The following is a 1,144,527-nucleotide window of genomic DNA, read 5'->3' as shown; positions in this document are numbered from 1 at the left end:
TTTTTGACATATGGAACATGGATGAGAAGCAAAAGACTTAGGGTACTCTTCTTCCTCTTCCTCTTCTTCTTCTTCTTCTTCTTCTTCTTCTTCTTCTTCTTCTTCTTCTTCTTCTTCTTCCTCTTTCTCTTTTTGTCTTTTTGAGACAGGATCTTGTTATGCAGCTCAAGCTGGCCTCGAAGTCATAGCAATCGTCCTGCCTCAGCCTCCTTAGTGCTGCTATTATAGGTGTTTGCTGCCACATTTGGCTTAGAGAACTAGTTCTGATAGATAAATGAGAGGAGAAAATTGATTCTAGAAAAATTTTGGATAATAAATGGACTAGCATTGGTAACTTAGAGCATGAGCTTTAAAAGTTTCCTTTTATGGTTCCTAAGTTTTTCCCTTCCTTTACACAAGCACTTATTGAGCATCTACTATGTTTGAGGGTGCATCTAGGGACAGAAAAGAAGCCTGCTGATAAAGACTGAATAGTCTAGTGCAGAAGGTTGATGAGAAGACTAACAAGTATAGTTTGAGACTGGGGCAAGTGCTGGGAAGGAAATTAAATAAGAGGCTGAGGTCAAAAAAGTACCTGGGGACTCCAAGATGGTGTCTCTGAGGAAGTGCTCAGAGTCATTTGACTTGCTGACAGGAGCCAGTCAAGCAAAAAGCAGCATAGGCGCAGGCTCTGGGGGTGCGATGTGCTCCACAGGGTGAGCAGCAGGAGAGGGGTGGAGAGGTGGGTGGAAAATATAACATCACCCCTGCCTCTGGAGGCCAACATTTGGAGTTTTATTTTTGGTAGAAGAAAAGCCCCTGCAATGCTGTAGGACAGGGACTGTCATCCTCTGGCAAGAGCTGAACCCAACAGCTGGGGAGTAAGACAGGGGATTCAAGAGATTTTGTTGGGTGAAACGTAAGCAGGGATCCTGCTACTCACTGTCTCCAGTCCCCAGTGCCCACTGTTCTGCCTCCCAGGGCTCTGAACCCAGTTAAAGGGAAGTGGAGGGCCCTGCCACCTGTAAGGGTCCCCTGGGGTTTGCAAGGGCAAACAGGAAGCCACAGCCCAGTGAGACAGGCCTGGGAATTGATAACTGAGAATGTGGTCACTTGAGACCCTTTCCCTTCCTTCAGTGAAAGGCGCGCGCACACACACACACACACACACACACACACACACACACACACACGAACGCCCTCCTGGGGCTGAGCTGAATCCAAGCAGCATGTGCCCCACCCCCACCCCAGCACACAGAAAGAGAGAGGGAGAGATTCTGGGTTGTCCTGTTCACTGTAACACCAGCTGGATGTGTGACCTTAGGCGCTGCCTTTCTTGGGGACTCAATTCCTCTTTTTTTTTCTTTTTTTGTCTTTTTGAGACAGGGCCTTGCTATGCTATTCAGGCTGGCCTTGAGCTCACTTTGTAGCCCAGGCTGGTCTCAAACTTACAACAAACCTGCTTCTGCTTGATTCTCTCATTTTTAAATGGATTGCTTCCATAGAAAAGCACAGTCTTCCTGGGGAAAAAAGGGACATTAATCCTCAATTCTTTCTTTATTTTATTTTGTGATACTCAGAATTGAATCTATATAACAAAACTTTTTTGGGACATTTTTATTTTTTATTCTGAGACAGAATCTCTAAGTTCCCAAGTTTACCAAGCTGGCCTCAAAAACTTGTGATCCTTCTGCCTCAGCCTCCCAGTGCTGGGATTACAGCATGCACCATCATGCCTGTCTCATTGGTCACTGTCAAGGACCACTACAAAGAGCTATAGTGCCTCCTGTCTCTCAAACAGCTGCCCAGCCCCTTCCCAGCATGATATATACATTGAGTAATTTAGCCCCAGAATAACCTGAGGTATAGCAGCTCTCATCACCCTGGTTTGCAGGTGAGGAAACCTGCCTGTGGTATGAACCCACGAAATCTGGCTTGAGTTCTGACCATTAACGGATGCTGTCAATTATTAGGTAAGGGGCTACTATTGCTATGCACTGGGTCACACAGTGTTGAGGGGCCTCTCAGCTGCTAGATGAGCACTGTATCCCCAGCTCACAAGTACTATTTTAATAGTATTAATATTATCCCTGGTTGACAAAGAAAGAACTTAAGGCTTTGGGTGATACAGTAATTAGCCAGGTAATGGCCCAGAAGATCCGAACTCTGATCTGCCAGACCCCAAAATATGCTGATGGGCATTGTATGGAGAGGGAAGACCTAGAAAATATAAGAAATATTTGTTGTCCAGTCTGGGCTACATAATGAGTTCAAGGCCAGCCTGAGCTAGATAGTAAGACCCTGCCTCAACAAAATCAAATATTTGTTGAACAAATATTTGTGTGTGAGCTAATGGATTCAGAGCATGGGAAAGGCAGGTAGGGAGGGAGCCCTTTGACACACACACACACACACACAGAGAGAGAGAGAGAGAGAGAGAGAGAGAGAGAGAGAGAGAGAGAACAAAAGGGAGAGAGTCCCTAAAACTGAATCCACTAGGGCTGGGGATTTAGCTCAGTGGCACAAGCACCTGTCTTGCAAGCACGTATGTGGTCATGAATTTGATCCCTGGTACTGATAAAAAAAAACCAAAACCAAACAAACAAAAAAACTGAATCCACTTGTGCAACAGGTATTTTCAGGCACATAAGAATGCCTGTTCTAGGGCACTGTGACACATGGTGACAAACAGGACAGTTACTGCTCCAATGGGCTTACCTACAAGTAGGGAAACAGAACAAGCTGACAGGCAAATCAGATCATTCCACATGGTCCTAACTGCTGGGATGAAAATAAAACTCTACAAGTGTAAGGCTGTGAGTTTGATCCCTGGTACCAAAAACAAAACAAAGCAAGACAAACAAACACCAGAAAATAAAGCAGTGTAGTCAGATGTGTTGGTGTGGGCTTGTAAGCTCAGCATTTAGGAGCCTGAGGCAGGAGGACTGCTGAGTTCCAGAATAGTCTGGGTTATACAGTGAGACACTTTCTCAACAAACAAGCAAACAAACAAACAAACAAACAAACAAGAAAATAGTATGGCAGGGAAGAGGTGAGTTGTGTGGTCTGCTGAAGTTGCCTGGAGACAGAGTCTAAGGCGTGACCACCTCCTTCCTCTCTTGGGGGTACTGCCTGCCGCCTCCACAGACACCCATGGTTCATTGCCCACCAGGCCCCAGCCTGCCCCAGCATCCTCTGCGCGGCAAAGCTGGGTGGCCCAGGGATCCTGGCTGCCATGCCACCTCCTCTGCTCCTCTCCTTCCTCCTCTTTCTTTTCCCCAAGGGAGTCAGGCCCCAGAAACCACTGCTGGTGGAGGTGGAAGGTATGTCCAAAGGGCAGGGAGGGAAGGAGTTGGGCCTAGAGTTCTGGGTTCCATTGGGTGACTTCGGCTCAGTAACTTTCCCTCGCTGAGCCTCCATTTTATTTGTGAATGGGAGGATCTGAGAGGACCCTGAGGACCCATTACTCCCACCTCATGGGCCCTCCGTCCTTAGAGGTCAGATGTTTCTGCAGGAGGCTAATCCTTTTCTCTCTCTCTGCCTGAACCTTTGCAGAAGGAGGTGATGCTGTGTTGCCGTGCCTCCGGGGTCCCTCCACTGCTCCCTCTGAGCAGCTGGTCTGGTCTCGGGGCAACCAGTCAGCACCCTTCTTAGAGCTGAACCTGGGGCTCCCTGACCTGGGCATCCACACGGGACCTCTGGGCATCCTGCTGCTCATCTTCAATGTCTCTGACAAGATGGGGGGCTTCTACCTTTGCCAGCCAGGGCCCCCCTCCAAGAACGCCTGGCAGCCCGGCTGGACAGTGAGCGTGGAGGGAAGCGGTGAGGGCTGGGTCAGGTGGGGCATGGGCTGGATGAGAAGAGGGAGGCCTGCCACGGACTGGGGTAGTGGGTGTCCAGCAGCTAGAGAGGGCCTAGAGGGCCAAGGGACAAGAAAGGAACTGGTCTGGGGGAGCAGACGCCTGTGATTTTGTGACTTAACACAAGGCCGCCTCAGGTCTGCCCTCCTTCCTCCTTCCCCCTTGCCGCTTTCTTAGTCTCTGCTTTCCTGTCTCTGTATCTCTCCGCCTTTCCTGATGTCTCTGTGTCTGCTCCTGGGTCTCTTCCAGGGGAGCTGTTCCGGTGGAATTCTTCGGACTTAGGGGACTTCAGCTGTGGCCCAGGGAATGGGTCATCAGAAGGCCCCACGCCTTCTTCTCAACACCCCAACAGCTCCCAGCTGTATGTGTGGGACAAACGCGACTCTCCGAGTTGGGAGCCAGAGCCAGTGTGTGCCCCACCGAGGGGAAGTCTGAATGAAAACCTCACTCAAGGTAAGGGGACAAAGCTGTGGAGTTGCCCAAAATGAGCTCCTAGGATGGGGGATGGTGACTGGACACTTCGGGGAGATGAGACCCCTCCCCAGGGGTTAGGCTTTCCTCACCTTGGCTTTTCTTGCTGCAGACCTCACTGTGGCTCTTGGCTCTACACTCTGGCTGTCCTGTGGAGTGCCCCCTGCCCATGTGACCAGAGGTCCCGTCTCCTGGACCCAGGTGCACCCTAAGAAACCTGACAGCACATTGCTGAGCCTCTACTTGAGAGAGAAGCCCCCAGTCCAAGAGATGTGGGTCCTAGGGCCTGTTCTGTCACTGTCCCAGGTCACTGTTCAAGCTGCTGGTACCTATTATTGTCTTCGTGGCAACCTGACCACTGAGATACACATGAAGGTCACTGCCCGACAAGGTATAGTTGGTCTCCACTGTGGAGCATCTGTGTGGGGCTACTGGAAGAACTGGGAGCCAATTTGGGATCAAAATCTGAGAGTTGGGAGCAGCCTCACCTCCAAACCCAACTTCTATACTGAACAGTGACTCTAGCTCTTTCCTCTTTGCTTCTAAGGTCTGACTTTTCTGGCTCTCTGCACTGGCTTCTCCTTCTCAGGAGCTTTGATGTAGGCTTCCTCTCTTGCTCCTCACTGTCAAAACCCTGGGCCTTCTCATCCTAGTCTGCATACTCCTTTCCTTTGACTTTCTTTATTCTAATGGCTTCTTGGGTCCTCATGTGTTAGTGACTCTACTCCAGGCCTCATGGACACCTGAGGCTCAGCATAAACAAAATAAAATGCAATGTCTTTCCAAAATGCAATCTTCTAAGTGGCTCTGCAAAAGAGAAAGGTGCCACCACCTACCCACTTGCCCAAGCTAGGAGCCTGGCAACTGTCCCCATCTGTTACATCTGTCAAAATGATTCATGCTATCTCCTTAATACAACCCTACCATACTATCCTGAACATACTCAACCTCAATTTCCACACCAAATGACCATGCAGTGTGCTGGATCCTAATCCTACCCTTACAAATTCACCTCTGTCATTTGCTTTGGCCATTGTCCTGGAATTGCCATGCTGTATACACAGTTTGCTCAATGAACACTTTATTATGTTCTGTACCAGCTTTTGTCTCTGAAGCATGGCTCCTTAGAGGGAAAACTATCTTCATACCTGGGGACTTCAAGTCTTGTGTCTTGTTCCTGTTGCCCAGATCAATGTTCCTTTTTTTTTTTGTTTTTTGTACTGGGGATTGAACTCATGACCTTGTGCTTGCCAGTCGGGCACTTACACTGCTGAGCTAAATCCCTGGCCCTTCCTTTGTATTCTTGGGGCTGGGAAGTAAGATGTCAATCTGGGAACCTTGCTCATAGCACTTATCCCCTAGCAGTATGGCACTGGCTGCTGAGGAGTGGTGGCTGGAAGGTCCCAGCTGTGTCTTTGGTTTATCTGATCTTCTGCCTGGGTTCTCTGGTGGTCTTTCTTCAGATCCGAAAAGGTGAGTCATGTCCCCAGCCAGTTTGCCTAAACCTTACTTCATCTTCGTCAGGATACATCCACATTAGCTAGCCTGACAGTCATCTTGTCCTCCCATTCCTCCCCTCTATATCCCTTCACCCTCCCTGTCCTCCTTTAACCCCCCTCAGACTTCTCAAGACCCCTGGAATCTGAACCACCATCTCCTCTATTAGCGTATGTGACCTCCCCAGTACCCTGTCAAGCAGCCCCTTCTCTGATCATTACTCTTAACTCCCACCAGCCTTGGTCCTGAGGAGGAAAAGGAAACGAATGACTGACCCCAACAGGAGGTAATGCAAGCCCACTCAGCCCCTCCTTTTTTCTCTGTCATGTTTGCTTCCTATTTCCTCTGTCCAGGGGTCCTTTGCTCTACCTCTACTAGTTGAAGCATTGCTCAGGATCAGGGCCGGGCTCCCAAGCTGCCAGTTCTGTCAAGACCTCTTTGGGCGCAGGGCGCAGTGGCACACTCCTGTAATCCTAGCAGGAGGATCACTGCAAGGTCGAGGTCAGCCTGGGTCACATATTAAGTTGAAGACCAACCTGAACTACATAGTGAGCCGCTGTCTCAAAACCAAAAACAAACAAACAAACAACCTTGGAATGATTCCAGACTCCAGTGTAGGCTGTCCTAGCACTGAGGAGCTAATCACAAGTGACAGAATCTTGCGTGGGTTCCGAGTCCCTTTCAGGTCTAGTTTCACAGTATACCTACCCTTCTCCCTCCAGATTCTTCAAAGTGACTCCTCCCTCAGGAAACGGGACCCCTAACCAGTACGGAAACGTGCTGTCCCTCCCCACGCCGGGCTCCAGCACTGGTAAGGAACACTTGAAACCCTATGACACCGCCCCTCAGCATAAAGCTCCGCCCAGCTCCACCCACCCTCTTGATTCCTCCAATCCCTTGAGCCCAAGCCTGTAGAGCTCCGAGCTCCTGATAGAGCTCCGAGCTCCGGTGCCTGGGGTAGGGGGGACTGCCCAGATGTGGCTCCGCCCCCAGGGCTCTGCTCCTTAAGTCCAATGCCAAGGCAGAACCTTATCCTGGAATTTGAGGCTAGATTTAGATTAAACCCATAGTTCAAGGCCAGGCACCCACAGTCTTTCCCAAAGCCTAAAGCGTTCCCTGCTCCCACTCTGGGCCTTGTTGGCTCCTTTGCAACCCCGCTTTCACCAGGGCGCACTCAGCGTTGGGCGGCAGCCCTGGGGGGCACCATCCAGTCCTACGGAAATTCACGCAGTGACGTCCAGGAGACTGGAGCTATGGGGTCTCGAAGCCCTACGACTGCGGGTGAATGCAGGGGTTCGTTCTTCACTTGGAAGGTGTTCTAGGGGTGTCTGGCAGGAAGGGCGGGCTGGAGTTTGGGGAGGAGAGTCAGTTTCCCTCCTCATCTCCAAACCCCCAGGCATAGAAGAAGAGGAAGGGGAGGGCTATGAGGAGCCCGACAGTGAGGAGGGCTCTGAGTTCTATGAAAACGACTCCAACCGTGGGCAGGACCAGCTCTCCCAGGGTAAGGTTGCCACCTTTTCCACTTCCCTTGGTTCACCAGGAGTGTGCTTTGGTTACTTTTCCCTCATTGCTGGGACAAAATACCCGATGTCCAAAATGAAGGAAGGAAAGGTTTTGTCTTGGTTACTTTTTTCTCGCTGGTGAGACAAAATGCCTGACACCCGAAATGAGGGAAGCAAAGGTTTATTTAGCTTACAGTTTGTAGAGGTTTCAGTCCATACTCAGCTGGCTCCAAGACAGGGTGGTGGAGCTGAGGGACAACCATTCATGGGTTTGGCAGATACCAAAATGACAAGAGCAAAAGGACAAAAAAGGAGGGGCAAGCTGTTTTCCTCCCTTATATTGTATGCAAGCTACCCACCCCAGAGTAGATGCAGCACTCCTATCACTAATCACAGTGCTTGACAATGAACCAATCAAATTCTAGATTCAGCCATCTTTGAAAGACCCCCTCCCCCGTGACTGCATGAGGCTTTGGCAGGACATCCAGACACAAACCATAACAGAGTGGGTGGTGGACCCTCCCTGGACACCCCTTCTTCTCCACAGATGCCAGTGGCTATGAGAACCCAGAGGACGGGCCGTTGGGTTCTGCAGATGAGGACTCTTTCTCCAACGGTAATTTGGGATCCATGTAGGGCCTTAGAGACATGAGTGGTCCCACATGCTGCAGAACCTCTAGCAGAAAATAGGGGTCCCTGGAGCTCTTTCTTCTGCTGCTGCAGAGTCTTACGAGAATGCGGATGAAGAGCTGGCCCAGCCAGTAGCCAGAACAACAGGTGTGTGTGAGGATGAATGGTCAGCTCCTAGGGCAGGAGAGGCCTGGAAGCCAGGAGGAATAGTGACTCCTCTCTTTCTTTTCTAGACTTCTTGAGCCCCCACGGATCTGCCTGGGACCCCAGCAGGGAAGCAACCTCACTTGGTGAGAGATGCTTAAGACCAGCCCATCTTGCCCAGCTGGGGCTGATGCACCTGCATTTTAGACCCTATGAGCAACCTTGACTTGAATCTGATTGGAACTCAAACTAAACCCCAAAGACAGATTTCACTTCTGACACTACTCTCAGTGCTAATTCCAATCCCAATCCTGACCCTCAGTGCCTATAGTTACTAAACTTGAGCATCAACATTGAACCCAATTCATTCCAACTTAGAGTTTTGTCCTCACTCTGTCCGCAGTGTAGACTTCAACCTTGACCACAGCTACAACTTTCTCACACTCTGACTCCTCCCAGTTCTGTTCTTGACTGACTCTATAGCCAATCAAGTCCCAAACCCAAGGTTGCCATAATCACTCCTAGTCCAGGCCCCTCAGATGGCTCCCTCAACTGCACAAGGAGACAGGGTGGCACTTCGCTATTCCAAGCCCCCAGTGTGGCTCCTGGGCCTCCAATTCTCCATCCCCTGCCCAAGCAGGGTCCCAGTCCTACGAGGATATGAGAGGGATCTTGTATGCAGCCCCTCAGCTCCGCTCCCTTCAGCCTGGTCCCCATCATGAAGAAGGTGGGTGCTTCTGCCATTGTCCCTGGCTGTCCTCTGGGTTCACTTGCCCTCCCAGCCTACTTCTTCTCTGCCTGCTCTACTCTTCTCTGGTCCTGTCTAGATGCAGACTCGTATGAGAACATGGATAATCCTGATGAACCAGAACCAGCATGGGGAGGAGGAGGCCACATGGGGATCTGGAGTACCAGGTGACCAGGTGAGCTGGGAACTGCCTCTGGGCAGGGAGCAGAAGAGAGCTAATCAGGGATGGGTGGGATGCCAGGATCAGGGAGGGACACAGCAAAGAGTGCCAGGACCTGGAAGGCAGAGGGTGGGTCTCTGGGCACATTCCTTCTGCTTAGCTTGGGTTTCCTTAAGACTGGAGATCCACACTTGAGTCTGAAATCTGGGCAACCTCTGGAAGGACGTTGTTCAGGGCATGTGTACGCATATGTATGTTTGTGTGTGCACATATGGAACTACAAGCCAGTGAAACTTCTGATTCCTTTTGCTTTTTCCAGATAAACTCAATGAGCTCTTCTAATCAATTGCATAGTGCCATTGTATGGGAAGGGAAGGAAAGGCAAGATTGGGTCCTCTCCTGCCCCCTCTCAAGTTTCCCCAAGAAAGGAGGGTTGCACTGCATGCACCATGCCACTTTTTTCTTCCTGGGGCTGGTTTACCCATTTGCCCGCAGTAGCCTACCTAATTCCTCACGGAGACAAAGGGCAGACTAATTCACTCCTCGGCCTTTAACCTGCTATTCATTAAAATTATGGCTTGTATTTTCTTCAGAGGCTGTGAGGGACTTGGAATCTACTTTTGCTAAAGAGGTCAGAGATGGGGAAGGAGAGAAGGAGAGAGGGAAGGAGAGACAGACAGACAGAGAGAGAGAAAAAGAGAGAGAGAGGAGACAGAGAGAGAGTGAGAGAGAAGGAGGCAGGGAGAGAGAGCCTACAGATGCTCGATGGATAACTAAAATCAGAACAAAGCTTGACCTACATTTTGCATCTGTCCCCTTCATTACCTTGATACTTGGGGAGACATCGCAGGTCAGCTCTGCACATAAAACACACTAATCATTTAGGGCATGTTTGTCTCAAAGCTGGCAATACAAGATTGATTAGCCCTAAATTTATATAACCAGTCTCATCCCCACTGAGACACCAAGACGAGAGTGGTGCCAGGACATTCAACTACTAATGGGTGCCCAGAAGTCTCCAATCAGTTCTGAATCTACAGTCACCTTGGATTCCAGCAGGACCTCTGCACCACTGAGGCTACCCCAGGCAGAAATGGTCCTCTCTAGAGAGCACATCGCCCCTTCACGCAGTGAGGACTTCTCCCATGGCGATATCGCCAAACCAGAACTGAGATAATGAAGATGCTCCAGACCCTCTGGCCTCTGTCAGAACAGGTCTTGTTCTTTTGTCAGTCGGCCAGTCTGGTCTCTATCAGAGATGTGCCTCTTTCAGCCCCTCCAGCTGAAGCTCCTTCCTCATTTTCTGTGACTTTCCAACTCTATCTAATAAATCAGCCTGTGCTTCTCAGTGATGTTCTGAAATGCTTTTCTGCAATGATATGTCAAGAATTGAGGTTCCCAATTCCATTTACCTAATTATTTGTCTTGAAGGTTGATCTGAGAGCCTTTGCCACACTCCCAACCCTTTTTATACTTTGAGACAGGGTCTCACTAAATTGCCTACACAGGGTTTGAACTTGCCTCAGCCTCCAGAGTGTTCAAATTACATTAATAAACCATGATGCTTGGCTCCCATCTCAATTTTAAGGAGTCTTCCTCATATTCCAATCAGTGACACCCTCAGCCACATTTCTGCCATCTAGTCATTCAGCCACAGAGCCAGGTATTGCACACGTCTAGAAGTTACAACCCAGAACTAGAGAAGTTGAGGCAGGAAGATCATTAGTTTGAGGTCAATCTAAGCTAAGCTACATCCTGAAACTCATCTCAAAACAAGCCCAATTTACTTAATTATTATCATTCAGCAGTGCAGGAATGGCCAGTCTAGTTACAAAACATCATCTAGCATCACTGAATTTTAGCCCTGTGGCATTCCTGGGCCCTCTTCCTTGACTCTTGTGCTCAAGAAATGCTAGGGATTTCTCCTCCTCCAGCACAGTGGCTTCAATTTCCTTCTTTATTTCTGGCACCAAGATTCTGTTTTGCATTTGAGCTTGGCTAGTTATTAAAAAAAAAAGGTGGGATGTGGTGGTGCACTCTTGTAATGCCGCACTTAGGAGGATGAAGTAAGAGGGTCTCTGTGAGTTCCACACCAGCCTGCGCTACACAGTGAGCTCAAAGCCAACCTGAACTACACAGAAAGACCCTGTCTTTCAAAAAAGGGGGATGGGGCCAGATGATTGGAGCTTATAATTTTGAGCTTCAAAAAAACAAAGAAGTTTAGGGTTTTGGGGGTGTGGTAACAACCCCAGGAGGGCAGGATGAAGAAAGGGATACACACCATATAAGGCAGAGCACTTGCCTAGCATGAGCAAGGCCTTGGGTTCTATCCCTAGCACTAAGAAAGAAGAGGAGATGGAAAAGAGGAGGAGGGGAGGAAGAGGAGAAAAAGAGCCAGGCATTCTGGTGCATGCTTGTAACCCCAGCACTTTGAGAGGCTGAGGCAGGAGGATCACAAATTTGAACACTGTCTGGGTGATTTATTGACTTAAAGAGATTCTGTCCCAAAATTTTTAAAAAAGGGCAAGGGATGTAGCTCAGTGTGAAAGCCCTGATTTTAATTTCCAGTACTGCAATATAAAACAAAAAGCCAAACACACACACACACACACACACACACACGAAAACCCCAAAAGACTGTGGGTTTATCTCAGCATTCCCTCTGCTCTATCCCTAGTACAAGGTGTGTGGAGGGCCACAGTCTGGTATCTCAGTGTTCAAGCAGATAAGAGGGCTCCAGAGACAACCTCTGCTTGCATGCACAGTTTACTTTTTTAAGATTTCCTGTAAAATGGACATTTGTGTTACAGAAGAACAGCTTTCCAGAGATATTCCAGAGTCCACATTTCTCTGCATAGACATCTCAAAATCTGTCAGGGAATTATATTTTGGCACATTTAGCACATTTAGCACATCAGGGAATTATATTTAGCACATTTTGGCCTCCTTCAGGGCCTCTGATGCAATCTCAGAGCCTCCAGCATGGTAGGAGTGTCCCTAAGGGAAGTCCTTGGAGTCCCTGGCCAGTGGCCTCAGCTGCCGGTGGCCCTGTGCTACGGTGCTGCCCCAGCAGAGGCAGTGTGGTGGGTACCTGCTGGTGGAGCCGGATATATAGTGTTAGTGTGGCACCACGGGGCCAGTGTCCAGGACAGGATACTGCGTGGTGGAGATGTGTTTTGGGTGGATGTGTGGAGATGCCTTCTGTGGATTCTGTGCATGTGTGAGGGCCGTGGCTACTGGAGTAAGCACGGTGTGGATGTTTGGTGTGGATAGGTGGCAGTTGGAGGCAAATGGGAGTGTGTTGAAGGAGTGTGCTTGTGTTGTGTTGTGCAGGGGTTGTGTGGAAGATACAGTGTCCGAGGAATGTGATACTGTTTGTGTGAAGTGTGGGTTGGTGTGTTGGGAAAATACAATTTAATTAAACCCTCACTGAGGGTGGCGATGGCACAGATCTGTAATCCCCACTACTAGGGAGGCTGAGGCAGGAAGGTTTCGAGTTTTACTCCAGCCTGGGCAATTCAGCAAAATCTTGTTTCAAAATAAAATTTAAGAAGGACTGGAAGAGCATGAGGACCTAGCTCAGTGGCACAGGGTTCTGAATTTGATTCCCATTACAAAATAAATAAATAAAGAGGGAGGGGCTAGTCCCTGGGTTCAATCCCTAGTACACCCCCCCCTCCCCACACACACACACTCACACACAGAGACTTCCAGGCTCTCAGATCTGGAGTAGGATGCCAGACAAGTCGGTGGGATCTGCAGTAGGCTTTGTCTCAGGGTCTATGGAGGGGCATCTGTACTGGAAAAGAAATCTACACCGGAAGTTCTGTTTTTCAGCAAGGAGAACCAAGCTGCTCAATGTAGTCTGCATCTGCCTTAGAGGTGTTGCTGAGTGGCGCGGCGGGGAGCTGTACCGCAGTGAATTCTGTGGACACTGTGTGTGAAACCTCTGGGTAGAAGGGGCCTGTGATGAGGGAGGGCACACGTATGTGAGTGTATCGCCTGGCGAATGCCCACAGCAGTCACTGGCTCCAGGGACCCGCCTCCTGCAAAGTCTCAGGAGTAGTGCGCTCTCTCCTTTTTCAGTACAATACTGGGCATTGAACCCAGTGCCTCCCACTGAGGTACACATCAGGCCTTTTGAAAGACTTATTTATTGGTATCAGGAATCGAATTTAGGACCTCGCGCTTGCTAGGCAGGTGCTGTGCTACTGAGCTATGCGCCTAGTCCTATTCACTTTTTTTTTCTTTTTTTTTTTTATCGGTACCGGGGATTGAACTCACGACTGCCTGCTTGCAAGGCAGGTGCTTATGCCGCTGAGCTAAATCCCCAGCCCCTATTCACTTATTTTTGAGGCAGGATTTCCCTACACAGTTCAGGATGGCCTTGAACTCAAGTAGGTCAGGCTGGCCTTGAACTCAGGACGATCCTCGCGCCATTTTAAATTTTATTTAAATTTAAAATGAGGCAGATTCTCACTAAGCCTCTATTTCGCACTGGTTGGGCTCAAATTTGCGACATCCTGTCTCAGTCTCTAGGCGTTCTGGGATTACTCAGGACGGGCTCCGCCTGCAGTTTGCGGAGCTCCTGAAGTATATACCTGGCTTTGTCCCTCCTCATAGACTTCAGACTTGAGGACTACCATTCCCTAGATGCCTCGCTCCTCTACCAAAAGTGGACAACAGGTCTTTTAAATGGGCGATGGCCAAGAAGGCTTGTCAGTAGAGACGTAACTCAGCCAATGGGTGAGCCCGACCGAATCAAAACCTTCGCGGATTGCACTGAGACTGTTAGAATCTTTGGCGCCTTTGTTTCAGTGGTGGGTGCGTGATGGATGGATACAATGACCAATACCAAGGCAGAGAGGCGGGCTCAGAGAGCGTGGGCGGAGAGGGGTGCTGACTGCCACGCTGTTCATCCAATGAGAAGCCGAGATCGCTGAGGTGGGTGAGCATGGATAGTGGGGGCGGGCGTGCGTGGCGGTTGTGCGACATGGCGGAACCTGTGAGACAGGTTCTGAGGCCCAGAGGTGGTGGGGTCGGCCGAAGGTCTCGGGGTGGCCGCGGCGGCCGGCGCGGCCGCGGCGGCCGGGGCGGCCGGGCTGGGCGTCCTCGCGCTCAGCGGTCTCCAGCTGGGCGCACTGTGGATACAATGCTTGTGGACTTGGTCAGCGATAGTGATGAGGATGTTCTGGAGGTGGCCACCGCGCGGGATGCAGCGGACCCTGTTGAGGTCCAGTCTTCGGAGTCCCGGGTCTCTGCTACGCTCCGGGACGACAGCGACAGCGATGGGGCGGACGCGCGGTCCTTAGAAGCCCCGCGGACGCTAGTCAGGCGGCGGCGACCACTGCTGCTGGACCCGGGGGAGGCGCCGGTCGTTCCGGTGTATTCCGGGAAGGTCTGCCGGGCCGGGCGGGGCGCTGGGGCTGCTCCGAGACGGGGCCAGGTTGTCGGGGGCAGAGGGACGCAGGGCTCCTGAGCCACCTGAAGTCGCAAGGATGAACAGGGAGTCCGAAGGGCTGGGATTCTTGAGGGTCTGAGACGGGTGGGAAAACCTGCAGGGTTTTGAGCATGTTGAGTTTTGAGGCTGGAGCTCCTTGCCAAGGATGCTAGGAAACTGGGATACTGGGACTATGGGGAATAAGGACTGAGGGGGTTCTTGTGAGAAACCAGGGTCCCCAGGTAACGCGGTGAGTTAGGAGCTGGGTGGGATTCCCTAAGAGTAGTTGGTAGAGGGATGGCCAGCAACTAAGCCTGCATCTTCAGGGTGCCTTAGGGACAGATAAGGATGAAGGCATTACCATTTTGGATCCTGGGAAAGCTGGACTCCTGAGTCCCTTGGATGATGATGTCCTCCTCATCCTGAGCGACAGTTTAGGAGCTGGGTGTCTGGGAAAATTCTGTTTGCCTTCCAATAGGGGAAAACTTGGGACAGACCCTCCCTTTTTAATTTTTGTAGGTAGAAAGCAGTTTCCATCCCATCCCCGACCCCCTGTCTCTCCTGAAACTCTACCCGGAAGGTGCTGAGGAAGGTAAGGGAGGATTCAGGGCTGTTTTCTCTGAGGAAGTTTTTGCAGTCTCTCGCTCTCCATTGTCTCTTGAGGGTCGGAGAGAGGTAGGAGAGGGCACTCATGTTGCAGTGCTCCTTTATGGAGACAGTATTGTTAGCCAGAATGCGCAGGAGCCCACTTGGAAGTGCTGTCGAACCACTTTCCTCACCACACAGTACAAGACAGTGTTTGTTTATAGATTTCAGGTGCCACCCCCCAGATATTCTGATTTTGTAATCCCATTGGGGACAGGGGAAGGGGAGGCGTTGAGAAATTGCAACATCTGGTTACATATGTTATTAGTTTCTTGGGAACACTCTGGAGCCCGCAGGCTGTTCACTGAACCTTATCTGGTCTTCCAGTCTTTGCCTTTCCCAGATAGCATTTTTGCAGATCTTTTGCAAAGGTCAGTGAATAGGATCATTTATAAGGAAGAGATCCAGTTTGCAAATGCAGACTTTGGATCCAGATTTCTGTACTATGAAGGAGCATAGCAGACTGATTAAGAGCAGATTTAGGAGCCATGTGGCTTGGGCTGTCCTTTATTTTATTTATTATTTCTTTTTGGTACTGGGGATTGAACTCACAACCTTGGCTTGCCAGGCAGGTGCTTACACCACCGAGCTAAATCCCCAGCCCCCAGCTCTGTCCTTAAATAGTTGTGTGACCTTGGCCAAATTACTTAATCTCTTAAGACTTCAATTTCCTCTTTAGGAAAATGATAATAGTGGACCTATGTCAAAGGATCTGGATGAGAATTATTATTATTATTATTATTAATGGGTACTGGGAATTGAACTCAGGTCATCACACTTGCCAGGCAGATGCTGCACCACTAAACTAAATCTCCAGCCCTGGATGAGAATTATTTAAAGGAAATAGAGCTGTCTTGTCCCTGTGTATGGTTAAGGGTTGCAGTATGTGGAAGATAGACATGTCATTGTAAATGGTACCTCTATCCTTGCTACTCAGAATGTGGGCCCAGCAATGTTAGGAGTCCCAGGAAAGCTTGTTAGAAGTGTAGAATTTCATGCTTGTTGCAGCTATTGCGTTTAGCCAGGACAGGATTTCTTAACTTCAGCATTACTGACATTTTGGGCTGAAAAATTCTTTGTTGGGGGTGCCTGTATCCTATGCATTGTGGAAACTTTAACAGCATCCTCATCTCTCTACTAAATGCCAGTAATGTACCCCAATCCCTCCTCCATTACATAGGGACAACCAAAATTGTCTCCAGTGTTGCTATGTGTTCCTCAAGAGGCAAAATTGCCCCTGACTGAAAGTCATTGATCTAGAGTTGATTATCATGGTTTCTTTTCCATAGTATATATGTATTTTTATTTTTGTAGTGCAGGTCCTTGCATCTGCTAGGCAAGTGTTCTACCACTGAGCTAAAGTCTCAGCCCAACTGTATTTATTTACTTTTATGCTTTACAGTCTTTTTTTTTTTTTTTTTAAGGTGAGTGGTGCATGGCATTGAACCCAGAGCCTTAAACATATACTGTACCACTGAGCTATAGCCCAGTCTTAGGATTTTTTTATTGAAACCAAGCAAATGGCAAAAAAGTTTATATTCTAGAATATCTGATTTTTTATTAGAAATTTAAAATGAGTGATATAAAGATAAAAATATTAAGCAAATAACAGTAGTCCTAGGCATGTTTAGAAAGGTCAGTGTCCTTTGGCCCTTATTTTATTCAAAAACTTTTTTATGCGGCATTGAGGATCAAACCCAGGGCCTTCCTCATGCCATACCCCAGTTCATAGACCCTCCTAAAAGCCTCTGACTTGTTTCTCCTTGACCTCTGCACTGTCTCTTGGATAACTCTTTGCACTCGCTTTTCCTGCTCTTCCCCAGAGGCAGATATAGCAGATTCCAGCAGTCCTCACCCTGAGGATCCCCCATTTCCAAGCTCTCCGTGGAAGCTGAGGAGTAAGGATGAGAAAGAAGAGAAGAAAAAGGAGGTGTTAATGTGAGTAAGATTGGGGCACTTGGACCCAGGGAACAGGAAGGGAATTGGAGAGGTAAGCCAGGGCAGGCAGGATGCTCAAGTGGCTTCTGGTTTTTTTTTTTTTTTTTTTTTTTTTTTGGATACTGGGGATTGAACTCACAACCTTATGCTTGCCAGGCAGGCACTTGTGCCGCTGAGCTATATCTCTGGCTCCTCAGGTGGCTTCTGAGAGGTTAAGGAGTAGGCATAAAAGGAGTCTGGATGCTCAGGTTGAGAAAGAGGTGACCTTTCCAGGTGACCTGTCCAGTCAGTGGGAATGGAATCTAAGGTGGGACAGTACAGGGGTGAAGGGTGTGGTTGACACTCAGCTGTCTGTTCTGTATCTTCTCTGTGCTTCTGTATCTTTATCTGTAAAATGGAAATAATCATGGCAACTGTTAGCTGTTAAATAGATGAAGAATATTCAGTGCCTGTTGGATGTTATTGGCCTTTTATCTGGAAAGTGACTATAAGTAGGCTTTTTCCTCCCTCATGTTTGAGTCTTGTAAATATATAAATGATGTCTCAATTTTTCCCAGGCTCTTACCTACCTTTCACTTCCAGTAAAATGGATGCTACTGAGAGGTGCTTCTTGATTTTCTTGTTCTCCTCTTATTCCTAGGGGCCCACAGTCCATGAAAAGATGTACAGGGTTGGGTTTTTCCTTAACTTCCATCTGGTCCCTCTTTCCTCTCTTTAGGGTTTCGGACACTTCTCCTTTGCCCTCACCTCCACCAAGAAGTAAAAGCAAGAAGCATACTCGGGCACTCCAGAAGTTAAGGTGCCAGAGGCTGGGGTTCCTCACCAGGGTGAGGAGGGGCAATGTGGTAGGTGGGCGGTCCCAGCTGAGCCAGAGTCTTCTCTGCATTCTAGGGAGGTGAACAAACGCCTCCAGGATCTCCGATCTTGCCTGAGCCCCAAGCAGCATCAGGGCCGAGACTTCCAGAGCCAAGATGATGACGTAGTCCTCGTAGAGGGGCCTGTCCTCCCAGAGAACCCCCGGCTTTTCCCTCTCAAAGTTCGCTGCCGGGCTGACGTGGTCAGACTGCCCATCAGAATGGTAAGTGTCTGAGGACATACTGGAGGAGGGGCCAGGTAGGGGCCAGCTGGAGAGACCATATCTTTCTTTTTTTGTTTATTCTTTCTTTTGGTACCAGGGATTCAACTCACGAGCTCGCACTGGCCAGGCAGGCGCTTATGCTGCTGAGCTAAATCCCCAGCCCTAATACCTTCCTTTTTGTATGCTGCTCTCTCGAGCTGCCCACCACTCATTCGTCCCTCCATGCCTTACACGTCTTGTTCCCTCTGTTTTTTCCTTCAGTCTCTTTTCTGGCAGACTGCCTATTCATCCTGAAGACTCCACTTAAGCATGTGTCTTCTAGGAAGCATTTCTTGGAAGTGCCTTGTAGGGCCTGTGCTTTGGGGTCATCCTCAACTTGCTGGACATACTAGATGTCATTCAGTCATCCTGAGTTTCCCAGCTTCCTAGCAAAGGCTGAGATTGTGTAGGAATGGTCCTAGTTCAACGCCAAAGGTGAAAACAGAAATGAACACTAACTATGCATGAGTCAAGCAGCTAAGCTGGGTGCTGCAGACTGGGCATCCAAGGCCTTATCAACCGCAATTTGCTGCCTGCACTGTAGGTGCACTTAACATAAACCTGAAGCTGGAGATGGATGTGACTCAAGGCAGAGTGCTTGCCTAGGAGGTGAGAGGTTCTCAGTTCCATTCCTGGCACTGCCAAACAAAACAGGTTTGTGGACAGCCTTTGCAGCAGATATTCAGACAGAGGCTCAAGTTTTTGGCTTCTCTTAAATGGAAGATGCAGTCAGACTGATGCATATTCACCAGTCTAGCAGTTGTCCAAAGTGTGTAAGAGCTGATTTTTAAGATGGCCATGTGATTCATTTGTGGTAATTCCACCATTCCCTTTTTTGTCTTTAAACTATGGCTGGTTTATCTTTTGTGCTATTTACTTGAATTCCTTATTGACATGACTTTACACTTGCCAGGTAAGTATGGTGACACTCACAGATGAGGAGTTCAGGCCAGATTCTTGTGTTTTGGGTAGTGGTGTTGGGGTAGAGCTGGGCTGGGGAATTTCAAGGCAGGAAGGCTACCTGTGCTTCTTACCCCTTCTCTAGTCGGAGCCCTTTCAGAGTGTAGTGGACCATATGGCCTCTCATCTTGGGGTATCCCCAAGCAGGATCCTCTTGCTCTTTGGAGAGACAGAGCTGTCCCCTGCTGCCACCCCTAGGACCTTAAAACTTGGAGTGGCTGATATCATTGGTGAGTAAAAGACAAGGTGGTTGGGCCTTGAGGATTTTGCTATAGGAGGGGAAGAGAGGAACAGTCTGGCGTGGGCCCTGTTTCCAACCCCCTACTTAGGCCTGGCTTCCTGATCCTGACTCCTACAGACTGTGTGGTGTTGGCAAGTTCCTCAGAAGATGCAGAGGTTTCTCAACAGCTGCGGCTCCGGGTGCAGGGGAAAGAGAAACACCAAATGCTGGAGATCTCACTATCTCAAGTGAGTGGGTAAAGTGGCTGTGCATTTCTTTCTTTTGCTCTCTTGTCAGTTTATGAGCGGCAGATTCCTCCTAATCTTGACTCAGTGGAGACATTGGTGTTGCATGTTCTTTTTTCATTTGTAGCTTTTGTTGTTTTTGTCTTTTTGATACAGGGCTTTGCTATGCAGTCAGGCTGACCTTGAACGCATAGCAATCTTCCTGCCTTAGCCTCTTGAGTGCTGGGATTACAGGTGTGCATCACCATGTCCAGCTAAAATAATTCCTTTAAATGAAAATTCTTTTTTTTTTCTTTTTTTGGTACTGGGGATCGAACTCACAACTTCACCCATGCCAGGCAAAAATGAAAATTTTTAAGGAAATCACATGCTGAAGTTGCTAAAATCCATTGTACAGTAAAATTTTTTTTTTTTTTTTTTTGTCTTTTTCCTTTTTATCGGTACCGAGGATCGAACTCACAACTGCTTGCTCGCAAGGCAGGCGCTTATGCCGCTGAGCTAGCCCCCAGTAAAATGTTTTGAGACAGACAAAGATGGCATTTTTGTGACTTTTATCGCAATTTGCAGTCTTGTTAAGATTGTTCTGGGCCAGGGATTTAGCTCAGTGGCATAAGCACCTGCCTTGCAAGTACATGGTTGTGAGTTCAATCCTTGGTACAAAAAAAATGATTGTTCTAATTTTATTATTGCTAATTTCTTACTGTGCCTAATTTATAAATTAAACTTTATTTTAAGTGTAAACTTTATCTTAAGCATCTATCTATCTATCTGTCTGTCTTCCTGGTTTTAAGTGTCCACTATCCGTGGTTTCAGGCATCTATTGGGGGTCCTAGAATGTTGATTACATCACAGATTGGGCAGTTTAAAACAATAGAGCTGAGTGTAGTGGTGCACACTGTAATCCTAGCACTGTAGCTGAGGCGAGAGGATTGCTGTAAATTCATGGCCAGCCTGACCTACATTGTGAGACTCTGCCTCAAAAACAAACAAACAAAAAAATAGGAAACTGTTGTTATTACAGTTTTGGAGGTTGGGAATCTGATATAGAGGTGTTAGTAGGACTGTGTTACCTCAGAGGCTCTAAATAGAATCCTTTGCCTCTTTCTAGCTTCAGGGTGGCCAGAATCCCTTGGCTTGCAGCTGTGTCACTCTGTATCTCTCTTCATCCTAGGATATAAGTCACATTGGATTAGCAGCTACTTTAATCAAGTGTGGCCTCATCTTAACTTGATTACATTTTCAAGGCCCTGAATCCAAATAAGGTCACATTCATATTTGCCAGGAGTTAGGAGTGTCTTTTCTGGGAGACACAGTTCAACCCATAACACTTTCCTAAGGTAACACATCAAATAAGTGGGAGAGTCTGGCCCATGACTTGGATCACTTGCACTTTAGAATCTGGGCTGTCTTATAATATATTGATATAGTGTCCCGGTTCCCAGATAGGAATCTGGCTGAGCTGGCTTCCTCATCCACTTGCCTTGCCTTTAGGGGCTCTGATGTCCCTGATTGGCCCCTTGAGTTGTCTCAAGTTCTTTGTCCCTAGAAGGATTTCTGCCTCCCCTTTCCTTTCATATTTTTAGATCTGTTTTTCTCTCTCCTCCCAGGATTCTCCTCTCAAGACCCTCATGTCACACTATGCGGAGGCCATGGGACTGTCTGGACACAAACTCTCCTTCTTCTTTGATGGGACAAAGCTTTCAGGCAAGGAGCTACCAGCTGATCTGGGCATGGAATCTGGGGACGTCATAGAGGTCTGGGCCTGAAACCCCATTCCCTGTTTGGAGGCCCAGCCAGGACTTAGAACTCCTCCTCCTTTTTTGGCCCTGTAAAAACAACTTGAGGCAGAATTTATTTTTAAGCAGAGTCAAAAGCAAGGGGGGACCTTGGACCCTATCTCCTGTTAACCTGGCCTCAAGCCATTAACCACTAGGTTAGGTGGATGGTGGTTGTGCTGCTGTAAGCAGCCTATGGCACCATGCACATGTCATGCTGAGTTTCTAGCCCACCTGTGCCCTTGAACTTCCGTTACTGCCCTTGGCTTCACTGAAATGACTTCTATGAAACTTTGCTCATATTTAAAGAGTTGAAATAAATGAGGGTGGGGAATGGGTTTCTAGATCTGGGATTTACATCACACTGAGGACCAACAGTGGCCTTATTCTCACTTTGCGGCTGAGCGTGCTGGAGGCATGTGCAATGGCTGGCTCCTTAGCATGCAGCGAGTGAGTGAGCAAGTGCACGGATCCTGTAGTTTAAGAACAGGTAGACAGAATATTCTTTTGAAGGGTAGGGGAATCTCAGCCCTAAGCATCTTTTCAATCCCAGGACCCTTCATTGTCACCCTTTTTGGTGCACGTATTTAAGTTTTGTTTTGGATCTTGGGTATATAGTCTCATGCAAGAATTCTCTGTTTTGAATTCCCCTTCCTTATACCATCCTCTTCCATCAACATCCCATTTAATATATTTATTACACATTTGAATATGAATGTTTTTAAAAGTTAGAGTATTTTATGGGTAAATGGTATTGTGCAATAGATCTAATTCTGTTTTCACCCACCATATGTGAAGCTCTAGCCCTGCTGCTTAGTGTGACCTGTCATTACTCTGAACTGCTTTCGTGGTACTCCACAGGGACGTCAACCACATTTTATTCACACGAAGCCTTAAGCGGTTGACACCTGAGTGTCTCCAATGCCTTGGCATTGTATCCAAGGCCACGATGAACATTCTTTTCTGGGGCCCCTTCTGTGCTTCATGAACAGGGTTGTAGCCTGTGTACCCAGGAGAGGATTATGGGTCATACAGGTCCATTTCTCTGGCTTCCCAGGTTTGTCCTCAGAGTGGGGATTGACACTCCCACTTGAAGTTTCCATTTCTTCTCACCCTTAGCAGCAATGGATGTCTCCCAGCTTTCTGATTTTGGCTAATTTGATGAGCATAAAGTGATGCCATGTTTTAATGTACATTCTTTTGATCATCATTAATTTAGGTACATTATTTTTAAAGCTGGGCATAGTATAGCGCACCTGGAATCCCAGCACTGTGGAGACTAAGGAAGAATTTATACATTTTTTCAATTTAGTGAGCCTCTAGAATAAAAAATAAAAAAGGACTGGGGACATAGCTCAATGCTAAGGCCCTCAGTTCAATCCCCAGTACTGCCAAAACCAACCAACCAACCAACCAACCAAACAACAAAAAAATGAGTTTTTAAAATGTATTTGTCAGCCTTTCTGATTTTTCTTGTTGTGAATTGCTGATTTCCTCATGGAGTTTCCTTTTCTTGTATTTGTTTATTCTGAGGAGTTGCTTGTGTACTCTTGGGTGATTGCAAATAAATCCTAGAATGGCACTTTGTGTATGTAAAGGTATCTTTCACTGAACAGTCTTGATTTTAACGTAAACAAATTAACCATTTTGTTATAAAGTTTGTGCTTTTTACCATCTTATTTAGAGCTAGTTAAAAGCTGTTGTCAGTTTCTTCTGTTAGCTTGGTGTTTTTCCTCTCCTATTTAGCCACTAAATAGGACTGAAGTCCAGTTGGAACACATTGGTGTGGATGGGGCAGCAGCTGTTCTGTGTGTCAAGTACTTGGTCCTCACTGGTCAATACCTGACTATACTGGCTGCTAGACACCAAGCGTCACTTTACATGATTTAAAATGCATCTCTGTATGTGAGATCATTTTTTTTTTCAATCTAACAAGCCAGTTTTGTCTACTAAAAATGTCATGAATCATCCACCAGTAGTGGTATAATTTTAGCAAAAGTATGTCAGCTTCATGAAAATATTTTATTGGAACTTGGCATTCCTTTGAATTTTATTTTATTTTTTACTTTGAATTTTATAACATTTAACTAGTTCATGATATGTCATAGCTGTTCATATTTTCAGATCTTTTATGCCCACTAATAAGTTTGTATACATTAAGATTATGTATTCAATCTCATCAAAATAAATGGCAATACATTCAACCTATGTATACTTGAGAATTTCTGGCTGTGTGACCTTGATGTGACACCTGTGGTGACAAGGACCATTTCCCCTTATCTATTTTTTCTCCCTCTCAGATACTAAAGCTCACAGCTTTGAGCCAAAAACAGACATGCAACATATAAAAGACAGTATGGTTAGCTCTCCACATCAATGCAGTTGTAGATTCAGCCAACCATGGTTGCAGCTGTTAGGGAGAGAAGTGTATGTATGTATAGAACATGTACGGACCTTTCTTCCTATTATTATGCCCTGAACAATACAGTATAACTATTTACATAACACATACATGGCAGTAGGTGTCATATGGAGTCTAACTAGAGGTAATGCTAATTCTGACTCTTGGGGTCCAACTGGCAGAGGTGTGTCATTTCTAGGAAGTGTCCACAGGGAAGCATGTGCCTGTGTGCCCTGTCCTTGCTTGCCGCCTACCTGCTGACTGGATATGGGATAGCTCTACTGACACTGAGGACTTCCAGAACTGGGACCTCATGAAAGCTTGGCTGTCACCATGTTGCTACACTACTGACCTCTGGACTTTTAAATGAACTAAGAACTTTGCTTGCTTAAATAACTTATTTTAGGATTTCTGCCACCTAAAACCAAACTAGGTTTTAACTCCAAAATGTGGAAGTAGTGAGCCAGGTGTGGTGGTACAAGCCTATAATCCTGGCACTTAGGAGGCTGAGGTAGGAGACTCTCTATGAATTCAAAGCCAGCCTGAACTGCATAGCGAGACCTTGTTTTGGCAAAACATCACAATACTGTGGTTTCCTTGGGGTACTAGTGAGAATTTTCGTTAGATGTTTATATCCAGGAATAGACTCACAGTCATTAGTAGCATGTGCATCTTCCCGGCTTCTCTGTCTTCTTTTCCCTCTCTGTTTTGCAGTAGTGGAGATGAAGCTCAAGACTTTCACATTGAGTTACATTTACAGCCCTTTAAAAAAGCTTTTTTCCCTTCTCTTTTTTTTTTTAGTTTTGACATGGTTTCACTAAATGATGGGCTCTAACTTGTGATCCTCCTGCCTTGGCCTCCCAGAGTGGTGGGATTGGGTTACAAATGTGCACCATCACATCCCTCTGCAGTTTCTCCTGAATTCTGTTAGATTGGTAACACAAGTGGTAAGACCATTAGGATTCGAAGTTCCTGCTGACTCTAGTGCATCATCTGGGAAGCATGTGGGAAAGATTTCACTGTAAAAGAATTGCATTTTTCTGTGGCAGAGAAGTTTGCCCTTTCCTGTGGCTCTTTTCATAATCTCGATTCATCTTCAGAGCAACCCTATGAAATAGGTGTTATTGTTCCCATTTTACAGAGGAAAAATAGACACTTAGATGAAGTAACCTGCTCCAGACCACATAACCTCCCATCACAGAGCCAGATGTAAACTCAGGTGAGCCTGAACAGGACTTGGAATTTTTGTTGTTCTTTTTCAAGACAGGCTCTTGTTATCTGGTTCATGCTGGGTTTGATGTCACTATATAGCCCAGGCTGGGCTTGAACTTACAGTGATCCTCCTGTTTCAGCCTCTTGAGTGCTGGATTATAGGTGTGTACCACTATGCCTGGCCAACTCACAATTTTTGAGACCAGTGATTCTGTTGCTTTTTTTTGAGACAGGGTCTTGCTGTATAATTTAGGCTGGCCTTGAACTCGTGGTGATCCAGCGCCACCACTCCCCCTGAACAGTGATTCTCAGACCTCAAAATGTACACAAGTCTTGGGGAATCCTCTTAAAATAAGATGCTAGACTAGCTGCTCTGAGTGGGGTCTGAGATCCCTGTTTTCTAATCAGTCTCCAAGGGGTGCAACACGGCTAAGAGCAGTAAATACCAAGGCATAATTCCATTTTGCCTGATTTTTGACCCTTTTTTGTTTATACCATTAAGTGGTCCATCTCCAACCCTGCCCCCCTCTCCAGCTCACAAAGCCCCTCGAGGAACTGGTGACATGCTTTTGTGTGTTCCACCTCAGCTTAGAATCAGGCTGTAGCTCCTTATACCCAACCTGCTGTTCCCGTCAGACTAAGCTCCCAGCAAAGCGTTTTTTTTTTGAGACAGGGTCTTGTTTTGTAGTGCATTCTAGCCTTGAACTAATGGTGATCCTTCTGCCTTAGCCGCCCAAATGCTGGGATTTTAGGCATGTGCCACCACATCCAGCTGTCTTTTTAGTTCTTTAGAACAGGGTTTTAAATTCCTATATGATCCTTCCTCAACCTTCTCAGGTGAGACTATATGTGTGTTTTATCATGCAAATTTATTTATTTATTGTCTTTTTGAGACTAGGTCTCACTATGCAATTCAGGCTGACCTTGAGCTTACTTTGTAGCCCAGGCTGGTCTCGAACTTGCAACAGTCCTGCCTCAGCCTCCCGAATGCTGGGATTATAGGTTTGTGCCATTACACCTGACTAAACATTTTTTTTTTTTGTACTGGGGATTGAACTCATGACCTTGTGCTTTCCAGGAAAGTGCTTATACAATTGAGCTAAATCTTCAGCTCAACATATTTTTTTAAGAGAGATGAGTTTTATGTTGTTCAGGCTGGCCTTAAACTCCTTGGCTCAAGCAATCTTTCTGGTTGAGCCTCCTAGGGTAGTTGGAGGCATGTGTTGCCATGTTTGACTGCCAAATCTAATTTTTTGAAAAATTTTTGTAGTGCTAGGAGATCAAACACAGGGCCTCATATAAGAGGCAAACACTTTACCATTGAACCACACGCTCAATCTGATTTTAAAATGAAAAATTCGCTAGACGTGGTAGTGCACAACTGTGATCCCAGTGCTTCAGGAGGCTGAGGCAAGAGGATTACTGTGAGTTCCAGGCCAACCTGGGCTACAATATGAGTTCAAGACCAGCCTGAACTGCCTAGGGAACCTTGTCTCAAAAAGACAAAGAAGGAAAGAAAAGAGAAGAAAAGGAAAAAGAATTTTAATCTGGCCCACCTGGCTCGCTTCCTCTCTCCTGCTTTCCAAATTGACCCTTCTGTTCAGAGGCTGTGTCCATCCTGCTTCTGTCTGTGAGCAAGGCTTTTCTGTGTGTTTGTCTCTTCCACGTGCTGTTCTTCCTCTTGCTATGCTGCGGTTGTAGTATCCCTCACTTGTCCCTGGGTGCTGTGTTCCAGGAAGCGTCCTCAACAGTCTCCATGTACGTAGTGCTATGTATGGTGATATCTCTAGACATCCTTCATGTTTGGAACTTGTGACAAGTACCAAAAATGCCAGGTACCCCTCCCCATTGTTCTGTCTGGAAAGGGTAATGCCAGTCAGGAGGCAACGGACACCCACTGCTGACTCGCACATAGAGTACCAAACAAGTGGTGCATACTTGTCGGGCGCAGGCGCTCAACATACTCCGCCCAGGACCAAGAGCCACGTCAGCTTCCGCAATGCATTATGTCCCTCTCCAAATAAACTTCTCCGCAGCAACTAGTGATGTTTACTCCGTGGCAGCTTGTGATTGGCCACAGTCAGATAGGCAGCTTGTGATTGGCCACAGTCAGATATATAAGCCAGAACCCGCCTCAATAAAGCGGCAGTTACCTGTTACCCACAAGAGCATCTCCTGTCTCATTGGGGGGCTGCGCTGGTCACATACTGAGACAGTTTTCTCATGAAAATGCTTCAGGTACCAAATTCCACAAGTTTCAAAGCAGTCAAGTTCCAAAGTGTGACTGTTATGCTCGCTTTGGCAGCACATATACTAAAATTGGAATGATACAGAGATTAGCATGGTGCCTGTGCGAGGGTGACACACAAATTCATGATGCATTCCAAAGGGGCTGTATACTGTTTCCCTACATATACATTTGATAAAGTGGACAATTACAACAGTTTACGGTAATAAAAGTTGCATAAATCATTTCTGCTGAACTGTACGTACTGTATGTTTGGCTTTGGCTAGCCACAGGTAATGGGAAATCTTGAATAAAAGACTTGTATTTTTCTCTGCCATACTTAAATTCAAGCCCTCTTGTTACTAGGTCTTTCAAATACCCATATGCTGGACTTGTTTTGTGGGACTTGTCATCAATGAACTTTTTGTTTAAGAAATTTTATGTGTACTTAGATTTTGTGAACCATAATTTCCAAAGCAAATAGCAAAAGCTGGACGTTAGTTTAAACTGACTAGGCCCATACAGCCTTAAAGAAACCTTAATCAAAAGAGCCATAAAATTAAAAAGTGCTTGAAGAGCCAAAGTTGTTTTCCCATTTGGCAAAGTGAATTGGCATTAAAATATTTGTATTTTTCTCTTGGTCCTGAGAATTGAACCCAGGCGCTTTGTATCGAGCTACATCTCCATATCTTTTTTAGTTTGTTTGTTTTTTGAGATACTATGTTGTTCAGGCTGGTCTTGAACTCACTGTGTATTCCAGGCTGGCCTCTGATTAGTGGTGATCATCTTGCTTCAGCCTCCCAAGTGGTGGAATTACTACCACACCTGGCCACTCCCAGGTTTTTTGGTTGTTTTTTTTAAAATTTTTTTGTCTTTTTCCTTTTTATCGGTACCAGGGATCAAACTCTCTCGACTGCCTGCTTACAAGGCAGGTGCTTATGCCGCTGAGTTAAATCCCCAGCCCCTGGTTTTGTTTTTGAGACAGTCTTGCTAAATCACTAAATTGCCTGAGGCATGCTTAAATTTTAATCCTCTTGTCTCAGTCTTCAGAGCGCTGGGATTATAGGCATGTGCCTTCACACCCAGTTTGTATAATGCTTCTATGAACATTCATGTACAAATTTTTTTTTTTTGTCTTTTTCATTGGTACCGGGTATCGAGCTCACAACTGCCTGCTTGCAAGGCAGGCGCTCATGCTGCTGAGCTAAATCCCCAGCCCCTCATGTACAAATTTTTGTTGAGACAGTTTTCATTTCTTATTGGTGGATAGTAGGATTGAAACTTTTGAATCATGTGGAAGGCATATATTTAATTTTAAGTAAACTGTAAATTGTTTTCCAGAATAGATGTACCATTTTCTCCCACACTTAACACTATCCTTTCTCCAGTGGCTGCAAATTCCAGTTATTTGGTATTGCCAGTTTTGTTTTGTTTTTTACTATCCTAATATAGTGATACCTCAATGTGGGTTTTATTTTTTGAGATAGGGTTTTGCTTTGTAGTTCAGGCTGGCCTTGAACTCACTATGTAGCCCAAGTAGGCCTCAAATTTAGGGCACTGTTTCTGCCTCAGCCTCCTGAATGCTGAAATTACAGACCACCACACTTGGTGGTCAATTGTGATTTTAAATTATCTTTCCATAATGACCAATGATATTGTGTACTTGTTCACCATCTATGTATCTTCCTTTGGGAAATGTCTGTTCACATCTTTTGCCTATTTAAAAAATTGTTATTGGCCGGTCGAGTTTGAAGAGCCTACACAGGTATACCTGATACAAGGCATCTGGCAGATACATGCTGTGCTTACTGTTTCACTCCACAGGTGCAGTGTCACAGGAATCTGCCTCCGTCTGATAAACTCTGTGAAGGAAGGGACTAAATCTGCTTTTGCCTGACACCTGGGAGGTGCCAGGCACATGTAGCAAGCTGCCCAATAACATTTTTATTGGGGCATTAAATGACTACAGTCTAAAATTTGTCTACCAGGGGAGACTAGGCTTAGGTTTCCAAAACACGAAATATTTCCTGGGGCAATGTCATTGAGGGGTATTAAGGACTCAGAATAGATTCTAATAAGGCATCTCAGGGACTCCAGAATTACTTTTTTTCCCCCTAAGAGTAGGAAAATTTATTGAAGGAAAGGAATGGGGACTAGGAAGAGCTCTGGAGAGACTGGAGGCGTCCTGAATGTCTTGCCCCAGAATTGCTTTTGAAGTGTGGTTGGAAGAGGATTTTTTTGAAGCTGCATTTGCACAGAATGGTGACAGTTTTACATAGAGTGCGTGTTCATTCGGTGCATTTTGGATATTGCGAGCGTTCCCTAAAGGACCACCCTGAGCCAGCCTTTGGCCCCGGATCTGCAGGTCGTCTCCCAAGGCTCAGAGTTCCACCAGCTTCACAAAAGACCACGAGAGGGCGCAAGGTTCCGGTCTCGGAGGGAAGCGGGGAAAGCGGGTTAGGACGCTACTTTCAGTGGGAATTTAAGCACCCAAAGTGGACGCTCAGGGTGGAGGAACCTGAGAAGGGGCAGCCGTTCACCCTCCACTCATTCCAACTCTACTACGCATGCACGGAGCTGTTCTGACGCTGCGAGTGACCAGCACAAGAGAGAACTGGTCATAACATCTCTAGAGACATTTGTAAGTTCCGAAAACCTTTTGAGACTCCAGTATTTTGTTTAATCCACAAGACGTCCGCTAGTTGGTTGTCCTGGATAAGGCCACTGAGATTCGCTAAGTCACGGGGACTCCCGAAGAGTCGCGGCTGGAAGGGAATGAGCAGCCGGCTTGCCGTAGCGCGTGATCTGACAGCAGCTCCCTGGGTTACCCCGGCGACCGGCTGACAGTCACGTGACACTTTACCCAGGGAGGGCGCCTCGAGGCTTCTGGTTGCTGCGGCTGCGGGTCACGTGCCACGGGTTTGCACTCAGCGACTGCTTCACCCGGCTCCAGTGTCACATGACCCGCTTTTCAGCAACATGGCAGCCGCCAGGGTGCAGCTCCGGCGCTGAGAGACAGGGAGCGCGCTCCTGCGAGGAGTGAGGGTCTCACCGTGGGAGGGGGCGCGGCCCCCTCCATCTCATCGGTGTCACCTGGATCCCACAGTCCCCTGCGCTCGGTGTGTGGGAGGGAATGCCCGGCCCGGTCTCTTTTCAGCCGAGCTCCGCACAGAAGGGAGGTCCTACCTAACTGTGGGGACTTGTCCCTCTCCGGGAATCCCGCTAGTCTTTCTTCTCCAGCTCCTTTACTTCGCAGGTGGGATCGTTGGTGAGACCGGAGCGCGGGCCGGTGCGGCTCCCCGGGACTATGGCCGGGTCTGACACCGCGCCCTTCCTCAGCCAGGCAGATGACCCAGATGATGGGCCAGTGCCTGGCACCTTGGGCTTGCCTGGGTCCTTGGGAAACCCAAAGTCCGGAGAGCCCGAGGTGCCAGATCAGGAGGGGCTGCAGCGCATCACCGGCTTGTCGCCGGCCCGGTCGGCTCTCATCGTAGGTGTGCTGTGCTACATCAACCTCCTGAACTACATGGACCGCTTCACCGTGGCCGGTAGGTGCTAGCCGTAGAGGGGTACGAAGGAACCAGCGTCCTGGGATGGGGTAGCCTCGCGGGCTCACCTGGAGTGTTCCGTTGCCAGGCGTCCTACCAGACATCGAGCACTTTTTCAGCATCGGAGACAGTAGCTCCGGCCTCATCCAGACCGGTGAGTGGAGGCTCCTGGTGGTCACACTGCAGCTTTTACTGCTTTTCTGCCTCCCTTTGGGCCATATTCTTAGGGGACCTAATGGCCTTGACTTTGTTCTGGGACTGGCTAGTTCAGCTAGGACAGCATACTTAAGAGGGGAGCATGGCTGTAATCCCAGCTCTGGGAAGATTGAGGTAAGGGGGGTTGAGAGAGTTGGAAGGCAGCCTAGACTACATAGCGAGACCCTGTCACAACAAAGCGAAGCAAACCAAACCAGATAGTTGGTTTAGTAAGTGGTTTAGACAGACCCGGCTTTATTTTTGTATTTTTTTGTCTTTTCGAGACAGGGTTTCACTATGAAGTTCAGGCTGCCTTCAGTCCCAGTGATCCTCCTGCCTCACCCTGCCTAGGATTATAGGCGTGCACCACAACGCCTGGCTCAGACTGGGCTTTAAATCTTAGTGCTTCCCCTTACTGTGTGATGGTAGGCACAGCACTTAGTTTCTCTAAGCCTTGTTTTCTTTGTCTGTGACAGGGGCTAGTCCTAACAGTCATTTCTGAGGATAAGTGATCATGCTGTGGAGTGCCCAGTGCAGTGTTCCACATGGCAAGGAGAGAGTGTTTGAAATGGGGGAAGCTGAGTTTTACTGGTTTGGAACTTTGGGTCTCTGAGAGAGGCAAAACCAGAACCAAATTCTTCTATTTTTTCCTTTCCTTCTTCATTTCTCAAATGTTTCTGAGTGCCTGCTGTGTGCCAGGCCCTGGAGGGAGTGGTGATGATGTGTTTGGCGAGATGTTATTCTTCATTTTTTTGTGTGTGTATATGTGGTGCTGGAGATCGAACCCAGAACCTCACACATATTAGGCAGGTGCTGTACTTCTGTTTGTTAGTTTCTGAGACAGGGTCTCAGTCTAGTTCATGATGGCCTTGAACTGACAGCTGTCCTTCTAAATGCTGTCCTTCTAAATACAGACATGGGCCACTACACAACCAGCCTAATACATGGGCCACTACACAACCAGCCTAATACTGAACTTCTGAACTGCCTCCTTCCCCAAGTTTAAATCCTCCCATTGACTGAGGAATAGGTGTTACTCTCCCTGCTTTATAGAGGAAGCGGGTAGTGTTATCTACATTTTACAAAGAAACTGAGGCTTGGAGAAGAGTTTGGGTTTGTCCAGGGCCACACAACATTATGTTAGTGGCAAAACAGGATTTTGAAACCAGTTCTTGAGGTGTGCTTTGCCAACTTGAGGCGAATGAGGAACTGGTGGTAAGTCTGGAGAGATGAAAATGGGATCATAGGTCAAGGTTGCAAACCTCTGAAGAGTTATGTTGGAGAAGTAGCAGAACTTTCTAGATGGCTCCATTTAGTCCCCTTTTCACTTCGCATGTGTTGATTGAATACATCTTATGTGCTGGCTATGTGTTAAGTGAGAGACTCATGGTCATAGTCAGAACAGGCAAGGTCCTTGCCTTCAGGGCGCTCTGTGCAGGAGGGGGCTGGTAAACCCTCAGTAAAATGAAGTAACTTTCCACAGGATAAATACCGTGCAAAGGAAAACAGTAAGTGCAGTAGATGGGATGGGCTGTGTGGAGGTCGGGCTGTGTGGAGGTTGGGGAAGGTATCCGAGCTGCAGCCAGAGCTAAGCCTGAGGAAGCAGAGGAACCGGGATGTCGGGGGATCATCTTGTGCCCCCGCGTTGTTCCGGCAGCCTGCACCCCAGCTGGTGGAAGTGGGAGGCTGGGGACTTGCCTGGGCTGACTCTCTGCTTCCCCTCAGTGTTCATCTCCAGTTACATGGTGTTGGCACCTGTGTTTGGCTACCTGGGTGACAGGTACAATCGGAAGTATCTCATGTGCGGGGGCATTGCCTTCTGGTCCCTGGTGACGCTGGGGTCATCCTTCATCCCCAGAGAGGTGAGGACCCACGCTGGCTCCTGCTGCTGGCCACTCCCCACTCCCCAGCAATCTTTGCTGCTGCTCCTTGGAGTCCTTTCAGACTGGCCTCCCGGAGCTTCTGCAGTTTCCTGGATTCATGCCATTTTATACCCTTTCCTTGCCTGAGTGAATCTGCTCGCCCCCTCTTCTCTTTTTTCCAGAACCTTCTTACTGTTCATCATCTCTCTTCCCCTGATCACTGACTGCTCCATCCCTAAATACTCACAATGTCTCTGCCATGGAAAAAGTTCCACCTGGATCGCCGTCTCCCTTTTCCTTTCCTTGAAAGGTCCCTCCAGCAGCCCAGCACCAGCGAGGGTGGAGCGGCCGGGGAGCTGCTTGCTCCTGCCTGTCACCCCTCCAGCGCTCCACTTGAGAGCAACCCGCTGACTTCGCCCCACCAGTTCAGCGCGCCTGCCATTGCCACAGGCAATGGTGACCTCCTGCGTGCTCAGGGCTGCTCCATCTTCCTAGTGCTGTTCTTGCTGGAGCTCTCAGGGGCTCTCAAGCCCTTCTTTCTCCCTGAAACCCTCTTCTGCTGCTTCACTCTTTGCTTTCCCTGTGCTTCCCTGGCTGTGGCTTCTTTGCTCCTTTAGAACTTCCTCCCTCTGTGCTCCCTCTACCCTGGCTTTGTCCTCAGGCTGAGGCCCTATGTGTGCTTCCAGGTGTCTTCAGTAGACAGATACTCCCCTGCTCGAGTTCTTTTTTCACCACTGGGGTGTCTTGGGTGGGAAGGGCAAGGTAGGAACTAAGATTTATTTTGGAAATGTAGCTCACCCGAAAGCCCTGAGTTTACAGTTTTTGTTTGTTTGGTGGTACCGGGGACCAAACTGGTAACCTCACACTTGCAGGCAGACCCTTAGGCTGAGCTAAATCCCCAGCCCAATAATTTATTTTGTTTTTGCTGGGGACTTTGTACTGTGAAGTCCTCACAACAGCTATGTGAACAACTTGTTATTCCCCTTTTGCAGATGAGGAAACTGAGGCTCAGAGAGGTTAAGTTACTTTCTCAAAGTCACAGCTAGTAAATAGTGGAGACAGGATGCCAGCAGGTCTGACTGATTCTAAACCCAGGCCTCTCCTGCTGTCCCTGTTGACTCTGGCACTGACTGGAGAGGTCGCCTGGGCAGATGGCTCCAAGGTGGGGGTGCCATCTCCCCTGTGTCTCCTTCCCCAGCGTTTCTGGCTGCTCCTCCTGACCCGGGGGCTAGTGGGGGTCGGGGAGGCCAGTTATTCCACCATTGCGCCCACCCTCATCGCCGACCTCTTCGTCGCTGACCAGCGCAGTCGAATGCTCAGCGTGTTCTACTTTGCCATCCCAGTGGGGAGGTGAGCTGGCCTAAGGCCTGGGGGAGGCAGAGAGGGCCTGGGTGGAGGGTTTGACAGATTGATTTTCTGTTCCCTCTGTCCCTCCTCTTCCTGGCAGCGGTCTGGGCTATATTGCAGGGTCCAAAGTGAAGGATGTTGCTGGGGACTGGCACTGGGCTCTGCGGGTAAGTCTGGTCACAGACCAGGGAAAGGTCAGTGATACTATGTGATCCCTTTTCTGACTTCTGGTTGCCTCCTTTTTGTGGCAGTGCTGACTGTGCCAGGCCTGCAGGAAGCCTTGTCCCAGGCAGAGCCTTGTTGCAGGTGTTGGGAGCACACTGTACCTGTGACCCCCAGAAGGGACTGTAGTGGCTTTCCTAGTGGGAAGTCCCAGGGTGATCTTCAGGCAGAGCCACGCCAGGGTGTCCACTGGGATTTGATAGTTCTCTTATCAGCTTTCCTTTCTTCTGAGTTGACTTCATTTTTCAAGTGTATGAGCTCCAAATTAAGATCTTCAAATGGAGTAGCTCCAACAGTTTGAGTCCTTGAGCAATGGTCGTGGGATGGCAACTGATGAGACCAGTGTGGGTCACAGGCCCTCCGTGAAGCCAGGTGCCAGGGCCCGGACAGTTAACAGTCCTGTTGTTGTCCAGCTCTGAGTTGCTGTTCGGTCCATATGGATTGACAGAAATGGAGGAAGTGCTTTCCCAAAAAAGAAATTAGGCTTCTGTTGTCAAAGAGAAGCAAAGTTAGGCTTGTGAAAACAAAGAGACGACCTTCCCAGACCACAGGTGTAGTTCCTGAGCAGGGTGTGAGCCTGCATGTGAGGAGGGCTGGACTTAATGTTCACTCTGTCTCCCGCAACCCCAGGGCTTGAGTGTGTCCTTGTCTCTGCCTGTCCTGAAGCCAGTGTCTTCCGCAGGTGACACCAGGCCTGGGGGTAGTAGCTGTTCTGCTGCTGTTCCTGGTAGTACGGGAGCCACCCAGGGGAGCTGTGGAGCGCTACTCAGATTCACCGCCCCTGAACCCCACCTCGTGGTGGGCAGATCTGAGGGCTCTGGCAAGAAAGTGAGTCGAATCCCTTTCTGCTCCATCCGAGGCTCTGTTGTGTGCTGGCAGTTTGAGTGAGTGCAGTGTTTGCTGGCTCTATTCCCTGCCTGTCAAATCCAAAGCCAGCATTTGGCCACTACTGTTCCCTCGTGGCAGCTGCAAATCCTAGGATCAACCTTGGCAGCTTCTGCACCCAGTTTTTTTGCAAAATAAGCCAGGAAGGGAAAAGAAAAGTCCCTTCTCCCTCCACACCTCTGTGGGGTCTGACTTCTTCTCTCCCAACTGTCTGTAGTCGTAGTTTCATCCTGTCTTCCCTCGGCTTCACTGCTGTGGCCTTTGTCACGGGCTCGCTGGCCCTCTGGGCTCCCGCATTCCTGCTGCGCTCCCGTGTGGTCCTGGGGGAGACCCCACCCTGCCTTCCTGGAGAATCCTGCTCTTCTTCAGACAGGTACCCGGGTGGGGCTGGGCTGGGTGGCCTGCGGGTGGCAGGGTGAAGAGTGTGTGACTCAGACTTGGGCAAGGACAGTTTGAATCCTGACCCCCCATGAGCTGCTTCTCTTTCAGAGCCTCAGTTTCTGGGGGAATCTTTGGAGGGATGACGTGGGGATCAGAGGTCCTGTGTCTGGATAGACTTGGGGCTAAGGGTGGTCGGACAGACCAGCTTTCATGCTGGGCAGGGGTCTTAGAGGCAGAGGTTGTAGCTCTATGTCTCTACCCTGGCCCTAGTCTCATTTTCGGGATCATCACATGCCTGACCGGGGTCTTGGGTGTGGGTCTGGGTGTGGAGATCAGCCGCCGCCTACGCCACTCCAACCCTCGGGGAGACCCTCTGGTTTGTGCTGCTGGCCTTCTGGGCTCTGCTCCTTTCCTCTTCCTGGCCCTGGTCTGCGCCCGTGGTAGCATCGTGGCCACCTATGTGAGTAGTCAGCAGGGTGCGAGGGGGTGTTCTGGGTTCAGGGTAGGGGAACCTTGCACTGGGGTAGAACTGGGGTCTCCTAGTGGTTTGAGGTAGCATGCCTGGTTTTAGATCACGATTCTGGCCCTTTCCAGCCATGTGACCCTGGCAAGCAGTTTAGCATCTCTCAGCCTGGTTTTATCATCTAAAATGGGAATGATGGTAATCCCCATCTTGTATTGTTGTGGAGAGGATTGCTTGAGGTAGTGGATGAGTGTGTTATATGGTAAACCATTTGTGTGTTTGCTCTGATTGGCATACCTCTTCTTTCTCCCACCCCCTTAGATTTTCATCTTTATTGGAGAGACCTTGCTGTCCATGAACTGGGCCATCGTGGCTGACATTTTGCTAGTGAGTAGCTCACAGCTCCACAATTGGCGCCCAGCCTGATGAGAGCTGGGATTGGGGGCAGGAGGCATTGCTTGCTCTGAATAGTGGTGTTCAGCCTGGCTGCAGAGTCCAGCCCTGAGGGGCCTGTTGTCCTGGCCCTGTGTCTTCTAGTCCCATGGGGAGCCCCCATACTGAGCTCCCCTCCCCTCTGCAGTATGTCGTCATCCCCACTCGACGTTCCACTGCTGAGGCCTTCCAGATTGTACTATCTCACCTGCTGGGTGACGCTGGGAGCCCCTACCTCATCGGCCTGGTGAGCACTGCCCCCTGCTGGGACGGGGTGGGGTGCATGGGGCCCCCAGTACTCCTGGTGCTGACCTGGGCATGGGCCTCTCACCTTCCACTGGTCCCAGGGGATTTTGTCTACAGGTTTCTCCCCATGAGGCCTATGGCCTCACCGTAGTGCTCTGAACCCCCTTCCCTTTCCCAGGCTCCATTTTCCTTTTCTTGGGTTGGGGGCTCACCCTGGCTCCGCTCAGGTCTCTAACTCTTGGCTCCATGCTCCCACAGATCTCCGATCGCCTCCGCCGGAGGTGGCCCCCATCCTTCCTGTCGGAGTTCCGGGCCCTGCAGTTCTCACTCATGCTCTGTGCGTTCATTGGGGCGCTGGGTGGTGCTGCCTTCCTGGGCACCGCCATCTTCATTGAGGGTGATCGCCGGCGGGCCCAGCTCCATGTGCAGGGTCAGTTGCTCTTTGTCCCCCACACTGCCTGTTTCTCTGTCTTTCCATCCAGCTGCACAGCTCAGGTCCTGGGCATTTCTCAGTCCATAGCTCACCCCTTTTTTGGCTTCTGATCTGATTGTCCTACAAGCTGGTGTTCATCTGTGTCCATGATTCTGATGGCCCTTGTTGCCATCCCACCTGTGTCCTGTTGCCTGCTTGTCTGCTCTGTGTGTGTGTGTGTGTGTGTGTCTGTCTGTCTGTCTCTCTGGCCTGGCTCTGACCCTACCTCCCACAGGTCTGTTGCCTGAGACAGGGCCCACAGATGACCGGATTGTGGTGCCCCAGCGAGGCCGCTCCACTCGGGTCCCTGTGTCCAGTGTGCTCATCTGAGGCATCACTCACCTATCCATACATCTGCTGCAGCTGGCCCTGGGCCCACCCATGAGGTGCCTGAGGCTGAAACCCTTGGCCCAGCCCAGCCCAGTTTCCAGGAGATAGCCCTGGGCTGTGTCCTGGTTCCAGACACTACGTGGATAGCCCAGGGGAGTGATGGGGGCCTGGGCGGGGTTTCCCTACACTGGGGCAGTCCCGCAGGCTCGGTGCTATTTGTAACAATAAAATTTGTAGCCAGACCCCAAGTGTCTGCTTGAGTCTTTCTCTGGGTGTTAGTGACCTCTACTGGCTGGGCTATAGGGACTGGTCCATGGTTTTGCGCCCTGGGGACTGGGGGTGGTCCTTGTCTTCTGTTTGGGTGATCAGAGGTAGGACTGCTTTCCTCCGAGTGAGCTGACTCAGTGTGACAGTGAGTCATGCCCGTGTCCATGCTCACGGAGAGAGGCAGGGCCTGGGTGAGGCCTGTGTAGTGGGCGTCTGCCTGTGTGCTGTCACTGGCTCCACTCAGTCCCTTGGAGGGACCCCCTACCAAGTCACTTTGATCTGCAGTCCAGAGCCTTCTGAGGAGTCTGGGTCACCTCTTGGGCCTCCCCACTTCCCAAGGTGGTAGGGGTGGGCAGGGGGCGGTGCAGCTGGCTGAGGAGCCTGATGATTTCCTGCGCTCACCACAGCTTCCTGCCACAGAGAGGAGGCAGGCAGAGGGGAGGCAGGCAGAGGGGAGGCGGGCAGGAGCAAGGGGTAGGGACGCTTGGCGCAGGAACCTTGCAGAGGATAGCTGGGGTGAAGGCTGCACGGCGGGTGATTGGTGCTGCAGCTCCCAGCCCAGCCCTGGCCTCGCCACCCTGGATCAGGTCTCCCCGAACCAGCCCCGACCCCCGTGGCTGGGCTGAGATCCAGGAGCTTCCTAGAGGGCGCAGCTGTGGCCCCCACGCGCCTGCTGCTTCTCTGTTGAAGGGGCCTGCCCTGGGCTCTCCTGCAGATGGAGGAGAACAGTGTGGTCCTCTCAGAGCCCCTGGGCCTCCTGCTGCTGCCCCTCATCGCCATGTTGCTGATGGTCCTTTGTGTGCGCTGCCGCGAGCTTCGAGGTGAGTCGGAGCAGTCAGCTTCTTTGTGCACAGACAGGGATCCTTTCCACCTCCCAACTACTTGGTCTCCCTTTAATGCTGTCCCTACTCCAGGACCCCCGAGCTCTTAGCACTCTCCTCTGTGTACCCATGTTCCGGCCTCATTGACTGTCTCTCTTCCCCAGGCTCCTATGGCAGTGCTAGCGAAAATCGGTGAGTCTGTCCTACCCCATGGGTCTCCCACTGTCCCGAAGGCAGGGCGGGGTGGGGTCCCCTCTCAGCCCCATACCCAAGCTGTGTCTCCCCTGCCAGTTCACAAACAGAGAGCTTCCTGTTCAAGCCGACTCGTGAGTACACAGAGGGTCTCCTGCCCTGCATGTGGGGGAGTGGTCCTCTTGGTGTGTGAGCGTCCCACCCCTTGGGACTACCCACATGTCCTGGACCTGAGCTGGGATATGGGGACGGTAGGAGCCCCAGGTCTGGCAAGGGCATGGATTGCAAGGGATGAGTGTGACCTTTGCAGCTTTGATGTCTGAAGTTACTCCTTCAAGCTTGGCTCTATCCTCAGAAATGCTGCCCTCCTGGTCACCTTACCCATCTGCTCCCGACCCACACCTGAGCCAGCCAGACCTGCTCCACATCCCGTGAGTACCGCTCAGTCCAGCCCGCTCCCTCCATTCTACCCCCGGCTCCCTCGCTTTCTTGGGTTGGGGGCTGCTTCCCCTGTTGCTACTCCTCTTGCCCCTAGACATGATCCTTGACCTTTGAGCCCCCACAGACGATCGCCACAGCTTCTCCTGGGTTCCCACCGGATGCCCTCTTCCCAGCAGGACTCAGATGGTGGTAAGGGCAGAGATGGGCTCCAAGGGCTGGGACCGGGGCTGGGCAAAAGCCCAGTGCAACCTGAGCTGACTCAGTCTCCCCCTTTCTCTCTGAAGCCAACAGTGTGGCGAGCTATGAGAACCAAGGTGTGTCTGGAATGCTGTACCAGGCCAGGCCGGGAGCCCGGTCTGCCCCTGGCCAGGCTGAAACCCCTGTGTCTCGATTCCCAGAGGTAGCCTGTGAGGACGCGGATAAAGATGAGGATGAGGAAGACTACCCCAACGAGGGCTACGGCGGCTATGTGTGAGTGGCCAGGTGGGAGGCAGGGACTGGGCCCAGCATTCTCGCTCACCCTCTTGCTCCTTCCCTCCAGGGAGGTGCTTCCCGACAGCACCCCAGCCACCAGCACTGGGGTCCCTTCGGCTCCTGTACCCAGCAACCCTGGCCTCCGAGACAGTGCCTTCTCCAGTGAGTCGGCTTCTTCTGTCCACTGCTGCCCGCCACGTGCCATCAGCCTCTGCTCTCTTCCCTCTTACTTCGTTTTGTACCCCTTCCATTTCCTCCTTCAGATGTTCTTCCTTCCTGCTCTGATCTGATTTTTCACATTTTTCTCCCCCATTTCCTCTCTGTCTTCCTTCTTGTCTGTGATCTGGGAGATTTCTTTGATTTCTTAGTTTTTAACCTTTCTATTGAGATTTTCTTTCTCCTACCCAGAAGCTCTTTGTTGTGTAGGTTTTGGTCTGTAAATGTTCTTTTTTGTTTTGTTGTTCTTGTGTGTTAAGACAGGGTCTCACTATGCAGTTCAGGCTGGCTTTGAACTCACTGTGTAGTCTAGGCTGGCTTCAAAGTCACAGTGATCCTCCTGCCTCAGCCTCCTGAGTGCTGGGATTACAGGCGGGCACCACCACACCACACAAAAAGTGTTCTTTTTATATAGCCTTTTGGCCTTGTTTCGTGGAAGTGAGCTCATTTTGTCAATGTCTAAGGATATAACTAGAGTTTTATTTTTTCCCTGAAAATTTCTTCTCTTCCTGCATGGTCTTAGGTTGCTCTGAGTTGCTTTTCTGTCTTTGGCTTGTCTCATCCTCCTGATTTCATCTCCTGGGCATTGCTCAGTATCTGATCTTCAGGTTTCTGTTACTTTTTCTCTTTCCAGACATTGAATATCCCTTATTTGAGGTAGCTGAAGTGTTTCAAATTTTGTAAACCCGTAATGAAGTATCTTATGGATAGGACTCAAGTCTAAACACAAAATTCATTTGTGCTTCACATAAACATTACATACATAGTCCAGACATGATTTAATAGAATATTTTAAATAATTTTGTGCATGAAACTCATTTTGGAGTGTAGAATTTTCCGTTTACAACAGTATGTTGATGCAAGATTGGAGTTTTAGAGCATTTTGGATTTTGGATTTTTGGGTGAGAGGTGCTCGACCTGTCTGTATGTGCCTCGAGCTTTCACTTCCGCACCCCGGCTCCATCTGCCACCCGTATTTCCAAACTGCCGCCTCTTTCCTGAGCGCTAGACTGTCTGGCCAGGTGCATTCATTCATTCGGCATTGACTGCCTGTGTCTGCTGGGCTTATGCTAGGGATAATAGTGAGGCAGACAGTCACAGTAAAAGACTGCCATTCCTGAGGCCTGCTATCTCTGCTAGGAGCTTTATGTGCTTAGTTTACTAAATATCCCCATTCCAGGTGCTCTGGTGCCTACTTCGGCTCCTCCTGCCCCTCAGTTGTGCCCTGGTAGTATGGCAGGATTTGTTTATGTGTTATTTTTATATCTTTTTCTTGGGAAAGTCTTGCTATGTTGCCTATATTGCCCGTGAACCACTGGGTGCAAACAATCCTCTCACCTCAGCCCCTCAAGTAGCTGAGACTACAGGCACGCCACCACACAACCCAGCCCAGGACGGAGTGCGAAGTGGGTCCTGTTTGTAACCGTTTTACAGATGAACAAACAGGCACAGAGAGGTTAGCAGCATGTCTGAGGTTACACAGTCTCTTAGTGCTAGGGCCAGGATTTGAACTTGTGTTGTCTGGCTCCAGAGTCCACCTTATCCATGTCTTCATCGGGAAACAAGGTAACACGTAAAAGAGCCAAATGGGGGCTGGGGATTTAGCTCAGTGGCATAAGCGCCTGCCTTGCAAGTGTGTGGTCGTGAGTTCGATCCCCTGTACTGATAAACAAAAAGCCCCCCCCAAATTAAACAAAAAAAAAGAGCCAAATGGTTTTGGGTGTGCTGAGTGCCACAGAGAGACTAAGGAGTGTGTGGGCAATGGTGGCCCTGTCAGGGTAGCAGGCAGTCTTGCTGGGGAAGCAGCAGTCGGCTGGGCTGAGTGTAGTTTCTCCTCCGAATATGACGCCAAACTCCTCCCCACCGAGCTGCCAACCTAGAGCCATGCCGGCTGCCGTGTTCTGTTCCCCCTAACATTGTCCATCTAGGACACCTGTTCAGTCCACCTCTATGGCTCTTGTCCTCGTCCAGCTGCTGTTATCGTTTGCTCAGGCTGTTGTGTCTGCTTCGACTGTTGAGAGTCTCAGAGTGTCTTCCCTTGGGGCCCTGGACATCTGAGTTGGGGTAACCCTGGGAATCAGTGGCAGAGGGTCTCTGGGGACAGTGCTGGACTGGGCTGAGCCCCAGTGGCTTTCCTACAGTGGAGTCCAGAGATTACGTGAATGTCCCTGAGAGCGAGGAGAGCGCAGAAGCATCTCTGGGTAAGTGGCTGGGGGCTCCCAGGGCTCTTCCTCCTGCCCGCTCGCCCTCTGTGTGGCTGTGCTGTGGCATGGCCATGTCTCCCCTGACTGTTTCCCCAGATGGGAGCCTGGAGTATGTGAATGTGTCCCAGGAGCTGCAGCCCTTGCCGGGCACTGAGCCTGGTGTGTATAGGTGGGGGGACGAGGCTGGGGGACCTGCCTGTGCAGCAGCCTGCAGGTTGCCACCAATGTCTGCTCCCTTGCAGCCACCCTGAGCTCCCAGGAGGTGGAGGATGAGGAAGATGAGGAAGCTCCAGATTATGAGAACGTACAGGAACTTAGCTGAGGTCCCGGTAAGTGGCTTTCCTCGAAGACCTCTTCCTGGGCCACCCTCGAGGCACGAGTCCTATCTTCCTGGCTCTGGGTCCCCACTATTCCCTGCCAACCTCTCATCCTTCTCCCTGTTGTGTTTCAGCCATGGCCGAGCTGTCCTGGAACCAGCCTGGCTGGAAATTGAACTGGGCAGCTGAAAAAAGCCCCGGGGGCCCAATTGGTGTCCTGCCCTGGCTGTATCCTGATAGCAGCCTGAGAATCCCCCCTAACTTATTGTCACTTTGGGGTCCAGTCTGTGTCCCCAACACTCTGCACCTTCTGACACAACCTGAGAATGAACCTACCTGGTCCTGGCTCTCCTCTTCAGAATGGAATAAAGGCCGCTGTGGTCTGCAGAGCTCTTGGCTTTGGGGCCTTGAGTTGGGCCTGCAGGCCGTGTGTGTGTGTGTGTGTGTGTGTGTGTGTGTGTGTGTGTGTGTGCGCACGTGCGTGCGTGCGTGCTGAGTGACGATGGACAGTGACTAGGATGCTGCCACCTCCTGAGTGAGGCCCTGGGGCTCAGGACATGGCTCCCATGATGCAGCCCGTAGAAGCACAGCCGTTCCTGGGAAGAGGGCTGAATAGGGTGTGGGGGTCCCTGTGTGGCAAGTGGGCAGTGACAGCAGGACCCTCCGAGCTGGCCCTTGTTCAGGTCTCAGAGGAAGGAGCTGGCCTTGAGGACCTCAGAAGGCTCTCTTAGCTCTTGCCTTTTGTAATTCTTAGTGAAACAGAACACAGGAGTGCCTGTGGTCCCAATTACCGTGGAGGCCGATGCCAGAAAGTCTCTTTATTGTCCAGGTTGGGTCCAGAATGAGGCTCCCCAGCCCCAGCCCTCTTCTTTAGAAAGAAATAAAGCCCAGTGTGATCTGCAGAGCTCTTGATCTGAAGATCTGTATCCAAAAAAAAAAAAAAAAGAGAGAAGTTCTAAGCCACTGGAAATGCATGGGTACAGAGCAGTAGATTCCAGATGCAGGTGCATGGATGGCCAGGCTGAGCCAGGCCTGCATCTTGAGGGAGCTTGTACGAGGCTCCCACACCCCACCCATACCCTGAGGGCTGCACCATGAGTGGCCAGGGATGGTGGTTCCTGTTCCAACCTGGCCAGGATCCCTTTCCTTGCCTTTGGGGCTCTCTCAGTTTTCCCAGGATGGTTCTTCATCCCAAGAACCTTAGGGGCCTCTTGGGTCATGGCACCCAGCCTCCCTGCATGTGGATCTGGTGATGGTTGAACCTGCCCTATACCTCAGAAGCTGAGGCTGCAGCCACATGTGGACTTGGCTCGTGGCCCTGCCATGGCCTAGCCACTTAGACACGTGCACCTGACCAGCCAGGGCTGTGAGCTCTGCAGCCTGTTGATTTAGGCAGGAAGTGCTGAAAAGGAGAAGCCCTTTTGTCTATAACTGTCACTCTGCTAGAAGGGATCATCCTGTCCTCGGAGCCACCTCTCGGAGAGCCACTTGAGAATGGAGCCATTAGGATGGAGAGAGTGACCCAGAGCTAGGCAAGGCCAGCTTCTGGACAGTGTGACCAGAACCCCTGGTTCCACCACCCACGAACAAGGCCTTGACCTCCGCCCCCTGGCTTCCTGGTTCCATGGGTCAATAAAGGACAGCTTGTCTGCAACTAGCTTGTCTCGGAATTTCTTTCACTAAGACCAAAGCTGACAATTCTCTGTGGACTCCAAAGGTAATGAGACTATCCCCTGTCTGCACTGGATGCATTTGTACACACTCTTACTAAATCACCTGACTCTGCTGATGTCAGTGATGGGTAGAGATACAGCTCACATGAGAAGCAATGGCTCAGAGAGGATGGTCAGACTGCCCACTGCACACAGCTGCACAGGGGAATCTGCAGTCAGGGTAGCGGTTTCTGGACTTACCAATTTGCTGTTCATGGTCTCCTTGTTCTGGTTTTTGTGCCAAGAGTTGGCTGTCCAGGGTGGGGAAGTGCATCAGAGACCCAGATGGAGAAAACAGGTGGGGGTTTGGGAGGGGCTTGGACTTGCCAGACATAAACAGGTGGAGTCACATCCTTTTTTAGGGGAGAAGGAGAAAGAGGCAAAGGCAACTCTGTACCTGGGCTGAAGGACAAAGGACAGTTTGCCAACAAGGATGTAGCTACAATCACCTTGAGAGCCATCGAGCCACATCTAGTTAAGCAACCAGTGTGCCTGGTCCACACCTACTGGCTCAGCCTGTACCAGTGCTAGCTCCAGCTGAGGAGGTGGGCAGGCAGGCCAGGGCAGTGCTGTGATGGCCACCGCTGGAGGCAGGTGCCCATTGGGGAGAGTGGGCCCCTGAGTGGGGATGTGGCATGAGGTGGGTGATCAGCAACAGGGAGCAGGAGTCAGGCTGGTCACGGAAGGCTGACATCCAGAGTGAGGAGTGGGCTGCAGAGCGAGCCCCACGGCTACAAGCATACTGGCTGAGTGCTTCCTCCCTTCTCTGAAATGCTTGCAAATGCACTCTTGGATTTCAGTTGTTCTAAGACTATCTCACTAGATTGCCCAGGTTGGCCTCAAACTCATCATCCTCTTGCCCAGGCTCCTGAGTGCTGGCTACCACAAGGGCCTGGCTTGGATTTCATCTTGGAGATGGGGTTCTCAAGTTTAAACATGGAATTCATCTGTGTTTCATATACACCTTCTGCACATAGCCTGAAGGTACCTTAAGGCAATCTTTGTAGTGTAGCTGCAGTCTGGCTGCAAACTGTCCTATAAGGTCAGGTGTAGAATTTTCCTCTGGTGATATCCTGTCAATGGTCCATGTTTTGCATTTTGGGAGTATTTCAGATTCAGGATTTTGGATTAGGGATCCTCAGCCTGTATCTGTTGTTTGGGGACACACATATGCAACAGGGTTAAAATAAGTGTAGGAGAAAGGAACAGCAAAATCAAGGCAGCAGTAACCTTGGGGAGGAGGGACAGGAATGAGCCTGGGGAGGAGCTGCTCCGAGGCCTCTGTGAAACGTGCAGTGAGGGGCTGGGGTACAGCTCGATGTAGAGCACTTGTCTAACCTGTGTGAGGTTCTGGGTTCTATCCCCAGCACTGAAGTACAAAATGCTGGGTGTGATGTTCCACTCACCGATGACCCAAACACTTGGGATTCTGAGGCAGGAAGATTGCCACGAGTTCAAGGCTAGCCTGGTGTATACAACGAGATCCTATTTCAGAAGCAACAACAAAAGCCAGGTTGGTGGCACACACCTGTCATCCCAGGTGGGAAGTTTGCAAGGGTGAGACCAGCCTGGACAATTCAGCAACTTAGTGAGACCCTGATTCAAATTAAAGGGCTGGAGATGAAGCTCAGTGTGACAGCCCTGCATTCATGCCTTGGTGTTGCCCCCAGTAATACATATTTTAAGAAGTGCAGTGGCAGGAGGGAGCTCTATGAGTGTTTAAGCATTTACTTTTTAAATTTTATTTTGTTTTTTGAGACAGGGTCTCACTATGTATCTAGTCCATGCTGGCCTTGGACTAGATACATAGCGCTGCCTCAGCCTCCCAAATGACTCTCAAATATCCACATTAGGTTATTTAAAAATTTTTTTTTGAGATAGGGTGTTGCTGTGCAGTTCAGTCTGCCTCAAACTCACCAAGATCTGATACCTCAGCCTGTGGAGTTCTGGGATTGCAGGTATGCACAACCACAGCTGGTTCTTTAGGTGTTTATATCTGAATGATTTCATAATAACTGAGATCAACGGTGCCCCACGAGGGAATGGATGGAGACCAGAGATGTGGCATAGGCAACTTTAGCGGACAGTAAACAATAAGCCAGAAATCACTGGTTGCCTTCTGTGTGCCAGCCAGGTGGCTGAGCTGTCTGTGGCACCCCAGGCTAGTTTGGGGAGTGGCATGTGCAAAGGTCTTGAGGTATAGCTGAAGAAACAGGACATGGTGAATGTTGTGACATGGTGAGGTTTGTGTTTTAGCCACTGTCTCTGATGTGGGTGGTGGGAGGCAGGGTGATGGCCAGGAGGCTGTTGGAGTAATGCCGGTGATAAATGGTTCCAGAGACCCAAGGGGCAGGGCCACGGAGAGGGCGGAGATTAGATGTGTTTGGGCCGCACAAGCACAATCCGGGGAGCACAAGATGGCCTGGCTGCAGGCTGGGAATTGTGGAGACAGGTTGGGGACTCCAGCCCTGGCCTTGGCATGGGGTGTGGGGGGTGTGGGGGTGTTCTCAGCCCTGGAGAAACTGTGTGTGTAGGGGGCAGAGAGAGAGAGAGCGGGAGAGAGGAGTCTCTGGGATCACTGAGACATCTAGCACATCTGAGGCGTCTAAAAGCCACCAGCCACATGGATTTGGATTCTCCTAGAAGCAGCCCTTGAGACTGGGGCTGGGGGCAGCTGTTTGTGTGGGAGCTGGTTCCAGAGGGTGATGGTGGGGTGGCAGGGCCATGAGGGGATGCCTGGTGGAGGCACAGGGCACCTTGGCCTGGTCCGCACGCCTCACTGTTCCCGCCCTGCCTGGGCCTGGCTTTGGCAATGGAATATAAGACAGGGGTGCTTAAGTTTTAGTCTCAGCTCTGCCACTAGATGTCTGTGGGACTCCGGGAAGGTTTGAGCCTGTCAGATTGAAGTTTTAAAAAGTTTTTACTTTGGGTGCCAGAAAATAAAGGAATAGGGGTCCGCGCTGTGGAGATGGAGCCAGAAGTGTGATGTTAACACGTTTCCAGCTCCTCATTTTTCTACTGACCCCATTTTCAGGGTCTTCTTCTATGTGGTCAGGAGATGGTTCGATGGTGCCAGGGACCACAACTTTCTGAGTTCCCGCCAGGTAATGGGGACCAGAAGTTTTAGCACCACCCCCAAAAGGCCCAAAGCCACTCTGATTGGACCAGCTTGAGAGGCATGATTCCCTAGACAATCACTAGCCAGGAGGATACCATGTGCTCTATCAGGTCTGCTCCCTATTCCGAGGGAATAGAAAATCAGGGGCTGTAACTGGTGCGATAGTGCATGTCTGTTAGTTCCTGCAGCCAGGAAGGATGAGGCAGGTGAATTTCATGTTTAAGTCCCCCCTGGGCAATTTAGCAGCTTAAATAGCCTGTCCCCAAAAGGGGTAAGGGTGTGAGGATGTAGCTCTATACAAAGGTCAAGAAAAGAAAACAAAACTGGGGAGCTATTCCAGAAGAAGAGGACCTGGCTGCTGAGGTGCATTTATTTATTCCACACTTACTGTGTACTACACTCATTATTTCATTGAGTCCCAACACAGACCTGTCCATAAGGTGTGGAAGCCCCATTCTATAAACACAGGAACAGGCTCAGAGACATTACACGATTTGCTTAAGGTTGCACAGCAAATTCCAAAGTCCTTAGGGAAGTGCAGCTTACTCTGAGGCAGAGGGAGGGTGCACAATGGGTTAGAAGCTGGCATAAAAGGTGAGCTCAAGAAGGTAAAACAAAAGAGAAGTGGGCAGAGGGTGGCTCCTGCTTCAAGGATCTTGCTAGGACTCTCTGGAAGGATGCTGGCTGTCTGCCTCTTGCTGGAACAGCTCAATGGGCAGGGCTCATTGAGCTCCCCCCATCCCACCCCCACCATGAGAAGTGCAGGAGCCTGAGAGAAGGGAGCAGAAGCAGAACAGCCTCAAGAGCATTCCTGGAGGTCCTGGATCTACTGGGTCCTGAAGCCAGATCCCTGGAGCAGTGCTCAGTGTGTGGGCTAATGGACACCTTTCTCTGGCAGGGCTCAGCCTCAGCTGTGTTTCTGTCATTTGCAAATGAAAGCGGCCTGACTCACAGAGACAGGATACTGTGGGAAGTCGGCTTCATCAACACAGCCTCTTTAGCCGCCTACCCCGCGCCAGGCGCTGAGACAATCTCCCGCTTCTGTGTGGGGCCTGGTGTGTGCTCTTCTGTGGCTGCCTTTTACAAACAAGGAAACTGAGGCTGAGAGAGAAGATGGGGCCAGACCAGGCCCGGGCCAAATCCCTCCCTCCGCTCCCAGCAGACCCTCCTGGGCTGCCCCTGGAGTGGCCCAGGTCCCTCTCTCTGTGTCCGTCTCCAGCCACCCTCCAGCACACAGGGTTGTGCGAGCCCACAGGGGTGGGTGCTGGAAGCCCCCGGAGACCCCCGTGTCCCTGGCCGCCTCCCGGGCCTCTCGCCAGCCTGTCCTCCGCCTCCTGTGCACCTGAGGCCCGAGCAGTTCTCGCCCTCTCCCACTTTCTCACAAGCTCACCACTTTCTGTTTCTGGGTCCCTTAACACCCTGCACCCCAAACCCCGCTCTCCCTCTTCCCACTCGCTGCTTTCATTTTGGTCTCTCCTCTGCCTCTGCCTCTGCCTTCTCTCGGTTTGTCTGTGTCTCAGGGTCGTGTCCCTTCCTTGCCAACTGTCTGTCTCTGCCTTGTCTGTTTGTCTGTTTGTCATATTGGGGGCTGAAGCTGCGGCCTTCGCACTGAACTACAGCGCTGGCCTTTTTTTTGTTTTGAGGGTCTCACTAGGCTGAGTTGCCCAGTTGGGCTAGAACTTTCGATTCTCTGGCCTCAGTCTCCTGCGTAACTGGGGTGCAGGTGTGGGCCATCATGCCCAACTTCTTGTCTTTTCGGTTTGTGTCTCTCCCTGTATCCTTCTGTCTGTCTGTGCTCCAAGTCCTGTCTCTGCTCTCTGTCTCATCTTTCCCTTCTCTCTGTGCCTCTCTGTCTCTCTCTGTGATCTTTCTCTTGCTCTTGTCTCCCTCCTCCTCTCCCTGCCCCTCCCTCCCCACATCCTGAGTTGTCTTTGGGGAACCGGAAATTTGGGGGATCAGAGAGATACTGGGAGGCTAAGTTGCTGCAAGGCCTAGAGATAGGGGTGGGGGTAGGGTGGGGAGAGGCAGAGCCTGGAATCCGGTCTCAGGCAGGAGGGGTCTCACTCCAGGCGTCCAGAGGGGTGAGCTAGGGCTGAGAATGGCAAGTCCAGTCTCCGGCCCTCAGCAGGCCTGTCCTTGCTATAATGGACTCGCTGATAGAATAGAAGCTTGGGAGCACTCTTCCCGGGCCAGGTCTAGTGCTCACCACCCTAATCCTCATAGTAACCCCATCAGGCGGCACTGTTACTAACTCTGCTTTTTGTGGGCACAGAGACGCTGGGTGACCCACCCAGCATCACACAGCTTGGAAACCTCCAACTGGCAGGACTCTGACCAAATGAACTGGCCTGGGCTGTTGGCTGGTCCCTTTCAGAGAGATTTCATTAATTCACCTCACATCCTGGAGAGAGAGTCACAGACTTCTTACTGCTGTGTGTGGCTGAGGGCCTCTCCGGGAGCCACTTCGACGTGCTTCATACTCCTAGCCACCCCATTTCCACAGAGGGAGGAAGCTCCCAGCTCAGGGTCCCAGGCAGGCAGCCCTATGGAATTTAATAATTTCCTTGGATTTGTTTTAGGGTTTCCTTTTTATTTAGGGCAGGCAACACTCATTCAGGGGTTGCCTTTTAAGTGAATTTTAATTACTAAAGGAAGTCATTTTAGCCAGTTGTAGTGGCACAAACCTATAATCCCAGCACTCAGGATGCAGAGGCAAGAGGATCACATGTTCAAGGCCAGCCTGGGCTACATAGTGATATTAAAAGTAGGTAAGCTAGATAGAAGTCAGTATACAGTCAGAAAGGGCCTGGGCCCTTGAGGAAGTCAGTACAAAATAAACACATCCGAATTGTGGCTGAATATAACTGAGTGTGGTGGTACAAGCCTATAATCCCAGCACTCGGGAGGCTGAGGCAGAAAAAGTCCCATGAGTTCGAGACCAGCCTGAACTACATAGTGAGACCCTGTCTCAAAAAACAAAAAAAGAAAAGAAAAAAAGGAAGAAGAAAAAGGAAAAGGAAAAGATTTATGATTAGAGGCTCATCTGAAGAAAGTCTGACCTCAAGTTAGATATGCAGGGCCAGGCCTACATGCCTCCTTAAGGTATAAACATCAACTCTAATCAGAGACGCCCGGCCCAGTATGTCCACTAGGCATCAGTCTCCCAGAGCACCTGGACCCATTCCTTCCCACAAATGTCTTTGTCTTTTCTATATTAGCAGTTTAGTAATCCTCACCATACACCCTTGCTGTGTGTTTTGCTTTCCTACTGGATCAATATTAGTTAATCTTATTTTTCATTTTTTTTATTTTTGGTTTTTTGAAACAGGGCCTCACTATGTAGCCCAGATTGGCCTTGAACTCTAGATGATCCTCAGCCTCATGAGTGCTGGGTTACAGGCATGTACTACCATGCCTAGCACAATGTTTTTGCTTTGACCCACCTTATACCCTCATTAGGACTTTGCTGTATAAATTACTTCTGACAAGGGACCTCAGTGGCCACACATTCGGGATGCCTTCTGGAAATCCGAGCTATGACTCTTTGCCTAATTTCCTCTAAGACTCTCCTAACTTCTTCCTTTGGTCCACTACTTCATTTTCGGAAGCTAAGAGCTTGAAATCAGCACATCCTTTATCTATTTTGTATGTCAATGAGACTGTGTTAAGGCAAAAGCAAGCGCTAACAACAAACAAAAGGACTTCAGTCCTTTAAAAAAAAGTAGGAGACTTGAGTACAGGAGGGTCAAATAGTGTTAATTTATTTATTTATTCAGTGGCAAGGGGGGGCGGGAATAGGATTGCAGTGTCTCTGAATCCAGGAAGCCCAGAAGGGCCTTCAGAATCCTGGTAGAAGCAAGTGAAACCAATTGGGGTAGGGAGAGAGGTCAAGGAAGGGGCCTCCGAATGGGATCATGGGAGGAGGACACAGCAGGAATCTGGGGTGGTCCTGCTGAGCTGTGACTGTATCGCAGGCACAGATACCCCCAGCCCTGCCGCCAGGCCTTGGTTTGACCCTAGACCCTACTGTACAGTGGCCAGCCTGCCCAGCCAGGCTCACTCCCAGGTGGTCTGCAGGCTGAGGAGAGGGCTCTTGCTTAGGAAAGTGGGACCTGGCCTCTCCCACCTACGGCAGGACAGAGGGCTGTGGGACACTCCTTCCCTGACGCCCACATGCACCCTCAAAACCTGACTCTGGCTGCCTACCTTGCTTGGAGCCCCCTTCTGCTCAGGGCCGCTGCTCAGGTGGCAGTGAGTTTTAATTCAGCAATTCAGGAGATGTGAGGTTTCAGGTGACCCAGGCTGGCCGAGGTGACCCTGCCTCAGCCTCCTAAGTGCTGAGATTACACGCCTGCACTACCGCACCCAGGATTAATATTCTTTTTTAACATAAAGGTAAGGATGCATCCCCAAACAAATTCACCCGGTTAAGACTGCTTTTTACCTGCAGCATTCCTACTGTCTACCTCCTGCCTGTTCCGAGTCCAGCCGGTGGTCCCAGCTCACTCCCGCCCTCGGCCTTTCTGGCTGGAATCTTCCTGTCATTTGGATCCAGGCTGAAATTTCTCCTCCTCGGAGGGCTCTTTTCCACATGATCTTGTCCCCCTCCCTTGCATTCTGTTACCCCGTGGAATCGGCTTTGAAACATTGATTGTTTTAACAGTATTTTCACACTGGGCTCAAATACAGGTCCTTACTCATGCTAAGCCCATGCTTCACCACTGATTGCACTCCAGTCCCTAACCTGGCATTTGTATGCATTTGTTGTCTCGTGTCTGTTCCTGTCTAGACCATAGGCTCTTTGTTCATCACTGAGGGGCTGGCACGGAGCTGGGCATGGTAAATATTGTGGCATGAATGAATTTAAAAGAGCTTTAAAGCAGGCATAGTGGTGATGCCTGTAATCCTGGTACTTGGGAGGCTGAGGCAGGAGGAGCACAGTGAATTTGAGGCCAGCCTGGGCTACATGAAGCTTAAGCCCAGCCTAGTTTACATAGCAAGACTGTCTCAAAAAACATAACAAAACAAAACTTTAAAATGACAGGAGCTAGAGCACCTCAGTGCTGGGTCCTGGGCAGCCCCTTACCCTTACACAGGGAGCATGCCCACCTCAGGGACGTACCCTGTAGTTTGCATGCTGATGGCCCAGTTTAATTTTTTAAAAAAATTTGTGGTAGAGAAAAAAAATCATGTAACATCAAATGACCACCTAACTATGTTGAAGCGCATAATTCTGCAGGCCAGGTCTATTCTGTCCTGCAACAGACCTCCAGAAGGTTTTCAGTTCGCAAGATGAAAGCTCTGTCTGTACCCGTTACACTGCTCTCCACTTCCCGTCCTCCCAGCGCAGCCGATACCATTCTACTTTTTGCTTCCTGCCTTCCTGGGACTGGCTGACTTCATTCAGCAAGACGTCCTCAGGTTTGTCCGTGGGGTAGCACGTGACAGGGTGTCCCCTCTTTTTCCTTCTTAACTTTTGGAGTACTGGAGGTCGAAGCCATCGGACTACATCCCAGCCCTTGTTCATTTATTTTGTACCCTGAGACAGGGTCTTCCTGAGAGGCCCAGCTCGCCTTGAACTTGCCAGCCTTCTGCTCAGCCTCCCGGTAGGCTGGAGCTCTGGCAGGCTCTTCCTCCTTCTTGTGGCCAAACTCTTGGCCACTGCGCCCGGCTGAGTCTTCTTTGTTAGGATTGTTTCTTGGCTATTAGAGTCCTTTGAGAGTCCATATGAATTTTAGGGTGGAGTTTTAATTTAACTTAAAAATATTAGTTGCTGGCTGGGTTGGGGTGTAGTTCAGTGACAGTGCCCATGTGATCCATGTGTTTCTTTTTTTTTTTTTTGTCTTTTTCATTTTTATCGGTACTGGGGATCGAACTCACGACCGCCTGTTTGCAAGGCAGGTGCTTATGCCGCTGAGCTAAATCACCAGCCCCGAGCCCTGTGTTTCATCCCCAGCACTGGAAATAAAAAGTTGCATGTGAATTAGAATTAAATTTCAAGGCTGGGCGTGGTAGCGCATGCCTGTAATCCCAGCACTTGAAAAGCTGAGGTAGGATCACAGCAAATTCGGAGGCCAGCCTGAACTGCATAGTGAAACTTTGTCTCAAAAAGACAAAAAAAAAAAAAAAAAAAAAAAAAAAAAAAAAGGCGGGGGCGGAGATTTAACTCAGTGGCACAAGCATCTGCTTGGCAAATGTGAGGTCATAAATTCAATCTCCAGTACAAAGAGAGAGAGAGAAAGAGAGACAAAAAAATTCTAAAAAAATCAATGCAGTTTATATTTGACAAATCATAATTATATACTTTAATGGCCTACCATGTGACATTTTGATATAGAATTATATCTGATAGAACAAATAGAGATCTATCTATATTAGCTTAGACAAAATAATTAATTTTCTTGAGTATTGAAAAAATTTTGAGGGCATGCATAACAGCACATGCCTATAATCTCAGCCACTCAGGAGGCTGAGGCAGGAGGATCTCAAGTTTTAGGCCAGCTGGAGCGATTTAGCAAAATAAAATACGGGTTAGGGATGATATTTAGTGTGAAGTTCTGAGGTTCAATCCCCAGCAACCTCCCCATAAATTGAAATAAATAAAATTAAAAAAAAAAAAAAAGGTTGAGCTGGGTGTGGTGGCTCACGCCTGTAATCCCAGCACTTGGGAGCCTGAGGCAGGAGGATCATTGCGAGTTCGGGACCAGCCTGGGCTACAAAGTGAGGCTAGCCTGGGCTCAAGGCCAGCCTGAACTGCACAGCGAGACCCTGTTTCAAAAAGACAAAAAACAAAAAAACAGCAGCAACAAGAGCAAAAACCAAAAGGTTTGGAGATTTAGTGTTCCCTGGGTTCAGTCTGCAGTACTGCAAATACAAACCAACTACTGGGCACAAGAGGTCTTTGTGCAAATTAGAAAATGAATCCCGTTCTCTTTATTCCCACTGGTTAGAAAACTTAGAATATGTTAGATTTGTTGGGGTAAAACCTTCTGCTAGATTCCAGAAAATTGTCCCAGCATGCATTTTGCATACGTGTATATGTGTGCACAGATGTATATGTGTGTGCATGTTTGCATATACGGTTTTCATGAAGCTAAGCTCCAGCTTTTCTTTCTTTCTTTTTTTTTTTTTTTTTTTTGTCTTTTTCATTTTTTATCAGTACCAGGGATTGAACTCACGACTGCCTGCTTGCAAGGCAGATGCTTATGCCGCTGAGCTAAATCCCCAGCCCCCAAAGGTAAGGGGGCGCCCAGATTTGAACCAGGAGGACTTTTTTTTTTTTGTCTAAGCTCCAGCCTTTCATGAGCTGGCTCCAGCACCCCAGGCCCGAGTTCCTTCTATCATCGCATGTCCTCGCCCTCAGCTTTTAGCTGCATCCTCAGAATGACTCAGTGGCTGCTGGTGCTCATGTCAAGGTGGGGGGGGGGCTAGATGGGCAGCATCCCCTGCACAGCAGCCCTCTCAGGGAGGTTGAACTCCCCCCAGGAGGGAGACACAGCTAGGGCACCAACACTCCTTACCACCGGAGGCTGGGAGTCTGCTTTTTCTCCCTAGCGCAGGCCAACTTCCCCCAAGAACAAAGTTCCCAGCAATGGAAGAAGGGGACCAGGCTGGGGAGGGGTCAGGGCACTGGCTTCCTGGAGAAGTTCCAGCTCAAGCTTCTGAAAAGTGAGCCACCTTGCAGTGCCTGGTCTGGAGTGCCACCTGCCCACAGGTGGCAGGAGCTCAGTAGTGCTCCCCCGCTTTTGTTTTATTCTCAGTTATTTAGACAGAGTCTCCCTATGTAGCTCAGTCTGGCCTTGAACTATGTATCCCAGGCTGGCCTGGAACTCATGGTAATCCTCCTGCTTCAGCCTCCCAAGGGCTGGGATTACAGGTGTGTGCCACTGCGCCCGGTCTGTTTGTTTGTTTATTTATTTATTTATTTATTTATAACACCATGTTTGAGCTGGAATTACAGATGAGTGTTATAATACTTGGCTATTTTCAGAGATTTAAAATTAAAAATTGAATACATAATATTCAAAATGGTCAGTCCATAGAATAACAAAAAAGAAAGGAAAGGAAAAAGGTCAATACATTGCTATGATTCAAAATCCCAAAGGAGCCGAAGGTGTACAGATGGCCCTCCCCCTCCACGGGCTCCACGTCCACAGATTTCAGGTTGAAAATCTGGACACATACGGTCTCCCCCCCTTGCTGTCGTTATCCGCTGTACAATACCGTGTAAGAGATATTTCCTTGGTAGTTGCCTGTTTGACGTAAGTCATCTAGAGATGACTCAAAGTATATCTAGGGCCTACGGGCGGATGTGTGAGTTTGCGTGCCAATACTCTGCCATTTCATTACAGGGGCTTTGGTGTCTGAGGGGGCCCAGAACAAACTGCCCAGGATGCCAAGGGAGAGTCTCTCACCCCATTGCTGGCCACCAGTTCCTGGCTCAAGGCACAGCTGGCATTATCACTGACCCTGAGGGGTTTCATGAGTCCAGAAGCAAACACATCCCCGTGCATTCTATTCATGGCATCTCCTTCTTCTTTTTTTTTTTTTTTGGCGGTACTGGGGATTGAATTCACGACCTTGTGCTTGCCAGGCAGGCTCTTATGCCACTGAACTAAATCCCCAGCCCCGGCATCTCCTTCTTCACCCAAATGCTAGTATTTTGCTTTGTTTTTTTTTTTTTTTTTTTTTTTTTTTTTAAATAGAACACAAGGTCTTTACACTGAACTACATCCCCAGCCTTTTGCTTTTGTATTCTAAGACAAGATCTCACTAAGTTGCTCACGGTGCTTGTGCTGGGCTCAGACTCCTCCTGCTGCCTCAGCCTCCCCAGAGCTGGAACTGCAGGCATGCACCCCATGCCATGCTGTATCTTGCTTTGTCATGTAACAGTGTACCGTAGGCCCCCCTTAACTAAGGTTTTGCAGTCCATGGTTTCAGTTACCCGTGGTCAAGCCAGCTCCCAAAATATTAAATGTAAAATCCCAGAAATAAAAGAAACTCATGTTTTAAATCGCATGTCCTTCTGAGCAGCACGAAGACATCTTTTACCATTCTGTTCTGTGCCCCTGGGACATGAATCGTGGCCATGAACACACGGATGGAGGTGGGTGTCTGTTTGTCACTTAGCAGCTGCCTAGACCTGAACCAGATCTCTAGCAATGGGTATTTAGATGGATTCCAATGTATCAGGCAAAGAGAGGAGAAGAAGCCACCATGAAAAGCCTCGTACAAGCCGGTGTGGGAGTGCAGGTCTGTCACCCTAGCACTTGGGAGGCTGAGGCAGGGTGGCCAAATTCCAGGCCAGCCAGGACTACATGGTGAAACCCTGGCCTAAAACACCAAAAAAAGAAAAAAGAAAAAGAAAGAAAAATCTAATACATAAATCATTCAGCACACGTGGGAGGATCTCTGCATACTGAGTCCCCGGAAGTGTAGTCATTTGGTGGCTGTGAACGTGTGCCTGGGATTCGGACAGACATTGCTAAATTCCCCTGAAGTGGGCCGGTCACACCCACAGTCCGCCAACTCATAGTTATCGAACCCCTGCATCTAGTGCCAACCTGTTACATAGAAATGGGAGTCATATTATAGCTTTAATTTGTATCGCTTATTATGAAAATAGGTGAAAGCCAAGGTGTGTGCCTGTAATTTCCACATTTAAGAGGCTGAGGCAGGAGGATTGTTGTGAGTTCGAGACCAGCCTGAACTGCATAATGAGACCCTGTCTCTAAAAGACAAAAAAAAAAAAAAAAAGAACATCTTCATATGCTTTAAAACTATTTATGATGCCTTCTCTGTGATCTCTTTGTTCATATACATTTGCTTTTGTTCTGAGCAGTGTTTTTCTTATTTATTTTATGAAAAGCAAATATATTCTCTTTGTTTTTCACTTATCTTTTTAAAAAGAATGCCTTTGAAAGCATCACACCTGGAGCATGTTGTAAACCAAGCTGCCCAGTGGCCCTGGCTTTGCCTCCTGTTTAACACTGTACTTGGGTGGACTGTTCCACGGGGTGTTTTGTACTTTACATAGTTGAGTGTACCTTTTTTTTTTTTTTTAATCTTTTGAGATAAGGTCTCACTATGCAGTTCAGGGAGACCTCGAATTCACTTTGTGGCTCAGGCTGGTCTCAAACCTGTGTTGATCCTCCTGTCAGCCTCCCAAGTACTGGGACTATACAGATGTGCCACCATGCCCTGCTGAATGCACCAGTTTTAAATGACTTCTAGCATATTTCTCCTCTGCGCACTGGTAGTGAGTACTGAACATAAGGACTTTCCACTGAGCTGCACCCCAGCCCATTTTTATTTGTTTCTTTTTTCTAATCTTATTTTGAGACAGAATTTCACTTCTAACTCATGATACTCCTATCTCAGCCTCTCAGAGTGCCGGGATTACTGGTGTGAGCCGCTGAGCCTGACATATTAAAATCTGCAGTGTAATCTATCCCAGTGTAAGAAGTGGGCTATGGGAGAGTGCTGTTAGCTTTTAGATGGCTAACCCTTGTCCTGACGCTGTGTATTGAATAATCTGTACTTCTCTTACTAATCTGAAACGCTGCTGTACCCCATGGTAAGTACCCTTGTTCTGCTTCTGGATTTCTGGTCCGTTCCACCAATCGCCATCTCCTCATGGACCGTCTTAGTTGGTGACCCCTGAAACACTGGGCACCTCTGTGCTGCACGTTTTATACGTGGCTGTGACAGCTGACGCAGCAGCCTCGTGATCTTGAGCAGGGGCTTCCTCTTTCTGCCTCAGGCTCCTCGTTGATGAAGTAGGGACCGTAACAGCCCCTGCCTCACAGGGCGGAGAGACATTCACACTTTAATGCATGATGTGGGCTGTCCTGGTAGTGCCTGCCATACACTACACATAAAATAAGTGTGAGTCATCGATCTGTGTTACTTAGGCCCATTCTTTCTTCTTTTAGCCCTGGGATCGAATCCAGAGCCCTACACATGCTAAGCACATGTTGTACCACCAAGCCACACCCCACAGCCCCCGGATCACTTCCGAGCCTCCTTCCAGCCCCATGATGCAGACAGTGCTATTGACCCAGTTTGGTAGTTGATGACGTTGAGGCAAGGAGTGTCTGGCACAAAGTGAGTGATGGCTCTTGTCCCTGGGTCCCTTGCACAAGGCCCTGATCAGCTCTCTGAGTTCTCATGGGTGGAACTTCTCTCTCCACCAGCCCAACCTGGCTGTGCTGATCCCCAACAGGAAATGCCACAAGAGGCCCCGCCAGCTGTGGGGGGAGGGATGATGCTTATCCCCCAGGTGGCTGGAGCTCCAGCTCCCTGTTTGTGACAAGTCACAGGGACCAAGGGCCTGAGGCCTCAGCTGCTCCAGTCACTGCAGGGCCCCCAAGTCTCCACAATAGTAGCAACCTGTGCCAGGCAGCCCTGGGTCCTGGAGAGAGACTCCATCCCAGCCTACTACTCACCAACTGTGTGATCCGGGCGAGACCTTTAGTGTCCACATCTGTGAAATGGGTGGATGGTAGCAGGGCTCTGGGAGGTGCTGTGTCCCTGGTACTCCACTTGGGGGTGTGCATTTGTGGCCGGTTGTGTTCTGATTCCTACTTCACCCCCATCGTCCAAAAAACCAGCTGGGGATGACGACAGAGATCCAAACTACCTGGTTCAGATGACTGCCTGCCATGCCAGAGATGGACCCTGGGAGGTAGGCCATGAGGCACAGCGGGCTTCCCTGGCCAGCAAGAGAAAATGAGGGGACCACTGGACAGGGCCTGAGAGGGCGGGTTTGGGGGAAAAGGAAGGCAACAATCTTCCCTCTCTTTTTTTCTCTGAAGTTTGGTGGATTGGATCTTTTTGAACAAATCCAGCTCTGCCAGTTGGGCTGCCAGATACAGCAAATGAAAGGACAGGAGGTGGCAGTGTGGGTGGGTGCATGCCTAACACTTCAGGAGGCTGAGGCAGGAGGATGGTACCTTCCAGTACAGCCTGGGCAACTGAGCAATTTAGTGAGAGCTTATTTCAAAAAACCAAAAACAAGGCCAACACCCTTCCCCTCCAAAAAAAAAAAAAAAGCCCAGGATATGATATTTGAGACATATTGGAAAACATTTGTTAGTTATGTGACCTTCAGATGTAACTATTTGCTTGTATCCAACCCAGTGGCATCGAGTAGGAGGGCTGCGGAGCCCTAGCAACAGCACAAAGGAAGAGAAAAGCATCAAAGCCGTCAGAGAAACCGCAGCAGCCTCGCACCCGCCCTCTGTGGCAGGCCAGGCGGGATCAGGTTAGCCCTGCATTCCTGGGTGCCAGGAGGTCAGCTTTGCCCATCCTGTGCCTGTTCCCAGGACTGGCCCAGGGGCAGACAAAGAAGGAGGCAGGTTGATGTAAAACAGCCTGTCTCAGAATCTTCTGTGTGTCTGAAAGCCAGCAATTCGGACTGAATTTACCTAAAGACATCTTGACAGTGTTGCCTGAAGCAGTGGAGGTCAATGTGGGGGAGGGAGCTCGTTCCGGTTAGAAATCAGGTTTGGAGCGAGCTTCCCTCTTGCTGCCAACCCTCCACACCACAGACAGGCACACTTGCTCCACACGCAGCTCAGGCCAGGCCTGGAGGTGGAGGGAAGAAAAGCCGCTCCCTGCAGGAGAGGCTCTTATTCTCCCCACACTGGTACCAGGATCAAACCCGAGGCTTTAGCACTGAGGACACCAGCCTGGCCCGGTAGTTCAGGGAGAGAGGGGCTGGGCTGACAACAGTCATCCTCACACCCTCAAAAAGCTGGTTCTCTGCACTGATGGGAGGAAAGGAAGGAGGGAGGGAGGCTGCAGGATGTGGGTCGACGTGGCCACTAGGCCAGGCCCTATGCTGGGCTCTGGGATGAGCGTGGAAATGGGGACTTTGTTTTCTCTCTTCTGGAACACTTCTTTTTGTTTTGGTTTTTGAGACAGGTTCTCACTATATAGTCCAGGCTGGCCTTGAAATCTTAGTGATCATCCTGCCTCAGCCTCCAAAGTGCTGGGATTACAGGATTGAACCACCATGCCTGGCTTCCTGGACCACTTGTTCCAGAGACGAGGGGCACAGTGACAACCCACACACTAATCATGCCTTGCAGGCTAGTTCTGGAGGCTGCATGGGTGTATGAGCATAGCACCCATCTCTTTTTTCCATTCTTTCACAGCCCCTGGAGGTATCTTTGAGTCCATTTGGTAGATGAGTAAACTGAGACTCATACAAGGGCAATAATTGGCCTGTGGACATAGCAAGCAAGTGGCAAACGTGGGACTCAGATCAGGGACACGGCTGTGAGCACACATACAGTGGGGCTCCTGGGAGGACATCCCCAAGGGCTTTAGGAGGTGACTCCATGTGTACACAAAGGACAGAGTGCGAAGAGGAAGGTTCTCCAAGCTAAGAGAGCTGCAGAGAAGGCCTGTGGGGCTGGGCTGGTGCCCTGGGGAGCTGCATGCCGCTGTGGGCTGTGTCCTGCTGGAAGATGCAGCAGGGCAGCAGGGTGGTTGGTGGTCAGGATCACGGTGGGCTGCGGTGGGCGGGAAGCTGCAATCAGACTGGCACGGCCTGAGTTTAACATCATACCCTCTCCTTTCTGCTTCTGTGGCCTTGGGCAACTGACTTGCCCTCTCTGGGCCTCAGCTGCCCATTAGAAGCAGGGACAGTAGTATCCCCTGACTGACTGTCTCCTGGATGCAAAGGCTTGCACCAAGGCCGGCAGCGAGCACCCGAGCACTGGGGAAGGGAGCCTGCGGGGGCTGAGGGGCTGCGGTCTCCCCAGCTACCCTGCTGCACCTCGGGATTGGGCTCTGGTTTTTCTTTACAGCCCTGCACTCTGCCCTGGAGGCTGCAGGTGTCACTGGCTTGGCGAGGGGGAGGGGTGGGAACGCAGGAGTGTGACTAAGACTGAAGGCTGCACTCACGCGAGCCCTCCTCCCCCAGGAGGAGAGATGGCTCTGGGGGTGACTCATGTGGGGGCAGATAAGGAAGGTGCGGGATGTGAGGGTGGGGCGCATCCCTTCCAAGGGGACTGCCCTGGGTCATGCAGGCCAGGCAGGCCTCCCGGGTCTGGAGTGGGGCAGACCTTGTTGATGGGGCGCCCTTGTTGATGGGGAGCCCTGGCGTTGGAAGAGCGGGGCTGGAATCCCAGCAGCTCCTCCTAGCTGTGTGGTCCTCAGCAAGCAGTCCCCTCTCTCTGAGGCTCCGCCAGGCTAACCTCACATCTACAGTGCAGTGGAATCCACACTGCTGCCAGCCCTGCGCTTGGCCTCTTTGCCCGGCTGGGCTGTGGGATTCTCCGTGCTGAAGGCCTGGCCTGCCCCCACCCCGCCCTTTGGTTAGAGGTCAGGACAGGAGGGCACGGGAGGCTCCTCTGCAGCCTTTGCTCGGTTAAACTTCACATAAACCTATTTTACAGCTGGGTAAAACATCTCGCTGAGGGGACTAAGGCACCCAGTGCCACGTGGGACGCACAGCTGGGTTCCAGCCATGCCTGCTTTCTGTCCCTAGAGTCTATCACCCCGCAGGCAGGCAGCTTCGCCTGTGCGTGACAGTGCAGGAGTGGGGTTGCGTGTGTTTACTGTAAAGAAAGAAAAAGGGGAAAAAGCGCGAACAACATTGCAAGGTCACACGTGGGGGCGAGGTGGGACTTGCTGCGCCTGTGCGAAAGTCAGGGATGAGGTAGCTGCAGATGAGCCTCAGCTCGCTCCGGGTCTTCACGCTGTGTCTCCTGCCTTGCTCCTATGGCATAGAACATTTTTTTTTTTTTTTTGTATGCATAAAATGATTTGAGAAGACACCAGGTCCTGATGATTTTGGGAGGAATTTCACTAGCTTTAGACAGAGCAATAAAAATAAAGGTAATTCTAATGTTACTTAAACCATTCTTAGTCACAGAAGAAGATAGAAATTCTGATTTATTTTATGAAAAAAAAGCATGACCTTAATGTAAAATCTTATACACACAGTAAACCAGAAAACAAATCACAATAAAAACAAAAACCAAATACACAAAACACAAAAGAGAAATCGAGAAGAAGAAATTGTAGCTCGGGCTGGGGATTTAGCTCAAATGCTTAAGCGCCTGCCTGGCAAGTATGAGATCATGAGTTCGATCCCCGGTACCAAAAAAAAAAAAAAAAAAATTGTAGCTCAAAATCCTTGTGATTTGGATGTAAATAGTCTATATAAAGAAATATGATTGTAAGCTGGGCACTGTGACCCAGCTATAATGCCAGCACTGGGGAGGCTGAGGCAGGAGAATCCAGAGTTGGAGCCCAACCTGGGCCACACAGTGAGTTCAAGTCTAGCCTGGACTGTACAGTGAAAAACATTGTATCTCAAAAACCCAAAATGAAACAGGTTTAAAAACAGATATGATCAATTCCTGGTACCAAAAAACAAAATAAAAACAACAACAGCATGAAAAAGTCAAACCCTAAGCAAAAAGATACGAAACTAAGCAAACAAACAAAAAGATAAAAAGAGACAGAGATAGTCACTAGTAAGAAGAAACGGTTTGGTATTGTAAGACATCAACATCTAGAAGAGGAAATGGAAAGAATTCCATTCTCTTTCATCTAAGGGCATGCATTTATTTTATTTATTTATTTTTTGTCTTTTTTTTTTTTTTGAGAAGGGGTCTTGCTATGCAGTTCAGGCTGCACAGCCTTGAGCTCATTTTGTAGCCCAGGCTGGTCTCAAACTCGCAATGATCCTCCCGCCTCAGCCTCCCGAGCGCTGGGATTACAGGCGTGAGCCACCACGCCCAGCTAGGGGATGCATTTAACAGGGAATGGATCAGGCTTCTGTGAAGGAAAAATGTGTTGAAGGACAAAGCAGAAGAAGCTAACAGATGAAGATGGGAAAACCTGAAACATCAGAAAAAGTACGAATGTCTCCAGATGCAACTGTGCTGGGAGTTTAGCTCAGGGGCAGAGCTCAAGACTAGCGCGTATGAGACCTTGACCTTGTTCCCCAGCACCACAAAATAAAATTCAAAACACACTAATAGAGACCTTTTAAAAATTAGACAATGCTATATAAACTTCATACAGAAAACATCAAATATCTGCAGTTAAGTCAACCAAATAAAAAGCTCAGAAATGGAGTCCAGAATCTATGGGCATTTAAATCATATCCAAAAGCAGAATGTCAGCCAGATTTTGGTCACAAGGGGACAGCTGGCTTGGGGATGTAACTTTAGTGTAGCACCTGCCTAACAAACGTGAGGCCCTGAGTTTGATTGCTAGTATAGAAAAAGAGGAGAAAGAAAGACATAAAGAAAGTGAGAGAGAGAACAGTGTGGTAGTAATTCCTACTAGCACAACTGGCTATTGTTTTGAAACAAAAGAAATAAAATCAGATCAATATGTCACACCATCTGCAAAAATAAATCACAGATGAATTAAAAGCACAATAAAAGAACTAGGAGAAAACTTGGGAAACAATGCATACAACATAGGGACTAAGAAAAATTTGAAACCAAGTGAGAAAAGCCCAAGGTTGGCTGAAGAGGTGAATGGCTGAAATATTAGCACTAAAGAGGCTGAGGCAGGAGAATCTCTGTGAGTTCTACATCAGGCTGGGTTACATAGTGAGTTCAAGGATGGTCTGGGCTACATAGTGAAACCCTGCTGGAAAGGGAGAAAAAAAAAAGAGAAAGAGAAAAAAGAAAGAAAGAAAGCCCAAAGATCACTAAAAATCTTAAAGGTGAATTTCACTAGGTTAAATTGGGGAAAAAGCCTGATATGGTGGCAGATGCCTGTGATCCTGGTACTCAGAGGCTGAGGCAGGAGGATTTCAAATTTGATTCCAGTTTGGGCAACTAAGCAACTTCCAAAGACCTTGTCTCAAAATAAAAAAGGGCTGGAGACGAAGCTCCAGAGGAAGGTCCTGAGGTCAATGTTAGGATTTTCTGAGACAATGGAGAAGCAAAAGGAAAGGAAAAGTGGCCTTGACTGAGGACATGGAGAGGAGCACACAACTCATGGGGTGGGACTTTCTCCTCTGCCAGAGACAAACATGGCAGGAGGTGTCATGACCTCTGACTGGAAGCAGCGCGTGGGTTGGGCACTGATGACGTGTGAGGAACTGATTGGAGTGCCTGGGAAAGGAAAGAGGAAGCTGTAATCGGGCTGAAGGGCAGGGAGGAGGAAGGGGTGTCAGGGTGAGTGTTGTTTTGGCTTTGGCCTTCCTCATATTTTCCAGCAATTTATACCAGGGCAGAATCCTCTCGTTCCCATCTTTTTGTTGTTAGGATAGGGCGATGACTCTTTCTGACTACGTCCTGGGCAGGGGTGTTGTGTTGGTGGCCAGGAGGCTTGATGGGATGACCAGCTCGTGGAGAAGCTGGTACCAAGTGTTTCAGCCTGGACAAGGAGTTTATCGTCGGCAAATGCTCACATCCTAGATTGGAGAAATAGAAGACAAGGTGCCATATATGAGGAGGCAGGTCACTCTCATAATTAAAGGACCCGGGAGAGGTAGAAGGGAAGGCCCCCTTGATCTGAATGCATCATCCCACTGGGTCTTAACTGACAGATTGGCAAATTACTCCATTTTGGTTAGGTTTTCTCTTATCTCACATTTGGGCATGAGATCTAAGGTGACAGGGAATCTGAAAAATGAGCATGGAGTTAGGAGGGTGAAGTTACGGGAAGGAATTATTCCCTCATCTGAAAGGGTAGAAGTAAGTGTAGGTAGGACTTGTCCTTGTCCAGGGGTTGAGCTGGAGAGACTGGGAAGCACGAGAAATGTAAGGCCTGACAGGTGAATCATTTTTGGAAAATTATAGACTAAGGTTGGGGAGGGCTGTGACACTGTAAGTGAGACAAGAGCCCAGATCCAGAGGGGTCTTACGTTTAGCTAAATACCCGAGGGTGAGGGGACTAAAATAGTTGTTACGTCGAACAGTGTGAAAGTGATTTTATGTGTAATGTGGGAAGTCTTTAGGAAAGACTGCCCAGAATCCTACTGTGAAAAAACCCTACTAGAATATAAGGGACTAGGAACCAGATAGGATAAAAACATGAGTGAGTCTGAAAACTGTGGCTGTGGTCCCTTGGTGAGACGGAGATGAGTGGGAGATAGGAGATGGGGTGCCCACTTAGGATGTTTAGAGTCAAGGGACTTAGGGTTAGAAGGACCTTGCTTACCCTGAGTGAAGTCTAGCGACCTTGCCTGCCATTGGAGCTGCAAGGAAGACCAGGTGGCTGCAGTCCTGTGGACTTAGAAGATTTAAAGTAAATTAGGTCTCCTGGGGCTATGGGAGGATCTGGTTTGGTCCTGTCAGAGGCTGGGAAAGACAGAGACTGGCATGTTGTTATAAGAAGTGTCAGAGGCGGGCTGGGGATTTAGCTCAGCGGCATGAGCGCCTGCCTTCCTTGCAAGCTGGCAGTCGTGAGTTCGATCCCTGGTAATATATACCAGTTCAAAAGGGCTTAGAAAGGCAGGAGCCTGAGAAGTGCTCTGAGCTTGGTGAAGGCTGGGGAAAGATGTTGAGGCCAAGGTTGGTGTAGTTCTAAAATGAGTTTTGTGAGGTGAGTTTTATGAGGCCATTTGCCTTTTTTACTTTTCCTGAGAATTGTGGATGGTACAGAATGTGTAGGCACCAGGGGATGTGTAAACTTGAGGATATTTGTTGAACAATTTGAGAAATACAGGCTAGAGAACCAGTGTTCCCTAGATCTGGCCATGGTGGGATTTAGGCAGCTTATTCTTCTGCCCTCTTGGTAGGTGCCCCCGGTGTGGGCCAGGAGGAGAACCAGCATCTCCTGTGAGCCTACCAGGACATAGGCTGAGAATCAAACACCCCCCATAGCTACCTGGAGAGATGTCTCAGCATCTCTTGGGAGGGTGATCATATGCAATACAGCAAATATGGGGGATTTCCTTCTATCTTCTGTTAGAAGGCAAAGGTTGTTTTCACTGTTTTGCTCTGAATTTTTTTTTGTCTTTTTCCTTTTTATCAGTACCGGGGATCGAACTCACGACTGCCTGCTTACAAGGCAGGAGCTTATGCCACTGAGCTAAATCCCAAGCCACCACTGTTTTCTTTTGTTTGCTCTATTTAATATTCTCAATTGGTTTTATAATGTTCTGTTTTTGGTTTGATTTTGCTATACCTAATTAACTGGACAATTATTGTGAAGATAACGAGATATACCATAGTACCTATTACTACCATCCCAGTATCCTACTGTGAAGTTCTGTACCAATTTCATTGCATTGTATCAATTGGCTTTTTTTTCTATTATATTTTTACTACCTTAAAATTAATTTTTTTTCCTGTCTTTTTCTTTTTTATCGGTACCGGGGATTGAACTCACGTCTGTCTGCTTGCAAGGCAGGCGCTTATGCCGCTGAGCTAAATCCCCAGCCCCCAAAATAAAATTTAAAAAAATTTTAAAAAAAGAAATAAAGGTTGGACCATTATCTGACTGGATACTCTGAGGTAGACCAAGTCCTGGAATGATTTCTTGTAACAGGGCTTTAGTTACTACATCAGCAGTTTCCCTGGTTGTGGGAAAGGCTTCTATCCATCCTGGAAAAGTAAAGACAAAGGTAAAAAAAAAAATTAAGGGTTTTGAGGCGGGACATGTGTATAAAATCTACCTGATAGTCCTGACTAGGGGTGTGTCTATGAAATTAGTGGGTAGTAAAGGTTATGGTACGTATTCCTGAGGAGAGGTTAAGCTTTTGGAGACGAGCTCTACCTAGAGGAGTATGGGACATGTTGGTATTGCCAGAAAGCTATGGATGAAGAAGAGAGTTTAAAGGTCCTGTTTGAAGAGGCTGTGTAGACTGGCTGAAAACACCCGCTCAGAGACTGAAGATTTAATACAATGGCCTGAAAACTCAGGCAGAACACTATATATGGCCCCCATGTCTACAAGTACAGACACTGTTTTACCTGAGCCTTCCAGTGAGACTCAGGCCTTGGGCCCCTTAATGGGGCTGTGGACCCTGAGGCCTGTCAATCTTCTTCAGCAGCGCATCCAAGTAGATCAGCCAGTGATGAATCTGGTGGTGACAAGATCTCCTGTGAAGGCAAGGAATTGGAGGATGGCTTACTTGCTCTCTGGCAGCTAGGTCAGTTACTCTTCCAAAGGCCCTTGAGAATGCAGAAAGCATGGTCCAGGAGGGGCTTGGGCAGCTCTGCCTCATTTTGGGTTACCTTAAAAGCCCCAACTGCTACTGCTAAAAGATCAATTTGCTATTTAGCAAGTTTCTTTTCTTTTCTTTTTGTGCCTCTTTTTCCTCCTCTCTGTTTTTGAAAACATGAAAAGTCATATTAAGAAGGATTGTGGATTTTGAGGACCAAGTTCAGCCTTTTGTAGTTTTGCCCAAATGTCAAGGAAGACTGAGAAATAAAACAAGAGTTAATAAGAATTGTCCCTATTGAATGTTAACAAAGTTATGTATTTTGCACAGAAAATTAGAAATCAAAACCATATCTAATATTATAGCATGACAATCATCATGACATAAGCTACTCCTTTTTTGATCAATCATCTCTATCTAATACATAAGAACCTTTTACTTAACTTGTTCTTTAATAGGATGTCATTGAAGAAATTTGTGACGTTGTTTGGACTGCTCAGTGTTTAAGCAACTCTAAGCATAGTGACACACATATAGCATACACATTATATAAATTTTGTTTAAAAAAATATCGTTTGACTGGTAACCTTATGTTGGTTTGATTTGAATCTCCTGGCTGGAGCACAGGAAAAAGGCAGATATCTGGATCTGAAAGATGTTTATCATCATAAACAATCCCAATTTTATAATTTAGAAAATTTGTATACTTGAAGGCATGAATATATTTTATGTACCATAAGATCAATGATACTGAGTTGTCTTAGCCATATGAAACTTTTGTATTAACATCTTTAAATAAAAGACCTTAATGTATTTTTAGTTGAGGTGTCTCCTATAAGGCTATAGAGATTATAGAGGCCTCCAATTGATGAATAAGAACTGGTTAAAAATGTTACCAGGCAGCTGCTTTCTTATTCATCAATTGAAGTCCTGTCCAACAATCCCAACTCTAAGAGATTTTGTTTAATTATCTTAGTAATTTTTGATGATTTATGAAAAACCTAATCCTAACACTTAGTTCATTAATTTTTTTAAACAATGAGATACTCAAGTCAATATATATATATATAACCAATTTTTGACCAGTTGGAAACCCAGGTAGAAGCATGCTTTTAAAATCTGTAACCCAAATAAACCTTGATTAAATGATCTGAAAATGCAAAAGAGAAAGGTAAAGCAAAAAGATTGTTGAGCTCAAGTAAAGAAGAATAGCTGTTTGTGGATATGACAACCAAAGGAACATATATAGACAATCTGTACAGATTGGACATAGAAGTATACACAGTTTAACAGAAAAATACCTTACACAATCAGTGCACTCAAATACGTCTGGCCAATTTTAATTATAATAACTTATGGTTTTTATGTTTGTAAGTAGATCAGTGAGGACTTTTTTGTAGGTCAATTAACAAAGACCTCTTGAAATAAGAATAGAGACCCAGGGTCATTTTTAGTAGTATTAGTTTGATGTCTATGATCAGCTTTGTCTCAAGCTGCTTGCCATAATTGAGCCCACTTTTATGAGCTAAGGATAGTGTTTAGAACCACATAAACAGCCTTGAAATGTAAGTCATAACAATTAATTATAAATTTAAACTGTAATATAAGTTTGTGGGTCAGCAGCAAAGGAACCTAATTTATGGTTAATCTGAGATAGGTCGGTGAGGCAAAAGGAACACGACTATGAGCTAGTCCCTTAGGACCAACCTGGTCCCAAAGAGGGAATAGGGATTGAGGCTGAGGAGAGTATGGAGTGGGAGGTGTAGATGGCTACCCAGTGGCTAACACCTAGCAGGGATCTGAGGGCAGTTGCAGGGTGATCAACTACAAGATGGCTGCTTGTTCCCATGTGACAGGGAAGCCCAAGATGGCAACTGCTTACTATGTGACTCACAACAAGATGGCAGCAGACTGTCACATGGTGGAGGACTGCAAGATGGCGCTGTCCTCTATGTGACTTGTGGCAAGATGGCTGCTGAGGAGCATGTGGTATGCAAACACAAGATGGCAGTCAAATACCGTGTGGTTTGCTAGGTGGTTGAGAGATACAAGACTGAGTGTGGTGAGCCAGAGGGGGAAGAAGAAGAGGAGCCATCTAATGGGACAGGTGGCTCAGGCTGAGGGAACTGAGGGGTCTGGGATTGGGGAGAGGAAGTAAAGGAAGAGTTAGAGGCCCCTGGAGGTGAGGAAAGGGGAGAGGGAGAAGCACGGGGCTCAGAGACCTCTGGTTGAGAAGGCCGAGGGGTTTGGGCTTGGAGATATGGGGGAGAGAGAGTAAAGATAGGAGGCACATCACCTAAGGGGTCCGGTGGGGAGGAGGGGAGAGATCCTGATGGTGTAGGGTGAGCCAGGAATACTTGGGCTGCTGTAGGTGGCTGAATGAGAGAAGGACACGTCTTCAGAGGGAAAAAGGCCTGGACATAAGGCCACTTGCCATTGCTGTGACAAAAGTTACACAAATCTTGAAAGATTTTTGTTTTTATGGGCTTCCTCGGGCCAAGAGCACCAAGGTTATGAAGCAGGCACTCCAGAGGTGTGTTTTTTGGGGGACAGGAAATAGTATTCTCCATAGTGATTGAATTAGAAGTGAGCCAAGAGAGCAGCTTTGCCTCAGGATGTGAGAGCTGTAGCTCTGCCTGGCTCTAACAAGACCCAATCAGAGAGAGAGAGAGAGAGAGAGAATGAACAAGTAATGGCTACTTAAATCTCAAGAGTGCAGCTGAGTGTGATGGTGAAAGCCTATAACCCCAGCATTCAGGAGGCTGAGGCCGGAGAATCATCATGAGTTAGAGGTCAGCCTAGATTTTGTAGTGAATTCAACAACAAAACAAACAAAACTGAAAAACTCTTGGGAGAGCTCCATGCGATGATGATGACACGGCCTTGCAGACTCATGTTTTGTTATTCACTGAGGGCAGCCTGGTGCTCAGAGGCCTGCTGTATCTCCCCTCCTCTGCTTTGTTCACTGTACTGGGGATTGAACCCAGGCTCTTTGTACTGAGTTACATCCCCAGCCCCTTTTTAAATTTTTTGTGTTGAGACAGGGTTTCGATAAGTCATTAGATTGTGAGCTGGGTTTGAATTTGTGGTCCTTCTGACTCAGATTCCCAGAGTGCTGGGATTACAGGTGTGCATCACCGAGCCCAGTTTACCTGGGATTTTCATCAGGTCCTGGTGCCCAGGAATTGGATTTAATAATTGATCAGTGGTAGTGTACTTGCCTAGCATCCAAGAGGTTCTAGGTTTAATCGCCAGCCCCACAAAATAGCCACAAAATTTAAAATCCTTCATGGGTCCAACTCGTAACAGGCATGGTCATTCCTGCAGCCATCACTGAGGCACAACAGTGGCCACATTTGTTTTGTCTCTGTGCCTGTGTGTATTTTGCTGAAACACTGAAAAATGTTAATTGCGGATATCATGATACTTAAACCTTAAGTACTTCTCCACGAATTTCCTAAAAATAGACATTGTCCTCGTAGTCACACGCTATGAAGACGTGTAGGAAAATTAACCGTATTTCTCTCATATTGACTCCACATTCAAAATGAAGCCAACTTTTTCCAAATTGCATTGTGTAGATGTTTAGTTTCTGAATTGGGACAAGGAAGGCTTGTAAACTGCGGTTGGATATTGAATCTTTTTTTTTTTTTTTTTTTTTTTTGACTTTTCAAGACAGGGTTTCACTATGGGGTTCAGGCTGGCCTTGAACTTACAGGGATCCTTCCGCCTCAGCCACTGAGTGCTGGGACTATAGGAATGGGCCACCACAGCTGGCTGGATGCCTTATCTTCTTAGAGTCATCTAGGCTTCACCAGGCCCTTGAGGTGTGGTTTGAGAATCTGATAGACATTACAAGTCCCACCCTAGACCTTCAAATCAGAAATTTACCTGAGGTGTGGGGACAGACATCTGCTCTAAGATGCCACAGGCCTCCTCCTCACACTCAGGTATAAGAAGTACTCACAAGCCTTACCTTTCCTTGCCTGCATGACCTTTCCTTTTGGAAGAGATTGGGCCAGCTGCTCCCTACTTTCTGGACTTGCAAGGCTACCTCTTGTGGCGTTGTTTACTGTGTTCCTGTATCCCGAGTGGTTTTTTTTTTTTTTTTTTTTTTTCCTGTCCTGAGTTTTAAAAACTCTTTAAGCGACTGATGATAATAAGCAGCCAGGTTATCTGCAGCTCTCTGAGAGCCTTTTGAGTTGCTGGAGTCCAAGACCTATGCAGCTGTGGCTGGTCCTGGATGATCAGGGTGTGGCAGGGGAATTCTTTAAAAAGATGCACTCACCTCTGGATACCTACCACCATTACACCTCCAGGATGGCTAAAGGGAGGCCACCTCAGTCACTGCCTGACACCAAAACTGTCCACGCTGGATTAGGGATTTAGGTTAAGAAGACCAGAGCCTATGGCTCAGAGAGGACAGCAGAGGGAACCTGGGACGAGACAGGTACTTGGGGACTTCAGAGGCACAGGTCTGCAGGTGGTAGTGAGGGTATCAGGATCCAAAGACAGTTGAGTGACCTCTCACATTACAAGGACCTAGACTTCTTTTCAGTTTTCTGGCATCCCAGAAGACTCAGAATTTCCATCTGGTCCAATTATGCATTTTAAAATACAATGGCTGGCCATTTTCAGACTGCAGTGGGGTGTATATGGAATATAGGCCTCACTAGGTGATCCCCGTCTGGAAACCATATCATTTTCATTGCTTTCTTGGGTTGGGTTTTATCCTCTTTTGTTTTGTTTTACTATGTTAAATATGGTGGCAGGAATAGCTATTTCAAAGATAGCAAGACATGTTATGGCAGCCATTTTGGATTTACTATTGTCTTGTTTTGAAGCCCTTCATTGCATTCATTGTTTTGTTTTTATTGTTTCTGTTCTATTCTATTCTGTTCTATTTTTACTATCTCTGAAGGTATCTGTAGCTATTCTGAAGACAACAAAAGGCACTATGGGAACTATTGTTGATTTTATAAGGTTTTGAAGTTCTGTATCACTTATACTAGTTTATTTTGATTGGTTTTATTCTGTTTTATTTTCCTTTATTTTATTTTATCCTCTTTTCCTCTTTAAAATAATAAAAGAATTACAATGGCCAAGTGGGCATGGTGGCCCATGAGTTTTAATCCCAGCACTCAGGAGGCTGAGGCAGAAAGATCGCCAAAAGTAAATAGTTCAAGGCCAGTAGTGAGACCCTGTCTCAAAAAAACCAAACCAAACCAAACCAAAACAAAACAAAATACAAGCAAACAAAAACACAACTGCCATATTGTCCCCCCAAAAGGGCAAAAGAATGCTATGAAAAGCAGTTTTCCAACTCTGATAAATACCAAAACCCATGTGGAGGACAGGGGAATGAAACTGGGATCTACTATGTCCACGAGTTCCTGTTCTCTAAAACTGAAGAATAAATTTCAGGTAAAAGGGTTGCTGGCCCGGACCAGACACTCTAGCCAGAAAAGCCTCAGCTGGACTTTGGGGGCTCCTGCCTCCCCCGCCCCTATAGATTTCCCTGTAACCCTATACCCCCATCCCTAAGAACCTGTCCCCGGCGCCAACGTGTGCCAATGAAATACCTGTGCATCTCTAATGGCCTTAGGGCACTGCCCTAAGCTTAGGCTATTTATATTCCCCCATGCCACGTGTCTGAGAGAGAGATCGCCAGATTCCATCCGCCAGTGCGCCAGTCCTCTCTCCCCATGATCCCAGAATAAAGGCCTCTTTTGTCTTATACTCAACTTTTGAAAGCATCTCTTATCTTCTGAAGATAATCCTAACAAGGAACAACAGAGGTTAAGAGTAGAATATATTTATTGAAAGAAAGTTTCTGAGAGAGAGAGAGAGAGAGAGAGAGAGAGAGAGAGAGAGAGAGAGAGAAAGAGAAAAGGGGTCCGGAGCAGGTTGCCAAGGACTCTGTCTTTTCCAGGGATTTTATAGAGTAAAACCATGGTTCAGGGGGGTGGGGGGTGGCGAACGACTGGGAACTCACAGGCAGATGGGCATAAGGTGGGACAGAACAATGGTTAGCCAATAAGATCAATAGTTCAGGTAAAATTGACTACATTAGGGACAAATGAGAAAGCAAGTCAAGTAGGAAGCGGGCTCTTCCCTAGGGGGATGGGATAGTGACTCTAGGCTTCCTCAGGGTGATGAGGTATTAATTAGAATATCAGTCTTTAGGATATGGATGCATTTGTTTGGTCCTTTGTCTTGAGGCCTGGCCCACAACAGGGGTGTCTGTCTCCCCCACAGTTGTAAGGTGTCTGCACTGGCTCCTTTGAGGACCTAGCCCTGTCTCACTGCCTATAATATTTCTGACTCAGCTGCCTGCGACAATATGACACATGGATACAAAAGAAAGAGAAAACATTCTGCAGTTGAGCTCCGGGATGATCAGTGTTCTCTGTGGAACAAAAGGCCATGAGTTCGAAGGCTCATCGTTTTTATTAGATTCCATCAGGGAGGTGGTGGTGGGGGGATCATGGCAGAGAACTACAGAAAAGAAACTTGCAGGCACTGGCTGTAAGAGAAACAGAGCAACTATGCACCAGGCACAAAGGCCTTCAACTAGCAGTGCAATGGGATGAGATGTGTACCGGCTGGCACCTTTACTGTGAGAAAGGGATAATTCTTTGAGTCCCATGGCCTCAGCTGAGATGTAATCTCATGTTTTACCCTGGAATCTCATAGGTTTCGCTCAAGTCTCCATTCCAGCCACAGCAGGTGTGCAATTCTTACCTACATGCTGCAGTGAGGAAAAGCTGGCATCTCCACCAGACTGGGTCACATTCTTTTAGCCACTTAAGGGAACAACTGTTCTGCATGTCTCAGTGAATAGTGTTGAAGTAACGGTCAGGGAGAGATGGAGGTAAGGGGCTTCATTCTCCCGAAAGTGTAGCTTGGTGGTCTCCCACAAATAAGAATTATGAACATGCTCATGGCAACTGAACTAGAGGTCATAGTTCTGGAAAACGGTCCTCAAAAGATTTTTAAAAAAAGGAAAATCATGAAGAATTTCACGGCAGGACCATTTGTTGTAATGAAAAGTTAGAAGTAATCTAGTAATAGTGGTCAGAAGACGGTTTAGTGAGTTGGGGGACATTCCCCAGCAGACGCCATTGGAGGAGTGCTGGTGGGCAGCTTCCCCACCACTCAGGAAATGTTTATGAGAAAATATTATTGTTAATTGTTTTAACTTTCCCTCTCAAATCCATTTTATTTCAAGGAGAAAAACAAACAAACAAAAACAAAAGCCACAACAAAATTTCAAAACACATCAGTTGGGGGCAACAATGGTACATACATTGCATATTGTCATCCCCAAATCATTCACCCAGAGCACAAGATATCTGCCTTTTGTCCAAACAATACCAGCACAAATCTTTCTCTTCAGTGACCTTAGAGAAATAAGTAGTGGCACAATTATCTTAACTATTTTATGTAGCATCTCACACTGAGACAACAGGATGTTTACAAATGTGTGAATTATTTATTTCACTAAGGGTTATGATCATATGAGATAGTATTAAATTGGAGGAAAAAGCAAAATATAAAATGATAAATATGTGTCTTGGGTTCCTTTTTGTTGTGAGGAACAGAAAACCACTCCAAATCCTGAAATCAAGCACCAGAAGCCAGGCCCCACGTGGGCAGGAATTTGGAAGCGGAAAACTAACTGGGTCTCTCTTCTGTGTGTCTCCTTCTCCTCAGCATTCCCGCTGGGGCAAAGGAGCTGCTTCCTTGTCTATTTGGGCACGTATTTCCAGGCCTCTCCTGCTTTTCCCAGCAGTGGAACAGGAGTGGAAGGGGTGTGGTCGCACTTCCGGCACAGAAGTGGTTATACTGGATATACATACGCCCTTTCTCAGAAGGGCCACCTGATTTCCCAGTGGGAACACACTCTCCATTACTCTGGGTGAGGCTCCAGTTTGGGCTCAGATCAGAGAACTACATTGCTCAGAGGTGGTGGATGAGTCCGTCACAGATACAGGATCCAATCAGAACCAGCCAGGCACAATGCAAACACCCACTGGGTCAGGAAACCCAGGAAAGGGACTCAATCTGAGTACTGCAAGGTATAGTGCCTGGCAGCCCTCCTGCTATGGGAGGAGAGAGGAGAACGCTCACCCAAGGCAGCAGAATAGAGAGGACTCCTGTCCTAATGGAAGTGTAAACCGGTATCAGAAGTGGTTCTACCATGGACTTCTCCTTTTCAAGCAAGCCAGTTGGGTTGAGTTTCTAGTCATTTGGAACCAAGTGGTTTCTGATGAAAACCTGAGGAATCTCTGCCTCCAGGAACCATGTGTAGTCACAGAAGGGGTCAGAAGCTTCTCAGGGAGCAAGTTTTTTTTGTATTTCAAACACTGTTATAATAGGCCCCTCACCCTGGCTCAGAGGTTCTGCAGACTGGGTATCTCTGGGAATACTCAGAACTGATTTATTAGCTAGGGGTGGTGGCACACAGCTGTAATCCCAGCTACTGAGAAGGCTGAGGCAGGAGAATCCCAGGTCTGAGGCCAGCCTGCTAAATGTAGCTAGAACTTGTATCAAAATAAAAAATAAAAGGGAGTTCAGTGGTATGAGAAAAGCCCGGGTTTAATCTGCAGCACACAATACACAAGAAATCCTTTATTTGCACAAGATGGACAGACCAGATTCAAATGGGGTTGTGAAAATTCATTGGCTCATGTAGCTGGAAATTCCATTTAAACTGAACTTCAGGCAGAGTTCTTTGTGCTCAAGTTATGCCCTCAGTGTTCATCTCTCCTCCTCGTCTTGTTCGTGCTTCATTCAGTCTATGTGGGCTTGTGTTTGGCTAGAATCCTCAAGTGGCGGCAAAGACCAGCACAGGCGCCTGGGCTTCTGCCCTACATCATTGTCAGCGCCAACACAGAGAGAACTCTTTCTCTCTAGTTTGCACTGTGTGTCCCTGCCCAGGTCCTTTGTTGGCTCCAGGGAATGTACATGAAGGATGACCAGGCCTGGGTCCTGTAGCCGGCCTGTGTCACCTGGGCGTTGGGCCACCTTCACCTGAACCCAGGAACCCAAGCTATGAAAGGTCTGTTCCCAAAGGGAACTTAGGGTGCTATCACCCAAGAAGCAGGATGGATTCAGAGCAGGCAGCAGCAGCAGCCATCTGCTACATCTTACATTATTCTTGGGCAATTACCTTCCTTTACTGTCTTTTAATATTAAAATCAAATGATTCAAGCCCTTTACTACCCAGCACTGGGGAAACCAAGCGCCCCCCAATCTTTCTGAGGAGCTGCAGGGCGAGGCTCACCATTTCCTGAGGCAGGCTGTGCCAAGATGGCTTCCTGGCTTTCTTATATGCTTTCAGCCTTGGGAGCCACTGTCCTCTTTCTGTCCTTTCTTGGCTCTAAGTGGAAACTCACTTTGGGCATAGTAGTGCACACTTCTATTTCTGGCATGTGGGAGGCTGAGGCAGGAGGATTGCTGTGAGTTTGAGACCATCCTGGGCTACACAGTGAGTTAAAAACCATCCTGAACTATGGAGCAAGACTGTGTCTCAAAAACAAAAAAAAATAATAAAAACAAACAAAAAAGGAAAATGCATTACTCTAAAGCTCCACTAAACCACAGCTGGGTGATAAACAATCTCCTTCTCTCAAGGCTTCCAGTAAATACCTCTAACTTACTTTTCTGACACCCACATTTCCACCCCAACCTAGGTACCAGATGATACACAGTCTTTACATTTCTGAGTGAACTGCTGACTCTGGGGGCTTTCCCTCAAGGACATAAATGTAGGTGGAGGGATCCGTTGTGCTGCGTGAAGGTAGCTCCTTCCAAGAGGTCTTGCTTAGTGAGAAGTTGGGAAAAATTTGCGTAGGGTACAAGGAACATGGAACAAGGAAGCAAGACTACAGTATTCTTTTCTCTTTTCTTTTTGTTTTTTTGAGACAGAGTTTTAATGTGCAGTTCAGGCTGGTCTTGAACTTACTATGTAGTCCAGGCTAGCCTTGAGCTCCTGGGGCTCCTCCTGCCTCAGCCTCCTGAGCGCTAGGATTATAGACATGCACCACCACATCCAACTCCCTTTTTCTTCTTCTTCTCCTACTCCACTTCCTCTGCCTCCTTTTCTTTTTCTTTTGTCTTTTGGAGACAGGGTCTCACTCTGCTGGCCTTGAGCTCACTTTGTAGCCCTGGCTGGTCTCCAACGCACAATGATCTTTCTGCCTCAGCCTTCCGAGTGCTGGGATTACAGGCGTACACCACCATGCTTGGTTCTTGTTTTTCTTCTGAAGGTCAGTATTACTTGAACTTTTTCATGGACTGAGTTAATCCAGACTATGGACAATGAACAGGAAAGGACAGAAGTTGCCATATGCAAGAGAAGATCGAGGCTAAACTAAAGGTCCCAAGGAGCCAATGGGGGAAAGGCTGATTGTTGCAGTGCCTCCCCGAGGGTGCTTAATGGGTGTGGCCAAGTGATTCCTACAAGATGAATGCTCTTCTTCTGCTCTGGAGCTACGTGGTGCTGTCGATCTGGCTTCAGTTAAAATACCACAGTGACTCAGCGGGAGCTCTGTTGGTAGCTCTGGGGTGACCACAGTCACCCGGTGGTAAAGCCCGCTGTTCTCTGACGCCTTGGGTCTGTATGAAGTGGATTGATGACTTCTGCACCACACTGGGGAGCCAGCAATACTGTCTGTGCCCTAGAATCTGTTCTCATCATCACAGAGAAGTGGTAGACATTTAGAAATGACAGTTGCCTTTAACATAGCCAAGGTCAAGTTCTTGAGGAGGGATCCTTTCCACTCTGATCTGGCCAGGTAGGGAATCCCCCCTCCCCCACTTTCATAGTTATGTAACCTAGTTAATATCTCTTTTCTATTTAAAAGTAAGCTTCAGGGGCTGAGCCAGAGGTTGTTTGTCTTGCTTATCACTGAATTGTTAGCCTCCACGGAGACCTATGACATGCCAGGTCCTGTGCTAGATGTGAAGAAGCCAGAAAGGGTCCCTGTCCCTGTCCTTATAGCACATAGCTGGAAAAGATGGATGACAATTACACAGGATTGAAGTAGCAGTTGGTGTTCAGTGTGTGAGGGAGCAGATCAAGGGTCCTTCAGCTCCACAGGAGAGTTTTCTTGGCTCCGTTGACATCTGAGTAGGGAGGGAGTCCTGGGGAGACCTGAGAGTCCAAGGCAGGGAGATATAAAAAAAATAGAGGAGCTTAGGAAAATTATGGAAACCATGAATGCCCAACATAGGAAAGAAATGATTCTATAACACAGATTCAAACAGTTATCCAGAAGATTCAAAACTATTGAAAGTATATACAATGGAATCAACCAATGAGAAGTTGGAATATTAGACCTAGAAGACAGGGTTGTGGTTAGCGTTCATTAAATGAAAGACTACGGTTTTGTTTTTTGTGTCAGATTCATGACCTTGCATCTACCAGGCAGGTACCATGCCACTGAGCTGTGTCCCTGCCCAGGCTTCTTAAAAATAGCAAGAGACCACACACACAAAAAAATCAATCCAACAGATGCTAGAAAATTCAAAGAAATCACATTGAACCTGGAGTGAAAAAAAAAAAGCAAATAATAATAATATAAGATTAATTAGAATCAGTGGAGAAATCAGAGGTTAGCACAAAGGACATACAAAACCCATTCACAGAATAACAGAAAACTTCCCAAGTATGGAAAAAATTTTGACATACAGACAAGTGAGGCATATAGAACTCCATTAGCACGATCAGAATAAAAATACATCAAGGTATGTAATAGTCACGATTCCAGAAATTCAGCACAAGAACAGAATATTAAAAGATGTTAGAGAAAACAAACAAATGACCTTTAAGTGAAAATCCATCAGAATCACAGCTGTCTTCTCAACACAAGGAGAGTTTGGAGTAAAATATTTCAAGTCCTAATAAAAACAATCTCCGACTCAGATTGGTGTACCCCATGACACTATCTTTCAAACTTGATGGAGAAATAAGATACAAAGAACACCTAAGGAAATTCATGAACAGCAAACACAGCACTCCAGAATGTTCTGAAACAAATTCTAGAAGGAGACAACAAAGATTACCACTCTGCAAACTCCAACAGGATGAATACACCAGCTCATCTCTTGACTGTAATTTTTTTACTTATATTTAATTTTAAATGACAAGAATCGCCTTCTCTCAGAGAACAGTATGACCAAGAGGAATTATTTCACAACAGTAGAGGGCGGCCAGTGAGTGACTCCTCTAGGCACTAACCAAACACAACCTGTGGAGCTCTGAGCTCCCCTTGTAGAAACAGTGCGCCCTCCAACTTCTTTTAAGCTCTTGCATGTGTGCAGGAGCTGCTCAGCAGCTCTTCCCCTCTACAGTTTCTTCCAGAATTCACTGTGGAAACTTAAGGAAGTAGACCTTGAATGCCAGGCTGACTTTGTCCTGGGTTTCCTACTTCCCCATCTTGGCCTTGTGTTTCTTTAAAGCTTGCTGGAAATCTGCACTTAGTCATAAGTTGTATAGATTACCCAGTGCTTCCTGTCCTCAGGGACTTCAGACCTGCTTATCCATGTTCAAAACCAGCTCTCTTCCCTATGGTCCCTCAAGATTGAGACTTGTACTCTTCCTTCCTGTGCCTAACACACAGTTTCTATGTCTCCAGTGGCTTCCTAATTGTCTTAAACTCTTGCAGGGTGGGACTAGTGTTCTGCTTCGCTCTGTATCCTAAACAGCTTGTACTATAGTAACTAAATTACAGTGCTCCACTTAGTACTGGCCAAAGGATTGTTGAGTGTTCTGGAACAAATGCATTTCTACGGATGTTTCTGATGGTTTAAAAACAAGTTGCTGAAGCTGGATGTGGTGGTGCAAGTTTGTAATCGAGCACTTTGGAGGCTGAAGCAGAAGTAGAATTTCATGCCCAGCCTGGGCAACTTAATGACTTAGCAAGACCTTGTTTCCAAAATAAAAAATGGTGGGATGTAGCTCCATGTGAAGGCCCTGGGCTCAATGTATAGTATTGCAAAAGACAAGCTGCTGAGTGAAAGCAGTGGTCCCTTTTTGCACTGAGGATCAGTTTCATGAAAGGCAATTTTCCATGAAGCAGTGGATGATGGTTTTGAGGTAATTCACAGCAGCACAAAACCTAGACTGTGGCAGACCACCCAGCTGTGCTTTCCTGAGAAGTGAGCCTTTGCCTCGATCTTTCCTGGAACTCTCCTTCAACTCTGTTCACTGAGATATGCAGAGCTGGCTATATCGAAACAGATGTTCCCTTAACTGACTAAAGAATGTGATCAAATTTGGTGTGTCTCATTGTAGCATGTGGGTGAAACACTGCCCCCTCTTCCTCTGTGATGACTGGAATGGAGGCTTGAGCAAAAACCTGTGAGATTCCAGGGCTGGGACATGAGATTACATCTCAGCTGAAGCCATGGGACTTAGAAAGAGTTGTACGTTCTTTGCAGATAGGTGCCAGCCTTGAACCCATCACACTACCCATTGCACTGCTAACTGGAGGCCTTTGTGCCTGGTACAAAATTGTTCTGTTTTTCATTACAGCCAATGCCTGCAAAGTTTCTTTTCCGTAGTTCTCTGCTATGATCTCCATCCACCTCCCTGATGGATACTAATAAAAGCCATGAGCCTTTGGACTCATGGCCTTTTGTTCCATAGAGAACGTTGGTCATTCCATGTGGCGGACACCTGGATGGCTCTCCTTGATTACAGAGCAATTATCTCCACTTTGGCTAAACCTGGCCCTGTCTCCATGTACTGATATGTACAGAGCTGGCTAAGCTATTACCTTTTCCCCTCTGTTGACTTTAAGCAATGTAAATAGGGCCAGCTGAAGTGCTAATGTGTAATCTTTGAAGCCAGATAGCACTCACTGTTTCCTTGCTTCAGTGTCTCCCTAAAAGGTAGAGCCCAGCAGGCTGCTTTAACCAAGGCTCCAGGGCTGTCAACTGGGTTTGAGCCTCCTTGAGATAAGAGACTGTGACTTCCCAGGCAGAAAAGGTTTGCACGTCAAAACTAAAGCACCAGGCCTCCTAAACATTAAATGCTCTCCCTCAGTTGTGCTATGCAGATCGGTCTTTCTGCATATCCTTTGCTCTGCACATTGCACAGGTGATTTCTGGCCTTCTAGTTAGCCCCGCTCACACTATTCATGTACTTTCTGCCATTCTCACAGTCACTCATCCTCTAGCCACTTCCTTCTTCATGAATTAATAAAATCTGGGTTAGGACATAGGTAGTGGCCTCTGCTCTGATAAACCTTCCTCCTGGCCAGACTTAGGACGCCCCTCCTGGCTCCCCATAACTATAAGTGTGCCTTAGTGTCTTTATTCTTGGGTTGCATTGGAGGTGCTAGATTGAAATTAACTTGCTAGAATTCCAATAACTTTTCCACAGTATTACAAATATAAACTTCCTGGGCTGTGACAAGGATGGGAAAACGGACTTCTATAATCCCAGGGTTCCTCAGCTACAGAACATTCTCTCTGTCTGTCTTTGGCTTCCATGTGTCATATTGCCAGGTGGGAAACCTGCACCTTCCATAGGGTTTCAGTATTATATGCTTTACCTGTATAGTTTGGGATTGGCTTTGTGCTCTTCATGGCTGATCTGATGGGAGGGTGGCTCAGGCTGTAATTTGAGCGACAGGGCGTGTCTATACACAGATGAAGTTTGGCTCCCCAGCCCCACTGCGCATCCTGCTTCCTAACAAGCCAAGGAACAGCCCAAGTCTATGGCCTGGAGGTTGGAGACCACTGTAGTAAAGGACTTTTTGTGTTCTTTCTTTCTGTTTGTCTTTTTTTCTTTTTGAGACAGGGTGATCTTAAACTCACTATGTAGCCCAGGCTGGCCTCAAACTCACAGCAATCCTACTGTCCCAGCCTCCTGTGTTGGGATTACAGGCATGTACCTCCATGCCCCAACGTTCCATGCTATTTCTTATTTAAGTCTATTCTTTCCCTCTTCAAGATAGGAGAAAATCCAAGAAGAGGGTCCACCAGAGGAATATGGAAGGCAAATGCAGGTACCCACTAAGCACATGTGGGAGCTCTGTTGCAGGGCAACAGCTAAACTCTGCTGCCAAACCTACTGTCAGGGTTTATGTTTGTGTCCCCCAGGCCTCATGAGTTTGCATTGTTCATATGTGATGGTTCATTGTATAGTGCTTGGGTTGATTGTGTCAGTGCTCCACCCACATAGGGGTGGAGCCAGGATGTGATGTAATGGCAGGAAGAAGGTGTGTCTTTCTCTTTGCTGATTCGAGTTTGCTGTTGGCGGCCGCCATGAACTGCAGCCCAGCCATGCCTGCCTGTCTTGGAGCCAACTGAGTGTGGACTGAAACCTCCAAAAACTGTAAGAAATAAACCTTTACTTTCCCAACTTTGGGCTTCAGGTATTTTGTCTCAGCGATGAGTAAAAAGTAACTAAGACATCCACACTCTATAGGGGTCCACACCAGATCCCCAATCTTCCAAATGAGCGTATGATGAAGGCTTAAATAAGTGAGACAGGTGATATGATTTTAGGGCTCCAGGAGGGTCAGAACCTTCTGCAGAGTTCTTGACTCTGTGGCTAAGATGAGGGCTAAGATGAAGAGCTTCTCTGGACTGTCCATATTTATTACATTTTCAAATAAAAAGAAGGGATACTGAGGAAAGCACAGGAAATGAGCAGGACCTTGGAAGTCACTTCAAAGACTTCTCCAACTAGTAAATTATGCCGATTTAGGAGAACCGTTTTATCTCTATGATGACAGTTACAGTAGGAGTGATACTGCAGGAATGAGACGCCTGCAGCCGCAGTCTCTATTCACTCAATTGGCGTTGGAGCCGGGTGTCCTCAGCTGCGGCCTTAGCTTGCCCTTTGAGGTATCTCTGGCAATACAGGCCGCAGCCAGGACCAGTGATTCAAAGACATTCACTTACTATGAATCAGCTCCCAGAGCCAGACAAGGGGCGTAGGCCTAGGACGGACTCACAGATAAATATAGAAAGCCAATTAGTTAACTTTAAATTCTGCTCAGAGCTGCTTTGTGGTGGTCTCCAACAACACACAACATTTTTTAATGGCGAGCTGATGGTTATGTTCCCTGAGATGGTTCTAAGCACACTCTAAGAGAAAAGGCTGTCTTGTGGGGGATAGAAGGACAGTCTCTCTCAAGTGCCCTAATCAGATGTCTCTTGGGGCCAGGACCCTGACAACTGTGGAACTCTGGCTCTTTCGTGCCTGGTTTCTCAGCCCTCTACCTCATCTTACTTACTCATCTCCAAGGAAATGTGCCCGGAGGGGAAAAGGGTCAGTTTCTCCTGCAGACCTGGGAAGAGTGCTGCTGAAGGTTTTTTTTAATTGAAGAGAAACACCAACCTGGTTTTAGATTGGGAGTTGCAGGTTCTGATGAAAGAAGAGTTTTGCTTTGTCATCATGAATTCTGCTTTAAAACAGCAGGCATTGCTGGGCATGGTGGTGCAAGCCTGTAATCCCAGCACTTGGGAGGCTGAGGTAGGAAGGAAGATTGTTGCAAGTTCGAGACCAGCCTGGGCTACAAAGTGAGCTCAAGACCAGCCTCAATTGCATAGTAAGACCCTGTCTCAAAAAGACCAAAAAAAAAAAAAAAAAACCCCAAAACCCAGAAAACAACACCCCCCCCCCAACCAAAAAAGACAGCAGGCATTTGTTGGCTCTGTTTGGAGATTCTTTTGATCTTTTTATTGATTTAATTTTCATTGTGAAGTATGGCATTCCATCAGCTATCAAACATCAATGGAATTTCTGCATCATAATGTTCCATGTAACTCTCAAACTTTATAGTTTATTGCTACAGTTCTTTCATTTTTTCCCCCTATTATAATATCAAGTTTTCTCAGTCCAGTTCTATTTAGAATATTTAAAATTACTGGTCAGATTTGGAAGTCAGTTTATATAAAGAGCAAAAGATAACCTGTAAAATCAAACACACTAATAACAAACATTATATTGATAAAAATATAATCATAACTTGAAGAACAGACATGCTATTGTTCACGTCCAGGGCTGGTTGATATTCATCCTTTTCACGGCTGTTGGAATTTTAGTTTACAGTCTGTGCTTCCATTGAAAGTGATTTCCCCAATAAACATTTGTGCTAATTTCTAGCTAGTCTGAGCCCCGACCTCTCCACAATTGTTGGTTTGTGATGGAATCATCTGACCCAAGATCTTTGGTGTCTTCTCCATGGGTTGGGGGACCAGGCTACCCCCTTGTCCTCAGGGCTCATGTGCAGCTCTGGTAACCCTCTGCACTGCAAGGAGGGAACCAGTGTACAAAGGCAGACAGCTGGTAGAGGAAGGCGCAGAGCTGGCTGCTCTTCTGCACAAAACACATCAACCAGTGCCAACCTCATCCCTTCTTTGACTTCCAGCAGATTTGAGATCAGGTGTGACTTTCTGGAAGAATTCAGTTCATTCCTTACTGAGGGCACAGAAAAACAGAAAGTACAGGCTGTGGTCACCTCATTGTAACCATTTCAGCAAATGGCTCCCTTCCATGCAGCAGCTGCTGGCCTCATCCCTGGTCTGTGGGCTCCATCACATCTTTAGCTGCCCCCTCTTCCATCCCTTGGTCTCTGTTCTGTATTTAGGACAGTACCACACTGTTTTGCATGCTTTTGATTGTAATGTAAATTGATATCAGAGACCTGGATGCCTCCACCACTGTGAATCTTTCTCAGTGCTAATTTGTGAAAGGGTTTTGGCCCAGACAGGACACTGTAGCCAGTAAAGCCAAGGGGCCCTATCTCCTCCCCTAGGAATCTACCTCTGGTGCCAAACTAGTGCCAATGGGCTACCTGTACATCCCTAATGCTCCCTCAGGCACCACCCTTAACCTAAACTACATATAGGCCCCCACTCCACGTGTTCCACAGAGAGATCACCGACCCCGGGGTGGAGATGCTGCACCCCAGGGGATTGGGGGTGTCTCTCCCCACATTCTCAAAATAAAGGTCATTTATATTTCATACTTCTTATCTTTTCAGCCACCACTGGTCCCTCACAGTTCTATCATATGGTTCCCTGACCGGGAACGGCAGATGAGAGACTCCTGGGGCTGGTTCCCAGTTTGAGTCCCCTGCCATTCAGGACCAGGACTGAACTGCATCCTGCATTAATTCCTCACTTCTACACTCAGGAGCTGTAAGCTTGTCGCTGTCGGTTTGCAAACAACACCGACCCAATTTACCACAGGTGAGCAACTCCCAGAGATTGCCACTGGGCCAGGCCCCAGTCGGGTTTTCTCCCCCCTTCTGTAGATTCCCGTGACACTCTCACGTCCTTAAGACAGCCCAAGACAGGGTCTTTCTGGGCCAACCTGTGTCCACACTGGAGGACTCTCACATCCTTTGGGTTCAGATAACCCAAGGCAGAGTTTTCCTGGGTCAGCCCACACTGGGAGACTCTCACATCCTTCAGAACTTTTTTAAGTTCTCACGGGCAGAGCTGTTACTAGACCCACATAAAGTCCACTCATAATATTGGTGACAGCCAATTATTAGGAGTTCTGGAGCCATGTAATATACCAATTGGTCTCAGTAAAAAGTGACAACTTTGAACTTGGCAGACATGGTCTGTTGCCTCATCTGGCTGTAACTCCGTGGGCTAGATCCCACGTTATTTGGGGACCACTTTCTGTCCCCCCTCCAAAAAAACTATACCTATCTGTGGCTTATCACACTGCCGACAAGTTTACAAAACTCTATCTTAAAGCCTTTGTTTTGGGAATGTGTCCTTTCCCGCCAGTGTCCCCGTCTCTTTGTCTCCTCACCGCTCCCCCCGCCCCGCGCCCACCATGCGTGCCAGCCCATTCCCCGCCTGGTGGGGGGTGAGCCCGGGCAGTATTGAGAGATACACGCCAGACTGCTTTGCGCTTTGGGCAGCTTTGGGCTCTCACGCCGTCTCCTGGATCCGTGCCATGTCTCGGCTCTCATGTGGCCAGGTCTGCAAGGTTCGGCTTTAACGCTGTGCCCTAATCCACATGTCCCGAGTGCGGCTCTTCCATGTGGCGGTTGGGCTCCACACCAGTTGGCTACCTGCCGTGCACCTCTGCCTCCGGGAGCAGCCCCAGCTTCACACTGTGTCGGGCCAACTCCCAGCTCTGCCCCCCCCAGCCCACCGCCACGAGGCACTGTCTCTGCCTTGTGTTTCTGGGGGCAGTCCCAGCCCGCCCCTGGGCGCTACATCCTGATGCTCACCCCGCCCACTCTGCGTGTCCCACCTATGCGCTGTGCCAGAGAGATCCCAGCCCCCACCCCCAAGCGCGGGTATGCTCTCTCTGCAGGCGCACTCTGTCTGCTGCCCACAAGCACAAGGGATAAACTCATTGCTGATCTGATGCTGTTTGTGTTTTCAGATATAAAGGTCAGATGGTTTCTGCTGCCTTTTTGTGTGTGTGTTCCAGCCATGACAAACGTTTTCTTTTAGATCCAGATATATGCTTAGAGATGTTTAACAACTAAAATTAAAAATAATTATGGATTCCTTTTGCTGGGAACCACTGGCTCTTTTCCGGGCCAGGGTAGTGTGATATATGCAAAACAGCAAAACCAGTACTGCGGCAGAAGCCAAACTTAGACCTTTTCTCAGCCTATCTGCCTGCCCTGGCTCAGCCCTCCACCGAGCCATAGTTAACTATATTCCACTGATATTAAATAACACCGTGGCTGATTTCTCTCCTAAATAAAAAGGTAAAAATTAATAAACAGGCTATCCTCTAAAAATCAGATGGCATTAGACATTTTAATACAATAAAGAGATTCTTATATATATGACATAAATAACATGTCAGTTCCTAAAGCTCTCTGGACCTTGTCCTCCTTATGGGAAGTCATTACTAAAGTTATAAACACCCTGTTGACTCCTGCATACTTACTTAATTCTACAGATACCTTCTACTGTAGTCCAAATCCCAAACAAAAAGGCAAAACCTGACCTTCAAACCTTATAGAGATCTTAATATGGTTTTTCATGTTTTCAACAACAGAGGTAACAGTGACATTTGGAGTTCTGAGACAGGTAAACCTACATAAGGTGGAGCTGCTCCCCCCCCCATGGACCTTGCTCAAATGCATCAGAAGACATTGGGCAAGACAGTGCCCCATCCTGGTGTTCTTTGAGACCTTACTCCAGGGCTACTGGACTGTCCTAGCCACCAGAGAGTGGGTAAGCCATCCTAACTTCTAGCCTTCACAGGAAATGCCAGCACTGCCAGATTCACTGCCAGATCTGCTTAACCTTGCTGCCAAAGACTGATGGGGCTCAGGGCCAATGACAGCCCCCTTTAAGGTGTCTATTTCAGAGTCCAAGTTGCACTAAAAGTCTCAGGTAAGACATTCTCTGTATTTGTGGACATAGAGGTCATATGTAGAGTTCTTCCTGAGTTTTCAGGCTGCTACAGTAAGTCCTTGATCTCTAGGAGGTATTAAGGGTCAACCTATGCCATTTATAGACAGGGCCTATTTCATGCAGGTCCCCCTAAATCTTAAAATGCCTTTTATTCCCTTGTGTTTATATAGGCTAACTTAGACACACTGAGGCCTCAACAGCTTCTGCCTGTTATCACTAGTAAACCTCTCCTCAGTGATATAAGACCACCTCCTTCCTTTCTTATTCACCAGTTTCTCAGGCAACCCTGGTCAAGGCTGATAGATACATTTTTGTCTTCTCACTTTGTTTATACTTTTTCAGGATACATAAAAGCCTTTCCCACAACCAGGGAAACTGCTGATATACTTGCTATAGCTCTGTTACAGCAAATCATTCCAAGGACTACAACCAGGTTACAGTGACCCATACCTGATATTCTTGGCAACCTCAACAAAAATCAAAGTTGCTAGACTGCCATTCTGGTTTCACGTCACTCAGGCCCTAGATCTAACCATCCTGTTGCCTACTCATCTCTGCCTTATGAAGGCCCCACAGCCATGACTCTCAGGCTGTCATGTTTTGTTATCCAATTTGTTTCCTAATTTCTTACGTTCTATTAATGATCATTTTTACAGCAGGACTCTTAACAGTATTTCCTAAAGACTCCAACGTCATGCATACCAGAGATAAGCCTTACCTCCTACCCTTTTAACTTTTACCCTTTCAGATGTGGAAGTAATCACCTCTTATAACTTCACTCCTCATAACCTCACATTTAATTTTCAGAATTCTGCCTTACCATGGAAATGATCCTACCTCAACATTGTCCTGATATAATGACATGCCTAAATCAAAGGCACCTTTCCTTTTACCTCACCTGGGTCCTTAAATATGACAGTGCCATGTCTCCTCACAACATCTTGTCTCTTTGTTTTTCCAGTCTAACATACATTCCAGTCTAACATTCACCAGTGAAGTTGTCCTGGCTAAAACACCTGACACCAGCTTCTACCTGGGCATCAACTGTCATCCCATCGACTCCCCTAGACTCCAGTACAGTGCCCTCTGCCAGCAGGAAGCAGTTAAAGAGAGAAATCTTCTCCCCTTTTCATAATAATAATCATAAGATGGGATATGAAAGGGTTTTGGTCCAGACAGGACGCTGTAGCCGGTAAAGCCAAGGGGCCCTATCTCCCCCACCCCTAGGGATTTACCTCTGGCACCAAACTAGTGCCAATGGGCTACCTGTGCATCCCTAATGCTCCCTCAGGCACCACCCCTAACCAAAGCTACATATAGGCCCCCACTCCACGTGTTCCACGGAGAGATCACCGACCCCAGGGTGGAGATGCCATGCCCCAGGAGATCGGGGGTGCCTCTCCCTGCATTCTCAAAATAAAGGTCATTTATATTTTGTACTTCTTATCTTTTCAGCCACCACTGGTCCCCCACAGTTCTATCAATTTGGAGATGGAGGAGCTTTTAAGGTTCCATATGAATTTTAAGATTCTTTTTCTCTACTTCTGTGGTGAATGGTTTTGGAACTTTGCAAAAGGTTGTGTTAAATCTGTACAATACTTGGGGTATTATAGACATCTTAATCATATTAGTTCGTGTTAATAAATATGGATGATGAACCAAATATTGGCAAGGGAAATGGATAGTTTCTTCAATCAGTGGTGCTAGAAAGTTGGATTTCTGCCCTTGTTGCTTTTGGTACCTTGAGGGTACCATGATTATTTTCCTCGGTGACACTCCTTTACTATGTGCCACTCTGCCTTGGAGTCAGCCAACTATGTACTGAAACCTCTATAAGCTGTGAGCTAGATAAACTTCCCACTTAACTTTGGGTATCAGGTAATTTGTTTCAGTAATGAGAGAGAAGTAACTAAGACAGAATTTGGTACTAGAAAAGTAGAGTCACGGTTGCGATATTAGCTAATCATGTGGCTCAAAAGCCTTTGGAACTTGTTTGTGGGAAGGGGCAGAGTTAGGAAAGACTTGGAGATGCTGGCTGAAAAAGTAGAGCTGGAACACCTTATACTATACTTGATGGGTGATTCTTGGTCAGAGCTCAGAAGACCAGAATGCTGATGGAAATTGTGTCCATAAAGGGCAAGCTCAGGAGATTTCAACTGGGAAGAAGGACTGTAGTGGTTGTTGGACTCCAGACAGTGTATTTAAACCTTTGCAGAAAGTTTGTCTTCACTTTGCTCATGTCCAGAGACTTTGCCTGAGACTGAGATTAAGGGTGGCAAACTAATTAACCTGGTAGAAGAAAAGTTAAGGCAGTCTAATGTTGAGACAGAGGCATGGATACTGTTGGGGGTTATTTAGCCAGACTTATGCTGAGAATTAAGAGCAGAGAGCCCAGCAGAATGCTTTGAAATATTGTGAGTTTGGCCAGAAAAGAAACGCCAGTAAAATGGTAGACTGCAAAGATAGAGCAGAGAGGATCTTGATTGCTGAGAAGGATCAAGAGAATAAAAAAGATGACCTGAGGGCATCAAAAGAAGCAGCAGGACTTCACTCTGCAGCTTTGAGAGAAGAGCCCTGGAAGGCCACGTTCTGGAATGATGATGGCCTAGAGAATTTTGTCCTTGGGATAGGGTTCAGAGTGTTCAGTGATCCAGGTACTTGACCCTTACAAGCAAGAGATAATAAGACTGGCTACTGCTCCAGTTGGTCCCAGTAGACCCTGGCATCATCCACATGGAGTTGATTTTAGGTGCATGCAGAATACAAGAGTTGTGGGTTCAGGAAGGCTTCCACCCAGATTTCCAAAAAAGGCCTGGGAGACCAGGCAGTGTGCCCCTGAGAGGGCAGTGTGTGAGGTTGTGAGTATGAAGCTGAAGGTGCAGTGGAGACCCCACAGGTTTGAAGAAACCAGGAATGGGGAATGTCTGAGGGAAACTGCAAAGAAGGAACAGAGTTGGTCAAGTCAGTAAGCTATAACTGATAGGATTATTTCCAGAAGATGAAAAATATCTCCAAAAGATGAGGAGTATAAAACAAAAGAGGCCTTTATTCTGGGAACATGGGGAGAGAGGACTGGCGCGCTGGTCGCTGGAATCTGGCGATCTCTCTCACGCGGACACGTGGCATGGGAGAATATAAGTAGCCTAAGCTTAGGGCAGTGCCCTACGGCCATTTGAGATGCACAGGTATTTTCATTGGCACACGTTTGGCACCAGGGGCAGGTTCCGAAGGGTGGAGGGTATAGGGTTACAGGTAAATCTCTAGGGGCGGGGGAGGCAAGAGCTCCCTAATTCTGGCTGAGGCTTTTCTGGCTACAGTGTCGGGTCTGGGTCAGCAACCCTTTCATATCCCGTCTTATGATTATTAGCAAAAGGGGTGAAGATTTCTCTCTTTAACTACTTCCTGGTGGCAGGGGGCGCTGTACTGGAGCCTAGGGGAGTTGACAGGATGAAGGTTGATGCCCAGGTAGATGCTGACACCAGGTATTTTAGCCAGGACAACTTTACTGGTGAATGTATGTATGTATGTTAGATTGGAAAAACAAAGAGACATGATGTTATTAGGAGACATGGCACTGTCATATTTAAGGACCCAGGTGAGGTAGAGAGGAAGGTGCCTTTGATTTAGACATGGTATTTTATCAGGATGATGTTGAGGTAGGATCATTATCATGGTGAGGTAGAATTCTGAAAAATAAGTGTGAGGTTAGAAGGAGTGAAATTATGAGAGATGATTACTCCCCCATCTGAAGGCATAAAAGTTAGGAGGGTAGGTGTGTAAGACTTGTCTCTGGTCTAGGAGTTGAGCCGGATAAAATAGAGGGAGTAGGGGAGATGGTGGCTGTACCAGCATAGGGAAGATGAGGGCTTAGGCTTTCAGGGATGTCACGTTTAACCAGACAGCTGAGGGTGGAAAGAACCACAACAGTTATCACGTAAAACATTATAAAGATGATCTTATGCATGATGTGGGAGTCTCTAGGAAAGACTGTCAAGAGTCCTGCTGCAAAAATGATCATTAATAGAGCGTAAGAGATTAGGAACCAAATTGGATAACAAAACATGACTTAGCCTGTTAACTGTGGCTGTGAGGCCTTCGTGAAATGGAGATGGGCAGGTGACAGAAGATGAGATGACCACTCAGAATGATCAGATTTGGGGCTGGGGGAGCACCTCTTAGCCTGAGTGATGTGAAACCAGGATGGGAGTCCAGCAACTTTGACCACTGTAGGGGTAGCCAAGTAGACCAGGTAAGGGCCACTCCACCTTGGTTGTAGCCCTGTGGATTTAGAACATTTGAGATAAATTAGATCTCCTGGGGATATGGGAGGATCTGGTTTGGCCTCTCCAGAGGGTTGTGAAAGGCAGAGATCAGCATGTTGTCGCAACAGGTATTGGAGGAAGGAGAGGACTGGGACATAGTCAGCCAGGGGAGGGAGATTTTGGGGAGCAGGAAGATTGTGGAGTAAGAATGGCCTGCCATACATAAGTTCAAAAGGACTTAAGAAAGTAGGAGCCCGGGGAAGTGCCCTGAGCTTGGCTAAGCCTAAGGGCAAAAGTTGAGGCCAAGGTTGGTGTAGTTCTAAAGTGAGTTTTGTAAGGTGTGTCTTTATGAGGCCATTTGTCTTGTTTACTTTTCTTGAGGATTGTGGATGGTATGGAATGTGTAGGTGCCAGGTGATGTGTAAGCTCGAGGATACCTGTTCAGTGATCTGAGAAATAAAGGCGGGACCATTATCTGACTGAATACTCTGAGGTAGACCAAACCTCGGAATGATTTCTTGTAATATGATTTTGGTAACTACATCAGCAGTTTACATGGTTGTGGGAAAGGCTTCTATTCATCCTGAAAAGGTACAAACAAAGGTGAGAAGATATTTGAGAGTCTTGTGGCGGGGCATGTGTATAAAATCTATCTGCCAGTCCTGACCAGGGGTGTGTCCCCGAAATTGATGGGTAGGAAAAGAAGGGGGTGCCATGCGTCCCTGAGGAGAGGTCCTGGCACAGAGATCACAGGTGTGAGTAGTCTTAAGAATGATAGCTTTTAGAGAAGGGTGTGTGACTATTGGGGCCAAGAGTTTGTACAGGGCCTGTGATCCTATATGAAAACAGTTGTGTAAGTCGGTGATGATGTCTGAGGCCTGATGATGTGGGAGAACAAGTTTAGATCCCTGAAAAATCCATCCCTTAGTGCTTTGTGTGTAACCTGGTTTATGAAATAACTGTAACTGCTCTGGTGAGTAATTAGACTGAGGTGGACTGTTTGGGACTAACAGGAAAAGATGAGAAGGGCAGGGCCTTTGTGCAGCTAACTTGGCTTGTGAGTCTGCAAAGGCATTGCCTTGAGCAATAGGATCTGTAGAGCTTTGGTGTCCTCTGCAATGGATGACTGCTGCCTGCTTTGGAAGTTGGGCTGCCTCTAGAAGCTTAAGGATAAGGGGAACATTAATAATGGGGGTTCCTTGAGTGGAAATAAAACCCCGTTCTTGCCAGATAGAGGCATGAGAGTGTAAAATGCTAAATGTATACTTTGCGTCAGTGTATATATTTATAATCTTGTCTTTTGCTAGTGTAAGGGCCCTTGTAAGGGCAATAAGTTCTGCCCTCTGGGAAGAGGTCCCAGGTGGCAGTGGATTTGCCTCTATAACTTTTGACTGGTTAACTATTGCGTATCCTGCCTTCTTTTGGTTGTCTGTGTTTGTTGAACTGCCATCTATGAACCATGTGTCAAAGGCCAAGGAGAGAGGTGTGCTACTGATGTGAGGGAAAGAAGTGGGAGTCATCTGTAAAAACTCAATAAAGTCATGGTGAGGATGGCCCTCTGAGGTGGGAAGTAAGGTGGCTATATTTAGGGGACCACTAGTTGCAATAGAGATGCAAGGGTCTTGAGAGAGAGCTAAGTGTACCTGTTGAAGGCGAGAAGGGGTCATTAGGGCAGGGAGCACCTTATGTGAGATAAGGTCACGTAGGTGATGAGGTGAGTGTACTGTAATAGATTGTCCTAATGTAAACTTCTTAGCTTCCTGTGTCAGGAGGGCTGCAGCTGCAAGAGCTCGGAGACCAGGAGCCCATCCTTTTACTGTGTGATATAACTGTTTTGATAAGTAAGCTACTGCTTGAAAAGAAGGCCCCTTTTTGTGTCCTAGTACACCTATAGCGTTGTGGCCCTGACAAGTAGTGTATAGGATGAAAGGTTGGGTGGGATCAGGAAGGGTAAGAGCCCGGGTCAGCAACCCTTTCAATAACTACCTGAGGTGCTATAGGGGCAGAGCCAACCAAGCCCTTTGGAGTTCACAACTTGTCACAGATTGCCAGGGATGCTGGAAGTCAAGCTGGAACTTAGTGTTTGCTCTGCTGAATTTTGGGCAGGCTTTTGTTCCATTCTTTTATATCCCTGTCTAACTTTTGGATTGGAAATGTCTATCTTGTGCCATTGTATGTTGGAAGTGTTTAACTTTGTTTTCATTTGTACAGAGGCTTGCAGCTAAGAATTTGCCTTAAATCTCAGAAGAGAATTTGGACTTGGACTTTTGAACTATGTTAGGACTTTGACGACTCTTAAAGGTGAACTAAATGCTTTTTTGCATAAAAGGTGTGTCTTTTGAGGCCCAGGAGAAAAATGTTATGGTTTGTGGTTAGATGTCCCCTCAAAACCTCATGCAAGTTTTAGGCGGGGCTTCTTCAGAGGTGGCTGGATCTAGAGTGTGGTATTGATTAATGGTGCAATGCTAGTTTCAAAGACACTAGGATTAAGAGTGTGAATGCTACACACCCTAAGTAGTCTGGATAAGATAAAAGAGACAGAAATACTGCTACTGTGGTCCCTCATTTCTTTTACTATCTTGTGGGTGCCATGAACTGTTCTCTGCAATGCTCCTCTGCCATGTGCCACTCTTCCCTGGGGCCAACCAACTATGGAATGAAACATCTACAAAATGAAATAAAACTTTCTGGTTTAACTTTGGGTGTGGGTATTTTAGCTCAACAATGACAGACAAGTAACTAAGACAACTGGAATATTTGTACCCATGATATGTTTCCCTTAATCAGTACTGAATAAATACCACTGAATTTTACTACAAAAAAGTTGGATTTTCATATGTGAAGAATTAAATTTCTTTTAAGCTGACATTTGAGATCTAGCTCCACACTACACTCCACCACTGCCAGCACCCCCATGACCCTGACTGCATACCTGCTTGTCCCTGCCTGATGGTCTGGCCACTTTGAAGGACATGAACAAGCATCATGATACAGAAAAATGTTTGAGGGATCCAAGATCAACAGCAGCAGGAACCAGCAGGATGACAGTAAAATGTTTATTAGAGGCTTGATCTGGGATACAAGCAAGAAAGATCTGACTGTATATTAGTTTTCTATGTTTTTACTTTGTCTTTTGCTATGTGTTAGGGCTGTGGATTTGTTTATACAAATTTTATTTGTATGATTTCTGATGTTAAATCACAAATAAATGCTTCCTTATTGTGAGGAACAATCAGATGAATTTCCTCAAAAAGAAGAGCACCTACCTCCATTTTGGATAAGCTGGCCCTATCTCCATGTATTGATATGTACGGAGCTGGCTGGGCCATTTCTTGTCCCTTCAGTTGGCTTTAAGCAATGTAAACTGGGTTAGCTGAGGAGCTGATGTGCAATCTCTGAAGCAATGTGAAAGGTCAGTGTTGCTCCACTAAATCACTCCCCAAATACCTGGTTGAGCTGGGCAGGATGGAGAGCTTGTTCCATGCTGTTGGCTGGACCTGAGTCTGAGAAAGAGGCTGTGACTTCCCAGGGAAAAAAGGATTGTACATCAGAACTGAAGCACCGAGCCCAAATTATTAGATTATTTGTGCTATGCAGTTGCGTTATGCAGATGTGTTATGCAGATTGTGTTATGAGATTGTTCTCTCTGCTTTTCTTGCTCTCTGTATATTACAGAGGTGATATCAGACCTCCTGCTTAGCCCAGCTCATGACGCTCACTGCAGTTATGTATCTCCCCCATTCACACTGTCACTCATTCCTGAGCCACTTCTCTCATAGAGAATTAATAAAACCCGGGTTGGGCTCTGGGTGTGGCCTTTGTTCCAGTGAACCACCATCTTGGCTGAATTTAAGACCTTTGGTGCCCCAAAGCCCCTTGGTAACTGTATATATGTCTTAGTGTCTTTATTCTCACCTTGGGTTGCATTGGAAGTGATAGATTTCAATTAACACACTACAATTCCTATAACTTCTCCTTTGAATTACAAATACAAACCTTCCTAGACCATGATAAGGATAGAAAATTTTCTCTATACTTATGTGGTCTTTTTTTTAAAAATTAAATTGGACCTTGTCTTATGCCATTCAGAAAAATCAGTTCAAAGTAGCGAACCCCCTAAATAGAAGCCCTTGAAGTCCTTGTATTCCTACAAATGAACATAAAGGACAACTTCTGTGGCATTGGCCTTGGGAACGATTTTGGGGTCATTACACCAAAAGCTTGCACTGTAAAAACAAGGTCTGAAAATGTTTCTTTAATTTTTCAAGAAGCAAAATCTTCACCAAAATTCCCCAGGCTTCTGCCTTCCCATCTGTGGTAATACTAAAGTCCTGAAATCCCTGAACACTTAAAGGCTGAGAACTGAGCTGTTGTGTTCTGGAAATAACAGGACTGTGGCACTTGCTTTCAGACCTGAAGTCTCCTGGCAGAGGTCCCACATCCTGCTGGCTTACTTGGGTATGTTGCTGGGTGGTTATTATTTTATTTTTTATTGTGTGTGGGTTATTGTTTTGTTTGGGTGGTTAGTTTTTGTAGTGTAATTTTGTCCCATTGCTGTTAGGAGCAAGGTGATTAAATGGTTTAGAATAAATGCTATAATCCTCAGAAATAAAAAATGTTGAAAGTCATCTTCTTGCTGGGTGTGGTGACGCACACTTGTAATCCCAGAACTCAGGAGGCTGAGGCAGGAAGATCCTTGAAGTTCAAGACCAGCCTCAACTGCATAGCAAGACTCTGTCTCAAAAAGACACACACACGGGAGTCTTGAAGATGGCATAGATAACAGCAAGCAACAGAGGCTCTCTGAGATAGTCAGCTTAGATTCCAAAAATAATACAGCATGGGGAGTCCTGAACAGAGGGAGATAGACCCTCCCGATCCAGGAACAAATTAAACTGAGGAAAAACCAATTAAAAATACAGTCCCGGTGATACGATTGGAACCCAGTCTCAGCGCTGCCTCTTGAACTCCCTGTTGGACTCGCTGCTCTGCTGTGCTTGAACTGGCGCAGCCGGGATAGGCCGCCAATTTCAACTCACTGGAGAGGCGTTCACACCAAAGGTGGGAGTTGGTGAACCGAATTGAGAGCAGAGCTGGTGGGGAACCCTGCATCGACCTACGGTGAGTGAGTGGAATAAAATCTCTTCCATAGAGAAGGGAGAGCTCCAACAGATGACATTCTGGGACCAGCCAGATAGGCTACAACAAGGAGCAGCGGTGATTTCAGAAGGTACTCCCTTCTCAAGGGATTGGTGGGATGCAGTCAACCTGAGTAACACTGCAGACTAAGACCCAAAAGGCTAGCCCAAATCAAGTCCCTACGCCTGGCAGTGCACCCTAACACAGTGAAGCCTTCAGCAGATTGACTGACCTGGAGGGGCGGGCCCATCATAGGCTGCCCTGTGTCTCCCAAATACACTGCAGTGGGTGGGAACACCTAGCTGGAGCCATTCAAACAAATTGTAACTAACAAAGGAAGAAACTGAGCCTCCTATATACACCTGTATGGAAGGAACAAAAAGTATGGGAAGAGGGAGCAACAAGAAAGGGTCCTCGGTCCCCAGTCCTGAGAACATTGATCCAGGAAAGGTAAATGCAAAAGAGAATGAGGACAGAAAACATGCAAGGCACCAAAAGACATAAAGCAATATCTTCAGGACCTCATAGAGGAGTTCCAAAGTCAAATATTTAACCAAGTAAAGCAAGATATAACTAGAATAATTAAAGAAATGCTAAGCACCTCCCGAGGAAAAAAATGGAAGAATGGAAGAACAAAAAAAAAAAAAAAATGGAGAATTGTTTGATGGAGAAAATAGAAAAAACACAGAATACATGAAGCAGATTCAAAGAGATTACCAGGAAATTTAAAACTCCATTGAAAGCTGGCAAAACTTCTTGAAAGAAGCTAAGGATAGACTATCCGAACTGGAGGACAGATTTGCAAAGTGGGAACATGAAAGGAAAAATTTCTTAAAAATAACAAAGAAACAAGCAGTAACAATACAAAGGCTACAAGATGACAAGAGGATCTATAACTTAAGAATAAAGAATGTAGGGCTGGAGGTTCAGCTCAGCACATAAGCACCTGCCTTGAAGTGCATGGTCATGAGTTCGATCCCTGGTACTGATTGAAAAAAAAAGAATAAAGAATGTGAATGAAGAAGCAGGGGTACAAACAAAGGAACTGCAAAGGCTGTTCCCAGAAATAATTAAGGAAAACTTCCCAAACATAGGGAAAGGAAAAGATACTCAGATATATGAGGCATACAGAACTCCAGTCACCTACAACCACAACAGAGCTATACCCAGGCATATACTAATCAAGATTCCAGAAATCCAATATAAGAACAGAATATTAAAAGCTGTCAGAGACAAGAAACAGATCACTTACAGGGGAACAGCCATCAGAATTACATCATACTTTTTGGCACAAACTATCAAATCGAGAAGAGTGTGGGACGAAATAATCTAAGCCTTGAAAGAAAATAACCTCCAGCCAAGGTTGATCTATCCTGCACAATTGTCTCTGGAAATTAATGGAGAAACAAGATGCTTCCAAGATAAAGAGGAACTGGAGGAATTGGCAACTACCAATCCAATTCTACAGAGACTACTATAGGACATTCTAAAGAGGGAGAAAAGTACCAGGATTCCAGAAACAGTGGCAGAGAGGCCCCAATGAATGCAACAAAAAGCGAAATGAAGAAGACAAACAGACAACTAATGACGGAAAAAGAGCACAACAGAAATGAGGCAGAGAAGGTTGGGTATAATTTCTAATATAGATGGCCTACATACACTGACTTAAGGGGAAAAAAAGAGAATCACAGGCAGAGTGGATCAAGATGTAGGGTCCATGAGATACTCTTTATAGGGAATATAATTAACCTGAAGAAGGGTAAATGGACCAAAATCAAATATGAGAAAACAGAACTTGATGTGACAGGGATCCAGAGAGTAATAGGGGCAAACAAACCAGTACTTACGAATAGGTTGAAAAGACAGGCTTTAATATGTGAAGAAATACAACTAGAAATCAAGTCCAGGAGTGAGAAAGTTCGGAAACACTTAGGTAAATAGCAGGCCCCCTAATATAACACTGAGAGTGTTGGGGAGACCCAAAAATACAAATACATCCTGGGGGAGTGAAAGGGAAGGAAAAGTCTTTAAAAAAGACAGCAGAAGATATTGATAATAGTGTATCAGGAATTAAAACCCTTATTACTCACACCACTCTGCTTGGATGGAACTTGTTCCTTCCCAGTTTGTATATAAGCACTGGATCTGAGGGCACAGACAGCTGTCCCGAAGATATCAGGATATAGGACAGTGGTCATCTTTAATTTCCTATTAACTTAATCCAGATCCCTGTATGACTTATCCTGTTGTATTTTGACTGATCTTAGTTAAACCTGATTTGTTTGATTGCTGCTTATTATTGACAGATTTTACTCAAAACTGATCAGTTGATGGTATCAAGTCAGAGAGTATAGGCAACTATACTGAAAATGACAATAATTCACTACAATACCCATTCTGATTTGACTACTACCTGTTTTTCTAGCTCTACACTATCTACAAAGTTGTATTTATATTAATTCTGTAATGAACTGATATGTTCAATTATACTTTATCTGATAATATAGCCAATTCTGTTGATGATAACAAAAGATAGCACAGTAACCATGATAGAATGCCTTGTACAGCAGTTTTATATGCCTTTTTAGTTTTATGTGTCTATAGAAATATGTTTTGTTCTGTCCTGTTCTGTTCTGTTTCTCCCTCTAATATAGAAAGGATAGAAATACATGTTAAGATTCATGCTTGCGTAAAACCTATAAACAGTTTATGAGAACTGATCTTACGACACATGATGAAATGAACAAATACTTTGAAGGAAAGAAAGTGGCACTGCAGTACCCAGTGCTGATTCTGGATTGTCATGATGTGAAATCCAGCAATATTATTAAGCTTTGTTCAGAATTATTTTAATCTTCTATGTTTTGTTTGGTGTCAACATAAATGAAGATATGGATAAATGCGTTCATGTCTAAGTGTATAGGATTGATAGCCATATTACTTAGTTTTTGTTGAATAGTTGAACAGAACTGTTTGCAGTCTCCCTGGTTGAATTCCCATTTATATGCTCCACTTTTGTGTCTTGAACAATTATTTGTGGGGGGACAATATGCAAACATTAACTAGTGATTTATTACTTCTTTTTCTTTGAAATTATGTACTATTTCTACCCATTTTCTGTTTTGTTTTGTCTTTCTTTAAATAAAAAAAGACACACGCAATCATCCTCTTGATATTGTGTGATTGGTTTTTAGTGTCATATTTATACAATATTATATTTAATAGTATCAATATTATATTTGATAATATCCCTGTTATAAATGTCATAATTCATCACAGTCCATCTGCTGTGTAAATTTACTATGTAGAATACTTCCAATGGTGTCCTTGAATAAAATATTCTGAATCATCAGAGATCACATATATGTTATAGAAAATGCATACAATTCTTTTACATACAATGCATGCATATTCTTTTTAGATAGAATCTGGAATTGCCTCCAGGGCCTGTTCCCAGCAAAGGCTGAAGCTGCACTGTGACAGCCTGTTCAGCTATCACAGTCTCTTCTCTCTGACGATGAATTAGGTGCTCACCCACTGGTACAGGGCCCTGGGCTCCTATCTCTGCAGACAACCTGTGACATGTGGTGACAACAGATCCTCTCCATGACTTCTCTTTACTCTCCAAATGCTGAGACCAGTGGAATAGTGGAATTTTGAGGCTGTGATTCTGACCTTCTGAGATCTATGAAAAAGGGAGGTGCCAGAGATGGCCCCCTGCTTCACTGGACTGGGCATCAGCTGTGGTGGGGAGTGCAGGTGCAGACCTAACAGATGTTCCCTGCTCTGCAGGTCGGTATGGCTGCAGCAGTGGCCCCTCTTTTACAGGTAGAGCTCTACTTGTCCCACTCCTGCTGGGATACTTAGTATCAATCATGAGGCATGAACCGTCACTACTCTGGTGGCCCTTGGGATCTCAGCCACCCACTCTACTGACAGCATTAGGTATGATGCTCTGAACAGCGTGACAAGACTTGTCAAACACAAGTCTTTCCTCTGGTTGAATCTGTGCAACAAATATCACCAATGGTGATGGGGGGCTTTGTCACACCAGGGTAAAGCTGACTGAGGACACAGTATCTCACACACATTGTAATCACATTTTGACTTATACTGTACTCTATAAAGATGCACAAATATAATGTCTAAATACAAATGTTATTATGACTGTGACTTTCCTCAAGTTTCAGAGGTCATGCAGTGGGCTACATCATCTTCCCATCCTGAACTGGGGAGCAGAGAAGGATGTTATTAATAGGTGCCAGGTATGCCAGGCTAGAAGATGCAGAGGGAACACAGTCCTGGCTCTGTGAGGGATGAGCCCTGGTGCCTGGCTCTGTGAGGGATGAGTCACAACCGTGGCTTGATGGCTTCAGATGTCCTGAGAGACACACATCATAGGACACTGAACCAGTGATCACCATACACAAGTCCCATTGAGGCATCCTCTGTGAAAGAGAGAGAGAGGGAATCTCCTGGGGATAATGAGAAGGTGGTGAAGAGGAGGATATGAGGGGTACTCAGAGATGGATTTGGAAAGTGTCCCCAGCAGGTCAGGCCAGGTAAGGGCATACGGGAGCTCTCATGTGATACAAGGTGGCGGGGCACTTCCTGCCCAGCATTTCTGTGCTCCCCTGAATCCCTTAGTCCATAAGCTGAAATACCAATGCCCAGTTTCCCTGGACTTGTGGATCAGTGTGAGAGAAACCAAACATGTGTCTGGCAGGAGTCTTGCTTCATGGTGCTCAGGGTGACTCATAGGGAAAGAAGGTAACTGTATTTGTGACTGCAGCCCCGGCCCCTAATCATCCCTTCATATCCAGGGCTCTCTGATTCATATCAACTATTTTCCCCACTCTCTTCCCGAGCCTCAGTTCTGACCTCAGCTCTCTGTGATGCCCCCTCGAGGTCTCAGCTTTGTGGATAAACTGGGACCAGGTCAGTTTCTGAGGACTTTGTGAAGAAAAGGAGACTGAGAAAGACCAGTAAAGCATCTTGCAAAATGTTTGGCACATGTCGGACACTTACCCTTGTGTCTTGAAGAAAGTATTTCCACAGTAAAGTTCACCCAATTAAGCTCAGTGTATTAGTCAGCTTTCTGGTCACTGAGACACAGTACCTGACACCTACAACTTAAAGGATGGGTTTAATTTGCTCATGGTTTCAGTCTGTGGTCGGCTGGCTCCGAAGAAGAGGCATTGAGATGGAAGGGCCTGGCAGAGCAGAGCTGCTTGGTTCATGGCAGGGAACAGAGCAAAGGAAGAGTGCCAGAGAGGGCCAGGGAGAAACCCCAGGTCACACTTCCATGACTCACCCAGACTCACCTACAAGTGTGCTCCTCCATCCCTGGTGGATCCCAAAACTAGTTGGATTGAAACTCGATTCCTACCTCCTTTTAGCTCGGGCTAAAAGATCTGTGATCCCCATTTGGAAATATTCTGCTCTTAAAGATTCAGCCCTTGCCAGATACAGGAAAGGATACTTACGGGGTGTCCATGCATCATGGTTTATGTCAGTGGCTCTCAAGCCTCATGCAATTATGCATTTGTGATTGGTTCATTGCCTAGTCCTTGGATTGGCGGTATGAGAGCTATACCCAACGAGGGGTGGAGCCAGGATATGATGTAATGGGGTGGGAGGAGGTCTCTCTCTCTCTCTCTCTCTCTCTCTCTTTCTCGCTGGTTTCTGCTGGCTGTTTATGGCGGCCATGAATGCTGCCCCCATGCCATGCTGCCTTGGCGCCAACTGAGTATGGACTGAAACCTCCAAGAACTGTAAGAAAATCTTTCCTTCCTTAAATTTGGGCATCAGGTATTTTTGTCTCAGTGACGAGTAAAAAGTGACTAAGACACCACGATTATATCCATAGCTCTACAGCTGGGATCTGAAGGCAAGTGGGCTTTATTATATGCATATCCAAACAGCCAGAGATGCACACACTCACATAAAATTAACCAGGGGTCACAGAATGTCCAGAAGACAAAATGTGCCCAGCAAAACAAAAGATCTGACCAAAACAAACCAATCTCTTTTATGATTAACGGAGATGCATTTTCACCTGTGAAGAGGCCCCCTGGCGATGGTCAGACATGGTGGTTATTGTGAAATAGGGATCATGTCAGATCTGATCAGTGTCTGGAGATTTTCCCTGCCCAGGCCTGCCTCCTCTGCCTTTTGTTACCCTGGTGCTTGACATTTCAATGTCTGTCTTAGCATTTCCCTAACGTGACCACTCCAGATCTTGCATGTGCGATTCAGGGCACACAAAGTGTATGGCCTCCCAGAAAGTGTGGGGAGGGGGGAGGCAGAAGCAGTTTCTCCTTGGTGGGGCATTGACTGGCAGGGGCTACAGGGAGCCTTCAGGTTGGGGAGACCTCCCTGTGTCTAGACTGGGCGTGGGCTGTGTCTGTTTGTAACTATTCACTGAGCACCTCAGTCAACAGTCACAGCAGGAGTGTCTGGTGAAAGGACAAACCAGTATGTGTCCCCAGGAGGTGGCTCATGGTGGCTGAGGGAAAGCAATGAGGGAACTCACAGGTGATGTCCCTCACAGTGCCAGCTGCCCCCAGAGCACAGAACCTAAGTGGACCCCGGGTGCTGTCACAGGCAGCTGGAAGCATTTCTTTTCCAAATCCCAGAAGTGCTGCAACTTCCTATAGGCTCCTTAACTGAGGGCTGGGCAGGGCAGGAGGCAGGGATGGGGAGCCCTCCTGGGAAGGATCTGGGGGACATGTTTGGCCCTTCTGCATCCCAGATCCATTGCATTCTTCACCAGCCACATGAGGAGGTGGATAGCCCCCTAGGAGCTTTGGGGTCCCAGCCTGCTCCAGGAAGGATGCCAACTGCAGTGGGCATAAGAGCATGGGGCATCCTCTGAACCAGATCCTGTTGGCCTTGGGTAGCCTAAGCCCAGACAGGACAGAGGGAGGGAGGCCCAGGAAAGGCCTCTGGGATGGAGCTGGGCACCTAGAAAGATCCAGAACAAAGGCAAGGAGAGGGAGAATGGGAAGCAGAGAGAGACTTAAATATGAGGAGGAGAGAGACAGAAAAAAGAAATGCACCTAGAGGGCAGAGAGGTAGAGGGAGAGTGAGGAAGAGAGGAGAGAGAGGCCAGGAGACAGAGAAAGGGAGGCTGGACAGAGTCCGGCAAGGAAATGGAGCACATGTTCTGCAGTGAGAGAAAGAAGAGTGGAACAGAACAGAGAGCAGGAGGGACAAGTGGCTAAAGAAGAGCTCAGAGGAGAAACAGAGATGAGAGAAATGGGAGGTGTTCAAGAGAGTCAGGGAGAGTCAAGTCTAGAGAAAGACAAGCGAAGGGTGGTGGAGCAGAGAGAGAGTTGGGAGGAAAAAATGAAGGAGGGGCAGGGGGAGTGAGACCCTGAGAGGCAGGGGGTCTCCGTGCAGGGCACAGGTGGCGGGGCCCACAGGCATGGGAGGCCATGAGGGCCAAGTCTGGAGCTCCCTCAGCAGGCAGGTGACACTGCCCTTGAAACTACCAGTCCCCTCACTGGGCTAGCTGGCTCTGTCACTGAAGGTGGGAACTTCTAGGAGAGACAGCTGCCCTGCTCTGTAGGGAGAGGACCATGCATTCTCTTCACTGTCCCGTGCCCTGTTTGCACCCACGGCACTGGGCATTCACTGTGATGTAACCCTGGCACTGGGTGTTGAGTCCATCCAGGGCAATCAGGACCTAAAAACCCGAGGGCCTAAAAGCCCTATTGTCTCCCAGAAACACTGACCTCAGCAAGTACCCCAGCCCTGTAGCGCTGGGATTTGTGGAACCCTAGCAGTAATGTATTAAGGATCTGCTCTGAGATGGGTGCTGTGCCTGGTGCAGAATTCCTTATGTGAGTTGCCACGTTTGCTTAACTCCACCAATAACGGTCTTTAGTGTTGAGAAGCTTAGTCATTCGGAACGGCTGTGAACTGTCCAAGGCCTCCCAGGTTGCAGCTGGGAATTGACCAAGGTCCCCCCAGGAAAGAGACACCCCCAGCCCTTCCTCAGTCATGCTGCAGAAGTTTTGAGGAAGCCCACACAAGTAATTTTTGTTTCAGAAACTATTTTTCTAATGGCAATAGTTGGTTTTTTAAATGAGAACTACTTACATTTTCTGAAACAAAAAACAATTGTGAGACAAGTACTATTGTTTTACATTTTTGCAGATCTCTTTAAGGTCTGGTTTAATGGAAGACTGATGAGTTTTCACGCCTGTTTCTGCATTTAATCTGCTACATTTCCACACATCCCAAAGCCTCTGGGAAAATCCATGGCATATTCGTGACAGAATGAAGATTTTTAAAGTAGCATCTTTCTATTATCTTGAAAGCTGTTATGACCTCTAAGACCCCATGAGTTAGAAACTCTGGACTCTAGGACTTGAGCAGCACTGGTTAAAGGGCCTCAACTAGTTGGTGTGCATGAGTGTGTGTGCGTGTTGATAAACTGTATGTTGCGGTCAGAGTGAAAAGGAAAATTGTTTTAGGAAAAACTATTCTCTTTAAAACTTTGTTCTCTTTGAAGCTACCTAGCAACTGTAAGTGTTTCATGGCTCAGTCATCCCCTTCTTGACGCTTGTAACCACAAGAGCATAACTGAACCTTATTGTACCAAGTTTATGGTTATTACCCAGCCCTGTAGCCAATGATCTCAGCCTGCTAGCTAAACAGAAGAACTTCCAGGTTGTCCTGTTCCATCTTTGTAACCCCTGCTTATGCCTGCTATAAAAATGCCAGCTCATAGACACTCTCTGCCTGGCTTTTGTTGGAAGTTATTCCAGCCAGGACCACTGGTGTAAAAGTGAGCTGTTCACTGTTTCCTAACTGTTCCTTGGGTGTTGTTCCTTTCCCAGACTCAGTCTTGCCACAGCATTCTTGTTTCCCTCACCAGAAAGGCCATGTTGGCTGCTTAGACCACCAACTGGGGTCTGGCAGCACTAGTGGGGACCTCTCCAGGCTCCTCAGTGGAAAGGTGCAACCTACCGATTTTCTTGGAGTCCCCTCAGAGGCTTGAACAGGAGGCCCCTGCTCAATGCTAAGAGCTCTTGTCAGACCCAAAAGAGGGGGGAAAGAATTATGTCCACCCTTTTGACTTGACCGATTCTGTTCTGTTATGTCACATTTGGTTTTACTCTCTTCCAAAAAAGTAATAAGAACCGTGGGAGCAATGAAACCCCAATTGTACAAAAGAGAGGAAAAGAAAGTGCTCTAAACTATATAACTGCATGTATATTTAAGTGTATAAGATAGAAAATGATATCACAGAGTTTTATTGGATCATTGAACAGAACTGTTTGCAGTATCATTGATGGAATGTCCACTTTACAAGCTTCAATTTTGTGACTTGAACAATTATTTCTAAGATGACAATATGTAATCCATTAACTAGTGATTTCCTACTGTTCATTTTTTTTTCTGCAAATCTGTATAACTTGTACCCTTTCTCTGCTTTTTTTTCTTTTCTCCTTAAATAAAATAAAAAAAAATAAAAATAAAAATAAAAAAAAAGAGGGGGGAAAGATGCGGTTGGATCAGGTCATCGAATAGGGTAAGATAGAAAGAAAGGAGGTTGGAATGTCTAACCTCTGGGTGCCTGCTAGATAATTGAGTGTTTGCAATGACAGAGAAAGGCCCCTCCAGGACCTCAGAGCTGCAGAGCTCCAGTGGGTCAGATTTCTGTGGTTCTATAGTCGCATTATGTGGCTAAAAGGTGACTCAGCTTCTGTAATGGAGATCTGACCAGGCTTTCTCTCTATTTTTTATTTTTAAAATTAAAAAAAAATTTTTTTGTGGTACCAGGCATCAAACTCATGACCTCATGCTTGCCAGGCAGGCACTTATGCCACTGAGCTAAATCCCCAGCCCAGGCTTGAGGTTTATATGAGTGTACTAATTGCCAGATAGACTCATGGGGAGTGGCCAGAGCTGATGAGCACTTGGTTCCTCATTTGAGGAGCACCCACCCTTTGTCTGTTGTACTATTGTTCAAGGGTACACAACATACACTGTAGGGAGATAGAATAAGTACAAGCCAGAGTCCTTAATTGTATGCTGAAAAACTTCAAAAGAGGATTTCTGATGACTTCAGAATGAAGATGAAACCTCAGAAGCTCCGTGCCTTTTGTGAAATCAAATGGCCAAACATTTGCCCCAACTGCCATCTGAAGGGACATTTGAGGTTGAAATTGTTTGCGGAGTTTGGAACAAAGTGACAGAATCCAGTAGGTGAGGCCATCCTGACCAATTGCCTTACACTGACTCCTGGCTCAACCTGTCAGAACCTCCCACCTTGGCTCTGCACCTGTGTCCTGTACAACAAGAAGGCCATCCTGTTGGTCAAAGCAAATTCACAAGGCTGTCTGAGAGGTTCTCAGATTCAGCCCAAGCCAGAAAAGCTTTATCCTGTTCTGCAAGAGAACCCTGAGTCTGACCTGCTGCCTCCTTACAATCATCAACCCAAGCTGCTCAGCCAGCCTGGACACCCCCACCATTCTGTCTCTGGTGCTACAGCCTCCAGATTCTGCAGTGTTAGGAAACCAGTTCTTGAAGTGTCACACCAAAGTTAATCCCACTGTGGTAACCCACATAAAGGGGCCTCTCAAGCCTCACAGCCAAACACTGGCTGCAGACCTTCTGCCTTGGCAGCTGACCAATGTGCTCACTGTAAAGTGTGTGGACACTGGAAGGATAAATGTACCTCACCTGTGAGACATGAAAAAACTTGATTATCTGGGACCATCTCTGCATGAACCTCCTCTCTCTCTGTCTCTCTGTCTGTCTCTCTCTGTCTGTCTCTCTCTTTCTCATGACGACAGCCTTCTGCTCCTCTTCACCTTGCAGTTTCAACAGACCTGACTCCATTAGACTGGGCCCCCAGGAGCCCACGGTCATTGCCAGAATCAGGAAAAAAACCTGTGACTTTTATGGTGGACAGTAGAGCTGAACATTTAGTTGTGACTCAGCCTGTTGCTCCCTTGGCATCCTGACAAACTAAAGTTTTTAGTGCCACTGAAGCCCCCTTTAAAAAGAAGTTCTGTCAAATAAGGTCCTACAAGATTGGTGGGCACTTTACCATACATGAATTATTGTACATACCTGAGTGCCCTATCCCTCTCCTGGGAGGTGACCTCCTTTCCCAGTTGGGAACAGCTATTTCTTTTGCTCCAAACTGGCCAGCCTCCGTGGTGCCAGACTTAATACTGACTTTGACTGTATCATGAGGGACAGAATGGTGCCTACATCAGCCTGAAATGCCTGATAATCGTAACCCTGAAGTTTGGATTACGATTTACAGTTCAAGTAAATCAGACTTCTGGAAGGGAACACAGGCTCTTCTGCCACCTACTGGCCACAAGCTCTAAGGTCTCTTGGAAAAAGGTTGAAATACGCAGACGGAAAGTGTGGTGAAAAAGGACCCTGGCACTTGGGCCCAGAGAGAAAAGAAGTCATTTGCTCCATTCCAAGTCATTTGCTGAAAATAAAGACAGCTTGGCGAACTCATGGGTGCTGCGGGTTTCTGTCAAATTTGGATATCAGGGTTTGCTGAGAAGCTAAGCCTCTATATGAAATGCTGACAGGAAAACAAAATGAAAGAGAACAGTTAAATTAGACTTTAGAATGAAATAAATCCTTCCAGACCATAACACAAGCACTTGCAGCAGCCCCGGGCCTAGGCATTCCTTGTTTGGCCCAGTCCCTGGTTCTTTGGCACTGTGCCACAGCATTTTCTGTGACCTTTAGTCAATCTTAGTCACAGAATCCCAGGACCAATAGCTGTTTAGAATAAAGGTGTCAATTTTGGCTGTAATGTACCAATAGCATCAAATACAGCCTAGAAAGTGACAAACTGAGCTAACCCTTAATTTGCCACTTTTAACCATATGAACTAGATTTTTGGTTATGTAACAGAATCTAAAACAAACCAGAAAATTATATGCAGTATACAAGTCCTTAATGTGTTGGTTTTGCCCTCAGTTTTTGTGTATCTGAGAAAAAGTTTTCACTAACTGTGTGAGTCATTCTTGCAGGGATATCTTACCTAGTTGAGATAGGTCTCCTTGGAGACCTCTAATGATGGGAGGAGGTCTCCCATATAAAACCACAAAGGCAGTATGCCCCGTGGGTCCTGGAGAGCTTTGCACCTTGAGAAGGGCCATGGGAAGTAAATCTATCCATGGTGACTGAGTTTCTTGGCGATATTCAGTTAATATTGACTTTAAAGTCCTATTCATCTTTTCAAATTTCCCAGAACTTTGTGGTCTGTATATTGTGTGTAAATTCTATTTGAGTTTTAGCTCTCTCCTCAGCTTTTGGGTTATTTCTGCAGGCCTATTGTCACTGCCCAGAGTGAGAATCAGCCCATATCTATGAATAATTTCTCTCAGTAGAGCTCTACAAATCTCAGTGGTTTTTCTGGTTTAGTGAGGAATGCCTCCGGCCATCCAGAATAAGTGCAGATAAGCATCGCGAGATATTCATAGCCTCTGAATGGTTTTACCACTGTAAAATCTAATTGTAAGTCTTCAAAAGGGGAAAACTCAGCATGCTGAATACCTGGTGGGGGTTTAGGCCCAGGTGGGGGCTCAGTCCTTGCACAGATTTGACGTCTGACTAACAGAGGCAGAGACTGAAAGTCCAAGCACGTGGACCCCTTCCTGGGATGCCCACTTATTTGCGTCTTTGGAATAGTGGAGGGCTCACTATAAAGACTGGGACAGTAATGGGGACACTTCATGTCAAATTATTTGTCTCCCTGGTGGAGCTCTCCACTGCCAATTCTGTAGCTTCACCTGCTTGTGGTTTTCAAAAGTAACAGTGTCTTCTATTTTTTGATGTCCTTTCCAGTGGACAATGGCTACCTTCTTACACAGGAGTTCAGAGGTTTTATCCTTGTTTTTGTAGCATTCTGTGAACATGAACAGTGGCAAAGGCATACCTCAAGTCGTATAAACGTTCATTTTCTTTTCCTTTTGCCCAGCTAAGGGCTTGTTTCAGGACCCATCATTCAGCTTGCCGAGCAGACCAGTTTTGGAGAAGAGGTCTGGTTAGGAGCACTTCCTCCATGGTACAGCAGAATGTCCAGCCTGAGGTCCCCCATCCTTGACTGAGCCACTTCCATCAGTAAACAGGGTGCACTCAGCATCAGACAAGGGCTCCATCTGTAGATCTGACTGGCTCGAAAAAGCGCATCAGCCAAAGCTAGACAGCCACAGTCAGGGAACCAAGCTCAGTGGGCAAGAAGGTAGCTGGGTTCAGAGGTTTCTTTGGGTGAGGCCCCCCAATGTTACGTATCTTCATTCATCAAAAAGCAGGCTAAGGGACTAGTCACAACAGGAATGCCCAGTGAGGAGATTCCAAGATGGCAGAGCGTTAAGCAGCAGAGAAAACAGCCTCTTGGAGAGTTGCCATTCAGACACAGGAATATAGCCTTGTGAGGAAGACAGGGAGGGAAGCAGGTTCACAGGACCCAGAAAGAATCTGAAGTGTGAATTGAGCCCACAGAGAGAGTGAAGTGAGAAACTTCAACAAAGAAGACAGAGGTAGCTGGCGGTGCCTACTCCCTGACACAAGACTCACTGCACGAGAGGAGTGGTCTGAACTTGCACATGTATGGTGACAGTGATGGCTGGTGACCCCACAGGCCTCTGCAGAGAGATTCAGCAGTGGAGGAGAACGGTGGGCATGAAGGATTGCACAGGCTCGTGGTAAGTGCAGAGGACGCGGTCCTCCCACAGGACAGAGCAATTGGCCAGAAGCCATCTTGGAGATGGAACAGCTGAGCTCAGAGCCCAGAACTACCGCCAGCTCCATCTAGCGGCTCCCAGATGAGCTCACCACATGGAAACTGCTCAGAAGGCAGCAAGTCCAAAGAGTGATCTCAGGGCGGGCCTGCTGAGATTATCCACTACCCTGAAAAAAGCTACTGCGGGCTTGCTGGGGTTGATCTGCATGAATTAGGACTCTGCCTCCACAGGTTGTCTATTAGTGAGACTAGAGAGAACCCTGGAAGTGGACTTTTTTCTTTCTTCTCGTTCCTCTTCATTGTTTGATCTTGTTTTTATATGAGTGTGAATGTGGTTTCTAGCCTCTTTGTGGTTGTGGTTCTGTTCTGCTTTTCCTTTTACCTCTTCTATCTCTCTTTTCTTTCTGCACAAGTTTCCCAGAGTTGGCATGATCTCCCTTTTGCCCTCCAAACTTCTAATCTCTTCCTCTTCTCCACTTCTCTATTTTCTCCTTAATCCTCAGGGTGTAAAATAAAGCTGTTCACTGCCTCCTGACTTCCTCAGGTGTTGTTCCTTTCCCAGACTCAGTCTTACTGCAACAAGGGCTTATAAGGAAACAGACTTAATACAGGACACATAATTTATGGCATTATTTTATAATATTCACCCAAAGAGTCAAATGCAACAGAAACCCAAAGAATCCAGCTGAGGCTGGATCCCCCAACAATGTTCCTCATGAGTCCAGTTGAAGACCTAGAATCCATGGCAGTGTCCTCCACGAGTCCAGCTGGAGGCCTAGAGTCTACAACAATGTTTCATGCAAGTCTGTATCAAGGATCTGCACTGGAAAGATCCAAAGGTCAGCGGTGGAAGCTAGAAAGCCTGTGCCAGCAGGCTGAAGGATCTGCACTGGCGTCAGGAAGCGATGCTCACGGTGAGGACCAGAGCTCCCCGAGGAGAACCACAAATATCCTCAGCAACAGTGAGGACCCAAGCTGCTCGGTTGATGAGAACAACCGAGTTCATAGTAGGAAAGCCAGTGCAATAACCTCTCCAGGAGAATCAACAGCGCACCATCTTCCCCTCCAGGTCGCTTTTTACGCTGTTGGCAACAATCCTCAAGTGGACCTTGCACACCCTGATTCAGTTAGTTGGGAGTTACAAAACTGACCACTAATCCACTACACTGCAGTAGAACAGGATGTATCAAAGTGTGCTGCACTTGGAAAGGGTAAATACTTTTCTTTCAGGGTAATATTTTGATTGGACAACTCTGGTGGCCGCCTCAGACCTTCTGCGCTGCCGCACTGCAGCTGGTGAAGTGAGGTAGTAGTTCTGCTAGTGCATCAGGTTGGGTGACTGGGTTATGACACAGTGACAAGAGAGCCCAGTTCTCCAGGGCTGACCACAATTGAGATTTCTTTCCTTCTCACACACATGTCCACAGCAGCCTGATGGCTTTGCCTGCACTAGGGACATCAGCAGTCCTGTGGCAGGGAGAAAGGACCCCTGAGCACTGTGGGCTCATGTGGGGCCTCAACAGTGGCGCCCCTCCCCCACGCCCTGTTGCTGGTCAAAGAAAGAGACCCAACTGCCACCCGGGCGAGACAGGTAGGGAAGAAGAAGCCTGTTTACAAGAGGGCGGCCCATACCGTGAGTGTTAAAACACACAAGCTACCAGTCGTCAGGGAGGTCTTTCTGTCTGCCTTTCTTTTGCAGTTCTGGGGCCTGATCTCAGGACCTCGCAGATGTAGGCAGATGCTCCACCACTGAGCTATGTCCCCAGCCCTTTTGTATGTGGGGACAGAGGCTTGCCAAATTGCCCACGCTGACCTCAAACTTGCCCTCTCTTGCCTCAGCCTCCTGAGTACCTGAGATTAGGGGAGTCACCGCAGTACCACTGCAGGATTTAAGAGACAGGAGAGACCAAGTGGGGAACAGGAAGATTTTATTTTTAGATGTACATTGCCTCAGCCAATGAACCCAAAATGGTTGAACAAAGGACAAATGACAGTTTCTAGCTTTTACACGTTCAGTCAAGGAGCACGTAACTTGTGGGCAGACAGGAGAACAGACACTTTATCAAGCCATGACAGTTTTGTATCTCAGTGGCTCTACTGGGACATCACAGGGTGTTCTGGGAATAAGAGGTTATAAAATTTCGTTTACAGGGACAAATGTTTTTATTTTTTTATTTTTTGAGACAAGGCCTTGCCAAGTCCCTCAGGCAGGGCTCATCTTCGGGATCCCCCTGCATCAGCGCCCCAGAGTGCTGGGATTACAGGCACCACCACCACACCCAGGCGTGTGTGTTCTTTTGCACCCCTTTCCCACTTTCTACACAGGGAGGACTTTCTGTGCTAAGCGGGGCGAGGGCTTCCAGCGGGGTGCTGTGGTGCAGGATATGGGTCTGAGAGCTTTGACGAAACCTCCCTCCCTCCCTTCACACAGTAACGGCCTCCAGAGTCCCACTGTCCTTCTGTCAGTCACTATTTGCCAGCACACCATGCAGCCACTCTGATCTCACTTCTGGGGTCGTCCATCAGAATGGATTCCAAGACTGGGAGATTAGAACGAATCCGAGTGGAAAGAGGAGTATGTGGTGGTGGAGGAAATGGTCAAAGTAGGGTCTGTGTGTGTGTCTGCCTCAGAGAAATATAGAATTCAGTAGAACAAATAGGCAATAATTAAAAAACCAGGGCTGGGGATTTAGCTCAGTGGCATAAGCACCTGCTGGCAAGTACAAGGTCATGAGTTCAGATCCCCAGTACCAAAACAAACAAGCAAACAAAAAACACCAAATGTAAGCTGAGAGTCAAACACGATGTGGAGCGAACAAGCCAGTGCTACAGGAATGCCTGGTGGGTGTTCCCCATTTTGAAAAATGAGAAATTTGTATTAATATTTGGGGGGCTGCGGAAGGGGCTCAAAGCCGTTGCCTTGCATGGTTAAAGCCCTGGGTTTGATCCCCAGCATCACACACACACACACACACACACACACACACACACACACACACATTTTGGGGATGCATCTGAGGTGATACAGCGATACACAAGACAAGAAGGCGGGTGCAGTGGTGCACACCTGCAGTCCTAGCACTGTAGGAGGCTGAGGCAGGAAGATTGAAAGTTCATACTCAGCTGGGGCAATTTATCAATTTAGTGAGAACTTGTCTTAAAAAATAAAACAGGGGCTATAGCTCAGTCCCGAGGCCCTGGGTTCAGTTCCCAGGAAGAAAGGGAGAAACAGCAAGCAAGCAAGCAAGACATTCAGGTGTGGCAGCACACACACTCAGCACTTGGGAGGCTGAAGCAGGAGCAGGAGGACTGCCGTGAGCTCAGGGACAGCCTGGGAGAACCTGTCTCTAACAAACAAACAAAACAGGAAGGAAGGGAAGAGAAGAAAGGAATAAAACAGAAAAGAAACAAAGAGTGGTGGCTGTCTGGACACTTGCTTGTGAATTCATTGAGTCACACACTTAGATTTTTGTGTACTTTTCCATATATGAGACTATTCACAGTTCTGATAGCTTTTAAAATTTTTTTTAAGTTTTTTGAGACAGGGTCTTGCTGTGTAGATTAGACTGGCCTTGAATTTACTATGTAGCCCAGGGTGGCCTCAAACTTGCATCAATCCTCCTGCCTCGGCCTGTTTAGTTGGGATTATAGGCATGTACCACCACACCCCACTTCTGGTAGTTTTTAAAAAATCTTTATAATACCTCACATACATGTCTATTAGCCCTCAGGGCTGGGAATTTGGCTCAGTGGTAGAGTGCTGGCCTAGCATCCACAAGGCTGAGTTCAATTCCCAGTATACATGCACACACACACACACACACACACACACATACACTCACACACTTTACCCCACAGACTTTCAGTGTAACTCATACTGGGTGCATATTTGTAACATACTGTTTTTTTCTAATATGTGATAAACGTGTTCCTGTTGGTCACACAGCTAACCATTGGTAACTAGATAGGCTATAATAAAAAGACTAGCAATACCAAGTGTGAGAGAAGATATGGGTTCCTGGAACCTTCACAGATTGCTGGTGGGAATGTAAACTGGTACTGCCACATGGGGAAAGCCTTGCAATTTCTAAAAAGTTATCCATACACTGATCATATGACCCAGCAGTTGCACTCCTAGGTATCTAGCCAAGAGAAGAAGAGCACGTGTCCACATGGCCTCATGTACATGCTCATGCTGGTGTTATGCGGAGGCAAAAGGGGAACATCCTAATACTTAAAGCCTTGGGCAGACTGGGAGCTGCTAGGTACACCCACATTTGCACAGTAGAAAAGTACGTATACTATAACACGGGGATCCTGAACACACTCTGAAAAGTACAAGGAGCCAAGCCCCAATATTATACCTTATATGATTCTACTTAGATTATTATTCATTTATTTGGTTCTTTCGCTTTTTTGGGACAGGTCTTGCTATATGGCTCAGGCTGGATTTGAACTCACTATGTAGTCCAGATTAATCTTGAACTTGTAGAATTCTCCTGCTTCAGCCTCCTAAATGCTGAGATTACAGGTTTGTGCCACCACACACAGCTCCATTTGGATTTTTAATGCTGGCATATAGCTCCATTGCATAGTTATAGTATAAATTCTTATACCAACTGTCAGACTTGGGATAGTTTTCTTTTTGGGGGGGGATAGTTTTATTTCTTTTTCACTTCCTTCTTTCCTTTCTCTGTCTCTCTGAAACCGGTTCCCACTATGTAGTGCTGACTGGCCTTTAACTCAGAGTGACCCTCCTGCCTCAGCTTCCTAAATCCTGGGGTTATAGAAATGCACCACTATACCTGGAATCTCATTTTTCAATATTAGAAACAATGCTGTGAAAACCACTTTTGTGGCTAAATATTTGTGGCCAAATTTAATTATGTCTCTGGACCATTTTCAGAAGTGGACCCGTAGAGGGTTTCTAGAAAGCGTTCAGTGAATGTTCCCCGTGGCCCTTCCCAAAGTTTGCTTCCACTGCTCTCTGCAGTGGATTGACAGGGCAGAGCCTCCTTTCTTAACTGCAGTCCTCTCCTGCCAGTTCTGCTCCTCAGGGTGCACCCCAGGCCCAAGGCTCCCACCTCACGATGCCTTGTGTCTGTTTGCAGTTGCCCTAGATCAGCAGCGGCCATGAGTATCCAAGTCCACATCGACAATTACCAGGTGGCTGGCTTTGCCATAATCACTATTGCATGGATCTTTAGCAGCACTTCCATGGGCCTCGTGGAGTGGCGCATGTGGCACATGGATGACCCTTCGCTCTCCTCTTCTATCGTCTGTGTGGGAATGTGGAGAGTCTGCATTTACAAGCACGACAGCAACTTCAGCAAAGCCAAGAGGTGTCACCAATACGCCTACCACGACATCTTCCTCCCTCTGGATATTCGCACCGCTCAGCACCTCCTGCTGGCCGCCAGCGCCCTGGGGCTCTTGGGGAAAACTTGTGCCATCATGGCACTCAGGAACACGCAGCGGAGAACCCAGGCCAAGGAGAGGGCCCACAGACTCTTCATCACTGCGGGAGTTTTTGCCATCACTGCGTGCTGCTGTGTCTCGGTTGCTGTCTTCTGGAACTTCCACTCCGTCATGAATGAGGAGAGGGTCTACTTCCCGCTGTCTTTCCATTTGCCCTTCCAGCCCGGCAATCAGGAAATAGGGAGCGCCATGCTAGTGGCAGGCATAGGTGCCTTCCTGTTGTTGTTAAGTGGGTTGTTTTTCCTTTCTTACACTTATCCTCTGGACATTCCAGTAAATCCTGAGAACTGACAAACAAACGAACAAAAAAGGAGATTGCATTGGCTTTGAAAATCCAAAATTCCCAAGAATTTATGAAAAATATTATCAGGTAATTCAAGGACAAGGAATTCTATGCAAAGGGACCCTGGGACAGAAAGTGGTCACAGTGCCTTCCATTATCTTCTGGGTTTGACTATGGTTCACTAATAGGCTGGTTGGAATAGAAGCTTTCATTTAAAAAAATCTTGCTTTCCCACCTGCAAACAAATAAACAAACAAACAAACAAAATAGCAGATGTCAGGGAGGGGCACACTGCACAGCTCTGGGTGCCTGCTTGGCTCTGCCTCACCCCTGTAGGTGGAGGTTGGCCCTGCGTGGTGACTATGCTGGCCTGGCAGGCTGTCCCACACTCTGTGCCCACCAATATAGTTGCTGCTGCTGGGCCCTGAACTAGGACCCAGGACTGTGAATGAGAGATTGGCTTCTCCTACCCCTTACTATAACTCTCTCCAGTAACCCAAGGCCCCCACCCTTCCAGCATCTTGGGAATGGACCATTACTCTGCCGCTGTGAGTCTGAGGCAAGATCACCAGATGGACAGCAGGGAAACAGGGCCACTTCAGAGAGGTCTTCTTGGTGATGACCATCCCTGGGGTGCAGAGATACACTCAGGGAGTATACAACACCTCAAGCACAGCAATGCCCAAGCCCAGCCCCTCCCTCCCCTGAGACTCCGGTGCTCAGCTCCTGATAGATGCACATGGACCCATTCTGCAGGTACAGTAGATGCTTTGAGGGAACACATGTGTACACAATCTGGGGACCCCTGAGATAGCCCCAGGGCAAGTTCCCACACACCCTGGATACACATGCATGAAGCCTTGGTGCCCAGCGGTTGCCTTTCAGCACTGGCATGCCAAAGGAAACTGCCCATGGGCAGACAGAGCAACAGATGCAGCCAGCCCTACCCGTGCTCTGTTGACACAAAGGGAGTGTGTCCTCTGGATCCATGCACAGCGGGGTGTCCATTCCATGCCTGGCCATCAGATCCTAGGACCCTGAGACACCAGAGCGGTCAGGTCAGCTGTGGGGCCAGCTATGGACAGCTGCAGGGTGTGGTGTTGGGACAGAGTCTTGCTGAGAGTGCTTAGGTGGGTGTGTTCCATGAGGCCTGGTGGCTCCAGAGACCACAGACATTTCACAAAAGCTCTGCCATGTGCCAGGGCATCCAGAGTTCTGTTCTTGAGCTGCGTAGGCTGGAAGGCCAACCAAAGCACAGTGTGGTAAGGATCCACAGGGCCATCTGCACAGGGGGTGAGGCAGATTCTTGGAGGGAGATGGCCACGTCCTGGCTGAGAACATTTGTGGTGTTCAAGCATGTGGTGCACATAACTGCCGGGACAGTGCCCAAGTCCTGTGCAGAAGAGAGGATGCTAAAGGGATAGCGTGACCCCCACTGGGCCTAGGGGTGCTCAGGGCCACATGAGCTACAGAATGTTTGAGGCAGATGTGTGGACCTCTGGGAGACTTATCCAGAGAGCAAGGTGAAACTTGGAACTCTAAACTCCCTTTTACCTGCTTATCTGACACAGCGATAGCTCCCCACACTAATGCACTACTTTTTCCACTGAGAAAAAAGCACGATTGGATTTAACTTTGATGTGCATTGCTCAAATAAGTCATTGTGATGAGAAGTGTTCTAATCAGAGATGCCAGAGTTGTAGTGGACAAATAGATGCCAGGCATTGGGATGGTGTGGAGGGGATGCCCAGGAATCAACCTTTGGCAAGTAGAGGCTCTGCTTTGCTGCAGGTGCCTGTGGTCCTAGCGCCCGGCGGGTTTCCTTCCCTGCTGTTAGGGGGCAAGGAGGAAGGAGCACTGGTTTGCAGGTCAGAAGCCGTGGGCAGCACAAGTGTGGGAGTCACCTTCTCCAGCCTACCTCCTTTTCCTCCCCTGTCAGTTGCAGGGTTGCACCAGGATCCAGAGAAATGGAACCCAAATCTTGGGCCTCCTGACCAGGAGGAAGCTGCTCTTGGGCAGTGACAATAAAAGGAGATACAGAGGGCTTTGAGCCAAAGTCTCTATGTGTGATGAGGTCCAGGGACTAGGATGCCCCCAGGGGAGACTTCCTCAGCAACAGAGACTCAGCTTTAAAGCTCAGTAACCAACACAGGCAATTGGACCAACATTTGATGCACAACTTGCGGTATGACTGTACCTAGAGTTGACAGAAACAGGGGATAGGAATCAGAATATTTCAGGAAGAGGGAACCACCTATGCAAATGTCCAGTGGTTGATTTGCTGTATGGTCTGTTTGGGACTCAATGTTCCTTTCATGGCTTCCTTGAAGATGACATTTGTAATACTTAGGCCTTGTTATGTGCCAGCTAGTTTGCATGCATTATTTCACATTACTCTGTGAGGTACGGTCTCTTTACCTTCTATTTCACAAATGAGTAGACTAAGGCATAGAGAGGTTTGTAATTTGTCCAAGGTCACATAGTAGGAGGAGGATTCAAATCCAGTAGTCAGGCTGCAACATCCACCCCTTGTTAGGACAAAGCCTCCTTAGTGCTGGGAGATCCTGCAGTGCCCAGGAGGTCACATGTACAGCAGAGGATCCTGAGATTGGCAGGGACTGTGGTTGTATGGGTCTATAACCAGTGGCAGTGATAGTGGCCTAGGTGGCCATGACCAATACTGGGATGCCATTGACCGGGCTGTGTATATTCGGTCCCAGGCTAGAAGATCCTCACCCCTGGCATAGTCAGAGCCCATGAAGAAATATACAAAACTGAGGTCAGACTTTGGTCCAGGAAGATACCAGGTTGTGGAACAGGCCTCCTGGGTGGCCAGGAAGGACATACCTTGGTGCCAGCTGCACAATCCTGACCATAGGCTGATTATATTGCCTAAAACTAACACAAAGACAACCATACCTTTTTTCTTTTTTTTTTTTTTTTGTCTTTTCTGTTTTTATTGGTACCAGGGATTGAACTCACGACTGCCTGCTTGCAACGCAGGCGCTTATGCTGCTGAGCTAAATCCCTAGCCACTTTTATTTTTATTTTTTTGGTCCTTTTGAGACAGGGTCTCACTATGCAGTTCAGGCTGACATTGACCTCACTTTGTAGCTCAGGCTGGTCTCAGACTCTCAAGGATCTTCCTGCCTCAGTCTCCCAAGTTCTGGGATTACATGAGTGTACCACCATGCTTGGCTTAATAACCATACTTCAAAAAATTTTTTAATTTTAAAAACAAAAAAATAACAACAGTAACAAAAATTATATAGAATTGGTAACCAGACTTTTTATGCACCAGGAATGTCTCTGCAGATCCCCCTGAAAGTCCTCACAGCAACCCCATTTCACAGATCAGAAACCAAGGCAGAGAGATTAAGTTATTTGTCTGGGGTGGCATAGAGCATGAGGTATAGGATCTGGGATTTGAACTCAGCTAGTAATGGTTGGATTCACACCCCAGCCCCTGCACTGTACGAGGTATGAGCAGGGCCTGCTCTGTGCCAAGCTGTGACCCTCAGCATTTACTCTTGTGGCCCTGCCTGGAGACAGGCATGATGCTTGTCCCCATTTACAGGCGAAGGCTCTGAGGTTCCAAGAGATGCAGCCACCCAACCATTTCCATAAAGGTGGCACAGTACGGATTTGGCTGCTTCTTCCTGAGTTTGGAGGCAGTGATTGTCACTGAGAGGACCTGATTGTCCCCGTGCCTCGGGTGCTCCTGCTGATAGCCATGCACCCCATGTTCCAGCTGTCTGCATATCCTTCAGAGCCAGCTCAGGCATTGGCACCTCCAGGAAGCTCTCCCTGAAGCCACTTCCTCCGGGCTCCCTGAGCCCTTTTGCTTACCCCACATCCCAGCACTTCTCACCATGCACATGTCTGGTGGCCCTTCCGGAGGTCGGGGAAAGAGCTGGCTGATCTCTTCACAATGCCTTGACGAGGGCTCCTAAGGGTGAAGCTGATGGGTCAATGGAGAGAGCCCTTAGGAATGAATATGTCAATTAGTGATGGGTTGAGTGTTACTCAGAGAATTCCAGTAACTGTTCAACAGGTCCTCATACGTGGCAGACCCTGGGGACTGTCAGTGGAGTCCCTGGAGTGCCCTGTATGCACTCTGAACTTTTATGGAATTTCCTTGAGTACCCTACAGTGCTGAGAGTTACCAGAATTTACAGTGGTGGCACAGAACTTTAATCCCAGCACTATAGTGGCTGAAGGAGGATTGCAAGTTTGAGCAGCCTTGAGAACTTAGCACCTTTGCAAGACTCTGTCCCAAAATTAAAAAATGAAAAAAGTGTTGAGGATGTAGCTCAATATGAAGCTGGGCACTAGGTTTAATTTCCAGTACTGCAAACCAAACAAGACAGACTGGTCTGGCTGAAGGGGAACTGTGATCACTCCAGTCTTCCTGCTTCCTCCTCACACAGCAGAAGTCTCAGGACTGCTAGGAGTTGGTGAGGCTCAGAACGGGGCTGCTCATCTTTCCACTGCACTGGGAAGGAGCTCCTGAGAGCCCCTGGGAGAATTCATTCCAAGGTACACAGAACAGAATCTAGAGTATTTTTCAAAGTGTGGTCCTCCGTGCAGCAGCATCAGGATCACCCAGCAATCTGGTGGAAGTGCAGATTCTCAGATCTCACCCCACACCTTCCAGGGCAGAAACGCGGGGGTGAGGCCTGGCACCTACATTCTGATAGTGCTCCAGGTGTGCTGGTGTACACCCAAGACAGAGACTTGCTCTCAAATGTTTCAGAAGATGAATTTGAGGGCTGGGCGTGGGATTACATGCCTGTAATCCCAGCACTCGGGAGACTGAGACAGAGGACAGCTGTGAGTTCCAGGCCAGCCTGGGCTATACAGGGTGTTCAAGGCCAGTCTGAACTGCGTAGTGAAACCCTGTCTCAAAAAGAAAAAAACAAAAAACAAAATCTCCCCACAACAACAGCAACAAAAACTTCGCATCATAGGAAAATCAGTCAAAACAGAATAGATTTTTTTTATTTAGAGAAAAACAGCAAAACAGAAAAAAGGGTAGAAATAATGCAGAATTTCAAAAAAAGTAAGAAATCACATATAAATTACATATAGTTATCTTAGAAGTAGTTGCTCAAGTCACAAAATCAAAGCATAAAAAGTGGACAATCAATGACAGTACAAACCCTTCTGTCTGATGAAGTAACAAGAACTTAGCAGTATGGTTATCCATCTTGCACACTTAAACACACATACAGTTATATCCTTTCTTTCCCTTTCATTATCTCAATTTTTATTATACATTTTAGATTTTATTAATTTCAGTTTTTATCATTATTTTTATACTAGAGAGACGTTATGATATTACAAATGTGAGTCTGATTTTATTTCACTTATTTCACTTGAGGATAATCTCAAGTTGCCTCTATTTACCTATAGAAGCCTCAAGACCATCCTTTTTATAGCTGAGTAATATTCCATTGTATAAAAATATCACATTGTTTTCATCCCAAGATAGAATCCTAACTTTCATTCTCATGATATAGTGTAACAGAAAATGTGCCCTTCCAGCCAGGATACTTTAGTTTCTTAGTTGCCAGAAAGTAGTTTCTGCTCCAGTTGCTTCTTTTTCTTAGAAACAAATGGTCACTATGCTGCATAGCTCATCACTATGATGCACACTGTATAAATTAATCCCCAGTTGGCAAGCCATTCTGCCTCTGTACTTCCTGCTTGCTTGTCCTGTATAAGTCCTAGACCACCAGAGATCAGGGCTTGATATTCTAGGAATGATCCTGATCAGTGCCCTTCAATACAAATACAAATAAATGGGTGTTGTATTGGTGTTCACACTTGCCATTGCAATAGAAGCTACATAAAATGAGTTTTTACATATTTATATACATGTCCTTTCAATAAGGAGTAATTAGTACCAATCAGAAAGGACAAGAAATTAAACTGGGCTCCATGGAAAGAGGAATATTACTCTTACTCTGTGATGTCCAGGTGGGTTAAGAAAACATGTGAGTGGGTCAATAAACGAAGAGCGGATGTTTCACAGGTTTCTGCTGTTCATTACACAACTATTCAAAACCCATTTTCTTTTTGTGAAAAAAGATTTAAAAATTGCATTGTTCGTTTCATTCTAGGTGATAGATAAAAAAGGCAGTATCCTATCACCTGGCAAAAGCATTAACTGCTCTCAAACTAATGTCTATGTGGCCTTCTGTTTCTTCTCCAAATTAGTGGTATGAAAATGGAGAAAGTACCAGGCATGCTTGAGTCCAGAGATGAGTCCAAATTCCACGCCGGCCATGTCTTACTATATGAATGGGGGCACGTGCCAAAACCCCAGGCTATTTCACCAGCTGTTTCATGGAGAGAATGTCACAGCCTCCCATGAGGACTGGTTCTCAAGGATTAAATTCTACAGGCAAGGCACTAGGGGAAGGAATTTTATTTAATTTTTTTGTACTCTATTGAACCTTATTTTTGTATTTTAAGCCAGGAGCTACCGTTTAAAAATTAATTTCTTTCAGAAGTAGGATGTTGTAATGTGCGAGTCACTTAATGGGTACCAGACTCCATCTCTGTTCTGTCCAAATTAATTCCCCAGCGTCATCTTCAGCTCCTAGCCAATCAGAAAAAACTGCTGTTGTGAAAAGAGGAAACTTACACAGCCCGGAGGCAGTGACGGGTATTTCCGGTTTGTCAGAGAGCTGATGGCGTCCTCAGCTCTCTGGGTTTGTACTTTTGCCATTACTAGAAAGGAGCGACTTGGCAGGGAGGGAGACCTCCACTCGGAGGGTGCGGTGAGCAGCCTCCTCCTCCCCGCAGGGACCGTACCAGGCCCTTCCAAGGGGCAAGCACAGTCTTTGAGCACCCAGCAGTTGCTGAATCACTGTGGCCAGTAGTTTATATCCAATCCGAGGAGAGCTGGGCAAACATCACTAAGCAAAACAGCAATTTCTTACTTTTAAATTCTGTTTCACTAAAAGCTAAATCAGAAGTAGTCACTGAATTTTCACTGCGGCACACATGGCAAAACCATAGACCAGGCAATCAACTTTACAGATGAGTTGTGTCCCAAAGAAGACTGGAATTCTTTTGGTGGCAAGTAGCAGAAACTCAACTCAAATGGACTTAAATTAAAATAAATAATGTATTTCCCTTGCAGTATTGGGGAATGAACCTAAGGCCTTCACGTGGAGCTACCTCCCAGCCCTTCTTTTTTATTTTTATTTATTTTTTAAAATTTTGAGCCAGGGTCTTGTTAAATCACTAAGTTGCTCAAACCTGTGATCCTCTTGCCTCAGCCTCCCAGAGTGCTGGGACTGCATTCATGCACCATTAAACTTGGTTAAATTTCCTTTAGCTCATATAAGTGAGATGGTATGGTAACACTTCAGTTCATGGATGTTTCTGTTTGCAAACAATTTGGTTCACAAAAGTGTTCGGCAAAATGTTACTTCTGTTCATAAACTCTGTATTGGATAACAAACATGACCACAGCCATTCACTACACAAATAAAACGGAGCCATCTTTCCCAAAATCGTAAAACAAATTAAGCTTGTAAACCAAGGCGTCACTGAATACAGGTACATGTACATCCAAACACTCACGTGAAGTTAGTTAATTTCTTAGTCTGCGTCTGCTGTCTGTGCTCTCTCTACCAACTCCATCTGAGCAGATCCTTCCCGCTTAGTGGCAACAAACTCCACATTCACACAAGGGGAGAAGAGCGGGGTCTTTCCAACTGCCGTGGACTCCCTGTGCTCATTCTTCATCTAATTCCACTCTCCAAAATCTCCTCCCCCACCATCATCGTCTCACTCTCCGTACAGCTGATTTCAGCAGAACGGTGACAATCAGTGTGTGAATAACTAACTTGAACTGTGCTCAGTAGGCTTGATAATTAATCAGACAGTATTACAAAGACAAGTGGAAAACGGGAGGTAAGAATGTTCTCTTGGAGATAAGGTGGTCCTTCCTGATAGACCACCCTTCCTCCAAAAGGTCTCCCCAGACCTCTTTAAACCACACTCTCCTGCGCCTCCACCCGTCCAGCTACATGTTCTCTCTGACACTATAGGTTTGATGGTGTATTTAGTCATCTGTTAATCAAGGAATGTCTGCATGGTAAATAGGGCCAGCTGGACTGAAATGTTAAATACATACAGAGAACACAGCCATGAAACAATCACTGACCTTCTCACGTTCACAACCCATCTATCTGGGAATAGATCTCAGAATTTCACTTGGTCATTGTATTAAGCTGGGTTCCCAGGTGACCTCTGGCATCTGCAGGCAACTCCAGCTGCTGTTAGCAAGCAGGGCTCTGTGCAGGGATGGCTCCAAGTCCTTGATGCCTTTGTGAAAAAAAAAAAGTACTATGGGTCATATAAAACCTCTATAAATTGCCTTTGATTTTCAAGTGGCCTCTTTTGAGGTTCTGGAAGATGGTACAGAAAGAAACAATGGGATCACTCCTGAAATCTTCAAAGGAGGCTTCCAGATCAATTCAGAGAAATGGTAAAGTACTAGTCTCCTCTCTGCCACAACCTAGAGCGGCTCCTGAGGTTCTTGGGGTTAAGGACCTGCAAGAGGATGAGAAAAAATAAAGAAAAGAAAAAGCTGGGGCCAGCTGGAGCCCTCATCCTCCTGATGGGAAAAAAGGAACTGCTCAACCACTGCAGCACATATTTCCGTATCTTTTCCAGATTAATCCAAAATAAAGACAAAAATTATTATTTATTTTTTTGGTACTGGGGATTGAACTCACAACCTCATACTTGCCATGCAGGCGCTTACACCACTGAGCTAAATCCCCGGCCTGGCAAAAATTATTTTAAGAGAATTTTAAGAGAAATGTTATTTTAAGAGAATTCAGGACAATTTTTACTTAACAGCTTTATGGGAATCAATACTCTACGGTAGAATAAGATATGAATTTTGTTTTTTTTGACACAGGGTCTCACTCTGTAGTTCAAGCTAGACTTGAACTAACTGTAGAGCCCAGTTTGGCCTCAAACTCATTAGCAATCCTTTTGCCTTAGCATTCCACGTATGACACTACACCTGGCCCTTTTGTAATTTTTGAGACATTAGCTCATTAATTTGCCCAGGCTGGGCTTGAATTTGCAATTTTCCTGCCTCAGCCTCTTTGAGTGTTGAGATTCCAGGTCTCCACCACCATGCCTCTATGTACAGATCACATTCATGATTTCTGTTGTGTAATCTAATGTGTAAATGTTTTTATGATACATATCATACTATAAAATGAGTTTTTTGTTGTCTTTTTAAAGTGAGAGACTTAATAAGAGGCAGAAAAAGTACAGAACACCAATTTTTAGGGAATAAATTTATTTTAAATTTTTTTAAAATTTGAAAAACAAGCTGAATATCTAGCTATACCAAAAGCAAAATACTAGCAAAAATAATACCTGAAAATCATGTTTAATGTTGAAAAAACATGTTTCAAAACACCAGGTTTAACCCTTCTCTACAGGGCAAAACAAGTTCATGAAACCATAACACTAGACTGTTTTTTTTTTTTTTTTTTTTTTTTTCATTTTTTTGGTTCTGGGATCAAACTTACAACCTCGTGCTTGCCAGGCAAGCACTTACACTGCTGAGCTAAATCCCCGGCCCCTAAAGTGTTTTTTTGTTTTTGTTTTTGCTTTTAAAAACGACTGTAATTTTGAAAAATAAAAAAACCTAAAAAAAACCATGTTCAGTTTCCATCCTGGAATATCATCGCCTATAAAACGCCTGTGAAAAGCACAGTAGCTACACCTGAAAGCAAATCTGTAGCTGGAGGACATATTGTGTCACACTCAGGTTATACCAAAACCCAACAAAAATAGAAAGTAACTAGAAGCAAGCTATAAAGTTGGAATTTTTCTGTGGAATAGTAGCTTCACAAAGCAAACGGTGTCCAGCTAGTTCCACAGACTTGCGCGTTCGTGGGCGTATGGCTGATTTATTCCCAGAGTTCCTTTGTCTTGCACTATATATAAAAAAGTCTGTCTCAAGGCAAGTCCACTGAAGAAGGCATCAAGATCCCCCAAAGGACACTAAGTCTACTCTTACCCACTCAAGATGACTTCAAACTCAGTAAGGGTCAACATTCTAGGCTGGGTGTGAGGGTGCAGGCCTCTAACCCAGCTACTCTGGAGGCAGACGTCGAAGGAACAAGGCCAGGCTGGGCAACTGGGTGACAGCATCCCCAAGTGGAAAACAGCGCCCGAGTGGTAGCTCGGTGGAGTGCTTGCCTAGCATGAACCAAGTTTTGGGTTCATCCACAGTATTCCCACCACCACACTCAGGCATGCGCGCACACACACACAAATGCACAAGTGTGCACGAGTTAACATTCTAAATAACTGAAAATATCTAAGAAGGTTCCAGCCCCATCTACATTACCGAGGTCCTGCCTGTTCACGCAGCCCACCCCATCTGCCTCTGGGCTTACCAAGCAGAGCCCTTAGCTCTACGGATAGAAATATGTTCCCATCTTCTCCAGCTATTAAATTAGGCATAGCCATAGAGCAGGAAGCCTCAACATTTACACATGGAACTATTTAAAATTTAGGAACAAACCCACCTCTAAAGCCCTTTAATATTCTCAGTGTAGCCAGTTTGTACCACAACCCTTGCTGTTGGCCCTTACCCTGCCTTTTTCAGTCACTTTGCCTGGGAAGAATCCCCGAAAGCACTTTGGGAGAAGCGTAGCTCTAAGGGAACCTTCACGGTGTGAGTGTGTGCTGAAGGTTCCCTTACTCCACAGAAACCCAGAGCTATCAGACTATGCTCTTTCTCTTCTTGGCTTCGCATGTCTTCCGGGGGAGTTTCTACACCCTGAGACTTCTGTGTTCTTCATTCTCAAGCGCAAGTTGCTCCTGAAACATTTCAAGAATTCTTGCCGACTCTTAAAATGACTTTCACAGTCAGTTCCCACATAAATCTAAGATTCTTGTCACTGTCGGAAAAACCTTTTTCCCTAGCATCTTACAGAAGCATGCTTGTTTATGCGGTGGAAATGCCTGTGAAACAGGTGTTTCTGCAGCCACCCTTCATCCTGAAAGCACTCAGCAAGACCTGCTGAACTTTCCTATAAGTACTCAGGCAATTAACCTTCCCATTCAACTATCTGTAAGAACATTTTTCTGATAAGCCACTATATTTCTGTATGTAGCAGGAGATGTTTTCTGCCCAGATTTTATTTTATTTTATTTTGTCTTGTTGAGATGGGATCGCACTATGCAGCTCAGGCTGGCCTTGAACTCACTACATAAGCCCGGGCTGGGCTCCAACTCGATACGTAGTTCAAGCTAATCTTGAATTCACTGTGTAGTCCAAGTGGGCCTAAGCGCTGGGATTATAGGTGTGCACCACCATACCTGGCTTTAATTTCTTTTATCTGCCTCAGCATTTTAATGCTGGCATTACGAGGTCTTCACCAACTATGTAATTTTTTTCTTTGATGGGATAAGATCTGTTGCAAATAATTTGCTTCTTAAAACTTGTTATTGCACGTAGTTTTAACAAGAAGTTTACCCTGTTCTGTTACTTTAAAAAGTCATGTAAAATAATCAACATCTTTGTCACACAACGGTCATTTAGTTAGGATAACTGGAGCTATTATTAGATCTCTACATTGCATGACAATGCACAATGGAACTGGCCAGTTTGGATTACATCTGTATAAAATCTGTAGAAGTAGCTTTTGTTGTAAAGATTAAATTGCTTCATGTTCCTTTCTGCACTACTATCCAGTAAAGAAGACTGACTTCTCATTACTGACCTTACCAGGAATGCGCATAGGTGTGTATGTCTCGAATGACTCTCTTTCATTTCACACCTTGCTGCTTTCAAAAACTGCAGCAATGCAGTGTTGGATTTATTCCTAACAAAGCTTAATGAAATATAAAAATGAACATGAATAAAGAAAAACAAAAAAGTACAAAACCATCACAAAACAATTCACTTACAACCCATATAATCTACATTTCTACAATGTTTACAACAAAGTGGCTGTGGACAGTTGAGTGGTGACACTTAAAATTTTGTTCCTCAGCACTCAGGAGGCTGAGGCAGGAAAACCGTTGTGAGTCTGAGACCAGCCTGAACTGCACAGAGAGACCCTGTCTCAGAAAGACAAAAAAAAATTGACCAGTTACAAAATGAGCTCAAGTCCAGCCTAAACTGCACAGAGAGACCCTGTCTCAAAAAGACAAAAAAAATTGTTTTTTGGTTCCTTCTTTAGAATGCAAATTTCAAGCCAGGTTTGGTAGCGCATACCTGTAATCCCAGCACTCGGAAGGCTGAGGCAGGTGGATTGCTGCAAGTTTAAGGTCAGCCTAGGCTACATAAGTGAGTTCAGGGCTAGACTGAATTACACAAAGAAATTGTGTAAAAAAAAAAAAAAAAAAAAAGGCAAATTTCCCTCTGATTTTCTACTTCTCAGAGCTTGTTCCCTCCTTCCATAAATCATCTGGCAGGACGTAAGGGGAGGCCGAGGAAGTCATAGGGTGGGAGAGGCAATACTGTCCTTTATTACCCTCCCCGTGTGACAGTACACATACTGCCAGGCAGGGCTGAGACAGATGTATAGAAACTGTTCAGCAGGTGGAGGACTCATTGCTATTATGAGGTCAGCACTACGCAGCACACAAAGGTCAAATATTTTAAGTCACAGTTTTACAAAGAACCCAGTACTGTCTTCCAGAACCTGGTTGACAAACCCACCTCCAACTCAAGGTAACTCCTATGAAGGTGGTGTTCCTTTGATTCCAGTCTGTCTGTGATTTGACTGGCTAGTTCAGGTTTGGAACCTCCCTCATCTAACTCCTGAGCCTCAGATCTTGGTTTTGTCTCCCAGGCTCCTCCTCAGTATTCTCTGGCACCACCTGTTGCTTTTGTTCCCTTCTTTTGGATCATCTTGATTTGATTTGCCATCAGGCTTTGGGAGAAGCAGTGATGGGTCTTTAGTAGTCTTCTCCACCTCCTGAAGATAGTATTTTCTGAATGACATGTAATCTTTCACAAGATTCAAGTGACACCCAGTTTTGATGATTTCAGTCATGCACTGTGGATTGGTGAGACCTATTTTAGCTTCTGAATTGAGACTGCCCACTACTCCTATAACCAAAATGGGAACAAATCCCTTTTCATCCCTTTGTTTGGAATTTGTTAAAATGGGATATATACTAGTCCACTCTTCTATGTGAACTTCAGTCAAATTCCTGAATAAATGCAAATGAAAGCCTGAGATATTTATTAAGAATATAAGTGGCCCTCCATATCCACAACTCCCATGTCCAGATTCAACCAACCTTGGGTTAAAATATTTGGGAAAAAATAGTGTCTGCATTAAACATGTACAGACTTTTTACCTGCCAGTATTCCCTAAACACAGCATAAAAACTACTTATTGTATTAGGTACTCTAAACAACCTAGCAATGATTTAATTAAAGTATACAAGTGGGGAGCCAGGGATACAGCTCAGCAGCATAAGCTCCTGCCTGGCAAGCACAAGGTCCTGAGTTTGGTTCTTAGTACCAAAAAAAAGAAAAAAAAAAAAAAAAAAAGTGAAAGACTACGGTGCACACCTGTAGTCCCAGCACTCAGGAGACTGAGGTGGGAAGATTACTGGGAGTTTGAGACCAGCCTGGGTTACAATGTGAGCTCAAGTCCAGCCTGAACTGTATAGTGAGACCTTGTTTCAAAGACAAAAAAAAAAAAAAAAAAAAAAAAAGCATACTGGTAGATAAACACCACTTATATATAAATACTGCACCATTTTTTTGAAGGATTAGGAGCATCCACAGATTTTGGTTTCCTTAGGGGATCCTGAAGCTGCTCTCCCATGGGAACAGAGACAATTGTACTTTTTTTCCTCACCACCACCAAAATTCAACCTTGATTTGGACAAGACTTTAACTCCTAGAAAATCTCATATCTAACATGTCCCTGTTCATGACTGTGATGCAGCACAAAGGAAACAAGGGATTACTTGGAGTCAATGTTCAACTCAAACTCCTGAGAGGCCCAGATGGGGCTGCCATTCACCAAGCCCCCTCATGTGACAGACAGTCTCAAACAACTGCCTTGTAGAACCAAGAAGCAAAGACAAAAGAAAAATGAAGAGTGTCTGGTGCAGAGAACCACCTGAATGACTCTCAAAGGAATACAGAGCAATTACCTCCACTTTGGCCAAACCTGCCCCTATCTTCATGTACTGATACGTACAGAGCTGGCTAAGCTATTTCCTTTCCCCTTCAGTTGGCTCCAAGCAATGTAAACAGGGCTGGCTGAGGTGCTGGTGCGTGATCTTTGAAGCTTGACAGCAGTCACTGTTTCCCTGCCACAGCGTCTCCTAAATGGTTGAACCTAGCGACATGGTGCAGCCACTGCTCTAAGGCCATCAACTGGGTTTGAGCCTCGAGATAAAAGGCTATGACTTTTCAGAGCAGAGAAAGTTTGTACCTCAGAACTGAAGCATCACCACCCTAACATTCAATGCTACCTGAATTGTATTATGCAGATTAGTCTTTACTTTTTTTTTTTTGGTATCGGGGATCAAACTCATGACCATGCGCTTGCAAAGGCAGGGGCTTATGCCACTGAGCTAAATCCCCAGCCCTGCAGGTCAGTCTTTCTGCATATCCTTCTCTCTGCATACAGCAGTGCTGCTTTCTGGCCTCCTACCTGGCCCAGCTCACAGCACTAATGTAAATTTCCACCATTCTCCCAGTCACTCACCCTCTAGCCACTCTCTTCTTCATGAATTAATAAAATCTGGGTTAGGCCCTGGGTCAAGGTCTTTGTTCCGACAAACCTTCATGTATGTCGAACTTAGGACCCCTTGGCTGCCCATAATTGTATGTCTTAGTGTCTTTATTCTCGCTGTGGGTTGCACTGGAAGTGGTAAGCCAAATTAACTCGTTAGAATTCCAATAACATTTCCATGGGATTACAAGTATAAACTTCCAGGACTGCAACAAGGATGGGAAAGGGACCTCTATAGTTCAGGCAGGGGATAGCGAAAGAACAGGGGAAGACCAAGGTCCTTTGTTTAATGACTGATCTTTGGACCAATTTAAATGGTAAATCAGAGTATGGGGAGAATGGAAGCCAAAGCATTTATTCCTTAAGGCAGTGTTTGATCCCACTTGGATTTATAGCCCTGGTAGGCTCTTTTAATCTCTAACTATTCATTCTGAGAAGGTTGGGGCACATGGTTCCACAAATTCCTTTATCTCCGCATATCCACTTCATGCATACCTCTGGTAAACACCCTCACACTAACATGCTGAAATCAGTTCTTCGATATTTTAATACACTTGTTCAATAATGAAAACTGTAAGCCTTATATCTTCAAAAAATCCTTAAACACAAGTGTATACTTACATAAAATCATTAAAGGAATAAAATGTCTACTAGTTTGATAATTTCTTCTCAATTCATATTTCAAAAGTTATGTATAATCTGAAATGTCCCTTTAAACCAGGGATGGCAAAAATTCTTCTGCATATTTTTTCATACCTTCTAAAAAAGGCTGAGATAAAATAACTCAAATCTTCTTTTTCTCGGTTTTGTATATATCCTGGAGATTATGATGCACCATTTCTTAGGTTCATTATTATGTTTTCATAAAAACAATTTTTACAGAGATCCTGGAGTTAATGTTTTTGTGATGTCCTGATATACTGGACCACAACATCTTGTGATTATTTTCCTAAAATAGCAACTATCAGAATAAAAATCATGGTACACCTTTATTACAAAAGTCTGCAATCTCTTGAAAGATTTATTTATTACTTTGTTTTCTGAGACAGAGTCTCACTATGTCCTACAGGCTGGCCCTGAGCTCATTGCAATCCTCTTGTTTCAGCCTTCCAAGTGTTAGGGTTGCAAGACACGCCACTACACAGTCATTTTAAGACACTTAATGAATTGATTAGCTAAAGAGTGTAGAAGTCTAGATCTGACTGGAAGAATCCCAGAACCATGCAATGCAGTAACACAAAGCTGTGATCCTCAGGCTGTATTCTGCCTGCATATAAATTTCCCATAGAAGTGGGGGTGCTCACTGTTCTCAGTATTTTTAAATTAGGTGACCACATTTTAGACTCAGAGAATTTTTCCCAATTTTCAACTTTTTGAAAAGTCACAAGACATGGCTCCATATTCCCAAATGACAACTGCTGGCTGGAGCTGAGTAGCAAGGTCCCTCTTGGACAGAATATACATCCTCATTCTGCCTACTGCTACCTACAAAGGAAGCCGCAAATGTTTCTACTCCTAGCTCAATGCTATGTGTACCCCCATTCTACTTCTCCATGTGCCTACTGCTAATACAGTGTAGAGAGATTGCAGTTAACCAATTGACAAAGCCAGGAAGCTATTGTGCAGTATTTTCTGAGATAAGGAGCTGTCCAGACATTATGGAATCAATATCTAAGGGGTATTAGCACACACACTTTCCCAAGTGTCCCAGTGAAGACTGTGCTATTTGCTCCACACTTTATTGAGTGGAATCTTCTTAGCCTCCTCTCTGAAGCTTTAACATCACTGGCTTCCTTCTTCAAGGCAGCCTCCACATCATCATCTCCCTCACTTCCGGAGAGCTGCTGATCTTTGTCTGTAAACTGTTTCTGCAAATCCAATAGGAGGACAGCTCAGATTCAGACACTAATTACAACTACTTATGTGAAACTCCTAGTGGCAGATGGTTTACTATCGACAACAAAGTTATTTATTAAGAGACTGAGACAACACTCCCTCCAAAATGTGCAGGAAGAAGGGCGTTCCCTCAGATTGTGGTACCTAGCACCTGAAAAAACATTCAGAAGCATCTTGAGAGATACTTTTGTGCCTGATAAGACAAACTCATTTTGGTGAGATGAGAACCAAATATTTAACAGAATTAAAAACACTTACTCCTAGCTGGGCACACCTATAACATTAGTACTTTGGGAGGCTAAGGAAAGAGGATAGTCAAGCTTGAGACAATGTCTCAAAAAAATGAAACTGACTAAGGATGTAGCTCAGTGTGAAGGCCTGGGTTAAATTCTCAATACAAAAATAAAAAACTACCCACCCCAAACCCTTCTCCTATTCTGAAGAACAGGCTATAGAATTTAAGAACTTGCTCAAGGTATCAGTGTAGACACACTTGTTGCCCAGTTCTCTGACCTATCAGTGGGGTTGTTGCAGAATTAACGATAACTGCACATTTAAGAAGCCCTTACTGTGTATTAGAATGGATTTTGTACATGTAATTACATGTGCATAAAGTTTCTTTTGCAGTACAATACTAGGGACTGAATCGAGAGCTTAGTTTATTTTCTAAGGCAGGGTCTCCTTATAGTTGTCCACACTACCCTTGAACTTGCGATCTTCCTGCCTCTGTCTCCTGGAGCGCTGGGATTAAAGGCATACACTGAAAGAATTTTGGCCAGACAGGACACTGTAGCCGGTGAAGCCTTAGAGGCATAACCAAGGAGCTCCTATCTCCCCCACCCCTAGGAATTTACCTGTGACTCCATCTTCCCCGCCCTCTAGGAAGTTACCTGTGGCGCCAAACAAAGACCAGTGGGCTACTCATGCATCCCTAATGCCCCCTTAGGTTCCACCCCAAATGGAGGCAACTAATATACCTCCCCAAGCCGCGTGTTCGCCAGAAAGAAAGCCGGACTCCAGCGGTAGGGGGTGTTTTGGTTTTCTCTCTCCGCGTTCTCAGCATAAAGGCCTCTTTTGTTTTATACTCATCTTTTGGATATAATCTTATCATACACCACCACGACCAGGCTATATAATCAATTTTCTGGCCAACATTACAAGTGCTACCATTGTACTATTTAAAAAAAAACAAAACTATCTCAGCAGCATGCACTTGTCCATGCCCAATTAAGAGCCAGAAAATGACGGGTCCTTCTGTACTATCTGTCACCTAATTCCTCAGGGTATACATGTGTGTACTGGCCCAGATTCTAAGCCAATATATTTTATCTTCCAAAATATAAGAAGGCAATGCGAAAGAAGTATTCGTATAAAAAAGTTTTGCTTATATATTTTTTAAAATGTGTTTTACCTCAGAAGTATTGTTTGTGGCTTGGGGCAGAAATTACTATATACAACTTCACAAGGCAAGACGTGCATGGTTCTCAAAGTTCTTCAGCACATCGCTTGAACGCAGAACGCAATCAACAAAAGGTTTAATCATGGAAAGAAAAGTCAAGGTCACCACATCAAGAATAAGCCCACCCAGCGTAGTCCGCAAGCCTGACTACACCGCGAGGCGAAGCGTCCAGGAGTAGAGAGGTAGCAGGTCTTCTCGTGTCCTTATCCTTCCCGCAAAAGCCTTCAGGCCAGTTCGCCTGCTCCAGGCGTACCTCCGGGCCCTAGGTGCAGTCACTATATTCGCTGAGCAGCTTGTAGGCTTCCTCCTCATTCTCGTGCACCTTCATGCTGCAGATCCTGAGGGCGCCCTGCAGCCCGGGTTCCAGCTGCCGCGGCCTGCCAGCCACACAGCGCTGAGCCCACCTAGCCTGAAATGAACCCTGGATTTGAGCTTCTGCCGCCCGGCTAAAGAGGCCCGGCACGAATCGGGGGTGCAAGGTGCACGCCAGCAGAGAAAAGCTAGACAAACGTTTTCCGACGACTCACTACGACTCAAGCGGGGCGGCGCGCCTTGATGACGCCAGGCATGCACAGCCTCTTTCCCTGGGTCCCAAAATTGATTTGCTGCCCTCAATGGAGGCGTGGCCCGAGGCCCCGCCCCTTCTAGGATTAACCTATACTGATTCCACAGAAGGCAGAGTGAAGGAGGCCTGCGGGTGGAGCCGGTGTGTGGATTCAGAATTCGGACTCTGATTGGATTAAACCGTGCTTGCGAAAGAATCGGTCTCTTTGAACGCTCATCCTTACTGTTGACTCCATAACGTGCGACTACCTGTGTGCTAGTCATTGTTATAGGTATTAAGGTTAGAGGCATTAGAAAAGCAAAACAAGTTTATTGTCATTTAGTGTTTCTTCCTTCCTTTACTTGTGTGTGTGATACTGCGGATTGAACGCAGGGTCTTTGCACTGAGGTACAGCCCTAGTCCTCTTTTTATTTTTCAACTTGAGACTCCTACTACTAAGTTGCCCAAGCTGTGCTCAAACTTGTGATCTTGGCTGGAATTACAGGTATGCACCACCAGCAGGGCAAGGCCAATGTTTCCCAGGAGTCACTGGGACCTTCCAAACCGTCCTCCTTGTGTTTTATTCCTATTAAAATGTGTACATTCAATAGACTTTTCTCTAGTGCCGTGTACAGTCTAGAGGCAAGATCCTAGATGCACAAATAAAAACAAGACACACAAGGTGCCAGGAACTTGGTGACACCACAGACCTGATGACCACAGTGAGATCTACTAAAACCCAGGAAAACTTCCTGACACTAAATTGTCACTGGGATTGTTAAACGTTTTAACTTGTAAAATGTGTTTTTGTATTTTAAAAGCTGACCCTTGCCCCTAGGTCTCCTCTTGCTCATATTTCTTTCTTGTAACTCTAATGAGCCTTTTCCTTTTGTCATTCGTTCATATGTTGTGTTGGCCTTCTGGCCCTACCATCCTCCCCAAACTGCTCTAACCATACCCATGGAGACCTTCTGTGTGCCAAATTCAGCTGTTCATGGGCACTGTGATGACTGCAAAATTTAATAGTCTTAACCACTCCTCGTAACCCTTTCCTTGGTATCTTGCTTTCCTCTTACCTGTCTTAACACATGTAGGACGCCAAAGGTGCTCAGTAAACATCTGGGTGGTGCCCAGAAGCATCGGCCTAGTCTGTTCCTCAGGACTTTTACCTCTATTTTTTGCTCAGATTGAAGGGCTCCAAGCTGGAGCTGGACTTCAGGCTGGAGACAACTCCCTGTCCCTTCCCTCAGAACCAAGCCTTCATTCTCACTGCCCTCAATCTCTACTCAAGGATCTACTCAAGGTCTAATAGGCCACAAGAGGCCTATTAGAGGTAGCTGCCCTCAGACTGCAGATGCCATCTCAGGGAATCAGTCCAGATCAAGCTTTGAGTTTCTAGAGAGAACCTGTAGTATCTGTGCTCCCTACCTGCCACCCCCCAAGAGAGAGAACACAACCATACAGGGATAATTTTTCTAAACTTTTATTTTATAGCAATTGTCATGATTAGAGAAGTAAATAACACATTTAAAAACCTTCGTAGGGCCAAAGGATGCCAGAGTATTTACAAACACATGGGGTGTGGGGGGGGCAAGACATGAAAGTCTGGGATCGGGGGCTGTACCCAGGACCCTGAGCCAGGTGTGACCACTGATGCCAGCTACCAGGACTGTCCTGGGCTCAGGAAGCATCAGGCAGCTTGGCTCCGCTAAGTGGGCCTCATGGGAAACCCTTTGACTGACCTGTGGCCCCACTCCCATCCAGGGGGCTCCCCACACCCCACAGGCCAGCTCAGTGGGGCCTCTGGGAAGCACCGAAGGACACAGGACAGTGTAGGGGACCTTGGGGCAGGGACAGAGGTCAGGGATGACTTAGCCTGCCCCAGGTGGGACAGACACACATACATGTGTGTGCACACACTGTACCTTCACAGAGGAGTTGCAAAGGGAAGGATTTTTTTTTTTGTTTTTTCCTTTTGTCTCCAAATCACATCTACGGTGTTTTTTGCTTTTTTGTTTGTTTCTGTGACAGTGACATAAATTGAGGTAAACATCGTGACCGACACCTCTCCTAAGGGCTAAAGGATCCCAACCCCACCCAACAGAAAGTGGCAGCAGCAGGGCAGAGCAGGAGCAGAGCCCTGACCCAGTCCAGTCCTGCAGGGGGTCAGGCTGGTCTCCAACTCTGGAGAGGGGGCCGGGCTACATCCCTACTGCCCTTCCCAGCTTAACACCCTACACTATGACGATAAGGGAGACAACTCCCTAACAAGATCTCAACAGAGAAGGAGAGAGGGCACATGGAGAGGGATGTCTACTGTGGGGACTGTGGAGTCTCGCTTCCTTGTTATTGCAAGAGATCAGGATGTCGAGAGGCCTAAGGCAAAAAGGAGAAGTCACGGCTGGGAGAGGCCAGAAGGCCCCAGGGGGCGGGGCAGTGACAGGGCCTTTCTGAGAGTCCACTCTTGGCAGGAGGGGTTTGCTACTTACCTGGCATGTGGGCCCTGTGCCCACTGGGGAGGTGGGGTCTTGAGAGGAGGGCACACCAAGGAGCGCAGGGCCAGGCCCCAGGGCAACCATTACGCTGTTTGTAAACTGGACCCAGACAGGGCAGGGGAACCTATAGCCCTTTTTCGGTGAGAATGAAGGGGGTTGGAACTCTAGGCTGGAGGATGGTCTATACCCCCTGTGGGCAGCCTGGCCCATCAGGAGCTCCCTTGAATGTCCCAGAGCCTCAGGAAGGACCCCGAGAGAGGCAGCCCAGGCCAGTAGGTGGGGCATTGCCAGGCAGAGGCTGAGGCCTCACCCACATTGAGGTTATTGCCAGGTCCCAGGCCTCCGCAGAAAGGGCAGGAGTCACAAGCCTGCTTCCTCTAAGTCAGCTTTGCTGCCTGGGGGTCTGAATTTACCTGCAGGTGCCGCTTCGTGGGTTCCCTGAGGGATGTGGTGACAGCTGCCTGGTGGGGGACCTTGGTGAGGCTGGGAGGTGTCTGTACGTGCAGTCACCAGATTGCACAAGGCTGCACCCACATGTCTGTCCTCTGCCTCGAGTGGTTCCCACTCACAATGTCAGCCCCCCTCCCTATCCCTAGATACCTCCTGCTCCTGAATCCTCCAGGACCAGAAACTGGAGATAAGTGGGGATGGAGTGAGTCAACCCTACTCCTGGAGGTTGACACGCTGACCTCAGAAGAAACCCAGGAGAAATTACTGGCACAGTCACCTCACTGTCTGTGGAAAATTCAGACCCTGTACCTGGGTTGGGGCAGCAAAGACTAGGAGAGGGTCTTGGGAAGGGGCCACTGCCCACCTTGAACAGGTCCCCTGTCCTAGAGATGCAGGGGCAGCTGAGACCCCTGCCCTGGAGCCCTTCTGTCCCAGAGTCCTTGTGGAGGACCGGGGGGGGGGGGGGGGGATGGAGGTCTGGGAGGTGGCTCAGTGACTGTATGCCCAAGGCTAGCCGCCTTCCCCCTGGGCTAGTCCTCGCCAGCTGAATGGGGGTGTGGGGCACACTAGATTCTTATAGCCGGTGCCTGCACGCACACACACTTTTACACAACATCTAGACTTCTGCTATTATTTTCCAGGGGCTTGACCTTCAGCATCTGATGGAAGGAACATGGCTGCCTTTCTCCCAGGCAGTGTCCAGGGGCCTTGAGCCACTTCTGTGCCCAGAGTGTGGTGGGGACAGAGTAGGGCAGGTGGAAGGGCACGGACTGTGGGACCATCTGCCGGGGGGTGGGGGTGGGGGTGGTGGAAAAAGCCAGGAGTGGCTAGTGAGGTTCCCAGGCAGGAAGAGGGTGTAGGGGAGTCTGGCCTGCAAGCTCCCTGGCTGCCGGTGTGTTTTCAGGGGCGCCTCTGAATCCTCGGGTTTGCGGGGCTGGGCTCTTCTGTGCCGCCACCTGCCCTGCCAGCCGCTGAGGCCCTCTGGTGGCTGTCCCCTCCAGGGGGCCACCGACCCGGTACCTGGGCCACGCGGCCTCCTAGTCTACACTACTGTCTCCCGCTGCGCAGCGGCTGCTCGAGCTCCTGGGCCGAACAGATCTGCTTGGCGCGGGCCGTGCTGCTTCCCGCGCACCGCCGGGCTGCACGCTCAGCGCCCCGGCCCGAAGGTGGCGGAGGCGACTCAGACGCAGATCTCAATGGCCGTGGCCAGCACCACCTGCCCTTTGCTCTTGTCCGGGCGGCCGTCGGTCCTGCCAGGGGGACCGGGGGGTGCCAGGCCGGCCTCGGGCACTGGCACCGGCACGGGCACGGGCACGGGCACGGGCACAGGCACCGGCACCGGCCCGACAGCAGGGGGCGCGGGCCGTGGGCCCCCGCTGCTCTCGGTGAGCACCGTGCGCTTCAGCGGCGCTGGTGCTTCGAGGCGCAGCGGCCCCGCGGCGGGCAGGCGATCCCCGGGCGGCTTGCGAGCGCGGTGCGAGGGCCGGCGCCGCAGCTCGGACGTGAGCTCGTGTTTCAGGAAGCGGAAGACCTCCTTGGCCGGGCCGCGGCGCTCGGGCTCCAGCGCCAGAAGGCGCTGGAACATGCGCAGCGCGGGCTCAGTGAAGCGGCGCCACTGCGAGGGCAGCCCGGGCAGGCGACCACGCTGCCAGCGCACGAACTCCTCGAAGAACGCGTCAGCACCCGACGCCGCCTCCCACGGAAAATTGCCCGTGAGCACGCAGAAAATGAGCACACCAAAGGCCCACACGTCCACGCCTGTGTCCACCGCGAAGCCGTCGGCGCGGCCCGCCTGGCACACCTCAGGGGCAGTGTAGGGGATGGTGCCGCTCACGCGCTTCACGCGGCAGCCCACACGGCGCGTCATGCCGAAGTCGGCCAGCTTCACGCGGCGGCACTCGCGGTCAAAGAGCAGCACATTCTCCGGCTTGATGTCGCGGTGTACCAGCTGCCGCCCGTGCATGAAGTCCAGTGCCAGGCCCAGCTGCTGCACACAGCGCTTCACGGTGTCCTCGGGGAGCCCCACCTGTTACCGGACAGGCGCTGCACTCAGGATGATGGGACACAACACACCCAGGGCCCTCTCCTTTTTGGCATCCTTGGTGGTCCGGCCCCTCACCTACCCTGAAACTGCCCTTCTCTGCCGTCCGCTGTGGGCCTTGCCCCTCTTCTGTGGCCTGCCCATTCCTGCCTTGGACCTCTTACGCACTATGGCTGCCTGGGCAGCTTCTGCCCCTCCTCCCCCCTTAACCAAATAACTGCAGTGACTTAATACTGAGTGCTAGCTGTGGGCCTGGTGCTGTGATAATTCTTTTCTGGCAGTGTCCCATAAAAATCTTACCATACGGGACAACTATGCCCACTACCCCGTAGGATGTGAGGCTCCCAGAGACCTCACCAATTAGTGGCTGAGCAGAGGCTAGCCTGCTGCCTGGGATCCTCCACCTCTCCTTGCTCCAGAGTTACCTCCTGTCCTGTGCAATTTCAGAGGGGGGCTGCTGTATGCGACTCTGCCACTCTGCTTCCTTTAGAGTGCTCATCTCGGTCTGTTATTAACTGGCTTTCTAGGGAGTATTTTCCCAAGATGACAGCGGAACCTTTCTGTTCTTCAGCTCCTACAACAGTGACTGATACACAGCAGGTGTTCAATAACGCAGTTAAAAGCAGTTTCCTCAGCCTCACACTCTAGGGACCCCACACATCACCTTCCCTCTCTATGCTCCAGTCCCAAATACCTGGGGAGGGATGATGTCAAACAGGTCCCCAGCGGGTGCATACTCCTGGGCAAAGACGTAGCAGTCCTCTGTCTCGAAGACCACATCGAAGATCTTGATGATAAAGGGGCTGGACGAGAGGCTGTTGGTGATGCTTACTTCTCGCAGAAAGTTCTTCAGCTTTGTTTTGCTCTTGTTTACAAACTTGAGTGCCATTTTTGTGCCTGGCAGGGACCATAGCAACAGTGGTGAGGACCCTGTCTCTGCATGTGACATATACCCATCCCTGTCCTTGGCCAGTGAAGTCCCAGCTAGCACAAACACTCTCACCTCAATGATGAAAAACAACCCAGAGAGCAGAAAGGACTTGCTAAGATCACAAAACAAACCACAGGCACACACTTGGTCTTCCAGGCAAGTATGCGCTCCTCCAGGAGGGTGGCTGCAGGGACCTGCTGCTTCCCGGAGCTGCTCTTGTTTTCCTGCCATACTGTGTAATTCTTTGTTCATATTTATGTCATGCTTCACAGTGACCCTCTGAAGTGGCCACCAGTGTTTTCCAAATAGAATACTGAGACACAGTGGTGTTAAATTACCCAGGGCCACTCAGCAAGCAAGTAGCATTCAGGTGACCCCATGTCCAGTGCTCTTCCTGCTGCCTTAGCTGGCAAAGGCCTCTGCTTCTGGTCTACACAGTTGCCTGGAACTCACACAACCCCTGCCCAGACTAGTTGAATGGGCATCACAGTGAGCCTATCGTATAGGGGGCATCAAGCCTGGTGGCTAAGCAAGATGGCTGTGAAGGTGATCCCCAGGGTATCATCCCAATTCAAAGCCTATGTAGCTGCATGATGCAGGTTGTTATGGCTTATATCTGGATGTCCCCCTAGAGTCTCATGTGCATAGGTGGGGCTTTCTGGAGGTGGCTGGATCTAGGTTATTTGATGCTGGGATTAATGGTATGATGCTAACATTATGTGTGCCCCAGCCTGGATGTGTGTGCGGCCCACCCTAAAGGAATATAAATGACTGAAACAGGGTGCTGCTGTTGTTTGTTGTTGCTGCTGCTTGTCTTCTGCTGCATCTTGGCTACTCTGTGATGCTCCTCCTCCATGTGCCACTCTGCCTTGGAGCCATCGGATCATGGACTGAAACCTCTACAAACTGTAAACTAAATAAACCTTTCCGGGCCAAGAATATAGCTTAGTGGCACAGATCTTGCCTGGCAGGTGTGAGGTCCTGAGTTTGATTCCTGGTACCAAACAAACAATTCCTTATTACAAACAAACAAACAACCCTTTCTCTTTTAATTTTAGGTTGGCTATTTTGTTTCAGCAATGCTAAAAGTAACCAAAACACTGGTTAAATGATGGAATGTCTTGGTTACAAGAGTCCTCACTAGAGAAAAGCAGATGGCCACCCCAGCCTTAAAAGGTCATCACCCTGGTCCTGAGGACCCACCCACACTTCTGCTCACCTCCCAAGGATCACCTATCATTGATCAGTCCCAAGCACAATCACCAGTCTGCCTCTCCCCTGAGCACCAGAGGTTCCTCAGGCATCCCAAATGGCCCCAAAGCAGCCCACCCTATAGTCAGGGCACTCATCCCCAGATTCTTTCCTTGTCCCTCTCCTGGGCTGCTGCAGGTGCCATCCTCTCCACCTGGCCCACTGTCTCCCCACCTATGCTCCCTCCTAAACCCCAACAGAGAGCCCTGGCAATGTTTCCTACCCCAACCTTAAAACTCTGCCACCCTGAGGATACTCACCTGTGCCCTTGTAGGACACCAGGTCGACTTTCCCGTAGGTGCCTTTGCCTAGTTCCCTGACAAGTTCATAGTGCTTGGTGACGTCGCTGGCAGCCAGTGTGCGGAGTGTCAATGCCTGCATGTCTTCCGTGAGGAGGGGCACACCTGCCCCAGGCCCAGGGACGGTCCCCGGCCCACAGCAGGGCAGGGAGTGGGGCTGCTCAGGCTCTGGGCATCCCACGCTCATCTTCTCCCTGTTGTGGGAGGTGTGACATGAAGAGTGACATCAGGCCAAGGCCCCGTCCTCCACCTACCTTCTGCCTCCCCAGCACCCAGGAAACTCCCAGCTGGGCCCCATGCCAGGTGCAAGATGACCACAAGGGGGCAACAGTTCTCATGGTCGCATAGCTGTGGCTTCCCAGGCTAGGCTGAGGATCTTTTTACTGTCTCTTTTTACACTTGGGCACCACTGGTCGTCAGTCTCATGCTGTCTACCACACAAGGCCAGGCAAGGCATACACATTTATGTCACACAAAGACATGGCCATATACCAAGTTCACGGGCATGCTTCCACTCACAAGTTTTGTTTTGTCTGCAGAGATGGGAGCTGAACGAGGGCCTTTCCCAGGCCAAGCATGTGTTCTATCACTGAGCCACATACACAGTCCCACTCTTATGTACTGATGAAGCAAGATGCTGTTGGCCAGGTATGACTCAAAGGCTCAGGGACACAACACTGAACAGCACATAAGAATTCCTGACCTTGGGGGCTTACGTCACACAGGAAATGGACAAGAAAAGAAAACATATCAAAGGCACACAAGTGTATGTTACAATCAAAGTTAACATGGCTGTGAGGCCTGGGAGGTCAAGATTCACACTAACCACATACCTCGGTCAGGGATCCTCTCTCCACACTCTGGTGGGGTGGTACAAATGTGGTCACACCAGCACGGCCGACGACACAACCCACACAAAGTCACGTAGTGTGACTGTGTCCCAGGCCGCTGGCCCCAGACCCAAGCATCTACCCTACAGAGTCCCAGTCCTCCTCCTCCACAGTCATAGCCCAAGATGTCTTTGGTGCCCACATAGGCTGGGGTGGGTTCTGAGTGCGTCTCTACTCCCACTCAGTGTGGCCTTGAATCTACCTGTAGGACTTACTGGGCAGCAGGGCACCGCACCGGGGAGATTCTAGGGCTAGGTACAGGAGACCCATTCTGGAAGACTCTCAGTGGGTGACACTGAATGAAGGCTGGATTTGGGACCTTTACCCAGTCCCCCGCCCCCCCCCCCCCCGTTGTATTTCACTTCATTTTTCTAGTCTTCCTGAGGTACATCTGATATACAACAAACCACATATTCTAAGTGTTTCAGGTGACAAATTTTGACACATGTATATTCGTGAAAACATCACTGCGATCAAGGTAATGAACACACCCATCACACAAGGGCCTCCTTTTGCCTCTTTGTAAGTCCCCAGCCCGCGCCTGTCCTTGTCTTCCAAACACCCTCACTGGGGCCTGATTTCTGATTGGTGAACTCAGGGAGGGGAGACAAGGGGAGTGAAACTTTCTCCAAGTGCGGCCTGTAGGTGTGCTCTCGTATGTGTCTGTGCACGCACAGGCAGGGGACACCAGTACTACACCCTGCATCAGCTGCCACAACCCCTGGGAGCCACCTCCTGGTGCACCTCCCTCAGCCCTGCCCGCGTCCTCACTCGCTCCCAGTCCCCCCTCACTGAAAGACAACTCCCTCAGTTCCATCTGATAGAAGATGCTGACTTGGAGCCACACAGTCTGGGTCTGAATCCCTAATCTGTCATACACCAGCTAGATACCCTTGGGCAGATTACTTCATCCCTGTACCTTGCTTCTTCATCTATAAACAGACACAATGACAGTACCTACTTCCGATGGGTTGCTGTGAGGTTTAAATTAATCGGCAGCTGGGTATGGTGGTGCATCCTTCTCAGCCCAGCTGAGGCAGAAGGATTGAGAGCTGAGGGCTAGGGTTCTCTTAGCCTGGCCTATGAGCCCTCTTGAGCCTCCCCAGCCTCTTCCTCTGCTTTCCCCTTCCCTCTGGCAGCACGACCCAGCCTCCCACTTCACGCGGAGAGAAGGAGCATCAGGAGGGAACTTCCTGGCCTCCCACCTCACTGCAAGCGCAGCACCATCTGCACCGCCTTCCCAGCTGGCTGGGTGCGGGAGCCCTCCCCCCACTTTGGCTCCCACCCCTTCTGCTTCCTCAGCATCCTGCTCCCTCCATTCATGAACCAGCTCTGTTCATGGTCTCTGTTCTAACAGCCTTCCCATCCCCAGCTACAGCCTTTTCTTTCCTAGTTCACTTCATTCATAATACGTGCCAGGGACTCCATCTGAAAGGCCATCAGCCTTGCCCTTGGGGTCTAGTCTGTAGCCTGATGACCCCTTTCACAGACCCCCACAGGGAGAAATGGTACCGGGCCCCAGCAAACCAGTCTTCCTTCTACCTTCCAACCCTGGCCTGGCACCTGTCACCAAGTCTATGCAGTTGCAGCTCCAGGTTGGGCTACACTGGGTCTCTGCTGCAGCCCCAGCTGGATTACAGTGGGGTAACTGGACTGGTTTAGGATGCCATCTCCCTGTAGTAGCCTCTCCTTGGCTTCATGGCCAAATTCTGTCAAATGCCCCAGAAGGTGATGACGACCAGTATGAGGAAAACCGAAGGGTTGCTTTAATGCCAGCAGGGAAAGGGGTGGCTGCTTCTGTGTGGGCATCCTCAGACCAGTGCATCTGGGGCCCTTTCTGCAGACAGTGAGGGGTTTCCCAAAGGGGTCTGATGAGCACACAGCCTCTTTGCTTTGAACTCCGTCCTCCCTAAAAGACACTGGACTGCTTTCCTCACCCACGAGTGATGTGTATGGACGCCCCAGCGTTGCTGAGGCAGAATGGCATAATGTATATGTTCCTGTTGCCTTTGGCTGAGCCCTGTCTGAAAACTGTTTCTGCATCCCCAGGAGCTGGATTGGCAGCTGTAAGCAGCTGCATGCCTTCAGTCCTGCTGGCTCTGAGCTGCACTGGGTATGTGCTGGGCTGGGCCAGGGGCACAGCCGCAGGGGTTGGGTTTGGACTTCTAGGGTCAGGCCATCTGTGGCCTCCATCCATTCCCAAGTGACTCTCATGCCTATTTCACCAACTCCAGCCTGACACCCCCCAAGTCGCCCTCCAGGAAGCCTTCTCTGTTGCTCCTGCAGATGCTCTGCTGAGTACCAGGATCTGGACAGGTCACATCTTTCTCAGGGCTCCAGACCCTGGTGGGGGCTGGACCAGAGTCAATACTCTTACATCTCTTTCCTTAGTTCACAGGCTTGAGTTTGCCCCGCCTTCAACCTGCCTTTCCACAGGATGTCAGCAGGGGACCAGGAATGAATCCACACACCAATCCAGCTGCTGTGTCATCCCCAGGTCAACTGCAGCTGACCCACTTACCATGCATGTGACTTAAGAGGCACAGTGGGGAGCGACAGAAACAGCATGGGCCTTGGAGCTTAGTAGCCTTGGCCTTGATCCTAATGTGCACCACTTATTAGTTGTGTGACCTTGAGCAAGTCACACCACTTCTCTGGCCATCATCTTCCACATCCATACAATGAAGGAAACAAAAATACTGCATTAGCTCTTCTGTAGTACCTACTATAGATCAGGCCTTGTTCAAAAGACCAGATAGCTAATCTTCACCATTCCACGAGGTAGGTATTATATCACCAATTTAGAGATGACAAAAATGAAGCACAGGAAGTCTGAATAACTTGCCCAACATCACACAGCTGGCACTGGGATTGGTTCCAAAGTTGGTATTTAGCCCACTCTGTTTTCTCAAGTCAGAATGCTAGAACATCTCACCCAGATCCCTCAGCAGCTGAGTGGGAAACTGAGGTTCAGAAGAGGGCAGAATCTCAGCCAAGGGTGCCCATGCCTTCCTTACAGCTCCTGCTGATAGCTAACCTGGGTGCCAGGCACTGCTGAGGTGCCACACAACATCTGCTTCACTAAGGGGCTGGCACGGTAGAAGGCATGAGTGTCTGGCATGGGGGGACAGCTCAGTCCCCCAGAACTTTATCATCACTGCTGCAAACTTGAAGGCTGTGAGCTTGCAGCATCAGGTGCTGTGCTGTCCTCTCTTCCTCCAAACAGTTAGCACTGCAGCTGCTCACTCACGCCGACTGTGCCAGCGCAGAGGACCCTTTGGGTCATGCTCTTCATGGGTGTGTCTTCACAGGCCCCAAGGGAGCTCCTCTGTTTTCCATCTGTGTGGCTGAGGGCAGGTGGGATCCCTGGTCTCCATGGCAGCAGTTGTAACTCTGCCACATGCTGTGAGGGCCACTGTGGTGGTGGGGGAGGGTTTCCCTAGCAAGAAGCAAGACTGAACCGCCTACCACTTCCTGTTGGCGGGCAGCTTGGGCTGGTTGCCACCTATGTGAAGCTATACCCAACTCCGTGCCCAATATAGGTCTGCTCTGAACCTCATGCCTACTGCGCACACACACAAGCAAACAGAGACACCAAAGCATACACACATGTGCCCAGATGACAAATACACACCATGCAAACAGACACAAACCCACATACACAAGCACAGACACACAAATGCATACCAACACACAAACATGTACACGTGTGCACAGAAACAAATACAAACACAAAAGCACAGACACATGCACATACAAATACAGTGTGCAGATGCAGAAACACAAAGGTGCAATGCAAGCAGGCATATAAAGATGTACACACATGTGCACACAGCACATACACAAAGTGCCACAATTGTGCAAAATTTCCTTCACCAAGTCCTCACAAGAACCCTGAGAGGAAGCTGCCTAAGTTTTACAAGAACAGTGTAATTGAGGTATAATTTACATAGCACAAAACTCACCCACTGTGAACACACAATTCAGTGATTTTAACAACCTACAGTGCTGGATAACCATCGCCACAATGGAGTGACGCTTTCTACTTTGTAGATGAAGAACGGAGGCCCAAGAGGTGGATGATTTGCAGTGGTCATGTCAACGATGGCCAACTCTCCGCCAACATGTGTGTGTCAACTTCTACAACACAAGGTTGCTGCTGGAAAGTGGCTGTCCAACAACAGGGAACCACATTCCCAGCTTCTTTCACACCCACACATGGCCGTGGCGGGCTTTCCCCGAGGGAAGATGAACAGAAGTGATATGTGTTATTGTCAGGCAGGGGCTTCTCTGAAGTAGGGGAGGCCTATTTTATTCTTCTAGATGCTGGCTTGATGCAGAGCACTCCCAAACCCTAAAAGATAATGGAGGTTCAGGAAAAAGGAGCCTGGGTGCCCAAGTAAGGAGTGTGGAAGGCTCCATGCTAATGAGAATGACCCACCCTGTTCTAATCTATGAGGCAGAAGCAAGTATCTACATGTCAGGCTGCTGAGATGTCAGCCTATTTCTAACAGCAAGTAGCATGCTCCTATTCAAGGGTTATACAGCCAGTAAGGAAAAGAGCTAAATGTGAATCTCAGTGTGTTCAACTTCCTAGCATGCAGCCAGGTCACCCAGGACGGTAAGAACACTGAGACCAAGTGACAAGAACTCAGCCACTGGAGTGGGACGGGTGAGTGACACATCTATAGAAAAGAGGGCCCACTCCAGTCCTCTTGTGGGAGAATCATAATCCTGTAAATATATATTGAGCATTTACCATATGCCAGAAGCTTTGCTAACTCTTGTGGGTTAAATCACACAATAATCACAATCCTAGAAGGTAGATGCTTACTGCTACTACCCTCGTTTTCAGACAGAAATATTACTATGGTTTCAATATCCCCTCCAAAACCTGTGTTCAAATTTAGTTGCCATTTTAATAGTATTCAGAGGTAGGATCTCTAACAGATGATTAGGTGATGATGGCTCTACCCAAGTAAGTGGGTTAACGTTGCTATTGCAGGAATAAATTAGTTATAAAAGAACAACTTCAGCTCCCTTCTTCCTTCCATCAAGGGATGATGTAGAAAGAAGGCCCTCAGCAGATGCCAGCAACTTGACCTTGAACTTCCCAGCCTCCAGAACTGTAAGGAATAAACTTTTGTTCATTTGAAGTCACCTCATCTCTGGACTTTGGATATATTGGCAACAAATGGACTCACCCAAAAGCGCTGACCTTTGGGCTTCAGTCCTGGCTCTTTTGCTTTGTGTACTGTGAGGCTCCTGAAGGCAGACAGATCCAGGCAGAGATCAACTCAAAAGAAGACAGAGCAGGGAGGGGTATGGAAGCAGAGGCTGGAAGCCCTTCTGTTGGGGGCTCAGTGGGGGATGAGGCTGGACCACGTGGTAGCAGACATGCCTTTCTGATTCTCACTCTAGAATCTAAACCTGTCTGCCTCCATCCCAGGTGCCTTCCCTCAGGCCACTGGATCTATGCTGTGTCTCCAGCTTGGGCAAACTCTGAGGGCATGTTAACAGAGCTGGTTTGGAAGAATCATCCAGTGGTTGGAGGACCCTTCCTGGTGGGCTGCCTTTCTTTTTGTTTTTATTAAACAACTTTATGAAGAAAGCAACCATGTGGGAAATGAGGGGACAGGGGGAATTCTAGTGGCCTCTCACTTGATTCACTTTGCTTTCTGCAAGGAGAGGAGGCTAAAGTTGCATTGTGAAGCCTACATGATGGAATCAGATCTCAGCCTCTGTACTCCTCTCACCTGGCTTCAGGCTCCTCTCTCTCATCCTTCTTGCATATGGAGCCAGATAAACTGTCTTAAAACCAGACTTGACTCAACCCTTGCTGGCTCACACATTTTCAGTGGTTTCTTGAATGGCTATGCTGTTCTTTTTCCTGCTCAGTATCAGTTCTCCTTTCTTCAGTTACAGCCCCTCTCTTGGCCCAGGTGGCTGGGTTGTGGTTTCTACCCTGGCTTTCAGGGTGGGCCTGATTCAGCCCTACCAACCCATGCATCCACTCCAGAGATGGACACGTGGTCAAGAGAGACCCACTGAGATGGAGCCCTCCCAGCCTGCTGCTGGGGCTGTGAGCGGGAAGCAAAACTGAAAGGTGGAGAGATTTCTGGTGACTGTGAGGCCTGGGTTCCGGCATGGCTAATGGTAATTTCACTCTTGAACATTTAGTTCATGAATCAGAAAATTTCCTTTTTGGCTTAATTAAGCTAGTTTGAGTTGCGTTTATATAACTCCCCACCTAAAGATTCCAGACAAGTATACCTACAACCCAGCAAGAAATCCAAGAGCTCCTTGAAAGCAAGCTCCTGCCTTAATCATCTTGCTATTCACAGCACTTAGCCAGGGCGTGACATATGCTGAGTGAATAATTCCTTGTGTGTTTGGGAAGTCGTAACTTTTTATATCTCGGCTTTCCTGGATGTGACCCTGTAGGCACAGTTATTTTCCCAGGGCTCATTAGTCTCACTTTACACATGCAGAGCCTGATGATGGTCAGAAAGGAACAGTGATTTTCTTACAATCACATAGTAAGTCAGTGGCAGGTTGGACAAGAAATAAGGGTATAGACAGGACAAGGCACAGACAGACCATACCCTAGCACAGCAAAGATGGGAGTCACTGTGAGCAGCACTGGTCACTGGAAAAAAGGCTGCAGATGCTGAGATGGATAATGACAATGGAAAGTGATGACAAAAGAGCTAGCACGAGGGGAGCCCTGTCGGATGCTAAGTGCCTCCTGGAAACGAACTAACTTAATCCTCATATTCTCCCAGGACATGGGAACTAGGACCATTAATTCTGACATACCAACTTCACTGGATTAAGAGACACCTAGCAGTGGGGTGTGGTGGCACATACCTGTAATCCCAGCATGTGGGAGGCTACAAAAGGAGTTCAAGGGTAGCCTGGATTGCATAGTATGACCCTGTCTCCAAAACAAAAGAAAACACCCAGCAGATTAACAGAGCAAGCAGAGCACACTCCTGGGTGTGTCTGGCATGGAGGTGAGCCCTTGGGTATTTATGGTCTCCTGCCCATTCCCCTCTGGCTTTGTTCCCCTGCTCTGCTCCCTGGTTGCTATGGATGGGCAGCTGCTCTCTGTATGCCCTTTTATTACCATGCCATTACTGCCATGGAGCCAGATGACCATGGGCTGAACCTGGTGGAAACTGCAGGGCAAATAAACCTGTGGTGAGTACTTTTGTCTCAGCAACAGGAAAGTGACTAGCATAAGTACTATTACTGACCCCAATTTATCCATGAAGAAACAAAGCGTAGTCACCGTCCTTGATCAAGATCCTCATCTGACAAGCAGCAGAGCCAAGATCCACATTCAGGCACCATCACTCTGCTGTCCAAAAGCTTAACCACTGTGCCTTACCATCTCTAAAACCATCTGATAAGAACGACTACTGATTTTTTCAATATGCCAGTGCTTTACAATGGTGTTGTCATTTAATCTTCACAGAAGATTCCATTTCACAAGACTCCACCTCACAAGATACTGAGATTCAGAGGGGCTAAATGACTTGCACAAATTTCCCCCACTCGTGACTAGCAGCAGAGAGACTGACTTTCCCCTGGTTTCTCTCTTATCTTTACACTTGGTTTTCATGCCTTGCTGCAGACCACTGTCTTCAGCACCACAGGTGTGGACAGCGCCCAGGGTGGGGCAAGGCTAGGAGAGGCCCTGAACTAGGATAGGTGACAGGGCAGAAAGCAGTTACTTTAGAAAAGTCAAGGCCCCATGGCTGCAAAGGTAGATGTGGCTATTTGACATTTATCTAACCCAATACCAACTGATATACAGGAAATGCCCAACCTTCTCCTACCGCTAGGAACGGGTAGCCTTGTATATAACCTTGCAAACATATCTCCATGATAAATTCTAAAACTGCTGAGTTAAAAGATGAGTAGCACCCAGTGCCATGCACTCCCTGTGCTGTACCTGAGCACAGCCACCTTCCTGCCTGAGGCTGTGCCTTCTGTGTGGACACAGAGCCTCCTGGCTTCTCCTCCCGGTTCTGCTCAGATGGCGCCTTCAGGGGGCTGCCCTCTGCCCTCCCATCCCCCATGGCTTGTCCTACTTTCTTCCAAGCAGAACCCATGACTTTCAAATGTATTACATAATTTACCGATTTGCGACATTTATTTTGACTGTCTCTCCCCCGCTAGCACTTAAGCACCTAGAGGGCAGGGACTTTGTTGTCTAGCCTTATTCACATCTATATCCCCCAGGAGCTACCACAGTGCCTGGCACACAGTAGGCGCTTCATAAGTACTAGCTGAATAAGTGCGCAAATGACTCTCTGAGGAGAGGAGGGGAAACCGAGTGAAGAGAAACTTTATCAGGTGTAGTCCTGGGGAGAGGAACCAGACGTGGCCAGGGAGCAAGTGATTTCAGAGGAAAGTATCAGGGCAAGGTGTGCCTGCCCACCTGCTAGCCACAAGGGCTGGATCCCCTAAGAGGGAGCAGGAGTAGATGGCTGGCCCAGTGCCCCACTGGGTCCTCACGGTTGGCGAGGCTGTGCTCAGGAAGTGAAGCCCTCTCTTCTGTCCCCAAACAGGCACCCAGTGCGGCTCTCTGCTCTTAACACTTCGCTGGAAGAATACGCCTGTCCCTCACCTTGGTTTAAGGCAGAGCAGAGATCTGTGCCCGTGTGCCAGGGAGTGGGAGAAAGGGCAGCGCTGGGCCTTCTGGCCCCAGATGCAGGATTGGGCGGTGGCTGGAAGCGACTTGTCCCTAGGGAGCCTATCCTGTCCCTCATCTTTTCAGTTTTCAGTCTAAGAAATGAACTAATTTAGTGGTTCTTGTCCCTTGATGGTTAACTCTGAGGATCAAGATCTTCTTCCCTGAAAAATGTTTACTTCTATACACAAAACTAGAGAGTCAGGGTCCCTGGGAGCCTCTAGATAAGACCTTTTCTTCCCTACAGTTCCTTGGCACAAACACAGACCCCACTGAACATTCCATGCTAGGTCTAAAGGAGAGAGGAAAGTGGAATACTCTCAATACTTCCCGGTCTTCCTTTCAGGGTGCAAATCTTAAATCTAGTAGTGTGATACTGGGCAGGCTGCACCACCAGCCTAACCTCAGTTTGCCCATCAGCACAATGAAGCTGGGAATGCCCAGCGCATATGGCAGACTCCAGGGCAATGAGACCAGTGTCTTAAAGTGCCCCCAGGGCCCTGGTGCTGCTGCTAATTCTGTAGAAGGGTTTGGGTTTTTTCCCATCCAGGGAGGTCTTCCTGGGTCTGTTAAATCTCGTCCCCTCAAACAGCTTAGACAAGAAGGGACTGTGGTCATCTGATGGCCCCACTTCCCAGACAAGGAAACTGCAGTAGAGCTGGGAATGTCCCAAGATCAAGCCACCAAAATGGAAAAGCATGCATTCTTCATTGCTGCCTCCCGACCAGGGGCAGCAGGTTCCCTGTGCTCTGTATGAGGCTCCATGTCTGGCTCCAGCCTCAGCCTCCCCTCCTCTCCCAGCTGGTACACAGTCTGCCCCTACCCCGGGCACATCCTTGCTGGCTATTAATAGTTTGTGACGCTGCCTGCCTACAGCTGGTGCCCAGAGCTGAACAAGCTGCCCAGCCTCTTCTGGCCCTTCTGGGAAGTGGGAACTCAGGCTTACTCTCCCAGATACCCATGGAGTACAATGTGGGGGATGTAGGGGACTGGCAGACTGGCCAAGGGCCTTGACTAGATGGCCACAGTGGACAAGGGGATCCCTGGGCAGATGGCTGGTACTGGACTCCCTTGCCCAGAGGGCCAGACAAAGATGTAGCCTCACCTAGCATACAGCAGCCCCAGGATCAGGCAGGCCATGCCACTCCTGGTCATGGAGCTTCAAACCAGTCTCTTTCTCTGTGTGCCTCCACATCCCCATCAGGAAAAAAGGAACGGCATGGTGCGGGTTCAAGCAGTATTAATATGAGCCAACATTTATGTACCACTTAAAGTAGCTCACACAGTAGCACATGCCTATAATCTTAGCAGTGTAAAGGCTGAGGCAGGAAGATTTCAAGTTTGAGTCTCATCTGGGCAACTCAGTGACTTAGCAAGACCTTGTCTCAAAATTAAAAACAATTACAAACAATAACTCAGTGTGAAGGCCCTCTGTTCAATCTTCAGTACTGCAAAAACAGAAAACAAAGCAAAACAAAACTGCAAAAGTACTTAGTGTATACTGAGTCCTTTAAGCTTCCCAACAATCAAGGAGAAGCTGTTTATTGTTCCCATTACACCTCTTACAGCTAAGGAAAGACACACAGACGGAAGGATGAAGTGCTGTATCTAGGGTCCACAACTAGGAAGGGGCTTGGGAGCATGTCTGGTTCCAGAACATTCCATACATATTTGTTGAACACCCATTATGTGCCTGGCCTTGTTTTTGATTTGGAATACACGAGCCATACAAACCACCTCGTTCCTTAAGAAGCTTATATTCTGTTTGGTGGTCGATGATGGTGAAGGGAAGACATGTGTGTCAGGCAGTGAGATGGTCCTGGAGAGAAACAGGAAGGAAGAGGAAGGAAACTGTTGATGGGTATTCAGCACGGGCCTCAGTGAGGAGGCTGCAGTACATGGGTAACAGGCCGAGGAGATGAAGGCAGGAGATGAAGTCAGAGGTGAGGAGGGGGCAGCCACTGTCGTAGACGGCCTCAGAGGCTGGACCTGCAACAAGGACCTGGCTTCCACTGTTGGTGAGAAGCACACTGAACCCCAGACCTGAGCAAACTCTCTGGCAGCTGACCCATGTGCTGGGCCCTGAGAAAACACATGACCCTGGCCTGGGCCTTGCACTGACTGTGGATCTGCCCGTGGCAGTGCCCTGCCACTGAGCAGATTTCTCCTGCTGCAGCTCTGGCCCGGGGCAGCCCCATGTGAACAAAGACCTGGGGCAGAAATGCTGTGCCTATGCTCCTGATGTGGCAGAAGCCCAGGCTCAGTCCTGTTGGCTCCTTTTGACCCATTGTGCCTTGTGGACTATGCGGGGAATGGTTGGAGGGTGGCCAGAATCTTCCTTGAGTCCCAGATGAGGAAACTCAAGTAACGCCCTTCAGCTCCATGCCCTCAACTTTCATCCCTCTCTGCTCAAGGTTTTTGGGAACCAAGTTTAACAGCAGGCACCATTTATGCATCACAACCATTCACTCATTTAATCCTCATCCTACATGGCAGGCACTGATATTGTCCTCTTTCCTACAAACAGAGAGCTGAGGCCTAGAAGGTCTAGGCCCCTTGTTCAAGCCATACAGCTGAGTCCAGAGTGCTTTTTTAACCCAAGCCATGTTAACTGCTGGCCTCTTGATGCCTTCTGGACACACCTGGCTCCCTAGCAGAGAGGGTTGTCTCCCCAAAAGATCAGGAGCCCTGATGAGTTGGAAATAAGGCCTTTCCTGCTCAGGGACATGGCGCTGGAGTTGGGTACCCTCTCTGGGCCTGACTGTCAGGAGGGAGATGTGGCTGTCCTGTCCACCCTAACCTGTGCTGTCTCCTGGTCCTTCACCCTAATGCCTAGCAGCTGTCTGAACATTCTCCTTCCGTCCTGAGCGTGCTGACACCCCAGGGAAGGAGTGCTGGTGCAGTGGGGAGTCTCAGCAGGCCTCCTGGGCCTGGCTCAGCTCATCTACCTACCCCAGCAGAGTGTGAAAGAAATCATAAGCTCAAATGTTAGGCAGCAGGCACAGCCAAAGTCATTTACCTGCAATAGACTCATCCAGTCTTCACCACCGCCTCAGGAAGTAGGACCTGGTAGTGCCTTGTTCCACAGCTGAGGAATCCGAGACCCCAGAGGACAATGACTTGTCCAAGGTCACATAGCTCATAAATGGTGGAGGGCCCAAACCTTAACTCTGGGTTTCACAGAGTGTTTCTCTAAAAGAAAAAAATGCTGTCCAATGCCTGGGTGGTGTCCTTGATCTTAAGAACTGTTCTGCTGTTTCCTTACAACTCTGAGAACTACATGCTTCCTCACTGGGGATGAGCTGGACTTTGGACCCCTGTGCTCTCCAGTTATGGTCAGACAATGGGGGATTGGCCTGAGAGGAGACTGGTCCTTCCAGGCTTATCTGCTGCTGCTTCCAAAGGGGGAGTGAGCAGAAGAAGCCCCTAGGCCTGGTAGAGAAGCCATCTCAGCTCTGGCTTAGGCCCCCCCTAGCAATCACTCCATCAAAGGGCCCACAGGGCTTTACTTGGAGAGCAACAGCTGACAATGAAGAGGGACCCCAGGCCAGACCACCCAGACCCCAACTCTCAGGTAGAGCTCCACAACAGGCTTCAGGAGGGCCCTCCCAGATGCTTAACCTTGAACTTGCAGCCCCACATCCAACCAGGGATCAACTTCATGCTAAGGTTGATGAACTACTGCCTCTCCAAGGCTCCTTTTCTTTCCTGACGATAGCACCAAAAGCTTTCCACCTCCTTAGCCAGCTCCCAAGGAAGCACAACCTCCAAGGCTTAGTCACCCTCCACTCATGACTCTCTTAATAAGAGCCAACAGCTCCTGAGTACATTTCATGTGGCAGACTGTCCTAGGCCCTCTTCAAGCTTTGGCTCACTTCTATTTCCTTGAGACCCAGTGAAGTTGGTATTATCCTTGCTTTATAGATAAATAAACTGAGTTCCAGGGAGGTGAAGTGACTCACCAAAGGTCATACAGCAGCTAAGTGAAACCCAGGCAGAGTTCAGAGTTTGTGCTCTCATCCAGTGTTCTGCCACCTCTTTTGACCTCAGGCTGCCACAGTCTTTTATCTAGGAAGATGGCACACTTCCTCCCAGGGCCATGTCCCTGGCCTCTAGCCCAACTGTTTGGCAACACTCATCAATCTCATTAATGTTTGAGAGACTGCTGCATCTAAGCCCCACCTCTGTTGCCAGACCAAAACTTGGTCCTAGAAAATCAGAACAAGGATGAAACCTACAGCCAACCGAAACTTTCGTCCAGTTCTTCTCTGGAAAGACGCTCCTCCAAGAGTCCTTAGCAAAACCTTGAACTTTGGACTTCTGCTCCAAGTAGCACAATGCAACCAAGTTTTCGATAGCAGAACACTGCATAGTCAGAGGTGAGGGCAAAGATGATGCTTAGACTATAAAGTGAGGACAGACCCAGAAGTCCAGGCTTGCTTCAGCACTGAACCCTCAAGACCCAGATGATGCTGCCCTGTGCAAGTTCTAATCTGCCCCCAGGGAGGCAGGGAACACACACATGAAGGACATGCAGGCAAAGGTCACTTGCTGATCAAACATTTTTCTAGCCTCCACCCTGGGCTTGCAAATCTGGATGCCGGTAGCAGAGGCCCGCGGGTCATATCAACAGGCCAGGGGGGTTGGGGCAAGCTGGGGAGAATATGCCTTGTCTAAAAGACAGTCATTCTTTGGTGCTGGTCTATGGTTGCCCATTGCCTGTTTTTTTCTAAAGGACCCTCAAATCTTTTTCTTTGTTGGGGAGACAGTACTGGGATTGAAGCCAGGGCCTTTGTACTGAACTACATCCCCAGGCTCCTCTTTCATTTTTTGTTTTGAGACAGGGTCTTGCTAAATTACCTAGGCTGGGCCTGAACTTGTAATCTTCCTGCCTCAGCCTCCCAGAGTTCTGTTATTATAGGTATGTCTACCATGTCTGACTCCCAAATCACTTTAAAATGCAAAATCATCTCCTCTCTCCAAATTTTTTAGCATTGGCAAGAAATGTCATTGTGGAATATCCTGGATCAACAAAATGCATCTGTAAGATGTATTTTACAACATGTGCTGTAAAAGATACAGAGTTCTGGGCTGGGGATTTAGCTCAGCGGTGTAAGCACCTGCCTTGCAAGCAGGCGGTTGAGTTCGATCCCTGGTACCGATAAAAATGAAAAAGACAAAGAAAAAAAGATACAGAGTTCTGAGTTTCACAATTTCATTGTAGCACAAGGACAGCACAGCCATGGTTTCCTGGAGCTCGAAGTCTAGATGTGAAGACATGCTCACAGCACATAAAGACACATGCTATGTCTCCACATCATCAATCCACCAAGGCAAGTCAGCTGTCCATTCTGTGCCAGCTGAGGTCAGTTGGGCTCTAGGTCAGGGGGACAGTGCATGAAGGAGGAAGAGGATGAGAAGATGGGGGGTGAGGAGGAAGCTGAGGAGTGGAGACTGTGCCTGAGGGATGGGGCCTGGCTACAGAGTTAGGCTGTTTAGTTGCTTTATTCTGTCCTCAGGGGAGAGCCACTGTGGGGCAGACACGAGGGGACGTCTTCCCCTAACAGTTTTGCCTGGTGGCAGACAGTGACTCAAATCTCCGCTCTTCAGGCTCTGGATCTACTCCCTTGCTGTGAGGTATGTGACAAGGACCTAAACTCCAACCCCAGTGAGGGAAGTGAGGGATCTGAGGTGATTTGGGCACACCTGGATGCTTCTCATGGTCCAATATGGGTCTACATTTGCCCTGCTGCCTGCAGAGTGAGCAGCTTGCTCTCTGTCATTTTCTCTGGGAAATGCCACACATTTGCCCAAGGTCACACAGTGTTCAGGGCAGCTGGCTTTCTCTCCTACAGCACTACTGAGGACGGGTCCTCAATTGCTCCTGAATTTGCAGGAGGAGCTACAGGAAGTCTGAGCTGAGGCGGGCCACCCTCCTGCTCATTACTCTCACCCATGGATCCATACGAGAAGCAGGTGTTGGGAAGAGGGGGAGAAGAGGGACCAGCTGTCCAGGCTCAGGGTTCCCAGGTCTGCAGTGGCATGGATATCAGGCACCTCAGGGGTAGAGTCAAGAATTGGTCAGTTTGACCTGCCCAGGTCACCTCAACTGGCCCAACCAAGCCTGGTCTTGGCAAATTGAGACCAGCTCAAGGATCTGATGATCAGGAGTGGGCGGGTGCAGTGGGAAGACTCAGTGCCTGACATGACAGACAGGAACGAAAGGTTTGAGGGAATAAATGAACAAAGGAACTACCGGTGGATTACCTGTTCCTAGGGCGTTACCTGCTAAGCTTCACTTTACTCACTATCAACTGGGTTCAGCACCAACGCCTGCTTTCAGAGGGGTCAAAGAGAAGGTGGTGGGCAGAGGGCTCAACCCAGCAACCCAGAGTGTTCTCTTGGCATGGTCCAGCCTCTTTTTAATATTGCAGGGTATGGTATCCCCTGGATGCCTCCCAGGTTCAGAACCTCACTGAGGGCTGGGATGGGGGACTGCTTTGTAGACTCCCTGAAAAGCTAAAGCAACAACCTGCAATCGCCTCTTACTTGACTAGGACGTACTGACCCAACCTTAAGTCTGGCTCTGGCTGTTTTGGAGGTCAGAAGGGAAGACTTTGAGTTTGCTGTCCCTAGGACATATGGGGACAGGAAGGTGCTCTGACCTGAAATGGCTTCTTCATCTAGATGACCTCTCCACCCCAGGAAACCCTCCTTACTTTGTGGAAGGCTTGCCTCCTTTCTGTCCTGCAGGGAACACAAGGTATGGTCTGGGTGAAGACCTATGCTGTGGCCTGGGTGGGCAGCATGCAGTCACCAGGGGATAAGGGATTCCCACTCATTCTTTCAAACACATCCCTTCCCTGCCCTCTCAGACAAAGATACACACCCAAAGCTCAGGTCAGTTGTTACCTAAAGCCACACACTGCAGCCACCCTCACCTATGGACACTCCCAGATTTTTTTTTTCTCCTTCCAGTGGGGATTTCTCCTGAGAACAACCTGGCCTTGGTGGGAGGGGTGCATATACTCCAAGGACTTAGGGTCCAACACTAGAGGCTCAGGTTTTTGGGGAGACTCTCCAACCTTTTTGCCCGTTTTCCTCCACAGAACAAGAGGTTCCATAACCTCTCCATCCCGGAGCCCTGGAGCTGCACCCATACCTCAGGGACAGGGTGTAAGGTGGGGGAAGGGAGGGGAGGAGGGGGCGGCTCCTCCAAGCGAGACACAAAGAGACGTCCTTCAGCCTCGACTCCATGGCGACGCTGGGGAGGGGGAGCGCTCACCCAATACTTCCTTCCCCACCTGCAGGGCGCTAGGGACCTCAGTGGCCACTCACCTGCTGCCCCTCACCTGGGCCAGGCTTACCTGGGCTGGGGCCGCGGGGACGCCGCGGCAGGGGGCCTGGGCGCCGTCTCGGTCTTCCTCTGCCCGGCCCGGGGGGCTCAGGGCGCCACAGTCATGGGCTGAGATGCGAGTGGCTCCGTGGCCCGGGTCTTTAAAGGGGGTTGTTGCCGAGGCTTCTTGCTGGTGAGAACTATCTCTTGCTGTCCTCGAGTCCTGGATTTGGGGTTTCTGTGTACCACAGTTGGGGAGGAGGGTAGGATCCCCTGATTTAGGGGCGTGTGGAGCTGGGTCTTCGTGTCTTGAGGTGTGCAGCTGTAATGACTGGGATCTCGGGAGGGGGTTCCCGCGATCCCGGTCGGGGGACCCAGCGTTCGGGGTCTCGGAGGGGGGGCAGAGAGAAGAGGGCGTCTTCGCGGTGCCGTGAGCAAGGTCGCAGTCTTCGGAATGCAGAGGAAGTCTCCGCTGATCCCCTCGGGGAAGCCGCTCGGTGTTGGATCCGCGCCCCCCTCCCCGCTTTCCTGGGGCTCGCTAGATCCTGGATATGGTGGGGGGGATCCCCGCGTTCTCCGGCTACGAGGTTTGCTGGGTCCCAGCCACCGGCAGGAGCCGGGAGGAAGCCCCTCAGCCACTGGGGGGCTCTGTCGCCGCCGCTACGAGCAGCCCGGCCCTGCGGCCCCGAACCCCGGCCTGGCCCGGGTTCCGGCTGCGGACCCGGATAGCGCTCCGCCTGGCGCTCGGGCCCCAGCGCCGGCGCCCGCCCGGGCTGCGCTCCATCGCGGCATCGCGGCTCCGCCCTCCCGCCGGCGCGCACCTGCCCGCCGGGCTCGCGGCTCCGCCCCCCCCGGCCCGCGCGCGCAGCCGCCCGCCCCTTTGTCCGCTCGGTGCGGCGCGCGCCTTCGCGCACGCGCACTCCCTCCGCCTCCACCGCGACCCACTCCCCCCTCCGCGCGCTGCGGGCTGCGAGTCTCCCAGCGCCGAGGGAGCCGCGGCGCCTCAACCCCGCCTTCCGGCCGTGCTGGGTCCTAGAGTCCGTGGGTTACCTCTCCGTCCTTCCACCCCCGCCGTTTCTAGGTCAGGGCCCGCGAGGTGGCGAGAACGAGGTTAGCGAGGACTCGGGGAAGTCTCAGAGGCTCACCTGCTCCAGCTGCCCGGTCCTCGAGGGACCAGACTGCCCCAGACTGTCCCAGTCAGCGCTTGCGGGGGGCGGGCACCTGGGTCTGTTTCAAGGAGGGAAAACAAATCCGAGCTCTCCAGTTCGATATGCCATTCTCTCAAACATCGTCTGCCTGCGCAGCCACCTGTGCGCCTGTCCATCCATCCATCCATCCATCCATTCATCCAATTCATCCAATTCATCCATCCACGTACCCTATTTCAAGAGAGACCTCAGAGGCACACAGGCTCTAGAGAAGATCTAGGGTCCTGGAGGCCCTGTAAGGCTCAGGTGGCGTTTGCGACCCTTGCTGTAAGGCGGGTGGTTAGTCAAGGTATGACGCTGGTAGGAGCAGCACTCAGACAGAAAGGGAGAAAGGATTCCTGACAGAGGTAGCCGTGTGTGTAAAACCACCGGGGCGTGAAGGAGCTTTGTCTGTTTGATAACCGGAAATTGGTGGCCTGGATGGAAGTAGGGCAGGGATGAGGACAGTGATGAGATGGGGACGGCACATCCTTCCAGGCCATCCTCTCTGCAGCAGTCGCTTTCCTTAATGAGAAAGCTACCCCCTCAACCCCTTCTGTCTCCGTCTGTCTGTCTGTCTGTCTGTCTGTCTGTCTGTCTCTCTCTCTCTCTCTCTCTCTCTTACACACACAGAGGCAACCCCCCTGTTGATTCTAAATCTTTGGTCAGGCTAATTCAGCGTCCTCTCTTCAACCCTTTCTAGAATTTCCAAGGATTGCAAACTCGAATACTCAAATTAATTGGTCACATAAATTGTCAAGGTGGAGACATTGCCCAGCATATCTCAGACCCTGGGTTTGATTCCCATCACATCAGAAAAAGAAAAGTGAGGTCTGGTGTAGGCGGTGGGGTGTATATGAGACAACCTGGAGGCACTGTGACCGGGTGTGGTCAGCTGATATTTCAAAAGAAGTTGGAAATCCACATTCTAATGTAAAATCATCCAAATTTTAGATATTTGAAATCAATTCCCAAAATTTAGACATACTGAATGGGCCAAAAGAAATATGCCCTGGAGACAAATCTGGTTGGCAACATCTACTATTGAGGCAATTGCTTCAGTTCCTAACCTGTCTTCTTGTCTCTGTATAGACTCATTTTTTCTGAAATCCAAGTCTTTTTGGCCACCAGCTTGTAAAGCACAAATCCAGCCCCCCCCCCCCCATGAAACTGGCAAGGACTCCCTGTTCCGTCCAGGGCAAAGAGTGCCTTCCTTATCTTGGCATTCAAAGCCCTGTTTTTTGGAGCCTACGGGCTGAGCCGTGCCTGTGCTGAGAACCTCTCTTCTCCATTCAGCCTTGATCTCAGCCACACTGTTCTGGAACACGTGCTGTCTATCCTTCTATGCTTGGTACATTAGTTTCCCTCTGTCTAAAACATCTATCCCCTCTTTGTTTTCTCAAAAAAGTTCTTCTGCAAAGTAAGTCTTCCAAGGCTGCTCTTTGTCTCCTACCCCTCCTTCTCCTACCAATGTTAGGGGTTTCAAATTCCACCTGGCCTCTGTTCTAACCCTATCTAAATAAGGCACGCCCACCCAGCAAAGGGAGGGCTTTGAGTACAATAGAGGACTGGAGAGGAGGGAAGCAGGAATATTTTCATGCATCTAACAACGGAGTCTCAACATAAAAGTTTAGAAAGTCTTCCTCTTTTAATCGGTACCAGGGATCAAACTCACGACCACACGCTTACAAGGCAGTTGCTTATGCTGCTGAGCTAAATCCCCAGCCCCTTTTCCTCTTTTATAGATGAGGAAACTGAGGCTGCGAGAAAGGAAGGAACAGTCAGGCCTTGACATGCTGCTGGCTGTGGCTATTGCTAGTTTGAATATGAAATGTACGTCAAGTGGCTGAACGTGGTCACACATGCCTGTAATCTCAGTACTTGGGAGGCTGAGGCAGCAGGATTCACAGAGTTAAGGCAGGTCTAGGCTCTATAGTGAGTTCGGGCAGGCCTGAACCACATAGTGAGCCCCTCTCCCCACCCCCGTGCCTCACACACACAACGGAAAAGCTTGGCCCAGTGAAAAATGGTGGCAACATGTAGCAGCAGGCCCTAATGGGAGGTTTCGGTCACGGAGGGTGTGCCCTTGGAGGAGACTATGGGATTCCATGCCCTCCCTTTCTCCTTTTCATTCCTGGCCGCGTAGTGAATGGTTTTCCTCAGCCATGCGTTTCTGCCACAGTGTGCTGTCTCACCACAGGCCCAAGTGTAATAAGCCCAACCAATCATGGACTGAAATTTCTAAAATCTGGAGCTGAAATAACCTTTCTTCATCATAAGTTGCTTATCTCAGATATTTTACAATAAAAAAAAGTTAAAATAACAGTGTCTCAATTTTAAATTAATAGTGATGCAGTTGGGGGCTGGGGATTTAGCTTAGCGGCATAAGCGCCTGCTTTGCAAGTGTGTGGCTGTGATTTTGATCCCCAGTACCGATAAAAAAAGAAAAAGACAAAAAAAAAAAAAAAAAACACCCCACAAAATAGTGATGCAGTTATCAGGGCTACCAGTTCAAGGCTACTGTCTGCAGAGACATTCTTGACTACTCAGCTGAGGCTTCAAGTACTCACAGTGCAGCCAGCCAGGGTTTGCCTCAAAGCACTGTGGGTAATCCAGGTCCACCCTCCCTCTCCATTCTGCAGAGTGGGAAGTCCTGGTCCTCAAGGAACTTTCTTAACAGAAGATACAGTGAAGGTCTCGGTAAATTTTATTTTATTTTATTTTATTTTTATTTATTTATTTATTTATTTTTTGTCTTTTTCGGTACCAGGGATCGAACTCTCGACTGCCTGCTTGGAAGGCAGGCGCTTATGCCGCTGAGCTAAATCCTCAGCCCCAGTCTCGGTAAATTTTAGACTACATGTATTCTGGGACCAGCATACAAGAAGAGGCGTTACTATCCTGTCAGAGGAAGGCTGGGCTGCTTTTCTGAGGGTGAAGAAGGAGGAATACATGCAGATCCAATGATCAGACCCATTGGTTATCACCAATAATTCGGTGCCCTTAGGACCAAGTGCTTGAGTTATCCTACCAGGTATCTCAGGAAAACCTACCCAGGGGGTGGTGACATACAGCTCAGCTGTGGAGCACTTGCCTAGTGCACAAACCTTGGTTTTAAACCCTAATTCTGAAAAACAAAAAAACAAAAATAAAACCTGCCAAAGTGAGTTTTGGGGGTGGTGGATGATATCAAACAGACAGCGGAAGGAGAAGGAAAGAGAACTAGCTAGCTACATTCCCAGGTAACCACAGCAAGGAGGCGAGGAGTGGTAGCTTGTTTTTCTAACTTCCCTTCTCAGAGTTTCCCTTGGAGAGAGAGAGGCTCACAGGAAGCATGGAACGGCTGTGCAGGGCAAAGGGTGAAGTGTGTGGCCATGAATCATGCTGCTCAGACCTCGGATTTTAGGGAAAGCAGTTGACCAAGGCCAACCAATCCATGTCGATAAAGGAGGCTCCAATTTGCTTCCTACAAGCTGACTCCAGCCAAATGCATGTAGGCAGCTTGAAGACACTGGGCTGTCCTGATGGGTGACTTTTGACTAAGGACTCTCCTAGGCTTTGTTGGACCGTTCTTAACGTAGAACTGCCTTCCTGCTGTCTGCCTCCTTCCTTCTGTCTCCCTGTCCGCCTTCCTTCTGCCTGCCTCCCAAGCACAGTTATGTGGTGGTCTGATCCTTCTCCCACCCTCTCTGGCTTCTCCCTCTTGTTTCCCTCCCAAGTGTTTTCTCCACTAACTTGCTTGTACATCTGACCCTCTCTTGTCCTGCATCTCAAAGGACTGAACCGATACAAAGTATCTGAAGAGAAGAAGGAAAACAGCTGTTGGTAAGGCTACAGTCCTTCGTCCTTGACATCTCAGGATAAACTACTCTTGCCAGCTCAAAGCTGTTTGCGCAGTGTGGCTGCCTTTCCAGGGAGTCTTGATGGTTGCAATCTGGAAATCAGAACACAAAGATAAAACTTGGCCATGATTTCCACAGCTATATAGAAGAAACGTAAAACACATCATCTCCATTTAGATTTATTCTGCCTGGCACGCACAGACCTCAACGATGGTGTGACTTCGTGTGCCTAGGGAATTAATGACTGTTACCTGGTAACGGTGCGGCCAGGAACTTCCAATTATCATGCATCTTCCCTGTGGCTGCATTTTGTATTCACTGATGGGGTAGATGTTTCTGGTCCTGGTCAGGGGAATGAAGGAGGATCATGAGAGCTTTCCCCTGTCCTCTAGTGTCTATACATCAAGACATTTCAGACGGCAGAGTCTGAGGAACTCAGTTAACTATCCTGAAAACGACCTTCAAGGCTGTTGTTTTGGCTATGTTGATGTTCTCCATGCTAGGGGAAGCTATGGCATTTGGGGGCCTTTGCTCTGTGATGCTCCTTCTTGCTCACATCCCCGGGCAGGGCAGGTTAGTGTTCTTGGTTTGCTGGTCTGCAGGATGATCGTCTTGGTATGTGGGAAGAACTACTTCTCCTGTGTGGCCTCCATCATGCTCAGGACATTGGTGCTGGTGACCAGCTTAGACAGCTTGATGGATCAGAGAGGGACCGTGGTGTCACTGGCAAACAAGTAGCTCAGAGAGCTGATCAGGTTTGAGATGACAAATGGGATAATACCTTGGCAAAGGTATAAAGGCCACTGACAGCATGGAGGTCAAGTTACTGCTGACAAGGAAAGGCAGGCGAACCAGCAGAACCCACAGTGGATCAGAGAGAGCCAGGGCGGCAGCCAGGATGTGCAGCAGCTGGAGGTGGTGGATCTTTGAATCTCTTTTTGAAGAATATATTCTGAAGCGAGAAGCACAGTGTTCCAGCAGGAGTGCTAATGAGCTCCTCCCCCTCCCCACGTGGAAATACAACTCTGTGACCGTGGGTGGCCAGCAGGATGCCACTGCTGCTGGGAAGTGCTGTGTGATGGCAGTAGAGCGAAAGATGACCTGCCTCTCTCTGGTCTTGCAGACCTGCTGGGCTGTACTTGCGGCCACTTTGAGCTGGGAAGTCTGCTCCCTGCAGCTGAAAGTGTGCCAAGCCAAATGAGAAGATGATCTCTAAAATCAGGAGAGTGGCTGTTCCCGGAGACAGAATCCAGGAAATGGGATTGGGAGGGGGTGTGATGGGAATTCATCTTTATCCGTCATGTTTTGTCTTTTTTTAGTAAAAATGTCTGTTGCAAATATGGTAAAATGTTAACATTGATTCTCATGGTGCATATGCACAAGTTTACACTTTCTGTAATTTCCTTCATTTTTCCCAAAACAATTAAAAATTATTCAGTGGAAGTATTTTAAAACAGGGTCCTTCCTTTCTTTCCTCCTCCTCTCCCTCTTTCCCTCCTCTCCCTTCCTTCTTCTGTTCCTTCTTTTCCTCTTATTTTTCTTTCCTTTTTTCAATAGTGGGAATCAATCAAGGGCTTTATTCATGTTAAGTTAGTGTTCTATCACTGAACTTCATCCCAGTGTTAAATGAATTCTTTAAAACATTTAAAAAGAATGACCATTTGCACCATGTGATTCTATACCTTGTTGATTTTTGCAGTGCTAGGGGTAGAACCCAGGGCCTCGCATATGCTAAGCAAGTGCTCTACCACTGAGTTACGTTCCCAGCCCAGATTTTATGTTTTCTAAAGCCAGGTCCAAGAACTACCCAAGATAACATCTGTTATGGTTTGGGTCTTAGCTGTCCCCCGCAAGCTCATGTGCTGCAGGCTTGGTCCCCACCCCGTAGGAGGTAAGGCCTGGGGGGAGGAAGTAGGTCACTGGAGGTGAGTGAGACATACTGGGGACATTGGGACCGTGGCCCCTTCCTCACTCTGTCTGTGCTTCTTGGCTACCACGAGGTGAGGAGCTTTCCTCTACCATGTGCTCCTCCATGACTTTCTACCTCATCACAGGCTTAAAGGCAATTGGGCCAAGTGACCATGGACTGAAACCATCAGCAAAAATAAGCCTTTCCTCTTTTAAATTGATTTATCTCAAGTATTTTGTCACAGAGATGGAAAGTGAACACCTCTGTTACACTCTGAGAAGTATGGGGAATGGGGAGTATGTTTGGCTGTCCTGGATCCTGCTGCCGAGACCCACTGCCCTTGGTGGTGCTGGACGCCTGTGTCCCGCAGGGCTAGCATGTGGCCGTCTACCCAGGAAGTTGTGACCCACCCATGCTGATGATGTCTCTGGAGCCTCAGACTCTGGGCACCTGATTCAGCCCCAGCTCCTGCTGTGGGGGTGGATCACCAAGCCACCTCAGGAACTGCAGACATTTGTCAGGGAACAAGTGCTGTCTAGCACACGTCCCCAGGGGGCTGGCTTCAGTGATGTCCTAGTTTGGGTTTCTCAGAGACAGACTGTGAGAGAAAGTCAAGAGCAAGTGATTTACTTGCTGGTAATCCCAGGCCAACCTGGAGCAAAGAAGCGAGACCAGAAGACTGTGGCAAGGGGTGTGCCATCCAGCAAATCTCCACTGTGGGAGAAATGCTCTGGGGACCCATCAGAGATGACACAGAGCGTGCTTCTCAGTTACTCTATCCAGGGTTAAGTCACTGAAATGGGGTGCAAGCTGCTGGCTGGAAAGGGGAGGCTACTCCTGGGGTTATAGGCAGAGCAGGCCGGAGCCTCAGGTCCTCAGCAACAAAGGCAGGATGCTGGCAAGGAGCTGCTGGGAAGCGGGCTGTGGACACACGGGTGGGGAACTGACAGCCTGGTGCAAATGCCTGGCAGAGTGCCTGCCCGGGGCCTGGCATGACAGCCACAGAGACCAGTGAAAGAAATGCTTGTTACCCAGCACCTGCCCTACACATTCTGGGGTCAGAACCCCCATTTTCCCTTTGGGAATCCACATTCCCTAACATGTGCCTCCTTGATCCCTGAAGGGCTTCAGTGAGAGGGTGTTGCCAAAGAAGGGCTCACCGGTTCAGCTCTAGGGATAGTCTCGTGTTCCCACCACCCATACTCATCCTCGGAGAAGGCTCCAAGACCTCAGGCAGGTTAAAGCAGATGCTCTCGCTCTGTGGCACTGGAGGAGTGTTGGGTGGGGGCCTAACACTGCGACCACTGGGGAGACTGTCCTGGAAGATGATGCCAGCACAGCAGGCAGCAGAGCCAAGAGACAGAGACCCTCCGAGCCTTGACGCCATTAAAGCCTCTTGATCCAACTATGCTTGAAGACTCCAGACTTGTTAGTTCTGGGACTCCATAAAGTCTCTTTTGTGTCTCTGGTACTTATGACCCCACACATGCACTCTGTGTTAATGTACATTTTTAAATGTTTTAAGATGCAGGAATAAAGTTAAACATTCTTCATGTGCCTTGCACAATCTCTATTTTCTCATTCTCTTTTCTTGCCTCTCAACGCTTTACAAGGGTGTCTGGTGGGACCGTGGCTTGCCTAGGAGTAGAGGTTTTGGATCCATAGAGTCCAGCTCCTGTCCCAAGGGTGGTCACTCTTGGGGCCATGTGAGGATCTGGGTGAGTTCACAGCTGTGGGGCAGCAGCCTTGGAGACTACTAACACAACTTCCTTTCTTTGAAGCTCCAAGAACCTCTGGGCCAAAGCAATCACTCATTCATTTGGTTACAGGCATCTACGGTGTGAAGGGACTGGGACAAAAGGGTGGGCTAGGGGCTGGGGATTTAGCTCAGCGGCATAAGTACCTGCCTTGCAAGTAGGCGGTCGTGAGTTCGATCCCTGGTACCGATAAAAATGAAAAAGACAAAAAAAAAAAGGGTGGGCTAAATGCTCTCTTCCTTCTCGCCTTTGATTTCTTGTTCTCCTTAGTTTTGTGAGTCCTGCCTGCTGTGTGACCTGTGCCCTGCCTGCCACACTATTCCTTAGAGCCTCACAAGGCCCTGTGGTGTGTCAGGGATGTGGGGAGCTTGGGAAGTTGGCTGGAGCCCACATACTTTTGGGAGCCAGGTCCCAACTACCTCTTCTGTCCAGAAGATCCCATTTCCATGCTTCCCCCGTTCTCCGTCTTGTCCCCATTTCCATTCCTGCCTGACTTGTGTGGAGGGCGCTATCTGGCTGTCCTGGGATGGGGGAAGGACAGAGGGGCCTGGCTGCATCCTCCTCCAGCGGCAGCCTGGTGGAGACATGGCTGAGCCAGGGGCTTGCAGGAGGGGGCTGGGTGGAGCCAGGCCTGCAAACTCTAATTACGTGAGTTAATTAGGAAGGGAGGAGAAGCCTTGTGGGAGTTAATAAGCTTGGCTAATTAAGTGCATCCCTAAGAATGGCTCGAATTCTAGTGGCTGAGGAGAAATAGGCTTAGCCAGGATGGAGGGAGAGGGACCTCTCCCTCCCAGTGTCACCAGGGTCTGTCTGTGGCCATCACCAGGGTGTAAGGCACTGAGGTCACTCCCAAGATCTGTAATAACCATTAGGGGCTGCTGCTACCTCCAGGTTCTGGAGTGAAGTTGCCACCAAGATCTGAAGCCCTCACCAGAGCCACCTGAGCCTGAAGTCACCATTGAAGCCTGGTCCCTTGTCACCTATCCCTCTAGGTTAAATTGAAATTCCTTTGCACCATCTCAGGGGGCAAGGGCACAAATTACCCTGACCTAAGATTCTTCTTGCAGTTGTGATAGTCACTGTATCAGGGTGGGCACCACGGTGGGTGCCCATGCTTCCCCATTTCAGTTTGCAAAGATGCCCACCCTTGCTGTCACCACGGGAAAGGAGGCCTGCAGGCTCCTGTCCCAAGTCACAGTAGTGACAACTGAGGACCAAGGAGGATGCTCAGGTCTTGCAGCTCCCACTGCAGACCTGGGATGCAGGGCTGCGAGGAACATTCCTGTCAGCTTGGTGCCAGTCATCTCCAAGGCCACCAGCTGTCCCAGCACCTGAGGACTTTTCTCTTGCTTGGACTGGTTGTCTCTGATCACGGAGCCCTAAATAATGATAAAGTCTCCCATTGAGAAGATGTGCACCTCACATCTGTGATGTGTGATATGGGACCAGTTATACAGGGATCTCCAAGAGTCACATTGCACAGCCTCTTGTTTAGAAAGCAGAGCTCTCCTGAGCTCTCAGCCTGTCTTGGTGGTTTTATTTCCTACTTAATATCATGCTCCCTTGGGCACGGGGACACCAGCACGATAGGTGTGGAGCCTGACAGATGCCATGCTCACCTTGCTGGGTACCAGATTAATAGCCCTTTCCGGTAGGCAGGGCAGTAGGTGGCTGAGGCTCTGTGCAGGGAGGTGGCAGGGTTGTGCCTGCTCATGGCACCACTGGAACCCACCCACAGAGTCAAGGACAACTGATGAAGAATTTCCAGACCCCAACCACAGCACATTAAACCCGAAGGGCAAAACTGGCTCTGCTTGACTCACTCGGGAGACCTCGGGGCCGCCCTATAGGCTCGGATCTGCTGTTCTCCTTAGTGCATATACTTGCTCACTGATCCGCTCCATTGCCAAATGTTTATTTACTTATTTAGGCCATTGGGGACCAAACTCCAAACCCGGTGCCTCACACGTTGGAGGCAAGTTCTCTATCACTGTGCTACGCCCCAACTTCTAAGCATGTATCAGATCTCCCACTTGCTAAGCATTGTTTGCAATGAACAAAACATGAACATTCCTGCCCTCGTGGAACCTCTACAGCAATGAGAAGATGATAAACAGAATAAATGATTACATTTCAGATCATAGGAGGGAGGAAAAAGAATGAGGAGTGGGGACACACAGGGGATGGTGACATTTGAACGGAGTCCTGAAGGTGATGAAGGAGGGAGCTGTGTAAGATACATGGAGCCAGGCGGCCAGTGCAAAGGCCCCAGGGCCAAAGTGTGTTTGGGATGTTCAGGGACAATGAGGAGGCCCTCGTGGCTGGGAGACATGGGAGGAGCTGAGGTGTGATGGAGGGTTCTTTCAGGGGCACTGTGAGGCTTTGCTTTGACTGAGTGCGGTGAGAATCACTGGAAGGTTCTGAGCAGGGGGGTAGGCTGTGTCTCGGGGTTTAACAGGCTCCCTCTGGCTGAGGAGGAGAGATTAACAGGCTCTGCAGGGAAAGGGAGAAACAGGGAAACCAGCAAGGAGGCCACTGTCTTCGACCTGGAGGGCTAGGAGAGGACATGGTGAGAAGTAGCCAGACCCCGTGTCCATTTGGATGCTGTATTAGTCAGCTGCCACTGTGATAAAATACCTGAGACAATCTCTAAGGAGGAAGATTTCTTTTGGCTCCTGGTTTCCAAGATTGCAGTTCATAGTGGCAGGCTCCGTTGCTTTTAGGTCTATGGAAAGGCCGCAGTCTCAAGGTGGAAGGGCACAGCAGAGGGGAGCCGTTCATCTCACCAGTACATGGAGGAAGCAGAGAGAGAAGCCTGAGAGGACGGGACTGGGGACAGGAAATAGTCCCCAGGTCATTCCTTTCCAGTAAGTTCCATCCACTAGATTTCCACACCCTTATCATGCCAGCAAATCACGATCCCATCCATGGATTAATCCACAGGTGAAGTTACAGCGCTGGTGACCGTCACCTTCCCAAACTCCCAGCCCTCTTCACTGCTGCTGGGGACCAGCTGTCGACACACACCTCCTATCCAAACCACGACAGGTACATGTCAACAGGACCTGTACACAGCAGGTGGCGGTGGAAGGCAAAGGAGGCTGATTTGCAAGGGTTTTTGCTCTGGGCACCTGAACCATGACATCCTCTAGTCAGCAGGGGACTCTGGGCAGCTCTCTCCTTCCTGGTTCCTAGGACTCTGTGTCCTTTCTCTCATTTCTGGGACCCCATCTCGCCCTCCTGCCTACCCCGGTGTAGCAGCTACAATGTGGAAAGATTTCCGTGTACCTGCTTCAGCACAGATCTCCCAACAAGGGTTGCAGGCTTAGATTTCCCAGGGGCCAGGCAGATATCATGAACAGGGGACACGGGCTGGGCAGGAACCGGGTTCCCTCGGCACATGCATGGGTTTCTCCTCTCTGCCGTGGCCCAGTGTTGCCCTGTGGAATGTGGAGCAGCTTCTCAGAGCTTCCAGAGAAGCTGAAAATCTGGAGATTAGAAGTCAAGGATCTGATTTTTTAAATACGAGCAAATCATTTCGAAAAGTCACTCTTCTGTAGGACCCAGAATAGGGCAGAGGGGCTGCTCTTGAGGGATATCGTATGCTGCCAACAAACCCAGGAACACAGACAGACGTGTTTTGGGGGCTGCTTGATAGCTTGGCTCTTGGCTGGCCTGGGGCAGGAGCCAGGAGGAGACCCAGTTAGAAGGCTGGCTAGAAAGAGCACCCTGCTGAGCATCTGGGGTGCCAGGTGGTGACACGGCCCCAGGAAAGATGTGGCTGCTGGAGGTCTGCAGAACCAGCAAGACTGAGCACAACGGGAGGAGGGCCACACTCCCTCCTAGCCCTCGTGTCACAGGGGTGGGCTCCACCTCTCTTCCTGTCTGGTCCTGGTAGGACTGAGCCCAGGGCTGTAGGACAAGCAGAGGGCCCTGAGGACGCCTCCCTCCTGGGCCTCAGGCACCTTCCTGCTCTCCTGGGAGAGGAACTAAACCGTGTCCACCTTTCGGCTGACAAAACTGGGTCACAGAACCTCTGAGTAATCTGCCCAAGGCCACACGACCTGGTGCTAGTTAGAGTCAGAGATCTATGTTTGCAAAATCTGAACTTTGAACACTTAAATTGTCAGAAAAAGGGGCCGAGGCATGTGTGAACGCGGCGCTCCCTCTAGTGGTCAACTCGCGCGGCGCAGGACAGACCCGTGACGGCTTGAGGACCCCTCTGTTTCTGCCTCCTCTCTCCCTTCCTCTCAACACACATTCACTGTGTGCAGATTTTAAAATTAAATTACATTAATCACATTTTATTTTATTTTAATTTTTTGCACCACTGGGGATTGAACCCAAGGCCTTCTCACTGAGTTACATTCCCAGCTTTTTAAACATTTTTTTTTTTTTTTTTTTTTTTTTTTTTGAGGCAACATCTTGCTAAAATCACTGAGTTGCCCAGGTTAGGCTCAGATCTGCAGTCCTCCTGCTTCGGCCTCCAAGAGTGCTGGGATTACCCTTCTGCTCGGTCGGCTGCTTTGTCTCTGCTTGTCCCTGATGCCTTCTTTGTCGCTTGTCCTGGCACCTGACTGTGACACTGTGGCCTCCCAGCCATGCTCAGGCCTCATCCTCACTGTCCAGGATTTCCTGCCCAGGCACTGCACCCCTGGCCTGGATAGGTCCCCACTGTCGTGCCCCCTGCTGACTAGAGTCTGCCGCTGGCTTGCTGCCTGCACTGAGCCAGCACTCAGGCTAGACTTGCTTCTCTCAGGGGCACATCTCAGTGGGGTGCTCTTGCCCCTCAGAGCCCCACTGCTGGACAGTGGCTTTCTCCAGAGCTTCTCCCTGCCTGAGGGAACTCTCCCAGTCCTTGAGGTGGCTGGAGACCCTGCCTATCTAACCAGTCCCAGGCATTGCCCAAGAGGGTTCAGCAAGAGCTCAGCTCACTCTTTCCTACCCTCCCTCTCTCCTCAAGCCCTCGGTCCACTTCCCTGCCGCTCTCTGCCATCAAATCCTGGATCCCTTTTCCCATTTCTTTTTGGGGGTCTTGCTGTGTTGCCCAGGCTGGCCTCAAGCTCCTGGGCTCAAGTGATCCTCCTGCCCCATCCTCCCCAGTACCTGGGACTACAAATCTTAGTTCCCATGGCCAGCTCTCTTTCCCACTGCTTAAGGACAGTCACTTCCTTTAGCTGGTGATTAGCAATTTTTACCTTGGTGTTCCCTACTTAGCATGTTTACATTGCTTCTTCTTTCCAGGTTACTTTTGGCTCCCCACTTTGGGAGACGGGGATTTAACTGCTCTCCTCCCACCCGCTCCCACCTCCCACCCCGGCCCACACAATACGGCTCCATCACAATATTGGTGAGATCGGTAATGTTTGCCTGTTGTGGAACCGGTATTTACCGTTCTGTGTATAATACCATGATTTCTCCTCCACCCCCGCCTTTTCCTTTTTGTAATTGACTGCATATTTTTAAAGGCAGTTTTAGGTTTACGGAATCACTGAGCAGAAAGTGACTGAATCTGCCAAGGAGAGACTTTGCAGCTTTGTCACCTACTCCTTCTCCCCTCCCCGTGCGCCTCCTGTTAGTCACATCTTGCTTTAGTGTGGCACACTTCACACTGCTGAGCCAACCCTGATATGCTATTATTTGCTCAAGTTCATCGTTTGTGGCAGGGCTCCCTCTGTGTCCTTTAGCTCTGTGGTCCTGGACAAATGCACGGTGGCACAGTGACCCTCGGGTGTTCACTGCCCTGAACACCCTGGCCAGCACGACATCTTTTGCCTCTGCTTTGGCTTTTCCGGGATGTCATGGTTATACAGTACTTTTAAGTTTCTTCCGTGTCTTTTTGTGACTTGGTAGCTCGTTTCTCTCATTGCCAAATAATATTCCATTGTTTGGCTGCGCCTGTTGAAGGACACTGTGATTTCCTCCACAACAGAATGAAGAAGCAAGTATGGAATGAGAGAAAACATTTGCAAATTGTACATCTGATTAAGGAGTTCATTTCTAGAATATGTAAGAATTCATAACTCATAAACCAAACCACACCAAACCTTAATAACCCAGTGAAAAATGAACTGAAGATGTGGATAGACGTTTCATATTTTCAAAAAATGCTCAATAAAGGTGCACAGCTGTAATTCCAGCACTCAGTAGGCTGAAGCAGGAGGACTGCTGTGAGTTTGAGGCCAACTGGGGCTACATAGTAAGATCAAAGTCAGCCTGAATTACAGAGCAAGACCCTATCTCAAAAAACAAAATCAAAACAAAACAGAATGCTCATGAGAGAAATGCAAATCAAAACCACAGTGATCCCAGCACACTGGGAAGCTAAGGCAGGAGGATGGCAAGTTCAAGGCCAGCCTGGGCAATCAGTGAGATCCTGTCTCAAAATAAAAAAATAAAAATAAAAAGAGCTAGGGAAATAGCTTGGTACAGAGGTCCTGGGTTCAATTCCCAGTGTCACACAACAAAACACAATCAGAAGCAAAGAAAATCCACCCCTGTGAGCTGGCACTTCGCACCTCTTGAGATGATCATGATCAAGAAAACAAACAACAACAAAAAAAACCAAGACAAAACAAATAAATAAACCCCCCAAAAGGAAGTGCTAGCAAGGACTAGGAAGAGCTGGGACCCTTGTACATGGCTGACAGTAACCTGAAATGGTACAGATGCTATGGAAAACCATGTAATGGTTCATCAAGATATTAAAAATAGAAGCCCAGTTATGGCAAAGGGCTTTGACCCCAGCTACTCAGGAGGCTGAGGCAGGAGGATTACAATTGCAAGACCAGTTTGAGCAACTTAGCGAAATCTTGTTTCAGAATAAAATAAAAAGTGTTGGAGATGTAACTACCACGGTTCCCTTCTCTGTGTTCAATCTCTAACACTACAAAAATAAACAGAAAACCAGAACTACTATATAACCCAGCAACCCCACTTGTGTACATTCATCCAAAAAATTGAAACTGTGATTTCGAAGAAGTGTTCGCAGTCCCATGTTCATGGCAACACCACTGACAACAGTGATGACGTGCAAACAGAGCCAAATGTCCATCCTAGAATGATGTATACAGAAAACCCGGCCCACACGTGCAATGAGAGATTGTGAAACCTTTAGAAAGAGGAAGTTCCGCATCCTGTGGGTTCCTGGGTAAAACTTGAAGCCATGCAAATTGAAACAAGTCAGCACAGGAAGGCGAATGCAGCATGGTTGCACTTAGATGTGATATCGAAAATAGTCACATTCATAGAAGTTGGATCGGTGGCTGCCAGGGCTGCGGGGGAGGGGAGCCAGGGAGCTGCTAATCAACAGGCCCGAAGTTTCTGTCAGAGAGCACTAGGAAGCGCTACCTGTCCCTCTGTTGCACTACAATTTTATCTGAAAAACAGATGTACTGGCTATATTTGCTGATTCCTGATTTCGCATTTTTTTTCTTTTTTTTTTTGTTTTGAGACAGGGTCTCCCTATGCAGTTCAGGCTGGCCTTGAGTTCACTTTGTAGCCCAGGCTGGTCTTGAATTTGCAACCATCCTTCTGCCTCAGCCTCCCAAGTGCTGGAATATCAAGCATGAGCCACCACGCCTGGCTTGATCTAACATTTAAAAATAAATTTCCCATTCCTGCTATGATAGCTTTACTTTCCAAGAAATTGAGTGCTTTTACTTTTGGTTCTGGAGAGTGAGCTCAAGGCCTCACACACAGTCTAGACACACACTGTACACTTAGGCACTTCCCCAGTCCAACTCTTTGTTTCGTTTTGTACATTCTTAGAGGTTGACACCTCCCCCTCCAAAAATCTTAGTTTTGGATTCATAGTTTTTATATATTTTGTTTGCTTATTTTTGAGATAAGGTCTATGCTATGTAGTCTGTGCTGGTCTTTAACTCAGTATGTAGCTCAGCTGAGTACAGTTTTGCTGGCTTCAAACTCTCAGCAATCCTCCTGCTTCAGCCTCCCAAGTGTTGTAATTACAGGCGTGAGCCCCACCATTCCTGGCAGGAATATATTTTCTTTTTTTTTAGGAATATATTTTCTAACATTGATGAACATACAAGGTAGGATTGAAATGTATGGTGAATGTTCAAATAAAAAATATTACAGTAAAATATACATTGTTATTAATCTCTCTCAAAATACTCCCCTCACTTGGAACACAATTTCCCCATTGTTCCTACCATGTCCTGAAATGTTTGAAAGTCCTCTTTCCTATCTATACCAGGTGTGATAAAAAATACCGGGCACACTGCTGCCCAGAGGCATCCAGTAGAAAGGCGGGCTCCTAAAACACAACGGTGGGTCCTGCCTGCCTTCTTCCCTGGCTCTGCACTCTGCAACCTCTGGCTTCTCTCCAGAATCAGAATGACCATGTAAGGTTTTAAATCTATTCAGCCATCAAGGCAGATATGACAGCAAAAGACACTCACAAAAAAGGACTTCCAGAATTTTTTCAGAAAGTGGGGAGCATGGGGGAAGTGTGTTCAGAATGAGAGAGATTAATAGCTGTGTCTCTTTTACTGTAATATATATTAAAAATTAAACATTTGCCATGATTTTGATCAGATCGTAAAGTAATAGTGGTTCAAAGTTTTCTTTTCTCTATGAATTCTTTTTTTCTTTTCCTTTCTTTTTTTGTTGGTACCAGGAGTTAAAAACTGCTGACCTTGCATTGCCTGGCAGGCCCTGCGCTGCTGAGCTCTGTCCCTGGCCCTCCTTATATATTCTATTCCTCCAAATCCTGTTTCTTCACATACTTTGACTCTGCCTCTTACATTACCAGTTTTTCTCAAATCTGGATCTCCTGCTTATCTGTGGTGAGTGGCGGGGGAGGCACTATGACCCTTTCTGCGGAGACAGCATGTTCTACTCCCTGACTGAGCTGTTGGCTTACACAGGCACATACACCTGTCAGGGTGTATTATGCTTGTACTGAAAATCGTGGTGTTTTCCTGTGAGTAAGCTGTGCCTCAGTTTATAAAATCGGGCCCTGTGCTGGTAGGGAGGGTGGTGGCTGACTCTGGGGTTCAGCACGGGAGCCGGAGTCAGACTGTTTCACTGTGAAATCCACACAGGTATTGGTTGCTTGGCTGGTCAGACTCAGGTAAAAGAACTAGAGTTGGGGTATAGAACTGTGGGGGAGCACATGCTGAGGGAGGCCGTGGGTCGCACCCTTAGCACTGGACAAAGAGGGAAAAAAGGCTTAACTAATATATGCAGGAAAAATGGCAATTTGGGGGGCTTAGAAATCAGGCAGGGAAAAGAAATCTAGAACACAGAGAAAAGAGGAAACCACCAAATACTACTCACTCTTCTGTGGGTTTTTTTTGTTTGTTTGTTTGTTTGTTTTATTTCAGTGTTCTTGAGACAGGGTCTTGCTATGCAGTTCAAGCTAGATTTGAGCTCACTTTGTAGCCCGGCCTGGCCTCAGACTCACAATGACCCTCCTGCCTCAGCCTGCTGAGTGCTCCTATGATAGGTGTGCACCACCACGCCCTACTCTATCTTACATTCCGATTGGAAGACAGGCAACCCCTGAGCCTCCTGAGGTCTGCTTGGGTGGAGGCCCTGACCTCACTGCTTTGGAGAAAAGAAGGTGAGACGGCCAGGGTGACGGGAGCGGGCCAGGGCTTCCTACATGGAGGGTGGAGCATTCACCTCGTCCCCTTGTGGAACAGAATGCCGCCTCTCTACATCCGAGCCTGTTTTGTCCTTCCTGGAGAGCAAAGTTGTGGTGTGCAAGGGGTGCCAGAAGGGCAGGCCCTGGCTGTGCCATGTGGGAAGGAGTCGGAGGACTGAAGCCCTTCTTAAAGCAGTCCTTGGGTTTTAAGCCCTAGCTTTGCCCTCGTTTCCATTACCATGGGCAACTTTTCGGTGATTTGTGGGGGTAAACTGGCGCTCTCTGGCTCATCCACTCTTAGTTTAGGGTTCCCCAAAGGAGCAACCTCTCGATCTGTTAAATCAATTCCCACACATTGCTCTGCCTTCCAGATTCCAAAATGCTGTGATTATCACCTCCTTTCCCCATTGGCGAATTCCTGCTCTGTGTACTGGGTGGGCCGAGTAATGCTGTCCTAATCCCGGAACTTGTGAATATGTTACCTTACATGGCAAAAGGGACTTTGGAAATGTGATTAAGGTTGCAGACCTTGAGATGGGAAGATTATTTTGGATTACTCAGGTGAAGCCAGCAGCTATGATTTGAATGAGCTCCCCCAAATTCATGAGTGGGAATTTAATTCCTCCTGGGGAGGCAGGGCCTAGTGAGAGGCACTGATGGTCATGGGGTGGACCTCAGAGACCCTTGAATGCCTGTCTCCCCTGGGGGTACTTGCTCTGGACGGAGCAGACAGTTACAGGGAGATCAGGCTGCTGTAAGCGAGGCTGCCCAGTATCTGTCCTCTTCCACATGTGCCCGCCTCCCTTCTGCTCTCCACCAGAAGCTAAAGCAGCATTAGGTCTCAGCACAAGCTGAGCATGCACTGTGGTTGGGCCTCCCAGCCTCCTGAATCAGGAGCCAAATAACCCTCTACTCTGCCTAAATCACCCAGTCTCAGGGAGTCTGTCATAGCAACAAGAAATGGGTCAAGACATCCATCTACTGACATGAACCATTTAATGTGTGCCCAGCTGTGGGCTGAGGGGCCAGAGAGACACTACCTTGCTGAAAGGACGTGGGGAGCTGAGGGCCACAGGGATGCAGATACTTCAGGAAGCTGGAAAAGTCAGGGAGATGGGTTCTCCCCTCTGACTTCTGGAAATCTCTCCCAGAAAGAGCATCTAATCGACATGCTGATGTTAGCTCGGTATACTGGTTTTGATAATACAAAAAATGTAAGATAATACATTTGTTTGGCTTTAGGAAACTGGGTTTGTAGTAATTTGCCATGGAAGCAATAAAGACTACCATCAGTTGGATCCTGAATGTACCTTGGAGGCTCCGGAGACTGGGTCCCCTGTGGGGTGACACTAGGAGGTAGTAGGGTCTTTATGAGGTGGACCTCTGAGGCTGTGCTCTCAAAGGGGTCGTGGGACCTCAGCCCCTTTTGCTTCTTTTGCTTCTCCTTCCTGGGAGTGAGATGCTTGCCACATGTGTCCACGTGATGCGTGGCCTTGCCACAAGCCAAAGCAGAGAGGCTGATTGATCATTGCCTGGATTCTTCAAAACTGTGAGGCAAAATTAACCTTTTATTTTTGTAACTTAACAATCTCAGGCATTTTGGTATAGTAATAGAAAGTTGCCTAGCACATATGCCTTAAAGAAATCGGTTCACTGTCCTTGTTAATAGGGCCTTAGGACACAGAAGTCTGACAGATGTGCTTAGCCTCCCATCTTTAACCAGAAGTCACCACTAACACCTGCTTTTGTCTCTATCCCTGCATGACATGTTGTCATCCACGTCACTTTCAACTTCTAGGTCACCACACCTATTCTCACTTTCTTTAATTGTTCAGCGTCTTTTAAGCCAAGCACCACCCCCTCTCTCCTTGGTTCCTTGCACACGCCCCTGGCTTCCTCCCACTGTACCAGCTGCTCCTTCTCCTCTGTTTTCTCAGGGGTGTGGTGTTGCTCAGAGCTCCATGCTGGGCCCATTCTGTCCCTTCTTTCTCCAGTGTGATCTTGCGGTGTTCAAGCTCATCTTTCTGTGGACGACTGCGATCCTCTGTGACCAGCTCTGAGATCCCTCCTCTGAGCTCTAGTTTCTCAGGGTCAAGTTCTCATCCCACGTCTTCCCTGGAGAATCTCTGTGCTTCTTGTTACCGTTCAGATCTCAGGTGCCCCCTGAATGCCCATGGGGTAAAGGTTTGTGACACTTTTGGTAAGTGATGGAAACTTTAAGGGTGGGGTCTAGCAAGAGGAAGTGAGGTCACTGGGAACACGCCCTTGAGGGGAATATTGGGATCCTGTTCTCTGCGCTCTCTCTGTCTCTCTCTCTGCTTTCCAGCTACCATGAGATGCACAGGTTTCTCCCACCATATGCTCCCTACTATGATGCTCTGCCTTACTGCAAGTCCCCAAAACAATGAGCCAATCAAGCATGGGCTGAAACATCTGCCCCTCCGGGTCAAAATAAACGTTTCCTCCTTATACATTGATTACCTCAGGGATTTTGTCACAGCGAGGAAAGATGACTAACACACTTCTTTTTTTGTATGTGTGTCTTTTTGAGACAGGGTCTTGCTATGCAGCTCAGGTCAGCCTTGAATTCACTTTGTAGCTTCAAGGTTTTTTTTGGGGGGGGGGCAGTGGGGGGGTGGTTCGAACTCAGGACCTTGCACTTGCCAGGCAGGTGCTTATGCCACTGAGCTAAATCCCCAGCCCTGTAGCTTCAAGTTTGTGGCCAAACTTGAAGCAATTGTCCTGTCTCAGCCTCCTGAGTGCAGGGATTAACAGGTGTACCACCATGCCTGGTCTGACTAATACACTTCTTTTTTTTTTTTTTTTTTTTTTTCCTTTTTATTGGTACCAGGGATTGAACTCACGACTGCCTGCTTGCAAGGCAGGCGCTTATGCTGCTGAGCTAAATCTGTAGCCCTACTAATACACTTCTTAAACTGAAAATGTATGTGGCAGAATTTGTGTGTGTGTGTGTGTTGCTGGGAATTGAACCCAGGACCTCATACATGCTAGGCCAATATTCTGCCGAGCCATGTCCCCGGCTTATATGGCAGGATTCTTGAGTTTCTCACAAAGCCTCTTCCTCCCCTCGAATCTTCTTATCACCCATTTATACATTAAACCCACCCTGCCCTCTTTTCCTCTAACTCATCAGCAAGTTCTGTGGATTTTACCTCCTAAATATGTTTAGAAAGTTGTAGTATTCAGTTTTTCATTACCATAATAAAATACCTGGGACAAAATATTTTACAAAGAGGTTTGTTTAGCTCAAAATTTTGGAGGCTAGAAATCCAGACCGCCTAGTACAGCTTCTGGTGGAGGTCCCCAGGGCTGCATTCATCATGACAGGAGGGACTGCATCTCTCTGGTCTGTATGGCTTCTGTCTTTCTGTTTATAAAGCCAGAAAAATTCAATCATGGGGGCTCTACCCTAATGACCTAATCTAATCTAGTCACCTCATAAAAGTCCCACTCCAAACAGTGAATTAATTTTCTAATCTCTGGCTTTGGAGATTAAACTCCTACATTAGTTCAAGGGACAAACCATATTCAGTGCATAATGGAAGGAATCGTCTTCCCCTTACCCGCCATGGGCTCTGGCCACATTGCAGCCTGAGGGACCACTTAAAGTATCAGTCAGAGGATAACACTTCCCCCCACTCAAAAGCTTCCAAAGCCTTCCCAGTCCTATGTAGAATAAAATCACCCTCCTCAGCATGGCTAACAAACCCAAATGACCTAGCCCGGTCACTGCTTCTATTCCTTGCACTCATGAAACCCTAGCTTGCCTCAGGTCCTTTGTCCCCTCCCCTCACTTCGTCTGGATGCTTATCCCCCCAGCTAGCTCCTTGCTGCTCCCGATGAAATGTCCCTCCTCTTCCTGTTTACCTTAGTGTCTCCTCTGCCCATCCCTGCTCACTTCCTTAACATCAACTTTTGCACCTCGAGCATTATATCTGGCTGCTTATCTGTATTTTGCTCATCTCCCTCATTAAATGGGAGCCCCAGGAGGTATTCTCACTACCTAGTTTCCAGGGCTAGCCCACTTAGTTGTACAACGAATTTTGCCGAGTGAACAAATGGATGGATGAATGAATGTGACAGACAATTACGACGTACAGGTGCTTTCGTGTGCATCAAACTGTCTCATTTTCATAATGCCCTAAGAGTTTATCACCCTGGTCTACCTTTCCCAACCTCCCTTGTGTATTAACCAGCTTTTCTGCTGCTGGACACAATAGCTCACACCCGTAATTCAGAAAAGGAGAGGCTTAATGTGGCTCCTGGTTTCAGGCCACAGTCAGCCCATTCCAAGGCAGGCACATCAAGGCGAAGGGGCTGCTTAGGTCATGGCAGCTGGGAGTCAGAGCAGGACAACAGTGCCACAGAGAAAGCAGTCAGGGACCACAACAGTTCCCACAGCCACAGCTCCAGGATCCACTTGATACACCCAGAAGTGTGTTTCACTAAACCCCTGGGCAGCCCAAGCCAACCATGCTGACACAAGAAGTTGAACCATCATACCTCCCAATCAGCTGTACTGACCTGCACACACAGGCAGGGATGAAAGGGCCATTTCCAGTCTGGGCCTATCGGCACCGTGCATGTGATCACCATTCTCTTCTTTGTCTGCCAGCTGGATGCAGAAGATCCAGCAGTGGGCTCTGAGGCCCTGGGTGATGACAGTCGCAGGATGGGAGGAATATGTATCCCTGAAAGACTTCCTGGAGTACACTTTGCACAAGTAGACAGAAGATTCCACTGTGTGGAGCCACTGCAATTTCCAGGCTTCTTGTTACAACCTCTTGTCTCATCTTAATACTTCAAAACCCTGTACGTACGTGGCGGGTGAACAACACCATGGGTGACACTTTCACTGATATACAACACAAGCTGAGGGTGCATGGCTTCCATTTCAATAATGGCACATTGTGCTTCGTGTTTGTGTGAGGGCTCCCTGGTCCCCACCAGCCTGTGAGCATCTGAGCCCAGCATCTGGCCCCAGAAGGCCAGTGTGTGGAAACTCGCCATTGTCTGACTACCTGCTTTCCTCATTTCTTTTCTGTCCCAGAAGGCACTTGGGAAAGTCAAACTCTTTACTCTTACAGAGGCCAGAAGAGGAGAAATGACTTCCCCAGGGTCGCACAGAAACAGGACGTGACAGCATCAGTCTGCTCCACCTTGCTAAATGTGGCAGCTGGATGGCTACTCAGGGGTGAATTCTGGCACCTTCCAGGGGCTGAAGAAAGGCTGGGAGAGGTTCGTAGGGCCTTTGGGGGCAGACACAATCTCCTCCAAGTCCCCGAGATGACCTCACCCGCCTCTCTGCCCCATGCCCCTCCTCTAGCCGCAGAGATAAACTCCCACCCACCCTCCCAGCCGCTCTGCTTGGCTCCCACAGCCTGGGCGTCCACATCACTCAGTATTTTTAGCTTCACCACCTGGCACCTGTGGTCACTGTCTCTGCCCAGCCTGGCAGTGTCCCCTCCCTAGGCCTTAAAGGGCCAGAGTCCACCAGCTAGAGAGGAAACCAGCTCCTGAACACAGACCATCCTACCCCAGAGCTGGAGGGAGAGGGATTTCTCCTATGGAGGGGTCCCCAAAGTAGGAGGTGGGAGACAGAGGGAAGAGGAAGGAGGGGTGCGATCTCCTGGCTGCCGGATCCGAGACCTGTGCCAGTCTTGTTCTGGGACTTCACAAATTCTGGTTTGCTGAGCTGCTGACCGGAGACACCGATTGATGTTACCCATCTGTCTCTTGTACACCTGACACCAACAAGACTCTGGGGAGGGTATGGGAATGTGTGTTCTCAACAGTCAGCTCAGAGGGGTCCAGGGCCCTATCTCTGTGTCATATTCACTTACTTGTTCATTTGACAAGTATTCTGAGCTCCCACTGAGAAAACAGTGGCTCTACCACGAGTGCTGGCTTGCAGTTCAAGAAATACTTCTGCTCCTCTACCTTCTTCGAGCCCCCTAACCCACCCACCTGCATCTGGCTTCCAGCCCTCTCCACAGTTGCTCCGTGGCCGTTGGATCAAGGCCTTGGCTCATGAGCCAAGGTCATTGTGATGGTGACCCCGCTCTCCTTGCTGTCCTCCCCTCCACATCCCTCCCCAACTTCCTTTTCATACACTGTCTTTGCTCTCTCTTGCTGTTCCCGCACTTGTCATGCTTTGCCTTGCCTTCTTTTGTCTTTTTTATGGAACTTGTTATCCAACCTAGGGCCTTCCACATGCTATGCAAGTGCTCTGCCACCAAGCTACATCCCCAGCCCTTCTAGAAGGGTGCTTTGAGACAGGGTCTTACTAATTTATTTAGGCTGACCTCAAATTTGTGATCCTCCTGGGTAGCTAGGATTGCAGGTGTGTGCCATCATGCCTGGCAGCTAGGCCAGGATGGAGGTGAGCTAGTGGAAGGGAAGTCTAGAGAAAGTTTCACCGAAGGTGAGTACTGGGGAGCAGGGTACCCTGAGAGAGCCTCTATACCGTCAGAGAGATCTCCTACAGATCCTGCAGAGCTGTCCACTCTTTTCCTGATGCCCAGGGCACTGGGTATCCACTCCCACCATGACCCTTCAGTTTGTGCCCAGGTCATCTGCCTCCTACTCTGTCTCTACTACCAGGCTAGGACCCTGTGAGGCTGGGGCCTGGGCTCCTGTCCCCAGCTCAGGCCCTAGTGCTCTGTGGGGGCTCAGGCACTGAACCACGTGATAAACTGACAACTTCAGCAGGCAGCATCCTCCCATTTCACAGATGAGAAGACAGAGGCCCGCAGAGGAAAAGTGACAGACCTGGGTCCAACCCAAAGTCAGGGAGGAACCTAATCCCAACTGCAGGAGCCACACCCCGCTCTCCTGGCCTGCAAGGAGCCTGGAGAGGACCTGGCATGGCCTGTATCTGCCCCCTCCTTGCCCAGGGAGTGCTGACTCAGGCAATGAGAGTGGTGTGGGCGGCCAGGCTGCAGCAGAGGTGACTGCTGTCAGATTGTCCATCCATTCCTGGGGCCTGTGGTCATAGCTTGGATAATGCACTTGGCTGGAGCCCGGGTTTCCCTGAGGGAGGTGCCAGGGTGGGAAGAGCTGGGAAAAGGGATCAGAGATCTAGGGTGTGAGCCCTAGCAGCCCTGTGCACAACCCTCCTAGGTGCTCATGCCTGCCTCCACACACCTGCACACACACATTCACAGTCACCCCCAAATACCCCATCACACAGCCACTTAAACCTTTATCTTCTCTCCTTCCCTCTTTTACACACACACACAACACACACACACACACACACACACACACACACAGTTTCACTTGTTAATTCAACAAAGACAGTATTGGAAGGAAAGCTCAGGGTGGGCCTGGGCCTCCAGAAGGCCTTCCTGGAGGAGGAGGTGTCACGAGCAGCTAGGTCTGGGTGCAGGAAGCCAGACGGGGAGTCCAGGGAGTTTTAGCAGTGACTGTTTGGGAACAGGGGAGGGACGTGGGGGTGTTAGCCAGACACATAGACCTTCAGTGCTCGGTGAGTCTTGGTTTCATCCTATGGGGATCAGGGAGCCATGGGGACTCTGAACAGGGGAAGAACATGCCACAGTGGGAGAGGACAGGAAGATCACTATGGAGTAGGGTGGGAGAAATCTTTAGTGACCACCATGCGGCGGGCCGGGGATCTGAGCAGGAAGGTGCAGGTGGGTGGCGAGTGGCAGCCCCACAGGTGTCCACAGGCAGCCCCTCCAGGCCCCTCGGCCGCCCACTGCCCACCCTGGCACTGACCTCCGAAGTGGTACTTCCTCCAGCGGCTCCTCCTCCTCCTCCTCCCTGTGGAAGCAGACCAAGCAGAAGGCTGGCACAGTGTGGGTTCCACAGCCCAGGGGCCAGGCCGGAGGCAGCTCCAGGACAGAGCAGGGGTGGCTCGGGATGACCTCAGCAGCATCGTCCCTGGCCAGTGTAGGGGTCCCTGAGCCAGTGTATGCCAGGGTCAGTAGTCTGTCAGCCTCAGTGCCCTGCGCCTGCCCACCTGCCACCTGTGCCTTCTCCCTCAGGTTGCCCGTCTTCTCGGTGGGTGGAAGAGCCTGTGGCTCTGTCTTCCAGGGGCTTCTAGCCACTATGGCTGGCAGATGGACAGAGGTCCTCTCTCTGTCCCAGGTGGAGCCTTCAGCCCCTCTGCTGCACTCTCTGCTGCTGTCTTTCAGAGGCGTGTCTTGGAGGACAAGCCAAGATGACCTGTCCTTCTGTCCATGTGTCTGACCAGCAGTTTGTTCCTTCCTATCAAGCCAGCAGGCACAGAGGTGGCTTCCTTGAGAAAGTTTGTTCTTCTCTGCTGCAGTGGGTGGCACGGGTGGCCTCCAAGAGAGTGGCCTGAGACCTGACGCTGAAAGGCAAGTGATGGCCAGGCAAGGCTGGCCCCGAGTGCCCGCTGTCCCCAGGGAAAGTTCTGGCCCTTGGAGTCAGGTCTGGAGGCAGCTCTGCTCCCTGTGCTCCTGCTCCCTTCTCTGGTGGCCGCTCGGGCTCAGGCTCAGGCGGTCGGTGGCGGGGCTGTGGGTATTAATAGCTCCACATTCACTGGAGAAGCCTGGAGCTTAACTCCTTCCCTGCTGGAGCTGTGGAGGCCAGCGGGCGTGGCCAGGCTGGCCACAGCGAACCAGGCAAGGACAGCACCTCTGTCTGCCCTGCCCGAAGCCTGGCTACCTGGGTGGGACCCCAGTGCCACCTCCTATCCGTGACTCTGTGCAGCACTGGGCACCCAGGTCTCAGTAAACCTCCCTGGCCACCTGGACTCTCCATGCGCACCTTCAGGACACTTGGTGGGACCAGGGGCTTAGGGCAGCACCTCTGGGGTGAGCAGGACTCTGGGCAGCAGGGTGCAACCGCGGTGCTGCTGTGTGAATTAGAAGAAAGCTCTCCCGCCAGCCAGGTGCAGCCCCAAAGCCACAGCTTACAGAGGAGATCTGTGATGGATTTCAGCCCTGCTCACCTCCACGGCTGATTACAACATGCCCAGCCATTCACAGCGCCCCAGGTGCCTCCAGGGAACAAAGGAGAAAATAAATTCAGATAACAAAAAGTGCTGGGAAGAAATAAAACAGGAGGATGGGGGAGAGGGGCCAACGATGGGCAGGTTGTTATGGTGTTCAGGAAAAGCTCGCTGAGGGGGGATTGACACTGAAGCTGTGACTTGCAGGAGGAGGGGCAAGAAGGGAGATCTGGAGGATGTTCCAGGAAGACAGACCAGCAAGTGCAAAAGCCCAAAGGCAGGAACGAGCTGAAGTCTGAGGGGCAGTGAGGTGCGGAGCAAAACTTGAAGCTGGGACAGTGACTAGAGGCCTCTCAGTGGCTTGGGAGGGGCCGTCACCAGCAGTGGGAGCAGCATGCACGAAGCTCAGAAGCTCAGCGGGGTTGTGGTGCGTGATGCCTGGGGCAGGAAGACTGCATAGGAGTCGTGTGGTCAGAGATGTGGAGGTATTCCTTGCAGTACTTCGTGGCTCAGGACTCTGAAGGGGAATTATGGGGGAGGAGGAGGATGAAATGGAAAACTCAGATCAGAGCTGAGGGGCAGGGCAGTTTGGAGGTGAAGACAGATTGCCCTCCTCTTTCCCCTCTAAGAAAAACTGCAGGTGTGGGAATTAGAACCACTCTCCCCAACAGGGTCGCTCAGGCTGTGCAAACTGGAAGACAGTAAATGGGGCCTGAGCTCCTGCTCTGCCATGATTTACAGTCTTATGCCAGAGCTACACAGGAGTCTGCCTTTTTCTAATTGTCCCATTAGCAGTCTTAGAACTGCAGCACCCAAAATGGGTGCTTTTCTTCTGGCTTAAAGGCGCCCCACAGACGGGTTGGGGAGGTGACCCAGGGGCCTTGAATTCTAGTGAGGGCTCTGCTACAGACAGGTTACATGGTTTTGGAACACCCTTGACCCTCTCTAGAGTCATGGGTGTGTGGATTTAGCTAGAGGCCACCTGGCTTGGTCCTACCAAGTCATGGACGAAGAGGGGAGCCTAGACAGGGTCAGCGCTCCCTGAGGGTCCGCAGGGACACACAGCAGGATTGGCTCCTCACCTCAGCGCTCCAGTGTCACCTTGGGTTGCTGGCTGTGTAGACCTGACTTGGTGCTCTGTGGGAGGAGGCACAGAGAAGAGGAAGGCGGAAGGGAGGAAAGGCAATGGCTCCTTGGGCAAAGGGGTCAAGGGTGGCCTGGCCTCCAGGCGCCCCTTCCTCCCTCCCTGGTCCCATAGGGTTGTCATTTGCAGATGTCAATTATTCATGAGCCTGTGCTTTGCTTGGTTTTAATGCACTCTGATGGTGTTCTCTAGCTAATGGGGAAAATCAATAGATTTTAATTCCTGGTGGTGGTGAAGCTCCATCTGTCTCCTGTTTGGGTGGCTGGGCTTGGCTGTTGGGGTGGGGTGGAGAGAGCACCAGGCGCTGTCTTCCTGCTATGTCCTCCTCTATTTCTGCCCCTAGCCTGGCAAGGGGGCAGAGTCACCAGGAGGCTCCAAAGTCTGCCCTAATCCTGGGGGGTCTGAGCCCTTAAACCTCAGCCATTTGCACCCCTTTAGGAGGGTTGGCGAGGCTGGTGTGGTGACACCACAGCACTCTGGGAAGCTAAGGAGGATGGCCACAAGTTCTAGCCCCCAAAATTAGTGACCGAATGAGATCCTGTCTTTTTTAAAATTAATTCTTTTTATTGCAAGCAAATGTCTAAACTAATTTCTCCACCTACTTTCTTTAGAAAGAAAGAAGAAATCAGCAGACTGAGGATACCCATTCAAGAACTGACATGATTAAAAAGTAAGATATAAATAGGTAACTCACAAGAGCATTAGCTTACAAAGACGGTGGAGTTAACTGCTACAAACACACTAGTTTTACACGTTTCGTGGGAGAAAGGCATGCAGACATAGCTACCTCCATATAGATCCTATTAGACAACCAGGTTTACAAGAGACCTTGTCTTAAAAAAAAGAAAAGAACAAGTTTGGCCCTGGGTTCAAAGCCCTACCCCTACCCCCCCAGGAGCTCCTCCTGGTCTCTGTGCCACACTTCTGGGCCAGACACACCAGCCACCCAGGACAGCTGGGGCCCTTTTAGGAGCTGGGGGGCAGGGGCAACTTCCCCTACCCATCACTTGAATCAGCCCAAGTGAACCTTAGGGGATGTGGGGGGAATCTGACAGATCCCACATTCTTGAAGCACCTTAAGTGTAGACTTCTGGTGTTACCTTGTGGGTAGTTACAATTCTAGAGTGAAAGCTTCTCTAATGGGCCTGGTGAGAACTGAGCTGTTCAGCTGCCATCATTATAGGCACCTCCCACCTCAAACCGCATCCTCTGAGTCCATGTCCTTTGTGATTCCTGTAATTGTCTCTGAAAAAAGTCTATCCTGTACTGTGTGTATGTGCGTGCTGAAGTGTTAATTAGGAAAACGTGAACATTCATGATACTCAGCAGTCAGAATAATGCTTTTGATATTTCTCAGTGTCTCCAAAGCCTAAGGAGCTTCCAGAAAAAGGGAAGAGGACCGAGATGTGTCAGCACTGGCAAGGCCCAGCCCGCTTCCTGATGGACCTGATCAAGGCCTTTCCCCATGGACCAGGGCCCATAGCTGGCTGGCTGAGAGTGCTCTGTCCATCTGAAGGGGCTCTGCTGAGGTTTGAGCCCAGTGCCATAGACCCAGGGAACCCCAGCCTGGCCTTGGAGGATGGTGACTACCAGGCCTCCCCTGCTCTGCTCAGCCCAGCCAGACCCAGCCAGGTCCCAGCAGACACCAGGCCCACACCCAAACTGCAAAGAAAGCTTTAGTTTTGTACTAGAGATTGAACCCAGAACCTTTGCACTGAGCTACATACATCCCCAGCCTTTTTGAGATAGAGTCTCATTAAGTTACTACATTGGCCAGGCTGGGCCTGAACTGTTTTTATTTTTTATCATATTTATTTATTTATTTAGAGACAGGGTCTCACTGTATAGTTCAGCCTGGGTCAGCCTAGGCTAGCCTTGAACTCCTGGCTATCCTCCTGCCTCAGCCTTCTGAGTACTGGGGTTTTAGGCATATATCACCAAACTCAGCCTTGTTTTTAACAACGGCTTATATTCTTTCTTCTTCTTTTTTTTTATTCCTTGAAACTGCCACTATTGATGATTTTTCCTGTATGAAAATGGAACTGAGCAGATTCTAACTATAAAATTATGATATAAACTTGCTTGATTTTCTATTTGACTGCTAATAAAACTTACAGATGCACAGTTCATAAAATAAGCCCTTTAAGGACTGAATCTGTAGAGCATGCTGCAAGGTATGAGAAATAACTAAAAATGAGTATATAAAACTATATCTGGGCCAATGCAGTACCAAGTGCTGGTGAATGTTTATCACAACACAGAAAAATTAATAAAGAGAGATATAGCTCAGTCCTGAGAGGGTTAAAAAGAGCCTTATTGTATCATTGCTTCTAACCGTCTGTCCCACAGTAATGCTTGAAAATAAGGTCAAAAGTCTGGCACAGAAAATTACATAATTTATTCAGTATTCATCAAGCACACGGTTGCCTCCTGCCTCAGCCTCCTGAGTGCTGGAATTACGGGGCGCACTACCACACGCAACTATTGGAAAAGGAGCTTTGAAGATGCAGGCTTCACAGTGAGGCTGACTTGGCTGGAGGCCCACTCTGACACTCCCTCACATCCCCTGGACTTTTATTATTAGTATTTCTTAGACAGGGTATCACTTTGTAGTTCCAGTTGGTCTTGAAGTTACTATATAGTCCAGGCTGGTCTCAAACTCACAGAGATCCTCCTGCTTCAGCCTCCTTGAGGGCTGGGGTTATAGGTGTGTATCACCACGCCTGGCAGAACTTCTCTCTTAAACTCAGGTGTTGGAGGTTGACTTGGTGCTCCCTGGATTCATGGCACATCATTATTCATGGTCTATGCAGGGCCATTGATATGAATATCAATTCATATTTGATTTCATTTTTTCTCTCATGGATGCTGAGGCAAAGGCGACTGAGATTGCCTCAATCCGCACTTTGTGGGGAAGGGTCACTGGGAAAATTATGAGCCAGAGCTGTGAAAGCCTTAGGATGGTACTGAGCTCACAGCAATGAGCAGTTAAGGGCCCCCTGTGTGCCCTGGCAAATTCTCTCTCCCCTCAGGAACCTGAGGCAGGGTTGCAACACCCTCCCTTTCGGCACATCTTTGGTGGGGGTGGGTGGGGAGTGTTCTTCAAAAACAGCTGAGCGCGGTGATGCACTCCTGTAATCCCAGCACTCGGGAAGCTGAGGTGAGGCAGGAAGATCATTGCAAGTTCGAGACCAGCCTGCGTTACAAGTGAGCCCAAGACCAGCCTGAACTGCATAGCAAGACCCCATATCAAAAAGAAAAAAAAAATCCTTCACTGAAGACCTGCGTGCTTCAGTGGGACACACTCTAAGTTGCCCCTAGTCAGAATGGGAGGCATTAATGACACAGCTAGTTCTCCCCTTCTTCATCCTCTTCCTTTTTCTCCTCTTCCTCCTCCTCCTCCTCCTCCTCCTCCTCCTCCTCCTCCTCCTCCTCCTCCTCCTCCTCCTCCTCCTCCTCCCTTTTATAAACCTAGGGATTCAGCCCATGAGCTCACACCTGCTAGGAAAATGCACTGTCACTGAGCTACACCCCCAGACTTTACCCTGATTCCAAATTCACACTCAGCAGTGGCTGGCTGGGCACTCCAGGCTGGGCCACGTGGTAGGCAGTACGCGTTGCATCCAGGCAGGTCTGGAGAAGAAAGGGCCCCACCTCCAGCCCCACTGCAGCTGGACCGGAGACAGCATTTCTCTTTCTATTAATTAGGGTACAGCTAAGTTGCTGTAATAAAGAGGTCCTGCCCAACAGTGACCCAAATAAGTCTTCTAATAAGTCAATCTTACTTCAGGTCTGCCATGAGGGAAGAGGTTTCTGGCTAAGATGCTGCACAGAGCTTTTCCTCTTTGATAAGAAAGACAATGGTTAGAAAAGAAATGGTTAAAAAGAAAATCTGATTACAGATCATTAGATCTTTGACTCATTGACAGCTAAGTGGATGAGAAGTTAATTTCCTACAAGAAATCTTAACTTGATTTGAAGTTGATCAAAGCTGGATGTGCTGGTTTCAGGCTTGTATGTAGTCCAAGTCCTGTGGGAGTCTGGAGCAGGAGGATCAAAAATTCATGCCCAGCTTGGGCAATTTAGCAACTCAGTGAGAACTTGCCTCAAAATTATGAAATAAAAACAAAAAGTTGGGCTACATCTCTGGTACCCTCATCTTCGTTTTTCACTTGCTTGTTTTTGATCTCTAATTTCTTATAACTTCCTGATACAAACTCTCTTTACTAGCCCACTAACAAAATCTTTTAAATTAAGGAAATGTAGCCAGGCGTGGTAGCACACACCTGTAATCCCACCTCTTAGGAGGCTGAGGCAGGAGAACTGCTGTAAGTTTGAGGCCAGCCTGGGCTACAAAGAGAGTTTAAGGCCAGCCTGAACTATATAGTGAAATCTTGCCTCAAAAAGACCAAGAAAAATAAAGGGAACTATATGGAACAACTAGTGTACATTGGACCAGAGGGATAGAGGCTCTATGATGAAGACTGTGTGACACATTTGAATTTACTGAGATTTTCAGTCTTGTCAGAAAGGTTTGCAAATATATTAATAAGGAAGACATGAAAAAGGAAAAAGGAAGCAAAAGTTAATTCAAGGGAAAACCAAAAGTTGCACAAGGGGGCTGGGTGATTTAGCTCAGCAGTAGAAGTGCTTTGCTGGCATGTGCAAGGTCATGAGTTCGATCCTTGAGAAAAAAAATCAAGTGAAATCAAGTGAAAAAAGTTGCACAAGAAAGGAAATAGAATCATGATCTACTTTGTATCTGATCTATGAATATTATCTACAAAACTGTAATAATATAAATACTAAAAGTCATTTTAACCAAAAAGGATATATAATCATTCTGGGAGGATAAAGACAGAATACATGCGTGTGGGAGAGGGAGGTTAGAAAGAAGTGAACTACATTTTAATTTTTTGTAGTAGGAAGCATAATCAAGAATAAAAACAAAAAACAAGAAGTAGCTGTTTGGGTATGTTATTTAGAATCTTGCCATCTAAAGAATTATCTGTGGACCAGCAGCATCATTGACCATATCAGCTTATTGGAAATGAAGTCTTTGAAGCTGCCCCAGACCTGCTGAATTTTTTCCCTCATGGTTCTAGGGATGGAACTCAGGGCTTCGTGTGTGCTAGACAAGTGCTCTACCTTTGAGCTACATCCCTGGCCACTGGAACCTGTATGTATACATATATACGCATGTATGCATTGAGTTTTTTAGACAGAGTCTTGTGTGGTTCAGGCTGGCCTCAAAATCATAGCAATCCTCCCACATGGTATGCTAAGTGCTGGCATTATAGGTATGTACCACCATACCTGTCTCAAGCTGTATTAAATCAAATTATCATTGCAGACAACATGATTCTTTACATAGAAGACCCAAAAAAATCCACCAAAATACACTTAAAACTTTATTGTTATGTGCCAATTTGAGGAGTCAAGATAAAGACTCCCTTGGTTTATTTCTCTAAGATCCCTGGAGTACTCAGAAAACATAAAGTCACGAACAATAGGCTAAAGTCATGAAAAATAAAGTCATGTGGAGATGTAATGCAAAAGCCTGGGTCACAAGAGGACTCATTCTTGAGAGGATCAGGGAAATGTTCTGTCTTACTGTTAAGAAATATCTAAAGGACAAAAGTTTACCTCTCAGGCTGTCTTCATCAGGGACAATGCCCCTGCTCACCAACAAGACTTGGAAGAAGCAATTGGCTGAAGAATCTCAGTCGAATTCCACCCATCTAACATAACTCCTGTACTGCAGCGGATGGACCAGCAGGCTAGAGCTAATTTTAAGAAGCTGTACACCAAGGGATTGTTCCTGAAGTGCTTCCAGGTGGTCTCAGATACAGATATAACACTTACGGAGTTCTGGAAGGAACACTACAACATCCTTTCCTGTGTGGGGTTAATTCAGAAGTCCTGGGCCAATGTCTGTTTAAAGACATTGAGATCTTTCTGGAAGAAAGTGTGGCCTGACATTATGCAGGAGAGAGACTTTGCAGGCTGTGTAGAAGAGCCTGAGACTTCAACTGATTCTGGGGCTGATGACACTGTCACTACAGCAGGGCGCATATGTTTGCAGTGGACAGTAGTGATGTTGAGGAGCTGGTGGAGGAGCTCAGAGGAATTGTCTATAGAGGAACTTCAGCACCTTCTGGCTGAGCAACAGAGAATGACCGCTGAGGAGCTTCCTGAAGGAGAGGGGGCATATCAACAGTCAGTGTGGCAAAGCTCTTCTTCTGAGATAAAGCAAATCCTGAAAAAATGGGCAGAGCTGCATTGGTAGAGAAGACCCACTCAGACAGGGAAAAGGCCAATCACTGCATTCACTTGCTTAATGACAATGTCATGTCACACTACAGAACAATGTTAAAGAAAAGACAGAAACAGACAACCTTAGGCCAGTTTTTAGTTCTAAAAAAATATCTTGCGAGCCAGAAGTGGGTGCTAGTGGGCTACAGACTCTCTCAAAGAGAGAAAGATTCCTGATGTTCTTGTGGAAGGGGACTCTCTTTCCCAACAGTAACCACCTCCCATTTCATCCTTCCTTCACGGAAGCCAAAGATGTTAACTTGAATGAAGAGTACAGCATGAAATTGTTTCTGGTAAACTAGGCACATTATAGAACTTTTTGGTGAATACATTAGGAAAATTATTGGTGTTTCTGAAAAATCACACACATTATACAACCATTTTTTATTATGAAAAGGCTAGTTAAGGGTTACTTTGGGAAGTCTGGAATGCATTGTAGTTAATTCCATTACTTTTTTATGACATAAATAGTCTTGACTTACAATTAACTTGAGTTATAATCAGGCTTTGTGAATGAACTAAGTTTGTAAGTCAAGAGTTCACTGTATTTACATATAGTGGAGTACTACTGTGCTGTAAAGAAAGATAAGCTCAAGTTATTTGTAAGAAAATGGGTGTACTTTGAGATCATAATGTTAAAGTGAAATAAATCAGACACACAAGCTTAGTTATCACACGGTTTCTGTATATGAGAAGCTCAAATTATAAATAAAGAGCAAAATAAAATGTAGATAATAAGAAGTAGAGAGGCAGATATTCTTCAAAGGGAAGAGAATCCAAGGGTGGAAGGAGGTAGAGGAGAGGAGGGAAATGGGATAAAAAAGGACTTTAGATGTGTTATGTATATGTACCAATTCCACACAAAGAGCATAAACATTATTATTGCAAACATATATTAACAAAAAAATAAAAAAAACTACAAGAATTGAATTTACTGTCATTAGGAAGTTAAGTTAAGAGCGGCAGAGTAGGAATGGTTCGTTTATAATATAGATCCTGACCTTTAAAATGTTAAACTATGTAGACAATTTATGTTATTGTGTTGGTTATTTTTCTCTCATTGCTGAGACAAAACACCTAATGCCCAAAGTGAAGGAAGGAAAGGTTTATTTAGCTCACAGTTTGTGGAAGTTTCAGTCCATAATCAGCCGGCTCTGAGGCAGAGTGCACATGGCAGAGTGCATGGAGGTGGAAGACAGCAAAAGCAGCAAGAGCAAAGAGAAGGAGCGTGGAGAGAAGCCTGCGGCTGTCCCTTTTATTGTATGCAGGCCACACCCCCTCCAGGGTAGGTGTAACACTCACACCCATAATCCCAGCATTGGACCATGAATCAATCACAAATTCTAAAAGCCTGCCCCAAAGACTGTATCCAACTTTGGGGGGACATCCAGATATAAATCATAACAGTTATGTAAGACAGTAGGCCATATGGACGATTTCAAAAACCCAGTAGCAAAAACTGGACTGTAAAACCTTCCTCTGGCTAGATAGCACTAGACTCCCCTTGGGAGTCCTCCCAGAACATTTCTTTGTACATCTAGCCTTTGAGCATCTGGCTATTCTGTTTATTTCCTATGGAGAAGAGAACCTAAAATGCATTGTTAGATAGCCTCATATTTTCACTTGACAATATCTTGGAGATTATTCTATATGAGCACATATAGATCTGCTTCATTTGCTTAAAGCTTGCTTTTATAGACTACTATAGATGCTCAGACATTGTAATTTATTTAACTACTCCTTCACTGATGGGAAATCAGCCTGACTCCAGCCTTCTTCTGCAATGCACAATGCTGTAATAAGCTATTTGTAACCGCAAATGTAATGCAAGATTAAGGCCACAGAAAGCCCTGGACTGGAAACTCAGGTTTGCCACTTTATCTTTGTGAATTTCAGTTTTTGTACCTCTAAAATAGGGATAAAGGGGCTGTGGATTTAGCTCAGCAGCATAAGGGCCTGCCTGGCAAGTGTAAGGTTGTAAGTTCAATCCCCGATACAAAAAAATAAAATAAAATAAAATAGGGATAAAAGTTAAACACACAAGAGCTGGGGATTTAGTTCAGCGGCATAAGCGCCTACCTTGCAAGCAAGAAGTCGTGAGTTCGACCCCCGGTACCAATAAAAAGGAAAAAGACAAAAAAAAAAGTTAAACACACATGCACGCACATGTGCCAGAATGGTGGCATGTGCATGCAGTCTATTATTTGCTATTTGAGAAGCTGAGGCAGGAAAATCATTTGAGTCCAGGAGTTTATGCCCAGCCTAGCCAACATAGTAAGATCTTGTCTCTAAAAAATAAAATAAAATAAAAATTAAAGCTAGCGTTAGTTCCTACTATGTGCACTCATATTCCAAATACTGGGCATTCAGTAATGAACAAAGTAGATTCAAGTCCCTGCTCCTTGTAGCTTATGTTCTAATAAAGGAAAACAGATAATAAACCAGATCAATTAATAAAAATATATGGCGATAAGCACTACAGACATGCAGGAAAGGGGTAAAAGCTGTGCAAATCACTGCAGGAACAGCAGGCTTGGCAGTGGACCAGGGACGGGGGGGGGGGGGGGGGGGACAGCTGCAGACAGTGGGAAGGGCTCCGTGCCTTCTACTTCCTGTCCCCACGGGACTGTGGGGAACAAGTGGACTCTTCTTCTGTAGCAGCTGGTTCATCGGATGTCAGCAAGAGAGCTGCCCCTGCCACGTGCCCTTGGGTTATGATGAAGCCACCCAAAGAATTTTGGTGTCACTGGTCACATCAGAAGAAACTTGGTGGCCTTAGAGAGGGGCTGGATGCCAGCCAGCAGTCAGTCCCTAGCAACAGGGACTCTGCCCCACAGATTTCTTTTGGTGAGGTAACAGAGGGGAGGAGGAAGCAGGAGAGAGGACTGGGATTCCTTTTGGGTGAGTGAGTGGAGCCAGACGGGCTTGCAGGGTTGTGGGCTGGGTGAGCTGAATGAGGTCGCAGCAAGGCGGGCTTGGCTCTGCGAGAGTGGCCCTCCACTGTGCTCTCTTGAATCTAGAAAGATCATTCCAGGAAACTCTTGAGAATCAGAGGGTTCTCTAGAATCTTTATGCCAGTTATCTGGCTGGAAGAACAGGAAAGCTGGAGAGTTAGTTCCCAGGCAGCACTGGAGAGCAGGTGTGCTGCTTCATGTAAGAACATGCTGATCTGTGCTGAGTCAGTGGGGTACACTGAAGGTCACCCCTTAGCATGCCTAGAGCCTCAAGGTCACAGGATCCGAGGAACTCTGTCTTCACTCCTCCAGCCTTGCCTCCGGCCTCTAGTGGTTCCTCGGAGCAGAGTCTACTACTGAGCCACTGACTCTTTGGGAAGGAGTTTTGTACAGAGGCAACCCCAGCCTAACAAGCCCAGCTTGGAACACATGGGTTTGCACACGGGCATTCCAAATTAGTGACAAGATGGGCTACTTGTTAGTCTTTAGAAAAATACAATGCTGAATTCTCATTCACATCCCGAACTTCACTATCTAATTAAGTTAATTAATTTGTTGAGAAAGGAAATATTACTGGAAATATCCAATACCCTGCCATAAAGCCACAGCTGGCTTGCTGGGATTAATCAACTTGGATCTCAATTCTATTTGCCCACATTGTCTCCAAGTGACAGCGGAGTCTCTACATGCAGTGGACATTTTTTTCTCATTTTTTCTTTCCTTTGTTTTTGTATTTTCTAGATTGTTTGGTCTTGTCTTTATATGAGATGAACATGGTTTATAGTTTTGTTGTTGTTTTGTTTTCGTTTCTTCCTTCTCTATCTCCTGTCTTCTTCACCTATTTCCTAAACTTTGGTTTTTCTTTTTTTCTTTTTCTTTTTGTCTTTTTGAGACAGGGTCTCACTGTGCAGTTCAGGCTGCCTTGGGCTCACTATGGAGCCTAGGATGGTCTCAAACTTGCAAGGATCCTCCTGCCTCAGCCTCCTGAGTGCTGGGATTATAGGAGTGTGCCACCACATCCAGCTTTGCATGATTTTCTTTTGCTTTCCAGACTTGCTTCTGATTTTTTCCTCCTCTGTTTTTGTATCTCCCCCACAACCCTTTAAAACGTTCTCCTGTGAGGGCAAAGTCACTATATTAATGGCTAGTTTCCTGCATGCAATTTTCTGGTTCATTTTAGATTTTGATATACACCAAAAATCGAGTTTATACTGTGAAAGTTGGCAAATTAATAGTTATCTCAGTTTGTCATCTTTTTAGGCTATGTTTGATGCTATTGTTATTGTTGTTTGTATCACTGTAGCCAAAGTGACATAATTGCTCCAATCAGTTGTTCTTCCTAGTGTACGAAGACTGAGATTGCCTAATGGTCATAAAAATACTATAAGCCAGTGACAAAGAACCAGGGGCTGGGCCAAGTAGGTAACAACTTATCCCCAGTAAACTGAAGATCTTTCAGCAGATTCAAAGCCCAAAAGCCAGACAGCAGTAAGCAAACCCAGCCTGGGAACCGGCGCCATACATGGACCCCCACTGGACTGAAACAACCAGACTTTAGACCCTTTCAGGGTATGGGCTGGCACAGGCCCGCCCTCCTGCTCCACCCCATAAGCAACTGGCTTATCTGGAGAAACACAGGCTGTGATGATAGCTATGGAGGTGACATGCAATTGGATGCTTGTGGTGCTTTGGTGTTTCACTGACCTTGCAGGTCTAGGGCTAGGGGTCTGATCATGGGTTCAGAGGATAGTGGTATGTAGTGTGACATTTAGCAGGGATCTCCTTCTGAGCGTTGCAGCCATTGTTGATTCCCTATGGTCTTGTTTTGGAAGTCCTATATTGTTTCCATTGTTTTGTTGGGTTGAGTTTATTCTCTTTTGTTTTGTTTATGTCAAATCCGATGGTAGGAGCAGCTGTTTCAAAGATAGCAAGATATATTATGGTAGTCATTTTGGATTTACTATTGGCCTGTTCTGAAGTCCTTTATTGCATTCTCACTTTGTTTTGATTGTTTCTACTCTGTTCTTTTTGATTTTTTACTACATCTGAAGTTATCTGCCGCTATTTTTGAAGACCTCAAAAGGCATTATGGTAACTATTGTTGATTTTGTAATGTTTTGAAGTCCTGTATCTCTCACACTTGTTTGTTTTGATTGATTTTATTCTGTTTTATCCTCTTTAAAAAAAAAACCCAGCTACACCTGGAAGACCCCTCTGAGAAGTAGTCATTTCCTAAGTGTTCTAAATATTAGCAATAAAGCTACTTGCCATAGACAATTTACAATGATTGACTCAGGAATTAAACTAAAAAAAAAAACCCCACAAAATAAGAAAACATTTAGGATCCAGAGATACAGCTCAGTGGTATAAGCACCTGCCTGGCAAGAGCAAGGTCCTGAGTTCATTTCCTGGCAGAAAAAGACACTCAATAAGAAGCAGCCCTAGATTTTCAGCTCACCAAAGGCAAACCCAGGGAACGGTGAGGTGGAACAATCTGAAAGCCATGTACCTGAATGCTCTGAAGTTGTAATAGTGAAAATAACAAAGCAGAGGAATGAAGCTCTAGAAAAAAACCAAATCAGAAATAATTTCTCAGATAGCTACAGAGATAGTGACATAATGAAAGACAAACTTAGTGACTCTAGAGCAGATACAGATAAAAGTAATACAGGAGCTTAGGAAAATGATGGAGACCATGAATACCCAACATAGGAAAGAAACAGAATCCATGAAACAGAGTCAAACAGATATTCAAGAGATTAAAAATTCCATTGAAGTATCGACAGCAGAATAAGCCAGTGTGAAAACAAAATTTCAGATATAGAAGACAAAGTTGAGATTAGCAATCATGAAAAAGAAATAATTCTTTTTTTTTTTTTTTTGTCTTTTTGAGACAGGGTGTTATGCAGTTCAGGCTGGCCTTGAGCTCACTTTGTAGCCCAGGCTGGTCTCGAACTCACAACGATTCTCCTGCCTCAGCCTCCCGAGTGCTGGGATTACAGGCATGAGCCACCATGCCCGGCTAAAGAAAGAATTCTTAAAACTAGCAAGGGACCCAGAAATCAACCCAGCAGCTGCTAGATAATGCAGAGGAAAATAACATAGAATTGATCAGAGTCAATGAAAAAGCAGGAGATAACACAAAAGACATAAAAAACATGTTTACAGAAGTCATAGTAGAAAACGCCTTAAGCAGGGGAAAGGAATTTGACACAAAGATATGTGAGTTATATAGAACTCCAAACTGTCATGATTTAAAAAAATCATGTACCAAGGCATGTAATAGTCAAGATCTGTTTTGGTTACTTTTCTTTCATTGCTGAGACAAAATGCCCAACACCCAAAGTTAAGGAAGGAAAGCTTTATTCAGCTTACAGTTTGTGAAAGTTCCAATCCATAATTAACTGGCTCCAAGTTGGATGGTGCATGGGCAACAGTTCAAGGCAGTAGAAGACAGCAAAACAGCCAGAGCAAAGGGGAGGATAACAAGCCTCTTCTCATCCCTTACACTGTAAGCAGCTACCACCTCCACCCATAGGTGGGTGTGGCACTGATGCTACCTCTGTGTCCTTGTCTTTACATGCACAGGCTGAGAAAGTTTACAAAGTAAGGACTCTGGCTCCCTACTGAGTAACTGAAACTTCTAAACTTCCCGAGTTGACACAAGGTATCAACTATTTTTTTTTTCATAATAAATGAACCTCTAATAAGGTATCAACTATTACAAGATCCTAAAAATCCAACACAAGAAGAGAATTATTAAATTCAGTTAGAGAAAAGAAACAAATCACCTCTAAAGAAAATCCTATCAGTTGTAGAAGATTTCTCAAAACAAACCTTTAAGTCAAGGAAAGCTTGGGGTAGAAAATCAATCTTCAACCCAAATTGATGTACCCCACAAAATTGATGCAGAGGGGTTGGGGATTTAGCTCAGACGCATACACGCCTACCTTGCAAGTGCGGGGTCATGAGTTTGATCCCAGTTACCAATAAAAAATATATGGAGAGATAAGATAGTTCCATGGCAAAGAACATATGAGGAAATTCACGAACACTAAACCAGCACTCCAAAATGTTCTGAAAGACATTTTAGAAAGAGATGACGAGGACTGCAACTCCATGGTCCCCAACAGAATGAATCCACCAGGCAAGGCAAACAATGAAAAGAAGGAAAAAAGGGGATCCAACAACAGGAAAAAAGCATGAGAAAGATAAATCAATATGTATCATTGTTGCCATAACTGTAATTGGTCTCAATTCACCAATTGAAAGACACAGACTACCAGGATGGATTAAGGAACAATATCCAGGGCCAGGAATATAGCTCAGTGGCACAGCACCTGCCTGGCAAGTGCAAGGTCCTCAGGTCAACTTCTAGTTTAAAAAAAAATCAAGATCCAAAGGCAGAGGACCAAGTACTTAGCTCAGTGGCATAAGCACCTGCCTGGCAAGCATGTGGTCATGAGTTTGATCCCCCCCAAAAAAAATCCAAATTAGGTGTGTTGGTGCATTCCTGTAATCCCAGCACTTTGGAGCCTAAGGCAGAAGGGTGACTGCAAATTCAAGGTCAACCTGGGCTACAAAGTGAGTTAAAGGCCAGCCTGAATTGCATAGAAACTTTCTCAAAACAAACAAATAAAAAACCCAGCGAGAGGGCTAGGGATTTAGCTCAGCAGCATAAGCATCTGCCTTACTACCATCTGCAAGCACATGGTGGTAAATTTGATTCCCGGTACAAAAAAAAAAAGATGGAAAAATATTAGGGGCTGGGTATTTAGCTCAGTGGCATAAGCACCTGCCTGGCAAATGCGAGGTCGTGAGTTTGATCCCCAGTTCCAAAAAAAAAAAAAAAAAAAAAAATCAACCAGCGAGATCTACCAATATGCTGCATATAAGAAACACATTTAATTAAAAATAAATTTATAGACTGAAAGTCAAAGAATGGAAAACAGTACTCCAGGAACCTGGAAAAAAGCAGGAGTAGCTATTCTATTTGTAGACAAAGTGGATTTCAAGCCAAGACTGATAAACAGAGACAAAGAAGGTCACTACATGCTGGTAAAGGGAACAGTGTCTGAGGAAGGTATAACAATTATAAGTATATATGCACCAAATGCCAGTGCACCCAACTATACAAAACAAATATTAATGGATATGAAAAATCAAATAAGCACTAATGTAATTTTAATGGGAGATTGAAATACTTCACTGTCACAAGTAGACAGATCAGTTCAACAAAAAATCAACAAAGAAAAATTAGAATGAATCAAATTTTTAAACAAATGAACTTAGTAGATGTCTACAAAGAGTTTCACTCACACAACATCAGATAACAGTCTTCTCAGCTACATATGGAATGTTCTCCAAGATAGACCACAGAACATGTTTAAGTAATTGCAAAGGAATTGAAATTATCCCATGTACATTATTGGACTATAGTGCAATTAAAATTGGAAATCAATGGCAAATGAACCCATAAGTGAAAGTTTTGGCCCAGACAGGACACTGTAGCCAGTAAAGCCTTAGGCGGAACCAAGGAGCTCCATCTTCCCCACCCCTAGGAATTTACCTATGGCGCCAAAAGAATACCAGTGGGCTACCTGTGCATCCCTAATGCCCCTCAGGCTCCACCCCAAACCTAAGCTACATGTATGCCCCTACTCCACGTGTTCCACAGAGATCACCGACCCTGGGGAGAGATGCTGCGCCCCAGGGGATCAGGGGTGTCTCTCCCCGCATTCTCAAAATAAAGGTCATTTATATTTCATACTGCTTATCTTTTCAGCCGCCACCAGTCCCCCACAGTTCTATCAATAAGAATTTCATAAATACATGGAAATTAAATAACATCCTCTTGAACAACCAATGGGTCGCAGACAAAATTGAAGAAATTAGACAGTTTCTACAATTAAATGATAATGTCAATACAACATATCGGAACATGTGGGACACAGTGAAAGCAGTCCTGTGAGGGAAATTTGTAGCAGTGAATTCCGTATCAGGAAAACAAACAACTTAATGTTGAACCTCAAGCTTTTAGAAAAAGAAAAGCAAGCAGGAGGAAATTATAAAGCTCAGAGCAGAAATTAATGCACTGGAGACTAAGGAAACCGTACCAAGTATCAGTGAACTGAACATCTTTGAATGATTAAATAAAATCGAAAGATTCTTAGTCAACCTTATCAAAAAAGGAGACTCAAATCCATGCAACTAAGAATTAAAAGGGTGAAATCAAAACAGATCCTGCCAAAATTCAGAAAATCACCAATACCTACTTCAAGAACATGTATTCTTTTTTTGTCTTTTTGAGTTAGGGTCTCTAAGGCAGTTCAGGCAGGCCTTGAGCTCACTTTGCAGCACAGGCTGGTTTCGAACTCCTAACGATCCTCCTGCTTCAGCCTCCCAAATGCTGGGATTACAGGCTTGATCCACCACACCCAGCTAAGAATATGTATTCTAACAAGATGGAAACATGCAGAAGAAATGGACAAATTCCTAAATGTACATGAACTACCAAAGCTGAATCAAGAAGATATAAAAATTCTAAATAAACCAATATCAGTTAATTAAAATGTAATTAAAACCCTACCAACAAAGAAAAGCCCAGGTCCTGACAAATTCACTGCTGAATTCTACAGGAAATTTAGAGAAGACTTAATGCTGCCACTTTTCAAACTCTTTAATGAAATTGAAAGGGAAGTAATACTCACAAGTTCATTCCTGGGAACAAGCAAACCAGAGAAGGATCCAACCAGAAAAGAGAACAAAAGGCCAAGCACCCTAATGAATAGAGATGCAAAAATCCTCAATAAGATTCTGACAAACAGGCTCATGCCTGTAATCCCAGCACTCCACTCGGGAGGCTGAGGCGGGAGGATCCTTGCAATTTCGAGACCAGCCTGGGCTACAAAGTGAGCTCAAGGCCAGCCTGAACTGCATAGCAAGACCCTGTCTCAAAAAAGAAACAAACAAACAAAAAAAAACAAACAACAACAAAACAAAAAAAACCCCAGCATGGTACTGGCAAAACAAACAAACTCAAAGGTCAATGGAACAGATTAGAAGATTCAGAAACAACTCCAGACATACTCAGACACTTTTTGAAAAAACAGCCAAACATTTGGAAGAAAGATAGCCTCTTTAATAAATGGTGCTGGAAAAACTGCCTTTCCACCTGCCAAAGACTAGAACTAGACCAATATCTTTCACTGTGCACTAAATGTATTGCGCATAAATACATCTAAAATTGAAAAAAAATCTAAAATTGGAATAAATTGAAGATTTAAACATTAAAACAGAAATACTAAATCTGCTGGAAGATAGAATAGGTAGAGCTCTCAAGGACTAAGGCTAAGCTTTATGACCAACTGCACAGACATTATCACAAAAAATGGACAACTGGGATCTCACCTTGTTAAAAAAAACTTTTGCAGGGGCTGGGGATTTAGCTCAGCGGCATAAGCGCCTGCCTTGCAAGCAGGCAGTCGTGAGTTTGATCCCTGGTACCGATAAAAACGAAAAAGACAAAAAAAAAAAAAAAAAAGAAAAAAAAAAACTTTTGCACATCAAGAGAAACCATCAACAGAGTGAAGACACAAACCACAGTGTGGGAAAAAAATTTTGCCAGCTGCTTCTCAAAGGACTAATATCTAGAATACATCATGAACAAAAATTAGACCCTCACAACTTAAAGACCCAATCCAAAAATGGGCATGTGAGATGAATAAATACTTCTCAGATGAAGAAGCAGAAACGACAAGTAAGTTTATGAAAAACGTTCAACCTGATTGGTCATTCAAGGGATGCAAATTAAAACAACACTGAGATTCCATCTCAATACTCAGAAAGGCTGTTATCAGGGAATCAAGCAACAACAAAGCTGGAGGGACTGTGGGGAAAAAGGAACCCTTCTCCACTGTTGGCGGGAAAGTACACTGCTGTAAGTGGAAGTGGAGTCAGTGTACAGATTGCTCAAACAACTAGCACTAGAGATCCCATTTGACCTGGCTCTTCCCTTTCCTTTAAGATTAAAAGCATCATCCACAGCGATGTATGTACATGCATGTTTGTAGCAGCACAGTTTATAACAGCTAAATCTTGTAAACAGCCCAAATGTGCATCAGTCAATGAATGGATAAAGAAGATGTGGTTCGTTTATATAAAGGAGTACTACTCTGCCATAAAGAAGGATAATCTTGAGACATTTCCAGGTAAATGGATGCATCTTGAGAACATACTCTTAAGTGAAATAAATTGGATCCACATGTGTAAATAACACATAGTTTCTCTGGTATGAGAGACCAAAAGTGTAAATAAAGACCAAAATGTATAATAGATATTGTGAAACAGAAAGAAAATGCTCAAATGGGAAAGGTAACTAGGGAGGAAGGAGGGGAAAGGAAGGAAGGGAAAGGAAAAAAATGAGAAAAAAAGGAAAAAAGAGAAACAAAGCTTTTGTAAATAGTGACGTAAAGAGGAGCTGAAGGGTGAGAAGAATGGGGGAAAAAGAATCAAGATATATCATGTACAGGCACAAATTCCCTATGATGAATGTGGTCAATATGCATACCTAAAATGTACCAATAAACTCAAAAAAACAAATACACCAAAATTAAACAATAACTAAGGATAAAACATAAATAAATTAAAAATATCTCAACAAGAAAGGCTTTTCTAGGTCATACCATTTGACTATAAAAATTAAAGATTGTCTATACAAGAAAAAACTAGAAACAAAAACTAGTGACCAGCCAGTTATTATTTATTTGGTGGGACTGGGTTGGAAACTAGAGCTTTATGCATGCTACATAAGTGCTCTTTCACTGGGCTCTCTCTCCATCTTTAAACTACTTTTAAAGTTACTTTTCTTTAAAAGTGTGGATTCAGCCAGATGTGGTGGTGCATGCCCATAATCCCATCACTGGGGAAGCTGAGACAAACTAATTGCTGAGTTCAAAGCCAGCCTGGGCTGCATAGTGACTCAAGGCCAGCCTGAACTAGATAGGGAGATCTTGTCTCAAAACACCACAAAAAAGTGCATGAACTACCAAAGCTGAATCAAGAAGATATAAAAATTCTAAGTTAACCAATATCAGTTAATTAAAATGTAATTAAAACCCTACCAACAAAGAAAAGCCCAGGTATAATAGTATAATTGATAGTATAATACCTATACTATCAAACTAACTGTTACCAATCAGAAGGAAAAGGACCGACCGAGAAAAGGCAGACAACATGAAGTGGAAGTTCCAAATAAATAGAAACAGCCAGTAGGCGAGGTACCTGGGAAGATACTTGGCTTCCTTATTATGTGGTTAAAGGTCTCTGCGCTGTCACTGTCTTTGCCTAGCACTCTCTTCTTGCCACTTAGTGCCTTCAGCTCAGTGTTACCAAAGAGACCAAGAGCTATAAATAATCTAAAAGGCTTGGGCTGAAGAATAGCTCAGGTGGGAAGGGTAACGGGGTAAGCTCTCCAGGAGCAGGACCGCTGTCCACAGTGGTCAACATACCTTGTTAACAGGTTAAATATTCTGATCAGAAGCTAATGATCAGATTTGTGATTTGAAAAGAGCCCACTGGCTCCTGGGGGCCGATGGTGATGGAGAAACCATGCTGGACATGATGCCATGGTCCAGGCTAATGATGACATGGCTTAGACTAGAGGAGTGGTAATGGGGATAGTGGATGAATCAGAAAGTGTTTTAGAGAGTAAATCTTGGGACTGCTGAAGCTTGAGTCAGGATGGGGGAAGAGGGCATTGCTGAGGATAACGTCTCGCCTTCTGGCTTATGATTGGTCAGACTAATAGTGTTTTGATCTGATTTCTGTTGCTGTTATAACATATCTGAGACTAGGTAATTTATAAGTAAAGAGTAGGAGTTTATTTAAATCATGCTTCTGGAGGAAGGGAAATCCAAGAGCATGGCTTGGGCATTTGGTAAAGGTTGTTATTTTGTTTTTGTTTTCAGTACTGGCAATTAAATCCAGGGTCCTTAGACTGAGCTACACCCCTAGCCCCACTTTTTTCTTTTTCTTTCTTCAGACTGGGTCTCACTATACAGTTCAGGTTGGTCTTGAGCTCACTTTGCCGCCCAGGTTGTTCTCAAACTTGCAATAATCCTCCTGCCTCAGCCTCCTGAGTGCTGGGATCACAGGCATGTACCACCATGCCTGGCTTCTCTTTTTTAATTTATTGGTTAATTTTTTTATTTTAAAGAGGATAAAGCCAATGAAAACAGAATAAAATCAATCAAAACAAATATCAGTGTAAGTGATACAGGACTTCAGAAAAATATCAAATCAACAGTAGTTACCCATAATGCCTCTTATTGTCTTCAAAATAGCTGCAGATATCTTCAGACATGGTAAAAATGAAACAGAACAAAACAGAATAGAACCAATAAAAGCAAAACAGTGAGTGTAATAAAGGACTTCAAAACAAGACAATAGTAAATCCAAAATGGCTAGCATAATATATCTTGCTCTCTTTGAAACAGCTGCCCATGCCATCAAATATAACAAAATCAAACAAAACAAACCAGAGTAAAACCCAACCCAACAAAACAATGAAAATGATGCAGGACTTCAAAACAACACAATAGGGAACTAACAATGGCTACCACCTTCAGAAGGAGATCTCCAACAGATGCCACACTGCATACTGCTTTCCTCTGAATAGATGATGAGACCACCGGCCCTAGACCTGCAAGGTCAGTGAAATGCCAAACACCTCAAGCATCAAATTGCATTCACATCAATAGCTGTCATTGCAGCCTGTGTTTCTCTGCATCAACCGGTTGCTTACTGGGGTGGAAAGGTGTTGGCTCTTCTTGTTTGCCAACCTGCACACCGGAAGGGGCTGGGGTCTGGCTGTCCCAAAGCCACTGCTGGCCAGCACATGGCACTGGTTCACAGGGAGGGCTTGCTGCTCGGTGTATCCTTGTCCTCTCCTCCTGCAGTCTGCAAATGGTGCTGATTTATAGGGAAAGGCTGGGAGTCTGGCTGTCCCCCCTGCTCCTGGAGGTAGGCCGCACATGGCACTGGTTTGCCCTCTTTTTTGTTTTTTATTTTTTTAATTTTTTATTTTATTTTTTGGTACCAGGAATTGAACTCGTGGCCTTGAGCTTGCCAGGCAGGCGCTTATGCTGCTGAGCTAAATCTCCAGCCTCTTTTTTGTTTTAAATTTTGAGGTAGTCTCACTAAGTTGTGAACTTGCTTAGGCTGGCCTTGAACTTGTGATCTTGTTTCAGACTTAGAATGCTAGGATTATAGATGTGTGCTGCCATGCCCAGCTTCTGAGTTTTTTGTTGAGTCATGACATGGCAAAGGCACACAAACTGAGACAGAGCAAGCTATTAGCTGTACTACACAAATTCCCAGAAGGGAGACTGTTGAGTCAAGGGATCGATGCATTTATAAGTCTGACGGACAACACCAAATTGCTAATCCTAGGAATTGTAGCAATTTGCACAAGGCATCAGAAATGTATGCAAAAGCCTGTCTTCTTTACCTCACCAGAGCTAAAAGAAAAATGACAAACTAGGGGAAATATTTGCAATTTACATTACTCAGCTACATAGTGAGTTCAAAGCAGGTCTGGATCATGCAGTGGTATCCTGTCTCAAAACCAAAAAAGCAGGAAGGGGAGGAAAAGTATATTAATGTGCCACCTTTTGTATAGGAACTGGGGGAAATGTGAAATATGAAAATATATTGGTATCATAGTGACATAAAAACACTGAGAAGAAAGTAAAAAGTGATTACTGCACAGAGGTTGGAGTCTGGGGAGAAGGGGAATGGGGCTGGCAAATACAACTGTGTTTTAGTTTAATTCAGTTCATGCCTTTAGTTCCCCTTTGAGGGCCACTTTTGACTCAAGCTATAACAGAGGCAAAATGATTGCCTTTACCACATGAGTTTTTGGAGGATTTGAGATTAAGCCCTAACTGTCCTCATTAGAGAGGGCTGAGAGAGCCATCTGAGGCACACAAAGGGTGCCATCTGTGCAGGACACATCCTCACCGGGCACTGTATCTTCTAATAACCTTGGTGTTGGACTTTCAGCCTCTGGAACTGGGATCACTGAGTTTCTGTTGCTTGTATGTCCCCCAGCCTAAGGTACTTTGTTACTGCAACCTATGTGGACTGAGACAGTCATGATGTGCTGTGCAGGTCCCTGATGGCTCCAAGTGAAGATGCTGGGCTGAGGTCTCCTGTATTTGAGAAGTCCTTTGCCGCCCTCCCCTATGTTCCCTGAGCTCAAGTCTCCAGGGCCTGGATATGGAGGATGTCAGAATGCAGATCTGGTCAGTGCATGTACTGTGTGGGCCTCAACTTCACATCAGATACTGGCCATGTCAAAAGTGATAGCAATGTCAGATGTGGTGGCACATATCTATAATCCCAGCACCAGGGAGGCTGAGGCAGGAGGACTGACATCAGTTGGAGGCCAACCTGACTTACCTAGTGAATTCAGAGGTAGCCTGGACTACACACTGAGAATCTGATTTAAAAAAAAAAAGCAGAGATTTAACTCAGTGGCCTAAACACCTGCGTGACAAGCACAAGGTCATGAGTTCAATCCTCAGTACCAAAATTTTTTTTAAAAAATGGGTTGGAGATGTAGCTCAGTGGCACAGTGCCTACCTGGCAAGCACAAGTTCCTGAGTTCCACTCCCATTACCACAAAAAAAAAAAAAAAAAGTGATGGCACAAGTTAAGCAAGGAGATGTACCAGGTCTTTCCAGAACAACTTAGGTGTGGTGGGGGGAGCCTTTTTTTAGACTTACTCATGAGAAGATGTTAATCTGAAACAGCCAGCAATACAGGTGAGCCTTCTCAAGAGCAAAATAGAGACAGAGAGAACAAGTTCCAACGACATTGTTGGAGCCACCAACTCCAGATATGTCTGAAGGCAATTAACAAGTACACTTTAAATATATGTGAATCAGAATACATCCCTATTCTGTTAAAGCCAATTTGAATTGCTTTCCTTTTATATAAAGCAAAACAGTCTTAAGAATTCAGTCCATGGACGAACAGTGTGGTATGCATGCAGCTAGCTGGGGTCTAAAATCTGTGATATCAGATCCACTTGCAATACATCAATCAGCCGCAGCCTGAATCCAAGGATCCCTTGGGATAAATTGTGTGCTCTGCCTTGGCTCTAAGAATCTTCCAGATCATTGGGTTCAGCCCAGAGTGCACCGTTCTGCTCTCCATATATTTTTTTTTTTATCGGTACCAGGGATTGAACTCACAACTGTGTGCTTGCAAGGCAGGCGCTTACGCCGCTGAGCTAAATCCCCAGCCCCTGCCCTCCATGTTTGATCAGTTCCTTTGGCACTGAAGTACTGTATGTGCCATGTCATCTGTCCCAGACCTGAGTCTTTAAGTCTTGGTGAACTTCAGCTGCTCTTCAACTTCTCTCTTTTGATGTGAACTTCTCCGGGCCAGGGGCCAGCTCTCATTGATTTAATTCTCCCACACAAATTCCTCAGCATAAGGCTCACCACATAGATGTGATTTTGGGTGGCAACGTGAGACAATAGAAAGAACACGGCCTTGAGTCCTGGCTTTGCCGTTTACTGCCTGGATGATCTGCAGCAAGGTTTTTGTTTTGTTTTGTTTTTTACCTTCAGAAAGTTACTTAAATATTCTGAGTCTTATGAGAATTGCTGTGAAGATGAACAAATATACCATGTGGCTTAATCCATTTGGGCTGCTACAACAAAAGGCCATAAACTGAGTGTTTTATAAAAAGCAGAAATTTATTGCTTACTGTTCAGGAAGCTTGGAAGTCCAAGATTAAGGTGCTGTAAGACTCAGTGTTTGGTGAAACACCAGTTCATTAAATGTCTCCTGGCTGTGTACTCATATGGCAGAAGGGGTTAGGCGTCTTGCTTAGGTCTCTGTTGTAAGCATGCTAGTTTCATTTACGAGTGGAGCCTTCCCAGTGTAACCACATCCCAAAGGCCCCATCTCCTAATACCATCACTGGTGACTATATTTCAACACAGAAATCTGGGAAGAACACAAACAATCAAATCATTACCACAGATCATTTGTTTGCTTGCTCCTTCTGTGACTATTTATTGAGTGTGCACTCTATGTCAAGCATGGGGCTGGGGGCTGAAAATACAGTGGTGGCTGGGCATGGGGGTGTGGCGGTGCACGCTTATAATTCCCGCACTCTGGAAGTCTGAGGCAGAAGGATTGCAAGTTTGAGAACAGCCGGTAAAATTTAGTAACTTAGCAAAAACCCTGTCTGTCTCAGTGTGAAGGTCCTGGGTTCAATTCCTAGTCACACACACACACACACACACACACACACACACACACACACACGTGTGGGTGCTCACAAAGCGAATATATTAAGATACATTTTGGGGCTGAAGATGTAACTCAATGGTAAAATACCTGCTTGGTGAATGCAAGGCCCTGTGTTTGAATTCTCAGCACTGGCAATGGCTAAAACAGAAGATACAATCTTGTAAGAAATAGCGGCAAACTCAGTTTCCTTTTTCTTTCTGACACACAGCTAGACTACATTTCTTAGCCTACCCCACAATGGGTGGGGGCAAAAAATAAAGTTCTGGGCAGTGAAATTTAGGTGGAAGTGAGCTGTATGGCTTTTAGGCTTTTCCCTAGAACATCTCTGGGAGATGATCTGATGAAAGAGTTATAGGAAGGTTGTAACCAACATTGGAAAAAGCTCAGGATCCTGAATGCATGGAAGGGAGCCCGGATGGCAACCTACTGTGACAGCATAGTCACCTACCCTGGTGTCAACAACGGCTAATTTAAACAAGCATGGGAGGTAATGGGCTGCTACAGGAACTCAGCAATGGTCAGCTCCAGTGGCTAGGAGGAAGGACTGGTCACAAGCAGTGGGCCCTGCTTCTGGAATGATTTTAGTACACAACCATTTCAGTTTGTTTGTGACAATATTAAATTTCTGGGAGGGAGAGTCCATCTGGCCTAGTTTTGAGCACATGCTCCTCCTCTTGGCTGAAGGTTAGCAAACCTTTGATGTCAATCACTGCTAACTGTAGTTAGGGTTAATGAGACTATCATACAGGCTGAAAACAAGTGCTTCTCACAGTGACCACACTCTCAGAACTCTCAGTCTGGGGTACCCATAGTAATCATGGGCCTTCCCCAACTGACCACAGGCCTTTCCCCAACTAACCACTGGCCCTCCCCAAATGTGGCATGGGGGTTGGAAGACCTTCAAGATGGAGAAGTACTGGCCAGCCAGACTTGCTTGGGCTGAGGGTACAAGGACAGAGTTTCCCGGGGAAGTGACATTTGACCAGGGGCTTGAAGAGAGATGGGGCTATATTATGTAGAGAAGGGGAAGGCATGAAGGGAGAACATAGGTGAAGCTACAAATTATATGCACACTTTTCTCTTCTGCCTCCTCACTGAATGTATCAGATTGAAGCATCTCAGTTTGAGTTGTCTCTAGAAAATGGAAGAGGGGAGGTGGTACAGCATTATACCTAGAAAATCCAAGTGACTGTCTTGCAAAATAAACAAAATGTTCAGTTAGTGAAGTCCAAAATTAAAATACAGAAATCAATAACTTTTCCATTTATATCAATACCAAATACTTAGAGGAGATAATGGAAGTGGGGATCTAATATCTAATAGCAGCAGAAAAAAATAAAAGATCTAAAAATAGACTTGATAAGAAATGCATAAAACAATGCGAAGGAAACTAAAAAGCTGCTAAATGATGCAAAAGAAAATCAGAACTCATAGACTGGCTGACTTATTCTTCAAAGAGAAAAGTCAGCACAAAGATGACATATTCCTCTGAGATGATGTATATATAACTAATGTTATTGCATGAAATTAAAAATAATTCCTCATTTGGTTTTTTGAGACCGGATCTCACTTTGTAGCCCAGGCTGGCCTTGAACTTGCAGTGACCCTCTTACCTCAGCCTCCACGCTGCTGGGATTCGTAAGTTTACCTGTTTTTTCAGTTCAAACACCATCACTTCTTACATGAAGCCCTCCTGGTAAGGGTTTATCATTCATAGTTCCTTGGCCTGCTTTCTGCTTTTGGTCTTTTATTAGGATTGGTGACTGACAGATAAGACTCTTCCTTAATAATAACAGTGGGGTGTGGTGGTGCATACCTGTAATTCCAGCACACAAGGCTGAGACAGGAGGATCACTGTCTGTGAGTTTAAGGCCACCTGAACAAGACCCTACATTGAGTAATAACAACAGAAAAACCAAAAACCAAACCGAACAACAACAAAACCTAAAACAAAGCAAAACACTCCCAACACAAAGAAAAAACCCAAAGTTTTTTTAGGGTAATGACTCTCTGATCTGTCTCCATTTTCTGGTTAGTAGGGTTTCAGGGTCATGGTGACCTTGGGGCTTGGGAGGCTCCAGGATTTCCCAAAAGTCAGGCCTTGGCAGGCTTTGTCTGGAGTGAGGAAGCAGCTTCCAGCCTTTCTGCTGGCCAGGACCTTGGGTTTGCCCTTTGATTCTCTTCTTGCCATCACCCCTGTGGCTCTGGTGTCTAAACTTAGCCATCTCTGTGCGCTTCTTGCATTCCAGGCATTAGGCTCTGTCAATTGGCCGGGTCTCTTGATGGGAACTAAATTACCTTAGTCTGTCTCTGTTTCAGGTTTGGCCTTTTCTGTTTCAAAACAATGACAGCCTAAATCTATACCCCATACTGTACACCAAAATAGACTCCACATTGATCGATGATTTACTTTTTTTTTTTTAAAGCTATAAAAGTACTTGAAGAAATCATGGGCAAATTCCTTCAGTACTTTGACAAGGAAACATCCTTTGCAACTGTGACTCAAAATCCAGAAGCCATTGAAGACAGACCAACGACACTATAAAGAATAAATTTAAGGGCCAGGGATATAGCTAAGTGGTACAGTGCCTGCCTGGGAAGTGCGAGGTCTTGAGTTCGATTTCTGGTACCCTCTCCCAAATAGAGTAAAAAAAAAATTAAAAGTTCTTTAAAGAATAAACAAAATCAATCCCAGCACTAATGGAAGACTCAGGCAGAGGATCACTGTGAGTTTGAGGTCAGCCTGGGTTACACAGTGAATTTCTGAACTACATAGTGAGAACTTGTCTCAAAAAACCAAAGAAACAAACAAATTCAGGAGGCAAATGACTGAAAGGGTTTTGGCCCAGGCCGGACACTGTAGCCGGTAAAGCCAAGGAGCTCCTATCTCCCCCACCCTTAGGAATTGCCTCTGGCGCCAAACTAAGACCAATGGGCTACCTGTGCATCCCTAATGTCCCCTTAGGTTCCACCCCAGGCCGAGGCTACTTATGTGCCTCACTCCACGTGGTGTTCCACGTGTTCCACGGAGAGATGCAGGCCCCGGGGTGGAGTTGCCACGCCCCAGGGGGTTGGGGGCATCTCTGCCCCTGCCCGCATTCCCAAAATAAAGGTTATTTATATTTTATACTTCTTATCTTTTCAGCCTCCACCGGTCCTCCCCCCCCCCACAGTTCTATCAATGACAATCTGAGAAAAATTTGCAAATCATACAATAGATTGTTAATCCCTCTATGACACAGCTTCTAGAAATTTAAAGTGCCCAAGAACTCTATAGAAAAAAATGCTCAAAGTACATAGTAGTTTACCAAAAAAATTATAATAATGCTGAGCAAACATTAATTTTCATCTCTCAGATGAGTGAAGATTCAGAACTGATATGTCCTGTTAGCTGGTCTGTGTGGAAGTGGGTGTTCTCTAGGTTATTGGTAGGAGAGTGTAACTCCGATGGAGTTTGATTTGGTGCAGTCCCTTGAAAGCAGGAAAGCATTTATCCTTCCGATACAGGGGAACAAAACTCCCAACCTACTATGTCCGGTACGAGTTCGTGTTCTCTAAAATCAAAGAATGAATTTTAGGAACAATGTAGGTTAAGAGGAGAATATATTTATTGAGAGAAAGCAAGCTTCTGTCTGAGAGAGAGACAGAAGGGGTCCCCAGTGGGTTGCCAAAGACTCTGTCTTTTCCATGGACTTTTATAGAGTAAAATCATGAGGTGAGGCGGGTCTAGAATTGGGGAAAACTGGGAATTTGTGAGGTAGACGGGCATGAAGTGGGACAGAGTTATGTTTAGCCAATAAGATTAACAGCTCAGGTAAAATTGATTAAATTGGGAACAAATGGGGAAGCAAGTCATACAGAAAGTGGGCATTCTTAGAAAGCAGTGACTTCCCTAGGGATTGGAATGGTGACTCCTGACTTCTCAAGGTGATCCAGACTTAGTCCCTAAGGATTATGCTTAAGGGTGTGGCTGCATTTGTTTTGCCTTCTGTCCTGAGATCTGGCCCACAGCTAGATGTGTGTGTCTCCTCCAAGGTCATCAGACATCTGGTCCTCTATGCTGGCTTCTTTGAGCGCCTAGCCCTGTCTGATTGCCTATAATATTTCTAACTAGCTCAGCTGCCTGTAACAGTACGAAAAAAGTTACTATCCCCTGTGTTAGTCAGCTTTCCGTTACTGAAACAAATACTGGCGATAAGTCAGCTTACAAAGAAAAAAATTACTTCAGCTCAAAGTTTTAGATTTCAGCCCTTTGGGCCTCTGACAAGGCAGCATATAATAGCAGAAGGCCTTCGTGGAGCTAAACGACTCACTTCGTAGCTGCAGCCATAAAACAGAGAAAGGAATTATGGACCTGTTCCCAATGACCTGAAGATCTTCCACATTTTAAAGCTAACATCACCTTCCTGGTTGCACAGGACGTAGTACCAAGAATCAACAAATGGGAAATAGGAGTATTTCAAATTATAAGGCTTCTACAAAGAAAACAAACAAACAAGAACCAAAAGACAACCCCTCCCTTCAAAAAACCCTAAAACAAGCAAACAGACAAACAAACAAAACAACCAATAGGGTGGAAACAAAACTTACAGAATGGGGAAAAATTCTGCCAGCTATTCCTCAGACAGAAGATTGGTATGTAGGATATATAAACAGTCCCCCAACATTAGACCCCCACAAACAAAAGACCCAAGCAAAAATGGACAAGTGAAACGAGTAAACATTTCACAGCAAAAGAAGTACAAGTGGCCAATAAATACATGAAGAAATTATTTACTCCACATCACTGGCCACAAGAGAAGTGCAAATTAAAACAACACTGAGATCTTGCCGTACCACAGAAAGAATGGTCATCAGAAGAAATCTAGTAACAGCACACTGGCAAGGCTGCAGGGAAAAAGGAAGCCTTTTACATTGTTGGTGAGAATGTGAACCAATTCAACCACTATGGAAATCAGTATGGAGACTGTTCAAAAAACTAACACTAGAAATTCCATTTGACCCAGCTTTTCTTCTAGGTATCTTCTCAAAAGCGTTAAAGACATGGTATTATATTAATACATGCATACCCATGTTTATAGCAGCACAAATCACAATAACTAAACCTTAAAAGCAGCCCCTTTATCCAGTAGCAGGATGAAGATGATGTGATAGTTATACACAGTGGACTACTTACTGTGCTACAAAAATTGAGTAATTTTTTTTCAGTTTTTTCTTTCTTTTTTTTTTTTTTTTTTGTCGGTACTGGGGATCAAACTCATGACCGCCTGCTTGCAAGGCAGGTGCTTATACCGCTGAGCTAAGTCCCCAGCCCTTCACTTTTTTCTTTTGTGTGTGTGTTACTGGGGATTGAATTCAGGGCCTTGGGTATACTAGGCAAGTACTGTACTATTGAACTATATCTCCAGCTGCAAATTTGAGTAATTTGAAGGAAAGTAGATGCACTTTGAGACCATAACGGTAAATGAAATAAATCAGACACACAAGTTTAAATATCATATGGCTTTTTTCATATGAGAAACCCAAAATAAAGAGCAAAATAAAAGGACAGGTAGTAAGAAATCGGTGGATCTGTTTCTCCAAGGGGAAGGGGATCAAGAGACAGAGAAGGGAGAAGGAGGAAAGGGGATAAAAAAAGGAATTATGATGTGCTACATACTTTTACCAACTCCACATGAGGAAATAACATTATGTGCTGCAAATCTGTACTAACAAAAATAAAAATAAAAAAACATTACCAACCTGGTATGGTGGTGCACAGTGGTAACTCCACCACTTGCAAGATTGAGGCAAGAGGATTTCCATGAGTTTGAGGCCAGCCTGGATGACATACAGAGACACCCCTCCCCAAATAACATTACTGATACTCTCTAATAGTGTCAAACTGGGGACCAACCCACTAACACATGGACTTTTGGTGGGTATTCTAGATCTAAACTACAGAACAAAATAGCTAGTCTTCACACCACTTATACCCTTCCTGTGTATCAAGACAGAGACAACTTCATTCACATTTCTCCAGAGCATGCACAGGTGATACCGCACTTGGTGTGTCGGGGATGGGATTTCAGAGTGCGTTATGTAACTAGAAATGATAGCTGGGCCACCTTTCAAGGATGCAGCGTTTTGTAAGGTAAGGGACCTTTGCTTTGCTAAGTACCATGACAAGAATGGCTCCCAAACAGGAGGGCAGCACCCAGGGCAATGGTGACTCCCATTTCTGCACAAAAGCAAGGACACAAATGAGGTCTGAAATGAAATTCTGAAGGGAGGAAAATGAACTTGACTCTAGGTATTATGAAAGATGAAGGACTCAGGAGAAAAAACAGATGTAGTAAAAATCCAGCTGCTGGAGGATTGAGGACAAAGCAGAAGGTGGAAAATAATAATACTGCATGGTTTGCTACAGTGTGTGTGTGTGATGTACTCTCTTTTGTATCTTACAAGATTTTTTGTAAAGATGATACTTATTGCTTTGGTGTGGGCTGGTGCTGTTTCTGGGAGCAACTGAAACGTGTGGGTAGTTTTATTTGACACAGTGGCTTCTGGGAGTGAGGGGCATGATCATTGACGTGGTGATCAGGTTCTCGCCATCAGGGTGGGATGTCTGTTACAAAGGCCAGGGGCTTTGGTGTCAGTGATTATTTCAGGAAACCGAGATGTCTTGGGTTTTGCATTAAGGTTAATACTGAGTGAAAACAGAGCACCGAGGAGCCAAAGGACAAAGGAGCAGCTGACACCTGTGTTGCACCTGTATTCAAGATTTTTATTATAGCTACTTCATTTAATGAATCTTCTTGTATTTTCTTTTCTTACAGCTCTAGGTTTATTTCATTTGTCATCTTCCTTACAATAAGTTACCTTTATAATTTTACATTTATGTTTACATTTTACATTTATAAAATGGCCAATAAATACATGAAGAAATTATTTACTCCACATCACTGGCCACATTACCTTTATAATTTTACATTTATGTTTACATTTTACATTTATGTTTATTCATTCCAATTTGCATATACAATTGAAGTATTTGCACTTGATTTGTATTTATTCATCTATGGATGAGGGCTCATCTCCTTCAGTCACATCATATTTTGGGATACATTTGTGGTCTTTATTATCCTCGCCACTTCCATTTGGCATTAAAACAAGTAATTAGTGTTCAACCACACACTGAATCTTCTAAATTTAGATCTTGTTTGGGAAATAATTTAGTTAAAAATCACTGTCACACACGCTGTTCAGAACTGAGGTGTTGCAATTTTACAAAATTTTTTTTCTATTAACAGTACATGTACTCTGACTTATCACTTCATAATTTCTTCCAAAGTTTTTTTTAAATTTTTATTTAAAGAAAAATTAAACAAAACAGAAAATAGGTAGAAATAGTACATACGTTCAGAGGAAAAAACAGTAAAAAATCACTAGTTGATGTTGTTTTACAAATAGTTGTTCAAGGTACAAAAATGGAACATGTAAAGTGGGACTTCAAACAGAGAGACTGCAAAAAGTTCTAATCAACTGTCCAACAAAAACTTAGTAACATGGTTGTCAATCCTATACACTTAAACATACATGCAGTTATCCATATCTTCACTTATGTTTAGATTAAACAAACTGAAGCAGGTTAAAATTATTCTGAACAAAGAATAATAGTATTGCTGGATTTCACATCATGATACTCTGTGATCAGCACTGGGTACTGTAGTGTCTTCTTTTTAAAACTGAATTTAAATAAAGACTAAAAACACAGAAAACGGGTAGAAATAATACATAATTTCAAAGAAAAAAATAAATGGTAAGAAATCACTAGTTGATGATTACAAATTGTCTTCTTACAAATAGTTATTCGAGATACTAAAGTGGAGCATATAAAGTGGGGATTCAAACAGTGAGATTGCAACCAGTTCTGTTCAACTATCCAACAAAAACTTAGCAATAAATCAATCCTATACACTTAAACATATATGCAGTTACCCATATCTTCAATTATGTTGACTTTGAATAAACCCAAGCAGGTTAATATCACTCGGAACAAAGAATAACACTATTGCTGGGTTTCACATTATGACACTCCAGGATCAGCACTGGCTATTTTAGTGTCTCCTTTTCTTCAAAGTATCTGTTCATTTCATCAATTGTCATAAGATCAGTTCTCATAAACTGTTTATAGATTCTACACATGCATGAGTCTTAACATGTATTTTTTTTTTTTAATTTTGAAAGTAGTAAAAATGCAACAGCACAAGACAGAACAAAGCCAATCGAGACAATGCAGTGAAATTGGTACAGGATTTCACAGTAGGATACTGGGATAGTAGTAATAAGTACTATGGTATATCTCTTTAACTTAACAATAGCTGTCCAGTCAATTACATGTTGTAAAATCAAACCAAAAATAGAACATTGTAAAACCAATGGAGAATACTGAATAGAGCAAAAGAAACATAAAACAGTGAAAACAACCTATGCCTTCGAACAGAAGATAGAAGGAAATCCCCATATTTGCTATACTGCATATGGTCATCCTCCCAAGAGATGTTGAAACATCTATCCCAAGCAGCTAAGTGGGGAGGGGGCAGGTGGGGGAAGGGTGCTTGATTTTCAGCTCGCATGGCAGTAGGCTCACAGGTAATGGTTCTTCTCCAGGCCCATGCTGCAGGTGCTTACCAAGAGGGTGGCTGAATAAGCTGCCTGAGTCCCTCCATGGCTGCATCTCTGGAGCTCTCTCTTCCAAAGTTTTTTATGCCAACAAAACCCAGATTCCAGCAACTAGCTACAAGTGAAGGTGGGGAGTTGGGTTCAAGAGGCAGGGCCTCAGGAGGTGAGACTGGGGGTGGCCCAGTGCAGCTCTTGGGAGATGGGGGTTTGTCTCAGGGTGGGTCGGGCAGTGGTCTCCAGGAACAAGATCCGCAGGTCTCCTGTCTGTGAAGGGCACAGTCAGTGTAAGGTGGTTGCCCACTGGCTGAGTTGGCTTATGGACAACTGAATTTTTACTGTCCTACAAGAAGTGAACTGTGAGGACTCCTTATTTCCCTTAAATGGCAGGTCTTTATTTCTTTTGTGGCTGTTTCTCCTTGTGGTGAGGGGTGTTGGGGGTATGTATTGTTGCATGACAAGTGTTAAGTCAGCTTTCTGTCATTATAACAAATAGCTGAGATATTCTACTTATAAAGAGAAAAATGTTGATTAGTCTTAGAGGTCCCAGTCCATCATCAGGCAGATCCATTACTTTTAGGCCTCCAGTGCCAGACGGCAATGGTGGGGAGTGCACAGTATGGGAGAAAGAAGGGGCTGGGGCCCACAGTACCTTTCAAGGAGACGCCCACAATGACAAAGACCACCCACTAGGCCTGTCTTAAAGTGTCCACCACTTCCCAATAGTTCCAAGCTGGGGATCAAATCTGTAACCCATGGCATTTGGAAGACATGTATCCAAACCACAAATAACTTCAAACTTTAATGAGTTAACAATATTTATTATTATTTCTCCAAGTTGTAAAGATTAATATGGTTTTGCTGAATGGTTCCCGTTTATGGGAACTCCCATAGTTGCAGTCAGAGAGAAGCTAGGCCTGAGGTCTTTGGAAGTCTTGACTGAGTTCAACTGTCCAAAATAGCTTTTGCACTCAAGTCTTGGCCCTTGGCTGGAAATGGAGAAACAGGCAGAGGCTGGGCAGACAGGGCTCTTTCTTCCCACGGTCTTTCCCCTTGGCCATCCAGGATTTCCTTGTGCCATTATTTCTCAAGTAATCAGACTTAACTCCTCTCACACACAATAGCCACTTCCTTGCCCTTTAGAAAGTTAGTGCACATCTCTATCACAGCACCTATCTATCTATATCTCTATCACCTATAATCATTTGAGAGCTGTTGCTGATCCCAGATAGTGAACAATTTGTCTCGGTCTTACTCGTTTTAGAATTCTTGTTTTTTAGAAAAAGGCCTTGCATGAAATTGATACCAACTCACCCAATATTTGCTGACTGAATAACTGAATGAGACCAGGGCAGTAGCAATAGGAATGGGCAGGAGAGAATGGATGGGGGTTATTCCTGCAAGGCCAACAAAAGAGTAACAGCAACCTTAAATATTTTTTGAAACAAGACAGGCTTGCGATTGATATACATTTTGGTTTTTTTTTGACACAGGGTCTTGCTATGTAGCTCAGGCTGACCTCAAACTTCAGATAATCATCCCTGGTGAGATTTAACATTAATGTTATTTAGTTGACTTGGAAAAATCTCTGTTGTAAAAATTAGTAATAGCTGTCATTTACTGTCTGTCTTATGTGAAAGTTTAATGTACACTAAACGACATCTTTGGCTTAGTTTGGCAGTGGTGGAACAGTGGATACGTGAGATCCCACAGTATCCAGTTTATGCTGAGAAACTGAAGAGTAAGGGAGGGTTCTCTAAGCCAACAGTGGGAGTTCCATCCTCCTTCACCCTGGTGAGGGTGGGATGAATACACTTATAATGGCCAGTTAAGATCATTGGTATGATAGACCTGGCTGCTGTGAGAAAGTGTAGGAAAAGGGGCTCTCTCCTGCTGGAGGTAGAGGGGACATCTGTGGCCCTGCCATTACTGGCAGCCACCCTGAGAACAAGCCTGATATACGGAGATGATTAGAACCAAGAAATCTTAGAAGAACGGATCCAGGGCTCCTGCTACACCTGGTCTGAAGCTGCTCTATCTCTGAAAGCACAGTTACAGGAGTGCCAAGAGCTAAAAGGGTATCTTCACATAAGCCTGAGACCACTTTTTTCTATCTCATTCAAGAACCTCATGAAGAAACCAAGACTTACTCAAGCTACAAACTACTGAGTTCCACTCCAAATGCATCCCATACTAAAGTTTTTACTTGTTCCACTAAAATTCAGCCAAGAAAGGACAGGTGATTTTTTTTTTTTAAATTTTTTTTTTAAATTTTATTTAAGGAGAAAAGAAAAAAAAAGCAGGGAAAGGGTACAAGTTATACAGATTTACAGAAAAAAAATGAACAGTAGGAAATCACTAGTTAATGGATTACATATTGTCATCTTAGAAATAATTGTTCAAGTCACAAAATTAAAGCTTGTAAAGTGAGGACAGGTGATTTGATTTCAATTCTGATTCTTGTGCTTACCTACTAAGATGGCCTCTTGTTCTGTTTTGGAGCCGACATCCACTAAGTGCATTTTTTGAGACAAGGTTTTTGCTAAGTCACTAAGTTATACAGACTGCATTTGAACTTGTGATCTTCCTGCCTCAGCCTACTGGAGTGCTGGGATTACAGGTGTGCACACTGAGACAGCTTCTCTCTCCTGTAGTCTAGTTTACTGCCTAGGATTTCTCCTCTGTTTGTCTGGCAAACTAATTGCTTTCAGGTTATAGCTCACTCCCCCTCAGCTCAACTCCCCAGATTAGCTAACACTGCTTAGTTAACATAATATGTATAGGTTATCTCATGGTCTGTATTTTTCTCTCATTACTGTTATCACAATTCTAAGTGATTAATCATTGCTTAACATTTAAAAAAATAACTTGTCTCATCCAGGTATGGTGGCACATGCCTGTAATCCCGGCACTTGGGAGACTGAGCCAGGACTGCTTTGAGTTTGGAGCTAGCCTGGACTACACAGCAAGTGCCGGTCTCAAAACCCAACCCAACCCAATCCCCCAAAAATGCCATAAAAGCACAACAGCTGTTTTGCTCAGAAATGAATCTTTGGAGCAGTGGTTGTTACATAGTAGGCAACGATAAGCATTTGAAAAATAATAAACTGTGGTTTTCTGTGGTATTGAGTATTGAATAAAATTTTCAGGAAGCCACTGGGTTGGACTGAGCTTCTGCTCTAAGCCTTATACCAAACCAAAATGGAGTCACTTATGCTGAAGTTCCAAGTCGCCAAGGGGAAACTAAGTTATTTACCTAATTTTCTGAGATACCAGGAGAGCAAGGGATAGCCAAATTCTCCTATAGGGAAGCTTTTGTTGGCATGTTAAGTAAGCGACCTTGTTTTAAACTTTATAAGAAATGATCGATCTGCTTTTTGTTTTCTCATTTTGCTTTCCTTAATTCTTTTCTGATCTCACTTCGTTGAACACTTCTATTTTATGGTATAAGATGTTGTCTGAGTCTAGAAACTCAAATGAAACCCATCTTTAAACTAATCTGTTGTAATTTTGTCTTGACCTGAGTTATATCAGTCATTTTTCAGATGTGGTCTATGGTCCTGCTCTTGAGCATCACTTGCTAGAAATGCAATTAGGTCCCATCCCAGTTTCTTTACTGAATGAGAACCACTGCAAGTGGGACTGAGCAATCCGAGTTAAACATGCCCTCCAGGTGATTTTTTATTCACACAAGTTTGAGCATCACTGGGTTGCTCCAGTCTATATGCACAGGTAATCCTTGGGCTCAACCTCAATTGCTTGGGATTGCTTTCTGACATTATTTCCTATTTATTCATGCATTGATTGTAACTGGGGATTATACCCAGGACCTTCACATTGAGCAATATCCCCGTCCTTTAAATTCTTTTTTTAAATTTGGAGACAAGGTCTTACTATCTAGTTTAAGTTGGCCTTGAACTTAAGGTGATCCTCAAGCTTCCTGAATGCTAGGATTACAGATGAGTGACATCATACCCAGGGCCCCCTTTTTAAAATTTTGCGACAATGTCTTGCTAAATTGTCCAGGCTGGGCTTCAACTCCCAAACCTCCTGCCTCAGCTTCCCAGACTGTTAGGATTACAGGTATGTAACACTGCAAACAATTTATTATCTGCTTTTACAAGTGAGGAAAATGAGAAACAGCAGAGGGTCATTTATTTATGCCACTGCTGTGTGCCTGGAGTTAACAAAGCCTTTGGTTGGTACTTACAAACAGAAGAATAAGCAAATTTTAACAAAAATGGCTCTTTAGTCCTCTAAAACAAAGTTGGCAAAATTACTGGCATGCAAGAGAACATCATGAAAAAAACCTCAGATTTGATATACTGCCGCTGTAACACCACATATTCTTAATATTTTTGGAGGGAATGAGTGTTTTTATTAAATAAACAAGCAAATGGCAACAGAAATCAGCAATAATTTTGGTAAGAAGTAGGGACAAGGTGTAGGTTAAATGGCAATTGTTCATTTCATGGTCTTAAAGTAACTGAAGAACTGGGTGGGTGGTTCAGGTCCACTGATTGGTATTATGTTCAAATGCAGCACGGCAAGACTAAAATACTAAGGACCAATCACTCTCCCCTTTAGAAAACTTAATCAAAACTTTGCAAATTATCCCAGCAGTCAGCAAGATTTATTAAGATTTGAAATTTGATTTTTCTCTGCAAGGTTTCAACCCAGTTAGGAGCAAAGCTGTAAAGTGAATAGGCTAAAGGTATACTTTTCTGACCAAGAAAAACCTTAGCTATTTCTGAAATGATTTCGTATTTTCCCCTATTTTCATTTTTCATGAGGTATTGTTTTCTCTTGCTTTATACCTTTAAGTACTCCAGTTTCCCTGGAGGGAAAATCATGTATTGCAAGAAGCAGGATTGAAAAAGCAAGAGCCTTACTGTCTTAGCCTTTTAGAAATCTTGTTTTGTAGCACGTCGTATCAAATTAAAACTTGCAAGGTTTTTGTTAACCCTTTAAAAATACTTATATTTACTAGAAAAATTTGGAAGGTTTGGGCAGTCTTTGAAGCCGATTAAAATGGAATAAAAAAAACCAGCCTTCCATTTTGCACTATTTACTACTCCTTAGTGCCCTCATAAGGACTACTTTCTTTCTTTCTTTTTTTCTTGTCTTTTTGAGACAGGGTCTCTTTATGTGTTCAGGCTGGCCTTGAGCTCACTTTGCAGCCCAGACTGGTCTCAGAACTCACAACAATCCTCCTGCCTCAGCCTCCCGAGTGCTGGGATTACAGGGGTGAGCCATCACGACTGGCTATGAGCACTACTTTCTGAAGTTGATAATCGCAGGGTGGGAGTGTGATGGAGCTCCCGTGATTCCTTTGCTTGAGCCCCTACTTAATGGTTTGAGGGCTTCTGAGAGGAATGGAGTCTATAAAGAGAATACATACACAAATAAATAAAACAGCGGGCAGACTCATCAGCACCACCACCACAACAGTGGGAAGATAATAAGATTAAAATGGTAAGGGACAGAAAGATAATGAGGGCAAAGTGGTGAGAAAGAGAAGTCTTGGCCTTAGAGTAAGTTCAGTTTAAATGAGTGGATGCCGGCAATGGAGTGCTCCAGAAGTTGAAGGTACTGTACTTAAGGATGTTACCTTCAGGGTTTTTCTCCTGCTCTGCTCTAGTTTCCTGACTCGTCTTTCTGCCAGTGCTACTGTCCTTGGTCCTGTAGGTGGGTGTACTAGACAGATCTAGGCCTTCCAGTTCAGGCAGATCCAGTTCCAGAATGGGCATTCTTCAGAAAAGGAAGGAGCTGACCTGGCTATTCACAGGGTCCTTCACAGTTTCTTGTTATCAATGAATTCCTAGCATATTCCAAAGATGAAGGGAACACTCCAGGGTCTTGGGGTCTGCTCTGGGCTGGAGAAAAAGGAAGATGTTGGGCCTCTGATGGCTTTGTCTTCTCATACTTTTGCTTCTTCAATGATTCCGTCTGCTGGATTGCTTTTCCCTGCACTGTATGTCCTCTTAAGAAACTTACTCAATATTTTTTTTATTTTTAAATTTTGTATTGGTACATGTTTGCAGTCAAAAATGATTACATGCATCATGGGGAGTTGGTTCATGTACCTAACACATCTTAATTCTTTACCTTCCTTTCTCCTCTTCCCTCAAACAGCCAGGCACAGTGGCACATGCCTATAATCCCATCACGTGAGAGGCTGAAGTAGGAGGATGGCTGGAAGTTCGAGGCCAGCCTGGGCTACATAGCCAGTCCAAGGCCAGCCTGAAATGCATAATGAAACTATGTCTCAGAACAACCCAAAACCAGCCCATGAGGTGGCACAAACCTATAATCCCAGCACTGGGAGGCAGGAGGATTGCTACAAGTTCAAGGCCAGCTGAACTACTTAGTGAGACCCTGTCTCAAAACAAAAACATCTCCCCAAAAGACAAAAACCAAAAGAAAAAAAGGAGGAGGAGGAGGTCAGTTTATGATATAGGGCAAGTCCCTGCGTAAAACAGTAACAAAATAAAAACTAAGACATGATAGGTCAAAATAACAATATTCAGAAAACGCAAATAGTCTGGCACTATTTCTTAAAATCAACACTTCCATAATAAAACAGATGGAGAACCTGAACAGTCTACTATGTTCTTTATCCTCTTTGAGCCTTTGTGGTTGCTGTTCCTTTCTTTGGCTTTGTCCTCTGGTAACATGTCCATCTCTCTTCTCCATTGTCTAAACCCCTGATTGTTCTGGCCATATCTTTTCTTTCTACAATTTATTCATTTGTTCGATGGCCATTTATCTGCTTCCCCAGGGTAAGGGGTACCTCTTGTTAAATTAAAAACACACGAGGCCACTGTTTTATACTAGGCTCCTGCACTAACAAATCCGGCTAAAAATAAAAATGGAGTCACTCATGGTAAAGTTCCACTCCATCAAGCTTGAACTGTTTATCTGACTTTATGAATCATCAGGATTAGAAAGGCAACAACCAAATTTCTCAAACAGGCCAGTTTCAATGGGCGCGATTAAAAAAAGTAACCTAATGTTTATCAGTTATTTTTTTCTATTGTCCTGTTTCTCCTTACAAGAAAAGTAACTTTGAAGGAATTTTTGCTTTCTTTAGCCCCCTTTTGATCTCTAAAAGTAATGGTTGCTATTTGGAGCACCTATTTTATGGCTCAAGTACCGCCCGACTCCGGAATTGAAATGAAGCCAATTAAAATCCGATCTCTAAATTGTTCACACTTTGTTCCTGGCATTTTCTAGTCCTAGAACCCACAGCAACTTCTGGCTAATGCAGAGCTAAAGTTTTTGTTGAATGGGATGAATATAAGCTCCTTGAGAGCATAATTTCTGAGCCATCAAACTCCCGTTCGATAGCGCGTCAATTCAAAGCCACACGATAAAGATTTGAGGAATGAATGAAGGAAGCGAAAGAAAAACCTTAACTTTACTAACATGGCAGCCCCCATTCCCTTTACCAACATGGCCGCGCGCTGACGCAAAGCCTCTTGGCCCGGGGGCGGGGCCTAGGGGGCCGCCCGGCCTGCGGGAGCCGTCAGCTGTGGCCCCGCCCCTTGCCCGGCTCCCGCCCCCCCCTCGATTCCGGATTGGTCCGGTTCCAGCGCCGGAGCCCGGCGGCCGCTCTGGGTGCTGCCCGGCACTCGCCACTTCCGGCGCGTTAGAACTGTTGGCTGGGGGCTTCCGCGCGTCTACAGCGGGCGGCTCCGGGGCGGTCTAGGGGCGCGCGCAGGGATGCTCTAGTTGGGGCGGTGGCAGGCGAGAGGGCTGAGGCGGTGAGGACAGCGCGAGTCCGCGGGCCTCTGAGCTGAGCCAGTCACCCGGGCCGTGCCGCGCCTCCGAGGCCCCTCCAGCCTCCACCCGCTGAGCCTCGGGCCGGCTCGCCGCCGCAGGGCGGCTCGCAGAGGCCGGGGAGCCCCTGCCTGGGCCCGTCGCCTCCCTTTCGGGGGTCGGGCCTGGGCGGGGGTCCCGAGCAGCTGCCTCGCCGGCCTTCGAGCCCCATTTCCTGCTTTTTCAGTTTCCTTGGGCAGGGGAAGGGGGTTGTGGATGTGTTGTCCCTGGGGACCCTGATGAGGCGGACCGGGAGGCCGTTCCCTTTTTAGGGGTCCCCGTGGGTCCAGAGTGTGGAAGGAGTCGTCTTTGCATGGGCGGGGAACTTCCCGAGCCTGTTGGGACCATGACCTGAACTGTTCGAGCCCGCCGTGTCCGAAGCCCAAGATCCTGCTCACCTGAGCCGCCCCTCCCCGGCCAGCATGGTAAGTGGGGTCGTAGCCCTTTCCTTCACCCTGGGCCTTGCTGGGCGGCCGCGAGTGGGCCGCGGGGCTGCTGAGCCATCGCTTCTCCCCAGGGCTGGGGGAGGCGCGTGCCAAGCCTGGCCAGTGGCACATGCGTGCAGGGTGTGCGCCCGCTGTATGCTCCCCTCCCCCAGGGATGTCTCGGGCCTGGAAACCAGCAGGCACAACCCTTGCATCTGGTGCTAGCTTCCCTGGTCTTGTCTTGAGAATAACTCACATTTATTTACTGAGGGCTTACTATGTGGCAGGCTGTGTGCTAAGTGATGAACGTGTGTTAATCCTCTGAAAGGAAGTGGGAGACTGAGGTACAGAGCACTGTGACACGAGAGGGCCTAGTGACCAGATTCTTGGAAGGCATCTCGCCCAAACTTGTAGATTTTATGTCTGGAGAAATTGAGAGTGGGCGGTGTAGATGTTGCTTGGCAGTTGTCGATGGCAGTTGAGTCTGCATGGGATCCCTTGGGTGCTCAGGCTGTTATTTTTTCTGTTATATGCTGGTCTTTTCCGTGGCAGTGCCAGAAAAACTATTCATCCTTTCAGCTTAGAAGCCTTTTCTAAAGATACCTCCTTCATTTTCCGGGCGCATAGGTACTCCGGACTCCCTTAGTTTTTTTATGTACTCACATCTGTTGGTAGAACCTTTGTCTTTGCTTTGGTAGTTGTTCCCGTGCTGAATCTGGCTATTGCAGTGGACTGAGGTGAAAGTGCATCTGTGTCTGCCCCGGCTCTTGGCACATAAGGAGAATCCTACAGTGAGTCCTCGGTGGCCCGGCCTGTGTTTGAACACCCCCAGGACTGCATTGTTTTCCTCAAGGCACCCACTTTTATGTCTGCCAGCTTACTGATAGAGAAAGAGTTGCTGTCACAGCCTCTGTGACACATTTAGTCCAGTGGAATTTTCAAAACTTTTTGAGTGTTGTGACTGTGTTAAGTCTGGTATAGAAAGAGGATGTAAGACATTGACCTTGTTCTGCCAGCTGGATAACATACACCACTAATACTGAATAGCGTGGCATAATCTGTACTCTGTATGTTGTATGTAGTGTGCAGATTTACTGTATATATTCCTAGACTGTAGGGTGGCAGAGCAGTTAAGCTCTTTGAGTTTCCCATTTCTCATCAGCCTGGAGATGGAAATTCTGTGAAGAAGCCAAAGGTATGAGCTACATGTAATGTTTACTGACTGATGGAAGTACTCTATTTTTTTTAAAAAATTCATTTTATTTCAAGGATAAAAAGAAAAAGACAAAACTGCAACAAAATTTCAAAACACTGGGGCTGGGGATTTAGCTCAGCGGCATAAGCGCCTGCACTGTAAGCAGGCAGTCGAAAGTTTGATCCCCGGTACCGATAAAAAGGAAAAAGACAAAAAAAAGAAAAAAGAAAAAAAAATTTCAAAACACTTCTATCAGGGCTTTGTTCTTTAAATATGGTTTAAAATTCTTTTTGGTTTTTAAATTGTAAAATATACAGAGTCTAACATTTTAATCGTTTTTAACTGTGCAGTTCGTTGTCATTATGCGCCTTCGTGTTTTTGTGTGATTCTCATGGCCATCCCATCTCCTGAAGATGTTTATCTTCGCAAACTGAAACTCTGCCCTTCAGCATTAGCTCCTTTCCCCCTCTTTCAGTAGTACCTCCACTCTGGTGATCACTGTTTTATGATTCATGTCAATGAATCTGACTACTTAAGGTATCTCATGTGGCATCAGTGTTTGATTTTTTGTGACTGGCTTTATTTCACTTTTAGGGTTCCTCCATGTTGTAAGGTGTGCCAGAATTCCTTTTTTAAGCCTGAATTTCACTGTATGTATATGCCATGTTTTGTTTTGTCCATTCACCCATCAGTGGATATATGAGTTGTTTCCACCTTTTGGCTGTTCTGAATATTGCTACTATGAGTGTAAAAATCTTTGAATGAAGTTTGAATAGCCACTGTACACTGTGTTGCCTTGGACGATGTGCAGATGAAGAAGTCAGACACAGTTGTCCCCTCATTGTACTTAGAACAGGATCTTTGTTATCCACTGAGCTGCGAAGCACCCTTGTATTTAGGTTTCATTTAAGTTGCGGTCAGCATTAGAGTAATTGTTAACCAGGTGTGACATACACCTGTACTAGCAGCTAGTTAGGAAACTGGTGCAGGAGGATGTAAGTTTAAGGCAACCCATTGCGATTTAGTGACACTGTGTCAAAACCAAAAAACCAAACAAACCCACGAGTGAGGTCTTGAGTTCAAATCTTCAGTACCAAAAAATTACTGGAGTTGTTGACTTCCTGACTTCCAGGTAAACTTTTTCTTGAAGTTTTAGGTCAAGGTTTTTGAACCTTTTAATTAGTAGGTTCACGGCAGGTGGCTACAGCGGGTATACAGTCAGTAGGATTGCCTAATCACGTTTATTTGGTGTCACTGACAGTGGTGGTTTGTAGGTAGTTGTTCTGGGGTCAAAAGTTTGTTTTTTGACATAATAGCCAGGAAGCCATTGCCTGGTTTGTGTCTTAGAGGAGGAGAATAATTTTCATGGGACCAGGACTCTGTTTTTAATCTAAAAATTCTTTCTCATTTTTTACTGGCTTACTTTTTTTGTTTTGTTTTTTGAGACAAAATCTCACCATTTATGTCAGGCTGGCCTCGAACTCACTATGTAGCCCAGGCTGCCCTCAGATTCACAGTAGTCCTGGCACAACTTCCTGAGGGTTTAGGATTTACGTGGCAACAGGCCCAGCCTGACTTACATTTTAACTGTTTTTGTTGGTTTTTGTGATACCGGAGATTGAATCCTGTGCCACACATGTGCTAGGCAAATGTTCTACCATTGTGCTACATCTTCAGCCCTTATTATTTTTATTTTGAGATAGGTTGTTATTTAGTTGCCCAGACTGGCTTCAAACTTGCAATCATGTGCCTCAGCCTCCTGAGTAGCCTCTTGTGTACTGTCTCTGTCAGTCATTTTGCTCAAAGTTGAGCCTTTTAAAATATGTTCTTAAAATGTCAGTAGTATTAAGATTTGAAAATGACCTAACATGATAAAAACTTACCATTTCTTAAACATTTCTTTTTTTCTTTTTTTATCGGTACTGGGGATCGAACTCACAACCACACACTTGCAAGGCAAGTGCTTATGCCGCTGCGCTAAATCCCCAGCCCCCATTTCTTAAATATTTCTGATCTTCTTTTTATTTGTTGCTTTTTCTTAGCCTTTCAGCATTAGTTAACCACATCAGATTGTACTAGTTTACATTATTGCAATTATTACCAGAGGGAAGATTGACAGACTTGCCATAGCATACTTGTTTAACAAGTGGTGGAGCTTGCCTTGGAGCCAGGGTCGTTCTCCTTCAAAGCTCTTTGCTGTAGATTGTGCTACCTCTTGGGAAGGATGATCAGTGTCATCCAACTGCTTTGTTTGGTTCTAAGATAAGTAGTTGTGGAGCATAGGAAGTACAGGAGTTTTCTTTAAATTACCTGCCTAGCAGGAAGGATTCTGCATTTAAAACCAGTTGAAAAAGATAAATGGTTACAGTAGCTAGCTGTACTCTAATAACTCCATTTTTAAAATTTATTTTTTATTTTTTTTATCGTACTGGGGTTCAAACTCATGACCATACACTTGCACACTTGCTTATACCGCTGAGCTAAATCCCCAGCCCCTCTAACTCCATTTGATTAAGTCATCATTTTGGGTTGCACACCCATGGTAGCATAGTATGTTAAAGGTTCCCATGACTGTAAGCCAGGAGTGATGGCACACACCTGTAATCCTAGCACTCGTGAGGGTGAGGCAGAAGGATCATTGCAAGTTTGAGACTAGCCTGGGCTACGAAGTGAGCACATGACCAGCCTGAACTGCATAGCGAGACCCTATCTCAAAAATACCAAAAAAAAAAAAAAGGTTCCCATGACTGAAAATTGTGCTTAGTTTGAATAAGTTGCCATGCGTGGTGACACATGCCTGTAATTGCAGCACTTGGGAGGCAGAGGCAGGAGGATCATTACAAGTTCAAGACCAACCTGGACTACAAAGTGAGCTCAAGTCCAATTTGAACTGCATAGTGAGACGCTGTCTCAAAACAAAAAACAACAACAAAAAATCAAACCAAAACACAAAATAGCTACAAAAAAAATCGAATGAATGGGTGCTTAATATGGAAATTTTGTGCAAAATCGAATCCTTGTTTAAACTAGCATTTCTTTGTTGGTTGCTTAGAAATTTCATTGATTCACAAGAGCTTCTTATTTTTTTAATGTCACCTACAGTGAGTGATCCTTGTAATTGAGACAGAATCAGACCTTCAATTATATCATTCACACAGTGGGCTCTCAACTTGTGCATGCACAGCATTGTATTGTACGTTGTCATGTGGAGGTATGAAGAAGTACGTTGTCATGTGGAGGTATGAAGAAGCCATAGTGGTGCAAGGAAGTTGCAAGGGAAAGTCCATCAGTACCTAGAGGTTCAGTGTTTCAGTCATTGTTAAAGATAATCTGGGGAGACGGTTAAATACCAAGAAATGACTTTAACAGCTTTTGAAAAAATTAGTATAGTATGTGACATGGTTCAAGTGATGAAATTACCCACTAAACAAGAAAACCTATTAATGTGATATAATAAATCTCTACCATAAGTCAGAGCCTTTTGGTATCTCATTTATTCATTTATGAAATAATTATTGATGTCTTGCTTTCAAGTCATCAATCTTAGGTGCTGTGGCTATTATATATAATCATGAATATATAAAGAACTTAGGGCATGCCAGGCATTTTATGAATATTAATTCATTTATTCTTCCAAACAGTGCCTAAGGATAGAAGCTCTTTTAATTTCCCATCTTACAGATGATGACATTCAAGGCACTGAGAAGTTAGGCAACTTCCCAAGTTCACACCAAGTGGCAGAACTGGGATTCAAACCCAGGCACTCTGGCTCAAGAATCAGGGCTTGTAGGGATGTAACTCACCGGCAGAATTTGTGCTTAGAATGCTTGAACTTCTAAATTTAATCCCCAGAGAAGTCAGTTTTGTGGGCAAAATAATACATAAATTCTGATAAATATAAGAGATTGTGATAAGAGCGACTGTAGAATGCATAGATGCACAGGAACATTGTGTGTCGTGTGTCCCCCCCCACATTGTTATAAGGTACATTGATAACAAGAATGTATTGATAGAAATCTAAGGGGAGCTGGGCTGAGGAGAAGGGCTAGGGCAGGCTCTCCAGAAGGCATATTGGAGTCAGGAAGGCGAGGAAAAAGAATTGTTGGCACATAGTTAAAGATCAGATACATACATACATTCATATATATATATATATATATATATATCTCAGTAAAGATAAGAGAAGATAATAGGTGTCAACTGAGTGAAGGAACAAATATTGTGTAGTGTTTACAATTTACTAGGATACAAACATTCGGTGTGCAAACATGCTATTTTTTCCTCTTCTTAAAAACCTTTACTCCTGCTTTCCTTGGCAGGTACTGCTTCATTCTTTGTCTCCTTTGGAATAGAACTCTAGGATAGATAGATCTATACCAGAGCTCGAGTTCTTTATTTCTTTTTCTTTCTTTCTTTTTTTTTTTTGTCTTTTTCCTTTTTATCGGTACTGGGGATCGAACTCACGACTGCCTGCTTGCAAGGCAGGCGCTTATGCTGTTGAGCTAAATCCCAGGCCTTTAGATCCCTAGTTCTTTATTTCATTCTCTGTTAAGTTCATTTGTCAGTTTCTCCTTCCACTGTTGGTAAATCCAGTGGTTAGCTTAGTCCTCATTTTTTATTTGCCCAATAGCATCGTATAAATTGAGCAGTCCCTCCTGTAAGTGTTTCACTGGTCTTGGCACTGAGACATACCCTTGGGCTTTATCTCCCCCCCCCCCCCCCCATCTCACTGTTCTTTAAAAATCTCAGGCCTCAGACTTGGGAACTGTTCCAGGCCAGCTAGCAGCAAAGAACTTAGTGTCCAGGTCTTTCCTCAGCTTCAGTTCTCATTTGTGCAGTTGCCCTCTCAATATGCAAGCTTGTTTGTCAGAGTTGTCAAACCGTTACTCTCCCAGCTCACATGTTAACATTCATCCTGACCTCCTGCTCTTCCCCCTTTGTAGACTCATCCCTGCCCCCGGGCTTTGGCCTTGCTGTTGCCTCTCTTAGGAATGTGCTTTCCTCTAGATGTCATTGTGACCCTTGGAACCTTCTCAAGTGTTATCTTCCAGTGAGGTTTACCCTGATCACCTTATTTATGCCCTGGCTGGGTATGTAGTTCATTGGCAGATTGCTTACCTAGCATGTATTAAGCCATGGTTTGATTCTCCAGTATCAAACAGAACCTACAAAACCCCAAAAAACTGATAACCGCACTTTAAAATGCTCAGTCCCTCTCACATCCTGCCTTATTTCTTGTTGTAGGATTTGTAATTAAAAAAATTTCTTTTCTATGCTTACTGTTAGTTATGAGGTCAAGTTTTTGTTGTCTACTCCTGAAACAGTAGCTTTGTAAAGCCAGAGATGTTGGTTTTATTCCCTGATGTATCCAGGAGCCTAGAGCTTAGTAGACTTGGAGCGAAGCAGGAAGGCAGTAAAGTCTGCAGTGCTTGAAGCCGGGTTAGGTAGGGAAGAAGCTGCTAGAATGAACAAGTGTTGCAGAGAGTACATTTCAGAGGAGAAGAAGGTCAGAAAACGTGTAGAGTTAAGAAAACATTGCATAGAATGGATTGGGCATGGTACTAGTTTTTGTGCAGCATTAGAGTATTTGAACTTTTTAGAAAAGTAATCTCTGTAGTTATCTGAGAGATTATTTCTGATTTCATTTTTTCCAGCGCCTCATTCAATTGCTTTATTGTTTCCACTTCAGAGAGCTGGTGAGGAGCTTTCAGACTGTACCCCCTCATTGCTTCCTGGATTTGCCTTTAATGAACTAGATGTCTGAAGTTGCGTTTTGCTTAAGTGTCTTCTCATTTTCTTTTCTCTCTTTTTTTAGTTTAATTCCTGGAGTGATTGTTATAAGTTGCCTATGATGGGTTGCTTGATTGCTAATATTTGGGGCCCTTAGGTGGTGATTATTTCTCTGAGGTATATTCCAGGAATAGCGGGGTTTTGGGTTTTGAGTCTGTCGGAAGAGCTTATCTCTTCAGTTTGTTAGAGATGAGAAGTTGTTGCTTGTTTGGCCTAGCCCCTGGTACTTTGGCACTGTGCCACCATATTTGCTGTGACCCTTAGGTAATCTCAGTCATGGATTATCAGGACCAACAGCTGTTTAGAACAATTATGTCAGTTTTGGCTGTAGTGGTACCAGTAGTGTCAAACAGTCTAGAAAACAACGAAAAAGACAAAACAAAACAAAACAAAACAAAAACAACAAACTGAGCTAACCCTTAATTTGCAACTTTTAACTGTATGGACTAGATTTGTGATTATGTAATAAAATATAAAACAAACCAGTTAATTATATGCAATATATAAGTTCATAATGTGCCAGTTTTTCCCTCGGGGTTAAAATTTAAAATGGATTAAGGAGAAAATAGAGAAATGGAAGAAGAGAAAGAGATTTACAAGTAAGGTTGGAGAACAAAGGAGGATCACACCAATTTGTGGGAACTAGTGCAGAAGACCGAAGGAAAAGAGAGATTCATATAAGATATAAGGAAGAACAGAACAGAACCACATCCACAAAGAGATTAGGAACTACTGTTATATATAAAGAATGAAGGAGAAAGAGGAAAGAAAAACTAAACAACAACAAACAAACACAAAAATGAAAAACAAATAGTTACTTTTCGGATTTTCTCTGGTTTTGCTAGTAGACACCCTGTGGAGACAGAGTCCGTATTACAAATTGAATTGAGCCACTCTAACCCAGCAAGCCAGCAGTTGCTTTATGGTGGAGTAGTAGATAAGCTCAGCAGGCCTGCCCTGAGACCAGACTCACTGGGCTCACCACCGTCCAAGCAGTTTCCATGGGTCTGTGCCCAGCTAGAAGCTACTGAAGGAAGCCAGCAGCAGTTCTGGGTCTGGGTTCTGGGCTTATCTGGCCAACTCCAAAATAGCTCCCAGCTAATCACTCTCTCCTGGGGGAGGATGGAGTCCTTTGCACTTACTGCCAACCAGTTCAGTCCTCCATGTCTACTGCCGCCTCTCTGCAGAGGCCTCCAGGGTCGAACAGCTTGTCTGTCTCGGGGTGAAGGCGCTGCCAGCTACCACTCTCTTCATTGAAGTTTTTCTTTTCACTCTCTCTGTGAGCTTCAGATTTTTCCTGGGACTTTTGGGGACTCACTTCTTCTTGTCTTCCTCATGATGCTACATTCCAGCATCTGAACAGTGACTCAGAGAGGCAGTTTTCTCTGCTGCTTACAGCTCTGCCATCTTTTCTTTTTTTGTTTTTTTATATAGCCAGGCTGCACTTGAGCTTGCAGTGGTCCTCCTGCCCGGGATTATAGGCGTGAGCCACCATGCTCAGCTAAACTGATTTTTTAAAAAAAACCTTAGTATTTTTATTTTATCTTAAGATTTTTTTTAGAAGTCTTATAATAATTATATACCAGCACACAGGAGGCTGAGGCAGGAGGATTATTGCAAGATCAAGACCAACCTGGGCTACAAAGTGAGCTCAAGGCCAGCCTGAACTGCATAGCAAGACCCTGTCTCAAAAAGATAGCCCTCTAAAAAGTTTTACATATTTATGGAGTACAGTGTGATATTTTGATACATGTGTATGATGATATATGTTACCTAAATTATCTTTTCTCTGGGGAGAACATTAAAAATTCTTTTAACTATTTTCAAATATACAGTGAGTTAACTGGCAGTCTGACTTGCCTTGAGTTTTCAGCGTCATCTGGAAGCTTAGTGTGCTGAAATCAATATAAATAGTCTGTTTTTTGTTCTTATGCCATCTACTTCGGGGGCCTTTGGGAGCCACCACTTCTTTTCTTGAAGTATTTTTTTTCTTGGCTCTCTTGACTTCCGTAAGATAGTATTCCATTCCTGGTGTAGTCTCTCTTGGTCTTTTTTTGCTTTGCTTTAGCTATAATATGTGAACCAGAAATTAACCTTACTCTGAGGGTTGGGATATCCACTTAAATATGCTGTAGACATCAAATTAATCAGGTCTGAACCAAATCCATCATCTTCCCTTTAGGGTAGTGCTCCTCCCCCATGCCCTAGTTCTGTTAATGACCTTATCCATCAGATATGCTAACCATAAGCCTGAGTCATCTTTAGCTTCCTCTTCTCCTTCAGCCTCTCTCTGCCAGCCTCCTTGATGCTCTTGCTGACATTTGTATCCCGACCCTGGCATACTCCTCATTCCTACTACACAGGTTAAGCTCTCATTGTTTTTTGGTTTTGCTGGATCACAATGAGTTCAAGGCCAGCTTGGGCTGGATAGTGATTTCTTCCTTTCTTTTTTTTTATTACCTTATTTATTAATATTAAGAAGAAAAGGTAAAACAAATTTTCACAACAAAATAATGAAAAAGTAACAATTGTTAATAAATTACACAACATTATCTTTAGTCACTCAAGTATAAAATATGGGCATAAAAATTACTTTAACCAATATTAGCACAACCTTTCCTATTCAGTGAACTAAGTGACACTAATGGTATAACTAACTTGCACTTTTTTCTTTTCCCTTCTTTCCTTTCTCTTTTCTCCTATCTTAGTTTCTTTTTATTAAACAGTTTCCTTCCATTTCACAGTGACTATTGTATATTTTGAACCTTATGGTTTTACATATGTCACTGTGGTGTGATGTTTTTCAATCATTCTGGGAAGATACACAGAAGGGGAATACCTGGGTTGAATGGGACCTCTAATCCTAATTTTTTGAGGAATCTCCACACTGATTTCCACAGTGTTTATACTAATCTACTCTTTACCCAACAGTTGTAAAGGGTTTCTTTTTCCCTACAGAACCAGGAGCATTTTTTATTGGTTGATACTTTTTTTTTTAAAAATTAAATGATTTTTTAATGAATAAGGGAGAGGATGAGATAAAAGGGGGCATAACAACATAACCATACAGGTTAAAGCATAACACTTTCAGCAATCTAGTGCTTCACCACCAAATAACCCGACTTAATAGTAGTTACCATAGAGTCTTTTTCTTTGAAATATTTGAATATAACTTCATATGCTATAGCATCAAATATATCAAGACTGTGTAATACCATTCAAGTGGATGAAAGCATTGTAGAGTATTTAGAACCAGCTAACAGAAAAAAAATGATCAATGGTTTCAATATTATCTCTTTGCCTATAGCAATTTTGTTTGTACTACCACATATGATAAAGTCCAGCAAGTTATAACATAATAAAATCAATGGAGACAGAAGAACCATAGTTTGGTACGGCTTTAAGACAAGATGTTATTAAATCAGCACTAGCTGTTATTATGTCTTATTTTCTTCAAAGTGGCTGTTCATTGCATCACCGGCCATGATATCAAACAGCCCAGAATAAAGCCATTCCAAGTAATGAGTGAGAATTTTATAAGGCTTCAAGGCCATATAATGGGGAATCATGGTTATCGTGTACTTTTATATATTCGATTCATTTCCTACACTAGGGAAACTATTCAGAGTTCACAGATGCGAGTTTGATTTAGTTCACTTATGAGTATGATTTCAAGCTGTGCCCATTTATTGATAAATACCTCAATGTGATCCTTCTTTATAGCTGAGTAGTATTCCATTATATAGAAGTACCACAGCTTTTTTATCCATTCCTCGGTTGATGGACACTTGGATTGTTTCCATGATCTAGCAATTACAAATTGCGCTGCTATAAACATAGGTGCGCATATATCACTGGTATGATGTTTTCAGTTCTTCTGGGAAGATGCCTAGCAGTGGAATAGCAGGAACAAATGGGACTTCCAATCCCAGCTTTTTTGAGAAATTGCTGGATAGTGATTTCAAGGCCAGTCTTAAGTTCATAGTGAGACCCTGTCTCAATTCCACCTCCAAAAACAAACAAAAAACCCCCAAACCACAAATGAAAAAACAAAATGAAGTTGCAAAACAATTGGGAGTTCATCTAGTTTACAGCTATGCACGTAAGGGATAGAAAGGGATAGATAGAAGTTCTGAAAGCTTATAATTCTGGAAGAGTACAACCCGGATGAGATGTGAAGATTAGCATATGGCTACAGTGTTGATGATAAATGCAGAAATAGAATTTCTTAAGTACAGTTTCATTTAAATACAGAGTCTGCTGTATCAGGGAAGACTTCCTACAGGGCGTGGTAATACATAAATTGGTTTCAAAGCCCCAGGCAGAGAGTTTGGTCTGATAAAGCTCCAGGCATAGGAGGACTGGCGAAATAGTTGATATGTTTGGGTCCTTTTATGACCAGGATGAAAGCTTTTAAATGTTGAAAAAGACCACTAATCAGTTGACACAGGTGATGTCTGTGAAGGCAACTACTCCAGGAAAAGGCTTTTGTTCAATTTAAGAGAAAAGAGAACTTTGGGCTTTGGCTTTGCCCAGGAAATTGGTAATGAACATTCTACATTCTAGTTTTTGATAGAGACAAATTATCTATCAAAATTTGTTTATTCAGTTTAATTTATTTTTAAGGAAAGGTCTCTCTGTAATCCAGGCTTGTCTCAAACTCACTGTGTATCCTGGGTTGGCCTTGCACTCGTGGAGATCCTATTGCCTCAGCCTCCTGAGTGCTGGAATTTTAGATGTGGGCCACTATGCTTGCTTGATGTAATTTTAAACTTACATGAAAGTTGTTAAAAATGATTCAAGGATTTTTTGGTATTCCTATATGGATTTATTTTAAAAAAACAGGTAATAGTAATTTTAATAACCATGCCTTGTAACACTTGTGATCAATTCAGCAGCCTTTGTACCTTTTTCATTTTAGTACTGTTGGACAATAAGAGCCTGATTTATTTACAGAATTACAAAATCTTCTCTGTCACCTCTTGATTTTGCTTGGTTATTATCTTGATTGTATTTGAGCTCTTGATTGTATTTTTAGCTCTGTAAAATATTTGATAATTCTTTTAAAAAGATAAAAATTACTACTGTTAGTTTTCTGGCACGATAGAGAAGCAAAAATTACAAAACAAAAAGAACATGTTTATTGAGGACATGGAAAGGAGCACACAACCCATGGCAGCTGGGCTGTTTCCTTCGACCAGGTACGGAGAGGCAGAGGGTTATATGACCTCTAATTGGAAGTGGGGCATGGAGCTGATATTGATGACGTGTGAGGAACTGATTGGAATTCTCTGTGTGTGCAAACAGGAAGGGGAGTTGCAGTTAGGGCTGAAGAAGGAGGAAGTGGTAAGCAATCCTGCTTTGGCCTTCTGCCATGTTAGACCACCGCAATAATTGTACAGTAATTTATATTAGGGCAAGAACCTTTCATTCCCCTCTTTGTATTGTTAGAAAAAGGGTGAAGACTGTCTCTTACTACGTCCTGCTGGGCAGGGGCATTGTTTTGGGGTCTAGGGATTGATGGGATGACGGTTGATGCCCATGTAGAAGCTGATACCAGGTGTTTTAGCCAGGACAAGGAGTTTCTTGTTAGTAAAAGCTCACATCCTAGATTGGAGAAATGAAAAGATAAAGTGCCATGAGGAGGCAGGTCACTATCATAATTAAAGAACCCAGGAGAGGTAGAAGGAAAGGTGCCCTTGATCTGAATGTGTTGTTCCATTAGGGCCATGGTGAGGAAGAATCTGAAAAATAAATGTGGAATTGGGAGGGATCGAGTTATGAAGGGTAATTATTCTCCCATCTGAAAGTGTAAAAGTGTAAGTAGGACTTGTTCTTGGCCACGGGGTTTGAGCTGGAGAGAATAGAAAGCAGAGAAACGTAAGGCCTGACAGTTCAATCATGTTTGGGAAATTATAAACGAAGGGTAGGGAGGGCTGTGGCAGCATCGCTATAAAGTGATAGGACAGCCTCGATCCAGAGGGGTCTCATGTATAGAATATAAGGGATTAGGAACCAAATAGGACAACAAAACATGACGTGGTCTGAAAGTTATGGCTGTAGGGCCTTGGTGAGATGGAGATGGGAGATAGGCGATGAGAGATGACTACTTAGGATGTTTAGAGTCAGGGGAGTTAGAGTTTGGAGGACACCACTTAACTTGAGTGACATGGAACCAGGATGACGGTCCAGCAACCTTGACCACCGTTGAAGTTTCAAGGAAGACCAGGTAGGGACCATTCCACTTTGATCGTAGTACTGTTGAGGGATCTGAGAAGTAAAGGCTGGACCATTATCTGACTGGATACTAGACCAAACCTTGGAATGGTTTCTTGTAGAGACTTTAGTAACTATATCAGCAGTCTCCCTGGTTGTGGGAAAGGCTTTTGTCCATCCTGAAAAAGTACAGACAAAGATAAGATATTTAAGAGTTTTGTGGCAGGGCATGTATGTAAAATCTACCTGCCAGTCCTACCTGCCAGGGGTGTGTCTGCCAAGTGATGAAAGGAGGGGGGTGTGTGTCCCAGAGGAGAGGTTCTAAGTTGACAGTTGTGAGTCAGTTGTTGAGACCTGAGAGTGTCTGGGTCAGTTTACATAAACACAAAGGAATCCTGACAATCAGGGTGTAGGGGGATGGTAAAAAAGGCATCTTTAAGGTCTAGGATTATGAAGTGAGTGGTGGAGGGAGGGATATGAAAAAACATAGTACAAGAGTTTGGCACCACTGAGTGAATTGGGGTAACAGCATCATTGATTACCCTAAGGTCTTGTACCACATGATAGGACCCCAGGAGAATGGGAGAAATATTGTAGGGTAAGTGGGTGGTTTAAGAAAACCATTGTCTAAAAGTCACTTGATTATAGGTTTAAGCCCCTGTAAATGTGTGGGAGCTGTAGGATATTGGAGAATGCAAGGAAAAACTGAAGGATCCCTGAGATGAATTAAAACAGGCGTAGCATGGGTAGTGTGGGTGGGGTTGGAGGTATCTCAAATTACTAGATCAACAAGGGGAGAAGGAGGGGAGGGGATGGTTTTGCAGTGTACTGTGAGGGTGTTTGGAGTAGAGAGCTGTGGAGAGGGAGAAGGTAAAGGAGAAGTTAAGCTTTTGGAGAAGATCCCTACCGAGAAGGGATGTGAGACATGTTGGAATTACCAGAAAGCTATGGATGAAGACGAGTTTGGAACCTGCATGGAATGGGCCCTGTTTGAAGAGGCTGTGTAGATTGGCTGTCAACACTCACTACAGAGACTATACAGAGTATAACATCCTGAAAACTCAGGAAGAACACTATACGTGGCCTCCATATCTACAAGTACAGAGTGTTTTACCTGAGACCTCTAGTGAGACTCTGGGCTTTGAAAATGATACCTTAATGGGGCTGTGGGCCCCGAGCCCTATCAATCTTTAGCGGCAAGTCCTTGAAGTTGATCAGCCATTGATGAATCCTGAGCTGTTGAGATCTCCTATGAGGGCAAGGAGTTAGAGGACGGCTTACCCACTCCCTAGTGGCTAGGACAGTTGCTCTTCTGATGGCCCTTGAAATTGCAGAGGTGGCATTCTCTTTCCCATTGTTTTTTTTTGCCATACTGGAAGCATCATCTAGAAGGGGCTCTGGCTGCTCTGCCTTGCTTTGGTTTACCAGTTTGAGAGCCCCAAGTGGCACTGCTAAAAGATCAAATTGTTATTTTTCCTCCTTTTGAGTTTTACCTCTGTTGTGAAAAAAACATGAAAAACTATATTAAGAAGGTGTCCCTGTGGGGCTTGAGGGCCAAGTTTAGCCTTTTGTCTTGGGATCTGGCCCACAGTAGGAGGTATCTGTCTCCTCCAATGTCACAAGACAACGGGGTCCTTTGAGACCCTAGCCTTGTCTGATTCCCTATAATATTTTTTAATTGATTTGATTTTGTTTTTAATTAAGTATTATGGTCACACACAAATTTGTCCTCACGTTGTACTTTCCCCAGTAATACTAATGAGCTGACAGGAAGCACCACTACCAATCACACATACAACAATAGTTTCAGTCTTGTGTTTTTAAATAGCTGTTTAAATACCATCCTGAATAATAACTCAGTCTGACCTAAAGAATTCAAAAGTCAAGTCTAACTTGCTATTATATCATTCTAACTTTTATTTTATTTTATTTTTGTCTTTTTCCTTTTTATCGGTACCAGGGATCGAACTCATGCCTGCCTGCTTGCAAGGCAGGCGCTTATGCCGCTGAGCTAAATCCCCAGCCCCCTCATTCTAACTTTTAAAAGGACCTCAACTTATAGATCAACTATAAAATGTGAGAAATGTTAAAAATTCTTTATTTGGTATTATACATACACCATACTAAGATGCCTTTTAGTAAGTAAAAGCCAGCACTTTTTAGATACAGGGAATTCTAATTAAATTGGTATAGTCAAGACCAAAAATACAGACACCGCTCCTTGTCTTCAACCACTCCCTTTAACAGGCTAATAAACACAAATTGAAACAGGGGAGTCTTGCTTGGTTTTGAGAATAAAGGATTTCCCCAGTGTTTAACCAGTTAAATAAATCTAAATATAAAACCAACTTTGAATAGATTTTGAGATGACACTCTCAATCTTTGTGAAAAGTCAAAGGTTACTAATCAAGTCCAACCGTGTATTTAGAAAGGAAAAACAGTGATAGTATTTACAGAACTGGAATTACTGTCAAAACTTGAAAAAAATATTGATTTAATTACAAGCCAATTTTACTTAAATCAGGACTGTCCAACAAAAATATTCTGCCAGCCACTCATGATCCGAATTCTGGTGTATGAGATGTATTTAATTATGTTACACATAAAAAAGCTATGAGACATTTCTGTTCTGTAATAAGTAAGGCAGTGACTATTACTCATTAGTATCCTTTCTGAGGTAAGCTATTAAGTCTGCCTTTTCTCCCTTCTTCTTGATGCCAGCAAAGATCACTTTTGTTCCCGGGATGTATTTCTTGGGATTCTCCAAATATTCCATCAGTGTATCCTCTCCCCAGTTGATGCCTTTGTTCTTGTTGGCATGTGTGTAAGAGAATCCAGGAGACTGACCTGCCTTCCTCCCAGACAGACTATGGAGATTCGGTTCAGTCTTGTGCTTGCCTCCCTTCTCAACAGTGTGGCACTGAGCACCTTTCTGTACAGAAACCTTCTTGCCTTTCTCAACATCACCCATTTTTAAACCTGCTGCGGTTTCTGCGCCAAGTGGTCACCGCTCTTTCCTAGATACCATGAGGAAGGTACCAGTTTAGAAGCCAGACGTTCTGCTCTCTCCCCTATAATATTTTTAAATGACTCAGCTGTATGTACCATTTTTTTTCTCTGAAGAAGTAACCCAAACTGCCAAAGGGGTAATGAGTGATGACCGATCTGGCTTCGTTTAGGCTGAAAGGGGTTGAAGTTCTCGAATGGCAGTCAGAGATGCTCTGCAGAGCTTTCAACTAGTGGCCCTCAATAGAAAGCAGGCATTTTCGTCTTGGGTAGGTGCACAGCTTTAAGTCTAGAGAAGAAAAAGGCAAAGAAACAATTAAGTATGCGGGAGCCAAATGATAGAATCAACAGGATATTTATGAGTATAGTTTTAGTAATGGCTTCCCATAAGGAAGATAAGAATAAGGTCCAGGGAATTTTAGAAACTGACGTGTCATTGATTTGTCGTACACACATTTAGTTTTTACAATTGTGTAAGAATCTCCTGTGCTGTTAGAATGTCTAATGCCTTCTGAATTTGGAAGATGGCCTGTTTTATTAATTTTACCTTTTTACTGAGGAGAGAGATCAGCTGTGGTGTCAGGTGAGACCTGTTGAGTATAGTTAATTATGGCCTCAATATGCATCCTATAACTTTTTTTTAAAGATCTGGTGGATCTCAGTAAAAGGAGATAAAAAATTATCTCTTAAATTTTAGTTGTTGAACATCCAGAAGATTGATAACAGTATAGTGTAGTAGAGACAGTAAGCTTAATGTAGAACATTAAATGAAACTGCAATTTTCTGTTAGCCATGGGGGTTTTAATTTTTGAGATTACATTTTTTTTTAATCGGTAATGGGTATCGAACTCACAACCACCTGCTTGCAAGGCAGGTGCTTGTGCCGCAGAGCTAAATCCCTAACCCCTTGAGATTACATTTTGAAACACATGTCCTTTAATAGGATGTCATTGAAGAAATTTGTGACATTGTTTTGATGGTTCAATATTTAAGCATCTCTGAGTATAGTGGCACATATATCATGTGTATATTACATAAATTTTTATTTAAAAATTATCATTTGACTAGTAGCTTCATGTTGGTGACTTGAATCTCCTGGCATAAGAAAAAAGCAGATACATGGATCTGAAAGAAAATGTTTATCATTATAAAGAATCCTAATTTTACATTTGAAGACATGAATATTCCGTAAGATCAATATTCTGTAAGATCAGCAACAATGAATTGTCTTAGTCATAGTAACTTTAGTTAGTGTCTCTCCCATAAAGCTATGGAGATTATTGGGGCCTCTAATTAATGAATAAGAGCTGGTTAAAGTTACCAGGTGGCCACTTTCTTATTTATCAGTTGAAGTCTTGCCCAATGTCTTCTCACTCCAAGGGATTTTGTTTAACCAGTTTTAGCATCATTTTGACCAGCTGGCAACCTAGGTGGAAGCACACTTTTTAAATCTATAACCCAAGTAAACCTTGATCAAATGATTTGAAAATGCAAAAAAAAAAAAAAAAAAATTTAAAGAGAGAAGATTGTTGAGCGCAAATAAAGAGAAACAGCTGTTTACAGAGCAGACAAATGGACTAACATGGGCAGATGAACTGCAAAGTATAAACAGACTGGACAGAGAGACAACAGATACATAGACAAACATCTTACAAAATCAGAGTACATTCAATTATGTTTTGCCAATTGAACTATAATAAATAGATTAGTGTGAACCTTTTTGTACGTTAATTAATAGAGATCTCTTGAAATAAGAATAGTGGAAAAGGAATCTAATTTATGGTTACTCTGACATAGGTCAACAAGGGGAAAAACGAACATGAATATGTACTAGTCCCTGGGGACCAGCCTGTTGTCAAAGCAGGAAAATAGGGATTGAAACTGAGAAGGATGTGGAGTGGGAGGTGTAGATGGCCACTGAGCAGCCAGCAGGCATTTGTTCCTGGGTCCATGTCGCATGCTGATTATTGGTGGCAAATAAAAAGGTCCCAGAGGAAGGAGAGGTGGTTCAGAGACAGGGAGCTCAAACTGGGAGTGACTGCCAGGAATTAACACGCTCTGCCAACCTAGTCATGGCACCAAAAATGTTGAGTTTTCTGGCGCGATAGAGAAGCAAAAAATACAAAATGAAAAGAACAAGTTTACTGAGGACATTGGAAAGGAGCACACAACCCTTTGGTGGGCTTTGGTGGTTGGGCTGTCTCCTTTGACCAGATACAGAGCAGCAGAGGGTTATATGACCTCTGATTGGAAGTGGCGCATGGGCAGACATTGATGACTTGTAAGGAACTGATTGAAATTTTCTTTGTGCGGAAACAGGAAGGGAATTTGCAATTAGGGCTGAAGAAGAAGGAAGTGGTAAGTATTCCTGCTTTGGCCTTCTACCAGGTTAGACCACCACCCTAATTACACAGTAATTTACACTAGGGCAAGAACCTTTCAACTACCATCAGATTTAATGACTAATGATAGTTTTGATTTGTTTCCTTCTAGTCTTTTTTAAATTTACTATAAATTTTTTTTTTAACTTTTTAAATATGGTTGAAATCACGGTAAATATTTCTTTTTTCCTTTACGGTTATAGCAGTATTTTTCAAATCATTGTTTCATAAATACTTATGTCAGCCATGTAGTATGAGTTTTTAATATAGATTCTTACGCATTTAAATTGTTCTCTTTTTTGCCTTGGTAAATAACATGTAATTAATGTCTTTTGAAAATATTTTTCTGTATTTTAGAGAACTATTTTAAGATAAATTATAAGAAAGGCCCAAGGGTACCAGTTTTTTATTTTTTTTATTTTTTGAGACAGAGTCTCACTGTGCAGTTCAGGCTGGCCTTGAGCTCACTTTGCAGCCCAGGCTAGTCTCGAACTTGCAACGATCCTCCCACTTCAGCCTCCTGAGTGCTGGGATTACAGGCGTGAGCCATCGTGCCCGGCTTAAAAAGGCTTACTTTTATTCAAGTTTTTTTGTATGAGTATAGTAGAAGTTATTACAAGTTAGATTTTACTTTTGTGTGTTTATAGTAGACAGGTCCCTTATTATTATTATTATTATTATTATTAGGGTACTAGGGATTGAACTTGCAACCTAGTGCTTGCCAGACAGGAGCTTGTGTGGCTTAGCTAAACCTTTGGCCCCGTTATTATTTATTATTATTATTTTTGGTACCAGGGATTGGACTCATGACCTTGAGTATGCCAGGCAGGGGCTTACACTGTTGAGCTAAATCCCCAGCCCCCTTATTATTTATCTACTATACTGAGTTTCATGTCCCCTGTAGCATCATTATCTTCTATAGCATAAGAAAAGATGTATTTAAAAAAATGGACATGGTGGCACATACTTGTAGTCTCAGCACTTTGAAGGGTGACAGAGAAGGAACTTGGTGGGTTTTGAGGTCAGTGTAGGCTACATAATGAGTTCAAGGCTGGCTTGGACGTACAGTGAGACTGTGACTCAGAAAATAAATCCAACATGAAAACCAAACAACAGCAAAAAGGTGAATTACATTAAAGTTTGAATTGAATGTATTGTAATTTGTAAATTTGATTATCTATGGCAACAATATAATTAAGCATATTTAGTCCGAGTCCCCAGCCCTTAGTTAGAAATGGTTAATCATTTTGTCAATGAATAAAGGGCTGTAGAGCCTTGGAGTGAGATGAAACCTAAAATAGGGACAAAGATAAGCTTGACCTTAGTGATCGGCATCTGACATAAATTAGTGAGTAAAAAATGATGAAATGGCAGCATATTTTATGGCTGGGAGTATACAAGAAAAGTGTAGACATTATTCCTCATTTGGAATGTGCTTTGGAGATTTCGGTGAGATGTGTTTGTTTGTGTTATAAAAAATAGCCAGCTAAAAAACAGATAAGTAAGTTTGTTTGTGATAGCGTCTGATAAATAAGATCTTAGGAAATACAATGATTTTTTTCCATTACAAGAAGAGTGATATTGAAGCCAGGTGTGGTGCAACACTTGAGAGGCTGAGGCAGGATTGTTGGAAGTTTAAAACCAGCCTGGGCTACAAAATGAGCCTAAGGCCAGCCTGAACTGCATAGCAAGACCCTATCTCAAAAAGACAAACAGAACAGAATGATATTGAAGATGACATCTACAGCCAGAGAGGGTTCCAAAGTGTCGATGTCGCTCCTGGCCGGCAGGAAGGACACACGACAAAGTCTGGCAGTGGACAACCTTTTTTTTTATTTTCCTTCTCCGTACAGCCTGCCCTGGGATCGCTCCCAGCCGAAGCCTCCTCTGGTCCGCTCCCCGCGGCTCCTTTTGGGCTTCTACTTCCGGGCTTCTTCTTCCCCCCCAGGGGTGGCACCAGTATATATACACGGATACAGTGTCCAATCATGTTAAAGTAAGCAAGGCAAGCTGATTGGCTAACATCATCAGTTGCCAGGCAGACTATATTGTTGAGCGGGTTGCTTACGCGGTAAGCAGGAAACTAACGTGCTCGATGGGAGGGGTAATCTACCTCAGGCTTTACTCTTTACTACAGGCCTCACGTCCGCCAAGTGAGGCGACCGGGCTCGGGGCTGCGGCTCCCAACATCTCCCCCTTTTTTATTTTTTTTATAAATGTGCGCATCGTAGCCCTTTCTGGACTGGGTGCAGAGGCTTATGTCCTATGCGTAGGCCCACCGTAGGTCTTTGGCTTAGACCCTGGTCGGCCGTCCCATGGTCTGCCAAGGCCCTGAGGCCCTCGTCCTTTTTCTAGGGCCAGGCACAAACTGGACGGAACCTGGATGCACACAAGCTTGCACTCATTTCCTCTCTGTAAAGAAATCCCCTCGGAGAGAAATTTAGACCTGGGCAGCATCTAACAGTCCAGCGGCTTACGTGCAGGATGGGGTAGGGCCTGGCTTAGGTTGAGTCGCACCGGGGGAGTATGCTCTTACCCGTCATTGACTCTCCTACCTAGCTATGTCATAATTTTTTAGAGGAGGAGTGTGGGAAGCTCACCACCCCTAGACTCGGTCGTAGGCTAGGCGAGCGAGCCATGCATATGCCTGAGGATCTTCTTGTCCATTTTGGGCTACCGCTATTTCTATTTATCTTGTTGGTTGGTCTGTGATGGATCTCCGGTAGGGCAGGTCTGATCTTCAGTCGAGGGCTTTGTCGCCCGTGTCAGTCTCTCCGGTACCCACAGTGGTTCTCGTCCCGATTCCTGTGGGAAAACACAAACCGCGCCTCGGTTCCAGCTGACCACTGGATCCGGGCCCATCCATTGTCCTGTCAGGACATCTTTCCACTTTACCCACCCTTTATGGTTGGGGGAAGGGTTGCAGTGCTCCACGGCTGGGGAGCAATTATCATTATTTAAATTTAAAAAATTGTGTGTGAATAGTGCCATGGATAATCGTGCCTTTGGGGCCAGGCCTTGGCCTACTCCCCCTTTTTGTTTTTGTAAAATTTGTTTGAGGCTTTTATGAGCCCTCTCAATGATTCCTTGACCTTGGGGATTGTATGGGATACCATGTTTTAATTGAACCTCCATCATTTTGCAGAACTCATTGAAGGCTTTGCCTATATAGGCTGGTCCATTATCAGTTTTTAATATTTTTGGTTTGCCCCATGCGGCCCAAGCCGCCAGGCAATGATTGATCACATTAGACACTTTTTAACCTGTTTTTGTTGTTGCGAATATGACGTGAGAACAGGTGTCTGTGGAAACATGAACATATTTAAGAGTCCCAAACTCCTGTATATGTGTGATGTCCATCTGCCAAACATCACCAGGGATCAAACCTCGAGGGTTTACTCCCATCGGTATGGCAGGTTTGTATGTGGCACAGGAGTCACATAGTCGCACGATATCTCGTGTATCTGCTCTGGAAACATGGAAATGGTTTGCTAGTGTCCTGGCATTGACATGAAACTTATCATGGAAGGCACGGGCTCGCTCGATTGGTGTTAGTAAGGTAAAAATCCATAACGGGCGAGTGGCAGTATCAGCAGCCGCATTCCCCTGTGCCATGGGCCCCGGCAGGGATGTATGTGCTCTTATGTGGGTGGTGAAGACCTTATGGTGTCTGTTCTGAAGCAATGTCTGGATAGACAGGAACAGTCCAGCCACTGTGGAAGTGGATCTAATTAAACCGGCAGTCTCAAGCACTTGCATAGCATTGACCACATACCTAGAATCGGAGACAATATTAATGGCTTTTGAGAACCGTTTAAGAATCATTTTAACGATCTGCAGTTTTACCACCTGAGGCTGATCAGGTTTAAATTGTATGGTAACCGGGGGCTTGCCTAGGATCACATAGGCGCCTATCCCCGTCTTGGAGCCATCTGTGTATATTGTAGTTGCTGGGACTAATGGCTCAGAGGCAGTAACCTTTGGAAAAATTATAGGGTGCTGAGTGACAAATGACAAGATAGGGTCTTTAGGGTATTGATTGTTTATATCCCCATGGAAAACACATCTCAAAATGGCCCACGTATCTATGCAGGCAGCCAGGGTCTTGATCTGGCTGGCGGTATAGGGTACTCGGATGGCTTGTGGTCCTGAGCCAAAATGTTGGACAGCTCTATCATGCGCTTCAAGGGCCAATGAAGCGACTGCCTCTGGGTAATGTTCTATGACTTTTGCAGGTGAGACCTTAGGGTGTATCTACAGTAATGGTCCTTTCTGCCAAATCACCGCTGTGGGCTGTAGACTAGTCTGTAGCAAACAGACATCAAAGGGTCGCCCTGGTTTAATTTTGTGTAAGGTAGCCCCACCTAAGGCTTTTTCCACTCTCTGTAAGGCAGCTCTTGCCTCAGGAGTGAGCCTCCTGTGGGAGGCTATATCTGGGTCTCCCTTTAGAAGGTCGAACAGGGGTTTGAGATCTGAATTTGGTATATGTAAATATGGCCTAATCCAATTAATGTCTCCCAATAGCTTTTGCATGTCATTTAGGGTCCTAACGCCATCCGTCCTAATGGTGACCTTCTGTGGAGAGACTAGCATAGGGGAGATTTTCGCGCCTAAGTAGGTCACCATTTCTCCTCCCTGAATCTTGTCGGGGGCAACATGCAGATTAGCTTGTCTCAGGGCCTCGACCAACTGGCCGAGCATATTATTTAGCATGTCTGGGTCCCTGCCGCTGAGTAAAAGGTCGTCCATGTAATGCACACATCTTATCTTGGGAAAGGATTTCCGTAGGGGGGCCAGTAGGGAATCAAGGTAAATCTGACACATAGTGGGACTGTTGGCCATACCTTGGGGCAGCGTTATCCACTCGTATCTGAGATCAGGGCTTTCTTGGTTAATGGTGGGTAAAGTAAAGGCGAACCTATGAGTGTCCTCTGGATGCAGGGGGATTGAGAAGAAACAGTCTCTAAGATCTATAACATAAACTGGCCAGGACTGAGGGATGGCTGAGAGAGCTGGCAGCCCCCTCTGGACCGCCCCCAGGGACTGCATCTGCGCGTTGACCGCCCTTAGATCATGGAGCAGCCTCCATTTGTCAGACTTTTTCTTAATTATAAAAATGGGGGTGTTCCATGGGGAGGTTGACGGCTTAATGTGTCCTAATCTAAGTTGTGTACTGACTATTTTTGACAAGGCTAATAGCTTCTCCTTAGGCAGGGGCCACTGAGGTACCCAAACCGGATCATTTGACCTCCAGGTGATTTTGATCGAAGTGGGTAGGAGAGCTTCTTCAGCAGCCCCTAAGAAAAACCCAGCCCTTGCCTACCTTTTTTGTTCTCTACTGGTATTGGGGATGTCCGACCCTGTAGGGCATTGCCCAAGCCTTTGCCGGGGGTATATCCCTGGTTCCTGAGTATATCCTTAGCCTGGGGGGAGCAGTTTGACGTAAGCGTGACATCCATCTGAGTGAGGATGTCCCTTCCCCATAGAGACACTGGCAACTGCAACACAAATGGTTGGAAATGGCCCTGATGACCCTCCTCATCACACCAGAGCAGGGTTGAAGCACTAACCTGAGGAGCTGACACCATCCCCAGGCCCTGCAGCGTGTTATCTGCAGTGTTGGTGGGCCAGTTGGAGGGCCAATCCTTTCTAGAGATAATGGAACGGTCAGCTCCTGTGTCTAGGAGCCCTGTTATATTCTTGCCATTGACCTTAAGTGAGAGCATGGGCCTTTTATCAAGTATTATATGGAGTCCCTCGAAGACTTCCCCTGAGGAACCGAAACCTTGACTTTTTCTAATTTTCTGCTTTGAGGGGAATCTCTTGTGGAGACTGGGGAGCAGCAAGAGCTGCGCTATCTTGTCTCCTTTATTGATTACCATAGTACCCACAAGAGATTGAACCATAATTTTAATGTGTCCTGTGTAGTCTGAGTCTATGACCCCCGGGACTACTATGAGACCCCGAAGGGCCGTGGAGGATCTCCCGATCACCAGACCCACGGAATTTTCGGGTAACGGTCCCTTAAAGGTGGTTTCAACCACTCGAACACCCATATCAGGCACTAATATAAGTCTGGAGGCGACACTGAGGTCCACACCTGCTGACCCAGGGGTGGCCCTTGTTGAAGGCTGCCATCCTGAGCTGTCCTGTCTCTGGGGCGGGGGCCCGCCTGTGAAGGGGGCCCCCTCTGGCCGTTTTTTGGCCCTCTAGCATCTCGTCCACAAATACGGTTGCCCTGAGCATCAAAGACCGACCTACACTCCTCAGCTTTGTGTGATCCCCTCTTGCATCGCCCACAAACATATGGTTTTTCATTCCTAGGGTGAGGCCTAGCATCTGCATTGTTTGGGCAATGACGTTTAATGTGTCCTGGCTCCCCGCAGGCAAAACACCCTTTAGCCTTACATTCCCCTTCTAACCCGCGAGGTCCCCTCTGCTGTACAGCCGCGGCCAGGAGAGCAGCCACTCCCGAGTTGGAGAGCGGCCCCCCTATCTCTCTGCATATCCTAATCCAGGCGTTGAGGTCCTTGTTCTTATGAGGAGCTATCGCTGCCTTGCACTCCTTTGTACATTGCTCAAAAATCAGCTGCCTTACCAGCGGTCGAGCCACTCCCGGATCAGAAAATATCTTATCGGCAGCATCTTGCATTCGGGCCACAAAGTCAACAAATGGCTCTGTGGTACCCTGAATTATTTTTGAAAGACACAAGGAGGCTGTTCCGGCACCACTTACCTGCTTCCAGGCGCGGAGCCCTATGGCGTTGATTTGTTTATAGACAGCGCAAGGGAACTGAGTCTGATCATCAGCGTGCCGACCTTCTCCCATAAGCATTTCCTTGTTCCACCCCCGGTTTTCCCGACTGGCGTTTCTCTCAGCCTGCTCTGCAGAGAACTCTGCGTACCAGGCTCGCCAATCCAGGTAACTACCCGAGGGCAGACACGCCTTTGCCAGCTGAATCCAGTCTGCGGGGGTGAGGGGCCCAGAAGACAGGTTCTCCAGCATGGCAATGGTGTAAGGCGCAGTCGGCCCAAAGGTTGTAACTGCATTTTTAAGTTCTCTAATCTGCTTTATCTCAAAAGGCTCCCATGCATTACGTCCCTGGCCCATAGCTACTTGTACAGGAAATATCCCGTAGGGGCCACTATCTATCCCAGGTGGTGGATGTACCTCATGAGACAAACGTCCCCCCTGCCAAAGCCGCCTGTAAAAATACCGACCCGCCGGCGGTGGAGCATAAGACGGCGGCCATGATTGGGCGGAAAATGGGGGCCCGTGCATCACTTCCTGTTCTGGCGAAGGGGAAGGGAGCTCCCGGGCGGCCGCCTCGCGGGGAGGGATCGCCTCCGGGAACAGCCCCCAAGGTGGGGCGGAAGGCTTCGCCTCCCTCTCGCGCCGGGGAGCGCTCAGGAGCTCTCTACTCCTCCGCAGACCAAGTTGAGCGGAGCGCAATTCACGGCGCAACGCTGGGAAAGAACCCTGCGACTCCTTATCGAGCGACTTAGGCTCCTGACAGCTGGTCTCTTTGGCCTCCTTGCCATTCAACTTTCCCTCGTCCTCGGAGTCAGACGACTCCGAGGCTAGAGCCCCGTCCTTCTCCTTAGCATCTTTGTTCCCCTTGACGGGCCCCTCTCGGGAGCTCCCTGACTGGGCCTGCTCAAATACCCTGCGTACTTTTGTAAGCTCTTGAGAGCTTTCTCCACAACCACCCTCGCTCTTAGTGTTGCTACCTAGCATGTTTCCCATCTTTTAATATGTTACTCACCGCGTGAGGCCCAAGGAATCCGCCACTTACGCGTGAGCCTGAGGGGAGTCTAAAAGCCCTGTAGGTGCGCGCCACCCAGGGCCCAGGCTTATCCCCAACTCACCTGTCTCGCAGCTCTGTACTGGAGCGTTGTCCGCTGTCACGTCTCGGGGGTGATCAGTCCCCGTGCGGGCCTCCAAATGTCGATGTCGCTCCCGGCCGGCAGGAAGGACACACGACAAAGTCTGGCAGTGGACAACCTTTTTTTTTATTTTCCTTCTCCGTACAGCCTGCCCTGGGATCGCTCCCAGCCGAAGCCTCCTCTGGTCCGCTCCCCGCGGCTCCTTTTGGGCTTCTACTTCCGGGCTTCTTCTTCCCCCCCAGGGGTGGCACCAGTATATATACGGATACAGTGTCCAATCATGTTAAAGTAAGCAAGGCAAGCTGATTGGCTAACATCATCAGTTGCCAGGCAGACTATATTGTTGAGCGGGTTGCTTACGCGGTAAGCAGGAAACTAACGTGCTCGATGAGAGGGGTAATCTACCTCAGGCTTTACTCTTTACTACAGGCCTCACGTCCGCCAAGTGAGGCGACCGGGCTCGGGGCTGCGGCTCCCAACACCAAAGCATATGTTTCTTCACTTGGCATTTTCACTGTGATTCTTGGGTGATTAGGGAAGTACTGTGTGTTTAGGTAAGGGGTTTTTATTTTTTAGGTAGATATTTTTCCAAAATGGGAAGAAGCCCTTTGGAGGTAGATCAGACACCCATTGAAATGAGGTAGTTGATGTAGATGTAGATTTTATTTATTGAAACAAATACTGTATTATGTAGAAAAGTCACAAGCTGACAAGTCAGTGTCTTCTTTTGGATAGCTGGGCACATGGATGTTTCTGGAGGGTAGTGTACCAAAGCAGGGCATGGGAGCTCTGTTCTCTTTGTCCCATACCTCACCCTAACTAGGCATCTCTTCCTCTGTATTCTAAGATAAAAAGTAAATGTCTCTCTGAGTTTTGTGAGCTACTATAGGAAACTATCACATTTGAGAGGGCTTGGGAACCTGGATTTATAGCCTATTAGAAGCATGGGTAAAGCAACCTGGGTCTTTGATTGGCATCAGACCTGGGACACAATTTTGTGACAGAGCCTTCACCTTGTGGGATTTGACACTGTCTTCAGTTAGATATTGTCATAACGGAACCAGCTGGGATGCTTTAGAATTGGTTGCTTATTTTATGTATGGGAAAGCCTCCTCCTCAACTTGGCGTCAGAAGTACGTTGTCAAAAAATAGTAAGAGAAACTGAGTTTATTTCTGCAATCTCAGAATTTGGGTTATGCATATCAGTTATCATGTAGAGGGTAGCCTAACACTGTAGTGCAGCTTATGACTAAGGAGTTAGGAGTGCACTTTAGTGTGTAGTGATTTCATTATATTCTAGATTACCTGAAGAACAGTGTAACCTCAAATTTAAGAGCATGAGTTTGGAGACGTAGTTTGAATGCTGGATCTGCCCCTTAGATCTTTGGCTTTTTTTTTTTTTTTTTTAAATTTTGAGATGGCGTCTCACTATGTGGTTCAGGCTGACCTTGAACTCTTCGTCAGCCTCCTGAGTACTAGGATTCAGGTATGTATCACCACATCTAGAAGATGTGTGGCTTTAGACAAGTACTTATTCTCTCAGCCTCAGTTTTCTTATTTGTGTAGTGGGTTGTTTTGAGGGCCACAGGAGTTAGTAATGCCTAGTCTTTGGGAGTACTGGGAGTGTATATTATATGTTATGTAAATTCTAGCTTTTTAAGTTATTACATTGAGTAACTTGTTCACAGTCTCACTTAGAATGCCACAAGCATTAGCTCAGTGCCGACTGTGTGCTTATCCCCTGAGAATAGAAACGAATAGAAGTACTCTTTGCCTGTGTACTTCCAAAGGCTACTAGGGATACTTACACGTCGGGGTAATTTCTTTTTTCCCAATTTTTCTCTTTTATTTTTAAAAACAAATATATATGGCACAAAATTTAAATGGTACGAGAGAGTGTACAGAGAAAAGTTAACTATCATCTTTTCTCAGAATCTTACTGCTTTTTCTAGAGAGAGCCACATATATTGTATGTGTATTATATATGTATGTGTGTGTACATATTTCTCGTATTTCTTGTTGTCTTCATGAATCAGCATGCTGTATATACTGTTAACTGTTTTGTGTCTTTAAAAGTTGATGTGTATTGGACACATTTCCATATACATATATAGTTGGTATTCCATTATTTATAAATTCCAGATTCTCAGATTTAGCCAACCACAGATTCAAAATACTAAAAAAGTTATTTGTTGACATTACTGGGTAGGTCTATGACATTTGCCTCTGTACTGAACAGGTACAGACTTTCTTCTTGTCATTCTCTAAATGATACACTGTAACTATTTGAGTAGTGCTTACATGGTTTTAGATATTATAAGTAGTCTGGAGATGATGTGTACAGGAGTGAGGCATGGTTTTACATACCTGTAATCACTGCTACAGGGAAACTGAGGTAGGAGGATTGTTGAGTTTTAAGACTAGCTTGGGTAGTACAGCAAGGCCCTTTCTCAAATAAAATACACAGGAAGAGTGTGCGTAGGTTACTGGCAGATGCTCACCATTCTGTATGAGACTTGAACTTCTACAGGGCTCATGACCTGGGGTGGGGGTGTCCTGGGACCCCTTGCTCTTGGATAATGACTGATGAGTGCACGTGTTGACCTTACTTGTGGTTTTTTCATAGTTGCAGTGTTTCATGTACCTTATTTAACCATTCCTGATGGAAATTTAGGTTGTTTCCAAAAATGTTTTACAATGTTAACATGAAGATCATTTTACACTTAAATGTTGGAGGCAAAAACAAAACAAAGAGCTATCAAAAGATAATTCCCTGAGTTTGCTCCCTGGTACCGATAAAAACGAAAAAGAAGATAATTCCTAGGTGAAGTTTGTATACATTCAAAATTTTGACAGGTATTACTAAATTACAGTCTTTTGTGGTGGCACCAGACTTTACCTACTTACTCACTTTGTAGGAGAGTGGAAGAGGTCTTTCTGTTCCTTGTATTCAGTGTTGTGTTATTGAAGCCCAGGAATGACCATCTCTGCTAGGGAGTGGAGAGAAACACAGTAGGCATCACAGGGGTAAAGGGCATTTATTCTAGAAAGAGGAAATGTTATATGGAGGGAAAACTGAGACTTCGGGTTTGTGGAGGCAGTGGACAGATGGGGCTGGGGCAAGAACGGAGGGATTCCTTCACCCTGGTAGTCAGGTGACAGAGATCCTGAGTGGTGGTGGTGGTGGTGCTTACAGTTGAAAGAAAAAGAAAACTTACAAAGCAGTAACCTGTTTTATTTATTTATGGTGCTGGGCATCAAACCCCAGGCTTCACACATACAAGGCCAGTGTTCTGCTAACCAAGCTGTGACCCCAGCTGCAAAACTAGTGTTTTAGCAATCATTTATTACTTCAAGAAACTTTCTGAACTTAATAGAATCTGAGTTGTAAAGTGACAGTGGCAGGAGATCTTTTGGCTTGGAGGTGTTTTAGTATTTTTTTTGTGTGTGTGGATATTGAACCCATGTGCAAGGGATTTCTGTGCTCTGTGAAGCTGTCACAGTGGGTTTGGGAGTACAGATAATTTTGGGGACTCCCTTAGTAATTAAGCAGAGTCAATATGGTAAAGTTCTGCAGAGTATCTTTCTTAAAAACAAAACAAAAAAAAATAATGAACCAAAAAGCTTTTGCTGCTAGAATCATGGATGTAGACCCAAACCCTTACTGTCCCAAGCACAGCCGGAGGCCTGGAGGGCATTTGGTGTCATTCTCACATTCTTTGTGTGCAGCCTTGTAAGTGATCCACTCAAAAATGAAAGTGAAGATATTTAGCCTTTTGGGGATTTTTAGAAGCTTTTAGTTGGCTTATTATGTGGGGTTTTTTTTTTAAAAGCTTACACCAGTGAAATATGTAGTGAATAGTTTTGCTCATTTATAATTAAGGATGCTAAGGGATTTACATATATTATGTTCTTTAATTCTCACAAATACCTAGTGGAGGGAGACTGTCGTGAGTTCATTTTGCGGGCAGGAAACTTGAGGCTCAGGGAAGTAAAGTAATTTGCTCAGAGTTTTGCAGATAAGGAAGAGGTGAAAAGGAAGAGGTGAAGTCAGCGAGGTGTGGATCTGCAGCAAACTCTGGAGCCTGCTCTCTGCAGTTCATGTTAAGGCTTTTGCAGAACAGGGTGTACTGGCCTCTCGTGGGAAGAAGGACCTAGGTGCAGTGATGTGGAGTTTCTAGTCATTCTTGGGTTTGTGCTGATGCGCAAAGTATAGGAGCAAAGGTGGGATACAGACTGAACGAAAAGCAGGACTTGAACTTCTGCGTCACCCTCTCCCCCAAGGGAAGGGTGATACATGTCCCTCTCCCAAACTGACTATGCAGTGTCCTTCTGTGTTTTGGAAGTTGGTGGAAGACTGTATAAACTTGTCTCTTCGTTATCCCGGATGTGGACAAGGCCAAGGTTCTTGGAAGGGGAACTGGACAAGTTAATTGAGTACCTGTTTCGTTTCTCTCGTCCATCTTCCCAGCTCCTCCTCCCCCATGAAAAGTGGCCATCTGCTTTCCTGATGCCACTGCCTTGCTTTTGTAATAGTGAATCACCAGTGGTATAGAGATAAAGGAACCATGAAAATGCCAGAATTATGTTACAAACTTTCCATATTATATAAGTTATCGTGCTTTTACAACCATAGTTTTAACAAAATTGCTTTGATTACTAATACTACACTGAATCCAGGGCCCATAAGATCCCCTCATTAGAAGGTCACCATGCAGACTTCTCCTTTTGTGGTTAGTGATCATCTATGTGGTGGGAGGAGCACTCAGAACAACTCTAGGTCAGGCAGAAGCACTTCCTGTTGAATACAGATCTCTGCTTGTACTGTGCACTCACACTTTCTGTGCAGTATAATGTCATCAGAGGCCCCCTAGCAGCTGCTCCTATGGGCATCATTATCTCTCTTCTGTGGGCCACTTAGGTGCTCTTTGGTAACTGGTAATCAGAGTTGGAGAGGTTTCATGAATGTAATTGAATGTTCATTAAAAATTAAAGTATTAGAGTAGTCAAGTATATTCGGAGAGATAAGCTGGTGACGTGACAACTTAGGGAAATTTGTCTTTATAAAAGCAAGCGCATGTATGCAGGTCATGATGAGAAACTCATTGGGAGAGATGACCATGTTAGTCAGTGCTGGTATAGTGCTTTAAAGTCACACAGTGCTGGTGTGGGGCACACCTGTAATCCCAGCACTCAGGAGGCTGAGGCAGGAGGATTATCATGAGTTTGAAACCAGCCTGACACACGTAGTGAGTTCAAGCCAACCTGAACTACTAGCAAGGCACTACTTAAAAAAAAAAAAAAAAAAAATTACACATAGTGTGCACACCTAGTTGCATTTAATGTCAAGGTTGTCCAGAAGTTTGCAGAATGTCCTTAGTTGAGCTAGGACTGGCTCCAGTCTGTATTTTCTCTTCCTGGTATATCTCTTCCTGGTATGTTACCTCTTTCAGTGGTGTAGCACTGAACCATGAAACCTATTGGTTTTCTCATTGCTTCAGTGGTAGAGCACATCGACTGTGTGCCCTCATTCTTGCTTCAGGCTACATTCAGAGGTGGTTGTCAGTCCCTCAGGTATGAGTAGTATTGGAGCACGTTATTCTTGGCCTTTGTCCCTACTGTCTCATTGTTTCTTTCCACAAGAGTGATTTTTCTGATTGGTTTACTGGAGGAGACTGTCTCACTGTTGGCTCACATCTCCCAGGTGTGGAGTCACTCATCAGAGCACTGCCTAGCCTTAAACTGGAACTCTCAGCTCCTGATCCTCAAGAAAAACCTGCCATCAGCTGTGCCCTGCCTCCCTGCTGTGGCTAGAGCCAGCCTTTCCTCTTGTCGTGGGGGTGGGTTGATAAGGCCTAGGAGGCATTCATTGCAGCTTTGGTAGAACCAGGAGGAGGATGCTTCTGTTATACTTTGACCTTCTTTTGGGTCCTTAAGACTACAGAGCCAGTAAGTAGAGCCTAATGGAGAGAGAGTGATCGTGGTGCCACCCCCCCCTTTTCCCTAGTCTGTAATATAGACTGGAAGTTTTGTCAAAGTTAAACGCTGTTTTAATTGTTACTTAAAATTTTAGATCTCAGGTTATTTAGGATGAAAGTGATTCAGGTTTTACAAGAGAATTTTGATATAAACTGTTTATACATTTAACTGAAGTAAAATTATTTATAGATGAGCAATAGTGTTAATCAGATTTGCAGCATGCTTTCATAGTGGTCTTGATCAGTGTCGTGCCTGACTTTTTATTTTCTAGAATGCAAGACCATGCCTGCTCATTTATTATCCTTAAAACACTGGTAAGAATTCCTTTATATTTCTTTAAGGGATAGAGAAACTGTTAGTGAGAAGGAGCTTTGGTGATCTGCTATTGTGTCTTTGACCAGGAGATTTTAGACATGACACTGGGTCTGAGTTTCATTTTCCTCATGTTAGGTTGAACTTGCTGTTCTCTGGGGTTTATTTTTGTCTGAAGATTCTGTAGTCCGGTTTGAGAATTTCTCAGTAGCGTGTCTTGGGTTAATGTGCTCAGTCAGTGTCTTTGAGTTAGGTTGACTAGTCATACAGATAGAAGCATTCATCCTGGGAAGTGTACCTGGGAGAGGAGCAGATGGTATGGTGAAGAAAGAACCTATTCTTTTTTTATTGAATTTTTTTTTTTTTTGTCTTTTTCCTTTTTATCGGTACCAGGGATTGAACTCACGACTGCCTGCTTGCAAGGCAGGCGCTTATGCCGCTGAGCTAAGTCCCCAGCCCCGAAAGAACCTATTCTTGATTGTATTATTCATTATTTTGGACAGAGTAACTATTTTTATTGCTTACTTTTTTTTTTTCAACTAATTAAGGCCATCTTACTGGAATATAAATAAATATGTAAGACATCTTTATTTTAGTACCTAGTAATGTGGTTTTTGCTCAATGAGTAAATACATAATTTTTAATGTCTAGGTCATTTACTATGCCTTTTCAAAAACAGTGGATGAAAATAAAGCTGGCCAATGAGAATAAAAATAATCTCTTTCTTATGTACCACTTTTGCCCTTTCTCTTTCCTGTTTGCCAAGCCAGTTGAGAGTGAAAAGGAATCAAGGTGGAGGATGACAGTTCAGCAGATGAGATTTTAAAAACTTTATATGGAAATTATTTGAAGCTGACAGAAAGATTGCAAGAAATTAGTAGTGTAAAGAAGACTCTTGCACTCTACCCAAACTCACCTATTAATATTTTGTTGTTTAGTGTAGTATTTGCACTTTTTTCTGTCTGTGTGATATGTACACACACATACATTCATACACATTCACATACATAATACTGTTTTCTGAACTATTTAAAAGTAAGTAGTCTATGTCATGGCTCATTGCCCCTGTAATAATCTATTTCCTAAAGGAAAGTTCTCTTACATAACCAACCACTTTACTGTATAGTCAGTTAGCTTCAATTAATTTAACATTGATTCAGTAGTTTAATCTACCATCTGTTATCCCAGTTTTGTCAGTTGGCTCAATTATGTCCTTTATAGCACTTCTTTCTCTTGAATACAGGATCCAGCCTAGGACCAGGTATAGCATTTAGTTGTCATAACTCTTTAGTCTTCTTTATATTTACAAAGTTTTAAACTTTTGAAACCAGTATATTTGTGTATAGGCAGCTAATGAGTGGAGTGTGTGTTTGTGTCCATGTGCCTATGAGTATGGTTTTGTTTGAGACAGGCTGGTCCTGAACTCACAGGCTGGCCTCAAACTCATGTGCTCCTTCTGCTCCACTTCCTGAGTGCTGGAATTCTAGGCATACACCATGATGCTTGGCTTCTGGTGGCTTTTTGTTTTTATTTGTTGTTAGTACATGGATACATTTTCTAAGCATAAAACATACTGTTATATCTACAAAGATGTTCCCTTATTGGTCCCTATGGGAATGTGCTGTCTTAGTCTTCTCACTTCCGTAGTGCGACAGGTTGAGCTTTGTTACCCAGTCACTTGGCAGTCATCCTGCTTCTCATGGTCCTTAGTAGTAGTAATTCTCAGATATCTTTTGTGCATGGGAAAGACAGAATCTGACTTAGTACTTAGTGCAGACTCAAGAAATACTACAATGTTCTGCTGTGGAATAGCCTAATCATAACTTTAGTTTAACGTGGAAAAGTGCCCTTGATAACTGGAATTATGTTTAGATGTAGCCAAGTGTATGTTTTAATCAGATATTAAATATATGCAGATATTGTGTTCTTCTGTCTATATTAATTCCCAAAGGACAAATATTATTGAGATTTAAGTTGTAGGAAGAACAACAAGGAGCTCTTCTGAGGTAAGTGGATCACTTTGCTAGATCATTCCAGGCATGTGCTCTTACAGTGGTAGTTATGCCTCTGCCTTGGCTGGATCTTCCTCTAACATCATGCTGTGACTATTTCAGTACCTCTGTATCTTTTGTACCTGAAGTTCAAAATTAATGACTTCAAAGTATATTAGTACCTGTGTTCCCCTCTGTTTTACCTTGCCCTTACTTCTTTGTCAGACAGGATAAGGAAACAGCTGCCACATTAAAACCTCATGTGATGACTGGTTTTCTGACTACTGGATTCTGTAGGGTCAGCTGGCCTGGCCAGTTTGCTTATAGGGAAACTCAGTGAGATTTGTTCTTCAACATGATGTATTTCTAAAGGAAAATTACCTGGGAGTTGAGACATAAAAGAATATTATCTCATCTCATACTTCTGTGCAGGCTAAGGCCAACGAGATATTTTTTTCCTCATCTGTTTTCTTTGCACTGGTGAATGGTGTAGGGAAGAATGAGAGTGTTATTTGAGCTTTGACAGTCTATGATAATCCTGTTAGCTTTCAGTGAAAGTTTACATGAGATTGAATTTGTTTGCTATGGCATCTGTTGTAAACTCAAGCAGGTATATTTTACATAATTTTTCCTTTTTCGTACTGGAGATTGAACTCAACGCCTTTGCACTGAACCATAGCCCCAACTCTTTTAAAGAAGTTTAACTTTTGATACCAGATTTTGCTAAATTGCCCATAATGGCTCAAACTTGAGATGCTCCTGCCTCAGCCTGAGATTACAGTGCTGGGATTACAGGTGTGTGCCACAGTGAAATTATTCTAGACGTGCCACAGAGTGGGCATATATTTTGAGTTGGACTCTAGAATGCTGATTCTCATTTTGTTCATATTTGGTGTAAAGAGGTAAAGCATCTGAATACAGGACATCTGTATGAGTCATTTCCTGTTAGAATATACAAATGGTAGCACCTTCCTGGAAAAGGTAGCAATAAATGTGATAAAAGCGCCTTTAGAAAAAAATTAGTACCCCCCCCAAACTCCAAATAAAGATTACATTACAAGAGGGGATTGTTTCAGAAGCTGTTAGGTAAAACATTACAGATTTGATCAGGGTTTGAGGAAATCATCATCTAGGTACTTTATTTTATTACTATATTATCTACCTTCAATTCAGTGTTGTGGTTAATTTCTTTTCAGTAAAACAGATTCATTGAGTCTCTTTGTGAGAAAGGTCATTGTGATCCAAGCCCTTAAATGGGGAAATTAAATAAAGTCACATGTAAGATTTGGAGGAATTTTTAGTATTTCTGAGAAGCCGAAAGTGGTATCAGCAGTCTTCTTGTTCCTTTTATTCTGCTGAATTTGAGCACCAGTGCCTGCTGAATGTTGCAGAGAATACGAACATATTAGGCAGTCTTTTGCAGACAGTTTATGTTGTGGTTAGAGGAGCCTGCATGTATAAAGTATTAGCAGTAGTAGCTCTGATTTTTCATCCCTACTTTATGCCTGGCATTGTGCTGACCATGTGCTTTATGTAAACTATCTCATTTAATATTTAGAAGAACTCAGTATAAGTACTTTTATCCCTAGGTTTTGCAAAGAAGGAAAAAAGTGACAGGTTAAAAATATAGGAAAAAGGTGCAGGGTTTGGATTTGAATTCAGGGAATCTGACTGTAGTGCCTGTATTCTTTAACTATTTTGCCATTTGAAATAACCAGAGAACAGTATCATGGCAGCAGTCTATGATGTTGCTTATAAAACAAAGGCAAGAGACTGGACATAGGAGGGGTCCCATTGCAATCTTCGTGAGAACTTCTGTGAAGGTTGAACTACAAATTACAAACCCAAGAGCAAGTACAGGTTGGAAGTAAGCATTAGCATGTGAGTGTTCAGAGGGAGTGATGGCTCCTTCTGGGGTGTCATGTAGAACCCAAAGTGTTGTCCTGCTTTTCCTTTCAGTAAACATAGTTGCATTCTTTAAGATCCAAAGGATATGTTCATCTCTGGGAAGCTTTACCTCACAGTATGCTCTTTGGGCTCTGAGGCTGTATATACATATATCACAACTTTGGTATGTTAGCCATCATATACTGCCATTTTATTTATAAATTCTACTCTTCTCAGATCATTTCCGTGTCTTGTGAGTCAGAAATTGTCTTACTAATTTCTGTAACTGAGACATTTAATTTAAGCAATATCAGTACTCAGTGAGTATTGAGTTTCTTGGTTCAAGTTTAAGCTAAGTTTAGAATAATTCGGACAGAAAGTTGTATTTAGGAGTATTTACCTGGTGGTTAAATGCAAAATGATTGGAATTGTAAAAACTGGTATCAAGGCAACCAAATAATAGCAGTTATAGTACTCTAGGCAGGACCTGTAGAGCTTGGTAGGAACAGTGGTGAGAGAGAAGGTCGAAATCTAAGAAAGAGTGTGAAGCAAGAGCCAGCAGACCTGATGACATTTTTTTGCAGGTGTGGAGAAGAGGCAGAGACAATTTCAAATATTTGAACTTTTACTCTCTTTTCTTTTAGGAGGTGGTTTTGAATCTTGGTTGAATTGGTAGTCTGTGAGTCAGTCCGTGAGTCTGAACTGTTGACCTATGAGCAGCAATAAAAGGAGTGGATAAAAATCAAGGCAGGCACAGTCGAGAGCCCATCAACTTTGCAGATTTTATCTCTTTCTGGAACAGAAACTTTGTTTTAGATATATACGTAGTTGTGCAAAAGTATGTTCTGAGCCAACCTACTTAATTCATCATCCTACCTAAGGATTTTAAGTGTACTTGTCATTTGCTAGTGAGGTAAACCAAGTAACTCTTGGGGAAGCAAAGTGCCTGGGGTAGTAATCCCTTGTGTTGCAGAACTGGCTGCTCTGAATGCTAATAAGTAATGGTACCTAGGAGTCTAGGAGTCTTACTTCCTTCAGATTGTTACACGAATGCTTCCTGTAGGTCCCCAAATTGTCCTGAGTAGTGAGTGCTAAGAGAAGAAAAACACAACTTTAAACTCAGAGTGTGAAAATGCCAACCTGAATTTAAAAAGTATAAGTTTTAAAAAATTGAGCAGTGTGTATATTTGCACAGAAATGCACACATTGTTAAGGTAAAGTGGTCATCCTTATAATAATCACACTCAGATCAACAAACAGAATATTCGCAGAATTCCAAAATCCCCCTAAAGTAACCACTATTCTGACTATAACACCACAGATGAATTTTAGTAGTTTTTTTTAAAGATTAACATAAAATAAATAATAGAACATTGTATTTTGGTTTCTTTTACTCCATGCTGTAATGAGATTCATTCATTCATGTTGTCTTGTAACATTTTCTTCTATAAATAAACCAGGTTATCCATTCCCAGTGTCTTTTGGCTTTTGGAATATTGTGTGTAATGGTACTGTAAACATGCCTTTTTTTTTTTTTTTTTTTTTTTTTTCACACAGGCACAAATTTCTGTTGGTTATTTAAAAGGGTAAAATTGCAAGATCATAAAACATACATATATTTAGCTGCCACTCAGTTTTCCAAAGTGGTTGTACCAGTTTATGCTCCCACTGGTAGTATACGCATGTTCCAGTTGCTCAGCATCTTCCTCAGCACTCATTTACTATCAGTTTTTTAAATTGTAGTCATTCTGCAGATGTGTAACTCTATATTGTTCTTAATTTGTATTTCCCCGATGACTAGTTGAATGCTAACTTATAGGTGTTTTGAGTACTTTCTTGTATAAACACTGTTTGCCTGTCAAAAAAATATTTTTACTTTTCCTTATTGATTTAAGTTATGAGGTATCTGATATGAATTCTCTCATCTTATTTTGTGGCTTTCTTTTACTTTTTGTTGTTTCATTTGATGATTGTCTAGTTCATCAGTTTTTTCCTTCATGTTTAGTGCTGTGTATATCTTGGAGATTAGAATTTCTTTCCTATCTCAAGGTCATGTAGATATATCTTAAAGGAACTGTATTGTTTTGCTCTTCGTATTTTACATGTATAATTCATTTGGTATTTTTGCATGTCATGTGTGTAAGTATATATCACTTTTTTTTTTTTTTTTTGAGACAAAGTTTCACCTGTAGTCCAGGCTGGGCTCAAACTTGATTGTTCTGCCTCAGCCTCCCAGAATGCTGGGATTACATGTGTGAGCCACTGTACTTGACTTCTTACTTAGTTTTGAACTAATCTTTCCTTGTTCTTCAAGACTTAGGTATGCATTCCAAGCAGGAGATGGAAAGGAATCAGATATGTTTGAACCCTGAGTGTTCTTCACAAATAAGTCAGTGTGATGCAGCAGATGTTTTTTGAGTAGCCTTTGGAAATTGAAGCTTTTTGTTTCTATCACACAGTCACTTAGTTTCTATGTTCTTTGTCCTTTTTATTACGTGGAAGTATAATCTTTGATGGAGTATTATCATTTCCTCAGTTGCCATTAATTCTGCAATCCATCACAATCTAGATTAGTGTTGGCAAACCAATGGCATGCACGCTGGAGCAGGCTATATCTATCATTGAAAACTCTGAAAGATTTGCCATGATTGCTCTAGATTCTGGCTTCACCACTTACACAACAGCAGGCCAAGGCTCCAGGAGTGTTGTTGGCGAAGTTCTCAACTACTTGTAGGTCTTTAACATACTCTTTTTGTCTTTGTATTTTTGTGCTGATTGTATGATTTTGGCATACATGATTTATTTTATTTATTTTTTATTAAGGAGAAAAAGAAAAAAATAGGGTACAAATTATACAGAATTTCAGAAAAAATAAACAATAGGAAATCACTAGTTAGTAGATTACATATTGTTATCTTAGAAATAGTTGTTCAAGTTACAAAATTAAAGCATATAAAGTGGACTTTCAAACAGTGAGACTGCAAACAGTTTTGTTCAATGATCCAATAAAACTCAGTAATACGGTTATCTATCTTATACACTTAAATATATATGTGGTTATATTCTTTAGAGCACTTTCTTTTGTACAATGACAGTTACACATTTTGGGTTTTACTACTCCCACAGTTCTTATTACTTTTTTTTTGAAGAGAGTAAAACCAAATGTGACATAACACAACAGAGTCAGTCAAATCAAAAGGATGAACATAATAGATAACGTAAAAACAAAATACTAGGTGATCAACAATGGTTACCATACTGCCTCTTGCTATCTTAAAAAGAATTGCCTATATCATCAGTTATAATAAAATTGAACAAAACAGTAAAGAATAAAACCAAAATATTAGAGACATTACAGGGCTTTAAAAGAAGATAATAGTCAACCGGAATGGGCGTCATAATGAATCTTACTGTCTTTACAGTTGTTGCCTATACTTTCGAACTTGGTAGTATCAAGGAAAGCAGAATAGAGGAAAATCAGTCAAAGCAAGATGGTGAGGGCTATACAGGGTTTCAAATCAAGTTATTAGGAAATCAAAGTGGGTTACTATAATAATATATCCTGCTTTTTTTATTTTTCCCTTAATTAAAAAGAAAAAAATAAAAAAGTAAACAATTAAAAAAAAGGAGACTGATATAAAAGAGGGCATAACAAAACAGTGCAGGTCAAAGCATAACCATTTAAGCAAAATAGTGTTTCACCACAAGACATCCTGACATAAAAGTAGTTACCATAATGTCTCTTTCCTTAAAATCTTTGAGTATAACTTCGTATACTGTGGCACCAAACATATCAAGACAATGTAAAACCATTCAAAAGAATGACAGTATTACAGGGTATTTAGAACCAACTATCAGAAAATGAACAACGGTTTTTGTATAATCTCCTTGTCTATAAAAGTTTTTGCCTATATTATCACATATAATAAAATCCAATAAGATACAACCTGTTATGACCGATGGAGACAGAAGAATAAAAGCTTGATGGGACTTCAAAGCAAGATGATACGAAATCAGCACTAGCTATTATGATGTCTTGTTTTCTCCAAAATAGCTGTTCCTACCATCCAATCTTCTCTGCCTCATTTCTGTTGAGCTCTTTTTCTGTCGTTTGTTGTCAGTTTGTCTTCTTCATTTCGCTTTCTGCTCCATTCATTGTGGCCTCTCTGCCACTGTTTCTGAAGTCTTGGTATTTTCCTTTTTTAGGATATCCTGCAGTATTCTCTGTAGAGTTGAATTGGTGTTTGCAAATTCCCCTAGTTCCTCTTTATCCTGGAAGCACCTTGTTTTTCCATCAATTTCTAGGGACAGTTGTGCAGGATATATCAATCTTGGCTGGAGGTTGTTATCTTTCAAAGCTTGAATTATTTCGCCTCACGCTCTTCGTGATTTGATGGTTTGTGGCGAGAAGTCTGCTGTAATTCTGATGGGTGTTCCCTTGTAAGTGATCTGTTTCTTGTCTCTGACAGCTTTTAGTGTTCTGTTCTTATATTGGATTTCTGGAATTTTGATTATTATATGCCTGAGTGTAGCTCTGTTTGGGTTGTAGGTGGCTGGTGTCCTGTATGCCTCATACATCTGAGTATCTTTACCTTTTGCTAAATTAGGGAAATTCTCTTGGATTATTTCTGTGAATAGCTTTTGTAGTCCATTTGTTTGTGTCCCTACTTCTTCTTTTATGTTCTTAATTCTTAGGTTGTAGATCCTCTTATCATCTTCTAGTCTTTGTATTATTGCTGTTTGTTTTCTTGTTATTTTTAAGAAGTTTTTCATTTCATGCTCCCATATTACAAGTCTGCCCTCCAATTCAGATAATCTATCCTTAGTTTCTTTCAAGCTGTTATGCCAGCTTTCAATAGTTTTTAGTTTCCTGATAATCTCTTTGAACCTGCTTCATGTATTCTATGTATCTCTATTTTCTCCATCAAACAATTCTCCCCTTTTTTTCTGTTCTTGCATTCCACCATCTGTTTTTTCTTGGGCGGTGCTTAGCATTTCTCTAACTATTCTACTTATCTCTTGCTTTATTTCATTAAATACTTCATTTTTAAACTCATCTATGAGGCTCTGGAGAGATTGCTTCATGTCTATTGGTGCTGTGTCTGATACTGCATGTTTTCTGTCTTCCTTTGCATTTCCCTTTCCTGGATCAGTGTTCTCAGGATTGGGGATTGAGGACCCTTTCATGTTCTTTCCTCTTCCCATACTTTTTGTTCCTTCCATACAAGCGAATGTAGGAAGCCCATTTTTTTTTTTTTCTTTTTCGGTTACAGTTTGAATTGCGCCGGCTAGGTGTTCCCGCCCACTGCAGTGTACTAGGGAGACACAGACCTGGGCAGCCTCTGCTGGGCCCGCCCCTACAGGTCAATCTATGGAAGGCTTCACTGCTAGGATGCACCTCCAGGTGCTGGGACCTGTGTTGGGCTCGCCTACTGGGTCTAAGTCCCTGGTGTCACGCAGGCCAGGCGTTCCGCACCAATCCCGCTTGAGAGGGGAATATGTGACTGAAGTCACTGCTGTGCCCCGTTCCGGCCAGTCTGCCCGGTCCCAGTATGTCCTTTGCTGGAGCCTCCTACTCTATGAAAGGGTCCCCGTTCCCCTCACTCACCGCAAGTCGATATAGGGCTCCCTGCTATCCGGCTCTCAACTCCATTCGCATCCTGCTCTCAGAGTTTTTGCGTGTCTCTCTCCCTGCCCTGCAGATTTGGACACAGCAGCAGCAGCAGCAGCAGCAGGAAATTCAGATCGCGGCTTCCAGTGGCGCGGCTTCTAGCTTCCGCGCTGAGATTTTGTCTCTTCCTGTTACAGCACCAGGGTTGGATTTCCAGTTGGTTTCTCTTAGCTTAGTTCGTTCCTGGGTCAGCAGGGTATATTTCCCCTTGCTTAGGACTCCTCGTACTGCAGCATTCCTGGATTCTAAGCGGGGTACCTCAGAGAGCCTCGGTAGCTGCCGCTATATATCCACCATGTTCTTCTGGAAGTCCCTCATGATTTACATTCATTTTGGGGTTTTTTTTGTTTTTTGTTTTTTTTTTTTTTTTGGTCTTTTTCGTTTTTATCGGTACCGGGGGATCGAACTCATGACTGCCTGCTTGCAAGGTAGGTGCTTATGCCACTGAGCTAAATCCCCAGCCCCCATTCATTTTGAATATAAGTGCCAGTAGATAGGCTTAGGATAAAGCCTTAAGGGTGTCTCTAGTTTTTAGAAAAGGTGGATTGCTTCTGTTCTTTGTATTGGTCTTGCCTTGGTCTGTTTTTAGTCGCTAAGACCAAGTAAAACTGAGGCAGCCATAACTACTAGTTAGATGATTAGTTTTTATCTTCAAGATAGTATAGTGTTGAAATTATAGAAGTGTTTAAAAATGCAAACAATGTGTGTTTTGTTCTAAGTTCTGAGGTTTCTTTTCCATGTTAAACATTGTGTGGTGAGAGTACCTGTGATTCTTATGTGTTCTTCAAGTTTTCCATTTTTGTGCAGCTTTTTGGGTTGCACCTTATTAGCTTCTTGGATTGGGCAAGGATTGTAGGTTAGGTGGGACCGATAGTGGAGACAGAATTGGATTTTTCTGGCAGATTGTTAGGAACTTGTCATTGAGTTCACAAGCCTTTGCCTCAAGAACCAGTGCGAAATAAACTTTGGTGGTTAATCATGAGACCAGGAGGTAGGGGTGAGGCAGGAAGATGGGGGAGAGACATGATAAAAATTCCTGGACACATGTGCAAAACCATTTCCTGTGCCCTACATGTGGGCTTCTCTCAAAAACTCAAACAGGTTTTTGACAGGATAACAGATGTGATGCCAGCATGCAAATATAAAAAAGAGACCCATTGTCTGTCCTTAAGTTCTGGCCCCCCATTTCTTCATGGTAGCCCACTCTACACTGTAGGGTGTATTGCTTTTCTCCTTTTACTTGGCCCACACTTACTCTGCTGAGCCTGCTTTTTCTCTGTGTTTGCTCTAAAACTTACTCTGCGGAGCCTTTTTTCTTGCCTTTAATAAATATACAACTTTGCCACCATTTATGTTTGTTTTGTTCAATTTTTTTTGTTTAGGGTAGGAGGAACCTAGCAGTCAGCTCTAAAAGGAAACTGTACTACCCATGAGCATGGTAACAGAGGGGCAACAGGTAGATTAGGGCAGGGGCTTGAATAAATGATATAAACTGAGCAAACTGAAGGCCAAGAGCTGATGATGTGAGATAAGCCTTGAGGGAATGCAAGAGACAAAGACCTAATTAGAGCACAAAGGGGTTTTTCTTTCCAAGATCTATTTTAAAATGATTCAACACAAGAGAAAGTTGTCACGTGAGGTATGATTTGAAGATGTGTCTTTAATGTCCAGGAATGGATTTCAGAACTATTAATTTGTTTTATCTAAATAGCTGGTTATAGTTCAACAGGTATTTCTTGATTTATATTTATTTTTACTTTGGTAATGTGTTAGTTACTTTTATTGTTGCCAAGACAAAACACCCAACACCCACAAGATAAGTCAGGAGAGGTTTATTTTACCTTATAGTTTGTAGAGGTTTCCGGCCATAGTTGCATGGCAGAGTGGCATCACAGAGGAAGAAGTCCTTGGCAAGCAGGCAGGAGACAGCAAAGCAGCAGCAGCTTGCCTCTCCTTTATCTCTTCCAGAGTACCAGCCTTTTGGGTGGTACCCACTCAAATGTAGGGCAGGTCTTCCTGTTATCTGTATCCAGAACTATGTTAAACCAACCAGTGAATTGATTTACTAATCATGCACCCTTAATCCCAGCTTCACACAATTTAATCCCAGTATCACACATGCTAGATCCCACTCCTCCCCAAATTCCTCTAGTTAGGTGTGCATGAGACTTTGCAAATCTTTTTTCTTTTCCAAATGAAATGGTACCTTGAACTTGATTTATGAAACAAATCAAAGCAATTTTATATTCATATAAATTCATTTTATAAGTTTTTCATGGCATTATCAGTTAATGAGAGCAAGATTTTTGATCATTGTGAACCCTTTAAACATTAAAATGGTTTTAGTTGTATTTTAGCATAATTTTCAAGTTTATTTCTTCATTTGAAAATTTTTTTATCCAGGCCTGGTGGCACATGCCTATAAATTCCAGCACTTGGGAGGCTGAGATGGAGTGGAGGGGGAGGGGATTTCTACAAGTTTGAGACCAGCCTGGGCTACATAATGAGACACTATCTCAAAAAATGTAAAAAAAATCTTTATGGGCTTTTTTGTGGTTAATGTTAATAGGGTGTTGCCATGTTCATCATGCTTTTCATGAACTCTTGGGCTTAGATGATCTTCCTGTTTCAGTCTTCTGAGTGGCTGGAACTAGAAGTACACCCCACTGTGCCTAACTTATAGATAGTGTGTAATAGAACGAACGGGTTGACTTGCATGGGAAGGACATTTTTCAATTAAATTGACATAGAAGTTTGAAAGAGTGATAGAGGGCCAATCTTTACCATAAAGGTGAAGTTTAGACAAGAAAGTCCCTTGAACTCAGAAGTACTGTAGCTATTATGTTTTATCATTACTCAGCCAGGGTCTGTTCCGTTGTCGTTGTTTAGCTATCATACTGGGACTGCAATGTGAGTGAGGGGCACTGCTGCTGGCATTGCTTAAACATGACTCATGTGTGAAGCACTGCACTTGCTCGAGCTAGATAATATGGATGGCCTTGTTCTAGGCTGATTTAGCTTCTGTAATTGACGGTTGTCTTAAGTACTGGTTTATCCACAGAGATTGGCCAAGGTTCCATAGTTGTCATATAAGTGAATTATCAGTTGGTAGCCTCTGGTCTGATAGTTTGACATATAACAAATTTGGACATGTTTTAAAATGCAGTTTTTAGCTAGGTGTGATGGCACACATCTATAATCCCAGCACTCTAGGAGGATGAGGCAGGAGGATTGCAAGTTTGAGCCCAGACTGGATAACTTTAGTGATTTAGCAAGATCATATCCCAAAATTAAAAAGGGTTTAGGATATAGCTCAGTGTAAAGAGCTCTGGATTGAATCCTTAGTTACCACCCAACAGACGCACACAAGCAGCTTTTATAGTTAGCTCTCTGGAGGTAAGGGAGAGGTTTGGGGAAGGGAGATGGAAAGGAAGAAAGGAATTAAGAGATAATTAAAATATCGGGAATACATTTGTTTTCTTGATTATATCTGAGGTAGATCCTTGCCAGTAAGATTCAGATGTGGTTTGGGAACACTCTTCTTTTTGCACACAGGTTATGTGGTGTTTTGACTCAAGCTCGTTGTTACAACTGTTGTTCCCTTACTGTACTGAGTGCAAAGGAAGTGGGTTGTTGGGGCTGCATATGGACGTGGGAGAAGGATGGACCTTGGGGTTCAGTCCTCTGCCTTGTCATTCTCAACCTGAGCAGTCTAGTTCTCTGTTAACTAATTTTGAGTCCCTCTTCTACTTGGCTGTCAGTTGAACCTTAATTTCTGTTAGCTGCTCTTGCAAGATTGAGAGCTGGACTGTATGCATGATTCCTGAAATGCCTTCAGAAGCCCTGGCAGAATCCGGGCAGCAGTGTAATATAACTGCTCTGAATCAAAATTGACTAATCAGACATGGGGCAAATAGGTTGTAGACAGAGACTCTTAAAGCTCCACGAATCTCTTCACTCTGCCTGTTAAGGAAATTTCAACATCTTTCTAGAATTGAATTTTGAATTATAAATAATTGAAAACTACACAATAACATGAATTTATGAAGATATTAAAATTTTGAGTTTGGGGCCAGTTGGGAAATTCTAGATTTTCTGGATCAGACCATGTATTTGAAAAATGTCGAACCTCATATTTTGAGGAAATAACTTCCTCTTGCTGTTGAGTATAACCTGGGAGGAACTGAGGAGCAGTTGAATTTTGTTATTTTTTCAAATTTCTTTGTCAGGCATCTGAAGAAGCCTCCCTCAGAGCATTGGAAAGTCTGATGACAGAATTTTTTCATGATTGTACAACGAATGAAAGAAAACGTGAGATAGGTAAGTGAAATGTTGAGTTGCAAAGAATCATTTATAACAAGTGAGGAAGAAGGAGTTGGTAGCCGTAGCTGCTCACACCTGCATGTTTTCCCTTGAATTCTTGCCCTTTTTGCTCTGGTTCTACTGGTCAGTGGCTGATATGGTATGCAAACTTAGCACAGTGATGGAATTTCTTTCCTTTATTCAAGTGTAACACACTTTCCCTATTTTATTCCTAATTTTTGCAACATTTCAAACCTGTTTAAGGTGTCTGTGACTGTTTAATAAAACAAAACTAATGAAGATGTGAAAATGAACATGTTTTGGTGTGTAGAGGTCTGATCTGAATCAGTCCCCTAAACTAGTATTACTTTTTGGGAGCATTTAGCTTCCTTTTTTCCTTTCTGCCACTGTTCCCGTTCTTTAGGTTTTTGGGAATAATATCTTCAAACAACAGAGAGAATTAGGTATAACCACTTTTTATATTTGCCCAATAAACAATATGAAAGTGTACTGTAATGTAGGAAATGAATTCAGTGTCAGATTTCTGCCCTAGGAATACACTGCACTGTGGTGCTGGAGCTGTCCGTCTGCCCTTGTGTCTTCACCCCTGAACTTGAGAATGATATGTGGTTTTTTTTCTATTTAAACATTCAGGCTTTTCCTTTGAATATCTGAATACCTGTACTAGTCTTGTAGTTTTTGCTTCTGCCTTCTTGTGGTCTTTTCTGCGGCTCTGAACTGTAGAGGCCTATTTCTCTGTCTCCCTTACCTTCTCTAATCATGTTGGCCAGTTAAATCTTGTAATTGAGTTCATGTGGCCCAGAGTTTAGTTGGGCTTCAAAATTTTCTAGGTGGTCAAGTGGCAGAGACCCTGAGTGGTAGTGGTAATGATAAGGGGGCTTACAGTTGGAAGAGAGAAATTAGAAACCAGCCCTCCTTCTACCTATTTTAATTTTCTTCTTTTGTTTTTGTGGTGCTGGGAATCAGATCCAGGGCCTCGCATATGCTACTAGGCCAGTGCTCAGCTACCAAATTATGACCCCGGCCCAAAACTAGTATTTTAGCAACCATTTATTAACTGTAAAAATTTTCTAGACTTGGTGGAATCTGAGTCATAAAATGGTAATGGCAGAGCTCTTTTGGCATTGAGGTGTGTTGAGCTTATTTGTGGTTTTTCATAGTTGCAGTGTTCTGTGTTACCTTTTTCAGTCGTCCCTGATGGAAATTTAGTTGTTTTCCAATCATTTGTTTTCCGATGTTAACATGAAGATCATTTTGCACTTAAATTTTGGAGACAAAAACAGTTGCCAAAACAAAACAGTTGCCAAAAGACAATTTCTTAAAATTCTGGGTGAATTTTCTATGCATTTAAAATTTTGGTCCTTTGAGGTAGCACCAAACTTTTCCTGCTCACATTGTAGGAGGGTGAAAGAGGTGATTTCCATTCCTTGTATTCACTGCTGTGTTTGAAGTTTTTTTCCTCACATCTTTTAAACATTATATCTCCTGATAGATGCTACTTCTTACTTCTTTTAATTAAATTAATTAATTAACAAATTTTTTATACCAGGGGTTGAATTCACAACCTCTTGCTTGCCAGGTAGGCATTTAATGTCGCTGAATAAATCCCCAGTCCTAATTAATTTAGTTTTGTCTTTCTGAGTTCAGGGTGGCCTTGAGCTCACTTTGTAGCCCAGGCTGGTCTCAAACTTGCAACCATCCTCCTGCCTCAGCCTCCCAAGTGCTGGGATTACAGGCATGCACCATTATGCCCAGTTCCTCTTTTAATTTTAAACATGGTTGTTTTGGGCCTATTCACTGCATGCCTTTGCTTTCTGAAGGAGTGCACTATGAAGAACTAGGACATTTTTGCACAAGGACTCACTGATGGAAGCCAAGAGATGGCATCTTGCTTCTCTGGTTCTTTGATTATTCAAATGGACTGATCCTCTTTCTACCCTCAAAGTAACCCCCTTACTAGTTGTATGCTACTAAGGTCTCATATACTTACAGTGAAAATATCAGTCATGACTTTCACCAAAGAAGGTGGGGGATCTTTACATTGTTCAGTTATATTTCTATTCTCTTAATTTCTTGAAAGGCCTTTTTTTAAGCTTAAAATTGAAATGTTTTTTGCTTTCTCTTAATTTTTGATTTGTAGATCAAATGTTGCTCATCTTGTGTGTTTATGAAATAAAAGTAGAACCTCTTTATAACATGCCCATATTTGAATATGATTTAAAAATAGTTTTAAATAACCAGCTGCTGCAAATGTCTAATTTAAATGCAGGTCAGGGGAATCTGGAGGTTTGGTTTTATGCAGTGGTGTGTCTGAGTTCTCTTTGTACCTGTGCTTTGTGGCTTTGAGTATGTGACAGGAACCACTCTACTTCTTTTTTTCTTGTCTTAGGAGAAACCAAAGGCTTTTCCTAGTGAGATGGGAGAAAAGAGGGTGGCCTTTTCTTTAAAGGGCTGTTCTCACACTCCAGCAAAGACAAATTGTTAGTGCTGTAGAGAACAATGGAGCTGTTAGTGGAGACCTCAAGAGACCATCTAGTCATTTTAACAGTGGAAAAATGGAAGACCAAGAGGAGAATGGCTTGCTTGGGTTCATGCTAAGAGAATTAGTGGCAGAGTCTAGAACAGAGAGTCCAGAGTGCTTCCTTTCCAGCCATAGTCTGGTTTGACTTCACCCCTGGGATTCATAGAGCCTTCTGCTTAATTATCAGCACAGGCCATCAGCTTTCTTTTATGGAATTTTTAATAAGAATGTCTTCTCTTAAAAAAAAAAAAAAAAAAAAAGGGAATGTCTTACTACATTTAGCCTAAATTGTAGAGAACTGGCAGAGCAGTGATTAGGGTGAGCTGCTGTGTATTCTTCTTCTGTAGGCTTTCTAGAAGCTCTCAAAACTGTTTTTTTTTTTTAAACTTTAAATTATATTTTATGACCAGTGCTACAGATCAGGATGACTGCGAGGCAGCACGTCCAGGAAGATGTTGATAGGTTCTTTGTGGGTTTTGGCTGATGCTGTCAACCGCCTTAAAAAGTGGAAAACCATTTCTAGCTGGTTGGATATGTGGACAGGCTGCAACTGGCAACTCTCATGAGATAAAATTGACCTAAATGAAGAGAGTTAGCCTGTTGGAATTTTCTTGCAATTTTTTTTTTACTCCTGTCCTGTCTTTGTAAGGTCAGTCTTTTTTTTTTTTTTTTTTTTCCTTCCTGTCATAGGGATTCAACTCAGAGCCTTGCACATGCTACCAAGTGCTCTGTTAATGTCCCTAGCCTGTAAGGGTAGTCTTAATCTTTCGTTTTGCAGCTTTTCTAGCCATCATTTGTATGAATATGTGAACAATATAGACTTTGGTGAAGATCGAGAAACAGTGAGGAGGTACATAGCTCAAATCTGAGGACATAACTTAGTCATTTGTGTTAAGGTGAAATGAAGCTGGAGTTTGGAGCACTCCTATAATTCTAGCACTCTGGGATCCTGAGGCTGGAGGGTCACAAGTCTGAGCTGAGCCTAGGCAACTTTGTGAAACCCTGACTCATGCGAACTGGGGTGTAGCTCAGTGTGAAGGCCCTGGTTTCAATCCTTAATAGGGAGCCAAAAAAGAAAAAGAATGTGGAGTGCCATTCCTATTAACTTGTTATGTACATATTAACTTAAATAAACAGTTTCTTTACTCAGGAAAACATCTGTATCAGTGTCACTGGCTTCTAGATGTCTGAGCACAGTGTCATATCAGGAGGTCATATCAGGAAAATACTGTATGATTTGTTTTTTCTGTCTTAAAGGATCAGCAGGGTTTTGATTCTGTTCATATTATATGGAGAGGCATGTTTAGAAAAAATGGTAAAACCTAGCCTTCTACTGATTTCATGTGTTTTTATAGCTTTCTTTTATTGCTAATTTTTTCCAGAGGAGCTTCTTAATAACTTTGCTCAGCAAATAGGAGCCTGGAGATTCTGCCTGTATTTTCTCTCCAGCACTAGGAATGACTATGTCATGATGTACAGTTTAACGGTTTTTGAGGTAAGTTGTCAGATTATTTTATAATTTTCTGAAAAGTTTTTTGTAGTCGGTTATCACATCATTGACACTAGACTTTAGTTTTCATATGCAGACAGCCATAGGAGCGGTGATATCAAAGAGCTCAGTGACTGGCCTGTCTAATGTATCTGCTGGTGTTCCAGGGAACCCTTTTCTCCTCAATCCCAGAAAGACTACCTGGGAGGTTGTCTTCATGATTAAGTATATGGATGTGTTTGATGACATACACATTTTCTCTCTTACCATTTAAAAGGAAGCTAACTAAAGAAAAACAATTTGGGAGAAGGGATGATACCCTTAATACCATCATCCAGCCACAAGATTTTTCTTTTATATTGTCTTCTAGCCTTTGTATTCTGCCTTCTGTGCACATTTTGAAAACATCTAATTAATAGCATGTTACTTGTGCCATTTTGTATTTTGTTCCCCCTCACCTTTATATTATAGTCTCAAAAGTTGTTATGCCATTATTCAGTAAGGCATTCTTCTACTTTTAAACATTATTGTTGTTTTTATCATGATTTTTTGGTGACCATTAGAGACAGTAATGTGATAGAAAGTTTTTACACATACAGCTTTTTGTGTATATATTTAGCAGATCTTCCTATGAGTGGAATTGTTGTGTCATAGATTTTTACTTCTTTTTGCCAGAAACCCTGAACCACTAGGGTTTGTGTGTGTGTGTGTGTGTGTGTGTGTGTGTGTGTGTGTGAGAGAGAGAGAGAGAGAGAGAGAGAGAGAGAGAGAGAGAAAGAAAATGTAGCTAATCATGGGATGAAAACCTGTTATTTTTAAATGTATGTTGTTATTTAAAAGATACGTATTTATTTTTCAGAATCTGATCAATAAAATGTGGCTTGGGGTACCATCTCAGGATAAGATGGAAATCCGTAGCTGCCTGCCCAAACTCCTTTTGGCTCACCATAAAACCTTACCTTACTTTGTCCGGAATAAGCTTTGCAAAGTTATCGTTGATATTGGACGTCAAGATTGGCCCATGTTCTACCATGACTTTTTTACTAACATTTTACAGGTAAAGATATATAATGTTATCTTACAAGTAGCCTATTTATAGAAGTGATTATTTCTTTATTTTGAGGAGTTTTAAGATGAATGTTCTGGAACGGCAGTGGTGAGGTTATTGTAGGAGGGATTTAGGCAGTCACTTAATTTTATTTTCCTCAGACATGTTGTACTTTTGTGCAGTGAAGTGACTACTTTATTAACCTCTTGTGAAATTGTTTAGCAAGTGTTTGCAGGTTTGTTAGGTGCTGTACCAGATGTTGGGTACAGAGATGTACATAATAGTTTCAGAATTTGGAGAGAAAATAGCTGTGTAGATATAATGAGCTATCAGGGAGTGATACTTACTATAATGAAGTATATGCAGAGTGTGGTGGTGTCAGAGCACATGGGCCCAGTGTTCGTATGGTGAGTTATGGGGTGGAGAGGCACTAAAATAAGAGACTACCTTGGACAAGCAGATAGGTTTGATGCTTTGGGGAGCTATTAAAAAGTTTTGAAAAGAGAAAGAGAATGGCCATGTTTGGAGTTTGGATTGTGGAGGAGCAAAATGCAAGAGGGCAGGAGATTGGTAAGGAGGTTGTTGGAGAAGTCTGGGCAAGATGAAGAAGATCTGAACCAAGCAGAGACTTTACTCAGTAGATAGAGGCAAGGCCTTTAGGGAGTTTGGTCAGTGACTAGGTGGGAGGACTGTGGGGAAGAGGAGGAATCAGACTTCAGGTTTTGGTTCAGATAGGTTTTCTAGGCCAGGTAAGGAAAGGGGAATAATTTGGGGCAGAAGGTGATGAATTCAGTTTGGCAAACATTATTTTTAATAAGATTTATGTATTTGTTTCATGGAATATCTGAATCTGGGATCAGGAGAGAGGGTTGGTACATTTTGTCTTAGTTACTTTCTCATTGCCAGGACAAAATGCCCAACACCCAAAGTTAAAGAAGGAAAGGTTTATTGTAACTCACACTTTGTAGAGATTTTTGTTTGTCTTTGGATGACTCCAGTGCAGGGTAACATGGTAGAGGGCCCCAGCAGAGGAGAAACAGTCTATTGTAGGGCAGTTAAGCAGCAGCAAGCAGTGAACTGCCCTTTCCCTTTTATTTAGGCTACAAGCCCATTGGTTGGTGCCACCCCCACCTAGAGTGAGGTTCCTCTCATCCACTCCCAGAACTATGACAAATCAGTCATTGGACTAATTTAGTTACTGTACATCCTTAGTCCATATTCACATACCTTAGATGCAGCCTCCTCTAAAAAGCCTCACATGTGATTGCATGAGACTTTGCGGGGACATCTAGGTACAAGCCATAACAGCTCTAGAGTTGGAAGTCATCAGGAAATAGATGGGACCTAAAAGCTAAAGAAGATAATGTTGCTTATTGAATCCCGTAATAAAAGTTTTCATATTATTAGGTATGTGGGAAATGGATATTATGTACAGTTTATAGAAATAACACTTTAAAAATTGACTATGGTCTAATGACTGTAGGTTAGGGTTTTCTAGAACAATATCATTTTCTAGTTTTTTGCTTGCTTTTCTTCTAAACCATTTGAATGGTTAAGTAGTTTAAAAACCCATGTTGCTTTTTGTAGATTACCTGTCAAAATTCGGTGACTAAAAGTCTGTATTCCTTTTTTATTTTGCTTTATAATTTATCTCTATGAATTGATACTGCAAAGGATATTGATGAATTTATTCCATAAACTTCGTGAAACATCCACTTGTGCTAAACAAGCAGGTAATGATGTGATAATCATCAATGTAGTCCTTCCTTACCCTTGGGATACATTTGACTTCTAGTGGATGCCTGAATGCCTAAAGCACTGATAGTACTGAACTTTAGATATTCTGTGTTCATTCCTATATATACAAACCTATGGTAACATTTAATTCATAAATTAAGCACAGTAAGAAATTAACAGGTAATAAATACTAAAATAGATTATAGCAACATGTTATAATGAAAGTTAAGAGAAGATGGTTTCTCTCTAAATAATTTTACTGTACTTCTATTTTTTTCCTTAAAGGATGCACTTAGGACTTCTTGGTATATCTGAATGATTACTCTTATGCTTTGGAGCTATTAGTAAGTAAAATAGGGTTATTTGAACACAACCATGCAGTACCATGGCTGTTAATCTAATAAATGAGATGGCTCCTGTGTACCTCTTGGGCAGGTAGCATGTATTGCCTGGATACACTGGACAAGGAGATGATGAGCAAGTTGGAGCAGAATGGCACCAGATTTCATCACACCACTCAAAATGGCTTGCAGTTTAAGACTTAAAGAGTCATTTATGCCTGGACTTTCCTGTTTAGTATTTTTAAGCTATTGTTGACTGGTAACTGAAACTTCATAAAGTGAAAATGTGGGCAAAAGGAACTCTTGGGTAAAGTATCTGCCTTTCTGGAGTTCCTAATTTTGATGTGGTGCACTGGCAAACAATAAGCAAATAAGTACTTTGAAGTAGTTCATTGGGGAGAAAATCCAGGTTAAGGGGAAAGAGGCTGTTGTGGGTGTTATTTAGATAGCATGCTCTCAGAGGGCTCTGTAGAGTACAGATATTTTTTATTTTTATTTTTATTTTTTTTTTGTCTTTTTCCTTTTTATCGGTACCAGGGATCGAACTCACGACTGCCTGCTTGCAAGGCAGGTGCTTTACGCCGCTGAGCTAAACCCCCAACCCCAGAGTACAGATATTTGAGCAGAAACCCTGAGTAGAAGTGATGGAGTCCTCAGATATCTAAAAGAACAGTATTTGGGTAGAGTGGAGAGCAAGTGGAGAGAAGTTGAGGACTGGCAATGAGGCCAGAGATCCTGGAGGTTGGGATGAGAGGCTGCCCTGCCTCTTTCTCTGGTGCACTTTATTTCAACTTCACGGCTTTCCAAAAGTGAGCCTGGGACACCTACTGGCGAAGGATAGACCAAAAAGGTTGGATGTTTAAGTGAACTCATCCTGAGTTGTTCCATGGCATGTCCTGTGACAAAGTAGGAAGGGATGTGAGATGGAGACTCACAGTGTGGATAGCAGGTTATATTTCCACCCAGGTAGGATCGGTTCCATGGAACATTTTTTGTCTACTCTGCCTTTTTTTTTGAGACAGGGTTTCGCACTGTAGTGTGGAGTGGCTTTGAACTGTCTCAGGTAGCCCAGGCTGGCCTCAGCTCGTAGCTGTTCTCCCTGACCGTCTCAAGTGCCGAAATTATGGGCATGCACCACCATACCTGGCTCTTCTGTCTACTCTTAAAATCTGATTATTTATATGGCAAGTTAGAATTGGAAAGAACATTTTTAGGTGAAACACTAAATGGAAGTTTAAAAGGCTAGTTGTCCTCTGCTGTCCTCCACATCTCCCTTAGCACTCCATAGAAAATGATTCCTTTACCCATGGTAGCCTTCCTGATTTGAATCTCCATGTTATGGAAAAAGTACTAGACTGGGAGGTGGCAGAATTGGGTTCTTCTTGTCCATTGTTGTGTAAAGTCATCTCTGGTGTTAGCAATTCCTGACATTTAGGTAAGTCTCTGTTTCCTTGTAGTAGGAAGATTGAACTAAGTATTCTTAAAATTCTTGATAGTTATATTATTTTCTACTTCTTGTTTATCGGTTGAACCAGTCTGTGGCACAAAAGCCAGATGAAGCATAAGTGTTGCTCTACCACTGACATTTTGGATGATAATAATATAGTAAACCTTTTCTTTAGGTATTGGCAAACAAGATCAAACAGGCCCTGCAATGAATTTTGCTATCACGTGGTCCTTTGAGTAAACCATCTGAATTCTTTTAGTCTTAATTATGTCTTGATTTTTTTGCAGTCTAGCGTGTAGTTATTGTTCTTTTTGTTTTTGTTTTTAATTGTGTGATAGTAGGCTGGGAATCTGCAATTTTATGTTAAAATTGTGGTGACTGCTGTATCAGGCAGAGAGAGTTGATTCAGGGTCTTATGATCAACTTTGTGGGTTGATTATATCCCTACACCACTGCAGAAGTAAGTAATTTAAGTGGAAACTGGTTTCACTTCTTCTCTATACCCTGCCTGACCAACTAGCACACACATCACCTTTCCATAGTCCCCTCTACAGCTTCCTGAAATAGTTTCTGAGTCAAACTTTGAGTCGTGATAGGCTTGCGGGGGAGGGGTGGGGAGGGGAGGAGAACATCCATAATTAAGGGGTTAGCAACATAGAAGACTTGGTTTTGAGAAAAGCTGTTGAATCTTTATTTATTTTGCTTATTTTTCCTTTTAATATTTTTTCATTTATTTTTATTTTTTTCCATTTGATGAACCTCTTTTAAGGTTCACTAGAAATCTGAACTTGAATTTGAACCTAAAAGTATCTTTTTAAAAATAAATTACAGAGGGACTGGGGATTTAGCTCAGCGGCATAAGCGCCTGCCTTGCAAGCAGGCAGTCGTGAGTTCGATCCCCGGTACCAATAAAAAAGAAAAAGACAATAAAATAAAATAAATTGCAGAGATTTTGTTTTGAGCTTAAACTGTATATGTGAAGATGGTAAAGGGAAACATCATTTTTGTAAGGTTTCTGAATAGAAAGCTACTTAGAAAAATTACATATTTTCTCAAGCTCTTCTTCGAAGTAAAGAATGACTTTCTCTAGTATCTCTGAGGTGCTGGGTTTGATAGCTGGCCCTGCAAAATTAAAGCACAACAAATTAGGACCATAACTTTGTTTGCTCCATTGGCTTCTTGACTAACCTTTTCCCCACCCCTTAAATGATGAGAGAAGGGAAGGTCTTTAAAGATACATCTTCCATATTGTAGGAATTTACCCTCTCCTGGAGCAGAGAAACTTTTCATCTCCACAGAAGAGTGTGTATTACTGAATGGAATATTTGGCAGTATAAGTCATTCCCAGCTGAGAGTAAGAATAAGGTCTTGGGGAGAAAATAAGGGCAAAAGAGGTAGAGAAAAGAAGAGCAGAAATGAAAAGGGGAAGTGATGAGAAATGTTTCAAGAGTTCAGAAAAATAACCCAAAGGTCTCCAAGTGAAAAGAGGGTTATAGAGAGAGAGTCACTTTTGGTTTGTTTATTATGTAACACAAAGTGAGTAGAAATAGGATTTCTTGTTTCTCTTCTAGTAGTATACTGTTTGAATTTAAGTTAGTATTAGAATAATTCAGTTGTGTAGAAAATGTAAACAAAAATTGAAGAGGATGTTCAAGTTTTAGGATTCAAGAGACTTGACTTTTACAGAAAGCATACTGTTCATACTGCTGTCTTCACATAATGCTGTGTTTTGTTGTTCACTTCTTTGTTTTGGAGAAAGGGTCTCACTGTGTAGTTCAGGCTACCCTTGAAATCATTATGCTGCTTAAGGTGTCCTCAAACTCGCTGTGATCTTCCTGCCTCAGCCTGCTGAGTGCTAGGGATTTACAGGTATGCTCCACCACTTCCAGCTACATCATGCTATTTTAGAGGGCATTTAAATTGTCCTTAAAGATTCATTACTGACCGATGTCTTCCTTTTTGGGGATAAACACTTTTTTGGTGTATAGTGAGAAAGGAAAGTGTCTTGTGTTTCTTAATGTGAAGAATAGCTGCTCTGTAATCTATAATTCCTGGAGTGTGCTTTTCTTTTCTAAAGCTTAAATTTTATAGCTTAAGTAAAACACATATATTGGGAAATGAACTACATTTTAAGTTAATTATGATTGAAAAAAACAATTGGTGGTCCTTAAATTGTTTGCTTTTAACAGAGTATAGCATATAATTCAACAGAGAACTTTAGTGACAGTTTACTTACTTTGATTGTTTCTGGAAACTTAAAAATTAAACAATAATAATGTTTTGAATTTTGCAAAAATGATTGAAAAGATACAATTATCATGAATCTGTTGAAGATACCTCTTTTAAAATTTTTTCTTGTTTAAACTTACAATGGGGGCTTAGTACAGGTAATAAGAATTTGCCACATAGGTATTTGTAAGGCCATAACTTTAGTCATATTTTAATGATATATATTTCTGCTGCTCTGCAGTGTTTAACATTAAACTTCTCCAAAGCATGCAACACTTAAAAAGATATAGACATGTAGACTTTGCAACCTCATTGTTGAAATGATACAAAAAATAGATATCTTAATAATACTGTAAGTCTCCAACTTGTGAACATGCATGTTGTGAACTTGCACAGATACATACAGACTCACCATTATGAGTATTTGTAGCACTTACTGGCACACCCCTAGGATGTAGTGCCTACTGTGTGATACAGCCTGTTGCTCCTTTGCTATGAACCTGTACATCATGTTATTGTACTGAATACTATAAGCCATTATAACACAGTGTATTTGTGCATCTTAACTGTATCTAAACCTAAAAAGATATGGTAAAAATATAAGCTGATAAGAGTTTTTCAGTTTCTTTATAATTTCACACCAAATGTGGTATAATCCCAGTACTCGGTAGGCTGAGGCAGGAGGATCACCACAAGTTTGAGGCCAGCCTGGCCTACATAGTGAATTCAGGCCAGCCTGAACTACATAGTGAGACCTTGTCTTGAGAAAAGCAAACAAACCTAAAAAACAAAACAGAAACACCTCCCCCTGAAGAAAACCCCAAAGAACATAACACACACGCACAATTTCATGAGATTACTGTAGTATATGTAGTCTATCTTTGGCATAAACATCATAATGTAGTGTGTGATTCTGTGTGTTTGTATGTGTGTATAAAACTTGGCTAGTAGGCAAAAGTAAGCTAGACTTGGAATTCTGGACTTGTGTAAAAATTGTCATGTTAGATATAAAAGAATACTATTTTCCAGCTGTGTCAAAGTTCCTGGTATTAGAATTTAGTCCTTAAAATAAGATGAAAATATGTTTTGAATGATTTAGGTGACGCTAAAAATATACTTTAAGTCGTTTTTTACAGTGTTGATTTATATAGCCTATTTATGTAAGATCAAGCAAATAAAAAGGTACTTAACAGGGTTAATGGTACCATGTCCTTTTTGTATCTTACTAGTTTAACTAGCACTGTCCTCAGAACTTGTTTTTTCCTGGCAGTTGATCCAGTCCCCTGTAACAACTCCCCTTGGGCTGATCATGTTGAAGACAACCTCAGAAGAGCTAGCTTGTCCACGTGAGGACCTCAGTGTGGCTCGGAAGGAGGAGTTGCGGAAGCTGCTGCTGGACCAGGTGCAGACTGTGCTTGGGCTCCTGACAGGTAATTAGTTGGTGGCACCGAGAGAAATTCCCAGAGCTTAGACCTTTTGAACATTTCCTGGCAATACGCATAAAAACAGAAGGAATTTAGTGCTGTCCTCCTCCTCCCCTGTGGCCCAGTGTTGAACACATACTTGGACCTCACAGTAGATTTATAACTTAATTTCCTTGTAGTCTTTCGTTAGTTGGTCCTCACTATCCCTATGATTAATTAAGTATAATCTAGGTCATGGGGAAGTGACTGAAATGCCAGTGCTGTAGTAAGTTAGGTGGATGGCAAGCACATCGTTTAAAATAATTTGAATTTAAAACCAGGAGAAGTTGGAAGAATGGGAAGATGTGAAGACTTCCTATTCTTAGTGACGAGGTGACACAAGGTGGAGAATCAGCCCCTGTGCCCTAGGTTGCAGTTGTGAGTAGCACTTTGTTCCATCTTAGAGTTTTATAGTGGGGTGAATTAGAGTTTTATAATGGGGTGAAAATGGCAAGTACATAGGGGCTGGGGATTTAGCTCAGCAGCAATAAGCACCTGCCTTGCAAGCAGGCGGTCATGAGTTCGATCCCTGGTACCGATAAAAAGAGAAAAAGAAAAAAAAAAAAAAAAAAAAAAAAAAGCAAATGGCAAGTACATGACACAGTGAGACAGAAAGCTGGGAAGAGTGGAGTGCCTGAGACCCTAAGGCCGTGGGAACTTGCTTGTTTAGAGTGTGTGTGTAGCAGCTCAGCACTGGGCCCTACTGTGCTACCAGAAGGAGTGTCCCAGTAAAAAGAAGTGTTCTTACCTCCTGCTCCTCCACCCAGATTTCTGCTTAAATATCTGGTAACTTTTCTTTTTTTATGTCCTCTTTGATGCTTGGTAATTAGCAGTACTTGAAATTGGTTGAAAGGATGATTGATTAAATGTAAACTTGTCATTTGTTCTCTGTATTTCCTTAAGTCCCACGTGGACGCTCAGGCCTCAGAACATTTATGTCAAAGCATACTTGTTGACACCCCCACCTACATGTTAGGGACCATGTTTTATGTCTTTATGTCCTGTACCTAGCAGCATTTCAAATGTTTAAAATATTGAAATATAATTCACATAGCGTAATATTCACTACTTTATTTTATCTATTTATGTATTTATTTAGTACCAGGAATTGAACTTAGGACCTGGTGCTTGCTTGGCAGGTGCTGTGCTGCTCAACTGTATCCTTGGCCCAATATTCACTGTTTTAAAAAATAGTAATTCAGTGTTTTTTAGTATACTGACAAGGTTGTACAGCCATTACCGCTGTCTGCTTGTGGAACGTTTTTATCTCCCTAAAAGAAACTCTGCATCCATTAATGGTTGCTCTGCATTCTCTTTCCCTATTCCCTGGCAACCAGTGATTTACTCTCTGTCTATATGGATTTGCTCATTCTGGACTTTTATAAAGTGGAATCATGTATGACCTTTTGTGTCTGGTAACCTTTAACAGTATTTTCTTTTTTTTTGTCTTTTTCTTTTTTATCGGTACCGGGGATCGAACTCACGACTGCTTGCTTGCAAGGCAGGTGCTTATGCCGCTGAGCTAAATCCCCAGCCCCTAACAGTATTTTCAAGATATATCAATTATAATATTAAATGAAGTAAAATATTATTTTACTTTATACATATACCTTTACTTTATATAATTATTGCATGTGCCAGGATCTGTAGGTGTACACAGGAATAAAGCAGTTCTTGCCCTCTAGTAATTCTCATCCTCCTAGGAGAGAGGCCAGTAACCAGGTAGCTAAAAATCAGTGTTTAAAGAGTTAAATAGAAGTATGTTTCATGTGTAGCCAAAACTGCAGACTGTAGGAAGCAATAATGAATGGAGTTGTGAGGCACAGGTACAGGTAGTTTGATGGAAAAGTCAGGTTGGGATTTGGGATGAGAGAACAAGTCAAAGGTGGAGAAACATGTTGAAGGCCCTTTGATGTTTTGGTGCAGTGAACTTTGTGTGAGGTAGCTTGAAGACTGGGTTGGTGAGCAGAAGCCAGGTGCCAAGATTTGTGTGATGTGATACTTTTACCCAGTGAGCAATATAAGAGGATTAATGGTAGGTTTGTGGGGAAGAAAAGCTGAGTTGGGTGTGTCCAAGTGGAGTTGTCCAGAAAGCAACTGACTATTCAGGTCTGTGAGTGGGTATCTTGCCTCGTTTTTAAGTTTCTGCAGTGTCATGTGATGTGATGTGAAGCTGGTGTATATAGTCAGGATGAGTTTTAGAGAAGCCTCATAATGTTTTGCTAAAGCCATGGCAATAGGTAAGTTCCTTCACAAGGTGAAAGGAGAGGAAAAGGTGATGCGTGAACAATGGGTTTGGGAAAAGAAGTATAATTTAAATGACGGATGGTCGGAAGGTGGTGTAATGGAGAAAGGGACAGAAACGTGTTTAAGGCAACCAATGAAGAGAAAGGCACTAGAGAGTCAGAAAAGAGTTTAGGCAGTGGCCTTGAATGTCAGAGTAGACAAGGAGGATAAGGAGTAAAGCGTCTCATAAGTGGACGTAGCAACCACGTGACCGTGGGAGAGAGCAACATTGGTAGAAATAGTGGGAAGAAGCAACAGGTTGAGACGAGGCAACGGAGACCCTCAGTGGAATAGTGCTTTCCAGAATGATAGCTGAGAATGCAGAAGCATGGCCATTAGCTACAGGGGAACGTACTGTTGAGAGGGTGTTTAAATACTGATGTTTGATGAAAGAAATCAAGTCATTTTTTCAGGTCTGATTTTGATATGCTGTACTTTACATCTCTCTTAAAGTCAGTTTCTCCTTTCTTGGTAGGTATCTTGGAGACCGTCTGGGACAAACACAGTGTTACTGCTGCCACTCCACCACCATCCCCGACCTCAGGAGAAAGTGGTATGGTCTGCCTGTCATTTAATGCAGTGTGTGTGGAGGATGTGTCGAAACAGCATAGCTTTCACAGCTTCTGGATACAGATCCTGATTCTTCCCTTACCTGTTTTGGCCTTTCTGATCATGTTTCCCAGTTAGCTAGCTTTCTATTTTTTTTCCCTAACTATGTGTACTTTCTAATATACTAGCTTAAATAACACATTTTGCTTCTTTTGTACTCAAGATAAAGATGGCACCTTTGATGTTTCCTCATCTGCCTCAGTCTCTGTCAGCTTTTAATTGGTATGCCTTCTATCTTGGGCCATTAGCTTTTCTTTTTTTCTCAGATTTCATGGTTGTCTTGCTTGTGTTGAGGTGGTTAGGAGCCCTGGGCGTCACAGGTCCACTTAGCTGAGTAGGAGGTAGCAGCAGCCTAAGAGGACCTGGGAATGGAGAGTGCTTTCCTCCTCATGGACTGGAGTAGGAGTCATGTTGGCCAGGGCACATTGTCCAGTGCACATAGGCAATTTATATTGGTTAGGAATAAATTGATAAAGCCTGGGCATAATCACAGTGGTTATTCAGTACTTCACAGTCGCTAGTTATTGTCTACAGTTATAGTGATATCTGTTTCAGAAATCGACTACCTTCAAAGGATGGTTGAAAAGAGGAAATTGAGTCTGAGCAGGAACTTGTAGTTTCTTAATCCTTCTGTTTACACTAAATGATGGCAAATGCTTTTCAAGTAGAGTACATCCTGTGAATTGGCATCTATTTTCTTCCTGTACTGTAAAGGTTGATGTGACTAATGAGAAATATTTCCACATTTTTTTTTAACCCCAAAGAAATGGACTGTTGAAATCAGTTATTTGTGTGATCTGATTCCAAGTTGTTTTATATAACCTCTTGTTAATATGTGGAAATTGAAATTTTTGCAGTTACCATAGAATTAAAATACATCATGAAGTTTTGGAAACTGCTCAGAGTACACTACTCCAAATTTCATTTATCATACTTGGATTAAAAACTGTTAGAAAGGCATTTATCATGCAGTTTAGATTAAAAACTATAGCAGAGTACTGGAGTATATTAAAAGCTCACAGAAATTTGAATTATATTATTTGGTGGCAAACCATTTGTGTGTGTGTGTGTGTGTGTGTGTGTGTGTGTGTGTGTGTGTGAGAGAGAGAGAGAGAGAGAGCGCACGTGCGAGAGAGAGCGAGAGAGAGAGAGACAGAGAGAGAGAGAAAGAGAGAGAGGGAAAGAGGGAAAGAGTATGAGTGTTACTGGGGATTAAATCCAGGCCTAATTCCTGCTAGGTAATTGCTCTCCCACTGACTCTACCCACCCTTGTCCCAAACCACCATTTGAGATGGCTTAGTAGATTTATGTTTTTTGGTCTTTGGGTGAGTAAAGAAAAATTTGTAGATGATATGGAGATTAGATTTTATGATTTGATAAATATGTTAGAGTCTCTCTTAGTTTGTTGAGGCTTTAAATTTGTTATTTTACTTAAGTGTGATTTATAAAAATCAGTTCTTTTTGAATTGAGTTTGCCTTTAGATAGTAGGATGCTACCATTTTAGCATCCAGTTAGAGTCAGGTGCAGAGCTCACTGCAATAAACCTTGTTTTTCAAAAATCATTTTTCAGTCTGTAGAGATACATGTTTTATTTGGCTTTGTTCAGGCATGTTCTGAGCTAAGTTCATTTGTACTTTGATAGACTTTATTTTCCTTGGGGCTAGGTTGGGGAATATCAGATCATATAAATGAAAAGTATATTCTTTTTATGTGTTGCCTAGGTTTTGTTTATAAAGTTAGGTGAAATAAACTTGACATTTCTGTGTAACAAAACCTGGACATGTGGAGCCTACTTCTTGAGAATTGCCATTTAACCATTTTAAACTGTTTTTAAGTCTTCATTTTTAGTATTTGAGAAGATAATAAATAGAGACGTGGTGGAGTGGAAGCCTAGATGTGGTCGAGGTGGAAGCCTAGCTTAAGTAAGTTTTTAAAACTGGTGTGCTTCTCCTTTAACAACAGCCACAGAAGGAATTGTATGTGCATTTGCTGGATTTTTTTTCTCTTTATGGTAATGGCAGGTAAAGTTATTAGATCTTAGTCCATTACTTGGATAGTGTTGATGATTTAATCAGTGTTTATTTTTGCGGCTTTCTTTGTGCACTTAAGACACCAGATTAAATAAAACTTCAGAAAACTGCTTAGCTTTCTTGACTTCAAGGCTGAGTTTTGTAGAAGATCATTCTGAGAAACTGTAGGACCCAGTGAATAAACCAAACTAATTCCTTTGTGTACCCCATCAGCCGTCTTTGGTGGGTGCTCCCTACTCTGCCTGAATTCCTAGGAGATCTCTTTTGGACTTAGGAGTTTTTTAGGCTTTTTGTTTCTTTTCCCATACACTTTCCTTTAATATAGTTTTGTCTGGTTACTTTGAAAGAAGAGATCTATAACCCTCTGGAGATACAAGGTTTAAAAGAGTGTTACCACTGTAATGATCTCTCTGTGTGCTACTACATGGGACTTCTGTGAAGCAGCTGATTGTTATATGTCTTATTTACAAACAAGGAAACTAGGGCTTATGGAGGGTAATCGGTCAGAGTTCACATAGCTCATGAGCAGTGTAGCAAGGTCTTGACTTCATCATCCTGTGTCCAGGCACATGGTATGTGTTTCCAGTTGCCCCCACCCCAGTTCTTACCATGTTGAGGTTGAGCCCTTCAGCTTGGTAGGCAGGCGCTTTACCACTGAGCCTCACCTCCAGTGCCTAATTTTGCCTTCTGGTTTACTGTCACCACTTCTGGCCATATCTTCCTTCCCCTGGTTTTGAGTTGTAGACTTCCTGCTTACTGTATGACCTTGAACAGATCTTTTTACCTTCTCTTGACTATGCCCTTAGCTGTAAAAAGAGAGTAGCTGCTTCCGAGGTAAGGGGAGGGAAGGAAGATTTGATACAGCTCTCTGCCTGGGGCACCTGTGCCTTCCTGCTGTACTTCTATAACCTGTGCCTCTTACTCTCCTCTTGTCTGCACTTCTTGCTTGGACAAGTAAAGGGAAAAGTGCAGAAGGGAATCAGGTAGCTACTTGAATTCTTGGTTAGGTTTGATTATCTTGCAATAAAAATGAAGGCACTATATTGTTTCCATCCACATGGTGCATAATAATTTCAAGTATAGATCTGTGTTATATTAGATACACTGAATTGAGAACACACCGTATCTTCCTACTTTCTCCCAAATTCTTTTCCATTTGTGTATCTTTGTACATATGCAAATCTTTTCACGTATAAGCTACCTATGAAAAAATAAAGACTCAGAATGAGTTTTCCATAACTCCTGTGATCTCATGGCCTCCTGTCAAGGGCTCCTGGAATAGTTTCCTCTGTTAATGGTAGTTACATCTGTGGTTCTTAACCAGGCAGTTTTCACCCCACAGGGCATGTTTGGCAATATCTGGTGAAATTTGTTAGTAGATAGGTTAGTAGAACTGGAAGGTGCTGTTGACATCTAGTGAGTGGAGACCAGGGATATCCGTAAATATCCTGTAGTGCACAGAACATCAAAGAATTAACTACCCCAAATATCAGGAGTGCTGAGGTTGCGAAACCTTGAATGAGTAAATGTAGAACTGAATGGAAAACATAAAATATCAGTAAGTTAAAAAGAGATACAAGAAAAAAAAAGCTGATGAGAACTATACATGAAGATGTATTACAAGCCAAACAAAAAAAAAGATGTATTACAAGCATGGCAACTATTTCTGGGTTGGGTCAGTCAGTAAATATACATTTGTATATATACCTCTTTGGACATGGGCGCATGTTAATGCCAGGGCCTGGCCTAATTCAGAAAAGATAGTCACTCACAAGTGCCCTCCTACATAGAGATTTTAGAAGTTTGCATTGGAAATGTTGCAGCATAAAGCTGAGTCTCTGTTCTGTGGTGATTAAAATTTAAAAAAAAATTTTTTTTTTTAAAGATGGGTTTTGGTGTTTTGCCCAGACTGGCCTCAAACTCTTGGGCTCACATGATACTCCAGAGTAATTAGGACTGTAGGACTACTGTGCTCAGATTTTAAAATCATATTTTATTGAGAAACAAAGTTAAAAGCTTCTTTGGGGAGGGGATAGAAGAACCTCACAGATCAACCTCTACGTGATCTTATTTTTGTCCTTGTGCATATGTCTGTCTGCAGTTGCAGTTATGTTGTACACATGGTATTTATGGCATGCATATTTTCCTGTATTATTACCTTTCTTCTTGTTCATTTTTTCTGGGGACATAAGTTTTCCAGTTGACATTTTTGGAAAGGAGCATCAGCTTTGAGACCTAGCCTGATTTTTTTTTTTTTTTTTTTTTTTTTATTGTTGTCTGTTGCTAATGAGGGACTTGGAGAAATACTTGATTCATGTATACTTAGATTTTTCTAACAGTCTCTAAATGCTAATAGTATTTGCCTTAGAGCTATAAAAATGAGAAATTGCAATAAGAATACACTTATGAAATCTTGAGTACGGTAGCTGGTTTTACTCTTATCAATGACCCTTGACCTTTTTCCCCCTTAGCAATCCCATTCTGGAAAAAGTCTTCTGTGTCTCCTGATAGGGACAACTTCTTACTCTTTTAACAAGGAAATTAAAACTTCTATTAATAAAATCACAAAATTTCATTTTAGTGACTGAGGAGATTGAGGATGACAAAAGTTGACTTGTTCATACTTACACCATTGATGTTAGCACAAAGTTCTCCGTAGGTCCCAGGATTCTTGGAGGTCCTCTTAAATTTCTGGGGCACCAAAAGAGCAAACACATGCTCATAAAAACTCTGAGACATTGTTTTTAGTGCCATTTTCTTGTGAATATACAGAATAGAAAAACTCACTGAAATTCCACATTGTACTTAACCATTTAAGAAATTAATACTTGTCAAATTTTAATAACATTAAAATTACTTAAAGTGGCATCTAAAAACTTTCCAGTTGCATATCTATGAAGCTGAATTTTCTCACTTTAATGAGTCATAAATTATAATACATTGACTACAGAAACAGATGAGAGAATCTTTTTAAAATGTTAAAGAAATTTTCAAAAATATAAAAAATAGTACCACTCTTTTTTGCCAGTTTTAGTAAGATAAGATTTTTAAAAATATTTACACTAGCAGTTTTGTTATTTAAGCGCATTAAAAATTTTTAAAAATCTCAGCTTTAATTTCTAATTTGGCAAAAATCAAAATAACCCAGATAAACAAAAGCTCTTTGGGATTTCCAATAATCTTTTAAAAAGTAGAGGAGTTCTGCAGCCAAAAACATTTGAAATTGCAACTATAAAGTATAGAATGCAATGTATAATTTCACCCTATATTCTACCATATAGAAGTAACATTAAATAATATTTGGTGGTCATTCCAGATAGATATCTACACATAAGACAGATTAGAGAAAAAGTAAAAGTTATAGTTTCATAAATTTCTATTTTTAAGAGTTAAAATTTGGCTTTATTTGAATTTAAAAGAAGACATTAAACTAAAGAAATTGCTGACCTTGAGGTACTTTTTAAAGAAGAGATAAGATACCTCTAAAGGTAAGAAAAAATGATTATGAAAACCAGTGTATTCTTACATGTGTTAATTTAAAACTATATATTTTGGATTTAAAACCATATATTTCGGAACATGTTCCTTGTGAAAGACGAGAAAGCTAGTTTACTCTTCTATAACTTCTGTTTGTTTAATCTTTTTTCCCCCCCCTGTCTTATTGAGATAAGCTTTCTCAATGCAGTTTGGGCTGGCTTTGAACTCACTTTGTAGGGCATCTGGCCTTGAACTCACAGCAGTCCTCCTGCCTCAGCATCCCGAGTGCTGGGATTACAGGTGTGAGCCACCACACCCGGCTAAGGTGTTTCTTGTAAGGAAGTTTTTTTGTCTTCTGTAAAAATAATTCTATAACTTTTTACCGCCAGTTTCTTTTCTATGATGTCCTCACCCTATTCCTTTAATAACACTGGGTCCTGCAGTCCCATCCCTTAACTTTTTTACTATAAATTTTTACCTTAGTGTAATAGTAGCTGGGTATGTGTCTCAGTACTTTTCCCTGAGGGATACAGGAAGGCAATCTATGTGTTTACATACTTGGTATGGTGAATAGCAAGATGTGTGCACATGTACAAAGATGGAAAAATGGAATTGTTACTTATGTTATGCTCTGTTTAACTGGTTTTATGTCTGTTTACCTGAGCATCAAAGAGAGTTCAGTAGACCCTATATTTTTTAAAATCATATTTTATTGAGAAACAAAGTTAAAAGTTTTAACAACACTCCAGGGCTTGTTAAAAAAAGTTTGCTTTTGTTTTTTCTGGTAAGAGTAGCCCAGTTCAGTATAATAGCACATAAAAAGCCAGATTTGCAAGTTTTGAAGGAGGCCAAAAGTGAATCATCAGATTACTCATCAGACCATCAGATTTACTCATGGATGATGAAGATGATCCATTATAGTAAAATGCACATATCAGCTGGCTTGGGAGGCCAAAGAGAGATTTTCAAGGGTGAGGTCCCAAGGTTAAAGAATGCATGTGTAGGGGCTGGGGATTAGCTCAGTGGTAATAAGCACCTGCTTTGCAAGCAGGCGGTTGTGAGTTCAATCCCTGGTACCAATAAAAAGGAAAAAAAGAATGCATGTGTATAAGACATCAGCAAGAACAGCAGGCAACATACAGCAGAGCAGAGTGCAAGAGCAGCCTGCATCTTTATTGTATAATTCTTACACAGATTGTTATCTTGTATGTATATACTTATATAGTGTTTTAACTAGCAGATGCCTGTTTACCTGTGCTAAGTAGTGGTTACATAACTTTATCCTGCTCTGCACTTGTGCTAGACAACCAGGGTCATATCTTGAGGTGTCCTGAGACATCATTAAGTTTTGAAGCAGTCTGAGCATACTGTTGTTTTAAGGTTTTCAAGGAAATAGATTAAATTCAGTACACATAATTTTAGTATTACTTTATAATATTTACCCCAAAAGTTAAAAGTAGAAGAATGCAGGAGAACTGACCACATACTGGAAACCCAAGGAGTCCAGCTGAGGGCCTGGATCCCATGGTAATGTCCTGCCTGAGTCCAGCTGACAATATAGAGCCAATGACTGTGTCGTTTCTGAGTCCCACTGGAGGCCCATGACAATGTCTCATGTAAGTCTTTATCAGGATCTGCACTGGGAAGACCCAAAGATCAGTGGTGGAAGCAAGAAAGTCTATGCCAGTGGGATGAAGGATATGTGCCAGCAGGCAGAAAGGCTTGCACTGGAGCCAGTTGGTGACATTTAAGGTCACCAGAGCTCCCCCAAGAGAACCACAGCTGTTCTCAGTGACAGTGAGGACCAAACTCCTCTGATGATGATACCAGGAAAACCATGACAAGCTTCTCTGGGAGAATCAGTAGCATACCATCTTCTGCCCCAGTTTTCCTTTTATGCTGTTGACAGTAATCCTTACTCAGATGGGCCTTTCACACCCAGCACCATGCTGATTCAGTTCAGCTGGCTGTTAAAATTTGTCCTAGTTAATCCACCACACGTGCTTCCATAACAGAAGAGTGGTGTGAGTGGATGATAATGATTTTGACGTTAGTCACATGAGCCAAAGTTGCTATGATAGTGAAATAGAACAAGAATTGACTGACACATGGGGAATGAAGACCTCCTTGATTCAGGTGATGATGAAAACAGCAATGTAAATACTATTTGACTCATCAAAATTTTGCGAACTGGCTACACAAACAAGTGGAACAATTCAGTGTTAGAACTAGGTCCAAAAATATAGTAAGGGTCTTGGCAAGTGTGAAACAGCCTGCATTGCCTTTCAGTTAGAAATTATAACAGATAAGATACTACAAGGTGCTGTGAATTACACAAAGGCTAAAATGCAAGTTAAAGCATTCTGTGTGCACCAATTGCTGCATTCAAAAATGATGTATTTTGACACCTTGCTAGCAAAACTGAACACATTCATAGGTCTGCTATACTTAGCAGGGATTTCTTATGGTAATCACAGGAATGTGAAAGACTTGGGTCAAAATGTGGCATAAAAATTTATGCTTTTGTAGCTGGAAAGACGTATTATGCTTTTAATTTAGACATTTATCCTGGATCTTACTCATCAGGTCCTTTTTCTTATAATAATAAACCGAATGATGCTACAAATAGACTTGTTGTTCCCATCTCTCAAACTAATTGGAATGTGACATCCAACAATTGGTTTACCAGTTTCCAGTTTCTGTTACGTTTGCTAACAGAGCGCAAGTTGACCAGTGCAGGAGCTACATGTAAGAGGAATAAAGCAGAAATTCCAAATGAAATGTTCCAACTTCAAAACACAGAATTACATAGTACAGTCTTTGGATTTCAGAAAGATATAACATTGGCCTTGTATATGACAATGAAAAATGAACTGGTACTGCTAATGTCAATATTGCATCACAATGGAAATATTGATAGGGAAACCTTGACAAAATGGAACGCTGAGATAGAAGGTTTCTACAACAAAATCAAGAATAAAGTAGATGTTGTTGATGAATTATGCAGCAACTATGATGTCACTTGAAACACAAAGCATTGGCCAGTGGTTGTGTTTCACTTGGTTCTACACATGTGCACACAATTGCATTATGTAGAAAATAACAAGTGCAAAATATCACAGAAGTTTTCTTAGAGGATTGGAACTGGAGCTCATAAGAGATCATTTACAGCAGAAGAAAAAATGTTTCTGCTTAGGGGGAACTACACACAAAAAATTGTGAGGCATACTGTGAGCTGACAGCTGAGCACTCAGGCACAGCATTACAAGGATCTACAACAACAGGAAAACAAAAAAGGTGGCCGCTGTACCCTGTAAGAAAGGACAGGAAAACAAAACATATGTGTAGTCAACGTAAGCAATACTTGTGCATGGAATATCATATGTGAAGATTGCTTTGGGTATGACATTTGAAGCAAAGTTTATTTTTGTTGTAGAGTTCTATTGGTATTTTTATTGTAGTTCATATAGGTATATTTTAGATGTTTATCTTTTAGGTTTTGCAAGCAATAAATAGCTGGTGGGAAAAAGTTGATGTCTATTCTAAGCACTCATTGAATATTTTATATTTTATGTTATTGATATCTTATTTCCCTGCTAAATACATGTTGTACAATATAGTAGGAAGCTCCTGACAAAACAGGAGGGGAAGAGAGGACAGACTACTACCTAGGAAAGGACAGCTTAGCTCATGTGCTGTCAGTGTAAGTGAGATGTGCATGGAACTTGCATTTGTCACGTGTATAGACTGCCTTAGGTGTGATAGTTGAAGCAAAGCTTATTTTTGTAGATTTCTATTGATATTTTCATTTTAGTTCATATAGGAATTTGTTTCTGATGTTACGTTTTAGGTTTTGCAAGCAAGTACACAGCTGAAGTAAAAATGTTGATGTCAATTCTAAACCCACAATACACATTAAGAATTTAATACTTTATTTTGATATTTTATATTCCTGTTAACTACACACTGTGTAATAAAATAAGAACCTCCTGACAAAGCAGCAAGGCCTACAAAAAGGCCAGGAAAGCACAATATATGTGCTGTTAATGTGAATGATATGTGTGTATGGAACATGCTGTTGTCATGTGTACTGACTGCATTATGTGTGATAATTGAAGTTAAGATTATTTGTTTTGTAAAGTGCTACTGGTATTTTAATTATAGTTCATATAAGAATTTATTTGTACTTTTCTTTCTGAGACTTCGCACAACAAAAACCAGTTGATACTGAAAAATTTGATGCTTTTTTATAAACAATAAATATTTTTAAAAAACTTTATTTTTATGATTTTTTTCCTACTCACTGTTTGATAAAACTCATAAAATTAAAATTAATAATTTGCCAATAGAAATAGTCTGAAGAATGCCTTTATGACAAAATTAGTGTTATGCACCTTAAAAGATGACTCGTGCACATGAGTCACCTTAAAAGATGACTCATGACCCCTGTAGAACTTGTGAACTAACAAATACTTAAGGCCCATGCCATCAGGCTTTACTATAGGGCTCGAATGTTTTTATTTCTGAAGGATTCCAGATCCACCGACTATATCGTTTTTTGTTAGTTAATTTTGTTTTGTTTTATTTTTGGTACCAGGGATCAAACTCACTACCTGGCACCTGCCAGGCAGGCACTTATGCCACTGAACTAAATCACCAGCCACTTGTTTTTTGTTTTTGAGACAGGGTTTTGGTATGTAATTCATGCTGGTCTTGAACTCACTGTGGAACCCAAACTCGTGGCAGTTCTCCAGCCTCAGTCTCCCAAATGCTGGGATTATGAGTGAGTACTACCACAGCCGGCTCACAGGTTCTCAGATTTTTGGTTTTAGAATCCATTTACTGTTAAAAGTCATTGGAATCCTCAAAAAGCTTTGTGAATTATATCTATTGATAGTAAAACTGAGGAATTTGTGAATATGTAGAAATAAATGTGATCAACCAGGCACAGTGACATTGGCAGATGCTTAAAATCCAAACACTTTAGAGACCAAGGCAGGAGGATTATAAATTCAGCCTGGGCAAGTGAGGTCTTACCTCGAAATTTAAAAAAACTTGTTTAAAAAAAAAAAAAGGATTGGGGTTATAACTCTGTTTCAAGGCCTTGAATTCAGTCACAAGTCCTGCCAAAAACAAAACAAACAAAAAAAATGAACTCATTATATGCTAAGAGGTAATGTAATTTGATAAAAACTTTTCTAAAGCAAAAGCTAAAATTTATTGAACAAAATGACATTGTTTTAAATTTTTGCAAATTGTAAGAGACCAGATAGTGAGGGTCAGGCCTAACTGACCTTCTCTGAGCCCAAAGGAGAAAACCAACAAACTGCTCCTTCTGTTCAATGCAGGAGTGCTGGGACCTTGCAGGTTCTAAGGAAGAGTCAACACAGTTGAGATCCAGTTGTTTATCTGGGCACGTACTATAGATAGTAGAAGGGAGATGAATCTTCTACCCTCACTACTTGTTCCTGTGTCTGAGAAAATAAAGTGAGGTGAGCCAAAGTCTCAGGGCTCTTTCTCTTAAGAGAGGCAAGAGCTCCCTCACCCCTCCTTTTAAACTAATTTTGTGTCTCTTTAATTTTCATTCTGGTTCGCCCTCTGGTTGGGGGCATTCCCAGCAGGCGTGGTTCCCTATGGCTTCTTTAGTATGAAGGATAATTTTGCATTCTGTGGCAATATAGCATGCAGTGCCTGTGGAAAGCTCTTGTTACACACTTGAAAGACAATCTAAGAAAGGAAAATAACTTGTTACTGTTCTTTTAAAAATAGTTTTGAGATGGGTGTGGTGGTACACAACTGTAATTCCAGTATTTGGGAGGCTGAAGTGGGAGGATTGCTATAAGTTCCAGGCCAGCCTGGGCTACATAGTGAGAGTTCAAGGGCAACCTAAACTACAAGGCAAGAGCTTGTCTCCAGAAAAAAAAAGAAAAAACCCCCAAAATTTGAAATGCTAAAACTCTGGCTCAATGGCTGAGCACTTGACCATCATGTGGGAAGCCCTGCATTTGATCCTCATTACTACCAAAAGAAAAGAAGGAAGTTTTTATACGAGGACCTCCTGACAGGTCTTTGGGATCCCTGAGAACCGAGACACTTTGTAGTAATGCTGGGATTTAAAAATTTTAAACTGCAACGATGGGTACTGAACTTAACGTCAGTGCCCAGTTTATAGCACTTGAGTATCACTGGGTTATGTCCCTGTTATTTCCTTGAGCCCTGTTCTTTTCCTTTTCCTCACAGTGAAGAACCATTTTAATGTATACAATATGTACCCCTTTTTGGTATCATGTTCTTGTAAACAGTTAGTGATGCTTATGTATTTCAACATGTAAGTGTATGGTAGTACAGAGTTGTTTCTGACTTTATTCAGCACTCCTTTGAAGATCTTATAGCTTTTGCCTGTGCCTTTAAAATATTGCTTCTAATAGCATGATGTGACATGCAGCCCCAGCATCTTACCTGTCCCAGCTCGCTCACATGCTTCCCTGTTTCTGCCTCCTCATTGTCTCCTCTTAGACCTGCTTGAGGTTGCTGTGGGAACAGAGGAGGGGGGTGTGCAGTAGATAGCATGTTGGGATAGTAGCAGGGTTGGTTTATGGATTGAAGGATTGCGGAGTGCCAGGTTCCTTGACAGCAGTGGTGATGTACAAATGTTGCTTTATCCATCCCACATTCTCAAACTTGCCATTCTTCAACATTTGTTATTTTCCTCAGAAAATAGGCACTTTCTGTTTACCAGTGAGTTTGATACTTTATGTGCTAGTTGCCCTTTTACATTTCCTGTGAAACTTACTCGTCATATTCCCTTCTTGTCTTTATATTTAGGTGGTACTTGATGTGCAGCATTTTTCTTGAGTCTTTTCATCCTGTCTGGTGTTAGACATTGTGTTATCTTCTTGCTATCTGTTCATCATATTCCTTGAATGTTTTTTATTGGTTAAAAACTTCTAATTTGATGCTATTAACTTTTTTTTTTTACATTTCGTGTTTTGATAGTGTGTCTTTTCTTTCCTTTTCCTATAACTCAGATACCCCTATGCTTTTTTCTTTGAACTGTAAAATTTTGTCTTTAATTTTAGCTCATTTAACATCTAATTTTGTGTATTTTGTTAAGTGTTTTTATTTAATGATTACATATTTTTTCCTAAAAATAAAGTCATGATTTTGGAGGGCAGAAGAAACGTTGGGTGGCAGAAGATATCACTAAAACTAAACTTAAGTTAAAACACTGAAGATTATAACCATATTTTTCCATAAGAATCAGAATTAATGATCTTATTTTGCTATATTATTTTTTATAGTTGTTTTGTTTCTGATTTTTGTACTGGGGATTGAATTCAGGATTTTATGCTGGCTAAGCTGATAAGCACCTGCTCTTCCCACTGAGCTATATTCTAAGTTCCTTTTGTTGGTGTTTCATATTGAGCATATTGATACTATATTTTTATTTCATAGGTAACTGAATTTTATTTTTGAAGGAGAGTTACTTAAAATTGTAAGAGATTTGATACTGGGTATCACAAACACTTTTTTAAAATTTTCAGGTGACTTGCTGAGTAACCTGTTGCAGAGTCCTAGTTCAGCCAAGCTTTTAAGTCAGCCAATCCCCATCCTCGATGCAGAGAGCGAGTATGTCTGCTCCTTGGCCCTGGAGTGCCTGGCCCATCTCTTCAGTTGGATTCCTCTGTCTGCCAGCATCACCCCGTCCCTCCTCACCACCATCTTCCACTTTGCACGCTTTGGCTGTGACATCCGAGCCAGAAAAATGGCGTCAGTGAATGGCAGCAGCCAGAACTGTGTTTTGGGTCAGGAGCGTGGTCGACTTGGGGTCCTGGCCATGTCCTGCATCAATGAACTCATGTCCAAGAACTGTGTGCCTGTGGAATTTGAGGAGTATTTACTACGTATGTTCCAGCAGACTTTCTACCTCTTGCAGAAAATCACCAAGGATAACAATGCCCACACAGTGAAGAGTAGGCTTGAAGAGCTTGATGAGAGGTAATGACAGTAGGTGTGAGTTGGTTGTGCCCTGAGAAAGGGCCTGTCTGTTTATGTGCTGTATAGTGGCTGGAATCCCCTTTGGTTTCAGAATGCTGGTGAGGAGCAGCAAGATAGTTGTGTACCAGTAAGTCCACGAGAGTGGAAGGGTGAGGGTGGCTGGCTGAGGGAAGTGCACTGATGTGAAAAGTACTTGTGGATCGTGTAGGTGGTTGTCTATTTTTTCCTATCCATCTTTTGTCCTCCCTTCCACTCCTGTTCCCTGCTTCCTCATTATTGCTTGCAGGTCTGAGGTGGTGCAGGAACTGAGACCACTACTCCTGCGTAGGCAAGATCAGAAGAGGTCTGAGGAGGTACAGGAGTTACACTTGCCCTTTCTCTCTTGGTGTTGCTTGTTGTTTTTTACTATTGACATTTCACAAGTGAACATCTTGGTGTTACTATTGTGACTTTTACACAAATGACAAGTTTTGTCAAAAGTTAGAGATGTTAATGTGAATGCAGATTAATGTGGCACGCATTTATATTGCTTTGTTGTTGTCCTCTTGAATATAGCCTAAAATTACCCAAACCCATTTTTCTTAAAGTTGTTTAGAAGAGATTTCATCAGGGAGTCTGAGGCAGAGTATTATTTATTTTCTTCACAGCTGATGCCATTTCTCATACCAGTTTTCACTAATATGATGTTACTGTCGTATATTAGACAAGGGAGATTGGAGACTTACACTATGAAAAATCGTGTCTGTTCAGAAACATCTAGACAGATACATCATATTGAATTAGTACATATTATAGATTGTCTAGCAGCAAATATTGTTGATATTTTAGTTAATTTTTCTTGGACTATTCTTGTACTATACAGAACAAAATATAAGCTATTTCTTAGAGTAAATTAGTAGACTATAAAACTGTCTAAAATTAAGTTTTAGTCTTTTTTTGGTACCAGGAATCAAACTCAGAACCTTGTACTTGCCAGGCAGACACTGGGCCACTGAGCCCTACCCTTAGTCCTCTTTTTTTTTTTTTTTTTTTTTTTTTGGTACTGGGGATTGAACTCTCAACCTAGTGCTTGCCAGGCCAGCTACTGAGCTATACACCAGCCCCTTAGTCCTTTTTAAATTAGGGCAGTTTCAGGGTTTTCTTATTTCCTTTTTGCTTTTTCTTGTTTTTTTGAGACAGGGTCTTGCTGTGTAGTGCAGGCTGCCTCAAACTCCAGTGATCCTCCTGCCTCAGCCTCCCTAGTGCTAGCCTGGCCATGCTTGGCCATTTCAAGTTTCTTAAATTAAAAGAATCAATATATTTACCCATTATAAACAAACTTTATGTGTCATTTGCTTTGTGTAATCACAGAAGAATCCATAAGCTGATGCCACTTTTTCATTATGTAGTACTAACTTTTTACATGCATTCGAAAGCTTTGGTAGTCTCACAGTTTTATACCCTTTCTAGCTTTGATTGATAAAGACTTCGCCAGCCATCCATGGTGACATGCACTTGTAATCCCAGCTATTTGGGAAACTGGGATAATAGAATCAAAAATTTGAGGCCAGCCTGAGCAACTTAGACTATGTCTCAAAATAAATTAAAAAATATTAGCTTAGTGCTCCTTAGGGTCAATCCTCAGTATAGGGGGAAGCAGTGAAGAAGGCTACCATATCCTCATATATTAATAACAAAAATGCAGCTGCTTATGCTGACCAACCATAATGTATCAGTTGTTTTCACATTTCCTTGAAGCACAGTATAACCGGTCACAGACACTTTGTTATGGCTTATGTTTAGATAATACAGAAATGTTATCATAGATTATCTATGTTCTGATTTTGTTTTGGTCTTGGTTTTAATCCAATGCTTCCTATTATCCTGCAAAAACCCCAAAGTATCTGGAAGCAGAAAGGTGACTTCTCAATACTGCGTGCTTGCTTCCTGGCTCTTGGGTCTCTTACTACTAATTCTGTATAGCTCCGTCCGTTCTTGGTTGTTTAGGAGCTGCTTAACAGATCTTGGCTTCTCTTCTCCCAGACTGCTTTTTTTTTTTTTAAACCCCTAACTTCATATTGCTCATTAGCACCTGTACTGGAAGGTGGGTAAGGGCAAGAAAATGAGGCGAAGTCTAGTCTATAGTTTTAATTACTAAACAGTGTAATTTTTTAAAAACTGAGTTGGAGATTAATATAGATGCTGGATATTTTGCTCATGACTTGTCTTTGTTCTTTTTTGGGTGATAGAGAATTGAGTGTAGCTTTCTAAAGAACAGTAAATTAGTTGACAGCTTTGAAGATCCTTGTAAAAATGTAAGAAATACACTGAGTGAGGAATGAGAGTTATTTCTCTCTATTGTTAGTGATTAAAGCCTACAAAGAGAAGTCTCTGTACTTTCCTGTCTCACAACAATTGATTTTTAATACCTTACTGTTTTTCAAGTTTTTGGCTCCATATGCCAGATATGGCTATTCTCCTTATGGAAACAAACAAATGTGTATTTTTGGAAAGCTACAAATAGAGCTGGGGATTTAGCTCAGCAGCATAAATGCCTGCCTGGCAAGTACAAGGTTGTGAGTTTGATCCCCAATAACACCCCCCACCCCCAAAAAAGCTTCAAATAAACTCTCATATGTATGGCCCACCTATCAGTTTGGACAGGCAGAGTTGCCACCTGAGGATACTAGGTCCCAGGAACAGGATGGGACATTTTATTTCTTGGACAGTTTTGTTGTTCTGAGGAATAGCCATCTTCTCTGCTTTTGTTATTCACATATCTCTGCTATAACTTTTTGCAGTTAGGAATATCAGAATTGCTTTTAGATATTATTTAATTTTCAGTTAAGAATTAGTATGTCTTTCCCTTTTTTGTCTATTGTGATTTATAAATGTATGTTCATTTCATTTTCTAATCACTTTTTGGTATTTAGGGGCTTAAAATGACAGTTTCTGAAATGTGAGAGTGATGATGTGCTGTGTATTTAATAACAGCAATCTCTTATTTTTGCAGCTATGACCTACACTCTTCTGCGAGATAATTTTGTGAATATAAATGAATTGGGGATTCACTGTGCTGTGAAAAGAAAGAGCACTGGATTCATTGGGAGTGAATGTTAGTTCTCTTCTGCCATGAATTGGCTGAGTGACCTTGGCTGGTTACTTTACCTCTCTAGGTCTCATCCGTAGTATGGAAACACCAGACTAAATTGTTGTTGAGGCTTGCCCAGCTTCAAGAGCCTTCCTTCCTTGTGTTCAGGAATCACTTTGAGAGTGGAGCGGGATTATCCCCCGGAGCCAGGGGAGCAGAAATGAATGTTAGGTTATAAGCCTGAATGTATCTTACCTGAATGTCCTGCCTTTTAGAGAGCCTTATTTTTATGTCTGTAACACAGTTCTTTTTTATTTGCCCTCCTTGCAAAGAAAATCAGTCTTTTAGATTACCCAGATTTAAGTAACTTAATAATCTGCCTGTTACCTTTTTAGCACCATCCTTTCACTTACTTGAGTCATAACACTAATGAGCTAGAAAATAAGAAAGCATCAGCTTATACAAGCCTTGGTAGATAGTGTCTCAGGATTAAAGTTGCTTTTCTACTGTTTCAGGTGATAATGGAATGAAGGGTTGCCTGTCATGTAGGTAATTGTTGCAGGTCTTTATATTTTTAACTGAAAATATAAATATTTATGGTTACATTCTGAATGAAATTTGGATTGAATTTAAGTTCTTTTCTAAGGAGGTGGCTAGGATTTTTATGTCCCTCTTTTCTTCTTGTCTCCTTCAGCTACATTGAGAAGTTTACCGACTTCCTGCGGCTCTTCGTGAGTGTTCACCTAAGGAGAATTGAGTCCTATTCCCAGTTTCCCGTGGTGGAATTTCTGACACTTTTGTTCAAGTACACCTTTCACCAGGTAAACTGCCAGAATTGTTGTTCATCCTTTTTGAAGGAAGGATCTTTCCTGTTATTTCCAGAAGAGGAAGCTTTATTTTATTTGACAGATATTTTATGTAGTACTTCATTCATGAAGTGTAATGCCTTTGATCTTCTTCATGACCCTGTGAGACTTCATGATGCTAGGTGCTGTTACATGCATTTCACATATTAGGAGACTTGAGCACAAAGAATAACCTTTTCAGAGCCACACATAGACTCTGTACTCTTACCTACTATCATGACAGAGAAGCAAAGGATAGAAACCAAATTAGGACTTTCAGTTCTGTTTCTTAACTGTCACTAAGGACCCCTCCCCCCACCAAAAAGTAGTACAGTGAACCTATAAAGAGTTAAGTTTTGGTGGTATGCAGTTTTTTTTTTTTTTTCCTCCTGTTTAACAGATATTTTTTTGAGTTTCTCTTCTATTTCAGGAATGGGACATACAGTATTTGTTCTGAAAATTTTTGCCTGTGGTGGGTTTACATCCCCCTAACCATCTGTTTTATATATACATATATATATGTAGTTTCAAAACTTTATCATGGTACTATATATATCATAAAATTAACTCACTATTATTTAAGAGCTCAGAGAATTAATAGAGTTGTGCAGTTATCACTATACAATTCCATCACATACCTCTCTTTGCCGTGTGTGTATGTTTAAAGCATGCTTTTTATTAAAGTGTGGCACACATATAAAAATACTTAAATAATGCAGGTGTGGTCTAATGACTTTGCCCAAATAAACATCCATTGAACTACAGGTGAGTCAAGAAGTTAAGCATTGTCTGCACCCTGAAATCCCCTCCTGTCCCCTCCTTGAGTTATTTCCCTTTCCTTTCTTCTTTCTAGAAGTAACTTCAGTCCTAATCTTAATGCCACAAGTTAGTTTTGCCTATTTAGAGCTTCTCTAAATGAAAGCATATAATGTGCATTTGTTTTGTCTGGCTTTTTTTTTTTTTTTTTTTTTTTTTTTCCATTTTGTGAGATTCATCCATGTTTTCTGTGGCAGTAGTTTATTCATGTTCATTGTGTTGCAACAGTCAGTTATCTGTTAGTCCTTTGTACAGCTGATTTGGCTGAGTAATCTTGGATCATTCTGCATTGACAATTTTTATCATAACCTGAGGAACACTGGTAGCTCCTTCTTGTCCTCATATACACTATAAATGAGACTGCTGCATCAGTGATGGCATTTTATTTTAAAGTTTGTCCTTTTAAAGTTTTAATTTTATTTTATTTTGTTTCATTTGTTGGATTTTTTGAGACAGGATTTCATTGCATAGCTCAAGCTAGCTTTGAATTTGGAGTCCTCCTGTCTCAGCTTCCTGAGTGCTAGGATTCACTGTACCACTGCATCTGGCTAGATTGGCTGGCTGGCTTGCTGGCCTCCCCTCCCCTCCCCTCTCCCCTCCTCTCCCCTCCTCCTCCCCTCCCCTCTCCTCCTTCCCTCCCTCCCTTCCTTCTTTCCTTCGTTCCTCCTTCCCTCTTCCCTTCCCCTTCCCCTTCCTTCTTTTCCTCTTTCTTTCCCCTTTTCTCTTCTTTTCTTTTCTTTTCTTTTCTACCACTAATACAGCTTAATGAGGCCAGAAGATACAAGAGTCTACACTGAGAGGACTATAACATGTATGTCATTTAGAATTTGGAGCCAGGGTTTGGGATGGCAGCTAGCCTTTCTCAGAGAGGGACTTGGTATATAAAACTAAGAGTACCCAGTGTGAAGGGTGACCTCTTCCTGGGGTTGATGAGGTTTGAATAGTTGACAGCAGCAGAGGAGGGCTCAAGCTTGAAGTATCTGGGTGTCTGGTAGAGGGGCAGTGAGTGCAGGGCAGAGAGGAAAGTGTAGGCCTAGCAGACTTTGGAGGTGACGAGATTGTGAGAGGGTGAGGATATAGAAGAAAAACAGAGACGGGATCATTTGAGACAGATCCAGAAAACTGTTAAAGGAGACCAGGAAAAGAAAATTGCGAGAAGGCCACATGAGTGTTAATAGGTATTTTAGACTAAGTGGGTCTGAAAGGATGAGGAGTCAATGCTGAGGTCAAAAAGAAGGGCCTTATTTGGGGAAAGTGGCTTACAGTTTGCTCCATATATAGAGTAGGCTCTTTCAGGGAGATATATCCTTAGGAATTGGAAGGAGAATTAAGAAATTGAAGGAGAGCAAGGGGAAATAAAAAGAATTAAGATATATGTGCATGTACCAATTCCACACGCTGAATGTAATCAATCATTCGGTATAGCAAACATACACTAATAAGCACCAAAAGTAAAATGGACGTTTTTAGTGTGTATATAATGTAGAGAAAGCTAAGAAAATAGTTTCAGAGGCTGGGGATTTAGTTCAGTGGTGCAAGTGTCTGCCTGGCAAATGTGAGGTTGTGAATTCAATTCCTGGTATTTAAAAAAAAAAAAAAAAAAGCTTGGGAAAATATTTTCAGGTTGGTGGTGTTTTTATTGGCAGAGCACTTGCCTAACAGGCATGAGGCCATGAATTTCATTGCCAGCAGCCCCTCTCCCAGGTATTTTATAGTACAGAGGTCTTCTTTATGCTTGGACCTAAAAGTTTTGTGTTGGATCTCTGACTGTTTGTTTGATCTATGTCCTTGGCAAGTTATTTTAATTTTCTTAGATTACGTCTCACTTCTAAGACAATGGGCTGTAGTGGCGGTAGCTTTCAGGGTCTTCCCCAGTGTCTGTCTTATGATTCTTTTGCTAGACTTCTATGTGTTAGTTTTTTATTGAGCTGAAAGTGGTGGTTTCTTTTATATGGGGAAAAGAAATAGAACAAGAAAGTGATCAAGAGGAAAACAGAAAGCTTCTGTCTTCTTCCTTTTACCTGGAGGCTATTACGGCTGAGCTTCCTCTGACTCCTGGCCTCTTACGTGAGAGCACTCTTTTCTGGGCATAGGCTTATTGTGGAAGTGGATGTCTTTGAGATCCAGACAGAACTGCATTTCTGAGCATCAGGTATAACAACAGATGCTTATTGTAGGATAGACAGCCTTTCCTTGAGACACAGAGCAGAGATAAGGTGGCACAATATACTCTTAAGGATCAAGATTTGGCTATAATTCTTTTAGGTAGGATTAAGAATAAGAAGTTTAAGTCTGTCTTTCTTTCTTTCTTTCTTTCTTTCTTTCTTTCTTTCTTTCTTTCTTTCTTTCTTTCTTTCTTTCCTTCCTTCCTTCCTTCCTTCCTTCCTTCCTTCCTTCCTTCCTTCCTTCCTTCCTTCCTTCCTTTCGTCTTTTTGAGACAGGGTCTCATTATATAGTTCAGGCTGGTCTTGAACTCACAACCATCCTTCTGCTTGAGCCTCCCAAGTGCTGAGATTATAGGTGTGAGCCATGCCTGGCTAAAGTTAAGTGTTTTCAAAAACGAGTTCACTAACAGTGTGAACTTATTTTATCATAACCTGCATAGTAGGAAAATACATCTTTTTCAGGTCTAGATTGTCATTATGAGTGTAAATGTTTATGCCTTCTCTTTCTCAATTCATAGAAATTTTAGTACTGGAAAGCATATTTTGAAAGAACAGTATGACAAAAGATGGTGCTTAGGGTGTAACCATTTCTCATATTCTATCCTTTTTCCTGCGTTATTCTTTAACCCAACTGCTCTGCCATTAGTCTCCATGGTCACTTCTCACCTGATGTTTTTTTTTTTACTCTGCTTGGCTGCTGAGCCTCTTGAGGCATCTGTATGAGCCTGTTCGTTTCTCTGTATGCCTCTGTAGTCCCACCAATTTCTTCTGTCCTTGCAGGTTTCATGTTGTCCTTCTGAAAGCAGTGGCTGACATGGCGTGGCCTAAGTGAAGGGCCTCTGGAACAGAAACTTTCCATGGTCTAGCTCTCTGATACTGTTCCTTAGTTGCTTTGTTGTTTTAGGAAGATGACTTTACTTCTGAATCTTGATTTCTTTAAAGTTGGAAGAAAAAAAAACCTTCGGAAGCCACTTTAAAAGATAAATAGATCAATGCAAATGAAAACAAAGCACTGTAAACCAACTGGAAGATGAGAGGAGACATTATATATTATTAGTTTTTTAAAGAAACTTGTTAGAATTTTCAGTGGTCAGTTAGCTGTGGGATCTGAAAAGTGTATAGGATACAGGTACATTTGAAAAAATGGGTCCATGAAGGTTTGGAACATTTGAGTGACTCCAAAAGTAGAGTCATCATCATGATCCTAATAACTTGTATCCTCAGCCATTGTCAAAGGATCATGGGGAGCTTTTGGGCCACACACAGGCCTTACTTGTATGGCTTGCAAGTGTGGAGGTGAATGGTGGTGCTTCAGGTCACAGAGTGGTATGCTGGCCACCTTTTTTTTTTTTTTTTAAATCCTTTGAGCCTTGAACCATATACTAAGTTCTCAGTTCAAAGGCTTGAGAATGAGTGTAATTATGAAGTACTTATTGACACAAAGGTTGAATTTAGGTGATAGCCTTTTCTCCAAAGCACTTGCACAGGCATCAGATCAGTCAGGTTCTTTGACGGGGTGTGAGGGTATTTTCAAATCAAGGGAGGCTGATGGGCAGCTGACTTCAGGGACTCTAAGCAAGCAGAGCCAAGACAAGACCATATCCCTTGAATATACGGGTGGTAGTGGCTTATCTACTGACTACATGATTTTTCACGTGATGTCTTAATTGGTTCTCCTGGTTAGTTTCATGTCATGAACATCCTAGGTTTGATCAGGTAGGAGTACAGACAGGACTTGGTCACTTTATTTCCTGAGGTTGGTCTTACTGGGTCTAGACTAAGTTATAGACGTCTAGTTCTAGGGCTACTTTTTGGGTTATGAGGTTAGAGTCTGCCTGGTTTTTTGAATTATAATTTTTCTGTTTGAGATTTCAGTTTGGTTGTAGAACTCTGAATATACTGTCTACCATATAATGTTAGTTATTTGTCAGGTAGTTTCCTTACGTGTACTTGTAAACTTTTGAATTTTCTTGGAGATCAGAAATAGAAAGAAGCTGGTCCAAGAAGATGATGGTGTTATTTCTTCCTATGTTTGATTTTGTGTGGTTGAACCCAAATGTGTGGTTCAGTGAGGCAGTCACTAGAAAAACTAATGGGTTTTTGTCGGTGGCCAGAATTTAAGTGGACCTGTCAGAGATTGGAGCCATATGCTAGAGCCTGAATGTGTATAGGGAGGACTAGATGTTGAAGAAAGTGAGGCCTAAACTTTGCATGAAACAGACTTCAAGGATCTTAAGAAAGTTAACAAGTACCCAAGTCCAGGCACTAGGACCTTAAAAGACTTGCTTTTTTCTTCTTGTTGTCCCTGTCAGTACCTCCTTCAAGGGTGTTGTTAGCCCATTTGGTACTGCTACTTTTGCAAACTGTGTAATTCCCTGAGGCTGATACTTAACAGCTCCTTTTCAATTTATTATATAGGAAGACTTGTAAATATTACTCTCCTGACTTTCAAATGTGTAAAGCTGTCACCTTGAAGCCACTCTAACTTATTTTTGGTTTTGAAATGGTTTGTAGTAGAACAAGAATTGATTGGGGGGTAAAAGGACTTCCTGTCTCTGATCTTTAACTCATATTTCAGGATCTCAGTTGCTTTATTTCTAAAATAGATTTGAATTGGATGATCTATAAGAGCTCTCTTTACCATTGTCTCAGATTTTAAGACAGGCTTTTGCTCAGTGTTTTTTTATAATTCAGTTACAGTATTTCCCTCATGTTGTGTTCCATGTGTTAGGTTCAGTAGGGCTCAATAATAAAGACTGACTAAAAACTGCCACTGGTGGTTATCAGGAATAGGGGAACCTAGGCTTATTGTTTTACTGTTCTGGTGGAAATAAACACTGGTATGTGTGTTTTTAAGCAATAGTTACATTAAATAATTTCATTATCTGGCTTTCTTTTGTACCATAGCCTACTCATGAAGGTTACTTCTCTTGTTTGGATATCTGGACACTCTTTTTGGACTATCTAACAAGTAAAATTAGAAGTCGTCTGGGAGACAAGGAAGCAGTTCTCAACAGGTAACTCTGATAAATAAAAACAGACATTTGTGCCAGTTGCTCTTGTGGCCTAAAGGGGCAACCGCACGTTTGAACCTCCTCAGAGGAACTGAGACATGAAAGCTGTTCAGACAGTAGTGCCACTGAGCATTTTCTTCTTTTAAATAATTTTCTTAAAACAAGTGTTTCTTCTGATTAAAAAGATAGTATGTATTAATTTTCTAGGTATGGTAATACTTTTGTGGGGTTGTTTTATTGTTTTAAAGGACTTCATTTTAGCGATACAACCAAGTATCTACCAAATGAAATGATGTGACATTTGGAATTTGCTTTAAAATAACCCATTGAGGGAGGAGAGTGGTTTAATGTATAAAAGAAATAGGGCTGGCCATGTATTGGTAATTGAAGTTAGTTGATAAGAACTTGGAATTTATGTTCTGGCTCTTTGTATGTGTTCCATAATTTTCAAAATGCTTGTCAAGAAAACAATTATTTATTTTTAAAACTAGGAAAAGATACAAAATCATAAATAGGATCTGTAATCTACTCCAGAGGCAATTACTTTTGTACTTTTTAATTGTATTTTTTTTAGTCACAGAAAATTGGGAAACATTTGTTGTCCACCCCTCTCCTTCTGTGTTTCTTGCTTGCAGTCAGAAAATACATTCCTGGTACAATATATAGTAATCTTATTGCTATTAGGGGAGGGAGTGTTGGAGGTTCAGCATGCTAGGAAAATAATGGCAGGATCCATATATAGAGATAATAAAATGACTGCGCTTTTTTCTTGGCAGAAGTGTACCCATCATATTCTCAGTATATGGCTCTATTTTAGTTACATACGAATAGGCAAGTTTGAAAAGGGCAAAAAAAAAAAGAAAAGGAAACTGAGTGTGATAGCTTATACTTATAGTGTCAGCACTTTGATAGGCTGAGGCAGGAAGATTGTAAGTTTGAGCTCAGTCTGGCAATTTAGTGATTTAGCATGACCTTGTCTCAAAAACGGATAACAAAAGGTCTAATGTAGCTCAGTGGGAAGGCCCTGGGTTCAATTCCCAGTACCACAACAAAACAAAAACCCGCTTGTTTTACATTGTAGGATTTTAACCTTAAACCCATATTTATTGTTTACCATTCAAGGCGTTTCCAGAGGACAGGTCATTTCCAGAGGACAAGTCTTTGGGACAAGGAACAAGATTTATTTGGAAAGTTAGCAAACCAAAGAAAATAGAGACTATTGCCAACAGTACCATTTAGTGAAGGAGTTGGTAGGCTAGAGACTTAACTGCTTAATAGTTTGCTCTGAGCATCATTTGGGCAGAGCATTTGTTTACATATTGACCATCCCAAGTGCTCTGGCACATGTCATTTCAACCAGATTCTTGTTTTCAGGAGATCCACTTGTCTGTTTATATGTTTTACATCAGCTACTTTCTACATACTTTTTATTTGAAAATTGCATTTGCCTTTGATTTTTGTGTGTAGTTATAACCTAAGAAGTTCTATTTTTTTTTAAAAACTAATTTGTGTTTTATTGATGAAAAATAACTAATTTTGTTCTACCATCTGAAAATTCTTATAAGTACATTAGATGCAATTGTTATGGTTTTCTGAAACTTAATGATAATTCTTTTATAATACAAAACAGACATGTTCAGGCACTGAGACTGAATAGGAAGGAAGTGCCAAAAGATCTGCAAAGTAAAAAATAAAAAAGGAGATTTATTAGCATATCAGAGAAGGAAAGTCTGTGTTATGGAATGGAGAGACAAAAAAGTCTTATCATCTATTGCTCATAATATAGAAATGATAGAACTTGAAAGAAACAAAACTAAAAAAGTTCCAATAGTGGTCAGTGATTATAATTCTGTGGATGGTGTGGACAGAGTTGACTAACATCTAGTGAGCTGTCCTGTAATCAAAAAGTGAGAAAAACGATTAATATAAAACATTATGCACCTCTGGACCAAACAGTACAGAACTCAAACAATTTGAACTCATATTCAAAATAAAGGAGTTCAAAAAAGTCATTTAAAATTTAGATCAGGTTTAATAGACCAAGTAATCACAAAATAATACAGAATAGTCAAATGCCAACCAGGATGTCCATTATCAACATCTTCGCCATTACATTTAGTGGGTAGACATTTTATTGGAGTTATACCCCCTATAGGAAAAAAGAAAAAGACCAGCACAAAGGTATAAATTCTGTCATTTAAAGAAAGACAACGCAAAAATAATTTGGAAAGAGACTAGATACTACTGTTCAGATTGTAACATTGCCTTGTTATATTGAATATTTTAAGATATAACACATGTAGAAAAATTACTGAATAAATTTGATAAAATTGTCATTCTTGGCCTGGCGTGGTGGTGCACGCCTACAGTCCAGCACTTGGGAGGCTGAAGCAGAAGATCACTGTGAGTATGGGGCCAATCTGGGCTACATAGTGAGCCTCTCAGAAAATGAAAACAAAACAAAACCAAACACTATCATTTTTATATTTCCTTTTATATTATAAACATTAATGAAAAATATGCAAGTTTTGGTTACTCTGTATTTAAATAGTGATAAATGGTTAAATAGAGAGTTGCAGGGAGACATAGCAGGTAGGTGAGTACCAATGTAATTCCAAATTTAGGTAGTTAGAAATTTTGCACAGTTTGCTTTTCTGAAGGAGATGAGTATTGTTATTTATAGGTCAATGGATGTTTCAGTTTTTATAAATCTAAAGAAAAGTTAATGATTAGAAAGTCTTATTATTCATGTCCTTCTATTTCCTTTGCCCAAGAATAGTTAATTCTGCAATTGATTACTAGGATACAAAAAGCATCTGTCTTTTCCCCAGAAAGCAGTAAAAGGCTTCTTTGACCCTCATGGGGGGGGGGGGGCGGGAGATAGAGAAAAGCAGCTTTCCTCTGAAGAACAGGCAGAGATAGCATTTGCTGGAGAACATTTTTAAATCTGATAGATGGCTTCAGTTAGAAGTATCACCTACAGTGGAGTCAGTGGGAGACTAGTAACATACCACTCATATCACTGTGTGTGTGACTTCTAAAGTTAGCTTAAGATTAAGGGAAGCTAGAGAATTATTTAGATTGTTCCTTATAACAGGATAAAATAGTTTCCTATTGAATTAAACCTGATTCTTCTATTTCTTGCTCATGCAAATAGTCATAATAGGAGATTTCAAACTAGGTGATCTAGCACTGGATACTATACTGCCTTAAGGGAGTGCCCACAGAATATTGCATGTGCGTGTGTGTTAGTTACAGGGCTTTGTGCATGCTAGTCAAGCACTTTATCACTGAGCTATATCTCCTTTTAATTTTTTAAAATTTTGAGACAGGGTCTTGCTATGTTACCCAGGTTGGCACTGAATTTGGGATCCTTTTGCCTCAGCTTCCCAAGTAGCTGGGTAGTTACAGTTCTTGCATCTTTGCACAATATTGGTAAGAACAGTTTCAGATTGGATGGTCACTGTGTGTGAAAACTGGCCAGTGTATGAAGGTGGCTGTACTATGTGGATGCCATCATGGAAAATCAGGCAGCCCTAAGTTTGGATCTGGTTTTGTGGTTTCTGCTTGCAGATACGGTACTTGGGTAAATCACTTGGATGAAACAGAGGAAGCTTCTGTTTCCTCATTTGGTAAATGGGGATGATGATGATAGTCATTGGCACTAAATGAACTAACAATAATGGATTTAGCACATTGTCACATTGTCATTGCTCAGTAAATGGCACCAGTGATGAGCAGGAGAGTTCAGTGAATGCCTCTTCCCCAGAAACGAGCCAGATGGAAGGAAGGTGGAGAGAAACTCCATGTGGGGTGAGCGAATGGACTGAATCTCTGAAATCCTTTCTGAGTTTTAAAAATTTTAAGCGAATTATTGCCTCCAAGTTTAAGCATTTAACCGTTTGTTCACAAACATTTTTTTGATTGTAGGGTAGCTTCTGTGTTAACAGGTCAGATGTGGTATAAATGTAGTACATCCACGCTTCAGAACCTATACAATAGTAGATCCTGTTTTAAGTAAAGTGGCCAATTTTAACTGATTTTGAATGAAATTCCTCAAAGAAAAGCTGCTTCTGCCTAATGTCTTTTTCTGCTGAACTGCCACGTCCATTGATTCTGGGATTGTGCCTGATTTTTCTTTAGTTAGTTGTAGATATTCTTTTATACTTCTCAGGCTTATTGAGAGAATAAAATGGAAACATGGTTAAAAAATGCTTTTTAAGCATAATAAAGAGTTTGGAACAGTATGGTTTCATTGAGAAAACTTACATTAGCAGATTATTATTGTTAAATGTGTAGATTATTGTTACCATGTGCAGATTATTGTACCAATAGATGGAGCAGTGGAATAGAATAGAATGATAGAGTTCCTTTTCTGCTTTGTAGTAGCAGTGTTCCTTTTAGTCAGCTTATGTGCGGATTACATTTCCTCTTTTATGATTGACAGAGTACTAATATTTCTCTTGCAGCATAACTATAAGTTTCGAGGAAATTGCATATATAAAACACCTGGCACAGTATCTAAATTATATTTAACATTCAGTTAATGGTCACAGTAATCATGATGACAAGTAATGGCAAATGTTGTTTCCACTTGACTGATGGTGGTGACCATGGAGTTAAGGGACCCCTGAACAGGTACAAAGCCTTTTAGCCCACTTAGTGTCATTGGATCCCACAGTTGTCAGGGATTCTGGCTGATCAGTTTAAATACTAGAAAATTTTCTCATTGGTCATTTGATTATCATTCTAAACAAAAGTTTATTTTTCATGACTTGACTTTTTAAAATACACTCGCATATATACATGCAGTACTTTCTTTTGCTTTTTTTAAAAAAATAAAACAAAAACCCACAACACTAGTTTGTGGTTTATGCTAAGTGGTTGCCACCATCTGGGAACTGCTTGCCCTGTCAGAGAGTCTCTAGTGGTCTAAAGGCAGACTACAAAGAAGACTTATGCCCAAAGAAAACAATAGAACTGTCTTCTCTTGAATTGGAGCTTTGAAAGTTTGACAATCCCTGCTCTGTGTTATGAGGGCTTTAGTATAGCAAAGATGCTATTTTGTAGGAGCAACTGGATTGGCTACTAGTGATTACTACATTTATTTTAACTCAGAGCATGTAAGTGTGACCAAATGTTTTTCACTGATGAAATATATAAGGGTGTTTTTGAAATCACATTTGTGGCTTAAGCCAGAATTTCAGAAGCAGCTGATCTTGCAGGAAGTAGTCAATGTTTTCTTGGTGTCTTAACTGGGAAACGTAGGTGTGGTTAAGTGACAGAGGCTGTGTACTCAGTTCCTGTCCCTTGTGGTTTCAAAGTTTTACAACATTTATGACAACAAAGGGGTAGACATTGCAGGCTACACATTTAGAAACACAAATGTTCTTGAATTTATTTTTGGTCTTAGGAACTTGGAAATCGAAGCTCTGCCTATTTCTTACACTGTGAGAGTGTTCAAGAGGTTCTAGGTTGGAGCTAGTGGGGACTGTAGAGAATTATATTCCATTGTTAATGGGATAAATGTTCCATAACACACCCTACTGAGCAGTGTTGCTAGTGGGAAAGAGTGTCCCAGTTGCCATTTTGAGATGCTGCTATGGAAAGGCCTGTACTTCAGCTTTGTTTCCCTCATTTGTACTTTGAGGGGATGGTTTGTGTATTCCTCAGAGGTCCTGAGAAAATGGAATGAGCCATTTCTCTGCTAGTGTGCAGTACCTTGGCTGATAGTTGGTGTTCACTTAGTATTGGTTCTCTTGCCCATTTTCTCTCACATTCTTCTGTCTGTGCTCATTAGTGTGAAGGGAGTCACCTGTGTAGAAACTTACTATTGCAGGAAGATGAGGAAACCTGAGCTTGGAAGGCATTGTAAAGTCTTTGGGTCATGTCCTGTGAACTCTTGTAACAAAAATACTGGCCACAGACCTGCATAAGGACTGTGAGTGACATTAGATTACACTGTAAACAAGTATGAGTAAGCATGAGAAAAAAATCTCTTTTTTAAAGGATCTTTCTGCAATAAGGAAGTGCTCTTGTTGCACATGACTTTTGATACAGTTAATAAAATGTGTTAACTAGGATTAGAAGTATGTCTTCCTCCTGTTAGAAGTCATGTTCCAGAGTACTCCAGAGAGTCGTAAATGATTCTGCTTATTTCACTGAGTTGAAAAAACTCCCCAGGGTTATATACCAGTCCTTCAGAGTTAACTGGCTTGGAATTTTGTTTATTGGCTATGTGCTTATTCATTTGTTTATTCATCATATATTTATTGGGCACTACTGTTTACTTGCCTCAGCGTGGGTAATTTTATCTGACTCATACTTGTGAGATCCATATGGTTTATCTTCATTGTGTACATAACATCTAATAGTATAAATTTCCTTGTAAATACTGATTTAACTTTATCCAGATTTTATTTTATTTTATTCTAATTAATGAATTTATTTAGAGACAGGGTCTTGCTATGAAGTTCAGGTTGGCCATGAGCTCATTATGACGCTCAGGCTGGCCTCAAACTCATGGTGATTCTCCTGCCCCAGCCACCCAAGTGCTAGGATTACACACCAGCACACCTGGCTTGTCCAACACCAAATAACCAAAACCAAAATAAAATGCAGTGTGTTGCATTTTATTTGATATAAAATATTTATGAATTTTCCATGTTTTTTGTTGATTTCTAGTTCATTTTGTTGTGAACTATAAACATAGTTTGTATGCTGTTGGTTCTTTTAAATTTGTTTATTTCATAACCTAGTCTTTTTATAGATTGTTTATTGTGTACTTGAAAAAAGTGAATAATTCTATTGTTGGGTGGAGTGTTCTGTGAATTTCAGATTAGACTGGTTGATAATATTGTGCGTGTCTTTTTTTATCCTACTTGTTCTATCAGTTACTGAGAAAAAAGAGAATTCTCCAGATTTAATTTATCTGTGTCGAGTTTTAGTTATCTCATTTATTATTTTGGGATAGAGTCTTGCTGAGTTGGCCGGGCTGTTTTTGATCTTACGATCCTTTTTCAGCCTCCCAGAATGCTGGGATTATAGGTGTACACAACCATGTTTGGCTAATTGTAGCTCTTTGTGTGGGTTTATTTTTATTGGCTGCTCACATACTTTTTATATGAACATTTTATCCTGGTATGATACAGAAACCTTAGGACTATACAGATTTATTTCCTTTTTTACATTGTGGTTGTTGTATATTTTGCATACAACCCCATTACACAGTTTTGTAATATTTTACTTTGATCCCTATCCATATTTTAAAGATTGAAGATTGAAAAAAATAAAAGTATGTTTTATTTATTCTGACTTTTGCCAGTTTTCTTGCTTTTCCTTCATTCTTGAAGTTCCTTGTTTCTTTCTGATATCATTTGCACTATTAGTCAGCTCACAGTAATAATGGCAAAATAAGTCTGGGTATATGTTTTATTTTTAGTCGTACATGTTTGTAGTACATACTGTTTATATTCCCTTTATGGAGTAGTAGATGTGCATACTATCTTTATTGTTTTGTCTGCTTAACCACCCCTTCTACTTCCTCCCTCCATCTCTTGATCAGGTTGCCCTTTGACAAACATCTGTCTCTCTACTTCCTATTATCCATCTTTTATTTTTTAATTAATTAATTAATTAATTAATTAATTTTTTGTCTTTTTGAGATGGGGTCTCGCTGTGCAGTTCAGGCTGGCTTTGAGCTCACTTTGTAGCCTAGGCTGGTTTCAAACTCAACGATCCTCCTGCCTCAGCCTCCCAAGTGCTTCCATCTTTTATTTTGCTCTTTGTTTATAATTTAGGTTTCTCATATAGGAGAAACTATGGTATTTAAGCTTGATTTGTTTCACTGAATATGTGGTCTCAAGGTGCATTCATTTTCCTACAGAGGACTCAAGTTTTTCTTTCTTTATGGCACAGCAGTACTCCATTCTGTGTCAATATCACATTTTCTTTGTCCATTCATCTGTTGATTTCCATATTTACATTCCCACAAACAATATAGAAGGCTTCCTTTTTCCCCTGCATCCTTGCCAGCATGTTATTATTAGATTTCTTGTGGTGGCCATTCTTTTCTGGGTTAAGATGGAATCTCAGTGTTTAATTTGTATTTTTCTAATGGACAGCAATGTGGAGCATTTCTTTATTGGCCACTTGAACTGCTTCTTCTGTGAAGTGTCTAGTCATTTCACTTGCTCATTTTTTGATTGGGTGTTTTATTTTGGGAGGAGGTCTAATTTTTTAAACTATATTCTAGATATTATCCCTCTGTCTCAGGAATAGCTGGCAAAAATATTGTCCTATCCTGTAGGGTTTCTTTTCATTCTGTTGGTTATTTCCTTTGCTCTGCAGAGGCTTTTTAACTTGATTATGATCCCATTTGTTGATTTTTAGTATTACTTCCTGTGCAGCTGGGACTTTGTTCAGAAAGTCCTTGTCTAGGCTTCTAACTTCAAGAGTTTTACCATTTTATTTTTCAACAGATGAAGTGTTTCTGTTTTAACATTTAGTTCTTTGATCTATTTTGATTTTCGTTGAGTACACTATGAGAGAGATGAATCTAGATTTAATCTGCATGTGGATAGCCAGTTTTCCCAGCACCATTTGTGAAACAAGCTAACTTTCCCCCATTTGATGTTTTTGGTCCATTTGTCAAAGATCAAAAAATTGAATATGCTTTGTCCTGTTCCGTTGATTCTCATGTCTCTTTTTATGCCAATTGTATGCTGTTTTTATCAGGGTAGCTTTGTAGTATAACTTTAAGTCAGGTATTGTGATGTCTCCCATTTTGCTTTTGTTACTCAGGATTGCTTTTGCTATTCTGGATCTTTTCTGGTTCCATATAGATTTTAGGATAGGTTTCTCTAGTTCTATGAAGAATACTGTGGCCATTTTGTTTGGGATTGCATTAAATCTGTCTATCAATTTTGGAAGTATGTTTATTTTTACTATATTGGTCCTGCCTATCCAGGAACAGGGTGTATTTTTCTTCAATTTCCTTTTTTAGGGTACTGTAGTTTGCATCATAGAAGGCTTTCACTTTCCTAGTTAGATTAATTCCTAAATACGTAGTTTTTCTTGGTGCTATTGTGAAAGCTATTTCCCCCCTATTTATGTCTCAGTGGGTTCATTACTATTGCACAGAAACACTGTTGGTTTTGTATCCTGCTACATTACTGAATTTTGTTATCAATTTTGACAGTTTTTTCGTGGGTTTTGGGAATTTTCTGTGTAGAGGATCGTCATCTGCAAATAATAACTTGATTTCTTTCTTTTTGATACATACCTCTTTTATTTTTCTTGACTAATAGCTCATGCTAATGTTTTGAGTACTATGTTGAACAGGAGGGGTGGCAGTGAACATCCTTGTCTTGTTACTGATTTTAGAGGGAAAGCTTTCAGTTTTTCCTCATTTAATATGGTTGTTGGCAGTATGTTTATCATAAATGGCTTTTCTCAAGTTGACATAAGGTCCTTTCATTCTTTCTTCATTGAGTTTATCATGAAAGGATGTTGGACTTTTTAAGGGCCTTTTCTGCCTGTTGAGATGATCATTTGATTTTTGTCCTTATGTTTATGTGATATATTTGTCGATTTGCTTATGTTGAACCATCCTTGCATTCCTGGGATGAAGTCTACTTGGTCATAATGTGTGATCTTTTTGATGATTTGTTGCATTCTGTTTGCAAGTATCTTGTTGCGTTTTTTTTGTACTTTTTCTGTGTTCATTAAAGAAATTGGTCATAGTTCTGTTTTTTAGTTGGATCTTGTATGGTTTTGGATAGGAATGATAGCTTCCAGGGGTGACTTTGGCAGTGCTTCTTTCCTTTTAGTTTCATTAAGGAGCTTTAAGAGTATTGGTGTTAGATCTTCCCTGAAGTTTTCATAGAATTCAGCAGTGAATCCCTCTGGACCTGCACTTTCCTTGGTAGTTTTTTTTTTTTTTTTTTTTTTTTTGTCTTGTTTTCCTTCAGCTGCTTCAATTTCATTATCTTTTATCGAATTATTTAAGTTTGTCTAAGTCTTTTGGGTTTTGTTTTGGTAATTCATATATATTTAAGAATTTATTCGTTTCTTCTGAATTCCTGTTCTTGGGTTTTTGAGGTGCCTTGCCTATACCAGAGGGCTATTTATTCTCCCCAGACTGTGTCCATCCAAAGTGTGTCCTTGCTCCTGTTGATGGGTGGGAAAGACTGTTGGATTAAATGTCAACATTCATTGAGTCTGGCTGTTTTCTATAAAAGGCAGGGCCTGTGTCCTCAGACTAAACTCATTCTCAGGAGGGCCTCTCTGCAGTGGTTGCCTGTAATTCTCTCTTAACCAGTCACTTTGGGAGGGTAGTATTTGAGTTCCTGACATTGCTGGCCAGGTCTGTACTTTTTCCTTGGGTCTGCTGCCTTTCCAGAGTTAACTTCTCTCCCTAGGCATATTCCTTATCTAGGATCTGGTTTGTTAGTTAGTCTGCCCCTCTGCTGCCCTGTACCAAGAGGAACCAGAATGTAGAGATGGCTTGGAGTTAGTGGATGATCATGCCTTTGTGTCACTAGGCACCACAGGTCTGGTGCAGGCCACTGCTTGTCAGCGGGCCTGCTTTCTCATACCCAGCTGTGCGGTTTAAATAACAATTTTATACTGTATTCTCACAGTTCTGGTTTTAGAAGTTCCAGATAAAGGTACTAGCAGTTTTACTTTCTGCTGAGAGCTCTTTTGGTGGTTTGCAGATGACTCCTTTCTTGCTACATGCTCACATGGTCTGTGCACAGAAGAAGAGAGAGTTGTTTCCCATCTCTTCCTCTTGTCAGGATACCTGTCTCACTGGATTAAGAGCCTGCCCTTATCACTTCATTTGACCATTATTACCTCTCTGTAGGCCGTGTGTCTTAAGTAGAGTCACACTGAAGATAGTTCTTCAACATAAAAATTGGGGTAAGGAGGGACACAATTCATTCCCAACTCCTTTCTTCTGAAGAACCTCGTTGATGTTGTAATGGTATCTTATAGTAATGGATAATTCTAACATCTGTGTCATCTTGACTTTGCCATCTGTTGGCTGGCTTTCTTTTAAGAAATCCTCAACATTTGCTTGTTCTTTGTGTACCACGTAATTTTGGGGTTCTTTTACCTGTTTTTTTCCTTCTGGCCTTGGGAATAAAGCATGGCTTCCATTTCCATAGTCACCTTATAGTCAAAGATGGATGCTCTGTGGATAAACAGATATCATACAGGTAGCACAAAGGAACAATGGGTAAAGTTGGACAAAAGAAGTTCCACTCAGTGACTTCTTGTAGTATTTCATGGGCCATCTCTCTCTGCAAAGCAGGCTCATACCTAGTGTTCTTTTACCAAGAAAGAGAAAATGGTAGGTAGCAAGTAATTAAAGTCTTTGTTCTCTTCATATATTCCTGACAAGCTCCACTTTGTAAGAAGCGCTGTACAAGAGCGATTATCTGTGTGCTTTTAGAATGGTTCCTTAGTGTGTTTAATTTTTTAAGTAATACTGGATTTGTTTTGTTTTGTTTTTCCACCAGCTAGAGTTGCCAACTTTGACAGTAAGGATTTTAGTTCAAAATTAGGAAAGTTCTTACAAAAAGGTTTGTAAATTCTTTCATAGTTCAGTAAGGCAATTTATAGATCACAGAAATTATTTATCCTCTGGTATACTCTCTAGTCTGAAGTAGATTTTTTTCTTTGAGAATGTTTTGCTTAATTTATAACATGAAACTTCTGTAACTTTAGAAATTTATGTTATGAGCAAATGAGAAATACAAGCTTCAGGCCTAAGTGTTTGATCTCACCTTTCTGTGGTTTTCCCCATAGATATTGCTAGTTCTATTAGTAATTTTCCCTAGCTACTACATTCTTTTGTGGGCTGTGATCCGGTTGCTAGTGCAGTGTAAGCCTGGGGTCTGTTACTACTAAGTCATTTGCAAATAGTGGTTGGGTTATGGGGTTGGAACGGGGCAGTGTCTCTATTTTTAGTTAGAAAATGAGCTGTTGTGCCTGCCAGGCCCTGAAATGAGACAGTCCAGAAGGATTTGTAAGTGTTCCGTAGACTGTCTTTCCAGAGTCTTGTCACCAGAGTTGTAACTCCTAGAAGAGATGAATCATATTTGGTTTTGACATTGGATACCTTTTTGGTTTGGTTCTTTGCTTGCCCAGGTGTTCAACCTGGATTACATTGGGTAGAATATTAATTAGGGTACTGTTAGAACAACAGAAACCACAATTCTGATTTCAACAGAAAATTCATTGTAGGAAATAGGGTTTTAGAGGGGTAGAAAAGCCTAAAGGGAATACTAGGGTGACATAGATATAGGAAGCAACTCTATGCCTGAGGCTAGTAAAGGAAGGAGGTTGGAATTATGAAAATTCAGAAGATGAAGGGGGCCCATGCAGTGAGGGCTCAGATCTCTGAAGAGCTGTTCCGCTAGCTGCCACAGGAGTCAAGATTTCCCCAGGCCTTTTCCATTTCTTTTTTTTGTTCCTAAGTCGTCTTAAAATTAACTAAGAGTTGGGGTTTGATATTGGGTGGTGTAGGCACAAAACTCCCTGGTGGTATATATGTTGAGAGAACGCAGCATTTTGAGTTAGAGAGTCTTGGATTCTTTTTTCTTTTCTTTTCTTTTTTTTTTTTTTTGTCTTTTTGAGACAGGGTCTCATTATGCTGTTCAGGCTGGCCTTGAGCTCACTTTGTAGCCCAGGTTGGTCTCAAACTCGCAAAGATCCTCCTGCCTCAGCCTCCGGAGTGCTGGGATTACACGCATGAGCCATCATGCCCAGCGAGTCCTGGATTCTTAACTGTGACTTTCTCATTAGAAAGCTATGGATGGTACCACCTATCTCTTGTAGCTGTTAAAAACATTGAATTATTGATTGAATTGATACATACATATAATGCTTGTAATTTCCAGGATACCCACTAAGAAAGTAAATAAAAATATGTGTGTGTGGTTAAAAAAACGACAGGCATAAATGCTGCACTAAAGTATGCTGCAATAGAAAATTAACACAAAAGAAGGCAAAAATGGAGGAACTGAGGAGCATTTGACATACAGAACATAAATAACAACATGGCAGAAATAAATCCTTCCTTGTCAATAATTTTATTAAATATAATGGATTAAATTCTCCAGTTGAAAGGCAGTGGTTGCAGGATAGATTTTTAAAAACTATGATCCAGTTGCCTGTTAACTATTCTTGTAGACTCACTTTAGATTCAGGCACAGGTAGTTTGAAAGTATGGAAAAATAAACTCAATACAAACAACCAAAAAAAAAAAGAGCTGGACTAGCAATACTAATATCAGGCAAAATAGATTTTAAAATAAAATTTGTTATCAGAGATAAAAACAGACATGATGCCTGGAATATGGTTTAAATAAATGCCTCTACTCCTATTCTGTTCAAACACACCCTTGCTGAATCATATGCTTAGCATTGGGGATTTAGATGCTTCTTGCATGTGATACTCTAACCTGTTTGTACTATTCCTTTCCATAGTTCAGGAATCCTTTTTGAAATTCTGGGCTACATGCTTCCTTTCACGTCATGTTGAATTTCTGTTTCCCAATAGGTACGAAGATGCCCTGGTCCTCTTGCTCACAGAGGTGTTGAATCGAATCCAGTTCAGATACAACCAGGCCCAGCTGGAGGAGTTGGATGATGAGACTCTGGATGATGATGTAAGCACCACACCCTAACTAGCTGTTAGTCACTGCCACCAAGGCTTGGAGCCTGTAACCCTCTGCTCTGGAGATTTCCTAAACCAGGGTAGTCTTAATGGTTTGAGCTACACATTTAGAATATTAGAAAAAAAGCATTTGTATCTATGTGGACAAAAAATGTAAGTAGACAAAGCAGATATACAATGAAAAGTGAATTGGTAGAACTCTGTATACTTCCCATTCCTTTTCTGTTACACCTTTCTACCTCTGCTCTCTACTCTGGGCAACAAAGAACATCTTGGTGGAAATAGTTGAAGAGGTATTTAAATGATAAGTTTAGGATGAGAGAAAGTCTGTCTTGAGTGTATTTTGTAAACTGATTTTTTTTGTGGTTCTTGGAATTAAACCCAGGACCTTACTAATCTGCATCCCCAGCACTTTTTCTAATTTTTTTTATTTTGAGACTAGATCCTAGTCACTAAGCTGCCCTGATTGGGCTCAAACTTGATATCCTTGTGCCCCAGCCTCCCAGAGTGCTAGGACTACACAAATGTGCTATCAACTCGATCATAAACTGTTAATTGAGTGTAATTGATGCTGGCATGCGTCCAGCATTAACCACTTCACAGTTTACACTGAGCGTCACTCAGACAGTTTATTTGTTTTTGTGTAAACTCTGCTGAGTGTTGCTTGGGCAAGTGTGATTTCAACTAGTTGGTTCTTATACTGAATACATTTGATAAATTTGTTGTTTTCATATTTCTTATTATCATAAAAATTAACAAAAAATGCAAATTGGTCATGCTATTTTAAGTAATTAAACTGGTGAGTGGTTAATAAGGAAAGTGTTTTGAAGATCACAGCTCTTGTGTTCCTTTTCTCTGACCATTAGATACTTTCAGATTTTCAAGTATTGCTACTGTTCTTGAAATTACAGTGATGTGGCAGGATCCAGGACCATAGGGATCATATGTTTGGGTTGTCGGTGGGACTACATGTACTTGAAGCAGTTGTCCTGGATTTGAATCATTGTAGCCTTGAGCACAGAGCAGTTGGGGGTCCGAGTATTGAGCTTCTCTGAGCTTTAATTCCCTCATCTGCCTCATAGAACCTGACTACACTGACTTACGTTAACAGTTACATGAGCCACCCATGTGGAAGGGCTGCTGTATGCTAGAGACATAGTGTAGGGGCTTGGTGAACTTTAGTTTCACTTCTTACTAACTCTTAATTTAGGCTAGCACTTCTTAACCTTTAGTTTGGACAAGAATCTCTTAAGTACCTTGTTAAGGTAGATCTGATTGTGGAGGTCTGGAGTAGGGACCACAGAGTGCCCTGCTGCAGGTGCTCCAGGGATGCTGATGCTGCCTGTCTGTGGCCCACACCTTTAGTGTTACTGATTGAATGAGATGTGTGTGCAGACACTTGGTAATGGAGTGTGTCTGATTCCTGTAGATGGGATGATGCAGAGGGTGCTTAGATCTTTCACAGGTGTGTGTTGATCTCTGTAAATCTATAACTGAGGGGCAGAAAGTGAAATTTCCTATGTGAATTGTTTTCCTTCCAGGAAATAGATTGTTATGAAATTAATTACTGGATTAAGAAGTGTTTCTGACTTTTCTTTTAAAAGTACCAAATAACCTGGTTCCATCATTTTCCATTTATTCAAACTTATGGTTAAGAGTAGACTGGAAGCATAGGAGAAAACTGCCAGGGAATATGGCAGGATTCTTCTGCTTGGGCAGGAGAGCTGATTAATTTGTTTTCTCACAGCAGCAGACAGAGTGGCAGCGGTACTTACGCCAGAGCCTGGAGGTAGTGGCCAAAGTGATGGAGCTCCTTCCTACACATGCCTTCTCAACTCTGGTAACTTGCCGTTTGAAGGGGAATGAAGAATCTTAATGGCTCCTTGTAGCATGTAGCATGTCACCTGTAGCATGACTTTTTTTTTTTTAACTGGTTTGTTACCACCCTCTGTTCTTTAAGAAAAAAAGATTAACAAAGAAGAATAATTCCCATAATAATTTGAGTTGAGACTCTTAACTCAAATTTAGCAATTTTTTTTTTTTGTCTTTTTGAGATAAGGTCTCTCTGTGCAGTTCAGGCTGGCCTTGAGCTCATTTTGTAGCCCAGTCTCATCTTGAACTCACAATGATCCTTCTGCCTCAGCCTCCTGAGTGCTGGGATCACAGGCATGAGCCACCACGCCTGGCTAGTGTTAGTATTCTTATAAACTACTTTAAGTAAACTTTGGAAGCCTTGTTTAAAATATAAAATTGGATAAAATCTGAAGTTTTAAAAGCACTGTTTTTATTTTGCCATGTGACTGTCCTAGACACATATAGAGGAACATACAGTTTTCCCTCTCCTCCGTTTCTGGTACTGGCAGTTGAACCCAGGGCCATCACACTGAGCCACATTTCTAGCCCCTTTTAAATTTTTGTTTTGTTTTAAATTTTGAGACAGAGTCTTACTAAGGTATTCAGACTGGCCTGGAACTTTCAATCTCTTGCCTCAGCCTCCTAGAGTGCTGAGATTATAGATGTATGCCACCATACCCAGTTGAGTTTTCTTTTTATTTTAATAGTGAATGTAGTAACTTTACAAGGATGAGTTCTGGTTATGCAATCACATCTGGTACATGGACATGAGAAACTGACTTCCAAAGAATTTGGCCTTTTTTTTAAACCTTATTATGTGCTTTGCCAAGGCATACACTTGATATTTCCTTTAAGGAGAGGGCTTCTTACACTTGAAGGGAGATTTGGGCCTATTTCAGAACTCTGAAAGTTATAGATCACTTGGTGACCTGCTATTTCTTCTAGGAATGTTAGTCTTACCTTAGCATCCTTTACTTCACTTAAAAAAATTCAAACTGATATCCCTCCTCCCCCATTCTGTATTTTAATTGGTGGTTTCAACTTTAGAAATTTGTGGTAGGGGGCACTGAAGAGGAGTCACTTTTTCCTAATTGCATGTTAGGATTTTTAGAGAAAAAATTTTAATTCTGCCTTTCTCCCCATAGATTCTTAGTTCTAATGTTAAAATGTCATTGAAACTTGCATTTGAAAAACTCTGTTTCTTTGTTTTCAGTTCCCAGTTCTTCAGGACAATTTAGAAGTTTATTTGGGATTACAGCAGTTTATAGTTACTTCAGGCTCAGGTAAACTCACTTTTATTTTCTGTTAACCAAATATTTAAAAAAGAAAAATCAGACTGAGAGTTAATTCCTGCCAACTTTGCTGTCATAATGTGATTTCTTCATTATAATCTCTCCTCAATCTCTCTCCACTTTTTTTTTTTTTTTTTGGGCGGGTGGGGAGGGCATCTTACTATGTAGTTCAGACTGGCCTCAAACTCAATAGCAATCCTTCTGCCTCAACCTCCCAAAATGTTGGGATTACAGATGTGTCCCACCATGCCCAGCTCTACCAGTTTTAAACAGATAACTTTTTAAAAAAATTTTATTTAAGGAGAAAAAAAAAAAAAACAAAAAAAAAAAACAGAAAAAGGGTACAAGTTATACAGAATTAAAAAAATTAGGAAATCACTAGATAATAAATTACATATTGTCATCTTAGAAATAGTTGTTCAAGTTACAAAATTAAAGCATATAAAGTGGACATTCAAACAGTGAGACAGCAAACAGTTCTGTTCAATGATCCAATAAAAACTCAGTAATATGGTTATTGATCTTATATGCTTAAATATACATGTAGTTATATCCTTTAGAGCATTTTCTTTTCTTCTCTTTTGTACAATGACAATTACACATTTTGGGTTTTATTACTCCCACAGTTCTTATTACTTTTTTTGAAGAGAGTAAAACCAAATGTGACATAACAAAATAGAGTCAGTCAAATCAAAAGGATGGACATAATACATAATGTAAAAACAGAATACAAGGTGACCAACAATTGTTACTATAATGCCCCTCTTGCTATCTTAAAAAGAATTGCCTATATCATTAGTTACAATAAAATTGAACAAAACAGTACAGAATAAAACCAATAAAACCAAAACATTGGAGACATTACAGGACTTCAAAAGAAGAAAATAGTCAAACCAGAATGGGCATCATAGTGAATCTTATTGTCTTCACAGTTGTTGCCTATACTCTCAAACTTGGTATTATTCAAGCAAAACAGAATAGAGTAAAATCAGTCAAAACAAGATGGTGAAAGCAATACAGGTTTCAAATCAAGTTAATAGGAAATCAAATTGGGTTACTATAATATATCCTGCTATTTTTATTTATTTTTCCCTTAATTAAAAAGACAAAATTAAAAAATAAATAATAAAAAAAGGAGATTGAGATAAAAGAGAACATAACAAAACAGCACAGGTCAGAATATAACCATTGAAGCAAAATAGTGTTTCACCACAAGATATCCCGACATAAAAGTAGTTACCATAGTGTCTCTTTCCTTGAAATCTTTGAGTATAACTTTATATACTGTAGAATCAGACATATCAAGACAGTGTAAAACCATTCAGGAGAATGGCAGTATTACAGGGTATTTAGAACCAACTAACAGAAAATGAACAATGGTTTCTGTATTATCTCCTTGTCTTTAAAAGTTTTTGTTTATATTATCACATATAATAAAATCCAATAAGATACAACATGTTAAGACCGATGGAGACAGAAGAACAAAAGCTTGATGGGATTTCAAAACAGGATGATATTAAATCAGCACTAGCTATTATGATATCTTGTTTTCTCCAAAATAGCTGTTTCTATCATCCAGCCTTCTCTGCCTCATTTCTGTTGAGCTCTTTTTCTGCCATTAGTTGTCAGTTTGTCATCTTCATTTTGCTTTCTGCTCCATTCATTGTGGCCTCTCTGCCACTGTTTCTGGAATCTTGGTATTTTTCTTTTTTAGAATGTTCTATAGTATTTTCTATAGAATTGAGTTGGCGGTTGCAAATTCCCCTAGTTCCTCTTTATCCTGGAAGCACCTTGTTTCTCCATTAATTTCTAGTGACAGTTGTGCAGGATATGTTAATCTTGGCTGGAGGTTATTATCTTTCAAAGCTTGAATTATTTCGCCCCATGCTCTTCGAGATTTGATGGTTTGTGGCGAGAAGTCTGCTGTAATTCTGATGGGTGTTCCCTTGTAAGTGATCTGTTTCTTGTCTCTGACAGCTTTTAATATTCTATTCTTATATTGGATTTCTGGAATTTTGATTATTATATGCCTGGGTGTAGTTCTGTTTGGGTTGTAAGTGGCTAGGGTCCTATATGCCTCATAGATCTGAGTATCTTTACCTTTTCCCATATTAGGGAAGTTCTCCTTGATTATTTCTGTGAATAGCCTTTGCAGTTCATTTGTTTGAATCCCTGCTTCTTCCTTTACATTCTTAATTCTTAAGTTATAGATCCTCTTACCATCTTCTAGCTTTTGTATTGTGACTGATTGTTTCCTTGTTTTTTAAAAAAGTTTTTCCTTTCATGCTCCCACATTACAAATCTATCCTCCAGTTCAGATAATCTATCCTTAGTTACTTTCAAGCTGTTCTGCCAGCTTTCAATAGAGTTTTTAGTTTCCTGGTAATCTCTTTGAACCTGCTTCATGTATTCTACGTTTTCTCTATTTTCTCCATCAAACAATTCTCCCCTTTTTTTTCTGTTCTTCCATTCCACCATCTGTTTTTTTCTGGGAGGTATTTGGCATTTCTTTAACTGTTCTACTTATATCTTGCTTTACTTGGTTAAATGCTTCCCTTTTGAACTCCTCTATGAGGTCCCAGAGATACCGCTTCATGTCTATTGGTGCCATGCCTGATATTGCATATTTTCTGTCCTCATTCTCCTTTACGTTTACCTTTCCTGGATCAGTGTTCTCAGGACTGGGGACTGAGGACCCTTTCTTGTTGCTCCTTCTTCCCATACTTTTTGTTCTTTCCATACAGGCATATATAAGAAGCCCAGTTTCTTTCTTTGTGGGTTACAGTTTGCTTGAATCACGTAGGTTAGGTGTTTCCATCCACGCCCACGGCAGTGTACTAGGGAGACACAGACCTGGGCAGCCTATGCTGGGTCCGCCCCTCCAGGTCAGTCAACCTCCTGAAGGCTTCACTGCATTAGGGTGCACTGCCGGGCGCAGGGACCTTGTTTGGGCTAGCCTGCTGGGTCTTAGTCCGCGGTGTCACCCAGGTCAAGTACTCTCCCCCAGTCCTGCTTGAGAGGGGAATATGTGATTGAAGTCACTGCAGTGTCCTGTTCTGGCTAGTCTGCCCTGTCCCAGAATGTCCTCTGTTGGAGCCTCCTAGTCTGTGGAGGGGTCCCCATTCCTCTCATTCACCGCAGGTTGATGCAGGGCTCCCTGCCAGCTCTGCTCTCAACTCGGTTTGCCGATTCCCACTGTCAGAGCTTTCATGTCCCTATCCCTGCTGTGCTGATTCAGATGCAGCAGCGGTGGCAGGGAATTCCAGCTGTGGTTTCCAGAGGCACAGGTTCCAGCTTCGGCACCAAGACTTCAGCTGTTCCAGTCGTAGCACCGGGATTGCATTTCCAATTCTCTTCTCTTAGCTTAGTTCATTCCTGGGTCGGCAGGGTATATCTCCCCCTGCTTAGGACTCCCCACACCGCACCATTCCTGGAATCTAAGCTGGCTATCTCAGAGAGCCTCCATAGCTGCTGTTATCTATATCTATCTGCTACGTTCTTCCCTAAACAGTTAGTTTTTTAAACTTATGATTCAAAGCAATTTTAAATGAGGTAATACATGAAGTTATGATATTGTGTTCTAAGGAAGTGTTTGAAAAAGGTGTTAATTTGAACCAGGGGGTAAAGCTTAAAAACACTAGACTATTTCCTTAAGTCTTTTAAATAATGGCTCTGTGAAGAAGGGACCAACCTTGGGCTTTCCTGTGAGATGCTCCCTCTCTGGTTTATAGAATCAGGACAGGGGAACAACTCTAGTGTTGGTGGAACTTGATGGAGCACTAAGAGCTTGGCTTCTTACTTTTCCTACTGTGAAATACAGTTGGATGGAAAGGCTTTTTGATTGCCTCATCTGCATGGGCTGTAGGGTCAGCACTTTTTGTTATTTCAGTGATTATAATAGCCTCCTTTGTGTGGCATACATCGTACGCTAGTCACTATGTTATTAATTAGCTTTTGTGGAGGTGTGCTGTTAATTACCCTTGTTTTACAGAGGGCACATTGATGTTCAGAAATACGAATTTAGCACGTATCACATAGCTGGTTAGCCCTCGTGATGGGAGGGGAATGTTGGGAAAATGATAAAGAAACTTTGTAATTGCTATTCATGTTTGCCAGCTAAAAACATGAGTATCTTAAAGTTCCGTATGTTCTCCCTGGCCCACCATCTCCTCTGTGCCATTTTGGTTTTTTAAGAGTTGCACCAGACCTGGCCTGTAGTCCCTCTGCTGGATCACTGATGTTCCAGCTTGGCAGTGAGTTGCATAGAGTGTAGCTATGTCTTTAACTGTCTTGCTGTTCATGGCAGGCTCTCTCTGAGATTGCCCTTCCTGATGACTTGTTTTCACAAGTCTAGTAGCCTCTAAGTAATCATTGGGCCCCAGGAGGTTGATAGTATTTGCCACGTCCCCTGTCTAAGCCTTGGCTTTGTGGACAGGTTAAGAATGGTTTCCAGAGAAATGTAAAAGGGCAATTTTCAAAACAAACATGCTTGTAAAATATGTTATCAAGGGGCTGGGGATTTAGCTCAGCGGCATAAACACCTGCCTTGCAAGAGCGCAGTCATGAGTTCAATCCGCAGTACTGATTTAAAAAAAAATGTTATCAACATTAATATTTTGCACAGATGCTGTAGATATCTCCACAATCTATGCTTCAGAATAATCATGTCTAGGTGGTCTCTTCCTCTGGGCCATTATTCAAATTAGAATGTGCTGTGCATGATAAATATATTATTACTGATTTTTTTTTTTTAAAGGAAGCCTGTCATGCAGCACATGCCTGTAATCCCAACACACTGGAAATCTGAGACAGAAAGGTCCTAAGTTTGAACCCAGTGTGGAAACTTAGTGACTAAGTGAGACTCTATCTCAAAAAATAAAAAAAGGACCAAAAACAACCCCACAAACCAACAGCAAAACAAAAGGAACTAAAAGGGATGGGGATGTAGCTCAGTATAAGGGTCCTGGCTTCAGTCTTGGCCCAGCATTAAAGGGGAGAAAACTGAGCCTGTAATCACTTGTTAAGTTTCCTTCTCAGTGTTGTAATTTTTTTTAAACATTAAATTGAGTCGTTTTTAGATAAAATTTTACAGTGTTTGAAACTTTTTTCTGAAACAACTGATAACTAGAGATTTTTCTCTTAGAAGAATAATCTGATTTATTTTTCCGTAAATCAGGTATCATATATTAATTCTCATCAAAGCACTTTTACTGGCAATTTCACAGTGCACTTGACTCTTACAGATCATTATAGGTTTTATTCTCAGTGCTGATCCTTGGTGCGTACACTGGTGGCTGAACATCTCATGCTGGAGAGAGTTTTTTTTGTTTTAAGATGAAGTTTCTTACCCATGATAAAGCATTCCTCCGTGCTTTAGTGGCTCAAAAGCCAAGTTTCCAATGCAGAGACTATTAAAACTGTACTGTAGAGGACAGTTTGTTCCCTGGTTTCCATGGCCATTTGTCTTCTCAGATACCCTTCTTGCTATATTGGTCGGCCTTATCACTCAGCAGAAATTCTGTTATCTTTTCTTCTGCTAGATTGTAATTTTCTCCTTGCATTTGTGTTGCCCTTCTAGGCCTGCTTTAGTTCTTGGGTCTCGTCTGTTACCTTGTAGGTAGGAGCCAGCTGCAGCTCTTCTCCAGTAGTATGTGATCTTTTATGGTAATTGAGTGTACATTTTGAACAGTAGTAAACTACAGGGTTGTTACCCAACTCACAAGTACCTATTCCTCTTATCCTGAAATTTTGTTAGAACATTCAAATTCAGAAGAAGATTTGGTGTGGTTACTGTTTCCTCTGCTGCTACTAATCTTCTTCCTGCCACTTCCTCAGAAAAGCCCAAACAAGACATGTAGTGTTAGTATTGCACATCAGTTGCTCAGAGCCTCTGATGCCCCCGGCAAGTCTTTTGTTTGCACTGTCTTCAAGGATAAAGAAGCCCTCTCATTGGTTTTTCTCCTGAGGTCCTTTTTGTATTTGACTTTTGCTGCCCGTCACTGAGTCCCTTTGGGCAACGTAATCCCGTTAACTTTCTTGGTTAGCCATGCAAGCTGTCTTACCCACAAGATTGTTTTAGGTACAGTATTTAAGACTTTTAGACTTCTGTCTTTGTATGCTTGGAATGATTTATAATTTATTTGTTGTCTCAGAGTAAAAGCCGCAAATGCTAGTTTTCATCCTTCTACCTTCCCTTACCTCCCCAGGCAGGGATTTGACAGAGATCTATTTTTTGGATATGGTTTAGAGCATATTTATGCGAGATGGAGTATTTTAAAAGTCTCTCTAAACCCATGTATAGTAATATTGTCATCTGAAAAGTTCTACTTTGTAAATGTTCTATACTTTGGGGGAAAGTCTAAGCCTTAGCTAAAGACAAGAAAATGTAGGTAGCTATGGAGGAACTCATTCCTCTTCAGTTTAGTTGGTGTCTTATGTGATTTTGTGGTGGGGAAAAATGGAAGGTTTCTAGTTTGGAAAGAATAGCAGGCAGCATTTGACTTGGGGCACCTCCTGTCTATGTGTGTTTGCCTTTCAGATTAAACAGGAAAGAGCCATTCACAGTGTTGATTTGACCTTGCCATGGCCCACATGTACTTAATTGCACTGTGTGGAATCATGGTTTAGCTCATTCAGAAGTGGTCATATATCAGTAGTTTCATGAAATGGTTCCAGCTAGGAGGTGAAAACATACCTACAGCACTTCTGAGCTGTTTTTCTGTCTAGCTGCTATACTTTGCTAGACAAATGAGGAAAAGTTCAGAGAGGGTGATCAGGATGAGAAGGAGTCTTAGAAGGACCCAGAACTTTTTTAAAGCCAAGATGGGTTTGGAATAATGTCATGTCTTCCTCCACATCATCTGTCGACAGGCTTTGACTTGTTTCATAGTCCACCCTCAAGGGTTAGCCCAGGGATAATGAGAAATATAGGGAGACATATCTTCCCTCTGTTTTTGACAAAGTTGTATGAAGATAGAGGTGTCTCTCAAGGAACACTGAGCTCCCTAGGGTGAGGTGTCCCAGAGGAGACTGGCAGGCCAGGTGGAAGGAACATGCTGGGCCAGGGGAATAGGGGAAGGCTTTGTCAGGATAAGATGAAAGCTAGCCAGTAACTTGCTACTGAGCACCATGCTCAACTGGAGGCTAGACTTACGATACAGTGTTGGTTTAGTTTTTAGTGGAAACAGAGTATTTCCTTTGTATACCTAAAATTAAATATTTCTAATGATACCTGGTTCAGAACAGTAAGTACAGTTTGTAAGGTGAAAACCAGAGACCAGCATAAATCTGATTGGAGCTGAAGATAGGCATGTGCAGGGAGGCTGTGGGACTCCTGAAGCTGTCAGGAGCCTTCTCAAGTTGCTGTTTGAAAAACAAACTGGCTTCACCTTTTTTGGGCCAATACCACCCATATGTCCAATTCTAAGGTGTCTTTTCCATAAGGAGTTGTTTGCCACAGAAGCCCTAAGGTTGAAAGGATAAGTAGATTTTAGAAATTGACCTTGGAAGTGAGTTACATGGGCTGTCATCCTGAAAAGTGCACTGACTTTGAGATAGTGCATGCATTTTTCAGTCCTGACAAAGTCAGTGTCACTTACATGAGAAAGCATGACTTAAAAAAAAAATCTGTTGATTCTGCTTGTCATCTGGGCTCATCTTGCTGGGGGTAGGGTAGTCTTCCTCTAGCTGTGGCTCTCCACAGAGTTCCCCGCAGCTCACCCTTTTCTTGGCACCAAGACAGTGTTGTCCCTGTGGTATGGACAAGGGGGCCAGGAGATTTGGGTTAGGAGATTTGGGACAAGATCGGCTCTCCTAGTAAGGTCCTTCCTCAACTTGCTTCTTGTTTTGTTCTCTTTTTCTTGGAGTGTGAGCATCTGTGACAGTATCTTGGCCAAAGTGTTGCCTTTTTCAGGCTCTTGCCTTTCTTGGTGCTATCACAGGTACTACAGCTAGACTTACGGCTTGGATGTTGGTGTAGGATCCAAGGCATCAGGACGGTGCTTCATCTTCCACTTTTTCTGTGGGGGTTTTTGCTTGCTGTGTTCCTCTGTAAATGGCTGCTTACCTGTATTCACCTTTAAGTACTAAAAGGTTCAGATCAAGCTCCTGGAGACTCCCTGCTCTAATTGGCCATCTGTTCTACTGTATTGAAATTACAATTTATGGTTACTCACTATGTACCAGTGCTCTGCTGGTGACTGGGCCTAGTCCCTCCCCAGGGGATTTCAGAGTCAATGAGAAGACAGACTGGTCCATGGTTATGGAGCAGGGTGGAGTGGGGTAGGGGGAGGGCAGTGATGGTTGGTGATGGCAGATGTTAAAGGGCTGATGTGGCTGAGGAAGCAGATTTGAAAAGTACAAAGGGAGTGGTGGAATTGTAGATGTCCTGTGGCTCGGGTGGTCCGCACTCTAAGATCTTCTGTGGGAATAACGAGCACTTGTCAAGCTCAGTGTCTCCCAGCCTGGGAGTTCTGGCTGTATTCTGCTCTTGTGGACATTTGTAAGGAGAGGGATATGCAGGACAAGAATGTGAGAACCGAAAGATGCTTTTGTCTGTTATCTTCGTCACCTCCTTGCTAGGTTGAATATATGCTAAAAATTAACGAAGCTTAAGCCTTACAAAATCACTAGCTCTGTATGTTGCCTTATAGTTTATAGGATTTTTAGTGCATTCTAATTCAGCCTTTAAAACAATGAACTAATAGTACCACCTTTCCCATCCCCAATTCTAGAGATAGATATTGGAAGTATTCAATGAGGCACAGTGTTGGGAAATAGCAGGGACTATGTCTCTGAATCACAATCCTCAACCTTTATTCTATACTGTGCCACCCAGAAACCTAGGGTGGAATGTGGGATGCACTCTGCACTTGCCAGAGCAGAAGGATGGGAGTCAGATCTGGCTTAGAATACAAGTTGTGCCCTGGAAATAGGACCCACATTGGATAGGTTCCTGGGCCTCCCTAGGTGCATTTCTGTGTGTAAAATTGGTGGTGTTAGTACCTTACCAGGATCAAGGGAATTCAGCTCAAGGGCTCATCCATCTGGCTGACTGGCCCTTCCCATCCAGGCCCCAGCACATGTGAGTATAGCTGTGGGTGGAGGCTGTGCCCATTTTCCCAACTTGGTACTGAGAATCATCCTGTGCATTCCTTTGTTTGGAGAACCAGGTTTGCCTTGCACATCCTATCTGGACAAGCTGTTACCTACAGTAACAGAAATGTGTTCTCTGAGAAACTGTTCAGGTGTTATATTCCAGGACACAGGCTGAATATCACTGCAGAGAATGACTGCCGGCGCTTACACTGCTCCCTGAGAGACTTGAGCTCCCTGCTGCAGGCTGTGGGTCGCCTAGCTGAGTACTTCATCGGAGATGTGTTTGCTGCAAGATTCAATGATGCCCTCACAGTCGTAGAGAGGTAGGATGGCTGTCATGCAATGGATCCATTTCTTTAGAACTCCATTTAATCTTTTTTTTTCTTTTTGGTTTAAACAATTTATATAACTGAAATGGACTTCATTCATTTAACTGAAGTGACTTACATTTTATTTTGATGCATCTTTTCCCATGGTGATTTATAGGATCTTTAAGCCAGTATAAATATTTCATCAATATCTGGCCATTTGAGTATATACTTACACAGTACCTCAGCAGTATCTTTCAGCAAGAAAAACGCTGAAGAGTAAAGATCCGACACAATTAACTAGGTAGAATGAAAATCTGCTCCAAATACTTGTTTCTGAGGGAAAGGCACATCTGCCTGTTTAATTAAGAAAATCATCCGTACAACACAGGATGATTTTTAAGTAGAGCACTTAGCCACCAATTCGGTACTGAATGGCAGAGCTTCCTCCCCAGCTTCTGCCATGAGTTCATAGGGAAAAAGTTCTAACAACTCGGGCTCCTTCCCATTGGTTCTCACAGTGTGCTTCTCTGGGCGGGGCAGGCTGGCACGTTAGTTGGATCCAGGGACCTTTTTCATTGGCTTCCTTTTTCTGATCATTTTCCTTGATACATTTCAGGTAATTATCACGACTCTTTTGAGTGTTTAATATACTTAATATGCACACTAATCCTCTTGGCAAGTATCTTGCTTTTAACTTGCTTGTTTACAACAATGCCAACAGCATGCTGAGTAACATTGTAGACTCTTCCGGTTTTGCCATGGTGACATTTGTGTGGTGTAGGGAGCCGAGTGACAGGCACTGCTGCCTAGATGTCTCTCTCTCTCTCTCCTATGGGCACTGCGTCTGCCTACATTAACCATAATCCTCTTCTGCTTACGTCACTTATCCGGATGTGATGATAACCCTGTTGTATTCATCTGTTTAACCTCTTCCTGTCCCAGCTCCCGCCCTCGGCCTATAAAAGGTGTGATTATTTTCTCAATAAACCGGAGGCTTGATTGGGTTAACATCAACTTGCCTTCGTCTCTTTTTGTCTCCCCCATGTCTTTTATTTAATCCCCGTTTCCCCTCCAGGAGTTCCAAACTTGTTGATCTGCAGGCCGGATCAGTGTGGTATTGTTTTTTGCACAGTACCCATTCCTTGATGTCTACAGTATCACCATTTTTGTAGATTGCATGTATGTGACCAAAGGGACAACCCCATGTTTTCTAAAAATGATAGAGAGCATATACTGGATTTCCCTCCTCTTTCCCTTGATGTTCATCATTTTGGAATTACTGGAAGATGGCAGTTCTGGCTGAAAGGCATTTAATCTTGTTGGAGGAGCAGCATATTATTGCCAGCTCTGCCATGTCCAAACTAAATGGACTGGATTACTGTTAATGTCTCTAAATTTCAGGTCCTTCATCTGTTCAGTGGAATGAAAATCATTTCTTGCAGTTTGCTGTGGGAATTATAGGTGAGGCACTCAGCACAGTACTAGCACATAAGAAAATTATGAATAGGTATTATTCATAATCTTGTATTATAGATAGATAGTATTGATTTTGGGAGAAAAGAGATGAAGTTGATCTGAATGTCTTTTCTTCTTAGGATAAAGCAGCATTAAGAAAGCCCCACTCATAAGGACAGCATCACTAGCCAAGGAGCCAGCCAAGAGATGTGGGGGCTTTTGTGGTTTACTCAATCCCATTAAGATCCTAAGGATAAAATTGGGCAACCTCTAGGCCTAGGCTGAGAATAATGTTAGCCCTTTCCCACCAGACTCCTTTATGACTTTTTCTTGGCTCCTTTAAATGAAATATTGCCCAACACATCTCTAGCTGTATATTTGTTGGGGAGCATCTATTCTACTAGTCTTCCCTCCTCCAGTGTACACTAGAGAGTCAGATATAAGTGATAGGATATTTAGCTAATTGCAAGGTAACTAGTAAATTGATTAGATGTGGATCCAGCTTGAAGCCCAGATGCCTAATACTTCATTGGCACAGTAGTCTTATCACTGGTGATACACAGGGTAATTGAGCCTTAAGAATTTACTTATGGGCATACCAGATTTTTCTCCAACTGTTACATACTAGCTCAAATATAGAGGTAACTAAGAAAAAAAATTTTTTTGTGGCATTGGAGGTTGAACCCAGAGCATTACACTTGCTTTGCAAGTGCTGAACCACTGAGCTGCATCTTCAGCCTGAGGATTTTTAATCTCTTAAAAGCAAGATTATTATTAATAATAAAAATACTACAATAGTAAATTTTGAAAAGTTTTTTTTTTTGCATTTTTATCTTATTTCATTTCACACTTTGAGAGGCCAGTATTGGCAATTTACCATTGAGCAATATTGTGACTCAGAGCTGATAAGTACATGCTGAGCTCATATGGTTTGTGCCAAGGAGCCTATGGATTTTAACTCGTTTCCTGAGTCCAAATGCGAGGCTTATTACAAACTGCAGAATTTCTGTTTGGAGATCCTGATTTTTTTCTTCTCATGGTAGGCCTATTTATACTGAGGTTTAGTATAGCAGGGATAGGGTACATCTTTCTCACTGAAATCTGTAGGTGTCTATTTTTTAAATTTACTGTTAACACTAAATAGATGTGTCTGTCAGTCATCTTAATCAGAGACAAAGTCATTGTTTTCTAAGTCCATATATATACATGACTTTTGAATTGCTTTGGTCTGCAAGCATGGTAATTACAGATGCTTTCTGTTTTGCCTGCATTTAGACTGGGGTATGAAAGAAGTCTCTTTCTGTGGCTACATGATCTTACTAGCCTGTGTGATTAGCAGCCTTTTAATTTATAAATTACATAAAGCAAACCTAAAGTTAAACTGCTAAACACAAATATATGAAGAGACATGTTTAGCTGTTTATATTGTAGTGTGCAAAAGGATTTAAAGAGTGCAACACCAGGTACATCTTGTTGTGGTGCTTACCAAGACCTACTATTTTTTTTTTTTTTTTTTTTTTTTTTTTTGGCTTTTTCGTTTTTTTTATCGGTACCAGGGATTGAACTCACGACTGCCTGCTTTCAAGGCCGGCGCTTATGCCGCTGAGCTAAATCCCCAGCCCCTAAGACCTACTATTTTGATTTCTAGTTATCACTAGCACTTTCTAGCTAAATTAAGAATGTGACTCTTTTTCCTCACTTCTTTGACTCACTGGAAGTACCCCTTTCTGATTGTTATACTCTGAGTAGTGTTGGTTTTCTATTTAGAATAAAGTTCTGCATTCCCTCTGTCCAAGAAGAACATTTCCTAGAATATAGGCCTTCATTCCTGGGTGCTTTTCAGAGGTGAGGATTTCCAGATCCCACTTCACACTTACAGAAGCTACCTGTGTTGCTGCGTTGTCTCTGCATTGCTGTGCTCCCAGGTTCCCACGCTCCCAGGTTCCCATGCTCCCAGGTTCCCACGCTCCCAGGTTCCCATGCTCCCAGTTGGGCTAGGCCTAGAAGCCTGCTCCTGGATTCTTCCTTTCACTCAGAAAAGAATGCATTTCCTTTCGAAAGAGAGAAGTGTTTCCTGTTTGCTAACAGAAGTGGTTACCATCTGTAATGCTCCTTTGTATGTTTTGCTTCTGAAAGAATTGTGTGTGGATTTTAAAGCTCCTCACTTGATTTCAGAAACATTTTTTCCTCTTATCATTCTCTTCCAATGTTTTATTGTAAACATGTTCAAATTCTCAGAAAAATTCAGAGAAATATACAGGAAAAATACATATATGTACCACCTAGATTTGACAGTGCATATTTTGCCATATTTTTTATATTAAATATCAATTCATCTGAAGCATTGCCTTTTAAAAATTATTTTAAGGTTTGATACTGTGGCATGTACCTGTAAGCCTAGCTTCTCCAGAAGTAGAGGCAGGAGGATTGCAAGTTCAAGACCGGCCCAATCAACTTGGTGAGACCTTGTCTCAAAATACAAGACTAGGCGTGTAGTTCAGTGTGAGGCCCTGACTTCAGTCCGTAACATTCTCCCACCCCAAGTAAAAATCGAGTTAGTTTTCTTTGTGGGCTTTTGATTTTACTTTTGCAGTACCTGAGATCCAACCTAGGGCCTCATGCATGCTAGGCTAGTGTTGTACTGTATCTGGTCAATATTTTTGTTGGTTTATTTTGGTTTTTTTGAGACAAAGTCTCACAATGTAGTCCAGGCTGGACTTGAAGTCAAGATCATCCTGCCTTAGCTTCCTAAGTGCCTTCCTGTGTGCCACCATGTTCAGCACCATGTTGATTTTAACATTAGAAATTTTATGGAAAAAAAATTTCAGCCTTTTTAGATAAACTATCAAAAGGGCAACTCTACTTTATAAAAAATAATTTTTTAATTCTCACATGGAAAGTATTATAGCCAAACATGGTGGCATGCCCTGTAGTCCCAGCACTTAGGAGGCTGAGTCAGAGAATTACTGCAAGTTCCAGGCCAGTTTGTGCTGCATAGTGAAAGAAAGGTATCATATGTTCATTGTAGACAATTTGGAAATAAAATTAATAGGAGGGAAAATTGCTTGTATTATTTATTCATCCAACCTAAAGCAAAGGGTGCCAATAGCATATTGTGGTAAAAATTCTCCCAGCATTTCTTCTGTTAATGGGTACACTTTTTCCTCCTCCTCTTTTTTCTTTCCTCTTCCTTCTGCTCCTTCTCCTCCATCTTCTTTGTCTTTTTTCCTTAAAGTTAGATATTTTGCTATATAGCCCAGGCTGGTCTTTAACTTGTCTCCTCCTGCTTTGGCCTCCCAAGTATGGGAATTTCAGAATTACATGGTGTACCACCATGCCCAGCTAAGACATTTTAAAACAGAAATCAATATATTATGTAATAGTTATTTTATTATATTATATAATAACTATTATATAATAGTTATATAGCCAATTATATAACAGTTATAATATTATATATTATAATATATAATATTATATAACTATTCTATAATAGTTTTCATACTGTCTTGAATATTCTGAAATATTTTAAGTATAATTTTAATTGAATATATTGTGTTACATTCTTTGACATTTATAATACTTTAAAGCTTTTTTTTTGGAGGCAGGGCCTCACTATGTTGTAAAGGCTGGTCTCGAACTCACTGCCCAGGTTGGCCTCAAGCTTACCACAATCCTCCTGCCTCAGCCTTCCGGGTGCTGGGATTATAGGCATGTGCCACCATGCCTGGCCCTAACACTCTTAAAACTTTTTGATGGTGTAAGTAAAGCTTTGGTGTCAGTGTATATATACATCTTAATTGTATATAAACCTTCCTATTATTTTCTTTGGATAAAATTGCAGGGTTTTTTTTTTTTTTTTTTTTTTTGTCTTTTTCGTTTTTATCGGTACCAGGGATCAAACTCACGACTGCCTGCTTGCAAGGCAGGCCCTTATGCCGCTGAGCTAAATCCCCAGCCCCTAATTGCAGGGTTTTTAAAAATCTTTTTTGGTATAGTAAATCTCTGACCTATGAGTTCTGTTCTAGGAGAACTGTTCATAAGTTAGATTCATTTGTAAACTGACAAAGTGAGTCTTATATAGTATACCTGTGAAAGTTTGCAACTCAAAAGTTTGTAATTCAAGGATTTACTACGTGGAAAAAGAAAAACCTGTCTTTGGGGCTTGCCATTGTTAGTATTGTATCATTTGAGTCATAAAGCTGAATGTTCTTTCTCACCTGCTTCTTTGCCAATAGGTTGGTCAAAGTGACTCTGTATGGATCTCAGATAAAACTGTACAACATTGAAACTGCAGTGCCATCGGTATTGAAACCCGACCTCATTGATGTGTAAGTGGCATCTTGGCAGAGTCCTTGTCCCCCACTTCTAAATGATGGAGATACGCACACACACACAGAATATGTATATATGGAACAATGGCTGCTGCCACAAATAGGAGGAATCCCTTAAACTGTGACCTAGGAAGAGAGAGACTGTTGTGTGGTATCTTGGGGCAGGGGTGGCTGCCTTAAGGGGATTCATCAGGAAAGCGAGAGGATGGTAGAGGATATAGAGCACCGTACTGCTGGAGGGAGAAACATTACAGGCTGAGAGAAAGTCACCTGGTTGGGAATATGGTGAGTGCTCTGTGTGATACAGAAGGGCACTAATACAGCAATATCTTAAATGCCATGAATTTTGTCCTGTGTGGCTATTCACTGAAACTATAGGTATGGAATGATTTCTGATACCATATTGGGAATGGAGAGGGTAATTTCTTCCCACTGTTGAGCATCACAAACCAATCGAGTGTCTTTGAATTCAATTCAATTCTGACGCTACCTGAAGATAGCATCAGATCCCACGGGTTGAAGACTTACTCCCCAAGGATTTTCCCTGCCACTCCCCTTTCCAGTGTTAGTCACAAGCCCCATCTGATTTTTCCTGTGCTTCTGACCACCTGGTTGTGAGTTGGGATTTTTGAATCCTCCTTCTCAAGTTTAATTTGCTAGAGGGGATCATAGATCTCGGGAAACACATTTACTGGTTTATTATGAAGGATACTTCTGAATATCAGATGAGAAGATGGATAGAGCAGGTATGAGGGAAGGGATATGAAACTTCCATGCCTCTGCAAGTGGGGTGTCCTCCACACACTCCCATTTGTTTAGTTATCCAGAAATGCCTCCAGTCCATGTCTTTGAAACTCTTGGAGGAGCCAAGTATAAAATGTTCACATTTTAAAACAAAAGATACTCTTATTAAAGCTCTTGTCACTTAGGACATTATAAAAATTATAGGAACCATGAGCCAGGCACCATCAGAGAACCACAGTAGAAGAACCACATATCAGAGTACCACAGTAGAAGCCAGGGATTTAGCTTAGTGGCATTAATGCCTGCCTGGCAAGCATGAGGTCGTGAGTTCAAACCCCGATACCAAAACCAAAAAACAACAACAACAAAAAAAGGTACTCTTACAAAGGACTACAATAGGGTACAGAAGAATTCTTGGTAAACACTCTTCTTGAGAGATTCTGACTTTGGTAGGATGGTGTAAAGCCTAAGTATTTGTGTATTATATAAGAATCTCAGATTATTTTGAAACAAGACATCTAAGAAACTGGGCCACACTTTGAGAAACTATCAACACAGGAAGTACAGTAACATGTAGGAGGGATGGAGTAGTAGTGGGGAGTGGGGATTAGGAGACTTATTCCAGAGATTGCATTGCTCAAAAGGCTTGCTTTAGCTGGGCATGATGGCACAAGCCTATAATCCTAGCATTTGGGAGGCAAAGGCAAGAGGACTGCTGTAGACTCTAGGCTAGCCTGAGCTATATAGTGAATTTAAGATCAGTCTGGCCTGGATAGCAAGACCGTGTCTCAAAAAACAAAACAACAAACAAACAAGGTTTACTTTAGACCAGAGCACAGATTAGTAAATACAGCCTGGGCCAAACCAAGTGTTCCAATGAGCTGAGCAGAAGATGTTGGTTTTATAGACAAGAAAGGAGAAACAAAAAACAAAAAGGAGATTATTCTAAAAAGTTATTTTCCCCGTTAAGCATATTCAAGGAAGCAGAATGATATAAAAATAACTGATTGGTTAACATCAGATTTCTTCAAGTTACCTTCTTGGGGTAAGGCTTATGGCAGAGGGAACCACCTTATTGTGCTGTTTGGTAATAACCCATTTGGGAAATTTGACTATATTCTCTCTCATCCTGAATTTTAGGACCCTTAGTAAGCAGCTTGATTTCTATGGAACTCTAGGTTGAGTAGAATGATTATGGTTTTTAGCCTGTTCTCTTGGGGCTGGTGCAGGAGCTCAACTAAGACAACAGCCTTTTTTTCTTTTTTTTTTTTTTTATCTTTTTGAGACAGGGTCTCGCTGTGCAGTTCAGGCTGGGCTTGAGCTCACTTTGTAGCCCAGGCTGGTCTCGAACTCACAACAATCCTCCTGCCGCAGCCTACCAAGTGCTGGGATTACGGGCGTGAGCCACCATGCCCGGCTAAGACAACAGACTTCTGTGATCAAGTTTTATTTGACATCAGCGATGCTCATTCATTTACATATCATCTCTGGCTACAGCAGCAAAATTAAATAGTTGTGACAGAGAATATATGGTCTACAAATTTGCAGCCCTCTGGGAGGCTGAGGCAGGAGGCTTAAAAATTCAAGTCCAGCCTAGGCAATTTAGTGAAACCTTGTCTTAAAAAGAGGGGGAAGTGGGGCTGATGATATAGCTCAGTGATTAATTCCCAGTACACTCAGCCCAATAGTCTGATTCCTGATTTAGTTTTTTTATTGTACTAGGACTTGAACCCAGGACCTTCATGCTTAGCTATATTTGTAGCACCTCATCTACCCCTCCTTTTTGTGAGGCAACATCTTAATAAATTGCCCAGACTAAGCTTGAACACTGAGTCAACTTTCTGGAGTGCTGGACTTCCAAGCAAGAGCAACCATGCATGGCTCTAGAGCTTTCTTGAACTGCCAACTAAATAAATGATGGAAAGAATCTTATTTATTGGGGCTGGGGATTTAGCTCAGCGGCATAAGCACCTGCCTTGCAAGCAGGCAGTCATGAGTTCAATCCTGGTACCGATAAAAAAAGAAAAAGACAAAAAAAAAAAGAATCTTATTTACTGTGGTTTTAAACTTTTTGAAAATATTGCTTTCCTCTTTGAGAATTACTGAAAGCTGTGAGGTGTCTTAGATGCCAGTTTGCTCATGAATGTAGCAACTTTCATGTTTCAGGAACTTTGAGAGCCTGCAGTTTTAGCCATGAAGAGCTATTTGTATTAGATAGACTAAAACTGTTAGGTTCCACATATTGACTGTGATGTTCTTCCTCCGTTTTTAATTGATGAATTCTGAATGTAAAATACAAAATAATTGTCTGTTTGCTATGAATGTAGGGTACTTAGTATCTCTTCTTTTATTTTTAAAAAGTTCAAATTTATAGACTGAGAGAAACTGTAGACTAAGAGCTCTCATATCTTTAGCCTAGAGTCATCAATTATATATATTTTTTATACTTGCTTTCTGTACACATGTATGTTTCTATAATTTATTTAACTGAGCCATTTGAAAATAAATTACAGACACATCAGTTCACCCATACATTTTTTTTTTAGCATTTATCTCCTAGTTATAAGGTCATTCTCCTACTTAGCTATAATACCATCATCAGTACTCAATTTAGTGGATACAATAATATAATCAAATATATGATTTATACTCAGATTTTCTCCAATAGTTTCAGGACTGTCTTTTATAGATACCTTTTGGATCCAAGCTCTAATCATGAGCCACATACACTAAATTTCTTTTATAATCTAGAACATTTCCCCCAGTTGTGCTCCCTGAGTATATGTGTGCGTTTGAGAGAGAGATTTGTAAAGATTTAGACCTTTTTTTTTTTTTTTTGATACCAGGGATCCAACTCATAACCTTGTGCTTGCCAAGAGGTGCTTACACTGCTGTGCTAAACCATAGACCTTAATTTTTTAAGAAAAGAATCTCGTATAGTCTGGAGTTGGCTGGTTTCCATTCTTGATTTGAAGGTTATACATTTTGGCAAGACTGCCACATATGTATGGTGTCTCTGTCCTCTTTCCTTTTATCAGGAGGTCCTTAAATCTGCCCTCAATTGTTGATGCTAAGTTTGGTGTTAAGTGACGTCTACTTATAACTATATCCTAGCTCTGTCCACTGACTAGAACCAGGAGCAATGACATTGCAGTAGCAGTGCTACCTCTCCTACCCAGCTCTTGGTTCCAAAAATACTTTGTTACAAAAAGCCAGAGCTTTTGGAGAAAGGTGAAAGCCTAGGTTAGGGAGGTTCTGGAGAAGCTGGTTGGTTTAGACATGAGCAAGTTATCACATGATGTCTTTACAAACCTATGAACATTTTGATTAGCTATGTAAGTGTGTTTGAAACTGTAAATATGTTCAGTAGTGATAAAACTAAAATACTTTGGTTTGTTGATAAGCTCCTAAAATAAGGAATTGGATTAGAAGACCTTAGAAGAGCTGAAATCAAACTTCATGAAAAGTTATTTGGGAGTTTTCCTCTGAATGCATGTACAAAGGAGCTCAGAAAGGGTTATAGAAAACAATAACATATGGTCTCTACTTCAATAATGGAAACCGTGTGTACTGCTTCTCTTAGTAGGTTAAAGAATTCTTTTTAGTGGTACATTCTGTGCTCATTTTGTATAGTCTACAAAGATGGGTGGCTATCTTTAGGAATAATGTTATATAGAATCAGTATACTTGGATCACATTCACAATGTGTACAAAAGAAAGTTACGGAAACTGGAAGTACTCTGCATTGATACACATTTTAAGATTAGCACTCTTGATGCATTTTTATCATAAAAGGTGCTTAATAAAGGTGACTTAAAGTTTTCAAACCTGTAAGCAAAGAAATTGTAGTCATTTGATTTTTGTTGATTTTTATTGTTTCGTCATTTAATTAAAAATGACATATTCTTGAATGTTAGGGATGTGTGAAAAAGACATACAGACTAGATAATCAAGAAAAAAATGAGAATAATGGGCTATACCATATTGATTAATAGGAGTCCTTACATCCATGTTGATTTAAAAAAAAAAAAAAGTCTACAGGAGGAGAGGAAACACTCTCCTTAGAGAAGATTGCTAGCAAACAAATTGGGGAGGAAAGACAGGATTATCATCATTTGCAAACACTAGTATATAATGATTTAGACAGGGATCATCAGTGGTGTGAAAACCATGGGAACAGTATGTTTCTGTCGTCCCTAGTATCACCCCACAGATTAGTTAATAGTTATTATAGGAAGGAGAGAAATTACCTTTTAGGACATTACAAATTCTGGTGCTTGGAAGCTCTTAGACAACTTCCTCATCTTGAGATATCTTGCTCTTCATTTTTCATGAATTGTGAACCTTCTTGGAATATATTTTATTGCTTGTGTGATGCAGTGCGACCTTTGCAGAAAGCAGATACAGTCTTTGGCACTTCGTTTTTTTTTTGTCTTTTTAAAAAATTTTTATCGGTACCGGGTATCGAACTCATGACCGCCTGCTTGCAAGGCAGGTGCTTATGCCGCTGAGCTAAATCCCTAGCCCCAGTCTTTGGCACTTCCGTTGTTTCTAGCCAGATGCATGGTGTGATGGACGTGTAAACTGCAGGCTCTTAGCTCAAGTCTTTATTCACAAAGCTGTAAAACCTGGTACTTGTCTTCATCTTGGCTTGCAGCTATGGATGTTACGTTTTTACTAATTCTAAAACTAGTATGTTATTATAAAATTTGCTGGTTCTGTTTTTATAATTTACCATCCTCTCAGGTGAACTCATGTATCACAAAAAATTAAGACCCGATAGATACTCTTACTAACTGCTATCTATGTTCTAGACTGACCATGTGCACATGCTGAATATTTGAGTTTTCAGGTCTTTGTGTGAGTGGGCAAATGGTTTTAAGACTGTCACCATGTCCTGGAGTATCCAGCACAGTGGATAGAATTCTCCTGTGACAACAAGTGTATGCTAACTAATGTGCACCTAGCCCTTGAGCTAATGAGGTCTTCCCTCTCTGCAGGCATGCGCAGTCCCTGGCCGCACTCCAGGCCTACTCTCACTGGCTGGCACAGTACTGCAGCGAAGCACATCGGCAGAACACGCAGCAGTTCGTGACGCTCATCTCTACCACCATGGATGCCATCACACCTCTCATCAGCACCAAGGTTTGGAAACAGTGAAAGCTCCACCTTTTGTGTCATTCTCTTTCTGTTCTGCTCACGTACCTGTTTACCATAAAATCATAATATCACACAGTTAAACCCTGGTTCTTATTGCTGTGATATAACATTGTAGTTCAACATTCAAACATGGTTTTTATTAGTTTTGTGAGTTTTACATGAATACATGCTCATCATAAGCAAGTAAAATTTTGTTGAAGTTTACAGGCTAATAAGTTATTTTTACTCTTTAATCCTTTCCTTTGAGACCTTTTCCCTCCCTGGGTAAGTGCTGTCAGTGGTTGGTTGTATATTCTTTCATTTATAAATATAAATTTGTACATAGCTAGAGATAATACCTGGTTTTGCCTAACACTTTTACATATATATATCTCAACTTTTGTGTTTTATATTGCTCAGTGTTATTTCATGGAGATCAATTCACAGATTTTTCTGTGACTGTAAGAGGGCTCTCTTTATGTCTCTTTCTACACATTCATGGGACTCTACTGAGTAAAAGGATATGTCCATTTAAAATTTGACAGATTTTACTAAGTTATCCTTCAAGAAGATTGCCAATTTATGTTAATAGGCCATATAAATACTTGTTTTTCTTTTGTAGTTTTAACATGTATAGCATTTTATATCGCTTTTAACAATGTATTATTTTCTGTAAGTTAAAGTTGTACTTACTGTAATTGATAAAAGAGTTATAACATGCTCTAAGGAGTGTGGTCCCTATCTTACCTGACTTTTGGACTATCTCCATCTTGAAAAACTAGTTAAAAGTAATTCTGAAATGTATGTATTCATGAATATAGCTTTATTTTTAGGTAATTTCCTTAGAATAAGTGAAGATTTTAGTGTGAAAGTTTGCAAGTATTTTGTGGTTCTAGGAAATTGTGGTGACATTTCTTTTCTAAATAATTCTGGATGTCCCAACTCTTTTATGTGTTTTTTCAGCACATTCTTAACAATATTAGGTCCTGTTTATAGGACTGGAATGTAGTCAGTAGAATATGTGCCTTTTTTTTTTTCTTAAGTATTACTGGAAATTAAATCTAGGACTTCTGCTCTGAGCTACAGTGCAGGCTCATTTTATTTTTTATTTTGTAACCAGTTTCACTGAGTTGTCCAAGAGGGAATTAAATTTGTGCTTATCATCCCTCAGCCCCTAGAGTGATGGGATTACAGGTTTACACTGTCACGCCTTGCCAGAATGTGTGCTTAACATGCACAAGACACTGGGTTGCTTTGTGTCCTTAACCCTCTACTCCCTTCCACCCAAAGGTTTCCTTTTTTCTGATTTGAAAGTGATACTGATATTAGAATCAAGTTTTTGATAGGCAATTGAGGTTAAAGAAATAGGAGAGATAGATGTGATTGATGAAGTATAGAAAGGAAATGCCGAGAGAGATCTTGGCTTGGTTGGAGTCAAGGGAGTGAGATGAAGGTTTCCATGTTGTTTGAAGAGGAAGACTTGGGTAACATGTCAAGGAATGTGCCGTGTGATGTAATGTCTCAGAGGGAGCCACTCTGTGTTCTTGAAATGCCAGCGCCTGTGAAGAAGGGACTGGAAGTGATACCAAACCAGATGTGGTGTTTCATGCCTATTATCCCATCGTTCTGGGAGGCTGAGGCAGGAGGAATCCCAAGTTTGAGCCTGACCTGTGCAATTTATTAACACCCCATCTCAAAATTAAAAAGAGCTGGGGATGTATCTTGGTGTGAAGGCCCTGGGTTCAGTGGCCAGTGCAGAGAGGGTGTAGGGGTGAAGTGAACCTGGGTGGGGGGACTGATAATTGGCTTGAGGGCAGGAGCTATCAATGTGGAACAAAGACAAGCACCTTGTTCCTGAGTGTCTTTGTAGGAGTAATTCTAGGCAATTATACCTAGTTGGTATAATTTGGCAGTCACTGGCAAGTTTAGCTTCGGGCTGCTTTCACAAAGCTTTCCTGATGGCACACATGCCGGGGATATAGTAAACCAACTTGTCCTCTTCCATTTCCAGGTCCAAGACAAACTGCTGCTCTCCGCGTGCCACTTACTGGTCTCCCTCGCCACCACTGTGCGCCCTGTCTTTCTAATTAGCATCCCTGCGGTGCAGAAGGTGTTCAACAGGATCACTGATGCATCTGCTCAGAGGCTTGTTGATAAGGTAAGACCCCAAGGTACCCCTGGGGTCCCCAAAGCTCAGATCTGGGGAGCTGAGGAGGCAGAGACTGGCTTCGTTTTGAATATATAGTTTACAGGCCACATTGTGCTGGTTGGACTGTTTATGTGTGTGGTACTACACAGCCTCAGTGGTTCTTTCTTTGCTGGTCTTTCTAAGGCAAACAGTGCTGACTTGGATGTGGAACAACTCCTTTCAACATGCAGAGAGGCTTTGCTGCTTTGAAAACTTGTAATTTGGCCAGTGTCGAGAGAGTTCTTTGTATTTCTAGTTCAATCAGTCTGGGTTGTTTTCTTCTGAGGTCAAGAAGCTCCAGGCAGGTCTCTGCTCAAAAAAACCTCATGGGAGGCACAGGCTGGGTGTTTTAAAGAAACAGAAAGGGGGTAGGTAGGAAGTGGGGGAGGAAGCAAGTTCTTCTTTAGAGCACCTGGATTAAATGTGTGAGGATGAGAGTCTGCAGAACCCTGTTCTGAGTAACTCCTTGGTGAATGTCGGAAGGTAGCTGCTGAGGGCCGTGTTAGATTCAGTGTGTGCAGTGGCCTTTCTCCTTCTTAATGGTTCAGTACCAGAGGGGAAGTGTGAACACCAGCAGGGATGTGCCAGACTCAGACTTGGGTTTCCTGCTGAGTTTCATTTTCCTGTGTGGGTTACCTTAGTGGGGGACTGTGGGGCCTGTCCTAGGTTAGTAGGAAGGAGCTCAAAGCATCCAGGGAATCCAGGTTGTATCAGGCATAGGCACCTTGCCTTTGGTTTTTCTTTGACTTCTTATGGGTGCCTTTGGGTGTCTTGTAGGCACAAGTGTTGGTGTGTCGAGCATTGTCTAACATCTTGCTGCTTCCATGGCCAAACCTTCCTGAGAATGAGCAGCAGTGGCCTGTGCGCTCTATCAACCATGCCAGCCTCATCTCTGCGCTCTCCAGGGACTATCGCAACCTGAAACCCGACACTGTCACCCCTCCAAGAAAGATGCCACTGGATGACAGTAAGTGACCTTTGGATAGGAAAACCCAGGGAAATAGGGCAAGATTGCTCTTCCTTTGTGGCAGGTGAGAATTACACCAGAGGCTCATGAATTGAATTCAGTTGTCCATAGCCATACTGCTGTCAAGCAGGAAAGTCAGACTCGGGTGGTAGAATCCCACTTATCTGTAACACATCAGTGGAATGTAGTTCCTGAATCCAGCCTGCCCCTTCTATCAGGTAAAATGTAACCGTTAAGAGACCTAAGGACAGTATCTATGGAAGACACTGTTGTTGGTACTTGCCATCAATAAAACAAACCTTACAGTGATTATTGATCTGTACTTGTGTTAGCAAACAAAGGAGTTCCCCTTTATATTGGAAAAGAATTTAAGAACTGTTTTGGGAGATTGGTTTTAATGTTTTTTGAGCACAAATATTTCAGAGATTTTGAAAGAGCTTGGTGTCTTTACAAATGTACTTGAAGTATGCTTTTTTTCATAGACGGAAAACAAAAATGAAACCAGGAATACTCTAGTTCAAGTGTAGGAATCAGATTTCACTACAAAATCTTCCTGAAATAACACATACAGAAATATTTCAAAACTACAGGATTTTTTTTTTTTGTCTTTTTCATTTTTATAGGTATCGGGGATCGAACTCACGACCGCCTGCTTGTAAGGCAGGTGCTTATGCCGCTGAGCTAAATCCCCAGCCACAATACAATGTATTTTTGCAATAATACAATACAGAAACAAAATTAGATGGTTTCGTTTGTAGAATGTCACAAAAAATGCTTTATAAAATATCATAAATTATACACTTAGCATGACTTTTAAAAACATTTTTATAATCAGAAAATTAACATATGCTCTTTGTACAAAAATATTAGAACAGTATAACGAAGGATGAAGAAACTCCTAAGGCTAACTGCTTTATTTTTTGTTTGTTTATTGGTTTTTTGAGACAGATCTTTCTATGTAGTCCACAGTCTTTGAACTTAGTCTTCCTAACTTAGTCTATTAATAGTTTTAATCTTTCAGAAAGTAATAATTTTAGCTGTGATTTGTTATCATTGTCACCTTTATTTTTGGGACAGGATTTTACTGTGAGTTCAGGCTGGCCTTGAATTCATTGCATAGGCTCTCCTGAGCGTGTAGTCTTTCTGCCTCAGCCTCCTGATTACTGAAATTACAAGTGTGTGCCACCATGATTGGCTTTCTTTTCTGCTTTATATATGTTTATAGTTATGTAGTTGGGTAAGACTCGCTGACATGTTGAAGCCATACTATGCACTTGGCTCTTGTTATAGTGATTTTATATTCATTGTCAGAGCTGTAGCTTTTCTAGCATTTACTGTCAGAGTCTGATGTTTGTCTGATCCTTGTTCTAAATGTGTTCCAAAAAACTCAGTAATTTGTTTAATTCTCACATTAGTTTTACCCATTAGGTACTATTAATTTTCTTGTTTTAACTAACTATGAGGAAATTAAGGTGTGGGAAGATGAAGTAATGTTCTCAGGGGGTTAGAAACAGCTGTCAAGGAACATTACAGCGGTCCATTTTCCTCACTTCATCTTACATGCTAATTCTGTCATCCAGCGTAGGCTAATTATGCTCTGTGGTAACAAACAGTCCCATCAGGTTGGTGGCTTAGGCAAGGGAGAAAAATGATGTCTTGTTTATACTCTGTGTTCAGTTTGGATCAAAGGGTTGAGGAGACCCAGACTGATGAGTTCCACTTTAGTCTGTGCTCACACTGGAGAGGGCACATGGTGAACAGGGGAATGGTTCTCAACGCCTGTGCCAGGGAATGACACATACCATTTCCATTCATGTTTCATGAGCCGGAGTAAGCTGCATGGCCATGACTTCACCTCAGAGGGGATTCGAAGTAGGAGGCCCCCATGTGCAAGAAATACTTCATGATTCTCTCTGAATGTAACTAAAAGTATGGTTAATAGTATATAAATAGTATAACAGTTGTAGTTAATACTATATAGCCATACATAAAATATGGTTAATACTATATACCAGGCACTGGGCTGAAAACTTGGGATACATTATTTCACTTAGTCTTCTTTATAATCCTGTGAAGTGTGTTTTACTATCCTCAATTCATTGATGAAATCAATTTAGAAAGTTTCTTTTTTGCATTTCAGCTTTATGCTTTCAAAAAAACTTCAAACTTAGAGAGAAATTGAACGGATAAGAAGATGAAATGTTTTTTTTTTTTTGCTTTTTGAGACAGGGTCTCTCTATGTATAGTTCAGGTTGGCCTTGAACTCACTTTGTAGCCCAGGCTAGTCTTGAACTTGCAGTGATCCTCTTGCCTCAGTCTTCTGAGTGCTGGGATTACAGGTGTGTGCCGTTATGCCTAGCCAAGACAATGAAGTTGAATGATGAGACAGTCTTTTGTCTTTGACCTAGATTTACCAGTTGTTATGTTTCAACATTTACATTTCCCCTCCCCAAGGCAGAGAGAGAGGGAGAGGGACAGGGAGAGAGAGAGAGAGAGAGTTTGTGTGTGTGTGTGTGTGTGTGTGTGTGTATGTATGTGTGTGTGTTTGGTACAGGGGATTAAACTCATTTCAGTTTAGCAAGCTAACCAAGTGTTCTACCACTATTATAACCCCAGCCTGTTCTTAAATTTTTATTTTGAAACAGGGTGTTGCTAAGTTACACAAGTGGGCCTTGAACTTGTGTTTGTCCTACTTCAGCTTCCTAAGGAGCTGGAATTACAGGCATGTGCTATTGCACTTGGCCACCTTTGTTTTTTTCAGCATAACTGACATTTTATCTCTGAATACCTAACCTTTATATAGGAAAAGATACTGTCTTCCATAAGCAACACACCATTAACACAGCCAAAACACTATAATATTTAATATTTGGACTACATTGAAAATTTCTCCCATTGTTACCAAAATATCCCTTTTGCTTTTTTAAAAGTTGGGGTTTGTGCATTATATTTAATTTTTAGCACAGAAAAGCATCCCATTTGTTGTGTCTTATGAATTGGCATTTTTTTGAGAGGTCCAGGGCTTGTTTTGTTTTGTCTGATTATTCCTAGCAAATTTAGTGTAGTGGTATACTTCCTATTACATCATTTCTTTTAGTTTTACTGTTTTTCAGGCAATATCTTCTAGTGTCCCTTGGAAAGGTACCTTTCCCCCACCAGGCAGGTCTAAGTAGCTCAAGATCCTAGGTAAAGGCGCAGGATCAGGAGTTTGAGTTAAAATGGCTTTAGATCCTGGACAATGTACTACTTTGCTAAAGTTGCTGCTTTTTTCTTAAAAACATGCTTTTGAATGGCTTTATAATATCTTGTCCATGTGAAAGTACAATAATTACCCATCCTCATAGTATTATATACTTACAGTGTTTTCAGTTTTTTACATTTATATTTTTGTAAATAAGCCTTGATAGCTGCTTTAATTGCATTAAAAGTCAGAGGTCAGATTTTGATCTCTTGACTTTGTTGATTTTGTTCTCTAAACTGCTCCTCATATCCTCTTTAGGGGAAGTGTCTGCCTTGGTGAGTTCTTAGCTTGGTAACAGTTCATGGGCTTGCAGTAATTGTGAATGGTTCCTTAGTAACGTGGGTATGCTTTGCACTCATTGCTTAGCACCACTGTCAACAGTTTAGTGGATCAGGCCTGCTGTTGAACCATTGTCTTCTTTCCTCAGTTTCGTGAATGAAGTGATGTTATCTACCTGCATTTTCAGATGAGGAAGCCAAGATCCAGCAGCTAGCAGAGTTAGGGACCTGATTCTGTACATTTCTTTGAATGTCTTCTCTCAGCTCCACAGAGCCTGGTGAGAAGTCAGAACGATAACAGAGAATTCTGCCAGGTAGAAGATTTGGAAGCCATGGAGCCTCCTCCCATGGTGGGAAATGGTGACAGCTTCCTTGTCCTGGCCTTTCTTATATGCTGAGGGCTTTGCTAGAATTGTTTGAACCTTGTGTCTAATTCTCATAGCAGCCCTACCAAGATGAGGCTATGAGCCGTCCCCAGTACACCATAGGGGATCCTAGCCCAGGCTACAGTTAACTGAGGGTCTCATGGAACTCACTGCCCTCCTGTGTGTTGGCCGCTGCCTGTTTTCCCAGTGTGCTTTATGAAATCATCATGAGAGCACACATGTCAGAAAATTGTTAATTATATATATTGTTGATAGTATATCGTAACAAGAATTATGTATATTCTCAGGCTACATACCTAATAAGTCAAAGAATGATCAAGCAACTATTCCTGAACCTAGCAACGGTACATGTGCGTGTTGGGGTTAATTGGTGGGGGGGGTGGTAGCTGCAGTTGCAACAGAAAGTTTGATTATTACCTGTGATAATTATCCCCTGACACTTAACTTTTCTTATTGGTCTATTCATCTTTCTTTCTTTTTTTTTTTCTTCCTTGTGCTGCTGGGTATTGACCCCAGAGCTACTGACATGCTAGGTGAGTGGTCTGTCTCTGAGCCACATGCCTGGCCTGTATCTTACAATTTTGAGTAAGTTCAAAGCAGTTGATAATGGGAGTAAATTTTATTATTTTTCATTTTCTGTGCACTTGTTTCTGATGGATAGAGGCAAAACAGGCACAGACCTGAGCAAGAGGACAGACAGATTACTGGAGTTCTTTCGGTAGAAAGGAGAAAAAGACAGACACAGAGACACAGAGAAGGAAATGTATATAGTGGAACCAAGGCAGACTATTCTCCCAGCAAACCTGTGTGATTGTTTTCCTGGTCCTTTTGCAGATTTCTTCTTCTTGTGTCCTCTTTATGTTGTGCTTTATCCTCAAACAACTCATAATCTGCAGCTTAATCTTGATTTGCAGCCAAAGTGATTATCCACCAGACACTCAGTGTCTTAGAAGATATTGTGGAAAATATCTCTGGGGAGTCCACCAAGTCCCGACAGATCTGCTACCAGTCACTGCAGGAATCTGTTCAGGTCTCCCTGGCCCTCTTTCCAGCTTTTATCCATCAGTCAGGTAAGAGCTGGCCCAGAGGCCTCATGAGTGGGTGGTGCTGACAGGTACCTGAGTGCCTGCTTATAGCTATAGAGCATACAGTGCAGGTCTTGACTTGTTCCATGAGAGGAATCCAGTGCCGACGGCAGAGGGCAGTGCTGTTCTTTTGGGAGTTCTGGGCTGAGGCCCAGTGAAAAAGCAAACAGAGCCTTCAATATGGACGCTGGTGCCTGTCACCTTGCAGAGTCATTTGTGACCTTCTTAGTTTTCTTTTTTTCATCTTTGCCTTTTCCCAGTAAGCAAGAGAAAGTGAGAGAGTAGTGACCATTACATAAGAGAGGTGAGAGAAGTGTCTCAGATTAGTGTTTATTTACCTGGCAGGGTGAGTTTGCCTGAGGTTGCTCTTTTCACCCTACTCTGTCAGTGTCAACGATGAAGCTAACTCTGAATGCACATGCCGGACTGTCCTGAAAGCATGTCCAGCCAGTGAAGTAGAAGTACATTTCAGCATATATTCATCATCTCTTGCAAGCAGATTATGTGGTCAAAATATACCACAAAGGATAATTGAGATCTGGAAGTGGAGCCACACAAACTGTAACCAGTATCTGTAGTTAGTCCATTTAGTGGAGCAGGGTCTTACAGCCTGAGTATACCCTCATTATCCACATTTAGCCACTTAACTCCTGACCCAACTGAAGGGCTTATTGGTCATAGAGAGAAATGGCTATGTCACTCAGGTGTTGACCCAGTTGAATAGTTCATCAGAGTAGCACAAATGATCCATCTGCAGTGTAAACTGTGAGCATGGCTGGATGCTGGGTGTTGAGGGAGGCTGTGAGGCAACCTCCAGTTCCTGTTGTGCTGTCAAGCAAAGGTTCCCTGTACCAGAGCTGTTTTCTCAGCAGGTTCTTAATCATTTCTGCTTTCCATCATTGGCTCTGATGGTACTGGGGAAATTTCCAGTGGGAAGCATTAGAGAGAGATGACAGTGCATATTGCAAAAGAAAGTCAGTCAGGGCAGGGGCTTCACCTGTGCCCATGTGTTTAACTTTGATCATTTCCTTTATTTAGATGTGACTGATGAAATGTTGAGCTTCTTCCTCACTCTGTTTCGCGGCCTTAGAGTACAGATGGGTGTGCCTTTTACTGAACAAATCATACAGACTTTCCTCAACATGTTTACCAGGTAACCATACACACGAGATTCACATGAGAAGCCTTTTCAGATTCCTATGAGAAGTAGTGGAGCTGGCCACACAGCAGGGGACTTTCTGCTACCTTTTCTTCACTTGCCATAAATTGGTTTTCATGCTGCTCTCCAAAGGAACAGTTGTTTGGTTACTGAATGATGTTCTCTTGTCTGCAGAGAACAGTTGGCTGAAAGCATCCTCCATGAAGGTAGCACTGGCTGCAGGGTGGTGGAGAAGTTCCTGAAGATCCTGCAGGTGGTGGTGCAGGAACCTGGCCAGGTGTTCAAGCCCTTTCTCCCCAGCATCATTGCCCTGTGCATGGAGCAGGTGTATCCCATCATCGCCGAGGTAGGCAATGCCAGGGCCGTCCCCAGGGCTGCCACACCCTGCTCTCCCCACATTTGTTTGGCATTGAGGAGAAATGAAATGTTGAGGGAAAATAATAGTTTGTATTTTCAACAAATAATTCTCTCCAACTCCCTCCCCCCCGAAGCAATACCTTTAGCTTGGCATAGTCATATTAAAGTGGTCAGGTTAATTAGAAGTAGTTAGCGTAATCATTACAACACTGGTTGGTAAGTAAGGTCATTTTGTTTGGTGTTAAGTGAATATATAGTTTTCTGTGGCAAACATTATTACACATATACTTTCCTCTTAAAGTGTTCATGAACTCAAGGATGCAAGGCATGTTTTTAGAAGCATTCAAACAAGCCTTTCTGTGTCATAGGAGAGAACTTTGTCCTTCTTGGAAAACAGACACCCAGGATGACAAAATTCAGAATAAGCGGAATTTTATGATAATAGTTATATAAATAGATGCTAACATTTTTAGCCTAAACTTAGACTGAAACAAGTCCAAATGCTTTGCACCCTGAATCATACTTGGGCCCTGTTCAGCTTCGTGCCATAGAACTTGTGGCTGTCAATTTAATTCTACTCAAACCTGGATTAAGTATGTGTGTGCCTTATAAGCTTGAATTATACAGAGACACAGAGTAATGTGATGTTCTTCAGGGATATGGAGATTTTTGGTTAAATTAGAAAGTATACAGAGCCTACCCTCTTCTATGAGAACCCTCATTGACAGTAAAGGAGGCAGCATGGTGCCTCCACTAAGATATCTTCCTTAACTTCTCTTTCTGTGGTTTTTAAGTACACTTTAAACTTTTTCTATGAAGAGCAGAACTGCTTTTAAGGTCTCTCACTATCTTTAAGACTTAGAGATTGTAAAAGACTTAACAGGTGAGCTGGACAGCATTTTTATCCTGGGAAAGGGAACACAACTAGGAAGATACGACATAGCAGATGGCGACTTTCTCAACAGAAAATTCACATTCTTTTTATTTTGCCACTCAGTGGCCCTTTTTCCTAGCATACAAAGCCAAGTACTTCTGTCCCAGAAAGGGTCCTTGGGAGTGGTCCATCTGTTGTGTCTCAGGTGTAGGCCCTGTCTCTGAAGTGAACTGCAACTCTAAGTGTTCAGTGCTTTCTGCACAGAAAGTGACAGGAGTGTGGGTGGATGCTGACACCTGCATTCTGTTCTCAGGCATCTCTTAAGTCTTCTGTGCTGCCCTGAGCCCTGGCCACAAGTGGCTCCGCAGGCAGCACGAAGGCAATGTGTAAATCTGTATCTGTTTGTGTGTATTCCCAAAGCGTCCTTCCCCTGATGTGAAGACTGAGTTATTTGAGCTCCTTTTCCGGATGCTCCACCACAACTGGCGCTACTTCTTCAAGTCCACTGTCCTGGCCAGTGTACAGAGGGGAATTGCCGAGGAGCAGATGGAGAATGAGCCCCAGTTCAGTGCCATCATGCAGGTGAGGTGGGAGAGCTGGCAAGGCTGCTTTGTGGCCCAGGAGTTCAGAGTTTTGGGTCTGAAGCTCAAGTCACCTTTTAGTACCTATGAAGTTAGTTTCTTGGGGCCTCAGTGTCTTCATTTGTAAAGTGGGGCTAACACCTCCTATTTCATGAGTTCATTATGAGATACATGAAGTAACATATATGAACTGCATACCACTAGTATCAGTTGCCTTTCCTCAAGGGAGTCTACCTAAATCCCACCTACCTTGAGCTCTCCTTACCTAAAGACAGCTTAAGAGGTATCTCTCAGGGAAGGGCCCACCAGTCTTCTTTTTTCAATCACTGTACTAGAGATTGAATCCAGTGCTTATTTTTCTATTTGAGACGGGATCTCACTAAGTTTTCTAGTCTGGGCTTGAACTGGTGGTCCTCTTGGCTCAGCCTCCCAGAGTGCTGAGATATAGGTGCATGCCACCATACCTGGCTCCTAGCAGTATTTTAAAGGACAATTCTGACTCATACAATGTTGAGAGAAATGCTGCCTTATGAATCAGTATTCATTTCAGACAGGGTCTCACTAAGTTCCCTGGGTAGGCCTCTGCACCACTGCAACCAGCTCTGTTTTTAGTGCATGCTTTTCTTTGTGAGGAGCCGAGAGGGATTTCCGTCCTCCATCCCTTCAGCTTCCCAACCAACACACAACATGCACTTGAACAAACATATTCTTGTGTAGAACTACCTTTCTGGAAAATCACATGCCCTGCCGTGGTCCTTCTGTCTTCTACACATCATTGAGGGCTCGTGTTTGGAATGGTCTAGTGTCTGCTCCCTTCCTCCCTCTTGCATGAACTCTGTTCCTGCTTTTAAGAATGATTAGGCTTATAATGGAGTTCTATTTAGGAAAAAAAAAAAAAAGAATGATTAGGCAGAAAAAAAGAAAAAGAAAAAAGAATTATTAGGCAGAATAAGATTTACTCTCCCACTCAGGACTTTGGAGAGTGGTTATACAATTCGGTATCCTCACCCCAATCCTAAAGTACTGGGGCTTAAATGGCCAGAGATCACTGAGCTGTAATCCCCAGCCTTTCTTATTTTTCATTCAGAGACAGTCTTAGTAAGTTGTGAGCTTCTGATCTTCCTGCCCTAGCCTGCCAAGTAGCTGGGATTATAGGCATGTGTCACCATAGGATGGCAATTTCTTATAATATTAAATATATAGTTAGCATATGACCTAACAGTTCCATTTCTAAGTATTTTACTCAAGGTAAATAAAACATCTGCTCACACAACCTGTACACAGATGTTTGTAATGGCTTTTTTCATAATTGCTTAAATCTGGAGACAATCCATGTACCCATCAGTATAAACCAAGGAGTACACACATATACTGGATGCTACTAAGGAATAAGAGGAAGCTTATTACTGCTACAAAAACTATAGGTGAATTTTCAGTACAGTATGGTAGGTATAGCCAGCTATATCTAGAAAGCTATCCAGTCTGGTAGATTCAATTCCATTCTTTGACACTCTAGAGAAAGTGGAGCTGTAAAGATAGAGAATGAGCAGTGGTGGCTGAAGGGTAAGGGAGAGAAGATTGCCACAAAGGAGACTAAGGGGACCTATTGGGTAACGGAAATGTTAGATGTCTTGATTGTGATGATGGCACAACTGATTGTGTTGGTCAGAATCACACATTGGTAAACATCAAGTTTGACCACATGTTTTGCATCAATAAGTGTAACTTTAAAGAATAAATAAATAGAAATCTTGTTAATCATGAAGATTTCATCACTGTTGCAGGGATTACAATGCTTCTCATAGCACAGCAGCCCAATGTCAGAGTGGTTGGTTGCTACTTACCCCATGGAGGTTTTTCAGACCACTGTCGTCCTTTTCCTGTGGTTACTTTCTGTTGGAGCAGGATAGTTGGTGTTTATGGAGTGGGATTCATTTTGCTCTTGAACTAGTGACTTTCACATCCAGGGATTCCAAGGCAGTTGACAATTTTGTTGCTTAACCTCAAGGTGTAGAGGTTGAGAAGGAACCTCTGAGGTTCTGTGCCTCTGCAGGGGTTGGTCCCTTAGGGGAAGCAAGGAGACTTCAGTCTCTGCTAAGGTTACTGAGGGGTTTGACTAGAGTTGTGGTCTTCTTGTTTGAAAGGCCCAATGAAAGGTTTCTGGTGGTTGTCTTACAGAAGGTGCAAGATGAGGCTGTGGAGGGCTCAGTAGGGAGACTTAGGTGCTCAGACTCTGTGTTACAGATGCCAGACTGGACAGGTCAGGAGAATCAAGATGGTATGCCCTCACATAGACTGTAAGGGGGAAAAGCTGCTCAGGGTGTGTCAGTTCTGCAGGTATAGGGTGAGGACTTCTGAAGAACTGGGCCTGGGGGAGCTCCAAGGTTGCTAATAAAATGGTGATCTCATTCCCAGGCTTTTGGACAGTCCTTTCTCCAGCCGGACATCCACCTTTTCAAACAAAATCTATTCTACTTAGAGACTCTCAACACCAAACAGAAGCTGTACCATAAGGTAAGCGCCCATTTCTTGGAAAGTCACCTACATGTAGAACCCTGGGACCAGGGACAGCCCCAGGGGCTGAGTCAGCCTCATGCCCTGCACTCCCTGCACCTCTGCCTACAGAAGATCTTCCGGACCACCATGCTCTTCCAGTTTGTGAATGTGCTGCTCCAGGTCCTGGTTCACAAGTCCCACGACCTCCTGCAAGAGGAGATTGGCATCGCCATTTACAACATGGCTTCTGTCGACTTCGATGGCTTCTTTGCAGCCTTCCTCCCAGAGTTCTTGACCAGCTGTAATGGTGTGGATGCCAACCAGAAAAATGTGCTGGGACGGAATTTCAAGATGGATCGGGTGAGGAGAGCAAGGCCAGGCTAAAATGGCAAGCGTGGCAGGCTTGGATCCTGGGCCTTTCTCTTGAGGGGCAGGTTGCCCCAGGGCACACCAAGGCTGTGGGCATGGTCTGTTTCCACCATGGTAATATGGTGGTAGCTCGTGTGGTACTTGGATGGCCTGGTGTTGGGCTGGGTTGAGGAAACATTGTCTTAGAATCTTTTGTTCCTTTCCCTGTCCTTGGCTTCTGTAGCTTGCAAGTGTTTAGTCTCAGGCACTGCAGTCCCCCGTCCCTGGCTTCAGTAGTCCATCTCCTTTGTCTTGAAGGATGGGAAATTTGCCTAATTTTCTTGGTACTTAATTACTCCACCCCACAGAGCACCTCTTACCTAGGTCCAGAGGTTTCATCATGGATGACGAACCTCTGTAGAGTAGCACTAAAAGTCAAACTTGTCACTGATTTGCCCAAACTTGCAGATTGGCTGAGAAGATAAGTACTTAGGAGCTTCGTCTCTGCCTCCCCCACTCTCGTTAATGCTGGGCCCGAGTTGCCCATCTTTCCAGAGCAGCTCCAGCCCAGGTTGTGCTGCCCTCCTGCAGGTTCTATAGGAAAGTCTTTGAGGTGCCCACATGCTATTCTGTGCTGCCTTAGGCAGGTGCGCTAGGGTGCTGATGGCTCTGAATGCACATGATGCCATCACTGCTGGGTGTGTGAACTCAGTGCCCAGCTTGTTCTGTCTTGGGCCTTTATCCTGGGAACCCTCCTGTGTTCCCTTTCTGTATCAGGTGTCTGAATCTCTGCTCTTTGCCCAGTAGGCTTGCCTTAAAACTTTTCCATAGAACAAGGTATGTTCTTTCTTGGTTCCTTCACACATACCCAGTGACGCTAAGAGGAGAGATCATTAGGCTTTCGTGTGTTTTCCTGATGCTCCTGACTTCTCTACTCAGCAGCCCACTCATGGGCCCCTGTCAGACTGGGTTTCATTTTGGTCTTGCTGGGGCGGACGTGACTTCCTGCTTCTCTAACTTAAAATCTGCTTCAGGAAAGTTTTTTTTTTTTAAGAACCTTTCCTTTGTCTTGGAATCTTCTGTTGCTTGAGATCTCGTATTCTCTTTAAGTTTGAAGCTCACTTCAGGTACTTTGCTATTTTTTCTTCCTTATCTTAGAGCCTATATCCTAATATTTAAGGATCAGTTTTTAATGATATCACCATTGGTTAATGTCTTGATTTAAAGCATGGCTTCCAAATCTACTACTAAAGTCAGAGGAACAGACTTGTATTCCACTGAGAAATTCTGATTTGGTGTTTGAGAGCCACTGATTTAAAGGACATGCCTTGGTTGGTTTCCTTGAGCATAAGATAAAGAAGTCTCATTTTCCAGAAGTTCATTTGAGTCTCTCTGTGTTTGGAACTGGCTCTGTTAGGAGCCATTTGGAGTCCCAGATCCTCCCTTTAGCAGTGTTCTGCAGACACCTGTGGGCCTTACCATGCAAAGCATTTTCCACATCCTGTCCTGGCTAAGCCTTCAGCAGCCCTCTGAAGTGTAGGCATTGCTGCTAACTCCACATCATAGGTAACCTGGGCTCCCAAAGTCCACAGGTTGTTGGTGTTCTGTCTGTAAGCAGAGCTCAGGGCACATAGAGGCCAGCAGAGGCCCAACCTAGCCAGCTGGAGCCAGGACAACAGGGTCTACAAGGAGCTTCTTTACAAGAGACAGGCTTTGAGCTGAGTTGTAGAAGAGGAGTAGCTATGATCAGGGCAAGAGGTAAAGGTAGAATGCAAGAGAGGTAGAAGTGCCTTCAGCTGCTTCCTGAGTCTAGTCTTGTTTCCCAAGTTTGAAGGAGGGAGTCACCTTGGCACCACTAGCCAACACAGGCAGCCAGCTCATTCTGTGACAATTGTATTCCTCATATGGACTTACACAGCAGGCTTCCCATAGTTTCACACTAAAGACAAAAGTCTCATAGTGGGACATGAGAGCATTCAGGATTCTAACTGTGAGGGCTCCCTTACCTCACAGCCTGGGTGCTTTAGCACGGGCACTCCTGGCTGGTTGAGGCAGCGTGGAGCCTGTGTAGGAGGGAGTGTGTTGGGTGTGAGTGATGGCACTCCAGTTGGCCATGGTGAGGGAGAGGGCTGAATAGCCTCAGTCTTTCCTCCGTGTGCTGTGCTGCCTGAGGCAGGGTCTTCCTTCTGTCGGTGCTGGAGCAGTGGCGAGGACTCATTGGGTAGATGTTTGCTGATTGCCTGCTACACTGCCAGGCATATTGGCCCTAGAGGAGATTTGCCATTACTTTTTTCCCTGTCAGGGCTCCACTGCAGATCATACCATGGGGGTTGGATATTGAAGTAGTGGTGGGTGACCTGGGGTGTAGAAGGGCAGGGCCCTGCAGGCAGGGCTTCAGCTGTGCCCCTGCCTTCTAGGACCTGCCCTCGTTCACCCAGAATGTGCACAGGCTGGTCAACGACCTGCGCTACTACCGACTCTGCAATGACAGCCTGCCCCCCGGCACTGTGAAGCTCTAGACCCAATGCCAAGGGACACAGACTGCTGCAGTTGCCGCACCGCCTCCACCTCCCACCGCAGGTGTCACCAGGCAAGTTTCAGCCAATCCTTGGAGTCTCAGCCCTGAACAGCGAGGCTGGCCTCTGCCCCTCCTCCACTGCCCGCTCCTGCCACCACCCAGCAGAGCTGGCTTCAGGGTCCATCACCACACTGGTTGGAGTGCCCAGGGCATTCGGAGCAGGTGGAGCCATGTGTCCAAGTGCCTAGGGAGGCACCAGGAAATCCTTTGAGGCGATCTGTGCATATCAGCCACGGGGCAGAAGCACCAAGGACAGTTTACGACAGTGCCACCTTCTCACCATTCCACCTCCCTACCCTCCAGGGTCCAGCTGGCCAGGAGAAACATGATGTTGGAACTGTTTCTGCCGAGCCTCCCCTTCCCTCCGATTGCCTTGAAGTCTCTGCTCTGCCAGGGATTTGCAAAGACTCGTGTTTTTGTTCTTGTTTTCTCATCATTCCATTGTGATACTAAGAAATGAAGCTTAAAGAGAAATAAAATGCTTACCTTGTTATATAAACCTGATTAGGGAGCTTCTTTTTGCTCACAGCTTCATAAGGCAGGTGAGGGACCATCCTGGGACAGTGAGGGCTGAGGGCGCTCAAGTCCACGTTTGTGCCTAGGAGAGCACATCACAGGAGTGGGCTAACTGGTGAGGGGTCCAGTGTGTCTTGTCTTCTTCTGGGTGGTATCTCTTTTAAGTAATGTGAGGAGACAGGGTTCCTGTTGTTAGTATTCAGAGGACATAGAGGAACTGGATCCAGCAACAATGGCTTTGTGGTGGCATACATCTGCCCGGCCTGCCTGCCTGACTGCAGAGACCTAAAGTTGTCCCCCAGTCCTGCTTCTCTGCATCATAAGCATGGGCTTATCCTGTGGCTTCCCAAGATGTGGCTACCATCCTGTGGCTTCCCAAGATGTCCCATCAGAAACAGTTGCTCAGGGGACTGAAGTTCCTCCCTCCCCCCTTTTTTTTTGTCTCTGAGATAGCGTCTCACTGTACAGTTCAGGCTGGCCTTGGGCTCACTTTGTAGCCCAGGTGCTCTCAAACTTAGAAAGATCCTTCTGCCTCAGCCTCCTGAATGCTGGGATTACAGGTGTGTGCTACCATGCCCAGCTCAAGACTGAAGTCTTTCTTGAGGTATGGAGGCTGAGGTCCCTAGTTAGTTTGCCCGGAGAATGAGATTAAGTAGGGGAGGTGAAAGGCTGGGAGTGGGTGGGACTCAGGCTCCCTGGTGTGTGAGAGCCAGGCATTGCCCTGCCATTCATGTGTGGAAAGGGTACTTGTCCTTTCCAGAATAGCAAAGATGTCATGGTGACAGAGTAGAGTCTGATGTGGACCTGGCTGAAAGAGATTTGCTTACTTGAAAGTAAGGGTGTGGTATTTGAGAAGGGAGTGGTCACTGGTTTCTGGTAGAACTGAGAAAGGAGCTATGTACCGATGACTTGTGTTTTCTGAGACCTTTATCAGAATCACTTTGCGGTGGGACCAGGCCAGCTTGCACAGGGGTTGTGTGCTCTTCTCTGCAGCCTGCCCCACTGCAGTTCTGGAAGGAGGGGATTGAGATGCTAATTGCTCTTCTACAGAAAGGAATTAGCATCTGATTATTCCTAGTCTATAAATACTGCCTCACCTGCCTGCTGGGAAGGCCAGAGGCTGTCTGTGGTGAGATGAGTGCAAGCTTTCTATAGGACTAGAGGCAGAGGGACCAGGGTATGGGACTTGCTGCCTGTGAGCTCCACTTGGAAAGGAACACTGACAGACGTTGGGGTAGTAGAGGAAGGCTAGGGGAGGAAAATGGGCTGAGGTGGAGGCTCTTGTTCTAAGATCCTGTGGCTAGCCCAGCTCTGTGGTGTGTGTCAGCTCCCAGCCACCAGTTTTGCTCTTACGTAGGGTAGAGAACTGGTGACCTGCAGAAGAAGCTGCTCTCTGAGGGAGGTCAGTAGGATCTCTAGTCTGGGATGTGTACCCATGGGCTCTAGAGCAACCTGGAATTATCTTTGTGATATTTCCTGCAAATGAGGACAGCGAGGACAGAGGACAGTGTGAACATTTTGGTCTGTCTTGGTGGGAACAGGCAATAAATAGTAACAGGGGCTTCACCCAGCAGCTGCCTCAGAGTGTCCTTGGAGAGGCGAGACATCTCCCAGGAAGATATCCTGTCTTCATGCTGGGACCCCTGTCCCACTTCGATTGTGTCGTTTACATCTGCCGAAGACACAGTTGCTGAATCTTCAAAGAAGAACTGATGGAACCTGGTCGGTGCACAGTCCAGCAGTTTCCTTGTGCCCACCTTTGTCCTCGTGCAGTGTAAGAGAGAGTTTTCTTAACAGCATTTGTTTTTCTCCTACTAAGTGTTTATAGTAGCATACGTGACATATGCAGAAAACTCTTAAAATATAAAATCATCTAACCCTGCTGCCTGGAGAAAGGGACCATTGATATTTTGGTGTTTTCTTTCCTCCTTTTCCTATATGTGTAAAAATATGTATGGTTTTGTGTTCTCCTTTTTTATAGCATTGAGCCCCTGGCTGTTTTGTTTATACATTTAACACGTTGTGACCATTTCCGTGTGTTACTAAGTACTCTAGAACATGCTTGTTGATGGCAAGTGACATTTAATCATCTGGATATGCCATTATCTGCAGTTTTTCTTTCATTACCAATGATGCTGCCATGAACATTCATGCACAAAAATCTGCAGCCTGTCCTTTTCTTCCCATGAGCTAATTTCTGACCCCTGGAACTGCCCGGTCAAATGTTTTGGCTGTTTGTGGATGTTGCTGGGGCCTGATTTCTCTTCTAAAGAGGAGAAGAAGTTACCGGCTCTGAAGTTTTAAAAGGGTTGAGCAAAAAAAGTATTTGGGGGGCCAATGTAAATAAGCCAACACCTGATTGTGGATCCCAGAGACTCAACTCCAGCAGGTGAGTGCCAGGGTCTGCCCAGGCCTCCAGTACATTTCTGACCACCTTGTTACCGCAGTACCCTCCCCATGTGCCATGTCTGCAGGGCAGCGGGGACAGGGGAGAGAAGAGGAGCAGGTGCTTCTCCCTTGCTCCCTTGGCCTTGGCAGAAGAGCCATGATTGATGGCCACTCATTAATATAATACATGTTTGTCAAATTCTCCACAAGCCAGATGCTGGGCTGCATGAGAAAGATTGGAGATAAGTAAGATGTAGCCTGTGCCCTCAGGGAATTCACAGGGCACCTGGAGATAGCCAGCAGCTTGTTGCACAACTAGGTGCTAAGCACTGCATTGGGGTAAGGGGCCTAAAGAGATTCCTGGAGGACCAGGGAAGGCTTTACTGTAGGTAACAGCGAGCCAGGTATGTCTTTGGAGCATGTTAAGTACTCACTAGCAGGCAGGTGGGTCTCTAAGAAGGTCAAGAATTGAGGGTGACAGCAACTCCCCGGCTGGAGCCAACTGGAAATGTTATGGGTTAGCAGGGAACTTGGGTGGGATAATGAAGTATGGCTGTCCACTTTGTCCCCAAACCGGCGTGTGTTGAGCAGACATTCTCAGCAGTAATTTTGGGATGCAGTTGTGCCAGGACTTTGTGCTCCCTAGTCATGGAAAAGGAAGTGCCTGGCTCTGTCATTGAAGATAAGCAGATGGAATCTTGCTAGCTGCCGCCTTCTCCATTTCAGATGCTCAGCCCAGTCTTTCTGGTGCACTGGGCAAGCAGGTAGCAGGCTGTGTGGTGTTCTGTGCATGGAGTGTTTGGTTGAATGCCGTTTGTCTGCCTTGGCTCACCTCCAGACAGCTCTTAGGGATACCTGGCTCTTCTCTGCGTGGCTACCCCACCCACCTCTCCTGCACCTCAAAAGTCCACCTCCAACTTCCTTGTCTCCTAAATAGCCTTCTTACCCCAGCCATGTCCTGTCTTGGCGCTCATGCTGAGACCCCCATCCCATGGAACCTGAAGGCAGCCCTAGCCCTGTGTCCCTAGCACTTTGTTTAGGCTTTAGTGGAGAGCACCTATTCCCCACCCCAACCCCAAAGTTTAGTGTATGAGGATTTGTTAGATTACCCAAATGGGCTTCTTCCCACACGAAGCAGATTGGAGTCACATCGAGGTACCTTTGACTGATTTTTAGCATAATGAAGCCAGGGCTTTGGTGCCTGCTCAGAATGTCTTGGTCTCTCAGGGCTCCTTGGGGATAGGTCTTGAGCACAGCTCTTCGGTAAAGGATTTCTTTAGCTCAAGGACTCCCTTTTCTGTGCTTTCCTTCTGTGTCATTGGGAAAGGTCTTTTAAAAGCCTTGTTAATTTATTGGCTTAGGGCCTACCTTGGAGTTGGCAAGTAGCAGAGTTGATAGCAAACATGGGTCAGCCTGAGCCTCTGTAGGGACTCATAGGGTAGCAGTAGCTCTTAATAGGGTCAGAGTAAGACACAAGGCGCTTGGGAAATCAGAGATTTAAATGCAGTGTCAAGGAGCTCCACATGGGCTATTTGGCAACAGGTACATTTTCTTAGCTTTCTCACCCTCTTTTTGCATGGAAATAATACCTAAATGTTTTTTGCAGTTAAATAGAGAAAAAGAAATGTCTCCTCCATTGTTTAATGGCAGTCAGTGGGCAGCCTGTTGTGCCTTTCTGGACATTTATATATAGATGTCCATTCATGATGGGTCCTACCCACCATGAGGCCTCTGTGTGCACACCTCAGTGAGGTTTGGCGGCCCCCAGAGTCCTTGGCTGTCTGGCTATTTCATTCTGAAGCCACGGGCTAAGGTTGGGTAGGTAGAAGTGAATTCTGTGGCTCATTGAGAGAAACAATGTGGTATCTGTTCTCTGTCCACACCAGGGTCTGGAGCTGTCCTCAGGTCAAGGCCAGAAGCATATATATACCTTGTCATTCTCAGAGGCCCTATAGATGGCAGAAGGTGCAGCCTTCCCACACTGCCTCTCCCCTGCTTAAGTCCCTGTGCCCACACTGGGCTAGATGATTCCTGAGCTCAGGGAGTTGTGACCTTGCTTCCAGCCTCTGAAAGGCACTCGAGTAGAAGTGATTCTGTTTCTGGAGTGGGATGTGTGCAGCATCTCAATCTCCCATCCTGCCTGGAGCGGGCTGGGAGCTGGGGAAAGGTCTGGGGACCGCTGCTACCCCAGTGCTCCAGAGTGAGCCACTGCCAAAGATGGTCTCCTCTCCTCTGCCACAGAGGGTTTATCTTGTGCAGCATCTCCCACCTCCACCTTAGGATGTCTTGCCTGCAGAGCAAATGAGTTTAAAAATCAAAGAAGGGAAGAGACTTCCCCAAGCCCACACAGCCAGGCTGGCTAGGGTGGGGTCTGTCCTAGTGTCTGCATTGTTGTGCTCTGCTGGTGCTCCCTGGTCTCCACAAGAGGAAGCCAAAGCCATCATGCCCTCCTTGGGGTACAGGGGCTTTTATTTGCTCAGTTATTCTTAAACCTCACATTCTAATGATGCAGAAGACAAGGCATTTGTCACTGTTCCCATTGAACAAGAAGGACAGTGAGGCCCAGCTCACAGTCAACACAGCTTGAACATGATTGGGTCAGGAGTTGAAATTGGGTTTCAAGGGTCCCAGATTCTGCCCTTCTGTCTGTTCTCAGGAGACACATGTGACTGCCAGTAGAGGCCAGAGCCAGGGTCCTGCTACTGGAATTCTGGAGCTGCCTGCAAGCTGAGGGCATTGTACCCCATATTAGCCACATCTGCCATGACCCTTGCTTTGCAGGCCCTGTACCCCTGTTTGAATCATGGGCCCCTTTCCTGGCACATAATAGGGCTGCATGCCTAGTTGCCTCTGCTTCCTCCAAGGCAAGAGAGTCATTTGGAGAGGTCAAACAGGAAGAGGCTCTGGCACAGAGCTAAGGTCTGGGGCTTTTCAGTGGCCGAGGCTGTGGTTTCCTTTTGGAGGTGACCCTGTAGGTGACCTTGTCCTCCCATCTCAGCTTATGGACACTTAGGCTTTAGCCATACTCTGGGTCCTTCTGTAGACCCCAGTCATTTCCCATTGCTCAGTGCTGCAGTGAGCGGACGCTGGATCAAGAGCACCCTCAAGAGAGGAAGGAAGGAGCACCAGAGCTGTGTGTGTGTGTGTGTGCACACTTGTGTGTGCTGCTGCACGTGGACCATGTATCCTGATTTGGCTCAGATGGCACCTGACTGATCTGATCCTGCTTTGGAAAAACCAATGGTGGGAGAAGTTATTTTGAATAAAAATCTCTGATTAAACATTCATTGCTGTCCAGGTATTTTTATCAATAAAAGTAGAGGCAGATAAACACTTGAGCAGTTTCAAGATAGTAGTGAAAATAGGGTCTTATCCAGTGTCACTGTTTTCATAACTGATGAACCTAGAAGCTGGGTCTGCAGGTGCCCAGTGGGTAACCCAGGATGAAACTATCGTCTTTGTTTTATTTCTATCTCCTTTGTCACCTTAAAACTTTGGGTCAGATTCCTGTTCAATTCTGCACATAGCCATGCTGGTCACTTAAGGGCTGTCTATCTAAAACTACTAATAGTAATAGCTTTGTTAGCTCCGAATTGCCTGACCTGTTTATCCCCCTTAAAGACTGAGCATATCAAGGTATTTTCAGGATTTGCCGTGGCATCTAATTACTACTTTTTATACTGTCCTGGTCCAGACCCCTTTGAGTGATACCTGGAAATCGCTAGTCCTTGTCCTAAGCCTTAAGTGACCTTGGACTCCAGAGCCTTGCAGTACAAATCACCCCACAAGGAGATCCCCCTCCCTCCCCGCAGTTCCCTAAGCAGGAGCATTGACTGCCTGGCAAATGGATTGGATTACTCGCTCGGGAGCCACTCAGAAACGGCCTGAGATCCCAGACATGTGAGTTCAGGACTTTAGATGCTACAGGTTGTGCAAAAGTCATCCTTTGTTCACCTTTTTTGTACAACCCCAAAGCTGCTGTCAGCCCTGGAGGGTGGATCTTGATGGCCATGATGATTACAGATCTTTTCCTGCTCTGTACCACTGCTCCCCACACCCTTCTTTTAAGATTTTTTTTCAGCTTCATTAAGATACAGTTAAAAAAATCACATATTTGTGGCATATAATGTGCTGTTTGAATAACCAATAAGATAAGTAAATAAGCTAATTAACGTCCATTACCTCATATACTTACCTCTCTCTGCATATGTGTGCATGGGTTCACTTGCTTTGATTGGCATTTTGGGACAGGTTGCCTAAAGTCCAGGCTTTTGCCCTAAAATTCCAGTAACATTAACTTCTGAATGTTACCTAATTTCAGGACTTACTAGATTCATCCCAGTAGTATGGGAGGCTGAGACAGGAAGATTGAAAGTTGGTGCCCAGTCTTGGTTACTTAGCAAAACACTCTGAATTTTAAAAAAAGAAAAAAGGCTGGGAGCATAGCAATGTAGCTCAGTGTAAAGACCCTGGATCCAATCCCCAACACTGCCTATGCCCCAGAAAAAAGTGAAAGAAAAATAGTCTGGCTACCTATCAGAGTGGTGGCTTGATGTCCCCATACAAAAACTCTCAAGTCACTTCAAAATGCAAGGGATGAACAAAGGCAAAAGTATTTTGAACAATGTGATAAGAGTTGTTCATAATCATACTTTGGAAAATGATTTTACTATTATTTTGGAACTATAAAATATATAAACGTCAGATTTTCACATAGGACAAAAACACAAAGTAAGTCAACATAATGTCAAAGTCTAAGAATTTAGCTCAGTGACGCAGTAGCAGCCTGACAAGAGTGAGGTCCCTAGTTCAGTTCCTGGTACTCAATGTAATTGTGTGTGTGTGTGTGTGTGTGTGTGTTTGTGTTTAATCTCACCTTTCAGTGCTAGCTGGCAGGCTTCTTTCTGGCTCAGGACCTAATAAAGAATACCAGGCAGCCGGATCTGGTGGCAGAGCTAGGTGCAGTCGAGCCCACCTGCTATCCCAGCACTCAGGAGGCTGAGGCAAGAGGATTGCCACAAGTTGAAGACAGTCTGGGCTACACAGTGAGTTCAAGGTCAGTCTGATTTACAGAGAGAAACCCTGTCTCAAAACAAAACAGTAGCAGACAGTTGAGAATTTCCCTCACGAATCTGGTTGCAATGAGAAGCTAAATTCCAACTGCCTGACTCTGAAGTTTTGGTGGCCTCCAACAGATTCTGGCCCTACCCTGGAAAGCATTTTCCCTTCCTCCCAAATTGGAGTCCTCCATGGCTGTGTTTGCTGGCAAGCCCACATTTGCTACAAGGGAGGCTGGCACATTGGCTGCTGCCCTGGAGAGGTGGACTGCGTGCAGAACTTCCTTTGTGCAAAGGCTATTTTACTTTACTTTTGTTTGCAGTGCCAGGGGTGGAACCCATGTTAAGCAAGTGCTCTAACACAGCTGTACCCCCGCCCAACATGTGACCTATTGAAGATACAATGAGCAGCCATGTGTGTGACCTTCACCTGCCACATGGCCATCGAGTCCCACGGTTGGGTCGAGGAGTGTGCTGGACTTCCTGGGGACCTCACCCCTGCCTCCTCCTAGTCCCAGATCGGCTCCTCTGGGCAGAAGTTAGGAGGCTGCACCAAGGTTCCTGCAGATGTATTCTTGCAGGTGGGAGGTGCCTACAGAGGAGAGCTCTGAAGATGTGGGAATTCTCTGCAGATGGGGAGGTCCCTGCCGACAGGGAAGGTCTGCAGATGGGTGGTCCCTGTATGAGTTAGGGTAAGGTCTTCTCAGGGCAGGGTCTTAATCCCTCTGGCCCTGAAGTGGCCATTTTCACCTCTGGCCCTCACCATGGCTCTGAGAAGTGGCCTGTCCCTGGCTCTCCTCAGATACTCAGACCCACAATGTTCCTTCAAAACCTCAGGCTGGAAATGTCACTATGCCTGAGTTTCCAAGTTGCCGCTGGACTCCAAGAGTTGAACACGGGCCACAGAATGGCCTGATTCTCTGCCTTTCCATGCCTGTGACAGCTCCTCAAAAAGGGCTGGGGACGCAGCATGAAAGCCTTGGTTGAATCCCCAGTACCACCAAAAAATCCCAACCAGCAACAAGTCAACTTTGCTCCCTCTTGAGCCTTCTTGCCCTTCTCCCTTCCGCTGTGGGCCAGACTCCTGCCCTTGGAGCTCTGGCTGCCCTGCCTCCAGAACTGCAGAGATAAATCTCTGTTCTTTATAAGATGCCCATTTTCTGTAGAATGTGGGGTACCTGACAACTCCTGTCCTCACCTTTGGGCCTTACCAGTCACACAAGGGGGAAGAATAGCCCACCTGCTATCCCAGCACTCAGGAGGCTGAGGCAAGACAACTGAGAGGAAGAAATCTTCCTGGATGGCTTGTTACCTGGACTTCCACAATGTCAGCAAGATCATACTACAGTAAGTACCTTACAGATGGGGAAACGGAGTTTTGGAGATGATAAATGACCTTTCTAAGGTCCTAAGAGATGGAACCAGGCAGAAACTCAACACAGTTGTGTGTAATATCACAGCCCATGCTCTTAAGCACTGTATCCTGCTACCCTCTGAGGACTTTCAGCCAGGCTCGGGGGAAAGCAGCCCTCGCTGGTTACCTCCTGGCGTCTGAGCTGAGCTGAGTGGAGCTTCTGCAAGGTGCTCCCATGGCTCCTCTGCACACCTCCCCAGCAGGGCGAGAGCAGCTGCTCACGAGGGTGGACTCGCGGATAAGGACTAGGCGCTGTGTGCCAGCCACACAATGAGAAAGGAGCTGGGCTCGGTGTCCACAGCTTGTTGGCTGGCCTGCCTCCCTTCAGTTTTTCCTTTGATGAAAATCCAGCTCGTTCCAGGTTCCACAGTGAGCAGGGCAGCCTGGTGCTGCCCCCGTACCACTGGTATCCTCGTGGAGACAGCAGATTTCCCCTGTTTATTCATCCATTTCTGTGCCGAGGCTGGGGGTAAAAGACAGAGGTTTATTTAGCGCAGTTTTGAAGGCTGAAAGTCCAAACAGCAGGGCAGTGGCTCTGGTGAGGGCCCCTTAGCTGCACTGCATCATGGATGGTGTCATGGCAGGAGTGCATGAGAGAGGTCGGATGGAGACCAGAGAGGAACTGGGAGAAATCAGTCCTGCTCCTGAGCACCCTACCCCTAAGAACTGGCATTAATTCCTTCCCAGGTGATCTTCCAGTAGCTCGTGCTACTTCCAACCAGGCCCCCCTCATCCCCTCTCACTTTGCCACACTGGGTCCCAACGTATGGACTCATGGAGAGTCTGTGGCAATAAACAACTGAACAGCCAAGTGTGGTCCTTTCGGACCATGCCAATGAAGGATTCTGGCCTCAGTGCTGACAAGAAATGCCCGTAGTAACAGGGAACTAGCACCTCAGAGAAGTGGCCTGGGAAACCACTGCAGAGGCGACCAGATCAAGACCTGGATGAACTAGTTGTTCAGGTCACAAGACTGACAGTGCTAAGGGCCTGGGGCAGAAATCAGCTGAGTGTGTTTAAGAGCAGAGGGCCAGTATGGCTAGAATGGTGTATGTGTAGGGAGGAAGGGATAAAATAGTTTGTACATGTATTGATTTGATACAAATTGGAAAACAACCGAAATACGGCAGACTGGTCATCTCCACCCTGAGGCTAGAGACCGATGTCTTGCTCTGGCTGCTTATTGAGAGTGGGTCTCAGCTGTGCCCTTCAGCACACTTGCTGGGTCTTTGAACTCTCCAGCCCTAATTTCAAGCAGTTTCCAAGCTCTTCAGCTCCTCAGGCTCTCCCAGGGAGCAGCAGGCAGGCCAGGGCCGAGAGCTGGCCCACCTGCCATGGGCCGCACATACTTTTAATTCTTTAGTACAAGGAATGGAACCCCAGTTCACGATGACCAAAAGCAAAGAGAGAGGAAGGGGCCAGGCTCCCAGAATCCTGTTCGAGGCCACACCCCCAATGACCTCATTTTCCCCCATCAGGCTCCACCTCTTAAAGGTCCCTATAGAGAACCCTTTCCCATCCTCCTTGTGGTCCAGGAAGGTTTATAATTGTAATCTCAAGGAGAAGTTATTAGAATTCTAGTGAGTTAATTCCATCTACCACTTCCAGTGCAACCCACAGCAAGAATAAAGACACCAAGATATATATATATATACATATACAGTTGTGGGGAGTTAAGGGGTCCTAAGTCCAGCCAACATGGTGGTTTACCAGAACAAAGGCTTCACCCAGAGCCCAACTCGGTGTTTTATTCATTCTCCATGAGGGGAGTGGTTTGGGGGATGACAGTGACAGTGAGAAAGGTGGGAAATATATGACTGTCATGACTACCTTGAGCTGGGCTAGGTAGTAGGTCTGAGATCTCTGTGATATCTTGAGATAAGACCATTTTAGATTATCCATTGTGCCTTAAATCTAGTGACAAGAATCCTTTCAAGAGATACACAGGGTGAGGACTGTGTCCTTAGAGAGCAGACGAAGCAGAGACTGGAGGATGGAGCTACAGAAATGCTGACAACCACAGACCCTGGAGGAAGCAGGAAGGAGCCTTATTTTGGAAGGGAATGTGACCTGTGTGTGTGACACTGACTCCTGATGTTTGGCCTTAGGAAGTGCAAGAGAATTTAGTTCTGTTGTCTTATGCACCATATTAGTGGTAACTTGTTACGCCAACCCATGCAAGCTAAGTCACCAACGTCTCCCATATCCAGAAGAGACCTGGAATGAGGCCAAGCTGGTGACAGCCACCTTCCCTGGAAACAGCCTGCTGGAAGATCCTTGAGGCTTTGCAGGCCATAAATCACTATCACGAACACCGAGTTTGCATCTAGCATGTGAACACACTACTCATGATGTGATACTTGGTCATGTTCAAATAAAGCTATTTATGATCACTAAGATTTGAATTCCATCATTTTTATGTGGCACAAAATAGAATTCTTATTTAAACTCCTTCAACTATTTCAGAGTGTAAAAGCCACCATTAACTTGTGGGCCAAACGAAGCAGAGAGGCAGATGGCACTGGCCCATGGGCCATGGTTTCCACCTTCTGTAGCAAATGCTGCGTGCACACTTGTTGAAGGGGTGAAGAAAGATTAGAGGCAAGAGCTGGAAGCTCAAATCTGAGCAGCAGCTCAGAGATAGAGAGGAGCCATTTACAAACTAACCTCCCCCCAATGAAAACAGGCTGGATCTGGGGCTGTAAACAGCTTCAGGAGGACACCTCACCCCAGATCTTCAGTACCAGCAGGCAGGGGATGCAAACAGGGCTGGCACTCACGTGGGAGCCTGGCTGGGGATGTTGTTCCCAGAGTCTCAGTGCTGGTTAGTGCCATAACACTAAGTGATGGATGAAGGAGACATGGGGAGACTGTGGCTACTTCTTGTATGGAACCAAATATGGTGAGCTGTAGGTTTGGTGAGGATGGATCCTGAGATAAGGAGCAGCAGGGAGGGGGCTCTGGAGGGCAGCTAGTTAAAACTCTGGTGCAGAGGTGGCAAACTCCTCCACTGGTGCCAGGCCTGGGTCAGGATATACATGGTCTGGAGTAATACAACAGGGCCTAGTGGGAAGGGTGGTAAATTAGGAGGCCATCTTTTGTCTAAAGCTGTTACTCAGCCCCAACCAATTTTTCAGGTTGACAATGCAGGCCCAGTAAAGATGGATATTTAGACTGTCTGTATGAAATCTTGAATTTAAAAGTTTTGGGTGTATAGTTCCCTGAATAGAGTGTGTGCTTAGCATATACAAGGCCCTATGTTGGATCTTCAGCATCATACATAAACACACGCACACGCACACACACACACGCACACACACACTATCTTGGCACAAATACAAAAAGAAAGTAAGTCAAGCCAGGAGTTTGTTATGTGTTAAATGGGCATTGTTTTGTTTATCCTGCAGATGATTCAGGGGGTCTATATTACCTGATCAACAGCACACAGCTATGAGGTGGCCAAACTGGCCCCAGATCTAAGGGGAGTGGCTCAGAGGGTCATTGTGCAGCCAGATTCAATTCCCTTGTCCAGATTTGGACTCTGCTTCTAGCCCATCCCCTTTACAAGAGTGTTAGTTCAGAGAATTTAGTTAACAACTAGGGTACAATGTACTGAGTGAAGACCCTAGAAATACTATTTGTTGGCTTCTTGAGAAACAGTGATGCTTAGAATAGATCTGGTGACCACATTTGTGTTAGTCAGCTTTCCATTACTATAACAAAATACCTGAGGATAATTAATCTGAAAAGAGATAAGGCATATTTTGGCTCTCAACTGGGAGGTTTCATAGCATGGTCTGCAGCCCCATAACTCTGGGCCTGTATGAGGTTGGGGGGAGAGTGTAGAGCAGGCTGCCCACCTCGTGGTGTGTGGCAAATGAACAAAAGAGAGAGTGTCCACCATTCTCTTTGAGGCCATGTCCACAGGGACCTGAGATCTCCAGGTAGGCCTCACATCCTAAAGTTTCTACTTCCCAACAGCATTGATCTGGGGACTTTAACTCACGGGCCTTTGGGAGGACATTCCTGGTCCAACCCACAGCAGCATAGTAGCATATAGGATATGCTCTAAATCCTCAGGCATCAAAAGACGACATTAGCACAGCCTGTTCTGTGAATGCAGCTCTGTGATGATGATTATATTATGGTCTGATGACTGCCGGTGCTACAAACCTCAAGGCCTCACCCCACCAGCACTTCCTACCCCCCTATCCCTTGCACCACAGCATATCTCAGTTTTTAACGACTCAGCTCATCTGGTGGACCTTGCTAGATCCCCTGCAGCAAGGAGGACTGGTTGTCACTGTCACCTGTGGCCACAGGGGAGGAAGGGGTCATTCAGGTTCCTGAAGGGACAGCTGCATAGGACTCTCTTCGTAGCCCATGCAGTAGCTGGGTATACACCCACACCTGGTGAAGAAGTGGTCACCTGTGGGGGCCGTGAACACAGCTGTGCTGTGGAGAGACATTGGGAAAACAGGCGTGGCTGTGGTGCCTGCATCTTTAGGGCCTGGGTCACACTTGGCATGCACCGAGTGGATACCCCACCCCTGCAGATCCCTCCATCATCCCCTGTAATGCCCGTTTCAACAGGATGAATGATTGTCTTCATGGAGGATTTGCTCTGAATGAGCTGCACAGTATGCCTTGTTTTCTTGATGTTGACAAACTGTATCCCTTAATAAAAGTTTGATGACTCAATTTAGTGTGGGAGAAATGTAGTCCCAGCCCCTTCTGCCCTAGCTCAGGGATCCCAGAATATTCCTGGGTTTGACACAAATTCAGTTTGTGTGTGTATGTTTATGTGTGGTGCTGTAGACTAAACCCAGGGCCTTCACACTGAGTTATAGCGGCAGTATTTTTGTTTAATTGTGAGGCAGGTATTGCTAAATAGCCAAGTTTCCCAGCCTGTGTTAGGACCTGGCTCCTGGCTTAGTAACAGCACCGAGACAGGTGTGGGCATCCGGGGGCAGAGGGAGCCGCCTCTTGCATGGCCTCCTGCAGCACCCACTGCCATGTGCTCCTCTTCTCTGGACTTGGGCTCTTGCCTGCCCCCTCACCCTGGGCCATGTGGCTGTGCCTAGGGGAACAGCGAGGAAGTGACTCCAGAGTGACCGGAGATCTTGTGAGCTTAGAGCATTCACCTTGGCCTTCTCAGACCTGGGGATGCTTGACTGGCTTCCTAGGGAGCCAGGGCACATGGGTGCAGATTGAGGCCCTCTATCTAGTAGCCAGTGCAGCTGCTAGATGATTACTGGCCCTGGGATAAAAGGGCAGGACCACCCAGATTCCAGCCCATGGCATCCTGGGCAGTAATAATTGTGGCTTTAGAAAGCCATTAAGTTGTAGGTCAGCAGTGCAGTGCCTGCCTGGCAAGTATAAAGCCTTGAGTTCAATACCTGATACCAAAAAAGAAAACAGAAAAAAAAAAAAGCCACTAAGTTTTGAAAATTTGCTATGTAGCAATAGACAATGCATAGATAACCACCTTTCCCTCACTCAGCCATGACAATTGGGGGAACTGACTCCAGAAACACATCCTGCCTGGTGCAAGCCAATCAGAGCAACCCTTCTCCCTGTCCTCTGTGAGACCTCAGGAGTCATCTTCTGGGCCTTCTGAGAAAGAGAAACTTCCTTGTTGCTGAGAAAGAGATGGTGCGGGATGAGACTGTGATGTCAGGAACCAAGGTAGCCACTTCGTTTCCCACGGATTTCCACGTGAAGCCAGAAGATGAAAAGATGCAGGTAGCAGTGAAGAAAGAAAAGCAGAAAGCTGAAAGAATCCAGTCCCTTGATGTCTTTGAGCTGCTGCATCAAGCCATATCTAAAGCTAAATATCCCTTTCAGCTTTCCAAGTATGTAAACCAGTCACCGCTATTGAAATGGTTTATGCCAGCCCTAACGGACACACCTTGTTCTCTTTTAGTTTAGTTTTTAAAAACTTGGGGGCCTGTGTAGACAAAAAAGTATGGTAGGGCACTGTTTCTATTAAAAAAAAACACAACTAGAAATGACTGTTACCCAACAACAGGAGGTTTTAAAAGCAAATTTCAGAAATCCATGTGGTGAAACACTGCAGGCCCTGGCATGTGATAGCAGTCACCAAATCTGGTCTTGACTGTGTCACTCATTTCCTGTGTGACCCTAGGTCTGCTGAATAGCTTCTCTGAGTCTCTGCTTCTTTATCTGTAAAACTATTTCTAAAAAGCAGTGTGTACTCACAGGATTTGTTATGGAAACTTAAACTCAGGGCCTGGAACACCCCTGGATGTTTACCTAATGGTTCCTATTATGATAAACATCTAATGACTCTGGGCAGTGATCATGACATCACTTCAAATATAAAAACCCAGATACAAAACTGGGCGTGCACTATAATTAAAACCTTATAAAACACACATGCATTTTTCATTAATACACGAAAGTATCCAGTGAAATGAGTATCAAATTGTGAAATTGCAAGCAATGTAAAAGTATTCATATTTTTTTGGTATCCTCTAAATTTTCTATGCCACAATGTGCAGGAGGAAAAAAATGTCAAAAAAAAGAAGAGAGGAGGAAAGGTGGAAGAAAGGCAGAGAAAGGAAGGAAGGAAGGAGGAGAGGAGGGTAGAGGCTCGTGGGTGGTGTAAACAACTTTGTGGGCTGGTGTTGGTCCGGTGCCCAGGCATGGCAGCAGTCTCTGAGGTGAGCCCCTTCGTGACACTGCTGAGTAGTTGCCCACACTGGATGGCACCGGCCTAGGGAACCAAATGATGTCACAGACTTGGCAGTGGGTGTCACCAAGCCTCCATCCTGAAGACAGTGCCACCCTCTCTTGCTCTCACTGAGCTCACTGTGCTGTGAGCACCAGCACCCCATGGACAGGACGCGGGCAGCCCGTGCAGGCCAGTGGGGTGGGGACTGGATGTCACCAGACTCCCTGAAAATAGATCCTCCCACCGCAGTCAGGTCCCCGGGGTCCCCATGGGCCCATATCTTGGCTGCAAACTCACTTGGCCCTGACCTAACCTCCCAGTGAGTCTTGTCAAACCTCCTGACCAGATAAACAGAGATGGTGATGGTTTTCACTGTTCCCTGATGTGGCGTGGGCTGGAGGAACATCCCTCTCACAACAAGGGAGGGGATACCCCTGAGAGAACCCTGAGCACTCATGTTGCTCCAGAAATCCTTGTGCCCGCGGGCTTCAGGGCGCCCTCTCCCCTCGGACCTCTCAACCAACCCCATGCGACCACACTAAGAGCCAGCCTTGTTGGAATTCGTTTTCATATCGAGCTCATTCAATGCTCCTGACAGCTCTAGGATACACAGGCTATTGCTATCTTTATCTTACAGATGAAGAAGCAGGCACAGAGGGAGTGGAGGGCCAAGCTTGTGTGGTCTGGTCCTGCTGCCACCCCTGCCTAGGGAGGGTTGGAGTGTTCCCCAAAGACTCATGTAGCAAGTGCTTGATCCCCCACTCAGCAATGTTGAGAACAAATGCTCACATTTGCTGACCTCTTCTGAAGATTAACTATTTTTCTCCCTCCAGAACAAAGCACCTAATCTGCTCTTTCAAGAGAAAGGTGATTAAAGAGGGCAAGAGAATTGTACTAGTCAGTTTTCTAGTACTATAAAAGATACCGGGGGCAATCAACTTATAAGGAAAAAAGGTTTGCTTTGGCTCGCAGTTTTGGAGGCTTCATTTCATGACAGATTGGCCCTGTTTCTTCTGAATCTGTGATAAGGCCGAGCAGCTTGGCAGGGGTGTGTGTGGTAGAGCAAAACCTCTTCCCTTGTGCCTGGGCAGTGAACAGAGAAAAAGGAGGGAGTCGGGGTCCCATAGTCCTTGTGGTCACATCCCAAATACCCTGAGAACCCCCCAGTCCAAGGTGCTAAAGATCCACCATGTCCCACTCACACCTGGAGCTGGGGACCAAGTCCCCAGTGTGTGGGGACTCGGGGGACCTTTAAGATCCAAACTATGACAAGCTACACAACTCAAGCAAGAAGGAAACTGCCTTTGATAGAAACTCACGTTTTGGAAAGAGCATTTGGAATGCAGATGTTTGGGAATGCTTCCATTGTTATAAGCTTATTTTTTCTCCAAAAAGCAGTAGAATGATGTTTCCTTATAAAATTTCTCCCAGTCTGTACACACTAAGAACTGGAAAACAAAAAATCCACTGACTTCAAAATGTTCCAAAGGAAAACTTTTAAGGAGTTCTGAATCCATTTGTTCAGCTTATACATCCACCAATACCCTGGTTTATTTGGTAGAGTGATTGATGGATATCAGGGAAGAGGGATGTGCGCCGGCCAAACTCCCCAAAAATAGCTCCCTTTTCACTTAATAGGGGTGAGATATGAGAGGTGAAATTTAGAAAGCACAGCCCTGAGGTGCTTCCACCATTGGAATTTACAAATTTTGGCTCTAACAGCTGTTCAAAGCAAGTATGGAAACCACCTCACCCGCTACCATGGCATAGAATCCATGGTTTCCAAAAGCTGCAACAGGGTCTGCAGCAGAATGGCTATCAGTGAACAATTAGACTACTTAAATGACAGACTAAGACTTTGTTGAAACGGAGTGTTTCATCTAACTTCTGATCCCCTTTACAAATTCCTAGTTTCTGTATTCACTTGCATGCTGCTCATATTCATGCGTCGCTATGTCGAGCGCAGGCATTTCTCACGAGGCTGCAGACCTCCGCTCTTAACCACCTCACTCAGTCCTGGCCGCCCTGCCCTCCCCTTTCTGTTCCCCACCGAGGCTTCTTGCAGGTAGGGACAGCACAGGCAGCTCTCCTTGGCCCGGGTGAGCTTGGTTGGTGGCTCTGCTTGTGGCCCTTAGAGGGCAGCAGAGGGCAGCGTACGACAGCCTTGGAAACCTTCAGAAATCCGCCCCAGGAGGCGCCTCTGTTCTCCATCACCTTCCTGCAGGGCTCCCCTCAGGTCTGGGCTAAGACGGCAGAGACCTCAAGACTGAGGACAGTGAGCAAGGAGCAGGGCCAAGAGCTGTGGGGCTTTATCTGAAGACGAGAGAGATGGGGTGCAAGAGGTCATGGGGACCAGGGTGGTCCTCACTCTGCCCCTCTCCCTCTCCCTCTCCCTCTCTTTCTCCTTTTCCCTCTCCCTCTCTTTCTCCTTCTCCCTTTTCTCTCTCCCACCTTCCACCCCTTTTGGTACTGAAGATTGAGCCCAGGGCCTTTGCACTGAGGTGCAACTCCAGCCCTTTTTATTTTGTTTATTTATTTTTTGAGACAAGGTCTCACTAAGTCACTAAGTTGCTCAGGCTGGACTGGAACTCTCTGTGATCTTCCTGCCTCAGCTTCCCAGAGTGCTAGAATTACAGATGTGTGTCATCATGCTCTGCCCCTGTTACTTCTTGAGCCTCGGTTTGAGATCTGGGGAGAATTCTAGAAAGATTCAATCATATCCTTTGCCCAGTGTGCTTGACATGCGGTCAGTGCCAAATCAGCCTGTGCAGACCCTGACCATCCTCCCCTGCCCTTGACGTTGGAGTGAAGGCCAGCTGGCTGTCTGGGCACACTTTGGGGCAGCTGTCTAGAGCACGTGCGTGGCAGAGTTTGGCTCAGTTCTCGACTGCAGCTGGGTCCCAAGTCACAGGTTCTGTCTCAGCACCCAGAGCAGACCACAGTGCTTGGCATGGACCATAGCGAGAGCCTCCTGTTGCCATGCCAAGCTGCTGCACCTCCGTCTACTTGCCCCATCAGCTCTCAGTTTCCTTATCCGTGAAATGGACACAACGAGCCTTTGAGGGTCAGGAGTGACCAGAGAGTGTAGAAGCTCAGCACAGCTGGGGTTCCCTTCCCCACCCCTGCCTTACAGTGAGAAAGCTAAGGGAGGCTAAGGCAGGTTCAGGACTGAGCCACCAACGACTTGCGACTTGCAGCCAAGATGCAACAGAAACCAGGATTAAAACTCAGCCCTTTGTGTGCCCCACTTGGGGCACCTTTTCCCTCCTCCCAGGAATCCTGTCCCTCCTCTGCGAGGCTCCCAGTTGCGCCCTCTTGTGTCCTTTTTCCTCTTCTCCCTCTATGGGGCGTCTTGGCTGAACTCTGCCTGTTGCTATCTTTCCTTCTGATCACAGGTGAAGGCAGAGCTGGGGAATCCTGGTCTAGGGCAGAGCTGAGAAAAACTTGAAGAGCCTGAAATGCTCAGCGAGTTTCAGAGGCCAAGCTGAGGGCTGGGGATAGAGTCAGCGGCAGTGCACTTGCCTGGCAGGCGCAGAGGCTCTGGGTTCCACCCTCAGCACCGGTTGGGGGAAGCCCAGCTGGATGCTTTCCAGCCCATCACTCTCTAATGAAGCTGATTTCCTTGCTCCTCCGAGAAGCTCCCCTGGGATGCCTGCAATTGCACAGAGTGCTAGGTCGCTTCTTCCCCAGGGGACTGGGTTCTGAACGGCAAGCAGCCCCCTGGAAAAGCACCAGCAGGCTGGCATCTTAACCAGGGGAATAAAGTGGGCCTACCGCTTAAGTACCTTGGGAGTCAGTGTTTAAAAAGCCTCCCTGATAATTGGAAATTGTCTGATCTCCTGCTGTCAGGAGGAGGCTGGAGGCTGGGCTGCTCTGCTTTCCCAGGCTGGGTTTGAAGTTTTAGAAAACAGGAGGTAACTTCTGAATCCCCAGGGAGGTGAGTCTCTGTAGCAGTGGACTCCCAGGAAAATTCAAAAGTGAAATACGAAATGCATCTGGGACCTTTCCCTTCAAATCGTATTCGCGTGTCCTGAAAAGTATGTATTTCATTATTAATAGCAACAATTTTTCTGGTTAATTTTGTTGAATGTAAGAACGTTTACGATTCCCAGCTGTATGTCTCCATGATCTTTCTCGATTTGAGCACAGTTGTGGGATCCCAAGGCCCACCAGGGGGCTCCTCCCAGCCACTACTCTAGAAATAAACAACATGCTGACTTTTCAAAAATGTTTTGGGCCTTTTGGGTCCAAGGACTCAGGTTCGAATTCCCTGGACAGGCAGGAAGAGCCCAGTAGGACCGTGGTCCTCGTGTCCCTGCACATGGACATTTGCCAATATTTGGCCAGTTGAAAATGCAGGTCCAGTGCTGGCAGGAAACTCAATTGCAAGAGAAGCTAAAGTTACATTTTTTGGTGAAATTTCATGATTCTTGAATGTTGGCTGCTCATGAAAATCTGACACACTGTTGAGGTTAGCTCCATCCAGGGCAAATGGAACATGTGTGTGGAATATATCTGGGCCTCAAGGAAGGGCCCCAGGCTTACAGGGCACACAGCCGTGAAAGTGATGTTCAGTGTGATTCACTCGTACTGGAAATCTGAGGCCATGTGAGCAGCTGCCAGTCCCAGCGAGTGGCTCCGTATGGCAGAGGAGGAGAGGGCAGCAGGAGAGAAGCGGGCAAAGGGGCTGGAGATGGCCACTGACCCTGGGTTTGGCCACTGTCCTACAAGCCAAGTGATTGGTCACTTGCAGGCTAAGCAGAGCCTCTGTGGCAACAGGCACAGGTAGGGACTTTTGGGTGGGGATATTAGGGAACAGAAGGGTGACAGGAGACTGTACAAAGGCCCGAGCCTATGGCAGTGAGCTAGAAAGAGGAATCAGGACCTTCAGCCCAAACTGCTGGCCTCCTACATCAGTCCTGTTGCCCACCAGCCCCTGTCCACACCCAGGGTCCTTGCAACCATACCATCTGGGATTCACTTCAGGAGGTGTAGACATGGCTGCTCCCCACCCCCAGCTTCCTTGAGTATACAGCCAGAACAAAACCAGAATCTGAATTTTTTCTGCACCCTGAGACCTGCATCCATGTCAGCACCTCTGCTCCTGCTAGAGTTCCTGCAGATGCTGCCTGCATCCCAGGCCCCGTCTTTCAGTAGATTCTGCTGGGTCTGCCTTTCAAACCAAGCCACAAGGGCTGAGGTGGGGGTGGGTAGCTCAGTAGTAGAGCCCTTGCCTAGTATGCACAAGCCCTGGTCCAATCCCAGGACCACAGAAGACAATAACAGTACAACCCGGAACCTCCAAGGCCATTGCCACCTCCTGTTCTGAGGCCCCGGCATCACTTGCCAGCCCCTGCTGGTCTCTGCTTCCCCTGTCTTCATGTAGTAGCCTAAGTGGGGCTTGGCTCCCCTCTTCCCAGAGCCATGCAGGCTTCTATCCCACTCAGTAAGTGCGGAGCCTTGTATGGCCTACACAGATCTCTGTGATTGTCCCCCCCCCCCCATCATCAGCCTGCTGACCTCTTTTCTTTCTGGTCTGTTATTCCCCAAAGACCAAGGAGGCTCTGACCTCAGGACTTTTGCACCGGCTGGCCCTGCCTGTGATCTTCTTTCCATGGCAAATATGGTAAGCTCCTCCTATACCTTCCTCGAGTCTTTGCTTCAAAGCCACCTTCTCAGTGAGGTCTTCTGCCAAGCTCCTTACAGTCCCATCCCACCCTGCTTTATCTCCTCCCTGGCCCTCTGCCCCTGCCCAGTCTGCATGTTTGGTCTTCCTCATTCTCCCCAGTGCTGAGCACACTGTGGCTGCTCAGTGAAAGGATGGAGCCCTAGAAGGGAATGTCAGCCCCTCTGTGCTCTTCTGGGGATCTCTTAGGAAAGTACAATCCCTGAGACCTATTTTGCCTGGGCTCTCTTGCCCTTGAACTCCCAGGACACGTTATTGGCCGAAGGGGACTGAAACCTGCCATGTGCATACCAACCACGGTCTCAAGGCTGACGAAGTGCCGCGCCAAGCACACATCTGAGGGACTGGGTTTCTAGCGTGTGCAGACACTCACGTGATACTCTGCATGCCTGCTGATAGTGCTGCGGGCCTCCTGGTACCGTTTGGCCATGATATATCTTCTCTGTCAGCCCACAACCCCAGCACCTCCTCCGTCATCACACACGGGGCCTCCTCAGAGTGCTGGAGTGAGGAACGTGTTGCCTGGGGCCAACCAAGGACTCTAGTAAGTCAGTAAAGAGACCCCTAGGCAGGGACATTACCCCATGCTCTCCTCTCACCTACCCCCACAGATGGCAGCAGCTGACAGTGAGCCTGGGCACACCCACAGGAGCAGGGCAATTCATAATCGGTTAACCTTGAATTCTGCGAAGCCTGCTGCTCCGCAAGCTGGGGGTGGCTGAAGCCATTCTTAGCTTGGGCATAATTCAAATTAGCTCTTGCAATCAACACGCAATTTATTGTTGCACACTCTGGGCGGCAGGGCACCACCGTATGCTGTGCAGAGGGGGTTTCGGGAGTGTGGGCATCTCAAAGCAGAGGTGGACACTCGCATTTGGGCAATCCTAGTTTGCACAAGAGATGCTGAAATGATTTGTCTGAGTTCTGTCACTTGGGTTCAGATGTTAAGAATAGCAGCTAGCATTAACTGAGGGTCCACCATGTGCCAAATGCTTCTTACAGGCAAGATTTCAGGACAGCAGTCCAAAGGCCTTCTCTTTATAGACAGGCAAACTGGGGCCCAGAGAGGGCAAGCAACACACTCAAAACCATGCACGTGGTCAAGCCCAGAGGTGCCTGACCCCAGAATCAGTGTGCTGGACCATTGTGCCTGGCTCTAGTCTTGAAGATTCCAGGTTGGTAGCCCGCACAGGGCAGCCTGCTTGCTGGTTGCAACTCCTTATCTGGATGAGACCTCCTCGAGGATCATGCTATTCAGGATCTCAGCCGGGGACAGCCCGTGTGGGGCAGCTGTCTTTGCACCCCCCCCCCCGTCCCCCGCACTGTACCTGGTGCCCCTCTGCCAGCCTTCTTGCTGGTCCAGGACGTGGCAGGGAGCCCAGCTGACTGTTTCATTCTTGGGCGGGGGCTGTCCGCAGACAGGGCAGGTGACCTAGGGTCTAGTCAAGCCTTTCAAACTCTAGAGTCTGGTCCATCTTGCCAGTGCAGGTCTCCTCTGCCCTGTAGTTCCCGGATCCTTCCAGGAAGCCCTAAATCTCCACTGCCCTGACCCTTTGGAGAATTCTTTTCTTGGGTCTTGCCAGGGGCTCCTTTCTGGGGGAGGGTCGTGCTGCTCCATGCACCCCCCAGGGCAGCCCCAACAGGATCTGCCCTTGTCTGTTGTCTGCAGGGCCTCCCTGGGTCTACAGGGAGACACCCCTTCCTGCTGGGTTGTGTTGCCCCATGTCCTCTCAGGGTTCTCCCTCCCGTGCGCCTTGCCTAGGAGACGTCCTGTTCGTCAGTCTCCACTCTGGTGGTTGCAGGTCTGGGTGCAGGTCTCTTTCAGGACCAGTATCATCTTTCCTGCCCGCGCCCGCCGTGAGGCGCCCCCTCTCCCAGTGCGGGCGGCAGGCGGGCGCCGGAACAGTGTCGCGGGCCGCCTGCAGGTGTCTCCCCACGGAGGGGCGCGCGTTCCTGCGCCGTGGCCGCTGCCAGGCGCCAGCCAGCAGCTCCTCGCCGAGGTGCACTAGCGCTCTGGGCTCGGGGCGCGCCGGGTCCGCTCCTCCGCCGCCGCCTGCCGCCCGAGCCCGCTCGCTCCGTCCCGCGAACCGCGCCCCCACCAGGGGTGGGGGGTCATGGACCCGCGCCGCGTCCGCCGCTGCCGATCGCGGGCTCCAGGGCCCCGGGGCGCGGTGGACAGCGGCCGCTGACGCTGGGCGCCGGCCGCCAACTTCGCGCGCGGAGCTCCCCGGCGGCGCGGTCCCGGGCGCGGGCGGCATGAAGACGAGCCGCCGCGGCAGAGCGCTCCTGGCCGTGGCCCTCAACCTGCTGGCGCTGCTCTTCGCCACCACCGCCTTCCTCACCACGCACTGGTGCCAGGGCACGCAGCGGGTGCCCAAGCCGGGCTGCGGCCAGGGCGCGGGCGCCAACTGCCCCAACTCGGGCGCCAACGCCACGGCCAACAGTACCGCGGCCCCCGCCGTCCCCGCCGCGGGCAACGGCGCCCCGGGCGGCGCGCTCTACAGCTGGGAGACCGGCGACGACCGCTTCCTCTTCAGGAATTTCCACACCGGCATCTGGTACTCTTGCGAGGAGGAGCTCGGCGGGCTCGGTGAGTGCGCGGCCCCGGCGGCCCGAGCCCCGGACCCGCGCTCCCTACCCAAGCCGGGCGCCGGGCCGGGGGCGCGCATATGCACGGTGCCAGGGTCTCGGGCCAGAATTCGGGTGAGAGGGGAGTGTCCAGGATGCCTGGCGGTTTGAAGGCTCAGGGCAGAGCTCCTGGACCTTGGCGAACCGCAGGTGGCTTTGGGGACGTGACCCCCCTTCCTCCGCGGGAGGCGCGTCTCCCGTGTGTCCACCGCAGCTGCAGGTCCGAGGGGCGTGCGTTCCTTGCTCAAGCGAACTCACCGCCAGGCTTGTGCCCTACTCTGGTCTCTTGGGCAGGAGACACCTCCCACCTTGCTTGTCGTGCCCCTGAGAGGTGGGGGCAGCAGCGGCCTGGGACCTTTGCTGAGGGCTGCCCCTCCCACCGCACATCCACGGAGCCAGGAGCAGCTGAGCGAGTCATCTTTCCACCCACTCTGGTTTGCCTGCCAGGCTTGGAGACCACTGGAATGGGGAGCAAGGGGTCCTGTGGGTTGTGGGTTCCAGGGACGTGTGGCCTGAAGCCAGAGAGCCCTTGGTGTCCTGGTCCCTTCCGAGGAAAGGAGGTGGGAGGGATAATGAGGACACTTCTGCCAACTCCAGCTTGGGAAGTCCGAGAGGGCTTGCTTTAGCATGAGGGCCCCATTAGAGTTGGGCAGGGGCTGCCTTTTTAGAAGACAGACCTCATGCTCCTTGCTCGGTGCTCTACAGGCAGCCAGGGCTGGAGCGAGTGTTCCCGAGGCTGGCAGGAAGGCTCCACCAGGGCTCAAGGGACAGCCCCTGTGCCAGACTGTGGGTAGGGCCAGCCCTGGAGGACCGGGTGCCTCCCAGATGGTGTGGCTCCAAGTCTGCACGTGTGCCTGCCTGTGAGAAGGGACCTCCATCCTCAAGGTTAAAACTCCTCTAAGCACCAGAGCTGTTGGTGTGGACCTGGTGTGTGGGGGCTCAGGGTTGATGGAGTGGCCGCGGGATAAGCTTGTGCAGGAGCCAGCAGATCCATGCCTCCTGCTGCTCCTCATGGGGAGACAAGGCTTCCGGGGGCTTTGGACCTCACTGTCGCTTCCATCTCCTCCATCACACTTGAACCTGAAATTTATTTCCTGGGACCTGTCTTCAGGCATTAGCATATTGCTTCTCTTTCCCCTCAGACGCCATTCTAGGCCCGCCTGGGTTGGCATCAATCCCTGCTTACCCCCTCCTCTTGGTAGTGTGGGGTCTTCAATACATGTTTGCAGTATGAAAGTGTTAATATACAAAATATAAAAATTTTGGAAGGGGTCTTGGGATGACAGCCTGGACACTTCTCCGAGTATTGAGGGCTCTGTCTGGATTCTGGGGGTGACAGGCCAAACTTTTCTGTGACTTCACCTGAATCATGCTGACCATTGGTCAGAGGCAAGGTGTCTGAAAACAGTCCCACTGGGCCTGTTTTACCTCAGCACACTTACTTCCCGTGTGTCCTTGGGACTTGAATTTTTACTGTGGTGTGTACTTTTAAAAACAAAAATTAAACTCAAAGGTATCTTGGCTAAAAACTACCGTCTCCACCCGCAGAGGCCTCATAACACCTTGCTGTGGGGATACACATGCACTTTTCATGGTAGAGATCCCCATAGATGTTTCTCCAAGCTTGAGATGTTTCCAAGGTTCAGGAGACCCTGCCCAAGGGAGACAGCACCTCTGCCTCTCACCAGGCTCCGCCGTGTGCAGCCCGGCCTCGCCTTTCAACACACGCAGGGGAGCATAAGCTGTGTCCCTGTCTCTGTGGAGCTTCCTGGCCCATACTGGCGCTCAGAGGCCTCTTAATTGTCTGAGGTCTTTCCTGACTGATCCCTGAAGGTCAATGACACAGTCAGTTCTCTGTGGCTCTGTGGCTCTGTGGCTCTTCTAGGCCTTGCAGTGGGAGTTTAAGCCTGAGTACTATATTTTTAAAAATTCTTAATTGAAAAGTATCTCACAACAATGTCAGCTAATGCATATGGTGCATTTCTACAAATGAGGCCCTGTTCAACTTCTCACCTGTGGAATCCTGTGAAGTCCTGGCAGTTATCTCTCAGGCAGGCGAGGGGAGGGCACCTGGTTTGCAGATGAGGCTCAAAAGGGTTTTTGGTGAGAGTCTCATTTGGCTTCTCAGAGGCAGGAAAGAGTCAGAGCAGAGAGATGGGAGCAGAGGACGGTACAGTTGAGGGTGGGAGAAGTGGGCCCTTGGAGGGGCTGGGCGTGAGACCCCTCCCCCAAGTCCCGTGTTACTCACACATGGCTGGTTAATTTGCTGGGTAAATAAAACAAACCCACAGTGTTCTCTCGGTCACTGTTGGCTAGAGATCACTCCTCCTAGAAAATCATAATTTTCTTCCCCAGGAGCTTGGAAAACAGTTATCAGCTTGTCATGGCTGGTGAGAGACTGGGGAGACTGCATCCAGAGCTGCTGATCACAGCCCCCAAATCCTGCCTTCTCCACGGATGGGCCTGGAAAGGGCATCAGGAAGTACCTGGCCTCAAACTTTTGTTGCCATGACGACCTGTCTTCTGGGTTCTGTGATCATTTTGTTTTTTTGCTCTGAGAGGAAAAACCATCCTGAGGACCCTGGAAAAGAAAAGAATCTTGCTTTTCTCTTCCTCCCTGGCCTGCAACAGAAATCCTCCCTCCCCACTAGAAGCTGTGCTTCACACACGCTCCGGGGAACCCTACAGACCCCCCACTTCTTTGCAGGACGCCGGTGCACCTTCCTGTCCGGCGTCTGCCCTGTCGCTTCTCTCTGTGTCCAGAGCAGCCCCTGCTGGCCTCGTGCAGCCTCAGGACATCCCCTCGGCCCCTTTCCCACACTCCGGCCCTGGCTGGCAGCGCGGCAGAGGAAACTGCAGCCTTCCTCCCAAACAGACACACTTTCACCAGCCCTGGCACAAAGGAAGCTTTTCTCCTCGCGAGCCAGCACGGGCAGGCGCCCTTGCTTACACAGAGAGGCGAGCGTGGCCTCCTCGCAGGGTTACCCCGGCCCTTCCTGAGAAGTGTGCGGAGGGCCTGGGGGAGGCTAGGATGGCTTTCTTAGGACAGGGGAGCCGGACCAGCGGTCAGGACTGGGAGCAGAGGTGGGGACTGGTGGGAGCGCTGGTGACATGTGGACTTCTGAGCTGTGTGTGTACCTGTGTGTGTGTGTGTGTGTGTGTGTGTGTGTGTGTGTGTGTGCGTGCCCCAGGACTTAAGTGGCTTGGTAACACACAGGGGATGGCATGGGGGGGTCTCAGGGTCTCAGGCTGGCTAGGTGGCTTTAGTGAGAGAAGAAAGCAGAGGGAGAGACCTGGGGTGGGCTGTGGGTGGGTGTCAGTGGTAGAGACAGAAGTCGCAGGTGAGACCCAAGATGGGGAGCGCTACCTCCCAGGCCCAGAGACCCTGGGAAAGGGGCACATTGGGGGTTTCCCACTGTGGGATGGGGCCAGGATCTGCCTCTTGCTGGGGGTGTGACTTCAGGTGGCTTCCTTCTCTGCCTCTTATTGCAGAGAGTCAAAGTCAAGGTCCTCCTGCTCTGCCTCCTCCTTGGTCTTTGGTCTTTGCACTCCTGCCACACAGGCCTGCAGCATGCCAGGTGCCTTTTGGCAGCAGGGCCTTTGCACGGGCTGTTCCCTCTGAAATGCTTTTCCTCCACACCTACCCAAGGCCCTTTCCCATAGCTTCTCTACATCTGTGCTCGGCCCTGCCTGCCTGATTCAGAATGGATCTCCCAATACCAGCCCTGCTTAATCTTTTGTCTCTTACTGCTATTGAGCTCATGTCAGTGTCATTGTTTATGGTGGGGACTGAGTTTTACCTTCATAGTTTGCTGCTGGTTCTCTAGTGCCTAGAACTGGCACACAGTAGGTGCTTAATTAATCTCTGTGGAGCGGGTGGTGTTGGTTGTTGCTCTGAATTCTCACTCAACAAGTGTTACTTCCTCTCATGCCCATCGCGGCAGGTGCTGTGGTTACACCCATCTTGGAGCTGAGGTAACTGAGGCACACAGAGGTGAAATGACTTGGCCAAGGTCACAGAGCCAGCAAGTAGCAAAGCTGGGGTGAAGCCTTCAGACTCAGTGCTGCTGCCGTGCTGCACTGGCCCCCAGCCCAGTGTCTTTGGCTTCCCTGGGCCCCTCCAGGTAGCCCAGGTGAGAAGAGCCCTCCTGCAGCCCTGAACCCCAGGCTGCCATCTGGGCTCTGCTGCCAGCCCGCCGAGAGGCTTTGGGAAAGTCACACTCCTTCTTTTCCCTTGGGTGTAACACAAATGTTTGCTCTGGGTTTTGCCTGGATGGAGAAGGTGGCAGAGCAGTGTCCTCATGACCAGAACTTTGGGGACAGTTCTGGTTCCAGTCCCCACATCACCGCTTTCCTGCCACCTGGCTTTCCTCAGGAGTTTATCTTCTCAGTCTCCTTGGCTGAGACTGAGGCTGGCATTGTCTGCTGCGGGATGGAACTGTAGGGGTGAAGCCAGGAGCTTGGGCTTAGAGCTTGCCCTGCGTGCTGTGCACCTGTGAGAGCCTGCTTGCTGTGACAGACCCTGGGGCAGAGGCTGCAGGCTGCCGGGTCGGGGTCACACCCACAGTGCATAGCCGCTTTGCCGGGCACCCTGAGGTGTTCATGGGGTCTCAATAAGTAGCCAGCATTTGCTGACACGGACTTCATGGAAACACTTGTCCTGTGGCTTTTCTCAAAAGCCTGGCTGATCTGACTTTGCTGGACAGGGCTCTGATGGGAGAGGCCCCACCCCATCTGCTCACTGCTTACAGGAAGGGCCACCCTTTCAGGCACTCAGGAACCAGACCTGGGAGCGCCCCACAATGCTTCCTACTGTCACCTCCCATCTGACCCACTGGAAATCCTGGCAGCTCTGCCTTCCAGGTCCACACGAGCCAGGCAGTCTGCCAGTTCCACCCAGGCCACGGCCCTGGCACAGTGCCCTCATCAGACCCCAGTTAAATCCAAGCAGGTCACCTCTGTTCTCTTCTTGAGGCTGCAACACCTTCTATCTCACCCAGTCACAGCCAAGCCAGGTGTCCCAGTGTCATCAAAGCCCATTGTGTCCTGCTCTGTGGACTCACTGACCTTGTCCTCTTTTCTCCCCAATAGTGACTCTGCTGCAGCTAATCTAATCTCTTTCCTGGTTCTTGTAGTACGAAGACTCTCATGCCTCAGGGCCTTTGCACTTACAGTTCCCTCTGTCTGGGATCTCCCCTGCCAGACAGAGACAGGTCTCCTTTCTTTCCCAGACAGGGGTCAAGAGGTCTCCCTGGACTACCTTTCTAATCAGCACTCACTGTCCAGCGCTACCTCCTCCCACGCATTCCTTCCTCATTCTTCTCCTTGGTCTCCACTCCCCAGCTGGGTCGATAGCTCAGGCCAGGACTGCTGTGTACACAGCCCCCTCCCAGCACCTGCATAGAGTTAACACTCCATAATGGCTGGTGAACACACTCAAATGCATTTGAGGTCCTGGACTCCTTAAGCACTCTGTGTCTCATCTTTGAATACTTAAACCGTCTTTCTTATCTCCTGCTTGCTTGGTTTGCTCTGGACATGTTTAGGGGGTCATTTGAGGGGCTCCTGGTCACCCCATGTTTAAATTCTAGGGAGTCAACTCAGAGCCATCTTGTGTGGATGCCATATTTTTGGCCTCTGTTCTCCCTGCAGGACCAAGGAGGGGAAGCTCTTTTGGTCCCAAGTGACAGGAGCAGATTTGGGTCCTGAATAAGAATAGAGGGAGCCAGGCTGGGTGGTGCACACCTGTGATCTGAGCATTCCAGAGGCTGAGGCAGGAGGATCACAAGTTTGAATCCAGTGTGGGCAACTGAGTGACTTAGTGAGATTCTGTCTCAAAATAAAAATATAAAGGGTTAGGGGTGAGGCTCAGGATGAAGTTGCCAGAACTGAGAAGAAAAAGGGTAAAAGACAGCTGCTGGGCCAATACTGCAGGCTCAGCGTCCAGGCCACAAGCGTGTCCAGCTCTGTGTTGTACAGGGACAGGCAGGAGCTATGCTCACCCAACCTGCATTTTCTGGGCCCGCTGTGCCACTCAACCCCGCCTAGCCCCGCCGTTGCTCTTCCCGCCTCCCTGAGGGCTTGTACCGTGCCTGGCTTGTTCACAGCTGGCTCTTCCCCAGAAGTCCCTTCCACTGTTCAGGAAATACTAGAGCCTCGGATTTCAGCTGCTGCTCCTCCCGCCTCCTGCCCTGGCTGCAGCCTCCTGCTCTCCGAGGCTACCTTGTTTATTTATTTCTGTGTCTGTTGCTGCTTTGTGTCTCCCATTCTAAAGCGAGTATGAGAGCAGGGCAGAGGCCGCGTTTAACTCTGTTGCCACGGTGCCCACGGGGGCCGGCCACGGTGACATCCCAGAATGCGGTGGATGGCTTTGGTGGGGGAGCTGAAGTCCGTGCCTCCAGCCTCCTCTGGGTTAGTGGAGGCAGCAGGCTGTGTCACGTCTGTGAGGTGGAAACAGGTAGTACCCAGCTCCTGGACTGGTTCCTTCCTGGGCTTCTTGGTTGCTGTCTGGCTGCTAAGGTCAGTCTGGGCACAGTGGTGGAGCTGGGCCATGGTGTCAGCGATGCGTGAAGACGGCCAGGCCCGCTCTGCCCCAGCTTGTAGTTTTCTGGGGACTTGCCTGTGAGATGCAGCCCTGGTCCAGCGTTGTCCCCTTCTTGAGAGTTGGAACGAGGATGGAGGCCAAGGTACAGAGCCCAGGAGAGTGGTGGCGGTGGCACCTGTGCTGTCTCAGCTCCCCTGGGGAGTGGAAAGAGAGAGGACAGAGACAGAAGGCTGACAGCGGTGCAGGGGGAGGGACACCCAGAACCTGGGGTGAAGGGTGGGGCTGGCCAGGGGCAGCGGGAGCCAGGAAAGGGGAGAGAGTGAGAAAGAGGAGGTGGATTTGGAGGGAGAGAGTGACAGAAGAGACGGGACAGAGAGACGGGCAGGCACGGGCATGCACTCGGGCACACCGCAGGCCTGCAGACGGCGTGGCCCGCGGACCTGGAGAGCACGAAGGTGGGTGGGAGCAGCCCTGGAGGCCTGGCTATTCTCCCCTTACTAGGTTGGCCAGGGAGGCCCCTGTGGGAGTCACTGTCCTGTCCTGGAGCCTGGCAGGGCTGTAGCCCCTGGGGACAGGAGAGGAGACAGGGCATCCTCTGCCACACCCCACTTAACCCATCAGCAGGTGCTGTTGGCTTTTTCAAAACACACCTAATATCCAGCCCCCCCCCCCCTGCTCTGAGCCTGAGGTGCCTCTGTCTGGATGAGCCAGCAGCGCTCACCAACCTGACAGCTTCTGCTGTCTCCCGGGGTCTGCCGGTCTGCCGAGCCGGCCCACTGCACAATGGGCGGGGCCTCTCTGCTCAAAGGCTCCTCTGGCTCCCGCTGGGCACCAGGTAAAGTCAGAGCCCGCCCAGCGGCTGCAGCTGTGATGTAGCTGGCCTCATCGTCCTCTGCCTCACCTCCCACTTTGATTTTGCTCTTTCTGCTCCATCCTATTCCCCAGTCTTCTTGCTTTTGCTCACACAGTTCAGGCGTGCTCCTGCCTCAGGGCCTTTGCATTTGCTCAGGAAATGCAACCTCCTTGCAGTGCTTCCCTCAGATTTCCACTAGTTCACTTTACTAAAATGTCACCTTCTGGAAGAGACTTTCCTTGGTTTCCCTGTTTAAAATCTCAGCTTCCATCCCCAAGCACACCTTATTCCATTACCCACTTAGTCTAATTTTTCTAGCACTTCTCCCCACTAGACAAACTGCCAGTGGTTGGATCTACCCCAGCGGCCCGGTGAGAGCCACACTGAGAATCGCTGTGTACCTCAACGGTTCATTCTACGGGCAAGAAAGCCCCCATCTTGGCAGGGAAAAGTCTCTTCGAACGATTACTCAGTCACTTACAGAGCTGGGGCTGGAGATGCAGGTCCTTTCCTCGGTGCTGCTTTCTGGTTGTTGACCTTTGATTATCCCTGGAAGATCCGCAGGCCTTGCCCTTCAGTTTTGTGTCTTGCACTCTGTTTGTCAGAAGAGCTGCTATTCAAAACCCCCACTTTCCTCTAAAAGCCGAATCTCCTGAGACAGATGGGAGGTACAGCTGGAAGGGGGAGGAAGGTCTCAGGTTCTCCTTCACTCGAGCGTTCTGATGAACACCTGCCGTGTTCGGGTTCTGTCCAGGTGTGCAGCAGACGGCAGGGCGCGCAGCTGGGGTCTTCAGGCTCGGGAAGCTCTCGCCCTGGAGAAGGAAGGCCACAGCAAGGGCTGCCAGGCCTTTGTGCATTTGATCTAGAGTCACGGAGGCCCTGTTAGGGCCACAGTGGGGTCTGTGGTGGACAGGACAGCCACAGTGCTCGTCTCTGAGGGGCCCACAGACAGCAGGAGGTGACCCTGGCTCACCTGGCCCTAGATTCAGGCCAGAAGGAACCCGGAACCCAGTGTGTTAGGAAGAGGCTTGACTCCTTTGAGGGGTGAAAGCTAATGATGCTGCTGGCTGCATAAGCAGTGAAACCCTTGGGACTTTCCCAGGTTGTCTGACATTTTTCCTCCAGTGGAGATGCGGTGAAGTTTTGAGACTCATGCTCATCTTTCCATGTATGAACTTGTACCTAGTGGCCATATTGTTCTGACCCTAAAGCAGTTTCCGGTGTAGTCATTTTCATTTTTAAGGATTTGTTCTCTTTTGTAATAAGAGATTATTTGGGAGGATTTTTTTTTACTCTTCTGGAATTCATTCATTCATCATATTAATTGAACACCTACTTTGTACCAGTTTTTCAGCTGGTGTATTAGTTTTTTGTGGCTGTGACAAAATGCCTGAGACAAATAACTAAAAAAGACAAAAGATGTATTTAGCTCACGTTTTCAGTCCATGGTTGCGTGGCCCCATCGTTTTGGGCCTGTCGTAAGACAGAGCATCATGGGTGGGTAAAGTTTCTCATATTATGGCAACCAGGAAGCCGTGCCCCCAGTGTCCACTCAGCTATGAATCCATGAATGCTTTGACCCGTCAGTGAGGTCAGGGCCTGAGGATCCAATCACGTCCCAAAGACCTCAGCTCTGAACATTGCTGCCCTGGGGACCAAACCTTTAACACAAGCGCTTCTGAGGGACATCTGAGATCCAAACCACAATGGTGTATTTGGAATATTTGGTCCACCTGATCATTAAGAGAAATCAGTAATTTCCTGTAGACACCAGTTTGTCTTTGGTGGTTGGCAGTCTCCACTCTCTGCTTCTTGAGTCAGCTTTAGTGAGCTGTGTTTGCTTAGAAAAATCATCTTTTTAATCAACTGTTTCAAGCTTACTTGCATACAATCTAACAAAGTACTTTCTTAGGATTAAAAGGAAAAGCCTCTCTTTGGTCAGTTTCCTTTCTTCTCCCCTCACCTTAGGGATTCGAGCTTTCCCCCCTAGTGATTGGTCTGCTGCTGAGGGTGACACAGGCCCCAGGTGAAAACTGCTCCTGGACCCTGCAGAGAGAGCTGAAGTCCTCACATGGTCCCAAGAGTTCGCCACGCGCCCGCTGCGTGCCCTGTGGCGGATCCTTGTTCCTGCCTTTCCTTTCAGCCCAGACCTTGGACAACAGCTGAGCTGTTTAACAGCCCTTGCTTTGCCCTCCCTGTCCTTGTTTTAAAGGAGCAGTAATCTGTGTTTATTGATTCTGTTTGTGCACATTTTTGGGTATATCCTTCTTTGGGGGCTTACTGTTCTGAGGTTTGTTTTGTTAATGTTTTCAGTTTTCAGGTTGAAAACTTTGGTTTTTTTTTTTTTTTTTTTTCTGTCTTTTTCGTTTTTTATCGGTACCAGGGATCGAACTCATGACTGCCTGCTTGCAAGGCAGGCGCTTATGCCACCGAGCTAAATCCCCAGCCTGAAAACTTTGTTTTTGTGGCTAACCGTAAGGAATGCACGTAATGCTGTGAGTTTGCCTCTGAGCACCACTTTGGACATAACCTGGAGTTTTATAATATAGTACATTCTTCAGGATGACTTTCTAAACTATCTACAATTATAATTTTGTTTCTAAAAGTTCTACAATTTTAGTTTTGTTACTTCATTGATCCAAAAGTAGTTTAGAAGAGCATTTAAAATTTCTCAGTACTTTTTCTTATGTGTTTAAATTTTTATAATTAATTTTAAATTTACTGAGTGATAAAGAACATGCAATTTCTGTTTCATATTTTTGAAAAAGCAGGTATATTTTCTGAACTTAGTTTGAAGATGTTTTACACATAGGATTATAGAGAAACTTTGTGCTACTATTTATTTATCTTTAGTCTCTTGATCTTCTTAAAGCTTGATGAGGAGACTGGTTTTTCTCTTTATTAAAATTCTTCTTTTTTTTTTTTTTTTTTTTTGGTCTTTTTCCTTTTTGTCAGTACCGGGGATCGAACTCACGACTGCCTGCTTGCAAAGCAGGCACTTATGCTGCTGAGCTAAAGCCCCAGCCCCCAATTCTTCTCATTTTTACTTGGAGTTCTGTAGTTTTGTTTCTGAAAAGTTTAAACTATGTTATTCTACACAAGGAGATTCACCACAGTTATATTTTCATTGTGGAATTGTAGATTTTATTGTTTATCAAGATAAATTTATCTTTTGTCAATATAAAATTTATTTTGTCAATAAAATGACTATGTCTCCCTAGCGAAACTTTTTGCTTTAAATTCTACTTTTATATTTTAATATTGCTATCCCACACTTTTTATATTTTAATATTGCTGTCCTGCATTCTTCTATATGTGTTCTTATTAATCTTTGTATTTTAACTTTTCTGTGTCTTTTTGTGAGGTATAAATATGATAAGAACAGTTGAGTGAGATCTCTTTTCTTTGATACAAGTTGAGGGTCTTAACCGGATAACATTTATTTTTGTGACAAATGCATGTGGTTTCGCTTTATAATGTTTTGTTAAGTAGTTTCAATTTTTAATTATTTTTCTATTTAAAATTTTAAAATTTAAACATCTTCTTGCCTTTTATCTTTTACTTTGTAGGTTAGTAGTTGTTTTTTTTTACTAGTGATTTATAAAACACACTGATAATTGGTGGCATCATGGCATGTACCTGTAATCCCAGGTACTCTAGAGACTGAGGCAGGATGATCAAAGTTCAAGGACAGCTCGGGTAACTTAGTGAGACTCCTTCTCAAAATAAAGTAAAAAAGGCTGGGGCTATAGCTCAGTAGTAGAGCACTTACCTAGCTTGTACGGGTTCTGGTTCCATCCCTGGGACTATGGGACACACACACACACACACACACACACACACACACACACGTGCTCATGCATGTATACTGTTGTTGATTCTGTTTTTAGTGTTTGCATTTCTGTGCTTCTGATAGTTGTGAAGAGTGAGACATCTTACCCCTGGTAGGATAAGGAAATTAATTGATGCTGAATTCTGTTTTTACTCTTACTTGTAACGGTGATTGTAATTTAATTCTGTGCTTAGTCACTTTCTTGCCTGCTAGCAGAATTTCCCCTCTCTTTATTTAGCTCTCAAGTGGCTCTCACTGGTAAGTGTGACTGCTGTGTACTGGCTGCCCACAGGCTGCCAGAGGTTGGATGTCCGCTGCCATGGTGAAGGGAACGACCAGGTTCCTTCCTCACGCAACTCCTGGATCTGTGTTTGTGCCTGTGTGTGTGTGTGAGTGTGTGTGTATGTGTGATACACAGGAAACACCTCTCCTCCTCTCTGGTATTGGGAATGGAACCCAGGGCCTTCACATTGACCTATGTCTAAGAACTTTTTATTTTTTAAGTTGATTCCTGGGTCTTGCTAACTCACTAAATTGCTCAGATCAGGTTCAATTCTGTGACCTCCTGCCTCAGCCTCCCAGAATGCTGGGACTGTAGGCATACACCACTGTTCCAGGCTGAGGACATCTGAACGAGACTTTAAGTGTAAGAAGAATCCGGGTCGAGTGATGAGAGGAAGCGGTGTCCAGGCAGAGGGCACAGCACATGTGAAGGCTTTATGTCAGGAAAGGCTGATGACTTAGAAGAGGGAAAGAAGGTTCAGGGTGCATCTAGAGAGCAGTGAGCACTGGGACGGTGGGATGGGGACCCAGGGGGCACTTTGTCCAGTGTGCATGGTGACACTCAACTCTTGTCTCCCCAAGAATGCTTCTTGGAGGCCTTTGGCTCTGGGTGGCCACGTGGCTACGTTGAGAATCCACAAGTTTAAATCTTTCCCGTCAACATCTGGTGGGCACGACCTTGTGTTTTCTGGCATCTAGTGAGAAGTGGAATCATATGGCCTTTTCAGGCTGGCTTTGTTTTGGCAGCACTGAGGACTGAACCCGGGTGCGGTACCATTGAGCTAGGTCTTTTTATTTTAGCACAGGGTCTAAGTTCCCCAGGCTGGCCTTGAGCTAATTATCTTCCTGCCTCAGCCTCCTGGATACTTGGGGTTGTAGGTGTACATTACCATACCTGGGGTGGGTTGGCATTTTCCACTGGGCAGTATGCATTTGAATTTCCTCCATGTCTTCTCGGGGTTTGATAGCTCGTTTCTTTTTAGTGCTGAATAATATTCCATTGTCTGCCTGCCCATCATTTATCACCCATTCACCTCCTGAAAGGCATCTTGGTTGCTTCCAAGTCTTGGCTACAATCATCCGTGGCTAAAAACATCCGTGCGCAGGTTTTTGTGTGGACACACATTTTCACCTGTTTGGGGTAAATACTGCAGAGTGTGATATTCGGGCCATATGATAAGGGTGTGTTTAGTTTTGTGAGAGACTGCCAAATTGTCTTTCACAGTGATCGTCCCATTTTCAGTCCCACCAGCAGTGAATCAGACCTCCTGTTGCTCCACACCCTCGCCAGCATTTGGTGGTGTCGGTGTCCTGGATTTTATATTTTAAGTTACTCCTGCTATTCCGCTTCCTCCTGTTCCGCTGCCCGCTGCTCTGCACTCGGGGTTCATGCCCCTTCTCAGACTTCTATGTCTGCCATTTAATCTCTTGTAATTCTAGTGTTCTTTCTGGCTCATTCTTTTGCATTTCCAAATAAATTAGAAGGTTCACCCTCTAGCTACTGGGACCTCCGGATGTTCAAGGGAGAAGACTCCCGGCCTGGTAGCTTTATGCTTCCTATGCGAAGGATCAGGCGTGGCTGGGTCACAGTGGCTGCCAGTGTCCTCGCGGGACCCAGAGCTCCCCGCTGTGCCTCTCCCACAGTGCTGTGGCTCTATTTCTGCCCAGTTTTTATTCCTTTTTTCCCCATAGTTTTCTTTTCCTTCCTCCCCCTTCTTCCCTCTTTTCTCTCCCTCTTTGTGTCTCTTTTCCCTTCTTTGCCTCTTTTTTTTTGGGTCGTTTTCTTTTTTATCGGTACCGGGGATCGAACTCCGACCACACACTTGCAGGGCAGGTGCTTATGCCGCTGAGCTAACCCCCAGCCCCACCTTCTTTGCCTCTTGATCCCTTGGTTTCTTCCTTCCCCCTTCCCCTTCCCTCCTGTCCTCTCTCTTCCCCTCCCTTCCCTCTTTTTTCCTTTCTTCAGCACTGAAGATGAACCCAGGGACTGCTGGGTGAGTGCTCTACCATTAGCCACAGCCTTCATCCTTTTGATTGTTTAATGTGAGGCAGGGTCTTCCTCAGTCATGCTGGTGGACCAGGAACCCCCAGCTGAACTGAGTCAGTGTGGCGCTGGGTGCGGGAGGCCAGCTGAGGACGGCTGCCAACAGCATGAGAGGAGACCTCACAGGGAAGATGGTGCACTGCCAATTTTCCTGGAGAGGTTTGTTGCACTGGTTTTCCTGCTATGAACTCAAGTGTTCTCACCCTCAGGGAGCTCGGGTCCTCGCTCTCGCTGAGGATGGCTGCGGTTCACTTCGGGGAGCTCTGGTCCTTACTTTGTATATCGCTTCCTGGCTCCAGTGCAGAACCCTCAGCCTGCTGGCACAGATTTTCTAGCTTCCACCATTGACCTTTGGGCCTTCCCAGGGCAGATCTTTGATATGGACTTGCAGGAGACATTGTTGTGGGCTCCAGGCCTCTAGCTGGACTTGTGGAGGACATTGTCATGGGCTCTAGGTCTTCAGCTGGACTCGTGCCGGATGTTGCTGTGGGATCCAGGCTCTCAGCTGGATTCTTTGGGTCTCCAGGGTGTGGTCATATCTCCTATGTCCTTCTGCATTCAACTCATTGGTTGAATATTATAAAATAATGCTATGAATTATGTGTCCTGTATTAAATCTATTCCCTTGCAAATCCTGATTACAACAGATATCCAGGGCAGCCTCTCCTGTCTCAGCCTCTGAGCAGCTGGGATGATGGGTGTGCACCAACCATACCTGGGCCTATTCCTGCCTGGTTTTCTAAAGAGGAGTAGGTTGGTGCCTTCACCGAAGCCAGAGAAAGCTCGAGGCCCTGGTTCCTAGCTCAAAGAAGGCACATCCAAGACAGAAACATCCCCTGTGCCCCTCGAGTGGTACCTAACTGTGCTCCTGGCTCGTCTCCAAATGCCTGCACTGTGGCCGTGCAGTAAGCCTCTGGAGCTTCGCGTCACTAGCACGCCCCGTGGTCGATTCCCTTTTCTGTAGGGCTGAGTCTGTTCTTCGCTGCTCCCAGTGTGTATTTTAATCCCGCGTTTGCATTTTTAGCTCCTTCCCAGCCCTCCCTTTCCTCTTTTGGCTTCCGTCTCACCTAGACTGCCTTTCTGGTGGCTTTCCTGAACTAAATCTGTTGTCTTATCTTCCAAGCTGCCAAGTCTTCGCTACAGAGTTTATATTTTCTCAGGGATATAAACACATGCTTTCATGAATGGTTTTATGTTTCCTGCACTAGGTGCGTTGGAAAGGCCCGCTGAGTTCTCTGCCTTGGGTGAATCGGGTTGTGCCACTGTTGCCAGTCCCGTTTGCCTTCCCCCGCCTCTCTGGGTGTGGGAGGGTCTCTCTTAGCCTCCTGTTTACTGGTAAGCAAGACGGCAGTTCTCACCGTTCACCTGGCTGCGTTAGCATCTTACTCAAAAATCCTAATGGTATTGCCACTTCCGTGGGTATCTAATCGGATTTCTGGCTTCTTTTCTCCTAAGATTTCCTTGTGTTTTGTGCCTTCCTAGCTGGAGATGGGACCTCCCTGTCTCATCTCCTGGGGGCCTGAATGTAGAAAATAGAAATCACCTCCCTGTGATCTGGAGCGGTTTGTAGCTCCTTAGTTAATAGCAGTAGTTTCTGTCAGTTACTTTCCCAACAGCCACCGCTCCTCCGCTTCCTCTCATCTGTGCCCAGTGTTACTCGGCAGCTCGTGTGCTGTGGCCAGGGTGCTGGGTCTCTCGGGCAGTGCTCGCAGGTGCTGAGGGAAGGGAAGCGCGGATGCCCTGGCCTGGCTCCTTGCTCTGGGACGTGGGCACCCCTTCTAGGGGACCTGGCTGTGTCCCTGAGGTAGGTATCCAGAGGGAGGATTCTCTTGGATCCTCTTCTAAGTTGATCAGCGGAAATTCCTTCTTGGCTTGGTGGAGGTCATTGCCAGAGGTCCAATCTCCAGCTGCCTCATGCTTTGCAAAGTCTCGGAGCACTTTGCTGAAAGGTGGCTATGTGTGCAGACCGTACAGCCTTGACTGGTGCCAGCCTTAGTCCAGAAACCCGTGTCTTCTCTTGACGGTTTTTTTTCCTTCCTTTTTTGTACTTTTGAGACAAAGTCTCACGAAACTGGGAAGCTGCCCAGACTGGGCTCCAATTTGTGATCCTCCCGCCTCAGCCTTGCAGAGTGCTGAGATTACAAGTGTGCAGGCTTTTGAATGGAGGGCGGTGCTGGAGGTTGTTTGTACCCAGGACCTCATGCATGCTAGGCAAGCACATTAGCAGCGAGCTACATGCCGAGCACCAAAGTAGATTTCAATAAAGAGGAGGAGAGAGTGTGGCAGTTATCTCATTTAGAATCAAGGAGAGCTGGAATTGCCAACCCCTTCTGCCTCACTTCTCCATGGCCACTCGTAAACGCTTCACATGCATTAATATTAAACAGGGGCTTTATCCTGACAGCTACTGGGCATAAAAGACGGAACAGCAGGTCTTTATCCCATGAGAAATTCTTCCCTATCTGTTTTGTGTGACCTTGAGCAAATGACTCCACCTAAAGATATCTTTTTTTTTTTGTCCTTTTGAAACAGGGTCTCACTATGTAGTTCAGGGTGACTTTGAGCTCACTTTGTAGCCCAGTTTGTGGTCTTGACCTTGTAATGATCCTCCTGCTTCGGCCTCCCAAGTGCTGGGATTACAGGTGTGTGTCACCATGACTGGCTGATATTCTGCTTTATCCATCAATGAAATGGAGATAGAAAGCCAGACATCTCAGCAGTTGTCCTGAGTTTGACTGGGCACAGTACAGAGACAAGGTCCATCATGGATGCTCCGCACCGGGACAGCACACAGGACGTTTGCTTCATGGATTTCCAGTAAGACACCCAAGATGCACAGATCGGCCAGGATAGGGACACTGTGGGAAAGTCAGGCTTGGCCATATGGGAAGTGGTTCTACGAGATGGTCACCAGCACTGTCATGAGGAGACGAGGGGCTTGGAGCTGCCCTTGTGTCGGGAGGGAGCTGGAGACCAGCAGAGAGAAGGCTTTCAGGTTTAGGGATCAATGAAACTGTTCCTTTCCTGGGGACATCTCTTAGTGGCTTGATCTCTTTCCTTATCATCTCATTCCTTTCTTTATCAAAACTTTTTTGAGTGTGTACTGCATGGTGGACACTGTTTTTTTGGCTTTTTTTTTTCTACTAAGGATACAGCAACGAACAAGAAAAGGCTCTTCTGAGTCCTTAACTGTGATTTGGAGAGGGCAGAGAGGCAATAAACAAGGAGGCTCAACAGTTCCGATGAGAGATGGAGGAAGAGTACTGATGGGCTAGAGGACCTGCCCTGGTCTGGGTGCTCAGGGGTGAGGAGCTCCTCGGGGGTGATGTTTCTCCTGAGACTTGAATGTCAAAATGGAGCCTCCCATCAAGCAGCGAGAACAGCAAGTGCAAAGGGCCTGGGGGGAGGCACATGTGGCAGGGGTCCTGGAGGACCCTGGAGGACACTGGAGTAGTCCAGGCAGGAGATGGTGACAACCTGAGTCATGGTGATGAAGTGCAGAAGGGTGAGAGGAGCGGGAGAAGACAGCAGGGCTGGATGAGGCGAATGAGGGAAGGAGAGGGGTCCAGGGTGACCCGGGATGCTTGGGTTGAGAAACTGATGGGGGATGCTGTTTACTGAGGAAATGGGAGGACCGGGTTTACTCTGAACGCTGGGAATTTTGTTTTGGACATATTCTCATGTTGACTTCGATTTGCTGAGTACCAAAGACAGGATCCAAGCTCTGTGTGTGTGTGTGTGTGTGTGTGTGTGTGTGTGTGTGTGTGTTTCACTGGGGGTTTCTCTGGACTGGACCATTCTTTGTCATAGGGCACTGTCTTGTGCATGATACTTCTTTTTTTTTTTCAGGTGAGATAGGTGTCTGTTATATAGTTTAGGCTGGCCTTGAACTCACTGTGTAGCCCAGGCTGGCCTTGAACTTGTGGTGATTCTCCTGCCTCAGGCTTCTGAGTCCTGGGATTACAAGCATATGCCACTACTGGCTTGTGGTGGGGTTTTTAGAAGCCTCCACCACCTCTACCAATTAGATGCCAGTACTGCTCACCTGTTGTGGCAATTAGAAATGTCTCCAGGCACTGCCAAGAGCCTCTTTGGGCAAAATTGCTCCTGGTTGGGAACAAACATGCAGCTTTCACAGGGACACTTCTTGTTTCTGTAGGAAATGATAGGTCAGGTGCCAGCACCTCCCGCCCTCTTACCCTTGAGCAGGAGCCTTAACTGAGCACATGGTTTTGCCTAAAATCTCAGATACTGCCTCAGAATCCTTCTATACACAGCCAACCAGTGGCCATTATCTGTGACTGGGTTTGGCAAATAGATGAAGTTCACTTATTCTCCATTTTCTAGAGTTAGAAAGAGAACCCAGAGGGCTTCTCTGGCCCACGAGGTGATTTGCAGTCACAGCCTGGAAAGCAGTCGTCAATCATCTGTGCCTCAGTGTCCCCACACTCAAATGAAAACAATCGGAACTGCTGTCGATGGATCCGACAGAGCCTTAAGTGGGAGGATCGATGGGATAATCTTGGTAACTCGATTTGAGTTTTTGGAGGCGGACAGAATATTACAGAAATGTGCAGCGGGATCATTATCTCATGGGGTGCTGTGAAGGTGAGCGCGTAAATAATTAGAAAACATTTAGCTGTTATAAAGTGCCGGGTTTGATAATAGGAATAATGAAACAGGAAGGCTCTCAGACGAGGGTGGAAGCCCTGGCAGTCGACGCTCTCAGGCTGTTGGCAGGAGGGCGAAGTGTTGGTGCTCAAGGCTGCGGTAATCCGTGTGTGATGCTTTCTCCAGGTTTAGGGTAACCATGGAGACAGACTTCCCCTCCTTTCCAGGAAGCAGACTCCAACTCCTGCCTGAGTGTGTAGGTTGCGCACACTCAGCCCCGTCGCCTCTACCCCAATTTCTGACTTGGACAGAAGGGGTGAGCTGGGGAGACCCTGGAGAGGCTGCTTCATGGTAGCTGAACTCTAGTGCTGCGGGTTCAAGTCCTGGCTCTGTCTGGTGCTGAGGGTGATTGTGAACGTCTTCACTTCCTCATCTGCAAAATGAATTCACAGAGCCCTGGCCCTTACCCGCATCCGGTGATTGGGAGGCTCTCAGGCCGTCCACAGTGGGGAAGGGCTTTGGGGACTCCCTGCTCCTCCTGAACGTGACCTCACTCTCTACCCTATTATAGTACCCTAAATCCCTGGTTACTAGGAAACAAAACAAAAATAAAACCAAAGAAACAAGATCCCAGTTTCGTGATGTGTCCTCACCGTAGGTGCCGGCATGGCTTCACTGTGCTTCATTTGTGTAATTACAAAGAGAATTTGACATGAGGATAGCTCCTGGCTTGTAATAAAAATACATTTATATTATTATTATGATCGTTGTTACTGCAGTTGTTGTTACTATTATTTTGGGTCAACAATGAAAAATGATTTCCAAAATCCAGGAAACTGGACCACCAAAAGAGCTGGTCCCCTCATGCTGGTAGCAGGCAGCCTGGGCACTCTGCCCTGTACCTGTGGCCCATGGGGCTCCAGCGGGTGGTGAGGAGCTCTCTGTGTGGAGGTTTCATCCGTAATGGGCAGGAAGGAATAGAGGCAAGGCTCCAGCGTGCAGATATCAGACAGTCCCAGGAAGGATTGGATGCAGAGAGCTAGGGAGAAGCTGGGTGGAGGTGGCTATATCCCGCCAGAGGAAATACTAGATAAAAAAGTTCTGTGTGACACCTGGGGCCAAGGATCAAACAGAATTGAATGGGCTTCCCAGGGCTTTGGTCAGCTGATAATTTGACGTGAGAACAGCTTCGGGTGCATCACAGAGGTTTTACATCATCACTGTGGTCGCTGGGCCATTCCTACTGTTTTGTGTCAACAGTGCCAGGTGACTCCCCAAACCCGGAATGGGACGTTGGTTGCATGGGTGGAAGTGCCAGGCGCAGCACGCAGGAAGGGATGACAGTTCTGTCTCTGCCGCAGTAGGGGTGTGCCCGAGGTAGCTGGGTTCTGGATGAAGAGGGACATTCAGAGGCTGAAATGGGTCTTCCGGAGAGGAGCCAGTGTGGTGACAGGGATGCATGCGGAAACCGAGGCTGTGTTTTACTAACCCATGCATGGCTTGCTGGTCTAAGGATGAGGAAAGACACACTGACAGATTCTGCTCTTGCCCTTCTCGGACATACGGGCCTGGCATGTGCCTCGCCTGTGTGCATGGGAAGCCTAGTTAACGGGGTGGAAAGAAGCATCGGAAGCCACGAGAAGGGAAGGAGGGAGCAGGGTGGCCCGGTGGCATCAAGGGCTGCCCTGAAATGTGTCCAGACTTCTGTGGGAAAGGGGCCCTGGAATTCTCTGTGGCCTGAGTCTTCCTCAGAGGCAGATGTGACTGAGGACCCGAGAGAAGGGCGCTCAGACCGAGCCAGACAGGGCTGTCTCTGGGAGTCAGTCCTGCAACCGGGACTTGAGGGCCTGTGTTAGAGCGCTCCTTTGGGGAGGGATTCCAGGAGGTTCTGATGGAGGGATGGTGAGTGGGGGGAGGGAGGAGGCCCCAGGAAAAGGCCCCCTGCAGCCTCCAGGATACTGAAGGCGCTGGGCACTGCCTGGGGCTAGAAAAAGCTCTCAGAGGGAGTCAGCATAGCTCACAGGAGGAATGTGTGGCATTTCTTGGACTGGTGAGTGCTAGGGGCACACCGGTAGCTTTGGGAGGTGGTAATGAGCTTCCTGCCACAGGGTTATGTAAGGGGCGCCTGCCTGGAGGCCATGTGATGGGGCAGCAGGGACTCCTCAGGGCCTGGTGTCCGAGTTGCCCACTTTCAACATGATGCAGTCTCAGACCTTGCCATCTCACAGATGATTTAGGGAGTTTGCAGGTGGGCGGCCGTAGAGGAAGGAGCACTTTTTTCAAACTGTTTTCTTTTTCCCTAAGCCACCCACTCCAGCCTCTCTCTCTTGGGCTAATTCCAAATGGGGCAGCCCACTCAGACGCTTGGCTTTTGGTCAGCGGTGCCCATTCTGCTGACCCAAGCGATCTAGTACTTGTTAGCGTCTTCCCGAGGGAGCGTGGTCTGGAGATACTTCGGTAGCCCGGTAAACCAGGAGAGCTGCCCTGGACCTGGTGTGATCCTCCACACACACTAAGGCTCCAGACAGGGCACTGTGCCTCAGGTGGGGTCGCGTACACTCCACCTGTATGACAACGGCTTGGACAAGGAAACCTCTAATTCGAGAGCTGACATTTGCAGCCTGTGGAAAACTTTGAATAAGATTTCAAAGCAATTTATTATTCAAGCTACCATTAATCTACTGAGATCCTGGTGTGGAAATCAGGGCTATTATCACACTGTAGCATTTTAAGTAGCAAAGTGCTTCCTAATATTTTGTTACTGGAACGTGGCCCCATTAAAGGCCCTGCTGCTTGCTCTTGAGGGTGCCACGTGGGCTATAAACTCGGACTGGCACGTGTGGAGGCCCGAGAAGGTGGTAAATAATGTTGCTCACTGCACACGGCTCTGGGATGCTAGGATTTGGACTTTCAAGGGAGAAGGATGCTCATCTATCTTATTATTTAAAAGGCACTCTAAAAAAACCATTTAAAATACATGTACTTAAAAATGCAGCTGTAATTAGTAAGCACACGGGCTGGGGAGAACATACTCATGTGCCAGGTGCTCTCTCTTCCTCCCAATTCGGGACGCAGGCAGTCAAGACATTGGCTGAGGTGGGGCTCTCAACTGGAGGTCACTTTGCTCCCCTTCTCCACCAAAGCTTGGGGAGACTGCTCCCTTCCCAAAGGACATTTGACTGTATCTGGACACATATTTGTTGTAAGTCGAGGAGGGGCATGGTTGGCATCCAGTGGGTGGAGACCAGAGGTGCTGCCTAGCACAGGGCAGCAACAAAATCTTCCGGCCCTAAATGTCAACAGCGAGCGGTGGAGACACTCCACCAGGCCGAGGCCTGCCGGCACTGACCTTGCTCTCAGCTGCTGTTGTCACCACTCCTGGCCTGTGAGAGGCTCCATGAGCCCCAACTCGGGCCCTTGAGACCGGGTGGTGGTCACAGCTGAGTGGACCCCCCAGAGGGCGGTGGATGCCGTGGCCTGTCTCTCTGTGGCCATCTTCTACTTCCTAAGATATTCTTTACAGCCTTCCTCTTCATCAATGATTGTGCTAAGCATTTCTCCACGTCTCTGTAGCCGTAACGATGATCATTGTTCTCCGGGTCACACTACTCCACCCTGTGCACAGGCACTGATTCTCGAGCTATTCTTGTGCTTCTGGACATTCATTTCATTTTGTTTCCGTGTAGTCTAGAACCATAATGATTATTTTGTTCACTGAATTATTTCCTGAGGAAAATTTCCTGTAGCCTTTCTCTCTTCTGTCTTCCTCCTTCTCTCCTTTCCACCCTGTCTCCTTCCCCTTTTTTCTTTATTTTATTTGACTTAATTAAAAATATTTGGAATAATAATGTATGGACATGGTTTAAAATTCAAAACCACAAAAAATGCACAGTACAAAGTCTCCATGTTCCCGGACACCACCACCACCTGTTTTCCCTGGAGTAACCCTTGGAAGCATTTTTTTAAACATTTACCTACATCCATTTTAAAAATAACTGGCATTGCACTCTTCTCACCATTCTGCCCTCTTGGGTGTAGATGGGAGGCAGATCTGTAGATATGCAGGCTGGCGAAGGCCTTTCTGAGGAGGTGATGCCTGAGTTACCTACAGCATGGTGAGAATGGAAGAGTAATACAAGAAGGGCAGCAGGTGCAAAGGCCCTGTGGAGGTATCAGGAGACAGCTCTGAAGAACTCCAAGGAGGTCAATGAGGCTGTTGGGAGAGGGGTCAGGTGGACAAAGGGATCAGGAGGACAAACGAACAGAGACTAGAGGTACAACCCAGTAGGAAAATCGAGGTTCAAAGTTGTGAGCTGCAGGATGGATCGAGATGACCCACGAAGGACACAGTGCACCCACCAGGGTATGAATCTGTTCATTTCACCCTAACGACATCAGCTCTGTGTGTTCCTATTCATCGTTATTGTTTATTTTGTGATTTTCTAATTTTCAAAAGCAAACAAGATCTGCTGTAAATTTTAAGAAGTGTCAGGGGTGCTCATATTTGGATTTTGGAAGTCTTTTGTACCTGTTTCACTGGCTTTACCTAATCTGAGGTGAGGCTCAGAGTCTGATGGATAGCAAAATTTAAAAAAAGTCTTTCTGACCTTCTAGTCATGTTCACGCATCTCTAGCCATTTTGCCTTGAAAGCCAAGAGATGCTCACTGGAGGGGAACCTTCGGGTAAAGAGTCAGAGCTGTCTCTTGTGTCTCCTGAATACCCAGGAGATGCAGCTGTCTTGCAACTTGCTGTGATGAATTCTGGTTGCTTTTCCATTGTAAGCCCTAATGTTCTCCACTTTTAGATCCGTTCGCTTTCTGGTGGGGCTGTAATTCCTTGCCTAAACTCAAGAACCCTCAGGACACGTTTCTCCCCCTGGTGATAACAGGCCGCCGAATTGGGAAAAGCACAATCTTCTTGAGTGGCTGCTCTGCAGTACTTGTCCGCATTCTGTTTGCTCTCTGTCAGAAACGGCGCTATGCACACTTAGAAAGCAAACTGCGTATTTGTGTTAATGTTTCTACGAGGGAGCATTAACTAATTCATCCAGTAGATATTTATGGGGCACCATCTGCGTGCCGAACCTGTATCCCAGCTTGCCACAGAGAATCCGGGCTCTCACAGTGGGAAGGAAGGTGTAAGTCACTCCGATGGCCACACTTCTCATAGATGGATAAATGGGCACACTCATGTATAACCTGAGCCCAGGTAACAGTGTTCATAATCTCAGCGTGGCATGGAGCTACCCATCCTAACCGGCTAGGTTGAAACCCAACCCATCTCATTCGTGGTCCTGAGTTCCTAGGCAGAACCTAGGGCAGAGGAACACAAATATTAGAAAACTTGTTTGGTTTCAAGTGTCTAACATAAGTAGAAAAGTGCATTTTTATTTCCAATTTTATTGGAAAAAAATAATATGGCTTCAGCATCAGCTAGATGTACTTGCTAAGTGTCAGTCGCTGCCTCGCTGTGTGTCTCTGCCTGTCTCTCTCTCCCACCCCATCCCTCCACCTCTCTCCCTCTCCTTCCCTTCCCCTCACTTCCCTTCGCTGCTCTTTCTGTTTCTGTTATTTTTTCCTTTTATTCCCTCTATTTTCCAGTGCTCCGTACCCTCACTGACTTCACTTTCTGTAGCCTTCTTTGCGGTGGCCCCAACAGCCCCATGTCTTACCTCCCAGGTGTGGCACAAGGAAATCCCAAGTCCCAGGAGCGCCTCATTAGCAGGTCTGCGGGAGGGATGTGCTGCCCAGATCGGCTGGGCCTGGCTCACCTGTTCCCCTCTGGATCTGGGGCGGGGGAGCCTCAGGGAAAACCCAGGAGCTACTACAAGAGGACGGCAGCGATGCTGGGAGGCTAGAAAACAAAAGCTTCTTCCTGTGTCTCTGCGCCTTTATAAGCTGCTCCTTCTGAAATGGCCCCTGTCTGGCCCCCTGGTAGATTCTTTCTTTTTCTTCATCCAGGGTGTGAGGGCTGCTCTGTGGTGCTCCGTCCGTCTTCTCCCCTGTTCTGTGTCTCCACAGCTCACAGAGAAGCTTAAAGTCACCTCTGTTCATACCATCAAGATTGTCTGTATGTCAGAGGACACAGAGTGCAGTGCAGAAGGTGGCTTGTCCCAGAACAGGTTACACCAGTGCTCCGTGAGCCTAAGACTTCGGGGCGGTCCCTACGGCTTGTGGGTTACTGCCAAGACTTCCCGTTGGCTTCAGCCTTCCAGCTTTAGCTCAGACACTGCTCCCTTGGAGAAGCTTTCTGGCCTCTCATGGAAATGGTTCGTTGGCCCTCCTTTATGCTGCCATAAATGAGGTTAGGGAGAGGGGCTGCCAATTGGACCACGCTAGATCCCTGCCAATTGATGGAGAGATCATTGTCCTGTCTTCATCTCTGGCCATAAAAGGTCCTACGGTGAAGTGGACAAGCTCTGAGATCAACACCAATGAGGTTAGTTCTTTCACTAAGGAGGCCTGGCAGAGCAAGCCGCTCCAGGCAACTGGAAATTCCAGGGACAGGACTTAGCCAGAGAGCTCTTGTTCACAACCATGATTGAAGTCTTGAGAAAAGTTAGTGCCCCTTGAGGTGTGTGGTGGCGAATGTGACAACGGATGGTCCTCAGAGGATCTTTCCCCTGAACGAGCCTCACCCAGGGCCACCTGAGTACAGCCTTCTTTGTCTGGGGCTTGAGGGTTAGCAAGTGTGGGAGACTGGGGAAGATGTAGAGAGGGCACCCTGAAACTGTCTTTACAGCACATTTAATTTAATGTATTTAAAAAAAATTTAATGTATTTTAAACTGATATATAAAAATTGTAATATTACAATGGGTACCTTGTGATGTTCCAATACCTGTTTAAAGTGTGTGATTATTTGAACTTTTCCTTCCACAATCTTCATTCTCTGCCAAATTCTCCCTCAGGACTGAATAACCAGTCTGTGTACACACACACACACACACACACACACACAGGCTGTCCTTGTGCTTTGAGTGCCTGTGTGGTTGGTATCGGGTACCAGAGTCAGATTCTGGCTCAGCCAACATTGCACCCTAATCTGCCCTTGGATTTCATCATCTACCCATCATCCATCCATTTACCCATCCACCTTTCACTCACCCATTCTATATCCATCACCCATGAGTCCACCATCCTGCACTACCCATCCATCCGTCTGTCTACAGTCCACCCATCCATCGCCCCATCGTTCACTCTGTGCACCCACCCACCCGCCCACACATCCAGCTCCCCAGGGACCCATCATCCACGATCCTTCCCTGTCACATGCAGTATTTGTGGATGCCTGTGCTGTGCCAGGCACCACTTCAATGTGAGCTGCGTGGAGGAGAAGATAATCTCCGCCCAGGAGAGCAGAATATAACGACATGGACAGAACCCAAAACAAAAGTAATTCAGAAAGATCTAGAACGTCTGTCTCATCCCACTCTGGGACCAGCAATTTACTTCCTGCTATTGATTCCACTGACAAATAAAATGCTTAGACTCGAACCACGCGAATGGCAACAATTCATGTTTGTTCAGTTCTTTTCACAGCGCTTTCTCTTGCCTGGCTGTTTGTTTCTTGTGTTTTTCTCTTGTGTCATCCCTCTCTCCATTGCTCAGATGAGGAATCCGAGGCCCAGATGGCACTGGAACCTCATTTGGACAAACAGGGAAGCTACTCAGACAGGGATCTGTGGTGCCCAGCCCTGTGCAGAAGATGGTTTCTGCAGAATTATTGCTCACAGGTTGAGGATCTGTCTCTCGGGGTTGGTGACCCTCCAGGAGAGTCCCGGAAGGCTTGTCCTCTGGTGCCTGCTGTCTGGCGCCCCTAAACATAGCTGGGCTGGGAATGAGAGCCTGGCTGGCTGCCACCACAGGCTCTGAGAGTCCCCTGGAGCCTAGGCTTCTTGTGTTCACTAACTTTTTGGCCACAGGGAGCTATAGCACCTCCAGAGGGAGGCAGTTTGTACTGCTGCCTGGGGCATGTAGCAGAGGTTAGCATAAGGAGGAGGCATTCCCACTGGATGGTGTGACTTACTCCAAGCTGAGGCTGGCTTTCCCTTTATTGGAAGAGATTAGCAAGTGCTAGAGAGGTCATATCAGCAACCAACCGAGACTTTCTCCTTCGTAGTAAAAGAAGCCTAGGAGGAGCATTAAAAGGGAAATTTTTTTTTCTCTGAAAATTAAAAGCTTGGGCTCTGAAGCAAAACTGCCTGGGATTTATGTTATTGGTTATGCAATGAGTATTAATTCTTATTAACATTACTCTTATAGTTACTATGGACTGAGTTTAAAAGCTACAAACAGAATAATACAGTGGAAAAGAAATTAGCTTTTGGAATCACAGGCCTGGTTCCCTCCAAGATTTGTTGACTTTTACCTTTGTCACTTAACAAGTGACTTGCCCTCTGGGAGCCTTAATTCACTTGCCTATAGGACTGGATGAAAGTAATAAAGTCACGGCTAGAGAGCATTTACTTGATGCCGGGTGTGGTTGTAGGACCTCACATGGACTAACTCACTTGGCCATCCCAGCACGGCGCTCTGCTGTGGAACGGGCAATGGAAGCAACGGTACAGGTCCTTCGAAAGTCCTGTGGGTAATCATGGGTGAAGGTGGGGTTCAAACTAGGTAGCCTGCCGCCTGGACTCCTGAGCATATTTGGAAAGGTTTTGAACTGTCCATGTACAGCAGTCAGCCCAATGCCTGGCCCAAGTACAGGAAAACAAATAGAGATGATTACATGGATTAGCTGATATTCCTACCGCTAATGACGGAAATCCTATGAGCTAGGGCCAAGAAAAGAAATTTGTTCCCTTTGATAAGCCACAAAGTCCAGGTGGTATCAGGTTCAACCCAAAATAGCTGCAAATGTCACAAAAGTCTCTTTTATTTCTTACATTCTACGTGTTCTATCCAGTACACTAGCCTCTAGTCGCATGTGGTTACTAGATTAAAAAATAAGTAATGAAAATCAAATTAAAAGTAAATTAAACCCCAAACAGACTTTACAGTTTAGTTCTTCATTGACACCAGGCACATTTGGCATGTAGTTGGCGGCCACTGTGTTGGAGAGCACAGAGTGACTCTGTCCTCACTCCCATTTTGGACCATGCTGCTCTCTGTGGAGCTCAGGGTGGTTCCTTGTAAGTCTGGAACAACCCTACCTGCCTTAGAACCATAATAGTACTGCTTTCATTTAGCTCTGGTTGAAAAGGCTCATGGAAGGCTCTTGTTGGCTTAATTTATATCATGTGTCAATACCCAAGCCAATCATCATGGCCTTTGGGTGTGAATGAAGTACTCTGATTGGCTGGCCTGAATCAGGTGCTTACCTCTATGGTGGTGCACTAAGGGCTGCCCAAACAACAAGGAGTAAGGTTCCAGAACAGAGAGAGGAGAGATTGGAGAGTGAAAATAACACACTGTGATAGATGATGTTACTTTTTTAGTTATAATCGCTTCTCAGTGTCAGGTGGGAATTGGTTCCAGCTTCCCCCATATATATCAAAATTTGAGGATTCTCTAGTCTCTTACATAAAATGTTGAGCGTTTGCATGTAACCTACACAAATCCTCCATTATACTTTAAATCATCTCTACATTACTTATAATACTTGATATGATGAAAGTTTCTTGTAAATAGTTGTTATATGGTACTGTTTAGGGAATAATGACTAGGAAAAAGCTTGTATGTTCAGCATAGAAACAATTTTCCCCTGAATGCTTTCCACCTGGGATTGGTTGAAGCCACAGACAGAGCTGTCTTAATTTCCTCCTCACCATTGCTGAGCTGTAGAAGGCTCTGTGTCCCCCTTCCCCCACCAAATTTGGACTTGGTCACGTGGCTTTTTTGACTATGCAAACACAAGTAGATGGGACACATAGCATACCTAATGATGGTGAGGCTGCTCTTCTGTCACAAGGACGTCCTACAGCAGATCATGGCTGTTCCGTCTGTGTGGATACAGAATGAGAGTCACATGAACCAGTTGCTTAGCAGCCAAGACTAGCTAAGCCCAGCTGAACATCCAACCCACTGCCATCATGGAACAAGAACAAGAAACAAATGCTTAGTCTTGAGAGCTATTGAGATTTTAGGGCTCTTTGTTGTAGCAGCAAAAGCTGACGCATACACACCTGATCCTCCCTCATCCAGGTCCATCCCCGATTCTGCTCTAGTCAGCTTTGGGCTTCTGCCCAGTGATATGGTAGGGTGCAGCCGAATCTGATTCCAGCAAAGAGCAAACTCAGGCTGGAGCATGAGAACTTGTGACATTCCTGAAGGTTTCTTCCTGATTTTGTGCTGCTCCCTGTTGTTTCTTAGGTCATAAATGTTTTCTGAGCCTTGTGGGCCACAACTGGGAGACCTCAGGGGACCCTTCCCTGCTCTCAGCATGCTCATGGCTCTTGGGGAGAGAGATGGTACAGTGAGTCACTAATGCATGACAGGATGAACTTGGGCAGAGCCAGGGCCACTTGGAGCTGGGCGTGGCTGAGTATCAGCTGGTCCTGGGCCCAGAGCAGTGTGCTTATCTGACTAGCTTCTTTAAAAGTGACCCAGGACCAGATGTGCCATCCCACCCTGCGGGTCATGCAGCAAGGCGAAGGGCTCTAGAGACCTTCTTTTTGTAGCAGAGAGCATTTGTCCCTGAGCTCATTATCTTTCATCCAGCACCTGCCATGATGTTTCTCTGCCTTGACTGTAGGTCACATTTTACTCCTGTTGCAGTCCCTGGGGCCGTCAGAATGACAGGAGCCTCACGCCTGACTGTCAGCGCTCTCCTGTCCCAACACACTGTTGTCTGACTTCAGACTTGCCATTTCCAATTATAAAAGGACGAGGGGTGCGAGGGGGATGGTCCCACTGTTTCCCACCGTTCGAGGCGAAGGACCGGTATTCATCCACTCATTTATTCATTGATTGACCCGACATATATTGAATGCCAGTTATGTGCAGCTGCTGGGCTGGGGAGGTTCCAGGCATGATTAAGATACAGTCAGCTCTCTGGCCAGGGACAGAGAGCATAGGTTTGGGGACCCAAAGGGAGTTTTCTGGAGATGGCGTGGCAATGGAGCCAGGCTTGGAGGACAGGTGGCACTGACACAGCAGGGGCCATTTGAGGCAGAAAGAACAGCAGGAGCAGAGACAGGGCAGGGGTTGAGGACAGTCCCTGTAGGTAGGTCTCATGGGCTTTTTTTTTTTTTTTTTCCAGTATTGGGGATTAAACCCAGGACCTCTGCACTGAGTTGCATAAGCAGCCCTTTGAAAAATTGTTTTATTTTTGAGGTAGGGTCTTGCTAAATCACTAAGTTGCCCAGGATGGGATTGAGTTTATAGTTCTCCTGCCTCAGCCTCCCAGAGTGCTGGGAATACAGGCTATACCACTATTGGCTTCCATCCAGCGTCTCCTGCTCTTCAGAGGAAGTATAAAAGGCCTGTCAAGTGCTCCTGGGGAGGTGTCAGGCTGTCCCAGCACCCAGCCTGGCTGTGGACTGGTGAGGGGTACCGGGCTGAGGCTCCCTTTCCTGTACCCATCTGTGATGTGGCTGGCCGGTCCATCTCCTGAGCAGGCCAGGACGTTGTTTACTTGCTATTCTCACCCCCAGCTGCTGCCATCAGATTGCCGCTAAGCCCAGCTCATGCCACTCAACCTCGTGGGACCCTGCATGGCCCTTTCCTTGCTTCTGCAGAATTCTTATCACAGTCGTGGTCAGAATAACCAGAGATCCTACGTAGACAGATTGCTGCAATTATAACACTGCTGTTTGTTGGGCACCTATTTGTGCTGAACCTTCTTGCGGCTGCTGTAGCCCAGGAGGGCTTTGGTACCTTGAGAAGTCTTTCCTCTTTGAGCATGGAAAGGTGCTTGCTCAGCCTCCCCTACCTGTGCTTGTTTATGCACAACCTGAACAGCTGTGCCTGTGCCCAGAGTCCTGGGTAGTCAGCATCTTGTTGAGTGCTTACAACCGTGCCATGAGGTAGGCACAGCCATTTTCACTCTTGTTTTACAGGCAAGAAACTGAGTCTTCAGGAGCCACAGGACCTTGTTTAAAGTCCCCATACAGCAATCGCGGGAGCCACTTGATGGCAGATGTCCCTGCTGGCCAGGCCTGCCCTCCCCACCACAGTTACGCCTCCTGCCGCCCAGCAGTGAAGGCCTCCCTCCTCACGGCTCTTAGCTGATTTTCTAATAATTCTCCCCCGCCGTTCTGGGGCCTGTTGTCATTCATTATTTCATTTTGTAGCTTCATAGACTGTTTTATTTTTCACTCCCAGTTGCTTGTTGCTTTGGAGCAGCTGAGAGCCAGTGGTGCCCTGCTCTAAATGCATCGTGTCAGATGCAAGTTTATCTAATTTACTATCAGAGTCCCGGCAGCACCTTGTCGATTCCATTTCCAGCTAATTTCCTCCCTGATGATTTTCTTGGAGGTGGGCATGTGCTTGCCTCTGGGATCTCCACCACCCCCCAGCAGCACAATGCATGCACCTCAGAGGGCTGTGTGTCCTTGGACTTGGTGCTGCCTCCGGCCCTGTGGCAGGGGACACTCATACCTATCTAAGAGGGCCTGCTCTTTAAGGGACAGAAGATCAGATCTCCACAAGAGCTTGTGATACCTCTTTTTTGCTATGTGGTCTCAGGCAAATCACTTGAGCTCTCTGATTCTGTTTCTTTATCTGTGAGATGGACAATAATGAGACATGTTTTCCTTCCCAAAGATGCAAGAAAATCAAACACTTTGGAGGCCACCACAAAATTGGTAAACATGTAAGAACATGGGAATATTCATTCAATGGTGGAGGGAGAGTGTATCAGTTAGTGTGGTTTCACTGTGATAAAATACTTGACATAATTGACTTAAAAAGAGGAAAGGTTCATTTGATGCATCGTTTTGGTTCATGGTGACTCTGGGCCAATGGTAACATAGTACATTATAGTGGCAGTGTACAGCAAAGGAGGCCAGTTGGTGGGGAACACAGAGACAGAGGGGGAGAGAGGAGCCGGAGTGCCAATGTCCCCTAGGAGACCATGCCTCTAATAACCTCACTTTCTTCCACTGGGCCCTACTCAGGAAAGATTCTCTATAGGCTGGAGATTCAGCCTCAAGCACCTGGGATTCCAGATCCCAACTACGGTAGAGAGGAACCAATACAATCACCATGGACAATATTTTGGTAATGTTTATTAAAGACACCACTGTATGGCATACCTAAAGACACACAGATGCACACAGGGCAGTCACTGCAGTCTTGGTCAAAGAAGAAAAATGAGAAACAAACAAAATGTTTGTCGCTGAGGGAGGGCTACCTGGTGGTATAGTCAGTCTGCAGACCATGCTGAAGCCATTAAAGAGGATGAAGCAAACCTAGAGGTGACTGATGGGTAATTATTGTCAAGTAAGAAGAAGCAGTGTTAAAAAGACAGAAGTAGAGTATTAAATGTGTATAAATCAAAAGTAGCAAACAACATATTTTCTTAAACAAAAACTTTACAGAATTGTGACTTGTACATAGAAGGCTACACATATGAAAGATGCCCTACCTAACGCTTTTTGAGATAGAATCTTGCCATGTTGCTCAAACTGTCCTTGAACTCCTGGGCTCTTTAAAGAGCCTCTCGCCTCAGCCTCCTGAGTAGCTGGGACTAGAGGTATGTGTCATCATTCCAAGCCTACTTATTGATATATTGCTATCTAAGTTATTTTCTTCAATGCTGAGACATAATAACCAATATCTACAAATTAAAGGATGAGAGGTTTATTTTGGCTCACAGTTTGTAGAGGTTTCAGCCCTAGTCAGTTGGCTCCAAGGTAGAATGCATGACAGAGGCACCTGGTAGAGGAGAAACACTAATGGCATGGTGGCACAGAGACAGAGAGTGAGTGAAGGGAGGGTGGGGAAGAACTAGACCCTCCCAGGCCAGGTCTTCACTGACCACCTTGTCCAAGCCCAATAGCAAGCTAGCTATAAACACATTGGGATTAGTGCACAGATGAGAATCGTGATCCAATCGTCTCCTCAAAGCCCCATCTGGAAGTGCGTAAGTCTTTGGGGGGAGGAGACCATCTAGACATAAAGCATAATTATTGCCAATTGGACCTCAGAAAACCACTGAGGTCAAAAGTTGAATCCTGACACCACCCCACAACTCCTCATGCCAGCTTTTTGATGCACTTTATAGTCTTGCCACCTAAGCCTAAGCACATCATGCAGTGCGGGTTTGGCTGCTGGTTCATGGACGTGTGTTCACATTAAAGGAATCACAGTGTAGGTTGTAACTGAGCATTGTGTTGAGAGTCTCAGCTCTTGGGTTTGCTCTTGCAGTAAGTAGGGTTTGGGGACTGGGTATAGGAAAGCAGGTGATTATCAGGAAGGGACCACAAAGGCACCCGGCCTGGCTAGAGCAGGAGGCTGAAGGGTTTCATCTGCTATCAGAATTTTTCTAAAGGAGAAATGTACCAATGTATTATTTGGCTGATTAAATTTTAGTAGAACAAATTGGAGAAAATGAGACCTGTTTTCCAGAGTCACTGGGAGGTGAATGAGGGAATGGAGGTGAGTCTGGAGCACTGCCAAGGCCTCAGAGGGGAGCGGGAGGGACCGTGGAAGCACATGCTGTGACTCCCCGGGAGCATCTTAGGGTGGTGTGTGGAGTGGTCAGATGTTCAGGTTCGCATCCTGATTTTCCCATTTGCCAGTTGTGTGATCTCAGGCAAACAACTTCTGTGTTTTTACTCCTTGCAAATCACCCCAAAACTCAGCAGCATGACAGAGTGAGGGTGTGCCCTCTCACTGTTTCAGTGGGCCACACGTTTGGGGTTGCAGGTGGCTCTGGGTTGGGTCTCTAGGAGCCTGCAGGAGGGACCGAGGCTGGGTCCCTGAGACCTGAGCAGGCTGGAGGCTTCTGCCAGCTGGGCCTGCCTCCTCAGTCCCTCTCCACATGAGCCTCACCACGGGGCTGCCTGAGGGCTCCTGCAGCAAGGCAGGGGCTTTCTCCTGAGTGAGTCCAAAGAGAGACCAAGCTGGAAGTTGCAGTGCCATTGTGAACTGGCCTTTGAAGTCACCCATCACCATTCTGGTCATCCCCAGTACAGAGAGGCAGTGAGGGGAACTAGGCAAGGGCAGGAGGACCGGGAGGAGCAGGCACGGGTGGGGGCCTAGCAGAGTCCACCTCTCGCTCGAGCTTTTATGAGGACGAAATGTGCCAGTCCGTGGAGAAGACTGTGTGTGATAAGCTTCAGACAGACAGCCCTGAGTCACCACTGTGACTTCGAACTGTGGCCCAGCGCACCTGCTTCAGGCCTTCTCCTGGGCCCCCTTTTCCCTCTCTAATTGGGTAAGTGTGTGGCATGGAGCAGGGACAGTGACACTTTGGAGTAGCCGCCAGACCTGTGCCTGAGCCAGAGCAGAACGAGGCGCCCCACGGGACGCTTTGCATGTCTGCGGCACCACTGCCAGGATGACTGAGTCTCTCTCTGGTACCCAGAGAGACAGTAGGGCTGATTTTCATCTCTTTGGGAACAGCCATTGAGCCTCGACTTCAAGCGCTTAGCACATCAAGGCCTTGAAGCTCAAGGAGGCATTGATGTGGAGTAGACTGGTACTGACATAGTGCAGGAACGCAGACCATCTTCAGCGCTTTAGTTCAAGGAGCCAAAGCTCCAGCGGCTCGAAGGCCAGACCGGTAACCCAGATTGGGGATGTAGCCAAGGGTGAAAGGAGCCAGGTGGACGGAGTAACAGGTGATGGTTGAGCACTGGCCTTCGTGTGGGGACAACTGGGGGTGGTGGAGACTGTGACAGCAGGAGAAACCGTGCCACACTTCAAGGGCCACTGTCATCCAGGTGCCTATGAGGCCCTGCCTGCACAGTTGTGGTCCAGTGCTGTCTGAGTTTCTGCCCCCATCCCCACCCTGTGTGTTGCCCCTGTGATCTGGTATATGGGGCACGTGATACTCACGTGGCCCAGGTGGCTTGTGTCTAGTGTGGGATCCTCCCGCAGAGGGGCTTGTTGTACACCGAGGTGCATCTGGGGCAGATGGTGACAGGGGTACTGGCTGACTTCCTTTGCTGCTTCCGAAGTGGAGCTCATCACTGTACCCCAGGACTGAGTAAGGCTGGAGTTCCAAGGCAGAGCAAAGACCCCTTCAGCATCTCATGGAGGAAACAGATACAACTCAGCAGTGCCTCTGGGTGGGGAGGTCTGTGCTCATTTTCCATGGGGATGAGACCTAGGTTATTTGACAGGACTGAGGGCAGGGACAGTGGGAAAGGTGCCTCTAATTGCACAATGGTTTCCTGACTGATGGTGGTTCTCTCTCCTTTGTTGACCATGTGACAAGGAGACTGAAAAGGGCAGATAGTTTAACCGCTTCCCTCGCAGCTAGAAGTGATTAAGTGGCCCAGTTCTAGATTGGGAGATGTAAGTAAGACTCTACTGGGGTACTTTTGGGAAAATGCTTTCCCTATGATGGACATGAGTATATGAGTAAAGTCGTTCTCATCATCCTAGATACTACCTGCTTCCTGCATTTGGAAGCAGTTGGGTGGGGATGTGATATCTGGAGCTGCAGCAGCTATCTTGGGCCTCTAAGAGAACTCTCAGAGAATTGCAGACCTAGATTCCTGGCCTTATGAAGCAACTGGATGACCCTTAGCCACTTATTTCTAGTTTTCTTATACTATAGATAATTGAATATCTTTACTAATTAGTCAACTTCTAGTTAAGTTCTTGTGGGAACCAAAAGCTGGTTCATAATGTTATAGGGAATGTTTGAGCATGTTATCTAAGGATATGGAGTGGAGCCTAGAGTGTCCCTTAAACACCCACCAAGGATTAAATTTGGATCTGCTTTGTGTATCCTGTCCCTGGAGCCATTTTATTTCCTTTTTCTAAATCTCTAACCTAAAAAAAAAATTAAATGTGAACTATCAGAAGAATATTTTAAGATACCTGAAAGTCTTAATGATAATGATAAAATTCCTGTGTGCTCACCACCTAAGTTGAGCAGCAGCACAGTGCCACATCCTGGACCCCACTGTGCCCCGGCATCACACCCTGCTCCTGATGCTGGCCTGACCTCAGCTCTGGGCTCCTCACTTTCTGCCTTCCTTTCTGGCTCTCCCAGCCAGGTATTCCCAGTCTAAGGCTACGTTTGCTGCCCTTGGATTTTGTGTAACAGAAGTACACTCTGTGCTTGCTTTTGTCTTGCACGCTGTACATTGTGTTCCTGAATGCGTGTGTGTGTGTGTGTGTGTGTGCACACGCGCGCATGCCTGTCAACTTCATGGCTGCGCATGTGATTGGATTAGTGTGCGTGCTCTGTGTTGACTGGCTGGCAGACACTGGCTCCTGCTCTTCTGTCTTCACCTCCTTGGCTGCTCTGTGTCTGGGGTCCCCAGGATCCCCAGTTGCACTGAGCACGTACCTGAGAGTGGGCCCACTGAGTCCAAGGTGGGCATGCTGCCCTCCTTAGGGAATGCCAGTCTTGCCAAGTGGTTGCACTTGGGAAGTTCCCACTCCCATCAGCCATGGCAGGAGGCTCCTGTTGCTACATCTTCACCCACATTGGTCTTAGCATGTTCTGTTCTATGTCCCAGCAAGGTGACCTCTGACTTTTATAGATACCCTGTCTATTTGCCTTCTAGTACTGTTGCCTTCCAGTAACAGTAACTCATATTTGTGTAAACAATCATTCTGGAATGAGGTTGCAGTACTGAAATAAGGCCACTGTCCCGTCCCTGGCCTTTATGTTTGAGTCCTATTGATTTTGGAGTTTCTAATAAGAGGAAAAAACCAATTTGATATTCTCAGTCATCAAAACTGCACCTGATTCAATTTGCCCACAAGATAGTGGGAACTTTTCTTGAAGGTCAGTGCTCAATTTCCCTCCCTCTGTTCTCTTAGGCTAAGCATTTTGAATAATCAGCTCTAAGGGTGAGGCAAATTGCAGGTTCTCAGATCAAAAACTGAGGACATTGTGGACATGATGGGGCAGGCTAGAAGACTGGCGAGGGCATCAGGGAATCCTCTGTTGCCTCTAGTTATGACCTTGGACAGATCACATAAACTCCCTGATCTTCAGTTTCTCCTTCTATCAAAATAGGCTAAAATGGGTTATGGGGAGAAAAAGTGGGAGCGTCAGTCATTTAGCCAGTGCTAGCATGCAGCAGGGACTCCACAAACGCTAGCAGTTCCCCATCTGCAGTTCTTATCTGTGTGGAGGTGCAGTGGGATTGAGGAACATTCCAGGCATTATTGCATTCCTATAAAACCCCGTGATCTGTAAGTCGTGCGCTAACAGGAATGTGACTTATGAGAAAAATAGAGATGGGGTAGATGGCTCAGAACCTAGGGAAGCAGGAGACCTGAGCACCAGCAGAATCGATATTAGTTCTAATAAAATCAGAGCTCAGCTCCTCCCCTGCCCTCCAGGGACCTTGGCATCCAGCCACGCTGTCAATCAAACATTCCAGCTTCCTACCCTGAGGTGCGAGGTGCCCAAGGGCTGCTTTGAGATGTGGGTCTTCTCAGCTGTTTGCTTCTAATCAGGATCATTTTTCGTCCACATTAAGTATAGGATTGAAAGCATCTGCTTTGCCACGCAGACCCAGGTCCACTGTGACACAGAGGTGGGGAGGATTTTGTTGCTTCTGTGTCTCAACACGCCGTATCCTCTGATGGTACAGCTTAGTGATAGCACAGAGGTCCTTGAAGCCACTAATCAGACCACTGCTGGTACGGGGAAGGCACTTCTGTTTTTTTCCTTAAGTGCTTCGAACCCCGCTGAGGCCATTTCTTTAATTGTGCTCATTCCTGACCATTTAAAAATATTAATGTGCCAGGAAAAGTCCTGTATGGACTCGAGTTCCCACTGTGTCAGCATCCTTGCCCTGTGGCCGGGCCTGGATGGGGTAATCCCGTCAAGAGACCCTGGCTTGTCACAGAACGCACTGTACTGTCTCCTAGGCTTTTCATTTCTGATGTTCTAGATCAGTGCTTAGCAAACCACAGGGCAGGGGCCAGAGCCACCCTGCTGCCTGTTTTAGTTTTAATTGTGATTAAAAAAACATATAATACAAAAATTCCCATTGTATCCTCTTTTCAGTGTACATTTCTGTAGTGTTTAGTATGTTTGCATCCCTTTGCTCTCTGCTGTTGTAAATAGTTTTATTGCAGCATGGTCATGCCCATTTGTTTGCACATTATCTCTCGATTTTTTTTTTTTTTGCTACTGTGCAAAATTATGTCCTACACTTAATTGTGACAAAGGCCTGCAAAATCTTGCCTATTTACATTTAAAGATTCCTAACTCCTGCTTCAAGGTACTCTTCCCTTCCCCAGTGACCCAGTTACCTCTCACTCTGCCCTGTCTCTTAAAGGCACCACTACTTTTTTTTTTTTTTTTTTTTTTTTTTTGGTCTTTTTCATTTTTATCGGTACCAGGGATCGAACTCACGACTGCCTGCTTGCAAGGCAGGAGCTTATGCCGCTGAGCTAAATCCCCAGCCCCCGGCACCACTACTTTTTAATCCCACCACCGTGGGAGCCAAACCCCTACCACTTGCATTTTTGGGAGACACTCACGAACCATATCTAAACCATAGCCATGGCCAAGCTGCCCCAGTTTCTGTCGGGGGGCACATCTGCAGAGTACTGGGCATACTACTGTCTGACTCCCCATCCATCCCTGGTGGCACCCACACTGGACAAAGACTCACCTCGTATTTGATAGGATCTTGTAAAGCTTTTTAAGATTGGTTTTATTGTCGTGGCCCAGGGTTGGATCTCCTGGCTCCTGGCAAACTCCCTGCCTCTGAGGCTTTTTGTCCCTGGAAACCAAGAAGCTCAGAATTAATTACGTGAAAAGTGATTTCTATAACCCCTGTTGATCCTTGTCATCACAAAGCACCCAAATGCCACCCTGGATGCCAACAGATGTTCTCAAAGCTTACAGCCCAGCCAGGCCAGGACAGTGTCCAGGTGGGGACAGGAAGTAGATCTTTTCCTGAGAGGATGGGTCAAGACATTCCTAACTTGCTTTAGAAAGTCACAGTGGCAGCTAGAGCTGGTGGCTTATGCCTGGAATCCCAGAATGTTGGGAGGCCGAGGTAGGAGGACTGCAAGTTTGAGTTCAGCCTGGGCAACTTAATGATTTAATGAGACCCTGTCTCAAAAAAAAGGAATGAAAGGGGTTGAGGGGCTGAGGATATAGCTTTAAGGCCCCAAGTTCAATCCCCAGTACAAGCAAACAAACAAAAACAAACAGTGCCTTTATTACAATGTAATGGGTACTCATTGCCAAAACGTGGCAGCCCCATAGGGAGAAAAAAACAAGAAAAGTCAAACTATTGTTCCCCTTCCCAAGTGCTTACTTTTACTCCTCCATCTAGGGTGCATTGTCCAGGTTTTTTTCCTCTATAACCAGCCACAGACTTGTGTAAAGCAGAGGCAGCATGGGCATGTGACTCTGCACTTTCTTCCCGACAGCAGACTCCAGGTGTTTCCCAGAGCTGCCTGCGTGGATCTTACCAATCCCCCAAGATAGACCTTCATTTATGCAGCATGCAGACTTCCTTTCAGCCCGGCGATGTGTTCTCCTTCAGGAAGTCTTTCTTGGTTCCTGCAGTACAAAATGGTCACTTTTGTTGCAAATTTCCATGAATTTCTTAGGCCCTGTGTCAGCAGGGAAAGGCTGTGCTCTGTGACAGAGATTCTATATGGCCAAGAAGCACTGTCCTTCTTAGGAGAGAGTCCAGGTTGTGGGGCAGCCACCTGTCAGTCAACCCAGGATCCAGGATTCTTACGAGTCATTGCTCTGTATCTGTGAGAGCACCTGGTTTTCTTCATGGTTGACAGGGCCACTCAGGAGTCTGGGAGAGTGTAGAGAAGTCAGCCCAATGTCTCAGTCCTGGACTGTCCACTCACAAGCCACTGACAAGCGCTCTGCATGGCCAAGCTTTGCCTGGGAGGTCTAAGTATCTTCCTCACCATGAAGGAAGGGAAATAGATTTTGAGGACAAGAGATCATCTTTGTCACAAACCCCAAGGCCTTAGCCTGGTGTTGGGGGCCCATGCATTTATGTTTCCTGTTAGTCATCTTCCTGTTACTATAACAAAATACATGAAATAATTAACTGATGGACAGAAAAGGTGTATTTGGCTTATGCTTCCGGAGGCTCTAGTCTGAGACTGAGTTTTCCCATTGTTCTGATCTGTGATGAGGCAGCACATCATGGCAGAGCAAAGTGGCACACGTCATAAGCCAGGGAGAAGGGCAGGAGTAAGAGCCAAGTTTCCAGGGTCGTCTTTGAGGCCATGCCCCAGTGACTTAGGGACCTCCACTCTGCCCTGTCTCCTAGAGGTCTTACCACATTCCAATTGGTGCAATCCTGGGAACCAAGCTTTTAACTGATGAGTCTTTGGGGATCATTCCGCCATCAAGCTATAAGCCTGGGAGTGGGAGTGGAGTCAGTCAGAGCAGGATCCAGGCCTGGTCCATCTTCACACCTTCCATGTCCTGACATGTGCCAGGATCTGGCAAATGCTGAGCCAACATTTGGTTGTGGAGCCACTGGACCTGAGGGTGGGGGACTCCACACAGGACCACTCGCTTCTCCAGCAGGTACCCAACACACATGTGATCACAGCTGCACAGCAGAGACCTTTTGTTTGTAGAATTTATTTCCAGCCGGTCCCCACCCTGACTCTGAGAGCTCCACAGGTCTGTTTTTGTATGCTCAGCACCTAGCAGGACTGAGCACAATGGGCATTTTGTCTTGTACCTGTTAAGGGTGTTGATGGTACTGTCACCAGTTCACAGAGGGGAGAATTGAGGTGCAGAGAGGTTGAGTAAGCAGCCAGGGATCACACAGTGTGAGTTTGGGCACTGAGATTTCTGCCTGCTGTTTCCAGAACCTTGTCATGAGAGCTTAGTGCAGTTGGGAGAGCATCTGATGCGTCCCATCCCAGGGTATTAATAGGGTCTGTCTCAGGGGTGGTGGGAGGGCAGAGGAGGGCATGACTGACTCAGCCCGGGGGAGCTGGCTGCCTGGAAGAGGCGGTGACCTGGAAGGCTCAGGAACCGTGGGCAGTCTAGAGTAGCTATAGTAACTGCGTGGGTGTGTGATGGTGGGGCCAAACCAGGGCTGCTGTGGAGCTCCAGCTCTGGGTGGCAAGGAATTTGGGCTGAGCCAAGGACGGGACCTCTTGCAGGTTCCTAGGCAAGGGAGTGACAGGCCCAGCAGGTTGGCAGTCATTGCTTTAGGTCGGGGCTGCAGGCAGGTGGCAGAGCTGGCCAGGCTTGCTTCGTGTCTTACAACAGAATTGTGGCCAAGTGTATTGGTTAGGATTTGAGTCCAATCACTGAGCCAAGCTCCCAAAATAACAGTGTTTAAAAGAGCTAGCAGCTCCTTTTCTTTCTCACATAGATTCTGAACTGGTCACATATCATAGCTCCACACTGGAACCCTAGCATCCTTCTAGGTAGTGGCTCCGCTGACCCTAGGGCATTGTCCTTGTCCACTGAGCCCAAGATGGCTATAGCCATGGCCAGAATCCAGTGCCAGAGAAGAGGAGCATTGGCTATTTGGGACCAAAGCATGGCCAGTCTCATGTCAAACTTGAAAACTCAGGAGAATCCACCTTAAAGTCAAGGTTCTGGCTTCTCCTGAACCTAGGAGGAGTCTGGAAATACTGGGATTGTGTGGCCACGACAGGCTTGAGTGGTATGGTCCCTTCTGGATGGACCCTGTACCCCCTTCATTGCAGCCCCTGCTATCCCCTCTGTCACTGAGCCTGCAACCATGTGTCTATAGGTTTTGATCCTCTTATACCAGCCTCTTCCTTTCCATCTTCCTGGCTCCTGAGGCATGTGTGCCCATTGGGCAGTGTGCCCTGCAGGCTGCTGAGCTGGCCTCCGCCTGGCAGGTGTGGCTGAGACAAGGCAGAGGCGGTGCTGGCTTGGGACAGACACTGCCCAGCTCTGTGTGGGAAGCTGTGCTTCCTTTCTCCGCCGTGGAGACTGAAGTCCTGTCAGTCCCTCTACCTCCAAATCCTTACCTCCCTAGGGAACCTTACTGGGAATCAGGTGAGGTACTTCAGATGTTATTTGGGCCCGTGTGGCTATTCAGTCTCTTGGGAGCTTAATGTCACAGGCTGTCTCTCCTGGGAGCCAGCCTCACGAACCTGGTCAGGTCTTCCTTGGTCCTGCCCTCTGCAGGGCTCCCAGACGTCTTCGCCATCCTCGAAAGGGCTACAGTTGGCATGAGAGGGACCACCGCTTCACCCAGGAGACCATCCTGACTTCCTTGGCAGTTTAGAGCACTTTGGCTGCATGTGAGTTTTGCAGTCACAGCCACATTGGAGCTCGAGGTGACATCCTCCTACTTCTGCTGGGGACTAATAGGCCAGAGCCTCTGGGCTGCATGGGGACATTTGCTACCATTGTTCTGTATTAGTCCTTTCCCTGCCTTCTGTCCTTAAGGGCAAGAAGCCAGCTTCCAAGCTTCTCAGGGACACTTCATGCCCCAGGGGTGGAGAATGGCTTTGAGATGGTGGGCCTTCGGGGTCAGATAGCATTTTACAGTTCCAGAGGGCTCCCAGGTACAGGTTTAGTCTACTTGGTTCCTCCTGAGCCCCAGTATCCTCAGGGGTCTCCATGCCCTGGGGGACCAAATATGTCTGGCACAATTCCCCACAGGCCACCTAGTGTCTGGAGTTCAAGGCCTCTTTACTATTTCTTTACGCGGCCCAGACCTACTCTGCACTCCTGGTCTGGGTTTCTCACGGCCGGCTCCTCTCCTGAGTTAGCTTCAAGATAAGAAGCTGTCCCTTCTCGGGTTTCCATAGTGACAAATCCCTCTAAAAAGTGTCTGAGGATTTTGCTGACTTTACTGAAGGTCTGTGGGAGGTGCCATCATGCCAGTGCAGGTTCCATGCATGTCTGTCACTGGGTCAGCCCCTCCTCTGCCACCTGAGTTTCCTGAGGAGTTCCAGAGTCTCTCCCTCTGCAGGCAGAGCTGCCCCCCACCCCTACTGGCAGCCGACCTATAGCCCTGGGTATGTATGTGTGTGTGTATGCACACACATGCACACTCACCTTCTGAGCTTGCCTGATGTGACTATGGTGTGACTAGAGCCTGGGAAGACAGAAAGCACCCATTTGCTCTTTGAGTAGGTGTCTTGTGCTGGGCTCTCTCCTCGGTGCTGGGGACTCAGTGAAGGAGACAGACAGCCTGGCCTTGTGGACTTATAGTTGAGTGGGGAGACAATGGCAGCACCCACAAATCCTCTGTACCCACACAGCAGGGCAAGAGTAGAGTGTGCAGGAGCTGGCAGCTCCATTCTGTGGGGATGAGGCCCGAAGGGGCCTGGGGTGATGGTGCACTGTTTAAGCCTGCACAGTGCTGGGTATGGGTGGGGAGCTGGGAGGAAGCCATGGGGTTTGGGATACCACGAATGGGGATGAGGAGGGGACAGGAGTGGGGGAGGGACATAGGAAGGATGTCCTCTATAGGGCTCCTGGCCACAGTGAGAGCCACCTCGGGGTTAAAGGAGTTCTAATACCTGGCCCCCAAAGCACTGCATTGGGCCCTGATAAACCACTGTGTGACAAGCAGTTCCCAGGGGGCAGGCAGGTGGTGGGAGTCTGACCTCGCCTCCTGGAAGGTTTCTTGGAAGAAAGGAGGAGTGAGGAGGCGGGGAGCCCATGGTCGGGTGTCTGTCACTGTGGTGGTCTGGCTGAGGAGCAGCAGTGGTCTCCAGTGAAACCGGTATAGGCCAAGGTCCTCAAATTACCACAACTTCCATGGCTTAGAACAACATAAAAACAGTCTCTCACTGTTCTGGGGGCTGGAGTCTGAAATTAAGGTGGTGGCAGGGCTCCCTGGGGAGACCCTTGGCTGGTTTGTCCAGGAGACACTGTGGTCTGTGCCCATTGGGCAGTCAGTCCTCCATCTTCAAAGCACCTCCCACCTCTGGTTCTGATAACATCGGCTTCTCCTTTCTGCCCCCAGATCTTGACTTCCTGCCGCCCTCTTAGAAGGCCCTTTGTGATTACATTGGGCCCATTGGATAACCCAGGATAATCTCTCCCACACTCGATCCTTAACTTAAGCACATCAGCAAAGTCTCTTCTGCCATGTAGGCAGCATAGTACAGATTCCAGGGGTTAGGCTGGGAACATTTTGGGGGGAGCATTATTCAGCCCACCACAGTCAGGGCCCTCTCTGGAGCAGTGGAGGGGTCAGCAGAGTGCAGCCGGGGACTGCTTCACTTCCTTGGGGGCTCTCAGGTATCCCCTCACTAGGCACGGGTATCCCTCTGCTTTTTGCCTGACCTTTGATGCTGTGTCTGCGCCAGAGTCCAGTGGTTATCACACCCTTGTTCCTTGGGGTCCTCCTGATATGCGTACCTCTTTGTAGGTGCCAGAGCTGCTCATGGTCCTAAGGGGCACTGATGTCCACCTGGCCTCAGCCATGGTTCACCAGATCATCACTCCCACATGATGGTCATTTTCGGAATGTGTGTTTCCTGTGGCTGCTGTAACAAGTGATCACCAGCACAGGGATTGAAAGACACACAAATGTATGATCTGACGGTTCAGTAGGTGAGAAGTTCAGCATAATCTCACTGTGCTAAAATTAATGTCAGTACTGGCTAATATGGATGGGTTAAATTGACTGGATGAGAAGCACCTGGGAAATTGGGAAGCACTTTACCAAGAAATAAAGCACCCCTCTAGGGGAGTCTGTGAGGGTGTTTCTAGAGATACTGGCACAGGGGAGACCTGCAGGGCACACCTCACCACCTCAAACTTGTCCCCTGTCTGCTTCCAGCTGCCACGTGGCGAGCAGCTTTGTGGGTTACCCTGCCTTCTCCTGTGATGCCCTGCCTGCCTCCCTCAAGCCCACAGCGTGGGACCAGCCGACCATGAACTAAGCCCTCTCAGAGTGCGAGGGAGAATAAATCTCTCCTTGTTTCTAGCTGTTTATCTCAGGTATTTTGTCATGGGAATGGAAAGTGGCTGACACATTGTCGCAGGCTGCAGTTCTTTCTGGAGGCTTGACGGGGGACGCAGTTTCTAAATATTGCTTGCTGGCGGAAAGCATTCCTTGGAGTTGTGGGACTGAGGGCCCCGTTTTCTCGTTGGCTGCACACTGCGGACATTCTCAGCTTCCAGAGGTGGCCGAGTTCCTTGGCTCCTGACTCCCCTCTCTCATCTTCACATGGAGCGAGGGCAGGGCTGGGTCCTTGTCATGTTGCATTTCTGACCCTTCTGCTGTCATGGCATCTCCCTCCCACCACAGCCAGAGACGGTGCCCTGCTCTTCAGGCTCATGGCTGCACCGTGCCCCCTTAGGTCCTCCAGGGCGGCCTTCCCGCCCCAAAGCCTGCCGCCCTCATCACGTCTGCAGAGTCCCTCTTGTTATGGAAAGCAACATATCACAGGTTCTGAGGCATAAGGTGTGGCATTTTGGGGGCCATTATTTCTTTTTTTTTTAATTTAAAGAGAGAAGAAAAAAAGGGGGGCCATTATTTCTATCACGTGGAATAATGGTAGTAATCATAATGACACAAACCTATACTATGCCTTTGGTACGTGCCAGGCTTTATATTTGGTAGCTTACTGAGTCCTCAGAATGATCTTCCAAGGAAGGAATTATTCACGATTGTCCGTTTTATGAATGAGGAAACCGAGGCAAAGAGAGGTTAGGTAATGCACTGGGTTGAATTCTGACTACCTCCTCATGCATGCTGAAATCCTAACCCATACTATTGTTCATTGTAATCTTGTTTGGAGACAGGGTTTGTACAGAGGCCCTAATTCCTTAAAAAGGTGGATAATTTAAAAATATAAACACATGCAGGGCAATAACATGTAATGTAAGATCAGCCCTGTAGAAACCAAGGAGATAACCCCAGACAGACGCTCCCATAGCTCCAGAGGAAAGCAGCGTGTGGCCTGATCTCCGACCCCCGGACTCCAGAACTGGGAGACAGTCGATGCCTGCAGGTCCAGCCACCGTTTTTGTGGCATTTTGTTCCAACAGTCATGGCAAACTAAGACGACTGACTTGTCGGTCTGTGTGGCCGCTGGATTTGGATCCAGGCACTTCTCCCCCACTGGTCTCTGATGGCTTTTGCTTCGCTTCTGTGTCCCCTCTCTCTCCTGGTCCCTGTGTCTCTGCCCTACACTATCCTGGTCTCTCTTTTTCCTAGTCTTTTTTCTCACTCACTCTCCCTGTTCCTCTGCTTTCCTGACCCCTCATCTGGGCCTGAAGGCTGGGAGAGTCCTGCTCCCCTGCTCCTGGCCCCACTGGCCCTTTAGTAATTAAACTGCTGGCATCCCGGGCTGCCCTCGCTGGCTCTTCTTGAGGCCCCTGGTGGCAATGCCATGTTGGCTGGTGGCCAGCACCAAGGAGAAGGAGGGTGGGCACAGAGGTTCTCTTAGAGAAGAGGCCCCCAGGCTGCAGGAGGAGCCTGTCTGAGCCTCCGCCATGAGCCTGTGGGCTCCACCAACCTCAGCCCTGCCATGCACGAAAGAGCCTGGCCCGAGCTGACCCGGGTCACCCAGGGTGGGCATGAGCAAATATTCTGTCAGAGTGACCCTGCTACATGGATGCTGGTTTTTCTAACCCTGGTCCTTAGCTTGGGGGTCTTTTTTTTTTTTTAAAATAATAATTAATTAATTTCTATTAGTACATGTGCGCAGGACACAGTGTTTACAATCCTTGTGGGGAGCTGGTCCGCGTACATAACACATCTTAATTGTTTATCTGCTCTGCTCCCTCTCTCCTCTCTTCCCTGTCCTCCATCTCTCAGTCTTCTTCCCATTTGCAAAAGTTCTGTCTTCCTATTTCTTATTATCTAGTTTTTATTTTGCTCTTTACTTATATTTTGGGCTCCTCAATGTAAGAGAAACCATGCAATCCTGGAGCTCGTGTGATTGACTGATTTCACCAAGCATATGGTTTCTTTTTTTTTTTTTTTGTCTTTTTCCTTTTTATCGGTACCAGGGATTGAACTCATGACTGCCTGCTTGCAAGACAGGCGCTTATGCCGCTGAGCTAAATCCCCAGCCCCTGAGCATATGTTTTCAAGCTGCATGTACTTTCTTCTTCATGACACAGCACTGCTCCACTGTGTGTAAACACCACATTTTCAGGTTCCATTCAGCTATTGAGGGACAGACAGGCCGCTTCCAAGATTTAGCTCTTATGATTTGTGGCGCTGTAAAATGGGAATTCATGTATCATGATAGCATGATGTATTTAACTCTTTCAGGGAAATACCGAGAAAGGAAATAGCTGGGTCAAATAAAATTTCAACTTTTAGTTTTTTGAGGAATCTTCATACTGATTTCCATAGTGGTTGCAGTAGTTTACATTCCCACCAACAATTTAGAAAGATCCCTTTCCCCCCACAGCCTTGCCAGTAATTTGTTATTACATTTGATTTTTTGATCGTGGTGATTTTCTGGGGTGAGATGAAACCTCAGTGTTGTTTCATTTTGCATTTCTCTAATGACCCAGCAGTGTTGAATATTTCTTCATGTATTTAGTGGCCATTTGTATTTTCTTATAAAGTTTCTGTCCATTTCATTTGCTTATCTTTTGATTGGTTGTTTTATGTTGGAGGATTTTTTTTTTTAAATTACTTATAGATTCTAGTTGTTATTCTTCTGGGGAACAGATGGTAAAATTTTCCCCATTCTTTAAGTTATCTTTTCACTCTGTTGTTTCTCTTGCTGTGCAGAAGGTTTTTAATTTGCTGTGATCCCATTTATTGCTTCTTAGTACTATTTCCTGTGCAACTGGGCTTTTGTTCAGGAAGTCCTTGCTTATGTCTGGGACTTGAAGAGTTTTTCCTATTTTATTTTCTACAAGGTTAAGTGTTTCTGTTTTAATTTTTAATTCTTTGCTCCATTTTGATTTTAGTTTAGTACACGGTGACAGAAATAGGCCTATATTCAGTCTTCTGCATGTGGATAGCCAACGTTCCTAGCACTATTTATGAGGAAGTTATCTTTCCTCCAGTGTATGCTTTTGGCCCCGTTGTCAAAAATCAAAGATTTGAATGTGCTCGTGGTTGTTCCTGCATCCTCTATCTGTCCCACTGATTTTTGACTGCTTTTGTATCAGTACCATGCTGTTTTTTTTTTTTTTTAAATCACTGTAGCTTTGTAATATAATTCCAAGTTGGGAACTGTGATGCCTTCTGTTTTGCTCCTGTCATCTAGGATTGCTCTTGCTTTTGTGGGTCTCTTCTGGTTCTATATAAATTTTAGGACTATTTTCTCTTTTTCTGTGAGGAATACTTTGATTGTAGAATGTGTTTTGATTGGGACTGCACTCAATCTGCATATCAGTTTTGAAAGTATGAACATTTTTACTATATTGGTTTTGTCTATTCAGGAACAGGGGATGTTTTTCCATTTTCTGGTATCTTGTTTGATTTCCTTTTTCAGAGTACTTTAGTTTTCATTGTAAAAACTATTCATATCCTTAGTAATTCCTGAGTATTGAATTTTTCTTGGTGCTACCAGGAATAGTATTTTTCCTAATTTCTTTCTCAGTGTGTTTGTTATGAGTGTACAATAATGTTATTGATTTTATATCCTGCTACATTGTTAGATATGATTTTTAATTTTAATTATCTTTTGGTGAGTTTTTTGGGTCTTCTATGTAGAGGATCATGTCATTAGCAAATAATGAAAATTTGATTTTTATTTCTTTTTCTTGGCTAATTGCTCATGCTAATGTTTCAAGTACTGTTGAACGAGTGGTGAAAATGGATACCCTTGTTTTTTTTTTCCTGAGAAAAGAAAGAAAACTTTTTAGTTTTGCTCTATTTAATATGAGGTTGACAGTAGGTTTGTGATAAATGTTTTTATCAGACTGAGAGAAGGTCCTTCTGTACCTATTTTCTTTAGGATTTTTATTATGAAATGATGTTGAATTTTGTCAAAGTGATGTTGAATTTTCTGCATCTGTTGAGATGATCATGTGATTTTTGTCCATGTGATACATTATATTTATCAACTTGTGCATGTTGAATCATCTTTGCATCCCCAGGATGAAAACTTCTTGGTCATGATGTATGATCTTTTTAATGATTTGTTGCATTCTATTTGCCAGTATCTTGTTAAAGAGATTGGCCTGTCATTCTGTTTTTTGGTTGGATCCTTGTCTGGCTTTGGACTCATAGTCATGGCAGCTTCCGGGAATGACTTTGGGAGTGCTCCTTCCCTTTCAATTCCATTAAAAAGCCTGATGAGTATCAGTGTTAGATCGTCTCTGAAGATGTAGAATTCAGCAGTAAATCCATCTGGACTTGGACTTTTCTTTGTAGTTTTTTAAATTACTGCTTCAGTTTCATTTTTCTTATATTGGATAATTTGCAGTTTTTAAATCTTCCTGGTTCTGTGTCTGTAATTTATGTCTAGGAATTTGGGGATCTTCTGAGCACTCATCCCAGGCCTCTAACTCCTAAACTCAATCTCTTGGATTTGGGTTTCCCCTCTGTTTCTCCTGTCTGGGTGCCCATTTTCCCAGTTGGAGCTCTCTACTCCTATAGCTCCAAGGAGCTCAGAAGAGGGTCTGGACAGCCAAAGTCTACTGGGTGTTGTGAAGGTGAGTGGTGAGACAGAGACAGGAATAGAGGAAGTCATGATGGGATCAGAGGGAATTCTGGAGAATGGCTGAGGAGTGGACACGGAGGCTCCTGACCATCTGAGTCCTCTTCTGACTGTTTCTGGCACTCTAGTTGTGCCCACTGCTGGCAGCCCTGTTTCACAGGCAGCCATGCCCTTGTGGCAATGCTAATTGACCACTAGAGCTTGTCAGGTGACTTGCGATGGCCCAATCAGCTTCTCTATCCTGGGAATTTGGAAAACCTTAAGAGACTGACTGGCCAGGCTCTGCAGGGAGGGGGCTAGACTACTTGAGAGGAGCCTGTGTTCAGAGAAGCAGAGAGGAGCTAAACAGACAGGTCTTGAGCCAACACAGCCTGAGAGAGGTTGTTCTGGATTCAGACAGTTTCCCTTCCCATGCAGTCTCTGCTCTGGTGCTCAGCAAATTAATCTTGCCTCCTTCCATGTCAGCCAGCTCCCATGCTCCAGCTTGTGTGAGTGGGTTCTATCTTTTGCAGTCACTCAGCCTCCAGATAGTGCTTTTAAAAATGCAAATAGATCACAGCCCTCTTCTGTTGGGATCCTGTTGGCAGCTTCCCAGACTGCAGCACAGCTCCTCACAGCTGCCTGCAGGCCTAAGGAGCCTACCCCGGGCCCTCCTCCAGCTTCCCCTCTTGCGGTGGTCCTCCAGCACTCCAGGCTCATTCCTGCCCCAGTGCCTTAGGACATGGTGGCCCTTTTGCCTAGGATGCTCTCCTCTTGGCTCCAGACAAGCTAACTTGTCCTCCTCAGGATGCTCTCTCATCAGTGACAGAGCCTTTGGCTCTGATGAGCACGTCAGTGAAGTCACACCCATTTGGTCACTCCTCCCAGCACCTGTTTTATTTATTCAGCGTGCATGTCTGAATTCAGAGTGCACCTGTTATTTGTTTACCTGTTTTCTGTCTGTCTCCCCTGCTAGAATGGAAGCATTGGCATCTTAAATGCCACTAAGTTCTCAGTGCTTCCAACAGTGCTTGATATATAATGGGTGCTTAACAAGTACTTGTTAATTGAATGCAAAGGTGGCTTAAAAGGGTCCAGAGTTAGACTGCCTGGCACTTGGCCCGGTTTGCAGGGGAGAGAGCTCAAGACCCTATCTCCTAGGACCCCACCCCCTTATCCATAAATTGCTGTGAGCCTGTGATAACAGTTCTAAAGGTGACCAGGCAGCAGGGGTGGGGGTGAGAGTGTTGGTATGGGGAGAGGTGGGGGTGCTCAGGCTGCTGGGCTGTGGGAGGTGATGAGTGGAGCAGGGGTGACTTCATTCTGCCTGGCTCCTTCTGGGATACATATTCCATCCACACAGTCAGCGTCTATCCTTCCTTTTGTGAGCCTGGGTGACATCCCTGAGAGCATTTTTATCAGTCCTCCAGCCCCTCAGTAAGGGACTGTGGTTCAGATTCCCCAGGCCTCACATCTTTTGGTAAACTGGCAAAGAAGAATATTTCCTGTGAGCTTGAGTTGCTATGTCTGCTTCTCTCTGTTTTGGTTTTAAAAATCTGTTGTATTTATTAGCAGTGCTGTCACACAATGGTCCCTCGACATGCTTCATGCTGTAACCAGACAGCTCTGCCATCAAGCTGAACGCTCTGACAGCACTGGGTGTCTCGTGCATACACATGCGCTCACCTGCATGTGCGCACACATGCTGTTGTCAAGTGTGTTGACGTCACAGGCCAGGCGGAGCAGCCTTGTGCAGGAAAGATGAAGGGCTGCCCCTCCCCTTTCCTTCCTGGAAAAATGACTGAGAACTCAGAATTATCCGTGTGAATGGGGAAGACACAGCTTACACAAATGAGTCCCAGGGCCTCAGTTGCATCCTTGGCCGGAGAGAAGTGGCTTAGTCAGCCTCTGGCTCTGAAGGGTTGGAGTTCTGCAAACTTTTTTTCCTTTTGTGCAGCTGGTGGAGGTGCAAAGGACTGCAAAGTCCACAGAGGAAGTGGGGAGCAAAAGCTGAATACTCCCTGAATAATCAGCCCCGAATAACTGAGGATTGATTTGTCCTTGGTGACAAGAGGTACTGGTGTTGGAAGACAAGGAAGAGGAAGGAAAGAATATTTGGGCTTGGTGGGGGAGCTGGACAGAGGACACTGATGGGGGCTAGAGGGCATTTTTACTATGATTTTGCACTACAAGAGTCAAGAAGTATCACTGTTAGGAAGGTTGCAGAGAGGAGGAGGGAGAAACATAGACAGGAAGGAGCAATCTTTCTCCCCAGACAGTAAACAACTGCCAAATAAACCCCAGAAATGACACTCTGAAAGCATCTGTGGGAAGCTTAGAGAGCTGCTCGCCCTGAAAGTTATTGGTTTTGTTCAAGCTTCATCTGATGCTTGCTTTAAAAAATAGATTTGGTTTCCCTTCTTGCAACAGTCTGGAGAGGAGAATCAGCACATAACATCTGCCTGGTGTCATCATTTAGACACTTATGATAAACGGACAGTGGCAGGGCGAAGCAGAGAGATCCTGAGACACGGACCCAGCCGACTTCTCAAGTCTCTCCCTGTAGTTTATCTGCTGGCAGACTGTGTGGAGGAGGAAATGTCCCGTCACAGGGCAGGAACCCAGCTGCCGTGCAGCCAGCCCGAAGCTTGGCTTCCTGTTCTGTTGTAAGAGGAGGAAGGTCGTAACATGCTGTGATTGCTTCTTAGTCCCGTGAGCTCCTCTGCATTTCCCAGCCTCCTTTGCACTGGGTCTACGTGGCTAGCTGGCCAATGAAGAAATGAAAGTGATGTGTGTCATTTTTGGGCTAGGTAGAGAGTGTGCCCTCTCATACTTCCTCTCAAATGTGTTGCGGTTGCTTCATGGAAGGAGCCCTTAAGTCTCTCTGTGGTTGAGAATTATGCAGGAGAGACAGCCAAAGAGGAAGCCTGTACAGTGTAACTACAGCCAGTATGAACTACCCAAATTAATATAGTGGCATTCACTTGAGAGTTGCTGTGAAAAATTAAATGAGGTAGGCAGAGTATATGAGAAATCAGTAAAGTGCCTGGGGTAAAGGAAACATTCAGTGTATAATAGATATCTGTGTTGGGTAGGTGGAGTTTCAACTTGATTGGCTTTGTGATCTACTCTAGAGATTCTAGGTGTGTCTGGGTGGCTATGACCCTAGAGGCATGGCCATGGGGTCTCAGTTTGATCTCTCATCCCTTCGTCTCTGGTACTGTCCTCCTACCCTGCTTCCAGGCTACCATGAGTTCAGCAGTTTTGTGCCACCAAGTCCTGCCATGATTTTCCTGCCTTGGAGACAGCTGATCACTGGCTGAATCCTGTGGATTGTGAAGCAAATTAAAAGTTTTCTTTTTTAAGTTGTGGCTGTCATATAGTATGTCCCAGCAATAGAAAAGCTGACTAATACAGTATCAAAGTTAACTTATTGAGTGAATATTTATTGAGCTTCTAACATGGACCAGGTCTGGGAATCATAACAGACACATGAAACCATATTTTGAATTACACATTATATAGTCCACTCTAGAGCAAATTAAGTAAGATTCATCCATTCATTCCCTAAAGGTTTACCTAACTCTACCGTTATGATTTAGAACCACAGTGTCCCTCATAACCCTGGGGATTGTATCTGGTCCTGGCCCCTTCCTCTCTTCCTCTCTCTCCCTCCTTTCTGGCTGCCATGAGATGAGCTGTTCTCTATCACCCACTTCTACCATGATGTTCTGCCTCACCTCAGGCCTCAAAGCAACAGAGCCAAGAGAGGATGGACTGAAGCCCTTGAAACCGTGAACCAAACCAAGTCTTTCTTCCACAGGTTGTTCTGCTGAGGTACTTTGCCAGAGCAGCGAGAAGCTGGCTAATGTACCTCCAGGCACTGTGATGGATGGCACGGAGGCAGGGTTGATGAAGTCAGTTTCTACTCTTAGATTGTTTGCAGTTGACTGAGACTAGTACAGGTGGACAACACGAATATCAAGTGACAAGTGTCTACCAATCTTCTCAGAGTGCTGGCAGCGTCACTAATTCTGCCTGTGAGTGTATGGAAGGCTTCTCACAGGGGAAAGCCTCTGAGTCCGACCTTGAAGGTTTGTGGTTAAGAACATTTTGGGTGGAGAGCTGGGCACTTTGTCATGAGGTCTGCTGCTTGAGGAGATGAAGTTAACGCTTTGGCCACTGGGGCCTTGGGTGTCTGTGGTAGGCAGACTAGTGTCCGCCTACTTCCAAAGATGTGTATATCATAACTGTGACCTGTGAATGTGTTTCCTTCCATGGCAAGAGGGATGTTCTGATGTGATCACATTAAGGATTTTGCGATGAATCATCTTGGGTTTCACTAATCGTAATCAAACCAACTCAATCACAGGAGTCCATGAAAGTAGAGAATCTTTGCATGGTCAGAGAGAGATGTGCCTGGGAATGAAGAGTGGGTCGACACGGTTGGTTTTGAGCCCAGAAGATGGAGGCAGGAGTCGGGTGTGGGTGGCTGTGAGCCACCGGGAAGGGCAAAGTAGCGGGCTTTCCCTGGAGTCTCCCCAAGGGATGCTCCGTCTGTACCTTGACTGAAGCCCAGGAAGACCCTTGTTGAATTTATGACCTACAGAACTATAGAAAAAGAGACCAGGAAAGATACAAGCCATTAAGTGTCTGGTATTTTCTTATAGCAGCAATAGGACACTATCTAGTGCCTGTCTGACAGAGAATGTCAGAGCTCATCCTGGACAGAAGGGAAAGTGGGGCTGTTTGGACTTACTCTGGAGCTTCATCTGTTTATCCATGTGATTTGAATGTTCAGTATAAAGTTAATGTTAATATTCTGTGTTAGTGTTCTGAGGAGAAAATGCCTTATTAATTTTTTCCAAAATCTTTTAAAGTTTAATATCATAATTGTTACATAAAGGTAATCACAAATAAAAGAAGCAATAGAATCACAAGCAGAAAAATAGATTTTTTTTTGTACTGGGGATCAAACTCATGATTCTGTGTTTGACAGGCAGGCGCTTACGCCACTGAGCCAAATCCCTGGCTGAAGGAATAGATTTTTATGGGTAAATCATGTTTAGCACGGTAAAAGTATCGATTAGTCAATACTGACCCAAAGATTAGAAAATAAGTTTTTTTTCTTCCATTCAAAGACTAACAAATTTGGTTCTGTACATAAGGTTCAAGGGTGTGTATTAAACATTTTGGTAATCAAATAAAAACATATTTGTTACTTCACAGATTTACATGAGAGAATAAAATCACTTACATTTTCTACAAATACTCTTTCCAAAGACTAAATAAGAATAACTTCATTTTTTTGTTTCAGACCATTTGAAACAAATGATTACAAAACATCTATGATTAGAGTTAAATTTCTAGGGTTTTTTTCTAAAAAACAAGTTCTAGTTTTGAGAAAGTAGCACATCTATTTTCAAAGTGTGTAATACTACCAGGTAAAGGGTTAGAAAAACTGAGGAAATAGAGACTTTACTGTTGAGTAGAAGACATTTTTGATTCAGACAACCAAGACCGACCCCCATATTAATGTAAAATTAGATTATTTCCCAAGTTACTCCATATTTAACGTACTTCCTTTTTGGTTTTCTGGTTGTTTTGTCAGTGTGAAAAGTTTGCTTTGAGACTTCTGAAGCTTTATTAATATCAGGCAGCAATAAGAATACACAAAGATTCTTCTACCTACAGTTACCCGGAAGGTGAAGAGCCCGTCGGCTGCATCTGTCCAGGGAAGGAGGCGGTGGGTCCTCCGGCCGCTGACGTTTCGTGCTGTATACAGGCCTCCGCTCCCTCTTTCTGTGCGCCAGAACAAGGTCGCTTCCTCTCATCAGTCTGCGTGGTCTGTTGATGGAAGAAGGCAGGCTTCCTCCGCATTCAATGCATTTTTCAATTTTCCACGTTTCTTTTCTTCAGCATCACTCTCTGAGCTGCTTTTTTTGGTGCTTCTTCTTTTTTCTCCTCTTTTAGCTTTTCTTGGCACATCTCCGTGAGGGTTGAGGTTTTTTCATAGATTCTTCTCCAGTTATATCATGGGTAATACATTCCTCTGAATTAACAATCTCCTTCCCAGGTTCCCCTGTATAATAGGAATACTTGAAAAACGAATGGCAGCATTTGTACCCCCATCTACTTTCTTTCCAGTAGGATCCCCAGATATGTGTGTGACTGTTGGTTTTCATATACTTGCAAGGATTCTTTTACCTTGCAAGGATCCTCCTATTTGGAGCAGGTGATAACACACGCCTGTCCTGTAATGATTGTGCCATGCCTGGAATGCTCCCTGTAGTCTTCAGTATGCTTCAAGAGAAATTTAACTAGAGATGCAGTCAAGTGTTCTTGGCCACCATACTTGTCTTATTTTTCTTTTTTGTTGAGACAAAATACCTGACATCCAAAGTGAAGCAAGGGGAGGTTTATTTCTTACAGTATGGGGTTTCAGTCCATACTCAGCAGGCTCCAAGCGGCAAGGTGATGTGCCAGGGCAGCCATTCATGGCTACCATAAAAGCAAGCACAGACAGAGCAAAATAGCCTGCCCTTACACTGCCCTTCTTCCCTGCCCTTACACTGTAGGTCGGCTCTGCCTCTGGGCAGGTGCAACACCCACATCGCAATCCTAGCGCTGGACAACGAACCAATCACAAACACTAGATTCAGCCACGTCCATGATTGCATGAGGCTTGGTCGGGGGGATCCAAATAGAAACCATAACAATACCTTTCCAGGATGCTCTCTGCTGTTCCTTGAAGTCTTCTTCTTCTTCTTCTTTTTTTTTTTTTTTTACATTCCTGCAGATGCATTTCAGATCCTCTGTCCTAGGTATCCCAAACAACTGTGTCTAGGAGTTTCAATGGAAATAGAATCTCCTGTATATTTCACGAGTTATCTCCAGTGTAATTCACTTCATCTGGATGGTTCCTTGGCTTGGCATATGGATTCTCTCTCATTGCTCTAGATTTTGGATCATACTGGGCAGAATTTGGATCCAAATTTCTTGAACACTTTTCAGTATCTTCTCAAATCCTAAGATTCTGGACAGTGATTCTTCTCTTGGAGTCAAAATTCTGTTAGGATGTCAGTGTCATCTGCATACTTATCTTCGTCTTCACTATTACGATCTTTTTCCATCTGCAAATTTGGTTCCTCTTCTCCCTGCTGGTGTTTTGGAGAATTAGCTTGGCCTACTAATTTTCCTGAAGCGAATTTCTTCTTGGAGTTTCTGGGCTTTTGATATTTGTTTTGCCAGGTCAACTTTGACATACTCTGCCACAATATTCATGTGTTTTTCTGGATTACAGCCATTCCACCGATATCTCTTCCCATCATGGTCAAACATCAACTGAAGCTGGACATAATCATCTGGAGCTGTATTAGTACCTGTAAACTTGGCTCCAACTGCCTAGGTCTTAAAGCAGTGTCTCTTTTTGTGTGTCATGGCCCCACAATTTTCGCATGCTCCTTTGCGGTACTTAGTACTTACAGAATTCTCTTTTACACCTCTCTTGTACCATTCTCCAGATGACCTTTTGTTTTTCTAGCTGTGGTCTTGATGCTTTAAGGAAGGTCTTTCTGATGGATCAATATACAGTGGCACTTGAAGAAACATACTAAGTGATATGAGGATTGATGTCTTTTCCTTCTTCATCAACTTCTGCCCAATTTTCGTTGTTCTCTAACTCTTTCTTCTTTCTCCAGGCCTCTCTAGTAACCTTCTTTGGTTCCTCTAGATTTATTTCTTTGGACCCTGACAGGGGTGCAGCATTAACTGTGTCCACAGCAGCTGCTGATATGATGATGATGATGATGATGGGGCTTCCTCCAATTCAGCTGCCTCCACTCCAAGCCATCCAATTTAAAGGCAGTCAAGCCTCAAATGTCTACTTCCAGGCTTTCTGCCTGGCAGCCACAGCAATACAGAGGCCTAATACATGTGCACTAAGAAATAGTTGGGGTTGGGTGTGGCAGCACACACCTGTAATCCCAGCCCTCAGAGGCTGAGGCAGAAGGATCACCATGAGTTTGAGGCCAGCCTGAACCACACGGTGAAACTCTGCCTCAAAGAAGAAGAAGAAGATGAAGAAGAAAAAAAAGAGGAGGAAGAAGAAGTAATTGTTGTCATGCAGGCTTTCTGGTGCCTCCAGTGTCAGGCTGTGAGAGTTGTGCCTGTTTCTGTGTTTACCTTCTGTGGGGAAAATACTTAGGAAGGTCCCCCAGCCCTTTAGAATCGCAGAATGTTAGGATGAGGAAATTCTCAAAAGTTTAGTACCTAAAACAAACAACAGCTTACATCTCACTAGGAGACTATGAAATGAATGAGGAAGTTTGTGATATATTTAGTAACGAACAGTTAAGTTGGTAGTATTAATAATTATTAGCCAGATGCTAGGGGAATGTGTGTGAACAGTGCTTTTTCTTAAATTTATATCAAACAGTGAGGAAGGCTCTAAGATAATTACTAAAATAATTTACAGTTGGAAAAGTTGCTACAAAGGGAATACCAGGAACTGTGGGAAGGAGCTACTTCTTTTCTTTCTTTCTTTCCTTTTTTTTTTTTTTTTGTAATGGGAATTGAATTCAAGACCTTGTCCTTGTCAGGCAGGCGCTTGTGTAGGAACAGTGAGAAGACAGAGTATGTCTTGGTAATTGTAAACTTGGAATCAATAGAAAAAATACCATAAAGCAGTTTCCATTCTGAAAAACAATAGCACTATGGCATCCCAGGTCTTTGGAGATATGCACATGAGGGTTTTTGTTTGTTTGTTTTTTGTTTTTTTGGTGCGGGGGATGGAACCAAGGACCTCACATAAGGTTGGCAAGTGCTTTACCACCGAGCCATGCCCTCAGCCTGAAAGTATACAGATGGAATTAAATACTGGGAAGTAAGCAGTGCTCCTGGCGGAATTTCCTGTGATTCTGTGTGTGTGTGTGTGTGTGTTATCTGTTCTGTACATTATCCCCCCTGCCCCGTAACATATCTGGTTTCAAATATAATAATTAAAATAGCTAACATCCTTGTCTCAACAAGAGTCCAAAAGTAATAGGACCCTCAACCCCACCTTCCACCTTTTAAAAAGAATTTACGGTGCCTGCAGTTTAGAAATTTAGACATAAATTCTGATTTTACCAGGCAATAGAGGAAGGGTCAAGCGATTGGCTGAGAATAGAGTCCATGAATCGATCACTCAGAATTTGCTTTTTTCACTTACAAATATTTCTAAAGTTTGCTTATGAGTGTCCAGGCCTAATTAGTGAGGTGTAAGCCAGGGAGCACTTTTCTGGGAGGAATTGTATAATGTGCTGGACAATAGCAAGGAATATTTTGTAAGGTTTGAATTCTCTGTGGAGGATTTTCAAGAGGACCTATGAAAGCAAGGATTAGTTCTAGATGGGTAGCTGTTTGCACAGCTAGATTAGGAGAATGTGGACGGTGGCGAAATTGAAGGTCGGTCACGTGCAGGGCAGGATTAAGGCCAGCCTTGAGAGCACAGAGCGCCTGAGACAGTCACATGGACAAACCGCCCTAATCTCAAGAACACTGGGTGCCTGAGACAAGCCATGTGGATACACGCTTGGGTGGAGCCGTTTCACGTGACTCACGGTCTCCTAGGGACATAAATAAATGTGCTGCACCTGTTGGAGCTCTCCTTCCTCCTCTTCCTCCTCCTCCTTCCTTCCTTCCTTCCCATCAGGAGAGAGGGCTCCACATGGCCTCAGGTTTTTGTATTCCAACTCTTGTCCTTTTTTCCCTTTATTCTCTCATTCTTCTTACCCTGGGCCCTTGAGAGCTCCTGGGACACGGCAGGAAGAGTGGAATTAACTAGGAACTGTGTGACATTCATATAAGGGAAAGGAACTCCCAACCTACCAGATGTCCACCACAAGTTCATGTCCTTTAAAATTGAAGAAAGAATTTTAGGGACAATAGAGGTTAACAGCAGAATATATTTATTGAGAGAAAGAAAGCTTCTGTCTGAGAGAGAGAGACAGACGGGGTCCCGAGTGGGTTGCCTGCCTTGTTCATTTTAATGAACAAGAGTCTTCAAAAATTTAATTAATGGAAATTTAAGTTATTTCCAGTCCTTTATCATTAAAGTAATGATACAGTGAATGATCTAACCTTGTATTATTTTGTCCACATGTAAGATGAATCCCAAGAAATGACACCAAGGGTCACAGAAAATGTGCATTTTTAGGAGTCTGAATTTAAACACAAGTCTAAGTACATGGTGCTTGGTGACTACTCAAGGCGAGTGAAGGCCCTTGCATGGAATTCAGATCTGAGCTCCGAAAGCACTGCCGTGGACGGGTGGTGGCAGGGAGGCCAGGGGCCAGGCGGAGGCTGTGGACCTGGGGTGGATGACAGGGTTCGTGAAAGTGGACAGCGAGAGAAGGAGAGAAATTCCTAGGACGTGAGAGGTCCTTCTCAGTGGCCCTGGTTAGGGAGCCATCGCGGCTGGGATCCCTGGGGACGAGTGAGGCCCACGTTTGTGATTAGACATCATCAGATCTGAATTTCATTTTTCAAGGGCTCTGGCCTGGTCATTTTGGCCCCGGGTCGACAGTTAACTTTGAAGTCATTTTTACAGACCCCTCCAAGAAACGGACTAGAACTTGGGTGCATAGCACCCCCGATCTCCTGAGATGATGTTTATGGGACTTAGCGCAAGCCGTCCCCGTGACAGTTGTTGACCGTGCGTGCCTTTCCTGGACTCCTCCCTGGGCAGTGCTCCTTCTGTGAGCTGTCCATTCTCGGGTGCTCTCAGGTCTGCCTGGGTGGGCTGCCCTCCGCGGCCGCTCGCTGCTCCTGGAGTAGCTCGCAGATGCTAGTTCCTCAACCCCACCTCCTGCCTTTGTACCCAAACGTGCAGCGGGCTCGCCGTCCAGTCTCCCGCGGCCTCTCAGGGTCCTGTTTGTGTCCCCTCGAGAGCAGCCGTGTCCTCCCTCCTCCCTCCTGAGGACGTGTTGTGTACCAACCACTGCTGCGTGGGCTGCCTGGCGGTGCTAAGCCTGGGGACCTGCCGGAGGATCCCGAACAGAAAATAACACAATTTCAAGCAAGGAACTTTGGTCACCGATTTCAGGCCAGCTGGCCAGAAGATTCTCTCTCTCCCCTTGTATATTGAGGTATTTGTTACTCTGAACATATCCATGGCTGTGCAGTGTGAGGGCCCTGCACAAAACTCGGTGCTCGGTCAGCGTGGCCCTAGAAGCATAGAATTTGTCCATTCCGGTGTCTCTTAGACTTCAGTCATTGCCTTTATAAAGTTATTCCTATCCGCACATTCCTTGTTCTACTATGATTTTGTTTTTTTGGTTTTGTGTTGGTTTGCATTTTCGTCACATAAGTGGATTTAAAAGGAAAGTTTTATATCACAGTTAGAAATGGAAAACCAGTACAACTTGCCTAAAATAGAGGAAGCTTAAATGTGTGTGTGTATAAACATACAACAAAAACACTGCCATCAGATGCTAGCTGGGCGCGGTGACCTTTTCTTTATGTTTTATATTTCCCTCCACCGGGACTGTGGCCTGTGCCTTTCTCCCTGGTGCCGTCTCCTCTGCCCCCTTTTTAAACTAGGAGGTGAGCAAGTATTAGAGTACTGTTAAAGATAGGCCGGCACAAGCATCTTCTCAGGAAGTGAGTGGGGTGGGAGGGAGTCTGGAGGAAAACTGTTTCCCGTGGAGGACCCCAGTGTAATTCACGCCGCACTCCCCATCATTAGCCCCTTTTGGGACCCAGGAATGTGTTGGCCTCATCCAGTGTGCCACTGGCTGCTGGGGTATCTTGGTGACATTGCCGGATGGTGGTCCAAGCCTTTTTCGTCTCCTTTGACCCCTGGGAAGTTTAACGCCCCTGCAGGGCTTTACTGAGCCTGGACCGTTATTTGGTTGTGTCACACAGAGATCTGTTCTGTAGGTGTCAAGAAATCAAAGGAGTCATTTTTACAGGTTCCATCCCTCCAAACTTGATGGAAAGTGGGGGCTCTGCAGGTGGGGTGCCTAGGTGTCTTGGGGTGAGGGCCTTAATCTCCCCATGTTTAAGTTTCTTCATCCATAAAATGGGAACAAAGATAGCATTGCTTTCCATGGCTTTTATGGGAATTAGACAAGTGAAGTCAGGTGGATGTTAGATCAGTGCCCGGCATGTGGTGAATTCTCTGTAAGTGCTGGCTGTTAGTATTGCCTGGGATTGGGGGAGGGGGTCCCTACCCCCTCCCAGCTTCTTCTGGATTAGAAGGCAGACTTTGGCCCCCAAATTCTGTTTAATATCTGACTGATGATGGTGTAAGCCATTCAAACCCTTCCTGGAGCTTGGGTTTTGCATCTGCAAACTGAGTCCCCAAGTCCTTCCTTCCATTCCGAGCCACGCTGGGTGTTTCTGCAGAGGAAGAACAGGGTGGATGATCCCGGACACCATCTCCCTGAGTCAGCCATGGTAGGACAGGCTGTGAATGATCCCTAATGTCACAAATGAGGGCAAATGTAAGATGAAGGTTTGGGGAAAAGATATTTTTCTTACTTTAACCAAACCCAACATATGGGATGACATAAAAATTTGCACTATCCATTATTTATCCAGCTTTCTTAGAGGAGGCTGGCGATCACGACAGTGAGGATTTGGTGAATCCTCCTCACGCCCTGGGTGTCTGATAGATACATCTCATTTGCTCCCCAGCCAGCCTGTGTACGGGGCAACACCAGCTTCCATAACAAACCAACTCCTACCTGTCCACAGACTACACAGAAATGTATTTCCGCTTCAATATGGGGAGTCGTGATGGGTGGCATTATCCTGTAATTTGGGGGGCAGGCAAATTTCATGCTGTGATTCTACCGTTTCCCTGGGCCTTGGAGCCCTCTGTGTCTAAGAGGGAAAGTAAAGAGAAGGTACACTGTCTTCATAAGAGTGCTCCCTGGGAAGTACTCATGCCAGTCACACAGTCAAGAACCATCACATGATCTTCTCTGGGAAATGTTCTATGGAGATGGGCAACTGCTTAATAAGCATTCTGTACTGCAGAAGAACAGTGCACTTTTTGTTAGACAGTTAGCTGTTTCTGTCATACTGTGTGTGGAGGTAATGGAGGACAATTCTACCCATTTTATAGATGTGCAAACTAAGACCCAAAGAGTCCAGATTGGACACAAAGCTTGCAAGTGACAGAAGACTTGACTTTATGAGTACTGTGAATATGAAACTCTTTCATTTAATCACCATAACATTGATTTTAGTTAAGCATTTAGAATTTTTGCCTCTGAGATGCTTTAGAACAGATTCATCCTTCTGATTTACCTACAATACCCCAAATGCCCAAGCAAGGGGTGTCTGGAAGCCCTGGAGGTACCAGTCATGATGCCAAATAAGACCTTAGTCTTCAGTGTCTCTTCCACTCGTAGAAACAATTCTCCCCAGAAAGTTGACCTGCACTCTGAACTCGTGCCAGAAACCAAGGCCTGGTACCATCTGTAAGAGATAAATAAATCAAAATATCATCAGCAGATAAGTGTGTGCCATCTGCTGCCCTGTCAGTTGAACTGGCAGAAGCCTCCCGAGGATTCCAAAGCAGCACTTGCCAAGACTCTGCCACCAGCCTGGAGAGCGAGAGGAGAAGCCTTGCACAAGATCTGCTGGCATTTTTCTCTCCTGCCGCCCCCAGCCCGAGTTCCCCGAGCCCAGCCAGCCAAGGTGTGTGAACTTCTCTTGCCAGTCCGCTAAGGTTGCCATTTCTCATCGGCACCACCGCCTGGGCCTAGACGTGCCCAGTTCTTCAGTGCCTCCCTGTCCCCGCCCCAGCAAGAGGAGGAGGCTCCTCTAGACAGAAGGAAACTGGGCATCTGCCTGAAGGCGAGGCTCCACGTGAGAGCTGGGTCTCAGAGCCAGAGTCCAGTGCAAAACCAGCCGCGTCTGATGCTCTTCCAAAATACAGCCGCTTCCGGAAGCTGGGGTTTCCCGGCTGTGTGTGAAGCCCTCTTCAGAAGGTACCTGTGACTTCCTGTGGAAGGACAGAGCTCTCTGGACTTGCCTACTTGGCTAGGAGGCAGTGCAGGAGTGGCCCAAAGCAGGACCCTGATCACGCTGGACATGAGTCTCACCTCCTCCTTTCGCCATGTGAGATCAGGTGAGGCAAAGGTCACCGTCTTCCTGGGCCTCCGTTTCTGAATCTGTAATGTGGAGGTGATCAGAACATCTGCCTCTCAGGGCTGTTGTAAGTATTGGTGATGTAAATCACTGAAAATTAACAGTGGGTGGTGCACACTTGTAATTGCAGCACTCTGGGAAGCTGAGGCAGGAAGATTGCATATCTGAGCTCAGCCTAGGCCATTTAGAGACTTAGCAAAACCTTGTCTCAAAATTTAAAAAGGGCTAGAGCGGTAGCTCAGTGGTAAGGCTCTGGGTTCAATCCTCAGTGTCTCAACCAAAATAATTCAGTAAATTATAGAACAGGGCTCGGCACAAGGGGTGTTCACAGCTCATGTTAGCACATGCCATTTGTTGGCTGACTTTGAGGCTAGTGTCACTGGCTCCCTCTGTCCCCAGCATCTCCCCATCCCTGCTGCACAGAGACTCCAGCTATTCCATCTGCTGGGCCACGGAATTAAGTCATGATGCTCACACTCAGGATGTGCAGATTCGGCCAAGGATGCCAGGCTCCCTGGTGTCCTCCTGCTCGCTGCCTCAGCGTCCACTGCCAACTGAGACCTGGGTTCCTGTGTGCCCATGCCAAGGGCAGCTTGGCCAGCTGGCAACACTCCACACACCTTCTGCCAGCACCGGGCGGCTGCCTCTGGCCCCCTCCTTTGATTACTGCCAGGTCTTTCCACCTGCTCAGGCTGAGGTCGAAGAATCACAGCCTTCTGCTTCTGGCTTGCGAAGATGCTCAGACTCTTCCTGGGAGAAGTGACAGTGTCTCCCACCTGGAATCCAGTGAAGAAATGAAAAGCAGGCATTCTCACACTTCCTCCTGTTTTGATCTCTTTGGTGAGTCTGTAATACAGGGACAGCGTCCTCCTTTATCCGTGGTCTTGTTTTTCTGTGACTTCAGTTATCAATAGTCAAGTAAAGTTGAAGCTCTTAAGTAGAAAATTCCAGAAATAAACAATCCATAAATTTTCAATGAGGAGCTATTCTAAGTAGCTTGAAGAAATCTTGGGCCATCCTGCCCTGCCTCTCCCAGGATGTGAATCATCCCTTCTTCCAGAGTATCCATCCTGTATACACTACCTGCCTGCTAGTTATTTTGTAACCATCTGGGCCATCAGAAAGACCAGCACAGTGTTTTGTACAAGAGAGAAGGACCAGGAAAAGGCTCAGAGGCAAAACTACTTGCTGACATTGCATGGCTAGAAGGAGGTAAAGGATGGATTCTCTTTCTGTGGCTTCTAAGTCCAAATCTCTTTTTGCCTTAGAGCACTTGCCCTTCAAGGAGGGAGCTCTGAGATCCATGAGGATGACACTAGGATGTGGGTATTAAAGTACAGAACTAATCTTGTCCGATTGAAATCCTATTGGAAGATATGCTGCTTTATATTCATTTTCTCATTTAACCCTTATGTCAGCCCTGCAGACTGGAATGATCCTTTGCTGATCCAAGAACTCTCCAACCAAACAAATTAAAAACTTCTCATGACTAGCGGACTGTGAGGGGATTTGAATTCAGGTCCCCAGGAGACCTCTTTTTAACTGGGGAGCTCACCCTGCCAGGCCTCCTGTTCACCTGCTTCCCCTGGCTGCCTTCACACGAGCTTCCTTTTTAATTAGACCAGGCCCCAAGAGGGATCCCTTGGTGAGATTGCTGGAACGGGGCCGGGGTGTGGAGCCAGAGTGAGTCGCTTCAGCTCGGCCAGCGTTTCCGTGGTGGATTCCTGGAAGCCACATTTCTGCCAAGGATCTGAGCCAGGCACCCTTTGGCTGGAGTAGGGCCAGGCCTGCTGATCGCTGAGGCTGCAGCAAGAGCACAATTTCTGCAGCTCCCTGCCCGGGCCAGGCCCGGCAGCAGAGGTCAGAGGGGCCCCTTGGGGGTCTGTGTTTCCTTCTCATGTTGCATAAAGCCAGCAGCCTCATGAGATGCCTCGGCTCTAAGGAGAGGTGACTTTCTATCTGCCTCTTTCAGTGTCTTCTAAAAGATGCTTCAGCTCCAGCTTCTGGCATTTGCTTCAAGATAACCCCGTGGTGTTGAGGGTGTGTGTAGATCAGAAGATGGGGCCTTGAGTTGACAGTGGCTGAAGCTGGGCAAAAGGACGTGAGGCTTTTTTAAAAAACTAATCTTTCTACTTTTGTAAGATGGTGACTTTCCTTTAGACAATATTTTACAAAGCTGTTTCACTGACTACTTGGTCAGGCTGTCGAATGGCTTGGATCCCAGCCTCACTTTGGGGCATGTCAGTCTCCTGCATGAGGGGAAGACACAGACCCAGGTCCAGATCCTAGTTCTGCCACTAAATAACCAGGTGACCTTAGCTAGGTGGCTTTGTCTTAGAGAGCCTTGGTTTCAAGTGCTTTTTGGAGCGGACCCAGACAATAAACAAGAGAATAAAGATATACAGCAGACTCAGACCCTGTCCCTGCCCTGTGCCGGTGGACCTGGATGGGCACCTCATTCTGTCCATGCACCTCCCGGAAGCAGCCCAGGAGTCCCTTGAGGGGAGCCATCTGCTTCCTGTCAGCCCCTGGCTGGGCCTGATGGTCAGCACATCCGTTCATCTCTGGACGGGAACATCCCCTCTCAGTTCCCCATTTCCATGGGCTACCTCAGTCAGTGCTGGCTGCTGGTCTCTGACCTCCCCTGGGGCTGGGTTTCAGGTCCCCTCCGCAGGTCTCTGGCCTCAGTGCAGGGTTGATGGTGAGGAACCCTGGAAAGGAACCCTTTTGAGTCTGTGATGGGTATGAATATACAGGAAAGCCTCTCAAGGCCCAGAAGTGGTCTCCCAGACCCTGGGGTATATGCAGTTTCCAGAACTTTTAGGAGAACCCTCTGGTCCTCCTCCGTGCTTCCTCTCCTTACTGCTGAGAGTTTCCAGGCTCTGCACACTGGTTCAGAGGAGGGACCCCACAGCTAGGCTACCCGGTTTCAGCCGGCTCCACAGTTTACTGTGTGCCATTATTAGCCCTTTGATGCCTCAGTTTCCCTTCCTAGAGAACTCAGGAGCAACAGTCTCACTGAGACAGAGTCCTGTGTTCCCAGGCCATCGTCCCTCAAAGTCCCAGATCCTGCTACCTCAGGGTGACACGGAGACCCTGCTGTCCCCACCCCCGGCTGCTTCTCCTCTGGGGTCTTCTCCCTCACTGTGCCCTCCCTGAAGTAGAGGTTGTCCCCTCAGGGGCCTCTGGAGTACGGTGACCTTAAGAGACTCACCGTCCTGGGGGAGAAGAGGCCGCTTCCCCCTCACCTCTGTCTCAGGTTAGGGGCGGGAGGGATGAGGGAGAAAGAACACCTTCATGGAGAAAGTCAGGGCGGTTCCCAGGCAGTGTCCATGGTGTGGGGGACAGTGGCAGCTATGGAGCTGTACCCCAGCAGGGGCCTCTGAGGAGCCCCTGACCCTCCTTCTGATGCCACTGAGTACTCCGGACTCTGCCCAGTGAGTTGTCCTCTCCATAACACAGTGGTTGACACCGACCCCTCCAGATCCACTCTGTCATGCGCACAACAGAAACACTACCACTGATGATTTCTGCTTTTTCTAGGAAGGGAAACTGAGGCATCAAAGGGCTAATGATGGCATATGGTAAGTGTGGGGCCAGGCTGAACCCAGGCAGGCCTGGCTCCGGAACCGCTGCTCTGATCCAGTGCACAACCACCCATCATGTGCTCATGTCCATATGTGAATCTTGTCCCTCTCCCTGGACTGCAGAGGGCTTTGGCCTGTGTTTGCCATAACCAGTGTGCTACCCTACCCCAGCGGCTGTTGCTGGAAGAATTGTCCATGAAATAGTATGGGCTGTCTCTGAAGTGACTCTCGGTTGCTTTTCTAATGTGAAGACATGGTTTTTAAAGGTCGGATTGGAGTGTGATTCTCATGTTGGATGGAGTGACTTTTTTTTGGTACTGGGAATTGAACTCAGGATCTTGCGCTTGCCAGGTAGGTGCTTCTATTGCTGAGCTAAATCCCCTGCCCTTGGGGTGACTTTTAAACCCCCCTGAGGTGTAAGCCCCAGCCAATCAAATCACAGTCCCTGTGTGTGGGGCCTGAGCTATTAAGTGCAAGACCACTTGCACTGGCTGACCTTTAGGATCCTTCCTCTCTTCCCCATCCCTTGGTTCAAGAAAGGTACACTGCCGTCAGGTGGCAGGTGATTGCCACAGCTCCGTGTTCTGACCGTCGCCTTCAGGCTTAGGCGTGTGTGATGGAGGGAAAAGTGCACTTGTCGTCAGTTTTAAATCCAAAACGAACCCCTTAATTAAATGTATCAACTTAATAATAGCTGACACAATGATGTTAATGTCTAAGGGCCACTTCAAAAGCAGAAAGTCGATATCGTGCAGCTCAGTATCTTTCCCGTGAATGCTTAGCTAAACTTCATCATAGAGACTAAAGAACTTCAGGGAAAAACTCTCTTGTGTTTAAATTTCACTGATTAGACTCACGGCCATTGAAGCTTCCTAGCTTCCTCCTGATAGCTCTATGACTTTTACTTAAGTTCCAGCTTTGCCCTGCAAAGGCAGTGTGGGCTGTTTGGCCATATCTGCTCAAACATCTTCTGCTCAACCTTGTCCATGTAGCAGACGTGTGTCTGTGCAGTTTGTTCCTAAGAGAATCCTCACAATTTCCAATGGCTATACACAGCAGGAGCACCTGGCTCTGGGAGGAAAGTCTGAGTAGCAACCAGGAATAAAAAGCTAGGAGTATTTTTAGGCGTGGAGTGTGGAGTCCGTGGACCTGGTTGTCTCCTAGTCTGTCGCTTACAAGCTGTGTGGTATTAGGCAAGACACCGAAAATTTGGAGCCTCGGGTTGTTTGTATTTTCCATGGAGATTTTTAGAAGTACAGTGTGGGTCATTGGATTAAAATAGAAGGGAAATGCCCTTTAATGAAAAAACTGCTGACAAACTAGGATTAGAATGTTACCTGATAAAGGACATGCATGAAAAACCCACAGCCAACCAAGCTACAAACTTAATTTAAGTAAGAGTTAAGATAAGAAGAGTTCTCCCCCACCCCAAATTAGGAACATCAGATAAGAGTGTCCACTCTTAGTCAACATTATACTGCAGTTTTAGACAAAGCAGCTGGTCAAGAAAAAGAAATAAGAAATGAAGACTGGAGGAAGGAAAATGATCTGTATTTGAAGATGTTATGATCTTGTATAGCAAAGCCCAAGAATCCACTAAAAACCATTACTACTAATAAATAAGTTTAGCAAGATTTCGGGGTCCAAGAATCTATATTTATATACATAAGTGGTGAAATTTCAAAAATCAAATGAAGAATAAAGTTTTATTTATAACAATAAAATAAGAAAATACTTTGGAATACATTTAACAAAAGAAGTGCAAAAACCTGTAATCTAAAAAGTGCAAACGTTATTGAAAGAACTAAAATAGAATTAAGTAGATGAAAAGGCATTCCATGTTCATGGATTGGTAGATTTAATATTGTTAAGATGGCCATACTCCTCCAGCCATCTGTGGTTTTAATGCAATGGCTATCAGTATTGCAACTTGCTTTTTGGTAGAAATTGACAAGCTGATCTTAAAATTCATAGCAAAACATGAGACCTAAAATCAACAAATGAGCTTAAAAATCAAAGTTGCTAACAATACAGTGTAGTACTGATGCATGATAAACAATAGATTAATTGAGTGGTATTAAGAGTACAAAAGAAACACACTTATAGGCAAATAATTTGTCAAGAGTACTAATAAAATTCAGTGGAAAAAATTAGTCATTTTTCAACAAAGGTGCTAGAATAACTAAATACACAAAACATTGAACTAAATACACATTGAAGTATCTGCCATATTAATAAATTAATCTTAACTGAATAATAGATCTAAATGGAAGAGCTAAAACTCCAAGAACAAAGGAGTAAATCTTCATGGTCTTGAGTTAAGCAAAGCTTTCTTAGAGATGACACTAAAAACACAAGCGACTAAAGAAAAAAAAAAGATGACCTGAGCTCATTAAAACATAAAATTCCTGCAGTTCAAAAGTCATCATCAAGACAGGGGAAAGATAACCTGCAGAATGGGAAAAATATTTCCAAACTAGACTACTATTTAGGGATTTGCATGCAGACTCTATAAGGAACAAAAAAAGGTAACTCAGTTGAAAATGGACAGAGTCTGCATAGCCATCTTTCCAAAGAAGATATTTCAATGACTTGCAAGCACATAAAAAAGATGTTCAACATCATTGATCATTAGAGAAATGGAATGCTAATCAAATTATGAAAAGATCCTTGCAAGGGCACTTTGAGTGAAAAAAAGATAAACAGTAACAAGTGCTGGCAGAGAGTTAAAATTGGAACCTTCACACATTACTCGTGGGATGTAAAATGGTGCAGTAGCTTTGGAAAACAGCCTAAGGTCTCCTCCAAAGATTAAACATAGGGTTACCACAAGACCCAGTAGTTCTGTTTTCAGACATATACTCAAATGAAAACTTGCTCACAAAATACCTTATTATGTGAATGTTTATAAATAGCCAAAAAGTGGACACAGGCCCAGATATCCAGCTCTGATGCCTGTGGTACAGTAGGCTCCTTTTATCTTCAGGGATCTGCAGGGGCTCCTGGACCACTGGTGGATGCTGAAATCTTGGGTTGCACTGAGTCTCATATGCCCGTTTTGTCTCACCGGCCCTGCGGCGTTGCACGGTGGTTCCAGAGCTAATCTCTCCTTCCGTGTTTCACATTCTGGAGGCTCTTTTGCATGCCTGCTCCTGGCATCATCAGTAAGCAAAATAAGGGTTCCTGGAACACAAGCCCTATGATTCCGGGACAGTTGATCTGGTAGCCGCAATGGCTGCTAAGTGACTCTCAGCCAGGCAGCATCATATACAGTGAGGGTACTTGGACAGAGGGATGGTTTCGTCCCAGGCAGGACCGAGTGGGAAGGTTTCATCTTTCACCATGCTACTCAGCATGCCGAACAATCACAGACTTCTGAATATTTTTCATTCCTGTAATTTCGCATTTACTATTTTCTGACCCCAGTTGAGCACAGGTAACAGAAACTGCGAAAAACAAAACCACAGATAAGGGAGGGCTACTGCACATCTATACAACGGAATCAAATGAAATAAAGTACAGATGCCCGACACATCACAGGCAATCCTGGAAAACATTATGCCGAGTGAAAGAAGCCAGTCTCAAAAGACCCTAGAGTATGTGATTCCATTTATGCGAAATGCCCAGACCAGACCAATCAATGAAAATGTAGACGTAGAAAACAAACCAGTTGTAGCTGAGGGTTGGCAGGGCTGGGGGAAGGAAGGACTGACTGCTAGCCGGCAGACAGCCTCCTTTCAGGGTGATCAACATGATTTAAAATTGATGATGGTCACCCAACCTGGTGAACATACTAAGACTGCCCTAAAAAATCACCGAATTGCACACTACATAGATTAATTGCATGGCATTTGAATGACATCTCCAGCAAACTGTTAAAGGAGAGAGAAGCCAATTGCCTGGCACATGAATCTTAAATATTTTCGGGAGCCCAGTCCTCGTGGGAGCAGGACTGGGGCAGAGCGGTACCCTGTCTGCCTCAGGCTGCGGGACAGTGCTCTCACAGGCCATGCCGAGGCTTTCACTTCTTTTAGGATAGAAAAGATTAAACTTTTAGATGAAGAAAATATTTAATTCTTAACACATTCACTTTTATGCTAGTGAGGCTATAAAATTTTTATTTTAGTTTTTGTTTTTATTGAACTGTACTTCCTGCCTGCCTTCTCTCTCTCTCTCTCTCTCTCTCTCTCTCTCTCTCTCTCTCTCTCTCTGTCTCTCAGATGCTGAGGACTGAATCTAGTGCCTTTACCCTGAGCTACATCCCCAGTCATTTTTTATTTTATTTTGAGACAGAGCCTTGCTCAGTCTCTAGATCTCCCAGGGTAGGTTTGAACTTGTGACTCCCTTGGCTAAGCCTCCCAGTGTGTATTTTTTGAGACAGCATTTTGCTAAGTTCCCCAGGCTGGGCTTGAATTTACAGTTCCTTTGCCTCAGCCCACAAAGGCAAAGGTGCCCCCCAACCTGCCTGTTATCATGCCCATGGTGCTGGTCTGAATTTGCTCTTTAAATTTATCTCCTTGGAGCTTTGAGAAAACTGTAAAACATTAGATAAAGTTCTAAAAAAAAAAAAAAAAGTACTCGCAATCTAGCACAAAACTTTGTTTTCTTTCTTTTTTAACTTTGTTTTCCTATCATTGATGGTCCGCAAAAAACTCTTTGGAGAGGTTACAGTCTTGGTACCAGTATCTTTCTGTGCAGCCCAGGCTGATCGCTTTGCTGCTCTGAGTCTTATTGTTTTCACCCATAGGGGAAAATGAGGGTCCAGGGCAGGACACAGGACACAGGTCAGCATGGACCTCAGGGAGGACAAACCTGTGAAGCCACTGTGCAGGTGTCTGCCCACCTGTGGCCTCGGGGTCCTCTGATAGGAATGACAGGATGCCTGTCGTGGGATGAGTGGAGGGAGGAGGCCGCTCCTTGGCTGGGCACTGGAGACCCTTGTGATCTGTCCCTCGCCCTCTTTCCTGCTCCTCGGCCCCTATCTGCCTTTGCATTTATGCGGGGCTGGCAGGACAGTCATGGGTCTCCTCTGCGAAGAGCTCAGGAAACTCTAAGCAGACACTAGGTTGAGAGTTCCGGGAAGCTTTCAGATCTTTTTTTCACCCTCTGATCCAATCCACTTTGGTTCTATTTCAACTGACTCTGTCTCCTCTTTGAGATCTGCAGTGACATCTTTGAGCCAGCGGCTATCAGCTCACACTCAGGTTACCCCAGTCTGTGTCTCAGGGGCCACCTGCGACTTTAAAGGAAGCTTGGAGTAAGGCAAGGGCTTGCCTGTCTGGCTGCCCTGTGGGGCGATGGCTGCTGTGTGGGGTGTGGTGCGCAAGGCCAGCTTGGATTCCCCCCTGGAAAACCTGAAGTTTGCATGCACAGGGGATGTGTCTCCTGTTTTCACATATTGTAGGACAAACAAAGTGTGCTTGGGAGTGGGCTCTGCATATGTACTCCTCTGCACAAGGAGTGGTCTGGAGACCAGGCAGGTGGTGCCTGTCCCTGTATCCTCAGGGAATATTCAGGGCTAGTCTGGGGGAAAGGGCTTGGGGAGGGCTGAAGATCAGAGGGTGCTGGCAGTTGTGGTGAGAAAGGACGGGACCCTGAAGTCCCAGGAACTCGGGCTACACACTGGCTGCTGGTGTGAGAGAGAGACAGAAACCAGGAACGATGCCAGGCTTTGTTCCGGGCCTTGGGAGGGTGGAGGTGCCATTTACTGGGCTAGGAGGTGTTACAGTTGGTATAGCCCCTGCCCTGACGGGTTTGCAGCTTGTTGGGGAGAAACATCAATGCAAGGCTGAGGCAGGAAGATCACAAGTTCAAGTCCCGTCTGGGTAATTTAATGACATTACTGAGGTTTTGTCTCAAAACAAAAAAGAAGTTGAGGATGTAGTTCAGTGAGAGGACATTGAGTTCAATCCCCAGGACTACAAAAGAAAAAGAAAAGAAAAGAATCTCATAATCAAAGCAAACTCGAGAAGGTGGCTGGACACCCCCACTGGGAGAAGGGAGAAGGGAGAAGGTCAGGGTTCCCAAGAGTTACCCAGGGGAGGTGTATTCCACAGAGGGCAGAGGTGTGAAGGGCTGGGTGGGACGCAGCTACCTGCCAGCCTGGAGGAGCAGGGAGAGAGGTGTGAGGTGTCGGGTGGGCCGCTGGAGGCCAGGCCTGGGTTCACATGTGGGCCTTTGGATTTCCTCCTTATTGGTGTCCTAAAGGAGGCGCGAGCTTGCCATCAGCAGCCTGGAGAAGGGACCGGAGCCACAGAACACAGGCCTGGATGACGGTGTGGGGGGCTGGAGCTGGCCTGCAGCTGTGCCTGGGGACCAGGGGCCGGTGGCAGGTGGAGGCCGCTGACTGTCGGTGGGCCTGGAGGGGAGGGCCTGCTGCTCACCACCTGCCGCTCACTCATCAAGGCACCCACTGCTAGCAAGAAGGGTTCCAGCACTTCCCTGAGTTGGGCTAGAGACGCAAGCGCGCTGGGCACCAGGGAGGGACAGGCAGAAGCCCGGAAGCCCACATCTGCCCTCGCGTTCTGAAATCCCTTTTTTTCTTTTCAAGGTGAAAAATGCCGCAGCTTCATTGACTTGGCTCCAGCGTCGGAGAAAGGTAAGTTCGGCTGGCCCAGGGGCACCCCGCCATGCCCTTGTTACCCCCACAATGGCTTCCCTAGCCCTGGGGGGCAGTGTTTCCTCCTCCAACCTTTCTAAGTCAGAACTACTGCTGCCCAGTGCTGAGTTCCTTGCGGAGGTCATGGGGGTGCATGCGCCCTGCCCACTATGGGTCAGTACGACAGTGATGTCAGAGCTGTGCAGGGCTACAGCTGGGTGATCTCACAGCTCAGGTGGTAGACACAGCAGTCGGGATTAGGTTTAGCTCCACAGCTGGCTTCAATGCAGGAAAACCCTGACATAAAAGTTTGAATGTAGGCAATTCCAGGATCAGTGCTGCATGAAACCCTCAGGACCTAGACCCCTGCTGCCCAGTCCCATCATCCCATGGCTTTTGTCTTCATGGTCCAAAATGGTGGCTAGAGTACCAGCTGTCACATCTGCATTCCAGGCAGTATGATGGAGGAAGGCAAAGACTTCAGGGCAAATGTAAAGCTCCCAGAATTTGCCACCCAACACCTGAATTTATCTCCTGGACCAAAACTTACCACATAGCCACCTTCAGCTGCAAAGGAGCCAGGAAACATGGTCTTTAGGCTGGCAATGCTGTATCCACTTAAAAGTCAGTTTTTTACATCATGGAAGAATCAATGCAGTAGGATGCCCTGCCACAGACCATGGGGAGGGTGATGGTCATGTCCTCACCTACCTGCCCCCTGCCATCCAGGAGAAGGACCACTGAGAGAGGGAGGTGTGTGAGCCTTTTCAAATGGCCTGGAGATTCAGTCAGGGCTCTGACCCCGAGAGTGAGGAGACAGGAAACAGAGGCAGGTGTCCAGGGTGCTTGACTGGGGTGGATTCTTAAGTCTAGGACACGTGGTCACCCCTGCCATGTGTGGCAGGTGGGACGGGGCTTGTGCAAAGGCGCAGGAGGCTGTGTGCCACGGTGGCTGTGACCTTCCTGTCTGTGGATGATGTGTCCTTGGGGAGCCGGGCCAGTGGTCATCTGGGCCTGAGGGCCAGGCGCCTGATGAAGCAGGCTGAAGGGCCAGCTCTTCTGCTCCCTCGGCCGCTCCATGTCGGTGTCCTGTGTGGCTGCTGCGTGGCCGCCCCTGAAGCATCTGATTGAGGAACACAGCCCAGGCACACATGTGTGAGCACGTGCGTGGGCCCGAGGTGCCTGTGTAGGCACGTGTGCACACGTGAGCATGTGGGCACCTCACATGCCTGAGTGCACGTGGGCTGTCTGCACGCCTGCGCCTGTGCACAGTGGGTGTGCACGCCCATGCGCGCGTTGGTGCATGGCGGCAGGAGCAGGCCCCTCAGGCCTGGCTTCCTGCTGCTTTCTGGAGCCTGGAGCCCCAGGGAGTGCCTGTCTTTTGGCTTCACTGGCCTTGTGATTTTACTTTTAGGGCTTGGCAGCCGTCCTAAGGACCTTCTGGCAGTGGAGATAAAACGTTTACAACGTGTCTGCGCTGCTCGCTGGGACACTGAGTCGCAGGAGGCTTTTCACAGGCTTGTGGCCTTCCAAGTGCCTCAGTGCTCCCTTGGTGGCCAGTCTGCGTCCCAGATTGCACCTCTGCACTGCAGCACACATAGACCCACCCGTGGGCTCCGGGCCCCTGCTGTCCCCCGTTCACAGATGGGGTGGGACGGGCAGCTTGTTCAGCACCACCCGTCCTGGAGTCGGGGAGTTGGGTTCACTCTGTGACTTCCTGCCTGGTTTCTAATCACCATCCAACAAGCACCTTTACCTGGTGCTTACCGGGCTGGGCACTGGCTCCTGCACACACACCGACTTGTGTCATCTGCCTTTTCCGGGTGGGGAAACTGAGGCATGGAACGGTCACACAGGGAGGAGGCAAGGAAGCTGGGCTTTCTACTGAGCACTCTGGCTCATGAGTGCAACGTCCTTCTGTAAAAAGACAGAGTCAAGGGACGTACGTAGGACGTATCCTGGGGCATCTCTGGGGACCTCACGGCTGAGTTCTGGAGGGTTCACCCTGCCTTCCGCGCCCTCCTTGGATCCGCTTCCAGGCTCCCCCTTCCCCAGCCGCCTGCGCCTGCTCACTTGCCTTTCCCTGGGCGAAGCACATGTCCTTCCTCTGGTTTCTTAGCACAGAGCTTTGCCAAACCTTTTAGTGTTGCTCACCTCACAACCATCTCTTCCCTGGATTGTGCTGCAGTCTCTTAACCAGTTGCCTCCTTCTATTTTTGCCTCTTGGTTCTCTTGGTAGTTAAGAATGATCTTTTTAAAGCGTAAATCATACCACAAGATACTCCTATTTAAAATTCTCCTGGAGCTCTCATCATGCTCAGGATAAAAGTCATTTTCTTCACTGTGGCCTAAAAGGGTACCACCTGACCCTGTACCCAGGCTGTTATCTGCTAACTCCTTCCCCTCACCACACTCCAGCTCCAAAATACTTGCTATTCCTTGCATCAGCCAAGCTATGGTGTGCCTCAGGGCCTTGGCACATGTCATCCCAGCTTCAGGAATACTGCTCTTGTAGAATTCACACTATCATAATCATACATTGTTATAGAAGTTCTAAGAAGCCTTAAGTATGTGCACTAGAAATTAGAAATTCTTATAATCTTACCTTTTGATATTCTCTATTAATTGGTTATCAGTTCTTGTTAAAAAGCGCCACAGATGTGTACACACATGTAGCATGTGAGTACCTATGTGTATAATGTATATTTAAAATTATGTAAAATATTATAAAAATAATAAATATAAAATATAAATATATAATATAATTATATAAAAAACTGTATTTCCTATCAGTACATAGAACTTGCTTTCCTATTTCTGTGTGTGCACACATGCACTAAACACGTGTTCCACCACCGAGCTACACTCCCAGCCCACCTTTATCTTTTGAAACAATTGTATAACACTCAGCCCGTGTAGACAATTATTTAACTAACTTAACAGCTGGACAATTTGATTAGGCCCCTTTGTGCTCTGAGCATCCTGAATCCTAGATGGATGATGGTAGCTTGCCACGTCCCTCCCTCACAAGCTCGGGGTCCTCCGAGAACAGCAGAGGTCTCTGTTTACCCCCGAGCCTCCAGGCGCCTGCCCAACTCTCAGGCAGGACAGCCCGAACAGTGTCCTGCGTGCTCTAACAAAGGCCTGCACAGCAGCCGCTGCAGGCAGAAGGGAAGGAACCGATTAAAGATGGCCGAGTAATTTCCGCAGATGAAATGTACAGATGCAGGTGAGCAGCAACACCCGCCTCCTGGGAACTTGATTCTGAAGATCTGGAGGAAGAGCTTCTCCTGCTTCCCCATTTCCCTCCTCCAGGTTTCCCTGGGTCTCAAAATCTCAGGTGCTGATTCATAGGGACAAGAATATCCTACCAAGTCCTTGACATCTGCTGGTGTATTGGTCAGCAAGAGCCACAATAATGCTGTATAACAAGCCATTCCACAGCTGAGTGGCATTCCAGCAGTTATTATTATTATTATTGTTTTGCTCTCATGCCTGTGGTTTCTCTTGGCATTTGCTGCCATAGTCTGCTTAATTCCAGAATGTAGAACTGGCTCCTCGTGGGTCTGTTCTGTGGCTAGGCAGAGGGCACAGAGGGCTCCTGGTGGGGCCCTTCTCATGGCACTGCCAGAGATGCAAGCCAGGAGGCTGGCTGCACAAATGCACTTGAAAGTTTTGCTGCACTAGCTTCTAGAATCTGTTGGTCACAGCAGGTCCCACAGCCAGCTCCAGCCTCAGCGGGGCAAGAAGCACACCACCCTCGGGAGCGCGGTCTGCAGTGAAGGAGCTTGTTGAACAGAAGTCTCGCCTTCCTCACTGGCTAGACCACCGGCCTCAGAGTGGTGGTGGCTCGTCATGATAGCACTGGGTGGGCTGGCTTTCTGGGGCATGCGTCTCAGTCATCTGCTTGGCAAGGTCTGCCCTGGTCGTTGTCAAGATCTTCATTTTTCCCAAGGTGATCTGAATATTAACTGCCCATTCCCTTAGTGAATGCCGGAGGGCGGCACTGCTGCGGGCCAGTCGTGGTCACACCAGCCTTGCCAGTGGACAGGCATTTCCTGAGCGCCCACTATGTGACAAAATCAAGGCTGGGCGGGCACAGAGGTACAAGGAGGAATGAGGTATGAGCCTGCGAGCAGTCGCCAGACTTGGCGAAGCAGATTCAAGCGAGGAACAGAAAGTCCACGCTGCTGGGAAGGCAGGGATCTCTTCCTCCAGCTCTAGCTAAAGCCGTGATGACTCAGTCAGATCCTCCGTGAGTCCAGGATGATGTGCGGGCTCCCCGCTGCATTCTGCTAACACAGCCCCCAGGGAGATTTGTCCCAAGTTGCTCAAGGTGATTTTTTGGTGGGTGGGTGCGGGGATGATCCCAGAGCCTTCCTTTTGAGCTACGTGCCCCACCCTTTTGTTATATTTTATTTCGAGACAGGGTCTTGCTAACTTGTCCCGGCTGGGCTTGAATTTGGTCTGCCTGGCTCAGCCTTGCAGAGTGCCGGGATTACAGGCACCAGCCAGGCTGCTGGTGAAAGTTTGATATGGGCAAGTCCCCAGAACCCATGTCTCAGGTTAAGCTGGTCTTTCACTGTGATGAATGAATGAATAAATGAATGATCAAAGGAATGAATGAAACCCCTTACGATTCGTAGTCACCAACCCCACTGCACCAGTCTGGCTGCCAAGCCAACGGCTTCCCATCAGTCTATTTGCCTGGGTCTATCTGCAACACGGAACTGCCCTGACCAGGTTTATGGAGTCCTGTGGTATGCACAGGTCTTGTGGGCGTCCCTGCTCCCCATTTCTTCCTCTGCACATCTCCTCTGCCCACCTCAACACCCCCAGGCTTCCTTCCCATGCTGTGCTCACCTCCTTCCTCACTCTGACACTCTCACCTCTTCATAGATGATTTTATCCACCCTGTGCTGACAAGCACCTTCAGACTAAAGTCATTTTAATCTTTAAAAATCCAGGTAGGCATGTATAATGGTTTAAGAACGTCAAAAAGCACTATAAGCCCTGTATGAATCATCCCCTCCCCACACCCTATTTCCATTCCTCCACAGCAGCCCTTAGGGATCCTTCAGCTCATCCTCCTGCTATTTGTGTGCATACAGATGCACTTTGATTTACAGTGGGTCACATCATAAGCCCATTGTACACTGCAAATATTGTAGTTCCGAATGTATTTAAGCTGCGTGTGGCGGTACACACACAATACTTGGGAGGCTGAGGAAAGGAGGAGGGAAATCTTACGAATACTTGATTGAACCCCTTTCTTGTTTCCTGCCTCCCTTTCTCCTCCCCTCCCTCTCTCCTTCCCTTCCTCCCTTCCTCCCTCCCTGATACTCCTATGGAGACCTCTGATCTCCAGTCCCCGTTTGGACCGGTGATTGTCAGTGGCTGTTTTTCTGGAGCCTCCTTTACCATTATTTTGGAATTTCTTCCCCATCTCCTGTTGACTTCCTGGACCCCCAGGTAGTTCTTTTTCTGATTTATTTTCTCATTTTGGGGGAAAGTGTCTTCTGGTAACTTCCTGAGAAAGAGGGTGCGAGTGATTGGTGCCTTCCTAATACTGCCTTTCTTCCTACCCTCACACTGGACTCTTTGGCTGGGTATAAAATTTTCACGCAGGGATAACTTTCCCGTGCAGTTTAAAAAATGTTGGTTGCTCCTTTTCTTTCAGATTCTGGTGTTGTCGAGAAGTTTAGCACCATTCCGATTCTTTTGTGTGGGCTGATTTTCCTCTCTAGAAGCTTGTATTTTCTGACTTCATTTATAATTTTCCTATTTCCATTCTGAGATAATTACTTAATTTTCATCTTTAACCTATTGAATTTTTAAAATTTCAATTTTAAGAGCTTAAATATTTTTAATTTTATAAGCTATATTTTTAATTTTAAGAGCTTTCTTATTATCTGAATGTTCTTTTTTATAGTATTGACTTTGGTGGGTAGACATTCTATTTTCATATTTCTCTGAGGATCTTTTAAAAGTTTTCTTTTGAATCCTTTAATATGCCTGCTCCCACATTCTTTTGTTTATTTTATTTCAATTTTGACCTCCGTATTTTATAAGTTTCCTCAAATGTCCGAAGTTCTTATCTAAGAGTAAGACAAGGACGTGCTCTTACAAGGCTCTAGAAAATGCAGCTGGGGAGAGGATATTTGGTAATGAGATTCCCAATCATCAGAGCCATAAATGCTCCATCCCAAAAGACCATTTGACTGACTGACACCCACTGTAACCAAGAGTTTTGCTTTTGGGCTGCTCAGTTTCTCAGAAAGCAACCTTTCCATCTCCAGAGTATATATCTAGCTGCCAGTGTTCTGGGAACCAGGTGGGTGGAGGGTGCTGGGGGATAATCTGGGTCCCAAACGTGCACTGTCACCTAAATTTTGGTTTTCATCTGGGCCTGGTGGTGATTCTGGGGGCCTCCTGAAGGTTGCTTCTCATGGTTTCTGCCCTGTTGGTGGTCTGCTTACCCTTGGCTGCTTAGTCATGAATCCCCTGTCCCCAAACTTCCCAGCTTTTAAAATACCATGGCCATCTTTTGTGTGTTGTCTTATGGACTTAGGTCTTTTTGATTCCTCCAGTGGAATATTGGCGGCATTGAAAGAGTAAAGATAATTATCGGTTCACCTGGTGTGTTCAGTCATAGACTCGGAGGTCTCTCCTGACCTCTAGAAAATGTTTCCAGCTGCCTGCTGGACCCCTTCTCCTGGACACCCCTAATCCTACTGACTCCACAGGGCTACAATGGAAGGAAATCACTAGGTTTCCTCCTTCTCCATCTGTCCTCCTGTCTTCTCTGTCATCTACACTGTCCCAAGCTAGGAACCAGGCTTTCTCTGCTCCAAAGCCAATTACTGGACTAGCACAATTTCTTTGGTCTCCTGGTGTCTTCCACATCTGTCCCTGCCCTGTGCTGCCACTGCCGCTACTCCAGCCTGGCTTGTGACTGTAATCTCTCAGGTGGCCTCTCGGATTCCAATGTGTGCTCTTTGAAGTTCACTTTGTAAGCTCTGCCGGTACTCGCAGTGGGACAGCCTACAGTAACATCGGCACTGAGCAAAAACGCCTGGGGACCCAGAAAACAATCTCTGTTGGTAGAAGTCAGGTCAGTAGCTGCCCTTGAAAGAAGGTGAGATTTCAAGGAACCCGGCAGAGGCTTGGTGGCCAAAGGTTCTGAGCCTGATCTGGGTTATCTGCATGCATTCATTTGATGAAAGTCCTGTGAGCTGTGCACTTGTAATTTATGCACTTTGCTGTATATGTGTTACACTTCATTAAAAAGGAAAGAAAAATATGTCCCACGCTGAATTCTAAATTATCTATCTAAAATAAAAATCCAATTATACCGGGCTCCTGCTTAAAACCCTTTCATTGCTCCCAAAGTTACACTAAGCATTTGAATACGGGCGCTCGCGCTCATGGGCTCCTTCTCTGGCTGTGACACCCTCTCCTACAGTCCCTGGGGTGAATTTTGTGCGCTGGCCCTGCCCTCTTGTTTACATACATTTCCCCTCAAACTCTCCAACACCTCTCGTGTCTCTGCGTCTTTCTATATTTTATCTTTTTGCTTATCCTGCCTTTATTACCTCTTGCTTGCTTTATAGACTTCTAAACTTTTTTTTATAAGTATGTGTTTGCAGCACATAATGTTTACATTCCTTGTGGGGAGTTCCTTTTATGAACCTCTTTCCTTCCCTTCTGTCCGTCTCTTGATCCCCTCTCCACTTGAAAAAGATCCATCTACCTACTTCCTATCTTTAATTTTACTCTTTATTAATATTTTGATTTCTTTTATATAAGAGAAACCATGCAATATTTAAGCAATATGTAAGTATCTGATTTACCTCACCTAGTATTATGGTCTCAATGTGCATTTCTTTCCTACAAAAGATTCAAGTGTATTCTTCTTGGTGATGGAGGAGTACTCCATTGGGTGGTAATACCGTTCATCTGTTGATCGACATACGGACTGCTTCCAAGATTTACCTATTATGAATTGTGTGGCTATAATCATGGAAATGCATGGATCTGTAATATGTTAATGTCTTTAACTTTTATGGGAAGATACCCAGAAGGGGAATACCTGGGTCAAATGGGACCTCCAATCCTAGTTTTTTGAGGACTATCCATACTGATTTCTATATCAGTTGGACTGGTTTACATTCCCATCAACAACGTAGGAGGTTTTCTTTTTCCCCTGAAGCCTTGCCAGCATTGGTTATTATTTGATTTTTTGATGATGGCCATTCTTTCAGGGATGAAGTAGAACATCAGTGCTGTTTTTATTTGCATTTCTATAATGGCGTTTCTTCATGTATTTCTTTGCCACTCATACTTTTTCTTCTGTGAAGTGTCTTCGTTTCAATTCTCCATTTTTGGGCAGGTATGTAATGGGGGGCAACTGTTTAGGTGTTCATATATTCTAGATATTTGTTCTTTGTCTGAGGAATAGCTGGGAAATTTCTTTTCTCATTCTGTAGATTGTTTTCCACTCTGTTGGTTCTTTCTTTTGCTGTGTAGAGCTTTTTAGTGGAATGCAATCCCATTTGGTGATTCTTGGTGCTATTTCCTGTGCAATTGGGGTTCTGCCTATGTCTGTGACTTTAGGATTTTTGCTTGTTTATCTTCCAACCAGTTGAGGGTATCTGATTCCAAATTTAGTTCTTTGATAAACTGTGATTTTAGCTTAGTACATGGTAAGAGACATGGGCCTAGATTCAATCTTTTGCATGTGCATAGCCAGTTTTGCTAGCACCATTTATGAAAGAGGCTGTATTTCTTCCAGTGTATGTTTTCGGCCCCTTTGTCAAAGATCAAAGATTTGAATGTGCTTAGGGTTGTTCCTGCATCATCTATTCCATTTCATTGATCTTTGTATCTGTTTTTGTGCCAGTCATATGGTGTTGTTTCCTTTTTATAGCATTGTAGCTTTGTAATATAGATCCAGGTCTGATATTGTGATGCTTACAACTTTGCTCTTGTTACCCAGGACGGCTTTTGCTATTCTGGGTCTCTTGTGGCTCTATATAAATTTTAAGATTATTATAAAGAATACTGTTGATATTTTGATTGGGATTACATCAATACCTTTATCAGTTTTGGAAGTATGGCCACTTTGACTATATTTGTTCTGTCTATCCATAAACAGGAGATCTTTCCATTTTTTTATATTCTCTTCCATCTCCATTTCCAGAGTACTGTGGTTTTCATCATAAAGATCATTCACGTCCTTAGTTAGTAATTCTTATGTATTTAATTTTTCTTAGTGTGATTAGGAATGGTATATTTTCCTAATATCTTTCTCAGTGGATTCTTTATTAGTATACAAAAATGCTACTGCTTTTTGTGTGTTAATTTTGTATTCCACTACACTGCTGAATTTGGTTATTGACTTCTAGCAGTCTTTTGATGGAATTGTTTGGGTCTTCTATGTAGACAATCATGTCATCTTAAAATAATGATACCCCAACTTCTTCCTTTCCTATATGCTATGTTTTGAAAATTGGTGGTCAACTTAACGCCAGCTGGATTACATCAGCATGCATTGAGAGAAGATCCTCCACCTGAGGAGGGTTGCCAGGATAAATAGGTGGAGAAGAAGAGAGGTGTGGAGAGGGATTGAGGCGTTATGGAGGCATTGTTGCTTCTCCTACGAGTTGCTGTCTGAGCTGTTGGTTCTCCTGGAGAAGCTTTGGTCTTCACATCGAGCATTGCTTCCTGGCTCCGGAGGGGAAGACATGTACTGCCTGGTCTCCAGGATGAACTTGTCACGCTGCTTCCTGGCACGTACCGACTGTGCTTGTCGTCGGAGGAGCTCGGGGCCTCTGTGTCGCTGAGGACAGTTGTGGTTCCTTTCAGGACAGCCCCGCTCTTTGTTGTGAGTGTGACTTCTCGGCTCCAGCGTAGAACCCTCATCCCACTAGCACAGCTCCTTCATCCTGCTGGCATGGACTTTCTGACTTCCACCGCTGACCCTTGGGTCTTCCCGGCACGAATCCATAAAAGAGACTGGCGTGAGTCCTTTTTGTGGGCTCTGGACTTCTAGTTGGACTCGTGGAGGCGTTGTTCTGAGCTCTGGGTTTTTATCTGGACTCATGTGGGACATTGCCGTGGGGTTTAGACTCTTGACTAAATAATCTATGTCGTTGGTGTTGCGGATGAATTTCCTGCATTTTCCTATGTTAACTTCTGGTGACCATTATAAAAATATTATAAACTCCATGTCCTGATCTGGATTGTTCTCTGTGTACAACCCCAGACTACAACACTATATATATTCCTTTTATTTCTTTTTCCTGTCTAATTGTTCACATTAATGTTTCAAGTACTGTTGAACAGGAGTGGTGACTTGTCTTGTACTTGATTTTAGAGAGGAAGCTTTCAGATGTTGGCAGTAGATTTGTCAAAAATGACCTTTGAGATAACGTCTTTCCATTTCTATTTTCTTTAGTTTTTTAATTTTTTGTTTTTGTACCGGGAATCGAACTCACGACCTCACGCTTGCCAAGCAGGTGCTTATGCCGCTGAGCCAAACCCCTGGCCCTGTTTAAGGTTTTTTCATAAAAGGATGACGGATTTTGTCAAAGGCTTTTTCTGCATCTGTTGAGATGATCATGTGATTTTTTTGCTTCAGTTTCTGTGATGTATTATGTTTATGGATTTGCATATGTCAAATCATCCTTGTATCCCTGGAATGAAGCCTGCTGAAGATGTGTGATCTTTCTGATGATTTGTTGCATTCTGTTTGCCAGTAGCTTGTTGAGGAATTTTGCATCTATATTCATTAAAGAGATTGGCCTGCATTCTCTTTTTTGGTTGAATCCTTGCCTGATTTTGGAATCAGGGTAGTGCTAGCTTTCAGGAATGACTTTAGAAGTGCTCTTTCCTTTTCAATTTCACGAAAGAGGTCAAGGCATGTCAGTGTTAGATCTTCCCTGATGTTTTTGTATAATTCAGCAGTGTGAATCCATCTGGACCTGGACTTTCCTTGGTAGGATTTTCATTACTGCTTAAATTTCATTGGCTATTATTGGATTATTCAGGATTTTTCAATCTTCTTGGCTCAGTTTTGGTAATTCATACACATTCATTTCTTCTGAATTCTCTAATTATTGGGGCCTGGTTTATGAAGTAGTTGTTAATAATCTTTTTGATTTAAGCAGTGTCTGTTGTGATTTCAGCTTTTTCAATTCTCATTGCATTGATTTGGATCTTTTATGTCTTATTGCCGGTTAGATTGGCTAAAGTTTATTTTTCTTTATTCTTTCAAATGATCAACTCTTCAACTCATTAATTCTGTTTTCTGTTTGTTTGCTTGTTTAAATTTCATTGATTTCTGCTCAGATCTTTATATGTAAACTCTGTTCATTTTTCAAAACCCAGAGTAGACATAATTCATTTTGGAAAGCTGTCCCCGAACTGCTGGGTGCCTGGCTGCATGACAGGTGCTGTTAGTACACGTTCCGCAGTGCTAAGGTGATCTCCTTCATCTCACTGGATACTCCCTGAGGACCAGTAGTACTGTATCATGTCCTTTGTGGCTCCCGCACTCAGAGTTGGATCAGAGTAAGAATTTAGTAAAAGCTTATCGAATAAATCAAGGAAGGGAAGAATGCGCAGGGGCTGTATTAGCAATACCCAGTGATCCATCTGGGCTTGGAAACCCGGGGGCAGCTTTGGAGGTCGTGCATTCTCCTGACCCACCTGGGCTGAGCTGTGTTTGATGTCACCTGTTTCCTGCTTCCTGTTTTCAGGGAGCTGGGGTTTCTGTTAGCCACCAGCCAGCAATTTCTGTGAAACAACCTACAAAGCTTGTGGGTGTCATTTGTTTAATAGTTCAGGGATGTGTAGCGGCACGGTTGGCTCGGCTGTCGCCACCCTGAGCCTTTTGCGAGTTTTTGCTCACTTTAGTTTCTATAAAAGCCTCTTGTTGGTTCCCTTAACCTCTCTGTTCTCTCCCTGAAATCGATTTATAATTCTGCTGCTCGGTTAATTTATGTAGCATGTTTTATTGGCTTATACCTTAGAACTGAAATGTGCATAGATCAGAGATCAGAGCACGAGGAGCAGGAAGGGAAGAGTGGAAATTACTTCTCTAGCTGCCCAGGCTGTAGCTGGCTGTGGCAGCACACACTGTGATGCCAGCCCTTTTAGGAGGCTGAGACAGGAGAATTGCAAGTTCAAGCCTAGTCTAGGCAACTTAGTGATACTACCTCTAAATAAAAAATTTAGCTCAGTATGATGACTCTGTACAGCAGGAAAAAGAAGACTGAGAGCATTTCCAGTTGACCAGTCCACTTCTTGGATACAAGACATGCTCCAGCTCATGGTCATGTCCTGGTACCAAGCTGTATGTCAGGATACTCAGTAATAAAAAACACCCTCAAGTCCTCTCTCTGGGGGACAGATAAGGGTCAGAGATTCAGTCTATGAGGATGGCAGAGGGTGTGAGGGATTGTACAGAGGAACACTCTGTGAATTGGCTTTCCATCACTGTGACAAAATACCTCAGATAAAGAACTTAAAGAAGGAAGGTTTCAGTTGGGGGTTTAACTCAGTGGCACAAGCACCTGCTTGGCAAGCGTGAGGTTGTGAGTTCAATCCCCCCCAATACCAAAAAAAAAAAAAAAAAAAAAAAAGGTATCATTTGGCTCATGGTTTGTAAGAATTCAGACTCTGGCCACTTGGCTCCGTTGCTTTGGCCTGTGGCAAGTCTGAGCACCGTGGCGGAGGCTCACCATCAAGCACAGGTACTCATATCATGGCAGCTGGGAAGCAGAGGCAGCAGGAGGGCCAGGTCCCAGTGACCTCTCAAGGTCATGCCCCCGATGACTTTGCTTCTTTCCACTATGTCCCACCTTCTGAAAGTTTCCCACCTTCTACTGGTGCCCCAGACTGGTAATCAAGCCTTCAAACACGGCCTTTGGGGACATTTATGACCCAAAGAAATTACCACTGAGGAAGTCTTAGAAGAGGAGTCAGATTCCTTCTTGTGCAGGGAGGCCTCTGGGAAAATCATCCTGGAGAATGAGCAGCCTGTGCAAAGCAACGAGACAGCTGTCCTCAAGGCTGGTAAGTGGCAGGCGCTCCACAGGTGATTGCTGAATGCCTGAGACGGAAGGGGGGGGGGGCCAGAAACATTCAGCGTCTTGCTGAAGGTCACATTTAAGTTAAAGTCAGCTCACCCTCCAGGGCACCGAGGTCTTTAATGAGCACCTGCCTTCCATGTCACTGTATCTCCTCCGTCTGTCCTTCCTCCCGAACTGTGCTGGAGTCACATTTCCACCACTGTCCCCCCTGCCTCTTACCTCTGAGGAGCTGGTTCTGCCACTCTCACCTCGGAAGTTCTGGATTCCTCTAATTATGTGCTCTTATTATAACCCTTAGCCTGCTGTAGGATGCCCCGGAGATCACAACATCTAATGATTGCTATAGTTGCTCTAATCCCAATTATTCAAGATTATCCTTACAGGTAATTAGATATCTGGGCAGTCTCGCCTGCTCATTCTCTCACAGAACGTCATATTAACCTCAAATGGAGACCAGCTTTCATCTTTAATCATTAAGAACAGTTTTTCCGTGGTGAGAGACTCTGTGAAGTAGAAACAGTGATCATTTAAATTTTTACCATACGTTGGTATGAGAAATTGCTTTGCAACTGCAGGGTTCATATATGAACGGCATAGGATTGGCCAGTGCACATGTCGTGAGGAGGAGACAAAGATACACAGACAACGTCTATCCCACAGCCCTGTACTTGTGGCTAATTGCTGAACCACGCCGCCTGGGATGGGGTTGGTAATTGGTGACACTATTTTGTCACGGGCTAGTCAGCTTTCTGTTACTATAACAAATACATGTGATAAGTAACTTATAAAGAGAAGAGGCTTATTTTGGGTTGCAGTTTTAGAAGTTCCAATCTATGATTGGCTGGCCTCGGTAAGGCAGCATATCATGGCAGGGCAAAACCTTATGGCAAAAGGGGCAAAAGAGAGAAAGGAGGGGACCGTGTCTCACAACCCCTCTAAAGTCTTCCCATTAGGCCCCACCTGACATACGGCCAGTAGGCTGCAGACCAAGCCCTCAACACACAGACTTGGAGGACATTCAGGATGTAAAGTGTAGCAGACACACTTCCTTTTTATAAAGATATGCACAGTTGTCCCTTGGTACCCAGGGAGATTTATTCCTGGACCCCCCCTCCCCATACCAAAACCCACAGATGCTGAAGTTTCTTATATAACAGAGCACAATGTTTGCATTAACATATGCCACGTACTTTATACCATATGCTCTTATACACTTTCCATAAATTATAGACTTTACATCATCCCTAGATCATTTACGATACCCACTGTGATGGAAATGTTATATAAATAGTTGTTACACTATATTGTTAAGGGAATAGTGCCAAGAATAAAAAAGTCTAGCTACAATTAGTACACACAGTTTTTTCCCCTCAAATATTTTCCATCCACAGTTGGTTGAATCTGTGGACAGAGAACTTGTGGGTCTGGAGGACCAGTTGTAATTTCATTCATCGAATTTATGAATGGTGAAATTTACAGGTTTCACATGTACAGTTCATGTGTTCAAAGGGACGTGTGCTTTCACGTGACTCATGCCCATGTCAGCATATAAAGCCAGAGCATGTGAACTGGATGGTCACACAGGCACTGTGTGGAGAAGGGCCCTACCCTTGGCTTAGTGTGGCGTTTTTGATAGCTTTCCAGCAGAGCCTTGCCTTATCATTTCCTGATGGCTTCCCTCTTCGGGCTGTGACCTGCCACTGCCCTCCCCTCATATTATTGCTCACCTATATTTCTCTTAACACTGATCACTTAAACAGCCTAATTATTTTAGCCTCATCCTGAGGAGTAGCATCTGCCAGGTTTTTTCCAGGATGCTTCAAAATAGCTACCACTATACTGTTACTAATCATAGCAGAAAGTGATTTCTGTTTTGGCAACACACCTGACCCACTTGATCCCCCCAAATATGGGGAAGTTTATGCTGCTGCTGAACCCTGTTACATCTGGGAAACTGAGACTGTCTTGCCCACATGATCACATGGGTGCTAAGTGGCAGAGGTCGTTTTGAGCCTGGGCAGGGGCTGCAGAAGCATCTGCCTCACCATCCCCCTGCCCTCCTCAGTGTGACCTCTTAAAAGAGTCAAGAACCCTGAAGGCACCGTGGCTGCAGAGGAGGAAAGGGAAGGAGGGAGGAAGCGTCTGTCACGTGACGCCGGGAAGGGCCTCCATGCCGAGGGGGAGGATGCTTGTGAGTCCCTCATGTCCTCTCACCTCATGCATCTTCCTCGTGGGTAAGTTAGGGCTCACTAGAGAAACAGGACCAACATAAAATACGTCCAATTATACAAGAGCTTTATTAGGTAGGCTCACAGGAGAAGAAGCGGAGGAGTAAGAATGGCCATCCGCGGAATTAGAAGCAGAGGAATCCAAAGTGGCTGGAGAGCTGGAGGACCCAGTAGCAGCCCAGGGCTGAAGACCCAGAAACTCACTGTGGTTACTGGTGAGAGGCTGCATCAGAAGGCAGAGTCATCGCCGTAAGGCAGAAGAGCCTGTGCTAAAGGCTGAAGACACTGGGGGCCTGGCCCAAAGGCAACAGTGACGCCTGGGGCCCTCCAAAAGAGGGGAAGGCTTGCTCCTTTCCCTTTTCATCCCCTCCAGGCCACAAGCCTATGGGTGGTGGCACCCACATCCGGCTGGGTGTTCCCCGCTCAGTTTGCAGCTTGCATGTCAGTCAACGGAGACACGTGCAGAATGTGCCAGCCCGAGAGCTGGTTCCTGTCAAGTTGATGCAAGGTGCTGCAGTTTGGACCCACAAAGAGCTCATTTGCTAATGGCTTGTCACCAGCTGTGCTGCTGTTGGGATGTGGGGGAATCATTAGAAGGTGGACCCTGGTGGGAGGAAGGTAAGTCACTGGGTGTGTGGCCTTGAAGGGGATATTGGAACCTGGCTCTCCTCTGCTGCTTGCCACGGTGAGTTGAGGCATTTCCTCCACCACATGTTCCTTCTCTGATCTGCTTACCACCATAGGCCCAAGGTAATGGGGTATGGGGTAAAGCTATGGGATCATAGACTAATGCCTCTGGAACTGTGAGTCAGATAAACCTTTTTATTTCTTCAAGTTTATTTATTCCAGGTATTTTGTCCCAGCAACAGAAAGCTGACTGACATAGAAGGGCTCAAAATCTACAGTCACTGGTTCCATTTTACAGATGAGGAAACTGAGGCCTGACATATGTCCCTCTGTGTGACCTCCATGGATGAGTACAATAGTCTGCGTCCTGCATCCTCAGCCCAGAGAAGTGGCAACCTAGTCCTGACGTGTGCAATGAGCACTCAGTGAGTGCCTGCTGCATACCAACCCTTTCGGGTCATGCGTCCAGTGAATCCTCTTCTCTAGCCATAGAGTTGGTTCCATATGTTTTCTCTCTTTTCCAAGCAGGTTGAATCTCAGAGAGATGGGGATACCTGCTGCAGGCCCAGGTAGTGACAGAGCTAGGATTTAAACACAGAGCAGCTGCGAATTATGTCAAAAAGCATGGGGGCTGGATATGTGGCCCATGGCTGTAATCCTAGCACTTTGGGAGGCTGAGGCAGGAGGCTCACAAGTTCAAGGCCAGCCTGAGAAACTGTAGCATGGAAGAGGCCTGGGTTCTTTCTTTGTATGTGGTGGCAGAGAGAGAAAATGAGAGAGAGGCAGGGAAAGAGAGAGAGACAGAGAGAGAGAGAGAGAGAGAGAGAGAGAGAGAGAGAGAGAGAGAGAGAGAGAGAGAGAGAGAATTTCAGATTCAAACTCTGCCTTAATGACCATGGGAACTCAGCACACCACGCATCCTCTTGTGACTCGGTTCCCTCATCTGTAAGGTGAGGAGGTGGCACCCCCTCAGCAGGATTCTTCTGAGAATCATGTGAGATAATCCACATGCAGTTTGAGCTCGGCAGGCGTCAGCTTGAACATTCTGTTGTGTTTCCCTTCTCTTGGGTTTGGCCCAAGCTGGGAAGATAACTTGGAAAGTAACTCAATTTGTGTTTATTTCTACTCAACTAGCCTTTACTGAGTAACACACAGAATTCCTTTTACTGTCTGGTAATTTCACACCCCTTGCTTGATTGAATTCTTTTGACAGCTCTCTGGAGTGGGAGCTGTTATCTCTGGTTTATCCCAGAGCTGTGAGGGGTACTCAGAGAAGTTGAGCTACCTGCCTGAGGTCACAGCACTGCAATGACACCCAGCAGTCCCGAGCTTGTGTTTAGTATCTTTAGAGTTGTGTGACCATCATGACACCTCACAGGTCCTCTGCCCTGTCTGGGACTTCCTGCACCCTCTTCTGCATGATAGGCCCAGGAAGTTCTTGGACTGCTTTCCATGGATTCTGCTCTGACGGAGGCCTGCTGGCTCACAGCTGTCAGGGCTTGTGTGGCCCGGGAGGGAGGCGGCAGCTGAGGAATTCTGCGACAACCCCTGCTCCTGAAGCCTGCATCTGGTGGCACCTGCAGCTTCATTATCTGCAGCCATCTGTCGTACTCCCTGCAGGCGCAGCGGAGCCTAGAACATGCCTGTTGCCTTTAGCTTGCTTAGGAGTAGACGGGCGTAAGCCCCTGAGCTCCCCACCCATGTTACAACCACTAGACCCGAGTCCAGTGGTAGTGAGCCTGTCAGAGCGTTCAGTGATGACAGCCAGTGTGTGTGTGTGTGTGTGTGTGTGTGTGTGTGTGTGTGCGCGCGCGCGATACTGGATTTACAACACTGAGCCATCTCCCTCGCTCTTTTTTATTTTCTATTTTGAGACAGGATCTTGCTAAGCCCCTAAGTTGTTCAGGCTTTGCTAGAGCTTTCGATCTTCCTGCTTCAGCTTCCCAGAGTACTGGAATTACAGGCGTGCACACCTGGCTTGGGCTTCTGATTTGAAGTAGATGTTTTGCACTGAGAGGCAGAGAAAGAGCCCAATATGATGGGTCAGGGGCTCTGGGGCAGAAGGAACAACAGGTAGCTTCTGTGTGGTCTCCTTGCAATGTGCTCATCTCTGCTAACAAGGACAGAGAAAGGGTGTTGATTGTATGCATTAGTTTTTCTTTTATGGGCTCACCATCCTAGGTACTAGGTGCCACCGACGTGCAGCCCCAGCCTCAGTTTTAAATTAGAGAATTATTCTGATAGTAGGTTCTTTGAAATTTTGTTCTCTTCCCATAATACTTCACTCTCAATACTTGAGAGTTTTTAGGATCTTCAGAGTTATGCCATTGTTGTCACTATCAATTTGATGTCATTTTCAGGATCCCCAAGGTCCTCAGCCACCTCCCTGCAGTCCCACAGGCCCCCTGCCCTGCACAGCACTGAGCCCTGTCTGCCTATAATGCCACCAGTTCTGGATACACAGAAGCCAGGCTTCTCTTCAGCCTGGCGTCTTCAAGGCTTGTTGATATTGTGGCATGCATCAGTCTTTCATTTTCTTTTGTTGCCAAATAACACTTTTTCAAAGTTGAAGCACAATAGTTGCACTTATTTATTGGGTAAGTCTTATAATTTGATACATGTATATAATGTCTAATTATCAAATCAGGAGAATCCTGATATTCATCTCCTCAAATGTTTATCATTTCCACATGTTGTAAGAACTTCAGGCTATTCTCCTCTGGTTATTTTGAAGTTTATTATAAATCGTTGTAGATTATGGTCACCCTGCTGTGCTATTGAACACCAGAACGATTTCCGCCTTATATAACTGTGTTTTGTTTCCTGAAGGTTAGAGTCAGTTAGACTCCTGCAAGCTTTGCTTTGCTTGGGCCTTGCTGGAAATTCATTTTGTGTTTTAAAGGCCCTTTGTATCTTGGTGAGGATGCTCTGGCCCCTGTCACTTACCAGTCCCCTTTTCCCTTCCCTGCCATGTCCCAGCCCCCAGGGACCACTCTTCCACCCTCTCCCTCTGCAAGACCAACTTTTTGTATGGATAGATTATATTTTGTTGATCGATTATTTATTCCTTTAAATCTTTTTAAAATTGGGTAATATGCTACAATACAAAAAGTACAAAGCATATAAATACACAGGTTAACAAATTATTATAAAGTAAAAATTTTATTACCACTAAGGTCAGGAAGTATCATTGCCAGATTCCCAGAAGCACCCCCACACCGTCTTATTGACCACTACCTCCTTCCTCCCTCAGGGGAGGTCATCACTGCCTTGTTTAGCTTTAAAGCAATGATCAACCAACTGTGACCCCATTGCATCTTTCTGTAAATCAAGTTTTGCTGGAACAGAGCCACGCCCCTCTTTAATGTGTCTTCAGTGGCTGTTTAGCCCTACAGTGGCAGAGCTGAGCACTTGTGATGGAGCGTCTTGGCCTGCACGACAGAAAGTATTCACTCTCCGGTCCTGTCCAGGGAAAGTCTGCGCCTGCTTTGTAGATTTACCAAGTGCGCACACTTAAACGCTGTAGACTGGCTTGATTTTGAGCTTTCTGTATGCATGTGATCAGAGTGCTTTTTTTGTGTCTGGTTTCTTAACCCCAACACTGTGTTGACCTTGTAATGACAGCTGGGTCATTTTCTTGCTGTGTGATATCCATTGTAGGACCGAAGCACATGTGCAGGTCATCTCCTGCAGGACCCTTGGGGCAGTGTTGGTCTCTATCAGGGCTAATGCTGCTGGTCCTCAAGTGTGGCCCCCAGGCCACAGCTTCAGCGTGCCTGGAGCTTGTTAGAGACGCAGATTCTCACATTTTTGTCAACCAAGATCCTGACCGTCTGGGGCCCAGCAGCCTCTCTGTCCAGCCAACCCCTCTGCTGATCCTGACGCATGCTGCAGCCTGGAACCCACTTGCCCACTGTTTACTCGGGGGTGAGATCGCCACACTGGCTTTGTGGAGCGTCAGCATTACTAAGTAACCTACAGCATTTCCCAGGGGAGCAGATCAGCTTGTACTCCCACTCACACGGCAGGCAAGGGAATCCCATCCCTCTACCCTGGGGGTTATCAGATTTATAAATTTTGCCAGTCTTGTGGGTGAGAAATGGTACCTTGTGGTGACCCTAGCCACGTGACAGCCAAGTAGCTTTTCAGGCTTGCGGCTCTTTGGATTCCCTTTCGCAGGAAGTGCCTGTTTGCAGCTTTTCCCTGTTTCTGTTGGATTGTCTACCTTTTCCATTTTGATTGGTAGGAATTATTCTTACTGTGGTCTTGGCTTCTCATACACACTGCCAGCATCTTCTCCTGCTCTGCGGCTCGCCGTCCTCCTTTGGCCTTTGCCTTACCGCGTCTGTCCTTTGATGAACAGAAGTTGTTACCTCTTTTATTGTAGTAAAATATACATAACATAAAATTTGCCATCTTAACCATTTTTAAATGTACAGATCCGGGGTGTTGAGTGCATTCACATTCCGTGTATTCCTCCTCCTCATCCGTCCCCAGAACCAGTTCATCTCGGTACTTGTAAGCAGTACTATCCATTCCCCTTCCGTCAGCCTCTTGAAGCCACCATTCTCCTTTCTGTCTCTAGGAATGTGACAATTTTAAGCTCCACATTCATAAGTAGAATCCTCAGTGTCTGGCTTTCTGTGTGTGGTGTCTGTCTCTTAGCATAATGTCTTCCAGGTCCACCCATGGCATGGTGGGTGTCAGAGTTTTGTTCTTTTTTTGTAGTTATTTTAAATTTTTTTGTTAGTGTACATTTGTGATACCTAATGAATATATTCTTCATGGAGGACTGGTCCACATATGTATCTCATCTTTTTATTTCCTCCTTCCCATCTCTCCCCATCCCCAGATTCCTTTTCGTATCCAAAGTCTAGTTCCTTCTTAAGGTTCAAGAATATTCCACTGCGTATTTATACCACATATTGTCTGTCTGCGTATCTGCTGAGGGATATTTGGGTTGTTTCCATCTTTTAGCTATTGAGAATAATGATACCATAATCATGGATCTATATCTGAATCCCTGTATGTCTTTCTGTCTGTCTATCTATCTATCTATTGTTTCTCCAGAATCCTGGATAATACCTATTATTCCCTTTCCCTTCCCCCCCTCCTTTCTTTTTTTGCTCCTCCTTCCTGCCCTGTCTCCCTCCTCCCCTCCTTCCTCCCTCCTCCTCCCCCTTCCTCCCATTTATGGCAGTTACGGTGGAGTGTCAGTGTGGTTGGCGTTGGGATCAGCCCATGGGACTGAAGGGTCATAGAGGCCTTGGGAATCTATGTCCAGCCCCTGGCCCCTTCTTCCCAGGCACTCTCCTCCTGCTCTGCTTCCTGAGTGCTACGAACTAAGCAGCATTGTTCTGCAGTGTCCTTCCTCCATGATGTTCAGCCTTGAAGCCAGCCAACCATGGATTGAATCTTAAAATATGAGCCGAGCTAAATCTTTCCTCTAAGTTGTGCGTATGGGGTGTCATGTCCAGTAGTGGTAAAGCTGACTTATACACCATCATAATGGGTATGAAGTGGATCTCATTGTGCTTTTGATTGTTGTTTCTCCACTACAAGGATGGTTGATGATACTATCTTTTCATATGTTTATTGGGTATTTGTATATCTTCTTTGGAGAGGTGTTCATCAGGGAGTTGGTCAATTTTTGAATCAGAATATTTTCTTGGTTTTGCTATTGTCAAGTAACAGGAAGAGTCTATATATTCTGGATATTAACCCTTATCAAATTTCTCATTTGCAAATACTTTTTTCTATCCCATGGGTTCATTTTTCACTGTCTTTTCACTGTCTGATATTGTTCTTTTTAAAAAAATTTTTTTATTTAAAGGAAAAAAAAACCAAAACAGTATAAGGGTACAAGTAATACAGAATTTCAAAAAAAAGGTAAGAAAACACTAGTTAATCGATTACATATTGTCATCTTAGAAATAGTTGTTCAAGTTACAGGATTAAAGCATACAAAGTGGACATTCAAACAGTGAGACTGCAAACAGTTGTGTTCAGTGATCTAACAAAAACTTAGTAATATGGTCATCTATCTTAACACACCTAAATACACTTACAGCTGTATCCTTTAGTGATATTGTTCTTTAAATACACAAATTTTAATTCTTTTTTTTTTTTTTTTTTGGGTACCAGAAACGAAACTCATGACCTCACGTTTGCCAGGCAGGCGCTCTGCCACTGAGCAATATCCCTGGCCATGAATGGTTTAATGCATGTGTTTTTCCCTTTGTTGCCATGCCTTTGGTTTCATACCCAAGAAATCATTCTCAAGTCCAGTGTCATGAAACTTTTCCTCTGTGAGTTTATAGCTGTAGCTCCTATGTTTAGCTTTTTAATCCATTTGAGTTTTTATATAATGTCAGAGGAGGGTTGAAAGACGTTCTTAACTTTAATTGTCAAATTTATTTACTCTTTCTTTAGCATTAGTGCTTTTTCTGTCCTATTCAAGAAAGTTTTCCTACCCTGAGTTCATGAACGGTAGCATTTTAAACAACTGGTTTAGTTTATGTCTCTGCTGTTTGCACGCCTGGCTGGAAGCACTGAGGTGAACCCTGCCTGGCTTCATTTGCTCACCCATCACTGCTTCCCCCGGGGAGCACCGCAGGCCCCCCGGACCCTGTGTGTTGGTTTTGGTTTAGGTTTTAAATACATTCCACCCACACTTGTCCCTGCCCTTCACAACTGCTGGGTTTCTGCCTTTTGTTAATTTGGCACACAGTATATGTCCAAGGGCTTCCTTCTTTCAGGGGTCACACACACTTTTAAGGAAAAGACAGCCTGGATGAGGGAATTCACCCTAAACTGATGGATGGGTCCAAGCCCGGTCAGAGCCAGATGATTGGTGCTTAGTGAACCCAGGAACTTGACCTGATGTGTGCAAGCCCCACCTGAAGGGGGCAGTGTTGCGCAGCTCCCTTCAGGTGAATGTTGCCATGAACAGGTGGGCTCAGATGTGTCAAGAGCAGCCCGGAGAATGGTACATCTGGACTTACGTAATTATTTTGGTAGAACTCATCCAACCAAAAAATGTAGTGATGGCTAAATGCATAGGGCTTTGAAAGCAGACTGCCTGGGTTCAAATTCTATCACCATCCCTTGATTGATGTGTTTTGAAATTTTGTAGTAGTTTTTTAAAACTTCTTCTTTACCCACTTTTATCCTTGAAATCAAATAGATTTGGAAAAAAGAAAAGAAAAGAAAAAAGAGACATGGAAAACAGAAAAAAGTTTCATTATTGCCATCTATAAACCCGTAAATCTAAGTGCTGAGTGGGTGTAGCTCAGCTGTTGCCTTGAAATGTGCCATTGCCTGCCTGACATGTAGGCCCCACATTGGTGACAGGAGCCCAGTTAAAAAAATTCTATCACCTCCACATTCCAGCTATGTGACCTGGGAAAGTTACCTCAGTTTACCTACCTAGCATATGAGGTGAAAAAACAACATCTACCTGTCAAGGTTGTAACCGTAGTAATAAGAATAAAAAGCTGTAATTATCATCAAAGAAAGGATGTAGGTTCATTAGCATCTTTCCAATTCTTTGCTTTGCTCATTAATATCTTCCCCCTACTTAGATGGTGTCAGGTACACAGATAAACAGGACATTAGCTTATCTTGGACCAATTCATTCACCTACCCACCCACTCATGCACCTGCCCACCCACCCACTTATCCACTCATCCACTCATGCACCCACTCATGCACCCATCCGCCCATGAGCAAGTGTGTTGGTGGAAACTATGATGCTCCCTTCTGGGATCCCCTCCATCATGTCTGTTGGCTACAGTTTACCTTGTATTAGTACTGTTAACAAGCTCCCAAATCCTGGGGGCTCTGCATAATAAAAGTCAACTTTCTGCTCATATCAAATACAATGCAGATGTCCCTGAGGCAGGCACCATGCCACATGTTCGTTCTGAAATCTAACCTCCTTCTCTTTAATAGCTTTGCCCACTTCTAGGCTTTGGAGTCTTCTCCATTTAGCCAGTCATTTGGGAAAGAGATCAAGTGGACCGTCCCTATGAACTCTATGGAATGAGCTTGGAAACAGCTCATTCCATTGGCCAGAATTTGGTCACAAGCTTCCCTTAACCACAAGGCATACTGGGAAATGTAGTTCTATCCTGTGCCCTTGAGGAAAAAGAAATGGATTTTGGTGATGCATGGAAATCTCTATCATATCCTTGACTCTCTTTCCTATCTCCCAGGCCACAGGAGCTTTATTTAAGAGGATGATGAAGATGGGGAGGAAAAGGAGAGGAGAGGAGAGAGTGCTCTGGCCTCCATCTCTTTTAAATACATTATATACAGTGAATTCTGTTGCTTTTGAATATTTAAGTCCATACCCCTGCAATTCTAAAGTTCATTTCTTGTGGCTTTGGAGCTGTCTCTCTGTTGCCCTCAAGACCATCCTCCCCTGCAGACTAGACTACGCAGGCTGGGGAAGGAGAGGAGTTAGGAGGACGTGAGGACTCTCCTGGAGCTAACCCCGAGTCCCAGGGCCACCATAGTTTCTTCCTTTTTTTGAAGTTAGCATGATTCATTACACTTTGGAAACTGAAAGTTACCTGCTTTCAGGTTCCTCACCAGTTCCCTAGAGGGCCCCACTGCATGCCAACACGGGTCCCTTTGATTTCCAGAGGTTCCCAAACCCGGGCCCTGTGATGGTGCGGGGAGACCAGGACGAATGGAGGAAGTGCTGACGTAGCTTTTGTTGGAAACGGACTTTGCGTTGCTTGCTCCCCACTGCCCTTCCTGGTTTAAACGGTCTTTCTTCCCAGAGCAGTCAGAAACAGGATGGAATTGGGTGAAATCTGATCACTTCCTGTCACCCTTTAGGCACTGCACCTTTGGCTCTGAGCAGCCTGTTTGTTCTTACCTTGTTATTTTTGTCCTGAGCAGGATGAAAGAGCCCCTTTCTGTTCTGCCCGTCAAGTGGCTGTTCTGTCCCTGTGGACACCAGGCCCCACAGCCTCTAGATGGGCTTTGCCTTCCTTGTTTCCCTGAGGGCACTGGCTTCTGTCCCCACTAAGGATCCAGCCAGTGTGCCAAGGGACTTTGTCTCCATGGAGACTTGTGTGGAGCCTAGGATTGTGGACCCGTGGCTGTCAAAAGTTGCCCTTTGTGATCCTCTCCCCTTTCAGTAGATTGTTCTCCTGCTGATAGCCAGGAGTCTAGGAAGGGCAGCCATTTCCTTCCTAAATCCTGGGTGCTGGAGCTGGATTGGGAGCTAGTGGGAATTTTAGAGAGTGAGAGAAGTTGACTGCAAGGCCCCAAAAGAAGCTCAGACTAGAAAGGAGGTTGTGAGGGGACTCATGGGACTCAGTGCATGAGAAGAGGACCCCTTTGCTCTCTGATGACCTGGGTCTGTCTCTATGCCTCTGCACTTCCTCCGCAGTCTCCTCGGTGGCATTCGCCACATGACCACCCCTCCAGCAGTGGTCTTCCTCACCCTCCAGCCCCGCATGTTCCCCTGTCTCTCAGGTAACCAGATCTTTCATTCCCATCTTCAAAAATCTGAGGAGTGAGGATCTGGCTGGTCGAGCTGGAGCTGGGAATTGCTCAGCTCCAAAGAGCTGAGGCGGGAGCAGGGTCACAGGGCAGCCCTGAGGTCAGTATCATTCAGAAGGGGTGTAGCCGGGGAAGCAGTGATTGGCATGGCTGCTTAGGTGGGGAGGGGAGTGCACCAGTTTGCTTTGGTAAAAACAGGGCAACTTGGAGCCAGAGGAACCCAAGACCTAGGTTGAGATCCCAGCTCCGATTTGCAAGCTAGGTGGCTTTCCTTCTCTGTACCTCAGTTCCCTTACTGGTAAAGTGACAGGATTAGTCTGCAGTAAGAGTTTTGTGCAGATTAGAACAGCCCCTTTCCATCCTTGCCTGCAATTGCCCTGGGCCTGAAAACTCCATGGACGCCTGAGCAGGCTGTGACCTCCTCCTTATGAGGAGCCAGGGTCAGGTCCTTGGGTCCTGGGATACAAGAGTCTTAGAGTCTGGTGCAGTTGCAAAGCAGGAGCTAACTGTGCTTGGGATGGTATTGGGTGGTCAGCCAGTGGTCCCAAGGAGATGTCACCTTCAGTGCATTTTGCAGGCTTAGTGGTCAAGGCAGGGAAAGGCATTTCACATGAAAAGAATGGCATGAGAAAATTCTTGGTGAATGAGGCTTGTGGCCTGTGCTGTTCATAGCAGCTTCTGGCTCCGGTTAGACCCAAGGCACCCAGAGTAGCAAGGAGGTGGGCCGTGGAGGTGCAGGGAAAGTTATGTCCTGGAATTTGGGCTACATCCTAGAAGCCACTGAGAGGACCAACTATGGGATCAGAGGTAGCAGATCTCATTTGAACTCTGCTGTCTGCTAACCCACCAGTTAAAGGAAGAAAGGTTTGTTTAGTCCACAGTTTGTAGTTATCTGGTTCCAAGGCAGGGTAGCATGACACAGGGACATGGCAGAGGAGAAACTGTCCCTAGCGAGGCAGGCAAGAAGCAGCAAGCAGCAGTCAGCAGAAGTGGCCTGCCTTTCCCTTTTATCTCAAACAGACTACAAATTTTTGAGTGGTGCCACTCAGCCCAGGGTGCAGTTTCTGTCTCTGTAAATCCATACCCAGAACTATGCCAACTCCAATCAGCGGACTAATGTAGTACTATACACCCTAAATCCAGCCAACTCTGTAAAGCTCACCTATGAGGCCATGAGGCTTTGTGGGGAACGTCTGATATAAGCCATAATGTCTGAGAAGTGGCTCCCGGGTACCCCCAGGCAGAAGGTGGCATCTGTGGGAAGCATTAGCCCCAGAGAGCTGGGGGAGCCCCTGGCTGGCCCAGCAGGAGGTATTGTTAGAATGTCTCTGTTGTGCTCCTGAGAGGGGGGTGCTAAAGGCTCAGTTAAGATTTTGACTAAATATCCCACAAACGCAGGATGGAAGGAGCCTAAAACAGGCCCTGTGTCACAGATATCATGTACCAGGGGAAATAAAACCCCAGGCACTAGGGCCCCCAGTTCTTTCCCCCATCAGAGGTGGCTTGTGGGGAAGATGGCTGGGCATGCAGGAGTCCTGGACCAGGCCTTTCGCAGGGCCACTCCGGGACAGGTGGCACTGTTCGCTGATGGGAGCGGCTCTCCCTGCTCTCTGTCTATCCCACCTCCCCTCACTGGCCTCTTTTTCTTCTGGTCCACCCCAGCCATGTCGTGTCCTCTGAGAAACCTCTCACCCTCCTGTCTAGAGCAGACGCAGCCCTCAAGCCACCCTGCCTGGTCCCAACTGCAAATCCCCAGGTGATATTGTCTCACATGCCCACTTGTTTTCTGTGTGAGTGTCTTCCTAAGACCTTGACTCCACAAGGGCACTGACTTGCCTGTTTTGTTCATTGCTAAATCCCAGCATGATGCTTGGCATCCAGAAAGAGCCAATAAAATATCCAAGCTACAGACAACAGAGCCTCTCCTCTGAGCCTAGTGCCATGAGTACACCATCTCACCGTCCCTGCTGGCTTCTCCTAACAGGCCCACAGTGCTGATGCTGCTTCCATTCCCATTTTGCAGGTAGAAAAACTGAGAGGCTGAGCACTGTACTCAAACTCACACAGCTATGAAGTGACAGTCAAGGTTCGATGCCAGAACCAGGGGTCTTCCGCAGTGGGGCTCCCCTTCTCTGGGTTTCCTCAGCCTCCCATTTCTTCCATACTTGCCTCTCTTTGAAAACAAACTGTGTAGCTCACTTTCTAAGTCTCCTGTTCCTGCACCCTGTTTCCTTTTCTTTCCTGAAGGCTGAACCCCATCTGGAAGGGCAGAGCTGTAATCCCACCACTCCGGAGAGCGGAGGCAGGAGGATCACAAGTTCAAGTCCAGTTTGGGTAATAGTGATTTATAAAGATCCTGCCTCAAAATAAAAAATGAAAAGGACATACTGACCCCCAACCCCAAGCATATTCCTCCTTAGGGCCCCCAATCCTCTCCACCATCAGGGGGGAAGGTGGCCAGGCACACAGGGGACCTGGACCTGGCCCCTCTCAAGTCTACTCCAGACCAGCTGGCCCTGTTCGCTGATGGGGGATATAGCTCAGTGGGAAGGACTTGGATTCAGTCTCCAGTTACACAAATCAGACAAACAAACAAACCAAGAAAAACGGAAACTGAGCAGAGGATGGAGTCAGGAGGGAGCGGGCCTCATAGCAAGCAGTGTTCTCTGCCCAGGAGGCACAGCCTGCCTTCTGCCTGCGCTGTCTGGGCTCTCTGCTGGCTCATTTATTTCCCATGGTGTTCTCAGCAGCATCCCTTTAGGACTAAAGTTGATAAATAAACCGTTGAGATGGTGAGGAGGATTCAGTTTAGTTCACTTCAGTGCCCCTGTTCTCTCGTGGAAGGGCACAGTGGGGGTGAGGCTTTGGCTTCGAGCAGGGCACCTTCAGGGTGGCACTTAGCCAAGGCTGACCTCCTGTCTGCTCCTCCACTGCTCAAATTGAGAGACAGAGTGACAGAGGTCCCCGGGGGGATTTAAATTTTGCATTCTGCTAAGATAATGTCAGGCTTCCTTCCTGAAAGGAGCTTCTGGGGTTTGGAGTCATGGGTTCTGACCTTTTATCTCAGGCCCTGGCTCACTGAGTGGTCACTGACTCTGTAACTCCCTGATCCTACTTCTGGTGCCCAGCCTTCATGAACTCATTTTTGGTGAGGCTGAAATGCAAGGGATGATGATAATGAGCTAGTCTAACCGTTCTGGTCAAGCTGGGTCTTCAGCTGTCCATGCGATCAGCATCTCCAGTTGACTGGCCAATGGATTGCTTTCTGTCCACGTTCTCTCACAACTCCCCTCCCTTTCAAATTCCATATATTCATGTTTGCTTGTGTTCTCACAGATGTGTCATTTTTTGCCTGTATATTAAATGTAGATGAATAGGACATGTATTAGTCAGCACTTTCTGCAGTAGGGCTGTGTAATAAGTCACTGCAAACTCAGTGAGTGGCTCACAACACCAAGCAGTAGTATTCTTGCTTGTGGGTCTGGGAGGTGGTGACTGCTGCAGGTTATGAGGGGGGAGATGAGGTTTGGTCCAGGCTGCGGGGTGGGGCTAGACTGGCTTGCCCTGTGTGTTCCCGTCCTTCTAGGACCAGTATCTACTCCAGGAATGTTCTCACAACAATGGGGGAAATTCAGGGACAGTGAGTGGAAGTCTGCCATGTCACTGCACCCTGGCTGGGGATAGTACACCACTGCTTCTGTGGATCCCACTGGGCAAAGCGAGTCTCACCCAGGCCCGGAGTTGGTGGGATGGGAAGTGTGGCGAAAGCACCATATAAGGACATTTCCATCAGTGCTGGGCCATGTAGGTGACGGAGGTTTCATAAGATTACACTAGGGCTGAAAAAATCCCTAACATTCTCGTGATGTGATAGCCATTAAAATGCAATTGTTATATGTTCGAAGAGATGCTAATGGAAACCTAGCTGCTGGTTGTATGAAAGTGGAATGTGAGTAGTTATATGCAGTGCATTATCCTTGATAATAATGTCAAGCAACTGCTACTAGTCCATGTATTTACTGTATGCTATGGTTTAAAGATGAAGTGTCCCCCAAAGATTCATGGATGAGAACTTTGTCTCCACTGCAGCAGTGCTCGTGGGGCTTTAGGAAGGAGACCGGATCATGGGGTGCTGACCTCATCTGTGGATTAGCTGGGCCACCGGGGTGTGACCTAGAGGGCCTAGATGGGTGTGACCTGTATTCTTATTTCCTCCCCTCTTGGTAGCTCTTCTGTTCTCTGCTTCCTGGCTTCCATGAGGTGAGCAGCTTGTGTCCATCATGCCCTTCCTCCATGACATTCTTGTCTCGGAGTCAGTCCACCATTGACTGAAACCTCTGGAACTGTAAGCCAAAATGAACCTTTCCTTCTTCAGTTATGGTGGCACTGTAAACCCGGGTATCATTATTTTAGAGTGTACCTCTGCTTATTAAAAGCAGCTCACCATGAACAGCGAGCTGTGTGACTCTGATACCAGCCTCATCCAGCTTGTGTTTTCCACATTTCTTGAAGGCATCCAGAGGGACCTACACTGCCTCGGTGTTTGTGAGTGCACACTGATGTTTTTGCACAGTAATGAGGTCACATATCCACTCGTGCCTCAGAATGTGTCCTTGTTAAGTTATGTGCAACTCTATACTCCAACCCAAGGCGGAGGGGCATGAATGTTTGCTAAACATTAATCCAGTTGATTTCAGCTTGTGACATAGGCCTCATTCTGTGTCTTAAGTTCTCCATGAAGCCCTGAGTATGGCTCTGTGTATTCGCACTCAAACCCTGCCAGACGCTGCATCCAGGAGTCCCTATATGTACTTGTCTGTTCTAACGTAGTCACAGAAGTTACCCTCATTACTACAAGTGAGGCTGCACTGAGCCTCCTCGGGCTGGTCCTCCTCCAGACCTGTGTGGGACGTGCGTGGGGTGAACATCCAAAGACAGAGCTGGGTGGCCTGCTGGTGGGATCAGTTGGGCACCGCTGAAGCAGGAAACACATTTTGAGAAACCAGCCCTCACGCCTGCATGACGTGGCCCACTGCACCCTAGTGGGACGGTGAGTGTACAGGGTCCAGCTGCTGCACTTGGGCCACAAAATAGCCGCGATTAAATCAAGCATGAAGGAAAATGAGGCATTCGGGAGACACAGTGAGCACGACGTGTGCGAGCTATTGCCTGTATCACACTGTTTGCTGTGGACTTCTGTAGAAGGCGTAAATAGAATAGTGATTAAAATACAGCACAGCAGACACATAAACCAGTAACACAAGTGTTCACTATATAGTGCGTAAAGGTATGTGCTCTATTCTTTTATGCCACAGGCTACACAGCAGGTGTGGTGACATCAGCATCACCACGAACACCCGAGAAGTACATTGTCCCACAATGGCCCAGAAGTCACTGGGTGAGTTTGCAGCTCAGCTGTAATCTTAAGGGACATTGTGGCATGTATATATGTGACCTGTCAGTGACTGACAGGTGATTATACAACTCAGGGCTGGGCTGAATTTGCAAAATTGATGGAAATGTGGTTGCTTGAGGTCCCCACATCCTACAGCTGGGCAACTGGCCCGCCCAGCCAGTGTCTGCCCAGCCAAGCAGTAGGAAGCTTACGGTCCATGTCTGATGGGTGGTGTGGCCGGGTGGCCCCAGTGCTCCGTAGGCTGGGCTCTGCCTCTGGAAGCTGCCTCTTCCTGTGTTCTCTGCCTTGCTTCCTCCAGGGAAGGGAAGAGGCTGGGCCAGCCTGGGGCTGGTGACACACGGACTTAGGGCAGAGCAGGAAGTCTGTGCACACAGCACAAAGGGCATTGAGCTCAGCTGCTGTGTCCAGCCATTAATTATTTAATCTTTGTTAGTGGTGCTGACGTGGGAAACCTGCTGTCCCCTGGGATGGCACCACGGTGAACCCAAGCAAAAAAGCCAGTGTGAAATGACCCTTGCCCCGCGGTGCCTGTGAAAGATTGGTCAGTGCCAGGACCTCCCTTGGGCCCTAAAATCTACAGATGCTCAAGTCTCATATAAAATGGCACCGCATTTGCATATAACCCAGGTATATTCTCTTATGTATTTTATGTTCCGAGTAATTTGTTTCTGTTTTGGCACTAGGAGTTGGACCATGAGTCTTGGCAATAAGTCACATTCTCCATCCCTTTTTCTTTTTTGTTTTTTATTTTTAGACAGGGTCTCACTAAGTGACAAAGTTACCCAGGCTGCACTTGAATTTGCAGTCCTCGTGCCTCAGCCTCCTACAGTGCTGGGATGACAAGTGTGTGCCATGGCACCCGGTCAACGTGGCTGGATTCAGAGACTCCTGGGGGAGTGACTGGGCCGTGTGGTCACCCCACTCAGCAGTGGTTTAATCCCTCCTTGTTCCCCGATGAATGTGCTGTGTATGGGTGGGGCCCAGTCAAGGAAGGAATGTGGGGTGGCCTTTGGAGATGCATTTCTTGCTGCCCGTCTTCCCTGGCCACCAGGAAGGGAGCAGCTTTGCCCTCGTGCCGTATTCCTGCCTCAGAGTCAGCTGGATTTGGACTGAAAGCTTTGGAACTGTGACCACATTAACCCTCTCTGTTCCTTCCAGGACTGGGTGTTGAGTATTTTGTCCCAGCAAGGGAAAGCCGACTGCTACACTTCCAATCATCTCCAGACTGTTTACAACACCTAGTGCAGTGTAAATGTTGTTGTTATTCTGGATTGGTTAGGAAATAATGATTAAAAAGTTTGTATGCAGTATGGACACAATTTTATTTGCTTTTTTTTTTTTTATTGGTACCGGGGATCGAACTCACGACCACCTGCTTGCAAGGCAGGTCCTTATGCCACTGAGCTAAATCCCCAGCCCATGGACACAATTTTAAAAAAGTAACAGTTTTCATTCACATTTGTTTGAATCTAGAGTTTCAGAAACCAGGACATAGCAGGCCAATCCCTCTTTTCTTTATTATGAATGACCTTGAGACAAGCTGATAAAAAAAGCCCCCGGATCTTTTTTCCGGTAGCTCCACAAATCAAGAAAACAGCATTTCTGAACCCCACCAGCTGAGGACCTACTATACGCACAGGATGTCCCGCACATCACATTCTCTGGGCTCATGATTATCACCGTAAGAAAGATTACAGGGTGTCCTTTTTTGCTTGTGAGGGTTGAATCCATTCATTCAGTTGATGCATGTTTATTGAGCACCTGCTGTGTGCTGGGCTCTGTACTAGGTCCTGAGGATACAACAGTGAGAGAAAACAATCCTGCCCGTCTAGACCTTATGTTCTACTAGAGAAGGTCGCCAGCCTGTCACAGTGAGACACAGCCAGTGTGTGAGCTCTTGTCAAATGCCAATGAGAACAAGGCAGCAGGGAGGGACTCTGTGATCAGTGTGGCTGTCCAGGAAGGCCTCCTGGGAGGGCAGCATCTGGGTAAGACTCAAGTGGGTGAGAGGGAAGCCATGTAGAACACAGGAGGCATCATGGAAGAACCAGTTAGGGTAGCCCTTCGTGCCTAGAAGGAATTCTGAGAAGAATTATAGTTTAAACACTGGGCAGTGAGGCTCAGGGAGGTCACACAGCTGCTAAGAGCAGCCTGGTGCCCAAGTAAGGCAGCAAATCTCAGAGAACAAAGATAAGGAGAACCTTTCTCGAAAAGTATGCAAGCCGCAGGCCAGGCTAAGAAGCAGAGCTGGGCTCAGAGCAGGCCTCTGACTCCAGCACACCCAGAGGGCCGCCCAGAAAAGCCTGCCTAATAGGGAGTGACTTGCAGAGTGCTTTATGGGGTGTTTCCCGGGCTGTGGGAGATCATGGTAAGAAAGGGGATGTGGTGGATAAGGACCAAGAGCTGGGATCCTGCAGCACATGCGGTGTGTTCTCCCTGGGGCAGGTGGGATGCAAACAGCCTATGGCCTCACCTTCCCAAGCTTTCTGTAGAGCAGACATGCAATGACCGTCACATCTGTCCAGACTTTAAAAACTCGCCTGAAACAGAAACACAGCTGGGATAGGCAGAAGGGAAAAGGTGACGTCATTGAGAAAGGCTCAAGGAACTGAAAACAACCTTCAGGCATGGCTGGATCCAGGACTCCAGCTCTATTACTGGAATCTGTCTCTTTTTACCTCTTGACTTTGTGATTCCTCTGTTACGGCTTTGTTCTCAGGCAGAACGTCTCCAGGAGATGGCCAAAGGACTGCCAGAGAATAATGCCCATAGATACAATCCGATGGGACAGAGGGCTTTTGTGCCTCCACAGCACCCACAGAAGGCCCAGTGCTGGCTCTCCCTAAGCTGGTTTGGGCTCTTTGTCTTTCTTGAGTTAGGCGATTCACAACTCTGAGCCTGGCTCTCGTGACCTTCCTTGGCACTGGGAGTGAGGCCTGTGGGAAACCACAAGGACAGGGTGGGAGTCATGTCCACTGCAAGCAGAGAAGGGGAAATAGGTGGGGTGCGTCCACCCGCTGTCACTTCCCTGCACCGCAGCCCACCAGAATCACCTGAAGGGGGTTTTACACTTCAGGGACTTGGAGCAGTAGGACTGAGAGAGGACCTGCGAGTCGCTTGTTTAATTATTTTATGGAAACATAAATTATTTAATTAATGGTGGAACTGGGGACTGAACTCAGGGCCTTCATGCTGAGCTACGTCACCAGCTGTTTTTTATTTTAGGGTGTCCCTCATCAAAAAGTTGCGGGATTGGGGTTCGTACTCATAAATCCTCCTGCTTTAGTCTCTCGGAATGCTGGGGTTACAGACCTGCTCTGCTGGGCCAGGCTAATTTGACAAGATTTGCATACACAGATGACATTTAATCCCCCACGCTCTCATATAGGAACCAGGATCCTGCAGGACCCGGCGCTCACTGTCCTCATTCTGTGAGTAGCAGGGAGCTGATCTCTCCTAGTTCAGAAGGAGGAAGCCAGGAAGGACAGGGACCTCGGACCTCGGCGGACTCCGTGTGTAAGGGAGGCTCTCTGCTGGTATCTGTGTGAGGGATGGAGATGGTGGCGCTCTTCAGAGTGTGGCTTCTGACCCACACCAAAGCCATGTGGGGTTAAACTCCCTGCTCCTGAGCTGACAGGACCCAACCTGTGTGGCAGCCCTGTGACTTGGCCCCTCACTGTGTGGCCTGGCCAAGGCTTCACAGGAGGGGCTGAGAGACTGCAAGGACCAAGTCACACACAGGAGTCTCTCTGGCTCAGGGGATGTGTTTTCACAGACTTTCATTTGTCCATGTTTTTATTGGTGGTTGTTTTTTGTACTAGGAATTTCTCTGAGCTACATCTTCAGTCCTTTAAAATTACATTTTTGTTTTTGGACAGGGTCTTGCTAAGCCACTAAATTGCCCAGGCTGAGCCTGATCTTGTGATCTTCCTGCCCGAGCCTCCCAGAGTCCCGGGACGACAGATGTTCACCCCCACAGGTGTGGTTTCACAAGGTTCTGAGGGGCCGGGTGGCTGGGCAGGACTGAGTTCTGCACGGCAGCTCCTGAACTCTGGGCCTCAAGTGCTGGACTCCATGCTGGGCTGCTAAGCCTCAGTTTCCCAAGCTATCAAATAGGGCTTGGGAATTCTCACTGATGGGTTTCTGTGAGGCTGAAGAAGACAGTTCGAGTGAAGGCAATGGGCCTGGCACAGGCTCTGTGACTGCAGGTGTCTGATTATCTGTGTTTGTTGAATGAATATTTCTTTCTTTTTTTTTTTTTTTTTGGGTTTCATTGCTCCCACGGTTTTATTACTTTTTTGGAAGAGAGTAAAACCAAATGTGACATAACAGAACAGAATTGGTCAAGTCAAAAGGGTGGACATAATAGATAATGTAAAAACATAATACAAGGTGATCAACAATGGTTACCATAATGCCTCCCGCTATCTCTAATAGAATTGCCTATATCGTTAGTTATAATACAATTGAACAAAACCGTAAAGAATAAAACCGACAAAACCAAAACATTGGAGACATTGTAGGTCTTCAAAAGTAGATAAAAGTCAACAAGAATGGGCGTCATAATGAATCTCATTATCTTCACAGCTGATGCCTAAACTTTCGAACCTGATACTATCCAGCAAAACAGAATAGGGGAACATCAGTTAAAAACCAGATGGTGAGAGTAATACAGGGCTTTAAATCAAGGTAATGAAAAGTCAAAGTGGGTTACTATAATATATCCTGCTATTTTTTTCCTTTAATTAAAAGGATAAAGATAAAAAAGTAAATAATGGAGTGGAGATTGAGATAAAAGAGGGCATAACAACGAAACAGCGCAGATCAAAACATAACCATTTAAGCAGAATAGTGTTTCACCGCCAGATAATCCTAACCTAAAAGTAGTTACCATATTGTCTCTTTCTTTGAAATCCTTGAGTACAACTTCGTATACTGTAGCATTAAGTATATCAAAACAATGTAAAACCATTCAAGAGAATGACAGCATTACAGAGTATTTAGAATCGACTAACAGAAAATGAATAATGGTTTCTGTATAATCTCCTTGTCTTTACAAGGTCTTTGCTTATACTATCGTACATAATAAAATCCAGTAAGATACAACCTATTTAGACCATTGGAGACAGAAGGACAAAAGCTAGATGAGACTTCAAAACAAGATGATACTAAATCAGTATTACCTATTAAGATGTCATTTTCTCCAAAATAGCTGTTCCTATCATCCAATCTTCTCTGCCTCATTTCTGTTGAGCTCTTTTTCTGTCAGTAGCTGTCAGTTTGTCTTCTTCATTTTGTTCTCTGCTCCATTCGTTGTGGCCTCTCTGCCATTATTTCTGGATTCTTTGTATTTTTCTTTTTTTAGAATATCCTGCAATACTCTCTGTAGAGTTGAATTGGTGGTTGCAAATTCCCCCAGTTCCTCTTTATCCTGGAAGCACCTTGTTTTTCCATCAATTTCCAGGGACAGTTGTGCAGGATATCTCAATCTTGGCTGGAGATTATTATCTTTCAAAGCTTGAATTATTTCCCCCCACGCTCTTCGTGATTTGATGGTTTGTGCAGAGAAATCTGCTGTAATTCTGATGGGTGTTCCCTTGTAAGTGGTCTGTTTCTTGTCTCTTACAGCTTTTAATATTCTGTTCTTGTATTGAATTTCTGGAATTTTTATTATTATATGCCTGGGTGTTGCTCTGTTTGGGTTGTAGGTAGCTGGGGTCCTGTATGCCTCATACATCTGAGTATCTTTACCTTTTGCTAAATTAGGAAAATTCTCCTGGATTATTTCTGTGAGTAGCTTTTGTAGTTCACTTGTTTGTGTCCCTACTTCTTCTTTTATGTTCTTAATCCTTAAGTTATGGATCCTCTTATCATCTTCTTGTCTTTGTATTATTGCTGTTTGTTTCTTTGTTATTTTTAAGAAGTTTTTCATTTCATTCTCCCATATTACAAGTCTGCCCTCCAGTTCAGATAGTCTGTCCTTAGTTTCTTTCAAGCTGTTATGCCAGTCTTCTATAGACTTCTTAGTATCTTGGTAGTGCCTTTGAACCTGCTTCACGTATTCTATGCTTTCTCTGTTTTCTCCATCAAACAATTCTCCCCTTTTTTTCTGTTCTTCCATTCCACCGCCTGTTTTTTCTTGGGTGGTACTTAGCATTTCTCTAACTATTCTGCATACTTCTAGCTTCAGGTCGTTGATAACTTCATTCCTGAATTGGTCTATGAGGCTCTCTATATGGTGCCTTATGTATATTGGTGCGGTGTCTGCTATTGCCTGTTTCTCAGAATTGGGGGCCGAGGAGCCTTTCTTGTTGCTGCCTCTTCGCATGCTGCCTCTTCTTCTCTGTTCCTTATATATGCAATGCAAGCTTATATAAGAGGCCCAGCTTCTCTCCCAGTCAGCCACAGCCTGATCGAATTGCGCCAGTTAGGTGTTCCCGCTCACCGCTGCTCACCAGGGAGTTACGGACCAGGCAGCCTACGCGTCTCCCCTCCTGGCCACCGTCAGGCTCTGGGATCTGGGTTGGGACAGCCTACCAGGTCCGCCGGCAGCGTCACGCAGGCCAGGCACTTTTCACCAATCTCGCCCGAGAGGGGGATGTGTGGCTGGAGTCCCACCGCCCCCTGCTCCCGCAGGACTGCCCGGGCCCAGAAAGTCCTCCGCTGGAGTCAAACTGTGGTAGAGTGTCAGCTTCTCTCACTCACCTCACCATAAGTCAGTGCACGCCTCCCTGCCATTCGCAGATTGCCGTTCTCAGAGCTTCTGCGCGTCTCTCTCCTTGCCGAGCCACCGTAGAGGCAGCCAGCCGCCGCGCGGCGGGAAACCCAAATCGCGGCTTACAATGGCGCGGGGTCCAGCCTCCACACCGAGTCTTTTCTGTTCCTGTTTTAGCACCAGGACTGCATTCCAAGTTGGTTTCTCTCAGCCCAGTTCGTTCCTGAGTCAGCGGAGCATATCTCCACCTGCTTATGTCTCCTTAGTCCGCACCATTCCTGGCTTCTGAGCCGAGTCTTTCAGAGAGCCTCCGGTAGTTGCTGTTATCTGTCCGCCATGTTCTCCCGGAAGTTCCGAATGAATATTTCTTTGTCTTTCACTTTCTCACAGAGGCTTGGGGGGATGTCCTAGCTATCACAGAGTTTCTTTTCTAGCGGGGTGGGGGAGGAGACAAACTGTGTAAACCAATCCTAGGAATGACTTGGACATTGCGAAAACTCTGATGCTGGTTTATCACGGCCACACACAGAGTCAGCTGGCAAGATTTTAATAAATGAAGCCATAGGTACCACCACCCTCCCTAGTTCTGGGTCTGGGCTTGGTGCCAGTGATCTTTAAACTGTGCCTAGCTGCTGAGGTCTTTTCCATGTGTGGCCAGGGTTGAGAATCGCTGGTGTAATGAGGGGATCGCGGATAACTCTGCATTACCATTGAATTGCCTGGACCAGGCAGTTGGGAAGGGTGACATGGAGGAAGTGGCCAGGCAGAAAACAGAGGTATAGGCAGGAGAGAGAACAAGGCCACACCAGGAGGCAAGCGCCACCTGGGAACCAGCACCATGGATGGGCGGCGGCGGTCTGGGGACAGCCAGACCTCAGCCCCTTCCGGAGTGGGCTGGCAAAGAAGTACCAGTCCTCACATCCCACAAGCGACTGGCTGATCCAGAGAAACAGGCTGTGATGATAGCTTTGAGGTGACATGCAGTTGGATGCCTGTGACGCTTTGGTGTTAGGTCTAGGGCCAGGGGTCTGATCATGGTTCAGAGGATAGCGGTATGCAGTGTGGCATCTGGGGGATCTCCTTCTGCAGCCATTGCTGGTTCCCTATGGTCTTGTTTCGAAGTCCTATATCATTTTCATTGTTTTGTTGGGTTGAATTTTATTCTCTTTTGTTTTGTTTGACTAAGTTAGATCTGACGGCATGAGTAGCTATTTCAGATAGATATATTATAGTAGCAATTTTGAATTATTATTGGCTTGTTTTGAAGTTGTTTATTGCATTCATTGTTTTGTATTTATTGCTTCTATTCTGTTCTGTTCTGTTGGAATTTTACTATGTTTGAAGTTATCTGCAGCTAATTTGAAGACACAAAAGGCATTATGGTAGCTATTGTTGATTTTGTAATGTTTTGAAGTCCTGTATCATTTACACTGGTTTATTTTGATTGGTTTTTATTCTGTTTTAATTTCTTTAAAATAAAATTTTAGAAATTTTTTAAAAAGCAAGAAAACAGGGGTATAAAGCATAGCCAACTTGATGGGGGCGAGGCCAGCAGAGGGTGTTCCAAGAAGGGATGGCATGTTCAAAGGCCCTGAGGTGACAGAGGATGGCATGGGGTGGTGTTTGAGAGTAGGGCAATGTGGCTGGCGCTTCACCTTCTGCGTACCCGTGTGGAGTGGGTGGTGAGCCAGTGGTAGGCTAGGGGCAAAGTCAAGTTCCCATTTTCAGATGACCCACCTGGCTGCTGTGTGAAGCCTACACTGCCAGGGAAGGAAGGGTACCCAGACCCACGAGGTAAAGACAGAAGGGATGGATGAGGGAGGAGGTTCCATGAAGGGTCAAGAACTTGGGCCCTGCCTCCAACTCCGAAGGTGTTCCTTGATGCTCAGAACCTCAGCCTCCTCCTCTGAAAAGCAGCTTCCCAGGGTGGTGGCTGTGGGGGTGTGATGAAACGCTCCCTCTGGTGAGCACTTCGCTGGCATCTGCACTCTCCGCTGCTCCCAGAGGGTGGCTCCTCTGCCACTGCAGCCCTCATCCCACGGTCCTGTCCCCCAGCCACTGATGCTTTGCTGGGATTCCGTGCCAGAGCTATTACAGACCATCCTGCATCTGCCTGCATCTCCTGTCCGCTTGACCAGGCTCTCTGTTGGGGAGAGATGGTCCCAGCTTTTACCCCAGCTCCATCCCCAGCCCAGTGGCTGGCACAGAGTGGGAGTTTCACAGATGTCCTGGAGGGGTGGACGAGCTCCAGAAGTAAGGAACACGTAGATGGCCCGCCTCTCTTTTACCACAGAGCTGGCCTGGTCTCCAGGGCTTTGACTGGGGCTCCTGGACTCAGCCTCCAATATCCAGGGCCTGTCCTTGGCAGAGGTGGGCCAGCAGCAGTGGACAGGACTTTGCCACGTCTTCTCCTGTCCTGTACACGTGAGGACTGTTTCTGAGACCCATTTGGAAGCCCCACCTTGTGAATGTGCAGACCCTGTCCCAGAGCACCTTTCCCAAACCTTAGCAAGAGCACGGTTTCTCTGGGTTCACCTCTCTCTGCCCTGATGTTGGCATAAGTGCATTTACTTGGTTATTAATTAGTCCGTGTCTATCACACAGAGTATGGGTTTCAATGCAGCATTTTTCGACATGTATACAGTGCTTTTATTTTTTCCAGTACTGAGGATTGAATCCAGGGCTTTTGCACTGGACTACATCCTGGCCATTTTAAAAATATTTTTATTTTGAGACAGGGTCTTGATAAATCACTAATTTGCCCAGACTGGATTCTGACTTGTGATCCTCATATCTCAGCCTCCTAGAGTGCTGGGATTATAGGTCTGTGTTTGTTTGTTTACTAACTAGTGCATTTAATTATACAGAATAATGAGTTTCATTGTGGCATGTCATATGTGCGTTCATAGCAAATACCTTGATAATATTTCCCGTCACCCGCTTTTCCTCTGCCTTTCCCCTCTTTTTGTTCCCGATCCTCTGCTTTAGTAGATTCCTATTTTTGTGCTTTTTCTCCCCTTGGTTCCACATATGAGAACAGACACATGATGCCCGTCTTTCTGTGTCGATGTCCGCTCCCGGCCGGCAGGAAGGACACACGACAAAGTCTGGCAGTGGACAACCTTTTCTTTTATTTTTCTTCTCCGTACAGCCTGCCCTGGGATCGCTCCCAGCCGAAGCCTCCTCTGGTCCGCTCCCCGCGGCTCCTTCCGGGCTTCGCTCCGAAGCCTCTACCGGTCCGCTCTCCGCGGCTCCTTTTGGGCTTTTACTTCTGGGCTTCTACCTGGCTTCTTCTTCCGCCCAGGGGTGGCACCAGTATATATACGGGTACAGTGTCCAATCATGTTAAAGTAAGCAAGGCAAGCTGATTGGCTAACATCATCAGTTGCCAGGCAGACTATATTGTTGAGCGGGTTGTTTACGCGGTAAGCAGGAAACTAACATATTCGATGGGAGGGGTAATCTACCTCAGGCTTTGCTCTTTACCACAGGCCGCACGTCCACCGCGCAAGGCGAGCTATCACAGACGCGGCTCCCAACATCTCCCCCTATTTTATTTTTTATGAATGTGCGCATCGTAGCCCTTCCTGGACTGGGTGCAGAGGCTTATGCCCTATGTGTAGGTCCACCGTAGGTCCTTGGCTTAGACCCTGGTTGGCCATGCCATGGTCTGCCAAGGCCCTGAGGCCCTCGTCCTTTTTCTAGGGCCAGGCACAAACTGGACGGAACCTGGATGCACACAAGCTTGCACTCATTTCCTCTCCGTAAAGAAATCCCCTCGGAGAGAAATTTAGACCTGGGCAGCATCTAACAGTCCAGCGGCTTACGTGCAGGATGGGGTAGGGCCTGGCTTAGGTCGAGTCGTGCTGGGGAGGCACGCTCTTACCCGTCATTGACTCACCTACCCTGCTGTGTATTGTCACCTTATGGAGGAGAATGAGGGATGCCCGCCATATCTAGACTCGGTCGTGGGCCAATTGAGCAAGCCATGCATATGCCTGAGGATCTTCTTGTCTATTTCGGGCTACCGCTATTTCTATTCATCTTATTGGTTGGTCTGTGATGGATCTCCAGTAGGGCAGGTCTGATCTTTAGTCGAGGGCTTTGTTGCCCGTGTCAGTCTCTCCGGTACCCACAGTGGTTCTCGTCCCGGTTCCTGTGGGAAAACACAAACCGCGCCTCGGTTCCAGCTGACCACTGGATCCGGGCCCATCCATTGTCCTGTCAGGACATCTTTCCACTTCACCCACCCTTTATGGTTGGGGGAAGGGTTGCAGTGCTCCACAGCTGGGGAGCGATTATCATTATTTAAATTTAAAAAATTGTGTGTGAATAGTGCCATGGATAATCGTGCCTTTGGGGCCAGGCCTTGGCCTACTCCCCCTTTTTGTTTTTGTAAAATTTCTTTGAGGCTTCTATGAGCCCTCTCAATGATTCCTTGACCTTGGGGATTGTATGGGATACCATGTTTTAATTGAACCTCCATCATTTTGCAGAACTCATTGAAGGCTTTGCCTATATAGGCTGGTCCATTATCAGTTTTTAATATTTTTGGTTTGCCCCATGTGGCCCAAGCCGCCAGGCAATGATTGATCACATTAGACACTTTTTCACCTGTTTCTGCTGTTGCAAATATGACGTGAGAACAGGTGTCTGTGGAAACATGAACATATTTAAGAGTCCCAAACTCCTGTATATGTGTGATGTCCATCTGCCAAACATCACCAGGGATCAAACCTCGAGGGTTTACTCCCATCGGTATGGCAGGTTTGTATGTGGCACAGGAGTCACATAGTCGCACGATATCTCGTGCATCTGCTCTGGAAACATGGAAATGGTTTGCTAGTGTCCTGGCATTGACATGAAACTTATCATGGAAGGCACGGGCTCGCTCGATTGGTGTTAGTAAGGTAAAAATCCATAACGGGCGAGTGGCAGTATCAGCAGCCGCATTCCCCTGTGCCATGGGCCCCGGCAGGGATGTATGTGCTCTTATGTGGGTGGTGAAGACCTTATGGTGTCTGTTCTGAAGCAATGTCTGGATAGACAGGAACAGTCCAGCCACTGTGGAAGTGGATCTAATTAAACTGGCAGTCTCAAGCACTTGCATAGCATTGACCACATACCTAGAATCGGAGACAATGTTAATGGCTTCTGAGAACCGTTCAAGAATCATTTTAACGATCTGCAGTTCTACCACCTGAGGCTGATCTGGTTTAAATTGTATGGTAACCGGGGGCTTGCCTAGGATCACATAGGCGCCTATCCCCGTCTTGGAGCCATCTGTGTATATTGTAGTTGCTAGGACTAATGGCTCAGAGGCAGTAACCTTTGGAAAAATTATAGGGTGCTGAGTGACAAATGACAAGATAGGGTCTTTAGGGTATTGATTGTTTATATCCCCATGGAAAACACATCTCAGAATGGCCCATGTATCTATGCAGGCAGCCAGGGTCTTGATCTGGCTGGCGGTATAGGGTACTCGGATGGCTTGTGGTCCTGAGCCAAAATGTTGGACAGCTCTATCATGCGCTTCAAGGGCCAATGAAGCGACTGCCTCCGGGTAATGCTCTATGACTTTTGCAGGTGAGACCTTAGGGTGTATCCACAGTAATGGTCCTTTCTGCCAAATCACCGCTGTGGGCTGTAGACTAGTCTGTAGCAAACAGACATCAAAGGGTCGCCCTGGTTCAATTTTGTGTAAGGTAGCCCCACCTAAGGCTTTTTTTACTCTCTGTAAGGCAGCTCTTGCCTCAGGAGTGAGCCTCCTGTGGGAGGCTATATCTGGGTCTCCCTTCAGAAGGTCGAACAGGGGTTTGAGATCTGAATTTGGTATATGTAAATATGGCCTAATCCAATTAATGTCTCCCAATAGTTTTTGCATGTCATTTAGGGTCCTAACGCCATCCGTCCTAATGGTGACCTTCTGTATAAGTCTGGAGGCGACACTGAGGTCCACACCTGCTGACCCAGGGGTGGCCCTTGTTGAAGGCTGCCATCCTGAGCTGTCCTGTCTCTGGGGCGGGGGCCCGCCTGTGAAGGGGGCCCCCTCTGGCCGTTTTTTGGCCCTCTAACATCTCGTCCACAAATATGGTTGCCCTGAGCATTAAAGACCGACCTACACTCCTCAGCTTTGTGTGATCCCCTCTTGCATCGCCCACAAACATATGGTTCTTCATTCCTAGGGCGAGGCCTAGCATCTGCATTGTTTGGGTAATGACGTTTAATGTGTCCTGGCTCCCCGCAGGCAAAACACCCTTTAGCCTTACATTCCCCTTCTAACCCGCGAGGTCCCCTCTGCTGTACAGCCGCGGCCAGGAGAGCAGCCACTCCCGAGTTGGAGAGCGGCCCCCCTATCTCTCTACATATCCTAATCCAGGCGTTGAGGTCCTTGTTCTTATGAGGAGCTATCGCTGCCTTGCACTCCTTTGTACATTGCTCAAAAATCAGCTGTCTTACCAGCGGTTGAGCCACTCCCGGATCAGGAAATATCTTATCGGCAGCATCTTGCATTCGGGCCACAAAGTCAACAAATGGCTCTGTGGTACCCTGAATTACTGGGAAAGAACCCTGCGACTCCTTATCGAGCGACTTAGGCTCCTGACAGCTGGTCTCTTTGGCCTCCTTGCCATTCAACTTTCCCTCGTCCTCGGAGTCAGACGACTCCGAGGCTAGAGCCCCGTCCTTCTCCTTAGCATCTTTGTTCCCCTTGACGGGCCCCTCTCGGGAGCTCCCTGACTGGGCCTGCTCAAATACCCTGCGTACTTTTGTAAGCTCTTGAGAGCTTTCTCCACAACCACCCTCGCTCTTAGTGTTGCTACCTAACATGTTTCCCATCTTTTAATATGTTACTCACCGCGTGAGGCCCAAGGAATCCGCCACTTACGCGTGAGCCTGAGGGGAGTCTAAAAGCCCTGTAGGTGCGCGCCACCCAGAGCCCAGGCTTATCCCCAACTCACCTGTCTCGCAGCTCTGTACTGGAGCGTTGTCCACTTCCACGTCTCGGGGGTGATCAGTCCCCGGGCGGGCCTCCAAATGTCGATGTCCGCTCCCGGCCGGCAGGAAGGACACACGACAAAGTCTGGCAGTGGACAACCTTTTCTTTTATTTTCCTTCTCCGTACAGCCTGCCCTGGGATCGCTCCCAGCCGAAGCCTCCTCTGGTCCGCTCCCCGCGGCTCCTTCCGGGCTTCGCTCCGAAGCCTCTACCGGTCCGCTCTCCGCGGCTCCTTTTGGGCTTTTACTTCTGGGCTTCTACCTGGCTTCTTCTTCCGCCCAGGGGTGGCACCAGTATATATACGGGTACAGTGTCCAATCATGTTAAAGTAAGCAAGGCAAGCTGATTGGCTAACATCATCAGTTGCCAGGCAGACTATATTGTTGAGCGGGTTGTTTACGCGGTAAGCAGGAAACTAACGTGCTCGATGGGAGGGGTAATCTACCTCAGGCTTTGCTCTTTACCACAGGCCGCACGTCCGCCGCGCAAGGCGAGCTATCACAGACGCGGCTCCCAACATTTCTGAGCCTGGCTTTGCCTAACATGGTGATCTTCAATTCCACCTATTTTTCTGAAAATGACATGACTTTGTCTTCTTTATGTCTGAACAATATGCCATTTGTGTATAAGCATGCCTCTCTGTGTCCGTTCACCCACTGACGGGCATGTAGGTCTGACTCCATCACTTGACTGCTGGGAATTGCACCCTGATAGATGCCCGCATGCGGGTCTCCACTGGAGGCTGACGTTAATTCCCTCAGGTATGTCCTGAGGAGTGGTCAAGCTGGGTCACATGGAGATGAGCATAAATACATTCTGGGAAGCTGCTGAAGAAGCCACATCCAAATTAAGAACCAGATAGATACAGCATTTTCGTTTGAAGCTCCTGGGCCAGTCTCTGCTGTCACTGTGTAAAGCACAGTGTCTGTTTTGGGACCCAGGACTCCACGGTGCCCCATTAAAGGCCTTAATCTTGGTGCCTCCTTGGTCTCCTCTCCTTTACTGACTTAGTTTGCAATGCTGTTGTTCACTTTGTTACCTCTGCCCTTCTGTTTCTGTCCTAAAAGGCAGGACCTGCCTGTGTTGTGGGGTCCAACTCATGCATGGCTACTGGCAGGGGAGGAGCCGTGGTCCCACCTCAGGTGGCCGTGGCCTGCTCCTCAGTGGTCTGCACTCACCGCCTCCCCTGGCTGCACAGCCTGGACCCGCAGCCAGGCTCTCTGTCCCCAAAGCTCAGCTTTCCTGTGTCTGTCTTCTGAGATTTTCCGTGCTTCCACGGCCCACAGGTTTCCGAGTCCAGCTTCCTTCCATCAGCACGTGGTCCCTTCGCCCAATCCACCCCCGTACACCTTCCTTACTTTCTCGCTCCCTCCTTACTTGCAGCCGTGGGCTCCCCGGCTCCCTGGGGATGCTACTCATGCAGGACTTTCTGTCTGAATCTGGCCCCTCCCAAATGCTGTGACATTGCCACCTTCTGGAAAGCCCAGGTCAAATGCTGACTCCTTTAACTTCATTTCTTTGCTCAGAGTTCATGGCTCCTCCAAGTTGCATGTAAATGAAATGTCCAAGGTAGGTACAAGACAGATATAGTTAGCCATCTTCCCAATCTGTCTGCCCTCCTCTCCTGCTGACAGGAAGCTGATTTTGTTCAGTGGCCCTCTCCTGGGTGAGGTGAGCCTAAGTTCCCAATCTAGGACAAAATCCCGATTGGCCTAGATCAAGATGGTTGTCCTGTCCTCTCCACAAGGTTGGTTTAGAAGAAGCAGAAGCTTTTCTTACTCTCACCAGGAGACGTAAGGGTCAGTCTCTCCTCCCACTGCAGCCTGCGCTACTGCAGGTGTGTTAAGATCAGGGGGTCAAAATGATGAACAGCCCACCAACCGCACCTCGGGATGGTGAGCACCAATATGGAAAGGACCTGATCTGTGAGTGCATGGTCAAGCTGCTAAGTGAACCAGTCTAGCGATAAGAGATGCTAACTTTCTAGGTTTCTCTTGTGTAAGTTAGAAAACTTTCCATTGTGAAAACCCCCTATTATGATATATAATCCTAATGTAAATAATAAATGTCATATCATAGATCATATTTATATATTTGTATATACTTTGGTAATTTGTGTTTTATAATTTTTTATTCACTTCAGCACTTTATAAATACTAGGCACTTTAATATCAAACTGAATTAATACTCACAAACCCAACAAGTAAGAGCTATTATTTTTTCCACTTTCCTTTGAGAAGACGAAGGTCCTGGTAGGTAGGTAACTTGGCCAAAGTCACAGAGCAAGGACATGATGGAAACGAAATTTGAACACAGGCTCCAGAGTTTGTGCTCTTATAACACGGTCTTTGGGTATAACTGAGAAACAGCTTCCAGACAGTGTTTGTGCTTAGTGTTTCTGCAGTGTGCCACACGCCCTGAACTTCTGGTAAAGTCCTCCCTTTGCCATTAGACTGCAGATGCACTGAGGGCATGCCCTTAGCATTGTGTCTCAGCGCCATGAGGGAGCGATAGCCCTGGGCAGAGCTGCGGTTCTGGAGACTTCCGGAAACAGTGGCAGAGGCAGCAGTTTGGTCACGGTCATCCAGATGGTATTAGAATGCCAAATGCCACAGATAGGCCTGACCCCCTCCAGGGGCAGTGCAGCAAAGCTTGATGATCATGTCCAACCCATTTCTCTGAACTAGACTTTATGCAGCCAGCAAACATTGCTTTAATTTGTCAAAATGGTTTATGCAAATGGTTTGTTCAAATTCTGTATGTTGGAGCTGTTGTGGAGGGACAAGCATACACAGCTGAAGAAGGCTTCACCTGTCTGGGGGAAACTTCTGTGTAGGGCTGAGTACCAAAGGAGGGCGGCAGTCCTGGGAGCTGTCCAGAGGTTGGTGCTGAAACCCAGATCCCCAGGAGAAACAAGAATGAGGAGGGAACAAAAGAAAGGTGGTGGTGGTGGGTACCTGGCCGTGGGAACCCAGGTCAGCATCTCCATCACAGTTCCACATTCCCACAGAAGTGTTTGGTGTTGTCCGTCATAGAGGCAATCGATTATAATTGAACAGGGATAATTCATAGGTTAACAGTGAGTGGATAAAAATGCATCTATTTAAAGGTAGGTAATGGGCAAAGTACGATGATATGGCTTTGCATATTGGGGAATATTTTGTGGTTGTTTTTTGTTAGGAGAAATAGAATATATTGGATCAATAATGGAATTAGACAAATATCTTGGGCAGCAAGATACTTGGAGCCATGGACATGATAAAGGGGAGGAAACTGCAGTTTTGACATTCTGTGGTCACAAGAGAGATGGAGGAGGTAGGGTATTGCAGAGGAAAGAGAAAGAAGTCATTTTCAGGTGGGACGGATGGGTGATGGATAAGGAGATGCATATGGGCATGGTCAGAACAAGGGCAAATAATGAAATGTTGATGGATTTCTTTATTATGCTCTGTTCATCAGTGCAGCTGATTGCAGGACAAACTGCACTCTGGAAGGCAGGAAAACTCCCCTGGTGATCAGTTAGAGCTTGGCTTGAGTTATTAGAAATTGTGACATCCTGACACATTAGTTTCTCTCCCCATCTCTGGTTGCTGCCCATAATGAAGAGTGACAAGGGTGATCAAGGCAGGATCCTCATCTTGGGAGGAGGCTGCAGCCCAAGGCACATCAACAGAATAAGAATTTGAAAAGAGACAGAAGATTGGGTATATGTGGGGAAGTATCCAAACTATCAAACAAGTTCTTTGGTAGCTTCCGGTGTCATCTGAGCTTGACCACAACACCCAGAGCATCACTGAAGGGCAAATAGTTTTGGAGAAAATATGAGAGAGAGGGGAATCCAGAGAGGGAGAATGTTCCATGAATGTCTTGTTTCAGGGACAGTAGGGAATTCCTGTGGGTGGAGTTCATGGTCATTGTGCTGTGACAGATGAGGCTGAACAGTCAGTAGTGGTGGTACTCAAAGAGAGCATGCCAGAGCAAGGCATGGTGGTGCACGCCTGTAATTTCAGCACTCTGGGAGACCGAGGCACGAGGGTCACGTGTTTGAGCCCACCTCGGGCACTTTAGTGACTTAAAAGGTTTGGGGTGTGGGTCAGTGAAAGCCTTGGGTATCATCAGTCTATTGGAAAAAAGAAAATGAGAAAGAATGTGCCAGAGGAAGCGCCATGGCACTTCCAGCATCAAATGGCCTGGGCATGAGCAGCAGAGCAGACACGGGCCATAGTGCTAAACCAAGTCTTAGAAGACAAACTGAGAGTCTCAGGGGAAAGGCTTTGGTGGATAGAGGTGATACTTACTGCTATGATCAGGGACAGAACGATTTCAATACATGAGCTGTCAGGATGGCTGCAGGTACATGTCAGCCCTGGGAGCAGGGGTAATACAACTGGATTTATGCTGTGGAAACTTCTCTAGCCATAGCCCTTGTTTGCTCAGGTGGATTGATGGGTCATAGAATTTTAGACCAGAGCTGATTTCTCTCCATCTGACAGGGTGTAAAAGTTTCCATAGCATCTCAGCCTGGGTCTGGTCAGAAATCACCTGCTTCCATCTGGTCCCTTGTTCCCTATGACAAAACATTGCCCCAGCTCCCCACATCGTTTGCTCTTGGCCACTGCAGCCAGAGTCGCCTCTGTCCCTGCTTGGTTGTCATTGTCTGGACACGCCTGCTGCGCCTTGCTCTTTTCTCCCCTTACCAGCGGGAGAATTGGCAATCTTCTGGGATTTAATTACAGCTTCCCCGAGGGCCTTTCAGCCCATCACAGGGCCCCTGCAGGCTGCTGGCTGGGAGGCTGACAGGAGCGTGCGGTGATGAACAGTGACTTCCCGGCATGGCGGCTGTACCCGGTGGCTGGCCCACGCTCCTCTGGCTGCTCTGCATTTTTCTGAGCAAAACATGTCTCGTTCCCATTTTGTAAGATCAGATAACAAACAGGGAGCACACTTGCAGCAGAGAAGATGATAAAAGTGAGAGGGCCACGCAGATAAGGCGGGGGGCAGAAAACAGGGCAGCCCCCCGGTGGTGGTGCCCGCCTCCTGAGGACTCCTGGAAACTTTTCTCATAGTTAAATAATGACTTCGTAGTCCTGCTAGTTAATTAAGCCAGCCTGGTGTGCTGACAGCTCAGGTTCAGGGGAAGATCTTTTTTTGGCTTTAGGCGGCCATGCTGGAGTCCAAAAAATTTCATAGGCAAGGGTCAGCAGATACACAGAAGGCTCCCTGCTGGCCTCTGCTCCTTGGCCATTGAAAATTGTTCAAGCACCAATAAGCCTGTGCGTTTTGGGAGCATGGAAGTGAGCTATGGCTCTTAAGGGTTGGGGATCCTTAAAATAGGATGACAAGAGGGCATTGTTGTTGTTGTCTCCAAGTACAGTGACGGTAGGAAAGGTCAGCAGTGGAGGGCCTTACAGGGGTCCCAAAGGAGGACATTCTGACCAAGCCATAGTCTTTTTTCTCCAGCCAAGAGTGCCCAGTCTCTTTCCATTTCAGCCCCCTGTACGCCTGCCATTTGCCATAGGTGGACACTTGCTGGAAGAGGTGGAAGAAATCTTCATTTTCTCCATCTGTTGTTCAGAGAAATAAGCATTGAAAGGTCTGAGTTCTTCTCACCCTAGAAAATCAAACAGTGTGGACTCCCTATCATCAACTGGGGTGTAATGACAAGCTCCTCCCCCTCTCTTTTGAATGCAATGCAACTCTTCCTTCACTGTGTTGGGGTGATTAGGGCATGGGGAACAGAATCCAGGCCGAGCCAATCAGATTCCCCCTCTTTGGATTGCCACGATGGGTATTAGATGTTTTTGCAACCCTTGCTGAGAAAGGGGAGCCATTCTCCCAGACTTATGGGCTAGGCAGGAAGGGTGCCAGCCCGTCCCAGTGGGGAGAGTCTGTAAAGGCTACAAGCTTGGACTGGGCTTGGCATTTTTGAGAAACAGAATACATGGGGCATAGACGGTATGAGGAGATGGGGGTCACAAAGGAAGGTGGTGGGCAGTCTTGAAGGCCAGGGTAGGGAATCTGGAGTTTATTCTAGCAGCAGTGGGAAGCCATTGCATCTGTGTGCACCCCCAGAGTCTGACTCGTTCATCCACACTGAGTAGTCTTGGCTAGAGAGTGGGGAGACTCAGAGTACGAACAGGCTCTGCTAACAACTTGCTCTGTGATGCAGCAGGGTGCTCCCCTCTCTGGGCCTGTCTTGACCCTGGCTCATGATGACTTGGACCAAGTTCCAGGGGAACAAAAAGCCTGAGTCCTTTGTGGCTTCTCTGTTCAGTTGGTGGTACTGTCCCCGCTTGCAGAGCTGTGTGGAAACGGATTGTGAAGGGGTGCGCTGGCTCTGAGGCAGAGTGCTGTGATCTATTAGCATTGTCTGGTCTGGGTAAAGAAAAAGAAATGGTGACTCATTCATCTCCAGAGCACACGTTCTCAGAGGTGTCTTCTGTGGTATTGGATGGTGCATTAGGTTTGATGGATCAGCAGCCTGGAACAGCAGACCAAGGATAAAAATGTCCAAGTTAGAATCCTCTGTGGGGATTCTTGCTTTATAGAATGTTCACGTCCAATTTCTTGCTGGGTCCTCTCCACTTCTTCACACCAATTTAATGAGAAAAGTGTGTTGAGTTTTCCTCCTACAGGAACCGCACTTTGGTCTTTCCCTGGGCATCCAGCAAGCCCTTCATATGCTCAGGCCCCGTGTTTTAGGACCGAAGCAGGAGACCCAGGCCTATGACAACCAAAGAACCACCGTCTACTGGCCATGACTACTGAGGGAGAGGGAGACCCAGGACCAGGACGGAGTTATGAGATGCAATGATATGCTCGCTGCAGCCTTAGAGAGGGGGTTACGTGGTGGGCTGGAGGATGCTAAGGCGTGGTCTAGGTGAGTGGGACTGATTCCTGTGACCTCGAGAGCCAGTTTAACACATTTCTCAACTCGGCATTCGATGACATCAGATCAGTAGCTTGACATCTATCATAGTAGGGATTTTTCTTCTTATTCTTTTGTTTTCCTTCTGAGAGCCACCTTGGCTTCTGGCTCTTTTCTTATCTCACCACTGACCCTGAGCCGCAAACCCTAAAGGGAAGAAGTAGAGCCAACAGAGAAGGCCAGGTCCTGAATGTAGCTGGGCCTGAAGTCAGGTCTGCTTTTTCATTCATTCTTTCTGTTCCTTGCAACTACAAGAGGCCTGATACCAATTTTATATTCAGCAGGCAAAAGAAAACGATGGCTTAATATTCATGGTTTTAAAAGTCTGTGAATAATTCTTCCCTGCCTTGGAAAGAAAGTCTGAAGTCTCACCTGGCACCGAGGATTTTCCACAGCCTGGCTTCACTTTTTCCCTTTGGCCTCAGCTTAAAGCATCCTGAATTTCCTGAATTCCTTGGACGTCTTAACTGTCCTTAACAGTGTCTTTCTTCCACCTGTGGGACTTTGCTCATTCTGTTCCCTGTACCTGGAACACCTCTCTCTCTCCACACCTGCACTCCCATCCCTGTCTGAGGTGCAGCTCCTGCCCACCCCATGCCTACTCCTCCCCAGTGCCTCCCACTTCTACCTGGCCCTCCCTCCGTGTCAGCACATACCAGACTTCATGCCCAGGCCCACTGCCCCTTCGGGATTTGAGTCCTTTAAGTGAGGGTGTAAGGCTCACGTTCAGACCCTTAAAGACACGTTCCGTGTCTTGTGCAGCTACCAGGGAATACTCACGAAGCCAACACATCTGCTCTCAACTCAGCAGCCAGAATGATCTAGTGCAAATGCAAACTAAATGAGGCCAGACCCTTGTTAAATCTCTCTCACTGCCCACCGCTTGGACCTTCTGTTGTAGAAATTAAGCACAGAGCAAGCTTGTCTCTCCTGCATGACTTTTGCACTTGCTGTGTATGTGTAGATTTCCCTTCATCTGGTTCTTTACTTTACTGACTCCTTGTTACTGAGGTTTTAGCTCAAATATCACCTCCTGGAAAGCTTTCCTGGATACTCTTAATTAATGAGCCTCTTTCTCGACATTTTTTTTTGCATTGAAGACTTTTATTTTTTCATTAATAATGATCAGTGCAAGAAGTCCTAATAATGTGCAATGTACTTTTTAAAAGCATCTATAGAAATGTCTGCACTCACTAAATCTCTAGCCATCCTGGGAAAACATACCCCATCTTCCCCTTGAGGACAAGGTGACCCAAGTCTGGCTTCCTGGAAACGGAGAGCTTCTCTCAGGGAATGGGGAGAGAAGCGGGCAGGATGCGGCAGGCAAGGGGCTGAGAGAAGATGTGGTCTCCCGAAGATGGGTCCCCGGGAAGCTCTGGAGTGCAGCATTGATCCCCACTTCACCAAAGATGACAGCAGACCTTGTTTCCTCCTTGGTGAGGTGGTTCCTGTCTGGCTAACAACCTTTTCTGCAGAAGGGGACAGTGTGGGCCTTAGTGGTGCGGTCAAGGCAGCCAGGCAGTCATGTTCTGGCTCTGGGAATGTCTGCTGCAAAGAGCTTCTTTTTTTTTTTTTTTTTTTTTTTTTGTCTTTTTCTTTTTTATCGGTACCGGGGATCAAACTCACGACTGCCTGCTTGCAAGGCAGGCGCTTATGCTGCTGAGCTAAATCCCCAGCCCCTGCAAAGAGCTTCAATCGTGTGTCCACCTAGGCACCTAGGAAAAAGCAGAACCAGATTTTAAACTCAGGCTTTCAGGTTCAGTGCCTTCCATCACTCTGCTGGGGCTGTTGCCAAGTGACATGATCCTACTTTGTTTTTAGTGCAGGACACCAAACTCACAGCCTTACACTGAGCTACACCCCCAGCCTTTTTTCTTTTTTAAATTTTGAGACAGGGTCTTGCTAAATCCCCTGATCTAGGTTTGAACTTGCAATCCTGCTGACTTAGCCTCCAAGGTAGTGGGATTACAGGTTGACCCACTATACCTGGTCCACCTGGTTCCCATTGCCTTTATTTATTTGTTTTTTGGTATCAGGGATCCAGCTTGTGACCTTGCACTTGCCAGGCAAACACTTATGCTGCTGAGCTAAATCCCAGGCTTCCCATTGCCTTTTAAAAGCTGGTTTATTTTCAGTCTACCCAGAGTGTGGACTCATTCTGTTCATTCGTAGCCATGTGCCCAGTGCCTTGCAGATAGTAGGTACTCAGAAAGTATTAGAGGAGTAAATGAGTGCTGAGAACAATGTGCCTGGGACCCAGAAAGCCAGCAAATTCATGCCCTGTGCTTTGTTGGCACCGAGCCCTGCTCTGGGAGCCCACTCTTTATTTATGGCTCCATGAAGCCTTCTGCTGTTCATGGATTTCTTTGCTTTCAAATATTTCTTTTATAACTGAAATGGAAGTCTGGCAAACTCCCTCTAAATCACCAGAATCCTTTGGCTGTTCAAATCCCTCCCTCCTTATTTTCTGGTGAGTTTTCAGATCCCTAATGGTGTGCCTGTGTGTGTGTGTGCGTGTGCGTGTGTGTGTGTGTGTGTGTGTGTGTGTGTGTATGCACACGCATGTGCAATCACTTGAGGGGGAGCCCCTCTGCTCTTCTGTCCTCTCTGACAGGCACCCATCTCCCAGGTTGGACTGTGCTCTGGCTCTGATCAACACTTGCTTGGTGACAGCCTCATGGTGCCTGCAGTCTGAAGAGCGATTTGCTTCCGTCTCGGGCCCCGGAATCATGGCCCTTCAATGAGCACAGAAGTAATATGGGGACAATGATCAAGATACATCAAAGTTCAGGCAGACGAGAGCTGCCCGCCACTCGTCTGGGGTCCCTTCAGACGCTTGGTATTTCCTTGAAAGGCTGGATATGGCCACGAGTAACTCTCAACATATTAAGCAACTGGGAGGGTGCAGGGCTGACCAAGCAGCCTGGTCATATCCTCTTCCTCCTTCATTGATATACAGTCATAATTTAATAAAAGTAGCTGGCACGGGACCTGCAAACTATGTATTAGGCTCATTTGTGCTAAGATGCTTTTAAAAATCCTCCTAAAAGAATTCTGGGAGGCATTATCCTCCCAGCCTCAGGAAACAAGGCTGAGAGAGGACCATTTTCCATTCTTCATGACACTTAAAAGCTACAGAATATTCTGTCTGATGATGGACCAAGTTCATATAATGATTCTCCTCCTGCTAGGCCATTCATATTGCTTCTGGTTGTTTTGCTGGTATAAATAATGCAGTCCTGACAGTATTTATATCATTAAAAATTCCTTGAAGAATTCATTTTGGACAACTATATAATATTTCATATTGTCAACAAAGACATGTGTATGAGGGTACTAATTGCATCATTACTTATAATAGCAAAAATGGAGTGTAATTAAGTGACACATAAAAATGCTCCCGAGATGATATTAAATGAAAGCAACAGGGTGCAAAATTGCATAATCAGCAGGATCCTGCTTATTGGGGGAGGGGGGAGCTTTCACGTACAATAAAAATCTGCCAGGCAGTAGCCCCCAGTTTTACCAATGATTTTTCTGGGTGTTGGCTTTATATGGAAAATTGGTTTTTTTTTACATGGCTACATGAAAAATTGTTTTGCTTTTTAAAAAAAACATGTTTCTATATTTTTCAAATTCTCAATAATCAGCATGCATTATTCTTAAATTTTAAAATGTAGGAAATTTTAAAATAATTAAGTTTTATGTGTGTTTTTCATTGTTCTAGCCCAAGGATCAGGAAACTTTTTTTCTAAAAAGGACTGGATAGTAAGAATCTGGATAATACAGAGGGGCTTTGTGGGCTACATGGTCTGTGTTGTAATTACTGAACCTGTCTTGCAGTTGGAAGCAGCCGTTAGACAACGTGTGAATGAATGAGTGTGGTTGTGTCCCAATAAAACTTTATTAGCACATTTGGTCCAGGCCCATACTTTGCAGCCCCTCCTCTAACTTACCCAAATCATTGTTTTCCTTTTTAAAAAGTAATTTTATTAAATATGATGCAGTACAAAAGATTTTGTGCAAATAAGTTGAAAATCAGTAGCAAAACTACAACGAATCACCAATTTGAGCTGTGCAAAATGGTTCTTTGATTTGAATTTCTGGGCCTCCCACCCTCAGATCTGAACCTCCTCCTTGAAAAGGCACCTCTCTTCTGACTTCTGCATCTATTATTCCTTTTTATTTCTTCATAGTTTTGCCTCGATTGTATCTCCGACCAGATTGTATAGTTATGCTTATTTAAAATGCTTTGGATAATTTATAACAGAATATACACAATTTATAACACAGAAAATATCTGTGTTATGCTGTAACTTGTTTATATTGTGGACTTCTTTTTGTAGTTGTGGGTATTAATCCTGGGACCTTCCTACCAAGATATATCACTGGCGCCACCCTCCACTTTTAAACAAAATTTTTGAGATGAGAATTTCAAGTTGATAAATTTCCAGGCTGAGTTCAAATTCATGCTTTTTCTGCCTCTGCCTCTCAAAGTGCTGGGATGTGTAGGCATAAACCATTATACTTGGATTACATTGTGTCCTAAAGATTCCTCCATGTTGACAACCCACTTCTTTTCATGGCTGCATAGTATTCTGTGATGCAAATACATGCAATGTATTTATTCATTCTACCATTGTGATCATTTGGTTATTTCCAGTGTTTCCTCATCTGAAACCAAGCTTCTCTGAGCACTGAATCTTTGTATGGTAGGAGAATTTATTTCACTAGTAGAAAAGCATAAAACATGGACATATTTGGCACACTAGGCAAAGCCAAAGTGGTCTCCAGACTGGATGCACCCATCTTTACTCCCTCCACCATGGGACTTGACTTCCCAGCATTTATGCCATGCCTTGCTATCTTGGACCTTTGTCATTTCTAACCTTCATATTGTGACCATATTATCAGGCCCACCAAGACTTGTGAATGGAAAGACAAAGGCCAGACCTTTAGTCTTCGGGACAATCACCTTGCTTTGAGTGAGCCTGGGCCCGAGGCATGCTGGGGGCTTGGATGCATGAGTGGTGGGACTATGGTGAGAGACAAACCTTCATGGGGTTTGTGGGGGCAGACTGAGCCTCAGCCTGGACTCCTGCAACCAAAGCAGACAAGACAATTACTAGTGTATTCAACAAACATTATTGAGTGCCTACTGTGTTCCAGGCATAGATCAAGATGGTAGGGTACAGAGAATATAAATGAGACAAAGTCCCACATTCTTATGGGACTCAGGAATGATCTGACATAAGAGTTGAAGCTTGCAGGGAGAGCCAAGAGAGAGACTTCAGTGAAGAAGGAGGAGATGGCAGGCAGTGTTTTCTTCTGGAGTCTGGACTCACTGCATGGGAGAGGTGGCTCCAACCCACAGACACACAGTGAGTACTGGGACCCAGAGGCCTCTATGGAGAAACTCACGTATGGAATGGAGTAGGCTGGTGTGTTGTTTTGGTTTAGACATCCCCCAGGAGAGGGCGATTGACTGAGTGATATCTTGGAGAGGAACCAGCGGGGCTCAGAACTCAGAGCAACTGCTGGCCCCATCAAGCAGCTGCCCTGGTTGGAGTGAGTGTTGGGATAATGGAGCCAAGTTCAAGTCGTCAGGAAGTCAGGGAGTCGAGCTCAAGCCAGAATGAGTGGGAGAACTTCTGCAGACTGAACAGCTCTGCTTGCAGCCTCTTAGCCAGAAACCAGCCTAAACTTCAGGGGAATTAAGAGTGCAGGCTTTCGGGGATTATCTAGCACCCACCATAAAACTGCAGCTGGCTTGCTGGGATTAATCAACTTGAGGCTGGTCTTCTCTGGCCGTGTTGTTTACCACTGACAGCAGAGATACACTGTAAAGTGGACTTTTTTTCCTTTCTTATTTTCTCTTTTTTTGTTTTGTTTTTTCTTGATTGTTTTTGATTCTATGTGCATGTGAACATGGTTTCTAGTTTGTGTCATTGTTCTGTTCTATTCCTGTTTTTATTTCTTCTTTCTCTTTTCCATTCTGTCTTCTTCTCCAATTTCTCAAAGTTTGTATGATCTTCCTTTGTCTTCCAGACATACTTCTAGTCTCTTCCTTTTCTTCTGTGTCTCTATTTTTTTCTCTCACTTCTTTTAAGTTTTTTCCCTTGAGAGTAAAATCCCTGTATCGAGGGCTGTCTTACTTATGCAACTTTCTGGTTTGTTTTAAATTTGGTCATACAGCCACAAATCTTGTTCATATGATTTAGGGTGGCAAATGAATAGCTACCTCAGTTTGTCATTTTCTAGGCTGTGCTTGATGCTGGTGTTATTGCTGATTGTTCCACTTTAGCCAAAGTGACATCATTGTTCTAACCAGCTGCTCTTCCTGGTATCCCAAGGCTGAGACTGCCTAAGGGTCATAGGAAATACTGTGGGCCAGTGTCAGAGAGCCAGGGCTGGGCCAAGCAGGCAGCACCTTCCCATCTCCAATAGATCGGAGAGGTGGGATCTTGCAACAGACTCAAAACCCAAAATCCAGCTACACTTGGAAGACATCTCTGAGAAGTAGGCATTGCCTAGGGGTTGTAAGTACTAGCCATAAGGGTGCTCAGTATAGGTAATTTACAAAGATCAATGTAGGAATTAAATGAAAATAAACAAAAACAGAAAATGAGAAGACACTTTGCAGTCCCAGACTACCAGCTCACCAAAGGCAAACCCAAGGATCATTAAGATAGAATAATTCAAAAGCCACCCACCAGGACTCTTTCTGAAGCGGTAACAATGGAAGTAGCCAAGCAAATAAATGAGACTCTAGAAAAAAGTCAAATCAGAAATAATGTATCTGATAACTACAGAGATGGTGACCCTAACATATGGTGCCATTAAATGGTGATGAGTGTATAGGAAAGTAAAAGCCTGGGCAAGGAGTAAAAAGTGTCGGGGAATGAGAGGTGTCCGCATTCCACTTGGAAGGGCCAACTGGGCCTCAGTGAGAAGCTGACATTTGGGCAAAGATCAAAGGAAGTTGAGGGATATGCATAAGGATGTAAGAGGGAAGAATGCTTTGAACAAAAGGAACAGCAAGTGCAAAGGTCCTGTGACAGGAGAATACACAGCACAGCCAAGTGGCAAATTGCTCCGTAATGTCTGGAGTAAAGAAAGAGGAAGAGTAGAAACAGATGAGGTTAGAGAAAAAGGCAGCCAGATTGTGCTACCCCAGTGGGGCCCTGGGTTCTGGCTACTGAGATATGCTGGGGAGTCAAATCAGGCTAGAAGGGTGGCAGGGCCTGACAATTCTAGGGAGGAAGCAGGCAGAGTCTTAGAGTTTTGGAACCTCAGTCCTTTCCTGGGATCTGGCTGGCACTGGAGTTCTTGTGGAGACTGAGGCAGGCTCCGGTCTGTGTAAAGAATGATCAGCTGTATGAGTGTCAGGATGTGTTTGGGCATCTGCGATAGGGATATGGGATTATGAAGCCTGCACCCCATAGCTAATAAGACTAACACCAGGATTCATGGATAGAGGGGCTCAAGGAGGGCTGGGGCTGAGCCCAGAGCAGAACTCCAGCCCCTGTGCTCTGTCCCCTCAGCCCTGTGGAGCCTGAAGCTGCTACATCCCTTCAGCCTGAGGACCCAGGAAGCTCCATGGATCTAAGTGATCTGGTTCAAATCCAGGTCTGCCACCATCCGGCTATGTGACCGTAAGCAGGTCATGAGCCATCTGCCTCAAATCTCTTGATTGGAAAATGGGGATAACTGCAGGACGTGCCAGGCAGAGGTTTTGCTGAAGATTCAATCAACTGAAATAGGTCAGTCGATTAGAACGGCATCAATAGGGGGCCAGGGGTAAAGCTCAGAGACACAGTGCCTGCCTGGCAAGTGCAAGGTCCTGAGTTAGATTCCCAGGACCAAAAACAAACAAATATACAAACAATCTATAAGTACAGCCCCAGTAACATAACAACTGTTTTGCACATACAGTTGCCATGTCTGCAAGATCTGCGTCCGCAGATTGAGCCAACCGTGGATCAAAACTATTCTAGAAAAAGTTGCATTGATACTGAGCACATACAGTCATGAGTCCTCTAAGCAATACAATATAGTGACTATTTACACAGCATTTGCACTGGGCTTTATAAGTAACCTAGAGATAGTTTAAAGTCCGCTGGGGGATATACATAGGTTGGATAAAATACTGCACCACTGTACGGTAAGGGACTTGAGCATCTGCAGAGTTTGGTATCCACAGGAGCCTGGAACCAACCCCTGCAACCGTAGGAGCTTTTACTAGTTACCATATTTCTCTCGAAGAGAATAGTTTGTTTCTCCAAGATATCACAATCGTTGTCCTTGTCCCAAATATGAATGAGACCAGTGGAGCCCAGAAAGGTGCATATTGTTTAAGTGCTCTGTGCTCATGGCCAAGTTATGTTGCTTCCCTGAGTTTCATGTTTCAGAGCAGTACAGGCCATCAGCTCCTTCTCTTTCTCCAAACTTTCCTCAGGGATGCTGAGGGCAGAGGGACTTGGTACCTGCCCTGGGTCACAGACGAGTAAGGTGAAGTCTTGACCTCAGCGGCAAAGTCTTGAAGCGGAGCAAATAATTGCATCACTGTGAGATAAATAGCACAGTAACAAGAAAAGCAGCCAGAAGATGCCCTTAACATGGAGTTAAGCCCCCGCCCCAAGTTATCTGCAAGGTAGGAAGTATCGCCACCTCCAGTTTCAGGTGAGGAAACTGAGATTCAGACAAGGTAAATGATAACGATGGGCCCACAGTCCCCAGAGCTGACAGGTGACAGTATCAGGACCTGAACTACACAACTGGACCCAGCCTGGGTGAGGGAGGAAACCGGACCCAGCCTGACTTAACAGAGAGGCGCTGCAAGGGCACAAAGATGTGAGCCAGGGGCCACCGGGCTGAGAAGAGGGTTGCTCCGCTGGATGCAGGACCCAGCTGAGTAGTGAAGGATGTGTAGAGTTGGCCAGTAAGGCTGCTGTGGTCTGACTGGCTTTTTTCCTCTCAAAAATTTCCTGCTGGAAACAATCCCTGCCTGCAGTGTTAGCGGTGAGTCGTTCAGAGGTATTTAGGTGGAGAGGCCTGTATCCCATGCGCGGAGGAGAGCCGTGGTTAAAGGGCAGCCTGCAGCGGGCTCACTCTCACCCCTCCCCTTTTACTGAGGGCTGAGGCAGCAAGATGCTGGCCACCAAGTCCTGGTCCTTTGATCCTAGACTTCCCAGAGCCAGAACCGTGAGAGAATGCATTTATCATGTTCTTTATAAATGACAAAGGCTGAGTAGTTTGTTCTGGCCACACAAAATGGGCCAGGACACAGATCACAGGCGGGGCAGGAAAGGCAGCCAGCAGACAGCAGAGCACATGAAGGCTGCAGGTGTCTGTGGTCACTGTGGGGTGTGTCCCTTACCTACAGCCACAGCAGGCCGGATAGCCGCACTCACTGCCCTCAGCGGGAGGACAGAACAGGACTGCCACGCGTCTGGAGAGTTGGCAAGGTGGTTCAGCTGACTGGCTGATTTGTTCCCGCATCTCACTTAAGACTGACACTGACCTAGGCCGCCTCCACTGGGATGAACGGGCCTGGCCCTCCTCTGTGAGTCCTTCACCCTCTAGTGGACTAGCCAGGGCACCGGCCCTGTGGTGATGACAGGTGCCAGCAAGAAGCTGCAACAGTAGTGCAGTGGGCTGGCATGGCACCCATTCAGGCCCCACTGGCCAAAGCAAGGGCCGTGGCTGGGAGGGGAGGGCATGGCGGAGGGCCTGGCACGGGAGCGGGCAGGAGCTGGGGACACAGGAACTTGAAGGATGGGGTGTGGGGAGGCTGCTGATCCATGGCAAGGGTCACAGGGGACAGTTCGTGGAGGAGGAGTGGGGACAGGTCACAGGCCTGCACCATGGCAGTGGCAGCAGGAGTGGGGGAGACAAATGACACCACATTCGTCCTGCGGAGAGCAGGAGAGTCAGGCTGAGAAGCTGTGTCCGCTACACAGATGTTGCAGATGGCCCCTGGGGTATAACTGGCCTTGGCCTCTGCAGAAAGGTTAATTGCTCAGATCACACAGTCTGAAGCTTCTGGAAATGACAGCAGCTAACCAGTTAGGGCCCTGAGCTGCAGAGCTTTCTGTCTTCCCTGGTCCCTTTGACTGGGGCCTGCAAGGCAGCTGAGGGCTGAGGGACCCAGAACTGCTCTGGGCCTCTGGAGCTGCAGCCCTGGAGGGAGACTAACCGGTAAGATAAGCAAACATTTTGGCCCGGGACAGACGCCTTCGCAGGGAGGCTGCTGTAGCCACCAGGGGAAGAACACTCATCGCTAGCAGTCTGAAGCCATAGAGGAATTCACTGGTGACTCGGGGTTCAAGATCTTGTCCGTGCATGGCTGGGTCCAGATGTTTCAGCAACGCACTCACCTCCTCCAGAGCAGCATTCCCCAGCCCTAAGGGGGACAGCTTGGCCACCTGTTTTAGCAAAATCCCAGGACTGGCCCTGGTTGGTTCAGATGCAGTCACAGGCTCATCTTGAACCAGTCACAGAGGACGCCCCGCCCCTGGAGCTGGGAGGAGGAAGACCCCAGAAGGAAGAACAAATGGAGCCCAAAAGGTCTCAGGAGTCTTCCCGGAGAGGGGATGGCACTTCGAAATGGTTGAGCCTTACCGGTGAGGAGCCTGAGGTGAAAGTGGGATTTCAAAACCAGGAAAGCTGTTAGGAAAACAATGAAACAGACACCCCAAGAGGACAGCACAGAGGAGGGGGCATGGGACAGAGAGATGGACAAGTTGAGCCCTTTCAGGGTCTCCTTTGAGGAGTTGTGATTTTGGCAGAGACCTGAATGCAAAAAAGGTGCCAGCTTTGCATGGGTTAGAGGGAGGAACATGGCACAGTCCCAGTCAGGTGCAGAAGGAAGCAGACTGGGCCTTTTGGGGACCCAGGTTGATGGGCGCACTTTTTTATTTGGGGGCAGGTTCTTATTCTGTGGTCCGGCTGGCCTGGAACTCAGGATCCACCTGCTACATCCTCCTGAATGCTGGGATTGCAGCCACGTGGCATTATGCCCAGCCCAGCATCCCCTTTTAACAGGGGCCTTCCCTCCCCAGGTGCCCCAGGGAGCTTGGAGGCCAAGAGGCCACACACCTGCTTTTGCCTGCATTGTCTTGAAAGCCACACATGCTGTGTCTGCTCAGAACCCCATGGCCGGGACAAATCGCATAGTCCTTCGGTCTGTAAAGAAACCGAGGAGGCTTGCAAGGCTTCCCAGTGAGAAATAAATGTTTCTTTGAGGGAAATCCACTTTCCCCTCACCATCTTCTACAGACACGCTTGTTTGAAAAATCTTTGCTTAATATGCCAGCTTCTAAAGCTGCCTCATGGGTGTTTTAATCTAGATTTTATTAGCAGTGAGGTGGAATCTATTTTTCTGTATGATTTTGACTAGGTTGGTTCCTTCTTTTGTGAACTGTCTAGAAGCCTAACCTTTTGGGCCTCCTTAAAAATAAATTTTTCTTTTTTGAAACTTGAAACATGAAGCATTTGGAAGCTGCGATCTCAAAGGCCCCCGTCCAGCTTGCTTATTCCCTCAGATTCTCTGATCTTTAAAAATACCAAAGGAAATGCCACTTATATTGGCAAAAGCTTTGTGGGTGCCTCCTAGATGAGAGAATAAACCCCTCGAGTTGGTGAGTCTGGATATTTTTAGATCTCTCTGCCAGACTGATAAAGCCACGGTCCCTTTGGTCAAGGTGAGGGTTGGGGGAAGGGGTGGCAAGGAAAAGGCTGTCTGCCTCCCCAGTCACAATATAGAGACCTCGAGTGCAAGAGAGGCTCAGGCAGGGTCTTGTATGGCTTTCTGTCCTCTGCAGGATGGGTCCCCCTCAGCCAGAGGGTCACCGCCATTGTGTCCTCCAAGAGTTCTGCCCACAGACATTTCTGTTCATCTGCTGCCCATGTCTTAAAGATCAACTCGAATAGCCCTTCCCCCTGCAGGAGAGTTAAAGAAACAGCTGCTGAGCCACGCATGGTGATGCACACCTGTAATGCCAGCATCCTTAGAGGCTGAGGCAGGAGGACTGCAACTATGACTCTACAGTGGGCAACTTAGGGACTTAGCAAAATCCTGTTTTTAAAAAAACATGGGGAGGCTGTAGCTCAGTGCAAAGGCCCTGGGTTCAATCCTCAAAAATAACACAAAACAAAGTTGGCTGGTAAGCATCAGATAGCTGAGGCTGGAGCCCAAGCGCTGCTACAAGCTGTGTATTATTCCCTCTCTGGGGTGAATGTTTCCCGTCTGCAAATGGAACAGAGTGGACTCAGTTATGCGACTGAGTTTCTGAGTTGTACGAAGAGTTGTAAACTGGTGTCACAGGGTCCTGCCATGAAGCCCAGGTATTTCATGCATTCTCATAACATTCAGAAACATTGATGGCTGATGATTCAAAATGGAGATAGTTCACATAAAAACCAGGACGACTGGCTTCTTTTGGACGCTGGAGATCTGGCAGCTCTGAGAGCGAATTTCCACTAGGTGGCGGGAGCCAAAGCTGTGCCTCCCCCAGACGAAGTTCTCCTGGTGACTGCGGCTGCCACGGTGTCCCATTGGTCCTGTCTGTCTTCTTGTCATGGAAGCAGTCAGCTCCTATTTATTATTTTCCTGTGCCGTTATTTAAGGAGTAAAGTGAGAGATTTCTTGTACTCATGTTTCTGTCAAAGCAGGTACAAAGACCTGGAGGTGAAAATGTTTGTCCATTTGTAGGTGGTTCGGAGCCTGGGAGAGGAGAAGAGAAAAGGCTGGAGGAGAGGGTGGGGCAGATCAGTTAGGGTCCTGGAGGAGCTGGGCTTTTATTCTGAATGTGATCCAGGACAGTGAGCAAGCCCTGGAGGCCTTTAAAGAGGGAGATTTGATTTGCATTCTAGAAGGGTCTCTCTGGCTACCAAATGGTGATAAATGTTAGGGAGGAAAGGGAGCCAGGCATAGTGGGGAGGAGGAAGGTGTCCCCAGTCAGGGAAGGCGTCACCCAGAAGTGGCATTTGGGTGAAAGAGGAAGTGGGGATCATCCTGAGACAGATGAACCCCTGGGGGTCACCCTCAGGCCATATCCAAGCTGGAACAGACTTGGGTGAAGAGCGTTTCAGTAGGAACAGCAAGTACAGAGGCAGGAACGTGTCTGTCGCATTTAAGCAATCGCAGGGAGGCCATGTGGGAAGGAAGTGAGCAAGGGGCGGAAGAGGGGAGGTCAGGGGTGGGAGTTAGAGGCCCTGGTGCTGCTGACCCGGGCGGGTGAGGGGCAGCTGACCCATGTGCAGTATAGCACCCTGGAGGGAGGGACACAACGGCCTCTGTGCTGGCCGGTGCTTCCTCAGCGGGGTCACGGTGAGCAGGGTGGAGCCTGGAGCACGGCCAGAATGCCGCGCTCTATCCTCTGAGCCTCTGACTCCGGCTGCTCTGCCCGAGCTGGGCCCTCATGGCTCTTGCTAGCTTTGAGGCTGCTCTCTGTCCATGGCCCCAAGGGACAGGGGTCTCAGCAGCTGCAACCCTCCTACCACCTGCTCTCAATAGGCCGTGATAGATGGACAGAGCTGGGCAGGAGTCCTGCAGTCCCTAGGTATTGTCCTCGGGGACACACTTCGGTGGAACATGACTCCATCTTGCCTAAACCTTGGTTTCCTCCTGCAAGAGGTCTGTGGCTTTAGGGTCACCACGGTGGTCCCATTAGACAGGATGACTTCTGCTGTCCTCCCTGTGTCTGTGTGTCAAGCTGTTGGACATGTAGATTAGACTCTGTCTGTCCCCTGGTCTCCTTGGGACAAAATAGCCTCATCTTCCTGCTCCTGGCTCTCAGCTGGGCCTCTAGGTTCAGCCAGGCAGCCCCCAGCTCCCGTTCCTGGATCCCTCTCATCCCCCAAGACTTGTGAGAGGCGATAGTGCCTCCAGAGACCCTTGAGACTCCTGGCCTGGTCATGCCACTGCCTTTTTAGCCCCACAGCCCATTCACTGGTGCCCAGCTGAGCCCCACAGCCCATTCACTGGTGCCCAGCTGAGCCCCACAGTCCATTCACTGGTGCCCAGCTGCTCTGTCTCCTGGTCGCTGCATTCCAGCTTCGGCTGCTCGGCTGCTGCACACCCAGCAGCAAAGAGGAAGGAAGGGCTTCGCTCACCTGCTCACCTGGGCTCTGGGCCCTGGGCCCTAACCCCTGGACAATGGCAACTCCTCCTGACAACCCTAGAGGCAGAAACATTACATCAGTACTGAGCATGTACAAACTCTTTCTTGTCAATCTCCCACAAACAATACAGTATACCAAGCATTTACACAACATTCAGTGTCTGAGGCCTTATAAAATCATCTGGAGGTGATTTAAAGCATGCAGGGGGATGTGCTTAGGATCTGTGCAAACACTGCATCATTTTTTTTTTTTTTTTGGTCTTTTTTCGTTTTTATCGGTACCGGGGATCGAACTCACAACCGCCTGCTTGCAAGGCAGGTGCTTATGCCGCTGAGCTAAATCCCCAGCCCCAACACTGCATCATTTTAAACAAAGGCCTGAGCATCCGAGGAGTTTAGTACCCAATGGGGTCCTGGAACCACCTTCAGGGACAGATGTGTTTACTCTGTGCCTCCTACATCGAGACCAGACAGTGTCTCTGAAGACAGCGCTGGGCAAGACAGAGTGGGCTATCTGCCTTGGGGGACCCTCGTTACAAAGGAGGGGGCAGACCAGACATAACGAATCAATACATGGTGCCCTTTCAAATAACAGTGAGGCCAGAGGAAAGCCGTGGGGAGAGGGCGGAAGTGTTTGTGTGTGACGCGGTGGTGACTGTAGACGGAGCGGCAAGTGCGGTCTACACTGAGCAGCAGCAGCAGGCAGAGCCTCCTGGGCAGAGGGCACAGCTGGTGCAGAGGCCCTGAGGTGGCTGTGATGGAAGGACATTTCCTGGGTGGCTGAGATGTGCAGGGACATCTAAGGAAGGCATCAGCCCAACAGTCTGGTAAAATGTGAAAGCCAAGTTGGGTTTATTCTGAGTACAGTGAAACACATCTACATGTTGCAGTGGCAGAGATTGGATAGAGATATAGATTTAATTTATTTTTGTTGTACTGGGAGTTGAACCCAGGACCTTCTCACTAAGCCATAGCCCCAGCTCTCTGTAAATTTTTTTGTGAGACAAGGTCTTGATAAGTTCTAAATTCCTCAGGCTGGTTCAAATTTGCCATCCTCCTGCCTCAGCTTCCCAGAGTGCTGGGATGGTAAGCATGCACAAGCACGCACAGCTCATATTTACCTTTTTAAAGAATGCTTCTTTCTCATGACATGAGCTGTACTCAGACCTCCTGGACACTTGCTCAGTGTGTACATCCCAAACCCTTCTCATTCCTGTGGCACCAGATTTCTGGGGAAAGAGTCTGCTGGGGAGTCTACATTTAAACGAGAAACTGCTGTTTTAGCAGAGATTCCTAACCAAGCGGTCAGCGAGCAGAATTCAGGGGACCCTACAAGTTGAGTGGCAGAAGACTTCATCTTAGGTCTACACAGCCTCTCGTTGGCAGCTTGCATTTTGCATTTTGCTCTGTGATGCATGGAGGTGACAAAGCTCACCAGGATGTGTTGCACCTGAGCCACTGTGACCATCAGAAATCACAGATTTTCCTGTCACTTAGAGGGTTTGCAGATATCTTGAGTTATCACTTTCTTCCTCACTACTTTGAAGTGACAGTAGTTATTAGACTCACACTAGATCTTGTTATTTCATGCATTAATAACGAAGCACATATATTAATATTATACGTCTCATTTAAAGCATGTTTTTATAACTCCATTTCAGTTTAATTGGTTTCCTTTGCCGGTCTCTGTATATTTGCTCTGTGCATTTAAAAGCATTATTTGGAGAAGGGACTGAAGGAGGGAGGACTTACAGCTAGGATGAGCTGCCCCTGCAGAACTGGAAGGGAGGCTGAGGCAGGCCTGGGCATCATGCCTGTCTTCCCTCACTAATGCTGTGTGGCCTTGAGTAACTCACCATCCTTCTCTGTGCCACTGTCCTCACTCACAAGATGGACTTTGTGGCTCCTTCCTCAAATGCTTGTTGCAGGAAGCAACCTGATGCCCAGGGTCTGCCCATGCGACAGGAACCAGGATTTCAGATGCCTCTCACTAGCTGTGGCCTAAGGTTGACTTGTCTGTGCCTCAGTTTCCTCTCCTGTATGCCAAGGAGAGTAAGAGTCTATTTTCCCTGGTGTAGCATGGAGCCCGGCACTCCTGGTTGCCACTAGGTGTGGTTCTCATCACCTATGTTGCCTTGGGGTGCTGTGTCCCAGGCGGTGCTTGGCACAGAGCCTGGGATGAGGAACTCTTCAGTGCAGTGGCTATTGTTTCTCCCCTGAGTTTAGGGGAAGAAGTGGTTGGCGCTCCAGATTGGGGCAGTGGGTCAGAAGCCTTCGGGCCACAGGAACCCTAGGTAGCGAGGGGTCACGGGGAACAGGGGGGGAAGCAGGGCCTGCCTGCTCTGAGATGCCAGGCAGGTTTGTGCAGCCCAGCTTGGCGCCCTGTGGCCTAAGACATGATGAGCCTCAGTGTCCTTCTCTGGTGAAGGTGACAGCAGGTGTATGCAGGCGCTCGGGGCTGTGCAGGGGCACACCTCTTGACATGTTTCCCAGAGTCTCACAAACCCTGCTGACGAGACAGGGAGGCTCAGAGAGGGGAGGGAACTTGCCCACGGTTCATTCCTGCCCTGTGCAGAGATTTCCTGCTCCCTATACGTTCACACACTTGTATCCAAGGAGCAGTCGGTGGCAGCTGGAGGTCTTGAGGCAGCCTGTGGGTACAGGCCTTCCCCAGTGCCCCCTGGCCTCTTCCCTGACCCTGACGCTCTCTGTACTCCAGACTGCACCTGCCTGGCTCACTCTCCCCTCCCACTGCTGTCTTTCAGCTCTCCTGATGCAGGATCTGCCTTAGTTACTCTTCCCTTTTATCCCCTCAGGCTGCCTGGCCTTTGGGTGGTGCCACCCCCACACAGGATGAGGCACCCTGAATCCCAGCATCACACATCCTAGATCCAACCACCTCTGAAAAACTTCACTTATGACCACGTGAGGTTTTTTGACCTCTAGATACAAACTGTATCAGGACCCCCCGTAACCTGGGTATCTCTGGGCTGTGGCCCTCAGGCTCTGTGGAAGGGATGACTGGGAGGGGCAGGGCCTGTGGTAAACCAGAAAGCACCTGCCTGCCAGCAGGGAGCGGCTGGCCTGCTCTGGCCTGTCTCCATCTCTTGGCCCTTCAGCACTCCTGTGGTGGGGACAGGACAGGCAGGCCCCGGGAGCTGTCCTGGCAGGGGCCTGGGTGGGGCCCACATGGCCAGAATTTCACCTTGTCTTCTGTGTTCTTGGCCTCTTCTTCTGCCAACCTCTAATCCAGTCCCTGTGGACCATAGCTTACTTTGAAGTCAGTTTCTGGTTCCTGAAGAGCAAGAAAAATCGCTGTCGCCTGATGCAAAAGCCAAGGTCACCATGACACATATCAAATGCTCCACGACTCTCCCCGGATTCCAGACATGCCATTTCTAAAGGGCATGTCTGCCAGAGATGGTTCTGAATTGACAGGGACCAGAGCCTTGTGGAACTCTGGGGGCAATAAGGTGTTGTCAAAATCTGTTTCAATGATAAACTAGTTTGTTCAACTGTGAGTCTCCTAAGAGAAGAAAAGACCCCTTCTCAAGGGCCTGTTATCAGTTGGATACACCAGCATCTTCCAGAGCCCTGTCATGTGCCAAGGACAAGGCAGGGGCAGGCTGCAGTCATTATCCCTTTGAACCTGCCCAGAACCCTTTGAGGTCAATTGTGTGGACCCACTTACAGCCTGAGGCCGAGCTCAGAGAGCTCAGGTAAGGGTCAAAGTCAAATGCCAACCTGCTTGACCTCTTGTCTAGGCTCTTCCCACCACATCAAGGTCCCACATGTGGGTGATAAAGCAGTTCCTTTTTGCTGGGATCTATCTGGTGCTACACTGGGCCTGCAGAGATCAAGAGAGGCTTTCTGGGGGTGCTAACCATGAACAAAGAAAGGAAGTGTATTTGTTGTGGGTGTAGCAAATGACCATGACCCTGATGGCTTAAAGCACGGATTTACACTCTGGGGATCAGGATTCTAAAGGAGTCTTATGGGGCACAAAGTGTCGTCAGGTCTGCATGTTTTTCTGGAAGCTCCAGGGGGACCTTGTTCTCTTGTTTTTTCCAACACTAGAGGCTGTTGCTTGCCTTGGTTCATGGCCCCATCACTCTGGCCTTTGATGCTGTGGTCACATTTCCACCTCTGACACTGACCTTCTTGCCCTTGTCTTAGAAGGTCCCTTGTGATGACATGGGGCCCAGCTACATAATGCAGGATGATGGCCGCATCTCAAGATCTTAATCACAACTCCAAAGTCCTCTCTGCAAGATAAGGTGGCATATTCATAGCCTGGAGGTGAGGACGTGGACATCTTTGGGGGTGCTCCAAGGGGTGGGGATGCTGGAGGCAGGAGAGGTCACGAGTGCCCCACCCACAGCTATCTTCTTCCTGGCTGGTGCGAGTCTGCAGTGAGCAGGGCGCTACATGCCACATGAAGACAGGGATCTGGTGACCTACAGGGATATGGAGCCAGGAGGTCTGCACCTCCCACCTGCTCTTGGTGAGGCTGAGGGGCTAATGTGTGGCTCTCACTTTGAATCACAAGGTTGTACAAAAGGGTGGCTCTTGAAAAGATGGCTATAAAGAAAACCTCTTGCCCAGACCCTGTGTTTGTGAAGAGCACATATTTGGCACTGACGTGACATCCTGTTTGCAAGGGCTCTGTTACCCAGCATTTTTGTATATCCCACAGAGTAGCACTGAAGGCCTCCACAGTAACCTCGAGGCAAAACTTGAAATGTTTCCTGACTCATTAAAGGAGGATCCAGAGCATTGTCACCTTAGGTTACTCACCCTCTCTGGGTCTCAGTGGAAAGGGGTGGAGTGTGCAAGACAACTCTTAGGAAAAGATATTAGATCCATGCTCTTGGCCCAGATAAGCCACCCTGGATGTGTGAACTGAGTACCTTTCCTTTTGACCTGGCTCTGAGAATGGACACCCTGATGAGGGGAAACCCATGATGTTTGCTAGAACCTTCAGCTATGGTGTTTGCTACAGTTCTCAGTCCAGGGGAAGCTGGGGAACTGGGAGTTCGTTATCTTCAGGTAGATGCAGAAGACCATCCAGGCTTTTAAAATGTATTGCAGCATCAGAGAAACAAGTGTCTTCAGACATTGTCATAGATAGGCTATGAACTCAAATGCTCATGCAAGCCAGGCAGCACTGTAGAGGGCTGAGGGGCAGGGTGAGTCTCTGCTGGCCCTAGAGTGTGACCTAGCTGAGGAATGACACAGGCTCAGCCTCAGAGCTGTCCTCCTGAGGACAAATGTCCAGGACCTTTACAGCCACATTGTTTGCAAACAAAATCCAGAAATCTGGATTTTTATATGAAGTTTCCTATTTTTAAATGTTGATAATGAATTCAGATATTTTTAAAAATACTGTGTGGGCCAAACAAGACATTTCTACAGGCTAGATTCAGCCTCTTGGTGGCTTGTTTGAGAATTTACTTGTGTTACGGGGCGGACGCTGGGCCCACAGTTGCAGAGGGGTCTTCGAGGTCTGCAGCATCAGGCTTGGAACTGGGGTTGCTGATGTGTGATGCAGTCACCATCTGTTGGTCCCATTGCCTCATCACTCCTCAGTCTCCAGTGGAGCCAACCTGTTCACCAATTTCACGACAGAAAACAGCCCCGTGGGTGGAGGACACTACCCACCCCAACTCCACCCCCAGCTTGCTCTATGGCTGCAGCTCTTCTGGAACCAGAGCCTCTTATCTGTAGAAGGAGGCTCCAAAGCTGTTCCCTACAGTTCCTGGAGGCCCCCGGTTTCTTCCTCCCAGCCCCAGCATCCTATCTCTAAGCTCCCAGTGTTGACATTTCAAAAGCAGCAGCTGTCACAGAACTGGCTCCAGCCTGGAGGTCTGGCTCACGCCATTTACATGACGATTCATGTTCAGTATCAGGGGTATGTCACTGATCTCACGGCTGGAGGCCCCGTGCTGTGACTTATTGATCTGATGTATTAAACTGATGGATTTTTTTTGAGAAAAAAATGTTTTCTCTTAAAATGCCATCATGTCTTGGGATTTCATGTGACTTGGCAACAATTCCCCTCTGATCTTTAGAATGGCTTTACTTATCTGAAGGCTGATGAGCATTTGTTCCAGGCCTCTCAATCCCTTTGGCTCCGTCACATCAGCAGCAGCTGACACTGAGTATATGGCTCTTAGCCAGCCAGGCTCAGGCCTGAGCACCTGACACATAGTGAACTCTCCCAGTCCCCCTGGCAGTCCATGCAGTGGACTCATGGACCCATCTTCTAGGTGAGAAAACTGAATTCTTACTGGGTCATGTTGCGTTCCCAGTGTCTCCACTAGTCAATTGCCAGAGCCAGGAGTCATCCTGGATGGGCCAGCCAGGATCCACGCTGCCCACGCTGTGCCTCCCACCTCTTAGAATGGTTACAGTCAATACTGGAGCTGTGTCCCCACATTGTGACAGCTGTGTAGCTGCTCTGGGGCTGCCCCTAAAACAGGGCACACACTGAAGGGTCCTCACAGACCCAGCTGGCTCCCTTCAACCTGAGAGCACAACAGTGCTCTCAGAAGGTTACAATGGAGCTGAAAAATTCCCATCTCCTAGCGACATCATAGCCATTCTATGTCATAGGATGGCACCCGCTGGTCATGATGTCAATGTCAGCAGGCCCACTTGAGTACAATTCTGCACAGTGCATACTTAATAATAAGTAACTATGCTACTTGCATTGTTACTTTGATTATACGCTTTCTTCTTTTAAAGAGAGAGCTTACTGTAAAGCCGCATGCTTGTGAGAGTAGCAGCAGCATCCTCCCATGTGTACAGCATGTCTCGGTAGCATCAAAACTGCATTGCATAACTGATCCACACCCATGATGGTGTGTATGAGCACACGCTGTGATGTCCCCACAAGACAGTCCAACAATGCTAGTGAGTCCCCAAATTTAATCACCTGACTGCAATTACCAATAATTTTGATATTCACAAGTAATAACTGTACTAACTTTTCTGAATACTTTCCAAATGTCAGACTTGTGGGATTTCTGGATGCTGTCTCTTAGTGCTCATGATTTGTCCATGCTCCCCAATTTTAAAATAAGGACCTTGAGGGACACAGAGGTAAGGCTCCCAGTCAAGGTCACACAGCAAGACTTGGTCCTTGCCCCTGTCTTCTCCTCAGCCAAGGAGCCAGCCCTGGCAACTCTCCACAGGGATGGACGGGGTGGAAAGGAAATCGTTCTTGCAGACCCATCAGTTCCATCAATGGAGAGCCAGAGTGGGCCTCGAGAAGCTGTTTTATAAAAAGGCAAAAAGTGCAAGCTAACAGGATTAACTGTCACCTCACGAGCCCCGAACCTGATGAGAAATCATTTCATTTCTTCTGCCCCTGAAGGTCACCCATTCAATGCTGCAAATCGAACCATTAGTGGCAAGTTGCAGAGACTGGGGACAATCATCTTGGTGATTAGGGAGCCTCTCCATGAATCACAGGGGCTGGGCTCAGATGGCTTGGCCCCAGGCCGCCAGTCTTTTGTCCCTCCCATTGTTGCTGTCCGTGGTGCCCGAGCCGCACAGCAGTAATGAGGGACCAGCCACCACAGGCCAGTCACTCCACACTGCTTCCCAGCTGTTTATTATTCCCAGACTACCTGCTCTTGGTTTGTCACACTCCGACACCTGCCACCTTAGCACTGGCTCAATTTTTCCTTAAATTGATGCAATTTTTTATATGTCATTTAAGAGGGGCTTTAGTAAAGTGGGTCTCTGACCTGTGTGTGCATTAGTGTCACCTGTGGGGCCCCTTAAAACACAGAAGGGGCCATAATATCAGGGTTTCTGACTCAGCAGAATCTGTACTACATGGCTGTGATCTGCATTAGGGGACACTGATGTCACCACTAGGTTGGCACTGAGAGCACTGGCTTAGAGCCTACTCAAATGGGACACCAGGATTCATTGCCATAAAAATGATAGGTCAGTGAGGGTCTCTGCGGGAATCCTCCTTGCAGCGAGTGAAGGAAGGCACTTTGAGGAAAGAGCTCCCTGGCAGGTGGTAACTGGGGCTGGCAGCAGGAACCTGGGCCCGCCCTTGGCTAGAGGAAGAGGAAAGGCAAGGATGGGCTCTGCAGCCAGTGAGAGCCTGAGCATGAGGGCAGCCATGGCTGACTCTGTCTGGCTAACCTGGGCCAGAGGCAGCAGAGGCCAGAGAGGAGCAGGAAGGGACGCAGGATTTCTCACGCTTCCCGGTGGGCTGACATCGAGGGATTGGGCAGGGCAGTGCCCTTGGCCCAGAGCAGGGCAGAGACACAGAGCAGCCGCCCCAGTGGGTAGGAGGGAGGGGCTAGGGGCCAGGGGCCATGGTGAGTCACCAGCAAAGGAAGTACCTGTCAAAATGGAACTGAGACTGTTAGGGACTGTGGAAGACTCACCAGAGGCCCATCCTCTGTTTTTAAACATTGGCAAGTGTTAGGAAGGTGTTAAGGACCCATTAGCACTGTGCAGAGACTCTTTGATACAGGTAACAAGACGGGAAAGTGAATCGCACCTTCTTTCCTCTTTGGTCCAGTTTGATTTGGGACTCAGCACCATCGTAAACCATTTGCGAGAAAACACCACCAGGTAGACCATGCTCCACACTGTCACCTGCTTCAGGAGATTTAGTCACCATCTCAGGGTGGAACTGACTCCCTTCTGGAGGGTGGGGTTGGTGCTGGTGATCAGGGCAGCCCCAAGGCAGAGACACACATGCGATCCATGGAAGAGGCACCCGGGTGACACCACTGCTGCAGAGCGGGTCGGGGAGCATTTGCCGTGTGTGCTCCCCTCACATCCTCTGCTGCTGCCTCCTCCCTTAAGTCCCGGGGTCCCTCCCCGCTGTTGTCTTGCTCCATGTGCTTCTCAGAGACTCACTGGCCTCAGCGCCAGCCACTGGCTATTAGACAATCACAGCAAATGCCTGGCGAGTGCTTGCACTTTGCCACTGCCTTCTCCTCGCTGTCTGAGCTCTGGATGCCTCCTGGAAAGTGCTCCTGGACGTCTCTGAGAGGCCTCAGCACTTTCCTGCCTCAGCATCCATCCGCCCGGGACAGACAAAGTCACTGTTTGGGCATCCATGAAAGAAATGAAGCAGCACACTGCCTCCTCCCCCTCTGGGCCCCCAGGCTGCTGAGTGGGTCCCTTGGGGCATTTCAAGTTCACTCACTTGTCCTCAGCCTCATGAGGCCGTAGCCGAGGTCATGGCCACCTTTACTTGGCATGGGCAGTGCTGAAGCCTCCAGCAGGTTCCTCCAGGCCTGGGCTCTTTCCTGTATGCTCTCCACTTCCCCTCCAGCTCCTGATGTCCCCCTACTGAGACCTTCAGTATGTTACTACCTGTCAGCCTGGGTCAGACCCTGTGTCCCCTGTCTGCCCTCCCCTTGTCCACAACAGTCTCCTCTAAGTCTGACCACCTCCTCATCGCACCTGATGATTGGCTGGGCCCGGAATCACAGACACCAAAGGACCATGACACTCAACTTAGAGGACTCAGGCGTCTTGGGAATTGCTTGGTTGTGGAGAACAACAAGAATGGGGGTCTTGACGAGGGCACCTGCACCTACACCGTTATGTGCCCTGACCCGAAAGCCAGGGAGGAGAACTTTGATGTGGCCAGTCCTTCCTGCCAGCTGTACCCACTACCCAGGCGCTTCCTGGAGTCACAGGGCCCAGCTTTGAACCAGACTGTCCCACACCCAGCAGTGTACTCCCCTGGGAAATCCCATTCCTCCTCTGTGAAATGGGGACCCCTACTCCTCTCAGGAGTCAGGAGACCCTTGGCTCAGACCTGGCTCTGGAGATCTGGAGCCCAAGAGGGTGGGAGGTCATCGTGGGGAGTTGATCCATGTGAATACCAGTCTTGGGTTAGATTCCCCAGACATCCCTGAGAGAACTCATGCTTTATTCTTTATATAGTATGGGTTCCCAGGGGATACTTGGAAGAGAATTGGGTACATGTATAAAATGGGGAGGAAGGTAAGGGGGTGATGTCAGGTCAGTCTGACCCCACAGAAGCTTCACAGGACTGTTAGGGTCCAGAAGACATGGTTCGCCCAAATAGAGGAGAAATAGGAGGTAAAACAAGAATCTATTCATTGTGATCACTCCTGGAAAGAATAGGGGGACCGGTGTCCTTATCCCTGGCCTCCAGGTACTGGCAATAGTACAGGATTAAAAAGGGGAGCGATTAGAGCAGGAGGCAAGAAACAGGTGTAGTTAAACTGTCTTGGGCACACTGTGGCGGGGTGACCATTATCTCAGGCCTGGTTCTGGAGGTCCTGTACCACTGGGGACATCGTTACTGCTTGAGGGGGCAATTTCAATTCCTGTCATGAAGCTGTCAGCCTGCCAGGCTCCTGTTCCTGGAACTTGAGATAAGCTGGGAGGAGAAATGACTCAGAGAAAAGGAGAGGGGGACAGGTGAGACAAAATGGAGTTAGTTAGGACAGTGACTGGGCGTCAGTAGGACAGTGGTGGGCATTAAGACAAAGACCAAATCTTCCTCCAAGGAAGCGCCTCTTCCAGCATGGGTCACATCCAGAGTTGGTGCAGCCAGAGCTGGAGGATGGGGCTGCTGGCTGGCATAGAAGAAGGACACAGAAGGTCTCAGTCACTCTCTAAACAAAGATGGGCAGAATGGACTGCAGCCATCCAGAGCAACCCTCCGATGACAGAAACACACACAAAGTGACCCAGAGGGTTGGCTGGGGTGCTGTTATTGCCCATCGTGACTTGGCACAGAATGAGCCCCTCAGAATGGCCACCCTTTATTGTCACTATTGTTGCTGTTATTAGCAAACAATGACACTTATTATTATTGTCACTCATTTTCTTGGCTTGAGTGGGCTGCCACTTCCATACAGAAGCTCAGGAACACAGTGAAAAGACAAGGAAATGAATCTAGCATTCAGTGGGGAAGAAGAGACTTGATCTTAGCCATGCATCTGTGATTGTAGGACCTGATTCTCCACAGCTAACTTAATTCTGGAGAGCCCAGCCTGCCAGGGCCCAGCCCCTAGTCAGCCTGAGGAGAGCTGGACCTGCTGGAACGGGAGATGGAGGGAGGCCTGGCCCAGGGCCCATGGAGGCTGGATAAGCCATTCCCTGGCAGAGGGCAGGGGAGGGAAGGGTGGTACACATGGCTGCCAGCACCAGCAGCAAAGGAATCAAGAGAAGCCTCAGCAGCTCCAAAGTGGAGAAAGCCAGTGGGGGCAGGGGCTGTTCCTGGGTGACCATCCCCTCCCATGGCTCAGCCCTCCCTGAATTCCCTCCCTGCAGCTTTGTGTGTCCTTGGGCCAGCCGAGGGCCTTGGAAGCCATGAAGGTGTGGCGCCAGGGGGTGTTTTAACAACATCCAAGCTGTCAAGTGTGTACTATTTGCTTACAGAAATCCAAGGAATTGCCCAGGAGATGGAATATTTGTGTTGGAGAGAGGGAATGGAGGGAGGGGAAAGGAGACAGGAAGGGATGGGAGGGGAAGAGAGGGAGGGGGGAGAGAGATGGGGGGAGAGGAGAAGAGAAGAGAGGAGGAGGGGAGAGGAAAGGAAGAAGAGGAGAGAGAGGAGAGGGGAGGAGCTGCAGGAAGTAGATCCCTGGGGTTATGCCTTTTAAAGGAATCCTGGGATCTGCGGCCCTTCTCTTTCTCTGCCTTATTATGAGGTGAGAGGCTGCTCCACTGTACACCCCATTGTGATGTTCAGCCTGGTCTCAGATCCAGAGTGATAGGGCCAAGGGGTCATGGATGGGAACTTACCAAACTGTGAGCCAAAATCAACCTTCCCTCCTTTAAACTGTGAGTCTCAGGCATTTTGTCTCAGAGAAATAAAGCTGACTAACAATTTGGTAAATAGTATTTATTGGGCATTCCAGGTGGAGTGACTCCTTATGCAAAAGCAGATGTAGGAAAGGACATGTTTGATGCTCCAGAGAACAGAAAAGCTGAAAAGGACTCCTGTGATAGAAAACCTCCCTCAAACTGGTTTAAGCAAAGACAGAGATTAATTGGTTTGAAGGACGAAAAGAACAAAGGCCTGGCTGCGTTAGCCCTAGCTAGGCCCAGCGCTCACACAGTGCGATCAGGTTACAATCTTCCTCAGTCTCTTGGACTGACATCCTTGGCCGCACGCTTGGAGAGGCTCTTGCTTCCGATGACGTAATCAGTTTTTGTCCTTCCGGCCTCAAACCTGCCTGAAAGCCGGGCTTTCACAGTGGTTCCTGTGAAATCCCTTAGCGAATGCTCACTGTGCTGTCTTGGGTCAGGGGATCATCTTTGACCCAGTTCATCGGGGCCTTGCTTCAGCCACATGGCCAGTGTGGCTGGAAGGTCAGGCAGGGGATGTGTTTCTAATTTCACCTTCTTCTGTTTGCCACCTTTTTTCTCAGAAGTCTTACGTGTACCCCAAATTTCATTTCTCCCTTTTGCCTCCGTTTCTAACTTTTCCCTTATCGGGAGACCACAGGAAGTGGCTCCACTTCCAGTCACTGCTGGACATAGCCCTACAGTGCGCCTCCTGCATGTATGGGTTGAACCTTCACTGTGTGCTAATCATAAACTCTCTACATGGCTGTGCAAATGAATCCTCAGGTGCAACAAAATCATGAGATAGGTGTAATTATTATTCCCATTTTATAGATGAGGAAACTGAGGCATAAAGGATTTCATTCCTGAGTCAGTGACTAGAGTTTGAGGGACATGGAGCTCTCATTGGCTAAAAATGATCATATGCCCAAATACGGAGTCAGGACATGGGACACCAGCACCTGGCCCAGAGAGACCAGTAGAAAGGATACTCTCCAAGTAAAAAGCATTTAGGAAGAAGGGGGGATAGTGGGGATGGGGAGCAAATGCCCACTAAGTAGCAAATGATATGAAGAAAAAGAGAGTTGTGCTCTCTTAGGGAAGAAAATGTCTAAAGATGAAAACCTCGGAAAGGCTGGGAATGCAGCTGACTCTCAGGAACAGCTGGAGCTAGGAGCTTTCATGATCAGAATCCTTGGACTCATCCGAGCCCGTTTCACCTGATGTACTTCAATGGCTATCTGCTCAGATTCCCAGAGAAGGGCTTTGATTGGTCAGTTCTAGGTCAGGTGATCGCACTGGGCCAACCAGCTGCACCCAGGAGGACAGGGGCCCACCAGAACATGGCAGCTCCTTGGGAGAACCACAGTGTTGAAGCCTGCAGAATAGCAAAAGTCATTTCTAGAAAACAAGAGAATAGGATGCAGGGTAGATGGAAGTGTGGGCCTCCCTAGAGGGCAAGCATGATGTGTGTATGAGTTGGGATGCAGGTAACAGAGAACCTCACAAGTACTGAGTCAACAATAGGGAAATTCATCTCAAAGTCTGAAATATGATGGCTCCTGGAGCTGGAGCCTCGTGGTCCAATGAGGTCCTTTCTCTGTGGCTCTGCTTAGCAATTGCAGTGCCCTCATGGCCACGAAGCTGTGGGTGAGTCTTCTTTCTATCTGACTATTTACCAGTCACAGGATGCCCAGTAATGGTTTCCCAAAGAATGTCACACCCTGACTTGGGTTCTCAACCAGTTCCCAGTTAGGGTGCCTTGGCTGGGTGGCCATCCAGCAGCCAGGGATATTCTGCAAGCACTAGTGGCCCCCAGTGGGCATGGGGTGTGGGTGGGCACAGGGGGAAGCCCAGGAGGGCCTTACTCTGGGCCTTTCTGCCTCTGTTGCAGGGGTGCTCTGGCTGTCGGTGGTCTCTGAGGTGCTCTACATCCTCCTGCTGGTGGTGGGCTTCAGCCTCATGTGTCTCGAGCTCTTCCACTCCAGCAGCGTCATCGACGGGCTCAAGCTCAACGCTTTTGCGGCTGTCTTCACGGTGCTGTCAGGTAAGGCTGTGGCACAGCCCCAGGGCATGGGACTCAGAGCCACCCGGGGTACAGCCTGATGGTGTGGAGCCTTCTTTCTCTGAGCCCCAAGTCTGCCATCTGTAAAGGTGGTAGCAGCCCACCTTGACACATACCTCCTGGCTGTCTCTTTCACACCAGGCTGTGTGTTGAGTCCTAGGGCCATAGAAATGAGCATGAGTAGGCAGTCCCAGCCCTGTGGGACTTCCCATGTGTGGGAGTCAGGGGGAGGACTCGTGTGATACGTTCAGTTCAGAGATGGATGGATTCGAGGCACAAGGGAGAGGGGATGGTTCTACAAAAGGGATGGGTGCTGATGGCGTTGATGGGGCTGAAAAAGAGGAGTCCTTCCTTCCCGATGAGGGTGTAGATCAGTGGCAGAGCACTTGCCCAGCATGCTGAGGCCCTGTGCTCGACACCGTCTAGAAAAGAGAAGTGTGTTTGGGACACCAGTCCTCTGCTTGGTCCTCTTTGCCATTGTAAACTACACAAAGATGCTGAGTAGGACCCAGAGTGACTGATTTCATCTAGACACTTGAGCACCAGTATTGGGTGGGCAGAGACACTGGGCAAAGCTGCTTTGTACAGCTCAGAGCAGTGGAGACAAGAGGATGCCCAGGAAAGGCCGTTGGGTTTGGTGTTCCTATGCCCAGCGGGGTGTCAACAGATCCAGGTGGAAAGGAGTTAAGCAGAGAGGGTGCCGGAAGGGATTAGAAAATGCCTAAAAACTGTACGTTGAGGAGGGCTGGGCAGAGAAAGCGATGACTTGGCTCTGTAAGACATCTCTTCCTGAAAAGCCACATGTAAATCAAATTTCTGTAAATCTAGCAATCCCAGTCTTCACAAGCTGGAAGAACTAACTCTACTGAATGGAAGTGAGGTGAAGAGCCTCTTGGTAGAGGAGATACTCACCCCGTAGATGTGTTAACAGAGAGGTCCCCTGGAGAATGGAGAACTGGATCCAAGAAGTTACGGCCCATTACATAGATCAAAACATGTGTGACTTGTCCTTAACACACAGGACTCTAACTTAAGAAAAATAGGACTGTCATGACACAGTGTTGGTCTGACCCACCCCCACTCTATTCCTAGCTGTTCAGAACTGAGAATGGGTTGGGTTTTTTTTTTTTTCATCCTTTATTCGTTTTCTCCATCAACACCAATCGAAGGCCTCCTGGGCACCAGTCACTGTCTAAGTTTGGGGAGTTGAAGAAAAAGACTCACTCTTTCCCTCCTGAAGTTTGTCATCCTCTGGAGAGACAGACTCGACCAATGATTATAACGTGGCTTGCTGACATCTGTGCCCAAGTGTATGGGACTCTGCAGGAGGTCACCCATATTTCTCCAGGCAGTGGAGATGGAGGAGGTGGATCACAAAGAAAGCAACATTTGAGGAGAAACTTGGAAATCAGTAAGAGTTTGCTTAGTGGACAGCTTGAGGGTAAGGCCATACCGGTGGATGGAACAGCATGGCCAAAGCCCTCATGCGGAGGCAGATTCTGGAAACTTCGTGTATTCAGAATGGCGGGAAGGCAGAGAATAGGGAGAAGAGAGCTACTGAGAACTGAACCAGGAGAACTGGGGGAGGGTTTAGATTTTTTTAAAAAAAATATTTTTGCAAAGGTTTTCAGATTTTACCATGCAGACAATCAGGAGCCACTGAGGAATTCAGAGTGAGGGGTGACATGGTTAGGTCTGCATTTTAGAATGATCTCTTTGAGTTCAGGGCAGAACACAGATGGGATGACATATTTAGAGAGAGAGGCTGCTGTGCCCATCAGGGCGAAAAGCCATAAGGCCCCAGTGGAGTAACAGCGGGACAGGGAGGTGCAGGCCACCACAGAAGAAGTGAGATTCCTCAGGGCTTAGGCACTAGGAAGGAGACATGGGATCAAGGTTGGAATCCCACAATGCTGAGAGTGTCTGTAGACTTGGGTAGGGGAGAAATTAGCCTTTTATTTCACTAACTTGTAAATGTCACTTAGCATTTCTTCAACAGACTATGGGCTGTGACAGCCTGTAGCGGAGTCCTTGCTTCTCATAGGACCCTGCCACTTTCGCAGACGTTCTGACTTCAGAAGTGTAATGTTTATTAAGACCCCGGAATCACATCATATCATACGTTAACACCACAGCACAACACATTTGCACCATATTCCCTGTCACTGGTTTCCTCTAGAATTGTCTGAATTTTATTTTATGCAGCTGAAAACATTCTGGGAAGGGCCCAGAGGGCCAGAGATCCCTGCTCTGGTGACCCCTTTCCCCAAGCTGGCCCCGGCCTTGGGAGAGATTGCACAGTAGGGAGTGGGTGCAGAGGCCCTCAGGCCATTGCGAGCTGAAGGGCTGCGGAGTCCCAGCTCCTGTCTCCTGTCTCCAGCTTTCTCTCTCCTCCTTCTCTGTCCCTTCACCCAGTATCAGTCACTTCTGTCACCCCTGAGCACCCAGCCTTCCACTCGGCTTTCTTACTCTAGTTCCAAAACAACCATCCGTTGCCAGCCCCGGGTGCCACCTCCAGTTCTGCAGCAGCCCCACGTGGAGTAAAACGTGGGGACTTTCCCCTCTACCTCAAAGGGCTTATCAAAGTTTTCACCCCATTGAAAAAACCCAGGCCCCCCCACCCCGCACCCCAGGGAGGAGCCCACTGCTAAAGTAAATAAGATTGGCTTCATAATTTTGGTAGATAAACAATCCAGGGCTCAGGGAGGTTAATTGACTTCCCCAAGGTCACACAGCTGGTCAGTTATGGAGCTGGGATTAAACTACCTCCAGCTGCCTTCCAAGTTCACACATGTTTGACAGGATCATGCTGTGGGCACGACCAGTCGACCAGTCGGGAGAAGGAAGGCTTTTTAAAAGTCTGCAGAAAACATAGCAGCCAGATAATGTAATAAGAGCAAAGTGGGAAATGGTGGAGAGGAGGTATTTAGTATTCACACTGGGGGGAAGATGAACACGGGTAGGCGGGCCACATGGAGGAGGTGAACTTTAAGGGTGTTGCGGAAAGAGGCAGGCATCTGAGCTGCCAGGGCAGAAGACACGGCGAGCTGAGTTTAGGGAGTCCTTGAGGCCAGGGCCAGGGTACGGAGGGCTTGGAGGAGGTGAGGGGCTTCTGGTTGCTCCCATGGAGGAGATGCTGCTTGTGCCCAGAAAGGAGGCAAGCCAGACTGGCCAAAAGCCAGCAACCGAAGCCATCTGGGGGGACATCGGGTTCTGCCATCTGTTGGACCAGCCCAGCCCAAGGTCAGCGCCTTCGAGGGTAGAGGAGAAAGCAGAGTTTGGGGCAGCCTTTCCTCAAACCAGCTATTAGGATACATTATTAATTATTACAGTTAACCAACTGAGTGTGGTTAATCATAATTGCCAGCACTCAGATGTGACAAAGACTCCTTTGACCCCGGCTGAATTGGGCTCCTCTGGGCACTTGCTGGCCAGGCCCTGACCTTGGGCTCTGCCCTCTGGCCTTTTAGGTGAGGGTCCTGGGGGATCAGTTTAAGTAAAAGCCCCACCCTTGCTATCTGTCAAACTCTGCCTCCCTCACCTGGGTGTGTTGTCCCCTGCGCAGCCCTCAGCAAGAACCCTGTCACACTGCTTCAGTGTGAATCCCCCTTACCCCTGATGTTCCTGCTCAGTACTTTCCCAGCCTCTGGCCCACACCTTGCTCTTGCCCTAAACCTCCATTGCCCTTGTATGGATGCTCCTCGATTTATGATGAGGTTCTGATCTTTTAAATGAGTTATAAGTCGAAAGTACCAAAAACCAAAAGCTGCACTGACCATAACAACCTACAGAAACGTCACTTAGCAATCTAGCACGCATGCAGTGTGGCCGGTTCACCCCGTGGTTATAGGGTGGACTGAGCTGCAGATCATGGCTCTGACCAGGGTCCAGAAAGAGGATTGGATGCACATCACCAGCCCTTTCAAAATTTGAAGTGTGTCTTCTGTTGGCCACGCCTGTAACCCTTTCACATAATCCAAAAGTCAAAGAGCTAAGTCTGTATGCAGAGCTTGACCTCTCTCACTGCCACCAATCCCCCGTTGGCATGGTCCCTCTTGGTAGTTCTTCTCCCCATCTTTGGCTAAAGCACCTGACATTGTTTTCTCCAGTGTATACCACTGTGAGCTGGTGCCAGCAAGCTGGCCACACACTCGCATACTGTTACCCTTAGTGTGCTGATGAGGGTGGGTCTGATGCCTCCAGTCTACGAGGCAAGATCAGAAGAAACGGTGAAGGGTTTTAGACCTTTTGCAGGTGGGGAGGAGATCTAAGGATGGAGAGGGAGGGAAGAGGGGAAACTAGGGCTAAGATGTCAAATAAACATATACCAAGTCCCTGTGATTAGTATATGTGTTGTGCATTGCAGCTGTGTGCTAATAAAAAAATCTTTAATTTTTTTAAAAAAAAACATTGCTGTAAAAGTCAGATTGCCATGAACCTCACTCAAAAATATTTCTCCTTGATTTGCATGCACTTTTCCCACTGTTCTTGCCACTGTCCAAAGCAGTTCTGGAAGTCCTTTGGGGTGAGTGTCTTCGGTTGTGCTGTTATGGCTGCCTTGATGTCCTGAATCGATCTAAAACGTTTACCCTTCATGCTCATTCTGACTTTGGGGAAGAGGTGGGAGTTTCAGGGTACCCGATCCAGTGAGTAAGGCGGGTACATAATGTTCTTAATGAGCTTGCCTTTCTGTGGGATGGCGCTTGGCAACAATTGTTTTTGATCCTATCTCCTGAAAGAGAATTGCCAGAAGTGCTTCAGAAAGTGGCAAGAGCCATCAGATAAATGTGTTTAAAGAGAACGAGAGTGTTTTGAGGGAGATTGACAGCAATGTGTTTTTTACTATAGTAATTTTTTAAAAAAATTAACCGTTCACTGTACATTTTGATCACTTTTTGTGCAGGTGGGAAAACCAGCTTACCTCGGCCTACGTGGCTGACAGGTTGGTGGACTCTGCTTCCTGCCATGCAGAAGTGCCCCGCGCAGGGCTTAGCACAAGGACTTCTGGTTGTCCTTGTTATCATTCTGCCCAGCTGTCTCTGAATAAACGGAGGGGCAGGTGGTGCCCTGTCTTGGTGAAGCTGGGCTGTGGGTGGGGTCTACATTCACCAGGGAAGAATAAAAAGCTCTCAGGGCCCAGGCGCTGGGCTATTCTCAAAATCAGAACAAACAAATGAACATCATGACACTGAAAAGAATGCAGCTAGATGGGGGGAAGGATTCCTTTAATATCCCACAGCCAGGTGGGTAACTATGGCTGACGATTGGTTGCCTATCAAAATAGCTCATGGAGAGGATTCTGAATGTTTTTAGCACCAAGAAAAGATCAACCCTGATGGAGACATGTGCCGAAATGTCACATTGCCCCCATAAATATGTACGATTACTATGCGTTGATTAAAAATAAAAAATATTGGATGCTGGCGAGGCTCAGTGGCAGGGTCCTGGGTTTCATACCCAGCACTGCAAAATTAAATAAACACAAACACAGTAAATAAATTTTAAAGCATTTTAAAATAATAATAATTCAGACACAAGAATAGCTCCAGGTTGAATTGTATTTGTCTTTATACCATTGAAAACCAATAACAGGCAAATGTAGTGTTTCTTTTATAGAGTAGTGTGCCCATCAAGGTGAAAGTGCTCAGGGCCCATGAAAATCTTCACATCACCTTGAACGGGCTACAGATTTGGGGGGCCCTTAGGACTGAGCAAGACTAATTCCAGATGCGGAGCTGCTCCAGCTGCCAGGCTCCCTTCCTCTGTCTTGTGATTTCAGAAGAGAGGTGCTAAGGAAAACAGGGCCCTGTGAGTGGCCCGGTCCCCAGGGACCAGACTCAGATCCCAGAAGGACTCCGAGTGCAGACTGGGAGGACTTCTGTTTTTCTCAGCTCCTCCAAAAACATAAGGCTGCTCTGCTTTGGAACAGGCAAGTCATTTGCAAAGTTCCCTGCACAGCACAGCTATCTGGGTTTTCGTTAAGGACTAGCGTCGCACAAAGAGAAAAGAATCAGCTGTGAGGAGACGTCTGCAAGAGGCTATTTTGTTATGTAATGAGAAAAGAAAATGTGGCAATAAAATAAAAATCACCAAGGACAAGGTAATTACTGGGAATCTGAGTTTCAGGTGCCATTTCAAGAGTGGGGTGTGGTGCTGGGTACGGTAGTGTACCCCTGTAATCCTAGCTACTGTAGACTAATGTGGGAGCATTACAAGTTTGAGGACAGTCCAGGCAGCTTAGCAAAATGCTGCTTTGGGGTTTTCTTGTTTTTAAAAGAAGGCAGGGTATGGATCAAAGAGCAGACTCCCTGATGGCCTGGGGGACTGACACCACCAGTGTGCTTTGCACTAGTCCTTGGGGGCCTGGAGGCTCCAGGCCTGTGGATCCCAGTGGATCCCAGTGGATCCCAGCATCAGGAACTGGCTTATGAGGTAGGCAGAGAGCTGCTCCCCTGGGCCCACGAGCAGCCCCAGGTAAAACAAAGCAGTCCCAGGTACAACAAAGCACGTGGGTTCCAGGACAGCACGTGTGCAGGAACATGAGCCACACCATCTGGTCTGTTAAGCCTCTTATGGACACACACAAGCTGTCTGACCCGCCAAGTTTGCCTTTCGTTGGTACACAGGAAGCTTGCACCTGAATTCTGTGTCCAGTCACAGCCTTTCCCCCAGGAGAGGTGGCCTTCCCTTCTCGCCCCATGCTTAACTCCTCAGCCTTTTCTGTATTAAAAAAAATTATATAGAGTCCACCAAAGAAATATACATACTTCAAGAAAAGAAAAAGTCATGTAAATATTTTAGCACTACATTTATTGAGACATCATGAGATGAATACAAGTTGCCTCTACAATTATAAGAGGTGCTCAGAGTGGTGGCCGTTAGCTCCCAGACATTTATTAGCACGGCAATCTGCTGCTTGGGTAACCTTGGTCATTGAGATTGCTCCACAAGCATTTTCAATTTCTTCTTAAGGAGCAGGCAGTGTAGTGGGTTTACTGCAATACACAACATCCTCTAGGGCCCCCCATGTGAAGGTAACACCATCTGTTGAAAAAACATCACACTAATTTCTTTTCCTGAAGTGTGTATATATTTTTTGGTGGACTCTGTTTATTCATTCCTTGTGGCATAGCAGAAAGAAGCCACTGCATGTTAATAGCATTCTTTTATAGAAAATAATTATATTTTTCAAAACTAGAAAAAATTAGCGAGTGCCACTATTTCATACTTTCTCAAATTACTTTAATATCTAGCTTAATAGAAAGGGATTCTTGTAATGTTGATAAGAGTAATATGCTCATCATAATTAGAATGACACTCTTCATTATTCTTAGATTCTATTCATACAGTAATCATCCCCTTATCCACAGTGTTGCCTTCCATAGTTTTCAAAATATTAAATAAAAAATTCCAGAGGTAAATAATTCCTAATTTGTAAAGTGCATGCTGTTCAGCAGAATGGAGTCTCACAGTGTCCTGATCCACCCTGCTCAGAATGGGACTATTTTGGCCCAGGAAACCCCTTCCACACTTACCACCCATCCGTTAGTCACTTAGCTGCCTGGTATCCTGGTACTGGTGGTCCAAGTAGCCTAATGCTATATTGCAGTGGCTTCATCATTCCCTTATTGTGGTTGTCTGTGGGTTTCTTGTGGTGAGGCTTCCCCCAGTGAGCCACCACAAACCATTTTAGGATGGGTTTTCTGGGGCCCTAATTAACACTCGCCACCCTGCTGCCTTAATCTGTGCTCAAAGAACCCCAGGATGTCCTGTTCGACCTTCCTGCTCTGGCAGCCTGGGTCTCTCAGCCCCACGCTACAGAGCCAGTATTTTTGTTTATTTTTGTGTCTAAAAATGCAGAGCATCCAAGTCAGAGAGATGAGTATTTAGATGTTATTAAAGATTCTTTTGGCTGCGTGTGTAAAGAACCCAATCAAATTAGCTGAAGGGGAGGAACAGTGGTAGTAGACCTCTAGTGGATCAGTAATTGAAAGTACAGAGGGCTGGGCTGCAGGGAAGGCTGCATTCAGGAGATGATATCAGCAGGGATTTATCAGTACCTCTGCATCGTGCTCTCCTCTGTGTGGGCATCATTCTCAGTGAGGCTTCGTCCATATGGAGAGAAGGGTGGTCACTAGGTCTCCTGGCTCTGGTAAGATTCCAGAGCTTTTTCTAACGGCTCCTGCTCAGAGTTTTTTCCAGTGAAGATGATTAGACCAACTCAGTCACCGTAACAGAGTATGGAATTCTTTGGTTAACTAGGTCCCTTGACATGTGTATGATGAGGGCTAGCCATAGGCCAGCCAGGGTAGTAACGGGCCAGTGGCTGCACAGAGGACTTGGCTGAGGACAAGTCCATTGGGTCATGGGATTGGGAGATTATCAGAGTCAGTAGCAGCGCCAAAGATCTCAGAGGCCCAAGAATGGTGAGGGTCTTCGCTTGGGGTCCTTCAAAGGAGATTCTAAGGTGAAGACTTGAGATGCAAGTTGTTTCTTGGGAGGTGATCCTGGGAAATATGGCTAGAGTCCCAGATCGGGACAGGAAGGAGGTCAGGAGAGAAGGCTGGGTTGAGTCAATGCCGAGGGTCGTGCGCCCCCTGCTGGGGCTATGCAGAGTGCACCCAGAGATGCGCTTTGGGCAGCATCAGGGGTAGCAAGTGACTCACTAGCCCCCGGCCCCCAGTAGCGTGGGATCACTCTTGAGGAATGAGCTTCCCATGATCTCCAGCCTCTGCCACCTGAGGGAACATATGTTTAAGGAAAAAGGCTACCAACAGGCCCAGGAACCACCTGGCCACCACAGGTGGCCTCTGACCTTGTCCAGAGGGATACTGAAAGGGGCTGCCACAGAAAGTCTCCTAAAGACCAAGAGGGAGTTCTGTGAAAACAGCTGGGGACCTGCAGTGCAGCTCTGGTGCTAACCCCGGAGCTCTAGAGTTTTACTGGGATTTTGACACAGACACAAGCGACTGAACCACTGGCCATGTGGTTGATCTCAATCTCTATTCCCTCTGTCCTCCCGGGGACAGTCTGGCTCAAAACCTCAACTCTCAGCAGGGGCCCATCTTCTGGTGACCAGGGCTCTACCTGAGTCACCTCATCCCCTTAGCATGAACTCAGATGTGTTCCAAAGGGCTCAAGACTAACAGACACACCTATCACTTAGGAAACGGTAAGCACTTAGAGATTCCCTCCCAGAAACCAAGGACCAAGGCCAGGGAAGTTCTTATGCAGCGGGGGTTGCATGGGTGGCTGAGCTCTGGCCTGCTCCCTTCTGTTTTGTCTGGGTAGACTGGAGCCACTGATAGCTCTGGAGGGAGGGAGAGGGCTGAGATAGTCAAGATTTTTGGCCACACAGGTTATGAAAAAGCTTCTGGACTTCAGAATGTCCTGGAATTGGAATTGCAGACAATAAATTATAGAGCCAAATTCATCAAGTGTCTACTATGTGCTGGGCATATGACTTCAGTGTAACCCTAGAATGGCATACGCCAGGGTTATCCCTATTATACAGATGAGAAAACTGTGGTACAGAACTATTAAGCGGCAATTCTGACTTAATAGCTCTTATGCTTTACTACCAGACAGGCCCATGCCGAGTATCCACTGTCCTGTCCACATGGTCCCTTCTGCTCATCAGGGCGTTAGGCTCCTAGGGACAGATATGGGGTGCAGCATCCGTGGTCCCATCACTTTAGATTGATGATGCCCTTGCATCCAAAGCCACCTGGTCCACATGGGTGAGATGAAAGAGGCTGCTGCCCAGGTGTAATATAGCAGGCAGTGTGGGGACCATGGCAGTCCCAGGGATGCACGCCCCATCAACAGCTCACTATTGCTATGGAGAAATACACATGGCATTCACGGAAAGTCAAAATTTGGATTTTTATGGTAAGAAAAACTCCTGATTTTTAATTCAAAATGTTTTTAAAAACAACTTTATTAAGGTGTAATTTACACATCATCATCTTTGTCCATTTAAAGTGGAATTCAATGAGACTGAGTAAGCCGCAATCTAATTTTGAAACATTTTCATTACCCCCAGAACAAACCTCGCAACCATGCACAGTTATTCCCTATTTTCTATCAATTCTCCCAGCCCCAGGCAACCACTAACAGACTTTCTATCTCCATAGATTGTTCCAGGCGTTTTATATAAATGGAACCATACAATGTATGGTATTTTATGACTAGCTTCTTTCCCTCACTATAATGTTTTCAAGATGCCTGCGTGTTGTAGCTCCAGCCAGAGTCTCCTTCCTCTTTGTGGCTGAATAATAATCCACTGTGCGAATAGGTCATCTTTTTTATCCACTCATCAGTTACTGCACACTTGAGCTGTTCCCTCCTTTTGGCTGTTGTGAATAGTGCTGTCACCAACATTCATGCTCCAGTGTGCACATGGATACCAGTTGTCAGCTATAAACCAGAGGGGAGAACTGTTGGGTCCCACAGTAGCTTCATGTTTAGCTTTTTAATTCAAATTGTTTTGAAACCACTGTGCCACCAACCAAACCTCCTCACCCTGGTCCTCAGCTTCCTGCAGAAATTCATTCTCTTCCTCCTGAAGAGGCAAGACCGAACTCTTTTCCTCTGGCCCCAGAGGCCCTGGGCATAATTGCTCCAGGAAATGAAGGGCTTTTGAAGATGGAAACCAGGAAGGGAAGAATTTTGCATTTCCCTGCGGTTCCTGAGCTACAACAAAGTCCAGAGCCTCTTACCTGTTAAAGGAAAAGAAGAGGCAAAGTGGGGGGTAAAAGCGTCCATGAGCATCCTGAAGTGTCCCGCTGTCACACGCATGGGTTAGTGGTCCTTTTATTCTCTCCTGTTTGACCTAAAGTTGGTACTTATCAAAGGTACAGCAAGCTCTCTGTAGGGCAATAAAGTTCCTGCACTGGGTAGAGATTCAAACTGCGTGGAAGCCTGTTTTCGCTCAGCCCGATTTGACCATTTTAAAGGTTTGTTAGAAAGTCTGTTTTTGTCATTTCTAGCTGATATTTATGGAAAATTCCATTTGTAGGATAACATCCAAGCTCCTTTCCAGGACTACAAAATGTGGCTTTTGCCTTCCGTTTTAGGTTCCGGCCAGCCATCCAGGCCTCTGCTCCACTCCCTTCCCACCCCACTCAATCGCCACCTTCCTGGGAGGCCTTCCTGCCCCAGTCCCTTCCATTCCCTCCCACTTTGTAGTTTTTTTTGGTGGTGCTGGGGATCAAACCCAGTGCCTTGCACGTAATAACTCAGTGCTCTGCCACTGAACTGCAGCCCCAGCCATTTATTTCAATTTTTTTTATTTGTCAAGACAGTCTCACTAAGTTGCCCAGATAGGCCCCCAAACTTTCCATCCTCCTGCCTCAGCCTCCCAAGTAGCTGGAATTACAGATGTATGCTGCCTGTGCTTTGTTTCCTTAATGGCACTTCCCCATATTTGAACAGCACTTAAAATATGGCAGGCACTCCCTGCATATTTGTCCAGTGGATAAAGGAACTTACACGGTCACATGTCGCTTAAAAACAGAGGCGCGTCTAAGAGCTGTGCAGTCAGGCTATTTTGTCATTGCATGAACTTCACACAGCACATATTCACACATACCTGGCTAGCGTAGGACACTCACTCCACGTGCCCTCTATTCTTTCTCCTCTTTTCTCGGTACTGGAGATTAAACCCAGCATTTTCACAGTGAGCTGTATCCTCAGCCCCTCCTTTTTAAATGTATTATTTTGTATAGTCACTAAGTTGCCTGGGATGAACCTGATCTCTGCCTGTCTCAGCCTCCCACCGTGCTGAAACGACAGGCACCGTGCACCACCACGCCCAGCTTCAACGTGGCCTCTGGAGGCCACCGAGAGACACAGAGGACATAAGCTGGACGTGCTGCCGCGAGTGTCACCTGGCACACTGTGTACATAAACTTTCTTTAGAAGCAGAGAGTGCACACTAAAACAAGGATAAAACGTAGTATAGCGAATAACCCAGCCAGTAACAGCCTCTTCCACCATTTTCAGGTGCTCTGCATGCACAGGGCTGTGGGTTTATTGAAGTCGGAGTCCCCACAAGCTGTGGCAGATGAGTTACTCTGTTACACCGTAACAGTGACGACATGACTAGGTAAAAGGAGCTTTTCCGCTCCATTACAACCCTACAGGATCCCTTGGGTATGTAGCTGTCAGTGACTAGCGAGTCCCTGCACAGCTCCGGATTGTTTTTTGTTTACTTTCCTGCAACCCTGAGTCCTTGGGTCAAGATGTCTCATGCCTGGCACTGTATTTGGGGACAGCTCTTTCTCTGTCGTTGACTGTCCTGTGTATTGTAGGATGTTTACTTGCCTCCCTGACCTCACCTTGGGGGACCTGTGACAGCCCCTTGCGAAGCTCCAACAGCTCTGGAGACTGCGCTGGGTGGGGTTGGGGAGAGGGGAGGCGGTCAGTCCACGCCAGCCTCTAACACCAGGCTGGGCAATGGGGCCCATCAGGCAGAAGGGCATAGTGGGGAGCAATGGAGCATTTAAGCAGAGGAGGGACCACTCCTGGTGTGGAGGAGGAGTGGCACAGCTGGGAGGTCAGTGCAGATGGTGGCAGGGGGCCACAGAGGGAAGCGGCAGACCTGGGGGAAGCAGGATTGGGAGGACTTGAGGACTTTTGGACCAGAGACCAAGGCTGGGAGGGGTGCAGGACACTGATGCCTGAGCTGTGCCTGCAGTAGGAACAGAGGAGCCCTCTCCGGGGACAGGAGCCCTGGGAGAACAGCAGTGCCTCCTGGCTGGGTGGCAGAGGAGGCAGGACCTCCACTGGGATCTCTGCCATGGCCCTCACTGGATCTCAGGCTCTGCAGGGCTGGGGAGAGAGCAGAGCAGAGCAGAGGCCCCTGACAGGGAGAGAGATGGACAGAAACCGGGAAGCAGTAGAGATGATGAATAGACCCACTGGGACTGAGGGAGAGGCAGAGAGAAATGGAGGGGATGGAAGGGACAAAGGGAGGGAGGAGAGAGAAGAAGGAGGGGGGAGATGCAGCAAAGAGATCCGCATGCCTCCAGCCTGCCCTGCACAGGCCCCATTAGGATGAATCCTGAGGGAGGAAGGTCGCTGATTCCCCTTGAAACCCCGTGCACAACTCCGACGAGGCAGAGGCCCTCTTTTGTGCGTTTCCCCAGGCCCCACAGCCTGCTCTCGATGTATCCTTGTTCTTACCCTCTCACCTGTCCAGGGCAGGTCCTGGAGGTGGATGGAGTTGGGCGGTTGGTTCCTTCTTCCGCTGCCCACCCTCTGGGTGAGCGTGCTCATCTCTGCTCCCAACTTAAAGCCCACCTCCTCCCAAAAGCTTCAAAAGCCCAGGTGAAAGACCCTGTCCCTCCTCCAGTCTCCTCCCAGAGGTTGAAAATCAAATGCTTTCAGTTGCTTTAGAAGAAATACGAGTGAGTGCATTGGAATACTGTGAAGGGCCTTGGCCAGGGACCCGGTCCCAGGGGCCAGGACACAGTGCAGCCATGGCCCAGCTCAGCAGGGTGCCGTTTTCACCCATAAACAAAACGACCATCAGCTGGGTGGCCTGGAAACTGCAGGCGTGATTGGTTACAGTTCAGGAAGCTCAGAAACCCAAGATTCAGGCGTCAGCAGATTTGGTGTTTGCTGAGGGCTTCCTGGTTTAGGGACTGTGCGTGTTAGCCATGTCCTCATGTGGCAGAAGGAGCAAGCAGCTCTTTGGGGTCTTTTTCCAGAGAACAGGGGCACTAATCTCATTCATGAGGCTCTTCCTGACTAATCAGCCCCCCAAAAGCTCCACCTCCTAGTACCATTGAATTGGGAATTACTGCAGATTTCAACAGGTGAATGGGGGAGGCGGGCACAAATGCCCCGACCATATAGCAGGTGCCAAGTGGCAACACAGACCCAGCATTACCAGGGTTTCTGATTTTTACAAGAGAAGCCAACACTTCCATATTTTAATGGAAACTCTCCAGTTTTCAACGTTGTCCAAAAACCCCAATCTGTTTTTACGGCTCTTGCCAACATCTGCAGGTTGGATTCAGCCTGCAGGTGGCCAGGTTTCAATCGTGGCTGTACATATTTCTATTTCAGTATTTGTAATAATTGATTTTGCTTCACCATTGATGTTATTCTCATTAGCCTTGAGGGATCAGCTGTGCCCTGTCCCCAGTGGCTGCTCCAAAGCCTGGCATTTAGAGGACACACCTTAAATGTTAGCTGAATGAATGAATGAGTCGCAGTGTAAAGTCAGTGAGCCCACAGAGGGGCCCGGAGATTCTAGAAGGGAAGCAGGACCTCAGGGCGGGGCTGGCTGGTGAATCAGGAGGCCGGGCTACAGGCTGGCTGGCTGCCTGTCGTAGCCCCAGAGGTCGGTCATTCCTGATTTAAATTCTGGCGCATCCTTTGCAGCTCCTGGAAGTAAGGACTGAAGACTGTGCAGGCCACAAAGCCTTTCATACAAATGAGCCTGCCCCAGGCACTGGGCCAGGTAGAAATTGGTCTTTGGGGGGATGGGAAGATGTAGGAATTTTAATATGTTTAATAAAAATTGGAAGTAAAGTGGTATGCTAGTACAATTGTGCATTTCCTGTAGTTTCAGTGGGCCCAGAGGAGGGTGGAACAGAAGCTGCTGGGTGCTCCAGGACCCTAGTCTCTGGGACAGCAAAAAGGCTGGGCCTCCAGCACTGCTCAAGGGGAAGGCTGGATTCTGAGAGGCGTGGGGTACAGGGCAGTTGTCGAGGGGCGTGGCTTCAGTAGGAAACCAAGTCAGTTCCAGCAGTCTCAGGTCCTTGGCACGCTTTATGTGCCCTCTTCTGAGGGTCCAGGACTCTGTCCAGCAGAGGGCAGTACAGGCATAGTATCCAATCACAGAGGAGTGGGTTGGGTAAGAACCAAGCAGGGAAACTGAGGCCCAAACCCTGGACTTCTGCAGTCCCTTATGTACAGTGGTAAATGTAAGTCCAGTTTCTCCACCAACAGGAGGGAGGTAGGCTCTGTAGAACTCCTGGGCAGCCTGGAGGACGGGGCCCACTGCCCTCTACTGACTGTGACTGACCCAGGAGAGACTCCCTGCCTCCCAGGGTCTTCATCTCATCATCATTACACCAGGCACTGCACACGGCATCTCACACTCATTCAGAGACGATGAAAAGCAAGCCCAGGAAGGTTAACTAACAGGCCAGGCAGCGCCTACCCTGAATACAGTTCTCCTGCCTCTCCTCGCTGGAGGATGGGCCCAAGGGCAGGACTTGGTCTGTCCAGTGTCTCTCACACCTGCAGGATGTTGTCATGAGCTGTGTTCATAGCCTGACCTCATTCTCAGGGTGCGAATGAGACTCTCTAACAAGAGCCCTGCCAAAATGGAAGTGATATCCTACACTGGGGCGGGCTGCAGGCCTGGCATGGATCCTGACCTCACCACGGCTATGTGCCTCTGACCATGCTTTCCATCTTCCTGAGCCTCAGTTACTCCTCCAAAATGGGGCAGTGGTCAGATCTATTACAGCAGGGCTGTGAGGGTTTAGGGAGTGAGCACGGGGCTAAGGACCATCCTTGATGTGTGGCTGGTACTCAGGAGCTGCTATTGTCATGGCAACTCTGGGACTTACATGGTTCATTGTGGCTGAGTAATGGGGAAGAGGACACAGATCACGTCAGGCACAGAGGGAAGGTGGTGTCTCTGTCTGAGAAGACATAGAAACAGAGAGAGAAATGCAGAGAGATTCAGAGATGTACAGAGAAAACCAGAGGGAAGTAGGAATACAGGAAGGCAGAACTAGTTGGGGAGGGAAGTCCAAGCTCTGTTGCTAATGCTTATCCAGTGCAGCCACCTCTGCTCCCAGCCATGTGGCAGTGGTCTGAGTCCAATATATCTGGGTTGGCCCATAGAGCTCCCAATCAAATGGACAGAACAGTCAAGGGTCGGGTCCCAGGCGAACCTGGGGTAGGGGCAACCTCCAAGGTAGCCAGGAGACTATAAAGGCAAGGAGGTCTACGGAGGTCCTCAGTCTTGATGGTCCATTTCAGAAGCACATCCCAAATCTAGGTGGGGGGGGGGAGATGGGAAGGCAAAGGATGTCAGGCCCCAGCCTGGTGGACGTGGGGTGTGATGAGATTGAGGAAAGCAAGCAAGAAGGAGGTTCCCAGAGGCTGCTGGCCTGGAACTTGAGGCAACTCAGAGGCCGGTAAATGGGGTGGGTCACGCTGCTTCACGGAACAGTGGAGGAGGCTGGTCCCCAGGCCTCGTGGCAGGGACCGTGTTCTGTTCTCCTCAGTGCATCTGGAAGCCAGAAGGACCCCGTGGGGGCCTGTGGGAATGCTGTCAGCTGAGCAGATGACTGGCCTAGGTGTAGTTGTGCATGCATGTGGGCTGGGCTCCTTCTGGTGGCCAGAATACCCCTGGCAGAAGGCCCTAGTCCTGCAGTGAGAGCTGAGTCCCCAGCTTCACGGGCTGAGGTTTAAATCTTCCTTGAGAGGTCTCCAAGGGTTGTGGCCTTCATTTTGTTTGTACTCTGGGGGGCTGAGACTTACTCTATCTGAGGAAGAGCTGTGTATTTCTAAAGGTCACTCTGTAATTTCTTCTCACAAGGCTTTTCTTGGTATTAGCTGCAGGTGAGCAGAGGGGAGGGACTGGTATCCATGAGAGGGTTAAGATCCTTGGCTTTGGTGGACTTTACTAAAAGCTAAGGCATGTTCTGCCTTAAGAGGGAGGCAGTGAAAGGTCCTGTTGTCCTAGTCTCTAACTGTCCCATGTCACAGTATTCATAGTGAGTATTCATGATAGACACCCCGATTTAGCTTGGATCACTATCGCTGCCCTTTGGAAAAACCTTCCCTTCTCCATTATCAGCATGTTGATTGAACCCATTACTACCCTAAAATGGCCCTTTCAGTTATGTGGTTTAATGTATTTCCACCACTTCTTAAACTCAGCTGGAGCTCTGTTGCCAGTACTTGTGACCATGAGACTTCAAATATGGTAGGTGTAGAGTAGGCCGGAGAGGCTGGGCTAGGGCCACCGGAATTTCCTGGAATCTTGATTCTCTTTCTTTAGCCTCAATATGAGGGATCTGGGCTTTATAGCTGTAATCTCAAAACCACGTCCCTCCTGTGAACCGATTGATCTAGGCCCCTCTGTGGCTTTGACAGACTGTGCCACTAAGATATTGGGAGCAGAATTCATAAGTGCTGGAGTTGATGGAAATAAATCCAAATTATAATTAATGTAAGTGGGTTAAATTCACCAGTTAAAAGGTAGAGCTCTTCAGTTACAGAGATTAAAAAAACAACCAGATCTAACAATACAAGAAGTACATTTTAAAAGACATAGAAAGGTAGAAGAGAAATGAATGGAAAAAGTTATACAGTAAGTCCTTGACTTTCAAATGAGTTCTGTTCTGGGGAGAATGTTTGTAATTCCTGTTCACTCCTAAGTAAGTGAGTCTTACACACCTCTGACACAGATATGCAATGTGCACTGCTTTGTACCTCCTAGCAGTCCCCTCCACATCACCACTGCGTTTCCTCTCGCTTCCTCACCTGGGCTCTGACTGAGCACGTACCCAGTCACACTGCACAGTAAGCACATGGCAGCACCGCTGTGAAAATGTCCCCCACATATGTGAGCTGCTTCTGAGATTTTTTACATCTACAAATACTCATAATTTGTCTGATTGTGTCTGTGGAAGTCTGAAGCTTGACTGCTTGTAAGTTGGGGACATACTGCTTGGAAAAAATGAAACCAAGTGATTGTGATTAACAATTTTGTTAACTAACCAAATAGAATTGAAGACCAGAAAAACATCAGGAGCAGATATGGAAATTATTAATATAGAAAGAGTAATAAGGCAAGAAAAAATTGGATCCATCATAAGCATATGTTTACCTAACAACATAAGCTTCAAAACATCAAACACTTGCCCTCAGTGGGTCGATCCCTGGCATTGGAAGGGAGAAAAAAAAAAAGATAAGGACTAAGTATCAGAATCTCAGGAAGAAATGGATGAATCCACAGTGGTAGAGATTTTTTAAATGCACACACACACACACCCACATGCATTCAAACTGATAAACAAAAAGTTATCTGAGCTACTGAAAAATGTAAAAATATAATTAATATATTTGAAAATATGTATTGTCTTCCACCTCCCAAATAAACACCTAAAAACACACATTTTGTTTTTCCAAGCATGTACTTATAGAATATACTGGAGTCTAGATTTCAACCCAGCTTGTTGTGTTTTCAAAATTGCATTGTTTTGTATTGTATATGCCCATGCGTGTGTGTGCAGTGTGTATGCGGTGTGTGCATATGTGTGGATGTATGCATGTGTGTGTAGTGTGTGCATGTGTGTGTGGTAGGGTAGATGGTGCTGGTAAAGAAAGACTGGCTGCAGCCTGGCTGGACTTCGAGAAAAGAGCCCAGTCCCCTAGAGGGTGTTTAAATGCCAAGGCCATTTTCAGCCTGCATTGGGCCCCAAGTGTGGCTCCCAGAGTCTGAGCCCCCTCTACTGGCCGCCTACCTGCCCTGGAAAGGCCTGGCCCGTGACCCAGCTAGACATGCCGAACGTTTACTGGTGCATAGTTATCTGCTGGTTTGTAACAGTCCTGCCATACACTTCATGACTTAAAGCAGCATGCATTTCTCAGCCCCCAGGTCCATGGGACATGAGTGTGGCCAGTTTAAGCAGATGCTCAAAACTTGCAGTCAAGCGGCCAGCCAGAGCAGTTCTCCCTGGAGCATCTTTGGGGAACAGGCCACTTCAAGCATACGTGGTCATTGAGAGTCTTAAGCTCCTTGTGGCTCCTTTCAGGGTGTAAACCTTGCTGGCTGCTGGCCAGGGACCATTCAGTTTCCGGGGCTGCTTCAGTGTCCTGCCAAATGGACCCCAACATGGGGTGGCTTTGAACCTGTGCATCACTCCTGAATGTACAGTAGGGCAACAGGCTTAGCAGATGATGTCCTGTGTCTAGAAAGCAGAATAGCGTATGACTCGTCCCCTGGGGTTGGGTCACCTCTGAGATAGCAGAGGCCCCCAGGCCACTGGTGGCTGTGGGCTTAAGGATCATTCCAGAGTCTTCCTCAGCAGAGCTGAAGCCCAGGGAATGTGGCCTCCAAATTGTCACGGCTGCACACATTGTGGAAAAGCCTGGAATCTGAGCCCTGAGATAGTGACAAGTAACATGACATGTGGATATCTGGAGCAAGAGTGATTCAAACAGCTGAATAGCAGGTGCAAAGGTCCAGAGGCATTAATGTGCCTGGAGTATTCAAGAGAGAGCAAGAAGGTCAGAATGGCTGGAGAGGAGTGTGAGAGGGGAGAGTATCAGAGATTGAGGTCGAGGGGGAGACACAAACTTCTATTGTCATAGTTTAATCTATCTGTCCCCTATTTGTAGATTTTTTTGGGCATTTTCCACCCTCTTCTGTAATAAGTCTGCACATGTGACTATATCTGATGGTGATTCCTGGAGGTGGAATTGCTGTGTCAACAGGAAAGCAAATATTCACCTGTGACAACTGTTGATGGCATCCCTGCTGTTCCCCAGGGACCTCTGCCCTGACTCCCCAGGTCCCTCCCTGGTCCTGGGTTCTGTCCTAGCTGTGTCCCACTGAAGAGCTGTTGCATTCCATGGCTCCCACTGTCCTCTGTCTTCCATCTCTGTTTCCTCCTTCCAGACACCGTGCTGTTGCAAAAGGGGGTGTCTAAGGGCCTGCAGAGAATGCTTCCCGTAACAGACGCTCCCTGCCCGGGGAAATTCTCCCCATGAACAGGATTTTCAGTGTGCTTCTTCCAGGAGCTGGAAACTTCATGGTGGCTATTTTGAGACAAGAGCCACCAATTGTCTCTGGGAAGGTGGCAACTGGCAGAATCTGCCAGGGATAGAGACACCTGGTCTGGAAGGAGAGAAGGACTGCTGTCCTCTTGTCTTCTCCTCTGGCTACAGCCAAGTCACATATTGCCTGTGCGACCTTCCAGGACCTTGCAGGACCTGGGGATCTGAGAATGTCCCTGTTACTTGCAAAGCCAGTGGGGGCGTTTCTGGCAGGAAAAAGGGCCTCTGTCCCTAAGCCCAGCTGGGACAGGAGGGAGCTGTGAGAGTGTGACCGACAGGAAGAGCTGGCAGTGCTAGGCAGGGATGCCAGGGCCCACAGGAGCCCGGACAGTGATGTCCAGGCCAGGAAGCAGAGCACTGAGACTGCCCGGCTGCCCAGGGCCTTGGGGATCTCAGAGCTTTGCTCCCTGATGGAGGACGAGGAGCGGGGCTGAAGCCCGCACACCACAGCCTCTCTGCCTGCCTCTCTCAGGCTTTGCTGTGTGTTCCCGGTCCCAGTCTTGAAGGCTACACATCTTAGATCCTGTCCCAGCACACTAGTGGCCTTGAGACCCTGCCGTCATCAGTGTTGGGCCCCTTGCAGATCCCAGGCCAGAGGTCAGGACAAGACCATGGCCTGAAAAACAGCTCAGAGCCAGTGGCTTATGGATGCCTCCTGCCCTGTGTCCTTGTGCTCCTCAGTCCCTGCTAGCCCTCAGTGGAAAGCTGGAACCCAGCAGGCCCTTCCTGTCCCCTTGTCTCCCCTGGGCCTCTTGGCACTGAAGCCCTGACAGTTTCCTGATCTTGGCTGAAACACGGCCACCACCTCCCTGGGGAGCGCACCCTGATTTCCGTCTTTAATCTACCGACCCAGTCATTCCCTTCCATGTCTCCTCTTTTCCTTCAAAGCATTTATTAAACTTTGAATTTTTCAGTTTGTTCCTGTGTCTGCATTCTGCCTTCTTTTACAAGAATATCAGCTCCATAAGGACAGGGGCCTCATCTGTGTTATACGTTCCTTTATTTCCTGAACCATGAAGACAGCCTTGCCTATAGTAAGTGCTTAATAAATATTTGTAGATTGGTAGAATGAGTGTTGACCAAGTGAATGAATGAATGAATGAATGAATGAGTAGACGAGGCTGTGATGGAACGGCACACATCTGGATGTGATGTTGCCACACATCTGGATGTGGCGTTGGCAGATCCAGAGTCTAGTATACCTCTCATTTCATGCTCTCTATATGACTGGGTTGCTTTGCCTCTCTGAGCTTTGCTCTCATTTGGAAATGGGTGCCACTACACATAGCTTTCCTGGGATATGACGAGGCTTCACAGGATGGGATGGTTGAGTGCTTTCTCACCCTAAAATGCCCAAGGAGGTGGGATACTGTCTGCTTTGGTTCTTCAGTGGCCTTGCAGAAGTTGATCACCCATCCCCTCATTTTCCTCCTATGCCAGCAGCTTCCTGGACCATGAAACTAGTAGGATGGTGTCACTATGGGAACCGTGGAGATCTGGAGCATTTAGAATCCAACCAGCTGGAGGCCAGAGGAGCAGGATTTGTGTCTCAGCCAACGTGACTGAGGGGATGCAGGAAGGAGCTGGGAGGGCTCCCAGGCTGCTGCCCGAGGTGGTGGGCACAGGCTGAGGTGGGCTGGAAAGTTTCAGCCTCAAACCTGGCACAGTTTTTCCCCAGCAGGTCAGGCCTTTGTGAGCAAAATGGGAAGAGGGAGCCCACCATGAGACCCATGAACATGGTGAATATTTCTGCGTGGAGCCTGGGAAAATGCACCTGGACAGCCTGGGCGAGGAGACGGAAGGAGAGAGGAGGGAGGGCAGAGAGGGAAGAACACAGACAAAGCACGAGAATCAAGACCAAACACACCTGTAACGCCAGCACTCTGGGGAGCTGAGGTTCAAGGCTAGCCTGGGAAAGCTACAGACTTGGTGAGGCCCTGCCTCAAAAGGGGTGGGAAGGGGCCGAGATTCAATCCCCGGTACCTAGAAAACAAAAAACAAGAAAAAGGAAAGAGAGGGGGGAAGACAGGAAGAGGGAGATGGAGAGACAAAGAGAGAAAAGAGCCCTGGGGGTAGGGTCTGCTCAGTGTCCCCAGGAGTCCCTGTGCCACAGGAAGCAGAGGGCGCCCACCTCGCAGGTATGTCACAGGTTCCTACAGCACTTCTAACGCCCCTGGCCATGAACACTGTGGTCTGCCACAGCTGGCTCCTGGGGAGTCCCCCCACCCCGACTTCTTCCCTCTGAGCTCGGGGCTTCCTCCTCTCTGCACCACACCTGGCCGCAGGAGCCGCTACTCACTTAGCATGTTTCTCCAAACTACTCACTTTGTTCATTGAGATTTACTCAGAAAGGAAACTTCAGACCCCTACTAGAAACAGTTATCAAAAGGAAAGAAACCAGCGTAACAGCCGTCACCGAGGTGCTCCCGCAGGTCTCTCCACCGGGGGTGGAGCCTCACTTCCCCACCAAGGACATTTGGCCATGTTTTCAGACAGTTCTGTCTTTATGCCTCGTGTGTGTGTGTGTGTGCGTGTGTGTGTGTCCCTGGTGTCTATGGGTAGAGCCAGGGATGCTAACTAAATGTCCTGCAGTGCCCAGGACTGGCCCCCACAACCAAATGTCATCAGTCCCCAAATGTCAATAGGGCTGAGGGTAGAGACCTCAGTTTAAAATCAGCCTGAGAACCCAGAGAGGTGAGCCCCATGATTAGGACAGCTCTAACCTGGCTACGGCTCATCTTTCAGGCTGGACCATCAACCTAGGGAAAGTTTCCCTGGCGCCCAGGACCAAGGACCCCGTATGTCGGTTCTGGGGCCACTGCACTCCCACTCCCCATTCCTGTGGCCCTGGATGGTTCTCATCTGCCAGTCCCCTTCCCCCCATCAGCAGATGCTCCCAGCAGGCAGCATGCATGTCGGGTTGTAGGGACCCTCTCTGGCCCCCTGTCCATTCATGCCAGTGCAGTGTGGAAGCCCTGCCCTCCTGCTGTGCCAGGCTGGTGTGCAGTGCCACCTTCTTTGCTCTCAGAAGGGTGTGGACTGGGTCAAGAACTCACATGCTTCCTCCAGCTCTCTGCCCCTCTGGTCCTGCATGTGGACATGTGGACAGCCAGGAAGGCCACAGAGGCCCGCTGAGTCCTTCCCAGCCCTGACCCTGCCTGCAACCTGCGCCTCACTCCCCCTCTCCCTCCTTGTCCTTGGGCAGCAGGTCTGGTTGCTGCTGAGAAGGTGTCCTGTGGCCACTGCACATATGGATCGTTCCTCCTAGAGGCAGCCAAGGCCAAGGCTTCACAGAATATCCAGACCACATCTGTGGGACGTAAATTTCTGGGGTAGAAATGTGAGAGAAGGCGGGAGGAGAAGGTTGAGCCTGGCCTTGGGGGTGGCATGTCCCTGGGGCCTCTTCACCTCTGTGGGCTCCCGCTTTACTTCCCTGTGGCCCTGGGGTAATGAAAGGGGCTTGACGTGTAGGCTGGGGTTCGTGGGGGTCATGCCCGCGGCTGCACAGTTCGACTCATTCTGGGGAACCTGTCATCCTCCTCCTCTCCCCCTCCTATTCCCCGCCTCCCACTCCCCAAGGCAGGCAACTTTACCTGGTTTCAAGGTAGAAGAGGACAGGAAATTAGTGCTACTTGACCTCATGTTCTTTCAAACTCTCTCTTAGGACACATGTGTGCAGGCTTTTGAAATCCCCAAAGCCAGAACCTGCCTCTCGTTTCCTCCTGCAGCTGCATCCTGAGGTCATGAGTACTGTGAGGAGGCTGCCAGGGGAATGAGGAATGCCAAGGGTGGGAATATAGCCATGAAGTGAAAAAGCACTCTACTACGGAGGTCGCCCCAAGACCCACTAAGTCCAGACCCTGTGGTCTTGATTGGACCCATGCTGGACGCCCAGCTGCAGGTTCTGAGCCTTTCACTGCCTTGGAGCTAGGCGGGGGTGGCTGGGCTGGAAACCTATTACTTGAGATTGGAAGGTGCCCCTTAAATGCCACCTCCGATTTGGGCCACTTCACTTTAAAAGGCAGGATCCAAACACGAGAGATGCTAATGACTCAAGTGGTGAGGGATGAGCCCTTTGCAGAAAGGGCAAAGAAATCGCAGTGATCTCGGCCAGGAGATGGGGTTGAGGGCGCCTCGGTAATTGCTGCATTCCCCAAAGCCTCCTTTCCAGATGATGCAAACCGCTCACCACCTTGTCTGTCCTCAGAGGGCAGAGCAAGAAATTAGCTTAAATTGAAGCTGGAAAGATTTAGGCTACGTGTAAGGAGGAACTTTTCAAACTCTGAAATATGCTACCAAGAGAGGCTGCGGCTTCTCAGGAGAGTGGCTAAAAATAGCTCCTTCTTTAAAAATAGGTCTGGGCTGTTTTAAACATAGCTCAGGCGCCTCCGCTGCGGGGGGATGGTTTCAAGTGCAGGTGGCTGGTGGCCCCAGGCCACAGGACACCAGCAACAGTCAGCTGTGCTCTCTGCGGTGACCGACATCGGGGTGTCTGAGATATGTGTGGATAAGAGACCCATCTTCCAGCCCCCTACCCCGGCCCTGTCAGGAAATGCCAGCCTGTGGGATGGGAAAGTTCCCTTCCATGGGAGGCTATTCTGGGGCTGACCGTAACTGGGTCTGACCCACAGCTTCTTTTAGGTGCCCCGCCATTCCTGAGGCCCCCTCCAGGTCCTGAGGTTCTGACATTCAGCCATGTCAGCAGTGCCAAGCCATCTGGACTCCCTGCAGCCTGCCCAGCCACCTCCTGCATCTTGGTGCCCTGTCCCGGCCACCTCCTCTCCTGCTGGGAGGACCTTAACTTCCTTCTCCCTGACTCCCTGCCTGCCTTTCTCTGCAACCCGTTCTCCATGCTCCAGCCAGAGGGGACCATCCTAAAGCTCTGGGCTGGGGAAGCTCAGTGATCGAGCCTGTGCTTGGCATGCATGAGGCCCTGGCTCCCTCCTCAGTAACACAAACAAAACAACTGAAAACAAAAAGAAAGAAAGAAAGAAAGAAAGGGGAGCATGTTCTACAGTGACGAGGTTCCTGCCCATTGTTGGGATGAAGCCCACAAGCCTGACGGTGTCCTGGTCTCGCAAGAGCCCTGCCTAAAGCCAACCACAGCACACTGCCTGCTTCGCAGGAGCCTCCACTGCCTGCCATGCCTTCCTGCTCTCTCAGCCCCTTCCACGCTCAGCTGAGATATGCCCTCCTCCAGGGGTCTTTTCATGTGTTGCCTGAGCTAATGTTGAACACCTGAGCTCAAGCAAATCCTCCTGCCTCAGCCTCCCAAGTAGCTGGGACTGTAGGCAGCCTCTTCTGACCTCTCACCCTGCAGGCCCCTGGGCTTCCCCTCTTGGCTGCCCTGACTTGCAGGTGTGTCCACTCTGTGGCTATCTCTCGCCTCATGCTGGGATTCCTGGGCAGTCAGGCCACTTGTCCCCTGCCATATCCTCTACTTAGAAGAAAAACCTGGGGTGTCCCTCCAAGGAGCACTGCTGACTAACTTATAGAAAAAGGTGCAGAGCCAGGTGAGGAAATAGTTAAAAGGTGGGCACTGAACTATACTAAAAACAGTGGGCGCCTCTGCAGCTGCCTGCCCCTCCTGTCCTGCCCACTCTGACTCACCAGGGAAGGAGCGGGCTGAGCTGAGGCAGAGCCACAGCAGTGCTGACCCTGCATCCAATCCTGCGGGTGACAGGAGTGGTCCTCCCTGGGCCGGATGGCAGCAGGTGACCCTGAGTGCCATCCCAGGCCACAGGGGGAGAAAGAACCAGGAAGAGGAGGGAAAGAAAAATCAATCGTGCCATGTTACAGAACAAGAGAAACAAATGAACGTGGACAAAACCGAGCACAGATCTGCGAGTCGCTTGTGAGATGTGCTAGACTTCGACAGATGAAGCTGATAAGTCTGAACGTGGACGGGCAGAATGGGTGAATGCAGGAATAAAGCACAGCTCACATGCCTTCCGTACTGACAGTTACGTCATCCTGAGCGGGCCACCCACTGGTGACACCTGTTCCAGCTGCACGTGTCCTCTGCCTGAGAAGCTCAGATGGCAGCTGGAGCTGCTCAGCAAGTTTGGGAGGAGGCGTGGCCAGGCTCCAGGACGTGAGAAGGTCTGGTCATTGTGTGAGCAGATGCGGGGGCTCCCTGGGGGGCTGCTGGGGCCCTGTCCTGATTCCGACTGGGCCTTGCAGTCCTCCACAGGGATGAGGCTGCTAAAAAGAGGCAGGACTCTTAGGTCAGGGACCTGCCCCCCACCGGCACTCCCCAAGCTTGCTTCTCACCCCCACCCTGCTTCTCACCGTATTGGTAACTTGATTCAATCAAGGCATGATTTAGACATTTTAATTTGTTCTGTGGCCTGTTTTATGGTCTCGTGATCACCCGCCCTGTATTGCACTTGAGGCTACCAATGAATAAAGTTAATTTCCAATTATTAAAAGAGAAAGGAGAAGAAGGCAGACCTGGTTAATGAAAACTTATAATCCTAGCACTTTGGAAGGCAGAGGCAGAAAGCTTGCATGGTCAAACCTAGGTTCAAAATAAAAAATGGACTGGGGACATGGCTCAGTGCAAAGGCCCTGGGTTTAATCCCTAGTACAGGAAGGAAGGAAGGAAGGAAGGAAGGAAGGAAGGAAGAAAAAAAGCAAAGCTTAGTTTTCAGTGTGTGCTCAGTGACCGGTGGAAGGTCAGGCTGTCCCAGTAGGCTTCCCTCCGCCACCATCCTGCCCCCTCACTCCACCTGGTCCCATCTCATCCATGTCCCACCAGCACCCGGGAGCCTCAGGTCCCTGTATGACACACTTGGAATGCTGGCAAGTCCACATCAGGGCCCAACACACACAAGAATATTTATTTAGACACAAATGTGCCCCAAGTGTTCTCAGTAATAATGTAGCATCTTTAATAATAAGCCCTATTATAAATTAATTAATCAGCTACCTCCCTGATAGCTGCATTAAATGGAGCATGGAATTCACATCAGGCACTCAAACCAAGCAAAAAAAGGCAAACCAGTTGCAAGCCAAGTCCTGGAAATCAGATCACTGTCATCTGTCCATGTCCTCACCCAGTGGACCCTCAACTGGAGAGGGCACCCTCAGAAAGGCCCACCAGGACTCTTGTGCCCGAGACTGTGAGGGATGCCCTGAACCAGAACCCCTCCTCCCAGGGCCGGAAGATGATTTGGGTACCCTTGGTCCCCGCTCTGTGTCATCAAGCGGACTCCTCTCTCCCCACCTGTGCCCCACAACCTTGCCACCTGGGCTCGTCTGAGATTCATGAGTGCAGGTCTCACGGGGCCCGTGACACTGCCCGGCAGGCCCTGTGCCCTCCCACAGTCTGTGTTTTTTTGCTCTCTCAAATGAAAAGAACTTTTATTCCTTCTCACTTCGCAAGCCTCCTGTGCCCCAGCTGCCCGCCTCGCTCTCAGCTGTGACCTTGGCTCACCGCACCTGGTGACCCTGCTGCACCCTCTTGGTGGAGAGGACAGGAGAGAAGCAAAGCAGCTGAGAGCCCGTTTCCTCCTGGCACACTCTGCCCCCGGCTCCCCGGGGTGAGGCCCAGCCCCGCAGCCAGCCCGCTGTTCTGCAGCCTCCTCCCGCCCCTTTGCTGGACCTTGCTTTCGGGATGTCCTCTGGCTACCCTGCCCGTCCCCCTCTTTACTCTGCCATCTAGATAGCATCGAAACGCGTTGTATTTGCCACCTGCAGAATCCATTCCAGAGCCCACGCCTACTCCCACGACGATCACCCCCTTTTCCTGGGGCCCCAGGCAGTGACGTGCTTTGAAATGGTCCTCTTATCATCTCTCCTGTTCTTGACCTATTCCAGATGAGCAGAAATTTGTTCTAAAAAGCATAAACTGGGGGTGTGGGGGAGGCTGTGGCTCACTGACAGAGCGCTTGCTGGCACATGCAAGCACCCGGCTCCCATTTCCAGCACCCGCCCCCAAAAGAGCCAAAGCATAAATTAGAGCCCTGCTTAGAGCCCCCACCGCCAGCTCTGTGGCCCCCAGGCCACCTCCAGCCCTGCCCCACCTTTCCCTGCTCCCAGGCTCCCAGCCCCTCTGTTACTGCCCCAGCTGCCTACCAGCAAGTTCAGGCTCTCGGGAACCCCACAACTACAGGATCCCAGCACTTGGCCTGTTTTCTCTTCCTCCTGACACTTTCCCCTCCTTGATCTTTTCCTTTTCCTCACTGTGCTAACTGCCAGTGTCTCTTTGCTGGAACCAGAGACCCCTGAGAGTCAGACTTCTGTCCGTCTCATCCTGCCTTTCCCAATCCAGCCCACCCTGGAATGTTTCCGGCACTTGAAAAGTGTTCCAAAAATATTTGTTGACTGATTAATGAGTGATAAATGAAAAAGTGATAACTAATGAAGAAAATTTGCCTCTGGCCTTTTGAAGTCTGGTTTTATCCTAACACATTGCTACATTTGAGATAGGACAATTTTATCCAGCCAAGTACTTCCAAGAATCCCCTGGTCAGTGGTCATTTATTCATTCAACAACACATGTTAAGTGCCTATTATGTATAAGGCACTGAGTGCCTGGAGCCTGCTGAAAAGCACAGCAGATCTGTTCTCTGGACTAGTGTGCCGATTAGCTGGCCAATACAGTGAGTCTCAGCCTTGTGGTCATTCATTCAATCATTCAATACTCATCCAGGGCTTACTATACACCAAGCTCTGTTTAAGTGCTATACAAATACGAGCCACTTAATCTTCACACAAATCTATAAGGTAGGTGCCACTATCACCTCTTTATTACAGATGAAGAAACTGAGGCAAGGAAGGCACTCTACCCAAGGTCACACAATTGGAAGTCAGCAGGGCTGGCTTCTGCTCTCTCCCACTCACTGCCTTCCTCGGGCTCACCATGGCCTCTCCACATCGTCTCTTGGTGAGAGTCCCAAGCCAGCCCCTGCCCTTGATCACTGAATGGGCCAGGATTGGGGACCAGGGCAGTATCTCGGCCCTGGATTCAGGACGTAACCACGCCAGCCCAGCGCTGAACCTTTGGCACCCAGTGTTCTGCAATCTCTGGAATCACAGAGGAGCCGCATCCACCCCACCCAGAGCCTTGGCACTGGACTTGCGAGATTCCAGAAAACCCCAGCAGAGAGGTCCCCAGTGAGCTTCCTGGGGCGAGGCCAGCCAGGACGCAAGGCAGCAGCAGGAAAACCTCACTCAAATTGCCACTGATTTAGGAGGGGCAGAAAGTCACTTGCTAATCTGATGAGCTGGAAACACCCCTTCTGCTGAGGATTGTCAGGGACCTCGCTACAGGCTGAGTGTGTTTCCAGAAACACGACCAAGGGTCTGATATCTGAGGCAGAATCTTTAAGATTCAATCAGAAAGTATTGCCAAGGTATCTGTGAATGAATTGTAGTTTTCATTTATTGAGTTTTCTTAGAGCATGGCCTTTCCTACTTGGCGATAAATGGAATTCAATTGAAGAATCAATGCTTTTCTAAATGAAGACTTTGGAAAATTAATTATTCTTCCAGCTTCGGGTGTAGCTTCTGGGTGGAGCTGGGAGGCTTTGATTTAAGATGCTGTGCTGTTTTTCCTCCCCTGTCCCCTCCTGGCCCTCTCCTAGCATAAGGTGGGCTCATCCTCCTGAATGGCTCCCTTCCTCCTAGAGCGATGCTCTGAGTTCCCCGTCTGCTGTGCTTGTCTCATGGATGAGGAAACCGGGGCACCAAGAGATCAGCTAACTCTGGAAAGCCTCAGGACTGGGCAGTGAGGCTCACATGGAAGGAGGTACAGGAGACGGGGCTCTGGAGAGCAAGATCCACCTTCAGGAAAGGGCTTGGCAGTGACTAAAACAGGGGCCAGGGTCCTGCCCAGGGAACCCAACTTCTGTGTAGGACAGCAACTCCAGAGAGACTGAGTCCTGGCAGTGATAAAGTGGACAGCCTCGATTTCCAGGTCACAGCCTGTGCTGCAAAGTGTAATGATGAAAACAACATGGGCCCCACTCAGGGGCAGGGAGAGAGGTCAGTGGGACAGACGACAGGTTGGGAAATAAAAAAACAGATCCACACATACAGGACATGGGGACTGGACTATGGTTCAGCTGTGTCTTTTATTGGAAGTGCTTAGGACAAGAAATGTTTTGGATTTGGGATTTTTTTCAGATTTGGAAATATTTGGGACCCAAGCCTAAAGATAAAATTTGTTTCTGTACAGCCCAAAAGTAACTTTGTGCAGTATTTTTAGTGTACTTACCTATAGAGCACAACTCATCAGCTGAGGTCAGGTATAGTTTTCCATGTGTAATATCATGTCTGAGCTCACAAAGTTTCAGATTATGGAGCATTTTGAATTTTTTGAGAGTGATACTCTCAATCTGTAGAAATGAGTCATTTAAAATCAGTGGATGGACACTGATATATACCTCAGCAGCACAGCACCTACTTGAAAAGTGTGAAGTCCTGAGTTCAATTCCCGGTACAAAAAAATTAAAAACAATCAGTGGGGGAGCTGGATATAGTGGCATATGCCTGTAATCCATCTCTCTGAGAAGCCAAAGCAAATGAATCACAAATTTGAACCCAGCCTGAGTAATTTGGTGACTTAGCAGCTCTCTCTTTCTCTCTCTGTCTCTGTGTTTGTTTTTTTCTGTCTCTCTGTTTCTCTCTCCCCCGTGTGTGTGTATGTGTGTGTGTGTGTGCACGCATGCACACGTGTGTGTGTGTAAAAGAATGAGCTATCAAAGGTTAAAGCAATTAGCTAATCATTATAAAATTAAGTTAGATCCTATGTCACACGGTTCACCAAAATAAATTCCAGGTGAATTAACACAAGTATCTGTAGGTATGTTAGGAAAAGCACAGGAAAATGTGTTAATGATGTTGGTTTTCTTAATGGATACATGGGAAGCAAAAACTAAAAAAAAGAAAAACTGATAAATTTGACTAGATCAGCATTAAAATATATGACAAAAGCATTGTTATTAAGTGCTAAAACTTGGAAGTGATCAAATGTCCTTGGTAGATGAAGGATTAAAAAAATACACAAGTGTGGAACATCCTGACAGTGGAATATTACCCAATGATAAAAGAAAATCAGCTATTTGGCCATGGAAAGACAGGAATGACCCTTAAATGCACATGGCTTTCTACAAAAAGCCATTCTGAAAGAGCCATGGACTTTATCATTCCAACTATGTGACCTTTGGAAGAAGCATAGATAGCCATGGAGACAGCAAAGTGTTCAGTGGCTGCTAGGCCCTGGGGGACAGTGGGGAGAGAGGGATGAATGGGGGATTTTCATCACAAAATATTCTAAAGTATATGGTAATGGTAGCCATGCCACCATACTTGCGTCAAAACTTAGAATGTACAGCACCAAGAATGAACCTTAATGTACTATGGACCATCTAAGAATCAGCTCATCCGCTGTAACAAACACGCCACAGTAACACAAGGTGTAAATGATAGGGCACTCGTGGATGTAGGACAGGGTTTTATGGGAACTTTAATTTCCACTCAGTTTTCCCCTTATCATAAAATTACTTTAAAAATAGAAGGTTTATTAATTTAAAAACTGGCACACAGGGGAAAAAACAAACAGTAGACGATTTGCCATCTGTGTCATAGACAGGATCAGTATCCAGTATACATAAAGAATCCCTATCAACTGATAAAGAAATAGATTTTTTAAATGTGCACAAAGAATATTGACAAAAGTTATAAACAGGTACCTGCATAGAAGGTGAAATAAAAATGTCTAATAAAAGTGTGAAAAATGTCCAAGCTTATCAGTAATAAGGGAAATGTAAAACAATGTTAGGGTGTCAGTTTTCACCATGTGACTGGCAGCATTCTTAATGCTTTAAAATATTACATACAGGTGAGGAAATCAGTGGGTACCTGAGGGAGTTCCTGAGGGGACCCCAGCACGTGCACTGTCACCCAGTCTCCCTAGATGAACTCCCCCAACCCTGAAGAGCCACCTTGCTCTGAGATCAGAGAATATTGCCAAGTGTCCTTAGGAGGCTGACTCCAGATCACACTCAAGTCCTGTGCTCGTGGCTGGGGTCGCGGGATGGGAAGGAGGTGCACAGAGGCCTGCTGGGGGTGCTGGCTCCACTCCTGAGCCCCACTTTGCACTTCTCTCTGCTTTCAGAAGCCGCACGTCAGTAACCTGGTACTAACCGTGAGGGGAGCATTTGCTCTACAGAAATGGCAAATGGTGTACATTAGGGCTCCCCCCCCCCAACTGTTAGTACCATGTGACTAAACATTTACTACACACGCCGAAGCATAGGATATGTTCCCTGGGCTGAGTCTCAGGACTCGGGCCCTCATTTCCTCTCTGTATCTCTCTTTCTTACCTCCTCTCCTTTTCTCATGTCTCTGCCTCAGGGACAGGAGAAGAGCCATGGCGGTGAGGGAAAAGAGAGATGCTTGCTGGGCAGTTTGGAAGAACTCTGGTTTTGAGAATGTGGAGCTAGGTCTGTTGCTACTGAGCTCTCCACACACCCCGTGTGACCTCTACCACTTTCAGCTTCCATAATTTCCCTTAAAAAAGAGGACTAACTACAGCCAGGGGCCACTACAGATAGCCTCGAAGATGTCCTGGGGTCTCAGCCTCAGGGAGCAACGGACACATAAACTATGATACAAATGACTGCCTTTGGCAATGTGGAGTGAGCAACATGAACAGCAGGACATAGCCCTGATCGTCGCACTTGCTTCAGAAGACTGTTACAAAGATTAAAATAACGAAGGACAGAAAGTCTGACCGAGCACTTGGTATAAATACAAGGTGGCACCCTTGAGGGCTCTGATGCCACAGTCCACACCCTTCCGCTTCCCCCCAGAGAACTCACATTAATGCTGGTTGTGCTATAATTTGTACCCACTCAGCACTGATCTCAAGGCAGTCTTACCCTGAGTCATCAGTGATTCTCTGGACCTGCTACCATCCTCTTTGGCGGGTAGAAGGATTTAAGGCTCAGACAGGTGAAGTACCCTGCCCAGAGCCACACAAGAATAATGTGACAGAAGAGGATTCACACTCAGATCCCCTGGGATCAAAATTCCCCAAACCAGTTTGCTCTTGAACTCCCAAAACATCATATTAAAATCATGACACACATATACACAAAAGTTTCACACAGTGATATTTCCTCCTGCCTCATTTGACAGCACCAGATAGTTCATCTCATTCTCTCTTTTTTCTTTAACATGCTATTTTCAGAATCTATTACATTAATTTCATGACCCACTGGTCTAATGAGTCAAGACCTGCAATTTGAAAAACACTCTCTAAGTTGTTTCCCTCAGGTATCACTCTGCCATGACTATTGGCTAAATCTGGCCCCTTGCCTGTTGTTATAAATAAAGTTTTATTGGAACACAGCCATGCACAATCATTTACGCATTGACTCTGGCTCCCTTTGTGCTACCTTGGCAGGGCTGCTGAGTGCAGCAGAGAGCACACAATCCACAGATTGCAGGCTATTTTACTTGCCTGGCCTGTACCCGATCTCTCTCTGCCTCCTCTGCTTTTGCTTCTCTCAGGCGGCCCTCGGCCCTGTGTGCCCAACTCAGGTTCCTTGGCCTGCTCAGAAGCTGCCCCAGGCCTGCCACGTTCTGTCTTTCCCCAGAGTCCCTAACAGGCAAGCAGGCAGGCAAGGGTCTGGGGTGGGGATGAGCCCCGTCTCCTTAATGTCCTGTGTTCCTGCCTGCAGGTCTCCTGGGGATGGTCGCCCACATGATGTACACGCAGGTGTTCCAGGTCACCGTGAGCCTCGGCCCTGAAGACTGGAGACCCCATTCCTGGGACTATGGATGGTCCTTCTGGTAAGTGGCTGCTGACCCGCACGGTGAGAGCACTTTCAGAGTCCTGAGGCTCCTGGGAGGTGGGGCACCTCTTATCCCAGGCACCTGGAAACACTAGAGTGGGATTGGTAGAGGACCTCGTCTCTCTCTATCCCCCAAACTCAACTCAGATGATGAGTGTTACATTTTCAATTGCTTGCAAACAAATCAAAAGAAGGATAGGATTGTGCCCGGTGAAAACTACATGAAATTCAAATTGCATTGTCCGTAATAATAAAGTTTTCTTGGAGCGCAGCCCTGCTCACTCTGTATGTTATCTACAGCTGCTGTCACGCGGTGGTGACAATGCCAAGCAGGTGTGACAAAACCAACTCTGCTCTGGAAAATAGAAACAAAAGCTGGCAAGAAGAGTCTAGTAAGGCCAGAGGGTCCCTGGGTGTCCTGAGGGAGCAGAAGGGTCCCCTTGAGGGGACGGTCAGTGCCTGAAGCAGGCACCGTGTGGACAGGAGAGGCAGAAAAGTCAGGGCACTGCTGTATGAGTAGTGGGATCCACGCTCACCTGAGCTGGGAGTACTTCTTGGAGTGTGTGGCAGAAAAGCCAGTGGACCCAGTCAGGGTGCCCTGGATTGGAACACAGAACCCACGTCCATCAGTGTAAGCATGAAGGAAACCCATTGGCTCATGGCTCTGGGCGTGTGGTGGCTGGGTGCCAATTCTCTCCCTCTGTGGTGGTCTGGCCTGGCTTTTCCATGTGTTAATTTGTCCCCGGCCCAGCTTCCCTCTAGGTGGCGAGGAAACTTCACCTGAGTGAAGTTTCTGGTGATGGAGTCCCAGAGAACCCAAGGTGGGGAAAAAAGGGCTGGCCTGTTGGGTGCAGGTCCTTTTCTCTCTCCTGTATCCTCACGGCAGCTGGGGAAATGTTGGCTTAGCCCAGCCAGGCCCTCCTCTGGAGCTAGGAATGAGTCAAAACTCAAATAGGGCATGGATGGAAGGGATGGTAGGTGAGCAGCCAGTGTCTGCCTCAGGCATAGCTGGATCCAGGTGATCAGGTGATTTCACTTGGAACTCAGCCGTTCTCTCTCCTTGACTATCTCTGTTCACTCTGTGTTAACTTCATTCTCTAGCAGCTCTTCCCCTAAAGATGGTCACTATGAACAGTTTTGGGTTTAGAGCTTACAAATGTAGTAAACCCAGCAGAGAGGTGGGGTTTCTTTCCAAATTTTCCAATGAAAATCCTGGTTGTGATCCCTAAGCCAGTGATTTAGACCCTGGGGATACAGGACCCCTCTCAGGGCCTACCCTAGGTCAGCAGGGTCAAGCCCTTGGCAGGGAGAGGAGAAGTCCCCAGTGGTGGCACAGTGGCTGTTAGCCAGTGAGGGAACACACACTGGAAAGACCCCAGGACCCAGTCACCCACCACTCAGGCTGTCCAGATCTGGGCCTGGTGCTCGGGAACCTGGTGGCCCTTTTGGTTACTTAGCACCTTCCCTGGGGACTGCCTCCAGGACAGCCCTTCTTCGAGGAACACAGCAGGGCTGTGACAGCCGTGTCACATGGGGAGAGACAAGTGACCAAGCCAAGCTCTGACCCTGCTGCATTGGGGTATGGAGGGGCAGCTCACAGAAAGCTGCAGGGTCCCAGGAAGAGTTCTGTGGGGGGAAACTGGGCAGAAGGCCACGCGGTTGTGTAAATCCTGGAGGGAGATGAGCGTCCTGTGGGAGGTGTCAGGACAGAGCAGGAGGGCAGGCAGAGGGTTTCAGACCTCTGGGTCTCCTCTCACTTCTGCCCCTCCCCACTCTTCAAGGGTGGCTCCACCCTTTAAAGGCAAGGAGACCTTCATCTGTTAACACCAGCCCCATTCTCTAAGCAGGGAGCCAGCTCTAATACCCCAGAGAGTTCCCTTCAAACCCTCAGCCTTGGAAGGTGGTCAGCTTGCCCTAGAGAGGCTCATAAAGGAGGGGAACTCCCATTGTTGATTGTTGACCGAATGTGTAATGACCCTGATGTGTCATGAATCACTACAGAGCTATGAGGTAGGTACTTCACAGAGTACAGAGGGCTCCTGGAGCCACCTACATACCAGCCTATTGGGGTTAGAGGGGGGGATTTGAACCCAAGCAGTTTGGCTCTGACACAGTGGGTTGAGAGGATGACTCATGGGTATGCCGAGCCCCATGTCCCATGCAAAGCAGCTTTTCTATATGCACCAGCTCCTTTTTTTCCTTTTGTGACACTGGAGACTGAAGCCAAAGCTTTCACAGTGAGCTACCTCTTTTGTCCCCTTTTATAAATTTCTTATTTTGAGACATGGTCAGTGATCACTAAGTTACTAAATTGCCCGGGCTGAGCACAAACTTTCCTGCCGCAGCCTCCTCGTGTGCTGGGATTATGGGTGTGCCCACCACACCTGGCTCTGGCTTTCTCACGTCACTGCTACCAGTGGGAGCTTTAATATGCACAGTGGTCTTGTGTTGCATAAGGAGACTCAGTAATGTTAGGTCCAACAGGTTTCTGCCGCCCCTCCCACCCCCCTCCTCCTGGGCTCAGAGTCCCACAGAACCTGCTGGTGGCACCCACAGGCCTTTCTTTCTTAGGAGACCACAGCCTCCTGCCCTGTGGCAGTGCTCCAATCCACTCTTCCCCTCCACGGAGCCCTGGGAGCAGTTTTCACTGCTCGAATTAGGGTCTCACAGGGCTGTGTCCCGCCCCCTCTCTTATTTAATAAGTGTGAGGCCACCTGTCACAGCCCTGGCCCCAGAGAGGAGATGGGCTAACGTCTATCCCAGCAGGAGAAGGATGAGGCTGAGGGGTGGGGCTTCAGAGCTTCAGTTTTGGGGAGGGATGCATCAGAGGAAGTCAGAGGCCCCTCTTGTACAAGTCTGGTGGCCCTATGTCCGGTGAGAAGGGCATGGAAGATGACGCTTTGGGATCGGCTCTGGCCCTTGCCACCTGTGAATGTGGCCAAGCCACTTATCCCTCTGTGCCTCAACACCCGCAGATGCGAAATGGGGTGGCCCATTTTCACCTCAGGGGCTCTCACAAGCAGTGTCTAGTTCTCTGCTGCATCACCCTAAAATCTAGTGGCTGAAAGTAAAACTGTGTATTATTACCTTGTAGTTGGGAAGGTTGAGTGGGCTCAGCCTGAAGATGTCATGAAACCCCAGTCCACACTGACTGGGGCTGAGTCACTGGGGACATGATCAGGTAGGGATCCGTGGTCTGGGGGTGGCTGCCCCAGCATGGAGGCTGGTCCCTGGGAGAGTGACCCAAGGACATTGGAGAGTGCCAGAGGACAGGAGGAGGAAGAGGAGGAGGGGGAGGCTGCCAGAGTTTGGCACAAAGCTCCGACAGCATCACTCTGCTATTTTCTGTTGGTCACAAGTGACAGGGCCAGGTTCAAGGGGAAGCGAGAGCCCCAGGCAGGAAGGATGCTCCCTGGGCCATCTTTGGAGAGCAGCTACCCAGAAGTGAAAATGAAGTAACGTAGAGAGGCCTTGGCACAGGGTATGTGCCCCACAATTGACAGATGCACTAGGCTAGTACCCAAGGCCTCCAAGCCCCAGCTCTGTCACCTCCAGAACAGGAACAATAGCAAGGAGTGTTTCCCAGGGTTGCTTTAAGAGTTGTGTGAGACCAAGCTCTTAGAGTGCCTGATTAATGGCATTGATTCTGAAGGATGCCAGGGCTTTGGGCCACTTTCATTTGCTGAGAGGCATGTCGTCCAGATGCCCAAGGGCCCCCATGCCCTCCTTTGGAGAGTCCTGGTGCTGCTTCTCTCTCTGACTCTGTGCCTCACTCTCTCCAGCTGGAATAAGGCCCTGGTAAGAAGGCCCGGGGTTTGATGAGGGCTGGCGACACTAGCTTCGCCAGGCACAGTGAGAGGCTCTTTACCAGCCCTAAGCTGCCTCTGCCTGTCCCTGGCTCCCAGGGTGAAGTCACAGTTCCCACTTTTAGGGATCAGGAAGCAGGCACCCAGGGTCAGTTCTGCTGCCCAGAGTTGGTCACCCAGTTAGCTCCAGAGGCTACTGACTGCCTGCAGCCCTGGCTGAAAACACTGGCGGATATTTTGTTTGCCCTGCCACAAATTTTTTTAAATTTTGTATTTATTTTCTAGCATCTAAAAAGATACAGTTTTTTGCCTAACAGCCCAGCATTGTGCTTCGCATGGACTGGTGGAAGGTCTGTCTGTATGTGAGCCGCTAGGCCAGTGGGGCCAGGCAGCCAAGTGATCACAACTGCACCTTCTGATGGGCGTGCAACCCAGCTCCCCCCAGCCCCTGGTGCCTAGTGCTTACCCACACTTTCCTCCCTTGGGTCACCTGCCTGACCCGGTCTGGCCTGTGACCCTGTCAGCTGTCCTGGTGACGCCAGGAGAGAGGGAAATGAGCCCTACACAAATGCTGGCTGCTTCTGTATCTAACGCAACAGAAAAATGGAAACCAGGTGCTCTTTCATCCATACGCGTATAAAACTGTCCCAAAGTCACTCTGCAGACTGAGGGTAGTGGGACACTGGAGTTTAGGTCATAAGAGCTAGAAGGCATTTGGCCCAGGTCCCATAGCAAGGGCAGCAAGCTGGGCGGGCCCCAGAAGGTCCTCTTTCTCATCCTGGTGGTGCCTCTGGTGCCATCTCTGTGGAATTCCTGGCCACACTGCTGCCCTCCTCAACTCTCCGTCTCTGTGACTCAGTGGGAGCAGCAGGCCTTGTTTGTTCCTTGTTGGGGACTCTGGGCCACCCCTGTCCTGTATGCAGGCTGAACTCACATTGCAGTAGGATAGTTCCTCAGGGAGCCGCTCTCCTGCTGTGACCTTAAAAAGCCGGGGCTCCCAACATCACTGGGAGGACTTTGCTGTGTCTGCTGGTGCCACTGGCAGGAGGCTGTGTGGTCATCAGGCACTTGCCCTTGCCTGTGTCCCTGAGGCAGGTGGCTCTGACCTCCTTTTCTCTACAACTGGAGCAAGGAAAGGGATGTTGTTACCCAAGATGACGTGAAGAAAGGACCTGGGCCCCTAGGGCTGACTGACACTCAGCTCCTGGTGCTGTTGGGTTACTGAGCTCTGAAGGTGATCTGGACTGGATGTTCGCACCTTGCTCTGTCCCTAGCAGTGAACTGGCCTGCAGTGGCTGTGGGCAGCCTCCCTGCATGATCAGTGACAATCTTCCCCCTGACCTGGCCCATGTATCTCCAAATCTGTCCTCGGCATCCCTCTGTCCTTGCCTCCGCAGAACTCCTGGAGGGCAGAGTAGGTTGACAGCCACCCCCTCCCCGTCACCATCTTCCCCTCTCCTCCCCAGTGTCCACTCTGCTCTTGGCTCTGAAAACCAGGCCAACCACCCACATATCTGATTGCAGCAGGTCGGAAACTCATGCTGCAGTCACTGCAGGTGCTCAAACTCAAGAGTTTTAAAACTGTGCCTTTGTATCCCTGGGGCCTCGGGTATGAGAGGGAAGGGAGAGAAAGATTCATGGGTGTACCTGAGCCTTTGAGCCACAGGGACAGAGGAACGGTGGCTTGTGGTTCCATGCTGCTTTTTTTCTATCTATTGGCCAGTTTTTTATTTCACTGTACCTGCATCCATTCTTTCACTCACCATTCACTCATTAATGGACAACTACTACACACCAGGCACCGTGCAAGATGTTGACATAGCAGGGAACAAAACGCCTCCTGGATTCACAACATGAACAGTCTGGGATGTGATAATGGCCTAGAATGAAAACATTAAAGGGCTTCCACTTCTGGGAGGACAGAGTAGACAGGTCTCTCTACCCCTCCTGCTCAACACAACTAAAGTCCCTGGATGTTCTACCTGACACAGACACAAGAGGATTCATCAGGTTGGGTTGAGAGACACCACATTGCTCAGTTCTTCTTGTGTTGTACAACACAGACCTGGATTTGAAGAAGTTCAACTTAGAAATGTCATAAGGCACAGGCAGGAAAACAAAAACACAAAATCCCAACAAAAGCCTGCTTTCTCTACTACCGAGGCAGAAAGCTTTTAGCAATAACTGTTCTACTCCACCCATATATTCTAAGAAAAAAACCCTGCGGTTCCAACCTCCCTGCTTCAGCCAGGGATGGGAGCTCAAGTTTTGACCTTACTGAACTTTAAGGAGGCACCCCATCCTTCCCCTTGCCAGAGTGGCACCAGTGTAAAGAGCACCCTTCTCTGGACAGTAGCCAGCCCACCTAGCCCTGAGTGCAGTGGAACCCACGTGGGAGTGTGGGATTCAGCCTCCACCACACAGCAGCAAGATGCCCTTCTCCCTCCCTGCTTGCCTGTGTCAGAAGAGAATTACTTGAGAAAGAAGATTTTTGCCATTACCTAGTGATAATGAGGTTATTCCCCCTCCATGATGTCAGTATAGGCCACGTGGGGAGCAATAAGAGGCAACCCTGCCCCACCTCCAGGCTGAGGTCAGCAGAGGCCCAGTGGGGAGCCAGAATACCCACTCCTTCCTGCCTGATGCTTTCTTCAGCTTGAATGTCAGTGCTGTCCTAGTGAGAAAGCTAGACCCACGTTCCTACCCAGAAGTAATGGTCTGTGCATCGCCTTCCCTTGCCAGGATGATGTCAAGGAAGCCAGGTAAGACTGATGGTTTACATGAGATACAGAGTCCCAGTTTAAAAAATCCAAAATGTGACAGTTGCTTCTGTAATTACTTATTGTTCCAAGGATCAGAGACATCTCAATTTGAATAAAAAAGATGATCAATAGATCCCAATGCTGAAATTACAGGGGTGTTTGAATTATCTGACAAAGAGCAATCATCATAAAAATATATTGATGAGTGGTTATAAACATCTTTGAAAACAATGTGAAGTCCTAAATAAAGAAGTATAAAGCATAAAGAAAACTCAAATGGAAATTGTAGAACTGAAAAATACAGTAACCAAAGTAGAAAATTCAATGATTGAACTCAACAGCAGATTGGAAATGGCAGATGTAAGCAGTGAAATTAAGAAGAACACAACAGAAATTACCCAGTGTAGACAACAGAGAGCAAATGAGCAGGGCCACAAGGGCTTCTGGGACTATAATCACACATCCAACATTGGGGTCTGAGAAGAAAAAGAAAGGAAGGGGGACTGAAAAAGTACTCAAAGAAAGATTGCTGAAAACTTCCCACATCTCATAAAGATATATATTTACAAAATCAGGGAGCTCAATGAATCCCCACGTAGTAAAATTTAGAGAAATCTGTACCAAGACACATCATAGTGAAATTTTAAAAAATGAAAGTCAAAGGAAAAATCTTAAAAGCAGTTAGAAAAGAGCAACATGTTAGCTACGGTGAAAAGCAATTTAAATGACAGTGGATTTTACACTGGAAACCATGGCAGTTAGGGGGAAGTGGCACTGTGTCCTTCATGCTCTGAAAGAAAAGAGCTGTCAACTCAGGATTCCATAAATAGCCAAGATACACTTCAGGGGTGAAGGGGAAATCGGGGCATCCTTAGCTGAAGGAAAACTATGAACATGTGTTACCAGTGGACAAATCCTTAAAAATAGCCCAAAGGAAGTTCTCTAATATGAAGTAGAGCAAAAAATAGGAATTTTTGAACATCAAAAAAGGAGGAAAAATGGAAAGAGAAATTTTAGGTCTCATCTTGAGTTTTCTAAATTACATTTTATGGTTGGAACAAAAATTATAAACATTTGATGCGGTTCTAAATATTTGCCAAGGAAATATTTATGGGGGGAAGGTGATGGGACATAAAAGGAGCCTAGACTCTTATGATTCATCGAAGTTAGTAAAATGTCAACAGCAGTGGATAGAACACGAGGCTTAGAGGGTCCAGCATCACAAGAAAGGATCATATCACTTATTACTGGCCCAGGAAAAGATCAGATTCAATCTTAAAAATGTTCAAGTAGCCCATAGGAAGGTAGGTAAGATAAGGAAAAAGAGAAATAATAAGCAGAACAAAAAAAGGGAGATGTGGTGGCAACCCCTATAATCCCTGGCAGGAGGACCACAAAGTTTGAGCCCTCCTGAGCAACTTAGCAATTTAGAGCCTGTCTCAAAGAATAAACAGAAAAAAGGGTTGGGGATGCAGCTCAGTGCAAAGGTCCTGTGTTCAATACCCAGTACTGGAGGAAAATGCAGAAAAAAGAATATAATAGCAAAATAAATTGATAGAATTAAGTTATATAAGCATTCTATTAAAAGTTAGAGACTGGTAGGATGGATTAAAAACATAACTATACATAACTATATACTCTCTGTAATAAACTCTAAATATAATGAGCTAAATATGTTGAGTGTAAGATGATGGAAAGCGTGTATCCTGTAAGTATTAAGTAAAAGGAGTCAGAGCTAGCTATACTAACACCAGCGTTCCTTGACTTATGCTAGGATTTTATCCTGCTACTCTGATTGTAAATTAAACCTGTATTTAATACAGCTAGTCTACTAATCACTGTAGCTTAGCTTAGTCTACCTGAAATGTGCTTAGAATGCTTATCTTAATCTACAGTTGGGCAAAACCATTTAACACAAAGCCTATCTTATATTTTTTAAAAGTGCTAAAAACTTTATACATAGAGCTGGGCATTTTACAGACATGAAGCGCAAAACAAAATACAGTATAAAAAATTGGCAGCACAGTACACAACAGAGTATTGATTGTTTACCCTCATGATTATATGTTAGATTGGGAGCTATGGCTCATGGCCACTACCCGGCATCACAAGAAAGGATCAGGAAAGATCAGAATTCAGAATTGGAGGTGTGATTTCTATTGAATGCATACCACTTTCACAGAACCATCAAGATGAAAAATTGGAAGCTGAGTCGCTGAAAGTCAGGGACCCTCTATAGTAAATAAAGCAGGCAGGCAAAGAGCAAAGAAAATCATTAGAAGTCATCAACGATGGTGTATGTCTCTGATCCCAGCACCAGGGGGTTGAAGCAGGAGGATCACTGCAAGTTCAAGGCCAGCCTGGGCTACAAAGTGAGTTCAAGGGTGGTTTGAACTGCACAGCAAGAGCCTGTTTTAAGAGCAAACAAACACTGATGAGATCAATGAGTAAAGTATACAGTAAGACTTAGAAATGTCAACATTCTCCTCTAAACAACTAGTAGAGCAACTAGGCAGAAAATCAGCAGATACAGAATAACTCAACAACCTCATCAATGAATAGGATATAACTGGCATTTATGAAACACCCCAGCCAACAACAGCACAATACACTTTCTTTTTAAATGCTTTCATGACATATACCAAAACAGAACATGTCATGAACTATATAACACAAGCTTCAACAAAATTTTAAAAATTAAAACCATATAGCACACATTCCCTGACCACAATGGAATTGAGAAGACAGGAAAATCTGAAAAGACTTGGAAACTAAATAATTTACCTCTAATATACTTCCAAAATACAGCTAAAGCTCTACTGAAAGGAAAATTCATAGCATTCAGAGCTTATTTAGAAAAGAGAAAATGATTCAAATCAGTAATAAAAGTTCCCACTCCAACAGTCTAGAAAAAAAGAAAAGCAAAGTAAACCCAAAGCAAACAAAAGAAAGATACAAATGAAAATCAATATAACTGAAAGCAAACAAAAATCATAGAGAAAATCAGTAAAACAAAAAAATTTGGTTCTTAAAGAAGATAAATAAGACTGAAAAACCTCCAGCAATGTCAGGAATGAAACAAGGTGTCACCAAGACCCTGAAGACATTAAAAACATAAAAGCATACTTACAAGCAAATCTACGTATATAAATTTGACAACTTGGATGAAATGGATCAAGTTTTCTAAAAGCACAAACAAGTACAACACACTCAATATCAAATATATAATTTAAATATCCCTGTAACTGTTAAGAAGTTGAATTCATTATTTTAAAGCTTCAAAAAAGAAATGTCTAGGTAAAGATAATTTTATTGGAACATCCCACCAGCATTTAAATAAGAATGAACACCTATTTTCTTTCAGAAACTAGAAGAGGACGGAACATTTTGCAATTCATTTTGTTAGGTTAATATTATCCTGATAAGAAAACCAAAGAAAGTGTAAAAAACAGAACCATAAACTAATAACTTCCGTGAATACAGATGTCAAAATCCTTAGCAAAGTAATAGCAAATATGATTCAGCAATGTATTTTAAAAGTATGCAATGTGACATGTAGAATTTTTTCCAGAGATGGAGGCTGGTTCAATATTTGAAAATTGGTCAGGAGTTATTTATTATGTTAACAGATTAATGAAGAAAATCACACAGCCATATGAACTGACACAGAAAAAACACGTGACCTAACATTTATTTATGATTTTAAAAAACTTCCTGAAAATTAATATTAAAGGGGAAGGTTCATCAACTTGATAAGTAGCATCTGTGAGATACATAGAGCTAACACTGTGCTTAAGAAAGTATTTTCTGGGGCTGGGGATTTAGCTCAGCGGCATAAGCGCCTGCCTTGCAAGCAGGCAGACATGAGTTCGATCCCCGGTAACTATAAAAATGAAAAAGAAAAAGTATTTTCCTCTCTACTGTTAGGCGTACCACTGTTGGTCACCATAATGCTGGAAGTTCTAGAGAGTAAGGCATGCAAAGGAAACAAAAATCACACAGTTAGAAAGGGCTAAATGAATTATACTTCCTCACTGATATTATTGTATATGTAGAAAAGTTCAAGGAATCTGCCAAAAACTGCTTAGAACTGATAAATGAGTTCAGCATAATCTTAAGATAGAAGATGAAAATACAAAATCAACCTTATTTCTATGAAATAGTAATGAAAAATTGGAAAAAATTAAAATTGCAATACCATTTATACTAAAAACTGGAAATAGGATTAAGTGTAATGAAACTTCAGTGTAATAAAACAGAACTGTTTGCTCAAAATCATAAAATCAAAAAAATCAATGATTTTAATAAATGAAATGGCATACCATGTTCGTGGATCAAAATATAAAGTATGAAGATATTAATTCTCAAGTTGGTACACAGGCCCAATATAATTCCTATAAATATTTCAGCAAGATGTCTTACACATAGAGAGAAGACATTTTTCTTTGCAGGAAATAGTTTTTATTGAAAGTCAGAAGACAATGATAGAGGACTCAGTCTTGAGTGGCTGAAGGGAAACCCTCTGATGAGGTGCTGCAGACTGGGTCCTGTAGAGGCAGGAGGCTGGCATTAAAGGTCAGCTGGTGGGCCAGGGTCCAGTGTATCACTGTCAGAGTCCTGGCTTCCTAGCTCTGGAATTTTCAAGGCTGAGGGGTGGTTCTGTTCCCGTGGAAGGACTATCTCTGTTTGTGGTGGCTTCAATTGTGTGAGTTTCTGTTTTCCTGGAAATCAATTGATGACAGGTTTGCAAAATGTTTAAAGACTTCTGTGGCAGCTGAATGCCGCTGTAAACTTTTAATCTTGATGTTCTCAGTTTTGAGGCTCATGTTTTGTGATCATATAAATTCGGAGCTAATCAGTCCTGTCCTGTCCCAGCAGCTGACTGGAGAATTAAATGATCAACTTATCCAAATGCAGAATGGAGAGGAGATCGCACCCACAGTAACTGAGGATGCAAAGTGAAGATCTAGCCTTGTTCTGTTTTTGGTTACTTGGTTGAGCATCTGTAGATCCAGGTGAAGAGTCATATTTTACAGCAAAAATGATTTTTAAGTCCCTGACTCCCCAAGGAAAAAAAATCCACAAACAATACTTTTTTTCTTTCTTTTCTTTTCTTTTTTTTTTCTTTTTTCTTTTTTGTCTTTTTGAGATGGGGTCTCACTATGCAGTCAGGCTGGCCTTGAGCTCATTTTGTAGTCCAGGCTGGTCTCAAATTTGCAACGATCCTCCCACCTCAGCCTCCCGAGTGCAGGGATTACAGGCATGAGCCACCACACCCGGCTTGTTTTTGTTTTTTTGAGATAGGGTCTTTCCGTGTAGTTTAGGTTGGCTTTGAGCTCGCTGTGTATCCCAGACTGGCCTCAAATGCATAGTGATCCTCCTGCCTCAGCCTCCCTAATTCTAGGATTATAGATGTATATCACCATGTATGGTACAAATAATGCTTTTAATGAAAATAAGGGAAGGGTCTGGGATTTGACTGTTTCTCACCCAATGGTGGTCTCTAACTATGTCACGACTGCATCAATTTCAGGACCAGTTTGTTGCAGAATTCTCTCAGGACTGATTTCTTGAGGAAGAGTGGTTTTCAGGCTGCCAATTTCCACTTCATTATTCTGCTCTGCAGAAGTCCAGCTGGATAACAGCCATAGCGATGGCTTATTACAGTAGTGAAATGGAAGTCATAAAAAAGTTCCTGTTTATTAGACATTATTAAATAAAAGTCTATTTTGAGAGCTTTCTTACTAAGTATATAATAAGGAATAAATTGCTTTATATTATGTGTTAGGCGGATATTAGAGGGCTTGAGAGTTGGGGGAGGGGAATAGCATGCTTTGCTAATGATAGATGAAAAGACTTTAATGCATAATAAATTTATAATCACTTGTTAGATGTCAGACATGAAGCAGTCTTACAGGGTTAAAATTTATATGCAGAGAAAAAGAAAATAGAATAACTAAAACAAATTTATAAAAGAAGAATAAAGGGAGACAAATCATTGTACCCTGCTTCAAGATTACTATATAACTACAGCAATCTAAACTGCATATTAGTGGAGGGATAGTGACATAGATCATGGAATAGAATAAAGTCCCAGAAATAAATGTATACACATATGCCTAAGTTTTGACAAATGCGCAAATCAATTCAGTGAAAGAGGGATTAAATTTTTTAACAAATGATGCTGAAACTACTAGACATTCATGGACTAAAGAAATCAGCTTTTATCTAGACTACACATTTTTTTCTAAAAATTAATTCAAAATGAATCACAGCCAGGTTGCAAACTGTAAATCTACAAAACTTTTAGAAAATATAGTAGAAAATCTTTGGGACTTAGAGCTAGACAAAGAGTTCTTAGATTCTGATCAATCAAAATCATAAACTGAAAATTTAATCAATTTGATTTCATTAAAATTAAATACTTTTGTTCTATGAGAGACCATATTGAGAAGTAAAGAAAAAGTAGATATTGAGAGAAAATATTCATGAGCCACATATCTGACAAAGGACTAATATCTAGTAATATATAAAGAACTTTCAAAACCCAACAGTAAACAGCTTCAGGAACAACAACAAAACCACCTAAGCAGGGCGTGAGCAAAAGATATGAACAGACCTTTTACCACAGACAACATATAGATAGTAAGTCAATAAATAAAAAGTTATTTCATACCATTAGCCATTAGGAAAATACAAATTAAAGCCACAGTGAACTGTTCTTACACATCTATCAGAATAGCTAAAATAAAAAGTAGAGACATCACCAAATGCTGGTGAGGATCTGGAGAAACATACATTGCTGGCAGGAATACATTCAACAATATAAACAAAGGAACTGTTAGTATATACATGCAAAATACCTCCCAAAACCTGAATGATTCTCCAGAGACTTATGCTGAGTGAAAAAAAAGTTGAACCCAAGCATACACACTGTAAGGCTCCACTTACAGTAAAATTCTTGAAGTAGCAAGATTATAGAAATAAAGAACAGATTAGTGGTTGCCAGGGATTGGGGAGAGAACCTGGGAAAACATATTGGAAGTCCAAGGATCCTGCTGCAGGCAGTGGGGTCGCGGATCAGATTAGCATCTGGGAAGGAGAAAGGAGGCCACGTGCCTGCAACAAGGGGAATCAGCTCAAGGGCAGCTGACTTGACTCCACCTGTGTATGTACACCAGATGAAAAGGTAGCACAGGTCAGCTGGCTTTGGACCTGTCCAGCAGTTACCTGTCTGCCTCTACTCCAGCCCTGTACCTTCTGGTTCTGGAAACTGGGGTTTAGCAAATCCACATCCTCCCTGGGAAAACTCCCCACCACACATCAGGGCTGGTCCAACCAGGTATTCTCTCCTGAGCAATGGAGCTGAAGATTCTTTTTCACTCTAGGATGTTCTCTGTACCAATACAATGGAGGGGAAATGGCGGAGCTGGGCTGCCATGAGTTATGCTCGGCCTCACCAGCACACTTTGTTCCTCCTGGCAACGGCCTCTCAATTCTCTTAGAGGTCTCTCCACTGCTCCTACAGGACGTTTTACTTGGCTCAGATCTCCAGTTTGAGTGCCTGAGATCCTTCTGTTCCATCTCCTGGCTGGATTGGAAGTCAGACTTGGTCATGATTAAAATTTCTGCAGTGAAGACTAGAAATTCACCTCAAAATCTGTGACTTTAAAGACTATAAATTGGCATTGGAAAGTGAATGCCAAAGAAGGGAAATTATGGAGAGCACTGTGTAAGAACTTTTGTTGCCCATGACAGAAACCCAATTCAAACTGACTTAAGAGGAGAAACCCAGATGAGGAACTTTGGCTCCCATGATTGACAAGTGCAGGGTAAAGACTTTGGCTGCTTTCTCTTGAACCTTGTTGTCAGGCTGGGTGGTGGCAAGATGGTCCCTGATGGCTCCTGGTTGAAAGCCAGCAGACTAATACTTAGAAGTCCAGTGAGTCCTGGTTCCGCGTGGCTTGAGCCAGAGCCCTGGGATTGAGTCTCCTGGGCATGACCTGGGTTACATGGCCATGCCTGAATTGGTGACTGATGTCAGAGAATGCAGTGCTCTCATTGGCTGAGCCTAGGTCATGTGCTTACTCTAGAGTTTGGGATGAATTGATCCTGGAAGGAAGGAACAATGATTGTTGATCAGGCAAAGCCAAGATACTCTGGAATCCCAGAATAAATCTCTTCTACCACTCTCCACTGTCAAGGTCTGCGTTTCCATAACAGAGTACCAAGAGGAATACCAAACCGCTCAGCTCCACCGCTCAGGAGACAGCATCTGATCAGACCAGCTTTGCTTAGATGTCCAGCCTTACCCAGTCATCATACTGGACCCTCCAGTGGTAGGAAAGTTTTTAGAGGCACCAGCTTGACACTTACTGACACTCGGGGCTTCTGGAAACTCTAAATTAGCTCTTTATCACGAAAGGGTCTGGAGAATTTATTAATGGTTTTGGCCTTGGAGGAAATAGATGATTATTAAAGATCCCTTTGAAAAAGGCAGAATCCTCAGAGTCCCCTTACTTTCTATCTGGAGGTCTGTGGGGCTGACGGAGTGCAGCAGTGATGCACGGGGATGCGGGTTTGTGGGAAGCTGGCAGGAATGAGGCCTGAGCTCTCAGCGGTATAGGTTTGGGGTAGCAAAACTGAGCCCTTGATTTGGAGGAAGCTAGTCATTGAGACAGAAGCTGGAGAGCAGAGATCTGGAAACTGGACCAAGTGTAACTGGAACAAAGCAGGAACCCCGTTCCTGGTACTAAATATGGATGTGCAGTCTTAGTTACAAGCATCAGGTGGGAGGCCATTTCCAGAACTGAGCTGTACTCTGCTGAGTCTCCTGGCCTGTCTCTACCCCTCCTTCCTTCCAGGTATAGTTAGGACAATATACAGCTTTGTGCTGGGCTCTGAATGTACACCATGCGAGAGCAACCAGGCACCTTACTGGGGGCAGGGGTACAGAAGTGTGGTGTAGACAGCCAAGCAGATGGGGGTAACTTTATCTTCCAGAGAGCATTTGGAAACCAAGCCATAGAGAAGGGGGTAACAAGCATGTCTGCACAATGAGGCCAGTAAGGTGAGCAAGCCCTTGCCGAGAACCTCTCATGTGTCAGTGATTCTCTAAGGGGTGTTTAATGAGTCACGTCCTTCAATCTGTGAAAAGGCCCCAAGGCAGAGACATTGCTATGTCAATGGAAATGGACTGGGAAAAAGGAGGCAGAGAGGCTTAGAATCTCACCCAGGGTCACATGTGAACAGAGCTAACTCATGAGAAAAGCGCTGCCTCGGCTCCTTCTCCGTCATCACCTCCAACTAACCACATCCTCACCCCAGCATCCTGGTCTCCCATGGTCTGGGAATGTTCTCTCTTGACTTTTCTCTCTGTGTGTACCTTTTCTCCTGGGATGCCAGTCCCCGGCCAACTTTTCCTCATCCTCCCAGGCTCAGCATAAGCACCACTGTATCCTGGTAGTAGCCATTGATGCCAGCCCCTCTCTCTGATGGGAATGACTTGCTGTCTTCTTGATTCTCCCTGATGGCCTCAGTCATGTCTAGATCTCGGGGTATGGATTACTCTTTGTTCCAGATAAAACGTGCATAGCCACCGGACCTTTCTCTTCTCTAGGCAGCAGTTCTCACAGTCAGGCTCCATGAAGGCAGCCAGGCAGGGATGAGTGAATGTTGGGTGGTTGGGAGATTTCCTGTCCCCACCCACCCTCACTGTGGCATCTCTCTCCTGCTCTCTCACAGCCTGGCGTGGGGCTCCTTTACCTGCTGCATGGCAGCCTCTGTCACCACTCTCAACTCCTACACCAAGACAGTCATTGAGTTCCGGCACAAGCGCAAGGTATTTGAGCAGGGATACCGGGAGGAGCCGACCTTCATAGAACCAGAGGCCATCAAGTACTTCCGGGAGAGGTCAGTGCCCATGGTGTCACCTCTGGCCATTCCCACTGCTGGGAATCTGAAGCCCAAGACCTGGCCTCTGAAGTCACAGGGCCCCTTTGACAAACCTGGAGGGAGTGGCCCAGCAGGTGTCTGGGGGGCTGTGGGGCCACAGGGATAGGTTGTGGGAGGTGGGGTTTGGACTATCATGTTGGAATATTTGGGGCATTAAAGGTTTTGTGGGGCATGAAGTTGCCTTTGTCTTATGTGATTGGACCACAGGAAACCCAGAAGAGAACCTAACTTGAATGCTTGCATTCAGTCCCATGCTACCTGAGCTATGGCACATAGGCTGACCCAAGGCTTCCTTCTTAGGCCATGTTCAGTATTAAGAAAAAGAGGACCCAACAATGGGACCCCAGAAATGGGCAGCTGCTAGATGACAATGGTTTTTGAGGTCAAGGTGGCATCTGATTTCCTGGGTCTTTGGATTCTATTTGGAAACAAAGGAGATAGTAATATGTGATGACTGGATGGATAAACAGATAGACAGGGGAGGGATGGATAGCTGAATGTTGGGTAGGTTGATGGATAGAATGATGGATGATGGATGGATTGGTGGATGGATGGATGGTTGAGTGGGTGTTCAGTTGCATGGGAGGATAAACAGGCAGACAGAGAGGGAGATAGATTAATGGAAAGAGGGAAGCAAAAGCAGAAAAATGAGGCAAATGAATGGGTAGATGGATGGGTTAATGGATGGGTGGATGGTTATTTGGGTGGGTAGATAATCAGTTAAGCAAAGGGATGGATAAGTAGGTGGAAATGTTAATGGATGGAGGGAGGGATGAGTGGAAGGAAAGACACGCAGATGGATGGATGGATGGACGGATGATTGAGTGGGTAGATAGGTAAGTAAACAGAAGCATAGATGAGTAGGTAAGTAGATTAAGGGAGGTAGGGAAAGAGGTAAGGAAGGAGGATAGGATGAATAAGAGAACAGACAGGCAGATAGATGAATGGATTTGTAGATAGATAGTTGAGTGATTGAAAAGTAGGTGAATAGGTGAGTGGATGAATGGATGGGTGGCTAGATGGGTGGGTGAAAAAGTATGTAGGTGTAGGGGTGGATGAGATAGATAAATAGAGTAATAGAGAGAGGAAAGGATGATGGAAGGCCATATAGGCATATGGATCAGTGGATGGATAGATGGATGGACAGATGGATGGATGAACAGGTGGACGGATGGATAGATGGACGGATGGACAGATGGATGGATGGACAGATGAATGGATAGATGGGAGGATTTCAAAAGCTGATGACATTCTTAGGCAAAGCTCCTCCCAGAAGCCTTGCTCTGATGAAGCCACCAGAACCCTGGGATTTCTCAGCCTCCCTCCAGGGCTGAGCACTTCTTTGGTGTTCCCTTCACTGTTTCCTGCTCTCTTGGCTCCGTCCAAAGCCAGGTCTGTGGGTCAGCGACCTCAGCAGCTCCCTAGTGGACTGCCACCTACATTCTTCAGCGGCACTGTCTTCCCTGGGCTGAGAGAAGCACAGATCTGTCCCCTGTGACCATGGCCTGGTGCTCTAGCTGCCCCACTGACCTGCGTCAGTTGATGGCAGCAGGGATGGTGACAAGGTGGCTCTGACTCACATCTCACTCACCCAGCCTGTGCTACCTGGACCCCATCCCGTGTTGGGTCCAAGAAGGTAGATCTGAGCCTGTGCACCCCACTTCCTATTTCTCCTTTTCAGTTAACGTTTTTTTTTTAATGTGGTAGTGCCGGGGATGGATCTCAGGGCCTTACAATGCTGAATAGATGCTTTGCCATTGTGTTGTACCCCAGCCTGCAGCAGCCTCTCACGAGAAAGGAGAGTGAGGACAGTTGCCGTAGGCCAGAGCCAGCCAGTGACATGTGGGGGACCCCACTGTGTGCCAGGCCTGGGGCCCTGGGGGTTTGATTTTATGTTCATGACCTTTTCTACATAGAAATCTATTTTCTCAGAGAAGCAAAGACACATTAGTCAAGTTGCCCAGTGATGGGAGAGGGCTGGGCACCAGGTCTGTACAAATGTCTCCAAAACCAAAGAAATTCAGAGGTAGCAATGTCCCCGGTGGGGTCCAGCTACCTCAACAGAGGACACAGAGCCAGGATGAAGCCCAGATGGCTGCAGCACTCACAGGTGCAGAGGGGCTGCTTGCTGCTGAGAGCTGACCTTCAGCACGGAGCCATCTCTGACCTCGTGGCTGGAGGGTGCAAGAGTCTGGCGCTGGCAGAGCTGATGCAGCTGCAGACTGCGGACCCAGCTTCCTGCCTCCAGGAGAGACGGTCCTGAGACTGCTCTGCATTGTTCCTCAGCATGCCTGGTGCAATGACTCTGGTTCCCTGAGCGGGAACCTCACGCCTTTTACTGGTTCCTTCCTTCCAGGCTGCTTTCCCCTCTGCCCCACCCACACTTCCTAGAATAAACTGCACCTTCCAAATAAAATACCTGTACCAGATCCTCAGCATAGGTCTGCTTCTTGGGGAGGAAAACTAGACGTACAGTCTTGCCTTTCAGAGTTGCAGGGAAGGAGAGGAAAAGGATGCTGCAGAGCCGGGCACAAAGGAGCTGACTCCTTGGGGCAGGCAGGAGGGTTTCAAGCCGTAGGTTGTGCCATGGTGGACCCCTCTCTAATGGTCAGGGACCCTCCTCTGACTTTTATCATGTTTTTTCTATTCTATGTGGGCTCCTTTCTGTCCCCTGAAGGCACCAAGAGTACCTCCACCTCAGGGCCTTTGCACATGCTTTACTGTCCCCACCTGGACTACTCCCCTCACTGTTTGGATTCAGCTATTAAGGAGCCTTTTCTCTAGTCACTCAGTTTCAATTTGCCAATCACTACTATTTTTCCAAAGCCCCAGGAGGGAGGACACAATTGCCAGAGCAAGGGAGTTCAGTCCCAGGCTGGGCATCTGAGGCCTGGGGGGCAGGGCAACCTAGAACACATATTCACCTTGCCCAAGCCATGGAAGGCAGTGGCGTCTGGTACAGTGGGGTCCCAGAGTGGGTGCTTAGTGTTTGTAACAGGAAATGTGACAGCTTGAGCTTTGCAAGGGCCTGGTTGACACTGTGGCAGTTGTCGCCTTGGCTGTGGGTGATCAGCCTCCTGCAACATCTGGAGGGGTCGCCCAGATTCTGCTGATGAAATGCCAGGGACCTGTCTGTCCTCCACTGTGGGCAGCGGCTGTGTGCTGTGCCCCAGTTCCAGCGGCACCCAGCAGCTCCAGCTCCGAGATGAATGCTCGCCAGCATATGTGCCGAATAGCGCTTTGCACATTCATAACGCGAACATTATGCAGAGGTTCATCAAATTTTATTTCCCTTCCCCTCTGAGGAGAACGTTTCCACATTTCAGCTTAGCTGGGCTGTTCTATTTTTTCATTTTTTGTTGCCTTCCCTACAAAGAGCTCAGAGCACATAGATCTCTGCGCTGGGTTGCTGGGCTCAGCAGCAGGGCTGGAGGTCTGCAGCGGCCAGTATCCCTGCGGCTAACGCCAGGGGCATGAACGAACAGGGTGTAGAGTCTCCCAAGCCCTGCTCTGACATCATTCCTCGGAGGCAGAGGATGCTGTGAGAGGAGCGGGACTTGGGGCCCCCACCCTGCCTGCCTCTGCTCTACTGTGTGACCCAGCAAGGCCTGAGCCCTTCTGCTGCTGTTTCCTCTGACCACAAGGGAAGAGTCAGAGCCCTCAGCATCTCAGGAATGTTCCAATCTGATGCCCATGTACAAGACTGGCAAGTGGAGGGCTTGGGTTGTGCCTATGTGTCCCTGTCCCTTCTGCTGCTGCTGTCCTCTATAGACCCCAGAGTGAAGCAGAGTGGTCATACCGACTTAGGCTGGAGATGGGGAGGGTGTTTCAGGGGTGCTGCTGGCGACTGTGCCGCCGTGTAGCTGAAGCTCCTGTGAACATCTCACTGTGACTCGGTTCATTTCCAAGCACCTCTGTGAGCTGTCAGCTTTACCATTGTTCCCATTCTACAAATGCAAAGTTGAGGCACAGAGAGGTGAAGTGATTGTCCAAGGCTACAAGGCTCCTAAGTATTAGCACTGGGACTTAATCCCATCCCCCAGAATCACTGCGCTGTGCAAACTCTCAGGCCTGATCACTGGTCTCTGCCCATCACAGGGATTCCAACACATGGGTGGTGAGGGGTGTAATGCAGCTCAGGGGCTCACAATTCAGGGGCTCATAATTCAGGGGCTCACAATTCAGGGGCAGGTGATGTGAGAGCAGGCCGTGAGTGCAAGTCAGAAGTCCAGGATGGTTTGTGTTGTGGGATGGATGCATGGTCTCCCTGTAGACTTCATTCTTATCCTAGTGATATCTGTTAGCATCCATTGCTGTGACAAAATACCTGAGACGCTCAGCTTAAAGGAAGAAAGGGTTATTTTGGCTTCTGGTTTCAGGTCCTTGTCAGTGAGCTCCATTAGGCTTGTGGTGACACAGAAACATGATGGTGGAACCAGCTGTGCAGGCAGGAGGCTGAGGAAGGAGGATCGCAAATTTGAGCCCAGCCTGAGCAACTCAGTAACTCAGTGAGGCTCTTTGTCAAAATAAAAAACAAAACAAGAATTGTGGGATATAACTCAGTACAAAGGCCCTGGGTTCAGTTCCCAGAATCAAAACAAAAAAGAAAATGAAAAATGGAAAAAAAAAAAAAAGTATGACAGAAGGGCCTGGCCAAAGAAAGCTGTTTACATTGGGTTTGGCACCTAGAAAACAGCGTAGAAAGAGAACCTGAGAAGAGGAGGTTGGGGACCAGATGCCGTCCCAAGTTCACACCCACACTCCCTTCAAGTAGGCATCCTCCTCTGTTTCCATTGCTTCCCAGTAAGGCCATCAAATGCTATCTCATAGCCAGATTAGTCCACTTAATGACACCAGAGCCTCGGTCGCCTCTCTAGACTCCCCCTCTGAACACAGCTGCACTGAAGAGTAAGCTTTCAAGGCATGAGTCTTTGGGGGACACATAACCTCACTCCATCTACCTCTCCTGCTATGCTGGGAGTGCCCATGGGACTCGTGGACAGAAGGGCTTGAACTGTCCTTTCCCCACATACCCTTTTCCCCCTGTCCTGTGGGACCCTCTCTGCAAGCACCCACTACAGGTTTGAGGAGCAAATGGGCACATTTTGAGTGGTTTAGCGTTGGTGCGTGTATGTATGTGTGCACGCATGGGTGCGTGCATGCGTGGCTTCACTCGCATGTGGAGGGCAGTGCACACAGTGCTGGCCTCTGTGTCCCTTTCTCTAAGCTGCCTCACATGTCCCCGCTCTGAGGGACATCTGGATTGAACCATCCCAGCATCACCAAGGAAGACATCTTATTCAGAGGGGAGGGCTGGTAAACGTTTGCAGATCGGGGCTTTCTGGAATGCTTAATCCTCAGATCCAATCTGGTTTAACAAGGCGAGGAAGAAAATGAGACCTGTGGGGTTGGATTCTGGAGGGAATCCAGCCTCTGGCCTCACTCAGGCTGAGGCAGCCAGAGGGAAGTGAGGGGCCCCCGGTTTCCTGCTGGCCGTGGTCCCTGGCCCCTCAGTGCAGTGATGGGTCTGAAGCTACTTGCATATTTATTTACTCTTGGTTTCTGTCTGCCTCTTTCCTTGAGTGCTTCAGGAGTGCAGGTAGCTCACCTGAGCCGCTTCCCACTCTGACCCCAGCTCCTAGACGCCATGCTCAGGAATGCTAGTGTTATCTGTAAGCATTCATTCTGCCTCGAGAAAGTCACAATGTTTCCTGTCCCAGGAAGGGCTCTGCTTCCTGCCTGATTCTTGCCTTCAGTCCGTGGGGAATGCCTGAAGAAATAGGCCAGGGCGATAATGAACTCTTCAGCTTACCAGCTGCGAGTTCCCATGCTGGTTGCTTCACCTCTGGGAGTCATTTTTCCTGCCTGGAATGGTGAATGTCCCTTGTGTCAGCATGGGTGACATTACACTTCCCGCACAAAGCTAAGGACCCCTCTCCCTGCCTGCCCTGAGACCACCCTCTGTACAGGACAGATAGACACACTCTGTCCGTGTGTTGCAGACTTTTATCTCTTGGAGAATTCTAACCAGAGATCTATTTTGGCCCCACTAATGGCTTTAAAAATTCTTAGATTTGGCTTCGTGTAAAAAGTCATTTTGAAAATGGAGGGATTTCTCTCTCATGAAGAGCAGATTTGTCCACACCAATGCCATGCTCCGGCGTGGCAGCAGTGGGTGCAGGTGTTGGGGTTTGCAGCTGCATAGTGGGCACAGCAAATGGCCGTGTGTGACTGATGAGGTCTGCAAGTGACTCCTGGAAGGAGAACTCAGGCCCATCTTCTGGAAAGCAGAATTTAGAAAAAAGCTTTATAGATGAGATCCCTGAGCCAAGCTTTTCAAGACCTGCGAAGTGTCCGCCAGATGGCCGGCCGGTGGGGAAGTGTCTCGGGCACAGAGAATGGCATAAGCAAGGGCCAGGAGGGGCAGGCTCAGTGTATTTAGGAAGATCTCAGCCACTCAGTGTGACCTGAGAGTAAGCCCTGGGCGGGCATCCAGCAGGCTCTCATTATCCTCTCCTGGCACTCGGGGCGGGGCTTGCAGTTGCAGCTATTCGGCTATTCCTGGGATGAATCTGCAGAGAGAGGGGACAGAGTAAAAACCATCCCAAAGCCCCTCCCTGGATGCCAACACTCCCTGGGGCCTGAAAGTGACATGAAATAAACAGACCCCAACCTGGGGAAGACAGAAGAGACTGTGTTATTTTGCAGGGAAGGAGCCAGTGCAGCCCTTACACACACACACACACACACACACACACACACACACACGCACGCACGCATGCACACATGCACGCACACACACCCTGTGATTGATTGCCTGGGAGAGAAGTGCTGATCCCCCCAAACACCCCACCCGCAGTCCTCTCTTTTGCCTGCTGTGGGGACATTTGGAAGGCTGTCTCCATGTCCTCACCTCCCACTCACTGCCCGACCCACTCCAATCTGGCTCCCACCTCCTCACGCCACCAAGCCACTCTCAGCAGCCTGACGTGGTCCGCACCATGACTGCTCTCTTTCCTCGGCTCCCACAAGCTGCTCCCTGGCTCTGGTGTCCTCCCAGTCCTCCGCTGCCTCCTCTGAGGGCCACTGTCCTTCAGTTCCTCCGTTACATTAGGTGTTTCGCTCCCCAGGTCCGGCTTTCACCCCTCTTCTGTCCTTGGTCACTTCCCCTGCAGCGGCCATGTGGCCACGCCCTCCTCCCCCATTCTGAGAGTCCACCCCACGCTGCCTGATGTCACACCCACTTGTCTTCTTGGGGTCCCCACTTTAGATTCTCAAAGGCACCACAAATCAATATGTCCTTGGCTCATTTGTGACATCTGCCCCCTCCAAACCAGCTTATTTCTGCTTCTCTCTCCATGAGTAACCTCCTTGTGTAAGCCTCTCCTTCTCCAGGCCCCTGTGTCCTGGTCACTGCAGGGACACTTGTCCCTCTATTTATCTATACCTGTGGCTTCACTTCCTGGTTTTCAAGTGACCCTTGCTCTACTGAGATCCAGAAACATTAAATGAAAATTCTAGACATACAAATTCATAAGTTTTAAATAACTTTCATGGTAGTATATTTCTGTAATCTTTATGATTTGTATCAAAAGTGTGCCCCCAAAGACTCATGTGTTCGGGGATGAGGCTTTGGGAAGCTGATTAAGGGAGCACTGACCTTACTAACCGATTCGTCCGCTGATGAGCTCATGGCTGAATGTGGTGTTGGGACGTATGGTCTGCTTGGAGGTGGTCACTGCGGGGTGGCACCTGGAAGGATGTATACTGCCCTCAGGCTCCTTCCCTCCTATCTGGGTTTTCTTACCCTCTCTGTTGCCCTGCCGACAGAAGTGGGCAGCCCTTCCCATTCCACCACGATGTTCCTGCCGTGGAGCTAGCTGACCATGGGCTGAAACTTCTGAAGCCATGAACCCGAATAACATTTCTTCCCTTGCGCATGGCAAGTGTCTTGCTCCAGCTTTCTTGTTAGTCTCTTTCTGTGCTAGTTTGTAAGTTTAACTGAATCATACATTTGTATTACAGAAAAAACATAGAGTAAATAGGATTGGGTACTTTCTATAGTCTCAGGCATCCACCGGGGTCTTAGACTTTCTTCTCCCAGGTGAGGACAGCCTAGCGAGGTCCATGTCCCTCAGCTCCCAGCTGCATCCCGCCAGTGGGGTCAGTTCAGCCACCTCTGACTTCATCTTTGCCAGTCAGTTTTTGTCCTTTTGACCCCGCCTTCAACTGCAGATCACCTCTTGGTGTGACAGTGTGATCAGGTGACTCTAACCAGACTCCCACATAGAACACAAAGTGGTGACTTTCACAGCCCACTGGGCAAAGAGCCAGTTTCCTGCCCTAACTTCTAAGCATTGCCCTGTGCCCAGCCACCCCCCTGCACCCGGCACTCCTGGGGACCTCTGCAGGTTCCCAGCCCACTCACTCTCTTGTCTCCAGAGCCCTGACCGCTCTCCCTGCCTGCATGCTCCCCAGCATCTCCCCAGGTTCAAGCCAAGCTAGGTGTTTCCCTGGGTGACCACGTCCCATACGCTCTCCAGTCTGGGCTGTGAAAGGGATTTTGTGAGTCCAGTCTAGTGGTCTTCATGACACCAGAGGGGTCCCTGTTAGGGAGGCCAGAGGAGCCTTCTAGGAGCTGATCAAGGTGGGAATGGGGGCCAGGATGGAGGATGCCACTAACATTAAGGATTGTTTGTATTTCCAAGAAATAGTTTCTATCCCATGCTGTTCTTAAGGTATTTGTGTCTAGGGGTCCCTTTTTCAAACCCAATAGAGCAGAAACAGGAGACAAACTCTAAGATCAGGCCAGAGCACTGACACTGTGGATAACATAATCTTCTTCTCTGTTATTTTCCAAATGCTTTGTATTATGATTATGTTACACAAAAAAATAGAAAAAAAAAGAATCTCTTTTTAAAAACCCATTTATTTCCCCCTATCTTGGAATGACTCTTTTGAGGGAATGTTATGAAATCTTAATTTGCTACCTGTGGTCATTTATTTGCTAGAATTTCATTTAATTCCATTCTTCACTCCATTGTAAATTGGACGTTTAAAAATCAATGTGCTCTTTGTCCTTTGCGACTCCTGCCTGGATACGTGACCTCAGAGACGTGTTCTGTCACAGCTCTGTCTAGCCCATCTATTTTGGTGGCTTAAATATTATTTCTATGCAGCACCTGCACATGCCTCTCTGTGATCGGGCCCTTGAAAGTCTCTGTTTGTTTTTGAGAAGAGCGTGGTGCTCAGAAATTAGAGACAGCTCTGTAGAGATGGCAGGGCCCTCGCACAGCCCGGCACAGCTGGTCAGCAGTGCCGTGTGGGAGGCAGGGAGACAGTGCAGGTCAGTCCTCCCAGTTGGGAAGGAACTTCTGGAAGGCGCACCTGGAGGGCATGGCTGCTTCCTGGACTCCTGTGCTTTCTCCTAAATGTCAGCCAGCTGGAGGGAACATGAGAGGGACAGTGAGGTGGCCCAGAGGCTCTCACATCCAGACTCCATTCAATCTGGCTTCTGCAGGATTGCACCACCTGAACCCAGGATGGTGGGAAGAGCTAGACTGGAGGTTCAGGTTTCGTGGAGCTCCACATATGTCGGCAGCCTCAACTGCAGTCTGGGACCAACAGCAAAGGCCTCACCCCAGAGCCGCTTAGCAATGCAGAATCTCAGGCCCGGCCCTGACCTGCCACTCAGAATCTGCTTGGTCACAGCTCCTCAGGTGACCTCTGGGCCCCCTAAAGTTTGGGAAATGCTGGGTTATGAGACAGAGAGATGTGGTCTTTGTTCAGGGGCTGAGAGGTGGGTGTGGGTGTGGCCAGCAGAGACCAGCAGATAAACAAAGGACCTGCAGACCAGGGTTACTCAAAGTGGTTCTTGGACCAGTGTCCACTTGCAGACTCCTTCAAGATTTAAAGGCAGAGCCTGAGATCGGCAGACACTTTCTTAGCAAGTCACTATTCCTAGGCAGCCAAGCTTTGGCACGTGTATTTTTTCCCCAATTTATTTCTATTTATTGTAAGAGTTGGTTCAAGGCTGGCTTTGGGGATGGCTTGGATGAGACCCATGGCATAGTCAGCACACCAGACCCAGAAGCATGTGGGCCTCCTCTCCACTCAGCAGTAATAAAGCCTGGTGGATCCCCTGCCAATGCCCCCAGCTTCTGGGTCACACGAAGCCCCAGAATTATTCTGGCACATTCTTTGGGCCTTTCTGAGAAGACATCAGTACTGTTTCCCCTAGAGCCTCTCAATGGCCTCAGAGCCTCCCAGCTCACCTGCCTCATCCTCTCTCCTCTCAAAAGGAGTGAACATTGGGTCTCAGTCAGATCCCAGACTGCATGGGTTCTTGGGGACAGCGGGTCTCACAACAGCACAGATGTGTCTAGGAGGACGGGTTGAGAACCTCACCTCTGGGGCATCCCCAGGTTGCCATGGAAACATGCTAGTACTCCGGTGACCCAGAGATCTGAGTTCAAATCCCAGATCTGCCACCAGCCAGCTGCAGGCTGGAGTCAGCCAGGATCTGCATGAGAGTCCATTGTGCCCATCTCCTCCCAACTCTCCACTAGGGTAGCACAGGAATAGATGCAGATGAACCCTGGGATGCAAGGTATTTTTCCCACAGATGTCCCCAAACACAAAGAATCGATGCTCTTTTTTTCTATCACAGAGCTGGTAAATGTTACATAGCAACATTTACCAGAACAGCACTGGACTCTGGGCAGGTTCCAAATCTAACTCAACTTCAGTTTTCGTATCTGTGAAGTGTGGATAATTTATTGATGTCTGGTTTCTGTCACCTTCCTGGGGTGACACTCTCCACAAGCTAAGTACTACTCTTTTCCTGCTCTGACTGTCCTTGTGCTCTATCTAGAGAGACCTTATCTCCTCCAGGGCTAAAGGCTGTTATTATGGTTGATTCATTGTATCAACTTGAGAAGTTTAGAAATTTAACTAACTGACTCAGTAGGGGGCTTCACTTTGTAAACATCTTGAGCCTGTGCAAGAAGAGGGCACAGAGATGATGTGAGCACTACACCCACCCTAGAGCTGGTAGCCTGCTTTCAATATAAGGGAAGAAAAGAGGTTTTCTCTTCCCCCGCTTCTTGTTCCTGTTGCTTTTGTGGTCCTCTGGCACTGTGAACTATTGTCCCTCTGCTGTGCTCCCCTACCTTGGAGCCGGCTGATTATGGACTGAAACCCCCACAAACTGTAAGCTAAATAAACCTTTCCTTCCTTATCTTTGATTGTTGGGTATTTTGTCTCAGCAGTGAGAGAAAAGTAACTAAGACAGCTGTGTAGGAGCCACCTGTTGTCTCCTTCTGCCCTGAATCTAGAGGTCTTGAATACTCTGAAGCCTTTTCCCTACTAATTTTCAAATATCTCTTTCTTCAGACCACAGCAGCAAGAGGTCTAAGTGATGGGGTGGGGAGGAGTAGAAGACTGGTTAATGTGTTAAAGTTACGCCCTTCTGCTTCTGAAACCACCAGGTGGAGCTGGATGTGGAGTCCTAGCATTGCAGACCCTAAAGGCCCAGAGGGGAGAGTGCTGACTGCGCTCGAGTAACAGTAATGACAACCACAGTGACGACAGTGATACTGGCAGTGTACTCACAGCACACGAAGCTCTGTGGTCATTAACTTGTTAAATCCTGACAGCAACCTTAAAGATAGTAGAGGCCCATTTATCAGTTGAAAAAGTCAGGATGTGTTCAGGCTCAAATATCCCATAAGAGATGTACCTACCACTCTAGCCCCTCAGAGGAGAAACCCAAGACCTGGGAGAGATGTGGCTCCAAGTCCCCCTGCCGCAGTTCTGATGCTGTTCCATGCTCAGCATGCCCATGTAGGTTTGTGGATAATTTCTCACATCAGAAAGAGAGAGAGGGTGGTGGGGAGACCTGTTTTCAGAAGACACACATTTGCAGCTGTTCTTTTTTAGCACAAGTTCGGCATCCCTGGGGACCCCTGGTGGCCTTCACACTTCAGACTTCTTTCTCCTTCCCTGGGCCCCATGTATCCCTTGAGATACTTTGTTATTTAAGATGCTTTTTTACTCCAAATTCATTGTTACTTGAGATACTTTGTTACTGTTATCTTTTTGTTAGTTGAGGTACTTTGTGCCAAGCATGCTCCCTTCCCTGGACATTGAGACCAACTCTATCCTGCTGGGTTGGAAATATTTTGGGGAAAACACACTATTTAGCAAGACTGATGTTTTGAGACAGAGTCTTGCTGTGTAACCCAGCCAGGCTTCAAACTCATGATCTGCCTACCTCGTCCTCCCAAGAGCTGGGATCATAGGCATAAGCCATCATACTGGTTATGAAGCATGTTTAAAAGCCGGAGCTATTAACACATTCTGAGACCTTAGTCTGTCAGGACCTGCAGTTTCATCCTTGGACAACTGGGGTTAGTCCTGGGTTTGGTCCATGAAGGTGATAGTGGTGGTGGTTTTACCTTCAGGACTATAGCCACTGCTGTCGTCCCAGTGGCACACGTGAGAAAGGTGTTGCTCAGAGTGGCCAGAAACTGCAGTCACACTTCTTGTGGGTTCACAGGGCTGGGCTCCACTTTGACTCCTGTGTACTCCGGGCCCAAGAATTCATGGTGCCTGACGCCAAGGGCCCTACTGGTCCCTTGCTGGAGCCCTGCTATGTGAAGGCCATGGAAGGGTGATCAACCCTTGCTCAGACCCCTGCTGGGCCTCATCCATGTCCCCGGGAGCCGCCGAACCCTACAGAGCATAAAGAGCTGGTGTTTTCATGATTAAACTGTGGGATGAGGGCCAAGTTTGTGCGAGGAAATCAACTCTTTCCATAATTCATGGCATGGCAGAAAGACAGGTGAATCCCTCTTTGAGAGGTTAGCAGGCCATGCGACATTTAGGAGGCCGCTCCAGGAAGCTGGTCCCACACAATCTTCCCCAGTCCTGGCACCCGTAACAATGCAGGGGGGTGACTTCAATCTGCCATTGATGACTTCAGCCAAGTTAAGAGCCATGGGGCTTGGTCATGGGTTAAAGCAAAGCTCCCTCCAGCTAAATCTCATCTGTCACCTGCTGCTGCCAGGAGCCACACCCATATCATCTGCAGCTTGGGCCACAGGGACAGAGTTGAGCAGCTGTGACAGAGACAACAAAGCTCCCAAAGCCTTGAATATTTACTGTTTGGATCTGTGCACACAAAGTCTGCCAACCCCTGGACTGCGAGAGTGTCTGCTTTGCCAGCAGCCTCCCAGCTTCCAGGATGGTCCTCAAAGCCATGAGTCCATGCCTACAAACAAGCACACCCTTCTCTGGAGCAGGACTTCTCTGGGGCATCCCACGGCCCCCAGCCCAGCACAAGTTCTGACCACTTGGACGCTTGTTAATTGGCAGGTGTCATTTGATCTGTTGTTTGTTGAACTAGTGTGTGTGTGTGTGTGTGTGTGTGTGTGTGTGTGTGTGTGTGTTACTGGAGACTGAATATAGGGGCTTTGCACTGAGTTACATCCTCAGTTCTTTTGTCCTTTTTATTTGGAGACAAGATCTCACTAAGTCAGGGTTGCTCAGGCTGGACTTGAACTTGCATTACTCCTAATAGGCCTCCCGGAGGGCTGGGATTACTGGTATGTGTCACCACAACTGGCTTCAATGTGGGGCTTTTAGGTGACACAATAGGGTGACTAGGAAGGGCAGGTACCACACTGGGGTGGGCTGGCTGTCTCCTCAGCCTCTCCAGGCTGGAGGCGCTCAGCTGAGCCCATGAAGATGCCTAGCACAAGGTCTGGAGCAAACAAATCTGTAGATAAGAAACAAAGCTGATCTAGGAATTGGTTCAAGGCCAAGAAGAACCCAGGAGGATGTGGGAGGTGTGTACGCGGCAGTCATGGTATCCACTGACCCAGACGCTTTGGCTGCATCTAAGCAGATGTTTCGGATGAAGGTGGGGCTCAGTTACCCAGCCTCTCACCCAGAATCAGAATCCGAGCCTGGTGTTGTGCCTGGGATCCTGTAGTCTTGAGCTCCTCTGATGATGGGACACTCACTACCTTGCTGGCTGGGAAAGTGGAAACTTTGGACAATTCTGAATGACTCCTAATAGGGTACTGAATATGAATTATTCTTTCATATATAGCTATGAGGAACAAAACAATGAATGAGATGTGTATGTGCAGACTTAGAAAAAAGTTGAAAATGTCTGGGTAAAAAAAAATCAGGTTACAGAAACAGTATGTTTTATTCAAACCTCTTTCTATCTTAAAAAAAAAATTAGCTCTAAAAAGATAAGCACCAAACTACTACACAAAGGTGTCTTTATAGGGGGAACTTTTGCTGATTCTATGGTGTAGGATTTTTGTTAGTTTGTCAGGAAAATAAGAAAGATATTTCCATTTAAGGACAAAAATAAAAATGAAAAATAGCCCATGCCTGTTATCCCAGCACCGTTGGAGGCTGAAGACTTAGCAAAACCCTGTCTCAGGGAGAAGACCCTAGGTTCCAACCTGGTACCACAAAGAAAGAAGGAAAGAAAAAAAGAAGAAAATAAACTCTTGCATTCGTTGGTGGGGAAAAAGCACTGCTCCAGAAATTAGAACACGACTGGGTCCTTGTGTGTACATGCAATTGGCTTTGGAAGAGTTTTAATGTGACTGAGGGTGACATGCAGTTAATGAAAGCCCCAGATGAGAACACAGGCTTCGGCACAGTGAAGGCTCTGATTCAGTCCCCTTCCCCAGGGACACACTCCATCACCTTTTGGTGCCTATCTTGCCAGATGTGGGGGGTTCTTTGGTGCATAATTCTGAAATTATGCACACCTTGTGTAATATATACATTATTTTTTATACACTTAAGTATTTGTGCACAATCCAGGATCACCTTTTTGTGAGAGCAGTGGTTTTTTTCCTCCCTTCCCAACCTTGCACACCTTCAAGGCCTCCTTTTGTTCATCAGTAAAATGGAAATACTGACTCCAGCTTGAGGGGTCACGGTGGAGCCCCACGGAACAAAGTGGGAGATGACACCATCAACCGTTCCCCAAAAAGGAGGTGCTGTGCTTTTTCAGCCTGCTCTTTCTTATATGGGCTTCTGTGGGCTTTATTAGTAGATATTTACAGTACGTAATGATCGCAAACATCGTGCTGCTGTATGTACATAACACGTCTTAACTCTTTATTTCCCATTCCTCTTCCCTTCCTCTTCCTTCACCTCTTGGTCCTCTTTCCATTTACAAAAGACTTATCTCCTTGGGGACTGGGGATTTAGCTCAGCGGCATAAGCGCCTGCCTTGCAAGCAGGCGGTCGTGAGTTTGATCCCCGGTACCGATAAAAATGAAAAAGACAAAAAAAAAAAAGACTTATCTCCTTGTTTCCTATTATCTATCTTTTATTTTTCTGTTTAATTTATTTATATTGGGGCCTTCCGTATAAACTTATATGTCTGATTTATTTCACCTAGCATTATGGAGTCAAGGTGCATCTGGTTTCCTACAAAATGATGCAAGTTTGTCCTTCTTAATGGCAGTGTAGTAATCCACTGTATGTAAATACATTTTCTTTATTCATTCATCTGTTGGTGGTCATATAGGCTGCTTCTAAAATTCAGTTATTATGAATTTGCTGCTATAAACATGGGTATGCATGTATCACTGTTATATGGTGCTTTTAACTCTTTTAGGAAGAGGTTTAGAAGGGGAATAGCTGGGCCAAATGAATTTTTAGAGTTAATTTTTAGAGAAATCTTCACTTTCATTTCCATAGTGGTGTCTTGGTTTACACCCCTACCCACAGTGTAGAGGGGCTTTGTCCCGCGACCTTGCTAGCATTTGTTATTATTTTATTTCTTGATGATGATCAGCCATTCCCTCTGGAGTAAGGTGGAATCTCAGCATTGTTTTAGTTTTTAATCTCTGTAATGGCCAAGGTGTTTTACATTTTTTCCTGGTCATTCATACTTCTTTCAAGAAATGTCTATCCATTTCACTTACCCATTTTTTTATTGGGTCTGTTATTTGGGAGAATCTTTTGTTTTTTTAGTTCTTTGTATATTCTAGATATCTAAAGGAGTAGCTAGTAATTTTTCCCTGTTCTGTAGAGTTTTTTCCTTTGCCGTGCAGCAGTGTTCTAATTTGATATGACCCCACCTGTTGATCTTGATGCTATTTCATGTGCACTTGGGTTCTGCTTAGGAATTTTTTTGTTTTGTTCTTTCTCCAGGATTGAGAAGGGGGATGGGAGTGAGGAGGAGGACTTCCGCTTGGACTGCCGCCACGAGAGATATCCCACGCGTAAGTGCCTCCTTTACTACACCTGCTGCTATGAACTGTCCTCTGTTGGAGAACAAGGACCTGGATGGGGCAGGCCAGCCTCTTGCTGCTCCCGCCTCCTCCTGCAGCCCCAGCTCATGCGGGGAAATCGAGGCTGAGATCTCTGTGTAGTGAGTCTTCTGCACCCAGCAGCCACGGCCGGTCCTCCCAGGGAGACCAGGATGCTGAAACCGGAGGAGGAGGGAGACCAGAAAGATTTAAAGGCAGATGGTGACACCTCAGCTGTAGTCCAGGCCCAGCTAAGCCACTGGCCCGAGGGCCAACAGTCCAGGGTACAATCAGCAAGGGTGATGGTGGAGAAAATTTGTTTGAGCCAATGACTCTCTTGGCCCTTAGAAAATAGTGACTTCATCTCTTCACCATGGGGGACACCAAAAGGAACGATCCAGGACGTTCACGTGGGGACCAGAAAGCACAGGGAGGCAGAAGGAGTGAAAGAAGGTTGCTCAAAAATAAAAGCGAACGAGTGTGCGATCAAATTGAAAATGCTCACATCCCAGTGGCACCCGCTGAATGCCCACCACATGCTTCTGTCTTTACCCCACCTTCCCTCTGACCCAGCCCCTATAGGCAGGATGCTCTCCACGGTTAGCAGAGAGGTGGAGGGCCTGTCCAGGGTCACACAGCCTAGTCAGTGTCCTGACCACACTGCTCAGATCTTTTAGGGGGCCCTGTGACTTCTGCTCTGTCTGGGACACCTGAGAGGCTTCCCCACCTTCCTACCTGTAGGGGGGGCCGGCATACAGGGGAGCAGGATAAGGAGTCAGTGACCACAAGCTTAGCAGCTGTCCCCTCTTCTCCTTCCTCTGGGCCACAGTTCTTCCCTTCCCAGTTTCCAAACAACAGCAGCAGACACTGAAACTTGAGGCTGTCTGACCGCATTCCACGAGAAATGACTCCGCTGGGAAGGAGCAGAGGGGAGAGATGAGTCTTCATTGCGAAGGCAGAGGGCTGCTGTGGAAGCAGAGGACCCAAGGAAGTGGCCAAAGTGCCAGTGACTGCTTGGGGACCAGAAGCAGCCCTCAGGTGGAGCCATACCTCTAGTATTGGGGCAGAGTCTGGGGGCCAGTGGCCAGCCTGGTACCCGGGATAAGCCCAGCAGTTTTGCTGTGGTCATTATTTTATCCCTGTGGCACTTGATTGTGGCACCAGAGTGGGAGAGGGAAGTGGTGGGCAGGGGAGCTCTGCTGGCAGCGCTGTGGGAGTGTTAGTGCAGGCTGGCCTACCGGCAGAGTCCCCACCCCGTGATGAGACTATGTGGCGGGGATGGAGTGTGCAGATGCACCAGCAGGGTCATCAGGGGAAGGGACACCAGGAAGGAAGGGGCAGGTGGCCAGATAGAGGCATGACATTGGGACCATTACACAGGCACCTGTGTTACCCTGCAGTGGTGACAGGAACTCTTTGGGGTCACCATGAATGGCTGCTGGGGTGGGGGTGCATGCACTCTGTGCAGTGGGGGTCGGCAGTGTGGATTAGGGAGTGAGGAGGAGCTTGAGAGCTGCACGGGACGTTTTTGCTGGAGCAGTCGAGGGCATAGTGTCACTGCCTGATGGAAGAGACACGGGGACACTGTGTCCCTGCTGGGCATCAGGGCAGCAGCTGCCCGGTCAGAGTCCCCAGGACTGCAGTGAGGGGAGGCAGACAGCTGGAGCCAGGTGACTGCTGGGATGATGTAAGTAAGTGGGTCGATTACAGACATGGGGTCCTAGCACTCCAGGGGCTCAGGGCAGCCAGAAAGCTGTGGGGCAGGGGCTGTGAAAGCTGTCAGTTGTCCCAGAAGGTTTTCTAGATCCAGGCTTCTCAGCAGGGAGAAGAGTACTCTCTGCCCGTGTGCCTTAGGCCTGACTTAGATGACCACATTTCCCCAGGTACCTCAAGGTGCTGCAGAGATCTCAATTAACACGATGAGGAAGAAACCCATTCTTAGAGGGCTGCTTTTGTGCCAATACAAAGTCATTCACTCAGGGCTGGGGATTTAGCTCAGCGGCATAAGCGCCTGCCTTGCAAGCAGGCAGTCGTGAGTTCAATCCCTGGTACCGATAAAAACGAAAAAGACAAAAAAAAAAAAAAAGTCATTCACTCACCCATTAACTCAGAGGCTTTGAGTTCTAGGAAATGAGCCCAAGGTCCTAGGAATACACAGAGATAAGTACAGCAGGTCTGGGCCCCGAGAGTGTTCCCAGGTCAGTGAGACCCAAGTCACTGACTGCATCACATGGCCAGGTTGTAATGGGGACACCATGGGCTCTGTGATGCCAAGACTCAATGTCTCATCCAGCTCAGGGTGGGATGGGGCAGAGCAGGAGGAGCTCTTGCTAGAGGCAGTCACCTTGGCCAAAACTCTGGCCCTAATGTGGAGCCAGCCCTGAGAAGAGCTCAGTCCCACAGATCTGTCTGGTTATGTCTCCCCTCATCTCTGCTCTGAAGACTTCGCATTTATGCACTTGACCCTAAATGCAGCCCTGCTCTACAGACAGGAGCTCAGAGGCCTGGGGAGTTCAGGAGCACGGCTTATCCAACATCATGTGGCCAGGAAGTAGCAGAGCTGGGATCTGAGTTCAGGCAGGGTTCCCACCCCTGGGCCACTAGGATGAGCTGCCCACACTCACTGGCCAATGACTCCACTTGTCGGTCCCTGGGTAGGGCACTGAGGGTGTGGGCAGAGCCAGACCTGGTCTCAGTCCTCATGGAGCACAAGGCCTAGAGAAGCAGCCTGTCAGGCCGACCAGAGGATGACACAATCCCCAGAATTCGGCCTCTAGCTGCTGGTGGGTTTTCTGCAAGAAAATATTTTGGAAAAGCTGGGTTGAGTTTTGCAATATTTCTGCGTGGAGCAGCTGCTCAGCTCCTGCGAGGGCCCGGCTTGCTGGCAAGAGGAACGGGGGAGGAGGCCTGTCAGGGAGCCCACGTTATTAAACATTTGCTGTGTGCGAGTCTGTGCTAAGCATTTCACTGCCGGGCTGATCCTGCCCAAGAAGGAGGGCTTCCTCCTCTTGTGTGGATGGAAGAACTGAGGTTCTGACTCTGCTGAGATCTCTGGTCCACTTGGTAAAACTCAGTTTGACGTTTGAATCTCTCCCCTTCCCCTGGGCAAGAGGCCATTCCTGCTCACACTCCACAGGTCCCTGACTTCACCTCCTCTTCCTCTCTCATGTGGATCCAGCCAGCAACTGCATCATGCAAAACTCATCCCCTCCCGTGGGTCTTTGCATGGCTGTTCTCTCTGCCAAGATGCTCTCCCTCTAAATCCCTGCGTGGCTCCCTTTGCCCCATCCTTAAATCCCAGCTGAAAAGCACTTGCTTCAAGGAGCTCCCTCTTCACTGCGCCAGCACCTGGCCACCTGCATTGCTTTACAGTACTTGTCTCTTTTTGAAATTGCCTTTCATGGCTGTGCACTTCGTTCATGTTCTGTTGCTTCTCTCCGCTGCACTCCGTGAGAACAGACATCAAACTTGCCCATTCTGTTCCTAGCTGTTTCTTGAGAGCCTGGGGCAGCATCTGCGCACAGTAGGTACTCAGCCGTTGGCTCTGAACCTCCGAGTGTCTCCTGCCACCTCCCCACTGAGCAGTCACTTTTACATAAACAGTTACATAAACTTTTGGTTATCTTAACTGCCCCCAAAGTTGCTATTTTTTCCTTAGGCTTCTATGATATGGATTCTGCCACTTTTTTTTTTCTAAGGAAAGAGTTTGTTTTTGAAACCTGCCTTTGGGGTTTTGCAGTGCCACCAGCTAGCTCAGAAGTACATCAGATGTGACATTTGATGGAGGCGACACTGCCATATGGTCCGGGTGTCTGCATCTTCCTTTCAGGGGCAACTGGGGTTTGCAACTGATTGCAGCTGTCAAGTTCAATGCCTGAGACAAGCTTTTGATTTTGCCAGGTGTGTCGGTAAGGCTGGGCTCGGCAAGGGGCTGTCACTTGCCCGGCACAGAGGTGGCTTTTGGGAGCTCCGTCTAGACGGGTCTGTCCTCAAAATAGCAGAGGGAATTTCAAGGAGGACTTTTTCTGGGCCCAGAGCAACTTGGCATTTTTATTAGATCAAAATCAAATCCAATAGAGTACTGCTTCAGTCGCTTTCTTTATTAAAATGGAAACAGACCGTATTTCTGAAATATCAATGCCAATTAGCTGGGAGCACAGACCAACACGTGGTTTGGAGACATCCCAGACCCTGGCACCACAGGTCAAGAGATCCAATCCAATGCTAGGATCAGAATCACAGGGAGGATTCATGCCCAGCCCACCTTTCAAGTTCAGAAGGTCTGAGGTGGGCCTGGGAGTTTGTATTTCTTACAGATTCTTCATGATGCTGACGATGCTGCCCACAGACCCGATGGGAATCGGACTCAGTCCCGGGCCAGCATGTGACTCTCTGAAGCCACTGCCAGGAGCCAGTCTGCTTTCCATCACTTGCTTGGGTGACTCAGCAACTTCTAGATAGAAATTACCACTTCTAGGACCAAGTCCCTCCGATCCATCCTCCTAAGACGTAAACTTGATCGCATCTTTCGCTGCCTGCCAGCTCGTGACCTCCCTGTTGGGTGCTGGCATGGGCCAGCCAGGCAGAACCTTCTAGCAGAGGCCCCCCTCCCTCCACATGCCCTCGTTCACTCATCACCCTCTGAGCCCTTTCTTGCTGACTTGTTTATTCCAGTTGCTCCCCACAGAATGAACTGCTGTGAGGGCAGAGACTTTGTTGCCACATTCATTGTGACTGCCTCAGAGCCTTAGCACACAGAAGGTCACCCCTATGCGTCTGTCCACGACCGATCACTCTGTCCTGGCGAGGTCAGTGCCCCGGGAAACCTGTCCATTTGACAGGTGAACATACTGAGAAATGGAGTCACTTGTCCTGAGTCACCACCTGTCCCACCCCAAGCTGAAGCTAAGCTGATGTTTACCTCCTTTGAGCCCATTTTCTGGCCAAGGCAGTGGCGTGCCAATCATACGCGTTGTTAAGAGACACTTGGGCAGTTGTTAAAATACAGATTTCCGGGAAGAGCCCATTCCTCAGTTTGGGGCAGGTCAGGGATCTGTCTCAGGTAAGTCAAAGTATAGGATGAACCCTGTACTCTTTTGAGTACAGTAGGCTGTTACATTTGGCACCCAGCAATTTTTTTTTTTTTTTTGATAGAACTGGTGACTGAACCCAGAGCCTTTGCACTGAGCCACATGCCCACATTTTTTAAAAAAATACTTTTTTTAATTAAAATTTTTTTTTCTTTTGGACAAAATCTTGCTTTAAATTGCTAATTTTCCCAGGCTGGGCTTGAATGTACAGTGCTTCTGCCTCAGACTCCTAGGAGGCTGGCATTACAGGCCTGCAACTCCGCATGTATCCGAAGTCTTTTGATTTTTGCAACCACAGTCCTGCCGTCCTTCCCCCTCCAACCCATGTGCTGGTTTCTAGCCACCTTCCTCCAAGCACAACATTGTTGGATTTTTCACACCTCCTAAAAACCTCATCGGCCTGCCAAGAATCCATTTCACGCCCTGTTCTTTCTGCCTGGAATGACCTGCCGCTTCCTCTCCTGGGAGAAACCAGTTCCACCCATGGAATTGGGAGCTTCCTGGTCTAGTCAAGCATCTGGGAATGACAGCACCTGTCCCATCCCCTGATGGGCATAGGGGCGTCCATCCACACACCTCACTGCCCTGGGACTTGGGCTATGAGGTGAGGTGTCACGGTGCCCACAGGCACAGCCGTTAGAGCAAGGCTGGCTGGCTTCAAACCCCAGCACTGATGTTTAGACAAATGACTTCCCCTCCTGGTCCCTGACGTGTTCCTGTTAGACAAGTCTTCCCTAACATGACCTCAGTTTCCTCATCTGGGAAGAGAGGCTGTTGAAGCCAATTCCACGATAGTGTAGGTGTCTTGTTGTCTTCGTGTCCATCTGTATCTGAGGCTGCTAATGACAGACCCTGCTGCAGACCTCCTGAGATTTCCTGCTCCTTTCACACCCACTTGGAGACTCAGAGTGGTGAACTTTAAGGAACATTCACATAGCTGGATAGAAGCTGGATTTAAAGCTCTGACTGTCAGATCCAAGCATGATTTCTCTCCCCTAAGCTTGCAACAAAAGAGGAAAAACAAAGGTCCCTAATCCCCAGGCCACAAACCTTTACCTGTACCATTAGAAACTGTCCTGTCTCAGGAGGTAAGCAATGGCAGGTCACCGCCTACATGTTCAGCTGTTCCCTGTGGTTCACATTACTGCCTTGAGCGCCTCCTGCTGTCAGATCAGCAGGGTACTGGGAGCACGAATGAATGCCACTGTGGAATGATCTGCCAGGAGTCCTCCGTTGACTCATCCTGAAGCCAACCCATCCTTCCCATCCCTCCATCCATCACTAGAAAAATCACCTTCCATGAAACTGGTCCTGGTGCCAGAAAGGCGGGACATTTCTGCTTTACACACAGAATTTTAGTGTGGGAGTCATGGGCACTGGAGCCTCCTCATCCTTCTCCTCCATTTCTTTCACATTTGTTCAAGAAATAGTCAGCTCAGGACTTGATTGGGGCTGGAGGCTGAGGCTCCAGGAAGAAGCAGGTGCAACCATCCCAGAGGAAGGAGCATTTGAAATACCAGGGAGGTCAGTGGCCTGAGAAGCGCAGGACAGGGCAACCCCATATGCCCTCAGCATGTGTTGAGTCATAGAACAGGGTCAGGGGACAGAAACACAGGCTAGGGAACAACAAGAGGTCACCAAGCAGCTCCCACTGCTGAGGTTCACCTGGGAGATGCTGCCTGGCCCATGGACTGTTAAGAATATTTTTAAAACTCTGTCACCGTTTAAAGGCCAGGGAGCTTTACTTTGAAGTCTGGGTTTTTAGTGTTACTGGACTTCTTTGGACGATCTGAGCTTATGCTTCCTGGGGTGACACTGGCTGGAGCAGGGGAGGCCATCTCTGGTCCCTTCAAACATTAGCTTAATTACCTTGGGCCCAGGAGGCTTGAAGTTGAGACCCCCCAGTCCACAGTGCAGGGCCTTTTCTCTGGCTCCTGGTTGGCCTCAGAGTAAAGGGAATGGGTAAGAAAGGGAGTGCGGAGTCCCGGGGGCAGGTGGGGGACATGCTGTCCGTAGCTCTGGGTCCCAGGCCCCTGTGACTCGACGAGAATGGAAGGCCAATCCCAGTCCTGACTGACTCGGCCTCTAAGTCCAGGGCACAGAGTCTGATTTAACTCAAGGAGGACAGCATCCTGGCTTTCATTCTTCCTTTAAAAAAAATCACTTCCTCCCTGTTCCAATGAATTCTCTACAATTCTGCCTGTTGGCGACCATAAGAGCAGCTATGATCACTTCTAAATACTCATTTAGAAAAACAATTAAACCTTTCTATGCACCAAATATTTGCTTCTCAATTTTAAAAAATCCCAAACACCTTTATCTTGGCAGCAAGCACTTTCATAGATTGCAACTATTTCAGTAGCTGGGGCCAAAACAAATGCTTTCTTTCCCTCAAGGCCAAATGATTCCAGAATGTTTGCAGAATGTTTCCCACTTCTTAGAAATACAATAAAATTTTCAATACACAAACATTAAAGAATATTAACAAAAATCAAAGAGAAAAAAGTTGCAACACACACACACACACACACACACACACACACACGCTCTGCCACTGGCACAACCATCTTCCTCTTCACCTTCCCTTCCCGCAGAGGAAGGGCAGTGAGCTCCCCATCCCTAGGGCTATGCAAACCGAAGCTTGGCCTCACTAGGAACTCCCACGTAAGTGAGCTTCCTACAAGAGCCTGGCTGACCTTATGGTATGAGTATCCCTTGCCGCTTGGAATGGGGGAAACCAGAGAGTTGGAACTTGGAACCAGTGACTTGGAACAGATTTCTTTTAATGCTGAGGACTGGAATCAGGAAGAAGTTAATTCCATCTGGTCCCACAGTCGCTGTGAATCATCAGGTGGCAAAATACTGCTGCTGGCCTTGGCTCCCTATTGTAGCATGGGACACCCCACCAGCATGACAGGAGGCACAGTGCAAAGGTCACTGCCTCCTTTTCCTCCCCTCCCCCCAGCACAGTGCCTTTCTCCCCTTCCTGGTTTTTCTCTCTGTCTCTACCTCGGCTGTGCCTCCAGAGCAGCCACCGTGGGCCCTGTCCTTGCTCTCCTGGGTGTGGCTGGAAAGTGTGCCTCTTGGGGAGAGGGTGTAGGACGAGGGGGGGACCCCGACCTCCTGTAGGGTCAGAAGATGGGTTGGGTTGGGCTTTGCAGGGGTGAACCTTGAGCTGGAGGGGTCAAGCAGGTGCAGTCATTTTAGGCAGGTGCTGTGTGTGGTGGGAATGGCCCATATGTTAGGGAGCCCTCACAGAGACACTTGATGGAGGGCAGAGGATTGATTGGAGAATCAAGCAGCACAGCAGAGGGGGAGAGGACAGGACAGAGGGGCCTCCCCAGCATCACTTCGCCAGGTTCTGAGAGCCCTAGGCAGTGGAGGGGTGCAGAGTCTCTGTGCCCCGCCTTGCACACGGGGAGCTGCTGGGAGTGAGCTGGCCCGTGGGAGTTTCTCCTCCAGGGCCACGGGGAGCTCAGTTGGCTGCATGGCTGGGTGGGATGGTACAGAACAGGTCACAGGCAGCTGGGCTGGGGGTGGACTGAGGACGGTAAGTGGGCACTGGGTGCCTTGGTAAAGAGAAGGCAGAGTAAGGTGGGTGGCAGCTGATATGGGGCAGGAGACCTGGGGACAGGTGTGCGTGGGAGGCAACGAGGGGATGGGCTGCTGGGTGGTGAGGAGCTTGGAGCGTGGGTGAGTAGGAGGATGATAGGAGGATGCGGATGTGGAAGGGAGTCAGTGTGTCACTGGGGCAGCAGAAGGGTGGATATGTGCTGTGGTGGGGGTACAAGTGGGCAGAGACGGAGGGGCTGGAGTGGGTTCAGGATGTCAAGGGTGGGGTGTTGCATCTGTCCATGGATGGCAGCAGATACGGGTAGGTGCCTCTGTGTGGATGAGCTCAGGGTGCAGTGGGCTCATAAGAGGGTGAGGAGGAGGAGGGTGGGGGCCCTGAGGGGCTCGTGTGGGTGGAAGAAAGGATTGCAGTGCTGGCCACCTTTCTCTTGCAGGACACCAGCTGCACATGGCGGATTCCTGGCCCCGCAGTTCAGCCCAGGAGATGCCAGAGCTGAACCGCCAGTGCTGGGTCCTGGGGCACTGGGTGTGACAGAGACCCAGCCCGGCCCCCAGAGCTCCGGCCGATGCTGGCACCAGCCCTTCCCAGAAGACCATCAGTCTGGTGCCCCGGAGCCCAGCCTGTGTGCAGTGGACTCCGTTGTTAGCCGAGGAGACACGAGGCCTTTCCTGCCACGCTGCCTGGGTCTGAGGGCCCTGGACACGAGGCCCAGAGAACTTGAGGGAACACACTGGACTGCACAGAAGAACTTGGGGGTGCAGCCTGGAACTCCTGCCAGTATCTCACTACAGCCCTGCTGGCTGCCTCTGACATGTCAGGAAAGTCACTGGACACTGGACACCAAATACTGGGCACCCACAAACTAACCAGGGAGCTGAAAAGGTGTCCAGAAGGGCAGGGCTCTGTGGGAACAGGAGGGGTGGTTTCAGGAAGAAGGATCAGCAGCTGGCACTGCAGGAGGCCACACAGCAGGCACACAGCAGGGGCTCAATAAATGCTTGCCGAATCTGTTTCTTGCAGTGTATGGAGCTAGTTGCTCTCTGGGCTGTGGCTGCCTCGTCATCCCTCACCCTGTCACCTCAAAGACCCTGCAAGTGAGAACCTATGTGTGCTAAGGGCAGGGCCAGGCTGGGCCTAGGGTACAGGTAGGATGGACATAGGCTGGCAGTGATGCCCTGGATTCTAGAGGATAGGCAAAGAGGGGTCCCCAAACCCACATCCTGAACTGTGACCCCCAGGGGGACACTATGCTAATTCCTGTTATAAAAACGAGAGGGAGTAACAGAGTAGAAGTAACTTATCTAAGATGAAAGAAATAGAAAATTGTAGAACTGGGTTTGAACCAAGACCCCTGAGTCCAACTTCAGTTTTCCAAGAGGTCTTTCTTCCCAGAGGAGTTTCTAGAGTTTTTCACCAAGTAGAGCTTCACTTATCCATCCATCCATCCATCCATCTCCCTACCTACCTGTTCATTATTTGTCCATCCAACCACCCATTCAATCACCCACCCATCCATCCGTCCATCCAACCATCCAACCATCCATCCATCCATCCATTCATCCATCCATCCATCCATCCATCCATCCATCCAATCATCCATCCATCCATCCATCCATCCATCCATCCATCCATCCAATCATCCATCCATCCATTTGTTCACTCATTCATCCAATCATCAGTCTACCCTTCCGCCCTCCTTTTCTCCATCCCGGCACCCATCACTCCCCATCCTTGTGGTAGGCCTCCATCCTTCATCCTTCCATGCATCACCCTCCCTCTTTATTCAACCATCCACCTGTGCATCCATCTTTCCCATGATGGGATTCACTGTGCCCATACTCTGTGCCAAGCACTGTGGCAGGCACCACAGATGGGGTACAGAAGCACTCAAAGAGGGGCAGGGCAAATGATGAGGCAGATGATTATAGTTCTCTGTGCAGAGCACGATGGTTCCCTGCTTAAGGGTCAAACTACCTGGTTCTGACTCCTTTAAGACCTTGGGTATGTCACTCAACCTCTCTATGCCTCAGTTTCTCATCCACTAAGTGAAGATCATGGCTATGCTTATCTTTTGAAGGTGTGCTGCAGGTTAAGCAGGCTGGTGTCCTGGACAACTTCAGGCGTGTTTACTGTAATGCCTGAGGGGAGTTAGGGGCTAGAGGAGCTGACAGGCAGACCCTGCTGGGGGCAGCATTCAGGGGAGGCTCCCTCGGTGAAATGAGGCTTAAGCCAAGACACGCAGGCTGTCAAGACACCAGGCAAGCAAGAGTGCGGAGAGCCCAGGAAATGGGTGCAGAGAGAAAGTGGTGACAAGCTGCAGAGCTGGATGCAGCAGACCAGGAGCGATCCAGGGCCTGGCCAGGGAGCTTGCACTGGGGCAGCGCTTCTTCCAGAGGAGGTGCGCCCAGCTGTGCTTGTTAGGAAGATACGAGGCTCCGGCACAGGACAGATGTGGTAGGCTGCTCGGGGAAGGAGACTTCATCCAGGCCACATCAGAAGCCAGAGGAGAGGGTGAGCTTAACAAGGGCCCTGGGGCCAGGTGAGCAGATCCTGACACTAGGTAGGAGAGACAACCATCAGGGATTGGGGAGGAATGGCATGGCAGGAGAGGACAGTGGCCATGACTCTCAGGTTGAGTATAAGGGTGGGGAAGATGGGGACTTTACATGTCTTAAGGGAATACTCAGGTGGATTGAGTGCATTCATTCATTCATGCATTAATTGGCTGAGTGATTTGTGAGTCATTTTCATTAATTCAGTGGTACTGAGGACTACTGGGGTGGGGCTGGAGAAGGCCTGGGAGGGAGACTGAACCAGTTGTGAAGGCCTTAAACGTCAGACCTAGTTCGGGTTCTGCCCCAAGCAGGAAGGAGCCACCCAAACATGGGCTGGGCAGGGACATGGGGTGGGGTCTGGCCAGGGCTGCCAGGCATCTCAGAGCCCTTTACTGTCACCCAGGTCCTTCTGAAGCTAGCAAACAGCCCTCAGAGGTCCAGGAGATGACTTCAGTTGACACACGGGCAAAATTTTAATCTATTTTAACAGTTGTGTTTATGTAAATGTGTATTAGAAAAAAATGTGTAACAGGCATCTCAGTGAGTTCACAGACGTTACTGCTTAGGATGAAACCACAATAGGCACTTCAGTTAAAACAGAGTTGGTTTAAAGAAAAGCATTAAATAAATATTCGTGCAAATGGTATGTGATTATGCTATGTGGGCGACTCAAACAAGGGCCACTGTCACAGGCAGTGAGTGAGGCAGGAGCAAGGCAGGCACTGGAGCTGCAAGGCCTCCTGTCTCCCTCTGGGTGCTTTTGGGCAGGGCTGGGAACTAGCTGTCTCCTGGTGCAGCAAGGTCACTGGTTAGATAAGAGGAAGCCTTGCAAGCAGGCTGGGTAGGTGGTCGCACTGACCATCATGTGACTTCAAAGGTGTCTTCGTGCAACTGTACCCGAACTGGGGAGGAGGGAGAGGCCACTCAATCTGAGGGCAGAGGGCTCCTGGGGGAGCACACAGGTGTGGAGGGGAAGCAAAAGCCCCTCCCTCTGTCCTTGCAATCAGCTTTGCCAGCCCCTCGTCCCTGTGCTGGGTAAACCCGGTCTTGGGTGTGTGCCTGTCTTGTCACGGGCACCTGTGGCCCATTGTGCGCTGGCACCTGCTTAGCATCTCTGTGTACCTCCTGCCCTGGACTCAGCTGCACACTAGGACTGTGACTCAACCCTGTACAAGGGGAGCCTGAGGCTGACCTTGGCCAAGTACGCTGGCCCTGCTTACCCCCCACTTTCCAGGCTGCCGGAGTATAGTAGGAGCTGGGGCCTCTGCTCTCATGGTGACTGGGCGTGCTGGCCCTGGGCAAACCCAGGAACGGCAGTGTCTATGCACGCTCCATGGCCTCCTCTGCTCCCTGGTGTATCGGGACCTTGCAGCCCGGTTCTTCCCTGCCTGAGGGCTAATGGGCCAAGCTGGGTCTCTTGTGAGTGACAAGACTGACTTCCAGGCTGGGGTGGTGTTGAGCAATCGTTGCGACCCATTCCTGGCCACACACGCGTCTCCCTGGGTAATGGAAACGTCAGCTTGATTCATGGGCACTGTCTGCGGCAGTGAAGCCTGAGGACGAGGCTGGCCAGGAGGCTCAGCCCCAGGGATGAGCAGCTGGGAGGGTGGCGGTGAGGACACAAGACAGCGCCTGGGCCGCCCTGCACCCACCGCAGACTTGGTGTGGTCTTTCATCAGGAAGTAGTTACCCAGGCCTGGCCTGTACCAGGAGCCAACCTGGGCACAGGAACTGCCGTGCAAACCGGAAAGATGCTGCCTTCCTCCACAGTGTCTGCTCCATTGAGGTAGACAGAGGTCGTGCTCATAGCTCTACATTATGTAGTGAGGATAGCCAGGGGCAGAGGGTGCCCCTCCAATCAAGAACCAAATGAAGGCTGAGGCAGGAAGCAGCAGGTAATGTGTGGACAGGAAGAGCAGCATATGCAAACACCCTGGGGTTGGGAGTCAGCCAATTGCCTATGTATTATTGTGGCAGAACAGAGTGCTTGGAACCTGGGGTGGGGACAGGAGAGCGAAGTCCTCTGGGGTCTGAACGTGAGGCCTTGTGGGGCAGTGGCCAGGAGTTTATCCTTCACCTTGAGGGTCAGCAGCAGCTGCCCACAGAGGGGGTCAGGCAGCAGACTTGATCAGCACTGCATCTGTCAACTTTCCTGGGCCATGTGGGTGAAGGAGAGGGTATAGAGAGAGGCAGGGCAGCTAGAGAGGTCCCAGTGGGAGACACTGTTGGCTTAGGCTGCGGTGGCGCTGGGGGAGGAGGAGGGCTTCTGAACGGAAGCACCTGTGGCACTAGGCAATGCGAGCAGGTGGGAAGGGAGCCTGTGCCAGCCTGGGCTGGTGAGGGACACTGCAGGGCACCAGGGTCCCTTGGTGGAGTTCAGGGGATGGTACTTCTGAGCCAGCACATTACAAAGGCTGTGCCTGCCTACCTCTGAACATGAGGACATGTAGGACGGAGCCATGGCTGTGGGGGCTGGGCCTGAGCTGTCCCTGACAGGGAGACACTGAGCACAAAGCTGGTGCACAGCCACCCAGGCTGCAGGCAGGGATTGTCACCTATGAAGAAAAGCTGCCCTCTTCCACATGGAGTTAACTGAAGGGACAGACAAGGGTCAGCACATGGGGCCCCTTGCTGTCCCCAGCACAGGCAGCTCAGAGTCCCCTGGTTATTATTTTTGGGCCATGTTTCACTTAGGACTGACATTGTCAGCCCTCTGCCTTAGAGGCGGCAGTGGCCCAGCTGATGGCTGTGGCCTGCAGGGGCTCCTGTTCCAAGCGGCTGAGGGGACACAGAGGAGTAAGGGCCCTGGGAGAGTCTGGGTAGCCAGAGGCCAAGGGGGTGGATCCAGGAACACTCACCCTCTCCCTTACCCCTAGGAACTTGTGGGGTGGGGTAAAGGCAAGAGGATGCTGGTAAGGGGTTAGGAGAAGGGGGAAGGGGTGCAGGTAGGTGGGAAGAGGGTGCAACGCAGCAGGTGGGTGGGGAGGAGCAGGGTGCAGCATGTGGTGCCAGAGGGGCGGGCTGGAGCAGGTGGCTGGGGGAGGGGAATCAGCAGTGAGCAGGACACTGCTGAGGAGAGTGGTCTGCACTTAGGTAATGGGAAGGTGCTCTAAGATTCATGCTCTTCATGGGCCAATCAGCTGAGTCTGGAGTTTCTAGAAGGTGGGAAGTGGGAGGGAGAGCTACCTTGCTCTGGGAAGGGCTCAGGCTCTTCACACCCGGGCCCAAGTCTCAGTGCAATACGGGCAACTGGGAGACAGGGAGTGTGGCCTCTCCCAACCCCGGAGGGCTGCAGTCCGAAGGCCAGTGTGCATGGATGTCCACTACAGTCCATCAAGCAGGAAGAGGTCTAGGCCTGTGCTGAAGTTGCTCACCAAGGTCACACAGCCAGGAAGTTGCACCCAGGCATGCTGGCCACAGGACTATTGTACACCCTCGAGAGAATGGTACCTGCAGATAAGGATTCCATGTCTACAACAGGTGCCTTCATCGACAGGCTCACTGGGCATCTATGGGGGTTCAAGGGTCCTGTGTGTTGAGTGTGTTTGGTTGTCACCATCACAAAATCCGACTGCCTACAGGGCAGTGAATGGAGCAGTTTCTTGGAGAGGCAGGCAGATTGGAAATAGTGTCACAGACACCTGTGGTGCTTACAGACCCCCGACTCACCTGTGCTGCAGGGAGATCACCTTGGGCACTTTGGGACACACAGTACTCTAGATGGAGCTGAGGACTGTTTGCCATTCCATGTCCCTGTCAGCCCTGTCAGCTGACTACATCCTGAGATTGAGTCCTGGTGCTGGCACAGCGCTCTGGGTGCCCAATTGGCTGGGCCCTGATTGCCAGGACCTGAAGCACTGTCCCCTCCCTATCCTGCTCCTTCATGTCCATTCCTCACCTCTGCCCCTGCAGGGCTGTGTTCCTGCCTGGAAAAGAAGCCGGGAATCTGAATTTCATTGTGAACCCTGGAGGGACAGGAAGGCAATTAACTTTAAAAATTTAAACATGACCTAGGCATACAGTCCCTGCAGGCTAAGCCTACAGGTGGTGCCCGCCCCCCCCCCCCCCCGCCCCAATTACAGTGAGGCCTGAAGGCAACAGGCGCCAAGTGGCCCTGGGAAAGGCAGGAAGTGAGTTGAGGAGGGAGGGACCTTCTGGAGTGGGCCCTTATAGGGGGTGGTGCTGCGCTGCACCTGCCTGAGGACAGATCAGTGTCTCTGTGTGACGGGGGCAGTCCTTCCCACCTTGGGACAGAGGGGTGCACAGCCCGGTGCTCCTGGGAGCACTTCACAAGCCTCTGTCAGCCATGGCTGGGTCCACAGGTCCAACGGCCACAGCCTGGGGATCACGGATTGGGGTGGGATGCAGGGACTGGGCAGCCGCAGGAGAGGAGGGAGAGGACCTCTGTTGTTCCCCATAGCCACTGAAGACGGAGACTGCTACTTCCAGGACCCAAGGGCCATCCACTGCTGTTCTCTCCCTCTCCAGAGGGATGGGACAGGAACACCTCCTCTCTCCTTTCTCCTCCTGGGAGAGGGTTGGAAGGACACAGCTGAGGTGCACGGGAGCCCTGGGTGGCTATAGGAACGGAAGGCTGGGTGACGCCCCTAAGGGGAGGAGCTGGGGTGGAGGCTGCCCCACAGGAGACCCTCCAGAGTCCGTGGCAGATGGTTGGTACTTGGCTGTGTTTGCTTAGGCTGAGGTAACAGAAAAAAGTTACATTTCACATTAAACATAGAAAGCCTGGACACCTGGCTTCTCTAAAACCCTTGAAAATGGGGCTTTGTGGGAGGCAGGTGCTCCAGCCCAGCAGGCCAGCTTTGCTCCTTGGCATTGGTCCTTGAGTAACGGGGACCTAGCAGGGTCTTACCAGGGGAGAGCCCTCCTCTGGCTGCCTGCAGTGAAAAACCCCACTGCCTAACTACATCCTTTCCTGGCTCCAGGGCCACCCACACTACCCTAAAGGAAGCAAGGGTAAGGGGCACAGGAGGGAGGGGGATGGTGTACGGGCACCCATACCCGATGAAGGGAAACCCCAGTGGCAAGGACCCACAGGATTGTCCACACACACAGCCCACCCCTGCCCAGTCACCTGCTGGTTATCTTACAACCTGCACACTGACTAATAGCTTCCAAAGGGTTACATATATCCTGGGAAAGTTACACAACCTCTCTGTGCCTCAGCTCGTGTGTGTAACAAGAGAGTAATAAGACAACCTATCCCATAGGATTTTTATATGTACAATTATGTGTCTATTGGACATGATGGGGTTCTATCGAGTAGGCTTGGCCGGGGTCATGACCCCACTGGCAGGTGGAGGAGGGGGTTCCAAGCCTGCACTGCTCACCCGGTTTCAAATGGGCTTGCTCAGCCTGACCCCAAATCCAGGGCACTGGAGTCTATTCTCAATAACATCTTTTATTGATTTTGCAAGAGAAAAAAATAGAAATTTATTTTAGAGTTAATGCCTATACAGTTTCTTTTTTTTCTCCTAAATTATATGGTACGTACAATTATTACAAATGTCAACCGTGGTTCTGGGGGCAGCGAATGCAGTGTTCATCTGGGCTCCCCAACAAATCTGTTACCGTGCCTCGGGCAGGATGGGAGGTTGGGGCTCCCTTTGAAGCCAGAGCACTAGATTTGGTCTTAAGAACTGGTTTGATCAGCCCCTGACTCCCCCAGGCTGCAGCTCTCCTGGGAGCCCACAGGCCTGGGGTGCCTGGCATGTCTGGGCACAGAGTGAACAGAAGAGCCAGGGTGGGGTGGGTTCGAGGGGGCTTGGAAGCTACAGAAAGATGGATCTTCTCTGGGAGAAACAATTCTTATCTCCACATCAGCCCCACGCTCCAAATGAAAAGCACATTTGCATAGCTGCTCAGCCCCGGCTGCAAAGCTCATAAAGTATGTGCTGGGCTCCGGTTGCATAGGAACGCGCTTGGAGTACAGTACTGCTTGGGCCGGGCTGGGTGCCAGGAAAACAACGGATTAATATTTGGAACGAGAAATTACCCACCACTGGGAAACCAATTAGGTCCCTGATCTGAGCTTGTTATAGAGATGGAAATAGATGTGCTCTGGGCCGCTTGGCCAGGGGTGCAAGGCACATTTCCAATTCATTGGGAAGTGGCCAGGGAGGGGTCAGTACCACACAGAGGAACAGCAAGAGGGGCAAAGAGGAAGCCCCCATCAGGTGGAGGGATGTGGCTTCCTCCTGACCAAATACCACGAGGATTGTCCTCCACCTCCTGGGCCTGTGTCTCTCCCTTCCCATCCCCAGCAGGACACACAGCACTGGCTGATCCTGTCCCAGGCTTCACAAGGGGACAGATGTCCTAGGGATCGGCTCCCTGAGGAGGATGAGGACAGGGCACTGCCACATCCTACCCTACAGCTATGGCCCTGTGCCCTCCAGTCTGACTCCTGTGGTGCCCAGGTCTATTGTCCCCCTGCCTCTCAAGTCCTTTGACCCTCCACACTGGGATTCACCTCCAGTCCTGGGTCCCAGCCACTGACACTGAAGACCGGAGGGCAAGGGACATGGCCCTGAGCGGGGACAGTAACGGAGCCACCCTGCTGGGAGACTGCTTCCCCTGCCTGCCGTCAGCACCGCCATCGCCTCGATGTCTCCTTCTCACTTATGCAGGTTTTTGGGCGCAAGGCTGTCAAGGCAGAGGACAGAAGGAGCAGGGTTAGCCACCCCCAAGCCTGCGGGGGAAATCCCACCACCTGGGCTGTGACGCGGGCCCTGGGGCCACCACCTGCAGCCCCTACAGCTCCTGAGCGTGGAGCACCTGGTATGCTGGCCCCTTCCCAGGCCTTGCCCGCACTGCCTGGCACACACCTGGCATCCTCTAGAGTCTAAATGTCATCTCCCCTGGGAAGCCTTCCCCTTACACAGTTTCCTGTGGTGCAGGGCAGCCCCTTTGGACACAGCACATCTGCCCTTCGATGCTCTTGACCTTTCCCCCAGCACCCGAGGCACTGGGCTTCAGGGAAGCAGGTCACTTGCTGCTTCTTCCAGGCCTCAGGAGGAAGGACTCAGGCAGGTGGGGGCAGAGTGGTGTGGGTGGATGCCAGCCCCCTCTCCAGACCACAGTTCCCAGGGTGGGAGTGCCACTGGGCAGGGCCAAGAGCCAACCTGGATCTGCGACACTTGGTTTTCTCTTAAAGTTGGTGATGATCTGGTTTTCATTCATCATCTGGACGTCCTGGTCCTCCACCTGATGACTGTGGGGTGGGAAGAACAGGAGATTCGATCCAGCTCCGGGCCAAGTGTCCCAGCCATCCATCCTCGTTAGCGCTTGTGATGACGCGTGGAGTGGGCTGGGGATGTACCTGATGGCTGTGCGTTTCTCCTGATGACATATGTCCGTGTCCTCGGTGAAGAGGATGGTGTGGTACGGCACTGTGGGCTCGCATGTGGGCAGGATGCCCCCTGCCAGGTGTGTTACCATGGCCAAGATCCCGTTGTACACGAGCAAGTCATCCACTAGGAGCTGTGCAGACACGGAGGAGGGGCTGAGAGACCCCTTACCTCCCATGGATCCTATCTGAAGCTCTGGGTGGTTAGTGCTCAGGGCCAAAGCTTCCTCCTCTGGGACAGACCTGGCAAGTATCACTATGTGTCCAGCTTGTACTGTGACCCTCAGCAAGGGCGTGTGTTGTGTGCCGGAGCTGCAGATGTGGATACTGAGGTTCAAAGATCCTAGCATCATTCAATGTGTGGGTCCAGGTGGCAGAGCTGGAGGCAAACTGGGACTCTGGCCCCAGGGTCCCTGTCTTGTCCCAGTACCTCCCCAAACCAGTGTGACTCTGCAGGGAACTCTGAGAGGACAGCCACCTCCTGTTGTCTCAGAGTGACAAGGAGTCAGATTGCTCCAGGGTGGTTTTGGATTCACAGTTGGGCAGAAATTTTGCCTGCATCTGAGCACTAGGCGTTTATGTCTAAGGTTGCAACAGAGAGAAGTAAATCAAACTGCGACAAATGATAATTGCCAGTGGCCTAATTACCAATGAGCACAATTATCTCCAAAACCCAGCTAATAAGTACTTACGCCAAACTCTTTCACCCCTCGATGGGGCGTTTTTGCGTAATTCCACAGTTTGATCATTGACACGGTAGTGGGCAGATCGAAAATCACATAAACCCGATTCACCTGCCAGAGAGCAGAGCTAATTAAAATGGGCAGGTTTGCAAACAGAAGCACTTGGCGGGGCTGGGGTACCAGGCACGGGCAGGGGCCAAGCTGGGGGTGCCTGGGGCAGCGCTGCCCATGCCGCGGCCTGGAGTCCCGCAGCCTTTCATCTCCTCCGAGCCCATCTCCAGTCAGGTCACGTGTGGCTGCGTTTGCAACAAACCGCTGAGCTGGCTCTTGGAGGGCCTGTTTCCTTGGGCCGCGTGGCCCTCATTTAAATACCGGTGGATAACTGGGAATATTCCTTGACCTTCCCTTCACTCCAGGTCAGGCCCAGAAATAGTGCAGTGCCCCATGGGCCCAAGGGACAATGCTCAACTCACAGCTGAGGAGCACTGCCCTCAGCAATCTGCATGGCCTGACCCCTGCCTGTCCTTTCCTGGAAGCATAAATGAAAAGCAAAGCAGAGATGCCTCTAGAGTGATTTTCAGCGTGTGGCTTTGAACCCCTGCTGGGGAGCAGGAGAGGGGAGCCATGACAGTGCAGACCCAGCTGCAGAAGTGGCCCAAACAGGCACCTTCTTCCCTCGCCCCATCCCTCGCAGGGCCAACTAAGGGAATAAGCAGTCTGGAGGATTCCCAGCCGCAGTCTTCTCTCCCTGGGGCTCAGGCAGACACACATGTGGAGTCTGGCTGGGAGAGTGGTGGTGGGTAGCCAGCACCTCAGGGCTTCCTGGGAAAGCTGGGGGCAGTACCTGGGCCCCTGTGCCATAGTGGGATTGAGGGCCAGTGGGGCTATGTGCTTCCCCCTCTGCAGGCAGGGCCGGGGCTAAGGGACTGACCCCAGCTCAGGGGACACGGAGGAACACTCTATGGGCCCCTTGGAGGGTGACCTTTGACCAACATAAAATTGCTGCTGCCGCTGCCTTTCTGTGTTTTGAGAGGAAAATGCCCCCACCTTCTCTCTTGTCACTTGAGTGGAAAAGGGGCAGGTCAGCTATCCCGCCATGCACCTGGGCACAGGTACCTTGGCACAGGATGAAAGATGAGGGATGCCAACCACCTTGTGCCCAGTCCGGGCCCCCTTTTCCCTCTCCATCATGCTCCTATCCTGGGCCTGGTGGTGAAGCCCAGCCCAAGCTCACCATGAGGCCTTGGGGCAAAGGACAAGCAGGATTACTGTGGCATTTGACAGCGGGAAACCAAGTCAGCAGTCAGAAGAGCTGACCAGGCAGACCTGGGGTCAGGAGGGCAGGGAGCTGTGTTGTGATCAGGGGGCCAGGATGTAAGGAAGGAGCAGAAACAGGGAGGAGAGGGGATAGGGCAGAGGAGGGCACAGCGCATGCAGAGAACTGAGATGGAGAGGAGCAGGAGAGGGCGATGACGGCAGGGACTGTCGGGTGCCAATGCCCTCAAACCTGCTCCCCTGGGGATCCTGGCTTCAGAGTCTAATGTGCCCCTCAGTCCTCCTGGTGCCCCCTTTTAGAAGCTCCTCTCCAAGCAGGAAGAAAGAAATGCTGGTTACAGGAGTGATCCCCTCAGGCATGTCAGCAAAGCAATCTGACCTGTCCTGCCACTGACACAAGGGATGGACCATCCCCTACCCACCCTAGGGCCAGAAGCTGAGGTAGCTGCCACGGGTACCCACCAGGCCTGGCAGGATGGGTGCCAGCCACATGTGCCTGCCATCGCTGGTGTCGTTCACCTGGTCAATGAGCTTATCAGGGGTCCGCACGTCTCCACTTACGCCCTCCAGCGCATTTACGCTGTCTGGGAAGGCGGCGATATCTGCAAAGGTGGCTAAGCTGCCACAACCCAAAGCTGAGGGCCTGGCATGGCGCGCCACTCTGGGGGGTGCCAGGGCTGGCAGTGGCTGCTCCAAGCAGCCAGGGAGGCGATGGCTCAATCCAGCATGTTGTGGAGAAGGGGGTTCAGGGGTCTGGAGGGCAGGACAGTGGGTGACAGCTGTGGCAGGAACACAGGACAGTGCCATGACATGCATAGGGACATGGAGGTAGCCGGGCTCTGCTGGACCAGGCCACAATAGATCTCCCTGGCCATGGCAGGCGGGGGCAGCCAATCCTACTCAGTGATGGTACTACTGTGACCTGCAGAACCTGGTTCTAGTTCTGGCTTGACTGTTACGACCCAGGGAAGCTTGGGGAAGTCAGGGCACATGGGTAGGCCTCTTTTCTCATCTGTAAAATAAAACCTTCACAACCAGAATGGGTATGTGGCTGAGAATGGTGCACACGCCTAAAATCCCAGTACTCAGGAGGCTGAGGCAGGAAGATGACCATGAGATTGAGGCCAGCCTGGGCTACAAAGTGAAACTCTGTCTCAAAAAACAAAACAAAACCCCAGAAAGGATATGTGAACATCAGAGGACCCTCTTGGTAAAGTCACTGGTGCCTTATACATACATCCAAGCAACTGCTGGTCATGACCAAAAATACCTATTAGGACAGCCAGACATGGTGGTGCATACCTGTAATCACACTATTCTGGGAGGCTGAGGCAGGAGGATTATAAGATTGAGCAAGCCTGGGCAACTTAATGACCTAGACAGACGACCTTGTCTCAAAAATAAAAAGGGAGCTGGGACTTAGGACCTGGATGCAACCCCCAGTACAAAAAAAAAAAAAAAAAAAAAAAAAAAAATCAGAATTATCTATCCCAGCTGGCTGGGGACTGTGGACAAGGGGTCTAGTGGAAGGCAGAAAAATGGACCAGAGACCTGGCTCTGGCTTTGGATTTGCCCTGCCCAGCATTTCTCCGCTCAGTGATCATGGACTCAAGAATACAGAGGGCTACAGCAGGTTCCAGAAGAGAAGCCGGACAGCTCCATGGTTGGGGGCTGTCGATGCTATGCAGCCAGGCTGGCCTTGCAACCTTAGGCGAGTTATGCGAGTTATGAGGCCTCTTGGCCTCTCTCCTCTCAGGTTGCTCCTCTGTGAGCCCCACAGTAAATGTGAACAATGCCTGCAGGGGCTGAGGGGAACAGGAAGGGGCACTTTGGGGAAGAGCAGCAGATGCTCATTTCAGCCACTGTTGCTGTGTGGCCACTAGCTTTGCATCGCCAGTTTCCCAAGAGAAGCCAGGGATCGAGTTTTTCTCTAAAACACTGTGGAAAGTAAATTAAACTGTTTTGGAACTCACTGGGCTAGCAGTTTGCTGGTTCTGGTGTGAATGCACCACAGGCGAGGGGTCCCGCAGTTCATAAATCAGACCAGTGCTAGTGGTTTCTCCCTGCAGACTTTGTGGGAACCTTTAGCACTCCAAAGCCTGTATGGTTTTTGGATGGAGTGTGGTCTGTGGGATCCCATCCTGGAAGTGTGCCTGAGAGTGCCTCTCTGTCTTCCTCCCCCAAAGCCCCGTGAGCAAAGCCAAGTAACACTTTAAATCCGGGGCTCGGATTCCAAGAGGGACATTTCCCTGTGTCCCAGGCTGTGGCTCCTCAACCTCCCACACCCCATCCTGTCCCACAAAGGATACTGTTCTCTGACAGGGGGATCTTCTCTCCTTGCTCATCATACAACTCCAGCCCCGTGAGGCCGATATAGTAGGGGTCACCCCAGCTGGTCAGGAGCTGAAACTGGAAAATGACTGGGTGTGTGATTTAAGGAAAGGAGACTTAACTTTTTGGAGATCAAAGCAAAGCAAGGACAAAGATAACACAGATATGGGGGAGGCTCATGCCAATGAAAGAAAGATGGTGTCTTTGTTTCCTTCATGGAGACAGAAGCTCATCAAAATACAGGTGCATCGCATTTTCATTCATTTAAACAGTGTGAATGTGGTTTGAAGGATTCAGACCTTTCTCTGGGCCTGAGAAGAGGCAGCAGGAGCAGACAAGGTTGTCTGTGTCACCAGCTTGTTGACTGGGGCTGAATGAATGGTGCTCATCTCATGACTCAGTTTCTCTGGCTGTAAAGTGACAAGAGCAGAATGCCTGCTGCCTGCCCAGTCCCTGGCCTGGTTTACATCTGGGTGCGCCCCAAAGCCTGTGGGCTGGCGGAGGGAACTTCTCTAGGTGATTGAATCCAAGGGTGCAATTGCTAAATGGGGTGATGTTAGAGGGGTCTGGCTGCAGGCAGGTCATGGGGGTGTGACCTGGAAGGGTGCGGCTCCGGGCTCCTCCCTTCTCTTGTCTTCTTGGTCTCCGCAGTGTGCACGCCTCTCCTGTGTCCAGCCCTTCTGCCATGCCTTTTCTGTGCTTAAGCCTGAACACAGACTGAAATTTCTAAACTGTGAGCCAAAATAAGCCTCTCTTCCTTTAAGCCCCAGGCGTCTCAGTTCGTCTGAAGTGCACAGGAGTGAAGGAGGCCATAAGCATCACAGCATCAGGAGGGCTAGGAATGGCAGAGAGACAGCACTGCTAAGTGACAGGCCTGACCAGGGATTAAGACCTTCCACAGCCCGTTTCCTACCACTCCAGCACTCACGGGGGCAAGGGGCAGGGGCTCCCAGGTGACAGAGTGGCCACAGGCAGCCCTTCCAGAACAGGACAGCTAGAAACAGGGCTGTAGCGCCACCGCCTGGTTTACCAGCTCCATCTACCCTTCCCAGCTGTGCAGCCTTGAGCCAGTCACTTGGCCCTTAGGTGTGAGGTGGAAATGCCAGCAGCATCCAGTCCCCAGTCCCCAGGGCTATTTTGAGAGCTATGTTAATACTAGCAATGTACTAAGAATGTGGCTGGGCAACAGTCGAGGGCCTGGAAACTGCAGCTCCTGTTGTTTCTGTCTGTCCTCCTCGCCTGGTTCCAAGGCTGCTCCCCTGCCCTGCTAACCTTCAGCCAGCTTCAGCTTTGCAGCCCTCTCCCGGGGGCACTGGGTGCTGCCGTGGCAAACCCCAGCCTGCAGGAGGCGAAGCCAGAATTACTGCTGCCAGCCCAGTCCCAGCAGCACCCAGTGCATCTGAGGTTAGGGGAACCCTGTCCCCCTCTGCCTTGGTTTCCCCACATGGCACTGTAGCTGCTTGGCTCCCTGCCTCTGCTGGCTGTGGTGACGGCAGGAGGAGAGGATACAGCCACATGGCATGGGCGGGGCCTCGTAGTCCATGCTCGCGCGCTCCAGGCTCCTCGTGTCCAGCCTGGAGAAACACAAAACAGCACCGTGAATACCCAGCAGCTGAAGGTCACTGGCCTGTCACTCCCAGGCAGGGTCTGTGCAGAAGTGTGGTAGCCTGGTACCTCCCCCTTTTCTGGGGAGGCTCAGTGCCCCGAGGGTGGTCACTATAAGGTGGCAGGAGGCTGCCCAGGAGTCATTCTCCTGACACGGACTCGTGCATCTTTAAACAGCCTGAGGTTGGACAGGGATTCTAAAGCAGAGGGCTGAAGTCACTCACTCGGGGCTTTGGGGCTGGTATGTGGCAGGTCTGGGATGTGTCTTAGTCCTGTCTTATCCATCCCCTCTGCACTGCCTCCCTCATTGGGTGGCAGAATCCATGCTGGTGACAGAGTGGCCCGATGGGCAGTGGCAGAGGTGTGGCGAGGCAAGGCTCTGAGGTGGGAAGGAGCTGAGGGGAAGGGAAGAAAGGAGCTGCGGGCAAGGCAGGGAAGGGTGGTACTTGGACGGGAAGTGGCCAGAAGGGCTGGCATGTGGGCAGAAGGACAGGAGGAAGGGGAAGGAGGGCAGAAAGAAGGGCAGCCCGTAGGCTGCGGCTTCATGGACCTCAGCAAGTGGCTTCAGTTCCCACATTATAAAATGACACAAATTCTACTTCCAAGGGTGCCTGGAAGGAACAGAAAGCATCTGAGCCTAGGGAGCAAGAGCTCTGTCCTCCACTGCCCTCCCACCTGGCTTCTCTCCCTGCGGTGCTGTTGGTGCCTCTAGCCCAGCCTGGGTTTCCTCCGATGTCAAGGGCAATGTTACAATTAAGTGACTGTTCCCAGTGACTGGACAGGCAGAGATCTGGGCTCTGGGAGGGAAATTCATTTCATTCTGAGAGGTTGGCCTCTGGGTTTGGACACCAGGGTTTAAATGAGTAAACGTAACGTGGCATTTACAAATCGTTATGAACTCCGTGCAGCAGAAATTGGGGCCGGGAAACCCCAGCGAGTCTATGAAATGTGAGGCTCTATTTTTCTCTTTTGAATCTTTTAAAATAAGGAACACAGAAACAAGAGAAGGAAAGCCCTTGCTTGAACCGGCCAGCGGGCATTTCTGGAATCGAGGCGGGCTATGGCCTCTTTTCCCAGCAGGAAGCGCAGTGAAGCATTCAAAATCTTAAGCGCTCCAGACTGTGAAAAACCCAAACAGCCCCAGACGAGGCGGGTCCATCCCACAGGCTTCTGGGGAGGCTTGGCTGAGCTTTAGAAAACGGCCAAGTTGAAAAGCAGTGCGTTTGATCATCATTTCAAAACGCTGTGGGTCCACACTTCACAGTGGCGCACAGAGCAGGTGGCACAGACTGGCGGGACACACAGGCATCCAGTCCCCTCACCTCCTGGCTGGTAGGGCCGGCGGCCCAGCCTGTAGGTAGTCCACAAAGAGGATTTCTTGGGCAAAATCAAAGTGACAGTTGCCGGGGCCCTTCCGGATGAGAAAGCCTTCTTCGGGAGAGACACGCAGGCCGTCCAGGGACACGTGCACGATCTTGGCCTAGCAAACAAGACATGCCATGCCAAGGAGGGGTGCAGGAGGCTGTGGTATGAGCTGGTCTGCCTGCGCTGCACCTGCCTGCAGAGAGCATTTGCAGAGCTCCAGTGTGAGCGTGGCTGGGCCTGGCGTTCTCCCCCACCGGGACAAGAGGCCTGACCTATGTCTCGGGGTTGGCCCTGTTTCATGCCAGGTATGTGACAGAGAGCCGAGGACCAGACTGGCAAGGTCCCTACTGTAGTGGGCACTGTGACCTGGTCTCCCGCTGACAAGCTGCAGGCTTGGCACAGGACTCTGCCAAGGCCCCACCTGTATCACCAGCTGCAGTGGCTGCAGCAGCACAATGTGGAGGTCAAGGGCACGGGCTCAGTGCACACAGATCGCTGGCACAAATGTGCACTGTGTCAGCACTGGTCTGTATCATGCTTCCTTCAAACTCTGGGTCCTACAGAAACCCTGTCCTTGCACCAATTCCTGTGATAGAAGGACCAACTTCCTGGCCTTCTCAGATCATTTAGCTGGTCCTTTTCAGGCATGCACAGCCTAGCAATACCCAGGACTCTCCTGATGGCACAGACCCCAGCTAAACCATCTCCTGTACTGTCTCAGGGCCTGCCACATAGTAGTGCTCACTAAGAGCTTGCTAAATTCCTATGGATCTGGGCCAACACATACCCTATTCTAGAATTTTCCAGCCAAAGGGCTGAGACCTACAAGTAAATCTTGGAAGTCCAAATGGCAGTCTGAGGTAGTCTGAGGCAGGGGTGGGGTGATGGGGCCATGGCTTTTCTGAGCACAGATTCTAGGATCAGGTTCTCCTTAACACCTAACGCACCTTCATAGAGAGCAGCATGGGTGCAGCTTCTGATCAAACTGCTGGAATTTCCTTTTGGCAGATGCCAGAAGGCCCTTTGTTCCTTTGTCTTCTATGTCAGGCACACCCATGTGAATCCACAGTCTGTAGGGCAGTTGGCTTCTCTGCCTCTTGAATGTTCTCTGTTCTGCTAAATGGCTCCAGGCACGGCCTTCTCCAGAAGCTGGTCTCTATCTCTCTATTGCTCTCTGTTCTACTTTCCTCTGGCCCATTCTGGGGCCAGAGTGGGACCTGTGACCCAAAGGGAACCACATACTCCTTGTCTTACAAGGGAGTCCTTTCTTCTCTGGACTTGGAGCTGGAAGGGCATAAACTTGCAATTGCCAGCATAGTTTTTGTGAACATAGTCACCAGAAGTGACTCCAGAGCAAAACTGAGGTCCAATCTGCTCAGCCTCTCTGCCCTCCAGTCCCCTTAGCTATAGCCTAGGTGACAAGCAAATGTTGCTGGACAGCAGCCAGCTCTGACCAGAAAAAGCAGCTTCCTGAAGGAGGTGTGGGCTCTGGAGGGTGATGGGGTCTCCTGGATCTGTCTGCCTATCTGTAGGAGCCAAAAGCCCTGGTTTCCAACCCATAATAATCAGGAACTCTACAAGGTCTTGGTGTATGAGGACCTGAGAGTCACAGGGCCCATGCCCCTGCACTTGGAAATCTGCCCTCTCACACTATGTGTCTGCCTCTGTCTCCCTCATCCCTCTGTGACCACTCCTCATGGACACCAAGACTGAGGGGCCAGGCCTGTGAGGTGGGGGCTCTGGACCCAGTGCTCCAGGATGAGAACCAAGTTCCAAGGTCCTGTGTTCCATGAGAGAAATGGGCACCTGCAGAGACCTAGATCTGGGGACCATAGGAGCCAAGGCCGAGTCCTGACCTTGTCAGCCCTCCAGAAGCTGGCAGCTCCTGGTCCATCCTGCAATCGAGGAACCCAGGGAAAGGCCCCACAGTGCTTGGGGACACATCCAGGCCTTGTAAGGTGAGGGCGTCTCTGTGCCCTGTACTGTGGTAACCTTATTGCCACTCTGTGCAATGGGAGGGAGACAATGCTTACCATTCGTAGGGGTCAGATGAGCCCATGGGAAAGGGGCCTTCTGATGACTTGCCTTGTTCTGACAGAGGCCATGTCTTAGAAAACAACCAGATTCTCACACCAGTAACACAAGAACAAGCTGTGGGCCTCACATCTGGCATATCTGGGGTATTTTAGCTGGGTAACTCCAAGTTCACAGCTGAACCTTTCTGAATCTCCATTTAATATCCCAAGTGATGGGGCAGTAGCTTTTGTACCTTAAAGCTGGATGAAGAAATGACAGGTGCACACAATGCTCTCTGCACAGGCCTGGCCCCGAAGCACTCTGTGGACCTCAGGGCTGTAACCCATCACTGTGAGTGGCAATCTGGGCCTGCTGAGGGCTCCAGCACCAGCACAATCAACTCAGTTTCCTGACTGCACTGAGCTCTGGGGTCTGCATCTGCTGTTTGTGGAAAGAAATAGCAGCTCTCTCCCCTCCTGGATATCACCCCCAGCTCTACTTGGAAAGTTCCAGAGGATTTATGCTCCTCTCCGGCTGCCTTGCTGGCCATTCATCACAGGGCTGTTTCCCTGACAGTGGCCTGAGCGCGGCCACTGTCCCCGGCTTACCCCCCGATAGGTGTCCTCGGGAGATTTATTGTAGTTCCAGAAGCGCAGGCCAGCCAGGCTTTTGGCTCTGTCAAATCGGATTGTGACCACGTGGTCCAGCCCCGACCAGAAGGGGATCAGCCACATGTGCTCATCCTCTGTGGTGATGTTGACTCCGTCAATCAACCTGCCAGTGAGGGGGGTGGAGGAAGGAGCAGCCAGTGAGTGTGGCAGACCCCTGGGGGTGGAGGGTGGGTCACCAGGTTCAGCCAGGAGCTGTGACCAATGAGATCTACAGTGAGGGGGCGTGTCCCACCTATAAAATTAGACAAAATATTTTAAAAAGGTAAAAGAACTAAAAACAGACAATGCAGTCATAGGTGCAGTGAAGTAGTCATCAGATAAAAAAAAAAAAAGAAAAGGGAAATATGACGTATTTCAGAATCTTTTAACCTAGCAATCCTGCTTCTGGGATTTTTTTCACCCTTGTGGAAAATTTATTCCACAGATTGGAAAGGTTATCTGCACAAAGATATTGATTAGGGTTATATATACTGGCTACACACACTCACACACTCAGTACAACTTAAAATATCTCAGAATAGGGACATATTTAAGTAAATTTGAGCTAAATGATGATCATGAGCTGTTGTGATAACCCAGCAAAGGGAGGCCACACAATGGTGGGGACACTAAATGTAATGCTGGGAAATGAAGACCAGGACCGGGACAGATTGTGCAAAACTGAGACATATACTGGGTAGAGAGGGGATGGGGAGTGGTATTTTCTCTGTTTTCCCAACTTTCTGAGCTTTCTGCATTGGCTCTGTGGTACGTTTTGAGAGACACAAACCAGGTAAAAAGGAACTAAAACCCCACGGGATGAGGGCAGGAGGAGGCAGGTGACCCTGGGAGTAGGACTGGGCAAGATCGTGCCAGAAGCCATGGGCCTGGAGAAGCCCCAATCACAAGAGGGAGCCCCCAGCACCCTGTTCTCACCCAGCATCCTTCAACACCGAGGAGCCACTTCTCACCTCAGCCCCGTGGCACCTCTGTCCTTGTCAGCTTTGGCTCCGTGCCTGGGCCTCCCTGCCTCACTGCCCCAACTCTGCCTTGATCCTTGTCCTCCTGGCCCTGGCTCACAGCACTGCTTGAGCACGCACAGACCTGGGCCCGGGGGCAGGACCCCGCCGTCTCAGGCCTTGCCCTCCCCCTCCTTCACATGTCCTGGGCCTCCCGCACCAGATTCCTGATGACCCTGGACCTACTCACTGGGAGAGACAAGCTGCTGCCATGCTTACTCAATTTGCAAAATCTTCTTTCCTTTCACATTTTAAAGTTTGGGGCTTGGAATAAGTCCTGCAATCTAAATGTTCATCCCAGGAGGTAATTTTTTTTCTCCTCCAAAAAGCTGTTATTAAATTGATGGATGGTGTGTCTCACAACTGCTGGCATCTTAACACTGGGGAAATTCAGCGATTTGACACTGGGTGTTTGTAGAACTAAGCTGACTGAGAGAGAGCTACTACCAGTGAACCTTCCATTTCCTTCAAAGCAATTACTTTTCTGTCCTAGAAATGGAGCCACTGCAAAACTGCGGCTTTATTCTGAGAGCAGAGAGAATTGCTGAGGCACCCTTAGGTGACCATAAAGGAGGTCCCACAGACACCCTCAAGGGCATCTAAAGGAAAGCCTGGCTCTGTCCTCAGAGAGGCCTAGAAACCACAGCTGACCCAGCGGCAGCAAGCAGCCCCTGTGGCTTGACTATGGTCTCTAAATACCATTCCCACCAGAAGGCCAGGACTGCTTGGAGAAAACGCTGAGTAAGGTATGGGCCAAGAAATACACAAGATGAGCCTAGACCATTTTGTCACATCAGAAAGCAAGGAAGCTGCCAGAGATGGTTATTTTAAAAGAACTCAGTGGACTGGGGATGTAGCCTAGTAGTAAAGTGCTTGACTAGCCTGCACAAGGCCCTGAGTTTGAACCCCAGGCACCATAATAATAAACAAACAAATAAACAGACTCAGAAGCTCTCTATGTTCAAGAGGAAATAATCTGGGCACCAAAAAGCATAAAACGAGCAATAGATTAAAAGCCTTCAACCATAGCATGCCCAAATGGCCAGTTTATAATGATACCCAAAAACATTTGAAGATGTTTCAGAGAAGCCTTTGTTCTGCTGAAAACTAAGGGGGAAAGGAAAGAAAGCATGTAGGCAGCCTTGCTGTTTGAATCATGCCACAGAATAGTGAATTTCAGGGAAATTCTCTTTTTTGCAATCATTTTAGCAAGTAAATAAAAAAAGGCGTAAGAAGACTAGCAAATGAATCAGCTTGGTCCTGAGTGTGCCTGGCCACCACCATCACTGCAAACTTAGCAGATACACAGCACACACATCCCGATGGCCACACAGCAGCTTCTATACTGCTGTCTTGCCCCAGTGGCCAAACCTCAGATCAGATCTCTGAATCTAACCAACAACCTTCCCAGAGTACAGGGAATGGAGGAACAGGTTAAACAACACAGGGATGCAGGTGTTAAGACCCAGACTCCACAGGGTAGGGAAATGTGGTTCCTTCAAGAGCTAACTTACAAGTAAAATTTAGGAGAAAAAATCAGAGGGGACCCCAGCACAAAGCTGGAGAGACCTCTCAACCAATCGCATGCATAGATCTTATCTGGATCTCAATTCAAGAAAACAAACTGTAAAAGATCAAAAGACCATTGTATTGGACATCTGGTAGTTTAAAGAACCACTGTGTTAACATTTTTGGGTATGATAATGACACTGAGATTATGTTTTCCTTTTAAAGTTCTATTGATTAGAGATACATACTGAAGTATTTAGAGAGGATGAACAAGCAGGCCTGGGACTTCCTGCAAGAATGAGCTGGGCTAGTTATGGGTCACTTTGCAGCCAGCCAGGAGCCAGGTTGATGGGCTCCAGGTTTAACTACTCAGGAGAGTGAATTTTCAGAATACAGAGGTCAGAAGAGCCCATAAGCAGTCAATGCCAATCGGTGCCAGTAAGGGCCACCAGAGAGGCCACCTAAAGGGAAGCAAGCAGAAGCCTATCACTGGGACTACTCTCATTCATCACTATGGGCCTGGCCAAGGGGCATGAATGCAAGCAATGTGACAACCCCCTTCTAGATCCCCTTCTACTGATGAGGATACCAAAGCAGCTCACTTAGTAGTTAAGTGCCTGGGTGTGGGTATGGCCTGGCCTGCATTCAAATCACTTAACATATCTAATGACTTACTAACCTGCATCTCAAAGTCCTCATCTGTGAAGCAGGCACGACAATAATAGTGCCGAGGGAGATTTAAATGGATGAGTATCTGTGACCGTTAGTACAACCCACGCTTGGTATTTAGTAAGTGTTCAAAACACGGTTTTTAAAATATCAATTACTGTTGCCATTACTGTTACTATTGAAGAGGTTAAGAATCTCAACAGGTGGCAGAGGGCAGAGGCAGGATACGAACTCCTAGACTGCCTCTGACGTTCCTCACTCACCCCTCAGTGGCTAGGTGCCACAGCGGTGCAGAGCAGGGGGCCAAGCACCAGTCTGTGGGTATGTGTCCCCGGGATGGAGGCTGGTACCCTTGTGGACATGCCCCAGCTTTGGGCTGTGAAATCTGATGAGTACAGTGGAAATGTAGAGAAAGTTCCTAGCTCCAAAGGCCCAGAGTACTCATGCACCAAGGCAAAGCTGTGTACTGTGGAGGTTTACTGACAGCTACTGGCTCCCGTGTGTGGGCAGTAAACTTGGCCTGGTGGAGAAGCCTCAAACCACAGGGCGTCCACGGGTAGGGAGCATGGCCTTGTATCATGTCTACTCCCTCTAGCTGTGTGACTATGGGAGGATCACTCCCTTTCCTGAGCCTTGGTTCCCCATCACCACAGGACCTCACCGAAGGGTGAAGGGTGACATACGGGATCCTGTTGGGTGTTTGTGTCTGAAGCTTGAGATGAAGTGGAGCTTTCCATACACACTTACTTGTCCAGCGTCCGGGAGTCATCTGTGTACTCGGGAAGGTCATTCAGGTCACTAGGAGAGGCAGAGATCTGGTGCGGGTGGATAGGCAGGGCCTGGCCATCCTTGCCCACCACCTCCAGGCCAGTGAGGCCTAGGTAGTGTGGGTCCCCCCAGGACGCTGTGAAGTTCAGCTGGAGGCCTGTGGCGGGAAGAAAAGTGACTCATCAACACCGGGGACTCTAGTGCTGAGGAGGTGGAATGGGAAGAGCGCCTTTAGCCTCCACACTGTACAAACTCGAGCTGAGATATGCTCTGCCTCTTTCCTCTCGCAGCCCTTGGGACCAGACCATTGCCAAGGCTCAGGACATGTCTGTAAGCTGAACAGACTAGTGTTGTTTAAACTTGCATGTGGCCTGGGGTCACGCTATGCCGCCACACTTCGCCCCACACGTAACACCCATGTGTGGCTTTCCATGCTGTGTACCCAGCTCCCACCCACTTCTCCAGCTTCACTGTGCACCAAGGACCCTGAGCTCCATCCAGACAGTCTCTTAGCTGTTCAGATTTCTATTCCTCTCTTCCACCACGGACTTTCGCACATGTAGCTCCCTCCCTGTGGAACTCCTGACTGGGTGAACACATCCTTCAGATCACAGCACCCTTCCTCCTGACGTCCCTTACTATGTCAGCCCTCGATGCATAGCCGGCCATGCCACTGTGTACTTCCTTCTCTGAGTCCTGGTCACCACTGTGACCTTAGGATCGTTTGGTAAATATCTGTCTACCCTGCTGGGTGGGTAACTTCTTTTTTTCTCTCCTTCTCCTTCTCCTCCTATTCCTCCTCCTCCTCTTGTTTTGAGACAGGCTTTTGCTATACAATTCAGGCTGGCCTTAACTTACTTTGTAACCCAGGCTGGCCTCAAACGCAAACTCGTGGCAATCCTCCTGCCTCAGCCTCCCAATGCTGGGATTATAGGTGTGCACCACACACCCAGCTGGGTGATTAATTTCTTGAGAGAAATCTCATCTCTTTTTCTAGACCAGTGACAGTGAACCTTTTAGAGACCCACTGACCAAACTGCAACTTCAAACCCACTTATTTATTTCCAAGTGCTCACACTGCAAGTTAACCCGAACACTGAGGTTTTAGTTTGGAAAAGTAACTGTCACTTGATGTTTGGCTGGTGAGGTGAATTGCCTCCCGAGTTAAAAGAGTGGACTCTGTATGCCTGTGTGGCACATGTGCCACAGGTTCACCACCTGCTTAGACCATTGTGTCTGCAGATCTTGGCACAGCCCTCACACACAGTAGGGCTCAGCGCAGACAGAGGGACCAAACAAATCAGTAACTAAGTGACACTGCTTACACCAGTAAGCCCCAACTCCGGGACAGACTGACATTTTATACAAATTGGCCTCTACCCTGAAGAATCGCATGGAGTCAGGGTAAAGGAAATAACCTCTGTGACATCTCCAGTCTTCTGTCCCTGCCCTCACCTGTACTCCACAGAGGCCATTTAAGAAGTGATTTTCTGCCCTGGTGCAAGACAGCCCTGGGGACTCCTTCATCTGCCCAGAAAGCTCACACTGGATGAACCTCCTGGTGGCACGACATGTGTGTCACACGGCTGGAATCTCTCCTTCCTTCTTGCCCTCTCCTCAGAGCAGGACCAATGCCAGGGCACTCATCTGCCCCGGAGGATCTGAGGCCTATTTTAGCATCCTTTTGGTGGCTGAAATCAATCGATTCCTGTTCTCTGTAATTTCCTCAGAACGGAAATGCTGCTGTGATGAAGGAAACCCAGTGTCATCTAGTCCTGACACACTTCTGCTCAGAGAAGCTGCAAGCCCAGAGAGGCTATAGAAACCAGGTGTTGTGGCACATGCCTGTGATTCCAGCACCTGGGAGGCTGAGGCAGGAGGACTGCCACGAGTTCAGAGCCACTTTCTGCTACATAGCGGATTCAAGGCCAGCCTGGACTTCATAGCAAGACCATGTCTCAAAAATAAAACAAAAACAAAAAACAGAAAGGCTATAGGACAGCCGTGTATCTAGGGCATGTCCCCTAATTTCCCTGAGCTTGGTATCCTGTCTGAGGTCCCTGTTTCCCAGTATTTTTTGTGTGACTCAGCTCTCACATCTTGCTTCTCTTCACGGTCCCAAGGTCACTCGGAAAGGCCTGCACAGCACTGAGCACACCACTTTGCATGGCTTCAGGAGTGTGCACGATGGCTATCCTGTGTTCCTGCCCCTATGCAGCATGACTTTGCTGTGCATCCCGTGTTTCACTGGAGTCCGTTTCTCCACCCCACATCTGCCAAGTGACCCACCTGGTCTAACAGGACAGAAGCAAATGTCACACAGACAGGGCTATAAGGTGTGTGTCCTATTCTATTTTTCCACGTCTGCTTGGAAAGGAGCCAGGTTGGCCAGTCCCCGTCACTCTGGCCCACAGCTGCTGGACATCATGGGTCTTCAGCAGCTGGTCCACCCACCAGCTGATTGGAACACAGCAGGCTCACAAGAAGCCAACCAAGCGGATCAGCTGAGAACTGCCCAGTCAGGACACAGATTACATGCCAATCATGGAAAAATAGTGACTTATACTACTAAAATTTGGATTGGTTTGTTCCACAGCAAAAGCTAATCAATATACCCCTTCTGTCATTTCTTGGGAGGTCTTCCTGGATGGTATGAACTCAGCGACCCCTCCATCACCCTCTCTATTGCCTTGAGCCTTGCCTGAAGTTTTGTTCAAAGCTCTTAATACCATCTGGCTATGTAGTCTATATTATGTGCTTATTCTTTTATTAGTCTCCTCAACTAAAATGGAGGCTCCATGAGGTCTGTTGGTTTTGCTGTTATATCTTCAGAGTCCAGAACAGTGCCTGGCACACACTATTCAATCAGTTTTTATTTTAAACACATGACTGATTGAAAATGTATATAAATTTCCATTTACATAAGTAGAAATTAATTTTGTAAGTATTCAGTAGCTGTCTGCAAGCAAGTAAGGCAAAATAAAACTCCTGAACCCCACCAAACTGATAGTGAATGGTAAACAAATATTCGTGGACCATCTACTATGTACCAGATCCTAATCTGGGCATTGACTATGACAGGGATGGGGGAGGGATAAGTAACACACGAGAATCTCTGAGTTCAAGGTGCATTCATTCTGACGAAGACACCACACACACCTAACAAATACGTAAATAAATACTGTAGTTCCACGGAGTGGTGAATGGTATGGAACAAAGGGAGCCACAGAGCCACAAGAAGGGAGGCTGAGGAGAAGCAGCGGTCAGGAGGGCCTTTCCAGAGGGGACAGTTGGGCTGGGGCCCGGGTGCTGAGAAGCAGCCTGCTTTACTTTTGCATTTCTTCAAGAACATCCTGGGCTGAGAGGAGAGCAAATGTGACCCACAACTGGGCCGTGAGGAAGAGCAGAGGAAAAGGAGGCTGGAAAGCGGGGTGAGGCTGATCCCCGGAAGGCTGCCTCTTCCTGGCACGGGAAGCTAAGCAGGCTGCATGTTCTGGACACGCTCTGCAGGGCACCTGGGCAAGGAGGCAGCGGGAGGAAGCCTGGTGCTGGACCCGGGGGCCGTGCTGAGGACAGGGGGAAGTGGACAGACGGAGGATCTGTTTTCAGACAACGTCACTAGGTCTCAGTGGCCTGCATGTGGAGGGAGGGAAAGAGGAGCTTCTGACCTAGGCAACAGAGAAGCCGTGGGTGGCATTCCTGATGGAGGAGGGCTGGAAGTGGAGGACGGGTGGATTGGGACGAGAGGGTTCAGTGTGAGGGAGAAATGCCACCTCCCCAAGTGGAAACCAAAGGGACAGTGGCCTGCCTTCTCCCAAGCCTGCCATCTCTTTGTTTGCCTGGCAAGATGTGCCGATTCCATCTAATCTGGAGCGCTCTGAAAAAGATTACTCTCTTTTTTAAGCTAATACCCACACTCCATATTCATTTTCCTTGGGTGTATCAATTAGTATTTATATAAATGGAAATTAATTTTGTTATTCCTCTCCCATGTTTCAACCCCCTCAGCTCTTTTCCTATTCATCACTGCTGATATTTGCAAAACTTCCAAAATTAGTGTCATTTGCAAATTAGCAAGTCATAGCTTCCCTTTCAAAATATTAATAGGATTTGGCCATATTCACCAACCACAGCACATCCCCTGGGTTGTTTTATTAAGGCTCTCTCCCCTTGCAGATGGGTGAAGGAGGTGGAGTTGGGATATGGGGTGTAGTTGGGGGCAGGAGGGAAAGGTTCGGGGAGGAGAAATTTCAGAATCCCAGGCCTAGGGACAGATGCAGGGGGGCATTTGGAGGAGAGACCTTGCTACTGAGATCAGCACAGAAAGTCCACTTTCCTTACAGCAGAAAGGACTCTGAGTTCTACCTCAGCGTAAAATTCCCCAAGACACTACACTACCATCTCTGAGAAGGTCAGGAGCTGATTGAGTGGGAAAGACATTTATAAACAGCATCTTGCAGACATCGGCAGATGAAGACAGTAGTGACTTCTGTCCCGCCAACACTCTGCCTGCCTTCCTTCCGATCAGAGCACTCTGTCTTCACTAGAGAACAGTGCCATGCTCAGCCCATACTGAGCGGCTGACTCCTCACCCTGGGCTCCAGGACTGGATGCTGACCAGGCCTGGCTGCTCTGTACTTTTCATTTCTCACCTCCTCCCTCCCCACCAGGGTAAGCCAAGGTGACTGGCTTGTGGATGGCTTGTGACCCAAGCTGGAGCCAGAGCCTTAACTGTGGGACAGCTGTTGGCCCCCTGGGAGACAGAGCCATGTCTTATCTGGGACTGCAGGGCAGAAGGTAGATGTGAATCCAGAGCTCCCAGAAGTCCGCTGTGGACAGCTGGAATGGTGGAGCACAGGGAAGGACAAGGCAGAAATGGAGAGACACGCCAGGGCTCAGTGACACCATTTTCATGTCTGTGTCCATCTGTGTATGCAACTGCGACCTTTAGCTTTTGTTTTGTAAGACAGTACTGTTAATAGCCCTTTTTCCTTAACTCAGTTGGAGTTCAATTTCCCTTGTTCATAAAAAAATATAAGAAAGAATCTTGACCAACAGAGGGGAGGGGCAACTGCCTAAGAAACAACTGTGGTCTTGTGGGGACTTGCAGCTTCCCAAGGGAAGCTGACTCTTACAGGGACCTCTGATGTGGGGTGGCCTCTCACTTGCAGCAGTGCGGTGCGGACATGGCTTACACCCAGCTTCAGTACTAGCTGTGCGACCAGGGGCCGTTACTCAAGCTCACCACCCCTCAGCTTCCTGGTCTAATCTGGAAGATGGAAATGGACAGTAGGGGCTGGGCGTGGCCAGTGCCTTTGGCAAGGAAGACCCCTGTGTGTGCCTGCATGAAAAACAAAGCCTTCCTCAAACCAGGCTCTTGCCTACATTAGGTTGGTTTTTTAGAATGTTGTTCTGGAGAGTTGCCTGGAATGTGAGGGTTTGTGGGGATTCCAAATAAGTCACCTTCCTATATTCTACAACACTTTATCTTTCTTAGTGGGATGAAGCTCTCACTGAGGACGGAGGGAGGGGACAGCTGCTGCTGAGCACAGCTGAGTGGCCCAAAGGAAGGGCATGGTGTGCACTGCCAAGACCCCTCCCAACCCCCCGGGACTGAAGCACTGGAGGGTGAAGGCCTGGTTCACTGCTGAGAACGCCCACTTGAGACTCCCCAACTCTCTGCAAAGGGCCCTGCTGGGGTGGGGGGTACAGCCCATATCTAGTGATCTGGGGACACTACTCCTTCACTTTCCTAGGACACCCTGAAAGGCCCTAGCCTCCGAGCATCCTGCAGGGCTGACTGAAGCCTGACTTCTCCCTCCACCTAATCCTCAGACCCGCCTGCTGCCATGCCCCGATGCAGGGCCCAAGTGCAACCTGGATGTCACTGCAGAACTGCTCTCAGACTCTGGTCAGTGCCAGGAGGGCTTTGGGCGGGGTGTGGGGAGGAGCAGGCCAAGGGCTAGGGCTTCACTCTGGGCCTCAGGGGGAAGGGGGGAACAATGTCATAGCTCTTGTTTTCAGGAAATGAACTGGAATGGGGAGCAGGCACAGGGGATAAGACAGAGCTGGAAGTGAAGCTGCCTGAAGACCACAGGCAGAGCCTGTCAAGAAAACATGGGGAGGAGATCACAGCTAGCTATGACCTTGGCCTGCAGAGCCTGGGAAGTTGGAAGATGTGGATGGGCCTGAAGATGGGGAGGAGCTGGCAGCAAGGAGGCCTGGAGAAGGGATGAATAGCCAGGGACCAGATGGGATTTATCCAGAGGTCACGGCAGGTGTTTTATTAGGCTTATGCAGTATCTTAAAACATAAAATTATTCAACATTTAAGAATCTGGAGAGCTCATACAAAAAGCTGGATTGCTGACCTCGCAGAGGTCAAAGAATCTGGTACCCAGGGCGGTGTTTGTACCACCCCACCCACCCCCACCCTGGTCAACTGGAAAGGGGAGACACAGACTGGCCTGGGGTATTCCTCTGCTCTGAGGCTGCATGTGAACCAGCAGCTCCCACCACTTTGGGGACAATTCATTGCCCAAGGCCCCTCTGGTGCTGAGCGCTCCTCTTCTACACTTGTAGGCTCCAGCTCCAGCCTCCCCATCAGACCCACAGTGGACACAGGCCTCCATGTGCAAAATGCAAACTACCCCTTGGGAAGGTAACCTGCAAGGAGGCACTGCTCCTCCGAACGGGGGCAGCCTTGCCAGGCCAAGTTCAGAGCCCTTACTTGCCCCACAGCCTGGCATTTCTGTGGAGTGTGCAACTGGCTAACTGACCAAGGAAACCCTGCCCCAAGTGGCTGGAACACCCCTCCACACTCTGGGCAGGCAGTACTCACAGATGCCATGGTAGATGCCTGGTTCCGGTGTGGTGACTTCAGAGAGAGGGGCACTGGGTGGCAGCTCTAGCCCCGGGGCCTGCACAGTGGTCAGGGAAGAAGCAGAGAGAAAGGGGGTTGTTTTAGTGGCACTCACACAGCTGGCTTGCTGTGTTCCAAATACAGAGGCCTACCCCACGTCCCGGGAAATCCCTGCTTCTTTTCTGGCACATCAGCCTTTGCAGAAGCTCTGTGACTAGTGTGCGCCTTCGGGGCTGATCCCTGCCAGCTGCAACTGCTGGCAGTGGAAATGAGTGACATTACGGTAAGATGCTTAGGTTTTTCTTAACAGACGGACCCTATAATGTTCATCTAGGGAGAAGGAGGGAGGAAGGAAAGAAGAAAGGAAGAAGGAGGGAGAAAAGAAGGCAGGATTCAAACTGAAGAGTGCTTTGCAACTTGGCTGTTCTCAGGGCCAGTACCTCCAGGTGGGGCCTAGGTGTCTACATTTCTAAAGTCCCACTTGACTCTCATGAGCAGTCAGGATAAAATCAGAAGTGGCTGCCACACCTACTCCTTGGGTTCCATGTCCACACTGCTAATTATTTCTCTGCACCCTATGTCAGGGCAGAATTGTCTTCTCTATTTTACAGAGACAGCAGACTGATGCACAAAAAAGGAGCAAATCTGCTTGTCTCCAGTACATGACGCTGGGTCCATCCATGAGGTCCCAGTGAGAACCTTTGTTTCCTGGAAAACCTGGGCAATGGGAAACCTCGAGGTCAATTCCCAAAGGGAGACCACAGAGCAAGTCAGACCATGGCATGTTTAGTAGCCGGAGAAAGTTGGAACACATCTGCATTAGCTGTCCTTTTTAAATTGAGATTTTACATAAAAACCAAGATTTCTAGCTTCTCTTGAGACTAACAAGAGCCAGTGGGTAAGCAAACTGTCGCCTGGGCAGTGTGACAACTGCTTTCCTTAGATGTAGGAGGGACACAATGGTGCAGTGATGGTGCCTCCACTGCCTGCCATCTTGTCCTCCTGCTCTGCCTGATCCTGCAGTGTGATCCAGCAGCACATTTTGCTGCTGGGCCTTGGTCATGACATTCCCACAACCCACCCTTCTCTCCTGTTGCTTCTGGCTGTTCCCAGCCTCCGGCCCACCGGCTTAATAATCTCCTTTCCCCTCATGTTCACAAGAAGGTCCGCAGAGACTCTGGCGACTTGGACTGACGTTTCCTTTGAAGATCATCTTATTTTTTAAAAAAATGTGTATAATGATGAAAAGCATAAGGTTTAGACCCATGAATTCAAATTCTAGCCGACGTCCTCTTAGGTAAGTCATTTAACCTGTCTGTGCCTCAGTTCCTCAATGGGAACGCAAAGTGGCTCAAAGGCCACTGTGGGGGCAAACACACTAACGCAGGACCACACGTGCATGGCAACACCACTCAAATGCAACCGCCATGGCCATGCTGACTGTGACTCAAATTGCAAGGCTGCCTGTTAAAGGGATGTCTGGTTTCGCATCCAAAACACCGTGAGGGGTCAAAACACAACCCAAAGGAAAAACTCCTCCGAGACTGCCAACTTCTAACTTATACACATGACACACAGCTGACATCTTGTGGGTTCAATTAAAATTCAGTTGCATTCTTCACTTTGGTTAAATATACAAAAAATAATTAGAGAGCTAAATATGACATACAGGACAAAAAAATGAAGGAAAACAATGGGGGAATGTCACAATAGTAGCCTGAGCAACTTAAAGGATCTGTCTTAATTCTTTTCACCCTACTTTGAGCTAGGAGCAGAGTGGCTGCGGGCTGCCTCCGCCCAGTCCTACCCAGTCATCGGTGCACAAGCCGGCCTGGGTGAAGGGCCGCTCCTGGCCATCGCTGTCAGCCGTGCTGGGTCTCCGTGGCGTCTCCTCCAACTGCAGGTCACACAGGCTCTCCACGTCAGCACCAAACATCTCATCTGAACAGAATACGGCTTCGAGGATGTCGTCGTCAGTTGTGAATAAGATGGTGTCTCCAAAGTGCTCTGGGGCTGAGTGTGTTACCAGGAAGACAAAGGGGCAGTTCATCTCACATTTCAACCATGTGAATACTCAGAACCTAAACCCATCAACCTTTGTGCCGTGTGACCCCAACGACCTAAAGGTTGCTGGCTGTGTTTGTGAGCTGTCTTATTCCTCACATTTGCAAATGGAGAAGCGAGTTCACAAAGCCTAAGATCCAATTAAGGGACCTCTGGGAACCAGAACCACTATAATCTGCTATCAAACAGGTGACATTTATTTCTTTGGTGTGGGTGGGGCAATGTAGCTGATGCTTCAGGTGTCACACCCAGGTCCCTGCTCATTCTTTTCACGGGTGCCTTTCTGAAAGGGTGTGAGTGTTCCACTTCCAACCTGGGAAACTGGCTCCAGGGACTGACCAGCTCCCAATAGCCCGCTCCTTTGCCTGAAGCCAGGAGACCACACACTTTATGGTCTGCAGCTCCCTAGAGATGTGCCCAGGCTTGGCTTCCCCCGAAATTATAACCTCATGGTCTGATCCCAAGATTCCACTAAAAGCACTTGTACAATGCATTACTCCAGGACAGAACCCTTCCGCAGACTCAGGACTCAGTACCCTAATACACTTAGGCTCTCTTAGTGGAGGAGATGAAAAGACATGAGGCCAGCTCTGGCATGCCCAGGTTGCAAGAAAGACCCTCAATGTTGTAGGTAAGCCTGGGGGTTTATTTTTTCCGCTCACAGCCTCAATGAGCAGCACATGGGGGCTTCAAGAACATCCTGCCAATTATACCATACCTCCTGTCAGGGTCCCTGAGGCCTTGGCGATCTCTCCGTCAAAGATGCACTGCCCATCCAATAGCATCGTGATGTCCTTCACGCCCCGGAAGGAATGGATCCTGGATTTGTTATAGTTCCACACCCTGATCAGGGCGACTTGGCAAGGGTGCATGAAGTCAATGGAAATGGAGTGGGGCTGGCCTGGAGTGAAGGGGGCTAGCCAGACATGCATATCATCTTGGGTCCTATTCACCCCGTCAATGAGGTTGGTGACCACTCGAGGGTCTTTACCGTAAGCTGGCAGAACATTGATGTCAGGTGGATCTGCTGTAATGGCTGAAATGTGCACTGGTTCCCCCTTGGAACTGAAGATTTCTATCCCGTTAAGCCCGACATAGTGTCTGTCACCCCATGTAGACTTGATGTCAATGACCAGGTGCTGCCCATAAGGCAAGACAGGGATTTTGAAGTCACTGCTGCCATCTGTCTCCACAGAGCAGTCAGTTTGCATCTTTGATAGCTCTGACTCTTCAGCCCTGCAGGGTGGTGGCTGGTCCCTGGACCGACTGCTCCTCTGTTGCTGCAGGAACTCATCCAAGATGTCCCCCTGGGGCTCCAGGTGGGAGATTCGGCCCCGATGGGAGCGGTTGAAGGCACTGAGGGAGTCCCATGACTCGTGCAGCATGTGTTCCTGCTCAGTGCGACACCATGATCGTGGAGGCGTCTTGGTGGCCCGAGTGTCCTCTGGAAGAAAGCACATGAGAGGGATGATGCCGTTAGCGGTACATGCAGAAATGTGGACCTTTCGGAACTGTCTTAGGTAGTGCCTCTCATTCAGGACTGCCACCATCCAGAGAGTGTCATCCAAACCACATGGGCCACTCTTGGCTGTCTCCTTGCCTCAGGGGCCCTACCTGCATTTGAAGGATGGGTCTGGGATGTTACTGTCCTACCCTGCACAGGACAAACCTGTCCCACACAATTTCCAACTCCACCACTACATGTTCATGTTGGCAAAAAATTATTTACGATCACTCAAACCTAGAACTTATTTGTTTTACAAACAAAATATTTTTAATAGACTTCCATTTTGCTAAAAATACAACTATTATAGAAACCAAAGGGAAGTTCAATTTTGGATCTTGAAGTCTCCAATGGCCTACGTGTTAAAGGTTTGGTTCCCCAGACTGCAGCAGAACCCTTGTGAGGTGGGGTCTGGTCAGATCACCGGGGCGGAAAGCCTTGAAGGGGACACAAGGGCTCCATTTCCTTCTCTTTCTGCCCTTTCTGGTCCCCATAGGGGAGTAGCTTCCTTCTCCACAAACTGGAAGCTACCACCATGATGTGGTGCCTCAGCACAGGCCCTGAACATCAGTGCCAACCAATCAGAAAGCAACACTCTCGGAACTGTGAGCTGCACCGGCCTCCCTCCCTGTGAGCTGTTCTCTCAGGCGTCTCACAGCTGTGAGGGAAAGTGCACACCGCAAGACCATTTGGTCCCGTCAGAAGTCCTTCCCTGCTTCAAAGCTCTCAAGACGCAGGCGACACTGAGTCAGCGACAGGAGGGGCTGTGCTTGAGGTGGCACATGACTAATGACACAACTGAAAAGTACCAAATGGCAGGTGGAAGCCTTGAGAAAGAATGTAAGAGGGGAAAGCCCGATGTGCAGCTTTAGATGCAGTGCGTTCAAGCACAGGTGAAGTGTGCCAGGGTGGCAGGCGGAGAGTAGTATTATTGTCTTCTTTATATTTTATCTTGCAGATTCCTTACTTGTATTATTTTTAAAGTCAAGAAAAAATGTAATCTACTAGAAAAGTAAACAAGCCAGGTACACTACAAAATAAGGGATCTGCTTCCGTGTGTAGCCAAAGCCCACAGCCCCAGATTGCCGGGAACCAGGCCAGCCCTCCACAGACGCCCTGGAGACCTTGGTGTGAGCATCAGGCAGAGTGTAGTGCTTGCAGCTACACCACAGCCAACCACTACCCAAAGGTGTCATTTGGAAAAACAGCAGCCAGCGACACTGACATTCTGTTTTTCTCCCCTTTTATATCATACCGTGCCCTGCACTCCATTTTCTGCTTGTCTTGGTGGGGGCCTGGCTCCATCAATTATCTCCTCCCTCCAGGATCTTCAATCACTCCTTCCCCTCTGGCACCTACCCTCACTCTGCCTGTACACACACATAAATCTCTTCTACCTAGGAGGGAAGAAATGGGAACCTGGCCTGATTCTGTGGCTCCCTCCAAACACTCCCTGGTTTCTCCTTTTCATGCAGATGCTGTGTCTCCCTCAACCCCCTGCCATTTGCTGTCTCTTTGTAGAGTTATTGTTTTTTTCCACCTCAACTCAGCTTACCCTTCTTTGATTTCCCTTTGTAGATGCCCCCACCTTCAGGCCATCCAGACTGAGAAGGGCTGACAGTATCCTTCCCAGCTGAGCTCACAGAGAGACTGGCTTTAAACAGGCCATGCTGGGCTGGTAGGATATAGGAGTGGACTGGAAGGGGCCATTTTGCGACACTTTGGGGAGAATCTGTGTCTCAGTCACTTTCTTGTTGCTAGAACATAATACCTGACACCCACAACTTAAAGGAGCAGATGTTTATTTTGCCTCATGTTTTTAGTCCCACAGCTACCTGGTTCTAAGGCAGGATGACATAGCAGAGGAGCTTAGTGGATGAAACCCTGCTCATGTCACAGTGGTCAGGGAGCAAAGAACAAACCCAGATATGGGAAAGATATGGTGTGCTTTTTCAGGTCACAGCTCCAGTGACCCACCTCTTCCAACCAGACTCTACCTCCTAATGTCACATTTAGCTATAGCATCCCCATAATTTAATCTCCTTTTGAAATCCCTTCTTATGAGTGCATGAGGCCTTGGGGGAACATTGAGATATAAACCATAACATTCTGTCCCTGCCCCTCAAAGGCTCATGTGCTTTTATGCAAAATGCATTTATTCTATCTCTAAGAGTTGCCAAAATCTTAATAGTTACAGTACTGTGGAAAAAGTCCAAATCCAAAGTCTCCTCTGAGACTTACAGGAGAGTTTAGCTGTGAGCCACTGTAAAAGTGAAAAAGAAAATTAAACACTGCTGACACACAATGGCATAGGATAAAAATCCTCCCTTCCAAAAAGGGGGAGCAGAGGGATAAAAATGAATGAGACTAAAGCAAAATGAAAACCCAGCTCAGCAGCTCCATGTGCAGTATCTGAGTAAACTGTGGCAAGATACAAATTCCAAATGGTTTTGGCGGCCCTGCTCCTACAGGACTGCCTAAGGTTATAGTCCTTGTGATCTCTCTCTTGGACTGGCTTTGCTCACTCCTTGTGGCTTTTCTCAGACATTTATATTCCTGGCTTCTCCAGTTTTCTGGGGTTTCCACTACACTTTCATTCCCACAGCTTTCTACATTGCCCTCTCAGGGGCACACTGCCTGCCCTTCTAGGCCTTTTTCTGAAATCTGAGTTGAAGCTTCTCTGACCCCACAACTCTTGCATTCTGCATGCTTATAAAACTAGCACTATATGGATGGTGCCAAGGTCTGCTGTCAGTTCAAGCAGTAGCCTTGTCCCCTTGAACCATACATGTAGAGGTTTCTGAGGATAGCTGAGCACTGTGAAGTGAATTCCAGCAAACCAATTCATTAGGTGGCTTTTCTAGAGCATGGTGCCTTGTAACTCTTCTCAAATTAAAGCTTTACAATTTTCACCCTTGATCTTGAAAAGGTGAGGTCTTGCAGGTTCCTCACAAAGCCTCAAGTCATCCATCCTTCCTAGTGTCCCAATGCAGTTTCTTCCTTTTAAGGCTAATCTTTTCAGCAAGCAACCTGTTCTGAAATTTTGTAAACCCCAACTTTACAGAAGTTGCCTTACCAGTAAAACTCAAATCTTCTAAAAGTCTCTCAGGTGTGTTTTCTGCTCTTGATCTCAATGTAGGTTAAAAGCCCCCAGCAGTACCTATACCACAGCCTTAACATTGGTCTTCCTTAGTATGTTCCCCACCATATTAATTAGTCCACTGTCCTTAATGTAAGTCTCCTGCAAAGTCTTAGGACGTGAGCAAAATGTAGAAATTTTTTTCCACCGGAAAATAATATATATGGTCTGGAGTCCAACTGCCAATGGCATTCTTGTTCCCAGCTGAAATCTCCTGAAACGGATCTTTACTGTCTACATTTCTATTCACATTTTGGTCTTCTGAGCTCTGACCGGAATCTCTCATCAAGCTCAGCTTACAGAACTGTAGGGATGACTTTCCAGACAGCATTTCCAAACCTTTCCAAATTTCCTTTGATAATTCAGTTCCAAAGACTTTTGAACCACATGGTCAGCAATACGCCCACTTCACTAAGACCAAAGTCTGTCTTGGTCACTTTCTCATTGCTGGGGCATAATATCTGACACTCATGACTTAAAGGAGAACAGGTTTATTTTGGCTCATGCTTTCAGTTCATGGGCAGCTGTCTTCGAAGCAAGAAGGTATGGAAGACGGGCATAGTGGAGGAAAAGCTGCTCATATTATGGTGGCCAAAAGCAGAGAGAAGGGAAAAGCCAGGAGGGAGATACCCCCTTTCAGGTTATGCCCCTAATGATCCACTTCTTGCAACCAGGCCTCGTTTTCTAGTATCACATTTATCTACAGCACCATCATGATTCAGTCACCCTTCAAAGCCCACCTATGATCACATGAGGTTTTGGAGACATCTAGATATAAACCGTAACATCTTGCCTGCAAATGAAGGCTACATGGGGAACATGAGCTAAGAGATGAAGATACAGACCTGAAGATGCTATCTGAGCTCCTGAGTCCAGCCGTGCCTGAGGCCAAATTCCTGGTGGCTTTCTGTCCTCTGCATTTGTAAGAATTCTACAATTCCCAGAATCTTCTGCTGAAATGCCTTTCTATAAGTGAACACTGATTCCCAGTCTTTTCGCAGTCTTCATGTTTGACATTCCAGGAAAACCTCTTACATGTGATATTTCCTCTCTCCCTGGCCTAAGAAACACCTTTGGTTCTCTCCTTCTTGATCAGCAGCTCCGTTTTCTCCCATCCCAGGGCCACCCTCCCACCACCCAAGTCTGGGAGTGCTCCAGGTTTGCCACCAAACCTGCTCCTTCCTGATACCGCCACTCCTCTTGGCCCTAATCTACCCTGACTCCAAAATGGGCACCTAACCTCACACATCAAGCTCTGGCCTCTTTCCCCTAGCCAACATCTTCCAAATCCAATGTCTACACGATAAGTCCAGACAAGTCCACTCTGTCACTTCAACTTCCATGTGCCTCCAACAGTTTGGAGGAGCCTCCCACCATGCCCACAGGGGCCTGCATATAGTCCCCTCTGGCTTCTGCACCTCTCCCCCATAGGATTACCTCACTCCAGTTGTTGGTCTTTCTGTAGCCAGTGCATACTAAGTCTCTTCTTGCCTGGAAGTCTTTGCCCGTATTGTGCCCTCTGCCAGAAATGCTCTCCCTCTAGATGTCTCCTAGGCTAGGTCTTCTTGTCACAACCTCCTTGGAGAAGCCTTCTCTGCCACACATCCCTGCCTCTGCTGTGTCGCAGTGCCCACCAGAGTGTCTGATATGGGGAAATGCTCAGTATTTTCTGTTAACGGGATGAATAGCTGGCACCATGTTTCTGCCCCTACCCTCTCCCCTGAGATAAAGTCTGAGGCTGCGGGATGCTCCATCCACCTGTTGGTTCTCCTGCACCTGTTCTCTCCCCACCCCTCCTCATCTTCCATTAAAAAAGAGTACAGAAGTTCTCCCACCCTCTCCTCCAGGAACAAGGTGAGACATCTGGAGAAGGAACTCCCTATATGGACTGGCGCCGCTTAGGTTTATGTGATTTGATTTCTTCTGATGGAAATGAATGGCTGGGGTTGGTGTGCAAGTCCACTGAAGAGCCAGCACTGCACGTTACATGTTGAGGACTTAGGCTAAGGCTTTCAGCTTTGATGCAGCAGATAGGCACTCAACCTCCTTTCTATGTCTGCTTGCTGACCTCTTCTCCATGAGGTTCACACTCTGAGACTGAAAGTAAAGAAGTGCATGCTTGCTCCTGGACCTCTCAGATGTGACAGCTGGCTGGAGCCCACATGTCTCTCTGTCTGTGAGAGAATACACTGCTCCCTAGTGTCTGGGACCAATATTCTGTCCTGTCATTGCTGATATTTTTATTGTAAACTCGAAGGGCAGCAGAAAGCTGTTGCTGCAGTCTGCAGTCAGTGTGGTCTGGAGGGAACACTGATTACCACATGATGGGCTCCAAAATTCCAAATTACTAGTGAGTTGAGCCTAATATGAACTAGGAAGCTCTGAAGTTGAGTTTATAAAAACTGACTGCGCCACTACGAGGTATGAACTAACTGCTAATAAAGGGAAGTGGCAAAGTACATAGTGAGATATACAGTGCTTGGGTTTATTCTTATGAGTCACTCCTTAGCCATTGCTGATGGGACAAGGAGTTGACACTGGACCCAACTAGACCAATCAGTTGCTTCTCTGAGACTCTGGGATTGGCTGCTGTAGCCACAGCTGGGACAGGGTTATCAGAGGGCTGAGGCCAAAGGCTGCCTATAAATAAAACAAAGAAAGCTAACTGCAGGAGGAAAGGCAGGCTTGCTGGCCAGAGGGACTAAAGGTGGGCCCAGAAGTCCAGGAGGGACAGGAGGGAGCTCTGCAAGTTCCTGACACCTTTCTGGTTCCTTGTTTCTGTTCCATTTCATGAACAGCTGCCTTTAGGGTGAGGAGCTCTGTGAGCATGCTCCAAATAGCACCCCTCTACTGCTCACGTCGGCTGATAGGACTTCACCTGTAGCCACCTGACCCTGGGCAAGGGTACCTCTGAAATGCAGATGTCATCACTACGTGATGCTCTGCTGGCCTAGCAGTCTCTGTAAGGCTGTCTCACAGTGCTGATGTCATCACAGTCCCAGGGCACTGGGAAGGGCTGGGCCTGAGTGCTTTCCCCCGAGGCTGTGGGCTATAGGACTTAGCCCTAGCTAATATGTAATTTAAAATTTCTAAGCAACTTTCTTTTTTAGCATGATCGGCTTAACAAGCATTACATCTGAAAGGCTCAGTGCTTAAGGTGTCATTGAGCCAAGGAATGAAATGCTTGGAAGGATATTACTGTGAGACAGTCTTCTAAACTTGGGCAAGTTAGAATTTTACCTGTCACCCAGGAACTCCCAGAGGCTCTGGCACAACTGTTTACAAGGATGTTCGGAATGACCTGACTCTCCTGGGGCAGGGTGACAGCCTGACAGCCACTGTAACAGGGCACCTTAACAGGTAACCTGAAGCGTGGATGTTGCAGCTGGTTGGCCTAAATACACATCTAACTGCAGCCTTCCCTGGCTATGTGACCTCAGGAAAAGCTGCGTCAACCTCTTATTTTCTTTTCCGTACAATGGAGTTCTGCAAATCTGAGCACAAGGTATCCCACTTTTGGATGAGGTGCTTGGACAGGTCCTGACTAACTGCAAACAGGTCAAATCCAGCTGCTACACACCTTCTGACACTGTTCCTTCTACCCTGCAGAGGATTCATCATGAGCCAGGAGCCTGTCCTCAAAAAGATGTTTCTTTTTGTCCACCCTCTTCTCTGGCCTCATGCACAGTCTTACTGTAAATTCTCAGCAGAAATCTGTAAGGAGCCAGAGTGGACCCACAGGGAGCACTTCTGAATCCTAACTGACAGGTCAGGAGTCTGCCAGATACTGATAGAGTAGATGAGATTTGATTAATTAAAAAACACAAGCATTGGCTTTGCCTATTGATATATTGGCAAAAGGTAGGATCAGAGTGCAGGTAGGAAAGGAGGAAGGGGAGGGAAGAAGAGGAGGGAGGAATACAGAGGAGAGAGAGGAGAGGAAGAAGGGGAAGAAGTAGGGGGAGGATGGAGGAAGAAGAAGGGAGAAGTAGGAACAGGAAGAGAGCAGCAGTAACATCTGCTGGACACTTCTATGGGCCAAGTTCTGGGCCGAGCATTGTGCCTATGTGCTCCCATCTGATTCTTCTAGAATATGTATGGGCATAATCAGTGTCCTCTTACAGGTAAGCGAACTGAAATCTGAATCAAAATAAACCTTTCCTCCTGAAAGGAGTTCTGACACACAATAGAAAGTGGACCAGCACAATTCCCAAGTCAGACTGCTGCCTGGAGCTTACCTCTGCTGATAGGCTGGTCATCACCATGACTACCACCGACAGCCTCCTTCTTCAGGGCCCTCCTCCCACTAGCAGGGCGCTCTCTGCTGCGGGGCTGATTAAAGAAGTCTAAGTCATCACCACAGACTTTGGGGGCTACCCTTTGGGGTCTCTCCCCAGTGATGACATTCCAGCTGGCCCTCCGTCCTTGCTCTTGCCAGGGGCTTTTGTCCTTGGCCTCAGGCTCTCCAGGACTCCCAAGAATGGCATCATCAGATGAGAGCCTCCCTTTGCAGTCCACTGGCTCCTCAGGACCAAGCCAGAGGGGCTTTGGCTTCTTTCCCCCTTGTTTCCTGTCCCTCCCTGTTGTAGAGGGCTGTAACCAGCATGGGGTTTTCCTTGGTGGTTCAGAGATTTTCCTGCCAGTGAGGTCTTCCAGCTGTTGGATCAGAGATAGCTGCATGTCCAGAGGAGGGTGTGTCCCCAGCAGGGAGGAGGGAAGGGCACTGGGCCCGTCACCCATTGTGGCTGGCTCTGCCAGCAATCTTAAATCCTCCTCTAACTTGGACAAACGATCTTTCACACAATTAGTAGAATTCATCTTTTTGCCAAGTAAATTTCCTTGTGAAGAAACCTTCATATCCACTGCAGTTTCAGCTGGCCGTGAGCAACTAAGACTAGGCTCCTTGTCCCCATCTGTGCCAGCCACTGCAAGAACATCTCTGCTTTCTTCTGCATGGGCACGCAGGGCATTCTCAGGTCTCTCGTTGCTCTCCTTCTTCGGGGCAATTGGGATGCTGTGATCCGCTGGGCCTTCCCCGCCTCCTTTGTCTAACACGCCATCAAAGATGAGGTTTTTGTTGACATAAAGCTTCACATTCTTGGCACCAATGTCAAGATCCTGGAAACACAAAATTTAACAAAATGAGGATGTGTGGCATCAGGCGGATGTATCAAATTTGGAAGGAGAAGATACCAGCACAGAAAAACACGCAAATGCTAGGAATGTGAGCCTTCTAAAATGTTGGCCCTGGGGATGTTAAAAAAGACTCCATCTCCTGTCTGTGCCATGTGCATTTATCCCTTATAAAATCAAAGGACTTTCACAAAGAGATGGCCTCAGTCACTGCCTCCGTCATCCGGACCTCCTGTTGGGACATTTGTTCTGACTGGGCTCCCTGCTTTCTGGCTCTTGCTGCTTCAACCTCAGCTTCATGTTGCCACCTGAGGTAACTCTCTCCAGGAGCAAATCTGCCTTTCCTTTGTGAATCCATCATAGGTTTTCATCACTAACTATAGCAACATTTTAAAAAAGCATGGCTCCTCAGCCAGGCGTGTCAGAAAAGCCTGAGGCACATAAATTGCAGACTGCAGGCTGCATGAGAGTCTCACTTGGATGTCTTGAGAGCAATCTGAGCCGAGAACCCAGCACAGGTAACTGATGTGGCAGATGTTTAGAAGAGGAAGTATGGAGAGTAAGACAGGGCAAGAGAAACCGCCCAGAAGGGTTTGAGCTAAAGTGGGCAACTGGGGCTGTTTCCTGCGGGGTCCTCCAAGGAAGCCACAGCACGGACCTCCTGATCTCTCTCCAAAGGCCGTGAGGGTGGACGTTTTATCCATGCACGGCTGCCTCTGTGCACACGTCAGTTCCCATGACAGGCAGTGTAGCAGGCAGTTGAGGCTCAGCTCTGTCACCAAACCAGGGATCACACAGCTGAGGGGTTGTGGGGTGTGTGCCAAGGCCATGGCCTCAGTGGTGACTTCAAGGAATCTATGAACTCCTAACGCGTTTTCCAGATAATGCCTTTGCACAAAGGATGGAGAATGCACGTGAGGAGTTCCAAACCACTCAGCAAGTCACACCGTGATCTTCACAAAGCGCCCCTGCCTTGTTTTCCTGTCTCCTTTTCCCCCAGCACACATGTGCCTGTGTCATGCAGCTGTTCCACACTTCACTGTTCACGCCTGAAACAAGATCACAAGCCTTCTCCTGCTGCTTGCCCACCAGTCTCTGTCTCTTCCCCGAAGACTCCTCTTTCCCAGCTCTATCAGGAATATCACCCATCTGCACCGGCCACATTTACTGTGTAACTAACTTGGTGAGTTCTAACATGTGCATATGCCATTCAGCCAGGGGACTATCTCTACACTCAACACAATGGACACGTTCCCAAATTTCCTTCCTACCCTATGGTGGCCCCTCCACTCTACCACACACATGCCATCACTATTGATAATCCATATTTTCTAGATTTTTTTAATATAAAAGGACTCAGAAATTCCTTTTTGCCTGGCTTCTTTTGCTCAGCATAATCACTCTGAGATTTACCTGAGTCATGTGAATCAAGTGTTTTCTTTCTTTGTATCGCTGAGGGGCACCCTATGACCTGTTCATCATCCCGGCAGTGAAATCTGGAGAAACTGTCACCGCACACCTTTCCCCTTGCTCTTGACCTTGCTCCTATTAGGCTTTGCACCAAGTTCTACATAGCAAGGGACCAATGACTAGGGCAAGGGACCATTCTTGCTTGTCAGGAATGAGTCTGACTTATACCTGCTGTTTTGTGTAATCGCTAATAGAGTCCTCCTTTCACTCTCAGAAGGCTCCTTTTGGGACAATAAATTACAGGGTCTAGCAGTCTGCCTAATGGGGGAGTCTTGGTCCGCAGGTCCTGTGGCAGCCTGGCCACTGTTTCTTCTTCACAGCCTCCATCCCTAGGCTTCCACAGCTCCATACCTGCTTGTTTTTGCTCCTGCCTTGCTGGTACCCGTCGCCCAGGCTTCTGGGTGGATGTCCTGCCACCTGGCTGGGTTAGGACCAAGTCTCCTGATTTTACTGTGCTCACTTACCACCGGGTAACACCTAAGCTGCTAAATCTCATGCAGGCCCTGATGACTCCCAATTATTTGATTCTCTAACCATGACTTCTCTACTGAACCCAGGTGACCATCTGACCTCTCTTCTTGAGTGTCTACTAAGCATCTTGACCTTGATATGCCCCAAACAATTCTTCATTAATTTTTCCCAAATCTAGTCTTCTTCCCATCCTTAACCCAGGTCTACCATTCAGCCAGTTGCCAGAAACCTAGGAGTCCTGTCAATGTCCCTAATTCATCCCATCTGTCAACATGTCCCTTGGCTCATTTTCCAAATGTGCCCCAATCTACTGCCCCAGCCCAGGCCACCAGCATGTTTCCAGAGATATGTCTACTGCCTCGTAATTGGTCTCTCCGCTTCTGCTCCACAATGTCATCTCCACCTTCCCCTGTGAAACATACCATGTTTCATTTTCTATGCAGCAGCCAGAGTCTTTTTAAAAACAGCTTCAATCAGATCATGGAAACCCCTGCTGAGAATTGGTGACTTCCACCACACTGATGAGAATCCTGGCTCCTGTTCAGCCCCGGGCCGATGTGATATGGCCCTGCCTGTCTTCTGGCCAGCTCCTGTTCACTCGTTCCTGGCCGGCTGGTCTGACCGCTGCTCCTTGATATCACTTGTACTTTTCTGAACATTGTGCACTTGTCTGGAATGTTCTGCCCTGGATACCTGCAGCCCTGATCCTTCTTGAATTTGGCAGTCCTCCCTGGCCACAGGCTCTGGAGCAGCCACCATTTCACCATTTCTCTCTGCATCCTACTGCACTGTTTCATTTCTCTTTCATCTCTGAAATGGTCTCATTCACCTGCTTTCTAATCTATGGTCTCTCCCACTTGAAGTTAAACTCCTTGACAGTAGAGATCCCACCATCTTGTCAGAGGGCCTGGTATGTTGCAGGCACTCAGCTTTGGGATAAACATGGGCATTTTCCTCCCCTGCCAGCCCTGCTCTGTAAGAGTCAATGTGACCAGAATGATGGTGGCCTGTTGGTTTCACCCCCAGGTCATTTCCCTCTTGCTTTGGCTTCTGATCTGCTATATGAGATCTGAGATGCCAACCTTATCCCCCAGCCCTTAGCCTTCCTACAAGCTAGATGAGTAAGCTCTAACTACATTTCTACACCACTGAGTTGCATAGGTTTCTGGAGCCATGTGGGATGAGAAGCTCCCAGCCTGGGTACCACTGCAGGAACTCAGCTTCAATCATCCAATTGCAGGACGGCAGGCTACTATTTGCTGGCTGTCAGAAAAGTCGATTCTCAAAGAACTCTTTTACATGTTTATACGGATGTGCTTTCTGTTTAGCAGAGGCACAGAGCAAGTCGTGCTGTGAATTAATCAGGAAATAGCTATTTGAGAAGGACAGCACGGGCAGCTTTCAATGACTAGCTCTGTGAAATTACCACCATGGAAACATCTGGTGAGACAGAAACACTCATTTAAAGAGATGGTGGGGTGGAGGGGTGGCCTTCTAGACCAGCATGGTCATGAGGTGGACATCCTAGCTTTCTTAATGAAATGCCTGGCTGTCAACATACATCCAGTTCCCTTCCATGAACAGTCTGGAGCCCCACCTGGCCTCCTGCCTTCCACCACTCAACAGCTCTCCCCAGGAAATCTGCCTGAGAGAGGATGGAGTGGGAGTGAGCGGAGGCAGGGCAGGTAGGTAGGAGAGGCATGGGCTCAGGGGGAACTGCAGGAGGAGGAAGCGGGGAGGGAGAGGAAGCTTCTGTCCTGCTTGATGGTGCTCAGACCTGAGATGTTTCCAGCATGCCGTGGGCCAAAGAAGCCACACATATTTGGCCTGAGGATTGCTAGGATGGGATCCTTGGAAAGGGACAAGTATTACTCACTTCCCTGAATACTCCAAGTTCAAATAGAACACTGCACTGCTCCATGTGGTCCTCAGGACGCCTTGCAAGGTAGGTGCCAAGTCCCTGTCTTACGCATGGAGAAACTGAGGCTGTTGCTTTTCCCAAGATCACCCAGCTGCTTTACAGCGAGCCACTCTGGCTGGCACTCCTGAGGTCTCAATGGCCACTCTTACCTGGGGTCCTGTCTTGGCCAGTGTGAGTGTGGCTATGGGCAGTGTCACCTGCCCCAGTGGAACTGAGTCCTCAGTTTTAAGATTTGGTACTGAAGGACAAACTGTCTTGTGCCTGCACACCGAGCCTTCCTCCCTGGGCAATCACAGGGGCCAGCCGTGGTCATGGCGAGTATGTGTGTATGTGCTCATCCTCTCAGACTTTGTCTACACACAGTCGCTTCTCAGCACTTGTGGGAGATTTATGCGAGGACCCCTGTGGATTCCAATGTCCTCAAATGCTCAAGCCCCTTACATAAAATTGCATACATTTCATTTGCATATAACCTACACATATCCTCCCATAGACTTTAAATCATGTCTAGATTTCTTGTAATATCTACCACAATGTAAATGCTGTATAAATAGTTGTTACAGTGTATTATTTAGGGAATAATGATAAGAAAAATGATACTCGGTGAGACATGTTTTATTTTTCTAAGTATTTTCTACCCGAGGTCAGTTGACTTTGTACATGCAGAGCCTGGAGATATGAAAAGCCAGTGTATTTATAGAGAGATCAGTGGCGTAAACATCGTTAGACCCCCCAGGGCTATCCAGGAAGCTGGATGAGAGCCACATCTACACCCTAGACGAACAGGCATGGGACTCTGCAAGGCTGCCTCCCTAAGGAAACTGTCAGGGCTGCCCTGGATAAGGGCTGTCTGTGGGGGTGAAAGGGGAAATTTCACTCCTAAAGGACCAGCCCACTTCCTCCTTGCCCGCCACCAGGGATTTACCCCCAGGCTCTCTCTCTTTTTCTTTGCCCTGGAACTCAGGTAGTCAGGCAGAATCCACCTCGTCCACTCCCTCACCCTTAGGACCATTTGTGTGTGTGTGTGTGCATGCAGCATGCACATGTGCCCTTCTGCTTTCCTTGGTATAAACACGTCTTCCCCTTGTTTGGCTGGAGTTAAAGTGACACCTTTTGCTGATGCTGCCTCAAATCTCTTCTGCAATGAGCTTGCAAAGGACATTCTGAAGCTCCTGAGGTTCAGGGCCCCTTTCCCCAACTCCATTTTTCCTCTGTCCTTCTCTGTTACAGCTCACAGGGACCGCGTTGAGTGAGGCCCTCTCTACAAAGAGCTCAAGACCAGCTGTAGATTACAGGGTTGCATACCTCAATGCAGGTGGCCCCAAAGCCATGGGGGTCAACAAGCCAGACGTGTACACTCACGAGTGCAGAAGCAAGCCCCCTTAGTTCCACTTGGTGGATACATGGCTGGAGTGTTGCCAGCTCTTCAAAAGCCAATTTCCAAATGTTGTCAAATGACTCACAAGTCTGAACACTGAAAGCCAAACAGATGAATCTACCAGGATGCACTGATGTGTGACATCTGGCTCAAGACACTGAGGAACATGCTGTGGAAGCCTGGAAGGGGTGGCTGAGACCCCATTAGGGGTGTAGGGACGGTCTGGAACCAGGATGCACTGATGTGTGACATCTGGCTCAAGACACTGAGGAACATGCTGTGGAAGCCTGGAAGGGGTGGCTGAGACCCCATTAGGGGTGTAGGGACGGTCTGGAATGGGGGAGCCATGTAGGGAGTTAGACAGAGCCTGGACTTTTGTGAATGGCAGATCTATCACAAGATGGGGTAGGCATTCTGGGCATAGAATTGACAGCAGCTAATGCATGAGAAAAGGAGAGTTTTATGGGGGCCAGCAGGAGAGGACAGTTACCTAGGTCTGAGAGTCAGATAGCCAGATGGAGAAGTCCAGGAGTGGAGAAGGGTCACCATGCAAGTATCCTGAATGAGAGGGGTGATGGGACATAAGGCTGACTATGATACTCTGTCAAGGACACAGATGGCAGCAGTGGGGACTTCTGGGCAAGGACTGGATGCTGCCAGAGCTTCCCAGGGTGAATGTGGACCCACACTGCCAGATCATCCAGTTGCCCAGGAAAAGCCAGAAATCAATTTTCATGCAAAATCTTCCAAGTTTTAAATGTCAGTGATTAATCCAAATAACTTTGGAAAGACCATGCGAACCAACTCAAGCCTGTTGTGAGCTGCATGTGATTTGGTTTTTTCCCAGGGTTTTTCCCCAGGAAGCCCCAGGAAACATGTGGCCTGGGCTATGCCATCTTAGCTTCTCTGGTTTGCTGTTGACGTCCTGGTCTCCTTTGCCTTTGCCTGGGTGAGAGCTGGCAGTGCAGATGGTGTGTCTCATCCCTGCCCAGCACAGTGCCTGGTGCAGGGCAACTGTGACATTTCTGCTGATCAGACAAAGGAGCCCAGCACATGAGTATGCAGAGGAGTGGTGGGGAGATTCCAGGGGAACTAGAGCCACAGGCAGACAGCAAGGAAGATCTGGGCTGTAGACAGTTTGGAAACAGAAACTAGTGATGCCCACAGAAGGCCCAAAGGAAGGGGAGAAGGATACAGAGTTTGGAGCAGGCACAGGGGTGGGCAGACAGGGAGTTGGAGATAGCCAGGACTGTGTTGATAGGTTGAGCTGGATACAGAGTGTTCCCAGGGAAGAACTCTGGGAAAAAAATATCTGCAGGTGCAAGATTAAAGGTAGGATCAGGAGTTAAATCCTGAGCAAGGTTAGGTTTGGGAACTAATGAATAAATCTAATAGTGTGTGACCGCTATATACTTAGAGAAAGAGAAACAGGATCTAATTTGTGTATGATTTTCCACCTTCTCTAGTGATCCTCCCCTTTTGGAGACTACTCTTCAACTGTCCATTGGGGTTCCAGTCTTCCCTCTATCTCTTCTCATGTGGATAATGTTGTTGCTGTTCAATTTGGATGGCAATCATGAACGGCAAAATGCAGCTCTTCCAGCAGTCTTGATGACACCAGGTAACGCTGAGTGCCAAAGGTGACACAGCCAGCTGCTGGCCACTGCCACCCGTCACATCCAATGCTTGTGCCAGGCAATGCAGGTTGTTGGTCTTCATTGGCTGCTGGTCTCTAGAGCTCTTTAGAGTTAATAGTTCTGAGTATTTATAGCTCTTTCCTTCGAAAACACCACTGTGTATACTACTCAAGATAAAAAAAAAAAAATCCCAAACAGATTTATAGGACTTATGGAGCCCACATTACCTGAGAATACCAAAGCTAGTCCTTATTTTACAGAGCCTGTGTGTCAGCACAGTGGGGGTCAGTACTTAGGAGAGAGTCCTCCTAGACTAAAACTCAAGCAGTGGCTAGGGAGTACTGCTTATACAGCAGCTGCAGGCCTGTTTTAGGGAGGAGCAGGACTGAAAGCTTTCTATGAATACTGAGTATGCAAATAAGAGGTCCACATCCCTTCCTTCTTAGCCACTCCAAGGTGCCCCCTCCCTTCTTCAAAAAAGCCTCAGTACCACCTAAAGTGGGAGGAGTGGGGGACGGGCACCACACTGCCTGTCTGGCCGCATTCCTGCTGCAGTGGAGAATGGTGGTTTGATTGTCAGGGAGGACACTGAAGCAAGTTGTCCCAGTCCACTGGGTAGGTGAGTAGAGCAAAAGGAGGGGAGGGAGAAAGGAGAGCTGGCCTCTAGTCAAGCCATGCCCCACCCCCCACCCCCGCGCCCCCCTCCCCCCCGGCTGGCAGAGGGGAGAACAAGAGTCAGATGCTTCTCATCTGTCTCAGTGTGGGTCCCTATCTGATGGCAGCTCAGGCCTGGCTAATGGTACCAGCTCTGGAGCTTTCCAGAAGATAAGGCTCTTTCTGTAGGGACTGCTGAAATCAACAGTGGGTCTAATCTCATCAGGTGTTGGAACCTGAGGACAAACCTGAGGCAGATTCCTGATCACATCTGAACTCCTAGATTCTGCCACCCCTGAAGGAAGCCAGTTTAGGCTCTTCTGATACATGAGCCAAAGAATTCTCAGGTTTTAACTGGGATTTCTGTCCTCTGCTATTAAGAGTCCTGGCTGGGCCACTAGCCCTACTCCTGAGCACTTCCATCAACAGACTCAGCTACTGTATCAGTCTCAGCTAAGACTGGCAGAAGGGGGTAGGGGAGCTTCCCAGTCAAGTCTGGGTTTATGACTGCCCTAAGCCAGCACCATCTGTCAAGTCCCAGTGATGGTTTCCCCCTGGTATGCCTAGCATACGGACCTCATTTCCATGCTGGGTATGCATTTGTACTTGCCTTCCTACTAGGGTTAAGCCTACCTCTGAATTCCTCCCTTGTTGGAGTCTGGACCCCTTTGGGGTCCCTCTTTCTACAACTTGAGTTCTCTGCTATCTCTGACTCAAGCAGACTTCCCTCCTCTTCTCCAGATGGATGTGGGTCTTCTTCAAACTGGAGCCCTGGGATTCTCATGATCTCATGGCTGAATCTATCCAAACATGGACTCTGCCCACAGATTTCAGCTGTTCTCTCCTTCCCCCAGGGAGCATCCTATGGTTGCCAACAATGGCTTAGACCATTGTGTGTGAAACTTTTAAAGCTTTCAATGGCACAAACAGCCCAGCCCAGCACATGTGCCATACATTCACCACCACAGGCCAAGACCAAGACCAAGACCATGAGGTCAGAATCTCTGCCTCCCATGCAGTGGGATCAGGTCCTTTTCCATGAGCTACGCTGTGGTGACATAATCAGAATTCTCAGGCCTGAAAGTGCCCAGAGCCATCAGGCCACCCTGACTGCACTATCAAACAAGGTTACACCTTTGACTTCAAAGTCATAGCCATGTTTGACCTTGGTTTACATCCTGGTCCAAGCAGATCAAGTACAAAAAATTTTTTTTGAGATAGGCATATTTAAATATACAGTGGCGATTAAGAGCAAAATAGTAATTATTGTCAGCTATCAGAGTGACACAGGTTATAACAAAACAAACATATCGACTCACTGGTTAGAGATGCACATAGAAGCATTTGTATGTGAAATGGGCCGAGAGCTGCAATCTACCTTCAAATGTTCAGGAGATGGAGGAAAAAAGAATGGCAGAATGGTGATAAAAGTTGAGAGTGGTGATGGACACATGGGTCATTATTAATCTAATCTTCAACTCTGCATTAATTTGAAACTTTCTGTCCAGAAAAGGCACTGCTGAAAATGCAAATCTTACCATGAGCTGAACGTCTCCCCACGATGCACCCCACCGCACTGAGCATCACCTTCACCAAGCCCTCAGCTTTAGCTGCCCCATGCCCACAGCCTCCTCCCCTCTTCCACTCTCCAAACAGCAGCTGAGGTGATCTTTGAGATCCTTGAGTCACATCCTGTCACCCCTGTTTGATCCCTCCAGCAACAGTGCTAATGCTGGATCTTACAGTACGCATGAAGGCCAGGAGTCATTCTGAGCATTCTATATGGGCTTGATGAACAATATTTACCCCAGTTAACAGGGTGGAACTGAGGCACAGGGATATCAAGTGACATGACTAAGGTCACAAAGATTGGCCTCTGGTGGGCTGGTGCTGATGGACAAGTTTTCTCTGACTACTCATTTCTATTGCCTGTCTCCAAATAAGACCCAAACCCTTCAGGTCCATACAACCTGGCTCCAGCTTCCTCTGGAGCCTCCCGTTAGAGTCCTTTGCACACCATGCTGCAGCCGTGGGCTCAGCTTCTGTCCTAGAGGTGACTAAGTATGTGTCTGCCTCAGGGCCTCTGCAGCTCACATACTTAGGCACCTCTAGGACAGAAGCTTCAGAGGCAGGAGCTGCAGCCATGGGCTATCAAGTGGGAAGAGCACCCCCTGCTAGGTGTAGAGCTCCTGCCTCTGAATCCCTTGTCCCCAGCAGCCCTGTTTCCTCCCCACCAGGCCAAGTGCTTACTGCTCTCCTCCACTGTCTTCAGAACACTCAGCTCTGCCTTCACTTGCGTTCACTTGCTCAGTATCCCTTCCCCAACTGAAGGGACAGGTCAGGACCTTGTCTTCATGCACCACAGTGCTTGGGAGCAAGCGCTGGGACCTACAATGCTCAACACCGACCACACATGGTTACTTAAGTTAAAATTCAAATTAATTAAAATTCAATAAATTTTAAGTTGCAGTTTCTCGGTTGCCCTGGCTATATTCCAAATTTTCAGCAGCTGTCTGTGTTTAGAAGCTGCCATGCTGGCCAGGGTGGTATTGCACATTTCTATCACAGCAAAAGGTTACGTGAACAACACTGGCCTAGGCTGTGGGATGTCACAGACGTGCTACTAGGACCTGTAGATCCATTCACTCATTCATTAATTCATTTATTCACTTGGAATTTACCATTCAGTGTATAAAATATTCTCCATGGGCCTGTCCTGCTTGATGCCTGCTGCTGTCCCACTCCTTGCTATGACCAAGCTCCAGGTAGCATCTTATAGTGTCAGTATGGGTGAAGATGGTGGTGGTATTGTGTCTGTTTTTAATGAGGCATGGTGTCCTGAGGCAGATAATCAGTAGGACTGCTAGAAAGAAAAAAATGATAGACCATGAGGCATTGATGGAAGCCCAGTTTTTGGATGGTGTGTTAGTCTGTATTCTGTTACTATGACAAAATACCTGAGGTTGGGAAAAGATATATTCAGCTTACACTTCTAGACTTTCAAGGGCACGGCACTTATCTGGCACCACCTCAGCTTTGGTGAAGTCCTCATAGTTGATGGGATCATGGCAGAATGTGTGGGAAGACACAAGGACAGAAAGAGAGGCCATACCTGATCTTTCCATAACAATTGTTCTCTCAAGAGCTAACACAAGGGCCTGGGGATATAGCTCAGCAGCACAGCACCTGCCTGGCAAGCCTGAGGTCAAGAGTTTAATCTCCAATGCCAAAACAATAACACAACAACAACTAAAACCAAAAAGAACCAACCCAGGGAGGGGGCCATGAGGACAACTTGGATCCCCTCTGAAGGCAGAGCCCCAGTGGCCTCCTATTAGACTCCACCACCTGTCAACAGTGTTTACCCCACTGAGGACCAAAATTCTAACACATGAAACCCCGGGAAACAAACCAAACCCACCTCCAACCCCCAATAGAAGGGGGTCTACTGGATCCCTCCACCCAGCAGATGCCACCTGCAGGGGAAGAGGGACCAGGAAGAACCTGAGAAAACTCAGTGGACCTCATGTCCTTCAGGCTCTGTCCCTTACCCCTTCAGGTGGGTAATGATTTCACCTGGGGAACTTTACAAGATGTGACAGACATATCATCCTGCTCTCCTAAGCCCAACTGCCTCCTTTCCTTGATAAACCAGAAGGAAGTTTCCAGATGTTTCTCAAGACGGTACTCCGCACAGCCATTGCCAATCAGAGCTGGCAAAAGAGAGGCAGTCTATCTGCCACACCAGTCAGCCCTCAGCTTCATCTACAAGGCGGAAATGCCACCACCATCCTGAGGGGATGCTGAGAATGGCATGAGATGATGCCCTCTTTTTATTGTCAGTTCCCACGCCAGGTCTGTCTTGGGTGCCCATGGGGCCTTGTGTGTGCCTGACACCTGTGCATTTGACACATGGCAGCTGTCACACGTAGACAGCTATGGGCTGCCTTCTGTGGCCTCCCAAGTCCCTCTCCTCAGAGGGGTGCACACACTCTGGGCCACTTAATGAAGGGGAAAGGAGCCCATAAATGTTAACCCGAGGATTTAACAACAGATGGCACATTTTCCAATAAAAAAAGACTCCCCCGTTCTAGTACTACCTTCTTTTCTTCCATTCTAAATAAGTCTTGGTTGGATTAGTTCCTTCATTTAACTTTTCTTCAAGGTTCTCATGCACAAAACACTATTAACAAGTCACGTCTACCGGGCCAGGGTATAGTTCCTATAAACCCTCATTTTATCTCCTCCAAAACACACAGTAATAGCCTTCTCCAGGGAATATTAAATCAGACCAACCTGCAGCTGCATTTGTTTGTGCTTTTCTGCCCCCAGTAATTTCTGGCAACAGATGGCTGTGCATTATATAAGTGGTGCTCGCAGCCCTGTAGCCCCTTCCTTTCTGCCCGAACCCCCAGGAGACCTGGGTGCTCCCACCCTGCACCCCTGAGTGCACGTGCTAGGCAAAGCCTAGGTGCTCTGTGGGGCATGGAGGACCCTGCTTTATTATTGTATTCCAGACACACAAGGAAAACAGCACAGGTTGAAAAAAGAGGCTGGCCTTGGCAAAAAGGGATGGAGCTTATCAGCCCCTAATCCAGCACATAAAATGTGCTTTTCTTGGCCTGAGATGCATGTTCAATGACAGAGCTGAGCTACAGAAAAGGGGCTGGGCAGCCAGCCCTGTCTCATTGCTTGTTCCAGAGGAAGGTGCTGCTGTTCACCTGCCAGGAAATACAGGCCAGGGATAGGAACAAGAGTATGGGGCCCTAGATGCTGGCTGTGCACCACAGCTGAGGTGTGGGGGCTGCTCCAGAGCCCTGGGCCAGCTTTTGAGCACACAGGGCCAGGCCAGCCCACGAGGTGGTGCGGCTGACCAGCCCCAGAAACTTCCTCAGAGGGCCCACTGGCTTGGATTTCTTTTTCTCGAGTTTAAATTTTAAGCATTTGTTTAAAAACACTAACAAAGCAGAAATCACAGAAAACTTTCTGTTACTCCACTGAGCTCTGTGTGTGTGTGTGTGTGTGTGTGTGTGTGTGTGTGTGTACAGAGGTGGCCTGGACTGTGTCTGCCTCACTGGCCTCCAGGTCTGCAGTTCTAACAGCTGATAGTGTTCAAGCCAAGTATGCGAGGGTGAAGGTCTAAGTAGGGGGTTGGGTGTGAGAACTATCAGAGAAAGGGCTGAGCAGCAAGGGCTCCTGCCTCTAAGCAAATTCCCAGCTTTAATTTTTATTTGTGACCTTGTGCAGACTACCTATCCTCTCTTAGCCTCAGGTTTGTACTTGAAGATCAGAAAAGACAACGAGAGCATGGCACATATCTGTTACCTCAGCACTGAACTCAAAGAGACTAAGGCAGGATGATAGCAAGTTTAAGCCCAGCCTGGGAAACTTAGGAACTTAGGCTCTGTCTCAAAATAAATAATAATAGTAACAAAAAAAGAGTAAGAGGACTTGGTGATATATTTTGGTATAAAGGTCCTAGGTCCAACACCCAGTACTACACAAACAAAACCCAAAAACCAATCAATTAACCAACCTCCAACACACAAAATCAAAAACAAAGAACAAAAAGGGCAAGCATGAGTGCTTACAGGTCACTGGGAACAAGGAGCTCATTCATTCATTCATTCATTCACCAGCCATTTGTGTGCTTTGAATAGCAATGGTAGAGCCTGGAGAATTTCTGGTGCAGGATAGGAGGGACACACTCACAGGTCTACCCATGGTGCAGGGCAGGGAGAGGGTGGGCTCCCTGCAGAAAGTGACACCTTGGTTCCAGGAAGCCGAGGTCCAGATATCTGGGCTCTGGGGTTAAACGAGATGGGTGTAACTCTCAGGGGGCCTACGGAGCCCCCAGCACGGGCATTCAGGAGGCTGTGCATGCAGGAGGTACCAACAGGAGGGAAGCAGGGCCAAGACCAAGGGATTAGGAGGCTCTGGCGTTACACGTGGGGCTTTGAGCTTCACTTTCTGGGTCAAGGAGAACTCTGAGGGTTAAAGCAGCTGATTAGTGTGACCAGATCTCCCTGAGGCGGCCTGAGACAGACTGGAGGGCTGGGCTCACAGCTAGGGGCCATGAAGGCCATCTCACTGTTCCACACTGCTACAAGCTCTGCACGCACCTCCACCTGGACACCTGCTCATTCTGCTGCCCTTTTCCTTCTGAGCTCCAGGGCCAGACACTTTAAGGACCTTCTCTGACCTCTCAGCATGAGGACGCTCCCTCCTCCTGCTCCATGTAGTCTGGGCAGGCCAGTTCCAGCCCAGAGAGAGCAGTTCCACTGGAACTGGAACAGCTGAAAAGAACTACTGGCATTTACAAGAAGACCTGCCTCAGGAATCAGATTTCCAAGCTTCCTGCCATGGTTAGAAGACCTAGCAGCACCAACTGGTCCCTCTGTCCATTCATGGGCTTCCAGACCGCCAGTCCCCAGGACCCCTAGTGCCTTTCCCAGAAGACCGAGGCTGAGGACCAGTTCCTCCTCACCCTGGGACTACTGCTTCCTTTACAAAGGGTAGAATGATCCCTGCCACATGTCCATCGTAAGAGCAGATGGTGACAGAGTGACAGGCCCCTGTCTTTCCTTACTTGCTGTGCTCCCGCATGAGCCAGGCCTCGGGCCTCGTAACACTATGTTACAGAATTCACCATCTACTCAGTGGGCTTCCGCAGGAGGTACACCTCCACGTCACTGTCTGTGTCTTTTCACATCAGAATCTCCAGAACTTACAGTGAAGCCTGAGGGCGCCTGTGGGCCTGGGGATAAAGGAACAAATGCAAGAATGTTCAGAAAAACTACCAGGGGGACGAAGGATAGGGTTTAGGAGCTGCTCAGGCAGGGACAATCCGGGGCCCTGGCCTGCACTGCTGAATTACATCTGCATTTTAGCAACATTCCCTGGTGAGTCATTGTAGACTAGCGTTTTCCGAAGTGATGGTTAAAGAATGTATGGGTTCAGGTTCTCACTCACTCTGACTAGCTGTGTGATTGGGGGCGAGTTACATAACCTTTGTGCTTCTGTTTTCTTATCTGTAAAACTGAGCCTCAGCTTGTGTTTTCCCAGTTCCCACAAAGATGGGAAAGATATGTCACTTTCCAAAACTTTCAAGAGCCAGAAGTTCTGTCCCTGCTGCCTCTTCTGAAGCCAATGTGAAGTCATCCTGAGACCCCTGCAGAGGTTCCTGTGCACCTATGAGAAGGGGTAGCAGGGCCACCTCGTGCCCACTTAAGAGCTTCAGGAACCAGACTTGGCAAATTGCTCAGCACTTCGTCAACCAAATTTCCTTCAAGGAGTCAGAGCCTGTTACTCACCCCATCTGTGGTCCAGTAATTCCAGACCTTGATCATGGCCAGACCAAAGTCGTGCAGCTGGTCTACGTTGTGGATAACGAAAGAAAGGTGGAGCGGCGGGTGGAAGTGGCAGGTCCACACGGAGGACTCCTTCTTGCTCTGAAAGGCCAGCAAGAGAGGCGGCCATTAGGTTCCTTTCTGCCTGATTAAAAAGCCCAGGCTAATGAAAACCAGGAGTGCTAGGGGCAACAGGACAGGCCACCTCCTCAACCTGGTGCACACAGGCCTCAGATCTCACTTTATCAGAGTCTGGTGACCCTGTCCCCACACACAGCTGCCACATGGGCCTCTCTGATCTGCCAGCCAGATGGAATCTGAAATGCAGTGGGCTTTATTTTAATCAATTTAATCGGCTTTGAGGAATGTGCAGGGGCAGGAGGGACACCAGGGGGAGAGATGGAAAGGGGCCACCATGCATGCTGTTTGATTAACCTGGCAAATGCAGCCTTTGATTTTCTTTTGTCGAACCCTGTTGAATTTTTTAAAACTGTAGACTAGAAAAGGAAGAAAGAATCTGGCTGAGTTGTTTGTTGGGACGGGGCCATGGCGCTGTGCCTGGGGTTTGTTCCATTTCCTTTTGGGGGTTTCCAAGCATGGAGGCCCCAGGGATTGCAATCTGCAGTGTCTGCTGCTGGCTGAGCAGCCAGGATGGTCCTCAGAGCCCAGAGGGCTAGAGGTGCAGAGCACTTTGCCATCATGGTCACAGGTACCCAGCACAGTTTTATGCTTTGAGGGCAGATGCGAAAGCCAAATCAGGAGACTTTCTCAGGGCCTGTCACCTCATGTCTTATCTCTTCTGCATTCCATTGGGACAAATCACAGCTGCTCCCAATCTCGCCCACGCTGGCTGGACCTCAGTGCCTGGCCCCAGTTAGGCCTCTGCTCCCTGGCAATGCTCTTCCATCTCTTACCCTGAGAAATGCAGCTAAAATATGAGGTGGCACCACTGTCATCTCCTCCTGTGCCATCTCCAGACCTGTCCAGCCCAGCCACACCAGACATGAGTGCTGGCCTTGGTGTCTCACAACAGCCCCCTTTCATGTCTGTGACCTCCTTATGGGAAGGGCCTGTGTCTGACTCGTCCTCAAACTCTTAACATTCAGCAGTGTTCCTTGGCACATGGCAAATACCCAACAGTTCAGTGTGGGATGAATATATGACTGAGTGAGGCCACAAGTGAAATGGCCCCCTAATACTTGTCATCTCATGGGGACTTCAGTAGTTTTAAGGTAGCTCTTGTTCCCAGAGTAAGGTCGAGGTATTTTATTTGGTGCATGACATGTGAAGAAAAAAACCAAGTTCTTCACCAATATTGCAAAGTGAGATTTTACCTAAGAGCCAGATTTCTAGCTTCTCTCTAGACTTGGAACACGTGGCAACGAGGGTCTCTGATGGCCACTGCTTGGAGTCTAGTATGTGCACCTGAAGCTGACCAGTGTGAACACCTTTCAGGGCCTGCAGTCCCCACCACTCCCGACTATCTCATACCTTTCTCTCTCCCCTTAGAGGCTGCCTGGTCCTGCAGAAGTCAGGGCAGGGGTTCTCACTTAGGGACTGAAAAGTCCCTGTAGGTCCTGTCTGCCCACAAGCACCCATCACATGTCTGATGGCACCCGGAGGTCCCTTTTATGTAAAGGAGCATCATGTGTCTGAGATCACCACAGGGACATGTCTGCCACTGGACAGAGTGGGGAGGGAGGACTGGCTGACTCTGGGGTTTGTTGGCCCCCAGAGCTGGGAGGCCCCAGCTCCAGCTGTGGGGGGAGAACAGAGGGGGCTTGTTTTAGAGACAATGGTCCCTTTCAGGAGGGGGGAGGTGGCCTTTGTTAAGGGGGAGAGATGAGTTCAAGGGGTTCTGACTTGTTTTGGCGAGTTCTTCAAGCTGGGCAAGAACCTGGTGATCTGGGCAGCTGTAGGGCTGGGTGTGTGTGTGCGTGTGTGCGTGTTGAGAAGTCACATCTCAAAATGCAGTGGGTGTGTGTCTCATTCCTTCCCTGAGCTGCAGCCTAAAGTGGGTCACTGTGGGTGCTGGACACAGGAAGAGACTGAAGGCTGACCCTGGGAGCAGACACAGGGGCTGTAATTGATTTTCCTTCACACTGCTGTCAGCATGAGGAGTAACAGGAGGCCTATGCGGGAATTGTGGTGATCAAAGTCAGAGAACATTAACTTTCCAGTAACTGCGGACCTCATTAGCAGCCAGGCCTTCAGAGGCTTCCGGTCCACAGCAGATCTCCAAGAGAAGGCTGTCGGCAGCTGCCACACTGGGTGAAGCCCCAGCATCAGGCCAGCGGGCAGCACTTCCTTCCTTATCACAGGTGCTAAGAAAGGTGGCAGGGCAACTGCACGCTGCTGCTCACATACGTGGTGCTCTCCATTCCCAGGCTGTGTGCACTGCTAGGTTAGCCTACAGCTGAGCAGGGCTCTGACCTGTCATGGCCTACATGCAGAGTGAGGATGTGAACCTCTGTGTCTCAGCCTGGACTCCCCGAGAAGCTGCCTCTAGGCAGGGACAACACCATCAAGAGTTTTTGTAGACAGTGAGGGACACCTCCATGTGAGCCTCGGCAGGACAGGAGCGGAGGGCAGGTAGCATAAATGTGGTGGCCAAGCTGGCCACTCATGCAGGGGTCTGGAGTTTAACACATGGGACAAAAGGCGTAGGGTGTTTACACCTGACTCTCACCCATGTTGGCTGGGGCTGCTCCTGGGGCCTTGGGGCACCCCCCATAAGAGTGAGCCTAGGAGACCTGGAAAAGAACCCTCTATGAGGACATGTGAACACCAACAGTGGGAGAACAGCCAGTGTGCTGTGATATGGGAGGGGTGGGCGAGGCATGGGCACAGGCACCAAAGAACCCTCTGCACCTTGCCCTGAGTCCCCAGCCCCCCAAGGCTGACACAGAGCTACATGTAGGGGTGTGTAGAAAGCCCCACCATGTGGGTTCAGTAACTCATCTATGCAGAAAGGCCAGCAAGCACAATTTCCAGGAAAAAAATCAGCAGGGATAAACTATAAAGAAAATCACAGAGAACTGTTATTAGTAGTTAATGGAATGACTATTTTAGAATGGATGGCCAAAGACAGTCTCTTTGAGGAGGTAACATTTTAACTCCAATACCAAAGGTGCTTTTCCAGTATCAACTTAACATAGATCCATCCCCCTACAGGGAGATGCTGACTGCCTTAGAACTAATTCCAGTTTAATGAAGTACTGCATTAAAAAGAAACAAACTTGATATACACAAAGATTGGAAATACGTCAAGGGCATGATATTAAGTGAAGCAAGCCAAAGAAGTTCCATACTGTATGAGGCTACTTATATAGCACTCTGTCTTTTAAATGCTGGAGTTGGATCCCAGGGCTTTGCACATGCCAGGTAAGCTCAGTACCACTGAGTTGTATCCAGCCAGACTCTGCACAGGGGCTGAACTGTGTAACTCTGATCTTCCCACAGCAGGTGGGAGGGGGCCCACTTGTTCACAGATTCACTAGTACTTGTTATTGTAACGAGTTGCTTTTTTACTTTGTTATCTTTTCTTTTTCTATTCTAGGTGTGTCAGTGAGTATGAAGTGGTATCTAATTGTGCCTTTCATTTGTGTTTCCCTAATAGTGAGTGGCACAGAGCACCTTTTCATGTGCCAGTTGGTCCATAGTTTTCCTGAGTTGGTACCAGGGTACTGCTGACTCCAGAGAATGAACTGGGAAGTGTTCCTTCCTCTTCTACATTTTAAAAGTATTTGGGAAGGATTATTAATTGTTAATTCTTCGGATGTTTGATAAGATTCATCACATTCACTGTTCACCAAATCCTGGACTTTTAGGCAGATCTGATGAGTAATTCAATCTCATTATTTGCTATAGGTCTATTCAGATTTCCTTTTCTTCTTAAGTCAGTTTTGCTCATTTGCGTCTTTCTAGGAATCGTCCACCTTATTTAGTTTACCTAATTTGTTGGCATATAATTGTCCATAATATCCCCTTATAATCCTTTTGACCGCTGTAAGGTGAACAGTAATATCTCCTCTTTCATTCTGACATTATTAACTTGAATCAGGTATCATTTTTCTTTTCTTTCCTTAGAGTAGTTAAAGGTTTGTCAGTTTGCTGAACCTTTCAAAGGACCAACTTTGTTTCACTGGGTCTATTTATATTTGTATTCTCTGTATTATTTTTACAATTACCTATAACCAATCTATAAATATTTCCAAATAAAAATTTAAAAATATGTACTGCACAGTTTTTATGCTGGAAGCACAATGTGAATAGGACAAAGACTTCTGTAGTACCTGGGGCAAACAGATACTAAACACATGATAGAATAATTTTTTATAAAAAGATATACTCAGAAGAAAATGAAAAAAGTGTCACAATTGTGACTAAGTTAGGTGGGGACAAGCTCCTCAGATTCCTGGGCAGGGAAGGCCTTGTAAGAAAGTAATATTAAGGCTAAAATCTGAACACAGAGAAGCCACAGGAAAATCTGGAAACAGGACACCTGGATTGGTGGGAATGCCCTCGGTAGCTGGAGCAGCAGGTAGCAGGCCGGCTAGAGCAGCATTGGTGTGGGGCGGGGGGGGCAGAGAAAAAGGGGGGCGGGCCCAACCAGGGCCTCTCGGCCACAGTCAAACCTGGGTTTTATTCTAAGTGTGACAGGAGGTCATGGCAGGGGTTTTAAGTAGGGGAAGGGGATGGCTGATGTTTTTTAAAAATCACTTTGGATAGAGAGTAGACAAAGAAGTGGATGGGATGAGAATAGAGGAAGGCCAGTGAGTAGTCCAGGCGAGAGGGACCAGGGCCCCAAACCCGGGAGGTGCCGTGCAGAGGGAGGGAAGGGCTGGAGTTAGGCCTCATGGGGAGGCGGAAACACAAGACCTGTGGGTGTGTGGGAAGGCGGCTGAGACAGTGTCCTAATCATACTCTATCCCCAGGAAATCGAAGTGTACAGAACATATTTTCTAACTTTTCATTTGGAAGTAATTTTTTTTTGAGGTACGGAGGATTGAGACCAGAGTGGCACTGGGCTACAGAAAATGGACACTCATGTCAGGACCTCAGAGGATGTGGTGGGACCGAGTGTATAAACTTGGAGTCATCAATACCATGGGGCAGGGTGAGAGAGAGAGAGAGAGAGAGAGAGAGAGAGAGAGAGAGAGAGAGAGGTGGTGGGCGCAGAGGGAAGGGCTTGGCATGGAGCTGGGCTTACCCACATCTGCCACATGACCCAACTCCCTCCACGGAGGCACCTTCTCCACCACATTCATTCCCTACCAGGTACTTCTGCTCAGCAATCAGCAGGGCTCTACAGCTGTGTGGCAGGAGACAAGTCACTGGTCTCCCAAGACTTGGTTTTGTCACTGGTGAGGTGGGGAACACCACTGTTAGGCTGATGTGAGTGTTAAATGAGGTGGCGTGCCACCCTGTGGTGGACACGTGCCAGGGAAACTGGGTGTTCTGAGAGGCGGTGGTCCTGGTCGCCCCAGGACTGGAGCACAGACTGATGCGAGGAAGCAAGGGAATCCGCCTCTTCACAGAGACCTAGGAACCCAGATCGACATAGTGCTTCCCGCCTCAACTTCAGCGTCCCCAAAGACATAAACTAAGAAACAAAACAAAACCCCAAACCTAACCCGAAGCATGTCTCAGTTCCTCCCTGTCATCACACTGCAAAGCTCATCAGCCTCTGGGAACAGAGAAATACAGAAATGATCAGAATTGATACCTACCAGATCCATTGATGCTTTTTATCATCTTTGAAGTGTTCTGTTCTGTATAGCAGGGTCCCAAAGACCCACTGCTTTCTGCACAAGGGGGTGGGGATAGTAGCAAGGGCTGATACCAGCCCCAGCAGCAAGCATCAGGATTCAGCAGGAATCTGGAAGCTGGGCAGGGTGTGCTAGGCTGGACCATCCAGGCAGCCCCTTCCCTCAAGCCCTGTTCTTTTCCAGGGTCAAGGTCACTGAGCTGCGACCTGGAAAGGGGCTCGTGTTCTCTGGTTCATCCCGCCCCCAAAGAAGGCCAGACCCTTGGTGCTGTTTCCTAGGACCCCCAAGATGACCATGAGGCCTGTCCACTTTTCCTCTGGTGACTGTGAGGATATTAGATACTCCAAAGATATGAAACAAGTTTCCTTTATAAAAATGTGGTAAAGCCAGGAATGCTAGTATATCTCTGTAATCTGGGAGGCTGAAGCAGGAGGGTTATAAATTGGAGACCAAGGGCAGGGGATTTAGCTCAGCGGCATAAGCGCCTTCCTTGCAAGTGTGCGGTTGTGAGTTCGATCCCTGGTACCGATAAAAACGAAAAAGACAAAAAATAAATAAATAAATTGGAGACCAAGCTGAGCAACTTAGTGAGACCCTCTATGAAAATAAAAGTTTTATCAAAAGGTTTGGGGATGTAGCTAAGCACAACGGCCCTGGGTCCAATGCCCAGTACCCATGCCCCGACATATACAGACATGGTGCTAAAGTGAGTCAGACTCAGTTTCTGTTGCCTGCAGTCTGAAAATCAAAGCAGATGACCCACCCCCATCTCCATTTTACAGGGGGCAGAAAAACATTCTCCATGAATGCAGCTAAGTTACCCAAGGTCACACCGTCAATAGCAGCAGCTGAGGCTTTGCAACTGGGAATTTCAAAGACTTTCTAGTTTCCTACTCCTTAAAATGAGAGTCATAATGTCTACTTCTTAGCAGTATTTATGCTGTCACTAAGAATAACAGGGCGTGCGATCACCACTGTGTGGTAGGACCCCTGGGAAGAGCCTGGAAGACGCCAAGCTCTTTCTGTTTACATCTGGTCCTTACAGCATTGTACCAAGGTGCATTCTATTATGACCTCGTTTTGTAGATGAGGATTTCAAGTAGAGGTCAGGGGAGTTGCTGTGGTCAGAAGTTGTAAGGGGTAAACTTTGAATCCAGACTTTTCTGCTGCTCAAGCCTGTGTGCTTAGATCTACCTGTGATCACACGTACTACCTCTATATGAGATCCCATGGACTAATTCTACATGACAGTCCACGTATGAAGCACTGAGCACTATGGCTCGCACAGGGCAAGGATTGAACACGTGGTAGGTGTCTTCATTTTTGATGTTTTCAAAATTAATAATCGGGGCCAAGGGTGCTCATTGGCACAAGTACCTGCCTGGCAAGAGCAAGGTCCTGAGTTTGATCCTTGGTATTAAAAAAAAATGGGGGGAAGAATAGATAATATACCTACAAGCTAGTTGAAAAGGTACACAAGAGCACCTATCTAGCCCTGCCCTGTCTCCTGCTCAGCCAGCCTCACTCACAGGCACCCTCTGTTCCCAGAGTCTGAGGTCTCTCTTGGATACAATTATGAACAGTGTGGAGCACACCACAGTAAACACAATGTAGCTGACTATTGGCTTTCACAGTCCTTTGTGTTCAATTGAAACTGGCAAGAAAGGAAAATACCAGTGCTTTTTCTCCTTTTAAACTCTATCAGGTATACAAAGGGAAAGAACACTGAACATTTTCTGGGCATACACCTACAGCAGGCCCTGGGGAAGCAGGCCCTGAAGTGTGGGCCAGGTCCTCAGCCAGGCTGCAGGATGTGGACTTTGCCCACAACTTGCACTGTGGGACCTTGGCCAGCTCCAGGGCCTTCTCCCAGCCTCACCTGCAGAATGAGGGCACTGACTGCCATGATCCTAGGGTCCTATGTGTGCTAGTAATAAGCTGCTAGGGGGCTTCAAGGGGTGAACTGGCTCTCCCAAAAGAGCCCCCAGAACAAGGACCTGGGAAGTGTTAGAGAGACCCGCTGCAGGCCTGTGCAGGCTCCTGCTGGTCTGCCAGGTGCGTGACAGGTTGCTGACAGCATGGTCCCCTCCCGGTGACCACACCTTTTGCACAGACTCTCATGCAGGGGCAGAGAAACGTGACAAGTATGCAGTGAAGAACCATGCTGGAGTGCTCTCCACTTACAGCTGCGTTCCTGTTGACCAGGAAGCCCAGCTCCCCGGGCTCGGTGGTATTCTGGACATCCACGTCATGGGGTGACACGTAGAGCTTCGTGTAGTTCAGGTCAAAGAACTCCACTTCCGTGAGACCCACCCATGACGGGTTGCCCCAGTTGGACATGATTTCCATGGTCACAAACACAGCATCTTTGGTCTCTCCTGTGCTCAGTCTCCATTTATCCTTCAACGAGAGAAAAAGAATACCAAGATGATGCTACCACAGGCTGCAGCTCAGCTCGTCTACTGCTGGTGGGCTTTCTGTGAGTTATTAGGGCCACGGTTCCTCCACCTGCACAGTGAAGCTGAGAAGAGACCTGATACCTACAGCTATTGTAAAGATTATCCAAGATACTACTTGAAAAATATTTAAAATATAGTAATCAGCCAGGCATGGTGGTGCATGCTTGTAATTCCAATACTCCGGGAGCCTGAGGCAGGAGGACTGAAAGTATCATCCCAGTCTGGTCAACTCAGTAAACTAAAGAGACCCTGCTTCAAAGTCAAAAATAAACAGGGGCTGAGGATGTAGCTAAGACACTGTGGAGACCTGGGTTGACCAGTACCACTAGACAAATAAAGTGGCTGTATATTCAGTACTTAGGGTTTTGTTTGAGGGTTTCCAAATAAATGAAAGCATTTACATAGCATCACACCCTGACCACACCCTTGTCTCCCCAGCAGGCAGTGTTCACACCCAGAAGCATGCCATGCTGTCTGCTGAAGCGGGGAGCTATGACGGCTGCATTTGCCTTCCTCCCAAGTTCACCTGTTGAAATCTTAGCCCCCAATATTGCAGACTGTGACTATGTTTGCAGATGCAGCCTTTAAAGAAGGGGTTAAATGAAAACCAGGCTGTTAGGGGAGGGGTGTCATCTAATCTGTCTGGCATCCTCACGAGAAGAGAAAATCTGAATACAGAAAGACACCAGGGATGGCTGCACACAGGACGAAGACCATGAGAGGACACAGTGAGAAATGGCCACCGACAAGCTAAGGGGCGAAGCTGCAGAGCAGAGCGAGCCTGCTGCCTTCATCTTGGACCTGCAGTCTGACACTGGGAGAAAATGGACTTGCGTTGCTGAAGCCCTCGGGCTGTGGTGTTTTGTTCTGGTCGACTGAGCAGATGAACAGTTTGGCAACCAAGGCTTGGACTGGTCACTTGACAGCCCCATGCTGGCTAGGGAAGGTGAGATGCCACCATATATGACACAATTCGGGCAGGATAGTTGAGCAAATGGATGACGAAAAGGAGGAGCCCCTGTGGCACTGTGGGCCCTCTCCAAGCATCTGCTTCATTCCGACTCTCCCCGTCATTGATTTTAATGCTCACCTACTTCCCAGGCAGGCTGTCTGGTCTGAGAGTGCGTGAGTGCCATTCATAAACAGCCACCCTATACAATGGCTTCCTCATGGCCCCTGGGGCCCAACTGCAGCCCTGGTCGCCATGGATCAGTCACTCATAAAATGGTGCTTTCTCTGAGCACGTGCCCTCTGCTAATTAGCAATGTAATCCGCAATGGTTCTGTGAGCAGGGAGCCGAGCAAATGAACAGCAACTGTTCCCCACTTATTTTTTTAATTAATAGCCAGTGAGATGTGCTATCACTCCCAGCGTGTGTTTGGATGAGCCCTGATTGCCGTGAGATGGGGATGGGATAGCGATGGGGGGGGGCAGTCAGCACCTGTTTTGATTAGCTTGGCTGTCAGAACCCACAACTCCCGCCCCCCACTCCTTCATACCACATAGGGCTCTGGCCAGGCCCTGGGCTGCCCTGGGCTGAGTCCCAGTCTTGCAGGATGCTGATAAACCAAATGGGCCTGGCTGCCTTACAGGATTGGCAGGTTCTTAAGCTTGTGTTTGTGACACTGTTCCAGGGCCAGGTGAGCAATCTGGGAGGCAGGAAGAGCAGAGCTGTTTGCTTTCCTTGTTGGTGGTAGGAAGAAAGGACAGGTGGCAGGAGGACCAGGTGGCAGGAGGGCCAGGGGGTAGAAGCGCTTTTTTGCAGGAGGCCTGCTGGACCTCTTGCCCAATGCCAATCTGAAATGTGCAACTCAAAAGCTGAGTTTTTAAATGAATAAGCTCTGCGTCTCTTAACTAAGGAATGTCACCACTTGTTACTGTTGCAAATGGTGGGCTCCTCTGCTTTCCGTACTATCTGTTTCTGGGATCTGAAGTTCTTGATCCTTGGCACTTACGGGCTGTCTCTGAGGCCACTGAAGTTTCCTTTGGGAGGTTATTCCCTCTCTTTCCTTAGCGATAAGGCATGGGGGACTGACCCTTTCCCACTGAACAAATCTAAGCAATCAATGTGTGCTTCCCCTGGGCCACCAGGAATGGTAGGAATGGCTCAGTGCTACACATGGCCCCAGACAATGTCAGCTTCACATGAGTGGCATGTTCTTCTCCCCTCTAACCGTTTAGATCGCACGGGGAGAGACCAGAGTAGGGACTGGCATTGTAACAGTCAGATCTCAGGCTGCAGCTGACACGAGAATAAGTGGTTATGGTGCTGTATCTGGATCCCCCTGGCCTCATTTTCTTCTCCTGGTTGTGTAAATCGGTTTGTTCTGGATTTTCTGTCTCTTATAGCATTAAACAAACTTCATCGGTATGGGCTCTTTTAATATGGCTGAGGTTTTACCACACTTAGGATCTTCAAAGTCGAGAAAGTAACTCTTCTATCCTAAGAGGAGCAAAGCTATGGATCTTCTCTAAGACAAACATTCAACAGGCTCCTCCTTGCCACAAGCCTGGGCAGCATGCTCCTCCTGCTGCGTACCTTCCCTGCTTTGTTCTCACTGGGCCTGGCATGAAGAGGACAGATCCTGTGTGCAGGGCCAGAGCCTAAGAGGCTTGCAGGAGGCCACATGACCTCAAAATGGTGGCACCAGATTCAGTGCAGGAACTGTAGCCCAGGCCAGCACGGGGCCCTGCTCTTGTTACGTGAGTTTACATTTACATGTGGCTTTTAAGTTTTCATTAGGCAATAACAAAAATCTCCACAAGTAGAACTTAGGTAAAGCTGGGGATATGAAAGGTACTAGGACACACACTTGTGGGCACAAAAGAAAAAGAACCCCGATAATGCTGGTGCCCTAATGCATCATTCCCTGCTGTCACTCAGGGTCCCCGGGCACCACACACTCACATGCCGAGGTCTGTGCGTAGCCATTGCCATCATATTGGACTCAATAAAGATTAATATCCCTGCAGTTAACTTTATGTAACTTTATATTTTCTAAGTCTCCTAACGATAGTTTCTGTCCTTTAAAGCTGATATATACCTCACATGCTTTTTGATTAGCTCCATTACGAGGCGACATTTAGATTATTTCCATGGGCTCCCCTCGTTTTTCCTACTTCCAGCAATTCCACCACAAACACCTTTGTGCCTACAGCTTTTGCTTCTGTAATTTCCTTAGGACGGGACTGCTGGGTTCTATTTCTGAGGCTCTTTCGGAGTCCAGCAGAATCCAGCTATTCTTTTTTGGAGAGTGTGTCATCCAGGGTGCAGCTGCCACCAAGGCACAGTTGGCTAGTCTTGAAGCAACCTTGCCAGCACTAGGGGTCAACATGAAAATAACTGGTCAACACAGTATCAAAAAATAGGATGTTAAGGCTGCTCTGATTTATGTTTCTTGATTACTGGCAATGTTGGATATTTTCCTGCATGCAACTTCTATTTCCTCTGGTGTGGATAATCTCTCCAGAAACTTACAGTCCACACCTTTCCTTCTCTGCTTCTCTAATACTCATGTGTCTGTGTGCTGGGACAGAGGGGAGATGGGGACCTGGGCAGAAAGACACTATGCTGACCACTGTCGGAGCAACCTGCAACCACTAGACCTGATTGATCTGAGGGCCCCTCCACCTTCAGCTTTCAGGACAAGGATGAATGCATCTGGTAGTCTTCACGTCCACTTCTCACCTTTGTGTCCAGTACTTGCTCCTCACTTGGTGCAGCAACCTCTTTGGGATGGGTAGAGTCATCTTCAATGGCCTGAGGCACTTCAAGAAACTTCTGCTGTTGTCTGAAATAGAATTTTAACAGGCAGCAAAAGATATGCAAAAAGAGAACATATTCTCATTGAAGGTTTCACACTGGCTTTATTCCTCAGGGAGAAGGAACACTATGGGGAGCAAGTCTGTACCCCACAGGCAGCAGGAAGACAGCCTCTCCCTGGGTCAACAGCTATACAGTTAGTGATGGGATCAAAATCCACTGACGTGGGTGGGCTGGGGGCCAGACAGCGAGCTGACCTCCCTGAGCTGAGGGAGAGCTTGTGAAGAGTCCAGGGCAGCAGCTGGCCAAACTAACGCCCTGGGTCAAATCCAGCCCGTGGCCTTTTTGCACATGACTGGCTAAGGATGGTGTTTATGTTAAAACTAACAAATAAGCAACAGGCAAGCCTACTGTCGCCAACCTGGCCAGCCTTTACAGAAACAATTTTGCCAGCTCCAGACAGTAGCTCTGCTGTACTTGTAGAGGACAGATTCGGTGCCCTTCCCCAGTATCCCCCGCCATGTGCCATGTATGCTGTGAAAGGGAAAGAGTCCCCTAACACCTGGAAGCACAGAGGATATCAGGGAGAAGAAAGCAAGTGCTTTTCAGGACTGTCAGATGCACACACCCCTCCATGTCCAGGGTACCCCGGGGCTCTGATTTATGGCCATACGGGTATAGGGCTATGATTTTCACCTGGGGTCTGCAGACACTTGGTGGAAGGGCTGTCTCTGCCTTGAATCTATTTGATCTTTTTGATAATTTATAAACAGAGGCTCCCTCCAGGTGGAGGCGATCCTGGAGGGCTTAGCAAGTAAATTCCTCCCTCATCCAGAAGGAAAGTCCACTTTCTGGACTGGTACCATCTCGGGTCAGGGCTACTTTGTGACCAGCATGCAGACTGGATTTTGGATTTTGGCTAGGCACTTTGCAGAGTCTGTCACATGCACAGTTCTATATGACAACTCTGGGAGAGTTCCCATGTGATGGCATTCAGCTGGTATATCCCTCTGAAGATCAATTTGTTTATTTTAAGATCTTTATTTTAATGAAAACCAAACCAAACCAAACCAAACCACCTTGCCAATCCAGTCTGATGTTGCAAGTTCATTGGCAAGACTGCTGGTATGAACAAACTTTAAGACAGAAAAGAATATGGCTGTCTCCAAGAATATGGCTGTGGATTCCCCCTTGTCCTTTGGTCAGCTGAGGAACAAGACCATTGATCTGGGTTGTGTAGGCTGCTCCACAGAAGACCTGGAGGAGGCTGTGACCAAATTGAACAAGCTAGGTGCCATTTCCCTCTAAGAACTCAAGTCGCTTTTATGCTCTTGGGCTAAAGGAGATGAGGGAAGGTACAGCCTAGAGCTACAGAAACACAGGAAAAGCAAAAAGCAACCTGGGTTAGAAAGGTACTCATGGCTACACCACTGGGGCTTTCTGGTGGCCTTGGAATCCACCATGGTCAGTACCTGCTTTCTGAGAGGCCAGTCCTGGGGATGGTTTGTTGGATTAGTTGGTCTTCCCCGGCTATCCTCGGTGGCCCTGGCATTGTGTTCACCATGGCTGTGGGAAGCAACTGAAGATGAAAAGGTTTAGTAGACAGGGGTGCACGGAACCCTCCTGGCCCAAGACACCACACCATGGCCAAAGACACACCCTGGCCAGGTCACTGGTCTCAAAATGGGAGAAGGAACAGGATGCCAAGGTGGCAGTGCCAGCCTGGGTGACCAGGTTCAGAACATTTCACAGAGTTTCAGTTTATTACATCTGGAAGCTCCTGTGAAACAATCTCTCTCATCCAAACCTTTCACCATCTCAAAGGAACCCCCATTCTGCTTGCACAAAGTAACTAGGCTCCACAGAGAATTCTAGGAACATCCCTGAGCACTCTTGTTTTAAACACACCATCCCCTTTCTCTTCTATTTGTCATGGAAACGGAGTGTGTCCCCTGCAGGCCAGGGATCAGGTCACCAGAAGCCTCGGAAGTGGGGTGGGCAGGGTTACAAGCCTGTCTGAAATGCTTGCTCATGTTGGGTTAAGATGACTATACCTAACAGGACAAGTGGGACAAGTGCTAACAGGACAAGTGGCACAAGTGCAGAAAAAATTCCCTTGGGTTTATGGGGTGCTGCTCTGTCCACCTGCCACCCTGTTTCAGCCACCCCTTTCCCATTTCTTTCCCACCTTGATGCTTTCCTGATCCTTCCACCTGGAATGCTGTTCCCTATAGGTCTTCCTCACAGGCAGAGCTCAGCTCAAAAGGGATGTGCTTTCCAAGGACCTCCAGAGCCAGCACATATCCCAGCACGCTCTTGCCATTAGCAGATTTGATTTTCTTTTGGGTTATTTATATTTTTATTTGCTATTGCCTATAAGTGCCCTGAGTCCTGGGTTTATCTGCCTCGGTCACTTCGTATTCTGAACACACAGCATAAAACCCCTGTGCCCTACATCTAACAAAGATATTTCCTTGGTGCTTTAATAATTCATGTCCTTATTTGCCAGGGTTATCTTTGTTGATGTACCTAATTGACCTAGATAGACATGGATACCACTTATTTATTCCTGATCCTGAGACCCATTTCTGTATTGCCTCATCAGGAAACAGAAACATAGAAAAAATCTAGGACAGCAGGCTTGGGGGAATTCTAGCTTTAACTTGTCACATTGGGCATGTCAGGGTAACCTCAGTTTCCCTGTCTATGAAATGGGCACAAGGCGCTGGTTGCTCAGTGTATAGATGGGACCTAGAAGGAGCCTGGGAAGCAAAGTTTCCCGAAATCACAGGGGGCTATGTGCACACAGCAGGTTTTGGTTTGGCTCAGCCTTCCACTCACCTCCAGGGCTTCCTCCTTGGCTTTCAGCAGACTGGTCCAGGGCTTGGGTGGTGGTTCCTCTGCACCCTAGAAAGATGTGATCACATGATGTGGAAGTGGGAACAAAGCCATCACTGGGTACTCTGCACTCACACATAAGGGCACAGAGAGGGACAGAGACCTTTCCCAAAACCCACAGACATAAGCACTGGGGCAAAAGCGAGAGCACCTGGAAAAGTGACAATGGTGTCCCAAAGGGCAGCCTGAGATTGAATCTGGGGAGCAACTGGCAATGTGGACAGATCCTGGGGGTGCAGACAGGCAGACCCTGGCCCCTTGCAAAGGCAGGACCTGAGAGGACCACCTTGCTTCTCTGGGTGCCAGTGGCCACATCTCTAAAACGGACTGGTGACACCAGCCCTGCCTGTTTCAGAGTCACTATGAGCACTGAGTGGGCCAGAGTTAAGGGACGGTCACAGCAGGTGAGTCAGAAACCAGACTTCAGAGGAAGGACATCATGCACACTGGGAGGTCCAAGGCCACAAGCTGCCTGAGGCCTCTCCCCTGCCCCATCAGCTGTCTTCCTGTTTGTTGCTCAAGGCAAAAGGCAGCAAATGCAAACAAATACCTGTAGGCTGAGACAGGTTACGTGAACAAGTGAAACCAGCCAAAGGTAGGAGAGTAGGGATCCGAGAGACTAAGGGAGCTACCGGATTCCTGCTCTGGGGACAGAGGTCCAGCAAAGCCATGGTTTGCTGTTTGCTCCACTCTTTCACTGACCCAGCAATTTACAGCTCTGGTCTGAGGTACTCAGAGTGTGCAGAGCAATCAGCCACAAAGAGGTCACATTACCACTGAGCTGAGACTTTCAGAAGTAAACAAAAACCAGACAAGCAGGTGGTAGAAGTGGAACCCTGGCAGGGCAATAACTGTCTGCAAACAGGGGAAATGCAGATGAGGCTGAGGGTCAGGATCAATATCTGCTTTTCTACTACTCACTGCTCATACCCTGCAGGGTCCCTTGCTAACCCGAGCTTCTTTCTTGGACTAGAGCCCTATGTTGCACACACCTGCAGTGGCCTGGCAGGTGGCTCAGTCTTTTTGGCAAGGATTGCCTTCTGCAGGGTAGCGTTCTCCACCTGGATGGCTCGGAGCACGGCCAAAGCGTCTTCCTCTCGGTCCTCAGCAGCATATATGGGTTTGCGGGGTGCTGACAGGGGTCTTTCTCGGCGGCTGCCAGGTCCTGGAAAAAGAAAACAGGTGGTGCTCTTTTGGACGGCTGCTTCAAATCCATCAGATACAACTGAGGAGCATTCCATAAAACAACTGGCCAGCACACTCTAAAAGTGTCAAGGGCACAAAAGATAAAGTAAGCCTGGATGACAGCTGCAGATGCCAGCAAACCAGAAAGACGTATCAAGTGGGTCCAGAGGTGACCCTGGGACAAGGCCTGCGTGGGAGGAAATGTACAATAAAGAGCATGACTGTGCCAGAGGAGAAACTAGAATATAGCCTGTGTCTTAGAAAAGAGTATGGTAATACTAAATATTATGAATTTCCTAAGTGGAGGGTGGTCATATAAACTGAATGCTTTTGAGGACACAAACTGCAATGTTTAGGAGGCAAAGGGCAATGATATATAACTTGCAAATAGTTAAAAAATGCATGAATTTATAAATAAAATAAAAGGTATATATAATACACCAGAATCTGAGGATGTGAAGTCCCTTGCAGAAATGGTATTATGTACACATGTAACTTATAGACAACCTCTCACATACTTTAAATCATCTCTAGATTGCCTGTGATATCTAATACAATGTACATGCTATGAAATAGTTGCTTTGGCGTCCAGATGGAGGGGATCCTAGAATCTGTGCTGCTGGACAGCAAAGGACAGCTCTCTGTCTGTGACGTGGTGCAAGACTTGCTGAGAAGCTTTCCTGGCTCTAGCATACCTCTGGCTGGTCATGATTGAAGACACTGGCTAGAGCACTTCACTCTCCTGCTCTGCTCTTGTTAGAATGCTTCACTGGAATGAGAGTTAAAGTAGCAACATCAAGAATGGCATTGACAATCCGAGGAACTGTGCTGCAGAGGAGGAAACTGGGATCCCAGCAGGGGTGAGTTCCTGCTCACCATCCTGAGCCCCTGGAGAGTTTAAGATCATCGCTCCCAGTGGTCAAGGACCGGCCCAGCTTCCAGCCACACTAGACTAGGCTTGGGAGGTTTTGAGGCCCTACTACATTACACCCAGCGACCTTCTTCAATCAGGGGAGCTGAGAGCACATGAAGTGAGTTCCAGCCCATTGGTTCTTGCCTGGGGAGAGCTTTGGACCATCATCCACAGTGGTTAGGTACCCGCTGAGCTTCCTGGAACACTGGAGGTGGCACAGGAGGTCCTGTGGGCCTGACTGGACCATGCTCAGCAACCTCCATTCAGTCCCAGGAGCCAAGGGCATAGGAGACGATATCCAGCATGCCCAAGGGAAGCCTTGGAACAACACTTAAAACACAGAAATATAGGAAAGTGACAAAACGAAAGACCAAAATGCAATCTCAAACCTCCAGCCCATCCCAAAAAGCTAGGAGCCATGTATATAGAAGAATATATATGCCATACACCTGACATACCTGAAATAAAGAAACAGCTCCGGGAAGCTTTAAAGGAAAACTAGAAATAATCTCCCAGGTAAAAGAAAAAATGATAAAAGTAATAAAACAGATGCTGAACACATCTAAAGAAGACACAGTTAAAAAATTAGAGGAACAAGACAAAAAGACAGAATCCCTGGATGAACAATATAAGAAACAAATAGAATACGTGAAGCAGATTCAAAGAGACATACAGAAAATCAAAAATTCCACTGAAAGTTGTCAAAACCACCTCAGTGAAAGTGAAGTTAGAATTTCAGACCTCGAAGACAAGACTGCAGCTAGTGAACAGGAAAGAAAAGATCTTTTAAAAATAACAAGGAATCAGGAAATAACAGCTCAACAGCTGCAAGATGATGCAAAGAAAAACAACATAAGATTGATAAGGATAAATGAAAAAGAAAGGGAAAACACAAATCATATCAAGAGGCTATTTACAGAAGTAATAGAAAATTTCCCAAACATGAGAATGGAAACTGACATATAGATTAGTGAAGCATATAGAACCCCAAATAGCCATAACCAAAATAAAACTACACCCAGACATATAATAATCACCATCCCAGAAATCCAACATAAGAACGGCATATTAAAAGCTATTAGAGAGAAGATAAAGGAAAACCTATCAAAACACAGCAGACTTCTCAACACAAATAATGAAGTCAAGAAGAGCATGGAGTGAAGTGTTTCAGAAAAAGGAAAATGATTTCCAACCTAGACTGATGTACCATGTAAAACTGTCCTTCAAAATGGATGGAGAAGTAAGATAATCCCATGAGAAAGGACAGCTGAAAAACTTCATGATCACCAAGCCAACCCTGCAAAGAATACTGAAAGATAGTTTAGATACACATAGGAAAAAACCAATAAGCAAGGCAGACAAACAGAATGGAAAGATAAAGATGCAACAGCAGAAAGATAACATGTCAATAATAAACCAATATATAAGTTATAACCAGGTTACTAATGTAAATGGTCTCAATTCACCAATTAAAAGAAACAGATTGGCAGAATGGCTCAAGAAACAACATTCAACCATATGCTGTCTACAATAAACACATCTAACCCAAAAGGAAACTCGCAGACTCAAAGTCAAAGGATGGAAAACAATACCCATGCAACAGGAACCAAAAAAAAAAAAAAAAAAAAAAAAAAAAAAAAAGCAGGGGTAGCTGTTCTGTTTGCAGACAATGTGAACTGCAAATCAAGAATGATCCTAAGAGATAAAGAAGGTCACTACATACTGGTTAGGGGAAAACTTCAAGAGGAACAGATAACAATCTTAAATATATATGCACCAAATTCCAGAGCACCCAGTTATACAAAGCAAGTATTAATAGAAATGAAAAATCAAATTAGCAATGACACAATTATAACAGCAGAACTTAACACACCATTGACACCAACGGACAGATCAGACAGAAAATCAGCAAATAAATAACAGAACTGAATCACACTTGTGAACAAACGGACTTGATAGATATATGGAGTGTCCCATCCAACAACATCAGAATATACATTCTTCTCAGCGGTACCTGGGACATTCTCTAAAACAGACCATATACTAGTCCACAGAACATTATAAATAAATGCAAAAGAATTGAAGTTATCCCATGCATGTTATCAGATCATAGTGCCATGAAACTAGAAATTAATGAGAAAAGAACCTGCAAAAACCCCACAAACACATGGAAATTGAATAATACACTCTTGAGCAATCAGTGGATCACAGGGGAAATTAAAGCAGAAGTTAAACAATACCTACAAGCAAACAAAAATACAAATACAACTTACTGGAATCTGTGGGATGCAATGAAAGCAGTCCTCAGAGGAAAATTTATTGCACTGAGTTCCCGTATAAGGAAAACAGAACAAATACAAATAAACAACCTGATGCTATACCTCAAACATCTAGAAAAAGAAGAGCAAGTCAAGCCCAAAGCCAAAAGGGAGGAAATTATAAAAATCAGAGCATAAATTAATGCAAGAGACTAAGAAAACAATCAGAGCAGAAAATAATGCAAGAGACTAAGAAAAGAATCAATGAATCAAAGAGTTGGTTCTTTGAAAGAATAAATAAAATTGATAAGCCCCTAGCCAACCATATTTAAAAAAGGGAAGAAAAAGCTCAAATTCATGCAATAAGAAATGAAAAAGGTGAAATCACTGTAGACTCTGTAGAAATACAGAAGATCATCAACACCTATTTCAAAAACCTCTGATAACACAGAAGAAATGGACAGATTCCTAGAAACATATGAAGTACCAAAGCTGGGTCAAGAAGATGTAAAACTTCTGAATAACTCAATTTACATTAATGAAATTGAAAATGTAATTAAGTCCTTTACCTACAAAGAAGAGCCCAGGCCCAGAGAGATTCACTGTGGAATTCTACAAGAAATACAAAGAAGACTTGATGCCGACACTCCTCAAACTCTACAATGAAACTGAAAGGGAAGCAATCCTTCCTAAGTCATTCCTGGAAGTAAATATTACTCTAGTACCAAAACCTGAGAAAGATTCAACTAGACCAATCTCCCTAATGAACACAGATGCAAAAATCCTCAATAAAATATTGGCAAACAGGATGCAGCAAATCATCAAGATTATACACCACGATCAAGTTGGATTCATCCCAGGCATGCAGGGATGGTTCAACATACGTGAATCAATAAATGTAATCCATCATATCAAATAAAGCCAAAAGTAAGAATCACATGATTATTTCTATAGATGCAGAAAAAGCTTTTGATAAGGTCCAACACTCATTCATGATAAGAACCTTACAGAAAATTGGAATAGACAGTCTTTACCTCAATATGATAAAGGCCATCTATGACAAACCAACAGCCATCATACTAAATGGCCAAAAACTGAAGGCCTTTACCTTAAAATCAGGCACAAGACAAGGATGTCCCTTATTACCGATCCTATTCAACATAGTACTGGAAATACCAGCCAGAGCAATTAGACAAGAAAGAGAAACAAAAAGGGGTAAAGATAGGAAAAGAGGAAGTTAAATTATCATTATTTGCTGATGACATGATACTCTACATAGAAGACCCCCAAAACTCCATTGAAAAACTCCTGGATATAATAAATTCAGCAATGTAGCTGGATACAAAATCAATACGCAAAAATCAATAGCATTTTTATACATTAACAACAAATCACAGAGAGAGAAATAAGAGAAGTCACACCATTCACACTAGCATCCAAAAAAATGAAATACTTAGGAATTAATCTCACAAAAGAAGTAAAAGATCTATATAGGGAAAATTATAATACACTGAAAAAAGAAAATTAAGAGGATCTCAGAAATGGAAAGACATCCCTGGGACACGGATAAGAAGACTAAACATTGTGAAAATGGCCATTCTCCCAAAACTGTTATACAGATTCAATGCAATCCCAATGCAAATACCATCAACATACCTCATAGATCTAGAGAAATCACTCCTAAAATTCATCTGGAACCAGAAGAGATCTAGAATAGCAAAGGCAATTCTAAGCAGCAAAGACAAGGCAGGAGGCATCACAATCCCTGACTTGAAGTTATACTACGAAGCTACTATAATAAAATCAACATGGTACTGGAATAAAAACAGATCTGAAGATCAATGGAATAGATTAGGAGATACAACCACAACTACCAACACACTCAACCACCTTATCTTTGATAAAGGGGCCAAACATGTTCACTGGAAGAATGACAGTCTCTTTAATAAATGGTGCTGGAAAAACTGGCTCTCTGTATGCCGAAAACTAAAACTAGACCCAAGCCTATCACCATGTACTAAACTAAAATCTAAATGGATCAAAGATTTGAATATTAAAACAGAAACACTAAATCTGTTGGAAGAATAATTAGGTAAAAATCTTGAAGACATAGGGGTAGGTAGAGAATTCATAAACAGGAATCAAACCGTATGGGAAATACTTCCCAGAATCAATAACTGGGATCAGGCCTTATTAAAAAGTTTCTGCATGTCAAAAGAAATCTCCAGCATAGTGAAAAAAACCCACAAACTGGGAAAAAATCTTAGTGAATTGTCCCTCAGACAAAGGACTTCTGTCTAAAACATATAAAGAATTAAAAAAACTTAGACTCCCGAAATTCAAAGACCCAATCCAAAAATGGGCATCTGAGATGAATACACAGTTCTCAGATGGAGAAATACAAATGGCAAATAGATACATGAAAAAATGTTCATCATCATTAGTCATTAGAGAAATGCAAATTAAAACCATCCACTCAGGAGCTCCTGGGGCGTGCACCACTGACCAAGAGCTGCAATGCCCAGCGATCACGCCCCAGTCAGTCACTGTGTGTCAACATCGGTCACCAGAAGGCTGGCTGGGGAACTGAAAACAGCCTGCTCAACTAGGCAATGGTTTTTAGATAAGACCTTCAAGCCCTGGCAACAAAAGCAAGTCTAAACCAATAGGGTCATATTAAACTAAGAAATGACAGTACAGAAAAGGAAATAATTAGCAGTAAAGAGAGAACCTACAGAAGAACATATTTTGCACATAAGCCATCTGAGAAGAGGTTAATATCTAGAGTATACAAGGAATTCAAACAACACAATAAGAAAATATCTGATTAAAATAAGTAAAAGACCTGAACAGACATTTCTCAGAAGATATACAAATGGCTAACAACTATGAGAAGAAACACTCACATCATTAATCATCGAGAAATGAAAATAGAAAACAAATTGAGATATCATCTCACCCAGTCAGAAAGGCCATTGGCAAAAAGACAACAAATTAACAAAGGCTGGCACGGAGTTGGAGAAAGGGGGACTCTCACACAGTATTTCTGGAGATGTACAGCAGCAGAGCCCTTCTAGAAAATAGTCTGGAGGCTTGTTAAGACACTGAAAATACAGCTACATATTATATGACCCAGTAATACCACTACAGGGTATACAGCCAAAGGAAATGAAATCAGTGTACCAAAGAGACACCTATACACCCATGTTTATTGCATTGCTCTTCATGAGGGTCAAGGAGTGAAATCAGGTTTCTGCTGACATGTGAATGGATAAAAACATGTGTTCTACATATACAATGCAATATTACTTGGCAACAAACATGATGAGGTGCCAGCATCTGCAGCAAAAAGATGAACCTGGAGGACATTATGATAACTGGAATAAGCCAGGCATAAAAAAGGTCACGTGTCCTCACTTGTCTGTGGAACTAAAAAAGAGTTGACTACATAGGAGTAAAGTGTAGAACAGAAGTAACCTAGAGACTAGGAAAGCAACAGGGGAGAGAAGAAAGAGAGAAATCAGGTAATAACTGATAAATACAGTTAGATGGGAGATTTAGCTTTAATGTTCTATAGCACAGTAACTATAGTCTACAATGATTTTTTATACATTTCAGTATAACTAAAGAGACACTAAAGGCTCCCAACATATATAAATAAAAATATTTGAGAAAATGAAAATTCTCTCATTATCCTGATTTGATGGTTGGGCATTATATACTCTCCTGAGTTGTCATACTGTAATGCATAAGTAATACACATTACATGTCAATTACCTAAAATCAAATGCCACAGGCAATGATATTGGCAGCTTCTATGTGTTTCTGTATGTTTACAGGGCAGGAAACACACTGAAGCTCTTCTGGGTTGACTTCCAGAACAGGTAGGGGTTGTCTTTATTTATTTATATTTTTGCAGTACTGGGATTGAACCCAAGGTCTTCACAACAGACAGTACCCTCAGCTCTTTTGCTGTTTATTTGAGACAAGAGTTTTATTAAGTGGTTGATACTTTGTGATCCTCCTGCCTCTCAGTCTCCTAGAATGCTGGGACTACATGTGTGCCACTATACTTGGCAGCAGGGACCGTCTTGATGAGGACTCTGGATTCTTCTGGAGGGCCAAGCTAATGTGAGAGAATGCCCGTTTCTACCAGGTACGTAGGAGGGGGTGCAGACATAAATGCCCAGGACTGAGGCAGGTGCTGAGATGAGACTGAGTGCCTGGGCTGTGTGATTTAGGGTACAGCGCCAAGCCAAATCCTCCCCACTTGCCATCTACGGCTGCGTTCCTCAGGGTACCAAAACCCTTTCTTTTCTAGAATCTGGTGCTATGTGGAATCTTACGGCAAGCAGAGTGATGAGGATTGCAGTGGGATCTTCCTCAGCCAGTGTGAAAGGATCAGGTCCCTGCATTATCTGGGAGCACAGGGACAGCAGGGAAGGAAATTAAAGGCTATTGTCTTAAGCTTCACTGGGGCTGGAGCTGGAAACCTCTGAAGTACAAACATCTCAGCACCTGAAGCAGAAATGGGTAACAGGTAAGGCAAGGTGGCTCTCAACCAGCACCACACTGTGCTGCCCTGGGCACACAGATACAGGAATGAGCAGGACAGGCACACCACCGCTCTTACTAACCTCGCAGCTACTGGGGTAGAGGTAAACATGGGCACATGTGGGCTAGAGATGATGGGGGCATAGGCACACATGGGTAGGGTAGAGGACCCACGGGCAGTGAGCCCTTTGAATGCCCATATGGGAGCCTGTTCCAAGGCCCTGAGGCAGGCAGAGCTTAGCAGGCCAAGGAATAGCCGGGGGACAGGAATGGGGGGACAAGCGGAAGAATGGTCAGCAACCAGGTGGACACTTGCAGGCTAGGTTTTAATGGGGTTCTTCAGGACTCAGCTTCTGTATGAGATCACACTCTTCAAGGCACCTGATATTAATTATAACTGTCAAATTAATGGATGAGAAACAACTTCAGTGTCAAACCTGTAAATCTCAGTATTTGTGATTATCACTAAAGCACACAGCTAAAAACCCAGGCCCCCATCAGACATCCCCATTCATAGGGCTTAAGATAATACACAAAGCCATACAAACAAACATGTCAGTCAAACGTGCCGGTCAGCACCCAGACATTTGGTGTGCAAACCCCAGGACTGGTGGGTGATCAGGGAGAGCCAGGACAAGCAGGTTCAGAAACTCAGCTCTTCCTTCATTTCTCATGCAGAATGCTTTTAAAGATCAGCCCTAAAAGAGCCATGTGGTGCTTTTTACTGCCTCTCAGTCTTTTACATGAGTAAAACTCTTCTTCTAGGGCTCAGTGAGTTGTACTGGGAACAGCTGCTGCCCGAGCACCGAGTAGCCCACAGCCTGGCTCCACAGGCGAGGTTTTGCCCAGTCAGCCCTGCGCTTATCTCTTCTCGTAAAATGATCCCCAGGAAGGCATTTTCTTTCGTTACAGATCAGTTTCATTTGCATGGATCCTCTTGCCCCTGAGCATCATTCATGTAGGAGAGAAAGCTCCTGTCCAACGTGACCATCAGGAGCTGCCTGTGCCCTTTGAGTCATATTATGCTAAGAAGATGTGTTTAAAAATTAAATCGCCCTTTCTCCAAGTGAAGGTCAACTCTGCAGCACCAATCCCAGGGCTTTCCCTATTCCTGGCTTCCCAGAAACGCCTGCACATTCCCGCCGAATGGCTTGTGTTTTCTTCTTCATCCTGTGGCCGCACACGGTAACCACCTTCTAACTCTCTTTGACATCCTCATCATTCACGTGGGCGAACCCTGGGCTGGACGCCACAGGACGGTGGATTTATTCTCATCACCAAGCCAGAGAATGGTGGATTTATTCACTCAGTAAATCCGTACCACAGCAAAAGCCAAATTGCACATTTTAATTTATCCCAAACTGCTCTTTTCTGGTTGAGATCCATTCTTCTTCCTATAACTCCACTTTCTCTTTGCTTCCCAGGTGCCTGGCTTTCTTCTCTTTTACAGAGAAACAAAAGGCATATCAATTTGGGAGAATGACCATGAATGTACCACATGTCAGTAGAAGCCAGACCACAAAGCTGTCAGTTGGCTCACTGGCCCGATGACCTGCTCCCCTTCACCAGCTGTGACTCGAAAAACTCAAGTTCAGAGTCTCTGCAAAATTACTGCTTCCTACAAGCAAGTGGCCTTGGAGAAGGTCCCCTAGGCAGTCGTGGTCACGGGAAATACTAAATCTAAGAAGGGCTATTGCTCATTAGCCAGTGGTTCACTGGGAGAAATCTGCCTTTGAGTATGTATTGTGCAACTTATATATTTTTTAAAAAATTAGAAATAGATGCCAAGCATTTTGGTGGGGAGGGGTAGTGGAGATAGAACCTATGGCCTTTGCACTGAGCCACATACACCTTCTTTTAAATTTTGAGAGTCTTCCCAACTTGCTAAGCTGTCCAGACTTGGCTCAAACTTGTAATCCTCCTGCCTCAGCCTCCACCAAGTGCTAGCCCATTCCAGAATTGTCCCCCTGTAGACACACATGCAGTAATAAAAGGGCTTCAGTCTAAAACCACTTTGTTTGGGGTGGGCTGTGAAGTGGTAACAGTTAGCTGACATGCCTGGCTCATCAAGGCTGTATCCCTGTTATCTCTAACACTTTACAGGGACCTCACTGTGACAGGTGTTTTCTGTTGTCCTAACATTCATTCTCCAGCTGCTGTCTCTTGAGCCTAGGAATGCACCCAGTTCTTAAGGATGGCAACCAAAGCCTCCAGACTAGAGGATGTATCTTTCATCTCAGATGGTACAGCCCTTACTCCACACCCGCCTTGAGAGCAAGGATTCCGTTACCTTGAAGAGTATCCTCTTTAAAAGCACTGATGGGACAAACTGCCCTATGAAGCAAACCCCAGGGACAGGTGGTAATCTGCTGTTTACCAGATGAACCCAGGGATACACATTTTCTTACATAAGTGCAGACTTCTTTGCCACAGTGGCCAGAAAGCTCATGATCACAACTGTGACTACCTGAGGGAAATGAGCTGCATGGTTGATTCTGACATGGGATGAACAGCAGTGGCTTTTGTCCTTCTGACCCAGTGACTTTCACAGCATCCAGTTTCCTTGGGAAAGTGCTGTGAGCCCACTCTTTTTCACATTTGTGGTACATCTGACCCCATGCCTATCCCAGCATGGGCCGGGGGAGAGCAAGGTTCTCTTAACCACAGGCGCTGGAGACTGGCTCAGAGGATGCTGGTTTTTGGACTCACAGTGGACCACTAGGGGAGGAATGGTCTCTTTCCCCTTGGCTGGCAAAGCAGGTAAGAGGGCATCTGGAGCCTCTGGGGCCACCTGTGGGACCCAAGAGAAAGCCCTGCTTGCCGGTGCCCAGTAATATGGTCCTCAAAGTGTGCTGCTAGGACCACCAATGTCAGGATCACCTGAGAACTTGTCAGGAATTGAAATGCCCAGGCCAGTGATGGTGAACCTTTTAGAGCATTCAGTGATAACAAATAGGTGGCTGTGGCACATGTGCTGTACCCTAAACCCACTGAATCAGATGCTCTGGACTAGGGTCCAACCATCTGTCTGAGTCTCACTGGAGTAGAGAAAAACAACTCAATGTTGAAGAAACAGTTTCCCAGTGATACTGTCTCGACACCTAGATCCCACCATGCCTGAGGCCCATACTGACAGTCTTGGACATTTTAGATCTCTGAGCAATACATTTTACTTTCTTAAGCCACTTTGAATTTCTGTCCCTTGTTATTAATTAACATGGACTAATACATTATAAGACTCTAGACTTTGATATAATGGTTTTTCTGCTGTAGGACTTCCAACAGAAACATCAACTACAGGGATGTCAGCACCCTCTAATTCACTCACAGTAAGGGTGTTACTTTATTTCTATGGTTGGCAGCTTGTTTGGTAAAAGCAGTTCAGATACATCACTCTCCAGAGCACTCTGACGACTGGGACAGTAAACTTCCTGCATTCAAAGATGAATTATCCTTCATCCTCCACAAGACAACAGGTCTCTGAATGGAGGTCTTGGAAACCTTATGAATAGAGACTGGAGCAACATGAGACATAAGTTTCGTTAGAATTAGGGACAATTACAATGGTAGAGAGGAATGAAGATGTCATAGAGTCACATCATATGCATATTTAATTGATGCAAATTCAGTTGCATTGGCCAAAGAAGAAGGTGCAAGGGGAAAATAAATCTTTAAAGAGAGCAGGCGATGGGTTGTGTCCTGGCACGGCAGATTAGCTAATTCCAATCACCCTTTCTCTGAAGCACGACTAGAAAACCTGGAGCAAATATTAGTATGAAAAAATAAACATGTTTGACAGCAAGGGGAGTGAACAGAGTGGAGAGCAGGCAGGAGAAGAAACCCAAAGAGGTCAGCTCAACCTCTGGGAAGCCTTCCCCTCACGGTGCCATGAGCCTGGGGAGCCAAGTGGAGTTTGCAACAGATTCAGGCGCTCCAGTCTGAGAGTGAGAGTGAGAGTGATTGGAAATCACCAGGAAGGGAAAATTACTACTGACTGTACAAATAACAACAACCACAACAACAGTAATGTTTAGTGAGGTTCAGAGCCTAGAGGGAATGGAAATGCACGGTAATAGCATTCAAATCAGGAGGGGAGCAAATGGAGTTACAGAGTTGTAAGGTCCCTCTGCAGATGAGAAGTGCTAAATTTGCTAATTTAAAGTAGACTCTAATAAGTCAAGAATGCATGTTGTAATTGCTGGTAATGACTAAAAGAATAATAAAAGTGTATAGCTAACAAGCTAATAGAGAGGAGGAAAAAGGAATAATACAAAGCAATTAGTTGAAACGAAGGCAAGAAAGGAGAGAAAGAGGAACATCAAACTGGCAGAACAAATAAACAAATAACATAGTAGACTTAAATCCAAATATATCCACAATTACATTAAACATAAATGGATTAAATGCTCCCATTAAAATACACAGATTGTTAGAATATAAAAATAAAACCCAATTACATGCAGCTTACAAGAGACAAACCTTAATATAAAGATGCAGAAAGTTTGAAAGTAAAAGGATGGAAAAAAGATATCCCATATAAACTCTAAGCAGAAAAAAACCGGAGTAGCTCTGTCTCTAACATAGCAGCCTTTAAGTCAGAAAGTATTTACAAGCGCTCATTGTCTCCCCCTGGATTCATTTTGCTTCCTCACTCGTTTTTTCCACTTGTCTTCATTTTTTCACATATTTTTAAGACAGACTATACATAATGATAAAAGGTTCAGTTCACTAGGAAGAACAAAAAGCCTAATTTTGTAGGTACCCCCCAAATGCAGATCCCAGCCCACGTGGAATAAAGCACGACAGCAGCCCTTTCTCACTTGTTCCCAGAGCAGGGTGAGCTGGCTTGAGGTACTGCTGCCTTCCCAGGATGCCCCGGGTCTCAGTGCCTCCAGGAGTGTGAACATCCACCCCACGGCACAATGCCTTTGTGTAACAGTACACATTTCCTCTACAACCCAGACCCTACCCAAGGCTGATGTTTCATCCTGGGCTCAGTCAGAACCTGCAATTTTCCCACAGTGGAGGAGGGACAGGTTCCCCTGTCTTATAAGATAACACACTTTACAGCATTGTCTGTACAAAGCCATCTACGCTGCACTTAACTGTCAGAATAAGGAACCCAAGGGTAGCTAGACCATGGCATTTTCTGCTGCCTCTGGGTGATATGTGGCTTCCCTGTATTACATCTCAACGTCAGGGCAGCGACAGTGCCGAGTTTGCAACTTTCCCTGGGGCAAGTACATTTATAGGGGATGATGAGACCCAAATCTCTTTGAAATGAACTGCGTCCTTTTTAAACAGTCCTAACTGGGACAAGTTACTCTAAGAACCAATACTCAGAAGAATTGATAATCTGAATTTTATTTCTGGGTCAGTGACATACATTTTCTTATATATGTAGAAGCTTATGGTTACAACTGTGACTAGGTATTTTGTTGTTTGTCTCTATGTTTTTTGCCATACTAGGGATTCAATTCAGGACCTCTGTAGTGAGCTACATCCCTAGCCCTTCCCTCTTTTTTCCTAAGACACAGCCTTGAAAAATTGCCCCTGGCTGGATTCAAATTCAAACTTGGGGTCCTCCCGCATCAGCCTCCCAGAATGCTGGGATTACAGGTATGCAGTCACCATGCCCTGCTACCCTCACATGTTTTAAAATCTGGCTCTACATGCTATCTGTAATTTGTTAGTTTTCAGAACTTATTTGGAGAAAAAAATATTACAAATTAATTAATTAATCTCTATTTCTCCAAATCCTGTACATGAAGCTGTATGTTTTAGATTAAGTCTGTTCCCTAAAAAGAAATCTTAATCCCTGGTGCTTGTGGCTGTGGCCTTACTTGGAAATGAGGCCTCATGTTAAGATAAGGTCGTGAAGGAGAGTCTTAATGCAGTATGAACTGACATCTTTATAAAACTTTATAAAGTGTTGCCACAGACAACGAACTACTTCAGGGACAGATCCTCCCTCGGACCTGCAGAGGCTGGCCTGCCAAGACTGCAGCCTTGAACCTCTTGCCTCAAGAACTGTGAAGCAGTAAGTTTGTAAGATAATAAGATACTTGGATCATGGTGCTTTACTCAGCCCTGGAAATGAACCTAGCATCCAAGATGATTTTAGCATCCAAGAGACATACGGTTTATCTTTCAAAAATATTAATAGAAATACATTTGTATTAATGGAACTAGAAAAAAATATAACAAGTGATTGAAAGATGGATTTTAGGCATGTTTCTATCAAGACTAGGGTGCTATGGGTATGTATTATGCAAAAAATAGTTAAGTCAGCACATGACGGGCCATAAACAGGAGGAGTTAAGAGCAGAGATTCTACAACCAAGGTCTCCGACACTGGCTTCACCACACACTAGCTGGGTGACCTTGGGCAGATTCCTTAACCTCTCTGTACATAGTGTTGGTAACTACAGGTCCCACTGCATACGCTGCTGGATGAAATGTCAGGTCACATCTACACTGCTGAATGCAGCTTGGGAGCCAGCTCAGAAATTTTAATGGACTGCTCTTAATGACCTAAATATGGAAAAACTATGATGCTGGAACATGCTGGAAGGAAGGAGTCCCAGTCAGTTCACAGTCACCACTGTGAGGCTCTGCTCCGGGATGTCTTGCGTATGGTGGTATGCTACCCTGGGGCTCATTTTCCTAATGACTGGTTTTAGAGGAACTTCTAAGATGCCATTTGAAATGTTTCATGTGGAGGGAAGACAATACCAGCAAGGCAAACTGAGGCTAAAGACTTGAGCAGCAACCACTGGGGCCCGTCCTGGAGGACACATGGTCACCGACCCCCAAGATCCTCAACCACATTAGCGCTCCCAGAGCTGACAGGTCCTTTAGCTTGTCCCATCTCTTCTCTCTCTCCCTGTTCCTTGTCTGACCAGAGTTGACAGAGCCGGAACTCACCAGAGCTTTCTGCCACCTCACTGCTCTGCATTGTTCTTGATCCCTGTAGATCATTTTGCTACCATCTCTACGTACCAATGTGACACTTGCGTAACCTTGTTCACGTCAGGGACATGGTGCTTACTCCCACCTCAACCTTTCCCAAGCTCCAGTCAACCCTCTTTCCAGGCTTGGTTTTGCCAAGAAATCCCTTGGAACAAGTCTGGTGCTACGTGGTATGATCAAAAAACATGGAGAATATCTAAATAATTTTAAAATGTATTATAGCAAAAGACACATGGTCATTAATACCCTTCAAAATATTCCCTGTGGCTTTGAACACATTTATCCCATCATTCTTGTCTCTCTAAAGCAGTTATGGAAGTCCTCTGATGATCAGCAGTACAGGGCTAAAGATGCTGAACACAGGGACCTCTGGAGGTGCAGGAAGAGTGCATACGCGTAGTGCTTTGAAGTCAAGATGATCACAGCTGAGCATGAGGACACACCCTACTCCAGAGCGAGACAGCAGCCAATCCTAGAGAGCAAAGAGTGCTCTGAATTGGCAAATTTACTGTCTTCGTTCCGACTTCATGGGCTTTGGGTTTTCATAGCCTCCTCTTTCTGTACCCCCTAAATCTGTGGAATAAATACAGGCTGTCCGGAAAAGCTGTCTTTACTTCTGAGAGAGTTCTGACTGACCTTCTGGAGCCCCAAATCATACCACTGGTGTTTTATGTAAGCCATGCACTATCTACCCTGATAGTCCTCTTTAGTTGTACTGTCATCAATCAATTCAAAATATTTACTTTTCATGATCATTTGGACATTGGGGAAGAGCCAGAATCTGCCAGATCTGGTGAACAGGGTGGATGAACTCACACTGCAATGTTTTTACAAGCCTGGGTACCATTTGGCAGCAGCATGCACCAAATTTTTGACCATACCTTGCAAAGTTACACAGGAAGAGGACTTCCAGGACTGCCTCAGCAAGTGGCAGAATGACGGAGTGAGTGTATTCAGAGACAAGGGGCATGCTTTGAGGGGAGCTGACAGCAATGTATCTTTTATTGCAATACAGTTTTAAAAATTTAAACATTCTCTGTATCTCACCCCTTGTAAATTCCCTACTGGACTCTGGTTTCACATGGTGGAAGGTTTGATCTCTTGGCCATCTTTCTCAGGCCACTCCCAGCTGCAATAGGATGCAGGTCAGAGGCCTCAGCCTTCCTGCAGAGCTTAAGATCTTGGCGCCTTGTTCGTGAACGGATCCTAGCTGTGAGGATGTGAGCCACCTGAGTTATGCAGACTCATAACCAGCACCATCTAATAACAAGTCAGGGCCTCCTGCTGCTGCTGAGATCCAGCTCTCCTGTCTTAACCCTATAGCTCACCTTTCTTCTTTGGGGCCCATCATTCTCAGATAGGTGCTTAGTAGGGAGAAAGGCAGATTGAAGACATATTTTTAATTGCCTGGATCCAGCTGTGCCTGAAGGACACTCTGTCTTTGGACTTCTCAGTTACACAGGATGATATACTTTTCACTTAAAGCTGCTTTTTCTTTCTCTTTTCCTTTTCTCTTTTGAGATGGTCTTGTTAAGTCTTCTTGCCCAGGCTTGCCTCTAATACTTGATTCTCCTGTCTTAGCTACTGAGTAGCTAGGATTACAGACATATACTACCATGCCTGGCTCTAAAGCCATACTTTTTATACTATTAGCTAACATGTTTTATCTTGTGTGAGTCCAATCTTCCCAAGCACAGGATTTGGTAGAGGTTAATGAGAAAATGTGTGGGGGCCGCCCTGTTCTGCCCTTCAGTCGGACTTCTTTTGGTCTCCCACCTGCTACCCCAGCTGGCAGACTGCACTTCCAGCCTCCATAAGGACACAAGCAATTTCCTTACTACAGTCTCTTTAGATGTAGACACAGCCCTTTCGGTTGCTTCTTTGGAGAAACCATATTATTACACTGGCTAAAGGTCAGCTCGGCCCTAGCAAGGAGAGTGTCAAAAGAAGGCCTCCCATTGTTACACCACATGCACTGAGAGCACGGGCCCCAGCCCCAACCCTGCTCCCAGCCAGGGGCCCCAACTCTTACTGGAGCACACCCTCTCCTGGTCTGGGAATGTGGCAGGTGGCTGGGAATGCAGGTTCAGCTCAGGTTTGCTGGGAATGAAGACCTCAGTGCCGTCCTTCCGCTTGGTAGGCAAATTCCTCTCCCTCTTATGACCTATGGGAAAGTGATTGTTTATGTCAGACGTGCAGCACCAGCAGTGTGGTGGCAGCTGGCTCTGGCATTTGTTTACTGTTCATTCACTTATTCATCAAATGTTTACTGCATGACCTTGTTTCAGGTACTCTGGTAGTTGGGGTCTATGAGAGCAACAGAGACATTGAGACAAGCTTGCTGAGAGCCATGGTACACCCTGCATGGAACAGTCTAGAACACGCATAGGTTTTCAAATTTTAGCATTTCTGAATAGAGAAAGTGGGTTGGGAGGGGTTCCAGGTACTAGAGTGGGAGCATCCGGGACCTGGAATGGCATGTGCCAGTGTGTGGTGAAGCTCTGATAGCTGGGCAGTGCACAGGGGTGCGGGGGGAGGGGGCCTGCTGTGGGAGTTTCATTTCTTCTCAAATCCATATTTCCAAAGAGGGCATCTTGAGCCAGGTGTGCTGGTACAAATTTATAATCCCACCACTTGGCAGGCTGAGGTGGGAGGATTGCTGTGAGTTTGAGGAATTCAAGGCCAGCGTTAATTAGACAGCAAGTCTCTGTCTTAACCACAAAAGGGTGGGGGGCACCTAGGCCCCTGGGAGCACAGGGTGACTCCAATAGCATGTGGCAGATGGTTCGTATGTTTTCTGGCATATGAAGGCCCAGGGGATGGACTCCAGGGCCTCACATGTGCTCTACACTGAGCCTCAGCCTCGCCCTTGCTGCATTTCTATGCTTTAATGTGCATGGAAAGAACTAGAGCTGGCATGTCAAACCCTTGGCTTCATCCTTGCTCAGATCAGTTCTAGAATTGTGAAAGAAAAGAAAGAGAAAGAGTGGGAAGGATAATGCTCTAAATAACAGCTAAAAAAAAAATAGGGTCGTTTATAGATGTCATGGTTTAGAAAATGTCCCCCAAAAGCCTCATGTGTTCAGAGGTGAAGTTATAGAATGTGATTGGATCGTAAGGGCTGTACTCTGTCAGTGGATTAATTATAATCTGATGGCATCATTTTGGAGGTGTTGGAAACAGGAGGTGGGGGCTCACTGAAAGGACTGGGTCATGGGGCTGTGACCTCAGAGACGATGTCTTGTCCATGGCTCTTTCCTTTCTCTCTCTCTTTCTCTCTCTCTCCTCCCCCTCCTTTCTCCCTCCCTCCCTCTCTCCCTCTGCTTGCTGGCTGCCATGAGGTAAGTGGCTTTTCAGCTTTCAGATTCAGGGTGAAGAATGCTGCTGTGGGAATCTAGGTGGGTGAGGTCAGAGGATACAAACCACATAGAGGGGCAAATGTCTTATCTGGGGACATCTACCTTGGATGTAGCTTTCCAAAGACTGCCAGTTACGGGATTAGTTAAATCCCCCAAACACATATGTTGAAGTGCTACCCCCTGAACTTGGAGACAAAATATTTAAAAAGGCAGTTAAGCTAAACGAGGTCACTGGGGTGGTATCTGAGAAGAGATTAGGACTCAGACACAGGTAGGACCACGTGAGCATACAGGCAGAAGACAGCCATGCACAAGCTAAAGACAGGGACTCAGAAGAAACTGATCCTTAGTCTTGGAGTTGCAGCCTCTAGAATGGCGATATAATTAAGTTTCTGTTGTGCAAACCACTGATCTGTGGTACTTTGTTATGGCATTCCTAGCAAGCTAATATACTGCCTCATTTCAAATAGTCCCTCATTTCTCTTTCCTGACATGCACTCTAGTTCAGAAAATACAGCCTTCTCTCAGCTGGCATACCCAGTGTTATAGTTGATATGTGGGTGTCTCCCCAAAGCCTCATGTGCTCAGGGTAGGGCTTATGGAGGTGATTGGTTCATGGGGCACTATAACTCAATGTGACATTAGGAGGCGGGGCCTAGTGGGAAGAGACAGATCAGAGGGGTGTGACCTGGTAGGGTGGATCTACCAGGCTCCCTTCTTAGTGTTCTGCCTCCTGGCTGCCATGAGGTGAGCAGCTTTTCGTCCCTACCCATCTCTATCGTGCTGTGTTATGGTTTGTGTCTGGATGTCCCCCCAGAGCCTCATGCAGTCAGGAAAGCAGACTTCTAGAGTTTGTGAATGACTCACGGTCTAATGCTGGGATTATGGGAGTGAGTGCCACACCCAAGTAGGTATGGTCTACATCCAATGTAAAGGACAGAAAGAGTCTTCTCTCTGTGTTCCTCTCTTTTTGCTCTTGCTGTCTTTTGCTGTTTTTACCACCATATACAGTTGCCTTCTGCCATGTGCCACTCTGCCTTGGAGCCACAACTGTGAGCTAAATAAACCTTTCCTTCCTTAACTTTGGGTGTTAGGCATTTTGTCTGAGAGCTTTTAGAAAAGAAAGATTTGCTTTCTGATAGGGTTGTAAAGCTAATAATGTCTCATACAAAAGCCACAGTGCCTCTGTATGTTAGCATCTACCTAAGAATGGAAATAATGCAAAGGAAGAAGAGATAAAAACACAAAGAGAAGAAAGGAGTGGCTAAGAAGGGAGAGGAGGAGAAATAAGTACTACTAGTTCTTCTAGTTATCTGAGCCAATAAATAGCTCCTTTTGTATAAGGTACTTTGCATTAGCCAGCTGCAGGGTGAATGCTGCTAAACTTCCCACAATGCACAGGAGAGCCCCCTACAGCTATCTGCCACACATTTACCACATGAGACTTAAGGGTCATTGTGCAGCCACAGGGAGATTTTGCCTTTTGCAGTCAACAGAGTCTTCATAGACAGCTCTCTGGCCTGCAAGACAGATACTCAAAGCTAAATTCAAGATGCTTCTGGAAGTGTAAGGCTTGTGAATATATCCAGAGACACCAAAGGCAAAGAAATGCATCACAAGACAGAGCTCACCTTTGGAGGTCTGGTTAAATTCCAGCACCATGAGGGCGTCTGGACCTGAGGCAGGCTGTCCTCGCTGCTGGTCCTCAGGAAATCGATGCTGCTCTGAGTCCCCAGTGCAAAGAGAGGGGTCATCTTTGGGACAGCCCAGGAGCTCCTGGTCCTCAGGCTCAGGTTCAGAGAGGATGTCTTCTTCAATAGAGTCATATTCATCACTAGAACAATCCTTTTGTTTCCTTTGTAGATTTACGCTAAATTCTAGGCTTTTTCTCAGCTCCTGCCAACAGCCAAGGAAAGGGATGAAAAATAAGATAGGGCACTCTTAGAAAAAAAGGAAATAAAAAACACATTTAAAAATAGATCATTTGAACCAAAGAACTAAATTCTCACCAAACTAGCATTTAATCATAACATCTCAACCCATGACTTGTCATCATTTTGAAGATGAGGGGAAAAAAGGGACAGGAAAAATAAGCAATGCTATAGATAGGGAAGTATTTACAGTAGTAATTGTGATGTTTGCATCCCTGAGGCTGCAGAAATTGTGTGTGTATGTGCGCGCATGCGTGTGTGTGTGCGTGTGTGTGTGTGTGTGTGTGTGTGTGTGTGTGTGTATGCATAATTGTGTAAGAGATGAAGAGGCCAAAGCAGATTGTGGAGTCAAAGTGCCACATTTTCTGATTCACTGGGTCTACGATGGGAATGCACATTTCTATGAAGCTGCAGGTCCAGGGACCACACTGTAAACGCAATACCCCAACGATCCTGAAATTCCAGATATAACACATCTAGCAGAGACTTGCTGAAGGCTGTCCACATATTGCAGATGCTTAATAGCATCTAAATGTCATAACATTTAGCACTTAACAATAAGTGCCTAGTAATTTTTTTTGCATGTTTCTTTTGTCTTCCTGAGATGGTAAGCTGAGCATTAAGATCTATAGTCAACACTTAACTACAACAGCCTGGTAATTTTTTGTACATTTATTTTGTCTCTACGACTAAGCATCAAGACCTATATTTAGTGACCGGAAAACATATCATTCAAACCAGGGCACTTCTAAAGGGAAAAGGGGACCCTTCAACATTTGCACTAGAACTGAAAATATACACTGAATTATCTGGCCAAATCAGTAATTTTGGTCAGCTTTGTTATGCTGCCCCTGCAGCACTCAGAGTATCCAAGATAATTCTAAGAAAATAAAAAGTAATCAATAACAGTTTGATGATTGATCAATAAACATAATAGTTATTGTAGGCTGGATAGTGGCTCCTCAAAGACCTCCACATACCAATCCTAGGTCCCTGTGAACCCCTGAGGACTCAGGAAAAGTGAGGATCACTATATGGAAAATTTTCATCATTTTGAAGTCATCCAACACAAACCAATGATAGAAATATAGACATTAAAGGTGCTGCTGGCAAGGGCTCAGGAGAGGAAGCCCATGGAACTGGAAACTGGAGAAGCAAAATGGCATGATGCAGGAACAGTCTTAGCTGAATCGTGTCCTAGAGTTGGATGGTAAGGAAAACCTGTAAATGATGCACTTGGAGATTTAGCTCCAGAGATTTCCAACTGAAGTGTTGAAGACACAGTTTGCTTTCTTCTTGCTGCTCTCAGTGAAATGCGGGAGGGAAGAACTGTGAATAAGAAGGAACCAGGCTTTGATTTGGCAAGTTCTCTGCCTATCCAGATTGCAAAGGATGCTAAAATTAGGAGATTTGCTGTCAGGGAAGAGTGCTCTGGAGAGAAAACCAGGCTGTAGCTGGGTAACTTTTTGCTAGCACCTCAGAAAGATCTGAAGTTCAAGAGCATTTAGGCACATAGCAGGCTTTGCGAGGATTAGACCTGTGACTCATGGATTCCCTTAGGCATTTCAGCAGAAGCCAGGAATAGAGACGGATTATCCAGGAAAGATCCACATAGGAGCCACTTGTCTAAGGGGGCAAATCCTAGAAACATATATAGGAGTGCCGTGTGGTTTTTGAGAATGTCAAACTAGAGAACACTGTCATCTTGGGCTGAGTGGGAGAATGAAAGGACAGAATGAAAGAAGGCTGTCAGACTCCTCAAATCCAACAAGGAGGAAACAGGCAGATGAAGTACGCCTCTACCAACACCTGCTGCCCCTCCTGGAAAAGGAAAGATGATCCCAGGGGTGGCGCTGCAGGTTTGAGAGAGTGGAGCCAGAACCACAGAGAATTATTCCCAAGTTTTGAACCCAATGGAGCTGGCCCAATTGGGTTTTGAAATTACTTAGGTTTGATAATCCTTTTATTTCCCTTTCGTTCTCTCTTCCCAACCAGTCCCTATCTATAACCATCATCCTATACCTGACTCACCACAGTACATGGGAGCAGGTAACTTGTTTTCCAGGTTCACAGGTTCTCATATGGAGAGAAATGTTGCTCCAAGATGAATACACACGTAGTCTCACTCACACTTGATTTAGCTGATTTAGATGATGAGATTTGGGAGTTTTGAGCTGATGAGATTTAGATGACATTTTGGACTTGAAATCATAATGGACTGGGACTCTGGGAACCTTAGGATGGGTTGAATGTTTTTGACAGATAGGATGGATATGAATATTTGGGGTTTGGAAAGAGAGTTGTAGTACATGGAATAACTGGACTCCCAAAATGTTCCCAATCTAATTTCTGAGACCCATGATTTAGTACCTTACATAGCAAAAGGCCTTTGCAAATGAGAATTAAATTAAGGATATGGAGATGGAAGATTATTCCAGATTACTAGGGAGCCCTGTGTACACATAAGGGTCCTTATGAGAGAGTCCAAAGGATCAGTGTTAGATAAAGATGGAAGGATAGAAACAGAAGTTTTAGAGGAGAGAAGATGCTATTGGGCTCTGAAGGGGAGGAGGGGGCCAGGAAATACATGGCTACCAGATGCTAGATAAAGCCTGACAACACTTTGATCTTAGACTGGTGAAGATGATTTGGGATTTCAGACATTCAGAAATGTTAGAAGAGTCACTATGTTTATAGAAGGTTATTAAAGCATCAATAGGAAACTAATGCAACAGCTTTTTACAGCTCTCTGTGTCACCCCATTCCAATCATCAGTAATATTTATTGGACAACTAGAACATTGCCTGGCATAAATATTTTATGAATGACTAAGTATGCCAGGGCCTGGGTGACCGCCATGTGTGGGGGCAGAGTATACCCATACCCCTTGGAAGAGGCATCAATGATACAGCCTTTAGTGAGCTCCTTAACTACTCTGAGTTGTACTTTGACATCTATCAAAAGGTTAACAAATCATAGTTTATTTTATTAAAGCAATGGTCTGAACTGGGGTGATTTTGCTCCTTACAAGGGGACATGTGACAATGATCAGAGACATTTTTGACATCGCCTTGAGGAGAGGAGTGCTATTAGAATACAGTATGTGGGAGCTGGGGATGCAACTAGACCTTCTAGAATGTACAGGATAGCCTCCATATCAAAGCATGACCTGGTCACCATATCCACTAGGCTGAGACAGAGAAACCTGTGTTGGAGCCAGCATGTAGTTGCCACAGGCACTTATAAACACAGGGCTTCTAATGGAGTGCACTGGGATGGTCCATGCAGCCCCTACAGAAATTGGACTTATATCTTCAAAGCCTGACTGTGCTGGGCAGGTGGAAGCTCAACAGATTCACGATTTCTCACCCAGGGAAACATGAATCCCATGTGAGACACAACCTCCAATATAGTAATCCTTTATAGCAAAGTACTAATCTGTATGCTAAAAAACATATTCATGCCCTTCTCTCATTTGCTCTGCACAACAACTCCATAAGACAGAATAAAACCCCATGATAAGCAGTTGGGAGGCTGAGACAGGAGAATCATTGCAAGTTCAAGACCAGCCTGGGCTATAATGTGAGCTCAAAGCCAGCCTGAACTGTGCAGCAAGACCCTGCCTCAAAAAGTCAAAAATTAATTAATTATAATAATAATTAGCCTGACTGCTCTGGGATGAGGATACAGAGTTTGGCTCACCACAGGGAACAGGTATAGATAAAGCTGCTGCCTCTGACTTCCTCCCCCAAGGTTACAGAACCACCACAAATCTTCAGGTAACTCAAGTTTGTTCTGTTATTAAGTCTGAGCCACTGGGTGAATGATTGGGGATGACAATATGCAATGTATGTACCATTGTTGCCCCTTGATTGATGTGCTTTGAAATTTTTTCTCTTTGAAATAAAATGGATTTTAAAAAATCCATGATAACAGAATTTGATAAAAATAAGACAAGCCATCAGCTCCTGTTCTCAGCCCAACCCTCATTCTCAAACAGAGTCTGCATCAGTCATATTCTGCAGGGATATGGGGCCAGGCCAGGGACAGAACTGGGAAAATCGGCCCCATATTCTTGTCTAGTTCCTGTAGATTAAAATGATACAGACAGACTGCTAGCTGAGAGACAGCTGTCACAGTTCAGGAAATACCAGTCAGTCCTAGGGTCCAAAGTTGTCCCTAGTGATATTAGGGTACAGTCAGTGACCACAGCTAGTTCCACAAAGGACAGGGATGGACATTAGGCTCCTTAGGCTCATGATTAGATAAGCAGGTTTCCTGTGGTCACTTTACTACCTTTGTGATATTGCAACCCCACATTTAGCCAAATACATTTTGGGGCTCCCCCAAATTTGAGCAACTAGAGACTAGAGGCTTTAAGCAAATCTAGCTTCTTACAGTGGTGGCAGGGTTATAACATCTGCGCTCAGCCACTGGTCCTTGTTCCTTCTGAATTTTGCACATGGAAAATGGATTGTGTGTCTGTCTGTCTGTCTGTCTGTCTGTCTGTCTCTCTCTCTCTGTCTTTTGAGACAAGGTCTTGCTATGCGGTTCAGGCTGGCCTTTTGCTTACTTTGTAGCCCAGGCTGGTCTCAAACTTGAAACAATCTCAGCCTCGCTAGTCCTGGGATTACAGGCAGAACACGGACTTTTTTTTGAGGCACAGTGGTACACACCTGTAATCCCAGAACTCTGGGAAGCTAAAGAAGGAGGATGGCAAGTTTGAGCCCAGCTCGGGCAACTTAGAGACTTAGCAAGATCCTATCTCAGTACAAAAGTCTTATGTTCAATCCCCAGTATTATTCAAAACAAAACAAAACACTAGACTCTTTTGCATTGTGCATGGCCCAGCCAATAAAAAGGACAATGTGGTGATCACTCAGTGTTAATGCACGCATGTGCACTCATGAGCCAAAGCGTTGTGCTAAGGCTAGTAATGTGGGGAGTGAGGGAACAAGACCTCTGCCTTCACAGACAGGAAATGCATAAAGAAAAATAAATGGGGGCAACGCCAGCATCTTCATATTCTTTCATAATTAATTAAATGGATAATTATTTTAAGAAATAATATTTCTTGTAATAATATTTCTTATAATAAGGAGTTTGAATTTCAGTAATTTCTCCTGTTTCAATTTGGTTTCTTTTCTCGTGATATACTCTATATATATATAAATTTGTATGGCTGGTATCTTCCTGGAAAAGGAAAAGAATTCGTTTCTCAGACAAGGTGAATGAAGTTTAGGAATGTAGGCCCTTGTGATGCTCATGTATTAGAAAACCATCTGTTCCAAGGGCAAAGGGGAGACAGGCTAAGGAGCACCACTCCCCTGAGAAAGGCGTGCAGAACCTTTCCATCTGCAAGAGAAGGACCTGGGTTTGCTCCCTTTGAAAGCCAATCTGACCGAACTTCAAAGGGGTACCATGCTGTGGGATCTACCAGCTGCTTTAAAGTCATCACCCAGAAATTTCTCTGTGAAAACTTACTTTATAGCTTTGCTTTAAAACCTTGTTATATTCAGTTCCAGTATTCAGTGTTTAAAATGTTAAGTTCAAGCCCTTTCTACAGAAAGCCTCTGCATGGAGGCTGGGCTGCAAACAGGGAGGGTGTAGAGCTGATGACAGAGACTGCACACAAATTAGCCTCTTCACTGGAGAGCCAGGGAGGTGGCAAAGAGACAGATGCTGAGGACTTAAAGGTGGCTGCTAGAAGAGCCACTATCAAAATGCCTTATCTGCCTGATCGTCCCATTTCTGCTAGCCTACGAAAAGAACAAAAGCAGGCAATTATCAACTGCCATGTTTTTGCAATGATGGTAACAATAATTATGACATCACCAAGGATAATAACAAGCTACCACCTGTAAGCTGCTGCTACACATCAGGCCCCAGGATAAGCTCTCATGTACTAAGCTTATCTCATCATTTCAGCCCCACAATGCCCCTATATGGTAAGTGTTCTCATCTTGACTCAGAGTACTGAAGGACAAGCCCAGGGTCTGGTACATGGCTAGTAATGGCACAGCCAGAGCTTGGATGAATGATTAGCGGACTCCAAAGCCCAGGCTCCTAATTACATAATCACATGTATTCCCTGCCTGGTACCAACATGGAAGCAAGTGGTCTTTAGAAAGGGATGAAGTCTAGGGTTGGGTGACTATCTGTTAAGGGTTAGTGGTACCTGGCCAGAAATGCTTTGGATCAAAACTGCCTTGACACTACATATGCTAAAAGTAGAGTATAATATGTTAGGTGTTAGTGGATGAAACAGTGGAAGTACACTTTCTAAGTATGCTTAGAAAGGGGGATGACCCAAATCTAGATTCGGGGCCTGACATCCCCTATATCCCCAGATGAGTTGCTGAGACGCAAGCCCCACTTGTAATGTGGTAAACTTTGCCTTAACTCCATGACAAGCCTGGTGAATGGACATGATGAGATAAGAGTTATGAATTAGTGTTTCATGACAGTTTTAACAGGGCTTCAATTGTCACGGAAAAATTTAAATTGTAAGGACAGCATATTCATCTTCATTTGTCAGAGTCTACTGAATTTGCCTAAAAGAAGCATGATGTTAGACCATTAGGACAGAACAGACACTTCAGACAGGCCTAAGAGGAAGCAGCAGCCCCTGGAGTGGAGGTCACTGATGTGCAGACAGAAGGGCCAAACGCCACAATTCCCTCCCACTGCAGCAGTGTCTCTCATTCAGCCAGCATTTGTATGAAATTAAGATTTGAATACTGTTAGCCTGGCATGCAGTGTTGGTTGCAACAAATCCTATGTCTTATATGAGGCATTTTATACATTTCTATTACCCTGCCAGGCCCATAAAGGCTTTTTATCTTGCACTGAAGACTTAGTTGATTTTTCTTTTTTCATTCATTCTTTTACTTAATAAATACTTTTTGTTGAAAATATTTGTCCACTATAATACGCAGGTGTGACTGATAAATGCTACGGACAGAGTAAGGGACAAACAGTGTTTTCATTCTCAAAAAATTTATAGTCTGGCAACAAAAATAAGAAACTAGAAGACAGTCCGAGTGTAATGAGTGTCAAAGCCCAAACTCAAGGTCTATCAGGGTACAGCCCAAGCCCAGCAGCTCCTGCATCACAAATTGCTTATAATAGATGTCTTGTGCCCTAACTTCAGGATTCACTCTAAATTTAAAAAATCACATGTTCCTACATCAATTTCCATAGAACTATGACTAAGGAAATTTGAATTTTGTATGTGATTCAAATATGAGGGCTGATCAAAAAAATATAGTGAATGTTGAAATTTTTTGGGGGGGAGACTTATTGCAGAAAAAGACATTATTACTGACCATCTCCAAAATACTCCCCTTCACTTTGAACATACTTATCTCACCAATCTTGTCACTTTTTGAAGCAGTCCTCTTCCCTGAGTGTCATGGCTAGCACATTGTCCTGAATCAATCAAACACATTTACCTTCCACGGTCATTTTGGAAGAAGCAGAAGTCACATGGTGCCAGATCCAGTGAGTAAGGCTAACGAGAAGACACAGTAATGCTTTTATCAGATAGAAATTGCCATAAACATTTTGAATTGATTTGGGACGTGAAGCAAAGCTCTGGGCACCATCCTGTCTAAGCTCCATCATCTGAGCCTGCCCAGAGCCAGGGGAGGGGCTGAAAGTTCAAAAGCCAGGAACTGGACAGAAACCAAGCAACAAAGAACGTCACTAGTTAACTAGGAGTTTTGAGGAGTTCCTGAAAGGCAGCGGCAGTCACATCTATAAAGAACCGATGTGAGAGGTCTACAGACAAAAGGAGGAGCAGTAAAAATTTCAAGAGACTTCTGGGTAAGATGGCAGAAAAAATAACTCAAGTCACTCTGAGATAGAATGAGAAAGGAGATGCTATATTCCAAGGCCAAAACAGAGGAAAGAGATCTGGAAATCAAGGAAGAGGTGACTGGAAAGCTAAAAAGCATGATGAAACAGAAAGGCAAGACAGAATGAGGAATGAAGCAGTGTACAACATTGACCCAGCTCCTGGGGGAGAAGAAACCAAGGTAAGCCTGAAGAGGGCCAGCAGCCCTTGTGATAAGCCATGGACTGGCAGCCCTAGCCCAAGCAAAACCCATGGTTACTGCAGGTAAAGTCTGAAAGTGCCTTTTGTCATGTGGCAAACTAGCTTTGGAAAAGAAATCCACCCAGTGCTTACCACATCTTGGACCGTGATAACCCGGAGCTATCTTGACAGAGAACTTCACTGTTTGATACTGAGCTACTTTGGAAATCCATAGTCATGGATCAACCACACTCCAAAGTTCCTGGGGACACTCAGCAATCAGGACTGGGGGGAGGCAGTCATGGAGAGGGGGAGAGTTAGTTGCAGGCCTTCTGAGAAGTGTAAGGGTAGGGAGCCTGGGGTTGGATCTAAAAGAGACAGGGTCAAACCAAGTGGTCTGCTTGGTCCCCACGGCTGCCTTCCTTCCAGCACAGAACTCAGCGGTCTGTTTGTTTCACCCACTCACATGCATTCAGAAAGTTGTCGCTGCTTGGATGTTTGCTCTGCCCCCAACGACATGGACAGTGACTCTGGAACCAGTGCGCACCTAACCAGCCCACTTGTGTAAAGCTAGTTAGAGAGTGTGGTGGCTCTGATTGCACAGCAGGAAGGAAATAAACATGCAAACACTAAAAAGCCCCTGAGGCAGGCAACACCAATGTACACCCCTGCCTGGTGGGAAAGGTGAGGTGGGGCTCAAGATTCATAGAGTATCAACCTTTCAGGTAGGAATGGAGAGGAAATATAACAGACCCCAACTCACTACCTCTCCTCCACACCTGGCAGAAATACAGCTCAGCTCTCTCCTCCATACCTGATAGATTCCATCCAATATTCCATGTCCTAGAAGGAGACTTTACCAACTTAAACATTTCAGTATGGAGAAATTTTTAGACTCATTTTTCTATTTTTTTCTGTTTTCTGTTCCTCTTACTTTTATCTAGTTTACTTATTTTTTATTCACTCATTCTTTAAGTGGGCTTTTTCTCTCATTTTTTCCTCTTCTTTCTCATCTCTTTCTTTGCAAAAAAAAAAATCTTGGGGCTGGGGATTTAGCTCAGCGGCTAAGTGCCTGCTTGGCAAACATGAGGTCATGAGTTCAATCCCTGGTACAAAAAAAAAGAAGAAGAAGAAAAATCTTGCTGCTTATTCCATTTTTCACTCTCTGTGACCCTTCCATTTGTAGTATCACCACTACTTTACTATTACTACTTCTAAATTTCATTTACTTCTTAGCCCTTTAGTTTATATTATTTAAGCCCCTTATCTAATGTTATTGGTGGTACAGCTAGTGATTTTAATTGGTTTTTACTGTACTTCAATATCTAGTTTGTTTTTGTGTGGTCATTGTTACTGAAATTTGTTTTCTCCTCTCCAAGGCCCACTGGTGATCAAGAGGTCTTAAAACCAGGCTACCTGTTAAAATTCTTATATGAAAGTGAAGGAGATATCCATCTAAATAAATGAGCAAGTCTCAATGCAGAAGCACAAGAAATATGAAGAAACAAGGCATTTCTTCAAAGGTTAATAACTCAGTAAGTAAACTCACAGATATGGAAACGGATGAAATGCTGGACAAAGAATTCAAAAGATTGATTTTTTAGATGATCAATGACTTTAAAGCAGACACAAATAAACTGGATGAACTAAGGAAGACAGTGCAGAACATGAAACAGCAATTCAACAAAGAGACAGAGATTCTGAAAAAGAACCAAACAGAATTTTTGGAAATAAAAAGCTCAATAAGTCAAATAAAAAGCTCAGTGTAAAGACTTACTGATAAACTGAATCAAGCAGAAGACAGAATTTCAGGGCTTGAAGACAGGTTGGTGAATTATCACATTCAAACAGCAAAAATAAGAAATTATGAACAAAATATCCAAAACTCTGAGACACAAATAAAAGACCAAACTTACAATTTTTTTGTTGTTGTTGCATAGACAGAGATGTCAAGGTATATACAAAAGGCTCAGAAAATCTATTCAGTGAAATGAGAGCAAAAATTCCTCAAATTTGGGAAAGATATGGACATCCAGGAAAAGGGGGGGTATTTAGAATTTTAAATTGGCATGATCAGAAAAGAACCTGCCCATGTCATATTATAGTTAAAATGCTGCATACATTTTATAAGGAAAGATACTGAAATCTTCAAGAGAGAAATGGTAAGTCATTTATAAAGGCAACCCAATCAGAAAACTGCAGCTTTCATGAAGGTCTAAAGGGCAGGAAGGCATGGAATTATACATTACAAATCCAGAAAGAAAATAACTGCTAATCCAGATTACTGTATCAAACAAAGTTATCCATTGGAATCAAAGGAGAAATAAAGACCTTCCAACATAAGCATGAACTAGAGCCATTCATGGCCACTAAGCCAGCACTGCAGAAGATACTTAAAGGAATCCTATATATAGAAGAGGAAGTGTAGATTAAGAAAATGGAAATTAGGAAAGAGCTAGACTTTAGAAAAATACTCGATGACAAGAATTAGTACATACCTTTGAATAATAATCCTGAATGTAAATAGCTTAATTCTCCAATTAAAAGATACTAAAAGACCAGGTTAAAAACCAATACACAATTTTTTGCTGCTTGCAGGAAACACATCTCACCAACAAAAATACACAAACTGAAAATTAAAGGACAAAACATAATATTCCAGGCAAATGGACTCTGAAAGCAAGCAGGAGTAGTTTTACTCATATCTAACAAAGGAGATTTCAAGCCAAAGTCAGTTAGATGAGATAAAGAAGGCCACAGTGTATTGGCAAAGGAAAAATGCACCAACAATTTTAAATATCTATGTACCAACACTTTCATAAAACAAATGTTATTTGTCATAAAAGGATAGATAGGACCTGATACAATAATAGTGGATGACTTCAGTACTCCACACTCACCAACAGAGGTCATTCAGACACCTACCCCAAAAAATCAGCAAAGAAATATCCCAGTTAAATTATCACTACAGATCGAGTGAGTCTTAAACCAGACACCTATAGGATATTCCATCCAGCATCTGCAGAATATTCATTCTTTTCAGCAGCTCATGGAACTTTCTCCAAAACAGATAATTTTAGGCTTTAAAGCACATCTTAGCAAATTTTTTAAAAAACGAAATAATTCCTTGTGTCTTACAGCATATTGGGATAACAGTAGAAATTAGTAAAAAAAAAAAAAAAAAAAACTAGAGAAACTACACAAACACAAAGAACAGTTCCTATCTGAACAATCAGTAGGTCACTGAAGAAAGCAAGAGGGAATGTAAACGGAAACACAACACATCAGAGTCTGGGATACAATCAGGGCAGTTCTAAGAGGCAGGTATAGAGCTATGAGCGCCTGTATAAAAAGCTAGTCATATTTCAAATAGGTAATCTAATGATGAATCTCAAAGTCTTAGAAAAACAAGAATAAAATAAAACCAAATCCAAGAGAAGGAAGGAACTAAAGAGCTGAAATTAATGAAATAGAAATTAAAAGAACACAGCACACCAATGAAACAAACAGTTGGTTCTTCTTTTAAAAGATAAACAAAATTGATAAACCCTTTATTAAATTAACCAAGAGAGAGAGAGAAAAGACGTAAATTAAAACAATTACAGATAAAAAAGCAGGATAATACAAGAGACATCACTGAAATCCAGAGGACCATTAGGAACGATTTTGCAAATCTCTATTCCAGCGAAATGTAGATTCTTGAAGACATGAATTGCTGGATGAATTACAAAAGTTGAACCAAAAAGACATAAAAACCTAAACAGATCAATAATAAGTAATGAGGCTGAATTAATAATTTTAATAAGTCGCTCAACAAAAAAAGCCCAGGACCAGATGGATTTACTGCTGAATTTTGCCTGACCTTTAAATAAGAACTAACACCAATGCTCTCAAACTATTCCATGAAACAGAAGGGGGCAAGGAGCATTTCTAATCTCATTCTACTAGGTCAGGATCACCTTGATACAAAATTAGAGAAGGGGACACACATACACACACAATTATAGGTTAATCTTTGGTGAATATAAGTGCAAAAATCCCTGATAAAATATCAAATTCAAGGCAAAAGGCAAAAGATATCAAATGCAAAATGCAAGTTCAAGTCAAAATACCAAATGCAAGTCAAGTTCAACAAGACATTGAAAAGACCATGTACTATGATCAAGCTGGTTTCATTCTAGTGATATAAAGATGGTTCAACATACAGATATCAATAAACACAACACAACATCATAAATAGAATCAAGGATAAAAAAATCACAAAATCATCTCAACTGATGCAGAAAAAAGCTTACCAAAAATTCATTTTATTATCTTTTTATTTATCTCTTCATAATAAAAGCCCCAAAGAAACTAGGTGTTGAAGAATCATACTTCAACACAGTAAGGGCTACACAGAACAAAATCCATAGTCAATATCACATGACTGGAAGAAAATTTTAAAGCATTTTCTCTAAAATCAGGAAGGGGATAAAGATGTCCACTTTCACCACTTCCATTTAACACAGTATTTCAAATTTTAACAATAGTGATTAGGCAAGATAAATAAAAAGAATACAAATACTGAAAGTAAGAAGTCAAATTAACTGTCTTTGCATGATGATATTCTAAAGACTCCACCAAAAGACTTCTAATAAACAAATTCAGCAAAGTAGCAAGATACAAAATCAACATAAAAATCAGTATCTATAATGAACTCACTGAAAATGAAATCAGGAAGATAATTCCATTCACAATAGTTTTTGGTTTGTTTTTTAAACTACAAATCAGCTGGGCACAGTGACTCATGCCTATAATCCCAGCACTGGGGAGGCTGAGGCAGGAGAATTGCTGTGAGTTCAAGGGCAGCCTGGTCTGCATAGTGACTTCTCAAGGCCATCCTGAACTACATAGAGACACTTTGTCTCAAAAAACAAAACAAAGAAACAAGCAAATGAAAACAACTCATACAGATCAACCTAACCAAGGAGGTGAAAGAATTCTATAATCAAAATTATAGAACACTAAAGCAAGACGCTTGAGAAGTCAGAAGATGGGAAGCCCTCCTATGTGCATGAAATGACAGAATTAATTATTGTTAAAAATCACCATATTACCAAAAATGATCTACATATTCAACATAATCCCCATCAAAATACCAGTGACATTCTTCAAAAACTCCTAAAGTTCATACAAAAATACAAAAGACCCAGAACAGCCAAAGCAATTCTAAGCAAATAGAACAACACTGGAGGATCATAATACCTGACTTCACAGTAAAACAACACCAACAACATGGTACCAGCATAAAAACAGATATACAGATCAATGAAACAGCAAAGACGACATAGAAATAACCCATCAGCTACAGCTCTGATTCTTGGTGAACGGGACAAAAACATATTGGAGAGCAGAGGCTCTTTAATAAACGGTGCTGGAAAATTGTGTACTTATCTGTAGAAGATGGACACTAGATCTACACCTCTTGTTTTGTACAAAAACCAATTCAAAACAGATCAAAGACTGTAAGACCTTAAACTATGAAACTGACAGAAAACACTACGGGAGAGACACTTCAAGGCACAGGCACCGGAAATGACTTTCGCAGTAGGACCCCAATAGTAAGAACTGACGAATGGATGGCATCAAGTTAAAAAGCCACTACACAGCAAAGTGAATGACTAACAGAGGGAGGTGACAGTGGAGACCGTCTTTGGCAGCTACTCTTCCAGTGGAGGGTTAGTAGCCATGACAAATAAAGAACTTAAAAACTCAACTCCAAACGAACAAATAAACCAATGAAAAATGGGCCCATGTAGTACAGCACTTGCGAAGCATTTGCGAGGTCCTATCTCCAGTACTGGGGTGGGGGCAAATGAATTAGATAGAGACATCTCAAAAAAGGAAATACAAATAGTCAGCAATTATATCAAATGTAAAGTCTTTAACCACCATGGAACTAAAAATTGAAATTACATTGAGATTCCGTCCCACCCCAGTAAGAATGGCTATCGTGGAGAAAACAAACAACAAACTCTGGCAAAGAGATAAGGGGAAAGGAACTCTTCTACATTGTTGGTAGGAATGTAATCTAGTACAGCCACTGTGGAAGTCCTCAAATTCATTGTGGAAGGTCCTCAAAACACTAAAAATGTAATTACAACATGATTCAACTACACTACTTGTTCATACCCACCCACAGGAATTAAGTCAACATTCTATAAAGGCACCTGCCTACCCTATTTATTGTGGCATAATTCACAATAGCCTAGATATGGAATCAGTCTAGGTGCTTATCAATGGATGAATGGATAAAGCAAATATAATATATATTATCCAGCCATAAAGAAGAATGAAAGTCATTTCATTTGCAGGAAAATGGATGGACCTGAAGATCATCATGTTATGTGAAATGTGCCAGATTCAGAAAAGTATCACATTTGCCTTAATATGTGGAATTTTAAAAATGGCATGACAGTAGAAGAAAGATCATTATTAGACAAGAGGGAAGGAGTAAAAGAGGAGGGTGGTATGCAAACAGGGGCAGAGGGAGGACAGATGTGACGGAAACATGCATGTATACAAATGCTATAATGTCACTGAGTATTTCATAAATTTAACATAAACAGATACATCAGAAAAGTATGTTTTTCAATATGGCATATTTCTACATGGTCCTGTGGCTGAATCCCAAGTCAAGATTCAGTGAGAGGAAACTCTGAACAGTGATGTAGGTTATCTCAGGGGTGCAGCCTTTCCCCAGCTATATGAAGCAAAAGACAGAAATGATGCTCACCCACAAACTAAAACCACTGTGTGGGTACCAGAGCAGCAAGGCAGAGCAATGACCCAGGAGGTCACCATCCCAAGGTAGCTGGGACCTTTGTCCACACCTGGAGAAGAAACCAAAGCTTATACTATCCAGAAACATGTTACAGATGAACCACACAGCCACCAAGGTCAGGATTCATCGGATAAGATGGGCAGAGGCAGTGGGATTTTCAAATGGAAAAAGAAGCAGACAGTGAGAATGATCATACATTTGGGGGAAATCAACACCCTGGAGACAGGCACCAAGTTTAATTAACAAAAGAACTAATATGCATTTAAAGAGAGTTAATAGGATAATTATAAGGTGACTTTAGAATACAGAAAATTCACATCCTTGGAGAGACTTAAAAGGATATTTCACTCATCAAAAAAAAATAGAGAAATTAAAACTTTGAATTTTATTATTGACATTTATTTGGTTTTTTTGAGACAGGATCTTGTTATGTAGTTCAGGCTAGCCTTGAACCCCCTATGTAGCCCAAGATGGTCTCAAACTCACAGTGATCCTGCCTTAGCTTTCGAATGCTAGGATTACAGTATGTGCCACCATACCTAGTGATCACTGACATTTTTAGAGAGATAAATTAAGTTTCACAGAACACCAAAGGATGACTTATTACGTAGTCTAGAAAATCATGCAAAGTGATTTAATAAGAATGTAATACAAAAAAAGGAAAAACAAAAAGAGAAGTATGAAAGAGAAATTAAGAACTTCAAAGGATCTGGACCAATATTTGCCCAGCAGAAGTTCCAAATGCTAGAAGAAAAACAATAAAAAAGAATAACAGAAATAATAATAATCAGTGAACACTTTCCAATGGTAGAGAAAGATATGTTTTCAGAATGAAAAGACCCACCAAGTCCTTAAATGGGGCAAGGACATTAATACTGAAATATTCATATGAATTAAGGATGCTCTATCAAAAACATCTTGACTCCACTATACACAAAGTGACAGAGATTTGAAATACAGAAAGCATATTAGAGCAAAAAAGGTGAAAACTGAGAAATTTGTAGGAGTCAAACTGATTGCAGCCACTATGGAAATCAGTATGGAGATTCCTCAAAAAACTAGGATTGGAAGTTCTATTCAATCCAGCTATTCTCCTCCTAGGTATTTTCGCAGAAAAATTGAAAAGGTCATGTCACACAAAGATATATGTGCATTCATGTTTATAGCAACACAGTTTTTAATGGCTGAATCTTGGAAACAACCACAATGCCTATCAACCGTAGAGTGGATGAAAAAGATGTGGTACTTTTATACAATGGAATATTACTCAGCTATAAAAAGGATGATCTTGAGGCTTTTATAGGTAAATGGTGACAACTTGAGACTATCCTCATAAGTGAAATAAATAAGACTCATATTTTTAAATATCACATTATCTCTCTAGTGTAAAAAGTAATCAAAACTGAAGGAGCAATAAGACCCAGAATGTATAACAGATATTATAAAAATGAAAGGGAAGGAAAGTGCTCTAAAGGATATAGCTGTATGTATGTTTAAGTGTGTAAGATAGATAACCATACTACTAAGTCTTTGCTGGATCATCGAACAGAATGGTTGGCACTGTCGTTGATTGTTTGTCCACTTTTTCTGCTTTGATTTTATAACTTGAACAACTATTTCTAAGATGACAATATGTAACTTATCAACTAGTGATTTTTTAAGTGTTTTTTAAAAATTCTGTATTGTTTCTATCTTCTTTTTCTGTTTTGATTTTTCCTCTAAAAAAAAAAAAAAGATAAAAAGGATCTCCTTATTGGTTTGCTAAGAACTTCTTAGCAAACTCATTTCCAGGGAGCATTGTTAAAAATGCAAATTCTGAGTACACCTGATTCTCTCTAGATCCAATTTATATCTCTGGATTTGATATGAAAATTCTCATGTTAATTAACAGCCTAGGTGATTCTGATGGGGTGGTCTGGAACCACACTTCGGGAATAATCAACTTCACACAATTTTTTTTCTTTTTTTTTTTTTGTCTTTTTCCTTTTTTTTATCGGTACCAGGAATCGAACTCACAACTCCCTGCTTGCAAGGCAGGCGCTTATGCCGCTGAGCTAAATCCCCAGCCCCAACTTCACACAATTAAAACCTCAGTTTAACAGACATATTGAATTTTTTACCAAAAAAAGAAAAAGGTTATTCTTTTGAAATACCATGGAGCATTCATAAAAAATGATTTGGCAGACTACAAAAAATCCTAAGGAACTTTCAAAGAACAGAAATCAAACAGGCCATTCTTTAATCATAACCTAGTAAAATTAGAAATTAACACAAAAGGGTAGCAAAAAGTCAAAACTGACCAGCAGGAAACTACTTATAAAATGTAGAAAAAGTCTTCAAAGTAAAGAAGAGAAAGGGGAGGGGTGGCAGGATAAGAGAGAGTAAAAAGGATTAAGCTATGATATGTACACTACTAGCCTCTCACAATAAATGTATTCATTGTGCATCACAAATATGCACTAATTAAAAAACAAAATAAAGCAGAAGATTAAAAAAACTTGTACTAACATTCCAAAATAATTGAAACACAGAACAAAGCATTACACAGTAAACTTTGTGGGATGAAGGCACGTCCCACAAAGCTGGGGATGGTTTCACTGGCAAGATAAAGGCAGTTTTCCATATGGTGTTCAGTGTACCTCTAACCTGTCTGAATCTTCCTTAATAAGAAAGCACTTAGGTGTTACCTAAAATGATATGAAATAATGTGAAAATACCTAAGAAGTTCTAAGTAGTTTATAAGTACAACACATAAGAAGGTCATTAATTCTAATATTGACTCGGAAGCCATTCTTTATTTTTGTTGAGATTGAAGAAGTTGTTTTTGGAAGTCGGATTCTACCCAGGGTCTCTGCTTACAGAAATTCCCACGAAGTAAATGCGTCACTACACCTCTGCCTGCTGGATCTGCATCTCACAGGCATTAGGGCTGTTTAGCATTGATGCACGCGGATTATTCGTCCTCATCACCAAATGGCTCCTGCTCTGCTGGCCTTGAGCTGTCTGACCACTCACTGCCCCAGCTATGCTCTGGTCTGAGCTGCCCAGCTGGGCATCCCTGAGTGCCCGTTACGTGTGTGGGGGGCACAGGCTAATTCAGTGCCATTGGGAAGGAGAAAGTCCTCTTCCTCTTCTCTATTCAGAAATTAGCAAAGATTTCATTGCCTGAATGGAAGTTGTGAATTGATATCCTAAGGGCCAAATCTGGTCTGCAGTTATACTATGCTTATACATAGAAAACTGTGAATTATTAACATAAATAATTGAGAAAAATCAGATACAAAAAAATCCAGGTACTTGGCTTCTCTTAAAACTAGAAACCCTGAGACCATGACTGACTATGACTGTCCTCTGTAGTCTCCTCCCACCGACCATGGCTGGACTCTCAGGCCCAGAGATATTGCTTATATCAGCTCCTGTTTCACTCAGGGGATTTAAAAGTCTTTCAAATTAGCACAATGTGCCAGAAATCGCAGTATTTCCAGATCCAGACTACATCCTTGAAACTGATTCCTCTACCTTAGCAGCACAATTTTTTTTTTTGGTCAGATTCTACGTCCTGATTCATAGTTTGGGAAATACTGTCACCATAATTATAATGTGGAAACGTGACGACAGTCGCAGCTAGAGTGGGCTGTCGGGGAGCCTCATCAGCATCTATACCACTCCCCTTCTTGCTCCCTCACTGATTCAGTTGCTCAATTCTTCAATTCAGTTGCTTAACAAAGATTTATTTGCAGGGGCTGGGGATATTGCTCAGTGGCACAGCGCATCTGCCTGGCAAGCATGGTCATCAGTTTGATTCCCCCTCCCAAAAAAAAAACCCACAAAGTTTGCAAACAAACTGTATGCCAGGCACTTTTCTGGGGACCAGAGACTTGACAGCTACAAGATGAAGCCCAACTTTGCTATCGTGAAGGGTGATCTGGGAAGGCGAGTGTGTGTTTCAGGCCCTAAATAACTTGCAAGTGACCTATGACAAACGGTCTCTAAGAACTATTATGTATATTCTGTTTCTATGGATTTTGTAATACAAGAACAGGGTTTTCCTTTAGGATATGTGCTGCTGAAGCAAGCATAGGAGTTTTCCTTTAAACTTGATCTAGGAGTCACAATTTCAAAGCTGCCAGGAATAGGAAATGTCAAGTCTGTTCCTTATTGGAAAAGTAAAAAGGAGCTCCAAAGGAGTGTGCATTACTCAGCTTTCCTGTTCCTTGAAAGTGATACTGGACTTAAAGGAAGAGAGATTTCATTTAGTTCACGGTTTCAGATTTGGTCCATGGTCAGTTAGCTCCAAGGCAGAAATATAATGGAAGGGTGCGGGGAGCCAAACTGCTTATTTCATGGTGTCCAGGGGCAGAGCAGGGGAACAGGGCAGAAAGGAAGGAACCAGGGAAACACGGTAACCAAGGTCAGGTCTCTGACCCTCACAGATGCACCCAGAAGTGTCTCGCCAGTCCACTGGGTGGCTTTCAAGTTGACACAACCATCACTGAGTATGACTTAGCCAAGGTCCCCAGAGTTTATGGAAAGGTCCTACTAGTCTCTCCAGGCCGGCTGCGTCTCAGTCATTTGTTTTCTCAGTTCCCTAAAATAGGGATCATTGGCACCAATCTTTTCAGAAGATGTCACGAATGGAAAACAACAAAGTGAGCCATGATGTCACACAGTACGGGTGTGGGAATGGTGCGGAGATGGGTACGTGCTTATAGTATGAGTTTTCCAGGTCAAAATAAAGCGGCAATAGTGGTGACCGCAGAGCAGTGGGTCAGCCAACCAAGTATCTCTGGGAGCTGAAGCTGCCTCCTGGCCATGGCCCCAGCCCTGTCCTGCAACCAGTGTCTCCCTTTCACCACTGTAGCTCCTATTCTTACCCTGAATCTCAGTGTGTGTTTTCAAGTCATAATTAAGAAATGAAAAAGAATTTTTTTTTTTGGTAGTGCTGGTGATTAAACCCAGGTCCTTGCACATGCTGGGCATGCACCTTACCACTGAGCTACATTGGCAGCCTAAGAAAGTCTTTCCTATACACCTCCACTTTCTCTGCATGTTTTTACTCAAGTTTGAACCATACGTTGTGAATAAAATGAGATAAACCAAATAGGAAGATTGGATATTCATTTTCACAATGCAGTAATTCCTTAACATGATCACAACACAAAATTAAATTTCTACTTCTTGAAAACTCACCTCATAAATACTAAAAACCTAAATAAATCACTTGACTATGAAAATCTGTCAGTCCTTCTGTAGAGCTAGGGGGCCCCTCAGGTAAGAAAAAGGATGAAGGCCTCATTGAACTTTATTAAAAACTAATAGAGAACTCTACTAAAGGCAGTTTCTGCCTCCATAGTTAGACCCAAGCAATTAGAAAGAAAAATACAATGAAAGAGAAAGGAACCAGGCCCAGGAAGATCCCAGGTAGCTTGAAGTATTGCACACATGCCCTTTACTTAATCCTTCAGCCTAAACCATCTTTTAATAAATCCGCCATCCAGACTCTTTCACCACCAAAGGACAGGGAAAACTCATGGCCCGAAGAGATCCAAGGTTAGGATGAAAGACAGCCAGGGAGCCAACCAGATTCCAGGAGACTATGTAGGGAGAAGGATCCCAATAAAAAGAGCTGAAGACCAAAAATCCATAAGAATGTCACTTTTGAATACTTTCAACCTATGTAGTCCAGCATAACCGTCTGTCATCTCTCCTTTCCCTCTTCCCCACCTTCAAATGAATTGCCTTTTTCTCTTTCTTTCTTTCTCTTTCCTTCTCTCTCTCTCTCTCTCTCTCTCTCTCTCTCCCTCCCTCCCTCCCTCCCTCCCTCTCTCTCTCTCTCACTTTAAGCTCTGCTTCTTTAGTTCAATATTGATGCTGGGCTTAGGATTTCTGGGAGCTGCATGTTCCAGCAGGGCAGTGGCTCGGCAGCATGGTTACACCCCTTCCCAGACATTCCCAGACATTCCCCTCCTTTCCTCTCCTCCCTCCTCCCTTCCTTTTCCTTCCTTGTGCTGTGCTAGGGATCTAAATCAGAGCTTACCCATGTGAGGTATGAGCTCTACCCTAAGCTACATCCAAATTAACTTTGGATCTTGCGCAAGCTGTACGTCCTTTCCCCGACTTACACAGAAATCCCACCAGGACATGACTTGCTGTGTCTGGTAGTTCATGTGCTAAGAGTTATACTTTTCTTTAGAGTGAAGCATTCCACTTCTATAAGCTCCCTGGATCATCTGGGTCCTACCTCACTCCCTTCCCCAAGAATCTCTTTGCTTTAGTGCTGCTGTTTTGCATATATTTAAGAAAAGTTTTTTTAAAAATTTTTTTTGTCTTTTTCCTTTTTATCGGTACCAGGGATCGAACTCACGATCGAACTCGCTTGCAAGGCAGGCGCTTATGCCACTAAGCTAAATCCCCAGCCCCAAGAAAAGTTTTTTTGCAATATTAGGAATTGAATCTAGGGACTCATGCGTGCTCAGTAAAGTGTTCTATCACCAAGTTACACCCCTAGACCTTTTAGTTTTCTTTTTATTTTGAGATAGGAGCTCATGGAGTTGTCCAGGCTGGCCTCAAATGTGTGATCCTCTGGCCTCAGCCTCCTGAGTAGCTGGAATTATATGCCTTCACCACCATAATCCATCAGTTTACATATACTCTTTAAATTACCCAATCCCTTTCTTGCAAGACAATACACTAACTGCACCAATCTAAAGTCCTGACAAATGACTGATATAATCCCTCCCCCTACTGAAGTCTTGTCTTTAAAATCTGTTGGAAACTTGTAAGACCTTAGAGTGCACATTCAACCTGCTTGGATTAGTGTTTTCCCAGTTACAAGTCTGATCAACTCAAATAAATCCTTTTGTTTCTTACATCAATTTGTGCCTCAGCTTGCCTTAAGGGCCAAATATTTTTGTAATGTGGAGGAGATTTCAACTTTGATATTTTAAACTTTTTTATTGTCACTATAAGACAGTCCCTCAAAAATGCTCCTTCCTCTTAAGGCATACCATAACATTTAGGCCAGGAGTTCTCTGGTTAAGAAATGTACTGTGTTCTATATACAAATTCTGTTAGCTTAAGAATTAGGCCTGAACCAGGGATGGTAGTCCTGTAATCGAGACGTGTAAGAAGCTGAGGCAGGAGGATCTCAGGATTAAGCCTGGGCAATTTACTGGCTTGGAATGTAGCTCGGTTCAAACACCCTGGGTTCAGTCTTCAGTATTAGGTTAAAAAAAAACAGCCCTGAGGTCTTCCGGGAGAACATGGCGGACAGATAGCAGCAGCTACGGAGGCTCTCTGAAAGACTAGGTTTAGAATTCAGGAATGGTGCGGAATAACGAGTCATAAGCAGGTGGAGATATGCTCTGCTGACCCAGGAACGAACTGGGCTGAGAGAAACCAACTTGGAATGCAGTCCTGGTGCTAGAACAGGAACAGAGGGGCCTCAGTGTGGAGGCTGGAGCCCGCGCCATTGGAAGCCACAATTTGGGTTTCCCGCAGCTGCGGCTGCGTCTACATCGGCTCGGCAAGGAGAGAGACGCGCAGAAGCTCTGAGAACGGGAAACGGCGAACGGAGTTGAAAACAGGACGGGCGGGAAGCTGTGCATTGACTTGTGGTGAGGTGAGTGAGAGAAACTGACACTCTACCACAGTCTGACTCCAGCGGAAGATATTCTGGGACTGGGCAGACTTGCGGGAGCGGGGACCGGGCAGACTTGCGGGAGTGAGGCGCTGCAGCGACTTCAGCCACGTATCCCCCTCTCAAGCGGGATTGGTGAGAAGTGCCTAGCCTACGTGACGCTGCTGGCGGACACCCAGTGGGCTAGCACAACCCAGATCCCAGAGCCTGAGGGTGGCCTGGAGGGGCGGGCCCCGCGTAGGCTGCCTGGTCTACAATTTCCTGGTGTGCTACGGTGGGCGGGAACACCTAGCCGGCGCAATTCGATCAGGCTGAGGGAAGCTGGGCCTCCTATATAAGCTTGCATATATAAGGAACAAAGAATATGGGAAGAAGCAGCAACAAGAAAGGGTCCTCGGCCCCCAATCCTGAGAAACAGGCAATAGCGGACACCGCACCAATAGACATAAAGCGCCATCTAGAGAGCCTCATAGATCAGTTCAGGAATGAAGTTATTAATGACCTGAAGCTAGAAATAAGCAGAATAGTTAGAGAAATGCTAAGCACCACCCAAGAAAAAACAGATGGTGGAATGGAAGAACAGAAAAAGAGGGGAGAATTGTTTGATGGAGAAAATAGAGAAAGCATAGAATACGTGAAGCAGGTTCAAAGAGACTACCAGGAAACTAAAAACTCTATCGAAAACTGGCATAACAGCTTGAAAGAAACTAAGGACAGACTATCTGAACTGGAGGGCAGATTTGTGATATGGGAGAATGAAATGAAAAACTTCTTAAAAGTAACAAAGAAACAAACAGCAATAATACAAAGACTAGAAGATGATAAGAGGATCCATAACTTAAGAATTAAGAACATAAAAGAAGAAGTAGGGACACAAACAAATGAGCTACAAAAGCTACTCATAGAAATAATCCAGGAGAATTTTCCTAATTTAGCAAAAGGTAAAGATACTCAGATGTATGAGGCATACAGGACCCCAGCCACCTACAACCCAAACAGAGCAACAACCAGGCATATAATAATAAAAATTCCAGAAATTCAACACAAGAACAGAATATTGAAAGCTGTCAGAGACAAGAAACAGACCACTTACAAAGGAACACCCATCAGAATTACAGCAGATTTCTCTGCACAAACCATCAAATCACAAAGAGCGAGGGGGGAAATAATTCAAGCTTTGAAAGATAATAATCTCCAGCCAAGATTGATATATCCTGCACAACTATCCCTGGAAATTGATGGAAAAACAAGGTGCTTCCAGGATAAAGAGGAACTAGGGGAATTTGCAACCACCAATTCAACTCTATAGAGAATACTACAGGATATTCTAAAAAAGAAAAATACAAAGAATCCAGAAACAGTGGCAGAGAGGCCACAATGAATGGAGCAGAAAACAAAATGAAGACAAACTGGCAACTAATGACAGAAAAAGAGCTCAACAGAAATGAGGCAGAGAAGATTGGATGATAGGAACAGCTATTTTGGAGAAAATGACGTCTTAATAGGTAATACTGATTTAGTATCATCTTGTTTTGAAGTCTCATCAAGCTTTTGTTCTTCTGTCTCCATTGGTCTAAACAGGTTGTATCTTATTGGATTTTATTATGTACAATAGTATAAGCAAAAACTTTTAAAGACAAGGAGATTATACAGAAACCATTGTTCATTTTCTGTTAGTTGATTCTAAATACCCTGTAATGCTGTCATTCTCTTAAATGGTTTTACATTGTTTTGATATACTTGATGCTACAGTATACGAAGTTATACTCAAAGATTTTAAGGAAAGAGACAATATGGTAACTACTTTTATGTCAGGATTATCTTGTGGTGAAACACTATTCTGTTTAAATGGTTATGTTTTGATCTTCGCTGTTTTGCTGTTATGCCCTCTTTTATCTCAATCTCCACTTCATTATTTACTTTTTTATTTTTATCATTTTAATTAAGGGAAAAATAAATAAAAAATAGCAGGATATATTATAGTAACCCACTTTGACTTTCCATTATCTTGATTTAAAGCCCTGTATTACTCTCACCATCTTGTTTTTGACTGATGTCCCCCTATTCTGTTTTGCTTGATAGTGCCAGGTTCGAAAGTTTAGGCAACAGCTGTGAAGATAGTGAGATTCATTATGATGCCCATTCTCGTTGACTTTTATCTACTTTTGAAGACCTACAATGTCTCCAATGTTTTGGTTTTGTCAATTTTGTTCTTTACTGTTTTGTTCAATTTTATTATAACTGATGATATAGGCAATTCTATTAGAGATAGCGGGAGGCATTATGGTAACCATTATTGATCACCTTGTATTATGCTTTTACATTATCTATTATGTCCACCCTTTTGATTTGATTGACTCTGTTCTGTTAGGTCACATTTGGTTCTACTCCCTTCCAAAAAAGTAGTAAGAACTGTGGGAGCAACAAAACCCAAAATGTGTAATTGTCATTGTACAAAAGAGAGGAAAAGAAAGTGCTCTAAACAATATAACTGCAGGTATATTTAAGTGTATAAGATAGAAAATGATATCACTGAGTTTTATTGGATCATTGAACAGAACTGTTTGCAGTCTCACTGTTGGAATGTCCACTTTACAAGCTTTAATTTTGTGACTTGAACAATTATTTCTAAGATGGCAATATGTAATCCATTAACTAGTGATTTCCTACTGTTTATTTTTTTCTGTAAATCTGTATAACTTGTACCCTTTCTCTGCTTTTTTTTTCTCTCCTTAAATAAAATTAAAAAAAAAAAAGCCCTGAAATATGCATTGTACACAAACAGACTAACGATTCTTCTTGTGCATATCGAATTTTTGGAACCACAGCTCTCTCCTTTCCTTATAATCATGGTTCTTAAACAGTGCTGCAAATTATAGACATGTAGGGAGTTTAAGAAAAGGAACAATGGCTGAGCTTAAACCTAGGATCAGAATCAGAACCGCAGGGCTATAGGACCAGGACATTTGTGTTTTCATTTCTTTTTCACTCTGTATTTTGAGCTAATCATAGCTTTCACATGCCACTTATGAGGAACAATACAGAGAGGTCCCATACTCCCATCCCCAGTGGTAAAATCTTGCAGAACAATAATATAGCATCACCATCAGGGAAACTGACCTCGCTACTATTCTCCTGTTTTTAAACCAGATTGCTTTTTTCACTGTCATTTCTTCCTTTGCTGGTACTGATGAAGTTCATCTCTTCTTTAATGGACAGCTAGTTTTTTTAACTTTTTATTTTGAAAGAATGTAAAACCCACAGAAAACATAACAGTGTAACAGAAACCTGGAAATCCTCCACCTACATTCCCCAATGGCTAGCATTTTCCCCCATTTCTCATTCTCTTCCACCGTGTCACCCCCTGTGTGTGTGAACACACTCTTTATGCTGACCTGCTGACCCACTTGCGTATAGATATCAGGACTCCTAGTTCTCTACACTTTGGCAGGTATCTCCTGCAAAGGAGGATACTCTCTAATGTGACCAGAATATTAGTATTAAAATTGGGAAATCTAATGTGAACACAAATAATTACTGTGATAATATAGTCCATTTTCAAACAGCTAATTTCCCCAAACAAAATTTCCTGAATTTAGCAATTCCTCTTCCATCCTTTGGGGATCTCATATACATAACAGTGCCGTCTCTTTTGCACCCACCCTTTCATCCAGAAGAGTCCCCCAGCTTTTTTTGTCTCTTAAGCCATGGACATTTTTTGAGGATTTTGGGCCAGGTGTTTTGTAGGCTGTCTCTCAATTTGGGGTTGCCTGGTTGTTTCCTCATTTGATTTCATTTCGGAAAAACATTTCTCATGGATGCGCTCAGCCATGGGTTCCCGTGGGAGATAGGTGGCTATGCAGGGTTTTGCTCTCTTGTTGTTTAAAATGCTATTAAGCATCGCTGATGGATGGCCACCTCTGCACACTTGGCTCCTGGCATAGCATTAGTAATATTCACAACAGACGGTGGCATATTCTGAAGCAAAAACAGGCCAGCGTGGTACCCAGCCTGTGACTGTTATTCAAAGCACAAAGAGATACAGAACCTGGGCTTCTTGCATGGGCTTCTCTAAGGCCTGGCTGAGCGCCATCACTTCTTTGTGTCTCAGTTTCCTCAAACTATAGCACTGGGATGAAAATACCCAGCACTTAACTCATGGGGTTAATGCTGCAGTGGGTATTACAGACTCAAACTGGTGCTCAGAATTTAGCCAGTATTCATTTAACATGAGCTCTTATTATCACTTTAAAAATGTCAAGTCAAACCTCTCTTGTGTTGCTTTAATCTGGTGGATGGGCCAGAGGCTTTTTTGTTAAGGGAATATCCTGTGTGAATCTGTGTTATTTTCAAAAACTTGCTCACAGTGTCCATTTCATGGCCCTACTGCTGGGCTCTGCCAAAGACCCTGCCCCTTCTTGGCTGGAGGCTGAAAACTTACCACTACTTCCTAAATCATTTGGAGGAGCCTTTCTGTGTATTGTTTGGAGGGTCTAGACACTCATAGGCAATGAACAGGGAGAAATTTAAGTCCTAGGGTGTCCTGCTGGTGGGAGATTTGGAATCCCAGGGGTCAGCACAGAGAACTGGGCTGGCCATGGCAGCTTACTGCTCCAAAGACATGCTAAGCCTTGCTCCACTGTTGTTCCCGTCTTCTGTGTCTTCTCATTCAGTTTGCCTTCTGCTCTCGCTCCCCAGCTGATCTGATTGCACCCATCTCTGCTCCATCAACACTGCCATGGTCACACAGCAAGTAAAGCGAGCAGGATTCACACTCAGCCACAAACTCCCAACACTTTTCTGAGCCACTAGCCTGTATGAGGGTTGATTAAGAACCAGCATGGAAAGATGGCCACAGTAGATTTGAGTAAAAAACAGGAGATTATCAAATAGAATGGATGATACAATCCATTTGTGTTAAAACCAAAAAGAAACAAAAAAAGGCACTTGCTCGGAGGTATTTATATATAGTAGTCCCAAATAGAAGTATTCAAGTGATAGAATTATCCTGAAAGTAATTGTTTAAGTCTTACTGTTGAACTCAGTGAAGGCCTGAGCAGATCTGCTACAGGGCCCTGTTGGGATAGGGGGAAAAGGGGCTCCTCTGGTGACTCTTGGCCAGCAATGGCCTTTAGATGTTCCTCTGTGTCAGTAATTACCATGAGTTTAAGAAGGGAGATGGTGACTGTGGGAGGCACCCAATTCACCCCACTCGCTTTAGGATCCACGCAACGCGAAGAGAAACTCAGGAGGGCTTCCAGGAGATGCCAGGGTGGTCGAGTCTTCCTGTCATTTCTCTTGCTCTCAAGGACCCACATGATAACTAAACATGGAACCAACTCTGACTGGGAAAGAGATAGAATTGAGATAGTCCAGGTCAACTCTCTCCTTCTGGATAGTGATAGATGCTATTTTTAATCTGGGTGGTTATACACCTTCCTATCACTGTGAGACAGCAAGATTATGAAAAGACTCTTATTTTCTTTGTATCATTAGAATTTTTATATGTTATCTGGAAAATAAGATAATAAAAAATGTATCTTTTCGTTCATTCTTGCTTCTTAAATGGAGCCACTATCCTATAAACAGAAATTGTACCACCCACTGTAGCACAAAGCCTTTGTACCAAGGAAAGAAACGTGATTAAACTCAGCGCTCTGGTGGAACTCTCTGGAAAGAGGCGTTATTATGGCTTATTTCTAAAATATCCTCCAAAAGTCTCCTGTTTAGACATCAGGCTTTTGGAAGGTGACTGGATCATGGGGGTGTCACACTCATCAGTGGATTGATTCATGGCTGACTGTGCTGTTAGGAGGTGAAACCCCATCAGAAGAGGTGGGTCACTGGGGGTGTGGAGAGGAAGGATGTGTTCTCGCCCATGGTTCCTCCCTTCTATCTCTGCCTCCTGGCTGCTATGGCAGGTCAGATTCCTTTACCATGCCATTTCTACCTTGGAGCTCACCAACCATGGACTGAAACTTCTGAAACAGAGAATCAAAATAAACCTCTCCTCCTTTAACTTGCAGGTGTCGGTCACAATGCCTTGGCAATGGGAAAGCTCACTAATACAAGGACCCTTTCCACCAGAGTTGTAAAGTTGCTGCAACTGTACGACTTCCTGACTGATGCAAGGAAAATCGCATTCTTACAATTGTCAAACCCTACCCAATCTGCCTCATGGCTGTTCTCTGATCTTCCTTCTGCCCCTGCTCTCCCTCCTCAGGACCTATGCACCTGCTGAGGCTGGGCCTCTGGTGCTCTGATCCACATGGCTCATTCCCTCACTCCCTAGAGATAGCTCCTCAAACACCACCTCAGCAAAAGTCAGACCCCGTCCACTTGCCCTAAATATAATACAGCAGCTCCTGCCCATCTTTCTCTATCCCTTATTCTGCTCAATTTCTCCATCAGCCTCTCACCTCCTGACACCTAATATGCTGGTTTATCATCAGTGGATCTTCAGCACTGGACTGTGGTGAGGACCATGGCCATTTGGAATACTCATACCTGTTTAAGGGGACAGCTGCTCCAAAGCCCCAGTCATTGTTGCTATGCAAGAATGTGGTCTCTGCTTTTCAAGAGAAGCTGCCATTCAGGTTTTCCCACAGAACGTCCTGATTCTCAAGTGTCAGCTAGTAATTTACAACCTTCCAAGGCACTGTGCAAGGTAATGGGATGGAGGCCAACAGAACATGACTGTAGCATGTGGCCATGTGAGCCCAGCGCTGCCGAGAAGCTCAAGTTCACAGTGATGAGCTCAGAAGCGCAAAGGCTGGTGTGTCTCTACAGTGAAGGTCAGCTGAGAGTGTCCTTGGACACACGTTTCCTGCTGCTCCATTTCAGGCTGCACTTGCAAACAGTGCTTGGGGCTGAGTATATTTAGCCAGGTGCCTTTCCTCCCTCTTCCCTGTCTGATCACATCTCTTAATACTTTTGCCTTTGCAGGAAACCGGCACTGCCATTTCACTCCCTGCTTTCAAAAGGAAAATAACTCCGAGGGGAAATTGACTGTGAAGCCTTAAGGAGTGGCCCCTCAAGATGGGGAGAAAAAGGAAAGAAAGAAATACAATCAGGCGCTCACAGTGGAGGAAATTAAGTGCTGGCAGAGCAGCAGCCGTGCCAGTCCAGAGCCTGCACACCCAGGAATGCTAATGGCCTTAGAAACTGGTGAGGGACTCTGCCACCCTGGGTGCAGGGAGCTGGGATGCTCGAGGGGGAAGATCGTGTTCATTTAACAAGGAATTCTGGACACTGGACCAAAGGTAAATCATCATGGCCTCTGGCTTGAAGGGCACACATGCATTCTGAGGGGCGGGGGTAACACTGAATTTGGCTAAAATCCAGCCTCCGAGCAAACTAAGAGAAACTGAAGAATCGTTTTGCACAGATTGAGTGGGGGACTATTTCATGGACTCAAAGGTCAACTGTATGGTGGGGGTGTGTGTGTGTGTGTGTGTGGAGATATGCTTTAAAGGCAATAAGCCCACAATTTGCCCATTGTTTCATCCCACTTTTATAGACTGGATGAGGAAACAAGGTCAGTGACTGGATCACTGATTAGAAAAGGAACGTTTCTTTCTTTCTTTCTTTCTTTCTTTTTTTTTTTAATTCAGGAAGACAAACATTCCCAGCTAACACAACCAGGATGTGAAACAAAATGATCACTCACTCCTTACCTGTCCCTCCTTTATAAGCAAAAAAGAAAACACAGGCACACAAACAGCCATCAGAGGAACGTTTCCTGGACAACATTTCCATCTCCATGTGAGTCATTTTCATTTTACAGAAGCACTTTTAGGTACTGAAGCAGCAAGCAGAAGCAAGACTCTGCCCTTGCAAGCTGCTGCCAGGGCCCACGGCTGAGCAAACACTGCTCCTCCTCAGCCACCAGGTTTCCAGGGAACTGTCACTGCTGAGAGAGGCCTTCCTTCCCTTCTACTCCACACATCTTACTGTCTCATCTCCCTCTTCTGATTTCTTCACAGAACTCAATACCAAGACAAATGATTTCCCTTCTTTACCCCTATTACCTCTCTCCCCTCTGGAATGTAGCTTTCTTAAAAATGCCCATCTCAACACTCTTGTTTCTGTCTATATCTGGGGTGCTGAGAACAGAGTCTGAGGCTCAGTACTGGGTGTCTGATCAGTGCTGGTGGAGTGAAGAGAGGCTGTTCAAAGGGTTTCAGAAATGAAACACCACCTGCAGGAAAGGACCAAATGCCCCCACCATCAGCCGCAAGAGCTGCTGCTGTGGCCTGGACTCAGGGTGTCCGCCGTGTGGTCTCTGCTGCCCTAGTTGGGGCAATGGTTCAAAGGTGTGCACGTCAGGCGCACAGTGCACACAGGTGAGGGTCAGCACACCAGCTGCCTCATCTCACTGCTGCCCTCTCCTCCAGCTTTCTCATGGATGTTGTTGACTCAGCCCAGACACAAGTCCTGCTGACCTCTGCCACAAGACGCCTCTGTACATTGCCTTCTGGGTACCAGTGTCAGGTATCTGGTCTGTGTGTGCATCACAGTATGTGTGAGGGAGAAGCCAAGAGAATAAGGATGGACTATGCCACTTCTAGAAAGTGCCTTAAGGCTAGGGCACCCCAAACCCTGATGTCCTGCAAGAGCCTTAAGAACAAGGTCCAGGCCAATCCCTACCTGTGGATGATCCTCTGAAGCATCCTTGGCCTTGACAAGCACATCCATGCAGGGTTCACAATCTTCCGAATAGTCCACAGGAGGTTCAATCTGTAGTCGAGAGCCGGCTTCTGTTCTGATCTGCACCGATTTCTATACATAAAAATGCAGACCATCTTAGCTACGATGGAATGAACATCTCTCCTCTGCTCAGGGGCAAGGGCCAGCTAGCACTGGAGGGGCTGACTATAGGAATCTGAGTCTTGGTGGTTTGCCTGTGTGTGACAGTGCTCATTTCTGGTGAGAAATGGTCCAGCATGTGTCTATCTTGGGCCAGCTCAGGGAGAGTCATTCCCCCTCTGCTCAGAGGTCCTGTTTTTCTGTATAGTTCTGAGAACTGAACTCAGACCACCCACATGCTCGGGAAACAGTGTTTTACTGAGCTACACACCCATGTTTCCATGCTTTCTTTAAATTTACAGATAGAATCTTGCTGCTTCTCAGACTGGCCTTGAACTTGTGATCCTCTTGCCTCAGTCTCTGGAGTCACTGAGACTGCAGGCATGTGTCACTGTACTTAGTTGCTCAAAGGTTTTTAATGGTTCCTACTTAAACTTTCAAAGTGAGCCCAGTAAAATTTTTTAAAAACAACTTTTCAGATTGAAATTCCTTACTAGCAAAATTTTAGCAGGTGTTAAAGTCTCTCCTGAAAAGGGACTCTGAGCTGTAATTTGGTCCCTGGTTTGGGAAACAGTAGTACCCTCATATACATGGATGTCTTAAGATGAAATAAACTGTGGAGCACTTCCCAAGTTTATCGGACTGCTAAAGGCTCTCTGATGGCTGTTTTCTTCCTAGCTTTCTTGGATCACTCTTTGGGGAGCACAGATGGCAGGCCATCCCCAGTCCACGTTCCCCTTCTTTTATTCTGAGTATCTGAGGCATGCACATGGCATGTCCTACCCCCACCCACCCCCACAGCTGGGGACGACCATATGAACACTTAGGCCCTGAGATGAGGGTGGTAGGTTTCCCTTGCCCAGGCTTCCCTTGCCCAGCTCCTACCCCTGCCGCTGGTGGTTTGAGCTGCCCAGGCTTGTGCACAAGCATGTCCACAACACAGTGTCCAGCTCCTGACCCCTTGGGGCAGACCAATGCTCCCCTCTTGGCAGTGCAGGTCACACACACTAGTCTCATGCTGTTTAAGTTACTGTTATTTGGTTCTATGAGAGCAGTCAGATCTGAGCCTTAACCGATGTACCCGGCCTGTAGAGTTCTCTATAGTGAGTCAGAACCACTGTCGTACACACTATCACTCACTGACAAGCAGAACTACAGCAGGGCCCTGAGAACCCACAGCTCTCTCACATCCATGCTCAGCTCTTCACAACACACACTGCTTGATTTTTCTCTGGGACCCACTTCCCTTCCCATTCTCAATCCGTGTACGTGGTGTGAGGGTGGGAAAGTGAGCCAGGCCTGACCACTCAGCTCCCTCCATCCCTTTACAGCAGACACCGACATCTGATTCAGGACAGGAACAGATCGAAAGCAGCCAATGAATAGTCAGGGAGGATTCCAGTTAGAGTCATGGGAAAGATAAGCCTACGTAGAAGGAGGCTCAACTAAAGTAAGGGGCCACTGGGACCATCCTGCTGCTCACACAGAAAGGTGGCTGACAGGCAGAGGCAGAGTCCTCAGCCTCTCCTTAGAACCCCTGGATTCAGCTGCAGCTGAAGCGAGACCACTGAAACTTTCTCTTTTTTGCTTATGCCAATGTGACTGGGATTTACGTTATTTGTGACCAAGTCTTGACCCCTACTTGTGTCTTAAACTCTCCAATCACTGCCTTTGCTCACACTGTTCTTCTAATCTCAGTGCCACTTGGCCCAATCTTCTCCATGAATCCAAAGGCTACTTAGCTTTGGAGACATTGTTCTCTGCCCACCGAGATCTGTCCGCTGCCTGATGCTGAGGCAACAATGTTCCTTGCCTATCACAGCACTGGTGTCCCTTGCAGCTTGGCATGGCCAAGTGCTCCAGGTGTGATGGAGTGAAGGTCATAAGGTAGGCATTCGGAGGAAGTCCAGCTTTCCTGGTAGTCACAGCAGACTCAGTGGATGCAGGGCTTTTGCCCTTGGCCTCCGTACATTTTGCTGGCTGGACTGTGGATGGGATATGTGGGAGAAAGGTCAACAGTCCAGTGGCAAATGGGAGAAGCCAGGTTCCTGGTGACATCGCCTACCTGTCCACGGGAAGCCACCTCCAAATGCTTCTTCCTAAGAGAGGACAGCAGCCACTGCCATTGTCAAGCCATAGTAGCCCCCCTCCTGTGACATCCTGCTGTCTCAGACCGACCGACCGGGCTGATACCCTTCTTTGGTACTTGGCATTTCTGTATCTGTCACAGCCTCCTCTGTGGGAAGGCCTGGCTATAATCTCAGGCAAATTGGTTCAACCTCTGCAATGGTCTTGCTTGTTCCCCATGTGACTCTGGGCAGGTCATCCATCCTCCACCACACTTGAAACCCTTGTCCCAGTGATACAGGGTGAGCCCTTGGGGCTGTGGCACGAACCTGAGAGAAGGCTTTTTAAATATTTCCATTAGGTGCCCTGTTTACCTCCCCCTGGACCTGCTGCTGATAGACAGAAGAGGACACAACGCTGTGTGTACTGACTTTATGACCCACTGGAAGAAATTAGAGGTAACTGGGGCCATGTGTTTTCCTGATGTCTTGGTACAAGGACCTCTTCCTCGTGTAAGAGTCAACTTCCAGACTGGGGATATAGCTCAGTGATACAGTGCTTGCCTAACATGCACAAGGCCCTTGAGTTCAATCCCCGGTACCACCAAAAAACAAAAAGCAATTGAATAGGAAGAGTTAACTTCCCCAGGGGACTAGGAAATGCAACTATTATTTTAACAAGGAAGACAACTGATTGCCCTCCAGAGCTCTGCACTGCCCAGGACAGAGCCTCTTCTGATCCAAGTCCACACTGCCTTCACCCTGTCACTCCTTTCATAGGAATGCCATGTCACTTAAGGTGAGTGGACTTAATGTGCCATCCCAAGCATGTCAGATGTGTTTGCCCACTAAACTCTCCTGGAATTTGGCAGGGGAGGGAGTCACCTAAGGCACAAGGGTGTAGGCCCCTGCCCAATGTCACATAGGTAGGAAGCCAGGGAGATGCAACAGTAGGCAATAGAGTGTGAGTGGAAGTGCTGTTGGCCATCTTGGTACCCTAGGGGAGTGGGGTGGGGCAGAGTTGGGAGGTGGAGACTGAGTTCTGTCATAGGGCTTGAACTCCTAGATGAAGCCATTCCTGAATGAAAGAGCTGATCAGGAAGAGACAGCTCTGCTGGCCTCTGATGTAAATCCACAAGCCTAAGCAAGCACCTTAGCATAGAAGCAGGAGAGCCCAGTCTTCCTTCTGTAGTTATCTCAACTTCCCCTCCTAGCAGCTCAGCACAAATGCAGCTTCACCAAGATCACCAGGGTGCAAATACCAGTCTGCAGGCAGCCTTAAGTTACTTGGCAAATCCTCCCCAAGTGCTGATTGGAAAGCCAATGCCCTGCCCTCCAGGCTCTCATTGCACCACAATGGAAAACTGTGTTTATGCAGCAACATGTGACAAAGTCAGTGTGGTCCAGAAAGAGTTTCTCAAGCTGAGTGGGTGCCTACGAGGGGAATAAATAGGCCTTCCATCTGGCCTGCTCTCCCACCCCCAGCCCCAGGAGCTTCCCCTGCTCTCTACCCCAGGCTGACAGCAGCCCCGCCCCTGAGGTTGGCAGCCCCCAGCGCTGGCGGCTGAGTGCCCGCCTCCCACCTCCCAACCTGTGCACGGGATGATGACTGTGCTCAGGGCTGGTTCCTGGCTTGGCATATGGCTGTATCAGGAGTGGGCGTCCCCGAGTGAGTGGCTGCTCTTTCTTGCCTGCTTGTATGCCCAGACCTGGCTAGACCTCTGCAGTATACACACTGGAGGAGGATTTAAAAGGCCTGACAATGGAATCCCGTGTTCTCATTTGCCAGCCCAAAGCCAGATCGTTGCTATCTGAGCCCACACTCAGCCTAGCACATACCCAGAGTTATTTGTGTGTACTTGCCACACTCCTTGGTAAAGTGTTCTAAGAGGTGTGCATTAAAGCTCATTGTCAACTAAAAAAGAGCAGGCAGGCGCAGGGGCGCCCTGTCTGGTAGTGCAGGTTGTGTGGTATGTCAATGGCTCCCTCTAGAGGCAGAAGAGCTCGACAGATAACCACACAGATAGGTTGGTGGGGGCAAGTCAACCTTCCTTGATCAATCTGTTCCTCCCATATTTGCCTGATGTCTTACAAATAACAGCACTTGACGAGCTGACAGACTGTGCTGTGCAAGGTCACTGGGAAGGCTGATGTTTTCTAGGTGTTTCATTTACTGTCCTCACTGCGGGGGGATTGGCACCCAGAAAGGGGGTGCCAAAAGCAGAGATCTCCAGGGTCACATTTTCTCTAGGAAGCTTTTCTAGAGGTGCCAGCTGCCTGTACCACAAAAAGAAACCGGTTATGGCAGCCAACAGAGTCCTAAGCCTGGCTCCCATTGCTGCAGGAACCTGCAGGAGATCTTTCAGGAAGGCCCACCCCACAGTAAATTGCTGCAAGGCCAATCCCTTCGCTACCAATTTAATGCTAAGAGCTGATGACGTTCATCAAATCTGACAGCATTTTGGTAAACGACGGCTCTGTTGATTAGGCCGCTGTCCACCCAAGTATTACAAGGCTGAGGAAGCCATAAATCTTAATCCACCGGATAGCAGCAGAAAGATCTAAGGCCCAGAAGTAGTGGGGGGAAAGGACAGTAAGAACAAGAGCCCATATATCACAGATGCCCATTCTGCTATGAAAGCAGCAGCTCAGAAGCCACAGCTGTCGCCATGAGCCCAGGTGAGGTTACTTGGGAGGGCCTCACAGCGGGGCATGTCAGCTGGCCCCTGGCTGAGGGAGCTTCAGGCTTGTGTGCCTAAGACAGTGCTTTCATTTGGGAAGCCCTTCCCCAAAACTGTTTGCTGGGTAAGATCAGAAGAAGGGAAGGTCAGCTCCATAGGAAGAGACAAGGTCAGTGGACATGGGACATGGGACTCCAGAGATTTGGGGGAGACCTGAGAACTGAGAAAGGCCGGTGAGTAGGAGAGTCGGGAAACGGTGTGGCTGTCAACAAGGTTGACTACCATGGAACTGCTGTGGCCCTGCTGAGCTGATCAATATGAATAAATGAATTATAATGTGGTCCCATCACTGCCTCCTGGAGAGCCCTGCCATGGGCAGTGTCCTCCAGGACCGGGGACAGGATAGCATCCCTTTCCTAATGTGCTGGCTTTGGAACAGGCCACGAGGAGACCATGCTGCCCGGCCCTGCTGCCTCCAAGAGTGTGAGGATGGAGACTGTGCTGCTCTGTCGTCAGAGCCAACCGTCGTCTTGAGCTGGAGCTGGAGCTCAGGGTTAGAGCACTTGCCTTGCATCTGCGAGGCCCTGGGTTTATCCTCAGTACTAAAACAACCAAAGTGAGAAGAGAAAACCTTTCTCCATTTTCCACCACAGTGGAGCTTGCAACTTAACTCCCCTTCTTGAGGCCAAAGGACACCCACTCTGCCCCTCTTCCTCGTGACAGTAATGATAGTGTAGCTGGCACACTGGGTCCATTTTCTGTCCCAGCTCTAGCCTCTGGGATGAGAAAGCTGTGAGGGTCACCATCTCTATTACAGTGCAGCCTCAGAGAAGGCGGATTTTGCAGCGGACAGAGAGGCCCCAGTGTCAGACCCAGATCACCGAGGCAGCAGTGGGTAGCCACAAGCCTGGTGACAAAGACCAGCTGAGACATTCAACTCAAGTCCCTCAGAGAATATGCACAAATTCTGAGGGAATGCAGTGCTGACATGGAGAAGGTGCGATGGGTGGCAGGGATGCTGCAGTGAGTCAGTGGGAGCTGGGGGACAGGCTTGGGGGTGTGGAGAGCGGTGGCTGTGGGCTGCTGGTAAGGAGAAAAGAGGTGCTCAGCTTTAGGGAGCCCTGCTTCAAGGCTTCTGTGCAGCCTCTGCAGTACTCACCCATGAGACAGGCCTTTCTGACAGCAGCAACAGGTGGGGGTGGGGGTGGGTTTGGGGCTTTGGGGGATGGAGTAGGAGCTGAAGTCTAAACTCCCTCTTGACCATTCCTCCCTATGACCTTCACAACCATGCACCAGCCACCCTCACTTCCTTTCACCTGTGTCTGGGGCCTGTGTCCCTAGGTCCTGGCTGTACATTCACTTCCCCCTGCCCCCGGCAGGTCTGGCCCCAGCTGCCTCCATCATGCATTTAAGTCCCTGTTCCGGATCACTGGGAACCTCTGCCACTTCCTCCTGCTCAAGGGATGCTCCCCTGCCCCTGTCCACTCCTGCCATTTCTTTCCTTTGCAGCACTTGCTGTTCCCTCGCTCTGTCCTCTAACCCACTCCACATAAGTGCCAGGAGCACCGGGCCTGGTTGTCTCCCTCAGTGCTCCAACCCTGGCACTTGCAAGGGTGCCAAACATAGCAGGTGCTCTGTAAGTGGCCGTGATTGGAGTGTAGGTCCCAGCAGTGTGAAGCACGCTAAGGTCTCTGCCCCTACTCTCCTTCTCTGTCCACTCCACTCCACCAATGGTCAGTACTATTTGTTAGCCTCATGGTCTAGGCCAGTATGGCTTAAACCTCTACAGACTGCAGCTCAGCTGACGCTCCTTAATTACCTTATCACTCCACCTTACAGAGCAGACAGCAGGCACCAGCCCCGAGAGGGCAAGCTGCTCACCCAGGTGGCACAGCTGCTGAGTTGGGAAGCCTGAGCTTGACACCCAGGCTGCTGGTGGCCAGGGGCTGAACTTAGCCACGTCTTTGAATTTGAATGGCACCAGCTACATGTGCTCTGAGATGGTGAGGCAGACAGACCCTGCCAGTGGCTTGCCTGTGACACATGGCACATATTCATCCCCAGCAGACCTGGGAGGTTTACAGATACTAAGACCAAAGCTCAGAAGGGTTGTATTACCGACTCCAGGGTACACAGATAGAAAACAATCCAAAGCCTGCCCCTTCCATCCTCTGGAGGTATAAATACCCCGGTGAGTGGGAAAGTGGGCAAGGGAGTGGAAATGTGGTCAGCCTCAGCACCCAGGGGGTGGTGGCAAACCAGCAGGCTTATGCCCTGTCTTAAGTGGACAGCGACTACTTGGCCCCCACTGGTAGTGGTCCACAGTAGGGTTCAGACTTTCTATTTTTCTAGGGAAATAAGGATCTAGGTTTTTTACATATACACAATATTTTGAATTGAAATGTTGGCCAAGTGACTAATAATCTTGTTAAACCGTGGGTCCAAATATATGGTCTGGGGGCAAGGTGGACCCACAGACTTCAAGTTGCCAACTCCAGGATTCTAGCAGCCTGGCCCTGCAGCTGTCTGAAAACAATCAGCTCCCACCCTCACCACGGTCACAGTAGGTGACTTACCAGATGTTTTAGTCCCAGCACTGTACACAGTGTCTGGGCCCTGGTCAGTGTCACTAAATGTCTCTTCCTCCAATGGACGCCTGCTTCATGCCATGCCTGGCCCCCTCACCCTGCCCGAGAGCTCTGGGTCTCTGAGGCATGGGCCCTGTAGTACCAGGTGCGGGTAGAGAGAATCCAAACAGTGGTGGGGAGTTGGCACCTCTGCTGTCCACAGGCACCTGTTTGCCAGACCAAATACTGTGATTCCTGATTGCTTTCTGTTTCTGGATGCAATTGGGGTTCAGCTAATCAGACAGCCTCACCCAGGATAGGAAAGCAGAAGTATATGGAGGAGAGGAAAGGGACAGATGCTGTTTTTACACTGAGCACAGTAGTGGAGGTGACAGAGTCCCACACTGGCCAGGGTGGAGGATAAGGCTTTTCTTTACTGTGTGGCTCTAGAAGGTGGTGTCTAGCTCCCTGTGTCCTGGCTCCCAGCTCTGGTCATGTGTTTCTGAGGCTGACTGCCACCATCCTGCTTGTGTCCTAGCATACAGCTCCTCTCGCAAGCCAAAGCAGGCCACTCTTTCTCCCGGGCATGCTTCCTATAGGCCCAGCTCTAAGCCCACTCATCAGGGCAGCCCATGGCCGAGTCAGCATCATCTCCCAGCACTGCCACACTTTTTCTTAAAATAGCCCAGTGGTCTCTACTGTTAGCACTGACTGACCCCTTACTGATACAGAACAGAAGGCCAATTACAACCTCCTGGTCTCAGGAAGCCAGGAAATCAGACATGATTGGGCCTTGCGAAGTGCAGAACCACAGGAGAGACCAGGGAGGGATACTAATTAATCTTAGGCCAAGTCTTTTAAATTGCACAGACTCTGGGGCCAGCCATTAAGTCACAGTCTAAGATACAAATATGGCTCCTGATAATAGAAAGCACTCAAAACAACCAGAAGAACCATCTTGAGAGGGAAGTGGAAAACAGCCTCATTAATGAGAAATTAACATTCATTGCTGGGGACAAAAGAAGTCTCCAGGCCACCTGCCCTCTGGGGCTGCTCTTCAGCACTGAGCTAGCAGGATAACCTTCCCTGCTGAATCACAGACTGGAAGATGCCCCTCCAGACTCCCCACAGGCCCAGCCTTAAAATTTCAGCCTCCTCTCTTCTCTCAACAGCCACGTGACTTGCAGCAAGTGACCTTATCTCTGTGGGCCTCAGCTTCTCCAGTGGCACAGTGGTACAGACCTAAGGTTCACTGTGTACTCTGGCTTGATTTGGTCCGAGTTGAACACAGCCCACTGACAATATTAAATCCTACTGCTAGTCCTCATCAGGCCAGCATCTCCAAGGGGAGGAGCCTACGCATTCGTATTTTAAAAACTTCTCAGGCAACTGGGATGTGCAGATGTGCAACTGGGGCCAAGTAGGGCTCCTGGTCCTATGCAAAGGGTAAGTGACTGCCAGACAAGACCTCAGGTACTATAGGAACAAGAACATGAAACTTAGGGCAAAAGCTGTGGGTCTGAGTCTTGATTCTGTTAATTCTCAGAAGCTGCTGACACTGAAAAGTTCACTAAGCTTTTCTGCATATCTGTCTTCTCTGCTCCCTAAAAAGAATGATGTCAGACCCTACCCTCTAGGGCTCTAGTGAGGGTAAGGGAGTCATGTGGAAATTCAGACCTTGCCTGCTACCCCGCTGGGTACTGAAAAATGCAGGCCGCTGCCCACACAGCATCTGTATCAACCCACACTGTCACCTCAGCATCACAGGGAGGGGCTTTGTCTTCTTCACCTGCTGCACCCCTGGCTCTGAGACCAGACCCAGCATATAATAAGGAGCTATAATTGGCCCTTCCTGCAGAAGGGAGAACCAGGTAGCAGAAGAGGAACCCCTCAAAATCAGATACCTACACAGAAAAGGCACCACTACAGTGCTCAGGACACCTATCTGATGTCGGGAGGTTTGAAATGCCTAATTATATTTCTGTTCCCACATCAGCCTCATCCTAAAGTGTGATCCAGGGGCACAGTTTTTCTTGTACCCTGGGTTTCCAGACCTGGTGCCATCCTCGGCGCTGAACTTTGCTGGGTGTGGTCCGGGAGCTGCATCTTAAAGCTTCTTCTGCTTCTCGAAGCAGGGTTCTTTGTCCATAATCTGCACCAGAGACGAGGAAGGAGACAGTAATAACAAGATCACACTGACGGGTTGTCCTGAAACCGTCTAAAGTACATGTCAGTATGTCCAAAGTCTCGTCTGTGATGGCAATCACAGCAGCACTGTCCTTAGCAGCAAAACATTAAAAAAAAAAAAAAAACCATAAGCCAAAAGCCCAGCAAAAAAAGAACAGGTAAATCAGCATATCCAGGCTACAAAACAGATGTACAGCAAGTCAGTCTGAGCTCTATGCACAGAGATGAAGAAGCAGGCATAGGGCAGCTCGTGCAGTAGGTGACCATCTGTAGAGAAGAGGGGAGGGTACATGTATTTGTTGAATGAATGACTATGCTCCTAAGACTCCAAGTGCGTCTCCTGATTCTCCTCATCAGCAGCATGCCCTGACTCACACCATGAAAGCTAGGAGACCCCTGGTTTCTTTCCTTGCCCTGGAGTGGCTCTCCCAAGGCAACATTTTTGGGACATCATTTTCTCCTTTACTCTTCTGCTGCTGTTGTTCTGACTTTTCCTGTGTATTAATGGCTTAGGTGCTTACCATATGTATGAAGCAATGAATCAGAATAACACAAATCAAGGTTACTGTGTGTGTGCCAGGCACTTTTCACTTCATACATCACTTAAATCTTGCTGGCTAGGTGCAAGTTAGTCTTAATTATTCCCACTTCACAGAAGAGGAAACTGAGGGCCCGAAGAGCTTCCAAACTACTTGTGATCTTAGAAAGTATCAGGCAGAACTTATTCAAACCTAGCTGTCTCATTCCAAATCTTCTTACAACTCAGTAGCATGTTTTGGCCTCTCAGAGAAAATAGTCTGCCATGAAGGGCCCTCTGACATGCTGGGGACAGGCAACCTTGTTCTTTCTGTTTTAAAGATGAGACAACAGAGGCACAGAAGGGCAAAGCAGCTTCCTCACAGCAACATCACCAAATTGGGACCAGACTCCCTGGGCTCTGCCGTCCCATTCATTTGGTACCAAGTCATTTTTGGTGCCTCTGGGCCAGACATGAGTAGGGACCTCTTCCATTACACTCACAGGTGTCCCATGTCCTCCTTTTAGGGCATACAAAACCCACTTAGGGTGTGCACAGTACAGATGGATGAAATGCAGAAACAAATGGTATAATCAAACATTACACAAGAGATAGGTAATAAAGCTAAGAGATACCAAGTGAAAATTAGGTATAATCAAAGGTGCCCTAGACATGTCTTTAAATTACTGACACTTGAGCCCCAGAAAACATAAGAGTAAGTAATGTATTGCTCAGTCTGCCTTTGCACTTGGTAGTAGAGGCAAAACCCAATCTGAAAAGAGGAATTTCCTGGGCTAGCAGTGTGGTTCAGTGGTAGAGCACACACTTGGCATGTGAGGCCCCGAGTTTTCTCCCCAGTGCTACCAAAAAGCCTCTACTTTCTTGCTCTGATAATCTCCTTCTGGTTAAGTGGATACAGTTCACTTGTTACATTAACGAGTTACCTGCTGATAAGTTCACATGCACAGGGTATGGTTCCAGAATTCCTAATTTTCTTTCTTCTTTTGTAGTGCTGGGGATGGAACCCAGGGCCTTGGGCACGCTACTGGCAGGCAAGTGCTGTGCCACCAAGCTATACCCCCTAGCTCCCCAGTTTTTAAGGAAGAGAGCTGCTGCCTGGCCTACGAGGACCAGCGCTCACCATGCATCCCCTCGGCCTGTGAGGTGCTTCTGGAGAAGTCTGTGTGCACGGTTTTCCGAGGCGACGTCTTCAGCTCCGAGTTGGCCCCATTGACGTAGACAGAGAAGCCCTGCTCCAGGTGCTCCAGGCGCAATTGCACAGGGTCCTTTGCTTTCAAATGTTTCAATATCCTGGAAGTGAAATGTTCATGTGGGCATCTGAGCTGCTACCACCCCCACGCCAGAAGTGAACTGCTTTTGGAATGACAACGCGTGAGGCAGCTTTAATAAGAGGCCAGGTGGCGTGGGTCCAGCCGTTAGTCTACAAATGGCCTCTAAGAGGCCCATTACACACATGGAGAAACCGTGACGGGGAGATAGTTTGGGGCCCTGTGGGGAAGTTTCTGCCACTATGCTGAGGCTCAAAGGCACATTAGTCAAAATGAACACTTGCAGTCCCTGCCTGGTGGTGGCCAAGGCTGAAAAGAGGGGTGTGCACCGTGCTGCGACCGTATGACCTGGATTTTCTGAGGCAGTTTCAATTTTACGCCATTTTACTTTGTGTGAACAGTGATATTTTGATGTGTAACAAAAGGTGGCTTAGGGTCTAAGGCTTTGTAGAAGGGATTTCACATACCACATCCACAAATCAGGAACGGTCCCCAGCAGGCTAAGCAGACTAATCTCTTCACTTTGGAGAATAAATGTATTCTCAAATACTCACTCGTGGTATTCCTGCATGCCATATTTCATATTCCAATGAAGTTGAAAAACATATCCAGTGACGGATTTGTTTGAGACTGATGATGTGACTGTCAACCCCTTGGGCACAAGCATGGTGTCCAGACCTCCAGGCTAGCTTAGCAGTGGCCCAGGCTCATTTTTTCTGCTTGGTTCTCATGCCCTCTTGCTACTACAAGGCTCCCTAGGTGAGAAGTGACTTTTGTCAGCCCACCACAGCCCCACTGCCATGCGCCACTAAGCTCCCCAGAATTTGCTGCCACCTTCAAGCACCCCCATGTCAACCAGATTTATATAGAAAACCAGCCAGCATGGCAAGTGGGCATCCTCTTAGTAATTAAGGAAGTGCCCACCATGTTAGCAGAATTTCCATTTTTAAAAATAATCATCTTGCAAACTCTATTCTAAACATATACATACAGCTGATTTTCGTTATCTGAGGTTGTTATGTTTCAGGATGTTGCTGTGAGCATTGAATTAGTGAATATTAAACTACTGCTCCCAGGGAAAAGATAGGATTATGTTCTTGTGAGTCTCTGATCACATTTTCACCAATCAATCAACATATCACCTTGTTCTATGTGTGTTTGATTAAAGACACCCAATAACAGTTGACTCACAGTCATACCATTGGAAACTAGGGCCCGAACAAAGTTTGCCTGACATACCTATGAGGATGATCAAAAACTGCAGTACATTTTAGTTAATTTTTTAAAACCTATTGCAATAAAAGACACATTGCCATTAGTCTCCATCAAACTACTCCCTCCCCACACACACTCTGAACACACATTGTTCTGGTCGCTTTCTGCAGCAGTTCTGTCTGGAAGTCCTCATTCTTATCTTTAGTTGCACTGGCTTAGCTGCCTCAAAGTCCTGAACCGATTGAAAACATTTACTTTTCATGGTCATTTTGACTTAGGGAAGACCCAGAAGTTGCACGGTACCAGATTCAGTGGTTAAGGTGGATGAGGACATGCCATAACGTTTTTAATGAGCCTCTCTTTCTGACAGATGGCAGCAGCTTGGCAGCAGCAGTCACTATGTTTTTGATTGCACCTCGTAAAGACACTCATGACAGAGGACTTCCAGAATTGTTTCAGAAAGTGGCAAAAACAATGAGAGAAGTATGTGCAAAGAGAGGAGGGTGTATAATTGAGGGAGATTAATAGCAATGTATATTTTACTGTAATAATATTTTTTAATTTAAACACACACACTGTTCCCTGATCAGATCTTGTATTTTCTTCAGGAGACACAGCACAGCCTTTTTGTGCTAGGAGCTCAATACAGCCTTTCAGCACCATGCCTGGAGGTCAGTTTACCCAGAGAAAGCACCAACAAAAGCACAAAGCTTCAGTGCTGAGCAAACAGCAATGAAGGCCCTCGTACCAGTAAGAGAACTGAACCAAGTAGGCTGAGCGTTGTCCTGTCCTGCCTCTGCCAGGACATGTGTGTCAAGCGACTAGAGGTTTTTTGGATGCTCTGCACGTGTCTATAAGTGACTGCAAAAGTGCAGCAAGGACTGACTTCAGGGTTCAAATACACTGTGGTGAGCAGGCAAATACACTAATATGAAGCCTGAGAATCATGAGGATAAACTACAGTGAGACACTAAACTTCACAACAGTTCTATGGGTATTATTACCCTCCTTTAATAGATGAAGAAATTGAGGCATGGAGAGGGTAAGTAGCTTGACCAAGGTTAGTATGTGGCAGGACTAGGAAGAAAATGTGGGCAATTTGGCTTCAGACTCCCCACCAAAACAAAGACTAAAGCTAGTGAACGGATGACAGAGCTGCTGGTAACTCACAGAACCTTTTTGGAGAAAACAGGGAAACAGAGAAGATGCCCTATATTTGGCTTCTGCCTAGTAAGCTCATTCTAGCAAAACATTCCTAAGCAAAAACTGTGGGCAAGAAGATGGTCAGCTTTCAGACATTAAAAAAACCCAGAAAGCTACCCAAGTGTCCACCACCAGGGAAGGAGACGCTGGGATGTTCTGCAGCAGGAATGGATATTTGGACTCTACAGGGATACGGGGGCAGGGGCAATTGGTACCTGCTGGGAGCAGTGGAAAAGAGCAGAATGGGAACAGTACATAGATTTTAAAGCAAAGATGTGGTGAGCATATCTGCAACCTAGAATGGACGTTGATAAATGTAAAAATGAAATCAGTTGTTGAGGTAAGGTGGTAGCAGCCACAGGCAATTTCTTTGTTTACTTTTTAAATGTTTCTTTAGCAGCTGACACATCCATCTTTTCAACAATCATGGCAGGAACATTTATTACAGACTGCTTATCTCTTGCCAGCCTTGGAAGCCTGGGAGATGCCTGATTGTTGGGCAACAACATAAAAACAGAAGGAAAACACAAGTATCTAAGAGACAACTTCCAAACACGGCAAGCGCTGTGCTTGTGGGAGCGAATCATCAAGGGACACTTGGGTATCAGCGTCTCTGTGAAGAGTAGCATGGGGCAGGAAGGGAATGTGCACAGCAAGACAGAGCTTGGTGCCTCAGTTTCTCTCTCTCCCAGGGCTTCCCTGCCTTCTGCGCCTTGGTACGGCATCCTGTTACCTGGGATCTGGGGCCAGCACTGCACATGTGCCTCTACTTAAGCAGGATGATTTATGAAAATGTGGATTTATGAAACTGATAAATTAGGAGATAATTATTCAGACTGTGAAAGGAATTGCTAAAGGAACTCCCCTGAGCACATCAGTAACATTCAGGTGGCAACAGAGAAATAGACTTTTTAAAAAAATTGATAGCCTGCTTTGCATAAAAAGCTGTCCTTGGGGTAGAGGATCCAGATAAATCAGATTTAGCTCCCACCCTGTCTGAAATTGAGCCTGTACCCACCTCATGCCCCACCAGCCTCTATTCTCCTACCTCTTTTCTTCTGTTCATGACACAGATCACTAGTGATGCTGAATTATGGATCTGCCTGGTATCTGTTTCTTCTTCCTGCTTCACCAGAACCTAGGCTCAAGCACCTGTCAGGCTGGCTGCAATGTCTGCCTCGTGTGACCAACGAGGAGGAGGTGCTCAGTACCTGCTTCCTAAACAAGAGACCCCAAGGACCTCAGGGTCTGGCAGGGGATTCCGAGAAGCATTTAAGGTTCACAGCTATCCAAAGCATGTCCCAGCCATTTCACTTGCATGGTGACCTCTGGCTCAGCCAGCCCTTGCACTCACACAGCTGAAGTAGAGGCACACAGTGTCCCAAAGGGTGTAGCTAGGGCCTGGCACAGCAGGGACTGGGCTGCTTGGGGTGCATTCTTCCTTCCTCATGGGCCACCAGAGCAGGGACCCAAGGGTGATTAGAAGCAAATGAGCACAAAGAGCAGATATATTTGCTGACTGAGGGACAGTGGCATGAAGATGACCTGGGGCAGCTGGGTGTGGCAGCACATGCTTGTAATCTCACTACTCTGAAAGGCGGAGGCAGGAGGGTCTAGAGTTCAAGGCCAGCCTAGGCCACTCAGTGAGACCTTGTTTCAAAATAAGAAATAAAAGGTCTGTGGCTGTAGGTCAGTGTGAAGGCCCAGGACTCAGTCCCTAGTGATACAAAGACACACACAGACACACAGATACACACACACACAGGAGCCAGAGGATGGTGAGCACTGATGAGATAGACTGTAGGCTTGCTACGCACTTTCAAGTACCTTGTCTCACTGCACTTCCGGTTGGCTGTGGGGTTTAAGCCTCCTTTTGGCCTGTACTATAGACAAACCTGCCCACAACTAGAGCACCAAGAAACAGCCTGGCTGGGGATTCCGCTGGGCCTGTGCTCTGCCTGTCCCCTTGCAGTTTCCCCAGGTGCCTGTGCCAGAGGCTCTAAACCAGTGGAACTCAGAGGGAGCTGGAGCTCCCAGCTGCGGCTTCTGAGAGGCAGTGGTATCACATCAGAGCCTGCTCTGCAGGGTTAGGGGAGGATTAAGCACAAAACACCGCCATCCTGCCCTGACCCTGGGCAGGCTGCAGGGTCTGGCAGGTGTCCTTTACACTGTCCCTTACGAGGTGAACCTGTGTGAGCCAAGGTAGTATTGCAGAGGGATGGAGTTCAGTGCTGGGGGCTATGCCATTTCCTCAGCGTGTAACCTCAGGCAGGTCCCTCACTCCTGGAAAGACAGGCCCCTCACCCCTGGAAAGACAGAAAGAATGCCTGCATCTGCACTGGCTACCATGGGGACAAAAAGCCCCAGTGAAAGCACCAGCTACAACATAGGCCCAGGCAAGGCCCCCAAAAAATGCTGATCCTTGCCTTCCTCCTCTTTGCCTGAATCTCTTTTTGAGGGGCTGGGGTGACTCCACCTGCTTACATGCCTGTTTTCTTGTACATTTCCATCAAATGACCTTTCTCAAGGACCAAATGACAATGTTATTGCTGGACTGTTGCATCTGCTGTACATGCTGTGCTCTCCCTCTGTGGGGGGCTGCTGCAGCCCCTCTCCGCATGAGCTCCACAGACACAAGGCCCAATCTCTGCAGTCGGTCCCCATCACTCGGCCGTTTGATCATCCTGCTGGCTTATTCACCAGTCTTGTTGGGTGTGATTACACTGTGTGTGAGGCTGAGTGACCAGAATGGCTGAGAGTCTAGAGGCATGAGGTGCAGGGAGGCTCTGCACAGGGAGAAGCAGGGATGTGTCCTCCCTGTCTTTGTCCCCTCCTGGAGCACAGGACTGAGTTCTGCTCCTTTTGGCACATCTAAAGAGCTCCTCAAGGCCAAGGATTGTGTGATGGATACCTGTCCTTTATCCTATCCAGCCACTCTCCCCACCTGCAATAGCTCCTCAGGTTTCCTTAGAGAACAGCACACCTTCTCTAGGTGGGGACTAGGCTGGGACTGACTCTACTGCACAGTCTAGGTGTGTGGCTGAGGCTATGGCTCCCATCATACGTGGGGAGTGACTGGTTCCAGATGGGAACAGATCTTAAGCCAGGCCAATGGGAGCCCATACCACATACACTACTGGGAAAGAAATTCTCTCTTGCTTTGAGCATGATGTAAATAGGGTTTCCACTGGCTGTCTTGGCCACTATGAGGGAAGTAACCACCTGAGAATGACTCCTGCATGGGAAAAAAGAAATAGAGACAGAATAAGAATGGCACTGGGGATACAATTTAAGCTCCTGGTTTCAGCTATGCCTAAAGTTATCATGCTGGATGTCTTAATTTCATGAGTGAATAAGCTTCCTAGTTACACGAGTCTACTTAACCTCGGGGTTTTGTCCCTTACAACCAAAGAACTAGGCACTAATTTAGTCTATTTTCCTCATCACACTATTTTCTTTTGTATGAGTATAATGCCAGGCACCTGAAAGTGAACTCCTACTGGATGAATAGAAGAATAGTGTCGCCCAGCATTTTGGGGCAGCTGTGCTCAGACAGATCTCTGTGAAGAACCCCCTGATGATTGCACATTCTCTTCTCAGGTTACAGGCAACTGGGCTAAGCTGCCTGGACTGCCACCATCCATGAGGCCTGGTATTAATGCTCACAGACTGGTTTTCTACCTGGTTATATAACTAAGCTTCCAAGAAAATTATAGTTTAGATCCGCAAAATTCCACCTTAGTAAATGTAGGGCCATTGGCAGCCTTGGCAGGCTCCTCTCACTTTGCTTATCCATGAAAACATCAAACAAAACATAAAGTACAACCCGGCTCTGCTGCTTCTTGATACGACACACCCTAGGCATGCTGGTCACTCCTCTGTGTTCACTTCCTCATCTGTAGAATGGATACAGTCACTCTATCTGCTTGGCTGTGTAGTGTGCAGACAACAGTAAAATGGTAGCTAAGGTTCAACTGGCCATGGCTCTGCAAACTCTGCAGTTTCCCTGAAAAGGGGCCTCTTTCCTACTCTACTTTCTAATTTCCAGCGTTCAGGCATCTCTCTCAGTAACAACATGGTCCCCTCCAATTTTAACGCAATACTGGTTTTGTTTTGTTTTGTACCAGGAATTGAACTCAGGACCTTGTGCTTGCCAGGCAAGCATTTGCCATTGAGCTACATCCCTGGGCCAGCAACTCAGTTCTGATATATTTTTAATTGTCTGTGTGCTGCAACCTTGTCTCTGGAAATTCTCACATATGCTATCAGCCAGTACCTCTTTGACTATGCACTTATTGATCCCCCGATTAATGAGAAACAGGCTGCTCATAAGGAAGTACAACACTCTCTCCCCTGACAAGTCACATGGAGGTGATTAAACCATCACCCAGGTGTTCAGTGGCACCTTCTAGCCTGCCAGAAATGGAATGAAAACATCCTGCTCTGTGGCAGCGATGATGATAAAAACCCACCATGGTCCTCTCAGCACACGCTTGCTGGGCTTGGCTTAAGGCTGCCCCTGGGATGCAGGGAGAAAAGCACTGAGCAGCAGGGCGCAGACAACACTGCTTGGTCCTTAGGCTGGTCCTGCAGAGGCTACTCAATAGTCCTCTGGCCAGAGTGGTGTGTGGAAATGTGGGCAGGTATTGTTGTCATGGATATGTGGGGGGATCTTCATGGACAGAATTCTGTAATGGGCCAGTGGGAAGGGGTGCTAAACTACAATGCACAGGACCATCTGTACCACAAAATCATGTCCCACACATAGTGCCACCACGGCCCCTACTGGCTGACTTCACAGACCAGCCAGTCAGATGAGGACTCAATCCACATTCAGGACGATGTCCACCAGGACTCTCTTCTGCAATACCACAAGCCCACTTCCATAGCACAAAGGTTCAAATTACTGCCGGCCTTCTCTTCCTCCTCCCTATCATATCTGCTTTGTGAGTCTGCACTGTTCTCCTGTTTGGCTTGTTCTTTAACTGGAATTCATTACCAACATTTTAAAGCTCTGGAGATTTTACAACACATATCCAGATTTCCAGCCTCTCTGGCAAATTCAGAGGAGGTAGACCCTAGGGGCCTGCGTTCCCACAAAAGGTGGTCTGAGCTGAGCAGTGTGACTAGCAGAGTTTCAGGTTGCACCCGGTCCCTGCAGTGTCACCATCACTCACTGCATGGCCCCTCTTAGGCTTTGAGTTTGCAAACTCAGCTCAGGTTTAAGGCCTCAAGACAAATCACAGTGAAGTAGAATGAACCTTCTCAGCCCTGTAGAGGAACTAAGGCCTCACTTCTTTCAAACCATACCAGACTGCTTTGACCTTGATCACTAAACCCTGCACCTCCTCCTGTTTTTTTTTTTTTTTTTTTAACAACAGATACTAACTTAAAATCAGCCCTAATTTAACTTTAAACAACACACACTCCAACTTCAAACACAAATGTAAAATAACTCCAACTTCATATAACACAACATACAGGCTCAAGGGACTGTCGAAGCTGGTAAAATTGCAAATTGGGCTATCTAGGTGACTTACATAGGCCCTCCTAAATTCCTCCTTCTGAAAATCCCACTTTCTCCCAGAACAGAATCCCAGAACCAGCACTGCCGCATAGAAGAGTCTGCTACAGCTCAATCAAAAGATGCAATTAAAGCAGGGAGTGGAGAAACAAGAGCTGGGGTTTCAGGTAATATTCCAGGCCTCTGAGTTGAGGGACCTTCACATCCTATTTCCTATTTCCATGCAAACAGGGCCTGCTTGTTGCTAATAAATCTAGATTTTTATTTGGCTAATAACAAAGGCTGCCGTTGGACGGCTTCATCTTACCGGTTCCTCTGCTGAAGCAATATTAAATACTCATCATGTTTCTCATCAAAGTCTGTCACCATGTCCTTAGTGTAACCCTGAAATGAAGAAACAGAGTGGTGTGATAGCGGAATGCAGAAACGCCTTCACTGAGAGCCAGGTGCCACACACACCAGCGCCACACACCAGAGGCTGAGAGGCAGAGGCCAGCCTTGGCAAGGGCCCAGTTCCCTGGATGCATCACTCTGGCAACCCGGAGCCCCAGAGGCTGCCTGATGGGCCAGTGGGCTTTACACACAATGACTTTAACAATCTACAAAAGTTCAGTTTTCCAGCCTCGATGCTGTGCTGCTGTTCACCCTTCCTATGTCCTATGGAATTCAGAGCTCAGACAAGACTTGAGCCTTTAAGATCTCTCTCTCTCTCTCTGTCTCTCTTTCTCTCTGTATTTGTTTGTTGTTGTTTGTCTTACAGTTGTTTTGATTTTGAAAGGACCTTCCTATAACCCAGACTAATATGGAACTTGTAATGTAGTCTATGCTCAAACTTGTGATCCTTTTGTCTCAAAACCCACTTGCTGGGATTACAGGCATATGCCACCATGCCCAGAAAGATCTATTTTCTTAACACTCATTATGTGGTTATTTCAACTGTCATAACCAGATGCAACTCAAATCAGCTGTATCAAAACGGATCTCATGTTGTCCCTGCCATTACAAGAGGAATGTGTACTTATAAACAATGCAATCACTGCGGATGTACAAGGTCCTGAGAGAGAAGTCCCTTTGAGTTGCCATAGGTGACTCTGTGCCCCTTTTTCATGCGACAACCCTCTGCATTCTGTCCAGAAACCATTCAGCTGCTCCTTCAGTTCAGTGGCTTCCTTAGGTTGCCCTTGAATGCTTCTGTGGACTCCTGTTGGATCACCCTCTGCCACCATAAGTACCTGGTTTAGAGGTGATCATGACATGTCAGCCCTGGGATTTTGTTGATACTCTGGGAAAAAAGTTGCTGTCTTTTCTCTAGGGTGCTGAGCAGTTGAGACACAGGCTGGACCTGCTTAAGAATGAAGCCATTAAAAAGACAGCAGAGCCAGGTGCAGTAATGTACATTTGTAATCCCAGAGAGTCAAGAGGCAGAGACAGGAGATCTTAAGTTTGAGGGCAGCCTCGATAACTTTGCAAGATCTTGTCTTAAAAGTAAAATAGTGTATAGTTCAGGGTTCCCTGGTTCAATTTCCAGTATAGAAAGAGAGAGAAGGAGAGAGATGGAGAGAAGGAGACAGATTCCTAATGACATCATTGAATTTCGATCCATTCATGCCTGAAGAAGTCTGTGGAAAATTCATTTGTTGCTTCAGAAGTTTCAGCTGAGGTTCTGTCCTCTACAGCCAAAAAAATTCCAAGGAACATACCCTTAGAGACAATCCCTTTTACAATTTATAACAGCTTAATGGTAAGACAATTAAACTACACATATTCAAACTGGCATGCATATACCAATAAAACTTCTCTGAGAAAAGTCCATTGGATGTGTTCCCATGTTCACAATATATACAGACACAAAGCTACACACGCATATGCACTTGTTTTTTTTAACAAAACAGGATCATACTGTAAATGATGCTTTGTAATCTTCTATTTCTTAAACAACTTTTTGCCAAAGAATGGTTTAAAGATACATTATCAACTCAATACTGGTGAAGAGTTATAGCAAATCCCAGAGATCATTTCAAATGGCAATACGGACTTATTCAACAGAAAAGGCAATTGATAAGGAAATCCTAAGAATCATCATGCAGAGGAAAACAAGAAAGAAAAGAAAAAGAAAAGAATCTCCACAGTTCTTTTCTTAATTTCCCCATATCTGGTTTTAACCATTATTCTACTAGAATCCAACAGGAGGATGGTCCAGGACCACTTTAACCAAACACAAATGGCTCTCAAGTTATGGTGTCTGGCTTGATGATACAACCATTGTTTTTCACTTCCAGTTCAATATTCAGTGAGTTCCATGAATTATTCAACACTTTATTATAAAATAAGCCTTGTGTTAGATGATTTTGTCCACCTACAGGGTAATGCAAGAGTTCTGAGCAAGCTTACGGGAGGTGAGGCTGCCTTGGGCATGGTAGATTAGGTGTATTAAATGGATTTTCACCTTATCATGTTTTCAGCTGAAGATGGGTATAATGAGATGCGGGTCCATCTTAAGTCAAGGGGCATCTGTATAATTGCTTTTCCACTGTCCATTCTTGTCAGTTGCTCAGGTCCTGGAGAACTGCTGACCTTCCACCCCTCCCTATGTGTTCTTCCTGGGTTCTGCGGTACTGAGCCCCTTCCTGCCTGTGCCTTCTCTGGCTGTCCTTCTCCCTTTTCTCTCATATGAAGATGGTCAGTGTCTCTCTATTGTTTTGGCAGTGCTGGGAATGGAACCCAGGTCCTTACACAGTAGACAAGTCTATCACTGAGTTTTATTCCTCAGCCCCTGAAATCTTTGAGTTTTACTGGAGCTCTTTGCTGGCTATTTTGGCCAGTCTGGACATGAGCAATAATAAGAAAGGGTGATGATATGAAATTATAAAAAAAATTTTTAAAATACAACTAGCAATAGCTATAGCTGTCTCCTATTTCTCTGGCTTCCTGAGATACCTCTAGGCCAAAGCCCTTCCTCCTGTGAGTGTGGGCACAGCACATGACATGCTGCCGCAGGAAAGCAGGATTCAGGAGACTGGCTCAAGGGCAGAGGTGGGAGGGCGAGCCTTGGTTCCCTGTAGAATAGCAACACATGTATTCTGTGAACAATTTATGTCGCATTTCCAGGTACATTACTCTCCTTTGATCTTCACAGCAGCTCTTGAAGTGGTTATTATTACCCCACTTAAGATACAAGGAAATTCATTCCATGCATCATCCCAGAACACGAATACGACTCCATGGCAATTTACATAGCCATTTTGAAATATTAAAATGACCGCTGACAGATTATGGTATGGAATGAAGCATTTGATGCTATTTTTAGAAGAAATATGGACTTGAAAGGGATCTAAGTTTGTGCTGGGCTGTCTTGGGTTTTTTGTTTTGTTTTGTTGTTTTTTGAGACAGGGTCTCCTTACGTAGTTCAGACTGGCCTTGAACTCACTATGTAGCCCAGGCTGGCCTTAAAGTCACAGTGATTCTCCTAGTTAAGTCTCCCCAGTGCTGGGATTATAAGTATGTGCCACCACACCTTCTTGTCTTAGGTTTCATTCAAAGTTTCCAGGGAAAAATATCTACTCGACCCCACCAGGAGGGAGATGTTCCCAGAAAGGGCTGAAGACAAAGTTATCCAGCTGGACTCACTCCATGCATCTCCTCCTACTTCCCAAACCTTGATGTGCCCAAAGGTCAGCTGGGAACTACAGTCAGATACAGATTCAGGCTTAGTAGGTCTGAGGCGGCCGCAAGGGGTCAACTCTAATTAGCTCCCAGGGAAAGTCCAGGGACAACCCTTTGAGGAACAAGGTAGACGTCTAGTAGGTCTCTTCTCTGTGGTTCATGACACCATCTCCTCTAGTTACATCTTCTCTGAACTTGAGCTAGGAAATGCATGAGAGCCGGAGGCCAGACCTGGCTCTAAGTCATAATACTGCCACTTAGTTTACCTGTAAAATAGGGGTAATGCAAGTGTTAAAAGGCAGTGGGACCTTTAAGTGAGCAATATATGTAGGGGGTGTTTAGGTCACTAGGGCTCCACCTTCAGGAAGGGATTTAACATGGCTCTCAAGAGACTAGGCTAATTCTTGCAGGAACAAATGAGTTCTCATTCTCATGAGGCTGGATGAGTTACCATGAGAGTGGGTTGCTATGAAGTACGGCTGCTCTCCTGTTTTGTCTCTCTTTCGTGGGTGTTTGCTTGCCTTTCTGCTTTCCACAGTGTTTTAGTGTTCCTTGCAAGAAGGTATTCTATGTCCTGGGACTTCCCACCTCCCAAACCCTAAGAAACTTTTCTTTATAAATTACCCATCCTCAGGTACTCTGTTACAGGAGCAGAAAACAGCTTTAAGACAAGGTTAACCACAGACTGGGTACAGTAAGAGTTGAAAGGACTTAGCAAAGCACCTAGTGCTTACAAAGTTCTCAGTAGTGATTAGTGACATGGACATTTACAGGATTCGATTACTGAAATAACACTATCTCAGCCTGTCTCCGCAGTTATTATGCTTACTCCTAACCCAATCTCTTAAACATTCTATTCTCATTTCCAGAAGTCTACCTTCCTACCCCTCCAGCCCCCATTGCATGATTCTCCAAAGCCCAGCTCAGTCCCAAAATCTTCATGAAGCCTTCCCTTGCCACAGTCACCCCCACTCCCTCCTTTTCATTCTGAAACCCGGCAATTAGTATTAAGTTATATACAATACACTGCAAAACAGTATGTAATTAAGTGCTAAGTTGTCAGCATTTAAGTATATAAGTTGCTAATTATTTTTTTTTTTTTTTGTCTTTTTCGTTTTTATCGGTACCGGCGATCGAACTCACGACTGCCTGCTTGCAAGGCAGGCGCTTATGCCGCTGAGCTAAATCCCCAGCCCCTAAGTTGCTAATTATTTGGGGATTTGGAGACTTGGGAGTGAGCCCTAAATTCTATTTACCCCCTAAGCTCAGTTTTCTCATCTGTAAAAAGTGGTTGTTAATGGCCAGGTATGGTGACACACACCTGTAATCCTAGAATTTAAGTAGGAGGATTGCCACGAGTTCGAGGCTAGCCTGGGCTACATAGTGAGTATGAGGTCAGCCTGAAATACAGAGAGATCCTGTCTCAAAAAAGGTATATGTGTGGGAGGGGCGTTAGATACCAGGCCTGGTGGTAGAGACTTGTAATCCCAGCACTATAGGAGGCTGAGGCAACAGGATTTTAAATTCGAGCCCAGCCTGCATAATTTTGCAACTTAGCTACCTCATAGGGCTGCTACAAGGATTGACTATGACAAAAAAGTGAAGAAAATTAGGATTCATTTCTCTCTTGCTCTTCTTGTTGATTCCCTGGAATTATAAATTCCTGAGGGCAGACCTGAGGCATTGGGAAGAAGAAATTCCACATGGGGAGCCTGGTGTCCCAGGTTCCAGGCCTACCTTCACTGCTGTCCAGCTCTTGGTGACAACTGCTAAGGGGGACGAAGTACTTTCTGTGTGCCAGGTGCTATTCAAACCCCTTCTTTCTCACTCATCACCACAACCCTGGTGAGACCCTGGGCCCTGCCTCTCCCTGGTATGTCACACTGCATCTTTGAAAGTTTATTTCTTTGATTATGAAATGAAGTATGACATTGATGCCCTCTAATAGAAGGAGAAAAACTCTGTAAAAAACTAAGTTTATTCCCACTGTCTCCATGAACATTTATCCAGTGCTCACTATGTGGTCAGGCCCTGGACATTACCAGTCCAGGTTTAAGGAAAACATAGACCCCAGGTGTGTTCAGATACCAAGCGCCTATGTGGGGACTACGTGGCTGAGATCACCAACACACAAGTAGCCACACCCTGGCCAGGAATCCCTGTGCAGTGGTCTGAGTGCACATTTCTTGGAAGAAAGCTGATAATTTTCATTGGCTCCCAAAGGCACATGGGATCCAAAAAAAAGGAGACAAGTTACTAAACTTTGTAAAATGCAGTACAAAGGGTTTGTATGGGACCAAGAAGACCTCTAAGAGCATAGCCAGGCCCTGCCCCTTGGAGTTACTTTGAAAACTTCACTGTTTCCCCAACTCCACATCTAATCCACATGCTCCACTTTCACACTACCTTTCAGAGCACCCCCTCTATCCACCGGGGACACACTCCAGAACCCCAGCAGATGCCTAGAATTATGAGTAGTACAAACCTTACACAGACAGTACTTTATGTCTTCTGTTTGTCACATCGGGACTGTTACCATCTCAAATCTTGTGTGTCGGCCTTTATTAAGAAAAATAAGGGCTATCTGAAGACAAGCATGCAATAGATGACGGGAAGTCTAAAACCAAGAGTTGATCTGATAACCAAGAGGATCTCTGCATTCCTAATGGGCAGGTGGTGCACAGGTATGGATATCACTGGATAAAGGAATGATTCACCCCAAGCAGGGCGGAACAGAAGGCTGTGAATTTCATTATGCTGCTCAGAATGTCATCTAATTTAAAATTTACTATTTATTTCTGAAATTTTCATTTAATACTTTTGGACTGCAGTCACTATAGATAGCACATATTGAAAGTGAAACCTCAGATCAAGGAGGACTGCTGTATCCTGAATCTGACCACTTCTCTGCCACTTCCTCTCCCAGGGTCCCTAACTATTCTGTTTCTGTCTCTGTCCCCACAAGCTGTTCTCCCTGCTGCAGCCAGGGAATTATTATGTGCCTCTATTCAAGGCTTGATGTGGCTCCTGTTCCACTCAGAGTCCAAACAAGGCCCTCCTGCCAGCCATGCCCTGCACCCTGGACCTCCACGCAGCCCTCCTTGCCTGTCCTCTCCCCTCATGCCAGCATGCTCAACACTGACCCATTCCCACCTCAAGGCTTTTGGCCCATCATTCCCTCCACCTGGACGCTCTTCTCCCAGGTCTATGCCCAGATCCCTCATTTCCTCCCAGATCTGGCCCTGTTCTTGTTTTTGCAGTGAGGGTCTCCGATGGCCTTACTTAAACCTGCAAGCCATGTACAAACACCCCCACATGCTCCCAATGCCCTGCTAACTCTATGTCTCGTTTATCTTATTTATTATGCCTTTTATTTGTTGGGAGGACTTTATGCTACAATGAAAATTCCATGAAAGCAGAGAGCTTCGTCTGTTCTGTTCATTGTCCATTCCCAGCCTCCAGGACAGAGCATGGCATAAAACACAGCCCTCTATAAATACTGGCAGAGTGAATGATGGCACGAGGGGACATTTGAAAATGCTACCTGGGCAACAAGAAAATGGAATTCCAGGCAGCAGGACCAGCGTGTGTAAAGGTCTGGAGGCCTGAAAACACATGAATTGTTCATGGGCTGGCCAGAGGCTGGTTTTGGCCAGAGGGACAGGTACCACATGCAGCAAAGGAATTTAGATGTGACATGGAGACAAAGTCAGTTACTGCTGTCTTCATCACCTGTATTCCCAGTGCCGGCCCCAGAGAAGATACAGAATTTCCTTTAATGGCCATATTATTAATTCTCTTGTGGGGCTAGAGGCTAGAACTGGAATAAAATACCAAGAATCAGTTACACTTAAAGATGCTTGGCACAGTCCATATTTCAGGGATCATGTACTGCTCTGAGGCCAGAACACTGGAATTCTTCAAAACATGGCTGATTTAGTAAGTGCCAAAGCCTGCACTGCATTAATGAGCAGCTGAGGAGTGTGGTTTCCAGGGCTCGAGAAGGGGGGCCCTCATTCTGCAGGCAACAGGTCTCAGCAGAAACGAGGATATCTCAGAACGGGTTAATAACAAGTGTGTCCACAGAGCACAGCCCAAGACACCCGCCCCCCTCTGCCTCCCCAGCTCCACATGGTCACTGAAGGACAATTCATGAATGACAGGCAAAAGCTCCAGGCTGCAGGGCCTAGCACTCCAGGCCGCCATAACTGGTGTATGTTATACTCTCTGTGGATACTTAATTTCCACAATAATCCTAGGTTCTAGGATCATTATCTCCATTTTACAAAGGAAGAAACCAAGACTTTGCAAGCTGAAGCAAATTGCTGGAGGGCAACAAAGTCTCTAAGTGCACAGAGCAGACATCCATTCCTTTTCTTCTGGTTACACAAGATTCTATTTCGGAAAACCACTTCTCTTCTACTCTCCATGTTCTAGAGATAGAAACGACACAACTGTGCTACAAGGGCTGGTGCACTTCATCAAGTGACAGTGCAGAGCTAAGGCTGTGTTCCAAGCTAGATCAACAGACTCAATGCAGGGAATGGCTGACTCTCCTTAAAAAGCCCCTATCGGTCTTCCCCTGGAATTACATAACCTAATACGAGTCCCTAGCTACTAGGAAATAAAGGAAGAGGTCATTTGTCTACACACAAAGGAAAAAGTAACCTTTTAATCACCTTATTGACTTCATCAATATGATTGTCCTTGGGTGTTCCAGGTAGAAATCTGCCTAAGAACGTCGTTCACATAGAGATGCCAGAATTAAGGACAGACCACATGGATGGAACAGAGAGATGCTGGATCCTTTTAACCATGGTTAATACCCATATCCAACCACGCTGACACTATCTTGGATTTTTCATTCACATGAGCTAATACACTTATCTCTTTATTCAAACCAATTTAAAGTGTGTGTGTGTGTGTGTGTGTGTGTGTGTGTATAATTTATAGCTGAGTTTGGGGTAGTCCTGTGCAAGAGTTAGTACTCAGCTGAGTCTGAATCTAAAAGCTGTGTCACTTCTGAGGGTTTAGAGGGGTAATAGTAGAGGATTAAATGATACTTAAACACTGTTTTGTTTTGACAGTGCTGGGCATGAAACCCAGGGCCTACCACTTGCTAGGCAAGCACTCTACCACTGAATTACAATCTCAGTCCCAAAATAATGAGCGTTCTTAACACACATATACTCACAATAAAAGATGACCCAAATGTATCTTATAGAATAAAACTGCCTCTGCCTTTAAAACCTAACCACATGCAGCTCCTGTTGGCCCAATGATTCTGTTGCACCCCAGGACTGCGTGCTAAGTCTTTTGTGCCTATGAATTGTGTGAAAAAGGACAGTTGTGAACCTACTTATCATGACATTTGCTTATCAGACATGCTCCCATCCTCAAAAGAGGAAAAACGAATGCTGCATTCACTGTCTGCACTGCACAGAGAAGACAAGCGATGGAGATCTAAAGCAGTAGCTGAGACTGCCCCCTAGAGGTAGAAGGAAGCCAAACACTGCAGCACGTTTGGGTTTCTATGCCCTGGGGCTCCTGGAGTTGTTAGACCACCAACAACATGCTATATGCTAAGGGAGAGTTTGAGTTATTTTTCAAATACCTTAGACTTACATCATTACCACTATCCCTGCTGTGTACCACTATTTCCTGCTACCAAAAAACACCTTGAGATTTTATGCTTAGCTTCAGGGTATATAGAATACCTAAGCACTTCCAGAATCTAGGATTTTCTCAAGAACTCCAGGCCACAGTATGCTGGATTTTATGAAAATCTTTTTTCTCTCCTAGCTATCTAAGACATCATTTTCAATACATATCTAATAGAAAATAGTTAGTGATTTTATTCTCAGAAGAATCTTCTTATAACATTGCAATGGGTATTATAAATTATCCTCTAGGCTGGCAAGTGCAGATTTATAAAATTTTGAATGAGTTTACTGTAAAAAGGAAACTTTGGATTAATGCTATAAATGGAAAATCATTAGCCCATGCTATAAACAGAAAGTAACTGCAGACATAAATACAGATGTGCTAAAATAAGAAAATGTTGATGCGTCACCTACAAGGTGGCAGAGGAACTCGAACCACAAGCTGGGACTTGCACATCTGCACAGCTCCATGAGGTGGGTGGTGCTGACATCACTGTAAAGATTCACGCATTCACTGAACACCAATGATCAGGCTGGGTGCTGATCTAAGGTGCTGGGGAAGAACAGTGAGCACCACTGAATTCAACTTCTAGGAAAAGAAGGCAAGTGACTTTAAAAGGGTCAAATACAGAGCATGTCAGCCGTGATCAGGGCCACAGAAGGGCAAAGGTGGACCGAGGGAAGGGGAGGAAGGAAGGGCTGTTTTGTAACGGGGACAAGAAGGCCTCTTTGGTGAGGTGCTATTCAAGACCAGAAAGCCAGGAAGGAGGGTATGAGGACAAAGGGGCACCAGGATGGCAGGAGTAGGTGCAGAGGCTTATGTGAGGTCGAACGCACTCAGAACATGTGCAGAAGAGCCTGGAGCCAGTGTAGCTAGAACACAGCAGGCAACATGGGTATAAGAGAGGACCAGGACAGGCAGCCATGTCAGGCCATCCTTGGATCCCTGGACACTGTGGGAAGGTTCTAGCTTGATGTGAGGATGACCAGGAAGCTGCTGGAGGCTACAGCTGTCCCTTCCTGGGGAGTGTTTCAGAGCAAGGTGACTGGGGCCTGTAGAGCACACAGCCTCTGATGCTAAGGAGGGTGAGAGGAGCACCACTTCCACACCCCAGGCCACCATTACTAGTGAGAGTGGTTTAACATGGTGGTGTCTACCTGCCAGCGCCTCCCAGTCCTGCAGGACTGGGCTGTGACCTGATGGACAGAGAGGGGCAGCCAAGATAGAACCTGCCCTTGCAATCTGTCTCTATCAACTCTGCATGAGCAACCTTTCCTTTCTATGGGAATGATCCCCCCACCCTGGGCACATAGATCACAGAGTAGGAATCCTTGCCACCAGCCTAGCAGGTAGGGCTGCTAAAGAGATGCCACCAGGCCCATTTATCCTACAGACGTTCTTTCTTATGTATAGGTGAGCACTGAGCTAAAGGCTGGGGGCAGAAATGAAGCCATCTGCTCCCACCTGCCCCCCCAACTCATTTCCATCTGCCCCACCCATCCCAAGGCCACACAGCCCCTTGAGAAGCCAAGCCCCCCCCCCAGTTGTTGCCCTGTGAGCTGGTTTCCCCTCAAGGTGCCAAACCCAAAAGGGCAGGGACTAGAGGGTGAAGATGGCGTCTGCCTGCCCACTGTTCTGTCTCCCACTGCCAGGCTGGTTGCTGGCACAAATAAACAGTTGATAAAGTATTGTACTTGTGAAACTGGAGCAGGGCAGAATTCCTGTCCATAAAGAACTTAGAAGGGTGGAAACTGAAAACTAATTTCTCTGATGCCATGAAGAGGGGCCCCAGTGCTGGCAGCTGTGGGTGGACAGGGGAGCCTGGCCCTGCTCTGCTGGGCTGGGTAGGCTTCCCGTGGCACTGAACTGTAACGGAGCTCATGGGGTAGGGGTAGGGGTGGGGTGAAAGGGCCATCAGGAAAGGAAAGGTGTGTGCAAAACCACAGTTTCAGGAGACCCTGGAGCCTGTCTTAGGGCTGGGAGGGGCAGTGGTCAGGGCATGCTGGCTGACTGTGGGGATGGAGGAAGCTGGCTCTAAGGCCTGCTCAGGGTGTGACTGTCCAACAGTGGGTGCTAAAAACTTGCTCTCAAGTCTAGAGTAAGTGGATTTGAGCTCACATACCAGGGTTACCATTCTACCCTAGGAAAGAATGTAAGGAATGTGAGGAATGTGTGGATTCCACCCCTAACCCCCTTCCATCTGGGACTTCAATCCTCTCTCAGGCATCTACTTCCCTACCTACCACTCCTGCAGTTACATCCAGGGGAGGTCCCGCTCTATCCTGCTGATAGAGCAGGCAGGCTAGTAAGGAAGGCAAATTTTAAACAAAATCTCCACCAAATGCACAATGTCTGCACTCTGGCGGTTAGAGGGGGTGCAGGAATGGCTTGAAAATGGAGATGTGACTGTGCTGGGAGGCTTGAGAACTTCCCTGCCAGTGACAGCAGAGGGAGGAGCAGGTTAATGAGGGGATGCGTGTGCCAAGACCAGGGTGAGGGTTGCCGCCAGACTGACAAAGGGACAGATAGTGGATAGGCCTGAGGGGGGCCAGATCGCATAGCCGGTGCAGACCACAGACTCACAGTGCCCTGTGATGACACAATGAGGTAGCCAGGAGGCTATGGGGCTCTGGCAAGACAGCTGTGGCCTGGAGCCCAGGCAGAATTTTCAAGTGAAGGCCCAGGGCTTGGTGAGGGGTTGGGAGTATGGGGAGTCTTGAGAATGACTCTGAGGCCAGTGGCACCATGTGTTGAAGGGCAGATGGGAGGAAGGGCATAGCTGACTGGCCGGGGGTACGCAGCACTGAGGCCCCTTCAAGGCTCTGAGATAAGCAGTTCCTGGGTCACCACTGGATGTATAGGTTTGGGGTTAGGGGCTTCAAGGCACAGTTAAGATCCTGCTTCCTCTCGGAGAGCTCCATCCCAGGCTTGGTTCTACCTGGCTCAGCTCTGTCCTCAAAGTTCTCCCACATGGCACTTGTCCAAGACATGGGGACACAATATCAGGAACACCTACTCATGCCCTAGCTGTCAGAAACATGGGTGGCAGGTGGCTCACAGCTACATCCCTTCCGGGAAGAATCCTGTCTTACCCAGCTGCAGGCCTGCTGTGACACTGATGCCAATGGTGCAAAGAACCTGGCTCCTTATCTCAGTTAGGACATTGCCCAAGGGCCATCATAACTACCTAAGATCTGTGGGATCCTTGAAGCACAAAGAGCAGGTCAACCCCTACTCTGCCCAGACTTATATACCCCTCAGTCTTCACACAGGTCTTAGCAAGACTCCCCATTAAGCCCCTGCCACACCTCACCACCTCAGAGTTGCTTTCTGAGCCCCTAAAGCAGCACATCGTCTTCATTGACCCTGAGCTCCCAGAGTGGGCATAACCTGTTATACCAAAGGCAGTCCTCAAACTGTTCTGAAACTCATGGATAACCCCAGATTGCAGGATTATCCCACAATGGTCCTGAATTTAAACAAACCAGACCCACTTCCCCCAGTACAACTGAATCCTTGGGTTATGGACCACCCGTTTGTGATCTGAAATATGGTCATCATAGAGATGTGTGACATAAGGCCTTTAACCGCTGGGTCATTCAACAACTGAGCCAAGCAGGGTGGGCAGGGCTGTGGGTTGTAGACTCTGTTTAGGAATGGCAACTGGTTGGCCAGGTGTGCACCCAGGGGAGCTGGGCTGTCACTGCACTGCTTGGTTTTCAGGAGCGGGATAGGACTAGGAGCATCTCCTTAGTTACCCAAACAGTGTTCTTTCCCAATGTATACTCTTTTGGTTTTTTTTTCTGATACCAGGGATCAAACTCAGGACCTTGCACTTGCTAATCATGCACTGATGTCACAGAGCTATATCCCCAGTTCAATGGAACAGAAGTCCATAAATTCCACAGCCTCTCAGTCTATGAATCAGGGCATGGCTGGGAAAGTTGGAAATGACACTTGTGCCCTCACAACTGGACAATGCCATATAGCACTATTCACAATAGCCAAAAAGTGGAAGCAACCCAACAATCCCTTAGCTGAAAAAGGGGTAAACAGGGCACTGTACAGTCATATAATAGAATATTATTTGCTCATTGTCTTAAATCTGTTTTTAGTTGCTATAACAAAATAATTGAGATGGGATAATTTACAATAAGAAGAGATTGTTCTAGCTCATAGTTCCAGAGTTCTAAGACAATGACGCTGGCATTTGCTTAGCTTCTAGTGAGCACCTCCTGGTGGAAAGCAGAGCAAGAAGCCTTATCACATAGTGAAGGAGAAACAAAGCAAAACAAAGCAAGGAAGTCCAACTTGCTTGTAACAACTTGCTGTCAAGGTAACTAAACCACTTACAAGAGAACCATATTAATCCCACAGTCCAAATGCTTCTTAAAGGCCCCGCCCTGTTAACAGGATTTCCCTGGAAGCCCATACAACCCCATCCAGCTGCAGCATCACAGGAAGGAGGCAGCGACTCAGACCCTCAAAGGCACAATGCCAAGAGCAAGAAGCAGTCACAGAGGCCGCAGACTAGACGACTCTGTTCACATGAAATATCCAGGCCAATCCATAATTCCTCTTGCTTTTTTTTTTTTTTTTTTTGAGGCAGGGCTTCACTCTGCAGTTCAGGCTGGCCTTGAACTCACTTTGTAGTCCAAGCTGGCCTCCAACTCAGAGCGATCCTCTTGCCTCAGCATCCTGAGTGCTAGATTACAGGTGAGCACCGCTACACTCGGCCAGGCAAATCCATAATGACAGTAGATTACTGGCTACCTGGGATAAGGAAGGGGAAGAACTGGGAGTAATCCCTACTAGACACAGGTTCCATTTGGAGTGATGTAAATGTCCTGGAATTAGACAGTGGTGTTGGCGCACAGCACTGTGAGCATACTAAACACTACTGAGTTAGGCACTTTATAATGGTGCATTTTGTGCTATGTGAATTATATCTGAGTAAAAGAAATTTGGAAAAAATGAGACGATAATTAAAAGTATCCACTATATAAATATAAAATGCTTAGGATACTGTCTAGCATGTAATACTATACGTTACATAAATGTTTGCAACCACTGTAAGTTTATGCTGATTAGAAACATTTAATGGTTTCTAATTATAGTGATTTGAATTCACAGTTGGCCTCAGTTCCCTAAGCTAACTGGGGAGCCGTTTGATGCCAGAGAGCTAACACTCACCTGAAATCCATGCAAAGAAAAGATGAGAGGACTTATTTAGAGATGCTAACTTTCTCCTCTCCATGTAGGAGATGGCTGGGCCACGCCGGCCCTGGGAGAGTAGCTGGATGTAGCACTTTGTCTGCCTCCAGAGGAGGGCTTGCTATCACATCCTCAGAACAGGGAGCTGGGCTGGTGACAATCACAACCTGGGCTGTCACGGGGCCGGCAAGGAATGGCATCAACCAGGCAGAAGGCAGAAAGCAGATTCTGGAATGTCAGTGGGGAATTAAGGGACTCATGGCAGAGGAGTCAGTCTACTCTCATCAAAATAGTGTTTCTATAAGGTCTCCAATGTGTTTTTGTCAAAAGGGGATGACCTTGGGATGGAAAGGCCATCTTGGAGCAGGAAAAGCTGACAGGAAAGAGGCCTGGTATGCCGTCGAGGGAAGCTGCTGTGCTGTCAGGGGAGAAGGAAGAGACAGGTGTGGCCCTCCATCCCCAAGGCAGTGTGTGTCCTTCCATGCCTGTGTTTGCAAGAGGGCCAGAGTGGCCACAAGTCCATAAGCTCTTGGCCTCCTGTTATTCCTCAACACACAGCCACACGGCCTACCCTAGCCACGTGTGGTACAGCCTACAACACGTTAGACGCACATGTGACAGAGATCCCTGTGGCTTCCCTTCAGCAAAAGCTTGCTGTGGCGGGGGGAGGAGGTGAGCGGTGGCACTCTGGGGAGCAACAAAGCAGGGTCCACTGAAGCAAAATACGACCCTGTGTGGCGTCTGCCTACTCAGACCTGGCAGCCTCAGTCCCTAGAGTCAGCCCAGAGAAAGACTCAGGTGCCTGAGAAGAGAGATACGGCATACTGGACAACAAGTCCTCAACGTCCTCCCGCTGGGGGACAGCTGAACTACCTGGACAATTGCACGACAGACCTGAAAGGAACAGCCAAGGAACATTCCAGACACACTGGTTAGGGAAGAGGGCAAGACATGAACTACAAAGCACCTTTTATGGTAAACACAAAAACCACGCATTTCCCAAAAATGTCATATGGGTCCAGTGAGGTCTACTTATGCAGGGAAAAAGTCTTGAATTCTCTAGCATCGACCGTTACTGAGGTGGCGGGAGTGGGATTGCAGAAGCATGGGGATCAGTGAAAGTATTTTAGCCTTATTAGAAGATTAAACCTTTTATTTGTAAAGAAGCTGTTTTCATATACTGCTTATATAACTACTCACCTCATTTCACCCTACCGCCCTCAAACAAGGACAAAAGTCACAAAGGACAGGAGAAATAAAGCAAGGTACAAAGGAAATAGGAAACTCAATTTTTTTTGAATCAGGGTCTCACTATGTGGTTCAGGCTGGCCTTGAACTCACTATGTATCTCTGGCCTCAAACTTGTGATGATCCTCCTGCCTTAGCCTCCAGAGGGCTGAGATTATAGGTGTGACCCACCATGCCTACAGGAATTGAAATTTTTAAAACTGTATTTTAAAGAAAAACTTTAGTACACAATCCTGATTTATTTACTTTCTTCCTTCTTCCTAAACAGCAAATCTTGGCAACTCGTTTTCAACTACAAATAGGTCTTTTTGAGAGGGTCTCTACAGTTCAGGCTGACCTCGAACTCACTTTGTAGCCCAGGCTAGCCCCAAACCCACAGCAATCCTCCTGCCCCAGGCTCCCAAATGCTGAGATCACAGGTATGCATCACCATGCCCAATTTAAATGGTTCTTTTTCACCCAAGAATGGACCACCCTTTTGGTATTTCCCTTAGGAACAGACCATTATCAAACTAGGGGTAGTCGATCCTGTCTGACCCTCTAAAACTGGGATTAAGCCTATAGATCACAGAATTCCACAGATTTCCACCCCCTGGTCACGTGTGGTGGCACATACGTGTAGCCCTGCAGTTGGGAAGCCGAGGCAGGAGGTCTTGCTGTGAGTTGGAGGTCAGCCTAGGATACACAGTGGGTTCCAGGCCTGAACTACTAGTAAAACCCTGTCTCAACAAAACAAGCAAGACAAAACAAAACAAAGCAAAATAAAACAACAGATTTCTACCTTCCCAAACATAAAAAGGTCTCCAGTTCCCAACTGTATTTCTTTGAGCACTTGCACTGGGCTCTTGAGTGCTTCCTGTATCTTCCTCTGATAAATCCTTCTCAGACCTCTTTTACTGATGCATCCAGAAAATTCTTTTCCTAAGCCAGGAGCCAGCCAATCTGTAAACTTACTTTAAAGGGGTGGTGGGCGATATGTCAGTCCCTTAGACCAGCCCTTGGCAGCTGCGCATTCCAGACAGACTCGGGTTTCCTCCTCGGCTTTCCCATATCCTGCCTCCACAAGCCTTACCCCACGTTCCTGACAGCCCCTGAAAACTGCTCTTCCTCTTCCCCACCTCAGGTGATACTCTCCACCTTCAGACTGTGCAAACCCAAACTCCAGTCCTTCACAGCACCTTCCTCCCCCACATCCCCAGGCCTCAACAAGTCTACCTGGAGCGGGCCCTCCCTTGGCACAGCATGTGCCTGCTCTCCCAGACACCAGCCCTCCCAGGGGGCCTGGGGTCCCCACTGGCCTTCCCCCCTTGGCCTGTTTTATACCTTTGGAAGGAGGCCTAGCCTGTGAAAAACTTTTGGAGTAAAAGTTCAAGTCCTTTACACAAGGCCACAGGCCCAACCCGACCTGGCCTCAAACCCCCCATCTTGTCTTAAAACCCCGCCTTGTTCCCTCGGCTCTGCCAGACCTGGCCCTGACCCCAGGCTTTTTTTTTTTTTTTAATCAGGAAACTGCATTTACTTGACCCAAAAATTGTATTGAACTGGTTTCTCTGTATAACTATAAAATACACATAAAGCTATTAAAATCTTAAGATAAACTCCTTCACTATTTAGAACTGAAGAATGTTTATAAATTTATCATTGTTTTTATACTTGGAGATAAAGGAATTTGTCCTTGCAAATCTGGAGTCTCGCAGACCATTTCTCTTCCTTTACACTGCTCCTGAGCTTTCGGCCTTGTTGTTCATTTCCGAGACCTACATGGCGAGGCCTCCTCTCCTTTCGTTCTGTTTCTGCTCATATTTCAAAGAGGCCTTCTCCAAGACTACTTAGCAACTCTCCTAGCACTCAATCTGCATTATTTTTTTCTGACACCTTTTATATTTTCAATTTGCTGAGGTAAATAGCAACCATGGGGAAACCTAATGTATGAAAGTGTGGTGTTATGTCTGTTTTATCCTTTATGGGATCTCCAGGCCTAGCCTAGTGCCTGGCACATAGCAAGCACTTAATGCCTGTGGCATGAATGAATGAATCAGCATGTAGTCTTCTCTATTAAGCCCCAGTCCATGTAATCAGCATCAGTGATGTGTCCGTGTGTGTGTGTGTGTGTGTGTGTGTGTGTGTGTGTGTCTGAGAGAGAGAGAGAGAGAGAGAGAGAGAGAGAGAGAGAGAGAACCTACAGGCTAGCTGTATCACCACCCTATTTATTGAGAGACAGGGTCTCACCCAGTTGCTCAGTTGGGACTGGAGCTTGCAACCCTGCCGCTTCTGTCTCTCAAAGTGCTGGGGATGCAGGCCTGTGCCACCATATCCAGGGTATTTGTTCTTATCTGCCAGGCCCTTGCCCTGATCCTCCAATCTACTACTCAGCCTTCACTGTTGCTCTGTCCTCTGACCTGGGCAACCCATGTCCCACCTGTGCTTTATGCGTTGAGTGCTTTCTCCTCTAGACTCCCAGTTGTTTTCCAGTGTGGCACAGTTAATAAACTGTGACCGCAGAGAGAGTACACTGCTCTGTGTTGAGAATCAATTGTGCCCAGCAATCTGCATGCATTCTGTTGTTCAATCAGCCCAACAACTGATACTGTGAATGCTGCTATTATCCATGTTACAGTCATGGAAACTGAGGCATGAGCATGTGTGGGAAGCCCTGTAATTGGCTGCCACCTTATATCTGCAGGCAGCACCATCTTAACCCCCTCTAGGAGTTAAGTTTGGTAGTTAAGTAGCACCCTGCCTAGCCTGTTTGGCTCATTAAGGGATTATGCTAATCAGCCCACCTTATAAGCACGAGGGAAATTTGAAAATTTGAATTAACCTATGATCCTCGGTCTTGCCACTGTTGCTAAGTTACCTGCTGAAAGTTGCTAAGTTACCTGCTGAACCCAACTCCCTCCTCCTCAATACCCTATATATTTGTTACTCTTTCTTTGAATAAATGAGACTTAATTGGACTTCTGACTCGTCTCCATTCTTTGCGTCTCTTGTCCCCTTTCATCCCCACTCCCCCTCTAGGGTCTCCGTGGACTTACCTGCAGGCCGGGACAAGCACGGTCAGAGCTAAAATGTGAACTTGGCTTTATCAGACTCCAAAGTATGTGCTTATTATTTTCAGGATCAGGTCCCTCCACAAAACTGAGTTCTGAGACTTCAGCCAGTGCTGAGGTGTCCTACACCACCGAAGAAATAGGAAAGCAAACCAACCAAGGATCTCAGAGCACTGGTCAGAAGGTGGACCATCGTGATGACACACAGTATGTCCCCGAGCAACCTGGTTTGAGTCACTGGCCAGTCTTCAATGACGCAACCAAAGCCAATTTGAGACAGTATGGCCCAATGGAAGGAGCAGCATGCTAACATGAGCTGCAGAAGATAAAGTTGAGCTCAAGTTCTAGTTCCTTTCCTATTGTAACATGAGTTAGAAATCTAGTAGGCTGTAAGGACAGCAGGCCTAAAATGCAATAGGGAACCTCAAAATGGAGTCTTCTAAGTTACTACCTCCCAGGGATCTTACAAAAACCTCTGTCAGGTACCCTCCATAACTAGATCCTATAAAGTATGTGGTCTCCTATCAGGTAGAGATTACATTGCTTACACAATGCCTGAGTCCCCTAACAACCCCTAGACCGAGAGCTTTCTCAGGAACCCTCTTCTGGCTAGTGGGAGCTCTACTCCCTTGCCTTTACATCTTTTACTCCCTTGCCTTTATAACTTTTAAATAAATTTGCTCACACCCCACCTCTCCTGCCTGTGGTTTCAATCTGTCACCATGAGACACAACCCCAGCATTTAAGTACCACTGTTAGCTGGGTGATTCAGGGCCCTGCTGTAATTTGTAAAGGGTGCAGCTGAACTATGGACAGCACCCTGTCCTATCAGCCACCAGGTTATGGCACTGAGATTCCTGGAAGCCAGGTAAGGGTGGTGTGGCCACAGATGGCTGGAGCAGGGGCTGATGCTTCTGACCCAAAAGGGACCAATAATCAGGGAGACTTAAGCTAAAAGGTTTAGGAAGCAGCTGGCTACTCTCTTGGAAGGGGGAAAGTGAATTTAGGAGTCACTGGTGGGAATTATTTTTTTACCTTTAAGCTGAGAAAGCAAGAAAAGCTGCTGTTTAACCAAGCAAAAAGAATGACGTAGAAACAAAGCGCTAATAAGCAGGTATGGTGACGCCTGGCTATAAATCCCAGCATTCTGGGAGGTGGGGAGGGAGGACGGCAAGTTCAAGGCCAGCCGGGGCAACCTGAGGCCCTAAAATAAAGTAAGAAGGGCTCGGAATGTAGTTCAGCACTCCCAGAGTTCAATCTCCAGTACTGGACAACAGGCATGTGGGGCGGAACTACTGAAAGGGGACTCTGCAGGGCTTTGTCTATTCCTGACATTATGCATCCTTTTGCCCTTGATTTCTGTGAAGCACACTCTCTAAAGAGTTGTACGATGAAGTAACAGAGCTCTCCTTCTGCTGCCATTTGATTGAGTTTATTCTTTAACCAAGTCCTAAGTAATACAAATACCTACATGAAAAATGCTTACTTCGGTAGTAATAATGAATACATAGTTGCTAATATTATTGTAATCAAGCCACAAGGGCATACATAATATTACAGGAACTAGACAAATTAATCATTGTACCCAGTCATCTAAATTACTCTTCCTGGGAAGGGTGGCATGCCACAGGGTTTTGTCCTTGGTCTTATCACAGGCCATAATTTTATCAATGCCTGCTAAAAGAGTGTTTATTAAGTCTGAAGATGACATTCAGATGGGAGAGGCATAGAAAAAAAAACTGGATGACAGAATCTGAGTTCAGCTCAATTTCAACAGGCTAGAGAAAGAGCAAGACAAGCTTGATAAAATGCATCATGGTCAAAGCAAGGTCCTGGCAAAGGAGATACAATGGAAGGGAAGAATGCCTCAAGTAGGGTTCACAGGACAAGAGACAGGGCCTTCTGAGCTGCTGTGCTTGGTGTGAGCTAACAGTATGGTACGGCTGCCACAACCCACCATTGCCACAGTGCCCACAATGGATGTGTTAGAACTATTTGCTCAGACCAAGAGAGAGGATGGGTACATGCTGTGTGCCAGGCTCCAAGGTGAACACATGACATTTACTACCGCAACTGATGCTCTCGGTAACCCTACAGTGGGGGGGGGGGTGGTATTATCATCTTTATCCCTATTTGGGAGGGGAAGATGCTGCAGTAGGGAGACGTGACCAAGGGAGAAGATTGTGGATTAGTGTCTAAATCTGGTTCTTTTTGGAATGCATATTCTATTCCTACAGTCTATGCTGAACATCAGTTCATACTGGAACATTCTGTTTGGTTGTGAGACAGTCTACTTTTAGAGAAAAATGAAATTTTCCAGATGAAGGTGACCATGAGGTGAAAACTACCAAGAAGTCACCTTGAGAATTGACCAACTGGGCAGACCAGCACATGGCAACCTCTCATACCCAGGTCCACAGAAATGGTATCATTTAAAATCTGTGACAGCCTGGGAAAATAAGGAGTACCACTGGCAGATTAAAATTTTTGAGAAACTCCCGAGATGTGGGTGGCAGACAGAATTAGAGTAGGAGAAAAAAGCACAGGCCAAAACACAAGGTAGGAAGCAGCCCCAGGGTCTCACATCCCATAGCAGTGAGTTCTGCTCTCCGGACAGAGGTGGAAGTTCCAGGGCAGGGTCAGAGAAATGGGCTGAAATGCACAGGAAGAGATGGTAATGGCCACCCAGCCTTCCGCAGCAAGGATCTTGAGCCTCTGGGACAGAAAGGCAGGACACAGCCAGAAGAAAAAGGGAGGCCTTGTACTCAGCAAACAAACTAATGGCCTCACATTTCTTGCAACAAATTCTGGCCCTCTGCACACAATCACTGGTAGCACATTAGGTAAAAAAGAAACAGTGTCCACATAGAAGAAAACAAGGAATCATTGTACACAGAAGAGCACATACCTACAGATCACCAAAGACTTCAAAAGGCAGCCAATTTAATAAATATGACACATAGGGCTGGGGAAACAGCTCAGCTGCACAGTGCCTGCCTGGCAAGCACAAGGTGCCGAGTTTGATTCCCAGTACAAAAACAAACAAACAAATAAATCAAACATATAGTAACCAAAGAAGCAGAAGTAACAAAGCAAGCAGAGCCATCTCAAATGGATATAAATCATCAGAGGGAGAAGAGAGGGCTCTGTATCTATCAAAAAAGAATGGCCCATTAGAAGAATTCATTAGAATCACAAATAAAAGACTGAAACATCAAAAAATTTTTAAAAAATCAGGACACTGAAGAGAAAAGTAAAAACACAGACAAACAATTATCATCTGGGAGATCAAGTAGAGGCATTTCCCAAAACACAGGAATAAGGACAATGAGGCCTGAGAAAAACATCAAAGGCCCTTACGATCATTCTCAGTAAGGTTTTAGAAAGAGTGGCTTTCTCAAATATCTTTGGTAGAAGCAAAAATCTTTTTGTTAGAGGCTATTTACAGGGGGGAAAAAGACATATAAGGTAAACAAATCCCTATTATTTAGGCCAAGGGTCAGCAAATTATAACAATAAGCCAAATCTGGCCAGCCACATATTTTTGTAAATACACTTTATCGGAAACAGTCATACTCATTCATTTACACATTAACTACAACTGCTTTCACGCTTAATGGTAGAAATGAACAGTGTAAGAGTCTGTGTAGCCCGTAAATACAAAATACTTACGATCTGGTTCTTTAGAGAAAAAAACTGCTGATCTCTGATTTGGGCCATTATTAATTAGGCTTTTTGTTATTTGCAGCCAAATATACTCTTAACTGAAGTGATGAACAGAGTTGCGCAAACAGAAAAAGTTCTAAAAAGATGAATATCCATTTGATAACAGTGGTTATTTGTGGGGAGGGGAATACGATTAAGGCTAAATTTGATGGGAGTGTTTTAATGTATGAATTTTTTTGCAATTTATTTTTTTTAGGAATAACTGAAGGTCTACGCCACAATGAAAGAAGGAACTAATACATTTTAAAAATGAATGACTCTCACATATACATTTAGTAGAGGAAAACGACCGAAAAAGTATGTTACTGTAATCCCATTTGTATGAAGTTCAAATATAGGCAAAGTCTACCCTGTGAAAGAGTCCAGAGTGGTTACCTTGGTACACAATTAGGAGAGACTATGCAGAAGTCCCCTGGGGCACTAGGAATGCCCTGTATTCTGACATGGGTAGAGTTAATACCAGTGCATTCACACAAAAAACTCAAAAAACTATCCACTTAAGATTGTCCACTTTATTACATGTAAGTTATACTATAAATAGTTATAAAAGAATAATGGGCAGTAGGCATTTTTAATTGTCCCTTTTAAATGATGGTCCTAATTCTGAATTACAGAGTGTTATGACTTGTGTCTAGCTGTCCCCCTAAAGCCTCGTACAGCCATGGGGGGTGCTTTTTCAGAGGTGGCAGGATCAGAGCATGTGATGCTGGCAGTAAGACGTATAATGACAAAATCAGTTCACTGATTGGTTTGGTACCACCCTAATCCCACTATCCTAGGCAGAATATAAAAGGGGCATAACGAAGCTGCTAAGGTCCCTTGCTTTGCTGTCTTTTGCTCGCATGAACTGTCTCACTGCTTGCTTGCTGACATGCCACCCTGCCTTGGAGCCAGCCAACTATGAACTGAAACTTTGACAAGCCAAAATAAACCTTTCCTTCTTTAACTTTGAGTGTCAGGTATTTTATCTCAACAATGAGAAAAGCCACCAAGACACACCAGGAAAAAAAAAGAACCTGGGGCTGGGGATTTAGCTCAGCGGCATAAGCGCCTGCCTTCAAGCAGGCAGTCGTGAGTTCAATCCCTGGTACCGATAAAAATGAAAAAGACAAAAAAAAAAAAAAGAAAAAAAAAAAAGAAAAAAAAAGAACCTAGAAGAAAATACCAAAACTAGCAGTAGTTAAGCGGAAGAGTAAGGAATAATTTTTGTAACTTTCTGTATTTTCTAATTTCTCTACAATAAGTATGCATTAGTTCTGGAATCAGAAAGAGATCAACAATACACAATGCAGGCCCAGCTGGGGTGATGCCTGCACTGCAGGTGTGAACTATAGATCATCCCCTGCCTTCCCTGTCTTACCCCAGCTTCCCCAGCGCGTGGAGCACAAGGTGACAACACTCTGTGAAGGAGGCAGCAAACATGTCCGTAACACTTGCATATGAGGGTCTGAGTACTTCAGGTGTCTCAATAACCTCTGCTACTGTTTCCAGCTCCATTATGCAGATGAGGAAGCCAAAGCACAGAGACCACACAGCCATTAAGTGATGCAGCAGGACACAAACCTGGCCTGGCCTCCTGCTATTGCAGTTCATCTGTTAGGACACCAGCCACACGGTGAAGAACCCAAAGAATGTTTGCTGAAAGAGTTTAGGTTTTACACAGATTTCTTAAAAAGTGTCAAGAGAGTCATTCTTAGAAAAGGATTCCAGAACTTAGCTGAACTTCCATGCACTTAGTTCATGGCTTTGTTTTGAATTACAGTCAACTCTGTGGGTTCTGCACATGCAGAGCCAACCAACCATCAATTGAAAATATTTGAGAGGAAAAAACGTTGCACCTCCTGTATGGACAGTTTTCTTCTCATTATTCCCTAAACAATACAAAAACAACTACTTCTGTAGCATTTGCATTGTATTCGATATTATAAGTAATCTAGAAATGACAAAGTGTACAGGAGGATATGTGTTGGTGATGTATAAATGCTACACCATTTATATAAAAGACCCATGCACCTGTGCATGCTGCCATCTGTGGGGGTCCTGGGAACAAGCTCTGTGGATTGAGGGAGGTTTTGTATAACAGAGGTGGGGAGGAGGAAACATAATTACTTCTGTGGGTTCTAATAGAATCCAACCATTGTGTTTTTCTTCCTCTGATGTTAGTTAGCATTTTTTTTTTTTTTTTTTTTTGCAGTACACAGTGTCTGCATTCCTTGTGTGGAGCTGGTACATGTTCATAACACATCTGAGTTTCTTTTTTACCTATCTCTTGATCCCCTCCCTTATTTTTCCTTCTTTCTTTCTTGTTTGCAGAACACAGTGCTTTGCATTCCTTGTGTGGAGCTGGTACATATACATGACCAGTTCCAGTTCCCTTTTTTATCCCCTACAACCCAACCATTGTTAACTGCACCTAGCTGGGGGAGGGGAAAATCAGACTCCCTCCATTTGGCAGATGAAAAAACTAAAGTTGACATCATCTGGCTCTTGATGTTTCTGCCTTTCTGTGTTCCTCCCTGGCCTTGTGGTCCTCCTTTGTAGCTATGATCCTGCAGCGAGCTCCTAAGGAGAGGAGAGTAAGTGACATGCAGGAAAGCCAGCTGTGCTTTTATGCCCTACTCCTTCACCTCACTGAGTCCTCTGGACACTGCCCCATGTTACCGATCATGTTCATGTCAGAAGGCAGGCATGCTGGGGCAAGCCTGGAATCCCAGTATTTGCAAGGCTGAGGTAGGACTGTCATGAATTTGAGGCCACTCTGGACTATGTAGTGAACTACACAATGATATCCTATCTAAAAAAATTTTTAAAAATAAAGTACATGTCAAAAAGGTTAAGGACATGTCTAAAAGTTCCAGCTACCCCCCAAAATGACCCTTGCTCTTGGCTCCTGTTCAGGTAGTACAAAGCACAGCTACTGGCTTAGCCCTGTAGTTCTGTGCTGTGAAGTAGGTTGCTTACTGCTCTGAGCTTCAACAAAGACAATGAAAAACAAAGTCACTTTTTAAAAAAAATCAGTACTGGGGATAGAACTCAGGGTCTAGACATTAAGTTAAAACCCCAACACCTTTCTTATTTTTTATCTTGAGACAGGGTCTTGCTAAGCTACTAACTTGCCCAGGTTGGGCTCAAACTTGGGATCTGCCTACTTCAGCCTCTCAAGAGTTCTGGGATTAGCTGGGATAACAGGTGTTCAGGTGTATGCTACCACATGTCATATGAAATCTATTGTTTTGTTTTGTTTTTTGAGACAGGGTGTCACTATTTACTTCAAGCTGGCCTTGAAATCACTATGTAGCCCAGGCTTGCCTCAAACTCTCAGCAATCCTACTGCCTTTGTTTTGTGAGTACTGGGATTAGAGAGGTGCACCACAAAGTTTGGTTTGAAATCCAGTTTTTTTTTTTTTTTTTTTTTTTTTTTTTTTGAGATGAGGTTTTGCTATGCAGTTCAGACTGGCTTAAATTATTTAGCCCAGGTTGGTCATGAACTCGTGGTGATCCTCCTGCCTCACCCTCCTAAGACGTAGGCACATGCTACACCTGGTCTGAAACCCACTTTTAATGATTTGTCACTTTTACTGCTCCTGCCACAAGGTGGCCATGCTGTGAACAGCAGCTTCTTGGTTGCCCACCATCTTTTGCCCTTCCTCTGGCAGAAGTATCCTTTGGGAAGGTGCTCCTCTCTGATCTTATTAATGTGGGACTGATACACAGACCCTAGTTCCCAGGATGGTATCAGTCTGGCTAGTGAGTCTCAATCTGGGGACTCAACTAAATGTCCTGCTTGGCCACAGAAGCAGGCAGTCTAGTGGGAATGAGCTGGAACACCTGCATCTAGCGATACTTGATTTTGCTCACCATGAACTTTTCAGCAACATTAGCCAACAAATTTCCTTTTTTGCTTAACCTGGTATGAGAAAGGTTTCTATAACGTGAGTGGAGTCTAGGAGACATAACCTGTGAACCTCACAAGTTGAAGTCATAGAGCCACTAGCTCTTGCCAGACCTGGGGGACAGGGAAGGTCTTTGAGGTCCAGAGAAAAATGAGATTGTCCTGGTCAGTGGTGACAGCAGGACTGGCGCCCACATGGTCTGGCTTTCCTGAAGCCCTTGCCCTCCACGGGTGTCCCCATACGGAGGCATGCACAGCTCATGTAGAGCTCCTGTCCTGGAGATAAACCTTTTGTGATTAGCATGCAGGAACCTCTTTTCAGATCACACCATTCTTTTTTCTAATCACATTCCATACTCCATAAAGTGCTTTTTCTAAGAGTGGAGAGAGAAGGTGAAGGGGGACACTTTAAAGGCTATTTCATACCTAAGATCCGAGGACAGAGAAAACTTTTTATGATGCTCTGTTGAAGGGCACATTTTATCCAAAATGGACTTGGGAAACGGAAGCTGTCAACATTATCTCCTCCTAGTCACAAATTGCAACTCTCTGATGAGTTTTTCCTAGAGTTTAATCTTGTGCTAGAAGCTAAGCAGATACCAGGAAGGTTTTAGACATGTCAAATTCCTTCCTGGCATTTATCAGAAATTGATTCTCTTTGCATTTCAAGGCTCTAGCTTTGGCCTTGCCATTGTTAAACTTGGGTTTCAGGTACTGTGCCTGTGTGCATGTCTCCGGCTGCTCCCAACTTGCTTGCAGGGGTTGTGAAGCAGGCTAAGAATTCAGATGCAATGAAATTCCAACCAGAAGGGATGATGTGTCATTTCTGATTGCACCAAATGCAGGAAGAATAGTGGCCCAAACTGTGCCCTGCTCACTCGCTCTTTCCTTTTCTTTGTTTCTTTTCTTTTCTTTTTTTCTCTCTTTCTTCAAGGTTTCACTATGTAGTTCAGGGTAGCCTTGAACTCACAGTGATCCTCCTGCCTCAGAGTGCTGGGATTACAGGCAGGCACCACCATGCCTGATGCTCTGCTCTTTCTTGGCAAGACTTTCATCCTGCCCCTGTCCCTGTCCCTCACCTGGCTTTTAAGAGATTAGCTTTTCAGACAAGTTACATTGCCCTTGTGAGTCCTAAATTATAAATATTCAAGATTTATTGAGTTCTGAGTAGGTGCAAGGCACACATGAACCCACTGAATCTATGCCAAAAGTCTGGCACGGGTTCTGTATTATCCTCTTCCACTGAAGAAGCCAGTACCTGGGAGGGTAAGTCACTTGCCTGACTGACAAAGCTAGACTAGGGATCCAGGCTGCTTGTTTCCAGGGTTCACAGGCTCAAGTACTTTGCTTTCCTTTTTCTAACCTTACTTAGTGCCTTACTCTCCCTGCATAGGTCAGAAGTTAACCAAGTTACCAGGCATTCCACTCTCCATGTTCTCAAAGATATAGGCCAAGACCTCAAGAAGCAGCAAGACTGACCATGAAAATTTCCCAACAGGGGATCCACTTAGCAGTTGGACCTAAAAATGGATTTAGGCCTTCTTTGCCCAGAAATATGAACAAATGGCTTCGTTCCAGTAAAAGTGCATATTTGGAATGTCAGCTGTCATTATAGTGGTCTTGTAATATAATATTATTAGCTTGCATTTTTTTTCTTCCTTTTAAAACATCTTTGTCCCTCAGGGGTGATGGAACTTGAACCCAGGGCCTCATGCAGGCCAAGTTCATGCTCTATCACTGAGATACATGCTCAGCCTAAAAAACTTTCAAATAAAGTAACTAAGATCTAGTAACCATATGAGGGACAGCTCCTAGTCCCCCATTAGACCAAAGATGCAAGAATCCTGAGAACTAAATCCATGAAGAGGACAGAAGTCCTATGGTTTGCTTCCTAGTGGAATCCAAGCCTCACAGAGTCAGAGTCCCTCTGGCCTCTCATGATCAGCCAAGATGGGCGCTCTGAGCTCAGGGTGAAGGGAACTAGCTGTCAGAAATCAAAGTGCTGGACATGCCCCCAAGTCCTCCTCAAGTAAACTGCCTTGCTGTGGGATGACTTACTATGCCTTGCTATGGCACATCTACTGAAAGGCAGCAGTATGGGTACCCTGCCAGCGCCATCCACAGCTGAATCTGGCCAGCACTCTAGGAGGTGGCAAGGGACCAAAATCTCTGCCCCTTTCAGGCACCATTAGAAGATGAATTAGAAACACTGATTTAAATAAGGCATATACCTTTTGATTTATTCATCTTACTTTTAAGAATTTAATCTTTGGTTACTGCTGCACATGTGGAAAGATATCTGCTCTAGGACATTCTTTAAAGTATTCTTCACAGTATTTAAAGTAGTAAAAGACTATTAATAGCTTAGACATTCATTAACCAGGGACTATTAGTACATTTATGCAATTATTTAGCAGTATAATCTGATCTGAACTGCATGAAATGCATAACCTTTTTTTATCTCACTCAGATGAATATTCATATTTTTGCTATATATATTAACGTATTTGATTACAGGGCACTTCTCCCAGCCCACTTGGATGGTTATTATTCTCTATACCTAAAAAAAAAAAAAAAAAAAAAGAGACACATTAGTCCCAGAGGTTTTGAATAAAGGATTATATTATAGTACATCCACCATGGAGTACTATGAAGTCACTAAAGAACTGGGGCCTGCCTGAATGTCCCACTAGGGCATGTGATCTCAGCCATATTGTTAAGTGTAAAAAGAAAAAAATTCAGAAACAAAACAATGTGTACATTGCTGCTGTGTTAACGAGGTGGGAAGTGGGTGTAAGAGATAAGACATATGCTTTGTGTTGATGAATGGCTACAGAATATTTCTAGGACACATCAGTTGAGAACAGCTGGATATGGTGGTGCACATCCCTCATTCTCATAATCTCAGCACTTAGGAAACTGAGGCAGGAGGATCACCACAAATTTGAGACCAATTTGAACTACATAAAGGAGTTCAAGGCCAGCCTATGCTATATAGCAAGATGCTGTCTCAAAAAAAAAAAAAAAAAATAGGACTGGGGATTTAGTTCGGCAGCATAAGCTGCCTGGCACAAAGTCATGAGTTTGATCCCTGGTATCAAAAAAAAAGAAAAAAAAAAGAGAAATTGATTATAGTAGCAGACTATAGTAGTGCATGCTCATAATCCCAGTCTCTCTCTCTCCCCCCCCTTCCCTCTCTTTTTCTCTCTCTCTCTCTCTGCCATTTTGAGACAGGGTTTCACTATGCAATTCAAGCAGGCCTTGAACTCACTTTGTAGCCCAGGCTGGTCTGGAACTCACAGTGCTCTTTCTGCCTCGGCCTCCTGAGTTCTGAGATTACAGGCACATGCCACCACACCCAGAAATCCATGCTACTAAAGAGATTGAGGCAGGACAATTAAAAAATTCAAACCTGGGAGTGTTAGCTCAGTGGCATAAGTGTCTGCCTTGCAAGCGTGCAGTTGTGAGTTCAATTCCTGGTACGATAGAAAAAATAAAAAATTCAAACCCAATCTGGGCAATTTACTGAAACAGTCTCAAATCTAATAAAAGGTTCTAAGCAGGATTTGGGGTGCACACTGGTAATCCCTTAGGAAGGCTAAGACAGCAGGACCACAAGATCACAGTACTACACAGTATGACCCTATCTCAATCACCCCACCCCTTCTCCAAAAATAAGGCTGGACTCAAGCACGTTTTCTTTTTTGTTTGTTCGTTTATTTAAGTTTATTGGTATATCTTAGGTATGCTTAATGATCCCATTTTTATAGGGTCAAGTAGGTTTTCAATAGGATGGCCTAGACCTGACCTGGCCTGACCTGAGGCATGGGATGTAACCATTGCCTCTCTGGACAGGTTCTGGGAAGTTCTTGTGGGTTTCAAGATTTAGACAGCATCAAAGGACACATAGATGCCATGAAGACTTTGCCATTGTAGCTTTCCAAGAAGGTTCATGCTGTGTTTCCCAGATATAGTATGTGCTTTTATTTAGCTTTTATCCTTTTTCTATTTACTTGACCCAAAATCGCTCTGCAGAGCCAATTTCTCTTCCACTTCTCACTTTTACTTTCTTTCTTTTCTCTCTCTCTCTCTTTTTTTTTTCTTCTTCTTTTTTGACACTGGGTCTCACTACGCAGCTCAGGCTGGCTTCAAACTCATGGCAATCCACCTGCCTCAGCCCCCTAACCCCATGCGCCACCATGCCTGGCTCTACTTTTACTTCTTTTTTTTGTTTTTTGTCTTTTTCCTTTTTACCAGTACCGGGGATTGAACTCACGACTGCCTGCTTGCAAGGCAGGCGCTTATGCCACTGAGCTAAATCCCCAGCCCCTACTTTTACTTTCTTGAACAAACTTTGCCACTGCCTTTTGCTCATTTCATCTAATTATTTGTTTGAGACCAGAAGAACCTGGAATTCAAGTCCACAAGGAGAGGGCAGCAACCCCAAACCCAGTAACATTTAATTGGTGAGTCACTTCTTAAAAGAAGCAAGATATCAGATTACACAGACACCCAGCATTAAGTGGGGACTCCCTAGGTAATCTGTCCCTGGAGGAACTCTAACCCTCTCTCCTTTGCTGTTTCCCTAAGGCCTTGTCTCCTTTGTTGGGAAAAATGTAGGGAGCCTATTCTTGCACCAAATGTCTATTAAAAAACAGGAAGTGGGGTGTGTGTGTTTGAGTGTGAGCATAACATGTGCATGCATGCAAGGGAAAGGCTTAACATTTTCTAGGTGGGTGAATTAAATGACTTCTGCAATCTTTCACAAAGTGAGCTCAGCAGATGAGTGCACTGTCAAGAGCATTTTCCTGAATCTCCAATCAACTGCAAACGCTGACAGCCCATTATCCTGGAAGGCTCTCAGGGTGGTTTACAGAGAGGCCCTGGAGCTAGCTCATCTGGGTCCCACTTGCCTCCGGGATATCCAGCCTGAAAGCTGGAAGGAAGGCTGGAGTCCACCTAAAGTCCAGGGAGCCACAAAGGACCTTTCAGGAAGAAGTGCCACGTACTGCTGTAACATCTAGGGAGGAGTATATGCCACTCCACGAGCCCCTGCTCTGCGGGAACACACAGCTCCCAGGGATCCTAAACCCAGTGTTCAGAATTAAAGAACCAGAATTTAAAATATAAAAGAAGGCAACTTATTTGAAGGTAGGGGAGAGGGCTTAGACAGAGAGACATGGAAGATAGCTGCTCTGAATTAGTGGGGAAATACTCATAGATTTTTTTTTGGCACCAGGAATTGAACTCAAGATGTTATACCTGCCAGGCAGGCACTGTGCTGCTGAGCTACATCCCTGGCCCTACTAGTAGATTCTTCTCTGCAGGTCTTTTTATTGAGATCCTTGTCCCATTTGGCTCCTGGAATCTAACTGGCTTTCTGGCTTGGATTTTTTTTCTGTATGCTTGAGTATGGGGCGGGTGGAGGCTTATGGAAAGGCAGTTTAGGCTTACAGATTAAGTAAAGCAGCTGTTTGTGATCCTTATGACCTTCCAGGTCTTGAGTTTCTTCCCTATTTTTTTGGTCTTTTTCCTTTTTATCGGTACCAGGGATCGAACTCAGGACTGCCTGCTAGCAAGGCAGGCGCTTATGCCGCTGAGCTAAATCCCCAGCACCTTGAGTTTCTTCCTTATTCTTTGCCTTTGCCTTTCTAATTGCTCCAGTCTAGCTGCAGAGGTCACAGGCTACCTTAGAAGGATTTTCTATTAATTTAATAAAGTTCAAAAAAGCCTTCATTCTATCTTTTCCCTCCTACAGGGGCCCCTGTTCTTACACTGCCCCCTCCCTGTTACTCTCTGTTCAATGCTAGACACTCCAAATTATGTGACACTGATATTTAAGGAATGGAGACTATGGGTCAGGTACTATTCGAGGTACTTCAATCTGCACACCAGCTCTCCAACGTGTGCCTTATTAAACAAGGTGAGAGAGGTTAAGAGGGGCCACACTGCTGAGATTTGCCCTGCTTGACTCCAGGACCTGCTCTGCAGTGCTCTGGGCCCATCACGGGTATTAATCCAGGATGGCTGCCTCTGTTGCTGTGTGAAGTAGCAAGTTATGTCCCCAGCACAATGCCTGTGACCTCTACCTTGGCCTGGGCACCAGTGTGGACACTGGCTGTTGGACTGATGATATATAAAGATTTTTCTCTCCTCTTGATTTTTTTTTTTTTAGCACTGTATGATAAGCTTGCTTCCTAATGATTTTTGAGTAAACTACAATGACCACAATTTCAAAATCATCAATAATTCATGACCAAGGGCCATAAACACTATATAATCTCTACAGGCAGGAACCATGAATACTTGTTAGAGATGAGGTTGAGAATATTTTAACCAGCTGAACTGAAAGTATTTACTGACTTCAAGCCAAATGTCAAAGTGACATTTTTCAGAAATGACTGTAACACTTACACAGCCTCAGCTCAGTCTACCTCTTCTGCAAAGTCTTTCCCCACCCCTGGTACTTTACCTGGGGCTCCTCTAGGATGATCATCCATTCTTTTTGTGTGTGCTGGTGCCTGTTGGGGGAGAAAAACAGAGGGGCCCTGGAGGGCAGGAGGGTGGAGACTGTGAAGGAAGCACCTAGGCTGAGAACAGGGGTCTGGGCTGGGCTGGGCTGGGCTGGCGGTGCAGCTTAGTGGAGAGTGCTTGCCTAGCTTTCCAAGGAGCCCTGGGTTTTATCTGAAAGACAGAGAAAGAGACAGACAGAAGGAAAGAGAGAGGGTCAGAAGGAAGAGAGAGAGAGAGACAGACAGACAGACAGACAGAGAGGCAGACAGGAGACAGACAGAGAGAAGCAGAGAGACACACAGAGACAGAAAACACATCACTACCAAATGATGCTCAGATGCAATGACTGTTAGCCTTCACAGCAGTTGGCTTCTTCCCCTGCATAGAGGGGAACCCGCAGTTAAAGAGCTGCATAGATGGGAGCTGGGGAAACAGCTCAGTGGGGGAGCACTTGCCTCACAGAGGCCATCTCCAGCAGCACAGAAAAGAAACAGGAAAGAGTCAGAGCTTATTCCAAGCACCGGAAGCACTTGTTCTCCCATGGCCATGCAAGGTACTGCTTAGAGAATTAAAACGTTCTGACATTGAGGTCACACCCTCAGAGATTCTGACTTTTGACTGGTTTGGAAAGTGACCTAGATAGCTGGGGAGGACCTGGTGCAGGGCGTGTGAGTCAGATGTGAAGTGCCTGCACAGGTCCACCACTGTGTGCCACTGCAGACCCGCTATCATCAAACAGGTGGGGGCAGGGACGCAAACTGGCGGTCCACCTAAAGGGAGCAACCAAAAACGTTCAGAATAAAGATAAAGGTAGTTCAGCAGCACAGTGTTTGTCTGGCAAGTACAATGTCCTAAATTTGATTACTGGTACAAAAAAGAATAAAGATAAAGCAAATGGGGGAAAAAGAAAAAATGGGGATGCCACAGTAACAATGGATATTGCCCACTGATAGGAATGAAGACTTAGTGTTTTTTTACTTTTCAAAAGAAACCAAAAGTCTACATTTTTATGGGAAATGTCCCAATACTTAGGTGGACTGTTACTTTTTAATAAAAATTGTAAGAGGGCTCTGCATAGTGGTGCACTTCTGTAGTCTCAGTACTTAAGAGGCTAAGGCAGGAGTATCATGAATTTCAGGCCAGTCTGACCCTATCTCACTATCAATCTCACTGTCAATCCAAAAGAGGTTTGGTACCCAACCCAGGATGAAGATCACAAGTTCATGTGGTAGGGAGTGAGCCGCCTGGTCAACCTCACTGCCTGGGGAACATATTGCCTATCTCCAGCTGCTAGTTCCAACCAGCTCTGGGAAACACTTGTTTTTTCCTTGCCTTGCAGGGTGACATAGTTTGATCTATACCTGGCATCCTGTGTAAGGCATACAGTGCCAGGAAGTCCAGATTTCACAGAGGAGAGGAGAACAGTGCAGCCAGAGGAAGTGGGTGGAAAGGCGCGTTACAATATATCAAATGAGAAACCTGGCAGCCTGCTACTGGGGTTTGGCTTTTTCTCTTGTTTTTTTGGCCAAATGAAAGCACCCTTGAGACAATCAGCACCCTGTTTTTGGAGGGCCCGAAACCATCTGAAGTGTCTTTCAGGGTTAAACCTGGGTATTGAGATAAACAGCCTTACTCTTTGTTCTCTCTTACTTCAAATACTTTTTAGGAGAGGAACGATCTGAAACGCTCTCAGGCAACTGGCACAATGGGAGTAGCTGGGAAAGTGGCAATTAGGGGAGCCCTGTTGTCAAGGAGAAAAGGAGAGGGTAAGAGAGAGGAGGGGAGGGGAAGATCATCTCTGTTTATCCCTCACTGCCCTGTTACCTGGTCTCCCTGCTAATCTCTTACCATCAGTGAGTGGGATGCAGCTATTCTGTGACCAAAAGCAATTCGTTCCCAACTCGGGTGCTGGTCTCTACCATTTGCACCAAGGCGGCCTGCAGACATACTCACTCCTGCTCTGAGGGCTCTCAAACTGGCTGTTCTGGCCGCAGGAGAGAAAGGAGACAACAGGAGACAGGGAGAGGCTCATGGCCACATCAAGGCACAAAGGGCTTTGCAGCTCAGCCTCAGCACAGCTCCTCAGAGTCTGCTGGGAGCCAATGCAGAGGAAGGCAGTGTCCTGACACAAGAAGAGAAAGCGCAAGAGCCAATCTTGTGGAGATCTGTGAGCTCCTGGACCCAGCTGAGCCCGACAAATTATACCATCTCAATCAAAAGAGCTAATGTAAGCGCTGATGAGTTTTAGGACTGCTGGGTATTTTTGATAAGCCATATACCTTTATTCCCCGACATCTGTATGCCAATGTAGCACTAAATAAAAGTCCAGTCTAAACTCCCATGAGCTTCCACTTGTTCAGAAAGCCCTGTGGTAACCCAGGAATCTATGCTACCATGTCCCACGCCAGTTAAGGGTCTGATCTTGCAACTTCCCTTATTCGTGACTCTTGAACTTTGACCGTATTGCTTCCTTAGCCTGGAAACTGACACTCGTCATTCTAGAGAAAGCCTGCACTTAAACTTTTCTTTCTTTTTTTTCCTCTCATCTTTTGTGAAAAGCCTTTCTTGATAATGCTGGAAGAGTTAAGTACACTGGATTTTTCTTTTTGAGTGTATGCTGAAGACTGAACCCAGTGCTTCACACATGCTAGGCAAGCACTCTACCATTGAGCTACATCCTGACTTCTTTTTACTTTATTTTGACATACATCTTGGAAGTTGTCTAGGCTGGATTCGAACTCATGATCCTTCCACTTTACCCTCTAGAATACCTGGGATTATAGGTATGTACCACTGTGCTTGGCAAGTGCCCTGTTTCTGCATTATGACCCCATCCTTTCTGTTCTTCTGTGATGGCACTTAGCCTGCTGTATTGTGACGATCCTGTTGTGCCTCTCCTCTTCACATACAGTGGGTGCACTGACTATGTCTCACATATCCCTTATGCAGTTTCCCTGGTGCCTGGCACTGAGCGTGCGGGCTCGAAGAGTAGGTTTTAAGAATAGTCTTAGTATTTAGCAGCTCTTCCCCTCAATAGGTGAAGCGTCTTTCCTCACCCTCCTCTCCTTTTATTAATTCCCCACCCCTTGGACGGCTGACTTTGTGATTTGCTTTGAAGCCCTTGGACACAACTGAGCCTGACAAATGTCCTTTCACTTACAAAGAGACAAAAGACAAAGGAGACACTGTGCACATTGTTTTGTTGTCAGTGCAAGACTCAAGAGGTCCTGCAGCTGCCACTCTTGTGCTTTTGAACCCAGAAGCACCATGTGGGCAAGCCTAGCTTGCATCTTAAGACGCTGACAGACAATGGGAATCAACCTGACTGATGACCAGCCAGGTGCCAGGTGACACAGCAGTCAACTGCTAAACATGAGGGGGCTCCAAATATGAGCAGGAGAGCCTGGGCCATCAAAACAGCAGAGGGAATCCCAAACTGCTGATCCACAGACTCTGAAACTAAACATATGGTTATCGTTTTCATGAACCGAAGTCTGGAGGAATACGTTACACAAAGCTAACTGACACGCTGAGCAAGACCTTGTCAGGATAAGTGACAATGGACAAACTCTGCTGCCAGTTATTTCATCCAGGATTCAAGCCTGGAATTCAGAAGGAAAAGAAGAGGAGGTCTGAGAATCCTTATTCACCACCCGGGAGCCCCCAGTTGTTTCAAATAGAGTCACCTCTTCCCATCCCTCACCAGGGACAAATTTACCTCCTTCTTCTCCTGTGAGCAGGACTGGCTTTTCTCAGCCTTTCGCAGAGTTTGACCTGTAGTGGTTCAAAAGCACAAGCAGAGATTAAGGCTGTTTTGGAACAGCAAGTTTATCACTGCAAAAGTTTTTTATTTTCAAACTGAATAGACAGGACCAATCATAATCAAATGATTTTAAGAAAATGTAGCCTATTATTACAATGGGAAAATGACACACATTTGAAATACACCAATGGCAAAGAAAACGGTAATTCATACACTCATGTTATTTGACTGTAATGAACAAAGCTCCAGCCCTTTAATCTGGAACATTATCAGCACTCTAAAAGGGCTGACGGACTGTAGTTTTCCCAGTTGAATTACATTTGTATTAAATTGTTTGGAATTATATAAAATGCCTTCCACAAAAATGCCTTCCACTGTGCACATACACATAAACTCTGACGAGTGCCTACCAACGCACTACACCAAACCCCCACTCTCAGAGCACAGGTGATGGTGCAGAAGTGAATTAGTGGTAATCACCCACATTTCACATAATGGGGCAATTTCAGAGAGAATTGTTGCTTTTCTCAGAAAACCTGAGGACTAATGTTTGAAAGTATGCATAAATTCAACAGAGAGACATCATGTTTAAATATGCTATTCCAGATGCAGTTTTCACACCTCTTATGGATTGTCCACTACAAAAGAATACCTTGATGAAGATTACTAGATTGCTGTGATTCTAAAATATAAAACTGGAGCCACCATATATTGTCAGTGTCGCTCCTACACTACCGAATCTCACTCCCAAGTGGCTGTGAAATGCCACGGCCACATGTCCCAGCAGGTAGGGGCACTTAGAAGGCTGAAGCAAAAAGTGACAAAATAGCTAGAGGCAAAATAGCTAGGGACCAAGCCTCTGGGGAAAGACTTTTGTCTTTGGATGAGGTCACTTCTGGTGGGTCTACACGTGTGTGAGGAGCAGAGGAGAGATCATAGCTGGTGATAAAGCCCAAAAAACTATGCTTTCGCCAAGAAAGTGGGAATAGGGAAACAGCAGAATCCCAAGGATGAACCTGTGGCAACAGGCAAACTCTGGGGTCAACACAGAAAAGGACTGCAGAGGGAGGGCAGATGGAGAACTTGTAGGGTAGTGTGAATTATACGGCATCATTGTATGGTGGGTATCTTTTTTAATCATCTGATGCTACAGTTTGAATCCTGAACGGCCCCCAAAGGCCCATGTGTTAAAGGCTTGGTCCCCAACCCATAATGCTGCTCGGAGGTAAAAGAAATGAGGAGGTGGGGCATGGTGGAAGGAAAATGAGCCATTAGGGGCACGCTCTTGCAGGGGACTGTAGACCCTGGTCTCTTCTCTTCTGTCTTTCATTCCGGCTGTCAGATGACTGCGTTTGCTCTACCATGTACTCCCTCCAAAATGTGCTGCTTCATCACAGATCCAAAAGCAATGGGCTAACTGAAACTCCCTAAACAGTGAACCAAAATAAACCTTTCTTTATGTTGCTTATCTCAGGTATTTATTACAGTACAGAAAGCTGACAACACCTCTGCTTAGCTCACAATGACACTCTAAAGTCCCTTCTCGTTTCCTTTCCTCCCTGCTTACAGGGCAGGATATAGGGCAGTCGTGACTGTACTTCACTCTAAGCCTCAATCCTCAATGCTGTATGGGGGATGAAGTCCTGTTCCAGCTATAGTCAATTGAAATCCCAGTCCAGGAATATGGTATTGGTTTGAGACAGAGAAGAGAGAGGGTCAGGGCTAACCCTATGTGTAAGCTGTGATACTGTGAGTAGCCCCCAGGCACCTGCTTTAAGACAGACAGAAATACCAGGTTAACAGGACAGAAGGAACTGACCTAAAATTCACCACATACCTACCGTTGTGAACCACAGACACTTACTTAGAACCACTTACTTTTAGTGTGGACATTGTTTTTCACCTTAAGAAAAAACTTAAGATTTAGGAGTGAAAAAGAACTCAGAACAGTGTGCCACTTTGGTGTGGGGTGCTGATAGTGGAGAAGGTTGTATTTGGACATGGGGGATATTTGAGAACTTTGTACTTTCTGCTCAGTTTTGCTATCAGCTCAAGACTGCTCTAAAAATAAAGTTTATTAAACATACACAAAACAGAGTCTAGGATTTAAGGACCAGGGGATTTGGTAGTCATTGGGACAAGGTGATCATGACCTCCTGACTGTGGGGCATGAGCTACAAAGAACAGCTCCTAGACAGCCTCAGCTACACCTGCTCTGGCTGTCCAACCTAAGGCTGGCCAAATACTGTGATGTATCAGGTAATCAATCATCTACACAATGCAGTCAGAAGATGGAACAGAGCTAGAAGGGACAGTGCAGGCTGTCCCTGCTAGAAGTGACAGAAGCAGTACCAAGGGAAGTGAGATACTAGAGCACCCAGCAGGGACCAGAGCCAGGGAAGGGAGCCGGTTGTGGGGGAGGGCATTGAGCCAGTCCAGGAGCTGACATGGCCACCCAGGTCTGGGTAAGGCCCTTCCATTGCTGGTCACACTGACTCCTGAGGATCTGGTCTTGGAGACAGCTGACCAACCAAAAAGCACCTTAGATGAAGTCACTGAATTTCTCTGGGCCATGGTTGCCTCCAATTTTTGGTCTGTCTTAATTGAGAGTAATACTGAATTATTTTTGGGTTTGCTTTCCATCTCCCAAAATTCTGTCACACCAATAAAGCACAGTAAAAAACAAAAACAAAACACACACACACACATTAAGGTGGACCATAAAAATGACATATTAATACAAGGAACACATAGCCTAAGTACTGATATTTAAAAGCAAATCTCTCTACTGGAGTTAATTAAAATCACCTTTATTCATTAAATTGGAAAATAATTTGCTTATTTTCTGATGAAGATAATTCGCTTTAATTATGAGTATTTGTTATTCAGCCTCCCTACAAGACTGGCTGGCCCTGTCCTTGCACCCACACCTGAACCCTGGGGCCTCTCTCTCTCCCAGGTAGTTTGATATAGACAGCTGCTTCTTGCCAAGCACAGAAGAGATGTAACCAGGCTCTACCATGCCTGTCTCCTGCACTTAGCATCTCCGAGCATCTTCCTATCTATTTCATTTATTCTCAGAACAGCTCAGGGAGAGAAGTGGAAGAAGGTGACATTAATATCCATATATGCTGCTTGCAAAATTAAAGGGATGTTGCTCTGCATATTGCAAGGTGACCTGCCTGCATCAGCTATGAAGCAATAAATAAGACTGGAGTAAATGACACGTGTGTAGTTTGCTGTATAGAACAGATATGTGCCTGGGGAAAATAAAGAAGTGAATGCATTAAAGTTTTGTAAAGATAATACTATTCTTCTACCTATGATTTCAGGAAAGCTTTATCTGCACTTATGCTTTATGTTTAATGGTTAGAAGGTTCTCACACTTCAGTTTTACTTTGCTCTAGACGCAGCTAATATTCATCGCTGTCATTTAGAGGGGAGTCACATCTTCCAGGGATGTTAGTTTCTGATGTCATCAGACAAAGGAAAATCAATGTCAAAATTACCCTTGAAAAAGAGCCATAAGCCACCCTGTCTTAGTCACTTGCTCATCGTTGGGACACAACACTCAACACTCACAATTTAAAGGAAGAGAGGTTTATTTTGGGTTAGTTTTTAGGGGACTCAGTTCATGGTTTACTGGCTCCAAAACAAGAAGGCCATGGTGGAAAGGTCTGGGGGAAGAAAGCTGCTCATGTTATGGCAACCAGGAAGCAGCGAGTGACAAGCAGCCAGAGATAAGAACACATCCCGCCCAGACCATGCCCCCAGTGACTTACCTTCTAACAGCAAGTCAGCTATAAGCACTCCCATTATCCAATCACTTTCCAAAAGCCCCAACTCTGAATAAAGGATACGTCCAAGGGACATTTAATCTAAACCATAATACACCTGTAAGTTATAAGGTATAGTATGCACTTTTTCAGATTCACTGTTGACTAATATGTGTGCGTAAAAATTGGTGACTGTGAACATGTAGAGCACCTGATAAAAATCTATATGTGACATGTGATTTACACTATTCCTAAACTATTCATGAAGTTAAATGCTTCGTTGATGTAGTGTCTCTGTCTTGGGCACCTGTATATGGCCTTTTCCTGGCACAGGCATCTTGTCCTGCATCCTCACAGCCACTCCTTTAGACCAGGTCAGTAGAGTTTTTCTGTCAGCAGCCAGACAGTAAATATTTTGACTGTGGAGGCCATAAGGTTGTAAGACCAGAAGATCTCTGGTACAAATATTCAGCTCTATCATTGTAATGTGAAAGTACCATAAACAATATATAAATAAATGACTGTATTCAAATAAATGACTGTGCATGACTAAGTTCCAATAAAACTTTATTTGCAAAAGAGGCACCAGGCCAGGCCAGATTTGGGTCTTTAGTCTGCTAACTCTTGCTTTTTAAAAAATTTTACGTATTTCTTTATTTATTTATGTTTGGGAGTCAAAACTCTTAAATGAGTAGTATTATTTTCATTGGTATAAACCAATGAAAAAATGAGAATTTAATAAAGGAAGAGTGATTGATCTGTTTGGTCAGAAGAAAGTAGCATGTTAAGTACTATGGTGCAGTGCATTCCTGGTTGCTGCCATCATTATCATCATCATCATCACCATCACTGTCATTATGATTGCCACCACCATCTCCATCATCACCACTGCCGTCACTACACTGCCTCTTCTGTGGGACCTCACCTTTAATCATGGTTGACTATGTTCCAGGCCTTGGGTTCCAGGCAAAGTACAGAGGGCACCTCATTTACTCCTCACAGCTAGGCTAGTCCACATGTCACAGGGGAGTACTGAAACCCAGAGACATCAGGAAACACCCCCCAAATCACATAGCTGGTGGACAGCCAGATCCGAATCTGCACAATCTAGCTCCAGAGGTCTGCTCTCCTAACTACTGGGTTACACTGTTCCTTGGCCAGGTCCTTAAAGCCCAGCACAAGAAGCAAGACAGCACAAGAACATGCTGGGGAGAGTCTGAGTTAAGAAACACTTTCTGTGAAAGGCTTTTTAATGTGCCTTGGGCTCCCAGAGCAATTAATAAGGAGATTAGAAGAAAATGATTCCCCACTGGAGATGGAGCTCCCTTCCAGCCAGATGGCTTTACTGAGAAGATCTGAAATATGGTAAGAAGCATAAAATGTTGAATGCAGAGAGGCAGGCTTGACATTAGGCACTCACTCCCATGTGGGCTTTGGAGAGGAAAGGACTCAGCGGTAACTGCAAGCACAGAGATCCTGTACAGAGGCTCCCATCACAAGGTCTGTGGAGCAAAGAATCAATGATGTGTGCCTGTTGGAGTGACTTCCACCAGTGACTTAAAGGACAGGCAACTTATTTCTTCTGTTGTCCAAATATGAGGGCTCAGGTTATACTCATTTTATGTATCTATATAATTTAATTACACGACAAATATCCTAGAGAGATATACCACTTCCTCTCACCTATCAGGCTGGCAAAAATCCAGAGGTTTGATAATACACACTTAGCATGACACACTGCTGGGTGGAGCACAGAATGGTGCAACTCATTTGGAAAGGATGTGGTAACATAGTTCAAAAGCAAAAATGCAAATCCCTTTGCACTACCAATAACACCTGCTAGGGATGTGCTGTGAAGAAACAAGTATGCAAGGTATTTATGGTATCATGATTGCAGCAGCAAACACTACAGCATTTGCAGCAGCAAAACCAGTTGGTCCATTGTTAGCGAACAGTTGAATAATATGTGGATCCACACCTGGAATGGATAGCTGCAAAGCTGGAAGATGGAATGAGCAAGCTCCTTATATTTTGCTCCTTAAAAGATAGTACTTTTCAGGGCATGGTGGCCCATGCCGGGAATCCCACCACTCTGGGAGGCTGAGGCAGGATCATAAGCTCCAGCTCAGCCTGAGAAACTCATGAGGTAGATCATGTAGGGATGGAGAGCTCGGTAGATAGGGAAAAGATAGATTGAAGGCTTCCTTGAGCCTTATTAAAGGTTAATAAAGAATCCTTCTGAGGCAGCTTGTGCCTCAAGTTAGACTCAAGCAATTAGAAAGACACAGGCAATGAAAGAAGAAGAAACCAGAGCCTGGAAGGTCCCAGATAGCATGATTAACATGAGAAGCACACATCTCCCCTTTACTTAATCCTTAAACAACCTTTCCACAAGCCACCCACCTGTCCACTACCAAAGGACAGGGCCACAAGCTGTCCAAGAGGAGGACCAAAGACAGCCAGGGAGCCCATTAGATTCCAGGAGCCTCCAGAGAGAGAAGGAGCCCAGTAAGTAGAGCTGGAGACCAAAGCCAGAGATAGTTCACTTTCTAATACTCCCTATGCCCAGGGTTCAAATACTTTCAATACTCCCTATGCCCAGCTGACTGTGATCTCTCTTCCCCCTTTCCCACCTTCAAATAGTCTTTAACTTTAAACTTGGCTTCTTTAATTTTTACTGATGCTGGATTTAGCATCACTGGGGCCAGTGTTTTCCAGCAGAGCAGCAGCTTGCAGTCCATCCCTGGACGCTACAATCATAGGGTAGAATGTGCATGTATTACATAACCTTCTCTGTAAAAAAGTGGGAAGAGGAGAATATATACTCATACTGGCCCAATTTACATAAAGAACTACTTGGGGGCACAGGTGAGTGGTTCCTCAAGGTATATATATATTTATATTGCTTTTATTTTTGAATGATTTCTTTGGGTATATTTCCTATTCAAAAAAACAAACTTAACGCACCATGTAATTTCAGCAAATTTTCAAAACACAAACGCTGCACATTTTGTGCGGACCCTATGTTTAGGAACTTGTAGCACATGAGAGTGAGCACCTGAGATAAGGAAGGGCTTCTCCTAGGCGGGGCTGAATCCTTAATCTTCTGCTTCTGAACTAAAACTGAGGTCAAGTGAGGGACGCCTGGAGTCCCAAGAAAGAAGTAACTTTGCCAAAGGATGAGCCATCTGAACCCCACCTTTTTCCTGTCTCCAGACTCCTGCAGTTTGACGACATCATCTACCTGGCCCATCGGTTTAAACTTTTATTTTGAGATAGAATCTCTGTAAATCACTAAGTTGCCCAGTTCAAGTTGCCCTCAAACTTGGATCCTCCTGCCTCAGCCTCCTAAGCATTCTGATTTTAATATTTTAAACACATAATTATGATGAGAAATGCTTTAGACTGTGCAGTGCAAGGCCCAAAAGGGACAGCAGTCTGACAGCAGAGACAGATGGAATAGTAGCCATGAATTCAGAAGCCCAAAGCTTGCCTAAATGGTATTTTCAGAGGACAAAATGTCTTCCTCTAAGAGGTAAATTTGCAATGTGTGAGAGATAAGAATGAAACCCTGACAAAATAAGTGTTTCTGGAAATTAAAACAACAGTTTCTTAACTATATATAGCCCATGGCTGATTGCTCATTTATTTGAGAGCAAAGATTTTATAAAATGGCTAGAGAAGATAAGAGAGGGAAAAGGAAAAGGTAAAAAAGATAAAGGGAAGGCAAGTCCAGACCTGTCCAGATGGTCTGTCTGGAAATGGAAGTTTTGGCTGGGGAGGATTATACTGAGAATCAGCTACTGTGGCTCCCTGCCGAGGCTTGCAGGGACGTCAGCCTGTGGGATTTCCTATCTTCAACCACAATGCAGCGGGCTCAGAGCAGTAAAGCAATTTGTTCACAGTCACCAAGCAAGCAAGGGAAAAACTTGGGTTAGTAACCAGTCATTTCCTAAATAATAGGGTATAACAAGTATTTGCACAGTATTTATAGTGTAATCAGTCCTGCAAGTAATGTGTATAGGGTATGTGCAAATATTATATGGCATTAGATAAGAGGCAAGAGGATCCTTGGATTTTGGTTTGCATGATGGTCCTAGAACCAATCTATGCAGCTATCAAAAGACAAGCTATATAGCTTTTTTCTTTTATTTTTCACTGCTAATCACTGAACCCGGAGACTTCATAATGAATGATAGTCCCTAGTGGTTTTTTTGTTTTGTTTTTGTCTTTTGAGACAGGGTCACTATGCAGTTTGGGCTGGCCTCGGGCTCACTTTGTAGGCCAGGCTGGTCTCAAATTTGCAATAATCCACCTGCCTCAGCCTCACGGGTACTGGGATTACAGGCATGAGCCACCAAGCCCCACTTCCCTAGTGGTTTTTTAATTTTTTAGTATGAAACAGGGTCTCCCTAAGTCACTAAATTGCCTAAACTGAGCTTGAAATTGTAATCCTCCTGCCTTAGCCTTCCAGAGTGCTTGGATTATAAGTATGTACAATCATGCTTACCTGAGACAACTATATTTCTTTATTTCTATGCCATAGACCTCTTTTGAGAGAACTTCTTTAAGAATGTTTCATGAAAATAACAGAAATCCACAGGACAATTCCAGAGTCAGGTAAAGGCTGGCTTTGAAAGCATGTCTCTCCTTCTGCCTCGGGCCTACAGGCTGAGCTGGGACCCTAAGTACATTCTACCTTCTGAAAACTTGAAGCAATATTCTTGTCATTCCTCCTTTGCATTTTCTGTGTAACTCGAATTCCCGGGGCCCAGTTTACTGCCAAATTACCTGAGATAAACAAAGCATGCTAAGATCCTTTCTTCCTTTGCAAATCCAAACATCAGCTGGCAGCTAAAAATGGTTATTTATAACCTGCACACCATTACTTGCACTTGTGTGGTTCAGAAATTCTTAAGCAGGTGTTCCTTGGCTGGCTTCATAATATGACAAGAGCCTAGGGACTGTGCTTTGCAGTGGCTAAAGAGCAGGCGCTGGGTCACAGCCTGTCTGGTTCAGCCACTCATGTTTGGGAGTCCTATCAGTCTCAACTTCACTTAAGTCTACTGTCAGGGTTAAGAAAACACGCAAAGTGCTTAGCACTGCATGGTACAGGTAGTTATCAGTTCCCACTCCCAAATCTGCTGTATTCTCAGAGACTTCAGTGAGTTCTACTGAACCTTGGCTCCCAAATACATTCTGAATCTGTCCCTTCCTCTTCATCACCCCTCTCCAAGCCCCCGTCTCTCTCCTTGGGCTTTTCTCATTGCCGCCTAATAGGTGTGCAGGCCCTCATTTTTGTTCAGAAGTTTTCATGGCAGTCAATTAAAAATTAGATCACATCACTCACTTATTTGATTCTCTAATGTTTACCTCTGAACCTAGTAGATTCCAAACCTCTTGCCCTAGCTGCCCAGCAGCCTGACATTTTGGGGCCCTCTCCTCCCAAGCTCACACATCTGCAGTCTACCCATTTGCCTCAGGAGGCTTCCTGGATCCCTCAGAGCCTTGGCCTTCTTTCCCTTTCTAGGGGCGCTTCTGGTCTCTGTCCTACATAGGTTCCTCCTGAACTAGCAGATCTCAGTTCAAAGGGACCTACTCCTCCTCCAGCCTTCTGCACTTTAACCATCTAATCTTTCCCTATTAATGTCTGTCTCCCCCACCAAACTCATTTCTGTGAAATTAGAGGCTGCAAGATGGCTTTATTATCACTAAATTCCCCACACCTGGAACTGGGCCTGAACTAGGCTAGGCATCAGCAGCTATTTCTGGAATTGACCAAAGTGAGTGACTGAATTTCTGCATGGATGCTGCCGGTAGGGACAGGAGGAACGATTGCAAATGGCAGTAAAGATTTCATCTTCTCTTGCAACATGCTTTCCTTACCCTTTCCCTTGCTCTTTCTGAGCTGGTGCAACAAAATATGACATAGTAAGTTTGATACTCCATTGGAGATAATTGGAAAATATTGATTTCTTTCCATTTGAAATAGTAAAGATAAGTAAATGCCACACTGCTGTAATCTAATCAGTGGCTTATGTGACAACACACTTCCCAGGCTGAAATGAATTTTGGTCTAGCATTGCATCCATCACACAAACCCCTCAATCTGCTCCTACTCGTTTCCCCAGTCCAGTCCCCACAGAAAACAAGGACTCTGCATTTGGGAGAATGTGTGTAGCTCCAAATGAAAGTGTCTCCTAAGTATTTGCATACCAAAAATGATCTGCAAAACTACCTTGAAAATTATGGGAAACAGTACATGAGATTCTTCAGAATCCTAAGGAAAAGAATGTATTATTTTCCCACATAGCTCATTTTTACTAAGCATCTGTGAAGGGCCAAGTTGAAATTACTTGATTTTTACAGAAGCCCAACAGAAAGAACCTCTTACTAATTGCTATTTGAAGAGTCTAGGACTGCGAGGTGGAGGAACTGATGCCCCTCTGCACCGGTCATGCAGCAGATTAAGAGTCAAATCTGCATCGCCCTCTATCCCACTCCACAGCTCTCATCTGCTCCCCTTCCTCTGTGCAGTAAGGTAGTGGGGTGGTAAGTGGTGGCATGAAGAGGGGAAAGGAGAGCCTAATCTTCCATCCTGGTTTTCCATGGCCTCCTTCTGCAGGTTTAAAATGAAAAAAACTTTTCCTTCAGTTTGGGGGATTGAACCCAAGGCCTTCACAATGAGCTACATCCCAAATCTTTTTCTGAGTCAGGGGCTTGCTAGGTTGCTAAATTTCCCAGGCTGTACTCTAACTTGCAGTCCTCTTGTGGTTCTGAGAGTGCTGGGGCTATAGGGGCGTGCCACCATACCTGGTTTAAAATGAAATCCTGTCTCAAAGGTGGTAAGAGAAGACCTTTGACCTGCATGGGGTTCATAAGCCGGGAGAGCTGGGGAAAGGGGGTGGGAGCACTGGACTGGGACAGATCTAGGTGTGGCTCTCCTATCCCCAACAGCTCTGGCTCAACTCCCTGTGCCTTAGCCTCCACAGTGATCACATCTCCCTGAAGATGAACAAGTGCACAGATGTTTGTCTAGAATCTATAACGTTTAAAAAGACTTTTTTCCCCAGCCAACAGTTAAAGCTTGGGAGCTTTCACATTTTAAAATCCTGAGTTCTAGATTCTTGTGAACAACAGAGAGATCTGGCAGTGCAGGGCTTCTATTCCTGCCTGGCAGTGCTGTCAGGAGCTGAGGGCAGCAGCCTGCCAGATGGCACAGTGCCCTCTGATTCCCACCCCCACCTTTCCTGATTGTCTCTGCCACAGAGGTCAAGTCAAAAGTACCATTTTTTCCCACCATGTCTTGAAGTTTTCCCTACAGTAAGAAGGAAAGTAAAGGTCTGAGCCCAGCAGAAGTGAGAATCACCATCCTCCTCCTCCTCATTATGGCAGCTTACACTTAACAAATGCACTGATCATGTGCCCCTGAGCAAAAGGGCTTTACACTATCGATGCACTCATAACCTGAGGAGAGAGACACAATGACTTTGTTTTTATAGCTGATGTAGAGATGAGGGAGACCCCATGCATCAAGAAATTAGGAGACAAAAGACTTCTTTATGAAAATGAATATTCCACAGTATGTTCATCATTTAGGTGTTGAAAGAAGTCACCATAAGCAACTTGATGAAATAAATCTTAGCCACAGCAGTCGTTTATAATACCTGGACTCACAGCTCTGTGCATTTGTGATCCTCAGGGCTCTGAGATATCTCTGGGCCCCCAAAATGGGATTTCTGAACTACATCTGTCAAGTTCCTTCCAGCTTTAACCTTCTGTGATTTTAGGTGGGATTCATAAAATCTATCTAAATAGTTTGAGATTCTCTCTTTCATTCGTTCATTTGTTCATTCTTTGAGACCGGGTCTCATTATGTAATTCAAGCTGGCCTGGAACTTACTATGTAGTCCAGGCTGCCTTCGAATCCACAAGAATCCTCCTGCCTCAGCTCCCTGAGTTCTGGGATGACAGGCATGTGCCACTACACCTGGCACTCTGTTTTCTTTGGTTGAGAAATATACACTGCATTGCAAGGGTATTTACAAAAGTTTGGTGACCCCTGTAGATGAGTAGATATCTGTGGTGCTCCAACTTCATGCCAGATGCTACCATAACTCAGCTATCCCCAAAGAACATGTTAAGTCAGCGTCCAACAGCCAAGCGTGGGTGACAGTGGGCTCCAAAGCAAGGTGAGAACTGGGAGAGTGACCTTGCAAGGATAGAAAATGGGAAGGGAGCAGGAATGCCAGCTGAAAAGCAGGGGCAGTCAGGTGGGGAACACAAAGGCAGCTAGGATAGTATATTATTATTGAGACTGGGCTGACCTATTTATTCCCAAGGGCAGTGTCTGGGCAAACCACAGTTGTGGACAAAAAGATACCATCTCATGTCTCTAGAAGCATGGCCTGCAGGCTCAGCAGGAAGCATTTTCTCTGGTCTTTGGAGATGGGCCAGCAATTCACTGGAGGACAAACTGGTTAGCTCTTTCCTGGTTGTAGTGTCAACCCAGCAAATACTCAACTGCCAAGACTTAGATGTATAAAGGAACAAGAGTGGGCTTTTCCCTTTGATGGAGAAAGACACGGAGACCCAAATATTTGATGCAGCAGGAAGCCTGGAATCCTGCCACAGGAAGTTTGCACTCCAGCCAGTGCCTGTCCCTGCAACTTAGAGGGCAAATGTGAGTGAAAACACCATGGCTGGTAGGGAACACAGCCTGGGCAAGGCAGGAGGGGCACAGAACATGATGTGCTGAAGGGACAGTGGGATTCCTGAGGTGCCTCGTGCAGGCGTGAAACCTGATGCCTTCCGGGAAGCCCGACATGCTCAGTGCAGCACATAGGCAGTTTGTGGACAGCACCACCTGCCAGAGGGGTCCAACCATTAGCACATGCCCAAGATCAAGGGTATGGCCACCAAAGTACCTCTTTTAGCAAGAGACTGAAAAACCCAGGTTTTTATGTGAAGTCACTGTTTTGAATATGGAAAAGTACATCTACAGACCCAGCACAGCCCAGTGTAAAACCTCTGGGCAGGAGTTGGATAAATGGCTAAAGATGAGGCAGGGCTGGGGGGACTCCTTCCCCAGAATTCTCCAGTGGAACCTGACACAGCCAATGGTTAAGGCTGCAAAGGCCAGGCTGTTCAAAACCCACAGTACAGCAGAAGCCACATTTTATTTTTATGCAAAGTGCTCAGGAATCAGCTTCAAGAGCCTGCTTCCGACCAACAGCACTCTCCTTATAAGCCCTCTCTCCTAGGGCCCAGAAGGTAGTTAACTCAGTAGTACAGTGCCCATCCAGCTCTACAGTGGGGTCTTTTGAACTATTTCTTCTACCAGCTCAATGGCAGGTAATCCTGCAGGGGTGAGAACCTGGCCACCTACAGGCTTGAGATGTGTCTTTGGGACATACTACTGGGTGTAGGCTTGATTTGCCTCCCTCCTGGCTCTGCTACCTTCTAGCCATGTGGTGTAAAATAAACACTATCTCAGTGTCCAATTGAGCTATCTTGTGAATTAACTCACATCCATTATGGCAGCAGTTGGCACAATTACCTGGAAAGGGTCCCAAAGGAAGTATTTTTGGCCTTGTGGACCACATGGCCTGACACAACTAGTCAACTCTGCCATTGTAGAATGAAAGTAGCCATACACTACGTGGATTCAAATGGGTACAGCTGTGTTAAAAAAAGTTTATTTACTATGGCAGAGAGAGGGCCAGCATGCTCTCTGAAACTGGATGACTTTTACAAATGTGACCTTGGCACTTCCACGCTGGAGTCCAGTTACCTGTTTTCTGTTTGTCTAACTTTCTTATCAGACCCATGAAGTCCTTAAGAGCAGAGAGTAGCTTCCTTTTTTCAGAAAGTACTACACAGCATCAAATGTCATGTAGGCCATGGGGATTGCAAAACTGCCTAGTTAACACCAGAGTAAGATTCTGCCTTTAGATGCCCAGGGCTCAGGTACCTAACGAAGAGGAAAGTTGGCCAGGAAGGTGCTGTGTGGCACTGGAAAGAGCACCTCCCCCTACTTGGGGTACGCTCCATGTCTCTCACGGTGAGGGAATTATTCCCAAGCAGAATTCTGATTTGGTGTGAAAAGATTTCGTTGATATTTTCAAGAAGGTACCCCAATTAGATACTTACAAGAAATCTGCCAACTTTTCAACTAATTCAGATATCTGCCAAATAATTCAAATATTTGAAAAACAAGAAATTATGGCCAAATAATCATGATGAAATCTTTACTTTGTAACCTCTGATATAAAAATTCAACTTTTATATTCTCTACCACACATCTATTTCTTAAATTATTTTTTAAATTTAGAGAAAAAAACTGAAATTTCAAAACAATAGTTTACCCATTGTTTTAAATTATTCAGAGTACAAGATATAGGCATTAAATTCTCCAAACAATATCAACACAAATCTTTCTTTCCAATGAACTAAGAGAAATTAGTAGTATAACTGTCTTAACTATCCTACACACTTTTTCTTTGTTTTTCCCTTTCTTTTCTCTTTTCTTCTATCCTAGTTTCTCTTTTTAAAATTAAATTTTTAAACTTGTATCTTTAAAAAATTTAATGCTACAAAAAAGCTCTTTTCTCCCCCAATGCTGGGGATCAAGCCCAGTGCACTAGAGAGGCTGGGCATGCTCTACCACTGATCTACATCCCCAGCCCGAGAAAAGTTCTGAGAATAATACAATGGATTCTCATATACCCCTCACCTGGATTTCACCTTAGCATGAGATCTCTGGATCCCAGTGCACGGAATGCAGTGAAATGTTGAATCACTGAATAAATGTCATAAGGAAAAATAAGCAAAACATAGTGTGCCAAATTCCTATAAGCTAAAATGATGGGATAGAATGGATGCTGAAGCAGGAAGGAAACAAAGAACAAAACACAACTGGCCACGTGTAGTGGCCCATATCTGTAATCTTAGTACTTCAGAGGTGCAGACGCAGAGGCAGGAGGATTGCTCACATTCGAGGCCAAGCAGAGCTATACAGTGAGACCCAGTCTCAAAACAAAAAAAAAAAAAAGAGAGACAAACAAAAACAGTAGACACAGAGACTTTAAGGCGGTGGTGGTGAACCTACGACACACATGCCGCAACAGACTACTTATTAAAAGTTCTAAAAGAAGGGCGGGGGGTCTAGTTCAGTGGCACTATGGGCCTACCTGGGAAGTGTAAGTTTCTGATTTGATTCCCAGTAAAAAAATAAAAATAAAAAAAAATTAGAAAGTTCTAAAAGATTCGCTACCACTGCTCTAGCGTGTACATACCTATCTGGCCTGCTGAATCTGCACTTTGACTTTTGTTTTCTTATTAGCTTTTGCTTGGTTTATTTTAAAGAGTAAGAGAAACAGACAAATCACTAGGAGCCCAGGTAAATATTACACAAGGACAGAAGACACCAGATGCGCTGACAGTGTATTTTCAGCAAAATCCTACTGATTCAGCCATTGCCTGTTTTGCAGTTTGGGATTATTTGGACAAGTGTGACTAAATTTCATCTTGGTATTATTAATTCTTTGGGAAAGTTTGCTAAGCAAATGAACAGTGTATACAGGGGAAATGTTGAATACTTGCTCTGAGGGGAGCAAAAACAAATGAACAAGTTTAAAATCCTAATTATATTAATGTAAATTTTTGTCTAATTATTATGTTCCCCAAAACCTGAGTTTTTTATAAACCACCTCAGTGGGAAAATTTTGACTTTAAAACAAAGATGAACATTTTTATGGTTGGAGGACAATTTCTCTGTCAATGACCTTCATGTAAATAATAAATGTCAAATACTGGGTTTTATTTATACAAAGAGTGGGCTAATTACAAATGTTATTATTTGTTAGAGAGCTTTATCAGAAATAACTCTGTCAGCAGTTTGAAGTCTATCCATTTGCAAATAATGATACCATCAGCTACCATTAGGTAGTACCACTTTCTTGTACATCAGCCAGGCTGTTAATGGCTTTCATGGACTGCCTTGCTAAACCCCACAAAACAAGCAAGTTTCATCATTTCATTGCACTAGCAGGGAAACTAGTGAAATAATAGGTCAAAGAACATAGCTGAGATTCAAACTCAGGGCTATAAAGCCTCCTTGAACCAAAACACATTATATATCCTGCATTAACTGCTCAAAGGCAAGACCAATGGGTTGCAAGAAATGTGCAAAGTTATGATGATTTGCAAAATAAGCCAAACTACAGTCCAGTTTGGGGATATCTGTTAGACATTTAAGCTTATATGAGTTTAGGAAATAAATGCCTTTCTAATAAGGACAAGTTTGGTTTATCTAGTTGGCAAGAATTGTGATTCATTAGAGCATGATTAATTTTAACCAAGAGATATGTGCTTGTAAGAATCATGTGTAAACAAAAGTTATAAAAGTTGGAATGGAAAACAGGATTCTTTGAAGGTTAAAATGTAATCTCAGGGTAAATACTTTTTTAGAGTAAATGTTTGGACTGCGGCCCTTCCAGGGGGAGAACCACCAGCAGCTCCTGAGGTCCGTGCCATGTTGGAACTTAGGATGCTGGGAAGCCAAGCAAGCAAGCAGCTCCCCTCCCTGGTAAGCGGCAGTGGCGTGGCAGACTTGGCCCTTCCAGAGGGAGAACCACCAGCAGCTCCTGAGATCCACACCATGTTGGAACTTATGAAGCTGGGAAACCAAGCAACCAGCCTGCCTCCCTGCTAAGCAATAGTGAACCTCTGGTGCACAGCCTAGAGTCAAAACATCCCATTTCCCCTACCCCGATTCTCCTGTCCCCGCCATTAGCAAGTGGGAACCAGAAACCTGAGAATTTCCTGGGAGGTTGATCCTAGCAAGTAAGGGGGATTTCCTTCTACCATCTTTCTGAAGGCAAATATTTTTATTACTGTTTTGCTCTATTCTGATTAATGGTACTGCTCTATTCAATATTCTATTTTGATTAAGTTCTATAATGTTCTGTATTTCATTTTATTTTGATATATGTGATTGAAAGAACAACTATTATAAAGATAACGAAATATACTGTGATACCTATTACTGTTATCCTGGTAACCTGCTGTGAAGTTCTGTACCAATTTCACTGTACGATCTTAGTTGGTTTTATTCTGTCTTGCTCTGTGGTATTTTATCACTTTCAAAATAAAATTAACAAAAAATAAATGTTTCTGTTATGAAAATGGACAGATTCCTCCACAGGGTCATGATAATATTATTCTAAGAGTGTAGAGATGATAAATAATTAGAATAAAAGCTAGGTGTGCTATACTCTGTAATCTTACAACTCTGTAAGACTGAAACAGGAAGCTCACAAGTTCCAGTCCAGCCCGAGGAACTCAACAACCTAGCAAAATGCTCAGTATTACATTAATTAATTAATTAAATAAAAAACACTGTGGATATAGCTCAGTGTAAAGACCATGGTCCCAGTATGGGAGGCGTAGTGGAGCATAAACTAGATTTCTTCAAAATGATCAGTAGTCAGTTATATCCCAAAATGTACACCACAGATCCTAGGAGGAGGAGGAGTCTATAAAGAAATTATTTTCATATGTCTAAGACCTTTCACCACGTTGACATTTGTACTAATGCTGCAAACCCACTTGTGTATCTGGTCAGGCTGGATCTTCTTCATATACAGCAGCCAAAACAGCACAGTTATTATGGATGTTGCAGCAGTAATGAAAGTCTAGCTGCTTGTACCATGAATTGAGGCCATGGTGCCAAATTACACTAGTAACTTTTATATTCTTTACTGCCCCATACAGTAAAATCAGCAAACAAATCATTTTCACTGAAGAATGTCCTGATGAAACGGTAAATAAAAAACTTATTAACTTTCAGATGAGGACTCATGTTTTCAATACTGTACCCTGTGAGAAAATGGAATTTACACATGAAACTCTTCTGCTAGAAGCCAAGAAAGACAGTTGAGACCAGAAAATACCTGAGCAATTGCTTCAGTTGCCAGATGAACTAACTACATTTTGTTTGAAATGTCATTTTTGTTTGAATGAACAACAGACAAATTATAGTTATTCAGACTTTGGTATTTAGCACATATTTTCTCAGATATGAATGAACTGAACCTGTAACTCCAAGGAAACAACTGACAGTTATTTGTTGTCAATGTGTCACTTAAGCTTTCAAGTGAAAGTAACTAGAAAATATGTTGCCATTATTTTCAGTGTTTTTTTTTTTTTATTTGTTTTTTTTGAGACAGACTCTTGTTATGCAGTTCAGGGCTAGCCTTGAATTTACTATGTAGCCCAGGTTAGCCCTGAACTCATGGTGATCCTCCTGCCTCATTCTCCTAAGTGCTGGGATTACAGGCACGTGACAACCTGCCAGGTGTGATTTTTTTTTTTTAGTAGTAGATAATGACATTTCCAATGCTACCACCTGAAAGATGCGCATAATTTACAGAACATTTTCAAAATAAACAATAGCTCACTTTATAAAATCATATATGAGTAAAATAGCCAATCAAAGGGCGAGAGGCTAATGGATTTTATAACAGTATAAAAGTTTATTAACATAGTTTTAAAATACCACGGTTGTGACTGATCTTTAAGAAACTGCCTCTTATGAAGATTCATTGTATCAAGAGTATACAGGGGCTGGGGATTTAGCTCAGCAGCATAAGCACCTGCCTTGCAAACAGGCGGTCGTGAGTTTGATCCCTGGTATTGATTAAAAAAAAAAAAAAAAAAAAGAGTATCTACAACTGTCTGAAATTCTCAATGTATAGCAGCCAAAACAGCACAATTGTTATGGATGCCATGGCAGAAATAAGAGCCTAGCAGCTTTTTATTAAGCCAGACATAGAAGAGACTTATTAAGATGTAAAATGAGGCCACCTTATTAATATTTTAGGGACAATATACTTGTTTTTCATTAAAACTATTATTCATAAGCTGGTCATGGTGGCACTTGTAAGACCAAGGAAAGAGAATCATAAAATTGAGGCCAGCCAGGTCATAGTGAGACCCTGTTTCAAACAAACAAACAAATGTTTGAGGCCCGCCTGGTCAACTTAGCAAGAACCTCTCAAAATTTAAAAAAAAATCAATAAACAAACAGGTCTAGAGATATAGCTCAGTACTCCCTGGGCTCAATCTTTAATACATTATTTATATCCATAAGTAAGGAGTTTATCATTATTTCAAAATAAACACAGCCTATGTTTTTTTTGGTTTGTTTGCTTGCTTCTTTGGTTTTGAGACAAGGTCTCACTACGAAGTTCAGTCTAGTTTGAGGTCCCTTTCTATAGGCTGGCCTTGAGCTCACTTTGTAGCCCAGGCTGGTCTTGAACTTGAAGCAACCCTCCTGCCTCGGCCTCCCAAGTGCAGGGATTACAGGAGTATGCCACCAAACCCCATCTTTGTCATTTATTTTTGAGATGGTCTCACTGTGTACTTCAGGCTCATCTTGAACTTACTTTGTAGCCCAGTTTGCCCTCAAACTCACAGCAATCCTCCTGCTTCAGTCTCCTGAGCACTAGAATTAAAAGCGTGTACTATCACAATCAGCTTAGTTTTAATCTTCAATATATATGATAAATACCATAGATTTTATATATAAAAACACTCTTTTGAGGGAAGAACACAAAGCTATCTGAAGTTATAAAAGATTTGAGAACTACTGTATAGCAACATTACACTGATTTTTCCGAAGGGTAGGCTAGAAAAAGGCACTTTTACAGTACCTCAAAAGTATAAAAGGCAAAAGTGCCTTTTAAGCATATGGCAAAATGCTCGACTAAAAACATTTTTCAGCCGTGTGGTTGTATATACCTGTAGGAGGCTGCGGCAGGATTGTGAGTTTGAAGCCAGTTTGGGGTACACTATAAGTTCAAGACCAATCTGGACCCAGTGAGATTCTGTCTCAAAAAAACTAAAGCCAAACAAACAAACACCAACAAGTTTTTTTTTTTCCACAGAATGCAGCTCCCCAGAAGTGTGGGATAGTGATGTAAGATGAATAATGATCTGAACTTTAGCATAGACCTACTAGTCTCCCTCACATTAGCCTTCCCATCTGCAAAGTGAATGCCAACATAGTGACTCCATAGCCTGGTCCTGGCCTTCAGAATGACTTGCTATCATGGTCCCAAGAAGCAATTGGCACGAGCTGAGTGAGCAGCTTCCCCTTCAAATGGGGAATCAAAAGCCCAGTCAAGCCCACTCAATTTGCCCATGCAGACATCGGCACTAGCAACTTCTAGGTAAAAGGCCCCACAGAACCGTTCTAATCTCAAACTCTGTAACTCAATTTCAAAGACAATCCTCACTCATTCTGCCACTTGCTGGTTGTTTGGGCAAGTTACTTAACTTTTCTTAGCCTTAGTTTCCTCATCTGTAAAATAGGGTAAATACTGACTTCAAATGACAGTTATCGCTACATTGCCTTTCCCGCCATAAATCCCCTCACCAAATCCGGGCCAGTACTGAGTTCTCACCGCTCCCCCTGCCTCTCCTCCCTATTCCCGACCACTCAGCTTCTCTTCCCCTCAAGTTGAAGACGATTTTGGGACAAGCAGTGGTGGTTCAGAGGGTCTACGAACAAACGTTAGGCCTGCACAAGACTCACGAGAGACGAGAGACTAATCGCCCAACCTCCCGGAGGGGCCCACGGACACTCACCATCCATACCTAGAGGCGGTGGTTCCGGTTGCTCGAACCGGAAGTTGCCCCTGTACTGTTTGCAGTTCCCCTGGTTACTGCAGGGCTCCGGACCAATGGTGGTGGACCGCCATTCATTGAGCCCGCCCCCGGGGCGTGACATCACGTTGCTTGGAAGCTCCCCTGTTCCCTAGGTCCGACCCGCCTCCCTGGGCCGCCGCTCTCTGTGCGCAGGCGCGCAGGATAGGGCCCCTTTGCGGTTTAGTGCGCAGGCGCCCCGGGCGCTGCTAACTGTAGAAGCAATGGACGCGCTGGAGTCGTTGTTGGACGAAGTGGCTCTGGAAGGGCTTGATGGCTTGTGTTTGCCTGCTCTGTGGAGCCGTTTGGAGTCCCGAGTGCCTCCTTTTCCGCTGCCGTTGGAGCCCTACACGCAGGAGTTTTTGTGGCGGGCTCTTGCTACGCATCCGGGCATCAGCTTCTATGAGGAGCCTCGGGAGCGCCCCGACCTCCAGCTGCAGGACCGGTCAGCGGCCAGGCCCGCGGCCCGGGATCTCATGGAGCTGGGAGGGGGCGAGAAAGGGGGGAAGCGGAAGAAGGACCGGGGATCTGGTGGGGGAGGGGGCGCGAGCTCGATGGAAAGGTTAATTTGGGGTCCTTTCGGGTCTTGCAAGGCCCAGGGGTCTGTGAAGTTGCGGCGGCGGGGGGGGGGTCCTTTTATGTCTGTGTGTGTTTGGCGGGGGTGGTGAGCAGAACTGGGACGGAGGTGATATTTTTCGGATTTCAAAGAGTATTCCCTTTAAAGCGAACGATAGGATTGAAGTAGGGAGGTAGTTCAGATCATAGAGGCGGGGGACAGTTGAATTCCACAAACCTTTGTGAAGCGTTCATTCGGCGTCAAACTGGAGAGCTAAAGCAACTCCATATCAGCATAACAGCGAGATTAGCAGAAATGCTAATAGCTGATGTGGGTTGGGAGCTTACCGTGGACTGGGTGCCATTCTGAGACTTTGAGACCTTCAAAATTGAATTCAAGTGAACCTGTGAAGTAGGAACTGTAGTCTTACAAATGTATAAAGGAGGAAACTGAGTAACAGAGAGAGGTTAAAAAACCTGCCCAGGACGGGGATTTAGCTCAGTGGCCTAAGCTCTACCTGGCAAGCACAAAGTTGTGAGTTTGATCTCCAGTACCAAAAAAAAAAAACAAAAAACAAACAAACAAAAAAAAAAAACCTGTCCAAGGTGCTGTGGTGCTGAGTGACTAAGTATTGATTTTAACCCCGGCGGTCTGACTGTGGAATCTGCTCTTAATCCACAATGTGAGGATCTGGGGAGCTTCTCAGAGATAATAATGGCTAAGACAAGATTTAAGGTTGCATTTAGGCCTTCATTTGGCAAGATTCTCTGGACAGAGAATGGCAAATGTGAAATCTGGATGGGAGAGAAATAAATTCAAGTTTGGTCAAAGTGTAGAATTGTAAGTAGAGAATGAGGACTATTAGTTGACACTTACATACATTCCTTAAGATCTGGGACATTTAGATTAGCAAGTTGTTTATTTTTACAACAACCTGGGAGGTAGGTTTTGTTATCCCCCTTTTTCTGAAGAGAAAATTCAGGCACAGTGTGAATTGTTCAAGGCCAGACTAGCAGGAATAGATTTCAGAATTTGAATCTAGGGTATTCTTTCTATTCCCACTCTGCCCTGAGCCAAATTAATTAACAGTCATTTGATCCACTTAAAGAGTTCTATCCAAAAGATAGTAGAAAGCCACTGAAAGGAGAATCAGACTAAGGACAGAGGGAAGCTGAGAGATTTATAGTACTATCCAAAAGATAGTAGAAAGCCACTGAAAGGAGAATCAGACTAAGGACAGAGGGAAGCTGAGAGATTTATAGTAATCTAGTCACAAACACAAACAGTGGTAGATTGGCTTGTCACTGGGGTTGTGGGAATGAAGGTTGGGGTTGTGGAAACAAGGCACATGAGGCAGAAAAGTGAATTTGGAGACGCAAGTAGATCTGAAAGGTAAGGAAAGGTAGGAATCGCCTTCTAACCCAGCCTCCCTGTTGGGGCATCTGAGTGACTATCCACCTTTCACTGAGATAGGGAATGCAGTATGTGGTTGAATCTGGCAGAAGGGGGATTAATGCTGCTGTGCTTTACGACATACTGAGTGTGAGGCTCCCTTGGGTGTCCATGCAAATGTTAGTAAACATTTGGCTTCTGAGAGTGAAAGCAGGCCAGAGGGAGGGGCTGGGTTAGATCTCTGAGTCATCCCATATAGACGATAATAAAAGCTGTTGGCAAATAAGATCCCTAGAAGAGAATGCATCATGATTAGAGGCTTTCAGACACAGCTCGTAGCTGCACCTACCTTTCAAGTTTGGGTGGAGGCTACATCAACTTCAAAAGAAGAATAGGAAAATATGATAGAAGACAGGCCAGAGTGGTGCCCTGGAAACGGGAGAAGACAGACATGATTTGGAAAGAGGGTTAGGGTCAGGGATACAGCTCAGTGGCACAGCATCTGCTTGGCAAGCACAAGGTTCTAAGTTCAATTTCCGGCACCCAAAAAAGAAAATAGAGGGTTAAGAAGTTGGAGGTGGAGGTTCCAGAAAAGGCAAGGAAGAAAAAGGTGAAATGTGAACATGGAATTTAACCTCAGCTAGTCTACTGCAGGATGTGGACCAGAATCCAAAAGAAAACATGATGATGTGGCTGACTGGACAAAGGAAGAAATTTAAAGCAAAGATGTCTTTAATTATTGATGAGAAGCAACTAGAAGTGTCTCTTACCTAGGTGGGACTTGCATAGAATTGGGGAGAGGTAGTCACACTGTTTGGTCTTATGAAATTTAAGACGTTTGATAGACAGTTGAAGACACTGAATTGATGCTTGGTGGAAAAAGGAAATACCAAAGGTGAGAATTGTTAGCATGCAAGTGATAAATCTGTAAAAATGGATGAGAGATAACTAGAGAGATAGCTGGAGAAAGATGTAAAAATGACAAATGAAATGAGGAAAGCTTGGAATCATTCACTCCAAACTTAGTGGTCTAAAGATTGGATGCTAGATATGGAGGGAAACCAAGAGCAGGTAAGGTGATTTTGATTGACACTTAAAGCTTCTACAGCTTCCGGGGTAGTGTGGGGGAAATCCTAGAAAGGTCTGTGTTCTGTGGGATAGGAAGGCAGGAACCTGTTTGTCAGGACTATCTGCATTTGTAGCACAGGAAAGCTGAGCAATCTCATCTCTCTGATCTCTGCTGGAGGTTGGGAAATAAAAATATTATGGGTGTTCATTACTTCCAGTGCCGACTGGAGTTTAGTATTTGTGTTTTTCCTTTTAGGTATGAAGAAATTGATTTGGAAACTGGAATTTTGGAGTCCCGGAGGGACCCGGTCCCTTTGGAGGATGTCTATCCCATTCATATGATCTTAGAGAATAAGGATGGTATTCAGGGCTCATGCCGGTACTTTAAGGAGAGGAAAAACATTACCAATAACATCAGGACCAAGTCTTTGCAGCCTCGTTGTACAATGATGGAAGCATTTGACAGGTAACTGATTTACAGACTCAGAAATGTCCAGGAACCAGGGCTCTGAGGTCAGGCATAGCCAGAACTGAGAAAGTGTCGTGCATAGCCTCAGGGAGTGTCTGAGTTCACCAGCCCTGCACTCAGCACTGAGCCAGAGCTTGGCCTTCTTCACTCCGCTGCTGTAGAGCTGGCTAAAATTGAGGTCTTATCTTTCCTTTTTCTTTGTGTCTGCAGTCCTAGGCAGCATTTGCATGGCAGCTTTGTTTCTCTTATCCTAGCAGGACCCTATTCTTCCCAGCTGTGGCCTTGATGAAGTCTCAGGCAGGGTCTCATTTTTCCAAGTAGCTAAAGCCAAATCTTTTTTCTCAACCACTCAACACCTTCTTTTCTGCTGTTCAGGCTGGATGGGAGAAGTTGGCAGTGTGACCCTTCGTAACATCCCCTTTCTTCTACTTGCAGACTTTTTGTTTTGTTTTGTTTTTTGGTACTGGGGATCGAAATCATAACCTTTAGCTTGCCAGGCAGAAGCTTGTGCCACTGAGCTAAATCCCCAGCCCCTACTTGTAAAGTTTCCCACATATCCTTCCATTCCTCTCTCATTTGGGTGGCCTGGGCTGTGGTCTAGATGCTTCTCTTCTTCTTTCCCTGAGTTCAGCTCTCTGTGCCTCATGCTGCCCCATCTCTGTGTCCCTTAGCTTGTCTGTCTCCTGAGTCTTTGCTTCTGCCTGTCCATTGATGCTTCCTCCTTCACACATGGCCATGGCTTACCATCCCACCAGAGCTATCTTATTTCTCTGTTTCTCTCTTTTCAATACTGGAGATTGACACCAAGAACACTGTACTGTTGAACTGCTGTTTTTAATTTTGAGACACTGTCCTGCTACATTGTCCAGGCTGGATTCAAACTTGCCATTCTCCAGCCTCAGCCTTCAAGTTGCTGGGATTACTAACCTTTCTGTTGGTACCGTGTCTTCTGTTATTAGCTATCCCTCTTTTTTCTTTTGACTCTTTGGGGGTAGAAATAAAGTCATTTGGTTATGGGGCAGGAGGAAAGAAAACTGCTAGCCTGAGCTGATTAGAGGGACCCCTAATGACCAGGTGTCTGTAAACAGCAAGGCACAGAAAGGGGCCGTGGTCCCAGATAAGACCGTGTATTCTTCTGTATAACCCTGTGGTGACTCCTTCATCCCTCAGCTGATGACATGAAACCAAACGTGGTGTGAGGGTTGGGTTCTGTGCCAGCACATCCCATGGCAAGTCTCATGTGGGGCCAGGGTAGGAGCCCCGAGACAGTTTGAAAGCAATGTGCCATTCTGCCTATGCCATTGATTTAATTTTGTCAGCAAGGCAGTGTGGCGTCTTAACCTGTAAACAGTGGGAAATGCACAGTAAGACACAGGCCTCCATGGAAATTAGTGTTCTCATTTGTGGTACCTTGCAGTGCCTTGTTCACACTATGTTGGGCATTTGGGGGCATTTTTCTCACATATTGAGTCATTTGGGGAACTGATGGCTTGTTCAGGATCTGATCCTCAACAGTAAAGTAAAAAAAAAAACCCACAGTTCAGATAGTTTGATCCTGAAGTTTGTTTTATCAGTCTGCTTCACCTGGCGAGGTCATTCACCTAACAGTTAATGTGGAGGTCCACCACAGTGGAAGAGCTTTTAGAGCTTGCAGTGATAACAAATAGCCTGCTGTGGCGAATGAGCCTTGGGTCCACCATCACTGTCCTATTATACACACATGATTCGAGAGCAAGGTGCTCCTGGTGAATAAGTTGACAAGGTACCCGCTGTTATGGCACTGGTGTTTGAACAAGGGAAGCAGACAAAAATTTCAGAAAAAGAAGTCATTTCTGAGAGTGCTAAGCTATGAAGGCTGTAGGAGAGGTTTGGGGTAGGGCTGGAAGTAGTTGACAACTCAGTGTGACTGAGTGATGAGAATGAATCAGTCACCTAGGAGAAGGCCCAGGAGAAAAGCAGCCAGGCAGAGGAAATAGCTTGTTTTAGGAAGAAGAAGGCCCTAGGGGAAGCCACATCATGAAGGGTCTTCCAGGCTGTAGTGAGGAGCCTGGACTTGGCCTATATAGTAAGTCCTCAGAGGGCTTGAGGTAAAAAAGTTACACTGGCTCTGTTCATCCTGTACCCTGTGCCCTGCCAAGACTCTGAAAACTTGCCTAGGTGAATTTGGGGGTATTGTGAACTCAAGAGAAGCAGAAAGTGATGGTTCTGAAAGCTTCTACTTTTTCATTTTCCAGATTTTTTTATAGTCAGTTAAATGTATTTCTGCTCCTGGTTTTTTCTGACTTCCAGGTGGGGTAAGAAGCTGATCATCGTTGCCTCCCAAGACATGCGCTATCGAGCCCTAATAGGTGCAGAGGGGGACCCTGATCTGAAGCTCCCTGACTTCTCCTACTGTATCTTAGAGCGACTTGGCCGCTCCAGGTGGCAAGGGGAGCTGCAGCGAGACCTTCACACCACTGCTTTCAAGTACGGGAGGGTTTATTTCTTGCTTTTCAGTGATGGGGCTCACTGGTCATTGTGCCCTGTATCCCAAATGCATGGCTTTGTTTGAAGGTCATTGTCTCACAGTGACTGTCTGCTTAGGTTGGCTGGATGTGCGTGTACAGGGAGTGTCTCTGGTGTTTATATCCAAGGGAAAAACCTGTACATTATGAGAGTAGAGCTACCAGTAGGCAGAATGATACAGCCTGCCCTCTTGCGCCACAGGGTTGATGCTGGGAAGCTTCATTATCACAGGAAAATTCTGAACAAAAACGGGCTCATTACGATGCAGTCACATGTGATCCGATTACCTACTGGAGCTCAGCAGCACTCAATCCTCCTGCTTCTGAACCGGTTCCACGTGGACAGGTACGATTTGTAGAGAACAAAAATCAGTTACTTTTATATAGCAACCATGCATAGTTGCAAAGTTATAAAGTTGCATGTTACGTAGTTGCATTAGTTACAAAGCTGTGGTTGAATTTTGTGAGTTTAATATTGGGCATTTTTGAAACATGCAACCATAATCAATTTACATGGATTCAGTGATGAGGTTCTACTAAATGTTGCAGTACATCATGTTGCTATTCTAACTGAATATCATAGTCCAAACAATACAGCAAGCTGACCAAAAATGTACATTCCCTTCTGAGGACCAAGGAGTCTCTGAGAGTGAGTTGATTATCTTTGACTGTAATCTTTGCAGTTGGGGTGCTGAGTACCTGGCATGGGATTGGGGGTTGGGGCTCTGCTCCCAACGCCATTCTCTCTGTGGGATGAGCAGAATGAGGAAAGCTGAAGTGGGACCTAGGAGAAGTGCTCTTGGGTGAGCAACCTCCAGACTCCTGGCCTCTAGCACTCCAAGGTGGAGCTGAGCGGTGCCAAGGGATAGCTGGGAGGTGGGTCAGCATGGTTCTCTGGACCATGGAGAAAGACCGGCTTTCCTCTGGGCAGTCTAGTTCCTTGGCCTTTACTCCAGGAGCCAGATGCACCCTCCAAAAAGGTGGGGAGTAAACTCAGTATTAAGTGTAAGGGCAACAGTTTATAGTACCCATTTGATATGAATGTATAAACTGTTGACTATGGATTTCCAGGAATGAAAATCATGTCTGTCCTGTTAGATGTTCTGTTGATTCTGATTGGCCTACAAACATGTACACTGTTAAGACATCATAAGTTTCTAATCTATCTTCTAGTTTATTGCAGAATACAGTATTGGCAAATTCACATTTTAATTAATCATGGAATCAGTTAAATAACTTTACTAAACTGGTAACTAACATAGTTTATGATCTATAGAGAACTGAGGGTAACAGATATAGGGCAGGTGAAAGAACATGGATTAAACTGAGATCTGTGTATCCATCTTTGCCCCTTACTTGACAGAGACACTTGTCCTCTTTGAAATACTGTTTCCTCTTGAGTGAACACATGATGCTTCATATACATAATAGTCGGTACACAGTACAACCTGTCATTCATTGATTCTCATTCACTAAGAGCACGCGTATAGTTTTTGGATCCCATGCTTTCCTTTCTCAGACTGTGACCCAAGCCTAGCTATTTTTGTCCAACTGAACTGGCAGCAAGGTACCACCATGCACCCCTCCCAACCTTCTCTAGCCACCTGCCACCGTGAATACTCAGGTCTTTTTACCAGCTTCTTTTGTTGGCTATTAGCTTGAAGGTGTTTGCCATGACATTGATTTCATAATAGAATTGAGATGGAAGGTGAGATTCTTTATGAAATAATCCCCACTCTTTTTTCCCAGGTGATTTCTAAGGAAATATAGCAGATGTTTCCTAAATGTTAAAGTACTATAAAAATGTAAGATACTTAGAGAATCACTTCATTAATATTTTAGAATCCAGTTTGTACATTGGCACTTACTAGGTGACCTTGAACATGTGACTAAACAGCTCTCACAGTCTTTCCATCTATAAAATGTGAGAGTTGGGCTGAATGATCACTGAAACCTAGGATGAAGGTTCTTCAGTTAGTTATGTTGTTATTTAAATCTTGCTTTGTCATCTTTGAAGAGCAAGTGGTGCTTTGCAATAGGTGATACTTGACAAAAGGACCGGGCTTGTGTTTCTTGCAGGAGGAGCAAATACGACATCCTCATGGAGAAGCTTTCAGGGGTGCTGAGTACTCGGAGTAACCGGATCGAGACACTGGGCAAGCTGCGGGAGGAGCTGGTGAGTGTGTGAGGCCTTCCTGGGTGCTGGACTGGCTTTGGTCCTCACATAGTTTGGAGGCCTGTGTCACATGTACATTAAACAATTGCCACCCAAAGCCCGTTGTGCGCTTGAAACAAGTGGAATTTTCCTTTATTGCAGTCAATGAGGAAGTGCTTAGTCTTTCATTTACTTCGTGCTCTGTACTGACGTATGTTACCTCCAGGGTTTGCTCTGCAACTTGCTATCATAGTGCATGTGGGAGGCCGAATCTTGGCATTTTGGGGTTTCCTTCCATAATGAAACTTGTAATTTTGTTCCTAGTGGTTTTACTCTGTAATAACAGTGTGACTGTGCTGAAGAGGAGGAGCAATAACATAGAGTGAAAAACAGTTCTTTTTTTGTTTTGTATTTATTCATTTACTTATTTTTTGAGACAGGATCTGACTAGATAGTTCAGGCTGGCCTTGAACTCACTATGTAGTCCAGGCTGGTCTTGAACTTGCTGGATCCTCTTGCCTCAGCCTCCTGAGCGCTGGGATTATAGGTGTATACAGCCATATCTGAATGAAAAGCAGTTCTTGTCTGCTTCCACCTGGGCACAGAAGAGGAGGTAGGGATAAGAGAGAGTAAGAGAGAAAATGTGGAGGGGCACTTCTCCCAGACTGACTCGGATACTTCTCTGTAAAAGCCAGGGAAAAGCCAGTGTTAGAAATAGGAGGGAAATAAGATCAGCCCATAGGTTAATCTGTAACTTAAAATTTGAAGTCAAGTTTCTTGAGTACTAGTAAACAATCCCCAAAGGAACGTGGTCTATAGCAGTGATGGTGAACCGTTTAGAGCTTTCAGTGGTAACACACATGCGCCGTAGGTTTGCCACCCACTGGTCTGTAGCCTGATTCTGGACCCTTGGCCGTCCTTATGTGTCACTGGGTGCTGCATCACTGGAGTTGTAGTTTCTGATTTTATTGTTCACAGGGGTAGACTGGTACATATGTGCATGCCCAGTCTCTTCAAAACAAAGGTTACAAACTGGAGGCTTGTGGGTAAGACTTCCCCTATTAAAAAGAAATTTGATCTGGCTTCTTTTAAAAATTGAGATCTCATAATGAAAGGCCTCCAGCTTCACTTGAAAAGTCAGAGACTGCGGCAAGCCTGGGCCTGCAGTCACTTGACAGTAGTGAGCTGGAGCTAGTTGTGCATTGGCCAGCCCCCCACACTCCCCTAGTTACTGCTCCCGCTCAATCACTGCATTTGTTACCTGTGTATCCTGCTGTTTGGGGCAGCAGAGTGTTTCTTGGGATCTGAGTCTCTGTCAGAAGTGGAAAATAAAAGGTGAACTGAAAAGAACTCTCAGAAGATCCTTCTAAATATGTGAGAAATTCCTGCACACTTTGTTCATTTGAGATAGGGTCTTGCTATGCAGTGCAGGCTGGCCTTGAACTTGCTTATGTAGCTCTGACTGGCCTCGAACTCACAGTGATCCTCCGGCCTCCACCTCCCAAGTACTGGGATTACAGGGGTGCTCCACCACACCTGGCCCTTGGCAGGTGCTGGAAATATGATTGAGAAGGAAGATGGAGCCAGATCAGGAAGTTCTCGAATGCCAGGTTAAGTAGGTGGGACTTGACCCCTGAATCTTTACCTTGAGAACTGCCAAGAGAGTACAGTATGTGTATGGAGCAGCATCCCAAAGAGAGGTGTTCTTTGGAGGATAAGCTGCTGGGAGTGGGGGGGGGGGACTGGAGCGGGTGGCAAAATGCTGCTCTTGGCTTGGCTGGTGATTGACCACAAGGGCTTGAGTTGTTTGAGGAGCATTTTGAAGTGAAGCCTCAGGACTTGGGAAGTAGCTGAGGTAGGATGTAGAGGGGAATGAGGAATTGTCGTAAGGTGAGGCTCATGATTTTGGGTTGAGTGGCTGCCACTTGTTGAGGTACCTGTGAGGGCAGGGACCTCATCTGTCTTCCCATACAGAACCCCACTGGGCAGACTGTCTTGCTCCCAGTAGTTCTGCAGTTGTGAACATTTGGACAAAATACAGAGTGGGAGGGCTTGATGGTGCACACCTGTAATCCCAGCACTCGGGAGGCTGAGGCAGGAGGATGTCTGAGTTTGAGGCAGCCTGCACTACTTAGCAAGACCCTGTCTAAAAAAAAAAATTACAGAGTGAAGTGCAGAAAGAGCAAGTTTGGGTGTGGGGAGGCATATTGACAAATCTGATTTTAAGATTTATTAAGTGTGAAGAGGGATGTTTCCCTGGTGATGTCTAATCAGCAGCTGGCAGTAGGGGGTCAGAGAGAGCAGACTTAATTAGCTTATAGGTGAGATGGATGCCATGAATATGGAAGACATCTTTTTAGGTGTGGGGAGACTACTACTACTGCTTCCTTTATCTTAGGCTTCATTTTCTTTGTGTGTGTGTGTGTGTGTGTGTGTGTGTGTGTGTGTGTGTTATTAAGACAGTGTTTCGCTGTGCAGTTCAGGCCAGCTTTGAATTCGCTTTGTCGCCCACGATGATCCTCCTGCCTCAGCCTCCTGAGTGATGCATTACAGGTGTGCACCACCCTGCCCAGGTGTGCTGCTTCCTTTTTGCTTGGTGAACTGTGCAAATCTTGCTGGCAGCCCCGCACTCCAGAGGAAGGTCTGCACCACCTACCTGTACCCCCCAAAGGCAGGTCTGCACCGTGTTCCCTTGCTTAGGATGGTCTAGGGCTTGGTGCTGCACGCTGAGGGCTGGGATTTGATGGATAGGTTTCCATGGGGTCCTTCTGTGATGTACTAGATTAAAGCTGGATGGTATATACAAGCCAGCACATTTGCCTGAGCCATGTGGGGCTTACCTAATGCTTTGGATAGCTGTATGTTGTGGCGCCCAACAGCGAAGAGTGCTGGCTGGTCTGAGAGTGTGGTGGTGGTGGTAACTCATGCACGTTTGTTTTCGTGTCAAGCAGCACATGGTTGTAAGTACCTCCTGCTGTCCCTCCCAAAACTGAGAGCAGGGTAACTGGCCTTGTTCCTCTGGCAATTGCAAAATCACATGGCAGCAGCAGCTGGGAAGGCTATGAATGAACCAGATGGGCCACGTGTAGAAAAGGATTTTAGTAGCATAGATTTAAGATGTTTATTTTCCTCATAAGGATGACTGGAGAAAAACAATAAAAGAATTGTGGTAAATTGTCACCAACCTTTTGTTTTATCATTCAAGGGTCTGATAAATAGCATCCTGGTGACCACATTCCCTGCCTCTAGGAGTACTGGTCTTTGACTCCACTGGCCATTTTTTCCTTCCTTGTTGTTTTGTTTTGTTTTGTTTTGAGACAGGGTCTCTCTATAGTTCAGGCTGGCCGTGAACTCATTATATAGCACAAGCTGGCCTCCAACATTCAGCAATCTTGCTTCAGCCTCCCAAGTGCTGGGATTACAGGCATGTACCACCATGCCTGTCCAAGGAGCTGCATTCTTAGCATTGGCTGCCAGCTCGTAGCTTTTCAAGAGAAGCCAGACTGGCTTTGTTTTAAATATGAAAGCTCTCATTTTTCCATGTTAGCAAATAAATTGCTTTTTTAAAAAAATATGTAGATTAAAAGGCATGACCTGCCCAGGAAGCGGCCTGATAGCTTCCTACAGTAAGGAAATGTGTAGGACCTTAGCGTTGTAGCAGCCTTGCCGAAGCCTAAGTGACAAGTTGGTTGTACTCTTCACTTTGAACCACCTTATAAACAGTTTTATTAAGTTTACCCAAGACCTTTGCACTGAGCTACATCTGCCACCATCTCCCCCCCCACCCCCGTTGCCCCTGACAGGATCTCACTAAGGTGCTAAGTTGCCCAAGCTAGGCTCAAACTTGTAATGCTTCTGCTTCAGCTTTCTAGAATGCTAGGATTACAGGTGTGTATCACTATGCCTGGCAGAATTTTTTTCATCTAACCTTTTGTTTATTCCACTAAGAAGTGTGTGTGTGTGTGTGTGTGTGTGTGTGTTTTATTAATAACACTCTCACTTGGTTAAAAAATTCAAGCAATTTGAAAAGGTTTCAGGTATCTCCTCCTTCTCTTCTCTTACCTTCCTTATTCCTACTCTTCAGGATCCCTTCAGGCAAATCTCTTTTACCCTCCTATAATCAAAATGTAGAATCATTTTTTTACTGCTCTCAACCTTGTTTTGTTTCCTTGACAACATAGCTTGTGAATCTCTCCTCATTAGTACCTCCAGTGTTTCCTCATTTAAGATCATCAGTTAACTCAGGTCCTGAGCTCATGTGTGTTTACCTGACTCTCTAATAGTTTCCAATGCCTTGCTCAACAGTGGCTTTAATTTTGTGTTTTGGCAGGGGCTGTGTGAGAGGACATTTAAGCGTCTGTACCAGTACATGCTGAATGCTGGGCTGGCCAAGGTGATATCCCTTCCCTTACAAGAGATTCACCCAGAATGTGGACCTTGTAAGACCAAAAAAGGTAAAAGCAAACTCAGCTTCTGTGCCCAGGGCTCGTGGGCTGACTGACTTTTCCCTTCCCTTCTGAACTCCAGCCCTGTTTCTTGGGTTACATTTTGCCTTCTGGTATGATAATATCATGTCCTGATTCAGGTCTTCACTGCCTGTTGCCTTCTGCGCTAAAGGTGCCCCAACAAATGTTCACTGAATAAAAGCAGCTCTCACGCTCAGCAAATGTCTAACTGTGGGTATCCCCTGACATCTTAAACTGTGGTATTAGGAAGCAAGATCACCCTTTCCTCCCCATACACAGCTGCTCTGCATTCTTCGCTAGCTGTTTGAAAGCAGGCATGTGTCGCTTAACAAGGGGAGCATACTCCAAGAAGTGCGTTATTGGTGACTTCATCCTTGTGTGTGATAGCATTACCTACGCAAACCTAGATGCTGTCATCTAGTCACAGCGTGTTGCCTCTTGATGCACCTGCAAGATGCAGTAAGCAAGTGAGATGTGAGGCTGCTGCTGGTGGAACAGGGCAGTTTATGTTAAACTTTTTTCTATATAAGGGAAAGGATTATGCTCTTAAAAAAAAAACCACAAAATTTTAGTAATACCCAAACCAGCAGTATAGTCATTTATTGTCATTATCTGATATCCAAGTATCTGGTACTGTGGGTCAGATTTTCTGCCATTGTTCCATGGTGGAGGGGTGGTTTCAAAATGATTGAAAGAACCATGCAACCCAGATCCTACACATGCGCAGTTTATAGTAAGGCTCACCTGCCTACAGAACTCTAATGCTGCTGCCGATCTGACAATAGGTGGAACTCAGGCAGTAATGGGGACCAGCTGTAAATACTGCTGAAGCTTTACTTGCTGCCCGCCCCGCCACTCAGTCCTGTTGTACCACCTGATTCCTTACAGGCTGTGGATCCTCTAGTGATTTATGGCCTGGGGTTGGGGGCTTCCTGCTATATGAAACTACACACTATACTTTCATATGACTGGCATTGCAGTAGGTTTGTTCGTACCAGCATTACCACAAATACGTTATTCTACAGCAAATTGTTCCTAGGCTCTAGCATTTTTCAACTCTCTCTTTATAACCAGATGACAGAACTATCACTGACCAAAACAATCTCATGCAGCCCTGCAGGATAGGGGATATTGTCACTTTTACATGCAAGAAGTTTGAGTGAGGAGGTACTAAGTACCTGACAGAAGGTTAAGCAGTCAATGCACAACAGTTACAGAGCTTGAACCTTCTAGAGGAAACTGAGGAGGATTGACTGTGAAACTTTTAAAACTTCCCTTAGTCTTTTTTTTTCCATATTCCTGATTTCTATCTCATGTTGTTTACCTCTTTTGATTAACCAAAATAATTTTAAAAACCAAGGGTCAGAGCTTTAGTAAAATACAATAGTCAGCATGGATGTATTCATCTGCACGCTGCCCAGATGCCACCATAGTGATAGTTAGGACTAGAAAGGAATAAACCCACAAAAACAAAGAGAACACAATAGGAAATGGATCGGGGTGCTACCACCATGTTTTGGTGCTCAGTGTAGGTACACAAATGGCTGAGCACAGTGGGAAAGCTAAATGCCTGTGAAGAGCAGCACAACAACTGATTCCTCAGAGCTCAAGGTAAACTAGGAAGTCGGAGCTTGCAAATACCTTTGCACAAATGTAGGTGGGACTACACACAAGAGGCTCTGTGGAGTCTGTGTGAGTAGCACCTAACACGCTGGTCTCTTCGTTCTATGGCACAGCCAGGTAAGAAGGGCTTCTCCAAGAGACAGGGATCTGACTTCTGGCAGGACGGCTTGCACCAGGTATCTGAGCTCACAGATGGAAGAGCAGGCTGGGGCAGGTTTGGGCATAGACAGTGGGCAACATCTCCATAATTGCTAGTCCACACAGTTGCCCTCCTTAGCTGGGCTATCTCTTTATTTTATCATGTGATGGTCTTTATCCTCTACTGGCTTCCTAGACTTTTGGTACTTATGCAAACTATATTCCCCAGGCAGGAACCAAGGAGACTGACTTGGAGAAAGAATGCTTACCTGTTCTGGCTTAGTCTCAGGGTACCTAACTAGAACCCAGAGCCTCATGCATGCTAGACAAGGTATCTGCTACTCAGCTCTACCTCCAGCCCCTCTAGGAACTGTTGAAAAGGAAATATGTGGTTTCTAGGACACTGACAGCCAGATTTATAGTTTTTAGGCTGGGGACGGGGGGTGGGAAACTTTTTTTCTGGAAAAACTGACAAATCCAAGAGAAAGATCTTCCAGATGATGAAATTTGGAGATTTCCAAGGAAACCAGTGACCCCTGCCTGCTTCCTTTAACTGGAGACTAAAGGATGGCAACTTCCTACCTTCTTTTTTGCCACCCTCTAAAACAGGGCTTTGGGTGGCATCTGAATGTATTCTCCAGTTATCTGTGGAAAAACCGATATTAACAGAAGCAAACAAACAGGAAATAGAAACACGACAGAATATAAAAGAAAACTTACAAAATAATCCTCAGAAAAGAGAAGATTTTATGTTCATGAAACTAGTGCTGCAAGAAACTATGAAGAAGAAACATGCAAAAAATAAAAGAACAACCTTTGGAAATAAAAGCAATAAGTCTGTTACAATTGACAGTCTAACAAGGAGATAGTAAAAGAGAGTTGAAAAAATCCCCCCAGAACAAAACCTCAAGAGATGGAAAATGAGAAAGCCAAGTTAAAAATAAATGAGTTTAAAAGGTCCGACATCCACATAATAGGGTTCCAAAGTCTGTTGGTTGGCTTTCCATTGCTGTAACAAAATACCTGAGTTTTTAAAAAGGAGCTGGGCACGGTGCAGCAGGAGAATTGTCCCAAGTTCGAGGCCAGCTTGGGCCACATAATGAGACCCTGTCTCAAAAAAAAAAAAAATGAAATTGGGGGAACAAAGAAGAAACAAGATGTGTTATGCATAGGTACAAATTCCCAGTGGTGAATGTGGTCGTGCTGTATATATAAAGTGTACCAATAAAATTAATTAAAAAAATAAAAAGGAAATGTTATGTTGGCTCACAGTTTTAGAAGTTTCAACCCATGGAGTGTCTCTAAGTCTCATTGCCTGTGCTGAGCAGAAAGACATGGGCGCTTGTGGTTGAAAGCAACTGCTCACTTCATCATAAACAGGAAGCAACCCAGGTGTGGCTAGGGATCCAGTATCCGCTTCAAGGACATGCCCCCAGTGACATAACTTCCCCCCAGCAGGCCCTGCCACCTAAAGCTTCCAGCACCTCACAAGAGTACCACAGGCTGGTGACCAAACCTTTCTTCCTTCCTTTCTTTATCTTTGGTACTGGGAATTAGACTCATGGTCTTCTGCATACTAGGAAAGTGTTCTGCCACTGAGCTACATCCTCAGCCCTGACCAACCCTTTAAACATAGGCCTTTGGAGGAAACTTTTTCAAACCATGGGTTGGAGAACTCAGAAACCTGAGAGAAAGAGCAGAATATTGGCGAGGAGATTATCAGAAATGACATGAGGAATTTTCCCAGATCTGAAGAACACTGTTTCCAGATCAAAGGGGCTGTCAGGTCTCTAGCATTGTGAACATAAATCCACATTAAAATCCAACATCCAGAGAGTTGAGAAATCTGGGAACAAAGAGACTCTAGAGAGGATACATCAGACTTCCTTTACGGTGACTAAGGCTGACATCAGAAGAAAGCCATCCAAATTCTGAAGGAAATGGACCTTCGTTGTGGAGTCCTTCATTCAGTTTTGCTATCAGAGAGGAATAAGAATTAAGGACAGTTGTATATTTTCACACTCCAGCCATCTACTTCCTTTTAGAAAGCTACCCTTAAATGACAGAATAAACCAAGAGACGGGAAAACACGTGGTCAAAGAGGCAAGGACAGGTGAAGGAAGGCTCTGGGGAAATGGTGACTAACGTGGCAGAATCCCAGATAAGCAGTCTGGAAAGACAGGAGAGGAGGTTACAGGAGGTGGAAGTCAGGGCTTGCAAGGCAACAGATTTAATACAGGACACATAATTAATAGGAATATTTTATAACATTCACCCCAAAAGTCAAGTGCGGAAGAGTGTAAGATCTGTCCATGTGCTAAAGACAAAGACTTCATCCGAGGGCCTGGATCCCACAGCAGTGTCCTGCAGGAGTCCAGCTGCAGACCTAGAGCGCACAACAATGTCTTATGCAACTCTGTATTAAGGATCTGCTGGAAAGGCCCAGGGATCAGTGTCAGAAGCCAGAAACTATGCCACCAAGATGAAAGACCTGAGCCAGTGGGCTGAGGGATCTGTACTAACGCCAGGAAGCAACACTCAAGGACCAGAGCTCCCCAGAAGAGAATCACAGCCATCCTCAGCAACAGGGAGGACCCAAACTTCCCTCCATGAGAACAACAAACTTCTCCACAGGAATCGGCAGCACACTGTCTACCTCTCTGGTTCTCCTTTTATGGAGAGGCAGAGGCTGTTGGCAGCCGTCCTCAGGTGGACCTTCCACACTCAGCACCACACTGACCCAGTTCAGCTGCGTGTTACAAGTTGACCATTATAGTTAATCCACTGCAGGACCTATGGACAGTTGCATGTCTGCCCAAGAATCTAAGTATGAATTTTTTTTCTATTTTTTAATTTAAGGAGAAAAAGAAAAAAACAGAAAAAGTGTACAAGTAATACAAAATTTAAAAAATAAACAGTAAGAAATCACTAGTTAATAGATTACGTATTCTCATCTTAGAAGAATCGAAGTATGAATTTATGATGCATAGAAAATCAAACATATGGGAAAAATGAAGTTACTAACTGTAAGAAAAATGAAAAGGTATACAAGAAAAAAATGCTTAGGTTCTGGGTGTGTGACTTTATGGGCATAGCGATCAACCCAGGGAAATGAATTTGTAAATAACACACGTTACAGAACTTGTGCTGAGAGAGAGCACACCTGCGGCATCCCCAGAACTCAACTCTGTTCTGACAGAAGGCAGGCAACCAAGATTGTTGAGAAAATAGCAACTGCCAGCCACCCTGAACTGTGCCTCACCTTTATTTCCTAGTTTAGTTCATGTGATTTCAGAATCTGTAAAAAGCCCTGTGTAGCAGCTGGTAATGCAGCAGGTCATGAGACCATAGGCATGCAGTGGCTGGGACAGAGAAGTCCTCCTGTGGTGGAGCCTCATCTTTTGTGTCCCTGGGTCTTTTTGAGCTAGGACCTTGATACATAGTTTAGCTGGGCTTGAACTCATTATGTATCCTAGGCTGGCTTTGAACTTGCAGCCATCCACTTGCCTCAGCCTCCCAACTGCTATGATTACAGTCAAGTGCCACCATGCCCTGTGGATTCCTAGTTTTTAACAAACTTGTCAGTGCTGAGTAAATGTGAGATTGGAGTAGGTGAGAGGAGGTGAGAAAGGATGGCTGGGTCCTGTGGCAAGGAGGAAAATGTTTGCTGACTGAGAGGCATTCCAGGGAGCTAAACTGTTAGGGGATGGCTTGGTGTTTGACCTGGAAATCTGATGAGCTGAATCTTTAAAATGCTCATGACTTGTGGTTCTATCAATGATTTTTATTTCCTGACCTTTTGAAAAGAAGGCATTAAAAATAAAGTGGAGTAATTTTATCTTTAAAATCAAGAGGCGCTGAGCGAGAACCTTACCTTCATTTTAAGAGCCTTTTTGGCTGAGCAAGCAACAATGGAAGAAGGCTTCTGCCAGCCTGGAGGTTCCTGGAAATTGAAACTGACAGAGACTGAAGGAACTTTGAAGTAAGAAAGCCCTGGGATAGGTTCTTGTATCATTTTCTGAGCTGGTGGCCTTAAGCAACTTCTACACTTGACCCGAACTACTACACCTCAGTTGCCCTGTCAGGAGGTGATACCAGTAGGACCTGGGTCCTGGGGCCTGAAAGACTTCCGTGGAGCAAGGGCCACAGACTGGTGCTCTGCAGGCCAGTGTGTTTTGTTTGGTTCACAGTGGTTGCTTTCATTGAATAGTTGCTAGGATTTAAAACTCAGGGTTTTTACTCTGAAGTCTGACTTTTCAACTTCTGTGTGGAAAGTAAAAGTAGGCAATATTGAAGTGTCATTTTCAGAAAACTGTCATTTTCTTTAATGACAGTTGGCTATGCAGATAGGCATAGCCCCCCTCACCCATTCACCAAGGTACCCTACCTGCTGTTGCATAGCCCACAGCTGGCCTCAGTCTGGTCTGTCTTCTGCTCTGTCATCTATCTGACCCTTGAAAGTATATCCAGGCACAGGACTTGCACAGTGACTGATCTCAGGCCCTTGAAGTCAGGAACTCAAAGGACAGGACTCAGCACAAGTAGAGGTGACTTTGAGTCCCTATGTAGGCACTCAATATGATGACAGTCAGATGATTGTCATACACACACAGACCTGAGTGTACACCAAGCTCATTTTGATTGCTAGAGACTCATCTCATTTCCCCAGTGATCTCCTTTCCCACTGTCTCACCCACCTTTTTGTGCTTGGCTCTTGAAACCTGCCCTCCCACCAGTCCTTCCCTCCCTGCCAGTGACATCTTGATTTACCAGTGTGACTTTGCCCAGGGTTGTGAGCTCCTTGACGATGGTGGCCTCATCGCCTTCATACTTTATAGTCTTGGTGCCTCTACAGAGTTTACATTCTTAGTGCCAGTGCTGTGTTGTCTTCAAATAGAGTAGGTGCTAAGTAAATGTTTAGCAGATTTAATTTAATTAAGTGCTGCTTTAGTTACTTTTGTTGAGCAGGAGGCGGGGGATAAATGCAGTTTTCAGGTTTTCTTTTTCTTTTTAAATTTTTACTGTGAGCTTTGTTGTTCCCATTTGCAAAATCAACATAAAACCTTCCCTCTAAGGCATTATGGAACAGAGAGGACTTAAATCATAAATAAAGATGATGTATTATTTCATGTAAATTTACAGTTGTGCCTGGGTGTATATAAAGTGGTTCTAAAATTCCTTAAACAAAGAGTTTGGGTTTAGCATATTTTACATGCATATTTCACTGCACCTAAGGCTGCAGTGATCTGTTTTGCAAAGAAGCAAAATAACCTTGGTAATAAAAACAGTCACCCTGAACCGCTCTGTTTTGCAAATTTGGATTATATTGTTCAAGTATTTACCAGTCATCCTGTGCTTATTAAATTTGTGTGGAAAAGAAAAAAAAGGAAGAACTAATAGAGAAGAATTTGGCAATCCTTTCCAACCCAATTGGAATCACAGTTAGCAGCAGTTGACTAAGATGTATTCTTTGGGTTTACTCTGAGATGGATTTCGAGTGAGTTTTCCAGGTTCAGTGTCAAGGCAAGTCCAGCACTCAAGGGGAAAGGGTAGAGGTGAGGTTCTTGCACTTCTCTGTTTATGATGTAGACTGTCCACACAGCTACTGCCCATGGTTTTTTTTTTTTCATGGTTCTAGGACTCAAACCCAAGGCCACATGAATTCGAGGCACGTGTTCAGGCTGGCTTGGCTCTTTTGATCCTCCTTCCTTACCTCCAGGTAGCTTGGATTATAGCCTTGTGACTCCTAAAACATAAATAAGTATTATAAGACTTACTATAAACAAGTATTATAAGTATTATATTTAAGAAGAGGAATGCAAAATGTATGCACTGAAAACCATAAAACATTATCTGAAGGCATTTTAAGATATAAGTAAATGGAACTGGACACTCCTATAATCCTAGCACTGGGAGGCTGAGCCAGGAGCATCGTTTACAAATTAAAGCCCAGCTGAACTGCACAGTGAGATCTTGTCTCAAAAAAGATCAAAAAAAAAAAAAAATCTCATGAATTAAGATACCCTTGTTAAGGTGATAGATAATATTCCCCAAACTAATGTGATTTAACACAATCCATGTCTAATTCCCAGCTGATTTCTTTGAGAAAATTGACAGGCTGATTCTGAAATTCATAGGAAATTGCAAGGGTCTTTTATCGTGGTGTCTAGAGAGTGATCAGTTGTTTCAAGGTGATGCTGAACATCTATCTTCCCAGCCACTGGCTGCCAGAAACTCACTGAGGTGCAGAATGAATGCAAACTTCATACGTTGTATGAGAAGTCTGTGGCCACAGAAGTTGCTAATGATTCTCTGGATGAAGAATGGAAGGGTTCTGTGGCCTGAATCAGTGGTGGGAACAACAGACAAGGTTTCCGAAGCAGTCATCTTGACTCATGGCCAGATTCACTTGCTACTAAGCAAGGGGCGTTCCTGTTACAGAAGGAGAACCAGAGAGAAGAAGTGTAAATCTGCCTGAGGTTGTACTGTGGATGCCAGTCTGAGCATTCTCAACTTGGTTATTGTAAAAAAAAAAAAAAAAAAAAAAATGAGAGAAGTGTATTTCTGGATTGATTGATACTACTGTGCCTCAGTCCTGGGCCCCAAAAGAGCAAGCAAAATCTAAACTTTTCAGTCTTTCTAAAGAGGATAATGTTCACCAGCATGTTGTCAGAAAGCCCTTAAGGAAGGTAAAATGCTTAAGTAACCGGAAAGACAGAAAGACAGACAGACAGACAGACAGAGAAAGAAAGAATCCAAAAGCTTAAACAGTACTGAAAAAAGAATAAAGTAGAATTCATACTTCCACTTTGAGCACCGGCTACAAAGCAGCCAGTCCTCAGGGTTTGCTCCTGGTGCAGGAATGGACTTAGATCAGTGAGCTACAACTGACAGACCTGAGCTCCTGTGGTCAGCTGACGTCCCACAGAGCCGCCAACGCTATTGCATGGGGAAAGAATGGCCAGTCACGAAGGCCATGGCCATGTGATTCCACTGATAGAAAAATCCAGAATATAAAAATCAAGAAGGGATTAGTAACTAAATCCCTTAGGACAGGGATGAGTGAGGGGCAGGACAGTGAAGCCTAAAGGGTTGCAGGTGATGAGAGTGGTCTAAATTAGCTGGTATTAGATGTGGAGACCCATGAAAATATTTAAAAACCAATAATTTGTGCACATTAAATGGGTGAATTGTATGCTACATGAATTAAAGTTCAATGAAACTATTAAAGTTTAAATTACCAAATACAAACTAAGCCAAAAAACTAACAGGATACAGCAAACTAAATTACAATAATTAAAATAGCAAAAGGGGACATTTAAAAAGTTCTTAAAAGACGAAAGTATACAACCTATGAAAAAAGAAATGAGCCATATTAAGAATGATGAAATTTCAGCCCAGTAAATATAAGGGCTCAAAAGACTGTCAAAAAAAAAAAGCATTTCAAAAACTGAAGAGTAGGAAAAAATAAAGAACATAAAAAAAGATTGTCAGAAATTTTAAAGCCTAGAAAATTAATGATGTGTGTGGGGGAAATGGTTAAAACAATTAAAAATAAGCAAGATTTCTTTTAAGTTAAAAGCAACAGTGATTAAAGGACACTAGCTTAAAAATGAAAATCACAGGGGCTGCAGATTTAGCTCAGTGGCCTAAGTGCCTGCCTAGTAAGCACAAGATGGTCAATTTGATCCCTGGTACAGAAAGAGACAGAGGGAGAAGGAGAGGGAGGGAAAAGAAAATCACCATAATTAATGATTAAGATAAAAGAAGCAAGAACATTTTAACAGTAAAACTTACATTAAGAGAACTTAAAAGGGGTAAAATTGACAAAGATATGAATTCTCGGTTCCTGGCAGAGGCTGCCCTTACCTGGAAGGATCATTTTCCCTCCTCTGGCTCGGGAGGAACTCCTATCATGATCCATCCAAGCAAGAGTGTGCTGGTGGCCAGAAGACAAGATTGAGGGGTAAAGAAAAGCCCACGGGAGGCAATGTTGCCAGTGAAGACCCTTGCAGACTTAGGACCAGTAACCATGTGTGTTGAAGGAGGAACTGGGGAGCGTTTGCTTCAGCCCTTTCTGGGATGTACCCAGCAGATTGCAAGGAGAAGCTGCTGTTTGAACTGGGAAGGACTGAAGGGAGGGCAGAACTCAAGAGCAAGTAGTTACCAGCCACGGTCACACATGGGGGCCAGGAATGTGCCACAGGTGTGTCCCAGTGAGGTGATGTTACCTTCTTAACACCCAGGCCAGGCCCTGCATGATCATCGTGTTTAGTACCACATACTGTGTACACTCCCTTCTGTTGGTCCCGTGTGTTTATATGTCTCTAATTCAGCTCAAGTATTTCGAGGAGATGACACTGGGACCAAGTATTTAATGATGCACAAGGCTGTAGACTGAAAATGGTTATATAGTTTCCAAAACTTTTGTCAGCTCCCCTGTGTTTTATTGTCAATACCAGTATTTGCTTTGTGCAATTAGTTAAAAAAAGCAAAACAAAACCTTAGTCTCTGAGGCTTGTTGAAGGGCATTATACAGAAGAAGGAACTGACAGTGTAGAACGCTGTTATCTCATCTTGTGGCTGTTTGGGGAAACGTGGGAGGCAGAACAACCATCAAGATAGTATGCAAGGCATTGAGCTCAGTATGATTTTGTTTGTTCTATTCCTTCTAACCTACTGTCAATACTATTCTTTGTTTTTTGGGTTTTTTTGTTTTTGTTTTTGTTTTTTGAGACAAATTTCCCTTATGTAGTTCAGGGTGGCTTTGGAGTGGCACTTGCAGCAGGGCACCTGCCTCAGCCTTCCAAGTGCTGGCATTACAGGCATCTACCACCATTGCCGACTTTGTCAGTACTATGCCTTGCCTTATTTTATCACCAAGAACGTGAAGGCAGCGCTCACTTGCCTAGGCTCACAGCGCAGTGAGTGCTGGTCCAGGGATTTGATCCCATGAAGTATGAGCAGCCTGTGTACCACTCAGGACCTTCTGCTGCCTCTCGGAGATCCTGGGCCAGACTCATGTGGAAAGGAGGCCAGGTAGCTGAGTGCCTGGGGCCTAAGCCAGAGGACACAGGTGAAGTCCCTGGGGACTGCTGGCTCCTAGGCCCAGCACCTTCAGGCTTGGACCTCCTGGCAGGCCTCTTTCCCTCCAAGCTGCTTCATATTCACCACAGAAATAGCTTGGAGTACCTGTCTCAAGCATCATGCCTGCACGACAAAAAATAAACCCTTTCAGCAGGATGCGCAGCCCTGGTCCAGGCTGCCTTACCGCCCACTCGTTCCCTCCTTCCTGCCCCTCCCCCTCCAGCAACATGCTTGTAGTTTTTCACTGTGATTTTGCTGATGCTGTTCCTTCTGCCTCTAATGTCTGTTCTCTTCTGCCTGATGTGACTATCCTGCACATTCTTCAATGTCCCACCACATATCACTCCTCTACTTCTTGCTGCCTGGTCCCAGGTTGCCTGTTGCATTTTTAACTCTTGTGCAAGCTAGACGCAGAGCCAGGAGGCCTTTGTAGCGATTTTTTAAGGTGCACAGCTGTCCAGCTGTCAGCTAGCCGGAAAGCATGAACTGAGCTCTGGGAGGAGGCCAAGCACCTTACATGTATTTACTCATCTAGTTCTTACTATCAGCACACATGGTAGATATACTTAGCATTAGACTGTTGTTGTCAATGAAGAATTTGAGGCCCAGAGAGGAAGTCACTTCCTGGTGGAGGGGCCAGAACTCAACCAGGCTCCTCTGCCCAGCCTCTCCCTCACAGCTTTCTGCAGGGAGACAAATCCTGTCTCATTTATCTGTTTCTTCTGGACCTAGTACAAAATAAATGTTTATGGAATCAAGTTGGATTAAGGACCTCAAACAATCTTGTGACATTTTCAGACCAGGTGACTGAGTATGACATTTGACCCTCTAAAGTTGCATTTTTCCTATGTTGTAGTTATAATAGTAAAGACAAAAGCAGGGACAGGCATTTATTGAGCACTATGCATATGCCAGACATTGCCTGGAGTGCTGCATGGGAAGATGTTCTTCTTGTCCCCATTTCATAGCTGAGGAAACTGGGTCACAAAGAAGATGTACCTCTTAGCCAGGTGATATCAGGCAGAAGCACATTCGCACCAGACAGGCTGGCTCTGGAACCCATGTTTTTAACCTGTACCAGCAGCCTCTGCTTGGGCTTCTCTGTAGATACCTCCTCCAGGTTTTCCCCGGGAGGCTTGCTTTGACTCCAGATGACTCTGGCACTGACCACCTACCTGTCTTCTGTTCAGGGCTCAGAAGTGTGTGTGTGTGTGTGTGTGTGTGTGTGTGTGTGTGTGTGTGTGTGCGCGCATGTGTGGTGGGAAGTAGGTACTGGCCACCTGGCTCACTAGCAGCTCTGTCCCTCTGCTGCTGACCTACAGAGAAGAGATCTGACCCTGTGCTCCTTTGTTCCTGTCTTACTTTTGTACTTCTGTAGGTTAATCGCAGCTGATTGTACCACTTTGCTAGGCAGCTAGATCAAAGTTTTCTGTGGGAGTATGGGAAACACAGGCCATTGTTTCCACAGCATGGCCTTTCTTACAGTGAGTGGTGCTTTCTGATAAGAGTTTCAAATTCTAACCCAGCCAAGTGGCCTGGTATGGGAGATAGCAGTTAAACATACACAACCCACTGAGCCTGTTTCCTCTTTCTTTTCTCTTCCTTTTTCCTCTCGTCCCTCCCCTGCGTGTCTCCCCCCCACCCCCATTTATTGGGACTAGGGATTGAACCCACAGGCACCCTACCACTGTGCTGCATCTCCATCCCTTTTTCAGAATATTGTACTTTATTTTGAGACAGGATCTTACTGAGTTGCCCAGCCAGTTGCCCAGGCTGGCCTTTAACATGTGATCCTACTGGCTTAGCCTCCCAAGTAGCTGGGATTACAGGCAGGCATGCACTGCTGTACCTGGCTAGTTTCCTTTTTCCTTAAAAGGCGATACTGCACCGGCTTGTAGGGTCATGTGACGAGGAAAGAAAAGAGTTTCTGAAAGCAGCCACCCTGAGGCCTGGTTCAGCAGGTGCTCAGTAGGGAGTCACCCCATCCTCCTTCCTTTCTGGGTCCACAGAGTGCCTAAATTCTGCCACCCTGAATCTCCCTACACTGGAGGTCTGGTGATTCCTTTGTGGTGAACTGCTGCCCTCAGTGTGCCATGTCTTCAAATTTCCTGGGACTCCTCATGAGGGAAAAGACTGCTTTGATGAGAGGCCAGGAGCTTCTGAGGCTGAGAAGATTCCTCCACTTTGCTCCTTGAGCCCACAAGAGCTTGTATTGCTCCTTATCTCACATTGGTGCTTGAGCGCTGCTGTGTGTCATTCTCTGACTCATTATCCTTAAAGGGAGTTAAGGGCATTGGCTTAGTGTATCTTGAGTTGGTGTCCCCAAAGTGCTGTCTTGTACCACATCCCTAGCACTTGGTCACCATTGCTGTCAGTCCCATGGACATCTTTGAATCAAGACACAGGGCAGGGGCTCTGGAACCAACCTAACCTAGCCCTTCCCTACCAGAGGGACAGGGCAGGTTCCTTAGCTCTTCACGTCCACCTAAGGGAACTGAGGGTGCTGGCACGTCCCCACTAAGTCCGTGGTGAGATTTGACTTGGAAAGCAGGTGTAGGAAGCTAGGACAGCATCCAGGATGTAGTAAATCTGTAAGGGACACTGGTATTGTGGGAACCAATAGGTTGCTGTTGTGAACACCTTGGAGAGGGGAGCTGGGCAAGCAGGGGTGCTGGGGGGCATGACTAGAGGACACTGGAAGCTCTGGTGGAGAATGGCTTCGTGGCCTGTGTTTGCTGCATGCTGGATCTGCTGGCCACCCTGCTGAAAGTGCTGGTGGAAGGAGAGCCCCAAGGAAACCTCATGGGGGACCCAGTCCCCGGAACCTGAGTCTTTAGACAGTCTTTGCCAACTCCGATGGACTTAAAGGGTCCCTACATCCCTGCCTTATTGACCAGGTCTCCCATCCTGGGAGAGGAGCATGGTAGGAGAGGGCTGAGACCACAGAAGGTCTCTACTGCAGCCATCCAGGGCTTTATGTTTATGCTAACGAAAAACTGCCGGGGTAGCTTGCCTGTCACTGAAGAATGTGGGCATGGGTGCTAGGCTTGTGCCCAGGGCCACTGAGGCTACTTGTCATTCTGTAGACCTTTTGGCTCAGACATCCTCCCAGCTAGTCTCCCCTGAGAAAGCCTTGATGAGTTCAGTGCCCTGAGATGTTTTATTGTTTGTGACCTTCATCTGTAGGTTCTATGTTTTGAAAATCCTCTGCCCAAGAAGGGCTTGTGTTTCTGTTCTCTGGAGAGGGTATTTTGTATGTCACAGGCAGGGAGATTACAGGGACCAACTTTAGCACCCTACCTCTTGCTGTGGTACCCAAGGATTCTGCACATCCAACTGCTGGCCAAGCTCGTATATAACCATTCGTTATTACACATTAACAAGTAACTACAAACTTAGTGTCTTAAAACAAAGTAAGTTATTATCTGAAATGAGTTTTATTGGGCCAAAATCAAGGTGTCTCCTGACATATGTTCCTTTTGGAGGCTATAGGGGTAATCTGTTCCCTGGCCTTTTGCAATTTCCAGAAACCACTCACATTCCTTGGCTTATGGTGCTCCCCATCTTCAAGCTGTCTCTGGCCCTCCTGCCTCCCTCTTACAAGGACTCCATGCTACTTACTGCATCAGGTTGCCCTGTTAATCCAAAACAGTCTCCTCAGCGCAGTACCCTTAACCACAGCAAGCAAGCCCTGCAAGTCCTGAATTTAATAATGTCTGCAAAGCTCTTGTGAGGCACCATATTCGCAGTTGTAGGGATTAAGATGAAGGCCTCTTTGAGAGGCCGTTACTCTGCCTCCAGTTCTGTTTCAGGGCACAGGACACCTTAGCCTGCCCCTTTCTGAGCAGCTTTGCCTTGGTCACAACAAGCTATTGGGAGTGATTTAACCCCTCTTCCTATCAGTTCCTTCATCTGTGAAGTGCCTGCTTGGATCCCAGTGAGTCAACACATATCAATTGTCAGGGCGTTTTTATTTTTCCCTGTACTTTGCTTGTCCTTCTCCACAAGCATGTGTGTGTAATTTTTTTCCAGTGTTGTTCTTTGGTAAGTTGTAATGTTGCTGCTGTGATTATCTGAAGACGGATGCTGGTCTGTCAAGAGCGTGTTGGCTTCTTGGTAAACTACCACGGAGTCCCTACTTGCTGCTCTTGTTCCGATGGTTGGGGACAGAACCCAGGGCTTCACATGCTAGGCAAGTGGTCTGCCACATAGCAACACCCCCAGTCCTCATTTTTTATATTATTCATTAGCGCTATAAAGGGTGGTGTACTAGACCTATCAGTTGCGGCCTTTGCCTCTTTTTGAATTATTTTCACAATCTAAATGCTTACACTTTTAGAGTCACTGTCATAGCCTCTCAGCATGCTCCCAAAGCCATTAGAACTCGTTTACACTGCTGCCACACCCCAAGGCATTAGCAGTGGGTATGGTACTAGCAGATATGACAAAAGTTACTTTTCATTCTGTTTTTTTTTTTTTTTTTTTTTTTTGAGTCAGAGTCTTGCTGTGCAGTTCAGGCTGTCCTTGAACTCAGTCTGTAGCCCAGGCTGACCTCGAACTCATCGTGATCCTCCAACCTCAGCCTCCTGACTGCTTCGATTACAGGCATACACCCACATCCAGCTGCTTTTCATTCTTCTAGCAAACACTGCTCACCTCTCCTGCATGTGGCTCTGTCGGGTTACTGAGAGACAATGTGAAGGGATGGGTGACCCTTGTGGCAGAGCAAGCCTAGCACAGAAGGCCGCTGACTGTTTAGTTAGCAGGACTAAAAGGGCACTTCAGGGTTCCTTTTGTTTACAGTTCTTTATTCACTCATATTCTATTCTGTTCACAATGAGAAGTAATTCAATGGAATAAATTTCCTGATCTAGTGCCCTAAGACACACAGTTTTGAACTTTGCAAACACTCTGACAGGATGACCTTTCTTGGACTCCTGTGTCTGGGCGTCTGCTGTGAGCTTCTGGCCTCTGCTTCCATTCACTACTGGCAAACGTGTGCTCATGTTCCCAGGGACTGATGTCATGGTCCGGTGCCTCAAGCTGCTGAAAGAGTTCAAGAAGAAGGTTGAAGATGACCACGATGATGACGATGACGAGGAAGTCATCTCCAAGGGAGTGCCTCCAGTGGACATCGTGTTTGAGCGGGACATGCTCACGCAGACCTACGACCTCAGTGAGTCCTGGGTTAGACGTGACTTTTGAGTCCTGCTTGGGCCGAGTGGGGTGTGCTGCAGGGAAGCAGTGCTCTGCTGCTAAGTATGTCCCACAGCAGGCAGCAGCGTGGTCCTTTGAGGTTCAGGCTGTGAGCTCAGTTTCCAGCGTGAAGCCGTTTGCCCCTCTTCTGTGTGACTTTAGCAAGGTCTGTAAAATAGGATGTATTATCAGGCTTCTTCAGAGAAACAGTACCAGTAGCTGTGTAAGAAAACAGATAAGAGGAAATTTATTAGTAGAATTGTTTCATGGGCTAATGGAGGTTGAAAAGTCTTACCCTAGACCTGTACAAGCTGGAAACCAGAGACGGTGTAGGTTCTGAGGTCCCAGAGCAGAGAAGAAGGAAGGGTGTACTTTTCCTTGCCGTTGTTCTCATTGGTTCTAGCCAATTAAGTTGTACCTACCCACGTTGACAGCAAAGGGATGCATGCAGCCGAGCAACTCACAGCCCAGGATTCTCCAGAAATGACCTCACAAACATGTCTACAAGTGACACTTGAGCAGTTATCTTGGTATCTCTTAATCCAGCCAAGCTGATATCTAAAATTAACTATCATATGGGGCCAATACCCACATTAGCACATTTGGAGGATAAATGACATAGGATAAAAAGTGTAGAACTTTGCCTAGTACATTGAAAGCACATATACAGAAGTAGCTAATTGTCTTAGTCCATTTCCTGGTGCTGTAACAAAGTACCTGAGACTGGGTAACTTATAAAGAAGAATTTACTTTGACTTACAGGTCAAGAAGCTGGGGAATTCAGGTTGGGTGCTGGTATCTTCCCACTTCTGATGTAGGTTTTGTGCTGTGTGTGTGGAAGAAGAACAGGAGGACAGGGGGTCTGTGGAAGAGGCAGAACAGGAAGGGTAACCTTGCTTTTAGCACAGCCTCCTGTTCTCTTTGTAACTGACAGAAATCCCATGAGAGCAAGAAATCACTCCAATAGGAAGGCATTCATCTGTTCAGGAGGGCGCCACACCCAGATTCCATATGCCTCCTGCTGGGCCCCACAGTACTGCTCTGTTGAGCACTTAAGCCACAGCATGAAGGTTTGCAAGCCATCCCTCCCTTCTAGGTAGTTCAGGAGTCACCATGGACTGGGTAAACTGGTGGTGAAGAGGTGAGAAAACTGTTCCTCCCATTCCTTACCCTCCCCTAGACTCCCAAAATCTGTGCAAGACAGCTGTGCACTGGTGCCATGGGTGGTGTGGTCCCAGGTCCCTTCCGGGAGGACAGAGCAGAAGGTGAAGTCACAGGACTCTAATAATCCCACTGGCTGGTCCGCAGTTTAGAGAACTGTTTGACAGTTTTGACAGTTCTGATGTGTTGGGGTCCTCAGAACACAGTTTGGGAACAGCTTACTCCTAATCCTTTCATCTCTGCTTTTAGCGCGTTGCTGGGTCAGTCTAGGAACTGTCCCAGTCATCCCTTTGTATTCTGCCATTTATTTTTATACATGTATTGATACAGCAACATCTTTATCCTGATTGATTTTTTCTCGCAGCCTCATCTATGTAGATGTATCAGAAAATCCAAAGAAATCATTTCTGAAGCATCAAAGAACTCTGCTACCACATCTGCCCCGCAGTTCATGTACTTTGCGGGACGCCCTGCCTGCCTGCCACCCGCAGCCAGGCTCCTTCCGATAGGTCTCAGTCCCAGAATAGAGGAACTAATTGAAAAGGGCCTGTTCTCGACAGATGCAATAACAACACTGAGAAACAGCAGCTGGCAGGAGCTGAACAGGAGCTGACAGGCTGCACAGTGCAAATTACAGGGCCGTCATTGGCAAGGCTTTCACCGACAGGCTCAATGGTGCTGTTTCCTTCCTGTCCCTGCCTGCTCGGCGACTGAAGTCCACAGGACCTCTGTGTCAACTAAGAAAGACAGCAACATTAAGCACACACATTAAAAGACGTTCTCAGACCTAGATATGGGGGCGGATACCTTTAATCCCAGCACTCTAGGAAGCCAAGACAGGAAGATTGCAAGTTTGAACCCAGCCTGGGCAATTTAGCACTTTACATTTTCTCAATAAAGAAAAGGGGTGAGGGACTGGAATGTAGCTCAGTATGAAGGTCCTAGATGCAAATCTTAGTACTGGAAAAATTATTTTAAAAAATTACCCTGATGCTTTTTGTTTTTTTATTATTTTATTTTATTTTATTGGTACCACGGATCGAACTCATGATGTTGTGCTTGCCAGGCAGGCACTTAAGCCACTGAGCTATATCCCCAGTCCCTCTGGTGCTTCTTAAAGGAGTCACTTGTTTATCTGAAAAAGTTCATTCATGAGAAAATGGTAATTTCCCAAGTAAAGATGGTGTTCGTAGAACTCAACAGATTTACCTTTAATTGCTTTACCTTTAATGTTCTAATGTGGAGGAGCCAGACAGCAAGAATTCCCCTGAAATGACTGCTAGTGTTCTTATCTGTATAATATTATTCCGAGTCTTGGGAGGAATGAATTCTTTGGAGGGAAAGAGACAGCCACAGCCTGTACTTTACTGTGCTGGTGGTTGTGGGCACTGCCCTTAGCCTGTGCCTGTGCAGCACTGTCCCGTGCAGAGGCTGGGGCTCACAGGAGTGTTTCTTACAGTTGAGCGCAGAGGCACGAAAGGAATTTCCCAAGCTGAAATTCGAGTGGCCATGAATGTGGGAAAGCTGGAAGCCAGAATGCTGTGTCGGCTTCTTCAGAGGTTCAAGGTTGTCAAGGTAACGCTTCATCCTTGAAGTTCCCTTCTTTGGATGTGCATGTTGTGATTATGAAGCCGCATTTCAGTCAGTCAAGAAAACTAAAAGCCCTACCATCTGTGTCCAGGTGGCAAAGGCCATCACATCATGTCTCCCCCTCACTAAGGCTTTTGTTTGTTTCCATTTGTAAAAAACTGAAGAAGTTGTCGGCATAGAAGAGTCACAGCAGGAAGCAGGGCCACTAGGAGCTCACTTCTCTGCAGGGACAGGCAGCCAGCGCTGGCTAGTGTCTGTCCACCTGCCCTCTCTCTTTTATGTGACTGGTCTGGGACGAGGGGGCATCTCTGTCATCTAACTGTGCCTGTCCAGTGCTCTCCTTTTGTCATTTAGCCTGGCCTCTCAGCACCTGGATGCTTGTATTAGTCAGCATTACATAACTATAATGAAATACCCGAGGTGGTTGGCTTTTAAAGAGGAAAGGTTTATTCTAGCTCATAGTTGTGAAAGTTTCAGAAAACCTTAAAGATCAAGTAGCCCCATTTCTTTAGGCCTTTGGCCAAGTTACACACACATCATAGTGGGGGCACATGGCAATGTAACTGCATAGAGGAGAAAATGACTGGGCCCCCTAACCCACTTTGAGGGCACGTCCCCAGTGGCCTGGACCTCCCTTTAGGTTCTACTGCCTATAGGTTCTGCAGTCTCCCACCCAGGCGCCAGAACCTGTTGGGGCACTCATCCAAACCATAGCAGGGCTTGACTCTTCTTGCCTGCCTTTGGGACATTTTGCTAGAAGGCAGGATAACAGTTGAGCTAATGACAGCTAAGAACTTCCGCAGCTCCCTGTCCTGGGGGGTGAGTACATAGAAGGTGTTACTCTTTCTATTCTCCAAGTCTCTAGGAAGAGCCCTTCCTCTGTCTTAGAAGATAAAACAAGTGTGGGCTGGCAGTGGCTGAGGGGAGCTGGTGCTGTGGGTCCTGGCTCTGGTGTGCAACAGACACACACTGCTTGTTGACCGTGTTTTATAAGCCAAGTCCTGTGCCAAGTATGGTGGCGACTTGGAAGCATGAATGAGGGTCCTGGCCTCGGGGAGCTCAGCGTGTCAGAGGGTGGACACAGGATTGCACCTTAGAAAGCCCTCTGGCCACTGGTGGAAGCAGGTCCTGAGATGCTTAGATAGAAGGCTCAGGAGGGGCCCAGGCGTGAGACAGGAGACTCAGCTAGGCAAGAATCAGGTCCTGGTGTGCCCGTGGGCATGACACCCCTTTTGAGTGTGCTAAATCCATTTAACCCGCAGGGGTTCATGGAGGACGAAGGTCGACAGCGGACTACCAAGTACATCTCATGTGTATTTGCCGAGGAGAGCGACTTGAGCCGGCAGTACGCCCGGGAGAAGGCCCGGGGCGAGCTGCTGACCACTGTGAGCCTGGCCTCCATGTCCGAGGAGCCACTGCTGCCCGAAGGCGAGGATACTTTTCTCTCAGAGTCAGACAGCGAGGAGGAGGGCACCCCAGGCAAGCGCAGAGCCAGAGGAGCCCAGCGCCACGTGAGGTCCTCCTCGGAATTCGGGCCTGGCTCTCAGCCTCATCATTCCACCCCGACCAAGGGTAAGAAGCAGAGGTGGAGCGGGAGACAAATGGTGTTGCCCAGCTTGGAGCCATTTGTATCCCATAATCATAGGGTTGTGGGGGACAGTCATGTGATCTGTCTGCTGACTATGTGCAGAGCCGTTCCTGGCATGCGTTTCATTCCATTTTTTAACTACTATAGGGATAACATTCCATCAGCTTCCTCTGACCTCTTCCCCCCAGTGCCAACTCAGAAATCCCCAGGCTTTTAAATTAATTATAGAATATTAAAAAAAAAAACACCATTGAGGGTGGGACTGGTGGTGTCCAGCCTTTCAAGAGAAGGGGCCTGAGCTGTTGGCCAGGCCAAGGGCCCGGTATGTCAAGGATTCTAAGCAGGCCCTCGGCTGCTGTGGCTGGTGGGCTCCAGGAACCGAAGCCTTCTTCCTCCCCTCTGCTTACTCTGCTTCTGCCCTCCCCACAGGTGGGTGGAAACTTGTCAACCTTCACCCCTTGAGGAAGCAGCCACCTTCCTCCCCCGGGGCTGCTGAGGAACGAGCCTCTCGTAGCTCTGGGGGCAGGGACCACCTGGACACCAGCGGCTCCTCCGAGCTCAACGTGTCCTTCGGCTCCCACTGCATGGAGAGTACCAGTGGTGACATAGCCATGATTGAGGAGGTCCGGCTTGACAAGGTCAGTGGTGGGGAGAGAAGGCCTGGTCTCCAAGAAGGGCCCTTCTCTTTGTGCTTGTGGATCACAAGAACAGCGCCAGAGTCAGCGATGAGAGTGTCAAATGCTTAGTGCCTGCTCTGTCCCGGCAGTGGCTGGGCTCCCTAAGGAGAGGTGGCTCTTGTTCACCTGCCTCCTTCATGGTGCCTGTGCTCTACGTGGAAATTCCCTGCATTATTGCCCTAGAGCCTTGATTTCCAATGGCTTGCTCTTTACAGATGCGGTAAATACTTTTCAGAGGCAGAATTTGTATTTGGATCATCTAGGCTGGTATTGTTCCCTAGAGGACATGTCTGGAGATAGTCTTGATTGTCACAACTTAGGAGAGGGGTCTGCTAACATGGAGTAGGCAGAAGCCAAGGTTCTGATTCTGGTTGGTGTTTTGAGACAAGTTCTCACTCTGTTTCCCAGGCTGGCCTCAAACTCTTAGGCTCAAAATATCATTTTGCCTCAGCTTCCTGAGTAGTTGGGATTATAGGCATGCACCACTGAATTCAGCCACACAATTTTCTTTTTTCTCATGTTGCTGGGGATTAAACCCAGGGCTTCATGTGCGCTAGGCAAGTGCCATCCCCAGCCCCACCCAGGATGGTGTTAAGTCTCACAACAGTGAACCGTCCAGTTTAGAAAGTCAACACTGCCAAGGCTGAAAAACCCTGCTTTAAATGCAAGGCAATAAAAATGAGGTAGACATAAAATAGAAAAAGCCCAAAACTCTGTTAGTACATTCTAACCAAATACTGGCATATGTCAGGGAAGGGTAGGGTCAAATGAAATGACACAGCAGGGTCAAATGAAAGAATACATTTCCATCAGTATAATTAGAAGGATTAAAAGACAGCTGATGCAGAAATTCCCTTCTCATTATGTGTTTCAGTTTGCCTAGTGCCATGTCCTTTGCCACCTAAAAGTGCTTCAGATACTGCCAGGATGTGGCAAACAGCAAAGGTAGCTGGCATGGCATAGCCTTGTGATTGGGCAGCTTTTGATGCTCTCATTGCTCTTTGATCCAGGCTTCACATCCCTGGAAGCTGAACACCTGCTGTGGTCCTGAGCAGAGAAGCCAGGCCCCCAGGATCAATAATCTGCCTGTGGAGTTAGTGGCCGTCCTTAGCTTCCCGTGCTTCTCCCTTCCTGCTGCAGGGCCTGGCTTTAGTTATGTCTCTGCAGCAGAAGGGGCAGGGCCCAGGGCAGATGTTTCTGTTCCCTTTGAGTCCTTTCCAGCATGTTAACACCTTCTAGCTGTCGGGGCATGGTTTGTGTTACATCTAGACTGCCAGCACTGGACCCCTGCTGGGCCATTGGATTCTTCCCTGCCTGTCTCTCCCAGCATGTGTTGCCTTCAGGGCTTAGAATTCCTGGAGCTCTGTCATTGTTCAGCTTTCTCTTTCTGATAGAAATCCACCCTCAGCGTGATGGCAGCTTTGTGTCCCTTCCCTTGTTTGCAGCTTTCGAGAAGGGCAGCCTCTGCTACTCCTTGGAGGCCCCTGGCGGTCAGGAAAGCGGCCACTTTACTCATAGGTGTCTCCTGCTTTATAGAATCTTCTCCCATCCCTTCCTTCTTGCAAAAGATCTGTCCCTCGCCCGGAGGCCCACAGTGGGTGGGATGTGAGCTGGACCGGCACCTGCACACTACCTTCTTGACTTGGTCTCAGTCCTGCAGTGCTACTCTAAGCAAGGAGGTGACTGGCCAAACCTTCCCTGGCCGCTCTGAGGAGCTGATTTATGCTAGTGCTTTTCAAGGAATGCTTTGGAGTTCAGATTGCTTTCCCGGTCAGGATTCACATTTGGACTTTAACGAGCCAGAGGCAGATGATACAAGTTTACATTAAGCTCGTGAAAGACAGAAACAGTGACATGGGCCTTTCCTTTAAAAGAGGAAGGGCTGGGGATTTAGCTCAGTGTCACAGTGCCTGCCTGGCAAATGTGAAGTCCTGAGTTCAACTCCCAGTACAAAGGAAACAAAGAAAGAAAAGAAAAAGCAAGCAAGCAAACATAGCACCCCTCCCCTTCTCCCTTCTGTCTTTCCTTCCCAGTCATTGTATTTCACTCAGGGAACTTTAGAGCTTCTGTCTGCCCTTGTCAACTGGTTGCCTATAGATTTCTCAGGGGTCCTCAATTTGGAGTCAGAAAGCCTGTCCCGCAGGAGCCTGGATGGGTCCCTACCCTCCAAGCCCTGGGTTCCCCTTTGTGAGATGAGAGCAGTAATGAGACTGTTGTTTTGACTGTGGAGCGTGTTAGAGACCTCAGTGAGGATGACTGCCTCTTCCACCCCTGCAGAGGAGTCATGGGAGCATGGTGGGGCTGCTGTGTGTTGGGGGAGACTGTGTTCCGAAGCCAGCTGTCCAGGACTCTGCTGGCGCATTCTGTCACGTGTCAGCATTGAAAGGGGAGCGTGGTGGGGTCCTGTGCAGGGGTCAGGAGATGGAAGAATGCCCTGCAGGTGTGGCATCTGCAGCCGTCCCAAGCCCTTCATGTCATCCTCTAGGAGTGTGGCAGCTCCCAGAAGGGTGGGAAGCATGGTGCAGGCCAGGACAAGCCCCACAAGACTTACCGACTGCTGAAACGCCGAAATCTGATCATAGAAGCTGTCACCAATCTTCGCCTGATTGAGAGCCTGTTCACGTAAGTGGTGCACACCTGCCCATGTGTCATTCTTCCTTCTGGTAGTCACCACCTGCCACAAAAAGGGGCAAGTGGCTTTTAGAGTGTGTTCGCATTGTTTAGAAGTATAGACGTTGAGTAATATCTGTGTATGTGACAGAGAAAATGGCTGACCAAGAAAGAGAAGTCACCAGAGACCGCGTCTGTCTTTTCTTACCTTGTTGTTGGAAAGGAAAATGAACCTCAAGCAGGTGGCTTGCTCTGTAGCTCACCTTGGGGCCTTCTGTTCACATGAAATCGTGGATGAAAGAATAAGGGGTAGAGCAGGGGTCCTAAGGTCTGCTTTGGTTCTTATAACCCTCACTGCTGCGACCCCCTGGGTGTCATCATCAAGGCCTCTGAGGCAGCCAGTTTGAATGCCACTTGTTGAGAAGGAGCCTTGACTCTGGCCTAGAACGTGGGTTCTTTACACTGACGAGGGCTATGTTGGGGGCAGAGTCCATCTGCATATAGGTTGTCACCTTGGTGCCCTCTTCAGTGCATTAAGAGGCTTGGTTTTGGATTCTGAATGTCCCTTTTGGTCCTGCCAGTCTATGATCAGTGATCTAGAAATGACACCATAGGGACTAGGTAAGATCTAGAGTGAGATACTATATATCGAGAATCATAGGGAGCTTTAGGTGTGAGAGTGTAGTGGTGACTAGAACCTTCCTTAGCTGAATGTTCATTTAGCATGTAGGCTTGGTAAAGACAGGTCACCATTATGGCACGCCTTGTCTCTGTCACCATGGTCACAGGTCATATGGCTATTTGGCCTCCTGGTGAGAGGCTCAGCATCTGGAGCTGCTGGAGCTGCTGGCAGGTGTCTAGCCAACTCACCCACTTACCATAGAAGGGTGACCCTTAGTATTCCACGAGTCAGCCTTCCAGTGTGTGTGAAGGCCCTTTAACTCCTTCCTCATTTCTGGTTGATGACATTCACCATGTCTCCGTGGCCTTGTTGAGAAAGGCCTTCCATGGTAAGATGGGGAGTATAAGATGCTTGTTTCGTGATGTCACAGGATTCAGAAGATGATCATGGATCAGGAGAAGCAGGAGGGCGTGTCTACCAAGTGCTGTAAGAAGTCCATTATCCGCCTGGTGCGGAACTTGTCTGAGGAAGGCCTCTTGAGGCTGTATCGCACCACAGTTATTCAGGATGGCATCAAAAAGAAGGTAACTCCCTCCACGCTCCTCTTCCTGTGGGAGATTTCTCTGTCGGCTCCCCTTGTCATTGCTGTAGCTCCTTTATTCCTTTGTTATCAGTGACTCTAAATGTTCTGTTGTGCCTCCCTATTTGGGAAGCAGGAGTTCCCCCAGCTTTATGGGGATGCCTGAAACAGAACAGTAACTTGCTGGGATCCCAGAGCAGCAGATCAGCCTGAGGCAAGTATCCAGTCCTGCTGGGGAAAGGGAAGGGAAGGTGGAGCTTGCTGAAGTTTAGGAGAAATTAAATAACATTTAGACTAAGCAGCAAGAGTATTTTCTGTGGAGATGGGAGGGAGCCCATTTCAGGAAAAATGGTAGCTTCTCATGTTGTACTGCTGGGGTTTCCCAGCAGGGAAAGCTCTGTCTCTCGTGCCTTCACTTACCTGTTTCTGTAAAATTTATACCTTGTGGCCATTCCCATAACAACTGTAGCTCATCAGCTTTGCACAAATTCTGTGATATATATCTTCCAGAGTAATTTGCAAAGGAGTGGCTGGGCAGAGGCACAAGGGAATGCTGCAGTGGGACAATCAGTTAATTTCCTAATTTTCTCCTGATGATATTTTCCACCTCTGCCTTTAAGAGAGCTCTCCTGTGATACTTTGTTTTCTTAGTAAGTGGTCATTTCTGCTTTCTCGCTTTATGTTAGGGTTTGAGAAATTTGTAAAATACAAGCAGTATAGTAAGTGACTTAAATACAGTGTCTTCTATTGCATGTTGACAGTGCTCACCTGCTTTTATATCTGTGTTAAGTCTTTTTAAAGTAGAACAATAAATTTTCCCTTGACCCCACACTTCTGTTCCCAACCAGCCTATCACTCATCCCATTGAGTGAGACCTGGTACTGAACAGGAAAAGGCCAGCCCATCAACTACCGTGACTTCTGTTGCTCATCAAAGAGCTGCTCTTGGGACTCTCAGCCTCATTGGGGTGGAGACTAAGTGCACCAGATCCTCCCTGGAGCCCTGGACTGAGGAGACAGAACTGGGTCTGGGGTCTGCTGTGTCCCCCACTGCACTCTGGTGCTGTTCCACCAGCCCATGGGATGGGGGCAGCAGCTCAGCCGGGGCTCATACAATTTCAAAATCCCTGTGCGTAGTAGGGGGAGCCTCAGGTCACAGGGTAGCACTGCAGTCACCTGCTTTTCCAGATGGAGAGGCTGCAGCATTGTGTGTGCACCTCCTGACCAGCTTCAGAGTTAGTGTTGAGATTACTTTCTTGGCAAGGCTTACTCTGGCACCTGGGGCTGAATTGCCTGCTCTCTTCTATTGGCCAGAACCCAGGCATGTACCTTTGCTCCTGTGTCCTGCCTTGATTACTTTGCCTTGAGAAATTTACTGAGTGAGGAAGGTGGAGAAATATAAATGCTGCTATCTGTATTTTGCTGTTGAGTACTCTGAAATGTCACTGAACTGCCACAAAAAAATTGCAGTATAAAGGTGATAGAAAGGGGTCCCTGTTTCACAGATAGGGAGTTGGAGAGACTGAGCCAAGCAGACCTTTTAGAGTCCCTGGTTAGACATTGCTGCTTGTTTTCTGTATCCACACCTTTCTGAGCCCATTTTTGCCACAGAGCTGCTGGTCATGGTTGACAGTCAGGAAATCCTACTTTGCTGTCTCCTGCCAGAAAAATGTTTGGCTTTCCAGAGACCCAGCCAGGCCACCATCCTCACTGTCCCTGTCCGTGGCCTGCTGTCCCACCACCTCCTCCCTGCCTCCTTTCTCTGCCGGTACTTTCCTCTGTTCCTCTCAGGCTTCTGTGGGCCACCTGAATGGTTCTTCCTTAGTTTCCAGGGAGGGAGAGAGAAAAGCAGCTCTGAATCCTTTGCCAGGTTGTTGAGGAGTATGGTTGGTAGGAATCCCCCGACAGTGATACAGTCAGCTGGGGAAGGTGGAGGAAAGCCCCTGACTCTTCCATGAGGGACAGACAGGTGGGTGTCTACAGGATTCAGGGATAGCAGTGGAAGACTCTCAGATCATGGAGCGGGTGTGGATGGCAGCACCCGGGGAGCAGAGGAGCTCACAAGGCCATGATGGCTCAGCCAGGGAACTACAAGGCAGAAGATTGCCCTGGGTTTGGTCGCTCTGTCAAGGTTGTGATGTCACCAGTTTTGACAGCAAACTATTAAGCAAGACATTTTGCTTCCCTCTGCTAGTGGTCTTTGGCAAATGTCAGTAAGAACAGACAGAGCTGACATTGCGCTAAGGAACCTGCTTCTGGAGCTCCAGCTTCCTGAGCTCTGCACTGCCCTTCGGGGTGCCCCTGCCTTTCTCTACAGGTGGATCTGGTCGTGCACCCATCCATGGACCAGAATGACCCTCTTGTGAGAAGTGCCATCGAGCAGGTTCGCTTCCGGATCTCTAATTCAAGCACAGCAAACAGGCAAGTGTTGGTACCAGGAGAACCCAGAGTGAGGCTGCCGGCCTGTGTATTCCTGCCTGAAACTGTCATCACAGAGCACTTGGTGCTCACTGGCATGAAAACAGTCCCTGGTTTAGGGTTTGTGGTTCATGATCTCCTCACCTAAACGACATTCAGTTTCTAGATTTTTTGCAAAAAAAAAAAGCCCCATGCAAAACAAAGCCCCATGTTCTTAATTCCAGTTTATCTGATCAAGTATAGTAAGAGCATTCCCCATCCTAGGCCTATGGTATATGGAACTCACTCCCAAAATGGCTCAGAATGATTCCACCTGGCTTCCTGAGGTTCTGTCTAGTTTAGTTCGTAAATTGCCCAGTAGGTCAGGAGACAGCCTGGTGGTGGTGGGAGGGAGCCCTCAGCTGGATCTAAAGGAGAGGTGGGCCCTGGTGGGGAGGGCTGCCCTGGCTTGGCATCTGTGAAAGTGTTGGCAAACCTAGCATGGTGGGGTGGTGGGCTCCCTATCTCCCTAGGCAGCACGCCCTGGTGGTGGCTTGCTCTTGGCCCATTTCCCACCACCCCACAAGTCTTAATGACTGTCACTTGCTTATTTTTGTGTGGTCTGCCTGACCCGGTGGGCTGTTGAATTTGAACCCACCCCCACCTTGGGCCTCTGTCTTTGCTCCCAGCCATGGATTTGTTCAATTCATGGTTACACTTTGTGCTTGGACTTCAGGGGTAAGGTTCCTCAGCCTCCAGCACCCCCAGAGGAGACAGAAGAAGAGAGTCGAGGGCAAGAAGAACCAAGCGGATCAGGAGACTCTGACATGAATGCTTCCTCTAAACCAGATAGCGGGCGGGCAAAAAAGACTGATGAGAAGATGGGCATAACCCCGATGAAAGATTACCACCCTGTTGTAGGTAAAAGGCAACTCTTTGTTCACGTTAGCTGTGTCGCTATATTGTTTGCATGCTGATGTGTGAGTCAGGGAGAGACCTACATTTGAGACTTGGGCTATAGGCAGACAAATCAGATTGGAGTCACTGGTGGGGGTGTGTTGGGTGGGTCAACATCATCTCTGTTGGCCTCCATGACCCACTCTGCAGAATGGGGATTCTTGTCCCATAAATCTCACAGGGCATTGAGAAACAAAGGTAAAATGACACTAGATCCTATTTCCAGGTCTGATTTATAAAGATGAATTTCTGTTGCTCAATACCTGTGGGCTAGCACCTGATAAGCCACAGAAAACCTCCCTGACCTGACCCCATAAACCCTCTGCCATTGTCCCGAGTTCTCTGGGACTTCTCCCTCACTCCTCTCATTGCTGCTCCCGTGTGAACTTGTGTCCGGCCGGTGCAGTGGCTGGGCTTTGTAAGCAGGGCTGGCCTTCTGCGGTGGAGTAGTGAGGGCACCAGCCTGTGCCAGGTGACATCTGGCATGAGACAGTAGATCCAGGAGTCTGAGCCAGAGTGGTAGTTCATGTGACTTTCCCTTCCAAGGGCACCAGTGTACAGTGACCTAGTGCTCCAGGTTTCCTAGTTAAAAAGTACAGAATGAAACACCACACGAGCACCCAAGTAGACCAAGGCAGTGTTTTGGACCCCCACTGGGTACACACTGCTGCCACCTGGTCCCACACCTGCCCTCTGTCACTGGGGAAACTGAGGGAACAGTTGATTTGTATCAAGAAAAAAGTATACTTCTTAAGAGAACTGAGATTTTGGGTTGTTTGGCACAGTCCATGTCGTGCCAAAAGTGCTTACCTAGTGGCCCTCCGTGCCACACCCTTGTCCACACACTCCTGCCTCCTCTCCTGGCTCCACTCTGTCACTTGGCCTCCTGCCTTGCCACAGTGTGCCAGGCATGGACCCTCAGAGGCACCTTGCGTTTGTCCTGTACACGTCCCCGTGTGTCTGTGTGACCCATTCCCTTAACTACTGGTGGGCTCAGCTCACCGGCCTGCCGGCTGCCGGGAACGCTCGTCCCAGTCTGTAGAGTCCCAGCCCTCATCCCTCCTTTGCTTTTCTGCACTACCAGGCTCCATATGATGCACCAGTTAGGTGGTGTTATTTTTTGTCGTTTCTAACTGGAAGGTAAAGCTCTGAAGGTGTCAGAGTGTTTGCTGCCCCCATCCCCGCTCCTGGGCACAGTACCACTCTGTTGTCTTTAGATGGACTGAACCAAATTCAGTGTGGGATTCCTCAAGCACGGCCTGTCCCCTTTTCCCTTCAGTTCCTGGCCTTGGGCGCTCTCTTGGGTTCCTGCCCAAAATGCCTCGCCTGCGGGTAGTGCACACTTTCCTGTGGTACCTGATCTACGGGCACTCTACCAGCTATGTGATGGACAAGCCAGTGTTCGTCAGTGAGAGGAGAGGCAGCAGGCACTCCAGAGGTGACTGGGAGTCCTCAGAACGCAGGGACAATCCAGACGGCGTCACCTGGGAGACTGAGGTGGAGCTGTCCACAGAGACAGGTAAGACATCTTGAGACATCTGCACCTGGGGTAGGAGGGGGATAGAGGGGCAGAGAGGAGCACATGGGCAGCCTGTGTCTTCATGCCATCCCTGAGAGAAATGGAAATGTGTCCACACCTCCTAATCCTGGGCACCTCCTAATTCCTACCTGAGGAGTAGGGTTTCATCCAAGTTGGGCGAAGAGGGGGACAGTACCTCTTGGGAGATGATCTCACTCTGAGTGGGATTCTCTCTGCTGGAAGTGACTCCAACTTGTTTTCTTAGTGTATGTGGACGACGCCTCCTGGATGCGCTACATCCCTCCCATCCCCATCCACAGGGACTTTGGCTATGGCTGGGCCCTCGTCAGTGACATCCTCCTCAGCCTGCCCCTTTCCATCTTTGTTCAGATTGTACAAGTCAGCTACAAGGTACGGGTGACTCTGGGGCCTACGCTCACCTCCTCAAGGGGATGCACAGCTGCATGGAGGAACACGGAGGATGGAGGGAGGGAGGGGCAAGGGAAAGTACCCCTCTAGATTAGATTAGATTAGATTAGAATTCATAAAAGGTAATAGGATGGAAGGAAGGAAAGCTGGATAGGTGGATGGGGATGGATGCATGGATGTTCAAAGTATATACTTAAAATACTTTTCTGGATAGACCCATCATTAGATAGATGGATAGGTAGGAGAGTAGTAATACTTAATATGTAGCCACGGTAGGTAGGTAGACAATTATGGTGTGACAGTAAAATACAGATTTTTTTTTAAAGGAATTTGGTAAATATAGAAAAAGGAAAAAAATAGGAGTCGCCCATAATCTGATCACTCAGAGAGATAATCACTGCTAAAGTTGTTGGTACATTGCTTTGAAACTTTATTACTATGTTGTGTGTGTGTGTGTTTACATGTGTAAAATCTCTTTTTTAAAAAAAACTGAATTGAAATTGTATTTACTGTCCTTTATTTATTCTTTCCACTGAACAGTATATATTTTCCACACCATTACATTTTTTAACTTGACATGAAATATTTTCATAGTTTCCTCAGCGTATACAGTAAGATAGAAATAGAATTGTTGACTTCAGAGGGAATGAATGCCTTCAGCATTTTTGATTTTTTAAATGTAAATTAATCAATTCCCCGCCTGTTTCTGGGGACTGTTGGTCTGTCATCCCCAGGGTGTGACAGAGGGGTCGGGAAGGCAGGTGCGGAGGCCCAGGAGGTGTGAGGTCGTGGTGGTAGGTGTGTTCCGGAGAGCCGTGCTTTCACTTCCTCCTGCCCTTGGGCTGAGCAGACCTGCACTTGGCCCTGCAGGTGGACAACCTCGAGGAGTATCTGAACCACCCTCTGAAGCAGCACACGCTGATCCGCTTCCTTCCCAGGCCCATCCGGCAACAGCTCCTTTATAAGAGGTGGGGCCCTTGATCCTGGACCGCCCCGGGCAACTCCTGGGCCTAAGAAGACCCCAGTGGTCAGGGTTGGAGGACTTATTGTTTGGGAAGAATAAAGGGCATCTGCCTTTCGAGGCATTAAGCTTCAAGATTTTCATTAATTTAGCCACCAAAAAAGTACGAACTGGCACATTTTGTTTCTTGTTTTTGAATAACAAATCAAGTAAAATCTGCCTCCAAGGCTGCAGTTACGAGACCGTCTTATCTTTCATTTTTCTCGTTTCCTGTTGTTGCCCTTATTTTCAAAATCAAGCTTTAAGTGGGGTCAGCCCTTTCTGTTGGCCTAGTCGGGTTGGTAAGGGCCCTGAGCAGCCCCTGTCATGCGGGAACAGCATGGTGGGAGCTGCCTCTTTTACAGGCGGTACATCTTCTCGGTGGTGGAGAATCTGCAGAGACTGTGCTACATGGGGCTGCTGCAGTTCGGCCCCACAGAGAAGTTCCAGGACAAGGATCAGGTAATGCCTTCAGCTGAAGGAAGAGAGCCCCAGCAGCTGGCCCAACACTGACCTGGTGCTGCTCTCCTCATTGGGTATCTCCTGCAGGTCTTCATCTTCCTGAAGAAGAAGGCAGTCATCATTGATACCACCATCTGTGACCCCCATTACAACCTGGCCCACAGCAGCCGGCCTTTCGAGAGGCGGCTCTATGTCCTGAACTCCATGCAGGATGTGGAGAGCTACTGGTTTGATCTGCAGTGCGTCTGCCTCAACACACCACTAGGTACATCATTCTGCTGGGCCCCTGCTGTCGCTTCCTTTCTGTGTGACCTGCAAGAGGCTAGACGTGATTTTCAAACTGCTCCCCAGGCATGGGGCTCTCTTAGAAGAGTGGTGACCTTGAAGTTGGGCTCTGAGGACCCCTACCTGGTTAAGGGCAAGCACTTTGCCTTCATCCATGGGTTTGTAAAATAGGTATTTACCAATTCCCTGCTGCATGTCACTTCCTGTGCCTGGCTACTCAGTGCTAAGATACAGCCTGTCGCTGGCTTCGTGACACTTGTGTCCTAGTGAGGAGGAGACAGAGATCACTGGAGTACCCTGGTGGTGATGCGTCCTGTGGGGCAGCTTGTGAGGAAGATTGGTTCCAGAGAAGTTTAATGAGGCGCTCACAAACAGCCTTTCTTTTGAGTTGAGCCTTGCAGGGATGGGAAAGTGCACTCCAGGCTGGGGTAGTAACACGTGCAAAGGCCCTGAGGATGTGTCAGGGGAGCACGGCAGTTGAGTGAAGGAATGGGCAGGAGCTAGACTTAGGGGACACAGTGAAGAGTCTGAGACTGTTGAAGAGCAGTGAGAAGCCATGGGTGGTTGGGAATATGGGGTATCAAGATGATGCAGGACTTAGACGCTCTCCCTGGCTGCTGTGGAGAGTGAACTGGGGCACAGAGTGAAGCAGGGAGCCCAAAAAGGGACCATAACTCATGTCCAGGCAAGATGTCTACCTGTGCCCATGAACAGGGAGGGGACGGGGCCGGAGTGTTGTGGGGAAAGAACCAACTAGACTTGTGGGCTGGGGCTGGCTCATGTCACTTCCCTCCCACTGTGCTGGCCACTCGTGCTTCACGTATTCTCTCTGTGAGAAAGTCTATCAGGCATCTTGTCACCCTGCTTTGTTCTGTGACTTCCTTGAGCACTTCCCAGCGTGCTCAGGCCACGGTTAGCATCCTGCAGATGTTACTGAATGAATGCAGGGACTAGAGGAGGTGAGGGGACCTGCATTCCAGTGCTCTGAGCCGTTCCCTTCTTCATCTTATCTTTTCTCGCCACCTTCACCCGGAGATAAAGGATGCCACATGGGATTTGCACTTGGACGAGGAATCATATTCTGTTATTCCTGTCACAGAGCTGCAAGATCATTACTACTTTGATTTTTTGCACAGCAAGTGTCACGTGTTTATTTGGGAGAATTATTTAGTGCCTACAGAGTGATGAGCCCTTGCATTTAGAGATGTTAAGGGATCCAGACAAATTTTAGTAGTGTGCTTCTTAGAACTCTTTGGCATTCAGTAGTGATCAGGCTTTTACCATTTTAGGTTTTAAAAATGCCCTAATTCCTCCATATTTTATACCTAGGTAAAAATTTGTGAACCAGCATATAATTTGCATCAGAATTTTTCAAGTCTGACAGTGAATATCCATCCCTTTAAGCGTTCATGAGCAAAGATGTTAAAAGCTTATTGCTCCATTAATCAGGCATTGATTGTCCCTTCAGCCACCACACATTTGAAGAGGTTTTGCCCCAAAGAATGAGAGAAGCGTTGTATAATAAGACATAATCATGTTGAAAAGCAAATGCTGTCCAAACACCAGCTTGCACAAAAATTACCCAAGGAGCACATTAAAACACTGATGTGCTCTGGGCCCTGCCCAAAGACTGCCTTGGTGGTGCACATATGATTTATATGTGGGTGCATTCACATGGGTGATGACCTTGGGCAAGCTCCTTGTGACCTCCCCTAGCCTTAGTTTCTTTGCTTCTAAACCACAAATCCCACCAACACCACAAAGGGCTGAAGGGAAGCTGAGCAAGGAGTCAGATACAGTTACAGCTGAGAGGAGCAGCACAGAGTGCCTACACAGCCAGCCCCCCTAGCCAGGCCACCGAGCTGAAGTCTCAGCCTGAGAAGGTCTTTAGCAGGCTGCACTTGACCGTGACCTTCCCTCACCTCCCAAGCAACAGGATAGCTGTGTTTTATGTTACCTTGCAAGAAATGTAATTTCCTTTATTGTGAAATAACCAAAAATAACTGAACTGTACTAGTTGAGCAATTAGGAAATACCTGACTGATCCAGGAGCTGGGTAGGGGCCAGAGAAACCGACATTCTCTCAGCTGTCCAAACCTCTTCCTTCTGTGACTCCCACACTGCCACCACCGCCTGTCATCTTTTCTACCATGCTGGGCCACACCAACTCCATGGGTCTCGCACTCTCTCCCAGGCTCTCCGTCTAGGAGAACTGGCTTTCCTCTGGCTGCCTGCCTGTCTGGTGCTTAACTGGCTTTCTCAGTTCGGCTGCCTCTGGGGAGGGGAGCGGTTTCACAGACGGGGAGTCACTCTTTTCTCACCAGCCAGAGTCCAGAGCCACTGCAGGAATCTGGTTACCTAAGCTTGGTTTGCTTTGGTTTGGTTTGGTTTCTAGGTGTGGTACGATGTACAGGCGTTCCGAAGAATAGCACCGAACAGGGCAGTGATGAGGAGGGCAGCCTGCGGAAGGAGCAGGAGAGCGCCATTGACAAGCACAACCAGGAGCGCAAGTGTGCCATGCAGGAGTATACCATGTGCGTCCCAGAAGGGCCCCCAGGCGTGGGCCCAGGGCCCAGGACAAGGCTGCTGTGGCTCTGATCCCGGATGCTCTACTTCCCCTAGTCTGGCAGAGGACGTCAGACCAAAAGGCCCACATGTGAGGCAGAGATGGTGACTAGGTCATATCTGGCCCTAGACATGGTTTATTTGGCACCTCCCCCCCCCACACACACACACTTTTTGGTACAGGGTTTGAACTCAGGATCTGAGCTACATCCCCATCGCCCTTTTGTTATTTTGAGACAGGGTCTTGTTAAGCTGTGCAGGCTAATTTCAAATTTATGATCTACCCACCTCAGCCTCCCAGAGTACTGGGATCACAGGTGTGCACCACCATGCCTGGTTCACATTGCTTTTTAAAATTCCATCATTTGGGGGATCAAAATTTACAAGTAGAGGGTTTTACATAAATATTTGGATTTAGTATTTTTTTCTCATGAAAAAGTGGCACCCTGCCAACACTAGGACTTCAGACTTCCACCTGCTGGTAGAAGTGAGTGTTGATTACAGGAAGTCAGCGCCCCACCCCCACTCCATGGTCTCTGTGTTCCCATCTTTCAGGGGGAGCCGTGAGGTTGTGGATGAAGGCCAGATCCCTGGCGACGGGCTGGGAGCTGCTGGACTCGATTCCAGTTTCTATGCACACCTGAAACGCAACTGGATCTGGACCAGCTATATCATTAAAGCCAGAAAGGTGGGCACTGACCTTGTGCCCCTTCCTGGCACATGACTTCTGAGTTGATAAAATCAAAGTTGATCAGAGGCCTGAACTTATATTTAGATTGAAGTTGTGTTTGTTTGGTAGGACCCATAGGCTTATTTTCGTGCCAGTGGATTCTGGCCTGTACTGTGAGACAGGTATTCCTGCAGAAAAGTCCTTAGGTGATGTGATACATGCAGTACATGCAGTGACCGTGGCTAGAGAAGCTAGCTACTCACAGTCTCTGTGCAGCCACCTAGGCTCCTGGGACCGTGGCAGCTTATACCTCACTGCGGTGCTGTGTTTGTCTTAGGAGAACATCAATGCAGAGAATGGGCTCACAGTGAGGCTCCAGACGTTTCTGTCCAAGCGCCCTTTGCCACTTGGAGCTGGAGGTATGTGTGCTGGGCGTCCACCCCACCAGTAGCTGTGAAGTTCAGGGCCAAAATATCACCTGTGCCTACTGCTTGGCTCTTTGGGCCTTTGCAGAGCTTGTCCTGAAACTGCCCCATCTTGTGCCTCTGCCTAGGTGGTAACAGGCTGGCCCTCTCTGGGGAGACGAAAGCAGGCAGTGAGCTCTCTGCCCACCGGGAGGAGCAGTTTGGGATGGATCGCGAACCCACACTGGGCCGAAACCGCAGGGTGAAGGGTGGCAGAAATCAGAAACGAAAGCGTCTGAGGAAGGACCCCGCCAAGAAGGTCAAGCGAAAGAGAAAAGGTTTGTGGGGGTCCTGGGCATATTAGCCCAGGCTGCTTGTCAGAGCTGTGTGGCAGTGTCACTGCAGACAAGGCGCGGCTGTACCCTCCAACACAGGTGGTTTTCCCTCAGTGTAGAGACCAGCCCCACGGTGATCATTTTACCCTTCACACCCGCCCTGTGAACTTAGAGCCTCCAATTTTGCATGCATGTTCCCTGCCTTCCTTGGCTGTGTCTTTGTGTTTCCCATAGCAACTCCCTCAGTTCAGATTTCTAACTATCTTAGCAGAGAAAACCCTCCGGCAAAACCCTTCTCTTGGGTTCCCTATACCATTTTCATTTAGGCTAGTCAGGCCAAAGGTGAAAGTCATGCCAACCTGAATTTCAACTTGGAGGAAAGCTGGGAGTCAGTTAAGCCTGTAGAATCTCTTCAGATCTGATGCAACACCATGTGTGGCTTATGTTTGCCATTTTGGTTTCTTCATCTGAGCAGTTTTGTTTTGTCATCTTTTGAAACAAGTTCTCACTGTGTAGTTTAGGGTGACCTTGAACTCACTGTATAGCCCAGGCTGACCTCAAACTCATGGCAATCCTCTTACCTCAGCCTCCTGAGTGCTGGGATTACAAGTGCGTGCCACCACTGCCAGCTTTCTGAATAGTATTTTAAAAAGGCAAAGGAAGATTAAATGATCTGAAGAGAAACTAGAGTATCTGAGTAGTATTTATAGCAGAAAGACAAGGGTTGGTTTGAATGTCAGGTCTATTTTTTAGACCACTTTTGTATCACTTAAGTGGTCCATTTGTTTTATTGAGAATCTAATGGCTCTGGTTACTTCTGAGAAAATAAGAGTGTTTAAACAGAAACCTTTTCTGGCTTGTTTGGTTTTCAGTGGTAACACTTCACATTCTATTTGTTGAAGTGGCCTCCTTTGTTTAGCCCACTGCTGATACATCGAAGGCCAGTTTAGCTCACAAAGATTGGAATTTATTACAAGGCAAACTGTGGTGGCAGTATCATTTTGAATTCAGTTTTCCTTACCTCATTTGTCATCTTGCCTTTGTTGGAAAAATACCAAACCAGTAGCCTTTTGGAATTGGCAGTGGTGTGTGTAGTCTTCCTAGCAAAAGAGCTGGAGATGCTGGAAAGCTCCAGGCTGAGGATGCAGCCGTGCAGCTGAAGCTGTGTTACTTGGATTGGGGGTGTTGCAGTGGCAATAATAGTTGCATCCCTCTCGTGAGGTGGTTGCAAAGTAGTGCTCCAGTTAGGGGTTGATGTACGGTGTACGTAAAACTTGAGCCAGTGCTTGACATACAGTGAGTATTCTGTAATGCTGCTGACTGCTGTTGTTCATTTAGCTGTTCCTTTGTGCAGAAACCGCAGTAGGCATTTTATACCCATTCTTGTTCAATGCTGAGCACAGGATGCATTGTCCCCATGACCCACAAGAGTTTACACACTTCTCAGAGGTCACACAGCAAGGGAGTGGCAACCCTGGTGGCTGCACTGTTGATGGTCCCACTGACTCAGCATACACACCGTGAGAGTGTCTAAAGGAGTCTATGTAAGGCACCTTCAAAGGATATGGCATCCTGGTAGGAGCCGGGGAGATTGGCAGATGACGAGACGCCACGCACAAGCTGTCCAGCCTGTCACCAAGCAGTGTAACCAGAATAACCAGTGTAACCAGTGTAAAATGGGAAAAGGAAGGAAGCCCTGTCAGGAGGGGCTGAGTCTTCTGTGGATCTTCTGGGTGAGGGTGAACACACGGGTAACCGATGTGCTTAACCAAGGCTTACTAGCTGGGGACCCCTTCCACTCTGCAAGTGACAGCTGTTGGAGGATCCCTCTAATCTCCCCTTGGTGTTTCTAGAGGAGCCCCCAGGAACCAAAAGCAAAAGGCTGCGTTACCATGACGAAGCTGACCAGAGCGCCCTGCGGAGGATGACGCGGCTGCGCGTCTCCTGGTCCATGCAGGAGGATGGGCTTCTCATGCTCTGCCGCATCGCCAGCAATGTCCTCAATACCAAGGTACCTGCCCTGCTCTGTCCCCTCTGGGAGCTCCCCAGCCTTGGGACCACTCGTCTCATCTGTTCCTTGCGACCACTGGGAAAAGCATTGCTCAGACCGCTAAAGATCACACCATTCCCAGTTTGCACATTGCCTCCCAGCCTTCAGTTGCTTACCCCTAAGTTTTCACCTAGCTACAGATGAAATAGTTCAGTGCTGTTCTGTCTTTCTTCCCCTAGGAGCTAACCCTTTCCTGCTCCCCTGCTCTTTCCTCACTGCCTGAAAAATGCCTCTGTATCTTTTAGTAACAGCTCAGTGGGTCTGGGAAAGCTTCATTGATCCTGCTTAGTGGAAGTAATTGCATGGTTCTCCCTCCATTCCCTGGACTCTTGCTTTCCACTTGGGCTCTGTTGCTTCTGAAGCTTCATGGCCCCGAGAATGGCTATTTCTTAAGGCAGAGGCACTTGTCCTTTGGTTCCTGGTATGGCCCCAAGCATGGTACCACCACTCATCTCTTATATAATGACTGTTGGTTGAATCTGTGTATACTGGTAGTGGTGGCATTCACCTGCCTGCCACACCACAGTCCCCCACACTTGCTCTGCCCTGTGTCCTGATCCCTAGGCAGTGGGGACAGCTTAGCCCTCTGTCTAGCAAGCACTTCCTTTCTGATGTCACTGATGATTCTGCAGCCCAGGCAGAGTTCATTTCCCCACCACACTTCTGGTCACTGCATTCTTGCTCCTTGGTACTGTCCTGGTCACCTCAGTCTGCAACAGGATATGGACCAATGTCAAACTGCTTCACCGAAGCCACCAGCAAATGCGCTGTGCCATTGTCCTTCCCAAAGCCCCTTGCAGGCAGTAATGCAGCCAGGCAGAGTAGATGAAGCAGCTCCTTGAGCCCAGTGCAGCTGGTCTCAGGCGTGGCAGCCAGGAGAGACCTGAGTATCAGGTCTGATGGGCTCATGATCCTCAGTATCTGCAAGCTCTTTGGGTCCCTTCTGGGCCCAGTTGTCCCTCATCCTCTCACCTTGTCCCTGCCCTCTTTGAGGTGATCCATTACATCTCTAACTTTTGTTTCCTGCACTTGCAGTGGTCTTTGATCACAGTGTTTGACAGGCAGTGTTTACAAGGGGCTTCCACAACCTGGTGGTGGTAGTGACCCACCTTATACTCTCTAGCAGAATTTATACCTTCTTATTGGGTCATTTTATTCTTGGGGTTAGAAGAAAAGTCACTTGTCATTAAGCATCTTCCTGTGTGTGATTTTTCTGAGCTGTTCAATCTGCTGACTTGGTTCATTCTCATTCTAGCAGTGTAACATAACAGTCTAACATTCTAGCAGTGTACAGTATAAAGTGACCCCTAGCCTATGTAGCCTAAAACCTTCTAGGCACAGTCAGTATTTTTTAACCTCCCTAACCTATTGCCCTTCTAGTCAGAACCACCTCTCACCTTCAGGGCACCTCCGTTAGGCACTTGCCAGAAGATACTCTTCCCCCGGACATGGCTGAGGCCTGGTTAGAGTGGCTGGGTGACCATGAAAGGGAGAGCTTTGAGTACTTGGAAGAAGGACGTGCAATGGGATACTTTTTCCCATTAGATCCGTTTAGTATAGGCCCCTTAGATGCTGATTTTCTACCTTTGCTATCTTTGCAGGTGAAGGGCCCATTTGTCCCCTGGCAGGTCGTGCGAGATGTCTTGCATGCCACCTTTGAGGAGTCTCTGGATAAAACATCTCACTCAGTTGGACGAAGAGCTCGCTACATTGTCAAAAACCCACAGGCCTATCTGAACTATAAGTAAGCCATATTTGCAATAGGATCACTCCGGGTCATGGTGGTTCTAATTCTTCTAGATCATTGTTTTCTCCTTTTTCAACTCCACTTGCTCAAGACTGGTGTGAAATCTGGGTGAAGCAAACCAAGTCTTCCAGTAGGCTGTCCAAGTGTTGGAGTTTGTGAGTGGGATCACCCTTGGTTGGTCAAGGGCCAGGCATGATTCTGGGTGCTTCCATGAACTGGGCTTTAGAATCGTTGTGAAGCAGGGAAAGTGATACGGCGGCTGGGGTGCAGGACACACTGAGCATCATCTGAGCAGTGTGTGGTGGAGGCAGAGGTTGCCCCATGTGGCCATTTGAGCCCCAGTATGCATCTGGTAGCTTCTTTGTTGACAGTGAGGTTGCCCACTGGCTCCCCACAATCCAAGGTGTTAAAGCACTGCTAGTCCCATTGAACCCCTCCTGCAGTTCCCTCCATGAGTGCGGGGAGGGACTCAGTGTGCAGGCAGCGTGAGGTCAGGATGCGGATGAGGAGGGGAAAGGAGGGATCCAACCACTTCCACACTGATGACTGGGGCTGAAGTTGCAAAGGAACTGACCCTGTGTCAGTTCCAGGCCACACCTGCGGCCAGCTAGACCCTATAGGGAGTTGGGACAGCCCAGCTCACGGAGGAAACTCGGCTCCAGACAAGGTTTCTGACCCTTGGCACTGTTGTGGGCAGGGCAGTTTTGTCGTATTGCTATCTTGTGGCTTTTTTGGTGTTTGGCAGCACCTCAGCCTCTACACATTTAATGCTGGTAGCACCTCTCCCTATTCAGATGACAACCCCAGGAGAGCAGAATTGCCCCAAGGAGAACCAAAGACCTTCTTGGGGAAAGTACTTTTCCTTGTACATAGAATACTCGACATTCCTGTCTGTCTGAAGGAACCCTTTCTATTGCAAAAGTACCCACTGAGCTACACACTTTCTTCCCAGGGGCAAATAAGCCTACAGAGAAAGCGTGTCAGGGTGACAGTGACTTACCAGTGAACTGAGGTCTAAAATGGAAGCTCCTGGTTCCTAACCTTTGCTTTCCTTTTCCTCGGCAGTAGCCCAGAGGGTTCCAGTTTCTGAGGTCTGGACATTATCCTCAGGGCAGTCCCCAGGGCTATTTACCAGGGATGAAGCATTGATTCTCACAGAGACTGTCTCCTAACTGGGGAAGTGGATGATGTCAAGAATAGCCACACCTATCCTGCCCACGCCAGGTGTAGGAATGTGTGACCTCAACAGGTCCCTTTGCCCCACTGAGCTGTGTGGAATGACAGTGTTCATCTGGGAAGCTCTCTGACCCTGGTGGTCTCCTTTTTCCCTTTGGACTCCTCAGACTTTCCTTACAACACTGCAGAGATAAAAATATTTGTGGATGGACAAACTGCTTGGGAGAGAAGAACTTTGAGGGATAGCATGCACCAAGTGATGTATGATATTGTCGCATTTACACACACACTTTCACACTTTATTTGGTCTTGGTCAAAACCCTATTGAGCCAGGAAAATGGAGAAAGTTAATGTTCTCAATTTCCTAGTGGAAGACAGAAGCTTAGAGAAGCCCTAGGGCAAGAAGTGAGCGGGGACCAGCCTGACTTCTTTCACATTCACCCCACCTCATTCATTTCCAGAAGCACCAGCCATCCAACAGGCAGTAAACGGCCCTGACAGGTGCTCAAGACCAGGCAGGTTAGCATAGAAGCCTCCCGATGTTCTGAAGGTAGACTTTGGTACGATCCCCAGACTTGGTTTTTGTCTTGCCTCTGCAGGGTTTGCCTGGCTGAGGTGTACCAGGATAAAGCACTGATTGGAGATTTCATGAACCGCAGATGTGACTATGAGGACCCAAAGGTAGGCCCTGTGCAAAAACGGGCCCAGGCTGGTTCCAAGGCTGGCATTGTGCTCGCTGGCATTCTAAGGCTGGCACTGTGCTCGATGGGCTCTTAGGGACTCTCCACTGCCTTTATCAGCCCCCCAAACATGAATGTTTCTCCTGCTTATTTGGGAAATCCATACGTGGGTCCTTTGGCTTTGGACCTCATTTGATCTGACTCCCAAGAATCTGTTTCTAAAGATGACTCAAATTTGACACGCCTCTTTGAAATACTGCTGTACTTCAGGCCCATTTTGTTAGAAAATAAGACAGCTGTTTAGTAGTTCCAAGCCGTCATGCTTCCTGGAAAGCTGCCTTTGAGTTTGCTGTGTGGGGTGCAGGCCAGGTGGTAGCTGACAAGAAAGCCATCCTTACAGACGAGAAGGCTCTGCTTCCCGGCCATTCTGCTCATCCCTCCCTCACTGAGCCAGCCCTAGGGTCTGCTGCACATGGGTGAGGCTCTGGGAGGACAAGATGTAACGCTCACCATGAGGGCACCAAAGGCAAGTGGGATAGGCAGAGCAGTAGCCAGCTCCGGCCTCAACACAATGAGGCCTGTAAGGCCAGCAAAACGAGATCTAGAACGCTGTCAGATGCCAGTGGCACAATACTCCAGCCTCATGGTGGCTTAGGACTTGGTTTTCCTCACATACCAAGTAGTTGGGAGGTAGCAGTACTGCCCACAAGCCAGTGCAACAAAGCAGCAGTGCCAGATTCAGTGTACCCCTCCACTCTCTGTCCTAGGCGCTCATTAATTCCGTCCTTATAGCAATCACCCTGCATTGCAGCTTAACTCCTGTAGCTGAGGCTTGGTAACAGAATACCAGGGCAGGAAAATGGAGGGCAGGGCTGCTCTGGGCACTTGGGGCCTTTTTATTGAGGTGCAGCCTTTCTCAGCGGACCTTATAGGTTTGGGCCCCATGACTGGGCAGTGAATGTCCAGCGTAGCAACTGAGGTTGCAGGAATGGGTTGACCACTGGATTCTAGGAGACCTAGGTCCCTGTCTTCCCCAGCAGAGAAGTGAACAGGGCAGGCCCTACTTGTGAGATGGCACAAAAAGCCTTCTTGGGGTTTTGGCTTTGGATTGTGCTCAGATGCTGCAAAAGAATTCAGGCAGATGCCCAAGGTGCAGTGTGAGAGAGATGCAGCAGGGGGGCCAGCGCATTGGCACAGCCCTAGGGGAGCCCAGGCATGGAGATGCATGGAGAAGGCCATTTATTACAGTGACCACACCGCAGATGAGTTGGGAGGTGCAAGGTACAAGGCCAGTAGGGGCCACGCTGTCATATGGTCAGGACTGAAACAGCAGGGTCCTCCAGTGGAGCAGAGACCTGGGAGGACAGAGAGGCAGTTGGACAATGTTTCAGGGGTATTGCAGCTGTGGACATTTGTCAAGAGATGTTCCTTAGTGCATCTTCAGGAAATCTTCACAAAGAGAAAGAATTAATGTCTCCCTCTCTCTTGTGGAAGGTTTGTGCCAAGGAGTTTAAAGAATTTGTGGAGAAGCTCAAAGAGAAGTTCAGTTCCACTCTAGGGAATCCTAACCTTGAAATCCCAGACACACTGCAGGAGCTGTTTGCCAGGTAAGTTCTTCTGGACTGGTTCCACCTGGTCCTCATAGGCAAGAGGCCAAAGCCAGCTGGCCATGACAATAACTCTCCCCTCATCAGCGGATCTGGGAAGCTGTGCATTTGCCTTGTTGCATTTGACTTTGCAGGGACTCTCTCATCTGTCATGAGCGACTTGAAAACGGAAAGGGCTGCCATTCCTGGCACCCTCTGACTCCTTGCGTTTCTTCTGAGAAATCCCTTCTGCTAACTTAAGTCAGGCTTTGTCTGCCAGGTATACTTTTTGCTGAGTCCTCACACTTTGTAGATAATTCCAAGATGTAAGTAGAGGGGGCACAGCCTTTGGGGCACACTCAAGGCCACAACTTGATGCTACCAGGGCCATGTCCTGTGCAGCCCCAGTGCCCAGCGAGGAACATACATTTCTCCATTTAAGCCTAGGCTCTGGGTGGTTGGAATAGCAGTGCCTGGCTCCAGAACCCCTTTACTTCTAGCTCAGCTGCTCCAGTTCTGGAAAAACATATTTGTGTTCCAACACAACCCTGTGAAATTTTAAAGTCTTACGTTCTCAGCCTCATCCAAATATGAATCCCTTCTCCCCACCATCCTGATGGGAAGAGACTCCTTGCTCCATGTTTCTGAGTTTCTTTCCTGTGCAGAGGTGGGGTTTATTGATTGCTTCCTTCTGTGACCTGCCCAGTGCTGTTTGTCCCTGCATTTCCATAGGAGAGCTCATTCTTTCATCCATTCAACAAGTTGTGTAAGTAGTGTCCACCATGTATGTTAGGGCTAGTGAGTGATTCTTACAGTCATTTTGCAGTTGACACCTTTTAACTATTCTCCAGGTTTTGTTTTTGTTTTTGCAGTAAATCAATATCCAGAATTCCCAAATGGAGTGATTTATGTCTGCCCTAAAGATGTTTTCGTGGTTCACTTACCTATTTGTAATTTATGTCCCCATGCATTTTCAGTAAAGTTGTAGGGCAGCTTTTAGTTTTCAAAGAAGATAACTTTAAAAAAAGATTTTCAAAGGAGAGCTCACAAACCATTTAGGAAAGAACAAGTTGTAGTTGTAACAGTTTAGCACTAATTTTGACCCTGTCTTGGTTACTTTTCTCTCACTGCTGAGGCAAAATACCCAACACTCAAACTTAAGGAAGGCAAGATTTGTTTAACTCACAGTTGGTAGAGATTTCCGTCCACGTCAGCTGGGTCCAAGGCAGGGTGGCATGGCAGAGCAGTAACAGTTCAGGGCTGCAGAAGACAGCAAAAGCACGAGGGAGAAGCAAGCCTCTTTTCTGTCCTTTGTACTGTGTGCAGGCTTCTAGGGCTGCTACAGCACTTACAACCCCCATTTCCAACATTAGACAGTAAACCAGTCACAAACTCTAGGTTCAGGCACCTCCAAAAAGCCTGCCCCTATGTTACGGGGCTTTGGGTGGGGTGTGCAGACACAAGCCATAATGCTGGCCATTCTGACAAGTGAGGCAAAGAAAGAGAAGGTTCCATGTTTGTCCTGCTTGACTAAGAACAGTTCACACATTTTTCTGAAAAGATACTTTTTCTTGGCACCAGATTTTAGGAATTTATTATTGCAAAGATGACTTACACTTTCAAGAAATGTCTTACAAGTGGTCGTCATTTTTTAAAAAGTTAGGTCTATGATGTGATTTCCTTGGTTGGAATCCAGTGCAATACTACATGAAACTCAAAGAACAGATGAAAAGATTGTCCGCCATTCTATCATTTAACAAAACTACTCTCTTGGACATTTGTTTGTAAATCTTTTGTTTTCCTTTTTGTGTGTGTGTGAGTATCTGGACTCAAACTCAGGACCTCTTGCTTGCTAGACAGGCTGAGCTATATTTATTTTTTATTTTTTAATCGACAAATTTATTTTTTAATTGACAAATGTCAATTGTGTGTATTTATGGGGCACACCTGGGTGTTTTGTTGTACATATACATTACAGAAGGATTAGATCCGTCCGCTTACAGTTTTGTGATGAGAATGTTAAAAATCAGTTCTCTTCACAGTTTTGAAATGCACACTGTGCTGTGAACTGCAATTCCTGTGCAGTTCAGTAGCTCACTGGAACCCTCCTCTAGTCCGAGGCTTTGTCCTCTTTGATCACCTTTGTCACTTCCCCTTCCTCTTCTGATAGCCACCTACTCTAGTTCTATGTGATTGGCCTTTTTTCATTGCTTTTGGGTGTTTTCTTCATCTCCTATCTTGCACTAATGTTTCAGTCACGAGCCCAGTTTTACCTTCTGCCCTGTTAGCAGTGTGCAGTGGACCCTGCACATCCTGCTGCCTGCTGACTTTGTGATAGGCAGTGAGCAAACAGCTCCCTCCTCTCAGCCTGCATTCGGACACCAGCTAGTATTCTCATTTCCATTTACATGTAGTATTCAGCTTTAGATGAGTTTGACATTTTCCCCAGCCTGTCAGCCAGTAACTGGAGGATCAAGCATCAGTCAGTTCAGTGAGTGAAGATGTGCCCTGTTCTCCTGGCATGCTTTTCTTCTGTTTCTCACACAGATACCGAGTTTTGGCAATTGGAGATGAAAAAAATCAGATGAGGAAGGAGGATGAACTTAATAGGTAAGTTTTGACATGCAGGTTGCCTGTCCGTCAGTGCTTGCTTGGATCGCCTACAAGCGAATGCAGAAGTGAGCTAGAGTCACAGCCAGCTGGCCCCTGACCTCTAACTTCGAGTACCACTGGGGACAGTACTTAAGGTGATGCAGGGAGAAGGTTTCGACCCTCACTCCATAAGCTTTGCAAGCAGAGCTCTCACAAAGCTCAGCATTTTCCTATCCTATCTTGTGTAATCAATATTCAGCTTGATTCAGAAGCACACTGTTCTTTTTGAGAAAATGTTGGTTAGAATTAGAGGAAAAATATATGCACTACCTACCTTGATTAGTGGTCTTGTAAACAGTTGCAGATTTCATCACCCCTTCTCCACTGGGGGAAAACTTCCCTACAAAACTTGATATGTTAGTTAAGGCATAAAAATGCCACTTTGTGTGTGTGGGAGGGCTGGAATAGTTTTGGTGTACGAGTTACCTTTTTGAGCTTGAGAACTCACTTTAACTAAGACTCATATCCCCTGAAATGAGCAGAGCCCACACTGGCAGCTTCACACTGCCCTGTCCTCTTTTTCAGTGTGGAGGACATCCAGTTCCTGGTGCTGCAGAACCTGATCCAGAGCACACTGTCCCTCTCCAACAGCCAGATGAAGTCCTGCCAGTCATTCCAGGTGGGTCGCAGCTTCCGTGGGCACAGGTGGGACCAGGGCCAGTGGGTGCTTGTTCTCAGCTGTGAGTTCTGGGGCCCAGTGTCCAACCCACTTCCCCTCCTAATACCAGGCCTCTAGCGCTTCTTGGGTCCTTACTTGTTAGGAGTTTGTTTAGGTTTATTTTCATTTATTTTTATATTACCTATTCAGAGCATACACATGGCTGACCTGATATATATTATAAAGTGATTACCACAAAATCCTTGTTAATATATCTGTGTTTAGGTTTTTTTAAGATGAGAACACCTTAAACACAATTCAAACATAGTACTAGGTTGTTACCCACGGTCACGTGCTGAACACTGATTAGCTCTCCAGAGCTGATTCATCTTGCATGACCTGAACTTGGTAACTCCCACCTTGACCAGTATTACCCATCTCTATGTCATTCTTAAGGTGTGAGGACAGGGTTCGGTGACCTCCAAAGTCCCTCTCAGCTAAGATCATGGGTCTCAGATTTAAGACAGAAAACTAAGCAGGTGAGGAAACGAGGCATGGTCTAGGCACTGAGAGTCGCAGAGCTGTACAGCGTCTCTTCAAATCACCATCTGTAAATGCACATGGTGGTCCTGGGATGGGAGGCTGCCTCCCGAGGGGTGGTGAATCACCTGTCTTCTGAAGACTTGGGAGGCCAGACCACTGCTTGATTGTGGCTAACGGGCATGAGAGGAAGGCCAACCCTGTCTAACCCTACCCAGAGCCGGGAACTAAGTCTGTGCTTTGTATTTAATCTGTAGGCCTAACAGTCTGCTTTTCTGGCTTATGTCAGCACGTCTGCCTAGGTCGGAACGAGGGAAGAAAATGAAAAAAGCAAAGGGGTGGTGTTTCCTGATTCTGCTGATGAACTTGGATAAGTGGGTCCCAAATATGAGGGTTCCTTAGAGTCAGCTGGGAGCAGCCAGGGGTTACAGTCAGGAATAGAGGATGGGGCTCTAATAAATATCTGCCACTCAGTCCCCAGATCCTACATAAGGGGCCAGGGACCACCCTGAGCTAACGCTAGCGCAGACCCAGTGCTGTACACACCTCCCAGGCCTGTGCTTGTTCCCTTGAGCACAGGGCTGGACAAGGCCGGGGAGAGGTAGGGCCACTCAGGAAAAATGCACGGCCAGGCTTGACTGCCTTCTGCAGGACCCACCTGGGCCTGCTCTTAATGGAATGGCAGGGTCTGTCCTCGGCAGACCCAGCAGTGATCTCTAGTTTCAGTTTATCACGCTGGTGTGGCTGCCCCTTCAGTGATGCTTGGGACCACTTGAGTCAGACAAGTCCAGTGAGCACTCTGCCTGTGTTTGTCGTGCAGCCCTGGAACCCTGCATTTTCTTGAGCAGGTTTTGTGCTCTTGGTACATCCTATGGTGAGAGAATGCTGTGGGTGCTGGGTGCTTCACAGCCACCTTAGTGTTTGGCGGCTGAAGAGAGTGGAGCCCTGTTTAGCCTGAACGGGGAAAGGGGAGGGCAGCCACAGGCCCCTCTGGCCCTTGGAGTTCTGTTAACTCCTACTTGTTTATAAGAAAACAACAGAGCTGGATGTAGTGACATATGCCTGTAGTCCCAATACTTGAGAGGCTGAGGCAAGAGAATTGTCACAAGTTTGAGGCCACTGAAAAACATAGTGAGACCTTATCTCAAAAAACTAAAAAACAAAAACAAAAAAAACCTGTTTTTTAATTTATGGCCAACATTGTACATAAGAATTCAGCTTTCTGAGTTTGCCTGGCAGCTGTGGAGGGGACTCCTGCTTTCCTGCCCAGCAGTGAGGGTAGGACAGTCACGTCTGCTGCCCCCTCAAATGAGAAAGAAAGCCCAGCCCAAGAGGGCTGTTCTTTGTGCCACCCCTGCCTAGCGGCATGGCCTCAGAGTGTCACTTTAAGTACATAACCTCACTGAGAGATCCTGGGAGCCATGTGAGAGCCTTCTGAGCCTAAAGCTGTTAGACCATGGCGCAACTTGCACAGCTAGCACATGAGAGGTTGTCTTCAAGGGACTGTCCTGGAGGTCATGTGTACCAGGTAATGAGGGACCATGGCTGTTTGAGCCAGCCCTTGCCACAAACTTGAAGCAGCAGGGATCTTGCTGGTCCTGCAATGCTGTGAGCAACTCTTCCCTATGGGGCCCATAAGACTCAGCTGCCTGTGTCAAGTCACAATGACATGGCCATCAGAGGCACTTCTACAGAGCACTCTGTTCTGGACTACACAGGAGAGCTGAGCCCGAGCTTTCCTGGGAGGGTGGATACATGAGCCCATTCAAGGTAGAGGCCATGACTACAAGAGTGTCGAACAGAAGTAGAATGCTACCACCTACAGAGGAAAGGGTCAGAGGAGGATTTGGTCTTGAGGGGAAAGGATCAAGCCCTGAAGGAGTCAGCCATGCATAGGTCTAGGGAAGCACCAAGTGCTGGGTCCCTAAGGCAAGAAGGCCTTGGCTTTATCTGGAAAACTCAGCTGGCCCAGAGAGCTGAAGGTGGTGAGCCAGGGTGGAACTACAGGAGGTCAGGGCAGAGTGGTGCACTGCCCTGCCACAGAGTCCCTGTGGGGTCTCGGAAGGATTGGCTAATGTCATGTGCAGAGGGATTTTATAAGCAGGAAAAGAACATGTAGTCTGATTTCGATATATATAAAAAGGTTACTTTGGCTGCTGTGGGGAATGGTCAAGGCTGTTAGAGAGGAGATGAGTAAGAGAAGCAAGGAAACCAGTAGCTGGAGGCTGTGGCGAGAAAACGGTAGTGTGGGCCAGATGGTGCCAGTGTTGTTGCATTGATGTCTTAGTTACTTTTTTGTTGCTGAAACAAAATATCTGACACCCACAAGTTACAAGAGGAAAAGTTAATTTTAATTCACAATTTGTAGAGTTTTCAGTCCATAGTCAGCTGGCTCCAAGGCAGAAGAGCATGGCAGAGGAGAAACAGTCCCTGGCAGGGTGGGCAGGAAGCAGCAGACTTCCTTTGTCTTTCTGTCTGTATTCAGTGTAGGCTACAAGCCTCTTGGTTAGAGCCGCCTCTACTCAGGGTAAATCCATCATTCACACCCAGAATGGTGTACTAACCCAGTCAGTGAACTAACCAAGTAGCACGCACGTACACACACACACACACACACACACACACACACACACACACACACGATTCAGTCACTCACAAAAGCCTCACCTCTGAGTGCATAAGCAATGTCCTTTGGGAGGACATTGGTAATAAGCCATAGCCGTAACAATTGGAAACACATTTTGAAGCTCAGGCCAGCCATACCTGCTGATGGATGGCTTAAGAGGCTAAGAGACAGAATGATGTCAGGGGTTACCCTGTGTTGATTCTCAGCATCTTTGCACCTGAAGACAAGCTTGTATGAATGGCCTTCCTTTCTCTCCAGTGGCCTGTGGTCTCGGCAGGTGTGATGTCATAGTCTGAGAGAGAGTTGGGGTTGCCGGCTCCCCCCAGAATCACTCCAGTTACGTCACACACACAGCCCTGAGGTGCTTCTGTGCACTTACACACCCTAATGCTGTTTGCAGACATTCCGCCTCTACCGCGAATATAAGGAGCGAGTGCTGGCGCGGGCCTTCATGGAGTGTCAGAAGAGGAGCCTGGTCAACCGGCGCCGGGTCAACCATACACTGGGCCCCAAGAAGAACCGGGCCCTGCCCTTTGTGCCCATGTCCTACCAGCTGTCTCAGTCCTACTACAGGTGGGTCAGGGCCAGTGAGCTGTACTTTATCAGTGCAGCTGTCTGGCTTCACTTGTGTGTGAGATGTAGGTCTGGGAGGACTTCACTAGTCCTAGCTGGCCTCCTGCTCCTGCACGCCAGGACCAGCCCCATAGCATTTTGTGCTAGAGTGTGCCTGTGTACCGGGTATTGCATCTCCCCTCCCCTGCCAGATGGGGAGAAGTCAGTGTCAGGTCACATTCAACAGTGGATCCAGTTAGAGGTCACTGCGCTGTGTGATGTCAGTCCTTTGTCTTTGTGGTTCAGAGTCCTGTGAAGCCTCTCGCTGCCCTTGGCCCCTCTGTAGTGCCTGTATCTGCAGGGCTGAAATGCAGGTCATGTTCAGAGCAGCCTCCTTCCTGCTGGAGCCCTGAGCCAAAGGGGCTTCCTGGCAGCATGGTTCACACTGTAGTTGGCTCTGCTGGTCATGCCTGTGTGTTTGGTATTTTGTACCACCAGCCTTCCGGTCTCGTGCAGAGGAAGTCCTGTAAGACACACCAGGCAGTGTTGCCTTGCCAGCCTGCCACGCTCCACGCTGGGACATGGGGCCATTTGCAGATGCAGGGAGACAGCATCAAGAGTCTTTGGTTTCTTTGTCTCATCTTTTGCCTCCAGCTCGAAGTGCTACTTCTTCCTAAAAGTTCACCCTAATGATCCTCAGACTCCTTTACCTTCCGGGAAGGTGACACAGTAGTAGAAGATACATCCAAACCCAGCAGAGTCGCCTGACATTGAGCCACATTTCCCAACTGCATGTCTCTGTGTGTGCGCCTGGGTGGGGCATCCCTTCCCACTGGCAGTCGTTACAGGGTTATAGAGAGGCCCGCTCCCATCAGGACCAGGGGCTCGAAGCCCTCTGGTAGGCTCTGGAGACAGTGAGATGGTCCACATGCCTTCTCCCTGTGCGAGATCAAGACTGGCTTTGGATACAAGTTATTGTCACCAAAGGACACTCATCCCCCCACGCCCCACCCCCACTCCGTAGCTATTTGTAGTGGGAGCCTCCGGAGTGAGGTCAGCATGAGAAGACGGGAACCTGCCTGGGACAGGCACTGCTGGGCACAGACACTGCACCTCCTTGCAGGATGGAACAGAGAGCCCCCAGAGACAGGCGCATACTATTGTGACCGTAATGATCGAATGTGCTGTGGGCCCAGTGATGGGCCTCTGGCGGCCGAGCCTTAGGCAGGCCCTCACTTTCTTTTTGCCCATATAGGCTTTTTACCTGGCGATTTCCCAGCACCATCTGCACAGAATCGTACCAGTTCTTTGACAGACTCCGGGCGGCCGGCAAGTTGGACCAATCTGATCCTTTTTTCTTCAAAGACCAGGATAGTGGTAACCCCCCAACTGACATGGTGCCGTTTTCTCTGGACGGACCTGGAGGACACTGTGTGACTGCCCTGACCCTTTGGTCTCTGGGCCTCATTTCCGTGGATGTCAGGATCCCAGAGCAGATCCTGGTGGTGGACAGTTCCATGGTGGAGAACGAGGTCATGAAGAGGTGAGCACCAGGTCTCAGCGGCTGATGTAGCTGGGACACTGTGTACAGCTCGGGCTGGTGAGGTGTGCCCGCCATCATCACGTCCTCTTACTGCAGTGGCGCCTCGGTTGTTTTTTTGTCTGCTCTTCTTCTGCTCCGTAAACATGCTGAAGTTTACTGCTTGGTGTCTGGCACTGTACTGCATGTTTGTGAAACAAAGCCAAGTGGGCCTCGTAGTAGTAGTGGTGTCGGCAGGAAAGACCTCCCCAGATCCAGGCCTAGGAGTTACATTTCTGGGGGTATGAGAATTGCCCTGGAACCTCATGGGAAGGTAGGGACTCCTGAACAGAGATGTAGGAAGACTTTCCAGCAAGAGGAACAGGCTTTGCATGGACACCACTGTGCAGAAAGGCTAGCCTGGGTGAGAGGGCCAGGAGACGGGGCTAGGACCAGCATCCACGAGCTGTCAAGGCCTGGGGCTGGCGGGGAGACGGCTAGAGCAGGGGCCGGGCCAGGCTGTCTGCAGCCCCTGAGTGTTGTTTTCTCCTCACAGCCTGGGGAAGGATGGGCTGGACGATGATGAGGATGAAGAGGAGGACCTGGATGAAGGCGCAGCGGGGAAGCGTGCGGGGGTCGAGGTGAAGGCGCATCAGGCCTCCCACACCAAGTACCTGCTGATGAGGGGCTGCTGCGTGCCTGGCATCATCAGCACACGTAACCTCAACCCCAACGACAGCGTCGTGGTCAACTCCTGCCAGGTGAAGTTCAGGCTGCGCTGCACCCCCTTGTCCACCCAGCTCAGGCCTGCCGGTGAGTGTCCCCGAGGCCGGCCTGGGACCCAGCTGGGTGTACTACACGCAGCCACCACAGGGAAGAACACCACCGCACTGCAGCAGCCACTTGGGCACCCGTCCTGAGATGCCTGCTTGTGGTGGTACCATATCCACACTTCATCACGTCAGCCTGCTCTGGCCCAGATCGCCCAGCCCAGCTGCCCTTTGGGACCTCTGCCTGTGCTCACGAGCGTTCCCTTCCTGCCTGTCTCAGTCAGTGAGGAGAGTGCCTATTTATTTGTTTGTGTTTTTTTGGCAGGGTCTTGCTCTGTAGTTTAGGCTGGCCTTAAACTGTCTATGGGCTGGCCTTGAACTCACAGTGATCCTGCTGCCTCAGCCTCCCAAGTGCCAGGATTGTAGGATTATGGGTTTTTTTTTTTTTTTATTAGGTATATATTTATTTCTTCACTTAATTATTTTTACTGTACTAGGGATTGAGCCCAAGGCCTTTGATTTCTTTTTTATTTTGAGACAGGGTCTTACAAAGTTGCCCAGTCTGGGCTCAAACTTTGGATCCTCCTGCCTCAGCCTCCCAGAGTGCTGGGATTACAGTTTAAGTTGTACACTTTGACGCAGTTGTTGTATATTGTCCTTAGGTTCTTTGATGTGAAAGATGAGTATTCAGCTCACACTTAGGCCGCCTGCCCCATTTGCTTCAACATGACATTCTTTTTAGTTCTTCTGATTACCTTTGAAACTAAGTGAGTTTCTTAAGCCTCCCTCTCCTGTTCCCTCAGTTTTCGGGGTCTCACCCTTCTGTTGCGGTTTGAAGTGGAGGCTGTTGCCGCTCCACAGGTCCTGTCTTCTGCACCTTCCTTTCCTCTTTGCCCACTCTCCTCGTGGCACACACAGCTGGTGTTGATAGTCCTTGCTGTCCATTTTGTACCCCCAGTTAGAGTTCAGTGCTTTGTGTGGCGTATGGCGAGGCAGAAACACAGTGATAACCTGTACCTTGTGGTCCTGGCAGAGGGGTCTCCCACAGCAGCAAGGAAACCGCCAGGCTAGTGGAGGCAGAGGCAGGAATGTATCACAAGGCTGCGATGGCTGCCATGGTCCCAGGAGCAGACAGAACCTCGAGAAAGGAGTGGGCCTCTGGCAGCCAGATTCACGGCCTCCCCAGAGTGTGGGCGTTAACAGCTCAGCCCCACCCCGCCTCTGTGCCCTACACTGTGTCTCAAGCAGGCCCGTGCTGGGCAGGTGTCCAGTCCAGGAGCTGCGGTCCTCATGACTGTTTGGGCAGCTGCCAGCTCGTGCTGGAGGGGCCTGCCTCAGGATCGTGAAAGCCTGTGTTTAGGGCAGTGTTTCTGTTGGGCTGATTCTAATCTTTCTTCTGCCTGGTCTTCGCAGACCCTTCTCTGCAAGAGCTGACAGTGGGAACCTCCTGCCTCCCGGACTCCTTCACCAGGCTGATAGAGCCCCCAGCAAACCTGCTTGGCTTGGAGGAGTTTGCCCACCTGGGGGCGCTCTCGGGGTATAGCCCGGAAGACATGTCTGCCTCCCAGGAGATCTGGCAGGCAGTGGTCTCCGAAGGCTCCTTTGGGATTGACAAGGAGAAGCTGAGCAGACAGTTCTCAGCCTTGGACAAGACAGCAGGCACCAGGACATTCCAAGACTACATCCAGGTGAGCTGTGCCACAGGACAGCCTGGCTCACCACTCACTGCAGGTTTCAGTCTGGGGTTTTTGGTAGTGAGTTTCTGTTAAAGAATGAATTAATGTCAGCATTGCAAGATGAGACTGTTGTACCTAAAATTTAGCCTTTCCTGAGTGTTATGAGTCAGATGAGTCTGGAGCAGCTTTGTCTGCCCAGGACAGGCTGAGCCCTCCGTGACTCTCCCAGGCCTCCTCAAGGTCCCTGCCTGGTCCCTCAGGTTCCTTAGACCTTGAACCTGTTGTGACAGGTGGGCCCCTTGTGCCTAAGATGTCCTGTTCATTCTCAGCAGCAACTGAGCAGTAGGATTTGGGTCAGGGATAGCCATGTTTTAGTGATAGCCATGTTCTAGTGTGATCCTTGCAGTTTGTATGTGGGACAGAGGCCTTGGCCCTCCATCCTCCAAGGACTGGAAGACCCAGGGGACAGATGGGTTTGCTGAAGGATACCAGCTGTGTCCACTCCTCAGAGTTGGAACGGAGGCAACATTTGTGTTTACCTGACCAGCTTTCACGAGTGCAGGAAATACTGCCACATTGCCCTGGAAGATAACCGGAGCCCACAGAGGGATGAGGATTTCCCCAAGGCTGTGTCGACAGAGCCCAGGGGCCAGATCTCACTGACAGTCAGGGGGTGATGGGCCAGGCAGCTCCCACTGCCCCTTTTTCCCCCGCCTAGTCACTCAGACCTGCGTGGGAGTAGTGACCACTTTGTTGGAAGAACTTGGGGTGTCAGCTTCTGTGGGAGAGCATGGCAGACAGAAGAGACTTGTGAAGTCTCCAGCTTTGGGGATGTGACTGTCCCTCCTTGAAGCACACTTGTTTTATAAGTAGCTGCACCATTCCCAGACAGGGAAGGAGCCTGCTGTGGGGCCTTGTGTCTGGCAGCAGCCCCAGGGATGGGAATCAGGCCCTGACCTATGGAACTGGGTTGCTGCCTGCCAAGGACCCTGACATTTCTAGATATCACTCATTGAGTGGTCCCCATGATCCTGTTCCCAGACAGACTGTTCTGCTTTTCCTAGGACCTCTTGGCATGGAACCAGGTGCTGGAGGTCGGCAGCAACACGGTCCGGCTGGTGGCCATGGCCTTTGCACGGCCCTGGCTACTGCATTCAGTGCGGCTGAAAGACCCAGAGGAGGACACCAGTGCTCAGAAGGAAGACTCCCAGGCCAGACTTCCTGAGGAACCTGCCAGTGAGAGCAGCGCACCTGAGCAGCCAGCTCCACCTTCTCACAGCCCCCAGAGTGCCAGGAAACGGGCACGCTGGGCCAGCCACAGCAGCGACACTGACACTGAATGTACCCCGAAGCCCCCTGCAAAGAGGCCCATGCTCCAGGATATTCGCTTGGCCCCCAGCCCCAGGCTCGAGGCAGAAGAGGGAGCAGAAATCCAGGCTTTGGCCCCACCCCCCGTTTCTGAAGACCCATGTGCAGGGGGTGCTGAGCAGGAAGGCCAAGAGGTTGTCGGTGGACCTAGCTCCCCCAGCCCAACCCAGCTGAGCCGTCAGGCCCAGTTTCCAGAAGGCTCAGAGGACCCCAGAGGTACCAGCCTTGACTCCCCAACCACCCATTCTCTGTCCTCCAGTCTGAGCGGCCCAGCTTGGCCCCTGAGACTAGGAACTGCCACTGACCCCCAGTGGCTTGAGCAGGTCAAGCCTGGAGAGCAGCCAGCCTGCAGAGGGCAGAGGCCTTTGCACCTGCCACCGATGGGAGGCCTGGGATTCTAGTGTGAGCAGGAGGTGATAGAGACCTGCAGGCTCCCGGACAGCACCTTGTCTGTGGGCCACAGTGGCTTTCCACTGGGCCCAGTGCGTCTCTGCTTCTCTTGGGCTGCTTTTGCCTAGGGGTTTCATACACTACAGCCTGTGGCCAGAATTTCTGGATAGAAAATAAGTGGCTCATTGGCTGCCCCTGGCACAAGGGCTCCTCGCCTACCTTCATGCTGTCAGGTGTTGCCAACCCCAGCTCCAGCCCTAGGTTTGGCCTGCAGCTCTTCCCATTGCTGCTATGTCCTCCTGGGTGCTTGTAGATGAGGTAGAGCAAAGTGGCCTCCCAGGTTCTAAGCCCCTTCCTTCTTCTCAGGGCTCATCGACGCTTCTGGGGCCAGTGGTGTCTCCCCAGCGCCCCTCGAAAGGTGAGCACAGGTTCTGGTCCCTACCTGGGCAGGCAGGGTCAGAGCACAGGGGGTTTGTCTCAGGATTCCAACGCAGGCAGCCTGGTGTGAGTGATTCCACAGGCATTGGCCCCAGCTGCAGGCCTTGGTGATGTGCCCTGTGTCGTGGTTCTTACCAGGTATCCTGGGGGTTGCAGTGAGCGAGGTCAGAGGTACCCAATGTGGCATGTCCAGGTGGCCCTGGCCACGAACTTCCCTCCCACATGTACCTGTGGCCCTCCCTGAAACGAGCTGGCCTCCCCATTTCACAGTGAGGAGAGGGGCTGCCCTTGCCCAAGGTTAAACTGCCAGTGTGTGACTAGATAAACCGAGAGCGTGAGCCACTGTCTGGGGGAGCCTCTCCCCGGGAACTTGCACCAGCAGGAGGGCTGCTTCCTCAGACCTCCATGGCTGTGTGCATTGTCCTTAGCTTGTCAGGGTCATGTTCCTCCTGTCCCAGCTCCCAGGACCCAGATGTGGCCTTCCCTGGGCCCAGCCCTGGCTCTCAGCTTTGTGTCCAGCTTGCATGAAGCCAGTTCCTTCCTGTGCAGCTGGTCCATCTCGGTTTCACTGTTCAGAGGGCAGTATGTGCAGTCCCCCGCCCCGCAGCCCAGTTGCCAGGCCCTTGAATAAGGTCTCCGTGAGCTTGCCAGAGGGGAGGGAAGAGACCTGACTTGTCCTTCTCCTGCCCCTGGGGACTGATCCGGGATCATTGGCTCCTTGTGGCTTTGATTAGCTGTGTCTGAGCAGGTACCCACGTCATGGCCCAGCAGTTGTGGCCTGTGTTTTGATGGGGTAGGGGGAAGCCAGAGAGCAGAAGACAGACTGTCCCTAGCCTGGTGACCTCTGCGAGTCTCAGTGTCTTGTCCATGACTGAGTTGTCCCCTCACACCTGCAGGGACTGTGAAAACATCTGCTTCATCGGCCGCCCGTGGCGTGGCGTGGATGGAGACCTGAACACACCAGTGTGCAAGGGCATGATGGAGGCCATGCTGTACCACGTCATGAGCAAGCCTGGTATCTCGGAGAGCAGCCTGCTGCAGCACTACCAGGGGGTCCTGCAGCCTGTCGCTGTGCTCGAGCTGCTCCAGGTACGGGGCCTGCAGACCAGGTACTGGGGGTGGAAGGGGACAGCAGCTCCGGGGCCTGTCCCTCCAGGTCCCCCCAGGTGTCCTGCCTCAGCTCCCGCCAGCTCTCAGCAGGGGTCTGGCTCTCCGTCCTCTTTGCTGCCCCACACCCTGCCTCCCCATCCCTGCCCCAGGCACGCTCCAGCTGAAACTGCAGTGTTCCCGGGCTCTCATTCCTGCCACTTGCTCAGGAGTACCCGCTCACACTCCCTCAGGAGCCCCCTCACGGCAGCAGGGAAAGCTGGGACCATGTGCCCGCTCCTTCCCAGGGCAGCTGCATCCATCCCAGCTGGTGACTGCCCAGTGTCCTGGCTCCTTGACAGGTCAGGAAACTTCCTGAGCTTCCAGCAGGGAAGGCCCAACACCCTCTGTCTGTGGACAGCCACTACAACCCAACCGTTGGTACACCTGTCCTGCAGCAAGCGTGGTACACTGGAAGCTGCGGGCTACACAGTGCTGTCCACTGTCACCCGTCCTGCCCCTGCCGTGCCCAAGAGTGTCCCACAAACACTTAAGACCCTGTCCCTGAACACATCAGTGAGCACTACTCTTGCAGCTGTGTCCCTGCTGTGTCCTCAGGGCCTGGAGTCTCTTGGCTGCATCCAGAAGCGCATCCTCAGCAAGCCCACTACTGTCTCGCTCTTCTCCAAACCTGTGGCAGCAAATCCCAGGTCTGAGGCACCTGCATCCCACCTGCGTGACAGCACTGCAGTCTTCTACGAGCCCACACTGGACTGCACCATCCGCCTGGGCTGTGTCTTCCCGCCCAAGGTCAACTGGAACAAGTGGATCCACTTGTAGGCTGGTGCCTGCCATCCCATGGACACATATCCCACCGGTGCCCCTAGAAGGCGTTCTGTGCCCAGCTCCTACAAGAGGGATGGTGCACTGGCTGGAACCAGGCCTCGCGCGTTCCCCCGCTGTCCTGGAACACTGGGAAAAGGGCACACTGCTCTGCTCTGTGGCTCCGCCAGGCTGCGTGGGAGCCAGCCTCATCACACTGACAGCTGGTCCCTCCTGCCCAGCCAGCGGGGATGCACAACAGCAGCTGCCAGCACTTTGGGTCCCCTCTGCCCTCGGGTGCGCTTGCTCCCTAGGGGCTGCTCCTTGTCTGGACCTGTGTCCTGTGCTCATGCAGTGGAGCTGCCATAGCCTCTGAACGCAGGGTCAGGTGAGCACCTCGGGCTCCAGAGGGCTTGTTCCCCCACATTCTCGGAGCTGCGTCACAGTTACCCAGCCTTCCTGGACCTCACTGTTGCCACCTGAGGCAGGTGGGCAGAGCCCTGACCTGTTATACATCCTGGACTCAGCCACTGTGGCTGGCTGCCAAGGGCCACTAAGAGTGAGGGTCTCGTGGAAAAACATCGCAGGAGGCCCCGCAGAGCCTGTGTCCCTCCAGGCCATGCACCTCGGCCCTGGGCCTGGGCCGGTCCTGCCCCTCAGCTCTGACTGCTGATGCCCTGCCCACAAAAGGGAGGATCCTGTAGATCTCGGTTCTGTTTTGTTTTTTTCCTTTAGCCTCCTTCCTCATTTATAAACAAGTCCCCCTGGCATGTATTTATTTATTTTTTAATTAAAGTGAAGTCAAGTCAGATGCTTTTAGTTTTGCTAGTTTTCTGTAGTGGTCCAGGAACAGCTGGGCCTGGCCGTGCCTAGGAGAGCAGGGGAAGGGGAAGTGGCTGTGAAGAATGCCAGCCTGCAGAACGGGAGGTGTGGGCAGCCCTGTCCCACCGCCTTGGCCCCAGGGGACCCCCACACCTGTCCCCAGGACTGTCCCCTCTGAAGCAGTGCCCGGTATCCCACCAGGCCTGCGGGAGGGACATAGTCCCTTGAAGTTCTCTAGAGCTGACAATGGGTGAATTGTGTTTAGTTACATTTTGAAAATGTGTTGCTTTCACCTTTAAGCAAACTTAGACTCTGACTTGAAAGATAGAAAGGTGTCACCGCAGAGCACTTGCCATCTGTGTGGACAGTCGGTGCTGCTCAGACCCTGATCACTCTGGGCCAGACAGCACTGAAGCGGGCAAAGCCCAGCGCTTCGTGCACTTTATCATACACGCATAAAAAAATAGTGTTCTGTGGGGTTTTTTTGACATGAGGTAAAAAATAACATGTAATCTGAGACAGCCACACAGATGCTCATTACGTCTGTAGGGAGAAGAGGAAGGGTGGGCTTGGGACCCAGCGTTTGGACTCAAACTACGGGTGTTAATTTTCTGTCCACCCAGCAACCCACTCCCCCAGCCCTGCCCGTCTGAGGCCGAGGCTCTGTCCTTCTGAGCTGTGAACCAAGGTGTCCAGCAGCATGGTGCAGGCCAGTGGGAGAGAGCCACCTTAAGGCCCAAGCTGGGAGCAGAAGCAAGGACAAGGCTGGGTGAAGTGTCAGGGGACGCGCCTGAAGAAGTAAACCCAGGCTGTGAAGCGCTCCAGATTTAGAGCAAAAACACTAAGCGCTAACTACTGGCTAAAACCCGAGAGGGGCAAAAATGAGGGCAGTGCTGGTGCCTTCTCAGCCCACGCCCGGCCTGTCACTCCCCCCAGCAGGGGCCGGAAGGAGCAGAACCCAGACGGCCTTGGCTTCATGGCCCCAGGTCCCCTGTCCTCATTTTAAAATCTCTTTCCTGAGAGAAGTGTACAAGCTCATGTTCTTATACATGTAAAATCTTACAGCTGTGGCTGGAGCCCTGGCTGCCTCCTTCGGGACCAGCCTGACTTCACATCTGCACGCATCTCTGCACCCCCTGGGGGTGCAGAACGGTGATGTCGTTTGTGCATGAAAGGTACTGCAAGTGTAGCTCACTCTCCTGTCCCCAACATCCTTGCACACCTGTACCCACAAGTGTAGATCAGTCTGTGAGGCCGGTGGGCAGCTCCCCGTGCTGAGGCCTGCGTTCATTTGCTTTTGCTCCTTGGTGCGCACGCACTCTGCTTCCTGGCCCCCACCTTGCTGCGTGGGCCGCCCTCATGAGGCTCCCCGCGCCACACCTGTCTTCCTTCATGCTCATCTCTGTCCTGTTCTCTTGCTACACAGCCCCTGCGCCTCCTGGCAGCCTCATTCCACTGAGGCCTAGGCGAGGTCCCTGCTGTGTGGCCGCATGTCCTCTGAGCTCCTTGCCCACCCTTGTTCTCCAAGGCCCCTGCTGATTGTACTGCCAGGGGTTTTCACCCCATGGCTGTGCGTATGCATGGGGTGTATACATCTGCCCAAGATCCAAGGCGAGCCCTTCCACCCCAAGGGCTGAAGCCAGCTTTCCTCTGACTGAATTAGAGAAACGTAATGTGGTCATCACGAGGTTATTGTGAGGATTATAATAGGGTCTCTCCCGCTCACCCTCCATCCCCCATAATCTACCACGTAGCTTCCCAGGACAGCCACAGCCATAGAGGGAGGGCATGGCCTTCAGCCAGTGCCTACCAGTTCCAGTACTTGCCAGCAGGGGGCAGCAGATGCCCAAGCACCTTTCCTGAAGATTGTGTGTCAACAGTTTGTTCCTCTGAGAGGTAAAACCTGGCTGGGGTGGAGGTGGCTTATCTACAGAAATGATAACACAATAATAGCAACACTTCCTGAGCACTTGCAAGGTGCCAGCCACCAGCTGGGCGCTTTACACATGGGAACTTGGTCTCACAGCAGCCCCTAGACGCAGGTGCCCTCGGTATGCTCATTGATATATCAGGAAACAGATGCCAAAGGAGATGAAAAGAAGTCACACAGTCAGAGGCCAGCACACAGGTCCGCAGGCATTCCTGCCCCTGGTGTCGCCTTGACACCACTCTGGAGCGATAGGATGGGAAAGAGCACTCAGATTGTTACCGTAGCATGGGAAGAGCCCTCATGGGCCCGTGGCCTGAGCTGGGGAGAGCTCTTGCCCATTTACGGTTGTCAGGGAGTTCATGGTCCCGTCCGTCTCCGTGCCCTGTTCTGCACCTGTGTGGGTCCGGCAGACGGCCCCTCCTCTCTGCCCACTGCTTCAGTCCTGCCCTGCCTTAACCGGCTGATTCATTCATTCGCTGACTTCATATTCTGAGCCCCTGCTCAGAGCCAGGCACCCTTCTCAGCTCTTAGACGCAGTAGCGACTGCAGGTTCTGCTCTGGTGATGTACACACAGTAAATACTATGCATATGTAAGAGATAAAGAGATGGAGTTTTAAAATTACTTTGTTTATTCCGTTTTTGTTTCTTGTAGTACTGGGGATTGGACCTAGGATCCTTGTACCGAGTTCTCTCTCTGCTGCTTTTTTCACTTTTTATTCTGAGATAGGGTCTTACTAAGTTGCCCAGCTTGGGGCTGAGCTTGGAATCCTCCTGCCTCAGCCTCTCAGAATACTGGGATTGCAGATGTGCAACACGACACCCACCTGAGATATGTTAGTAGGGTATAATAAGTGTTATAGGAAGAATAATGTCAGGTTAGCTGCAGTTTGAGGAAGGGGCCAGCCCTGAGAAGGTGACAGTTGGACCAAGATCCAACTCCTGTTCTCACTGTGCTGAGAGGTGGCCCACTTTCCTGCGTCATGGTTCCCTTGCTTCTTGTCTCTCCGCCCTCTGCAGAATTCCAGCACTCACAAGGGAAGACACAGCTCACTGCCCATCGCCCTGGCAGTCTTATCTCAGCTGTTAGTGGTGCGTCCAGGGTTGGATGGGCTGTGAAGGGCTTGGCTGCACCCTGGCCCTGGTCACAGGCAGTCAGGACAGGCAGGGACAGGCAGGTTTGCCCTGTGAAGGGGATGCCCACGAGTACAGCAAGTGGAGTGCAGGTGGGGGACTCCCTGGGCCCCCCTTCCAGCGTGATCTGAGCTGCATCCTCTGCCTCTGTTCCATCAGAGCACCCCGGGAGCCCCAGGCAGTGTCCCCATCTGGGACCCTGCAGAAACCACTCAGTCAGGTCTAATCCTGGCTGAAGAGAGTGTGAGCATTGCACCTTCTAGAATCTCATAGCTGGGCTGGGACAGCAAACCCACACCTGAGGACCTGTGAGGGTGGAGGTGTCTCTTCCTGTTCCTGCCCTTTCTTTCATCCTGAGAAAGCCAGGAGGCTCATTCTTGCCCCTTTACAAAAGAGGAAACTGAGGCTCTGAGACAGTGAGCACCTTGCTGTGACCATTTGGACAAGTGCAGGAGCTTGGAATTTTACTTTCAGTCAAAGGATGGAGCCCAGTGCCTTACACGTGTTAGGCAAGTGCTTGACTGCTGAGCTACACTCTCAGCCCCTCAGCCCCTGATGTGGCCCCTTAGGACAGAAGGGATGATACTAGGACAGTGCTGCTGCAGTGACAGGAGCCTGCTGAAAGCCAGTGTTAGCACAAAAATGGCCTGCATCATCTGATTGGCCAAGTCAGGACACTCTGGGGTGTGGTGCTGACCAATAGTCCCATCTCAGCAGTTGCAAGTGGCAAAGGACTAATTTGTTGCTCACAGAACAAGTCCGTCCAGGTGGTCTGGGAGCCCTGATCCATATCTCTTCACACTAAGGCCCATCTCAATCACCACCAGTCACCACAACAGGGAAATTCTCTAGGGGCTGTTGCAACTGTTGGTCAGATGCCCTGTCCAGAAGTGAGACTGATCACTGCTGCTCATAGTTCATTGGCAAGTCTGGTACTATGGCCTCCTCTGACCACAAGGAGCCAGGAGGTAAAGTTCTGGCACATGCCTAGAAGACCACAGTGGGAATTATTTAGTGAAGAGCATAATGACTTCCATACTCGAGTGGCTCAAAAGTCCCAGAGGCATGTGGGTTTCAGGTATAGTTGGATCCAGGAGCTTGAGAGACATAAAAAGACTTCCATCTCTAAGTCCTGCTTTCGTAGCATGTTGTCTTCGTCTCAAACAAGCTGCTCCCTCCTGGTGGCCCCCAGCAACTGTCAGTCCCTCCTTACAGCCCAGCAAGTCCAGTAGAAAGAGAGCATGAAGCAGCTTGGGTTGTGTTTCTCCTGGACTTGTCGTGTGGCCAGGAGAGTGGACTGCTCTGGTTGCCAGCACTGGGTGTTCCTGGCAGGACAGGTCACTGTGCACAGCTCTGTGCAGTCACTGAGTTAGTAGCTTGGAACTAGTCATGGTAGAGGTCTTTACACCAGGAAAATACACAAACGCTACAGATGGGGCTTTATTGCGTGTCAACCGTATGCCAGACTGGGGATAAAGCAGTGAACTAAATAAAGTCACTGCCCTGGTAGGACTCGTGCTAGGTCTCTTGGCAGTTTCCAGCACCTATTTCTCTGTCTCTGCATCCAACCTGTCTTCCTTCAGGCCTCTGACTGTCCTTCTGCACCCATGCAGCCTTCCACCCTCCACGCTGCCTCCACGCAGGAACCCAGCCTGCCCACGAGACCTGCTCTCGTCGCCCTTTTGCACCACACTCACACGTGAGCGATCCAGCAGCATCTGCATCAGAGATGAGGCCGGGCGGAGCACGTCCTCCCCAGGTGGCCCCAGTCTCCCACTCCACGGCTGCAGAGCTGAGCGCTCCCTGGGGAGCTGTGGCTCAGGCGGCGCCTGCACCTTGCTGCATCCAAGAGGTGTGAAAGCCACTGCACACCTTCCCCCCACGCTGTCTCGAGGGTATCCGGAGGGGAGGGGGGCAGTATGCATGTGCAGGAGCTGTGGTTTCCCCTCGAGTGCCCATCTAAGCCCCACACCCAACACCTGTCGACAGCTTGCTATTAGACCCAGTGGTGTTCTAGAACTTTCAGCCTCATGCTGGCACTGAGAGTGCTTGTGCTCTCCCTCAGTGACCTCCCTGAGATACTCCCGAAGCAGACACAGACCTTCCTTCTGTGTCAGATCTTTCTCCAGAAACCCGCTGAGCGCAGCCTGGGACAGGCGCTCCCTCAGGCTCCTGAAGGGAATCACACCCTCAGGCCTTACCCCTACCTGGTCCTGAAAAACCCAAGCCACCTCTAGGGGCATCCTTAGAAGCAAAGCAACCTAGCTTCTGAAACCAGGCGCTTTATGTAACGCCTGGCACTGATGGGCAATGGGGTGTTTAGCTTCTTAATTCACATTTCAACAGGATCGCTGAGAAATCACTGGCAAGCAGCTTGGCTTCCCCTGACTCCTCAGGGTAATAAATAAGGTGCCAGGACTGAGCAGGGGAGGGAGAGCAGGGTGCGGTGGCACACGGGGCACACAGGGTATCACTCCTGCCTGTGTCTCTGTGTCCCCTACCCCACTCCGAGTACTACAGGGCAGGGTCCTTTGGGTGCCATGCTACCTGCATAATGCCTGGCATATAATTAATTGGTACTTGATAAATAGTTCTGGGGTAAGGGGATTTTTAAAAAGAAGAAAAAAAGTGGGCAGCAGAAGTCAGAAAAAGAAATCTTGGTTAATGGGGGCTGTTTCTGAGGCAAGGCTGAGTGACTTTCAGCCTGGAAACCCCCTGTGCACCTGTGCCGGGGGCTGACCCTGACACCAGGCTGCCAGCATGGTGGCTTCTACCCCCCACCCCCCGGCGCCAGCCTGCCTGGCCACAGGCCACAGGCGGCAGGAAGTTGTGCATGGCCCTCTAAGGCGGGTCATGTCTGCCTCACTGTCCAGACAGGAAAACCCTCACTCTGGGCTTCACAGGCGAGAAGGCTCAGAGTCAGCATTCAGACCTACATCCTGGTCACCCCCCAGGGTCACTGTGGACTCACACTGTCCTTTCTCCTTCCTGAGAGGTGACTGGAGCAGCCTGGATTTCTTGGGCTCCTAGCGTTGGGACCTGAGGGACTGGGCGTGACACCTGTCCCAGACAGCACCTGATCCCAGCACAGTCCCCCTCAGCCTGCAGCAGGCAAAGAGGGGCTGGCATCTGCGCCCCACAGGCACCCCAGCTGCCCACACTCCTGGCACAGGAACAGACACAGGTGTGGCAGCTGACACACACCACAGCCATGGTGTGCATGGCACACCAACCTTCACACAAACACACAGACATGAGCACTGTAAACATTGGACCAAAGCCCAGCAGGAGGCCCAGCAGCAGGCCTCTTCCTGTCACCATCTAGCTGGCCCTGTCTCTGGACCCTGCCAATGGGTTTGTCCTGGCCCAGTGGCACGGCCAGTCCTAGACAGCCTGGCCACTTCTCTAGCTGGCCTGGGGCTCAGGTCCCTCAGGCAGAGGCTCCATGATCACCCACTGGCGGAGGTAGCTCCGGGGTGGATCCTCGTCCTTGGGGCTGGCAAAGTCACACTCCACTGGGCTGCCGCAGTCCGAGCCTGCAAAGCCGCTATCAAATGTGTCCATGTCCAGGCCAGCGGGGGGTGAGCCCGCCTCACTCTCGGAGACCCCCCCAGGTGACACCCCACCCCAGGGTGGCTCCGAAGCCCAGTCCTCCTCATCTGTAGGAGGTAGCTTTAGCTTGTGCAGCAGGCTGCCCAGTGGCCCTCCCAGCCGAGGGTCCCCTGCTGAGACGCAGCCACAGGACAGAACTGTGGTCCCGGTGTCCAACAGAAGGTGCTCTGGGCTGGGACCAGGCTCCAGGCCAGTGTCCAGGTTCAAGGCTGGGTAGCCGTCCTCCTCACAGCTGCAAGGCCAGGTGCACAGTTGCTCTACATCCGCCACTGTCACTGTGTGGATAGACAGGAGGCCATAGGGCCGGTCCTTCTCCTCGCTGTAGTCTGAGCCGTGCGGACTGCCGGCCATGGAGGAAGACTCGGGCTCAGGGGCACCATCGGACTCCAGCAGGTCTGTAGACCCCGTCAGCCCCAGGGCCTCCAGCCCCTTGGCCAGATTCCGTGATGAGTGGCCGTCAATCACCTCCAGAATGGAGGGTGCTGCCGGGCTCCAGGGTCCCAGCTGCAGGCTGGAGGCAGTAAAGGGGGCGCTCACCCACTTCTGTGAGAGAGAAAGAAACAGAGTCATGCGGGATCAGGCTGAGTTTGGGGTACACACAACATAGAGACACAGAGTCAAAAGCAGCAGAGACAGGACAGCCAGGAAGAAAGAAGCAGCGAGACATGGGGAAGAAGAGAAAGTCACGGAAAGAATCAGGAGCATGATGCCGCACTGCCAGCTCCCGGTCATTGTCCCTTCCCCACTCTGGGCCTCAGTGTCCCCCGAGTTGGGGAGTTGCTGCTCCAATCTGTCTGCCCACATAACCTGTGTCCCCGTGGCCCGGTGTCTGCTGGGAGCAGGGCGAGAGTCCCAAGCCTCGGCACACACAGGTGGGAGGCCCTGGGTCTGTCTCAGAGCCCTGCCCTGCACCCTGCGTTCCTTCCTGCCTGATGGCTCTCAGAGCCTAATGTTCTCTCCTGTCTGTCTGTACCAGGAGAGTGGACACTCAGCTCCAATAGTGAAGGATAAATTTTACCAATGGAAAAAATGAGTGGGGAAAGTCAACAGCAAGCCATTTGGAAGGGCTTTTGGGTGCCACTGCATGGAAGTGGTGGCCCTTTCCCTCTGAGGCCCCTCCCTCCTCACCCGCTGGAATCCTGCCTAGGACTCCAGGGTCTCCATCCCATCCAAAGGCAGCCCTCCCTGGGGAGGGGAGTCTCAGGAAGAGTGCTCAGCTCAGAGCCATGACGGGCCACCACCCTGATGTGGGGTCATTTCTCAGCTGCATGGCTTCGAGTGTGATCCTTTCCCCCTCTCTGACTGGCTTTTCTCATCTATGCAGTGGACCCACCCCCGAGGGTGCAGCGAGGTTTAAGTGATTCCTGTAGACGGCTCCTACAAGGGCCTGGACACAGGTACCAGGGTGAAATTGACAGAAAATCAACATGACATTTGAGCTTCCAGAAAGAGGAAAGGGCAGGTCCCTCCCTGCCCTGCAAAAGACAGTGTCCCTGTCTGAGTGTCAGTCTCCTCTGCGTGGGGAGCTCGGGGGCTGGAGGAGGGCAAGGCACAGGGCTGGAGCTCAGGCTGGGCTGACTTCCTGCAGCAGCAGGCCGGAGCTGAAGGCTGAAGGTTACCCCTCCCACCTGTCACCACATCCTCTCCTTGGGCGCCCTCTGCTCTGCAGCGAGGGGCAGAGAGCCCTCCCTTTGGCGGTGGCGGGTGGCCTTGATCTTGCACTTGGCAAGTGCTTGTGTATCCTGCAGGCATCCAGATCCTCTGCAGAACTCCCTCCCTCCCCTGCCCTGGCCACTCCACCCCTGCCCTGCAGTGTAGCTGGGAGGCATTAAAGCCTAATGTCAGTTCTGCAACACAGGCTTTACTGCCTACACTTTGCAGATGGGGAAACTGAGGCAAGGGTGAGATAGGCCTCCCAGAGAGGGCAAGGCACCTACCTTGAAATCTCCTCTGTGGCTCTCATACAAGGGCTGGAAGAACCGCTCTGGGCTGGGCACAGGTGCCCACACCTCCTTCCACAGTCTAGGGGGAAAGGGGTCTGGTCAGTCTCTGACCACAGCCAAGGGTACACACCTCTCACTTTGACGCTGTCTCCTTTATCCTACAGATGCTCAACACCTAGCAGGACACAGCCTAGGCTGGGCCTCAGTAACCACATCCAGAAAATGGGAGCAGCAACTGTCTCTCAGATGCCTCAGGATTAAGGTCTGCAGCCCACAGTGTGCAACTTCCTCCTCTGATCCAGAGATGGACTCTGCAGGGCTGGGGAGAACCTGATACCAGCACCTAGCATGCAGCATGGCACTCTGCTCAGCTGGAGCAGCTACCTATTTCTGGCATCTTAATCGTTCCCCTTCCCATTCTCATTCTCCATCTCTGAGCTTAGCATCTGCATGAACAGCAGTGCAGAGTGAGCTGCAGAGCTCTGCCCGTTAGGGAGGGGTCAGCAAAAAGCGGCTGGCCGTCCCCCTAGCCAGGGCAGGCACAGACCCACCACATAAACAGATCAGCGGACTCTCTCTCTGACAAGTGGGTGAGGTGGGTAGATAATTACACCAGCCCCCTCATCCCTACCTGGAGTCCCCTGGTGCCTCTCAGGGCTCAGAGTTTAAAAAGCTCTGAGCCCTGAGGAGATCACAACTGAGGTCTCCGTGAAGAGCACAAGGTTTCATCCCCAGCTCCTCCCTATGACCCTGGACAAACGCCCCGACTGCTCTGGGCTTTGGTTTCCCTGTTTGTGAAATGTACCACGCTTCTAGGGCTGCTGTGAGGTGGTCTACAGCCAGTAAACATGAGGTGGTTATTCGTCACCACTATCATCACTGACACCATGACTGTCATGTCTCCCATCCTGGGAAGGCCCTTTCTTTGCTTCCCTGGTCCCCTGGCCTCACCTCCAAGGCAGGCGGATCTTTAGGCCCGCAAAGACGAAGGCCGGAGGAACCAAGACAACCAGCGACAGGAGCAGGAGCAGCAGGCGGGTGTCCCAGCCTGCCTTGGACTCTGCGGAGAGAGCAAATAGTGGGTCCAACAGAGCCCCCGTCCAGAGCCAACGGGGATGCATATGGAGTAAGCAGGGGGGGACACTGCAGGTACTTCAGGTAAAGAGGATCTGGGTTCAGATCCCACTGCCACCTGCTGTCACTTGGATCTGAAGTGATCCCCAAAGGGGTCACATGTTAAAGGCTGGTCCCCAGCCTGCAGGGCTATGGAAACATGGTGGAACCATGGGGTGGGAAGGTGCAGGAAGTAGAGCATTGGGACCTGTCCTCTAAGGGGACAGTGGCACCTTGATTCCTTCTCTCCTCTTTGCTTCCCAAATGCCACAGGAGGAACAGATGGCCTGCATCACACATTCCTGCCATGACGCACTGGGCCAAGAGACCATGCACTGAGACCTCTGAAACCAGAAGCCAAAATTACCCTTCTCCTTTGCTAAGCTGATTGTTTCAGGAATTTTAGCACAGTAATGGAAGGCTGACTAGTACATCTGTTTGCGACTCAGGTTTCTCCTCTGTGAAATGGAAAATCTGAGTCTCACATTCCAGTTAGCAGGGTAAAAAGCTGGTTAAGAAGGCATGGCCCGCACCTGTACTGCAAGCGGCAGGGCTCCAAGCTCTGGGGAGGAGCCATGCTGCAGATCTCAGGCTCCTCTGGGGCAACTGGGCCAGGACAGGGTCGGGCACCAGAATGGGAAGCCCACTCTGCTTCACACCTACCCTCAGGCTGGGTCTGAAAGATGACAGGGTCACTCCACTCGCTCCAGGTTCCCGAAAAGGCTGAACCCGGCTGAGGTCCTGCCCGCACCTGCAGTTCGTAGCTTGAGTTTTTGCGGAACTCCCCGGGGAGAAAGGAAACACTTCTGGAATCCACGGAGATCAACTTAGTCACTGGACTCTGCCATGATAGAAAGAAGGCACAGGTCACCCAGGCTGGCCCCTGCTCTCAGCAGACCCCCCCTTGCAGCCCTTTCAGAGTGGCAGGGTGCCCCTTCTCCTCCACAGCAATCAGGCCGGGGCAGCCCTTGGCCCACCTGTGACACAACCCCAACCACTCACCCTGGTCCCAGCAATAGACCCTCCTTGCAGGGACAGAGGGTGTCCCAGGAGTGGCCACAGGCTGGGACACTCCAGAGGGTGGACCTCTATGGGGTTCCTCCACAACTGGTGATGTAGTGATCTATGTCAGTGTGACCGTCTCTAGAGTGGCCTTTTCTAGAAGTTTCCATTAGCCACATCTTATCAATGGATATCTTTGGGAGTCGTCCCTGAGGATATTCTCAGCAATGGCTTTTATGAAAATCTTCAACTGGGGCAGTGAGAGTAGACAATTCCAGGGCCCTTCAGCTGTGACTGCTCTGGCTGGGGGCCATTCCAGTCTCTCGGGCCATGGGCCCTCTAAGCAAAGGACACTGCTGGAGCCTCCAATCTGGGACAATTGGCCCTTGACAGAACTCTCTTGATGACTGTAACTCTCCACTGATGGTTCTAGAAACTTCTTGGGGAGGAAATGGGACTAAAGAGAGTAGCCATGAAGGTGTTTCCTGCTCAGGGAGAGTAGAGAGGGAGCGCTTACATCTGCAAGGGTCCTGGGGCTGCCACGCGCCCCTTCCAAGCCTCAGGCACTGCCCGCACACCTGGGTACTCCTGCCCCAAGCCTGCTCTTACTGCTCACCAGCGCCAAGGGGTCCGCCCGGTTCCTGTACTGCAGCTCATACCGCAGCTTGCCCCGCAGTGCGTAGGAGACGGGCTCTTCATAGTAATCCGAGCGCCAAGAGATGTTATAGTGTCCCGAGAAGGTCACAGTCACATTGAAAGGAGGAGCCGGCTTGACTGAGAAGGAAAACCCAGACCAAAGAAACAGGGTGAGACCGAGCTCCATGTGAGGAAGATCTGGGGAGGCAACAAAGTGCACCCCAGCCCTGCGGGCCATCAGCACCCCAGCTTTCTAAGCGATGCACTGGCTCAGTTGTGATCCGACTCCCTGGCTCTTCATGCCAGTGACGGGACTGCCTCTGACGGAGGGCTGCCTCCCTGATGCTGGACACACTGACCACATGCCCTGCAGTGTCCCTTGACTGTGGCTTGACTGCCCCCGGGGCTTAGATACTCCTGACTTGTGTGTGACTGAGCTTGGGGCCACCACCCCAAGCTTTCCAGGTAACCGTGACCCAGATGGTGGTCAAAGTCATGGGGTTACCAGTTTCCCCTCCACATTTGCTTGATGGACTGGGGAGAGTCACAGCATGTGGTGTGGCTTAACCTCCCCTTCTGTAAAGAGTCCAAGTTCTTATCTCTTGGCACTTCAAATTTCTCAAGCTACATACATGGTAGCTCCCAGGGGAGGAAGTGACGGGTTCTGTTGGTGAAAGATCCCGCCTCTGCCCATCACAGGCTTCCCTCCATTTACCATCCCCTTGTTTCCCCCTGCAGCTTGCTTGTGATCTGCCTGCCTCCCGCTCTGGACTTCAGTCCTCGGGGCAGAGGCTTTGTCCTCCTGGTCCAACCTGTGCTCCAGCTCCTAGCACAGAGCCTGGTGCGCAGGGCTCCTCAGAATGCTCCAGAGAGACACAGAGAACCGTGAGGCTGCTTGTGATTCTGGAACACTCTGGGCACTCAGACTGTGGCTGCAGGGTGAGTGTGAGTGCTTGGCATCCTCCGTCTGTGAGGGGAGCTCCACATCCTGGGAAGCCCTCTTCTCTAGGTTCCTGAGTGGCCTAGGCTTGGTGATGAGGCTCTCAGAGGAAGCCAGGCACATTGAGAACCACCCTGCAGGTGGCAGAGGCACCTGAGGGTCAGAAGACACATATGCTAGGGAGGCTCCCGTCAGGAGGAGAAGAAAAAACCACAGCAGAGAGCAAAAAAATGATACTCAGAGGCGCCTATCCTGTGAGGGTAGTGGCAGCCCCTTCTGGGCTCTGAGCTTCCCTGCCCAGGGAGGCCAGTGCTGCAGGAGCGGGCTGCAGCTGCCTGCACACTCGGAGAGGCAGAGCACGTGTGTCAGGGGACTTGCCAGGCCTGGCCCTCGTGGCTGTGAGTAAGGAGGCATCTGTGCTTGTGAGCTGAGTGTGCCACAGGTGGCAGGTGCACAGAGAGCCATCTGCAAGGGTCTGTGGAGGGAAGCCTTTAGCAGCCTGGTGTGTGAGCTGGGGAGACACCGAGTCCTGCACCTGGGTGGGGGTGCATCTACGTGTGCCTGGGTGTGTGGGAAGCCTCACTCGTGCCTGCTGAAGTGTGATGCTCACTCTGCAAAGTGTGAATCTCAGATGGCTGGCCACACCCTGTCCGGGCCCTGGGAGTCTGAGAGCAGCGCCTGTGTATGTGTGGGGGCCGATTCGAAGGTGCAAGTGTGTGCACACCACGTAGTCACGCATCATCCACACACATATGCAGACACACAGACACTCGCCCAGAGACACACACAGTCCCACACTCACAGAAACACAAGACACATGGACAAACCCAGACACACTCAGACAGACATACACTGAGACTGACAGACACACAGATGCACAAGCGCACACACATGCACACACCCAGACACATATGCAGACACAGACACACACACAAGCCAAAGCTACCTCCAGCCCCTTCCCGCCTCCAGCCTGGAAAGAAGTTTCGAGGTTCACTGGAGCTCGTGAAGGGAAGGAAATTTGGGAAGTTGTCTCTGGTCACCCTTCAGCTGTCCCCTCTCCGAGACCCAGGGCGACACACCAGAGGTGAGCAAGCATTGACTGAGATCACAGAAGCAGGCAGGAGCTGGGCCACACCTGGGCGGGGTCCCCAGCCCAGCTCCTTCTCATTCTCTGCTGCCTTCTGAGGTGTTAAGGCCCATCACACTATAGTAAAAACTAGCGCATCTAAAGAGCAAACTCAGGGGCAGGGAGGGCCGGACAGGCAGGGGAGATGGGCCGTGGGGCACTCACTTCTGCTAGCCACCTGGAAGGAGCCGCACTCCCGGGAGTAGCCACCAGACTCGTCTGTCACGTTGACGGTAAAGCTGTCATCAGCCATGAAGGAGTACACGTCCATGTGGCACGTGTGCGTGGCGTGTGTGGCATTGTGGCTGGACCTGTGCAGGCTGCAGAAGGTGACCTCGTCCTGCAGTTCCACATACGGGTCTTGCCTTGGGAGACAGAGATGCGGTCACAGCTGGAGGCCAGTAGGGCTCAGTGCTCAGGGTTGGGAGGACTGGGGTGGGGTCACCTGGCCCAACCATCCCCTTCCCTGCAGCTTTCCTGAGGGATCATGACCAACCCTAGCTTACATACTTCCTGGGGACCAGGAACTCATTACCTCCACCAGGACAGCAGCTCTCAACTTTGGAAATTTGGGCCACTATCACTTGGACCAAGCCTGGCTATGTCCCTGTTTGATTGTTGATTTTCAAGATGGAATCTAAGCATTTTGGATCTCCTTTCTGTTCAGCATCTCCTGAAAACCCATGAGAGCCTGTGCTATTATACAAAACAATTTCATTCCCTGCTCTGTGTAAACTTAAGGGAAGCTGGTGGGATGGGGTTGGGGGAAATGCTTTGATCTTTTAACTCCCACTGTGTAGAAATGATGGGTATTGAAGTATATATAGGAGCTTGTAATCACCCTCCAGGACCAATATGGATAATGTGTAAAATTTGCTGGAAAAGAAATTTTACTGAATAAAATCTTTCCAAGCAGCCAGCCTGGACTACTGTAATGGCTTTGTGATAGTATCCCAGCCTTGGTCACTTTCCCTGAAATCTATCTTTCTCTCAGTCAGTGAGGACTTTGAAAAACTCCCTGTCACCTCCTTGCCTGAAACCCTCCAGCAGCTATTATTTATGGCCACACAGTGAAGTCAGCTATTGACTTCCTCTTGCCTTCTTTGCTTGTTATTTCCCCTGGTTTACTCTCCAGCTGAAGGCTATTCCTCAAACTCACCCACAGGGCCTTTGCATATGCCATCCACCTGCCTGCCCTGTTCTTTCGCAGCTCAGTGGCCATTTCTTATCCAGAAAGGCTAGACCTGGCAGCCTTGGCTGGAGAGACCCTCCCCATCCTTCCCACCCCATATTCCAGTGTTTGTTCTTTGTCTGTCTCCCAGCTGCCACCCCTCTGTGCCATGTCCTTCCAAGATATCTGGGACTTTGCAGGTGTGAGCCCCACAGGGCCCCTGGTCAGAGGAGCATAATAAATGTGTTTGGAGTGATAACAGAGCAGGAGGTGGTAGCCCTTTTTATCCTGGGCTGCAGGGGAGCTAATGAGGACCTGTGGGTTTTGGTCTCTGGCAGCCTAGGTGTAATCGCATCTCCACCACTCACTGGCTACCTGAGCCCTCTCTGACCATGCTCAGCATGCTCCTCTGGAGGGGCCTGGAACCTGTAAGTGCTTGGCAGGTCCTGTGGGAATCTGGCTGTCCAGGCCTTTTTGGGGCTGGGGAGAGCAGCCCTGTGGCCTCCATTGCGTGTGCCTGCCAAGTCCTGTGAGTGGCAGTGGCTGGCGGTCAGGTGGGCAGAGTGGCCCAGCTCACAGAGCTCTTCCTGGAGTGAGATCCCTGAGGGAGCCCGGAAGGGACAGCCACATGCCTGTTGTTAAGCTCCCTGCAGAGCGCACGGTACTGTGGGTCCAGAGCTTGCAGTTTCCCGGTGAGGCCCAGCCACTTACCAGGTAATAGAGAGTGTGCTGGAGCGGAGGGTCCGCATCTCCACCACGCAGGTGATGCTCCGGAGGTAATCGGTGTAGCAGTCGAGGGCTGGGCAGCCCCAGCCTGGAGGGCAGGGAGAGAAGGATCTAGCGAGGGGCTCCCTGGAGCCCTGGTGTCCTAGGGCCGGGCTGAATATAGGGACCCGGGGGCCCCCAAGATGAGATCTGGGACACAGGGGATTGTAAGTTCCACTGCTTCAAGGCTGGTCACGCAGCCCAGGCTCTGCTTCCATGCAGTAGAATAAGGAATCTGTCCCATCTCTGTGTCCTCTCTGGGGCCCTGGATATGGCTTCCCGTCAGTGCAGCCCTCAGGGTAGCACGGCCTGAACTGCCCAGATGCAGGGAGCACTGAGCTTGCACACACTACACATCCCACGAGAGGGCCAGGACTCCACGAGGCTTCCAAGTGTGACAGTGACCACACGCCCCCACTGGCCTGCACAGGGAGGAGGCCTGGCTGGTGGCAGATGGCTTGGCAGGATGCTGACCCTGGCTGGCCGAAAGTGCTTTCTAAAGGGGTAAAGCATGAGAAAACCAAAGAGGACCTGAAGAGATCTGCAGAGATGTCTGTATCAACCTGCTGCCACCCTGACACACTGCCACCAAGAAGTCGTCCAAGTCACGCCCTGTCAGGTGACCCAGTGGGAAGAGTTAACACGCGCCCGACCCTCTCACTCTGTTCTAAAACAAATGTAACTGTTATTTAAATTCTATTCAATGCTTGACAAAATAAAGCTTAAATTTTTAGCTTAAATGTTTAGTTCTGTTTTGTAAAACCAACCATTTCTTCTCTGCTATGTACTAAAACTCACCCCTTTCCCTGTCTTTTCCCCCCCTCTCATATCAATGGTTGGATTCAGGACCTTCACACTGAGCTGCAGCTCAGCTCTTTCTAAAATTCTGAGACAGAGTCTCACCAAGTTGGCCAGGGGAGGCTCCCACCTCCCTGCCTCAGCCTTTCAGAGTGCAGGCCTGTGCCATATACCTTAACTGACGTTTCCCCTGGTCAGTGGCTCTTTCCTAATTTTCCCTGACATGTGACAACCCATAAGGTGAGGCACGTTCCTCCCTGGAAACACTTTTGGTCTGAACCTGAATTCAGAACCAGGAGGACTGTGGCTCAGAGCATCCCACGGTGGGGAGGAGAGCTCAAGGCTCTGGGGTTCAACTGTCCCTCCTGCTTCTCCGCATCTGGGCCCTGAGATTCTCTCCCAGGAAAGCCAGACACGTCTGGGCCAGTTCTCCACATCCAAGTGCAAGGCAGACATGGCTAATGGATTGCCGCTCTCCCCCACCGTGGCCTCAGAATCTTTCCAACTTGGTTCCCAGTGAGCAGTTCTGCCACAGTCTGGCTTGTAGAAGTGAGTCTTGATGCAGGGGTGGCTTGTTTGGGGAAGCACACAGGAGCCCCCAGTGCAGCTCAGGGTCACTAGTCTGGACACCTGGTGGAGGATGGAGGACTGACTTGCAGCCTCACCTCATGGCTGTGTCATCTCCATTGGTCCCCTAGGGCTCCAGTGGCTGGGAGAAAGGCTGCCTTTCTCAGCTGGCTCAGGTTCCCCAAGGACAGTCTTTGCCCCCAGAGGAGGGAGGAGCAGCCCTGGCGATGGCCTGAAGGATCAGGAAGTGAAAAGCCAGTCAGTGCCCTCATGGTGGCCAGGGCAGACCCAGGGCCACCCAGGCTGGGGCTGTGGAAGCATACAGGAAGCCAAGAGGTGTCAAAGTGGTTGTTCTGTCCCCGGCTTGGTGACAGAGGACAAGGCACCGAAAACAGTTGCTCCTATTTCTACTCATTAACTGGAGATATGGGTGCCCTCAGAGCTGGGAGGCATTTAAATGGGTCACACATTGCTGTTTGTGGCAATCACCAGAACATGACACAGATCAGAGGGAGGGACTTGCTTAGGTTGGAAACTCAATTTCCTCACTGGAAAACTGGGCACCACTGCAATGCCGATGTGGTAGAGCTGGCAGGAGGGGAGGAAAACATGGGGACCCAGAGTGGCAGGGGCTTGGATTTGCTCTCACAGAGCATGGAGCAGGGGTGGGTGCTCCAGAGGCTTCCCAAACCTAAGCTGGGGAGTGGGAGGTCATTGCCACTCAAAAGGAAAATAAAAACACGACATCTGTTTCCTGCAGGAGCTATTTGGGGCTCTGGGTCTTTTGGTGCAAACCAGAGCAAATGCCTCTGACTCAGCAAAGCAGGGGCTGAGTTCCGCTCTCCCTGGAGGACTTTGCATGTCCAGGCACTGTGGCCACCTCTTCCAGGAAGGCCTCCTGGCCTCAGGCCTGGACTTCCCGCTCAGTGGGACTCCCAGCTTGCCTGGCTCTCATCTCTGACCCTGTTTCCTCTGACTGCTGCACCCCTGGCTTTCAGGCCTCTGGGTCTTTCATGTTTGTCTCCCTCTCTCTATCTCAGGGGAGCATCAGAGCCTGCTGAGCATCCAGGGAATGCTGAGAAACATCTCCAAGGAGGGTAATTTTGTATGGAGAAACAGAGGTTAGTACAAAGCCAGGATTTGTGCCCCTGAGGGTGGGGAGCCAGCCAGAGCCAAGAGCAGCGACATCACTCATCTCCCTAGTGTGAGACTTGGAGATCCAAGCCCATGAGCTGGGTCACTTGAGACTCCTGCACCCCGCTTCTGGTCAATAGAGCGCTTTGGTTGGGTTCTTGTTAATGGAGAATTGGGTGTAGGAGCTGTACCAGTGTTAAGTGAGATGGCAGGTGTCACAGGGTTTGGGCGGGTACCTCTAGCCCAACCCATGTTCAGCTTTGTTGGGGGAAGAACACACACACACACACACACACACACACACACACACACACACACACACGTACACACACACGCACATGCACACATCATGTGGCAGCTACTTACCACCCTGGAGCATCAGCAGGAGCAAAGCAGCGACCCAGCCACGCGGTTGCATGCTGAATTCCCAAGCCTGCAGGAGCCTGCAAGAAAGAACAGCCCAGCAGGAGGGTGAGCCCAGCCTGTGGCCGGGGGCCTGGGCAGCCTCCTTTCCACTCCAACCCTCTCTGGAGGACCTGCTGCAGATTCTAGCATTTGCTTCAAAGAAACAAGGTCTGAGAGACTGTGGATAACCCCAAGGCTTCCTGCCCCTCAGAAATGTCTGGTTCCTCCTGAATCTCTCCTCACTCTCCCACGTGCCTCTGTCCTGCTTAGCAGTCACAGTGAGAGACTCAAGAGGGAAGGGACTGCTATTCTGCTGACCTTGCTAACCCTGTGGTATCTTCAATCTGACACATGCACTCACCTGCCACAATTATATGGATGGGAGGGACGGAGGGAGGAAAGAAGGACTGATTTGGAAAGTAGCATCCACCAACCAGCAATCTGAGTCCTCTGTGCCATAAAACATCTGTGAAGACATTGTCTCAGCAAATTGTCTTTTTACTAAATAACAAATCCAAGTCTCATCAATAAGGGACACTGCTGTTGACTACTTAAGATAGGGTTAGCCCAATAATGAAGTGTTTTACTCTATCTCAAAGCCCAGGATAGCCCCCTGGACCCCCAATTCTAGCCAACGTGGAACAAGACTGTCTGGACTCCTGAGTGAGCCTCTCTGGGAAGAGCAGTCTTGGATGAACGCGATAGGACTTCCAGGCTTCCAGAACTGTGAGCCAAATAAACTTTATAAACTATCAGACCTCAGGGACTTTGTTATGGCGGCAGAACATAGACTAAGACAGCCTGTTATTAACCCTAGAAGTGACCTCTGACCACGAGTGCTGGGGTCATGTCCGCCCCTCACTAGCACATCCACCTCTGCGACCGCATCCCAGCCCAGGGTCTAGCATAGCTCTGTCTGTGTCACCCCCAGTTGGCTCCATTGCAACCACAGGAAGAAGCACAACCCATGCTGCCAAAATTTAGGCTCCTTTTCCTCCCCTCCCAGATCCTCACCCTAGACTTCCTGGGGATGCTGAGGAGGCACCTGCTGCTTGTGTCCACCTGACATCCCTTCCCCTTTCTTCTGAAGTGCTCCTCAAACTGGGATCCCATCTCTGTGGTTGAGTGCAGCTGACTCCACCCTCCATCCATAGAATGGACACCTAACCCATCCTGGTAAATCCATTGACCACTTGTCACATAGGGAATGACTCAGGGTTAGGCCAATCAATGAGACAATCATGGAATTTTCCCCTCTTGGGGATATCTGCTAACCATTGTGGTTAGATAAAGCCTGTTTGCAAAGGATGGAAATCCTGAGATATGGAGACGAAGGATGCCCATGGAAGCATTTGAGGACCTGGATCCAGCCATACTTAATACCCACATCTGGACTTTCATTTACATGAGCCCCCGAAATGCCATATTGCTCAACTGCATTCAATTATATTTCTATTGCTTGCTACCAAAGATACCTGATATTGAGGAGTGGAGAAAAGAGCCTAGAATCTGAAGCCAGTGGATCTTGGTGCATGAATAGCTTTCTCAGATTAGTTGCTGACTTCAGTTACCACCTCTGAAATGGGAACAAAGCTGTCTATTGCACCTGGCAGCTAAGAATAGGCAGTGGGAGAGCAGATATGACAATGCTTCCTCAACTGCAAAGTACCAGACTAGGACCCAAGACTCCCGCTATTACTGGCCAGCTGCCTTGAATGACTCTCCAGCACCCTGCAGCCTTTGGTGCCTTCTTCTTTGCATGAATTCTCTCCTTGAATAACTATTGCCCTGTCATCCTTTAAACTCAGCTTTCCTGGCCTGCCTGCTCTATCCCTGAATCCACCCTGGAATGTTCCAGAACTCTCACCACTCGTGTAATGACCTTTAGGGTTGTCACTGGTGCCTTGATCTACTTACTATTTATTTTTATCTTGCCTTCTATTTTCACTCCAACAAACATGTTTCAAAAGAAAATTTGCTGTCACTCCCAGATGACAGATAACTAGGATGAAACAGAGAGGCACCATGTGCCACGATGGCTGAAGCACAGACCGCTCAAACCCCCTCAGTGCCGTGGGCAGACCGAGTGGCCACGGGCAGCGACCTAAGCTTCCTGGGTCCCAGGTCGTCGTCTGCAAAGTGGGGATAATTATAACTGCACCGCGCTCACAGGGCCCTGGGAGAACTAAATCAGTCATATTTGCAAAGCATTTAGAGCAGTGCCCGGCACACAGTAAACGCAACTCAAGAATTTCTTAAGCTATACAACAAGTACAAGGAAACTTAAAAGCTAAATTCAAGAAAGTAAAAGGCAGGCATTCTAGCAAGACCCTGCTACCTGTCTAGGACTTGTAGGAGCTGGAAACTCAGTTTGTCTTTGTGTAAAAGTCTAACCCTAACCCTAATCACTCTGCTGAGGGGTCCCACATCTGGACTTTCATTTACATGAGCCCCCAAAACTCCATGTTGCTCAATTGCATTGAGTGGAGAAAAGAGCCTAGAATCTGAACCCCAGCTCAGCAGGCTCCGGGAAACAGCAGCCTTGAGTGACAAGGTCTTGTCCATCCTTCTGTCCTCGGCCTCTGCCAGTCCCAAATCCAGCCCTCGATGGCTCATCTCACTCAAGCTGGCCTGGAGGGCCACAGCAGCCCATCCCCTCAGGCAGACCAGACCCCAGCGTGTCCTCTGCAGGGAAGACAGAGGGGGACCCGAGGGCCTCTCACTGTGAGAGCTCTGAGCCTCTTCAGGCTTCTATGGAGGAGGAGCAGAGGGCACCCACCTGCAATCTGCCAGATCCCAGCTCTGTGTCTTTCAGCAAGTTACCTACCTCCTCTCCTCCTTAGTTCTCTCCTCAGAAAAAGAATGAGGGTCACCGGTCTCCGCTGCAGGCTGTTGTGAGCGCAAACCGCGTTCCCCAGTGGAAAGCCCCATAGCCTTATGGATAACAGCACAAAGGAGCGATTTCTGGGGATGTAGTAACCCGGACTAAAAGTTGGCCATATTTCAGGAGGTCAAGGGGAAGTGGAAAAGCTTGGGGTTAGGAAATCAGACCAGAGTAAGTGCTGTGTTGGGAACGCAGAGTGCTTAACTCCACAGTAAAGACAGGCATGCAAATAAAAACCACAGTGACAGAGCTTTTAAATATTATCAGATTGGCAAAAAATAGAAGTCTGACTGTCTCGCATGGAGCTGAGGATATGATCTAACGGAGGCTCACATTCACAGCCGGTGGAATGTAAATTAGTACAAGTAGCCCGGAAAATGCTTTGGTATGATCTAATAAATGCAAATAAGCGCCTTCCCGAGACCCGCCGCGTCACTCCTACGTGCACTGCTAGAGACTCTCCGCAGGCGTACCAGAGTGTCCGCGGAGGTGTTCGCACAGCACTGGTTTTGGTAGAGGAAGACTGGAAACACACTCCATAGCCATCATCAGGAGGATGGAAAGCGTAAATCGTGATGTCATGGCTCAGGGTGAACATGACTCATCGGCCGAGGCACACAACAAAGCGAGCGACTGTCACTGAGACAGAGCGGAGAGAAAACCCAGCAAGTCAGAGGGGAGGGCGTGCGTGATATCACCGTGCGCATCACATTTCAGACCACAGAAAGCGAGCGTGGGTATCACTGAAGAGAACGTGCATGCATCATAAAAGCACAAACAAATTCGAGGAGACGGTAAACATCCAAGTTTTGAGCAGTGTAGGAAAAAGAGAGTGTAAGAAAAAAGGGTATCCAGGATCTCAACAATTTGGTGAAATTATCACAGGTATTATATTGTTATTATTATTATTAATTTGAGACAGCATTAGTAAGTTGCCCAGGATAGGTATAACTTGTGATCCTCTTGCCTCAGCCTCCCACAGTGTGGGGATTAGAGGTATCCACCATCATCCCTGGCTACAGTTATGTCATTATATATGTCTTCTTAATGATCAAGTTACCTCATAACATTTTAAATACTAGTTTTGTAACAGCACGTGGGGAGAAGACTCTTCCACTTTTGGAATATCTGGTACAGACGAATCCTCTCACTGAGAACAACTCTTGAATAGGAAATAAAAACTGGGGGAGACAACCACCAAGCTGTCCAGTCCCTGGAAGAAGGCAGATCGTTGAAACTTTGCAAGCAATTTCTCTTCCAGTCATTTGTCAAGTCAACGAGAACGAGCAGCATGCCAATAACTGGGCCAAAACACTAAGAGATTTTGGCAGTGTTACAAAGGAAGAATTGGGGTTCAGGGTCTGGTAGGAAATATGGGTCCTGGTGAGTACCCAGTCATTCAGAAAAGCCTATACCTTGGGAGTAAAGGAAAGTCTGGGAAGAGTTCAGACTCGATTGTATCAAGGATATCTATTCACATGCTGTGGGTCTTTTAGAAGAAAATTAAAATCTACTGGAAGAAGTTAGCATTCTCCAAAGCTTCTGTGTTTTTCAGACACAATGTCCCACATTCAATTAAAATTATAAGACACACTAGGAAACTGTATCAAACAATGAACAACCAAGAAAAGGAAAAAAACTATAAAAATAAACACAGATGATTCAGAAAATGACCTTAGAAACATGGTTTAAAATAACTACGTTTGGTATGTTTAAGAATTCTACCAGAAATATGGAATCTGTTTAAAAACTAGAAATCCTAAGACAGAAAACCGTACCAACTGTAATTTCTAAGAACTGAAGAGATGCAATTAGCAGCATACTTGAAAAACCAGAGAGAGGGTTAGTGAGCTGGACTTTTGGTCAACAGAAAGCAATGGATGGAAGTATGCAGCGGAAAATGTTCACATGTCAGACACTGTGAAAAGATACAGTGTGCACACCTCTAGGGCCGAGAAGGAGAAGAGGAAAAAGTGCAGATACTGGTCAGGCATTTTTCTAAAGTAACAAGACATTAAGCCACGAATTCCAACAGCTTTACCAGCCAGGCCTGGGGCACCTTCCTGCAATCCCAGCACGCTGAGAGGCTGAGACAGGAGGGTCACAGGTTCCAGTCCAGCCTGGCAACTTAGTGAAACCCTTTCTCAAAATTGTAAACAGAGCTGAGCGCGTAGCTCAGTGTGCTGTGGAAGGGAGCACTAGGAAAGTTATTTTAGAAGCTGAAATTATTTTACTTTCTTTTGTATGTGTGTACATATTGCAAAGGATGGAGTTCAGGACCTCCTTTAAAAAGCCAGCTTAGAATTTTATATACAGCAAAAACATCCTTTAAAAGTGAAGACAAAGAAATAAAAACAAAGGAAAAGTGAAGGCAAGATCACTTTGAAAAGAGAATTTATGAAGTTCCACAGTTAACATCATATCTAACAGTGAAAAACGGAAAGGTTTCCCCTAAGATCATGAACAAGACAAAGGCTCATCCTCATGATGCCTATGAAATATTGTATTAGAGGTTCTAGCCAAGGAAACTGTGGAAGGGAAGGAAGGAAGGAAGGAGGGAGGGAAGGAAGGAAGGAAGGAAGGAAGGAAGGAAGGAAGGAAGGAAGAGAGAAAGAAAGAAAGAAAGAAAGAAAGAAAAAGAAAGAAAGAAAGAAAGAAATTAAGAAAGAAAGAAGTCATCTAGGTTGGAAAGAAAGAGATAAACTATTTCTAGTTTTAGATAATAGCATATGGTTTATGCAAAATCTGAAGGTGTACACACCAAACAAATTAACAAAAAACTATTTGAGTTCATAAATGAATATAGTAAGCTGTAAGATACAAGGTCAATATTTAAATATCAATTAGATTTTATACACTGTCAATGAACAATCTGATGAAATTAAGAAAGGTATTTCATTTAAATAACACAAAATAAATATAATAGGAATAAATTTTAACAATTATTAGGTTATCGCAAACTAATTTATTAGAATGAGATTAATACACTAAAAATTATAAAGAATGATAATAGAAGAACTAAATAAATGGAGGCTACACTGATGTGTTCATGGATTAAAAGACAACATTGTTAAAACAGCTACTGACATTGGAGACAGTAAAACTTAGAACTTTCAGTGATAACAGACAGCCCGCTGCGGCTTGTGTGCCATAGGTTCACCACCACTGGCCCTAAATTGATTTGCAGAAATCGCTATAAAAATCCCAGCTGGAGTTTTGGGGGGTGTTAATCCTAAAGTTCATAGGAAAATGTAAGGAACTAGTATTAGTCAAAACAATCTTGAGAAAAAAGTCAGCGGGCAAATTTGCACTTCCCAATTCCAAAGCTTGCTACAAAGCTACATTAATCAGCATGATGTGGTATTGATATACACACATGCATATAGATCAATGGGATCAAATGGAGAGTCTGAAATAAGTCCCCACATTTATATTCGATTGGGTTTTGACAAGGGTGTGAAATAATTCAATGTGGTGGGGCAGGGAAGAAGAGTCTTTAAACCAAAAGGTACTGGTGAAAACAGGTATTCACATCCAGTGTAATGAGGTTAGACTCCTACTTCACATGATCTACAAAAATTAACTCAAAAATGATCAAAGAACTACATATAAAAGGTAAAAGTATTAAAGTCTTAAACATAGATATAAATCTTAATTCCCTTATGTTAGGCAATAATTTCTTAAATATAATATGCAAAGCACAAAGAAATGAAGAAAAACTGTGTGCATTGGAGTATATAAAAATTTAAAACATTGATTCTTGAAAAGACACTAATAAGAAAGTAAAAAGACAGTTACAGAATGGGAAGAAGTATTTGCAAATAATGTTGGTGCTAAAGAGCTAATATTGATCATCTGTAAAGAACTCTTGGGACCCAACAGCTAAATGACATAGAACTCAAATTAAAATAGACAACAACTTGCTTAGATATTTCATCAAAGAATATGTACAAATGACAAACACAAAAAAGAAGCTCAGTATCACTCGGCGTTAGGAAACTTCAAATAAAGACACGAGTACCACTTCCTACCTGCTGGGAAGGTGACGGCAACCACCACAACAACAATACGGGCGGGCGTGAGTGAGGAAGTGGGAAATGTAAACACTTAGACACTGTAACTGAGCATACAACATGGTTTGGCCACTATTGGAAGACAGTTTCTCAGTTTCCCTGAAGTTCAATCAGGATGACAAAGCAATTCCACTCCTAGGTATACAGCAAAAAGAACTGAATTATTTTACCATTATGTAGAACAATAACAACAACAAAAAATTTGTATATAAATGATCGTAGCAACAGTGTTTGTATTAGTCACAATTTGGAAGCGATCTAAATTTCTCTCAACTGGTGAACAGATAAATAAGATGTACGATATCCAGATGACATGATTTTGCTAAAACATGAATAAACACCAAAGCTCAAGCACCGTGCAGTTCAGTTTATACAAAGTGTCCAGAGTAGGCAAATCTACAGAGACAGAAAATAGGTTGTAAAAGCTGAGGTTGTAGCGGGGCATGATGGTGCATGCCCATAACCCCAGCACTTAGGAGGCTGAGGCAGGAGGATCCCTTTGAGTTCAAGGCCAGCCTGGGCTACACAGTGAGACCTTGTCTCAAGAAATAAAACAAACCAAAAATGACAAAAACAACAAAAAAGTTGAGCTTATGGGTAGAGAGTGGAGGGTAAATAATATTAGCATTCCTTGCAGAGTGAAGACAGTGTTCTGGGGTTAGAGACTGTGTGAATATACTATACTAAAGTCTACCAAACTGTACACCCAAAAGGTGGTTTTTAAAGGCATTTGAAATATAGTTTAATTTTAGAGTTTTGAAAATGAAGGTTAAAAATGATTTACTCAGACTTTGAAAACTTCACAAAAACAATATTCGTCACTGGTAGATCTGCACTTAAAGAGATACTAAAGTGAGTTTTTCGGGCCAAAGAAAAATAGTTTCAGATCAGAAGCAGGGCACTGTAAATGAAGAGCAACAGGGAACAAGCACAGATAGATATTAACTGCTTAAAATACTGAGGAAATAGTTTACAGAGCTCAAACCATGTGGAGAATTAAAGCACAGGACCATGATACCCCAGAGGCAGTACGCGGTAACTGAAGCTAAAGGCCAGTGAATTATCCAGGAAGTGGTAAAAGTACTAACTTAAGACAGACTTTTTAAAAATCAGGTGTGCTTGTTGTCTGAAGATGTGCACAAAGAGGTTTATCAAAGAAAGTGCTTAGATATTTCATCAAAGGATATGTACAAATGACACAGTGGGTCTAAGGGACTAAGGAGAGGGGGAAATAAAAGGATTAAGATATATTATGCCCATGTATCCCTCCCACAAGGAATGCAATCATTATGTATGGCAAAGATATACTAACAAAAAGTTAAAAAAGAAAGTACAGCAAGCCAACCACAGAAAATATAGAATAGTAATTTTAGATAATTGATTATTTTAAAACTAGGACAAAGAAGAAGAAAGGGGGAACAGAGAGTAGATGGCATTAAAAAAAAAAAAAAAGAAAACAAATGGTGACATATTTGGCTTAACCCAAACATATCATAACAATACTTTCACTAAGCACAAATGAGCCAAGCACTAGAGTTAAAGATGCCAAAAGCTGACATTAAAATAATATAACATTATAGGTCAACCTTTCTCGTGAATAAAATGTGAAACTCCTGGGCCAGGAATGATGGTGCCTTGATTTATTTTAGAAATGTAAGATTCATTTGCCATTTAAAAATCAGTGATCTGGGGAGGGACAGAGGACAGAGGGGGGGCAGATATGCATGTGTGGAAATGTCATAGTGAAACTCATTAATCTGCAGTACAGGGGGTATTAGTAAATATAATGCTAAAAAATCAACAATCTAATAACAGAATAAAGAAGAAATTTTATATGACCACTTTATAGGTTCAGAAAACATATAGAGTGGTTTTTGAAATCTGCCAGAAAATATAATTTCTATATCTTATGAACAGATTGAGTCATTAATCTGACAATTGATAAGGGTCTCTCTCTCAACCCCCCCCCCCCACGGCTAACATTATCCTTAATGGCCAAATATGAAACCCTTTCTCCTAAGAACAACAACAACAACAAAAACCCAAAATGCCTTGGACTAGAGATCCCAATCAGCACAGTAAGAGAAACAGACACATTTATAAAGATTAGAAAACTATACTTATTTGGAATGATACAAGGATGGCATGCCTAGAAAAGACCAAGATATTCAAGAGATAAATGATTAGAATAAAAATTGTTAAGAAAACTGAACATTAGATAAATATAAATTTTATTGCATTTTTAAAGGTCAACAAAATTGACTTAACACTTAGACTAAGAGAACAGAGAGAAGACCCAAGTACCTAAAGTCAGGAATGAAAGAGGAGGAGAGGTTAGAACAGATGCTATAGAAATAAAGGATGTAAAAACATGCTATGAACAACTATGTGGTCAAAAGTGACTAACTTTTAAGAAACTGACAAGTTCCCAGAAACATGAATTTATCAGGGCTAAAACACATACACGCACCACCTACATCTGAATGGACCTATAACTAAAAAGGATTTTGAATCATTAATCAAAAAACTCCCAAAAGGAATTTCCCAGCACTAGAGAATTCTACCAATCATTTAAAGGGTTAATGCCAACCCTTCCTAAACTCTTGCAAAAACCGAAGATGAGGGAACACCCCCAAAACCCATTCTGTAAGGCATTGGTACCAAAACCAGAAAAAGGTGCAGGCAAGCCACCAACCACTACTGTTGATGAGTATCTATGCAAAAATCCTCAGCAACATACTAAGAAATCACATTTAACATCACATGAAAAGAATCATATGCCACGGCCAAGGAGGATTTATCTCTGAAATGCTAGGGCAATTCAAACCATGATCATCAATAAATATAATACATCAACTAACAGAACAAAGGACCAGAAAACCACATGATCATCTCAGTTGACACAGAAAAGGCACTTGACAAAATTCAGTACCCTTTAACAATGAAAAATAAAGAACACAACTTAACAAGCAGGGAAATAGAAATAAATTACCTTGTGTGATGCTGGGAGGGGAAACCTGGTGGGAAGGGGTGGGTCAGTGTGAGTGTGGCCTGTAAGAGTCTATATCTCTTTTCTTCCCTCCATCCTTCCCTGGTTTCTGTCGCCCTTCCATGAACCATGCCCACCACCATGCCCCTCTGCCTTGGAGCCAGCCACTTATGGGCTGAAACAGTTACAAATTTTAAGCAAAATAAATCTTTCCTCCTTACAGTTGTGGGTGTTGGCTATTGTGTTCCAGTGATGAGAAAGTAACTAAGATAACAAATACACAAAAATTAGCTCCGGAAGTCACAGGGACAAGTCTCCATGGCATTGCACCAGCCGGTGACCTCTTGGCTAGAAAGCCAGAAGCAAAGTCAGCAAAGGCAAGCACAGAAAACTGAGCTACATCAAACCTAAAAGCTTCTGCTCAGCAAAGGAAATAACCAACAAGATCCAAAGGCAACCTAGAGAGAGAGAGAAAACATTTGCAAACCCTGTGTTTGACCAGGGATTAGTATCTAGAATAAAAAGAACATCAACAACCCAGTAACAAAGAATCTCAAAAATCCTAATTTAAGAAGGGGCAAAGGACTGGAACAGATATTTCTCAAAAGGAAGGTGAACAAATGGCTAGTACACAGACAACAAGGTGTTCAGTATCGTTAATCATCAGGGAAATGCAAATCAAAACTACAATGAAATATCTTACACTGTTAGGATGTTTTCTTTTAAATGAGAAGTGTCTGTGAGGGTGTAGAGAAGTTGGAATACTTCTGCACTTTTGGTGAGATTATAAAAAGCTGCAAAGCTTTGCTAATTTTTTAAAAATTAAAAATAGAAACATCAGACATGCATCCAAAAGAATTTAAAGTTGCACTTAAGAGAAATACTTTTGCACCCATGCTCACTGCCCTAATATTTATAATAGCCAGGATGTTAAAGTAATATAAATTCATTGACAGGTAAATGGATAAAGAAGAAATTACATATGAAATATTATTTGGGCTTTCAAAGGAAGAAAATCCTGTGGCTACAATGTAGATGAACCTTGAAGAATTAGCCTAAATAAAATAAAAGAATTACAAAAAAGACAAGTGCTACATGATTCCACTGCCATAATGTATTTAAAGTAATCAAAATCACAGACTGATAGTTCCCAGGGACCAGGGGAAGAGAGAAATGAGGAGCTGCTTTACAGGGGTAAAGTTTGACTCATGCAAGATAAAGTTCTAGAGATCAGTTTTCCAGCAATGTGCATATAGTTAACAGTTTCATATTGTACATTTAAAAACTGCCAAGTGTTAAAAAAAAAACCCTAATGAAATCAAAGCGTGCAACACTCTGCTTTGTACCAATGTACATTCTTCCACATGATTAGCAGAGGAAGAACTGTAAAAAGGTTACAAAAGCCAAGGCAAGAAACTCTTGCTAAGCTAGAGGCCATGGCTAGACATCTGTAGTCCTAACTAGCAGGGAGGAGGCAGGGGGATTACATGAGCCCAAGAGTTTGAAGCCAGCTTGGGCAACATAGTGAGAGTCTGTCTCAAACCAAACCAAGTCCCAAAGCAAAACCAACACACGTCTCTTATCTGGTTGTCAGTAGAAATGAGTTGATTTGGAGTTTGGTAACCACTCACATGTATATCTAGAAATCCAATTTGAGAATAGTGTCAATAAAGTTAAGATGTTTAGAAAGTCATCATATTTCCATACATTAGAACAAATATCAAATTTTAAAATGATGCAATTTACGTATACATAAAAAGATCAAATACTCAAGAATGAGTCTAGATTTGCAAGATTTATATATAGAAATCTATGAGACATTATTAAGATAAATTAAAATAAAAGAAATAGAAATAAGTGGAGGTACATACTATGTTCATGCATTGGAAGATTTAAAATTTCAAAGAAATACCAAGGTTAAAAAATCCTCCAACAGGATTTTCTTTGGGGGAAATTGACTAAATTATTTTAAAATTTATATAGAGATGCAAAAAGCTGAAAATCGTTTAGGCAATTTTAAGAATATTGATCTATAAAATAACCAAGAAAATATGCAAAAAGAAACAAACTAGCTGCTAGAAAAGAACAGAGGCCCTAGAAATATAATAATCATTTGATTTCCAACAAATACATCGATGAAAATCATGAGGAAAGCATGTCATTAAAAAGTGATGGCATAGTAGTTGATTAATTCACCTTTAAAAATACCCATATGTCACACTGAAAATAAACCCCAGATACACTCCAGACACAGAGAAAACAGGATAACACTGTCCTAACCTCAGTGTTGGCAGCTCTTCTTAGATAACACACAGAAAGCTTTCAGTGTCAAGGTAAAAGACTGATCAATTTGATTTAGTTAAAATTAAGACGTTTTGTCATCAAACGTTTCCAAGAATAGAATGGAAAATAAAGTGAACTGGGAGGGCTGGGCGTGCTGTGCACACCTGCCATCTCAGCACTCATGAAGCTGAGGCAGGAGGATTACGGAGGGTTCCAGACCAGCCTACAGAATGAGCTCAAAGGCAGCCCGAACTGCTCAGCAAGAGCCTGTCTCAAAAAGACAAAAGCAAGTAAATAAACAAACACACTGGGAGAAGATATGCATATATACACATCCTGGAAACGCCGTAGAGTAGCCACACTCGTGCTTATGCCTGATGAGTGTGAACTGATGGCCCACTTCGGGAAACTTCTGCTAAGCAGTAAGCGCAGTGCTGTCATTACATGTCGCTCGGCTCAGAGAAGCACACACACGGGGAAGAGCCGGCCTGCCGCAGAGCAGCCTGGTCACCACGCTGGGAGCGCCCAGCTCTGGCCTCCCTCCCCTGACTGGGAATGGGGTCTGCTCGGTTCCCCAAGGCATCTTCGCCTCCGAGGGATCCAGGTGGGTGGAGCGGTGGATGAAAGTGAAAGGGGGGGGAGGGTAGAATGGACTGGCCATTTCCCACAGGGACCAAGCAGAAATGAGATGGGCTAACAGGGACTCCCCAGAAGAGCCATCAACAGGAGCCAGCCGGGCCCTGGAAGGAGAAGTTCTCCAGTCAGGGACTTCCCACGAGGGGAACAGGGGCAAGCCTCCTGGGCCCCCGGTCTTCGGGGCTGCCTTCCCACCTGTCCTGGCCGCCCTCCTCCTGGCTCCACGCCCACCGCACCACTCCACGGCCAGGCCGTCCACTGCCCATCAGGGAGAACCTCTAGCCTGGCACTCGAAACCGTGCCTCCTAATGCCCCTTCTACCCTCCCAGACTCATCCTGGGCTCCAAGCTGGCAGGTTGCCGCAGCTCCTTGTCGCCCCGAGCATCTGGCTTTCACACCTTTGCAGTCCTCTTTCAGCCACTGCAACTCTCCACTCTCCAGGATGACTGTCAACCTCCTACACAATCTTCAAAACACAATCTCTTCTCAATCTCGGTCTCTCCAGTGAGTGAGGGCACTCCTTCCTCTGCACCCACCCCTTCGCCAGAGAACATGGCTTGGGATGTTCCCTCCATGTTCTGTGCAGCATCTGGGCAGGGACCACGTGCTCCTGGCCACCGCGGATCCCTAGGGACTACCCAGTGCCTGGCATGTAGTAGGTGCTCTTGACATGTGCTGTGGATGACTAAATGACGGAGAATGCTTTCTAGTCTCACGGGTTGTGAAGGTTACCGACAGCGATGGGCTCTCCCAGACTGCATCCTCCAAGCTTACCCCTCCTTATTTCTTTACATTAAGAGCCTCTTTGTTATATTAAGAGCCTTGGGACCATAGGAGAAGAGATCTAAGACTGTTTCCTTTCCACCTCAGGACCGTTGCACACACCATGCTCTCTGTCTGGAATACTTTTCCCTAGCTTATTCACGTTCTCATCCTCAGGTGTCAACTTCAGGGGAAATGAAATGGCTTCTTGCAGGAGCCTGTCCACTGCTTCTGAAGTGCATCTGCGCTGTTTTTGTCTCCTCCATAGAAATCACAGTCCTGGGACTGCTTTAGTGACTATCTCTACTTTTGGGTTTATGACTTATCTCTGCCTGGAACATCAGCCCCAGAGCCTGGATAACTTGTCTGTTTGTTCACCCAAGTGTTCCTCGTACATGTGAGCACAGTAGATTCTCAGTGAGCAGCCAGCAAGTTCACACGATTGTGTGACCAAGAGTGACCAAGAGTGACCATGCAGGGTCATGCAAGGGGCAGCCCAGGAGATGGCCCCTGAGAGTCTGTTTCCCCATCAGCTTTGTCACTGTCCACAGGAGCTCCCCCGCCGCCCCCGTGGGGTGACACCCTCAGTTTCAGAGTCTATGTGACAGTGACTGCCATCAGCAGACAGTGACAGGGACCTTGCAGTCAGGGCCTGGCTTGCCAGCATCACTTGTCACATTCTCTGCTAAGCAGGGTTCTAGAATTGGGCTGGGAAAGCCTGATCAAGCAGTCATGGGCAGAAGGGAGACTCTGCCAACAGCCCAAAATGGGACCTGGCCACTCATGCCCAGCTGAGGTGTGGAAACAGGATCTAGGCACACCGTCCGTTTGTGCTTTGTGTTAGCAGCTTAGTTAGGGGTGCTGGGCATCGGGGAAATGTCTGCTGTGTCCAGCCTGTGTGACCTCTCAGCTGATCTCCCCTGCCAGGCTACAAATCTCTGCAGACTCAGCTTCCACCAGCCTGAGCAACCTCCCCTCCCAGGACCTCTCTGTGTGACCCTGCTAGGGTGGCACAGTGCGGCCCAGCCCAGCCCAGCACGGTCCTGCCATGCAGCCTTGTGTCTTGGGCAGCCCTGCCCGGACCACAAGGCCTCTCTCCTCTTCCCTGCGGTGGTGGCAGCTCCCTATACCAGGATGGCCGAGACAAAGCAGAAGAAAGAAGATGCTTTAGACCTCCACAATGTGAGGCCACCATGTCAGGAGCTGTGGCAGAGCTGCCCGTCCTGGGCAAAGGAGGCTGAGTGCTACCAACTTGCACTGGTAAAGTTCACAGGGACTCACCCCTGTCTACACCAGCAGGCCCTTGGCAGATGAGGGAACAGAAGCCAGAAGGGAGCACTTGCATTCCTGGCTTCCCTGGGGACAGTTCTGGTGGCTGGACCCTTGCTGGGCTGCTGAGAGCTGCAGGCTGGGTCCCTGCTGCAGGCTGGGTCCCTGCTGCAGGTGTCCTGGCAGCTGGGGCCCTTGTTGGGGCCCTGCCCGGCCCTGGGGAATATTCTCAGATCAGTGTAGAAGTTCCAAATTTACTCAGAGCTCTCTTCTGAGCTGTCATGAAAAGTCCCTTTGGCCTGGGGCCAGGGCAGAATGGGGGTGGTAGCACCTGTGAGCCTTGGGGGAGTGGGGCTTCTCCCAGTACCCCTCTCCAACTCATGGGGACCTGGAGAAGCAGAAGGAAAAGGGGCAGTGGGCAAGAAGACCCCCTGCTCAAGGATGTGCTTGTCCCCTTATCTTGTGGCTTTCTTCTCTGCTTCACAATGTCCTCCTGGGTGACCCTAGAAAATGCCCCTCCATCTCAACCCTCAGTTTCCCCATCTGCTAAAGGAGTGTGGACCACATAAGATCCATCATTAGTTGAGGATTCTACGGGCTGGTATTCCAACCAGAAATAAGACTATTATTACCAAAATTATTTAAAGTAAAACCTAATAGTTGCTTCTGTCTGTCTGTCTGTCTGTCTCTCCCCCCTGGCCACCCCCCCCCCCACATTTCCCTCTTTTGCAGTACTAGAGACTGAACTCAGGACCTTCACGCTGATTTACATCCCCAGTCCTTTTATTAAAAATTTTTTACTTTGAGACAGGGTCTTGCTAACTCCTAAATTGTCCAGGGTGGGCTGAAATGTGTGATCCTCATGACTCAGCCTCCTGGATCGCTAGGATTATAGGTATGAGTCATCAAACCCAGCTTAGCTACTGCTTCTTGAGAGCCACCTGTGGGTCCCTACTAAGCACTGGTTCTCATCACAGCACTGGCTTGGGCTCGGGCACTGAGGGTGCAGACCTTGGAGTAACTGGCCAGTCAATCCGTGCGTGTCAAAGCCTCCCAAGACACCTGCAGCCTACGTGCTCCCCCACTGGCTTTCTGACACGGAGTCCTCGCTCTGCTTCGTAGGTGATCTCCTCTCATCACAGGTGAGGCCGCACGGCACAGAGAGCTTGGGGGCTCTCTCAGGGTCACACACGCAATAAGCTGAGGATCTGGGACTTGAACCCAAGTCAAGCTTATTACCAAGTCCCAAATCACAGACAGCTCCCTCCCTCCATCCCACCCCACAATGCCAGGGCTTGGGCTCTGAGGCCAAGGAGCACTGCGCCTGTCTGCAGGGGCCTGGGACACTGACAGGAGGGGACCCCTCCTGTCCTGCATGTGTGTGGGTCCCAGGCACCAGTGTCCCTAGAGCTGCAGAAAAGTCAGTGCCTCCCCAAACTAGTGCCTCCTCGGCCCATCTTCTCCCCTGCCGATCTCTGCCGCCTCCTTCTCCTCCATCTCTTCCTCCCTCTTCCTTTCTTGGCCTCTGTAGAGACCCGGGCTCATTGGCCACCTCCTGTCATGGACACTGGCCAGGGTGGGATGGGTAGGACCAGGGCTTCTTCAGAGCCCACCTGGGGACCTGTGGTCTGGGCCTCTCTGCTGCAGGTCACTCATCACTGGGAATGGATACCCTGCCATCAGGACCCAAAACCCCTTCTTAAAGGTGGCCAGGCCAGGAGTCCCTTTTGGCCTTATCCTGTCCCACAGGCTGTTCCTCGCCATCATACAGACTGGGGCACAATTTCAGCCCTGCATCTCCCAGTCACAGTCAACCTGGGACCAAAGTTGGCCTGGCTGAGTCTCAGTCTTGTCACCTGTGAAACTGGCTGCATGAGGTCACCAGCCTTACCCTATGCTTTGCGGTTCTAGAAGATTCTCAAACACCTCCAACCTGGTGTACGCTGGTACCAGAAGGATGGAGCCACAGAGACAGGAAAGGGAGGGCCACCTTTACAGAGCATGTCCCCATACTCTCGATTCACTTTCTTCTCCATGGGCCCAAGGTTCCCCAGTGTGCAAACTTCCCACAAAAGGGACAGGCTGTCTGTGTTCCAGCTTTCACATTACACCCTGCAGATCTTGTAAGCAGCCCCACAGGATGACACTGCCTTTGCCCCCATTTTACAGATGGGTATGCTGAGGATGGAAGGGAAGCATTCTATCAATGATTCTGTTTTTTTTCTTCCTTTCTTGTGCTTCAATCCTCCGCCTCCATGAGCCTTCTGGCTCCATTCTCCTCACACATGAGAAGAAAGGAAGAGAGAAGCAGACAGATCTGCACATTCACCCAGCTAGGGAGCTGAGGAACCGGGTTTTGCCCTCTAGGTTTTCCCCACTCCACCATGTGCTCTGAAACGCTGCCATCCCCAGAAAGGTGCAGATGTCCTCCTAGGAGCAGCCTTGGGGCTTTTTGATGTCCTGGGACAGCTTCCTATGCTCCTGCCAAGCACCAATGTCACCTCTTTGTCAGGTCCTAAGTCCTCACCCCGTCCGTCCGTCTCCTTCCCAGCGTCTCCACCAGGACTGAATCTGTCTGTTTCTTCCTTTTCTGTGCCTCAGGCCTCCCGACTCCCCTCTCCGCCACACATGAAGGATGAGGATGGGGAAGGATGGGGAGCCAGCTGTGGGTCCCTGGTGTGACTGCCCCCCACCCAGCTAGTGACCTGAGGAAATCACTGTCGTTCTCGGGTGAGATGAGCATGCCAACCCCGCATGAAGGATCAGATTAAATAAAGGTGGTAAAACCATGGCGAGGTCCCTCCGCACCAAAATGAGCCTCCCCAAAGTGCCAGTCTCTTCCTGTATGCTTGTCTTTGCCTGGAGCGGCTGTCCACACCCAGGTGACTGTCACCTCACATTTGGCCAGCACTGGTTTCCTTGCCCAGCTCCTGCTTCTAGTCTGCACGGGTGAGGGTCCCCCAGCCGTGCCCCTCCCACACCCCCCCAGGCCTCCCGAAAGGGTTCTGGTCATTCTGAGCTGGCTGACAGGACTCCAGCTCTGGCCTGACTGCTGATCCTTCTGTGCTGCGTCCCCAGTGGTGACCTGGGCTCCTCAGAGCCCTCCCACCTGCTGTTGTGCTAGATGCTGCGGGTCAGGCCCAGCTCTCAAAGGGGCAGAGACAATACCCTGCCCCAGGGAAGGCCAGTGGCCGCAGCCCAGTTACCTGCTGTTTCAGTTTGCTCAGAAGTCCATTCTGTGTGCGGGGTGGCACTCTGGTGGCCTCCTGGGGGTGGAGGTGGGAGATGAGGGTCTGAGAAAGCCAGTCTGGGGTGAGAATCCACAGCCAATCCGAGCCACCGGACAGTCACCCAGACTGAGGGACAGCTGGGCTTCTGAACAGGTGTCCCCGGAAAGGAATACAGTGACAGAAGACAGCCAGACAGAAGGAGGAAGGAGTCCCACAGGAACCAGCTGGCTGCACCTGGGCTGGACAGACAGGCAGGCAGACAGACACATGGAGAGTGTGTGGCCGGCCGTCAGTCACATACAGAGGGAAGCAGAACACTAAGCCTGAGTCCTCCACTGCCGCTGGTCAGCCATTGCCATCCCTGAAGCAGGCGGGGAGGAGGAGGAGGATGTGGTGAGGGTGCCACCCCGCCCCCTGCAGGCTCCTCCTCCAGCTCGCCAAAGGTCACCTGCTAGGGAAACTCTGGGGTGACATCTGCCTCCTGGGGCCAGATGATGTCATCCCCACAGGCCTCACACTGTGTCTTGAGGCAGGCAGTGTGGCTGAGTCCCCTCTTCTCTCTGATGTGGAGGCCAGGTGTGGGTGTGTGAAGAGATGGCGTATCCTGCCGACTGCCCTGTGGTCCAGTCCAAGCCCAGCTCACAGGGAACGGGGCAGCCCAGCCCTGAGTCCAGCCCAAGGCCTAGGAAGCCTCTCCTCCCACGGCTGAAAGTCTCTCTGGTCCCTTCCCTGCCTGCCTGCCCTGTAGATCCCTGAGTCTGAGAACCTTTCTCCCGTGACTCAGATGCTCCTGTCTTTCTCCCTGGGGTCCAGCCTCCTGCTTTAGCAATACAAAGCACTGGGGATGTAACTCAGTGTGAAGGCCCTTGGTTCAATCCCCAGCAGGGAGTGGGGACAGAAAAGAACCAAGAAGAACCCAGGGACAAAAAGCAGCTATCTGCTGCCCAGGGACCTCAAAAGAGGAAGGACAAGCAGATCGCTCCCATCACCACCACCACCGTGACCCCCACAACCCCCACCTCGCCATGCACAGGCGTCTATGTGATCTCCTTTTATCTCACAAAACCTTGAGGAAGACAAGATCTTCCCTATTTTTCACACGTAGAGACTGAGGTTAGGAAGAGTGAAAATCCTCAAAGCCACAAAGTGTCAGAGCTGGAATTTGAACCTGGGGTCTCTGATTCACGTGCTTGCCCAGCCTGAGGCCCAGAGCAGGATGAAATGATCTCAGGGTGGGCGGGATTTATCACACAAACCTCCTCTCCCTGTCTGACTCATTTTTGGGAAACACATTGCAGCAGGTCCACATGACCACTCCAGAGAAAAAGAGAAAGCATCTTTCTGTTTATTTGTTTTTCCCCTCTTGGCCTCGATGTTGGAGGAACGCAGTATGAATTCCCCTGGGGTGGATTGGGAGGGCTCCGGGCCTGCACACAGCACCTCCTCCAGACTGCCGGCCATCTCACGGTCTCTGGAGGACGACTTCGGCAGGCGGTCTGCTTCCTTTTCTCTTTCTCTTCATCTTCATCTTCAAAGTGAATCTTCTGATCTCGGGCCCTAGAATTAGCAGTGGCTGAAAAGTCAAGAGAAGGAATAGCAAAGATGTTAATATCTGTGAAGAGCTCACTGTCAGATTTTTCAGGACTGCAACACAGTCTCTGCTGGGTGTGGCAGGGCACACACCTAGCCCCGCACTCCAGGAGCCTGAGACAGAAGAATTGCAAGTTCCAGGCCAGCCAGGATAACCACCCTAGCTCCAAATAAAAAGATAAAATGGGCCAGGGATATAGCTCAATGGAGAAGACCCTTGAGTTCTGTCCCCACTGTCTACCACCCTCCAAACAGCACTATCTCAAACCTCGAGATCGCTCCAGAAGACAACTGCGATTATCACCTTTATTTGTTTGTTTTGTTTTTTATTTTTTGAGACAGGATCTCACTACATAGTACAGTCTAGCCCTGAACTCACTATGTGGCCCAGATTGGCCTTGAACTCGCAGTGATCCTCCTGCCTCGGCCTCCCAAGTGCTGGGATAACAGGCGTGAGCCACCGCGCCCCGTGTCATCAGCATCTTTATCCTCATTGTCATCTTCACTGGGTTACACATGAGAACGAGAGGCTCAGGGAGACCAAATGACTTGTCTTCCCTCCTCCTTTCTCTGCCTTTTCTCCCTCTTCCCTCCTCTTTCTCTCTCTCCTTTCTCTTCACCAACAACATTATTGAGCAGACCCTGGTTTATGGGAAGAGTGTGACAGTTCTCCTTGATTCCATTATTCTGGAGGAGAGAGACAGACACAGCAGACAAAGTAGAGTACGTGTAGATTGTGCTCGGTGTCATAAAACACTGACAGGAGGTCTGGGCTGTAAAACATAGACACACTGGACCCTCAGAAGGAGCCAGACACGGGGACACTGTTTCAGATAAGAGGACCTGCAGGTGGGGAAGAATGGTGCTTGCACCAGGACCCCGGGAGCAGAGCAGGGCAGGGAGATGACAGAGAAATGACAGAAGGTGATCACAAAGTCGCATCTTGTGCAGGCCCCACGGGCCATCGCAAGACCCAGCAAGGAGGGTAGATTTTGTTCCAATGGAAACAGGAAGTCATTTGAGGTTTTCGAAGGAGGCTTAATTCAATTTGTTACCTATCAAAAGGGGTTTGGGGTTTGAGGTGGGCAGTGGGTGGGGAGCAGCACTTAGTCCCTAGAGAACATGAAGATGGTTTGGGAGCTGTAGATTTAACAGTTGCCGTAATCACGTCCATCAGGGTGAACATGAGCCCACCCAAAGGTAGATGTATCTTCAGAGAGGGTTCGTCTGGCTCTGCACACAGCTCAGTGTGGTCCTGTCGCTTTGGAAGGGATATGTGATCAGACTTCCGCAGCATCCCAACCATCTGAGCACCACCTGGAGCCGAGCAATGGAGAGGAAGTGGCCACATCTGTGTTTCAGGCGAGTGGTCTCCTGCAGACAAAATAATAGAGACAACTTCTCGCTCAGCCCATTTCTTCTTTTCCGTTTTGTCAACATCTTGATTGAGATATGATTTATACAAGATGCAGTCACCAGCAGTGTACTATTCAATTTTTTTTGATAAGTTTAACCAATAGTACAGCTTTCACCAGACTCTAATTTTGCAAAATTTCCACCATCCCAAAGAGACCCCTTACGCCTGTCTGCAGCTACTGTTCCCTGACACACACTCCCATCTATGTGATTTGTTTTGGTTTGGTTTAGTGTTTGGTTTTTTGAGACAAGATATCACAGTCATTCAGGCTGGTCTTGAACTCACTATATAGCCCAGGCTGGCCTTGGACCCTAAGTGATCCTCCTGCCTCAGAGCCTCCTGAGTGCTGGGACTCCCTATGTGCATGCAGCAACATGCCCAACGGAAATCTATCTTTGGCTTTTCCTGGTTTTTCCTTTGATGAGAATTGCACACAAGTCGGTCACAGAGTGTGTTGTCTTTTGTGTCTGGCTTCTTTCACTCAGTATAACATGTTTGACTGTGATCTGTTGTAGCATGTTTTGACTTGGCATTCATTTTTATTGCTGAATACTGTCCTGCTTTATGGATATGCTATGATGTTTATCCTTTCATCAATTGGTAGATGTTTTTATTTTTATGTGACAGCAGGGTTCAAACTCATGACCTTGTGCTTGCCAGGTAGGTGCTTTTGCCGCTGAGCTATATCCTCAGCTGGAAGACATTTTAAATTGTGTACACTTTTACTTTATCATGAATAAAAGTTCTATGAACACTGGCATACAAGTCTTTGTGCAAACAAGCATTGTCAACCCTCTTTGGTGTATACTCAAGAGTGAAATTACTAGGTTATTTGATAATTTTATGTTCACCATATTGGACACTGTTTTCCCTAGAAACTGAGCTATATTAATTCCTACCAACACTTTTTTTCTCAACACTTACTTTCCTTCTTGTTTTAAATAAAAGCTTCCATAGTGGATGTGGTTTTGTTGTGTGTTTCCATAATGGCGAATGACAAGCAACTTTTCACGTGGTTAGTAGTCAGTTGTATATTTTCCTTGAAAGACTGTGTCTTGCTAAGTTTTCTCTCATTGTTGAGACAAAATACCTGATGCCCAAAGTGCGCAAGGGAACGTTTATTTCTTACAGTGTTGGGGGTTTCAGTCCATACTCAGCTGGCTCCAAGGCAGAGAGGTGTGGCGGGGCAACTGTTCATGACCACCACAAACAGTAAGAAAGAAGAGAAAACACACCTTCTTCCTACCCTTACATTGTGTCATGGTTTGTGTCAGTGGCCCCCAAACCTCATGGAATTATGGATGGGACCAAATCTAGCATTTGGATTGGTGGTGTGAGTGTTTCACCCGCCCAGGGGTGGAGTCAGGATATGATGTAACTGTGGGAAGAAGGTGTGTCTCTCTCTCTTGCTGGTTTCCGCCCTGCTGTTTGCAGCAGCCATGAACTGGAGGCTCTGCCATGCCTGCTGCCTTGGAGCCAACTGAGTATGGACTGAAACCTCCAAGAACTGTACGAAATAAACCTTTCCTTCCCTAATTTTGAGCATTAGGTATTTTGTCTCAACGAGTAAAAAGTAATTAAAACACACTGTATGCCGGCTCCACCCCTGGGTAGGTGCAGCACTCACACCACCAATCCCAGTGCTAGACAATGAACCAATCATGAACACTAGATTCAGCCTACTACATGATTGCATGAGGCTTGGGGTGGCCACCTAGACATAAACCATAACAGAATGTCTATGCAAGTTCTGTGCCAATTTTTAAATTGAGTTGTCATTTGTTGGGTGGTTATATATTCTGGATACTTGATCATTATCTGATATATGATGTGCAAATATTTTTCCCGCTCTTTGGATTGTCTGTTCATTTTTGTTTCTTGGTTATTTGTCTATTTGTTTGTTTGTTTTTGAGGCAGGGTCTCCCTATGTATTGGCCTTGAACTCAATTACGTAGTCCAGGCTGACCTCAAACTCATGGCAATGCTCCTGCCTCAGCCTCCCATGTGCTGCGATTACAGGCATGAGCCATCATGCCACCTTCATTTTGTTGACATTATGCTTTTATATTTTTGTGAAATGTGATTTTTTCCTTTTTATTGTTACTTTGGTGTCTATCGAATTCATTGCCAAATCTAAAGTCATGAAGATTTCACCATGTTTTCTTCTAAGAGTTTTACTATTTTAGCTCTCAAATTTAGACCTAAAATCCATTTTACATTGATTTTTATATGTGGTGTGAGGAAAGGGTCTCTTGTATATGGAGACCCAAATGCCCCAGACCATTTGTTAAAAACACTGTTCTTTCCTCACTGAATGATCTTGACCTTGTTGTCAGAAATTAAGATATATAGGTTTACATCTAGACTCTTTTACATTTAAGATCATGTCATTTGATCATGTCAAATTTTCCCACATTTAAGGCATGTCTTCCTTTCCAATTCAGATGCTTTTTATTTCTTTTTCTTGCTGAATTGTTCTGATTAAAACCTCCAGTACAATATTGCACAGCAGTGGTGAAAAGTGGTACGATTGTTCCCAGTCTTAGGGAAAAGCTTTGAGTCATATACCCACTGAGATGATGTTAGCTGTGGGTTTTTCACACATGACCTTTATCACGGAGAGGAAATTTCCTTTTATTGCTAGTTTGTTAAAAACACTATTCTTTCCTCACTGAATTATCTTGATTTTCTTGTCGGAAATGAAGATGTATCGGTTTATCTCTAGCCTCTCAATTCTAGCCCACTGATTTATATGTCTATCCTTGTGCTCACATCACTCTACTTTGAGTACTGTATCTCTGTCATAAGGGGTTAAGTATAAAATTTTGATTAGAGTTTTGTCAAGTTATTTTCTGTATCTATATAAATAATCACATGGTGTTTTCATTTTTTAATTTATCAAATGCTTCTATGCATCAATATAGATGATAATGTAGGGATTTTTATTTTTTTATTTTGTCAAATATTTTTCTGAATCAAGGCAGATGATCACATAGGTTTCTACTCTCTCCTTCTATCAATATTGTACACTGCATTGATTTCTATGATGAATCACACTTGAATTACTGAGATAAATCCTAGAAAATCATATTATATAAGCTTTTTAGCATGTAGGTTCAGTTTGCTTTTATTTTATTGAGGACTTTTGCATCTAAATGGATAAAGAATGTTGGTCCATAGTTTCTTTTTTCCTTGTAATGTCTCTGGATTAAACATCATAAGATGAGTTAGCAAGTATTCCCTCCTCTTCTATTTTGTAGAAAAGTTTGAGGACTGAGGGTAGTTCTTTAACTTTTTGGTTGGCACAGCTATATTCCTGGCACTCTGGGTGGCTGAGGCAGGAAGATCTCAATTTCAAATCCAGCCAGGACAACATAGTGACTTAGAGAAAACCTGTCTCAAAAAAAAAAAAATTAAAGAGGGACTTGGCATGTAGTTTGCTGCAAAGGCTCTAGGTTCAAAAGTAAAAAAAGATAAAATAAAATAGGTGGTCAATAGAATTTCATCATCTGAAACTGGACTTTTCTTTGTTGGGAGACTTTTTATTTCCAATTTAACTCTTTGTTATATGTTTATCAAAATTTTTTACTTTGAGTCAATCTTGGTAACTGGTAGTAGCAAAGCTTTGGATGTGAAGTCTCCATCTACTATGCACTATTCCTAGAACCTGTCTGCTTCATGTGGGTCATCTAATCTATGGGCATACAACTGTTCATGGTATCCTCATTACTTTCCAGTTCTGTATGGTTGGTAGTAATGTTTTACTTTCCCATTTTTGATCTCAGTTACTTTCGTTGTCTCTCTTTCTTGCTTGGCTATACTAAAGATTTGTCACTCCTTCTAAAGAAACAACGCTTGGTTTTGTCAACTCTCCACATCGATGTTCTGGGGTTTTTAAAAATTTTGTTCATCTCTAATCTTTATTGTTTACTTCCCTCTGCTAACTTTGGGTTTCATTTTCTCTTCTATTTCTAGTTCCTTAAGTACAGTTAAGCTATTGATTTGTGAGCTTTTTTATTTCTAAATAAAGGCATTGATAGCTGGGCATGGTGGTGCATCCCAGCACTCTGGGAAGGTGAGGCAGGAGTATTGCAAGTTTGACTCCAGCTTGGGAAACTTAGCAACTCAGCAAGAGTCTCTCTCCAAAAATAAAAAGGGGTAGGCATGTAACTCAGTTGAAAGGCCCTGTGTTCAATCCTCTGTACTGTAATAAATAAATAGTATTTATAGCTATACATTTCCCTCTTAACACTGCTTTTTACTACATTTCATAAGTTCTAATATGCTGTTCTGTTAGCTATGACAAAATACCTGAGGAAACTTATCTTAAAAGCAGGAAAAGTTTGTGTTCAGGGTTACGGAGGTTTTAGTTCATGGTTATCTCCATTGTTTTGGGGCTGGTGGTGAAGCAGAGCACCATGGTAGAAGAATATGGTTGCCAAAAAGCGGACAGACAGACAAACACTGGATTCTAATGTCCCCTTCAGGTGTGACCCCAGTGACCTGAAGACCTGACTCCCTCCCCCTTGGGTTCTGTCTCCTAAAGGTTGCACCATCTTCCAAGAGTGCCACTGGCTGCTTCACAGGGTACTCCACCCCCAGCTACAGACAGTGCCAGCTATAGCCCACTAGGAACTGGGCTGCAGAGCTGCAATGTGAGTGGCTGGCCAGCAAACAGAGCTTCACTTGTATTTACAGGTGGTCACCACAGCTAGTGTTATGGCTTGAGTTCTGCCCCCCGTTAGACCAGCTATGGCATTAGATTGTTTGAAGAGCACAAATCTTGCTGTGAACTGTGTATACAAGGGGCCAAGGTCATTCTGTGCACATCTTATGAGAATCCAATCCCAAAACCATTCCTCTCCCTCTCTCAGCCATGGAAAAATTATCTTCTGCAAAACTGGCTCCCCAAGACAAAAAGGTTGTTGATCACTGCTTTAGCATGTCTGGAAAACATTTAAAATACAAACCATAATAGTCATGTTTTTATTGTCATTTATTCTAAGCATTGCCTAATTTCTCTTGTGATTTCTTGTTTGACCCATTCTGGGTTAAGAGCACGCTATTTAATGTCTAAATATTTGTAAAGTTTCCAGTTTTCCTTCAGCTATTGATATCTACCTGCCTTTTGTTGTTGGCAGAGAAAATACTTCAAATGATGTCAGTCTTTCTGAATTTATTAGGTCTTGTTGTGACTCAGATACAGTCTGTTCTGTAGAATACTCAACACACCCTTCTAGTCCTGGCTGCTGTTGGGTGGAGTGCATTACATACATCCTGTGCTCTGGTTGCTTTATAGTATTGTTCTGGTTTTTCTACTTCCTTACCAGCCTTCTGCATAGATGCTTTGTACACTATTGAAAGTGCCATACTGAAATCTTCAACTACAATTTTAGAACTGTACACGTCTCCATTCATTCTGTCAATAACTCCTTCCCATGTCTTGGGACTTTGATGTTTAGTGCATGTACAGGGCGTGACTTAAAACTATGGGGAATGTTTAAATTTTAAAATTTTTTTGACAGCAACAATTTTATTTTTACAGTTCTCCTCTACATGAGTAGTTTTCAAAGTCTTTTCAAAATAGCCACTTACATATGCATTATTACGCTTAACTATGATTATTTTCACACAGTTAACAATAACCATGAATACTGAGCGCTTTCCCACATTGCATACATAGGCGGGGACCACAACATGACAGCACTCTGATAGTTAGCTCCTCTGTCAGCTGAACTCTCACCAAATATTCCTTACATGCGTTTACTCCCCAGTGTGAAGGGAATTGTATGTTTTTAAAAGGGAAACACTGCAGCAAAAATTTCCATACTGTTCACATACATAGGTTTTCTCCTTTGTGTGCAGAATTCACCATTTGATGATGTTTTTGTGTGCTAAATGCTATACACTATTGTTCACATGCATAGAATTACTACACAGAGGGAGTTCTTTTATGTAGTTACAATCGTTCTGGTTTTGGAAAGTTTTCCTACATTCCTTATGTTCATAGGTTTTCTTCCCAGTGTGGGATCTTTGATGTTATAAAGTGAGAATGTATCAACAAATCCATTTACTCAGCTCTCATATAGATAAGGATTTTTTTATAGTGAATTCATTCTTATACAAAAAAGCTACTACTATAGCTAAAATACATCACAGATTGCTTACATCAATGGAAAGGGTTTATTTTCAGCACTTCTGCATACTGAATGTTTTGGCATGTTGGTTGTACCATAGAGGTTCTACGCAGTGTGATTCTTTCATGAATGATAAGGTGACTGCTTTGACAGAAAGATTTCCCACATTGTTTACACAGAGAGGGTTTCTCCCTAGTGTGAGTTCCATCATGTGCATTAAAACAATAGGCTGTATGGGAAGCGTTCCCACATCTGTTGCACACATAGGGTTTCTCCCCAGTGTGAATTCTTTCATGAATAATAAGGGTACCATTTTGACTGAAAGATTTTCCACATTGCTTACGTACATATGGCTTCTCCCCAGTGTAAATTCTATCATGTGCTTCACAACCCGACTATGTCCTGAATGCTTTCCCACATTTGTTGCACACATAGGCTTTCTCCCCAGAATTTTAAAAATTATTACAATAAAAAACATATTGCCTTTGATGCCCCTCACAATATTCCCCGTGGCTTTGAAAACCCATCGTTCTTGCCACTTTTTGAAGCAGTTCTGGAGGTCCTCAGTTGTGAGAGTCTCTATGAAGTGTGACGGAAAAATATGGTGAATGCTGCCACCAAGTGCTATCCAACAAAAAGGTGGGCTTCTAAAAATATTGTGGTGTCCTTACCCATCGTACTCACCGGAATTGGCACCCCAGACTTCTGGCTTCACCCCAAAGTCAAAATGGTCATGATCAACATTTTTAACTGGTTCATGACAGTACAACTCATGACACGCACAAAAGAGGAGCTCCAGAACTGCTCCAGAAAGTAGAAAGAGTGAGGGATAAGTGTATTCAAAGTGAGCAAGAGGGTTTCCAGGGGGATTAACTGGAATACATTCAAAAATCGTCAGCATTCATTGTAAGTTTCGATCATAGGTTGTATGCTTATGATTACTATACATTCTTGACGAATCAACACATTTATCAACATATAATGTTATTTGTAGATATTTTTAACTTAGAGCTTGATATACTGGATACTGATAGCTCTCTCTTGGTTGCTATTTACATGGAATATCTTTTCATTCCTTTGATTCCAACTTATTTGTATTTGAATATAAACTGATCTCTTCTATCCTCCTCGTTGGAGTCACTGCACTTCTTGCATGGGGATATTCATGCATCTCTTTAGAGTCAGGAAGCATTTGGCCATTATTCAAATATTCTTTCATTTTTCTCCTCTGCGTTTGGCTCTGGCTCTGTCTCTCTCTCTCAGGATGTGAGACAGAGTCTCACTATGTAGTTCAGGTGGGCCTTGAACTTACTATGTAGCCCAGGCTGGCCTCAAACTCATGGTGATTTTCCTGCTTCAGCCTCCCGAGTGCTAGGATTACAGGCATGCACTACCATGCTTGGCTTCATTGGTGTTTTTATAATGCTTGTGTTTATATACCTGATGGTGTTCTACTGGTCTCTGTTCATTTTCTTCATTTGTGTTCCTCAGACTGGATAATTTCTTTCCTGGAAGTGGTTTGAGACAGGATCTCACTATGTAGTTCAGACTGACCTTAAACTCACTAGTGATAATCCTCCTGCCTCAGCCTCCTGAGTGCTGGGAGTATAGGTGTGTACCACTATGCCTGGCCAGACTGTATAATGGAATTTATCTGTCTTCAAATTCTCTGATTTTTTTCTGCCTGATCAAATCCAAGTTAAATCTCTCTAGTAAATTTCGCTTCAACTATTATACTTTAAACTCCAAATTTTCTATTTGCTTCTTTTAAATAATTTCTGACTCTTTATTGGTATTAATACATACATGATTCTGGTGACCCTTAGCCCTTCATTTGTGGTTAGCTTTAGTTCTCTGAGAATCCTGAAGACTATTTACATAATGTCTTTGTGGCACTAATTCAGTATCTGGCTTTCTTCAGGAGCAGCTTCTGTTTCTTCTCTTCCCCCTTGAGTAGGCTGCATATCTTGCAAATTTCTGTTGAGAACAGGACACTATGGATATTATGAGCATGAGAACTCTGAAAATCAGGTTCTCTGTCCTCTCGTCCACTATGTTTCCACCTTCCATTTGTTTAGTGACCTATTTTGCTAAGATCGTCTACCCTGTGCAGTTTCAGGAATGCATCCATTCCACTATCTCAGCAAGCACCAGGATCCAGCGAGAGTTCCTACGTGTCTGAAGCCAAAAAGGAAAACAAAAACTTTGCCTTGGCCTTGTCTTCCTTAGGCAGAGCCCATACCTCAGGCAAAGCCAGGGTCCTCTCGTATCTTTTTGTGCATGTAACAGCTCTGGACAAATTTGCTACATTCCAGGTTGCTCCTTGCTATGATTTCGATCTAAAATGTTCTCCTGTATCCAGGCCCCGGCCTTGGATCACCAATCTCCTGCTCAGAGGTACAACAACAGAACAAAATACACACAAAATATATACACGATAGTTACAAAAGGTGCCAGGTTGATCGGGGTGTGGTGCTGGTGGGCTGCAGGAAGCGCTGGGGGTGAACTGCTGGCACCGTCAAGGTTGAAGAACTGAGGAGCGACATATTTTTGGTAATGACAAAAGAGCAGATCATGGTAACTGGTAACCTGACTGTCTGCTAACTGGATTACTGAGCTGGATGGAATTTCTCAAATCAAGTCCTCAGCCAAGTCATCTTGCTTTGAGGCACCTGGACTTCACGGGGTGTTTGCTGGCCTCAGCTCTGGAGCGGCTTAAAGATTAATCTGTCCCTACACCAGCTGGGGGTCTTGCCATAAGTCACACAGACCCAGGACAGATTCTCGATTTATTTTTGTGCCCTATTTATTAACATTAATTATTGTTTGTTCTGTACCACGCCAGGCTGGTCCTCAGCACCTCGGAAGGCTTTTGTGCTCAGAGAGGGCCTTTTGAAGAGTGACCGGGACATGAGGGCACTATGCTCACCAGCGAATTAATTTACCGAATTCCCCACTAGGAGGTGAACCTTTGAGGGAACAGGCCAGGAAGATCACCAGGGCCTGAAAGATCCGATACCACTCCTCAGCTTCTCCTTTCTCTTTCTAATTCCTGGCTGCCTTGGGTGGAGCAGCTTTCCTCCACCGTGCCCTTATGCCATGATGCCATTTCCTCTCTTCTCCCTCTCTCTTCTCTCTCTCTTTCTCTTTTGTTTTGTTTGCTAGGTAGTCCACTCTGGTCTTGAACTGACTGCATGGCGCAGGCTGCCCTTAAATTCATGGTAATCCTCCTGCCTCAGCCTCTGAGTTCTGGGGTGACAGGTGTGTGCCACCATGTCCAGCATCACCCTGAAAGTTCTGCCTTTGAGCCAACCAACTGTGGGTGTCAGCTGTTTTGTCCCAGAGACAGCAAATGGACTGATACACATGGTGGACATGAAAGCACTTCGGTGTCCTTAAGCCTTCTCCTTTACCTCCTCCTGCTCTTGTCTTTTGTTGTTTGTCTGTCCACTATCCCTTGTCTCCAGAAGCGGGTGCACATCTTTAAATTCTTTCTACAGATGCTGGGTGAGAAGCTGCTCCAGCCCTGAGAAAAATTAGGCAAAATGGGGGAAAACATAGGCAAACACCTGAACTAGTCTCTCGGAGCTTCCAGACAGATCAAAATGCACAACCACGATCTCTGAGAACGTGGTCAACACCGCCCTTTCGGGTACCAGGAAGTTACACTAAGCATGTAGCCGCCGCTGAGCTGATACATAGGAGACAATAAACGGGAGTAAGAATGCTATGACACTTCTTTTTGAAAGCAAAGATTAGCGATCTCTTCCTTCAGTAAGCTCTTCCCTGGTTGCTGGAAGGTTTTGATTAGATTCCAGAGTTCCAAACAAGTCTGTGCTTGCCAGTGTTGTGATTGCTTCCACAGGACGCTGATCCTTGGAGTTCCTGACGCTACCTTATCATAGTACATTTCAGGATGATTTTTGAAACTTTGAAGTTTTATGGGGGCCCAGTTTGCTACTTATTTTCTGGATTACACTTTTGGTAACATATGGAAGGATTCTTTGTATAAGCCATGAAAACAAAGATTTCCTCATGTTTTCTTCTAGTACACCTTAATTCACATTTAAAAGTATGCTTTATTTTGAGTTAATTTTTCTAAATGACATGCAGTGATGATCTAAATTTACCTTTTTGTAAGTGACTTTCCAGTGACTGTAACATTCTACCCTGAAAAGATGATCTTTTCCATACTGAATTACTTTGCCACCTAGCCTGATAATTAATTGGCTATAACTGTAGAGATTTATTTCTGGACCTTATCTTCTGACCTTTTGCTTTTTATGTCTAACCTATGTTGGGACCACACTGTCTCTATTACTGTAGCTTTGGAATAAGTTTTTGGAAAGTGGAAGTCCTCCAACTTTGTGCTGCTTTTTCAAGATAGTTTTGACTATTTTGGGTCCTTTGCATCTCTGTTATACATTTTAAATTCTATGTAAATTTCAGCTAATTAATTTATGCAAAGATACCTGCTGGAGATTTGACAGGATTGCTTTGAATCTGTAGGTAAGTTTGGGAAGATTTGCAATCTTAAATATACTGAGCCTTCTGGTCCATGGCCATGGCTGGTCTGTCTGTCTGTCTCTTTTTCTCTCTCTCTTCATGTATTTAAATTTATTTAGACCTCTTCAAGTTTTTCTCAAACTATCCATCCATTTTCTTAAGTTAATTATTGTATTGTGATAAAAGTCACAACAATTTGCATTTTAAGCTTTTAAAAATATATGGCTCAATAGTGTCAGCTTATTCACTTCCTTCTGAGGTCCAGTGTTGTGGGGACAGAACACTGATGGACAAAATGGTCTGCTGAGGAGCAGAGCTGAGAAAGGACAGGAGTCATTTCACTGGGAACAAAGAAAGGAGACATCTAAGGACCGTGGCAGGAGGCCTGTGTGTGTAAAGGGTTACACACAATGTGTGGCCGAAGCTGGGACTGTTCTTTTCACTCAGTCAGCCTGATACAGTGTGTTTGATTCAAGAACAATCACTGCAAATGAAGAGAAACTATTAACCAAGCCTCCACGGCAAGTAACAGAGGGAATATGCTCCTCCTGCCTCCAGCTCCCTTTGGTTTGAACTGGGCTCTGGATATCATTTGAACAGATGATCAGACTGTCCCAGAACTTTGTGTCTCTCTTCTCTAGTGGGCTGATGGATCCCCTGACCATTGATCACATCGATTGCTGATGGGCACATATACTTTAGTTAGGTTCTCTTTAAGACCAGGGTTGGAGGACAAGTCGCAGACTTGAGGAAGTGGTTCTAGGAACCCCTGTGGACAGTGGGGGAGTGGGAGCACCTAACCAGGGGCTTTAAAGACAGGTGATTACTCTGGGCAACCTGAGTTTCCTCCTCCTGCAGCCTTAGCACAGAACATACCCACTAGGGGTCCCAATTGAAGAAGAAGAAAGCTGGGCATGTCTTCTCTGAGACTTCCCTGTTGTTAGTCAGGGCTGTTTCCAGGCTCACTTTTTGGCACTTGCAAGTCATGTGTCCCCCACCACCACCAGATTAAGACTAGCATGCATGTGCAGTAAAATGCTCTAGTGTATAGAGCTCAGAAGTTAACAGCGAGACTACAACAGCCACTGCAAGACAAATGCCAGTGAACACAAGTCATCTTCCAGCCTCTGTCCTACTCTTCCTCCTCTTATCAGAATTGTGGTGCTGTTCTGGGTAGCCACCTGCCAGCCAGGTGAGCTCATCTCAGCCTCGCTGAAGATGGGGATGGGAGTGTTCAGACAGAGCTTCTGGAAGCACCTTTTGATCCTTTCAATCCTCCCTTTTCTACTTCTTTCTCCTGCCTAACATGTAGATGTGATGGCTGGAGCTCAAGCAGCCATTTGGACCCAAAGGGAAGGACCAAAAAACTCATTGAGATCTCAGGCTTCATATGGAGTTTTCTAGTTTGGAACTAAACTGTTCCAACCCAGTCTAAGTCAGCTCAACACAAATGCCAGCTGATGGGCTGATTGGGTTATACGAGTACTAACTTCATCAATGGGTTAATCAATGGTGAGTTCATAGCTGAATGGGTTACAAGACAGGCTAGCCTAGGGGAAAGAGGGAGTTACTGAAGCATGATCTTGGGGATGGATCTTGTCCGTGGACCCTTCCTCTTTGGCTCTTTTGTTCTTTCTTTTTGTGCTTCCTGGCTGCCATGAGATAAGCAACCTTTCTGAAGAATGTCATACTCTTCAGTTGCATTTCTACCATATAACAGCCCTAAAAGCAATGAAGCACACTGTCAGTGGGTTATAACCTCTGAAACCATGTGCCAAAAGAAAACCTTCCTGTGTAGAGTTGTTGTTCAATACTATTTGCTCATAGCATCAATCAGCTGACATATCTATGGGCCATGAGCCAATATCAGCAGCCGATGACCTCCAGACTTCTCATCACACAGAACAAACCCCTAGCCGGGTCAGGGGTGAGGTATGTGAATAGGCAGGGGATCTGAAGGCCAAGGTCACTTTGCTGCTTGATTCTGGAATCCCAGCACCCTGGGAGGCTAAGGCAGGAAGACTGAGTTCAAGTTCAGCCTGGGTAACTTAATGACTTAATGAGACCCTGTCTCCAAATTGAATGATTTTTTAAAAAGGGGGCTGGGAATGTGGCTTAACATCTTGGGTTTGATCCCCAGTACCAAACAATAAACCAAGAAAAAGAACAAATCCTTAAGGGTTGAAACCAGTGAGATTATTCTGTTATAGCAGTCACGTGTTACAATACCTGAATGTAACTCCTAAGCAGACAAATGGCTCACGTAACTATCAAGAAGAATTTTTTTTGTACACAAAAGAAGTTTATTTGTGTATAAAAACTGGTGATGTGATTTATGGTAGGTGCGACTAAGTGTGCTAGGTATAGAAAATGGGATGAGCCAGGAAGAGAAAGTTGAACTAACAATTTCCAAAGTGTCTATAAAACAGAATACATCATAACTATTAAAAGACATAGTACGTTTGTATATAAATGTAGATGATCTATATAAATGTAGATGATCTATCTCTTCTTTATTTTAAATTGAAAGGTATAAAGTGAAGAAAATCAAGTCATGTGAATAGAAGTACATGTATATTTTCAGAGCTGTTCTTTCTATCGAGAGGCCTTATAGTTGAAGTTGTATTTAATTTTCATGAACAGAAGAAGGCTAGGACATGTTTGCTAGGAGCCTAGGGCTGCCATGCCGTGGGGGAGCCACGCCTTACTGCGAGGTCATGAATAAGTTCTGTAGCCTTCTGTCCTTGTCGAGAGTCACCTTGGCCAAGGTGCCAGGCATGGAGTGATTCCAGAATCAAGCAGTGAAGTGACCTTGGCTTTCAGGCCTCCCATCTTCCAGACATCTTGAAGCAAAGACACATCATCCCTGTCTATTCAAATTCTTCACACACTGAATCTATGATCATCACCCAATGACTGTTTTAAGCCACTAAAAATAAAACTCATAAACTAAATACAGAAGGTAGAGTAACTATCCTTCTTCCCACTTCTGCTCTCTAGCTGCCTACACTTGGGCACAGTGGCTGCCATCTTGGCCAGTGCAGGCTAGAGCCGTGTGCTGGGAACAGATGAGCAGCAGGACTGTAAGGCCCTGAGGACCTTGCAGAACCCACTCAATCTGGACCTCCTCCCTCCACTCTGTTCCATGCGAGAGAGACGCTGCTGTTGTGTTTAGGCTGTCATCAGTCTGAGTGTCTGTGATATGCAACTGAATTGCATTTGAAAAGTCACCGGCACAGGTTTAGCTACAGATGTGGATGCAGGCATGGATATAAATACTCCCTGACTGATGCCTAGAGAGCCGCCCTGCACTTGTTCGTGAGGAGGTAGCATAGAATGAATCCTGGGCAGGCAAATGGCAATCTCTGTTGTATCCTTGCAAATAAAGAATAGTGCATTTTATTACTTAGGGCATGTCAGTAGTGCTATTATTTCAGTGTGGTTGTAGAAAACCAAATTCCACAAGCTGTGTTGGCTACTTTCTCAGTGCTGGGATACAATACCTGATATCCACAGCTTAAAGCAGAAGAGGTGTATTTGGGCTCATGGTTTTTAGAAGTCTCTGTCTATAGTCAGCTGGCTCCAAGGTATAATGGGAACCAGGGAAGAATTTGGCAGGGAGGAAGCAGAGAGAAAAGGGCGGAGCAGCAGGGAGATACTGTCTTCCAGGTCACGCCCTCGTGACCGCCTCCAAACAGACCCCACAGCTAACAGCAGGTCAGCTATGAACTCACCAATGGGTCATCTCCATAGTCGTATAGCACCCCAGTGATCCCATTACCTTCCAGACATATGAAGCTTTTGGAAGACACCCTATTGGAGTCTGAACTCCAGTAGGAGCTTAGCCACAATGGCATCCAGGAATAAAGCTCAGGTGTTGGAGTTACTGAAGAAATAACATTGCACTTAGCTCAGAGAACTCAGGGCTCCACTGCTGGTCTCCAGCGGTCTGGGCACCTGCCGTATTCTGTTACGCGGCAGCTAGGAGAAAGGCTGAACCTGCATCTCACCAGCTCTGCAGAGAAAAGAAATGGCTCTAGTGAGTTACAGCCCCAAAATAGGAAAACCCCGGGGAATATTGGGATCGACTTAGTCACCAGCCAGTCTGCCCACCAAGCTGAGGCTGGTGATTGGCTCAGGCCAAGTGACCTGGAAATCGCTGAACAAGTAAGTCACTGTGGCCAGAGGAAGAAGGCCTCTGCTTTGGTAGCTGTCAGGTCCCCCGCGGTTGTCACAGAAAGGAGGGGGATGTAGGATTGCATTGTGCAAGGACAACAGCCCCTAAATATACCAATATGCATTGTTTCTGTAGGTGGAATCCTCCATTCCTGTGCTGAAGTCCTCTCCCGCAGTATGACTGGATTTGGAGATAAGTCTTAGGAGGCAAAATTAAACAAAGTTAGAAGGTAAGGCTAGCGCTGAACATCTTGGTGCGTGCCTGTAATCCCAGCACACCGAGAGCCTGAGGCAGGAGGATCATGTATTAAAACCCAAATGGGCAATTCAGCAATTTAGCAAGAAACTGTCTCAAAATAAAAAAGCAAAAAGGACTGGTTATGCAGCTCATTGAGAAGGTCCAATTATCAGTACAAAAAAAAAATAGTAGGCTTCTAATCCAGGGGTCTGTGTCCTTCCATGAAGAGGAAGTAGATCTCTCAGTGAGCAGAGTGAGAAGGCCGCCAGCTGTCAGCTGGAGAAAGGGCCTCACCAGCAATGACCAGTGACACCTTGGCTTTGGTCTTCCAGTCTCCAGACGTACGTGGACACCGAGATATGTTGCAGAGCCCCACAGCCTGGAGTTTTTGTTAAGCAGCTGGAGTCAACTAAGACAGGTGAACCTGTACGTGTTAGGATGAGGCAGAGAAACAGAACCCCGACCAATGCAGGTCTGCTCTCAAAGCTCAGAGGAGCCCAAGCAGGATGCTCATCGTCACCTCCTTCCCACACCTGTGCTAGCTGGCATCGCTGCCTTTCCACACACTTTGGGAGACACAGGCAAGCAGAGGGATGGGAATGAGAGACCCAGCCGCGTTCCACAGGAGAGGGGTGGGCCAGGACCTGCGCCCAGGAAGTTCAGCTGCAAGTGCCAATAGGACTATTGCTGAGAGGGGGAATCTTCATTTAACTGTTTATACCCTCCATAGTGTTTGGCTGTGATATATTACTTGCAGAATCTGAGGAATTTCATAAGGCCATCTCTATTTTGGAAAGAAAGTGGCAAAACAGCAGCAGATTAGAAAGAAAGCACAGAAAGAAGAGAATACATTAAAAATCTAGAGAGATTTAGCCGTGCGTGGTGGCCCACGCCTGTAATCCCAGCACTCGGGAGGCTGAGGCAGGAGGATCCTTGCGAGACAAAAAAAAAAAAAAAAAAAAAAAAAAAATTCTAGAGAGATTTGTCACAGTCTGTTCAAAGACCCTGACCTAGGACATGTGCAGGGTCTTTTATGTCAGCAAAAAGTCAATGAACATATATAAGGATTGGAACCACCAGAGCAGCATAATTGTGTGAAAATGACATATTTGGAAAATGCTCCTGCCTTCTCTCTGTGCTTTCTGGCTGCCGTGACATGAGCAATTTTCCTCTGTCAGGTCCTTCCCCCATGCCCTTCCTGTCTTGGGGCCAGCTGACCATGAACTGCATCCTCTAAAAACTGTGAGCCAAAGTAAAGCTGTCGTCATTTAAACTGTGGGGCTCAGGTGTGACGTTTGGTGAGGAGGAAGTGGCGAGGACATGGGCTGACCCTAACTCCCTCCCAGGGTGGCGGTTTCAGTGATAAGGCCTCTAAGGGACAAATGAAGGTCATGTTCACCCACAAGCATGGGCTCTCATCTGAGAGGATGAGTGCACTTACTAGAAGACACCCCAGTCTGGGAACTTACTCTCAGTCCCTGTCACAGCAAGCAAATGGTGGCCAGAAAGCCAGGAGGAGAGGCCCAGCCTGCCACTGCATCAGCTGGTGCCTTGATCACAGACTTCCCGGCCTCCAGAACCGTAAAACATGCATGACTGCGGCTGAAGCTGCCTGGTCTGCCCCATTCTGGCCTCGCAGTGGCCTGAGTGGCCTGGGACAGCTATGCTAAGGGAGCGCCTCTACAGCCTTCCTGTTCTGGGCCGACCTGTCTTAGGGGGCTGGCCTCCCAGGTTAGGGTACAGGAGGATATGACAGGGTCTGTGGGTCCAGGAGGGGGTGCCGATCTCCTCCCCTCTATTCTGCTTCCAAATTCTGCTCAGTTAACAGAATGGCTCTTTTTCCTCTCAGTGGGCTCAGGTTTGGTGGGAAGGCTGACACGAAGCATATGAAGCCCTACCAGGTTGTGCTGCAGATATGGATTAGAGTTGCTGGTATTCCTAGAAGTATTATTAATAGAAATATGTCAAACTGAGCACCAGAAATCTGAAATCTGTGATCTGAAATGTTCCAGAATCCGAAATTTTTTGAACACCAACATGGTGCCTATAAGTGGCAAATTCTGCTCCTGACCTCACGGGCTGGGATGCAGCGAAAATGCAGGTATATCAGTATCCGGGTGTGGTGGCGCGTGCCTGTAACCCCTGCACTCGGGCAGAGGCAAGAGATCGCACAACTATCCTGGGGAATCTCAGGCAATTTAGTCACTTAGACACTGTCTTAAAATTAAACAACAACAAAAATTTAAGGGGCTGGAGATGGAGCTCAATGCAAAGGCCTGGGATTTAATTCCTATTATCAGAAATAAAAAAAAAAAAACAGGTACACTAAAAATAGTGCATTAAATTATCTTCAGGATGTATTACAAGGTGAATATAAAACATACAAGAATTTTGTACTTAAATATGTATCTCATCACCAAGATATCTCATTATGTTTATGGAAATATTCTACGATCCCCCTAAAATCTGAAATCTGAAACATTCCTGGTCTCAAGCTTTTGGAGAAGGGCTACTCAGTGTATTGCCATTTTGTTTCGCTTTCCTTGTTTGTTTGTTTGTTTGGTCTGGGCTGGCTCTAACTTTGGAAGTCCTCCTTCCTTTGCCTCCCGAGTGATGGGATTACAGGCTTGTGCCAACATGCTGGCTGTCTGTTGTCTTACTGCACCTATTAACTTTCTTCTGTAATTGCATCCTGACTTTTCTAAGCTGCCACCACTCCATTCCTATTGCCTTCCCGGGGAGCACATGCTGTATTCCCCAGGCCATCTCAATGGACCCGGTGGTCGTCAGTAAGACCTCATGCGACATTTGAAGGGCTGACTGGGGTGGTGGCACCAGAGCTGGCACTGAAGGTGTGTGCTTTCTGATCGGCTGTATCTCTGGTGGCCACAGTGCGAGCACTTGCCTCACAGTGGAGACTCCAGGGAGGAAAAGGCCCCAGAGATGACCTGGGTTTTTAGGAATCAAAACCCCTTGATCTAACTATGCCTGAAATCCAGGACTTTTTAGTTAAAGGAGTTAATAAATTTCCTTTTGGCTTCATCTGCTTTGGACCAGATTTCCTTCACCTCAGACCACAGCAGGGTGGGAGCAAAGCCCAGGACAGTTACCACCCGAGGGTCCCTTACTACTGTGCACGGAAGGATGAAGAGCAGTTCATCATGACGACAGGGTGGAGGCCAGTATCCTGAAACATTGAAAACACCAAGAAATTGAACTATATCACCTAAGGAACAAAAAGTAAAATCATGAGAGGAAAATGAGAAAACTGAATGACGTGATCGGAAAAGAAAAGCAAGAAAGAAAAGAATTACACATCCAACCTTGTGAGTTGCAGGTATAGCCATGTTTAGAGGGAAATGTATAGCCTTAGCATTCCAACATTAGAAAAAAAGAAAAACACACGTCCCAAGCCTCTTTTTTTACAACATTAGAAAATGACAGCAACATAAACCCTGGGGGACGAAAGAGAAGGGAAATAATAAAGATCAGAGCTGTTGAAAGAGGAAGGAACCACACCACAGAGAGCTGGCAGAGACTAGAGTTGGTTCTCTGGTGAGCCAGAGCTGCGGGGGCGAGACAGCACCGCCTCTTCGGGGAATGATGGGGCCTGGGCGTGGGTGGTGAGGACCCAGGTGGCCCAGGGCAAGGGGAAGTGGTGAGCCTGGAGCTTGGAGGGAAAACAGTTCCTGCAGCCTGGAGGAAGCCTCTGTGGGGTGCAGGGCTGGATCCCATCTGCTGGCTGGGTCAGGAGGGGAGGCTGAGATCAGACTGCACAGCCATGCCATGGGCTAGGGACCCAGAGGGCCCCCGAGGACCATCTGCAAAGATGGGCCCGGGCTGATTGAAAAGGAGAAGAGGTCACAAAGTGAATCAAATTCAGTGTTCCGGGAAGCAGCCTCTCAGGGGAAACTGCTACCATGCTGCCTACCTGTCACCGCCTTGGCATGGGCCTTCCTTTTCAAGGAGCGGCCACCTTGGTGGTCTCTGCCAGCTGCCAGCAGCGGGGGAGGCAGCGGGGCCAGCGTGTGTGTGGGTTCTTGCAGTATACGTGTGGCCTGGCTTCTCCCCCGGCCCCATGTGCACTTAGGCTGGGCATGCTCTTCTGGGAAGCTGCGTCCGGCCAGGCAGCTCTGCAGCATCCGGGACCTCACCCTTAATCCATCCCCCATCTGTGCTGTGACACCCAAAGGCCACCCCAAACATTGCTTAGTGTTCCTGCAGGGTACAGTAAACTACTGCTTTGGATGCAGAGTCGTGCAGGGCTGTGTCTGCACACCGCTGACCACTCCTCAGGGCTGAGGCTACCCCTCACTGAGTCACCACACCTTCGCCTGTCCCCCAGGCTAATCACAAGGACGGGAAGAGGTCACTGGAAGCAGGAGGCCTAGCCAAGAGTCGGGGGCAAGGTCTTGCATCTTGGGATCATGGTGCTACCATCTCAGGAGCCAGGCTCGAGGTGGACAGCGAGGGACCAAACCCCCATGACAGCCACAGCGCTGTGACAGCAGTGACTTCTCACCCTTTGGCCTTTGGGCTTCCCAGCCTGACCGGTCAGTCCATTATTTACTTCTCAGATTTCATTTTTTGAGGCAGTATCTTTTTATGTAGCTCAGGCTGGCCTCAAACATTCAACCCTCCTGCCTCAGCTTCCCTGATAGCTGGGATTACAGGCGTACATTACCACACTCGCCGAGAGCTATCATTTTAAAGCAGAAATTGTATCCCTTCCATACTCCCACGCTCTGAACTCCCAAATCTTCACATATCCATGAGCAAACCTCCATCTCTCCTCAGCTGGGTCCTTCTCCCCTCTCCTGCCCGCTGTGCTCCAGGCACGTGGGTCCCCTGGGTGCTTCTCAGGGCCTCTGTACCTGTTCTTCCTCCCACCCCAGCGCTCCCCCTTCCCGTCCCTCCAGCATCTGAGTGCTCATCCCGTTACCTCACCCCACCTGAGGGCTAACGTCCCCTGCTCATGGGGCCTTGCCTGTCCACCTCCACACTGGCCACTCCCCTGCCTGCCTGCTCCGGGCAGCCCTGGGGTTCTGTCCTTCTGCTGTGAGTTCCCACACGTGTCTGCAGGGCTCTGTCTGCTGCCTGACAGGGCCTGCTTGTGGGAGCAGCAGCTGTGTGCTGTCCTCTGTGGGGCTCAGCCCCAGAGCAGAGCTGGCACCCAGAAGGTGCTCGCTGAACATCTGTGGATGCACAGACTGGCAGCCAAGGCCTGCCCTTCGGCCGGCCACCTGCACCCCACTCTGGACTCACCCAGGGCCTCGGCCTATGCATGACAGGGCCCTTGCAGTGTTCAACCTAGTGTGGCGCCCGTGGTTCTGCCACTCCTTCAGGACCTCTCCTCTCTCCCCAGATAGCTCTGGATGGCATGGGCTGCTGCCTCCAGGACTTTTCCTGGGCCGTGCTGCCGCCTGGCACCCCCTTCCCTTGTCATCCCTTGGAGACTGGTTCCTGGTCTCCAGATTTCAGTTGAGGTGTCACTTTCTATGCAAGGCTTCCCTGACCCCCTCCCCCCCATCTGGGTGACCTGTGCTTTCACTGGGCCCCCATTATATCAAAATGACACTGCACTGTGGTTGCCTACACACTTGATCACAGGTCCCATGTGGGCAGAGGCCCATCCAGCATCCCCAGGTCCAAGGCCGTCGAAGCCAGTCTTCGAGCTTGTGCCTGACCGAGGGGTGATGAGGCTAAAACACAGAGACACAGAATAGTTAAGGCGAGGAGCCCGGGGGCTTGCCTCTCCCTGAGTGACTGGTGTACCTTGGCTTTAGTCACTCAGACCCAGGTGCGAGCATTAGAGTCACACAGGGTTCATCTGCCTGCCCCCCTCCTTGGTGCTTGTTCAGGGCAACAGCAGGATCTCAGCCAGTTTTCCTCTTCCCCAGCATGTCAACACGCTTGCACGCTGCCTTTCTCCTTAGTGCTCACGGAGGAGGCCAGTTAGGCCTTAATTTTCCTCTCGGATCATCCACATAGAACCATGCTGGAGCCATGCTGATCTGTGTGAGTCAGTGGGTGCATGAAGTCCCTGAACTAGGTAAACCTGGGGCTCACTTCCTGCCCCCAAGCTTTTCCCAGGGTCCTGGTGTCTCTGTAATCACCCATACCTGGGCAGCTGGGTTGCTCCATGCCTTCGGATGCAGTGTTTTCTCCCTGAGCATCCAGCTCTTCTTGGACCCTCAAAGGCACCGGGTCCTTTTAGTTTTACAGGTACTCATAAGAACCCGGCCCAACAGACCTCTGCCGGGCATAGCCACACTCCCCTGTGGACATATCACAGGCACACCTGGGACCGGCCACCTTCTGCCGTGAGCAGGCTCCTTAGCCCTCCTTCACTCCGTGAGCTGACAGGATGGAGACTCATCTGTCTCAGCTAGGAGGACGGTTGATGATGGTCCAGGCAAGTAGCGGGGCCTGAGAAGGATGCCAGGCGAGCGGGGGTGCATTGCTCGGAGCAAACAGTTTCACGCGGGCCCCCACCCAGCTCCGGTTAGCTCAGACCTGGGTGCCCATCAGAGACAGGACTCTCCTGGGACTTGAGTTGTGGGGCGTGTCGCGGTATGTTGGGGCATGTTGGGGCATGTTGAAGGACACAGATGTTCATGCCAGGTACACACGAGACACAAATGGGAACAGCAACAGGGAACTAAGTGTCGAGCACTTACCGTATACCAGATGCTTGTCTCTTTTTCATTGCATCAGAACTATATTATTGGTGCCTCTCACAGAGGAAGAAGCCGAGGACAAGGAAATTAAGTAACTTGTTCATGGTCACACAGATAGGAGGATATGAAACAGAGATTTGAAGTACATGGTTTGCCTCCAGAGCCGAGCTGTAAACTGTTACTTTGAGATCTTTCTCACAAATGCTCACATGAGCCTCTTTGTGTCATGCAAACATACTCACACACATGTCTGTGCAAATTGGCACACATACTCCCATCCTTGCTCAGAGACCCCTGTGTGTGCGTATGGGACCCCAGACACAGAGACAGAGGTCCCATGTGGCAGGAGCTCTAGGATGAGTAGGCAGCAGGACCTACTCTTCGCTTGTGTGGGCTCACTCTAAGCGTGCAGGCACACACACACAAACACACATGTACATGGGTCTCTGTAATATGAATGCACACAGAACCCTGCACAAAAGCACTCATGCATGTACAAATACGTGCAGGCATATGTTGTGCACACCTGCTCACACTTGCATGTGGACAAATGTTGACTGGACACCACCTCAGTGTCACTGAGGCACAATGGCACTGTGCTAGGAGCTAGGGATGGAGGAGTGAAGGGAACGGAGTTGCTGCACGCCCAGAGTGTGTGACCTAGTGGGGGGCCAGGCGTGTACAGTGGCTGGGTTAGATCGGAAGCCCCTTTATGGGATGCGTCCCGTGTCAGACGTGCAGCTGATCGTGTCATGGGTGCTAGGTGACTGTGAGTACCATCACCCTGCTTCCATGCACTTGCAAGTGTGACCCCCTCTCCAGAGAAACCAGAAGAGGGTGTTAAATGGGGCTTTGGCAGGTGTGCGAGCTGCAGCCCCCGCAGAGCAGCACCCTCTTTGGCTCCCTGCATCGCCGGAGGACACTGGCCTCCGTCAGCACCCTGAGACCAGAGCAAGATAGGAAAAGTCCACACTCACATGTGCTCTGTCCCTTCTGGGGTCTCCTACCCAACGAGAGCCCTGTGCATCAGCCACCAACCTCCTCCTCTTTCCTGCAGAGGAGCTCAGGCCCAATGCTCCTGGGTCCTCGAAACTGTCTCTTGGGGAGGCTGGGCTGTGGTGACTCTGCTTCCAGGCAGCTGTGGTGAGTTTCTGCCAAGACTCCCTTCCTCAAAGAGGCTCTGCTTTACTGAAAGTTCAGACTGCCGTGGTTTCCCCACACTCAGAAAGGTCAGACTCTCACAAAAATATTTACTAAGAGTTGTCCATCAGTCAATCAACAAGCATTTACTGACAGTGGCTGCTCTCACCCTGGAGCAGGGGGAGTGTAAGCATAGGCCTTGTCCTTCAAAAGGTCACTGCTGTCAGGGGCCCTGGTCACCAGGAGGGGGAGGAGTGACCTGGGTGGAGAAAGCCACTCAAGCAAAACCTAGCACTGGGAAAATACCCATTCTTGGGCCCCCAAGTCACCCCTGGTGTACGCAAGGAAGCTACCAATCAGCACACAAGATACAAACCAAACCTGACATGTGGTCTCTGCTGCTGCTCCTGGTGTGAATACACCCACCATGGTGCCAGCACGACATCGGGGAACTTGGCACCCAGAGGCGCCCAGACATGCAAAGCTGCTCCCATAAGCACAGAGCAGAGGAGTGGGGCTCTGTACCCTGGACAGGATGGATGCCAGTCAGAAGGGCCCAGAACAAGAACCAGGCACTCGGGTTCCTCCCTCCAGGGTTTAATCCATTAAGTTGCCCAAGCTGAGCTCAGACTTGCAATCCTCCTGCCTCAGCCTCCCAGAGTGCTGGCATCACAGGCATCTGATTTGCTCTCTCCTAACAAGTCCTCCCCCACGCAGGGCGGAGGGCACTGGAGGTGTCCAGAACGTCCATGCTGCTATTGCTGGGTTCCGGGAAGAGGGGCAACTGATGGAGACCTGGGAGCCAGAGGACTTGGAGGAGGCAATGTCCAGGCTGAGCTGCAGTGAGGAAGGTGGGGAGCACAGGCACCAGACCACGTAGTGTGCAGCTAGGGTGAGCCCAGCCTGGCATCTTGGCTACGGGATACTTCATAAAGGAGCCGGCACCACTCTGTACCGGCACCTGGTCCCCGGCCCCAGGAGGGTCCCACTGGCTGTTAATGCTCTCAGCCCTCCTGCACAGCCAGGGAGAGGGAGGTGAGTGCATCCAAGGTCCCAGGACCGCTCTGCTCCCCTGTCCACCTCTCAGCCTCTGAAGTAGGTACAGCTTGGGGAAATTTGGGGGGTATCCAGCTATAGCAAGCAACTGACAGTCTGTTCTGCACTGAATTAAATGTCAGAGTGTGGGAAGCGATCAGCTCAGCTAGACTTTCCTGCCCCGGCCCAACCCAGTTCTTCACAGACAAAGTCAAGAGCACTGTCACTGGATCACAGTCACCAAGGGTATCAGTCAGCCAGTCAACAAACACTGAGACTCTCTGTCCTGCTCCGCCAGCACTGACATGTGTGGTGCAAGTCCTCATTCACTTCTTTAGTTTTGTTTTACCAAATGCCTTATCCAGGCCATGCCCTGGGCTGGGGTCCAGGGACAGAGAAGGAATAAATCTCAGTCCTTGTCACCAAGAAGCCTAGAGGAGACTGGATGTGAGCTAGGGATTCTCTGCATGTTTGAGGTGTTACTTTATTAATTTTAAAAAAGATGAATTCAGAGTGAGAAGAGGCACTGAAAGAGGGATGTGGCCAGGGAGGATTTTGGATTTGGGCAGGGCCTGAAGGGAAATGCCCACTGTGATGAGGTCTGAAGAGGTGAGACTTCAGTGTGGTTGCCAGAGGCCCTGGGAGGAGAATCGGGAGGGACGGGTAATGCGTCAGGGTTTTGTTTTGGGAGGGGAGGTAGTGGTGGAAATGTCCTGGGACCACACCGTGCATACATTAAACAAAACATTATGCACACTGAAACTCACATGCTCACTGGTATTCTTAATGTGGTTCTATGCTATATGAATTTTATCTCAAAAATAAGCTTATATTTCGCCAAGGAAACCTGTGGCTGCAAATGATAAAAGTGGCTTTTTAAAAATGGGCTTTTTGGCTCGTTGTTTTAAAAAAAAGTTCAGGGAGTGGTTTCAGGCATGGATGGATCGAGGTGCTCAAATTTCTTAAAATGAAGGTGCTGCCCCTGGGATCTGCTTGCTTCTGTACTGGCTTCACTCTCATTCTCAAGCAGATTCAGTGGGAACAAAAAGTGTGCATGGGCAGTGGGCACGTGGGTCTCAGAGGTCCAGGTCCACCACTCACCAGCTTACCAAGCAAGAAGGAAGGAAAGCATTCCATTGCTGCTAGGCACGGCTGGGGGGAGACGCTCAGGGGTCAGTTTTACCACAGTACCGTCCCTGAGCCAGTCACCGTGCAGACTGCGGAACCAGGCTCAGACTGTCCAGGCCAGTCTGGCCAAGCTGGAAACTGGACCGAGATCAGACTCCACGCCTCCTGAACTTGAGGGAGAGGGAGGGAACCCTGGGAATGCTGGGTGCTGGCAGGCAGAGCCTCAGGGGCTTGGGAGGAGGGTAGAGGCACCTGGTGGGGAAGGGGCGCCTGGCTGGGAGAGGGGAAGGAGGAATAAGATCAGCGGTGGAGACTGCAGGAGTCTTGGGGTGCAGGTCAGGCTTCGAGGGTGGGTGAAGGAGCAAGGGTGGGGGCAGAGGAGCCTGGACCCTGGCTGGACCCTGGCTGGACCCTGGCTGGACACAGGTGTCCCTGACTCTTCCTAGCATTTCTGCTCTAACTGTATTCTCTCCTCCATTGTCATTTAGTAAGGCTTTTCTTAGTACTGATTGACTCGTTTTACATAACTGACTTTATTTTCAAGAAACATTCTCCCACCACAAGTGGAAAACCACCATCCTTTACCATAAGAGGAAGGGAACTGCAAAACAGGCCGAGGACACCAGGCCTGAGACAGCCGCCCCGGCGGGCAGGCTGGAGCGGGAGATCTGAGACAGAGGGCCCTCCCAGCCCGTCCCTGACATCCTGCCCACGTGCTGGCTCACAGTCCCCCGGGGACCCAGGGCGCGTGTCCTGTGGAGCAGGGAAGGGACTGGGCACGAAGACCGCCCTCGAGGAGAGGCAGTTGGCACCACTCTGCCCGCAGAGGGGCCGACAGGGCTGTGCAGGGAGCTGGAGAGAGAGGTCACGGGCAGAGGACACCTCAGCATTCAGGCCCGGACCAGAGGAGGCTCAGCAGGAAAACAGTCCACCACCCATGCAGGGGTCCACTCACCAGCCCAAGAAGTGTTTACCGAGCACCTACTGGTTAGCAGACTGTGTTCTGGGCTCTGGCTTACAGCAGAGAAGTGAACGGACAGAGCTGTGCCTGTGCAGAGCCAGCTGTGGAGCAGCTGTGCTCAGGGAGAGAAGTAGAGGACTGAACCGACACGCACCTTGCCGTCTGTCATAAGGCACATCCCTTCAGATGTGCTGGGCCCTGCTGGGCTGGCCACATGGCCACTGTGGGTTGCCGCATGGCAGCTGAGAGCTCAGGCTACCGGCAGGGGCTGGACTGGCACACTGAGAAGATGCTTTCACTCGCGTGTTCATTTGTTCAAGCAACAAATGTTTATTGAGTGTGTGCTGAGCGGAGATGGAGTGCAGAGCAAAGGCCCTGGGCTCAGCTCGGCTCAGCTGTGCAGTCGAAGTCCCGGGCGGCTCCGGGCTGGAGTCAGGAAGGGGTGGAGAGGATGGGGGGAAGGAAGAGAAGACAGGAGAGGAGAAAGAGGCAGAGGGAGAGGGAACAACAGAAGGACAGGAGGACAAAGAAAGACAAAGGAAGAAGAGGAAGAGGAGAAAGAAGAAGAAGAAATAGAGGAGGAAGAAGAGGGGAAGAGAGAAAAGGAGGGGAGAGAAGGAAGCAGAAGCAGAAAGCCCGAGGCTGCCCGGAGCCCGCTATGCTTGGTGGAGGAGGCAGCAGAGCCCGAGGGCAGCAGAAGGACCCGAGGCCACTTGGAGGGGGCGGCTGGAGGGAGGAGGGAGACAGACCTCAGACCTCAGACCTTGGCGCTGCCGGCGTCTGCCGAAGCCCTTCAAGGTCGGCTGCTCCAGAGCCTGAGGAGTTTGCCTGGGAGGAAGCGGGGGCAGCCAGAGGCCAGGAGAGGGGAGAAACAGGGAGAATGCAGGAGCAGCGTGGACTGGACTGGCGGGAATCGTGGCTGCCGAAGGAGGAAGGCAGGGCAGGGTAGCAACCAGAGCAAGGGATGCTGCTCCCGCTGCAGGCCCAGAAGGGGCCAGCTTTGCAGAGCAGGCACAGCAGGCAGGCTGGTCAGCAGGGGATGAGGACTCCCGTGGTGCCTGATGGACGCACTGGGCAGGGCTGATCAGCACACTGTGGACTTTGAGCTCTTTGCCCTGCTCTGGGCCCCCCTGCAGCAAGGACAAGGACGGAAGGCAGCAGCTTCTGGGCCTCAAGGCAGGAGGTGAAGCCCCGAGGAAACCTGGGTCCCGTCCACTCTGCAGAACAGGGGCTGGGCGCTGCTCCGGAACTCAGAGCCAGGTGGGCGACTGTATCAGCACATTCAAATTCTATCACGGCTCTGACGCATTTCCACAATCCTAGTGGCTTAAAAAGAAACTGCTGCTCGGTGTGCAGGTACTCTGTTTGCTCGGCCCTCTGCGAGGCTGATGCAGGAGGAGCTCAAGTTCTCATCCAGCCTGGGCAACTTGGTGACATATTAGACCTATCTCAAAATGAAAACTGAAAAGAACTAGAGAGGTAGTCCAGTGTCAAGGCACTGGGGTAGTACTGGACACAAAACAAAACAAAATAGAATCTTCTCATCCCACCATCAAGGAGATCAGAGGTCTGAAGCTGGTCTCACTAAGCTAAAAGTCCAAAGTGTCAGCAGGGCCGCGTTCCCTCTGGACCCTGCAAAGCATCTGCTCTGTAACTCCCACTTCCACGGTCACCTGCGCTCCTTGGCTCCTGTCCACCTCCTCCACCTCCAAAACTAGGAGTCTAATGCCTCACATTTCTATTCCCCAGCACCCCTGTTTCATGTAGGAGGACACTTGGACACTTGGTAATATGCCGTTCCATCTAGATGATCCATCAGTATTCTGATTTTCCAGGCTCCAACCAGAGTCTCCAGTATAGTTTACAGCATCGGGGGCTGCGTCTAGGCCAGTCTCAAAACCCTTCCTGACTAACTCCTAAGGCTCTTAATGGGAAGGCCACATCCCACAGCCAGGCAACATCACAGCAATGACCCCACTCTCCTGGTACCCTGATTTTGTTGTAGTCAGGGTTTCACTAGAGAAACAGATATAACACAAGTTACACAAATGTATAAGAAATTCTAAGGTTGGCTTTACTGTGGTCAGCCACAGAACTGGATGAGGAAGCGTGCAGAGGGTGTCTGTACACTGGAGTCTGGTTGAAGTGTTCAATCCACGGTCCGGAGTTCCCCACAGTGTCCCCTGCAAGTCTGTATCAGGAGGGCAATGGGTCTGCAGTGGAGGCTGAAGAGTCTACACTGGAAGGCTGAAGGGTCCGAGATGGAAGCCAAAGACTCTGTGCCGAAAGCCGGAGATGACGTCCGAGCCAAAGGCAAAGTCTGGAGCTCCTCTGAAGAGCAGAAACCTGTGCTCCATTCCCCTTTTGTACCATCTGGGCAGCGAGCCCCCTAGGGTGGGTCTTCTACACCCCGAGGTGTGGAATTGCTTAGCCAATTTAGTTAGGCTCTTAAACTTCTCAAGTTGACACAAAGAGCCACCCACTGCACATCGCGTCTCAAGGTCAGTGACAGGCAGTTTTTACCCCATTCACAACCTTCATTCTCCTTGCCGTGCACCCTAATGTGCTCACAGACACCAGGAACAGGACATGCACGTCTTCAGAGAGTCATTATCCTACCTGCCACAACTTTCAAAACCGCTTTAGGACTGCAAAAGAATTCCACAGTGACTTAAATAAAGCACACTTATTTAAGAAACCAGAATGGGTTTGAGTGTTCAGTGTTGTATTCGAGGACCCAGGCCGCTCTCTTCGTCCTCTCTGCTGTGTTCAGAGCGCTGTCTCCAGGCATATCCTTTCAGGGTTACAAGACAGCTGCTGAAGCACCAGACATTTGAAATCAAAGCAGCAGGAAGGTGACAAAGGTGCCTTCTCGTGAGGCTTTCTTCGGTGAAGAAGGAGGACTCCAGCCTGTGCATCTCCGAGGGGCTGGACAGACAGATTAGCTATGGGGACTAACTCTAGCTGAATTTGCCACCTGGATTCTGCTGAGGTGAGGTCAGCACACAGCAGTAAAAGGTGAGAGTGGCCCGGGGTGGAGGCTGGCATCAGAGATTACTGTGCATTAGCTCAGGGCTCAGTGTGTGCTGAGAGGCTGCAGCCAGGATCACGGGAGAGTCATCTCACGAGCTTGGGTCTGCCTCAGAGGAAGTGTCCAGCGTTCAAATAGAGTCTGCAACTGAGTCAGAAGTCGCCTGGTGTTGGAATCTGGTTTCTTTCTGATTTCCCTCTCTTCTCCTTGCCTTTGAGGCCCTGGCAGGATTCATTACACAGTCAGCCCTCCAAACCTATCCATGTCCTTGAATTCAACCAAGCACTGTTTGGAAAAAAATTTTCAGTTGCATCTGCAGTGACCATGTAAGACTGTTCTTCCTTGCACAATTCTCTAAATAATGCAGTGTGACAGCCACTCACATAACATTTCCCTTGAGGCCGGTATTGCAAGTGCAGAACGCCTGCAGGTTATCTGGGAACACCGTGCTCTTTCAAATAAGGGCTGTGAGCGCCGTGGACGTGGTTACTCTCAGGTCCTGCACCCAGCTCCCTGCAGACACCGTGGGTGACACATGCGTGATGTCAAACTGCAGGTGTGCAGATGCTCACGGCATGCAACCAGTGTGGGCGGGAGGGGTGCGGAGGCAGGTCCGACGGGGCCACCGGGACCACTTTTGCCTTGAATATCTGTTGTTTTGTTCCGCTTTGTCTTTTTTTTTTTTTTTTACCATAATGTGTCCTTTTTACAGTAAAGTAACATTAAATTGAGAATGTCGTTATTTCCTTTAATTGCGGTTTAGATACACCTCCCCCACCACCCACGGATCCGACCAGCGCACATCAACAGTGTCAGCGAGGGCTTTGAAAGCAGGCTCTGTGCAACTGGCAAGCTTAAAGGCGCGTGTGTAGCGGCGTATTCAGGCTTGAAATACAGTTGCCACTATCATGCCCATTTTACAGATGAGGATGTAAGCACAAAGAGGCTATAGGTGGTCTGGCGCTATACAGCACCCCAGACGCCTCATGTTCTTCAGGCTTCATTGTCAGGTGCTGGAGGGGTTGTGGAGAGACAAAGAGAGGAAGGAGAGGTGGCACCAGATGCGGGGTTTGGGGTTCTCTCTGGTAAAGGTTTTTGGATTTGGGGCGGCTGGGATAGAGGCAGGTGCCAGATCTGGCCACCAGGGGGCAGCAGGAACCAAGGCGCTGACCTCTTCCAGTGTTCCAGGTCGGTGCAGGCCAGAGGAAGCAGGTGGGCTGTGCATGCAAGTTATCAGGGCAGCTGAGTGTTGCCTGGCCATCTGTTCCTCCTCCACTGCTGTCACCACCTTTCATCGGGAAGAAGATGAGGCCCAGGGTACAATCAGGCGGCAGTGGACTGACAAGGGCTGGTCCGAGTGATTCCACTGAGCCACAGAAAGGGAGACTGACGTGGGTGAGTGGCACAGTGAGTGGTTAGAAGTCAAGTTCCGATCCTGGCCACCTGACACCGTGGGCAAGTCCCCGGGGGCGTCTCAGGCCTGCTTCAGGGTTCCGGTGAGCTCAGGCCTCCCTGCCACCGGGGCTCAAAAACTTGCTGGGGTTTTTTTGTTTTTGTTTTTCGCTCTTTTGGTTTTTAATTAACTTTCGTGGGAAAATAGTGTCAGAAAGACTTATCAACAGGATGTTAAGGGAGGTACTGCTTCAAAAAAAAATTCATTTTGTGACTGCCCACAGCGGGCCAGGTGCCGGGGCAGAATGGGGTTTCCGGTGGTTTTTAACTTTCCTCTTTAATACCTTTAGGTTTTGTCTGAATTGGAAAAGGCTTGCGCGTGCCAGTTTAAGAATTAGAAAAATCCAATAAGCAGCTTTTTGTTAAATAATAATAATTTAAAAAAAGCAAATGCACTGGTTTCTCCTGGGCCCCTGTTTTTGTAAAGGCAGGGTTGAAGGTGCGTGATACCAGGGAAAAGGCCCCTCAAATCAGCTCCCTTGGAGGTGTCAGCTGGGTCATTTTGGAGGGGACTTGGTGTACTAACAGTCTCCTCTGAGACTGCCCCAGGGGATGTTTCCTGCCCTCTGCACCTCTGGTCCAGCACAGTGAGGGGCACTGGGGGACTCCTGCCCCGAGCGCGTCCCTCATGCACACCCCTCCTGCCTCCGCTGGGGCCAGAGCAGCCTGTGTTGAGCCCAGATGCGGTGCCAGCTCCCCTTCTCTGTGTCTCTTGGGGTAATCTCTTGGTGTGATCTTCTTTTTTTCACCCCTCTTCTGTCTTTCCAGAACTTTCCTCTCCTCTAAGCTGAGTCAATAGAAAAACAGCATATAGGAATATTTGCAAATTTAATCATTTTTAAGTGTAAATGTTAATCGGTTATGATTAAGTGACAAAGTTAAAGCTCTCAGTCATACATTTCGAGGGCTAGAGGCCACCTCGTGAAACCATTTCTTCTGCGATCTGAATCTGCCTTATCCCCTCCGAAACAAATGCTGGAGTTTAACACTTATCATGAGGAATTAGGAGGCAGGAAACTTAACTATGGTGTCTCGGGGTGAGGCCTTTGGGTTAGACAAAGTCATCAGAACGGAGCGTCATGACTGAACCCTGGTGGCTTCGTGAGAACACAGAGGCCTGAGGACGCTCAGTCCTGGTCTCTCACCACGTGACACCCTGTGCCTCTTGAGAACTCTGTCCAGAAGAAAGCCATGTGCAGATGGTCCCCTTGACCTTGTACCACAAGCCAAAATAAATCTCTTTTGTTTGGAATGTGCTCAGTCTGTGATACTATGTTATTGGCTATAGACAATGGACTAAGACAAGTTCCACGTTAGCAAAAAGTTCGATTGGATGGAGCTATTGTAGACATTCATTTGTTTGACTATAAAACCTTTTCCTGAGAATGTTCTTGGAACCGCTGTCCTCTCTCTGTTTCTCTTTTCTTTTGAATTCCCTTCCTGCAAATTTGAAATAAAACTGTGATCCATGCTCATAAACACATTTGTTTGCTTTAACAATTCTCTCTCCGGGAAAAATTGCTCCATAAATAATTGGATGGAGGTCTGAATTGCCAGATCTATGGCCAAGGCATGTCCAAAATGGGGACGCTCAGGAATAAGCCTGAAAGGATGGGGCTGGCATCACACAGGCTGCTGAGGGTCCCGGTCAAGATCAAGCACAGGCAGCCGGAGCAATGGGGAGCAGGCCAATGCGGGGGTTGAAGGAGGCCTCGGACCACAGCCAGAGCAAGAAATCTAGATTTCTAGGCCATTTGTACCCTTTTGCCCTTGTCACCTGTGCCCCTGCCAGGAGAGAGGATTCCAGGGAAATGACACGCTACCAAGGGCGACAGCCTGCAAGGCAGAGTGCCTTATCTTCCCTGTTTTTAAAGGAGAAAATCTCAGGGGCAAGCAGGATGAAGCAGGCAGGCTCAGAGAGCTAGCCTGGGGCCTCACACCCCAAAGTCCGTTGGGGTTCCTGACGGATCCAGAGACCAGTGCACGGGAGGTGAGAGACCAGACTGTAAGGAGATTGTTAAAAAGTAAAATTATCAAGGAAATTCCAAGGAAGATTCTGGCATGATCCCGTCTTTCCCTGGTGTGAAGCAGCTCATTGCTGGAGGGAGTCCAGGGTGACAAATAGCAACTAGGCTTCTAACCACCCCAGCCACTGCTGCCAGCAGGAACCTTAGTCCTCCAACTCTGCAAGGTGGAGGGAGCGTTTTGTGAGGAGCACATCCCATGCCTGCACGTCTTTAACTGCCTGCTAGTGTAGGTGGGTTAAGCTTGGAGGGAATGTGCTCGCTTCAGTAGCACATCATCGAAGACTGGGGTGGCTGACGGGAGCTTGGTTTCGATGGGGACAGGGCTAATGTGCATTCAAAACAAAATATAAATTCTTCACTCTGGCCCCATTATGCCCCAACCTCACCTCTACCATCACCACCCTAGTCCCTCGTTCACTTCTCCGCAGTTCACCTTTGCATTACAAGCCAAAGTCCTTATGCCTCAGGCAAGGCCTTTGCACATGCTATAGCCTCCACCTGGCATGTTCATCTTCACGTCTCCCATATCAAATGTCACCTCCTCAAGGCTTCCTCGAGCATGCTGCCCCCACTGCCCACCTCAGATCACCGTTTACTTTCTTTGTTGATGACTCCAGCAAAGGAGCTCCAGCCTGAGGTCCCCTGCCAGGCCCTGGAGCCCATTTCATCATTTGATCTGCCTGGGCTGTTGAGTGTGGACAGCCCGCAGCTTGTGCGATGAGGACACTGCTGGACTCAGCCAGGGGCCTGCTGGGACCTAGCTGTGTGGACTTGGCCAGTCTCCGGGCCCCCACTATGTCTCCTTGATGTGTCCTCTGTGTGAAGATTTTGCCCTGAAGCAGCTGAAGAGCTGGGGAATTCATCCCCTGGCAGTGACAGCCCTTTGCCAAGATAAACGCCTGGCTCCCTCCCCTGGGTAGGTGAACTCTGGGCACCGGCCAGGCATGGTCTGCAGAGCTTCAGGAGGGATTAGGTATCTGCCTCCCACACTGGTGACCTATTTACAACACACGTCTTGCCTGTTAATGTTCCCTGACTTGTTTCCCAGCCTTGGCACGGGGTTCCAGGATCACTTCCCGGAGAGGCAGAGGCAAGGACAGGTAAACAGGCAGTGACGGGTCAAGAGTTGAGAAAAACCAATACATAAAGGTCTCTGCAATCCCCGCCCTCCCAGAGGCCCCCAGGCATTTGCAGAACAAAAAGTACGTGGCCCTGGCCCGTGTCCAGCCTCATCTGCTTGTAGTTGTGACCACCCCACACCTTCCCAGTGGGCTTGGGATGCCATACGCTTCCTGGAAAACCCTTGTATGGTTCCTCTTGATGGAGGGCTGAGTCAGGTGCCCTCCAGGTCAGGACTTCACGGCTCCCCAGCTGTAGATCTGCTCTTACCCCTTCTAGGCTGGGTGCTCTCTTCACTAGCCCACCCCCACCACGTGGAGTTGTGCACCTTTGCTTTTTAAGACAGCATCAACAGTCCAGGCTGCCCTGAACTTGCGGCTCCTCCTGCCTCAGCCTCTTGGGAGCTGGGATTACAAGTTGTGTGCCACCATATTCACCTGCTTCTTTCACTTTCAATAAACCTCACTCTCTTGTGACTCTGAGTGTCCTGATCAGTTCTTTGTTCAGGATACCAAGAACCTGGAAATAACTTCCCTGGGACCTGATGCCACAGCTTCAAAAACCTCCTGTGCCCTGGTTCCTCTGGATAGGAAGATTCCAGGAGTTAATAAAGTCCTCACTGTAGAACCTGGCAGCAAGTTGGTTTAATAAACAAAGAAAATAAAGAGACAAAGAAACTTTATTTATACAAAACTCCAACCCAGTCCTGTTCCACCCTCCCCAGCAAATAGGCAGGTGATGCCACCGTCCTGGGGTGCACACAGGCAGCTCTCTGCCGGGCCCACCTTTCCCAGCACCTGTGGCCTGGGTGCTGGTACATAGTGCCTGGGGTCTAAGGCAGAGACTGCCTAGCCCCAGCTGGACTGCAGGACACCTGCGTCTGCTCTCTCTCCATGGCTGTCAACAGCAGTGTCTACTGAGACAGTCACAGGGAGCTGTGTATTTAGAGGCCTTCGAGGGAGCCCCAACCAGAGTTGTGTGCAGGTACCCGGAAGCAACCATTACTGCTTTGGGAATCACAATGGTTTCATCCTTCTGCCTCCAGCACTGTCCCAAGATTACTGTGCAAAGTAAGTGGGTGCCTCTGCACCCTGAACATCCTCTGAGACCCCGACTTCTACCCACTTCCAAGGCCTCCCAAGTCACCCCTTGTTGGCCACTAGTTCCTGGGCTCCATTCAGTGAGATGGGGAGAGGCAAACAAGTGACCACATGGACAAAATGTGCCCTGAGCAGGTCAGACAGGGACAGTCTGCTGCAGACACTGTGGGTGAGGCAGACAGCAACTCATTTGTAAGCTGGGCTGTTGAGGGACCTCCCAATCCCTGTAGGTGCTCCGGTGGGACACAGCTGCCTGGAACCCTCTGCTCCTGCAGGATGGGCGTGCCCAGGTCTGGTGTTAGGCCAAGGTCATGAGATTGTTTCACAGGCTTTGAGAAATCCGCTGCCTGGCTGCCCCCTAAAGGAGGTACTTCCTTGGCACAGACAGGACCAGAGCCCTCTGGCAGACTCAGCAACAAGAAGGCCCATACCCGGACTCTCTCATGCTCGGCGACCCTCGGGGGACGAGGCCCACCACTTTGGGGGCCTGGCTTGAGCTCTGAGCATTGCTGGGGGCAAGATGGAAGGACAGGAAGGTCTTCTCCTCCGAGATGCCCATGGGTGCCAAGGAGTCTGGACCGAGGTTGGCTTCCAGCAGAGGTTCAGCTGGCGTGGGCTCCAAGGGCCCGAGGGGTGGCCCTGGGGGTGAGGACAGGTCCCCACAACAGCAGCCACAGCAGGGGCTGGCCACAGTGTGGGCCTGACCAGCCTCCTCTTGGCCATGACACTGCTTCAAGTGGCCACACAGGTGGCAGGTGAGGGCAGAGTAGACAATGCCACTGGCCAGGTCGTCCCTGAGAGGGTCAGCAGCCTCCTGTGGGGGCAGTAGGGGCTTCTGCTTATACTCCTCTCTGACCTTTGGCTCCAGACTAAGGCCCTCTGGGGAGGAGCCTGGGAGGAGTGGACTCTGGGGGCCGAGAGGTGGCTCCACATCCAGGCCAAAGGTGAAGAAGGGCACGGGGACAGGGGCCGGGTCCCCAGTGCAGCTGGCAGTGAGGTTGTGGAAGGGTTTGTAGCCCCCGTCCCCACTGCCGCCCCCAGGCCCTGCCATCCCAGCCCAGGCGGTACTGTCAGTAAGCAGGCTGGAGGAGGCCTTGTGTCCAGCTTCTCCTGAGGGACCAGGGGCCCCGGTGCTGTCTTGGGGGCCACCCTGCCTCACCGCCTGCACAAATTCCCGGTAGCCACTACAGGAGGTGACAGCGGGGGCCAGGTTGGCCCCATGCTGGAGGACACTCTGGCGGAGGATTTGCTCCCAGGTTTGTGGCTCTGAGGGCTTGGGTGTGCCAGGACTTGTGGGGTCCCCTTCCTTCAGGCATTCAGTCTGAGGGGGGTCTGGGGCCAGCTCTCCGGAGCTCTGGGCCTGGCTCTGAAAGTGGCTGAAGCTGCGGTAGGTGGGACTGTCCTCGAAGACCGGGGGCACCTCGGTGCAGGCCAGGCCCTGGGCCGCACTGGCCTGAGGTGAGGGCCCAGTGTGCAGAGGCTGCTCCTTGTCCCAGCAAGCTGCCCCCAGAGCCCCCGGGCTGGGGAGCAAGGCCCAGGGTGTCTGAGCACTCGTGCATCCGGGGGGCAGCGGAAGGCAGGGCCCCCCTGGGTTTGGCTGGCAAATATCCCCTTCCTCGGCCCCCAGCAGGCCCAGGATCATGCTCTCTGCCAGCTGGGCCGCAATCCTCTCCCTGCCATCTGGGAAACCACCCTCACTGCCCTCCAGGGATGTGCAGAAGTCCTCTTTGTGCCCTCTGTCCTCCTCTTCCTCCTCCTCCTCCTCTTCTTCCTTTTTTACTTCTGCTGGGGCCTCAAACAACTCCACACACCGCACCACACTGATGGTCTCTGGCAAGAGGACCGTCCTGCTGACCTCCACGGGGCACCACACAGATTTCCCGGGGCTGTGGAAAGGCCTGTTTCTGGCAGCCTTTGGGAGATCTTCATCCTTTTTCACGCTGTGCTCTAGCAAACAGGGCAGGAGCTTCGTCAGACATGTCTTCCAGTGTCTGTAACAGCAGAGCTTGGTCAGGGTTCAATATTGGCACTTGAAAAACTCCTACTCATCCTTCAAAGCCCAGTTTGAAATCATGCTCCACGGATATCTATGTAATGCAGACATGGTTCCTGACTCTATAATCAATACCAATGAATCTGTCTTTACTGGTGAACTGGAAACTCTCTGAGGGCAGGGCTTATTAGTTTCTTTTGGATTTCTGGAACCCAGCCCATGGCCTACCTAATGCAAAGTTGGTCTACTGAATAAGGAAAAGTCTTTATCAGGGACAGTGGTGTTCAAATACAACACCACGGCCTAATCTATAATAGAAAGGGTGGAGGGGTTCTAGGGTTGGGGCAGGGTCTGGACCACTGTGCCAGGAATAAAGTCTGACAGGTTACACAGTTGACCTAGTGTAATGCTCAGCTTTCTCCAGGCTGCAGGGCACTCCCAATGGGCTCAGAAAGTACGTGGTCAGCAGTGACTCAGAGGGCTTGGCCAGTAGCTCACAGCAGCCCTTTCATCACCTCCAAGGCCAGGAAGTGAAGGAACTGTGAATTCTGCTATTGGCTCCAGCCCCCTCCAAAGCCACACAGGCTAAGTCCAGATACATACGGGCATTTCCTGGGCTCCTGGCCCTGGGGCCGCTTCTCCCATGGAGACACCTAGAACAGAAAGGCCAGTAAAGCAGAGTGGAAGCCAGCTTGGCAACGGCAACTCTCAGGATGCATCTGTCTGGCTGGAAGTCCACAAAAGTCACTCAAACTCTCTGATCTCAGCTTCCTGGGAATTAATGAGAAGGTCCGAACACTAATAATAACTTTGTGTGGCAAAAATTAGCCCAGGACTCTGAGGCTCCCTGGACCCCGGGTCTAAGCTGGCTGTGGGACTTCGTTTGATAACCGAGGGTGCTGTCGTCTGAGATCTCGGGGTTGAGAGGCTTTGCAGCTTCCCTCCCTTGAGACCTGGCCACCAAGCAAACAGGTTTGGGAGGTTCAGCCACCCCCATGCCTGTGAGTCGGATGGTCACTGGGACTGTGAATGGGGCCGCCTGGCCAAGCCCTGGCCAGCCTCCTCCTGCACACACAACACAGAGCACAGCCCAAACCGCCAACCAGCAAAGCAGGAGCTACATGTGGTGGTGGCTGTAACGTTTGGGCTCTAGGGGCGGTTGTTACCCAACAAACGCTACCAATAAAATAAACAACACTCAGTATATGCAAGATTCTATGACTTGCAGTTTCTATGCACAATTTTAATTCATTCCCAACCAGTAAACATGACACAAAGGAGGAAACTGAGGCTCAGAGAGGATCAGCAGCCTGTGTGAGTCTACACCACAGGCAGTGGCAGGACTGGGACTCAAAGCCGGCATTGCCTGACTCTAGAGGCTGCTAGAGCGCCATCCAGACAGGGCCTGAGTCCCCCTCCCTGCGACCTTGGGAGCCCTGGCCTCTCTGACCCCAGCCCAGTTCAGAGGCAGCCGCAGGGCTGCTCTCCAAGGTGCCCACTCTTTCCTGGTGATCGCCTTAGGAAAGAGTGCAGGGAGCACACGGGAGCTCCGGGAGCTGTCAAGAGCAAAGCACTGCTCCCCTCTCCACTCCTCCTGGTACAGGAGCTTCCTGGAGACGACACAGGTGACCCATGCTGGAGACCCACCCCAGAGGCAAAGGCCACTGTGGAAGCTGAGGGGAGAGGAGGCCTCGGGCTTCAGGGACCACAGGGGCCAGGCCTTTAAATCAAGTGTCTCCTGTCACTCCAAAGTCAGCGGACACCCTCGGCCCCCCTGGGGCACTGACCTTCCTTGGGCCCCCTGGCTGTCTCACCTGGGGGTCCTGAATGACAATGGCCACCACTGGGCTGCAGGCTGGGTTGGGAATCTGGTCCCACCACTCTTTCTTGATCCTGAGAAACAAAGGGAAGACTGTTGGCCCTGGATGAATGACCTGTGAACACCGTCCTGGCCATGGGTCCAGGCTAGTTGGGGAGTCACACTTCTAAGTCCCTGTCCCCGTACAGGGAAGTGAATTCTTCTGCAAAGAAGACAGGGAGGCCCAGAGAGGGGATGGACAGGAGAGGAGTGGAGCGAGCTCATGCCTGGGTTCTGCTGCCTGGCAGGGAGCAAGGCCCCAGGGAACCAGGGCAGCTTCAGAGGAAGGATCTGGGTCTCCTCCTGGGGATTCCTGGAGGAGCAGAAGCAGCATCTCTTCCCCCTACCCACCCGAGGCCACGGCACTTCCAGACAGGACAGTCTGACCGTCTTTGGATTGACCTCCGCCTGAGGTTAGCCAGTACATGCATTTGTTTGTTTGCTTGCTTGATTATTTCAGTAGGGGGAATTAAACCCAGGCTCTCTGCACTGAGGTACAGCACTCATGCCCCTCACCCCCTTGGAGATCTTAATAAGTTGCACAGTTGCCAAGACTTGGCTCAATCTTGTGATCTTCCTGCCTCAGCCTCCCTGAGTTCTGGGATTACAGGTCTGCACCACTATGTCTGGCTTCCCGACCTATACTAATTGAGCATCTAGTATGTACCAATCACTGTACCAAGTTCCAGAGCCACAACAGGAAGTGAGACAGATGGAGGCCCCTGCCCTTGTGGAGCTGACCTTTAAGACAGGGTGAACAGGGAAGATGTGGACATGGAAATGACTGGATGGCATCACTGCTTCTTGGTGGCAGGTGCCACAAATAAGGATAATGATGACAGAGGGCTAGAGAAGTACGAGGAGGGGACAGGAGAGTGCGGTGCAGGGGTGAAGACGATGGGAAGGTGGGGAAGGGCTTTCTGGGCAGGGCAAGGCATGTGCAAAGGCTCTGGGGAAGGACACGGGTAGCACTGTTGGGGAACTGCCAGTGAACCAGGTGTGGTTCTGGAAGCTGAGGCAGGAGGATTGCAAGTTTCAGTCCCATCCGGGCAACTTAGGGATACCTGTTTCAAAATTTAAAAACAAAGGGCTGGGGATATAGCTTAGTAGTAGTACATCCCGGGTCCAATCCTGCTGGGGTGCTGTGAGAAAGGGTGGGAAGAGCCAGGTAGCAGAAAACCTGAGGCTCAGAATGGCACCAAGATTGGCCTGTGGGTACTGGAGGGCAGGAACAGTGGAACACAGCGGGATGGGTGTTCCCTGCAGACCTGGAATGTGCTCAGCCTGAAGTGGCCCCTCACGCGTCCTTTCTCGGCCACCTCTGGCCCCTGTGTGGAGGGAGGGATGACAGGGACAGGGGACAGAGGTGTAGAGGCACTACGACTCCAGTCAGCTGGGACCTGTTGAACACAGTCTCCTTCTGCCGCCCATCTTCCCCGCCCACACTGGGACTCAGTGCGTCTCTACCCGGGGCCATCAAGGCCACGACCAGGGCTCCTCTCAGTGCTGGCCAGACCCTGTGCCTCCAGGGCAACAGGCACCACCTCCACCTCCCCTGTGTCCAAGGAAGGCCCTTGCTTCCTGCCCCTCCTCAAAGAAGTCTGTCCCAGCCCTCATCTGAAGTGCACCCCAAAACATCCCTTCCCTAAACCCAGGTCTACACCCATCAGATTGAGTGTCACTTTCAAGACCTTCCCGGTACACCCGATGGGCTGCACTAGGACACGGGAACCTAGGGCCTGGTCAGCCTGTTCCTGGCCCTTGTCTCAGCACCCAGTGCACAGCAGCCACTCAGTAAAGGTGTCCTCGGACAAAGCGGCCCCATGTGGACAGATCAGGACGAGTCCCTCCCGCCCCGGCTGTGTAGCTGTAGCGGACTCACTTGGTGATGCTGCAGTAGCAGGACAGGCAGATGAGCGCGATGAGGAAGCAGGAGATGATGACGCCCAGCTTGAGGCGCTGCTCCAGGGGCTGCTCGTAGTCTGTGGGGAGGTGAGGGAAGCGGTGAGCCTGCACCGTGCTGCCCCGAGGGCTAGGTGCTGGGCTGGGGCCTCCGAGACCCGGTGCTGGGACTCTCCCGCCTGCCTGGGGCCCGATCTCCCTCTTGAACTCAGTGCTCACCAGCCGCTGGTGCCCGCACTGTCCCGCCCCCCAAGCCCTCAGCTTGACCTTGCTGCAACACACCTACTCAAGGGGCAGCCTGCAGGCTCAATGCCTGGCTGTCACAGCAGCCCAGGACCGCACCCCTATCCTGTCTGTGCCCGGGTGATCTCATCTGCACCAAGGGGTTAATGATGAGTGGCTCCCGGGAATGTCCCGAGGACAACACGGATTTAGTAACAATGCTGGCTCCCTTTCCTGTTCACTTCCATCGTCCCATCCCAAAACATTTCCTTGACGACTTCCACCACAGCCGCTCCCATCACGCCACCCCCAGCTCTGCCTCACTTCTTCCTCAGCGCTGTCACCTGGATCTAGCTGATTCCTTTCTTTGTTTACTTGTTTAGTTTTTGTTTCTGCCTTCCAGAAGGCAGCTCCAAAGGGCAGGGACCTCTGATTCCCCAGAGTCTATTCACACAGTAGCAGCTCAAGGATTACTCGTCAGAAATAATTTGCAAGCGTCCAGCACCTTCCGCATCTGTTCCATTTCCCACCCCTTTCCCAGGGCAACGGCAGAATCAAACCTACTCGACCTCCGGAAGCCCTGGGTAGTTAGCCTTGTGCTGGACACTGAGGACAGACACAGCTGATTCCACCTAAAGGGCTCACCCTTCCCAAACCAGCAGCATTCACGCAGGACTGTAATGCCACCAAGAAATGCATGTCTACAGTGTTACACCACGGCAATGTCAGGTTTATTTGTTACTGCAGCCCAGCCAGCAAAGCCTGACCAGTTCAGCTCGTCAGTTACATGCAATCAGAGGAGCTTCCGGTACAAAAGCCCCGCGATTCAGCCTGGGGAGCGACGGGCAGTAGAGCTGTCCCCGCACAGGGCATGAGACTCACAGTTGTTCCACTTGGTGCCAGGGCTCCACTCACTCCAGATGCTGCCATCCAGCTGAGCCAGGGCCCTCACCCGCGCGACATAGGAAACCCCGGACATCAGGTCTCGGGCTTCGAGGTGAAAGGTGGTTTCCTTGTAGGTCAGGTTGTAGATTTTGACCTGCTGGGGAAAGGAGTCGTCAGTGCCCAGCTGGCATGAAGGAGCAGCTCCCGCCTCAGCAGCTGTCCTTGGCTGATCTCAGGACGCTGAGGAGCCGCCGGAGCCGCTGGCCTAAGGATTGATGGAGCCATCTGCCCCTTCAAGCCACTGTTTCCCACCTCTAGGGCTGTGACCAGAGTAGCTGAGACGGGTCAGGCGCCTCACCCTGCTGGTTCACTGTATTATACTGAGTGAGCTTTCTGGGCTTATGTTTCTCATCTGTAAAATGAAGGTAAGAGTCTTTACTGCCACTTTCTGTGTGACCTTCAGAAATGACATAAGCTCTCTGAACCCTGATGTCCTCTTCTGCAAAAGGGGGATATGGAAAGTAAGTGCCTGCTTCCAGGGTTTACATAGGTGAGCACTCACACCGGGCTGGGCACACAGCAGTCTCTCTGGAGTTCCTGAAGGGCCAGTGCATTTATACACTTAAGTGATGTGACCCTGCGAGGTCCAGCCTGCTACGAAAGCTCTGCCTCCATGACACTGAAAAGGCCACAGGGAAAGCCCTCAGGGTGGACTTTAGGCCTGCAAGGACCTGGATGCCATCTGCGTCACAGGACCTCAGACCACCCTGCAGCCCCTGCAGCCCTGTCTGTCTTCACTGTGGGGGGCACTGCTGAGCCAGAAACTGGCCCGAGCCCACAGATGTCACACGTGTGCAGCTGCTAAGGTGGCGGTGACATCATGGCACAGCAGCAGGAAGCAAAGAGCCACAGCAAACACTCGTGCCACTGGTGTGGGACAGGCGCTCCTTTAGGGGACAAGGCGCCTCCAGGCCCAGAGTCTGCCCGACCTTCCCCTCCTCCCTCCTGGCACAGGGAGGCCATGGTGTTTGATATCTGGCAAGAGGACCACAGGCTGGGTCTTCTTGTACCATGGGAATTTTTTGCTTTATGTAAACATTACTTTTCCCCACAACACAGTTTAGAAAGGAGGTCTGGAGTAACAGCTCAATGCTGACTTAGGGAGGGACCTCCATGTGCTGCCCAGGAGCCGCCTGCCTAGGTGCTCAGGCCTGGCATGGCTTCCCGGGCTTGCAGCATTTGAGGAAATGGCCTGGTGCAGGGAGAGCAGGGGGTGGGCACAGGAAGGAAGTCATGCTGCGGGGCCGGGGGCCGGGGAGTCTGGGCCTACGGGTACTTGCTAGCACCATGGAGCTGAGGGGTGTGTTGGGGAGCAGGAAAGGCAGAGAATTGCTCATTTCCTCTGTGCAAAGCCACAGTCAGGAGGCTGTTCCCAAGGTGCCCCACCACCTGCAGGAGTGGGGTACTGCAAAATGTTTTATCAGGGGACAAAACAGAAAGCGCAACTTCCAAGGAACTATTTGTTAACCAGGCGGCAGGAGTTCAGATCCTGGTTAAAACAGCAGCTCTGCCGCTCCCAGCGGTGGGATCCTAGGCAGGCTGCTAGAGCCCCTAGAGCCTGTTTCCCTCATCTCTTAGACACAAGAGAAAGGGAAACCACTATTTCTGTCAGAACGGAACGCATGGCCCCAAACAGACTCATACCCTCATTTCTGCTTGTTTACTACATATTTCTATACCACAGATTCTATATCTTTATAAACCTCAGATAGTCTACCATCTCATGGGATTCCCTCTGCCTGGCTTACACTTCTTTTTTTCCCCTATATAGAAAAATCCTATGCATCCTTCAACATGCAGGCTCAAACTCCCTCTCCATTAAGATAGCCTTGGCTAGAAATCATCCAGGAAAATGTGTAGCTGTACCAAGATTCCACTACACATTACTAATACCTCTTCTTAGAATTTAACCCACCCAGTCTAAGCCACAGCTGGAGTTTGCAGTAAGCATAAACAGCTAGAGACCAACCTGGCTTCTATGCCACTGAGTTTATGTACTAACAGGGTAGGTCCCCAGCTTCAGGGATTAATCCTCATGTGTGGAGACCAATCCCAGTCCCCAGCCTGTGACTGGTGACAGAGGAGCATGTGCCCAGCTCAGATAAGAGAATGAATTCTTTAGGTTTAGCTCTGTGGTTGGAAGAGAGACAGGAGTAGCAGGACTCAGTAGCTTCTGCCTACCAATAGGAAAAGCTGAAATTCATCCTCTGCCTCAGCCATGGCCAATCAGAGCACTTCACCAGCACTTACAGCCCCCTCCCACACTCTCACTCCCACCCCTGGTGGCAAATTGGGTAGGCCAAGGAAGCACTGACTGCAGGATTTTACTGGGACTTGGGGCAGGGGAAAGAAAACTGTGGGCTTCCCATTAGCGCTTTGGAAATTAGACCTTGAACTGCTAGGGGACACATTTGCCATTACACGGGGAAGAGCTTGCTTAAAAATGAAGCCAATACACAATAAAAGGTGGCCAGAAATAAACATCTGCTCCGTAGTGGGGTACACCTTCAATCCCAGCATTCAGAAAGACTAAGGCAAGAGATCTGCAAGTTCGAGCCTAGCCTAGGCAATTTAGCAACACCCTGTCTCAAAAGAAAAGAAAGGGTTAGGGATGTATCTCAGGTCCTCCTGGCTGTGACAAGGAGTGACCTTCCACTTTGGGACTCAGGTTACCAAAGTATGTGGCCAAATTGCCACCTACACTTTCACAGGTCCCCCTGGCAGGAATGTGACTCTCAGTCCTCTGGCCGACCAGGGGTGGGGAACACAAGTCTCACTCGGTGCACTGAGCCCATGTGCCCATGCCGGCCATCCAGCTGGGGCTACCTCCTGAGGCCAGGGCTCAGGGCAAGGTCTCAGCCCACCCACCCACTTGCTTCTTGGGGTTGCGACAACCCGCAGCCTACTCACGTGCTCTGGCTTGCTCTCACTGGAGACTTTGACCTGGTGGGTGAGCCTGGAGTGCAGGTAGTTCCAGGGTGGGTACAGGCTGCTCCACGACAGCAGCCACCCAGTGGAGACGTTGGTGCTGACCGTGAGGTTCACCGGGGCCCTGAGTTTCACTGTGAGGAGAAAATACGATGTGAGGGGCTGGCAGGGAGATGCAGAGGGCACAGCTGCCCAGCACGCACACTGGCTATCTCGTATCCAAACAGCCACGGGGGCCACGCGGATTAGAGCCTGTCTCCAAAAACTGAACTAAACTAAAAATAGCTGGGGATGTAGCTCAGTGTGGAGGCCGCTCCTGGTACTGGTGATACAATGCTGCAAAACCTATACAGCACTTCAGGGTTTACTGGCTGTCTTTGTCCGGGAGGGCAAAATGCACAGGTCACAGTCACTCCACTGGTTTGTCACCTCTGCCGTCCCACTGTGGCCACTTCCGCACACTGCGTGGTTATTTCCTCACTATTTTGGCTTCATTTAGATTCACCCATTTAAAACTCTTTCTAAGAATCATATCCATGAGCTCATGACTACAAATATGCATCATTAAAAGCAACATACAAATGGAAAAATTATTATTATTCTTTTGTAGTGCTGGGGATTGAGCAAGGTCTCATATGTGGTAGGCAAGTTCTCTCCCACTGAGCCCCAGATGCTAAAAATAATTTTAAAATTTTGCACGATTAAGATGCGATATATGTACATATCATTTCCCCAAGATGAATGTAATTATCACAAACAGAAGGTGATAAAAAATTCTTCTCCTAGAAAGCCAGTTGCAAAAGTAAAGTAAAATGTATTTGTGAGTCAGTTCCGGTTACCCTGGGCTAGCCGTGATCTGGGCAGACCTGCAGAAGAGAAAACAGTTCTTCTGAAGACTTAGTCTAAGCTTTCTCTGCTGTGAACTCTCTGTGACCTAAAGCAGATTACTCACCTCCACTGAGTTCTAGGTTATTCAACTGTAAAATGGGGATAACAACTATCTTTTGGAAACTGAGGCTCAGAGAAGCTAACATAACTTGCCCCAGGTTGCACAGCAATATTCCTGCTTTAAATTCCTATTTTTAATGACACTGGAGCAAAGTCATGGAGAAACTATTGTGGGGACTTGGCACAGGACACGGTCAGCACCACCTGGAGAAGCAGCTGCTAAGTGGCCGATGGCGGGGAAGGACAGCTTTCAGCTTATCTTTATAGATTCCCAGCCAGCACGCAGCCAGCTTGTGTGATTTCAGCACGCCTTCCCAGACACTGACATCCAGGGGCTTATCAGCTGAGCTGAAGGGGACCTGACATATAACTGAGCTCTACCCCATTCCAAGATGGGGAGACTGAGGCCCAGAAAGGGGCAGGAAGCTCATCAAGCTCTGAGGATGTGCGGGCCCACCTCCCCACCTTGCAGTCCACCCGCCAGCCCTCACCATGCTGGCTGGGTGTGAAGTTGTGGCTCCACAGCAGCTGCGTCCCGGCCCACAGGTCCAGCTGATACATGTCCGTAGTGACCAGGTTTTGCATATCCATGTGACACACGCACACCGCATCAGCACTGTTCTCGGGGACACAGGTGTGGCTTCTGCAAACACAGTGAGGGTCAGGCTGGTCCTGTGGAGGCTGCTGTGTGTGCAGTTATCCCCGAGCTGGGCCTCCCACACTGTGTGCTCCCCTGATTTGAGGACAAGACCTGGGGGCCTGACAGGAGCTGAGGTCTGGTAAGGACAGAGGACTTCACGGCCCTTCCACCCCTAGCATGGACCCGTCTCATTTCCCCCAGCGGCAGGCCCTGCCCTGGGGCTTAACTCATTCCTGCAGGTCCAGAGAGGCAAGAAGCTGCGCATTAATAATCTGTAACATGTGCGCCCTTCCCTGTAGGGTTTGCACCGGCACTGTGGGCAGCAGCAGGCCTTGGCACCCCACCTACAGGCACACGTCATGCAGTGCCTGCAATGATTTCTGTAAAGACCAGGAGGTCAATATTTTGGGCTTTGGGCAGTTTTTATCACAGTTTTTCAGCTCTGCTGACATAGCACAGAAAAGCATGGAAAGAGCCTGGCTGTGTGCTAATAAAACTTTATTTATAAAAACAGGTAGTAGGCCAAACACGGTCCAAGGGCCAGTCTATCCCTGATCTACAGTAATGTACATATCACAGCCCATCAGAGAATCATGTCCTGGAGAGCCTGATGTGCCCTGAATCACACAGCCCAACACCTGAGCTGCCTGTGTGTCTTTCCAGTCTCCCACCTCACACAATACCTGCTGTAGCAGGTCACCCTCCCTGCTCATCAACAGCCTCGTGCAGTGACTCTGGGGTCACTGGGTCAAAGTGTCACCGCAGTGGCTTTCCACGCTATTTGTTTTGACACTTTCTCCACCCTTTTGATTCTTTCTCAGTTTCCACAAGACTCTGGAGTTTTTCAGTGAATATGTGACACAGAGAGTCTCCACTCAGAGGCCTCGTTGAATGTGTCCTGGGTGCTGCATCTGGGATCTAATGAGGACGATACAGACAGATGCACACTGCTGGATAAAGCTTCTTGGGTGTGACTAGTAATGAGCGCACCCAGGGCTTCAGGTCCGCGCAGATTGAGACTGCTGGTCCTGTGCCACACTCCAGCCAGATCCACGCGCCACACTGCGGCGACAGCACTGCCTCACTGCACCTGACCGCATGTCCCAAGATGCGTCCGCGTCTCACAGTGCACCCCGAGGGCCTGGGCAGCCCTGCTCAGCACCCTGCCCTCCTGTGAGCCCGGCTTACTCTTCCTCGGGGTCTGGGTTGAACAGGAGCTGGTAGGACAGGCGGAGAGCTGCGCTGCAGTTCAGGAGCCGGTCCAGCCGCCATTCGCAGGTGGAGAGGCTGAGGAAATCTGACGAGCAGGTGGGCTTCTGCAGGACCTTCAGGCTCCCTGTGGGGACAGGGGACCACCTGAGCAGCTGGGAAGCCATGGCCAGAACATTCGCATGACCAAGGCAAGTAGGGAACCAGGACCAAGATGCAGGTGCCAGGTAGCGTGCTGCCAGTGCCATGGTGTGAGGCGGGAATGGAGTCCCTGTGGGTTCTCAGCAGGGTGCAGGGTGATGGGGAGGTTGGGGGCTGAATGCCCCTTATTCTTAGAGTAACTCAGCTTCTGGCCAAGGCAAGGAAGGAAGGTGCTAGGAGTCCACTGCTGGCCAAAGCCCCAGCCCTGGGGCACTGCGAGTGGACACGTAGCCTCTCCTCCACCTGCCCACTCCCTGTACTCCTTGTCTCCCCATCCCTCTCTGCACTGAGGCTCCCATCCGCAGGCTCAGGTGCCTCTGTCCCCTGGCTCCCAGGGGTTTGGGGCAGTTGGAGAGGGGAGGACAGGGTGAGGATTCCTCTTTAGCCCCCTCTGCTAGCTTGTCTGAGTGCTCCGGACCACCTGCTCCTGACCTTTGGCACCTTTTTATTCCTCGGCTCAGCACTGACACCAAGGCACATTTGTCAGTGGGTTAAGAGCTGCCCCATTAGGAGAGCAAAGGCACGGCCTCTCCTCCCCAACACATCTCAGAACTGACTACGGTGTCTTTCCCTGAGGCTTGGGTCAGAAGTCTTGGAGCCACCTTGACACCTCTTCCTCTCTCACAACCCAGTTCCAATCTGTCCCCCAAACTACCTTCCAGATGGCCCTGGACACTGTTCACCTGTTGCCCACCGCCGGCCTCCCCCCGGCCCCTCCTCCCCAGCAGCTGGGGGAATTCCTGGAATCTAACAGAGCAGGTTGCTCCTGGACTCAGGCCTCCTGGACTCAGGGCCCTGTCCCTTTCCTCTCCTGCTCCTCCCTCATGCCCAGCTGGCTCTCAGCAGTGCCTGTGCTGAGAATGTCCAGCTCCCAGATGTCTGCACAGCCCCCGCATTACCGGTTGGCCCCAATGCTGTCCCTGACCACCAGATTTTAGACCATAGGCCCCAGCCCTTACTTGTTCTGTGTTGTCGTTTTCTATCACCTCCAATGATCTTTAGAATTTACCTCGAATTATTGTCGTTACACTTCCAGAACAACCTGGATTTCAATCTGAATTGATACTTTAAAAAAACTACAGCAAGGACAATATGTCCTCGACTGTCCCTGAGGATCTTTGTTTTGATCCCTGATGGGCCCCAGGACCTTGGCAGGAGTCGGAAAATGAATGATGGAGAGGTAGACTTACCACAGCCTGCTGCCCACGCCAGAATCAGGCCGGTCACAGGGAACAGGAGGTCAGAGTGAAGCCGCCCCATGGGGAGATGCTGAGGCACCTGCAGAGGGACGGCAGCGGGTTAGAGCCTGGCCACGCTTCCCAGCCAGCACCTCTGCCTGTCAGCAGAGTCATCGGTGCTCACCACCTTCTTTCTACAAGCACGGGACGCCACGGGAGCCAGAGGCTGAGCCACTGACGGCCCGTCCTCAGACACGTTTCTTTGTGCGCTTGTTCTGGAGATCCCTCTGCACACGTGCACTTATGTCCAACGCCTGCCCCAGCACTTACAGCTGTGAACACAGAACATACTGCGCTTTGGTGGCTCAGGTTTCTGTCTGTTAAGGGCTATCTAACATCTCATGGGGGTGTCCTGGGCATTATATGAGCCCTTACCCAGTGACCAGAACATAGCAAAGGCTCAAGGAAGGTTAGCAATCATCTTAGTCCACGGGGCTCCTGTAACAAGCACACTCTGAGAGGGGATGGCTGCTGAGGAGATATGTGTCGCTCACAGCTACGAAGCCTCTTAAGACCCAGCTGCCTGCAGTCTCTGTTTCACAGATGGCACCTGCCCCGTGTCCTCACAGGACAGAGGGCAAACAAGCTCCTTGAGGACTTCCATAAGGATATGCATCTCTGTTTATCAGGGCACTTCCTCAGAGGCCCATCGCTTAGGCTAGGAACGGGAGGGCACATTCAGACAGATCATCGGTTATTAAGAAAAATGCTCAGGGGCTGTGGATGGCTCCCGGTGCTAGACAGCTTGCCTAGCATGCCCTGGGTTTGAACCTTTGTACTGCGGAAAAAGAAAGCAGAGAAGGTAATTTGAAAGCAGAACCCCACAGAGTTCACATGTGTGCACATTTATTCTAAGACACCTGCTGTATAATGTTGGTTTCCTCTAAAAAGTTATGTGCTGGATTACATTCCTTAGCAATGCTAAGCAGGCTCACTGCCCCAACATCCCTGCTTGAGATCTATCTATCCTGAGATCTCATTCCAAAAACCTACTCCGGAGGCCAAGGCGGGAGGACGGCAAGTTCAGCCCAGCCTGGCGAACATAGGGAGACCTGTCTCAAAATAAAATTTAAACAGGGTTGCAGCTGTAGCTCAGCCCAAAGGTCCGAAGCTCAGACAAAAGAAAGAAAGGCAGAGAGGGACAGAGAGGAAGAGCACTAATCAACGGCAACCCTTCCAGCTAAAGTCCAGGGGTCTTCAATGAAGCAGACTGAGAAGCCAGGGAGAGGGAAAGCTGTTTTACCCACCCCAGTGGTCTCTAGCAGCTCCTTGAAAAATTCCCATGAATCATTAATTATTAAAGTTCAGAATACAAGCCAGGATTAAACTGGTTGTAAGAGACACTACCTTTCCCTGGTGGCTGAGGCCAGCAATCCCCAGAGTAGGACAGACGGACATCATGAGCTTTGTGAGACAATGCCCCAAAGGAGCCAGCACAGGTTCTGCTCTCCTGTGGAAGGTCAGTCAGCTGCACCAGGGATGCTCAGGCGTGGGCCTGGCCTGTAGGGTCCCAAAGTTGCCACCGGTACCAGACAGGGACAGGCAGAGAAAGCCAGAGCTGTGTCACCCAGAGCACCAGGGCTGCCTGGTTCACTGACAAGACGGGCCTGGCAGAGAGCACAGGCTCAGCACATGTTACACGGGACAAAGTTGCTTTGGCCACGCTGCCAGGCCCCTGATGGGAGGGGCAGGGGTGTGAGTGGGGGTGAGTCTTTGGTGCTCGTCACTGTCAAAGTCACAGATGTCCCCGACATCCTGGATGCTGGCAGAGTTGGTAGATGCCTGTTCCAAGACATACTGTAAGACTTCAGCCATAAAGTCCTTCCTCCAAAGACATGTAGGGTGATCAAGCAACCCAGTCAGGGCTGATTAAAACGTCATGTCTGAGCTAGTTTAGAATTCCAGTTACTCAGGAGGCCGAGGCAGGAGGATGAAAAATTCAAGACCAGCCTCCGCAACTTAGCAACACTCTGTCTCTAAATAAATAAATAAGGACTGATATGTAGCTCAGTACCAAGGCCCTGAGTTTCATCTCTAGAACCATCAAACAAAACCAACAAGCAAAATCTGACTCAAGCATGGTGGTGCGCATGTGTAATCTCAGCTACTTGGGAGGCTGAAGCAGGAGGATTACAAGTTCAAGCCCATCCTGGGCTGTATGTCAAAAAAAAAAGAAAGAAAGAGAGAGAGAGGAGGAAAGAAAGAAAGGAGGGAGGGAGAGAAGACAGGGAAGGAGGGAAGGAAAAGGAAAGAAAGGCAAAAAAAAAGGCCAGGGGCTGCAGCTTGGTGGTAACGTGCTCAGGTTCTATCCCCAGCACCCTGAGAACAAAAAATCCAAAATAACCTCCAGAAGACCACCTGGCTGGCAGTCAGGCTGTGTGAAGTGCTGTGGGAGATCCCGGGCACCCACATACCAGCCGCTCCAGAGGGACACAGAGGTGCTGTGTTTCAGGGGACACTGTGCACAGATGCAGTGAGGAAGGAGGACCTGCCGCCCCAGGTGCGGATGAGGACGGGAGTGAAAGGGATGGAGGCCGTGGCGGGTGGCCAGGGCCCGGCCTGTGGCCCGAGGAGGACGTGCTAAGTCCAAGTTCACTAGGAAGCACAGGATTCTTGCCATGCTGGAGTCCCACAGGACCTCAAGGGAGGTGTCCTTGGTCAGCTGCCAGTCTGGCCCTGTAAAGGGCCATGTCTGACATGCGGCCAGCTTCTTCTTGCACCCTTCCCCACACAAGGCTTTCAGTCCAAGGCCACGCTCATTCTGTGCAGAGACAGCTCACTGCGAACAGCTGTCTGATGTTGGGCCAAGGCTTTGTGCGCACAGCTCTTGCTTGTCCAGCTCTTACGCTGGGCTTGCTAAACATCTCAGAAAGCTGACTTCACCCAACCCAAGAACCTGCCAGGGAAATTGTTATCTCCACTCGCCTGCCGAAGAAAGTGAGGCCAGGGAAATCAGGTTACTTGCCATGAGGATCCCACAGTTGGCAAGAGGGCAGAGCAAAATCAGAACGCAGATCTGTCTACTAGGGAGCCCAAGGCTCATTCTGTACTTTAGGTCCTTCAACTCCGCCTGCAACAATGAGATGAAACGAACCGGCCATTCTGCTTATCAGTTTCAAACATCATTTGTCCATGTCCAGGAAGCCTAATGAAGTAGCAGACAAGGCAGAGGGACCCTACTGCCTGCCCTGAGCCAGTGGTGCAGCAACAGCTTAAACAAACAAGCAAATAAGACACCTGAGAAGGTTATAGCAACAGAGACAAGATGCAGGACAAGGGAGGTAAGAGTGCTTACCCTACAAGTGCATTCTTTTGAAAAGAATGATGCAGTGATTATAAAACGGGGAGGACCTGATATTCCAGAAGCCCTAGAAAGTCCTTCCCAAAAGCCCTGCCCTCCTATATCTCGCAATCTCTTCATACACTTAACAAAAATACAAGCATTCATCATCTGCCAAGTTTTCTTCTATGCATTTTACATATATTAGCTTACCTACTACTCAAAGTAGCCTTACAAAGCAGGTACCATGATTTCCCCCATTTTCAGATAAGGGCACTAAGGCTTAGAAGGGTGAAGTATTTGCCTGAGCTTGCAGAGCTGTGACAGGCCTAGGGGTTGAACCCAGGCCTCAGGCTCCAGCACTAAACCACTAACTCTCTCTAACCACTAACTCTAACCACTTAGTGGTCTCTAAACCACTAACTCTACCTAAAAAGAGGTCCTTCGTGCTATAGGACAACTGACTCCTCTGAGCATCTGATGTAATCCAAACCCTCTTCCTAGAAATATGCACGTTTTTAATTTCACACTTCATTTTGAAGAGGTTTCTGGATTCCCCAAGTCCCAGTCCAGATCAAAATCTTCTCCCTGGGTAAGCTGTTAGGGCCTTTGATTAGGACAGTGGTAACATTTTTCAAAAGCCCATTCTGAGCTGTAGGCCTGTAATCTCAGCACTTGGGAGACTAAGGCAGAAGGATCACCCACCTGGTTTCAGACCCACCTGGACGACAAAGCAAGACCCTGTCTCAAAACACCAAAAAGCAAACCAACAAAGCCAATTCTGGGCTGAAAGAAGTCTTGGGGACGGGGAGTCAGTGGTCCTGCAGATGTGGGTCACCCCTCTGTCTCCCTGCTCTGCCCAGAGTTACTTCTCAGCGGAAAACGAGGCCAGGTCTTGCCTGCTCATGTCTGTCAAGGGCCTCAGTCCTCACCTAGCTATAGTCGCTGGGTGCCAAGGCTCACCTGAGAGCATCACCTCTGACTCAGAATAAAACCAGCCCCTGGTGAGAAGAGGACGCATGCCCACAGACCATTCTCTCTCTCTCTCTCTCTCTCTCTTTTTTTTTTTTGGTACCAGGAATCGAACTCATGACCTTATGCTTGCCAGGCAAGCCCTTTGCCATTGAGCTAAAGCCCCAGCCCCTACAGACTGTTCTCGGAATCAGGAGCATGGAAGTGGAACCAGATGGGAGTTGCTGGAGTTCTGGAAGGCAGAGGCAGGAAGGGGCTTGCATGTGGGGTGACCAGGGGACCTTTGTGATGACGGAGCTGTTCAGTGGCTTGTCTGTGGCGGTGGAGACACAAGCCTTTCCTTTAGAAAAAACTGCACACGCACACGCACATGCACTGAGTATGTTCGGCGACCTGGGCAAGACCTGCAATTGTTTCAAAGCCGCATCCCGGCTCTGACACCATACTGTGCACTAGTGAGGTGGTGCCATCGGGGGAGAATGACAGTCTAGCAACCTGCATCTATAACTACCTACAAACTAAAACTTAAATGTTAGAAAAGGGAAGAACACAATCCAAGCCCCTCCGCAGCCTCCTCCGCACTCACGCTTTTCCCCAGACACCTCTCCGTTCCGGTGCAGCACACAGCGCCACGCTCACACCACACGGTTCTCATCACTCTGTCTTATCAGGGTAGTGAGGTTAGGTGTGTGAATTCTTATTTGATTTCAGGATGTGGATGGCAGAGATAGAAAAACTTGACTGCAAAGATTTTTTTCAACTTCCCTAGATCAAAAGAAAAAGGAAAAGCAAAAGCAGCTGCGGGTGCAGCTCAGCAGCAGAGCGTTTGCCTACCTTGCACAGGACCCTGGTTTTGATTCCCAGAACCACAGACAGAAAGGATGAAAAATGGGAAGAAAAAAGGGAAGAAAGGAAGCAAAAGATCAAAAATGGTAACAATCTACATTACAGAGAGTTAATGGCCTTAATATATAGAGAGATCTTACAAATCAATAAGCCAAACATTCCTTTAAGAAAAATAGGCAAGGTTCATAAATTATTCACAAAAGAAGTATCCTCTAGGGGTTGGGGATTTAGCTCAGTGGCATAAGAACCTGCCTTGAAAGTGCGTGGTCGTGAGTTCGATCCCCAGTACCGCTAAAAAGAAGAAGAAGAAGAAGAAGAAGAAGAAGAAGAAGAAGAAGTATCCTCTAGCCAGAAGATTCTGAATAGTCATTCTGAGTAGGCTGCTACTTTGTGAAACCAGAAATGCAGCCAATAACTTGTAATGTCAGTTATGGATTTGCCCATGCATGAGAGGTTGGTCTTTCCCGGTGAGAATTCTGGCTCTGGGATAGCACAGATCTGTGTCTGCCCTGGTCACTGCTTGGTCCCCACTATCTAAAACAGGGCCTGACACAGACAGCAACTGAGAGCAGTGCACATCTATTGGCAAAATTCAGCCATAACAAACACAAATAATCTATTTTTACACGAAGATGCTGAGCTAAGAGTTTGGAAATAAAAATTGTTTACTTGCTTTTTCTTTTCCCTTCTTCTCTTCTCCTCTTCCTCCCTTCGTTCCTTTTTCAGGACCAGTGTTGGAACTAGGCTCTGGGGCATGCCAGGTTCTGCAACTAAACTAAGTCCCCAACTCACCCATAGGAACTGCGCGCACAGGGCTGATTATGTGCCCGGCACCACTCTGAGTGTGTCTGCTGTGTCAGTTTACACAATGCCAGTTCACGGCTCCCCTGTGAGGCTGGTGCCATCAGCTCCCCATTTTACCGGTGAGGAGGCCGAGGCACAGACAGGTGAGAACATGGGCGTGTGGTCCCTGAGCCGGGGCTCCCAGGCATCCTGTGCCAGGTCTGTGTAGCTACCACGGCGCTGCCTCTTGAAATGCTGCCGTCCTGGCCCCTGGGAAGTGGTGTCGTTAGCTTCAGCAGCCAAAGAGCAAAACCGAGGTCTAGAAAGGTCAAGAGACAAGGCCAACATCACAGAATTAGGAAGCAGGGAAAGGAGGCAACAGCTTGGACTGAGCAGCAGGTGGAGCACAGCATTTGGTGGAGAACACACAACACCTCAGGTGCACACATCCAGGGTAAGAGGAGTTTGAAATGCCAGGGACAGCAGGGGGTGCAGGGTCTCCCCTCTCCACCTCCAGCCCGGCCTCCTGCAATTTCCCCTTTTGCTGCATCCTGCATGGTGGCTAGGCTGGCTCTGCACATGCAACGCAGCAGCTTGTGACCAACAGCATGTGCAGAGGACGCTGTGGCCTCAGAGACTCACTGTACCATCTGCTCTGGCCTGGAGCTTGCTCCACCTGCAGGATTGCTGGCTCCGGCTGGCTGTGGGCCAGGGACACATTGCTCCCAAGGCAGCAGCCAGGCTGGAGTTCCCAGAAACGGCTGTCACGTCGCACAGCCACCCAGAGGAAGTGGCCAAGTTCAAATGGCCAAGCTCTGACAGCCCATTCTGCAGCCAGTTTGTGGGAGGGATGGGCAGCCACTGGCAGGTCCTCCTGCCAGCTCAGGGACAGAGGCCATCTGCCTCTCTGTTGGCTCCTGGTCTGCACCTGTCACTCTCACCCTCCTATCCTTGCTGGAGTGTTTCCCAGGCACTTTCGACATGCTGGTTACTTCAAGGGCCAACAGGCCATTCATTCATTCTTCCTTGAACAAAACCTTGAGCAAGAGAAGAGGTTGCTGGAGGGTTCTGAGCAGAGAAGAGACATAGTATGACACTATTTAAAAAATGCTGCAGGATGGGTTGTATGAAAGGCCTGTGGGGTCAAAGGCAGAAGCAGGACTAGCGTGCAGGCTACTGCACTGGGCTCAATGAGAGACACTGAGACTAACACCCAGGCTGTCGGGACAGCGCTGGTCAGAAGGCTTGGATTCCAGGTCCACGCTGGAGGAGGTGCCAACAGGAATGCTAACAGCCTGAATGCTGCAGTGAGAATGGTCTGTGGCCTGAGCCACACGGAAAGGATGGAGTCACTGTTGTCCAAATCTTGGGGATGGGGAGGGGACAGTGTGAGATGGAAGCCACGGGAACACAGGGCCAAACAGCACAGGATGCCAGGGTGGGGAGGGGGCTGGGAAGACCCACCCTACTCTAAAGGGCCCAGTGTATGCAGGGGAGATCAGCAGAGGTCTTAAGACCTCCCTTCGGGAAGGCGGCTACTCCCACTTTACAGATGCTGAGGGTTCTTAAAAGGAGGGCCGGAGGTAAGGCTCGGGCCACTTCCCATGCAGCAAGTGGCCCTTGGCTGGAGGCCCTTGGCTGAAGGGTTGAAGGCACGGCTGGGATGACCACAGAGAGGCTGGCTGGCCTGAGTGACAACACTAATTCATGGTGATAGATTAGGACTCCATCGTGAGGGCACAGAAGGCTATGGAGTAGGAGAGGAGCAGTCTGGACGGAGGGCATTGCTGATGGATCTGGGGAAGACAGACCAGGCTCCAGGCCCTCTGGGAGATGGAAGACTGAGCAGACAGGACTGGCAATGGCTGGTGAGGGGCACAGGGTAGGCTGGCCTTGAATGGATTTTGGGGGAGGTGGTGACTGTCCTGCGGTAGAGAGCCTGGCAGAGGAGCAGGCTTGCTGAGGTGACCATGCACTGTGCACATGGAACCCCAGGGGTAACAGGCCAGGGTGGCTCTGGGAACAAAGTATCTGGTGGCCTGGAGGCAGGTTTGTGGGATGTCTGCTGTAGCTGAAGCATGGAACGGCTGTGCAGAGTGCGACAGGGTGGAATGGAGATCCTGGGCCTCCTTCATGGGCCACAGACAGGGACAGATGGTCCTGGAAGAGGCACTGTCACGGGGAGAGGCTGTCACAACACACCAAAGGCCGTGTAGATCCTTGTGGTGGTTCCAGACATGTGACAGGGCCCTTGGGAAACAGAGACAACTCCCTGCAGGGGCCAGAAAGGCCACTTAGCTTCAAAGGGATTTGAAGGACAGAAGGAAGAGACTGAGGGAGAGGAGCTGGGGTCCAGATGCTCCATGCTCAGGGCAGGCGCTGACAGCCACCTCCTTGCAACCCTGCCAGAGCCAGCATCTCCTGAAAAGCACCCAGCTTACAGCACCCCACACAATCAAGGATGGTCTAAGACCCTGCTGGAGACCAGCTCCCATTGGCTACTGGCTGTGCTTATCTGCCCCTCACTGCTCCCCACACATACACCCAGCACAGTGCCTGGCACAGTAGAGCTCCCAGAGTGATGTGCTAACTAAAGAATGTACCAGTCCCCTGTGGGGGCAGTGGGAAATAACAATTCCAAGAGCTGGAATTTTCCACCTCTCATGGCTGGGTAAACACTGACCAATTCTGGCTTGGAATCCCCTTGTGTGCTTTAAATGCAAAGCATGGACCCAGGCTGACCTCCAGAGAGCCAGTCCTTGGGCACTGTAGCCATGACTGCTACTTGCTGCTGAGGACAGTGAGCATCCATCCGGCGCCAGGGCACTGATTAGATTTTGGCTGTCTCAGCGGCAGTCCTGGCTCCCAGGGCCTCCTTCCTGAGATCTACAGAAGTCACTACAATCGCCTTTCCCTGTTCCCAGCTGCTCCAGCCATTAGAGATCATTCCCTGGGTCCTTCTATCCCTGGAGTTCACCCTGACCGGGATGTAACCCTCAGAGGAGCACCTGACCCTCAATGACCCACAGGAGTCAGATACCATCCCAGGGGGCACAGCAGGTACAGTTAATACATCCCCATTTTAGAGACGGAGACACCAAGGCCCAGAGCATTTTAGGAACCTGTGTAAGATACAGTCAGGAAAAAATGAGGCTGGAATTTGAACACAGATCTTCTGGTTCTGGAGCCCCCGGGACAGTGTCTGGCATGAAGGAAGCAGTCATGAACTGGCTTCTCGTCAGTGCCTCTGCTTGCTCCTCCTGGAAAGCCAGTGTGGGAGATGAAGCCAACATTTCCCCTGAACAGGGGGGAAACTGAGGTTCAGAGGAGCACAAGACATGGCCATAAGATGAAACAGAAGTAGCCAAGCTGGTACTTAGGCTCCCACCATGTCTGCCCTGTTTTTGTCAGTTGAGTCCCCTGGCAAAGCCACGCTGGCAATACGTGGGCATAGGGGGGAATGCCCTGTCCATATTGCACAGTGGTATGGCAAGGAGGGGGGTACTCTGTTCCATTCTTCCTGTTGTCTCAGCCCTACTGTTCTGGGCCCTAGCGGGGATATGAGGCAGACACAGGGCCTCCAGTGTGGGCAGGAGCCACAGGGCAGCTCAGACACAGAGGCCTGGTGCTGGGACCAAGTGCAGGCTCTACCCTGTATGACCGGGAATCCAGGCAGGTAGGGCCCCTTTGGAACCTCAGTCTCCTCAAACTGTGAGATGAGAACAGGGCCACTTGCTTCACTGAGGGGTTTCAAAGAGGTAAGGCGGTAAGGAGGTTGGGGGGCAGAGGCCTGGGACAGCATGGACAGAGGAGGTGGCACAGGCTCACCTCTGAGTGTCAAGCAAATGATGACTGCCAGGGACGGTCATGGACAGGTCTCACAGGTACGATCTGAGCACAAAAAGACAGACTCCAATGAGCAAGACTGCCTGGTTCAGTGTGTTGGTTACTTTTTTCTTGTTTTTGAGACAAAATACCCGATGCCCAAAATGAAGACAAGAAAGGTTTATTTAGCTTACAGTTTTGGGGGTTTCAGTCTATACTCAGCTGGCTCCAGGTAAGGTGGTGGTGGCTGAGGGCCGCCGTTCATGGCGGCTGCAAGGGACAAGAGCAAAAAAGGACAAAAAGAGAAGACAAAGAGCAAAAGGGGCACCTCCCTGCCTCCCTTACAATGTATGTTGGCTCCTCGACCCTGGGTGTGTGCAGCACTCACATCACCAGGCCCACAAACCAATCACCAATGCTAGAGTCAGCCGCCTCTGTGACTGCGTAAGGCTCAGGGGGCCATCCGAACATAAACTATAACATTCTGTTTACAGACAAATGGAGACAGAGCGATCATGGAGCTGGAAACTAGGGCAATGTCCCTTGTGAGGGAGTGTGCCCAGAGGTGGTCTCCTGGAGGTAGGGGGACCTTTCCAGGAGCTGATCATACTTTGTTCCTTGATGAGGTTGCACACATGTGTTCATTTGTGAAAATGCACAAAGCTTTTCTCTACTTCACGTAAACTGCAATAAAAGATAAAGAGCCACTGTGGTGGTGCACATCTGTAATCTTAGCCACTCAGGAGGCTGAAGCAGGAGGATCAAGATTTGTGGGCAGCCTGGGCAACAAAGCGAGACTCTGTCTCAAAATAAAATCATGCAAAGCAAAAAACAGACTGCAAAACAAAAACAAACAACCAAAAAGAGATTCTTTAAAAAGGGAAGGAAAAGAGCCAGGTCTGCAATTTTGGTTACTGGGCTGATCAGCAAAAGCATCAGCAACACCAGCTCTGTAGCCAGTGGGATCCCAACGACACTTTGGTCTATTCCCCAGGAGATCCGGTCCCCAGGCCTCCACAAGCGGTCTCCTGCAGCAGGGCACCGGCCACCTCTCGACAGTTTCAGCCACCTTGGTCTGTAACCACTGAGAATCACCCTTCCGAGTAAATGCAAATGTCTGTGAAGCTTGGAGGAGTGGTGCATATCTGCTATCCCAGAACTCTGGGGAGGCTGAGGCAAGAGAATGGCAAGTTTTAGACCAGCATGGGAATCTTAGCAACTTAGACAAAGTCTCAAAATACAAAACAATTATGGATGTAGCTCAGTAACAAGGCCTTAGCTTCAATCCTTAGTATCCGAGAATACAAACCCTACCAGGCCTCAGATCCCTGACAAGGAGCAGGTGAGAAGATAAGTGGCAGAGCCTAAAACACAGGGCTGCTCTCCTCCAGCTTCGGTGCTGCCATGTGAAAAGGGAGGCCTGCAGCTGACGTTCCAGCGACAACCAGAAGGCCATCCATTCATGTATGTTATCCTGACTCGCAGCTGTTGGAAAACAGTTCCAGTGGCCTTGCAGTCTCAGATTGGAGTCTTGGGCAGAAGCAGACTGTCTGAGATGTCAGAAGATCCCAACAAAGAGAAAAAGGGCAATGGAGGGGACCACGGCCAGGCTATGTGGCCTGCAAGGTGAAAGGCAGCCCTGGTCAGCTCGCTCTTCCTCGAGGGCATTTGTCCCTCTCACAGTGGCCGGTTGTCATGAGGGCGCCATACCTGCTGGGGCGCTGCTGCCTTCAGAGGTCCCGGTGCCCTTCTCCTTGCTGGGGCTGGGGGGGGGGGGGGGTCGGGAGGGCCAGCACCATCCTGACCTTGTAGGACTGGGGACGAACCAGGGCCTTTGTACTGAGCTACATCCCCAACCCTTTAAAAAACTTTTTTTTAAATCTTGAAACAAGATTTCACTAAATTGGCCAGGCTGGACTCAAGCTCAGGATCCTCCTGCCTCAGCCTCTGAAATGCTGAGATTACAGGCCTGCACCTGCATGCTCAGCCCCGAGCACCATCCTGATGAATCTGTGCCCTCCTACCTCACTCCACCAGTGCCCAGATGGCCATAGGCTGTATTGTTGTCTTGTAGCCCTTAGGTTACTTTCTCTACCCTTCAGCACAGATGCCACCTCTTCAGGGCACCTTCAAGGACCTTCCCAGTGCACTCTGCTCCTCCCTCAGCCCACCTGGCCGCCCTGCTGCCACACCCTTCTCTTTCCTGTTCATAGTGAGCTGTGCCCATTGGTTCTCTGCCTTTCCAGGCTGAAAGTCCCTCCGAGCAGTGAGTGGGTCTTACTCATGTCTCATGCCAAGCAGAGGAGGCTCCCGGAGTGGCCAAAGCAAGTCATCAGCCACCTTGTGACACATGTCCCTTGCTGGTGGTTTCTCACCCCTGGACCTTTGCACATGCTATCTTCACTGCGTGCAACGCGGCCAGTACATTCACACTGGATGACAGATCTGTACACAGGGGTTATGCACAGCTCTTCGTACTCATGACCTAATCTCCTCATTTACTTGTGGGGCTGAGGATGGAGCCCAGAGCCTCACACATGCTGGGCAAGCACTCTACCAGTGAGTTACCTCCTAGCCCCCATTATCATATTTATTGTCACAAAAAAAACCCTGTCAGAAAATAAGGGCAGGTATATCCTTATTTTTGTAGATCAAGAAACTGATTGGATTGGATTTTATAGAAAACTGGATCAGGAAACTGATTTATAGAAAACCCAATCCAATCAAGACACGTGCAGGCAAAATGAACAAACATTCTCAGAAGTGCAATGATCAAGGAATTTGAAAAAATATTCAACCTCTCTGGTATTACAGAAATGCAAGTGAAGACAACATTGAAATCCCATCTCAACCCAGAGAGAGTGGCAGTCACCCAGAAGCCAGGCAGTGACATGCTGGAGGGGGGATGCAGTGGAAAAGGAACCCTGTGACATTGTGGGTGGGAATGCAAGCACCATAATCCAACCATTAAAGAAATCAGCATGAGGCTTTCTCAAAGAGTTAAAATGAGAAATTCCATATGACCCAGCTAGTCTCCTTTTGGGTGTCCTTCCAAAAGGGCTAAAGACATCCTATTACAGCAATACATGCATATCCATGTTTATAACAGCACAATTCATAATAGCTAAATCTTGGAAACACCCTGTATGCCCACCAGCAGAAGAATGGATAAGACAATGTGACATCCATATATAATGGAATATTACTTGGCCGTGTGGAAGGAAAAATTTGTGATGTTTGCAGGAAAATACAATGTTGAGTGGAATAAATCAGATACACACACTTAAATACCACACATATCACTCATTTAAGGAAGGCAAAGTACAAAGTGCAAAATACAGAATGGACAGGAGGACAACTGGATGGACGTCTTGCCAATGGGAGGGAGTCCAGGAGACTGAGGGTCGAAGAGAGGAAAGGGAGGGAAAAGAAGGGGACGCAGGAAGACTCCAGACATACCATGCAGAGGTCCCAATGTCCACCACGAATGTAAACATCGTATGTATAAGCACGAGCTAGGAATGAACAATCACAGCCACAGCGAGAACACCAATGGGAAAGAGGATTTAGAGGCAGAGGAGGGAGGTGGGTGGGAAGCAGATCAGAAGAGAAACAGGCGGTGGAACAGACAAGCGCCCACTCCAAAACAGGACTGTAAGCTTCCGGTACCGCAAACAGGCACTAACAAGACAAAATGAAAAGGAAAGTGAGGCCCACACAGGGAGAAAGAGTCGCCCGGTCTCCAGTTACCCAGGCTGGGATGCAAGCCCTCTTGTTGTTCGCCTGATCTGACCAGCTGGGGCCGAAGTCCTACAGCTTCCCGGCAGGACCAAGCAATGCAGAGAGCTGGGACATCAGTCTAGGAGAAAGGCAAATGGGCATCACAGGTGTGGCTGGTACCGATGCCAAGAAAGACAGGACCAGACCCTTAGTATAAAAAGGAGGGACGTGGATATTTCACACTGAGAAGTCTGAAAATCATCAACTTGTGTTCTAGTCCTATGGCTGTGCACGTATTCAGTGCTTCTGAAATAAAGCAAAAAGCCAACAGAAACACGGAGAGAAACTGACAGCTCCTTGATGACAGCAGCAGATAAACCAGGCAGAGAAAAATGGATGGACATTGAAAATGGACCCATATAATTAGTAAGCTTAGTCTAATGGACACCATGGTAGAAAACTAGAACAGGAAACACCACGGATTACACGGGCACAGAAAGATATGACCAGGAAATCCTACAAAGACCTCAATAAATTCTCCGTTGTTAACACAGAAGCGATGACTACACCGTCATGACCAAATTTAGAAATCGGCACAAAGAGACCTTCAAAAGAGTCCTCCACCTTCCAAATACTTAAAAGGCATCTAACACCCTTAAATGATTCTGAAAAGTGAGAAATTATGAACCAGGCAAGCAGTGAAGTATAGTGTAACAGGACTTGAAATGAAGCCAAAGCGGTTTTCAAAGACAAACTCTGAGCAACAAAGCCTTAAGTACAGCTATCAGGAAACAAGAAAGACTGTGAACAACTTAGTTTCAAACAAGAAGTCTTAGAATGGAAGAAATTTTGATTGACAGCAGCAGATATGGAAAAGAAATATGGAAATTTTGCCTAATGAGTTCCATGCAAGCCCCCACTGGGGTGAGGCTGCTCCAAAGTAGGATTACAGGTTGCATCAACAAAGATATACATTCCAGATCCAAGGGGGTGATAGCTTCCATCTCTGACAGGGAACATAATGGGCTATGAGGCATTTTGACCAAATGAATCCTGTCCAAAGCCAGAACGAACTCCGTACAATCGCCTAAGTCAGGTAGAGCACCTGGAATAATCACAGTTGCATAATGGGAAAAAGAGAGATCCTGAGCTAGAGAGGAGGGAAATAGAGGCAGAAACTGGAAATTCCTAGAAAGCTTTTTTGGCTAAACCTCAAGAGTTGTTTTTCGGTTAGATCTCTCAGCAGCAGCCAGAGTGCTGTGGGAGGCTCAGCTCCAAGGCGGGGGGGCTGGGGCTCTGCAGGCTGCATGGCTGTGCGGCCAGGGACCTTCTCCCGAGGAGGTGGAGGAGTTTCATTTCTTCTTTAGGAAGGCGAGGACTCCTCCGTGGCTGCCCCGGGAAACCTCAGCCTCCACCCTGCGTTCCCCAAAACCGTTCAGGGGACTGTGTGTCCGGGCTGCCACAACAGATGTCCTGTGTCAACAGCTGCCCTGTGTCCAAGCTGTCCTCCAGGGCTGGGAGCTCAGCGCAGTGGGGGGGAGGGTGCTGGGGAGCCTCAGTTTCCCTGTGGGGAGACGGTACGCCCACGCACCCCCAGGCCTCGGGCTAGAAGCGTGCACATAGCCGAGCAACCCCTGCTCACTGTCAGGGGCGTGGGGAAGGCGCTCAGCTCAACAACCCTCCGCAAAAGTGCTGGATTCCAGTACCGCGGGGCTCGGAGGAGCCGACCTGGCCTAGGCAGGCACCGTGGGGCACCCACAACACCAGGAAGCACATCCTTCTAAGTGGTGGCCTGTTTACCTCCTTCACCACCAGAGATTGCATTCAGAGCCTTTGCACAGAACTACATCCTTAGCCCCTTGGAATTTTATTTTAAGACAAGTTCTTGGTAAGTTGGTGAGTTGCTCGGGCTGAGCTTGAACTTGCTATTTATTCTCCTGTCTCAGTCTCCCAGTGCTGTGAGATTACAAATGTGTGCCACCACTCCCGGTGGGTATGCAGCTTTTAGGCACTGTTTTCATTGTATTTAAAACAGTGGTGAATCTTGAAAAATTAATGCTGATGGAAGCAGCTCACTGGAAATAAGCTATCACAGCATTTATATAAATTAAGAGATGCACAAAGCAACACACTTAATTCTGCATCTGTATCTATCGTCTGTCTATCCATCTATTGACAATTAGGACTAGGGGCTGGGGATTTAGCTCAGTGGCATAAGCACCTGCCTTGCAAGCAGGCAGTCGTGAGTTCGATCCCCAGTACTGATAAAAAAGAAAAAGACAAAAAAAAAAATTAGGATTAGTATCATTTTGTACTAATATAAGAAAAAATATTTATAAAGATAAAAACCAGTGGTGCAGGCTGAAGGCTCTGGGGGTGCCAAGCTCATACCTACATTGCTGTGTGTCTCTGGACAAGTTACTGAACTTCTCTGTGCCTTTGTTACTTCATCCATAAAACTTGGACAAGAGTAGCTCTTGCCTGGCAGAGATGTTGGACAAGGGGAGTGAGAAGACACAGATACCCAGCTCCTGCTCACCCTCCAGGCCTCTCTTTCTACCCCACTACTCCCAACAACTCCTTCGGCCTGTCAGCTCCCTTGCAGCAGGCCAAACATCCCAAGCTTGTTCTCACCTCAGGACCTTTGCACTTGCTGCTCTCTCCACCCAGTTCACCCTCTGCCTAGACAGCCCATGTCTTGTCACCGCAGGTCTCAACTCCAAAACTACCTCGTTGGTGTCACCTACCAACTCTCCCGGTCATCTGCACAAGGGCTCCTATTCCTCCATCTTATGAGTGTCCCCAGCCCTAGGCTCATTTGCTGAGTGTAAAGACTCGAAAGCCTGGTCTCCACTTTGTCAGTGGGCTCCTCCTCCCTTCCAGGAGCTTTTTCCCCAGGTCTGGGCCACTCCTGCCCCTCCAGATCCAGACACAGCTCTGGACTGGGCCCAGCTGAGACCTGTCAGTCAGACAGTGGTGCCGCCCCCAGGCACAGCACTCCCGCGGGATTTCTCAGCAGGCCAGGGCAGGTCAGGAGGCCTTGCGCTCAAGAATGAGTCAAGAGAGGCCAAAACTGAAACCTCAGAGTCGACAGCCCTTCCTGGAAAGGCAGGAACCTCAGAGGCTACTGCCCTTCATGGAAACGCAGAAGCAGAGGGTCTAGATGAAATCGTCTCAGGGACTGTGGGCCTCCAGGAAGCCAGGTCCACTTGCTCTGTGTGAATTCCTAGTCTGCTCTCCCAGCCTCGACCCCTGGCCTCTCTCAGCGCTGCTGCCTCCAAGAGGGACTCTCCCTGCTGCCACACTCTCTCAGGCCTGACAAGATGATACAGGTCCCCGTCTCTCAGGTCAAATCCTTAGGCGGGGCAGCGGGGTGGGGTGAGGGGATTGCCTATACCAACGATTCCTGGATGTGCTGACTGTCTCCCCAGGCCCCAGAGCAGTGCCCACTGATCAAGCACATTGTGGTCACTGCCCGAGGACATCAGACCATTCACACCTTGCAGGATGCAGACTCCACCGGCCCCTCCTTCAGCCCAGGCCACAGCTGGCTTCCAATTCAGTTATGGCAAGTTGTCAGTTTCTAGAGCTGGTGGACTTTGGAATGTGAGCTAAAGGCTGTATATACTTGTGTATGGCCTGTCTGGTTCCACCAGGGCACGGGGCCTATAAAAACTACCTGATGGACACCCTCTTCTCAAATGCCATCAACAGACAAAGGGAGGCTCAGGAGCTAAGCAATTTGCTGTGAACTGCAGAAAACTCAGATCTAAGAAAAACTGGGGCCCTGTCTTTACGCCTATGTCCTTCTCTCTGCCTCAGAGAGCCCGCCAAGTCATCAACCAACAGGACGATTAACAGCCTGAAGCTGTGTCATAGCTCGTAGAAACCTCAAGCCTCACTGGGTACACCAGTTGGACTCAAGAGAGGGCGAGTTTGGACAAGCTCCCGACAAGCCTTGCGTGCAGAAAGTGTAGGCAGGTGTGGCTGGGCTTCTCTCCACAGTGCCAGCTGGCCCTCAGCCATACTCAGTGGGAAAGAACACAGGTGAGAAGGGAAGCAGGCTCGAATCCCTCCCTTTGACACTCAGACAGGCACCTCAAGCAAGGCCTGGGGTGGGGACATCCCTGGGGCTCAGTTTCTTCACCTGCAAAATGAGTCAACTCAATCTTATCTGTTGGAGTTCATAGCAGAAGACCATAAAAGATATGTTTATTTAGCAAACACAAAGTGACTCGACACACCTGGTGAAGCTTTGTGTATTTGACATAAGTTAACACAGATAACCGTCATCAAAATGTAATATAAAGCAGTCCCTAGAATGTCACACACTGGAGACTGAGGTTTTGAGGAGCGAGATCCTTAGCAAGCTAGTAAAGCCAATATTTGAATTTGGTCAGTCTTGCTCTGGAGTCCTTATTTTTAGCTTCCAAGCCACATCTCCTGACAAGGGGTAACTGAGAGAAAGCTCCTGTGGACCTACTATGTGTTGAACCAGGAATGCCCACTGAAGAGACCCAGGCTCTTGTCCCTGCCTGTCCACCCTGGACACAGTGGGAGGTGGACTGTGGCTAATCCTGGACTTGGGGTGCAGGGCAGGTCTTCTCACACCTCCTTTCCTCCCCCCTGCTTAACTTTCAGCAGCAGAAGCTACAGGGCTTGGAAATCCTTCCTTGGCTTCTCCTCCCAAGGGTTCTGCAGTCCTGGGACTGTGCTGCTAGGTGTGGTGGGACACGCCTGCAACTTTGGCATTCTGGGAGACTGAGGCAGAAAGATCTCAAATTTGAGCCCAGCCTGGGCAACTTGGAGACTTAATGAGACCTTGTCTCAAAATAAGACATAAAAAGGGCTGGGGATGTAGCTTAGTGCAAAGGCCCTGGCTTCAATCGCCAGTACCACAAAAAAAGGAAAAAAAACATTCAGATCAGTCACTGAGTCACTGCAGACTCTGCAAGCCTTCAGGCCATCGCAGACCTGCCCTGCTGGTAAATGGGCTGCTCACTCACTGGGGCTTTCCTCACAGCTGCCTCCCATGGCCTCCCTCCAGACTTGGTGGAAGGGACTCGGGCATCTGTACGGTACCTCTGTGGCTCATTAAATGGTGATGTTCGCTGGCCCTGGCTCCTCATCCAAGGCCTCCCAGGCTGGCTCTCCTTTCCAAATCTCTTGGCTTCTCTCTACTTCCTAGGCTCCCCATGGTTCTAAATCTCCCCAGTTCTTGTCCGTGTTGTCCCTGCTGCCAGAGAGCCTTTCCCCAACCTGCCTCCCTTTCCCAGCCCCGAAACTGCTCTCGGCTACTCCATGCAGAGGTCCCTTTCCCAAAAGAGTTGATTATGGAACCTATTGTGGTCCCTCAGCCACAGCCCCAATCCCTGTCCACACTCCACAACTCTTCCACAACTCCACTGCCAGGCTGTCTCCTTCATTGGCCAAAACAGCAAGAGCACCTGAAAAGCTCGGGGAATAGTCTCATTACTGGGCAGTTCAGCTGGTCACTCCCACTCAGTGCCTCAGTGTCCCTATCTGTAATCGCGGGCTGCCTAGCTGAGTCCCAAGAGACCTTGGCAGGACTTTGGAATCCCTCCATGGTGTAGACCACCCTGCCATAATTCACTGGCGCCTCAGTTTCCCCCTCAAACTTTTGGATGAGACTAATGTCTTATCAAAAGCCCAGGCCTTCTAAAAAGCCACTGTAGCAGAAGCTACATCACCCAGAGAGCTGAAGAAGGACAGAGACGGCTCAGGCAGGCTTAGAGCTGGTCTGGGGACAACCTCGGAGTCTCAGCAGCAGACAAGCTGCAGGTTGTTAATTTACTCAAAATGAAATTTTAAAAAGTAAAAATCTGAGTCGTTGGCTTATTTACTCTGAAAGGGGAAAGGGCCTGGGAGTCTCCGTTCCACAAAAACTCCCTGGAGAATCAGGTTACCCAGCGAGTTTCACACTGCTGGGAGGGGGACAGCCCCGGGTCTGACCCCCAGCCCAGGGCCCCAACTGGGGCACGTGACTAACCCGGGGTCTCGGCGGTGCCCACAGTGGCCACGACACAGTGCGGCCCGCAGAGAAGCTGAGCTTCACTCAACACCTTCTGCGATCAGGACACAGCCTGAACAAAGTCCCAGGACTCGATCTCCGTGACTGGATCGATCCGGTACTCGGAGGCGGCACCCCAAGGCTGGCCCGGCCTCCAGTCGCAGGATCCCCCGACCCGGCGCCCGGCGGAACACTTCCCAGGACCGATCACCCACTTCCCGCCAGCTACACCGTGGCGCACGGCGTCCCCCTCGGACGAGGGCCCCTGCTGAGGCCGCACTGCTCCGCGCGGCTGGGAGGCTCCGCCGACACCCCCGCCCCCGCCTCGGGCTCCGGTCGGCGCGGGCGTTCGCTACCCACTTAGGTCGGGACATCCCCAGGTCCCCTAGGCCGGGGGCCCGGAGCCTTCCCGGCGCCGGCCGCGTGCCCAGGCGGCCGCCCTCGGCTCCGATCGCGCGCGGCCCGGTTCCTACCTGCGCGCTCCTGCTCCATTCGCCGCCCAGTCGCCTGAGCGCTAAGCGGGCAACCCAGGCTGCCCGGCCGCCCAGCACCGCGAGCGGCTTTCCTAGGCTGGAGACCAGCCCGTCTTTGCTTCCTGCGCCCCGCCCTTTATTTGCATGCACCGCCTCATACCCCATATTTGCATGCTCCTCTATGGCCCTGTGTGCGCACGCCCCGTACCTCATTTGCATGCGCCGCCCCCTGCGCACCAGACCACGCCCCCGGAGAGCTCAGCCCTGTGCTCCAGCAAGCTCCCACCCTGGAGCCCAATGTGTCCCTCAGAGGCCTGCGGAGGACATTGCCAGCCCTCCTTGCCCTGGCCTCGATTTGTGGAGGGGCCTGCGTTGGGGTAGGAGGCTGCACTACTCGAATCCTTCCTCTCCAGCAGCCCATCTCTCAGGCACCAATGTTTGCTCTGTCTTTCAGTAATGGTTACCAAATGCCTAAGCTAGAAAACTGGCAAAACACCTTTCAATAGCCTAAAAATTTGCAGGCCCCTGCTGAGGAACTTCACGCATCTGGACACTTAATCCTCGAGGTTACTCAATTAGGGGGTTATACGACAGTGACCCCTCCCCCATTTACAAGTGGGGAAATTGAGGCACGAAGCTGGTAAAAAAATTTGCTTAGAATTACACAGCGTGTAAGCAATGAAGCTGAGCTCTATATACTACCAAACGCTGTTCACCAGGAAACCCTGAGGGAGCTAGATGGCAGGAAAAAAAAACTGCAAAGTATTTCAGGTAGTAAAAAGCCCCTGAGAAAATCAAACTGCAACAGACTCCTTAGGCCACTAGCTCAGGAGCTCAAAGGATCTCTTGCATCTGAAAGTGCAGGGTTGGGAGAGGTTTTGGCAGGGAGAGGGAGATGGAAGAAGCAAGGGCAAGTGCAGAGGCCTGGGGCGTGACCCCACTTAACATACTTGAGGGACTGCAGAAAGCCAGGGTCCCTGCGAGTCAGCAGAGGGACGGAGGGACGGAGGTGAGAGGGGAGAATATGTCAACTCTGGCTTAGCAGTGCAGGGCACTGGGGAGGAATGGGGCCTGTCCTGCCTAGAAAGAGCTCCCAGTCTGAAGGAAGAAGCCACCTTCTCAGAGCCAGGGTAGCCTATTCGATTTGACACTGGTTTAGACGGAGCCAGGGAAGCAGCAAAGCCTCTGCTGAATGCGGGTTGGCTCCCAGGGGAGAGGCGCAGTACTTAGGGCGTTTTGTCAGGCACTCATCACGTTGGCCCTGCTGCATGTCAGACCTGGAGATGAGTGCTGTGGGTAAAGGCCTAACATGCACCAAGGCACCACTGCTGTCTGAGACTCGCAAAGTCGCCAAGCTAACTCTCACGCAGACAGTGCAGTGGACTCAATTTGGATTGGCTTCCTGCAGGAAGTGGCCTCTGTCCAGAGACTGTGAGATTCAGTGGGGAAAGTGAGCAGGGGAGGAGAGTGAGAGACAGGTGCAGCCTCTGCCCCCCAAGCGTGCAGGTCTGGTTGGAGCAGTGACAAAGAGGGGGCCTGAGCATCATGACCCCCGGCAGAGTGACAGCAGGCCTTGGAGAGGGCCTGGGAAAGGGTTTCTGGAAAGGCAGGGCTCCTGGAGGAGCAGGAACTGTCCAGACCAGTGTGAGCCTTGCTCCTGTAACACACCCCTCCCACACCTTGCCCACACTTATGACACATCCACACATCCCACTCGGAGCCCAGGCCCCTTCCTGCTTTGTAGCTCACCCCGGCATGCTCCCCACTGGAAATACAGACACAGCTTTTGCTCTGAGTCTGAATGTGTACCCTCAGGAATCACCTTGGGAACGTGAGTTTGGGTTGGATGCTGTCTGGTCCCTGAGCTGGGCTCCCAGCCTATTTAATAGGTCCTTAAATTGTCCTGGTTTGCCCGCATGTCCCCATGTGTATATGCCAAGTCTGCTTCCTACTGGTCATGTGATGAGCAAAATGACTCTGCTTCCTGGCTCCAAAACACCGTCAGTAAACTGACACACAGTGCTATGCTTACAGCTGCATGTTGACGGTATATGTCTGTAAGCCCAGAACTCTGGGAGGCTGAGGCAGGAAGGTCACCAAGTTCAAGCCCATCCTGGACAACTTGGCCATTTAGCAGTACTCTGTCTCAAAATTAAAAATTAAGAAAGGGTTAGAGATGTAGCTCAGTGTAACCACCTCCTTGCAACCCCCAACGCCAAGGGCAAAAAGTATTTCGGACAAAGTCTGGTATGTATGAGGTGCTGAGTAAGTGTTCGTTAGAATCAAGACAAGAAAGAAGAGAACTCAGAGCTTTTCCTTTTGTGTTTGCGTGATTATGAAATGAAGAGCCAAACACTGCTGGTAAGATCAGAAAGAATGGTGCAAGTGTGGCCGGCTGAGAAACCAGATGTCTGGGAAATCTGGTGGAGGAGAGGAATTACAGGAATTTTGTGGGCTCTTTCTGCAACTTTTCCATAGGTCAGAGGTTATGTCAAAATAAAAAGCTAGAAGAAGCAGGGCTTTGTCTTGAGGCCCGAGAGAGGCAGCCGAGAGGAGGTTTATCTTCTTCTGTAGAGTTCTGCTGTCCAGTGGTCCAAATGTTATCAGCGGCTGCTCTGTCTGGCCTTGGAGTAGAGCTGGGAGCCCCAAATGATTAAAAGTCTGCCTCCCAACCCAGGGGCCTCCCGAGTCTCACCTCTTTCACAGTTCAGCTCCCGTAACATGCACCTCAGCACACAGTTGTTTTCAAGTCTATTTTTCGGTTTTTAGAAATTAACAGACTTCGTTTTTGGAACAGTTGACTTGATGAATACAGTAAACGCCTAGTACAGAGCTTCCTTGTATGCTGCGCCCAATTTCCTCCATTGTTAACATCGTGTGCTGGTGTGACACATTTGTTAAAAACTGATAACTTGGGCCAGGGATTTAGCTCAGTAGCATAAATGCCTGCCTGGCAAGCACGAGTTTGTGAGTTTGATCCCCGGTACCAAAGAAAACAAAAAAACTCTGATAACCTAGTACAGCGATGCTTTGATCCATAAATTGAACTCTTTCCACCAATTTCATGACTTGAGTTTCAGGCAGTACTGGGGTTTAACCCCAAAGCCTTTACATTGGGCTGTATCTCCAACCCTTTTTTATTTTTATTTTGAAACAGGGTCTTGCTGCATTGCTCAGGCTGGACTTGAATTTGCCGTCTTCCTGCCTCAGCCTCCCAGCATGCTGGAGTTACAGGTATACAATACCATATCCAGTCTAGAGTTCACATTAAACTTCAGTCTCTCTTGTGGGCTTGTCAAGTATCTAGCAATACAGCAGCACAGAAAACAGCTTTACTCCCTTAAACATCTCTTATGCTCTATTTACTCATGCTAAACTCTGGGGACCAGGGATATCTTTGTCCTGTTTCCATAGTTTTGCTCTTTTTCATAGGGTCCTTTGGTTGGGGTTAGAAAGTAGGGAGCCTGTTAAAACTGCCTTCCTTCACTCAGCAAGATGCTTTTAAGTTCTTCTATGTGTTTTTACAGCTTGAGCCTCATTTCTTTTGTTGTCGAGCAAGACTTCATTATGAAAGCTCCACAGTTTGCTTATTTATATTTGCTTTTTCTGAGACATGCTCTGGCCGGTAGTTCAGGCTATCCTTGAACTCAAGTCATACATAGCCCAGGCTGGCCTCAAACCTGCAGCAGTCTTCCTGCCTCAGCTTTCTGAGTGCTGGGATTCTAGGTACGCCACCACCGCACATGACCCATTTATTCACTTACTGAAAAACATCTTGGTTCCTTCCAGTTTAGGACAAGTTTGAATAAAGCTGATGTGGACACTTGTGTACAAAATTTTGCGTAGACTTAAGTTTTCAGCACAATTATGTAAACACCAGGGAATTCAATTGCTGAGTCTGCTGGGTCATGGGGTCAGACCATGTTCAGTGGTGTAAGAAAATGCTAACCCCGTCTTCCGGCTCAGCTGTACATTTCACATCATCAGCAGTGAATGCAAGCTTATTCTTACCAGCATTGGGTGTTGTGAGGTGTTTTGGATTTTAAGCTGCTCTGGTAGTTGTGTGATATCATCTCATTGCTGTTTTAATGGGCCATTACTAAACAGGATGTCAACCATCTTTTCAGTTGTGTTTTTACTATCTCCATATCTTTTTATTATTTTAAAAAGCAAAACAGAAAAAAAGGATAGAAACAATACAGAACTTCAAAAAATAGTAGGAAATTAACATTAGTTAGTATATTGCACAATGGGGCTGAGTATAACTCAGTGGCATAAGTGTCTGCCTGGCAAGCACGAGGTCATGAGTTCTATTTCTGATACCAAAAAACCATATAGATAGATAGAGAGAGAGAGAGAGAAAGAGAGAGTACATATTGCAATATTGCATATTGCATATATTGTTAGGCATAAAATGATTAAACAATCAAACAATGAAAGCTTGTTTATTGCTTATTAATATCTTTTGTCTATTTTCTTATTGTTGAGTTCTCAAAATTCTTAGTTTACTTTGAACACAAGTCCTTTATCAGGTAAGTGTTTCTCACGTCTATGCCTTATCTTTTCATTCTCACAGCAGTGTCATTTGCAAAGCAGACATTATAAATTTTGATAACATCCAAATGGCCTGTTGTTTATCAGTCATGTTTTTGACGCTATGTTTACTCACTGCCAAACCTAGATCCAAGATTTTATCCTATGATATCTTCTAAAGGTTTCCAGTTTGCATTTAGGTGCATGATCCATTGTGTGTGTGTGTGTGTGTGTGTGTGTGTGTGTGTGTGTGTGTGTGTGGAAGGCTTGTGGATGTATGTGTATAAATAAATATATATATATGTATATATATATATATACATATATATATGCAATTTTTAAAAGAAAGGTAGCAAGTTGGTCCACACTATTTATTGAAAGAGCTATCCTGTCTCTATTGAATCATCTTTGCTTCTTTATCAAAGATGACTCTATCTATGCAGGTTCATTGTAGGGCACCCTACCTGATTCCATTATTAGCATAGAGTCATAGTCCACTTTTAGAGTTGAGTAACATAGGTCCTCCAGCCTTGTTTCTGTTCTGTAACGTGGTGTTCATTGTTTCAAGTGTTTTTGAATTTCCATCTGACCTTTATAATGAGTCCATTTACATGCACTTGCTGGGACTTTGACTTGAGAGACTGCTGAATGTACAGTGGTACCTCGGTTCAGGAATTTAATTCTTTCTGTAATTCTGGTCGCAAACTGAAACGGACAAAAACTGAATCAAATTTCTTCCATTAGGTCAACGTTGAACCTAACCAATGAATTTGTTTGAATTTGAATTTGATTGTATCAGTCAAATAGGGAAGAACTGACACCTTAAGTCCATCATTGAACATGGCTTGTCTGCATTTATTTACTACTTAGGTTCCTTTCACTAAGTTTTATAGTTTTCCTCTTATAAAGCCTGTAAATGTCTTTTAGACTTATGTGCTTTTTTTCCTCTGCCTCTTTGGGTGCTAATGTAACTGTGATTTTAATGTCAGGTTTCAATTTTTTATTGCGGATACCCAGGATAGCAATTAGCTTTTATGTGTAAATGTCATATCGCAGACCCTTGCTACAAAAGCTTATTCATTTCAAGAGGTTTTTGGTTGACTTTTTGGGATTTTTTCCCCACAAATAATAATGTCATCTACAAACAGAGATAGTTTTATTTCCTTCTTCTCAATTCATCTATTATTTTCTGTCTTGCTGTACTAGGTAGGATTTTCAGTATGATGTTGAACTGGTGAGAGGCCATAATATCCCCTTGTGGGAAACCATCTAGTTTGTCATCATTAAATAATATGTTAACTGTAAGGTTTTTGCAGACTTCGCATATCAAGTTGAAGAAATTCCCCTCGATTCCCAGTTTTTCTCTCACTCTTGTCCCCAACCCCATTCCTGGTTTGCTGAGAGTCTTTTTTTTTTTTTTTAAGGAATGTGTGCTAGATTTAGTCGTATGCTTTTTCTGCACCTATTTGTATTATATGCTTTTTTTCTGGTTTAGCTGGTCGATGTGATCGATTATATTAATTGACATCTGAATGTTGAATCAGCCTTATATACCTGAAGTAAATTCTGCTTGGTTGTAATTCTTTCTATACATTGTTGGATTTTATTTATTAACATTCTGTTGGCGACTTTTACATCTGTGTTCATGAGAGACGTTAGTGCGCAGATTTCCTTCCTTTTAATGTTTTGTTTTGCTCTCATATGACGGTAATGCTGGCCTCACTGAATTAGGAAATACTCTTTTTGCTTCTGTTTTTTGGAAGAAGTTATAGAAAATTTGTATTATTTCTTTCTTAAGTGTTTGGTAGAATTTATGATTGCAACCATTTAAATCTGCCGCTTTCTTTTTTGACTGGCTATTAATTATTGATTCAAATTTTTAATAGACACAAACAAATTAGGATAATCATTTCTTTGATTAAGGAAAGTGTAGTATATACATACAATAAAGCACTCCTCAGTAGCAAAGAAAAATGGAATTGTATCATTTGTACGAAAAACTATGGCACTGGTGAAAATCATGGTAAGTGAAATAAGCCATACTCAGAAAAACAAATACTGCATATTTTTCCTAATATATGGAATCTAAAGAAAATGACAGGACAGTAGAAGATTATTATTAGACACATGGAAGGAAACAGGAGTAAGGGAGGGTGATGAGAGGCGGAATAGTGAGTTATTAATTACATAGTTAAGATCACATGATGCTGATACGAATTGATTGAGGGGAAAAGGTGTTTGCTACACTCTGTTAAGGGAAGTGGAGGATGGCAGAGCATATTTTAAAAAGTGCATCAATGTATAGAGATATCAGGAAATTATCTAGAATGGTGTTCATTTAATTGTTCTAATCTGGCTCTGCAGGTGAGATTATGAATGCATTTTTCTAATAGCTTTTTTGATTTGTGCCATTATAAAATGTTCCTAACCAGAAGAAATTAAGAATTACTCTAAGTGAACAAAATATAACAAAACAGAACAAAGCAGATCAGAAGAAGACAACATAAGTGACCTAGATTTCAAAGCAAGACAGCAGGAGATCAACATTCACTACCATAATGTCTCTTGCTTTCTTCTAAATAATTGTTATATCTTCACATGCAATGAATTCGTACAAAAGAAAATAATATAAAACTAATCAAAACAGAGTAATGAAGGCATTACAGGCCTTCAAAACCAAACAATAGGAAAAGCAACAATAGCTACCATAATGTCTCTTGTTCTCTTCAAAATAGCTGTCTGAAATTTAAAAAAAAATTACCATTTCTCCATTTCAAATGTTAGTGTTTTGTGTATTTCAAAGAATTAACTTATTGTGTGTTATCAAATTTGTGGTCATAAGATTGTTCATAATATTCCTTTATTATCCTTTTCATGTCCATAGGATCAATAGTAAATCCTACTTTCATTCCTAATACTGTTAATTTTTTATTGTGTTGGCCTAGACAGAGATTAATCAATTTTGTTGATCTTTTCAAAGAAACATTTTTTTTGTTTCATTGATTTTTCTTAATTGATATTCTGTTTCTAGTTTCTTTGTTTTTGCTGTAATTTTTTTTTCAGGGAGGGTGATGGAAGATTGAATCCAGGACCTTGTACATGCTAGGCAGGTGGTCTCCACTGAGCTACACACTCAGCCTTTGCTTTTTTCTTATGCTTATTTTAGGTTTATATTGGCCTTTTTTTTCCTTAGTCTTCTAGGTGAAAATTTAGACATTAACCTTAGAACTTTCTGCATTCGATGCTATAAATTTTCTCTAAGCTACCTCTCAGACATTTTGGTAAGTTATGTTTTCATTATTGTTTACTTAAAATATTTTTAAAAATTCTCTTGTGTTTTTTTGGATTCATGTTACTTAGAAATGTATTTTTAATCTCCAAATATTTTGGGATTTTCCAGCTATCTTTTTGTAATTGATTTATAGCTTAATGCCATTGTCCCTGAGAATATCCTTTGTGTGATTTGTGATCTTTGAAATGTGTGAAACTTTGTATGGCCCAGAGTGCCTTCTATCTTCATGAATGTTCCAGGCAAACTTGAGAACAATGTGGGTACCGCTGTTGTTGGATGAAGTATCTTATAGATGCCAATTAAATCCAGTTGATAGTGGTTTTTAGCTCAGCTGTGTCTTTACTGATTTTCCGTCTGCTAAGTCTGTCAGTTACTGAAACAGAAGTGTCACAAAGTGTGCAATTCCCAAATCATTATTGTCCCATAATGTTCTTATCCAAATAATTGTGGATCTGTCTATTTCTTGTTTAAGTTCTCTCATTTTTGAATCATGTATTTTGACTATTTTTAGGTGTTTATGTACTGAGGATTTTTCTTCTTGGAGAATTGACCCTTTTACCATTATTTAATGCCTCCTTTTATGCCTGTTACTATTCCTTATTCTGAAGGCCATTTTTCTAAAATTAATAGATACTGCAGCTGTCTTTTGATTAGTGGTAGCATGGCATATCTTTTTCCATCCCATTACTTTTAGCCTAAATGTGTCTTTATAACTAGAGTTAGTTGCTTATAGAAAACTTATAATTGGGTCTTTCTCTTTTTAATCCCTCATAATCTCTGTCTTCTAGTTGGTGTATTTAAACCATTGATATTTAAAGTAATTATTTATATAACTGGGTTAATGTCTCCCATGTTGCTAGCTATTTTCTATTTATGGCACTTGCTTTTTTTTCTTTTCTAAAATACCTTTTTCTGCCTTTTCCTGTTTTAATTGAACATTTTGTATGATTCAATGTTCTCTTCTCTCTAGTATATCAGTTATACTCAAAAAAAAATTTTTTTTTGCTTTCTGATCACTTTTGAGATGGATGGCACGTCTAAAAGATAAAAAGAAGCCTATGAGGTCATTTGGACCCTTGTTCATCTGGAAGAAAATAGACTTCTGTTTTGTTTTATTTGCCAAGCTGTGGATTGAACCGAGGGCCTCGGTTTGGCAAACTTGTTCGGCAAACATCCTGCAGCTTTACTGCACCCCAGCTCTGAAATTTTGATTGTGGAAATTTGGTATCTTCCTTAGTGGAAGAACCCTTCCTTAGGGTTTTCTTCCCAAGTCTTACATATTTTGTTATTTTAAAATAAGGACAGTTTCTATGGGAGAAGGTTAGCAATGGAAAAGCTGGCAATCTTGGGAATGTTTTTCATGTTGAATGCAGCTACAATAAAATTGTTTTTAAGAAACAGTTCCCTATTTGAAATATATTATCTAGAAATACCTGAAGAGAACAATCTTTGTGACTGGTTTGATGGGGATGCCTCTGACAAGGAGATCTACGAATTTTAGTGCTTCCAGATTAGTCAAGACTCAGCTAGGTGGCAATCTGAGGACAAGAGGATGTTTGCACTTACCAGGTTTTGCTTTCTAATACAACAAAAGGATACGCCTGAGAAAGAAACATCTGGGCTAACACTGCGGCTTATCTGTGAATAATACTTACTGTATCAAAACATGCAGCAGTTGTTGTGGAGTTTGTAATAAGCATTTACAACCTAATTCAAAACCACTTGTGGGGGTTGGGGATTTAGCTCAGCGGCATAAGTGCCTGCCTTGCAAGCGCGCAGTCGTGAGTTTGATCCCTGGTACCGATAAAAAAACCACTTGCAAGGTTTTAGATAGAGCTACACTGTCACAGGCAGTACTCCAGATCCTCCCTCATCCCTCTTTGGCTCCTCCCCTACCCTTTAGAACATTAGTCTCCATTTCATTTGTCCATATGTTATAGTTGCCTACTACATTGTTGCTAATATTACTCTGAAAATTAAGAATTTTTTCAGAAATTTATTTTTAATATAATTTATAGATTTTCTCTAATATTTTTATGCAGATCAATCTCCGACCTATGTTCTTTTTCTCTGAAGAAAGTCTTGTAACATTTCCTTGAAAACAGATCTATTGGCAACACATTTCTTAGATTTTTGTTTATCTGACCAAGTGTTTCTATGCTCCCTTTGAAGGATAATTTTGCTGGCTAAAAAGTTTTAGATTAGAGATCAGGATGTAGTCAAGTTTTTTGTATACCATGTGCAAGTCCCTGGCTGGGTTTAATCCTCAGTGCACAGAGAGGTGGGTCTTCAGTTTAAGAAAAGAAATTTTAGGTTCCTTTCAAGGTTTTTGTTTGTTTGGACATGGTATGATTACATATAGTTTTTGGTATTTTTTCTGCTTGGTGTTCTTTGAGCTTCCTGGATCTGTTGATTGATATTTATAGTTGATCTGGAAAATTCTCAGCCATTATTATTTATTCATTTATTTTTTATCTTTTTGAGACAGGGTCTCGCTATGCAGTTCAGGCTGGCCTTGAATTCACTTTATCCCCCAGGATGTTCTCAAACTTGCAACAATCCTCCTGCCTCAGCCTCCTGAGGGCTGAGATTACAGGCATGGGCCACCACACCTGGATTTCTCAGCTATTATTAATTCAACTATTTCTTTGTTTCCTTTTTCATTTTCTTCTCCTTCTGTTATTTCTATCATACATAGTATCACTTTTTCGGTAGATAATTTATGTAATTGTTTTATAGTTCTTGGATGTTTTTTCATCCTTCTTCTTTTGCATTTCCTTTAAGAAATTTTCCAATAACACATCTCTAAGCTTTAAGCTTCAATGTGGCCATTAAAGACATTCCTTGTTCCTCCTTTGTGTATTACTTTTCAATGTTGGCATTTTCTTTGACTCTTTGTTAGAGTTTCCATTTCTTTGCTTGATGTTGCCTACTTCCATTTGATCCCTTGACATCATATTACACGTAAGAATCTTTAATTCCTTTTCTGATAATTCCAAAATTGATGCCATACTTCAGTCTAGGTCTGGTTCCTTTTTCCTCTGTGCATTGTCTCTTTCTTTAGTATGTTTTATAAATTTCTTTGTGTTGTTTCCTTTAGTATGCTTTATAAATTTTTTATTGAAATCCAGATATGCTGCAGTGAGTAATAGCATCACTGAGCAGGGTCTGAGGAAGACCCTCCCAGAGAAGAGATGGGGACCTGAGCCTGCCCTGTGTTCCCCACTGTGGAGTAGGTTCTTGCCCTGCCATACAAAAGCATTTCAGGACATGGCAGTGAGAGGCATCAGCTGATTTATTAAGCAGAATCAAAGAAGTACACACGTGGAAGAGTGGTAACAACCATTGTTAAATTCCTATCATCTTTTTTCAAAGCATATATTGTTATTGTTTTGAGTTTATGTTTGTTGTTTGGCTCTTTTGTTTTTCTTTTCTGTGTCTTTTTTTCTCTTAAATAAAAAAAAAAAAGAAGAAGAGAGTGTGGATACTTAAGAGGTGAAGAACATTAGTACCAAAAGCTGGGGGATTTATGTGCGTGGGGGTGAACTCAAGATGATCTAGAACCTATGGTAGCCATTGTTGATTTCCCAGTACCTTGTTTTGAAGTCCTGCATCACTTTCACTGTTTTGACCCACTTTACTCTTTTATTTTTGTTTGGTTTTATTCTTTTTAAAATTTAAAAAAAATATGATCCAGGACAGCCATGGTGAACCTTTTAGAGCTTTCAATGATACAAAGAGCCCCGTGTGGCATCTGTGTCAGGCTTCATTAGCCCTGACACAGAATGCGCATTCCTGGCGTTTATCAGCTCACCCATTACTGTAGTGACCGGGTTAGGATGGAAACCATGCACATGTGTTTGAAATGTACAGATGTGACACCCTGTCTGCAGCACCCTGGTCTCTGGGAGTGGAAGTCTGTGGAATTTGTAAATCTATAGTATGGGAAGACAAACATGGGCTATTGTATCTTTTAGACACTGAGGAACTTAGCTCCCTGGTGAACATGGATGGGGTTGAAGCAAGCTTCCTAAACTTCAATAACTTTAACTGTGTCCTGAAGATGTCATTTTCCTAAAAGTACAATTTAAAAATTACAGGTTTCTTATTTTCTGTTTACCTATGTTTATTTCCTCTGTGCTACCTCAGTAAGAGCTGAGATAATTAAGTTTTTGGTTAGGATTGTATGTTAATCAGGCCAGGAGCTAGGCTTTGATTAATGGCTTTTCTTTTCTTTTTTCTTTTGTAGGAGGGATTGAAAATGTGTGGAGCCACATTTTCAGCTTTTGTTTTGAGATGGGGTCTTTCTGAGCCTACTTGCTCAGGCTGGGTTTGAATTTGAAATCCTCTTTCCTCAGCTTTCCAGAGAGCTGGAATTACTATATAGATTCGTGCCACCACACCCAGCCAGGATTTCTTGACTTTATTTGCTTTCTTTTACAGCTTCTTTTGTCTTCGGGTTTCCCTAAGTACAGTGATATGATTCAATGTTTTCTTTCCGAAGCATTTCTCAGACTTTTTCCTTGTGTGGCTTGAGACAGGAAGTCTCCAGGGGGTGGAGTTGACCTCATTTCCCTCCCTGCTTTGACAGACCCTGATAAAGTAGTTCCCCTGACAGGCAAAGCCTTCATTATGGCGAATACTTTGGGAATGTTTCCAAATATTTATTTGTTCCCTAAGCATATCTAAAAATGGTCACTTCCTCCTTCTACTTCCTGAGACCTGAGGAGACTTTCCTTTGAACCTAACTATGAGAATGAGGTGATCTACTGGGAGCAAAATCCATGAAAGTGGCACTGTGGTTTTTAATTTCCAGACTAATTCACACCCAGCCCCCGCTGAGGTCCATCAAAATTACTGTGTATATATGCTCCTCTTACCAGCTCCTGGCTCCACCATTCTGTTCCCAAAGAATGTCCTCGGCTCTGATTCTTGATATTCGCCTGCTTATCCAGACTTTGGGTGATAGCTTGCTGTGTCCTTCATTCTCTGAGAGACCAAGAAAAGGCTTAATATTCCATTTATTTGCTTTTCTTTGCTGTGGGTATGGGAGTGATGAATTCCAGACTTTTTACGGGTAAGAGCTGGAACTGGAAGTCCTATCTTCAAGTTTTAAACTGAGTCCCCTTACTTAGGCTTCCATGAGGAGCAGGCTGAGGATAAGATTCTAATGCAAGTAATTTATTTGGTTGGTAACCCCAGGAACCCTCATAGGAGAAGTCAGATTACAAAGGGAAAGAGTTAACACAGGTTGGCTCATGGAGCAGGTAACCACAGTGATCAACTGGGGCTCATCTCTCACCACACACCTGAAAGTTCCCCACGAAGGGGAAGGGAGTTGGGGTGTTTATACACTGGTGCCTCTTGGTCATTGGTTCAGGGATGCTGGGATGGGCATGGTTCGTTTCCAAACTTTCCAGACTACTAGAGCGGACCTGAAATGGAAGCAGAGCAAGATCTAACACCCAGGAGAAAAGATTTCAAAGAGCTGCTGATGCTGGAAGCTAGAAGTCGGCCACATACGGCACATGGCAAGGACGTGGGTGAAGGACTAACCACAGAGGTTTGTTCTGCCTCTGAAACAAGAAATGACTTTTCCTGAGCACAACTCATTCCTGTGTGTTTGTGCATGTGTGTGTGAGAGAGTGTGAGAGATAATGGTAGGGGCAGAGACAAGGATTGAGATTGAGTTCAGGACCTGAAGAAAAAGTATTTCAAAGCATCCTTCCGGCATCCCCTCCATTCTTCCTCCATACAATGTTTTACAGTGGTATTTTTAGCCCTCTCTCAATGGGAGATGTGGCAGACACAATTCACTGATGGTAACGATGCTGGGGGGGTGGTGATGCTGGCGATGATGGTGGAGGTGGTGATGATGGCTGATGACGTTGGTGGCAGCAGTAGTGGTGATGATTTAATGAGAAGATATAAGAGCTAAGCATTTACAATGAGCTAGGGCCCGCTGTAAGCTACAGTCATATATATATATATATATATATATATATATATATATATATATTATTTTTTTTGGTGTTTTTCCTTTTTATTGATACCAGGGATCGAATTCACGACTGCCTGCTTGCAAGGCAGGCGCTTATGCCGCTGAGCTAAATCCCCAACCCCACTACAGTCATATATTAATCCTCAAAAAACCCTTGAAGAAGTAGGCAGTAGGACTAGCTCCATTTCACTAATGAGAATTCCGATATGAAGAGGGAGACTTGCTCAAAATCCCTGTGTTAGTCACTTTTCTGTTGCTGGAGCAAAATTCCTGGCATATGCAATTTAAAGGAGGAAAAGTTTATTTTGGTTTGGTGTGTCAGACATTCCAGTCCATGGCTGGCTGGAAGCCAGGCAGAAATACTGAAGCAGAAGGCATGGTAGGGCCAGTCACGTACCTGTGATCCCAGCATTTGGGAGGCTGAGGCAGGAGGGTGCCTGTGAGCTCAAGGCCAGCTTGGCCTGTATGTAGAGACACTTCTCAAAAAAAAAAAAAAAATAAGAAGCAGAGAACAAGAAAGGACTAAAGCAGAAGGAACCAGGGACCAGATCACATCTCCATGGCCTACCCAGTTCCACCTGAAAGTGTGCTTTACCAGTCTCCTAGGCATCCCTCACCCAGTCAAGGTGACCATCAGGATTAACCATCACTACCCCCACCTGGTGGGTGCTGAATGAGTACTTTCTCAGGAAAGAGAAACTTCAGATGCACAAAGTAGAGTCTCTCCCTCTTGGTTGGGAATCCTGTAGCTCCCCATTCCTGAAAAGCTGGAGCAGGATTTCTCAGCCTCTGCTCTGTTGGCACTGCAGTACACTGTTGAATATTTAGCAAGATCTTGGCCTCTGACCACTAGATTTCAGTAGCTTCCCTTCAGTTATCCCCAGTCACTGCCAAATATCCCCTGGAGGGTAAAAATAGCCCTCTGATTAGAATCACCGCATTAAAAGCAACATGTCCAGCCCTGTCAAAAGTGTTCTGACCTCAAGCCTCTTAGACAGCCTCTCCCAGCAGTCAGTGGGCAGCCCAGGGTCACCGAGCCTGTCTTCCTCGTCTCACTTCCCGTCCTCTGGGATTCATCTGCCGCTCAGAACAGTGAGGGCTTGAGAGCCAGATGTAAAGTAGAACACAAGCAAACCGTGATGGAGGCTAAACCTATGGAACCAAAGAAAGTGCAAGGTGTGCTGGGGTGGGACCCCCTAAAACAGGTCCTAAGGGCATCTCTGCAGAAGAATGCTGCACTGGAGGCCGAGACGCATCCTGAAGGAAACAGAAGGGGGGTCTGGTGTCCAAGGTACAGGTATGTCTCAGAGAGGAGGGTCAGGGGGTAGGACAGGAAATGCAGCTCAGGGTCATACTACAAGAAGTATTTATCGAGCACTGTCTTTGAGAATGTGCATCTTCCAAAGTTTCCAAACCAGGTTTGAGGAGCTTGGGCTCAGATTTTGGAATGATTCCTTCAGTAGCTGTGTGGGTGGATGGTTAATTGGAGTGAGACACAGCTGTTGACCAGCTGGAGGCTGTCAGAATCATCTAAGTGAGCACTGAAGCCCTGTGGAGGACCAGGCAAGCAGTGGGAGGCTTCAAGGTGTACCGAGAGATAGTGTGCTTCCGTTTCACTGTGGATAAATGATAATCCTTCCAAGAGGCCAAAAGCAGATGTAGCATTTGTGACTCAAAGTAAGTGACTAACAACATTCATTCCTGCTCCTCTACCTGTGGGCCACTGTTCCCTAGGCTGACTGTGGGCTTCCACTGCTCCTTGGCCTCTGAGAACTCCTGTCTTTGAAGACCTGCACCTCCTAAGCAGAGCCGCCCTGAGCCTATTGGCCGGGCGCCCTTCCCTGTTAGCTTACAGCTTGTGATTGTGTTTGTTTTCTTTACCAGACAATGAGCTCTTTGAGGGCCAGTGTTTGTTTATTCCTTGGGCCAGTATTTACTGAGTATCTACTAGGTGCAAGGCGCTATGCTAGATACTGATGCACCAGTGAGCAGTTGTCTTGGCTCTATTCCTAATATCTACAAAGCGTATCGTAGACTTTAGGGAATGAATGAATGAATGAACAGGGGTATCATGGAGGTGGTTGAGACCAGAGAGACTCTGTGAGTCACCCCATGGCCGCCCACCAAGAAGCAGCAGAGGAAGACCAAAGTCCCAGACTGATAAGGAACCCACCCTCAGCAGGACGGAACTCCATATCTGGTGCTTTTCAAGGTGGCTTTCCGTGTTCCGGAAGCAACTTTACCTGTTGGCAGGACCACAAACCTTCAGCGGGTGTGGTTCTGGCTCTTCTGCTGGTTGATTGAGCCACAGATCCAGTGACTGTGTGGATATTGCTGTCTCCTCTTTTTGTCCCCTTGTTGCCAGACAATGGTCCTACTTTGTCACTAGGGGTCCCACTCCCTCCCCTACTCTCTGTCCATACATCTGGGTGGAGCATGTGCCCCGTGACCCTGTCCCTCTGGTTACTGTGCTACAGAGCTTGATCAGAGTAGTGTGTTACCTAAGTGCGCCAAGCTAGGCTCCCTTCCAAAGGCAAGCTGAGCACTTCCTGTGGCTGCTGGGACATGAGGACTTACATTCTTTTGCACAAAGATTTGACACTGAAGATGTGAGATTTTTTACTTAGTTCCTGTTGACTGTCATCATGCAAGCATGAAGAGGGGATTTCCACAATGGGAATCTTACAGCAGGGAGCAGTTGATAGAGGACAGTGTGAAATTGCTCCAGTTCCTTGATCCAGCTAGGCCTGAAGCCAGTCAGATCTGTGGACTTCCTAGCTATTTACTTAAGCCAGTTTATTGGGCTTTTCTACCTTACTCTCCCCCTGGTGAACTGGGTGTTCAGCCTCAGTCAGAGGAATGATTTTACTTTTTTGTCTCAAGAGCAAGGAAGCAGGGATGGCGTGTGGTAAAGCTGCCCACAAAGCAATACCCTTCGCCCACCCTCTGGCTGTCCTACAAAGAAGGCAGTGGGCCCCAAGGGTGATTTGGAAACAGATGAAGCAATACATCTTCTATGTCCATAGAGTCCATTTCCTAAAGACAGTAGCCTCCTAGCTCCGGAATCTACGCTTATAGCCTCTGGCCAAAATTAGTGCTCCTTTCCTGGGTGATGCCCTTTGTTGGTCCTTTGGTGCCACCTGTGTGACCTCAGGCTTCAATTCAGCTTGCTCAGTGTGTCTTCTCCCTTCTCCTTATCTTGGGACACTTGGACATACCTCTTGGGAAATGTCATTCTTCTAGACTGGACTCAGCCCTGTAGCTTTCATATCTTGGAAACATATATTTGATATACAATGTCATACAATCAATTGTTCGTTTAACCTTGAAATAACCCTGCAACTTCTTACTCTATGGGTGAGAAAACAGAGGTCCAGAGAGGTTAAGTAATTTGTGTGTGTGTGTGTATTATTATAGTAATTATTATAGTACAGCCACGCCCACTATCTACTCTTTAGCACTTTAGAGAAAAGTTTGCCATCCCCTGAGAAACCATTTCTCAGCCATTTGCTGGCAGCATACCATTCTAGTGCCCTGCTGTTATAGTTTGGACCTGAAATGGCCCCAGAGGTTCACATGTTACAGGCTTGGTCCCAGCATGGTGCTACTGGGAGGCGGGTGGAACTTTTAAGAGGCAGGGCCTTGTAGGAGGAAGCTAAGGCACTGGGGACGGGGCCTCAGTGGGGCTTATGGGACTGCATTCCTCTTTACTCTTTCTTTCTCATCCTGGCCAAGCTTTGCTTAGCCACGTGACCCTGCCATGATATGCTGCCTTTGGCTTAAAGCACTAGGGCCAATGAATTATGGACTCCAAAATAGTGAGGAAAAAATAAACCTTTGTTCTTTATGAATTGATTATGTCCCAGAATTTGTTATACTACTAGAAAGTTGACAACCACAATGAGTATTTAATAATCCTCTTTCTTTTTTTTTTTTTTTTTGTCTTTTTCCTTTTTGTTGGTACCAGGGATCGAACTCACGACTGCCTGCTTGCAAGGCAGATGCTTATGCCACTGAGCTAAATTTCCCCAGCCCCAAATAATCCTCTTTCTTGATACAGATAAGAGTTCTTTCTCATTTTGCCTTGTTCTAAACTCTGTGATGAACAAAGTTGATGAACTTCTCTCATTATACACTTCTCTGTCTCCCAAGGAAAAATATTGAAGAATGAAATTGTTGAACTGAAGGACAGGACATTAAAATGTCTAATTCTGCAGCCTCTCTTCCCTTCCCATGCTCTGACAACTGTCCCTTAAAACCCATTTGCAGCCAGGCATGATGGTGCACGCCTGTAATCCCAGCACTCAGCAGGCTAAGGTAGGAGGCTGCCAGAAGTTCAGGTCAGTCTGATCTACATAGCAGGACCCTTTCTCAGAAACAAAACAAAACTCTTGCTTTTAGGTGAGACAGCTGTCTTATTATGGTATATATTTCCGTAAGACGCACTGGTTGCAAAAAGAGGATGTAGGTCTGATGAAACTGCTAACACAGAATTTAAAATTTTAAAAGCTATTCTGCAATGATAAGAATGTATCTCACACAGAGACACATATACACACACAGTCCCCTCCTCCTCCCACATCCACAGAGACAGAATTACTGTCACTTTGGCAAGAGCGGGAAGGCTCAGGGACAAAACCCACGCATACGGAGACAAGGTCATCTCCTGACCACGGCTGACAGTCGTTTGCCTCAGCGTGGTTTGGAGGAAATAACAGTGATGACAGCAGTGGTGCTGGGGTGGAGGGATCTCAGCGTAGTTGAAGGAGAATGAGAAATAAAGCAGAATGAGAAATAGGTTAGAGATGCACAGGCCGCTCAAGTACACAGGAAGGGAGCCTTGGGAGATAATCAGCCTGGCTTGTGTGTGACTGTCACCCAGAGCCCTGGGCCTGGATCACTCACCTCACTATTGATTGATGGCTACTGTGTGCCGTTACACGCCAGGAACTGGGAACTGGAAAGGTTACTGCAGAGCTTCTGGTTAGCTGGAGGAGAAAGTGGCCGAGTAACGAAGGCACAACTTGGCACTGGTTTGGGGATCAAAACGTGAAACAGGGGTTTTTAGAGGAAGGGCTAACCAAGAAGACATCAAACAGATGAACAGGAGTTCCCTAGTGTGGGGGTGAGCGGGACAAGGTGGGGAAAGTGACCTAAGTGAAGAAACAGCCTGGGAAGGCCCAAAGGTGAAAGTCATCCCTGGGGACGTTGGCCTGAGGTGGGAGGGAAGTGACCAGACCAGAGAGAAGAGAAACAAGGTCTGACCCAGGAGGAGCTGGGGGCGGCTGCACTCACCGCTAGACCAACAACACATAAGAGGGCTTTTTGATCAAAATTTTAAATCATTTTGTAAATAATCCACAGTAGGAAATGCATTTTTTATTTTGGTCCACCTCTTTCTCTCCCTGTCTCTCTCTCTCTGTCTCTCTGTCTCTGTCTCTGTCTCTGTCTCTGTCTCTCTCTCTCTGTCTCTCTCTCTCTGTCTCTCTGTCTCTGTCTCTCTCTCTCTCACACACACACGTGCATACACACACACACACATTCACACTGTATCTATCTAACATCTCTCTGAAAGAAAGATCTACAAAGAAACATTTGGCCCTGAAACTAATTGTTTTATTTTCTATTTTAAATGTGGGTCAGGGCAAAATAAGCTGCTCACAAAATCCTACACAGCATATGATTTTACTTATTTGAAATTCCATAATGGGCAAAAGTCAGAGGTAGAACTGAAATTGGTGGTGGCCTGGGGGTCGACAGGGTGGGTCAACACTGACTGCAAAGAAGTAAAAGAAAACTTTCTTAGGAAATGAAAATGTTCTGCATCTTGATTTGGGTAGTGGTTACACGGGCACATGAATTTGTTAAAAATAAATACACAAAAATAAATGCACATCAGGGAACTTTCCGGGGGTGGGGATGGTATTGTTCTATATCTTGAAGGGGATTTGCATTGCACAGGTGGGTTTATTCTGTCAAAACTCATCCATGGCGCTCTTAAGATCTGTGCATTTTCATTGTACATAATTGTATATGAGAAAGAATACCATTATGGATAAATATTGAACTCTAGTTGATGGTACACATGCTGAAATGTTAGGAAGAAGAGTTCTGGTGTCTGCAACTTTTAAAAAATGGGTAAAAAAATTAAAGGGAATTGGTGTGTGGATAGAAGGAGGAGAGGATTTATAGATACGTGATAAAGTTAATATGATAAAATGATATGATAATGGATGTCAAGGCAACTCATAAGAAAAAGCTTTTCAATAAACAGTGCTGGAGATATCCACAGGCAAAAGAATAAAGTCAGATCCTTACCTCACATCTTATGTAGAAATGCTCTCAAAATGGATCAAGTACCTAAGATGAAGCATAGATATAAATCTCCTGACTACGTCAGGATAAGGCTATATATAGTTTCTTAGCTATGACACAAAAGTATAAGCAGCAAAGGAAAGAGCTAATCGTGACACTATAACATTTAAAAGCATTTGTGCTTTCAAGGGTACTGCTGAGGTTTGGATGTGGCCGGGGTCCCGAATGTCCACGCGTGGGATGCTTGGCTCTCAGGGCAGTAGTGGTGAGAGAGTAAAGGGGTGGCACAGTGGGTGGTCCTTTGGCTCTTGGGGATGCAGCCTCAGAGAGGATTAAAGTAGCTTTCCCAGGCCCTAAATTAGTTCTCTAGCGAGTGACAGTGTGTTGTTACTAAAGATCCCTCCTCATTCTTGTTTCCTGTCCTACCCTATGGTCTCTCCTGCTTCGATGTCATTTACCATAAGACCTTCACCCAATCTGGGCAGAAGCCAGCACCAATGAACTAAATGAACAATGAACTAAACAAATCTCTTTTCTTTATGTTACTCAGCCTCAGCTATTTCCTTATAGTAACATAAAATGGACTAATACTAAGACAGTGAAAAGAAAATACACAGGGCGAGAGAATATTTTGGGATATCATATATTGGATAAGAGACTGTACATGTACAGAATATATAACCCACTCCAATTCAGGAATACACATAACTAGTTTAAAAATAGGCAAAGAACATGAATATTCAGTTCTTCAATGAAGATATATAATGACCAACTAGCAATGCAAAGATATCACCATGGAGGGTCAAATCAAAACCCAGTGAGATGCCACTTCATGCCCACTAGAACATGTCATCAAAACAGCAGATGTTACCAAGTGTTGAGATGTAGAGAAATCGGGCTCCTCATACAAATGTTGCTGGGGGAGTATAAAACATCACTGCCACTTTGGAAAACAGCCTGGACATAATGTTTAAGCATATAATTACAATGTAACTCCATTCCTTGATGTGCAACCAAGAGAAACTGAAACGCGTCCAGGTCCACACAAGACTTCTGTACAGATGTTCACAGCAGCATTTTTCATAATGGACCAAAGGTGGAAATAACCATATGTCCATCAATGTGATACCACCTGTTAGTCGGCTTTCTACCAGTGGACAAAATCCATGAGGAAATCACCTTAAAAAGGCAAAGATTCATTTGGCTCAGGCTTCGTGTTGGTTATTTGGTAGCAAAGCTGCTCACCTCATGATGGTTTGGAGGGCATAGGTGGCCTGGGGACAGATTACACCATTCAAGGCCATTCCTTTATTCCTCCAACTACCCTGGATTCCTAAAGTTTCCACACTTCCCAACAGCCTGTTAAACTATGCATCTGTCAGTGAGTCAATCTACTGGTGAAGTCAGAATCCTCATGATCCACTCACCTCCTAAAGGCACTGGGAACCAAGCCCCCGCACACGATCCAAACCATAACATATCCTTAGGAGGGATAGTATTTGGCAACAAAAGGAAATAACATGTTGATAAATGTTGCAATGTGAATGATCTTTGGAAACATTATGCCAGGCAAAAAAGGCAAGTTACAAAGTTCCATATATTATATGATTCTATTTGATAAAATGTGCAGAACAGGCAGATCTTTGGAGGCTGAAAAGTAGGTTCCTGGTTGCCTGGACCTGAGGGCACAAAGCGGAGACTTGGAGACTGATGATGGGCTCAAGGGCTCAGGGGCTCAGGGGCTCAGGGGCTCAGGGGTTCAGGGGCTCAGGGGCTCAGGGTTCTTTTTGGGGGTAATGAAATGTTCTAAAAATGCTTGTGCTGATGTTTGCACAAAAAATACTTTAAAAAAGAAGTGCCACCAACTGTGAGAAAATATTTGAAAATTTTATGTCTAATAAAAGACTCACATCCAAAGTGTATAAACAACATTTGAAACTCAATAAAGAGAAAACAACTCAATTTTAAAAAATGGGCCATGGGTTTGGATTTCAAATGGTCCTCAAAATTCCTATGGTGAAGGCTTGGCTACTGATAGCCTTTGGGGAAATGACTGAATTATGGAGGATCTAATTTCATCAAGTGAATTAAGTCACTGATGAGGTCGTAATTTGGGAGTTGGATCCTAGTTGAAGAGAATAGGTCATATGATGTGATTTTTGGAACTACGTCTGGCCCTGGCTCCTTCCGTGGCCTGCCTTTTGGCTTCCTGGCTGCCTGAGCTGAGGCAGATTTTCCTGCCATATAACTCCAGTGTGATGGTTCTGTCTCCCGTGAGCCCAAAAGCCATGGAGCCGGCAACCATGAACTGAAATCCCTGAAACTGTGAGCCAAGAGAAATATTTCCTCCCTCAAACTGATATTCTTAGACACGCAGAGCTGACAAAATATCATTAGTCATTAGGAAAATTAAAAACATTTTGAGATACCACTGCACGTATATTAGAGCGCTTAAAATTTTTTAAAAATACCGACAATGCTCGGTAATGGTTAAGGTAAGAACAACTGGACTTCTTATACTGTACTGATGGGAATGGAAAATGATTGCCAGTTGGAAACGTTTCTTAGACAGTAAAATAGGACCCACCTTCCCATTCCTAGGTATTTGCCCTAAAAAAATGAAAACTTAAGTACACACACACACACACTCACATGCAGAGATCCACAAAATGTGTATGGTGACATTATTCATAATTGCCCCCAGTGGAAACCACCAAAATGTCCCTTTGCTAGTGAATACATCTATCTATACAAGGAAATATTCCTCGGCTATAAAAGAAAGGCTCTCATGGTACACTGCGTGCATAAATCTCAAGTGCTTTCTACATTATGCATTACTAAAGAAGCCAGACTCAAAATGCTACTTCGTGTATGAATCTATTTGTATAACAAACTGTGGGGATAGAAAATAAGCCTGTGGTTGTCAGGCATCAGGGTTAGGAAACAAGGTCAATTGCAAGCAGCATAGGAGAATTTTCGGGCAGAACAAGTTGTTCTGGGTTGATCGTGAGATGATTATTCAATGATGTGTGTCAAAAGCCCAGAGAATTTTACCCTAAAAAAACAAATCATGCTGCATATAAGTAATATGTTACTTTGAAAAATACATTCTAGTGACAGAATCTAGATGGTAGGAATGTGGACACTGACTCTACAGTCCTCTTTACTATCTTCAAATATGTTCACAATCGAATATTTGGGGAAACATAAAAAAAGTTAGGTGACTGATAAATGAATGTATGCATGCCCCAAAACAAGTCAAAACAGAAAATATTGAGTCATTTGGTCTTCCAGTATTAAATAATAATAGATATAGTAATTATTAAAGCCATTACAAGTCATGATCCAATACAATGGTTTACAAGCTATTAGTGGGCCATGCCCTTTAGTTTGAAACACATTGCTAAGCATAAGGCTGTGGCATTTGAACTTCACCCCGGAAGGAGTTTAAGCCTTTAGTCAGTGAGCTGAGCGGGGCTGATTCCCTGCTCTGGGTCTGGGGATGCTTCATCCATGTCCACCCATGGGTGCCTTGGACCCATGTCTGGCTTCTTCCTATCTGAGGGCGGACCTCACAGGGAAATGGCTTCCTGGTGTCCTCAAGACAGGAGAAGGAGTGTCTCCAGGGAAAGAATCTCATGCTCTCATCAGCGTGTCAGGTGGGAGGATGGCAGAGGACAGGTCAGGCGACAACCACAAGGTCCTCTTCCACCATCAGGGCTGGGTCAGATCGTGGGGCTCCCCTCAGTTGTCTGGACAATAATTCATACTCTCCCAGCCTTGTATTAGGGGACACTGGCTTTTCAGGAGCGGCTTCCTGCATCTAAGAAAATTATGGCTCAGGACAAATTTATTCCCATGATATCTGACATATATATTGGGTAATTACAACTTATACAGGGTTCACCAATATTAACCCCAGGGTCTCATGCATGAAAGCAAGTGCTCTATCACTGAGCTACACCAAAGCCCAGCTCTGCCTTTTAAAGGGCTGTTTTCCTTGCCCAAGAGTTTGGGCTCAAGTAAAACTGCAGTCTCCTGCACCTGCCTCATCACCTGTCCTCCGAGCCATTTTCCAAGAGTTCCACACACATCTTTTAGGAGGAGTCATGTCTTTCATATCTCTTTGCTTTTGTGTACACCTTTTTCTCTTCTCATCTTCTTGGTGAACTCTTATTTGCCCTTTAGTACCATGATTAAACTGCATCTCCTGTGAGAGTCCTTCTCTGAATCTTTCTTTTTCTTTCTTTCTTTCTTTCTTTCTTTCTTTCTTTCTTTCTTTCTTTCTTTCTCTCTCTCTCTCTCTCTTTCTTTCTTCCTTCCTTCCTTCCTTCCTTCCTTCCTTCCTTCCTTTCTTCTCTCTTCTTCTTCTCCTTCTCCTCCTCCCTCTCCCTCTCTCTCTCCCTTTCATTCTTCTTCTTCTTCTTCTTCTTCTTCTTCTTCTTCTTCTTCTTCTTCTTCTTCTTCTTCTTCTTCTTCTTCCTCCTCCTCCTCCTCCTCCTCCTCCTCCTCCTCTTCTTCTTCTTCTCCTTCTTCCTCCTCCTTCTCCTCCTCTTCCTCCTCCTCTTCCTCCTCCTCCTCTTCCTCCTCCTCCTCTTCCTCTTCTTCTTCTTCTTCTTCTTCTTCTTCTTCTTCTTCTTCTTCTTCTTCTTCTTCTTCTTCTTCTTCTTTCCTCTTTTTGGTTTTGCTGGCCTTGAACAAACTATGTATGCCAGGCAGGCCTCAGATTCACAGCAATCCTAGTACCTCAGCTTCCCACGTGCCAGAATTATAGTTTGCTCCACCACACCCAGATTCTTTCTTTCTTTTTAATTTTATTAAAAAAAAGAATAAACAGATTGTTTCTTATGACAGACTCAGTGGTTCTTTCCTCCTGTAATTTCACCAGTCTGCATTTGTAGCTCTGAGGCTTTCCCTCTGAATGTATGAAATGCCCTAGGAATTTGTTGTTCCAGACAAAATCATGTCTGATGCCAGGCTCTGAAGCCGTGGAGTATAATGTAAATTACTCTCCATGGTTGGCTGGATGCTCCCAGTATCTCCTGCATAAAATGGGGAAGGGGGAGAGATGCTGCATGCAGTGGGATACTCAGGGAGGGGCCCTCTGGCCACAGATCTGCAAAAGGCACCACTGCTGAGTCCTTTCCAGTTCAGGGGACCCTCTGCCAGCTGAAACCCCTGAGCTGCCTGCCTGTTCCAAGCACTGTCCTCAGTCCTTTCCTTCGGGAGTTTCACTACAAACACAGGGGGGTCTTGGCCTCTTCATGTCAACTAGTGCTTACCTCAACCTCCATGCTGCTAGATTAGACTTGAAGTGCCTTTATTACGAAAGCCACATGTGGTTGAATGTTCTGTTGTTAGTACATAATTGCAGAAATTGAGAGTCAGTAGCTATTGAAAGAGGGTGACGGTGCTTTGCTTCCCAATCTTCAGTTCTTCTGAACTGTGATCCTTTGAAATCAGGAAATATGTCACTGATCTTGGTCCCTAAAGGCCAAGTCTGCGCTTTCTTAATTTTTTTTTTTGTCTTTTTCATTTTTTATCGGTACCAGGGATCAAACTCAGGACCGCACACTTGCAAGGCAGGCAGCTATGCTGCTGAGCTAAATCCCCAGCCCCTAAGTCTGTGCTTTCTAACCGTAGGCATGAGGCAGTTCTTTAAACCTCTCTGGACCTCAGTTTGCTGTCTGTAAACTGAGGGTGACAGTGACACTGATCTTGCAGAGTAGTGTCTGTTAGGCCGACCTGAGGCGATGCATGGCAACCCCTTAGCATGGTGCCCAGTGTGTATTAGTGGTACAATTTAGCTTAGTTGTATTTACTGCTTTTTATCTCCATTATTGCGACTTGTGGTGATGTTTGGTTGCTTACCAGGCAGTCATCCCAGCTTCCTTTTTCCATAATAGATGCTGAAAATGCAAGATGTCACCTTCCCAGTGTTCCTTGCAGCTGGGCACAGGCATGTGACCCAATCTTGGGCAATGGGACTGGAATGGCAGTGTGTACAAGGCTTCTGGGGAAGGTCCTCTTTTAGAAAAAGAGATTTCAAGCATTGTTTTGGAAGGAGGAGAAGCTCAGAGCTGTAGCATCTATTTTGTGGCTGGTAAGGGCAGAGCTGAGGTGAAAGTTAACATGCCGAAGGTATCAAATCAGAACACTTATGGCATCATATTTTTGTCCCAACCCTGGAGCCTCCTACATTGGAACATTGCTAGATTAGATTTGAAACATCTTTATTATGAGAGCCACATGTGGTTGAGTGTTCTGATGTTAGTACATAATTGCGGAAATGGAGAGTCAGTGGCTATTAAATAACAGTGGCAGTGCTGCCATGAATCTCAGACTCTTGAGGCTCAGGAAAGTGGACTTTCAGTGAGCCTCCCTCTAATCCTTGGTCCTCTCTCCCATCAGGCTCACATTAGCACAAAGCTGGATGCCAGTTTAAGGTCAAAGATGGGTATCACATCTTTATTTTGAGCATTCTTGGCCTCACAGGCATTCTGCAGTTCATTTGTGGAAAACGGTTTAAATAAATGGAAAAAGAAAGTACAGAGAAGGCTGGGGGGATGTGGCTCAGTGGTCGCAATAATGGAGATAAAAAGCAGTAAATACAACTAAGCTAAATTGTACCACTAATACACACTGGGCACCATGCTAAGGGGTTGCCATGCATCGCCTCAGGTCGGCCTAACAGACACTACTCTACAAGATCAGTGTCATTGTCACCCTCATTTTACAGGCAGCAAACTGAGACTGTCTGGCTTGCAGGAAGCCCTGGGTTCCATGCCTAGCACTGAAAAAAAAGTGAAATTATTTATGTAAGACAGAGAAAGGAGAGGCAGGGAGGTGAGGGACAAGAAAACAGAGAGAGGGAGAGAGACAAAGAGAAGGGGAGAGAGAGAGAGACAGAGATTACATGAACATTTTGTTTCCATGCATTTGTAACTCACAGCCCTATTTGTGAATCTGGGCCACCTGATAACCTGTGTGGTAGCTTGGTCTCAGTCTGATGCAGACTGGAGAAGAAACCACTGCATAGCATGCGCCTTGTTCCGTAAGTATTTCTGACTCAGTTTAGGTACATTATCCATTCTCTGGTGTCAGAGACTCTAACTGTCTGTTTTGCTGAGAAAAGGGAGGATGGGCTCTGATTCTCCTGTTTCTGGTTAATTCTGTGGGTAGAAAAAAAGTTGTGGGAAAGGCACCTGCAAAGTATATTTTTACCACAACAATTACCAGTCTCATGGTGATGCAGGATGTTGTAGGAATAACTGGTGTACAAGAGTGTACATGTAATGTTTATGTAATATACATGTAATGTCCCTTGTTTATGTAATGTTTTAGACATTGTGGTCTGCAGGTCAAAAACAAACTACAGGATGAGGTGTGGTTTTCCACTTTGGGTATTGTTTGAATGTGTTCCAGGTTCCTGTGCTGGAAGATTAGTCCTGTGTAGCCGTGTGGTGAGGAGACTAGTGGAAGGTGGTCAGGTTATTGTGAATGTGCCTGTAGAAGGGATTTGGTAGTTCCTGCGGGAGCACATAAAGAGTGAGAGACTGGGAGTGTAGCTCAGTGGTAGAACATGTACGTAGGGCTTGAATTCCATCCCCCAAGGAAAAAAAATAACAAGAAACAGACCAAAAAAATTTAAGAAGCATATGCCTGACTCCCAAGTCTAGCTCTCTGTCTCACCACGTGACTGCTCTTCATCCTTCTAAGGATGCCATCTGCCATATTGGAGGATGAATGGCAGGGCCCTCACCAGAGGCTCAACATATGGAGCTTCTCAGTCTTGGACTTTCAGCCTTCAAAACTAAGCCTCTTTGCTTTATAAAGTACCTAGGCTCAGGTATTTGGTTATAGGAAAAGGAACTAGACTAAGACATGAGGTGTTATAATACATTTTGAAGATTTAATGGGTCTCCTGGTGCCAAGAAATGTGCTCTGTCTGCTCCAACATTTCTCGAGCGGCTATGTCCTCTCTCCCTTTATATCACGTCATTTCTGTACCTGTGACCATGGTTCAGCCCCTGTTCTGATTTGTCCTCTCCTCTTCTATTCAAACTTTGTTCTCTGGATCAACAATGATAGCAACACCAAATTCTTTTTTCAAGTTCTCATCAAGTCTCTGTCTCTCTACAGCCACGTACTCCTTGTGGAACGCTCTGTTGATCATAAGATTCCATGGCCACTTGCCTGCTCTCTCCTTACATCTCAGTCACCCTTTCCTTTTCCTTCTCGTCCCGTGTGGTGTCACCATTCACCTTGCTCCTCTTTCCTCCCCAGCCTTTGTCTGCTTGCTCTGCTCAGTTATAAACTTACTTTTGCCTTCTTGGACACGCATCGCTTCAGAACTTCAACAACCTATGAGTATATAACTTTTCCCCCTGGATCTACTCTCTGTCCAGTCCCTCTTCCCAGAAGGAAGCTCCTTGAGTAACTGGACAGCCATTCTTCCAGACCTTGTCCTGGCCGAGACATGATTTGGGAGTATGGTTTGGATGATAACTTTGGGTGGGTCATTCATGTCTCCCGCTCTCTGACCTAGTATTTCACACTAGGCTTCTGGGCCTTTCTCTCTTGCTATCTCTCTGATCCCTCTACGTCACAGTCTGTCCTCCAGCTCACTTCTCTTTGTGTGTGCTTGGCCTCAGCGAATGAGGTCGCCAACCAGTGAAGCAAACTGGAAATGATGTTGACATTTTTGACTTCCTTCTTGCTCTCTTGTTTGTTCTTATGAAAGACAGTCACAAGCTGCCATGGGCTGCCCACCCCCTTCTATGTTCATTCTCATATGGCCTTACTTCCCTTCCCACCGCTTTTGTCTCAGGTCCCACCCTCTTTTCTCCTGAGTAAAGCTATGCTTTGCCACCTTGGTTTCCCTGCTTTCCATTGTTTGTGGCAGCTTCTGTATGCAGCCCACCCAGTACCTCGGTCCCCTTCTCTGCCACCACAGGCAGGTCTCAATGACCCATGATTGCTACAGAATGAATCATAGTGAGCTTAAGTCCACTTCCCTTTAACAGCTTCTCATTCTGCTAGTCAATGATCTCCAGAGAGACAAATGGAACAGGATATATATGGGTATATAGTGATGTCTGAGAGGACATGCATTAGGCGAGTTGTCTCTCCTGTGATGACAAAGTCTGAGGAGTCTCGTGACAGTCTGTCTCTAGCGAGGCCTTCCCAGCCCTTCTTGTGGTCCAGAGGTCTATATTTGGAATCCCATGGGAAAGTCATTAGAATTCCAGCGTGTTGACTCCAGTCTACCACTTCCAGTGCAAGGCATGGAGCAAATAAAGACACTAAGGCATGTTTGTAGTTGTAAGGAGCCAAGAGGGGTGTAAGTCCAGCTAGAATGAAGACTAACCAAAACAAAAGCCATGACCTGACTGAACTGAGGTTTTACTAATTCATCAAGATGGGAATGGCTTGGGGATGAGTGACGGTAGTTGTGTTGGGAAGCGCGTGAGTGCGTGAGTTGGGTTAGGTAAGAGGCCTGAAGTCACCTTTGCAATATGCAGAGAGAGAGAGAGAGAGAGAGAGAGAGAGAGAGTAATCTGCATAACACAATTTGAGGTGATATCTAACATATTAGGGGTCAGTGCTTGAGCCCTGATGTGTAATTTTTTTATGCCCTGACATGTCATGACCTCTTTCTCGAGGCTCAAGCCAACCTAGCTCTCCTTCCTGCCTGGCCCACGCACACTTCTTGGGAGTTATGGGGCAGGGCAAAATCGATCTGTCACCTTGCTTCAAAGATTACACATTAGCAACTTGGCTAGACTGATCTGCATTGCTTAAAGCCAATTGGGAGGATAAGGAAGTCCTAGCCAGCTCTGTACATATCAACACATGAAAATAGGGCCAGGTTTAGCCAAAATGTATATAGCTGCTCTTCTTTCAAGGACAGTGGTACAGGTCGTCCTCCACAGCTGTCCACAAACTGGAGACCCCAGAATGTTGGTGGTGAGGGCGAGCTCAAGTCTGAAAGTCTGGAACTAAAGTCTCTTATTATGTAGTGCTTCATGACCAACTGAAGACCTGAGAATTCAGGGGCCTGCTGAAATGCCAAGGCTAAGGGAGAACAGGTATCCCAGCTCAGGAGAGAGATTCAGGCTTATTTTCTGTTTCCTTTTACTCAAGACTGCAGGCAGTTGGGTGTTACCCAACCACATCCAAGATGGGTCTCCTCATAAAGGGCACTCAGACTCTATGGGTTATTTTTCTCTCATTGCTGAGACAAAATACCCGATACCCAAAATTAAGGAAGGAAAGGTTGATTTAGCTCAAGCTTATGAAGGGTTCAGTCCATCATTAGCTGGCTCCAAGGCAGGATGGAATGGCACAGGGGAAACAGTCCAGGCAACAGAAGACAGAAAAAAACCAGCAAGGGCTAAAGGGAGGTGGCCAGCTCTCTTCCTCTCTTGTGTACTGTAAGCAGGCTGTCCACCCATACCACTTCGTGACCCCGTTTTGCACAGGCTCAGAATGTTTACACAGTGAGGACCCTGGGTCCCTGCTGAATAGCTTAATTAAATTTTTAAACTTCTCAAATTGACACAATGTATTAGCCACAACGGACTCATATGCCAGTCTTCTCTAGACACAGACCTACGGAAGCACACGGTAATAATTATTTAGCTGAGTGACCTTTGCCTGTAATTTTAGCACTGTCGTAAATTGGTGGAAGGATAGCCTGGGAAACTTAGTGAAAACTTGTCTCAAAATAAAAAATAGAAAAGGATTGGGGATATAGCTCATTCCAAGGTTCCTGGGTTCAATCCCTAATACCATAAAAAAATGCATACCATAACAAAAGCTTTTCCTGGTTTTTATGCATTTCTTACTCTATACAAGTTGATTCCTAAAATTAATCATCATGCTCACTTTCCCAAACGACTTTTCAGCATGAGTGCAAATGTGATTCAATTCTGGCCACCAACACATAGCAGGAAAGGCTGGGAAAGGACCACAAAGAGAAAGACCTTCTGCCCTCTCCCTAGCACAATCCATTTTTCTTTCTTTTTGGTTTTTTGAGACAGGGTCTTGTTTTCAGTTCAGCCTGGACTTGAACTCACTATGTAACCCAGAGTGATTCTTCTGCTTCAGACTCCTAAAGTCTGGGATTGCAGGCATACATAGCATGTCTGGCTCATCATTTTCACTTAGGTTATACAAGTGTCAGCTCCTTAGGATGGAGCTGATTGTGATCTCTCATCCTCCAACCACCATTACCCATTGCTCATCATAACCGTACTCTGACTGGGAGGTGAAAGCCCAGGAGCCAAGTGTAGGCCCATCTTCCATAGCAGTGAGCATCCAAAGAGTCCCAGTGAAGCCACTTCTGTGTGATCATGTGCTTGGGCAGTGCCTTCTCCCTGGATTCCACACTGCTCCTCTGACATATTTAAGCTCACAGAATGCAGAGGAAATGATGCTTTTTCAGTCTGGGTCAAACTCTTAAGACCTGGTAGATTCTGATTTTATACTCTTAGGAGCCCTGAGTCAGTGGGGCAAGAAACCCAGCTATCCTGAGGCCTCCATGCGGCAAGTAAGCATGGGCTAACTGCCAAGAGAGGTCTCGTGGAGGAGAATCTTGGTCGATGCAGAGGGCTGAGGCTCCATTTGAGCTAGGCCAGTGAGCTACCACCCATTCTGTCCCCAGAGCTAACACCACCTGCAGCCAAGACAGGCTGAGTGAACCTGGGTAAAAAGTAACTGCAAATCTTTTAGTCAAGCCCAAAGCCTTCTCTTCCTTGCAGGGTGGCTGCCATTCTTCTGCGGCCACACTCTGCTTATGCTGGCCTCATGGTCCGGATTAGCTGTCTTTGGCATATCCAGTCCATCCTGCAGTGCTCACCTGGAAGCCATCTCTTTGGTAAAACCATTTGGATTCTGTCAGCTCTGAATGTGGGGTATTTTGACCAGCTCTGGAGTAGGTGTGTGCCTTTGCCTGCTACATACTCCCCCTTCCTTCTTTACCATAAGAAAGTTTGTTTGGATGAACTTACCCCTCCTTTTTTAGTAAAACTGTCAAGTTGTGTACTTACTTCAGTCTAGAGGTGGGACATAAAATTGTGTTCTGTCTGTTTCTCTCTCTGTCTGTCTGTCACTCTCTTTAAGAAGGATATCAGATAACCGAAAATGGGTGACCAGCTCTCCAAAGTTTCTCTGATCCATGGTCTCATCTTCCAGGTCTACGAACCATTCTTCAGCATAAATACAAATGCTCACATTTCCCAGACTCTTGCAGTGAGTACAGGTCAGGTGATCAGTTTTGACCACTGACATCAGAGTAAAAATGATACATGCAATTTTCAGGCAGAGGCAATAAAAAGCCTCTGCCCAAACCTCCAGTCTCTCTCTCCTTCTACTGTGATCACAAGACTTCTTGTCTTACATGGTGTAACACACACTACGGTGGAAATTCTGTTAGTCTGAGTCTCTGGTTGAGTGCAGGATAGGGCCTCTTAGCTATAGTTTGGATTTTGAGTGTTCCCCAAAGTCCACGTGTTAAAGACCTAGTCCCCAGTTTGGCATATTTAGGAGATGGTGGAATCGTTCAGAGATGTGCCCCACTAGGGGGTGTCTTTAGGTAACTAGGGCATTCCCCTGGTGGAGATTACGGGGCCTTTTTCCTCTTCTCTAATTTGCTTCTTGGTCATGAAGTGAGTCATTTCTGTCAATCCTGTGCTTCCACCACAATGTGTAGTCTTATCACAGGATCAAAAACAACGAAGCCACTGACCATGGACTGAAAACTCTAAACCGTGAGACAAAATATAAGTTGATTTTATAAGCTGATTATTTAAGTATTTGTTAAGTGATGGAACACTGAGACACTCCTACTGACACATATCGGACATGAGCTAGAAATAGTGATTTGAGGGATATTTGTTAGAGCAGCATAACCTACTATAGCCTAACTAATACATACCCCATCTCCTTCTAATAAACATGTACTTGAAGCATCCAAAATGAGTTTCTTATATCTTAAACAGTTTAATTATTATCTCTACCAGCACTTAGCACTCTACTTCCTGATCAAACTTACTAACGTAAATCTATCCCATTTTTTTCTTGTTATCTGAAAGCAACTTCCTTGTAGAGACAATTAAGGCTCATCTTTGTGGGATTGGGAATATAGATCAGTGTGGAGCACTTGATTAGTATGTACAAGACCCTAAACTTGATTCCTAGTACTAAAGAATCATTTATCTTTATGTCCTACCACAGCACTAAATACCTTTATGGTTCTTAATGAATATTTGTTAGGATAAATACAAAAAGTGAAAGAAAAATTTGAGAGATCAGCTAGATACTTGCTTTTCTGTTGTAGTTTCTAAATCAATTTTCAAGTGAATTTTAATTAAAGGAGAATTAAGATTATGATTGCAGCTCTATTTTTATGATAAACCGCATGCATACATGTTTCAATTACATTGTAATTTCTAGTAAATAAAGATGGCATCTCCATTTCTACAATGATAGCACCATGCATAATATACATATATATATATACTTTTTAAAGTCACATTATATAGACATAATTTTAAAAAACTTTATTCAATGCTGAAGAGTAAAATACTTTTGAAATATCAGTACAATAACATTCACTGAGCCCTTAATTTGTGACAGGGACTCTAGTATCTAGGGTTTTTTTCTTACCTCAACCCTACCTCAGTTCAAAATCCTATCTCAGATAAAAGGAGAAGCAGCAATTTGGAACTATATGTGCAGGATTCCAGAGAAATAAATCATTTCCAAGTCAGGAAATAAGGGCCCCCCAGGAAGCTGCTGGGACAATGAAGAAGAATGAAGCAGAAGAGAGAAATCTCCATTTTTTGTCCATTTCAAAGCAAATACATTTAAAATGGGTATGATTTCCAACTGGAAGAGAAACTTAAAGAAAAAGAAATGCTGTAATGGAATGATCTATAAGAGCATAGGATGTGGGATTTGTGAATGAATTTAACAGTGTTATTCATTGATACTTTTCAGATTTTCGTGTGTGTGTGTGTGTGTGTGTGTGTGTGTGTGTGTTATTCTCCTGGGGACGTTGTTAGAACAAGGTGGGGCTGAGGCTGACCTTGTTAGAGGTAACTGGACCTCGCAAACCTCACCAAGGCTGCTAGTCTATGGCTGCACTTGGAAGGTCAAGTGCAGAAAAGTCCTCATGTGATGAGAAAGTAACTACAAAATGAGATCTCTGCTAAGGCTTGATCTGAGGTTTTGATTAACTTGCCCAGAATTCAGCCTTTGATCACTTTTTTAAAAGTGGGTTAGGAAATCACGATTACTTTGCATTTTATCTGGAAATCACTTCTCTGGTAACTTCACTATCTTTTTAGAAAATAATCAAAACTTTGGAGGCAGACAAAACAGAGATCTGAGAAGCAAAAACACTTGCAACAAATTCTGCATACTAAACTCCATTCATCTACCGCTATGTAATTTAGTTTTATTTTGGGGCCACTTTTCTAACAAGACTGGCTATTGGTTTGTTCAGGCCTTACCCCATTAAAAGAAGATAACTAGTTTGGCACCTATGGTCCCACCTATTCAAGAGGCTGAGGCAGAAGCTTCAAGCCTAGGCTCCTAGGCTTGAGCTAGGAGTTCAAGATCAATCTAAACGATCTAGCAAGATCCTATTTACTTTTTAAAAAAATTTTTTTTTAGATCAGGCAATTATAGGGAAAGACTAGGACTGCTGACAGCTTTACAGAGAAAGACATAGAAATATTATGAAAAATGAATCTTACAGTTGAAAACTCAGGACTCTTGGGGTATTATCTGTGTTATAGTTTGGATCTGGAATATTCCCTAAAGGTTCATGTATTACACACTTGTCTCTTAGAACCGTTAAGAGGTGGGTCATATTGGGAGTCTTCTGTGTGGCCCTCAAGGAAATAGTGGAACTCTGGTCCCTTCCTTGTGTTTCATTTTCTCACTAATAAGTGAAAAGGCTTTCCTCTGCCATATGCTCTCACCTGATGCTCCCCTACCACCACAGGCCTAAAATCCGTAAGTCCATCCACCCATGGGCTAGAACCCCCCCAAACTGTGAGCCAAAAGAAACCCCTTGTAGTTGATTATCTTAGATATTCACACAGTAATACAATGCTGCCCTGTAATAGCAAAAAGTGCTAGATGTATTAACTGATGTCTAAGGCATTCCTGTACTCAAGAAAAGACAAGTATATATTTCAGAATTATTACTACAAAAAAGACAAAACTTAAAAATGTTAGTGCTTCTAGTGATAACCTAGTTATATGGAAAATGTGCTTATTTGTAACTGTGCTCAGATGGTAAATACGGTAAATATGGCTGTAACCATATTCTAATTATATACATATTTTTTAAAAAGTATTTCTTATGAATTATAAAATAAGGTAGCGTCTTAGACCAAAGTTAGAAAATAAGAGTAACGCAAAATTTTGGGGCTGGGGATTTAGCTCAGTGGCATAAGCACCTGCCTTGCAAGCACGTGGTTGTGAGTTCAATCCCTGGTACCGGTAAACAAAAAAAAAAAAAAAAAAAAGAAATTTTTACCTAAATCTCACAATCAGATGACTAACATATACCATCTGGCTACATGTGCTTTTAATTTTCTTCCTTCCTTTAAACATTCCACATTAGTTTTCTGACATCAAGTACTCTTTCATAATATTTAGGCTCCTGACCTCCCACAGAATGTTTACACACTGGAGCCATTCTCCCCTGTAATTATTTAGAGACAAACAAAGAAAAGGTTTCCACTCCACTTTTCTCTGACATTACCTAAAGCTCTGATGCATTTTTTATATGCTAACTGTTGTGGCTGCCCCGATTACTCAGCTTCCCAGAAGTGGACTGATAGAGTTGAGAATGTAGACACATTCAGACTTTTGATGAGCCAGCCAAATTGTCCTGCAGAAAGATGAAACAATCCACATCTTTTCCAGTGTGCACACTTCTTAGCCCAGGGTCTGGATCTCTGCTGCCTTTAGACAGGAACTGCATCCAAAGCTGACCTTGGGCAACTGTCACCACTCCTCCAAGATGTCAAAGTAAGTTTAAGCCTGAGGAAGCCTGCATGGTTCAGTCCTTACATGATGAACCACAGCTACACCTTGGGGTGCTATTGGTGGCTCTTTGGTGGCCACTGCATCTTGGTGGGTTGCAAGAACTCAGCTCCAGCCACTCACAGGAGGCCAGCTGACTCAACTAGCCACCTATCAAGCAGTCTCTGGACATCCCCTTATTTCTGTGTGTCACTGCTGTCTGACCGTGTCTAGTTCCAGTGTTCTTAAAACCTGTTCTGTTTCTGGGGCTGCTCATTCTACCGGGGAGCATGGTAGAGTAGAGTAGATCCTTTTCTCTTTCCCCATTGCTTCCACTGGATCTAACTAAAAGTATGTGGGATGCAGATGCTAATGAGTACTGTCAGGAACGGGGTGTAACCTGGGGTTGAGGCAAGATCTGGTTTCTAGTCTTCCTCTTCCCATTTTCTTCTTTATTTATTGCTGTGCACTGAAAGAGAGAAGAAATAGGCTTCTCATATTCTCACTCTTCTTAGAAGTTACAAGAAAATATAGAAAAGTACAAGTGAAAAAAAAAAGATGTGAATTTTTCCACTGTGCAACATCAGCCCATTAACACTTTGGCATATTTGCCTCCATCCTCTTTATGGATCAATTTTTGAAAAATTACATATATATTATATGAATATCTAGTTTGATTGTTTTAATATAAAACTAGAAATTATAGATAAACCTCAAAACTTCTTTCCATATCTGTCTCAATCCCTCTTTCTTCTTTCTAGATGTCTTTTCATTGGGATTTTATAACAATCTTTTCAATCCTTAAAAATACAATAATTGCCAGGGACTTAGCTCAGCAGCTCAAGCACTTGTTTGGTAAGCACAAGGTCATGTGTCCAATCCCCAATACAAAACAAAACAACCTAACACACACAAAAAAACAAGCAAACAAACAAAAAATAATTACACATATATACTTATCAAATGGAAATATATAATATTGCTATTTTGTATTTCGCCAAATGTGCTTAAATGGTAACCTTGCTTATCATTTTTATATCTTGCTTTTTCTTCTTTTTCAGTATTCTTGCATGTAGATGCTTATTCATTTCTTCTGATATTACATAATTGTCTATCATGCATGAATTTTTTACTTTTTCATTTTCCTATTAATGGGTATGTGCGACAGTTCATTTCTTCTCTATTGCTAACACTGTCACAACAAACTTCATGCACACAAAATTTTCTTGAGTTAAATTCCTAGAAATGGAACTGCTTGATGAGCTTTTCAATTTCAGTAACATCAAATTGCCCTCCAGGGAGGCTGTAACATTTGCAACCCCACCATGTATGTATGAGAACATTGGTCTCTCCTTATTGGCAGCGTTTTGTCATTCTTATGGGGGGGGGAGGTTGGCATCTTTTTCTTGCTTTTATTTCCAACCAAAATCAAGGTCAAGCATCTTTCAACATTCAGAAAGGTTACAAAGGTTAATGAACATTTGTGTACCCACTGCTGTACTCTGCACCTAGCTTGTACTCTCTTTAGCCATTTGAAATTTTTTTCTAGAAAAGGTATTCTTTGCTATGCTAGTAAGCCCAGCTTTTGCGTACATTTGTAACGTATGTGGGCCTCACATTTTCTTTAATTTTGTTATTTTCCTTTTGGCGTCGAGATTAGACTAATCTCACAGAATGTGTTGGATAACTTCGTCTTCATATTGCAGAGCAGTTTGCATAATATAGCATTTCTTCTTTCTTTGTGATTCACTCTCATAAAACTTAGCTTGAGCATTTGGGGAGTCAGAATAGATCCTAAATTATAATTTCATTAATAATTATTTTCTTCTTGGGCCAAGTTTTGTAATTTTGTATTTTTGTCAAAAATCACTTCAATTTTTCAAATGGATTAGAAGAAAGTTGCTCATAGCATACTCATGTTTTCTAAAACTTTTCTCTATGTATAATATTATTTGTGCCATTTTCTTATTAATTCTTACCACTTTTTCTACACTATTGGCTTTTTAACAGGACACTAACTTTTGGTTTCCATAATCAACTGCTGTTTTGTTTTACTCATTTCTGCTTTTTGACTATTTCCTCTTCTCTGTTTGTCTGAGTTTATTATTTTTCTACCTATTAAGCTGAGCAATTAGTTCCTTTACATTTTTTTGTTTTGTTCTGTAGTAGGGGCATTTAAGACTATAAATTTTCCTCTACTTACTGTTTCAGTTGGTTCTGCATGTTTTTTGGTTGTGTCAGGCTTTCATTGTTATTCTATTCTGAATATTTTGTAATTTCCATGTAGGTTTTCTTTTTAATACGTGTATTTTCCAGTTTGCAGATGTACATTCTTTTAATAATGACACAATCTTTCAACTTTCAGGTTACAAAACTTAATAAACATTTGTACTCCTATACTCTTCACTTAGCTTAAGAAATAAAACTCAAAGTATGTGTATTCTATTTTTCATAAGTGGTAGATATATACAGTAAAACAAAACATTCATTCTGACTTCCTGACTCCTTCCTCAGAAGCAACTTCACTCACTAATTTAAGATGTATGTATTCTGTGTTGTAAGGGTTTCTATATGGCTCTCTTCATGTTGATTTTTAATTTTACTACATTGTGGTTCGTGAATGTGGTCTACAGATTCTTTGGAACTTATTGAAGTTTCCTTTGTGGCCTTGTACACAGTTACTGTGTATGTTCCAAGAATGTTTGAAAAGAACATCTACCAAATTTATTTTTGTAAAATATCAGCTCGATCTCATCACTTCTTCTATGATAGCTTCCATCATTTTCAGGGGAGAGACCAGCCCCCTTAGCATATTATTTGATCCTAAGCTTTCTGTCTAGCCAAGGCCTTGGGCACTTCCCTTATGAACAACAAACTTGTGTGCCTGTAGCTCTTATGTACCTTACCATCAAATTTCAGAACATTTGAATTGTCAAGACTTCTTGAGGAGCAGATATGGTTGCATATCTGCATATGGATGCCTGGCACATCAAAGCCCCAACTAATAATGAACTCACAAAAGATTTAGGGTTGAGTCATAGTGAGGGAGGACAGTCACTCTGTGAACCACTGTGCATTGTCAACTTCAGCCTCTCACTGCATGTTCCTACTGAACCAGGTCCACCTTACTGAGACCCTGGTTGCTTATTTGCCCAGTTTTGTTCTCATTTGTCAGCACTGTCACTTCTCATGTCTGCCTGCCCTACCATGGGAACAGTGTCTCCCAAGGCCTGAATAAATGCCACCCAAGAGTGACTGCTAGCCCACCATCACCAGATTTCCCTATGTTTAAAAAACCAATCATTCCCAAGGTTTAATGTGAAACACTGCCACTTTAAACAGTGATAATGAATTAAGAACTTTTACAAAACTGTAGGGCAAACCAAACATACATGCTCCTCCATTGGGCTGTTTTCTTCTCTGATTTGACTGTCTTTAAGGCAGTTTATAAAGTTCTTGTTTAGTGTCTTAGTTTCTTTTCTCATTGCTGAGAGAAAATACCCAACACCCAAAGTTGAAGGAAGAAAGATTTATTTAGTTCACAGTGGAAGCTTCAGTCCACAGTTGGCTGGCTCCAAGGCAGGGCGGCATGGCAGAGGGGCATCACAGAGGAAAAGAGTTCATGAAGGGCAGGAAGCAGTATAGTGAAGAAACAAAGCAGTAAGCAACCAGTAAGGGGCCCTCTTTCTGTAAGTTACATCCTATCCAGGCTGTCCACCCTTAGGTAGGCAGGTAGCATTCATACCTAGGGTGGACCTTCCCATTATTCACATAGAACTATGCCAAACCTAATCAGCAAACTAATTCAGTAATCATACACCTTTAATCCCAGCCTCACACACTCTAGATCCAGCCACCTCTTAAGAATACCACCCAGAACTGCATGAGGCTTTGGGGGAACATCCAGACACAAGCCACAGCAGTTAACAAAGGTAACTGACACTTACTGAGAAGTCCTATGCATCAGGTACCTTCTGAGGGCTTTGTGGTTTATTTGCATAGCAGCCCTAGCAACAAGTTGCCATTATCATTTCTGCTTTACAGATGGGCAAACTGAACCCAGAACTCGAATATTCTATTCTGGGGCTCAGAGATTTTGAATTCAAGGACCAGGATTCAATGCTCACCATTCAGCTCCAGAGCTCAAGCTATAACCATTACTCTCTGGGCTTCCCTCACCTGGCAGCCGAGAACAGTCCAGAGAGACTGAGAGGTTGTCAAAGATCCCAGGGGAAGCAAAAGTGGCGAAGTAGAGATTTTCACAGGTTCAGAGAGAGACACACAGACAGACAGGCCGACCCAGACAGAGACAGGCAGAGTTTACTGTATCTTCGTATGGTCATTTCCCAGCTAGGCTACATTCCTAGCCCTCGGGTTAACACAGTGCGTTAGGGAGTCGAAGCAATCCATTCAATTCCATTAGTAGCTTTATCTGCTTCTCACAACACTCTCTAAGTAAAATAATACTGCGGCTAACACTTAACCAGCACTTTCAGGCCACAGGTTTCAAGTGCTGTGCCAACCACGTGATTTGCATTTAAAAAAATCTCACCTATACTTTAATAGGAACTATTCCCCGCATGGAACAGAAAAAGAAACTGAGGCCGAGAGTAGCTCAGTGACTTCCCCACGCTCAGCTAAAATTCTAGCTCACGCTGTGTGACAACAGCCTTCTTTCTGGGCCACGAAACTGCACTGTCAGTTCCCAAAAGAGCAAACTGAGGTCCAGGACTCGGCACCACCTTCCGCCAGCGGAACGGGGGCCACGGAGGCAGGCATAAGCGGTTATGTCCGCTCCTCTTTGTTTTCGGTCGGGGTTATCTATGCAGTGAGCGCGGAAGGGAAGCCTATTCCCGTAAATACTTCCAGCCGCGCGGGAAACTGCGTAGCTCCGGAAATGGCTCAGCCCGAGGACGCAACCCACAGCCCCTGAAAGGCCAAGGCACCCGCGCGGGCGAGAGGACCGGAAATGCGTCACCCGATGGGCGGGGAGTCTGCTGGCAGCCACGAATAGGAGCGTCGTATTGCGCTCGTCCCGCCCTAAAGGAGACCTGAGTCCGCCTTCCGGCCTAGCCGCCTGCACAGTCTGGGCAGCGTTGGGTGCTGTGGTGGGTAAAGTTCCTGGCTGGGAGCGGGAGGCTGGCAGGGAAGGAAGAGGGACGTCTAAAAAGATGAGGGGGCAGACGCAGGGCTGGGTTGGGCGGAACAAACAATGGGAACGAAGCCGAGAGTAGGCTCCTTGTGCTCTGACCGGTGTGCATCTAGGGGATGGCGCTCGAGTTTCTCCTTGGCTGTTGGGGAAACTGAGGCCAGCGAGGGTTCGCAGACAGTAGTAGAGTGGGACATAGTCAAGCAAAACACACACACACAATTACATATCGTAATACTAAGTGGAGAAAAAATTCTAGTCGTACTAATATAGGTGGAAACCGCCAAATGCAAGATTCAACGCCAAGCGAGTTTATTTGTGGAAGATATTTGTGGAAGATGATGTCTGCCCCATTCCCCATCCCCCCACCTTGTGGCTCCAGTTTTGTATACAGATCTTGTTTTGTAGAAGTCCACATCCCTTGTAAAGCCCCGAGTCAATCCAGACTTCCTCCGCATCGGCATATTCTCAGCAGGCCCCGGGAGCCAAGTCCCAGTATTTTTACAGCCAAGCACAAGCATATTGCCACGAGGGATAACAAACCATAAATATCCCCTCTTTAGGTCAGCCAAATTTTCAAATCTAAGAAGGAAGTTTTTGTTTCCGAACTGTTGGGATTTGAGAATTGGAGATAAGAGAGCCACATCGTAATTTTATTGTTCACTCATTTTTCTTGCTTGCTTGGACTGGGAGTGCCTTAGGAATAGAACCGTGCTTTTGAGTGCTAGCCTTATCGCTGTCGTTAATGTCACCTGTATCTTCTTAGCCTGAATTTTCTCGTCTGTAAAATTAAGGCTCACGTGAGGAATAAATGAGGCTGCCTGTGAAACTAGTACCATGTCTAGCATATGATCAAACGATAAGACAGCTTCACTTACTACACAAACATTTCTATTTTTAAAATTGGCTAGGTAGTACATGTCAACGGTTATCCACCGCTCACAGGCTGTCTTCATAGAGACAGCTGACGTAATGTGCTTAATAAGCATATTTATGTGTCTTTTCCTTGATCCTAAATGGTAGTATTTGAACCTGTACTATACCTTATTCTTCGTATTAATATTTGTGTCTGGTGTTACTTGTCAGGGTCAGATCTTTTTCTTTGTTGGTTGTGATACATAATCTGCCTACAGAAGTGTGTGGGGCTGGCACAGTGGCACAGGGCTGTCATCTCAACGAGGGAGGCTGAGGCAGGAGATGGAAGTGATTCCAGTCTGGGTAATTTAGGGAGCCCTATCTCAAAATTCAAGTAAATAAATAAAAGGGGCTGGACATGTAACTCAGTTCTAAGGTGCTTGCTTGGCATGTGTGAGATCCTGGGTTCAGGTGCCAGTCTCCCAGTTCCCACCCAAAGCTTGTAGAAATGTAAACTTGGGCAAAGGCTATTATGTGGTCAGAGGTGGTAGCAAATACTATACCTGTAATCCCTGCATTTAGGAGGCTGAGGTAGGAAGTTTGAGGACAGCCTAGGCTATCCAGTGAGTTCCAGGCCGGCCTGAACTACACAGGGAGTCTCAGAAAAAGGCTATTATACTGCCAAAAGCTCCTGCCGAATACTTTTCTTCCCATTCCCAAAGATAATCACTACCCTGAGTATTTTGTACCTTGTTTTTCTTTTATTGTGTATATGTTTCTCTAATAAATACAGTAATGGTTTTGCTGAGTTTTGGATTTTATCTAAATGGGGAACTAGTTCACATATGTGGCTTGATTCTTGCATATAATATTTTTTTTTTGAAATATCTGTTACTATGACTAGCTCTCCATCTTCATTACTGTTTTGAATTCCATGGTATGATTATAGTTGGCTGATACAGCTGTTCTTCAATTGATTATCATACTCTTGCCAGACTTTGTGAGCATATAAATATATTTCCTGGGACAAGCGTAGACAGGTCTGTGAGGTATATACTTAACAGTGGAGATCCGAGGATATGCTAGTTAGCTTGTAAGATCAGATGGTTATCTGAAGTGGTTACAAGGATTTGGGCTGAGAATGTAGCTTAGTGGTAGGGCACTTGCCTACCATGTACAAGGCCTCAGGTTCAAACCCTTGTACTGCCCACCCCCCTGCAAAAGACCAGTGAAGGAATGTTTCATTCTTTAAAATTGTTGCCTATCTGTTGGTGGATAAGATACTATTTCATTGGTTTTTAATATCTTTTTGCCTGATAAAATTGAGATTTGGCATCTTTTTAAATGTATTGTACATTCTCTCCCTCTCTTTAAAATAATCCTTATGACCATTTTCCCTCTTGCTATTACTGTCTTTTCATCCCGGTAAGAGTTCTTTATTCTGAAGATGAATATTTTTGTAGCTTATATGTGTTTTAGATCTTTCGGTTTATAGACTCCCTTTTGATTTGCCTACCTTCCTTCCCTCTCCCTCTTTGGTACTTTTGTTGAACAGAGTTTCTTCATTTTATAAGTCAGTTTTACCAGTATTTTCTTTGTGGTTCGTACTTTTTGTGTCTTTTAAAGAACTTGAATTGCACTGGTCAGTTTTTAAAGTGATTGTTTTCAGTTCTTAACCTTTATGTTTGCTATAGATTTTTTTTTTTTTGTAAATCTCATTTAGTAGATAAAAGAATTTCCTTTGGGCTAAGGGGTACCTCAGTGGTAGATTTCTTGCTTAGCATTTGTGAGACCTTAGGTTCAGTCTTTAGCACGACCTCCAAATCCCTATTAGTTTTTACTCTGACTAAACATTGAATTTTGTCAAATCCTTTTTTGCATCTGTTCAGATGATCATATGCTTTTTTCTTTGTAAATGTGGAGACTTGCATTGATTGATTTTTAAATGTCAAACCATTGTTGAAATAAATTCATTGAGTGATGATATTTCATTCTTAGTACATTGCTGGATTTTGGTTTAGCATTTTGCTTAGGACTTTTGTAGCTATTTTCCTCAAAGATATTGTGTATATAATTTTGCTTGTGATTTTCCTTTTGTAGAAAAGGAAATTTTAGTGCCCACCTTATGTCAGTCTTATCAGTTGGATTGGGAAGGACTGAGTCATTTTCTTGGCTCTGGGATGACATATATAGCTGTTGAAATTACTTATTTCCAGAATGTTTGATAAGACTTCCTGATAAGTTTTATGGGGACCCAAAGTTTTCTTTGCAGGAAGATGAGTTTCTCATAAAATGCTTTCAATGGCTCTGGGACTTGAGTTTTCAAGTAATTTTTTCATTAGTTTCAACTGAGTTTCCTGTGACTTTGCATATATTTAAATTTTCATATTGTTGTACATTGTTAATGATCTCTTTAAAAAATGTGTCACATGTAATTAGTTTTGTCTTTTTTATTTCAAATATTGTTTGTATATGTTCTCTCAGGAAGTCTTATCAGAGCTTGTTCACTCTCATTGTTTTAATTTTGGCTTTTTTTTTTCCTCCTCTGAGTCTGTGTGGTGCTGAGAATTAAACACAGGACCGCTTGAACACAAGCAACTCTCTACTGCTGGCTCACACCCCTAGCCCATGTTTTGAGTTTGTTCATCTCCTTAGGTACAGATTTTCTATTTTACTGATTTTTGCTCTTCATTATTTTCTTCCTTTGACACTCTGGATTTAATGTGCTGCTGTTTTTATGTCTTCTATAAGTGGATGCCTGATTCATAAATGTATAAGATTATTCATTTCCCACTGCTGCTTTGTTTCCCACCAGTTTTTATGTGTAATGCTTTTGAACTGATCCATTCAGAATAGCTTTGATTTGAATTAATAATTTTTCATTGACAATAAATTATTTAGAAGTATATTCCTTAAATTCCAAGCCAGTGAAGTTTTTCTGGTGATCTCTTTGGTACCAGTTTCCAGCTTTCTTCTCTTGTAGTTAAAGTACTTGGTCTGTATAAAATCTGTTCTTTAAACTGGCCCAGTTTTGGCAATGGCATAATTGCTGTGTATCCTTGAAGAGTCTGTTCTGTAGCTGTTGGGTACAGTGTTTAATGCATATCCATCAGGGAAAGCTTCTTGCCTGTTACTGACTTTTAATGACTATTTTGTTCACTTATCAGTTATGGAGAAGGGTATGTTGAAATCCTCCACTAAGGTTGTCGAGTTACGTTATCTTTGTCGTTAGGATGATGTTGCCTTAGCTGTCTTGAGGCTCTGTTATCCACTGCCAAAACATTTTAAATTGTTGTGTCTTTTTTTGAATTCAACCTTTTAATCATTTTTGATGATCTTCTTTATCTCTTATAATCTTTTTTGCCTTAAAGCCTATTTTGCTGAATATTAATAAAATCACATTAGCTCAGATGAATTTGCAAATTATATTGCTGTCCTTTTACTTTGAATTTTTGATCTTCTTATGTTTTAGAAGTAACTCAATATCTGGCTACATTTTATTTTTTATTAATCTGACAAATAAAAATCTGGCCTAAGAGTCCATGTTTTTAAATTGGAACGTTTAGTTCATTTTTACTTGCTCTTATCACTAATCTAATATTTATTTATCCTGATTGATAATCTATCTGTCTTTCTTTTTGAGACTAGGTCTGCTGTGTAGTTCAGGCTGGCTTTGAGGTCACTGTGTAGCCTAGGCCTTGAACTTGTAGAGATCCACATGCCTCAGTCTCCTAGGTGTCAGGATTACAAGCATGTACCACCAAGCCTAACCCTGTTTATTTCTTATAGTTCTGTTGTTCTGTTTTCTTTTCCCCCCTCATTTGTTGTCTTCTTTAGGATTATTCTTCACATTACATTACTAATTTGGGAATTATGTACTCTATTCTTATTTTTTAAAAAAGTGATATCTTGGTTACTTTTCTCTCATTGCTGAGACAAAATACCCAGCACCCAAAATTAAGGAAGGGAAGGTTTATTTAGCTCAGTTTGTGGAGGTTTCAGTCCATAATCGGCTGGCTGCAAGGCAGAGTGGCATGGCACCAAGGCAGCATTTCAGGGCATCAACCAGCAAAAGCAGCCAGGGCAAAAGGAGGGGAAGAGCAAGCCTCTTCCCTCCCTTCTGTACAGATCACCTTCTGCCACCCAGGTGGATTAGCACTCACAAAATCTCTGTGCCATCTTATAAAGTAAGGGTCCTGGCTCCCTGCCGAGTCTCTTAGTTACACTTCTAAGCTTCTCAAGTTGGCAGGGTGTCTCAACCATTACAAGTGGTTACTTTAGAAATTACGAAAGTGTAAAGTTCATGGACTTTTTATTCTGTTCACAATCATCACTAGAGTACTAGAACACTAATTCTAGAGGGCACTCACCTCTCATTGTATGTGCTATTTTTTATGTGTATTTTAATTTTAAAAGCCACACAGATACTCATGTTACTGTTTTATATCACCACAGGTCAACTTGAATTTAACCATGCTTTCAGCAACTTCTTGGTTCTTCATTTTACCTTTCACTGTAGACTTCACAACTTACATCCCTTTTATACTGAAACGCTTGCCTTGGAATTTCCTTAGGGAGGATCTCTTGGCTACTTGATCTCTCGTGTTTGTTGTTTGGGGATGTTTTATTCCATTCTCAGTCTTTAGTTAAATATCGCTCGATTGAGAACAGGCTGTGCTGGTGCATTGGCAGTGTTTTCTCACTGTCACAGGTTTCCATGGTTTCTGCCTGAAGTAACTTCTCAGTCTTAGCAGTTGCTTTTTTGAAAGTCAATTGACCTATTCTCTGTTTTTGTTTTGATTTTGTTTTTGTGGTACTAGGGGTTGAAATGAGGACCTTAGCATTGAGCTACATCTGTTTCCCTTTTTAATTTTTTTTCTTTTTTTAAATTTTGAGACAGGGTCTAAATCGCTGTTACCCAGATGGGGCTGGAATGTATGATCCTCAAACCTCAGTCTCCTAGAGTGAGTGCTGGAATTACAAGTGTGTGCTATCATACCTGGCCCTGGCCTATTCTTTGGTTGCTTTTAATCACCGATATTGTAGCCTTTTCCACCATGGGCCTAGGAAGGCATTTTTAAATTTGTACTCTTTGAGTGGGTGGGTGCAGTGGCACACGCCTGTAGTCCCAGCACACCAGAGGCGGAGACGGACTGCCAAGAGTTTGAGGCCTGTCTGGGATACATAGTGAATTGAAGGCCAGTCTGAACTACATAGCATGACCCTGTCTAAAAAGCAAAACAAAACAAAACAAAAAAATGAAACAAAACTAACTACAGTTTTCCCCTTTGGGATTTGATGGGATAGTCATAGCTTTTAATATTTTTCCCCATGGTCAAACCTCAGTGAAACTCTGGTGCCCTTAGGCTGGATCTGAGATTTAAAAGCTGCTTAATGGACTCTTGGCCTCCCATTTCTTTTCTGCTCTAATGCTTCTCCATAGTGCCAAGACAATATCTTTCTAAAACATACCCAGACTAATAGCATCTTCCTGCTTTAAGACCCTTAATTTGGAGAGCTTTAGTTCCAAGGTTTCTAGGATAGAAGTCTGAACTCCTTAACTTGGTACATTCTGTCCCCATATCCACTGGCAAATCACAGGTGCTCAGTACATAAAAGTGGAACAAACGAGTCAAGGCATCTGACCCTGTTGATAGGAAATAAACCTGACAACTGGCTGGCACTGAGGCTGAGGGAGCAGAGGATCAGGGTTTGGCGTGCAGATGTGTGGGTTACGTATCTGTGTGACCTGATGATTGACAAAGAGAAGGACACAGTGAAAGGATCGAGGATGAGGAGAGGCTGAGTGTAAACTAAGTTAGGATTTGTTGAGGTACAGATGCTGGTGAGATTTCTTCAGGGTACCCAGCAGGCTGAGAGAGAAACTAGTTATCATGCAGCTTCTGAGCTCAGTGGTCCAGTTAATGGTGCCGTTAAAAAAGAGAACAGTAGCTGGGCATGGTGGTACACGCCTGTAATCCCAGCACTTGGGAGGCTGAGGCAGGATGCAGGAGGATTGCTGTGAGTTTGAGGCCAACCTGAGCTACATAGTGAGTTCCAGGCCAGCTTGACCCTGTCTCAAAGAGACGGAGAGGGCAGTAACAAGCATTTTGTATCTCCTGTGTGCACCAGGCTGTTGGCAAGTGTTTATGCTTTATTTTATGCTGTTAAGAGATACGTATATTATTTTCCCTGCTTTGTAGGCAAGTGAGCCTTAGGGAGACAGCACATGTTAGCTAAAATGGCTCTATGCTTCCTTTGCCTATAATAACAACAAATTGCTCGTTAGACTGTGGCATCTCCTAAAGTGAATGTTCACACCTCAGAATCCAAGCCCCTCAGTCAGAACCCCCCTGAAAGGGGCTCAGGAATCTATTATTAAAATGCAAGACAGGTGATTCTTGAGATCAGGCAGGTCTGGCAAACACTGGCCCCTGTCTAGTTTCAAACCCACACTCTCGGGCCCTGCGCTGAGCTGCCGCTCGAATGACAGGAGCAGGTGTTTTGATCAGCACTCGTATTGTACATTTATCAGCTCTGATCTTTGTGGTTTGTGGAAAGATGCCATTTTATTAGAGAGCAGGAGATTTTCAAAATAACTCGCAGTCCTACTGCGACAGTTGATTTATTAGAGGTTGGGAGAGAAGAAAAGGAGACTAACATTTATTGTTTACTAGCAGCTTTCTAAGCAATGAATGTTTGTTATAATTTTATAGGTAGAAAATGCAGCCTCAGCTAAATTTCTTCAAGGTCTGGTAAGTGACTGAGCCAAAGTTCAGACTCAGAATTATTGAGTGATAAAAATAGCTAGCACTTGTTTAGTGTTTACTGGTACTGAAAAGACTCTGGCATATATTTACTCACATAGTCCTTATAACAATTCTTTGGAGGACCTTTTTATACTGTTCCTATTTTAGAGAACAAAACTAAAGCATGTGGAGACTTCAGTTGCCCAGTTCACACATCTAGTAAGTGGTGGAGCCAGGCTGTGCTCCTCAGTGTTCTCTGACTCTGAAATCTCTGCTTCTCCCTTCTTCCCAACACCAGTGTGCCCAACTCTTGGCTCGTATTCTTTTCACCTTTGTAGTAATCACCAGCAGCAACATAATTCTGAAAACCACGATAAATTTATCTTTGTTGACATAAATTAATACAAAACCTAGAGCATTGCTCTTGTGTGCCCGTAGGTGACTAGATATTATTTACCTCTTTCAGCTCCTGTACACATGCAGGGCAGTGCCAGAAGAACAGGCGCCATGACCGACGTCCACCGGCGCTTCCTGCAGCTGCTGATGACTCACGGGGTGCTGGAAGAATGGGACGTCAAGCGCCTGCAGAACCACTGCTATAAGGTTCATGACTGTAAGTGTCATTTCCCTGTTCCTCATGTGCTCTGGTGGGTGTTGATTGGGAACTAGTGATACTGGTATAATACCCTGTAATAGGGTAAGCAGCATTCCTGACCTGAGTGTTCAGCTCTCATTACAAGCTTACACCATCCCATCTTTCTGATCTCATTTTTTTCCCTTCCAAGTCAAGTGACATTTAGCTCAGTAGATAAAAACGTGGATTCGAGAGGCTCCAGCATGTGCTCCCACCTATTTCCTTGTCTCTAACATGGGGACAGCAATCGGACGCGCATGTAGGGTAGTTCAGAGAATTAAGAGATGTGATACATACAGGACACCTGGCACAGGCAGAGGTCAGCCATTAGATCAGTGCTGCAAGCTGAGTCAGATTGGCAGGCCTGCTGAATGTCACTGTGGGTAAATCTTGCCAAATGAAGGAAAGTTGCTAAGTTATTGTATGAAGTTGTTGTGTTAAGCTATTTGTGAAGAAGTACAAAATGATTTTCATTGCTTAGGAATCCTTCTGCAAGTAAAAGAGGTGAACCGAAAGGGTGCAGTGCCCTTGGTAAGTGCTTGCCTATGGGCAGGAGAAAGAACGAGAGTGGATGCCTCGCAGAAATTACAGGGGTTTTCATCTTTATCCAGTTTTGTTCTTTTATTAAATAAAGACTTAAAGCAAAGGTGACATTGCTAGCATTGTTGATTCACAGCAATGTATTTGTTTTTTGTTTTGCATTTTTGTGTCTCTCTGTATTTTTAGTTTTCAAGAGAAAAGTAGAAAAAAATAACATAGAGATAAGCCAAGCCAAGAAGAGTGAGAAAAGGGTGTGAGATTTGGGACCACAAAGCACACAGGTGAATGGATGTGAGAGACAGGGTGCCGCATTTAGGCACCGCCGTCTCTACCGCATGCTAGGTTTAGAACCAAGAGCCTGAGAGCTGAGGGGTGAGTGGGGATAAGGAGGAGAGACAGTGAAAATAGACGTAAATATTCTTTCAAGATGTGCAAAACAAAAAGGAATGAAAGAAGGTGGCACATACTTGTGTTCTGCAGAGGACTGGTCCACGGGCTTGTGGTGGAATTCTGGGAGCTTGAAGCACAGGGACAAGTTGTATTCTTGGAGGGTCCTACAGTAAGGAGTGTAGGTGACTACTAGAGACATATTTTGGGGAAGCTAAGAAAGAACATATGAAATTAGGAAAAAATAGTTCTTTTGGCATGTAGGTTTCAGATCCGGAAGTGGTTTGTATACTGTAGACATGGCTTGTATTTAGTCCTGTGCGCAGTGCAGCAGATGAACCCTAAGCAGGAAAGTGGTGTGAGTGCTGGGTGAGGAGCTGTCGCTCCAGTGAAGGTATGTGTGCAGTAACTGTCTGAGCTCTGGTGGGTGGGGCTCTGGTGAGACTTCTTCACTGAAGGGAAATGTGGTACCTGTCAGCCTTTTCTTGCTCTTTAACGCACCCACCAGAGCTTTAAAGCTGCCACTCAGTGTCCTTCAGAGATAGGCCTAGAATGCTTGACTAATCTCTTAACTGCAGGGCAATTTGTTCCTCTGTCCTTTTAGTTTCTTTTTGTAAGTCCTGATATTGCTGGGGAAGTTTCAGAGGTGGTGCAAGGAGCTACGTGGTGCCTTAGGACTCAGAACGAAAGTGTTTTTGTCTCTATTTGACCTTTAGAATTGGTCTCAGCTAACTTAGGAAAATCCTGTACAGTATGTCTAGGAATTGGTTTACAGTAGTTGCCTCTTATGCTCGGGATAAATTCCCAGACACCTAGTGGGTGCCTGGATCTGGATGGTCCAGTCCCTGGATAGGCTGTTTTCTCTTGAAACACACATACATGCCTGTGATAGTCTCATGTGTAAGGCACAGCAAGAGATTACTAGTAGTAACTCATAATACAAATATAGCAATTACAGCACTGTTCTGTATTCTGTGAATGTGTGCTCACACTATCTCATATCTTAACTTTTCTGTATTAACCGTGACTGGTTCACCCACGGTGAGTAAAACACCAAAAGTGAAATCAAGGGTAAGGCAGGACTTCATTTTCTACACTTCATGTATCTTTTTTTTTTTGTCTTTTTGAGACAGGATCTGACTATGCTGTTCAGACTGGCCTTGAGCTCACTTTGTAGCCCAGGCTGGTCTTGAACTCACAGTGATCCTCCTGTCTCAGCCTCCCAAGTGCTGGGATTGCAGGTGAGTACCACCATGCCTGGCTGCAGCAGCTTCTTCTTCTTCTTTTTGTTTTGGTATCCAGATAGTATTATGACTAGAGTGAGCAGGATATAACCAGAGTCAGTTTTCTCCTGTCTGTCATTAAAGACAAAAACATGATAAAGCATGTGCTGGGCCCAGTCGTGCACACTTTTAATCTGAGCTGCTCAGGAGGCTGAGATGGAAGGCTCACAAGTTGTGAGTTCACAAGTTTGAGACCAGCCTAGGCAACGTAATGAGACCCCATCTCAAAACCAAAACCAAAATAAAAAGTTTGTTCCCAAGCATTCTTGTTGCTAAAGAAATTTTAAAATAAGTGAAAAGGAATTGCCCAAAATGAAGTCGATACTTACATGCCCTCATATGCATCTCCCGTGTATCCAAGAGTTGCCCAGAAAAGTCCCTGTACCAACTGGAAAAATACTTTGCTTCTAAGAGAACAGTCAGACAAAGGAGTAAGTGAAACCACAAGCTACTCTAATTGCTCCTTCTCTGGGTTTGTCCCCTGGTCAAAGCACTTCTTATTTTGGGCTTCTGTTTGGGCTCTCTTTTTAACTGTCCTGAGAGGGGTCACATGTTCTCCAACATTGGGCTAGTCAAGAATTTAGGTTTATTCAGAAGTTTCAGTGCAGTCTTGAGCCTGGCTTTTAAGAAAGGTATTGGGGACCTGTGTTCTTAGAGGATGTTAGATTTTGAACCAGGGTTGCAACTGTGTATGTAGTAGTTCATCCAGCAGAACTTCCTGAGTGTGTCTGTGTGGGGGACTGGTGACATCAAGGTGAAGTGTTTGCTTTGGGACTTGTGAGTCATTCAGACAAGGAGTCAAATGACTTTACTCCAAGCCCCTTACTGGTGAGGGTCACAGGAAACCTAAAATAGTCATGTGGTCATGTTGAAGACAACTCAGATTTGAAGAGTTCCATTTTTGGTTAAGTTGGAGTGTCAAGGACCAGTACAGTGAAACTGCCTAGAAATGGACAAAATATATGAAGTACTGGTCTTTCCTCAAAGGGTGGACAGTGATCTCTCTTTCTTTTCCCATTGGTGCTGGGAGTCTGGGGATGGAACCTAGGGCCTTGTGCATGCTGGTAAGCTATATTCCCTGCCCAAGAGTGACCGCATGAGAAATATATAATGGGGTTTTTTCCCTACATTTAACCCTAGCTGATGTTTTTTCCAACATTACTTTTCCCCTTCCCTGGATATTAACTGGATACCCAACAATTCATTTTAATTCTCACACTGTTTACCTGGAGTTAACATCAGATTCGAAAACTTGAAGGGACTCAGTTCCACAGACTGCCTTAACTTCAGGTGCCAGCTGTAAGTCTCTGGCCACCTGGATTAGCTATAAATTAGGAGTTACCATGACCTGCCTTCTTGCCTCCGTCCTTGTGTTTGATAATTTTCTGAAATGACTAGCAGAACTCAGGAAGACATTTTCCTTACCTTTATTAGTTTATTATAATATTAGTTTATTATAGATTATTAGATATTAGTTTATTGTAAAGGATACAACTCAGAAATAGCCAATAGGGAAGGCTGGGAGGTAGAGCTGGAATTGGTGTGGAGTACCTGTGCCCTCCCTGAGTACACTCCCTCCCAGCACCTTGATGTGTTCAACAACAACAGTCCTCCAAATCATATCATTTGGGGTTGTTATGGAGATTTTATATAGGTACCAATTGATTTGTTCCTGCTGGTTTGAACCACCCCATGAAACTGTCCCATTCTGTCTAATAGCACACTTGTACTTGTACTGGTGGTGGTTCAGGGCTTCCTGCCAGTGAGACATATGAGTTACAGTCTCGCCTTGAAAGAGTTAAATCTTTAGCCCTTAGTGATGAGCTTAGTCTCTAGTCCCTCTCTTTGAGGAACTGGGTGGAAACTTCCAAGCCTGTAATCCAGGTGTGGTGTTTCTGGTGACCAGCCCCCATCCTAAAGCTGCCAAGAGGCTGCCAAGAGTTGCCTTATTAGATGAGACTGGGTATGATCAAGGTGGTATAGCCGTAGACAAGAGTTGCCTCATTAAAACAAAAAATGGTACCATTATTATCCTTCTCACTCAGGAAATTCCAAGGCTAATTTTAGAGTTTTGTGCCTGGAACCAATGACAAGGCCAAATATCTTTTCTTCTACAATACGCATCAGTGACAGTGAGCACTGTGGTTGTTCCTACTCATTGCATGGTAGGAATTTGATTCTCAGGCAGAGGCCAACTTTCTGAATTAGGCAGAGATGAGAATTCAGAAGGAATGAGGCAGGTGGAATTTGCACAGGGTAAAATACTTTTACTTGACATAGGAGAGAGATGCACAGAGAGGCAACTTAGGAGATTTCCCTGGTATCTCCAGTGTAAGGATGAATGGGAATTACTGAGGCTAGGTGAGAAACAATTGAAAGGATTAAAGAGAATAATGCTAGAAGTACACAGGACTGGGAATAGTATTGCTTCTAGTCCTTAATGGTGTCTATGAAATATTTAAGGAAGAGATACAAAGTTGAGCTTTCTTAATCTAAAGTGCTCCAAAATATGAATCTTTGTGAGTGCCAACAGGGTGCCACATGTAGAGAATTCCACACCACATATCTTTCATACACAAAATTGTTAAAAATACCATATAAAATTACATTTAAGCTATTTGTAATAGGTGTATATGAAAACATAAATGAATCACCTGCTTATACTTGGGTCTTATCCCCAAGATATCACATTTTATATATATATGCAAATATGAAATCTGAAAAAAAATATAAAATTGAAAATATTTCTGGTTCCAAGCATTTCAAATAACGGATATTCAACCTGTACTACCAAACTTCCCCAGAAAATTGAGAAGTGACTACGTCTCAACTCACTTCATGCTTGCGTTGTTCTGAAACCAAAAGCTATTACAAGAAAGAACACATAACCATGATTCCTTATGAATTTTACATGCTAAAATTCTAAACACTGTTTTGGCAAATATAACTCCCAAAGTATATAAAAAGATTGATATACAATGACAAAGTGGGTTTTATCCCAAGAATGCAGAATCACTTTAGTATTTAAAAATCAGCATAATTCACCATACTAACAAACTGAAAAAAAAATAGCGTAGCAGAAAATGTTGGTGGCAAAATCTAGTGTCTAACATGGCACGATGTAGCAGAAATTCCTTATAGAAAACTAAAGGGATCGTGAGAGCCAGGATGTAGTGAGATACACAGACCTTGGGGCTTAGAGCAGGAGCAAGGGTTGACAACGTCTGCGCAATTCAGATTAAGCCAAGCTAAACCTCAGTATCTGATTTTGATATGTACCTGTTACAAAATGAGGAAATAAGGGTACTCATTTAACTGTAACACCTGTGACTAACATGGTAGTGGTGGGAGACTGAATACTTTGCTCCTAATATCAGGAAAAGACAAGAATATCTGTTCTCACCATTGTTATCAATATGAGCAATATAAAACTATAGGTTCTAGCCTCTGCACTAGAGCAAGAAAAAGCATTAGGACTGAAAAGGAAAGTGGAAAATTGAGTGTTGACTCATAGCATGGTCCTCTATGGAGAAAATCTGATGCAGTATACAAAGAAAAAAAAAAAAAACTTGGAACAGGTGAATATAGTTACATTGCAGAACATGACGAGCAAAGCCTAGTATCAGTTGTATTTTTATATATTAGCAGTGAATAATAAGAAATTGAATTTTATAATGGCAGTATTCATATTAGCAAAATCAAATTCTCAGGGATAAATCTGGCAAAAATATGTAAGAACTACATACTGAAAACTATAAAACCTTGCTGAGAGAGATCAAAGGGAATGTAAGTAAATGGAGAGGCATGTTATGTTCATGGGCAGAGCAACTCAGTATTGTTAATATAGTAGTTCTCTTCAAATTGATCCCTAGATTTAAATCGATCTCAGTGAAACTCTAGGAGGTTTTATAGAAACAACAAGTGGATTCTGAAATTCGTATGGAAATATAAATGACCTGACAAAGCCCAAACTATTTTGAAAAAGGTAATTAAACTTAGAGAACTAACATTGCCTGATTTCAAGACTTATTATGTATCATAATCATAGATAGTGTTAAAAAGGTAGACACACAGATTAATGGAATGAAATAGTCTAGAAATAGATGTACACATAGATGGGCAGCTAGTTTCTGACAAATGCAGGAGAAGTTCTGTGGAAATAATCTCTTCTGTAAATGGTAAAAAGAAAAAAAAGAATTTTGAGTCATACTTGGTACCATATCCAAAATTTAATTTAAAGTGAGTCATATACCTAAATGTAACACCTTAAGCTGTAAACACTTATAAGAAAACAGAGGAGAAAATGTTTGTGACTGGGAGTTAGGCAAAGATTTCTTGGAACCAACACCAAAAGAATGACCATAGAGACCACGTTGGTAAATTTTCCTCAATGTTAAAAATTTAGGCTCTTACAATGTTTAAAGAATCAAGAGCTATCGTTCTTCTTCATGATAGCTCACCTAACACTGTAAAGTGTACTTTTGTTTTCCCTCCATCTTTACTTGGTTTAAAATCACTTTTCCCTTGTCTTTCTGTTTTTCCCTCTATCTTAAATAAATGTGAAACTGCCACCAAAATCAAAGAAACAAAACCCAAACAAAATAGTAGGAGAAAATATGTACAAATCGCATGTTTGATAAATGGTGTATCCAGGGTAGATAGAGTTCTCAAAACTCAGGAAGAAGTCATACAGCTCAATAGAAGATGGGCAAAAGAGTTGATGAGTCATTTCCAGGTAAGTCATACAGGTGGCAAACTAGCGCATGAAGAGATAAAGAACATCATTAGGCCTTAGAGGAATGCAAATTAAATCCACAGATAACACTGAGCACCTGCTAGAGTGGCTAAAATTAAATAGTTTTTGCATACTAAGAATTAGCAAGAACACGGAGGCTGGAAACATAAAATGTTACAGCCATTTGGGAAAATAGTGTGGCAGTTTCATTGGCTCCAGAAATTTCTCTTCATGGGTCTTTACTCAAGAGAACTGAAAACATGTGTCTGTTGAGAAGTCAGTACAGAACTATTCAAAGTGTCTTTGCTTGGAATGGCGCTCACACTACAAAAACCTAACTGTCCATAACAAATGTGGACCGTGCTATGTTCACATAATAGAATATGACAACACAAGACAATGAGCTACAGACGTGTCCTATTTAAAAACTGAGTCACATTCCTGCAGCTGGTCATTAAATGAATCGGTTGCTAAATGAAAAATTTTATGTAGCATGTACATTACAATATTCAGAATGACTGAGTCCTGCTCCACCTGGCACACGGAGACCCAGGACAACCAGACCCTAGACACATGAGTGCACACACGCCTTTGGAGGGTGTAGTAACCAGTGAGACCAGCAACACAAGTGTGCGAAGCAGCAGAGAGAAGCCAGCCCGTGGGCTCTGGAAAAGTCCACCAACAGAGGAGCAGTCCCAGCCCCTACATCCGGAAGCCAAGATCAGCTCCATAGCCAGCACATTCCTGGGATCTAACAGGGACACTATCACAGAACTGTAAACACCAGAGGTATTTTACTATTATTCTTCCTTATTTGTTTAACTGTTCCTTTCTTGTCTGCTTGGATATTGTCTTGTTTCATATTTTGTGGTTATTTTTGTCCCCCTCTTTTTCTCCTTTTCTTGTCTCTTTTTTGTTCTTGTTCTTCGTTTTTTCCATTGGTTAGGTTTCTTGCCTTTATTTTTAATTTTCTTCTATTGATCCTCGTTCTCTTTCCTCAACTACTTCTTGAATTTAAACTTTCAAGTAAATGAACATTGTCTCTTCCTTTTCTGGTTACTTCTTAGCATTTTATTTCATTCTTTCCCTCCTGTATCCTCCAGTTCCAAAACTCAGGTGATCATCCTTTGATCTCCAGCCTTGACTCTACTATATTTGACCTTATTCATCACTTTATCCCATCCCCTACCTATCTTAACTGCTTCCCTTCCCTGAGAGAAGGGTAAAGTCATTCTACTAAGGGAAAAATCACTGAATACAAAGACATGCTGTATGTTTGATTTTGTTATATAACTGTAGCAGCAGGTTATTGGTTACCATAGTTTGTCAGCAGTTAAGATGTATTGAAACTATTGTTATTTCTAACTGTATTACTTTAGCCAGGATGCCATACATGTTATATTCAGTTTTTCTTCCCTGTGTGATACCATTGTGATTGTATGGGGTCACAGTCAGCACACAGCCCAGCACCAAAGGATTGGGTGCTGAGCCAGAAATAGTAACTTCGCAACCTTTACATATTGGGAACGTAAGTTCTTGGGAGAGTTATAAATAACCATCTACATCTAGATGACATCCCTGAAGAACAGATATCTCCTAGGGAAGAAGCCTCAACACTACTGATAAACTTATCAATCATAAGGAATCTACAAGCATCAATATAGAAAACAAAATAAAAAAAAGAAAATAGTGACAAGATGAGAAGCAAAATGCAAGTGCAGACACCCACCCCACCGAGGACAAACTCGGAACTCTATGAGACAGCACTCAATGAAATTGGAAATTCAACACTGGAACTCTCTGAAATGATAGCAACAGAAGTGAAAGAACAAGTGCAAAGGCTTTAGGGAAAATAATCTCTCAGCTACAACAAGATGTTAGAGAAGATACAGATAAAAGAATAGATGATCTTGGAAAAATAACAGAAACAAACAAAAAATGCCCAACATAGGAGAGAAATGGAATCCATGAAACAGATCCAAATAGAAATCCAACAGATTAAAGCTTCCATTGAAAGAATGTGCAACATATTGAATGAAGGAGACTAGAATTTCACACCTTGAAGACACAATTGCAGCTACTAGTCATGAAAAGTAAAGTATCTTAAAATTAGCAAGAGACCATGAAAAATCAATCCAACAAAATGAAGCAAAGTATAACATAAGATTGATTGGGGTTAATGAGAAAGCTAGAGACAGCACAAATGCCATAAAAACAGTGTTTACAGAAATAATGGCAATAAACTTCCCAAGCATGGATAAAGAATTTGACATACAAAGAAATGAAGCATATAGAACTCCAAACAGCCATGACTGAAACGAAATTACACCATGACATCAAGATTCCAAAAATTCAGCACAATAATAGAATATTAGAAGCTGTTAGAGAAAAGAAACAGATCACTCATAAAGAAAAACTCATCAATTGTGGCAGATTTCTCAAGTCAAGGAGAGCTTGGAGTGAAGTATTTTAAGTCCTGAAAGAAAACAACTTCCAATGCAGATTGATGTACCCTGCAAAACTGTACTTCAAAATTAGTGGAGAAATAAGATATTTCTGTGACAAAGAACAACTGAAGGAATTCATGAACATCAAACTAACCCTACAAAGAATACTGATAGATATTCTAGACAGAGATAAAAATGACCACAATTCCAAGAATAATAACAGAAGAAACTATCAGACAGGACAAGTAGCTGAACAAGGGAAAGGTAGGGAGCCAACAACAGAAAAATATCATGACAAAGATAAGCTAATACCTACCAGTTAGAACCAACAGTGTAAATGGCCTCAACTCACAGTCAAAACAACCTGGCAGAATGGATCAAGAAACAAGATCCAACAATATGCTGTATACAAGAACACCTTTAACTCAAAAAGAAATTTATAGACTGTAATTCAAAGGATGGAAAACAATCTTCCATGCAACAGGAACTCAGAAAAAAGCAGGGTAATTATTTTATTTGCTGACAATGTGAATTTTAAACCAAGAATGATCAAAGGAGATGTGTTGGTTACTTTTCTGGTTGTGGAGACAAAATACCTGACACTCAAAATTAAGGGAGGAAAGATTTATTTAATGCACAGTTTGTGGAAGTTTCGGTCTATACCTGGCTCCAAGGCAGGGTAGCACAGCACGGAAGCAACAGTTCAAGGTGGCAGAAGACAGCAAAAGCAAGAGCAAAAGGTATGTGGGGTTGGTGGGGGGTTGGAGGAGAGTGTAACACACCATCTCCGTGCTCTCTTACACAGGATGAGGATGTTTTTACAGAGAGAGAGCCCTGGCCTCCTGCTGAATCCCTTAGTTAAACTAAACTTCTCAAGTTAACACAATGTATCAACCATAACAGTTAAGTCACTACATACTTGCTAGGGGAAAACCCTCAAGAAGAAGAGATAATTAATGATCATAAATATCTGTGTAACAAGAGAGCACCCAACTATATAAGACAAATATTAATAGTTATGAAAAATCAAATTGTAATGGGAGACCTTAATACTTTATTGTCACAAATCAACTAGACAAAAAAATATCAGAGGTGAACCAAAGTTGTGAACAAATGGACTTAGTAGGTGTTTTCAGTGTCCCACCCAACAATCATCAAAATACATAGTCTTCTCAGCTGCATATGGGACATTCTCTAAAATAGACCATATGCTAGCCCACAGAACATGCTTGAGTAAATGTAAAGGAATTGAAATTATCCTATGCATATTATATCAACATAGTCAATGAAATTGGCAATAAATGGCAAATCACAAAAACTCTATAAAGACATGGAAATTAACACCTTCCTAAACAACCAGTGGGTCACAGATGAAACCAAGGAAGAAATTAAATATCTACAACTAAACGAGGCTGCAGGTACAACATACTGGAATTTACAGAACTCAAAGTAGTCCTAAGAGTTAAAATTTATAGCAGTCATCAGGAAAAAGAGAACGAGTACAGATAACCTAATGTTGCATGTCAAGCTTCTAGAAAAAGAAGAACTAGACAAACCCAAAGTTTATATGAAGGAGGAAGTTTTAAAGATCAGAGCAGAAATGCACACAATGAGATTAAGAAAATAGTACAAAGAATTAATGAATTGAAGAGTTGGTTCCTTAAAAGAATTAAATAAAATTGATAAACTCTTAGCCTCCAAAAAGGAAAGAAAAGACTGTGTATTGAGGGTCAAATCAATACAGACATGATATCCACATAGAAGACCCAAAAACCTCCACCAAAAGACTTCTGGATTTAATAATCAAATTCAGTAGTGTAACTGAATACAAAGTCAGCACTAAGATAGAAATTCATTAATCTGCTGGAACAGAAAGTGGGAGGAAATCTTGAAGACAGAGGTATAGGCAGTACATGAACAGCAAACACACTGAGAGAAAAATTAGGGAAACCATACCCTTCACAATAGCATCCAGAAAAATTGAAATATTTATGAATCAAGTCTAATGAAGTAAAAGCTATAAAATAAAAATTACAGTACTCTGAAAAAGGAAATTGAGGATATCAGAAGATGGATCCTTTGCTCATGGATAGGAAGAACCAATATAGTGAAAGTGACCATACTCCTAGAATTGTTATACAGACTTAATGCATTCCTGATAAAAATGCCATTAGCGTACCTCATAGAACTAGAGAAAACTACTAAAATTCACTTGGAACCAGAAGAGACATAGAATATCAAAAGCAATTCTGGGCAACAAAGGCAAACAGGAGGTATCACAATCCCTGACTTGAAATTATACTACAAAGCTACTGTGATAAAGGATGTGGCATTTTTATACAATGGAGTACTACTTAGTTAAAAAGAGGGATAAACTTGAGACTTTCAGAGATAAATGGATGCAACTTGAGACTGAACTCATAAGTGAAATAAATCAGACATGCAAGTGTAAATATCGTATTGTCTCTGGTGTAAGAAGTTGAAAGAGTAAATAAGATCCAAAATGCACAGTAGGTATTGTGAAATGGGAAGGAACTATTCAAAAGGAAAGAGAAACTGGAATAGGGGAAAGGAGAAAAGAAGGGAAAAGGAAAAATAAGTACATATACATATAAAATAGTTCAGGTAGTTTTACAACTACTATTCACTGAAAAGAAAGGTTTGTGTTTATACTGTTTGATCAGTTTTTCATGCGTATATTTTGTAATATGAGCCACTACTTTGACATAATAGTAGGCAATGTATTAACCATTGTTACTCTCCTACTATCTTGTTTAGAAATGTTGTGTCACTGTTGTATTGTTTTTCTCTTTAAAATTATTCAGAACAAAGAAATTATCAAAGGAAACTCCTGCTTTTGGCTGGAGTCTGTGTTTCATTTATCATTTGGGGTTACTGATGAGCAGAAGCAGAAAGTCAGCAGAACAAGTGGGTCAGCCAGAATTATTCTTAGGAATTTTCAGGCCCAGTCCCCCCTGCTTACAAAGCAAAGTTCAGTGTGCTGTTTGGCCAGCCATGTAACTGGCCCTGGGCCCTTCTGAGTCAGCCTCAGTTTCTTTGTGGTTTCCTTGCCTCAGGATCCTAGGACTGCTTTTTAAATTTATTTCTTAGACAAACCCAGACTCTCCCTGTGGGTCAGCACCATTCGCAGACTAGGGGTAGAGAGAACAAGGCCACACCAGCAAGCAAACTCAGTCTGGGAACCAGCGCCATACATGGGCCACTAGCTGGGCTGGGAACGAAGAGACTCCAGCCCCTTCCAGGCTGGCAAACAAGAAGTACCAGTTGCCACCCCTACCCCCAGTGGCTTATCTGGAGAAACAGGCTGTGATAATAGCTATGGAGGTGACATGCAGTTGGATGCCTGTGGTGCTTTAGTGTTTCACTAACTTTGCAGGTCTAGGGCTAGGGGTCTGATCATGGGTTCAGAGGATAGTGGTATGTAGTGTGGCATCTGGGGGGATCTCCTGAGGGTTGCAGCCATTGTTGGTTCCCTATGGTCTTATTTTGAAGTCTTGTATCATTTCCATGGTTTTGTTGGGTTGGGTTTTATTCTCTTTTGTTTTGTTTGATTATGTCAAATCAAATGGCAAGAACAGCTATTTCAAAGATAGAAAGATATATTATGGTAGCAATTTTGGATGGCTATTGGCTTGTTTTGAAGTCCTTTATTGCATTCATTGGTTTGTCATTTGGGATGTGCCCCTTTCTCACTTACAGAGCTTCTTGAACCCTGAGATTCCTGTCTAGGCACCCAGCTGTCAGTCACTGATTCTCTATGTTGAAAAGTTCATCAAGCAACATGTTAGCTGTTGCATTTCAAGCTGATTTCTTGCTGCTCTTCAGTTATGATCACAGGTGCTATCCCTCTTAATTATCCAGAAAGATAAGCTATCTCTAACAGCAGTAAACTTATTAACTGCTCAGCATGGCCAAAGAGGAGAAATATACAGTGAGATCACTAAAAACAGAAGGAAATTTTACTGGAAACCAGCTTGTGATTATTACCACAAGCTGAAGAGAAGATGCATGCCAGTATGATTGCAGGCACTGGACAGGATACTAAACTACAACGTCAACCCCACAGGGACTCACCCACTGCTGTATGAAGCCCAGTGGTGTCTGTTAAAAACTAGCATGTTTAGAACAAATCTAGGTCGAAGGCATGAAAGGTCTAAAAAAAAGCTGGAAAGATTTAACAAAAACATTCCTGTGATAGTGTGGTCACTGATCTGCTTCTGGCACAAGCATTTCAGCTGTTTTGTTGTTGCTGCTATTATTCAAACAGCATTTTTTTCTTCACTGGAAAAATTTCAAGTATTAACTTTTCAATCTAAAATTTTACCTAATTTTCCTTAGAACAGTAATAATTTTAAACCCCAGTAAAAAGTACCATAAAACAGCAAAATTCATTATGAAATGTTAGCACTAGGGAGTATTGAACAGGACAGTACCTTATAGCAATCTGGCAATGATTAAAGTAAAAATGAATTAAGGGAAAAGATACCAATGGATGCTAACATTGCAGGATCAAATAAGAGTGAGGAATGGGGTATTTACCTTGTCTCAAAGTACTGGCCTGAAAAATACTTATTAGCCACACAGGAAAAAGAGTAGCTTTACACTCAAGAAGTCTGGTAAATAGCTCTAACTCAAAGCTGTGCAGCATTTGACAGGATGGAGACAGAACATACCACCATTTATTTCTATATAGTTTCTGCAAAACCGTAAGGCACAACCTACATCTAACTGAGAGGAAACTTCAGACAAAACTAAGCTGATGAACATTCCACAGCTACCTCATCTAGCATCTGAGTACTTCAAATGCGGCCAATCCAAATTAAAACACGCTCTAAGCGTAAAGTTCATATTGGATTCCAAAGATAAAATATGTTTTAAAATGCGAAGTATTTTTTATCATTTTTACATTGGAATAGTATTACTTTGGAAATGAATTACACCTGTTTATTTTTACCAGAAAACTTTAATTATATATGAGGTTTGCATTATATTTCTATCAGATACTGCTGTCTAGAAAATAACTAACCAGTAACCTTCAAAACTGCCACATTTGAAAAAGTCAAGGATTGACTGAGAATACTCTTCACCTAAGAATAAGGAAATTATAACAAATAAATGCAACCGAGGACCCAAAGAAGGGTAATTTGCTTTACACAGACAATATTGAAACAACTGAAGAAACCTGAGTGAGGTCTATAGATTGAATGGTAGTGATGTAGCAATTCTAATTTCCTAATTTAAAGGTGAAACTGAGATTATTTAGGAGAAAGTCACTGCTAGAAGGAAAAACTAGAATTCAAGGGTTGATAAGATTAAATTGATAACTTAAATTATAATTTAAAATTATAATATAATTTGCATTTCTCTAATGACCAATGATGATGAACATTTTTTTATGTATTTATTTGCCATTTGCATTTCTTCATCTGAGAATTGCGTATTCATCTCAGATGCCCATTTTTGGATTGGATCTTTGAATTTTGGAGGTCTGAGTTTCTTTAATTCTTTATATGTTTTAGACAAGAGTCCCTTGTCTGAGAGAGAGTTCCCTAAAATCTTTTCCCAGTTTGTGGGTTTTCTTTTCACTATGCTGGAGTTTTCTTTTGACATGCAGAAACTTTTTAATAAGAAGTGGTCCCAGTTATTGATTCTGGGAAGTATTTCCCGTTCGGTTTGAGTCCTGTTCATGAATTCTCTACCTACTCCTATGTCTCCAAGGTTTCTACCCAATTTGTCTTCCAATAGATTTAGTGTTTCTGTTTTAATATTCAGATCTTTGACTCATTTAGATTTTAATTTAGTACATGGTGATAGACATGGGTCTAGCTTTAGTTTTCGGCAAATGGAGAGCCAGTTTTTCCAGCATCAAGAAAACCAACAACAACAAATGCTGGAGAGGCTGTGGGGAAAAAGGAACTCTCCTGCACTGTTGGTGGGAGTGTAGACTGGTTACAGCCTTTGTGGAGGTCTGTCTGGAGATTTCTCAAAAAGTTGGGACTGGAAATCCCATTTATTCCAGCTATTCCACTTCTAGGCATATTCCCAGAAGAACTGAAAGCATCATACCACAGTGATATATGTGCACCTATGTTTATAGCAGCACAACTTGTAATCGCCAGATCTTGGAAACAACCCAAGTATCCATCAACTGAGGAATGGATAAAAAAGTTGTGGTATTTCTATACAATGGAGTATTATTCAGCTATAAAGAAGGATCACATTGAGATACTTATCAATAAATGCGCGCAGCTTGAGACCATACTCATAAGTGAAATAAATCAATCTCGCATGTGTGAATACCGAATAGTTTCCCTAATGTAAGTAATGATTCAAATATATAAAAATATGTGGTAATCATGATTCCCCATTATGTGGCCTTGAAGCCTTATAAAGTTTTCACTTATTAATTAGAAAGGCTTTATTCTGGGCTTCTTGATATGGAAATATTTTAAGCTATAGTATATGAAGTTTTATCCAAATATTTCAAGGAAAAAGACAGACACTATGGTAACTACTATTAAGTCGGGATATTTGGTGGTGAAGCACTAGGTTGCTGAAACAGTCATGCTTTGACCTGTATTGTTATATTGTTATGTCCTGTTTTATCTCAATCTCTCCCTTATTCTTTAAAAAAAATTATTTAGTTATTTTTTATGTTTGTTTTAATTAAGGGGAAAAATTTAAAAAATTAGGATATATAATAGTAACTCTTTTTGATTTCCTATTAACTTGTTTTGAAGTCCTATAATACTCCCACGATCTTGTTTTGACTGATTAGACTCTGTTCCATTCTGTATGATAGTATCAAGTTTGAGGGTATAGGCAACTACTTTGAAGGCAGTAAGATTCACTAAGATGCCCATTCTGGTTTGACTATTGTCTCCTTTGGGAGTCCTGTAATGTTTACAATGCCTAAGTTTTATTGGTCTTGTTCTCTACTGTTTTGTCTAACTTTATAATATCTAATGAGATAGACAATTCTTTTTAAGGAAACAAGAGACATTGTTGATAACTATTGTTGATAACCTTGTACTCTGTTTTACATCATGTGCTATGTCTATCCTTGGTTTTGACTGACAGCTTTGTTTTGCCATATTTGACTTTATTCTTTCCCCCCCAAAAAAGTAATAAGAACTAAGGAGTAATAAAATCCAAAGTGTGTAAATTTTGTTGTAAAAAAGAGAGGGGAAAAAAAAGAGCTCTAACGGATATAACAGCAAGTGTGTTTAGGCGTGTTAAATAGCTGACTATATTAATGTTTTTGGATCATTGAACACAGCTGTTTGCAGTCTCTGTTTGAATGTCCACTTTGTATTCTTTGATACTGTGATTTGAGCAACTATTTCTAAGATGATAATATGTAATCTATTAACAGGTGATTTCTTACTGTTTTTTTTTTTTTTTTTGTAGTTCTGTATTACGTGTACCCTTACACCGCTTTGTTTTGTTTTGTGTTTTTCTCTTTTTCCTCTTAAATAAAATTAAAAAGAAATTTAAAATTATAAGAAAATTGGTAACTTACTCTAAATGATTTAGGGAAAATTATACTGCTCTTACAACTTTACTGTGAGCTTGAAATTATTTCAAATAATAAGGATGTTTTAAAAATTTTTTATTTTATTTTCAAAAGTATAAAACAATAAAATCAAAACAAACCAGTGTAAGAGATACAGGACTCATAACATCACAAAATCAACAATACTTATCATAATGCCCCTTGATGTCTTCAGAATGGCTGCAGATAACTTCAGACACAGTAAAAATCAAACAGGTGCTTTTTCCTGGAAGCAACCACATGAAGGGGCTGGGATGGGGAGGAGCTTTGTATGTTTGAGTGATAAAGGTCGGTGTGCATGGAGTGCTTCAGGAGAGGGGACTGTGGAGGGAACAGTGAGGGTCTGATCACATGTGAGTGTGATGAGGGTGGTGGAACCACTGTGGGCTGTAATAGGCTGCTGGGATCTGGCTCTGTTCAGGGGGCATGAGAAGGACAGTGGAGGGGCTGGAGAAGCCACTCAGAGACCATAGACAGCCATTCCACACACTGGGCACAAATGAAGTAAGGATGAGGGGCCACAGGAAAGCAGCAAACCAAGGTTGTCTCTGCCAGGCCCATGGGACCCCATGCACGCCATTCCCCACGCTGGGAAGCCTGAGCTGGGTCTACGCAGAAGTCTGTGAGACCTTAGGGACAAGCAGAGGCTGCTGCTTCTGCGCTTGCACTAATGAGGGAGTCAGCCACATCCCTGTGTTTGGGTGGACACATAGACAAACAGGAGAGGGGAGCTTCTGAGGGGGAAGGGAGTTGGCCTGGAGGCAGGCAGGTGGGGGGCCTCCTGGCTGATTGGTTAGGGGTGCACACTTGCCTTTCCCTGCTTGGCCCTCAGTTGGAAGCAGGGAGCTGTCAGTGATTCATCACATCCTTCACTCTGAGCCAGTTACCACAGGAGTTACAGTTTGGCTTCCTTACCTGGCTGCTGAGAGGTGGTGGTTTGACTTCTTCCTCATCTGGCCAATGGATGGGATGCTGGCTTCCTGGCCTATGCTGTAGCCAAGGGGGTGGCTTCTGGGGTTGGCTGCTGTAGAGTGGAGGTCACAGTCCTGTGTTTGTGTGTGACCTGACCATTATCTGCCAGGCTGTTCAGTCTCTCAGAAGCATGAGTGGGACACAGTCCCTCTGAGTTGTTCACTGTCCAGGCTGAATGAGCAGTAGCTACTTCATATTTGGGGGTGAGCAAACAGCGCAGCCTTGTGAGTCACCCTGTTTCCTTACAGTAGAGTGCCGGTCTCATTAGAGTTTGAAAATCAGTGGAGAAAATCAGTGGAGTGTCAGTGGTGTGTAACTTAGAGACAGAGTTGTTTTTCCTATAATGTTTTTAATTTTAAAAATTAATTAACATATTTGTGACCATTAATCCTGATGTATCAACTTTATTGGATTAAGAAATGCCCAGCAGATTAGTACAGCAGGCTCCTGGATGTGGCTGGGTGGGTTGAGGACATGTGGCCTTGGGTATAACATATGGTCTCTGATCTGTTCTTTGGTACCCTTCCCTCTGGCTGCCACAAACTTAGCACATTTGCTCTACAACACCCTTCTGCCGTGAGGTTGTGCCTTGGAGCCAGCTGAGCACAGACTGAAACTGGGAGCCACCCTAAACCTCTTCTTCTCCTTTAAGTTGCTGGTGCTGGGTATGTGTCCAGGGCCAGGAGAGCTACTACAGTGTTAAAAAGCAGACAGACCAACCCTTAGCCACTAGATGTCTCGTAAAAAGCTAGTGGAGCACTTGGTTGGAGTGGACCTGCCTTTGGGATGGGGTGTGTGTTCAGGATGTGTGCTTCCTGCCTGGCTGTCACAGGCAGTGGATTTGTCACATCAGCACGGGGTGGAGGGAGTGTTCTGGTTCAACTAGGCTAGGCAGCTGTTCCCCTGTCCCCTGTAGAGCCCCCTAGGCTTCTGGAGCTCCTGAGTGGGCAGGGAGGGCACCACTGGAGCTGTCAGAGCTGCTGCTTATCTCCAGGATAGTTGCACTACCGGTTTGCAAGAGTGTGGTTCGAGTGAACACAGCATTTTGTGAACAATGTGACAGGCAGGTGCAGTATAAATGGCTTGTAGTGTCTGTCCTGATTCTTGTCGTCGTCTGGAACTCACTGGGTGGACAAGTGTGTGCAGGAGCACATAACAGTGGTGCTGGGCGGCAGACCTCTGGCCAGGGAATGGCCCCTCATGGTTCGCCACACACACAGGGCCAGTGAGTGTGTCCCTGTTTCTGCCCCGGCGATGTCATTGTGGGCTTTAGTGTACTCCAGTTACCAAGGTGCCAAGACACAGGAACTGTGCCAGAAGCATCATGCTGCATCCTTTGAGTGCAGCTGAGGACTGGGCTGATGACTGCCTCTTGGTTTTCCACAAAATTGTCTCTGTGTACTTGGAAACATCTGAGAACTGTACGTGTGAAAACAGACTAGTGTAAGCATCTACCCGCTGTGCAGCTTCAGAGCCCTTTGCTGAGCCACCTACCCACCGTCCCAGGCACTCATTTCTCTCTCTCTTTCTCTTTTTGGGTTAAGAGACAGGACTTTGTTATGTACTTTAGGCTGGTCTTGAACTTACTTTGTAGTCCAGGCTGGCCTTAAAACTTGCGGTGATCCTCCTGCCACAGCCTTCTGAGTGCTGAGATTATAGGCATGTGCCACCAGGCCCGGCTTTCCCTTTACTGTTTTTTGATTTGAACTTCTGAGGGCTAAGGAGTCAGGCTATTTGGTGGCTGAGCAGAGAATTATTTTTAACTTAGTACAGTAGAAGTCAATCACAGAGAAAGGTAGGACAGTATATCCTACCCCCACGTGTCCATTACTCAGGCCAAACCCCAGGTCGTGCCAGGCCAGTCTTATTTTTGCTGGTTTCCTCCTGCTTACCTCAGTGCTGCTTTGTAGTAATTCTCAAACATCATTGCATATCTAAGTGGTTTTTAAAAATGAATGCTCAAGTCTTCTTGTCTGTGCATTAAACCATTAATGGGCAGTGTCTGGTTTCTACTCCAGACTTTGTTACTTTTTGCTCCAGACTTTACTTTTTTACCTTTACTTCTCTGACCCCTGTTGGCCTCTTTTGAAAGACAGAGACAGTGAGTCTTTTCTACTGGTCTTGTGGCTTCTGAGGTCTGCTGAGAAAATGAGGCACAGTGCTGTAGCCTGTGGAGAATTGATGTGGTGTCCAAACTGCTGGATACATTGAATTATTTGCCACATAAAAGTGCCACCCCTGTTCTTCCAAGCACTGTTCACAGCTGCGCTCTAGAAGTGCCATTGGCAGCTCTCACTGTGCACCGTGTATCCGAAGGTTGAGATCATATTTTCCTCTAGGACTGATGAGAGCTGCAGGCTGAGAGGTGAAATCTTGCAGCTGCTCCGTATTCCTCTGGCCCCGCATCCCATCTGCCAGCCTTCCTGTACCCCAGCACACAGCCTCAGTGCAGGTCCTGGCCTGTCCCTCTTCAGTGCTGTTTCAGGGCACATTGGATCCCCAAGTTGTCTGCCTTATAATAGCATTTTCTGTTTTTGGTCCCTAATTTAGAATTAAATTATTTGTTGATGAGAAGTTAGGGCAATAGACTTTCCGAGTACCTGTTCAAATGTGAAGTAAGCCCACAGTCCTGCTCACCTTTGGGAGCCAGGAGCCCTGATTCAGTGAGAAGAGGTTCACTGGTAAAGATTAATTTTGAGAAAAGAAAATATTTACACAACCAGAAAAAACAGTCACTCGAAGTGAATGAATGCAGCTTCTAGTCTCCAGCAGAGGAGTCCTGGTTTGGTCTGGGCCACCCCAGCCTGTCCACTTTCTGGAGGCCCATGTGTCAGTTGCCCCTGTTGTCAGGATTTCCAAGTCAAGAAGGATCACAGCCTCTCCCAGACCTTCACCTTCCCTTGGTCACCTGTGCGGGGTGGCCTGACTGCACAGGGACCAGCCAGTGAGTGACGCTGGGCCAATGTAGGTGTCCTGGCCTGGCTAATGTTTTGCCTTCCCTTTAGCAGCGCCTCTGCCGCCCTTCTAGGTGCTCAGATGCTTTCCATCTTTTTGTGCCGGCCATGCCCTCTCTGGGATGCCGCAGGGTCATGAGCAGGAGGCCGTATGCCTGTGGAGGGTCTGGTGTCAGGAGTGTCTGAGATCTGCTTGCAGAGCGGCATGGCTTAGTGCCCGGGGGCTGGCGATCAGTCGTCAGGCAGGCCTGGGCTCCATTTCCAAGTTAGGGAAACTCTGAGCAAGTTATTTGATCTGTTCAAGATCTGTGCAAGATTAATATCATCTATATATAAAGATGATGTTAATGGCACACTTAAGGGGCTGTGTTACAATGACAAAACACACCGAACTAGTGAGTGGTGCTGTGTACACAGTAAGGAGAATTACAGACTTTCGCAGGCCAACTGCTTTCCCACAGCCCATGAGAAATGCAAACACATGCTTATACTTAGAGAAAACACAGGTGGTGCCTAGGGTACAGGTTCACCCTTGGTTGGCAAACATGACCCTAACTGTCCTGGATGGGTATGTCTGCTGCCTGAGCAGAGGTAGAGGCGGTAGGACTAGGGCCTGCCCTCCTCCTTGTCACCAGGTACTCCATGTAACCTACTGCATGTTGGTGGTGTCCAGAGAATTAGCCTCTGATTCAAGCTCTGCCTGTACAACAGTGGGTATTGTACTTGCCGAAGCCTGTACCTTTTTTTCAGTTGGTTCTAGATTCTGATGAGAGGAGCTGTATTACTTCCTTAAGCCTCACCAAGTGGCATTTCCACTGGCAGTAGCTGCCTCAGCATTGTGGGATACACAGTTTGTCTCATGCATCTGATGTGACCATGGATTCAGTAATACTGGGGCTAAGTGTCTGTAGCCCTCAGTGACCCTGCAGATTTACAAAGTGCAGCTTCTCCATCATGGCATCAAGGATGGGATGGAGTGAGACAGAAGTATGAGCCTCAGCTAGTACTTAAGACTGAAGATTGGGAAGCCCAGGGAAGCCCCAGGCTGCTGTAACTTGACACTCAATGGGTGTGTCAGGGATGCCACCTGCAAACCGGGGACTTCAGTGTGCCAGCTAAGAAAGGAATGTGGCTCTTCGGAGAGGGATGCAGGACCAGTTAGGATCTAGGGGCCGTGTTGGGGGTGGGCCTGATGTGCAGCAGCACCTCACGGCCAAAGCAGCCTTTCCTCTCTGTAGCCACTGACTGGAAACTGTCCCTGCTCAGTGTGGCAGGCTGACTGACTGGCTGGTGTGAGTGCTGGCTTCACTCCTGGCTGACAGACTGTGGCCTCCTCAGCTCCTGCTTGTGGGCTCCCCGAATATGGGGACCCACCATATCCATATGTATGTACAGTTAAAAGCAGAAAGGTCAGAGTCTTGCTACAGAGGTGACTGATCATTGGCAGGGACTAACTACTGTGTGGGTGGCCAGTCTCGGTAACTGGAGAGCCATGTGGTGAGGAAGGGCCTGAGGGGTGGGCATGCAGGCCGGGGGCCTGGCTGCCCTGCTCAGGAGCTCTGTCCAGGAGGGCATCAGGACCTGGGAATTGGCAGCTGGAGTCTGGGGTGGGTGCAGGGAGAGGGCTGGAGGGAAGAGTGAGCTAGACATGCGTGGTTTGAGGTTGGAGGGAAGAGGGCATGCGGCTGTGAGAGCGGAAAGGGAGAGAGGCGAGGGTGGGACAGGGCTGGAGCCCAGCCTCTGGTGCTGTCCTCCATCCTGTCCCTGTTGCCACCAGAAAGCAAAGCCAGTTGAAGAAGGGGGCAGGCTGGCAAGCAGGAGAAGTTCATTCCCAGGGTGCCCGTGAGGAGCCCCTGAAGGTCGCCAGTGGAGGAAGATGCAGACCTCACCCTGCTGGGAGGTTTGCGTGGAGGGGAGGCCTTGGTTGGGCAGACTTGAGCTGATGCTTGGTTATTGCAGAAGCAGTAGACGGTGCCGCCCTTCTTCCCTCCTTCCTTTTCTCTGAGAGTATAGTGAGCGCATATTTGTGAGTGAACGCTGAGGTGGTGGGATGGCAGGGCAGCAGGGGCTGTTGGCTGTCCCCACACAGACCGGGGTGTCTGGAAAGTCCAACAGCTTAGAATGCCTTTGATCTGCCCACGGAGTATATTTTTCTTGATGACACTCAGGAGGGTCCTCTTCAGTGGAAAATGTGAATTGTCACTTCCAGGAGAGGCAGGACTTGCCACTGTGTTATGTTGGGTGGACAGGGTGCATTCTGCCCATGAAGGATTCTGTTGCTTGCCCAGTGAGAGGTGTTTCCTGAATTCTTGGCCCCGAGTTGGGTTGCTTCTTGGGGTTGAGAGCTCCAGGCACAACAGAGGTGCAGGAGGACCAGGCCTGAGAAGAAGCACTGTGCAGAAGGACGGGCCCAGGGTTTTGCACGGGGAGGAGGGCAAGCACTTCATAGACAAGGCCGCCTGCTGCATGGCCTCCTGGGAGGGCAAGGAAGCAGCGGGGACACAGGGTGGAGTTGGGAACGTGTTAGACCTCCCTTCACGCCAGTTTCCAGCAGCCAGGGCTGCGTTTCACTGTCCTGCTTCCTTCACAGCTGTGTCACATCCACTTCCTACCTATTTGTTGTTGCTGATTTCTTATTTAAATTGGTTTTGGAAAGAGTAAAAGCAGTTGTTCGTTAAAAGGGGAATTAGGTCCCTGGCTGAATTGCACACTAGTGATACTGTGTGGTCTGTCAGTCAGCCCCTGTGGTAGAGCTCCTGGGCCTAAGTTGTCACCATTTCCTTTACATGGCCCTGTCCTCTACCGCCACCAGTGTGACGCTTTTCATTTAAACTGCAGCTTAGGTATTCAAGTAGCTTAGACGTGCGTTCTCTGTAAGTCAGATGTTGACCCAAGATTGCTGCCATGATTCCCTTCTCTGAGTCCCTTTCCTAGTGGTGGCCTTGGTCATCAGCTGAGAGGTAGGGGGACCTTCCAGGCTTCTTTCCTGTTGGTTCTGTTATGGTTTTTAACATTAGTGGTAACATTTTGTGATTGAGGAAAACATTGATCTTTTGAAATTATTTTAATGAAAGCAGTAGTACCTACTCTTGGTCTTGAGAGTATCACAGTACAGTTACCTCAGGTGCAGGGGCTGATGAGAGGATTTGGGGGATGGTGTGTCCTGCTTCTCTATTCAGGAGCTGGTCATGTGAGCGTGCAGTTTGTGAAAAGTCATCGAGCTGTGTGTTTTATTTTCATACGTGGATGTGGATATAGATGGAGATTATGCTTCAATAAAGAGATACAGATTTTTTTTTTTTTAAAAGCATATTGAAGCACAGAAGGGTAATTCCAAGATGCAGAGCTGGCCGTATCTCTTCTGCTTTCAGTGTTGAGGTTCTGCTGCCCTCAGGAGAAAGGCCACGTATCCCCAGCTGGAGGGCACCACGTAAGCTGTGTCTCATTTCCCCCTGTTGGCAGCACCTTCCTTCCTTCCTTCCTGCCCTAGCTAACTGCTGTCAACTCCTTGGTTCACCTGTAGTATGGGCCTCTGGAGGGACCCCTCCATGACCCTTGGTCTGGACAGCGACCTGGGATGCAGCTTCCTGCGGATGGAACAGTGGGATGCACCTGGTGGGCCCATGCCAGCTCGGTGCTGGAGCCAGGCTTTCTGGGCTTGCAGTGGGCTCTGTCCAGGCCTGGCGCTGTGACTCTTGGCTCACCACGCTGCTCACAGCCTCTTCACTTGCACCCAGTGATGGCGCCAGGGCCTGCCGAGGAAGGTGGCAGGAGGATTGCTCCGTTACTGCCCATGCCTGCTCCTGTGGGCCTCTTCTCTCACTGGGGCCCCTGGGCTGGCCTGCAGGTGTTCATTTAATGTTTGGATATTGAGTAAGGGGGAAAGGAACAGTGCTAGATCTGCCACGTGAGGATGTGCAGGGACGCAGGCCTCACTGGGGACTCGGGGACACAGTGGGAAATCTGGGAACTCACTGCAGAACCGCGAAGGCACGCGCTGGGAGTGGTCATTGGCGGCAGAGTGTGCTGCGGGGGTGCAGATGGGGGCGGTGAGCAGAGCAGGAAGAGAAGGCAGTCTTGGCATCACAGATAGCATCTTCTGCTCACTACACCCTTCATCTCTTGTCTGCTAGTCTTTAAATACTCCAGGAAGAAAATAACCACAACATGCTGGCTTTCACCCAAGAGGGCAGGACCTTTGCCCGTTTCTGGCTGGGCTGCCTTCTATTCAGATACCACAGAAAGATTAATACCAGCTACACTTTTTTGATGAAGTCCTCTCCCCCTTTGCCTCTTTATTTCCAGGCAATGCTCCAGTAGACAAGTTGGAGGACTTCATCAACAACATTAACAGTGTCTTGGAGTCCTTGTATATTGAGATAAAGAAGGGAGTCACAGAAGATGACGGGAGACCCATTTATGCGCTGGTAAGTGCACAACACTGCCCCCTAGTGGCATTTATGGGGAACTGGAACAGCAACCTTAGACAAGTGGCCCACCTGTGCCGAGGAAGAGCTGCTGCTGCCTGACTCATGCTGAGCGGGGAGTGAGGGGGTGGCCAGCACTGAATTAAAATATTAGGTCTGATTGTTGTGATGACTTATTTTTTTCCCCCTAGGTGAATCTTGCTACCACTTCAGTTTCCAAAATGGCCACAGATTTTGCAGAGAATGAACTGGATCTCTTCAGAAAGGCTGTAAGTGGAGTGGAGTAACTGCCACTGCCTGATGGCTGGATGTCTTATGAGAAACTTCTGTCTCCAGCATTAGATAGAAACTGCCGTCTCCAAGGGTCCTGGGCAGATGCAGGCTGTCACAGCAGCCTGGGAAAGGAAGGCACACTGGCTCAGATGTGAGCCCTGACCCGATAAGTGACAGGGCCGAGGGGAGTGGAGAGTGGTACTGCCTGGCTACCCAGAGCACCCCCACCCCACCCCGGGGTGGGGAAGCAGTGGTAGCATGGCCTGGAGCTATCAGGGAACTCTGCTCCTGGTCCCCACCCATGCTGGTGAGTGAGTTCACATGTTAACGTAGCGCTGCACGCTCACGTTTGAGTTGCACTGCTCTGCCGAGCTTGCTTAGTCAACACCTGGGTTGAGCACAGTGGTCCTGGCCCAGGAAGCACGCTGCAGTCACTGGGGAGGTAAACCGAGGCCACTTCTTCCAGCCCCTTCTGGCTCTGTTGAAGCTGAATCTCTGGGGACAAAGTCAGTCATTCTAAAGACTCCTGGAGGCTGTCAGCAGGGCAGGTTGAGAACCAGGCTCTGGGATGAGGGACACACACTTTTGCTGCAAGGAGGCCCATGTTTCCACGGGCTTTTGCCCTGCTCTGCCAGGCCCTGTGTCCTCATGGCCTCTGCGGCTCCTGCACAGTCTCCTGGCCCTCCCAGCTCTGCTCCTCTGCCTTCCTAGCCCCTCCAGCCTGAGTGAGGAAAGATGCTGTCTCCTTCATTCAGGCATTCACTTCTCATCTTCTCTCCTTTGGGTTGGGTTGGGAAAGAGGCAAGGCAAAGTCTATTGTTTTGAACATTGAGATTACTTCTGTGGAATGACGTCTCGAGAGTGACCATTGAGTCAGTAGGGCAGGACTTATGGCCCTTTGACGCACATTATGAAGTTGTTTCTCTAAGACTGTACCAGGGTGCAGGGCTTCCTGGGATGGGAGCAGTTTCGCTGCATCCCTTCTAGAACTGGGCTGATGGCTCAATAGCGGTTTCTGCTGATTTAAGGGATGAACATGGGGCCTGATGTCTCTTCTAGCTGGAACTGATTATTGACTCAGAAACTGGCTTTGCATCTTCCACAAACATTTTGAACCTGGTTGATCAACTGAAAGGCAAGAAGATGAAGAAGAAGGAAGCTGAGCAAGTGCTGCAGAAGTTTGTGCAAAGCAAGTGGCTGATAGAGGTACTCTGGGGCCTCCCGGCTTGCTCGAAACTTTTCCTCCCGTACCACGTTTGTCTCTAACTGGTGGCAGCTGAGCTAGGCCCTCTTCATGCTTTCTGTGGCCTGTGAGGAGAACCTGTATCCCCCATTTACTGACATAATCTGTCCAAGCCAGGAGTGGCAGAGCTGGGAGCTGCATCCCGGTTTTCCTGCTCCAGAGTCCCTTGAGCCTCTGGTCTAGACTGAGGCAGGGTCAGTCCGTGCTGAAGCACGGCCCTGGTGTCTGAGCTGAGTCTCATCGCAGTGGTGCCTGGGAGAAATAAAATCCGCCTCCTGGGGTGGGGGGGGAGCAGGAAGGAGACAGCAGTGAGGCAGTGAGTGCCAGGCCGCAGCACACACAGCAGCCTGCTTCCCTGCTCTGGTCTTCATAGTGTTGTGTCAGCGTTCTCTTATCCAGGGCAGTGGGGGACAGTGGCCCTTCAGGAGCAAAAAGGAGTGTGGCACCCTGGACAGGAGCTGAGGAAGTGTGGGCAGGATTGCCTGGTGAGCAGGCTGGTGATAGAAGCACGCCGCAGGGTTCTGTTCTCTTTCCAAGAAGGCAGCACTGCTTCCAGGAACCCTGAGCCAAGCTCAGCATGGGTCCAGTTGGCCTCACTCTGCCCCCTCCGAGGCACTGCATGTGTTTGTAAGATGTGCTGGCCTTGGCTTTATCTTGGGGCTGGAGCTGGGGCTGGAGGCTGTGCTCGTGACCCCAGCAGCCCTTGGTTTCCCTCCAGTGGAGCTGGCCTCTAGCTCATCTCTAGTGCTCTGAGTTGCATACATGTGAATGCCATCCCTGCGGTTTCCATGAATTCTGATCCTGAGGTGCCTGTTGGGAGGAAGGGGCAAGAAAGGTCCCAGAGAGTGTGGGCAGGGCTGGGAACTTGGCATGTGTGTCTTATCCGTGAGTGCTTCTGCCACCCTGTGAGGGGTCTGTGAGCTTGGGTCTTAGCTAATCGAGCCCTTTGCTGCCCAGGCCAGGAGTGACTGAGTAGACAGGGACTTTGTGAGCTGCTGCAGCTGGAGCACTGCAGGGCTTAGCGTGCCAAAGTCCGTGCTCTGAACCTCCTCAGACTGGCCCTGGATAATGCTTGCAGGACTCCTATTGCTTGCTGTTTGGGCCCTGAAGAGCAGTACGAGCCCACAACAGGGGGCCTGTTCTTCCCACCTGGATGCCAGGTCGGGGTTGCTAGGTGCCCTGGAGGCCCTGCTGAGGTTTAGGGGCCAGCATCTGGACCTCAGGCTTTCCAGAGTCCCTGGTGCTGCTGACTGTAAGGGTCTGAAGTGGAATCTCAGCTCTTGGAGCTGTAGGAGTTAGACCACAACGGAAAGGGAGGGGGTGCCTTGGCCAGCTAGGTAGGGTTCCTTCCTTGGTGGTGGCCTTGCCTGGGCATCAGTGCCCCCATCATGCCTGCTCCATGTAGGTACCCCCTTGCTCCCCACATGGAAGGGGATCAGAAGTAGCAAAAATGGTTAAAGGCTCACATCCCACCTCAGAATTGATTGTGACAAAACATAAAACCAGCTTGCAAGGTTCCCCTGGCACTGGCTCTGCCCTCGCTGGCCACACAGGCAGTGGCTCCCCAGGTTCCCTAAGGCTTTCAGGGAATTTTCATTGTACCCAGACAAGGGACTAGGAGACCCAGCTTCCTTTGGAGGCAGGCCCTGCCACCCATGCTGGGATTAGAGACCTATCCCTGTCCTCTCTGGCACCCTTCCACTTCATCTGTAAGGTAATCTCAGTCCCTGTGCCGGTCCCCATGGCAGTATATTGGGGTGTGGTGGGAGGGAGCAGGAGCAGCGGGCACTGGGGAGGTGGCCTGCTCTGCTGGAGGTCTGTGACGGGGTTTTGTTTGCAGGGCTTCTCCACAGATGGGAGAATCACCTCTGCCAGACACAGCAAGGTCCTGAGAAAATTTAAGGGCAAGGGGACCTTCACCTCTGTTGTCTTTTAGGTCTTTGCCTCAATTTTCCCTGCCTCAGAGGTCTTTCAAGGGGGCATCACTGACATCGGTTGGCTGGGGTTAGTGAAAATCCACAGTGGCCAGGAACATCCAGACCTTTTGTCCTCCTGGGCTCTGGGCTGTGGGACTGCAGAGGGAGCGAGGCCCCTCGCTGAGGACAGCCGCCATGCATTGTGTCCCTGCAGAAAGAAGGGGAGTTCACTCTGCACGGCCGGGCCATCCTGGAGATGGAGCAGTACATCCGGGAGACGCACCCCGATGCTGTGAAGGTCTGCAACATCTGCCACGGCCTCCTCATCCAGGTATGGGTAGGGGTGGGCCCTGCGTGGCCTTCCTGGGCCACTGCCTCCGCGGGCAGCCTCCACATGTGCTGGTGACAGGGCAGGGGCCTCTCCCACAGCTGCCCTCGGGGTGCACCACCCCACCCACACCCACCCAGTTCTAGTCCACGGGCTCTTATTTCAGTTTTCTCCAGAAAGGCTCTTACAGGTCCTGTGTAACTGGTATTATCTTGGTGATGTCTTTCTGTGTGGACTGTTTCTCTGAGTCATCTCCTTTATGTTGTGCTTTGCAGGGTTTTACATTGTGTTTCCTGCCTTTCATTTTATCTTTATGTAACAACAGTCTCTGGGATGGGCCTCTCTACACATGTATCCCTGGGCACCTAGGGATTATGTGCACAGGTCAGATTCCTAGGATGTGGGATGCTGGACAGAGTGCGCACATTGTTTTTTAAGCTTACAATCCATATCGCCAGTTGCCTCCTGCCAAGCTGTGGCTACCTGTGCCTATAGGATCCCTGTGAAGGGAGCCTAAGAGATTGGTGGCCACCTGTAGTCTTTAGCTGCTACTACTGCATTGTATCTTCAGAATTCTTTGGTGGTTGTTGCAGTACCACCCAGGGCATGAGCCACATCCATAGCCCTGTTTATTTTGGGACAGGTTTTGTTAAGTTGCTAAGGTACCCAGCAATAGGCCCTGCCTAGGTACCTTGAACTTTTAAAAAATTTTTTGAAGAAGAGTCTCACTATGTAGTGCGGGCTGGCCTTGAACTTGCTTATATAGCCCAGGCAGGCTGCAAACCTATAGCAATCTTCCTGCCTCAGCTTCCAGAGTGCTGGGATTATAGGTATGTGCCACCAGGCCTGGCTATCTTGAACTTTTGATCCTCCTGCTTCAGATGGCTGGGATTACAGGTGTGCTTACCTAATGTGTCCAGAATTCATCAGTAAAACTCACTGCTCTGAGGACCGGGGGATTAGTAGCAGTGTTAATTTGAGTCCTGAGATGAGACTGCAGAGGCTACTGGCCATCTCTTTGCACTTCCCTGAAAGTTTGTGAAACATCCTTCAGGGTGTGTGCAGATTCCACATGGCCTGGATTCTTTTCAGGGTCAGAGCTGTGAAACCTGTGGCATCAGAATGCACTTACCCTGCGTGGCCAAGTACTTCCAGTCAAACGCTGAACCGCACTGCCCACACTGTAATGACTATTGGCCCCATGAGATTCCAGGTTGGTGGTGCTGGGTGCCTATGGGAATTGGGCTGGTGGGACCAAAAACCCCATGTGCATACAGGTCAGGGCTAGTGACAGGCTGCTGCAGCAGGGATAGCTGACTTGCCTAGCCAGAGGCAAGGCACAGGAGTTTTCTGGATGCAGAGGCTGTGGCTGGAGCTCCGTTTCTTCAGAAACTGAGGCTCATGTGGCTTTTCTGGAAGCAGTAAGGCAGGCTGGCTGTAGAGAATGTGACAGAAACAGGACAGAGTGCTCAGCCTGGGAAACAGCACCCGCCCCTGCTGCTCACTGTCTTCCTGCCTGTGCTGTGTGCAGAAGTTTTCGACCCTGAGAAGCAGAGGGAAGCTGCTGCCTCCAAGTCCAGCCAGAAGTCCATGCGATCCCGGCAGCATTAGCCAGCATGCCTGTGGCAGGGCTGCTCCCATCTTCTGCGGCCTGCCTGCCTGTGCAGGCAAGCGGATGCCACATGGCGCACGCACACACCCGCCTCCCTCCTCGTCGGTGTCCCTTGTTGACAGGTTTGGAATAAAGCCATGCTGAGGGTTTGCATCTGGCTGTCCCTTCTTGGGCTGATGTGACAAGTGAATCCTTGGCTTGGGTTCCAGCTGTGAAGCTAGCAGGCACCTCCTCTGTGACAGCAGCCCAGGGCAGCACTGTCCTTGTTAAAGGGCTTTTCCCACAGTCCCACTTTTGGTCAGTTGTCCCAAGGACTTGGTGACCCTGGCTTCCCATGGTCTGGATTATCCTTTGCCCAGGGTATGTGAGGCCTGCAGGCAGAGCTGACCTGCGTCTTTACCTAAGCTGCCCCAGCCAGGAGCCCAAGTGAGCCTAGATGCCCCCTCGGCCTCCCTGGCCCTCCTGCATTGGGTATCCAGTCCACCTGGACCCTGACCGGATCCCAGCCCTCACCCATGGAGGCTGCTCCCTGGCACCCATCCCTGCCATGCCAGTGTGCTCTTCCCGTAGGCCAGGCAGCATGCCCCACCTGCTGGAGATCCTTGGATGACCCACAGACTCACAGTGAGGCTGTCTCATACCTTGTCTCCCCCACTGTCCGTGATGGGCTTGGTGCCCTCTCCTTTGCTTTCCTTTTTTCCACCACGCCTACCACCTGTGTTTTGGGTCTCACACCACTGTGTTGCCTTGCCCTTTGCCCAAACCCCTTGGCCACCACACTTGCCATCCTGCCATGGTCCCTTGTCGTCTTCTACCCAACTTGTCAAAAACCTTTAGCTGTTTGAGAAAAGTCAACTCCAACAAGGAAATTGTTGGCCATCGGGGTCTCTTAGGAGGGCCTTGGTCGGGGCAGGGTGGCAGACCTCTGGTTCTCATGCTGCAGTGGGCTCTTTGTGCTACTGAAGCTCTGAAAGGTTCACCATCACTGTTTTAGTGGCTCAAGTGATATCACCGCCCGTCACATTCCTGCTTCTGCTCTCCTCTCTGTGAGTTGGCCTCATGCTCAGGCCTATGAGGTGGTTTCCCAACAAGACCAGTCACTTTTTTCACAGCTACAAAATGGATACCATACCTCCAGGTCTCACCTTCATATCCCGCTGTTAAGAGGAAGAGGGGTTCTCATCCAGGCCCCACCCTCCCCACTCCTCTCATCCTCTAGCAAACATCGCATGGCTCTCAGCACTAGTGTGGATGTTTGCAGAGGTATGGATGGCAAATCCAGGGGACACTGGGAAATCAAGGCTCTCCTTGAGCTCTGGGTAGGATGGTCCCTCCATGCCTCATGGCTGGGATGAGGAGGTTCCCTAAGCAAACTGGAGATGCAGTTTCCAGAGTGGGAGTGACCTGTGGATGTGATGGGGCAGGGATACCCTATCTTGGTCTGCTCTATGAACAGTACGGTGCCATCCCTGGGCTGTGCTGGACGAGTGACACCAACTAGCTGTGGACATCTCTCCCAGACCCCACACTGTCCTCTGAGCCCCCACCCCATGATTGATGCTACCCAGCCCAGCAGGGCAGTGTCTGCAGGGTGTTCAGGGGGCCGCATGGTCGGCAGGCAGCAGAGACCTTGCAGTACTTCACCAGAACAGAGGTTTCTTGGAAGGGTGGGAGGTGGCTTGCCGAGATGCCAGGCAGAACCGATGTAGAAAAGGAAGTCTTGGAACCTTGGGTCTGGATGGTGAGAGTGTCCTCAGTCACAAGGGCCCTGCCCCAGTAGAGTCAACTTGGGCCTTCCCTTCCTCCAGCAGGCCAAGGTGTCTCCAGCAGCGACCACCCTTTACCTGCCCTGAGTGGGGTCTCCAGGGTGGTGTCAGTGAGAGAATGGGTGACGAAAAGCAAAAAGTCCCAGCAGCTGGGCCAGCCAGCTTCCTGCTCATCCTGCCACGTGGTTGCAGGGTCAGCAGGAGGCGCATTCCCACAGTTAGGTGCCTCCGCACACCCTGCCCTGGGGATGTGGCCCTCCTGCTGCTAGTTCCCATCTCCAGCCATGGTCATTAACCAACAGGTGTCATCACTCCTGGCCAGGACCCAAAGTCCGGACTCCTGTGCACTATCCAGGACCACCCCTGCCCACCTTCTCTTCCACGCCCTCTCTTCCATCAGTGCCCACCTGGGGAGTGACTCCGTTTTCCTGGTCTCTAGCCTTCCCCTCTCCAGCAGAGTGGATGGAATTGTCGTTTCTCCACCTAGGTCCCATGCCCTGCGCTCCCTGGGTCTTCTGTCTCCTCCCCTGGCCAGGCCTTCTTATCTCGTGGCCGCAGTGCTTTGGACCCAGCACTCATGCCAGTTCCAGATTCCTGTTTGCACACACTTCTGTTTCACTGTCAACAATCGAAACATTGCGTCCCCACCTGTCCTTCCCTGTTGCCCCATTCTGTGGCCTTTGAGGCACTCATCACTATGTGACTCTTGAGCTCTCTGGTTGCTGCCCTGCAGTGGGCATAAGTACCACTATGAGGGAGGAACCTCAGCTGTTTCAGCACTGTTACCAATCTCCGGCACGGGGCTGTGGCATGGAGCAGCCCCCCCAGGCAGCCCCCGCCCCCCCAGGATGGGTATCAGGGGGGGCCTTCGTGCTGAATGGCTGGTTGATGCCTGGGTTCTGAGTAGATGTTGGAGTCCACAGCCCTACACCTGGGTTCCCGGCAGCACTGGTGTCTGGTTTACAGGACTAGATCTCTTCTCCCAGCTGCCTGTCTGCCAAGGGGCATGTGCTCAAGGCAGCCAGGCCTCCATATCATGCATGTGACGGTGGCCTCTTGTGCCTCACTTTAGATCAGTCACAGGCCAGCCTGTTCCCTGGCCATAGTGGCTGTCAGCTGCAGATGATGGCACTGTAATGGCCCAGCCATTGGCAGAAGCTAGAGCCACACAGTTGTCCTTGCTGTTGGGGAAGAGGGTGAGTTACTAGTGCAGGCCCTGGGATCTGGTTGGGAACAACTGCAGTTCCACGAGCATCACTATCGGCTTTCTAGTCGCCCACTGATGGCCTGGGAGCCGGGCCTGGCCAATCAGACAGCCATTCCAGTGTACCTCAAAGATTACCCTTGCCTGAGGGCTGGCCACCAGGACTTTCCCAGGTTTTCTTGATTTTGATTTAGCAGTGCCAGCTGCAAAGCCTGGGGCTCCTGATGCTAGAAGGATCCATGTGGGTTTGCACCTGCAGGGACATATTCTCCCCGGGGGAGAAGGCCTGGCTTTGAGGGGAAAAGAGGGACACCAAGTAGAGAACAGCAGCAGAGGCCCCTGCTGTGTGCACCATGTCTGTTGTTTCTGCTTCAACCACTTGGGTTTGTCACAACAAAATGTGTCCCAGCCCACCTGGCACCCAGGGCCTGCGAAAGCCAGACTGCACCTCAGCTGCACCTTCTGCCTCCTCCTCACCTCCGGGCTCCAGCTGGCCCAGCTTACCACGTGTCCCTCGGCCTTCAGGCCCACCTCCCTGGCTTCCTGGTGATTCCAGGTCCGGCTCTGGCCTCTGCTTTCCCAACCTGGCATCCCTCTGTGTGACTGCCACCTGGCTTTCCCTCTTATGGCACCTCCCACACAGGTCTTGTCCCTGTGAGTCTCCCTCCCAAGGCTGTGTGCTCCCTGTTGCTGCAGTGTGGCATCCTGTGCCTCCCTTCCAGGTGTCATCTCTCTGCCTGCCCTGCCACAGGGAGTGGGGAATTTGGTTGAACAAATGATGTGTAAAATACAATTATATAAATTTTTGTGTATGTACTTACATTATTGAAAAAAATTACAGAACAAGAAATATTAAAGAAAATTAAATAACCACACATTCACTTGTGGAGTTTATGCTTTGGGCTGTGTACATGTCCATGTACCCACAGAGATGTGTCACTATCTAAAGAGAACACCATGCATGTCCCTCAACATGACAGAATTCCCCTATGCAAATGAAAACACTTTAAAAAAGAAGAAACACCCTAATTGTTTAGTAGCTTTATTCCACCCCACTGCACTGCAGAGCTACTGCTTACCAGCAGGGCAAGCGTCCCCAGCCTCGTGCTGTTACAGGTAACACCAGGATGCAGTAATCCCTCTGCACAGCCCCGAGCAGGCTCCCAGGTCCTGAGGATGCATTTCCAGCAGTGGGAGCGGCACCCTAGGAGTCTGAGGGTTTCAGGGTTTTGGTTTCTCTGTAGATCTTGTGCCTGGCTGCACTCCGACCAGCAGGAGCCCCCTGCCCAACACAGCCTGACAGCAGGAAACATCTACGCTGATTAGTTGGCATCTTTAATTTGCATATCTGAGTCCTAGTAAACTGATTTTTAAAAAAAACACCCATGTATTGCTCTCAAGAACTGAAAATGATTTAACATTTTATCATATTTATACGAAGCTTTTAAAAAGAATAAAATTTCCATAAAGTAATTTTTTGGGGTTTTGCCTTTAATTTCTCCTTTTGTGAGTGGTTTGGAATGAATTCCTCTTTACATAGTCACTTGGTATGCACCAATGCTGTCAAAACCCAGACACTACTGAGAAATATCTCCCAGCAGGTGTGGGAGAAACGGATGTTTCTGGCCAATGGTGCATGGACTGCCTGTCTTCATGCAGAGGCCAGGAAGTCTGAAAAGGTTAAACAAACAGAACCAGTATTTCCACACAGCCTGAGGCTTGGGCCTCCCCTGGACACCAGGCACTCCCTCCTGGACACAAACCAGCTGCTGGGTGAGGGTGCCCATTGGAAAACCTCTCAGGCTAGATCTCTGTGCATCTCAGAGGTGGCTTGTGCTTCTGTGTAATGAGAACAGGAATCTCCCTCGGCCCGGCAGGTGATAAGGACCCTCCTCTCCTGAGTTTGCAGGCTGAGTGGTGCCCTGGGCCAGTGATGAAAGTATGCAACGTTCTTTGTAACTGAGCTGGGTGACAACAGCTGTGCTGCTCACACACACACATCCCCTGGGCTGTCTGGTAGGGACCAGCACTGCCCTTGCTTCCAGATGAGACACGGACACTGCAGGGAGGGGCCTGGGCCCACAAGCCACGGCAGTCAGCAACAAGACAGGTGGAACCCAGTGGATGCACTAAGTGCCTGCACTTTCCAGCTGCTTCCCACTCCTCAGCTTCTGGGCATTGAGTCTCTGGGGTGGGCTGTGTGCCTGGAGTGTCCTGGGTCATTCCTGTGTGCTTTGCTCGGCCACACACCCCTGGCCTGCAGCATGCATTTCCTGCATGCACCCCCTACCTGGACTACCCTGGGCTGTGAGGCTTGTGTGTCCTGGCCACCACTTAGGTGTGATTTAGAGCGCTTATCTCTAAATCACTGACTGTGGCCAGAGCACAGCGGAGTGAACTGCTGTGTGTTTCAGGCCCTCCCCACTGTCACGCAGCTATGACCACCAGAAGCTAACTGAGAAGCTCAAATCCAGAGCCCGCACGTAATGCCAATATTTAACTGGGATGAACAGGATCTCTCCAGGAGCCAGGATGCATGACAGGAAGGGGGCCTCGGCAAATTTGGGGAACTTCTCCAGGTTGGGGTTCTCCACATCAACCTGAAGAAAGCAAAAGAAGCCACTGTGGGTCTTTCAGGACACTGGGAACTGGGGGAGAGGGTACCCCGTTGTCCTGGGTTCCTTCCTGCCCACCTGGCTTGTGTTATGAAGAAGGTGTGTTTCATGCGGATACAAAGCCTCCGAGTCCTGTGGGGAGTACAGCCGGATGTACTTCCTCCCGATCACCTGGGGAGAGAGACCTTTCAGCGTGGCAGCCTCCTTGTGCCTGGTGTGCCCTGCCCTGTGTACACAGCCTGGGACTGTGCTTCCCTCCAGATTCATCACCAACAGCCTCTTCATCATGGCTGCCAACTACAGGGTGCTCTGGACGGTACCCAGCAATCATATCACTTAGTAATCCTCACAACCCTCACAGGCACTTCATCATCACCCCTACTTTTCAGGTGGGGAAACTGAGGCAGGGGTGAAATGAAGCTGAAGTCATGCCAGACAGCCTGGCTCCTGAGACATGGCTCTCAGCCTCTAGCTATGCAATGGCCTCTTTGGACAGGCCCAGAGGACGCCCAGAGTGTCCATCTATTGAGCCTCCTCTCTGCCTGTGAAGAACAGTGTTCTTACAAGGGCAGCCACACACCCCGCCTATTAAACAAACACGCACTCTGCCACACTGCCCGAAGAGCCACCTGGGCGGTATCTGGAAGGTGGCCCGTGGATGGCAAGCAGGGGCATGGCAGAGTGGGGCAGTGGCAGCTGGGGCCCCTTCTCCTCGAAGTGCCTCTGTGCTGGGGAGTCCAGGTGAGCCCCATCCGGAAGCAGCCCAGTGCCGAGAGGGGCCCTGTTAACCTGCTTCTATATTCTGTTTTCATTTTTGTCCAGTTCCCTCAGTGGCTCTTGTTTCTCCAGTTAAGAGCCTGGTGTTTAAAGGGGGATGATGTGACTGGAGAATAGAGAAACCCCTGTTCTGGCAGCACCTCCCACCTGGGCCAGGAAATTCTGCTGGGGATCCTGGTGGAGTGGGGACACGGTTCCTGGGGGACCAAACCAGGCATTGATGGTGATCTCTTCCTCCTCTCCGCTGCCCAGGCAGCAGTAGTCGGGGATGCCAATGTCCCGCTTCAGCTCCGGGATCTGTGGGCGTGAGAGCAGATACAGGGAGCTGAGACCCAGCCTAGGCACAGGGCCCACAGGCTGACCGTCCCCCACACGGCGGGGACCACTCCTCCTTGATTCAGATTTCCACAGACAGAAACTTAAAAAACAAGGAAAAAATTAGTAGTTATAAAATTTTCATATTTGTTTCCATGTGGCATGGATTTACTCATTTTTAAAACCCAGTATTAGTGTTTTATATATATAAACCAGCTTATCATTTTCTAAAGAATCAAATCTTTTCAACAAAAATCAAATTAAAGAACAACAAAAAGAAAATGGGATTGGATATTTAACAGATCTCTGAAGGAGAAGATTTTCCAAAATTTGGCAAAGAAATCACAATTGGTATATTTTGAAGTAAATGAACTATAAAGACCGATAAACTGGGAAAAGTACTAAATTAGCTCTGGTGAATGACAGATTAATACAGAGAGTCCATGCAAATCAGAGAGCAAGCATTATAATCTCAAACCACAAATTTCACAAATAATCAAAGGGCAAGACCAGAGAGATGACAGATTAGAAGGGCTTCACTGTCATTAACAAATAAGCCCAAATTAAGTAAAAAATGAGTCAATGTTTCCCATTAGTCATATACATAAAGACTGAAACTCTCTGTTGGGGCACAGCAGTGACCCAGCTCAGAGCAACACGGCCATGAGCAGGTATAACGGGCACCCCTAATCTGAGCTGCTGGCTGTGCTCCCCATGCCTGGTTTGACTCTGAGGAGTTGGGTTCTCGTGGGGGCAGTGGTATGAGGCCACACAGGGGGTCACTTGTCTCAGCCACACCCAGGAGCCACAGTGATGAGCAAGTGTGATGAGATGCAGCTAGAAACTGGCATCCGCTGTACCCCCTTGCTTCCTGAGACCTCTAGTTTCCTCCAGACTTGGACTGCAAAGCCCTCTGTCATCTCTGGGTAAGGACATTTATAACCATGGTATGGAGTGCTGCTTCCTACTTTTGCAAGCCTAGGGAGGCATGGAGTGTGCTTCCTAGCAGGCTCAGTCCCTACCACCCAACGTCCAGGTATCCCAGTCCCTAGGTGGACCTGCTGATACTTTTGAAGCTCAAGAAAATTGCAAATAGGGCTGTCAGGGGCCTCCCATGTGTCCAAAGAGTAAGTCCGCTTCTTATTGCCATGTTTCCAGCTTCACTTTTGTAATTTCAGTGGCTGATCAGGAAACCAGGGGCTGTCTGGGAAGGCTAGAGTTCTCCCTGCAGGGAGCGTGGGCCTGGATGCTGCTGTTCTGGACTTTGGGAGAGTCTGTCTCACGTGGCCAATGTGGCTGAAGAAGGCTGCTCTGTCCACTGCTTTGGGTGACATTCAAGTTCATGGTCTGAGGTCTCCAGTGCTGCAGGGAGTCCTCAGGCTACTTGTGAGATTCCAAAAGGTTTCTCAGAATCATGGCTCCTAGTTGATCCCTCTCCTGCTTCTGGCTCAGATGGCACCAAGTCTGGCCCTATGGGATGCTGAGCAGAACTCTGATTGGTTCCTGATGACATCATCAGGATTTCTGAAAGGCAGCTGGCGAATGGGATCACATCAGAAGCTGATTTGTGAATCAGACAGAGACAATGAATGCTCCCATGATGTAACTAATAGTTAAAGACAGGCCTAAAATGATAGCCAAAAGCTTCACAAGGCAATGTCTCTGGGGGCCAAGTCAGTATGAGTTGTTGGGCAAGAATCTGGTGGAAGCCACTAAGGTTCCTATAGGGGAGAGGTCCCAGAAAATGGTCTGTGCCATGCTGCATGAAAAACCCAGAGCTCAGCCTGCCCTGACTTCTCTCTGAGGTGCTCTATAATGACCCTGCAGAGGGAATGACCCAAGTGGCCCCACATTGGGTGAAACCCACTTCAAGCCCTGGTTCACCTTAAAAATAAATGTAAACTCAGCTTTCTACTCCTGTATGTGTCCTCTCTTGTCCTAGGGCTGTACAGTGTCTGTTCCAGGGCTGTGGCCTTGAGAGTGCCCATTGACTGCACTTGGGGATGCTGTGCCCAGGAGACCTGAGGTCAGGGTTGGTCTCTTGGGATCACGTAGCTGGGGCCTCCAGCTAGCAATCTCTCTTCTTCACTAGCAGGAGATGTAAGACGGCAAGATTTACAGGTATGAGTGCAGGGGGTTAGGGAAGAGGCCCCATCTCCCACTCGCCTGCCCCTCTTCACTTCAGACACACAGGCTGGAGTCTGGCACAACCCTACCTGGATCAGAGAGGTCCTGCTCAGGAGAAGGAGTGGTGGCAGCCCCAGTCTCAGCAGTAGACAGAACAGCAGAGTCACATCACTGGGCCTTGGCCCTAAATTACAGAGACTGACTCAGATCTGTCCTGCTCAGGGTGTGCATATGGCCCTGCCCCAGATCCTGCCAGTGGCCACCTCCCTGGTCATTCCTGTGGTCTCACCATGGCCAAGGTCATGTCAGTGAGCTACTGGGCGTTTTAGGTCCCTTTCCCTTGCCCCGTGTGTCCATCACGTGACATCTAATGCTTGTAGTCCTCATGTGTCCTAAATCTCTCCTCTACCTGCCTATTAGCTCCCTGGGGCATAACCTCAGCCCACCTGCTGCCTCCACACCTATATGCCATCAGACTGCCCTTCCCTATGCAGTCACCCCGCCTAGGCCCCACTCTCTGCTCCCCGGAGCTCGGCTGCACTGTGCTTCCCTGCCCCTTGAGAATGAACCTCAAGGCTGCTCCTCCCTGCCTGGCCCATCTCCTGCTATCCTGGAGGGCTGGCATCTGCTCAGCTCTTGGGTCTCCATGCAAACACCACCTCCTTCAGAGGCTTCCTTGACTACCAGGTCTGTATAGCCCTCGATTACCCAGCTTTCTTCCTGAAGGCCTCACCTTTTACTTTCTTTGGGTTCAGAGCCCTCTGATGTGTTTGATTCCCAGGACCCTTGGGGCAGGGAAGTGATATTGTCTTTACTGTTAAGACCTCAGCGCTCAGGACTGTGCATGGCCCAGGGACCACTAAGCAGTGAGGAGGCCCTAAGAGCTCGGCCCCATCCACAGACGGATGCAGCTACTGCATGCGCAGGGCAGCCACCCTGGGAGTGGGCTTGTGTAACCCACTTCCTCGTGTGCTTCTCCCTCCACCACACTGTGATGCAGCGGGAAGGCCCTTGCCAGGTGTGGCCCCTCAACCGTGGACGTTCTAACTTCTAAAAGTGGCAGCCAGATCAATGTGTTGCTTGTAACATCCTTTGTCTGCTGTATTCTGTTAGGGCAGCACCGCACAGACTAAGGCAGTTACTGCCCTGATGTCTCTCACTTCACCTCAATCAGGTGGCCCTAAACCATCATTCCTGCCCTCCCCATGAGCACCATGTCCTGTGGCTGTGGAGCTGCAGCCGGCTGTGTGTCCTGCCACCTGGACCCTGCCAACAGGACAACTATGGGTTGGGCCTGGGGTTGGTCTTACATTCTTAGTGCTGGCCTAGAGAACAGGAGCAGGTAGGACCTGCTCTGTCCCTCTCCCTGCCCTTGCGGCTACCTGTGCCCTGCTGGATTCTTGCAGGGAAGTTCTAGCTCAGAGGCTTTCCAGAGCACCTTGGCATACAGATAAAATCTGAATCCTGGGCCTGCTCTCCAAACCCTAAATACAATCTGGCCCCAGCTTCCATGTCTACCTTCTCCTGTTATTGCTCTTCTAAACGCCCCTCCTGGCTGATACTGTAGCACTCTACTGGTACTTCAGTGCATGGGGCACCTGTCACCAGGACTGTCCTCCCTGCCCATCCCAACTTCCCCTCCAGTCGGCAGGAAGCAGACTGGAGGGTCTCTCTGGCCCAGGCCAGGTGCAGGGAGATGGTCATGCACACAAATGCCTGGTACGTGGGACCGACACTACCCAAACTATTGCCCAGATTTCCCCTTTTGTGGTCAGCCCAGAGCCTGTGCCCTCAGCTGGCTCTCAGGGACCTGCTGCTCAGTTCAGACTACACCTGGCTTTCTGCCCTGGGGCTCCTGCCCTGCCCCGCCAGTGGCCTCATCCCTCTGCTGTAAACTGCACTGCTACCCTATCCAGGGTCTCTAGACTCTGCACTCCCAGCCTCTCATGCCTGGCACGCCACTGCCCCCTGCTGCCTGTGATGAGGAGGGGACAGTGCTATCACCAGGAGGGCACCCCTGCTTCTAGTGGAGGGTATCGTCAGTGGGCGGCTTCCTTCCTTGGAGAAGGCACGGTGGTAGGAGAGGGTGAAGGAGGAGGAGAGTGATTTCAGACTCACCTGGTCAAAGAGCTGGTGCTGAGCCAGGTACCCGATGTCCCTTGCCTACCCGGCAGGAGAAAACCAAAGGAACAGAGAGCTTGGTTAGTCAGGACAGACACTTCTCAAGCTGATGCCACTTAGTTGGGTACTGTGTACCCCCAGTTCCCGCCCCATAGCCAGTAGGGGCTGGCCCTATTCTGTTTTCCTGGGTCCCTCCTCTGCGCTGGGGCTGATGAGACCAGTGCCCTCCCAGCAGGACAGGGCTAAAGGATGGGAGAACAAGGATCCTGGCGATGTCCTCCCATGCTGGAGCCTGAGTTAGACACTGGTCCCGGGGTGTTTCCTCATGTAACAAACGCACGTGCTTTGCATTCCTATTTTTTCCGCTGTAAACAAGTAATTTTTAACAATACACATAACATAAATTAACATTTTCACCCTTTTCAGTAGCCAGTTCTGTAGCATGAAGCACATTCACCCTGCTGCACAGCCATCCCTGTCGAGGGATGGCTCCTTTTCTCTAGCCAAACTGAAACTCTGTGCCCGTAGAAGGGCAGCTCCTCCTTGCTAATCCTTCCCCAGGCCCTGACAACCACCTTTCTTAAAAAGTAAAAATGAGGATATACATTTTTTTTTCTCACTTGTTATTTCCTTATTTTCTCGCCCTGATGCTGGAGAAAAGAACTCAGGGCCTTGTGCATGCTAAGCACATGGTCCACCACTGAGCTACCCCCAGGACAGAACACGAATCTCATACACATCTGGCTCATGCTTTTAAAGGATAAATAATGTTTTAAAAACAAGATGTTCCATTAATTCACCAGTTCCTTCCTGGTTGACATTTAGGATGTGTTGCCATACTGTTGCAACTAACCAAATACTATCCTTGTATTTAGGCAGTACAGGATTCCAAAGTACAACAGAGTCAAGTACAAGTGCCAGTAAGTGTGAGCAGTGCCGCCACGTGCTTCCCAAAAGTTGACCTGTCTGTGCTTCCACCAGCAAAGAAGCTCATCTTCCTGCATCTTTGCCTACATCGGTTTTACCATTTGGTGACAATTTCTACCCATCAGATAGATGAGGTCAGTGGTTTAAAACTGGGCTTCCCAGTGCTCCAAGGGGTCTTTTATTTATTTACTTTCTTAGTGGATGTTTGCGATATATAATTACTACATTTGTTTTAGGGAGTTGGCACATATATATCACTCCACCAGTTTTGATTCCTTTCCCTACTCCTCCCCAATTTTCTTCCCCTTCTCCAAAAGGTTTGCCTGTTTCCTACTAACTCTCCTTTACTTTACTCTGTGTGTGTGTGTGTGTGTGTGTGTGTGTGTGTGTGTGTGTGTGTGTGTGACAGGGTTGTGCTATGCAATTCATACTATTCTCAGATTCACTGACCTCAAACTCTTGGCAATCCTCCTGTTTCCGCATCCCAAGTGCTGGGATTACAGACATACACCACCATGCCTGGCCTGTTTTACTCCTCAATTAATTTACATTTAGGCTTCTCATGTAAGAGAAACTATGCAACATTTAACTATTTGTGTCTACTTATTCATTTAGCCTTATGCTCTCACATTCTGTCCATTTTCCTGCAAAAGACATGATTTCATTCTCTTTATGGCTGAGTAATATTCTACTGTATGTATGCATGTGTGTCTGTATATTATATATATATATATATATATTCTTTGTACATGTGTCTGTTGATGGGCATCTAGGCTGTCTGTCTATAGTGTAGCTGGTATGAAGTGCAATGCTGTGAACACAGGTATGCATGTATCAGTACAGGATGGTGTCTGACTCTTTGGGGAATGCGGCCCTGCTGCTTTGCTGGTGGCCTGCCCTCCTGTTGGCCAGCCTATGGATCTCAGCCCCCTGGACTGATGTCTCATCCCCCTACCGCATTGTGGGAGGCCATCATACCCTTGCACCCCTTTCTCTGCTCTGGAAGGGAGAGGGAAGGAGCCAAGTCACGTACCTCATTGGTGATGTACTTGCTGATAAACTCATTGACAGTCATAAGGGTCTGGGACCAGTCCTCATCTGTGTACCTGGAACCGACCTCCACAGGGACAGTGCGGCAGCCAGCCATCTCCTGGATATAGTCCAAGCTACGAGGAAAACACGCATGGCCGTCAGTGTTAGCATCATGGCTAACATCTGCCGCCCATATGCAGAGGGTGCGCTGTGTACACTTCCCTGGGCTCTCACAAACCTCACGCCTTAGAGACAACTGTCACCCTTCACGGTCCTGACAGGAAAACTTAGGCGCAAAGGCCAAAGTCACTCGGCTATTAGACAGCATTCTGTAGCTTTGCAGAGACTCAGGAAATCTGGTCTATGGGCTACTCTGCTTCCCTGCTGGCCTCAGATCCTTCTTATTTTGCTCTGTGCCCATCATGGCATTCACCTGAGAAATCTTTGGACAAACAGCAGCAGTATGTGGGTGGCCAAGTGCCCAGGCTCTGGACCTTAGGCTTCATCAGGTATGGACCATGGGACCTTCAGCAAATTACTGGATCTCTCTGAGTCCTGCTTCACATTTATAAGCTGGAAAGGTGATAGTGCTCACCCCACGGGAACCAGAGAGGGTCAAGAAACATCAAACATGGCAAGTGTCTGTGCTGGCACCAGGCACCAAGCAATATGCATTTTGACAGGAGCACCTTGGTCACAATTCCTCCTCAACAACCTCAGCAGCCAGCGGCCCCTCCACGCACCCTACAAAAGAGTGATCCCCTCACTGCCCTCCCCATGGTCCTATCCCTCAGTAACCTTGGTGGTTAGGTTCCAAGACTGACTCCTGCAGGGGCCAAATGCTGAGGGTAAAATGTAGTTTAGTGGTGGCTGGGCATGCTGGTGCACCTACAATCTCAGTTCTCTGGGAGGCTAAGGCAGGAGGGTCATATAAGTTTGAGCCCAGCCTGAGAAACTCAGTGACTTGGCAAGACTGTCTCAAAATAAAAAAAACGTAACTCAGCGTGGCGGCACCTGCTTGTAATCCCAGTACTCAGGAGGCTGAGGCAGGAGGACTGCTGTAAGTTCAAGGCCAACCCAGGCCACACAGTGAGTTCAAGGCTAGTTAGAACTAAAAGTTGTGGTAGTGATGGTGGCAGTGTGTGTGGGTATAAGGGGGATGTAGTTTAGTGGGAAGGCCCTGGGTTCAATCTCCATTACACACACACACACAAAGCAGTATGCACATCCTCTTATGTACCCTCTTATATAATTTAAGACACTTAACTGACTTAACACCTGACCACTTGTAACACCTGACACTATGTAAATGCTGTGTAAGTAGCTATTAAATTGTATGAGACTCAATATTACAGCTGACTGATCTGCACTGGTTGGATCTAAGGACATGGGACCCACAGGTGTGCAGGGCTCCTGCATCTCCCCACTGCCAAATGCATGCACGCTGCTCTCCAGCGGCCCAATCTGACCTCCTCCTCATGCTCTTTTTCAGCTTTGCCTTGTGGACCCAGGAAGACCTGTGGGATTTCCAAGCTCCTACAACATGCCTCATAGACTTACTGAGGTTGCCACGTGGGTCTGCATTACAAATCTGCTCAGGGTGAGCAGCCATGGAAGGGAAGACTGTTACACCCTCCAGCATAAATTCAGACTACCTCACGCAATTCTGGTTTAATTCCTAGGCAGCCAACCCCAGGGCTGGCAGCACAGAGGAGAGGAGGGGGGCTGGGGCTGGGGTGGCTGTGGGTGGCAGGAGGAGGAATTCGGAGGGTCCTAGACATGCCAAGACGAGGATAGGGACCTCTTGGCGCTGTGGCAACTGCTCACCTCCACTTCTTCATACACGGCCAGTGGTCAGCCACGCCTTCCAAGATCACGGGCATCCCTGGAGCCAGAAAGTACTTTTGGAAGTGCTGGAGGGAGGGGCAGCGGAGCCGGGGAACTGCTCTTTCCAAACTCACATCTGGAGCCAAAACGTGGTCACGCTTTGCTTTCTGTTTAAAATTCAAATGAAACAAACGGTGACTGACTCAGAAATTCAAAATCTGGCATCAGCAGTAGAATGGCTCAGGTGTCATTAAAACACAGCACCTGTTATTATTACTATTTTCTCTCATGAGATCAAGGTCCTTTTTTATTTCCATTTTATGAAAAATGTTTGCTCAATTATAAGGTTAATATATTCCTATCATGGAAATTCTGCATTGAAGGAGACTCCAGTATCCTAAAGTCTACCATGAAATAAAGTGTTCTTGTTTGTGCATCTCCTCTCCCCATCTTTCACACCTGCTGGACATCACAGTCATGACCAATGTGCAGCTTCACAGCTTGCAGCCAATCCTTTCCAAAAGAAAAGAAAAGAAAAAGAAAAAACTTCCACATTGTCACTGGTGCCTGCAGTTTCCTACAAGTAGAGCCTGCATCAGGCTCTACTGAAACGCCTTCCAAGGAGGCGGCCTGGGCATGTTACACACTGCCCCTGAGCCTCTGTCTCCTCAGTTGAACTGTGGGAGACAACATCACACAGTGCCCAGGGCTACTGACTGGCACGAGTCCCCTCTCTGCCCTTTTGGCTGCTGCAGTCTAAGGCAGTGTGCAGTGTTTTAGTGGGGCCAGGGGTACCAGCAATTGAACTCAGGACCTCTCGCTTGCCAGGAGCTAAATCCCAGTCCTGTAGGCAGCTTTGAGCTGCACACACTCCCTGGACAGAGGCCTGCATGACCAGCCTGTGGGAAGTAACCCCCTGCCTTCCCTTAAAGAAACGAGTGCGCAGTCTCAGTACACACCCAGTCTGGCCCATCCAGCCAGCACAGGTGTCAGGGTGCTGAGGAGCAGACACCCTGGACAGGCGAGGGCCCTGGTGAAGCCACAGTGAGACCTGATCAATGGGGGTGCAGTGGCAGGGGTGGGGGCAGGCCATGCAAACCTGAATCCAAAGTCCATACTCTCATGTCTTTGGGGGCAGACACTATTCCATGGCAGGACCAATTGGGCCTAAGCCCTCTCCACACTTCACTGGGACATACCTGGAAAGGGACCAGGCCGCCACCCTGGGCCAAGGGTGTCCTTTGACCTCCACATTTGTTCTGCCTTCTAAAGGGCCAACCAACACACCTTGCCAACATGCTCTGCACACTGGGGTCTACCCACAACCTTGTCTGCTAATGGGTGTCTCAAGGCTGGTGTTAGGTGCTTCTCTGTTCCTATTTTTAGCCACAGGCATGGTGGGATGTTTCCCAGCATGGCTTATAATAGGTCTGTGCCCCTGAGAGCCAGCTGCTCGAGGTCAAGGTTCTTTACCCCGATGTGCCAGCTACTTCTCTTACTGATTCTTTTCTTAAAGGACAGAACCAGTCTTTCTCCATCTCTTCCTTCCTCTGGGATTTCCTTTTGTGACAAGAATATGTATTTTCTGCCCTCCATCTGCATTGTTTTATACAAAAAAATAATACTGTGGAAAAACTCTAAGAACACAGCAAAGCACTGAGAAATATGTTGGAAACACTCTGTATCCCCACTTGCAGTGTCCAGCACGATCTTACTCTTCTCCTGCTGGGGGATCTAACTTTTACTCTCCAGACAAGGAAACCAAGGCTTGGGGCAGGAACTGGCCTGCCAGGTGATGAGGCCTTTGTGTCATGCCCAGGCTCTGGAGCCTTCTGGTTCACTGGTCTAAAAGGGACTTCTAGGCACAGACAGCTGTTATGGCTTATATCTAAATATCCCCCGAAAGCCTCATGTGCTCATAGGTGGCACTGGATCATGGATGTATAGTGGTGGATCAGGGCTGTGTGATACTGGATTTGCCCTCTGATTGGTTTACCAGGTTTCTGGCTGTCGGTGATAGACTTACTGGAGAGAAATACTCACATTGGGTGTGGATGGCACCAACCAATAAGCATATAGTCTACGTGGAATAAAAAGGGAAAGAAGGAAGCTGTGCTGCTCCGTGCCTGCCATATGAACTCTTTCTCCTCTGCCATGGAATGAGCCCACTGTGGACTGAAATCTTTACAAACTATGAACTAAAATAAACTGTTCTTCCTTTAATTTGTGAGTGTCATATATTTCGTTCCAGCAACAAGAAAATACCCAAACACCACCTAAACTGCAGGCAACCCCCACAGGCCACACAGCTCACAGCAGATTCTGACATGTGCTGCACTACATGGGCTCAAGGAGAGGAAGTGGGGGCTAGGCAAGTTGGCCAAGGGCAGGCTGGCTCTGCCACATGAACCCCTGGACACTGTTTCTCTCAGGACCACAAAACTCCCACCCTCCTCCTGCTAAAATACCACTACTGTGGAAACTGGAAACTTTTTTTCTTTTCCACTCTCCAAATTAATGGAAGCACTATTTTCATCTGAGTGTGTGTGTGTGTGTGTGTGTGTGTGTGTGTGTGTGTGTGTGTATGTGATCAGCCCTTGGGGAAAGAAGCGATAATTCCAAGAACAAGGGGTTGTGTAGGCAGTGACAGATACCTTCATGCTGGACAGTTCCTGGCTGGACAGCTGCTGGCTAGGACTGCAGTTAGGCCTCTTTCCAGATACCAAATGTGCCTGGAGGACAGCCACGACTCTGATGAGGATGTCCCCAAGAATGGCCGCACCCATCAGCAGGCCCATGTCACACACTCGCAGGGCTGCGGCCACAGCCGTGGCTTCCCGAGGTGGCCGGCACAGGCACAGGGTCTTCAGGAGGCAGCTGAACGCGTACACCTGTCGCCAGGCCTTGTCCACGTCCTGCCACGGCCCGGTGTTGAGCTTTTCCCAGGCGTAGTCCAGGGCGGCCTCACTGGCCTGCAGACACTCGCCTTGCTGGCCCCCGTGGAACAGCTCTACCGCCTGCTGCAGCAGCAGTGCCACACCTCTGTCCACCTTCTCACCGAGGTCCAGCTTCAGGTCCTCCTTTGAGGGCGGCAGGAGTGCCACGAGGGCCTCCCAGAGGGCATCTCCGGGGCCGTCGGTACCTTCTGCCATGTGGCCCAGGCCAGTTCAGTCAGATCAGCACCTGAGAGGGAACAAGACAAGAATAGGAGACCAGCCAGAGACCTCAGTGCCCTGCAATGCTCTGCAGGAGGTCATCTCCGCTGGGCACGAGCTCCATAAGCACCGCACCCTCTGTCTGCATACACCGCTCTACTTTCAGGGCCTGGCACAATGCCTGGCAATCAGTCACTCTGGACGGATGTCTTCTCAGAGCAGCATGTGTACTGCCCTGGCCTGGGATGCCTCCAACACCCCTCCTCTGCCTAGAGAACTCCTACCCAACCTTCCAGGCCCATCTTAAATGATGCCCTATGTAAAGCTTTGTGGAATTTTTCACCAGTGTTTTTGCTCCCTGGGCCCCTGGGTTTCTCTGATAGCACTTGTCATGGGATATAAGTACAAATAGCTCCTTTCACAGCTGTCTCTGCAGTGTTAGTCAGGAGCTCCTCCAGGGCCAGCACAGGTCTGTTCCCCACTTCCCCAGAGCCCAGAGGCTCAGCGCAGGTGCTCAATAGGGAGCTGACTGCATAACTTCTCAGGAAGTGCCCCCACAAGGACCCCTGTGCTTAAGAGCTGGTCCTCAACTGTGGCAACAGGAGAAACCGTCAGAATGGGCTGAGGTGGTGGTAGTCAGCTCACTGTAGGCAGTGCTGCTGAAGGGGATACACAGACCCCGGCCCACTTCTTGTGAAGAGGGGAGGCCTCTCTGCCATTCCCACCATGCCGCAGGCTCAAAGAAGTAGGGTCAGGTAACCCTGGATGGAACCTCTCAAACCATGAGCCAAAGTAAACCTTTTCCCTTCTACATTTGACTCATGTCAGGTACTTGCTGCAGTAACAGTTGCCAACTCAGAAGATATCTGGAAACACAGAAAACCTGTGTAAAAAGGGAAACGTCACTGTTGGTGCTTTTGGTGGCGTTAGCCTGGGCACTGTGAATGGATGGCAGCCATGTACCATGACGTGAAGGGAATTTACTACTATTCACACACTATCATGGTTTCTTCATGTGCTTCATGTTGCATGTCTCATCGTAACAGCTGTGACGTCTGCCATGGTATGGAGGTGGCTTGTCCTCCCAAGGTTCATGTGCTGGAAGCTTGGTCCTGAAGGTGGCAATGCTGAGAAATGGTGGAACCTTTGAGAGGCGCAGCATGGTGGGAAGTGAGAGGTCACTGGTGGCATTAATGCCGCAGTGCAGGAGGGGCCAGTTACCATGAGAGCAGTTTAGAGAGTGAGGCCGCCCATGCGTCTGGCCTCCGTGCTGGCATCTGCTTTCCCTTCCACGTCTCTGGCATGGTGTGGCGCAGCTGGCAGCTGGGGGTCCTCGCTAGTTGTGGGAGACATGCTGTTTGGACTTTGCAGCTGCCAGAACCGTGAGACAAATAAACCTCTTCTCCTTGGCAACTTATAACAGAGAAAGACACATCCTCCACCTCACCTGATGCTGAATGACAGGGTCCTTCATGCTTTTTGTAAAAAAGTGTGAAGCTGGGAGTTGGTAAAGAACTAGCTATGAAATACTACAGGCTTTATAGGTCACACAGTCACTATTACCACTATCCCATCACTTCAGCCTGAGGGTGGCAGCTACACACCACGCATAAACCAGCAGGTATGGCTGTGTTCCAATAAAACTTTATTCATAAGAACAGATGGTAGCCCATATGTAGTTTGCCAAGCCCTACTCTATCCTTACGAAACTCTCTTATCTTCTTCCAGGCACACAGGCCATTTCCTGGGCTCACCTGCCACTGAATACCACGCTGAGCACTAGTTAATGTCAAAGCAGTGATACCTGTCACTGTTGGGCCTAGCGCATAATCCTCCTACAGCACCCATACACACTTTACCTACCCAGTGGCTGCAACTAAAGGACTCTGAGGCTCCTGGGGATGACAGAGCCGCATGGAGACAGGAAACTGCCAGCTGGGGTGAAGAAGCCTGGGAGGGCCATCCACTCAGGAATCTCCACACTGGAACAGTTCATGAGCAAGAAATAAATGTGCTTAGTCACAAAGTGTTGATGCTTGTTATAAGTTAGCTTGCTCTCATACAGTAACTTTTATGTTTACTATTATTTCTAACAATAGCTCCTTACATATGTCCATATCCTAGTTTCCAGAAGCTGTGCATATGTTACCTAACAGGGCAGAAGGACCTCTCAAGAACATTGAAAATAGACTTCAAGATGGGAAGATGTTCTGCATTCCCTGGACAGGCCCAGTCTAACAGATGACCCCTTAAAAAAACTGCTCCCAGCTAAACTTGCACTGGAGGAACATGTGTTTTTGTAGAAAGTTTAGAGCAGTGTAACACTGCTAGCTTTGAGGACAGGAAGGGGGCCACAAGCTGAGAAGAAATGCGAACCATTTGTACAAGCTGAGAAAAATCAAAGGAATGGATTCTCTCCTCTGGTCTCCAAAAAGGAACATAGCCCCACTGAGACCTAGATTTTTGCCCAGTGAGACCCATATCAAACTGTACCTACAGAGCTGTAAGGTAACAAATCCACTGGTTCACAGCCCCATGCTTGTGGGGATGCATTACGGCACAGCAGAAAGAGAACAGGTCTTTTCCTCACCTGCAGAAGAGGCTGAAGGAGAGGGGGCACCTCTGTGTGACTAGGTTACACAGGACTGTAATCGGCCTCTTGTGGGGAGACTCTCGACTGCCTTCTTGGCTTGCACATGGTGCTGACACTCAGTGTGCAGGAGAGGCCCACTCAGGAGAGGCCCCATACAGCAGAAACCCGAGTAAGCCAACTGCAAGTGAGGACCCGTAGGTTCTCTGCCCCATGGCCTCCAGCAGTGGAACCCTGCCAGCATACTCCTGAAGCTCAGAACCGTCTCTGGAAGAGCCTTCAGATGAGAACTCCACCTCACTGACATAGGATGGCAACTCTGTGAGACCCCGGTGCAAAGGAACTTACTTAGCCATGCCCATAATCCAAAGCTAGACAGAATGAATGCACGCTCTTCTAAACTGCTACACTTATGATTTGTTATGCCACAAGACATCTAACTAACATCCCACCCAGATTTCACAGACACTCTATCACTATAACTGAACACATTAGATGGGTAATATATAAAGGAGAGAGCTTTATTTAGCTCATGGTTTTGGAGGCTGGGGAGTTAAAGAGCATGGTACTGGCACCTGGGGAGGGGACTTTCCAGGGGCGAGAAATGGAAAGTTCCAAGCAGGTGCAAAGCACCACATGGCGATGGGCTCACAGGAGACAGCCAAACTGGCTTTTATAACAATAGGCCCGCTCTGGGGATAACGCCCTCTGTAATCCATTAATCTATTAATCCACCAGTGGATGATACTACCCATGGGAGCAGAGCTTCCCAGAGCCAAGCACCTCTCACCTGACTCTCCCCAGATGCCCCATCTCTCACTACTGCTGCAATGAAGACCAGGTTTCCAACACAAGAACTTCTCAGGGACACATTCAAACCCTGGATTCAGTTGGTGACTCACAAAAGAAAAGAAGAGAGCTCTAATGTGTATTACAAAGCCAGCAGCAGACAGGGAGGCAGGGTCATGTTAGAGAAAGGGTCCTGGAGGTGGCCTACACATCCCCATCCCTACCTCGGGCTCACCTTTAGCTCTTTGCCTCCCATCAACTCAGGAAGCACAGTAATAGCAGACAGAGTACTGAGAGCATTGCACTGATTGGCTCATTGTTAACCTTCACAGTGACTCTGTGAAGCTGGTAACATTTACTATAGACCACAGGTACTGAATGAACTTTAGTCATCATTATTAATTCTTACAGAATCTGAGAAGCGTTATCAACTCCAATTTACAAATCAGGAGATATAGGCAGAGAAGGACATAACTTGCCCAAAGTAATTCAGCTAGTAAAGAGGCAGGGCTGAGATTTTAAACTCATTATGGCTCCCAAATCTAAGACCTTATGGATGAGGGGAAAGAGGCACAAAATCATGGGCTAGCACATGATGGACCTGGGGACCTGGGTTAGTTCTCAAGGGAAGCCTGTGAGGAAGGATGGTTACTCATTCTAGAGATGAGAACATCTTCTCACTCACTCTACATTAGGAGAATAACACCTTTTTTTCCCACTTATCATTTTGCAGCCTCTTTTTCTAGGCCTGTCCTAAGGTCTAAAGTAATGTTAATAACTCTATACTTGTTTAGTTCTTCAGCCTTTATCAGGGTTTCTCAATCATGTATACATTTGCGGTGATAGTGGAACTGGGGATTGAACCCAGGGCCTTTGCTCTAAGCTATACCCCCAATCATTTTTAAATTTTTAAAGAGGGTCTTGCTGAGTCGCTAAATTGCCCATGCTGGGTTCAAACTTGTAATCCTCTTGTCTCAGCTTCCTAGAATGCTGGGATTGCAGGTGTGTACTACTATACCTGGTTCTTTTCCTTCTAATCTTATAGCTTACAGTACTGTGGGTGGATGGCGCAGTTCGTTCCCTAACTTTTTATTTTGCTGAGAAGAAAACTAAAACCAAGAAGAAAATGAATCAACGTGCCCTAAGCTCCACGGTCAATCATGTGTGCCCAAAGAGGGCTTGAGTACCAGTTAATGTTGGTTCCTTTTGTGTGCCGCGTCTGTGCTGCATGTTTTTGGACAGTATCAAACCCACCCCACCTGGGGTGCGAGGTTTTCCCAAGGAGTGAAGTTTGAGGGGTGCTGAGTTTAAATCTAGATGTCACCGCAAAGCTTCATGCTTTTGAAAGGTGATTAGATTAAGGGGGCAGTATAACTGACTTGCCATTAGAAGGTGGCTTCTGCTTGGAAGAGGCAGTTGGCTGTTGGCACGACCCAGAAAGTATATCTCCCTTTCTGGCTTCTCCTTTGACTCTGTTTCCTGGACACCGTGCCATAAGCAGCTCTCCTCTGCCCTGCCCCTGAACCATGCCACTTCTGGCCTGCAGCCGACAGGTGCGTCTATCCCACACCTATCCTCCCCAACCACTTCTCCAGGCCTGACGGTCCCTTCCTCCCCGCCGTCTTTCCAGGGCTATACTGCTGCTAGTTCGTATGTGAGGCCCGATGAAACAATTGTTTCCAGTGGGCAACAAATGCTGCTTGGCACGGGAACAGCTGCGGGCTGAGACCTGTGGCCGCAAACGCGTTTGTAACTACGGGTAGCAAAAGCGTGCGGAAATTTCACAGCACATCCCAAGGACGGCGCAGTCGCAAATCAGCTCGTAAGCCGAGGTGGAGGGAGGACTAGAAACTGGCCTCGCGCACGCGCACCACGACGGCCACAAGAGCCAAGCTCGGCGGGTGTTTCCCCAAACCGCCCACAGCGCAGAAGGCTGGAGAGCCCCAAAGTAAACAGCGTATATTCCCAAGGCGCATGCGCAAAACTGTCCTTTCCCACACACGGCTCTTTAGTGCGATGGCTGCACAGTAGTCTTCCCAGCCCAACTACTGTGTATCTAAGGAGCCAGAGCAGCCTGTGTGTTCGAGTAGCTCAGACTAACCTCTCTAACGTTTGGACGGTGTCACTGGTGACCCGGGGCTGGCGACAACCTGTTCCGCCTGGTCCCAGCACTGCAGCTCTCCCAGCAGTCAGGATTGCTCGGGGAACATCGATCACTCGCAGTTCGTCTGATCTTGACTGGGTGCCTAGAGGAGCGCCGAGCGACCGATATCTTGGCTCCGCCCCTTCCTTTCAATGGTTGAGAGGGTTTTTCTTTTTGGAGCTTGGTCTGCAAATTCGTATAAAAGAAGTTCAACTCACCATTTTGTCTAGTTCCAACATCTACGTGGGGTTGTAGTTCTCCCTATTTTACAAAGAGATAAACAGGCTGATTGAAATAAAGTGGCCACATGTTTTTGGAAAATCACAGATCCAGAATATGAACCCACTAGGGCTGCTGCCATGGCCAGTTCAAATGAAAAGGACCAGGGTTTGTGCAGCTGCCCGCAGGTGGTCAGGGCACGTACCACCACCTCTACTTCATGCCGAGAGGTGTGGCAGTCACTGCGAATTTGATTTTTGAGCATGAGCTCCCTGTGAACTCAAAGGTTCAGGGATTTGCAGTATGGCACAGAGGGAGCCCAAGGCATTGCTCATCTTGGGACCAGAGAGTGGGAGAAGGGATGGAGACTGATTTACAGGTCACCAGGACAGGTAATGTGTCTGACATTGTTTGGACCCCATACACCCCTCATTTTTACTTAATTCTCTCTACCTGTAGGAAGATTATTGTGGCCTGGGATTTAGCTCATCAGCACAAGTGCTGCCCAGCAAGCACAAGATTCTGCATGTGATCCCCGGTACCCCCCCCCCAAAGGTTATTGTGTCTTATTTGTATATTAAGAAACTGAGGCTTGCCCAAATGCAACAGATCAGTGTATTTTAAGTATTAAACTAGCACCTCTTTCTTACACAAGGCAGATTAAAAGGTACAAAATTCCACTGGAGCCCCGCGTGGTGGCCTACTCCTGTGACCCCAGCCCCTGGGAGGTTGAGGCAGAAGGTTCCTTACAAGTTCGAGACCAGCCTGGGTTACAAAGTGAGCTGAAGGCCCGCCTGAAATGCACAGCGAGATCCTGTCTCAAAAAGACAAAAACAAAAACAAAACAAAACATCCACTGAGAGGCTGAAGCCAGAGGATCATACATTTAAACCCAGACTGTGCAACTTAGCAAGATTCTGTCCCCAAAAACAAAACAAAGGGATGGGACTGTAACTCAGGACAAAGGCCTTGAGTTCAGTCCTCAGTATGGGGTGAAGTGGTAAAATCATAGCTCAATACAATAAGATATTAGCTGGTCTGACAGACAAGGCGTGGTCCAAAATAATGTACTTTGCCAGTTATAATTAAGAAACAAAGACTTAATATCATTTGTTAAGTGTCAGACCTAAAGCAGTCCCACAGAGCACAATGATATTTTAAAATTACACATTGTGCACTTTCTTTACCATATCTGGCCACTTTCTAAAGCAAGGCATTCTTGGGTGCAAATGGCCCACACCAAATGATATCAGAAAGGGGGAAAATTCTTTAAAGACTTTCCCTCTTGGGGCTAAGACCTGATTTAGATTCATAGGGGAATTAAGGACCCTGAGGAAACACTGAGAGCCTCAGTGGAACAAGGAAGACATTTCTGAGTGACATTCCAGAGTGACTCCTAAAATAAATACTCATAGACATACATATTATGTAAATAAAACTATAATGACCATCATAGTTCTCTGAACCCTAAGAATAACTTCTTTGTGCATAAAAATGTTCCCAGACTCATATGTAGGACAGTTATCTTTGTGACATGCCCCTTCTCACTTGAATGCATAAATCTCTCTATTTTTTGTACTGTAAAGAGAATGAAACCCAAAAATACAAACAGTAAAGCCAATTAAAACAAAGCAGTGAAAGTGGTACAGAACTTCAAAACAGGACAATAGATTAACAACAATGGCTACCATAATATATCATGTTATCTTCACAATAGTTGTCCATTCCCTCAGACATAGTAAAATCAAGTAAAACAAAACAGAGTAAAACCAATCAAAACAGAGCACTGAACAAAACTTAACAATAAATTGGAAAAAAAACACTGAGAGCAATATTGGATTTTAAAAGCAAGACAGAAGGAAACCCCCCATATTTGCTATGTTGCATACTGTTATCCTCTTAATAGATGCTCAGACTACTGGCCTTAGTCCTGCAAAGTCAATCAATACAAGAATGTAGCTGTTTTTTGTACCTCAGTTGCTATCAACTCAGCCCGTCCTCTGAAGCAGCAGGTTGCTTGGGGAGGGGGTGTTCTTGATTGAAATGCCCATGAACCGGTCAGCTCACAGGAAAGGTGAGCTGGCTTCTCTCTTCCTGGGAACCGCCTGGTTTGCATGGCTTACAGGAAGCTCGAACTAGCTTCTTGAAGTGCTTGTCTCAGACACAGCATGGCTTCTGCTGATTCATGAGAAAAGCAAACTGGCTTCTGTCTTCCTGTGCCCCACATGGTCTGCCTTGCTCTCTATTTTTTTTTTAACAATAAATTCTGCCTGTTCCTCTGCATGGCTGCCACATGTGTTGGCTAAATTGTTTCATCAAAGGCCCAAGGAACCCAGGACCAAGGAGTAAAGGGGCTGGTTCCTTGCTATGTCAGGACACAGTTTCCTGGTAATGATGATGATCATTCCCAATTAAGGAGAGAGGGAAATAAAGTTTTTCATAACCCACCAAGGCGGTGATGAGGGGCCCAGCAGTCACAGCTCCAAAATCCACCTGGTTTTGTTCCCTCCACTGTATGGTGACAGTTTTGAATTTTACCTGAGCACTATGCCCCTGGGAAACAGTGAAAGTAAAACGAATTCCCATTATCTTTGTTTCTGATCCAGAATACAGGTCACCACAAAAAGCCACCCTTCCCTGTAAGATTTAGGTAAGACTTAGGGATAGGCCCCTCCTTGTTTACTGATGATGAGGTCAGACACAGACTCTCAATTTTCATGCTTTGTCTCTTGAGATCCACTGAACTGCTTATCCCCAGTGATCAGAATGAAATGCTTATGAACCAAACTTTGGATATACTTTTCTGCTTGCTGTAAACCCCTCAATGTGGGCCTACCTTCAGCCCCTCCCTGATTGTACAGCCCCTTTGGAGAACAGCCCGGCCTCCGAGTGCCCTTCCGTCCCATTCTGCCATCCTTGCAGCCCTCCTCCTGCTCTTGCTTTTCCCTCCCTACCAAAGAAATGCTCATTGTCTAACCCTGAGGGCGTTTGCAGGACCTCTCTGTTGGACACAGGCCTTCTCTCTTGCAGTAGTGTTTATCTCCTGAAGCTAGAGCCCCTTTCTTCCTTGCAACAATCTTTTCAACTAAAAATCTTTCTTTACCAAGTCTGAGTTTGATTTTTATTTGATAGTAGATGGGCAATGACTACTGTGAATGAGTGCTGTCCCCATAGTTGCCTAAACCTCCAAACGAAGGCCAAAGGAAATTTGGACCTAAGCCCCCTGACTCCAAAAGCGCCTCTCCCATGATCAGGAATGGAATTTTGGCTGTTAGCTGTGAGCAGGGAGGGCTGCAGCCAGAGAAAAAAATACTCATTTTTCCAACTTGCTTTTTTTTTGGTGTCTGGGAGTGAACCTAGGATCTCACATATGCTAAACAGCTCTACCACTGAGTTATAACCCCAACCTGGTTTGTGTTTTTCCAAACTGCGTTATTGAGTTAAATTACAGGCAAATATGAAATATTTTCTTAAAGGGAGTACAGTTTGTCACCATGGGATTTCACCTCCTGTCGTCTCATTTCCAGCGCTGCCCCGTCCTTATTTCCAGCAGCTTCGGAAGTGGCCATTAAGCTGACAGACCCATCCGAGGGCTGTGAAAAGCACTAAGCAGACAAAAGCTATCTTTCACGCCCATATTGGTGATTTTTCTCCATTAGATCGGAAGTCTGTAATTTGAATATGTCCAAGTGTGCTGAGAATATTTGTGGCTCAATTATCAAATTTATTTAAAATATATACATGCAAACAGAACTCCAGACTCGAAAACAACATTTAGCCTGATCATAGAAGAGACATTTAATTTACCCCAACTGCACAAAGAGGAGAGGGATAACTGTTCCACATCCTGGCCCTTTACTGATGCCACCAGGGTCTTCTGTTGTGTGATGCAGGATCATTCACTTCCTAATTTGGGGCCTTTGTTCCACCTTTAGTATGTGATTTGCACTGCTTTAGAAAGGACCTAGTGAGCCTAAAATGACTATGTGTGAAGTCTTATATGCGAAGACTCAGAATAAAAAATAAGTTCTCCTATTGAGTGGTTCCTCTATGGCACAAATGAAAAATTCTGCCAGAAGGTCCAGTTGACTAGGACTCTTACAGTGTCTCTGATCCTCACTGTTGCCTTCCATGAAGTGGGCATAATTAATTATCCACTTCCCCAGGAGATAGAGGACTAGGTAAGGCAGCTGAGTGTCCCAAGTCACATGCCTTGTTCTCCCTGTCCCAGAATCCGTGTTTTCCAGGCTCCCTGACACCTACTGGTACTGGCAGGTTCTGTCTCAAAGATTCCTGACGGGCAATGTGGAATTGCTCAAAACAAAGGGTTTTGGATACTTCCTATGGAGGTTTTGATTCACTGGTTCTGGTCAGGCCCAGGATTTTGAATTGTCACTAACTTTACAGAAAACTCGGAGGTGAATGGCAGCTACATTTTGAAAAACCCAGCCCTGGGATGTCTGGAAGAGGCATATAGTGACCTAAGGTCAAGCCTGGGGTCTCATAGCCGGGGCCAGACTCCTGCTGCCACAGGCCTTCTGCTTTAGTACTTCTTGGTTTGTACTTAGAGCCATCACCCAGGCCACAGTCAGCCCAAAGCTCCTGGTGGAGTCAGGTTCAATCATTTGCTCCTTGATACATGAAATGCTTCTGCCTCCCTTCTCTCTGTGCTCCAGAAGATACTGTCTTAATCACTTGAAAGGCTAAGGGTCTTGTTTGGTCTCTTTTCTCTCCCCAATTATAATTGGACCTGTTGCTCTGTACTCATTCATTCAACAAATCTTTGCCAAGGGCTGTTCTTGGTATTAGAGTAATAAGGGCTAATAAGATGAATGTTTACTACCTTCACATTCATTAATTCACTTAGCTTATTTATTATTTTGTTTGTTTGTTTATTGAGATAGGGTTTTGCTATATAGTTCTGGCTATCCTCCAGTTCATTATGTAATCCACATTGGCCTTGAATTTGTGGTAAACCTCTTGTGTCAACCTCCCCAGTGCTGGGATTACAGATATATTCCACCATACCTTGCCATTTATGTTGTACATATGTACTGAACATAAATTTCATGTCAGGAGTCAGGTTAAATGCTTGTATCAGTTATTAGTTACCATAAATCATGCTGCGTAACAAACCATCCCAAAATGCAACAGTTCAGAGCAATGAATCTACAGATCACCTGGGTGATCAGGCTTGACCGACCTTGGTGGGGCTTGCTTGAGATTGTTCCTACATCTGGTGGTCACCTAGTTGGCCGGCAGGGTGATAAGATGACTGGAGTACAAGTCAGTTATCACCTAATGTGTTAGGCTGGTCCTATTTATGTGACAGTGCCAGAATTTCAGAGTGAGAGAACGGGAGCTGCAAGCTTACCTCATGAGTGACCCAAGTCACTTTTGTTGGCTAAGTAAGTCACAAGGTCTGTTACCTTTCCAGTAATAAGCTACTGAAATAAATCAGCTAATAGAAAAAGGTTTACTTTGTCTTTCAGTTTTAGTGGTTCCAGCTGATGACTGTCTTAGTCTTTTCTCATTGCTGAGACAAAATACCTAATTCATAACATTTCAATTAGTCGAATATGCATTCACATTGTTGTTTTCTTTGTCAAGGAATCTGTGTTCCCTATGTTTGTATCGGCCAATTCTCGCTCCATTTCACTTTCATAGGAACTTTGACTCACATGGCCAGTGTCAAAGTCATCATCATAGTCATCGTCATCGCCATCCATCCACACCACTCTTCTGTTGTCAAAGCATGTATTTTACCATATTGGATAATCTTTGTTATCCACGCATGAATAATCTGATGATTCATTGTTGACCTCCAAAACTTGCAAATTTGGTTATTTATGTGCCATTGTACTGAATTGGGCTGCTTCAGAAAAGTCAAAAACAACTTTTTTTAAAACAAATTCTGGAGTGTCGTGAGTGTATTGGACCCTCCTGGGTACTCGGGTGAGCATAGGCAAAGTCAGTTAGATGGAGCATGAGGGGGGTAAAAATTCCATTTGCCACTTTTGCACATATACACACACCTTGCTGTTGGTCATACCAAGTGAGTAAACACATAGAGGGCTTTCTGTGTGCTTCAGGGAAAGCTACTGAGATGCACAGCTGACTACTATTATGCCAAAGCACAAATTTACAGTAGGAAACTAAGGGATGGGTACTCTAGGCCCAGTGTTATGCATGTAGTTAAAGGAGGAAATGTTTATCTGGCTCACAGTTTGTAGAGGTTTTAGTCTGTAATTGTCTGGCTCCAACAGAATGACACGACATACAGGCATCACAGAGGAGAAAGAGTTCATAACGGGTAGAAGATAGCAAAGCAAGCAAGCAAGGGAGAAGACACACCTTTTTTTGTCCCTTATATTATCTCCAGGCTACTGGGATTGGGGGCAGTGTGCCAAAGCGATCACTGCACTGATTTAATAATCACCCATCCTTAATTCTAGCACCCTTCGTCCTAGCATTGCACCATGTATCACTCAAATACTCTAGATTCAGACACCTCTGAAAAAGTCTCGCCTGTCACTGTGTCTTGGTTACTTTTCTCTCATTACTGAGACAAAATACTCGACACCATAATTAAGGAAAGGTTTACTTAACTCACAGTTTGTGGGACTTTCCGTCCATCAGGTTGGATCTATGGCAGGTGGCACAGCACAGGGACAATACTTCAAGGCTGCAGGAGATACCAAAAATGGCAAGATCAACCGAAGAGAAAGAGCAAGCCTCTTCTCCTTCTTTATATTGTAAGCATGTTACTACCCATCAGGGCAGGTGTAGCAATCACAAAGTCTTTGCCTCCTCCATTTGCACAGGCTGAGGATGTTTGCAAAGTAAGGACGGTGGCTCAATGCTGAGTGGCTTAGTGAAGCTTCTAAACTTCTCAAGTTAACACAGTGTATCAATCGTAAAAGAGTACATGAGGCTTTGAGGGTACATCTATCTAGACACAAACTGTAACAACAATCAATTGGCCCTGTTTGCTCTTGGGCCTGTGGTGAGACAGAGCATCATGGTAGAGAGCATGAATGCTGAGTACAGCTGCTCACCTGATTTTAAGTGAAAGTGGGGAGGAAGCAGGATCAGGTCCCACTATCCCTCTATGGGAACTGTGGCTTTTACTGGAATTGGCCAGGCAATCAATCTCTGTTAGTTCCCACGTGCTCAGTGCTATCTGCAGTAGCTTAAACAACAATCACCAGAATCTCTTCATTAAAGCAGGATCAGTTAGGGATTACATTAAAGGATCTAGATTTTTAAATTTGACTTTAAAGCCCAGTAGCTTGCTTTTGCCTACACAGTACCCCAGATACTAATTAGGGATGAAAATCTGTTGAAAAGGGTCTTTCTCAAGTCTATGTATTCACGGGAATGTTCTTCACAGAGCAGAACATGGAAAATGCTCAGGAGAGGCCACCTAACACTGCATGGAGAGGGACAGGCTGGAGGGTTGCTCCAACCTAAGTGCCAAAGCCATATATGTGCTGATTAGTGGGTAACTGGGTCTTGGCACAGTGGTTACATGTTGGAAACTGCTAAAATATTTATCTGCTTGACTGTGTCTCTTCCAATTAGATGTAATAAATGTGGATTTGGGTGGCCATATGTTTTGTTTTAATGTAATGGGTTTAACCTTTATAGAATGTGTGTATGTGTGCATGCATGAGCGCACATGTAAATGCATGTGTGTGTGTGCAATGTGTGTGTAGTTTTTCAGTTCTCTAGGGCTGCCCTGATTTGAGGAAAGCCAGTATTTTAAGATGCAATATAATTAGCTTATTATTAGAGGCTCTTCTTGCCATTATAAGAACAGACAGTATTAGCTTATTAACATTCTATTTGAATTCTACTGCTTTCATTTATTCCCCCTTGCGTCCCCTCTCCTTCCTTTCCCTTCCTTTCTTGAGTAAACTAATCTCTCTGTCTCAGTTTCCTCATCTGCAAACTAGGGATGACAGAATCTACTTAGTGAGAAGTTTCCTGGGAAGCAAAAAAGACAGCAAATGTCAGACATGCAGCACCAATTTGGGCACACAGTGAGGACAGTTATTATATGATCAGTTGTATGTTTCAGCAGACTACTAGCCGTCTCAGAGCCTGCAGCTCCATTTGAAGAACAGACTCACAGATTTCCTTTCACCAGATTGTTGTGATCTGGAGTGTGTTGCAGTTTAAACAGGAAATGTCCCCCCAGAGACTCATGTATTAAGGGCTTGATCACCTAGCACAGCAGTGTTCATATGTGCGGCTAGAAAGGTGACCGGATCATACAGACACAGGTTAATGGATGGCCAGTCCAGTGATGAGTTCATAGCCCGGTGGGTGACGAGGAGATGGGCCCAGAAGGTTATTGGGAACATGCCTCTGGCTGATATGTGCTGTCCCCAGCCCTTTCCTCACTTTCTGACTCTCTTGTTCTGTTTCTTTTTCCTGGCCACCATGAGGCAAGTTGTTTTGCTCTACTGTGCCCTTTTGTCATAATATTCTTCCCTTGGAACCAACGGATCATGAATTGAAACCTCTGGAACCATGAGCTAAAATAAGTCTTTCCTCTTTGAAGCTGTGTATGTCAGATGTCTTATCCCAGCCACACAAAGCTGACCGATACCGAGAGAATTAGACATTTTTATGTGCTCAGTGAATGAACAGTGAATTCTGAAACTTATTGTACATCATTTAGAGTCAAATCTCTATAGTAACAAACTACCCAGAATTTCAGTGGTCTGATGAATTAAGCTGACTTTTCCTCCCATCACATTGGGGTACAGACAGACAGGAGGCTTTGCTCTATCTAGGTTTTCAGAGACCCATGCTGCTTTCGTCTGAGATTGCCACCTCCTGCAAGGGGCCTTAAAGTCCTACTCCTCCAGCCCAAAGATGAGAAAAGACCATGCAGATCTTATGGGCCAGGACTAGCAACAGTCACTTCTGTCCCCATTGCATTGGCCTCTCAGAACATTCCTGACCCCAGGGAGGACAAGGAGGTGTAGTCCAACTGTGTGCCCTGCATAGCACCAAGGACGCTCAGCACTTTACTCTGGATTTTAGTTTCTGGAAACCACAAAATGGGCATGAACTGCTTCTGAGGCTCAAAATAATAAGCAAGTCTAATCTGATGTCATAAACAAGTGAAAGGCAAGGGAGGCTTGGAAGAAGAGAAAGGAAGAAGGAAGTACCTAACAGAGAGGGGGCACTGCCACTCTTCAACAAGGCGAGAGCTCAGTAGGTCACAACCACAAAGTAGGACTACCTCCCTCACTCCCTCCTTCTGTCCTTGTCCCGTTGCTTCTGTGAATCCATTAGTGAGCTCTGTCATTGTTTTTCTGATTTCATTAAAATGCCACCAAGACACATGCTCTGCAGTATGCCACTTCAGTCCTAAGTGGGACATTTTTGCTAGATGAATCGATTTTTTAAATGACAGCATCTGTTTGCTTGTACACATTTATTTATAATTCTTCCCTTGACAATTAGTGAGGGGGAATTGGTGAGCGGTAACCAGCTGTTTGCATTAGCAGGGAAGGGAGAGAGCGATATGATCTGTGAAGGAGCACCAACGCCCTGGCCAGACACAATGAAAAGGGAGCAGACACCCTGATGCCCAGCCTGGGGAAGGACCTGTAAATCACGGGTGCTACTGGCCCCAAAGAAATGGCAGACAGGCAGGATGCCCCAGAAGAACCCGGGAGAGTGAGTGGCTGTGTCTACAGTCGCCCCCTGATTTAAGGGGACTGATGGTTTATGGGACAGTCACTGAGAGGGGTGGGCCTTGGTGAGATGATCCCAGTGCCACTAGGTGAAAGCCAAGGTCTTTACTGAATGTGGCCCCTGCGACCCTCCCCAGCTTCTTCCTGCCCTCACTATAGATCCTTGCCTGGGTTGCTCCTAAAATGTGTCAGGGGCTCTGAGCCTGAGAGGTCCCCTGTGTGGTTCAGTTCTCCCCAGGCTCCTGTCTATGTTTTGTTTTTTTTAAAACAGTTTCAGTATGTAGCTCAGGCTGGCCCTGAACTATATGGTGATCCTCCTAGCTCAGCCTTTCAAGTGCTAGGGTTACAGGCGTGTTCCACCACACCTGGATTTGTGCTGCTAATTTCTTACCTCTTTCAAATCCACGTTCAGTGCCTCTTCATAGAACCTTCTATTTAACATTGTAACTCCCCACCTCCAGCTCTGGAGTTCACATCTTTTCTTCCTTGGTCTCCATTTTCCCCTAACACTTGCAATTTTTCTACTAATCTAACAGACTATTTTTATTTCAGTGACTAGTCCATCAATGTCGGGACCTCATCTCTTTTGTTCTCTGCTGAATGGTTCTGGGCACACGGTAGGTGCTCAGTAAATATTTGCTAAGTCACTGCATGAAGTTTTCACTTGTAATACCTTGCCCCTTTTCGTTTCTCTCTTCTGAAACTTGAAGGTGACATAGAGCTGAGATCACTGAAGGTAGCTCCCCGGGGACACCAATCTCATGTCCTTGATCTCTTCTCGGGGCCAACCCGTCAGCCTGACACAAAGTAGGTGCTCTGTGAATGTTTGGTTTGATGAAGAGTTGGTTGAAGGATACAGACTGACCCTCAACAATGATTGACTCCTTTATCCTTCACATTTCAGCTCGTGTACCTGTCCAGTGACAGTTTCCCTGTTCACTTTATCTAAGAAAGGACCTAGTCTTCCCTCCACAGAAAGGTATGAGATGGGGAGCAATATCCTGAATCCCCCCAGTGCCCTTCTGCTTTAATGCCCAAAAGCTGCATAATAATTTCTCTTTCATGGTTGCTGTTTTCTCTAATTTTCCCTTTTCCTTCTAATCCCAGGAAGCAGTTGCTGCTTCTGGGGAAGGATGAAGCAGAGCAGGTGGGTAGAAGAAACATCTCTTGCATCTTTCCCAGTTTACTTCTCTTTTAGGAGAACTGAGTTTGTGACAGCAAGGAGAGACTCCAAAACGAAACCCAGGATTCCGAGGCAGATTAATTTGTATTGAAGGGCACTGATCAGAATCATTTCCAAAATATCAGGCCCTGATCTCTGGTGGTCTAGGGCTTATATGGGATAAGCCAGCAGGAAGTGTAGAGGCAGAATGGCTTGTCAACTGGGGATGAGTTCTTATGCTGTGTATCATAGTGACCAACTGTGTATCATGGTGACCAGTAAGAGACAGAAGCAACCAGGACTGAAACAGGAACTGTTACCTGGGCAACCAAGAAGCTGAAGTATACTGACCGGGGAGGTGAGGCATTTTTTGTTATATGATGACATAGAGAATTCGAGGCACCTGGAAAGATCTCAAGTAACAGAGAGGGGAATGAAGCTCCCCTTCCCTGGCTGGAAGCCACTTCCCTGGCCAGGGAGGAAGATGAAGAGTTGGATCTGGGCAGTAGAGGCTGACTCTCCTTCTTGGCATCTCTCTGGGGAGCCTGTACGATGCTGGAGACATGACCTCCTCTGCGCTCAACTTCCTTTGAACTGAATCCTGTCCACAGATTTGCTTGCTTTGGCCATGTGGCATTTTAATTTTTAAAAATATTTGTTGTCATCAGAAGATTAGATATTTTAAATTTCTCTGGAGAATTCAGATCAAGATGCAGTTTCTCTGGAAAAGGAGATTCAGTGTAATTGAGTTTCCTGATGGTCCCCGGGGCCTGGCCTGAGGTCACCGTTCCCACACAATCTGCATCTCTTGTGGAGGGCCCATGCCCCTGTGCCTTGTCAGCCTGGTCCAGGCCCTTGTGCCTTGTCAGCCTGGTCCATGCCACTGTCCCTTGGTCAGTCCAGCTTCTTGGGGCACTGGAACTCTCAGGCCCTGGAAAATGGTTCCAGAGGCAGCTTTGGCAAAGGTCCTGGGGCCCACTGTGTTCTGAAATCTACAATCTACAGAGAATGTCTACTCTGGAAGGGGTCACATGATCAGTACTTACCCATGTATGCAGAGGGCTCACAGAAGGCCCAGACTGACAGCAATCTGGACACCGTGTGCAACCCCACAACCCAGGCCTAGCTCTACAGAGGAGAGGAAAAGTTAGAAAACACTAAAGTTTACTTTTAGGCCAGCACAGCAGAAGGGAAGAGGAGAGGCAGTGAGTTATAGGAAACAGGGCTTTTTTGCAGTGCTGTGGATCAAACTCATATCCTTGCACATCGTAGGCCAATGGTCCACCACTAAGCTACACCCCAGCCCATGGACAATGCTCAAGATGTTCAAGTTAGTGGACAAGATGCATGCTGCTGCTGTGCAACAGTCATTCTCCCTGTCAAAGACAGAAGCAAACAGAAACACCCTGTTTGAGGGTTTACCACACAACAAGCACAGTGTGGACTCCTTTGCATGAGCCTGTAAAGTCTCAAACCTGTCTGCGTAGCAGCCACCCAGGAGGTCTTTTAACACACACATGGCTAGCCCAGCCCCAGGTTCTGATTCAGCAGGTTTGGGTCAGGTCTCAGAATCTGAGTTTCTCACATGTTCCCAGGGAAGGTAGATATTTCTCATACTGGAATGAGCTTCGAGAAGCATTCATCTATAGAATCATCTTAAGTAGTTTTCCCAACCTTATAGAGGGAGGGAGGGAGGGGAAAGAGGGAAGGGAAAAGAGGGAGAGACAAGGGAAGTAGGGGAGAGGAAAAGGAGAGGGAGGAGGAGCGAGGAGGGGAGGCAGACACAGCTGTTAACTTGCTCAGAGTCTGCCAGTCCTGAGGGGCAGGACTGGGGCTGGGACCTGGATTTGCTTCCTCAGCTCCGAGCTGCTGCCCACTCTGATGGTTTGCTTGAAATGAACCAATCACATTGCATCTCTGACCTCAGAGGGCTGACAGATCTGAGTGTGAGGGTGAGTGGCAGAGAATTAGGCCACAGTGTACATTTTTCCCGTTCTGTTCTAAGTGCTTTGCGTGTGTTCTGTCATTCAGTCCACTCTGTATGAGCTGGATTCTCAGTGGCCTGGTTTTGCAGGTGAGGAAGCTGAAGCCTCTCTTTCCCATCAGCAGGCTGGGGCAGGAGGGAGCTCACCTGGAGCTTCTAGCATCCTTTCTACTTCCTTCCACTGGCCAGAACCCAGCCGCATGAGCACACCTAACTGCAAGGGATGCTGGGAGACGTGTCCTGTAGAAATGGAAACGGAATAAGCAGGTCAAAAGTGGCCTCTCTGTGGGCTATTTAGAAGGCTTAATGCTTTTAAACCTCAGAAGGGATGTGAATGTAATCGCTAAACTGCTGAACTGGGATTGGGTCACAGTCCTCTGGGATCTCAAGCGTGATGCCTCCCAGCCTCCTATGGAAAGGGTGGACTTGAAACAAGGACAGGGAGGCCACTGCTGTCCACAAGGCTGCTGTAGTCCAGGGTGTTAGAGGTAGAGTAGAGATGTGAGTAAAGACTGATCCTGGTGCTCGAAAGAAGGTTTTAAGACCTGTTTTGCCACTTAGCTGTGTGGTCCTGGGCAAACCATTTTTCTCTGAGCTTTGGTTTATTCTAATACAAGGTATGAGACCTTTCTTTCCAGGTCGTTACCTGCAATAGTAAAGTAAGTGACTATGGTCTGCCCCCAGCAGGCTCTTGATATGTGGAAGTACAATCTAATTAACATCTAAGTCAGCATTTTACCCATGGCTGCGTATTTCAATGATCTGTAGCTTTAAAAAAAAAAAAAAGGCCAGTATCAGATCTCTGTTCTAAAAGGATCTGATTCATTTGCCTGAAGTGAGTTTCAGAGGATAGGGTTGGTTTTTTTTTTTTTAAATAAAAACCTCCCAGGTCATTGAAATGAGCAGCCATTCCTAGTGATGCTTCAGTCTTTGACACTGACTTTCAACCAGAATGGATCAATTAATAGCTCCTTACCTTAGGTCTGAAGGGCTCCAGGGTCTCCAGTGTGGGGGAGGATTTTAGAGCTGGGCTAAGGCTGATTTCTTTCTGGGTCACCTTTTGTTCCTTCCATTTCAATCACCAGAAACCGACTGAGATAGAAGAGATAACTTCCTTATCCATTGTGCCCTTTCTCAGTCAAGTGTACTGTCAGTCTGCAGCAGGAGAAGCCTGACGCCTTTCAGTTGCATCTCAAGAAAAATGTCTGGGTAATGAAAGCCAGCTCTTCATCAGCCTGCCCAGTCATGCGCTTTTATCTCTGCCATCTGCTCTGCCCAGAGTGGCAGGTGCCAAAGTTTACAAATAGCTTGGCCTGTACTTTCGTGTCGAAAAGGGAAGCATCATAATTTCTGGACAATTACCAGGTGGAACAACTTTCCGCCAGTTAAGGTGACATGCCGCAGTTGGCATTTGAACAGGTCGCTTTGCAGAAATAGCAAGAGACAGTAACTGCCACACTGGGGCTATTACTTTCAGAGACAGAAAAAAAGCTACGAGCTTGTGACTTTGCTTATTCACGTAGTGTTTCCCTTGAGCTGGGTGGGAGGCGGGGGCTGCTTGCAGCAGTGTGGGCCAGGGGACTATTTATTTATTTAGCAGAGAGTTTACTGAGTATCAGACACAATTCTAAGTGTTTTACAAATTTTGACTTGGTTAAATCCCTATCACAGCCCTATGAGGTTGGTACTGTCCTTGTCCTCATGTTACAGATGGTGAAACTGAGACACAAAGGATTACATATTGCTCCAGATTCCACACGTGCGTGGGAGAGACAGAGCTGGGATTCAGATCCAGCTGATCTGCCCTCAGGGTCCCGATCTGAGCCTCAGGTACTGTTAGCTCCCACTCTTGGCAGGTCCAGGGTGAGAGTGTAAGTGGAGATTCATACACTTTGGGTCCAACATTTACCAGCCACAGTCAATCTAGCAATACTGTTGAATGAACTGTGTCTCATCCTCCTACCGTAGGTAACATCTTTTGGCCAGGTTGGAATCAGGACTTTTCTGACTCTGGGATTTGGTTCCAGAATGTGGTGGTCAGGGCAAAGCTGGGCAGTGTCTTCTAGAGGGATGGGGCCCCTCTTACCTGGATCTGGGGAATGCATTACGTGAGGGAAGAACCAAGGTGACTGCTAGATTTTTGGTTTGACCCTAACTCACATCCTTTCGTGAAGCCTTTTTGGGGACATAAGTCATACTCCCTGGCTCTAGGACTGAATTCTGGGTCTCTTCATCTCGTCCCTTAACACTGTGCTTGTGGTAGTTTGATGGAGAAAGACCTTTGCTACTGCTTCTGGGCCTTCACTAATCCTTAGGCCTCTCTGAGGCCTGGTGTGCTGTACTCAGCTGTATGTGGAAATCACGAGGATCTTCTATCTACGTTCCCACCTGTTATTGAGTGAGAGAATGCAGGTGGGTGTGCATAGCAAAGATGGCCGGGAACGTGCCAAAACCTCTTCCTTTCCTTTACATTCCTCAATATTGCTCCCTCCTGCTGTTAAATGTGGCCATGTGGCTGTGCTCTGGCCAGCGGAATTGCAGGCAAAAGTCATATGATCACTTCCACACCTGACAGCTTAAAGCCTCTGCCATGCACTCCTTCTCCTGTCCGCTGGCTGGATGTGAGGTTCAGTAGATGACTTTGGTATTCCAGTTGGGGGTTGGCAAACTATGTCTCATAAACTGGGTCTTGCCTGCTGCCTGTTTTAACTAAAGTTTTAGTAGAACACAGCCACAGCATTTATTTATATATTATCCTTGATGCACTTATATTGTGAGGACAGTTAAATAACTCTGTGACCCTCCAAACCAAAAATATTTACTATCGGCCTTGGTAGAAAAATTTTCTCTGGAGAATGGCAGGGTCACACACAGGGGAACCCGGCTCCCGAGTAAGCACTGAGAAGGCTGTATGGTTGTTGGAGTCTTCAAGTTGGCTGCTCATGAGCCACAAGAGAATCACAGAGGCTCACCCTCTTGTGTGTTTGTTAGAGTATTACTTATCTTAACTGATCCAATGCCTGGCACATAGTAAACATGCAAATGACAGTTTCCTCATTTTTATGCACTTCGTATACTGTTGTTGTCAGCTGTCCACTACTGTAAGAAATACCTCAGATCATCAACTCATAAAAAGTAAAGGTTTACTTGGGTTCAGTTTTGGAGGTGTGAGCCTGTGGTGAGGCAGTATATTATAGTGAGAGACGATGGCGGAGGAAGCACTTACCTCATGGCAGCTAGGAAGTAAAAGAAAGCTAGGAAAGGGCTTGATTCCCACCCTGCCCTTTGCGGGCACATCTCCAGTGAGCTGAGACCTCCTTCTATGCCCTGCTTTTTAAAGATCCTCCACCTCCCAATGGCATGGAACTCTTAATCCATGGGCACTTGGGACATGACAGATACAGACTGGTGCAGTTGTGTTTATGCTGCATCTGGGGGATGAACGCTGCTGCTCTGTGATCTGAGTTGCCCACTGAGATTGAAGCTGAGTCCCAGTAATAAACTAGAGGGACAAAGTTTAACATAGTGTCTTAGTTAATTTTCTCTCATTGCTGAGACACAATACTTGATCCCAAAATGAAAGCAGGAGAGGTTTATTTAGCTCACAGTCTATAGAAGTTTCAGTCCATAATCATCTGGCTCCAAGGCAGGGTAGCTCAGAAGATGGGAATTGCAAAGACTAACCAGAAAACAGCAAAAGCAAGCAAGCAAGGGATGACCACAGCTCTTTCGAAGCCTCATACCTTATCCAGGCTACTTAGGGTGAGTAGCGCTCACACCCTTAATCCTAGAGCCCTTGAACCTAGCATTGCACCATGAATTAATCCCAACACCACACGCACTAGATCCAGCCGCTTCTGAAAAAGCTCCACTTATGACTGCATGAGGTTTTGGGAGGACACAAACCATAACAAGAAGCCTCTATTTGTAAAGAGGAAAATGAAGGAGGAAGGAGAAGATAGATAATCACCATGATAAAAATGAATCAGAGTAGGGGACTCTGCTCTGGAAAGATGGAGGACGAGTACATCTTTTGTTCCAAGGTGTGTGGATGAGTGACTCTTTCCCCTCTACTTAGAACTTGCCATAACTGAATTGGCTTCTGGGCACCTCTACTTAAGGTCACTGGTTCTGTGGTCTCTGTGTAGCTTCTTTAGGTTCATTTACTTGTCTTTGACCTACCTTTTAAGGCCTCTCTTTGGGGTGGGCCACTCGTTGGCAAGGAGGTGCTTTGTTTATGGTAGTAATTAGTAAGTTTATGGTAGTAATTAATTAGTAAGAAGACACGTAGATACCTACTGTACTCTATTATGACCCTAGAGTGAATACACAGTGATGCTAGAGTGAACACGCATGTGCACAAGTGTATTTGTTAGTGGATAAGTGTGAATACATAACTGCCTTAAAGTTAGGGAGCCCTCCCTCGCTTCTTCTATATCTTATTGGAGGTGGGGGTGGCGTATCCTTTGTGCACCTGGTTTTTCTGTGTCCTTCCTGTCAGCTCTTTTTCTGGTCCCTTGGTACAAGTCCCAAGGCCATTTGGTGTCCTTCTTTATCCATTTTCTTGTATTTTTCTGCTCTTGTCTTTGACTTACTTCTCTGGGAAATGTCTCTAGTAAAGTTTATTTTTAACCCCTCGTCAGGATTAGCTACAAGACCTAAGGAACCTTCTATTTTATTTTCTTGTCTACAGACTTTTGTGCCCCTACATTTGAGTTGGCTCAGAGCAATGAGTTGGGCTTACCTTAGCTGTCTCTCATATTCAAGCCTTCAGGACAATCTGCTCCTTCTGTCAGGAGCAATCTTTCCTCCTTCTTTATCTCTCTGTCCCATTTTTGCCTCCACTGGCCTGCAGGGTGTGCTTCTGCAGAAAGAGGGCGCTGGAGAGCACAAGGAATTGGAAAAGGGGGGCGAGGCTGTGGGAGACGAGAGCCCTCATTGCAGCTCCCTCTTCTTTGTCTAACCGCAGTGATGGGTAATAATAATGATGATAATTAATGTTACTGTGTCCCCGAAGGCACTGAGAACTGGGCATAAGCATCCTATGTATCTTTACTGTATTGTTAGACTGTTAGATGCCGAAGGTGCAAAGGGACAGGGATACATGGTCACCCTTGTTCCTACCATCTCTCATTAGTAGACCCTTGCAAATGCTATAGTCCTCCATAGTCTCTGCCCCATTGTGTTGACCACAACAGTGTCTTGTAAAATGTGTGAGCTCACCCGACACCCAACATGCTGCAGGATCCCACTCCTGCCACCTTCTCCCAGTATCCCTTGGTGGGACCCAGCCTGCAGCTCCTTGGTGGCATGACCTGGGGTCTTCAGGAGACTGTGACCTCTCTTCTTTTTGTCAAGGCCTTTCCATGTATTTCATTGGTTTGACTTTGGATTTTTGTGCTTCCCAGCATGGTGATATAATGTAGTTGTTATCATCTGTTAGTGGTTTGTGGGGCCTCAATTAAGCATCACTTGGCTAAACGTAAAGCAGGAAAATCTGCTTCCCATGGCCAAGACTGGGTGAGGCTCTTGGAAGGCAACTGTCTTTCGGGAATTGGATAGCGATTCTGATGAAAAATCTGTCTTGCCCTGGCCTTGGAGAGGGGAGGGGTGGCCAAACCTGGGTCCAAATGTAGTCCCAAAGGATGGGATGGGTTTCAATCCAGGAAACTCTGATTGAATTCTGCTTGGTTGTCTCCCTGCAGCTTCATCTCTTATTGTGCTCTGATCTACTCTGTCACCTCCTAGCTGTGTCAATGTGGATACCTGGCTCTAATTTTGTAAGGCAAAGATAACCATTTTCCCATTTGTAAGGCAGAGATAACCATATCATCTGCTCCTGCTGGTTCTGAAGGTGACATGACGTCATCCACCTAAAACCAGCCCAGAGTATTTGCCCATGCTCATGGTCTTGGTAATTACAACAGTATTCGCACCAACAAGAATGCTACCAATTCTGAGAGGATTAGCAGCTTCAGAGGCTGAAAATTCCATTCTTGCATGGCCTGAGGAAGTGAATAATTGTGGCATCCACTGCTTCTGTAGATCTCAAATTCACACAGCTGCTTTCTTGAAAGGTCTTGAGAGAGGCAGTGGGGAGACTTGGATCCAAATTCTGGTACCTGTTAGCTTTGTGAACTTGGGGCTTTACCCTTACTGTGCCTTACAAGCTGTAAAATGGGAATGACCAAAGTGACTACTCAGCACGAGGATTAGTGTGCAAGAAGAGCTTTCTGTTATCATTACCAATGACAGTCAATTAAACAAATGTATTGGGAGGGACATACTGGCTTCTAAGTGGATTCAGACTCATTAGGCTGTGCCAGGAGTAGCGAGATGCCAGTCCTGGCAAGAGCAATGACAGGCGTAGGAGGCATCTGGAGTACAGGACTGAAAGAGATCCTTACTCTCAGGAGAACCCTATACTCTCATGAACCTGGGCAGCTCCTTTGTCTAACCCTAGTCGCAGCACTGGTAAGGGGCCAGCTCTGTTCATCCAGGGGTCACATGGTGAGGATAGAGTTTCATCCTAAGACCTAGAAGCAGCTGCCAACAGGAGTAAACAAACGAACAAAAAAAGAAACTCAACTCTCCCTCCTCAGAGCCCCCTGCTTTCTCTGCTTGGGAGCCTGGCAGAACCAGACAGGGTGAGGGAAACCCTGCCGAGTGGACTGGCACCAGGCTTCTAGTAGAGTCTATTGTTGGCAACTAAGAACTCTGAGTAAGATACAGAGGTGTCACGGAGATCAACAGATCCTTTAGTCTTAAAAAGCTGGTAAGTAGAAAAACATCAACATGGTCTTTCTTTCTGCCTCTGAGACATGCTTCTCTCCACCCACTGTTCACATGTGCATTTGGATTTCCTGAGAGATGCAGCTCCCAAGGTGACAAGTTCCAGCCATCACAGAAATAGACCCTGTGTCTCTTGACCTAACACAGATTTGTGTGAAAAATGAATCTGGTGAGCCCAATGTGACACTTGTTCATGCCAGATCCAATGCCTGTGTCTAGGAAGGAGAGTGACGTGGTACAAATAGTGCTGCCTGGTCCCCTCCCTTTGCCAAGGAAGACGAATACAGCGGACCCTTGAGTTATAACCAGCCTCACTTATCAACCACTTAGGTTATGCCCAGGATTTTAGATTTAATTTATGTCCAAAGTTTTCAGTTATGATCTGAGTATTAGGGACTTGTATGGTTGTAAATGAAGACTCATGATATCAGAAAAGTGTGTGTAAGCATACAGGAGCATCAACCTGAGCCTGGATGATGTGCTTGTGGACATGATTTTGGTCAGTGCTTTCTATAATCATATGATTATTGCCATCAAAATGGACTCCAAAAAGCTGGACAAGAAACTAAGGAAAGTAGGAAAGGTAAAGAAAGCAATCACAGTCAAAAAGGGAGTAAACTGTGGAGAAATATGAGAGTGATGCTCATGTGACCAGTCTTCTTAATGTGCACAGCATGTTGAAAGCTATCAGTTCAATAGTCATACAAAGAAAAGATTTGTATAAGGAAGCTAGCGTTGCTAAAGTGTTACTTAAATTAGTAAGTCATGCTCAAAAGTGTTAAACAAGATAGAAAGACTACTAGTTTGTGTAAATGAAATTCAGATGGCAGGTTGTATCCTGAGTCTGTAATGTGTGAAAATCTAGGGCTACAGATACAGATCTCATAAACAATAATCCATCAACTGGTGATGATGGTGAAGTATTTCAGGGTATTAAGAGGAAGTTTCACAATTTTAAAGTAAGAATTGGGGTTCATAGCATAGCTGAATTGTAAAGCAGCCAGTGCTGATAAAAGGATTGTTGAAAATTACATACACCACTTTGAAATGATGACACAGAGAAATGATTTTTTTCTGTCATCAAGTTTTCAAATATGATGAATATGGTCTTTTCTGGAAGAAAACTTCCAGGAGAACATTACCTAAGAAGAGAGGAAAATGCCAAGCCACAAGCCTATGAAGGACAGGCTGACCTTATTGCTATGTGCCAATGAAAGTGCTGATATCTTGATTTATCATTCTAAAACCCCTAGAGTGTTCAGAAAACATAATGTCACAAATAGGGGGCATGTGGGGATCTAAGGCAAAAGCTCGGGTAAGAAGAGTACTTTTTCTTGAGTGGATCAGTCCTACCTTGGAGTAGGACTGGATTTGTTGGGTGGATCTGTCCTACTGTTAAGAAACATCTAGGGCTGGGGGCTGGGGATTTAGCTCAGCGGCATAAGCGCCTGCCTTGCAAGTGCACAGTCATGAGTTTGATCCCCAGTACCAAAAAAAAAAAAAAAAGAAACATCTAAAGGACAAAATCCCTCAGTTTATGACTCAGGCTCTCCTCATCATGCTCCTACTCAGCCATGGGATTTGGAAGAAGGAATTGGCTGAAGAATCCCATGGCTCTCAGTTGCATTCCTCCCATGTAATACAACTCTCCTACTGCTGTCTATGGACCGGCAGGTTAGAGCTAGCTTTAAGAAGCTGTATACTAAGAAGCTGTTCCTAAAGTGCTTCTAGATGGTCTCAGAAACATATTTAACCTTTAAAGAGTTCTGGAAGGAACACTACAACATCCTTTCCTGTGTGGGGTTAATTGAGAAGTCCTGGGCCAATGTCTCTCTAAGGACACTGAGATCTCTTCATGGAAGAAAGTGTGGCCTGACATTATACAGCAGAGAGACTTTGGAGGTTGTGGGAGGACCCTACACTTTCAACTGACCCTCTGGTTGATGACACTGTCACTACAGCAGAGCGCATATGTTTGCAGGTAGACAGTAGTGATGTTGAGGAGCTGGTGGAGGAGCTCAGAGGAATTGTCTATAGAGGAACTTCAGCACCTTCTGGCTGAGCAACAGAGAATGACTGCTGAGGAGCTTTCTGAAGGGGAGGGGGCGTATCAACAGTCAGTGTGGCAAAGCTCTTCTTCTGAGATAAAGGAAATCCTGAGAAAATGGGAGACCCACTCAGACAGAGAAAAAGCCAACCATTCATTGTGTAGGGCGCCATTATATATATGCAAGGATGCAATTATATAAATAATAAAGGCACAGTCATAGAATAGCAAATTTATAAACATGTTATAGCAAGTTAGAAATCAAATAGCAGCCTCTGTCTATGCTCCTGCTCCTGTCACACAAACACCCTGCTAACGTCAGTCAGCCTTGACTGTCTGGGTCCAGATGCTTTTCTTCTGATAATGCCCTGGGCCAATTTGACTATTCCAATTAGCTCCAAGGACTTTGGTTAGGGTGAAGTGACTCAGTCAAGAACACTTTTAACTTTGCTTGTTCCACTTAAACCCCCTCCCTTTATCCCCAGATAATAGGGTAAATATTTCCTATTAAGTAAATCTATTTAGAGTTAACTTGCTTAACAATATGTGACTTAATTCATGTAACCAATCCTGTAATGACCTTGTTTTTTCTGTTTGTAAACTGTATTTAAACTAGACTCAAAGTTAGCTCCTTGTTGGTGATTTGGATACTGTTAATTGTCCCCCAGTCCACTGGTATTATGACCAAATAAAGTTGCCTTCTAGATTCTTGGGTGCAAGGAGATTTCTCTCCAGCTTGATATTGAGTTTTCTGCAACAGTTTCAGTTACTTGCTTAATGATAGTGTCATGTCTTATACAGAACAGTGCTAAAAAAAAGATAGAAGCAAGATCACCTTAGATCAGTTTTTAGTTCTGAAAACATTGAGACCTAGTGAGCAGAAGCAGGTCCTAGTGGGCTACACATGCTCCCAAGGAGAGAAAGGACACGGGAGAGCTAGATTCCTGCCGTCCTTACGGAAGGGGACTCTCTTTCCAAACAATAACCACCTCCCATTTCACCCCCCTTTCCTGAAGCCAAAGATGTCAATTTGAATGATGAGTACAGTATGAAATTGTTGTTTGGGGCAAGCTAGGCAAATTTTATAACTTGTTGGTGAAACTTTCCCAGTATACTTGCAAAATTATTGGTGTTTCTGATAAATTATGCACAGTATACATTCCTTTTTTATTATGAGAAGTTAGTCAAGGGATGCTTTGGGAGGTTTGGAAAACATCATGGGTATTTACATTATTTCTTAAGGGAAAAATAGTCATGATTTACCACAAACTTGAGCTACAGCTAACCCTTATGAACGAATTGAACTCCTAAGTCAAGGGTCCACTGTTACTTATGAAACGGGCAGATATCTCCAGGAGATGATCTGGGTCAAAGACATTTTTTCACTGAAGCCAAAAAAGACACTTTGTGGTTATGCCCGGTGGGACCCCAGCTTAGTTCAGGGTTAAAGGCTGTAAGTAAAGACAGAAAGAGCTCTTTCATCAAGTCTTAGACCACACTGTGCCTGAACAGCTCTGATGCAAGACCATTATTATATGAATTAAAAAACCCTGCTTTCCTCTCTTGTCTCCCGTTCCCGCCACAAAGTAACCCATAAGTCTGAGATGGTGGGGTGCCGGGTGAGGTAGCAGCTGATGCCAGGGGGTCAGATGTATTTGTCAGAAGATGGGAGTACCTGGAGTCACCCCTTCTGATGGAAAAATGGAACTCTTGGAACCAAAAGTTCTTGTAAAAGTCAGTAAATTTGAGTCATTGTTGCTAATCAGGCCAAGAGGCTGGGGAAGCTCAAGTTCAGTGATCACCCACTTCCATATGCTTTTGTGGCAGGCATGGTGAGAGGTGGCCCACCCTCCTGGAGCACTAGGACCTGAGGGTAGCTGGCACTTTTCTTTACTCTCAGTGACAGTCTGGGCTCTACATATATGCAGAAGCTGGTTTTTCAGAGGCAAGGGGAAATGGAACACACCAGGAATCTAGACTCTTCTGAGGGAGGAATCCTTTGCTTTGATAAATGAAGTGGCTTAGCTTGTGGAAGCTCAGAACGCATAGCATAGAAATGTCTTGTTCTGTTCACATTCGAAGCCTGTGCTCAGACCAGGAGCAGGACAGACATTTTTTCCTTCCTACCCAGACCTGGGAATCTGGAAATCTGCAAGTGAGAGGTGCTGACGACGGCTCCTCAGAGCAGCTACTCAAAGCCCTATCTTCTGCTCTGTCCTGTTGTGTGTCTCCAGCCTCCCGCCACATCCTGCTTTTTCTGGGTCTCCAGACACCAGATACTTTGTACAGCCTCTGACATTTTAACTGTTCTCTGATCCCTTATCTTTCCCTACATCCTTGTTCATTTGGGATATTCTGGCTCATTCCTTAAGACCTCCTCAGGCTCCCTCTCAATGGCAGACACTCTGGTGACCACCCAGTACCCACTTTCCCCTTCTGAGACCACAGCAGGGAGGGAAGGGAAATCAGCAGGGCACTCAGAAAATGCCTTCCCAAGATCCCTTGAAGTGAGGGCAGACATGTGACACAAGCTTGGCCAATGAGGTGTGTGCATGGCTGTCCTCTCCCAATCCTGGCCACACAGGTATGGTCACATGCACCTTGTCTCCCAGAGGAAGTGGCTGCTTCAGGAGAGGGGACAGTATCTGGTTAGGGTCTGGGGTTCCCAAACACTCATTTCCTTCCCCAGCAGATGGGGCAATTGTCAAATTTAGGAGTCAGACAGATGGGGCTCAAACATGGCTTCTGCACAACTTACCATGTGACTTCAGACCAAGCTTCCGCTTCCTCCTTTTGAGATGGGAGCATAAATGACCCTGATTTGTCAAGCTATAGATACAGTTAGAGCAGCACATAAGCTCTGTGAAGGCAGAAGTGTTCATTTCAACACAACATGCCTCCCCAGTGGTACAGGTACACAATAGCTTTGTGGATTTATATGGCATGGTTACAGGCAACCGAGGTAGATAAGAAATACTACAGGCAGTCAGCAGGGCTGGGCCCTCAAAGAAACCAGTACAGAAGGCCAGATATCCGGTAACTGTGGGGGAAACAGATACCTGTGGGCCAGACCTCAGGACCAAAGGTCGACCAAATACACCCACATCCTAAGGACTGACACTCTAAATGGTTCTCTGTCCCCTTGAGATAGCCAGGAGTCACCACCCCAGTCTCCTACAGGAAGAGTCATTGTTCTTTAAGATGCCTGCTTGATAGTGACTGGCTTCCTCATCTGTTCCTGATTTAATCAATTTTATCTGAGCAATTAATCTTATTAATCTTATTGGGTGACCATAGTTCTGCTCACCTTGCGAGCTCCCATTTTTAACCCACCACACCTCGTGGTTTTGCTCTTAAAATCCCTAAAAAAGACAAGGACTTTGGCATCCCATTTGGAACCACTTCTATCTCTCAGCCAGAAGCTTTCTTTCTCCCAATAAACATATTCTTCTCTTTGTTCCTAAACACCTTATACGTCCGGTAGGAGTTTGTGTTGCCTAAAATCCAAGAATGAATTTTAGGAACAATGGAGGTTAAGAGCTGAATATGTTTATTGAGAGAAAGAAAGGTTCTGGCTGAGAGAGAGAGGCAGAAGGGATTTCAAGTGGGTTGTCAAAGACTTTGTTTTTTCTAGGGACTTTTATAGAGTAAAACCACGAGGTGAGACAGGTCCAAGGTGGGGAAAAATGGGAACTCACAAGGTGGGCTTAAGTGGGATAGAACTGTGGTCAACCAAAAAGACTAATTGCTCAGGTAAAACTGATTAAATCAGGAACAGATGGGGAAGCGAGTCACATAGCAAGCAGGCATGCTTAGACAACAGTGATTCTTCCTGTAGGGGTGGAGATGGTGACTCCTGGCTTCCTCAAGGTCTTCTATACGTATTTAGAATATCAATCCCTGATGTTTATACTTAGAGTGTGGTTGCATTTGTTTTGCCTTTTGTCTTGAGATCTGGCGCACAGCAGGAAGTGTCTGTCTTCTCTAAGGTTGCAAGGTACTTGGTCTTCTGCACTGGCTCCTTTGGGGGCCCAGTCCTGCCTGACTGTCTATAATATTTCTAAGTAACTCAGCTGCCTGTAACAGTAGGTTGGGAGTTTTGTTTTCTTACATCAGTATACATAAAGTGTACAGGTTTTAGCAGAGTGACTGGTTCAAGAAATCTCAGCTAAAGGGCTAGGTGTGAAGTTCAGTAGTTGAGCACTTGCCTAGCATATTCTAAGCCCAGGGTTTCTACCCCAGCACGCAACAAAATAAAACAGCAAGCAAATGAACTTGGATAAAAAGGAGGTGAACACACAACCAAGCAGAACCCAGGCACTTCCTGAGGGGAGTGTGGAGGCCAAGGGAAAGGCAGAGTTAGCAGGCCAGCCCCTACCCTCATCTCCCCATTGAGCAGATCAGTTTTTATCAGACTCGTGCCAGGGATTCATTCCTGCAGCTATGCATTATTCAACACTAAATTTCCCAGGGGGATAAATGTAAAGCAAGATCTGTATTCTTTCAAAATTGGAGCATACGGTGAGTTTTTATTAATATTTTTCAATTGCCCGATTTCCAAGTCACATAATATAAATTTGCATAAAATGGGATATACTGTTTTCAAGCTCTGGGCAAGAGTGGGAGGACTGAAAGGATGGGTGGGCTGAAAGGGTGGGTGGACTGAAAGATTTCTAAGCATTAAAAAGTTCACACCCTGGTACTGGCCTCCCGGTGGGGGGGGGTGTACAGTAAAAAGTGATGCTGATCATAATCATTTGACACTAACACTGTAAAGTACCAACATGAGGAATGATTTTTTTAAAAGCAAATTCCCACTGATTCAGAGTTATTCTAAAAAGCAATGTAAATCATTGAAAAATTAATTGGTGTCTTTTTTCCTTTTTTTCTCATAGCTTTAGGCTCATCAGATAGGAAAGAAAGGCATCTTTCTCCCATTTCCCTAAAACCTGACTCCAAATGCAGAGATTTTCCAGCTCCATTGTGCATAGCAATTAGCCAATAAGCTGAAAACACTGACCCTGAGTCCTGCCCCAGACTCTTGGATTGATGCAGAATTCTGCATTTTTCACAGGAACTTTAGGAAACTGATGTGGGTGGTAAGAACTTTGGGTGTTTGGGGCTTCCCAAAGGGGAACTTAGCTGGTTCATCTGGATGCACAGGTGAAGGTGACGGTGATGCACTCCTTTGCAAAGGGCCTTTGCAGATGGTAGATGTTGGCGACATGACATATACAGTTGTTAAACATATATGGTGTGCTACCCACTGTAGGAGTTCGCAGACAACCTCCACAGGATGGTTAACTTTATGATGGTGTGAAAGTGATATGTATTCAGTACTTGGCATTTTGACTTTTGATCTTGTCCTGGACTAACAAGCTATAGTACTAGGAAGGTACAGTGAGCTGTATCTGTCAGCTATGTGTTGTGTTGCTAAGCCAGGCTGTTCTGTAGGTTAAGTGTGCATACATTTTCTACTTATGATATTCCAGGGTTATTATAGGTTGAGAGTGAGGCAACCTCATAGTAAACCGAGGAATATTTATACTAGGGTTTAGCCACTCTCCCATACATGGATACCTGATTTGTCAAATATTTTGTTTTTTTAACAAATAGTGTTTCAGTGTACAATTGATACCTGTCTTTAAAGGGAAAGAAAGAGCCTATTGTGATAGCCACCAGGATGAAAACTGCACACCAAGACCTCCCTAACCTTACTCTCTGTTGTGGTTTGTATCTGGATGTTTCACCAAAGCCTCATGTGCTCATAGATGGGGCTTTTGGGAGGTGGCTGGATCGTGGGCATGTGATACTGGATTATGGGCGTGAGATAGCTGGAGCAGCGCACTGATCAATTTACCATAGTGCTGGGTGTGGAAGACGGGAGGTCTGCCCCGGGTTTGGGTGGCACAAGTCAATGAACCTGTAGACTGGGTGGAATAAAAAGGGAAAGGAAGGCCTGCTGTTTGCTGCTTCCTGCTTGTCACACCAGGAACTGTTTCTTCTCTGTTATGACGCCCTGCTTGGGAAGCAGCCAACTATGACTGACACCCCCACCAACTGTGAGCTAAAATAAATCTTTATTCCTTTAACTCGTGGGTGCTGTGTATTTTGTCTCAGCAATGAGAAAGTGACTAAGACATACTCTAAGTAGGCTCCTACACTAGCTGGGTTAGCAACTAACATCAAAATCCTCAGGACAGATCCTTAGGTCCCTTTTTAGAACTACTGCATTAGAGCTGCATTTTATAAACATCCCCAGAAAGGATTTAAAATGTCACTATTCCTGTAAAACAATCCAAATACACATATTACTGAACTAGGAGTGTTTGTAAATTAAAGTTAGAAGAAATCAGTAAAAAAATAAAAAAATAAATAAATAAAATAAAAAATAAAATAAAATAAAACAACCTCAAGTGCTTCTCATGCTCTAAAGGATTTGAGCAGTGCACCCTCCATAATCCTTCCTACATCACAGTCTAAGGCACAGGTGGGACAGCAGGGAGTCTCATCCATTCTGAATCTCAAAAAAGGAATATACACGGGACTCATGACTTTAGGTCGTATAACCCAGGTAAGGAAAGACAACCTCTAGAGACACTAAAGGAAAAAGAAAGCATTTGTTCCCATGCTTATGTGGAAGTAGAACTTGTCTGCAGGATCTACCCTAAGGCTTTTCCAGGGAGGAACTTGCCTAGAAGCAGGAGGAGATCCAAGCTTACCTCTTAGCACCCATCACTGGAAAGTCCAGGACTTTCAAGCATGAGAATTGAGGAAGAAAGGGGAGGACAGGTTGGGGGTAGGTTTGAACCCTTTTGTGTGTCGTAGGCACGATGGGCTGCAATTCAGTACGTGGATGGGAGGAGAGAAGGGAAGGGAAGCAATGGAGCCCTCTGCTGGCCAGCCTGGCTAGTGAGTAGTAGGATGCACAGGTCACGGTGTAACAAGAGAAATAGGAATAAGGAATCATGGTTGCAAATGGGTGACAGATCTGGAGAGAGAACACACACACACACACGCACACGCACACACATGCACACGCACGCTCATGTACTATAGGTGATCCATTCTTTAGTCAAGACAGTACAAGGTTGGTTCACCAGAGTAAATTCTGTTTATTTGCTATGACTTCCCCCAGTCCCTTGCATCCCTTCCTACACAGCCAAAGAGCAGGTTTTTCTTCCTTCCTTCCTTCCTTCCTTCCTTTCTTTCTTTCTTTCTTTCTTTCTTTCTTTCTTTCTTTCTTTCTTTCTTTCTTCCTTCCTTCCTTCCTTCCTTTCTTTCTTCCTTCCTTCCTTCCTTCCTTCCTTTCTTTCTTTCTTTCTTCCTTCCTTCCTTCCTTTCTTTCTTTCTTTCTTTCTTTCTTTCTTTCTTTCTTTCTTTTTCTTTCTATTTACTTGCTTGCTTGCTTGCTTGCTTTCTTTTGTCTTTTTGAGACAGTGTATCACTATGCAGTTCAGGCTGGTCTTGAGCTCACTTTGTAGCCCAGATTGGTCTCCAACTTGCAACAATCCCCTGGCCTTAGCCTCCTGAGTGCTGGGATTATAGGTGTGCACCCCCATGCCTGGCTGAAGACCAGCATTCTGGTTGTGGCCTAGATGTTGCAGGCTGAGGCAGACACCCAGGAGGAATTTATCTTAACAATCTGAGTACTAGTATTAAGGGGCACTTCACAGTTCTGGACGCTGAGGAGTCTGAAACCGACTCTCTGACAGTAAGGCTGCATTTTCCCCCAGACAGAGAAAGGACCCAGGTTATCCTGAACAGTGTCTGGGTCTCTTTGTCCCCAGGTGCTAGGGAGTCCACCCCTCTAAATGAATGTTTTTTGAGTGCTTAATGTGTGCCAGCAACTGACTTTACTTTATCTCGTGATTTAGTCCTCACAACAACCTCCTGTCTGATGTATGGTATGCACTCAGTAAATACCAATTGAATCAATGAATTAGCTCTTTGAATTAGATCTTCTTATAATAGTTCCCACTAATTTGTTAGGGATGCATCCCAAGACCCTAGAGGATACCTGAGACTATGGAATCGAACTCTAAATGTTTTTACCTATCTGTCCTGCAGAATTGCCACATAGTACCATAACTAATCTGTCTTTTCATGCCCTGATGCCTCTTTTGCATCCTTCTCTTGTAATTTGTGGCTGCATCCTTCTTTTGTGCTTTGTGGCTATTGTTAAGTGAAATGTGTTTTTAAACACATGCACTGTGACAATACAACAGTCAATCTGATAACTGAACTGACTACTGTGGGCCTAACAAGTGTGTAGCCTATACAGCATGGATACACTGGACAAAAGGATGATTTATGTCCTGAGTGGGAACAGCAGGTACTTGGAAACTATGTAGTAAATAAAGGAAAGAATGAATGTGCTTTTATAAAGGAGGAAACTGAGGCTCAGAAACTTGAGCTAATCACCTGCTATTGTAATCTGGATTGCAAGGAGAACCATTACATACAGGACACATAATTTATAGTAGCATTTTATGCTAGTTATCTAGAGTCAAATACGAGGAGCACAGGAAATTTGTCCATACACCAGAGACAAAATCCAGCCGAGGGCCTGGGTCCCATGGCAATGTCCTGCATGAGTTCAACTGAAAACCTAGAACCCATGACAATGCTTCCCATGTGTCCGACTAGAGGCCCAGAGCCCACAACAAGGCCTCATGCAAGTCTGTTTTATGGGTCTGCACTGGGAAGGCTCAAAGGTGAATGGTGGAAGCTAGAAAGTTTATGCCAGTGAGGTGAAGGATCTGTGCCAGCAGATTGAGGGCTCTGTATTGGAGCCACGAAGTGATGCTCAAAATAAGGATCAGGTCTCTCCTGAAAAGTACCACAGCCTCCTCAATGACAATGAGGTCCTGAGTTCCTCTGACGATGAGAACTGAGTACACATTAGGAAGCGAATGTGACAAATTTCTCCTGGAGATTAAATAGCACACATCTTCCCCAGGAAGCAATGCTTAAAGACAAGAGCTCGCCCAAAATGAACCGCAGCTGTTCTCAGCAACAAGGTCCTGAGCTCCTCTGATGGTAACAACTGAGTTCATATTAGGGAGGCCACCATGACAAGTTCCTCCAGGAAAACCAGTGGCTCCAATTTATAATACACAATGCTGCTGCTTCCTCTCCAAGTCTCCTCTTTATGCTGGCAACAGTCCTCAGGAGGGCCAGCCATGCGCAGCATCATGCTGATCTGTTCAGTTGGTGTTTAACTTGATACCAGTTACCAACCCTCTACACCTGCCCAAGGTCAGATGGTAAATAAATGGTCAGTGTGGGCTGATTCTGAAGTCTGGGCTGACCCTGAGGTTTGGAGGGAAGAGTTGCCTGGGAGTCTTTTAGGTGGCCACATTTCCTTGGAGGGGAAGGTTTTCATAGCTGAATTTTGGAAACTATCCAAGCAAGTGCAAAGAAGTCCCTTCCATTTTGCCTTCCTGACAGAGCGATGGCTTTAGGTAGCTCCTGGCAATGGGAAGATTCTCTGGGAGAGGGGCTTGGCTAGCCATCACCTTTCTTATTTGGTTTCAAGACACAGGATCTCTTCTGAGCCTGCTGATGGGGATCTCTTCAAAGACAAGTCCCAGTTCAGCAACTTTGTCTTGCACAGACCCTGAAACCTGTACAGCAGAACCCTGGGAGTGAGCTCTGGGCTTTGTCTGCAGCAGGACAATTATGTGGTTAATTGCACCAGAGTGTCCATTAACTGACATAATCGGGGAGTGAATTAACTTCTGCTTTCCTGGCTGTATTTTAAAGGCATTTTTAAATGCCTTTTTTTTGGAGCCTATGCACTCTTCAGAAATTAAATTTAGACTGTGATTTTATTACCCTTTTTATTTAATTTATCCTAACGGTTGCATTCAAGCTGTGAACCAGCTGTTGACTTTGAAAAAACATTGTTCAATTTGAAGGGAACATTTTAAAACTTAATGTAATGGCTGTAAGTAATCACTACAGCAATTATACTCCCCGGAATTGGGCATCATTCGGGCCATGGTAGGGATTTGGAACAATGCTTCCAGTGGGCAGAGAGGTAGATTGGGCAGGAGGCAGTGGTGTGGGTCCTGGGGCAAAGGGTTGGGCTGACCACACAGCACGCTTCTCCCTCTCAGCCTTGCTGGGATTGGGCCATGGGTTTGCCAAAGACCCAGGTTCAGCTGTGCACATGGACCTGCCTGCTTCTTTTGGGTCTCTTAATCTGGTCACTGACCAGACTTTGTTGTCCACCGACCCTTGCCATTAAGAAGGTAATAGAAGTTTGGAGGTCAGATGCCTTTTGATTCTTCCATTTATGCCTTGGCATTTACTCATTTACACAACCACACTGGTAAGTTGTAAGAGAGAGGGCAAATGCTTTCCATGCCTCTGTGGGGATCTCTTTGCGATGCATTCTTCTGCTAAGAAGTGAAGTCGAGATTTCCAAATCTTACATTTTAGCTTGGTTATGTAATGGTTGGGCCAATGAGATATTAGCAGATGCCATGTCGACAGGGGCTGGGAAAGTCCCTGCATAGTTCAGTTGTCCTCTCTAGCTACTGTCAGACACCATGTGAAGAAGCTCAAGTTGGCCTGCTGCAGGATGATAGTGCACAGTGCCTGGCCCAGAAGATGTCCTGTGGAACCAACCTGCTTACCTGTTTATGAGCTATCAGAAACCATTCATTTCCAGGGAATTTAAGACTCATGAGCCAAGCAAAGGGATTATGGATTTAAGCCCCTGCATTTTGACTGGTTCATTGTGCAGTACAAGTAAACAGTTGACAGGTATGAGATGGATACCTGATCTATGCCAGGCATTGTTCTCGGCCCTAGGGAGGTAAAGCCTAGGGGGTGGGCGTGAGGTCCAGGCCCCGTCCATCAAGATTCTGTCTCCTTGACCCAGCTCTGTGCTGACCGGTCTGCTTCTGACTGGGGAAGGCCACTCGTCCTTTCCTGCTTGCTCTCTAACCCTGCATGGTCTCAGGTCCAGGTGCAGCTCCCAGCCCGCTCCTTAGTATCACAGGCAGTGGGCCTGAGACAGCCAGTAAATTCACTGAAAAGGACTAAAGACTGACGACAGTAGACTAACAGGGACTACAAACCCTGCCTTCTCTGTTAATAAACACTTACTGCCATAAGCATGAATAATCGTTGTGGATCAAACATTTGTGCCTCTCTACCCAATTCATGTGTTGAAGCTCCAGTCTCCAGTGTGATAGTATCTGAGGGAAGGGTCTTTGAAAATTGATTGGAGATCTTATAAAAAGGCACATAAGGAAATGGCTTTTCTTTCCACCTATGAAACTACAGTAGGAAGGTGCCATCTGTAAACCACAAAAAAAGGCCTCACCAGACGCTGAAGCTGATGGCACCTCGATCTTGGACTTCTGAAATGGTGAAGTACTAAATGTCTATTGCTCAGGCCACACAGAATACAGATGGCTGAGCAGGCTGAGACAGTGGGAGTCACCCTGGGGGCTTCCAGTCATCTCTGGAAATGCAGGCCATGGCCACAATCTCCCCAAGTCTCAATTTTCCTATCTGTAGAATGAGGGAGGTAAAAGTCCTATTAGAGGATTTTTATAAAAGGGATAGAGAAGAAAAAGCCCTTACTGCAGGATCTGTCACGTAATAAACAGTCATTCAGAAAGACTTCCTTCCATTGTTATTAGCAGTGTGATGCTGGGCAAATGACCTCTCTGGGTCTCACTCTGCCTGATGAAGGCAGACATCATAGCACTGATTACTAGCAGCCACCTCAGGAGGGTAATGCATAAGAAATGATAAGTGTGTTTAAAACACTCAGCTCTGGGGCCTGCACATGGAAGTGCCCGTCACTGTAATTTGCGTCTGGAATGTGTCCCAGAAACCCATGTGCTGAAGGCTTGGCCCCAGCCTGTGGCACAATTGGGAGATGGTATAATCTATAGGAGGTGGGGCTTCTATGTCACTGGAGATGAGATTCCCAAGGGCATAGTACGACTCAAGGCTCTTCTTCCTCTCCTTTTCGGTTTAGGTCAAGCTGCTGTGCTTTGCCATGTATTCCCATCAGAACTTGCCATCACGGGTGAATTGGAGCCAAAAATAACTTTGTTTTCTTTTTAAATCGATTACTTCATGTTTTCTTGTACTTGGAATCAAAGCCTGCGGAGCTACATTCATAGCCCATTTTTATTTTTAATTTTGAGACAGGGTTTCATGAAATCACTAAGAGGCCCAGGCTGGGCTTGAACCTGAAACCCTCCTGCCTCCACAGCGCGGGAGTTGCAGGCATGCACCACCAGGTCTGGTGTGTTGCTTTTTGTTATTAACAATTAAGATGAATTACAGGGAAAGGTTCTGGGCCAAGAATGTCTTGGTATCTCCCAGCACTCTGAGGTTTTGTGTAGGCTGCCTTCTGTCCCATCTACACCTGTGTCTTCACTGCAGGGTCATCTGTGTCCCAAACTGACTGAGGTAGGAGACTAGGGCATGGCAGTGTGGAGCACGGGCTGCCAGCTGCAGATACTTGTTAACCGCAGGGGCAGAGCAGCAACCCCTAAACCTGGCAGTCGGTACCGATATTCTGACTTGAGAACAAGTCGAGCTTGGTACCTGGTACAAATCTTCTAGCATGAGTTCAACAGGATAGACTTGAAAAGAAGATATGAAAGCTGCCAGCCGCTGACTTCACTGCCCTGACCCTTGCTCTTGCCTTGGCTTGACCTGTTCTGCTTGCAGGCTGTAACTTTTCCTTTTTCTTTCAAAGCAACCTTTGAGTACTTCATCTGTGCTTCTTTTCTTTTCCTGTTTCTCTTCTTAGTTTTGCTCTAAAATAAATGTTAACCTTCCCCACTCACCGGCTGTTCTGACTAACTCATTGAACAGGATAGTAAGAGCCTGGAAAACACGGCTGCTCCCTACAACACCTAGGAGCGCGACCACGTGGCCTCTGGGTTTTCTTTTTTTGGCCATCTATAAAGTTGAGGGTTTCAGAATGGAAAATAGTTTTAATCACGCACTTCCTCTGACTGATTGATAATGTGTTGAGTGGTGAACGAGGCGCTTGGCCCTTCCAGGCTCATCAGGAGAAAGTGTCACAATTGATCATTGATGCATGTGGTACATTTGAGATAGGGGAATACAGGGATTTACTGACGAGGGATCTCCTGGGGATGCTAAGACCCCACAGGCTTGTGGATTCTGACTTGCAAGATCTGTATATCAGCTTTGGTACATCAGGGGGCGAAACAAATCTTAGTCATTTTTGTATTCTCAGAACCTGATGGAGGAGACTCAGTCTTCAAATGCCCCAGAGGAAGGAGCTTAGACTTTGCGGCCAGAGAGACCCAGTTCTGTCCCAGAGATGATGCTGTGACCCTAAGGTCACCATCACGAGTTCTCTGGCTGCCCCACTTCAGGGGAATTAGGTAGAAAGTTCGGGTAGAGCACATGACTGTCTCTGACTAGAGTTGTGAGTGGAAGTGGAACCCTTCAGTGACCTCTCTTTCTTTCTCTGATGATGACTAAAGAAAAGTTCCAGATAATGGTGCTCCATGTGCAACAGAAAATGTGTCTCATATCTTAGTATTAGAATAAACCAAAGCTCAAAGAGAAATGGCTTGCCCAGGGTCATACAACTAAGTGGCAGAAAAGATCATAAAACCTTCTTTCGAGGTCCAGGATCAGTCTGTAGTCTCTGCTCACATCTCTGTCTCTAACATCCTGAACTACAGCAGCCCTGTGGACAGCAGTGGCCTCCCTGTCCTTGTTTTAAGTCCACCCTTTCCATAGGAGGCTGGGAGGCATCACGCTTGATTTCCCAGAGGTCTGTGACCCAATTCCAGTTCAGTAGTTAACCGATTATATTCACATCTCCTTCTGAGGTTTAAAAGCATTAAGCCTTCTAAATAGCCCACAGAGAGGCCACTTTTGACCTGCTTATTCTGTTTCCATTTCTACGGGACACGTCTCCCAGCATCCCTTGCAGTTAGGTGTGGTCATGCTGCTGGGTTCTGGCCAGTGGAAGGAAGTAGAAAGGATGCTAGAAGCTCCAGGTGAGCTCCCTCCTGCCCCAGCCTGCTGATGGGAAAGAGAGGCTTCAGCTTCCTCAACTGCAAAACCAGGCCACTGAGAATCCAGCTCATACGGTGGAGTGGACTGAATGACAGAACACACGCAAAGCACTTAGAACAGAACGGGAAAAATGTACACTGTGACCTAATTCTCTGCCACTCACCCTCACACTCAGATCTGTCAGCCCTCTGAGGTCAGAGATGCAATGTGATTGGTTCATTTCAAGCAAACCAAACAGAGTGGGCAGCAGCTCGGAGCTGAGGAAGCAAATCCAGGTCCAAGCCCCAGTCCTGCCCCTCAGGACTGGCAGACTCTGAGCAAGTTAACAGCTGTGTCTGCCTCCCCTCCTCGCTCCTCCTCCCTCTCCTTTTCCTCTCCCCTACTTCCCTTGTCTCTCCCTCTTTTCCCTTCTCTCTTTCCCCTCCCTCCCTCTATAAGGTTGGGAAAACTACTTAAGATGATTCTATAGATGAATGCTTCTCGAAGCTTATTCCAGTATGAGAAATATCTACCTTCCCTGGGAACATGTGAGAAACTCAGATTCTGAGACCTGACCCAAACCTGCTGAATCAGAACCTGGGGCTGGGCTAGCCATGTGTGTGTTAAAAGACCTCCTGGGTGGCTGCTGCGCAGACAGGTTTGAGACTTTACAGGCTCATGCAAAGGAGTCCACACTGTGCTTGTTGTGTGGTAAACCCTCAAACAGGGTGTTTCTGTTTGCTTCTGTCTTTGGCAGGGAGAATGACTGTTGCACAGCAGCAGCATGCATCTTGTCCACTAACTTGAACATCTTGAGCATTGTCCATGGGCTGGGGTGTAGCTTAGTGGTGGACCATTGGCCTACGATGTGCAAGGATTTGAGTTTGATCCACAGCACTGCAAAAAAACCCTGTTTCCTATAACTCACTGCCTCTCCTCTTCCCTTCTGCTGTGCTGGCCTAAAAGTAAACTTTAGTGTTTTCTAACTTTTCCTCTCCTCTGTAGAGCTAGGCCTGGGTTGTGGGGTTGCCACAGTGTCCAGATTGCTGTCAGTCTGGGCCTTCTGTGAGCCCTCTGCACACATGGGTAAGTACTGATCATGTGACCCCTTCCAAAGTAGAAGCTCTCTGTAGATTTCAGAGCACAGTGGGCCCAAGGACCTTTGCCAAAGCTGCCTCTGGTACCATTTTCCAGGGCCTGAGAGTTCCAGTGCCTGAAGAAGCTGGGCCGACCAAGGCACAGTGGCATGGACCAGGCTGACAAGGCGCAGGGGCATGGGCCCTCCAGCAAGAGATGCAGACTGTGTGGGAACAGTGACTTAAGGCCAGGCTCCAGGGACCATCAGGAAATTCTGGTTACACTGGATCTCTTTTTCCAGAGAAACTGCATCTTGATCTGAATTTTTCCAGAGAAATTTAAAATATCTAATCTTCTGTTGACACAAACATTTTAAAAAATTAAAATACTGCACTGGCCAAATCAAGCAAATCTGTGGACAGGAATCAGTTCGATGGGCATTGACACAGAGGAGGTTTCTTCTCCCGAGTGTACAGGCTCCCCAGAGATATGCCAGGAAAGAGAGCCAGGCCCTGCTGCCCAGACCCAACACTCCATCATCCTCACTGGCCAGGGAAATGGCTTCCAACCAGGGAAAGGGAGTCTTTACTATCTAAGATTCTCTTTATTATCTAAGATCCTCCCTGGTGCCTCAAATTCCCTATGTGGTTGTGTAACAAAAAAATGCCTCACCTCCCTCCCTGCCCTAGTAAGTATATTTCAGTTTCTTACGTGCCCTAGTAATAGTTTTTGTTTCAGGTCTGGTTGCTTCTATCTCCTAGAAATGACTGGTCATTGTTATGCATAGTTGGTCACTATGATACGGATTATAAGAAACAATCCCCTGTTGACAAGCCATTCTGCCTCTGTACTTCCTGTTTGCTCATCCCATATAAGTCCTAGACCACCAGAGATCAGGGTCTGCTATTTTGAGAATGATTATGATCAGTGCCCTTCAATATAAATAAATCTGCCTCCGAATATAAATAAGTCTGCCTCCGAATCCTGAGTGTCATTTTAGTGTTCTGCTTGCCATTGCATATGTACTGGGAGCCCCCACCTCTGCCTCATGAAGGGGTCACAGGATGATCCCAGGAAGCAGATGCTAAAAAGACTGATGTGTGAGTTTGGAAGAGTGGCAAGCCATGCACCCAGGTCCCACACTCATAGGGGAAGAAAGAGGCAGGATTGGGCAGATGGACAATGGATTCTCTAGCAAGCTCAGAAACCAGTGGTCTTTCAGTGATGCCCCAAATTGGGGCTGAAGTTTGAGTTTTCATGCCTCACATCAAACAGTCTCTGGTTGTGATCTGTCTGTGGCAAGGCGATGTGATGATGGGTGAGATCCCGGTCTAATTGGGATCAGCTTCGGGAGAGCCAAGCGCTAGGGGTAGCAGTCCCTGCAGCCAGGGGACAGCAGAGCCACCAGAGCTGGTTGCTGTCAGCTCATGGAAGCTGATCACTCAGGAAATGCTCAGGAATTTTGTGAGCTAGCCACTAAACACAGCCATTATTAAACACTACATTATGTAACTTCATAGTCAAACACATTTGATTAGTAACAGACCCATCGCTCCTTAATTGTTTCTCTCTAGCTTGTTCTTAGCTGAGTTCTTGCTTGTGTTTAGGTCTGCCCTGCCTGTAGAGGGGAAGTGCTGAGCCTCGTGGGCTTAGCACACACTGCTTTCCAGTTGTGTGTGGGATTCATATCTCAGAAGTTGGCAAATGCTATGCATCAGGACTTATTCATTATTTGGCTGATTTTGCAGACTTGAGAAAGCAATGGAAAAAACCCAGATAACTGAAAACTGGGTAACTGAAATTTGGGAAGTTGATACATTGTGAAAAGCAACAACAACAACAAAATTTCCAGATTGTTGAATCATAGAATTGCAGCTATATGGTCTATGGATATAGGAATTTGGTAAAAATTGATGAAAGTATTCTGTGAGAATCACTTGACTACATGAAATTTATAATAAAAGCATATGTTATTGTTACCTATAAACTGGGAACCATACACTCTTATTTTTTTTTTTTTTTGAGACAGAGTCTCACTACATAGTTCAGGTTAGCCTTGAACTCATTATATAACCCAGGCTGGCCTCAAATTCACAGTAAACCTCCTGCCTCAGCCTCCTGAATGCTAGGATTACAGGTGTGTACCACTGTGCCCAACCACACCGTCTTTCTATCAGAAAAATTTATAATACTCAAGAGTGTCTAAGTCACTTTGTCATCACTGGGACAAAGTGCCAACACCTAAAATGTAAGGGAAGAGAGTTTTAATTTGGCTTTTAAATTGATATTTACGGGGTGCAGACTGTGATTAGCAGGCTCCAAGGCTGGGAAGCAGGGTGGGAGGGTGTGGGGGAGGAAACCTGCTCCTGTCATGGTGGACGTGAGAAAG

General features: G+C 46.6%; 16 protein-coding genes, 2 long non-coding RNA genes, 1 other non-coding gene and 2 pseudogenes across 60 annotated transcripts; 12 read left to right on the top strand and 9 right to left on the bottom strand.

Moving 5' to 3' along the window:
- Positions 1-3,181: 3,181 nt before the first annotated feature.
- Positions 3,182-10,339, top strand: Cd19 (CD19 molecule). 13 transcript variants are annotated; one of them, XM_023560949.2, is made up of 15 exons: positions 3,182-3,302; positions 3,535-3,801; positions 4,089-4,292; positions 4,423-4,701; positions 5,676-5,783; positions 6,045-6,093; positions 6,530-6,618; positions 6,975-7,088; positions 7,204-7,308; positions 7,857-7,925; positions 8,033-8,086; positions 8,173-8,229; positions 8,724-8,810; positions 8,911-9,006; positions 9,937-10,339. In XM_023560949.2, exons 1-14 carry the CDS (start codon positions 3,215-3,217, stop codon positions 9,000-9,002), a joined length of 1,662 nt encoding a protein of 553 aa, XP_023416717.1. In that variant the 5' UTR covers positions 3,182-3,214; the 3' UTR covers positions 9,003-9,006; positions 9,937-10,339. The 13 variants fall into 13 exon arrangements, with proteins under 13 accessions (XP_023416717.1, XP_063082794.1, XP_003477881.1 ...); XM_063226724.1 differs by having other exon boundaries at positions 6,975-7,100; positions 8,721-8,810; XM_003477833.4 differs by having other exon boundaries at positions 5,673-5,783.
- Positions 10,340-13,945: 3,606 nt separating this feature from the next.
- On the top strand, positions 13,946-23,539 carry Nfatc2ip (nuclear factor of activated T cells 2 interacting protein). Of its 2 annotated transcripts, XM_063226718.1 has the most exons (8): positions 13,946-14,389; positions 14,951-15,023; positions 16,900-17,014; positions 17,733-17,813; positions 17,906-18,092; positions 19,177-19,321; positions 19,450-19,559; positions 21,164-23,539. In XM_063226718.1, exons 1-8 carry the CDS (start codon positions 13,946-13,948, stop codon positions 21,320-21,322), a joined length of 1,314 nt encoding a protein of 437 aa, XP_063082788.1. In that variant the 3' UTR covers positions 21,323-23,539. The 2 variants fall into 2 exon arrangements, with proteins under 2 accessions (XP_063082788.1, XP_063082789.1); XM_063226719.1 differs by lacking the exon at positions 21,164-23,539 and having other exon boundaries at positions 19,421-19,559.
- Positions 23,540-27,233: 3,694 nt separating this feature from the next.
- Positions 27,234-27,337, top strand: LOC111754074 (U6 spliceosomal RNA). Its single transcript, XR_002788801.1, has one exon. It is a non-coding gene; the product is annotated as a U6 spliceosomal RNA (small nuclear RNA).
- Positions 27,338-29,634: 2,297 nt separating this feature from the next.
- On the top strand, positions 29,635-37,796 carry Spns1 (SPNS lysolipid transporter 1, lysophospholipid). 2 transcript variants are annotated; one of them, XM_013142125.3, is made up of 13 exons: positions 29,635-29,812; positions 30,428-30,719; positions 30,808-30,873; positions 32,640-32,776; positions 33,975-34,126; positions 34,224-34,290; positions 35,028-35,173; positions 35,448-35,603; positions 35,882-36,071; positions 36,396-36,461; positions 36,655-36,753; positions 37,011-37,182; positions 37,460-37,796. In XM_013142125.3, exons 2-13 carry the CDS (start codon positions 30,479-30,481, stop codon positions 37,552-37,554), a joined length of 1,587 nt encoding a protein of 528 aa, XP_012997579.1. In that variant the 5' UTR covers positions 29,635-29,812; positions 30,428-30,478; the 3' UTR covers positions 37,555-37,796. The 2 variants fall into 2 exon arrangements, with proteins under 2 accessions (XP_012997579.1, XP_003477878.1); XM_003477830.5 differs by lacking the exon at positions 29,635-29,812 and adding an exon at positions 30,119-30,290.
- A 449-nt stretch (positions 37,797-38,245) lies between these two features.
- On the top strand, positions 38,246-42,873 carry Lat (linker for activation of T cells). Of its 6 annotated transcripts, none has more exons than XM_013142274.3 (12): positions 38,247-38,642; positions 38,807-38,834; positions 38,934-38,968; positions 39,145-39,265; positions 39,391-39,464; positions 39,560-39,589; positions 39,674-39,746; positions 39,817-39,911; positions 42,107-42,166; positions 42,266-42,328; positions 42,412-42,498; positions 42,621-42,873. In XM_013142274.3, the coding sequence occupies exons 1-11, from the start codon at positions 38,537-38,539 to the stop codon at positions 42,489-42,491; spliced, it is 765 nt and encodes a 254-aa protein (XP_012997728.1). In that variant the 5' UTR covers positions 38,247-38,536; the 3' UTR covers positions 42,492-42,498; positions 42,621-42,873. The 6 variants fall into 6 exon arrangements, with proteins under 6 accessions (XP_023416675.1, XP_012997728.1, XP_023416676.1 ...); XM_013142275.3 differs by having other exon boundaries at positions 38,248-38,642; positions 39,400-39,464; XM_013142276.3 differs by having other exon boundaries at positions 38,249-38,642; positions 39,190-39,265.
- Positions 42,874-115,876: 73,003 nt separating this feature from the next.
- Cldn34 (claudin 34) lies at positions 115,877-117,392 on the top strand. Its single transcript, XM_063226717.1, has one exon. The coding sequence runs from the start codon at positions 116,057-116,059 to the stop codon at positions 116,690-116,692; it is 636 nt and encodes a 211-aa protein (XP_063082787.1). The 5' UTR covers positions 115,877-116,056; the 3' UTR covers positions 116,693-117,392.
- Positions 117,393-121,659: 4,267 nt separating this feature from the next.
- On the bottom strand, positions 121,660-135,388 carry LOC134470742 (uncharacterized). Its single transcript, XR_010039889.1, has 2 exons — positions 134,763-135,388; positions 121,660-125,030 (listed from the first exon to the last, which is right to left on the bottom strand). It is a non-coding gene; the product is annotated as an uncharacterized LOC134470742 (long non-coding RNA).
- A 1,433-nt stretch (positions 135,389-136,821) lies between these two features.
- Sbk1 (SH3 domain binding kinase 1) lies at positions 136,822-186,490 on the bottom strand. Of its 3 annotated transcripts, XM_063226716.1 has the most exons (5): positions 159,780-159,918; positions 159,078-159,159; positions 142,783-143,015; positions 141,035-141,237; positions 136,822-140,325 (listed from the first exon to the last, which is right to left on the bottom strand). In XM_063226716.1, exons 3-5 carry the CDS (start codon positions 143,006-143,008, stop codon positions 139,480-139,482), a joined length of 1,275 nt encoding a protein of 424 aa, XP_063082786.1. In that variant the 5' UTR covers positions 143,009-143,015; positions 159,078-159,159; positions 159,780-159,918; the 3' UTR covers positions 136,822-139,479. The 3 variants fall into 3 exon arrangements, with proteins under 3 accessions (XP_063082786.1, XP_003477877.2, XP_005007601.2); XM_003477829.5 differs by lacking the exons at positions 159,078-159,159; positions 159,780-159,918 and adding an exon at positions 185,818-186,490; XM_005007544.4 differs by lacking the exon at positions 159,078-159,159 and having other exon boundaries at positions 159,780-159,968.
- Positions 186,491-225,398: 38,908 nt separating this feature from the next.
- On the bottom strand, positions 225,399-227,080 carry LOC111753914 (protein AF1q-like). Its single transcript, XM_063226715.1, has one exon. The coding sequence runs from the start codon at positions 226,171-226,173 to the stop codon at positions 225,964-225,966; it is 210 nt and encodes a 69-aa protein (XP_063082785.1). The 5' UTR covers positions 226,174-227,080; the 3' UTR covers positions 225,399-225,963.
- A 948-nt stretch (positions 227,081-228,028) lies between these two features.
- Positions 228,029-368,841, top strand: Xpo6 (exportin 6). Of its 3 annotated transcripts, XR_010039888.1 has the most exons (25): positions 228,029-228,669; positions 275,214-275,304; positions 279,211-279,323; positions 280,177-280,374; positions 287,390-287,549; positions 290,344-290,421; positions 303,530-303,983; positions 307,748-307,874; positions 313,787-313,896; positions 327,463-327,571; positions 329,327-329,419; positions 330,647-330,716; positions 339,985-340,144; positions 345,826-345,918; positions 351,666-351,810; positions 353,816-353,962; positions 354,770-354,959; positions 359,779-359,934; positions 360,988-361,102; positions 361,283-361,454; positions 362,760-362,921; positions 365,336-365,434; positions 365,546-365,776; positions 368,182-368,354; positions 368,646-368,841. XR_010039888.1 is itself a non-coding variant. In XM_005007543.4 (24 exons), the coding sequence occupies exons 1-24, from the start codon at positions 228,667-228,669 to the stop codon at positions 368,281-368,283; spliced, it is 3,375 nt and encodes a 1,124-aa protein (XP_005007600.1). In that variant the 5' UTR covers positions 228,029-228,666; the 3' UTR covers positions 368,284-368,841. The 3 variants fall into 3 exon arrangements, 2 of the variants coding, with proteins under 2 accessions (XP_005007600.1, XP_003478266.2); XM_005007543.4 differs by having other exon boundaries at positions 329,330-329,419; positions 368,182-368,841; XM_003478218.5 differs by having other exon boundaries at positions 228,030-228,669; positions 368,182-368,841.
- On the bottom strand, positions 244,524-244,841 carry LOC100724240 (cytochrome c-like). The gene has a single exon (XM_003477827.3). It carries the CDS (start codon positions 244,839-244,841, stop codon positions 244,524-244,526), a length of 318 nt encoding a protein of 105 aa, XP_003477875.1.
- A 23,141-nt stretch (positions 368,842-391,982) lies between the features above and the next one.
- Gsg1l (GSG1 like) lies at positions 391,983-623,677 on the top strand. Of its 2 annotated transcripts, XM_003477826.5 has the most exons (7): positions 392,012-392,690; positions 465,785-465,832; positions 545,196-545,348; positions 578,882-578,993; positions 595,308-595,475; positions 611,715-611,785; positions 620,910-623,677. In XM_003477826.5, the coding sequence occupies exons 1-7, from the start codon at positions 392,357-392,359 to the stop codon at positions 621,005-621,007; spliced, it is 984 nt and encodes a 327-aa protein (XP_003477874.2). In that variant the 5' UTR covers positions 392,012-392,356; the 3' UTR covers positions 621,008-623,677. The 2 variants fall into 2 exon arrangements, with proteins under 2 accessions (XP_063082784.1, XP_003477874.2); XM_063226714.1 differs by lacking the exon at positions 595,308-595,475 and having other exon boundaries at positions 391,983-392,690.
- Positions 447,197-464,228, bottom strand: LOC106025262 (pre-mRNA-splicing factor SLU7-like; annotated as a pseudogene).
- Positions 623,678-628,430: 4,753 nt separating the features above from the next.
- On the bottom strand, positions 628,431-821,807 carry Katnip (katanin interacting protein). Of its 9 annotated transcripts, XM_063226707.1 has the most exons (29): positions 821,651-821,668; positions 801,177-801,232; positions 797,418-797,629; positions 764,796-764,872; positions 756,399-756,568; positions 754,608-754,705; positions 745,081-745,212; positions 713,632-713,896; positions 710,674-710,805; positions 693,752-693,924; positions 692,703-692,768; positions 691,334-691,440; positions 689,787-689,889; positions 685,824-686,039; positions 677,833-677,970; positions 662,094-662,973; positions 653,931-654,656; positions 652,956-653,161; positions 651,128-651,206; positions 644,267-644,444; positions 640,281-640,446; positions 637,614-637,771; positions 636,196-636,260; positions 634,665-634,775; positions 632,818-632,957; positions 631,090-631,191; positions 630,371-630,531; positions 630,174-630,262; positions 628,431-629,694 (listed from the first exon to the last, which is right to left on the bottom strand). In XM_063226707.1, exons 3-29 carry the CDS (start codon positions 797,439-797,441, stop codon positions 629,636-629,638), a joined length of 4,821 nt encoding a protein of 1,606 aa, XP_063082777.1. In that variant the 5' UTR covers positions 797,442-797,629; positions 801,177-801,232; positions 821,651-821,668; the 3' UTR covers positions 628,431-629,635. The 9 variants fall into 9 exon arrangements, with proteins under 9 accessions (XP_063082777.1, XP_012997438.1, XP_012997439.1 ...); XM_013141984.2 differs by lacking the exon at positions 797,418-797,629 and having other exon boundaries at positions 821,651-821,718; XM_013141985.3 differs by lacking the exon at positions 797,418-797,629 and having other exon boundaries at positions 821,660-821,679.
- On the top strand, positions 743,262-757,095 carry LOC111753932 (uncharacterized). The gene is made up of 4 exons (XR_002788688.2): positions 743,262-743,693; positions 747,668-747,764; positions 753,726-753,999; positions 756,268-757,095. It is a non-coding gene; the product is annotated as an uncharacterized LOC111753932 (long non-coding RNA).
- An 82-nt stretch (positions 821,808-821,889) lies between the features above and the next one.
- Positions 821,890-893,296, top strand: Gtf3c1 (general transcription factor IIIC subunit 1). The gene is made up of 37 exons (XM_063226706.1): positions 821,890-822,152; positions 824,980-825,189; positions 827,482-827,658; positions 827,899-828,042; positions 829,776-829,872; positions 834,182-834,305; positions 850,180-850,341; positions 852,982-853,097; positions 854,375-854,684; positions 855,130-855,338; positions 857,863-857,999; positions 859,040-859,193; positions 861,506-861,609; positions 862,322-862,506; positions 863,822-864,061; positions 864,327-864,472; positions 865,361-865,458; positions 865,856-865,952; positions 866,040-866,217; positions 868,633-868,771; positions 869,358-869,490; positions 869,810-869,891; positions 870,026-870,214; positions 872,065-872,222; positions 873,863-874,005; positions 875,784-875,865; positions 877,359-877,471; positions 879,998-880,060; positions 880,628-880,721; positions 884,267-884,439; positions 885,674-885,961; positions 886,494-886,750; positions 888,121-888,395; positions 889,448-889,967; positions 890,508-890,559; positions 891,476-891,668; positions 892,284-893,296. Exons 1-37 carry the CDS (start codon positions 821,932-821,934, stop codon positions 892,503-892,505), a joined length of 6,285 nt encoding a protein of 2,094 aa, XP_063082776.1. The 5' UTR covers positions 821,890-821,931; the 3' UTR covers positions 892,506-893,296.
- On the top strand, positions 842,283-850,173 carry LOC106025261 (small ribosomal subunit protein eS6-like; annotated as a pseudogene).
- Positions 893,297-897,798: 4,502 nt separating the features above from the next.
- Il21r (interleukin 21 receptor) lies at positions 897,799-930,085 on the bottom strand. 3 transcript variants are annotated; one of them, XM_063226713.1, is made up of 11 exons: positions 929,686-930,085; positions 911,945-912,049; positions 911,545-911,621; positions 910,143-910,276; positions 908,626-908,728; positions 906,909-907,108; positions 904,658-904,815; positions 903,703-903,880; positions 902,878-902,986; positions 901,921-902,005; positions 897,799-900,526 (listed from the first exon to the last, which is right to left on the bottom strand). In XM_063226713.1, the coding sequence occupies exons 5-11, from the start codon at positions 908,661-908,663 to the stop codon at positions 899,777-899,779; spliced, it is 1,518 nt and encodes a 505-aa protein (XP_063082783.1). In that variant the 5' UTR covers positions 908,664-908,728; positions 910,143-910,276; positions 911,545-911,621; positions 911,945-912,049; positions 929,686-930,085; the 3' UTR covers positions 897,799-899,776. The 3 variants fall into 3 exon arrangements, with proteins under 3 accessions (XP_063082783.1, XP_012997180.1, XP_012997181.1); XM_013141726.3 differs by lacking the exon at positions 910,143-910,276; XM_013141727.3 differs by lacking the exons at positions 910,143-910,276; positions 911,945-912,049.
- Positions 930,086-967,007: 36,922 nt separating this feature from the next.
- Il4r (interleukin 4 receptor) lies at positions 967,008-1,001,611 on the bottom strand. Of its 2 annotated transcripts, none has more exons than XM_063226704.1 (10): positions 1,001,461-1,001,611; positions 981,483-981,570; positions 980,071-980,218; positions 978,734-978,885; positions 977,277-977,428; positions 974,304-974,460; positions 973,180-973,279; positions 971,227-971,332; positions 970,043-970,092; positions 967,008-969,437 (listed from the first exon to the last, which is right to left on the bottom strand). In XM_063226704.1, exons 2-10 carry the CDS (start codon positions 981,550-981,552, stop codon positions 967,856-967,858), a joined length of 2,517 nt encoding a protein of 838 aa, XP_063082774.1. In that variant the 5' UTR covers positions 981,553-981,570; positions 1,001,461-1,001,611; the 3' UTR covers positions 967,008-967,855. The 2 variants fall into 2 exon arrangements, with proteins under 2 accessions (XP_063082774.1, XP_003478262.2); XM_003478214.5 differs by having other exon boundaries at positions 971,254-971,332.
- Positions 1,001,612-1,042,608: 40,997 nt separating this feature from the next.
- Nsmce1 (NSE1 homolog, SMC5-SMC6 complex component) lies at positions 1,042,609-1,085,573 on the top strand. 5 transcript variants are annotated; one of them, XM_023560719.2, is made up of 8 exons: positions 1,042,609-1,042,756; positions 1,050,868-1,051,014; positions 1,076,235-1,076,356; positions 1,076,548-1,076,625; positions 1,077,689-1,077,835; positions 1,080,003-1,080,119; positions 1,081,209-1,081,329; positions 1,083,797-1,085,573. In XM_023560719.2, exons 2-8 carry the CDS (start codon positions 1,050,879-1,050,881, stop codon positions 1,083,910-1,083,912), a joined length of 837 nt encoding a protein of 278 aa, XP_023416487.1. In that variant the 5' UTR covers positions 1,042,609-1,042,756; positions 1,050,868-1,050,878; the 3' UTR covers positions 1,083,913-1,085,573. The 5 variants fall into 5 exon arrangements, with proteins under 5 accessions (XP_023416487.1, XP_063082772.1, XP_003478261.2 ...); XM_063226702.1 differs by lacking the exon at positions 1,083,797-1,085,573 and adding an exon at positions 1,081,539-1,081,881; XM_003478213.5 differs by lacking the exon at positions 1,083,797-1,085,573 and adding an exon at positions 1,081,648-1,081,881 and having other exon boundaries at positions 1,042,610-1,042,756.
- Positions 1,085,574-1,085,724: 151 nt separating this feature from the next.
- On the bottom strand, positions 1,085,725-1,105,230 carry Kdm8 (lysine demethylase 8). Of its 3 annotated transcripts, XM_013141951.2 has the most exons (9): positions 1,105,075-1,105,218; positions 1,101,458-1,101,576; positions 1,099,094-1,099,622; positions 1,096,440-1,096,606; positions 1,094,614-1,094,746; positions 1,092,651-1,092,695; positions 1,088,238-1,088,387; positions 1,087,392-1,087,484; positions 1,085,725-1,087,298 (listed from the first exon to the last, which is right to left on the bottom strand). In XM_013141951.2, exons 3-9 carry the CDS (start codon positions 1,099,589-1,099,591, stop codon positions 1,087,134-1,087,136), a joined length of 1,251 nt encoding a protein of 416 aa, XP_012997405.1. In that variant the 5' UTR covers positions 1,099,592-1,099,622; positions 1,101,458-1,101,576; positions 1,105,075-1,105,218; the 3' UTR covers positions 1,085,725-1,087,133. The 3 variants fall into 3 exon arrangements, with proteins under 3 accessions (XP_012997405.1, XP_063082771.1, XP_003477873.1); XM_063226701.1 differs by lacking the exon at positions 1,101,458-1,101,576 and having other exon boundaries at positions 1,085,725-1,087,320; positions 1,105,075-1,105,230; XM_003477825.5 differs by lacking the exon at positions 1,101,458-1,101,576 and having other exon boundaries at positions 1,105,075-1,105,230.
- Positions 1,105,231-1,144,527: the final 39,297 nt, after the last annotated feature.

Source organism: Cavia porcellus, unplaced genomic scaffold, assembly GCF_034190915.1.
Source record: "Cavia porcellus strain 051 isolate PalLab524CR breed Dunkin Hartley unplaced genomic scaffold, mCavPor4.1 scaffold_16, whole genome shotgun sequence".
NCBI classification, from domain to species: Eukaryota; Metazoa; Chordata; class Mammalia; order Rodentia; family Caviidae; genus Cavia; species Cavia porcellus.
This window is presented reverse-complemented; position numbering and strand designations above follow the sequence as displayed.

Coding starts and splice junctions, on each gene's coding strand:
- Cd19 (XM_063226721.1), top strand. CDS start 3,215: ATGCCACCTCCTCTGCTCCTCTCCTTCCTCCTCTTTCTTTTCCCCAAG. Junction 7,101..7,203: donor GACTGCGGGTGAATGCAGGG/GTTCGTTCTTCA, acceptor CCAAACCCCCAG/GCATAGAAGAAGAGGAAGGG. Junction 8,087..8,172: donor GCCAGTAGCCAGAACAACAG/GTGTGTGTGAGG, acceptor TTTCTTTTCTAG/ACTTCTTGAGCCCCCACGGA.
- Nfatc2ip (XM_063226718.1), top strand. CDS start 13,946: ATGGATAGTGGGGGCGGGCGTGCGTGGCGGTTGTGCGACATGGCGGAA. Junction 17,814..17,905: donor CGGGCACTCCAGAAGTTAAG/GTGCCAGAGGCT, acceptor TCTGCATTCTAG/GGAGGTGAACAAACGCCTCC. Junction 19,560..21,163: donor TGGAGATCTCACTATCTCAA/GTGAGTGGGTAA, acceptor CTCTCCTCCCAG/GATTCTCCTCTCAAGACCCT.
- Spns1 (XM_013142125.3), top strand. CDS start 30,479: ATGGCCGGGTCTGACACCGCGCCCTTCCTCAGCCAGGCAGATGACCCA. Junction 36,072..36,395: donor GTAGCATCGTGGCCACCTAT/GTGAGTAGTCAG, acceptor CCACCCCCTTAG/ATTTTCATCTTTATTGGAGA. Junction 36,754..37,010: donor GCCCCTACCTCATCGGCCTG/GTGAGCACTGCC, acceptor ATGCTCCCACAG/ATCTCCGATCGCCTCCGCCG.
- Lat (XM_023560907.2), top strand. CDS start 38,537: ATGGAGGAGAACAGTGTGGTCCTCTCAGAGCCCCTGGGCCTCCTGCTG. Junction 38,969..39,144: donor CTTCCTGTTCAAGCCGACTC/GTGAGTACACAG, acceptor TGACCTTTGCAG/CTTTGATGTCTGAAGTTACT. Junction 42,167..42,265: donor GAGCGCAGAAGCATCTCTGG/GTAAGTGGCTGG, acceptor CTGTTTCCCCAG/ATGGGAGCCTGGAGTATGTG.
- Cldn34 (XM_063226717.1), top strand. CDS start 116,057: ATGAGTATCCAAGTCCACATCGACAATTACCAGGTGGCTGGCTTTGCC.
- Sbk1 (XM_003477829.5), bottom strand. CDS start 143,008: ATGAGCGTGGGATGCCCAGAGCCTGAGCAGCCCCACTCCCTGCCCTGC. Junction 141,238..142,782: donor GGTGTCCTACAAGGGCACAG/GTGAGTATCCTC, acceptor GGTCCCTGCCAG/GCACAAAAATGGCACTCAAG. Junction 140,326..141,034: donor TTGACATCATCCCTCCCCAG/GTATTTGGGACT, acceptor GTCCGGTAACAG/GTGGGGCTCCCCGAGGACAC.
- LOC111753914 (XM_063226715.1), bottom strand. CDS start 226,173: ATGCCCATTCTGGAACTGGATCTGCCTGAACTGGAAGGCCTAGATCTG.
- Xpo6 (XM_003478218.5), top strand. Junction 362,922..365,335: donor AGTTCAGTGCCATCATGCAG/GTGAGGTGGGAG, acceptor TCTCATTCCCAG/GCTTTTGGACAGTCCTTTCT. Junction 365,777..368,181: donor GGAATTTCAAGATGGATCGG/GTGAGGAGAGCA, acceptor CCTGCCTTCTAG/GACCTGCCCTCGTTCACCCA.
- LOC100724240 (XM_003477827.3), bottom strand. CDS start 244,841: ATGGGTGATGTTGAGAAAGGCAAGAAGGTTTCTGTACAGAAAGGTGCT.
- Gsg1l (XM_003477826.5), top strand. CDS start 392,357: ATGAAGACGAGCCGCCGCGGCAGAGCGCTCCTGGCCGTGGCCCTCAAC. Junction 392,691..465,784: donor GGAGGAGCTCGGCGGGCTCG/GTGAGTGCGCGG, acceptor TTTCTTTTCAAG/GTGAAAAATGCCGCAGCTTC. Junction 545,349..578,881: donor TGTCTTCACGGTGCTGTCAG/GTAAGGCTGTGG, acceptor TCCTGCCTGCAG/GTCTCCTGGGGATGGTCGCC.
- Katnip (XM_013141984.2), bottom strand. Junction 693,925..710,673: donor CCAGGAGAGGGTGTGCTCCA/GTAAGAGTTGGG, acceptor TTCTTTTTCCAG/GACCTGGCAGCCGCCGAGAA. Junction 691,441..692,702: donor CCAAGGAGGAAGCCCTGGAG/GTGAGTGGAAGG, acceptor TTTCATCTTCAG/TTGCTTCCCACAGCCATGGT.
- Gtf3c1 (XM_063226706.1), top strand. CDS start 821,932: ATGGACGCGCTGGAGTCGTTGTTGGACGAAGTGGCTCTGGAAGGGCTT. Junction 870,215..872,064: donor GGTCAAGCGAAAGAGAAAAG/GTTTGTGGGGGT, acceptor TGGTGTTTCTAG/AGGAGCCCCCAGGAACCAAA. Junction 880,061..880,627: donor AAGGAGGATGAACTTAATAG/GTAAGTTTTGAC, acceptor CCTCTTTTTCAG/TGTGGAGGACATCCAGTTCC.
- Il21r (XM_013141726.3), bottom strand. CDS start 912,042: ATGGCACAGAGGACTCAGATTGCTGGTTGGTGGATGCTACTTTCCAAA. Junction 904,816..906,908: donor CTTCCAGGTGGCTAGCAGAA/GTGAGTGCCCCA, acceptor TTTCCTTCTCAG/TCAAGCCGGCTCCTCCTTTC. Junction 902,006..902,877: donor AAGATCCGCCTGCCTTGGAG/GTGAGGCCAGGG, acceptor CTTTCCCCCTAG/ACTGTGGAAGGAGGTGTGGG.
- Il4r (XM_063226704.1), bottom strand. CDS start 981,552: ATGGGGCGGCTTCACTCTGACCTCCTGTTCCCTGTGACCGGCCTGATT. Junction 980,219..981,482: donor GGCGTGGGCAGCAGGCTGTG/GTAAGTCTACCT, acceptor CTGTCCCCACAG/GGAGCCTGAAGGTCCTGCAG. Junction 973,280..974,303: donor TGGCACCAAGTGGAACAACT/GTGAGTCTCATG, acceptor ACCTCCCCACAG/ACTACGAGCAGCCCCTGGAG.
- Nsmce1 (XM_063226702.1), top strand. CDS start 1,050,879: ATGCAGGGCAGTGCCAGAAGAACAGGCGCCATGACCGACGTCCACCGG. Junction 1,076,357..1,076,547: donor GGAGACCCATTTATGCGCTG/GTAAGTGCACAA, acceptor TTTTCCCCCTAG/GTGAATCTTGCTACCACTTC. Junction 1,080,120..1,081,208: donor GCCACGGCCTCCTCATCCAG/GTATGGGTAGGG, acceptor GATTCTTTTCAG/GGTCAGAGCTGTGAAACCTG.
- Kdm8 (XM_003477825.5), bottom strand. CDS start 1,099,591: ATGGCAGAAGGTACCGACGGCCCCGGAGATGCCCTCTGGGAGGCCCTC. Junction 1,088,388..1,092,650: donor AGCACCAGCTCTTTGACCAG/GTGAGTCTGAAA, acceptor TCACGCCCACAG/ATCCCGGAGCTGAAGCGGGA. Junction 1,087,299..1,087,391: donor TTCTTCATAACACAAGCCAG/GTGGGCAGGAAG, acceptor TGCTTTCTTCAG/GTTGATGTGGAGAACCCCAA.